The sequence below is a fragment of the Aquarana catesbeiana genome, linkage group LG05 (genome assembly GCF_042186555.1).
Source record: "Aquarana catesbeiana isolate 2022-GZ linkage group LG05, ASM4218655v1, whole genome shotgun sequence".
In the NCBI taxonomy this organism is placed as follows: Eukaryota; Metazoa; Chordata; class Amphibia; order Anura; family Ranidae; genus Aquarana; species Aquarana catesbeiana.
The window spans coordinates 510,471,547-511,456,546 of NC_133328.1; the positions used below are offsets into that span (position 1 = coordinate 510,471,547).

Below are 985,000 nucleotides of genomic sequence, written 5' to 3' on the forward strand. Positions count from 1 at the left end.
ATAGATACTATAGTAAGTAAAGGCAGATAGATCCACAATAAATTGTTTGGGGTCTCTGGAGATATTTATAACGAGATATTTTATTTGATTCGCCATTTGTATCTGTGCAGCCTCTTGAGGTAAGGAGCTTTCTAGGGGGTCAATTGGCAGAAGGGTAGATTTCTCCCAATTTATCATAAGTCCGCAAAGTCAGCCAAAGTTTCAGATTTTTCCCATAGTTTCTTTTAATGAGTTCTGCGTATCGTCAAGTAATAAAAGGAGATCATCCTCGTATAATAATACTTTTTCTTCCACCCCACCCCCCTCTTTTATACCCTTTTATCCCTGGGGAGGACCTAAGGGATATAGCCAAGGGTTCGATCAGATAGGCAGATAGATAGATAAATAATAGAAAAATATAGATAGATGGATATAGATGATACCGATAAAGGATAAATCGATCGATTTACCCAAGTTACGAATGTGACTTCATAATGGGGGTCCCTGGCTTGTCCCACTATCAGGGTCCCTCAATCACTGTCCCTGTCTGGGTGCTGGTTGCTCTCTGCAGTGCCAGATTAAACTTTGAGGCCCCTATGTAATTGAAACCCTGGCCTCCTCGCAGGTTTCTGGAGGTTTCTCTTGCATGCACTCTAGTGGGATAACATTGAAATAAAGTAGTGTGCACATTAGCCCCAAGTTGTTATGGGGTATATTACATTAATACATTTTTTTCTCTATAGAGTCTTAAGGTAAAGTTTTTGATTCTTTGAAATGATTTATTTTTTTCTATGTAAACAATTTAAGAAAGCTTCATTGTAATTTTCTTTCAGATCAACTCAATATTATTTTGATCCATTGTTGAGTGGCCCTTAAACAGTGTGGGGCCCGTAGGCCAGTGCCTACTCTATCTAATTTTTTAATCCGGCATTTCCTCTCTGTACCATTTGTGTCTGACCTGATAACATTAGATGGGGCTGTATTTGCACTCAGGACTTCTAGAAATCTGTTTAGTAAAGGAATGGTCATCGTCAGCCTAGTATTGTAGAGGCTGGTTAAAGGCCATAATCAGCTCTGAACTGTTCAGTAGAGAGGCAGAATACAAAGATACAACTGAAGAATACATGTGTAGTATATGAACAGAGTGACATTGATTTAATAAAGGAGTACAAATTGAACACTCTGCAAAATTAGTGTTAGTAAATATGGTGAATCTGAGCTCATTAACAATTAAAAAAAAAGCTGGATTTATACTAGCAGATGATTGGTTGACTGAAGTGAACACAGCTTCATCTTATTTAGTAAAGTTGGTTATGAACATTCACCTTGCAATCTGCGTTTTACAAAGTAAACAGTCATAATACCTTAAACCAGCTATACATGGATCAAAATTCATTGCTGAACTGTCCGAATTTTGATTCATGTATGGGCACCCTGGTTGCAGTTGATCTATCTATTGACTTCTGTGCAACCAACCTATCAGGTTTTTCCCAATCGTTCAGTGTCCTCAGCTATAGCCAGTGTATTCCAGCAGCAAGTAGGTCTCCCTGTTATCAGAACACAATATCACAGCAGGAGAATTCCCCTGTCTACATCGAATGTGTGAATGGGAGAATTGGATTTTTTTTTTTCGTTCAAACCACTGGTTGAAAAAAAAAAATGTTGAATATTACAGACTGCCTTAAAAAGGAACTTTACTCTACCTGACATAAAAAACAAAAATCACTAACACTTGTCCCATCCCAGAATAAAAAAGAAAGTACAGTAAAACCTTGGATTGCGAGCATAATTCGTTCCAGAAACATGCTTGTAATCCAAAGCACTTGTATATCAAAGCAAATTTCCCCATAAGAAATAATGGAAACTCAAATGAGTCGTTCCACAACTATTTATTCATAGGTCCTTCAGTTTATAGTCAATATTAAAAGATTATAGCAATGTGACCAGGTTGCGTAACCATAAAATGTCAATCCACAAATGGAAGCCTACACAAGGGGACTAGAAGCAAAATCCAGCAGGAGCCACAGAGTATAAAAGAGAAGAGAGGCGCCTCTAGTGTAGCAATATATTGCCAAATGTTGGGCCTTCATTAAATGTAACCATATTGCTACACTTAGAGGCGCCTCTCTTCTCTATTATACTCAGTTGTGACATGACGCTACTTATATATCAAGACCAGGGCTGCCAACCTCCCTCAGCATTTTTTACTGACAAAACATGAAAAATTTACTGGCGGTGCACATTTTTTACTGGCAACCAAGAAATTACAGAACTCCTATTGAAAACTAAAACAGTGAATATTTCAACTGTATAAACATGATATGGAAACAGTGACAATATCTATAACAAAGAAATTTGCTTGATTTACACACAAAAAGTCAACACAGAATGAAATTATCAGCCCCTGATATTTACTGGCAGTTTAAAAAAAAAATCACTGATTTTTAAAAACTGTCAGTTTATTGGCAGTTGGCAACCCTGATCAAGACATCGCTTGTATATCAAGTGAAAATGTATTAAAAAATGTTGCTTGTCTTGCAAAACACTCCCAAAACCAAGTTACTCTTAAACCAAGGTTTTACTGTACTTAAAGTGGAATTCCAGCTTACACCTAACTAGTCCTCAAACTGTCCCCTCCCCCTATCTAACACCTATGCTAACTAGCCTGTGTAAAAAAAAAAAATATGTCTACTTATTTTCAGGCAGCTCCAGTTATGTGATCTCCCATGTGTCTGCTAGTGCTGGCTACTGGGGAGAGGAGAGTGCGCTTTGAGGATGGCTATTAAAGCTTACAATGGTGACGTCTCCCATAGGCTTCAATGGCCCACCTGTTGTCAGCGCTTCCTCCTTTCCCCTGCAGCTGTGCTGGCTGACTCGGGGGAGTTTGATTATTTGACCAGACTGGAGCAACCTGAAAATAGGTAAGTATATACATCTTCCTTATACAGGTTATTTAGCATAGGTGTTAGAAGGGGGGAGGGGACAGTTTTAAGGCTAGTTGATGTAAGCTGGAATTCCAATTCAATACACCATGGAGTTCAGTGTTGTCTTGCTTGAAGCAGAAGTTCTCCCTTAACCACACTTCTCCAGTGCTGCCATCTTTATGGAGAGCTGGTACATGGGCAGACACTCTGTTAGACCTGGCAGAGCATGCGCGAGATGTACCAAATTGCATGCTGGGTTGCAGTGGTGGCTGGTACTCAGGGAGGGGGGGGGGGGGCAAACAACTATCAGATGGAACCGCATATAGTCATAGAGAGAAAATGTCACCAGCACACCAGGATCTCCAAAACTGAGTCTAAAATTTGAATCAACGATCACATAGTTACAAAGAAGGCGACGTTTCGGAGCCACGCAGGACCCCTTCATCAGGCATGTGAGCCTCCATATGGAGCGACCACCACTGCTGGAATGTCTACATCACATATCCCAGGAGTCAGATCTCACACATGCCCAGCCACACCATGGAGGGTGTTCTGCCATACTGGCAGAGGTTGCTGAGCTTGTGTGCGCATGTGCAGGAACCTGCAATGCCATCCTCTCCTTGGTGAAAGTTTAGCAAGTAGAAAGAAAAAATTAAAACGTTTTTACCATTTATAAAATGTGTTGGGGGACCTTTCTAGAATGGGTGAAAGTCCAACTTTAAGTATCCAATTATACTTACTGATCTATTCAAGGTGACTGCTCACTCAGTAAGGAGAATGTTCACTTTGTAAAGAAAATATTTGTACTTATTTTCTTTTATTTACTTTAAACTAAGGTGAAACTACATCCACATGTATTATCCAATTACTGTGCAAAGAAACTAAACATAGGGGGAGATTTACTAAAACTGGAGAACTCAGAGTTGGGGGGAAGCTGTGCATGGTAGCCAATCAGCTTCTAACGTCAGCTTGTTCCGTTAAGCTTTGACAATAAAACAGCTGATTGGTTTCTATGCAGCCCTGCACCAGGTTTTGCACTCTCCAGTTTTAGTATTGTAAATCAACCCCAGTGTGTTTCTGCAGGTCAGGTTGGTTGATATTCACTAAGCTGTTAGCAGTCACTTATCCTTCTGTAAACATCCCCCAGTGTATATTCATATGTGTGTGTGTTAAGTAGAAATAAATACATATAGAAATATCTGTTAGTGGATTCCAGCACACTACAAGTCTCCCCAGGTCTGAGATTGCTGCATTGTATGTAAATCGGGCCCTTTCAAGCAGAGAAGTCAGTCTGCTGGGTGTACTTTGGGTCTGTCACCCATTGTCCTGTATATCTCTAGACAGACAATAAGAACAGAAGACTGTCTGGTGTTCTGTGTATTACCTGGTCCTGGGAAGGTCCGACATCTAGTAAGAAACTAATAATAAAATAAAACTCATAATCACTTTTCTAAAAGTGGCAGCAGGTGGATGGATCCTGCAGGATGACTCTGTCATAATTTCACATGACATGTGCAGAGGAGACACAAGAAATCAATGAAAAACATGCAATGCCATCAGAGATACATGCAATACTCAAACCAATGTAATGAAACATACAATAATAAACATGGGTACATGTCACGATGAATATAGAATATGCCATGATGAATATAGAACATACAATGACATCGGAGATACATGTAATATTATCTCAGACCCATGTAATAGGTACATGCCATGATTAATATATAGAACATACAATGACATCGGAGATACATGTAATATTATCTCAGACCCATGTAATAGGTACATGCCATGATTAATATATAGAACATACAATGACATCGGAGATACATGTAATATTATCTCAGATCTTTGTAATGGAACATACAATGATGAATATGGTACATGCCATAATGAATATTGAATATGCTATGATGAATATAGAACATGTAATGTCATCAGAGATACATGTAATATTATCTCAGGCACATATAATGAAACATACAACAAATGATATACATGCCATGATGAATATAGAATATTCCATGATGAATATATGAGATATACAATGTCACCGGAGGTATATAATATTATCTCAGACCCATGTAATAAAACATACAATGATATGGTACATAATAAATATGAAATGATGCATATGGAACATACTATGTCACTGGAGATATATAATATTATCTCAGACCCATGTAATGAAACATACAATGATAAATATGGTAATAATGAATATGCCATGATGAATATAGAACATACAATACATGTAACATTCTCAGACCCATGTAATGGAACATGCAATGATGAATATGGAACTTGCCATAATGTATACATAATAAGATACAATGATAAATATGGTACATACACTGATGGATCATGAACACGCAATTATATCCATGAGACACTTTGAATAGGGAACATAAAATGATGTATGTTCATATTCCTCATGATGATGCATGATCAGAGATACATGTAATATTATCTCAGACCCATGTAATGGGAGATACAATGATAAATAGGATACATGCCATGATATAGAACATATGATAAATATGGCACATGTAAAGATGAATCATGAACATATATTGATAGCTGAGACACATGCAATGATGAATGTGGAACAAACAATGATGTATATGAAGCATGCAATAATATCTGAGATCCATGTATTGATGAACATGAACATGCAATGATGAATATGAGACATACAATAATGAAAGAGCAACATAATACCTGAGACACATTTAATAATGAATATGGAGCATGCAGTGATGAATCTGGTACATAATACATGAGACCCATGCAATGATAAATATATTTAGAACAGACAATGATCTCTGAGACACACATTCATATGTGAGATCCATGAAATGATCCATCAGAAACAAGCATTATATCTGAGCATCATACAATGATAAATCAGTGATATCTGCGATACTCGCAATAATTTTTGTGTCCCAGAAAAAGTATGCAATAATTTATCAAGACCACGCAATGATACCCTAGACACATGCAATCATATCTGTGTGAGCCATGCTATGATATCTGCAGTGACCAAGGATCAGGACATGTAATAATACCAGAGACCTTCCAGTGATATGTCATAGTCACACACGTATGATCTGTGATCTCCATGCAATGATCAGAACATGTAATATCTTAGATCCATCCAGGGATCTCTGGGCACATATACGGATGGCAATCGGTGGGACGTAATTCCGATTATTATCTCACTTATCCATAGAGATCAGGATTGTTCCTGATCACATGGCTTCTTCTTTGATCTGTTATCATTAATCTCCAATAACTAGTCATAGATCTGTGTAGAATTTGAATTCTTCGTTTAATTCTAGAGTTGGATCTTTCTATTGTTTACATTAAAAACTGGATGTGATTGTGAGAAATAAACGACAGAGTAATGCAAGGTACACCTACTTGTAGCATAATAATAATAATAATAATAATAATAATAATAATAATAATAATGATGATGATGATGATGATGTTACATTTAGTACATATAATCGCTGTCACCTACAACTGAATACAAGGACATATTTCAGAACCTCTTGCCATGTAAAGATCCGTTGAGTTTTATGTCCTGTGTATTTGTGTGTAGCCGGTGACTGTATATACATGATGACTATCCTGGATGGGGGTATTAGGAATAAAGAGGGTTATTATTAGCACCGATTAATAGAATGAAAACAATCTGATCTGAGCTTATTTTTGCTTTAACAAAGGTGACAAAGGTGACGACAAGATGAATAAAGTGTGATGGGAGTCGGAGGAAAGATTTCAGGGCAATAAAAGGAATATTCCACACCGCGCGGCGCTCATCAGTGCAGGTGTCACTTTTAGGGGGCGGGGCTACATCCACACGGCGCCAGAAACACAAGCGCAGACAGCACACCCACCCTTCACACCTTTGCCGGGCAGCCCCGCCCCCGCGCGCTGATTGGCCGGCAGCGCGGTTATAGACGGCAGGGGGTGTCCTCGGAGTAGACAGGAGTCCCAGCAGAGCGAGCCTCACACAGCCATCCTTCTCTCCAGACATGAGCAGCCCTGACTGTGGCTACGCCAGTGACGAGCAGATCCAGGGGAAGAGCTCCGTGCTGCCAATGATGATGCCCGGCCTGGGCCAGTGCCAGTGGACTGAAACCATGGAAGCCAAAATTAAGTGTGAGCCGGGGACTGCCAGCAGCGGCAGCAGCAGCAGGGGCAAAGCCGAGGCTCGGATCCGCCGTCCGATGAATGCCTTCATGGTGTGGGCAAAAGATGAGCGAAAGAGACTGGCCCAACAGAACCCGGACCTACACAATGCCGAACTCAGCAAAATGCTAGGTAAGTCATCTCCTATCTACACTTCATTCTCACATCTACACAAAGCTGGGTTTTTTATTACAGCTTATCATAAATGAACTCATTATTAATGCTGATCAGAAAATAAATTATTATCAGTGCTCATCATACATGTAAATCTAATGGTCATACATGTAAATCTAATGATCATACATGTAAATCTGATGATCATACATGTAAATCTAATGGTCATACATGTAAATCTAATGATCATACATGTAAATCTGATGATCATACATGTAAATATATCCTTGGTATACCTTGTTCTTATAATTCTTCACCTTTACATTCTAATCCCTACACTTCTCTAGTTTTAGGTTTATTCCTATATAACGCTTCGATTTCTTTTTAGTTACAATGTATTGTTGCGGTGTAGTTACCATTAGAGCCCCTACTTGGATTTTTTACATTTGGATACAATTTGATCATTTTGTTCTCATTCTTAAATCTATTGCCAGTTATTATTATTTGTAGTCTGGTTGTGACATAAGACAATCGCCCCGCATGATGGCTTTTAACAGTTCTAAACAATTGGACAATTTTATTAATGAATGATTAGCATTAATAATTAATTGGAAATTTGCTATAATTCTTAAACATATACTTTATTGTAAATGACTATAATTAATCGTTTGGCTGGGAGATGTAAATATGGTATTACATTCTATATTGTGAATCCCCTACATTAGACATAGAGCTGTTTGTATGAAAAAACAACAATAAAAAATGAAGACATAGAGCTGATCATACTATGCAGTTATAACAATAAGTTATAATATTGCAGGTATAATATTAAGAACATCACTTATACATGATCATTATTAGGCACTTATAAACGTCTTTATATCAATAGGATTGCACAAATTATTATATTGCAAGGATATTTAAAAAAAAAAAAAACTTTGGAAGTATTTTCTTTATTCTCTATTGCAGTTGTCCGCTATGTATTGAGCTGAACATACTATGCAGCTGTAATTATTATTATTATACAGGATTTATATAACGCCAACAGTGTGTGCGGGATTTTACAACATGAGGGCAGACAGTACAGTTATGATACAAATCAATATAGGAGGAATCAGATATTACCAAGATAACTACATATATATATTTTATATAGGCAGTATAAGGCTGGTATAGAGTCATTACATCACAAAGATTGTAATTGATCTTTTAAAACAAAAAAAACATACATTTGTAGCATATAAATATATTTGTTGATAAGGGAATCATTTATGTTACCTCTATGCTCCAGGCAGACTGGGTTTAAAAAAAACGTCTTTTCTCTCGGGAGTAAAAAACGCACATATAGAGCATTTTTTGCACAACATTTGCACGAGTTTAGGAGAGTTTTAATTTTTTTTTGCCTCCAAGCTCCAATCAGAAACGCAAACCAGAAAGTTTTTTTTTTCTGACTTTAAATACTCAAAATATGCCTCTTAACGTCCTAATGTACATGGACACATAGGATAACACTAAGCTGCTTCTACAGGCAGAACACAAACCTCCTGTAGAAGCAAAGTGTTTTAAGCCACTGTGCATAGAGTCACTTACTAATAATTATACTATCTATGTAGTGAATACTGATTACATTGTACAGGATATCTTAAATAAAACCTTTGCAGCACATTATTGGGATCACGTTTTCTAATCAGTATTAATTTATAATTAATCTATAGTTTATATTTAATTGATTTATTAATTATTAATGCTCTAATCCAGTGATCTGCTGTGTATTGAAATAGAATGAGAATTGGTATGAATGAATGTATATGTACTGGTTTGTTCTGATTTAAATTAAATACTACTACATTTTTGTTGAAAAATATTCTATATTTATATACAAGATATAAAACAAAACAGACTTGAATAATACACACATATATATATGTATATATATATATACAGGCATACCCCACTTTTAAGTACACAATTAAGTTTATTTACTAAAGCTGGAATGTGCAAAATCAGGCTCACTTCTGCATAGAAACCAATGAGCTTCTAACCTCAGCTTGTTCAATTAAGCTTTGGTAATAAAACCTGGAAGCTCATTGATTTCTATGCAGAAGTGAGCCTGATTTTGCACTTTCCAGCTTTAGTAAATAAACCCCATTGTGTACTTAAAAGTGGGGTATGCCTGTATTTATAAATAATTATTATTACTACATCGCATCTCATCATCTCTTAATCATTTCTGCTTAAACAAATATATACTGTGTGTATATATATATATATATATATATATATATATATATATATACATCTATATATATATAGATATATATATATAATTACTTTCTGTTTTAAAAAATGCTTTATTTATATATAAGATACAGAAAAGACCAAAAATGAATATTATTAAATTGTACTACTATTACACTGAATTTGCTGTTGGTCATAAAGGTATAGTCCACATTATGTGTTGTTATGTGCTGTTCATCATGCTGATTGTCTGGTTTCTCTTGATTTGCAGGGAAGGCCTGGAAGTCTCTGACCCTGGCAGAGAAGCGTCCATTTGTGGAAGAAGCAGAGAGACTGAGGGTGCAGCACATGCAGGACCACCCCAATTACAAGTACAGACCAAGGAGGAGGAAGCAGGTGAAGAGGATGAAGAGGGCAGACAATGGATTCATGCATATGTCAGAGCAGGTGGACCCAGTAGTCATGAGTACTGATGGGAGGATGTGTGTGGACAGCTTTAATCTGGGCTACCCTGAGCCACCCTACCACCACCATCACCACACTCAAAATCCTCAGAGCAGCCACTACAGGGAGTCTCAGGTAATGGGTGCCCATTATGAGAACTACAACTTACCCACCCCTGAGACTTCTCCCCTGGACATGGCAGAAAATGACTCTGTGTTCTTTACTTCTTCAGTCCAGGAAGAATGCCAGGTAATGCCATACAGCTACAGTGCTGCATACGCTTCCCACCAGCAAAGTTCTGCCAACAGCATGCTTGCCAGGCAAATGGCACAGACTGAGCAAATGGGGCAAGGCAGCCCTGTGCATAGCATGATGGGATGTCAGAGCCCACCACAAATGTATTACAGCCAAATGTACATTCCCAGTACTGGAAGACATCATGCTGTGGCACAAAGTGGGCAGCCATCTCCTCCACCAGAATCCCAGCAGACCAGAGTAGAGCAGGTGCAACAGCCTGAACTGATGGCGGAGGTGGACAGGACTGAGTTTGAGCAGTATCTGAGTTATGTGCCAAAGTCAGACCTAGGAGTGCATTACCATGGACAGGAGCAGCCTGGGATCAATTCAGAGAATGGCCTGATATCCTCTGTACTGTCTGATGCCAGCACTGCTGTCTACTACTGCAATTATTCCAATGTATGAGATACCTTCCACATTCATCTGCTGCAATGGTGTTATCACAATGATTTCCAGCTGAGGAATCACATGCCCTTTAAGTCGTTTCAGACTTTGGACTGTATAGGAAAAAAATATAAAAATGCTATGTAGCAATTAATTTATGTAAATTATTACATATGAACTGCTATGTCTTTACCAGTAGAATTCATTGAGATCAAATTACATTTGATCTTCAGTCTTCATTGAATGCAATGCAACCTAAGTTCATTATTGTGTACATGTACACGAACCCTTTGTATAAAACAATGATTTGTTTTTTTATATATGACAGATTTTTTTTTTTTTTTATGATTTTATTTCGCACTTTTACAAATAAAAGATTTAATATGACCAGTCTTGTCATGCTTTGCCTTTCTCCTAAAATGACTAAGATTACATGTTTAGTGATAGAAAAACAGGTTATTATTATTATTATTATTATACAGAATTTATATATCACCTATAGTTTGCACACTGCAATAAAGAATAAAAAGAGACAGTACTGTTACAATACAATTCAAGAGCTTACAATCTAAAAGGAAATGGTTTTCCAGTTATATATACAATATAAAACAATTCTATTTTAATCCACATTTTTATAGAAAAGAACCGAGCTACTAATTGTGGCAATGTCTTAAAAATGTTCTAAATAGTTCTTGCTGGTATTTTGTTCACATTTCTTGCTTTAACATTCAAAAATAATGGGGTACATTGTCTTTATTGTAACCATATCATTTACTGTATACAAGTCTTTCATTTTTCAGGGATCTAAAAGGTGCAATCTGATTGGTCACTCAAGGTCATTATAGTCCTCAAAGCATAATTGCTCTCCACACTTTATTTTTAATTTGTAAGTACTTGGACGCTGGCTAGGGGGTATTTAAGTCTACATTTATTTACCCTATGTGTGTTTATGTTTACAGATTTTAAGATTTCCTTTTCTGATATCTAGTATATCCTTAAAATGTCAGCTATTTGTTAAAAAAAATGTTTATTGCACTATACAGCTTAAATGTTTTCATATATGTACTGTAAGTTGATACAATGTATTTCTTCATCATCTTCCAAACATTGCTACAGATGTCCTGAATTCCATATAAAACACTGATTTCATAGGTACTGATGGACCAGTAATTGGTAAACTATTTTTCAATGATGATCTCTTATAGGGAATAGCTGTTTGTTCCCGTTATTATTTTCTGAAGATGTTAACATTGCAAGGACAGCAATGCCCACATAAATCCTTTATATATGCTACATGTGTTCTTGATACATATCATTCAGCAGATGATGAGACTAATATAGTATTGCGCTGTGTCCCCATATAGTGTTAGCAGAGGCAAGTCATTGAATCTACTGCTGTTTAAGAATTACAAGTTATAGCATGCCCAGCAACTGGATTCCAGGGATGTCATTAAGAAGCTTGATAACGTGCAAAATTAAATACACTTCCAAAAAGCTAGGACACTTTCTGAAGAGATGGGTGAAATGTATTTCCCATAGAAACCATGAAAATATTATTACTGAGAAATAGGAAATGACAACTGGAATCTGATTGGCCAGCACCTTTCCTTTTTTGTCCTTTAAGGTTTATAAAATAAAGTTTTTGTTCTCTGAAATGCAACTTTTTAGGGATGATAAAAGAGGCATAGGGGTTTATTTACTAAAGGAAAGTAAACTGTGCAAAGTGCAATTGCACTCTGCAAGAGCAGTTGCTCCGGAGCTTAGTAAATGAGCAGAAGCCCTGCTGACTTCCATCACAAAGTGCACAGCCTATCTGCCTTTAGTAAATCAATTCCATTGTCTTGCAGTGGCGGCTGGTGTTTTTTTGTTTGGGGGGGGGCGGCAAACATCCATCGGCACTTACCCCATCTATGCGACGGGCACATTGGGCAGCGCTGGGGATTGGGCATCGGAGGGGATCGGGCATCGGCGGGCACATTGGGCAGCGGTGGGGATCGGGGCATCGGCGGACATCAGGCTGCAGTGGGCATCGGGAGGCAGCAATTGTACTTTCTCCTCTTCGCTTCCATCGTGCGTCTCCTCCCCTCCTCCTAGGTGTCCAAAAGGATTGCCTGTCCTTTCAGTTAATAGGGTGACGCGTATCAGACCTGCTTTCTGATTGGTCGGAAGGAGGATCAGTGTTGCAACAGCGAATATTCATGCGCTGTTGTAACACCTGTGTGGGCTCATGGTGCAATGCTCTGTGCCACAAGCCCACCCTATTTTGAACCCTTTTAGAGGCTCTAGCTCCAATCAGGTGCTTCAAAAAAACACCCCCGACTCTGTAATTCATGCATCGGGCATCCCGAAAGGGGCCGGATGCATGAATAGGGGGTAGCGGCCGTGGATCAGAAAACATCAAAAAGGATGTGGCGGCTGTGGATAAAGGGGGTGGTACCCGAGCGCCCCTAATGGATGGGCCGCCACTTTATTGTAGCAAATTAGCATTAAAAAATTTTTTTATATATAGAGAGAGAGAGAGAATGAGAGAGAGATAATTTTATATTATTATAGAGATTTGTTTATCATGAGAGGTTCATAAAAGGTCTCTGAAGGCTTAAGGCATGGGTGCTCAACCTGTGGCCCTCCAGCTATTGCGGAGCTACAAGTCCCCTCATGCCTCAGCTTTTGGGAGTCATGCTTGTCAGCCTTGCAGTGCCTCATGGGATTTGTAGTTCTGTGACAGCTGGAGGGTTACAGGTTAAGCACCCATGGAGTATGTCCAGCAAAACTTTTTTTTCCTAGTTTTGGATAGAGTAGGGAAGGATTGGAGGCCCGTCAGGTTCTACTGCTATCCAGGGCTCTACTAGAGAGATTTACCTTTAACTAATATCGTGGTGAAAAGAGTTTCTCCAGGCTGGAAGCAAGGGAAAATCTTCAACACAGACAGAATTATAAAAGGCCTCTTCTTTTTTTTTTTTTTTTCAAGAAGTAGGCTAGAGCTCTCTGCTTGATTTATTGCTGTCTACAGATCCCTTTCACACCGAGGGCGTTTTGCAGGCGCTATAGCGTTAAAAATAGCGCCTGCAATCCGCCCTCAAAGAGCTGCAGCATTGTCTCCAGTGTGAAAGCCCGAGGGCTTTCACACCGGAGTGCTGCGCTGGCAGGATGTCAGGAAAAGTCCTGCCAGCAGCTTCCTTGGAGCGGTGAAGGAGCGGTGTGTTTACCGCTCCTCCACCGCTGCTCCCCATTGAAATCAATGGGGCAGCGCTGGGATACCGCCGGCAAAACGCCGTTATTGCGGCAGTTTTAACCCTTTCTCGGCTGCTAGCGGGGTAAAAGCGCCCTGCTAGCAGCCGAAATGCGCTGCTAATCCGACGGTAAAACGCCACTAAAAATAGCGGCATTTTACCGCCGACGCTATGGGCGGCCCGGTGAGAAAGGGCTCTTATAACTAGGGATCAACCGATATCATTTTTTCGATGCCAATACGATACTGATATTTCGGCCACCTCTCGGGCCAATAGCCAATATTGTCTGCTGATATTCTGTACATTCAAAAAAAAATATTTTTTTTATCACTGTTATTGTAATCATCCCTTGTGACAGTAATAGGCAGTGACAGGTACTCTTTATGTAGAGATCAGGGGTCTATAAGACCCCAAACCCCTCCTCTGCACTTGAAAGTTTTCAAAATGTCAAGATCAGCGTTTTTTAATACTTTATATATTTTAAAACTGGCACCTTTAAGATGCCAGTAATCCAGGAAGTGATGTCATGACATTGCTTCCAGGTTACTAGATCCGAGCCCCGAATAAGGCATCGGCTTTGTTTGGGTCTTCTGCCAGCCGGTGGACGTGCCATTGGTTGCTCGGGCCTCCCGATGGGATGGGAGAGCCCGGGCGAGCGACGGAAGGTGGTGGTGGTGGTGGGGGGTGTCCCTTCCCGCTGCTTGTAATAACAGCCAAGCAGCTGCTGAGCTGCATCAGTTGTCATTACAATAAAGCCGACCGTCTGCTCTAAAGAACGTTACCGGGGTAATGCATGCAGCTGCATGCATCACACCTGTAAAATCCCTTGAAGCAATATCGGTAATATTTGTGCCCGATACTTAAAAAAAGTGAATATCGGCCACCGATAATCGGTCGATCCCTAGTTATAACCCTCCCTTACTCTATCTGGAATTAAAGTACACTATTTCCTTTCCTTTAGTTCCACTTTAACCCTTAACTTAAAGGATCACTAAAGATCATTTTTTTTTTTTTAAATAACAAACATGTTATACTTACCTCCACTGTGCAGCTCGTTTTGCACAGAGTGGCCCCGAACCTGCTCTTCTGGGGTCCCTCAGTGGCTGTCTCGGCTCCCCCCCCGCAAGGACTCAACATCTTCATGTGAGCTCCCTCACATGGTGTTGAGAGCTTGCGGGCGCGCTCCCGTAATACAGCCGGCGGCCATATCAGCACACTCTGTCGCTCGGCCCCGCCCACCCGGCGCGCCGCGTCATTGGATGTGATTGAAGCCAATCCATCCACTGTGACCAATCAACGGCCAGGCTGAGCGGCGAAGAGGATGTTGGGGGCGAGCGCAGGACTTTCGAGGGGTCAGGTAAGTAAAATGGGGGGGGCGGTATTGTTGGATGTTTTTTCACCTTAATGCATAGAATGTATTAAGGTGAAAAAACTTTTACCTTTACAACCCCTTTAAAGTGGAAGTACAGACTAATAGAAGAAAATAAATGCCTAAAAACATGTCCCCCCCTCCTCCTCTTACCTATGCTGTATGCTTTTTTAAATCTGCTCCGGTGTAGTCACGTGATCCAGAAGCTGCGGCTCCCCTGTGTCCGGGAACACCCAAAGATGGGGCTGAATTAACCGAGCCGTAATTTCACTCACCAGCTTCCATTACCCCTTTAGTGTCAGCTCTTCCTCCCCTCCCCCGCAGCAGTCACTCACTGGCACAGGGAAGCCGGAGCTTCTCAGTCATGTGACTGCACCTAAGCAGATCAATAAAGAAGGTATTTCTCTTTTATAAACAGTATACAGCATATGTAGGAGGAGATGGGAGACAATGTTTTTAAGCAACCTTAACTTTCTCTTTAAAGTATAACTGAAGTCAAAGCTTTATTTTTATTATACATATAGAATGAAGAAGGATTAAAACACTTCTAACTGTCTGTGTCCTCATTAGGATGATTCACCCCCTCTATTTGTTCTGGTAAAATTATCACCGAAAGTGAAAGTGAAAGAAAATCCTACATTTGTGTGGTCACCAGAACAGGAATAAAGAGGAAACCTTCCAACGAGGACACTAGATGACCCTGATGACTGTGATTTCCCTCACTTTGGAGGGATTTCCTCTTCCTGTTGTGACTATGACAGGGATTGTGACTCTTCCTTACACTATCCATAATGAAAAAAAAATTGCCTTCAGTTCAACTTTACTAAAAAAAAAAAAAAAAAAAAAAATACTCCCCGACTCTTAACACTAAATAATAAACCCATGGCCTTGCCATCATCAGAAAGTGTAGATCCTCCCTAACCTCCCAGTTGTTTTTCCCTAAGAGCCAGTGGCCCCATAGGCAAAATGTTTGTTTGTTGGCCAAATAGTGCATGAGTAGACAGACAATGTCTAATGTTTGTGGGCCCTCAAACTTCCTTGAAGTGTAACCTGTATATGGGGTAGCACATTAGCTTACTGGTTGGCACTGCTGCCTTGCAACACTCGGATCCTCAATTCGAATCCTGGTCAGGACGCTATCTGGATGGAGTTTGCATGATTTTTCAGTGCTTGCCTGGGTTGTTTTCTGAGTACTGTGGGTTCCTCACACACTCCAAAGACATATTGGGAGATTAACTGACTCCTGTGTAAATTGGCCTGAGTATGTGTGTGCATGTGAGATAGGGACCTTAGATTGTAAGCTCTTTGAAGACAGGGACTGATGTAAATGCACTGTATAAATTGTTGGCACCAATTTTTTTTTTTGGGGGGGGGAGTGCAAACAAACTGAAAAATTCACAAAAATACTGAAAAAAACATCAATTGCAGCCTCACTGTGCCCATCAAATGCAGTCACTGTGCCATCAATTGGAGCCACTGTGCCATATTAAAATGCAGCCATTGTGCCATCAATAGCAGCCACTGTGCCCATCAAATGCAGCCACTGTGCCATCAATTACAGAAACTGTGCCCATCAAATGCAGCCACTGTGCCATCAATTGCAGCCACTGTGCCCATTATATGCAGCCACTGTGCCTATCAATTGCAGCCACTGTGCCATCAATTACAGAAACTGTGCCCATCAAATGCAGTCACAGTGCTACCAATTGCAGCCACTGTGCCCATCAGATGCAGCCACTGTGCTCATCAAATGCAGCCACTGTCCCCATTAAATGTTGCCACTGTGCCATCAAATACTGCCACTGTGCCATCAAATGCTGCCACTGTGCCCATCAAATGCTGCCACTGTGCCATCAAATGCCACCACTGTGCCCATCAATTGCAGCCACTGTGGCCCATCAAATGCTGCCACTGTGCCCATCAAATGCTGCCATTGTGTCCCATGAAATGCTGCCACTAAGTAAGTGCCGCTCGCCGTCTGACCAACACTTACCCTATCTCGGTGGCGGGTCAGGCAGCGGGTGATGGCAGCGAGCTGTGGGACCTTGCAGCGGGTCAGACAGCGACGAGCTGTATCCTCAATGCGTCTCCTCCCTTCCTCCTAATAGGCGTCCAATAGCAACACCTGTCCTTTCAGCCAATCGGGTGATGGGTAACAGACCCACACTTCATGATTGTCAGAGAGGCGGTTCAGTGTTAGAAAAGCCATTGTTTACTGCAATCGGAGGCGCCGTTGAGGAGGCTCCTTCACTTCCTGTCTGGTAAAAATGTCCCCAGGACAAGAAGTGCAGAGAAATCTCTCTTGCAGAAACACAGATACAAGTGAAAATGCTTTATATAAGGTTAAGTAGGTGAAACATACGTTGTCAACTTTTTATTGTTGTTTGTTTCAGTTTTCAGTGTTTTCCTTACAGTGGTTGTAAAGCCTTAAGGTTTTTCACCTTAATGCATCCAATGTATTAAGGTGAAAAACCTTCTGTGCTGCAGCTCCCCCCAGACCACCCCTTTTCTTACCTGAGTCTGATCCGATTCAGCGATGTCACTCTCCCCATTGGACAGATTGATAGCAGCTCTTGCTGCTGTCAATCAAAAGCTGTGACATGGGAGTGGGGGGCAGGGCCGAGTCCTGCTGTCTGTGTCAATGGACGCAGCAGCAAGACTCGAGAATAAGCCAGCAAGGGTGCCCCCATGGAAAGTGGTTTTCCGTGGGGTCACTGGGTAAAGAGCAGGGGCCTGGAGGGTTGGCAGGGGACCCCAGAAGAGGAGGATCGGTTCTGCTCTGTGCAAAACCATTGCACAGAGCAGGTAAATATAGGCATGTTTGTTTTTTTTTTAATCAAATGTTTAGAACCACTTTAACTTACTGTCTGGGTAAACGCTGTCCCCAAAACAGAAAGTGATAAAAATCTGTTAAGCAGAAATAAAGAAAAACCTGATAGGGGTTCCAGTTTTTCCCCATTCTATTTAAAACAAACAAAAAAAAGTTTTTGGTCCAGATACAGTACACTTTAATTAAAATCAGGCTACTTTCCTGTGTGGAAAATGTTCACTGAGTCTGGTAACAATATACAAAAACTCTTCAGGGTACAGAATTTACCACCCATAGGACAAACAGCACACCACATTGAATCAGCTCTTCCTTTTCTTGGACTGATCTACGGCTCCAAGCTTTCATGTGGGGGCCTTATGCAGTATGGTTTGCTCCTCTCTAGTTAGGTCAGTTGGGAAGGTATGAAGTCTCCATGGAGGAAGGATATTCTGCTACACACAGCCCACAGCTAGTGCACCTGTTGCTGATAGAGTGGGGGAACCAGCAGGCCCTGTCCTTGATGTATGATAAGATGATCCACATTGCCTAGTTACAAGAAAAAAGTATGCTGGCTTCCATGGTAGTAAATGTTACACACAAGCATCCTTTTCTGACCTGTCAGACAGGTTCCTGCTAGAACTGAACTCAACTGTACATCATGTGCAACTGTTTACTTGTAACCAACCTAGCTGTCACCTCTTGCCCTCTATCACAATATCATAAGTAGTGGTATGTATACTTATATGAACCATGTCACACCACATATCAAGAGGAATGAATGTTCTTGCTGGTTTAGAAAACCATTTTTGACTTCAAACACACCATCAAGTATAGGAATTTAAAAAAAATGGATTAAGAAACTCATCTGAATGAAGAAATCGCCCACTAAATGTCTACCTAACTGCAGGACAATCTGAACCTGACTGTAGCAGCACTCACCAGCGCCTGGCTGACCCCAGCCACGTTGCACCACAACTAGTATGAAGCTGAGGATAGAGAATGATAACTTTCATTGAAAGTTCAAACACACATGCGTGTATATATATATATGTAGCACCCTCTAGTGCAAGAAGTGTAGATAGTTTCTTTTTGTGTAAGTGTAGGTACATTTTTTGCAGGATTGGCTGGCAGCCAAGCCTGTCTGTGTTTTGTCCTGGGTTGGGCAGAAATCCAGGGTTAGCTGGATGACTCACAGGCAGTATCATTGAGACTTCCCCCCTACTTCTTGAAGGTTCTGGAGCCTTCTAGAAGAATGGAGAAGGTAAGGTTGAGCTGCCTGGAGTATTCTGAGGGCCCTGACCAATCCCCAGCTTGGATTGGCAGGGGCAGGCCTCCTCAACTATTCAGGGTCAGCCCAGCTGGGGAAGAGAGTTAGGGTGGAAGCTGGAGATGGAGTTTTAGGCTGCCGTGGCCTTTGAGGGAGCTTCCCAGTCTGAGCGAGGGGGGTTGGGCTGGGGGGTGACCTTGGACCTGGACTCGGGTGCGGACAGGACCTACCCAAAACCACGGAAGTGTCCTGGCCAGGAAGGCACTGGAAGCACGGAGGACAGCGGGAGAACACTGCCGTCAAGTCTCTAGGAGCAACAGGAACAGCCAGGAGGGCTGTTGAGTAACACGCAGTCTGAAGGACTGATAAACACGCCTGAGAGGACTGGGATAGAGCAGTCTGGGATGGGTGCAGTGCCAGTCAGGAGGACTGTGGTGGCACGGGTAGTGGAAAGGGGCAGCTGCAGACAGGAGGGCTGGCAGTGCCTGAAGAGGTGGTTCTGGGAGCAGAAGCCAGAGTCAGTGTCAAGTCCCCACATCAGTGCTAGCTGGTCCTGGAAGTGATAGTTGGCAAGCAAGTGTATGTACTGGAGGTGAAAAATAAGAGGTTGTATATACCGTAGTGTATATAATTTAGTCCCTATGTATATTTCTTCAATCAAGTGGGCATCCCATACTGTATGTACCCCATTCCCATCCAAGTTTTATTCCCCTAATAAAAACAAAGTGCAAGGACTTCTTCTTGACTCAATGTGTTAGGAAATTTGTGTGATTGGCTGTGCAGGGTAGGAGACGAACCACATTCACCAGCGGCTCCAACAGGGTAGCGCTACATATACACACATACAGACACACATGTTCCTATAAATAAATGTAAACAAACATTTTAAAATGTATTAAAACATGGACAATGTCAGTATAGCAGTGGATGGTGTCAGCAGAGCAATGGATGCGTCAGTAGGAAAGAGGTTGTCAGTAAGTGGATGGTGTCAGTCAGTATAGCAGTAGACGAGTCAGTAGGGCAGAGGCTGATGTTAGTATGGCAGTGGATGTTGTCAATCCATAGAGCAGTAGACACAGTCAGTAGGGCAGTGGACTTTGTCAGTAGAGCAGTGGACGGTGTCAGTGGGGCAGAGATTGGTATCAGCAGGGCAGTGGAAGCTGTCAGTAGTATTTTTATTTTATTTATTTATTTATTTTTACAATTTTTTTATTTTTAATTCTTTTTATTCATTTTTTTAGAAGCCCTGTTGGGGGGATTTGGTGAAATATCAGGGTCTAAACAGACCTCGGATGTCTCAATTTTGAGACAGAGATACCTCAGTCCCATTATTATTGTCCCTATTATTATCTGCACTTGACAGTGAATGACTGAGAAATGCTCTGTGCTGAGCGGCTTCCCGTTCATTCAAAAACTGAAGCATAGTAAACAGAGCTTGTCACAAATTTTTGTAAATTCTTTTTATTGTTTTTTTCAAAGGTAAAGATTAATTCTCAAAACAATACCCTGGCTCAAAAAATAACACTAACATACTGTAGACCAACTAGTGACACAGATCAGAAACACAGTAAACAAAGATTTTAAAACTTTACACTGCTCGTATCCACCAGATAAGTAGGATAAGTAATACAGCAAATCAAATTCAACAAACACCATTCTTAGGACTGTAAGGCTGGGTTCACACTTGTGCGATGTTAGACATCGCATGTGATTTGCACCGCACTGCTGTGCAGATCACATGCGATGTCTGTGCGATGCAAATTCAGCCATACAGATTGTATGGCTGAATTTGCATCGCATTTGAACCAAAATAGTGCAGGACCCTTTTTTTGGTCCGCATTGGAATCAGTGTGTATGGGTGTTCACACATCTGGGGGTGTCATTAACTTTGCATTGGCACCCATAGCGGTTCTCAGATGTCAGTGAGAACCGCCGGCAGGTGACATGCGATGAGGGAACCTGAACTGGAATTGCGCTGGTTCCTGCATTCCATATATGTAAACCAGTACTAAATGGAAGAATTTACATGCAAATATTTGTTAGTCCATAACCAATATGCAGATCGGGAGCTCTAAATTCACTGGTTACATGCTGGTTCCCAATTAAATCCCAATTACTACTTTTAGTGAAGCCAGGGACCAGCCAAGTGGCATTTTTCAAAGTGGGCCAGCAATGGCAGGCATCAAATTTTTCAAAATACAAATAAATGTAGCAATTGACTCAAAAGTGGCATTGTTGGAAAATGTATATAATGTAGATAAGGTATTTTGGACAATAAAGTACAAGCGTTGACATACCTTATGTTGCATGGTAATGTGCACTACATTGAGGCAGCCAATTCATTTTGAATGAATGCCAATACATTAGATTAGACAGAAAAAAAGTGCCTGCACTGTATATTTCCCATAAAGCACACCACTTTGCACAAAAGTGCATTACCATGTGTTACGTTGTACTGCAACACAGATGAGTTGTGGAGGTGTTTTGATGTGACATTCAAAATGCTCATCAATGTACGTAAGGTGCACTACCATGCATTATGGGTTTGCGCGTGGTGCTGCAACTCATAGGTGTGAAGCCAGCCCACTTGACGCCAAATCATGCAGCTGTATGCCATAATCCCGGAATTTTTTTTCAGCGGGTGATACTTTTTCATCTAGAAGCAATACTAGTGGCTGATTAGCAGTCTCTATAGTCTAGGAAAGTGGTCTCCAAACTGCTCGGGGGCCAAATGGGGCCCTTTGCTTGCCTGCCTCTTACTGACACCAACAAAGGAGGGATATTTCTTGCCACTGACACCAACAATGGGGCACTATTCCTCCCACTGTTACCAATGATGGGCACCCTTCCACCCACTGGCACCAACGATGGGGCACTATTTCTCCTACTAACACCAATGGTGTGGCACTATTCTTCCCACTGACACCAATAATGGGGCACTATTCCCCTCCATGGAAACCAACGATGGGGCACTATTCCTCACAATAAAGCCACCAATAGAGGCACTATTCCTCCCACTGACACCAACAATGGGGCGCTATTCCTCCCACTGACACCAACAATGGGGCATTATTCTTCCCACTGATACCAATGATTGGGCACTATTCTTCCCACTGATACCAATGATGGGGCACTATTCCTTCCACTGGCACCAACGATGGGGCACTATTCCTCCTACTAACACCAGTGATGGGGCACTATTCTTCCCACTGACACCAATGATGGGGCACTATTCCCCCCACTGACACCAACGATGGGGCACTATTCCTCCCACTAAAGCCACCAATAGAGGCACTATTCCTCCCACTGACACCAACGATGGGGCGCTATTCCTCCCACTGACACCAATGATGGGTCTCTATTACTTCCACTGACACCAATGATGGGGCACTATCCCTTCCACTGACGCCAGTGATGGGGCTTTATTCCTCCCACTGAAGATGTGGAATTGTTTACTCCCACTAATAATGTCTGAAGGACAGTAAACTTTAGAAAGTTTGTAGACCCCTTGTCTATGAGATTGGAAGTGAAGGCATCACTGGCTAGGGCAAACGTAAACACTTCTTTTTTTTTTGTAAAGCATGAGAGCAATGTTTAATTTTTCTTTATCTCATGTTACAGGATAGAGGAAAGATCTGGGTTCTTATAGACCCCAGATGTCTCCATAAAGAGGACCTGTCATGCCGTATTTCTATCACAAGGTCACAAGGAATGTTTACATTTCTTGTTATAGGAATAAAAATTATATATGTATATATGTGTGTGTATATATATATATTAAAGGTATAGGGTAAAAATAAAAAAACATTTTTTATAAAAATAATAATATTTTTTTTTTAAAGTGCCCCCGTCCATATGTAGGTCAGGCATGCATATGTAAACGGTGTTCGCACCACACATGTGAGGTATTACCACAAATGTTATAGTGAGAGCAATAATTCTAGCACCTCTAGACTTCCTCTATAATTCTAAACTGGTAACCTGTAAAATAAATGTTGCCTATGGAGATTTTGAAATATCTTAGTTTGTTGCCATTTCACGAGTGCACGTAATGTTAAAGCATGACATGTTGAGTATCAATTTACTCTGCGTAACATCGTATTTTTACCTTAACAATTGGGTTGTATACTGTGTTTTTTTTCGCATTAAAATTCATTAAAGTGTATATTTTCCCCAAAAAATTGCTTCAGAGCTTAGAAAATGAGGTAAGACTTCACATTGCGGAGAAAATCCAATCACGTGCAAGGAAAATGATAAAAACTGCATTTTTGCTTGCACATGATTGGATGATGGTAGTCAGTAGAACTGCTGATTTACTAATCTCTGAAACAACTGCACTTGCAGAGTACAACTGCATTTTGCAAAGTGCACAGTCTATTTACCAACTAGTTAATCAACCCCAAAGTGTCACAATAGGCCTTGGTCTTCAAGTGGTTAACCTATCCAAAAGTATTAAATGGTGGTTAAAGAATGTAATTGCCAAGTTATCTTTTTTAACCACAGCGCAGGCTTAAAATGACTCCTGTTCTTGTGCTGCCTGCACGTCCAGAGGCGCATGGGCAGCACGCTCTGTGATCACCGAGTCCTTAGGAATGTCAGCATGAAGAAAAGAAGAAAGCTGTTAATCTGCTTCTGTTAGAGGGACATTGGTCCCCTTAGTGCCCACCAGTGCTACTAATCAGTGCCCATTAGTGCCTCATCATCAGTGTAACTTATCAGTGCTACCCATCAGTACAGCCTCATCAGGGCCTCCTGATCAGTGCCCCCAAGCGCCGCCTCATCAGTGCACATCAGTGCCACCTATCAGTGCCCATTAGGGATGAGCTCAATGCTTGAGTCGAACATAAGTTCAACTCGAGCATTGGGTGTTCCCCCGTTCCCTGAATTTAGAACAGTATGGGGCTTTCAGAGCAAATTTGAGCACCACAGAATGCCCCATAATGCACTTCGAGATCACAGTGCATTGGCATCTTATGATTGGCCAAAGCATGCACCTTACCTGCATGCTTTGGCCAATCACAGCGCGCTCTGCTGAGAGAGCCATAATTGGCCAAAGGCAGGGTGCTAAGTCCATGCCCCACACTATATAAGGCTGCTGCTTGCACGGCGTATATAGTGTAATGAATGAAGAGAGATTAGGCAGCTTAGTGGCGTGCAGGCAGTGTTTTTGATATACAGTTGTGCTCATAAGTTTACATACCCTGGCGGAATGTATGATTTCTTGGCCATTTTTCAGACTATGAATGATAAGACAAAAACATTTCTTTCACTCACGGTTGGTGTTTGGCTGCAGCCATTTATTATCAATTAACCTTGATCACTCTTTTTAAATCATAATGGCAACAGAAACTACTCAAATGACCCTGATCAAAAATGTACATACCCTGGTGATTTTGGCCTGATAACATGCACACAAGTTGACACAAAGGGGTTTGAATGGCTATTAAAGGTAACCATCCTCACCTGTGATTTGTTTGTTTGTAATTAGTGTGTGTGTGTATAAAAGTTCAATGAGTTTCCGGACTCATGACAGACCCTTGCATCTTTCATCCAGTGCTGCACTGACGTTTCTGGATTCTGAGTCATGGGGAAAGCAAAATAATTCTCAAAGAATCTGCGGGAAAAGGTAGTTGAACTGTATAAAACAGGAAAGGGATATAAAGAACTAAGCATATGTAGCGGGCACCTACTTTTAAGTAGGTGACCTTTCTTGTTAGCTTTCTGTTACAGGTAAATTTAGACAGGCTGATGCTATTTGCAGCAGGCCTGTTTTGTTTGATTTCCATATTTGAGGGACAGGTGGTTTATGTGTTGGTCTCAGCCAATCATTAATTTGCTTGGTAATCCCGGGAGTCTCATAAAAAAAGGGGGTCACATGGTGCCCGGGAGAGTCCGGAGTCGGAGTTCGAGTCCAGTCCTGCTCTGAGGAGCGAGAGAGCCAGCCTGGTTGCCGGAGGGGAAGTTGGAGGTTTTCCCCTCCGGGGAGCCAATGGAGCTTCACTTTAGCGAGAAGGATGGAAATCCGGTCCTCATGGAGGAACAGTAGACATCTTGAAGCGTCGGCCTACGACATCGTGGATGTCGTAGGCCGCCCCTGCAGGGAGGGGAACGGGCCACAAAGAGATAGAGAAAACTGAGGATCATTGCGGATGAAGTAGCAACAAAGCGGAAGGAAACTGGGCGATCGATCGTTTATGAGTGGCACATGGACTACTGATCACGTGAGTGAAAGCCCAAGGGAAAAGTACTGCCAGAGACTGAGGGTTGTTGGTGCACAAGTCAGTGAGATGGACAGTAATGGCCTATGACTTTGAGTTCAGCATTGCCCCGGGATTCCAATCAGTCAAGCGGGAGGAGTTATTCAGATTGGCTCTCCTTTAGCTTAATTTGGAAGAACCATGTCGGTGGGAAGTAGTGGTATAGAGGTAGTGGTGAAGCTGCAAGCTAGTTATTCAGAGTGACTCTTTAGCAAATCATTCTCTATCAAATCTACTTCCATCGACCCTGATTGAAGAGATCATTGAAAAATGATTTCTTGACTGTCCGCAATTGTACTCAGATTTTCCTGCATTAATCATTGTAAGATGACAATGTAAGCCACTCCTTCAGGGGTAAGTGCTACAAGTGGGGGCTTGTCCGGGATATCTGTTACACGTTTGCCGCTAACCATCTCCCATACCAACGAAAACCTGCATTTCAGTGATTGTTGCCAAGATAGCCTGCAGTATAACAGTACCTGCCACCAGGGGTCGCTGGGGAGGACTTTGAAAATATGCAGCTACAGTTCCTCGTGCGCTGAACCAACAAGTGGGGGGTGATGCCATGCCCCAGAGGAAAAAGTTTCAGTGTTCAGCGTGCCACGCGCCAGAGCAAGATGGCGGAAGGTGTCGAGGACACATTTGCTATGCAGCTGCTATCTGATGTGCAGGATCAGGTTCTGGTTGACACCGGTGTTGGAGCTAACCGGAGGACTGGCGTTGGGAGTAATTCACGGAGTAGAGAAACCCTGTATGCTATGTCCTGGATGCTGGAGGCCTACAGTTGGAGTTATCGCCTGGGCTCAGTGCGGACATTGTGGTATCCAGTTAACAAGATTGGGACCCATCCAACAGGAGGTCAAGTATTATTTTGTTAAAGAAAAACGGGGGACTTTGTCTGCCGCGGGAATGGGTGATTCGGAAGGCCGGAGAGGGTCGTGTGTCACCTGCAGCAGCAGTAGAGGAGCTCCCGTCTGATTCAGCTGAATCAGGGCCATCAGGAGATCAGGTAGGAGCTACTGAGAAAGCCTGTGACTTGGCTGGGGATCCGGGGACTGTTGAAGTTGTTGCCCAGTCTTTGGAGGGAATCCCTGAGAAACCAGTTAGCAGTGAGCCCTTTGATTTGCCTGTCCGGAAGGAGCCTAAACCACAGGAGGGGGATCCCTCGGGTGAGCCGGACAGGGTAAGCGAAGATCGGGTTGTAGCTTGGGGATCACCACAGATCTTGCAGAAATACGGATCAATGAGCGATCTATTTGAATGGTCATCCCCTGAAGAATTTGATTCAAGTGAGGAGGAATGTTTTATTGAGAGTTCAACTACAGTGGAGGCTTCCACAGGAGTGTCCGGTTCAGTTAAAGTTTCAGCACCTCCATTTAATGTGACAAATACCATTGTTCCTAGCAGGCCAGCTACATTTCAGAAATGGGTCAGTAGAGCTACTGACCCATGTGTCTTGCCTGGCCGAGGAAAGGCTAAAGACTTACCTAGACTCTCTAGATTTCAGAGAGAGGTCCAGCGAAAGGTGGCTCATGAATGGGGTTTTAATTATTCATATGTCCCGGAACAAGTTATGGACATTGTGGAAAGTTCCCGGGAATCATGGGAGGATGAACTTGTGTGGGACTACCTTCATGTTCCCAAGCCAAAAAGGACACCTGACAGTGAGGTTTGTGTTCGGTTCATAGACATTCATCGAGAGTGGAAGCTTGGAAGAGCGATCCACAAGGACAGAGTATTGGTGGTAAAAGCTGGACAAAATACCCGCAGTTACTCTATCTCGGGGAGAGGACCGGGAGATAGTCGCAAGAGGTTGCCTGACCCGAGATATTATTTGTGAGAAGGATTGTATTCACAAGTGTATGTCTTTTACCCAGATTGACTGCAGGATGGCAGATGGGTTATGGTGGGTTTTCCCCAATTAAACTGTTAAGCTGGAGACTCACATTCATGGTGCCTAACAAGGACAAAGTTAAGTACACTAGGGTGTGCTGTCTCTGCTTGAATCCCTTTGTAGCACAAGTACTTCTTCAAGGACTCTTAATTAAGAGCCATACAGAAAGTTTATTTTGCCAACGGGCAAACGGATTTATTTGCGAGCATGTCTATTGGGATGCGCTTTGCAGGAGTACTGTTGGACTCCTTTTGAGGGAGCGATTATCTCAATGGGAACATACATGCCATAAAGAAATGTATATTTGTTCAAATTACCTGGTAGAGGATTATAACCCCCTCTGTGTGGTAATGTTTGTGTAGTAGTTAGAAATGATTGTGTGTTTTCCTTTAGGTATATTGGAGATGTGACGGCTGTCCATACCACAGACGAAGGCCTGTGGTAATCAGAGTATTCCTCCCACGGGACCAGTGCTTTGGTTCCACTTGTATTGAGTGTTAAATGTAGGGATCTACAGTCAGGCCATGGAAATACTTTCTTTTGAATGTTAATATTGTATACTGTGACAGGTGATGTTAACCCTGTTTAATGTTTATTCCCTTTTTCCCCGTTCCCATTGATGTAATGAGATGCTCTTTTTTCCTTGAAATTTTAAGGAGTCACTTTGAAATTTATTCCCCACAACTGGGGACAGTTGTGATTCAAGTGGGGGGTGTATGTAGCGGGCACCTACTTTTAAGTAGGTGACCTTTCTTGTTAGCTTTCTGTTACAGTTAAATTTAGACAGGCTGATACTATTTACAGCAGGCCTGTTTTGTTTGATTTCCATATTTGAGTGACAGGTGGTTTATGTGTTGGTCTCAGCCAATCATTAATTTGCTTGGTAATCCCGGAACTCTCATATAAAAAGGGGGTCACATGGTGCCCGGGAGTGCGGAGTCGGAGTTGGAGTCCAGTCCTGCTCTGAGGAGCGAGAGAGCCAGCCTGGTTCCCGGAGGGGAAGTTGGAGGTTTTCCCCTCCGGGGAGCCAACGGAGCTTCACCTTAGCGAGAAGGGTGGAGATCCGGTCCTCATGGAGGAAAAGACGACATCTTGCCGCATGTAGTCGTGGATGTCGTAGGCCGCCCCTACAGGGAGGGGAACGGGCCACAAAGAGATAGAGAAAACTGAGGATCATTGCAGATGAAGTAGCAACAAAGCGGCAGAAAACTGGGCGATCGATCATTTATGAGTGGCACATGGACTATTGATCACGTGAGTGAAAGCCCAAGGGAAAGGTACTGCCAGAGACTGAGGGTTGTTGGTGCACAAGTCAGTGAGATGGGCAGTAATGGCCTATGACTTTGAGTTCAGCATTGCCCCGGGATTCCAATCAGTCAAGCGGGAGGAGTTATTCAGATTGGCTCTCCTTTAGCTTAATCTGGAAGTACCATGTCAGTGGGAAGTAGTGGTAAAGAGGTAGCAGTGAAGCTGCAAGCACACATGTAGAGATATGGATCGTTCTTTTAAAGTTATCCAGATGAAGAAGTTATTCAGAGTGACTCTTTAGCAAATCATTCTCTATCAAATCTACTTCCATCGTCCCTGATTGAAGAGATCATTGAAAAATGATTTCTTGACTGTCCGCAATTGTACTCCGATTTTCCTGTATGATTCATTGAAAGATGACAATGTAACAGAAGAGCATCTCAAAGGAAGTCCTTCTCCCATCCCAGTTTATGTTGATGAATAAAGCATTAAGAAAAAGCATTAAGGACTGTGACTTTTAAATCTATGGGCTGCGAGGGTTGAGTAGTAAACGTGAATTACAGATATAGCGAATATTAAGCCGCTCCTTCGGGGGTAAGTGCTACACATAAGTGAAAGAAAAGTTTTTGTGTTATTATACATATTCTCTGAAAAATGGCCAAGAAATCATAAATTCTGCCAGGATATGTAAACTTATGAGCACAACTGTATATATACAGCCTAATATATATATATATATATATATATATATATATATATATATATATACTCTGCATTTAGCGTAGATTAGATATTCAGTGTAGAATCTATATTCATGCAGTGTAGTATATATAATATAGTGTATTGAAGTGGTTAAGGGGAACCCTGTGCCAATTTTTTTTTTTAAATGGCGAGGAGGTCCCCCCGCAAAATCCATACCAGACCCTTATCTGAGCATGCATCCTGGCAGGCCACAGGGAAAGGGGGGGGACGATAGAGCCCCCCCCCCCCCTCCTGAACTGTACCAGGCCACATGCCCTCAACACCTTGTCCCCATGTTGATGGGGACAAGGGCCTCATCTCCACAACTCTTGCCCAGTGGTTGTGGGGGTCTGCGGGCGGGGGGCTTATCAGAATCTGGAAGCCCCCTTCATTTTTAAGGTAAGGGGTTATGTTAGTCGATATTTATTTTCCATGTGATATATTTTTTAGATGTGAATTTGCTTGTGACTGTAGTACTGCTGCTGCTAAATAATTGCACTGTCCACCTTCCAGCACCTATTGCCAGCTTTAAGATGAAGGTATCTAGGAGCTATATGCTGTGCATTGTGGCACGCTGGTTCAGCTTGTTCAAATGATGCATCTACAGCTCCAGGGCCAGAATGAGTGATAGGCAAGGTGGCCACCCTGAGGCACTGCAACAAGAAGAGGGGTGTTTCGTCAGATATGGCGACCCATCACATTTGGCTACCCGCCGGAGTACGCATGCGCGATGCCGCCATATGCGTTCCAACACTGTTGTAAGACACCACTTTGCCACAGGGCCCCTCCCCACGCTTCGGGCATGGCCTCGCTTCGCTCGGCATAATTATAATCTAACTCTATGTCTACTTGGATGGTGGGGCTTGAACCTGGACTCAGGGGTGTGGCTACAAAATTCTGCGCAAGCACAGATCGCTACAGTGTTGGAACGCATATGGTGGCGGCGTGCATGTGCAGTCCAGCGGGTAGCCAAATGTGATGGGTCGCCATATGTGACGAAACAGGGGCACAAATAGGACAGGACCTGCAACTTCTGCTGCTGAACTGCTTCACAGCTCTGGGGGCATGCTTTGGCCTTTTAAACGTTTGTGCTAAAGGACCATGTCCTGGCATTAAGCAGTCTTTTCCAAATGAATGGTCTGCCTTAACACAATGCATTTTAACTAACCCGTGTTAACATGTAATGGGCTCCTAAAGGGCCCTAGGGGAGTGAAAAAGGACTGCACTATCACAATGCATGTTACTTTTATAAATAACGTATGTTAACATGCAACATGCTCCTTAGGACCCTAAATGAGTGAAATTAATTTGTAGAGCCTAATAAAATGAATGTTCATTAGGCTTTGTGAATTAAGTGAAGTTTTACCCACTTTGAATACCCTATCCCCTGCAGGAAAATGAAAAATAAAATTAGATTTTTTTACTTGCTGATTGGATGATAGAAGTGAACACAGCTTCACAGCTTCACCTTATTCACTAAGGCCTCATTCAGATGTGTGGCAGTTCTTTCCGCCTTTTTGAAATATGATCAGAGGGTGGTTGAGAGACAGCTGGGATGTGTCACCTATTCACCAACTTGTTGCAATACATGCAGTTGCAGGGCAGTTGTGGTGTGGCCCCCATTTACTTCAAAGGCAGCAAGACTGAGGCAAAACATGATAAGGGTTTAATTTTTTTTCTGTGGCATGTGTACAGTCCTGAATGGCTGCGTATCTTTCTTTAGGTCCAACTGCCTGCTTTCTCACCCCTGGCTGCCCGAGTGAACCATCCCTAAGGCTGGCCATACATTATACATTCATTTTCTTGTACAATTTTCCTTTTGATTTACCAAAGCAATATAATATGAGGTCAAATCTAAGTACTTTCAATTTGTATGCCATCAGGCAGGCCCTTTATTCGCCCCCGGCTGCCCGAGGTCACTCAGCTGTGTTAGAAATGCGAATGACTATTCGCTTTCCTAACACTAAACTGCCTCTCCGCCAATCAGGTGCTTGGATCTGTTACCTGTCACCTGATTGGCTGAAACGTCAGGTGCCGCTATTGGACGCCTATCAGGAGGAGAGGACAGGAGATGAGGACGGCAGGAGACACATGGAGGACCCCGCTTGTCGCCGTCACCCGCTGCCCCACCAAGACAGGGTAAGTGCAGGGCAGACGGCAAGCAGGTGGGGGTCACACTGGGGGCAATCAAGGGCACACTGGCAGCATATAATGGGCACACTGGCAGCATTTGGTGGGCACACTGGCAGCATATGATGGGCACACTGGCATCATTTGATTGGCACCCTGGCAGCATATGATGGGCACACTTGCAGCGTCTCATGGGCACACTGGCAGCGTTTGATGGGCACAGTGGCAGCGTTTATGGCACAGTGGCAGTGTTTGAGGTCACAGTGACAGCGTTTCATGGCACAGTGGCAGCGTTTGATGGGCACAGTGGCAGCATTTGGCACGGTGGCTGCATTTGATGGGCACAGTGGCAGCATTTGATGTCACAGTGGCAGCATTTGATAGGCACAGTGGCAGCTTTTGGCACAGTGGCTGCGTTTGATTGGCGCAGTGGCAGCATTTGATGGCACAGTGGCAGTGTTTGAGGGCACAGTGGCAGTGTTTGAGGGCACAGTGACAGCGTTTGATGGCAAAGTGGCAGCGTTCAATGGGCACAGTGGCAGCATTTGATGGCACAGTGGCAGCATTTGATGGGACAGTGGCAGTGTTTGAGGGCACAGTGACAGCATTTGAGGGCACAGTGGCAGCGTTTGATGGGACAGTGGCAGTGTTTGAGGGCACAGCGGCAGCGTTTGATGGGACAGTGGCAGCGTTTGATAGCACAGTGGCTGCAATTGATGATTTTCTTTCAAAATTTTTTTTTGCGCCCCGCAAAAATTTTGAGCACCAGCCACCACTGAACCGCGCAATAGTCATTATAAGGGGGCCTGGCCAGGAAGGGGGGGGGGGAGTGCCCAGTAAGCAAGTGGTTAAGAATTGTCATGGCACAAACATGCTTTTTGTATTAGCCAGGCATGCATGTTCATGTATTGTACAGAGTCCCCCTAGAACTGGCCTGATTACAGAGAAACAATAGTGACATGCCAGGCAAATACAAACTAAACAATTAAATACATATTTCATTTTTAAGGTAAGGGGTTATGTTAGTCGATATTTATTTTCCATGTGATATATTTTTTAGATGTGAATTTGCTTGTGACTGTAGTACTGCTGCTGCTAAATAATTGCACTGTCCACCTTCCAGCACCTATTGCCAGCTTTAAGATGAAGGTATCTGTGAGCTATATGCTGTGCATTGTGGCACGCTGGTTCAGCTTGTTCAGATAATGCATCTACAGCTCCAGGGCCAGAATGAGTGATAGGCAAGGTGGCCACCCTGAGGCACTGTGTCAGGAGCCAGGGAGCGTCTCCGCTCGCCGGGCTCCGGTGCGCATGCGCACGGGACGAGCGCTTCGCCGCACACCCGTCCGCGGCCTGATGGTGCGGCGCGCGCGGGTGCACGGCGGTCCCCGTGTGCGCGCCGTAGCCCGTGCGGGTGCCCGGTAGCGCGTCACGCTGACGCGCTCGCCGGGCACGGGGGCTATATCTGACGGCTCCAGCACCCTGTCGGGTTGCTGGTTTGTCGTCAGCTCTCCCCTGCTTCCTTGTGCCTGTGTTCCCTAAGCCTTATAGTCTGATCTGTGTACCGAACCTCTGCCTGATTAACCACTACTCTCCTGGATTGTCCCTAGTGCTTGCCTGCTCTGTGTACCGAACCTCTGCCTGATTAACCACTACTCTCCTGGATTGTCCCTAGTGCTTGCCTGCTCTGTGTACCGAACCTCTGCCTGATTAACCACTACTCTCCTGGATTGTCCCTAGTGCTTGCCTGCTCTGTGTACCGAACCTCTGCCTGATTAACCACTACTCTCCTGGATTGTCCCTAAGCACTCTGCCTGACCTGTGTACCGAACCCCTGGCCTGTTTAACCACCTCTCTGCTGGACTACCCTGATCATACCTGCCTGTTCCCTAACCTCTGCTTGTGTTTGCAGCCTTGCTCCCCCCTGGATCTCGGGGCACCCGCTTCCAGCCTCTGAACCTGCTATTCACCCGGAAGCCCGTGCCTCCGCGTGCCCCCAGCCTCCTGTACCCATTTCGGGGGTCTGGGTGCGCGTGGTCGTAAGGGCGAGCCGCTCTCGGCATCTCGGCCTCGGTAAGTACGTGTTTGTGACAGTACAAACCAGCCAGATGTCTGAGGCCGACAGAGCGCGCTCTCCTTTGGAGATCTTATGTCAGCAAGTATCTACCCTGGCGGACTCCGTACAAAAGCTGCAAGAAGGCTACACACAAGTTGATAACCGCCTGCAGCAGATCTCCGGGTTACTACCCTCCGCAGCCGCAGCTCCTGCACCCAGCAGTGGGGGTCCGCTTCCTCAAGCTCCGGCCAACCCCACTGTGGTTATGGCCCTTCCTGAGCCCAGGGTCCCTACACCTGAACGGTTCTCGGGAGATCGCAAGAAGTTTAGGGCTTTCAAAAACGCATGTTCCCTATACTTCGCTCTACAGCCAAGAACCTTCTCTTCAGAGATCGTCAAGGTGGGGTTTGCCATTTCCCTGCTGTCCGAGGAACCCCAGGCTTGGGCCCACAGCCTGATGGAACAGCGCAGCCCTGCCCTGAACACTATCGAAGCGTTCTTTGAGAGCATGACCCAGCTCTACGATGATCCGCAACGTATGGCCACCGCCGAAGCTATCTTGCACCATTTGTCCCAAGGAAGAAGACCTATTGAGGACTATACAGTAGAATTCCGTAAGTGGGCGGCCGACACCAACTGGAATGAGCCGGCCTTACGTTACCAGTACCGCCAAGGCCTATCTGAATTACTCAAAGACGAGTTAGCCAGGATGGAGACCCCTGCTTCCTTAGAGGAACTTATTCAAGCAGCTACAAAACTTGATCGGCGCCTTAGGGAGCGGCGCTCAGAACGGTTTCAGCAGCCTCGCCCTGCCTGGGCATCACCGCGACCTCACTCCACAGTATCCCAAACTTCACCTTCAGTTACTACCGCATCGGTCCCTGAGGTCGAACCAATGCAGCTCGGTTTGGTCCGAGGTCCCTTGACCTCCGAGGAGAAACAGCGCAGACGGCAGTCTAACCTTTGCCTCTACTGCGGAGGAACCGGGCACTTCCTGCGCAGCTGTCCGATCAGGCCCAGTAAGTTCCCTCAGTCAAACATATTGAACTTTCCTAACCATAACATCCCCAAGGCTTATGTGATGTTGTTTGTTTCTCTGCAGCTTCCGGAAAAGGAGACTCGCCTGCAGGCCATCGTTGATTCCGGGGCCTGCAGCTGTTTTATAGATTCCGCCTTGGCACACAGATTGAAGATCCCTCTACAGACCAAAGAGCAGGATCTACAAATACACCTGGCCGACGGATCCCTTCCTTGCTCAGGCCCCATCACCCAGGAGACCCAACCTATTTCAGTCGTCACGGACTCCGGCCACCGGGAGTTCTTACGGCTTGACCTAATTCGCTCACCAATCTTCCCCATCATACTCGGCCTACCATGGTTGCAAGCCCACGATCCGCTAATCAAATGGAGCACCAAGTCAGTATCATTCCCTTCTCAGTATTGCTCCCAACACTGCCTGCTTCCGGATTCCAAAGTTTGTGCCACAATGGCGGTACCGCCAAACAACCTCCAACACGTCCCCTCTGAATATCTCGAGTTTCAGGAGGTCTTCAGTAAACAAATGGCTGACCGCCTACCACCTCACAGGGCCTACGACTGTCCAATTGATCTTCTTCCTGGCTCTGAGATTCCATTTGGCCGGATATTCCCCCTTTCTGAAACCGAGCTGGAGGCTCTAAAACAGTACATAGATGAAAATCTTGAGAAAGGTTTCATCCGCCCTTCATCTTCACCCGCTGGAGCAGGTATCTTTTTCGTGGGAAAAAAAGACGGTACTCTTAGACCCTGCGTAGACTATCGACAACTCAACAACATCACAATCAAGAATCGGTACCCGCTGCCACTCATTCCTGAGCTATTCCAAAGGTTTCGATCGGCCAAGGTGTTCTCCAAACTTGACCTCCGGGGGGCCTACAACCTCGTCAGGATCAGGGCTGGAGACGAATGGAAAACGGCCTTTAGATCCAGATTCGGCCACTTTGAATATTTGGTGATGCCATTCGGCCTCTGCAATGCTCCAGCCACCTTCCAACATCTAGTGAATGACATCTTCCGACAATATCTAGATGACTTCCTGGTGGTGTATCTGGACGACATCCTCATCTTCTCCCCTACGCTAGAGATGCACAGGAGACACGTTAAAACAGTTCTCGCTATTCTCTTGCAACACAAGCTATACCTAAAAGCCGAAAAGTGTGAGTTTGAGAGATCAACCATACAATTCTTGGGATTCATACTCTCCACCAATGGGGTTGCAATGGACCCTCAGAAGATTCAGGCAATTCAGGAGTGGCCAGCTCCATCAAATAAGAAAGCAGTACAGAGGTTTATCGGATTTGCTAATTTCTATCGGAAATTCATCGTGGGATTCTCTGCCATTGTGGCACCTATTACTCAACTAACTCGGCAGCATCATTCATTCCAGTGGTCCGCAGCCGCTCAAGAGGCTTTTCTTAAGTTAAAAGAACTATTCAGTTCTGCTCCAATCCTTTGCCATCCTGACCCGACTCAACCCTTCGTATTGGAGGTCGATGCATCAGAAATCGCAACCGGAGCAATCCTTTCCCAGAGACAGGGACCAAAGGCCATCCTGCATCCAGTAGCTTTCGCCTCCCGGAAACTCAGTCCACCGGAACTTAATTACGACGTGGGTGACAGAGAGCTGCTGGCTATAAAGTTTGCTTTGGAGGAATGGAGGTATCTGCTGGAGGGGGCAGTCCATCCGGTGATGATCTTTACGGATCACAAAAACCTTGAGTACCTCAGAACAGCAAGACGATTAAAACCCCGCCAAGCCCGATGGGCCCTGTTCTTCTCTCGTTTTAATTTCCACATTGCATACAGACCTGGGGCAAAGAACGGGAAGGCTGATGCCCTTTCAAGAATGTTTTCCGCAGACTCCCAAATACCAACACCATGCACGATCCTCTCTCCTCAAAATTTTCTTGGATTAACCCAAGCAGACTTAATATCCTCCATCAAATCTTCATCAGACACATGTACGGAACCAGCTGTGCATTCCCTGAAAAAATATGAAGACCTTTTCTGGATCAAAGGAAAAATATTTGTACCACAGGTGACTCGGCCCCTAGCCCTTCAAATGTGTCATGATCACAAGATGGCAGGACACTTCGGGAACAAGAAGACGGCTGAGCTCCTTTCTCGTTCCTTTTGGTGGCCAGGATGGAAAAGGGACTGTAGGGAATATGTGGCGTCCTGTCTCCTATGCCAGAGAAGCAAGGGCCAGAACATCAAACCCTGGGGTTTGCTCAGACCCTTGCCCATTCCGGAACGACCTTGGGCTGACGTCTCCATGGACTTCATCGTTGACCTACCCAGCTCAGAGAATTTCTCCACCATCCTAGTTGTGGTCGACCGCCTTTCCAAAATGGCCCACTTTCTGCCCATGAGGGGTACTCCCTCTGCCGTGGAGACGGCCAACATTTTTCTAAAGGAGATCGTTAGGCTCCATGGGATACCAAGGAGTATCGTGTCAGACAGAGGCGTTCAGTTCACGTCCAAATTCTGGAGAGAACTGTGCAAGGCTTTGGGGATCAACATTTGCCTTTCTTCAGCTTATCACCCTCAGAGCAATGGTCAGACAGAGAGGACCAACCAGACGCTGGAGCAGTACCTCCGATGCTTTTGTTCGGGTTCTCAGGATGATTGGGCGAGCCTTCTCTCTTACGCGGAATTTGCGTACAATAATTCTATCCATGCCTCCACCAACCAGACTCCTTTCTGGACCAATTGTGGGTTCCATCCCACATCCTTTGCTAACAACATTCCAGAAACGGCAGTTCCTGCAGTCCAGGATAGGATAATCTCACTACAGTCCAATTTTCAAAGGATTCAAGATACATTACACAAGACCCAGGGGGACTATAAGAAACAGTACGACCGGGGCAGAAAGGCAAGTCCAAAATTTGACGTAGGAGACGAGGTCTGGCTGTCCACCATCAATCTGAAATTACCTCTGCCTTCTCGAAAGCTCGGGCCTAAGTTCATTGGGCCTTTTCAAATCAAGAGGATTATCAACCCTGTGGCGGTGGAATTGACACTTCCCAAAACATACCGGATTCACCCCGTTTTTCATGTGTCACTATTGAAGCCTGTGGTGCCCAGCCCTTTTCCAGGAAGAAAAGAACCTCCTCCTCCGCCAGTCAGAATTGATGGCGAGAATGAATTTGAAGTGGAATCCATTCTTGGTTGCAGGAAGAGGGGCAGGCAGTTACAGTACCTGATTCAATGGAAGGGGTACCCTCCCGAAGATAATTCTTGGGAACCCGCCAGGAACCTACACGCTCCACAGTTAATTCGAGCATTCCATCAAGATCATCCAGAACTAATGGCCAGCCTTGGCGTCCAGTGTCCGCCCTTAGGAGGGGGGCACTGTCAGGAGCCAGGGAGCGTCTCCGCTCGCCGGGCTCCGGTGCGCATGCGCACGGGACGAGCGCTTCGCCGCACACCCGTCCGCGGCCTGATGGTGCGGCGCGCGCGGGTGCACGGCGGTCCCCGTGTGCGCGCCGTAGCCCGTGCGGGTGCCCGGTAGCGCGTCACGCTGACGCGCTCGCCGGGCACGGGGGCTATATCTGACGGCTCCAGCACCCTGTCGGGTTGCTGGTTTGTCGTCAGCTCTCCCCTGCTTCCTTGTGCCTGTGTTCCCTAAGCCTTATAGTCTGATCTGTGTACCGAACCTCTGCCTGATTAACCACTACTCTCCTGGATTGTCCCTAGTGCTTGCCTGCTCTGTGTACCGAACCTCTGCCTGATTAACCACTACTCTCCTGGATTGTCCCTAGTGCTTGCCTGCTCTGTGTACCGAACCTCTGCCTGATTAACCACTACTCTCCTGGATTGTCCCTAGTGCTTGCCTGCTCTGTGTACCGAACCTCTGCCTGATTAACCACTACTCTCCTGGATTGTCCCTAAGCACTCTGCCTGACCTGTGTACCGAACCCCTGGCCTGTTTAACCACCTCTCTGCTGGACTACCCTGATCATACCTGCCTGTTCCCTAACCTCTGCTTGTGTTTGCAGCCTTGCTCCCCCCTGGATCTCGGGGCACCCGCTTCCAGCCTCTGAACCTGCTATTCACCCGGAAGCCCGTGCCTCCGCGTGCCCCCAGCCTCCTGTACCCATTTCGGGGGTCTGGGTGCGCGTGGTCGTAAGGGCGAGCCGCTCTCGGCATCTCGGCCTCGGTAAGTACGTGTTTGTGACACACTGCAACAAGAGGAGGGGCACAAATAGGACAGGACCTGCAACTTCTGCTGCTGAACTGCTTCACAGCTCTGGGGGCATGCTTTGGCCTGCTTTGGCCTTTTAAACTTTTGTGCTAAAGGACCATGTCCTGGTATTATCTTTCATTCACTTTTATAAACTGGCAGTTCGTGACAAAACGGTCCGGTACTGTGATGAGAAGCGGAGAACATGTTCTCTGCTCCTTATCTCAGCTCTATAAACCGGTACACCCCAGAGATAACCAGAGATCTCTGTTTTATAAACGGACACCTAAGGCCTCATTCAGATGTGTGGCAGTTCTTTCCGCCCTTTTGAAATATGATCCAGGGTGGATCGCTTTTCAGAGGGTGGTTGAGAGACAGCTAGGATGTGTCACCTGTTTTAACCCTGAAAAAGTAAACCAACTTGTTGCAATACATGCAGTTGCAGGGTAGTTATGGCGTGGCCCCATTCACTTCAAAGGCAGCAAGACTGCCTGCAAAACGTGATAAGGGTTTAATTTTTTCTGCGGCATGTGTACAGTCCTGAATGGCTGCGTATCTTTCCTTAGATCCAGCTGACTGCTTTCTCACCCCTGGCTGCCCGAGTGAACCAGCCCTAAGGCTGGCCATACATTATACAATAATCAATTTTCCTTTTGATTTACCAAAGCAATATAATATGAGGTCAAATCTAAGTACTTTCAATTTGTATGCCATCAGGCAGGCCTTTTATTCGCCCCTGGCTGTCTAAGTGAACCACCCCTAAGGCTGGCCATACATTATACAATTTTCTTATACAGTTTACCTTTAGATTTACCAAACCCATATAATATGAGGTCAAACCCAAGTACTTTCAGTTAGTATGCAATCAGGCAGCCCTTGCACTACATAGTTGTAGGTGGGGGGGCGGTCTGACCCTGTGCCCTTTTCTATAAAGAAAGGAAGACTAGAAGTTGGTTGCTCAAACATACCCAATCAAAACTGGAATTCAATGTTTAGCAGTGCATGTTAACTCTTTATTGTAGAACATCTACACAATCAAATATTTACCACCTATCTATGACACCTGTACAAGTATAACATCTGAGAAAGTATATGCAACAGTTATAATTTAAACAAACGAATGGCTAGCAAATGACTAGGGGTTGCATATTTGAAAGTTTGTGATTGGTTTTGTTTATGCTTCTTGTAGAGGGAATACGGTAGTGTGGGGAGTGCGCTGTGAGCGGTGAATACGGTGCTGCAGCAGGTATAGAAGGCAGGGGGGCGCCTTCTCGTTCCGCAGCTCAGGCAGTAATTGGTCAATTAGCGCTCCTCATTAAGAACAATTTACATTAACCAGATTTGGGAGACACTCAGACAAGGGATTACAGCGTTTATCTACAGCTTTAATTGACTTATCATATTCATTGGGGACACAAGACTGCAGTACAATATTTCCAAGTCATCAGAATTCCAATAATAATTTATAAAGAGGAACAACCTCCCTATTGAGACCCTCAATGTACTGAAGAGCAACCGGGGAACAAACCTGACAACTGCTGTACAACTGCCACTCATCCTTCATCCCCCAGTAATAGGGATCAATCAGTGCAAATTCTATGGACAAAAAAAATCTACTCTTCTCTAATGTCCCTTTGATCCATCTTTCAAGAAATCATACTTTGGTGCAAAAAATGATTAAATAAACCAAAGTGTTATCCGTCACATGTTAACAGCTGTACATATATATATACAATAGTTGTAGAATGAATATACACTGACCCTAACTGTTCCTTTCTCATGTATGATTCAAAGATAAACTTAGTAAAAAAATAAAATTCAGGAAAAGCAATAACATAATTGGATGAACAGATGGGTTGAAAAAAAAAACGATCTTATTATAGATCATATTATGAAAGCAATATCCACCTTGAGTTTTCATTTAAAAAGATAAAATCTGGTTGGCTGGTATGGGCAACTATTACTTTTATTATTATTAATATAATTATATAGCACTTTGTGCAGCACTTTACAGAATTAAGGGAGACAGGACAGTTCAAATATAGTTCAAGGCAAGCCTTGCTCGAGAGAGTTTACACTAGGACTAAACATAATTATGAAACACTATAGATAGATAGATAGATAGATAGATAGATAGATAGATAGATAGATAGATAGATAGATAGATAGATAGATAGAGGTATATAGATATATATCTATATCTATCTATCTATCTATCTATCTAGCTATCTATCTATCTATCTATCTATCTATATATATATATTTTTTTTTTCCCCCTAAGAAGGGAGGAAAGGAAGATAGGCATGTTCAGTAGGTATGTTCTTACATTAACATTTTATTCTTGGCACTCCAAAACCTGGGACCAAAGGGCGTGTTATATATTATATATATATTATTGCTTTATTTTTATTTTATTTTTTGTTTTTTGTGTCTAGTATTTAATATAATATAATCACGGTAATAGAGTTTACCCCAGCCATAGACAGACACTTTCACTGGCTTGCTGCGGCTCCTTTGGGTGAGTTGTCACTTGAAGTCTATAATAGACATATCAGATTTGACGCTGATTTAATCCTCTTATCATTGTCAGCAGTCAGGACTGGGATCAAATCGAATCCCATAGAGATGTCTGGCTAATAATCTACTTTTCCTTCTCTGATGGACAAGATATTGCTTGCCTCAAACTATTACCAGGTATCCACCTTTGTGCACAATGCCTGATAGTCATGTTGTGCTCATTGATGATGATAAACTGTATCCACGTTGAACCGCCGTGTTTTTACATTCTACCATCTGATCAGAAGGGATGAACAAAGTTATATGAATTTAGGGGCAAAATTGCGGTTTCCGCTAATAATGATTACTATACCCCTCCTTACCATCACAATACTTGGACTTGTAGCGACAGAAGGAAATGTGAAAGTAATATCCCCACTGCATGGTGCATAAAATGTACATATTTTTATCAGTCACTATATATTGTTTTTGTAAAAAGCTGTGGATACAAGTATTTGCCGCAAACATATCACAAGGTCACGAACCTTTGATGTAGCTGTTTTATTTTATATTGGATTATAGCAAACTCTATAAATAAAAAGAGAGAGGGGGGAGGAAGGAAACGATGGGGGAAGGAAGAAAGGAAAGAAAGAAAGAAAGAAAGAAAGAAAGAAAGAAAGAAAGAAAGAAAGAAAGAAAGAAAGAAAGAAAGAAAGAAAGAAAGAAAGAAAGAAAGAAAGAAAGAAAGAAAGAAAGAAAGAAAGAAAGAAAGAAAGAAAGAAAGAAAAAGAAAGAAAGAAAGAAAGATGAGGAATAAGTAAAGGAAAGAAATAGATAGATAGATAGATAGATAGATAGATAGATAGATAGATAGATAGATAGATAGATAGATAGATAGATATTGATAATACATGTAAGTGTATACACAGAAGTGAAAGCATAGCGGCAAGTGGCCATTATACAGGGAATGCAGGGCCGGTATACATTCCTAGGTAATATAAATAAAGGATACACACCAAGTGCAATGACTAAACACCAGGGACTAGGGCTATACGTTCAGACTACAGGACAGGACATTATACATTGTAGAATTTGCTTTTCATTGCATGCATTTCATTACTGCATTGATATACAGCAGGGACCGCTTATTGCATATGCCAGATATATAGTGTTCATGTATATGGTATTAGTAATTATCCAGCCATGGGAATAAAGGGATGTGTATGTGAAGGTCTTATGTGAGGGTATCTCCCCTACTTCCACTAAATGATCATAGTAGGTCTCTCCAGGATTCAGCAGTCTTCTTTCTGTCCTCTGCACATCACGTTGCAGTTTCGGTTGACACCTGGCTGCCATTGTTCCTCCATGTTTTTGTGGATTGTAGGTCGGCTCACTCCCAGCTTCTGCTAGGATAAGGCTCAGAGATTTCACTTTGTGGAATAATAAAAGGCATTAAGTGACTTTGGAGTAGCTCTTAATAATTATGCTAATAGAGGTGCAGGACCAGAAACACCCTTCTTTTCATACTTGGCCCATTTTCACACCTCTGATCTTGGCTGTAGAGAAAAAGTCTATAGTCCTGACCTTTGGAAGTGTCAAGCCTCCATAGACCTCCATACACAAAGGTGATTGGGCTGGTTTCGGGGTAGCCGAGAGCAGACAGGGCCAAGTTTCGGTAGTCAGGACACATCAACAATGTTCAACATCAACATTAGTGTAATATGAAATGTATATGGAGCTCACGTCTGGTCTAATGAAATCTCTGTATGCCTGTCTGCAGACACAATCAGCACAGCTTGTCCTGCTCTGAGGGGTGTACCGATAAGAGCCATTCATGTAGATCTCATATATCTACCACACATTGTATTATAATACCACCTAAGCAAACATTGATTATCTTCATCCACTTTCACCTTTGCTTTGATGATGCGCTGACTTTGTTCATGTAAGAGGCAGAAATAACTCAATAAATCCACAGCAAGCAGAGGGAACATCACGTCACCATCCCTACTTTAACACTACTCTGCTAATACAACTACCTTTGCTGGTGGGAGTAGTAGGGAGAGTTATTATCGTTATTATTATCAATTATTATACCATTATTGCCCCCATTATTTTAAATATGCAATCACTACACCATCACTTGTCTGAATGTCTGCAAGTTATATTACTCTACAAATGTATTGTACTAAGTAACAATATACTACTAATAATACTTTTTCTAATAATAACCATATGTATTTGCGGTAATATTTTATAACTACCTCTACTATCAGTTAATATTACCACAGCAATTATTATTATACGTAGCTGTTGTAGTAATAGTAGTGTATTTCTATATTTAGATTGTGTATACATTTAATATATGCATTTCTACTAGTCTTACCAATGAACAGTTACTATTCCAACTGCTACTAATAGCATTACCATCATAATTATTGTTATTATTGATCAGTAGTAATAGAAGTAGTAGCACTTGTAATAGTAGCATATTCTATTATATTGATTCATTGCTTCTGTTATACTCCTATAGATTTACCTCCACACTTCCTATACTAAGACTATTAGGATTTCTACGAGTAATCTGTAATATCCGTCTATCTATCTATCTATCTATCTATCTATCTATCTATCTATCTATCTATCTATCTATCTATCTATCTATCTAGCTATCTATCTATCTGTCTATTTCTTTCCTTTACTTATTCCTCATCTTTCTTTTCCTTCCTTCCTTCCTTCCTTCCTTCCTTCCTTCCTTCCTTCCTTCCTTCCTTCCTTCCTTCCCTCTATTCAATATATATATATATATATATATATATATATATATATATATATATATATATATATATATATATATATATATATATATATATATCGATATATATACTTTTAACTATTGTTGTTGATACTAATTAGTCCATCCATCTATCTACCTATCTTTCTATCTATCCGTATATAACTACTTTTAACTAATTTTTGGAGATTAGTACTAGTAGTTGTTGTAATAGTAGAGTATTTGTAAATATATATATATATATATATATATATATATATATATATATATATATATATATATTGCTACTTTTAACTATTGTTGTTAATACTAATCTATCTATCTATCTATCTATCTATCTATCTATCTATCTATCTATCTATCTATCTATCTATCTATCTATCTATCTATTATATATACTATATAACTACTTTTAATTTGAGTACAACAACTGTTTATGTCGATATTGTTATTATCTTATTATTCACTTAGGAGAAGTCTGTGGGGATAAAACAATTGTTATGAACTGAACGCTATTTAATACAGAAAACCATCTTCATATATGTCCTATATGAACATAAAAAAAATATGGATAAAGAAATGTTAATGAAAATTGTTTTTCTTTTTATAGAATAAATTTAATTAACAACTTTAATAGGATACACTTGGAGAGCACAGACCTAAACATCATAGTCCCATTCAGTTATATTACATATATATTATTATTATAAAACACAAATATGACATTCCTACTATAAGTTTGCTGAAAGCTAATGATAAGGTCAATAACATCAATGCTGGACACATGTCAAACACATAATTTTCAAAAATATATGCAATGTGCAAGCCAGTATTTCCCAAAAACAAGGCGCAGTCCATTAAAGGCAATGAAAACTGTCATGATTTTTTTTTGCTGAACTTTTCCAGGACAGATTATGTCTCAGTCTATGGACTTTGCAGCCAATGTACTGCCAATCAGATGAACAGGACAGATAAATGACATTTCTAGTAATAAACATGGTTCCAATCTTCCATCAATTACCTGTACTGTAAGTAGTTTAGTGATAGAAGACTGTACAGTTTAGAGTCTGAATGATAGATATGAATGCAAATAATAACCTTGTATGTAGAATTCTCCAAATTGCTATTTACAAACAGAAAACCAGAATCTGCTAAGGAGCTAAGAAATAAATACAATGAAGCAGACAGTGACATGACAAGGCTGCCAGTGTAATGTATTAGTTTGTGTTTGAACAATGAGAAATATATATATTTTTTTTAGTTTAAGGTCATAAAATGAAATGAGGGAAGGAGGGGGGGGGTGCCTTTGCCCTGTACTGTCATTTACATGAATACATTAATCCCAGAGGTGGGCTACCTGGCCAAGTGTCCCCTAAGCACGCCCTTCACACCTTTCCCAGGCAGCCCCGCCCCCCCCCGCGCGCTGATTGGCCGGCAGCGCGATTATAGACAGTAGGGGGTGTCCTCGGAGTAGACAGGAGTCCCAGCAGAGCGAGCCTCACACAGCCATCCTTCTCTCCAGACATGAGCAGCCCTGACTTTGGCTACTCCAGTGACGAGCAGATCCAGGGGAAGAGCTCCGTGCTGCCAATGATGATGCCCGGCCTGGGCCAGTGCCAGTGGACTGAAACCATGGAAGCCAAAGTCAGGGGTCAGCCGGGGACTGCCAGCAGCAGCAGGGGCAAAGCCGAGGCTCGGATCCGCCGTCCGATGAATGCCTTCATGGTGTGGGCAAAAGATGAGCGAAAGAGACTGGCCCAACAGAACCCGGACCTACACAATGCCGAACTCAGCAAAATGCTAGGTAAGTCATCTCCTATCTACACTTAATTCTCACATCTACACAAAGCTGGGTTTTTTATTATAGCTTATCATAAATGAATCAATCTTTACTGCTAATCATAAATTAACTATTGCTTATCATAAATGGATCAATTATTATTGCTAATCATACACGAATTATTATTGCTAATCATAAATGAAAGAGCTGGTGAAGGGTACACTGCTGTGATTTGCGACGCCATTTACTTTATATAATTAATTCTGATATAATGATTTATTTAGGAATTGCTTTAGTACTATCGTATATATTATATGATTTGGTAGATATCATAAATATAGCATTAGATAATATTCCATAAAAGTCTATTTGGAATCATTAGATATTTTAGGATGCAACATATGTCTCAGATATAGCATCAAATATAACATTCCATAAATATCTATTAGGATTTGGTAGGTATGATCAATGTTGTAGATATAACATCAACTTATAATACTCTATAATATCTATTGGGATTTGATAGGTATTATAGGATCTGATAGATTTTTATAGATATAGCTTCAAATTATAATACTCCACCACCATGGGAACTCTTGTCAATTACTGAGTAGATGGTTTCTGTCTATGGGACATACTTTACAAAGCTTTAGCACACGATCTTTTTATTTAAATCTTTATTTTTAGCCACATGACTGTCATTTTCAAATTGGATCCTTGTGGGATTCAACTAAAGATACCCATCAGTCCTTTGAAAATGAGAAACTGTATAATATCTTATGAAGGAACTTAAGAAGTTCCAGAAGCTTGCATCTTTAATAATTTAAATTTTCCAAGAGTATTGTATAAATGGGAACACTCTAAATCCAAACTTCTGTTTAAGTTAGCCAATAAAGAGTGTCCATTCAAAAAATTGTGTGTCAGGGAATAGCTAACACAATCATGGGAATCCTGGTGGGTTAGCCCCTTATATTGAGCCTGTGGGCTTGATACTCATCCTTGAGCAGGTGTATGTGTTATTGCTGTTGTTTTATTGTGTTGCTAATGTTTTCCTTTTTCTGTTGTGTAGGGAAATCCTGGAAGTCTCTACCTCTGGCTGAGAAGCGTCCATTTGTGGAACAAGCAGAGAGACTGAGGGTACAGCACATGCAGGACCACCCGGAATACAAGTACAGACCAAAGAGGAAGAAGCAGATGAAGAAGATGAAGATGGTTGATGAGAACCTTTATCCAATTACAGAGCTTGAGCACTCTTCAGGACTCAACAATCATGGAATGATGGGAATGGACAATTTTTCTGGAGGCTATGCTGATCATCAACACCCCCAGGCCTCTGAGAACAACCACTATACAGGACAACTCTCCATGACACACTATTACAAAGGATACAATTACCCATCATCCCAGATGCCACAGGCTGCACCTTTGCAATATTCTTCATCACCCACCCAAGTGAAAGATGATATGGTGCCCTACTCTTACAATGGCTCATACTCCTTCTACCAGCAAAAACCCACCAACTCCTACTGTAAACAGATGCCTCATGTGGGGCAAATGCCACAGAATATTCCAGAGCAGACCTCCCCAGACATGTATTATGGTCAATCCTACATGCCCTCCTCCAGCAGTCATCATCAAGTGGCACCCCCAGAGCACATCTCCCCTTCACCGCAGCAGCTGACCAGAGCAGATGACATCAGTCCCAGCCAAATTGTAAATGATCTAGATAAGAATGAGTTTGATCAATACTTCACGTTTGATTACAGGAATGACACAGAAGACTACACTGGACTTGATAACATTAACACATTGCCATCTTTAACTAAAGAAGCAGATAACAGCTGGTACTACAATTATTGTGGAGTATGAAGCACTTACAATTTCTGGACTTTACTTTAAAAGACTAACCGACTGGACATTAATGCAATTAAGTTTCTAGTGCAATATAACTTTGGATACCCCCAAACAGTAGGACAGGTTTAATTATTTTAATTATAGCATGACATTTTGTACTTATTTTGTAAATCTACACATTTTTTTACTGGAATAAATTTACTATTTTTTTTGTAGAATGTTGTGTTGGTGTTTTATTCTTCTTGTACAGAGGGTAAATTGTCTTAACTTAACGGTCTCCAAACTGCAGCCCTGGGGCCATTTGCTGCCCTTTGCTTGCCTTTATCTGACCTTTGGCAATATACCTGCCACTGGCATTAACAATGGGGCATAATTCCTTCCACTGACACCAAAAATGGGGCACTATTCTTTTCACTGACACCAATAATGGGGCATAATTCTTTCCACTGACAACTAATATGGGGCACTATTCCTCCAACTGACACCAACTATTTCTCCCCTAATACCAAAGATTGGGCACTGTTTACTCCCACTGGACACAGCCCCCCCCAAAGTCTGAAGGACAGCAAACTGGCCCCTTCTTTAGAAGGCTTGGAGACCTCTGGTAACTGATATTCAGTAAACAAGGTTTTAGCTTCGTTGTTGATGGAATTATGATAAAAGTGACACTAAATGATACCTTTATTCCCTAAAAATAATCCATGCACATCCACAACTTAATGGCCCTATAATCAATTGTTATTAAACTGTTTCTTACGGTGTTTTTTTTTCTGCCTCATTGTAATGTCCTCCATGAGCTCTCAGACGTCTCCTTATCGCACTCACGTACATTTGTTTGGAACAAACAGTACATGTTAAAGGGGTTGTAAAGGCAGAAGGTTTTTTTATCTTAATGCATTCAATGCATTAAGATAAAAAACCTTCCGTGTGCAGCAACCCCAGCCCTCCTAATACTAACCTAACCCCCATCTCTGTCCAGCAATGTCTACGAGTCCCTCGGCCATCCGGGACTCTCCTTCCTGATTGGCAGAGACACAGCAATGGCACCACTGGCTCCCACTGTTGTCATTCAAACTCAGTTAGCCAATCAGGAGAGAGAGGGGGCAGGGCCACAGCTCCGTGCCTGAATAGATACACGGAGCTGCAGCTTGGCTCAGTTCCCCCCATAGCAAACTGCTTGCTGCGGGGGCACTCAACAGGAGGCAGGGGTCAGGAGCTCCAGCCACAGCCCCAATAACAGGAGGATCTGGGCTGCTCTGTGCAAAACCAACTGCACAGAGTAGGTAAGTATAACATGTTTGTTATGTTAATAGAAAAAAAAACGAGACTTTACAATCTCTTTGAAGTATTTCTAAAGGCAAACTTTTTTCCAGTTTTGGATAGAGTTAAGAGGGATTAGAACACTTGTCTTTTTTCAATATTATCTGTGCCCCCAATTAACCGCTTGCCGCCCGCCCACTGTCAAATGATGGAGGGGCGGTGCAGCTCTTGTTCTGGGTGGACTTCATATGACATCATCACCTCACACTGACAGAGTGTGTGGCGAGGAGAGCCAATTACAGCATCACCTCACAGGGGACACCGAGACATGTAATCAGGGAAGTGATCATCTGTGCCCTGATTACAATAAAGCGCCACCAGTGCCAGCAATCAGTGTCCACCGGTGCCAGCAATCAGTGCCCACAAGTGCCACCAATCAGTGCCCATTAGTGATGCCAGTCAGTGCTGGCTATCAGTGCCACCTATCAGTGCTGCCCATCATTGCTGTCCATCAATGCCCTTCATTGCTGCCCATCAGTGCCACCCATCAATGCCCATCAGTGCTGCCCATTAGTGCTGCCTATCCATGCTGCCTATCAGTGCCCACCAGTGCCGCCTATCAGTACCCCCCAGTGCCACCTATCAGTGCCCACCAGAGCCACCTATCAGTGCCCACCAGTGCCACCCATCAGTGCCACCTATCAGTGCCCATAAGTGCGGCATATTAGTGCCTCCTCATCAGTGCTGCCTCATCAGTGCCCATAAGTGCCATCTCATCAGTGCCGATCAGTGCAGCCTCATCAGTGCCCATAAGTGCCATCGCATCAGTGCCCATCGGTGCCCCCTCATCAGCGCACATTAGTAAAGGAGAAAAATTACTTAGTTACAACATTTACTTACAGAAACTAAGAAAAACGTTCTCAAAATATTCAGTCTTTTTAAAAAAAATTTTAGTAAAAAATAAAAAACCCAGCAGTGATTAAATACCATCGAAAGCTCTCTTTGTGTGAAGAAAATTATAAAAATTTCACATGGTTAATGTGTAGCATGACCGCACAATTGTCATTCAAAGTGTGAGAGCGCTGAATGCTGAAAATTGCCCTGGGCAGGAAGGGGGCGAAAGTGCCCTGTAGGCAAGTGGTCAAGGAGATTCACCCTCTCTATTTGTCCTGATTACCATTATCATTGAAAGTGATAATTCCCTTAATTTGCAGGTATTTCTTCTTACTTCCTGTTTGGCTATGGGACAGGAAGTGAAGGTAAATCTCCCCACACACTGGAACACAGATGAGGGGAAAAAAATCTGACAAAAGTTTTGCCTATAGTTCTACTTTAATTGTTTTTTAGTTGTTATCTTTTATTTTAGTTGTTTCAGTTTTCCTTTCATGTTGTTAGTTCCTCTCTATGCACATTACAGATCCTATGATGCATAGTCCCTAGTTCATCTTGGTAATAGCAAGAGAGGATGGAGGGTCCTACATACAGTGGAACCTTGGAGAACAAATGTAGTCACTCTTCACCAGGAAGTCAGATCACTCCAGAAAAAAAGAGATTTGGAAGAGGCTGAGAGCAACAGAAAGTACTTTTTGAGTTAGGAATATATACTTAAAATCCCCTTTTTCTTTAAAGTGGAAGCTCCGCTTATCTGCCTCCTCCCCCCCTCCAGTGCCACATTTGTCACCATTCTGGGGGGGTACCTGTTTTTGACAGGTACCCGTCCCCACTTCCGAGAGCTCTTCCCGAAGCGAGACATGCAAGCGTCCTAATATTAAAAGTTAGCACCTACAGTATGTGTACAGTATGTGTAGCTGCTGACTTTTATATTTTAACTGGGGGGGGGGGGGGGGGGGGTGTTGTTCCTTTATCAAAACATAATCCTAACTGGGCTATATTGTTTTGACTGTATTGGAGAAAAGTAAATGGCCAGGACAAGGCTGTACTGTTTGGGAGTAGTGCCTACACTACATAACAGACTGAACAGAATTACACATTTTCTTGCAGGTAAGATAGTTCACACATCTGCTCTTTAACCTCCCTGGCGGTAATCCCGAGTGTGGCTCGGGGTGGATTTTCAGTACCAAAAGTGGTAACCCTGAGGCACACTCGGGATCACATTGCAAGATCCAGGCAAAGTTACTTACCTTGTCCCAAGGATCCTGTGATGTCTCCCTGCTGTGTGTGCGAGCTGTGTCCTCCGCCTGATCTATCACAGTGCCGAGCTCCGTTCCCTACAAGTGTTGCAACGCATGGGGATGGTGAACGGCGCCAAATTCAAAAAGTAAAAAACACAATACACATACAGTACACTGTAATCTTACAGATTACATTACTGTCCACTAGGAACATTACTTTTGTCCCTAGTGGTTTGTCCAGTGCCCTGAATGCAGTTTTATATTATATATTATACTGCTTTCTGCCTGGAAACTGGAGATTGTCCATAGCAACCAGAAAGTGTCCCTTTACTTTAAAAGCAGTTTTAGACCAGCTAGAAAACAGCGATAGTAAATTAGAATCACTTGCAGAATTGAGCGATAGTGATTTGTGGGGAAATTCGTCACCAAACACTGAAAGTAATGACAGCAACAAGTCTGTAACTGAGCAAATTTCAGTGTTTTTGATTTGATTACATTATTGAATCATTTTTATTATTATTATATTATTATTTGTTATAATTATTTATAGTTATTTATTATATTATAATTTATGATTTTGTGTTTCAAACTTTATCATACCTGGGATGTCTACTAGACTCTTGTTTGGACAGATTTAAGTGTGTTATTCCTAAGAATTACAGGCCTACAATATAAAACGCCAAATTTCCATGCAAAACATTGTACTGCTTTGAGCATCAAAAATCTAAAATAATCATACCGCCAGGGAGGTTAAAGTAGTAAAGGCTAAAGCTGGCAATAATAGAATTAAAACTTGGCAGTGCTTTGTATATTATAAAGTGCAGTACAAGTGTTCTAATCCAAAAATTAATAAATAAAAAATATAGACATACTGCATGAAAATTAATAAATAAAGTGCAAAGTGTGAACCAATGACTTCAATTAAGCTTTGACAATAAAACCTGGAAGCTGATTTGTTTCTATGCAGAGCTGCTCTATATTTTGCACTCTCCAGTTTCAGTAAATCAACCTCAAATAGTGCAACACAGTCAATAAAGTGCTATAAGGTTAGTGAACTATATATCCCAAAAGAATTCCTCTAATTTCAAAATAAATTCTCTTGCATCCACTCCAGTGTTCTCAACCATTTAAAGTGCTCCAACAGAAGTGAATCCTCGAAGGAAAAAACACATCCAGTGCTCACACCCCCGCTGTTTTGAAATGACTCACCAAAAATGAAGGACCTTCCATACAAAGAAAGGTCTTAGAGCACTTTAAATGCACAGTGTACTGCCAGTACCCAGTAATCTTCCTTCACCCCACACCACCAGCAAGATTAAGCATGTATTTGATTAAACAGCAGAAGAGGGTTCATCACATAAAACCATTTAAATTTTAACAAAACAAATTTAAAAACATTTAAAACAGATTATGCACTTACATATTAAAGTGCCACATAATTTTCGGAACAATCAAAGCTAGCTCCTCTAAGGGGAGTGCTGACACTTCTTTCTGATCTCTTTGGAGCCAGCGTGCATTTCACTGTAGCTGGAAACCGGAAGTTTGGCACCAAATGTGACCTCAGCTGGGCATGGTTTGCCATAGGTGATGTCACATCTGGGATCAAACCTCCTGTTTCACGTGATTCAGAAGCTTCGGCTCCTCTATATAAGGGAGCTCTCAACCCATAGGCTCCTATGGTCTCTCCATTGTCAACGCTCTCTACTTTCCCCTGCAGTTGCTACTCTCTGACACAGGTGAGCTGGAGCTGCTGGATCATGTGACCGATTTAAAAAAGGTAAGAACACTGATCTTTTTTATATAGGGTATGCACATTAGGTAAGAGGAGTGGGGAGGGAACATTTTTAAGTTTGATATTTTTATTAAGTACAAGGAAAAATATACATAAACTTAGAACAGGGATTACATCAGTATCTCACGAGAAGAATCAACATAAATAATGTACAGGGAGGGAACATTCTTTTAGGAATAGTTAGAGTTAGCCTTATCTTCCACTAGAAGTGTGTATTTACCTGTTTGCCTATACTTAAAGTGTTACTAAACCCACAACAGTAAAATCAGTCTGTATATGGAGTAAAGGATGCTTGTTATACTCACTGTACTCCTCTGCATTGTGTAAAAAGGCTGTTTGATCCTATCTTCTCTGATCCTCCCACATTTTCACTGTCTTCTAACCATCTCCTGATAAGTCAGAGCCTTTGGAGTCACTATGGACATGCTCAGTTTGGTGTGTATTGCTGTCCCTTCTGAAATGGCGGGAAAAGGTCCCTGCTCTAATTTCTGAGTTACAATCTGCACAGGAACTGCAAGTGCATCGCGGTTCCCGGTTCCTGGAGAACACCAAGCATGGACTATTACCTTGTGTAGGTATGCTTAAGCCACTGAATAGAGATAGTTAGGAACCTGTAATGTTCATGTTGAACTGTATCACTCACCAAGATGTTTAGGTAAATGTTGCATCAACTGTTCTAAGCCTGGTCTGCACTAAGCCCAGTCCTAAAGGGGTACATGATGGTTCCTGATATGTGAAAAAACTAGGGTGAGTAAAGCACATATGGGGTAAGAAGCAAAGCCACTACTACAAGGTAAACTCAGCAGGAAAAGTTGCAGGACTTGTCTCACACACTCCCATATCCCACCCTGTGCCAAGATTTTCCTGCTTGCGGGACAACAATCTAAACACCAGGAGATTGAGGGTGGTTGTCACTGGAGCAAGTTTGCGGACCAGTAAACCCTTTATACATGCATATGCACGCACACACACACGTTGCCACCACGTGTTTTACTTTAAAATTGTATGCTGTTACAATTCTGACCTTTTATTTGCAATCATTTTATATTAGGTTTTTAACTTTTTTTTTTTAGAAGAATGAATTACATCCCAAATACATAGGAACATACTGTAGCTTTCACAGAGCTTCCAAAATGGCATATCATAATCCAAATACAAACAACATAATGTGCATAGTAGGTTTGTTGTGTTTTATTACACTACAAGTGACATTTTGTGTCGTAGTAATTTCTGTCTCCAGGACTCCCACCCAAGACAGTCTATATGCAAGTTTGCTGGGAGCTTTTGTGAACAGTTTGTATAGCGACAATATGCCACCCCCTGCAGACATTTGTTTTCAAAATCTGTACCATAATATCAACTGTACGCCTTTGCAAATTAGTAAGAAAATGAGTAATTTGACACCAAGGACTAAAGATTTTGACTGTAGCTTTTGCAATGTTTGGGGGAATTAAAAGGTCTTTTTCAATCAAGAAAGTGCCCACATATATAGCCACCACTAAAATTGAAGAGGTTGTGGTCCAGGGGTAACTCAAAATTATTATAAAGTAGGGTCACTGGCATGTGAAGGGAGCAGAGTGGATTTAAGGCAAATGACCATAAGCGTAGCGCGTGCAAAAGGAAGGGGCACAAGATTGTCCTATGGCTCTTGGAGGGTATCCATATCAAGAGATCTGTGGAAAGAGCTCCAAACACTTGTGCTTCTAATCTGATCCAGTCTGGTTTATAGGAGCTAGACTATAATAGGTATAACTGGATCAGTTGAGCTGCCCTATAATATTTGCAAAATCTGGGACTTCTAAACCCCTTTGGTGTATAAAGCATACAACAAGCAAATCTATACCCTTTGGGTCCCCAATCAAATTTTAATACCCACGGTTGAAATATTTTAAGTTCCACTATGGGAATCTGGACAGATAATTCACAAAAGCAAAAAGCAAGCTTTGGCAGAACTACTGTTTTTACTGCCACAATTCTGCCTAACCAGAAAAGGGACTTCAATGACCACATCTCTACTTCCTCTAAAAGCTTGGCTAACAATAGGGGATAATTTACACTATACAAATGTGGTGACCTGGCAGGTTAATTTGCTTCCTAAGTATGGTATTGAGCATGGTTGTCCAACCTGCGACCCAAGACACCTATGAATGTGGCCCAACAGAAAATCATAAACTTACTTAAAAATGATAATTTTATTTGGATTTTTTTGTAAAAAAAATGTGTTTACACTTAACGAACACATGCGGCCGAAGAAAAATTTGACAGTGTCTCTGAACTTTCATAAGGTTTTATCTTTCCAAAGAAAAATATCTCACTCTTCACAATCACGCCTTATTCAGGTCATCAGTTTTCAGCAGCACCTATATTTGTGAGCAACTATTTTTAACCAAAATATCTGATGAGCACCTTGAGAAATGCTACTACATTCATCGAACTAGATTTTCGATGAATGGGATTGCAATATTTTTTGGGCAGGGGTTCAGTTTTCGGGACAAGAGAGTGCCAGGTCGGTCTGTTTGCAAGTAAAATTTAGCTTGAGTCCAACAGAGATATTTCTCAGCTTTAGTCATGAGACATACATTTAATTCCAACCTGGCATCCTCTATTTAGTTCCTTAGATCCCGTTTTTTTTTTTTTTTTTGTGCTGTGTAAATAGATTTGTTAATCTAATTTCCTTTTGGTAGATAATAGCCTCTGCATGTTTTTTTTTCTTTATACCTGTTTGCTTTCTGAATAAGTATACCTCTGACAGTAGCATTATGTGCCGCTAACTGAAAGAGAGGAGCTAGAGTTTAGTCATCACGTACCTGCAACAAAGGAGTTTTTAACCACTTTCTGACCACCCTATAGCACTTTTACTATATAGTTTACAACAAAAGAGCATTAAGAGGTAAAGAACCTTCTAAAAAGGAAGTTATAAACGGACCATGCAGCTTAAGCATGGGATTTTACTACACATAAAAAATGAATTACAAAAAACTGGGTAAATCCACCACTAACACCTAGGCTTGGTTAAAAAGACAAAGTTGTCTAAAACTGTTGCAGCTGCATGACGCATCACATCATGCGATCCTTGAAAAAGCTCATGTGATTGGGCGAAACATGTGGGTCACGACACCACGGCAGTGACGCATTGACCTTGTGGATGACGCCCCTCAACGCATTTGCACATACTCAGTGTACTCCACGAGGACAACAGGATCCATTTTGGTGAGTGTACGCTGAGGCGGCTTGATAGCGAAAGGGACCACACGAGCCCCACACTCTAGCATTCCTGAAGTGAAGGCGGCCGACCAGGCTTGGCCCCTGTGAGCTGCATACCAGACAGTGGGCTCCAACTGGGACACTAGGGATCCTACCTGTGATGGGATTTCCTTGCCATATGGCCAGGTGAGCTGACCGATCGGTCCTTGACTGTTTTACCAGCCCACTTATGTGCACTTTTCTTCACCTAAGAGACCTAACACTAGGGGGTTGATTTACTAAAAACAAATGCACTGTGCACTTTGCAAAGTGCAGTTGCACTCTGCAAGAGCAGTAGCTCCAGAGCTTAGTAAATGAGCAAAAGCTCTGCTGATTTTCATCATCCAATCATGTGCAAGCAAAAATGCAGCTTTTTTATTTTCCTTGCACATGACTGGGTACTTTTTGCAAAGTGAAGCTTTACCTCATTTACTAAGATCTGGAGCAACTGCACTTGCAGCATGCAACTGCACTTTGCAAAGTGCACAGTCTATTTGCCTTTAGTAAATCAACCCCTATGTGACTAAACCTGTTTGTCTTGACACATCTAAGTACATCCTTGGCCAATCAGTCAGTCTTGAGCATAGCTCTGAGGAACTGACAACGTCTAGGTACATCTAGCAATCATACAACTTTGAGATTGTTTATGAGAAGCCTGCATCTCACCATGAATAATTCGTTTGCTCCTAATGCTTCCTGGGAAAAGCTATTTAATGGTGTCAAGGTCCTCTTAAGAGTATTATCCATGCCGGATGGGAATTCCTGTTGGCTACTAGGTAGTGAGAACTGTTTGCATATCTTGACGATACGTGTCACTATTTATGATGTGCTAATTACATTATTTCTACAACCTGCTCCACACCACGGGAATGAGGATATTAGTAGAGTATAGGATGTGTGGATGATGTGATACGTGATGTAGCTGCAACAATTTTAGACAACGTTGTCTTTTTAACCAAGCCTAGGTGTTGGTGGTGGTTTTACCCAGTGTTTTGTAGTTCATTTTTTATGTGTAATAAAATCCCTTGCTTAAGCTGCATGGTCTGTTTCTACCTTCATTTTTATGGGGTTCTTTACCTCTTAATGCTCTTTTGTTGTATGCTTTTTTGAGTTATGCAGACTGCACCAATATTGGTGAGTCAGCAAATTAAAGGGACACTGCACCTGCTCATACACTGAGCGAAACAGCGTATATACTCTAGTGAGTATATTCATTTTTTTACTATATAGTTTAACCTGGCTTGTAGTGTCCGCTCTAATTCATCTCAAAGGTGTTCTATCAGGTTGAGGTCAGGACTCTGTGCAGGCCAGTCAAGTTCCTCCACCCCAAACTTGCTCATCCAGGTCTTTATGGACCTTGCTTTGTGCACTGGTGTGCAGTCATGTTGGAACAGGAAGGGGCCATCCCCAAACTGTTCCCACAAAGTTAAAGCGGTTGTATACCCTCAGAAAAAAAAACCCTGTAAGGCAGAGGCATAATGAGCTAGTATGCACCGCATACTAGCTCATTATGAAATACTTGCCTTCAGGGGCGGACTGATAACTCATGGGGCCCCCGGGCAATAGGAGATTATGGGGCCCCCAGGCAATCAGAGATTATGGGGCCACATAGTATACACACACACACAGTATACAATCACACAGTATACACATAATTGTACACACAGTATACACAGACAGATGTAAAAAAACACAGATTTATACATACTGTCCCTGGTTTTACTGAGGCTGGCAACCCTGATGGGGCCCCCTAGTGGCCCAGGGCCCTCGGGCAGTGCCCGAGTTGCTCAATGGTCAGTCCGCCCCTGCTTGCCTTAGAACAAGGTCCCCGTATCGCAGGCTGGTCCATGCCGAGGGAGCAGGCATTTTGGCATGATGACGTCACTCCCGCTCATGCACGCGGGAGTATTCTTCCCGGCAAGGTCCGCCAGCTTCTGCCGGACCTTCAGCCGGACATTCACAGCGCACGTGCCGCTGATGTCAGCGGCTGCATGCAAAGTGAATATCTCCTAAACCGCATATGTTTAGGGGATATTCATTTCACCTACAGGTAAGCCTTATTATAGGTAAAAATATAAAAATGGGTATACATCTACTTTAAGAGCATGAAATTGTTCAAAATATCTTGGTATGCTGAAGTCTTAAGAGTTCCCTTCACTGGAACTAAGGGGCCAAGCCCAACCCCTAAAAAACAACCCCACACCATAATACCCCCTCCACCAAATGATTTGGACCAGTGCACAAAGCAAGGTCCATAAAGACATAGATGAGCAAGGTTGGGGTGGAGGAACTTGACTGGCCTGGTCCTCAACCCAATAGAACACCTTTGGGATGAATTAGAGTGGAGACTGCGAGTCAGGCCTTCTACATCAGTGCCTGACCTCTCAAATGCCCTTCTGGAAGATTGGTCAAACATTCCCATAAACACACTCCTAAACCTTGTGGACAACCTTCCCAGAAGAGTTGAAGCTGTTATATCTGCAAAGGGTGGGCAAACTCAATATTGAACCCTATAGACTAAGACTAGGGTGCCATTAAAGTTCATGTGCGTGTAAAGGCAGAAGTCGCAATACTTCTTGTGACAATATAGTGTATATTCCATAGTTTGTAGATGCTATAACGTTTGCGTAAACCAATCAATATCTGCTTATTGGGATTTTTTTTTTACCAAAAATGTGTAGCAGAATACATATTGGCTTACATTTATGAAGAAATTATATTTTTTACATTTTTTTATTGGATAGGTTTTAAAGCAGAAAGTCAAAATATATTTATTTTTCTCAAAATTGTCGGTCTTTTTTTGTTTATAGCGCAAAAAATATAAAAACGCAGAGGTGATCAAATACAATCAAAAGAAAGCTCTATTTGTGGGAAAAAAGAACATAATTTTTTTTTTTGGTTACAGCATTGCATGGCGCATAATTTTCCATTAAAGTAACGCAGTGCCTTATCGCAAAAAGTGGCCTGATCGTGAAGGGGGGGGGGGGGGTAAATCTTCTGGAGGTCAAGTGGCTAAAATATTATATTTACACTGAGCTATTTTACAAACAGCATACAGAATGTTTTGGGAGGGGTTTGTGGGTAGCTTTTGAACCTGGGTTATGTTAGCCTGCACTTTAACTCTGGGTAGTTCATCTGTATGTCAGTATAAGTCACTACTCCTAGCCTGACAGGCCTGTGCTCCTCAAATGTAAAGTTTCACACCAGGCTACTTACGTTTAGGCCCATTGAGGCTCCATTCACACTTGTGCGACTTGCCAAGTGACTTTGGACACATAAAGGCACATAACAAGTCACAGCCCATGTATTTTAAAGGAAGCTGCTCAAATCTATGCAACTTAAAGTCCCAGCGTTTCAAAAAGGTCCCTGCACTACTTTGATGCAACTTTCATGTGACTTGAGTGCCATTGACTGCAATGTAAACTCTCACAAGTCAACAGCCGAAGTTGCATCCAAGTTGCACCTATCCAAAGTTGCATAAAAGTGGCAATGGAAATTGCACGACTTGGGTGTTGCACAAGTGTGGCTGGAGCCTAAGAATCTTCTAAGGACTCTTCTAATGGAGGCTCGTGACTCTGCTTCTTTCCTTTGTAGCTGATCTGCTTTGTTTCAATTGCAGTGGCGGCCCATCCATAGGGGGTGCATGGGCGCTGCCCCCCCTATGCATGCATCTGGCCCCCTAATCTACATGCGGGGTGCGGACGCATGGATTGCAATATTTTTTTAAGCACATGATTAGAGCCCGAGGCTCTAATTGGCTTAAAAAAAGGGTGGGCTTGGGGCGCAGAGCACTGTGCCCCGAGCCTACCCACTTGTGTGACAATAGCGAATTAATATTCACTATTGTCTTCCTGATTCTCATCCCAGCCAATCAGGAAGCAGTTCCTGAGACACGATTGGCCAGGGAGTCATCCATGCCATATCTGTGATCATCCATGCCACATCAGTGCCACATCGATGCCACATCAGTACTCATCCGTGCTACATCCATGTCACATCAGTGCTCATCCATGCCACATCAGTGATCATCCGTTCCACATCAGTACCCATCCGTGCCACATCCATGCCACATCAGTACTCATCAGTGCCACTACAGTGCCTCACAATAGTGTAATAGGTAGTCAAATTAGATTTGAAATGTATGTCCCTAGAACACCTGATGGTACTCCCTGCATATTGGGCCTCTCTATGTGGCCAGGCTGTGTAAAAGTCTCACACATGTGGTATTGCTATACTCCGGAGGAGTAGCAGAATATATTTTGGGGTGTAATTTTTGCTATGTGTTAGAAATATCTTATGAATGGACAACTTTGTGCAAAAAAAAAAAAAAAAAGCGTTTTCATTTTCTTTCCAGATGGACCCTAACAAACTAAATGTAAGGACTGTAACGGTACCCCATTTTTATAAAAAGTATCAAAAAATATTTATTATATGATAAAAATTGCACATGTATACATATCAAAAAACATACAAAACACGCAAAAACTGCATATAACACATAACCAAAACCATCTAGTACTCCTTGAATAAGGGTTCTTGGCGGTTCCCCTATGGTGGAGCACAGTGAGTTGCTGTAATTTTGACGCAGTTTCCGTTTCGCAGAACCCGCTTCTTCAGGAAAAGTTTCAGCAAGAACACTCATGGTTAATAGTCAACAACATCAAAATAGAAACACATTGAATGGTCCTCCTACAAATGGTCATTGTCACCCAAATAATGCCACAGGGCGGTCCGTCTTGTTTTCCAAGATAGTCATTAGTTCTTATGTAATTGGAACTAGGTATCAATAGTCAAATTGTATAGTATGCACCTAGTGGTATACAAGGTATTATATTAGGTAGGTAAAGAAGTTTCCATCATGTCATTCCTCAGATCAGCGTGGAGTGAGATAGAATTTAGAAACTATATGTGTAATTTATGTCCATAGAATGTCTTATGGTGCTCCCTGCATGTTGGGCCTCTGTATGTAGCCAGGCTGTGTAAAAGTCTCACACATATGGTATCGCCATACTCAGGACGAGTAACAGAATGTATTTTGCAAGTATGCATATGCTGTGTGTGAGAAATAACTTGTTATGATGACAATTGTGTAAAAAAAAAAAAAAATCTTTATTTTGCAAAGAATTGTGGGAAAAAATTACAACTTCAAAAACCTCATCATGCCTCTTACCAAATACCTTGGAATGTCTACTTTCCAAAAAGGGGTCATGTGGGGGGTATTTTTACTTTCCTGGCTTGTTAGTGTCTCAAGAGAAAGGCTGTCAGTATATCAGGTGTGATCAATTTTCAGTGATTGGCACTCTAGAGTGTAACTATCACAAAGACCAAATAATATGAACTTATGTGGGTTATTTTTACCAAAGATATATAGCAGCAGGGCTTTTTTTCTCAGAGAATAGGTGCAGGAACTCCCCCCGTCTGAGTCACCCCTTGTCTCTGCCCCCTACCCACCTCAGATCACCGTCCCTTGATTCCACCCCCTACTCGGCGCTGCCTTCTGCGACGGGGCTTGCAGGTGTCAAATCTCGCAAATAATCTCGGCGAGATTGACATAATATCACGGTCACCTACTGTACCCATCTACCAGTACTGCCCCTTTTTGAGAATACAGAACCAAGACCAACCAAGTATCATTTTGTGGTGCTAAATCATTTGTATGGAACATGCAGCCAGCAACAATAGAATCCCAGCAATAGATCCCCACACAACAGACTCCCCCAGCAGCAATAGATTCCCTGCAGCAACAGTGAACCACCCACGACAAAATATCACATTCAGTGACAAAATATCCACCCAAGCAACATTAGACCCCCCCAGCAGCAACAACAGATCTCCCAGCAGCCAGCATCAATAGATCCTCCAGCAGCCAGTAAAAACAGACCTCTCCCTCAATAGAAGATCCCTTCCAGCAACATAAGACCCCCCCCCAGCAACAATAGATTCCCCATCAGCAACAAAAGACCCTCACACAAAATCAGATCTCCACCAGTGACAATAGATCCCCCAGCAGCCAACATCAACAGACCCTCCAGCACACCCCGCACCCCATGCTATTACATACATTCAGTGCTGGAGGTGCCGGAACTGTGTCCTCCCGCGTGAAAAAAAGCCCTGTATAGCAGTATAAATTTTGGCCAAAATTTATGACAAAAACGAAAAAAAAGTTCATTTTGTTTCCTTTTTTCTTTTACAAAATTTTTGGTCTTTTTTTCATTTATTGCACAAAAACTAAAAAAAACTCAGTGGTGATTAAATACAACCAAAAAGAGCTCTATATGTGTGGAGAAAAAAAGGACACAAATTTTGTATGGGTACAGTGTTTACATGACTGAGTAATTGTCATTCACAATGTGAGAGCACTGAAAGTTGAAAATTGGTCTGGTTAGGAAGGGGGTTTAGGTGCTCAGTGGGCAAGTGGTTAATCAACCTAAATAAGTTAGCAAACTCATTAAAAATAACCTGCTTCCTAGGTTGAAAATATCTTATCTCAGCATTTGTTAAGAAGAAGCTTATTAATTACACTGAGACACTAAGAGCTCCCTCTATTGGTAAATCTACAAGTATTTAAAATCAGTACAGTGATTATCATGGGACTGAGTGATTATCAGCCCCATGATTATCAGTGCTTAACAGTGCAGCTTATCAGTGCTCATCAGTGCAGCTTACAGTATCAGTCCCTATCAGTGATGCTTATCGGTGCAACCCCATCAGTGCAGCCTCCTGAGTGCCCATCACTGCACATCAGTGCCGATCAGTGCAGCCTCATTAGTGCACATCAGTGAAAAAGAAAAATTATTTATTTGCTACATTTTCAGGCTTTTTAAGCTTGTTTAGCAAAATAAAAACCTCAGTGGTGATTAATTACCACCAAAAGAAGGCTCTAGCTGTCTAAAAAAATGATAAAAATGTCATATGGGTTCAGTGCTACATGACCACACAATTGTCATTCAAAGTGTGACAGTGCTGAAATCTGAAAATTGACCTGGGCAGGAAGGGGGTGAAAGTGCCCAGTATTAAAGTGGTTAGATTCCATGGAACTCTTCACACCAGTGCGCTGCGGGTGTGGTGCGTTTTTAAAAGCCCTGCATACTGCATCTTTGGTGTGCTTTTCAAACGCATCTTCCATTAATTTCTAGAGAAAACACACCAAAAATGCAGTCTAGAAAAAGTGGCAAAAATGCATCAAAACATATGCATATGCATTTTTATTGGAATGCACTAATGTACTTTATGTAACACGCTTTAATGTGTGATTTGTCAATGCAGAGTTAACACATAGATAACTGCAACACACTGCATCACAAAAAATGTGATTCAGCTCTAAAGCAACTCTTGCTTAGAGTTGGCCAGACCATCCATTTCAACAAAAATCTTCCTATGAGATTATATGTGCTTTAAACAGATTTTATACATGTTATTTACCTAGTCTCCCTTGTGTGTACATCTGAAATCCTTGGAACTGTTGCTGGATGATGTCATCTTAGATGTAATGTCAGCAAGTAACGTTGTAGTATTTCCCTTCACTCCTCCCCGTCAGCTACATGAAAAGTTATGTAGGATGGTGAAGAGATGGACTAAGGAGATTAAATATATCTATGGTCAAAATACAAAATCATATTGTAGCGCTACCCCCTAATGAGCCGCTGGATTTTGGGTTCCCCTATTCATGCACAGCCAGGCAAAACACATTGTCCAACTGTCATTCGAAGACAGAAATCAGTCCATGGGCTTCTTTTTGTTGTTTTATTGGGGGGGGGGGGGGGGGCAACTTGGATAGGGAAGAAGGATTATGGGATGTCCAACTTAACTTGAAAGAACAATTTTAGGACAACGTCCTTCTCTCTGTACACTGAAAAATGGCAAATCCTGGACTGTATTCTGGAACAATATCAATCTCTCTGGAAATGGTAGTAAGAATACCAGTCCACCTGGCTGCCTTGTAAAGTGTCCCAGGACAGGGGATTGGGTTTAGCTGTGACACTGTCCCTTAAAGTGGTTACATAGTTACATAGTAGGTGAGGTTGAAAAAAGACATAGTCCAACCTATGTGTGTGATTATGTGTCAGTATTACATTATATATCCCTGTATGTTGCGGTCATTCAGGTGATTATCTAATAGTTTCTTGAAGCTATCAATGCTCCCCGCTGAGACCACCGCCTGTTGAAGGGAATTCCACATCCTTGCCGCTCTTACAGTAAAGAACCCTCTACGTAGTTTAAGGTTAAACCTCTTTTCCTCTAATTGTAATGAGTGGCCACGGGACTTATTAAACTCTCTTCTGCGAAAAAGTTTTATCCCTATTGTGGGGTCACCAGTACAGTATTTGTAAATTGAAATCATATCCCCTCTCAAGTGTCTCTTCTCCAGAGAGAATAAGTTCAGTGCTCGCAACCTTTCCTCATAACTAAGATCCTCCAGACCCTTTATTAGCTTTGTTGCCCTTCTTTGTACTCGCTCCATTTCCAGTACATCCTTCCTGAGGACTGGTGCCCAGAACTGGACAGCATACTCCAGGGGCGGCCGGACCAGAGTCTTGTAGAGTGGGAGAATTATCGTTTTATCTCTTGCGTTGATCCCCCTTTTAATTCATGCCAATATTCTGTTTGCTTTGTTAGCAGCAGCTTGGCATTGCATGCCATTGCTGAGCCTAACATCTACTAGGACCCCCAGGTCCTTTTCGATTCTAGATTCCCCCAGAGGTTACCCCCCAGTGTATAGATTGCATTCATATTTTTGCCACCCAAATGCATTATTTTACATTTTTCTACATTGAACCTCATTTGCCATGTAGTCGCCCACCCCATTAATTTGTTCAGGTCTTTTTGCAAGGTTTCCACATCCTGCAGAGAAGTTATTGCCCTGCTTAGCTTAGTATTGTCTGCAAAGACAGAGATTGAGCTGTTTATCCCATCCTACAGGTCCTTTATGAACAAATTAAATAGGATTGGTCCCAGCACAGAACCCTGGGGAACCCCACTACCCACCCCTGACCATTCTGAGTACTCCCCATTTATCACCACCCTCTGAACTCGCCCTTGTAGCCAGTTTTCAATCCATGTACTCACCCTATGGTCCATGCCAACGGACCTTATTTTGTACAGTAAACGTTTATGGGGAACTGTGTCAAATGCTTTTGCAAAATCCAGATACACCACGTCTACGGGCCTTCCTTTATCTAGATGGCAACTCACCTCCTCATAGAAGGTTAATAGATTGGTTTGGCAAGAATGATTCTTCATGAATCCATGCTGATTACTGCTAATGATACCGTTCTTATTACTAAAATCTTGTATATAGTCCCTTATCATCCCCTCCAAGAGTTTACATACAATTGATGTTAGGCTAACTGGTCTGTAATTCCCAGGGATGTATTTTGGGCCCTTTTTAAATATTGATGCTACATTGGCTTTTCTCCAATCAGCTGGTACCATTCCAGTCAGTAGACTTTCTGTAAAAATTAGGAACAACGGTCTGGCAATCACTTGACTGAGTTCCCTAAGTACCCTCGGATGCAAGCCATCTGGTCCCAGTGATTTATTAATGTTAAGTTTATGTTAAGTGGTTGCAAGTGGTTGAGTGGTTGTATACCCTAAAAAAAAAAAAACCCAAAAAAACACCTGCAAGACAAAGGCATAATGAGCTAGTATGTATAGTGAGTAAGCACTTAGTTTAAGTGTGAAACGCGTCAGATGTTACTCTGTACCACCTTGTCATGGTGCCCTGTGTACTTAATGTGCGGCTGACCAGACTTTTTCGTTCACTTCTACCTATACAAGCATTAGCCAGCACCTGGGGCTCTCCTCTTCCTGGAGGTTTAGGACACATGCATTTTGGCTTGGATTTACCTGAGCGGTGGAGTTCGTATTGCTTAGTATGTATAGCATACGAGCTCATTATGAATTACTTACCTGAGATCGAAGCCCCCACAGCGGTTCTCGTTCACCGCTCCGGCGGCCACTTTACTTCCGGGTATCGTGGGCTCTGGCGCTGTGACTGGCTGGAGCCTCGATGACGTCACTCATGTGTGTGGGAGCCACCGGTAATGGCACGTACGTGCCATTGCTTCAGTTTGCTTCAGTGTGCATATGCCGATGACGTTGGCACATGCAAATACCTGAGGCCTGACCTACAGTAACCCCAACCAGTTCCCATACTCACACAGCTACTCTGAGTCAGAAAAATATTTCATCACATTAGACTGTTCACTGGAGGGTGCTACAATATATTTATTTTCACATTGTATTTCAGTTATTTCTAGCCTTCTCCTATTAATCTGAATGATCTTGAAGTTTGTAAACTTGCCTTGTGAAGATCCCCAAACATTTACCTCTTTGATTTCTGTGACATATATTCACTATGCCGTGTGAGTAGGCACTGCTGTGACACACATATCACAGAGCCTGCCTTCTGAACTACAGAGGTTATGAGAGGAGGAGCTTTGGGAGGAGGAGTCAGTACAGGAGTCTGGCAGGCAGCAAGGTATCATGGGATATGTAGTCCTGAGAATCAGAAAGTAAACAGCAGAGAGAAAGCTGCAAGAAAGAGGAACTATGCAGGGAATTCAGGAAGTTGTGGAAAGAAATGACCAGCAGACAAGCAGCATTTACAACATTAAAGGATATTTTACAGGTAAGCTTATATTGGATTGTCAAATATAACTATTGTTTGTATTGTTATTACAATGCTGATGTTATAAAATCATAGTGTTTGCTTGAGACTATAGAACTCCTTTAAACCAACACAGATAGTAATTAACCACTCCCAAGAGATGAGAGGGCTATGAGGTGGGAGGGGGCGGTGCTAGGAAATTGACTAGTCGATTTTACTAGCAAGTTCAAAGGCACATTGCTAGTGAATGAAAAATACTTTTTAGAAAACCAAAAGACTGAAATACTTGATCTTTATGGCCTCTTACGTTTTTTTGTTAATTGGTGACAAGGTCCCTTAACGCAACCTGCCAAAAAGCAAAGGAATACGTGTCTTTCCTGCTGCTCTTCCTGACAAACAATGGTTTGATGTATAGTTAAGCAGGCCATAGACAAATCAAAATTAGAATTTTGATCCATGTATGGGCAGGCTGGCTCTTCTAAAGTTGATCACTGTTGTGATCAAGCAGTGATCATTGTATTCAGATGGCTGGAAACCTGCTGTCAGAATACAATACCTCAGTGGGAGAGACTCAGTGTTGATGGGGGAATTGAGCCTATCTTAGTCTGGACATACTGTACATGGTGCAGTTTTCTTTGCTCAGCCAGCAGGATGAGTGAAAAAAACTGAACTGATTCCCCCATCCACACAATTAAGTAGATTGGGGAATTCTATCCACAGGGGGTTATTTACTAAAACTTGAGAGGGCAAAATCTGGCACAGCTGTGCATGGTATCCAATCAGCTTCTACGTTCAGGTTGTTCAATTAAAGTGGAAGTAAAGTCTCTTTTACAATATAAAATAACGTGCCCCCCTGCAGGTTTAAACCATAATGTACTAGTATGCATTAGTTACTAGTATGACAGACTTACCTACAAATGGAGCCCTCTAGTGATGCTCTGTCAGGCCTCTCCCCGGCCCCTGGCGCTTCCATCTTCACCCGGTCTTCGTTATGGCTTTTGCATCTCCAGCCACAGATTGCATGCGCATGCGCATTGAAGTCACATCGCTGCGACTCGCAGAGCGGGCCATAAATGTGGTCTGAGCTGCGCATGTGCGGCTCAGATCACATTACCCGCTGTCAGGCATGGGGGACATGTATGACAGAACAGACCTCTAGGGTCTCTTCTGTTATCAAAAGCCTGCCTGTCAGCGGATTTAAACAATTGACTTGACTGACTTTACTACCACTTTAAGCTTTGACAAAAAAAACCTGGAAGCTGATTGGTTTCTATGCAGAGCTTCACCAGATTTTGCACTCAAGTTTTAGTAAATATCCCCCACTATGTCATTGTATTCTGACAGCGGAGGAGTCAGGTGGACTCCTCTGCTGTCAGAAGACACTGATCAGGCACTGATCAGCCTATTGACTGCAGTGCTGATTGCACTAAAGTTTTCCAGCAAGCCCCATCTACTGATCGACTATTCTTGAACAGGACCGGCCATACATGGATCAATATGTTTCCGGTCCTTGCTGAACCGGCTGAATTTCAATCCACCTATGGCCAGCTTTATCCTCAGTTGGAGTTTCTTCTGAAACTGACAGTGCCGGAAATGTTGACCATCTGTGTCTCCCACAGTGATCAGTGGTTCCTCCTGCTGACTGAGGTGAGCAGCAAGAAAGGTAAGTGCTTTAAGGTAGAGATACTTTAAGGTAAATGCTGCAATAGCAACTCAACATATGAGCTGTATCTGTTCTTTTCCTTTAATGTCTGTCTATCACAGGAGGAAGATGATGGTAATTTACAGCAAACAGAGACACTACAAATTTCCTTCATTACAATTTACATTGCACTTTAGTATATCAGTCTCCTTGTTCTTTGTTGAGGCTATTCAATGGGGGAGATTTACTAAAACTGTCACACACAGTACAAAGTGACTAGCGTAGCCCAGAAGAACCCACCCTGGGGTAGGCCTCTCATGTGACCCTTGCTTTGCACCCAGTGAGGAGAGAAACATGAAGGACGTGCTGACCACCCTGTCGCACGAACTGCCACATACCCACTGCACCAGCCTGCCTATACGCGAATGCAGGGAAAAATCTGCATTTACAAGAATAGGACTGCATACAGCCATTTACATGTATGGCAGGCTGTAAGCAGCACCTGCGACTCCCTGGGTTCGGGAAAACACACAAGGGGGTGGGGGGGGATGGTTGCAAAAGCTGGTGCCTATAGAATCTGGTGCAGTTGCACATAATAACCAACCAGATCCTAACTTCAGCGTGTTCAGTTAAAATTTGACAATAAAACCTAGAAGCTTATTGGTTACTATGCACAGCTGCTCCAGATTCCGTGGGCACCATTTTAGTAAATCTCCCCCTATGTGTAGGTAAAGGCAACCATTTACATTTAAAAGAGACAAACAACATTCATCAAGGTAGAGCTAAAATAAAGGCAATTAAAAATCACATCAAAATATTACCAAATGTGCTATCGTGCAAGTGCATATAAATTTTAAAGTCCAAAAATACTATTAATAATAATAATAATAATAACGATTGTTGAAGCAGTGTGATTGCTTCAAATTAAGGTTTTAGGAGAGTTTGACAGCGATAGAGTGCTTGATTAAGTCTTGAATAAAACCTTTTCACCATTACCTCCACCCGTGTAAAGTTGGGGGGTAAAAAATCCCCCTATGAATCAGACTCTTACCGGATTATTTTAGGCAAAAGACACAACAAACCAAACTCTTATGTTCAATCCTCTCTCTGAATAGTAGATCACAAAATTAGCTGCAGCTGGGGGGACTGGTCATCCACTAATAAACTCATTCACACATGTAAAGAGAGAACTTCATAGCGTGAACCTGTTTCAAGATAATTTATTTAGATATAAATTCCCCCCTTGTAGGACATACACTTACAAGATAACAAGATCAAATAGACATAAGAACAAAGTGGTAACATCAAATGGGAGCGTGGCGGTTTCTCCTACCGACAAAAGCACAGCTTTCCAAAGTTGCTGATATCCCTGAGTAACGTATCCACGTCAATGTTGGTCGTCGTATAGCCCACCCTGATGCATTTCGTCATCTGTGACATCATCTGAAGATGTGGCTACACGACACAACATTCTGTTATATAGGCACATCGCTCTTCAATCTGTTAACACCTTCAATAAATCATCTCTATATTTAGGCTTATACGACATCTATTACTTAGTATCAACATGTAACAGATAAGAGGCAAGCAAGCTATATATTACCCGCATGCATGGCGGGCAAATAACGCTCAACTACATAGACACTCCAATGCACGTTGATCGGCCATCGGCTTAAATGTAAAAAGTGATCAATTAACTGAACACTAAAAAAATATATAAAATTTTGCCTAATGAGATCCAGATTACAAAAGGTAATTGTAAGAACAACATAATATAAAACAAACATGGTGTGGCTTGACTACACAATCCTCCACTACTTAAAATCTTATCAAAAAAATGATAAAAAAAATTGTGATACTAATAATCAATATGCGGAGAAAAATAAATGCTATAAATGGACACGTAGAAAATGAATCTATATGTAACAACAACCTCATCACACATTAACTCTTTATACATTCAACAATAGAAATTTGGCCGATAAATCACACTTTTACGCTCAAATAACTAATTATATTAGACTACATGGCTTCAATCGGTTTGTAATGTATCCTTTATAACTACTAAATACTCCATATATGTAGAAAAAATATTTAAATATGCAATACCTATCATAAAAAATTCATATCATAAAAAACTTGTAAAAAATGTTTTAAATTGATAATATACTTTTTAAAATGGGAATAAGATTGCGTACTTCAATAATCACTTCTGAAACAGTTGACATCGAGTTCTATGTTCATGCCACTTGGCATCAACGTAATTATAAGAAAAATCCACTTAGTTTCACATTTAGATATTTCACGAACCATATTGGACCCCCTCCAATTGGGATGAGCTCTATCTATACCCCAAAATTTAAGACCGGACGGGTCCTGATTATGGTGATTTTTAAAGTGCAAAGACACACCATTATATTTAAAACCAATCTCTATATTATAAATGTGTTCGGAAATACGTTTTTTAAGTCCTTTTGGTGTGCCCCATGTACATTAAGTTGCAACCTCTTTATCTTTTAAGCAGATTTCACGTGGGATTTCTGCTACTTCATGTATAATTTTATCTAATTGATGTTCTTTATATCCCTTTAAAACAAATCTATCTTTAATTATATTAGATTGTGCTAAAAAAATCTGTGTCTAAGGTGCAATTCCTTCTCACCCTCATTATCTGTCCCTTTGGGATATTCTTTAACCAGTGAGGGTGATGCCCGCTGCTAATGGGTAGGTAACTGTTCCTGTCTGTAGGTTTAAAATGGACCGTAGTAGACAGAGAATCACCCATTCTCAACATATTCACATCAAGGTAATGAATCTGTTCTCTGTAATATTCATAGTCCAATTTTATATTATTAGTATTATTGGAATTTAGTTAAGATAAAAAATTTATGTAGGGAACACTCGTTTGCCTCCCAGATGAAGAACAGGTCATCAATATATACCTTTTATAAAAGAGTAGGCGTTCTCTTTTTTTTTGAAAAAACAAACTTATCTTCCCACTCCCCCATAAAAAGGTTTTGCTAGGCTAGGGGCAAACTTAGCCCCCGTTGTAACACCTTTCCTTTGTGAATAAAACTGCTGGTTATACCAAAAGTAGTTATGGGACAGGCAAATGTCAAACACCTGTCTCAAAATACCTTCTGTTCAAACGGTATGTCCTCTCTACTACTCAAGGCCCAGTTTAAGGCAAACAGGGCATCATCATGCTGGTTAATGATGTATAAAGAGGACATGTCTGCTGTTACCAGGTACATGTCTGATTTGCCACATAAATTAATTCCACTGTTTAGTTGCAAAAAATTCTTTGTATCTTTTAAATAGGCACGTGTCTTCAAGACACTGGTTTGCAAAAAATTGTTGAGATACTGTCCCACTCTTGCTGTGACTGATCCTATACTGTTCACGATGGGACTTGCTGGAGGATTAATAGGGTCTTTGTGCACCTTAGGTAATGTATAATGTGGGAATTCCACAAAATTGGCACTAGATATGTATTTTCTTTCTTGTTCAATACCTTTTTATCATGGCCTAAAGTTACCAATTGTTGAAGATCCCTCTGGTAAGATAAAGTGAGATCTGAACTTAATTTTACATATGTATTTCCATCGGATAACATATTAACAAGTTGAGTATCATAAAAACATTTGTCCAATATAACCCCCCCCCCCACCCCCCCTTTATCAGCGGGGCAGATTATGATATCTTTCCTATCTTCCAACTATTCAATCTCTTCCTGAATAAATCTCGGATTTATATTCCTTTTGGGTATTATTTGTTTAAGATCCTTCACAACCAAGTTTTTATATTTCAATAGATTTTTATTAGATTTTTCAAAAGGAAGAAATACAGACAAGTAGGAAAACAATTTCAATTCCTGTTATACACTAGACCATATAACAAAGAATTAGTGAGTGATGCACATTGAAACGACAAAAATCACGCTTAAACTTAAACAGTAAGTATAGTGTTAGCATTGAATGATCGGTTGGGGCATTGCCCCCGCACCCAGACACCCCATCTGGGAGCAAACTGTGTCCTAAGGTGGGAGGCAACACTGCCAACCCTAACTTTTTTGCTTCCAAAACAGTGAACTAGCTCTATGTTCAGAGGTAGTGGAATACATACAACAAGTTAAGACAAAGGTAATACATAGTTGAGTGTATTGTAGACTTCGAAATTTTATAACCATCCAAGAAGCTATTAGATAACTCTACCACTCTTGTATACTTGTAATTTATATCTGTGTTAACCAACATAAGGGATAGGAAATTTTAGGGCACAACCAAGTTTTTAAAAACATCAACATGTTGAATGGCAGTATTAGCTGGATTAAATAATGATCTATTTTTTAACCCGCTATCAACTCCTATTATATTCTTATTTGTCATATTATTGTTCAGAGGTCCATTACTCAAAAAATATTTCTTTATATTAATCTTTCTTATGTAATTGTGTATGTCCATATATACACATCAAATTTATTTAATACTTTTTTTGGGGCACATTTAAGTTCTGAATTTAAAATATTCATCTCTTTATATGTGAGTTCCACTTTACTGAGGTTATAAATCCCCTCTATTCCACCTCCCTCCTTTTTTTGTTTAAACTGGATCCTCCTGACTGCTCTACACCTTCTTCTTTCCCTCTTACAGGGTCCGGTGGATATTGGTGGGTTCTCTCATGTTGAGATTTCTACCACCCTTGCTGATAAGTGGGAGGGGGTGGGGGGCCCTGCAGTCATCCCCTGAAGGGCCGGATTCCCTGGTATCCCCAAAAACCCCTCCTCCCTCGTCCTAAAAAAGGATGAGGTGATCCAATGTTCCCCCATTCGTCATGTTGGACGAGAGGCTCAAATCTATTCTGTGTGGGTACAGGATAATGATGATCATTATATATTTGAGGTGCCCCATGTTGCAGTCCTCCTCTCAACCCATTCCCTCCCTGGGTCGCCCTTCCCCTTCCTCCCTTACCTCTGGTGTTATGATGGTAAGGGGTTCTATAATGCGGAGAGTTATTCGGAGTGGAATGGGCCTCTGGGTTTAGATCCCTAGATCTCATTCTGACATGAGGGGTCTCAGGCGGATCTACATACAGTCAGGTCCATAAATATTGGGACATTGACACAATTCAAAACTTTTTTGGCTCTATACACCACCACAAAAGATTTGAAATGAAACAAACAAGATGTGCTTTAACTGCAGACTTTCAGCTTTAATTTGAGGGTATTTACATCCAAATCAGGTGAACGGTGTAGGATCTACAACAGTTTGTATATGTGCCTCACACTTTTTAAGGGACCAAAAGTAATGGGACAGATTAACAATCATCCATCAAACTTCCACTTTTTAATACTTGGTTGCAAATCCTTTGTGAAATGCATGCTCAATCAGATTCAGGTCAGGTGATTGACTTGGCCATTGCATAACATTCCACTTCTTTCCCTTAAAAAACTCTTTGGTTGCTTTCGCAGTATGCTTCGGGTCATTGTCCATCTGCACTGTGAAGCGCCGTCCAATGAGTTAATCTTGGTCTCATCTGTCCATAGGATGTTGTTCCAGAACTGTGAAGGCTTTTTCAGATGTTGTTTGGCAAGCTCTAATCTGGCCTTCCTGTTTTTGAGGCTCACCAATGGTTTACATCTTGTGGTGAACCCTCTGTATTCACTCTGGTGAAGTCTTCTCTTGATTGTTGACTTTGACACACATACTCCTACCTCCTGGAGACTGTTCTTGATCTGGCCAACTGTTGTGAAGGGTATTTTCTTCACCAGGGAAAGAATTCTTTGGTCATCCACCACAGTTGTTTTCCGTGGTCTTCCGGGTCTTTTGGTGTTGCTGAGCTCACCGGTGCGTTCTTTCTTTTTAAGGATGTTCCAAACAGTTGATTTGGCCACACCTAATGTTTTTGCTATCTCACTGATGGGTTTGTTTTGTTTTTTCAGCCTAATGATGGCTTGCTTCACTGATAGTGACAGCTCTTTGGATCTCATATTGAGAGTTGACAGCAACAGATTCCAAATGCAAATAGCACACTTGAAATGAACTCTGGACCTTTTATCTGCTCCTTGTAAATGGGATAATGAGGGAAAAACAAACACACACCTGGCCATGGAACAGCTGAGCAGCCAATTGTCCCGTTACTTTTGGTCCCTTAAAAATTGGGAGGTACATATACAAACTGTTGTAATTCCTACACCGTTCACCTGATTTGGATGTAAATACCCTCAAATTAAAGCTGAAAGTCTGCAGTTAAAGCACATCTTATTAATTTCATTTCAAATCCATTGTGGTGGTGTATAGAGCCAAAAAGATTAGAATTGTGTCTATGTCCCAATATTTATGGACCTGACTGTATAGCTGTGAATGCTAGTGTAGCACCCTCTAGTGTGCTTCTAGTGGTAGTGTATGAGAATTTATGTTGAGTCATGCTTACCCTGTGAGTCTTAGGTAAACCAGATAATTCTGCGCTGCTCACATGATTAGCAGCTAACACACCACATTGAAAAAATGGTATACAAAAACAAATATAACAAAGTGAAGCGCTACGCTAAAAGATGATGTGCCCAGTGCAATCCATACAATCATCAAAATGACACTGGAATAACAACATAAATGTACTAAATAAAATGATATGCACAATCGATACTCTTTAAAATAAAGTCCATAAGTAATAGTAGATGTGAATCTATTCCTAGTCTGAGTGAGAGGAAATCTTGCAAACAGTGAATGTATACGCTTGTAAAGAAAACCACCACCAAGTATAGGGGAGGCTTACCAGATCGTTTGAACACATCAGAGCATACGCTCTGCGTGTCAAACAGGCTTGAGTATAATTGGATGGACCCTGGATCAATGGTGTCAGGCAGGTGTGTGCAGATGGCAGCCAGATGGAATCACGGGAGATGTAGTACCACAGGCAGACTGAAGCTCAAAAATCCATAGGCATATAGAGAGTATCAAAGAGGAAAACGAAAAAGGACCATAGCGTAATTCCGTAAAACAAGAATAAATTTAATAAAATGAAAACTCACATGAATGTGCGTAAAAACAGCGCTGTTATAAAATCAATTAGGCAGCAGTGGGGACCGTCGCTGTGAGTCTTAATTGGGTCATGGGTTTACCTTAGGTCAGGGCTGGGTGACTCATACAGGCAAGTCTCTGGTGCCTCTCCTGGGTCTGGAAGTTTGGAGAGACTTCTGGAGGTTAGTGGGCGATAGCTTCGAGGATTGATCTGCATGCTTGGGGGAGTTTTGGGAATCTCCAGGCAGTGGACCTGGCATGGGGCTAAGCCAACCCTTAAGTATGGATGAGTCATGCTGGCAAGGGGAGCCAGGTGGAAGATGGAGATGGAGTGCTGAGGGGACTGTCTGTGGCCCTTGAGGCAAACCTCCTAGTCTGGGAGGAGGGGGGTGCTCTGCCTTGGGCTGAGGCTCTGCTGCTGGACTGGGAGGATCCTGACAACAGAAACTGTTTGGAGGGAGCCGTCCCTGAGGGGCAGCGGGAGCAAGGACGACAGTGTGAGTACTGCAGCACGGTCAGGGACTTACAAGGGGAGAGACTGCCAAGTGTAGCAGGTCTCACTAGAAGATAACAGTGTGCTTTAGTCTTCCCTAACCTTGCCCTGGGAGATCTCTGGAGCAGTCGAGTAGACTGGTGAAGAGTCAGTTGGGTAGACTGGTGAAGAAGCAGCCAGGTGGGCTGGTATTTCCTGCAGTGGATAGAGCTGGGATAGGTGTCTACAATGGAGTTGGAGGTACTCCAGGATGCAGCTTACAACACTTTGTACTACTTTCTAGAGAGTTCCAATCCTTAAGGGGCTTTTGCATCTTATCAATTAGAGACTGTCAGTGTCTGGAAGTGAAGAAACAAATCAGAGTTGTGCAGAGAGAAGGAGAGGACTCAATCAGAGCTAACATAGGGAGGACGTTGTCCCTGGTTTTGTTGCTATCAAGTTGGGCATTCCATAATTCATATTCCCCATCCAAGTTATTATCCCTAATAAACATAAAAAAACCAAGCTCAAAGACTGTTCATTGTCTCTGGATGAAATTTGGAAAATGCTATGTGCCTGGCTGTGTAGGAGTGGGCAACCCAGTCATCTGCAACCCCTACGGGGGTAGTGCTACACTATTATTTTATGTAATGTGTAGGTTGTAAATCTCCAGTCTTTTAATAGAACATCTTCTGTCTATACAAAATACAATCCCACAAATAACATTATTTTAAAATTTAACTAAAGGCATTTTTTTTTTTCGTCGTTTTGGATAGAGTGGTAGAAGGATTAGAACACCTCCCTTTCTATTTGTCCGAGTGACCATTTTCACCAAGAGTGAAAGTAAAAGAAAATCACAAATTTTGGGTTCTCACCAGAACAGGAATAGAGTGGAAATCTTCCAATGTAGACACTAGTTCTGATGACCCTGGTGACAACCAGGGATTCCCTCGCTTCCCTTTTTGGCTATGGGACAGAAAGTAATGGAAAATCTCTGCAACTGGACACAGATGGCAAAAAACAATGACAGGGGTTTTAACCCTTCTTTACTCTATCCAAAACTAAAAAAGTTTTACTTTAAAGTCAAAGTAAATCAATAACTTTGTAAGTCTGCATAAATAAATGTGAAAATATCCAGCAACAGTTAAAAAAAAAGGCACCTTTTGTTATAAAAAAGCAGTTTAACTTCAGGATTGTGCTCAGTAACAGTTTATCTGTGTCTTCACAAGAGAAATCTGGGAAAATGGTGTCATCAGTTTGCTGCAGGCAAAGGAAAGCATTTCCGCAGTTTCCCCTCTCATAGTGATTACTTTGACTGTACATTGTAAATCTGTGGCAGCTTGAAAGATGAAAAGCAGCAGCAGCTCTGATCTGTGTGAAACAACATGTGTGCACACAGTCAAAAACAAAAAGTACAATATTCATGCATATTAAATTATATAACAGTATTATCTATGAGCCAACACCTTAGTGCAGGAAAGAGAAACATAGAAACAGAAAAGTGATGGCAGAAAAAGACTGAATAGTTAATTGAGTGTGCCCGTTTTTGTTTTGTTCGTTTTTTGTTTTGTTTTTTGTTAACTTTTTGTCTAGATGGTGGCTCTGAATGATGTTGAATCAAAGGATGTGTAGACCTGGCTTATGGCCCCTTTAAGGTGCTCAGCTGAACATCACAGCTACGTGCAGCTCATTTTCTCTACCTGCATGTGATTGACAGAGTTAATGAAGAGGGGAGGAAAAGGAGGACACGGACTGGTGGCTGGAACTAAAACCCACCCCTGACAATAGGGGGGAAGAAGAACTAGTTTCGCTAGTGGGAGTTTGGTCCCATTCACTGGACACAGGGAGCAACAGAGAGCCTTGGGGAGGACAAGGGAGACTGCTGGGGGCATAGAGCCATGAGGGCTGCTGTGTGTGTACTGGATAGAGTGAAGATCCTGGACGAGGAAGAGCAGCAGTGTAAGAGGACAGAGTTTTTTTCTGGCAGGATCCATGGGAAGGTATTCAGCCAGAGCCTGCAGGGGAGCAGGTCAGCAGAGCACAGGACCACATGGACCACCAGAACAGCGAGAGAAGGGATGAGGTACAGGGTTGAGAGGGGAGGCCTATGGCATTGTGGACGGCCTTTTGATCACCCTTTAGAGACATGCTAGCAGTGCGCAGGTGACCAGGCAGAGTGTGGCCTACTCCACATCATCCTCCATCACCATTTCAGGGGCAGAGTAGCCCACTTCTATCTGCCTCTATCCAGCCAACAGACATGTTCATAATTGGACACACTATCCATAGAAGGACATCAATACTACTTCAGTATAGTGATAGACCTATTGACCATTTTTTGTGTTTAAATGGTCTGCTGTCACTGAAGCTTTGCTGCCGTCAGCTTCTGACTGTGGGTAGGTACAGCGTAGGGTGGCAGGCATTAAGTGCAAAAACAGGAATGTATTGTAACGGAAGTTCAGCAATACACAATAGACCCGGCGGGAAGGCAACCCGACTGGGAACACTCACAAGGTGTGACAGCAGTGAGACAGGAGATGGTAGTCACAGGAAAACCAACAGTATCTGTCCCAAGGAATGCGGCCTGGCCGGTCTGTACCCAAATGAGGAGTATCCATAAAGCATGGCACGTCCCTGCACTTTCCCTACTCCTCTGGATCCTTTCCCTAATGCTCAGCACTGTCCCTGTCAGACAGGTGACCTGTCCCTACTCTAGCCACTCACAAAATGCACGCCACATCCGGGAGCCAGGGTCTTAAATGGACTCTGCCTAACCCAAGATGACTGCTAAAGACACATGAGGCGCCATCATCCAATGTGATACTGCCTCTCTGTGACCGAGGAAACCATAGAGGAACTAGGGTCCTCTTGACTTCCTCCTCCACCTGCATTGCCACTACAGATGAGCGCCATCTCCTGTGGAGAAAATAGACTGCACCTGCCTACACTCCTAAAGGGTTCTGCTTCTCTAAGGCCCCTTTCACACTGGGGCGGTTTTCAGGTGTTATTGCGCTAAAAATACCGCCTGCAAACCGCCCCAAAACAGCCTCCGCTGTTTGTTCAGTGTGAAAGCCCGAGGGCTTTCACACTGAAGCGGTGCGCTGGCAGGAGAAGAAAAAATCTCCTGTTAGCCGCATCTTTGGAGCGGTGAAGGAGCGGTGTATTCACCGCTCCTAAACCGCTCCTGCCCATTGAAATCAATGGGACAGCGCGGCTTTACCGCGGCAATACCGTGGCTATAGCTGCGCTATATGAGTGGTTTTAACCCTTTTTCGGCCACCAGCGGGGGGTTAAAACCGCACCGCTAGCGGCCGAATACCGCGGTAAAACAGCGCTAAAAATAGCGCTGTTTTACTGCCGACGCCCCCTACCGCCCCAGTGTGAAAGGGGCCTAATACTTTACTTTTGGAGTACAAATACTCTCACTTAGAGAGCAAGTGCTCCAACGTAAAGTTTAAGAGCACCAAATTCAGGTGTGTTTATTTCACTGGCCATTAGTTAGACAAGGCTGTAATGCTGTAGTCAGGCTGTGCTGTTCACTGCACTGTCACTTGTGTTCCTTACAGTAGGAGGGTATTTATAACTGTCCCAATGGTTGCCGATGTTTTAATGTCTTTTCCCTTATGTTCGGCTAGTGCCTTCTGGCTGTGCCATGTCACAGGCAGCTAGAGGGAAGGAATGGCATTTACTTAGCTGTGTGTATAACTGTTTCAGTATTTAATCCTTGGTTAATTCTGTCATTGTTGAGTCTGTTCAACCGACTCCCTTGCAGGAGGGTTGTTCTGGCCGAAATAGATACATTTTCATTATTATTGGTGTGTCTATGAATTTGAATTTAGTTAGGGTGGGTCGTCACTGGGAGTGGCACTAAGACCCATCTATCCAGGCACTAAGACCCATCTATCCAGCGGCTAGTGGATAGTTGTGGATAATTATATTCAGCTTGATTTGTTCTGTAATTTTAAGGACAAATTGCAGCTTATCCAAGCTGCTTTTTCATTCTGGGGTATGTTCATGGAAATCATTAGAACTGTAAGTACTTCTAAAGGCTTAAGGCTTTTTTTACCCTAATGCTTTCTCTGAATTAAGGTAGAAAACCTTCTGTGCTGCAGGATTCCCCCCTGCACCCCCTTATACTTACCAATCTCAAGACAATGATGTGCCCTAGAGCAGTGGCTCTCTTGACTCTCTCCCTTTTCACAGGGCAGATTGATAGCAGCGGGAGCCATTGGCTCCCGCTGCTGTCAATTAAATCCTGTGGCTAGTGGGTGGGAGGCGGGGCTGAGTTGCACTGTTTGTGAAGAAGCAGGCAGTGCGGCTCGGGATCAAGCCTGCACAAATTCCCCCATAGGAAGCGGCATCCTATAGGGCTATAGGGGCACTCGCAGAAGAGGTGAAGCCATGACGAGGCTGGAGACTCTTGAAGAGGAGGATTGGAGCTGCTCCTTGCAAAACCATTGCACAGAGCAGGCAAGTATGACATGTTTATTATTTGAAAAAAAAAGGTTTACAAACACTTGAAGAAGTGGCTTGGATAAGATGCAAACCATCTTCAATGTTACAGAACAAGTCCAATAAAATGTGACTAACTACAAATAGATTTACCTTGACCTGAGTAAATGAGAACCTTCACTAGCAAAGGAGGCAACAGAGAGTTGAAGAATTTTTACTCATACTTCTATGGGTTATTGATAGATTTTTCACACACACTAGCTTGAATTGGTCAGTTGTACATCAATAAGAAAGCCAAACCAATAATTACTTTCAGGGCCAGAAGACCTATGTCTTCATACTGTAGCTGGCTAAGAGTCCTTTCACTCCCTCCTGGTGTCGCTTAGCCAACCAAACCTGCAAGGTGTGTTTTTGTTTGCTGATGCTCCCTCACTGACAATCAAGATTGTGCAGCGTTTTGTCCAGCCTGGGAGCAACCTACATTGGGTAGAGCGGCAGAGATATTATCCAGAGCAAAATCACTAGAGTGACATCATTAGAGTAATAGTATGTGTATTAAGCCTGGTACACACTATAGTTTTTTCCGTTCAACCCAGCGGGCTGAAAAACGAAAGGAAAAAAAAAAAACCAAGGAGCTCAGGAGGAGTCACTGTACTAACTATTCGATGTTAGTACAGCGATTTCCCCAGCTGAGCTATATTGTTCTGACAGGGGGACAGCCCTTCGCCAGAACACACTGGTCAACGCTCTCAGCCAGCGTGCTGATCGGCAGACCTTTTTGGTCATGCCCTTTCAACAGAAGCCGGCTTCTGTCGGACCATACAAGCGGGCCAAATGTCAGCCGGTTTCTATTAAACTGGCCAATGCCACCTGATATTCGGCCCGCGTGTACGGCCCTTAAGAAGGCACTTTCATGCTCTCAAATTTGTTGTGTTGTGTGATACATTTGTGAATACAGTAGGAGTTGAAAACAATAATAAAGCTATGATTTTATTAATATATAATTTTAATAATAATAATTAACAATGTTTTGAGGGACAAGTTATATTAGGGTTCAGCAAGTTTATATACAGTAGATCATTTATAGAATACATACCGTACATTTATACATCATCAGATGTGAAGGGAACAGTGCCACCTAGAGGATTCATAAGGGGATGCAAACTGACTTGCCCCAAAGTGCTCAGACTGGAATTTGAACATATTGCCAACATATTGCCAAAATAGACGATCAGCTGTGTGGGTCTCTATAGTTTACATGCAGAATACACTTTACCTTAAACTTTATTCAGTGGAGGCATTCTCTGGGACCCTGCAGAGGATTCTGTAGTAATATTGACCATTCCATACCTAAATGTAGATTCTAATTCGATTTTTGCTATGTAAGATTCTGCTACCTTGCGTCTTCTGTGTCTGATGTCTTTTGTCTCACCAGTGCTTGGCCCTGCACAGCCCAAGCCAGGGAACTGAGAGTAAAGTGTTATTTCAGCTGCTGTGGCCTGATAGTAAAGTGAGTACAGAAAATGTGAACATGTACCAGGGTGCACTTTGCAGTGACAGATTTGGCCTGATAACATGGGCTTCTTGCTCAGGAAGTTCAAAAGGCCTCCTTCTTTCAGATTGCTGACCTTGAGCTTAAACAGTGAAAAAATCCTGTTATTTCAAGAGTCAAGAAGGAAGTATGTGGTAACTATGATTTCAGTCCTTTTCATGTGGGATGTATTTGGGTTTTTTTTTTCCTTAAAATGTTCTGACAAAATGTTCACAATTATGAACTGCGTACAGCTAATGCTGAACAACATGTAGAAAGTAATCTGCGGATACACATTATATAATAGTATGGGAAGCTCCAGGTTTTAGATCATATTATGACATACCTAAGAGCAGTTCTTTCTTTTTTGCTTATTGTATGATTCTCTGCATTACAAAAAAAAAAGACAGCCCAAAGGTGAAATTTCACTTATTGGTGGAGTTTGATAGGCCGACTTACCCCCTGGTTTAGAAAAGGAATTACCGGTATGATAGGGTGTAAGACATCCCAGTTGTGTTTCCTGGCTTTGTTCCAGCCACTGTGGAGTCCTGTTCCTCCTGTTATAACAAGAGTCTTCCCACTTTTCCTGTTGTATCCTACATAATATAAAAGTAAATCATCCAAAAGAGAAATAGAGTGAACCTTTCTCATAAGCGACATAGCAAGTGTGCAGACCTGGGGAGTAAAGTGCATTGCAAATGACAGTTTGGGAGTAGGCAGTTACATGAAAAAAAAAAACAATGTAAAATTGACAAGGGACACCAACATAGTTGTATCTTTGATCTTAAAAACTACGGGATAATGGTTTTGTGGTAACTTGCACCAAAAAAAAAAAAAAAATAACAAGCATAATAATATTATTCTTGATATCACTAGAAAAAAAAAGCCTTTGAAAATTTGTTTGCAATAACTCCATCAGTATCACCAGCAAAGCAGCTTCATTATTATCCCATTAAAGAAGAAGAGAATGTGCGCTGCATTTCAAGATTTCATAATTTGCCACGTCATGAATGTTAATTAACGCTAATTTACAAGACCGACTGCTTCCGGCTCGTCCTTGCTTCCGAGCATGCGTGTTTGTACTTTGGACTTTTGTCCGATGGACTTGTGTACACACGCTCGGAAAATCCGACAACAGACATTTGTCTGCGGAAAATTTTAAAGCCTGCTATCCAACATTTGTCTGCTGAAAATCCGACAACAATTGTCCGATGGATCATACTAACGGTCGGATTTCCTGCCAACAGCCTGTCATCACACAATTGCCACCGGAAAATCCGATCGTGTGTATGAGGCTTAAGTGGGGATAGAGGGCATACCAAGCAGGTGTTTTTAAATATTATTTTTTTTTTGCTTTGCTAAGTTATGCTATGTGAATGGGAACATGTAACAGCTATAAGGTAGACATTTTTTTGTCTGCAAAGGTGGAAATACAATTAAGACTCGGTTCACATATATATGGTGCGGGAAACACAGCGAATCCTGTGTGTTTCCCGCATCACATTGAAATCGCACGGCATTCATGCAAATAGGAATGCAGTGGAGGTAAGGAAAGTTAAAGCTGAACTTCACCTGTTTAAAAAAACATTGCTGGCAGATAGGCATTTATTGAAGAGACTTGGTGTGTCTGCAATAAAAGCTCCTCTTTTGCAAGCCAGCAATATTTCTTCTGAATACATGCAGCTCAGACTACATTATTAGCATGCCTTGGTATTGGGATGAAATAACTAACATTCACATGCACAGGAGTTATGTCATCCCAGGCCAACCAATTGAGATGGGTGAAGATGCTGAATCTGGAAGAAGCCTGAGTGAAGATGTTAGAAATGGTATTAGACCTGCAATTGAGAACGTGACTCCTTATTTGCTGGAGGGGACACTTTAGTAACATAAATCTGCCATAAAGTGCATACTTACACATTATGGCCAAATCCCTGGAGACCCTTGGTGGACTTTAGTTCTGCTTTAAGGATTACTTTAAATGGGGCTGAGTTAGGACCCTTTCACACTGGGGAGGTGGGGGCGTCGGCGGTAAAACAGTGCTTTTTTTAGCGATGTTTTACCGCCGTTTTTGCGGCTGTATTCGGCCGCTAGCGGTGCGGTTTTAACCCCCGCTGGCGGCCGAAAAAGGGTTAAAACCGCTTGTACAGCACGGCTATAGCCGCAGTATTGCCGCGGTATAGCCGCGCTGTCCCATTGATTTCAATGGGCAGGAGCGGTTTAGGAGCGGTGAACACACCGCTCCTTGACCGCTCCAAAGATGCGGCTCGCAGGTCTTTTTTTACCGTCCTGGCAGTGCACCGCTTCAGTGTGAAAGCCCTTGGGCTTTCACACTGAACAAACAGCGGAGGCTGTTTAGGGGCGGTTTGCAGGCGGTATTTTTAGCGCAATAACGCCTGCAAACCGCCCCAGTGTGGAAGGGGCCTTACTAAAACTGGAGAGTGCAAAATCTGGTGCAGCTGTGCATAGAAACCAATCAGCTTCCAGGTTTTTTTTGTCAAAGCTCAATTGAACAAGCTGAAGTTAGAAGTTGATTGGCTAACATGCACAGCTGCGTTAGATTTTGCACTCTGCAGCTTTAGTAAATCATCCCTATTATGTCATCATGAGGTAATACTAGAGGAGTGTGGCCTCAAGTTACAACTGAATTCTCAAGTACCCTCTACAAAACGTTTATCAAAAACAGGGATACCTGGTTCCCACATAGTTCATTTTATCTTCAAATTGGTCAACTTTATGAAAGTGATTATAGCATTTTGCTGGTAGAGTTAGAGAATAACTAGATAGGGATCACTTTGACAATGACTCTGAATTGGTAAGGGAAAGGGAAGTTTGGACTGGCACACAGGAAGATTTGTATACCGCTTATGGTGAATGGCTCACCACATACCCTACTGTAAAATTCTTGAGTGCCTATTTAGCTCATTGCACTTGGAAAAAACTACCTGTCTAAGACCAGCTTTACAAACAAACCCACTTTATAAAAACACTTGTACCTATATACCGTGAGCAGGGCAGCCATCAGAAATTCTGGGGCCCCTTACACAGCTTTGGGCCTGGGCCCCCCGGGGCCTGACCACCACCATTCCCCAGGGCCTGCCCACTGGCTGTCCCACCAAATCCGCCCACTGGCTATGCCACTGAGTCCTTTGGTGCACCCACTCTTACAACTTAATGTATGCCCATCCACACCCAGCATCATCCATTCCTCTCCACAATGTATGCCCATCCACGCCCAACATTATCCATTCCTCTCCACAATGTATGCCCATCCACGCCCAGCATCGTCAATCCCTTTCCATATTGTATCCCCATCCATGCCCAGCATCATCCATCTCTCTAGTATGCCCATCCACGCCCAGCAGCATCCATCCCTCTCCATAATGTATCCCCGCTCATGCCCAGCATCATCCATCCCTCTCCAGGATTCTGAGCGTGGATGGGCATACATTGTGGAGAGAGATGGATGATGCTGGGCGTGGATGGGCATACTAGAGGGATGGATGATGCTGGGCGTGGATGGGCATACTAGAGGGATGGATGATACTGGGCGTGGATGGGCATACTAGAGGGATGGATGATGCTGGGTGGGGATGGGCATACTAGAGGGATGGATGATGCTGGGTGGGGATGGGCATACTAGAGGGATGGATGATGCTGGGAGGGGATGGGCATACTAGAGGGATGGATGATGCTGGGCGGAGATGGGCATACTAGAGGGATGGATGATGCTGGGCGGAGATGGGCATACTAGAGGGATGGATGATGCTGGGCGGGGATGGGCATACTAGAGGGATGGATGATGCTGGGGGGGGATGGGCATACTAGAGGGATGGACGAGGCTGGGCGGGGATGGGCATACTAGAGGGATGGACGATGCTGGGAGGATGGGCATACTAGAGGGATGGATGATGCTGGGCGGGGATGGGCATACTAGAGGGATGGATGATGCTGGGCGGGGATGGGCATACTAGAGGGTTGGATGATGATGGGTGGGGATGGGCATACTAGAGGGATGGATGATGCTGGGAGGGGATGGGCATACTAGAGGGATGGATGATTCTGGCTGCGAAAGGGGCACACTAGAGGGATGGGTGATGCTGGGCGGGGATGGGCATACTAGAGGGATGGATGATGCTCGGCAGGGATGGGCATACTAGAGGGATGGACGAGGCTGGGCGGGGATGGGCATACTAGAGAGATGGACGAGGCTGAGCGGGGATGGGCATACTAGAGGGATAGATGATGCTGGGCGGGGATGGGCATACTAGAGGGATGGATGATGCTAGGCGGGGATGGGCATACTAGAGGGATGGACAAGGCTGGGCGGGGATGGGCATACTAGAGGGATGGACGATGCTGGGGGGATGGGCATACTAGAGGGATGGATGATGCTGGGGGGATGGGCATACTAGAGGGATGGATGATGCTGGGGGGGGATGGGCATACTAGAGGGATGGATGATGCTGGGAGGGGATGGGCATACTAGAGGGATGGATGATTCTGGCTGGGAAAGGGGCATACTAGAGGGATGGATGATGCTGGGCGGGGATGGGCATACTAGAGGGATGGATGATGCTGGGCGGGGATGGGCATACTAGAGGAATGGACGAGGCTGGGCGGGGATGGGCATACTAGAGGGATGGACGATGCTGGGGGGATGGGCATACTAGAGGGATGGATGATGCTGGGCTGGGATGGGCATACTAGAGGAAAGGATGATGCTGGGCGGGGATGGGCATACTAGAGGGATGGACGATGCTGGGGGGATGGGCATACTAGAGGGATGGATGATGCTGGGCGGGGATGGGCATACCAGAGGGATGGATGATGCTGGGCGGGGATGGGCATACTAGAGGGATGGATGGATAAATGATGCTGGGTGGGGATGGGCATATTAGAGGGATGTATGGATAAATTATGCTGGGTGGGGATGGGCATACTAGAGGGATGGATGATTCCGGGCGGGGATGGGCATGCTAGAGGGATGGATGATGCTGGGCGGGGATGGGCATACTAGAGGGATGGATGATGCTGGGCGGGGATGGGCATACTAGAGGGATGGATGATGCTGAGCGGGAATAGGCATATTGGAGGGATGGATGGATGATGCTGGGTGGGGATGGGCATACTAGAGGGGTGGATGATGCTGAGTGGGGATGAGGATGATGGAGTTGCATTGTAAAAATGGGTGAGGATGATGATTTCACAATGCAACTCCATCCTCATCCATGCAACTCCATCCTCATCCATGCAACTCCATCATGCCAGCTTGTCAGCCTCAGGTGACCGTGTCCCACCCAAGGAATAAGTGAGTGAGTCCAAATCTACAGCATGGGGGGCACAGGCAGCAGCACACACTAACTCTGTGACTTACCCTCCACACTGCTCTCTTGTATCTGCATGCACCTGAAATGGCTGGGTCCACTTTCACTACTGACGAACTGACCACACCCCTGCCCGAGTTTTAGCCAATTAGATTGCACACTAACCTAGCACCAGCCAGCATGCTCCGCCTCAGCAGGGAAGGAAGCAGAGTGAGTGCTGGTCTCGATCACCTGCAGGGGTGCTAGTGAAAGACGGCGGCGGCTCATGGTTATATGCTTCTTTTTGATTCTCAATTGTGTGGGTCAGCGGCTGCCTGCAGATGAAAGTTTAATTTCGTGTGCTGCTGGGGGGAGGCGGGGAGTGGGCCTGGCCAGCCGGGCCCCTTGGGACGCTCGGGCCCCTTACAACAGTATTGCCTGTACCCCCCTGATGGCGGCACTGCCCGTGAGTTACCTACATAAAGTGATCTTACTTTTATGCCTTAAAAAGTGTGATAAAAGGTCATAACATGGAATTTTTTTACAGTGTATATCACATATAGCTTTCTAGATCAAAATGTATTCTTTAAAAACGTACAAGCATTGTTAGCACTACGAAACCTGCAACAATATCTAATCTTTGACACAGTTGGCCTCCTTTAAACTTATAAAGGAAATGGAAGCCTGAACTGGCTTTCTCAGCCTACGTCTCTACATAATACACTAGTATGAATCAAATACAGTATATGAGCACCATAGATAGCAAATACAGAGGTACTGGCTGCCTTTTTTTCAGGATTTAGTTAACAGGAATAGGTAAGGGATTCTCTGGAAGTGATTCTAAAGGTAACCTTATTGAAGAGATATTGTAATTGGAAGATTGTGGATTAAAACTTATGTTTGGTGGGTGGTGGCGCCGAATGAGGTCAGTGTGCAGCAGGATGTAGAGGAGGTGTTAAACCCAAAATATATAAAAAAAAAAAAAAATTATATATATATATATATATATATATATATATATATATATATATATATATATATATATATATAATATTTATATATAGTAAAGAGTGTACAGCTTGCATAACAGTGTAAATTTGCTGTCCCCTCAAAATAACTCAACACACAGCCATTAATGTCTAAACCGCTGGCAAAAAAAGTGAGTACACCTCTAAGTGAAAATGTCCAACCTGGGCCCAAAGTGTCAATGATTTGTGTGGCCACCATTATTTTCCAGTACTGCCTTAACCTTCTTGGGCATGGAGTTCACCAGAGCTTCACAGGTTCCAGTCCTCTTCTACTCCTCCATGATGACATCACAGAGCTGGTGGATATTAGAGACGTTGCGCTCCTCCATCTTCCGTTTGAGGATGCCCCACAGATGCTCAATGGGGTTTAGGTCTGGAGACATGCTTGGCCATTCCATCACCTTTATCATCAGCTTCTTTAGCAAGGCAGCGGTCGTCTTGGAGGTGTGTTTGGGGTTGCTATCATGTTGGAATACTGCCCTGCTGCCCAGTCTCCGAAGAGGGAGGATCATGCTCTGCTTCAGTATGTTACAGTACATGTTGGCCTTCATGGTTCCCTCAATGAACTGTAGCTCCCCAGCACCGGCAGCACTCATGTAGCCCCAGACCATGACACTCCCACCACCATGCTTGACTGTAGTCAAGACACACTTGTCTTTGTACTCCTCACCTGGTTGCCGCCACACATGCTTGACACCATCCGAACCAAATAAGTTTATCTTGTTCTCATCAGACCACAGGATGTGGTTCCAGTAATCCATGTCCTTAGTCTGCTTGTCTTCAGCAAACTGTTTGCGGGCTTTCTTGTGCATCATCTTTAGAAGAGGCTTCCTTCTGGGACCACAGCCATGCAGACCGATTTAATGTAGTGTGCGGTGTATGGTCTGAACACTGACAGGCTGACCCCCCACCACTTCAACCTCTGCAGCATTGCTGGCAGCACTCATATGTCTATTTCCCAAAGACAACCTCTGGATATGACGCTGAGCACGTGCACTCAACTTCTTTGATCGACCATGGTGAGGCCTGTTCTAAATGGAACCTGTCCTGTTAAACCGCTTTATGGTCTTGGCCACCGTGCTGCAGCTCAGTTTCAGGGTCTTGGCAAGAGAGAGTGATAACACCAAATTTAACACACCTGCTCTCCATTCACACCTGAGACCTTGTAACACTAACAAATCACATGACACTGGGGAGGGAAAATGGCTAACTGGGCCCAATGTGGACATTTTTACGTAGGGGTGTACTTACTTTTGTTTCCAGCGGTTTAGACATTAATGGCTGTGTGTTGAGTTATTTTGAGGGGACAGTAAATTTACACTGTTATACAAGCTGTACACTCACTACTTTACATTGCAGCAAAGTGTAATTTCTTCAGTGTTGTCACGTGAAAAGATATAATAAAATATTTACATAAATGTGAGGGGTGTACTCACTTATGTGAGATACTGTATATATATATATATATATATATATATATATATATATATATATAATTATAAATATACAGTACACTATATTGTTATAAGTATTGGGGTGCCTGCCATTACACACACATGAACTTTAATGGCATTCCAGTCTTAGTCTGTAAGGTTCAATATTGAGTTGGCCCTCCCTTTGCAGCTATAACTTTTCTGGGAAGGTTGTCCACAAGGTTTAGGAGTGTGTCTATGGGAATGTTTGACCATTCTTCCAGAAGCGCATTTGTGAGGTCCGGCACTGATGTTGACAAGAAGGCCTGGCTCACAGTCTCTGCTCTAGTTCATCCCAAAGGTGTTCTATCAGTTTGAGGTCAGGACTCTGTGCACACTGGTCCAAATCATTTGTTGGAAGGGGGATTATGGCGTGGGGTTGCTTTTCAGGGGTTGGGCTTGGCCTCTTAGTTCCAGTGAAGGGAACTCTAGGCATCAGCATACCAAGACATTTTGGACAATTTTATGCTCCCAACTTTGTGGGAACAGTTTGGGGATGGCCCTTCCTGTTCCAACATGACTGCACACCAGTGCACAAAGCAAGCTTCATAAAGACATGGAAGAGCAAGTTTGGGGTGGAGCAACTTGACTGGTCTGAACAGAGTCCTGATCTCAACCTGATAGAACACCTTTAGGATGAATTAGAGAGGAGACTGTGAGCCAGGCCTTCTACATCAGTGCCTGACCTCACAAATGCGCTTCTGGAAGAATGGTGAAACATTCCCATAGACACACTCCTAAACCTTGTGGACAGCTTTCCCAGAAGAGCTGAAGCTGGCATAGCTGCAAAAGGTCAGGCCAACTCAATATTGAACCCTACAGACTAAGATTGGGATGCCATTAAAGTTCATATGTGGGTAAAGGCAAGCGTCACAATACTTTTGAATATAGTGTTTATATATATATATATATATATATATATATATATATATATATATATATATATATATATATATATATATATATATTCCAGTTTACCAATCCTTAGATGTGGTGGGCTGCTTTAGTTTTTTCCCTTATGACCTAGTGAACTAGCCAGTGAGACTGTTCATTTTCAACTTAGTTTAACAGACCAAGCTGTCCAGCAGAAGTGTCAGAGGGTTAAGACAAACCATCTAGCACTTGCAGGGGGGGGGGTTTACAATGGTCAGCTTTTGTCCATTTATAATATGTAAGATCTTTATCCCAAAAGGAAAAATTGTTGCTGTACCTGCTTAAAAAGCGTTATCTGGAATTCAGCTTTACTTTATTAGTGAATTCCATCTAAATCTGCTTGTGCATCTAACACCGCCCTCTCCCCAAATTGACAATGCTGCTATGAAAATTAGTTAATAAAAAACAAAAAAAAAAAGGAAAAACGAATGCAACCACCATATTTATTGATTGGTAAGCTGCAATATATAAAATGTTTGGTTTTGGGCTTAATATCAGTTTAAGGGCTGCCTTTTGGGGTTAAAGTGATTGTAAAGGAAGCAAAATGATATAAAAAAACTAATAACAAACCTGGTATACTTACTACAGAGCAGCCCCAATCCTCCTCTTCCCGGGTCCCCCATTGGCGCTCTGGGCCCCTCTCCCTTGCCGAGTGCCCCCAAAGTAAGCCGCTTGCTGTGGGGGCACTCGTGCATGCTCGCTCCTGAGCCTGCCCTCTGCATCCATAAAACATGCTCCATTCACTAAAGCAGATTGAATGCAGTATTTAGGTGTCTGGACACACTATCCCTAAATATCGCATGCGATCGTAAAACAGTCAGTATGCCCTTTTGCGGTATTTACCACAAGACACTGAAAACGCTCTGTAAAATCCACATGCAAAGGCATTACAGGAGTTGTAAAGGCAGAAGGTTTTTTTTTATCTTAATGCATTCTCTGCATTAAGATAAAAAAATCTTCTGTGTGTAGCAGCCTCCCCAGCACCCTGTAATTACTTACCTGAGCCTCATCTCTGTCCAGCGATGTCCACGAGTGTATTAGCTGTCCCAGACACTCCTTCTGATTGGCTGAGATGCAGCAGCGGCGCTATTGGCTCCTGCAGCTGTCAAACAAAGTCAGTCAGCCAATCAGGGAAGAGAGGGGGTGGGGCCAGGTCGGAGCTTCGTGTCTGAATGGATACACGGAGCTCTGACTCGGCTCGGGTGCCCCCTGTAGCAAGCTGCTGGTTGAGGGGGCACTCGATAGGAGGAGGGGCTAGGAGCAGCAAAGAGGGACCTGAGAAGAGGAGGATCTGGGCTGCTCTGTGCAAAACCAACTGCACAGAGGAGGTAAGTATAACATGTTTGTTATTTAAAAAACAAAAAACGAGCCTTTACAATCACTTTAGCTCAATTCACAGAAGGTAATAAAAAAAATAAATGCATGTGGTAATTAACCTCTTAAGGTGTCTGGTTCATGCGAATAACTGCCATTGTACGTCGGCTCGTACACAGCGATTTGTGGGCGCGTGCACTACCATTGGCCAGCGGGGGAGCCATTCACCTGTGTAAACAAGGCAAATCTCCATTCTGACAGGGGAGATGACACAGATCCTGTCTTTCTGCTATGCAGGAAATTGGATCTGTGTATTTCCCCAGTCACACAGTTCCCCATACAGTTAGTAAACACACTGAGAGAACACATTTAACCCCTTGATTGCCCCTAGTGTTAACCCCTTCCCTGCCAGTATCATTAGTACAATAACAATGCATACTTTTAGCACTGATTACTGTAACAATGTCACTGGTTCCCAAAAAAGTGTCAAAAATGTCAGTTAGGTGTCCAATCTGTCCACCGGAATGTCGCAGTCCCGCTAAAAATCACTGATCGCCGCCATTACTAATTAAAAAAATAAAATACTAAAAATATCATTAACCTATCCTCTATTTTATAGACACTATAACTTTTGCGCAAACCAATCAATATACGCTTATTGCAATTTTTTTTTATCAAAAATATGTAGAAGAATACATATTGGCCTAAACTAATGAAGAAATTTGGGTTTTTTTTACATTTTTTTGGGGATATTTATTATAAGAAAAAGTAAAAGATATTGTTTTTTCTTCAAAATTGTCGCTCCTTTTTTGTTTATAGCGCAAAATATAAAAACCGCAGAGGTGATCAAATACCACCAAAAGAAAGCTCTATTTGTGGGGAAAAAAAGCACATAAATCTTGTTTGAGTACATCGTTGCACAACCGCGCAATTGTTAGTTAAAGCGACGCAGTGCCGTATGGCAAAAAATGGCCCGGTCATTAAGGGGAAAAATCTTCCCGTCCTTTATTTGGTAAGTAGTGGTCCAGGCATGCAGTATTTAACCGCTTAAGCCCCGGACCATTTGGCTGGCCAAAGACCAGAGCACTTTTTGCGATTCGGCACTGCATCGCTTTAACTGACAATTGCGCGGTCGTGCGACGTGGCTCCCAAATGAAATCGATGTCCTTTTTTCCCCACAAATAGAGCTTTCTTTTGGTGGTATTTGATCACCTCTGCGTTTTTTATTTTTTGCGCTATAAACAAAAAAAGAGCGACAATTTTGAAAAAAAGGCATTATTTTTTACTTTTTGCTATAATAAATATCCCCAAAAAATATATAAAAAAACATTTTTTTTCCTCAGTTTAGGCTGATACGTATTCTTATACACATTTTTGGTAAAAAAATTGCAATAAGCGTATATTGATTGGTTTGCGCAAAAGTTATAGCGTCTACAAAATAGGGGATAGTTTTATGGCATTTTTATTAATAATTTTTTTTTTACTAGTAATGGCGGCGATCAGCGATTTTTATCGTGACTGCGACATTATGGCGGACACATCGGACAATTTTGACACATTTTTGGGACCACTGGCATTAATACAGCGATCAGTGCGTTTAAAAATGCATTGATTACTGTAAAAATGTCACTGGCAGGGAAGGGGTTAACACTAGGGGGCAGTGAAGGGGTTAATGTGTGTCCTAGTTTGTGTTCTAACTGAAGGGTGGTGGGGACTGTGCAGGGAAGATAGCAGATCGCCTGTTTATACTCTGTATGAACAGACGATCTGTCACTTCTCCCCTCAGAGAGCCGGAAACTGTGTGTTTACACACACAGTTCCGGGTTCACCGTGTGCCCTGAGCGATCGCGGGAGCCCGGCAGTGATCGAGACCGCCGGGCACTCGCATCGGCTCGGGGGACACAGGTGCGCGCGACCCCTAGTGGCCACAGGGCGAAGCGACATTAGATAACGTTGTTTTGCCCAGCCGTGCCATTCTGCCGCAGTACAACTGCGGCGGCTGGTCGGCATGTGGTTAAGGAATGTAAAAATATAATAGCCAATTTTGAACATTCTTTGCCTTTGATCAGTTTTCTCAACAGTAATGTATAGAAGCCTAAATATGGAAATATGGAAATCATTGGGGTTGATTTACTTAAAGTATAGCTAAAGGAAAAACTTTTTTTTAGTTTTGCATAGAGTGGAGGTGGATTGAAACCCCTTCCAGGTTTTTATTGGTGTCTGTGCCCCTGTTAAGCAGATTCTTCCTCTCTATATGTCCTGTTTACCTTTATCATTGAAAGTGAAAGTAAAAGAAAATCCCACATTTTGGGTTATCCCCAGAAAAGTAATAGAGGGGACATCTTTCAATGAGAACACAGATGGCAAAAAAATGTAAAAATAAACTAAAAGGGGTTATAACTCTCCCTTACTCTATCCAAAATGAAAAAAAAAAAATGCTGCCTATACTTCTACTTTAAAGCAAATAGACTGAAATTTGCAAGTTGCTCCAGAGCTTAGTACATGAGGTAAAGCTTCACTTTACAAAGCATACTCAATCACATGCAAGGGAAAAAAAAACAGTATTTTTGCTTGCACGTGATTGGATGACGGAAGTCTCCCTCATTTACCAAACTGTGGAGCAGCTTCACGTGCAAAGTGCTCAGTCTATGTGCCTTTACTAAATCCACCCCATTACATTTAGTAAATCCACACTATTAGATGTAGTAAAATATACTTATTTTCTTTGATCATTTTTTAAAAACTTTTTTTTTTTGTGAATATACAACATATACATCATTTTCTTCAAAAAAACTCCCAATCACCCTAAACATAATACAATGTCCATGCATAGCACAATGGTCTAATCCCTTGTCAGAACAGCAGTAGTAATAGCAGGGAAAATACAACCATAACAACTAATCATGGGGTAAGTGAGTGGGCAATTCAAATTCAAAAACAAAACCAGGAGAAACAAAGGAGGAAAACATTATGCACTCATACAAAAATAAGAGGAGTATACACAAATGCTAGGAGTCTAGTTAACAAACTAGTGGATCTGGAGCTGCTATTACACGAGGAAGATTTAGACTTTTGTGGGAATAACTGAAACTTGGTTTGACAGCTCACACGATTGGCTGGCCAACCGACAGGGGTGTTCCTTGCATCGAAAGGATAGGGAAGTTAGAAAGGGGGGGGTCTGTGTGTCCTTATGTCAAAAGTGATGTAAGGGTGGTAGAGAGGAGCGACATTCTGCAAGGGACTAGGGGGGAGGTGGAATCATTATGGGTAGAACTTCAAAGAGAGGAGGTGAGTGGGAAATTAATAGTGGGGGTATGCTATAGGCCACCCAACATGAAGGAGGAGGGGGTGCTGGAATTACTATCTCAGTTAGAAATGGCAGGGAAACAGGGTAATGTAATCATAATGAGGGACTTCAATTATCCCGATATCGACTGGGCAGAGAGAACAGCTCACTCACTAAAGGCCCATCACTTCATGAATTTTTTACAAACGAACGATCCAAGTCTGATCTTAGATGTGGAGATACGCGATAACTTGGTATCTAGCGATCATAGGATGATCGCGTTTACCATAAATCACAGGAAAAAGAGGCATATGGGTAGTACAAAAACAATTTCAAACGAGCCAATTTTCATGAGCTACGGTCATTGCTACATGACATTAATTGGGACCAAATTCTGGAATCATTGAACCCAGAAGAGAAATGGGAATGGTTTAGGGACATAATAAACATGTCTCCATGTCCCTTGGGGTCCCCCAGGTCACCAGAACTAGTATCCCCATTGGAAGATCTCCCCTCTATTACTTTTCTGGGGACAACCCCATTTTTTTTTTTTCATTTTATTTTCAATCATAATGGTAAACAGTATAAATAGAGAAGGTCATCTCCTTAATGAAGGCACAGACAGCAGGAAAAACCTAATAGGTTTTCTAATACCTCTCCATCCTATCCAAAACCCCCAAAAATATTTTTTTTTCCTTTAGTTATGCTTTAAGTAAAAACAAAATACTGAAAGAAAACAGTATCAAAAATCACACATGTATATAAACACTCTTTTTCCATCGATGAAAAAGATAACTTTTTCCTTTTTATTGGTGGAAGAAGGGTATTTATATAGGTGTGTGACAATATGCATAGAAGAAGGAAACATGGACTTTGTAGGCACCACTGATAAAAAAAACTAATTTTATTTGTAACAATTTACATAAAGATTATAAAAAATCATTTAAAAACATCAATGTAGCAGCCTACAGTTACACACTTGATATCTCCAATAGCAGCCACTTGAGGACCATGATAACACTCAACACGGCTGAAGATATTTAAATAATAATATAGCAAAATGCTCCACATGTTTCACAGGAATCTCTTCTTCAGGATCTTATAAATATTTTTCTAGGTAAAGAGCCACCAAGTAAGTATATAATATCTATTAAATTTGGTACATCAACAATGTATTGCGAACAAAGAAACAAGACTGTGTCTGAAATACTGCAACCCCAAGAGAAATTGCATGCATAAGTGAGCTCTGAGCACATGTGGGGACATACCACATAACAAGAAATATAAAAGAAACAGTAGAATAAACACAATAAATGTGTTAATTCAACATATATATGCAGAGAAAAAAAGAGGGAAGTCACACCACCACTATATCTGCTTCTGATATATGTATGATAGAAACTAGATGTAAATAGTGGCAACAGCACAAGCACTCAGTGGTTACAAAAAATACCCACCTCTAGTAAATACAGTGATGTAGTATAAAATAACAGTCTAGTAGCCTGGATGCTATTAGAAGGGGAAGAAGGCCTGTATGTGGACAGTCATTGGGACCATAAGTATAGCTGAGCATCTATAAATAGTATAGACAACAAGTAATAAATATATTTGAAAAAAAATCAGAATTCAAAATACAAGATCCACATACATGGAAACTAATGTGTTGTGGGTGGAGGAAGGGGAAAAAACTAGGGCAAAATAGTCTAGTCAGTTCTCACCTGAAAATAGTAGAGTTATAAAGTGCTATAGCCTTTAATCAAATGGATAGATGATCAATAAGAAACCCATTATCAGAAAAGCACTCTTCACCAATACTATATATAATAATGGTTTGTCCCAGAAAGATACTACACACTGATAACAATAGTTACATAGTAGGTGAGGTTGAAAAAAAGACACAAGTCCATCAAGTCCAACCTATGTGTGTGATTATACGTCAGTATAAAGCCCCATACACGCGATAGGACTTTGTACAATCGTTCCTGTGGATTTTTGTATAAAGGGTGTTGGCCATAAGTTTGTATTGCATACAGACAGCAGGACTTTTCCAGCCAACTTTCACCAAATCACGTGGTTTTTCAGCTCTTTACCACCACCCTTTGGTCAACTTCTGTATTGTTGTCTGATATCGTGTCAATCTTGCCGCTTTTATCGGCGAGATTGACACCTTGTGAGCCGGGTTCACACTGGTGCGGGGATCCGACTTGGATCCCCACCAATGCCAGGCAGTGATTGGTATGAATCTTGAGGGGGAACTCCACTCCAAATTTTAAATAAAAAAACGGCATGGGTTCCCCTCCAAGGGCATACCAGGCCCTTAGGTCTGGTATGGATTTTAAGGGGAACCCCTACGCAGAAAAAACGGCATGGGGGTCCCCCCAAATCCACACCAGACCCTTATCCGAGCACGCAGCCCGGCCGGTCAGGAAAGGGGGTGGGGACGAGCGAGCGCCCCCCCTCCTCAGCCGTACCAGGCCGCATGCCCTCAACATGCGTGGTGGGTGCTTTGGGTGAGGGGGCGCCCTGCGGCCCCCCACCCCAAAGCACCTTGTCCTCATGTTGATGAGGACAAGGGCCTCTTCCCGACAACCAACGGCCAGGGTCTGCGGGCGGGGGGCTTATCAGAATCCGGGACCCCCCTTTAATAAGGGAGCCCCCAGATCCCGGCCCCCCACCCTATATGAATGAGTATGGGGTACATCGTACCCCTACCCATTCACCTAGGGGAAAAAGTGTCAATAAAAAAACACACTACACAGGTTTTTAAAGTAATTTATTGGGCAGCTCCAGGGGTCTTCTTCTGACTTTGGGGGTCTCTCCGGCCTCTTCTCCCGATGTATGGTTCTTCTTCTGCTGTTCGGCCTCTTCTCCCGCTCTCCGGTTCTTCTGCCAGGCGCCTCCGCTATCTTCTGCTTTTTTGCCGCTCTTTTGCTAGCGGTGGCCCGGACTTCTGCGTCGTCTTCTCCCCTATTCTCTTCTTCCGATATTGACGCGACGCTCTCTCCGGCTGTAATGCTGTCTTGGCACTCCGCTATGACTTATATAGGCGGTGACCCCGCCCCCTATGACATCACTGTTCCGGGGCATGCTGGGACTGTGAGGTCATAAGGGGGGCGTGGTCATGTCATCCCCCTCCCCCAAAGCACCCACCCCCCATGTTGAGGGCATGCGGCTTGGTACGGCTCAGGGGGGGCGTTCGCTCGTCCCCACCCCCTTTCCTTACCGGCCAGGCTGCGTGCTCGGATAAGGGTCTGGTATGGCAGTTATAGTGGTGGTGTGACTCCCCTCTTTTTTTCTCTGCATTATATGTTGAATTAACATATTTATTATGTTTCTTTTAAATTTCTTGTTATCTGTTGATGTACCAAATTTAATAGATATTATATACTTACTTGGTGTCTCTTTTTCTACCTAGAAAAATGTTTATAAGCTCCTGAAGAAGCAATACCCGCAAAGCATGTTTTTTGCAATATTACTATTTAAATCTCTTCAGCCGTTGAGTGTTATCATGGTCCTCTGGCCCTGCACTTTCAACTCAAGCAGCTGCTATTGGAGATATCAAGTGCATAACTGTAGGCTGCTACATGATTTTTATATGCTTTTTATAATCTTTATGTGAATTGTTACAAATAAAATTTGTTTTTTTTATCAGTGGTGCCTACAAAGTCCATGTTTCCTTATTCTATACATATTGTTCCATTATTAGGATGTGGCATCCTGTGTTGGTGTACTTACTTCCTTATATACAGTGGGGCAAAAATGTATTTAGTCAGCCACCAATTGTGCAAGTTCTCCCACTTAAAAAAGGTGAGAGAGGCCTGTAATTGTCATCATAGGTATACCTCACCTATAAGAGACAAAATGCGGAAACAAAACATTCACATTGTCTGATTTTTGAAAGAATTTATTTGCAACTTATGGTGGAAAATAAGTATTTGGTTAATATTAAAAGTTCATCTCAATACTTTGTTATATATCCTTTGTTGGCAATGACAGAGGTCAAACATTTTCTGTAAGTCTTCACATGGTTGTCACACACTGTTGCTGGTATGTTGGCCCATTCCTCCATGCAGATCTCTTCTAGAGCAGTGATGTTTTGGGGCTGTCGATGGGCAACACGGACTTTCAACTCCCTCCGAAGGTTTTCTATGGGGTTGAGATCTGGAGACTGGCTAGGCCACTCCAGGACCTTGAAATGCTTCTTACGAAGCCACTCCTTCGTTGCCCGGGCAGTGTGTTTGGGATCATTGTCATGCTGAAAGACCGAGCCACATTTCATCTTCAATGCCCTTGCTGATGGGAGGAGATTTGCACTCAAAATCTCACGATACATGGCCCCATTAATTCTTTCATGTACATGGATCAGTTGTCCTGTTCCCTTTGCAGAGAAACAGCCCCAAAGCATGATGTTGCTACCCCCATGCTTCACAGTAGGTATGGTGTTCTTTGGTTGCAACTCAGCATTCTCTCTCCTCCAAACGATGAGTTGTGTTTCTGCAAAACAGGTCTACTTTGGTTTCATCTGACAATATGACATTCTCCCAATCCTCTTCTGGATCATCCAAATGCTCTCTAGCAAACCTCAGACGGGCCCAGGCATGTACTGGCTTAAGCAGGGGACACATCTGGCACTGCAGGATCTGGGTCCCTGGCGGCGTAGTGTGTTACTGATGATAGCCTTTGTTACGTTGGTCCCAGCTCATTCACTAGGTCCCCCGTGTGGTTCTGGGATCTTTGCTCACCGTTCTTGTGATCATTTTGACCCCATGGGGTGAGATCTTGCGTGGAGCCCCAGATCGAGGGAGATTATCAATGGTCTTGTATGTCTTCCATTTTCTAATTATTGCTCCTGCAGTTGATTTCTTCACACCAAGCTGCTTGCCTATTGCAGAGTCAGTCTTCCCAGCCTGGTGCAGGTCTACAATTTTGTTTCTGGTGTCCTTTGACAGCTCTTTGGTCTTCACCATAGTGGAGTTTGGAGTGTGACTGCTTGAGGTTGTGCACAGGTGTCTTTTATACTCGTAATAAGTTCAAACAGGTGTCATTAATACAGGTAATGAGTGGAGGACAGAGCAGCCTCTTAAAAAAGAAGATACAGGTCTGTGAGAGCCAGAAATCTTGCTTGTTTGTAGGTGACCAAATACTTATTTTCCACCATAATTTGCAAATAAATTCTTTCAAAAATCAGACAATGTGATTGTCTGGATTTGTTTCCACATTTTGTCTCTCATAGTTGAGGTATACCTATGATGACAATTACAGGCCTCTCTCATCTTTTTAAGTGGGAGAACTTGCACAATTGGTGGCTGACTAAATACTTTTTTGCCCCACTGTAGGTGTGTGATTTTTGATACTATTTTCATCCAATATTTGACATTCATAAAGATATTTTGTATTTATTTAATTTAACTTGTTTAGTTGTTTTTGATACGTCCTTTGTGTCCTTTGAAAGCAGCTTCCCTTTGACTGGTATTGTAGTTACTTTTTTTCTTTTGTATTACCCACGTTACCTCTGGAAGATTTATCCCACCCCCCCCACCCCCCTCCGTCATGACCAGACCATTTTTTTGTGATACGGCACTGCATTCGTTTAACTGACAATTGCGTGGTCATGAAGCGATGTACCCAAATAAAATTTATGTTCTATTTTTTTCCCCACAAACAGAGCTTTCTTTTTGGTGGTATTTGATCACCTGCATTTTTTGATGTTTGTGCTATAAACAAAAAAAGACTGACAATTAAAAAAAAAAAACAATATTTTTTGCTTTTTGCTATTAAACATATCCAATAAAAAAATGTAAAGTATCAAATTTCTTCATAATTTTAGGCCAATATGTATTGTTCTACAAATTTTTGGTAAAAAAAAACAATAAGCGTATATTGTATGGTTTGAGCAAAAGTTATAGCGTGTACAAACTATGGAATAATTTTATTTATTTATTTTTCTCTTTTTACTGGTAATGGGGGCGATCAGTGGACCTGAACTGGTTAATACAAATGCTGTAGGAACTGCACTGACTTAGTGAGTTTACATATTTCCAGGATTTAAACTATTTAACCTCTTTATTAGCAATAAAAACTGACAGGAGTTCTAATTCTTCCCCACTTTATCCATTCCACTGGATATTGCACATGATAAAATACTGCATAGTTTCATCAAGTAAATACCGCAAATTTCGGAAAAATGCTGCATGCGGTATTTTAGAAGTGTTTTTTAGTGAATGCCCAAAAAAAAGTTGAAAAAAACTATGCGGTATTTTACCACATTTCTTAAAGCGGAAGATACCGCTTTGTGCGTGGAGCTCACTGTGCCATTTGTAAGCATATTGTTTATTGCAAATGCAATACCTGTAGGCCCTTTCTGAGCCTTTTTGGAGGTCAACTTTTTGGAGGACAACTAAAGTAATAATCACTTTAGTTATCCACAAAGAAGGAAGCTTGGTGACCATTTTGTTGTAACCCAGAATATGGAGATTGAAGGGGCTTACAGCAGTGTGAGAATACAAATGGGCATGTGTGACCGGAGGGTCTTTGCTGTGATTGGAGAGAGCACAGTGCGCATGAGCAGCTTTATAATCGGGAAGCTTGTTCACTCCTGTTATGCTGGGGGCAAATGCCCAAAAACTGCTGTACCCTGGCAATAAGCCAGGACATAGGAATATAAACATTGGGAATATTTCAGACTGGCTTCATGAATGACAGAAAAGGCCTACAGGTATGGCATTTGAATTAAAAAATATTTTTTTACAAACAGCACAGTGTATTTCAAACCACTGAAGCCCCTTGTCTGCATGGGCCACTTTATCTAAAAGATCAACTTGATTGAATATGGTGTTATGTGTACAGATTAGGGGTTAGGGAGGGTTAAAGTGGTAAGACTTAAGTTTTAGAATATATGCAGCATCAATAACAAATGATAATAGACCTTCCACAATCTTTAATAAAGTCATATATATGAAATCACTAATTATACAGTGCCTTGCAAAAGTATTCACCCCCTTTGTTACATTGTAGCCTTTAGTTCAATGTTTTTTTTTAATTTGAATTATATGTGATGGATCAGAACACAATAGTCTAAGTTGGTGAAGTAAAATTAGAAAAATATATACCGGTACATAAAACAATTTTTCAGAAATAAAAAACTGATAATTGGCATGTGTGTATGTATTCACCCCCTTTGTTATGAAGCCCATAAAATGCTCTGGTGCAACCAATTACCTTCAGAAGTCACAAAATTAGTGAAATGATGTCAACTTGTGTGCAATCTAAGTGTCACATGATTTGTCAATACATATACACACCTTTTTGAAAGGCCCGAGAGGCTGCAACACCTAAGCCAGAGGCACCACTAACCAAACACTGCCATGAAGACCAAGGAACTCTCCAAACAAGTAAGGGACAATGTTGTTGAGAAGTACAAGTCAGGGTTAGGTTATAAAAAAATATCCAAATCTTTGATGATCCCTAGGAGCACCATCAAAACTCATGGACCGGGCAAGGAGGGCATTAATCAGAGAGGCAGCACAGAGACCTAAGGTAACCCTGGAGGAGCTACAGAGTTCCACAGCAGAGACTGGAGTATCTGTACATAGGACGACAATAAGCCGTAAGCTCCATAGAGTTGGGCTTTATGGCAGAGTGGCCAGAAGAAAGCCATTACTTTCAGCAAAAAACAAAATGGCACGTTTTGAGTTTGCAAAAAGGCATGTGGGAGACTCCCAAAATGTATGGAGGAAGGTGCTCTGGTCTGATGAGACTAAAACTGAACTTTTTGGCCATCAAAGAAAACTCTATATCTGGCTCAAACCCAACACATTACATCACCCAAAGAACACCATCCCCACAGTGAAACATGGTGGTGGCATCATCATGCTGTGGGGATGTTTTTCAGCAGTCGGGACTGAGAAACTGGTCAGGGTTGAGGGAAAGACGGATGGTGCTAAATACAGGGATATTCTTGAGCAAGACCTGTACCACTCTGTGTGTGATTTGAAGCTAGGATAGAGGTTCACCTTCCAGCAGGACAATGACCCCAAACACACTGCTAAAGCAACACTTGAGTGGTTTACGGGGAAACATGTAAATGTGTTGGAATGGCCTAGTCAAAGCCCAAACTTCAATCGAATAGAAAATCTGTGGTCAGACTTAAAGATTGCTGTTCACAAGCGCAAACCATCCAACTTGAAGGAGCTGGAGCAGTTTTGCAAGGAGGAATGGACAAAAATCCCAGTGGTAAGATGTGGCAAGCTCATAGAGACTTATCCAAAGCGACTTGGAGCTGTGATAGCCGCAAAAGATGACTCTACAAAGTATTGACTTTAGGGGGTGAATAGTTATGCACATTGACTTTTTCTGTTATTTTGTTCTATTTGTTGTTTGCTTCACAATAAAAAAAAAACATCTTCAAAGTTTGCGGGTATGTTCTTTAAATTAAATGATGCAAATCCTCAAACAATCCATGGTTATTCCAGGTTGTGAGGCAACAAAACATGAAAAATGCCAAGGGGATGAATACTTTTGCAAGGCAATGTACATCACAAGGACATTATATGAATATTTACATGCACAAAATCCAGTAAAAGCACCAAACAAAGGTCTGAGAGTCCAAACACTTTTAATAACAATATTTGCGCTCAAGGAGACAACGCAGAACAGCTGACGTGTTTCAGGGGCTCAAAGATCTCCCCCTTCTTCAGGGCTTCAGGAGAGATTGGAGGACTCTAAGCCTCGGTTCACACTGGGACGACTTGTCAGGCGACCTAGGTCGCCTGACAAGTAGCGTCCCGTTCAGTACAATGGAACCGTTCTAATCGGAGCGACGCAAGTCGCTCCGACTTAGAAAAAGGTTCCTGTACGACTTTGGGGGCGACTTGGGGCGACTTGCATAGACTTTTATACAGAAGTCGTTTTGCAAGTCGCCCTGGCAGTCGTGTGCAGGTCGCCTCGGTGAGGCGACCTGCAAGTCGTGCCGCCTCTGGTGTGAACCGAGGCTTAGGTGGCACAATCATTGGGGTTTAATTGTTTGCTTCATTAAAAATCAGATGTGACAAAGATTAAATGATCAACATAGATATGAACGCATTCTGTCAGAACTGCAATATAGTGACATACACTGCTTGTAGTAACAAAAGGAAGGGGACAAACACTACTATGATTATAAAAGAAAAACAAATTAATTTTGTTTAGTATTTATCATACCTGAAATCTCTTCACATGGTGCTGATTCTACACTGTATTAGTGGGAAGAATGACCCCCTTACAGTCGTGGTCAGAATTTCACCCTTGCAGTCATGCCGCATGACATTGGACCTGGAACTGTTCAGACAATATTAGATGGGTGGCGAGCTAGCCACAGCTCAAGGAACTCCTAGCCACCTCTGAGGGAGAATGGCTGACCTTGAGGGTCATCAGATATGCAGGCATGATCCAATTTCACTTAGGAACTCAAGTCTCCTAGAAGGGTCCTGGACATCAACATTAAGGTGATACTAAACACACACTGTTTAATTTACATGGTCTTTTCTATTTCTGTTTGTAGATAATGGCACTGTAATTATTTGAATTAAAGAAAGTTCTAAGTACCTTTTTCCTAATCAATGTACAGCTGTCACCTGACCCAGATCGTTCCCAGCCTGTCTGGAGGAAAACAGAAGCAGGAGGAGCTTCTAGTTTGGAATAAAGTGTAAAAATAAATAATTAATATCAATAAACTGTTTTAAATTGTTAAACAAATATATGAGGGGTGTTCAAGTCAAACCAGGACTTTTAATTTTCTAGGTATAAAAAGAGATGCTAGCATGCCAGTACTACATGCAGTAGTAAGTGGCACGTGTGTCCTATTACTGATAGGTGGTGCACATGTCACAGGCCAGTCCAGAGACTGTTAATCAAGATGGCAGACAACAGTGTTGCGTGCATGGAACACCATGTGGTGATGACGTTTCTTGTGAACGAAGGCGTAAATCCTGTGGATATCTACAGAAGACTTCACGCACAGTACAATGATGAGATGCTCAGCAGCAGTAAGACATATGAATGGTGTAAACTTTTCAAAGATGGCCGTATGTCCATCAGTGATGACCCTGGCCGTGCTGGTTCCCAGCCCATAGCAGTCATTCCTGTGAACATTCAGCGTGTGGAACACCTGATCCTGCATAATCAACACATAATCTGTCGTGAAATTGCACAAGAGACAAATCTTTCTGTGGGAACGGTGAACACAAGTGAAGCAGGCTCGCCTAGGATGGTCCAGGCATACTGACAAATCTTTCTATGCCGAAGCTTTCCAGATATTGGTTAAACGTTGGGATAATTGTATGAATGTAGCAGTGACATATGTCAAAAAATAAATCCAGTTTCCACTATTTGAAATGTGTTCTTTTAATATATATACTTAAAAGTCCTGGTTTGACTTGAACACCCCTATTTGAAATGAAATCTTTATTATTTTTGGCAATAACTTACTGTGGGCAGATTTATGCCAGTCACAGGCTGTGTCATGCCCCTCCAGCCTGTGTCCTGAGCCTCAATCAATCTATAAGTAATATCCCATACCCATTGTGTTTAGCTGGTTAGTGGGCATGGAGGAGGAGGTTAGGTGTGGGCTGTCATTTACCACTGTGTATACGCCCACATGTGTGACTCTGGTCACATGGGCTGCTCAGATGTTAGAGCGAAGAAATGCTCAGCATAGAAAATCATTGAAAACTGAGCATGTGCAGAGTTGCCTGCACAGCTGCGAAATCCCTAGTGGAATTAGGGACATGGACAGAAGGTGGAGATAGAGAACAGCAGGATCAGCTTTTTTTTTTGTTTTTTCAGAATACAGAAAACGAATCTCATAGTGACTGAATGAGTATGAACAACATGTAATAGACCATTATTTTGGTAGTTTTTAATGATGTGGGTTTAGTGACACTTTAATGTGTAAAATACATATAGGACTACTGGAGCCATTTCAAAACCTCTAGCCTCTGCCTGTTGGGAGAAAAACAACAGTGATTGGATGAGATTTTCTAACTTGTCTGGTTGCTAAATCTGAGAAGTCTCAGCTAGAGGTAGTTGTAGGTGCTTTACTGGCAAGAGAAAGTTGCCTGATCCAGATAAACACAGTAAAATCTGTCAACTTCGGTCCGTGGACATCTTAACACTGCAGTTCCTTATGGTTTCCCGTTTTAAATCAATCCCTGTCTGTTTATTTGAGATTAACATGAAAAGCATGACCTTAGACCTGAGTAAACACACTCATCTTCCATCCCTAGAAAAATCCCCTTGTAACAATATCGCAATCACTCAGAGAATCCCTTATATTCTAAAACTGTGTAGAAAAATAAGGATAAGTGTTAAATATAAATGCTGGAGATGTTTGTCACTTCCTTTCAGGAACAAGAAGCTGTGCGGCATTTTTAGGCTCAACCAGGATATGTTCAGACAGTAAAAAGTGACCCCTGTGCCATAGACTAAACAAAGTCACCAAGTTTTTATGTCGCTTTGTTTAGTCTAGTTTGGAGGTAATGTGGTGCAGTAAACTCTTCCTGGTGAAGGGAGAGAGCTTTTCGAAATATACATTTATTTTACAGATTGCTTCAATATACAGTACAACAAAATATACAATAACAACATATAATAATAATAATACGTTCATAACATTGGTACTATGAATGGAAAATCGGGGTGTAAATATTCATTGCAGTAGTAATATTTGTAATATCATGGCTGAAAAAAAAAGTAAGCAGTCTCTGAACGCCATGTGAAAATGCAGCTTAGGCCTCATTCACATGGGTGTACTTAAGTATACACCTAAGTGAGGGTTGTGTTTTGCCTGCACAGGATGCACAGGTTTTCTATGCATCTGCAGACAGTCCCATTCATATCAGCTGGAATGCAGTCAGTTAGGTGTGGGTGTGTGTCCCCAAACCCACACAGTGTGCATTCGGGGACCTGCACCACACACACATGGATGTCAAATTGGGAGCACTGGCTGTGTCTGCAGCCGCTGCATCCCAGTTGACATGTATGGGACTGCTTACACGCGAATGCATGGAACACCTGTGTATCCCGTACATCCCTCACACGTGTGTACGCTTAAGTAGGCCCCTGTGTACAAGGCCTTATTTTGACTTTACACCTTTAGAATTTTAGTTTGAGTACCAAGTCAATGTCTCAATCTCCATCAAAATAATTTAATGTGTGCAGAAGTGATGTAATGGTGCATGTGCATAAAACTAGTTACGATTTTTCTCTGCTGAGAGAAAATTCAACAATTAGAAATTTGTTCATTCCCATTAAATTCAATAAAAATCTTTCATCCTTGTCCTTCATTTTTCACTAGATATGGTTGGAAACAAATTGTCAAATCGTTCCCTTTAACTCTTAGATAATCAAACAAATGTTCTGAAAACAACAATTTCCAACTAAATTCTACAGATGTAAGGCCAGCCAAACATGTACCTCTCATCTAAAAAATAGTAAATAGTAGTATTGAATTATTCAACTACCTAAGTCATGCTATGTTATAAAGCCTTTACTGAGAGATATACAGTATATAGGCAGCCCCTTTCTAAAAATTCTAGCTGCCTGGTTGTCCAGGGCTTCCATACTTTTTAAGTCATAGATCCAGAAGAAACACACTGTAAATTTGTTCAGAGCAAAGTCACAATGCCTAAGCTGGATAAATCCTTTGGATCAGTGACTCAGAAGGAAGAAAACCCAACTCTAGGCTCAGTGCTCCCCCTTCCAAGCCCCCCTCCTCCATTATGCCCCCAACAGTATGTTATAGTTATATGACTCAGTGGGTTCCCTTTGGTCTTCCCCTGGTGGTGTGTGGTCCTGCATGACATTTGCATTAATACTAATAATAAACCAAACTGGTGCTTCAATAAACCCTAACATCAAATTTAAACACCCTATGAATATAAAAAAAAGCATATAAATTCTGCAAGCAACAAAACATTTGTATTGTGCAAGGCAAAGTCCAAATTGTGAACAAATGGCGCAGTCTTCACAGTATGTTACAGTTATATGTCTCAGTGGGTTCCCTTTGGTCTTCACCTGGTGGTGTGTGGTCCTACATGACATCTGCATTAATACTAATGATAAACCAAACCGGCACTTCAGTAAACCCTAACATCAAGTTTAAACACCCTATGAATATATAAAATTGTATATAAATTGTGCAAGCAACAAAACATTTATATTGTGCAAGGCAAAGTCCAAATTGTGAACAAATGGCGCAGTTTTCACAGTATTGAAAAGTGTCCATTGCAAAGTGAAACTTCACTCGTCCCGCCCGTCTTCACCTCTGTACATAAATATAATTATAATTGGACTCTCACTAGTGGATATTGGCCCACTGATGGCAGTCCATTTATAATTGTGTTTGTGCACAAAGGAGGTATGTGAAGAGTAAAGTTTCTCTTTGCTGTAGACAGTTTCTGACACTGAGAAAATTGCACCATTTGTTCACAATTTTGACTTTTTGGAATTTCACAATATACAGTATATGTTTTGTTGTTTGCACAATGTATATACAATTTTATTTCTATAGATGGAGCATCCTCTTGTGTACATAGCTGTATAGTGTCGATAGAGGCTAGTTGGAAGCCTGGGTGTGAGTCAGAGGGTTTACTTTAGGTCAGGCTAGTGAGCTCTACAGGTCTGGCCTCTGGTACCTTCTCCTGGGTTCTAGAAGCTTAGAGCAGTTTCTAGAAGCTAGTGGGAGGGGGTCAGAAGCTGCTGTACTGAATATTTATGGGGATATCGCTGATCCCCAGGCAGGAGGCCTGGCAGGGTGGCTGAACCAGCCCATAAATATTGTGGAGTCTGGCCAGTAGGGGAGTTGGGTTTATATTGGAGTGCTGAAGTGCTGAGAAGGGGGGTCTGCCTCCAGGCTGGAGGCTGGAGGTTGAAAGAAGGTTGGAAGAAGGAAGCTAAAAGAGGGATCTCCACTGCCCTGCATTCCACTGGGAAAGGACAGCCTGCATAGCCAGGAAAAAACTAGCCCAGGCCCAGCCTACAGCTGCAGGACAAGGACAGTGTAAGTACCTCTACGCCCCCCCTACAAGGGAAAGGGCTGCTAGGTGCCATACCCAACCAGTTCTCCCCAGGACAGTGCTAAATCACAAGTCTGTTCTGGAATCCCTTGCTCTGGGATACCCTTTGAGACAGCCAGGTGGATGGGCAGTTTCAAGCTGGGGTCCGAAGAGGTTAGTTTAAAGGGGACCAAGTGCTTCTTACAGAGACTGTGTTACTGATCTGTTAGGCGTTAACAGTCAAAACTAATGTAGCATGTAATAGTTTTTGGTTTTGTGTTTAATGACAACACAAAGTAACACCGCTCTGAACTACGATATCCGGATAGCAGATAATTGGTAACTTCGGCACACCCAAAATCCAGGTGCTCTGAGGCTCAGGATGTCCTTCTTACATCCAAACAGATAAACTTGAAGATAACTGAGGAAAAGCCAGCACTCTGGATATATCATCTGTGGTCTTTATTATATCATGACAAGTATAAAAAGGACTAGCAAATGTTTGTATTGTATAGATATAATTACTTAAAGTGGTTGTAAACCCTTTTTTTTCAACTTTATGCTAAAGGTAAGCCTATATTAAGGCTTACCTGTAGCTACCCAGATATCTCCTAAACCTGCACGGTTTAGGAGATATGCCCTGTCCTGAGATCGGCACATGCGCACTGGGGCAAACTGAAGCAACGGCACCTATGTGCCGTTGCTTCAGTCTGCGTGCCGTTACCGGCGGCTCCCACGCGCATGTGCGGGAGTGTTGTCATCACGGCTCCGGCGCTGTGATTGGCTGGAGCCGCGATGACGTCATTCCCGTGGAAGTACCCGGAAGTAAATCCAGGACGTCATGTCGGCGGCCGGAGGGGGAGATGTGCACCCCTGCGGGGGCTTCGATCTGAGGTAAGTAATACATAATGAGCTAGTATGCATAGCATACTAGCTCATTATGCCTTTGTCTTGCAGGGTTTTTTTTTTGTTTTTTTTACGAGGGTTTACTTCCTCTTTAAGGAAAAGGTCTACATCATATCTCAGGTTCATGCCATGGGTTATCCTTGTATTTAAATAAAAAATCCACCAAACGTCTCATTCTAGGAGTCTGCGATGCAGATCTACTCCCCGAGGCAGATTCCTAATTTTCTCCAAACCATAAAAAGTAAAACCTGACATAACACCTGAGTCCAAACGCTGACTTGGCACAGACGTCAGAGGTCATCAGATTTGAAGATAATATTCCAATAGATTAAAAGCTCGGTGTTCTTTTGCTCTGCTAGACGGAAGTTGTCTGAGGTTCCCAGGCTCTTGGATTCAAGATCTGTTGTGCCAGCCCAGTCCGGTGTATCCATTAAGTCATTTGACTTACAAGCCTATATGACTTGGGGGACGTAAGCCTCTCCAGGTCATCGACATCTGGTAAGCCTCCTTTTGTTTACTGGTGGTGGTTCATTTGAGATTACAGTCCTTTGGAATAACTACGCCGTGTGAACATACGCTTAACACTTTTGGACTTATTAACCTATTCATTTAATTTCAATATATGTGCCAATATTTACTGTGGTATGATTATGTTTTGGGCACTTGTTTACATTCACTGAATCAATCATTTTTTCACTTTTTTATCTTTGCACATATTAAGTTGTTTATGTAGCTAGGTTTATCTTGGTATAAGTTAATATTTTCACTAAAGTAAACCTGTATGCACTTTTTCATGTACCCACCTCTATATAGTGGGGTATCCTTTTATTAGTCATATTCTTTTTTGTATATCAGCGCTACACTTTTTTACACCCACATGTTTTGCATGTTTTGATCCCGTGGTACTCAACAAAGTCCTTCTACTGCCTCCTGACTGAAACATGCTTGGGGATAAAATATCTCCCAGAGTGCTGGCTTGTCTGTTAGAAAATCTGCACCCAGCTTGGATAACAGCTGCTAAATCATGATCTGTTGATAGAATTGGAAGATGTTTATTTATGATACTTTTGACAGAATTTAATTCTCGTGAGTAATTCGTTACAAATGTAACAGTCTTCTATTTAGCTCTTTTCTTGCTGTTCTTATGTGTATATTTCAAAAGAGAAGCTCTGTCTTTGCCCCCAGCCATGCTGATAGCTCTATCTATGGTCTCAGATTTATAGTTACGCGCTTGTAACCAGTGGTGTATTTTAGTTTTGTGCTGCCCTAGGTAAGACTACAATCGGGAGCCCCCATCTGAATTTGCCACACCCCTTCCTGTTTAAGAGCCACCCCTTCATCTGTAAACTCCACCCCTTCCCCTTTAGGCCCCATCTCTATCCTATTAGAGCTCTACCTCAAGAGTTGGTCAGAGACTGCAGACACGATACAGGAGATGGTTAGAGACTGTAGACATGATCAGAAACTGTGGGCATGGTCAGATACCGCAGGTGTGGTCAGAGGCTGCAGGCATGGTCAGAGACTGTGGGAATGGTCAGAGGCTGCGGACATGGTCAGAAACTGCGGGCATGGTCAGAGGCTGCGGACATGGTCAGATGCTGCTGGCATGGACAGAGGCTACGGGCATGGTCAGAGGCTGCGGGCATGGTCAGATACTGCGGGTATGGTCAGAGGCTGCGAGCATGGTCAGATACTGCGGGCATGGTCAGAGGCTGCAGGCATGGTCAGAGACTGTGAGCATTGTCAGAGGCTGCGGGCATGGTCAGAGGCTGCGGGCATGGTCAGAGACTGCGGGCATGGTCGGAGGCTACGGGCATGGTCAGAGGCTGCGGGCATGGTCAGATACTGCGGGTATGGTCAGAGGCTGCGAGCATGGTCAGATACTGCGGGCATGGTCAGAGGCTGCAGGCATGGTCAGAGACTGTGAGCATTGTCAGAGGCTGCGGGCATGGTCAGAGGCTGCGGGCATGGTCAGAGACTGCGGGCATGGTCGGAGGCTACGGGCATGGTCAGAGACTGCAGCCATGGTCAGAGGCTGCGGGCATGGTCAGAGACTGCGGGCATGGTCAGAAACTGCAGGCATAGTCAGAGACTGCGGGCATGGTCAGAGACTGCGGGCATGGTCAGAGGCTTTCTTCTAATACATTTGAAGGTTATTACATCACTGTGAGCATCCCCTCAGCCCGAGCCCAGCCAAGCTGAGGTGAGTCAAGACTGCCCACTCCCCCCGCCTGAGCACAGCAGAGCCCAGCCGAGTTGAGCTGAGGACCGCCCCGTCCGAGCACAGCTGAAGTGAGCTGAGAACCGTCCCCGCCCGAGCACAGCCGAGGTGAGCTGAGGACCGCCCTGCCAGTCACTTCATGCCGCTTTATTCGGAGACTGTATTTGTGCGACCGTCGGGATTCAGGAGGACGTGGGGGGCTTATTTTCATGCGGGGGGGGCGGCTTTTTTGCCCCGCCCCCCCGCAAACTGCCCTAGGCCTGGGCCTTGTCGGCCTAGGCCAAGACACAGATCCCCTAGAGGGATCCCCCTTATCGTTTGTGCCAGATGACAGCTTGTAGCCAATAGCAACGAGGTACCAGCACAAGCTTTATGATAGGTATGTGTATATTCCCTGTGGAGATACATCCCTCCAATGTAATATCTAGGAAATTACAAAAGGCATAATATTGTCTGGAGAACCTTCCCATATAAGCAGCCAATTGTCTGTGTAGCGACCATACCTCCTAATGCTATCCATGAAGGGATTATGGGGGGGGAAATAGAAATTTCTCCTCACACCAACCCATATAGAGATTCGCTAGAGAAGGAGAAAACTTGGCTCCCATGGAAGCTCCCCTGATCTGTAAATTAAAAGCCTTATCAAAAGTAAAAAAGTTATGTTTGAGCAGAAATTCAACTGTAATAAACTCCTTTAGTTATGCACAATAAGAACTATAATGATGTAAATGAAATATAAGCACTTCCAATGCTAGTTCATGGGGAATACTGGAGTACAGGGATTTAACATCCATGGTGATCCAGTTAGAGGATCTGAACCTACTTATGACGTTCTATATTGGCCAATACAGCTCTGATGTCTTTTATGTAGCCTGGTAGCTTAAAGCGATTGTATACGTGCAGAAACCCCCCCCCCAAAAAACTGTAATACTTACCTTAGAACGAGGCGTCGGTATCTAATCCTGGTCCATGCCGAGGGAGCTGACATTTTGCCCTCTGCGTGTCTTCCAGGTTCGCGGCTCCTGTGAGTGGCCGGAGCCGCTATGATGTCACTCTCACGCACGCCGGCAAATTCCGACTGCATCTGCTGGACTTTCAGCCGGGTATTCACATCGCATGCACCGCTGACGTCAGCGGCTACATGCAAAGTGAATATCTCCTAAACCATACAGGTTTAGAAGATATTAATTTTACCTATAGGTAAGCCTTATTAGAGGCTTACCTGTAGGTAAAAATTTAAAAAATGGGTATACAACCGCCTTAAGGACAAGAGGTTTGTGTTTAACACCGCTTAAAGTCACAAACTAGGGTTGCACCAATACCGATACCGGTATCAGTGCAGATACTAAGCATTTGCACTAGTATCGATACTCGTGCAAATGCTCCCATACCTGAAAACAATACTTTAGGCTCGGATCTTTCAGATATCAGCGGGATTCCCCCACTGACAGCTAAATAGGAAAATTAAAAAAGCCAACAATTACCAGTTGTTAAAGCGGTAGTAAACTGCTGTGTGTGTTTTTTTTTCTGGAACCTGCAAGGTAAAACCATAATGTGCTAGTATGCATCGCATACTAGCACATTATGTGAAACTTACCTTAGAACGAAGCCCTTCCAGGGGCGAGTTGTCACTGCTGACAGGGCTTCCATCTTCACCCATCTTCTTTCCGGGTTCACGGACTCCAGCTGTGTGAGTGGCCAGAGCCGCGATGACCGCGCACTCACATGCACGTAGCAGCTGCCGTTTACGGCACAGGGCTATGAAAGAGCGGCCTGGGAGACTGTTCCTTCAGAGCGCATGTGCTGGTGACATAACTGGCAGCATGTACAGCAAATATCTCCTAAACTGTCTATGTTTAGGAGATATTTACAGTACCTATAGGTAAGCCTTATTATAGGCTTAACTATAAGTACAATATATGCATGGGAGCTTACTTCCACTTTAAGGAGTGGGGCTGACGCGTCCATAAAGTAATTGTAAAGTCTTGTTTTTTTTTGTTTTTGTTTATAAAAATTACAAACATGTCATACTTACCTGCTTTGTGCAGTGGTTTTGCACAGAGCAGCCTGGATCTTCCTCTTCTTGGGTGCCTCTTTTGTGCTCCTGGCCCCTCCCTCCTGTTGAGTGCCCCCACAGCAAGCAGCTTGCTATGGGGGCACCCGAGCCGAGCTGCAGCTCCGTGTGTCCATCCTGACATGGAGCTGCGGTTCGGCCCAACCCACTCTCTCTCCCGATTGGCTAACTGACTTGCCCGGCGGGGCAAGGACGCTGGCGTCAACACGCTATCCAGGATCGTACTCGCGGCCCAGGTTTGAACATAGCGGCGGTAGATGATTTGGAATACACAGACGCAGTCAATACCTAGTGTCGGGTCTGACACTTACAATATGAAATGAGAGTGAATTTTTTAATTGCTCTTTTAATAAATCCTTTTAAAAAAAAGTTATACACTATTGGAGCCTCCTTCTTCCATTTTATACAGATGTGGGTCGTGGCACGAGATCTGGAGAGGACAGCTTGCAGTTTAAACAGCTTTTTGAATTAAAGCATTTATTGCTTAAAGGCGCAGCTGCTAGTTTATAATCTCACCAGCCATTTTATCTGGTGAGTTTGTTTGGTACAATTGGTGGAGGATCACGTTGGGTGTCATATTCACAAAATTGATTGACATACAAGATATCACTGACTGTCACCATTTTTCTGCATTGATGAACTTTCTGATTATCACCTACAATATACAGTATATATTTTTTCATATTTTTTCATATTTTCATAATGTATACACCATGGAATTTACTGTATATGTTATAGATGGGTATCTATTGTGAGCACTGTTTGTGCTTTATTTTTGCACTGTATAGTATTGCATTATTTAGGATTACTGTATTTAGGATTCTTTTTAGGTCTCATTTATGGTTATCTTCTTCACTATAGGGATAGACACTTATTTAGAGGGGTGACTTATAGGTTTTTTGGATCAGTGTTGCTTTCCTTTTCCTTTTGCAAGTATTAGGGGTTGCTGGGGGGGCTGCTGCGCATAGAAGGCTTTTTATCTTAATGCATAGAATGCATTAAGATAAAACAAACCTACTGACAACTGCAACCTACAACCTACAACCTACAACCCCTTTAACATCTGATGACTCATTCAGCTGTCAGTAGTGTTCCTTTTGACAGCTAAAGTGTAAAAGTATAAACGCCTGACAATGTTTATCAACAACATTGCTTAGCCGCTAATACAGAAAGATAAAAAGAAACATTGTTTCATTTTGTATCTTTCTGTTTATTCATCTACAGATCAAAGGGATGAACTTGATCTGCAGATTAAGTCAGTTTAAAGCAACCTGTAAAGTTTTTTATTTATTTTTTATTAATTAAATGTTCCTCTGTTTAACCCCTTAACCACTTGCTGCCAAATCACGTACCTGTACATCATTTGGCTTCAAGTGGTTGTACCGGGGTGATGTCTGCAGCTGCAGGCATCACCCCAGTACCGTTTTTTAGAGCCGACAGTCAGCTTTCTTGTAATAACAACCAACGGCTAAGCAGCCACTCGGCTGTTTTTACAAGCAGCAGGAGGGGATGTCCTCTCTCCCACCGGGAGACCCGAGCGACTGCCAGCTGGCCGGAGACCCCAATAAAGCCGGAATCGGCTTTGATTGGGTCTCCGCTATAGTACCTCGGAAGCAATGTCATGACATCACTTCCTGATAAGTGGAGTCTTAAAGGTGTCAGATTTAAAAAAATGACAGTATTCAAAACTGCCGATCTTGGTATTTTGAATGCTTTTAAATGCAAAGGAGGGATTTGAAAAATCTCTGCGCAAATACCGTGTAACATAAACAATTGCAAAACCCACCAATTTATTCTCTATGGCCTATGCATTAAAAAAATATATACAGTATCTCACAAAAGTGAGTACACTCCTCACATTTTAGTAAATATTTTATTATATCTTTTCATGAGACAACACTGAAGAAATGACACTTTGCTACAATATAAAGTAGTGAGTATACAGCTTGTTTAACAATCTAAATTTGCTGTCTCCTCAAAATAACTGAACACACAGCCATTAATGTCTAAACCGCTGGCAACAAAAGTGAGTACACCCCTAAGTGATAATGTCCGAATTGAGCCCAATTAGCCATTTTCCCTCCCCGGTGTCATGTGACTCGTTAGTGTTACAAGGTCTCAGGTGTGAATGGGGAGCAGGTGTGTTACATTTGGTGTTGTCACCCTCATTCTCTCATACTGGTAACTGGAAGTTCAACATGGCACCTCATGGTAAAGAACTCTCTGAGGATCTGAAAAAAAGAATTGTTGCTCTACATAAAGATGGCCTGGACAATAAGAAGATTGCCAAGACCCTAAAACAGAGCTACAGCACGGTGGCCAAGACCATACAGCGGTTTAACAGGACAGGTTCCACTCAGAACAGGCCTCGCCATGATCGACCAAAGAAGTTGAGTGCACATGCTCAGCGTCATATCCAGAGATTATCTTTGGCAAATAGACGTATGAGTGCTGCCAGCATTGCTGCAGAGGTTGAAGTGGTGGGGGGGGGTCAGCCTGTCAGTGCTCAGACCATACGCTGCACACTGAATCAAATTGGTCTGCATGGCTGTTGTCCCAGAAGGAAGCCTCTTCTAAAGACGATGCACAAGAAAGCCTGCAAACAGTTTGCTAAACACAAGCAGACTAAGGACATGGAGTACTGAAGCCAGGTCCTGTGGTCTGATGAGACCAAGATAAACTTATTTGTATTTTGATGTCGTCAAGCATGTGTGGCACAGTGTTGCCAACCGTCCGTGTTTTTATGGGCAGCCCGTAAAAATGGGGCTATTTTTTCATGTCGGTGAAAATCAGTGAAAAAAAAAATCTTGCCAGTAAAAATATGACGGTCCCGGCTCGGAACTGCGCATGTGCAGTTCCGAAGCATGCCGAGAGTCTACGATCATTCCTGATGATCTTTCTGACACTGCTCAATGCTGCACCTGCTTACTTGTGTGTCTTGTACCCTCCCCCTTCCTTCCACAGCGCGCCTTATTCAATTTCTGCACAGGAGATGCTGGGAGGAGTGGAGTCAGCCTGCAGTGGAGCAGGACGGACTGTAGTGTTTTCAGCTTAGTAGAGGAGGGTAAGCTAGTGATTAGCTAAATGTCTCTCATTGCCTTGTGGTCGTAGTGGGCAGGAGGAAGGGGGACGTAGAATAGGCTGTGTAGCAGGCTTGTTGTGTACAGGAGATCATTTTTTTATGTCAGATCTGCTTTGTTTCTAAACTGACTAGGGAGGATGTTTTCTGAGATCTCCCCCAATCTCTAACTATTACCTGCAGTGCTCACCAGTCCAGCCCAGGCACAGCCTCCTCAGTCCTCTCCAGAGTTACCACCTCGTGTCTGGGGCACTACAAATCCAAGCATGCCAGGAGGGGCAGCAGCAATATGATTTAGCTGATTTTCTGATGAAAAGTTCTGCTGTATATTGTGTCTGTATAGTGTGTGTGTACTGTTTGTTCATAATATAATTGATTATGTATTGTGCTTGATGGTCTTGAGGTGTTTATTCATATATTTTTATCTGAATAAGTAGTAGCGAGCACATTTGGTCTCCTGTAATATATCCGCAGTCTCTGACCATCTCCTGTAGTATATCTGCAGTCTCTGACCATCTCCTGTATCTCGTCTGCAGCCTCTGACCTTCTCCTATAGTATATCTGCAGTCTCTGACCATCTCCTGTATCTCGTCTGCAGCCTCTGACCTTCTCCTGTAGTATATCTGCAGTCTCTGACTGTCTCCTGTATCTCGTCTGCAGCCTCTGATCTTCTCCTGTAGTATATCCGCAGTCTCTGACCATCTCCTGCATCTCGTCTGCAGCCTCTGACCTTCTCCTGTAGTATATCCGCAGTCTCTGACTGTCTCCTGTAGTATATCCACAGTCTATCACCGTCTCCTGTAGTATATCCACATGCTCTGACCGTCTCCTGTAGTATATCCGCAGTCTCTGACCGTCTCCTGTAGTATATCCGCAGTCTCTGATCGTCTCCTGTAGTATATCCACAGTCTCTGACCGTCTCCTGTATCCTGTCTGCAGCCTCTGACCGTCTCCTGTAGTATATCCGCAGTCTCTGACCGTCTTCTGTAGTATATCTGCAGTCTCTGACCATCTCCTGTATCCTGTCTGCAGCCTCTGACCATCTCCTGCAGTATATCCGCAGTCTCTGACCATCTCCTGTATTCTGTCTGCAGCCTCTGAACGTCTCCTGTAGTATATCCGCAGTCTCTGACCGTCTCCTGTAGTATATCCGCAGTCTCTGACCATCTCCTGTATCCTGTCTGCAGCCTCTGATCATCTCCTGTAGTATATCCGCAGTCTCTGACCATCTCCTGTAGTATATCCACAGTCTCTGACCGTCTCCTGCAGTATATCCGCAGTCTCTGACCGTCTCCTGTAGCATATCTGCAGTCTCTGACCGTCTCCTGTAGTATATCCGCAGTCTCTGACCATCTCCTGTAGTATATCCGCAGTCTCTGACACTCTCCAGTAGTATATCTTCAGCCTCTCACAGTCTCCAGTAGTATATCCGCAGCCTCTGACCGTCTCCTGTAGTATATCCGCAGTCTCTGACCGTCTCCTGTAGTATATCCGCAGTCTCTGACCGTCTCCTGTAGTATATCCGCAGTCTCTGACCGTCTCCTGCAGTATATCCGCAGTCTCTGACCGTCTCCTGTAGCATATCTGCAGTCTCTGACCGTCTCCTGTAGTATATCCGCAGTCTCTGACCATCTCCTGTAGTATATCCGCAGTCTCTGACAGTCTCCAGTAGTATATCTGCAGCCTCTCACAGTCTCCAGTAGTATATCCGCAGCCTCTGACCGTCTCCTGTAGTATATCCGCAGTCTCTGACCGTCTCCTGTAGTATATCCGCAGTCTCTGACCGTCTCCTGTAGTATATCCGCAGTCTCTGACCGTCTCCTGCAGTATATCCACAGTCTCTGACCGTCTCCTGTAGTATATCTGCAGTCTCTGACCGTCTCCTGTAGTATATCCGCAGTCTCTGACCGTCTCCTGCAGTATATCCGCAGTCTCTGACCGTCTCCTGTAGTATATCCTCAGTCTCTGACAGTCTCCTGTAGTATATCCGCAGTCTCTGACCGTCTCCTGTAGTATATCCGCAGTCTCTGACCGTCTCCTGTAGTATATCCGCAGTCTCTGACCGTCTCCTGTAGTATATCCGCAGTCTCTGACAGTCTCCAGTAGTATATCTGCAGCCTCTCACAGTCTCCAGTAGTATATCTGCAGCCTCTGACCGTCTCCTGTAGTATATCCGCAGTCTCTGACCGTCTCCAGTAGTATATCCGCAGTCTCTGACCGTCTCCTGTAGTATATCCGCAGTCTCTGACCATCTCCTGTAGTATATCCGCAGTCTCTGACCGTCTCCTGCAGTATATCCGCAGTCTCTGACCGTCTCCTGTAGCATATCTGCAGTCTCTGACCGTCTCCTGTAGTATATCCGCAGTCTCTGACCATCTCCTGTAGTATATCCGCAGTCTCTGACAGTCTCCAGTAGTATATCTGCAGCCTCTCACAGTCTCCAGTAGTATATGAGCAGCCTCTGACCGTCTCCTGTAGTATATCCGCAGTCTCTGACCATCTCCTGTAATATATCCGCAGCCTCTGACCGTCTCCTGTAGTATATCCGCAGTCTCTGACCGTCTCCTGTAGTATATCCGCAGTCTCTGACCGTCTCCTGCAGTATATCCGCAGTCTCTGACCGTCTCCTGTAGTATATCCGCAGTCTCTGACCGTCTCCTGTAGTATATCCACAGTCTCTGACCGTCTCCTGCAGTATATCCGCAGTCTCTGACTGTCTCCTGTAGTATATCCTCAGTCTCTGACAGTCTCCTGTAGTATATCCGCAGTCTCTGACCGTCTCCTGTAGTATATCCGCAGTCTCTGACCGTCTCCTGTAGTATATCCGCAGTCTCTGACCGTCTCCTGTAGTATATCCGCAGTCTCTGACAGTCTCCAGTAGTATATCTGCAGCCTCTCACAGTCTTTAGTAGTATATCCGCAGCCTCTGACCTTCTCCTGTAGTATATCCGCAGTCTCTGACCGTCTCCTGTAGTATATCCGCAGTCTCTGACCGTCTCCTGTAGTATATCCTCAGTCTCTGACCGTCTCCTGTAGTATATCCGCAGTCTCTGACTGTCTCCTGTAGTATATCCGCAGTCTCAGACCGTCTCCTGTAGTATATCCGCAATCTCTGACAGTCTCCTGTAGTATATCCGCAGCCTCTGACAGTCTCCTGTAGTATATCTGCAATCTCTGACAGTCTCCTTTAGTATATTCGCAGCCTCTGACAGTCTCCTGTAGTATATCCGCAGTCTCTGACCATCTCCTGTATCCCCTCTGCAGCCTCTGACCGTCTCCTGTAGCATATCCACAGTCTCTGACCGTCTCCTGTAGTATATCCAAAGTCTCTGACCATCTCCTGTAGCATATCCGCAGTCTCTGACCGTCTCCTGTAGTATAGCTGCAGTCTCTGACCGTCTCCTGTAGTATATCCGCAGTCTCTGACCATCTCCTGTATCCTGTCTGCAGCTTCTGACCGTCTCCTGTAGGATAAAACCCAGAACCACCAAGCTGGAGCCTTTTGACTGAGCCCTGTATGGTGCAACTGAGAGGAGGTCAGTGACAGCTCCGCCAGGCCAGTCTGAGGGGGGGGGTCACTGATGTAAGGGGGGAGTGAATACAATACTGTAAGGGGGCACTGATATAAAGGTTTCCCCCTATATTAGTAACTCCCCTTACTTTAGTGTATTCACGCTACGGAAGGTGGTCTCTGGTCACCAGAGTGCCCCCACATCAGAGTTCCTGGCATTCCCCTTTACATCAGAGTCTGCAGGATTCCCCCTTACAGTGCAAGGGGGAACTCAATCTGCGGACCCGGATGTAATTGGGAACTCTGATGTAAAGGGAACACAGTGGACTCTGATATAAGGTGGTCTCTGGTCACCAGAGCCCCCCCTCTACATCAGAGTTCCACCTTAGATCATGATTTGCAGCATTCCCCTTTACATAAGAGAGTTTTGTTTCACTGTAAGGGGGAATCCTGCACACTCTGATGTAAGGGGGAGCTCTGTGCTGACTGGGTTATAGTAACCTGACCTTCATGTCAATGCAGAAATATTTACTTAATATTTACTTAAACACATTGTTAATAGCACTAGATATATGTTTATAGTTTAAATATTGATATTTGCACTGTTTAGCACTGAAAACTGCAATTTTAGGTACTTTTTTGCAGTTCTAGTAAAAAAAAAAAATGTGGCTGCCAGTAAATTGCATGATTGTTTGCCAGTAAAAAATTGCTGCTGTTTGTAAAGTCTGGTGTCCTGCCAGTAAATTTTGCTTCGGAGGGTTGGCAACTCTGGTGTGGCAGCAAACAGGTGAGGAGTACAAAGACAAGTGTGTCTTGTCTACAGTCAAGCATGGTGGTGGCAGTGTCATGGTCTGGGGCTGCATGAGTGCTGCCGGCACTGGCGAGCTACAGTTCATTGAGGGAACCATGAATGCCAACATGTACTGTGACATACTGAAGCAGAGCATGATCCCCTCCCTTCAGAGACTGGGCTGCCTGGCAGTATTCCAACAGGATAACAACCCCAAACACACCTCCAAGATGACCACTGCCTTGCTAAAGAAGCTGAGGGTAAAGGTGATGGACTGGCCAAGCATGTCTCCAGACCTAAACCCTATTGAGCATCTGTGGGGCATCCTCAAAGGGAAGGTGGAGGAGCGCAGGGTCCCTAACATCCACCAGCTCTGTGATGTCGTCATGGAGGAGTGGAAGAGGACTCCAGTGGTAATCTATGAAGCTCTGGAGAGCTCCATGCCCAAGAGGGTTAAGGCAGTGCTGGACAATAATGGTGGCCACACAAAATATTGACACTTTGGGCCCAATTTGGACATTTTCACTTGGTATGTACTCACTTTTGTTGCCAGTGGTTTAGACATCTTTTTATTGTCCAGGCCATCTTTATGTAGAGCAACAATTCTTTTTTTCAGATCCTCAGAGAGTTCTTTGCCATGAGGTGCCATGTTGAACTTCTAGTGACCAGTATGAGAGAGTGAGAGTGACAACACCAAATTTAACACGCCTGCTCCCCATTCACATCTGTGACCTTGTAACACTAACGAGTCACATGACACTGGGGAGGGAAAATGGCTAATTGGGCCCGATTTGGACATTGTCACTTAGGGGTGTACTCACTTTTGTTGCCAGCGGTTTAGACATTAATGGCTGTGTGTTGAGTTATTTTGAGAGGACAGTAAATTTACACTGTTATACAAGCTGTACACTCACTACTTTATATTGTACAGTGTCATTTCTTCAGTATTGTTACAGGAAAAGATATAATAAAATATTTACAAAAATGTGAGGGGTGTACTCACTTTTGTGAGATACTGTAATGTTTGGGGGATTCTAACTAATTTTCCAGCAAAAAAAAAAACAATTTTCACATGTAAACAAAAAGTGGCAGAAAATACCTGGTCTTCAAGTAGTTAATTTACTCTAATCAGCCATAATTAAAGCCTTATTCTTCTCATTTATATTATTAATATTTCCCTGATGATTTTTTTAATTCACTTTTTTTTCATAAACTAAACTATTAATAATTAAAACTATTTTTTTTGTTTTGCTTGCTTTGTTTGTTAATATTTTTACACCTTTAGCATATATTTACATATTTCACTCTGAAAAAAGCGCAAAATTTAAAAAAAATGAATGTATTTAATTTGTAAATAACTTTTCAATGCTTTGTACCATTGCTGGCAGCTGAAGTGTAAACAAAACAGTTTCCGGCAGGTATCGGTAATTGGTATCGGCAAGTACTAAAAAAAATATTGGTACTTGTACTTGCTATAAAAAAATGGTATTGGTGCATCCCTACCACAAACCCATGAAATCAATAAAAGAAATAAAAACTGACATAGGCACTCCATAGGTAATTCATTCAATATAGATAAATAGATAGGACACCAGCATCTAGGAGGTGTCTATCTGTGTCACTTGATGTACTATTTACACCTTAGACACATACACTCCATACAACCCAAGTCACTGGCATGCCTTGAAATAACAAACTGCAGGAAAAGTTGACTCAGCGACACTTCTTCCTGCAATTAGTGAATTTAGTACCCAGAAAGCTGACAAATAGAGTGGGGTGGTGAAGAACATTTCCTCTTCATCTTATGTCTCTGCATAACTCTGTAATGCCGAAACTGTGACTACTTAAATGAACATACTGTATGTGATTAATCATCCTACAATTTTTATCAGCTATTAATAAACATAAGGTTTTCATGCACATTTGATTTAACCAGATATTCGCTATTTGGTTAAACTGAACCCAAGGCAAATATGTAAGATCACCATTTAAACCGGTGAAGTATTAAATAAAAAACATAAAGGAAATTTATACTGCAAGAAATATTAAAGATGTCATTGCTGATCTCCTTCAGAAAAAACAAACTGCCTGGCTACTTTTGGGTTGAATACTTCCTGCGTTGCCAACGCAGAACAAACATGCAGTCAGAACTTCTAGGTCAGAGACTTATGCCCCTTACACACGGTCGGATTTTCCGATGGAAAATGTCCGATCGGAGCGTGTTGTCGGAAATTCCGACCGTGTGTGGGCTCCATCGGACATTTTCCATCGGATTTTCCGACACACAAAGTTGGAGAGCAGGAGATAAAATTTTCCGACAACAAAATCCGTTGTCGGAAATTCCGATCGTGTGTACACAAATCCGACGGACAAAGTGCCACGCATGCTCAGAATAAATAAAGAGATGAAAGCTATTGGCCACTGCCCTGTTTATAGTCCCGACGTACGTGTTTTACGTCACCGCGTTCAGAACGATCGGATTTTCCAACAACTTTGTGTGACCGTGTGTATGCAAGACAAGTTTGAGCCAACATCTGTCGGAAAAAATCCATGGATTTTGTTGTCGGAATGTCCGAACAAAATCCGACCGTGTGTACGCCCTAATAAAGTACTGAAACCATTAGATTAGCATTACAGTATAGCGAGGCAACTAGCGTGTTCAGAAGGAAAGATGAGCAGTGGCAGCCCTTGTATTTGTTTAGTATGTTCATTTATGGTGTCATTAAACCTAACCCTTACAAAAGTAAGCTTGAGCATGATGAAAAAAAAATCTTTGAGTAAGATGAAGTAGAGTGGATTCATTTAAATTGTAGTCAGTTTAATAGAAGGATGACCAAAAGTCCATCTGTGGGAAAATCAAAGTCAGGAGAGATGGAGTATTGTGATACCCCCTAAAATGTAACAACTTTGTGTCTTCCAAAATAACATAACATTTTCAGAACCACAATTGACTCTGAGGAGCCTTTTATTAGATTCTGGTTTTCACCCACCTCTGAGTCATGCTTAACCTAAATCAGTTTTTAACCATTATAAAACCATTATAATAATGAAAACTGTGATACCATACCAAGGTTATAAATAAAAATCTCAGCATTGGAACGTAATGTACCAAAATTCTCAGTGCTTAAAATTCTATACTTTTTTGAGTATAGGAATAGGTAATTGCAGCAATCTGTTTTTATAGTATTTTTCTGCAATCTTCCAAACAGCAAGAGTAGAGAAAGAGGCAGAACTATCGTCCAGCCATACTCAATGGTATTGCAAACTGTTGGTAAACTAACACTTGCTTAGAGAAGGAGAGAGCAGCATAAGCAGAGTATTGACCTTATCAAATCATAGAAGGCCAATCAGGCACTTGGTTATCTCTCCATCTGATCATGGTCTCCTGGATAAACATATGTGCCATCTTAAAGATCTGCTTCTGGATAAGATTATGGTCAGCTTAACCAATCCTTGGGTACTAAACAGCAACCTGTTTCACTGGCAAACTTGATTAGCTTGGCAAACTGATACACGAGTCCAAAAAAACAATTACCAGTTCACTTTTGGTCCACCAAACAGGGAGCTTAAGCTCCCCACCTCCTGAGTGACAATTGGTTTTCTCTGACATCTGGTAGGATCCAGTGAGCAACCTATTTTTAACACCACCTGGGGTTCATATCCTTGTCCCCTGTAATATAAGCCACCTAACAAGAAAATAATATAATTAGTTATAATATACTATCATAATAAAGAAAAATAGTACTTCCTTATTAAGGCTGAGACTTCACAGGGGCCTGCTATTTTTTGTTGTGTTCTCGTACATAAGGTGATGTACCAACATCCCTAATATGTGAATACACATAAAACCAATTTGTAGTGTGATTTTGGCGCAATTTGTGCTGTGCAGTTCAGTACTATGGTTTGGGCTGCCCAATTTGGGATGAACTGATTGGTAGTGGTCCCATGACATTGGGGAAACTAGGACCACAGATAAGAGAGCCATGGGGGGGTGTGGTCTCTTATCACCTGGGACATACACTTATGACATTTGACTTTGTGGATTGCCTAAACTAGGCATTTTGTTGGTATAGCTTTTTTATCTATGGAATATAATGTCTTGAATTTGATTATCAACCTGTTTACCTGCAAGTATAGTGGTTGGACTATTTATGTATATCTACATGCACTTCATTATGTATCTCTCTGGAATCTCCTATGAATTATACTCATAACCTATCATTCTATGAGTAACATCCATAATCTGCCAACCACTAGGCCCTTGTGCATTTTCTTGTACTCTTGGTATGTATATTTATAAATTAAGGTATTTTATTCGCCCCTACAGTTTTATTCCTCGGGCCATATTAGTTTCTTCAGAATCTTTTAGGTCCAATCATCACATACAGATCTTCTGTTTTTTTCCTGTGGTACTTTGCCATCCTGTTGTTGCTTTTCCTATTGTCTCTCTGCTTTTGGGGTCCAAAACCCCCCATGGCTTCTTGATGTTGTTCCTCCTGGAGATTTTCATTTTTAATTTGGGCTGATTTGTAAGTGATATTGTATCTGTCCTATATATTGACAGATTCTGGTCTGGATAGTCAAAATGTCATATATTATTGTTATCATACTGTATGATTAAAACATATATTTGTATTTTGTAGATACCTTGTCAATAGCATCTTTCCCTGATGAAGTGAATTAAAATTCATGAAACACGATGAGAAATGTGAAGTGTTCCTCCACCTAATGGAACTTTGTGAGAACATCTCTCTGGAAATAATACTTGATTTGAATAGATTATTTTTAAATGTATAATTTGTAAATGTGAAACATTGTGATTGTACTTAATCAGCCATATGTTTTAATATTGTTTTGGACAAAAAATGTGACCAGCTTTTTATACCAATATAATGCAAAACTACTTTTAATCAAATGAGGTTATTGTATGAGTGTGATGTACCAGGGACCTGTTCTTGGAGACCAGGATTTATGCTGGGGGGGGGGGGGGGACGGGACCTGATGCCATTCTCCTAAGAAAATATTGAACAGGTAAGCAGTAATTTGGACCAATTTTTGCCAGATCATAAATTATGCCTGTTGAATTGAATTTTTACCTGACAATAGAAATAATGGTGTCCATTTTACCAGATCATAACTTTTGGGTTTTTTCTTTTTGATTTCCTGTATTTTTTTTCTAAACTTTTTTTTTAAATTAAATTGGAAAAGATTATTTCTCACACAAAAATATCTGCGTGACACATCAGGTGATGTAATTGCTGGAGAACCATGACTGCGTGGGTCCCAAACCATGTTGATACAAGTTTACATGCAATTACAGCTTAATGGAGGGGACTCTAAAAATTGGAGCTCTACTCTTGAAGAAATCAACCTGGTGCTAACAATTTACACACTACCAATGCCCCACAAATTAGGGAATGGAGTTATCAGAAAATTATCTGCCCCCTTTAAGATAGATAATTTGCCTGTTAGATTAAACATTATTTACTATCAAACCCTCCCCCTCCATTCACTAATTTGTTAAAAAGTTAGAAAAAAATGATCCATGGGACTTCAGTTTGCATCTATCTAGCACTAAGCCTTTTCATTCAAAAAACATATCTGCTTAGATGTGGTGTACAATGCTTAAATCATTCCATATGCCTTTCAGAAAAGTGGGTACATGCTATCAAATGTAACCCCAGTGGTTAAATCAGAGGAGCAATTAGCAAACAAACACAATCACATATTTTTTTTCTTATTTGCACTTCTCTAATAATAATAATAATTTATTATTATTATGTAATGTTATAATTATTATTGTCATGAAAATGGGCATTTGCAACCAACTGTATTATGCTTCATATAATTAAGGCTTTAAATATACATATATATTGCACAAAATACAGGAACACAGCTACAAATTATTATCCAAATGGTGCTTACACCCCACCAGACTATACTTACTACATGTTACACAAACTCATGTTGGCACTGCCAAAAATCAGAGTATTCTAACATACAAATTTTGTAGGAATGCACATGATGTGATGTTCAAAATTTACAGTACATTTCTTAAAAGCCTTTACAGCACATCTAATACCACCATTTTATCCATTAAATCTGACATATTTCTTCTAAAAAAATCTATTGTGAGATGTTTTCTTTTAGATCACAATGAGCTAAATAATTCCAAGACATTAGAAGTGTCCCTATTCGAATAGGTAGAGTAATTCAGTGATATTATGAGAATGAAAAGCCGTATAGTTAATGACAAAGATACCACAGACACATTTCTCAGTACGTGGCCTGGCTGGATGATATATAGGGGCTATCAGGTTTCTAAAAGTACTGTATTGTCTTTCAGACTCTTCATAAAGAGAATCCTAACCAAACTTTGGAATGAAAATTTCCACACAAACCCAACATTCAAAGGTATAATATATAGATTGATTGGGACCAAATATAAAACTTGATGTTAATCCAACCAGCTAGTGATTTAATTTCTCTAAAACCTTTAATTACATCACATATGCTGGAATGATTTGCTAGGCCATGCCCCGCTTTCTAGGGGCTCCTATTTGCTACTGAAACTTCAGTGTGTCTCTGCATGTTTGAGGCGACTTGGGTCATTTCTCCATCTGGATATATCATCATATAAATAAGATCCTGGTTATATTTGTGTGAGTACTCGGCTATCGTGTTTATACTATATGGACTTTTTGTGTATATTTTGAAAACCATTGCAATTTATTCCCTAACACAATAGGATATCCTGAGGAAGCCAGTAAACGGTGAAATGCATAGAGACTGGCACCTATTATTCTTCTGCAGTTTAGCCTAATACATCTGTTGCATACTGAAAATTACTCTATTTATATGTATTAATATTCATAAGTTATGGCCTAGCAAAATGGGTGCTATCTTAAGGAGCTTCTTATATGCAATTTGACACTGTATCAAATGTTTTTTATGGATAAAAATTTGCTAAGAAATCATGCTGTGGATAAAAACAATTTTTTTGTTTAAAAATAACAAATGTCATACTTACCTGCTCTGAGCAGCAGCCCTGATCCTCCTCTTCTCGGGTCCCCCGCTGGAGCTCCTGTCCCCTCCCTCCTGCTGAGTACCGCTGCTATGTATGTCCATTCAGCCCCACCCCCTTTCTCTCCTCATTGGCTCACTGACTTTGATTGACAGCAGGGGGAGCCAATGGTGCCTGCTGGTGTCTCAGCCAATGAGGAGGGAGAGTCCCGGAGAGTTGAGGCTCTCGTGCAACATTGTTGGATCGAGATGGGGCTACAGTAAGTATTAGGGGGGCTGAGAGGGGCTGCTGCACACAGAAGTTTTTTTTATATTAATGTATAGACTGCATTAAAGCAGATTTCCACCCAAAAGTAGAACCTCTGCTTATCTGCTTCCTCCCCCCTCCGGTGCCACATTTGGAACCTTTCAGGAGGGAGGGGGAAAGGGCCAAACTTCCGAAGGACAACACCGCGGTGCAGTCTCCCAGAAGTTTGGCCCTCCCCCTCCTTCCTCCGCCACCGGGTCAGTTAGAAAGCGCAGCATGCTTCGCGCATGCGCAATAGGTAACTGGCTGTGAAGCCGAAAGGCTGCACTGCCAGTCTCCCTTACCACAAATGGCAGCAGCAGCACCTGAGAACCGATCCAAAAATCGGCTGGGGTGCCGACATCGCGCGAACCCTGGACAGGTAAGTGTCCTAATATTAAAAGTCAGCAGCTACAGTATTTGTGGCTGCTGACTTTTAATTTTTTAGTTTTCCTCTTTAAGATAAAAACCTTCTGCCTTTAGAACCACTTTAAAGTCCCTCTTTGCCTTTAATTTTTGTTCTTTAAGTATATTGGAATGTGGTTAATGTTTTTAGCCATTTTAGGAGTTTCCCCAATCTTTTTTTAAAAAGCCTGTATTTCCTTATAACATTTTGCAACTAAATAGTCCAAAGGCTAAACCTTATTACATTTTGAAAGTAAAAATATTACACTATTACAATATATTTAGGACTTGTTTTATTTTATTTTTTTAAATATAATTTATAATTGGTATGTTAATCCCCAGAATGTTCTGGCTGTTTTTTAGATAAGTGTAGCCCTCAGTCAAAAAAATTGTATTTAGTATAGTAGTCTGAGTCTTGTGAGCTCAACATGCCTGATTATCTCAATTTGCAGGTAATTAACACAAACACATCTTTAAAATGAAGGTGCTAATGTGGTGTTTAAAAGACAGTGATAAGAACGTGATCACATTTTATTATCATATAGAACAATTAACATTCATTTTATATCCAATTTTTATTGACTTGAATACCTAATTGATGTACACATATTTAACTTGATGAGTTTAAGCAAGCGAATAATATATTAGGCTTAGTACGGAATCAGAAGTATGTGGAGTGGGCCCTCTTGAATACACAGAAGGTAGGAACATTACTAATTCCAAAATCACACCATTATCTGATAAAGCTCCTTCACCCTAGGCTAGAAGAAGCACTCTTAGATAATTGGCATGACCTAACCTAACCTTGTCATTTTGTTTTGACAACTAATAGCTTTATTTTTTTGTTGATTTCACCTCATCTTTTGGTAAATCCGTATTTTGGTTTGTTATCCTTTGTCCCATGTACTCTTTAGTGATTGAGCAGTACATAGGTGGGCTGATGTAAGGAGAAGTCATTACAAAATGGGCTCTTTTCATATTGTTACAATTTTAAGTCCTCGTGCACATGGACGTTTTAAAAAACGAGCTGTAAAGCAAGTTTAGACGCCTGGAAAAAGCGGCGTTAAAAACGCGATTTTTACCGCATTTTGCATTAGCGTTTTTGCGCGTTTTTTAGCGTTAGCGCTAAGTAGCGTTTTTTAATGAAAAACACATCTCTCAGCTATATACACTCCCAAATTTCCCACAATGCCACAGAAACCAAAGAAAATATATTAATGAGCATGTGTCGGTGCCATTTTGGTAGGAGAGAGAGAGAGGAGAGAGTGTTTCAGAGTCTGTTTGAGTTTTGTGTATTTTTCTGAGAAATATGGATCCTGTCATGCAGAAGATCGATGAGGCAATCCTTCTGATTGTTTTGCAGAGGCTGCGGAGAAGGAGACAGGAGGAGGAGAGAAGCAGCAGACGTCAATATTGGGTGCATACAATGGTATCCAATCGGTTTTCTAAGGGGTACTTTGGCAATATTTATTCCCAACTGTGCTCATATCCGACAAAATTCTTTAACTTTACAAGGATGTCAGTGCCGCTCTTTGATGACCTGTTGGAGAGGCTCAGGCCAAGGCTCACAAGGATGGACACTGTGATGCGTAGCTCTGTGTCACCGGAGGAACGGATGCTAGTGACACTCAGGTAAGTGAATACACATATGGGTTATGGTTAGTGAATAGGGTCAGGGTTAGGGTTAGGAGATAGGGTTAGGAGATAGGGTTAGGAGATAGGGTTAGGGTTAAGAGATAGGGTTAAGGTTAGGAGATAGGGTTAGGGTTAGGAGATGGGGTTAGGGTTAGGAGATAGGGTTTGGGTTAGGAGATAGGGTTAGGGTTAGGAGATAGGGTTAGGAGATAGGGTTAGGGTTAGGAGATAGGGTTAGGAGATAGGGTTAAGGTTAGGAGATAGGGTTAGGGTTAGGAGATAGGGTTAGGGTTAGGAGATAGGGTTAGGGTTAGGAGATAGGGTTAGGAGATAGGGTTAGGGTTAGGAGATAGGGTTAGGAGATAGGGTTAAGGTTAGGAGATAGGGTTAGGGTTAGGAGATAGGGTTAGGTTTAAGGGTAGGGTTAGGACTTATGTGTATGCTTTTCTCTTTCAATAACTACATTTATTATGTTATCTTAGGTTCCTTGCCACAGGACAAAGTTATGCTTCCTTGCATCATTACTTCCTCCTTGGCCTCTCAACGGTGTCAAAAATAATAAAGGAAACATGTGTGGCAATATGGGAGGAATTGCATAACATTGTAATGCCAGAGCCAACAGAAGACATCTGGGAATCAGTTGTGGACACTTTTTGGGAAAAAACTCAGTTCCCAAATTGTATAGGAGCCCTTGATGGGAAACACATCAGGGTCAAGAAGTCTCCCCACTCTGGATCGTCATATTTTAATTATAAAAAATATTTTTCGGTGGTCCTCCTGGCATTGTCCGATGCACACCTTAAATTTCTTTTTGTTGATGTGGGAGCATATGAAAGCCAAGGTGACGCCCGCATATTCCGCGAGTTGGCCTTCGGACGTCGTCTACATGAGGGACGACTCAATATTCCTGAAAGCAGGCCTCTACCCTGCACTGAAGAACCCAGCTTGCCATTAGTCATGGTGGCAGATGAGGCCTTTGGACTGGCTGAAAATCTTATGAGGCCATACAGTGGCAATGGTCTCAGCCGACGACAAAAAATCTACAATTATCGGCTCAGCCGTGCACGCCGTGTTGTTGAATGTGCATTCGGGGTGTGCACGGCCAAATGGCGAGTTTTGCTGACAAGTATGCAATTACATCTTGACAACGCCATTAAAGTCATCCTGGCATGCTGCGTTCTGCACAATTTTCTGTGGGACAGTGACAGAAATAATGTTGAACAGGAGCCCATTAACCAACTTCAGAGGGTTCAATTTATGGACTTGCGTTCAACTGCACGTGTCATGAGCATTCGAAACCAATTTGCAGAATTTTTTTAATCCCCTGATGGAGAGGTATCATGGCAGAATGATTATGTCTAAAAAATATTTGGAATACATCTACCTTTGCTTTCTTGTGTTTTTTGAAATAAAGCATTTCAAAATTGAAGTTTGTTATTTTTATGTCCATTTATCAACGATTGTTCAACAAGTCAATTTGACTCTGCCTTCGGGGTAAGCCTAGGCTAAGCCCAAAAAAGAGCTAGCTTACGCTTGTCCGAAGACAGAGTACGATAGAGTCCTTTGCACTCTGCCTTCAGGGCAACCAGAGTGCAAAGGAGTGCTGTTGTGCATCATATAAAAAAAAATTGAACACATTTAATTTTCAAGCAAAAAACATATTTATTAAAGGATTGGGATCACAACTGGTATTTCAAGCAAAAAACATATTTATTTTGGGATCACAACTGGTGATAGGTGGTGGATGCTTGATCGCTTTGGGGATGTAGGGATTGGGGACGGGGTAATGGTTGGGCCTGGCGATCACTCCCAAAATCCTGCTGGTAGCGGGGTACAGGGTATGAGGGCTGAAAATGGGAGGTGGAAGGTGGAAATTCAGCATAGGAGTGCGGGGTATAGAATGAGGTCTGGGACGGGATAGGTGGTGGTTGGCGTTGAGGAGGGGGCTGATAGTGAGAGGGGGTGCTAGCACTGCTGAGGTCCCAGGGGCCATTGGGGGATCATGAGAAACATTATATGGATCGCATGGAGGTGGCCCGCCACTTAATTTTGTATGTCGGTATTGCATTGCAATAGTGTACATGCGATCCATAAAAAGCTTCTCTTGGTCTCCCCCAATGTCCTCCAGGATGTGGTAAAGGCTGTGGCAGAAGCAGGCACGTGGGTTGTTGGTGTCTAAAAAGGCATCCATACTGCGCCTTTCCTGCCGCACTTCCTGCAGCAGTGCTAGCACTCTGTCATCAGCCTCCGGATTGAACCCGCCCCTCGTCTGACGTCCACGCCCACGGCCACAAACACCGCCACGACCGCGCTGCTCTCCACCTTGCTGACTGGCAGGAGACGCTGATTCCAAAGCCCTCGATTCCTGCAAAAGAACAAAAATGTTTACATTGACATGTACATGGACAGACAGACAATAAGATAGACAGGCAGACCTAAGCAGTTACCTCATCTGTGCACTCAACACCTCCCTCGCTTATTGGACGTGGAGATCCAGTGCTCGTCATGGGACTGCTTGGTCTCTGAACCTCTGCCTCTTCTGCATCCACCTCTCTCTGTCTAATGTTAGAAGTTGTCCTGCAGACAATACAAAATGTATAAACGTAACTAATTCAGCCCGGACCATTTAGCTGGCCAAAGACCCAAGCACTTTTTGCAATTTGTCACAGCGTCGCTTTAACAATGGTGGTCGTGCAACGTGGCTCCCCAAAAAATTTACGTCCTTTTTTCCCCTCAAACAGACCTTTTTTTAGGTGGTATTTGATCACCTCTGGGTTTTTTTTTTTTTTTTTTTCCGGAGCTATAAAAAAGAGTGTAAATTTTTTTTAAAAATTTGGAATTTAAATTTTTTTAAGTAATAAATATCCCCCAAAAAATAAATAAATCTAAAAATTTTTTTTGGTTTAGGCCAATATGTATTCTTCTACAGATTTCAGTTAATAAAGTTTTTTTTGGCAAAAGTTATAGCGTCTATGAAATAGGGGAGAGTTTTATGGCATTTTTCCTACTAATTTTTATGTTATTAGTAATGGGGGCGATCAGCGATTTTTAGCCTGACTGCGACAATATGGTGGACACATTGGACAATTTTGACACATTTTTGGGAAAATTGTCATTTTTACAGCGATCAGTGCGATTAAAATAGCAATGATTACTGTAAAAATTACACTGGCATTGAATGGGTTAACCTCTTCCTCTCCCTGAGACGATCACCGGTGTGCCTGCGGACATTGAGTCCGCAGGACCCGCGGTCGGACTCATGGACCACGCAATGGGAAAGCGCGCCGCCAAGGCGGCAACTTAAAAGGGACGTACAGGTACGCCCATTTGTGCAGCCGTGCCATTCTGCCGACGTATATATACATGTGGCGTTCGGAAAGTGGTTACAATAGCCATGGAACATACTGCCTGAAAAGCAATGTACATAGGCAAATATATGAAAAAAAACAAAAACTTACGGTCTGGTATGGCTCAGCATATTTTGCCGTAAGAAGAGAAGATTGGTGTGGTAGACGTGTGGTCTCTTAGCTGGCGCTGGTGCTCCACTACGTGCCGTCTTGTCCTCGTCCGTGAGGTCCCTCCTGACATGGTCACGTAGGGACTTCCAGCGGCGCTGTATAATTTTGCCTAAAATAACATGGAAAACAAAGGGTTAAATATGCAATCTTCATTTACATTACACACAAACAGATCATGCATTCAAGGAAAATAGACTTATTTCCTTTCTTTCTGCATTTCGCAATTCTTCCCAGCCAGGGGTAATGGCAGCACTGATATCCTCCCAGGCTTTTACTTTGCGGATGTGGTCTCCATGAAGTGGATGTGCCACATCCCACAGTTCAGGATGGGCCTGTACAGCGCTTATCAGCTCCACTTGTGACACAGAACTTGCCATCTTGAACTCACTAAGCACAGTCACACGGCTGTGCAAAGGACTCTTGGGTGATATAATGTCCAGACAGGAATTTCCTGTTTTTACAGAGATTACAGTGTCCAATCATCTTTTTTGAGCAAAAAGACACGAAAAAACGCAGCGGTCGCGTTTTTGCGTGTTTTTCCGCATTTCACGTTTTTACAGCTCTAGCGCCGCGCCTCGGAACGCACTGGTCCTGGTTTTTTTTTACAGCTTAAAAACGCCTAGGCCATTTGCAGCTCAAAAACGTCTAGGTGGGCATGAATCCATAGACTAACATAGACAGGCGTTTTTAAGCTGTAAAAAACGCTCAAAAACGCGGCTGTAAAAACGTCCGTGTGCATGAGGACTAAAAGTGTTGGCAGTAAAGCACAAGATATTGGAGTTGATTTACTAACGTCTGGTACACACTGTGAGGTTTTTTTTGTTCAACCCAGCAGGCTGAATGAAAAAAAAGAAAAAGAGGAGCTCTAGAGGAGCTTGCTGTACTAACTGTGCATAGTTAGTACAGTGTTCTGCCCACTGAGCTATTGTGTTCTGACAGGGGGACTTGTCCTTCGAGCCAGAACACACCGGTTCAGTGTCAGCGATTGCAGTCATTGTACAGCAAAAATAGTCAGCGCTAAACACCTATCCTACAGCTTCTAGCAATAAGGTTATATACAGTATCTCACAAAAGTGAGTACACCCTCACATTTTTGTAAATATTTTATTCTATCTTTTCATGTGACAACACTGAAGAAATGACACTTTGCTACAATGTAAAGTAGTGAGTGTACAGCTTGTATAACAGTGTAAATTTGCTGTCCCCTCAAAATAACTCAACACACAGCCATTAATGTCTAAACCGCTGGCAACAAAAGTGAGTACACCCCTAAGTGAAAATGTCCAAATTGGGCCCAATTAGCCATTTTCCCTCCTTGGTGTCATGTGACTCGTTAGTGTTACAAGGTCACAGGTGTGAATGGGGAGCAGGTGTGTTAAATGTGGTGTTATCGCTCTCACTCTCTCATACTGGTCGCTGGAAGTTCAACATGGCACCTCATGGCACACAACTTTCTGAGGATCTGAAAAAAAGAATTGTTGCTCTACATAAAGATAGCCAAGGCTATAAGAAGATTGCCAAGACCCTGAAACTGAGCTGCAGCACGGTGGCCAGGACCATACAGTGGTTTAACAGAACATGTTCCACTCAGAACAGGCCTTGCCATGGTCGACCAAAGAAGTTGAGTGCACATGCTCAGCATCATATCCAGAGGTTTTTGGGAAATAGACGTATGAGTGCTGCCAGCATTGCTGCAGAGGTTGAAGGGGTGGGGGGGTCAGCCTGTCAGTGCTCAGACCATATGCCGCACGCTGCATCAAATTGGTCTGCATAGCTTTCGTCCCAGAAGGAAGCCTCTTCTAAAGATGATGCACAGGAAAGCCTGCAGACAGTCTGCTGAAGACAGGCAGACTAAGGAAATGGATTACTGGAACCATGTCCTGTGGTCTGATGAGACCAAGATAAACTTATTTGGTTCAGATGGTGTCAAGCGGGTGTGGCGGCAACCAGGTGAGGAGTACAAAGACAAGTGTGTCTTGCCTACTTCATGAGTGCCTGAATGCCTGGGCTTCATGAGTGCTGCCGACACTGGGGAGCTACAGTTCATTGAGGGAACCATGAATGCCAACATGTACTGTGACATACTGAAGCAGAACATGATCCCCTCCCTTCAAAGACTAGGCGGCAGGGCTGTATCCCAACATGATAACAACCCCAAACACACCCCCAGAACGACTACTGCCTTGCTAAAGAAGCTGAGGGTAAAGGTGGTGGACTGGCCAAGCATGTCTCCAGACCTAAACCCTATTTAGCATCTGTGGGGCATCTTCAAACGAAAGGTGGAGGAATCACAAAGTTTCTAGCATCCACCAGCTCCGTGATGTCGTCATGGAGGAGTGGAAGAGGACTCCAGTGGCAACCTGTGAAGCTCCGGTGAACTTCATGCCCAAGAGGGTTAAGGCAGTGCTGGAAAATAATGGTGGCCACACAAAATATTGACACTTTGGGCCCAATTTGGACATTTTCACTTAGGGGTGTACTTACTTTTGTTGCCAGCGGTTTAGGCATTAATGGTTGTGTGTTGAGTTATTTTGAGGGGACAGAAAATTTACACTGTTATACAAGCTGTACACTCATTACTTTACATTGTAGCAAAGTGTCATTTCTTCAGTGTTGTCACATGAAAAGATATAATAAAATATTTACAAAAATGTGAGGGGTGTACTCACTTTTGTGAGATACTGTATATAACCTTTGTGAAATGAATGTGTATAAACTTGCAGCGCTAAAAAAATTCAATAAAAAGTTCAAAAAGTTAATAAACTGTGATTCTTAAAGTGCAAACGGTTTTCAAATCCTCCCAAAATAGCCGAATGCCTCACTCACCAGAAATCCTGGCTGCTCACTTACAGTGGGGACAGAAAGTATTCAGACCCCCTTAAATTTTTCACTCTTTGTTATATTGCAGCCATTTGCTAAAATCATTAAGTTAATTTTTTTCCTCATTAATGTACACACAGCACCCCATATTGGCAGAAAAACACAGAATTGTTGACATGTTTGCAGATTTATTAAAAAAGAAAAACTGAAATATCACATGGTCCTAAGTATTCAGACCCTTTGCTGCGACACTCATGTATTTAACTCAGGTGCTGTCCATTTCTTCTGATCATCCTTGAGATGGTTCTACACCTTCATTTGAGTACAGCTGTGTTTGATTATACTGATTGGACTTGAGAATCATGAGGTCAAAGGAACTGCCTGAAGAGCTCAGAGACAGAATTGTGGCAAGGCACAAATTTGGCCAAGGTTACAAAAAAGTTTCTGCTGCACTTAAGGTTCCTAAGAGCACAGTGGCCTCCATAATCCTTAAATGGAAGACGTTTGGGACGACCAGAACCCTTCCTAGAGCTGGCCGTCCGGCCAAACTGAGCTATTGGGGGGAGAAGAGCCTTGGTGAGAGAGGTAAAGAAGAACCCAAAGATCACTGTGGCTGAGCTCCAGAGATGCAGTTGGGAGATGGGAGAAAGTTGTAGAAAGTCAACCATCACTGTAGCCCTCCACCAGTCGGGGCTTTATGGCAGAGTGGCCCGACGGAAGCCTCTCCTCAGTGCAAGACACATGAAAGCCTGTAGGGAGTTTGCTAAAAAACACCTGAAGGACTCCAAGATGGTGAGAAATAAGATTCTATGGTCTGATGGGACCAAGATAGAACTTTTGGCTATTATTCTAAGCGGTATGTGTGGAGAAAACCAGGCACTGCTCATCACCTGTCCAATACAGTCCCAACAGTGAAGCATGGTGGTGGCAGCATCATGCTGTGGGGGTGTTTTTCAGCTGCAGGGGCAGGACAACTGGTTGAAATTGAGGGAAAGATGAATGTGGCCAAGTACAGGGATATCCTGGAAGAAAACCTTCTCTAGAGTGCTCAGGACCTCAGACTGGGCCGAAAGTTTACCTTCCAACAAGACAATGACCATAAGCACACAGCTAAAATAACAAAGGAGTGGCTTCACAACAACACCGTGACTGTTACTTATAGTCATGACTTAATGGCCCAGCCATAGCCCTGACTTAAACCCAATTGAGCATCTCTGGAGAGACCTAAAAATGGCTGTCCACCAACGTTTACCATCCAACCTGACAGAACTGGAGAGGATCTGCAAGGAGGAATGGCAGAGGATCCCCAAATCCAGGTGTGAAAAACTTGTTGCATCTTTCCCAAAAAGACTCATGGCTGTATTAGATCAAAAGGGTGCTTCTACTAAATACTGAGCAAAGGGTCTGAATACTTAGGACCATGTGATATTTCAGTTTTTCTTTTTTAATAAATCTGCAAAAATGTCAACAATTCTGTGTTTTTCTGTCAATATGGGTTGCTGTGTGTACATTAATGAGGAAAAAAAATGAACTTAAATGATTTTAGCAAATGGCTGCAATATAAAAAAGAGTGAAAAATTTAAGGGGGTCTGAATACTTTCTGTCCCCACTGTAAGTGCAGCAATAACGCATGTATCAATAACCTCCAGGATAACTGGAACCTCTTTATGGTCTTTTAGGACTCCGAATATGGCATAGGAAGAAAGACTATATAGTGTAATACTGTATGAAATTACCATATGTACCACAACCATGCATGCAGTGTCACTCACAAAACAGATTGAGACACGTGAAAGCCAGTAAAAGCCATCACCACACATGTAGTCCGCACTCACCTTCACACATGCTGCCCAAACGTTAAGCAGCGATAAGGCTACTGTGAATTAACCATACAGGCATCACTGAGATCTTCTAAACACAATACGGGTGTCACAGAGATCCTTCCAACAGCAATGCAGGTCATGGTAGTATCCTTCCAATATTCACCAGGGAGCACAGCACAGAGGCTCTCATCCATCACATGTCATGAATCATAGACAAAAGATGCCATATAGTGTAGTATTTATTAAAAACTGACAAGGTCCAATGCAGTAAGAGCCTCACAAAAACATAACCAAAGTTTACATAAAAGTAAATAAAAACATATGCCACAAAACGCTAGCATTCACATATATCGCCACCACGAAGACATCCAGCGTGGCGGCACAGCGTGTCATACGTGTCTAGCTGCTCATTGCTATTGACTGCCAGCACTGATCAAATGCTGATCAGCAGGGCAGCCATCAGAAATTGTGGGGCCCCTTATACAGCTTTAGGCCTGGCCCCCCCCGAGTCTGACCACCAACATTCCCCAGGGTCCCGCCCACTGGCCGTCCCACCAAATCTGCTCACTAGCCATCCCACCAAGTCCTTCAGTGCCTCAGGCACCCTCGCACCTGTATGCTCTCAGCCCCCTCACACCTGTACGCTCTCAGCCCCCTCACACCTGTACGCTCTCAGCCCCCTCACACCTGTACGCTCTCAGCCCCCTCACACCTGTACGCTCTCAGCCCCCTCACACCTGTACGCTCTCAGCCCCCTCACACCTGTACGCTCTCAGCCCCCTCACACCTGTACGCTCTCAGCCCCCTCACACCTGTACGCTCTCAGCCCCCTCACACCTGTACACTCTCAGCCCCCTCACACCTGTACACTCTCAGCTCCCTCACACCTGTACACTCTCAGTTCCTTAACACACGTACACTCTCAGCCCCCTCACACCTGTACACTCTCAGCTCCCTCACACCTGTACACTCTCAGTTCCTTAACACACGTACGCTCTCAGCCCCCTCACACCTGTACACTCTCAGCCCCCTCACACCTGTACACTCTCAGCCCCCTCACACCTGTACACTCTCAGCTCCCTCACACCTGTACGCTCTCAGCTCCTTAACACACGTACGCTCTCAGCCCCCTCACACCTGTACACTCTCAGCTCCCTCACACCTGTACACTCTCAGCTCCCTCACACCTGTACACTCTCAGCTCCTTAACACACGTACGCTCTCAGCCCCCTCACACCTGTACGCTCTCAGCCCCCTCACACCTGTACGCTCTCAGCCCCCTCACACCTGTACGCTCTCAGCCCCCTCACACCTGTACGCTCTCAGCCCCCACACACCTGTACGCTCTCAGCCCCCTCACACCTGTACGCTCTCAGCCCCCTCACACCTGTACGCTCTCAGCCCCCCTCACACCTGTACACTCTCAGCCCCCACACACCTGTACGCTCTCAGCCCCTTCACACCTGTATGCTCTCAGCCCCCTCACACCTGTACACTCTCAGCCCCCACACACCTGTACGCTCTCAGCCCCTTCACACCTGTATGCTCTGAGCCCCCCTCACACCTGTACGCTCTCAGTACCCTCAAACCTGTACGCTCTCAGCCCCCTCACACCTGTACACTCTCAGCCCCCTCACACCTGTACACTCTCAGCTCCTTAACACACGTACGCTCTCAGCCCCCTCACACCTGTACGCTCTCAGCCCCCTCACACCTGTACGCTCTCAGCCCTCCTCACACCTGGACGCTCTCAGCCCCCTCACACCTGTACGCTCTCAGCCCTCATCACACCTGTACGCTCTCAGCCCCCTCACACCTGTACGCTCTCAGCCCCCTCACACCTGTACGCTCTCAGCTCCCTCACACCTGTACGCTCTCAGCTCCCTCACACCTGTATACTCTCAGTACCCTTACACCTGTACGCTCTCAGCTTTCTCACACCTGTACGCTCTCAGCTTTCTCACACCTGTACGCTCTCAGCCCCCTCACACCTGTACGCTCTCAGCCCCCCTCACACCTGTACGCTCTCAGCCCCCTCACACCTGTACGTTCTCAGCCCCCTCACACCTGTACGCTCTCAGCCCCCTCACACCTGTACACTCTCAGCTCCTTAACACATGTACGCTCTCAGCCCCCTCACACCTGTACGCTCTCAGCCCCCCTCACACCTGTACGCTCTCAGCCCCCTCACACCTGTACACTCTCAGCTTCTTAACACACGTACGCTCTCAGCCCCCTCACACCTGTACGCTCTCAGCCCCCCTCACACCTGTACGCTCTCAGCTCCTTAACACACGTACGCTCTCAGCCCCCTCACACCTGTACGCTCTCAGCCCCCCTCACACCTGTACGCTCTCAGCCCCCCTCACACCTGTACGCTCTCAGCCCCCCTCACACCTGTATGCTCTCAGTACCCTCAAACCTGTACGCTCTCAGCCCCCTCACACCTGTACGCTCTCAGCCCCCTCACACCTGTACGCTCTCAGCCCCCTCACACCTGTACGCTCTCAGCCCCCTCACACCTGTACGCTCTCAGCCCCCTCACACCTGTACGCTCTCAGCCCCTTCACACCTGTACGCTCTCAGCCCCCTCACACCTGTACGCTTTCAGCTCCCTCACTTCTGTATGCTCTCAGCTCCCTTACACCTGTATACTCTCAGTACCCTCACACCTGTACGCTCTCAGCTTTCTCACACCTCTACGCTCTCAGCTTTCTCACACCTGTATGCTCTCAGCCCCCTCACAACTGTACGCTCTCAGCCCCCCTCACACCTGTACGCTCTCAGCCCCCTCACACCTGTACACTCTCAGCCCCCTCACACCTGTACACTCTCAGCCCCCTCACACCTGTACGCTCTCAGCTCCCTCACACCTGTACGCTCTCAGCCCCCCTCACACCTGTACGCTCTCAGCCCCCTCACACCTGTACGCTCTCAGCCCCCTCACACCTGTACGCTCTCAGCCCCCTCACACCTGTACACTCTCAGCTCCTTAACACACGTACGCTCTCAGTCCCCTCACACCTGTATGCTCTCAGTCCCCTCACACCTGTACGCTCTCAGCCCCCCTCACACCTGTACACTCTCAGCCCCCCTCACACCTGTACACTCTCAGACCCTCCCCCACACCTGTACACTCTCAGCCCCCTCACACCTGTACACTCCCAGCACCACTCACATGTGCATATATGACATGTACGTACACACACACAGGCATGTATACACACACAAGACATGTACACATACAGAGACATGTACATACATAAGCATGTACACAAACAGGCATATATACACACAGGCATGTATTCACACAGAGACATGTATACACACAGGCATGTACACACACAAGACATGTACACACTCACAGGCATGTACACACAGAGAGACATGTACACACAGAGATGCATGTACACACACAGAAAGACATGTACACACAGAGACATGTACACACAGAGAGAGACATGTACACACAGAGAGAGACATGTACACACACAGAGACATGTACACACAGAGAGACATGTACACACAGAGACATGTACACACAGAGATACATGTACACACACAGAGACATGTACACACACACACAGACATGTAGACACAGAGATACATGTACACACAGAGAGACGTACACACACACAGACATGTACACACAGAGAGACATGTACACACACAGAGAGATGTACACACAAAGAGACATGTACACACACACACAGACATGTACACACACACACAGACATGTACACACACAGAGACGTACACACAGAAAGATGTACACACGCAGAGACATGTACACACACAGAGACATGTACACACAGAGAGACGTACACACATAGAGACATGTACACACAGAGAGAGACGTACACACAGAGAGACATGTACACACACAGAGACATGCACACACAGAGACATGCACACACAGAGACATGCACACACAGAGACATGCACACACAGAGAGACATGCACACACAGAGAGACATGTGCACACACAGAGACTTGTACACACAGAGATACATGTACACACAGAAAGACATGTACACACAGAAAGACATGTACACACACAGAGACATGTACACACAGAGAGACGTACACACATAGAGACATGTACACACAGAGAGACGTACACACAGAGACATGTACACACACAGAGACATGTACACAAACAGAGACATGTACACACACACAGACATGTACACACACAGAGACATGTACACACAGAGAGACGTACACACATAGACATGTACACACAGAGAGACGTACACACAGAGACATGTACACACACAGAGACATGTACACACACAGAGACATGTACACACACACACAGACATGTAGACACAGAGAGACATGTACACACAGAGATACATGTACACACAGAGAGACGTACACACACAGAGAGATGTACACACAGAGAGACATGTACACACACATACATGTACACACACAGAGACGTACACACAGAAAGATGTACACACACAGAGACATGTACACACAGAGAGACATGTACACACACAGAGACATTTACACGCAGAGAGACATGTACACACAGAGAGAGACGTACACACAGAGACATGTACACACAGAGAGACATGTACACACACAGAGACATGCACACACACAGAGACATGCGCACACAGAGAGACATGTGCACACAGAGAGACATGTACACACAGAGATACATGTACACACAGAAAGACATGTACACACACAGAGACATGTACACACAGAGAGACGTACACACATAGAGACATGTACACACAGAGAGACGTACACACAGAGACATGTACACACAGAGACATGTACACACTGAGAGACATGTACACACACACAGACATGTACACACACAGAGACATGTACACACAGAGAGACGTACACACATAGACATGTACACACAGAGAGACGTACACACAGAGACATGTACACACTGAGAGACAGGTACACACACAGAGACATGTACACACACAGAGACATGTACACACATAGATACATGTACACACAGAAAGACATGTACACACACAGAGAAATGTACACACAGAGAAATGTACACACACAGGCATGTACACAGTCACACACACACACACACACACACACACACACCCTGCACAACAGCCCTTACTTGTAAGGTGGTCCTAGTCCCATCTCTTGTTTCCACATGCAGAGGGGTGCACATGCAGGAAATAGCCAGAGGTGGCAGCAAAGAGCCTGATGTCAGCTCATGACAGAGAAGCAGCCCATACAGGAGCATCCACGAAGCTCCTCTGCTCCCGCCCCTGCCTTCTCACATCCCTGCCAGTTGGCCGAGCCCGTCAAGAAGCTGGGGCCCCTTACAAGTGTATGGGCTGTACCCCCCTGATAGCGGCCCTGCCGATCAAATGCTGGTTTTCCAAATGGCTGGCTTCTGTCAGACAGGCTGATGTACACATCGGCCAAATGTCGACCGGTTTCTGTTGAACTAGCTGATACCAGCTGATATTCAGTCTGTGTGTGTGCAGTATGTAAAGTGAATGGGCAGCACAGTGGTGTAGTGGGTAGCACTCTCACCTAGCTGTAAGAAGGGTTGCTGGTTCAAATCCCAACCACGACACTACCTGCCTGGAGTTTGCATGTTCTCCCTGTGCCTGCGTGGGTTTCCTCCCGGTACTCCGGTTTCCTCCCACACTCCAAAGACATGCTGGTAGGTTAATTGGATCCTGTCTAAATTGTTCCTAGTATGTATGAATGTGAGTTAGGGACCTTAGATTGTAAGCTCATTGGGGGTAGGGACTGATGTGAATGTACAATGTATATGTAAAGCGCTGTGTAAATTGATGGCGCTATATAAGTACCTGAAATAAATAAATAAATAAATAAATAAATAAATGAATGTTAGCAAATATTGAGAACCTGTGGTCAATTTAAATACTCAGTCGTGTTCAGGGAAATAAAAAAACGGATCTTTGCTAGCACATTTGGCTGATAGAAGTGAACATTTGCTTTCTTAGTGATCAGTTACAGTGCCTTGAAAAAGTATTCAAACCCCTTGAAATTTTCCAAATGTTGTCAAGTTACAACTAAAAGTGTAATTGTATTTTATTGGGATTTTATGTAATAGACCAACACAAAGTGGCACATAATTGTGAAGTGGAAGGAAAATGATAAATGGTTTTCATTTTTTTTTACAAATAAAGATCTGAAAAGTGTGGCATGCATTAGTATTCAGCCCCCTTTACTCTGAAACCCCTAACTAAAATCTAGTGGAACCAATTGCCTTCAGAAGTCGTCTAATTAGTAAATAGAGTCCACCTGTGAGGAATTTAAACTCAGTATAAATACAGCTGTTCTGTGAAGCCCTCAGAGGTTTGTTAAAGAGCCTTACTGAACAAACAGCAACACGAAGGCCAAGGAACACACCAGACAGGTCAGAAATAAAGTTGTGGAGAAATTTAAAGCAGTGTTAGGTTATACAAAAATATCCCAAGCTTTGAACATCTCACGGAGCACTGTTCAATCCATCACCTGAAAATGGAAAGAGTATGACACAACTGCAAACCTACCAATACATGGCCGTCCACCTAAACTGACAGGCTGGGCAAGGAGAGCATTAATCAGAGAAGCAGCCAAGAGGCCCATGGTAACTCTGGGGGAGCTGCAGAGATCCACAGCTCAGGTGGCAGAATCTGTCCACAGGACAACTATTAGTTGTGCACTCCATAAATCTGGCCTTTATGGAAGAGTGGCAAGAAGAAAGCCATTGTTGAAAGAAAGCAATAAGAGGTCCAGTTTGCAGTTCGTGAGAAGTCATGTGGGGGACACAGCAAACATGTGGAAGAAGGTGCTCTGGTCAGATGAGACCAAACTTTTTGGCCTAAAAGCAAAACGCTATGTGTGGCAGAAAACTAACACTGCACATCACCCTGAACACATCATCCCCACCGTAAAACATGGTGGTGGCTGCTTTTCTTCAGCAGGGACAGAGAAGCTGGTCACACTTGATGGGAAGATGGATGGAGCCAAATACAGGGAAATCTTAGAAGAAAACCTGTTATAATATGCAAAAGACTTGAGACTGGGGCGGAAGTTCAACAGGAGAACAACCATAAGACCCTTTGCACACTGGCACTGCTCTGCGTTAGCAGTAAAGCCTGCTAGTTTTAGCGGTGCCTTACTGTCGTCTTAGCATTGCTTTTCGGTCGTTGGCGGGTGCGTTTAACCTCCCCTAGCGGCCGAAGAAAGGGTTAAATGCGCCCGAAAAGCTCCTCTGCCGAAGCGCTTTGCAGACGCTTTGGCAGCGGTGCCCATTCATTTCAATACACAGCTCCTAAACTGTGCCACAGATGCTGCTTGCAGGACTTTTTCTAACGTCCTGCAAACGCACCCGCTCCAGTGTGAAAGTGCTCGTGCTTTCACACTGAGGCTGCAGGGGAGGCTTTTTCAGGCACTTTACAGGTGTTATTTTACGCCCTTTAGCACTTGAAAAATGCCCCAGTGTGAAAGGGGGCTAAACATACTGCCAGAGCTACAATGGAATGGTTTAGATAAAAGCATATTCATGTGTTAGAATGGCCCAGTCAAAGTCCAGAGCTAAATCCAATTGAGAATCTGTGGCAAAACTTGAAAATTGCTGTTCACAGACGCTCTCCATCCAATCTGACAGAGCTTGAGCTATTTTGCAAAGAAGAATGGGCAAAAATGTCACTCTCTAGATGTGCAAAGCATATAGAGGCATCCCCAAAAAAACTTGCAGCTGTAATTTCAGTGAAAGGTAGTTCCACAAAGTATTGACGCAGGGGGGCTGAATACAAATGCACGCCACACTTTTCAGACATTTAGTCCTGGTTCACACTTCACATATATGCGATAAGAGGCACCGCATGTGATTTGCACCGCATTGCTGCGCAAATCACATGCAATGTGTGTGCAATGCAAATTTCAGCCATACAAACTGTATGGCTGAAATCGCATTGCATCCACACCAAAATGGTGCAGGACCTTTATTTTGGTCCGTGCTGGAATCGGATCGCATGGGTGTTGACACCTATGCAATTCGATTTTTCATTATTTAACAGTTCGCACTGCGATATGTGAACTGATCTTGTTGAAGTAATTGCTTGTGGAGTGGAATAATCACACCATCTTTCCTGCATGATTGGAATATAGCTATTTGCAGTTATAATATATGTGGGACTTTTGCACTGACTTTTTATTGAACTTCAACACTTAATGCTTTGAATTACTAGCATTGTTCTAGCACCTTCTGGAATCTATTAACATTGATTTGATTTAATGGTATATTTATATATAAATATATATGTAAAATATCAATATTTATTTATTCATTTAATATAGTTATGGAAAATGTATATTTTTTTTTATCCTTTTAAATCAGTAGATGGGGGTATAGTACCAATTTCATACATTCAATAATATATTCTGGTCATCTTTGCTGAAAGAGCTGAAAGAAGCTAATTATTTGCAGAGCTCAATAGCTCATACTAAAACATATGCATACAAGTGTATGGGTCATGGAGTGACTCATCCGTTTAATAGGTAGCCAAGTTCAACATTTTAATCAAAGAAAAGAAACCCCAAAACATGGAATGCCTACTGTGTTTATTCTTTAGCTACCCATAATGCCCTTCAGAACCCTTGTCACATATTAAATGTAAAATTAAAAAATGGATCTGTATACCTAAAAAAGTGATATACAGTACATGACATTTTAAAGCTCCCTCTATATATATATATCTATATATATAGATCTATATATACAGTGGGGATGGAAAGTATTCAGACCCCCTTAAATTTTTCACTCTTTGTTATATTGCAGCCATTTGCTAAAATCATTTAAGTTCATTTTTTTCCTCATAATGTACACACAGCACCCCATATTGACAGAAAAACACAGAATCGTTGACATTTTTGCAGACTTATTAAGAAAGAAAAACTGAAATGTCACATGGTCCTAAGTATTCAGACCCTTTGCTTAGTATTTAGTAGAGCAGTCATCCTGTCCCTGCAGCTGAAAAACACCCCCCACAGCATGATGCTGCCACCACCATGCTTCACTGTTGGGACTGTATTGGACAGGTGATGTGCAGTGCCTGGTTTCTCCACACATACCGCTTAGAAATAAGGCCAAAAAGTTCTATCTTGGTCTCTTCAGACCAAAGAATCTTATTTCTCACCATCTTGGAGTCCTTCAGGTGTTTTTTAGCAAACTCCATGCAGGCTTTCATGTGTCTTGCACTGAGGAGAGGCTTCCGTCGGGCCACTCTGCCATAAAGCCCCGACTGGTGGAGGGCTGCAGTGATGGTTGACTTTCCACAACTTTCTCTCATCTCCCGACTGCATCTCTGGAGCTCAGCCACAGTGATCTTTGGGTTCTTCTTTACCTCTCTCACCAAGGCTCTTCTCCCCGGATAGCTCAGTTTGGCCAGACAGCCAGTTTTAGGAAGGGTTCTGGTCATCCCAAATGTCTTCCATTTAAGGATTATGGAGGGCACTGTGCTCTTAGGAACCTTAAGTGCAGCAGAAATTTTTTTGTAACCTTGGCCAAATCTGTGCCTTGCCAAAATTCTGTCTCTGAGCTCTTCAGGCAGTTCCTTTGACCTCATGATTCTCATTTGCTCTGACATGCACTGTGAGCTATTAGGTCTTATATAGACAGGTGTGTGGCTTTCCTAATCAAGTCCAATCAGTATAATCAAACACAGCTGGACTCAGATGAAGGTGTAGAACCACAGAACCATCTCAAGGATGATCAGAAGAAATGGACAGCACCTGAGTTAAATATATGAGTGTCACAGCAAAGGGTCTGAATACTTTTTTAATAAATCTGCAAAAATGTCAACAATTCTGTGTTTTTCTGTCAATATGGGGTGCTGTGTGTACATTAATGAGGAAAAAAAATGAACTTAAATGATTTTAGCAAATGGCTGCAATATAACAAAGAGTGAAAAATTTAAGGGGGTCTGAATACTTTCTGTCCCCACTGTATACCTTCCTTCTTAGATTGTAAGCTCTAAGGAACAGGGCCCTTTGATTCCTATTGTATTAAAGTGTATTGTATTTGTACTGTCTACCCTCAAGTTGTAAAGCGCCGTGTAAACTGTTGGCGCTATATAAATCATGTATAATAATAATAATAAAAACATATATATGTTTTGTTTAATCACTTGAGTCCTGGGTTTTAAAATGGCCCAGGGACATCGGGTGTTTGTCCCATTGCCGTTTTAAAATGGTACCCAGACACAGTGGCTCCTGCAGGCTCTGTCAGTACCTGAATTGGAACTGCAGGTTGTCAGTGACAGTCAGAGTCCAATGCAAAGCCAAGTAGCAGAAAAGATGCCACAGCATGGAAGGCAGGGCTTCTACAGCTCTGTCAAGCCTCTTGGCTTGCCAAATACCGTGTGACATAAAAAATTGCAACACCCACCATTTTATTCTCTATGGCCTCTGCTGTAAAAAATATATAATGTTTGGGGGTTCAAAGTAGGGTTGTTCCGATACCATCATTTTTAAGACCAAGTACAAGTACCAATACTTTTTTCAAGTACTCACCAATACCGATTACTGATACTTTTTTTAATGTCATGTGACAGTGGCACTAATATGTCAGTAGCACAGTCAGTAGCTTTTTTTTTTTTTTTACAATTTTATTTTTTAAAATTTATGATTTTTTACAATTTCAGTTCTCCGCCTAACAGGGTGCGCCAGCGTGGGAACTCATCTGCCCTGCATCTCTTGCAGGGTGCCCGGTGTCCCACACGTCACGATCGCCCCCCCTCTCTGTGGCAGCTGGCACGTCTCCCCCACCGACTTCCTGCACACCTCACAAACCTCACTGAAGTGGGCCCCTCCTCCTTGGCTCCGATGTTCTCCTGTACACAGACAGGAGGAGCCAGGGAGGAGGAGTATAGAACTGAAACCGGCACGCTGCTGAGGTCTGTGTGGTTTTCTGTTTTTAGAGGAAGGGGACAATAGTAAGACCCCTTTCACACTGGAGCACTTTTCAGGCGCTTTAGCGCTAAAAATAGTGCCTGAAAAGCACCTCTCATGCCTCCCCAGTGTGAAAGCCCGAGTGCTTTCACACTGGGGCGTGCGCTTGCAGGACAGGAAAAAAAATCCTGCAAGCAGCATCTTTGGGGCGGTGCGGGAGAGCTGTATACACCGCTTCCAATACTCCCTGCCCATAGAAATGAATAGGCAGCGCTTGTCAAAGCGCCTGCAAAGGCTTCGGCAGTGCCGCAACACAGGCGCTTTTAACCCTTTCCTCGGCCGCTAGCAGGGGTTAAAAGCGCACCCCTAGCGCCCAAAAAGCACCGCTAAAACTAGCAGCGCTTTACCGCTAACACACAGGCACTTTCCGTGTGAAAGTGACCTAACTGGGAAAGGGGAAGGGGGGAGGAAATAGCAAAATATACCTGGAGTAGTGATAAGTGGGTGGTAAGAGGACATATGCTGGGGGTGCAGCCACACGGATTTGACACTACACCTTGTAAGTCCTGTCCCCTCCCAAAGCGCCCCCCAGCACAAATGCTCTTACCCCTCCAAATAAAGAGATGCCGTCTGCCTCAGAGGGGGCAATTGCAGCGTCTGGACCCCTGGCTCCCTGTAAGAGATGGGGGGAAAGTGCCCTGGGTGCCCATTTTGAAACATGGGAGGGAAGAGGGATTTGTGCTGGAGGGGTGTTGCTCTAGGAGGTGGATTGGGGGGGGGGGGTTAATTTGTGCTGCAGAGGATTAGGAGAGTGGAAAGGATTTGTTCCAGGATGGAAAGGACAGGGGTGTACGTACAGGGGTAACAATAGCAGCGTATAGAGGAGGGGCAGTAGGGGTGGCATATAAAGCAACCAATCCCCTCCATTTTCAAAATTTAGGTGATCAGTTCCTCTATATGCCATCCCACTGCCTCTTCTATCTACCTCCTGCTGCCTCCAGGCCCCTGTGTACTCCCTTGCTCCCTCATCCCCTGCAGTGCTGCCGGCTTACCCTCCCGTCTCCTGCCAACTAGACATGTGCAGTTCGTTTGGTTCTGAATTAATATTCATTCCGAATTTTTCGTTATTCTGAGATCCGGATATTTTCGAATACCCGAATTAAAATACAGGCATACACCACTTTTAAGTACACAATGGGGTTTATTTACTAAAGGTGGAAAGTGCAAAATCAGGCTCACTTCTGCATAGAAACCAATGAGATTCTACCCCAGGTTGTTCAATTAAGCTTTGGTAATAAAACCTGGAAGCTCATTGGTTTCTATGAGCCTGATTTTGCACTTTCCAGCTTTAGTAAATAAACCCCATTGCGTACTTAAAAGTAGGGTATGCCTGTATATACCAATTTTACCAAATGCTCGGAATAACAGAAATTCGGACTGAAATTCAAATCAAATTTTAAATTGAACTCCAGTCCAATTTCTTACTACACATATTACTGAAATCAAAGACTGTGTGTGTTATTAGAGTACCATTTCAAAATAATGCTGTTTTTGTTAAGCCAAAGGTGATTTAAAGAGTCATTGGGGTTGATTTACTAAAGCCGTGCGCCATCAGTAGAGGCGCATGGGAGGCGCAATGCACATTTCCATATTTATGACATGGTGCGCCAGTACCAGAGCTCGAATCCCCATTTACTATAGTGATCTTGGTGCACGGGAGAATGCATTCTGTGCGCCACTATGGACATGGCGCATGGCATCTTCAATTCAATATTAACAGAAGGTGGAGGTGCCAATATTATGGGGTTATGTGAGGAAGTTTAGAAACAACTGCCCAAGTTACAAATATGCCCAAAATAGAATGAGAAAGTAAATTTTTCAGAGAAAGCCTGCTGTGCCTGCAAGTACATTTAGAACTGCGTGAGATCAATGTAAGCACTGCGCATGCGCAAGCAGCTCTTGAGCTCGTTCACATGAGTTTTTTAATTGCATGGCCAAAATCTTAGTAAATGTTAAGCAACATACATGCAATTGCATGGGTTGTATGGGTGCACCTCTAAACTTGACAAACTTTTTTCAAGCTGGTTCACCTTTATGTTTTTTTTTTTTATGAGATTTGCACACAGGCCATATGAGCATGTTACGTTGCCAACATGTGACAGGTATCTTGTTAAAATTATGTAAAAAGACTCTCGCTCCTCTAGCTCCTTTTTTAAAGCCTAAAAGGGCATTTAATCTACCCCCTCTAATGTATATGATTTCCATGGGCTAACTTTTGCTTTTAAAGGGGAACTCCACACTCCATTCTACAATGTTCTTGTCTCCCCCGTCTAACCCCTTGAATTTCCTTGGGCTAACGTTTGCTCTCAAAGGGGAACGCCACACTCCACTCCATTCTCAAAAGGCTGAGAGCTGCCTTCACCAATCCAAACCACATCCTTTTTCAGAGCATACAACAGGGCCAGCTAGGAAAGGGGCGAGAAGAGCCATCGCCCAACCCCCTCCTGTACCATACAAGGCCACATGCACTCAACATAGCTTGTCCCCCCCCCCCCCCCCCAAGTTACTAGCTTTTAAGCAATTTTGCATTTTTAACTGCACTTCTCCTTGTTTAGTTTTTAGGGTTGTTTAAATTGGTGACATTGTTGATATATGTCCCTCAGGGAGAGACCTGGGGGGTGTGTCTGTGTGTGTCTGTGTGTGTATATGTGAGTGTGTGTGTTTTGTTTGTATTCATTTTTTTGGGGGGGGATAATTTTCCAGGAAATATGTTTTGATGGTGTTAATGTGTGTTGTTTGTAGATTGTTACTTTCACTTTTATTTCCTTGTCTGTGCTGCATTTTGCACAATCTTCCTCAAGATGTTGTGAATAATGTTTAAATCCTTTTTAAACTTTTGTTATGCTTCAAATGAACAGGAAGCCTCTATACAGAGTTATATCTGTCCGTTTATTCTGTGCAGCTGAGACTGCAGAGATGGAGATTGAGGGTTGTGTCCTCAGTCTCCTTTCTCTGTCTTAAAGGTGAAACATCAGAGGTCTGTTTAGACCCCTAATATCTCACTAAAGCCCTCCAACAGGGTTCGTACAAAATTGTAAAAAATAATAAAAAATAAAATTGTAAAAATAAATAAAATAACCAGTGGTGAAAACTACCAGGGTCACAAAGGTCGCGATCAGGCCTTGGTGTTTAGTAATGGTGGGGGGGGGCCCCAGCCGGGGGTCAGGGGATGCACCGGGGCCTTGAAGGTTCTAATTACGCCTCTGATATATATCTATATATAGATCTATCTATCTATCTATCTATCTATCTATCTATCTATCTATCTATCTATCTATCTATCTATCTATCTATCTATCTACAGTATCTCACAAAATTGAGTACACCCCTCACATTTTGTAAATATTTTATTATATCTTTACATGTGACAACACTGAGGAAATAACACTTTGCTACAATGTAAAGTAGTGAGTGTACAGCTTGTATAACAGTGTAAATTTACTGTCCCCTCAAAATAACTCAACGCACAGCCATTAATGTCTAAACCGCTGGCAACAAAAGTGAGTACACCCCTAAGTGAAAAATTCAAAATTCAAAGTCCAAATTGGGCCCAATTAGCCATTTTCCCTCCCTGGTGTCATGTGACTCGTTAGTGTTACAAGGTCTCAGGTGTGAATGGGGAGCAGGTGTGTTAAATTTGGTGTTATCGCTCTCACTCTCTCATACTGGTCACTGGAAGTTCAACATGGCACCTCATGGAACTCTCTTAAGATCTGAAAAAAGAATTGTTGTTCTACATAAAGATGGCCAAGAAGATTGCCAAGACCCTGAAACTGAGCTGCAGCACGGTGGCAAAGACCATACAACGGTTTAACAGGACAGGTTCCACTCAAAACAGGCCTCACCATGGTCGACCAAAGAAGCTGAGTGCACATGCTCTCATATCCAGAAGTTGTCTTTGGGAAATAGACATATGAGTGCTGCCAGCATTGCTGCAGAGGTTAAAGTGGTGGGGGGTCAGCCTGTCAGTGCTCAGACCATATGATGCACACTGCATCAAATTGGTCTGCATGGCTGTTGTCCCAGAAGGAAGCCTCTTCTAAAGATAATGCTCAAGAAAGCCCGCAAACTGTTTGATGAAAACAAGCAGACTAAGAACATGGATTACTGCAACCATGTCCTGTGGTCTGATGATACCAAGATAAACTCATTTGGTTCAGATGGTGTCAAACGTGTGTGGTAGCAACCAGGTGAGGAGTACAAAGACAAGTGTGTCTTGCCTACATTCAAGCATGGTGGTGGGAGTATCATGGTCTGGGGCTGCATGAGTGCTGCTGGCACTGGGGAGCTACAGCTCATTGAGGGAACCATGAATGGCAACATGTACTGTGACATACTGAAGCAAAGTATGATCCCCTCCTTTCGGAGACTGGACCGCATGGCAGTATTCCAACATGATAACGACCCCAAACACACCTCCAAGATGACCACTGCCTTGCTAAAGTAGGGTAGCAGCCTCTGTAAAGGGTAAAGGTGATGGAATGGCCAAGCATGTGTTCAAACCTAAACACTATTGAGCATCTGTGGGGCATCCTCAAATGGAAGGTGGAGGAGCGCAAGGTCTCTAACATCCCCCAGCTCTGTGATGTTGTCATGGAAGAGTGGAAGAGGACTCCAGTGGCAACCTGTGAAGCTCTGGTGAACTCCAAGCCCAAGAGGGTTAAGGCAGTGCTGGAAAATAATGGTGGCCATACAAAATATTAACATTTTCACTTAGGGGTGTACTCACTTTTGTTGCCAGCCGTTTAGTCCTTAATGGCTGTGTGTTGAATTATTTTGAGAGGACAGCAAATGTACACTGTTATACAAGCTGTACACTCACTACTTTACATTGTAGCAAAGTGTCATTTCTGCAGTGTTGTCACATGAAAAGATATAATAAAATATTTACAAAAATGTGAGGGGTGTACTCACTTTTGTGAGATGCTGTATATCTAGATATTTATAGATATAGTCCATGTTTGCTCTAAGATGGTGGGAGTTTTAACTGTTGCTTGTTTTGTCGGGAATACTAACACTTTTCTTAATTAACCCCTTCTGGACCTCCCCACGCAGATATACTGTGGCAGGGCAGCCCTCCTGCGCAAAATCATGTACCTGTATGGGACTTTGTGCTACTGGGTCTGGCACTGCTGGTGACCCACTCCGGCATGTGATTGGACACAGCGGGAGCCAATCAGTGGGTCCGGCGGACCCGATGATCGCCGGCACCTCGCGATCATTTTCAGGTGAGGCAGACCGCTGTTCTGTGAAAAGGGACATTGAGATCTTGTGTTTCTGCTAAACAGGAACACTGATCTCTGTCTTCCCCCAGTCAAAGCATCCCCCATACAGTTAAAGAGCACTCCCTAGGAGCACATTTAATCCTTTGATCGCCCCTGATGTTAACCACTTTTTTTAGCACTGATCACTGTATTGGTGTCACTGGTCTCCAAAAAGTGTCACTTAGTGTCAGATTTGTTCACCGCAATGTTGCAGTCCTGCTAAAAATTGCTGATCTCTGCCATTAATAGTAAAAATAATAAAAAAAAATAAAAATTCCATAAATATATCCCGTAGTTTGTAGACGCTATAACTTTTGCCAAACCAATCAACATATACTTATTGTTTTTTTTTTTACTAAAAACATGTAGCAAAATATATATTGGCCTAAATTGATGAATACATTGATTTTTTAAATTTTTTATTGGGTATGTTTTAAAGCATAAAGTAAAAAATATTGTTTTTTTTTTTCAAGATTGTTGGTCTTTTTTTGTTTATCGTGCAAAAAATAAAAACCGCAGAGGGGATCAAATACCAAGCTCTATTTGTGGGTAAAAAAGAACATCAATTTTATTTGGGTACAATGTCGCACGACTGCACAATTGTCAGTTAAAGTAACGCAGTGCCGTATTGCAAAAAATGGCCTGGTCTTGAAGGTGGGTAAACCTTCCGGGCATAAAAAGGTTAATAGTTATCAAGAAAATAGAGAAACTACACAGGACATGCTACATGTTGTTGTAAAAAGCAGTGAAGAACTTTCCTTAAGAAAAAGAGAAGATGTTTTCCCATGTGACATTATTGTTATTGGTAGATGGCAGAAACTGCGCAAACTGCAGAAACTGTGATTCTGGTTCATTAGTTGCTAATTAGTGAGGTGACCTGTCTGTAATCAGAACAATTTTTTACCTGAGCCCTTGAGCTATCATCACCGTCTTCGGTTAGCAGTTCCTCAGTTTACACCTGCTGGGAAAGGATCAGATGCTTTTCATGCTTAGTTAAATAAGGAATTGTGTTAGGATTAGGGCACTAAATGTACCTGTAAATAAGGTGCAAGTAGTAGGATAAATACGCACTGCGGGTGGCCCTGTAAGTAGCAGAAAGCAGTTAGCTAATGACATTGATTACACGCTGTGAGTGGACTCAAACTGAATTACAGTATTTATGTTTTGTTTTATTTAACATTATTTTATGCAGAGGCTACATGTAGCAAAATGATCGTGACATAGACCCTTTAAAGGAATTTACAGTTCAACCCATGCAGGATAAAACTCAAACAGCACACATCACCCACAGCTAGGATTTGTATTAGAGTCTTAAAAACACAGGGTGAAACATTTTGTTAGTGTAAGGGTAACCTGCTCAACTTATAGGCCAGGTGCAACCTGGCCTCCATCCAGTAGGTGGCACAGTACAACAGATAGAGCAGAGTCTTAAGAGGAAATCTGTTCATTTGCAGACTCCGTAGTTGTCACAGGAATTGCAGCTGCAACTTCTGATGACCTCTGGCAGCCACCTTGTTGTGGAACTTTATAAATTAGGGTATGCACACCATTCAGGCATGCCTGGAGCGAGTGGATATGTGAGGGATAGAGACCCTGTTTTGTCAGGGAAAGTTATAAGTGCAGGGAGAGGTTCCTAAGTGGGTAGGGTCAGGGCAGCAACACCTCTTCTTCACATTCATTCTGGTACCTGTGCGAGCCATTGGGTAATCTTTTCAGTCGGCTTTGAGTGCTGCTATCTTGTATTACAGCAATCCACCTCTCCAGCAGAAGCCTTCTGGTAAAATAGGCTAAGCCTGGAATACTGCCAGTTATATACTTTGGCGCTGAGGACTGAAAAATTGTTTAAAGGCATCGGTCAGCCGGCCACCTTCTCCACCACTCTTCCTCTGACCGAATGAAGCCTCAGGAACACGTTGTCCTGCACCAGGTAAAGGTAACCTCCCAGGGTCTGGAAATGCGTTACACACACTTTTCTTCAAGGCCTCCTGAAGATGTTTCATCCTCTGCTCCCTCTGCAAAGGCAGGATGAGTTCTGCAACCTTACCCTTGTAGCGTGGATCAATAAGGGTTGCTAGCAAGTAACGAGCCATCTCCTTAATACCGTGAATCCTAGGGTCCTTTTGCAGGCTTTGCAGGGTCACTAAGGGTTACATTATCCTTAACTACCCTCTCTCAGCTACGTACAACTCCTTGGGTTTCTGGGGACTGAAAACCATCCCTTGAAGACTGCTGCATGTTATCCTCGACATCCATGTTGACACAATCCTCTTCCTTCTCCTCTTCTTGCTGTGTGTTTGGCGGACCCACAGGAATGCTATCTGGATAAAGGGGGTCTTGAGAGGAAAGGATGTCCTCCTCTTCCTCCCACTGTTCTGCCTCAAGTGCCCTGTCCATGATTCCACAAAACGTGTGCTTCAGCAGGAAGACTAGAAGGACAGTGTCACTGGTGCATGCATTGTCACTGCTCACCATCCTTGTGGCTTCCTCAAATGGTGACAGGACAGTGCATGCATCCTTGATCGGGAGCCACTGGCGAGGCGAAAAGAAGCCACTGTCCTGTGCCATACTCGCACAGGTACTCATTGATGGCCCTCTGCTGTGTGTGCAGCCACTGCAGCATTGCCAACGTTGAGTTCCACCTGGTGGGCATGTCACAAATGAGATGATTGATGGGCAGTTTGCATTCCCTTTGAATGTCAGCTAGCTGAGCACTGGCATTGTATGACTGGCGGAAATGGCCTGCCTCAGGGGATCTTGTAAGCCTGTGTACCTGGTCAAGAAATGCTGCACCACCAAATTTAGGATGTGTGCCAAACATGGAACATGGGTCAAGTGTCTGTTGGATGGCAGAGAGAAGGTTGGTGCCATTGTTGCATACAACCATTCCTGGCTGAAGCTGGCGTGGCGCCAACCTGAGCCTGCCCCTGCAGAGCTGACAGAATCTCTGCCCCAGTGTGGCTCCTGTCCCCTAGGCAGATCAACTCAAGCACTGCATGATATCTTTTTGCCTGACTGCTTGTGTAGCCCCTTGAGCGTTTAGGGAGCACTGCTGGTTCAGAGGACAATTCTGCAGATGACGCCATAAAGGAAGAAGAAGAGATGGGAGGGGAGCATACAGATGTTGTGGCAGAATCACCACTAGCTTTTTGGAGGCGTGGTGGCGGAACAAGCTCCAACAATGAACCCTGTCCTCTATCCTTCCCAGCTGCCAGCAGAATTACCCAGTGCACCGTGAAGGAAAGGAAACATTCCTGCCCATGCCTGCTGGACCATGAGTCAGCGGTAATATGAACCTTACTGCTGACCGCCCTATCCAACGAGGCTAAAACATTGCCTATCACATGGCAGTAGAGACCTGGAATGGCCTTACCTGAAAAGAAATGGTGTTTTGGAACCTGCCACTGTGGTACAGCACGTTCCACAAATTCATGAAAGGGGGCTGAGTCTACCAACTGAAAAGGCAGCAGTTGCAGTGCTAGCAATTTGGCCAAGCTAGCATTTAGACGCTGAGCATGTGGATGGCTGGGACCAAATTTCTTTTTATGGTTCAGAATCTGGGGTAGGGAAATTTGCCTGCTGAAATCAACTGGTGGTGTACTGCTAGCAGATTGGCTGCAAGTACTTGTGACACCTATTGCTATACCTTCATTCCTCTCAGTGCAGGTTTTTGAGAGGACTGGAGTTATAGTAGGATTTGACATCCCAGATGCAAGGAAAAGTCTGCCTTTTTCTATGATGTGGGTCTATCAGGTGCTGCTGCCAACAGACTGCATGGCAGGTCGTCATATGTCTGGTCAAGCATGTGGTCGAATAATTCTGGGGACTCCTCCGTGCATGATGGTGGGGCTACGGAAGGAGTAACTCTGGACAAGGAGCCGGTGGAATAGGCTGCTTTGGCAGCTGTGTTGGAAGGCAAACTACTATGTGCCTGGGGGACAGATGATGAGGAGGATGAGGATGGCTTCGTTATCCACTCCACCAACTCTTCTGCATGTCGTGTCTCATAACACGGCCAGCAGCAGAAAAAAAGGACAAGCGTGCCTCACGGCCACCTGCAGAGGATGCACCATGTCCATGGCCACCACTGTTGACTGTAGACACAGAGGCTGCTTGCCCTCTTTTAGTGGCCTGTGAGCGTCTGCCTCTCCTTGGTGGCCTTCCAGACATGATGTGTACACCGCCTGCACTGTATTAGAAACGGTACACCGGCTGCACTGTATTATATACTGTGTACACCGCCTGAAGTGTATTATAGACTGTACACCACTGAATGCACTGTATATATAGGCTACACTGAATGCAGAGTGTATGTATATATACAGTGGGGACAGAAAGTATTCAGACCCCCTTACATTTTTCACTCTTTTTGTTATATTGCAGCCATTTGCTAAAATCATTTAAGTTCATTTTTTTTCCTCATTAATGTACACACAGCACCCCATATTGACAGAAAAACACAGAATTGTTGACATTTTTGCAGATTTATTAAAAAAGAAAAACTGAAATATCACATGGTCCTAAGTATTCAGACCCTTTGCTCAGCATTTAGTAGAAGCACCATTTTGATCTAATACAGCCATGAGTCTTTTTGGGAAAGATGCAACAAGTTTTTCACACCTGGATTTGGGGATCCGATTCCATTCCTCCTTGCAGATCCTCTCCAGTTCTGTCAGGTTGGATGGTAAACATTGGTGGACAGCCATTTTTAGGTCTCTCCAGAGATGCTCAATTGGGTTTAAGTCAGGGCTCTGGCTGGGCCATTCAAGAACAGACACGGAGTTGTTGTGAAGCCACTCCTTCGTTATTTTAGCTGTGTGCTTAGGGTCATTGTCTTGTTGGAAGGTAAACCTTCGGCCGAGTCGGTCCTGAGCACTCTGGAGAAGGTTTTCATCCAGGATATCCCTGGACTTGGCCACATTCATCTTTCCCTCGATTGCAATCAGTCGTCCTGTCCCTGCAGCTGAAAAAAAAAAAACACAGCATAATGCTGCCACCACCATGCTTCACTGTTGGGACTGTATTGGACAGGTGATGAGCAGTGCCTGGTTTTCTCCACACATACCGCTTAGAATTAAGGCCAAAAAGTTATATCTTGGTCTCATCAGACCAAAGAATCTTATTTCTCACCATCTTGGAGTCCTTCAGGTGTTTTTTAGCAAACTCCATGCAGGCTTTCATGTGTCTTGCACTGAGGAGAGGCTCCTGTCGGGCCACTCTGCCATAAAGCCCTGACTGGTGGAGGGCTGCAGTGATGGTTGACTTTCTACAACTTGCTCCCATCTCCCGACTGTATCTCTGGAGCTCAGGCACAGTGATCTTTGGGTTCTTCTTTACCTCTCTCACCAAGGCTCTTCTCCCACGATAGCTCAGTTTAGCCGGACAGCCAGCTCTAAGAAACGTCTTCCATTTAAGGATTATGGAGGCCACTGTGCTCTTAGGAACCTTAAGTGCAGCAGAAATTTTTTTGTAACCTTGGCCAGATCTGCGCCTTGCCACAATTCTGTCTCTGAGCTCTTCAGGCAGTTCCTTTGACCTCGTCATTCTCATTTGCTCTGACATGCACTGTGAGCTGTAAGGTTACATAGACAGGTGTGTGGCTTTTCTAATCAAGTCCAATCAGTATAATCAAATACAGCTGGACTCAAATGAAGGTGTAGAACCACCTCAAGGATGATCAGAAGAAATGGACAGCACCTGAGTTAAATATATGAGTGTCACAGCAAAGGGTCTGAATACTTAGGACCATGTGATACTTCAGTTTTTCTTTTTTAATAAATCTGCAAAAATGTCAACAATTCTGTGTTTTTCTGTCAATATGGGGTGCTGTGTGTACATTAATGAGGAAAACAAAATGAACTTTCCGTCTATATATATATATATATACACACACACTAGACTATATATATATATATATATAGATATATATAGATATATATATAAATATATATATCTATATATATATATAAATACACCGCCTGAAGTGTATTATATAATGTACCCCACCGAATGAACTGTATATACAGTTGTGTGAAAAAGTATTTGCCCCTTCCTGATTTTTTTTTTGCATATTTCTCTCACATAAATGATTCAGATCATCAAACAAATTTTAATATTACACAAAGACAACCCATTATTATTTCATTTATTAGGGGAAAAGAGCTGTTCAAACCTCGCTGGCTCTATGTGAAAAAGTAATTGCCCCCTCCCATGCTGAATCATGAATAAACCACATGTTTTTGGAAAGCTGAGTTAAATTTCACTTGCCACGCCCTGGCCTGATTACTACCAGACTGGATGAATTAAGAAAGCACATAAATAGAAGCTGTCTGACAAAGTGACGCACGCTAACAGATCACAAAAAGCCACACATCATGCCACAATCTAAAAAAATTCAAGAATAGATTAGAAACAAAGTAATGTACATGTATCGGTCTAGGAAAGGTTTCAAAGCCATGTCTAAGGCTTTGGAACTCCAGTGAACCACAGGGAGAGCCATTATCTACAAATGGAAATAACTTGGAACAGTGGTGAACCTTCCCAGGAGTGGGCGGCCCACAAAAATTACTCCAAGAGCATGACGACGACCCATCCAGGAGGTCACAAAAAAACCCAGAACAACATCTAAAGAACTGCAGGCCTCACTTGCCTCAGGTAAGATCAGTATTCATGATTCAGCAATAAGAGACTGGGCAAAAACGCCATTCATGGGAGAGTTCCAAGGCCAAAGCCACTTCTGATCAAAAAGAACACAAAAGCTCATCTCACATTTACCAAAAAACATCTTGATTATCCCCAAGACTTTTAGGCAAATATTCTGTGGACTGATGAGACAAAAATTTAACTTTTTGGAAGGTGTGCGTCCTGTTACATTTGGCATAAAACAGCATTTCATAACAAGAACATCATACCAACAGTCAGACATGGTGGTGGTAGCGTGATGGTCTGGGGCTGCTTTGCAGCTTGAGGACCTGGACAACTTACCGTAATTGATGGAACCATGAATTCTAACTCTACCAAAAAATCCTAAAGGAGAATGTCTGGCCATCAGTTCGTAACCTCAAGCTCAGGTGCACTTGGGTTATGCAGCAGGACAATAATCCTAAAATACAACAGCAAGTCCACCTCCAAATGGTTCAAACAAAGCAAAATGTAGGTTTTGGAGTGGCCTAGTCAAAGCCCAGATTAAATCCAATTGAGATGCTGTATCATGACCTTACACAGGCAGTTCATGCTGGAAAACCCTCCAATGTGGCTGAATTAGAACAATTCTGCAAAGAGGAGTGGGCCAAATTTGCTCCACTGCAATGTGAAAGACTCATTGCCAGTTATCGCAAATGCTTGTTTGCAGTTGTTGCCACCAAGGGTGGCACAACCAGTTCGTAGGTTTAAGGGGCAATTACTTTTTCACATAAAGCCACATAAACCCAAGCAGGTTTAGATATTTTTTAGCTTTTTTGCTATAATAAATAAAACCATCATTTAAAAACTGCATTTTGTATTTACTCGGGTTATCTTTGTGTAATAATAAAATTTGTTTGATGATCTGAGTTATTTAAGTGTGACAAATATGCAAAAACAAAAAAAATCAGAAAGGGGCAAATACTTTTTCACACAACTGTATATACGCTACACTGAATGCAGAATATATATATATATATATATACTAGACTGTATATATATATATATATATATATATATATATATATATATATATATACACATCAAATTGTCAGAAACCATGAATCAGAGGGTATTTAAGCTGACCACTTCCCCTTCCTCTTTGTCAGTTCCAGTGCACGATACTACACGTCACTGGGCTGACTCTTCCCAGCTCACCTCGTGTTCATGAGTCTGTCCGTCCGTCCGTCCACATGTCTTGCAGCTTCTCCGTGCGTGGTGTTTGTCTGCGGTTCTCATTTGCTGTTGCAGGTAGGGTTCGAACTTTTTCGTTCATACGCAATGTTGCGATTTATGTTTCCTATCCTGCATCTCTTTCGCTCTTAGCTGCCTCTGAGTTGTTGTCGGTCATGTACTGTCATCATTTGGCACAGGTGTAGTAGATTCACATGTTCCCTCGGCCTTGCTTGTCATCCCACCCACAAACATACGTTTTCATTTGTAGATCCAAACCTCCGAGCCACTGTTAGTCATTGTCTGATTTCACTCGTTACAGGCTTCGTTGCTCATAGGATTCACAGTCTATGGGGTTGCCATCTCATCCATTTGGAGATGAGCATGTATTGTTTGCACAGGTTCTGTGGCTGATTGAGGTAGTAATTAGACCCACCTGGTGGCTTCTCTGCACTTGATTAGCATGGGGGGCTGGGTGGTTGGTATGGGTTTGGTTTTAGAGTAAGGAGTGGCATACACTCTCCAACCGATTCATAGTGGATTCACTTCATACTTTTCAACCAATTTCTTTTACCCTACTACCGATTCATATCAGATATGTTGCATTACCTACCACAGTCTGATTCATACCTAGTCGTGTCAGCGGCACAATGGTCGCATCAGATACATCCTGCACCGATTCATATCACTCACTCTCGTACCCTATAAACGATTCATTGTTATGTCATGCTACTCACTGATTCATATCACTTTCATGCCATACGCATCAGAGTAGTCGCCTCGGCTGCACAACGGTTCGCGTCAGTCGTGTCCCAAACATTGATTTGTAGCTGTTCTTACCATACCCTACAATTCGTTATTCATATTATTTCTTCTGACCGATTCGGGTCGCAGCTACATGCATCACAGTCCATTCCAAACCTAGTCGCTCCGGTGGCACAACGGTTCACATCACGGGTATCCCGCACACCAATTCATAGCGGTTCCTATATAAACCTATGATTCATTACTTATGTCATTTCTACTAACCGATTCGTGTCACATTTACATTTGTACACATCACAATCCGATTCAAACCTAGTCGCATCGGTGGCACAATGGTTCGCATCATCAGTATCCCACACACCAATTCGTAACAGTCCCTATCACAAATCTACGATTCGTTACGTATGCTACTTCGCAGTTCATTCCTACATATACAATTCTACTATCCTTTTTCTTTTTCGCCTATCAGTAGGTGACCTTTTCTTGCAATCGCTGCAAGATACGCATCTCATCATAACTCCTTGCAATCGCTGCAAGACACGCATCTCATCACTCCTTGCAATCACTGCAAGATACACATCTCATCATAACTCCTTGCAATTGCTGCAAGACACGCATCTCATCATAACTCCTTGCAATCGCTGCAAGACACGCATCTCATCATAACTCCTTGCAATCGCTGCAAGACACGCATCTCATCATAACTCCTTGCAATCGCTGCAAGACACGCATCTCATCATAACTCCTTGCAATCGCTGCAAGACACGCATCTCATCACTCCTTGCAATCACTGCAAGATACACATCTCATCATAACTCCTTGCAATCGCTGCAAGACACGCATCTCATCATATCTCCTTGCAATCGCTGCAAGACACGCATCTCATCATAACTCCTTGCAATCGCTGCAAGACACGCATCTCATCACTCCTTGCAATCACTGCAAGATACACATCTCATCATAACTCCTTGCAATCGCTGCAAGACACGCATCTCATCATATCTCCTTGCAATTGCTGCAAGACACGCATCTCATCATAACTCCTTGCGCATCTCAGCATATACCCATTTTGCAATCTCTGTAAAATATGCATCTCAGTACAAACTCCTTGCAATTGCTACAAATACACGCATCTTACCATTTACCCGTTTGCAATCACTGCAAAACATGCATCTCAGTATAAACTCCTTGCAAGTGCTGCAAATATACGCATCTTAGTGTTTACCCACTTGCAATCGCTGCAAAACACGCATCTCAGCATATACACATTTTGGCAATTGCTGCAAAACACGCATCTCAGTATAAACTCCTTGCAATCCCTGCAAAACACGCATCTCAGCATTTACCCATTTTTGCAATCACTTCAAAACACGCATCTCAGTATATACTCCTTGCAATCGCTGCAAAAACACGCATCTCAGCATATACCCATTTGCAATCGCTGCAAACATGCATCTCAACATATACTCCTTGCAATTGCTGCAAGCACACTCAGTGGTGCTCATATAGCCCACTTCATTTTTTTTAGTGGCACTTAATCGGTCACTCGTCTCCAGTGGCATTCATACGAGCCACTCATCGTTTTCGTCTGTCTTTTCTCCATTAGGTCAGTCGAGTTCAGGTTCCATCCTGTAACCAGGTTGGACATTATTTCCCAGGTAAAAAAAAAAAAACGCTATGTTTGCATCTTCACCAGGGCCAGTCGCATACAAGGGGGACACATAAAAAAGAAAAAAAAAAAAAAGTTAAATCTTGTTGCACTCATGTCACCCCTACTGCAGGTGTTCCCGCTCGACCGAGTTTCGATCATAACCAGGACCTCGCTACTGAGCGTCAGTCAGGGCCTAGTTCATGGGCTTTTCTATCACATCATTCTGCAGCACCCTTTCACTATACCGTTACTTCACATACATCATTGGACGAGATCTCCAGGCGTTAGTTCTGTCACATATGTCTATACATGACACTCTGTTTTCGAAGGGCGACCCTTCACCTCGCAGACAAGGTCGCTTAACAGTAGACTTGCTGGCAGTGCAAGTGTTAGCACGTCACCCCCTACAGACCGCAACATTCCTACGTAGGCCGTACCAGACTTCTACTTCTCACCCCAGTACGCCCTGGGGTTCTGGTCTTCAGGTTTGTGCTTGCCACAGACAGGCACCCAAGCTATCGGTTATCTGGCCAGTCACCTCCTGGCCCACCTCGGTCGCCACGCACTCTTCTGAGTTTTCTAAATTTCCACTCTACATAAGTTCTGCACAACAGAACTCTGTCAGCTCCTGTCTATGCCTATCATTCCTTTTTCTGTACTTTTTCCTTTTTCCTCTCAGCTGCACTCTTTGGTCTCCCCCTTAGCCGCAACAGTTCGGACGTCCAGACCAGAGTCACACCTTTGAAAGTTCACCCACCCATGGCCCTCCCTGACCTGGTCATGGTCCCGATGACAGCTTCTCCTTCTGCAGGTACACCAGGCTCTGCACCCATCATCCTCCCCGTTCATCTTGTCCTGACCAGCATCGGGGAGGATATATTGGAGGGCAAAGATGTCAATTGGCATCCCTGCTCATCTCAGTCCATGACTTAGCTGACAAAAAATCATACGCCTGGGGGGGATGTCTCAGTGGTTGTCAAGTCGAGAGACCCCAGCCTCAGTTGTAAGCTGTCAGCCACTGAGTTTGCCCTGGCTTTCGGGATGTTCAGAGATGTACTTTGTTCAGCCACCCCCAGCAGGAGGGAGGAGCTGAACTTATACCTTCATGCAGTGACAAATCTTGCTTACAAATATATGGAGATTTTGCCTTCTACGACCATCGGTCGTTTTCAGCCAAAGCAGCAGCGAGACTTGCCCAGTTCCAGATAAGCTCTGACTGGAGCCTCACAGACACGGAACTCTTTTGTCGCCACTTCGCCCACAAAGCTGACGTTTTCGCCCAATCCCTCACTTGAACCTGTCACACCAGGCCCAGTGTCACAGGGTTATCCATTATCCGGACATTTTTCTGCTCGTTGAACACTTAGACATACCCCCCCAGTAGATCTAGACAAGCTAAGAGAGGTCTACAACAATCTCAATGAACACATAGTGGAAGGCCCAACACATTTCATAAGTTTTACAGGCATCGTCCTGGATACACACGCCATGCAGCCTAGCCTGCCTTCTGACAAATTAGCTCATGTTAGGTTGGTCATTCAGGAGTTTACTCGGTCACAGGAATGTACTAAAAGACAGCTGCAGTCCTTGATAGGGATGCTCAATTTCGCTATGAGAACAATTCCTCAGGGGCGGTCGTTCATCTTAAGGCTCTTAGTGTTTCTCGCCCGAGTGCAGGACCCGACCAAGTCCTCAGACTAGACCCAGCAGCAATAGCAGACTTGGCTATGTGGTAAGAGTTCCTCTTCAACTGGAACGACATATCAATGTTTTTCCCTCAGTATCAGCTCAGTCGCCTCAGGTAGTCACAGATGCTGCAGCCTCCACCGGCTTTGCTGCAATTTTTGGCCATCACTGGTTCGCCAGACCTTGGCCCCCGGAAATCTGCCTGATTCCTGGTTTCCCTCGATCTTCGTCATTGTTCGAGCTGTACCCCATCGTGGCAGCAGCCCAAGTCTGGGGCCACACGTGGACAGATCAGACAGAGCTCTTCACCACAGACAACCAGGCTACAGCCAACATCTTTAATAAGGGTAGATCCAAGTCGCTCCCCGTAATGTCCTTCCTGCGCAGTCTACTGCAATTGTCACTACATCACCAAATTTAACAGTTACTGTGAGCATATCCCTGGCAAGTGCAATACCGCAGCCGATGCACTGTCCCGCTCCAATTTTGTCTTATTCTTTCAGCAGGAACCCAGAGCCGACCCATCATCCACTCCTATCCCACCTTGGTCTCAACTAACAATGGGTTGAAGCCACACCTTGCCAATGCAACCCGGCTCATCAACCACTCACTGTCTAGCAAAACACTAAAGGCTTATTGCACGGCCTGGAACACCTTGCCACTTGTCCCAGAACCACAGTAGATGACATCACTCATGTCCTAGCCTTTATATCTTATTGCCACACCCAGCTGGCTCTCCCTCATACCCCTATCAGGCTGTACCTGGCCGATATCCATGCCACTATGTCCTTTATCTTACTGTCTCCAAAATGCAACAAACCGGACCCGGAGTGGATCTAAACTTCTTTCGAACCAGCAACGCCTGGTGCCCAGCAACGATCTTTTGACCGTCTGCTCTTTCACCTACCCAGCCAGCCAGTCTCCAGCCCGTTACTGCCTTTTCCGGTCAACCCCCTGAGTGGCAGTCAGTTTATTAACCATGTTAGGGTCCTACTTGTCAACTTAGGTCTAGACCCCGGGTGGTATTCTGGACATTGCTTTGGATTGGCGCAGCCTCAGCCACATCTCAGCACGGAGTACCAGACCATGTGACCAAGAAGCTAGTCAGGTGAAAGTCTGCCTGCTTCACCAGATATATATTCCAAACCCTCAAGATGGCCCTTTCTCCAAGCTCACTAAATGAGGTTAGAGGCAATAAAGATACTTCCCTACCTGGTTATTTTTGGCCCCTTTTCTTGCCATACCTACCAGACGACCAAAAGCCACACCTCAGGTCTATTTATGTTGTAAGTCTTGTTGCGTGTTTATGTGATCCACATTCACCTCGGTCTTAGGGCCACGACTATATATATATATATATATATATATATATATATATATATATATATATATATACTAGACTGACTGTATATTTATCAAATACACTGCAACTAACTAACCTGCCTGCCTAATCTAGCTCAATCTATCTCCGTCCACAGTCACACACTATACACGGCCACTATGTAAGCAGCCTTATATAGTGTGAGGAATGGACTTAGTCCCCCTGAGCCATGATTGGACAAAGGCACCCAACCTTTGGCCAATTATGGCTCTCTCTGCAGAGCGTGCAGTGATTGGCCAAAGCATGCAGGTCTGGTGCATGCTTTGGTCAATCATCAGACACTAATGCACTGCGATCTCGAAGTGCATTATGGAGCATTCTGCGGCGCTCAAATTTCGCGCGAATGCCCCATATTGTTTGATGTTCATCGAACGGGCGAACACTCGATGTTCGAGTAGAACTTACTCTCCCTCTGCTCAGAACTGTGGGAAGAGGCACATTTTGCCAACATACAGTGGATGCATGATAGTCCATCAACATTCTTTTGCTTGGTTCCTAGCCTGTGTTCTAGATAAAATGTAAAGTCTTGCAGAGTCATAAACAAATTTGCGATCCTTGTTTCCCTTTGTTCTTAGCCATGCACTGAGTGGATAATGGCTTGCAATCAGTCTGAACTGTCTGCCCAAAAGGTAATACCGCAATGAAGTAAAATAAAGCCAACTTTATTTTCAGATCCTCTTTTTTTCTGCCAAAGCCACTAGTGAAGAATACATACTTGAAAAGAAATATTTTTTTTTTAACCAGAGTTTAGTGTTACTTTACAATTATTCCCTTACACAATACTGTCTTCAGCTCTTAAAACGCTATCCCTGCAACCTCAGAAAAATTACGCATAAACCTCTGATAGTATCTTACAAAACCTAGAAAGGCTCCAACCTGTTTTTTGACACTGGCTGGGGCCAATTTTAATTGCTTCAGCCTTATCCATTAGAGGTTTTATGACCCCCACCCAATGCTGTAGCCCAGATACCAGGACTTTTTACGGGCATATTGCAGATTTTTTGGCTTGACCTTTTGGAGATGGGAATCCCAGACAAGACTAAACATGATACCACCATCCAGATATGCTGAAGCATATGCTTTGTGGGGCTTAAAAATGCAGTCCATCATTTGTTGAAATGAGGACAGGGCCCCATGTCAGCTAAAAGATGGAACCACGTAGTGGAACATCCTATTTGGTATCACAAAATCTGTCTTTTCTTTTGCTCTGGCTGTTAGGTGAACCTGTCAATACCCTAATAAGAGTAAAGGTGGTAATGTACCTGGTAGGTACCCCAATTTACCCAACCTTTTTATCTCATCCACCCAGGGCATGGCATAAGCATTAAATTTGAATATTTAATTTATTTTCCTAAAGTCATTACAAAACTTCAGGCTGTTAACAGGCTCAGGGGTGAGTACTATGGGACTTAACTATTCACTGTCAGAATCCTGTATGAACCCAAGGGCTAATATTTTTATTACCTCTTCTGAAATTACTTTTCTTTAAGTTTCGGGTGTTCAATAAGGCTTTAACTTTACTTTGACAAGAGGCTCAAGCAAACCTTCATGGTAAATTATGTTAGTTTTAGTTCAGCCAGCAAATTCTGAAAACATCACTGGATTTTTCTGACAAGATCTCTATTACCTCCTGAATCTGAGATGCAGACAGAGTCTCTGACATCCCAACCTCTGGTATATCTCTCACTGGTGGTACTTTAGAGTCACTTTCTGCTGAAAGAGCCTCATGATTCTTCCAGGCTTATATTAAGTTAACATGGTAAATTTGGAGGGGCTTTCTCTTTTCAGACTGGTATACCTGGTAGTTGACATCTCTGATTTACTCTCAGACCTTATATGGGCCCTGCCACTTTGACAAAAAAGTTACTCTCTAAGCAGGCACCAGGCACCCAGGTTAGGGGTTTTGCTTTTAGCATCCCCAGTTCTGATTTTAGCATCACCTGGCCTATGCCTTTTTCGACTTCCTGCATATGTACCTGAATTATGGGCCTATTCTGCATCTGAGTAATCAGTTCAACTACACTTTTGTAAGCTGTGGTCTCTTGTGCCCATGTTTTCTGAGGTATATCCAAGAGTTCTGGGGATGTCTACTGTTTAAACAGGGAAAACCATGTGAATGATTTTGGCATTTTTCTTTTTGAAGGCATTACATCCAAACTTACCGCACTCCAGAGTTTGCCTGTGGATTCTAGGCAAGGGTAATATCACCATGCTTCCAGTGAGATCCCAGGAATTTTTGGGTAGCTCAAATCTTGCATTGTGCTGGAATGCCATCTTACAAGATTGGGTCTACTCAGGGATGTCACGTCCTGCAGTAGAAAATCAGGGGATGGGTATTTATATGAACTATATCCTGTCCCTCTGCACCCTATCCCCCAAAGTTTTTTTTTAGCATTATTTTAGCAAGGGGAATTACAGACACTGCTTGTAGTTCATGATCCTCTATAAAGTGATATTGAAAGGTATTGTCAATATTTTAAAATCTGCAGCTTTTATTAAAATGAATCCTTCCATGAAAAACCTTATTCAGGGACTTTTGGTTCCCTTGAAAAAAACACAGTCATCAAGTGTGTGTGTGTTCAATGTATTATTTGAACACAATAGAAACCGTGTTCATTAAAAAAAAACCTAATCATGTTCAAGGGAAATGATAATAGTAAAAAAATAAGGATTTTTGCTTATATGATTGGATGAAGCGCACACAGCTTAAAAGGCTAAGTTCACCTTTTTTCTTCTTCTGAAGGCTGAGGGCAGGTGCAGGATGTGTTACTTCTGGTGTCTTACTGGTTTTTATCTACATAAGGCCTGATGTAAGGCCTTGTCCTAAAAAACATAGAAAGCTTTATATTTTCAGTGACAGAAGTACATTAATGGTAAATTGGAAGATAGGGGAGCTGAAAATTAGAAAAAAAGGTGAACTGAGCCTTTAAGTTTTTTACATTAAAGCTGACCTTCACCCTAAACTAACCCACCCTGCCTCCTCCTTCGTCCCTCTGTCACAATTCAATATACTTTATTTTTTTTTTATTAAAATATTTTTTGTGCTGCCAAGGGTGAGCAAAACCCTTTGACACATCAGCACATGCGCCACTGGATGGGTGTGGTAGAGCCACACAAAATGGAACTGAAGTTCCTCTTTGACATTCTCTTTGCTAGGTCTGCAGTTTCTGCTCCTTTAGTAAATTTAATACCCTTTGTAGGTTTCTACAATAATTGGTAGAGAAGCATTAATAAATATTTAAAAATGATTAAATCGCAAGAATTGCTCAAAACAAATAACCAGATTAAATTTTTTTGTTGTAGACTGAAATTATCATGTACGTATACACTAACTGCATCCTAGCACTTGAAAAAAACACATGAGCTCTCCCTATAAATATAGAAAAATGTAACTAGAATTAAAATGGAACTAACACTTCTTGACAGTTCGAAAGCCATAACACGATGACATAATCATTTGGTTGGGAAACATTCCTTGATTCCCAGATGCTAAATTTCAGGAACCCTTCAGTTCTTCCTTAGTGGTAATATGTTTTTATGAAATACACTCTTTCCTTCCTCAGACTAAGGAAGGAACTTCAATGGACTATAACCGTAACATCTAAAAGCATTCTTTAACCATATAAAGTTGTCTTGCTTTTAACAATCATCTTGTTTTTCTCCCTATGACTTGGCAAATGATGACTAGGGAGGAAGTTCAGGTTCGTTGCTAACATGAGTTTGAGGCGAATCTTGCAGGTTCGAGATTCACAGTCCTGGTGATTCACCCAGGAGAATATGTTTAAACCATACTGCACTGCATAGCCTTTGAATTATGTAACTGTTGGTTAAACCAGTCCCCTTACTATATAACAAAGGGGGAAGGGGTGGAGCATAGGGAAAACGTCCCCCCTTTTTTGTTCTTATTATTGGTCTTTTGTCATAAATATCACATTTTGTCAGAAAATATCATATGAAAACATAAAAGGGGGTCAGCGCTAAAGAAAATAAATAGACAGCTTGCAACAGTAAATATACAGTACCCAAACAAACTAACAAAGAAAACAATGCAGCGCCTCCAAATATAGAATATTACAAACTTAAAGCATGTGCTACGCATGTGCAAAAAGCATTCACATTATTCAAAAATGATAATAAAAATAAACCAGTGTGAATAAAAGTTCAATTCAAAGGAGTCCAAAATACGTGATAAATATCACCGCAAAGAAAAAGTCTTCCACTAGCTAATGAAAATCCTCTCCACCATGCGTGAGCAACAGAACTAAAATGCACTCACCGACATTAAAGCTGCCAGAGGAAAGCAGCAGCATGCGTGTTTGTGTCAACGGGATCCTTCACTCGTGGTCAGCCAGCTCCATTCTCACAATGGGGATACCCTGCAGTACCGCTCCTCACCACTGAGAACAGTTAGAAGGTTTGATTGATACTGTCGGTCAGGGCCCCTGGGGCAGGAGCCATACGCTGACATCTCGCCGCCAATTCCATGCTTGGAACTGGCGGCTCTCTTTGTAAGCGCACTGTTTTATTTATCATGACAATTCTTTTATTGGCATTTGGATGAAGCCTTTTACTTTTTTATGCGGAATCTATCATTTTTATTAAACATACTACACTATATGTGGTCCCCCGCTTGTGGCTCCATGTAGTGGAGACAGTATCAAGCAAACCTGTGACTGGGTTGATAGCACATGCTTTAAGTTTGTAATGTTCTATATTTGGAGGAAACTATTTTGAGGGTCTCCCACCTCAACCCCGGGTGAGACCACTTACACCATGCCACCGTCAAATCCCATATCTGAAGCTAGCCATAGCATGTGGGCTACTCTGTAAGTAGTGTAGAAATTGTTCGCTCTTGTGTTTTATTTTCTATAGAGAACAGTGTATTTCTATAGATAGCTTATTCATTTATCGATTTAATTTTTCAGCTCAATTCATGCATCCTACTCCTGATGATTGGCAACAGGCCATGAAACGCGTTGAGTATCCATCCAAGGGTGTCAAGTATGGATTGCCCAAATAACCGTATTAAATTACAATATTCATCGTCTGTATATATCATGTAAATCATGTATCCATTATTTGTATGTATTTGAATATATTTACTATCTATATTGTTTGTCACAAATCATGTCCATTAATTAATTATATGTCATTAATTATATTATTATTATTATATTTATTATGTTGATTTTTTATGATTATATTTTGTATCATAATTGTTTTACCTTTATCAGTTTATCATGCTTATCATTATTATGAACTACCCGTGACATCCAATTCATTTATAATTATTTCATATATTATTATATACATCAACATGCCTAATGTAAAGTCCCAATCCTATTCCTTACTCTTTCCATTCTATATTTGGAGGGCTGCATTTTTTTTTGTTAGAAAATATCATATGACTAAATACTTTTGGTAGTTGGAGGGTATGATTACTCTTTTTTTCCATTATCCACAAGAATTCTAACCTAGCGTTAAACTAACATTGATGTACAGTATAGGTCCGCTTCAAATTAATTCCTAATCTGCAACCAAAGAAGACTTTAGCAATTAATAACCCTTAACATTTTCTACTTTTAAAGGTTTGGTGTATGGAAGGTTTTAAGCAGTCTTTAGATTAAAAGTGATTGACAACCACAACATTAGGTGAATATTCTGTATGTGACGCCCAGATGAAGTGGTTGTAAGGACATTTTTTTTTTTTTTTAATAACAAACATGTCTGTACTTACTTGCTCTGTGCAATAGAATTGCACAGAGCAGTCCTGATCCTCCTCTTCTTGGGTCCCCGCGGGCGCTCCTGGCTCCTCCTCTCTTGCTGTTTCCCCCAATAGGAAGCCAATTCCCATTGAGACCCTTGTGTGGGCATCCATTGACACAGACAGCAAGACTTGGCCCCCCGCTCCCTCGTTCCTGGAGTTAAATGACGGGAGGATCTGCCCAGGGAGGAGGGACAAAGCCAGCCCTGGATTGCGATGGGGTTCAGGTAAGTATAAGGGGGGTGAGGGGGCGAGTTTGTAACACAAAAGTTTATTTACCTTAATGCATAGAATGTATTAAGGTAAAAAACCTTAACAGTTTAAAGTGATTGTAAACCCCTAATGTTTTTCTTCTTCTTTTTTTAAATAACAAACATCATACTTACCTGCTCTCTGCAATGGTTTTGCATCCTTATAGTCTCAGGTTCCTGCCGACACTCCTGACTCCTCCCCCTACCAAGTGCCCACCATAGCATGCAAGCATAGCAGGAGGTGAAGAGAGCGCCAGAGAGCCGGGGTCTTGGGAGTAGTGGAGTGGATGATTTGGATGATTTTGCCAGATATCCTGTGAGTTGATAACTTCAAGTACTTTGTGCCTGTGGACAAGAAGAGGATATAAGGATAGGAGAGGTCTGCGTTCTTTGTAATGCATCAGAAGTGAAGTAGTCAGGGCTGATACCACATACTTCGGACATACACTTTAAAGTTTCTCCTACTGAAAGCCCCTGTAGGTTGCCAAAGGAATATCTTGTAACCTCAGTGTGCAAAATCCCCTGTTAATTAAAGAAGTTCAGCCACTGCCGCACCCTCATTCTAATACAGAGTTACATTACATTTATACACTATGTAGCTGCTGATACTAAGTGGGTTGGCCTGTTTACTGTTTTGCCTGCCAAAGGATTTGTAATTCTATGCAACCAACTTTTTGATTTAAAAATATTGTACACGCTGTAAAGCCAGACAGGTGACTCATTGAAGTAAGAAAGCTTCCTATGTCACCTCTCTGCCTTCATCTTCCTCATTGGACGAGCATCATCATATCTATCCAGTAAGCAGAAAGCTGACGCAAAAAGCAGAGATGCTAAACCAAGAAATAGCAGAATGGTGCTATTGTCCAGCAAAGGTCTCTGTATCATAAGAACAAATGAATTAACAACTTGTAGACCTCATTGCTTCACCCACTTCCAGTCCAGGTCATTTTTTCAGTTTTCAGCTCTGTCTTACTTTGAATGACAATTACCCAGTCCTGCAACATTGTACCTAAATTACCTAAATTAATTGTATATATACTAGAGCTTTCTTTTGGTGATATTTAATCTCCACTGGGTTTTTTTTACTTTTTATTATAAAAAAGGAAAAAAGAACATTTTTGAAAAAAATAAAAAAAGTTTTTCTTAATTTCTGTTATACAGCTTTACAAATAAATAATCTTTCTTTTTCTCATAAATGTATTATTTAATTATTATTCTGCTACATTTATTTATTTATGTGTTTATTTATTTATTTATTTATTTATGTATTTATTTATTTATTTAGCTACATTTTATTTATATGTATTATTTAATTATTATTCTGCTACATTTATTTGGTCAAAAAAATAAATAAATCAGTGTATAATATTTAACCTGTGTGAAAGTTAAGAGTCTACAGATTAAGGTATACAGTATATTTGAAAATTGATCAGTCCTGATGTACCGACTGCCCTGAGGCTCTAAAATGCCAGGGCAGTACAACTACCCATTATTGCTAATTGCTTCTCGGCCTTTTGGCGAAGATCAAGTGTAGTATCTATTCTTATCAGTTTCCAGGAGGTGGCGCTTGCTTCCGTCCCTGATCTATGGCGAAATAGAGATGGGATTGCGGTTGCTATGCAAAACCTGCTGGAGTGAAGGTGACCTGGAGCGGTTTGTAGCCGAAAGGGAAGCCTTCTGATGGGGATGGAGAACCACGGGGTCTGAACCAGAGGTTCGGGACCCTGGCCTTCTGGCCTGGATTGGGGCGGATCTAGCTCCAGACAGTTATTTGGGAGAGAACGCTTACTCCTGCCTTGCAAGGGGGGGAGGGAGTGGCAAGTACTTCCCGAATGTAATTAGGAGGAGTGATGGGAGCGACGGCAGAGCCTGATGGTAAAGGGCTCTTTCCAGCTTCCTGATCTCCATATCCTTCCTGTCTGTGGTGGGGTCTGCTGTGGTCTGGGCTGGGGGGTCAGGGCTTTTTCGAAAAGCCAGTGGTGAATGTGCCCCTGAAGTGGCAGTTCAGGGGTGCCGTATAGTCACGGTGTGAAAGCACTTGATTTTATGGCACCATGGTCACTTCACCACAACACACGTTTTTCGCACCTGCCTCTTGGGCCGGGCCTTTTGGCCAGGACCAGGGGAAATTTTTATGCCTGGCCGGAGGGCCGGCCATTGTATAGCACAATGGCCACTTTCACTCTCCCATCTCACTATCTTCCCCACTCTTTCTTTTACCCCTGTTTGTCACCTTTTTGTCTTTTTTTGGTTGTCTTTGTATACACGTTTTGTCACTGTGTGGCGAGTAGGGTGTGGGTCCTCGGGCCTACTCTGAAAGTCTTAGGAGGGGGTGGACATAGGCCTTTTGGCTTGGTTCGCCCTCTCCTTTGTGGGGTCTCTCTTTGGGAGAGCCCCACTGTACTTGGGTTGGTCTGCTTCGGCAGTCCTTCCAGTTGTGGGGGTCCGCCTGGTTTCGGCCGGATGGACCCTTTGTCTGAGTACCTCAGTCCCTGTCTGGAGCCTAACGCCCCGGGGGATCAGGGTAAGGTCCTTCCCTAGTGGAGGACTCTGTACACCCATTGCACGTTTTTGTGTTTCACTCTCTATGTGTGGGCACTTTTTTTGCCACCGGGTGGAAGTTTTTGAGGTGTGTTTTGCACGCCACTGGCTTTTCGATAGAAAAAAGATTTTTTAATAAAAAAAAAAAAAAAGTGGGTGGGTACACAGGGGGCCCCATGATCTTCTATTGACTGGGAGCCCCATGAGTTGTCAGTCCACCCCTGATATATATATATATATATATATATATATATATATATATATATATATATATATAATTTATATACAGGATTGATATAGCACCAACCGTTTACGCAGTGCTTTACAACATGGGGACAGACAGTACAGTTACAATACAATTCAATACAGGAGGAATCAGAGGGCCCTGCTTGTTAGAGCTTAGTAACAATATATTACATTTTTGGTTTTGGGTTTAATGCCACTTTAACCACTTCAGCCCCGGAAGGATTTGCCCCCTTAATGACCAGGCATTTTTTTGCGATACGGCACTACATCGCTTTAACTGACAAGTGCATGGTAATGCAACATTGTACCCAAACAAGATTGATGTCCTTTTTTTCCCACAAATAGAGCTTTCTTTTGGTGGTATTTAATCACCTCTGCAGCTTTTATTTTTTGCGCTATAAACAAGAAAAAATCGACAATTTTGAAAAAAAAGCAAAATTTCTTACTTTTTGCTATAATATGTATCTCCAAAAAAAATATGTAAAAAAGCTAATTTATTCATCAGCTTAGGCCAATTCTGTATTCTGCTACATATTTTTGGTAAAAAAAATCCCAATAGGCGTATATTGATTGGTTTGCGCAAAAGTTATTGCGTCTACAAAATAGGGGATCCATTTTAGGACATTTAATTCTTTTTTATTGTTTTTACTAGTAATTGTGGCAATCTGCGATTTTTAGTGGTACTGCGACATTGCGGCGGACAAATCTGACCCTAAGTGACACTTTTTGCTGACCAGTGACACAATTACAGCAATCAGTGCTATAGAAATGCACTGATCACTGTATAAATACACTGGCAGGGTAGGGGTTAACACTAGGGGGTGGTCAAGGGGTTAAATGTTCCCTAGGGAGGTGCTTTCTTACTGTGGGGGGAGTGGACTAAAACCTTGTACACACGATCAGACTTTCCGACAGGAAATGTTCGATGACAGGCTGTAGGCGGAAAATCCGACCGTTTGTACGCTCCATCGGACAATTGTCGGATTTTCCGCGGACAAATGTTGGCTAGCAGGTTTTAAAATTTTCCGCTGACAAATGTCTGTTGTCGGATTTTCCGAGCGTGTGTACACAAGTCCGTCGGACAAAAGTCCAAAGTACAAACACACATGCTCGGAAGCAAGGATGAGCCAGAAGCGGTCGGTCTTGTAAACTAGCGTTCGTAATGGAGAATTAACATTCATGGCGTGGCAAATTATGAAATCTTGAAATGCAGCGCACAATTCTCTTCTTCTTTAATGGGATAATAATGAAGCTGCTTTGCTGGTGATACTGATGGAGTTATTGCAAACAAATTTTCAAAGGCTTTTTTTTCTAGTGATATCAAGAATAATATTATTATGCTTTTTTTTTTTTATTCGGGCAAGTTACCACAACACCATTATCCCGTAGTTTTTAAGATCAAAGATACAACTATGTTGGTGTCCCTTGTTAATTTTACATTGTATTTTTTTAAATGTAACTGCCTACTCCCAAACTGTCATCTGAAGTAAAACACATAGCAAAGTATTATTCTCCACAATTTTTTTTATTGTGCATTAAAAAAAGGAAAAAAAGAAAATTAGACAAGCTATCTGCCAATAGAACTTAACCAAAAAGTGTATTCTATGCATCCAAAAATATAGAAAATATACCAAATCAAATCATTATTCAACCAAAAAAAATAATGTCAAAGCAATAACTCCAAGGCCAATAATAAATAACATGTTATCTCCACCGATTCCGCAACATGTCTGGTTGACAAATGGCCGTTCAGAAACAAACTGAAAAGCGTGAACTGAAAAGCGCGAACTGAAAAGTGCAAACCGAAAAGTGCGAACCGAAAAGTGCCAAATGAAAAGTGCCAAATGAAAAGTGCAAATCAACACTCACCAAATATCTACTAACACAAAATTAGCAAAAGGAGCCCAAAGGGTGGCGCTAAAGAGCTGAAAAACAACATAGTACGTAACTACGTTCATATTTGTTGGCCAACAATTGTGTGGCCGTGTGTATGCAGGACAAGTTTGGGCCAACGCCCTTCGGACAAAAGTCCATAGTTTTGTTGGCCAACAATCCGATCGTGTGTACAAGGCTTAACAGGGAGTAGAGAAAGATTGCTGTTCAGGATCACTTGGAGCAGCAGATCTCTCCCTCCTCAGTCAGAACGGGGATTTGCCTTGTTTACATTGGCAGATCCCCGTTCTGCCTCTGTGCGTGCAGCGGTCACACGAGCACACGCACGGACCAACTTATAGGTATGTCGATTTGAGCAGCCAAGCCGTCTTGCCACAGTATATCGTCAAATAGTTAAGTGTTGCAGCTCCATTAGTTTTCTTTTTTTTAGGCTTGTTTTCTTTTATTTTATATGGAAATCTGGCCAGTAACACACTTCCTGTCTTAGAGTATCTTCACTCTGGATGGAAGAGAAACAGAGACACCTTTGGACAGCAGAATTGCCAAGCTTTTAAAAGGGAAGCATAATGCTGCGTACACATGAGCGGACTTTGCGGCAGACTTTGCCCGGCGGACGGGATTTTGTCGGACAATTCGATCGTGTGTGGGCTCCAGCGGACTTTGTTTTCTCAAAAGTTGGATGGACTTAGATTTGAAACATGTTTCAAATCTATCTGACGGACTCGAGTCCGGTCGAAAAGTCCGCTCGTCTGTATGCTAGTCCGACGGACAAAAAGCCACGCTAGGGCAGCTATTGGCTACTGACTATGAACTTCCTTATTTTAGTCCGGTCATACGTCATCACGTACGAATTTGACGGACTTTGGTTGATTGTGTGTAGGCAAGTCCGTTCATTCAGAAAGTCCGTCGTAAAGTCCGTCGAAAAGTCCGCCGGGCAAAGTCTGCCGTAAAGTCCGCTCGTGTGTACGCAGCATAAGATACACTAGCAGATTTAGATGAACTTAACAAACAAACAATTTTTTTCCTTTTAGAATATAGGTTTTACATAAAATGTAAAAAAAAAACTGACCCTTATAAGCACCCCTGTCAGCATTAAATGTTCTGTCTCAATCCTCTAAATGCCACTTTTGCTGGACACTTCAGTCTGTTAAAGGTAGTTGAAAATTCCTGTCTGGATCAACAATATATACCAAAATAAAGGGAAAAAAAGTTTAATGCCGCGCACACACGAGTGGATTTTCCGTCGGAAAAAACTTGGATGATTTTTCCGACGGAGTTCAGCTCAAGCTTGCCTTGCATACATACGGTCACACAAAAGTTCTCTGAACTTTCAACCGTCAAGAACGCAAGGAAGTACAACACTACGGCGAGCCGAGAAAATGAAGTTCGGTGCTTCTGAGCATGCGTCGAATTGTTTCCGAGCATGCGTAGGAATTTTGTGTGTCGGAATTTGTACAGATGATCGCATTTTCGGATAGGAACTTTTTCCGACCGAAAAATTAAGAACCTGCTCTCAATCTTTTGCTGGCGGAAATTCCGCCAGCAAAAGTCCAATGGAGCATACACACGGTCGCATTTTCCAACCAAAAGCTCTCATTGGTCTTTTGCTGGCCGAATTTCCGATTGTGTGTACGCGGCATAAAAAAAAAACCTAATGCATCTAAAAACTGATAAGATTTTATATAATGAATTTTGTTTTTTGGGTTTAATACCACTTTAGGGCCTTTATTTTTTAAATTCTGTTTTCCTTATTTTTGCAGACCTGTTGTAAATAAAGTGAACACACTGACTTTAGCACTTCCTTCTCAAATTCATTAAAAAATATTTTAAGAAGTACTTCCCTAACTTCAAGAACTGCTCTAAGGGGCACAGTGGAATCCTATATATAGTAATAAACATGATTTATTATGACATTTACAAAAACAGACATATCTTCTAGCTTTGAAAGTGCTTGTGAGGACCACCTGCATGGCTTCCTTGTCTTCTGTCCTCGGCCTGCCCTGGAGTTGACAGATAAGACATGAACATCCTTTATAATAGGAAACACTGATCTATGTCATTTCAATCAGGGTTTTTAGTCTAGCATTACATCCAGGACATCCTAAAATAAAAATTGTTCAAAAATAGCCCTTTAAGCGGAAGACAACACTGTACGATGTAAACAATCCACTTGTCAATGAATTTTGTGATACAGCATCCCAGCACAGGTGCAGTGCAGTCCATCAGAAGACATAGATGTGGAGACCATGTGGGACTTCTCAGTTATATTCTAGAGCAAAACAGGAAGACAGTTTTTACTGATTTTTTTTTTTTTTTTTTTGTAACCATGAGATCCCATATATTGCCATGATAACAATTACATTACACTCTTCCTTTGTGTAAACATATTTGTCACGTTTTCCTCGATACCCTATTATTCCTATTGTCACTTGTGACTTTTAACCTTGTATAATTAGGTCAGTGCAGGACACCTTCCACTTTATTTCCTCCTAACTACTGTTGCTTGGGAAGTGGGCCAAATATGGAATAACGGTATTAAAGGAAAGGAACAGGTGGGGCTCTTTCAGATCATGTAGGTTTGTATTTTTTTTTATAAATTAATATTTTTTTTGGCAAGGCTTTGCTTTATTTTTAAGACAAAATACCTTGGCAAATCCAAAAGGATATTATACATCCTGCAGCATATAGATTTCCCACATATGATGTGCATAGATACAATGTAATAAACACAGGCTAAGACGCCTTGCGTGCAATGATAGAGCAATTAATATTGCCAGGTGCATGTTTTATGTGATTCTTTACAGCTCAGTGTCATTCTACACGTAATTTAAAGGTTTCTAGGCACAAGTTGAGAGGCTTCCTGATCTAGCCCTAATATTAATACCAGTGCTAAAAATATGCTGTTGAAGGTGAGCCTGGATATTCAAATGTAACACTCCCTGTAAAGCTAAGAGAAATCTGGAATGAGCTGACTATGGGTGTCCGCAGAACTTTTTTCAGGGGGGGGGGGGGGGGCATTTTTTTTAAGGTCACCCATGCTCCGCCCCTTTTTGATAATGTCATTATCACGGTCAGAGACTGCAGACATAGTACACATACACCCAGATACATTACACGCCCATACACACAGATACAGTACACTATACCCCCATACACACAGAAACATTACACCCCCATACACCCAGATACATTACACCCCCATACACACAGAAACATTACACCCCCATACACCCAGATACATTATACCCCCATACACATAGATACAGTACACTCCCATAAACACAGATACGTTACACCCCCCACACACCCAGATACATTACACCCCCACACACCCAGATACATTACACCCACACACACACAGATACATTACACCCCCATACACACAGATACATTACACCCCCACACACACAGATACATTACACCCCCATACACACAGATACATTACACCCCCATACACACAGATACATTACACCCCCATACACACAGATACATTACACCCCCACACACCCAGATACATTACACCTCCATACACACAGATACATTACACCCCCACACACCCAGATACATTACACCCCCATACACACAGACATTACACCCCCATACACACAGATACATTACACCGCCACACACCCAGATACATTAAACCCCCATACCAACAGACACATTACACCCCCATACACACAGATACATTACACCCCCACACACCCAGATACATTAAACCACCATACCAACAGACACATTACCCCCCCACACACCCAGATACATTACACCCCCATACCAACAGACACATTACACCCCCATACACACAGATACATTACACCCAGATACATTACACCCCCATACACACAGATACATTACACCCAGATACATTTGCAATATAACACATTGCAAGCTTCAGGAGACATTACAGAGAATTAAATGGATTACTAACCCCAGAAAAGGCAGATAGAAGGCTCCAACAACAGCTGCACGTGCCAAGCAGTTCAGATGAGGCTGGGTCCCCATGCGGTGGGTGTTCTCGGGACCTCTATCAGGGAGTGCTGGGCCTTTCATACATGTCTAGGCAAAGCACACACAGCCGGCAGTCCGAGCCGAGGAGGAGGAGGAGAGGAGGGGAGATAAATCATCAGTGATCTGCATGGGCTGAGCATTAGCAGACACTGTCCACTCCAGGCCGCAGGTGAAAGGTAACAGGCAAGCTGCGGGACAGCTTTGTATTTCCTGCTTCTGGTTGTGCTGCCTCCCCTGAGCTCAGGTGCCGCAAACACCATCACTCCCTGACACTCCATATTGTATTTGACTCCCGGCCCTGGGACATGCAGCGTGGTGCCCCCGATTCATATGTGCACTTGTCTATAGGTAGTGCCGGCCCTGCCGGGGGGGGGGCACTTGACCCCTCTTGCCTCTACCTGCGGATGCCCATGGAGCTGACCTATCATAGACATATTTCTAGTGCTTTTCCAGGAGACATGAACACCAAAAAAAAATCCTATAGATCTATGACACCCACAAGTTATGATTTTTCTCAAATATCAACTGTCTCAGGTCCACAGGTCGGTGAAAATAAGAGCAGCGGTTAGGTGGCTGCTTCAGCAAGGATTTAAAGCCCTTATATTTAATTCATCAGCCAGGTCTTGCTGCTGGTAGAAGTCACAGAGAACGTGTAAACCACATGATCTCAGATTATATAAGGGCCAGGGGCAGATGTGAACACACTTAAAAACTACAACCAACAGGACTGTTGAGTTTCCAGATTGGATCGCAGGTTGCAGCTTGCCTAGAATTCAAATGAGCTGCTGGTTGCCCTATGGCCGTCTCCTTTCAGAAAGAGCATTTAACACAAAGCGCAGATTTGTGATAGAAAAAAGGATTCTCCTGTCCCCGACACAGCTAGCTAGCTCACCTTTACTGAAGTGAACCAGTCCAGACCCCTGCAAATGATGCTAATGAATACATTACAATATTATCATCACCTGCCATGGCTGCTTCCCTTCCACCATTACCATCTATTTCTACCGTTACCAGACCCTGTCATTGCTGCTGGCCTGCCACTAATACCGGATCCTGAACACTATTACCGGATTCTTCTGCTGCTGTTGGCCTGAACCATTAAGCAAAAAAAATATAAAATTCCTGCCACCACTTTGGCCTGCCAGCATTAGCATCTTGTACTGCCTTTACTGTCCGATTTTGATGCTCTGGCTCTGTCAAAGTGTTACACATATTGGGGAATTCATAAAGACAGGTACGTGAATTTGGGGCAAGTACCAACATTTGTAGTGTGGAGGTGCACTAAGGCTGGAGATCCTATACAAATACTCCATCCTCAGTGTAGTTAAGCTCCTTCTCCGTCACTGCACCTGTCACACATACGAGGCGGGGAGCGAGGATTTATGTTGCTGGGTAGGCAGATCCAGATTGGGATTCAGAAATACTTATATTTTTCCATCAGGTCCTCTCCCCTTGTTATTGACAGAACAGGGCTTTTTTAATGGGAACATGGGGAAACGCAGTTCCGGCACCTCCTGCACTGAATTTATGTAATTGCAAGGGGTGCTGGAGGGGATATAGTTGCTGGGGAGGTCTATTGTTGCTGGTGGGAGAGCTATTGTTGCTGAGGGGTCAGTTGTTGCTGGGAAGGATCTTTTGTTGCTGGCTACTGGAGAGTCTATTATTGCTGGCTGCTGGGAGATCTATTGTTGTTGGTGGGGGATTTGTTGTTGCTGAGGCGTAATTCGTTGCTGGGAGGGATCTACTGTTGAGGAAGGAGTCAATAGTTGCTAGCTACTGGAGAGTCTCTTGACACTGGCTGCTGAGAGATCTGTTGTTGCTGGTGGGGTCTATTGTTGCTGGGACTGATCTATTGCTGCTAAGAAGGTATTTTGTTTTAGGGGGTCTATTGTTGCTAATAATAGTAATTAGCGCAGCGCCAAATAAAAGCTGGATATAAAGTTCATGAAAAATGGTTCCCAATAGAGTGTCCACTCGTGATTCATATATTCATACAGGTGACACCGTGCAGAGCCTCCACCACTGGTATCACTAACAGCTCACCTCACAATGTGGACCCCTGACTTAACAGGTAGGTCAAATGCGCTTTCCCATAACGGGTCAAAAAGCAGGAAATCCACATCAATAAATATAAAAACCACCAACGGCTGGAGTGGACATGCATCAATTAATCTCCTTGGTACAATATACTGGAACTCGGAATGAGCAAGGTACATGTAATGAAAGGAGATATATACTGCTCTCTGTATAAAACACTGTTTATTAAAAAAAGTAAGATAAAATTTACAAACATGGCGCTATCACCCAGTGCCTGGTGTATGAGCGTTCTAATGATAAACACAATGATGGTCGCGGGTGACATCACGTGATTCCTTCTGTTCCGTACGTGTTACGTCCTTTGGGCAGGACTTTTATTCATGAACTTTATATCCAGTTTTTATTTAGCGCTGCACTAATTACTATTATTACCATCTTACTGAGATTTGGTTTATTGACCCTGAGTGTACAGCAGCTTATTTATTTTATTTTTATTTTTATGGTATATTTTGCGCTGATTGATTTTCTTTATAGGGTCTATTGTTGCTGCCTGAAAAGGATCTATTTTACTTACTAAACTTTACTAAATTACTTGGCACTTAGTTTACTTGGTTCTGTATTCCTTAAAAAGGGAAGCACTGGAAGGTGGGTAGGAGGAACCAAAGGACGGTGCTCAGAGGTGAGTAGTAGCAGACACAAGAGGTGACTTGGAAGGGGGAGTACTTGCACCTATTATCTTAGAAAAAAAGCCCTGGACAGAAGGCAAAGGGTGGATTTCATAGCCAGTTGGCAACCTGCTGACCTATTACCGGGTGTTGCAGCAAAAAGTTTTACAAGTAATGCAATAGATTGGGGTGCTGATGTTATATGTAAGCCAAATAGTAATGTAGAAGTTGAAAAAAAAAAAAACACATTACACATGCATATGTGATGTTAGAATATGGTGTCGCTGATACAGTCAATGAGACTCATACTTTTCTGTTACAGTGCATCTCCTAAGCATGAATTTTTAGAGTTGGGGTTTTTGACATGTCGCCCTTGAAATCACATAAAACAGAAGTCACTCTCCCCACCAAATAATATTATTTAAAATTTGTTTACATTAATACATGTCTCTTGTGTTAGTGCTCAGCTCCCCATATCCTTGTTTACTCTATCAGATCCACGCTATACCTGAATGACGGCTACAACGCGGATCTACTTTCCCGGGAGTACGTCAATAGAGGTCCTCCCCTTTGCATGCTCCCTGAGCAACCCCTACAGAACGCGCACGGCGCGCGCTGTGCTCACTGATTCAATGAGACTCAGGTGATCACAGATCAGAGTAAGGGGCCGATCCCAGCCCCTTACCAAGTGATCAGCTGTCAGCCAATGACAGCTAATCATGTGATGTAAACGGAAGATCGGTAATTGTTTTTTTTCTCCTCACGCTGACAGCGTGAGGAGAAAAAAAAGCCGATCACCGGCTTCAGTGCAAGGGACATCGGTCCCAAAGAGGAAGAGGCGAAGCCGCCTCATCTGTGCCCACCAATACCGCCTTCCAGTGCCACCTGCCAGTGCCCACAGTGCCACCTGCCAGTGGACACACAGTGCATAAGTACCAGCAATGAGTGCCACCTATCAATGCCCACGAGTGCCACCTATCAATGCCCACCAGTGGTGCCAATTAGTGCCTCATCAGTGCCACCTAGCAGTGCTTCTTATCAGTGTCACCTACCAGTGCCGATCAGTGCCCATCACTGCCACCCATCAGTGCCCATCACTGCCACCCAGCAGTGCCAATCACTGCCAGCTATCAGTGCCACCTATCAGTGCCCTTCAGTGTCGCCCATCAGTGCCACCCATCAGCGCCCACCAATGCCACCTATTAGTGCCCGCCAGTGCCACCTCATCAGTGCCCCACCAGTGCCGCCTCATCAGTGCCCATCAGTGCCGCCTATTAGTGCCCATCAGTGCCGCCTTATCAGTACCCATCAATGCAGCCTATCGGTGCCCATCAGTGCAGCCTCATCAGCATACATCAATGAAGGAGAAAAATTACCTGTTTGCAAAATTTATTAACAAAATATAAAACGATTTTGTATTTTTTTGAAAAAATTTTGGTCTTTTTTAATTTTTTTAACAAAAAATAAAAAACCCAGAGGTGATCAAATACCACCAAAAGAAAGCTCTATTTGTGGGAAAAAAATGTCATTTGGATACAGTGTTGTATGATCGTGCAATGGTCGTTCAAAGAGTGACAGCGCTAAAAGCTGAAAATTGGCCTGGGCAGGAGGGGGGTTTAGGTGCCCAGTAAGCAAGTGGTTAACAAACCCACGCATATTAGCCTTGAAAATGGGCAGAATTAATTTCCAAGATTTGGACCCCCCTCTCACCCACATTGACTTAAATGAGGTGCGTATTAATTTTGCAGTTCCAGAGTTCATGTTGAGTTTGATGAATGATCTGCAAATCAAAGCACATTTATTCATCACAATTCTTGATCAGCTGATTTTGTTAAAAAAATCACTCACCTCTACCTATAGGTAGATCTTCCTCAGTCCTGCTTTCAGGAAATTCACCCATAAAGTGAAGTGAAGAGGCTTTGAGGTCAAGTCAGGTTTATACTTAGGGATACAGGAAAAGTCAGTCCAGACAGATCAGCTTGTTAATTGAGGTCATGGGGAAAATGCTGACCCACCCAGAAAAGCCCCTGGACAGTCATTGTATAGAATAACGGAGCCATTAATTTACACTTCCTGATGGTGAAAAAGGAAACCTCTATTACTGGTTTATTTTTAGAAATCGGGAATCATTCAACGTGTATAATATACACAATATGACATTGCAAGAATGAAGAATATACAATTGATTTAATTACAACTGCAACAAAAAGCAACAATGCTATATTTATTAAAAGCAAGACCTGTATAAAATCAGACATTGGGGGCTATTTACTAAAGGCAAATCCACTTTGCACTACAAGTGCAAACTTCAAGTGCAAAGTGCATTTTTAAATTGCACTGAAAGTGCACTTGGAAGTGCAGTCACTGTAGATCCGAGGGGGACATGCAGGGAAAATAAAAAACAGCATTTTCTGTTATCCTTATTTTTATTATTCTTCAAATATCAAAAGTAAAACATACAGCATCATAAAATATCATATAACATTTTATAGTACAAAAAACAAGATTATTATTACTTTATCATCCCTCTCCCTCCCTTTCAAACTACTCCCACCCTCCCACCCTCACACCACCCAATGATTAGTTGTGCATGTACTTCTGATAGTTATATGGCCAGTGGAGAAGGTGGAAACCTTCTCCCTAGTCTGGAGAAATGTAAAAGAGAAAAGCATCCAGGGCCTCGTAAAGGGGAAAAACAAAAACAAGGGGATGGCAAGGAACTAGAGAGAATCTCTCGCCATCCCCTTATAGGGGGCACCCTATCTCGACCAGCCAAGGACTCCACATTCTTACAAACTTACTGTGATTACCCTGCCTAATACATGTCGCCCTCTCACTCCAAACCATTGAATTAATGGTCTCAACCCAGTTCTCCACTGTCGGGGGAGACTATGCTTGCCATTTCTGTGCTATTAATTTTCTCGCCTGAACCAGGCATCTCAACACTACTTCGATGGCACCGGACGGAACTCTACCTTCCTCTAAGCTTCCTAATAGGCAAGTCTTGACCTCCAGTTCTAGTGTGATCCCAAAAGTTTTATTTATCCTAGCTACTATCTCTGCCCAGTATCTAAATAGCTTAGGACACTTCCACACCATATGGATCAGGTCTGCTGACGCCATACATCTAGGGCACTCATCATTTTGTCTCCTTCCAAATCTAAACATTTTTTTGAGGGTATAGTAGACTCTATGGATTAGGAACAAATGGGATACTTTCTGCGAGGGAGAGATCAAGACCAAGTCTCCTTGTTCTAAGATCCTAACCCATTGTTCTGTAGTCATTGCCCCCACGTCTCTCTCCCACCCCGCTCTACTCCTGGAAGGTCCTACTCCACTTATTATTCAAGCCCCCAATCTAGCATATAACTCAGAAATTAGTCCTTTAGTTGCAGCTGGTTTAATTATTTTTAAAAGTATGGGGATCTGAGTCCATTCAATAGTTTGTTACCTAAACTGTGCTTGAATGGCATGCCTGATCTGCAAATATTTGTAAAATGCCTTGTTTGATATATTAAATTCCCGTCTTAAGTCCACAAATGTCTTCATGAGATTGCCCTCATATAGTTGAGCCAATCTGTTAATATCCTGCCTCTCCCATTTCCTGGGCCTCTCTATACCCCTTACTTCTGCCAAATTTTTGTTGTTCCTTAACCACTTGAGCCCCGGACCATTATGCTGCCTAAGGACCAGAGGTCTTTTTCCAATTTGGCACTGCGTCGCTTTAACTGCTAATTGCGTGGTCATGCAATGCTGTACCCAAACGAAATTTGCGTCCTTTTCTTCCCACAAATAGAGCTTTCTTTTGATGGTATTTGATCACCTCTGCAGTTTTTATTTTTTGCGCTATAAACGGAAAAAGACCGAAAATTTTGAAAAAAAATGATATTTTCTACTTTTTGTTATAAAAAAAATCCAATAAACTAAATTTTAGTCATACATTTAGGCCAAAATGTATTCGGCCACATGTCTTTGGTAAAAAAAATGTCAATAAGCGTATATTTATTGGTTTGCGCAAAAGTTATAGCATCTACAAACTAGGGTACATTTTCTGTAATTTACACAGCTTTTAGTTTATGACTGCCTATGTCATTTCTTGAGGTGCTAAAATGGCAGGGCAGTACAAAACCCCCCCAAATGACCCCATTTTGGAAAGTAGACACCCCAAGGAAATTGCTGAGAGGCATGTTGAACCCATTGAATATTTATTTTTTTTGTCCCAAGTGATTGAATAATGACAAAAAAAAAAAAATATTTACAAAAAGTTGTCACTAAATGATATATTGCTCACACAGGCCATGGGCCTATGTGGAATTGCACCCCAAAATACATTCAGCTGCTTCTCCTGAGTATGGGGATACCACATGTGTGGGACTTTTTGGGAGCTTAGCCGCGTACGGGGCCCCGAAAACCAAGCACCGCCTTCAGGATTTCTAAGGGTGTAAATTTTTGATTTCACTCTTCACTGCCTATCACAGTTTCGGAGGCCATGGAATGCCCAGGTGGCACAAAATGACCCCATTTTGGAAAGTAGTTTCATTTTTTTTTTTTCACACAGTATTTGCGCAGCGATTTTTCAAACGCATTTTTTGGGGAAAAAACACACTTTTTTAAATTTTAATGCACTAAAACACACTATATTGCCCAAATGTTTGATGAAATAAAAAAGATGATCTTAGGCCGAGTACATGGATACCAAACATGACATGCTTTAAAATTGTGCAATGCCCTATGATAGCAATAGGTAGTGACAGGTACTCTTTTTTGAAAAAATTGGGGTCTATTAGACCCTAGATCTCTCCTCTGCCCTCAAAGCATCTGACGACACCAAGATCGGTGTGATAAAATGCTTCCCCAATTTCCCAATGGCGCTATTTACATCCGGCGAAATCTAAGTCATAAAATGCTCGTAGCTTCCGGTTTCTTAGGCCATAGAGATGTTTGGAGCCACTCTGGTCTCTGATCAGCTCTATGGTCAGCTGGCTGAATCACCGTCTGCATTCTCAGGTTCCCTGTCGAGACAGGAGAGCCAGAGAAAAACACGGAAGACGGTGGGGGGGGTCATTCCCTCCCACGGCTTGTAAAAGCAGTCTAGAGGCTAATTAGCCGCTAGGATTGCTTTTACATGAAAGCCGACTGCTGGCTAAAAAGAATGATACCAAGATGATACCTAAACCTGCAGGCATCATTCTGGTATAACCATTCAAAGTCGTGAATGGCGTACCTGAAGACAAAAAAATGGTTAACAATAAAGCACAGTAAACGGTAAAGTATAAAAAATTGCATACCTGAAAAGCAAACATGATAAAACATAATAACAATAAAACATTGCAGAATAGAATACAGTAAAAAAGAGCAGAACAATAGAGAGAGAGAATAGAGAGAGAGAGAACAATGAAACGACAACTATTTTTTTTTATTTTATATATTTTTTTTTTTTTTTACACTTTTTTTGTAACTAACTTTTATAACGGTAACCGGTTCCAGGTTCGGGTCTCTCAAAATGCGATGGCATCTTGGGAGACCCTGTGAAAGTGTGCCTAGTCTGTGCAATGCTGTACCCTACGCTAATACTCAACTAATGAATGGTAGCGTTCAAAACATTCACCAATGCAAAGACCAGGATTGTCAGGACAGGAGGGACAATAATAGAGGGTGTCACGCCTATATCCGCGCTTGCTGCAGACACAACATCTTTTTTGGGGGTTCGTTGGGTAGGGGTACTCGGGAGGACATAAAGAAAATGCCTCTCATGCAGCCGACTGCATTTGGTTGGGGATGTGAATGGGGGAAGTACGGGCGCTGCAGAAGTGGTGGGTTCCCAATTAGGATTGGCGAATGCAGCAGGAAGGGCACTATGGGCACGACGGGCCTGTGTTTGTCTTCTTGGTGGCAGCGGGACACTACTTGTGCTTGCCACCTCACCAGCTTGAACTGCACTTATGGGACTCGCCACGTCACCAAGTGTTACTGCAGTGCTGGTTTGACTACGACCGGGGTGTACTAGGCCGCTGGCGCTTGCCAGTTCAATAAAAAGCTACCAAAAAACCTGTTAGCGATCGCAGGGATCAGGCCTGACTCTGAGAACGCTGCAGTTATGCGTTAAGTGTTTTGTAAGTGACAGTGATCGATCGATACTGCACTTGGGTGGGCTGGGCCGGGCGGAGGGGCAAAATGTAGGTGCTAGCAGGTATCTGGGCTGATCCCACTAACACTGCGTTTTTGGGAACCCTAAACTGCTGGGGACGCCAGTATAGATCTGATCGGATCAGATATTGATCCGTTCAGATACTATACCACTAAGGGAGGCGTATGCTGCGTGCGTGGGTGTTAGCGGTACTGGCGCTAATCTGACGCTGCTTGGGGCTGGTGCTTGCCAGTTCACCAAAATACTACCAAAAAAACTGTTAGCGATCGCAGGGATCAGGCTTGACTCTGCGAACGCTGCAGTTATGCATTTAGTGTTTTGTAAGTGTCAGTGATCGATCGATACTGCACTTGGGTGGGCTGGGCTGGGCCGGGCGGAGGGGCAAAACGCAGGTGCTAGCAGGTATCTGGGCTGATCCCACTAACACTGCGTTTTTGGGAACCCTAAACTGCTGGGGACGCTAGTATAGATCTGATCGGACCAGATATTGATCCGTTCAGATACTATACCACTAAGGGAGCTGTACGGTGCGTGCGTGGGTGTTAGCGGTACTGGCGCTAACCTGACACTGCCTGGGGCTGGTGCTTGCCAGTTCACCAAAATGCTACCAAAAAAACTGTTAGCGATCGCAGGGATCAGGCCTGACTCTGCGAACGCTGCAGTTATGCGTTTAGTGCCTTGTAAGTGACAGTGATCGATCGATACTGCACTTGGGTGGGCTGGGCGGAGGGGCAAAACACAGGTGCTAGCAGGTATCTGGGCTGATCCCACTAACACTGCGTTTTTGGGAACCCTAAACTGCTGGGGACGCTAGTATAGATCTGATCGGATCAGATATTGATCCGATCAGATACTATACCACTAAGGGAGGCGTATGCTGCGTGCGTGGGTGTTAGCGCTGTACTGTACTGGCGCTAATCTGACGCTGCCTGGGGCGACGCATATCACCGCCGGGCGATCAGGGGGCTAAACCTTTATTCGGTAATAAACGGCGGGTGCTCTGACAGTATAAAAAATAAACAAACTAACCAGCGTCACCCGTAACAGTTATACGGTGATCAGTGGTGAAAGGGTTAACTAGGGGGCCATCAAGGGGTTAAAACATTTATTAGGTAGTATATGGGGGTCCCTGTCGCTATAAAACGCTGACGGCGAACCTAAATATTTACGTCCCTAACTAGCGTCACCAGCGACACTAATACAGCGATCAGAAAAATGATCGCTTAGCGACACTGGTGACAGGGGGTGATCAAGGGGTTAAAACTTTATTAGGGGGGGTTAGGGGGGTATCCTAGACCTACAGGGGGCTAATACTAACTGTCCCAACACTGTAACTGTCACAAACTGACACCAATGCAGTAATCAGAAAAAAAAAAAAAAAAAAAACTGCTGGTGTCAGTTTGTGACGGGGGGGGGGGGGGGTGATTGGGGGGGGATCGGGGGGGCGATCGGGGGGGGGGATCGGGGTGTTTTGTGTGCCTGGCATGTTCTACTGTGTGTGTGTAGTGTTGTGCACTCACATGCCTGTCTTCTCTCCTCGGGCCGGAACGGAAATTACCGAGCTGAGGAGAGATGACATCATTTCCTTTGCTGCTGTTTAGCATACAGCAGCAAAGGAATGATTCGACTGGCCGGCGGCGATCACGAGGGGGGAGCCACGAACGGATGGCCTCCCCCTCACCTCCGATCGCCGTGGGACAAAAGACGACCGCCTCGGGCACCGGGAGGGGGTATATGTACGTGATTTTGCCTGTCCGTGCCACCTTGCCGACGTACATCGGCGTGAGGCGGTCGTCAAGTGGTTAAGGGGGTGTATTCTGTTACCCCATTATATCCCATTAAGGCCTTCGCTACCTGCCATATTTTACTGACTAATTTTATCGTTGGGCATCTATGAATAAATGAGTCCGCCTCTAGCACCTCCACTAGTATACTGTGTGGGGCCCCCATTATCATCATTCTGTTGCAAGGGTTCCCCCCTCCCAGGTCTCCACAACACGTTAAATGTTGTAACTGGGATACCAGGGAGTATGAACTCGGATGCGGAACCGCCATACCCCCTTCTTTAGTCGGTAATTGCATGGTTTGAAAACTAATCCTAGATTGGCGCTTCCTCCAAATTAATTCCCTGAAAAGGGATTCTATTCTCTTGAACCACTTCTGACCTATACAAATGGGGGAATTATGGAGCAAATATAGAATCAGCGGTAGCCATATCATCTTTATTAAATTACAACGCCCTGCTACAGATAGGGGGAGTTCACTCCAAATGTCTCCCTTGCTTTAGTTTAAGTAACAATGGGACTAAGTTATCACTAATATACTGATTTATGTCATTCATGATCCAGACACCAAAATATTTCAGTTTGGCAACGATCTTCAAGTGGGGAGCTCCGGGGGGTATCTGGTTACCAAGTAGGTCAACCGGTAACAAAGCCGATTTCTCCCAGTTGATAACCAGACCGGAAAATCGCCCAAATTCACCAACCATTTGTATCACTGTATTTAGCAAGGTTTCAACATCTCCTCCATTTGCCGCTGGAACCCATGTATATCTAGCCATGATGTAGTCATAATTGCTGGTGGTTCCATTGCAAGAGCGAACAATAGAGGGGACAAGGGACAGCCCTGTCTTGTCCCTCTCTCCAGCTGGAATAATTCTGAGTATTCATTGTTAATTTTTATTTTAGCTCTTGGTACGTTATAAAGTATTTTCATCCACCTGATAAAGGAGGGGCCAAACCCAAATCTCTCTAACACTCTCCATAGACAGTTCCATTCTAGGCTATCAAAGGCCTTGGCAGCGTCCAAGGACAGTATGGCCCTAAAACCTTCACTGTCAGTTTGAATCTGCATGTTTAAAAAGACTCTTCTGATGTTAGTACTGGTTGATCTGTTGGGAATAAAACCTGACTGGTCAGGGTGTATCAACTTTTGAATACCTCCATTTAGATGGGTTGCTAGCACTTTGGCCAAAATTTTTACATCAGTGCATAGCAGTGAGTTTGGGCGATAAGAGGAGACATCCAATTGGTCTTTCCCCTCCTTATGTATTACAATGATGGCACCTTCCGACATTGAGATGGGGAGTCTCCCATTGGAGATAAATTCGTTCAATCTAAGCACCACATCTCGGGGATTACCTATCAATTCCAGCCAGCAGGGGCTAATTCTCCATTCTCTAAAATGGGCTTTGCCCCCTGTATTTATTGTCAGCACCAGCGGGGAGTGGTCCGAGACTCCTCTTGGACCATGCTCTATACTACTTACCGATGGCAATACCTCCCAATTACCCAAAGCCATGTCTATTCTAGAGAGAGTAAGATGGGAGCTTGAAAAACATGAGTATTGTCTTTCTTGTGGGTGGCGCATATGCCATATGTCACTCAGCCCCAACTCCCCTAAGAATCGAGATAGCCCACCCTCTCCCACTGTACTGGGCCTATTTCCTGGTGGGAATCTGTCTAGGCTCTTGTCTAAAACTGCATTGAAATCTCCCACCGCTATTACTGGGGTTCCCATTTTATCCAACACAAACTGTTTATGTAGAATCTCAAGCTTAAATGGGGGGGGGATGTATATATTTGCCAGCACATATGGTTTATTCTCAATCAGACAAAACAAAAAAATGCCCTGTTCATCAATACAGCTCTCTCTGCAGGAGAACGCCACTCCTCTCCCAACCATTATGCTCACCCCTCTTGAATAGGAGGAATGGACCGAATGGTATTGGGATTGGAACTTCCGATTGCGGAGTTGTACCACCGTGTCATCAGTCAAATGCTTCTCCTGCAGGCAGAGGAATCCAGGCCCACTCCCCTCCAATGTCGACAAGACCATGGCTCTCTTAATTGGGTCCCCTAAACCTCGAACATTCCAAGAGGTTATACTAAACGTCCTACCTTGCATGGAAAAATATTAAAAAAAAAAATAGAAAAAGGAACAAAAGAAAAAAAAGAAACGCACAAAAAAAAAAAAAAAAAAAAAAGGTAAAAAAAATAATCGGTCTGAGAATGTCACACTCTCCCCTCCACCTCGAATTCTTCTCCAATCTTTGCATTCCTCCCTCTCTCCGTATCTCACCCTTCTCACTGTTTGTGCCTTCTGTCGTGTTAATGTTAAAATTTGTGGTGTGTGTTTCTTACCCCCCACCCTACCCCCATCCCACAGGGTTTGGGTGGGGTGGGAAAAATAAAAAAAAGGGTAGGGGGGGGGTGGGGTGGAAAAAAAACATAAAAAACAGCATTTTAGCTTGCACAAGATTGGATATTAAAATCAGCAGAGCTTTCCCTCATTTCAGATCTACCCCTCAGATTTACAGCAACTGCACTTCCAAGTGCACTTTACACTTGTAGTTTGCACTTGTAGTGCAAAGTGGATTTGCCTTTCGTAAATAACCCACAATGTTTCAGCTGCAGCTACACTATCTGTAAGGAATTAATTTTGGTCTTTGTTTAATGAATGCATTTCCGTTTGGTCTGTGATAACACACACTAACAAGAATGTATAGGAGATCTGACAATACATAGAATACTGTTGTGCTGTTTCTCAGATCAACAAGATTCCAGCAATTTACTGTGGTTAGAAAAATGGAAGTGGTTATCCCACTGTTTGCTAGTGCTACAGGTATTAGAACACTACTGATTTTTCCAGGATGATGAAAAACAAGGTATTGGTATTCTGAAACAGGTTCACCATGTAATACCAGATTTAGCATGCATTGATCTAGTTCAGCCAGCAGATGGTGCACTTTGACAATCTAATCAAACGTGAAGCTGCTGAGCATAGGAACTGTTCAAAAGGCAGGGATTGCTGACCTCACATTCTATATTAATTCATAGTCTGACATGCTGATCCTCTGGGCTCAGTATTTCCTGAGTCTCAAACCTTTCAACATGCAGGCAGATCATAAGCTTTGACTTACATGGTATGCATACTTGTTCCAGGTTTAAAAGAAAATAGTAACACTAGAGTTAGCTAGGCAAAAGAAATTCTCTTATATTGCTTTCATTACATTTTTCTTGTTTTATTTTAATTTTTTTTAAATCATGTACCTGTATGTCTGAGATGAAGTGTAAAACTGGCTATATACTATGCACTCTGATTGTACAATCTCATTTAGATTTATAAAAACTATTTGTACATGTATATATACAGTATATTTATATATATAAAATGCAATATGCGGTCAAACCCAAACAATCCATTCAATTAGTATTGTATAATGTTGTATAGTGCATGGTGACCTTTAAAAATAATAAAGCAAGAGCAATAAAAAACATTGCTGTGCCTAAATTGAAACTAGGCTTATAAAAAAATTCCCCCCAAATCTGCTACATACAAGGCAAACTTTTAGGCAGGGATGAGATTCGAGTTCAGGTCGAGCATTGGTTCCAGACAGCATACCTCCCAACTATTTGAGATGGGAATGAGGGACACCTATCAGCGAAAGTATGTAGGCATAGAAAACACCCATTGCCACGCCCCCTTAAAGGAGAATTGTACCAAAAAAATTGTTAAACTCACAAGTGCTTTTTTACCACTACTATTCCTTTATATTGGCTTTTGGAATTTACAAATGCAGCAATTTAGAAATCAGATGAAAGGTTTAGTGCTGGAAAACACTTTTTGATAGATAAAAAGTGAATTTTATATACATCTATATAGATTAGACCAAAATGAGGGACAAATGAGGAGGAATGAGGGACAGAGGGACATTGTTCCAAATCAGGGACAGTCCCTCAAAATCAGGGACAGTTGGTAGCTATGAGACAGTCCCAGCGTGGTTGCAGGTCATGGACCTGGCGAACTAATGAGCACTATCAACTACCAATTTTGCACTTTCTGGCCTCTGAACTTTGGTCAGATGGTTTAGAAGGGCCAATTAGAAGGGTGTTTGGATAACCCAGTGCCTCACTATAAAAGGCTAGGTTCCCAGCAGCCATATTAACTACTTGCCCTCCGGAAGGTTTTACTCCCTTCATGACCAGGGCATTTTTTGGTATTCAGCACTGCGCTATTTTAACTAGTAATTGCGTGGTCATGCAACACTGTACTCAAGTGAAATTTATATAATTTTTTTCACAGGGGTTGATTCTGCTAACACTGTGTTTTTGGGGACACTAGTATAGTTCTGTTCATCATTAATATACTGATCTGTACAGACACTATACTAGTAACGCCGGTGATCAGTAACTTTGTGCATCTTTCATGTGCATAAAAAGGAAAGAGAGTCCAACCACAATTCACACAGTTTAACTAAAAATATGTTACATCCACTTTCTCCTTTAACCAGTTGCCGACCGCCGCACGACGATGTACGTCGACAGAGCGGCACGGGCAGGCAAAAGGGCTTACAGGTACGTCCTTGCCTGCCCGCGGGTGGGGGGTCCGATCGGACCCCCCCGGTGCCAGCGGCGGTCGGATTCAGGTCAGGGTCGATCAAAGGTGAGGGGGAGGCCACTCATTCGTGGCTCCCCCCTCGCGATCGCTCCTGGCCAATGGCAGGCTTCCTCAGCTTCTGTGAATGTAAACAGAAGCGGAGGAAGTGATGTCATCTCTCCTCGAGCCGGTCTTTTCGTCCCGGCGCCGAGGAGAGAAGACATCCAAGTAAGTGCACCAACACTACACTAACAGTAGAACACGCAGGCACACTTGTCACCCCCTTGTCACCCCCCAGTCACCCCCTGATCACCCCCCTGTACCCCCTGTCACTCTGACACCAATAGCAGATTTTTTTTTTTCTGATTATTGCATTGGTGTCAGTTTGTGTCAGTTACAAGTGTTAGGGCAGTTAGGTTAGCCCCCTTTAGGTCTAGGGTACCCCCCTTTAGGTCCAGGGTACCCCCCTAACCCCCCTAATAAAGATTAACCCCGTGATCACCCCCCGTCGCCAGTGTCACTAAGCGATCGTTTTTCTGATCGCTGTATTAGTGACACAGGTGACGCTAGTTAGGGAGGTAAGTATATAGGTTTGCTGTCAGTGTTTTATAGCGACAGGGACCCCCATATACTACCTACTAAAGGTTTTAACCCCTTGATTGCCCCCTAGTTAACCCTTTCACCAGTAATCACCATATAATTGTTACGGGTGACGCTGGTTAGTTGGTTTGTTTTTTGTAGTTTATTACAGTTTTAGGGCACCCGCCGTTTATTACCTTATAAAGGTTTAACCCCCTAATTGCCCGGCGGTGATAGAAGTTAAGTTTTTAGGGTCAGATAAGGTCTGCGTCGCCCCAGGCAGCGTCAGGTTAGCGCCAGTACCGCTAACACCCACGCACGCAGCATACACCTCCCTTAGTGGTATAGTATCTGATCGGATCAATATCTGATCCAATCAGATCTATACTCCCCAGCAGTTTAGGGTCCCCCAAAAAAACGCAGTGTTAGCGGGATCAGCCCAGATACCTGCTAGCACCTGCGGTTTGCCCCTCGGCCCAGCCCAGCCCAGCCCACCCAAGTGCAGTATCGATCGATAATTGTCACAAAACACTAAGCACACATAACTGCAGCGTTTGCAGAGTCAGGCCTGATCCCTGCGATCGCTAACAGTTTTTTGGTAGCGCTTTGAATCAGTCACTGACAGTCAGGAGCTTTTTTGCCTGTGAGTCTCACTAGTGTACCCCTAAATTTAGAGCCCAAAATGGCAAATCGAAGGTACACTAGTGAAGAGGCCTACACGTTTCTGAGCATGACAGATAGTGAAGAGGAAGTCACTCATCTGTCAAGTTCAGGCTCAGAATACGATCCTGTAGAGGACAGCGGCTCCATGACAGATAGCTCTGACGACGGAGTTGTGGTCCCTGCTAGGGTCAGGCATACCAGACCCCGAACTTCTTCTTCTGTCCTTGAAGTGCAAGAACCGCAGGTCCCTCGTATGGAGCAGAGAAGTACTAGCGCCTCTATTCCTTCTGGTGAACTGGCAAGCACCAGCGGCCTAGTACACCCTGGTCGTACATCCAGCACTGCAGTATCACGTGGTGACGTGGCGAGTCCCAAAAGTGCAGTTCAAGCTGGTGAGGTGGCAAGCACTAGTAGTGTCCCGCTGCCACCAAGAAGACGAACACAGGCCCGTCGTGCCCATAGTGCCCTTCCTGCTGCATTCGCCAATCCGAATTGGGTACCCACCACTTCTGCAGCACCCGTACTTCACCCTTTCACTGGCCAACCCGGAATTCAGGTGGAAACAATTGACTTTATGCCACTGGATTTTTATTCACTGTTTTTCACCGAAGATCTCTATAGATCTATTGTGGACCAAAGCAATTTATACGCTGGTCAACACATCGCCGCTAATCCCCAGTCCTCCCTTGCCAGAGATTGGAGACCAATTACGGTCTCAGAATTTAAGATCTTTCTGGGCCTTTCCCTCAACATGGGCATAACCAAAAAGAGTGAGTTGCGGTCATATTGGTCCACTGACCCAATTCACCATATGCCCGTGTTCTCTGCTTCAATGGCCAGGGCACGATACGAGCAGATTTTGCGGTTCATGCACTTCAACGACAATGAACTCTGTCGTCCTCGTGGAGACCCTGCATACGATCGGCTCTACAAAATTCGGCCCCTCGTAAACCACTTCAACCAACGTTTTGCAGACTTGTTTACTCCCCATCAAGTTGTCTGCGTTGATGAGTCCCTGATTAAGTTTTCTGGCCACTTGTCCTTCAAACAGTACCTTCCCAGCAAGCGTGCCAGATACGGGGTCAAGATGTATAAGCTCTGTGACAGGGCCACAGGCTATACATGTAGTTTTATGGTTTACGAGGGCAAAGATAGTCACGTAGAGCCGACAAACTGCCCTGACTACATAGGAAGCGCTGGCAAGATAGTGTGGGACTTGGTGTCACCCTTATTCGGAAAGGGGTACCACTTGTACGTGGACAATTATTATACGAGCGTGCCACTTTTTAGTCACCTTTTTGATCATCAAATTGGAGCATGTGGGACCGTGCGACCTAATCGCCGGGGCTTTCCTCAGCGGGTTGTAGAGTCCCGTCTTAGGCTGGGGGAGAGAGCCTGCTTGAAATATAATAATTTGCTCGCTATGAAGTGGAGGGATAAGAAGAATGTTTTCGTTCTCACCTCCCTTCATGCAGACACGACGACCCAAATTACTACGGCGACTGGTGTTGTGGAAAAACCCCTCTGTGTCCACGAATATAACCTTAATATGGGGGGGTGGACCTCAACGACCAGTTGTTGGCGCCGTACCTAATTGCCCGTAAGGCCAGACGCTGGTACAAAAAAGTGTCTGTTTATTTATTTCAATTGGCTTTGCTGAACGCTCATGTGCTATACAGAGCTTCAGGATGGACTGGATCCTTTCTTAAATTCCAGGAAGAGATTGTCAGAGCCCTTCTGTTTCCAGACGGTGCTCCACCTCACCTTCCCAATCCAAATGCAGTAGGCCGGCTGCATTAGAGGCATTTTCCTTATGTCCTCCAGAGTACCCCTACCCAACAAGCCCCCCAAAGAAAATGTCGTGTCTGCAGAAAGCGCGGATTTAGGCGTGACACCCGGTATTATTGTCCCTCCTGTCCTGGCAATCCTGGTCTTTGCATTGGTGAATGTTTTGAACGCTACCATACACTAGTTGAGTTTTAGCGTAGGGTACAGCACTGCACAGACTAGGACACACTTTCACAGGGTCTCCCAAGATGCCATCGCATTTTGAGAGACCCAAACCTGGAACCGTTACAGTTTTAAAAGTTACAGTTATAAAAAAAAATGTAAAAAAAAAATAAAAAGTAAAAAAAAAAAAAAAAAAATACACAAAAAAAATATAAAATAAAAAAAAACAAAAATAGTTGTCGTTTTATTGTTCTCTCTCTCTCTATTTTCTCTCTATTGTTCTGCTCTTTTTTACTGTATTCTATTCTGCAATGTTTTATTGTTATGTTTTATCATGTTTGCTTTTCAGGTATGTAATTTTTTTATAGTTTACTGTGTTTTAAACATTTTTTTGTTTTCAGGTACGCCATTCAGCTGCAGCGTGGATTTATTTATCTTGACAGCAACAGCGTTTGCTCCCACGATACATAAAGCCGTGACTCCAGCGCTGTCGGAGATGATTTCACCACCACAGTTACATACTTCAGCATATATGCCGAAGCGTGGGGGCAGAAGTGGGTGGAGGAGCGATTTGCTCCTGCCTTTTGCGGGAGGATGCCCCCATGCTTCGGCATATATATATTTTAGGTAGGCACAGGTTGCGTTAAATGTTTTATTTTTTACTATGTTTTTTTTTTTGTATTTGCTTTGCAGGTATGGTAAGTATTACTGTTATACTGTAATGTTACTTTGTTTTTTGTTAACCATCATTTGCTTAGCAGGTACGCCATTCAGTTGCAGCGCGGATTTATTTATCTTGACAGCAACAGCGTTTGCTCCCACGATACATAAAGCCGTGACTCCAGCGCTGTCGGAGGTGATTTCACCACCACAGTTACATACTTCAGCGTATATGCTGAAGCGTGGGGGCAGAAGTGGGTGGAGGAGCGATTTGCTCCTGCCTTTTGCGGGAGGATGCCCCCATGCTTCGGCATATATATATTTTAGGTAGGCACAGGTTGCGTTAAATGTTTTATTTTTTACTATGTTTTTTTTGTATTTGCTTTGCAGGTATGGTAAGTATTACTGTTATACTGTAATGTTACTTTGTTTTTTGTTAACCATCATTTGCTTAGCAGGTACGCCATTCAGTTGCAGCGCGGATTTATTTATCTTGACAGCAACAGCGTTTGCTCCCACGATACATAAAGCCGTGACTCCAGCGCTGTCGGAGGTGATTTCACCACCACAGTTACATACTTCAGCATATATGCCGAAGCGTGGGGGCAGCAGTGGGTGGAGGAGCAATTAGCTCCTGCCTTTTGCGGGAGGATGCCCCCATGCTTCGGCATATATAAATGGTGCATGTATGCCCATCATTAGAAGTGGGTGGATGAAGGGAGGTATTCTAATGGTGGGCATACCCACCGATCAATATCTTTTTTCCGTTCAGCCCACAGGCTGCATGAAAAAAAAGTTTACAATATATGCCCAACAAGGACCAGCAACGTACTGGTATGTTGCTGGACTTTGAGTGGTTATACCAGAATGATGCCTGCAGGTTTAGGTATCATCTTGGTATCATTCTTTTCAGCCAGCGGTCGGCTTTCATGTAAAAGCAATCCTAGCGGCTAATTAGCCTCTAGACTGCTTTTACAAGCAGTGGGAGGGAATGCCCCCCCCCCCACCGTCTTCCATGTTTTTCTCTGGCTCTCCTGTCCCAACAGGGAACCTGAGAATGCAGCCGGTGATTTGGCCAGCTGACCATAGAGCTGATCAGAGACCAGAATGGCTCCAAACATCTCTATGGCCTAAGAAACCGGAAGCTACGAACATTTCATGACTTAGATTTCGCCGGATGTAAACAGCGCCATTGGGAAATTGGGAAAGCATTTTATCACACCGATCTTGGTGTGGTCAGATGCTTTGAGGGCAGAGGAGAGATCTAGGGTCTAATAGACCCCAAATTTTTCAAAAAAGAGTACCTGTCACTACCTATTGCTATCATAGGGGATATTTACATTCCCTGAGATAACAATAAAAATGATTAAAAAAAAATAAAAATGAAAGGAACAGTTTAAAAATAAGATAAAAAATCAAAAAATTAATAAAAAAAAAAAAAAAAAAAAAGCACCCCTGTCCCCCCCTGCTCTCGCGCAAAGGCGAACGCAAGCGTCGGTCTGGCGTCAAATGTAAACAGCAATTGCACCATGCATGTGAGGTATCACCACAAAGGTCAGATCGAGGGCAGTAATTTTAGCAGTAGACCTCCTCTGTAAATCTAAAGTGGTAACCTGTAAAGGCTTTTAAAGGCTTTTAAAAATGTATTTAGTTTGTCGCCACTGCACATTTGTGCGCAATTTTAAAGCATGTCATGTTTGGTATCCATGTACTCGGCCTAAGATCATCTTTTTTATATCATCAAACATTTGGGCAATATAGTGTGTTTTAGTGCATTGAAATTTTAAAAAGTGTGTTTTTTCCCAAAAAAATGCGTTTGAAAAATCGCTGCGCAAATACTGTGTGAAAAAAAAAAAAATGAAACACCCACCATTTTAATCTGTAGGGCATTTGCTTTAAAAAAATATATAATGTTTGGGGGTTCAAAGTAATTTTCTTGCAAAAAAAAATAATTTTTTCATGTAAACAAAAAGTGTCAGAAAGGGCTTTGTCATCAAGTGGTTAGAAGAGTGGGTGATGTGTGACATAAGCTTCTAAATGTTGTGCATAAAATGCCAGGACAGTTCAAAACCCCCCCAAATGACCCCATTTTGGAAAGTAGACACCCCAAGCTATTTGCTGAGAGGCATGTCGAGTCCATGGAATATTTTATATTGTGACACAAGTTGCGGGAAAAAGACAAATTTTTTTTTTTTTTTTTGCACAAAGTTGTCACTAAATGATATATTGCTCAAACATGCCATGGGAATATGTGACATTACACCCCAAAATAAATTCTGTTGCTTCTCCTGAGTACGGGGATACCACATGTGTGAGACTTTTTGGGAGCCTAGCCGCGTCCGGGCCCCCGAAAACCAAGCACCGCCTTCAGGCTTTCTAAGGGCGTAAATTTTTTATTTCACTCTTCACTGCCTATCACAGTTTCGGAGGCCATGGAATGCCCAGATGGCACAAACCCCCCCCAAATGACCCCATTTTGGAAAATAGAAACCCAAAGCTATTTGCTGAGAGGTATAGTGAGTATTTTGCAGATCTCACTTTTTGTCACAAACTTTTGAAAATTGAAAAAAGAAAAAAAAAAAACGTTTTTCTTGTCTTTCTTCATTTTCAAAAACAAATGAGATCTGCAAAATACTCACCATGCCTCTCAGCAAATTGCTTGGGGTGTCTACTTTCCAAAATGGGGTCATTTTGGGGCGGTTTTGTGCTATCTTGGCATTTTATGGCCTTCAAAACTGTGATGGGTAGTGAGGAGTGAAATCAAAAATTAACGCTCTTAGAAATCCTGAAGGCGGTGATTGGATTTCGGGGCCCCGTATGAAGCTAGGCTCCCAAAAACTGCCACTCATGTGGTATCCCCGTACTCAGGAGAAGCAGCAGAATGTATTTTGGGGTGTAATTCCACATATGCCCATGGCATGTTTGAGCAATATATCATTTAGTGACAACTTTTTGCAAAAAAAAAAAATTGTCACTTTCCCGCAACTTGTGTCAAAATATAAAATATTCCATGGACTCATCATGCCTCTCAGCAAATAGCTTGGGGTGTCTTCTTTCCAAAATGGGGTCATTTGGGGGGGTTTTGTGCCATCTGGGCATTTTATGGCCTTCAAAAATGTGATAGGTAGTGAGGAGTGAAATCACAACTTTACGCCCTTAGAAATCCAGAAGGCGGTGCTGGGTTTTCGGGGCCCCGTATACGGCTAGGCTCCCAAAAAGTCCCACACATGTGGTATCCCCGTACTCAGGAGAATCAGCAGAATGTATTTTGGGGTGCAATTCCACATATGCCCATGGCCTGTGTGAGCAATATATCATTTAGTGACAACTTTGTGCAAAAAAAAAAAAAATTGTCACATTCCCGCAACTTGTGTCAAAAAATAAAAAATTCCATGGACTCAACATGCCTCTCAGCAAATAGCTTGGGGTATCTACTTTCCAAAATGGGGTCATTTGGGGGGGGGGGGGGGGTTTGTGCCATCTTGGCATTTATGGCCTTCAAAACTGTGATAGGTAGTGAGGAGTGAAATCAAAAATTTATGCCCTTAGAAATCCTGAAGGCAGTGCTTGGTTTTCGGGGCCCCGTACGTGGCTAGGCTCCCAAAAAGTCCCACACATGTGGTATCCCCGTACTCAGGAGAAGCAGCAGAATGTATTTTGGGGTGTAATTCCACATATGCCCATGGCATGTTTGAGCAATATATCATTTAGTGACAACTTTGTGCAAAAAAAAAAAAAAATTGTCACTTTCCCGCAACTTGTGTCCAAATATAAAATATTCCATGGACTCAACATGCCTCTCAGCAAATAGCTTGGGGTGTCTACTTTCCAAAATGGGGTCATTTGGGGAGGTTTTGTGCCATCTGGGCATTTTATGGCCTTCAAAACTGTGATAGGTAGTGAGGAGTGAAATCAAAAATTTATGCCCTTAGAAATCCTGAAGGCGGTGTTTGGTTTTCGGGGCCCCGTACGCGGCTAGGCTCCCAAAAAGTCCCACACATGTGGTATCCCATACTCAGGAGAAGCAGCTAAATGTATTTTGGGGTGCAATTCCACATATGCCCATGGCCTGTGTGAGCAATATATCATTTAGTGACAACTTTTTGTAATTTTTTTTTTTTTTTTTTGTCATTATTCAATCACTTGGGACAAAAAAATAAATATTCAATGGGCTCAACATGCCTCTCAGCAATTTCCTTGGGGTGTCTACTTTCCAAAATGGGGTCATTTGGGGGGGGTTTGTACTGCCCTGCCATTTTAGCACCTCATGAAATGACATAGGCAGTCATAAACTAAAAGCTGTGTAAATTCCAGAAAATGTACCCTAGTTTGTAGGCGCTATAACTTTTGCGCAAACCAATAAATATACGCTTATTGACTTTTTTTTTACCAAAGACATGTGGCCGAATACATTTTGGCCTAAATGTATGACTAAAATTGAGTTTATTGGATTTTTTTTATAACAAAAAGTAGAAAATATCATTTTTTTTCAAAATTTTCGGTCTTTTTCCGTTTATAGCGCAAAAAATAAAAGCGGCAGAGGTGATCAAATACCATCAAAATAAAGCTCTATTTGTGGGAAGAAAAGGACACAAATTTCGTTTGGGTACAGCATTGCATGACCGCGCAATTAGCAGTTAAAGCGACGCAGTGCCAAATTGTAAAAAGTGCTCTGGTCAGGAAGGGGGTAAATCCTTCCGGGGCTGAAGTGGTTAAGGGGTTCACTCCTAGGGCACCTCTGTTCTTCACTCCTGGGATCCTCCTCTCTGACTCCTGGATATATCCCTCCAATGTCAAACAACCTCCACTGGTACCTTAAAAAAGACAGGCTGACATAGTGTAGTACCGTAAAAACCACATATGCCTGTATTAAAATCAGTAAAAAAGATCATGCTCACAAGTAAAGTACGCTTTCTAAAGCAGTGCACCACCTTAAAAGCTCATTTGTATATTCAGGTACAGTGTCCTCTTAAAGCTCAGACTTCCACATCAGCTAATCTAGCTTTAGGCCTCATTCACACTTGATGTTATAAAAATGCCATTAGCATTAACTGTAGAAAGCTGTTGCTCTAGAATGCATTTTGAAAAATAAGGGTATGTCATAATACGGTGGATTTGTTGCATTTTTTCATGTTTTTAGCGCTGCATACCCTTATTTTGATAATATATTGTTACCAACTATTTATGCTAGCCGCTTTTCAATCGTAATAGCGCAGTGATGAATTGTTATTCATAGAATGAGTTTTGCAGCGTTTTTGCAGTAGCGTTTTTCAGCGTTTTTCAGTTTAAGAGTTAGTGTGTTTTTACATATGAAAAACTCCTCTTTAAACCCACTAGCTCTGGGTTTTTTTCCCAGCCAGAAAATGCCCCTGCCAAAAAAAACTGATAACAGCCTACAGTGCCTTAAAAAAGTATTCACACCCCTTGAAATTTTTCACATTTTTTCATGTTACAACCACAAACATAAATGTATTTTATTGGGATTTTATGTGATAGACCAACACAAAGTGACACATAATTGTGAAGTTTAAGGAAAATTATAAATGGTTTTCCAAATTTTTTACAAGTAAATATCTGAAAAGTATAGCGCACATTTGTATTCAGATCCCTTTACTCTGATACCCCTAATTAAAATCTAGTGGAACCAAATGCCTTCAGAAGTTACTTAATTAGTAAATAGAGTCCACCTGTGGGTAATTTAATCTCAGTATAAATACAGCTGTGCTGTGAAGCCCTCAGAGGTTTGTTAGAATACCTTAGTGTAAAAACAGCATCATGAAGGCCAAGGAACACACCAGACAGGTCAGGGATAAAGTTGTGGAGAAGTTTAAAGCAGGGTTAGGTTATCAAAAAATATCCCAAGCTTTGAACATCTCACGGAGAACTGTTCAATCCATCATCCGAAAATTAGTATGGCACAACTGCAAACTTACCAAGACATGGCCGTCCACCTAAACTGACAGGGAGAGCATTAATCAGAGAAGCAGCCAAGAGGCCCATGTTAACTCTGGAGGAGCGGCAAAGATCCACAGCTCAGGTGGGAGAATCTGTCCACAGGAAAACTATTAGTCGTACACTCCACAAATTTGGCCTTATGGAAAAGTGGCAAGAAGAAAGCCATTGTTAAAAGAAAGCCAAAAGAGGTCCAGATTGCAGTTTGTGAGAAGCCATGTGAGGGACACAGCAACCATTTGGAAGAAGGTGCTCTGGTCAGCTGAGACCAAACTTGAACTTTTTGGCCTGAAAGCAAAACACTATGTGTGGCAAAAAACAAACACTGCACATCACCCTGAGCACATAATCCCCACCGTGAAACATGGTGGTGGCAGCACCATGTTGTGGGGATGCTTTTCTTTAGTAGGGACAGGGAAGCTGGTCAGAGTTTATGGGAAGATGGGAAGATGGATGGAGTCAAATACAGGGCAATCAAAAAGACTTGAGACTGGGGCGGAGGCGTGTGTGTGTGACTGTGATAGTGTGGCAGGCAATCTGGCACTTACTAACACTGACTGGGAGGGACACTAACTGACTAACTGACACTGATGTTGCTAGTAACACTAATACAGTAATCAGTGATAATACTGTACACTGAGCCTGTGTTTACTAACACCCAGATCAATGCTGTGGTTTGCCACAGCCAATCAGCAGATATACAGTCAAAATGATTGACTGTAACCTGCTGACAAACTCGTGCTGTATCCAATCATGACACAGGTCAGCAGGAGGCACGCGCATGTGCATCTCTAAAACAGGAAGTACACTGTGACGTACGGGTATGTCACAGTGCCTGGCTGTGCTGTGCTGCCCGCAAGCAGTAAATTAAATAGTCCAAATCCAATATGTGTCTTGAAGGAAACACCACTGATATTGTGCAGAGGTCGTGATGTTCCATTAATGTAACAGAAGAAATATTACAGCGCACACATGCAAAAAAGACATCTATTAATGTAGTCACCACGTGAGCCATCACCATTGTAAGAAATGCACTTTTACCAGACTGAAATTACCCCACTACAGAGTCTGATTCGCCTGTTATAAACACTTCCACCGGGAGCATTCAGTTCACACCCATTGGTTTCCAATAAGTCAGGCTGGCCTTCTCTCTAAGATTAGTAATGTTGACCATATGTATAATCAATGTCCAAATGGAATCAAATCAGTTAAAGCCATATAGTGTAAATTGGCTAAAAACTTTAACGTAAACACATGATACACATTCTACTCACATGATAAAAAAACAGGGAAGGGCATAAAACCCCACAATTTCTAACTCTACAGCAGAGGTTCCAACTCCAAAGAAGCGCAAGAGTGTCGTGTGCGTAGGCTCGGCCCTATAACACTCACATTCACCCCACCTATTCACTTAGGTTAAAACTATTCTGCTGCTGGCCACTTTTACACTGATGCATCCTCTGGAGTATCTTAATTTTTGTAATAAAGCCTCAGCCTGTGCTCTTCGTCTTTAGTAAATTGGGTCTAGCTTTGCTATTTAAATTTGTCCTGCTGCTGGCCAATTGTAGTAAAGCACCTCTTTGGGATTGATTTAATAGGCAAATGGGCTGTTCAATTTGAAAGGGAACTTTTCCTTTGTTTAGTGAGGTAGGTGAAGCTCCACTGACTCCCATCATCCAATCCTGCACAAGCAAAATACTGTTTGTTTTTTTTTTGTTTTCCTTGCATGTGATTGGGTATTGACGTGAATTTATGCCACATTCACTAAGCTAAGAGAAAATTCCTTTGCAAAGTCAAAAGTGTGTTTGCCTTTAATAAATCAACCCCATTGTCTTTGATACCTTTTGGACAATTCTCCTCGATATACACTATAATGCCATTGGACAATGATACACTGCTCCATCCTTTTCATTCCTGTAGTAGAACGCCAGCTTTCACTTTTTGCCTCTAGTAAATTTGGGCCTAAAATTTGTATTCAAAACTGTGCTGCTGATCAATTTTACTCTGCTATGTCATCTGTGATCTCTTAATTCTTGTAGTAAAACAACGGACCGTATGCATTGCCTCTAGAACATGAGTGCTCAACCTGTGGACCTCCAGCTGTTGCGGAACTACAAGTCCAGGCATGTACTGGCCATCGGGACTACGGGGAGATTCCCGGTGGGCCGATGGCTCAGTAGGCCAGTCAGGTGCGGTCCTGGAGCCGCTCCTCTCTGACAGTGAGTGATCGCAATTTCACTCCTGTCAGGAGGAGCAGCTTCCGTCATATGCTGGAGAGAGCATTAGGCGCTTTGTTCCCTCCAGCCTGCAGGGGGAGATAGACCAACGGCAGACTTTCCTTCCTCCTTCCCCTATCACTTGTTATCACATGACTGGAGAGAGGAACGAGAAGCTGCCTTCAAAATGGTACATGTGGGAGTACATGTGGGAGGGGGAGGAGAGGGAGGACACTGATGTGAAAGGGGCTGCTGATGGGAGCTCTCTGATGGGGACCGTGATGTGAAGTGGGCTGCTGGTGGGGACTGTGATGTGAAGTGGGCTGCTGGTGGGGACTGTGATGTGAAGTGGGGTGCTGGTGGGGACTGCGATGTGAAGTGGGCTGCTGGGGGGGGACTCTGATGTGAAGGGAGCTGCTGATTGGGACACTCTGATGTAAGGGGGACGCTGTTGGGGACACTCTGATGTAAGGGGGATGCTGTTGGGGACACTCTGATGTAAGGGGGACGCTGTTGAGGACACTCTGATGTAAGGGGGAAGCTGTTGGGCACACTCTGATGTAAGGGGGACACTGTTGGGGGCACTGATGTAAGGGGGACGCTGTTGGGGACACTCTGATGTAAGGGGGATGCTGTTGGGGACACTCTGATGTAAGGGGGGCACTGTTGGGAACACTCTGATGTAAGGGGGGCGATGTTGGGGACACTCTGATGTAAGGGGGGCACTGTTGGGGACAATCTGATGTAAGGGGGACGCTGTTGGGGGCACTCTGATGTAAGGGGTACGCTGTTGGAGACACTCTGATGTAAGGGGGACGCTGTTGGGGGCACTCTGATGTAAGGGGTACGCTGTTGGAGACACTCTGATGTAAGGGCGACGCTGTTTTGGACACTCTGATGTAAGAGGGACGCTGTTGGGGACACTCTGATGTAAGGGGGGCGCTGTTGGGGACACTCTGATGTAAGGGGGACGCTGTTGAGGACACTCTGATGTAAGAGGGACGCTGTTGGGGTCACTCTGATGTAAGGGGGGCGCTGTTGGGGACACTGATGTAAGCGGGACGCTGTTGAGGACACTCTGATGTAAGAGGGACACTGTTGGGGACACTCTGATGTAAGAGGGACGCTGTTGGGGACACTCTGATGTAAGGGGGGCGCTGTTGGGGACACTGATGTAAGGGGGACGCTGTTGGGGACACTCTGATGTAAGGGGGACGCTGTTGAGGACACTCTGATGTAAGAGGGACGCTGTTGGGGACACTCTGATGTAAGAGGGACGCTGTTGGGGACACTCTGATGTAAGGGGTACGCTGTTGAGGACACTCTGATGTAAGAGGGACGCTGTTGGGGACACTCTGATGTAAGAGGGACGCTGTTGGGGACACTCTGATGTAAGGGGGATGCTGTTGGGGACACTCTGATGTAAGGGGGCGCTGTTGGGGACACTCTGATGTAAGGGGGGCGCTGTTAGGGACACTCTGATGTAAGGGGGGTGCTGTTGGGGACACTCAAAATTAAAGTGGGCCAGTCATGAGGAAGTCCAGGGCCAAATTTTTGTCCCAGTCCAGCCCTGTACAAGTCCCATCATGCCTTTGCCTTTGGGAGTCATGCTTGTAAATTTCAGCCTTGCAAAGCCTCATGGGACTTGTAGTTTTGCAACAGCTGGAGGTCCACAGGTTGAGCACCCATACTCTAATACATTTCTGCAAATCTCTCTGATTAAAAATGTCCTGCTGTAGGCCAAGTTTACACATCTGTTTCTTCTGCGGTATCTTTACTCTTGTAGTAAAGCCCCAGCCTGTGCTTTTTTGTCTCTAGTAAATTGAGCCAAGCCTTGATATTTAAAATTGTCCTGCTGCGTGTCAATTTTACACTGTTGTGTCATCTGTAATCTCTTAATTTTTGTAGTAAAATACCTGCCTTTACTCTTTGCCTCAAGTACTTTTACACTGCTATATCCAATGCAGAATCTTAATTCTTGTAGTAAAACAAGAATTTGTCTTGTAGTAGGACCAATGTTGCATGGTATAGTAGGATGACAGTCGTTCCAGTGTGAACCTGGCTTAAAACCCGAAAATTGACTGGTTTCTATGCACAGCTGCACCAGATTCTGAGTATTAGACATGTGCATTCGTTTTCGTCCGAATGCATTTTCGTCCAAATTTCAGGTATTTTCGTTATCGTTTTAACAAACGATAACGAAAGTGCAGAATCCGAAAAACGAAAGATCCGACATAAACATATGCTTTATTTTCGTTTTCGTTGCTACAACAGTTCGATATAGATAGGAGATTCAACATGAGGATGACAATAACAATCTGTGTCCATCAAACCTGTGGTCGAATGTGCCTAACCTTAACTCTATTAGTCCAAGATTATTCTACATAGAGAGAAAAGATTCGACGTAGGGGAGAAAAGATTCGACATAGGGGAGAAAAGATTCGACGTAGGGGAGAAAAGATAAATAAAAATAATGATGATGATGAATGTTATTGGCTGATTGTAACCAAAGAGGAGGAGCAGTAAAATAGCTAGAACTAAGTAACACACGTACTTTGGCTTATGGTGTCTGTTGAAAGTTCTAAGAAGATTCGAAGGAGCAGGTAAACTATACGGTGTCGTACAGTTTAGCTGCTCCGTCGAATCTTCTTTGAACATTCGACAGACACTATAAGCCTTCAATGACAGATTCAACCCTAATTTGGATTTTCAGACGAATGCAATTTTTAACGAAAAACGAAATAAATAAAAACGAATTTCGGGAGTAACTAAATAAATTTATTTTTTGGACGAAAACGAAATTCCGAAACGAAATATTTCAGTGTGCACATGTCTACTGAGTATTCCAGTTTCAATACATCTCTCCCTTTGTCTCCCTAGTACATTTGGGTAATTGTTTCTGATGAAAATTTTCCTGCTGTTGCCCAATTTTACACAACTGTATCCCACTGCGGTATGGTGATTCTTGCAGTTAAGCTTCAGCCTGTGCTCCTTGTCTCTAGTAAATGGATTGCCTAGCTAGAAGAAAAAAGAAAAAAAAAAAAATATATATATATATATGTATATATATATATATATGTGTGGCACAGTGGTGTAGTGGGTAGCACTTTCACCTAGCAGTAAGAAGGGTCACTGGTTCGAATCCCAACCACGGCACTACCTGCCTGGAGTTTGCATGTTCTCCCTGTGCCTGCGTGGGTTTCCTCCGGGTACTCCGGTTTCCTCCCACACTCTAAAGACATGCTGGTAGGTTAATTGGATCCTGTCTAAATTGTCCCTAGTATGTATGAATGTGAGTTAGGGACCTTAGATTGTAAGCTACTTGAGGGTAGGGACTGATGTGAATGTACAATGTATATGTAAAGCGCTGCGTAAATTGATGGCGCTATATAAGTACCTGAAATAAATAAATAAAATTATATATATATATATATATATATATATATATATATATATATATATATGTAAATGTTAAAAAATTGTGGTGGTGTGGGTAGGAAAATTGCTGGGACTGGACCAGCATTTGGCACTCACTACTATCAAATGTTATGCTGTTACCCTTTGTATCTTGTTTCAGAGACTGCTGGCCTCTCATTTCTTGTTTAAGAACTAATCAGATTTCTCTGCACTTCAGAAACAGCCTTTTCCACCCATTAGAGACATTCCTCTCTCTACCTTCACCTACAAAGTGTTATTCCGTGTAGCCATCACCATTGCAAGGTGAGTGTTCTTTTTTACTGCAAGGCTTCTCTTAAGAAAATAGCTTTTGTTTCAGGAGATGGTATTTAGGGCCCTTTCACACTGGTGAAGTTCGCCAGCGGATCCGCCTGCTCAGAGGAGGATCTGTCCGCTGATCCCCGTTGAGCAGATGGTTGACAGGTCCAGCACAGCAGACACGGACACAGCCTGCTGTCCTCTATGGACTGTCTGAGGGAAACGGACCACCTGTCCATTTCCAACCTACTGTCATCTGATCAGATCCGCCAGGCGGATCGGGATCCAATCCCCATCCGTCTGTTTTTAGTAGACAGGATCGGATTGGATGTTGGCAGGTTTCAACGGACACCGTTGACATCCACCACTTCATAGAGTGCAATGGATGGTCCGAACAGCTCTACCTGAAAAACTGACAGGTGGACCTGGTTTTATTTATTTCATGGTATATTTTTTTCCAAATAAACTGCTTTTGTTTTATTTGTTTCAAAGGTGGTATTTTGGGGGTTTCTTTTATTTATTTTAATTTTTTTTAGATATTATTTTTTGCTGATTGGGCCCTTTTTTAATTCTGGGGAGCTCAAAGCGCAGTATACACTTGTTACTAACAATCTGTTCTTGGAGCTGCTTTTTGTTCTCGGCAAATGTCGTCTGTAACTAGCTGTCAGTCTTTTTGCTTATTGCTTTAGGATTTTTCTCCCACTCTTATTTGCAGGAAAATTTAGTTAAATATTTGTAGGTTATTATGTAAGTGTAATAATTTCATTTTAACAAATAGTAATTTTCCTTAAATACTGCAATATTATATAGTGTTTGGGCTCCTTTCACACAGATGCCATCAGTCTCTACCATGTAGGTAGAACAGCTGCTTCCAGGTGTTCAGGAGATGGTCTTGCCACCACCCGAATGCATGTTTTATTTAGCTTACTGTGAACAAGCATTTGAGTCACTGTTGTGGTGCAGTTCCATTAACCTTAATTGGCAAGTTTGACAAATGGTGCCGCCTGTCAAACTCAGCATGCCAAGTTAAGTTTGCTGTGACCACAAAGAAAAGCATCTCAGCCACAGCATGTGTACCACTGCCATGGAAGTCTTTAGGTGGATGGTCTGGGGTGGTGAAAATGTGGATCAATCATTAGTGTTGACTGACCATTTTCCATCCGTGTGAAGAAGGCCTTAGTGTTTCACCCCAACCCTCTTCCTCTTACCACTAGTACCCCAACACTCCTCACCTCCAGTACCTCAATCCTCACCTCCAACATTCCTCCTCACCTCCAGCACCCCAATTCTCCTCTTCACCTCCATCACCCCGATTCTCCTCTTCGCCGCCAGCACCCCACCTTATATTCCTTCTCGGCCTCCTGGAATTCCGCATGGTGATGGAGGGCAGGGATGGCCTTTTGAGCCAATAATGATGGCTGGCATGTCCTTCTGGGATAGAAATGGTGGCCGAGGACAAAGGTGTGCACAGCCTATTGTATTAGAGTGTACACCAGTGTTAATTTCATGTACAAAAATTATTTTGCCATAGTTTTTGTCAACTTCATGTTTTCAGTGACGAAAACTAAATGAAAATAAAATTCAGTTTCAATTCAGATGACTAAAATATGACTTTTTGGTTTGGTTTGCTTTTTGGTTTGTTCTTGCAGTGATTCTTGAGCATATATTTGGTCAAGAGTGGGGACTTTTAAACACTAGTATCGAGCAAGTAAAAAAATATAAGGAGATGCCAGCACGCTCATGGTAGGATAATTTCGTCTTATCAGGTATATTTTTATTTAATGATAGTAATACAAATAACAAACATCCCACATAATATAATATATCATACACAGATATTACCCTAGCTAGTTTACGTTTTCAATACTTGCAGCTGCCATCTATTTACCCTCTACAAGGGATCCTCTCTATGTAGCAGGTTAGTGCCCCTTGGTGGCCTATTAGTTATACAGTGAGGGAGAATATGTGTGCATGCTCTTCTCGCTACCTCTTCTTTCTTCTTTCCAGGGTTAGTGGGTGATCCTGTATTCTGTATATTATGGTGTGATTCCGCCGATGTCGGACATCCCTGGATTGGACTAGTGGTCAGTATACCGCTGCTATTGTACAAAAAAGAATGTTATGCTGTATTGTTTAATTTTAGATACTATTATGGTTGTACATTGATCTTTTCAGATTCACTAAATTGCTGCCTCATTGACTCCCATCTCCCGAAGAAGCGGAATAAGCTGCAAAATTCATTGAGAAATGGGAGTCCTCTCCCCTTGGACAATTTACCATATATAGAATTATGGCATGTAATCTGTGTATTATAAAATAATTGGAAACATTTTCCATGGGACTTTAAATGAGGTACAACATTTGCATAAAAAGATTTATTAAGCGATAGATGAAAATCTTTTACATGAATAAAGACAGCAAGCTGATTTGTAAACACTACCGTGCATTGGCATACATTCAACATATTATTCATATAATGACACATATACAAATTCCAAATTTTTTACAAAACAATGGTGGGTACATCCTTTATCGCAACACGTTTTGTTACAATAATCTCACTTCTTCAGGATAAAATGCCCATTGTAAAATCTGCTAATCAAAAACAACTTGATAGAGTATATTGAAAAGTTTCCACAAAACAGGGGAAGCATGGGGATGATGTGATATTTATACATATAGATGTCCATTACACAGTTGCTAGCCACCCACCATACATTTACTGCTACAGGGCGGCCACTTCAGATCACGTCAGTGATCTGACACTTCTGGGTCTGGGGCCCGGGTGAACTGCTCCAGCTGTCACACACAGCTTGAGCACAGCAGCAAGTACTGGGGACTCTATGTCCGCTGGCTCCCGCTGATTACACAGGACACATGCATAACGACAGTCTGCCTATGTAAATAAGGCAGATTGTCGTTCTATCAGAAGGGAAGGCATTGATCCTGTGTTTCTGCTAAGCAGGAACCCGGATCTTTGCCTTCCCCTAGTCAAAGTGAGTAAGCACAACCTGGGCACACATTTAACACTTTGATTGCCCCTGAAGTTAACCCCTTCCCAGCCACTATCATTAGTACAGTAGAAAACAAACTTTCTTGTGCACAAGTATGTTGATCAGGTGATCTACAGTTCAAATTGGATAATGTCTCAGGCCTTGCTGCCCTCCAGGATGGGGGTATCCTAGCAATCAAAAGGGAAATAGAAAAAAGAGGACGCACCAGCATTGTGCATTATCCTTAGATGAGTTTTTTACAATAAAGATATAAAAACTACTCACAAACATGTGAAAGAAACTGGAGTGTCAGAAGCCTTTAAGTGATGGCCATCGGTCTGATGGCCACAGTCTCTAAATGATGAAAGAGAGGACACAAAGACCACCGTTAGCTGACACGTTTCAAAGGATAACCTTCTTCCTCAGAGCCTAGCAGTGCTACCTCCTTCAGCTTCTTATATACATGTGTGCATTTATAGGGCACATCCCAGAGAGGCCCAGGGACCCCACCCACTAATGTGGGTGGTCCACTGGAGTGGCAGGATCAGGGTGACAACCAAAACATAGCATCAAAGTCCCACCATATAGTACAAGTTATAGCCCACCATCAAGAAAGTCCCCATATCATATGCAAAACTCAGCAGGTTGAAATATGTGGTATAAAACATAAATGAGCCCAGATCTCGTCTATATATAGAGACCACAATGTAGCCCAATATGATATATATATATATATATATATATATATTACCTACAGGGGTCCATATCCCACCGCACCAAAGCGCCAGTTCCTATCAGGATCCACTGCCGCTGTGTATATATAATATAATATAGTACTGACAACCTTGTGGTGTCACTCGTATCATTCCCACGGCCAGACTAACTTCTGGAATGCATACTGCACTATTTGCACTCCAGAGGGGAACCGGAAGTGCGGTCCAGGTGTCACTTCCTGCCGTCACACGAGGCTGACATCGGCCACTATTGTTTACGTCCGCCATTTTAGTGTAGACATCCCATAGCGGACAAGGCAGACACATCTACCTTAGTCTGTATATAATGATGGGGATAAAGAGAGGGGGTGCTAAGCAAGTACAGTGACTTTGCATATTTTTTAGCACTGATCACTGTATTAGTGTCACTGGTCCCCAAAACGCGTCAAAAGTGTCAGTTAGGTGTCCGATTTGTCTGCTGCAATATCGCAGTCCCGCTACAAGTCGCTGATCGCTTCCATTATTACTAGTAAAATAATAAAATAAATACAAATATCCCATAGTTTGTAGACGCTATAACTTTTGTGCAAACCAATCAATATACGCTTATTGGGATTTTTTTACCGAAAATATGTAGCAGAACACATATTGGCCTAAATTGATGAAGAAATTTGATTTTTTAAATGTTTTTATTGGATATGTTTTATAGCAGAAAGTAAAAATATTGTTTTTTTTCTAAATTGTCAGTCTTTTTTTGTTTATAGCGCAAAAGATGAAAACTGCAGAGGTGATCAAATACAACAAAAGAAAGCTCTATTTGTGGGGAAAAAAAGGCCAACAATGTTACTTGTGTACAGCATTGCATGACCACGTAAACCTTCCAGGGCAGAAGTGGTAAATAGATTAATACTTACAAATCAGCTTATATAACAATCTAAGATAACACCTCCAAATGGAAACCCTGCCAGGTGTCTGGTTCGGGAGTTGTGGGAGGAAGACATGGCACCCCAATGGTAAAACCAAAGAGCAGTGCCTAAAATTAAATGCATGGGATAAGAAAGCCTGTTACCCTTTAGGAACACACCTTATAGCAACTCAACTTATAGTTAAATAAAGAACTTTGAAGCAAAATAAGGGTCAGTGCCCATCAATGCAGCATCAAGAGTGCTCATCAATGCAACCCTACCATTGCCCATCAATGCAACATCACCAGTGCCCATCAATACAGCCTCACCAGTGCCCATCAACGCAGCCTCACCAGTGCTCATCAATGCAGCCTAACCAGTACCCATCAATGCAGTCTCACCAGTGCCCATCAATGCAGCCTCACCAGTGCCCATCAATGCAGCTTCACCATTGCCCATCAATGCAGCCTGATCAGTGCCCATCTGCAGCCTCACTATTGCCCATCAACGCAGCCTTACCAGTGCATGGAGATTAGAGCCGCTGGATTACACAGAGCGGAGATCTCCCATTTACTCGGCTAGCGCTGTTATACAAAGTCCCACCTCCTGGATCGGCTCCTATGATTGACAGCACATGTCCCGGCATTAGACCAGTGTGCTGTCTATCATAAAGTGAAAACAGTGCAGTGCTAAGAATCATATATTGAGTATTGACATATCAACATACTGTGATATACAAAATAAATTGTAATTAACATATACAATGCTAATCAGTTGAAGGAGCTAAGAGTTCTCGGCAACACAGCAGCCCAAAACCTTTCCATCGTGCTGGGATCATTTTGGATGTCTTATGACGAAATCAAGAACATCATTTTAGAAGTAGATGAAGAACAATTGTCAAAGTCGCTAATCTAGGAGGTTTTTTACCAATCACATGCCTGATTGATGCTACCTTCTGGTAAGAGTATTTAATCTTCTCCCCTGGGTGGTGGAAGCACACACGGTGGTGACTCCTTTAGTCCAACACTCCTGAATTCCTTCCCATCAATATATACTAATGGATTAATGTTTTATTCATCAATGGGACTATACTACCAATGTTGATTTACAATTTGCACAGTACACTTTGAGACACTATCAATCAGATGATGGTGTTAGAGTTTTGTGTATATGCTAATCACAATTTTTTTTGTATATCACAGTATGTTGATATGTCAATGCTCAACATTTGATTCTTAGCGCTGCACTGTTTTCACTTTATTCAGTCACACAATTTTTGTTAAGATTGTAGTGCTGGCTGCTATTGTTTATTTATGTGTATAGTGCAGTATTTTTATATTAATTCCCTGCTGTCTATCATTAGAGCCGGTCCAGAAGGCTGGACTTCCTATAACAGCGGCCGCGAGTAAGCGGGAGATCCCCGCTCTGTGTAATCCGGCAGCTCTCCCCCCGCCCTTCCCCTCCGAGGCAGCTCAATGGAAAATATTGGCGTATAACACGCACACATTATTTGCACTCTGTTTTCAGGGAGAAAAAATGTGTGTTATGCGCTGATAAATACAGTAATTAGTTGCACATATCTTAGGAACATTTGGGTTTTGTGTGTTTTATTATTGTTCCATTAGAAGCCGGTGAGTGCAGATGCTTTGCCTTCTACTGTAAGCCCTGGTTCACACCAGTGTGACTTTGGCATGGCTTCAAAGTCGACTATGAGTGCGATTTCATGTACTGCTTGCTGACATCTGTGCGACTTCATTGAACAGATGCCAATGCAAGTCACACTGAAATCGCACAGAAGTAGTACAGGAACTTTTTTTAAAGTCGCTGTGACTTGAGTTGCAGCTGTTTAAACGGTTCCATTGCCGCAAATGGGGTGTGACTTGCCATGTGACTTTGAACTGGTGGTGTGAACCAGGGCTAATAGTGCACTAGTGTGTCAAAATGAATGGTAAGACTCTGAGGTTTGTGCCCTAATTTAGATTTTACATCGCATTACCGTAATGCATAAACAACTCTCAGTAATGCTGATCTCCTGCAACCCCTTTGCAGCCAGTTCCTGTCAGGACCGCACTGCATTTTTTAGGGCAGGTGTCCTGATGATGACAACACCGGACCATGCCCATGAAATGTGTGTTGAAACAGTCACTTGTAGTCTCCATTGGCAGTCTATATGACAGGGTGACAACCCAGGAGTACAATTTGGAGACAGGGGTAAAGTGTTGTCACCCAATAACAAGAAGAACCTGAACAGAAATCTTTATGGCGGGATCACAAGGGATTGTTTTAATAAAAGTAAGTTTAAATTACATTAACATCTTAAAGCCTATATGAGAATTTAGTGTTTGGACCCATTTGTTGAGTTTTAACGCACGCATTGCAACAAGCTAAACTGTATGCGTCATGGTTCACCATCATAAAAAAAAAACGTCTGTTCCCATTTCAGCCCTGCAAGCAATGGGGGGAAAAGCGAACTTAGGACTTTAATTGGGACGCAAGGGAAAGTTTGCGCCCCCATCCTTAATATCATGAAAAAGAGGGGGGGGGGAGGTTGGGACTTTAAATCACCCTCACAGAGGTGCAAACATATGTATGTTTATTAAGGACCAATGATCAACATGGCATAAAAATGCATTGCAAACATTAGACATAAAATAATCGCATATAAACAATAAATCTATGTATATACAACCATGGGACATGGGTAGGTACAATTATGCATCTTAATCCCCCAAGCAAGATAAAAGTCATGTGAAGTAAAAAACATCTGAAAATGGGTCAATGTGTGTTTGATGCATCAAAGGTAGGCCCGACGCTGCGTTTCATGGACTTCAATCCACTCTTCAGGAGCCGGATGCATCTGAATTCTATAAAAAAATGTATGAAAAGCAATATAGTTTCATGGGTCTAACAAAATCGGCAGAAAAGGGGGAAATTGGGCATAATGGGCCATGCCAAAAAGGTTACTCACATGATAGCCAAAACTGGGACCGTGCGACAAAACAGTGCAGGCCAATTTAAAAAAACACAACACTTTTTCACTTTGTCATTGACCTGTCTACAAATCATGTCTGACCAGCCTTCTTTTCAGTCTACTACTGTGTGTATTTTAAAGTTTACTCTGGAGAGCATTGTTGATATTGATACAAAGGTGCCTGTGTCTCTATGTAGCTCTAACACTGAGCACCACCAAGATAAACCCTGGGCTTTATTGGTAAAGATTACCAAGGTGTGGCATTCCTTTATTTATGGTTGCTACAGGACAGCTCATTAGAGAGCAAACAGTGACTTTTTCCATCAAATATGTTTTCATTATTCAGCTGAATAAGGCAGAGCTAAGTTGTACATGAGTACATGAATGAGGCAGAGCAAAGCAGAGCAGAGCAGGGCACACACTTCTGCTGAAACCACAACGCTCCTTCCTTCGAGTGAATGAGGTTTCATAATCCACCCAAGTCAAGAGCAGGTACTGTATTCCATACTATCATTCTGGTATATATATATATGTATATATATATATATATATATATATATATATATATATTTGTATATTTGTAGATAGATAGATCTATATATATATATGTCGGCATTTATATTGAAAATATGACTGATCATGCCAAAAAACTGTCTTTGATTTAAGGATAGTGATCACATGAAGCCATTTAAAATCACATAGTTTTTCAGATCCTTTTTAAATCATAATGATAACAGAAATCACCCAAATGGCCCTGATAAAAAGTTTACATACCCTGGAATGTTTGGTCTTTTTTACGGACACAGAAGGTGGCACACACAGGTTAAAATGGCAATTAAAGGTTAATTTCTCACATTTGTGGCTTTTGAAATCACAGTTAGTGTCTGTGTATAAATAGTCAATGCATTTGTTAGCTCTCACATGGCTGCCCTAAGCAGGCTAGACACTGAGCCATGAGTAGGTAGAAAGGAACAGTCAAAAGACCTGCGTAACAAGGTAATGAAACTTTATAAAGATGGAAAAGGATATACAGTAAAACCTTGGTTTTAGAGTAACTTGGTTAGAGAGCGTTTTGCAAGACAAGCAAAATTTTTATATAAATTTTGACTTGATGAACGAGCGATTTCTTGATATACAAGTAGCGTCATATCACAACTGAGTATAAAACAGAACAGAGGCGCCTCTAGGTGTAGCAATATGGTTACATTTAATGAAGATACAACGTTTAGCAAGTCACATGGTTGATGATTAAAACAGGCACATGCAAGTTTGCAGGCATTCGGGGTAAAGCTGTTCACATAGGCCATCCTCCACACCATCATCAACATCATCCCTTCCACGCTGAGCTCCATGAGCACTTCAAGCCTCGCATTGAAATCATTCTTCTGCAGGGTAGTCTTCCTGGTCACGATTGCAGACTGACAGCAGTGAGTGCCGGTGGTGCGGAGGATGGTCTATGTGGACAGCTTTACCACGGATGCCTGCATACTTAGATGTACCTCTTTTAATCATCAACCATGTGAGTTGCTAAATGTTGTAACTTCATTAAAAGTAACCATATTTCTACACTTAGAGGCGCCTCTCTTCTCTTTTATACACTGTAGCTCCTGCTGGATTTTGCTTCTAATCATCTTCTGGAGGCTGCCATTTGTGGATGGACATTTTATGGTTACACAACCTATCACATTGCTATAATCTATTTATATGGACTATAAACTGAAGGACTTATGAATAAATGGTTGTGGAACGAATCATCTGAGTTTCCATTATTTCTTATGAGGAAATTTGCTTTGATATAAAAGTGCTTTGGATTACAAGCATGTTTCTGGAACTAATTATGCTCGCAATCCAAGGTTTTACTGTAAAAAGATACCCAAAGCCTAGAATATGCAAGTCAGTACTGTTTAATCCTTTATTAAGAAGTTGAAAATTTGGGGTTCTTTTGATAATAAGCCATGGTCAGATAGACCAAGAAAGATAGCAGCCACAACTGGCAGAAGAATTGCCCAGGATACAAAGAAAAACTCACAGGTAACCTCAGGAGAAATACAGGCTGCTCTCCAAAAAGCCGGTGTGGTTGTTTTTAAGGAGCACAATTCAACGATACTTGAACAAAAAAGAGCTGCATGGTTGAGCTGCCAGATGGAAGCCTTTACTGTGCCACAAAAAAATCCCAATGATACATGTCAAGGTGTTGTTGGGCATATTGTAACCAGGCTTTTTTGTGGAATTTGTTCAGTAAAGGCTTCTTTCTGGCAACTTGACCATGCAGCTCTTTTTTGTTCAAGTATCAGCGTATTGTGCTCCTTAAAAACAACCACATCATCTTTTTCCAGAGCAGCCTGTATTTTTCCTGAGGATACCAGTGGGTTTTTCTTTGTATCCCAAACAATTCCTTTGGCAGTTGTGGCTGAAATCTTTCTTGATCTACCTGACCTTGGCTTGGTATCAAGAGATCCCCAAATTTTCCACTTCTTATTAAATGATTGAACAGTACTGACTGGCATATTCAAGGCTTTGGATATCTTTTTATATCCATTTCCATCTTTGTAAAGTTTCATTACCTTGTTACGCAAGTCTTTTGACTGTTCTTTTCTGCTCCCCATGGCTTAGTATGTAGCCTGCTTAGCGCATCCATGTGAGAGCTAACAAACTCAGACACTAATTGCGAAATGTGGGGAATTAACCTTTAATAGCCATTCTAACCTGTGTGTGCCACCTTCTGTGTCTGTACCAAGGCCAAACATTCCAGGGTATGTAAACTTTTGACCAGGGCCATATGGGTGATTTCTGTTATCATTAAAAGGAGCCAAAAAACTATGTGATAATAAATGGCTTCATGTGATCACTGTCCTTGAATAAAGGATTAGTCATATTTTCAATATAAATGCCAACATTTTACAATTTCTGCCAGGGTATGCAAACTTTTGTGCACAACTGTATATACACACACACACACACACACATATATATATATATATATATATATATATATATATATATACAGTATTTCACAAAAGTGAGTACACCCCTCACATTTTTGTAAATATTTTATGTCTTTTCATGTGACAGCACTGAAGAAATTACACTTTGCTACAATGTAAAGGAATGAGTGTACAGCTTGAATAACAGTGTAAATTTGTTGTCCCCTCAAAATAACTCTAAACACAGCCATTAATGTCTAAACCGCTGGCAACAAAAGTGAGTACACCCCTAAGTGAAAATGTCCAAATTGGGCCAAAGTGTCAATATTTTGTGTGGCCACCATTATTTTGCAGCACTGCCTTTACCCTCTTGGGCATGGAGTTCATCAGAGCTTCACAAGTTGCCACTGGAGTCCTCTTCCACTCCTCCATGACAACATCACAGAGCACGTGGGTGTTAGAGACCTTGCACTCCTCCACCTTCCATTTGAGGATGCCCCAAATGGAAGGTGGAGGAGCGCAAGGTCTGGAGACATGCTTGGCCAGTTCATCACCTTTACCCTCAGTTTCTTTAGCAAGGCAGTGGTCTTGGAGGTGTGTTTGATGGTCGTTATCATGTTGGAATACTACCCTGCGGTCCAGTCTCTGAAGGGAGGGGATCATGCTCTGCTTCAGTATGTCACAGTACATGTTGGCATTCATGGTTCCCTTTGTACTCCTCATCTGGTTGCTGCCAAACACGCTTGACACCATCTGAACCAAATAAGTTTATCTTGGTCTCATCAGACCACAGGACATGGTTGCAGTACTCCATGTCCTTAGTCTGCTTGTCTTCAGCAAACTGTTTGCAGGCTTTCTTGTGCATCATCTTTAGAACAGCCATGCAGACCAATTTGATGCAGTGTGTGGTGTATGGTCTGAGCACTGACAGGCTGACCCCCCACCCCTTCAACCTCTGCAGCAATGCTAGCAGCACTCATACGTCTATTACCAAAGACAACCTCCGGGTATGACGCTGAGCATGTGCACTCAACTTCTTTGGTCGACCATGGCGAGGCCTCTTATGAGTGGAACCTGTCCTGTTAAACCACTGTATGGTCTTAGCCACCGTGCTGCACCTCAGTTTCTGGGTCTTGGCAATCTTCTTATAGTCTAGGCCGTCTTTATGTAGAGCAACAATTCTTTTTTTCAGATCCTAAGAGAGTTCCATGAGGTGCCATGTTGAACTTCCAGTGACCAGTATGAGAGAGTGAGAGCTATAATACCAAATTTAACACACCTCCCCCTCATTCACACCTGAGACCTTGTAACACTAATGAGTCACATGACACCAGGGAGGGAAAATGGCTGATTTGGCCCAATTTGGACATTTTCACTTAGGGGTGTACTGACATTTGTTGCCAGTGGTTTAGACATTAATGGCAGTTTGTTGAGTTATTTTGAGAGAACAGCAAATTTACACTGTTATACAAGCTGTACACTCACTACTTTACATTGTAGCAAAGTGTCATTTCTTCAGTGACACATGAAAAGATATAATAAAATATTTATAAAAATGTGAGGGGTGTACTCACTTTTGTGAGATACTGTGTATATATATATATATATATATATATATATATATATATATATATATATATTGTGTATGTATAGTAATATATAGTGTATAGCAGTGATTAATATATAAACAGGCAAAGACCAATGTGTAAAGTACAGGAACTCATAGTAAACGATCCAGATTTGTCTAAAATATCTTGCTATGACTTGCTTAGGGATGAATAGAAAGATTTTGGGTGTAATTGATTTCACTGCAAAATTACTGGTTTTGTCATTGGCCTAACTCTGAAGTGAAAGTGCTAACTCTCAGTTTTTATCATTAAGCTGTTTATATACAATATACTTGAAAAAATATATACTTCTCTCTTTATTTATTTACCGTTTTTGGGTTTGTGGGATGTATTTGGAACAGTTTTGTTTATTTTATCTAGCGTTCTTTGTGCTTTTCTTTTTTTTTTTTTTTTTTAATTGATTTTTTGTGCACTGTTGCTTTAATGTTTTTCACTGTTTTTTCCTTCACTGCCTGACTTTTCTTTCAGTTAAAAAACAAAACAAAAAACAAGCCCATGCAAGTTCTGTTATTAGCATTTTATTTATTAAAATAACTTTTTCTTTTCCACTGACCTCAATGCATTTCATGAAAATGGTGTAATTTTTCTGCAACTTAAAATCAGGGGTCCTTTATGTAACAAGGACATGTTCAGGATAGCTGAAATGAGCTTCTGTATTCTTCCCAAGCCATTCAAAGTGGTAGTAAAATGCCCCAAAAAAGTAAAAGGAAAAAAAAAGGGCTCCTGCAGGATAATGTCATAATGTGCTAGCATGCACCATTCACTAGCATACTATGACAGGCTCCCCTTAAAATGAAGCCCTTCAGTGGCAGGATGTCACCGCTGCCGGGGCTTCCATCTTTACTTGTTTTTCTGGGTTCACAAGCTTTAGTCATTTGAGTGGCCGAGCCATGATTATGTGACTCCACGCACGGCAGTTATGGCCATGGCACATAGCTCTGAATGGACGGCAGTGTCCATTCATAGAACAGTGCACATGTGTCGGCCTGCCGGTGACATCCCCGGCTGCTGCAAAAGTAAATATCTCCTAAACAGCGCACGTTTAGGAGATTTTTATTGTACTTACAGGTAAGCCTTATATAGGCTTACCTGTAGGTATAAATCAAAAAATGGACTTTACTACCTCTTTAAGGCCCAATTTACTCTTAGCAAATGCAAAAAACCTCCTTAAAGTGATATTACATCTTTTTTTTTCATAAATGAAATACTATTAACAGAACTTATATGCACTTGCTCTTTTTATCTCCTCTTAACTTCCTTCTCAAACTCTCCCCCGGGGTTGCACAGCCAGCTTGGGAGCTGCTGTCAATCACCTCTGTGGCTTTGGCTCTTGCATTGCCTGTGTGGGCAGTACTGTAAATGGTTGAACATAACGTACTTCCAAACTGGAGACTCCTGGGGGACACCATAGGTCCCAGCCCACATAGAGGGCACCAACGTAACAGAAGTATGATATCGCAGTTGGGGGAGAGTTTGAAAAGAAAGCTCAGAGGTGAAATAAATTAAAAAAAAAACAATTCTGTTATTAGCATCTCATTTATCAAAACAACATTTTCTTTCCCATTGACCTCAATGCAATTTACCAAAATGGTGCAATTTTAACACTATCTCACTGTACTTTATAAATCATTATTTAGTAGCACTTTCTTGGAAAATGACTAAATTAGAAATCATGTCAGCATAGAACCATTTCATTTCTTTCATTCTTTTTATACACCCAAGATAAGCGACTTTTAATTGCTTACTATTTATTATTTTTATCTTATCAGCTATCTATGCAATATCTTGGGTATAAAAAAAAAAAATCCTTAGGTCTGAATGTAATTAAGTGGTCCTACACTGACATCTCTAATACAGTAATATTCAGCTTCAGCTTAGGGTGAAGTTTGTCCTCATCAGCTACTCAATACAATTAGATATGTAATATGTAAACTTTAGGGTTACAGAGGACAGGTTTTAAGGAGAGATATATATATATATATATATATATAGTAAGATTGGGGTGATTAAGCCTTAGGTCTGCTCCTTAGGCCAAAAGAGTTCCTAGAGTCAAGCTCTCTGATAGCTTACTCACAAAATAGTGACAAAATCTGCTTCCTGCAGACATGCGCGCTCTGGCTGCCCCCATGCTGCCTCGCTAACTCCTGGAGAGTTTGGGAGTCCACCTGACTCCCATGCACAGACCTCCTGTCTGTTGGGTGGAGCCCTGAGCCATAGCCAGGTGACAATTAATAGCCCAGCATGCCTGCCTGTCCAAAAATCTGACATAAACCAGCAATCTTCTGAGTAGCACGGGGTCCCACTGCTACAGTATATATAGCGTCTGTTTTTTGTTTTTTTACAGAGAGATTTATTGTGTATACAGTCATAATCACAGTGGTGTAGTGGATAGCACTTTTGCCTAGCAGTAAGAAGGGTCGCTGGTTCAAATCCCAACCACGACACTACCTGCCTGGAGTTTGCATGTTCTCCCTGTGCCTGCGTGGGTTTCCTCCGGGTACTCCGGTTTCCTCCCACACTCCAAGGACATGCTGGTAGGTTGATTGGATCCTGTCTAAATTGTCCCTAGTATGTATGAATGTGAGTTAGGGACCTTAGATTGTAAGCTCCTTGAGGGTAGGGACTGATGTGAATGTAGAATGTATATGTAAAGCGCTGCGTAAATTGACGGCGCTATATAAGTAACATAAATTAAAAAAAATAAATAAAATAATGACAACATTGTTAACTGCAGTAGAACAATTAAAGTAGGCAAAACCAATAATAGTTGTTATACAGTCATGACATATGCCGTAACAGTACAAACAACAACAAAGTAAAGGGATACAATGGTACAAAATCTTCACTGAAAACTAGGGATGGGCCAAACGGACCCCTGTTCAGCTCGCACCAGAACTTTCGAACACCGCAAAAGTTCGGACCCAAATAAGAAACCCCATTAAAGTCAATGGGACCCAAACGTCAAAAATCAAAAGTGCCCATTTTGAAGGCTTATACGCAAGTAAATGGGCATACAATGGTTACAGGGGTCCGGGTCCTGCCCTGGGGGATATGTATCAATAAAAAAAAAAATTGTGAAAAACGTCATTTTTAAATGAGCAGTGTTTTTTTTATTTTTAAAGTGAAAGGCTAAAAATGAAAAATTCCTTCCAATATAGTGCCTGGAGGGTCCCCTTAGTCTACCTGTAAAGTGGCAGATCTCTACCATGTCTAGAATCTGCTGCAGCAAAAATTGCATTTATAAAGCCAAAAAAATGACATTTTCCCAGCAAGCTGCCTTTTTTTTGCTCAGCAACAGCTGGGGAGCCAGTGTGTATGATGAGGCCACATTGTAGTGCACTGGGAACAAGAGTAGAGATTTTTTGGATACATTAAGGTGTCACTTTGACTTTGTATAGAAGTAACGGGTGCGTAAAAATTGGTCTTTGGGTGTCGGTGGTGCCCTCCCACCATAACCCTATAGAGGTACTCTTGATGAAAGCAAGAATTGCCCTTGCTGTAAAGAAATTGCAATGATATGCACCTGTCAAACAGGTGCAGAAAAATTACTCTTTGGGTGTCAGGGACGCCTTCCTACCGTAACCCTATAGAGGTGCTCTTGATGAAGGCAAAAAAATTGCAATGATATGCATATGGTTGGTGTTTTTGCCACGTTTGAGACACAGTTTGCAGAGAGCAAAAGTGCGATCTGCTGCAGATGTGCTGAAAAAGGCCCAGACAGCTGAGCTTTGGGGAGTGGGCTGGGAAATAACAGCTGCAGAATGTGATGGAATAGGGTGGCTGCTCTCCACTCTTTCTTGATGTCGGCCTCCTTGGGGTTGTGCCGCCTCACCTTCAGTTTCCTCCTCTGCTCTATCTGGCACCCAAGTCGCATAAGTGACCTCATCATCATCATCTCCATGTCCTCTATCTTCATCATTACCACTGGAGACAACTTGGCAATACGCTGCGGAACATGAATGCCAATTTCTCTACCAGTGTTCCTCCCTCTCTCTAGGCTCATGTTCCTGTCATCCTCAACCTCAGAACCAACATCTGAATCCAGTAATGGCTGGGCATCATCAAGGAGCAAGTGGATGACGCTGTGGTCAAATAACTCAGCTGACTCCTCAATGGCTCATGTCGGGGCTATGGCAGGAATAGATGTGGACAAGGAGGCAGGTTTATCCACTCTGGCAACTGCAAGGGACTGTACACTTGTCTCTGCTTGTGTGACAGAGGATGAGGAGGATGAGGAAGGTTTAGTAAGCCAGTCCACCACCTCCTCTGCATGCTGTGGCTGGATAGTATGGGCAAACTCACTAAATAGAGGAAATGATGCCCTGCCTGAGGACTGATCACCACATCCACCTTTGCCTGTGGACGCATTTGTTGCTGGCCCCCTTACAGTGCCAAGGGAATGTCTGCCTCTCCTTGTTGTCCTCCCAGACATTATTAGAAGGGAGGGGGCGGTGCTTATAAGCAAATGTAAAGAAGAAGTTGAAATCTGTGTGTAGATGCACTTTGATCAATGTAAAGAGGTGTTTGGTGCACTTTAATTTGAGTACTCACACTACACAGACACACTCCACGGATACACTATAATATACTGCAATATAATGCGCCAAACGTACAGTGACGCACACAGAACTATATGGCATTAAACTGGCAGTAACGCGCACAAAATGATATGGTGTTAAACTGGCAGTAATGCACACAGTATTATATGGCGTTAAACTGGCAGTAACGCACGCAAAACTATATGGCGTTAAACTAGCAGTAACGCACACAGAACTATATGGCGTTAAACTGGCAGTAACGCACGTAAAACTATATGGTGTTAAACTGGCAGTAATGCACACAAAACGATATGACGTTAAACTGGCAGTAATGCAGACAGAAGTAAATGGCGTTAAACTGGCAGTAATGCACACAGACCTATATGGCATTAAACTGGCAGTAACGCACACAGAACTATATGGAGTTAAACTGGCAGTAATGCATGCAAAACGAAATGGTGTTAAACTGGCAGTAACGCACACAAAACGATATGGCGTTAAACTGGCAGTAACTCACACAGAAGTAAATGGCGTTAAACTGGCAGTAAGGCACACAGAACTATATGGTGTTAAACTGGCAGTAACGCACGCAAAACAAAATGGCGTTAAACTGGCAGTAACACACACAGAAGTAAATGGCGTTAAACTGGCAGTAACGCACACAGGACTATATGGTGTTAAACTGGCAGTAACACACGCAAAACTATATGGCTTTAAGCTTGCAGTGACGCACGCAAAACTATATGGCGTTAAACTGGCAGTAACACACACAGAAGTAAATGGCGTTAAACTGTCAGTAACGCAATCAGATAGACTGTGTTCAACCATCACTACACTGACACTATCTGAACTGTCCCTACTCTAGCTATACACTAATGTAACGATTACTGACACGGTCTCACTACACTACACTGAAACTATCTGAGTTGTCCCTACTCTACACTAATGTATGTATGAATGGCACGGTCTCACTACACAACAGTGAAACTATCTGAACTGTCCCTACTCTAGCTGGTCACTATGCAAAGCTGAATTATGGTCCTCCTCACTACACTCACACTATGCCCTAGACTGACACTAAACTAATATTCTACACTGACAAATGAAGCAAAATAGCACAGTATAGCACACTAACTAACTGATAGCACTGAACAGAGACCTGTTCTATCTCTCTCCACGCCAAAATCACACTGAAAATGGCTGCCATTGAAAGAATACTTTTATACTGTGGGGCGGTAATGAGCCATGATTGGATAAAGTCATGAATGGGAGCTGGAGATCGCCAACAAACAGCTGTTAGACTCTGCTCAGCAGCAGGGTGGGGCTCCCTTTGCCTGGGACTATCAGGAAATACCAGTTGACAACTCTGAAATCCTGGCTGAAGAGTTGACAATGTGGCAGAGTAACAGTGTGCTTTGCCAACTTGCCCCCACAGCTATGGAGGCGGAGGTCTTATGGCGGATGCAGCAAGTGCTAACTGACCTTGATGAACCTGTTTCTGCATTGGATGATCTTGGATGGAGGAATGTGCCTGTCCATCAGAATGCCAGAGAATCAGCAGTGGAAAATCTGAAGATTGCCGTCCCCAAACCTGAAGTGCTGACAACAGGGCAGAGCTCTGCTAACCTCTGCCCAGCACTGATGGCATCTTCTGGGTTCCACGGAGAGGAGATGGTGAACCTTTATCCCCAGACACCAATTGCAGAGACAGGGGATTTGATAGACTTTTCTGCTGAGGAAGAACAACCTGGTGAGCCTCCAGCAGAAGAAGAGCTGTTATTAGGGCCAAACTTTACTGTGCTCTGCCCAGCACTGATAGCATCTTCTGGGTTCCACGGAGAGGAGATTGTGAACCTTTATCCCCAGACACCAGTTGCAGAGACAGGGGATTTGATAGACTTTTCTGCTGAGGAAGAACAACCTGGTGAGCCTCCAGCAGAAGAGAAGCTGTTATTAGGGCCAAACTTCACTGTGCTCTGCCCAGCACCAACAGAAGTATCTGTGAAGTTGCAAGGAACTTCCCCAGCTGAAGCGCTGGCAACCGGACAGAGGGTCCAAATCTCTACCCTACACCTGCGGCGGTTCCGGAGGCTCAGGGTGAGAAGGAGGTGGTCACTTCCCAGCAGCAGATCAGGATACAGGGGGAGAAGGGAGAGGAGGTGTTCGTCGTCCCTCCCCAACAGTTAGCCGGGGCAGATGGTGTGGGGTTTCCAGCAGAAGGGCTGGCAAAAGAGCCGAGTACTGCTGGACTCTGCCCTCAACTAACAGAGGATGGATTTGCTGTGAAGGTGGATGGGACTTCAGTCTCCACCTGTATACCCCAGGGATGCTGGGCAGTTGGCCCAGATCCCCAACAGCATGACGGAGTGAGCCCAGACACCCTGTCTTCTCTCCAGCGGGAGAAGGGCCAGTCCAGGCCCCTCCCCAGCGGCAGATATGTTCTCTAAGAGAGGCAGAGGTTGGCTGGGTGAGTAATGCTTTGTTTGGAACAATTTGTTTGGGGTACTGTGTGGGTACAGGCATTAGAGGACTGGAACTACTGACTAACTTCGGAGTCAACCCGTCTGGGGTCTCCTCCTGTGTTAGTCTCCTGCCGAAAGGGGAGAAATGTGACAGACCTAGCCGGGAGAGAGACTTTTGGAAGGGACTGAATGCTAGCCTCTTGCCGATCGATCGTGGGCCCTGGCATTTGGGGGAACAGTGCTCTTTGTGAGCTGTATGCCTGGGGACCCTTGAGGTGGTATTACTGTGGATTCGGGTCCTGGTCCCCCAGGACACACAGACTCTGGGGACCCTGTATTTGCCATATTGGAATAGTGACTGATTCATACCATTGGGACTCCTACTGTTAAATGCTAATGTCATCAATTCCAGCCACCTGTCTGTCTGTTGCCTACTAGAATGTGTATTGTAAATAAGTCTCTAGTATGGGATCTAAGAGTCATTAGATCCCCATTGTTGTTTGTGTTAATTAACTCTGCTATTGTGATAATGTTGATTGGGGGTTCTAAGTTACAAGACGGCCAGTCAGGCCTAAAGGTCATGTCTGAGTCATCTAGGCTGTCTAAAGGGATTAGTTAATTAGCCCATGTTAATTAGGTTAATTAGGTTACAGGTTTATTGTTAGAGTAATATGAGCCGGAGGTATGCACCTCCACTGTTAGTGTATAAAAGAGCCTGTATTTTTGAATAAAAGAGAGTCCTGGTTGAACTTACATACAGCCTGCCTGGTGTTTGTTCTGAGCTATCACAACTGGGTTAGAACGGCACATAGCTGTAGTTCTAATCCCGGAGCATCGGATGACCGAACCATCAGATCTGCAATCTGATGCTATAGCTGCAGAGGAGTGTCGGGAGAGTGGAACCGAGCGAGCAAGGGGCTCGTTACATCAACTATTTATTATTCACAGAGCTCACTATATCACTATATACCGTTAAAATTGTATTCCTTGGGTAAAGCAACTACATCTAATTGCCCAAGATGTATAAACGGTACCGGTACACTATGTCGTGGCGTTGCCCCCAAATAAATTGTACCACTCCTGGGAGTATATATTTGACATTTTGAACTCCTTGTGTTCCACACAGGTACAGCCTGACCCAAAAGTAGCATTATTAGGGGTCATGCTGTTAGATATTCTCCCAGAATAGGTGCAAGAGATGTGGCTGAGAACTATGTACATAGCACGGAAACTCATATTGCAAAAATATATATCAAACTCTTCACTAAAGATAGAACAATGGATAAAAGCAATAACCTTAATTTAAGACAAGAGAAACTGACCTTCAAACATAGGAGATGTCCTAAGAAATTTGGAAAGATCTGGCATGGGTGGTTAGTATCTGATCTGGTTGAGAAATCTGATGAGCATATTAATATGGGACATTAGATAAGAAAGTTAACATTGGAGGGAAATGAATACATATATAACAGCTAAAAAAGGGACTGATGAGCGCAGATATAGAGGGGGAAAGAAAAGAAAGGAATTGAAAGAGAAAGGAGAACGTTTTGGATTTTTTATTCTTCCTCTTCTGTGTTTGTTTGGTAAGATTGTATAGTAAGAAGACAGTTTTTCATTAATAGTGTAATGGACCTGAGCACTGCTAGTAACAATCAAGCCATGTAAAGTCACAGGCATATATTTGCTCACCTAGATTTTCTCTTAAGCTAAAAATGTTGGCATCCAACACATTCTACCATAAGAAAGGAGCTAAATCCATTTACTGTATACCTGTTTACAAACATTTTGCTGCGCAAAGATACAGGATTGAAAGAGTACCTATCAAATAGTTTATAACTACTTCAAACTCATTAGTGACCATAGTGACTGTCAGTGATTCAATATCTATACGTAAGATGGGCACATCTTACATCTAAACTTGTAATATAATATGACCCAATGCCATTTAGGAAAAATTAAATAGATATGAATCCAATAATAACTCACAAACAGTAGCCAGAAGATGGGTCTTTTTTGAGTACTGACTTGGTTTAGAGAACGCACCTCCTGTGGGGATCATGTTCCCTGAATACTATCTAATGACTTAAAGCTAGGCTTCTTACAGATACCTAAATACACAGTTTAAATATCATGTCAACTGTCCTATCTGCCAGAGGATTTGTAATTCTGCCCAGCCACTTTTGTGATGCTTAGACCTCTACCAGACAGTACTTTGTTAGAGCACTAAAATAGCATTTTAAATCCAGGGGGTTCCCTGCAAAGAAGGTAGTAAATACTTGCATACCTCTGCTGCTGCCAACTGCAACAGGTTGGTATAAAATAAAAAATATCAGAAACACTGAGTATTACTGATCCCAGCACTCAAACGGATAAATAAAGTTGATGCACTATAGCAGCTATTATATATTATAATAGCTGCTATAGTGCATCAACTTTATTTATCCATTTGAGCGCTGGGATCAGTAATACACAGCGTTACTGATATTTTTTTTTCTTTTTTAACATAGGGTGTTACTGATATTTTTGATTGTTTATTTATATTTACCCATAGCGACCATGGATGCAATTCATTTTTTAAATGACCGCCAATTGAACCTTGATTCTCTGTTCTCCTTCGAGGGAGAGTTTGAAGAAGATGAAGATTTTAATGGCGTTCTTACTTCTCTGGGTAATGCTCTTGAGAAACAGGTGTGTACCTGGTGGGATATTTGCACCTTTGAGCATTACCTCAAAGAAAAGATTATCATGCGGAGTCTCAGATGGGAAGTGTGTCCCCAGGATGATCTGGACGACATAGATTCCATGTCTGAGTGGTTAAACTTCTTCAATGGAGTGGCTTTCAAATTGCAACCATATGTTTTAACACGCAAAAAGAAAAAATTACCCTGTTAGAAAAAAAGATCTCAGACCTACAGGACAAATTGGATCTCATTAAAGGGGTTGTAAAGGTATTTAAAAAAAAAAAAAATAACAAACGTTATACTTACCTCCACTGTGCAGCTCGTTTTGTACAGAGTGGCCCTGGTCTTCTGGGGTCCCTCGGCGGCTGTCTCAGCTCCTCCTCACAAGAACTAAACACCTTCATGCAAGCTCTCTCTCATGGTGTTTAGTTCTTGCGGGCGCGCTCCCGTGATACAGCCGGCGGCTATAGCCGTTGACTGTATCACTCGGGCCCGCCCCCCCGGCGAGCCAATGGCTGAGCTGCTTTCAATCCATCCACTCTAGCAAATAAACGGCCAGGCTGAGCGGCAAAGAGGAAATCGGGGGCGAGCGCAGCAGGTGAACGGGCTCAGGTAAGTAAAATGGGGGGCTGGGGGGGACGGTATTGTCAGATGTTTTTTCACCTTAATGCATCCGATGCATTAAGGTGAAAAAACATGAATTTTACAACCCCTTTAAGGAAAGACAACAATTAATTAATTTCAATAATGAAATTAAAAAAAGTTTGGAAAAAACTGATAGAGAAACCCAAAAGAAAAAACTTAAAACATTTCGGAGAGACTTTTTAAAAAAACTCTGTTTATCTTTGGCAAGATATGGATAAATCATCTGGGTCTGCTGTAGGGGGTGTTAGGGATAACCCAACGGTGAATGATCATTGAACTGATAATGGGATTAAACTTAACATAACAGTGCCACTGACAAAGGTTTGGACTAGAGAGCCCAGACCATAGCCCAGACCAATGCCATTACCCCAGGGGAATAGAGGAAGGGGTAAATATGTGGAAAATATGGGGAAAAACTATTATTCACAGTCTCCCCGCCCCTCCCTTTTTTTAGTGAGGGGCAAGAGAGGTCACCAGAGAGGGAGGGGTTGAGGGAATCGTCCATGGAGAGGGCAACCCTCACAACCCCACTATCCACAAAACACATAGGAATGGTGGAACCCTCCAGAGTGGGAGAAACCATACAGTCCGAACAGACCTCCAAGAATAATACATGAAGGGGGTGCAGAGCAGGACGTAGGGTCCAGCAAAAAAAGACGAAGGGAAATGGACTGAGTGGTATCTATAACTTAAGCCAAGTAGTGTTAACCCAGAAGGAGACTAATATTCTCAATGCGGGACTTAAATGCACATCTCAAAAGCCGATAAATTTAATGTATACATCGACATACACAAATATGTCAGGAAGTTAAATATGAAAAAATATTTTTTGACAAATAATTTTAACATAAGGAATAGGAAAGGAGCATATATGGTGGGTATTGAGAGTGGTCTAAAAAATAGATCCCTTTTCAATCCTCCACAACTGGCAAATCACCAGGTAGAGGTGTTCAAGCAATTGGTCTTGAATGATCTGAGTGGTTTATCTCTTAAAAAGAATGTTCATCCCAAATATAGCCAGGAAGGTATTAAGTCGATTGAAAAAAGAAAAAATGTTATCATTCGTCCTGCTGATGGGGGGGGTGGTGATTCTGGATAAAAGCTTTTACCACTCCCAGTTGGCAACTATGCTCTCAGACTAGCACACGTACTTACAGTTAGATGAGGAACCTACAAATTATAGGATGGACCTTTTCAACCTGGTGGATTACAGTTTTTATATGAGAGTTCTCACCAAAAAAGAAAAGCTATTTTTGACAGTGATATTCAATCATATTCCGACTATATATACCTTACCGAAAATCCACAAAGATCGGGTTGAGCCTCCAGCTAGACCGATTGTAAATGGGATCGATTCCGTTACATCGAGAATTGGACAATATCTTGATCATTTTTTTACAGATGAGCGTGATTCGCACGAAGGCCTATCTGAAGGATACTACCAATTTTTGCAGTTATTGAAAGGTGTCTTTTTTCCTGAGGATGCAGAGGTCTTTCTAGTAACAGCGGATGTATCGTCTTTGTATACAATAATCCAACACGACGATGCATTATTAGCCCTTAATTGGGCTTTTTGCCAAAGGGAAGATATTCCTTACATCCAGAAAATGTTTCTCAGGATGGTTTTAGAATTTTGTCTTACGCAAAATTATTTCTGGTATAATGGTACATTCTATAACCAAAGACATGGTGTAGCAATGGATGCAAAATTTGCACCTAGTCTCGCCATTTTATTCATGAGCGAGTGGGAGGATAGCTGGATTTATGGTGGTAAGAAGAAGGAGCCTATTTTTTACCAACGTTACATTGATGATTTGTTCTTTATCTGGCAGGGGTCTGAGGCCTCCTTGATAGGGTTTTCAGAGTGGCTGAACAACAACACTAATCTATTCATTATCTAGATGTGACTGTCACGAGGAGTCAAAATTCATTGCTTACTAAAGCATACTTCAGAATACTGACCGGAGCAGCTATATTCCAATCAACGGTGGGCACCATCCGCTTTGGTTGCGTAACATTCCCAAGGGTCAATTCATGCATATTCGCAGGAATTGTTCCCGTGATTGTGATTACGCTGTACAAGCACAGCAGATTAAGAGCAGATTTGTAGAGAAAGGGTACAGCTCCCAACGGCTGGATAAGGTGATTGATGAGGTTGGTGATGTCACTCAGGAGTCTTGCCTTGAAGCAAGGGTAAAAACTTAGAATACAAAGCATAAATCAAGCTTTATTAACACTTTTCATGAAGAATATAGGGATGTGGAATTGATTTTCAGAAAGCATTGGTGCATTCTGAAGATGGATAAAGTTTTAAATAAGGTTCTTCCAGATGCCCCTCCATTTATATATAAAAAGACATGTTCACTTGGTGACAAAGTAGTTAAAAAGGTTTTGGACCCACTTGCCAAACCTCAGATTATTTGGGGCCGTGCTAGTTTTTATGCCTGAAGAAAATGCAAAACATGTCAACAAGTGAACACTCACATCAGAGGATTAAGTAGGTTTAAGGTTTAGGTCCACAGCTAATGCTATAGAATTTGAGATTACGGAATTTATTTCCTGTCTCTCTACTCATGCTGTGTATGGGTTGGAGTGCCCTTGTGGCCTAATGTATTTTGGCAGGACCAAGCTGACATTCGCTAAGAAAGTTTGTGAGCATGTTTACAACATTTTGATTGGATACAAGGACCATAGTGTTTCTCTACACTTTAGACAGAAACACGGGAGAGATCCAGCAGGTTTGAAGTTCTGGGAAATTGACAAGGTACACCCAGCCTGGAGGGGTGGTAACATTGTTCGTGAATTGTCTAAATGCGAAACCCAATGGATCTTTTTGACCAATACGCTCAGCCCTAATGGAATGAATATCGATTTGGATTTAAATTGTTTCATTAGTGACTATTAGTTTTATACGTTATATTTTTATTTTTTCTTTTGGCCCATTGTAATCAGAGCATGGAGAAGTTTCTTCGGGTTAACCTCCCTGACCTGGATACATCTGGGCTCTGCCCTTGCCCTGTGTGTTCAGTAATACTTGTATTGCCCCCTATAGTGGGTTGCCTGAGTGGTATATACACTAACACTCTATTTTTGACTAGGGTTCATAGTAAGGCTTATCGTGTTTAACATACAATAGATGTTAGTATACGTTAGCCAGTCATATTATTCAGGAAATAAGATTCTATCTCTATATGATTTATTCTTTTTTCTTATTGTTCGCCCTTTTTTTAATGTATTTAATGTATTTGCTCCTTATGATTTGTTTGTAACTTATTTTCAATTTTAAACATTTATTTTAAGTTTTATATTTGTGGTGTTTGGCTTTTTGTGCTATTTATGATACTGGGTCATTTTTTGATGCATTTTTGCTGCAGTAAAAATTGGGATCGCAGCATTATCGCATTTTTATATATTTTTATATATTTTCATTTTTATGTGATGCAATTCTGCTGTAGTGCATGGGATGGTCGCAGCATGTTCGCATTTCCATACTAATATCATTTTGATTTTGGTTTTGAATGGCATTTTATTAATGTTATCCGATGTATGTTTTGGATTTAAATGTCATTCTATTATTTAATGCTCTCTGATGTAGGTTTTACTATGTATTCATTCATGTGTATGCATGTCCCTATCATCCACCTGTGTAGGCTTCTTGATAGCTCAGGTTGTTTGGTTGCGGGTACATGTATAGATGTGGTGGCGTCTGCTCCATGCATGTAAATGCGTGCGTGATCTTTTCGTCACCGGACAATCATTTTAAGTGGCCCATCATATATTTGTATTCAGGCCGGCATCGCTGAGCACACTGTGACTCTCTTTGTGCGGCTTTCGGCTGCACGGCGTCCATGTGAGTGTGGTTGTCTATGGGTGTGTTCCTGCAGCCTTTGTGATCTGTAAAGTCTGCAGGCTGACACTTATTTTAGCTGGTTGCAGTGACGCCCACGCTGGCGCTTAATGCTTTGGCAGATTAGGAGTTAATTCTTTGCTTGCCGTGTGTATTTAAGGGGTGAGCTGTGCCGTGTGGCCACGCCCTCTGAGGAAGACGTGATTACGAAATGCGTTAGGCCGTGGCCACACAGCTCCCCTGTCTGCCAGTCCAGTGCGTGTCATCCCGGGTCTCATCGCGCTCAGCAACACCAGGAAGCGGTGAGAATGACATATGCTGTGCAGTGCAGACTCAACATTGACATTGCTGTTTTTATCTGAAGTTCTTGTAAGCATAATTTTATTAGTTGTGGGTATGTTCCCAAATAAAAGAGTGTTACGCTATGTGAATTCCCTCTTTCTTTGCATGTAATATTTGGTGAGCAACCTTAAGAAATAACCGTGATATATACAAGAGCAGGATCCTATTCCACACCATAAGGATAGATCGGGTTTAACCTATATCATCATAAAAGGGCTTATGAAGGACCTGATCCCAAAATAGCATTTTACTCAGTAGTTCCGGGTGATAATAAGGCTGATTAATAACTCGTTTTTGGTAAGTGCATTACCAACGGGGACCACTTTGAGCACGAGGTTTCTTTCCGTCGATGGTATACAGGCTTTGCGGCTTCCCTTTGGTTTTGAGGGGTCACGGAGCACTACATCTACCCTATGGACTTTTGTTGGGACTCTGTCACATATGAAATATTGTTTGTGTGTGGTTTTCATTCAATTGCACCTAATACTCTTAGTTATTTTTTCTAGCGCTGTTAATGCTGGGATAATTTTTTCGTATTTTATCTTTGCATCTTTATCATCAGGTTGGTATAAAAACTGAGCCTTTTCTTAGTAAGATTCATAGTTTATTTTCTTTCATTTAAAAATGTTGCAAGATTGTACATTTTTCATCTGTTTCTGCTCCTGGTGGCCAGTTTGGAGAAGCCTGTGTCTGATTGGACACAAAGCTCTCCTGAGAATTGGTAGGCTATCTTGGACTCAGAAAGGCTACAGTGCCTTAAAAAAGTATTCATACCTGTAACGAGCCCCTTGCTCGCTCGGTTCCACTCTCCTGACACTCCTCTGCAGCTATAGAATCAGATTGCAACGTCTGATGGTTCGGTCATCCAAAGCCCCGGGATTAGAACTTCAGCTATGTGCCGTTCTAACCCAGTTGTGATAGCTCAGAACAAACACCAGGCAGGCTGTATGTAAGTTCAAATAGGAATCTCTCTTTATTGACAAAATACAGGCTTTTATACACTCAAGGTGGAGGTGCAGACCTCCTGCTCATATTACTCTAACAATACAGCTGTAACCTAATTAACCTAATTAACATGAGCTAATTAACTAATCCCTTTAGACAGCCTAGATGACTCAGACATGACCGTTAGGCCAGACTGGCCGTCTTGTAGTTAAGAAAATCCAATCAACATTATCACAATCAACATAGACTCTTCTTCACACAATAGCAGAGTTAATTAACACAAATAACAATGGGGATCTAATGACTCTTAGATCCCATAGTAGACTTATTTACAATACACATTTTAGCAGACAATAGACAGACAGGTGTTGGAATTTACATCAGCATTTCCTAACAGTATCTGTCCCAGTATTATGAATCAGCCACTATTCCAATATGGCAAATCCAGGGTCCCCAGACATACAGCTCACAAAGAACATCCTTCCCCCAAATGCAAGGGCCCACGATCGATCGGCAAGAGGCTAGCATACAGTTCCCTCCAAAAGTCTCTTTCCCGGCTAGGTCTGTCACATTTCTCCCCTTTCGGCAGGAGACTAACACAGGAGGAGACCCCAGACGGGTTGACTCCGAAGTTAGTCAGTAGTTCCAGTCCTCTAATGCCTGTACCCACACAGTACCCCAAACAAATTGTTCCAAACAAAGTATTACTCACCCAGCCAACCTCTGCCTCTCTCAGAGAACATAGCTGCCGCTGGGGAGAGGCCTGGACTGGCCCTTCTCCCTGGAGTCCGTTCTGCCGCTGGAGAGAAGACAGGGTGTCTGGGCTCACTCCGTCATGCTGTTGGGGATCTGGGCCGACTGCCCAGCATCCCTGGGGTATACAGGTGGAGACTGAAGTCCCATCCACCTTCACAGGACATCCATGCTCTGTTAGTTGAGGGCAAAGTCCAGCAGTACTCGGCCCTGTTGCCAGCCCTTCTGCTGGAAACCCCACACCATCTGCTCCGGCTAACTGTTGGGGAGGGACGACGAACACCTCCTCTCCCTTCTCCCCCTGTATCCTGAACTGCTGCTGGGAAGTGACCACCTCCTTCTCACCCTGAGCCTCCGGAACCGACGCAGGTGTAGGGCAGAGATCTTGGACCCTCTGTCCGGTTGCCAGTGCTTCAGCTGGGGAAGTTCCTTGTAACTTCACAGATACTTCTGTTGGTGCTGGGTAGAGCATAGTGAAGTTTGGCCCTAATAACAGCTCCTCTTCTGCTGGAGGCTCACCAGGTTGTTCTTCCTCAGCAGAAAAGTCTATCAAATCCCCTGTCTCTGCAACTGGTGTCTGGGGATAAAGGTTCACCATCTCCTCTCCGTGGAACCCAGAAGATGCTATCAGTGCTGGGCAGAGGTTAGCAGAGCTCTGTCCTGTGGTCAGCACTTCAGGTTTGGGGACGGCAATCTTCAGATTTTCCACTGCCGATTCTCTGGCATTCTGCTGAACAGGCACATTCCTCCATCCAAGATCATCCAATGCAGAAACAGGTTCATCAAGGTCAGTCAGAACTTGCTGCATCCGCATAAGACCTCCGCCTCCATAGCTGCGGGTGCAGGTTGGCAAAGCGCACCGTTACTCTGCCACATTGTCAACTCTTCAGCCAGGATTTCAGAGTTGTCAACAGGTATTTCCTGATAGTCCCAGGCAAAGGGAGCACCACCCTGCTGCTGAGCAGAGTCTAACAGCTGTTTGTAGGCGATCTCCAACTCCCATTCCTGAACGGCCAGAAACTCCAAATCTTCCAGTGCCCAGTGCACTTCTGAGACATTCAGTCTCCGCTCTCTGTGCTCCATTATTTCCTTCAAACGCCACTCCCGATCACTTCCAAAGTCAGGGTCCCTGGACAGCCTCCAGTATAACAATCCCAGGCCATCGTAGTCAAAGCCTTCCGTGGGGCTGTCATCCGCTGTCCATGGGCACACTTGGGCTACATACCACTGGAGGGCTCTGTAGCTCTCGTCCAACCGCATTTCTGCCCGGATCAGCCTGCTTAACTCGGCTGTCCACTCCTGGTTCGGCTGTTCCCCCAAAAACAGCATTCGCACTTCATACTGCGACCAGTACCTCACATGGACGGAGGGGAGAACTTTTCCCTGGTGTCGCTGCTCACGGGCTAGCGCTTCCTTCCAGAGTTCACAACGGATAGAATCAAACCATCCTAGCAGGACCTGCTCTGATACTGGTCCTCTGTGCTGTATCTCCTCTCGCAACCTCCTTCTGAATTCCTCATCCATGGTGGCTGGTATTTCTCCTCTCCTGCTATCCTGCTACCTTGGATCCAGGTGATGGTTTGGATGTGTTCACGGCAAGGAAGCATGATCCCACCATTCCCTCCACGGCTCTCAAGTAAGTCTTTCAGCGTGGCTCTCCTGCAGGCTGGTTTGGAGTGTCCCAGTAACTGGAGAGCAAATCCCACTGCTGCCACCAATGTAACGAGCCCCTTGCTCGCTCGGTTCCACTCTCCCGACACTCCTCTGCAGCTATAGAATCAGATTGCAACGTCTGATGGTTCGGTCATCCAAAGCCCCGGGATTAGAACTTCAGCTATGTGCCGTTCTAACCCAGTTGTGATAGCTCAGAACAAACACCAGGCAGGCTGTATGTAAGTTCAAACAGGAATCTCTCTTTATTGACAAAATACAGGCTTTTATACACTCAAGGTGGAGGTGCAGACCTCCTGCTCATATTACTCTAACAATACAGCTGTAACCTAATTAACCTAATTAACATGAGCTAATTAACTAATCCCTTTAGACAGCCTAGATGACTCAGACATGACCGTTAGGCCAGCCTGGCCGTCTTGTAGTTCAGAAAATCCAATCAACATTATCACAATCAACATAGACTCTTCTTCACACAATAGCAGAGTTAATTAACACAAATAACAATGGGGATCTAATGACTCTTAGATCCCATAGTAGACTTATTTACAATACAAATTTTGCAGACAATAGACAGACAGGTGTTGGAATTTACATCAGCATTTCCTAACAGTATCTGTCCCAGCATTATGAATCAGCCACTATTCCAGTATGGCAAATCCAGGGTCCCCAGACATACAGCTCACAAAGAACACCGTTCCCCCAAATGCAAGGGCCCACGATCGATCGGCAAGAGGCTAGCATACAGTTCCCTCCAAAAGTCTCTTTCCCGGCTAGGTCTGTCACAATACCCTTTGAGATTTTCCACATTTTGTCATGTTACAACCAAAAACGTAAATGTATTTTATTGGGATTTTATGTCATAGACCAATACAAAGTGGAACATAATTATGAAGTGGAAGGAAAATGATAAATGGTTTTCAATTTTTTTTTTACAAATAAATATGTAAAAAGTGTGGTGTGCATTTGTACTACAATATTTTGTAGAACCACCTTTCGCTGCAATTACAGCTGCAAGTCTTTTTTGGGTATGTCTCTACCAGCTTTGCTCATCTAGAGAGTGACATTTTTGCCTATTCTTCCTTGCAAAATAGCTCAAGCTCTGTCAGACTGGATGGAGAGCGTCTGTGAATAGCAATTTTCAAGTCTTGCCACAGATTCTCAGTTGAATTTAGGTCTGAACTTTGACTGGGCCATTCTAACACATGGATATACTTTGATCTAAACCATTCAATTGTAGCTCTGGCTGTATGTTTAGGGCCATTGTCCTGCTAGAAGGTAAACCTCCATCCAAGTCTCAAGTCTTTTGCAGACAAAATAGGTTTTCTTCTAAGATTGCCCTGTATTTGGCTCTATCCATCTTCCCATTAACTCTGACCAGCTTCCCTGTCCCTGCTGAAGAAAAGCATTCACACAACATGATGCTGCCACCACCATGTTTCATGGTGGGGATGGTGTGTTCAGGGTGATAAGCAGTGTTAGTTTTCCGCCACACATAGCATTTTGCTTTTGGGCCAAAAAGTTCAATTATGGTTTCATCTGACCAGAGCACCTTCTTCCACATGTTTGCTGTGTTTCCCACATGACCTCTCGCAAACTGCAAACTGGACTTCTTATGGCTTTCTTTCAACAATGGCTTTCTTCTTGCCACTCTGTGCTGAGACCAATCCTATTTAATTTGTTCATAAATGACCTGGAGGATGGGGTAAACAGTTCAATCTCTGTATTTGCGGACAATACTAAGCTAAGCAGGGCAATAACTTCTCTGCAGGATCTGGAAACCTTGCAAAAAGATCTTAACAAATTAATAGGGTGGGCAACTGCATGGCAAATGAGGTTCAATTTAGAAAAATGTAAAATAATGCATTTGGGTGGCAAAAATATGAATGCAATCTATACACTGGGGGGAGAACCTCTGGGGGAATCTAGGATGGAAAAGGACCTGGGGGTCCTAGTAGATGTTAGGCTCAGCAATGGCATGCAATGCCAAGCTGCTGCTCACAAAGCAAACAGAATATTGGTATGCATTAAAAAGGGGATCAACTCCAGAGATAAAACGATAATTCTCCCGCTCTACAAGACTCTGGTCTGGCCGCACCTAGAGTATGCTGTCCAGTTCTGGGCACCGGTCCTCAGGAAGGATGTACTGGAAATGGAGCGAGTACAAAGAAGGGTAACAAAGCTAATAAAGTGTCTGGAGAATATTAGTTATGAGGAAAGGTTGCGAGCACTGAACTTATTCTCTCTGGAGAAGAGACGCTTGAGAGGGGATATGATTTCAATATGCAAATACCATACTGGTGACCCCACAATAGGAATAAAACTTTTTCGCAGAAGGGAGTTTAACAAGACTCATGGCCACTCATTAAAATTAGAAGAAAAGAGGTTTAACCTTAAACTACGTAGAGGGTTCTTTACTGTAAGAGTGGCAAGGATGTGGAATTCCCTTCCACAGGCAGTGGTCTCAGCGGGGAGCATCGATAGTTTCAAGAAACTATTAGATAAGCACCTGAACGACCGCAACATACAGGGATATACAATGTAATACTGACATATAATCACACACATGGTTTGGACTTGATGGACTTGTGTCTTTTTTCAACCTCACCTACTATGTAACTATGTAACTATGTGGAGTGCACTAATTGTTGTCCTGTGGACAGATTCTGCTGCTTGAGCTGTGGATCTCTGCAGCTCCTCCAGAGTTACCATGGCCCTCTTGACTGCTTCTCTGATTAATGCTCTCCTTGCCTGACCTGTAAGTTGAGGTGGACGGCCATGTCTTAGTACAGTGATGGCAAACTTTTTTGAGCCCGAGTGCACAAACTGCAACACAAAACCAACTAATTATTTCTAAAGTTCCAACACAGCAATTAGTGACAGCCACAGATAATGGCCGCAAGGGCCTCTCACCAATCCCAGTGACACAGCAACACCGCTTCCTCTGAAACAGATGTCCTCTCACACTCGGTTGCCCATGGCAACACCCACAACTGGCACTGCAGTAGCGTTATCCTCACAGCCGCTCTGTCCCCTGGTTGACAGCATGCTGCTCCAGTCTCTCTTCCTGGCAGCAATGACTCCTCTCTCTCATGTATCATGTTGCACTTGTCCTGGCTCCTGATTGGTCCCTGGCTGCAGGCAATTGGGGGGCAGGAGGAATCAGAGCGGGCAGCGATCTCTGCAAGCTCCACTCTGTCCCTGTCTAGCGCTGCTTGACAGAAAAAGGGGGTGAGTGGGGGGAAATACACTGACAGCCCGCACCCGCTTCTCCCCTTGTCACAGCGCCACTGCACTTCTCACTCCCGCAGCTTCACAAGGCGGAGGAGGGAGAATTAGAGATCGTAGGCAGTGGCGGTGGCTTCCCAGTATAGCTGATGTGCCCACAGAGAAGGCACTGCGCCCTGATCCCACCCAGTTGTTTGATAATAGCGAATAAATATTTGCTTTTATCACACTGATTCTCCTCCCAGCCAAACAGGAATCGGGTCATGAGACCCGTTTCCCGATTGGACGAAGGGAGAAGCCATCCTATTGGCCTATGAGGAGGAAGGAGGAGGAGACGTACGGCTGAGGAGATGCATGTGAAGCCTGGGACACAGAGGGGTCTGAGGGGGGAAGCCACCGCTGTCTCCATGGGAAGCCTGAGGGACCCAAAAGTCTGAGGGGGAAGCCGCCGCCGTGGGTCCATGGTCAGGTCCATCCGCCGCCCCCCAACACATGGGGCACCAGCTTCCACTGTTGCACAACCTTGTCACAGAATTGTAAAAGTGCCTTAAGCAAGGTACACACTACCGATGGGTTGCACAAAAAAAAAATGCCAGCTCCAGTTGGAGCTGCTGTACTAACCATGCAAGGTTAGTCCAGCGATCTCCCCTGCTGAGCTGTTGCATTCTGACAGGGGGACGGCCCCCCTGCCAGGACACTATGATCAGCGCTCTCTGCCATTGGCTGAGAACGCCGATCGGGAGTCAGTTGGCTGCTGGTTTTCCAGCATGCACGTCCGTCAGAAGCCGGCCAAACCTGCTAGCTTCTGTCAGACAGACTGACATACACACGGGCAGAATGTCGTCCGTTTTTTTTTTGAACTGGCAAATGTCTCCCGACATTCTACTTGTGTGTAAGGGGCTTTAGTGTCCAAATTCCTACTGTGGAATAACAACTGCATTGTTGTACTATTCATTATGTAAACCAGTAAATTACTAAAGACGTTGACTTGCCGAGTCACTTTAAATCACCACCACAAAGTTGCTCAACCAAAACTGTCTAAAAAGATGGCAAAGGGTTCCCTGGTTTATGCCCAATACATTTCCCAATTGGAGGAAAGTTATGTGGTGGAGTAGCCCTCATGTTCCCTAGGCCCTGCAACATTTAATACTGCCTACTAATGTCTCTAATTCCAGGAGATACATCACAGTCCAAAGTATACCAATTGAAAAGTAGTTAAAAAGTAATCATGGCTATATATTATCCTCTTTATTACGTTTCTATTAAATTCATCTGCAAGGAATTAAAATGTGATATCGGAAAGAATTATAAGACTTATTACACAAAAACTAAGTACTTAATGCAAGGGCACGAAGCAGACAGTCATCAGACTGGTATGATAAAACAGTCACGTTCCTTCCTTTGTTTAACATTTCTTGCAAGAGCATTATGGGTGAACAAGGAATGCAACCCTTACCAACCCAACATTTATTTTCATGTCACAGGGAGTAGCTGGTTGTTTATGTGTTTGCTACAATGCTCAAAACACTTTTTTTTCTTAAACGTTTGGCAGTATCCAGTACATATCAGAAGCAGGGCCTTATTATGTGGGATGTAACTTCATAACAAAAGTATTAAGGGGCCCTCTTGCTTCTCTTCTCAATATTTCCAGGGTAACATACTTAAATAAATAAAAACTGTACTTAGAGCTCCAATAATTGATTCTTACAGCTGCACTCAAAAATACCAAATACAAAAGTGTAAATAAACTTAAATAACCAAATATTGCTGTGCTGTGCCTTTAAATCTTAAAGAAACAAATATACGCAACACATGCACCATGCAGTGCTTATGAGTTTCAAACACAATTATACATGATGAGTGTGCCAGCACATCTGCCATCCCTTTGAGAACGTCATTTTGGAGGAGACAAGTTGGGGCAGAGCCTATGCTGATGTCATCACATCCGCCCAGTCGGCGGCGGTTTCTGAAACCTTTTTTATGCCTCATGTTTGTGAGTAAATGTACACTTGTTTTACATCATTAAAAGTATACAGTTTTACACTATAAGTGTGACACACCTGGTTGGAGGTGCTGAGAGGGAATACATATATATGTTTGTTTAAGATTTAAAGGCACAGCAATATTTGGTTATTTAATCTTACAGAGTTGCCTAAACAGTACACAGCATTATTATTTCAGGTACTTATATAGTGCTGTCAATTTACGCAGCATTACATATACATTTTACATTCACATCAGTCCCTACCCTGAAGGAGCTTACAACCTAAGGTCCCTAACACACATATACTAGGGCCAATTTTTAGACAGGATCTGATTAACCTACCAGCATGTCTTTAGAGTGAGGGAGGAAACCGAAGTACCCAGAGGAAACCCACGCAGGCACAGGGAGAACATGCAAACTCCAGGCAGATGGTGTAGTGGTTGGGATTTGAACCAGTGACCTTTTGCTGCTAGGTGAAAGTGCTAACCACTACACCACTGTGCTGCCCATCATACTTTCATTGTATATAAATGTATTTGCCAAATGTTAATGCTATCTGTATTCATTATATATATAGCCAAATATGGCCTATAGCTTTATAGTATAGCCAGATATAGCCTATAGCTTTGGCATGGTTACTTTTCATCCATTTACACCTGTTTAATGCTCCTCTGGATGAGGGCCACAGTCACATACACAGTGAATGTAAAGTCTAAGCAGACAGTATATTGGGGTTATTACAGTATATATTCTGCTTAATTTGATGCAAGGCTATTAACAGAGTTCAAGAACCTTTTTAAAAAACTGGTATAGATAGACACCTGCTGTGACTGTCAAATACAATTCGGTAAAGTTGGGTATACACAGAGAGATTTTTTATAGCTAATCACAAGGCACCAGCATAGAAGACGTCATATAATCAGTGACGAAACACATAGGGGTGGGGCTTATCGGATGACTCTGGAGTTACATACTGAGGCGAGTGATTGATCTCTGTAAATACCAGACTGTGAGAACTTTTAAAATGGCGTTTTTTGTATTGGAAGGAAGGCATTGCTTTTGTTGTAAGTTTTTATTTGGCATTTGTGAAATAAATATAATAAATAAAATAAAATAAGGGATAAAGCACTATTGTTCTCTTTTTTACCCTTTTGCATGTGGCTGAGTGGGGGACAGAACTGGAAAGTACCCAAAGGAATGAATACAGCTGTATGGTAATAAAAAGGTTTGCGATACACAGTGCCCAGGAGAGGGTACACCCGATGGAGGGGTAAAGAGTGTAAACTATGATCCTTTAATACATGATACTAAACACATGTGGGGTATATTACTTGAGTAGGAGTCTGTAGTATTATATGAAGTAATTGTGTTTAAGGATAAGACACTTTGGGTTGATTTACTAAAGGCAAATCCACTTTGCACTACAAGTGCACTGCAAGTGTTCTTGGAAGTGCACTTTGAAGTGCAGTCACTGTAGATCTGAGATCTGAAATAAGGGGAAGCTCTGCTGATTTTATCATCCAATCATGTACAAGCAAAAATGCTGTTTTTCATTTTCCTTGCATGTCCCCCTCAGATCTACAGCGACTGCACTTCCAAATGCACTTGTATGCAAAGATAACGGAGCTGGCAGATGGCAGAAGCCTTCTGCGTGCGCGGCCCTTTCTTTTGTTTTGTTTTTTTGGGCTGGTGGCAGCGGCGGGCGGTGTGATTGATGCTGGATCTACACCGGGGACATTTAATTTTTAGTTTTTGAATAAAAGACTTTTCAAAAATTGTCTAATGTCTTTTTTACACCTTACATTTCTTTTGGTGAATTAGTCCTACGCATTCACATGGGGGGGGGCAGGGTCTTTCGATAAGAACCCTGCCCACATGTATGGATTTTGGGGGGACCCCACAGCATTTTAAATTCTTTGGTGTAGGAGTTTCCTTCAAAATCCATTCCAGACCCGAAGGATTTGGGGGGGACCCCGTGCTGTTTTCTAATTGCTGGCAATTGTTTTTTTTCTTTCAGCTGTCAGCGGGGAACCCTGCTGACAGCTGATGACTCATCGGCTGTTAAGGAGGCAGCAGCCAGTTCCTTAAATATCGCGTGCTGGGGCCACTACTGTTTTACCTCATGCAATTTTTTTTTTTTTTTTTTTTGTGAATTGACTTTCACTACTGTTTTATGTGTTTGCTTTATGTGGTAAATACCCCATAAAGCAGTAGTAAATTGACATTTTCGGGATTGCATGTGGTATTTGGGAAAACACCTAAATATTGCATGCGATCTGGTTCTGTGAATGGAGCCCATTTTGTTTTTTATTTTTGCATGCTCTCTGAGTGGACAAAGAATCCTCTAAAGTGTTTGAAATTCACATAACATTTCAATGATAGAAAAGGAGGATAAGCAGGAGTGATTGACCAAAAAGCGCTAATTGACCATACATGATTGTAGGGTCAATCATTTAAGGTGAGAGCACATCTTGACTTTTAAATGAGCCAGACAGAAGGAATTCACACAAATACACAGAGATTGGAATAGACATTTATTATTGAAGCACAAGGAAACAAAGTACTTTTTGCATACATTGATTTATAATATTGAGATCAGCGCTGCACCATAGTTTTGATTATAGTAGTTCCATGCTCACCTCATCCTTGAAGTGCCAGGTCTCCTGAACAGAGACTCACAGAAGCGAGGAAAGGTGAGTGCATGATGTTGTGTGGGGTGTGCCAAGTGACCTTTATCCTTTGCTCTGCATGGGAAAAGGTATAGTCTCCTTAAGAATATCTGATTTAAAGCAGATAGTGTACAGTAAAAGTCAATTTTCTAGATTTTTTTTTCTTTTATTATTATTGTTCCCATTTTGTGCAGAAAAAAAGTAATATAGTGAATGGTCAGCCAGAAATAAATTAAAAGGCCTGGATAAAAAAGAGCAGTAATGTTAATAAACTACAAAGTGCTGGGATTTTGTATTTGTTGGAATTTGTACAGTAAGAACGCCTGGTCACAGTGCTGACAGGTCTATGGAACAAGCACTCCGTCACTGAACAGCACTCGCCTACTGAATTACATAAATGTAAACAAAGCTAATGAAGTTTGTCGACAGGGTTTAAGCAACAAGCCGTACAAGCCTTTGTATGAATTATTTATTGTTAGTACCATGGTGATCCACATTACCTCTATTTGTATTTGCTCTACTCTCACCGATTAAATAAAACAATTCACTGCTACTAGAAATGCTTCCATAGAAACTGATCCTAGCAAACTTCCTACACAAAGTGACAAGACGCTGAGCATTGGGTGCAGTGTTGCCAAGCTTCATCTACTTGCACTCCAATCCCCACCCTGTTCTGAGCCACTTCATCTCTCACCTATAGGAGCCACTAAACAGGTTTCACTGCCTTCAGTTTGCAGTTGTGGGGGTGTACAAAGGGGATCTACAATCCACACCTAAAACCATAAATTATTGTTACAGTCTAAAAAATAAATATGACATCTTTAGTTTCCTATTTGCATAAATCAGTACTTCCTTCTGTTGAACCATGAAAATGCTATAACTTTTAAAAAAGGCAACACTATGTGTAAGCCCAATCACTAAAACCTCAGATGGTTTAACATCATTAGGCAACTTTCACACTGCAGAGCACCTGTTTTCACAATGCAGCGTCTGTAAAACGGACTATGTTTTTTTAAAAAACAAATGGCGCGTTTTAAATGCATTTGCCTTACAGCACAGAGGTGGGAGTCTCGGTTGTTAAAGACGTCATCGGGTGGTGGCTCCTTAATAACTGGATATTCATTGGTTGTTAAGAATGCTGGTTGGTGGTTGTTAAGGAGCCAGAACCCGCCTGTGTCCCTAACAACCAGTTATAATGCCCCCCCCCCCCCCCAGTGCTTCAGTTCCTCTTGTGCAGGAGCGATGCTACCACCAGAGGGCAGAGGCGGCTCTAGGCTTTGTGAGGCCTTAGGCAAAACTTACACATGAGGCCCCACGGACTGGGACGCTCCGTGATGAGGCCGCTATTCCTCAGGCTGTGGGCAGTATCTGATTTGTCTGTCAGCTCCTAAGCCACAGAGTCCCAGTGGGGGTAGGCGGAGCCGCCAGCGTCAACTTCAGTGATTGAGAACAGGCAAATTAGGAGGCCGCGAGGCCCCTGTGAGTGCGAGGCCTTAGGCGACCGCCTAATTTGCCTAATTAGAGAGCCGCCTCTGCCAGAGGGGGAGGAAGTGGAAAGACAGTGGGCAGGACAGCAGGGAGCATCGGCTCCTAGAATCTGAGGGCAGGAAGATGGACCGATACCTACACAGGATGGAAGCCTGTGTTCTGTTAAAATAGCCAATTCGTCAAAATCTCCAATCAAGTCACATCCGGTTACTCTGAAGCATCAGTAATTGGAGATTTCGATGAGTTGGTGTTTTGACAATAACACCGCCAAGCGTATACACTCCGGTACACAAAGAGTTTGCTGTTTTGACATAACAGCGGCTGAGGAGGAAAAAGTTGTCGCAGCTATTACCTTTTGTACCACCTCCCTTTAGAATGTAAGCTCCATGAGTAGGGCCTTCCTGTCCCTTCTGTATTGAACTGTATTGTAATTGTGCTTTCCCCCCTCTACATTGTAAAGCGCTGCGCAAACTGTTAATAATAACCGGAAGTGACGTGATTGGAGTTTTCAACAAATTGGCTATTTTGACAGAACTTCTGCACTCCCGCCCTCCTGGTAACCACTGGAAAGGGGAGGGGGGATAAGTAGGGAGGCATTGTGCCAGGTACTTAGCAATCAGCTATTCACTGGTTGTTAAATTGATTTTAAAGGAAAAAATAAACATGTTATATTTACCTGCTCTGTGTAATGGTTTTGCACAGAGCAGCCCTGATCCTCTTCTTCTTTTTGGGTTTCCCCACTGGCAGTCTTGGCTCCTCCCACCTGCTGAGTGCCCCCAATAGCAAGCCTCTTGCCTCATGCCTCTGCCTTTGGGAGTCATGCTTATAACTGTAAGCCTTGAAATGCCTCATGGGACTTGTAGTTCTGCAACAGCTGGAGGGCCACAGGTTGAGCACCTATCTGTTTTCCAGCTGTACCCTTGTGCTGTCATGATATTACATGGACTTCCAACCAGGGCCGGACTGGGAATAAAAACCAGCCGTGGAAATAATTTCATACCAGCCCTATAGCATTATTATACCAGGCCAACACCATAACGTCATTATTTTCTTGTTCATAAAAGGGAAAGCCATGCATTTTAAAGAGCATTTGAAGACTGTATTATATATATAGATAAGACAGATATGAAAACACATAGGGCTTTATATACAGTATCTCACAAAAGTGAATACACACCTCACATTTTTGTAAATATTTTAATATATCTTTTCATGTGACAACACTGAAGAAATGACACTTTGCTACAATATAAAGTGGTTAGTGTACAGCTTGTATAACAGTGTAAATTTGCTGTCCCCTCAAAATAACTCAACACACAGCCATTAATGCCTAAACCCTTGGCAACAAAAGTGAGTACCCCCTAAGTGGAAATATCCAAATTGGGCCCAATTAGCCATTTTCCCTCCCCGGTGTCATGTGACTCATTAGTGTTACAAGGTCTCAGGTGTGAATGGGGAGCAGGTGTGTTAAATTTGGTGTTATTGCTCTCACTCTCTCATACTGGTCACTGGAAGTTCAACATGGCACCTCATGGCAAAGAACTCTCTGAGGATCTGACAAAAAGAATTGTTGCTCTACATAAAGATGGCCTAGGCTATAAGAAGATTATCAAGACCCTGAAACTGAGCTACAGCACAGTGGCCAAGGCCATACAGCAGTTTAACAGGTCAGGTTCCACTCAGAACAGGCCTTTGGTCAAGCAAAGAAGATGGTTGCACGCGCTCAGCGTCATATCAAGAGGTTGTCTTTTGGAAATACATGCATGAGTGCTGCCAGCATTGCTGCAGAGGTTGAAGGGGTGGGGGGTCAGCCTGCCAGTGCTCAGACCATATGCTGCACACTGCATCAAATTGGTCTGCATGGCTGTCGTCCCAGAAGGAAGTCTTTTCTAAAGACAATGCACAAGAATGTCTGCAAACAGTTTGCTAAAGACAAGCAAACTAAGGACATAGATTACTGGAACCATGTCCTGTGGTCTGATGAGACCAAGATAAACTAATTTGGTTCAGATGGTGTCAAGCGTGTGTGGTGGCAACCAGGTGAGGAGTACAAAGACAAGTGTGTCTTGTCTACAGTCAAGCATGGTGGAGCTGCATGAGTGCTGTCGGCACTGGGGAGCTACAGTTCATTGAGGGAACCATGAATGCCAACATGTACTGTGACATACTGAAGCAGAGCATGATCCCCCTTCTTCGGAGACTGGGCTGCAGGGCAATATTCCAACATGATAATGACCCCAAACACAACCTCCAAGATGACCACTGCCTTGCTAAAGAAGCTGAGGGTAAAGGTGATGGACTGGCCAAGCATGTCTCCAGACCTAAACCCTATTGAGCATCTGTGGGGCATCCTCAAATGGAAGGTGGAGGAGTGCAAGGTCTCTAACATCCACCAGCTCCGTGATGTCATCATGGAGGAGTGGAAGAGGACTCCAGTGGCAACCTGTGAAGCTCTGGTGAACTCCATGCTCAAGAGGGTTAAGGCAGTGCTGGAAAATAATGGTGGCCACACAAAATATTGACACTTTGGGCCCAATTTGGACATTTTCACTTGAGTTATTGTTGTGTTGAGTTATTTTGAAGGGACAGCACATTTACACAAGCTGTACACTCACTACTTTACATTGTAGCAAAGTGTCATTTCTTCAGTGTTGTCACATGAAAAGATATAATAAAATATTTACAAAAATGTGAGGGGTGTATTTCACTTTTGTGAGATACTGTATATATAAGAGAAAATTCCAGTTAAGTATGGTAAAAGTACAGACATGGTACAGGAGGTGGTCATAGGCTGTGCGGACATGGTACAGGAAAACATGTCAAAGGAAGGTAGAGAAGGACATGTCGGAGGCTGCTGACATGGTACAGGAGGACATGTCAGAGGCTGCGGACATGGTACAGGAGTACATGTCATAGGCTTCGGGGGTACTGAAGTTACACTCTGCAGAGCTCAGTGAGGAGAGGTCTGAGAGCTGATTGGAGGGAACCCCCCTTCACACAGCACACAGGAATGGAGCTGAGGCTATCAATCTGCAGGAGGTCCCTCCCTTGTCACCTTTTTTCTCTTGGTGTCAGGAAAAAAATTGTCAGAAGTAATTCATGCTGACAGCAGAAGGACAAAGTAGCAGACACAAATGACACTTAGTGCTTTTAATTGAGACAAGTACACACTATAGAGGGGTATGCTTTGTTCATATTTCATGTCTGAAGTTTACAACCACTTTAAGACACATGAGTGCCCAGTTACATGTTAGGAAGTGCACTGCTATTTTCAGGTGAGACTCATAGCAGAAGTTCGATTTTTAAGGGCAATGCTTAGTCAAAGTGATATTTTCCAAATATTCCTTATAAGACAGCAAAACTTCACTTTTCGAGTATAGATTCACTTTGAATATCAAGCACAGATAGCTGTCTTTTTTTTTTCTCTCGAAAGCAGACCACAATTTCAAAGTAATTCATAGCTGGGTGTAATTTTCCTTTTCATGTGCTGAGACTTATACTGGTAGCTTTAACTCCCCGAGCAAATCAAGAATGCAGCCTCCACATCCTGCTATTTTATGGAGGCAACCAGCTTAAATGTACGTGTACAGAGATTTGCCATTTCTGTTGCTGTTTCAAGTGATTTATTTGAAGTCCCAAGAATGTCTTATCTGCTGAGATTGAGAGGTGCACACATAATACCTCCCAGTTTCCTATGAGCAGAGGCTCTATTGTCCTGTCATACTCTGCTTGAATGATTATTCTAGGGTTGACCTTGACTGGTAAATGCATTTTTGACAAATCCTACAAAGTTTATTGTTGTTTCTGTTCACAGCACGCAGTAAAGAGCAGGTTCTATTTTCTAGGTCCTATTTATCTGTATATTTCATTACAATAGTACAGTATTGTTATACGTAGTTACTGTGGCTCGGCTGTCTATTGAGCAATCATTCAAATTGAAAAAAATATAAGCTATTAAATATGTATTGAGCTGTAATTTCAGCAGGCTCTACTGAAGTCTACAAAAAAGATGGATTGGAGCACATTGAAAGTAGGTCCAGTCCATGTTTCTCGAAGTTGCTACAATATGGCGACAGTATGGCAGAATCAGATTAAGGTCATTGCTGGTGAATAAATAAATTCTAATTGACGGTAATAATTATAAGAAAGACCTTATACATATGTAATACAATGTATTATACTGTTTGGGAATGATTTACTTAATGTGGAATTCCAAGGTATTCATAACTAGGCTAAACCTGCTTCCACCCCCTTCTAAATTATATTCTAATTACCCTGTGAAAGGAAGATGCTTTTACTTACCTATTCTTGGACCATTCTGGTCCTGTTACATGATTGGCCCCCAGTAGTGGCTTCAGAGGAGAGGAGGGACAGCCGACAATGGATGCCCCATAATAAGCCTATGGGTGACATCACTGTCCAGGCATTCCATCCGTTATTGGCACTCACCTCTCTCTTCTGAAGCCGGACGCTGGGGAGACCACGTGACCGGACTGGAGCACCTTGAGCAAATGCGTAAGTAGAAACTTCAGGGCCCCAGTGCAAGAAATCACGATGGGCCCCCCTGACCTCTGGTCCCAGGCACTTCTCATTGATCCCAGGGTCCTTTTCTCCCCATTGCGAGTAAGGTTGCCACCTTTTCTTCAAGCCAAACCTGAAGACTTTAGCGGCTTTTTTTTTGTAATATACACTATACATATACAGTTCCTTAAAAAAGTATTCATACCCCTTGAAATCTTCCACATTTTGTCATCTTACAGCCAGAAACGTGAATGTATTTTATTGGGATTTTATGTGATAGACCAACACAAAGTTGGACATAATTGGAGTGGAATAAGTGGAAGGAAAATGATAAATGATTTTCAACATTTTTACAAATAAATATCTAAAAAGTGTGGCGTGAATTTGTATTCAGCCGCCTTTACTCTGATACCCCTAACTAAAATCTAGTGGAACCAATTGCCTTTAGAAGTCACCTAATGAGTAAATAGAGTCCACCTGTGTGTAATTTATTCTCAGTATCAATTCAGTTGTTTTGTGAAGCCCTCAGGAGTGAACCTTAGTGACCAAATAGCATCATGAAGGCCAAAGAACACACCAGACAGGTCGAGGATAAAGTTCTGGAGAAGTTTGAAGCAGGATTAGGTTATAAAAAATATATGAAGCTTTAAACATCTCACGGAGCACTGTTTAATCCATCATCCAAAATGAAAAGAGTGCGGCACATCTGCAAACCTACCAAGATATGGGCGTACACCTAAACAGTGACGGCCCCTGCACTGTGGGCGCACAGGCGCCACCCCCCCATCCATGCGCCCGGCCCCTTTCAGGACGCCGGACACATGGATTCCTATGGTGGAGGTGGGAGGGGGTGGTACTTTTTGAAACACCTGATTAGAGCCAGAGGCTCTAATAGGCTTCAAAATAGGGTGGGCTCAGGGCGCAGAGAGTGCGGGGTGCAGGGTGCTGCCAGAGCTGCAAACCCCGCAAGTGGGGGGGTTGGTGGGCACTGTGGCTGCACTTGATGGGCTCAGTGGCTGCATATACTGGGCACAAGTGGCTGCATTTGATGGGCAAGTGGCTGCATATGAAGGGCACAGTGACTGCATATACTGGGCACAAGTGGCTGCATTTGATGGGCACAAGTGGCTGCATATGATGGGTACAAGTGGCTGCATATGATGGGCACAAGTGGCTACATATACTGTGCACAAGTGGCTGAATTTGATGGGCAAGTGGCTGCATATGATGGTCACAGGTGGCTGCATATGATGGGCACAGTGGCTGCATATACTGGGCACAAGTGGCTGAATTTGATGGGCACAAGTGGCTGCATATGATGGGCACAAGTGGCTGCATATGAAGGGCACAAGTGGTTGCATATGATGGGCACATGTGGCTGCATATGATGGGCACACGTGGCTGCATATGATGGGCACAAGTGGCTGCATATGATGGGCACAATGGCTGTATATGATGGGCACAAGTGGCTGCATATGATGGGCACACGTGGCTGTATATGATGGGCACAGTGGCTGCATTTGATGGGCAAAAGTGGCTGCGTTTGATGGGCACAGTGGTTTCGTTTGATGGGCACAATGGCTGCATATGATGGGCACACTTGGCTGCATTTGATGGGCACAAGTGGCTGCGTTTGATGGGCACAAGTGGCTGCATTTGATGGAAACAGTGGCTGCATTTAATGGGCACAATGGCTGCATTTGATGGGCACAGTGAGGCTGCAATTGATTGGGGGGGGTTTCAATATTTTTCAGTTTGTTTGCGCCCCCCCCCCCCAAAAATGTTGAGCACCAGCCACTACTGCACCTAAACTGACAGGCCGGGCAAGGAGAGCATTAATCAGAGAAGCAGCTAAGATACCCATGGTAACTCCGGAGGAGCTGCAGAGATCCACAGCTCAGGTGGAAGAATCTGTCCACAGGACAACTATTAGTCGTGCACTCCACAAATCTGGCCTTTATGGAAGAGTGGCAAGAAGAAAGCCATTGTTGAAAGAAACCCATAAGAAGTCCCTCTTGCATGAGGCCATGTGGGGGGCACAGAAAACATGTGGAAGAAGGTGCTCTGGTCCGATGAGACCAAAATGTAACTTTTTGGTCTAAAAGCAATATGCTATGTGTGGCGGAAAACTAAAACTGCACATCACCCTGAACACACCATCCCCACCGTGAAACATGATGGTGGCAGCATCATGTTGTGGGGATGCTTTTCTTCAGCAGGGACAGGCTAGCTGGTCAGAGTTGATGGGAAGATGGATGGAGCCAAATACAGTGCAATCTTAGAAGAAAACCTGTTAGAGTCTGTAAAAGACTTGAGATTGCAGCAGGGGTTCACCTTCCAGCAGGACAACGACCTTAAACATACAACCAGAGCTACAATGGAATGGCTTAGATCATAGCATATTCATGTGTTAGAATGGCCCAGTCAAAGTCCAGACCTAAATTTAATTGAGAATTGTGGCAAGACTTGAAAAAAGTGCTGTTCACAGACACTCTCCATCCAATCTGACAGCGCTTTATATATATATATATATATATATATATATATATATATTTACTTTTATTTATTATTTATTTATTTCAGGTACTTATATAGCGCCATCAATTTACGCAGCACTTTACATATACATTGTACATTCACATCAGTCCCTACCCTCAAGGAGCTTACAATCTAAGGTCCCTAACTCACATTCATACATACTAGGGACAATTTAGACAGGATCCAATTAACCTACCAGCATGTCTTTGGAGTGTGGGAGGAAACCGGAGTACCCGGAGGAAACCCACGCAGGCACAGGGAGAACATGCAAACTCCAAGCAGGTAGTGTCGTGGTTGGGATTCAAACCAGTGACCCTTCTTACTGCTAGGTGAGAGTGCTACCACTACACCACTGTGCCGCCCACTTTTCAATATTTTTTTCTTTTATTGAAGTAACAATTACCCATCAATGCAGCTTGATCAATGCCCATCTGCAGCCTCACAATTGCCCATCAATGCAGCTTGATCAATGCCCATATGCAGCCTGATCAATGCCCATATGCAGCCTCACTATTGCCATGAATGCAGCCTGATCAATGCCCATCTGCAGCCTCACCTCAGATTACTGCTACCTCGGAGGGGACAGGGAGGGGGGCGGGACAAGCGCCATCAGATTACATACAGCGAGAATCTCCTGTTTACTCTGCGGCCCCTTTAATACAAAGTCCTACCTCCTGGACCGGCTTCTGTGATAGACAGAACACTGGTCCAATGCCGGCCCAGGAGACGGGACTTCCTATTAAAGAGGCCGCTGAGTACACTGGAGATTCTCGCTGTATGTAATCTGACGGCGCTCGTCCCGCCCCCCTTCCCGTTCCCTCCTAGGCAGCTCAAATTGCAGTATCAACGTATAACACGCACACACTATTTGCACCCGATTTTCAGGGTGAAAAGGTGTGTGTTATATACCAATTTATACAGTAATTCGTTTTGTCGATTTTTTGGGGACTAAAATGCATTCAGAAGTAGTTGTCTATCTTTCTTCACTGGTGATGGAGGATAATAATTATTGCCGTCAGATATTGAAGGAGTGGGCCAGGGATTAACTATTAGAGTGTATATTACAGCCTGCCTTAACACCAGCTAATCTGCCCCAGCCTGCCTTCACACCAGCTGATCTGCCCCAGCCTGCCTTCACACCAGCTGATCTGCTCCAGCCTGCCTCTATGCCAGCCGATCTGCTCCAGTCTGCCTCCATGCCAACCAATCTGCTCCAGTCTGCCTCCACGTCAGCAGATCCACTCTAACCTGCCTCCATGATTGCCAATGGGGTCAGGCTAGCCTCTGATGTTCCTGAACCAGATGACCCACCTAACCCTGCCAAACTTCTACCTGCTGTCCGGCCTGATGCTCCAGTTTTTGCTCTTCAGTCTGATGTTCCACTGCCCATGGTCCAGCCTGATCTTCCGTTGCCTATGGTCCAGCCTGAAGTTCTGATGCCCACGGTCCAGCCTGGAGTTCTGTTGCCCAAGGTCCAGCCTGGAGTTCTGTTGCCCACGGTGTAGCCTGGAGTTCCAGTGCCCACGGTCCAGCCTGGAGTTCCGGTGCCCATGGTCCAGCCTGGAGTTCCGGTGCCCACGGCCCAGCCTGGAGTTCCAGTGCCCACGGTCCAGCCTGATGTGCCGGTGCCCATTTTTCAGCCTGATATGCCGGTGCCTGTCTCCCAGCCTGATGTGCCGGTGCCCATCACCCAGCCTGCTGGGCCGGTAACCGTCACCCATCCTGCTGGGCCAGTGCCCGTCACCCAGCCTGCTGGGCTGGTGCCAGTCATCCGGCCTGTGGAGTTGGTGCCCGTCGCCCAGCCTGTTGAGCCAGTGCCTGTTACCCAGCCTGTTGAGCCAATGCCCGTTACTCAGCCTGCAGAGCCGGTGCCCGTTACCCAGCCTGCTGAGCCAGTGCTTGATGAATCGGTTCCTGACACCCAGCTCGCTGCTGCCACTGCCCAGCCTTTTGTTCCAGTGCCTGCTGTTTATCCAGTCGCTTCAGTGCCCACTGCCCGGCCTGATGTTCCAGTGTCTGCTGTCCAGGCTGATGACCCGATGCCTGATGCCCAGCTCGATGATCCAGTGCCGCTGCTCGGCCTGATGTTCCAGTGCCTGCTCTCCAGTCTGATGATCCGATGCTTGATGATCCAGTTCCTGATGCCCGGCCCGATGTTCCAGTGCCCGCTGCCCGGTATGCTGTTCCAGTGCCTACTGGCCAGTCTGATGATCTGATGCCTGATGTCTGGCTTGAATATCCAGTTCCTGATGCCCGGCCTGAGGTTCCAGTGTCCGCTGTCCGGCCTGATGTTCCAGTGCCCGCTGCCCAGTCTGATGTTCCAATGCCTGCTGTCCAGTCTGATGATCCGATGCCTGATGATCCAGTTCCTGACGCCTGGCCTGATGTTCCTGAGCCTGATGTTCCAGCGCCTGCTCTCCAGTCAGATGATCTGATGCCCGATGTCCAGCTTGATGTGCCTCTGCCCGTTGCCCAGCTTGACGCGCCTCTACCCGCTGCCCAGCCTGATGTGCCTTTGCCCGCTGCCCAGCTTGATGTGCCTTTGCCCGCTGCCCAGCTTGATGTGCCACTACCTGCTGCCCAACTTGACGTGCCTCTGCCTGCTGCCCAGCTTGATGTGCCTCTGCCCGCTGCCCAGCTTGATGTGCCTCTGCCCGCTGCCCAGCTTGATGTGCCTCTGCCCGCTGCCCAGCTTGATGTGCCGCTGCCCGCTGCCCAGCTTGATGTGCCTCTGCCCGCTGCTCAGCTGTTTTCTTTCTTTGCTTTGTTCATTGATATATTTACATCTTTAACATATATTTACACATTTCACATTGAATAAAGTACAAATTAAAAAAAAAATGTATTTACTTTGTAAATAATTTTTCAATGCTTTGTACCATTAATGACAACTGAAGTGTAAACAAAACAGTTGGAGTAGGTAACTGTAATTGGTATCGGCTAGTATTAAAAAAAGTATCAGTATTAAAAAATGGTATCAGTGCATCCCTAGTTGTGGTACATTTTTAGCAATTCACATGCATTTATTGCAAAGAGCTCTTCATTCCCATGTAAGATGCACTTACTGGTACCACACAAAATGCTGCAACCATAAAAAAGCTATGTTTTGAACTGTGCCAGGCCACTGATATGTATGAAAATGATAATAAACCACTGGCATTTTGTATTAAGATTTTTCCTGAAAACTTAAGTGGAATAATGACAAATCCTAACTACTGAAGACCTCTGAGATACATAGACAAGTAGTTGATTACGCCACAGTGCAATGAAATCTTGTCTAATCTGGATTAAGTAAAGAGGCCACAAATCTTATTATAGGCCTGGCAACAATAAAGGGCAACCATATGTGGATGTCTCAGTGTACAGATTAAGCTGCACGAACAGCATCTGACAAAAGATATGCCTAACCAGACATGTCAGAAGATTCCTTGTAGTATTCACATTGTTTTTAGCAGTATAACAGCAATGCTTTATTCATCACCTGGGTTTCAGTGTAATTATATATGTACATGGGAGGCAGCTGCCTGTGTTTATTATATGTTCAGACTCTGCTTCCTGCATTGAAAACAGTTCTCTCCTTAAGTGGTTGACCTCTTATCTTAAAGCCCAACTCTGGGCAGAAAATACCCCCCCTCCTTCTCCCCCTACTACCCATTAGCTAAATGCGGAATACAAGAAAAGAAACCTTTTTCCATTCTCTTTATACATACGCAAACCCAAGGACACGAGCTATCCAGGTCCTGATACTTCACTCCTCTTCTGTTTTCTTTTTCTGGGAGAGTCCTTCTTCAGAAGTCCACATCATTGGGGCTCCTGAAGAAGGACTGAACATCATGGGGCAGTAGAGGGATCCTGATCACCTGGAGAAGGAAATGGCGGCATAAAGGGATCCTTATGGCAGGCTTAGATGAGTATACAATATCTTGCTTCAGCAGGTAAACTAAAAAAATCCCTTACATGATGGGTTAGAGGTGGGTAGGAAAAATGCTTTAGCCTGGAATGGGGCTTTAAGAGTTGGCATGTTTTCGTTTACTGAAGTAACCTATACAAAACAATCACTTTCAACTCTCCTTTTCTCAGAGCTATAGACCAGTGAAAGATTATTGCTGATTGACTATTTTGTGTTTCTGATTTACCCCATTTACATGCTGTCCTTTTAAGCCAATTTAAAAAAACAAAAACAGAACTTGCATTTGCGCTTTTTTAAAACCGGTGGTAAAAATGCTTATTTTAGTTTAAAAAAAAACGCAACAAAGAAACCATGTGCGTGCTCATTAGAGATCTTTTCAGTAGAGAGATGTCTTGTATACAGGCTAATGTATGAATGGTGACGGTAAGCCTGGTTTGCCTAATTTGACTTCAGCGATTAGTCCTGAAACCGTATTAGGCAAATTGGCTGTGATGTCCTGAGTAGCAGGTCTGCTCATAGGCTTTGTGTGCTGGAGCTGTTTACACTGGGTTAAACGTCTAGGGATTTTACATCATTATTTGTAATATTCCCCTATTTCCACCAATATAAATGGCAGGTAAGTGATGGCACATTTTCCTGGATGAAACATGTAATCTAATTGTGTTTTCAGCTCATTTGTTAATACCAAAGATTTTATCCAAACGTCTTAATGCATGTAGGTTTAATATTAAGAAAGGGATGCAAATGTATTTAATATATTCTTCTATAAGATAATGTTTTTTTCAGATAAAGAGAGCAGAGGTGTGAATATGTGACTTAAAACTGTTTCAAATGTAATAGTGTTTATTTATGATAGGGGTAGATGCTGTACACAAAGAAAAGTGAATGTTCACTTTGGAAACTGTATAATAACATTGCAAAGCAAATGATAGTGAATAAGGTGAAGCTTTTTTACTTTAAATACCCAATAATGTACAAGGGAAATTGGGTATTCAAGGTGAACACAGCTAGACCTTATTCACTAACATTCACTTTGCTGGGTGAATTCACGCTGCCTTTATTCCTTTAGTAAATTAAGCCTATTGCCTCTAATGCTTTTAATTTACACATTCATAGATTTACTCAATAAGTTTATTTAATATCATAGCAATGCAAAGGCAATATTAGCTACCGTACAAGATCATTTAGCACACAGAGGAAGATTATTCACTAAAGAAGTATAATTACAGATCTACTCATGTAAATGACGAGCAATTTTACTCCCTACATTTTCATTTTTACTAGCTCTATGGGATGACCTCAGTAAAGGGTTTCATTTGAAAAATGACCATGCATCCCAATCCCAACTGTTTAATAACCTAATCTTTCCACCAGGCTCTGATCCAATCTTTGGTGGACCAAGAAAGGACCAGCTTGTTTAATAAAGTGGTTGTTAAGCCAATTCTATAAAATGTTCTTATCCCCTCTGTATTATAACATGAAGTTCCCCTGTGTCTGTGTTATATCATAACATGCACTGCAGCTGACGTCAACCGTGGAGGAGAGACAGAGCTGAGGAGTCACATGATCGCGGGAAGATGCTGTGTTATCAGTACAGGTAAGCATGTTTATGATATAACACAGACACAGGGGAACTTCTTGTTCTAATACAGAGGGGAAAGGGGCTTTTATTGTCAACTTTGAGAGCAGCAGGAGCGGAGGGGGGGAGGGGGCTCTGACTCAAGCAGACACTCAGAGAGGGGATGGGGGAGAGGAGGGGGGAGAGGACACAGGAGACAGATAGCAGGGCTGCGTATGACGGAGGCACGTACTGACTCCAGTGTCAAGGCTTGGCAGTCCTGATATATCGGAGTCAGCATACAGGGGAGGGTAGAAGCTGGCAGGATCAGACAGGTATTACAGGTGACACAGGGGGGCAAATGACACAGCAAACGCGCGGTGCTGTATAACATGCTTTAAGGATAATTTTTTTGGGGGGTTAACAAACACTTTAAGCTTTGGCAAAAGAAAATTGGAAGCTGATTGTTTTCTATGCAGAGCTGCACCAGATTTTGCACTCTCCAGTTTTAGTAAGTCAACTCCATAGTTACCTAGTTGTTAAAGTGATACTAAAGTTTCATTTTTTTTTCATGAAAAATAACAAACATGTTATACTTACCTGCTCTGTGCAGTGGTTTTGCACAGAACAGCCCCAAACCTCCCCTTCTTGGGTCCCTCACCGGCGCTCCTGGCCCCTCCCTCCAGTCTATTGCCCCCACAGCAAGCAGCTTGCTATGGGGACATCTGAGCCGAGCTATTGCTCCGTGTGTCCATCCTCCTCATTGGCTAACTGACTTTGATTGACTGCTGTGTCCAGCCCATTGGGAGGAAGAGTCCAGGACAGCAGAGTCACATTGTACATTGCTGGATTGAGATGGGGCTCAGGTAAGTATTAGGGGGGCTGAGGGGGGTTGCTGCACACAGAAGGTTTTTTATCTGAATGCATAGAATGCATTCAGATAAAAAACATTCTGCCTTTACAACCACTTTGGTGTTGAATAAAGACTTTGTATTTATATCTCTACTATTTGCCATATCCTTGTATATATTGTTCGCTAAGATGCCTATCCAAACATTTTTTAAATTGTTGGAACTCCCAACTTACACCTCCGATTGTGGAAGGGAATTTCATATCCTTACTGCTCTAATAGTATAGAACCCTTTATGCAGTTTAAGGTTAAACCACTTCTCGTCCAACTTCATTGAGTGTCCACGTGTCTTCTAAGGGGTCTGAGACTGACTCATATGCTAGAATCGCCATTTAGATATTTGTATATTGTGATCATAGCACCTCCTAAGTGTCTCTTCTCCAGGAGGAATAAGGTTTTTGTTTGTAGTCGTTCCTTGTAACTGAGGTCCTCCAATCCCATTATTAGCTTTGTTGCCTACTCTGGACTCTCTCCAATTCTAGCACATCCTGAGAATCGGTGACCAGAACTGGACAGCATACTTAAGATGTGGACAAACCAGACTTTTGAATAGTGGTAGTGTGTAGTTTTATCTTGTGAGTAGATATCTTTTTTAATGTATGCTAATAGTCTGCTAGCCTTGCTTGCTGCAGCTTGGCACTGCATTCTATTGCTGAGCCTGTGATCTACTAGGACCCCCAGATTATTTTACATCCTTGATTCCCCCCCCCCCCCGGGGTTCTTCCACTATGTAACTTGCATTCATATTTTTAGCCCCCAATTGCATTACCTTACATTTATCCATAGTAAACCTCATTTGCCATGTAGATGCGCATCCCTCTATTTTTATCGAGGTCTTCCTGTAAACTTGCTATATCCTGTTGTGAGGTCATTATCCTGCATAGCTTTGTATTATCAACAAACACTGAGATTGAACTATTGATGATTTTGTCCTTCTAACCCTTCTTATGGAAGGACTCTGTTAGTATTCTGAGATGTTTGTTTCTGTCCTCTGGGTCTGAGCATATTCGGTGGTATCTAATGGCTTGGGTGTGTATGATTGCCCGTGTGGGGTGTTGGGTATGGATGTAGAATCTCTGTATAGTAATACCCTCACAAGGATGGTGTTTCTGCATGTCACAGATTCTTATTATACATTCCTCACCAAACCACAAATACAGTGCTAATTATTGAATTAATTCTTACACACAACTTCTTCCCTTTCAATAATGACATCTATTTTCCGTGTATGGGTACTGCTATGAGAAGTAAATTGGCACCCCATAATGCAAACGTATTAATGGCTGACCTGGTGGACAAATTCCTAAACAGCATAGAACAAACGTCTTCTAAATATTATCGCTATATTGATGATATTTTCATCATATGGCTAGAAGGTAAAGGAAATCTAAAACAAATTTACTCGCAGGTCAACATAATGCACCCATCTATCAAACTAAAAATGGACTATTCAAACACACATGTCAGTGTCCTAAACAAGACAGAATACACTAGGGAGGACAAGCTGCACATCTCAACATACAGGAAACCCACTGACAGATGTAATCATCTCCATGGTTCCAGCTCCCATTCCAACACACAAAACAGGCCATCATACACAGCCAGGTCATCAGATACAACATAATATGTTCAGACCCAGACAACAGAAATAAACATCTCATATACTAGCAGATTCCTTCCATAACAAGGGTTACATGGAAAAAATCATCAATGCAAGCATAAACACGGCTCTGAAAACTGGAAGAGAAAATCTTCTCCAATACAAAGAGAAAATACAAATAACCGTGTATCTCTAGTAACCACATATAAACCACCGCTAGAAGGTATAAGAAAGATAATCAAAGATTTACAACAGATCATACAAGAGGATGAGATACTGAAAGAAACATTCCAACAACCCCCAATACTGTCTTTTTGGTAACCACCCAACATCAGACATAAATAAATCAGCAGGAAACATAATTCTGATTATGAAGTCACAAATAAAGGAACCAAAAACCACTGCATAGAAAGAAATATATAAGAAAGGGACCTTCAATATCACAGGATCATCCAGCTGTACCTCTAGTAATGTTGTGAACCTCATCCAATGCAACAGAATGCAGCAAAGAATCTTACGTTGGCAAAACAGGTGCAAAATTTCAAGCTAGGATGAATCTTCACAGACACACCATGAAGGAACATAAGGGAGTTTCTGCACACCTGTGGTACATCATTTCTCACAACCAGACCACATTATGGAAGACCTGAATTTTTTTAGTTCTTAACCACTTGCCGACCGCCGCACGACTATATACGTCGACAGAGCGGCACGGGCAGGCAAAAGGACGTATATGTACGTCCTTGCCTGCCCGCGGGTGGGGGGTCCCATCGGACCCCCCCCCGGTGCCTGCGGCGGTCGGCAAATCTCCCCCGGCGATCGGAGGTGAGGGGGAGGCCATCCATTCGTGGCCCCCCCCTCGCGATCGCTCTCAGCCAATGGGATCATTTCCCCGCCTCTGTATTGTACACAGAGGCAGAGGAAATGATGTCATCTCTCCTCGGCTCGGTATTTTCCGTTCCGGGCCGAGGAGAGAAGACTGCAATGTAAGTGCACCAACACACTACACACAGTAGAACATGCCAGGCACACTAAACACCCCGATCCCCCCCCCGATCGCCCCCCGATCCCCCCCCAATCACCCCCCCCCCCTGTCACAAACTGACACCAGCAGTTTTTTTTTTTTTTTTTTTTTTTTTTTTCTGATTACTGTATTGGTGTCAGTTTGTGACAGTTACAGTGTCAGGGCAGTGAGTGTTAGGCCCCCTGTAGGTCTAGGGTACCCCCCTAACCCCCCCTAATAAAGTTTTAACCCCTTGATCACCCCCTGTCACCAGTGTCGCTAAGCGATCATTTTTCTGATCGCTGTATTAGTGTCGCTGGTGACGCTAGTTAGGAACGTAAATATTTAGGTTCGCTGTCAGCGTTTTATAGCGACAGGGACCCCCATATACTACCTAATAAATGTTTTAACCCCTTGATTGCCCCCTAGTTAACCCTTTCACCACTGATCACCGTATAACCGTTACGGGTGACGCTGGTTAGTTTGTTTATTTTTTATAGTGTCAGGGAACCCGCCGTTTATTACCGAATAAAGATTTAGCCCCCTGATCGTCCGGCGGTGATATGCGTCGCCCCAGGCAGCGTCAGATTAGCGTCAGTACCGCTAACACCCACGCACGCAGCATACGCCTCCCTTAGTGGTATAGTATCTGATCGCATCAATATCTGATCCGATCAGATCTATACTAGCGTCCCCAGCAGTTTAGGGTTCCCAAAAACACAGTGTTAGCGGGATCAGCCCAGATACCCGCTAGCACCTGCGTTTTGTGCCTCCGCCCAGCTCGGCCCAGCCCACCCAAGTGCAGTATCGATCGATCACTGTCACTTACAAAACACTAAACGCATAACTGCAGCGTTCGCAGAGTCAGGCCTGATCCCTGCGATCGCTAACAGTTTTTTTGGTAGCATTTTGGTGAAATGGCAAGCACCAGCCCCAGGCAGCGTCAGGTTAGTGCCAGTACCGCTAACACCCACGCACCGTACACCTCCCTTAGTGGTATAGTATCTGAACGCATCAATATCTGATCCGATCAGATCTATACTAGCGTCCCCAGCAGTTTAGGGTTCCCAAAAACGCAGTGTTAGCGGGATCAACCCAGATACCTGCTAGCACCTGCGTTTTACCCCTCCGCCCGGCCCAGCCCAGCCCACCCAAGTGCAGTATCGATCGATCACTGTCACTTACAAAACACTAAACGCATAACTGCAGCGTTCGCAGAGTCAGGCCTGATCCCTGCGATCGCTAACAGTTTTTTTTGTAGCGTTTTGGTGAACTGGCAAGCACCAGCCCCAGGCAGCGTCAGGTTAGTGCCAGTAGCGCTAACACCCACGCACGCACTGTACACCTCCCTTAGTGGTATAGTATCTGAACTGATCAATATCTGATCCGATCAGATCTATACTGGCGTCCCCAGCAGTTTAGGGTTCCCAAAAACGCAGTGTTAGCGGGATCAGCCCAGATACCTGCTAGCACCTGCGTTTTACCCCTCCGCCCGGCCCAGCCCAGCCCACCCAAGTGCAGTATCGATCGATCACTGTCACTTACAAAACACTAAATGCATAACTGCAGCGTTCGCAGAGTCAGGCCTGATCCCTGCGATCGTTAACAGTTTTTTTGGTAGCGTTTTGGTGAACTGGCAAGCGCCAGCGGCCTAGTACACCCCGGTCGTAGTCAAACCAGCACTGCAGTAACACTTGGTGACGTGGCGAGTCCCATAAGTGCAGTTCAAGCTGGTGAGGTGGCAAGCACAAGTAGTGTCCCGCTGCCACCAAGAAGACAAACACAGGCCCGTCATGCCCATAGTGCCCTTCCTGCTGCATTCGCCAATCCTAATTGGGAACCCACCACTTCTGCAGCGCCCGTACTTCCCCCATTCACATCCCCAACCAAATGCAGTCGGCTGCATGAGAGGCATTTTTATGTCCTCCCGAGTACCCCTACCCGACGAACCCCCCCAAAAAAGATGTTGTGTCTGCAGCAAGCGCGGATGTAGGCGTGACACCCGCTATTATTGTCCCTCCTGTCCTGACAATCCTGGTCTTTGCATTGGTGAATGTTTTGAACGCTACCATTCACTAGTTGAGTATTAGCGTAGGGTACAGCATTGCACAGACTAGGACACACTTTCACAGGGTCTCCCAAGATGCCATCGCATTTTGAGAGACCCGAACCTGGAACCGGTTACAGTTATAAAAGTTACAGTTACAAAAAAAAGTGTAAAAAAAAAAAAAAAAAAACAAACAAAAATATAAAATAAAAAATAATAGTTGTCGTTTTATTGTTCTCTCTCTATTCTCTCTCTCTCTATTCTCTCTATTGTTCTGCTCTTTTTTACTGTATTCTATTCTGCAATGTTTTATTGTTATTATGTTTTATCATGTTTGCTTTTCAGATATGCAATTTTTTATACTTTACCGTTTACTGTGCTTTATTGTTAACCATATTTTTGTCTTCAGGTACAGCATTCACGACTTTGAGTGGTTATACCAGAATGATGCTTGCAGGTTTAGGTATCATCTTGGTATCATTCTTTTCAGCCAGCAGTCGGCTTTCATGTAGAAGCAATCCTAGCGGCTAATTAGCCTCTAGACTGCTTTTACAAGCAGTGGGAGAGAATGCCCCCCCCCCCCCCCACCGTCTTCCGTGTTTTTCTCTGGCTCTCCTGTCTCAACAGGGAACCTGAGAATGCAGCCGGTGATTCAGCCAGCTGACCATAGACCTGATCAGAGACCAGAGTGGCTCCAAACATCTCTATGGCCTAAGAAACTGGAAGCTACGAGCATTTTATGACTTAGATTTCGCCGGATGTAAATAGCGCCATTGGGAAATTGGGGAAGCATTTTATCACACCGATCTTGGTGTGGTCAGATGCTTTGAGGGCAGAGGAGAAATCTAGGGTCTAATAGACCCCAATTTTTTCAAAAAAGAGTACCTGTCACTACCTATTGCTATCATAGGGGATATTTACATTCCCTGAGATAACAATAAAAATGATTAAAAAAAAAAAAAAAATGAAAGGAACAGTTTTAAAATAAGATAAAAAAGCAAAAAAATAATAAAGAAAAAAAAAAAAAAAAAAAAAAGCACCCCTGTCCCCCCTGCTCTCGCGCTAAGGCGAACGCAAGCGTCGGTCTGGCGTCAAATGTAAACAGCAATTGCACCATGCATGTGAGGTATCACCGCGACGGTCAGATCGAGGGCAGTAATTTTAGCAGTAGACCTCCTCTGTAAATCTAAAGTGGTAACCTGTAAAGGCTTTTAAAGGCTTTTAAAAATGTATTTATTTTGTTGTCACTGCACGTTTGTGCGCAATTGTAAAGCATGTCATGTTTGGTATCCATGTACTCGGCCTAAGATCATCTTTTTTATTTCATCAAACATTTGGGCAATATAGTGTGTTTTAGTGCATTAAAATGTAAAAAAGTGTGTTTTTTCCCCAAAAAATGCGTTTGAAAAATCGCTGCGCAAATACTGTGTGAAAAAAAAAAATTAAACACCCACCATTTTAATCTGTAGGGCATTTGCTTTAAAAAAATATATAATGTGTGGGGGTTCAAAGTAATTTTCTTGCAAAAAAAAATAATTTTTTCATGTAATCAAAAAGTGTCAGAAAGGGCTTTGTCTTCAAGTGGTTAGAAGAGTGGGTGATGTGTGACATAAGCTTCTAAATGTTGTGCATAAAATGCCAGGACAGTTCAAACCCCCCCAAATGACCCCATTTTGGAAAGTAGACACCCCAAGCTATTTGCTGAGAGGCATGTCGAGTCCATGGAATATTTTATATTGTGACACAAGTTGCGGGAAAGAGACAAATTATTATTATTTTTTTTTTTTTTTTGCACAAAGTTGTCACTAAATGATATATTGCTCAAACATGCCATGGGAATATGTGAAATTACACCCCAAAATACATTCTTTTGCTTCTCCTGAGTACGGGGATACCACATGTGTGAGACTTTTTGGGAGCCTAGCCACGTATGGGACCCCGAAAACCAAGCACCGCCTTCAGGCTTTCTAAGGGCGTAAATTTTTGATTTCACTCTTCACTGCCTATCACAGTCTCGGAGGCCATGGAATGCCCAGGTGGCACAAACCCCCCCCAAATGACCCCATTTTGGAAAGTAGACACCCCAAGCTATTTGCTGAGAGGTATAGTGAGTATTTTGCAGACCTCACTTTTTGTCACAAAGTTTTGAAAATTAAAAAAAGAAAAAAAAAATTTTTTTTTTTGTCTTTCTTCATTTTCAAAAACAAATGAGAGCTGCAAAATACTCACCATGCCTCTCAGCAAATAGCTTGGGGTGTCTACTTTCCAAAATGGGGTCATTTGGGGGGGTTTTGTGCCACCTGGGCATTCCATGGCCTCCGAAACTGTGATAGGCAGTGAAGAGTGAAATCAAAAATGTACACCCTTAGAAATCCTGAAGGCGGTGATTGGTTTTCGGGGTCCCGTACGCGGCTAGGCTCCTAAAAAGTCCCACACATGTGGTATCCCCGTACTCAAGAGAAGCAGCAGAATGTATTTTGGGGTGCAATTCCACATATGCCCATGACCTGTGTGAGCAATATATCATTTAGTGACAACTTTGTGCAAAAAAAAAAAAATAAATAAATAAATTGTCACTTTCCCGCAACTTGTGTCAAAATATAAAATATTCCATGGACTCAACATGCCTCTCAGCAAATAGCTTGGGGTGTCTACTTTCCAAAATGGGGTCATTTGGGGGGGGTTTGTGCCATCTGGGCATTTTATGGCCTTCAAAACTGTGATAGGTAGTGAGGAGTAAAATCAAAAATGTACGCCCTTAGAAATCCTGAAGGCAGTGATTGGTTTTCGGGGCCCCGTATGCGGCTAGGCTCCCAAAAAGTCCCACACATGTGGTATCCCCATACTCAGGAGAAGCAGCTAAATGTATTTTGGGGTGCAATTCCACATAGGCCCATGGCCTGTGTGAGCAATATATCATTTAGTGACAACTTTTTGTAATTTTTTTTTTTTTTTTTTTTTTTTTCATTATTTAATCACTTGGGACAAAAAAAATGAATATTCAATGGGCTCAACATGCCTCTCAGCAATTTCCTTGGGGTGTCTACTTTCCAAAATGGGGTCATTTGTGGGGGTTTTGTACTGCCCTGTCATTTTAGCACCTCAAGAAATGACATAGGCAGTCATAAATTAAAGACTGTGTAAATTCCAGAAAATGTACCCTAGTTTGTAGGCGCTATAACTTTTACGCAAACCAATAAATATACACTTATTGACATTTTTTTTACCAAAGACATGTGGCCAAATACATTTTGGCCTAAATGTATGACTAAAATTGAGTTTATTGGATTTTTTTTTAGAACAAAAAGTAGAAAATATCATTTTTTTTCAAAATTTTCGGTCTTTTTCCGTGTATAGCGCAAAAAATAAAAACGGCAGAGGTGATCAAATACCATCAAAAGAAAGCTCTATTTGTGGGAAGAAAAGGACGCAAATTTCGTTTGGTTACAGCATTGCATGACCGCGCAATTAGCAGTTAAAGCGACGCAGTGCCAAATTGTAAAAAGTGCTCTGGTCAGGAAGGGGGTAAATCCTTCCGGGGCTGAAGTGGTTAAAGGGAACTTCAAAACTACTCAGGAAAGGAAAACTTTTGAACTAAAAATAAAAATCCTATTTGACACAAAAGATAATGGACTAAATGTGGACCTTAGTTTTCTAAATTGTTATCCAAAAATATTACGACCTCCCCCACCTTTGTGACTGTTACTCACCCTCTCTCTACTTTATCTTACTAACTATCCAAGTTTAATTACCATTGCTGTGTACCTTTGTTTGTGTTTTATTTTTTCCCTTTTGTTTTTTTTCCTACTTAACATTCTTCCTTTTTGTCCTTACTTAACATTCTGCTAAAACTTTGTGTATTAGTACTGCTTGGAACTTGAAGAAGGGGGAACACCCACAAAAGCTTGGCCTAAAAAATTTGTATGTTAATCCAAATAAAAAAGTATCACAAACTGTACTCAATTGTTCGAATTCTATTTACAAACGTCTTGGACTTAAATATAAATATGGACCCACATGTGGCCCTTCTTATTAAACCTATACCCATTTCCCCTAAAGACTCACAGATCATGGTGTTCTTTATAATGCTGGCTGCTAAAATATCAGTAGCACAATCATGGAAGACATTAACGATTTCCATAGCTACAACCAAGTTAAAAATGTAATGGATTATAGCTCATAAAAAAATGTAACAAGCATTGTAAATGATAAACAAGAAAAGTCTGACAAAATCTGGAACCTCTCCGCTGATCCCTGCTTAGCAGGCAGATGTGGACAAAGACACAGCCCGCTGTCCTCTATGGGACAATTGGATGGAAACGGACCACCTGTCTGTTTCCATCCGGTGGCATCTGATCTGCCAGATGGATGAGGAAGCTGACATCTGCTGTTCCATAGAAGAGAATGTGTCCAATCAGATCGGCCTGAAAAACTGACAGGCCGATCTGATCGGATTGCCCGTGTGAAAGGGGCCAAAAATAAATGTCACACTGAAGCCAAATTAACTAACAATCTACCTATGTACACTACATACAAATGGAGGAGAGCTGACACGAACAAGGCATAAGCAGAACTGGGACTGGAAACAAGGGGGAGTGGGGTCAGAGATGGAGGTAACAGGATACAGGGTACTAGATACAAGGTACAGGAGATCAGTAAGCAGGAATATGGCTAGCAGACAAAACACGGAAAAACAGATAACAACTAAGGGAGGGATTATATACCTTCCCAGCAGCCAGTATCAAGAGGAGCCTAAATACTGACTGCTGGGAAACACTCACTGGTGGCCATCAGAATTGCACCCTTTGGGTCTGGGAGCTACAGTGCCAACCAGCAGATGATCCAAGTTTTGACATGAGTCCTGACATCCTTCTGGTAACAGTAGGCTAGACCTGAACCAGATTTCATTATTCATGGTGATTTTCAAACCTAACACATATGGGAAACTTGGGCAGACTTCAGCCACCCGTATTATGTGGGTGACAACAGAAATAGTTATATATAGTGGCTGAAAGAGATTGGCCTAGAAGCAAAAATATAGCCTGTTAACATACTGTACATCTACAGCTGGCAGGCAACATTGTCCTTCAATATCTGATCTTCTGGACCTGGAACGGCAGCAGTTTCTATAGGCAGAGAAGATCTACATGGGTAGTATAACTCTGAAATAACATAGGAAAGCATTGTGATACAACGTCCCTGGTTTTATTTGAAATATTATTTAATATATGATGAGAGTCCTTCTATGGACACTGGATATCTTGTAGATTAACTCCTTGTCATTTGTCTTTTCTTGTTGTTGAGTTCCTCTATTTAATATTGACCTATTCCTGGTAAAGGAGGCATTTCATAATATTGCCTGTGAGCTGTAAACAATGTAGAACTGTCTAATCTGCTACATGCTGTGAATCTGCCAACGTATAGGGATTTCAGTAGTTAGCAGAAAATTGATCAATTAGCTGTTATATAGATGACTAGCCAAGAAACTTAACAGTGCATTCAAATCTTGCTTGTCAGTGTGGCTTATAGACAGGATTTAAACAATTCTGTTTTACACTCACTGGTCGTGATATAAAACAATGTGTGTTTGTCATGGTGCCTGAGCTTTAGACTAGGATATTATTGACAGGGAGAAGAACACCACGAAATACTGCAGAGTGAATGGAGTCTGTGTCCTGAATGTATATTTACATTGGCCGACACACTGGCATGGAGATTTAACTCATATCATCCCAGAAAGATTGTACTTTCATCTTAGAGGTCATACTGTTCCAACTATATATGTTTGCACTTGTGTTACAAATCAACCATATCAACCATCAACCAGGACTATTAATCACATGTATTTATTTCAGTTAAGTACACCTCTAATACATAAGGCTAAAAATACAAAGAAATTTGTTATTCAACAAGCAAAAAATAAATACCGTAAATAAAATAGCGCATCTGATTTATGAACAGCAGCACGTGTTTCATGATCGATGGCACAGTGTTTATTTCCAATGGCTATGGCAAACTTGTATGAGCATTCTTGTTTGTGTTTAATACTTTACATGAAAGGCAAGCATCTGTTGGTCATGAGGGTATTTTGAAACACCAAATGGCATGCCCAATGTTTTATTTAGGAGAATCTGTCAATCTGTTCATACTTGCAGGCCAGTCAAGGTGACTTGTCAGTGTCACTATGAATTATGTCAATGAACTTGAATAAGCAGCCTGGGAAGTTTGAACTTCCAAATGACATGCTTTTTCTGAGCCACTGACTTCACTTGAAGCTGAAGGAACACATTGAAAGCCCTGAAACTTGTATTCTTCAGCCTCATTGGTTAGAAAAAGTGACAATTTATACAATACCATAATCCAGTTAATAACATGTTAGAAAATACATTCTGTGTTTTTTACCATATTGTCCCTAGTTACAAGGAACTAGAAGAACCTACGTCAGAAAATACTTGGACTAATGAAAGGAAAGAAAGATATAGATATAGTCCATTGTAGCTAAACAGACCCCAGCTGCCATTTTTTAGCTGCAGGTTATTAAAGTGGAACTTCAGTAAATTTTTCATCTTTCCATCTATTAAATCTTCTGTCCTTGTTGTTTTACCTTTGGATAGTAAAACATTTTTTTCTGCCAGTAAATACCTTATACGGCCCACTTCATGTTTCTTGTCATGAGAGTTTTGCCAGGAAGGGAAGGGGGATGAGTCATAAGAGGGCCAATGAGAGTTGCAGAGCTAGAGGTGTGCCTCTGTGTGTCTGTGTAAATATAGGAAGTGAACAGGTGGCAGCTTCATCTGCCCATAGTTAAAATGATTGTAGCCAGACTCAGTGGGGGGAGATTTATGCAGCATATTTGGCATATTTTTTTATGTTTAATTTCTGTATATAAATAATAGTAAAAAATATCCTCTTATAGTGTACAATGTGATTTTTCTTTAGGTTACTGTCAAGAATGAGTGAATCTACATCCACCAACATCTCTGTGGCTCAAACACACTCCACAGAAAGCATACATGCTTCGTCTACACAACATTCACGTATGGCAGATCCTGGATCCACCAAAAGGATACAATTCTACAAAAGTGGGGACCCACGGTTTAACGGAATAAAGATGGTTGTCTCCAACCGATCCTTCAAGACATTTGATGCCTTGCTAGACAATTTATCCAAAAAAGTACCTTTGCCTTTCGGAGTTAGAAATATTACTACACCACGTGGAATGCACCACATAACTTCTCTAGAGGAACTTGAAGATGGCAAATCCTACATTTGTTCCCATCAAAGAAAGATAAAGCCAATAAATCTTGAAAGAGCTAGAAAGAAACCATTACTATGGCAGAGTAGCAGACCAATCAGTGCACGCAGAAGAGCAGTGCAGCTGGCTCACCAAAATGAAGTTGCACCTTTTAAGAGGGAAAACACTATTGTGATTGGAAGCTCAAAGAACTTTGTTATATTTAAAAATGGAGATAAAGATTCTAATTATACCTTGGTGCTAAATAGGAAGCCTAAACAAAGTTTTGATACATTTCTTGATCAAGTCTCAGAGACTTTGCAGTTCCCGGTTTTCAAGCTATACAGTACAGATGGAAGGCGGGTAAGTTATTGTATACATTATATGAGCAGAATTCATGGTTACTGATGAAATAACATAGACAATGCCCAATAAATATGCGGTTTGAGTTTTCCTGGGTTAAAAGGTGGATCTCCAAGTCTGCAACTTTGCGCCAGAAATAAAGAACAACCCATAATGCAGTACTTAGGCTTTGCTTCTTGCATCTGAGTCACAAGAGCAAATAATCGGAAAAAAATGGATAACCTAGCCTCCTTATTATAAAAGGGTGGGCTCACAGCAGCTACAGTATATTGTCAGTGTTATGTTATGGAAAGCTCCCAGTTTTGTGTAAGAATGAAGTACTTTGCTATAACGGGCCATACTTTGGGTTGCAGTGGTGGGCTAAATATCCTTTGCCACCCTTTTCCATAACACAACATACAACTTTAAAGGTAGCCCCAAGCCTGTAATTTAAAGGAGTTGCCTATTTTCAAAGATGTCCATGAAGCTGCATGAAAAGGTTTCTTTGTCACTGTGTAGTTTTTAGTAGTGCCTAGCTTCCCATGTCTTTTGTTTCATTGTAGCTTTCTACGTAACCTCTACAAATGGCCCAAATTGAATAACAAGATTCCCCCATGAGAATGGGGTTCACAACTAAATTTTGAGTACAGTTCATGAAACAGCTTAGGAATGGAACCCAGACCTGTTCGATCACAACTAATGTCCATGTATTTTGAATCTAAAGGGATTTATCACTTTTATCAATAAAAGTGAAATATTTGTACTTTGATGGTTTTGCTGAGTGATGTTCCCTTAAAGTGGTTCTAAAGCCTGAAGTTTTTTTTGCCTTAATCCCTAATGCATTCTCCGCATTAAGGTAAAAAGCTTTCAGTATTCAGCTTCCCCCCATACCTCTTATACTGACCTGTGCCCAATCTCAATCCAGTGATGTGCACGAGAGCAGAGGCTCTTTCCCTCCTCATTGGCTCCCGCTGCTGTCAATCACAACCAGTGAGGAGGGAGCAGAGGTAGGGCCAAGCCACGCTCTGTGTGTCTTATGGACACAAAGAGCAGGGCTCGGGAGTGAGCACACATGCACAAGTGCCCCCATAGCAAGAGGCTTGCTATGAGGACACTTGGTGGGGAGGAGGAGCAAGGAGAACAGATGTGGGATTCGACAAGAGGAGGATCAGGGCTGCTCTATGGAAAACCATTGCACAGAGCAGGTAAATATAACATGTTTGTTATTCAAAAAAAAAAACAATGTTTACAATCACTCAGGCAAAAACTTTTTTGTTAGTTTTGGATAAAGTAGGGAAGAGTTACCCTCTTTCATGTTTATATTTCTGTACTTCCATGGGGAAGACTTACCTCTGCATTTGTACTGGGGACCACTGTCACTAATAAAGCAAATGAGGGCAAATTGAAAATTTTTGAGTTGCGTCCAGAACAAAGGTGAGGGTAAATCTTTGAAAAGGAACACCTGTTGTGGGGTCAACTGCCTCAAAGAGGAATTTTTCTCCCTTTAGGAGACTTCCTATCATTTCTGGTTGCGTCTTTGGGACAAAACGTAAAGGAAAATGTCCCCAATAGTACACAGACAGCAGGAACCTGGATAACCTGGCAGGAATTTTAACCCTTTCCTACGCTATTAAAAAATGGCTACAATGTACATACACTTTAAACTGGCAGCAATCAGTTATCGCAGGACAGTGTATAATCAAATGTTTTAAGCCTGATTGAAGCCTTTTTTCAACTACTAAGAATCATATTTAAATGGGCTTCTAAGGCTATTAGCTAAAATCTTTTACATTACAGCACCTTATCTTTTCACACAGCTTCTATAAAAAAGGTAAACAAAAGGTGTGTATCGTAATATGATCAAATTAATAAAGGAAGCCCTGAGATGCATACAGATTGCAAAGTCTTCATGTTAAGTATTATAGTATTAGAGTATTATCCATGCATTGCTATAATGACCCTAATAATCTTTTGTCTGGTAATCTTAGAACCTCTACTTGTGTTCCAGTAGAGCTGAGGGTAATATGTGATACAGACAGCAGAGAGAAAAGAATTTATACAGTGCAGGTGCTTTTGAGATTAAACAGCTGTAACATTACAGAATACAGTAAGTACAATTATAGCTGCGCACATGCACTTGGGGCATACTCAAGGCCTAGGAAGATTTTAAATGTGCAGTGTTGGACAAGCTAAACAGGGAAGATCCCCCCAGAGTTGCAGTTTAAGTAAGTATGACTTTTTAGAAAACCTGTGTGTGTGTTTGTGTGTGTGTGTGTGTGTGGGGCTGAATAGTATAGGTGTTGTACTAGCATATCGATTGTTTTTACTTGTGGCTTGCAAACCCATTTTACATTCACAAAGAAATTGATGATGTTGAATAAGATATTGCATGCTTTGCAGTATGCATTTTAGCTACAATCATTCTAGTCCCATGTCAGTTCACTTTAAATGTCCTGGTATTGTAATTTTGCTGCAATCTTCTTCTTGTGTTTTTTTCTTCAGATTCTTAGTATGCATGCCCTCCTGCTAAGCTCTGGAACAATAGTGGCAGCTGGGCGAGAACCCTTTAAACCTGGAAATTACAACTCTGAGAGGGAATATCTACCGCCTAAATTACCTGGCATCTCCCAGCGAGTGTTTCCCAAGGCCAGATCAAAACCAGACTTGAAAAGCCGTGAGTAGAATACATGTCACTCTTCTGTAAATAACTTTTATAGTTAAAGTTAAAAACTCTAACTGTAACCATAAAAAGATCCTAGGATATATTTATAAACCACTGGATGTGACATTTGCCAAACACTCATTGCAGATGTGTCTTCCTGGTGCACCTGTTATAAATTACAGTAAATGATTAATCTGTAGTGAATGTCTGTTGAATGTCACATACACTGCTTTATAAATATGCCCCTTAATATATGAGATGAGAAAATCTGTATACTATAGATGCAACCTTAATACAAAACTGTGCTTTGCCAATGCAGGGCACAGCAGCAATCTTGTTTTAATGCCCCCACCCAGCAACACATACTCACCTCTCCTTTACACCCTTTTGCTGTGGGAGTAAAGAAAGGAATCCTTGGGTAAGTTCAGGATCATTCTAGTCTTAGTTTACCCAAGGCTCAGGACTCTCTACACACCCCTATGAACAGCATAGGTATATTGTTGGCAGCAATCAGGCTAAAAGGAAAAATGTATATACACTGCTAGAGAGGGTGGCATTAATGCATGAGCTTTAAATAATATCCTTGGATAGCCTGACTTGAACAATACTAAAAAAAAATGGCATTCAATATATGACTAAGCAATTTTTTTGACTCCTATGTTTAGTATTCATTTTCTAATCCTCACTCGCAGCCAATGAAACATACAGTACCCTTGTAGGTCTCATGTCATTAAATTTGAAAAAGATCATGCACTGAGATCAGGTTTTATACAGAGCTTCATGCAGGTGAAAGCTGGATATGCAGTCAACTGGCCTTGTTTAAAAATGGTGTGTGATAGAGATACTCTTTGCTGCTAAATATTTAACCTATATGGTTCCCATTTGAGTTTGAACAATATAATTTATTTGAGGGTCAAATCCATATTTATAAAAGATTCTAGCAATTAATATTAGTGATGAAGCTGACGTCCACCAATCTCAAAAATGAACAAAGTGGCTGCCTTTACCGGGTGTAATAAGTATTAAAAAAATGCAGAAACTGCAGAATACAAATAGAAAGCTTTGGATAGCCATATAAAAAATTCTGGAAAAAAGTACAGAATGCTATATTTGAGGAGAGATGTACAGTTATCACTGTATTGAGGAAGTACTGCAAGCTTTAATGACATGTTAGCTGTAGTACTAAGGATCCACATCTGTTTTTAGGTTCAGGTGTTCCATATTTTCCTCTCAGAAATGGAAACCAATTAAATGTCAGTAATATTAAACAATTATTATTAATTTATTAAACTCCTGCATATAAACACGGGTTTAACATGCACTGTTAACATTTCTTTCTACATTTCTTATTTCACCTTTATATTTTTTGATAAATTATAATAGACTTTTTAACCCTATTTACTAACATTTTCTCTTATCTTTTCCTTTCCCTTCTTTGCTTGCCTTTGTGAGCTGTTGTCTCACTTGGATAACTCACACTCTTAAATTACCTTTTACTTCTCATTAATGGTTGTCACTTTGAATCACTCTTGAACATCAGGACGGAAAGCTAATGAGACTGTTTTCACAAGTCCCAGTGGTCAGGAATACTCCCAGTCATCAGCAAATGTATCAAATAAAGATGATAACCTTGTGGAATACTCTCACTTACCAGACAATGAAATGTGTTTAACAGAACGCTGGCCCCATTCTGGAGAGGAAATACCAATCATTTCTCCAGGAGACAATATTGAAAAGACGGTCCATTTAAATTCTGATGGCACAATGACTGTAGAAATGAAAGTTTGCTTTAAGATAAGACAAGAAGAAACAATCAATTGGTCGACCACAGTTAGTCGTGCTGATATATCATACTACAAGAAGAGACTTTTCCGTTCTTCTGTAAATCCAGAAAATGAAGCTGTAAGTATTAGGGACTCGCCAACGAGAAGTCCTTTTCTGGATGACAAAATCCATGATGAATGTAAAGACTCAATGGAATTTCGATATGAATCTCACGTAGAAGAACAAATAGACAATGATGTTAACACTAATGAAGGCAAAACATTATCATCAAGAAAAGAGAAATCTAATTTCTACAGACCTCCAACACCGGGGATTAGAAAAAACCAAGAAAGGAGGGCATCAATGAGGAGAACATCAGAAGGGAACCTGCAAGAACACATGAAACAGATGTTCACTTACCAGGAAATAGAGCATGAAACTGCTCAGTCTGTTTATGGTATAAAGAATGACTGTAATACACAGATGTTAACTGCAGACAATGTTGACTCCAGTGGAGCTGATCTAAGTCAGAATTCAATTGATCACAATAATGCAAAACACTTATCCAAATTAAGAGAGGGCAGTTTTGAGATGCTGGAGAGCACTGTTATGGAATTGTCACAAAGAGATACTGTGTATGAGAAAGATGTTAGAAAATCTTTAAGAAGTGATTACATGTGCATCTCTGGATCTTCTAAACAAGAAAGACCAAGCTCAGCAGGTAAGCACATATACCAGCAGGAGCAATTTAGATTTAAAGAAATAAAGAGATCGATGAGCACTTCTGTTACATGCGCTGAGCCCTCAACATTGAATGGAAACACAAAATACATGAATAAAGATTTTGGAGACACTAATAAAGAGTGTTTAGATAAAGGAGGTGCAGAACATTCTGCAATGCTAATGGAGAACGTTCCAGCTAATAAGGATTTAACTGCAACTCATAACTCATTGTGTCAACCACCATCTACTTTAGGGGACAAAACAGACAGAGGGTCAGAAAATGAAACCTGTGCTAGCAATGACAGTTATTGTGCACCTTCACTAAAACAAAAGAAAAAGAAAAAAAAGAAGATCGCAGTTGATCAGGAAAATATTCCAAAAAGTAATTCAATGGCTTTGGATTCTCAAAATATCAGAACTCAGCATCTGATGGATGAAGGATCATACCGAGAAGTTAATCCTGAAGCAAAAAATATTATGTTTGAGGACATATTTCCTCCTTCTGTGCCATCAAATCAACCTGAACTGAGGAAATTAAAGGGTGATAAGAAAATGGCAAAAGTAAAACCGAGCTCTGTTAAGACACACAATGAATTACTTAGTACCCCAACTGAAAACTGTAAGGAAATAAAACAAGAGAATACACAAGCAGAAATAGACCTTTGTGCAGACTGTGGGGGAATCAATGTGTCAAATTGTTCTGTGCTTTACATTCAAGATCAATTACAGTGTTCCCCCACACAAGATAGCTTCGTTCCAGAGGTACAGTTGCCTAAAATGAATTCAAAAACCTCTAAAAGATCCCAGAAAACAACAAAGAAACAAAAGAATCCTAAAAAGAAAACAAAAAACAACAAAACAGTAAATGGTAAAATGGCGAGCGACTCAAACAGTTTAGAGTCAGAAAATGTAGATTCCGCAATACTCCCTGCTGTGCTTGAAAGTTATGTGCAAAACTGGCTGAAGAACATTTTCCCAAATGCAGCCTTTCCTTTACTTCAGATGATCTCCTCTACAAAATTAGACAATAACACTGTATGTGTCAACACTGGCACATGTACTCAGACCCATGTAAATAGTGGAGATGCAGGCAGCAATGCAAACAGTAGTGAGACCCACAATGATGATGGAAAATCTGTTATAGACAGAAGTCGGAAAGATCCAGATCACAAAGGAATTCACGAGGTGAAAGAATCTTTGGTTGAACATCCAGAATCCTTTGAAGATAATGTTTCTGTTTTTATGGAAAAGAGTAAAGATATAGCAGAATTAGTTGCACAGAGCTTTGATGAATTTCAGCATAACAACAGTTATAACAACTGTACATTTGAGGAGTTATTCAAGCAGTTGGCAAGTCACCAGATCATGAGCTTAGAACAAAAGAAAACAAGCTCAGATGTTGCTATACAGGTTGAAAATGACACAATTAAAAAAGTATCAACAAATTGTACTAATGGTGATTACAAGGAAGATGTATTGAAAGAACAGTTCAATTTGTGTCCTCAGAACATTAACAGATCTAAAAAAAGACACATTGAAAAGTCAGCGAGTCTTCCAAATACGCCACTTAAAGCTTCTCCTTCTTCATCTCCCCAACGTTTGCTTGCCTGGCTGATAGTTTTACATCTAAAACAAGGTATGTATCATATGGTGGAAGACTTATCACAGAGCACAAACAATTTCTCTGCAATATTTACATTGCTTCAGTCCCTGAAAAAAATTGCTATTACAGAAAATGCTGATGACTTAAAGGCTGCTATTCTACATCTCCAAGAGTCAGCAGTAAGGTTTGATACAGCAATGAAAACTCTCCCAGATGATTTTATTCCTACACAAGAATATCCTAAAGACTCAGAAGAGAGTGTCCAGGTCAATTATACGGATGCTGACAATACAACTAGTACACAATTAATAATAACTGAATCTTGTGAAAAGCCAGATCTTTTAAGAAATGATGGAGACTGCTGTGTTTTAACTGATGACATGGATGACTTCAGATTCTTTTCAACTATTCCTTACAGAGAGCTTTCTGGGGAATTCTGTAGAAATGAAGTTAATGACAACCCAGAAGATTGCAGTTTGCTAGGAATGCACAATAATCTCAATAATAAATCAGCTAGTTCATTAGACAATGTTGACCAGGCCTTAGTAACTGATAGACAGAATTCTGAAGAACATCCTGTTGATTTGTCAGAGAAGCCTTCACTTAAATCAGATGTTGTAAATGGAAATGTCAACATGGAAAGAAGTTCAGCTTCTCCAAAAATGGTGTCCAAAGTTAAAATGATGGTACAAGAAATGGAACAAAAGAAATACTCTTTCTGTGGTTCTGAGTATCCAAAGTCTTTACAAAGCCCTATGTCTTCTGATTGGTCAGATTACAGACAAGATAGTGAGGAAAGTGATACCCTGAGGGCATCTAGTGAAATTATGACAGAGAGCGGAGAGGAGCTAATACATGAGAAGCCCTTTAAGACAGGATTTGTTAAACGAACCATTGAAAGACTTTATGGTAAGACAGAAACTAAGATCATACTACCTAAGACTTATGTATCACCAAGTGCTGCAGTCCATATACAGTCTAAACAACTTGCAAGCAATGACAACGCTGAATACATAAGTTCCAGCCAAAAGCACCAGTGCCTATCAAAAGAAAGCATGTCACGGTCCTTATCAAGTCCTACCAAAAAAATAGAAGATGGGTCAAACAGTTTGAAAAGTTTATCAGTGCCACTACTGGAGGATAATAATAATCATGATTGTTTGATTTCTCAGAAGCCTAATAAAGGAGAGGTTCTCATAGAGAAAGGTCGATGGTTGCTGAAGGAGAATCATTTAGTAAGGAGGTCACCACCTGAAGCAAGTGGAATGTATGGAAATCTAGATACAACTTCTGCAGACACACTTCTTGACAATACAAGTGATGATGTTCCATACCTACATCCTGCTTGCAAAGTGAGTCAGCCATTAGCTGAGGTTTCCTCTTCTGAGTTAGAAGATATGGCGAAACCTCAGACATACACATGCCATTACTTTAGCATGCCCCATGGAAGTGACTCAGAACCCTTTAATGATACTCACAGTTCCAAGTCCAAAGTCAGACCTAAATCATCTGGTGGGTTTGTTAAAAGCAAAACAAACTACTCATTAGAGTCTGTAGAGAAGTGTGGTGCAATAAGAGGTAGTCTACCATCATTTAACACTGTTGACTTCAACTTTTCAGATAACAGAGTACATCCATTGCCACAATCAGATCTTGAAAAGGCAGATAATGCTCAAAAACCCAATTCTTCCTGTGAAAGTCGAAGGCAAATACAGGAACAAGATTCACTGGACAAGCTCCAGCTTGTTTGTGGTCAACACTGTCCTATCTTAACTGCGTTAATTAATCATGTCAATGAGAAAGACAGAGGATTTGTTTATTGCAGTCCTTATGACATAGAAAATCAAATGCTGCAATCTTTGTTGACAGATACCACACATAGTAATTTGTTAAAAAATTACGCATACACAGATGAAAATAACAACATACACAAAATGAACTTCATAAAACCTATGAAAAGCCACAATGACAGTTATACTAATATATTCTTCATTTTTGATATCAACAATTTTGCAGGTATAAATCTACTGAGAAATGGAAGTAAAGACAGGCAATGTTTATTAAATCTCTATCCAGTTTCCTGGTCTGCAGGACTTGATTCTAATGAAAATGATGAAAATAACAATAATCTTTATTGCAGTACATAAACCAAAAATATTTTTTGTTCCTATAAATAACATACATGTCACTGTTCTCATGCCAGACCCATCCATTATTATTTACCTTTGAGATAAATTAATTGGTTTGCCTAATCCAAGTTTGGATGTATAGACATTGTATATCTGAAATTATTTTTAGTTAGAATTTTTAAATTAGGAAAAAGATTTTAAACCTACCCTGAAGACTACCATCCCAGCACACCAGAAACATGACTGGTATCCTACAACTGAAGAAATTTAAGCATGCAGGTTCTTCATATTAATGGTAGCAACCTGTATACTCTTTGGGATAAGGGGAGGCTTTAAGAGAGGTCCACAGTAGTGGTTAACATTGCATAAAAACAAAAGAGACTAAAAATACTTTTACCAATACAAAGAGCAGGAATCAGGTAGGAAAGTTGCAAACAAATCATCTACAAATCTGTAACCTCCTCCTGGGCTCCAAAGAACTCTTTCAACTCGGAAGGGTATATGGACTGATATCGGCATGGCAGAAGGCCGCATACCAATCACCCTCCAATCATACATTCTTTATGCGCCAGTCTGGTTTAGGGTGGACTATGTAATCATGTGAAGCTTTAAAAAAGAGCACTAAAAAGTTGAAATGAATAAGAATATCAAACCTTTTGGATTAGTCCGTTCCAGGATGACATTTTGAGAATGTACAAAAGTGGATCACAGGGGTGTATCTCGGGAACTGCAAAACAGATCACCTTCATGCATGAACAGAAACTGCTTTGTTCACTGTTTCATTCTTTAGTTTTTTTCATTTCTACCTTTTCTTCAAACCTAACTTGAGCTTGCTCATTACTATTTTCTTCTAATTCTTATTCATCTGTACCTGCGATGCCCATAGTTATGATCCTTGTATAGACATATGTTAACGTTCTCATGGAGTGTGTACAGTATCTATGTATGCAGAAATGGTGCCACCACACAAGTCCATAAAAATGGCGGACAACATTCTTCTGTGAACTTAAAAGTGCCTCTAAGACTTACATGAGGGCTGCATTCCACATATCACCTCCATAAAGAAGTCAGAGAAATAGCTTTTCAGTTTTGAAACATTGACATCTGTGCATATGAGTGGACAAGCTGTTTGAAAGATATAACTATATTAACTATAATCTAATTACCCATTAACCTGATTGATATATTTGTACCTCCTTAGTTGGAGGGGATTTGATTGTACTTTGTTTGCAAAAGTGAGTAAAGTTCTCCCAAATGCTCTCTTGTTCCACCATCCCATTAGAAGATACACTTCTTAGGCTTCAAATAGTAGCATCTTAGATGGGTTTGACTTTTTAACTCAAAGAACATGGAAAAGTCAGTTGTTTTCTTTGGTGCTGCATTTACTGCTTTCGATTATACACTTAAAAAGGTTGGACTTGATGGACTTGTGTCTTTTTTCAACCTCACCTACTATGTAACTATGTAATATGTAACTATGTAATTACAGCCAACATTTTTTTTTTTAGTTTTGGAAAGAGGTGTCAATGGTTAAAAATCTAATGTTTTTCTTTTTTTCTGGGTCCCAGTTGGGGGAGGGGGTTGTCCCATAACTTCCTCTCCACTGTTCACTGTGGGGAATTTTCAAACTGCAATACATAGAGAAATATAAACCCAACTGAAGTTTTAATCTATCCTAATTCTGCTTTAAAAAAATAGTTTTAACTTATAGCCTGTGTTCTTGTTGTAGAGTTTCAGTTTACTTCTTAATTCTTTGACCACATCCCTGGGGATAGAACATCAGGGGAATCCACCACAGCAGGGAGAAATACATTAATTTAATCCTTTATTTTAAATAAATGCCGACAGTACAAAAATGCTAATGTAAATGTAAATATGAACAGAAAACATATTTGTGTTTACTAACTTATAAAACACCATCCAAAGATGATCTTCTATGATCATCTAAATAACCACTTTTGGTTTTACTGACTTTTGCCCACTTTAAACACAAAATTGTGCCCAGTGTTCCTTCATTGTATGGTATACTTTTAAGAGTTATGATTTTGGCAGGATTGTCATATAAGTCCCATCGTAGAAATAGTTCCAATTAAAACTGTGTATGGTTGGGTGAATCGCAAAGGGTTTAGGCACAAAGGATGGCAATTAAAGTTTTACTGATTGTAAATGTAAAGTGCTTTCTTCTCTCATTGGTGCTATTTATAGATACATTTGATATTTTGATAGAGCTATGGTGAATAGAATTTTATGTGTTTTTAAATACAATGCCCTTTTCATATACATACCCTAGGGGGCATCACTGTGTAAAACGCACATATATTCAGATTAAAGATACATCACTAGCCCTGTACTTTATTATTTAGTGGAGTTTCTAGAACTGCCAAAGAATACTACATATCATACATCTACCTGGACCATCTAAACAAAATAATTAGTGCACCTAAATTGTATGTCTAGTCAAAAAACAAAAAAAACACAAAACGCATATTTAGTACACCTCTTCTGTACTACAGAACACTTTCTTCATTGAAGACACAGAGAAAGAGGGCGTTCTGTAGTCCACTAGGAGAGAAAGGGGGGTGCAGGCTAAATCTCGCTGTTGTTTAATGTCACAGAGCCACTCCATGCTCTAGAAGGATTCTGACAATAATGCCAGGATCAACCCAGATGCCCGATCAGCAGCTGGCTTAGCCTCCTCTCAGCATGCTGCTCCCTAGCCCATTCCCCAGGCAAGTTCTCTAATGAGCGCTGGAGGGGTACAGCAAAGAGCAGTGACTGACTCTCTGCTCAGAGTGGACCAAGAACTGAGCGACTAGCAGTCATGTGATTGCTCAGTTCTCGGGCGTAGAGCTGGTGGAGGACAGCTGCAGCTGTTTGTCCATTGAAACTGCATGTAAATTCCTTGTGTGCAAATCAAGCAAAATCAGTTGTTCTCTGAAATATGAATGTATGAATGCGGACGATACCACATTATGGCCAATAGATGGCGATGGGGAGCATACTTTTTTCCAGTGATAGTCAGTGCTATCTAGTGGCCATAATGCGGTGTTTTCTGCATTTACACATTTGAAGTGCAGAGAATTTAACAATTTTTCCCCATTTGCATAAAAATAATTTACATCCAGTTTGGATGGTTGAACAGTTATCTTTTAGACCCCTTTCACAGTAAAGGTGCTTTCCAGGCGTTTTAGAACTAAAAATAGCGCCTGTAAAGTGCCTGAAAAGCGCGTCTCAAGCCTCCCCAGTGTGAAAGCCTGAGTGCTTTCACACTGGGGTGGTGCGCTTGCAGGACCAAAAAAAGAATACTGCATGCAGCATCTGTGGGGCGGTGCGAGAGCAGTGTGTACACCGCTCCTAAACCGCCCCTGCCATTGAAATCGATGGGCAGTGCTGCCGAAGCGCCTGCAATGTGCTTTGGCAGCGGCGCTTTTAACCCCTTGTTAAACCCTTCTTTGGGGTTAAATGCGCCCCTGCTCCCACCCGCACAGTGCTAAGGTGGCCCGTGCCCCAGTGTGAAAGGGCTTTTATAGATATACATCTACATTTATACCGTGATTTGTCAAGATCATCTCTCAGGCTTGAAAATAAACAATATGCAAAATGTTGTAACCTAAACCAACTAATCAAAATGAATCTAATATTGATTTGATTGAAACAATTTGAAATAGGATTGGTTCCTAAACATTACTACTCTTTACACATTACTACTCTTTAAACCCCATGCTCTTTGCATTGCTTTATAAAATAAGGCCCATCAAGATTTATTAATCCTGTTGATTCTAATGAACTAAATTCAGTAACTCACCTGCTATAATTAAATATGTTGTTAGGAATATATTTAATGAGCAGCTGTCAATAAAGTTTTAAGTCATGCATTACTATTAAATGCTTTATGATAATTGTGTCTGTAGCGCCAAACAAATGCTCTTTATTTGTAATTACCAAAAAAAAATGTAGGATTCTTGCAGATTTCTTTATGTTTTACATACAGCGGGGAAATAATTATTTGATCCCCTGCAGATTTTGTAAGTTTGTCCACTTACAAAGAAATGAAGGGTCTATAATTTTTATCATAGGTGTATTTTAAATGATAGAGACAGAATATCAACCAAAAATCCTGAAAAAACACATAATACAAATGTTATAAATTGAGTTGCAGTTCAGTGAGTAAAACAAGTATTTGTTCCTCAAGCAAAATATGACTTAGTCCTTGGTGGAGAAACCCTTGTTGGCAATCACAGAGGTAAGACGTTTCTTTAGTTAGTGACCAAGTTTGCACACATCTCAGGGGGGATTTTGGTCCACTCTTCTTTACAGATCTTCTCTAAATCCTTAAGGTTTCTTGGCTGTTGCTTGGCAACTTGAAGTTTCAGCACCTTCCATAAATGTTCTATAGGATGAAGGCCTGGAGACTGGCTAGGCTACTCCATGACCCTAATGTACTTCTTCTTGAGCCACTCCTGTGTTGCCTTGGCAGTGTGTTTTATGTCATGCTGAAAGACCCATCCATGACCCATCTTCAGTGTTCTGGCTGAGGGAAGAAGGCTCTCATCCAAGATTTTACAATACATGGCCCCATGGATTTACCATGAAAGTTCCACTTTAAGTACTGGTGACCCCCTGACATGCCACATTTGGCATGTCATTTTTTTGGGGGGGGGGAGCGGGAACCCAGTTTTGACAGGCACCCAGCTCCCACTTCCTCCCCTGGCGGAGGAAGTTCACTATCCCCCCTCCCTCTTCTGGGACATGTCACAGGTCCCAGAAAATTGCCTGGTCATTAACAATGCGCAGCACGGCTCACCACAGCCGGGCATCCACAGTTACAATGCCGGCGCCGCGGAGAGGAGGGGGAGTGGAGCGAGGCATCGTGTACCCACATCGCTGGACCGTGGGACAGGTGAGTGGCTGTTTATTAAAAATCAGCAGCTACACTTTTTGTAGCTGCTGACTTTCAAATGAGTGGAACTCCCCTTTAAGGATTTAGAGAAGATCTGTAAAGAAGAGTGGAGATGTGTGCAAACTTGGTCACCAACTACAAGAAACGTCTTACCTTTGTGCTTGCCAACAAGGGTTTCTCCACCAAGTACTAAGTCATGTTTTGCTTGGGGATCAAATACTTATTTTACTCACTGAACTGTAACTGAACTGCAATGTTTTTTTTTTCTGGATTTTTTGTTGATATTCTGTCTCTATCATTAAAAATACACCTATGATAAAAATTATAGACCCTTCATTTCTTTGTAAATGGGCAAACTTACAAATTCTGCAGGGGACCAAATAATTCTTTCCCCCACTGTATCTAAAGTATACCTGTTTTGTTTGTATGTATGTAATTAATACTAACATATTTATTGTACAGGATGCAAAGATGGTAAAAAAAAAAGTTCTAGGTTAGATTCCAGGAAAAATGGTGTAATTCCTTTTAGGTGGAGCTAAACAGCCAGTTAGTTTTAGGACGTTTGGAATGCTGGCAGGTATTTAAACTACATGCATTTAGAGTTAGTAGAGGATATGTTTTATCACTGATTGCTGTTTCATACATAGTTAATAAAATACACCCCTTTAGCTAGATTAGTGTCCTACTGCAAACTTGTCTTGAGATAAACACACAAGCTGTCTTTGCTGACACCCTTCTGAAAATACTAGTTGTCTGGCTATTTTGTTGACCTACTAGTTGCATTACTTTCTTACATACTGACATGAGAACATCTGCAGATTAGGAAAGCCAGACAAAAGTTATGATCAGCATTCTGGTTCCAGTTCAGTGATTCAAAATATTGAAGCAAGAGAATTAGCATGATAGTCAAGGAACACGCTTTTTAAGAGGTCAGTGATGACAGGTAATTTGTTTATCTCAAGACAAGTTGCCTTCATAGATTTCCTTGAATTAGGTTTGGTGGGTTATTATGTCCTCATTTTCACATTTTCTTCCTGAATATGCGTGTGGCCAATCTTCTACAACGAACAGCTTCATTTATCCTATTTGACTGAATTAGTGGATTCCATGACTTTCTATAAATTTGGCAGTTTCTATGCACACTATTCTATACACTAACAGCTGATTCAGCCTCTGGTAAGTGATGTGAATGCAGTGGTGCTGATGAGCTGTAAACAGCGCTTTGCACTGTAACCTTATTTCAGTCTGTTCTATTGGCTACAGAGCAGTGTGATGTGATGGAGTGCAAAAAACAACAAAAAACAATATTCCTTACAGTACTAATCTCCACCAACAGCCCCAATGCCACCAATACAGATCTCCCCCAAAGTCCCATGGGCCTTGATGAATGATCAAAGAGATTATGGTTTCATGTTAATATTAAATAATTAATCAGCTTGGACTGCACAGTCATTGTTGTGGCACTCTTATTGTTTAATATCACAGAGATCCAGCACCTTATACTCAGTCAAATCAGGATGGGGAAGCCGGCACCACAGTTCGCACCTTCAAAAACACAATGGCAATGGCTTTTTAACTCCAGCTGAAACATTTTCTTTGATTGTAGAGAGTGGAGTCAGGCTTGTATTGCTGTCTGCATCCCTACTATGTTAATTCCACCTGTTTCTGAGACAGCAAATGAACATCAGTAAAAATGTACCCGAGGTTCTAATGCTTTACTACTCCGATAAAATAAATAAATAAATAAAATACATTTTTGTCTTTAATTCCTCTCTGCATCTAACATTTCTCTACTCTATTTAAACAACTAAAAACATGCTTGCCTGGAGCTCCACTATTGTCAAAACTGTTTGTGTTGCCAGACAGCTACCAATCATATTCAGATTTCATTCCAGCTTTTTTTTTAGTCCAGATTTAAATCCAATTGCTTCATATATGAAAAAAAAAACAAAAACAGGCACTTCCTAATTACATGACCACTTATAAATAGGGCTCATCGCCTTTTGTAACCAACAGCAATTTTGTCCTAATGCCATAACATTGTGTTGTGACATCATTCTCCATATACAGTTTAGAGCTTATGGGGTTACATTTCTAAAGGAAAATAGGCTGTTCACTGCAAGGTAGTTTTCCCTTAACGTAGTGAATGTAGGGGGAAAATATCACTTGCAAAGAATACCCAGTCATGTGCAAAGAAAATAAAAAATATATATTTTTACTTGCACATGATTGGATGTCACTGAGAACCCGAATAAAAAAGGATTAGAATAGGATTTAAAAGGTACCATGCCATTATATATGTTAAAAATATATCATTTTATTGAACAATTCCATAAAAATAGTAATTAAAATGCCCAAGAAGAATGAGGAAAATTTTATACTAACCTAACGGTAATTTTCCTTTCCTGATGCAAGCATGACAGCATATACGTGTGGGTAGGCTCCGTCCCCTGCCCTATCACAGGACCGGTTATTCCTTTCATGACTAAGCCTATTTTTGAAATGTGGTGTTTACAAGTTAAAATCCGTATTTTTTGCTAGAAAATTACTTAGAGTTCCCAAACTTTATATATATTTTTTTTAGCAGAGAATCTAGAGAATAAAATGGAGATTGTTGCAATATTTTATAACACACGGTATTTGTGTAGCGGTGTTTTAAACGCAAATTTTTGGAAAAGGGACACTTTCATTAATTTTTAAAAATCCAAACAGTAAAGTTACCCCAATTTTTTTGTATAATGTGAAAGATGATGTTACGCCGAGTAAATAGATACCAAACATGTCACCCTTTATAATTGCACTCACTCGTGGAATGGCGACAAACTACGGTACCTATGAATTTCCATAGGCGACGCTTTAAATTTTTTTTACGGTTACCAGGTGTGAGTTACAGAGGAGGTCTAGGGCTAGAATTATTGATCTCGCTCTGACGATCGCGGCGATATCTCACATGTGTGATTTGAACACCGTTTACATACGCGGGCGCGACTTCCGTATGCGTTTTCTTCGCTGCGCGAGCTCGCGGGGACGGGGGTACTTTAAAACATTTTTTTTTTTTTATTTTTTTTTTTTTTTTTTATACTTGTAAATTGCGTTTAAAAAAAAAAACATTTTTTTTTTTAATTTTATTGCTGTCACAAGGAATGTAAACATCCCAGTAATGACAGTAATAGGTGGTGACAGGTACTCTTTATGGAGGGATCGGGGGTCTAAAAGACCCCCGATCCCTCCTTTGCACTTCACAGTATTCAGATCGATGAAAATGGCGATTCTGAATACTGTGTATTTTTTAAAATTCTGCGTCATTGGCAGCCGAGTAAACGGGAAGTGACGTCATGACGTTGCTTCCGCGTTTACATTCAGAAGGCTGGAACGAAGCCGCCCACAGCTTCGTTCCAGCCCGCCTCCAGCCGCCGAAGGCGGCCGATTGGACACCAGGCTTTCCGATCGCACGGGAGGCCCGGTAAGAGCGGCGGGAGGCGGCGGGAGGGGGGTGTCCCCTCCCGCTCCTCCAGTATAACAGCCGAGCGGCTTTTAGCCGCATCGGTTGTTATACTCAGATAGTTCCGCTCATGGATGCGCAATCAGTTTGGAAGAGCGGCCTCTGCCCTTTATGTGATAGATTTGTCCTAGCCATCTAAGCCCTTTGACTGACTTGATCTGCACTCCTGCGATTGTCTTCATTGGACAGTGCTTATCTTCTGACGTCGTTAGGCCTGACGAGCCTATCGTTTTGCTTCTTGAAGAAGGGCCAATTCTATGTCTATCATCTTCAACCTTGAATCTATTTTCAATGTTTGTGGTACTTCAAACACTTTAGTTTGGATATGCCAGAAGGATGATTTTCTAACCCAGGTTGCAAAGACACTAACCTTTGCATAGTGTTGGAAGAGACTAGAGCCATTTTGCCTAATAATTTCAGCAACAAGGTGGTTTACGGCTTGACACTTGGATGTCTGAGATCCTTCTAGACCTATTTGCCATACAGAATACTTATTCTGGCCATGTTGGGGGATGTTTTATCCTTCTGGATGGAGAGTGAGATGATGTGTCTCACACTATTTGGAAGACCCCATGGGGGAAAGAATAATCTGCCCAGTTCTTTCGGCATTGGTTGCCAAGATATGCAACCGTTACTGGATCCCATAAAGTGAGGATACGACTGAGTTTCATGTATCCTTTAATGCCGTCTCTAGGCTTACTTGTACAATTCAATCCTTACAGCAAGAAACAGAATTCCATCCTTTAAATTCTGTAGGTTTTTTATCTAATATCTAATGTACTTGAAGTCTGGAGTAGGCATTCTGACCTCCATAGGATTTCAAACACTAAAGGTGAGACCTCCACTTCTTGGTCTCCAGCATGTAGATATAACTTGTATGGATTTGGAAGATACCGTTGGCCACGCTGTATGAGGTGTTGAACCTCTGGAAGGAGAATAGAATGATATTGTACCCGCGTATATCATGGCCTGCAAGCCACAGGGCCATTGTTATCACCCCTGCTGCGAATCCGGATAAGGATCTTGGAGACTGTTAGGTTTGTTAAATATACATATTGGCCAGTCTGCATGCCCAGCTGGCTGATTAGTTTCTCTGCTTCCACCTCTGGGAAGCCACCCAGGTTATTGTCAGACCAATATCTTGATAGCCTTTACTTGTTGCCGATCCCTTGATTGGCTTGTTGGTTTGGAGACTATCCATTTGTCATCCAATGGCCTTTGTACCTTACGCCGTCTGGCAGTAAGTTCTAGAAACCCTACCTAAGGGGCTGGTGGACCTGACTGGGAGATACCTCTGACAGAAATTGACTAGTTCTGCATTTATTCTTGACAGCGAAGATAGGCCTTCCCCATTTTGCTGAGTCTTTGCAGCATAGCTGATGCTCTTTTTGTTGCGTTTCGGAAAGACTTTAGTCTGCGACCACTGCAACTCTGCCTTTTGGACACCTTGTCCTTCATCGGCATGAACACCCGACGAGTAACAACTTGTGATGATCGATATGCGTAATAGCTGATACGCTGAAAGATTAGTTAGCTTAGCTACCTCCTCAAAAGGAGACTTGTTTCCTCTGTGGATTCACTGTTCCTGGTGCAGGAAGTAATTCTTTCCTTACTACGAAAAACCAGTTAATACAGTTGTCAACCTTGCCTTGGGCCCTTTGGACCACCTGGGTTACTACAGGTTACTTTATCCCTCTTGCGACCGTGGGATGCAACCAATGGAAAAGAGCTATTTGTTCAAGTGAGATACTTCTACTGTTGCTCTCTCTGAGGGTAACTTTATTGTATTTTTTCAGAGATTCAGAACTGCTTCCTGATAGGTCATTGTTGTAATGAGACTAGTTGGTCTCTAGATGAGGACTCCTCCTGACTCGATCAGAGTCTGTACTAGGACTCTTTTCCCAGAACCTGGAAGTCTTTGTGCCAGTCTGTTGCTCAAACAAGGCTCACCAGAAGTCCTTGCTCCTGCAAGTTGGCTCCCTCTGGACCCAATATCCCGGGAAATGCCCGGCATTTGTGAAAAGGTCACAGTCTGCCCGATGAACTCGTAGTGAACTCTAACGGCCAGGCGAAGGTACTTGCCGAAACATGGGCATCTCGAAGTGTGTATACAGTCTACACACATACACTCAAACACACATTTGTGAACGACCACAACATACAGGATATACAAGGTAATACCGACATATAATCACACACATAGGTTGGACTTGATCGACTTGTGTCTATCCTCACCTCACCCACTTTGCAACCATGTGATTATGCAACTTGCTAAGTCCAAAAAGACCATCTACAGTCTTAGCCTAGGTTTCCACTATTACGACCTAAAAATTGTGCGATTTTACTACGATTTCTATGTGACTTGAATCAATGCCTGTGTATTCTTGATGTCCATGGTCCCAAGTACATTATAGTGGGATCAAAAGTAGTGTAGGGACTACTTTGAAGTCGCTGCGACTTGGAGTTGCACTGCTGTAAACGATACATCTTGAAAATCATGGGGTATGATTTGTGGAGGCCAAGCCTTACTGACGGCTGGAGAGATTAATTGCAATAATGACTTATGCAATTTTGGATCCTCATCCTTCTGCTTGTTTTTCAAGTCTTACTTTTGACTAACGACCATGTAGTCATAACCCTTGTGCTTCTAATGCGTCATGGAGGGGATGCAATGAATTGGCAGAGAGGAATGAAAATTCCATTGGTTTCCTTAAGGGTTCACTGACCACAATGATTACTGGAGAAACAGCATACAGACTTGTATCCGCAGTGGCTGAACTGCATCATTGGCTACTCTATTTTCAATCTAGGATCCGCCATGGTAGAGAGTTTATCACTGACCAAAGCTCTGCTTTTCATCCTGTCTGAGGCCCTGACACTCTAGCTACCGAAGTGAGCTCAGACGCAGGTCACAAAACACTACTTAACAGTAGTATGAACCTTCTTCATCTCTGACTCTATTTTCTGTCCCAGGGTCTCTGCAAAGGATATTATTTCTTCTGTTGGAAGAATTGCACCTTTGGTTAATCTGATGAAGCCTGTTTGGCCGGCTGCTTTTAAAGCAGAGGTACCTTTTTAGATGACTGTTTGAATAGCTTAGTACCTGAGCTCCACACAGTCAGTTTGGATGGGGTTAAAGTATCCACCTTTGCTTCTGATATGCCAACTTGCCATAGCAATTTCCCAGAAGCAAGCTAAGGCTGACCCCTCTGGCCAGTCTGATAAAGACTCCCTGGTGAAGTGCCTCTGAGGTAGAGGTTGCCTTTAAATAAACACAGCTGTTTGATTAGGCTTGGTATGGAACCATTAGTGACTGTAGGCTTTCTCAGTCTCTGCCCATTTGTCACTGCTTCTGGCCTTTGTTTTGCATTTTGGCCAACACACCATTTACCACCAGACCACTATGATTACTGTGGAGATTTCTTGATCTGCCTCTTCTGGCAGTTAAATACATAGTGGTTCCTTCAGGGTTGCAAAGGGCCTGTCCCTTGTGGCAGAAGCAGGTTGACTGGTGTTGGTGTTGAGGGCTGGAGAGATTACACTCATTATGCCCATAATGTGCACTCTTTTAAGATATAGCATATACCTACCTGCCCTCACCTTTTAGTTAAAGTTGCTGGTCTCTAGGAAGGCTGATTGCTACTGGTTTACAGATGAGCTGAAAGCCTGGAGTCATTAGTTGGAGTATTTGCCATAAGTAGTAACCACAACAAACCACATGTGGGGTACCCCAAATAACACAAGCAATTACACATTGCTAACAGGTAAGTACTAAGGAATGTGACTAAACAGATCCTGACTTCTATTTTAGCACCAAGGACAGCATGTTAATGCATAGAAATAAACACATAACAGTCATTGATACTGTAGAGTTAATGTAATCACAGGTAAGCAGCGCAAGTTAATAGTCATCTGATAATTAGCACTAGTAGGTAAACCTACCTTAGACACATGTACCGCCAAGGATCATACCACAACCAAGCATCAATACACAGGGAGTCCAGTCTGCAGGGCCAGGCCCTGCGTTAATAGAAAAGGGCTCAGCATCACCTGTTATCAGTCCAAGCATTAGCAATAATGTAGACACAGACTTCAACCAGTGAAACTTTAGTAAACAGAGTGGCCCTATAGACAGCCAGTAAGATTCGCATGTGTGATATATGCTTTTCAGAAATGCAAACTAGCAGCATACCTGCAGACAATAAGTCAAGCCTGTAGGACCAGGCTTTGCACCGTTTAATAGGAAGGTTTCAGCACAGCACAGCACACTTGCTATCAGCATAGCAGTATTGCAGACACAAACCACAACCTTTCAAAGATGAAAGCTTAACAACATACTTGCAGCAGAAACTGAATATTATTGATTTGTGCACCAGTTGGTGCCTTACCACCTGCATGCTTCAAGTCCAAAGTCCAATGAATGTCCATCCATGGCGTCATCATAAAGGAGTAATCCCTAGAGACCAGATACCTGCACCCCTCTCCAGGATCCTTGTGGGGTGAGGTCTCCCCCATATAGGCGTTCATGTCAGCCTTTACAGCGAGGAGCTTGGTCACAGGAGAGGCTCGAACCTGTGCAGCTTGGTCAGAAGTGTCTGACAGGTGAGGAAAAAATTAAAAATCCTGCTCTTTCAGGAGCAGCATAACCGGCTGTTAGCAGTGAGGAAAAAAAAAGAGAATGAGGCAGGTAGGGAGGAGACCTAACGTTATAGTATAACTGGTCCTGTGATAGGGCAGGGGGCGGAGCCTACCCACACGTATATAATGTCATGCTGTGTCAGGAATGAGAAATTATTATACAGGATTTACAGGATTTATATAGCGTCAAAAATCTAAGGGAAGTTGGCATGATACAACTTGCACATGATCATAATACCACATTTTGCAGAATATATTTCAATTGGTATTGCCCCAATATGACATTTTCATTGGGACTCCATAAAATTGAACATTTCTATGTGTTTCGCAGCTGCAATGGACCACAGTGGAATTTCTTGTTATGCTGCTCACATCTCTTGGGACTAGGAAGACAACACATTGGACCATTTTTTGACTCTGGCACATTCCTTCCCCTTATTTGTGATTATCAGTCTTCACAGAAATTGACTTTTACATTTAGTGTTCTTCATTGTCATCAGATAGGTGATGAGTGGCATCTGCTCAAGCAATTTGTGTTTTAGTACTTTTTTTTTTTTATTATATCTTCATTAATTTCCATAATATCAAATACAAACATTAAAATACACAATAGCAGACTCTTACTGAAGAAGCGGGCGTTGTCCTGCAAAACGTGTAAAAGACTTCCATTTGATGGAGTCCCCATGAATATGTCATATTGGGGAAATACAAATTAAAATATGTTCTGCTAAATGTGGTATTATGATCATGTGCACATTGTAGCATGAAAATGCAACAGATTGCCCCTTTTTCTTGGGTTTTTTAATTACTGTTTTTATGGAATTGTTAATAAAGTTATATATTTTTAACGTATATAATGGTGTGATACCTTTAAAATCCTATGTTAGTTCTTTTGTATTGGGCATGGGTAGGCAACCTCGGCACTCCAGCTGTTTTGAAACTACAAATCCCATCATCCCCCTGCCTCTAGGCCTCTGTGATTGTCAGGGTCTTGCAATGTCTCCTGGGACTTGTAGTTTCACCACAGCTGGAGGGCCGAGGTTGCCTACCCCTGGTATGGGGCTTCTCTGTGATGTGCAATATTGCAAAGGATGTGGTACCAGTTAATCCAGCAAACGGTAGAGGTAAATATTTTCTTTTGCTACCTCTCTTCCAATTTTCCTTTCTTTGCACATGATTGGATAATGGTCAACAGTCAAGTCAACAGAGCTGTGCTTCATTCACTAAACTAAGGGGAAATTATTTTGAAAATGAACAGATTATTTGCCTTTAGTAAACCCACTCCTATGTTTCCATCAGGTGTGAACTCTTTTTTGTTCCCTTTTAATTTGTCAAACATACCATTAAATTTGTCTTGTATCAGTTTGATAAGTAATACTGAATAAAAATAATAAAATACTTCTTGGTTATGCCAGAAATCTTGTAAGTTAATAATTTCCTATGCTTTCTGCCTGTGCTTCAGCGTTATCAGTTGCGTTGTTTCTATCTATTTCTATAGATTTGTCTATAAAATATCCCATCCCTTTGTTATATGGACAAAAAATGTAAACCCCCAAACATGAAATAGGACTTTAAAGACAACTTTAAAACCAGCTAATATGTGCATAAAAGCATGAAGTTTATTACATCTATTTAAAATATATAGCAGCAGTACAAGCATAAAAATTGTAATGAAAGATGTAACGACTGAATCCTTGGATATATACAATAATTGACAGCATCTCCTCTTAGTCCCAACGCATTTCAGGAAGAGTTCAATCCTTTCATCAGGGGTATTATAGAAGAGAGATGTCAAAATTGTTTCCATTACATTCATTAGAATTAGCCACACCATTATGGCCCTAATTCTGCTACTGAATATCACAGCAATTGCATACCATTCGCAATGAGCAAAATTTGATACAACTGTATATAGTATAAAAGCAGGATTCACTTCTGCCGGAAGATTGAGATGTGCCCCAGAAGTGTTATAGAGAAGAGGAGAGAGGTAAGAGATTTGTAGTCCTTTCCTAGTGACTCCACCATAGATACAGTACAGTAAGTTGCCTTGTCACCCAAGAGTAGGAAGTGTGTTACTGGGAAGATCACAAGTGAAAATCACAAGTAAAGTCGCAGGCAGGATCGCAAGTAAAAAAAACCAAAACACTATGGCCCCTTTCACACTGGGGCAGCATCGGCGGTAAAGCGCCGCTATTGTTAGCGGTGCTTTACCGGCGGTATTCGGACGCTAGTGGGGTGGTTTTACCCCCCGCTAGCGGCTGAGAAAGGGTTAAAAACCATCGCAAAGCGCCTCTGCAGAGGCGCTTTGCTGGCGGTATAGCCGTGCTGTCCCATTGATTTCAATGGGCAGGAGCGGTGAAGGAGCGGTGTATACACCGCTCCTTCACCGCTCCGAAGATGCTGCTAGCAGGACTTTTTTTCCCGTCCTGCTAGCGCACCGCTCCAGTGTGAAAGCCCTCAGGGCTTTCACACTGGAGAGACAGCAGCGGCTGTTTGGGGTCAGTTTGCAGGTGCTATTATTAGCGCAATAGCGCCTGCAAACCACCCCAGTGTGAAAGGGCCCTTATGCAGTCACCATAGCTAAGAACTGGTAGTCTGTAATATATGAACATATTCTTCTAGGTTTTAGATACATTTTAAAGTTCCTCATCCTACATTGGAGAAATTACAGTTAAAAGCTGGTTGGTTAATACAGAAAACACCTAGTTTCAGCCTTATAACCCCATTTGTCTCTCAACACACCAATACATTCAGTGCTTTACCATACAAACCAGTAATAAAGTTTGCTTTTATTGCATAGTTATAAAATTATACTTGCCCTGTTACACTGCATCCTAAAACTGTTCCCAACATACTTTTCCAAAGATTATGGGAAACACTTTCCTTTTAAATTGGGGCTTGTAATGATATTTGTACGGACTGTTTAATTTTACACATGTATTATGAGATGTCTTTATGCGCGCAAATAAATGTTTTGTGTGCACTCATCAACACAAGTAATTGTCACACGTATAGTTTCTTGTAAATTGAATTTTTTTTTTTATAATAACATAGTTTAAAGCAATTCCTAACTTTACTAGCATAGGGGAGCAGTGAATGAGAATAAGCCATCATAAAGCATGATAATATTAACCGCTGCTAGTAAAATGGTGCAGATTAATATTCATGTTACATTTCCCTATAATAAAAGCTCAAGGAAAAAGGCAGTGCGGTAGAAAGATCACTGGTGTGTAAACTTTTGCCCTCCAGGAAGGTACGTATAAACCTATTTATTGCTAACCACTTGAGTACCATTTATTCCATGGTCAATTGGATTTTAAATGTCTAAATATCTGTATGGAGAAAATAATAAGATGCATGTTTATTAGAGAGTTGTACTGTAAAGCTTTTATGTGCAAATATGTCTTTGCAAACTCTAAAGCTGGCTTTAGACTTTTGATGGTGTGTGAAAGTAGAAGCACATTCTGAACACTGATTCCAAGGACTTTTGAAGGGTTTACTAAGCAGGTAAAGATTGTTCATCTAGCAAAATTAATGTTCACTGCACTTAAAGTGGTTCTAAAGGCAGAAAATGTTTATCTTAATGCATTCTATGTATGCATTAAGATGAAAAAAAAACTTCGGTGTGCAGCAGCTCCCCTCAGCCCCCCTAATACTTACCTGAGCCCATCTCAATCTAGCGATGTTGCACAAGAGCCTCAGCTGTCCGTGACTCTACCTCCTGATTGGCTGAGACACAGCCAGTGCCTACCACTGCTGTCAATCAAAGTCAGTAAGCCAATGAGGAGAGAGGGGTGGGGCTGTGTCTGAATGGACACACAGAGCAGCGGCTCGGCTCAGGTGACCCCATAGCAAGCTACATAGCAAGCCAAGGAGTGCCGGCAAGGGACCCGAGAAGAGGAGGATCGGGGCTTCTCTATGCAAAACCACTGCACAGTGTTTGTTATTTTTAAACAAAAAAAACACAAGACTTTAATATCACTTTAAGGTAGATATCCAGCTTTGCTTTCACTTTAAAGAGTTTGTTTGAGCCAAGCTGGTCCAAACCAACTATTTCCAGTACATAAAGATACCTCAGCCTGTGTGTGCTGAAACATACTGTTGTAGCATTATATACATACAGCAAGGGGCCCTGTATTCAGGCAGCAGTGCAAGAGACTTCCTGGCCGCTGCTGAATGGCTCCTCGGCCATTCAGGAGAAGCCTTGTATTTTTATCAATGAAAGCAAGGTTTCCTATGATTGGCCAAGGTGGAAATTGTGATGCCATCTGCCCATCTCTCCATTTGGCCAATCAGAGTAAGCCTTGTTTTTATTGATACAAATACAAGGCTTTTCCTAAATGGCTGAGGAGCACTCAGTCTGACTCTTTTTAATTCCGGCAGCAGATGGGAAGTTGCCGAACTGCTGACAGCACATAGCGCTAATGCTACAAAAGTAGGTTACAGTGCCACAGTGGGCACATGATTATTTTTTAGAAATAGTTGGTTTGGACCAGCTTGGTCCAAAAGAACTATTTAAAGTTATAAGAAAGTTGAAATTCTCCTTTAAAGCATACTGTATGTAAACCCTTACAATGAGTGCATGTGAACCCTGCAATTCTCTTATTTGCTTTAATTTTGGTCTGTCAAATTTACCATTGAAAGTGTTTTGTTATATCTGTCCGATCAGTGCAAAAAAATAATACCTATTGAGCTTGGCAGATATCTATTGAGCTTCCAATTTTCTGTGGACTGGGCCCATACTGCACTCAAACAATATTATCCACCCTGCCCTTTTGTCTCTGAGAACTACAGAACACCTTCCCCTATGTTATAGAAATGAGGAGAAGGGAGGCTGTTCTGTAGACCTATCACACTTACTGTCCTAGGCGACAACCCTGCTCCTCCACAGATAAAGTTACGAAAAGCGGAAGAAAAACAATTCTCTCACACACGATTGGGTATTTTAACCTCTTGATGCTGGCCGCACGCATTGATGCGGCCACTCTGTGGACCCTAACACCCTTTTAAAACAACTTACTGTGCTGAGAGCATGCTCCCTGCACACTCCCAGCATGTTATCCGGTGGGGATCAGTAAGCTCCTGATGCATACTTGCCATTGAAAGCTTTCCAATCATGTGACCGCTGTGATAGCCAATCACAGCAGTCACATGACCCAAATGCCCACCTCCACCTCCAAGCTTTTAGAACTCTTAAAGGGCCAGAAAGGCAGTCAGTGAGAAGTGTTAAGTGAACACAGTTTTAAACTGATAACGTTCACTTGAAAAAATGAACATTTGCAATGTGGTGCATTGTGGTGTACTGTATTACAAAAGAAAGGTACCCCCAAAAAATGGTGCATGTCCATTCCTTGACATTTTGATGTGTGTTACCAGCCTATTCATTTGAATAGGCTGGCTTAATGTGACACATATTAACATGAAAAAATCACATACTTGGTACATCAACCTCCATGTCCCAATTCCAGATAACCGCTTAGTTCCAGAATATGTCCTGTACACACGGTCGGATTTTCCGACAGAGAAAGTGTGATCGGATTGTGTTGTCGGACATTCCAATCATGTGTGGGCTCCATCTGACTTTTTCCATCTGAATTTCCGACACGCAAAGTTTAAGAGCAGGCTATAAAATTTTCCGACAACAAAATCCGATCCTTTAAATTCCGATCGTATGTAGACAAATCCGACGCACAAAGTGCCATGCTCAGAATAAATTAAGAGATGAAAGCTATTGGCTATTGCCCCGTTTATAGACTCGACGTATGTGTTTTACGTCACCGCGTTCAGAACCATCGGATTTTCCGACAACTTTGTGCGACCGTGTGTATGCAAGACAAGTTTGAGCCAACATTTGTCGGAAAAAATCCAATGGATTTTGTTGTCGGAATGTCCGTTCAATGTCCAATCGTGTGTACAGGGCATTAGACTTTAAAAACTCAGTCCAGTTTGATTGCTAGTATCCCAGGCGATTGTTAGCCTGGAATGGCTGCAACTACCTACCAACTTTAGGATCATTGCTAACCATCATGACATTACCAATGCTTTGGGTGCCTGAAGGCCAAGCTCAAATAAATGAATAGAGTTTACCCACTTGCCGACCGCAATACGTATATATACGTTGTGGTTTGCAAGTGGTTTACAGGGATAATGGCTGAAGATAGCAGTCATGACCACAGTATCCTTTATTCAGCAGATGGCCAGCTTTCTCATGAAACCAATCCGAGCGGTCCATCAGCCGCTAGGCTGGTTTCTGAAGTGGCGAGAGGGGATATCACCCCTCCTGCCGCTCAACGGTGCTTCTTGGGCTTACCGTTACCGGCAGTTTGCCCGTGAAACATTCCAATGGTGCGGCCGTCTGCTCCCATAGGCAATCAAAGAATTACCACTCTTTGATCGACATTATGGCCTTGTAGGCCCGGAGCAACGTCATGACTTCACTTCTGGTTCAGGCTGGAAGGAAAAAAAATAAAGTGAAAGATCAAAAATCTTTTTTATTGATCTTTTGATTTTAAAGGTAAAGAAAAGATTTGGGGTCTTTTTGACCCCAGATTTCTTAATACAGAGGACCTGTTATCCTAATTTCTATTACAATGGCTGTCTACATTCCTTGTAATAGGAATAAAAGTGATAAAAAAAAGAAAATAAATGGACAGTGTAAAAATAAAAATGAAATTAATAATAATAATAAAAAAAAGTAAAGCACCTCCATCCCTCCATGCTCGCCCGCAGAATCGAATGCATACGTAAGTAGCACATGCATATGTAAACAGTATTCGAACCACACATGTGAGGTATCCTCGCAAACGATAGAGCAAGAGCAATAATTCTAATGCTAGACCTCCTTTGTAACTCTAAACAGGTAACCTGTAAAGGTGCCGTAGTTTGTCGCCATTCCACAAGTGTGCGCATTTTTAAAGGATGACATGTTAGGTATCTATTTAACATCATCTTTCACATTATACAAAAAATGGAGTAACTATTGTGTTTTTAATTCATTAAGGTGTATTTTTTCCCCAAAAATTACGTTTGCAAAACCGCTGTGCAAATACTATGTGGCATACAAAATTGCAATGATCGCAATTTTATTCCTTAGGTTCTCTGCTAAAAAAATGCATAATGTTTGGGGGTTATATGTCATTTTCTATCAAAAAATACTCATTTAAACTCGTAAACAAAAAGTGCCAGAAAAACATCAGTCGGCAAGTGGTTACCTTGCTTGTAGTTTTAAAACAAAAAAGCATTATAACTGCAAATATATTACAATTCCACATTACATTTCAATTGTGTTTTATGATGTACTATAATGTTTGCATTTTTCATCATATTTATCTCACTTTATAATGCATTCCCAGGGTCCTTCATAGGATTAGAGTAATTTTAATTAAAAAGTAAAAATCACAAATGTGTTTAAAACAATCACAGGCATTGCTCTTTCACTGATCTCTTCCCTTCTATTCTGTATATAGTGCTATATCAGTTGAATGAAACACTTTTTAAAACTGGGAAGAACAAAATCATTGAAACACAACTCAAAACAATTTTTGGCGCTTGCCCCTTTGCTCCAAAAGAGACAAACGCATTAAATTAAGTAACCTAATGTTGCTCCATATAGTTATATATGTTAAGTACATATAGAAAATATCAGTGGTGGAACTAGTGGTGGAATTCCCAGTTACATTATGTTTTTTACAATCAGCACCATGATATTAAAACGGATATGAATTGTAAGTGCAATCACATTACTGCAACAGCAAGAAAGAGTAAAACATGTAGTAATTAGAGGACAAACAACAAAAATGTATAAAATTTGTCATAGCTTTTATGACAAAATTTCTTACGATAAAAAAAACAAAGTTGGACTGCAGGTCATTAGACCCTATACATAAGCTCCTAATTGAGTAAAACTCATTAGAGGGTCCGTTCATCGGATGAAGTAGTCCATTTGTTGGATGACTCAATAAATGATTCCGAGGCTTTTAACATGGTGAGTGTTTCACCCCTTCCTTTCTATTTGTGGAGTCTTTGTAGAGACGATAGTAGTAGTGGCCGATAGGAACCAGCTCCTGTCATCGGTGGGGGGAATTCAGTGCCTGCAGCAGAATATTTCCTGTTTATCAAAAGCCATTAGTAGTTGTACAGAAATTACATATAAGTATTTCAGATTGTCTCAATATTGTTCCAAAATTGATACTTTCTAAATATAAAATAAAAGATGAACATTTCTCTAAAAATCTGAGAAAGGTCAAGCAGCTTTTAGTAAAGGTAAACAAAGACCTTCCTTATCTGTTAAGAAAAATGGAATATGAAGTTTTAAAAAAGCGAGGTTTTCATGTAGTTTTATATACTCTTCAATCAGGTAGTGTTTTTTTAACAATGCTTGAACTTTCTTTTGGTCTTCATTCTATTTTACTTGCTAAACATTTTTTTTACTGGGTACTGCACAAAGCAGATTGAGAAAGTCTAAATCAGAGGGAAAATGTGCTTCCAAAATGCACAGAATTTCCCTGATTTGTTTTTTAATTGTATCTATATACAGTGTAGTGTGTTGTCAGTCAGCAGGTGCCTTGCATAGGGCATAGATATCACATTTTTAGTGTGTCAGATACTTAACTGTATACTTTTCCAGTGCAAGAAATCTTGGAATTTGTGATGACTGGTTGCACTGATCACTTTAACTCAATAGCTTCTTAGAGGGAAATAATAATGGTTTGGGGTCAGGTTTTTAAAATGGTGTTTTATAGAGGGTACCCTGATGAAAGGTTTTACAGAGCAGTATGAGTTTTTTTAACCACTTGACCTCAGGAAGATTTACCCCCCTTCATGACCAGGCTGTTTTTTAAAATATGCGCGATGCTGTACCCAAATAAAATTTGTCTTTTCCCCCCATAAATAGAGCTTTCTTTTGGTGGTATTTGATCACCTGCTTTTCTTCAGCAAGGACAGGGAAGCTGGTCAGAATTTATGGGAAGATGGATGGAACCAAATACATGGGCAATCTTAGAAGAAAACCTGTTAGAGTCTGCAAAAGACTTGAGACTGTCTGGGGCGGAGGTTCACCTTCCAGCAGGACAATGACCCTAAACATACAGCCAGAGCTATAATTGAATGGTTTAGATCAAAGCATATTCATGTGTTAGAATGGCCCAGTCAAAGTCCAGACCTAAATCCAATTGAGAATCTGTGGCAAGACTTGAAAATTGCTGTTCACAAACGCTCTCCATCCAGTCTGACAGAGCGTGAGCTATTTTGCAAAGAAGAATGGGCAAAAATGTCACTCTCTAGATGTGCAAAGCTGGTAGAGACATCCCCAAAAGACTTGCAGCTGTAATTGCAGCAAAAGGTGGTTCTACAGAGTACAAATGCACACCACGCCTTTCTGATATTTGTAAAAAAAAAAAAAACTGAAAACCATTTATCATTTCCTTCCACTTCACAATTATGTGCCACTTTGTGTTGGTCTATCACATAAAATCCCAATAAAATACATTTACATTTTTGGTTGTAACATGACAAAATGTGAAAAATTTCAAGGGGTGTGAATACTTTTTCAAGGCACCGTGGCTAAAGTTTACCATACAAGCCACCATCCTATCTCTGCTGTATTAGAAGAGAAGGATTTCAAGTTAACAGGCCAGACAGATTATTCCAAAAATATTATATTACATTGCACACAAAGGATGAATGGAATTGTTTCCATTCCATAAACAACTAGAATATCACAAAGCTGCAGAGAAATTACTCTTTTTCTCATTTGTGTTACATGGCATCAATTTGCTTAGAGCTTTACAAAGTAACAGATTCACCTTTTACTATCTGACAGCCCTTGGAGTCTTACCTCTGATGGTATTTTAGATGGGACTTAAGCTCTTGGGTTTGAAATATAAAAGTCAATACAACATACACAATATTAGCCCATCCACCCCAGAGGGAAAATGAGAGAGAGAGAAAAAAGAAATATAAATGCCCTGAATATCAAAATGCCAAAATGATGGGGCTCATTTATGTGTATTCATAATTATAAATGAATGGAGCATATCTCCTAAGGAGCTCTGATTCCATCAGACATGAGAAACAGGGGAATGTATGCGACCCGGTGCAAATAAAAGGTGATATTTTTGGGTACTGAACTCTTCTCCAGATCTCTTTCTGGATTCATAAGTGTTGGACGCAAGAATCACTGGGGACATATGATTAGAGTATGTAAGTTGGCCTCTTAGAGCTCCTAATTATAGTTCCTAGTAAAGCCAATTGAACTGTTGGCCCTTTCAAATTCCTCATAAATGTCCTTGAGCTTATACTATGTAAAGATGAACCGGTCCACTGATCATTGTTTGGATAAATTATATTAAAAGCAGATTTTTTTTCTTTGCTAAATAATTACACTTTTTTTTACAATGGGGACACCATTGTAACCTACTACACACGTCTATGTAATATAATATTTAGCAATGGCTAAGGCTGGCAATCACATAGGTTACAGTCTTTGCAATTTGAAAAATAAACATTACATTAGCGAGAACATGCATGCAGAAATAATTTGGTAAAAGTAAAGTGCAGAAGTAAATTGGTATTAAATGAGGCAAACTGCAATTAGTTTTTTTTCTATATGCTGAATATGTATGTATATTTATCCTATTTGCAGAGAGAAAGACCTTATAATAAATAATGATTGCCTGGATTCATGAACTGCATGATTCTCTGTAGTTCAGATAGATCTTTATGTAAATGTTTAAATCATTTTTTATTGCCAATTAACCTGGTCACCATTGACAGGGAGTTTCATGATATTTCAGTTCCTTTCAATACAGCTTCGCTATTGCACTCAGATTGGATACTATACCATAGCTCTAGTAACACCAAGAGACACTTACCTGGCATAACTCACCTGGCATAACCAAAAGAAAATCTACTACGTTCTCTCAGCTAAGATTACTACTCATTGAAAGATTATCATATAGTTATTTTTTCTTCCCATGGTTTTCTGGATTGACAGGCAGATTACTTCATTCCCTGATGAAGAACAGATTTCATCAACCATTACTTAGAATTTTTCAAAGAAAAATTAGTACAAGAATACAAGCCTCATTTTATAAACACGTATAGACAAAATTAAAAGGTTCCAGCTATTTTCTTCCTTTAGTGTTTTTGTTTTTGTTTGGTACTTACAGGAGAGCGGTACTTACCTAAGCTTTCCAGTGACATGTGCCACCAGTTTTACAGTCTCATCAAAGACCAGCAGTATAAGAACGCAGCAAAAGGGAATACCTACAGCACTGGTTTATACAACAAGGCTACTCTATATTTATGGCCTAGACTACATAAAAGTGATGTCACTTTATATTTCACCAATTTGTTATTCTATATATTACTTTTATTTTTCAGCAGGAAAATGGAAAGTTTCTATCTTCACTAGCGACAGTCCATCCTCCGGGACAACATCTCAAGTATACATCATGTTTTATGGACATCTCAGAGCATCAGCACCTGTTTTTCTGTACAGTAGCCAAGATGATGCATTCCAGAGAGGTCACGAGGATACTTTTGATGTATGTATCATATAAGTAACCTACATGTCTTCAGTCAATGGCAGGGGTAGTTACAAGTCATGCATTCCTACAATACTTCCTGGATTTACAGCATTACAGCAGCACTTCTAAAAATAATAACTATAGTAAATACTGTATTGCTTGTGGGCTATTCAAAACACTGACGGAAATCACCTACTGTCATAATGGCTGTGTCAACTGCCAAAGTGAGTCCATATATTTCTATGGAGAATGCAGTAGAAGGGACAAGAAATGGTGGACCATGAATCTTTTTTTGTATTCCATCTTCCTAGAATATATGCAGAACCCTGCACAGTAGTGTGAATGTTCTATAAGGGTGGCAGAGATCTCCTACACTGGGGTTCTGATAACAGTTAAGGCATGGGAGAGGGCTTGATTTATTAAAGTTTTTAATCCAAAATCTTTTTGGTTATAGTAGGAAATGATTAAAACCCCAGTTAGTGTGCAATCTTTTTGGGGTTTTTTCTGGGCACAGGAATTTAGAGAAAATTTGCTTCACCACTTTCTGTTCTGATGACAATTGTGATCAGGACAAATAAAGAGGGTAGATTTCTCCAGCAGGGGTTTAATCTAGTCAAAGCTAAAAGAAAGCAACATTTTTGGCTAAAGATATTCTTTAAGGAAAGTATTTTAATTGCTTTTGTTATTCTTGGTATAGCTATTGCCTTTATATATTACTGTGGTTCATCGGCTGACTGAATCAGAAGATTTTTGGTTTATACCCAAAGAGAAAATGCTATTTCTATATTTCAGGTTAACATTGGAGATGTTGGGGAGGTTTATAAGATACGCATTGGACACACCAATTCTGGGGCATCCCCTGGCTGGCACTGTGAAGAGGTAACTTCTCTGTACTCATTACAGCTTAAAAAACTTGATAGTTTACTACATAGAATTTTTTTTCTACATGTGTTTTTCACATAATGTATCACTATAGTTAAATCTAAAGTTTATGCAAGACTCTTATTTATTACCTAAACATATTTAATTTTGTTATTGTCATCAAGTCTCCCTATGAGACATAGGCCAGGTCTTGTAAAATCACTGCAGTTTGGGATCAGTTAAACCAGAGCACCCTCCTAGCTACACTATTTGCATTAAAATACATTTAACATAATAAACATGTTTAAACAATACATGCACTAATAATAATAGTCTCATAATTGGATTTTTTAATTGTCTTTTTTGTTTTGCAATGCAATTTTAATGACTTTTTTATGATGTGGTTGTCTTTATTTGCATTTAGCGCTTTCTGGGAAAATTAAGGGTACTGGTGGTACCCTGTACTTTTTCCTCCCTTTATGATGGACTGTTGAAAGGCATGAGGCTTGGTATGGTATAGGAAGGGGAGGCACAATCTCACTGCCCTACTTTTCCTGACCACCCAGGTTGCATGCCTGGATAGGAGTCCAATTAGAACAATAATGTAAACCCCATGCTATTTTTTTTTAAAGTACTGTATTGTAATGTTTGTTAATACCACGTGCAACTTTAAGGCACCCCCAAGCAAGTTACTTAATGGATTTGTGTATTTTTAATGTTGCCCTTTAAACCACATCTAAAAACCCTCTCCCTGCTAAATGATATAATTTTTTGCACTGATATATATATATATATATATATAAAATAGTTAACCTATTAGCCTTAAAAAGACCAGAAAAAAATAGCTAGTTTCACCTTCCATAGACTTCACTGGGGTTCGGTGCTAAGTTTGGGAGCTTCCCACTCGGTACATGAAACGAGTCTCAAACTGAACCCAGGCAGAATATGGTAGCATATGTCACTGTATCTCTTAATTATAAGTTAGCTGACAATGATACATTTTGGGATTAATTGCAGTATTGGGCATACAGTATAGGAAACGGTACACTGTGGAATGCATATATCAACATTTTTATATTAAAATGATTTAACATTACATTTAAAAATGTATGTATGGAAATGTATCAATCTATTACAAGCACTAGTGTATAAAATCTCATACGCTGGCTAGAGTTTAAAATCTTGTGCATGCGCATAAAGATGTGCGTACAAGACCCCTCTGTATAAAGATTATTTGTACAAATTAGATTTTCTCCTTTATAATAGAAGTTCATACTTCATGCAGTTTTATGCTTGCACATTCAACAACAGCAGGTAGACCCACAGACATTAGTGGAAATTTTAGCCAATAGTTTAGGAATCACAATATTAACACATGAAATCGAATCCACTAATCTTGTTGTTGGTTTCTGCAGGTTCAGCTGTTGAACGTTTTCTCCAATGAACAATTCTGTATTAAAGTAAAACGCTGGCTTTCTCAAGATGAGGATGATGGGGAGATCTGCAGAGAGCTTCCGGTACTGAGACATGGCCAGGCCAAACTGCCAGGTAATAATGTCATTTCATTGTCATCTCTGTTAAGCTTAAACTGTCTGATTCTATGAAATCTTTGTTCCTGAAAGAAAATATTTTAGGACATTTTGCACTTCTACTTGCTGAGGGGGTGCAGTCTACTTGTACACTCTTCAAATTTTTAAATTTTCATTATGTGCAGTTGTCTCCCTGCTTCTTGAATCCCTGTGGCTGCCAATCTTTTATATTTGGATTGGTAGGGGTACTGGGCCTAACCTGGTTTTCTGCACCAATACCTCTCAGAGAAAGAGGATGGCACAGAATCATGTTCTCTAAACATTCCCTCACTGCAAGACCTCCCAGGTTCTTCTCAGTCCTGTGGCAAGGTTGGGTGCAAAAGCCCCGGAGCCCGCTCCAGCTCCATGCCACATGCAAATTCAAAGAAAGATGGGCCTCACACTGATGGCGTCCTCAAGCTCCAGTTCGTTTTAATTAAACTTGTAGAAACAGCATACAGCACACACCGCAGACCTCCCACCCGAGGCCACACCACTAATGTGTTTCACCCATAACAGTGTAAGGACATCATGAGTGTGCAGCTCATTTTTGAATATGCATGTGGCACAGGATCATGTTAGAATGTTTCTGCAAACCTCCACAGGGGCAGTGTGAAAATCTGCTGACTGAGGCAATCATGTAAAGCTCAGCTTGATCTGACTTTTTTATAATTACAGTAGTTCTTGGATAGCTTTTTTAACCACTTGACGACCGCCTCACGCCGATTTACGTCGGCAAGGTGGCACGGACAGGCAAAATCACGTACATATACGTGATTTGCCTTCCGCGGGTGGGGGGTCCGATCGGACCCCCCCCCGGTGCCCGAGGCGGTCGTCTTTTCTCCCACGGCGATTGGAGATGAGGGGGAGGCCATCCGTTCGTGGCCCCCCCCTCGCGATCGCCGCCGGCCAATGAGAACATTCCTTTGCTGCTGTATGCTAAACAGCAGCAAAGGAAATGATGTAATCTCTCCTCGGCTCGGTAATTTCCGTTCCGGCCCGAGGAGAGAAGACAGGTATGTGAGTGCACAACACTACACACAGTAGAACATGCCAGGCACACAAAACACCCCGATCCCCCCCCGATCCCCCCCCAATCACAAACTGACACCAGCAGTTTTTTTTTTTTTTTTTTTTCTCTGATTACTGCATTGGTGTCAGTTTGTGACAGGTACAGTGTTGGGACAGTTAGTATTACCCCCCTGTAGGTCTAGGATACCCCCCTAATAAAGTTTTAACCCCTTGATCACCCCCTGTCACCAGTGTCACTAAGCGATCATTTTTCTGATCGCTGTATTAGTGTCGCTGGTGACGCTAGTTAGTGAGGTAAATATTTAGGTTCGTCGTCAGCGTTTTATAGCGACAGGGACCCCCATATACTATCTAATAAATGTTTTAACCCCTTGATTGCCCCCTAGTTAACCCTTTCACCACTGATCACCGTATAAGTGTTACGGGTGATGCTGGTTAGTTTGTTTATTTTTTATAGTGTCAGGGCACCCGCCGTTTATTACCGAATAAAGGTTTAGCCCCCTGATCGCCCGGCGGTGATATGCGTCGCCCCAGGCAGCGTCAGATTAGCGCCAGTACCGCTAACACCCACGCACGCAGCATACGCCTCCCTTAGTGGTATAGTATCTGTACGGATCAATATCTGATCCGATCAGATCTATACTAGCGTCCCCAGCAGTTTAGGGTTCCCAAAAACACAGTGTTAGCGGGATCAGCCCAGATACCTGCTAGCACCTGCGTTTTGCCCCTCCGCCCGGCCCAGCCCAAGTGCAGTATCGATCGATCACTGTCACTTACAAAACACTAAACGCATAACTGCAGCGTTCGCAGAGTCAGGCCTGATCCCTGCGATCGCTAACAGTTTTTTTGGTAGCATTTTGGTGAACTGGCAAGCACCAGCCCCAGGCAGCGTCAGGTTAGCGCCAGTAGCGCTAACACCCACGCACGCACCGTACAGCTCCCTTAGTGGTATAGTATCTGATCGGATCAATATCTGATCCGATCAGATCTATACTAGCGTCCCCAGCAGTTTAGGGTTCCCAAAAACGCAGTGTTAGCGGGATCAGCCCAGATACCTGCTAGCACCTGCGTTTTGCCCCTCCGCCTGGCCCAGCCCAGCCCACCCAAGTGCAGTATCGATCGATCACTGACACTTACAAAACACTAAACGCATAACTGCAGCGCTCGCAGAGTCAGGCCTGATCCCTGCGATCGCTAACAGTTTTTTTGGTAGTATTTTGGTGAACTGGCAAGCACCAGCCCCAAGCAGCGTCAGATTAGCGCCAGTACCGCTAACACCCACGCACGCACCGTACACCTCCCTTAGTGGTATAGTATCTGAACGGATCAATATCTGATCAGATCTATATTAGCGTCCCCAGCAGTTTAGGGTTCCCAAAAACGCAGTGTTAGCGGGATCAGCCCAGATACCTGCTAGCACCTGCATTTTGCCCCTCCGCCCAGCCCAGCCCACCCAAGTGCAGTATCGATCGATCACTGTCACTTACAAAACACTTAACGCATAACTGCAGCGTTCGCATAGTCAGGCCTGATCCCTGCGATTGCTAACAGTTTTTTTGGTAGCTTTTTATTGAACTGGCAAGCGCCAGCGGCCTAGTACACCCCGGTCGTAGTCAAACCAGCACTGCAGTAACACTTGGTGACGTGGCGAGTCCCATAAGTGCAGTTCAAGCTGGTGAGGTGGCAAGCACAAGTAGTGTCCCGCTGCCACCAAGAAGACAAACACAGGCCCGTCGTGCCCATAGTGCCCTTCCTGCTGCATTCGCCAATCCTAATTGGGAACCCACCGCTTCTGCAGCGCTTGTACTTCCCCCATTCACATCCCCAACCAAATGCAGTCGGCTGCATGAGAGGCATTTTCTTTATGTCCTCCCGAGTACCCCTACCCAACGAACCCCCAAAAAAGATGTTGTGTCTGCAGCAAGCGCGGATATAGGCGTGACACCCGCTATTATTGTCCCTCCTGTCCTGACAATCCTGGTCTTTGCATTGGTGAATGTTTTGAACGCTACCATACACTAGTTGAGTATTAGCGTAGGGTACAGCATTGCACAGACTAGGCACACTTTCACAGGGTCTCCCAAGATGCCATCGCATTTTGAGAGACCCGAACCTGGAACCGCTTACCGTTATAAAAGTTACAGTTACAAAAAAAGTGTAAAAAAAAAAATATATATAAAATTTAAAAAAAATAGTTGTCGTTTTATTGTTCTCTCTCTCTCTATTCTCTCTCTCTTGTTCTGCTCTTTTTTACTGTATTCTATTCTGCAATGTTTTATTGTTATTATGTTTTATCATGTTTGCTTTTCAGGTATGCAATTTTTTATACTTTACCGTTTACTGTGCTTTATTGTTAACCATTTTTTTGTCTTCAGGTACACCATTCACGACTTTGAATGGTTATACCAGAATGATGCCTGCAGGTTTAGGTATCATCTTGGTATCATTCTTTTCAGCCAGTGGTCGGCTTTCATGTAAAAGCAATCCTAGTGGCTAATTAGCCTCTAGACTGCTTTTACAAGCCGTGGGAGGGAATGCCCCCCCCCCCACCGTCTTCCGTGTTTTTTCTCTGGCTCTCCTGTCTCAACAGGGAACCTGAGAATGCAGCCGGTGATTCAGCCAGCTGACCATAGAGCTGATCAGAGACCAGAGTGGCTCCAAACATCTCTATGGCCTAAGAAACCGGAAGCTACGATCATTTTATGACTTAGATTTCGCCGGATGTAAATAGCGCCATTGGGAAATTGGGGAAGCATTTTATCACACCGATCTTGGTGTCATCAGATGCTTTGAGGGCAGAGGAGAGATCTAGGGTCTAATAGACCCCAATTTTTTAAAAAAAAGAGTACCTGTCACTACCTATTGCTATCATAGGGGATATTTGCATTCCCCGAGATAAAAGCACCCCTGTCGCCCCCTGCTCTCGCGCTAAGGCGAACGCAAGCGGCGGTCTGTCGTCAAACGTAAACAGCAATTGCACCATGCATGTGAGGTATCGCCGCGAAGGTCAGATCGAGGGCAGTAATTTTTGCAGTAGACCTCCTCTGTAAATCTAAAGTGGTAACCTGTAAAGGCTTTTAAAGGCTTTTAAAAATGCATTTTTTTTGTTGCCACTGCACGTTTGTGCGCAATTTTAAAGCATGTCATGTTTGGTATCCATGTACTCGGCCTAAGATCATCTTTTTTATTTAATCAAACATTTGGGCAATATAGTGTGTTTTAGTGCATTAAAATTTAAAAAAGTGTGTTTTTTCCCCAAAAAATGCGTTTGAAAAATCACTGCGCAAATACTGTGTGAAAAAAAAAAATGAAACACCCACCATTTTAATCTGTAGGGCATTTGCTTTAAAAAAATATATAATGTTTGGGGGTTCAAAGTAATTTTTTTGCAAAAAAAAAAAACTTTTTCATGTAAACAATGAGTGTCAGAAAGGGCTTTGTCTTCAAGTGGTTAGAAGAGTTGGTGATGTGTGACATAAGCTTCTAAATGTTGTGCATAAAATGCCAGGACAGTTCAAAACCCCCCCAAATGACCCCATTTTGGAAAGTAGACACCCCAAGCTATTTGCTGAGAGGCATGTCGAGTCCATGGAATATTTTATATTGCGACACAAGTTGCGGGAAAGAGACAAATTTTTTTTTTTTTTTTTCTTTGCACAAAGTTGTCACTAAATGATATATTGCTCAAACATACCATGGGAATATGTGAAATTACACCCCAAAATACATTCTGCTGCTTCTCCTGAGTACGGGGATACCACATGTGTGAGACTTTTTGGGAGCCTAGCCGCGTACGGGACCCCGAAAACCAAGCACCGCCTTCAGGCTTTCTAAGGGCGTGAATTTTTGATTTTACTCTTCACTGCCTATCACAGTTTCGGAGGCCATGGAAAGCCCAGGTGGCACAAAACCCCCCCCAAATGACCCCATTTTGGAAAATAGACACCCAAAGCTATTTGCTGAGAGGTATAGTGAGTATTTTGCAGACCTCACTTTTTGTCACAAAGTTTTGAAAATTGAAAAAAGAAAAAAAAAAAAGTTTTTTCTTGTCTTTCTTCATTTTCAAAAACAAATGAGAGCTGCAAAATACTCACCATGCCTCTCAGCAAATAGCTTGGGGTATCTACTTTCCAAAATGGGGTCATTTGGGGGGGGGGGGTTTGTGCCACCTGGTTATTCCATGACCTCCGAAACTGTGATAGGCAGTGAAGAGTGAAATCAAAAATTTTCACCCTTGGAAATCCTGAAGGCGGTGCTTGGTTTTCGGGGCCCCGTACGCGGCTAGGCTCCCAAAAAGTCCCACACATGTGGTATCCCCATACTCAGGAGAAGCAGCTAAATGTATTTTGGGGTGCAATTCCACATATGCCCATGCCCTGTGTGAGCAATATATCATTTAGTGACAACTTTGTGCAAAAAAAAAAAAAGTGTCACTTTCCCGCAACTTGTGTCAAAATATAAAATATTCCATGGACTCAATATGCCTCTCAGCAAATAGCTTGGGGTGTCTACTTTCCAAAATGGGGTCATTTGGGGGGGTTTTGTGCCACCTGGGCATTCCATGGCCTCTGAAACTGTGATAGGCAGTGAAGAGTGAAATCAAAAATTTACACCCTTAGAAATCCTGAAGGCGGTGCTTGGTTTTCGGGGCCCCGTACGCGGCTAAGCTCCCAAAAAGTCCCACACATGTGGTATCCCCATACTCAGGAGAAGCAGCTGAATGTATTTTGGGGTGCAATTCCACATAGGCCCATGGCCTGTGTGAGCAATATATCATTTAGTGACAACTTTTTGTAAATATTTTTTTTTTTTTTTTGTCATTATTCAATCACTTGGGACAAAAAAAATAAATATTCAATGGGTTCAACATGCCTCTCAGCAAATTCCTTGGGGTGTCTACTTTCCAAAATGGGGTCATTTGGGGGGGGTTTGTACTGCCCTGCCATTTTAGCACCTCAAGAAATGACATAGGCAGTCATAAACTAAAAGCTGTGTAAATTACAGAAAATGTACCCTAGTTTGTAGACGCTATAACTTTTGCGCAAACCAATAAATATATGCTTATTGACATTTTTTTTACCAAAGACATGTGGCTACTTACCTAAACTAACCTTCTCTTACTCCTGCGCTGCTTCCTGAGATTTTTTTTTTTACTGTGGGCAGAAATCCTATTTTCTATAGCCCTGAAAGTATGTGTATGTGTGTTGCATGTACATTCACATCACAAAGATTTTTAAGTATTTGCTGGGATTAGTGATCCTTTGAAGGATTTTTTTAGCTTTAGTAAATGTTCTTCCAGAATTCCATTGTAGATTTGTTTTTTTAAGGTGGCCAGTTTAGTAGCAAAGAATGCTAGCATTTTTTTTTAACTCCAGAAAACCAGAAAAGCAAAAACATGGTTATTTTTACATGTGACCTGTGCACTAAAACGGGCTTCCCTGGAAAATGTTTTTTAAAATGAGTCTCTATTGATTTGTATGCCTTACCATTAATCGGAATTTCGTTCACTGCACACTTGTATTAGAAGAAGTATTTGCTTTCAAGCTGGCTATACAGGAGAGCAGGCTCTGCGAAAAATTTAGGTGGTTCAGCTATTCTATATATACTTTTCTATTTTTGATGACGCCGGCTATTTAAAATGCACTCTAAAATGTTTTACTATTAAACTGTTATACAATTCTCACAGGCTTTTTGACCACCCTCTATATTAAACTATGTTAAACTACATTGAAAATTAACTCTAGTTAAAGCAACAATAGCAGAAACATCATACAGGCATACCCCACTTTAAAGTCCACAATGGGGTTTATTTACTAAAGCTGGAAAGTGCAAAATCAGTAACTATATATATATAACTATGTATTTTGTAAAATTGGAGTAATCAGACTTAAGCGGTATATGCGTTTTTTTAATGAGTTCGCTAGTCCAAAACTGTATTTTTAAGGGCATGGTAGACCACTTTTATTTAAAAGAATAGAGAAGTTCACAAAAGACATCAGTAGCCCATGCAGGGGGTTCCACCATTACCGTATCTTGCCAAATCAGAACACTTCAGCCTCCTAGCTTACTCTCTTGCCACACAACTGCTTCAGGCCTCCAGCTTAGGCCATAGGTCTGCTCCTCAGACCAAAAGAGTTCCTTGGAGTCAAGCTCTCTTATAGTTTACTCACGATCAGCTCCTTGCTGCTCTGTCACAGACTACATCAGCCTCCTGCAGACATGTACGCTCTGGCTGCCCCATGCAGCCTCTGACTCCTGCAGAGAAATGGGAGTCCACCTGACTTCAATGAACAGACCTCCTGTCTGTTGAGTGGGGCTGCCACAACTAAATAGCCCAGCACACAGCTGTTCAATCAGCGTGCCTGTCTCTTCAAAACCATCAATCTTCCAGGTAGCACAGGGTCCCACTGCCACCATACATATATATATATATATATATATATATATATATATATATATCTTTACACAGTATCTCACAAAAGTGAGTACACCCCTCACATTTTTGTAAAAATTTTATTTACATTTTTTCATGTGACAACACTGAAGAAATGACACTTTGCTGCAATGTAAAGCAGTGAGTGTACAGCTTGTATAACGGTGTAAATTTGCTGTCCCTGTACAAATTATTAGTAAGACATCATCTGGAATATGTAGTTCAGTTTTGGGCACCAGTTTACAAAAAGGATATCGGGGAACTTAAGAAAGCGCAGAGAAGGGCAACTAAATGAATAAGAGGGATGGAGGAGCTCAGCAATAAAGAAAGATTAGAGGAACTGAATCTATTCCTTCTTGAGAAGAGGAGATTAAAGGGGAGATATGATCACCATGTACAAATACATAAGTGGTTCATATAGTGAACTTGGTGTTGAGTTATTCACTTTAAGGTCATCACAGAGGACAAGGGGGCACTCTTTACGTCTAGAGGAAAAAATATTCAACCACTTCAATACTGGGCACTTATACACCTTCCTGCCCAGACCAATGTTCAGCTTTCAGCGCTGTCGCAGTTTGAATGACAATTGCGCGGTCATGCTACACTGTACCCAAACTAAATTTTTATAATTTTGTTCCCACAAATAAAGCTTTCTTTTGGTGATATTTGATCACCTCTGCGGTTTTTATTTTTTGCTAAACAAATAAAAAAATAAAAGTTTTGCTTTTGTTTCTGTTAAAAATTTTTGTAAATAAGTAAGTTTTCTCTTTCACTGATGGGCACTGATAAGGCAGCACTGACAGGCACTGATAAGGGGGCACCGATGAGGTGTCACCAATGAGCGGCACTGACTATGGGCACTGATATGCGGCACTGATGGGCACTGGTAGGTGGCACTGATGGGTGACACTGATATGCAGCACTGATGGGCATTGATAGGCGGCACTGATGGGCACTCATGGGTGGCACTGGGTGGCACTGATGGGCACTGATAGGCGACACTGATGGGCACTGAAAGCCTGCAAAGATGGGTTCTTATCGGTGGCACTGATAGGCGGCACTGCTGGGCACTGATGGGCACTGATAGGTGGCAATGATGGGCACTGATACGTGGCACTGCTGGGCACTGATTGACACTGATACGCGGCACTGATATGAGGCACTGATAGGCATCCCTGGTGGTACTGGCAGTGGTAGGCATTGTGAGTGGGCATTGATTGGCAGCTACCTGGGCAGAGATTAGTATTTCTCTGGGGGTCTAGGGGGCATACCAGGTGGTCCAGTGTGGATGGCCATCCTGGTGGCCCCGAGGCGGCTTCCCTGGTGGTCCTGGGTGGGATCCGAGGGGGGCTGTGCTGATAAAGAATCAGCACAGACCCCCCTGTCAGGAGAGCAGCCGATCGGTTCTCCTCTACTCGCGTCTGTCAAACCCAATCACCGGCTCTTCCTATTTACATTGTGATCAGCTGTGATTGGACACGGCTGATCACGTGGTAAAGAGTCTCCGTCAGAGACTCTTTACCTAGATTGGAGTTGCGGTGTGTCAGACTGACACACCGCAACAACGATCGCCGCGATGCAGCGGCTTAATATCCTGATCACGTCATATGACATCCGTTCAGGATATTGAAACCACTTTGCCGCCGTCATTTTGCTATATGGTGGGCGGCAAGTGGTCTCCAAATACGGAAAGGTTTCTTCACAGTAAGAGCTGTGAAAATGTGGAATAGACTCCCTCCAGAGGTGGTTCTGGCCAGCTCAGTAGATTTCTTTAAAAAAGGCCTGGCTTCTTTCCTAAATGTACATAATATAACTGGGTACTAACCTTTATAGGTAAAGTTGATCTAGGGAAAATCTGATTGCCTCTCGGGGGATCAGGAAGGAATTTTTTCCTCTTCTGTAGCAAATTGGAGCATGCTTTGCTGGGGTTTTTTGCCTTCCTCTGGATCAATTATGAATTGAGAATAGGTGCAGAAACTCCCCCCTTATGAGTCACCATTCGTCTCTGCCCCCGTACCCACCTCCGAGCACTGTCTCTTGGCTCCACCCCCTACCCACCTCCCAATACGGCTCCTTTTAGAGAGTACAGAACCAAGTATCATTTTGTGCTACTAAATTGTATGGAATTGGATAGACCCCACCCAAGCAGCAACAGACCCTACCACAGCAACAATAGATCCCCCCCACACACAACGACAGACTTCCCCCCAGCAACAATGGACCCCCGCAACGAAATACCACCCCAGCAACAATAGACCCCCACCAAAAAAATAGATCCCCAGTGACAATAGATCCCCCAGCAGTCAGCATCAATTGACCCTCCAGCACACCTTGCTATGAAATACATTCAGTGCTGGAGGTGCCTGAAACTGCATTCCCCCCGCGTCCCCGCTGAAAAAAAGCCCTGACTATGGGTGAAGGATTGTGTATATGGGATTGTGTTTTTTTTTTTTTTTGGTTGAACTAGATGGACTTGTGTCTTTTTTCAGCCCGACTAACTATGTAAATGTAGCGCACTACCCCCGAAGGAGCTGCAGTTTGTGTGTTCTATCCGTAAATCACATTTACCACCTAGCCCATCGCAGCCCATAGAAATAGAAACAGTCCATATTGTGCTTTTCTCTTGCTTTTATTGGTATAAATGAACTGGGATAGGAAAAGGGTTTTCTGAGATGCTCTTTTGTTGCTTCATAATCTCTCCTTTGCCTCTCATGCAAAGACTTAGAACATTGCGAATAACGAAAAGTCACTCTGAAATAACTTCTCATTGGGAAGATGGGAGTAGTCTGGTCCTTGAGAAAAATGAAAATGAACAGTAAAGAGCCGCTCTGAATAACTCCTTGCATATAGACTTTGGTAGATTTACTAGAGGATACATAGGCTTTTGTTAGTAAAGAGTTACTCTGAATAACCTCTTCACCTTTTTAGAACAATCTGTATCTCTGTCTGTGCTCGGAGCTCTACCCCCACCTTTTGACCATTACTTCCTGTCTGTACAGTACTTCCAAGTTGAGCTAAGAAAGAGATTACTCTGAATAATTCCTCCCGCCTGACTGATTGGAATCCCGGGGCATTTGTTGAACCCTAAGTCACAGGCTTACACCACCTGTCTCACTGACTTGCGTACCAACATCCCTCAGCCTCTGGTAGTATCGTTCCCCTGGGCTTTCACTCACTTGATCAACCGTCCATGTGCCACTCACAAACAATCGACTGCCCAGTTGTCTTCCGCTTAGTTGCTACTTCTTCTGAAATGGTTTCTCCATCCCTTCTCTCCAGTCTGGCACGCTCCCTTCCCCGCAGGGGTGTCCAGCGACACCAGCGACTACATGATGTGTGGTGTCACTAACTCCTCACCTCCGTATGGCCTGGTCCCCTCCTCCTTCCCCGTCGGGGGGGGGGCTCCGCTTGGCTCCCTGCAGGGGGGCCTTTCTCTCCGGAGTTTCCCTTTCTAGAACTCTCCCGCAGCAGGTGACCCCAGGTTATATGGGAGTCCCGCCTCCTGCCAAACAAATTAATGATTGGCCAGAACTCACATATGAGCTGCCTGTCACTAAGATCCCAAGACCAACCTCTCTTCCAGAACCATTTCCACTGAAAGTAAGAGGGGGCATCTCTGGGTCCCAGCACAGGTGGCCACACCCTGCACTACACTGACACTCCCAGTTCTAAAAGTAAACAACCAGGCCTGGAATCATAATGCAAGCCTGCCCAAATATACCTGAAACCATACTTTGTCATTTAAACACAAAAAGCTCACCTGCTTGAAAGTAGGTGCCCGCTACATAAATATGTAACTATGTATGAGAGAGTGAGAGCGATAACACCAAATTTAACACACCTGCTCCCCATTCACACCTGAGACCTTGTAACACCAACGATTCACATGACATCGGGGAGGGAAAATGGCTAATTGGGCCCAATTTGGACATTTTCACTTAGGGGTGTACTCACTTTTGTTGCCAGCGGTTTAGACATTAATGGCTATGTGCTGAGTTATTTTGGGGGGACAGCAAATTTACACTGTCATACAAGCTGTACACTCGCTACTTTACATTGTAGCAAAGTGTAATTTCTTCAGGGTTGTCACATCAAAAAATATAATAAAATATTTACAAAAATGTGAGGGGTGTACTCACTTTTGTGAAATACTGTGTATATATATATATATATAATTTTTTATAATCATATGGTAGATTTATTACACCAATGTTTCACCAAGTCACGAGGTTCAATTTACCGAAGCGTTGGTATAATAAACCTACTATCTAATTAGTCCTGTTCTCCCTTGGAAGTCCTAAAAGTGCCCACTATGTCCATTGCCATATCTCTGTGGAGTTATGGGGCAGTATTTTGGATTGAGTGCTGGTACTGCTATCTTGTGTGTGTATATATATATATATATATATATATATATATATATATATAGTGTTATAGACTCAGACATTTGAAATAAAAGCCTTACCTTCAGTCTTGCACTAGGCATTAGGACAGTCTGCATGCAAACAGAGCCTTCTTAAGAATGCCTATATCTCCAGACTGACATCCACCCATAAGGGCATCTTGATATTTGCATAACTCCTAAAGGGCTCTTGAGATGAGTGTTGAAACAAGGTCATTTAATGCATAGTACCCTGCCCACCTGCAATTATCTACCTGCATTGCATAGAGAAGCACAGATACCCAAACTTGACATTATTGGGTCTAAAATAGGTATGAATAAAAAACAGAAAGGTTCTGTTTAAAAATGTAATTATTATTTTGATGATGGAAAAAAGAATAATAATAGGGAAGACAAAATATGAGCATATTATATTTTAGCCAATTAATTTCTGTGATCCAGAAAGCATACTCATTGCTTGGACCTTGTGGGCAGGGCTAAGCATTTTGGTACCCAAAAAAGAGGGAGCACTCACAAAGAGACCAAATAGTGGTGTAAGTAGGAGGTGGTGGATAGGGATGAGCTTCGTGTTCGAGTCAAACCCATGTTCGAGTCGAACATCGTGTGTTCGGTTGTTCGCCGAATTACGAACGATATCGTCTGTTCGCGCTAAATTCGAGTGGCGCGTCAGCACCCATAATTCACTGCATCGCAGTGCATTGCTGGCTGATGATTGGCCAAGCATGCACTATGACCCGCATGCTTGGCCAATCACTTCTGAACCTATTAGTCCTATTAGCTACAGTATTTACAGTTAGTGTAGTGCGTCCTCTGCACAGTGTGCACCTAAAGCTACCTGAAGAAAATTAGTGGCGTTCTTCTGATCCTATTAGTACAGTACCGGAGGCAGCTGCAGTATTTACAAGTTAGTGTAGTGCGTCCTCTGCTCAGTGTGCACCTAAAGCTACCTGAAGAAAATTAGTGGTATTCTTCTGATCTTATTAATACAGTACCGCAGGCAGCTGCAGTATTTACAAGTTAGCGTAGTGGTCCTCTGCACACTGTGCACCTAAAGCTACCTGAAGAAAATTAGTGGTGTTCTTCTGATCCTATAAGTACAGTACCGCAGGCAGCTGCGGTATTTACAAGTTAGTGTAGTGCGTTCTCTGCATAGTGTGCACCTAAAGCTACCTGAAGAAAATTAGTGGTGTTCTTCTGATCATATTAGTACAGTACCACAAGCAGCTGCAGTATTTACAAGTTAGTGTAGTGCGTCCTCTGCACAGTGTGCACCTAAAGCTACCTGAAGAAAATTGGTGGTGTTCTTCTGATCCTATTAGTACAGTACCGCAGGCAGCTGCAGTATTTACAAGTTAGTGTAGTGTGTCCTCTGCACAGTGTGCACCTAAAGCTACCTGAAGAAAATTGGTGGTGTTCTTCTGATCCTATTAGTATCACAGGCAGCTGCAGTATTTACAAGTTAGTGTAGTGCGTCCTCTGCACAGTGTGCACCTAAAGCTACCTGAAGAAAATTGGTGGTGTTCTTCTGATCCTATTAGTACAGTACCGCTGGCAGCTGCAGTATTTACAAATTAGTGTAGTGTGTCCTCTGCACAGTGTGCACCTGCATTAATACCACAGGCAGGCAGCTACAGTATTTACAGTTAGTGTACTGTGTCCTCTGCACAGTGTGCACCTAAAGCTACCTGAATTAAATTGGTGGTGTTCTTCTGATCCTATATTAATACCACAGGCAGGCAGCTACAGTATTTACAGTTAGTGTACTGTGTCCTCTGCACAGTGTGCACCTAAAGCTACCTGAATAAAATTAGTGGTGTTCTTCTGATCCTATATTAATACCAAAGGCAGGCAGCTACAGTATTTACAGTTAGTGTACTGCGTCCTCTGCACAGTGTGCACCTAAAGCTACCTGAAGACAATTGCTGGTGTTCTCATACTAATAATACTACAGGCAGGCAGTTGATTCTGCTAGCTGCAGTATCAGTATAGATATATTCATCCCAGCTTTGTGCAGCTACATCTCACTGTAGGCCATTAGTATGTCTGGAATGCCAACAAGGAGAGGCAGACAGTCACAAGCCAATAAAAGAGGGCAAGCAGGCTCTGTGTCTAGAGGCAACAGTGCTGGTCGTGAAGACGGTGCATCCTCATCAGCACGTGGCCGTGGGACACGCTTGTCCTTTTTTTCGGCAGCTGGCCGCGTTGAGCCGCAACATGCGGAAGACTTGGTAGAGTGGATGACCAAGCCGTCCTCATCATCCTCATCCACTCTCACCCAGGCTCAGGGTACTTTGTCTGGCAAAGCAGCTACCAATGCTGCCTCTGTCCTCCTGAGGAGTCCCTCGAACTGTTTGACCACAGTGTTGGGTACATGCTCCAGGAGGATGCCCAACGTTTTGAAGGCTCCGATGATGGTACCCAGCTAGAGGAAGGCAGTAACGTGAGCCCAGAGAGAGGGGGTGCCCAAGAAGGACAGCAATGTGGCAGTCATGTTCCCCCAGCTACAGCATGCTGCCAGCTTTGCTCCAGTGATGAGGAGGGAGGGGATGATGAGGTTACTGACTCCACATGGGTGCCTGATAGGAGAGAGGAGGAGGAGAAGGAGGCACATCACCAACGAGGCAGGATGCCCTCCAGGAGCCAGCTTAAGGGCAGCACACCGACTGCATCACACCGCAGAGCTCTGCATGTGCAGGGCGCTGCTGCCTCTGCGCGTTATTTAAAAAGTTCTTTGGTGTGGGCCTTTTTTGAGATGAGTGCATCAGATCCCACCACTGCTATTTGCAACATATGTCTCAAGTGTATCTCGCGTGGCCAAAACATGTGGGCACCACATGCTTGACCAGACATATGTTGACCTGCCATGCAGTTCATTGGCAAGCGTACCTAAAAGACCCACACCAAAGAACAAAGAGGACCTCTCCTTGTTCCTCATCAGCTGGGATCTCCCACCCCACTATACCTTCAGTCCTCTCTGAGACCTGCACTGAGAGGAATGAAGGTGTAGAATTAGGTGTATCACAGCCAAGTACTTGGGGGCAATCTGCTATCGGTACACCGACGTCAGATTGTACCAGGCAAATTTCCCTGCCCCAGCTGCTGCACCGCCGAATGAAGTTCGCTCCCAGCCATCCACATGCCCAGCGGTTGAATGCTAGCTTGGCTAAATTGCTAGCACTTCAACTGCTGACTTTTCAGTTGGTAGACTCTGCCCCCTTCCGTGAGTTTGTGGAATGTGCGGTTCCTCAGTGGCAGGTTCCCAAACGCCACTTTTTCTCATGGAAGGCGATTCCGGCTCTCTACCGGCATATGGAAGGCAATGTCTTGGTCTCGCTGGACAGGGAGGTCAGCGGTAAGGTGCATATTACCGCTGACTCATGGTCCAGCAGACATGGACAGGGACGTTACCTATCTTTCACCGCACACTGGGTGACTCTTCTGGCAGCTGGGAAGGATGCAGGACAGGGTGCAGTAGTGTTGGAGGTTGTTCCGCCACAACGCATCCATAATACTACTAGTGGTGATTCTGCCACACCTCTCTCCTCCACCCCCTCCTCTTCTTCTTCCTCCATGGCCTCTTCCTGTGCTGATTTGTCTTCGGAACCAGCGGTGCTCCGTAGGCGTTCAAGGGGCTACGCAAGCACACAGGCCAAAAGATGCCATGTGGTGTTTGAGCTGGTGTGCTTGGGGGACAGGAGCCACACTGGGGCAGAGATTCTGTCAGCGCTGCAGGGGCAGGTTCAGAGGTGGTTGATGCCACGCCAGCTTAAGGCAGGTATGGTGGTTTGCGACAATGGCACCAACCTCCTCTCCGCCCTCCGACAGGGACAACTGATTCATGTGCCCTGTTTGGCTCACGTCCTTAACTTGGTGGTGCAGTGGTTCTTGGGCAGGTACCCAGGCTTACAGGATGTCCTGAGGCAGGCCAGGAAAGTCTGTGCGCATTTCCGCAGGTCATATAATGCCAGTGCTCGGCTGGCTGACCTCCAAAAGGAATTTAACCTGCCCAAGAACCGCCTAATCTGTGACATGCCCACCAGGTGGAACTCAACGTTGGTCATGCTGCAGCGGCTGCACACGCAGCAGAGGGCCATCAATGAGTACCTGTGTGACTATGGCACCAGGACAGGGTCAGAGGAGCTTGTTTTTTTTTTCCCCACGCCAGTGGGCCATGATCAGGGATGCATGCACTGTCCTGTCACCAGTTGAGGAGGCCACGAGGATGGTGAGCAGTGACAATGCATGCATCAGTGACACTGTCCCCCTTGTCCACCCGTTGGAGCACACGCTGCATGGAATAATAGACAGGGCACTTGAGGCAGAACAGAGAGAGGAAGAGAAGGACTTCCTTAGCTCTCAAGGCCACCTTTATCCAGACAGTGTTCCTGCGTGCCCGCTGATCACACAGGAGGGGACGAGGAGGAGGAGGAGGAAGATGAGGATTGTGTCAGCATGGAGGTGGAGCCTGGCACTCAGCATCAGCAGCAGTCTTTAAGGGATTATTTACAGTCCCAAGAAACCCATGGACTTGCACGTGGCTGGGAGGAGGTGGCTGCCGATCATGTCATCCTTAGTGACCCAGAGGACTCTGGACCGAATGCCTCAGCAAACCTATGCTGCATGGCCTCCCTGATCCTGCAAAGCTTGCGAAAGGATCCTCGTATTCGTGGTATCAAGGAGAGGGAGCAGAGGATGGAGAGGATGAAACATCTTCGGGAGGCCTTGCAGAAAGGTCTGTGCAACACGTTCCCAGAGACTGGGAGGTTACAAACTCCTGTTCCTGGACAACGTGTTGCTGAGGCTTCGGTCAGTCAAAGAAGGGACGGTGGAGAAGGTGGCCGTCTGACCGATGCATTGAGACAATTTTTTAGTCCGCAGCCCCAAGGTATGATCGGTTCCAGCAACCATCGCCAGCATCTGTTTTACATGGTGCAGGAATACCTAGGGGCAAGATCTGACTTGGACACCTTTCTTACCGAAAATTCTCTGGGTTACTGGGTCTTGAGGATGGATCACTGGCCAGAGCTTGCACAGTATGCAATTGAGCTACTGGCCTGTCTTGCATCCAGCATTCTTTCGGAATGCACATGCAGTGCTGCTGGAGGTTTTGTAACCGATCACAGGGTGCGCCTGTCCACCGACTCGGTCGATCGACTGATCTTCATAAAAATGAATCAGTCTTGGATCACCACCAGCTACCAAGCACCTGATGCTGATGTAACCGAATATTTTTTTTTGAAATGTCAGATCCCTTCAAGACTGCCTATGTTGATGCTGAGTGACTATCCTGTTATGCTGAGTGACTATCCTCTTCCTCCTCAATGATCATGCTGATAGCTTGTAAGAAAATTTTTGGTTCTGGGCGCCGCCACCAGTGGCTAAGGCCCAATTTTTCAGCCCCTGTTTAATTACTTTTTTTGATGCAATATTTTGCAGGAGGGCTCATTTCTCTGCTCCAACTAGAGTATCTGTGAGGAGTTGCAGTGTTGTGGCACCAGTGCCTAAGGCCCAATTTTTCTGCCCCTGTTTAGACAGGGACGTGTAATTACAATTTTTGATGCAATATTTTGCAAGGAGGGTTCGTTGTTGCACTCAACTAGAGTATTTGTGAGGGGTTGCAGTGTTGTGGCACCAACATCAGTGCCTAAGTCCCAATTTTTCAACCCCTGTTTAACAGGGGCGTGTAATTACAATTTTTGATGCAATACTTTGCAGCAGGACTTGTTCCTGCGCTCCAACCTGAGTTTCTGTGAGGGGTTACAGTGTTGTGGCACCAGCACCAGTGCCTAAGGCCCAATTTTTCAGCCCCTGTTTACCAGGGGCGTGTAATTACAATTTTTGATGCAATACTTTGCAGCAGGGCTCGTTCCTGTGCTCCAACTAGAGTATCTGTGAGGGGTTGCAGTGTTGTGGCACCAGCACCAGTGCCTAAGGCCCAATTTTTCAGCCCCTGTTTAACAGGGGCATGTAATTACAATTTTTGATGCAGTACTTTGCAGCAGGGCTCATTCCTGCGCTCTAACTAGAGTATCTGTGAGGGGTTGCAGTGTTGTGGCACCAGCACCAGTGCCTAAGGCCCAATTTTTCAGCCCCTGTTTCACAGGGGCGTGTAATTACAATTTTTGATGCAGTATTTTGCAGGAGGGCTCATTCCTGTGCTCCAACTAGAGTATCTGTGAGGGGTTGCAGTGTTGTGGCACCAGTGCCTAAGGCCCAATTTTTTTGCCCCTGTTCAACAGGGACATATAATTACAATTCTAATATTTCACAGCAGGGCCCATTTCTGTGCCCACCGAGAGTATCTGTGAGGACTTACAGTGTTGTGGCACCAGCACCACCACCACCAAAGGCCCAATTTTTCTGCCCCTGTTCAACAGGTGCATGTAATTAAAATTATTGATCTAATATTTCACAGCAGGGCCGGTTTCTGCGCCCACCAAGAGTAACTGCGAGGACTTACAGTGTTGTGGCACCAGCACCACCACCACCAAAGGCCCAATTTTTCTGACCCTGTTCAACAGGGGCATGTAATTACAATTTTTGATCTAACATTTCACAGCAGGGCCCGTTTCTGCGCCCACCAAGAGTAATTGTGAGGACTTACAGTGTTGTGGCACCAGCACCACCACCACAACCACCAAAGGCCCAATTTTTCTGACCCTGTTCAACAGGGGCATGTAATTACAATTCTTGATCTAATATTTCACAGCAGAGTCCATTCCTGCGCCCACCAAGAGTAACTGTGAGGGCTTACAGTGTTGTGGCAACACCAACACCTAAGGCCGCAATTTCTGCATAGCATATAGGGCAGGCCCCTACTTTTAAACATCCAACTTACAAACGACTCCTACTTGCAAACGAAAAGAGACCACAGGAAGTGAGATGAAATCTACTCCTAGGAAGGGAAATTCTCTCCTGTAAGAGTTAATATGGGAAAAACGTGTCTCCTCTCCACTGATGCTTTATCACCAATCCTTGTTTCACTAAAACCCCCAAATTTTCAAAAAACATTTGTCATTGGGACAGAAAGTGAGGTGAAATCTTCTGAAGAGGTACACAAACAGCAAAACAAATGTTACAGGAGTGATAACCCTTCCCTATGTTTTCCAAAAAGCTTAAAAATAGATTTTTTGGCTGGAGCTACACTTTAAAAATCTACCAGTTCAAAATTACAAACAGATTCTACTTAACAACAAACCTACAGTCCCTGTCTTGTTTGCACCGCCTGTATACTGCTGTTCAGAATATATAGGGCCTGGGGGCCCCACGCCTTTCCTTTTTTCAATTTTGGTGCGGGGTTCCCCTTAACATCCATACAAGACCCAAAGGGCCTGGTAATGGACTGGGGGGGGGGGGGGGGTACCCTACCCATGCCATTTGTCTCACTGATTTTCATCCATATTGCCGGGACCCGACATTACATTAAAGCCGCAGTTTTAAATGACTTTTATTCCTTTAAAAATGTCATTTTGTGCAGGGACTGTTCTAAGCACGGGAAACATGCGCCACTTTACAGGCATACTATAGACACCCCCAGGTACACTTTTTGAAGGAATATTTCACTTTTTTTTCACTTTAAGCATCATTAAAATCACTGCTCCCGAAAAAACGTCTGTTTTTAGAACTTTTTTTTGCATTGATACATGTCCCCTGGGGCAGGACCCAGGTCCCCAAACCATTTTTAGGAGAATATCATGCAAATTTGCCTGTAAATGTATCACTTTTGATTTTGAATGTTCGAGTCCCGTAGGCTTTAATGGGGTTCTAAGGTTTGTGCAAAGTTTCGGTCCATTCGCAGGTTCTGGTGCGAACCGAACCGGGGGGGGTGTTCGGCTCATCCCTAGTGGTGGAGTAAGGTATTTTACTAAGTAGTGAGCAAGGTGAATTACAGTAAAACTTACAGTAGTACTTGTGGTAACACTTGTAGCAACACTGGTAGTCAATAGTCCTCTATTCTTACACAGTATATATTCAGGTAGTGGAAATGTCCAGTCATTAATGGCACAGATTGCAGCATAAGGCATACAGTGAGGCATTGATTTGTAACTGCAGACCATTCAGCAAAGACATGGTAATGCAGTGGTATTGCTCTCAGAGTCAGCAGTAAGGCACTATTCCAGGCAAAGCCTACTTTACCAAGAATGGTGTCTGCTGGAGGGGTGGCTGACCGGTGACACACTAATGGCTCTTTTAGGCTGGATATAGGTCTGCAGCAGTGGCTCCCTTGACCGGACAGAAGAGGAGTGTCAGCGGTCTCCCTAGTCTGTCCCTCCTTGAACAGGAATCTTTCCCTATGCTCAGTCTCACCCAAACAAGCAGGAATCCTGTTCTTAATCTATCCACTCGCAAAAGCATGCCAAACCCAGGAGGGCACTAAGATGGCCGTCAAAGGTCACCAGGAGTTGCAGCATCCAGACAGATAAGCTGCTTCTCCCGAGACACCTACAAAGTTTGTAGAGGAACAAAGTTTCTTGACGCCTCAGCTCCATCTGTACAGTGGCACAGCACCGCCTACTGAGTGGAGAACAAACTGCAGCTGCCTACAACCTTCATTACATTTAAGTAGTACAGCGTGGACAAGGACATAACTCCATATGAGCACCGTTTAGTCTTGGAGTACTGTTAGCCCAGCCTGCCTGATGTACCCACTCCCTCCAGATGATTCTTTTTCCTCTGACTTAGAGGCTAGACTCAGAGGAAATGGGCAGAATGACCCAAGGAGGAGAAGCAGCAATGCTGTACTCAGAAGGAAGCCAGGGACAGCACTGAAGTGAGAAGAGGGTAAGTAGAACATGGCTATATTGCATTAATTAAAGTGGAATTCTCCTTTAATATTTGCCTTGAAGTCATTTTTAATTATTTCCATATACATCCAACCCTATTCTTCTCCTACTGTATTCCATTTTTTACAGCAGAGTCAGTTATTTTAAGTAACAGCAATACACTGCAAACAAGTCTTGCTATAAAAACTAGACTACTAAGCTAAATAAACTGCATCTGGGCTTATTTATTAACATATGGAAAAGAACAGCAATTATGTGCAAAGTGTTATAACTAACAGAAACCAAATGTTAATTTTGACGTGTCTAAAACAATTGGAACAATCAAAAAAGATTGTTGACAGGTTGCTATGTTCACTTTGGAAAATAAATGTTCACTTAGCTTATTAAAAAAAAGTGAAACTTTGTTTCAATCATTCAATTGTGTACAAGCAAAAACTGATTTTTTAAAATATTTCTCTTACACATGATTGGGTATCAAAAGTGAACACAACTTTGACTGTGACCTTATAAAGAAGGCACCGCTCCAAGGCTCTGCGCACAGACTACCTGATGACTCCAAAACTATAAGCATGGTGCTACTGCTCCAAGCTGAGCCCACCAAGCTCAATATTATAAAAATACTACAAGATAGAATAGAGCTGCACTCATGTCAGCCTAGCAATGCTAAATGTAGAAGTTTGGCTACATCTAGTCTCTTCCCATAAGCCATGCCCCCTTGACACATTTTACCCTTCAACAGACTTAAAGTGGTCGTAAAAAAAGAACAAAAAACCCTGCAAGGCAATGAAATAGTGTGCTAGTAGGCATTGCCTACTAGCACATTATAAATTACTTAACTTAAAACGAAGCCCTCCAGCGGTGCGCTGTTACCACTGACAGGGCTTCGCCCGATTTTCCTTCTGGGTTCGCGAGCCTGCGATGACGTCACTCCTGTGCAGGTGCATGGGAGTCCTCAGCTCTGGCGTTGAGCTCTGAAAGTCCAGCATGGTATGCCGTTTCTTCAGAGTTGTAACGAGCCCCTTGCTCGCTCGGTTCCACTCTCCCGACACTCCTCTGCTGCTATAGAATCAGATTTCAGATCGCACCATCTGATTGCTCGGTCATCCAATGCTCCGGGATTAGAACTACAGCTCTGTGCCGTTCTAACCCAGTTGTGATAGCTCAGAACAAACACCAAAATACAGGCTTTTATACACTAAAAGTGGAAGTGCAGACCTCCTGCTCATATTACTCTAACAAAACAGCTGTAACCTAATTAACCTAATTAACATGAGCTAATTAACGAATCCCTTTAGACAGCCTAGATGACTCAGACATGACCGTTAGGCCAGACTGGCCGTCTTGTAGTTCAGAAAATCCAATCAACATTATCACAATCAACATAGACTCTTCTTCACACAATAGCAGAGTTAATTAACACAAATAACAATGGGGATCTAATGACTCTTAGATCCCATAGTAGACTTATTTACAATACACATTTTAGCAGACAATAGACAGACAGGTGTTGGAATTTACATCAGCATCCCAGAACAGTATCTGTGCCAGCATTATGAATCAGTCACTATTCCAATATTCATGACAATACTCCCCCCCTGGAAACAGTCCAACAGCCACAGTGGAACCCCGAACGGGTCAACTCGAGGATGTTGGAAAAGTAGTCTTAAGGTTCCAGGTCCATCTGCCGGGATAACCCATCCGCATTCCCATTTTGAGGCCCTGGACGATATTGTATGGTGAAATTGTACGGTTGCAAAGCCAGGCTCCACCTTAGTAATCGGCCGTTCTCTCCCGCCACCCGGTTAAGCCATATCAAAGGATTGTGGTCCGTCATGACGGTAAAAGAGCGTCCATACACATAGGGCTGCAGTTTCTTTAAAGCCCAGACTAAGGCCAAACACTCTTTTTCCACGGCAGCATATCCAACCTCACGGGGTAAAAACTTGCGGCTGAGATACGCCACCGGGTGCTCTTTCCCGTCATCGCCAACTTGACTTAGTACAGCTCCCAGTCCGAACATGGAGGCATCTGTATGAATGACAAAGCGTTTGTTAGGATCGGGTGCCGCCAGTATGGGAGCTTGCATTAGGGCGTTTTTTAACTGATGTAACGCTGTCTCGCACTCCGGGGACCACAGGACCTGTCTAGGGAGAGTCTTTTTGGTCAGGTCCATCAGGGGTTTGGCTATGTCACTATAGTGGGGTATAAACTTCCTGTAGTACCCTGCTGTCCCTAAAAATGCAAGTACCTGGGTCTTGGTTCTGGGAAATGGTCAGTTTAGGAAGGCCTCGATTTTTGCAGGTTCTGGCCTCTGCTTCTCACACCCCACTCTATGTCCCAGATATTGCACCTCAGACATCCCGATATTACATTTGTCTGGCTTCAGGGTCAGGTTAGCGGCTCGGATCCTATCTAGCACTATTCCCAGGTGTCTAAGATGTTCCTCCCATGTCTGGCTATAGATTGCGATGTCATCAAGATATGCGCATGCAAAATCTTGCAGACCATCGAGGAGTTCATCTATCATCCACTGGAAGGTAGCCGGAGCATTCTTCATCCTGAATGGCATTACCCAAAACTGGTAAAGGCCGAACGGGGTGATGAAGGCTGACTTTGGAATTGCTTCCGCTTCCAAGGGAATCTGCCAGTAGCCCTTACATAAGTCAATAGTCGTCAGATAATGTCCCTGAGCTATTTTGTCCAGCAATTCGTCCACTCGGGGCATAGGGTAGGCATCTGTCACAGTACAGTCATTCAGTCGCCTATAGTCCACACAAAATCGGGTCGTGCCATCCCGTTTTGGGACTAATACTACAGGGGAAGCCCAGGGGCTTGCCAATGGTTCGATCACCCCTAACTCGAGCATCTCCCTAATCTCTGCTCTCATCCCTTCTTGCACTGCTCCGGGAATCCTATAGGCTGGTTGCCTCAGGGGCTTCTGCCCGGGGGTCTCTACCTTGTGCACAGCTATGTGAGTGTACCCAGGGAGTGTCGAGAACATCTCCTGCCGGTCCTGGAGTAATTCTCTGGCCTGTTCTCATTCTTGGGATCCTAATCTATCTCCTAGCCGTATATCCTCCACACCCCTGGAACAGTTACTGATTTCGGGAAGCTCCAGCATCGGTAGATATTCAGAGTCCCCGGTGGCAGGAGTGCATATGGCAGCTACGGCCTCAGTCCTCTCATGATAGGCCTTCATCATATTAATGTGGAACGTCCTCTTAATGTTTGTGTCTGCACAGCTGGCAACCACGTAGGTGGTATCGCACAGCTGTTTTACCACCTGATAGGGGCCCTGCCAGGAGGCCTGTAATTTATTTTGTTTCAGGGGTTTTAGTACCAGGACTTTCTGCCCGATATAAAAGGTGCGATTCCGCGCAGACCGATCATACCAAACCTTCTGCTGACTCTGGGCCGATTGCATATTCTCATGGACTAGATTGGTAAGTTCCTGCAGGCGCTCCCTGAGTTCCAAGACATAACTAAGGATGGGGAGGCCTTATGGATCCTTTACCCCCTCCCACTGGGCCCTCACTAAGTCTAAGGGCCCGCTAACCCTTCGCCCATACAAAAGCTCAAATGGGGAAAACCCTGTGGACTCTTGGGGTACCTGTTTATAGGCGAACAGTAGATGGGGAAGATATTTCTCCCAATCCTTCCTACTCTCCACGAAGGCCCGAAGCAGCTGCTTCAGGGTCCCGTTAAATCTCTCACACAGCCTGTTAGTCTGAGGGTGGTAGGGGGCGCTCTGGAGGGGTTTAATCCCACAGAGACGCCAGAGCTGCTGCGTCAGCTCGGCTGTGAACTGGGTACCCTGATCGGACAATATCTCCTGGGGAAACCCTACCCTAGTGAATACCCGCAGTAAGGCATCTGCTACTGTATCAGCCTTGATATTGGATAAGGGAATGGCCTCCGGGTACCGGGTGGCATAATCCACCACCGTAAGAATATACTTCTTCCCAGTGGCACTGGGGCGGGCCAGTGGGCCTATAATATCAACCACAATGCGGCTAAAGGGTTCTCTAATGATCGGCAGGGGTTGCAGCGAGGCTTTTGGGTGATCCCCTGTCTTCCCTACTTTCTGACAAGTCTCACAGGTCCGGCAGTATTCTCGCACCTCAGCATGTAACCTGGGCCAGAAGAACGCATGAGACAACCGACTCCGGGTCTTAGCTATCCCTAAATGTCCGGCCAAGGGGATGTCGTGAGCCAGCCGCAATAGCTCCCGTCTGTATTTCTGGGGTACAACTAGCTGTTTGTGGGGACCCTGTCGCTTACCGGTACCCATTCCCTCGGTGTAACGATATAGAAACCCCCCTCCCACTCTATTCGGTCTTCCCCCAACCCCCCTGGATCCTTGCCCGCCCTGTCCCGATAACCAGCTAATGTTGGGTCATTCTGAGTCTTTTGCCTAATGTCGGAGGGAGAATCCCAGGACACAGGGTTGTCAAGTCGGGGTAATGTAGGAGAATTTGATCTTACCTGCGTCCCCATAGGAGTGAAGTTGCCTTGAAGTTGGCTCTGACGTCGGGTGGTCACGGCCATGGCGGCCTCTGGGGCATATGAGGAAGTCAAATGCCCCAAATCGTTCCCCAAAAGTACTTCCGCAGGTAACTCACGTAGTAATCCCACCCGCACTTGTCGCTCCCCTGAGCCCCTATCCAAGAGGACTTGGGCGGTGGATAAACGTAGCACCTTGCCCCCTGCTACCCTGACTGCAACAGTCTGGCTGGTCCGGGCCGACTGGGGAATCATGTGAGGCTGGATGAGGGTAATCGTAGCCCCGGAATCGCAGAGTCCCTGGGCCGGCTGCCCATTAACCCATACTGCCTGACGATGGTGCTGCCGATTATCTCCGGCAGCAGCTTGGACGGGATCAGCCTCAAAAAGTTCGCCAAACTCTTCCTGAACATCTCGATGGTTGGGCTCGTTCTGGAAGCAATGAGCCACTGGTCTGGATGGATGAGCAGTCTCTTGGTACCTCGTGTATCGGGTAGGACAATATCGCTGCAGATGACCGGTTTGGTTACAGGTATAGCACTTAGGTCTGTTAGGAGGGTTGGGTCGGGTTGGGGGTCTAGAGGCAGACCACTGCGGTACTGAAATTGGGTTAGAGGCTGGTAAACTGGGCCAAGATAGTGGATAGCGCTCGCTTTTGCCTGACCTTCGAGAGTCCAGATATTCATCAGCCAAAGTAGCCGCTTGCTGTACAGTCTGTGGTCGCTTATCTCGCACCCAATCCCGTACTACCGGAGGGGTGTGGTTAAAGAACTGTTCTAAGAGTACTAGCTGGGTGATGTCCTCTATGGTATGAGCGTGGCTTCCCTGGAACCAGCCCTTAAGGTTCCGCTGCAGACGATGTGCCCACTCCACGTATGTTATGTGGGCTTGTTTCCGTGATTCTCTAAACTTACTCCGACTGGCTTCGGGTGTAATGGCAAATCGGGCTAGCAGAGCTTCTTTTACCCGGTCATAATCTTTAGTGTCCTCGTCCTCTAGGGCCCGATACGCATCGGCTGCTCTGCCAGTCAAATTACTCGCCAGTAAAGCAACCCAATCTTGGGACAGTACGATATGTATCTGGCATAGTCTCTCAAAGTCCCGCAGGAACGCTTCAATTTCCTCCTCTCCTTCCTTAAATAGTTTGAACGCCCAAAAGGATAACTTACGGAAAGGCGCTGTATCTTTAGGTGTTGTCTTCGATTGCTGTATTTCCGCCATACTCCGCTCATGTTGCCGCTCTAGTTCTCTCTCTTGTCGCTCATCATGCAGCTGGATGTCTCTAATGGCATTCTGTATGGCGGTCTCTGATGGGTTAGCACCATATAATGCCAACCGCTCTCGAACTCGTTGCTGAAACAAGTCTTCAACTGACCGGGGTCCCGCATCACCATCCCTCTGATCCATCTTGGCTAGCTCACTGATCAGGGTGGCCTTGTTCTTTGTCCCACCGGTCCCTCAATGGCTCTCAAGTAAGTCTTTCAGTGTGACTCTCCTGCAGGCTGCATAGCTGGCCATTCACTGTGGTGGTTTGGAGTGTCCCAGTAACTGGAGAGCAAATCCCACGGCTGCCAACCAATGTAACGAGCCCCTTGCTCGCTCAGTTCCACTCTCCCGACACTCCTCTGCTGCTATAGAATCAGATTGCAGATCACACCATCTGATTGCTTGGTCATCCAATGCTCCGGGATTAGAACTACAGCTTTGTGCCATTCTAACCCAGTTGTGATAGCTCAGAACAAACACCAGGCAGGCTGTATGTAAGTTCAACCAGGAATATTCTTTATTGCAAAATACAGGCTTTTATACACTAAAAGTGGAGGTGCAGACCTCCTGCTCATATTACTCTAACAATACAACTGTAACCTAATTAACCTAATTAACATGAGCTAATTAACTAATCCCTTTAGACAGCCTAGATGACTCAGACATGACCGTTAAGCCAGACTGGCCGTCTTGTAGTTCAGAAAATCCAATCAACATTATCACAATCAACATAGACTCTTCTTCACACAATAGCAGAGTTAATTAACACAAATAACAATGGGGATCTAATGACTCTTAGATCCCATAGTAGACTTATTTACAATACACATTTTAGCAGACAATAGACAGACAGGTGTTGGAATTTACATCAGCATCTCCTAACAGTATCTATCCCAGCATTATGAATCAGTCACTATTCCAATATTCATGACAAGAGTGCATAAGTTAGTCTTATACCTGTAGGTACAAGTTCAAAAAATGAGTTTACTACTACTTAAATTTACGAATGTGAAATGTGCCAGGGGGGTGTGGCGAAACTTCTACATTTAGCATCACTAGACTGATATGTGCACAGCTTTGACTTATTAAACTGGTTGTAAACCCTCATGTTTTTTCATCTTAATGCATCCTATGCATTGGGGTGAAAAAACTTCTGTAGTGCAGCATCCCCCCAGCCCCCCCTGTTTTACTCACCTGAGCCTGTTCGTTCCCTCGGCAGAGACGCGCTCTACCTCTCTGCCCTCGGCTCTTAATTGGATAGATTGATAGCAGCGCAGTCATTGGCTCCCGCTGCTGTCAATCAAATCCAATGACGTGGGTGCCGGGGGGCGGGGCCGAGTCCTGCATTCCGTGTGAATGTACACAGATGCAGGACTCGGGAGCATGCCCGCACCTTAGTAGAGCCTTCTCCAACGTGGGCACTTGATGCGGGGAAGAGCTACCAGGGGACCCCAGGTGTCGAGGATCGGCACATATATGTGGCCTCTCGGCAGGTGGGCTTTAGCGCAGAGAGGCCGCATATATGCAGCCATATGTAAACACTTGTCTGTGCTGAGAGTGCGCACCCTGTGCTTTCCTAGCACAGTTACCGGCGGGGACCTAAAAGCTCCCAATGCATACTTGCAATCGGGAGCTTTCTGATAATGTGACTTCTGTGATGGTCAATCACAGCGGTCATATGACCCAAATGCCTACCTCCACCTCCAAGCATTTTGAAGCTCTTAAAGGGCCGGCAGGGGTGACAGGAAGGGGTTAAGGTAACATTCACCATAAAAAATTTGCATAGACTTTCCAAAATGAGAAGTATGACACTTACTGTATTTCCTTAATTGAGGCAAGTACACACTATAGAGCCATATGCTTTATTCATATTTCATATCTGGGATTTACAACCACTTTACAGTATCTCACAAAAGTGAGTACACCCCTCACATTTTTGTAAATATTTTACTCACTTTTGTAGTCAGCGGTTTAGACATTAATGGCTGTGTGTTGAGTTATTTGAGGGGACAGCAAATTTACACTGTTATACAAGCTGTACACTCACTAATTTACATTGTACCAGAAATGACCAAGTGTCATTTCTTCAGTGTTGTCACATGAAAAGATATAATAAAATATTTACAAAAATGTGAGGGGTGTACTCACTTTTTTGAGATACTATATGTATTATAATTAAATGATTGATTACACATTTGATTAAATCTATTTGCTACTGTAAACTTTAAGCACATGATGAGAGTTATCCCATTACTAACACATCGATTTTGATGTGCTGCAAAAAAAGGTGATGGTCAATAGATATTTAAAGGGTAACCCTGCCTTGGGAAAAAACTCTGTTTCATGCTAAGGAGAAGCCATCTACTGTTCAGAGGCATAATACATGGTCCCTCCATCACAATAAAAGAACATGTTATAGGCATGGGCAGAAAAGGCTCTGCATCCCCAGGAAGCTTTGCAGCAATGGCTGTATAACTCCCAGTGGACCTCACAACGAAAATCTGGCAAGAGCAAGCACAGGTGAATATAACTTCTGTTGGGTGCCACAGCCAATTAACTCACCAAAGTGCTCCTACCCTGGCATCTACATTAAAGGTTATGAAGGGAGGTGAAAGGCATAGTAGCTGGACAAGCCAAGACAGCAGTTAGAAACTCCTAGAAAGGAAAAATGTAATCAAACCTCTACCCAGGAAGCTCCATCAGATCTACATCTCAACATAGTTGAATATTCTTGATCTGACCTCATCCTCAGCACAACCCAAAGTCTTGACATTCCGACAACAAAACCGTGGATTTTTTTTCCGACGGATGTTGGCTCAAACTTGTCTTACATACACATGGTCACACAAATGTTGTCAGAAATTCCGAACGTCAAGAAGGCGGTGACGTACAAGACGTACGACGAGCCGAGAAAAATGAAGTTCAATAGCCAGTGTGGCTCTTCTGCTTGATTCTGAGCATGTGTGGAATTTTGTGCACACGATCGGAATTTCCGAAACAAGTTTTGTTGTCTGAAAATTTGAGAACCAGCTCTCAAACATTTGTTGTCGGAAATTCCGACAGCAAATGTCCGATGGAGCCTACACACGGTCGGAATTTCCAACAACAAGCTCACATCGAACATTTGTTGTCGGAAATTCAGACCGTGTGTACGCGGTATAAGGCTTCGTTCACATATATGCGAATTGGATGCGTTTTTATCCGCATCTGATTCTCATGATATGTGGACCAAACCGGCTTTTTATGGAGCCGGTTCACATATCTGCGGTCAGTGCGATTTCAGTGGGAATTCGTAAAGAGCACTGCGTTTTCTGAGCACTGCGATACGATTCGGATGCAAATTCCAGGCTCATTGCCTTCTATAGGAACGCATTTGAATCGCCCATGTCCTCAGTTTTGAACACAAATTGATTAAAAAAACAGCGTGGGGGTCTCCCCCAATCCATACTAGGCCCTGCCAGGCTGCATGCTCGGATAGGGGTCTGGCATGGATTGGGGGGGACCCCACGCTGTTTTTTTTTTATTTGTCATTACTGGCAATTTTTTGGTTTACATACAGCTGTCAGCGGGGAAGTCGGTCAGCGAGTCATTGGTTGTTAAGGACGTGACGGCCAGCTGGTGCCACGTCAGATGCCACGTCAGATGCTGGTGGCCGCCGACTCTGAAAATTTGCATCTGAACCATATCTGTTAATCACAGCTGAACAGCTGCTTTGGAAATTTGTAGTGAAAACGGATGGGAAATTCGCACCGGACATGTGTGAACTAGATTTAGGCTGAACACCCCCTGGTTTGGTTCGCGCCAGAACTCTTGAACATTGCAAAAGTTCGGACCCGAACTCTGAACCCCATTGAAGTCTATGAGACCCGAACTTGAAAAATCAAAAGTGCCTATTTTGATGGCTTATATGAAAGTTATTGGCCATAAAAAGGATATGGGGGCCTGGGTACTGCCCTTGAGGACATGTATCAATGCAAATTTTTTATTTAAAGAGACAATTTTTAAAGGAGCAGTGATTTTAATGATGTTTAAAGTGAAACAATAACAATGAAAAACTCCTTTAAATATAGTGCCGGGGGGGGGGGTCCCCTTAGTCTGCCTGTAAAGTGGCGCATCTGTACTGTGTATAGCAGTGTTTCTCAACCTTTTATGGTGAAGTACCCGTGCAGGTCTAAAAAAAATTCCTAAGTACCCCTGTCTCGAGAAAGTAATTTCTGTTGCCTGGGTGTCATTGTTTCTGTGTGTGTGTGTAATTTCAGTATGTACTTGTGATGATTTCTGTGTGTGTTTGGGATGGTTTTTGTTTGTGTGCAATAGCATTGTATGTGTGCATGCTGCATGACAGATACATTATATTAAATTAACAGACTGGCAGACACACATTGCCAAATTAACACACTTGCAGACACATGCACATAATCCAAACCAGTGCAGTGCCCCCCAAATGCAGCCTCGTCTGTGCCGTGCCCACCAAATTCATGCTTATCAGTGCCTGCCAAATGAAGCCTTATCAGTGCCCAGCAAATGCAGTCTACCAGTGCCCATCAAATGCAGCCTACCAGTGCCCCCCCAAATGCAGCCTACCATTGCAGCGCCCACCAAATGCAGCATACTAGTGCAATGCCCAACAAATGCAGATTATCAGTGCCCACCAAATGCAACTTACCAGTGCCCATCAAATGTAGCCTCATCAGTGCCCACCAAATGCAGCCTCATCAGTGCCCCACCAAATGCAGCCTTTTCAGTGTCCACCAAATACATCTTACCAGTGCCCACCTAATGCAGTTTATCAGTACCCACCAAATGCAGCTTACCAGTGCCCACCAAATGCAGCTTACCAGTGCCCACCAAGCTTACCAGTTCCCACCAAATGCAGCTTACCAGTGCCCACTGAATGTAGCTTACCAGTGCCCATCAAGCTTATCAGTGCCCACTGAATGCAGCTTACAAATGCCCACTGAATGCAGCTTTCCAGTGCCCACCGAGCTTACCAGTGCCTACCTAATGCAGCTACCAGTGCCCACTGAATGCAGCTTGTCAGTGCCCACTGAGCTTACCTGTGCCCACCAAATGCAGCTTACCAGTGCCCACTGAATGCAGCTTGTCAGTGCCTGGATCATGATCTCCTGCTGTGTCACAGAGCTTGGTTTTGAATTGCCCGTTGTAACAAAGTCCTGCCTCCTATGATACACGTCACACTGATTCAATTGTATCAGAGGAACATCTATCACAGGAACACCTATCTAGGAGGTGTGACTTTAGGACCAGAGCTCTGTGACACAGCAGAGCTGGAGGAGGGAGGGGAGGAGTGCACATGAGCGTCGGCTCCCAGGCGCGGTTCACCCGCCCAGGTTCGGATCCAGAAATGGCGTTCCTGCAGAACCCGAGCCCTGCTAATGGTGGCGCCGGCTCTGGGCGGTAAATGTTTACTGTACAAAGTAAGGTCCATTGGCATGGACCATAAGGTGAGTACATGGATTGAAAACTGGCTACAAGGGTGAAATCAGAGGGTGGTGATAAATGGGGAGTACTCGGAATGGTCAGGGGTGGAAAGTGGGGTCCCCCGGGGTTCTGTGCTGGGACCAATCCTATTTAATTTATTGATAAACATTTTGCTTTTGGGCCAAAAAGTTCAATTATGGTTTCATCTGACCAGAGCACCTTCTTCCACATGTTTGCTGTGTCTCCCACATGGCTTCTCGCAAACTGCAAACTGGACTTCTTATGGCTTTCTTTCAACAATGGCTTTCTTCTTGCCACTCTGTGCTGAGACCAATCATATTTAATTTGTTCATAAACGACCTGGAGGATGGGGTAAACAGTTCAATCTCTGTATTTGTGGACGATACTAACCTAAGCAGGGCAATAAATTCTCCGCAGGATAGAGTAAGAATATCTGAACAAATTATTGGGGTGGGCAACTACATACAAAATAAGGTTTAATGTGGAAAAATGTAAAATAATGCATTTGGGTTGCAAAAATATGAATGCAATCTACTCAATGGGGGGAGAACCTCTGGGGGAAGCAAGGGTATGCAAAGGATATGGGGGTCCTAGTAGATGATAGGCTCAGCAATAGAATATTGGCATGCATTAAAAAGGGGACTCAACTCAACTCAAGAGATAAAGCGATAATTCTCCCACTCTACAAGACTCTGGTCCGGCTGCACCTAGGGTATGCTGTCCAGTTCTGGGCACCAGTCCTCAGGAAGGATGTACTGGAAATGGAGAGAGTACAAAGAAGGGCAACAAAGCTAATGAAGGGACTGGAGGATATTAGTTATGAAGAAAGCTTACGAGCACTGAACTTATTCTCTCTGGAGAAGAGACGCTTGAGAGGGGATATGATTTCAATTTGCAAATACCATACTGGTGACCCCACAATAGGGATAAAACATTTCCCCAGAAGGGAGTTTAATAAGACACGTGGCCACTCTTTAATAATAAAAGAAAAGAGGTTTACCCTTAAACTACGTAGAGGGTTCTTTACTGTAAGAGTGGCAAGGATGTGGAATTCCCTTCCACAGGCGGTGGTCAACGGGGAGCATCGATAGTTTCAAAAAACTATTAGATAAGCACCTGAACGTCCACAACATAAGGGGATATACAATGTAATACTGACATATAATCACACACATAGGTAGGGCTTGATGGATTTGTGTCTTTTTTCAACCTCACCTACTATGTAACTATGTAAATAACACTACACTAACACTCAACACTCAGAGTTACACACTAACTCGCTAGTAGCAAACTGAGCCCTGCTCTATCTACCTGTACTCCAACAATACTGCCGAAGATTCCTATGGGAAGGAACCTTTTTATAGTCTGGGTGGGACTATGAGCACTGAGTGGTAATTGGACAAAGTCATCATCACTTTGTCCAATCAGGGCTCTGACAAAGCCCTAGAACGCACTGTGTAGCGGTTGTTCACCGAACGGCTGAACAGGCATTGTTCGGCCTGAACTTTTTCTCAGCCCTGGCCTGTGAACCTGGCCTTGTGGCTTTTTGAATTATGTACACAAGAGAGACATTTTTCAGGTAAATAACCTGACTAAAATACATTGAATGCATACATGTTTTATACTGTGGAAAGACTTTTGTTGAATTGAACGTTCTGGTGACATAGCCTCTTTAAGCAATGCAGGTTTCGGTCGTGTGGATCATGTGACCTCAAGATTGTGGGTGGGATGTAGAGCGGGGGATGATGTGAATTATGGGATCAGTATTCATGAACAGAGGGAACTGTTGTGGGACCAGGTTGTAATAATAAAAAAATCAAAGTGATGTAAGCCGGACGGCAGGGTATGCGGGTATAAAATTAAGGGTTTTCTGTATCACTGTGAAGTATTTAAATGATTAGGTTTGCTGAACTGAATATCATGCTTTCTTTTTAGTGACAAAATACAAAATCCAGGTTATAACAGGAGACCTGTGGAATGCAGGAACAGAAGCCAATGTCTACATGTCTCTCAATGGACAATATGGTGACACAGGATCAAGGCACTTGATAAGATCAAATAAGCCAATCCCATTCCTTAAAGGACAAGTAAGTAACTCAGACTCCTCAACTCAGCAAAACAAGATATTTTGCAACCCAAAGCAAGGGAGATTATTCTCACCCCTATATAGTCTTATATACATTAAGCACAGTGTTCTTTTCTCCACAGTGAGAATGTCAAAGTAGCTGTAATGCACTAATAAAGTGTGACTAAAGCCAAAACTTTTTTCATTTTGGAGTCAGGGAGGGTTATGTCGCATAGCCAAAACAGGAAGAGAGCAGAAATTGTTCCAAAATGAGGGAATCCCTTGGTATCACCAGGGTCACCAGATCTAATGTCCTCACTGGAAGATTTCCCCCTATTACTTTTTTCATGTCACCCCAAAATTTGGGCATTTCTTTTATTTCGATGATAATAATAAACAGGGCAAATAGAGATGGCGAATCTCCCTAATGAATGCACAGACAGCAGAATAAAAAAGTTGTTCTAATCCATTTTTACTCTATTCAAAACGAAAAAAAAAGTTTTGCCATTAGTTACACTTTAAGCGCATGTCGGGTATTTCATACAATGATAACTCTCTTTTTAGCTATTTACAACATCCTCATTTCAGAATTTGAAGCCTTCAGGCACTAGAGTGCCATCACTACATGGCATGGATTAGCTGTGATGAGTCCTAAATCAGTGTAACCCCTGAAATGAAAGCTAAAGATAACAATATACAATGTATCTTACTTTAGCACCCCTGCTTTATGTTTGCCTCTCCTTCCCCTCAAAAAAAAGTATCTTGTTTTTTAATACTCAAAGTATTGCTTAGGAATTGGTGGAGAAGGGAAGTATTGTGACCCTAGTGGTTCAGGGAAGACATGGGTTTTAGGGTACACATAACAATTAAATTTTAGTGTTAAATAGTATTTAAAGCACAGGTTAGAATTTTGGTATACCTTGTAAACTTGCAGACTGTATTCTGACCAGGACTAGATTAATACTTTCTGCTCCCTACGCTGGCTATCTTGTGCTGCCCCAACCTACTTTAGTTAAAGTGGTTGTTAAGTCAGTGTTCTCAATTACTGGAAGCCCCTCTGTTATAACAAGTTATACAACTCAGTGCATGTGTTTTTTTTTTTTCATTCTAATCCTAAATACCTTAATCCACATTGCTGATGTGCGGTCACGTGACCACCCTCCACTCTCCTTCCCCTGACCTAAGGACTACAGTTGGAGGGGCTAAGATTTCCCTCTGATGTCAGCTGGGCGGTCACGTGTCCACACATTGGCAATGTGGTATTTAGGATTAGAATTTAAAAAAGAAAACACATACAGTACACTGAGTTGTGTATCTTGTTATAACAGTGGGTCTGCCAGTAATTGAGAGCACTAATTTTACTGCCACACAGAATAGCGGCAGGAGGGGAGGGGTGGCTCACACACAGGAGCTGACAAGCAGGGAGGAAGAGGGGGAGACGGCGTGATGGCGGAGGCACATAAACTAACCACGTTATCATAGCTCAGCGCACATTATTACCATGGTCATCACATACAGGGGGATACAGGAACAGGCAGGATCAACCAAGTTTTATACAGCATACAAAGGGAAAAATGACACCGCACAAACACTATGCGGTTTAACATATTTTAAAGAAACAGGATCTTCTTTTTTTTTTTCAGGATTACAACCTCTTTAACTCTGCCGAGGACGGCCCCAAGTTGCTTGCACCAGCACCGCAGACCCAGGTTGCTGGTTAGGAGCAGGCTACTGGCCAAAGAATATAATTTATGACACCAAAACCGTTAAAGTCTTAGTTGACATGTTAGCTATAGGTTTTGTGTCAATGGGCAAATGCAGCATTTGAGATGCTTCTGACACAGTTTACAGGTGAATTTGAGCTGCAGTCGACCTTTGTTTAAGCTGCGTCAACTTGCTTCAAACTGCTTCAGCATACCCATAGACTTGTATAGGGTGAACTTTTGGTGTCACATCCAGGCCATTCCATCACACCAACAAGCTACACAAGGCACCAGGGGGGTGGACAGGCTGAAAGAGGAGGGTTGCCCATTCTGAATCAGTACAAATAGAATGAATGTCTAAAGAGGGAGCAAACTATTGACCTACTCTGCTAGCAGTTCCAGTCTAGGTGTACAGCAGAAGAGTAAGTGAACTGTAAATAAACAGTACATTATCCTACCACCAAATTGCTAAACTGTGACAGCAATAATAACAACCTAGCTGGATTGGCAGTCATTCTTCATTTTATATACAGAAATGTGTTACTGACAGACAACAATGCAAAGTGTGAGCAGATAGCTGTGTGCGGTATGCTATCTATGCAGAACTCTGTACCTGACCAATCCATTTCACACATACTACCCTTATCGTATTATGTATAATTTGTATGCATGCAAGTATCTAGAAACATTTTTAATTACTTACAGACTATTGTTTAGACAAATGCAGCAGTAAGTCCTCTATTAAACTTTTGAGTACAGTCATTTGAATTTGGTTCCCCTGGCTTCCAGGATTAAGATTAAGATCCTATTGACAAAATTGTGCTGCTGTTGAAATGATGAAGTCTGGCAATTATGTGACTTCATTATAAATAATTGATTACAGTAGTATAACTAAATTGCTTTTATTGTAATTAAATTAAAAAGTCATTCCTATAATCCAAGTGAATGTCAAAACATTTACAGTATATTTTAAAACAATATCACCAGTTATACAAACTATATTAAGCTTTTACTTGATAAAACTTACTTCTTAATTGCTTTTGTTTAGACTGATACTTTCTTTATGGAAGCTGTTCACCTTGGTGAGTTACACACTGTCATCATAGGACATGATGGACTTGAACCAGGTAAGGATCGGTTCAGTGATAAATTCTATAGTGTCAGTTTTGTACAGCATAGTTGGAGTATAGTAGTAGGATCTTTGAGTACATTTGTAATAAAGAACTTGATTGTGCCTCAAGACACCAGTGGCAGTTTGCTATGTGATGTGTAGCTAGGTGCTGGGTTACAGCAATATGGAGTAGGAAATATTGTTCTTTATTCTTCTCTCCCTTTACTGAGATACTGATGTTATGCTGCACCATCCTTCTCTGGCCATCAGGAGGAGAGCTAAAGCAAAACAAGCTAATGGACTACTATGCAGAGCGCTGAGAATTCTGGAAGTTCTAGTTTGAGACGGCAACCATATACAGTGGAACCTCGGTTTGCGAGTAACGCAGTTAACGAGCGTTTCGCAAAACGAGCACTGTATTTCTAAAAATCCTAACTCGGTTTGCGAGTGTTGTCTCGCAAAACGAGCAGGATTCAGGCCAAAGCAGTGTGCAGTACTACTTTTGGCCTGAGGTGGGGGGCGCCGGAGCCGAACAACGCTGATCGTCGGCCTTTGGAAATGCACGGAAAGGCCCGAGGACAGTTCAGCTGACCTCGGCAAACCTCGGAAAGGCTCATGAATGGAGTCTGGTTTGCCGAGGTCAGCCAAAGTGTGCTCGGGCCTTTTCGGGCGTTTCCTGAGGCTCTCCAGCGCCCTCTGCCTCTGGCCACGGTATTGCATCCCATTGAAGTCAATGATGAACAAATTATTTTTGTTTCCATTGACTTCAATAAGAAAACTCGCTTTGATATGCGAGTACTTTGGATTACGAGCATACTCCTGGAACGGATTATGCTCGTAATCCGAGGTTCCACTGTAATGGCTACACTATAATGGTTACACTACAGTTCCCAATAGGCTCTGTGCAGTAGAAGAAGTGGAGATAGAATTTTTATTATACTCTCTAGGAAAGTTCTTCCTCTTTGCACTGAGGGAATTAGAGAGAGAGCACCTCTGTCTGAATATTCGCCTGTCAGCTGGAAACCATACCAGCAGAGATCTGAGCCTGGGACTGAGTGAGGACACCCAAAGGCAACGCAGCAGTGCCCACATCACAGCACCTACAGCACTGCTGCAGGGAGACTGGTGTGTCCTCTCACTGAGTGGGCCCCTTCTACAGCGAGAGGTCAGCACAGGCATCCGAGGAATGGCTAGAGGGCTATTAGCCCATTCCTGATACTGCTAGCAGTGACTGAGCCTCTCTGAGCAGGACAAGTGTACCCAATCCATACTGCACTCTATACTCTTTACTGGTGTGTCCACTCACTGAGTGGGCCCCTTCTACAGCGAGAGGTCAGCACAGGCATCCAGGGAATGGCTAGAGGGCTATTAGCCCATTGCTGATACTGCTAGCAGTGACTGAGCCTCTCTGAGCAGGACAAGTGTACCCAATCCATACTGCACTCTATACTCTTTACTGCACGCTGAAGGTGTGTACAGTAAGGTATGGTTTATGAAGAGTTACAAGCACAGAGCAAGGATTTCCCAGCATAAAGTTCTACCTAGAATGCAAAATAGGATTAAAACTGTTTTTCCTGAAGGCAGACTAAGATCAAAACAGCAAAAATGTAATTATATGAGCAATGCCTGATCTTTGCTTGCAAATGCTAGTATTCAGTATTCAGTAAATGCTAGCATCAGTTTCAGTAACAATTTACAAAGAATTTATTAAGCTTATAGAGAAATTTGGCATTCCAAAAAAAAAGCCATGTAAATTGTTTCCACCTTCTGGTTGTATTGATTTAGGACTTCTCAGCTACCTCATGGCATTTTGTGGTGAGGCTATGTGCCCTAAGCACTATACAACAAAACTTCCTAAAGAAGGCCAATGCTACCACTTTAAAGCTTCCAACCCACAGTATGCTTGTTTCACTGTGCAGTGCCTTTGTTCAGGAAATAAAACAAGGAGAGGAGACTCCTTCTGGCATACTGTCCAGGTAGACTGTGAAATAAGAATATTATTTTTGTGCTTTTGACAAATTCTTGACCTACAACAAAAAGTCTATAGCTATCAACCACAGTAAACAGTCTCAAATATAAGATCTAAACTAGAGACACTGCCCTATTTTATTTAAACTTTACATTTATTACCAATGATACTCTTCAGATAACACAGCAAACTGAAACAAAGAACGTTTTAGCAAAATATATAACCTGTAGTTGCAGGACCCATGGTCATAGGGTCAAGGCTATTGACTGTATTTACCACCATAAATTCAATGTTTGCCAGGGATCATCTTGCCATTAGTTCAGTTTCCATTGAACCCTAACGTGCAATCATTTAGTTTCTTAATAGTTTTATGACTCTAACTGTTTGATTTGCTGGCAGAAGAAATCTGAACAAGCTGTAAGAGATGATAATAAGAACAATTCAGGGCAGTCAATAAATATCTTTTCATATACTGCACAGGTGGGATAAAAATAAATACATGTTAATTTAGATTTTTTTATTATATAACTATATTATACATATAATTAGCACCTCTGGATATGGGCATTTATGGCATCCTTTGCCCTTTTATACAATCCAAAAGATCAACTTGCACACTAAGGATCTTGATTTCACAGATTTGGCTATTCACCTGTGTATAGAAGGGCTGGAGGATCTGTCATTCTTTACCCACAAAGTTGGGAAAAGCTGAGACCTACTCCTTAATATGGGCAATTAATGTATATTATGTAGTGCACTAGCTGTAACAAGTTCATCCCTTTTCTCCCATGTAAAACTTTACATAACAGATTTATGCAGCAATTTCCCAATGTACAGAAAAATCCGTGCTCTTATAGCCTAACTCCATTTTTCACTTTAGATAGTTCTTTTAGGCTAAGCTGGTCCAAACAAATGATTTCCTTTACTAATTCATGCACTCACTGATAGCATTGTATAAACTGTATGTAGCATCAGCCTACATACAGTATGCAGTGCTGTGTTCTGGCAGCAGTACAGGACTTCCTGTCTACTGCTGAAACAAGCTCAAGTCAAACTGAGGACTTCTACAAGGGCTTCCTCTGGTTGGCTGAAGTGGAAAGGCAGATGAATAATGTCACAATCTCCAGCTCAGCAGAGAAAGCCTTGTAATCATCGATAAAAAGCAAGGCTTCCTGTGAATGATTAAGCAGCACTTAGCCTGACTCGAGTTTATTCTGACAGCCATCAGAAAGTCCTTGTACCACTGCTGGAACACAGCAGTCTATACTGTATGCAGCTGATGTTACATACAGTTTATACAGTGCTGACAGTGGCTGCATATATTAGTAAAGGAAACAATTTTGTTTGCACCAGCTTGTCCCTAACAAACTATTTAAAAAAAAGCAGTAAACATGGAGTTTAGTTTTAAGGCCCTCAAAAAAAGCAGCTCAAAGTCAATTACTAGCTGTCCCTTCACAGCCTGAGTTTTGCAAGTGCCTATCAAATTTTTCACAATGTTCCTTTTTGTATGACTATGTATGATAGCCACACTCACTGACCTCCTGATCCATCCAGCGACGGCTCCAAAACAATCTCCCACAGCCCCCCGGGACAAGGAACCCCCTGTTGCTCGGCCGCTGGTGCCAGCTCTCGGAACCTGTTCCACTGAAACCGAGACAATGAGTCAGCTAGAGTATTGTCTAACCCAGGGAGGTGAACAGCATACAGGAAAATGTTCAATTGTAGGCAGCGAAGCACCATGTGGCACAACAGCTCCTATGTTGTCGCAATTCAACCAAATTTTCAAGTTTCGGAACGAGATTTCCATGGCCAGCACTACCAGAAAAAGCTCCAGGAGCACCATGTTACCAAGGAAAATCCGCATCTAACCAGGAACACGGCCAAGGTGCCACACTCCAATGACCCTGTTAGAAGGCCCCATAACCTGATGACCCTGCAGCATCCTTAAAAAGTTCCAAGTCGAAGTTGCTCACCGGCCCCTACATCCAAACCGATCTCCCACTATACTCTTCCAAAAACGTGTGCCAAACCCTCAAGTCCCCCCAAAGTTTCCGATTAAGACGGATAAAGTGTGTAGGGGACTTAACCCCTGCGGTAGCAGTCGATAGTCGTCTACAAAAAACCCTGCCCATGGGGATAATGCGGCATGCGGAATTAAACTTACCCAACAGGGATTGTAGCTTCCTAAGCTGGATCTTGCGCAGTCCCAATGTCCCACGGATCTCCACCTTGAGGGCCAACAATTTATCTTCTGGCAGCCGACACTCCATAGTGTCTGAATCGATCACTATGCCTAAGCATGCTGGTTGGGCCCTCTGTCTTATCCTTCGCCAAGGGAATACCGAATCTGCCCGCAATGTGCTGTAATGTAGACAAAAGTATCCCACACACCTTAGCAGAAGGAGGCCCCACGCAAAGGAAATCATCCAAGTAATGGATGACAGAATTCATCCCTCATACATCACGGTCCACCCATTCAACAAAGGAACTGAACATCTCGAATAAAGCACAGGAAACTGAGCAGCACATGGGCAAGCAGCGATATACATAAAATTCATCCTGCCAACAGCACCCCAGTAGACGGAAACTGTCCATATGGGCAGGGAGCAAACGAAAAGCGGATTCAGTGTCCGCTTTCGCCATCAGAGCCCCTTTGCTGTATCGGCGAACCCAGCCAACCGCGCGTCAAAAGAAGTGTACGAAACTGTACACACCTCTGGATCAATGGCGTCAATGACTGAACCTCCTTTTGGGAGGGATAAGTGATGGATGAGGCGAAACTTGTTTGTCTCCTTCTTAGGCACCACCCCTAGAGGCAAAATCACTAAATATGGCAAAGGCTTCACCGCGAAAGGCCCGCCCATGCGACCCAGTGCTACTTCCTTACCCAGTTTTTCAGAGACCACCACAGGATGTTGTAAAGCAGAATGCAAATTCCGCATCATAGGCAGAACCATACTCAAGGAACAAGAAATCCTAAAACCCTCCAAGAACCCCTCCCACAGCACCCGCGTAGCCAGTCTGGATACGTATTTAGGAAAGGTTGCATCCTTTCCCCCCTCACCGGTGTCTTCCCTCTTGTTTGCAGACTCACCAGCAAGTACCCTGCCTTTTTTAATACATCGAGACCTGGGATGAGAACCTCCACACCCAGAGCACTCGTGTTTATAACGACAGGAGCTTGCAAGCTTGCAAGAGCCCCCCTTGTACTGCCAACAGAAACCCCACTTCTTAGTGGCTGATTGTCCAGGGGAAGCTGCACCACCGGCCCCTCCTGGAAAAAACTGAGCCCGCGCTGAGGACATGAGCCGCATTCAGAGGCTGATGTCCTTGTGGTCCCACCGAAGGGAAGGACGGACGGCGCTCCGCTGACGGAACTTTTCATCGCACCGCAGCCAAGAAGATCCCCCGTATACTCTATGGGCCTCCCCAACAGCATCCATGTAACAAAAGAGCAATGAACAGTGCTCTGGGTGTTTCTCCCCTATGACACTCGCCATAATGGCAAAAGCCTGTAGCCAATTGGTGAAAGTCCTCGGTATCAGTCTGTACCACCGCCTTTCCTCATCCTCCTTCTTCGAGTCATCGATCTTAACCCTATCCAGGTTAAACTTCTAAAGAGGTAACAGGGAAAAAATCTCCAAGTACTCAACCTTGCAAATCTTATCCTGGGCATCCTGCTTTAAGCGTGCCCCCAACGACCCTTCAAAGCACACATAAACATTGCACTTAGCTGCGTCGGCAATCCGCACAGCGTCCACCTTTCCCAGGACCTCCTGCAACATTCCTGCCTTCTCCCCCGACGCTGCAACAGCAGCCACCGGATCTGGGGGAGATACTATGAGCCCCGTGGTAGTGAGGTCTACCGCCGTAACCAGGGGAAAGGGAGGGGGTACCACACTGGGTCCCATCCCTATCCCGCCCACGACTACTCTGCCTGGCTGAACCAATGGCGCCACCTGCGGGGAATTTCCGCAACTGTGCGTCCGTCCTGGACGTGCAGCACTTGCCACCTGTGGGCCAGACCCCACCCGTGGTGTGGCACCATAAGGGGCTACCATGCTCCCATCAGCTACCCCAACAAGCTACCTAATACATTGTCAACAGAGCTGTTAATTAAATTAGTCGACTTACCAGGCTGACCAGGGGAACCCCCAACAGCCGCCGCTCCAGAATCCCCCAATGCCCGATGTCCCTGCGGTTCGTCTTCTTCAGAGCAGGACAGTTCACCCTCTGACCGTACTTCTGGGATTCCTCACCTTGAGGCATTCCAGGCAAGGAAGGCCCGGATGCCGTGGATCCGTGTCGTACCTGGCTCCGCCTGCCCGCATCAGATCCACCCATCGATATGCTGTGCAGACCTCCAGCACGTACAGTACCCAGACCGCTTCTCCGCCTTTTCCTTGCCTTTTGCACCCCTCTCTCTCCTGGCAGGGGTCGCCGCCGACACATTAGACCTGCCGGCTGTGGCTGGTAAAGGCCCAGCTGCCGTGACATTGCTCCTCCCATGCTGAGACTCCCTCCTTTCCCCAGCATCAGAGGGGGAGCAGTCCCCTAGCTCTGGACAGTGATTTTGGGTGGGCGGAGGAGGCGTGTGCAAGCTTCCTGACGCCCATCCACAGAGGATTCCAGCCAGGCCAACCACCCATGGAAGCTGGTGATCGCTTCACTGGTGGTCCTGACGGGTCCCAGGCGGGGCTCCTACACTGGCGGAAAGCTCGTGGGGAGGATCCAGGGGAAAAGCGCTACAGCAGCCGAGACCGCAAGGCGCGTAGGATATCCTGCCCCCCGGCGCTTGGTCCTCTAGCAGGGTAGATACCTGGCTCTGAAGCCACTCTGGCCCCTTTGGAAGCTGCCGCAGCCCACAGCCGTTCCGGAATCCTGTCCACCTCGGCCATGCTCCGATATTTCGTAACAAGCAGCAGCGTGGAATAAACTGCCTGCTTGTCCCTCCTCAGCTGCCCAGGAGACCCTACCTATCCCTTAAATGAACTACAACAAACCCCTCCTCATCCTGTTGCTTTAACCAATCCTACCTCTCCCCTATTCTCCACCTACAATCCTTAACCCCATAGTTGCTTCCCCTTCTCACCCTGTCATGCTGGCCCTGCACTATCTTTCATTTTATTTCTCTCACTCCAGGCTTTACTCAGCGGGTTATTTACTGAATCTGGAGAGTGCAAAATCTGGTGCATGTGTGCATGGTAGCCAATCAGCTTCTAGCTTCAGCTTGTTCAATTAAGCTTTGACAATAAAACCTGGAAACTGACTAGTTTCTATACAGAGCTGCACCTGAGTTTGTACCCCACAGGGTCCATTTCAAAGATGCAAAGAGCAGGACTGTCATGATGTCCATGACATCCTGTACTCACAGCATATCTTCAGTCTAAAAAGCTTAATAATGCTAGACATCCTACAATCTGGGAGACTGATAACTTCCAGGGTGGAGAAAGCTATTACCATGGGGGCCAGCAGAGGAGAGGAGATGAGTACTGCAGGCAGAGCTGCTATTTTAATTTTACACCTCCAGACAGAGCTTAAAAAATTAGCCCAGATATGGGAACTAATGCCGCATACACACAACCAGACTTTCCGGCAGAAAAGGTCAGACGGAATCATTCCGTCTGACATTCCGATCGTGTGTGGGCTTCATCGAACTTTTTCTTTTTAAAATTCTGACGGACCTAGAAATAGAACATGTTTCATATCTTTCCGACGGAATCAGTTCCTATCGGGAAAACCGCTCATCTGTATGCTATTTTGACGGACCAAAAATGACACAAGGGCAGCTATTGGCTACTGGCTATTGAACTTCCTTTTTCTAGTCCTGTCGTACGTCATCGCGTTCTAAACGATCGGACTTTGGTGTGATCGTGTGTAGGCAAGTCCGTTGGAACTCCGTCAGAAAGACCGTCGGAGTCTATTCTGACAGAAAGTCCGGTCGTGTGTATGCGGCATAAGAGTTAATTACAGCTGATCTAGAAAGTTTGCTCTCAGGGAAGTTTAGGTATCATTTGACCAGCCATATTATGCATACAGCTATGTGAATGTCATTTTGATGCAGATTATTTAGATTCAAAATTGTTCAGTTCCTAATTTATTCAAGATGACTAAATCAGTTCTGCAGATGTTGTTTTAGAACAAATGAACTGATATTGCAATTGCAAGTGGCTTTTTGTGCCAAGAGTACTACTCCCTATAAAAGGTTTTAAAAGGCTTTTCATAACACCTGCACACATTCAGAGAAATCGAGTTTGATTATTAATGGGCTTATCATGGTCTGTACACATTATAATTATCCTTATTTTATTATTGCTAGGCAATGGTTTGTACCTGGAAAAAGTCTACGTTTACGATGAACTCAAGGACAAAGAATACTCCTTTTTATGCTACAGGTGTGAAAAGAAAACACTAAGTTTATCTTTTGTTTCATCTTTATTCTGTTGCTGATTTTCCACAGTTTGTATCAAATTATGATAAAAGAAGGTAAACCGACTTTAGAGTCTCCACTCCGGCATCTATGCCCCCCATTCGGTGTATTCCACTGAGGGTGCAGGTCAGGCTAGGAGTCCACCCTGACTCCATGTAATCCGCAGAATAAGGAGATAAAAATTCCAGCCACCGCATACCATACAATTGCAGAGTGTAATAGGTGATAAAAGCTTATGTGGGGCTTGACCTGGATGGAGTTAGGCTGAGGCTGTTATTACCTATTACATGCTGGGCTTGTATGTTGTGTGGTGGCTGAGATTTTTCCCTCTTTGTTGATGATTTGATGATAACAGAAGGGAAGTACTTTGCCACAGGATCTACTTAAAATGACTCTATCATTAGAAAAGTTATAGGGCTGCTGTTGCTGAGATTCTTGTGAAAATGCTAGTTGCCTGGATATTTCTGGCTTTAATACTGTTCGGTCAAAATGAGTGTCTAAAAGCTGTTATGCCGCGTACACACGGTCGGATTTTCTGACAGGAAATGTTCGATGTGAGCTTGTTGTCGGAAAATCCGACCGTGTGTATGCTCCATCGAACATTTGCTGTCGGAATTTCCGCCAACAAATGTTTGATAGTAGGTTCTCAAATTTTCCGCCAACAAAACTTGTCGGAAAGTCCTCTCGTGTGTACACAAGTCTGTCGCACAAAAGTTCACGCATGTTCTGAATCAAGCAGAAGGAGCCTCACTGGCTATTGAACTTCCTTTTTCTCGGCTTGTCGTACATGTTGTACGCCACCGCGTTCTCACGTTTGGAATTTTTGGCCAACATTTGTGTGACCGTGTCTATGCAGGACAAGTTTGAGCCAACATCCTTTGAACAAAAATCCACGGTTTTGTTGTCGGAAAATACGATCGTGTGTATGCAGCATTAGAGTTCTTATCTCTATAGTTGGTCCAGGTCAGAAATTCAGAAAGTATTGAAGCCAAAGCATCAGCATGACAGCCAGGGAACTAACATTCTCAAAGTACAGGTCAGCAATATCAACCCACCTACCTTACTCATGAAGAGGTCCAATGTTTTCAAAAGGTATCTATTACTTATCTCAAAACCTCACTGTAAACTGTGTGAAACACATTTAAAGCACGCCTCGAGGATATTAGAATCAACGCCCCCTCCCCCCATCAACCCCACAATTGATTAACCCCACAATTGATCAACCCCACAACTATTTCCACAACATAGTCTTTCTTAACTTTATGAGATGCAATACTTCAGGTGTGCTATGTGCACATGTGCATGCATGGATGCTAAGGGTCCTATTTATACCCAGCTACCTACTGGGAAAACTGGGCTGCTTGTGAGGTTCAGTGTGGTATGCTTTTCTGTAGGTAGGCTGATATTGCTGACCTGTACTTTGAGGATGTTAGTTCCCTGGCTGTCATGCTGATGCTTTGGCTTCAATGCGTTCTGAATCTCTGACCTGGACAAGCTACAGAGATACGAAACTCTAACAAGCATTATGGGAAACAGGTCTGAATTGACTCTCATAGATTTTGCTGGTTAAAACAGACATTTAGGGCCTGTTTACACTGTCCCTCACTACATTCTAATGGCACTGCCCTTGCAATCTGCAACAAGTGTCAATACAAAGTTAACAACACCCCAAATGCAGTGCATTTGCCTACACCGGATTGCACAGTACAAAAGTACCATGCAATCCAGTTGCAGTGCGTTTCAAAAAGTAGTGCATGCACTACTTTTGGTGCATTGCGATTTCAGCCTATTCAAAATGAATGGGATGAAATCGTACTGCACAGAACCGCATGTGAAACACACAGCGTTCCTGTGCGATTCACAAGCAGTTCCTAATGTGAATGGGCCCTTAAGAGAAAGGAGCTTGGCTTACACAGATATGTTGTTTTATGTAAAAAGTTACTTTATTCAGGAAGGACAAACTTAAGACAATACATATGGGCATTATTTTTATAACATTTTTGATTTTTAGAAAAGCTTACAAATGATTACAAGAGTGCCAGCATTATATCAAATCAAAGCAAATGCCTGCTACATCTTTTTGGGGCTCTTGGGTGTGATGGTGCGGACAATGCGTGCCAATGAGAAAGCTGGATAGATGGTTTAGCGTTATCTGTGATATTCAAAGCCATTTCTTTGCTTGCCCAGACTTGGAACAAAAAACGCTTGTAAAATCTGGTCCCTAAGAATGTTATCAATGTAGTTTTATCAAGAAAGACATTTGTTGAGGTCCAAGGATAATAGGAAGCTTATACATTAGAGGGAACAAAATGAGTACACTGACACTTGGGCCCAAACATAATAAAATATTAGTACCCTGAGACCTAGAAGACCAATCAGACAGCACTTATGTCAGTGTACAGAAACTGCCCCATGTTTTGGAAGCCCATACTTTCTTACTTAAATGTCTGTTGTCAGCCATAGTTTTCAATATTCAATGCATACAAGCCCTAAATCTGTAAAACATTAGCCCATTCCATGTACAGTATTATGTTTTTTTAAGATATTTATAGTTTTTAATGGGAGCAACACTGAACATGCGCTATTTTTGTGATGGTAATACATCGAGAAATAAGTATGAAAGATTAAACAGCAAAAACTAATTTTTTTCAACATTTTCACGACAAAAGTCAGAGAGCAACTATGGTGAATTTACAATTAGTTCATATTTTGAGCTGAATTATTGTTAATTTACGTCATTTTATCCAGAACTCATTGATATGTAATTTTTCTAATTTTCGTTTTGCGTTTTTTGGTCCATATTATGTATCTAAAACAAATAAATAATGTCTGGAATTGGTACATGCGTTCACAGCCCATACCAAAAAAAGAAATTAAAAGAAGTATTACATTTATTTTAAGATATCTAGTATCAAAAGGGTTAGTTATCATTATTGTTATATTCCTAGCATAGCACTGTATTTAAATATGGCCATGACAAAATACAACAATTAAAAGTAACACATTATTTCAAAAATATTTATAGGTGTACACTGAGATTTTTTTTTTTTTACGTATAATACAATGGCTGTAGAAAATAAGATTTCCGCGCTCACAGACCAAAGGCTTGCAGCCTCCCCTTATTCACCCCCCACAGGGATGAGATAAGCAAGAAAAATGATATGTGAATAGGGGCAGATGGCGCTACCTGAATTGGATAGGTAAAAATGTATGTTAGCTAAAAAGCTATATATCCTGTGTACTCTCCTCAAAGTGGGCTAAACAGTGCATTTGTTCAAAAAATTATATAATAAAAATAAAAATATATTGGAAGTATATTTAAAAAATGTGTGTATATGTGCCCAATGGGATTACTATCCCATACCTATAAGTGCAGACAAATATAAACAACCGTGCAGAAAGAATATATATATATATATATATATATATATATATATAAAGCAAGTATGCAAACAATTCATCAGGTGGTGACACCAAATTATAAATACTAAGTGTGACAATAACACAGCCCCCCTAGTGGTGTATAAGGGGTTAACATAGACCAAATCCTCCTTCCAACTGTTACTAGCTGGAAATGACTATATAATCAGTCCACCGCCTAAAAGACTTCTGTTCCGGATGTGGGTGTCCTTCACGATTATACTTTTTCCTCATACAAAAGAAAACAGGGCTCCCATAGTGTGATACCGTATGAATTTTATTAAAAAATATACTAGGTACAATGACCAAAATAGATTAAAAATGAAATAAAAATTAAAATTAAAACCAGTTAACCACTCCAAAAGCGGAGCAGAAGTCTTTTAGGAACAACTCCACTGGATTTCAAGACAACACCGGTGGTACTACATGCCTATTACCCCTGCGGGGGTGCGGGGAGCTGGTGAGTGGGGACCCTTGAGGGGGAGCACCTAAGTCACTGGAGAATTATCGTTGCCATCACTAAAGTCACTCTACGCAGGAACTCCTGAATGAACTGATTGTTGATTAGGATTTTCACAACACTGACTTTTTTTATTATTTCACCAATCATTTTGCATTTTTTAATTTGAATTTTTGGCACGTTTGATATATTTTTGGCATATTCTGGTTTTTATATGCTGTCACAACTTACAATTGTCTGTTCTCATGGTAAAGAAGAGGGCTGGGTTTGCCTCACCAGCTTTATATATTGTGCACAGCGGAGATATAGTGTGAATATTCAATCAATATACGGCACTGGCGGTGGACTGATTATATAGTCATTTCCAGCTAGTAACAGTTGGAAGGAGGATTTGGTCTACGTTAACCCCTTATACACCACTAGGGGGGCTGTGTTATTGTCACACTTAGTATTTATAATTTGGTGTCACCACCTGATGAATTGTTTGCATACTTGCTTTATATATATATATATATATATATTCTTTCTGCATGGTTGTTTATATTTGTCTGCACTTATAGGTATGGGATATTAATCCCATTGGGCACATATACATACATTTTTTAAATATACTTCCAATATATTTTTATTTTTATTGTATAATTTTTTGAACAAATGCACTGTTTAGCCCACTTTGAGGAGAGTACACAGGATATATAGCTTTTTAGCTAACATACATTTTTACCTATCCAATTCAGGTAGCGCCATCTGCCCCTATTCACATATCATTTTTCTTACAATGGCTGTACAATCACATAGATGCTTCTTATACAATGCAAAAACTGTCATTTTGCTTGGTAAACCCATTTAGCGACTGCCAGACACTTTTTATATCAGTAAGACATTCCTCTTTTACAATTTGCTGGAAGTAGTATATGTGTACTGTATATTGTATACCTCTTTTTTGAGCTGTCACTAAAAAGAACTTGAAGAGTTCTTGTTGGCTTCTTTCCTGATATCAGGATATCAGACAATGATGAACATCACAAAGGCATTGTGCTTGTAAACTTTTCATTAAAGGAACATTTGAAATGCAAATATCTTTCATATTCTGGCACGACTGAGAGAGCAGCTAATGAAATCTCGCTTAGGATTGTTGTTCCATAGTTTAATACTATGATATTATCTGAAAATCAGCACGGCATTATATTTTGTCATGCAACATAATTTGTTCAAATTGGTGACAAGAAAAAATAGTGTAATCATTTTTATGTCCATCCAATTTCCTTCTTTTTTCTTTTAAAATTGTTCTAAATTGTGAAGAATGTTGTTGGAAAACTATTTGAAATAGAGCATTGCCCTTTTTCTAGCATTTACACCCTTCCTTACAATTGTAGTTGAATCAGGCTACACCATATAGGAATCAATTTAGTGAGTGTTTAAGTTCTCAATTTGTGAAAAGTGTATAGGTACAAAATTGTTTTTTCTTTGCATGGAATGGACATTTAACTTTAATTTCTCAACAATATTGACTTAGTTTATCTCAAAATTTGGTATCTTATCACCACCTTCAATGGCTCAGTTTCCTGCCCTTCACAGTAGACACCACATAGTATGAAATAGTTGACAGCATCCAGAAGGTTGCAGCATTTTAAAACCCATGAGATAATTTTTGTGAATTGACACACAGTATATTGCAATTCATTTTTTTTTGTGAAATTTAAGATTTTTTGAACTGGAAAAACTTTTGAATGGTAAAATTAGTACACACCTAATGCGAATGCAGAGGTAGAAAGCCTTTGGCACTCCAGCTGTTGTGAAACGACAAGTCCCATGAAGCATTGTAAGACTTTTACAGCCACTGGCAAAACTTCCAGAGACAGGAGTATGATAGGATTTGTAGTTTCACAACACTAGGCGTGCTGACTTTGCCCACCCCTGGATTAATGTGTTATACATGTGTTATTTGTTTCTAAATTGAATAAATAACATTAAACTGATTACATTGAAGGAGGTTTTAAAAGAGAACTCAATCAATTAATTTTGGATGGAGAGTAAGTTGGACAATTGATTGTCAAAACTAGGTTTTGGATATGCAGTTCAAATAAAAAAGTTCACTTTAGAGTAACTCTGTCACTAGAATGAAAACTTGAAGATAAGAACCACCTGTAAGGAAAATACTTATCCTGTCACCTGCACTGCCTTTGTTCCTTCTCTTGAGGAGTTAAAGCTAAAGTTTAGTTATAACAGTTTTTACATAGTTACATTGGTCCAGCTTAGACAAAAGTAAGTATGTATAGGCCATACTTGGAAGATTCTACTGAAAGCTGGAAATTTCTGTAATAGGCACTGCTAGTACAGTGATGGCCGCTACCTTCTGCGCCCCATGTGAGCAGCTGCCCTGCTGCTTACTGAACAGAGAGATAATGTGCTAAGCACAGGCATCATTCAGAGGAACATTGCATCTTCTCAAAGAATGCAAAGAAATCTTAAATTGGACAAGGTTGAGACCATGACATCACTGTCCCACCTATCCACCTTATCTAATCAGAGAACACTTTACAGAAAATGCAGTGTTCCCATTGCCATCTCAGCAATGGACTCTGAAGCTAGTGGAGATCATTGTAGTAGCAATGCCTACTACAAATCATTTCCTACTTCCACAGGTATCCCACAGGTATGGCACACACATACTCACATGGTCCAAGATGTAAAAATGGCCATATCTCAACATTAGCTTTAAGCCCGCTGAGGAATCTTTAGCACTGACACACATCTGGGAGTGTTGGATGCCTGGTCCCCTTCTGTGCCCTGTAGTTTGATCTGCTGGCCTCTGCTTCACTACAGGACCCAGTAAAGGCCTGTGGATGGAACCACAGCACTTGGCAAGAGAGCAGACATCCATCACACTCAGAAGTGTGTCAGATGCTGGAGATTCCTTAGCCACTGTAGCTCTTCAAGAAAACGAGAATTGGTGGCACAGGTGGAAGGACAGGTAAGCATTAATTCTATCATTTTACATGTTGCAAATGTTGTTGTACACAGCATTGTGGGAAGAAGGCATCCTTTTGTTTTCTATGTGCCCTTGCAGTAACATTTATCCAGTGTAAAAAACACAGGTGTGAACATGGTGTGAACAAGCCCTTAAGTTTCCATTCTAGTAACATAGTTGTTACTAGAATGGAGGGATGGAAGGAAATATGAGTGAGAATGTACAGATCGACAGAGGGGAATTAAAACAAACTTGTTACTTTCTAAAATTCCACTAAAATTCAGGGAAATAATAACCCTAAAAGTACACGTATACTTTAAATGTATTGTTACATATGTATTATATTGTTAAATGTATGTACCCAATCAAAATTTATGTACCAACAAAAATTTATGTACCAACCAAAGCATAACACATGCTTTGACAAGTGGCAATATAATGTTTCTGCAGTAAAACAAAAAAGAGAAAAAACACAGTGTAGAAAAAAATGCAGATGCAAACTCAAAAAACAAACTTTTATCAGAGCCCACATGTCCAGACTACATGACAATAGCAGAACGGTGCAAGTAGTGGCTAACACAAAAGTATTTGTAACAATGTATTTGGGTCTTGTGTATAAAAATGATGCTCACAGGGACCTGTGATTGGAGGAGAAGCCAGTTACATGAGGTTTACATATCATATGACTGGGCTCTCCTACTCTGTGTTTTTTTTTCTGTTTGTTTTAATTGACATTCAAAATGGTACCCTTATTGAAGAGATTAAGAATGCTACGAAGCAACAGAGCAACCTTGTCAACCAGGGTTCCTCCAAAGGTTACAAGGGGAATTTTTAGCAGGGGTTTTAAATAGAAATAGTGCCTAAATTTATAATCAATATAACATTAGAGGGCCTCATCATCCAATCATTGTATAACAAAACCAAAAAGAAAAATAGGACAGAAAAACTCCAAAAGTGGACTTTTTCTGTATCTGAAGGACGCAGGATCCACACATACAGAATATTTAAAAACTCAATTTTATATTATTACAATGTTATTTTAAAAACACATAAATAAAATCACCACTGTAGCATTAACAAAAAAGCTCCTATTTAGCCACACTGATTTCCCAAATGATGTTATAGAGCAGGGGTAGGCAACCTCAGCCCTCCTGCTGTGGTTAAACTACAAGTTCCAGGAGACATTGCAAGACCCCAATAATCACAGGCATGACTCTTAGAGGCATGATGGGATTTGTAGTTTCACCACAGCTGGAGGGCCGAGGTTGCCTACCCCTGTTATATAGCATCCAACACCAAAATAGAGCATCCAAGTAGAAGTAATAGAAGTAACAAATCTATAACAAGATACAAATGAATATTAATTATAGAAACACATCACAAGATACAGTGCCTTAAAAAAAGTATTCACACCCCTTGACATTTTCCATATTTTGTCATGTTACAACCAGAAATGTAAAAGTATTTTATTGGGATTTTATGTCATAAACCAACACAAAGTGGCACATAGTTGTGAAGTGGAAGGAAAATGATAAATGTTTTTCAAAATTTTTTACAAATAAATATCTGAAAAGTGTGGCGTGCATTTGTATTCAGCCCCCTTTACTCTGATACGCCTAACTAAAATCTAGTGGAACCAATTGCATTTGGAAGTCACCTAATTAGTAAATAGAGTCCACCTTTGTACAATTTAATCTCAGTATAAATACAGCTGTTCTGTGAAGCCCTCAGAGGTTTGTTATAGGACCTTAGTGAACAAACAGCATCATGAAGGCCAAGAAACACACCGGACAGGTCAGGGATAAAGTTGTGGAGAAGTTTAAAGCAGGGTTAGGCTATTAAAAAATATCCTAAGCTTTGAACATCTCAAGGAGCACTGTTCAATCCATCATCCGAAATTGGAAAGAGTATGGCACAACTGCAAACCTACCAACACATGGCCGTCCACCTAAACTGACAGGCCGGGCAAGGAGAGCATTAATCAGAGAAGCAGCCAAGAGGCCCATGGTAACTCTGGAGGAGCTGCATAGATTCACAGTTCAGGTGGGAGAATCTGTCCACAGGACAACTATTAGTCGTGCACTCCACAAATCTGGCCTTTATGGAAGAGTGGCAAGAAGAAGCCATTGTTGAAAGAGCCATGAGAAGTCCTGTTTGCAGTTTGCGAGAAGCCATGTGGGGGACACAGCAAACATGTGGAAGAAAGTGCTCTGGTCAGACGAGACGAAAATTGAACTTTTTGGCCTAAAAGCAATATGCTATCTGTGGCAATAAACTAACACTGCACATCACCCTGAACACACCATATCCACTGTGAAACATGGTGGTGGCAGCATCATGTTATGGGGATGGTTTTCTTCAGGAGGGACAGGGAAGCTGGGCAGAGTTGATGGGAAGATGGATGGAGCCAAATACAGGGCAATCTTAGAAGAAAACCGGTTAGAGTCTGCAAAAAACTTGAGACTGGGATGGAAGTTCACCTGCCAGCAGGACAACAACCCTAAACATACAGCCAGAGCTACAATGGAATGATTTAGAACAAAGCATATTCATGTGTTAGAATGGGCCAGTCAAAGTCCAGACCTAAATCCATTTGAGAATCCGTGGCAAGACTTGAAAATTGCTGTTCACAGATCTGACATCCAATCTGAGTTTGAGCTATTTTTCAAAGAAGAATCGGCAAAAATGTCACTCTCTGGATGTGCAAAGCTGGTAGAGACATACCCAAAAATACTTGCAGCTGTAATTGCAGCGAAAAGGGGGTTCTACAAAGTATTGACTCAGGAGGGCTGAATACAAACGCACACCATACTTTTCAGATATTTATTTGTAAAAAATTCTGAAAACCATTTATCATTTTCCTTCCACTCCACAATTATGTACCACTTTGTGTTGGTCTATCACATAAAATCCAAATAAAATACATTTATGTTTTTAGTTGTAACATGGCAAAATGTGGAAAATTTCAAGGGGTGTGAATACTTTTTCAAGGCACTGTATATCGGCCAGTCAAAATAATATATCGCAGGAAAGCCTCCGTAGTGGATGGCGCCAACGTACTCAAACTGTACGAGTCCAGATGGGAACCCAATAAATAGAGCACCGGGAAATATCAACCGAAACAGACAGAGACATAAGTGGAGCACAATTCCCCCAATGAGCTGATTTATTCATCACCAGGGGGTAAGCTCCCCAATGTTTAGTGGTAGAAGTGTCTCCACATATCTACCAACATATAGATAGAGTACCAACCCTAATAGCTAAAAATGTAGGTAGATATAGGCCAGAGGGGAGAGATGGAAAAGCACGAAATAGTCCAAGAGGATCTCATTCACTAGGATGTTTTTTCAAGGGTTCCTCCATAATAAAGAGGTTAAGAAAGTAGAGGGTCTAACTACTGCTTCTACAGTTACATAAACCTACAGAAAGGTATTGCTGACTGGCCACTAAATGGAGTGCATGCAAAGAATTATATGCACAAGAGAAAAAACAAATAACATGAATTTGGAGGCTTGGTAGGCCACAATGAACTATCCGTTTACATCTGAATCATTCAGCCCCTCTTGGTCACAGGTCATGGTCTTTGAATTTAAATAAAAAACATAATGTCAGTAACTCAACTCTGTATTCTTCCTAGATGGCTGGATGAAGGAGAGGATGATGGGAAAATTGTCAGGCGTTTGTCTGTCTCAAATGAAGCTGACCTTCCGGCCAGTAAGCAACTAAATAAAAGCTGCTTGTTTATGTAATGTAAATGGGTAATTCTGATCTATTATACAATTGTTCTTCAATCCACAGGACAAGAATTTGAACTAAAGAAAAAGGAAATGGTATGGAACTGTGTTAATCATTAATGCCATGCTAATTTATTTAATAATGTTTTATATTCATTTTAAAGCACTCTAAAAACATCATATATTTTTATTCTGAACTTCTAATATAGTGGAATGCAGAGAAATGGAAATATCAGCATGAAAACAGTTTGCAGTTTTACTCCAAATCAACAAAGAAATTTATTCGCATCACTCCAGATGGCAGGGTGGATGCACTCGGAGACAAAAAAGATAAATATGGTAAATATTCCCTTAATATCAAACACTATGTTTTTTTTCGATGATAGTGGCACAAAGAATACATATACTACACAGCACACAAGAGCTAATCACTTTAAATTATTATTAATTTTTTTTATTATTAATATACAGGATTTATACAGTCCATATACAGTCCATATACAGTCTATATACAGTTCATATAAAGTCCATATACAGTCTATATACAGTCCATATACAATCCATATACAGTCCATATACAGTCTACATACAGTCCATATACAGTCTACATACAGTCCATATACAATCCATATACAGTCCATATACAGTCCATATGCAGTCTATATGCAGTCCATATGCAGTCCATATACAGTCTATATGCAGTCCATATACAGTCTATATACAGTCTATATGCAGTCTATATACAGTCTATATACAGTCCATAACAATTCTAACAACTACGGACAAAGCCATCTACAATTTTCCCACCAGCTACATCACTTGCTTAGTCTCTAAATACCAACCTACTCGCTCTCTTCGTTCCTCTCAAGACCTCCTGCTCTCTAGCTCCCTTGTCACCTCCTCCCATGCTCGCCTCCAGGCCTTTTCCAAAGCCTCTCCAATCCTATGGAACTCCTTACCCCAATCTGTCCGCTTATCTCCTACTTTATTAGCTTTCAGACGATCCCTGAAAACCCTTCTCTTCAGAGAAGCGTATCCTACCCACACCTAACAAATGTACTTTTTTTTTTTCCCATCAGCTCATCCCCCACAGTTATTACCTTTTGTCTCCACTTGACCCTCCCTTCTAGATTGTAAGCTCTAACGAGCAGGGCCCTCTGATCCCTCCTGTATTGATTTGTATTGTAAGTGTACTGTCTGCCCCATGTTGTAAAGCGCTGCGTAAACTGTTGGCGCTATATAAATCCTGTATAATAATAATAATAATAATGTAGCACCAACACTTTGCACAGCATTGTACAAAAAAAAAGAGAAGCAATACAGTTACAATAAAATTCAATACAACAGGATTCAGAGGACCTTACTTGTGAGTAGGGATGGGTGAACTTTGGTTGTTCGGACGTTCGGCTAACAATGAACATTATGCGGTGTTCGCGGCAAATTCCAAAGCCACGGAACCCCATTAAAGTCTATTGGACACTAACATAAACAAACAAAAGTGTTCATTTTAAAGGCTTATATGCAAGTTATTGTCATAAAATGTGTTTAGGGACCAGAGTCCTGCCCCAGGGGACATGTTACAATGCAAAAAAAAGTTTTAAAAACAGCTGTTTTTTTGGGAGCAGTGATTTTAATAATGCTTAAAGTGAAACAATAAAAATGAAAAATTCCTTTAAATATCGTTCCTGGGGGGTGTCTATAGTTTGCCTGTAAAGTGGCACAGTTTTCCCATGTTTAGAACAGTACAACAGCAAAATGACATTTCTAAAGGAAAAAAGTCATTTAAAACTGATTGTGACTGTAATGAATTGTCGGGTCTCGGCAATATAGCTAAAACTCATTGAAAAAAACGGCATGGGTTCCCCCTCTAGTCCATTACCAGGCCCTTTGGGGGAACCCCGAATATTAAGGGGAACCCCGAACCAAAATTTAAAAAAAAAATTGTGTGGAGGTCCCCCCAAAATCCATATCAGGCCCTTCAGTATGGGTATTAAGGGGAACATTGCACCAAATTTAAAAAAAAATGGCATAGGGGTCCCCCACAAAATCCATACCAGACCCTTCAGGTCTGGTATGGATTTTAAAGGGAACCCTGCGCCACAATTTTTAAAAAATGGTGTACGGGTCCCCCCCAAAATCCATACCAGACCCTTATCTGAGCACGCAACCTGGCAGGCCACAGGAAAAGAGGGGGGCAAGAGAGCGCCCTCCCTCCTGAACTGCACCAGGCCACATGCCCTCAACATGGGGAGGATGCTTTGGGGTCCCCCCCAAAACATCTTATCCCCATGTTGATGGGGACAAGGGCCTCATCCCCACAACCCTTGCCCGGTGGTTGTGGGGGTCTGCGGGTGCGGGGCTTTTTAGAATCTGGAAGTCCCTTTAACAATGGAACACCCAGATCCTGGCCTCCCCCCCTATGTGGATTGGTAACGGGCACATTGTACCCCTACCATTTCACAAAAAAAGTGACAAAAGTAGTAAAAAAGACAGGAGACACTTTGGGACAAGTTGTGGGGATGAGGCCCTTGTCCCCATCAACATGGGGACAAGATGTTTTGGGGGAACCCCAATGCATCCTCCCCATGTTAAGGGCATGTGACCTGGTACGGTTCAGAAGGGGGGGGGGGGGGCGCTTTCTCGACCCCTGAAGGGTCTGGTATGGATTTTGGGGAGACTCCTATGACATTTTTTTTTTTTAATTGGCGCAGGGTTCCCCATAATATTCGTACTAGACCTGAAGGGCCTGGTACTGATTTTGGGGGGGACCCCTACAACATTTTTTTTTTAATTTGGCACAGGGTTCCCCTTAATATTCATACCAGACCCAAAGAGTCTGGTAATAAACTGGGGGGGGGCATGCTGTTTTTATTAATGAGTTTTATCTATATTACCGAGACCCGACAATTCATTACAGCCGCGATCAGTTTTAAATAACTTTTTTTCCTTTAGAAATGTCATTTTGCTGTGGTACTGTTGTAAACACGGGAAAACTGTGCTGCTTTACAGGCATACTATAGACACCCTACAGGCATGATATTTAAAGGAATATTTCATTTTTATTGTTTCACTTTAAGCATTACTAAAATCACTGCTCCCAAAAAAACTGCAGTTTTTAAAACTTTTTTTTGCATTGATACATGTCCCCTGGGTCAGGACCCGGGGCCCCAAACACTTTTTATGACAATAACTTGCATATATTGTAAGCCTTTAAAATTAGCACTTTTGATTTTTCATGTTCGTGTTCCATAGTTTTTAATGGTGTGCGTGTGTTCGTCCAAATTTTTTGCTTGTTTGCAAATTCTGGTGCAAACCAAACCGGGGGGTGTTCGGCTTATCCTTACTTGTGAGAGCTTGCCATCTAAAAGGGAGGGTTAAGTGATCCAAAGGGTAATAAATGTGAGAGATGAGCTGATATTATTATTAGTTTATTAGGTGTAGGTGGAATAGGCCTTCCTATGATGAGATTAGATTTCTGGGATCTCCTACTAGTGGACAGAGTTGGAGATAGCAGCCAGACAGATCAGTGGGGAGTTCCAGAGGATGGGATCTGGAGAAGTCCTGGATGTCAGCATGGGAGGAGGAGACAAGGGAGCTAGAGAGTAGGATGTCCTGGGAGGAGCAAAGAGGGTGGCTTAGGTGATATTTTTAAAAAAGTGATGGTATTCTGAGACACCATTTTAGGTAAAGTTGAAAATGAACATATACAAATCCTTACATTTTACAAAATAATGTGACTTTTGAAGGAAATTAGCACATTTGAGAAAGACATTTTTCTGATCTCTCATTGAAGAACAGCATAGAGCAGGAATCTTCAAACTAGTGCCTTCCAGCTGTTGCAGAACTACACATTCCATGAGGCATTGTGAAACTCTGACATTCACAGACATGACTAGGCATGATGGGAATTGTAGTTCCTGAACAACTGGAGGGCCATAGTTTGAAGACCCCTGACGTACAGGGTCAAAAATGGCAAATTGCAGTCCTGGTGTAATTACCAGCACATCACATTGCTCAGAAAGAGTACATTTAATTATTACATTAGACAAAGCAACATTTCAAAGCCTCGCAGGGCTTGTTTATCAGGCAAAGGTAACAGTCATCACTGTTGCCTGATGGAGGAGGCCTGTGAGGATCCAAAACATCACTTTGTTCTATGTGATAATTAAACAGGGTCTTTTTGGGCTTGCTGGTAATTATACGATAACAGCTATTTGCACAGCAGTACCATTCACAGTTTTTCTTACCTATTTATGGTCTGGAAACCATTTGAAATGCACCTGCATTTGCATTCTCTATAAATGGGAAATATGCACAAAACTTTAAAGCAAAAATTTGATTTATTTAACTCCTTCTGACTTGAAATCTGTAAAGTTAACATTCCCAAGCTCAATGTCCAGCAATTTTAACAAATGTTCTCCCTTTGAGAGCTGCCAGACTACACCTCGTGTTACTGGTGGCTAACAATTTCCAACTGTCACCAACAGTTACAGTACTCACTGATGGTTGGGATTTAGATCAGAGTGGTCCCAGATCATAGGATCATTGCATAAGCTATGACAAATGCTGGTTTGAGGATATCCTGACATTGACATGCACTTATATGACAAAATAAGCCTTCAGTCTTCAGACTGCACTGCAGATGCCACTGCAGCCTTGTGGCAGCACTTATCTGCTTGGTACTATAATTGTCAGATACAATTAGAGCAGTTAAAAATTATATATATAAAAAAAAAAAAAAACATTTGTGTGCATTTATCTCTTGTAATATAAACAACCAAATGTAGCGCACTCCCTAAGGAGCCGCAGATGAACTGGATCCCCCACTCCTGCACAACCAGGCACACCGCATTTTAACAGGCACTCCAGAGTCAGAGAATTGACTGTGAATTTCTTTGTTATTTATTGAGGGTTAACATCTTGGATAAGGATGGGAGGTTATGGGATGCCCACTTGGCTTCATCAACAAACTTTGGCAACAACTTCAGGAACATCGTCCTATGTACAGTCTATATACAGTCTCCAAAGGAGCTGTCAGGATGAGTCAATCAGCCCTGACTCACTGAACCCTGACCCAGATTCAACAGCTTACTAGATGGCGCTACACAAAAATTAGTTATAAAACAAAAGCTGTGTACCATAACAAAAATAAAATGCCTGATATGTCCTTAAAAATTATAGAAACAAAATAGGTATGCCAATTAGAAATAGAATTATAGTCAAGTTGCTGATGTATATTTGGACTAGGCATTTATGCATTAATAAACTACAGTAATCAAAGCATTAATAACACATTACTACAATTTTTGTAAAAAGCCCAAACAGTAACATTTTCTATTTGAAGAGACAGAAGAGTTATGTACAGAAGTCTAACTCCATGTTTTATGACCAAGCTGGTCCAAGCAAACAATGTCCTTCACTACCAGATGTAGTGGCTGTCAGCCCTTAGCTACATACAGAATATAGCTCTTTGTTCCAGCAGCATGACGAAGACTTCCCATCCTGTTCCCGGAAAATTAAATTGAGTCAGGTTGAGCGCAGCTCAGCCATTCACAGGAAGTTTTGTATTTTCGAAATGAATAAAAAGCTTTCCCTGATTTGTTTAGGTGGAGATTGTGATGTCATCCGCCTCCTCTCTACCTTAGCCAATCAGCGGAAGCTTTGTATTCATCCAGAAAATACAAAGCTTCCTATGAATTGCCAAGCAGTCCATTGGCTGTCATCAGGAGAAAGATGGCATATGAGCTGGTAAAAAACTATTTACAGTTATGATTAACTCACACAGATTACACACACAGATTTTCCTTTTATTACTGTTGATAGTATAATTATATGAGTAGGAAGAAGTAAATATGTTAACATCATGAGTTTTGGGATCACAAGAAACAGAAATGAGAAAATATAATCTTTTTTCCCAAGTTTTTGTTTTTTTAATTTATATAATAAAAAATAAAAAAAAACTTAGTAGTGATCAAATACCACCAAAAGAAATCTTTATTTGTGTAAAAAAAAATGTAATTTTTTTCCTTCATGTTATATATAACAGAAAGTAGAAAATATTGTTTTTTTTATTTTCAAAATGTTCATTTGTTTTGGTTTATATCGCAAAAAATAAAACAGTGGTGGTCAAATACCAGCAAAAGAAACCTCTAATTGTTTGAAAAAATTATAGAAACTTCATTTGTGTACAGTCTTGCTTGACCGAGCAATTGCGAGTTAAAGTAGCAAACTGCTGAATAGCAAAAAATGCCCTGGTCATGAAGAGAGTAAAACCTTCCACAGGCCAAGTGTGGAAGGTTTCCACACTGGGGATGCCCATATGTTAGCGGTATAGTGCCGCTCGTTTTAGCAGCGATTTACCGCTGTTTAAGCGGCGCTTTTCACCCGCTACCGGGGCGCTTTTAACCCCCACTAGTGGCCAAAGAAGGGGTTAAAAATGCCCGTGTAGCGGCGCTTGGGCCTGCAATGGGCAGGGGCTGTATAAAGCACTCCCAAACCGCCCTAAAGATGCTGCTTACAGCACTTTTTCTAACGTCCTGCAAGCGCACCGATCCAGTGTGAAAGCACTCGGGCTTTCACATTTGGGACGCATGGGAGGCAGCTTTCAGGCACTTTATAGGCGCTATTTCTAATGCTAGGAAGCGAGAAAAGGGGTCTTAAACTCTCCCCTTCCCCCACCCCACCTGTAGTGCTGTAGTGCTCTTCAAAGAACACCTGAACACTTGTTCTGGGGGTCATGCACGAGTCCCACATCGTCATTTTGGTCCTCTTTAGCTGGCTACCACTTCCAGGTGTAGGCAGCCAGTTCTAGTGATGCCCTAGACCCACCCCCAGCCCGCCCTCCAAACCATCTTCTGGATGTGCCAATCCTGCAGTCACCTGGGAGATGTATTCAATGGCGGTGTGTCCATTAAGGGCGCATGGGCGCTGCCCCCTCTCTCCAGCCACCCCCTCTATGTAAAATGGATAGATTTATGCATTGCATGAATCTATCCATGGCCGCTGTATCCACCCCCTATTCAGACGCCCCTTTTCGGACGCGGGCGCCTGAATTCCAGCGGCAGGGGTATATTTTCGAAGCACCTTATTAGAGCCATAGGCTCTAATAGCCTTCAAAAAAGTTGGTCTGCGAGCACAGAGCATTGCGCTCGCAGTCCACCCAGATGTGTTAGAAAAGCAAATTAATATTTGCTTTTCTAACACTGAACTGCCTCTCCGCCAATCAGGAGGCGCGGTTCTAATACCAGTCACCTGATTGGCTGAAGGCAGAGGCGATCCCATTGGCTGCCTAGCAGAACAGGAAGAAGAGATGCAGGGAGGACACAGAAGCCATCGCCTGACCCACGCTACCCACAGCAGAACTTGCTTCCTTTTGGGAGTTTAGTTTAAGCATTTATACCCCACAGATCCAACTTTTGTCAGGAAATGACATATTTAATAAATAAAGTAATTTGAATCCTTGCTAGAATTAAAGTGGTTCTAAACCTAAAGGTTTTTCACCTTAATGCATTCTATGCATTAAGGCAAAAAACCTTCTGTGCTGCAGCTCCCCCCAGACCCCCCTTTTTCTTACCTGAGCCCGATCCGATCCAGCGATGTGCACGACAGCAGTGGCTCCTGCCGCTGTCTCCCTCCTCATTGGGCAGCTTGATAGCTACCAATTACCATTACATGATTGTGGAAGAAAAAGATCCAAATGCTAAACATTTTCTGTCATGAGACAAATATATAGGCTGTTATTGCTGATATGTCCTTCTGAAAACGCTGTTTGACTTGCTGTCATGATGATGCAATGATTTGGGACTCAGAATGTATTGTGATACGGAGTTCTGACTTTTTTCTTGGCTTTAATTTTTACTCTGGCTTGTTCTAATTCTGTGATAAATAGAAGCCAGACACAGTAAGGCAACTAATATTTTTAGAGGGAGTCCCCATTTTCCATCATGACAGGTGTACTTGAACGATTATTATCAAATATGTATTTACACGCATACAGTATATATATATATATATATATAAATATATATATATATATATATATATATATATATATATATATATATATATAGATATATAGATATATATAGAGATATATCTATATCTATAGATATAGATATAGATATAGATATAGATATAGATATATATCTATATCTATATCTATATATATATATATATATATATATAGATATATATCTCTATATATATCTATATATCTATATATATATATACAGTGGATATAAAATGTCTACACACCCCTGATAAAATGTCAGGTTTCTGTGATGTAAAAAAATTAGACAAAGATAAATAATTTCAGAACTTTTTCCACCTTTAATGTGACCTATAAACTGTACAACAAACTGAAATTGTTTAGGTGGAGGGAAGTAAAAATAAAAAAAATTAAATAATGTGGTTGCATAGGTGTGCACACCCTCTTATAACTGGGGATGTAGCTGTGTTCAGAATTAAGCAATCACATTAAAACTTGTGTTAAATAAGAGTCAGTACACACCTGCCATCATTTAAAGTGCCTCTGATTAACCCCAAATAAAGTTCAGCTGTTCTAGTAGGTCTTTCCTGACATTTTCTTAGTCGCATCCTACAGCAAAAGCCATGGTCCGCAGAGAGCTTCCAAAGCATCAGAGGGATCTCATTGTTAAAAGGTATTAGTCAGGAGAAGGGTACAAAAGAATTTCCAAGGCATTAGATATACCATGGAACACAGTGAAGACAGTCATTATCAAGTGGAGAAAATATAGTACAACAGTGACATTACCAAGAACTGAATGCCCCTCCAAAATGTATGAAAAGACGAGAAGAAAACTGGTCAGGGAGGCTGCCAAGAGGCATACAGCAAAATTAAAGGAGCTGCAGGAATATCTGGCAAGTACTGGCTGTGTGGTACATGTGACAACAATCTCCCATATTCTTCATATGTCTGGGCTGTGGGGTAGAGTGGCAAGACGGAAGACTTTTCTTACGAAGAAAAACATCCAAGCCTGGCTAAATTTTGCAAAAACACATCTGAAGTCTCCCAAAAGCATGTGGAAAAATGTGTTATGGTCTGATGAAAACAAGGTTGAACTTTTTTGCCATAATTCCAAAAGATATGTTTGACACAAAAAGCAACACTGCACATTACCAAAAGAACACCATACCTACAGTGAAGCATGGTGGTGGCAGCATCATGCTTTGGGGCTGTTTTTCTTCAGCTGGAACAGAGGCCTTAGTCAAGGTAGAGGGAATTATGAACAGATGTAAATACCAGTCAATATTGGCACAAAACCTTCAGGCTTCTGCTAGAAAGCTTAACATGAAGAGGAACTTCATTTTTCAGCATGACAATGACCCAAAGCATACATCCAAATCACCAAAGGAATGGCTTTACCAGAAGAAGATTAAAGTTTTGGAATGGCCCAGCCAGAGCCCAGACCTGAATCCGATTGAAAATCTGTGGGGTGATCTGAAGAGGGCTGTGCACGGGAGATGCCCTCACAATCTGACAGATTTGGAGTGTTTTTGCAAAGATGATTGAGCAAATATTGCCAAGTCAAGACGTGCCATGCTGATAGACTCATACCCAAAAAGACTGAGTGCTGTTATGAAAATCAAAAGGTGCTTTAACAAAGTATTCATTTAAGGGTGTGCACACTTATGCAACCACATTATTTTAGTTTTTTAGTTTTACTTCCCTCCACCTAAAAGATTTCAGCTTGTTTTTTAATTGAGTTTTACAGTTTATAGATCACATTAAAGGTGGAAAAAGTTCTGAAATGATTTTTCTTTGTCTATTTTTTTTACCTCACAGAAACCTGACATTTTAACAGGGGTGTGTAGACTTTTTATATCCACTGTATATACTCACCGATTTATTAGGTACACCTTGCTAATCCTGGGTTGGACCCCCTTTTTCCTTCAGAACTGCCTTATTTTTTCATGGCATAGATTCAACAAGGTGTTGGAAACATTCTTCTGACTCCGCCATCTGAATTTCACAGCTGAAATTGAGACTCTAAAAGAAAACAAGGACAGAGGGTGCACCAGCCTTGCGCATTACCTTTACAACACAGAGATTTATTACAAATAAAATATTGTACTTAAAAAAAGAGGGATAAAATCAAGCAATGCTGCAAAGTCCATCATTGGCCTCATCCAGCAGGATCTGCTGGCCAGTAGACTTGAGTGGAATGAAAACACTCCAAAATACTGATGCGTTTCGAGAGTGACCCCACTTCCTCAGAGCTAGATTTGAACTGTGGGTAGATTGTTTTTAAATTGGCTGTGGTCAGGCGGATTAGTTCATGTGATCCAAGCCCCTCCCTCAAATGAGAGGGCCAATGATTAATATCAAAGGACAGACAAATACATAAATAAATTAATAATTAATTCCCCATTAGGGATATCAGCCACCACACATCATCTGTATACATTTCCAATCTATCATCATATATGCACATGTATACAGTATCCCACAAAAGTGAGTACACCCCTCACATTTTTGTAAATATTTTATTTATCTTTTCAACACTGAACGAATGACACTTTGCTACAATGTAAAGTAATGAGTGTACAGCTTGTATAACAGTGTAAATTTGCTGTCCTCTCAAAATAACTCAACACACAGCCACTAATGTCTAAACCACTGGCAACAAAATTGAGTACACCCCTAAGTGAAAAAGTTCAAATTGGGCCCAATTAGCCATTGGGCCTGAATGCAGAGTCAGCACCCTTTATCTCTTGTGCAAGGATGGTGTAATCACAGTCTTACCACCTGGAGTGGTTATAAATTTATTTTCCCTGTGGTTATTTGTATTAATGTTGCCTTTCTATCATCTCAAACTAGTCTGCCCATTCTCCTCTGACCTCTGACATCAACAAAGCATTTTCCACCACACAGCTGCCACCCACTGTATATTTTCTCTTTTTTGGATCATTCTCTGTAAACCCTAGAGATTGTTGTGCGTGAAAATCCCAGTTTTTGAAATACTTAGACCAGCCATCTGGCACCAAAAACTATGCCATGTTCAAAGTCACTTAAATCCACTTTCTTCCCCATTCTGATGCTCGGTTTGAACTTCAGCATGTCGCCTTCACCACGTCTAAATGCCTAAATGCATTGAGTTGAGTGATTGGCTGATTAGCAATTTGTGTTACCGAGCAATTGAACAGGTATACTTAATGAAGTGGCCTGTGAGTGTATATATGCACAGTGCCTTAAAAAAGTATTCATACCCCTTGAAATTTTCCACATTTTGTCATGTTACAACCAAAAACGTAAAAGTGGAAGGAAAATGATAAATGGTTTTCAAAATGAAGGCCAAGGAACACACCAGACGGGTCAGGGATTGTTCAATCCATCATCCGAAAATGGAATGAGTATGGCACAACTGAAAACCTACCAAGACATGGCCATCCACCTAAACTGACAGGCCGGGCAAGGAGAGCATTAATCAGAGAAGCATTGGTCGTGCACTCCACAAATCTGGCCTTTATGGAAGAGTAGCAAGAAGAAAACTATTGTTGAAAGAAAGCCATAAGTCCCGTTTGCAGTTTGTGAGAAGCCATGTGGAGGACACAGCAAACATGTGGAAGAAGTTGCGCTAGTCAGATGAGACCAAAATTGAACTTTTTGGCCTAGGTAAAAGCAAAACACTAACCAGCAGCTTCCCCCGTCCCGATCATGGCGCACCACGACTCGGCTCACCCTCCCCCGCAGGTCAAGCTATATTCGCTGAACATACACAGACTAAATACTCCAGAAAAAAAATCCCAACTACTTCTGACCATGCAAAAGACTAAAGCAGACATAGTTTTTCTTCAAGAGACCCACTTTCAGTCTGATAACGTTCCTAAACTCTACAGCAACTTCTATCCTGTAGCCTAGCATCCCTCCAATGAGGACTCTAAATCCAAGGGCGTATTCATTTTAATCTCCAAACATTGTCCCATCCAGGTGTCATCTTCAGCGCGATAACAAGGGCAGATACATATTTCTCAAAGGCAGTGGTGGCTGGCGAAGTTTTAGGATGGGGGCGCCAGACCCCGCCCTTCCTTTTTGACCCCTCCCACTTGGTGAAAATGGGCATGGTTTCAGCGAAATAGTGGGTGTGGCTCTAAGGTGGTGTGGTTAGCGTCTGAGATGAACGAGGGATGGAGGGAGAGGGAGAGAGGGATGGAGGGACAGCAGGCCCAGATCCTACACAACAATAGAAATATGTGTATTCTAGAAAGTTTAACAATCAGCAGATAAAGATACTCCAAACACCTGGTGTTAGCACTTCAATCATCCCAGCACCATGGTTGTTATGGGGTCAGGATGATTGAAGTGCATTATTTATATTATTACATTACGTACGTCATCAGGAGGTAACTCATTTCCATTGCCGCTAAAAGAAATAAAGCCAGAAAAGCTCGAATTGAAGAGTTGTCAATGCGCATCCGCTCTCTCAAAAAAATCCACAAACGCTAGCCACCAAATCACTAAACGATTTACTGAAGGCCTGAGAAGATCTCCTAGAAGAGTTATGGCGCGTATGCACGGTCGGACTTTTCAGCTACAAAAGTCCGACAGCACGTCCAACAGACTTTCAACAGACTTTCGACGGACTTTTGGTGGACTTTCAACAGACTTTCTAATGAGCGGACTTGCCTACACACGATCACACCAAAGTCCGACGGATTCGTACGTGATGACGTACACCGGACTAAAATAAGGAAGTTGATAGCCAGTAGCCAATAGCTGCCCTAGCGTCGGATTTTGTCTGTCGGACTAGCATACAGATGAGCGGATTTCTGGGTCCGGCGAAGTTACGACGTAAAGATTTGAAGCATGTTCCAAATCTAAAGTCTGTCAGATTTGCGACTGGAAAAGTCCGCTGAAGGTCCGGTGAAGCCCACACACGATCGGATTGTCCGCCGGATTTGGTCCGTCGGCATTCATCGGACAAGTCTGGTCGAAAAGTCCGACCGTGTGTACACGGCATTAGGGAAAACATTAAAGTGCAAATATGCACTAATGCGGAGGCTATTCTATGAATTCGGGAACAAATCAGGGAAAATTACTTAAAAAGGCGGAACCATTCACGCCATCAAAGACCCCTCGGGTAACACAATCGCCACATTGGAAGGTATAGCCGACCAATTTGTACAATATTACACTAAACTATATCATTTAAACACCCCGAATGCGACCGGGAAGGACACCGAACGAAAAGAGACAATTGACAATTTTCTAAATCAATATGGCCCCAAACCTATTACCGCATCTGAAGCTGCTGCATTGGAAAGCCCCATCTCCCTGGAAGAAACCATTGAAGCCTTAAAACAACTAAAGATGGGCAAAAGCCCTGGTCCTGATGGCTTAACTGTTAGCTATTATAAATCCATTGCAGATGTTCTACTCCCCCACTTTTTGAAAACATTTAATTCACTACTCGTCTCAACAAAGACATCCTAGAAGCCCACATAACGCTGATACTGAAACCAGGCAAAGACACCACTATGGTATCAAACTACCGGCCTATCTCACTCCTAAACGTAGATGTGAAGCTTTATGAGAAAGTACTCGCAAATTGACTACTTCCTCTACTCTCCAAACTGGTCTCATTGGACCAGGTTGGATTCATCCCCCCGGATGAGAGGCCAGAGACAACACCCTGAAAGCTATCGACATTCATCACTGGCTGCCCTCATCCTCCAAACCAGGCTTTCTACTATTTCTCGATGCGGAGAAGGCGTTCGACAGAGTGGCATGGGACTACATGACGGAAGCTTTAAAGGTGATGAGTTTTCAAGCTCTCATGCTTCAATTAATCCTCGCTCTCTACTTAATGCCAACCGCAAGAATTTGAGTCAACGTTCGCCTGTTGGATGCCTTCTGTATATCGAATGGCACACGTCAAGACTGCCCCTTATCCCCCCTCATAATCATGCTTACCCTGGAACCTCTCCTTCACAGAATTAGAGCCAACCCCAACATTAAAGGAGTCAACATTAAAAACAGACAGTACAAATTAGTGGCATACGCAGACGACATTCTGCTATTCCTCATAAACCCCATTACCACCATACCTAACCTATTAAAAGGCTTCTCTCTCTTCAAATCGCTCTCCAACCTCCAAATCAACTTTGTAAAATCTAGGGCACTGAACATTTCCCTTCCCACAGCCATTCTGACACAATGCCAAACCAATTTTCCCTTTGATTAGGATCCCCACGCTATCACCTACCTAGGTATCCAGCTACCCACAAAATTACCTGATCTATACTCCAGAAACTTCCTCCCTATTCTTAAAGTTATCCAACAAGACCTCCAAAAATGGAACACGGGCCCCTTCTCTTGGTTTGGAAGAGCAGAAATTATAAAAATGAATATCCTTCCCAGACTCCTTTACCTTTTACAGACCTTACCGATCAACATTCCCTTAACATTCTTTACAACATACAAACAGATTTGCAGAAATTTCATCTGGTCCTCCAAAACCCCTCGATTGGGCTGGGACAGATTGGTTCTCCCTACATTGAAAGGAGGAATTGGACTTCCAGATGTTTACAAATACCACTGGTCATGCCACCTGACTAGAATAATCGACTGGCACGTCCACACAAATACTAAAGACAGGATTAAAATAGAGGAATAATTTGCCCATGTACCACCTACCGTGGATCAAATAGAACAGGATCCTTAAAGAGAGCGCCACTCACCCACTAATAGGTTTGACCCTACAGAGCTTCAGGGTTGCATGCAAGAAACTAAATCTAGCCTCCTCACCCTTTAACCCATATCGATCGGAACCCAGATTTCCCTCCTGGACTCTCAGAGCTTAACCCAAATAACCCACACCATGAGCCATCACTTAGAGCAGAACACTATTTTGATAAAGGCAAGCTTCTACCATATCCAGCCCTCTCCTCTCGATACCCTGACCAAACCATTCCTTTCTTCAAATACCTGCAAATTAGACACTTCCTCAATAGCTCTAAGTCACTCTCCAATTGGCACAGGGATCACACTCCCTTTGAAACGATCTGCACCAGATCAGAACCCCAAAGACACCTGATTTTGCATATATACTCTCTCATGTTCACAGGCTGTGATCCCAAGGCAAACACAACTAGCCAACAATGGGAAAGAGAACTCGCATTAGATCTGTCTTAGGAAGAATGGGAATGAATCTATACCCACATTCACAAAGGGTCCACTAACATATCAGCACAAGAAAATGGATTCAGAGTCTACTCTAGGTGCTACAGGACCCCAGATAAGATCCACAAATACCATCCCAGTGTCTCCCCGCTCTGCTGGAGATGCAACGTAGCCCAGGGCTCCATGCTTCACATTTGGTGGAATTGCCCATTAATACAGCCATTCTGGAAAGAAATACATTGCCTTACTGCTCAAACAACAACTTACACTCCATACTTCACCCCGGCACAATACCTGCTTCACCACACATCCATACCCCAATTGGCCTACAAAAAATCTCTCGCCCTCCACCTCAACGCTGCCAAACAATGCATACCCATACATTGGAGAAATAACACCCCCCTAATATTTCTGAGTGGCTCCAACGCATAAGGAGAATAGCCGAAATTACCCATTTTCACCAATCAAGGGAGTCCCAAAATTCCAAAAAACCTGGGCCTGCTGGCTATACTTTAGGGAATCGGCAGATTTCCACAACCTTTTAAACATTTCATAATAGCTTGACCTGGGGATACCCATGAGACATTGTATGCCATCACATAGCATACAGGTGCGAACTGTCACCCCACCCCTCTGCACCCCACCCGCCCTTTTCCCTACCCTCCGCTGAACAGTGACTAAAGCTTCCCAGTAGGGCCTAGAGTCATACAGGACAATTTACATCAGGTGTCTTCAAACTTTGTAGATATATAAAAAATACTGCGCTATAAGTACAAAACATAAAAAAGCTGTGACTAAAAGTGTTATACTACACCAAACCTATGGATAAATAAAATGAAAAGTCGCGCCAAGCAATGAAATTTGCAAAAATTAAGACCAAACAAATGTTGCGTGAATAACAAAACAATAATTACTGATACATATTGATATCTACAAATTACAATAGGTGTATCTGATAACCCATAACGTGATTATATACCAAGTGTGAAAGTGAATATTTTGAAATGATACAAAATCAATCCGTAAAAGAACAGTCTGTATAAGTGAACATCACATATTCCAATAGATTCCAATGGAGGGCGAATCCACAGTGATGGGTGGTGAAAGTTCAAACCGAAGTGGCTAGTGAAATGTGAAAGTCTCCTCCACCATTGAAAAAATGCTGCCTCTTACCAGAACGTGTTGGTCCCTTATTACAGGGGACCACACAAAACGAATGGCTGCAACCCCAGCCCGGGATCCCTCTGGTAAGCCCTAGTCTCCAAAGTGTTAGCAAAGGTGGTCAGCAGACAGGATCGGCAGGACCAGTATTATGCCAGAAAAACAAAAAAACTCCACATAGTGTAAACCTGTTACATTTATTATAGTATAAAAACAGGTGGCAACTTACATCAAAAGGAGAGTTAAAACGCATGTAAAAGATTAGCCAGCCGGTTTGTACAAAGCCCGTATACTTCCAGGACTCAGCAGTGACGTCAGGGCGTAGCTCCTCCTCCCTACATCGTTTCGTCTCAAGTGGACGTGGTCACGGGATACGAGCGGCGTCCTGATACACCGCTTAAATAACAATCTATCAACTATGAACAACTAGCAGCCTAGCAACCCCGCCCTGCTCTGAGTCACAAGATCTGAATCACAGGGCGCCACCCTACTCAAGGGAAAAGCTATGGGCAAACCCAACAATATAGCTGAGGCTGTAAGCAATAAATCTCCCATGGGGATGAATATACATAATGTCTGGGAAAAACACCAGGAATTATGATAAACATCAAAAAATATGGAAAACTAGATACTTCTAACATATAAAACAATATATAGTTTTCAAACTATGGCCCTCCAGTTGTTCAGGAACTACAATTCCCATGCCTAGTCATGTCTATGAATGTCAGAGTTTTACCATGCCTAATGGGATGTGTAGTTCCGCAACAGCTGGAGGGCCGTAGTTTGAAGATCCCTGATCTACATGCTGCTGCTGTTCGACAAGTGTTTGGGAAATATCACTGGAAGTTCATCCCCAATGAGGAATTCAATATAAATAGAACACCAGAGGAGTAGAGTGACTCAGTTAAACCTCTCAGTAAACTGGTAAGAGGAAAAGACAATTGCCAGCTATCAGAGCCCCCACCCACTCACAGTTAGTTCCCAATTGGGGTGTTTGGGTGCCATGGTGGCATGCCTGGTTTACCTGTAATTATAGAGTCCCTCAAATGTACCACCCCAATCCTTTCTTTGTTGGACCCTTATGAAGCTGCAAATATACACTTTGTGAAATTCAGTTTACTATGACTTCCATTATCAATATCTTATTGGCACTCATGTTTTGTCATTTCTATTGCTTGTAACCGCTTCACAGTTTTTTCCTGTGAATTTGAAAAACATAACAAAAATAAAATCATTGAGACAAAAAAAAGCAAAACACTATGTGTTGCAGAAAACGAATGCCCCGTACACACGGTTGGATTTTCCGATGGAAAATGTCCGATCGGAGCGTGTTGTCGGAAATTCCGACCGTGTGTGGGCTCCATCGGACATTTTCCATCAGATTTTCTGACACACAAAGTTGGAGAGCAGGAGATAAAATTTTCCGACAACAAAATCCGTTGTCGGAAATTCCGATCGTGTGTACACAAATCCGAAGGACAAAGTGCCACGCATGCTCAGAATAAATAAAGAGATGAAAGCTATTGGCCACTGCCCCGTTTATAGTCCCGACGTATGTGTTTTACGTCACCACGTTTAGAACGATCGGATTTTCCGACAACTTTGTGTGACCGTGTGTATGCAAGACAAGTTTGAGCCAACATCCGTCGGAAAAAATCCTAGGATTTTGTTGTCGGAATGTCCGAACAAAGTCCGACCGTGTGTACGGGGCATAACACTGCACATCACCCTGAACACAACATCCCCATCGTGAAACATGGTGGTGGCAGCATCATGTTGTGGGGATGCCTTTCTTCAGCAGGGACAGGGAAGCTGGTCAGAGTTAATGGGAAGATGGATGGAGCCAAATACAGTGCAATCTTAGAAGAAAACTTGTTAGAATCTGCAAAAGACTTGAGACTGAGGCGGAGGTTCACCTTGAAGCAGGACAACGACCCTAAAAATACAGCCAGAGTTAGAATGGAATGGTTTAGATCAAAGCATATTTATGTGTCAGAATGGCCCAGTCAAAGTTCAGACCTATATCCAATTGAGAATCTGTGGCAAGACTTGAAAATTGCTGTTCACAGACGCAGAAGAATGAGAAAAACAAGACCTAAGGCCTGAATGGGACTTTAAATGAGGCAATACTAACATTTACCTCCATCCCCAATATGTTTGAGCAAAAAAAAAATAAGGAAAAATAATTGGTGGGACTTTACATGAAGCACATAACTAAGTCAGACGAGCCAATCCATGTAAAACATAATAATTTATTACAAAGGGTATACATACACATATAGGATAATAAAAGTAATACAATCATATAATATAATATTGAATCTCATTGGATAAATAGCATTCCTAGATAGTTCATGATAAAACAAATGTCTCAACATAATGTGCATGGTAATATGGTATTAGGTCTCAGTATAAAAACCTGAACAATACATAATATAAAGCACTTGTCTCGACATCTTGATACATGATAGTAGACTTATGGTATGTAAACTACAATTGTAATGATAGCATGTAAGTATAGTAACAATGAAGAATTGGTTCGTTCTTATAGACTTCAATATGGTAAAAATTTTTGGCCTAGAAACTGTGACGTAGCATCGTAAAAAAGCTCTACGCGTTTCGTGGCTACATTACCACTCGTCAGGAGCAGATGCATGATTTTAGAGGTATCTAGAATAAAAAATGCCAAAGGAAAAATATAAGAGATAATAATAAAAAATAGGGCAAAAAAAGAAAGAAAGAGGGGGAACATAAATGTCCCAAACACTCTCACCTATCTATAACATATGGGTACGACTGGTGATGCTATTAATGGTAGAAGGCACTGCAGGAAACGCTGTCCCCGGGAGCTGAGACGGTACCACTGGAAGCACAGCTTTGAAACTAACCACCAAGATAGAAAAGGTACCAGATTCCAACTGGGGTATAGATGATTGATAGTGTGACCGGTTCACAATATGAGTGCTTACCAGAGCTTATCTGTAAAAAATTATTAAAGTAAGGTGAACTGAGACCACAGCTAATGTATTAGATAGGATGCAACCTAGTGTGTGTATGTAGGGGAAATGTCCATGGGTGTGAGAAAGAGAAAGAATAAATGAAAAAGAAAAAAATAGTTTAAAATGACCAAAAGTATGACGTGAGGATGAGGTTGTGTATAAAATAGAGTAGGTAGTGAAAAAGAGAATACCTATTTACCTTTGAGAATTTGTAATAAATTATTATGTTTTACATGGATTGGCTCGTCTGACTTAGTTATGTGCTTCATGTAAAGTCCCACCAATTATTTTTCCTTTTTTTTTTTTTTTTTTGACGCAGAAGAATGGACAAAAATGTCACTCTCTAGATGTGCAAAGCTGGTAGAGACATCCCCAAAAAGTCTAGCAGTAATTGCAGAAAAAGATGGTTCTACAAAATGTTGACTCAGAGTGGGCTGAATACAAATGCACGCCAAACTTTTCAGATATGTATTTGTAAAAAATGTTGAAAACCATTTATCATTTTCCTTCCACTTCACAATTATGTTCCACTTTGTGTTGGTCTATCACATAAAATCCCACAAAAATACATTTACATTTTTGGTTGTAATAACACGACAAAATGTGGAAAATTTCAAGGGGTATGAATACTTTTTCAAGGCACTGTATACATTTTCTTTTAATACCTTGTAAATACTTTTTTTTATATTGTAGTATATGTAACATTTCATACTTTCATACTTTCATACTTTCAATAACAAAAAGTTTCCTTAAACCCTGCAGGTTTTTTTGACGTATTGGTAAAAAGAGGAAATGTTCGTGTTTTCAGAAGTCATCACATCAGAAATCTCACTTTGGCAATTGACAAGGGAATAGCCAGTGCACTGGTATGAAGAATATGTTTTCTTTTTAAGGCGGTATAAAAGTGTTGTGATTGCAGTCTGCTCTGAAACGTATGTGTTATAAATATTCTGTACAGTCTATAGGATTCGTTTTTTTTCCTTTGGCAGAATGTTGTTCATTACAATTCCATATAACCTGACAGCAGATCATGTCATCTATGTATGATGAACCATTTCATGTAAACTTGTGCTGCAGGGATGACTTGTTACTGCTATATTAATTGGTTATGACTCCTATAGAACAATGCATAAAAATACATTCTGTTTGTACTGATTATGTTTTTGTCATATATAATGTTGCCAAACGCATTTTTCAAGGAGTCTGCACAGCTAAATAATGAACAAGTTGCTTAATAAAAAAAACATAAAAAAATAGTAGGAAGGGTTAAAACACCTGTCAGATTTTTGTTGCTATCTGTGACTGTGTTAGGACTCAGTTACAATATTCCTTGCTGCCTCTCTGAAAGTAATCCACAATTGATTGCTCGTGGTATGATTTTTTATAGCAGGTGATTAGCTTTCTTGTAAAAGTGATCTGAGAGAATATACAGCCACCTGGTCACTTTTATAAGTGGTGAAAGGGAGTCCTATCACTGCCTGCTGCCTTTATCAGGTTCACCTGTCCCACCAGGGAGCCTGGTCGCATCAGATGCACTAGGAAGAGTGGGAGGAACTTCTGTTGTTCCTCCCTCTCTGTTACGTCAGAAAGTGGAAGTGACAAGGATTTTGTTTCTTCCCGTTATGTTTGCTTACAAGCCGTTACTGGTTATTAAAGCGTTTGATCAAATTGATCTCGCTTTGATCAGATGCTTTGGAGGGCAGAGGAGAGATATGGTATTAATGAACCCCAGATCTCTCTATAAAGAGGACTTGTCATTGCCCATGTTGTTCATCCCTTGTGATAGCAATAAAGTTCAATAAAAAAAAAATACATAAAGATACAGTGTAAATAAATAAATAAATAAATAAATAATAATAAAAAATAAAAATTGCAACAACCACCATTTTATTCTCCAGGGCCTCTGCTCATTTTTTTTATAATGTTTAGGGTTCTAAGTCATTTTCTAGATTTGTACATGTATGAGAGAAAAGTCAGAATAAGCCCAGACTAGACTTTGGGTAAATAAAAAAACAGGCTTTTAACCATGATTGGACACCACAAGTAGAGAGGAGAGGTGAGAGAGTAAGTTTAGTAAGCCAAAAACTCCCAATAACCTACTAATCCCTCTATTTACTATATAATACTAAATAAAATACTATATAGAATATAGTATATGTAGTGTATAGTACAGGATAGTATAGTGTATATATAATATAGTATAACAAAACATGGGAGAGCAAGCTTATAGAATTGCCAGGCTACTTGATCATGGATGTTTACAAGCATTAACGTGGAACTTCACTCTCCCAATCTACATTGATTTTTGTTTTATTTTTTTTTAAAGAAGATTTATTTGTTTTTCATTAAACAAAACCAGCAGACAAATCAACGTATGAATGAATAGTACATTTTTGTAAATGGAAAGGTGATAAACAAAATGAAGACGTCTGGGGGGGGGGGGGGGGGGAGTGGGTAGAGGAGGAAGGGTAGGTATAGGGGGGCAGTAAAGCCAAACTGGTTTTACATAACTTGAGCTATCAATGAGCTTGCACATATCTATTAAAGAGGCATAAACACAACCAGTGTCCTGAAAAAGACAATTACTCCTGTACTGATGTAGCTAAGAAGTAAAGAGCAGTGGGTGACAGCTTCATAGCCTCCGTGGTAGCGGTTCCCTTGTGAGGGTTGCAAAGGTTTGGGCTTTGAGAAGTCAGAGATGGGTCCGTGGTGTCCAACCTAGGGGGATGTGATGGTAAACTTGAAAACCTCCTTGGTGTTTGGGAGATCGCTTAAAATTAGGAGACTCAGCAAGTCAGCATTTAAATCTTAGGAGGGAAGGAAGATGTACACTGCTTGAGAATTGCTCTCCTAGCAGCTATGTAGCATGTGGAGAGCCATGCCTTGTTGTGTTTATTTTGATTTGTGATCTCAGTAGGTCCTGGCAGGAGGCTTCTAGGGATCCAAAAAGTAGGGGGTAGATGTCCTTGTGAGGGTGTAGCCCGGTGTTTGTCGCCACAAAAAACTCTACTTGGTCCCAAAATGAGAGGCAAGACCAGAGCCTGTGGAGTAGGGATGGCTTGTGGTCATTGCATAAAGGGCAATTATGACGATCTGGGAGATCTTTGGATGTCAGGTGAGGGATGTATGCCCGGTGCAGGATTTTAGTTGATGTTCCTGTCAGAACACATTCGTGATAAATGCACACGTAGTGTTTTAGCCAGCCAGGATGTAGTCTAGTGTCTTCACGGATTGCAAGTCCTTGTTCCAAAAATGGAGGTGCTGGAATGGACCGGTTTTATGAAAAGGGAGTTCAAGAGTTTGTAAAGGTCAGCGACTTTGTGTCAGTGCCGATCCAAGAAGATATCCAAGAGGGAAATTTAAAGCGCAAGTCTCAAGCGCGATATATAATCACCACAAAGTGGGTAGCTTAAACAGTTGCATAATTTGAGGAGAGGGGAGGGGTTTGATTAAGGAAACATCAAATAGTTGTGCAAACTTGACCAAACAATTTGAGGCCCATTTGGAGAATGCTGCATGTTGCCACGCCTGTGGAAATAGAGGGTGGCCAAGAATAGGAAGGTGTCGGGAAAGAAGGGGAAACAGTCCCAGTTTCTTCCCAATCTCTTGAATGAGAAGGTTATGTTTCAGACCACACGGGACTGCCATCTGGGATTCCAGCTCGAAATGAGAGTATCTGGAAGCCTGTATTGTCCAGTCTAACCCCACTCTCAAAAGACAGGATGTTGCGTAAATTGATACCTCCTTCATGTTTGGGAAGGTAGAGTTTTTGGATAGATATTCTAGGTTTGTGACCCCTCCATAGGAAGGTGAATAAGGCTTTCTGTAGTCTCTGAAGATCTTTATGTTTTAATAGTACGGGATTGTCTGTAGAGGGTAGAGGAGTTTTGGGAAACAGACCAAGTATGTGATGTGATTTTCGTCGATTGGAAAGATCGAGTAAGCCACCCATTGGGGGAGGGGGGGGGCACTTGGAAAAGGGGTAATACTTTGCTTTTAGAGAAATTGATACTCAAACCTGAGCAGGCCCAGAAAAGAGTAAAGAGTAAGGGTTTGATGTAAAGATAAAGATGTTGTCCCCAAACAGGGTAGTACGTAGTTCCTGAGGGCCTACCTTAACCCCATCTAGTTTGGAGTGGAAGAGTAGATAACGGGAGAGGGGTTCGAGTTCCAGATTGAACAGCAGGGGCGAGAGGGGACACCCTCGTCGAGTACCTTTGTGGAGACATATATATTGTTGGAAATGAGACCCGCTGCAATTACATTAGTGGATGGGGCAGAATACATGGCGTGAATGAGATGCAGGAATGGGCCTATGAAACCAAATCTCGACAGAACCAAGCCTAACCAATGAATGCTGACATTGTCAAATGCCTTTTCGGCTTTGAGTGTGATTATGGTGGTCTCGCTGGAGGGGTTGGCCCTAGTCATTTCCAAAACTGTAAGGACTTTCCTAATATTCGACATGGCAGACCTCCCCTGGGTTAAACCCGCCTGTGATGGATGAATGAGGGAAGGCATGATGGGTGCTAATCTGTCTTTAACAGTTTTCCAGGTCGTCCAATTTGTCTAGAATGAACTGCTGTGCTTGTTTTGACTGTTTTTCAGATGTAAATCAGTTTTGCACTTCATCCTCCAAGTCTGATACCCTGTGCTCCAATTCAGAAAGCCTTTTTGGCGTGGTCTCCTAGCTCTTTTCTGAGCTGTCTGATTCCTGCAGCCATTATGGTGGGGGATAGGAGGGCTGCTACTGCTTGTGCCAGCCCTGCATACTGCTACTCTGGGGGGAGAGGCACTGTGGTTATGGGGTGTACTGTGTCCGTTGTGAGAGGAAGCACTACAGTGTCTGCCATATTGGATGAGTGTGCGTGCCTGCCAGGGAGAGCTCCGGACAGGTGGCTGTGGTTGCAATGGTTGCAACAAATCTGTCCATCCCTGCTATTCCCGGAGAAGATGTGAGGGTGACAGAGGGTCATTTACCATCCGCGGGCTGTGTAAAGCTGGATTTTTATGCTGCTGGGCCCGGAGCTGCTGTTCCTAACTCCATCATATGTAGCGCCGGAAACCGGAAGTGCTAACATTAATTATTTTTAATCCTTATAATGCCAGCATTAATAAATAGATAGGAAAGTATATCATATTTATTTGTTTGAAACTTTTTTTTTTTTACATTTTTTATATTTTTTACATTTCTTCACTTACTTCCTGGTTTCTTACCTTGGCAAATGATGGTATATATCCCAGGAGTCTTCAGGAGGGGAGGAGAGGAAGAGGGATTTTCTTTGCTAAGAAAACTCTCCTGCATGAATGCTTGAGATAAGGGAAGATGGATTCCAGGAAGTAAATGCTACATTAATCATTTGCCCTTAATCAAGATGGCCATGGCCATAAATGCCTGGGGTTGTTTTGTAAAATAATTTTTCAACAAAATAATGTTTAGAGACATGGATTGATATGCGTAGTTTGCTTAGAATATTAAAAATGAATTATATAGTGCGGTTTGTGGTGCTCAGATGCAGTAAAGATCCACTTTAAATATGCCTAGCGTAAAAATCACCGTGTTTTCCTGCTCCCAGGGAGCAGTAGGTAGGACATACAGCTGACCACAGAAGTGAATGACTATACTCTCCTGTACTTGTGTAAATGCTGTGCATGTGCATACAATGAGGTTGCTTTACTAAAACTGGAGAGTGCAAAATATGGTGTAGCTGTGCATGGTAGCCAATCAGCTTCAACTTCAGCTTGTTCAATTAAACTTTGACAAAAAAACCTGGAAGCTGATTGGTTTCTATGCAGAGCTGCACCAAATTTTGCACTCTTCAGTTTTAGTAAATCAACCCCAATGTTTGTTACATTTCTGAACGAAAGAGCATGTAGCTATTCACTTCTATGGCTGGCTATATTCCCCACAAACAGGTTCCCTGGAGTTTTTTACACTAGGCATATTTTATACTTGCAAATATCTATGTGCCTGTGGACTCAAAGATATTCAAAATACTTTCCGATAAATACTTTAATAATATCTTAAAATATGCATGCACTGAAAAAATGCTTTGTACATTACCTAAATTGGAGCGTTAACATTGTCTTATGCTGTGTTTTTATACAGGAAAACAACGGTGTTCTATGTGAGCTGCTGGTTCATATTCAGTTAAACAGATGTGTAACTTTGGAATCTACTAGAATGCCAGGAATGACCATTTCCTTTAACAGTGATGGTGAACCTGCAGATGACAACACTACAGGCTATGCTGACATTTGCAAAGAATTTGCGGTGCACGTCAAGGTGAAAATTGTTTGTATAACTTGGATGTTCGTTTCTTTTTTTAGAATACCTTGCACTTAGTTCACATATCTCATACCTCATTAAACTTAATTCCTCACTTAAAAAATAGTTTTTGGGCAGAACAACAATAGATGCAATTACTAAATAATGATAATGATTTATCTACATATGTTGGTTTATTGCTAAAAAAAAATACATATACATTTAATTTACTGCAGAGGAACCTTTGGAAATGTGTACTTAAAGTGGATGTAAATCCTCTCCTATACCCATTGAAGTGAACAGCCTCAGATGATACACAGAGATTAAACAAATCTCCCTACATAAGTTTTACATGTATATCTGCTGTCTTCAGCTTGCTATGTTCTTTAGAATTCTAACATCGTGTTAGAATTTTTACTTCCTCATTCAGCAGTAGGAGTGGATTCTTGGCATACACTGTGTGACAGCTGATTGGAGGAAAGGGCACACCCCCCCACTCCACATAGGCAGAGGAAGGAAGGAATGTGCAGAGCTGTACTGTGAATAGACCATCTGTCTGCTAATCTATTTATAGCACCTACCCCGACACTAGAAGATACTATGCTCCTTGCTAGAAGATACTAAATGGGATAATAGATAAAGAAGCCTTCGCGCTACTATAAATAATGTGTTCAAAAATGTTAATATATATACATATATACTCTTCACGAGTATAAGGTGGAGAAATAATGTGCAGTAAAGGTGCAGTGAAAGTGCAATAAACTCTACCTGCAGCAAAATTTAATAGTGTTCACATCACACACAATAGATTTACTAAATGGGATAAAATCAATTTAACCGGAAACTGCGTAAAGGGTTCTTTACTTTAAGAGCGGTAAGAATGTGGAATTCTCTTCCACAAGCAATGGTTTCAGCAGGAAGCATAGATAATTTCAAAAAAACTTAGCACCTAAACGACTAAAACATACAGGGATATACAATGTAATATTGACATAAATGCGCACACACACAGGTTGGTGTAACTATATGAAACTATGACACAAATTTCAGGCTGGTTTTATCTCAAGTGTCAGAAGAACTTGTCAGGAGTTATCATGCTGATAACAGAGGAACAAAACAGCAGAAAGACACAGGACTTAGTGCTTTGGAGAGAGATAAGTAAACACTACAGATATATGTGCCTAGGTCAAATTTCATGAATCGGGTTTACATTCACTTTAACCACTTGCCGACCGCCGCACGACTATATACGTCGACAGAGCGGCACGGGCAGGCAAAAGGACGTATATGTACGTCCTTGCCTGCCCGCGGGTGGGGGGTCCGATCGGACCCCCCCCCGGTGCCTGCGGCGGTCGGCAAATCTCCCCCGGCGATCGGAGGTGAGGGGGAGGCCATCCATTCGTGGCCCCCCCCTCGCGATCGCTCTCAGCCAATGGGATCATTTCCCTGCCTCTGTATTGTACACAGAGGCAGAGGAAATGATGTCATCTCTCCTCGGCTCGGTATTTTCCGTTCCGGGCCGAGGAGAGAAGACTGCAATGTAAGTGCACCAACACTACACACACAGTAGAACATGCCAGGCACACTAAACACCCCGATCCCCCCCCCGATCGCCCCCCGATCCCCCCCCAATCACCCCCCCCCCCCCTGTCACAAACTGACACCAGCAGTTTTTTTTTTTTTTTTTTTTTTTCTGATTACTGTATTGGTGTCAGTTTGTGACAGTTACAGTGTCAGGGCAGTGAGTGTTAGGCCCCCTGTAGGTCTAGGGTACCCCCCTAACCCCCCCTAATAAAGTTTTAACCCCTTGATCACCCCCTGTCACCAGTGTCGCTAAGCGATCATTTTTCTGATCGCTGTATTAGTGTCGCTGGTGATGCTACTTAGGGACGTAAATATTTAGGTTCGCCGTCAGAGTTTTATAGCGACAGGGACCCCCATATACTATCTAATAAATGTTTTAACCCCTTGATTGCCCCCTAGTTAACCCTTTCACCACTGATCACTGTATAACCGTTACGGGTGACGCTGGTTAGTTTGTTTATTTTTTATAGTGTCAGGGAACCCGCCGTTTATTACCGAATAAAGATTTAGCCCCCTGATCGCCCGGCGGTGATATGCGTCGCCCCAGGCAGGGTCAGATTAGCGCCAGTACCGCTAACACCCACGCACGCAGCATACGCCTCCCTTAGTGGTATAGTATCTGATCGCATCAATATCTGATCTGATCAGATCTATACTGGCGTCCCCAGCAGTTTAGGGTTCCCAAAAACACAGTGTTAGCGGGATCAGCCCAGATACCTGCTAGCACCTGCGTTTTGCCCCTCCGCCCAGCTCGGCCCAGCCCACCCAAGTGCAGTATCGATCGATCACTGTCACTTACAAAACACTAAACGCATAACTGCAGCGTTCGCTGAGTCAGGCCTGATCCCTGCGATCGCTAACAGTTTTTTTGGTAGCATTTTGGTGAAATGGCAAGCACCAGCCCCAGGCAGCGTCAGGTTAGTGCCAGTACCGCTAACACCCACGCACCGTACACCTCCCTTAGTGGTATAGTATCTGAACGCATCAATATCTGATCCGATCAGATCTATACTAGCGTCCCCAGCAGTTTAGGGTTCCCACAAACGCAGTGTTAGCGGGATCAGCCCAGATACCTGCTAGCAACTGCGTTTTACCCCTCCGCCCGGCCCAGCCCAGCCCACCCAAGTGCAGTATCGATCGATCACTGTCACTTACAAAACACTAAACGCATAACTGCAGCGTTCGCAGAGTCAGGCCTGATCCCTGCGATCGCTAACAGTTTTTTTTGTAGCGTTTTGGTGAACTGGCAAGCACCAGCCCCAGGCAGCGTCAGGTTAGTGCCAGTAGCGCTAACACCCACGCACGCACTGTACACCTCCCTTAGTGGTATAGTATCTGAACTGATCAATATCTGATCCGATCAGATCTATACTAGCGTCCCCAGCAGTTTAGGGTTCCCAAAAACGCAGTGTTAGCGGGATCAGCCCAGATACCTGCTAGCACCTGCGTTTTGCCCCTCCGCCCGGCCCAGCCCAGCCCACCCAAGTGCAGTATCGATCGATCACTGTCACTTACAAAACACTAAATGCATAACTGCAGCGTTCGCAGAGTCAGGCCTGATCCCTGCGATCGTTAACAGTTTTTTTGGTAGCGTTTTGGTGAACTGGCAAGCGCCAGCGGCCTAGTACACCCCGGTCATAGTCAAACCAGCACTGCAGTAACACTTGGTGACGTGGCGAGTCCCATAAGTGCAGTTCAAGCTGGTGAGGTGGCAAGCACAAGTAGTGTCCGGCTGCCACCAAAAAGACAAACACAGGCCCGTCGTGCCCATAATGCCCTTCCTGCTGCATTCGCCAATCCTAATTGGGAACCTACCGCTTCTGCAGCGCCCGTACTTCCCCCATTCACATCCCCAACCAAATGCAGTCGGCTGCATGAGAGGCATTTTTATGTCCTCCCGAGTACCCCTACCCAGCGAACCCCCCCAAAAAAGATGTTGTGTCTGCAGCAAGCGCGGATATAGACGTGACACCCGCTATTATTGTCCCTCCTGTCCTGACAATCCTGGTCTTTGCATTGGTGAATGTTTTGAACGCTACCATTCACTAGCTGAGTATTAGCGTAGGGTACAGCATTGCACAGACTAGGACACACTTTCACAGGGTCTCCCAAGATGCCATCGCATTTTGAGAGACCCGAACCTGGAACCGGTTACAGTTATAAAAGTTACAGTTACAAAAAAAGTGAAAAAAAAAAAAAAAAAACACAAACAAAAATATAAAATAAAAAATAATAGTTGTCGTTTTATTGTTCTCTCTCTATTCTCTCTCTCTCTATTCTCTCTATTGTTCTGCTCTTTTTTACTGTATTCTATTCTGCAATGTTTTATTGTTATTATGTTTTATCATGTTTGCTTTTCAGGTCTGCAATTTTTTATACTTTACCGTTTACTGTGCTTTATTGTTAACCATATTTTTGTCTGAGTACAGCATTCACGACTTTGAGTGGTTATACCAGAATGATGCTTGCAGGTTTAGGTATCATCTTGGTATCATTCTTTTCAGCCAGCGGTCGGCTTTCATGTAGAAGCAATCCTAGCGGCTAATTAGCCTCTAGACTGCTTTTACAAGCAGTGGGAGAGAATGCCCCCCCCCCCCCCACCGTCTTCCGTGTTTTTCTCTGGCTCTCCTGTCTCAACAGGGAACCTGAGAATGCAGCCGGTGATTCAGCCAGCTGACCATAGACCTGATCAGAGACCAGAGTGGCTCCAAACATCTCTATGGCCTAAGAAACCGGAAGCTACGAGCATTTTATGACTTAGATTTCGCCGGATGTAAATAGCGCCATTGGGAAATTGGGGAAGCATTTTATCACACCGATCTTGGTGTGGTCAGATGCTTTGAGGGCAGAGGAGAAATCTAGGGTCTAATAGACCCCAATTTTTTCAAAAAAGAGTACCTGTCACTACCTATTGCTATCATAGGGGATATTTACATTCCCTGAGATAACAATAAAAATGATTAAAAAAAAAAAAAAATGAAAGGAACAGTTTTAAAATAAGATAAAAAAGCAAAAAAATAATAAAGAAAAAAAAAAAAAAAAAAAAAAAGCACCCCTGTCCCCCCTGCTCTCGCGCTAAGGCGAACGCAAGCGTCGGTCTGGCGTCAAATGTAAACAGCAATTGCACCATGCATGTGAGGTATCACCGCGACGGTCAGATCGAGGGCAGTAATTTTAGCAGTAGACCTCCTCTGTAAATCTAAAGTGGTAACCTGTAAAGGCTTTTAAAGGCTTTTAAAAATGTATTTATTTTGTTGTCACTGCACGTTTGTGCACAGTTGTAAAGCATGTCATGTTTGGTATCCATGTACTCGGCCTAAGATCATCTTTTTTATTTCATCAAACATTTGGGCAATATAGTGTGTTTTAGTGCATTAAAATGTAAAAAAGTGTGTTTTTTCCCCAAAAAATGCGTTTGAAAAATCGCTGCGCAAATACTGTGTGAAAAAAAAAAATTAAACACCCACCATTTTAATCTGTAGGGCATTTGCTTTAAAAAAATATATAATGTGTGGGGGTTCAAAGTAATTTTCTTGCAAAAAAAAATAATTTTTTCATGTAATCAAAAAGTGTCAGAAAGGGCTTTGTCTTCAAGTGGTTAGAAGAGTGGGTGATGTGTGACATAAGCTTCTAAATGTTGTGCATAAAATGCCAGGACAGTTCAAACCCCCCCAAATGACCCCATTTTGGAAAGTAGACACCCCAAGCTATTTGCTGAGAGGCATGTCGAGTCCATGGAATATTTTATATTGTGACACAAGTTGCGGGAAAGAGACAAATTATTATTATTTTTTTTTTTTTTTGCACAAAGTTGTCACTAAATGATATATTGCTCAAACATGCCATGGGAATATGTGAAATTACACCCCAAAATACATTCTGTTGCTTCTCCTGAGTACGGGGATACCACATGTGTGAGACTTTTTGGGAGCCTAGCCACGTATGGGACCCCGAAAACCAAGCACCGCCTTCAGGCTTTCTAAGGGCGTAAATTTTTGATTTCACTCTTCACTGCCTATCACAGTCTCGGAGGCCATGGAATGCCCAGGTGGCACAAACCCCCCCCCAAATGACCCCATTTTGGAAAGTAGACACCCCAAGCTATTTGCTGAGAGGTATAGTGAGTATTTTGCAGACCTCACTTTTTGTCACAAAGTTTTGAAAATTAAAAAAAGAAAAAAAAAATTTTTTTTTTTGTCTTTCTTCATTTTCAAAAACAAATGAGAGCTGCAAAATACTCACCATGCCTCTCAGCAAATAGCTTGGGGTGTCTACTTTCCAAAATGGGGTCATTTGGGGGGGTTTTGTGCCACCTGGGCATTCCATGGCCTCCGAAACTGTGATAGGCAGTGAAGAGTGAAATCAAAAATGTACACCCTTAGAAATCCTGAAGGCGGTGATTGGTTTTCGGGGTCCCGTACGCGGCTAGGCTCCCAAAAAGTCCCACACATGTGGTATCCCCATACTCAGGAGAAGCAGCTAAATGTATTTTGGGGTCCAATTCCACATATGCCCATGACCTGTGTGAGCAATATATCATTTAGTGACAACTTTGTGCAAAAAAAAAAAAAAAAATAAAATAAATTGTCACTTTCCCGCAACTTGTGTCAAAATATAAAATATTCCATGGACTCAACATGCCTCTCAGCAAATAGCTTGGGGTGTCTACTTTCCAAAATGGGGTCATTTGGGGGGGGTTTGTGCCATCTGGGCATTTTATGGCCTTCAAAACTGTGATAGGTAGTGAGGAGTAAAATCAAAAATGTACGCCCTTAGAAATCCTGAAGGCAGTGATTGGTTTTCGGGGCCCCGTATGCGGCTAGGCTCCCAAAAAGTCCCACACATGTGGTATCCCCATACTCAGGAGAAGCAGCTAAATGTATTTTGGGGTGCAATTCCACATAGGCCCATGGCCTGTGTGAGCAATATATCATTTAGTGACAACTTTTTGTAATTTTGTTTTTTTTTTTTTTTTTTTTTCATTATTCAATCACTTGGGACAAAAAAAATGAATATTCAATGGGCTCAACATGCCTCTCAGCAATTTCCTTGGGGTGTCTACTTTCCAAAATGGGGTCATTTGTGGGGGTTTTGTACTGCCCTGTCATTTTAGCACCTCAAGAAATGACATAGGCAGTCATAAATTAAAGACTGTGTAAATTCCAGAAAATGTACCCTAGTTTGTAGGCGCTATAACTTTTGCGCAAACCAATAAATATACACTTATTGACATTTTTTTTACCAAAGACATGTGGCCAAATACATTTTGGCCTAAATGTATGACTAAAATTGAGTTTATTGGATTTTTTTTAGAACAAAAAGTAGAAAATATCATTTTTTTTCAAAATTTTCGGTCTTTTTCCGTGTATAGCGCAAAAAATAAAAACGGCAGAGGTGATCAAATACCATCAAAAGAAAGCTCTATTTGTGGGAAGAAAAGGACGCAAATTTCGTTTGGTTACAGCATTGCATGACCGCGCAATTAGCAGTTAAAGCGACGCAGTGCCAAATTGTAAAAAGTGCTCTGGTCAGGAAGGGGGTAAATCCTTCCGGGGCTGAAGTGGTTAATTATGTACGCTTTCTCATTGAGTAAAACCCTCAACAGATCTCTCAGTATCCTTTAGCCAATGTTTTGCGTAATAGCGGTATTATTGAGTATAATGTTCTTTAAAGTTCTGTCATTCTTAATTTTAGGCATTAATGCTGATACTGAGTAGGACTTTAAAAGATAGTACTTTGGAATTAATATACAAAAAAGTCCAAACATACAAAAATATTTAATTTATTGATACAAAAGATATATCACATATAATATATAATAAAACAATTACTTAAAGTGATATTAAAGGTTGTTGTTTTTTGTTTTTTAAATAACAAACGTGTCATACTTACCTGCTCTGTGCAATGGTTTGACACAGAGCATCCCGATCCTCGTCTTCTCGGGTCCCCCACCGATCCTCCCCCTTGACCAGTGCCCCCAATAGCAAGCCGCTTGCTATGGGGGCACTGGTGCATGTTCGCTCACGGGCCCAGCTCTATCTGTCCATAAGACAGATAGAGCTGTGGCTTGGCCCCAACCCCTGCTCTCTCCTCATTGGCTCTCTGGTTGTGATTGACAGCAGTGGGAGCCAATGGCTCCACTGCTGTGTCTCAGACAATGAAGTCTGGGACAGCCGAGGCTCCCATGCACATTGGATTGAGAGGGGGGTCAGGTAAGTATTGGGGGGGCTGTGGGGGGAGCAGCACACAGAAGGTTTTTTACCTTCATGCATAGAATTCATGAAGGTATTACCATTTAGCCTTTAGAACCACTTTAATACATATAGTTAGATGCTAGTTAGATGGATGTCACAGCTCATCCATTTATTACCACCAATACCCTATATTATAAGTACAATATAAGTAATTATAGCACTATTTTCCCACTGTAAATTTGTTAATACATTTTGCATGTTCTTCAGGATCAGGTTAAAATAGTCAGTATGTGTTATTATCTTTCATCCTGAGTGTGGTAGTAACCTATTAACCACTTCAGCTTCGTTAGGTTTGCCCCCCTTCCTGACCAGACCATTTTTTACAGTATGGTACTATGTCGCTTTAACTGACAATTGCGCGGTCACGCAACACTGTACCCAAATATAATGTATGTCTTTTTTTCTCCATAAATGGAGCTTTCTTTTGGTGGTATTTGATCACCTCTGCGTGTTTTATTTTTTGCGCTAGAAAGAACGACCGATAATTTTGAAAAAAAACCCAATATTTTTTACTTTCTGCTCTAAAACATATCCAATAAAAAATGTAAAAAATCTAATTTCTTCATAAATTTAGGAATCAATAAACCAATCAATAATTGCGCTATTCCAGGGATGTGCAAGTGATAGCTGCCAGCATGTAACAATGTGGTAAGCAGTGTACAAATGAATATAAATGGGACACATGCAGCGCTGAAATGTGCAATAACGTTTTCAACATGTGACTGTGAAAAAGTGCTAGAAACATAACCTATATCTATTGGGTTATGTATATCAATGGTGAACCTCTAACATATAGGTGAATAAAAAAGTCCATAAATGAATTGAATAGTGTATCAGTTCGTAAATGCAAGGGGGTTCATAGATAAAAGTGGTGTCAAAGCTCCACATAGGGTGAAGGTTGGAACCAATTCTGTATAAGGAGACACTTTGCGTGTAGATCTTCTAGGTTTCAAATGGAGACAGCAAGCGGTAGCAATGAATATCCTTACCGGAAAAGATGGACACAGTCACCGTACGGTGGAGTGTCTTACAGGCTTGAGGGATCCAAAATAAAATAAATATATGTGCATGCGCTAAAGGCTATAAATACGTGAACAAAGAATATAATAAATCTATACAATATTGAAAATTACAAACAGTGTCAAACGCCTGTGAAGAAAGTGACTAAAATCCACAATTGAATATATGAATAAATGGTAACAAGCAACATGCAAAAAAAAAAAAAAAAGTGAGAAAGAAAAGAAAAAAATCCTTTAAATAATTAACAAAAATATATAAGTGCTACTTGATAAATAAAGTGTCCGAAACCAATTCATACAAATGAATATATCTCAGTCCAAACCATTCACAAGAGTATATAAATCAAAGTGCACAATAGTGTCCAAACAAATAGCAGGCATTCCTCATGCTTGTATTTATGAAAAAGTGCTAAATATTCCTCATGCTCTTCTTAAGAGATGTGCACGTTATGGCAAGCTGCAGTGCTCTCCAGTGACCCCCAATGGATAATGCGCTCACCTTAGAGCGTGTGACACAGTGGCTAAACAGTGTCAAAACACGCATTAGAGCCACTCCAGGGCTCATACAGGGTCTGCTGGTGATGATCTGTACCACGCTCAAATGGTGACATATATAAAAGAAAGGAGACTCATAGCATAATACCACCAGGAATTTATTTGAAAAGCCATAAAAACAATCCCTCCAGGAGGGTACTCACAATGCTTGGGTGCGTCAGTGCACCATCCTATCCAAAGTATGCAATACAGATGAATCCTGTGGTGTGCGGTGCGGTGTACAATCCTCTGCCTGTCTGTGTGTAGAAAGCTCCATCCTGCCCCTCCCCTACGCGTCTTCGGCACAGGGTATACGTGCCTTCATCTGGGGGATCTAATAGGACGGGCGCTCCATGTGTAATTTATACTGTCACAGCGGCCATTTTGCCTGGGACCGCTGACATCCTAGTGTTCGGCTCCAACAGCGGCCATTTTGCCTGGGATCGCTGACATCCTAGTGTTAGGCTCCAGCTATGTAAAAACAACAGCAAATGACGCTGTATGCCGGCCTTGATATTTAGGAAAAAGCAGGAAATGAAAAGCTATAGTAAGCGGTGTTAACCCTATCTACATAAGAATAATCCTAATCCAGGACAGAGCCACACATCAGAGTAGACACCACATCGCACACCACAAATAATGGTAATTGCACTAGCGATTAATATATGGAACATCAAAAACTACAAATGTACTAATCTAATGGCATAATATATAACAATAAAAAATATATATAAAAAATTTTGTTTAAAATCGTACTGAGAATTAAGTATGTTTCTCGCATCAGTAATACAGCACAATCATCATTGTGGGATCCTATAAAACCCTTAAAGGGACCTGTAACCTTTATTGCTCTGTAATAGGAAACTCACAGATATGTGTTTAAATAAAAATATTAAAATAAATTTAAATAAAAATATTAAAATAAATATATAAAAAAAAAAATATTTAAAATAAATATAGAAAAATTGATACAAAAAAAAAAAAAAATGTTTATATATAAAAATTCAATAATACTATAACCTAAAAAATACACATCTGGAATACAGTAGATACGATAAAATTACAAATATAAATATAAACGAAAGTATTCCTGAAAATGCGTATTGATCTTGGAATATCACAAATGAATATAAATGGGACACATGCAGCGCTGAAATGTGCAATAACGTTTTCAACATGTGACTGTGAAAAAGTGCTAGAAACATAACCTATATCTATTGGGTTATGTATATCAATGGTGAACCTCTAACATATAGGTGAATAAAAAAGTCCATAAATGAATTGAATAGTGTATCAGTTCGTAAATGCAAGGGGGTTCATAGATAAAAGTGGTGTCAAAGCTCCACATAGGGTGAAGGTTGGAACCAATTCTGTATAAGGAGACACTTTGCGTGTAGATCTTCTAGGTTTCAAATGGAGACAGCAAGCGGTAGCAATGAATATCCTTACCGGAAAAGATGGACACAGTCACCGTACGGTGGAGTGTCTTACAGGCTTGAGGGATCCAACCATCCCAAGGATATCTGGCTTAAGAGATCCCGATGTGGAGTCACATCCAAGACGACCATCACCGTTCGGTAATATAGGGGTTCCCAATCAATCCGGACGTCTTACTCAGATGGAAGGTGTAAGCCAAGAGAACTGGTTAAAGCTCAACAAAGTCCCATTCATGAAAGGAGACAAGAATAAAAAATTCTCCACATAGGGCATGAATCCTTTAGGAAAAGCTTTTATTAGAAAGCTAAAAAAGTGCTGGGCAATGCACTATAATATATAAAACGTGATCATAAAAAAATCCAACAAAATAGAATAAAATCGCGTGATAGCAGGGCATCTGTAGGCATTAGCAAACCGACATGTTTCGGACCATTGTCCTTCTACTGGGGCATGAATTTAGGCCAGCATGTCTTCTGCTGCATGTTTTGATAAAAAAAATCCCAATAAGTGTATATTGATTGCTTTGCGCAAAAGTTATGGTGTCTACAAACTATGGGATTTTTTTCTTGTTTACTAGTAATGGCGGCAATCAGCGACTTATAGCGGGATTGCAATATTGCTGCGGACAAATCAGACACCTAACTGACACTATTTTGGGGACCAGTGACACTACTACAGGGATCAGTGCTAAAATCATACAAAAATATGTGGGGGAGGTGCTTTTACTACTAGAAGATATAGACCGGTGTTCCTGCTTCACAGAAACACAGGATCTATGTCTTCTGTGCTCACAGAATGACAGTCGGCCTTGTTTACATAGACAGACCGTCATTCTGTCAGGGTAACGAACGATTGGCATGTCCCGGCAGAAATTGGGTCAGCGGGACCTGATAATCAGCTCCCGCTGTGTAAAATCACAGCGGGAGCGAGCCAATGGGAGGCACGCGCGTGCACCCAAACCCGGAAGTGCAGAATCACGTATATGCCGGCAGCAATAAATCTGCTATGGGGTGTTTGTGAACTGGTTAATGTATTCTAAAATAATAATAATGAGCATAATCAGAAATGACGTATTACTTCTTACATAGAAAAAAAAAGAAAAAAAAGTGCACAGAACTGAACAAGAGAATGAACTATTAAGTCAAAAAGAAAATATGCATTTACAGTCAATATGTTCTAAAAATAAAACTACCTATATGTATAGCTTATCGATAGCCCAAGACCACTATATATTTTCCCCATACAGTGCATCTATAGGTATTATATACTTACAAGAAAACACCTTACTTATACCGACTCTACAAAGTTTTCCCATTGGAATAAAAACACTTTTTGGCTCACATTTCAAACTTTGCCTTATAAGAAGGAAAAAGACTGTGTGAGAACTTCCTATAGAAAAGAACAAATGGCCAGCATCAAAATGGAGGATATGTCGAAACCTCCACCCAATGGACCCCACAGAAAAGCTCCAACCAAACACAGCTACAAGCACTACTTACCAGAGCCTGGGGAGTTCTGGCATAAGATGTTAAATGGAGATTATCAGTCAGTGTCATCGTCAGTAGTGTCTCAGGAGCACGAGACGTCACATGCCTGACACTGAGAATTGAAACCCCCCAAAACAAAAGTCCTCCTAGCTGGTACAATAGATAAAGCCCCAGAATTGTAAAAATGTCCAGAAACAGTATGCATGCTTGAAAACTGATGATGTACGGGATATCATGGTACACATGTAGTCTCAGAAATCAGCCTTTCTATCCAGCCCAAAGTCATACATGTAATGTTATCCCTTTCAAGGTCAGAACAGATTACATTTAGACAGTTACCATAAATGGAAACTATTTTTGCCGAACCCACATGGAAGCCATTCACATACACCTGCCAAACCTTATACCTTTCACAACCTCACTAGCAGAGGCAAGGTCTTTTGGTGCCCTCTGGTGGTTTACTATACATATGGTTTCTTTCCAGGTCCCTTTATCTCTCCTATGGTCACCTTCTTACCACTCTTATGATGTCTCTGCTGGCAGGCATTAATACCCCAATTTAGGAGTAAAGGGTTCCCCTTCCCTGAATGAGATTATTCTGTTTTAGTGATTAGTTCTTCACACTACAAAAACTCCAGAAGAAGCCGTGTATCTGGCAAAACACGTGAGTGCTAACATCATTGTAGCATGGCAAATGTTATTCCAATCATGCCACTGACGAATGAGACCATGGTTATTGGTTTTCTTATGAATATTATTGCAGTTGCAATAAATTAATTGATGGTTTTAATGAACATTTGTTCATATTATTGTTATTTAAGCGCATCAAAAGTCCCCTACTACTTGTATCTTTTTTTGCATAAATGGAAACTAGGCGCTGACAGTCTCATGTGCCCATCATCTATAGCCTGACTGTAATGGATCCCAACCACAGAGAAACTTTGTTTTTTGCTCTTCACCAGTCCTTAAGTAATCCAAAGTGCCGGTTCTGTGTCTTCTCTGTGTTTCTTCAGTCCTTAGACTTTGTGCAAGCGGGGGGCAGCTGGATAAAGCTAGAACAGACATGCCAGGGACAGGTAACATTCAACCTATCATTGGAACATTCGACAGTAACAGGCAAGTAGCAAGACTGCCAACTCCTCACACCCAAGAGGTTCCCCTGGACATTTTAGTCCAATAGTTCAAACTTCCCAGATAAATCAGAAAAATGGAATTCAAGCAGAAGGGACAAGATAGTTTTCTTAAAAAATGAGGTTCATGTCACTGAAAAATAATTTAGATCAGTACACTTAAGAATGGTTTTCTTTGTGAAAGAGAAATGAGAATGACATAATTTACACTTAGAATCAGTAGATATGTTTATGTTTGCGTTTCAGGGAATTTTCCACAGCGGTGCTATCATACTCCTCACCACAAACTGGAGCCAGGCATTGTGTCTGAGACGTGATGGGTCCTGCAGTGGAACTGGAAAACAGAACGTGGAATCATATTGGAGAGTCCACAAAATTGGTTCTGCAGTGTGTATGTTTGAAAGTGTAACATGGCCCAGAATGTACCTACAAATAAAGAATGGCAAATGTGATGGAGAGGTAAGCATTTTTGTCTATGCTTCAGTTTGAAGATCCTTTAATTAATTAATATTAATATTAAGATTAATAAACATATTACTTAATTTATTGTTACAGTGTGTTAAATTATATAAAAAGCTGTTTTTTTAAATTTTGGATAGAGTAGTAAGTGAGTGAAGAATTTTGATTTCTATGTAAGTCATTTCTATGCATCAGTTTGAAGATCCTGAACTTTTGTAGATAAGGATTTTAGTTTTAAGACGAAAGTCTTGACTTACAAAATTTTATAAACTCTGTTGGATTAATAAATATATGATTTCATTTTTTAATGTTACAGTGTGTTAAATTATATCAAAAGCTGCTTTTTACATTTTGGATAGAGTAGCAACGGGGAAAACCTCTGTCAGATTTTCTTTAGCCATCTATCGCATTTCAGTTTCAATTTCAAGAAATTTCCCTTCACTTTCTATACTGAAGACAGAACAGAATGTGTATGTAATGCCACGTACACACGAGCGGACTCTCCGGCATACTTGGTCCGGCGGACCAGAGTCCGCCGGACAATCCGACCGTGTGTATGCCCCGGCGGACTTTTCCGGCTGACTTTTTCCCAAAAGTCCGCCAGACCTAGATTTGAAACATGTTTTAAATCTTTCCGTCGGACTCAGTTTCTGACAGAAAGTCCGCTCGTCTGTGTGCTGTCCGACGGAAAGCCCGCTAGTCTGTATGCTGGTCCAACGGACCAGATACGACGCAAGGGTAGGGTATTGCATTTCGTGCTCGCTGCAATAGGAAAAACAAATTTTCCTATTGTGGTGAGTGCAGGGCATACCAGGCCCTTAGGTCTGGCATGGATTTTAAAGGGAACCCCCTACGCCAGAAAAACGGCGTGGGGTCCCCCCTTAAATCCATACCAGACCCCGATCCGAGCATGCAACCCGGCCGGTCAGGAAGGGGGGTGGGGACGAGCGAGCTGCCCCCCCCCCTCCTGAACCGTACCAGGCCGCATGCCCTCAACATGGGGGTGGGTGCTTTGGGGGAGGGGGTGCCCTGCGGGCCCTCCCACCCCAGAGCACCTTGTCCCCATGTTGATGAGGACAAGGGCCTCTTCCCCACAACCCTAGCCGTTGGTTGTCGGGGTCTCCGGGCGGGGGGCTTATCGGAATCCGGGAGCCCCCTATAATAGGAGGGCCACCAGATCCCGGCCCCCCACCCTATGTACCCCTACCCATGCACCTAGGGAAAAAGTGTCAATAATAAAACACACTACACAGGTTTTTAAAATAATTTATTAAATAGCTCCGGGGGGTCTTCCTCTGGCTTCGGGGGTCTTCCTCCGGCTTCGGGGGTCTTCTTCCAGCTTCGGGGGTCTTCTTCCAGCTTCGGGGGTCCCTCTGGTTCCTCTTCTCTCAGCGTCCGGTTGGTTCTTCTCCGCTCTCTCTGGCCTCTTCTCCCGGTGTTCCAGTTCTTCTGCCGGCTCCTCCGCTGTCTCCATGCTGCTCTTTTGCCAGCGGAGGTCCGGACTTCTGGGCTTCTTGTCTTCTTCCCTCTTCTCTTCTGCAGTTGTTGACACGACGCTCTCTCCGGCTGGACTGCTCTCTGAGCGCTCTGCTGTGACTTATATAGGCGGAGACCCCGCCCCCTTATGATGTCACAGTCCCTGGGGATGCTGGGACTGCGACGTTTTCGGGGGCGTGGTCACCGGGTGATGTTGACCACGCCCCCTAAAATGTAAATAAATAAGTAATTTTAAAAACCTGTGTAGTGTGTTTTATTATTGACAATTTTTCCCTAGGTGAATGGGTAGGGGTACCATGTACCCCATACTCATTCACATAGGGTGGGGGGCCGGGATCTGGGGACCCTCTTATTATAGGGGGCTCCAGGATTCCGATAAGCCCCCCGCCCCCAGACCCCGACAACCAACGGCCAGGGTTGTCGGGAAGAGGCCCTTGTCCTCATCAACATGGGGACAAGGTGCTCTGGGGTGGGGGGGCCCCGCAGGGCGCCCCATCCCCCAAAGCACCCACCCCCCATGTTGAGGGCATGCGGCCTGGTACGGTTCAGGAGGGGGGGGCTCGCTCGTCACCACCCCCTTTCCTGACCGGCCGGGCTGCGTGCTCGGATCAGGGTCTGGTATGGATTTTAGGGGGGACCCCACGCCGTAGGGGGTTCCCTTTAAAATCCATACCAGACCTAAGGGCCTGGCATGACCCGCGACGGGGCTCGCAAGGTGTCAATCGTGCCGATAAAAGCGGCAAGATTGACTTCCTTTTCTAGTCCCGTCGTACCTGAGTCACGTTCAAAATGAACGGACTTGTCCGTGTGTGGGCAAGTCCGTTCATTCTGAAAGTCCGCCGTAACTCTGGCGAAAGTCCGCAAGGTGTCAATCTCACCGATAAAAGCAGCAAGATTGACTTCCTTTTCTAGTCCCGTCGTACCTGAGTCACGTTCAAAATGTACGGACTTGTCCGTGTGTGGGCAAGTCCGTTCATTCTGAAAGTTCGCCGTAACTCTGTCGAAAGTCCGTTGGAAAGACGGGCGGAACTAGCCCGCCGGAAAGTCCGGTCGTGTGTGGGCAAGTCCGTCCGTTTTTAAGTCCGGCGCACCTGGTGGACAAAGTCCGTCGAAAAGTCTGCCGGACCAAGTATGCCAGAAAGTCCGATCGTGTGTACGCGGCATAAGATGTGTGTGTAAGATCTCAGAACTTTAGATTTTCCTTCTATTTCAGTCCCAGTGACAATGGTCAACAAGATCAATAGAGAGAGTAAATCTCCCTAGCAGGGACAACAATAAAAACTTGCCAAGGGTTCTAACCCCTCATCATTCTATAAATAATAAAACAAAACTTTTGGCTTTTGATACACTTTAAAATGTATGTTCAGTCAAAATCTATCTAAGGCTAAGCCTATTCCCACCCCCATTCTAAGACTATTCTATCTACCGTGTATAGGAAGATGTACTTACCTATAGGAAGATACTTACCTATTCTAAAGCTGCTCCAGTCCACTTACATGAACGGCTCCAGTGTAGAGGAAGGGCAGCCGACAATGGATGCCCCATAGTAATTCTATGGGTGATGTCACTGCATAGGCATTGCAGGTATTGTCAGCAAACTCTCCTCTTCACTGAAGCCGCTGCTGAAGAGATCATGTAGTGACTCATGGAGCGGCTTCATAATAGGTAAGCATAAGCATCTTTTCTTTCACAGGGTAGATAGAATAGACGGTTCGATCAGCAGGAAGCGGCCAAGATTTTAACCATTAGTGGGCAGGCTGAATGTACCAAGTTGATCGATCATCAACTCTGTGTTGATGGGGGAATTGAGCAAATTTCTCTCCTGCAACCCATGGCTGCAGGAAAGAAATTCACTCCGTGTATGGCCTGCCTTAGATAGATTTTGACTGAACTTCTATTTTAATGATAGGTACCATTGTCAAAATCTGTATTTCCTTCTTTTCTATTAAGGTACTCGCCATAATACTTTTATTTGCACTTAGACCCCTTCCACACTGGAGGCGTTTTTCAGGCGCTTTACTGATAAAAATGGCACCTGTAAAGTGCCTGAAAATGCCTCATCTGCAGTCCCAGTGTGAAAGTCCGAGTGCTTTCACACTGGTGCGCTGTGCTGGTCCTGCAAGTCCTGCAAGCAGCATCTTTGGGGCGCTTTAGGAGCGGTGTATACACCGCTCCTAAAGAGCCCCTGCACTTTGAAATCAATGGGCAGCACCGCCGTAGTGCCTGCAAAGCACCTCAACAGCAGCACTTTGCGAGCGCTTTTAACCCTTTATTCAGCCGCTAGCAGGGGTTAAAAGTGCCCTGCTAGCAGCCAAAAAGCGCCTCTAAAGCGGTGGTAAAACGCTGCTAAAACTAGCGGCGCTTTACCGCTAACGTGGCCACGCTGTCAGTGTGAAAGGGCTCTAACAGTTCAATATTCAGAACAAGCTTTCGGGGGGGTTTGGACTGAGAAGAAGGAAAAGCCCCAAAAGCTTGTCCTGAATGTTACTGCAAGTGAGAAAAGTATCACATACAGTATTCATTTGTTTTTGTTGCAAATGCACTAATATGGCTACAGTCACCTCTAGATCCTTTCCTATTAAAAATGTAAATCACAGCCTACTGTTAAAATATTTGCCTTGGGTCTGCCAGTGCTTTAAAGCAACCCTGCTTATTGTTGCAAGTGTCTAACCAGCAGTTTTATTACAGGGCACAGGGGATGAATACTGCCATTTCAAAGTTGCAAAAAACTATGAACATGGGTCAGTGACTCTGGAATCTGTAAGAAATAAAGGAATATACTTTGGACTGATGCCCAATGGACTTGTAAAACCAGTGATTCATACAGGAGAGAAGAATATTTTATTGTACCCCAAGGTCATCAAATGTATGTATTGCATCAAATAAATGGCTGAGCAATATAGATGTGTTATTAATTATAATGAAGATCCTGTGTATGGTAAATGTTCATTGCACAGATGATGATATAATTTAAGTTTGTTTTAGGTTTGTTTTTACACACTCAGATGTGTGAGCAAATCTAAGCTTAAGCTGTTGAGCTCTGTAAATAGCAGGCTTTTTAAAGCTGAAGTTTAGGTATAGCAATTTCTACATAGTTAAATTGATAGAGCTTGGACCAATGTAAGTATGTATGTGCTATTCCTGTGGGATCCCCGTGGAAGCTGGAAATCACTGCAGGCACCTGCTTGGAGATCCCATGGCAAACATCTGCCCTGCTGCGGTTGCTTGCTCAGCAAAGGCCCCATTCAGAAAACACTTTGCATTGTCTCACTGAATGCACAGCGTTCAATGATGTGTTGATAGACCAATGTGTCATAAATATCAATATCAAAGTGCTAAGTGTGAGTGAAAACAAGAGTCATTAAACGCACAATGACAAAAAAAGTCCACCATAAATGTAGTATCTAGTGAAGAAATGTGCGAAAAAAAGACCCCCATCGTGATTCTCCTTTGAGAACACTCTCAGCTTCTAGATAGGACCCCCACTACAAAGGTTATTACCTTGCTGAACTGCACATAGGAGTCTCTTTCTCCTCCATAAAACCTCCACTTATTGAATCAAACACTCTTCAATGGTTCAGGTGATATGGGGTTGAACATTCACCCAAGAGAAACAAAACTGGCATAGTGCTCACTGTAAAAAATTTTTATTGAAGACAGCAAAAATAGCACTTATGTAAAGAATGAAAGGAAATGCATATCTCTTTAAAATATAGCTGTGCTGCTGCTTACACATGACTCTCTCCAGAATCGCCTTGAATTATGCCCAAAGCCATGTGTGGTTCACAGCGATCCTGGATAGAGAGTGATATGCAGGCCAGCAGTGAGCACTATGCCAGTTTTGTTTTTTTGGACCCCATAACACCTGAGTGTTTGAATCAAAAAGTGGAGGTTTTGTGGAAGAGAGAGAGAGACTCCTATGAGGTTCAACAATGCAATAGAAGCCTGAATGTTTTCACCAGATGATAATATGACCTTTGTAGTGGGGGTCATATCTAGAAGGTGAGAGTGTGCCCAAAGGAGAATCATGGTGGAAGTCTTCTTGTCACACATTTCTTCACTGGATACAGCGTCTATTGGGGATCTTTTTATCATGAAATTGCACTTTGACATTGTGCATTTAATGACTTTTGTTTGCACTTGCACTTGGCACTTAGATATTGATATCACTGACACATTGGTTTCTTAATACATGTATGTATATTTATTTGATCAATCGGTATTTATTGGAGATTATTATTTATTTATTTATAGACATTTAATATTACCAGAGAGCATTGCAGCAAAAGAATAATAATTTATGGTTCCTGCCACTGAAAACATTCAGAGTCCATCTTTTGCTGCTCTTACATCTGTTATGCCCCGTACACACGGTCGGATTTTCTGATGGACATTGTCCGATCGGAGCGTGTTGTCGGAAATTCCGACCGTGTGTGGGCTCCATCGGACATTTTCCATCGGATTTTCCGACATACAAAGTTGGACAGCAGGAGATAAAATTTTCCGACAACAAAATCCGATCGCGTCAATTCCGACCGTGTGTGGCCTGTTCCGACGCACAAAGTGCCACGCATGCTCAGAAGAAATTCCGACACGGGACAGCTCGTTCTGGTAAACTTAGCGTTCGCAATGGATACAGCACTTTCGTCACGCTGCAATGTTCAAAATGGTTTAATACAGCGCACTCTCTTCTTCTTTATAATGTGACAAGAATTAAGTAGTTTTGCTGCTCATATTCACACACACTTCTCACAAACTTCTTTCGTTACTATTTATCGGGATTCCCTCAATATATTTTGATTTCTCACATCTGACAACATATTTTTTTTATTTTTTTGACTTTAATGTAGAATCTTTTTTTGTGTTTCTCTTTTTTAATTTTTTTTTTTTGGTGATTTTGATTTGTACTCCCGAAAATGTTTGTGTGTTTTTTGTGACAAGTTCCCACAACACCATTGATATGTTGTTCTATTTAATCTGTAGGAGATTGTTTGTTGTTGTTGTCTCTTGTTAATTTCACATTTTATGTTAGAAATGTACCTGAATCGTCACCAACAAACTGTCCTTTTTGGATGAAAACACACACAGGAGAGTAGAATTTACCTAAAAATATTTTATTAAGGGGTCACAACTATAAACAAAGAGGGAGGCAACGCTGGAGAAACTGCAGAAGTGGGCAAAGCCTTGGACCCCCAGGGCAGACAGCAATTATTTAAAAGCAAAATTGGTGGCCTGAGGAGTCCTTATCTAAGGGAGGGCAGTCTGGTCCAGAAGTCCCAGAGATCCGGAAAGCAGCAGATGACATCTGTGTCCCCAGGCTGTGGTCATACGAGAGACTGCAGCTTTTGTCAGACCAGACTGAACCCAGGGCAATCACTCTTTGGTCTTCCTTCCACGCTTCCTTCCAGCCTTTGGCTGTGGTGGTGGAGTTGTGGCAGCAGGAGGAGGAGGAGGAGGAGCATCGTCGATCTCAATGACATCCGTCTTGTGTGTCAGTTCCCCACTCTCCCTCTTACGTAGGACTTTATAAATCAGGTCCTCAGAGATCTTGCGTTGGCCCTCCTGCATGCCCTGCAATTTGGTGGCAGCCATGCAGGCAAAGGCCTCTTCAGGACTGGGGAAGGCTCTGAGGGACGCAGAAGCCTCCTGGATCAGCCTGTATGCTGAATCCTGCACAGGACTGGGAGTGGCCTTCCTGGCCCTTTTGTATGGCAGGTGGAGGGGAGGAACCTGAGACTCAGTCAGGCTGCGACTTGTCCCAGGCTTCTCTTGGCTGACACTTAGCCCCGCCTCCTCCTGGCTGCCACTAATCCCCGCCTCCTCCTGGCTGACACTAATCCCCGCCTCCTCCTGACTGCCACATTCCACAGCCTCCTCCTGGCTGAGGTCTTCCTGGGTATGAAAAAGGGACATAGTTTTAGTTTTTTTTACATCAATCACACACAATTTTCACCTCCTGACTGCTTCAAATTGAATGTTAACAAATATAACAGACTATCCTTCTGAGCCCAGCATTTTTCATTCTTGTCCCAATTTTGGGTGCCCACTACTGTCTATTGATATGTAAAACACTTTTTTTAATCAGCAATTAATGATCAATAATAACATCTATAGTAAACATCATTTCTTTATTGCCCAGAAATCTGTAGAAGAATGCTATACCTGACTCCAGCTGGGCTCCTCCACTTCTTCCTGGCTGGAAGGCCCAGGTTGGACATCAGAAGCCTCAGCTGGGATGGAAGGAAGAGTGGAAGGAAGAGTAGAGAGGGATTCCCTGACTTCAGTGTGGTCTGACAGAAATCGCAGTCTCTCGTAGTACCACAGCCTGGGGGACATAAACATCATCTGCTGCAGCTCCGGATCTCTGGGAATCTGTGACCTTCTTGCGCTCCCTAAGATACGTGCTCCTCAGGCCACCAATTTTAGCTTTTAAATAAGGGATGGTTGCTGTGGGGACCACCGGCTTCACCAACTCCAGCAGTTTCTCCAGCGCTGCCTGCCTCTTCTGTTTGTGGTTATAATGGGGGTGTCTCACCTGCCACAGACAGGGCAGCTCCCTGTACTTGTCTATGAACAAGGGCAGGAAATTGTGGTCGTTGAACCCATCCATTTTCTCTGCAAGACACAACACAAGACAAACCCTAATGTCAGGCCAAACTCCCCTAATCTTGTTACAATATAGGCTTCAATTTCGAAGCAGTATAGGCCCAAGTTTGGATCCTACCTTCGTTAGCACGATCGGCGTCTCCGATGCTCCTTCCTCCGCTCACAGATCGTACGTAAGACGCGCGCGTTACGATTTATACACACTGCGCATGCGTATAACTCCGCCCGCCCCTGACGTTCTTTCTATTCTATTCCCCACCCCTTTTCGTTCGGCGCAGTGGAGGAAGAGCACATGGCGGATAGACAGCAGGATCGTGCTAAGTACAGCAACGAGGAGGAGGAGGATGAAAGGCCGGAGCCTGAAACGTCCCAATCCAGAAGGAGATTAAAGGACTCAAATATGTCCTTTGGGGAGATGTTGGAGATGGTGGACATCCTGAAGAAGGCCGACTATGATGGAAAGTATGGGCCTTACCCCAACCCCAATGTCCGAAAGGCCAAGATCATGGCGAAAGTGGTCAGGAGTCTGCACCGGAAATTCAGGGTACGACGATCGAAAGATCAGCTCAGGAAGCGGTGGTCGGACCTGAAATGACGAGAACATGAGCAGTACAGAAAGATCCGGAGAGTGCTGCAAAAAAGTAAGTAGTTGTGCTGTGTTCCTATTGTTCTTGTGTTTATTACGTTCGTGCTGCTCCATGTGCTTTTAGGAACTGTTGTACAGTTTAAAATGGCAACTTTCATGTTCATGGGCACATTATTCGTTCGGATCACACATTTTTATTTCGGACTATAAAATACCATTGTTTAGGCCATATGCATTTGGCCACCATTTTGAGGCCCTATACTTGTCTTCAAAGAATTGGGTTGTGTAGATGGCTTTGTTACTAGAATGAAATGCAAACTAGATTCTGTGTAAGGAGAGGACACTCAGCAGCTGTTTTCACATCTGGACACTGGAGCACTAGTGTGGGACCCCAGAACACCATTTTTATTAGGGGGGCCACACAGGTGCTCCAGTGTATACTATAGGGGGGGGCTACATCTGTGAAGCTTGTACCAAACAGGTAAAGTATCGCAGATTGACAAAGGACACTAAAAATGCTACATCTTGGAACTCTGCTAAAATAGATCATTGTACCCCACTTCCAAGCAATGTTTAATCTTTATAGTTCTGCCATCAAATATCTGTGTGCTAAGTATACCATTTTTGTTTTACATAGGGGAGAAAAGACTCGGAGGACACCCCTCATCCGAGGAGACCAGAGCCCCCCCCCCTCTGGAAGAAGGGGAAATCCACCCAACACAAGATGAGCAGGAGGAAGAAGACGTGGTGGAACTAGTCACCACAACAGGTGAGTGTCTGCGACCACAGGCTCCGATAAGAGATGGATGGCGGCATATTTTTTAGACCTAATTTATTTTGGGTTCCTCTCATTTTAGGTGATCGTGAGGTTGTGGATGAAGATCCTTTCACATCAGAAAGTGCCCAGATCGTGATCGGGGAGATCATGGGGTGTAATTTACAATTGGAAATCATCAAGCAAAACATCAATGATGTTATTCCAAAATATAAAAACATCATTGATGTTTTGGGGCGAGTTTAAAACCCCTCCAAATCACTTTCTTCTTTTGTCTGCTACAATGTGCGAAATGTTTTTGTAATTTTTCCCAAAGCCAAATTTGGAGGATGCACACAGTGTGTCAACATGTGCTATCTGCCATCACGGGAGATCAATGGACGCGTTTTGGGGGTGCAACCCCTTCCTCAATAATAAAGTAGCGGTGAGGAAGGGCTTTCTCCCCCAAAACACGTCCCTTGATCCCCCGTGATGGCAGCTAGCACATGTTGACATTGTGAAATTTGTGTGCATCTTCCAAATTTGGCTTTTCCAGGGGTGATTTCCCCCCATCTGAACGCAATATCAAACACCGTTCCTAAATACTCATGTCTGATATTGCCTTCAAGTTCTACCAAATGTGAACTTTGTAAGATCAAGATTTGTGTCTTTCTTGTGGGTTTTACACAGGCCTGTTTTCTATAAAATGCACATTTTGATTTTGGATAATGCCACCACAAAAATTGTTATACAACAAACATGTTGGTTTGTCAGAAAAACCTTTGGTAAATGCACATGTGATTGTGCAGGTATTAAAAAGATTGCTCATCAAGAATGCATGGATTATTGTCTCAACGCTACAACACTTTTGGGGTGATGTAATTGTTGTTTTCTGAGAAAATGGGGGTAATTTCCTAAGGGCAAATCCTCTTTGCACTACAAGTGCAGTTTCAGTGCAGTTGCAAGTGCACTTGTAGTGAAAAGTGTCTTTGCATTTAGTAAATAACAGCCAACAGTGCTTTGTATAAGGTTACACAATCACGACATTTTCTGGACTACACACATTTCTGTCAGGGTCAGCTCAAACAAACACAAGCAGTAAATGTCCACAAAGAAGAGCCTGGGGGGAGATGCCTGTCGAGAACTTGAGGTCCTGCAGGCTTCTCTCTGTGGCCAAATACCACAGGGTAGCGACCAACCTCTGCTCCGGAGTGATGTCTTGCCTCATGCAGGTATCCTGCCTGCTAATATAAGGGGTCAGCGAAGCCAACAAACGGTGAAACACGGGGTCCGTCATCCTGAGAAAGTTCCTGAAATCATCAGGATTATTCTCACGGATCTCACGGAGCAAAGGCATATGACAGAACTGGTCACGCTGAAGCAACCAATTCTTGGTCCATGAACTCCTCCCCACCCTGTGTGTCAAGGTCAGGACCCCAACACCAAGCCCCCGCACAGCACGAACTCCTACGAGGAGTACGCATACGAAACATGGCTAGAAAACGGTCGGCTGCTCAGAACGAAGTAACAGAACGCACTGAAGAACAGCAAGGCCTGTGAAGAGCGACCTGAAAAACATCAACGAGCAGGCAAGATCACACAGAAAACTCTGATACGAACTGACTGCATGCACTGAAGAGCAGATACAAACCCACAAGCACAAACTGAACGGCAGAAAACGATCTGAAAGCCACGAGTCTGAAAAAGCGCAAATCGTCTCTCACCAAACTTTTACTAACACGAGATTAGCAAAAGGAGCCCAAAGGGTGCCGCGCTTGGTTCTGAACCGGCCTTTTCTAGTCTCGTCGTACGTGGTGTACGTCACTGCGTTGTTGGCGATCGGAAATTCCGACAACTTTGTGCGACCATGTGTAGGCAAAACAAGTTTGAGCCAACATCCGTCAGAAAAAAACCTAGGATTTTGTTGTCGGAATGTCCGAACAAAGTCCGACCGTGTGTACGGGGCATTACTCTTTCAGGAAGGCTTTCCACTAAAGCCTGGCACACACTACCGGTCAGCTCTGGTCGGAGCTGCTGTACTAACTATGCAAAGTTTGTATAGCAATCTTCCTTGCTGAGCTGTTGTGTTCTGACAGCCCCCCATAGCACACTCCGATCAGTACTCTCTACCATTGGCTGACAGCGCTGATCGGGAGTCGGTCGGTTGCTGGTTTTCCAGCATGCTCGTCCGACAGAAGCTGGCTGAGCGGCTGGCTTCTGTCGGACAGATCGACATACACACGGGGCAAATGTCGGACATTTTTTTTTAACCTGCTGTTGTCTCCTGACAATCAGCCCATGTGTACCAGGCTTTAGTAATGTTGTTGGCGGGATTTGTTTTCATTTAGACAGTTGGTGAAAAGGCCAGGCTTGCAATTGCTTTAAGGTGAATTTAGTAATACTACAGTACTGTGCAAACATTTTAGACACGTGTGAAGAAATGCTGTAAAGTAAGAATGCTTTCAAAATATATATTTTTATTGTTTATTTTTATCAATTTACAAAATGCAAAGTGAGCGAAGAGAAGAAAAATCTTAATCAAATCAATATTTGATGTCACTACCCTTTGGCTTAAAACCAGAATCAATTCTTATGGGGTGTACACACGGTCGGACCTTTCGACCGGACTGGTCTGACAGACGCTGACGGACCAAATCCGACGAACAATCCGATCATGTGTGGGCTTCACCGGACCTACAGCGGACTTTTCCAGTCGCAAATCTGACGGACTTTAGATTTGGAACATGCTTCAAATCTTTACGTCGTAACTCCGCCGGACCCAAAAATCCGCTCGTCTGTATGCTAGTCCGACAGACAAAAACCGACGTTAGGGCAGCTATTGGCTACTGGCTATCAACTTCTTTATTTTAGTCTGGTGTACGTCATAACATACGAATCCGTCGGACTTTGGTGTGATCATGTGTAGGCAAGTCCGGTCGTTAGAAAGTCCGTTGAAAGCCCGCCAAAAGTCTGTCCAAAGTCTGTCCAAAGTCTGTCGGACAGGCTGTCGGACTTTTGTAGCTGAAAAGTCCGACCGTGTGTACACGGCATTAGACTTGCACACTTTGTACACTTGCACAAAGTCAGGGATAATGTATGATTAGAGTCAGGTGTATAATTAACCAATTATACCAAGCAGGTGCTAATTATCATCAATTTCATATGTAGGTTTAAACAGTCATTAACTGAAACAGAAACAGCTGTGTAGGAGGCTTAAAATTGAGTGAGAAACAGTCAAACTCTGCCCCTAAAGTAAATTGTGGAATCGGTTTCGTGTCACAGGTCATACACCATGGCAAGACCGAGCACACAAGTTAGTTATACTGCATCAGCAAGGTCAGGCAAAGATCTCAGAGCAGACTGGGCTTTCAAGATGGGCTGTTCAAGCTCTTTTAAAGAAACGGGCAACTTTAAGTAACGTAGACACACTGGTCGGCCAAGGAAACTTAAAGTGGATGTAAATCCTCACATATACCCAGTGAAGTGAACAGTCTCAGATGATGCACAGAGATGAAACAAATCTCCCTAAATAAGTTTTACATGTATATCCCGTGTCTTCAGCTTTCTACATTCTTCCTGTTTTTTCTTCCTGTTCAGCGCTGGGTGTGGATTCTTGGCATACACTGTGTGACAATTGATTGGAGGAAAGGCACACACCCCCCCTCCACATAGGCAAAGGAAGGATTGTGCAGAGCTGTGCTGTGAATAGACCAGCTCTCTGCTAATCTATTTATAGCAACCTCCCCGACACAAATTTCAGGCTGGTTTTATCTCGGTTGTCGGAGAACTTGTCAGAAGTTATCATGCTGATAAGAGAAGAACAGAGCAGCAGAAAGACGCCGGACCTAGTGCTTTGTAGAAAGATAAGAAAACACTACAGATATATGTGCTTAGGTCTAATTTCATGAATCAGGTTTACATCCACTTCAATGCAGCAGATGAAACACATATCATGCGTATTTCCCTTCAACATCAGAGAATGTCTAGCAGCGCAATCAGCATAGAACTGGTGGAAACCAGTGGAACCCAGGTACACCCATCTACTGTCCAGAGAAGTCTGTCCAGAAGTGGATTTCACTGAAAAATTGCAGCCAAATTACCATACCTCCAACGTGGAAAAAAGGGTAAGCGACTCAAATATTTACGAAAACACAGGAAGTGGGGTGCAGAAAAATGGCAGCAGGTGCTCTGAACTGATGAGTCAAAATTTGAAATATTTGATTGTAGCAGGAGGCAGTTTATTTTTGAAGGGCTGGAGGATGGTACAATAATAATTGTATGCAGGCAAAAGTGATGCACGGTGGAGCCTCCTTGCAAGTCTGCGGCTATATTTCTGCAGATAGAATGGGAGATTTGGTCAGGATCCATTTTTTTCTGAAGTTTCTAGTTCTGAAAGCATTCTTAAAGTGGTTGTAAAGCCACTGTATCATAAACATACAATCCCCTCTGTTAGCTAACATTATGTCTCCCAGTGTCTGTGCTTTATAAAAAAAATGCAAATTTCTACCTTATTTCAGAGTGCCTCCTGGCGCTCACATGACTGCTCGGCTCTCTGCTCTCCTGGGCTGACAACTATAGCGGGGGGGGCCAAGAACTCCCGCTGACGTCTGCCGGGAGGAGAGAGGCAGGTGGTCACGTAAGCACCAAGAGGTACTCTGAAATAAGATAGAAATTGGCATGTTTGGTTTTAATAAAGCACAGACACTGGGACATGTAATGTTATCTAACAGAGGAGATTGTATGTTTATGATACATATATTATAGCAGCAGGAAGGGAAGGGGCAGGGAGCAGAGTGACACAGACTAGCTGACAGGCAGGGAAGGGGGGTAGAGAAAAGGGCAGAGGAAAGCTGCAGATGACAGAGGCACGTAAACTGAGCATGGTGTCAGGGCTCAGCAACCATGATAAACTGTGGTCAGTTTAGAGGGGGGAGGGCAGAACCAGGCAGGATCAGCCAGGTTTTTTATATGATACAAGGCGCCAAATTATACAGCACAAGTATTATGCTGTTATGGATGCTTTTTTTGGAGGGGGGTTACAAACACTTTAATTTACAGCATTTTTTCATACCTGCCTAAAACTTTTTCACAGTAATGTACATATTTTATCACTCAATACCAAAGCCAGATTAAGTTCAAACAGGGTTCTAGGCAGGGTGGTTGTTCTGTGCCCCCCTGCTTCCATATCCGTCTGTAGTGTTTGAAAAATTGGTGAGAAAGAGGAAGACTTTGCCGGACAACATCACACATCTGTGAATTAATCAATTAGTGTTCCTAAACACATTTTTTTTTCAATTTGTATCTATGATGGTCTAATACAGAAAGAAGACCGTGCTGGACACCGTGGCATTATAATGAGACATGCATGAATCTTTTTATAGCTACAAGTTGCATCTAGTATATTGCTATAACAGTAATAAAAGATGTCAAAATGTTAATACCTAGATTGATAATTTCTGTACTTTGCATGTCTACTATAGTTAATAAATATCGGGAATAACTACATTTCTGCTAGGAACAACTTAACATGACTGTTTCACTAAGGCTAAGTTCACACTGGCAATAAAAGCAGGCGTTTGAGAGGCATTAAAAACACCCCTCAAACGCCTATGCATGAGATACAATAGACAGCAAACAGTCAACAGCAAACACTATCAAAACATGAAGCGTTAGCGTCGCATCGCTTCAATATTGAAGCCATGTTGAGCCAGGAAGTCTATGGTAACGTTTTGCAAACGCTCTGGCAGGCAGTTGTGTGGTTGCGGGGCATTAAGATTAGTTAATTTACTGTAATGGAATAGGCATTTGTGGAGTGGTTTTAACGCACCTTAATGCTCATCAAAGACTTCAAAACTGCCCATAGGGCATTTAGGGAACATTTTTAAGGCTTGTAAAATGCCAGCCTAAAGCCCGTACTAAAGCTCATTAACTTGAGTCTAACGCCCATACTAATGCTATAGGAGCATTTGTTAAGTATTAGAAATTTATTCAAGTGTGAACAAGCCCTAACTCCATTAAGAAGATGAAGACACACCATTCTGGTGAGTAGAATTTTTACTGTCTTGAAGAGTTTTTGGCATCACTCCTATCTAACACTTCTGTGTCCTGTGTTGCCTGCTGGACGCTGTGAAGGGACCTGGTATCTGACACACCCAGAATTGTCAGATAGCAGCAGTGCCAAAAACTCTTCAAGACAGGCGTGAATCTGCTCACTAGAATGGTGATCATTCATCTTTTTTTGCAGGATGCTGTCAGTATTTTACTGTATCCTTGATTTAGAAACAGGGTTGCCTTAAACGTATTGCTTAGTAAAGCTTCCGCCACTTTCTAAGGCCAAGGTGCAATTCATAAAGAAGTCTGTGACTGCTCTGTGAATACTTGTGCTCATGAACCAGGTTCTTCTGACAATGGATTGTGAGTTGTGAATAAGGGTGGCCATAAGAAATCTCTCATAAAATGGTGAGCGAAGAGATCTCGGCCTATTCTCACATGACTCAAAGGAAATGTTGAAATTCTTACCTGATGTTTACTGTGACATGCATGTGGCACAGATGCTTCACCCTTCTGGTAAAAAACTAAAGGATCAGGACCTAACTTAAAGGTAGCCATACATGTAGTCATTTGTGAGCGATTGTGATCATCATCAATTAAAATATTGATCTATACATAAAACATTTGCATATGACTGAAACTACTGATTAATAAATTAACCAATTAGTCCTATTGCACATTCTTGCACTAAAGAATAATTTAATTAGTTAACTCCACATCTACAATACATATCAGGATATATAATTCCTGAACACAAGTTCAGTAATATATTGACAATGGCCAAGTATGTCCTGCAAACCACAAACCCCCAGAGTGCCAGAAGCTAACCACCAGTTGCAGAAGATGGAGGGAAGTCATCTCTCTCCCACATACAGGTCAGAGGAAGCAAGGAGAGGAGCAAGGCGTGAGGCAGCTTGGGTGTCAGCAAACATGGATAGAAACACAGCCGTGCAATGCACTACTAATGTTTTCTATAGTGCATGGAGTAAACTGTGGAGTAGGTCAGCAGATGAGCAATTGCAGAGCCGCATAAGAGAGACAGCTGTTGCCCCCCTCCCCTTCTGTGTACTAGGGCAAGTCAACTCTGCTCACAACCAGGGCCAGGCCCAGGGGTGGGCAGAAGAGGTGGACATCTTGAACACTTCAGCAGGAGAAGGGTGCAAAAGGACCTTCTCCTGGCACTGCTTACAACACATGGCCGGCTATGCAAATTCTGTATTGTTGTTTGTCCTGGTGTCCTGGAAAATGTATGGGCTTATACATCTTTCCTTATTATATATACAGCTATTTTCATTGATCATACAAGAAACATGGACAGTGATTCGTTGTAAATTCATTGTTTTTCAGCTGACAATACAGAGGGTCACAGACAGGACTCTGCCAGAAGCTCTGTCATTGTCTATAATGAGTTATGTTGTATAGTAGAGTATGTTCATTGATTTATGGAAGCCAGCTTGCATATTTACTGTGGAATAATAGCAGACATTTTTTGTTTTGTTAAAAAAAAAAAAAACACAGTGAACAGGTATGTGGATGTAACTTGTTAGGTAAGAGCATAATGCTTCCTTCTTGGAGTGAGGAAACACGTAAAATTAAAGAATACATTTAGAATAAAGCTTTACTTTGTTGAGGAAAAAATATCCTCCAGCTAAAAATTATATACATTGAAGGGTTTTAGCAAACGTTACAGTAGATTTCTATCTTTGTAACTTTTCTTAAATGATCTTTAGTAAATAAACATCTTCAAAACTCAACTTTTAATAAATGAGTAGGGACTGTTCACTTAGCAAAGTAAATGTACATTTTTGAAAGTGTCCACTGAGCGGATCGGTTCGGGTCGGTACAGTTTGGAAGGCCTAGAATGGTCCGGCCTATTCAGGTGATCGTTTTCACTGCAAGTCGGACCACCAGGGGCCATACGTGGGTTTAGAAAAAATGCCTAGCATGGGGTCACATGTCCGCCAATCAATGGAATGTATCATAGCTCCGCCCTAACCGAACCGTACCATTTTCTATGGCCCAACAACTGAAGCAGGACCCAGAATGGTGCGGTTCGGTTCAGTTGTATGGGCTGCTTTCATAATGGAAACACTCAAAATAGCGTACCGTACCGAACCAAACCGATCCGCTCAGTGGAAACAAGGAGCTTACTAAATAAGGTGAATCTGCATTCATAGACATGCCCAAACATGGATACTTTTCTTGCACATGGTTTGACAAATGAAGTAAACACAGCTTTACATTATTTACTAGGCTTAATGAATGTTCGCTTTTTTAAGTAACTCCCTACCAGAAGCCATAAATTGTGATTATGCTGCAATGCACTCATGTAATCAGTGGAGATCACAAAGCACAGCAAGCAGGTAGCCAAACATGAGTTATGTCTATCTTCCTATTACACATGATTCCAGCAACCAATTATGGAAAATAGAATGCACATCTACTGTAGAGGTATACTTTGTTTATTTTCTGTTTTGGTCTAGAGCAGCCTTTGTCAACCAGGGTTCTGTAGAATCATAGAGTACCTCCGGAGGTTGCTAGGAGCTGTATAGTTGCATAGCAGGTAGGGTTGGAAAAATACACAGGTTCATCCAGTCTAAAAACCATTGTGTGTGTGAATGTGTGTCAGTTCAAGTTTTCAGTTTTAACCACTTAAGGACTAGCCTCGTTTTGGATTTTAGGTGTTTACATGTTTAAAACAGGTTTTTCTGCTAGAAAATTACTTAGAACCCCCAAACATTATATATGGTTTTTCTTCTAACACCCTAGAGAATACAATGGCGGTCATTGCAATACTTTTTTTTGCACCGTATTTGCGCAGCGGTCTTATAAGCGCACTTTTTTTGGAAAAAATTCACTTTTTTGAATAAAAAAATAAAACAACAGTAAAGTTATCCCAATTTTTTTTTTATATTGTGAAATATAATGTTACGCCAAGTAAATTGATACCCAACATGTCATGCTTGAAAATTGCGCCCGCTCGTGGAATGGCGTCAAACTTTTACCCTCAAAAATCTCCATAGGCGACGTTTAAAAAATTCTACATGTTGCATATTTTGCGCTACAGAGGAGGTCTAGGACTAGAATTATTGCTCTCGCTCTACCGGTCGCTGTGATACCTCACATGTGTGGTTTGACCACCGTTTTCATATGCGGGCGCCAGTGGCGTTGCAAGGTGGGGGCGGGGGGTGCGGACCGCACCGGGTGACACCCGCCAGAGGGGTGACACCCATGTATAGCAGAACCGCAGCCGCTGACACCGCCCCCTGCCCTGTGCCTCTCGTCTCGCTCTGTGTCCCCCGTGGAGCGGACTGAAGCTGCCTCCTCCTCTGTTTACATCCAGTGAGGAGGAGGAGCTCCGAGTGACACACACCCCTGTGTGTTTTTTCTTCCGCGGCCACGCTGTACTGAGGTACTGTACTGACAACTCTAAGTAGATTAGTAGATAGACATGTGCAGGGAGGGGCGCTATGGGAGGGGAGAGGGGTGCTTATACTGATGGGGACTCTGCACTAGGGGGATTCTATACTGATGGGGACTCTGCACTAGGGGGATTCTATACTGATGGGGACTCTGCACTAGGGGGATTCTATACTGATGGGGACTCTGCACTAGGGGGATTCTATACTGATGGGCTCTGCACTAGGGGGGATTCTATACTGATGGGGACTCTGCACTAGGGGGGATTCTATACTGATGGGGACTCTGCACTAGGGGGATTCTATACTGATGGACTCTGCACTAGGGGGGATTCTATACTGATGGGGACTCTGCACTAGGGGGGATTCTATACTGATGGACTCTGCACTAGGGGGGATTCTATACTGATGGGGACTCTGCACTAGGGGGATTCTATACTGATGGACTCTGCACTAGGGGGGATTCTATACTGATGGGGACTCTGCACTAGGGGGATTCTATACTGATGGGGACTCTGCACTAGGGGGATTCTATACTGATGGGCTCTGCACTAGGGGGGATTCTATACTGATGGGGACTCTGCACTAGGGGGATTCTATACTGATGGGGGGTCTGCACTAAAGGGGGGGTGTCTAAACTGTGTGGGTCTGCACTAAGGGGGGATTCTATACTGATGGGGGTCTGCACTGAGTTTGGAGGTCTATACTGATGGGGGGGGGTCTGTACTGATGGGGGGGGGTCTGTACTGATGGGGGGGGTCTGCACTGAGGGTGAAGGTCTGTTGTTAGTGAGGGTGATCTATACTGAGGGAGGGGGATCTATGCTGCAGAATCTGTACTTAGCGGAGAGGGGTCTGTACTGAGGGGGGACTATATTTGGTGGAGGGCGGGGGGGAGGGGGGTGACACCAATTTTTTCAGCACCGGGTGACACCAACCCTAGTGACGCCACTGGCGGGCGCTACTCGCGTATGCGTTCGCTTCTGCGCGCGAGCTCGTCGGGACAGGGGGGTTTTAAAAATTTTGTTTTTTTATTTTTATTATTTATATTAATATTTTATTTATTTTTACACTGTTTAAAAAAAAAATTGTGTCACTTTTATTCCTATTACAAGGGATGTAAACATCCCTTGTAATAGAAAAAAGCATGGCAGGACCTCTTAAATATGAGATCTGGGGTCAAAAAGACCTCAGATCTCATATTTACACTAAAATGCAATAAAAAAAAAATAAAAATAAAAAGTCATTTAGAAAAATGACATTTGAAAAAATATGCCTTTAAGAGGCGTGGACGGAAGTGACGTTTTGACGTCGCTTCCGCCCAGCAGTGTCATGGAGACGAGTGAGCGCCATCTTGGCCTCACTCGTCTCCAGACACACCACGCAGAAGGACGCGATCGCCTCCGCCGCTACCGACGGCTCCGGTAAGCGGCGGAGGGCACCGGATCGCGGCGGGAGGGGGGGGCCCTCTCCCGCCACCGATAAAAGTGATCTCGCGGCGAATCCGCCGCAGGGACCACTTTTATCTGAAAGCCGGCCGCCGCACGAAAACGGGGATACCAGGGTTATGGCAGCTAGCTGCTGCCATAACAACGATATCCCCGTTCAATCTTAGGACGTATATAGTCATGCGGCGGTCGGGAAGTGGTTAAGGCCACTTTTATACTAATGTAGCACCCTCTAGTTAGGCAGGTGCTAGAGGGATTTTTTCTCATAGAGTAGGAAAATTTAGGCAGGCCTAGCTGGTGGCTAGGCCTGTTTGTTTTTATTCTGGGCTGTGAGTGGCTCAGGGCAGGGCTGGGTGACTCACAGATAGCATTACTGTCACCTCTCTCTTCTTTCTAAAAGATGCTAAAAAGAGAGGAGGAGAGGAGAGGTGGCGCTGTCTGGGGTATTTTGAGGAGCCTTGACCAATCCCCAACTTGTATTGGCAGGGGGCAGGCCTCCTTGAAATACCCAGGGTCAACCCAGCTGGGGAGGAGTTGTCGGGTGGAAAAGCTGGAGTGAGACAGTGTGGAGGCTGTCTGGGCCCACAGGGAGCTTCCCAGTCTGGGGGGAGGGGGAGTGACCCTGGGCCGAGCTCAGGTGCATCCAGGAGGAGAGAATAGATCCTGGAGGAGAGGCATATGAGAGAGCAAGGAGAAGACAGTGGGAGAGAACACTTCTAAGAGACTCCAGGGAGGACAACCGGTCGCAGCCAGGAGGGCTGGTGAGTGGAGCACAGTTGGGAGGACTGGGGAGGCACTCATGAGAGAACTGGGAGATTGCAGTTTGAGATGGGTGCAGAACCAGAAGAGAGAACTGTGGGAAGGACAGTGGAGAGAGGTCAGTGCAGCCCAGCTGGCTGGCAGGGCCTAAAGAGAGCTATCTGGGATTGGTAGCTAAGCAGAGGACAATTAGTACCTGAACTATTTCTACACCACAGGGTCCCTGGTCGCAAAAGGCAGTTCACTGAGGCCTGGCAAATTTAGTATCAGGCCTACCATATGGTGCATACACACGGTCACACAAAAGTTCTCTGAACGTTCGACCGTCAAGAACGTGGTGACGTACAAAACTATGAAGAGCTGAGAAAATGAAGTTCAATGCTTCCGAGCATGTGTTGAATTGTTTCCGAGCATGCGTAGGAATTTTGCGCGTCGGAATTTGTACAAACGATTGGAATTTCCGATCGGAACTTTTTCTGACTGAAAAATAGAGAACCTGCTCTCAATCTTTTGCTGGCGGGAATTCTGCCAGCAAAAGTCCGATGGAGCATACACATGGTCGGAATTTCCGACCAAAAGCTCACATCGGACTTTTGCTGGGGGAATTTCCCTTCGTGTGTATGGGGCATAACTGTTACACAACAGTGATCTTTTAAGCTGTCTGTAAGGGGGTAGGAGAAATCCTCTAAATGACCACAAATATAAGGAGCATTCTTTCTTCTGACCATCGCACTAATGTACCATGAGCTATAGAAATTATTAGCAGGGGTTCCCTGAGACTGGAAAGTTGTTTCAAGAGTTCCTCTGTGTTCATTTTTTTTTAAAAAGGCTGCTGTAGAGACATGGGTTGTATACATGCAGGAGTTGCCTTCTTCTGTCAGTTTGTGATGTTCAAGTAGTTTTTGCTAACGTGAGTAATTGCACAAAATTATATATCTGATGTGTATATTGCATTGTTTTGCAGTCCTCTGTTTTTTATTAGCTGCTATTTTAGGCCAAAGTTGGAAATTAAAGCATATCCAAACCCAGAAATAAAATGTAATTTATTGTGTAAACTACTGGTGTTACAAATCCACTGGGGTTGATTTACGAAAACTGGAGAGTGCCTTCCAGTTTTAGTAAATCAACCCCACTGTGTTTTGTTGATAAACAAAGGTAGACATGTTTGAAGTCCAATCCGTGTGACAAACATGTCTCCCTTCATAGATACAATATGGGGGAAAAAAAACTTTACACATGAAGAAAGTTTGTTATTTGCAAGGGGGAAAGAAAAAAAAAAAAACAGAAAAATGAAAACTCATGCAGCCAAAGCGCATTGGTGCCGCCACCCTCTTTCCATGCTTCCAGCCCCTAATCTAAATGCAGGGTGCTAGACGCATGGATTTCAATGGGGGGTGTTCTTTTTAGAAGCATGTGATTAGAGCCAGAGGCTCTAATAGGCTTCAAAAAAGGTTGGGCTCGGGGCGCAGAGGACTGCTCTCTGAGCCCACCCAGTTGAATATTGTGAGTATGGTGCGTGGGCTGGAGTTACAGGGGGGGGGGGTCCATGGTCAGGTCCATCTGCCACCCCCCCCAACCGATGGAGCACCAGCTGCCACTGCTACTATATAGTGCATTTGTTATGGTTTCAGATATAATTTAATTTAATTACACTAAATCTTTACTTTATACGTCTTTTTAGATGTGTGCAAGTAACAAGATTATAATGTGTTCAGGTACCTTCAGAAAGTTCATAACACGTCAGCTAAACTAGGTTTCTCCAGTCGCATCAATGGATCATTCCTGGTGGGCACTGGTCAATAATTGTATTGCGCAGGAAAGTATATAATTGTTGCATAACGTATGTTATATGGATGTATTAAGAAAACAGATCATTACCATATACAGTATGTTAGAACTACATTCAATTGACAATATCAGTGTTATTCTATTATACTGTATTTGACAGAATATAAATAAACTGCCGCAATTTTCTTTTCCCTTTAAGTTGGTAGAGAAAAGCCTACAGGAACATCTGCAACTCTCAGCAAGAGCAGGGAAGAGATTTTCACACAGGATGAAACCATTATTGATTCTCATGACTCAGTGGATTGGAGTCCACCAGTATCTACACTCCCAAGCAAAAGTGAGTAGTTAAATTAGAGCAACCCCATTTAATATAAGCCCACAGCACACATATTCTGACCATGCTTCTAGGAGGAAAGCTACCATTTAATTTAGTGGGATCTGACATCACAGAGGGCCAGGAATCTGCAGATTGCTGTTGTCTTGTCTTGTGCTAAATGTAATATGGTCAAGATATGTCTGTATGATAACACAGTGTTAATAGCATCCAGCTCCTAAATACTTATTTCCTAAAACACCTGTCACCTGTTTGCACCTGTCAAAATATGATCCATGCAGAAGCACAAAGGACTGTCACTAAGACCTTGGGTTTTATTTATTCATAAAAAAGTCTCTAAAAATAGTCAAAAATAAATATGTGTGAAACTTTTTTTTTCAAATAGCAATTTTACTTAATTTTCTCATAAACTGTTATTTTATTAACTCTCTAAACTACTAAGCTGACAAAAATAATTATATGGCTGAAATGGATGAGCATTAAGGCAAATAACACACGCGTTAGGGCTTAGCAAATTGAGCCTAACACATTATTTTACAATCGCTTCAAAAGGTTCCTCCTTTCATCGACTGGCTTCAAACTTACAACTATCCTGGGGTTAGCCATATAATAGGGAGTGATAACCTGAACAATATTCTTTATAGATTGACTTTTGCAGTCAAAGTTCTTTAAACATTGATTATGAAAATGTGCGTACAGTAAATTGATCTGATCTGTGTAGTAAGGCATTTTGAGAATTGAAAATGTACATTTTTGACTGTAAAGAGAAAAATTGTATTTCAGTGATAAAACCACATGAGTTGTGGTTTTAGGAATGCTAAAGGATGTTCATTGTTAGTTTGTCCCTAGACGATGCACTGTAAATCATTTTTTTCTACACGGCATTTAACCTTATATTTAAAACAGAATTCGTCAAATTAAATGGGGGCCTCAACTGACATCAACTGACGTTACTAAGTGGCCACATATAATGTTCAGTATGTGAGATGCTACAGTGGACTGTCATAGACAGCAGACATCTATATGAAAATAAAAGGGAGAGACTGTGTAGATGCTTCATGTGTGACTGACATGCTGCAAAACATGGTCAGAGACAGGGGAAATGTTACATAAAGCTAATAGGGCTTACTGCTATAACCCATTTACAATTTTAGCCTTCGTTTGGAGGAGGGTTATAACAAATGGCCCTCCCCCAACTGGGTATTACACTTAAACTGCAGGTAAATAAAAGAACCAGAACCTTTGCTAAGTGGAAGAGTGGGTTTCATACTAAAGTTGGCAGTGCCTCCACCAAGGACAGGGTGAACGGAGGGAATTCCCTTCCTAATAAATTAAGCAATAATCTAATTAAAGCGACTGGGAGCAGAGAAACTACTGCAACTAGCACATAACATTAACCAAAAGTATATAGATGCACACCAAATGGAAATAATATAAGCTTTATATAAGGAAACATTAATACATCCAATGTACAAACAGGTATTATGCGCAATGGGCCCAACAAGAATCCTGATGGGATTGTGCACAGTTTACAGTGTACAGTACACTGTATACAGTAGTTATTACTAAAGATACAGATGAATGTTGCAGCAAAGTTCAATTACAGGGGTCCCTGAGGGTGATCACAATGCAGCGCCCATCTTTGTGTCAGAGACCTGAAGCCTAGATCAACAGTGATGGGGAGATCCTCCAACCACTGTTCAACCTGCCTGGAATGCAGCTTCTCACCAGCAGAAACTGTGGTGTGGCGCTGGAACTCAGAGTTACCTATCTACTCTGCCTCTTAGTCCCTAGTAGTTTCTAATCTGTCATGCAACTGGACCTCTAACTACTTGAAGTGGTCGTTGGATGCCTAACCTGGCTCCAGCCTATACTGCTTATTGAGTCTTAAGCTAAAACTAGTTATAGAATCCCAGACAAAAAAGGACAGGGTTAACTAAAATAATGAGAGCTGTATATAAATTCTATTGCAGTAAGCAGGATCACCTACTAATATACTGGAATGTGACCACCACATACAGTACATACAATAGCATAGACCCCACTATTTGTCATAGTACATGTGAGATAACAACAATAAGACAGAGATGCTTCTGTCACCAGTCTTTAGATATATATAGTATGTACACATATACAAACACCCAGAAGTTAAGAACAGCAATAGTAAACTATTAAACATAGGATCACTTGCCTAGTAATTCCTACATTCTGGTCTGGGTTAAGCAACAACTCTCTAATGGACAGGACATGTGTGACTTTCTCTCTCTCTACCACTTCCTCCTTCTGGGGTTTTCAATCCAACAACCCAAAAATAGGATGTGATATGCATTACTAACTCTGTAAACATTAAGCAGAACAGCCACTTACAGACCGTAGAGGGCAGAAGAACCCTACACAATACAATATGCTGGATTCGGAAGAGCATACAAGTACAAAAGGGCCACTTCTGGGCCTTTGCATGCATGTTGAGCTCCAGAAATTAAATTATTATTGAGTGCCTTAGTTACCCAGTTTTTTCATTTACATTATATAGCATGGTTAATGTAACTGGGTGGAGACTAGAGGCTATGGTAGGTATTTGCGTATAGACCACGATAAGAAATAACAATTGTATAAAATGTCATAGCACCTCCCCTTTAAATTCAATGGCAAAGCATTGTGTTCTACTGTGCTGCTACAGCATGATCTGAATCAGCTAAAATAACCCACTATGCAGTGGGAACGTTCCTAATTTTGAAATTAAATGACTTGTTTTATAAAGCAGTTCCTTATTGTTTTCCACTTGTTTTTATAAAAAAAACTTTCAATTATTTACTTTCTTCTGTATGTGGGCAGTGGACTTGGCTTGTATTTAGTAATCAAACAATGTTTCTCACAAATTGGCAATAAATCAGTGCTGATAGTGTCAGTGACTTTTTTGACATTTGAAGGAGTCAAAAGGGACTGATTTGGATGTGACACATATCCACTTAAAACCACACTGCATTTTAGATGATTTCCCCTTACAAGCGAGGTACTAGTTTGGTGTATTTGTCAATTTTATCACTGTGTTATCCTTTCACAACACAATTGTATGGAGATCTTGTGTTTCTTATTTATGATAGATGGCAAAAAACTGAACAGCTCTGGAAATATGGTTCATTCCTCAAATGATTGGAAAGTTTCAGTCTTGACTGGAAATGCAGGAACCTCAGCTGGTGTCTCCCTGTGGGTGTACGGAAGTAAAGGCTCCACTGGCCCAATAATACTGGGAACTGGGAAGAAGGGTCAGCTATTTAAGGCAAGGCAAGAAGACGAATTCATGGTAATTACATTAAGCATAACAAATAAAATGTGAATTCAACATTCTTAAATCATTATCTCCAGAATTACCCATTTCATTTGTGATAATCTGAAAAAAATTACATAATCTCATGCTACCTAATTAATTAATTACTTTTTTTTTTTGTTGACAATACGTTTATTTGCAATACATGTGGATAAATTTGCTGCTAGTGAGGTGATTGCCATCAAATGAAAAGTTCAGTCAGTAACATGAGATTAAAATTGCTCTCTGTTTACAGCAGGTTTTGGCACGTTAAAGAGAAAATCCTAACAAAATCACTGTACATTTTCTTTATAGCTACTGAATTACCAAAGCAGCAAGTGAACCAAATTTTTCAGAAGGTGTCAACCCCATATTTTTTTTTAAAAACAGGTCTACTTTAACCTTTCATGGTCAGAGTTAAGAAAGACAAATATGCATACATACTATACATTTTCCCAAATATGTCACAGCATTTATTCCGTTCTTTGTTTAATTTTAAACACTGAGCACGAATCTCCCTGCGCACACGGTATAACATTTACTATTTACAATGATTATAAAAATAATGTAAAATTAATTCGCATTTGGCATCTTGAGAGAGGTAAATTATGTGATGCAGTGCAGAAGGCAGCAGAAGTACAATAGCTGGAATAAATAAAAAGGTTATTTAGGAATCAGTGTAAGCACTTATGTGTTTTCAAAGCTGCAATTTCTCCTAAAAAACAGCTATCCATGGAGCAAGCTATAGATGGCAACTATTCATTGGAAGGAAATCTATTACTCCAACTTCCTTTCATTAATAATTAGCAGAAATGTAACTGATAGATGAACAATGTTCTCTTCCCATGTTTTACTGATCATGTAAACATATTAGGTGATGGACATTTTTATAACTGCCCTTTAAACTATGCTCAACTAAGCTCTTAAAACTGTTTAAGCCATGAGACCAAAAGCATTATAGGCTGTTTTTAAAGTACACTTGTCATGCAATGAAAAGTATAAAAAAAAAGACAAATAAACATAAAATCAGTGACAGTCATAATGTATACATAATGTCCAACACTGTGCACACCTCAGTGCAATCACATGCACTGGCCAATAGGTGCTAAGTCTGCAATAAGTGTCATTATACAAATCTTTGTAATTATGTCTTCAGTAGCAACCACATATATTGAAGTGCTCCAAAACAGTCTTAAGCCGCGTACACACGATCGGATTTTCCGACGGGAAATGTTCGATGACAGGCTGTTGGCGGTAAATCCGACCGTGTGTATGCTCCATCGGACAATTGTTGTTGGACTTTCCGCAGACAAATGTTGGCTAGCAGGTTTTAAAATGTGTGTTGTCGGATTTTCCGAGCGTGTGTACACAAGTCCGTCGGACAAATGTCCAAAGATGAAGCGAAGACGAGCCAGAAGCGGTCGGTCTTGTAAACTAGCGTTCGTAATGGAGAATTAACATTCATGATGTGGCAAATTATGAAAATTTCCAAATGCAGCGCACAATTCTCTTCTTCTTTAATGGGATAATAACGAAGCTGCTTTGCTGGTGATACTGATGGAGTTATTGCAAACAAATTTTCAAAGGCTTTTTTTTAATTATGCTTTTTCTTTTTTTTATTTGGCCAAGTTACCACAACACCATTATCTCCTAGTTTTTAAGATCAAAGATACAACTATGTTGATGTTCCTTGTCAATTTTACATTGTATTTTTTCAAATGTAACTGCCTACTCCCAAACTGTCATTTGAAGTAAAACACATAGCCAAGTATTATTCTCAACATTTTTTTTATTGTGCATTAAAAAAAAACAAATAAAATTAGACATGCTATCTGCCAATAGAACTTAACCAAAAAGTGCATTCTATGCATCCAGAAATATAGAAAATATACCAAATTAAATCATCATTATTCAACCAAAAAAATTATGTCAACAATAATTCCAAGGCCAATAATAAATAACACATTATCTCCTCTGATTCCGCAACATGTCTGGTTGATGAAAGGCTGTTCAGAAACGAACTAAAAAGCACGAAATGAAAAGCGAGAACTGAAAAGCGCTAAATGAAAAACGCGAAAAAAAAAGCACGAATCAACGCTCACCAAACTTCTACTAACACAAAATTAGCAGAAGGAGCCCAAAGGGTGGCGCTAAAGAGCTGAAAAACCACGTAGTAGTTCTAGTAGGTCACTATGTTCGTAATTGTTGGCCAACAATTGTGTGGCCGTGTGTAAGCAAGACAAGTTTGGGCCAACGTCCTTCGGACAAAATTCCATGGTTTTGTTGGCCAACAATGCGATCCTGTGTACGAGGCTTTAGGGTTCTATTTATAAAGCAGAGAATGTGATTTTTCCTGGTGGAAAGCCATCCAGGCCCATGTGTTTTAAATGGCAGTGATTGATTCTCCACCAGTGCATGTTTGTGAAAGTTACATTCTCTGCCTTATGAACAAAACCCTTTGTGTCCGATTACATCTTTCTTGGATTAGAATTCACCCTCCAAGGTGGACCTTATACTGAAGATGCCATTGATGATGTTTTGAGATGTAAAAAATAGGGTGGAGTAGTTACAAGTGACATAAGAACATTGAAAGAAGCTGCTGGGTGCTGCTGTAAGAGACTGAAGGATGGGAATAAGTAGCATCCTTTACATTACCCTTTAGGCTTTTGATTTTAGTGCATGGATCTAATACACCATGTATGCGAGTGTTGTTTATTTACTGGTTAAAAAAACCTTATCTTTCTGGAGGCATCATGATTTGTCTTATGTTCTACCTTTTTGGAGGAGATGTACTAGGAGGAAAGCATTTGAACTGGGACCTCTGGTGTTGTGATTGCCAACCATGGGTAGCAAAAAAGCTGTTTGACCTTTTATTTAAAGTCCACTATAGAGTGTGAGTTCCAGTCCAACAAGGGTGTGATCAGGCACTTTTTTGGAGCACTTCAACATATGTCGTTACTACTAGAAAAACTTTGCATGAAGACACTTAAGTATCTACGTATTCTACTATAAAAATAGTGAACTACAATCAGCGCAATCACCAACTAAATAATGTGTTCTATATCTCTTAACAAATAAAATTGAGTGTGCCTAACAACCAAGGCCAAATTGCCGTCAACACTCAACGGGTGATTCCACTTACCCACCAGTGCAATTGAATTATCTAATACACTCATTCAACGGTGAAAATAATTATAATTATTTTATAGTAATACAAAATTATGTATTGTATGTATTAATGTTTTCATACAATTTTGTCCAATTGAATCCAACCACAAAAATGGGGGAAAACTGTCAGAATCTTGTGTGAAAAGCTTTTTAAATTAGAACCTGTATTGAGGACTTATTGGATAGTGCATGGGATTGCACTGGTTTGAGCACAGTGTTGGAAATTGTAAATACTGTATATACAGTACATTATCACTGTTACTGATTTGTTTTTTATATTTGTCTTTTTGTATGTTTTTCATTGTAATTATTATATATTATTATATAGATTGTTGTACACTCGGACTGGGTATATATAAGGAGAAGTGCTGCACTTTTTATGTATGCATTTTTTTAACTCCTACTGGCCACAAACACCGGGACATTTTTTCCACCTACAACTCCATCCCAAATTGCCATGTGCACCTACATGTGAACTTTTCCTAATCTTAATGCACTTTGGATAGTATTACATATGATTTTGTATTTATATATGGTGATATCATAGTTATATGATTTACTGGAGTGGTACAAGGGTATTTTCTGTTTTGCTTTACTTCAATATCTACTAATATATATTGGGGTTGATTTACTAAAACTGGAGAGCGCAAAATCTGGTGCAGCTGTGCATGGTAGCCAAACAGTTTCTAACTACAGTTTGTTCAATTAAGTTTTGACAAAAAAAAACAAAAAACTGGAAGCTGATTGGTTTCTATGCATATCATTGCCAGATTTGGCACTCTCCAGTTTTAGCAAATCTACCGCAATGTTTTCTTTATTTATTATGTTTTTAATTGCATTTATGGGGCTGCAGCTCAAAACTAATCCCCATGATTTTACCCTAATAGGTAGAAATTGAGAACATTGGAAAACTATACAAGATTAGGCTCGAACATGATGGAACTGGTGATTATCCTGAATGGAATCTTGAAAGGGTAAGATTTAACAGATATATATTGTTATTCCAGACAGCACAATCATTCTTTTTTTTTTTTTTTTTATAACTGCGTTCTACACATATTCCATCTGCTTATAAATAGAATTGTATCATGAGTCTAGTCTGACAATGATAATGTAGGAAAAAGGCCATAATTCTCACTGGAGGTTTAATCTCTGAGAATATGTAATATTTTGTCTGTGCCGCCCCCTGACAAATACTTTGGGTCCTGAAAGTCTGCACGAACCTTTTTTTATTGCTTATGAAAGCTGTGTCGTCTGGCAGCCTGGATTACAGAACAATAGCAGCCTTATTGCCATGAAGGATTGGGGAGCTAGCACAGGGATAATAACATTGCACAGTCGTGCTTTATATTCTCCCCTCCGCATTGACTGCCTAAGCAGGTTAAGGTCTTTCTGTACCGAAGAATGGAGGGAAATTCAGCTTTGTGCTGTATTCCTGAAGGGGTATTCGGTCCTTACATTTCTGCAATTTCCATCCTGATCACATTCCTTTACATCACCAAATGTGTTATTCAAGATGACAGGGTATATTCTTCAACCTCCTGCTGCAGTTTCAGTACTGAGCAAGTGATATGCTATATAACAAAGGTACCTGTAAATTACGATGCAAGGAGATAATGGCAAAAGTATTTTATAGGTATGAGGCCATAATGTTGTCTGGAAAACAGTGTCTAATATTGTGCATTACCAATGCCTATATGCTATATGTCTTTTTTTATTTTTTTTTTGCTTGGTGATGATGACCTAACCTATTTCTCTGAGTAATAGAGAGTGATTTTGCTGTATTGACTTTCTTAGGACTTGTTCATACTGTAGTACCCTACATTTCTCTGCACTGGATCACCACAGGTCACCACTAGTCACTAGGGCACATAGAAAACAGTTGTTTTCCACATGCATTGTTCATATCACAAAGTTGATGTGCTTTGCGGAACAATGCAGACATGTCTGCATTTTTCTGCCGCACACTACATGCCGCTGCAGGGCACTGTGTTGCTGTTCAGATACCTGAACGGAGTTGCTACTTTGTACACTTTTAATAAAGTTAAAAATAAAAAAAATTTAAAAAGGTAAACCGTGAGAAAGACAAGAATAAAAACAATAAAAAAGCGTATAACTAATATCCACTTTATCCAAAACAAAAATTTAAAAAAATGTGGGTTTTAAAGTGCATCTGTCTTAAAGAGGAACTGCAGTCTGCTCACCTAATTTGTAATAAAAGCATCTTTGCCATTCTGAAGCTTCCCTCCAACCACTTTGCATATTATTTTATATATACTGTGATTCTTTACTTGCTAAATATGCTGCAGAAATCTCCTTCCACTAAGTCTGGCTGCATCCATTTTAATTGTGGGCAGCTGAAGCTGCTGCCTGTTCACTTCCTGGATTTACAAAGAGGTACACCTCCATCTCTGCAGCCCTGAAGCTCTCATTGGCCCTTTTATGACTCATTCCCCCTTCCTTCCTGGCAAACTCTCACAAGAGTGAGAGAGAGAGCTGTGCATGATGTCATAAACCAGACAAGAAACAGGAAGTAGGCTGTATAAGGTTTTTTAATGGCAGAAAAAAAATGTTTTACTATCCAAAGTTAAAACAAGGCAGAAGATTTAATAGATGGAAAGATGAAAAAATTACTGAAGGTCCGCTTTAACTAGAGATGTGCACAACGGAAACATTTGTTTCATTTCAGATTCATTCTTTAAGGTAATAATTTTGTTTTGTCATATTTGTTATGTTAGAGCAGCCTTTCTCAACCTTTTTGACACAGAAGAACCCTTGAAATAACTTTCCCGTCTCACAGAACTCCTGCTAAAAATTACTATATCTATAACTCGGGATATATTAGTGTGATGGTCAGTGGGAAGAATGCTCCTTACACTTGTGCTCATTGGAAAGAATTACCCCATTACGGACAGCTAAAAAGATCAATGTTGTCAGTGAACCTATCTTTCTATCTGAGGCAGAAATTGCTAATTGCTCAAGGAACCCCTAGTAACCTCTGGAGGAACCCTAGGGTTCTATGAAACCCTGGTTAAAAAACCCTGGGAATTATTTACTAAAGCTGGAGAGTGCAAAATCTGGTGCACTTCTGCATAGAAACCAATCAGCTTCCAGGTTTTTTTGCCAAAGCTTAATTGAATATGCTGAAGTTAGAAGCTGGACAAACGTTTTGGGAGCAAGGACCCCAACTCCAAGCTCTCCAAGATAAGGTGCAAGCGGACTATCACGGTACAGATACAAAGGGATAGACAGCAAAAATACAAAACATGTATATAAAACCAAAATGTATTTATACAAAAATGAAAAACATATAAAAATACAAACTATGTAAAGATGTGCACAGATAACATAGAGTATCGACGAGTTTCGCGGAGAACCCGCTTCATCTGGAAATGTATCTGTGAATAAAATACAATACAATCAAGTATATGTATAAATATACATATACTTGATTGTATTGTATTTTATTCACAGTCATTGTTGGGGGGGCCAAAGCAGCTGCCCCTTTAATCCTGCGGTTCCCGCCAGGGTTTTATTTCAGCCAGAGTTCATCCACCTCCGGCGCTGCTCAGTTCTGTCACTTGTAAATACAAGAAATGCTACCTCTGTATTTACAAGTAACAGCACTCTTCTCCCCGCGGCTGCTCAAACCCCTCCCTCTTCTATACATGGATCTCTATGAGAGAGCAGAGGAGGAAGGCGTGGAGAAACTGCACGAGCGCCGAACATTATAGGAGAGCAGAGGCGTGAGGGGCAGGGAATCTACCCAGAGAGAAGCTCCTCCTGACTGGCAGCCTGCACGGACACACTGTGAGTACTCTGCAGCTCCACTCTCTGAAATTTTCTAGGTGGTGGGAGAGGAACTGGGGGGGGCTCTGAACTAGGGAAGAGAGGTTTGTGCTGTGGGGGGAGATGTACACAGCGCACCCCATACATGCGCACCCCTCAGCCCTGCACTCCGCGCACCCCTCAGCCCTGCACTTCGTGCACCCCTCAGCCCTGCACACCGCGCACAGCGCACCCCTCAGCCCTGCACTCCGCGCACAGCACACCCCTCAGCCCTGCACTCCACGCGCAGTGCACTCCTCAGCCCTGCACTCTGCACACAGCGAGCCCCTCAACCCTACACTACACGCACAGCGCACCACTCAACCCTGCACTCCACGCATAGCACACCCCTCAACTGTGCACTCCACACACAGCACACCCCTCAACCCTGCACTCCACCCACAGCGCACCATTCAACTCTGCACTCCGTGCACAGCGCACCCCTCAACCCTGCACTCCGTACATAGCGCACCCCTCATCACTGCACTTTGATGATGTGCTGTAACCTCTAACAACCAACCAGTGAGCTGTAATGATGTGTTGTAACCTCTAGCACCAGTGAGTGGTAATGATGTGCAGTAACCTTCAGCAACAAATCAGTGAACAGTAACAATCTCCTGTAATTTCTAGCAACCAAGTAGTGAGCAACAATAATGATGTGCAGTAACCTCTAGCAACCAATTGGTGAGCGGTAATGATGTGCAGTAACCTCTAGCAACCAATCGGTGAGCAGTAATAATGTGCAGTAACCTCTAACAACCAATCAGCAAGCAGAAATTATGTGCTGTAAGCTCTAGCAACTAATTACTGAGCATGTAATGTGTAATGTGTAATGTGTAACGTAATGTGCGCTGTAACCTCTGGCATCCAATCGCTGCCTGATCTGCTGCAGTAACCTGATTTTGAGCCTAGCTTCTATTTATTGTATGTCTCCGAGTGGGGGCTTTGGGGGGGGCAAAAAAATGTTTGTCCAGGGTCCAATCGATATTAAAGACGGCCCTGCAGTTGATTACTATGCAGTCAGCGTACCCTACCAAACTATACATGCTCATCTATCCACCATTCTCCTTGCTATTCAAATCACAAAGCTGAACAGCCTCAGGACCATGCCTGTTACAGCTTAAGACAAAAGACAAGCACTCTTAGTAGCAACAGATTACAAGCTTTTCATTAAAAGTGATTTCCCAGGTTTACCTATCTTTGTCTTCCTTACTGAAAAATCTTGTTACTTACAGAGCTCAGTAGCCCAAGCCAAAATTCTTCCCTGTGCAGTACTGTGTGTCTACAAAAAGTTCAGTTAGAGGGAGAGATAGTCTACTGTGTTTTTTCCTTAGAAAAGTGTGCCCGTTCAAACATTTCTCCTCTGTCCATGTTCTGGTAAAATCTCAAACTGGATTTCACAACAGTTAGATGAGTGTCTCATGTTTCACTTTTGCCAAGATCCATGCAGATTTCCTCTGCTGTGGGTACACCAGGTGGCAGTTACTGGAGCCCATTTCAGAGCACAAAATTAGGAACACAGTTTACTACATTTGGTACCACATCCTGATTCAAAGTATGAAACCAAAAACAGAAAAAAAAATTCAAAAATGCAAATGTAAAAACACAAGATTTTTATTTCACATCATAGTCAATATAAGGTTATGTAAAAACAAGAGAAAAAAAAATACAAGTACAGAGAGCTATATTCCTGCTAAGCCCAATATACTATATATATGAAAGAACTATTAGAAGCATCACAAAGTGACAAAACAGGGCCAAAAATGCAGGAAAAACTTCAACAGTCTCAACGCATTTCACAACTTGATTGCTTCATCAGGAGACCATATAGACCGCGGGTCCCACAGATTCGATGTCCGCGGGGATACCTGTGATCCTCTCATGGAGAGGAAGAATGGGGAAATGCTGATGTAAACAACCGTTCCTTGTAATCCGGAGCGGTGATCAGTGTCGAGTCACACATAGCCCATCACCCCACAGTTAGAACACATCCCTAGGATACACTTAACCCCTGCAGTGCCCCCTCCTGGTTAACCCCTTCACTGCCAGTCACATTTACACAGTAATCAGTGCATTTTTAATCACACTGATCACTGTATAAATGTGAATGGTCCCAAAATAGCGCCAAAAATGTCCGATGTGTCCGCCATAATGTCTCAGTCATGATAAAAATCGCTGATCGCCGCCGTTACTAGTAAAAAAAAAAAATTATTAATAAAAATGCATAAAACTATCCCCTATTTTGTAGACGCTATAACTTTTGCGCAAACCAATCAATAAATACTTATTGCGATTTTTTTTACCAAAAATAATGTAGAAGAATATGTATCGGCCTAAACTGAGGGAAGAAATGTTTTTTTTTAATATATTTTTTGGGGATGTTTATTATAGCAAAAAGTAAAAAATATTGCTTTTTTTTCAAAATTGTCGCTCTTTTTTTGTTTATAGCGCAAAAAATAAAAACCGCAGAGGTGATCAAATACCACCAAAAGAAAGCTCTATTTGTGGGTAAAAGGGCTTCAATTTTGTTTGGGAGCCACGTCGCACGACTGCGCAATTGTCAGTTAAAGTGACGCAGTGCTGAATCGCAAAAAGTGATCTGGTCTTTGGCCAGCCAAATGGTCCAGGGCTGAAGTGGTTAATGGCACCCCCGTTTTAATCCATAGGGTTCAATATTGATTTGGCCCACCCTTTGCAGCTATAACAGCTTCAACTATTCTGGGAAGGCTGTCCACAAGGTTTATCCACTTGCTCATCCATTTCTTTATGGGCCTTTTTTGTGCACTGGTGTGCAGTCATGTTGGAACATGAATGGGCCATCCCTAAACTGTTCCCACAAAGTTGGGAGCATAAATTTGTCCAAAATGTCTTGGTATGCTGACGTCTTAAGAGTTTGCTTCACTGGAACTAAGGGGCCAAGCCAAACCCCACACCACAATCCCCCCTCCACCAAATGATTTGGAACGGTGCACAAAATAAGGTCCATATAGACATGGATGTGCGAGTTTGGGGTGGATGAACTTGACTGGCCTGCACAGAGTCCTGACCTCAACCCGATAGAACACCTTTGGGATGAATTAGAGCAGAGACTGCGAGCCAGGCCTACACATCCACATCAGTGCCTTACCTCTCAAATGCACTTCTGAAAGAAAGGTTAAACTTTCCCATAGACACTCCTAAACCTTGTGGACAGCCTTCCCAGACGAGTTGAAGCTGTTATAGCTGCAAAGGGTCAGCCAACTCAATATTGAATCCTACCGACTAAGACCGGGATGCCATTAAATTTCATGTGTGTATAAAGCCAGGTATCCCAATACATTTGGTAATATAGTGTATGGCGCTGCATCCAATGGGGGAATACCCAGAACAATCCAGGTAAAGCTGGTAGGGTGCAAATACATTTGTGTTGGCATGATGGAAGCTTCTTGACAGGCAGCCTTAATTATTAACTGAATCCAAGGTATAGAGGTAAAAATCCCAAGCCCAAGGGCAGCCCCCCTCCTAGATAAACACACCAGGATGACACTCTAGACTGAGAATGTAGCCAGAGAGGTGAGAAAATGCCAGCCCATGTGCCAAAATGCACTCCCGACAACAGCCAGGGCAGCTACCGGGGCAGTTACTGGAGCCTGTTTCCATTCCATCGAATGTCATATGCAAATAAAGTGTCACACTCTGGTATTGTCACTTCCTTTCACATACTTTATTAGACAAAGCATTACATCTTTCACTCTGTCAGGCTTAATTATACAAGGTAAGTAAAACACATTAGAGGTGATATACCTCAATACTCTATCTAAAACTAAAATAAAAAATGTTAACTCTAATTTTTTTATTGTATTTAATGTTTTTAACAACTTTCCATTTTAAAACCAAACCCTGTCCTTCCTTTTTGTTTCAATAGTTTTTTATTGTTTTTTTAAAAAACAAGATAAAAAAAGGGAGATCTTATAATGGAGCAGCGAACAATCCTTGTCTGCTCCAAGCATGTAACGGGGAAACATACAAATACAAGGCTAGGTAGAAACTGATGAGGACCACAGCACCTTGATAATTATTGTTGTGGGGACCTCTAATAGAAGTAAACTGGAGTTTATAGAAAACATCAACTTATAACCTAATACTACTAGAGCGTTTTAGCAATATAAATGCAAGAGGCTCACCGTTCGGTTAACCCCTTGATGAGGCAGATGAGTTTATGAAAGACCATGGACTTGGGAGCCTAGCATTGTTATTACTTAATCCTGATGGCATAGTATTGGTGGCAATAATGCTTCTTACTCAAATTGTGCGATAATAAAGGCACTTGTAACTATCACCATTATAACTATGCCGTATGAGGGATCAAATTCCCCAAAGCGTGCCCAGAATAGGTTGGGTTACGAAAAAAGGGGCTACACACCTGCAAGGCCAAGTTTGGCTAAGAATAGTAAAAGGAAAAGAAAAGAAGGAAACGGGGTAGAAAGAAGGAAAGAGGAAAAGAGGAAAATTCAACCGGGAGCCTCCCGCCAGTTGATTTAAGAAATATCCCTATGCATTAGGGACCTGCAAATAGGCAAGCCAAGGGGACCATGTTTTATCGAATAGGGATTGTTTGTCACGTAGAACACTCACTATTTTTTCGTTCAACATGATCCATGTAAGCTTGCGTTTCATTATTGCCATGTCTATAACAGGACTTTTCCATGCTGTGGCAATGGCAATTTTTGCGGTAAGGAACATAAAATGAATCAGTGTCTGGGTATGTCGGGGTACATTATCTACTGGTTTATTCAATAGCGCAACCCTGGCATCTTTAGTGATGTTAACCATTCTGACCGAAAATATAAATGAATGAACCCTCATCCAGAAGCGGCGAATCTTGTGGCATGTCCACCATATGTGTAATATTGTGCCCGTCTGGCCACAACCCTTGAAGGAGGGTGAAGCTCCAGGATACATTTTAGAAAGACGCTCTGGCACTAGGTACCATCTAGCGTGTACTTTGTATCCTGCCTCAATCAGGACAACATTGAGGATACCTTTATAGATTCTTTAACTCCATTTGCCCCAGTGCTCCGCCTTGGGGGCTATGTCCAGGTCCCTCTCCCATGCCACCTGGTAGGACAATTTAGCCAATTTAGCTAAATTGACCTACCATGTGTCCCCCCCCCAGAGAGCCCTGTCCTTCCTTTTTAAAGCAGAAAAACCCCATCAGCCTTGATTGTCACAAACTTTATTTACCCATTTAAATAAGACATCAGTTTTGGGTGGATTTACCCTTGTGCTTTTAGAGAGGGTTTCCTTTTATTAATTTTTATATTATTGTATTGCTTTTTTGTTTAAGATTGCTTATGTCTGGGTAATCGCCAAATATTTATCTCCACTTGTTTACTTTCTGACTGGAGCAACACAACTGCAGCTTGATAGCAAGAAGCGCTTTGCATAACAAATTATACCATCTGGCTGCTTTAAATCTGTGTACTTTAGGAATATCAAAATGGAATAGAACTTAAGTCATTTTAATTATGCCCACATGATTTTTTGCGCCATATGTTCTATTGTATTTTCTACAGTCCATTTGATTACCACATGCCATAAATCTCATATGATAATTTGAAGGGTGTCAATGAATTCCCTTCGCTGGAGAAAGCAATTAGGAATAGGAGAAAAAAAAAAGCTCTTTTCCCTGGCAGTTTTTTTTTTCTGTTTCAATATATTTATTGAGATTTTCAGTTCAGATATAAAAGTAACAATACAGATAATGCGCCCTCCTACAGGCCAACATAGCCTGACGAGAGTGTCAAACATGTAATGCCGCGTACACGCTGTCAGAATTTCCGTCAACAAATGTTCGATGTGAGCTTGTTGTCGGAAATTCCGACCGTGTGTACACAATTCCGACGCACAAAATTCCATGCATGCTCGGAATCAAGCAGAAGAGCCGCACTGGCTATTTAACTTCATTTTTCTCGGCTCGTCCTACGTGTTGTACGTCACCGCGTTCTTGACGTTTGAAATTTCCAACAACATTTGTGTGACCCTGTTTATGCAAGACAAGTTTGAGCCAACATCCGTCGGAAATAAGTCCACGGTTTTGTTGTCGGAATGTCCGATCGTATGTATGTGGCATTGGGGTCAAATATCTAACATTTAATGCTTGGCATATAGCTGTGTGTACATCCCTATGCGTAACTCAGTAATCGTATATGTGCTATCAGTATAATGTTTTGTGTTATCATCTCAGTTTCAATATTTTCTATTGGAAACAGCAATTGCATGTTGTCATAAAACGTGGAGGTCCCATGGGGGGCCAGAAGCTCCTATAAACATTTGGCACTTAACATGTATTTTGTGTAGGTAGTATATTTGACTCACCTGTCCCCAGGACTGTCAATTATCTAAGTATAATGTGTTTATCTAGACCCTTCATAACCACTGTGTACTTAAGTGAGCTGGTTGATCAGATCCACTGTGGAGAGTGGTCTCCACAATTTAATCTATACACTGGGGGGAGAACCTCTGGGGGAATCTAGGATGGAAAAGGACTTGGGGGTCCTAGTGGATGATAGGCTCAGCAATGGCATGCAATGCCAAGCTGCTGCTAATAAAGCAAACAGAATATCGGCATGCATTAAAAGGGGGATCAACTGCAGAGATAAAACGATAATTCTCCCGCTCTACAAGACTCTGGTCCGCCCGCACCTGGAGTATGCTGTCCAGTTCTGGGCACCAGTCCTCAGGAGGGACGTACTGGAAATGGAGCGAGTACAAAGAAGGGCAACAAAGCTAATAAAGGGTCTGGAGGATCTTAGTTATGAGGAAAGGTTGCGAGCACTGAACTTATTCTCTCTGGAGAAGAGACGCTTGAGAGGGGATATGATTTCAATTTACAAATACTGTACTGGTGACCCCACAATAGGGATAAAACTTTTTCGCAGAAGAGAGTTTAATAAGACTCGTGGCCACTCATTACAATTAGAAGAAAAGAGGTTTAATCTTAAACTACGTAGAGGGTTCTTTACTGTAAGAGCGGCAAGGATGTGGAATTCCCTTCCACAGGCGGTGGTCTCAGCGGGGAGCATTGATAGCTTCAAGAAACTATTAGATAATCACCTGAATGACCGCAATATACAGGGATATGTAATGTAATACTGACACATAATCACACACATAGGTTGGACTTGATGGACTTGTGTCTTTTTTCAACCTCACCTACTATGTAACTATGTAACTATGTATCAGAATTGGTTAGGGCCACATTGTGTCAGGGCCTCCAGGATAATCACTCCACCCCTATGGGTTCACACTGTGGAGTAACAGAGCCCATGGTCCCAGCCCGATGACGAGCCCCGTCCGATACCTCACTCCCCTCCCAGGGGATGTCTGCCCCGGCAGTCTCCCGGGTCAGAACAGTCCCCAGAATAGGGAGGGGGGGGTTGTTCACTTAGGGTCAGGTCAATCTCAATCAAAAGAGTAGCTATCTATCCTCTGCTCGTTAAACAATCCAGTTTGAGTGGCAAATTGCCTTGTGAAGAGCTAAGTGTTAAGCTTTCAATATGCCGATAACAAGTCTGGTGATATGTACTATGAGAAGGAGTTAAGAGACAAAGTGGGGGGAGATTAGGAGGAAAGCACATGAAGAAGATAAGTTGTTGTTTGCACTTAGGGGTGTGGTGCACCCTGCGGTTCAAGAGAATGTATGTGGGTTCCTGAGGAACTTGGGTCTCTGTTACCCTTCGTGGAGGAATTTATTCTAGTAGCTTCTTATACGGGGGCAAGTCCACCATATATGGAGCATCGTGCCTACATGCCCGCATCCTCTAAGGCAGAGAGGGGAGGGGTCTGGATTTATCTTGGATAGCCTAGTGGGAACATAGTACCATCTCATGAACACTTTAATGTTAGCTTCTATCAGTGAGTTGTTTAAGATACCTTTAGACAATCTGTGGAAGGCTTGAAACCACTTGTCAGGGTCCAACTGGATGTCCAGATCTGCTTCCCAGGATTGAGCATATGCCCGGGAGTCCGCCTTATCTGCCAGGGAAGCGTATATAATGGAGATGCTGCCCTTTTGAGATCCTATGCTGGAACACCATTGTTTGTACAAATTTGCTTTGAGAGGGCCCAGCGTGTCATTCCAAAGTGTGTGGAGGAAGTGCCTGATCTGGGAAAGTCTGAACTTTTCGGAAACTGGCATGTCCAGTTTGCTCAGGCAGTGCCCTAATGATGAAGGGCCATTTGATGTAAAGAAGTGTCCTATCCTGAAATGCCCCTTGTTCAGCCACCAGCGAAATGCGTATATATTCATCCCTGCGGGAAAATCAGGGTTGTGAAATAGAAGTGAGAGGGGTCTCAGGGAAGATATCAGTTGTGTGTGTTTATGTATTGTATCACATAGTGCTAGGGAGTGGGATAGTGTGGGAGCTAGGATAGCCGGTCTGTGTTTTGCTGGTCTCCAGAGTAGAAAGTGGGGGATTACGTGCCTTTCTGGGGAGACCCAGTCGGGTTTGTGGGCCTTGGAATATATGATGGAAAATTGGGCCAGTTGGGCTGCTTGATAGTAAAGCCATAGGTTTGGGAGTCCCAGTCCGCCTTTGGTCTTAAGTCAGAGTAGGATCTCTTTCGCAAATCGGTGACCCCTGTCTCCCCAGACAAAGCTGACGATCTTGGATTGAAGCTTAGTCAAAGTGGATTTTTTAATAGGGATGGGGAGGGAACTAAAGAGGTATAGTAGATGATGTAGTAATGTCATCTTTACGGCATTCAACCTGCCCGGCCAGGATAGGCCACCCTTCGACCACATTTTCAGCTCTGCTTCAAAAGAGCGGAACATGTGTGGATAGTTGGCTGCGTATAGCATACTAACACTTTTGGTCAGTTTGATTTCACGATAGGGGATTGCTTCCTCTGCCCAGGAAAAGGTAAAGTGTTGTTTGAGTTGGTCTATTAGTTTCGGTTGGATGGATATGTTTAGGGCTATTGATTTGGTTACGTTTACTTGATGACCGAAAATATTCCAAAATTTCTCAAGTAGCTGGAAAACATTGGGGGTAGAGATTAGCGGTGACGTTAGGAATAATAGCATGTCGTCTGCGAAGAGGGCACACTTATGTTCTTCTTGGCCGCATTTAACTCCTTTGATATCAGAATTTGTCCTGATGGCTATGGCCAGTGATTCAATTGCTATCGTGAAGATCAAGGGTGATAGAGGGCATCCCTGCCTCGTTCCTCTGTTGATATCAAAGGACTTGGAGTAATGCCCCATTAAACGTACTTGGGCATTCAGGTTAGCGTAAAGGGTGTGAATAAGTTTAAGGAATTTGACCCCCAGTCCCATTGGGATTGTAGGGGGGAGATCAGGTCAACTGCCATACGGATTTGGTCCGGTCCCTGGCAGTATTCTGGTTCATTCTCAGGGCTGCATGGTAGAGCTGCACAATTAATCGTTAAAAAATTGTGATCTCGATTCACCTCCCCTGAGGATCTCTCCTGCAGAGGTTGCCGATTCTTTCATATAAACAAGTGGAGAGACTACTATCTGCTCGCTCAGCTGTTAAAAGAAAGCATCCGGGCATTCTGCCAAGTCTTTAACTTGAAACATTGTAACTAAGCTTCCTTCTTAGATCAAAGGGATAGAACTTCTGTGTAAATAAATAATTTGGGCAGTCTGCCAAGTTTTCAACACCGCAGGAAGTTTAACCACTTAAAGTCTAAATCTTTTTCTGACACTTCTTTCTTAAGTTTAAATCAATATTTTTTGCTAGAAAATTACTTGGAACCCCCAAACATTATATATATTTTAGCAGAGACCCTAGGGAATAAAATGGCAATTGCTGCAATTTTTATTTCACACTGTATTTGCCCAGCGGTCTTTCAAATGCAATTTTTTGGGAAAAAATACACTTCATCAATGGAGTCTTCAGCACTGAATGTGCCTCGTGAGGATGCGGCTGCTATTTTGGAGTGGCCAGGCCGCGCCGCTTCTCATTCCAATTCCTATAAGTTATTCCTATAAGGATAAGTTCTTCCGGGCAGTGCCTGCGGACATCAGGCGGTAGCTGGGGGTGTCCCCGGTCGGCTGGTGGTATCACCAGAATGAGGGCTCAGACAGCAGTGGTGTGCACTACTTTTGCCGAATTTAGGTGCGACTTCAATAGACGTCTGTGTATGAAGCCACACAGATGTCTATTAAGTATCACCTGAAATCGCACTGACCTTGCTACTTTGAAATTGCGTTACTTCAAGTGAAGTAGCACGATTTCAAAGTAGCATCAATGTGAACCAGGACTAAAGGGAGATCCTCTAGGAAATAACAGTAATGAATTTGAAATTTGATGGCAGTTCTATCAATTCTGCCATTCACACTGACAATATTTCCTATTTGCATATTATTGATTACTTTAAAAAGGAACCCTAGGCAAACAGCTAAATAGTCAACTAAAGTAAATATGTATTCTGTATCACCTGCCATAAGATTTTTAGTTCTGTTCAGCCAGGTTCTCAGCTTCTAGTATCACTTCTTCACCTCCAACCTGACCACTGAACAATGAATCAGCAGCATGATCACCTTTGTCTAATAAGTAGAACAACGATTCACAAAGCTGTAAAGTTGAACCAGGGATTAGTAGGATCTTCTGCTAGGCTATGTAGCAAGGCAAAGGTGGCTTAACAGAATTGCAAGTACGGAAAACACTTACGAAATATTACTTTGTCTGTATATTTAGTTATTTGCCTGGAGTGCTATTTGAAATTGAAGTTCCTGCATTAATTAAAATAAACTTTGTATGAAGTTTAACACGTGGTAGTTGTTATAGGTACTCATATTTTTCCTGGACTAGTTCCTCCAGCACTGTGTCACTTCAGAGCTGTGGTAAAACAATTACAATTTACTCACTTTTAGATTAGAGCGGTGGTTCCCAACCCCAGTCCTTAAAGTGGAGCTCCAGGCTCCTTCACAAAAAAATAAAAGTCAGCAGCTAAAATACTGTTAATATTAGGACACTTACCTGTCACACGAATCCAGCAGTGTCCTCACCCAAGCCGATTTTTCAATTGTCTCTTGGGTGCTGTCGCCGCCATCTCGGCATCTTGCCTTGCGGCTTCACAGCCGTTTCCTTAGTGCGCATGTGCATTGTGAATGGCCCGGGGGAAGGAGGAGGGGGGGCCAAGCTTCCGGCTGAGTTTGCCACGGTGCTTTGAAACAATATCAATGGCTTAGAATTTAGGACAGCTATTTTATCTGAGAGAAATTCCCAAAACATAACCTGTAGCAAAGGATAACAAAAAGAAGCTTTGTAACAAGGCAAAATGAATGTCTAATCACCAAGATTCCTCAAGAAGTTCTCCCATTTTACCCATCTCCTGAAGGATATATGGACAGGAAGCCCAGTCCACTCAGTGCACCCATTCATCATTAGACCTTCATGTGTGCAAACGAGTGCAGTCCCATAGAGTACAGTGTAAATTCTGATAACAAACAGAGATGCAGAAAAAGACATTTTTGTTGTGCAGGAATTGGTAGTGACAGGGAAGGACAGGAATTTTTGGCCTGAAGGGCAGACACAGCCAATTGTTTTTTTCATGGCAGGAACAGTTTCCTTTGGGTTAAAGAAAGTGATTGTGGCCATAGTAAAAGATTTAGGTTTACCCACCTTTACACACCTTTTCACACACATATTTGTACTGGATTGGGAAGCAAATGCCCCCCTGACCCCCCCCCCCCCCCCAGTACAGTCTTCCCCTGGGTAGAGAGCTAGAAGTTATGGAAATTCTCACAGGAAGTACAACAAACTTGGGAAAAAAAACATATAAATGTATAAATGTTCATTTATTTTATTAAAAATTTGCATAACCGAAAAAATAATATAACAGGGTCTCTTTAAAGAGAAAGAATTGTGGTTTTGTCCTTCCTTCTTTTTTTTCTTGCAGTCTTCCTTTCTTTCTTCCTTGCATCTTTCCATAGTTTCTTTATGTCTTCCTTCCTGGGACAAAATATGCATTTTAAATATATATTTTCTTTCTTAGTTAAATATTGAATGTTGTATATTAGTATCATGTAAACTTCTATCCAGCCAGCTGATGAAGCTCAAGTTTTCTTTACACGTAATTAGCATAATTCATTTTTCACCTGTGCTTAAAATAGCCCCATCATTTATTATTTTAGTAGGGGAGTGGTGGCCGTTCACTTTGGAAAGTGAATGGTTATGTTGTAGTATGTATATTAATAAATAGGGTGAAGCTATGTTCACTTTGAGTACCTAATCCTGTTTTTGAATACCTCTCAAACAAGATTGGATACTTAAAGTGAACACAGCTTAACATTGTGAACACACCCTTCACTTTTTTAGGTGAAAAGCCTTTACTTCTTTATTAAATCAACCTATCACATACATTCATAGGAGCCTGAGATGACAAAGATGAAATCTCTTGCTTCTCAAGTCCAAGTATCAATGGGAAGTGGGACAGAGAGTGTAGGAGTGAAGGAGTGGATGATAATGCCACTCACACTGGAGCTAATGAATGTTGTAGTTCCAGTTAAGTTGGCTCAACTTAAGCAACAGTCAGGTGAAATGGCACCAATACAATGGGCAGAGACTAATGCAGAGATGGGCTGGGTCAGCAATTTGTGGGCAGCGAGGTACCAGGGTAGCAGGCAGAAGGCATAATCAGCCCAAGCCAGAGTCATCACAGGAGTGGCACAGCATACTGGGAAGAGCCTCAGAAGGGTCAGAGAACAAGTCAGGTTAATAATGGAGGATCAGGATCAGATGCAGACTTGTAGGTCATAGACTGTAGATCAGGGGTCACTAAGCTTTCTAAACAAAGGGCTGGTCTATTGTCCTTCAGGCTTTAGGGGGCGCGGAATGTGGCCAGCATGAGTGAAAATTTTCCTGGCATAAGCAGGAGTAAACATCACCACATTTGGTATTAATGGGAGGAATAGTGCCCCATGGTTAGTGTCATTGGGAGGAATAGTGCCCCATCATTGTTGTCATTGGGGGGAATAGTGCCCCATCATTGGTATCATTGGGAGGAATAGTGCCCCATGGTTGGTATCATTGGGAGGAATAGTGCCCCATTGTTGGTATCATTGGGAGGAATAGTGCCCATTGTTGGTGCCATTGGGAGGAAAAGTTGCCCATTGTTGGTGGCTTTAGGAGGAATAGTGCTCCATTGTTGGTGCCATTGGGAGAGATAGTGCCCCATTGTTGGTAACATTGGAAGGAATAGTGCCCCATTGTTGGTGTCATTGGGAGAAATAGTGCCCCATTGGTGATGTCATTGGGAGGAATAGTGCCCCATTGTTGATGTCATTGGGAGGAATAGTGCACCATTGTTGATGTCTTTGGGAGGAATAGTGGCCATTATTGGTGTCACTGGGAGGAATATTACCCCATTGTTGGTGTCAGTGGGAGAAATGGTGCACCATTGCTGATATCAGTTGGTAGAATAGTGTCTCATATCAGTGAGAGGAACAGTGCCCCAAGGGCCAGATAAAGGCAATCCAAGGGCCACATCTGGCCCCCGGCCACAGTTTGGAGACCACTGCTATAGATCAAGATCACTCAGCACTGAAGTCCTGCAAATCTCTGCCTGAAACAGCCCACTTGATACTATGATTTGCAATAAGCAGGCAAGCATGCCAATGAACGCAGCACAAAACAGGCACATTGATTTGCCTGCGCTCGGTTGTGCACATTTCTGTTAGCAGAACTATGCACACGTGTGACATGTCCCCTATATGTCTTCAGAGAAGAGTTTCATCCCTTATCAGATGCCTGAGTCTTGGGTTTTCAATCGGACAAAAAGAGCTGCTGCTTTGCTGCATTTTTGCTAACCTTTAGAACTTTGGCAACCCTTTGTCATATATTAAACATTTATTTCTAAAACAAACATTGTTTATAGATTGTGCAAACATAAAAAAAAAACAGTTTGAAATTATATAAGCCTAAAAAAGCAACCAAAAAGAATTTGATCAAAAGCCATTCTAATTTGACTGTGAGCCAGATTCAGAACTGTACTTCCTCTAATGCAATGAGAAATACAATATTTGTTCATTCTGTAAGCAGATGCCTGCAGAAGGTAATGTAGCTGTAGTGACACAGTTTTTATTCTACCAATTTAAATGATTTTGTCATCAAATCTCTTTTTGAGCAGTCAAATTTGAGATCTTAACTTCACTTTTCCTGCCAGCTTCCTCTGCAATTGAAGAATAATAAGCAATCTTTTCTCCAAAATACAAGTGCTTGGAAATTTTGTTGGGTGCCAGATAAACACACTCCTCGTTATTTACCTGGCTAGTTTATATATTGTGTGATGTCTTAGTAGATAATAGTGTGTTTGTCTTATTATCTGTAGCCTTATTGTTGAACATCTGTGCATTAGGAATGTGGATAACAGTGACTTTTCATATTTTCGTTTACTCATGCATTGAGTTGAAATATTCAGACACATTAGAGCAGCCCTGAATCAAGGGAAATGGATGCACTGGCATAATTATACCTCCTTCTAAAAATGCTACCGGTTCCAATATTCTCTGTCAATGACCCAAAACAAGTATTATTATTATACAGGATTTATATAGTGCCAACAGTTTGCGCAGCGCTTTACAACATGAGGGCAGACAGTATAGTTACAATACAATTCAATACAGGAGGAATCAAAGAGCCCTGCTCATTAGAGCTTACAATCTAGGAGGGAGGATCAAGTGATACAAAAGGTAATAGCTGTGGGGGATGATCTGATGAAGAATGTAAATGTACAGTTGTTAGGTGGGGGCCAGATAGGCCTCTCTGAAGAGAAGTGTTTTCAGGAATCGTCTTAAAGCGAGCAGAGTAGGAGATAGTCGGACAGATTGTGGTAGGGAGTTCCATAGGATAGGAGAGGCTCGGGAAAAGTCCTGGAGGCGAGCATGGGAGGAGGTGACAAGGGAACTAGAGAGCAGGAGATCTTGGGTGAAACAAAGGGGACAAGTAGGTTGGTATTTTGAGACTAGGTTAGTGATGTAACTGGGGGCCAAGTTGTGGAAGGCTTTGTAAGTTGTTAGAATTTTGAATTTAATTTGTTGGGTGAGTGGAAGCCAGTGGAGGGATTGACAGAGATGTATAGCAGACACTGAGTGGTTGGTAAGGTGGATGAGCCTGGCAGCAGCATTCATGATGGACTGAAGGAGGATAGCCTATGTAAAGATAATCCCATGAGGAGGGAGTGTATATATTGAATGCAGATCAGAAGCTATAATTTTACTTGTTCCAGGTCTGTGAAGCAGAAGATTTTATCCTGGTTGTGCCCGGATCATTCGAGAGTCCATTCCTGCCCAACCTATTCCTGTGTGTAGTTTTTGGGACCTGCTGTTAGTTTGACAGCTGATGTCCTGGCCTGTGTATTAGAGCTGCTATTAGCAGCTATTTCAGCACCGATTAGCAGAAACAGCTAATGATGGAAACAAACATTGATACATTGTAGCTTTCTAAGCTATAACTAAGGCCCCTTTCACAATGGAATCCACTTGCTCAGCGGGGATCGCTCCACTTATCCCTGCTGTGCAGAGCGGATGCAGACACAGTCCCGCTCAACTCTATGAGGAAATTAGATGGAAACGAACCGCCTGTCCTTTACCAATGTCATCCAATCAGATCTGCCGGATGGATGGAAAATAGGACCACCATCCGTCTGTTTTTGGATCGGACATGTGTCCGCTGACATCTGCTGCTCCATAGAGGAGATTGGAGGGTCTGATCGGGTCCACCTGAAAAACTGACAGGACAGCCCGTGTGAAAGGACCCTTACAAATTACATTTTAGCTGCTAATTACAATTTCTTTTCTTTAGTTTCTCAACCTTTTTTTTTTTTAGTCAAGGCACCCTTTAAAATTCCACACAATCTCAAGGCATCCCATTCCTAAATGAAAACTAAACTAATAGTTTTACATTTCACAGCAGCATCCACAAATGCGGGACAGGACACCCAGAACACATAACCAGTACACTGGTGCTGACTGGTATTTCAGAGCTTCTTGTTTCTCTCCCTCAATCATTTAACATGACCCCAGTGATGACGAAGAGGGGCAGGGGAGAAGCAAACAAGGAAGTCCTAGGGTTCTCCTTATCAACTTTTGACATCATCAGTTGTTAGGACGCCAGCGGCAGGTCCGCACGCTGCCCAAGGTTATAATGCTGCACAATAAAAACGTGTATCTTTGTGTAACAAAAAAGGTAGGCTTGATCAACCCACCAGCTTATTGACAATTTTTGGGCAATATAGGGAAATTTTTAGGCATTTTGCCAAGGTACCCCTAAAGAACCCAGAAGACACAGCACCCTGGTTAAAAATGCTGAGATAGGGAAAGGCTAGGACCTCTTTCAGATTTGTATTTCTTTCCATGTCCCAGTTGCATATTTTCCCTCACTCCTCCCTGGTGAAACCCCTGTTCACAAGACAGGAACTGAAGGTAAATCTAAAAGAGCCTCTGATAGCAGTAAAAACTTGACAGGAGTTTTAATCGTGCTACACTCTATACAAAACTAGAAACGTGTTTGCCTTGACATACACTTTTATACCTTCCTCTTCCTGTTCTCAATAGCTTTTTTGCCAAATGTTTAAAGTAGAACTATGAGCAAAACTTTTTTTTTCATTTTGGATAGCGCAAGGGAGGGTTATAACCCCTGTCAATTTTTTTTTCCACAAAAAGTTTTATTGAAAATATTGAAGTTATTTTTACAATACAATCAACATATCAATTAAAATGGTATCCATTACATATTTGTGTAATGAAATTATATAGGTTGTTAGTGAATCATGAGTCATGGCATGGAGAACTGAGAAATACTATTCAAAGTTATAGTTAGTAAGAGATCTTAAACATTGCATGAACAGTCAACATAATGAAACATTTGGACAAAAGAATCGTTTTTGAGTCAAACAACTATAATAATGGTAGTAGTACCATTGAGACCAGTATCACCAGGTCTAGCAATGGTAGTAATGGTGTTAGTAATCTCGACCCGTATTTGCGTAAAAGAGTTACTAATTAATTGTGGTGGGATGCAAAAATTGTTCGGAAATGTAGATAGGGAAAGGAAAAGAGAAGAAGAAAAAAAGTGTGGGGGAGGGGGCAAGAGAATATAGAATAGGGGAAGGAAAGGGAAGGGGTGGGGGTAGGGATCGTCCTCCTATTCCAGTGCCCCCATCTGAGATAAATGGACAGAGTCTTCTGTCAGGTAGTATGGGTAGTTGTGTCAGGTAAAGGAAAGTAGGAGCTATAGCTCTCAATAGTCTTGAAATGAGTCCAACAAGCCCAGATGTTTGTACATTTTTGTATACGTTCTTGGAAGGTATGGATCAATTCCTCCATCTCCTCTATCTTAGAGATACTGATCAGCCATTCCTTGATTGATAGTATATCCATGGATTGCCAGTGAACAGGAATACAGAGTCTAGCCGCATTGACAATGTGCAAAGCAAGTGATTTGTGATAGTCCTTCTTAGGTAGAGTCGTGTGGTGTAAAAGATATTGTGCAGGGTTGTAGTCCAAAGTGTACGTGGTGACTCATGCCGTTAGGGCGTGCACTTCTCTCCAGAATGGTTAGAGTAGAGTACACTCCCACCAGATGTGGAGCATGGAACCTTCTGCTTTCTTTCACCTCCAGCAAACATTTGGAATTGTAGGGGAGAATTTGTGAAGTCGGGTTCTATACCATTTAGTTGCAATTTTGTAGCAGTTTTCTCAAATCGCTACATTCAGTGAACCCTTGTGTGCATATTTGTAGATGGCGTTCCTTTTTTTCATGTGTGAGTCAGTTGTAGGTCCCTTTCCAAGGATATACGTGAGGCATCCTTTTTGGGGTGGTCTTCCTGGAGTAAGGTGTAGATATAGGATATTAGATGTATTTGTGGAGATTTACGTGAGCACAGGGATTGGAATGATGTGAGTTGCTTATTCCATGTGGTAGATGGGTCCTGTGATGTAAGAAAGTGCCTCAGTTGTTTGTATGTCCAAAAGGGGAATGAGTTGGTACATGACGAAGACACTTAGTGGTTGATTTACTAAAGGCAAATCCACTTTGCACTACAAGTGCACTTGGAAGTGCAGTCACTGTAGATCTAAGAAAATAAAAAAACAGCATTTTTGCTTGTACATGATTGGATGATGAAATAAGCAGAGCTTCCCCTCATTTCAGATCTTCCCCTCAGATCTACAGCAACTACACTTCCAAGTGCACTGCAAGTGCACTTGTAGTGCAAAGTGTATTTGCCTTTAGTAAATCAACCCCTAAGTCTTCGTATGAACGTATGTGTCCTTCATGGAAAAATTGGTGTGCGAGTAAGGGACCATTCCTGTTGCAGGAATGTGTTTGATTCCCCAGGGGGGAAATCAGGATTTCCCCTCAGAGAAGTCAACGGACCTGGGTGTGAGGAAAGTTTGAAAGAGCACATTGTCTTTTTAAAAGCTACTAATGAGGGATAAATGAGGGGGGGTGTCCTTAGGATCTGAAGCCAGAGGGAGAGTGTCAGCCAGGGGAATATGTGTGTTGAAGCGCATGTTCTAAGGTGACCCAAGCTTTCCCAAGCTTGTGGACTTTCCAGTCCACGATCCTAGTCAGACGGCAGGCTAGATAATATTTGTAGATGTCTGATAGTCCGATCCCACCTTTAGTTTTTGTACGTGTGAGGCGTGTGTATTTGATGCGTGGGGCGGTGTTCTTCCATATGAAAGCCATGCATGCTTTCTTGTATAGTGCAAAAAAAGAAGGGGGAAGGTAAAGTAGGCGGGGAAGAATAATCATTTTTATTAGGGCTGAGCATCCAAACTAGGATACGTTGTGGTTGGCCCAATCCTTCAGATCCAGTTGGATCTTGGAAAGTGCTGATAGGAAATTATGGTTGTAAAGGTCAGATATTTTCCTGGTGATTTGTATGTCAAGGTAGGTAATGGCATCCTTCTTCCATAAAAATGGGAAGGATTCCTGACAATGAATTACTTCTTGTAGGGGGAGTGAGACGTTCAGGGCATGTGATTTGGAGTAGTTGATTTTGAGATTTGACAGATCTCTGAAATGTTTTATGTCTTTCAATAAGTTGGGTAAGGATAATCGAGGTGATTGCAAACAGAGGAGAATATCATCAGTGAAAGCTGCGACTTTGAAGTCTCTGTTCACTATGGTGGTTCCCTAAATGTCTGAGTTGGCTCTCAGTCTTTTTAAGAGGGGTTCTGCCATTTGTGTTCCATTGCAGTGATTTCCCTTAATTCTCTGTCCCATAGCCAAACAGGAAGTGAGAGGAAATCCCTGCAAATTCAGGAATTTCTCCCCCCCCCCCCCCCCCCCCCGGCCACCAGAATTAGTGTCCCCATTGGAAGGTTTCCCCACTATTACTTTTCTGGGGACAACACAAAATGTGGGATTTCCTTTTACTTTTACTTTGAATGATAATGGTAAACGGGACAAATAGAGAGGATGAAACAGAGGCACAGGCAGCAAAAAAATCTGACAAGCTTTCTAATCCCTCTCCACGCAATCCTAAACTAAAAGAAAAGTTTTGCCTTTAACATTTTTTTATACAGCTTATATGATATTTCTTTCACTTTATTTCCCTGTTTTCTTTCACTTTGTTAGCTGTTTGTAGCATACATGTAAAAAATAACACACATACAGAATTTTAAAAAGTTATTTTTTATTTTTTTTAAATAAAAGTATTTCTTTTTTAACCCTATATTAACCCCATTTTTTTCTTACAGCAGTATTAACCCCAAAAGCAAACATTTATTATTATAAGTTCTCTTCCAGATTTACAGAGATGGGACTAGACTAACCCTTCAACTCTGGCAGGGATGGTTAAAATGGACCTTCCACTTTAAATCTTTGTCACACTGGCAGAAAATATTTTTTTATCAGATAGGGGAGTACTTGGAACTGGATGGTAAATAATTGATTCAGGAAAGGGAACTTTTGAATTTAGTGTTCTAGTTCACCTTTCTACTATTCAAGAATAACACATCTTTAACATATGTTTCATTTTTAGTAATATCTATCTTTTACAAATTTTCTTTAGTTGTGTCCTTGTCAGTGACCAGTGTTTTGTTTTGTTTTTTTTTTTTTTTTTGCTGATTCTGTGAGTGATAAATACAAAAAAAGACACTAAAATCGCAAGTGCCAAAAATGCATAGTGTAGCATTGTACAGCTCACATCAACCTAAGTAGAAAACCGGTTCTTTATTTAGGGCTACCAACTGGATATATACACCAGAGTTATCTGAAAGTACCTAACTACATAAGTAATTTTAAAATATTGGAAGACACCATGTAAGAATGAAATGAAGTCTAGAAGCACATTTTTCATTAAAGAATAAGTTCACCTTTGTTCACTTTTTTTTTCTTCTAAATTCCAGCTCCCTTATGTACCTATATAGCATTAATGTACTTATTTTTCAAAAATATCAAAGCTTTTCGATAAATCTACAGACACTTACTTCACTTCATTCATCCATGTTTCCAAAGGTATCCATTTGTAATGCCTTTCTTCAGTGGCGGCTGGTGAAGTTGTAGGATGGGGGGCGCCAGACCCGCCCCTCCTTTTTGACCCCTCCCACTTTTAAGCCCCACCCCTTATAGCATCCACCCACTCCGTCCCCTGTATTCCACTTGTTTCCACCCATAGGATCAGGAGTATACAGCTCAGCATTACAGGATAGATTATACAGCCCCAGAATCACAGGACAGAGTGTGCAGCCCAGACTCACAGCAGAGTATACAGAACCAGAATAACAGCAGAGTATACAGTCCAGAATCACAGCAGAGTATACAGTCCAGAATCACAGCAGAGTATGCAGTCCAGAATCACAGCAGAGTATACAGCCCAGAATCACAGCAGAGTATACAGCCCAGGCTCACAGCAGAGTATACAGCCCAGAATCACAGCAAGAGTATACAGCCCAGAATCACAGCAGAGTATACAGTCCAGAATCACAGCAGAGTATACAGTTCAGAATCACGGCAGATTATAAAGTCCAGAATCACAGCAGAGTTCACAGCCCAGAATTAAAGCAGAGTATACAGTCCAGAATCACAGCATAGTATACAGCCTAGAATGAAAGCAGAGTATACAGTCCAGAATCACAGCATAGTATACAGCCTAGAATTAAAGCAGAGTATACAGTCCAGAATCACAGCAGAGTATACAGTCCAGAATCACAGCAGAGTATACAGCCCAGAATCACAGCAGAGTATACAGCCCAGAATCACAGCATACTGATCATCACTGTTCAAATCATTGATTATCATCACATTGCATCACTGATCATCATCCCATTACTGATCACCAATGATCACATCATCAATGAACATCACATTGCTGGAACACAGTGTGCCCTTGTATACCTTGTGCCCCCTAGAGTTCATGAGGTTATATCTATACTGTACTCACCACTCGCACTGTCTGCCCGGACACCTCTTGATCAGAGGACTTGTCTGCTGTTGCTGGGCTGAGGAGTCAGTTGCTGGGACAAGGACTTGGGGGGAGTCCTGAGTCTGGACTGTCCAGCACCCTGTTCCCCTTCTTCTTCATGTCCAGCAGCTCAGGGACATCCTGCAAGGCTAGCCTGCCAACCATAGCTGCCCATGCCCCAGGCTGGTATGGAAGTGTCAGTGTATTGAGGAGGGAGGGCTGTGAATAAAAAGCTCTGCTCGTGCCGTGCGTTCCACCGAGCTGCTGACATCACTTCCAGTTTATCACTGGCCCAGGGAAACCCGAAGTGACGTCGTAACTTGGAGGGAAAGCACTGCACATGTCCTAGGGTGGTGCCAAAGCATCCATAGTTATACTATGGGTGGAAGTATTCCAGCGCAATGGATTGTGCCACAAGGCAGGTCAAAACCCTGTAAATGAAGCGTCTCGTCTACAATCTCATGATTCATAGACGTCGCGCTTCCCATAGTGCACTGTGTCCGGCGCCCAAACACAGTGCACTTAAAGGACATTTTTTTCTATTTTTTTTTTAAAGGGCCTTTTTTATTTTCATTTTTTTTGTGACTGCATGGGGGGGCTGGGTGGCGCCCGTGCGCCCCCTATGAACAGGCCGCCATTGCCTTTCTTCCTGGTCAGACTAGGATAATGACACAGGAAGGAGTTAATCAGCTGACCTCATTAGCACACACCCTGCATCATCCACCCTCCTACCTACCCACCCACCTCCAGGTGCACATTTTTTTAAATGAATTGCAATCAGTGATCACCCTTCTCCCTAAATACACAATAAACAATCAGATTGCATAGGGCAATAGGTGTCTATAGGTGTCTGAATGGGCTGCCCTACAAAAGAAGCTTCAGAACTTTTTTTAGAGAGGAGCCTGGTGCGTTTTTTACTGTGATTTTTGGTGCAGCGCATTTCTGAAATCCAAGGAAACGCACAGATGTGAATGGAGCTTCATTGTTCTTGTGTTATCGCACCAATTTCACTTTAGTGCTCCATTCACATCTAGCGTAGTGGGAGCGCACATTTTGTGGCTCGTTTTTTCTATGACATGAACAAGGCAGCCCATTGATTTCAATTGGCTGCACTATATGTGGCTCATGGGACATTTTGGTATTTTGTGGGTTACAATCTCCTTTAGATCTACCATCAACTATGTAGTGCAAGGGCCTGCCTGATTGGATACAGAGTGATTGGCTAGATAGGTGTATGCTCCTATGATAGAAATTTGGCAAATCTAAAGGAGATTGTAAAATCAGATTGTATAGTATATGGCCACCTTTATACACCTCAAATTACTAGTTGCGCTTTCAGTACCATTAATTGTTGATGGCACACCAAACACAGAAGCAAACACACATTTTTCAATGTGAAAAAACGAGTGGCAAATGCTACAAAACGCACAGTAAAAAACATGCAACCCACAAAATTCCATGTCCCATGAGCAACATGTAGTGCATCCTATTGAAATCAACAGGCTGCCCTATGCGCGTCACAGAAAAAACGAGCCACAAAATGTGCGCTCCCACTATGCGAGATGTAAATGGGGCCTGAAAGTGAAATTGGTGCGATAACACAAGAACAATCAGGCTCCATTCACATCTGTGCGTTTCCTTGCATTTTAGAAATACACTGCACCAAAAACTGCAGTAAAAATCGCACCAAGCTCAGCTCTAAAAAAAGTTCTGAAGCTTCTTAGGGGCGATTGCTGCGTGCATGTGTGATGAGTGAAAATGCTCCGAAACGCCCCCCCAAAAAAAGAAAAACTCATGTGCACAGATGTGAATGGGGCTTGAATATTTCTGTCCACTCCCCCTATATACTTGTATAAAGATAGCCATACACTATGCAATCTGATTGTAGGTTGTGTATTTAAGGAGAAGGTCACTGATCACTGATTGATTGCTTTTCTTTTAAAAAATGTGCAGCTGGGAATAGATGGGTAGGTAGGACGGTAGATGATGCAGGATGTGTGCTAATGAGATCAGCTGGTCAACTCCTTCCTGTGTCATGACCCATAGTCTGACCAGGAGGTAAGGCATTACAAATGGATACGTTTGGAAACATGGATGAGGACAGTGAAGTAAGTGTCTGTATATTTATTGGAAAGCTTTGATATTTAAAAAAAAAAAGTACATTAATGATATATAGGTACATAGCGGGGCTGGAATTTAGAAAAAAAAAAGGTGAACAAAGGTGAACTTATCCTTTAAGGTGAACTTACGTATTAAAGCAAATCTATCACAAATGAAGCAAAAATCATAGTGTATTACTGGCTGTGACATTATAGACATATAGGGGCTGGTTTACTAAAACTGGAGAGTGCAAAATCAGCTTCTAACAAAGAGCCCTTTCACACTGGGGCGGGGGGCGGCGTCGGCGGTAAAACGCCGCTGTTATTAGCGGCGTTTTTACCGTCGGTATGCGGCTGCTAGCGGGGCGGTTTTACTCCTCGCTAGCGGCCGAGAAAGGCTTAAATACCACCGCAAAGTGCCTCTGCAGAGGCGCTTTGCCGGCGGTATAGCCGCGCCGTCCCATTGATTTCAATGGGCAGGAGCGGTAAAGGAGCGGTATACACACCGCTCCTTCACCGCTCCGAAGATGCTGCTGGCAGGACTTTTTTTACCGTCCTGCCAGCGCATCGCTCCAGTGTGAAAGCCTTCGGGGCTTTCACACTGAAATGCAAGCAGTGGCACTTTCGGGTCGGTTTGCAGGCGCTATTATTAGAGCAATAGCGCCTGCAAACCGCCCCAGTGTGAAAGGGCTCTTAGGCTTGTTAAATTAACCACTTCAGCCCTGGAAGAATTTACCCCTTCCTGACTGGGCCATTTTTTGTGATATGGCACTGCGTCGTTTTAACTGACAATTGCGCGGTCATGCGACGTTGTATCCAAATAAAATTGACGTCCTTTTTTCCCCACAAATAGAGTTTCTTTTGGTGGTATTTGATCTACTCTGCGGTTTTTATTTTTTGCGCTATACACAAAAAAAGATTGATCGTTTTGAAAAAAAAAAAACAATATATTTCACTTTTTGCTATAATAAATATCCCCAAATGTTTTTTTAAAACAAATTTCTTCATTAGTTTAGGCCGATATGTATTCTTCTACAATACTCATATATTGATTGGTTTGCGCAAAAATTATAGTGTCTACAAAATAGGGAATAGATTTATGACATTTTTATGGCATTTTTATTATTTATTAATTTTTTTACTAGTAATGTTTGGCGATCAGCGATTTTTATTGGGACTGCGACATTATGGCAGACAGATTGGACACTTTTAAAACTTTTTTGGGACCATTGACATGTATACAGCGATCAGTGCTATAAAAATGCCCTGATTACTGTGTAAATAAGTTAAGTGATGCGCTAATATTAACCAATTAATTGATTGCAGCTATATTATTTGGGTATCTTTTAATATATTCTCACATATTTTTCCACTTCAGGGCTGTAGTTACATTATCACTAATTACTGTGTAAATGTCACTGGCAGGGAAGGGGTTAACACTAGGGGGCAATCAAGGGGTTAAATGTTCCCTGGCAGTGTTTCTAACTGTGGGGGATGGGACTGACTGGAGGAGGAGCCAGACCGTTGTGCCTACTTAGTGGGAACAGACGATCTGTCTCTCCTCCCCTGTCAGAACAGGGATTTGTGTGTTTACACACACAAATCCTTGTTCTGGCTCTCGTGCCCACGATCACGGATGACCGCGGCAATTGCGCCCGCCGGCCACGCGCATCTGGTCCCCCCCGCTGTGTAGCGCACACGCGCCTGTTACGGCTCTTAGGCGAGTCGCCGTAGCGGTACCATTCTGCTTACGTCTATTGGCGTGAGCCGGTCGGCAAGTGGTTAAGCTTTGAGAAAAAAAAAAAAACCTGGAAGCGGATTGGTTTCTATGCACAGCAGCATCAGATTTTGCACTCTCCAGTTTTAGCAAATCAATCCCATACTGTGTTTTACTTTCTAAATTTATATTGCTGATGCTGAACAATCAACAGTGTCAATCAACTATTTGGCTCCTTTTATTTTTAATATTTCTAGTAGTGTGCATTGAACTCTATAGCTCAGTAAGCACAAGAATCTAACTGCATATCTGCCGGTACATTGCCTGCAACATCTAGGCTGTCAATGGTGCAGCAGACTATGTACATTAACACTGCTCACAGCATTATATTGTTATCCGGCACTTGGCTGCACGCCACACTGCATCCTACAACGTTGTGGGCCATCACTTAGACTCTGACACTCTGGAAAGATGGGCAGAAGCTGTGTGGAGTTGTGGATACTGAGGATAATTGTTATTATATTCAGACAAAATTTTGTATTACAGTCTCATATGAATCTCTGACACACTGAAGGGAAATTAGTGTCATTTCTGGATTATTTCATATTCAAGTTGTATTTTTTAGGTGACAGGCTCCCTTTATTAGAGGCTCCCTTTATACGTGCACACATACCTACATTGCAGTTGGCTAGTCAGCTCTTCTATTAGAACAGATCAGCAACAGCATCAATTATTCCTGCCAGCTGTATAAAAATGATTTAAGCTTTTCTCTTCCTGCCCTACAAATCTGCATGAAATATTTCAGCCTCATATAATACCTACTCCATGCATGGGGATTTAGTTTGGTTGGCTGATATTACACAAGTGACCACAAGATGTCTCTGATGTTAATCAGTTTGAATGATTCTGTGTACAAATGAGCACATAGCCTGATCCTCTGCTCAGGGTGCATGGACAGTAATGACCCGCAGAGCATTAGAAAATTAACAAAGCGTAACAATTCAAAAGTCTTCTGCTATGGAAAGAAAATCTACATCCTGCATAGAAAAGTTTTTATTTTATTTTCTCCCAAAGTATAAAAACTGTGCATTTCTGACACTCTCCTCTAATTACATAGTTACATAGTTAGCCAGGTTGAAAAAATCTAGTTCAACCAAAAAGAAAAAAAAATACAATCCCATATACACAATCCTTCACCCACAGTTGATCCAGAGGAAGGCAAAAAACCCCAGCAAAGCATGATCCAATTTGCTACAGCAGGGGAAAGAATTGCTCCCTGATCCCCCAAAAGGCAATCAGATTTTCCCTGGATCAACTTTACCTATAAATGTTAGTGCCCAGTTATAATATGTACATTTACATGTAAATATTATACATTTATGCACATTTATGTACAAGAATCCAGGCCTTTTTTAAAGCAATCTACTGAGCTGGCCAGAACCACCTCTGGAGGGAGTCTATTCCACATTTTCACAGCTCTTACTCTGAAGAAACCTTTCCGTATTTGGAGATTAAATCTTTTTTCCTCTAGACGTAAAGAGTGCCCCTTTGTCCTCTGTGATGACCTTAAAGTGAATAACTCAACACCAAGTTCACTATATGCACCACTTATGTATTTGTACATGTTGCTAATATCCCCCCCCCCCCCCAATCTCTTCTTCTCAAGAGAGAATAAATTCAGTTCCTCTAATCTTTCCTCATAGGTGAGTTCCTCCATGCCTCTTATCAGTTTGGTTGCCATTCTCTGCACTTTCTCCAGTTCTGCGATATCTTTTTTGAGAACTAATAGATAAAACAACAAAAAAATCCCTCTAAATGGGACTTTTAAGGGGCAGTGAACAACCATGAGGTCACGAGGAGGTACAAAAATATATGAATTTTAATTGATCAAGGTTAAAATAGGTAATGTGCAATACATAAAATATATATGCTGGATGCAGGTACAAAATATGCAATTTAGTAACAACAGTTGAACCACCATTGATCTGTTGAAAATTTGATGAAAACAACAGAGATACCCAACGCGTTTCAAGTCTACGGTATTGGTTCTCTTCTTCAGGGAAGGAGGTTACAACAGGACATGAATACGTCTATAATTAGTAAGGTGTAGAGTGTAAGGATATACAGTGGAGACGGAAAGTATTCAGACCCCCTTAAATTTTTCACTCTTTGTTATAGCCATTTGCTAAAAACATTTTAGTTCATTTTTTTCCTCATTAATGTACACACAGCACCCCATATTAACAGAAAAACACAGAATTGTTGACATTTTTGCAGATTTATTAAAAAAGAAAAATGGAAATATCACATGGTCCTAAGTATTCAGACCCTTTGCTCAGTATTTAGTAGAAGCACCCTTTTGATTTAATACAGCCATGAGTCTTTTTGGGAAAGATGCAACAAGTTTTTTACACTTGGATTTGGGGATCCTCTGCCATTGCTCCTTGCAGATCCTGTCCAGTTCTGTCAGGTTGGATATTAAACGTTGGTGTACAGCCATTTTTAGGTCTCTTCTGAGATGCTCAATTGGGTTTAAGTCAGGGCTCTGGCTGTGCCATTCAAGAACAGTCACTGAGTTGTTGTAAGCCACTCCTTCGTTATTTTAGCTGTGTGCTTAGGGTCATTGTTTTGTTGGAAGGTAAACCTTCGGCCCAGTCTGAGGTCCTGAGCACTCTGGAGAAGGTTTTCATCCAGAATCAACAGATCAATGGTGGTTCAACTGTTGTTACTAAATTGCATATTTTGTACCTGCATCCAGCATATACATTTTATGTATTGCACATTATCTATTTTAACCTTGATCAATTAAAATTCATATATTTTTGTACTTCCTTGTGACCTCATGGTTGTTCACTGCCCCTTAAAAGTCCCATTTAGAGGAATTTTTTTTTGTTTTATCTAGTTACACTTAGGGATGTGGGTCAGTGCAGCCTTTGTTTTGTGATCATTCAGCACAATATAAAGAATTATTTTTGGGAACTAATGCCCAAAACTGAACTGCATATTCCAGATGAGGTCTTACTAATGATTTGTACAGGGGCAAAATTATATCTCTCTCTGTGGAGTCCATACCTCTCTTAATACAAGAAAGGACTTTGCTCGCTTTGGAAACCGCAGCTTGGCATTGCATGCTACATTGAACTTATGATCTACCAAAACACCCAGATCCTTCTCCACCATTGATTCCCCCAGTTGTACTCCCCCTAGTATGTATGGTGCATGCATATTCTTAGCCCCCAAGTGCATAACTTTACATTTATCAACATTAAACCTCATTTGCCACAGTTGCATAATTAGACATTAATAGATGAATAAACTGGGGCTGATTTTGACATTAAACTACAGTCCAATGTTTCTAAATGTAAAATAATGCACCTAAGGAAAACAAATCCCTTGAGGGAGTACAACATTGGGGGTACAGTGTTGGCCAGCACTACAGAAGAAAAAGAGTTGGGGGTACTTATTTCAGATGATTGCAAAATGAGCAAACAGTGTGACCAGGTAGTGGGAAAAGCGAATAGAATTCTAGGAGGCATTGCTAGAGTGATCACCAGCAGTAGGAAGGAGTCGCTGATTCCCCTATATACTGTAGATGTTTAGTGAGACCTCATTTAGAATGCTTCCAGTTCTGGAGAAACTTACAAAAAGATATTGATAAAATAGAGCGAGTCCAGAAACATAACAATAATGGTGAAAGGTGTGGGGGATAAAACATATCGAAAGTGACTTTAGGAAATTCTGTACAGTGGAGGAAAGAAGGGAAAGGGGAGACATGATTGAAACCTTTAGATACATCAAGGGGATGAATAAGGTTCAGGCGGGCAGTTTCTTCAAAATGAAACCAAATTCAAGAACACAGGGAGATGACCTCAAAATAACTGGAAGAAAGTTCAAAACTAGAAAATATTATTTTACTGAAAGGGTAGTTGATGCTTGGAAAAAAATTCCAGCAGAGGTAGTAAGACTGTCAACAGTAACTGGCTTCAAACATGCTTGGGACAAACATAGATCTATACAAAAAAGTTAACAAAAAAAAGGACAAAACAAAAAAAAAAAGAAAAAAGAAAAAAAAAAGACTCAATGGATTACTCAGTTTTTTTTTCCTGCAGTCACTTTTCTATGTCTCTATGATTTAGAATGGAGGCTGTTCACTTTTTATTTTCATGGAAATAGCAGCCTTTGTAATGGCTAGCATATTATCTAGATTAATGTACAGTGGGTGATTGCGTCAGACAAAGGCTATATTGCTTGCTAAAGGCCCCCGAATAATGGAATGGAATATCCCACTCTAAGGTTATCTTACCTGAAAGATGTAGGCCATCATGTCTTTCTGATCTAATGGTCTGATTATTTTTTCATTACTGACCTGGATCAAGAAAGCAGATCAGAAGTTCTATCTTCACATGGTGTGTAACTGTTCCTTGTCCGTGGAGCAGAAAATACAGAAACCTAAGACAGACAGCTACATAGCATTTTTAGAAGGAAGTCAGCAATGGCAGCCACCATAACGTCACAGGTTTCATAAAAGAGGCTCCAAGTGTGCAATTCTCTGTAATCAGAATAAATTGCAGGCTGTTTATCCAAGAGCTGAGCTTTGTGAACATGACTTATTGAACAGAAGCATATTTGAGACTATCCCTGCATAATCATAAGCAGCTTTAAAAAGTTGCATTGCAACTTTTCTTGCATATTTGGTCCCAAGTACAATTCTATGCTGTTTTAAGGGTTGAATGTGACACAGGTTTGCATATACATTTATTCAATTACAATTGCAAAAAATACAAAGCACATAAATAACACTGTCACCTGTGCTATAACATTGTTGGGAAACCTTGTCTAAAACATGCTAGTGACATCCAGCCCAACACTAAACTTACTAGAAATATAAGCAGCTTATACAGTAAAGTGTTCCTTACAAAGCAATTATTACGTGAAGCAGTTGAATACATGAAGATCTGATTATGCTTGTTTGTCTAACCTTTTGCCTTTGCCTGTGTCTAATATTAACTATTGATAATGTGCCAGGCTCTGGTTCTATGCACAGGTGTCTGAGGACCCCAACCTGGTACAGTAAAGTCCATCAGTCCTTTTAGGATGCTCTTCTGGGAACCTGGTGTGTGTGCTGCTAACACTCCTCTTTCTATTCCTCCTTGGTCTCCAGTATCATGATATTTCAAATGCTGGTGGAGGGCAAGGATGGCCTTTTGTGCAAAATAATGGTGCTGGCGTTCAGTCTTGTAGTTGAAATAATATGTTGTGAGTGTGGTATGGAATCTTAATAATACATATGGGGAATTTGAATTATTAAGATCTTAGTGCTTTGCTCAGTGCCTCCAACCTTATGGTAAAAATGTGAACTTTGTTCAGACAATCAGTAATGTTAATCTATGGAGAATTCTTACCAATGTATAACTATCTCCCAATAAAATGAATAAGTAAATAATTTTTATTTATTTACAAGTATAATTATACAATTTCATACAGAACAGGGATTTCTGGTGCATCTAGCTGCAGCCATAACCCCAGTATTAAACGTCAAAGTAATGACGTATTTTCCCATTTAGGCGGTCGGCAGGTGGATATATAAATTTTATGGTAACTATGGCAGTAGTGGGAATAAATATGTGGTACTTTGATGCCCACAAGTATGCATCGACATGCTGCAAATAAATGACAACTTTGTCTGTATCAGTAACAAGTGTACACTACCCAAGCTGAGAGAAAAAAATGAAAGGCCCTAATAAAATAAAATATGCTTCCACAAAAAGAATCCCTGATTTAGAGAGGGTTGGGCAGTCTATGGCCGTAGAATTCTATACTTCATTTTTGTTGTTCACTGTTCTTCCCCTTGACTGCAGAATTTTCCATCTCTGTTTGCTGCTGCCTGTCCTTTCTTCTGGGTTGTGGAAGGGCAAACAGCCTACAGCCACAGGTTTCCCCTCTGTAGCTATGCCTCCATTGCAGTAGATCTTTGCACTATTAAGGAATATGGAAAAGGGGTTGTTGCAGATTACATCCTCAAAGTAGGGTATTTTGGGCTTCTTTTTTGGATGATGGAAGTGGATCCCTCATGTTTTTTCACCCGCAAGCACCCCACCAATTTCCTCACCCCCTTACCACAAACCTCCTCCTCCTTATCCCAACACACCTCCTCCTAACTTACTGTCAGTATTACAGTCCTTCTTCTTACCACAAGCACAGGAGCAGCACTAGAAAGACAAGTGGCTGTTCTGCACTCTTAAAGTAAGAGGAGGAATAAGAAGCACGAGCAGCACTGCAAAAATGTGATTGTGTTGAAACTCCTCCTTCTTAGGACAAAAGATGGCCTCTACATCTCCATGAGCTTGTAAATCTTTAAGTCCCTTATGATGGGATATGGGCAAACACCTCCAAAACGTGAGGACAAGAAACTACCAAATAGACTGGCCTCTCACCTTAAAATGTAGACTTCTAATTATATAAGTCACAAATCACATGTTCCCTTTTAATAAGCTGGGATCAACTTTCTGAAGCGATCAATCAATGCGGATATCTCACCCTTCTCCTGGTTGGATACATGCAACTCAAAAATACAAAAGGGACCCAATAGTACCCTCCATTTAAAAATTTTAGGATGATTGTCCATATCGAATCATAAGGGACTTTAACAAGTTTACAAGTTCATGGTGGACTTTTGTTGGACATTTGTTGGAGTATTTAACTTAAAGAATACAACGAGAGATTTATTTGGGGCTTTAATATATTTATTTCATATTTTAGTATTATCTTTTATTATTGTGTTTGGTTTAATAGGGTGATACACATTTTGCACTAATTATTGTCACATGTGATCCATTTTATATATTTTAGAAACATTTTTTCACTACTTATGTGAAGCACAAGTGGTAATCTTATAAAAAAAATAAAACGTACTAGCTTTGAGAAAAACCTGCCCAAGTCACAGAAAATCTTTCAGCCCCCAGCTAGCATAACATGTCTAAATGCCTGCCTTAACCATGAGTAAGACCACGTATCCAACTACCCTCACATAGGGCATAATCAGAAATCATTTGAACACTGGCAAGTTATACCCTGCCAGTAAATCTGTAACAATAATTAGACAGTAGATAGGAAAGGCAGGAACTTACTTGGTGACTGAAAAAACCTCAGGTCAGTCAGTGTGATCACCCCATTAGGCCCCTTTACACCGAAAGGATTTAGTGCAGGGGGGCGTGGCTTGATGGTGGAGCGAGCGGCCGCACAGTTACACTGCTCCGGCTCTTAACTAGCATCCTGTAGGCATCCTGCGTCCTATTTCCTCACCGAAGGGCTCCATTTGTTCCCCACGGCGGTGGGCACATGGCAGGCTGGCTGTCATGGTGAAATACGGGCCAGCTTGGGCCCCATCCACGTCGGACCGGCTGGCGGGATTCCAGAGGAAAGATGGCGCCGGGACACAGGCCTCTCAGGCAGCCACACTGCAGGCATCTATATCTGACGACCGGAGCTCTGCTACACTGACTACCAGCCATCACAAGACTCCCCAGCAGTACAGGACCCCCAGCAATCTGTTGACAATGACGAGCTGAATTCCCCTGCTGAACCTACCCTAGCCACCATTATGCTGGCTATACAGGATTGTAAGGCCTCACTCACTACTCAAATAGCCTCTATACGGATGGACTTCTCACTCCTGAAACAGGACGTCCAGAACCTCCGTGACAGGGCTGGGGATATGGAGGAATGTATCAGTTCTGTAGAGGACACTGTGCATCCCCTATCTGTTAAAGTGAGGGACAATACCAGGGAACTAGCAGCCCTTCGCGCCAAAATCGACGATTTGGAGAATCGTTCAAGAAGGAATAACTTACGTTTTGTGGGGTTCCCTGAATGCGCAGAAGGCTCACACCCTGAAAAATTTTTATACTCCTGGCTGAGGGACATTTTCAGTACAGATGCACCCTCGTTCTCCTATGTGATTGAAAGGGCACACCGTACACCTCCACGCCCTCCCCCGGAGGGGGCACCTCCACGTTCGATCATAGCTCGCATCCTCAACTTCCAGGACAAGGTGGCAATCTTACGAATAGCAAGAGAGAAAGGTCCGCTCAAGTATAACGGCAACAACATATCTATCTATCCTGACTTCTCCGCTGAAGTGCAGCGCCAGCGCATCTCATTCTCAGCAGTGAAGAATCGACTGCGTGAAGAGGGACTGAAATACGCCATGCTCTTTCCTGCCAAGCTTTGCATCATATTCGACGGTAAAGCTCACTTCTACACCAGCCCTAAAGCAGCCATGGCGTGGCTGAATGACCGTTATGGGCCTGCAGGCAGACGCAGAGGTAACTGACATCTACACCTGTAAAATCTTACAATCCTGCAATAACTTTCAACGTCCCTAGTGAGCTCCTGGCCTGCCGTTTCTTTTCTTCGCCATCAAAAAAAAAAATAGGACTGATCTTATTTCTGTCTTCACACGAATGTGCAGAATCAGCATCCTGGATCAGGACATAACTTTATTTTTCTATTGTCAGTTGAAAGCCATGCCAGACTCCACATTACCTCCCCACCGGTTAGTGTTGTGACCACGGAACATTTGGACCCTCAATAACATTCCCCTCTTTTTTACGGGGTAGAAAGGGTCTATTTGGGTTTAGGGATCCAAGGCTCGCTAAGTTGGGGATGGCCGAGCGGGGTGGGGGTTAAGGGTTTTTCAAACACAGTTCATTTTTTGCTCTTTTTTTTTCTTTTTTTCCTTTTAACAATTTTTATAGCAGTTGCTTGGAGCAGTTTATTGGTCTACTCTGATTTGTCTATTAACAGCACAGATTTGAATAGGCATAGATATCTGAAATGTGGTATAGATGTAGTTGACTGCATGTTGACTGCATGTGGCCTGGCGCGGCCTGTGAGGTACCGGATATGTCTGCATTTACATGTCTTTGTGACATGAAATACTGTCTGTCTTCCAATGACAAGGTCTTTAAATGTTGTGTCATGGAACACTAGAGGTTTGAATGCCCCTCAAATAGGTCCCTGGTTTTCTCAGTCCTAAAGAAATGCCGTCCTCATATTATATGCCTCCAAGAGACCCACCTAACTGATACCAGGGTGAGAGCTCTTAAGCATCCATGGCTGGCTCAGGGTTATCACGCTACACATACAAATTACTCCCAGGGGGGTTTCTATTTTATTAGCTAAATCGCTTCCTGCTGAAACTATGCAGGTCAAGACGGATCCAAATGGGAGATTTGTCATAATTACTCTGCAAATTTCATTAGTAACGCTTACTCTTGTAAACATTTATTCCCCCCCCCCCCCTTTTTCGGTGGAGGTGTTATCGAAATTGTCACTTTGCTTGTTGAATAGACCCCCCGGACCTTTACTTTACATTGGCGATTTTAATGCTATATTAGATCCAGCCATGGACCGCTTGGGGGTGGGGGCAGATCCTTTCCCTCCCTTCTGAGCTGGATGCAGGTTTATGACCTTACTGAATTATGGCGCTGGAAACACCCAGATGACAGCCAGTACTCTTGCCATTCAGACTCCTTCCACACTATGTCCAGGATTGATATGGCCTTTGCCCCAGCAGACACCCTTGTCTCTACAGTTTCTTACCTGCCTAGAGGTGTTTCAGACCATGCTCCTCTTTCTGTGGACCTCACCATTTTCCCAGGGACAGGCCCTTCTATTTGGAGGTTAAATTCCTATTGGTTGGAGGATGAGGTGGTACAGGGAACATGCAGGAGGGGTATTAGGGAGTATTGGAGAGACAATGTGGGGACAGTGGACCCTTCTATAGAGTGGGAGGCCTGTAAGACCACATTGAGGGGCACCTTTATGTCTGTCACTGGGGCCTTGAGGAAAAACAACCAGCAGCACACTGTGGAACTAGAGGGCGCCATGGTGCAGGCCGAGTCTGTATATACCTCTGACCCGACCTCTGACACGAGAGAAGCATGGCTACAGAAGCGTAGGGAGTATGAAATACATTTGTTAGACCTTATCTGGAAGGTCCACCAGAATGAATATCCGCAGATTATTCCACAACCTGCAATATCCCCATGAGTGCTCTCATACACGTGCTGTTGTGTCCCTGGACACATGTAAAGCATTCGATAGCGTGGAATGGCCGTATCTCTTTTGGGTGTTGCAGCTGTATGGTTTCGGTCCTCGCATGGTGGCATGGATTAGACTTCTTTGTACATCCCCCCAAGCCTGTGTCAATTCCTCGGTCACTGAGTCATTCAGAATTACAAGGGGCACGAGGCAGGGATGCCCACTATCCCCGCTTCTATTTGCCTTGGCTATGGAACCGTTAGCGGCAGGAATTTGTTCCTCCCCTTCCATTAAAGGCCTGCCTATTGCTACCATTGAGGAGCGTATTTTGCTCTATGCAGACGACACCTTGGTGTATCTGGCAGATACTAATACATCACTCCAATCACTGTTGGCTGAGATCAATCAGTTTGGAGACTTCTCCGGATTCCGGGTGAACTGGGACAAATCTAGTCTGTTCCCTCTGGATTCCGCAGCAGTCTCCCAGATTCACCCAGACTCCAAACTGCAGGTGGTGTCCTCCTTTCGGTATCTTGGGATCTTGGTACAGTTGCCTCTACCCACCTACATTAATAACAACTTAGATCCTATACTGAGTCGCCTACAGGAGCAAACTAGGCAGTGGATGGACCTGCCTCTGGATCTTATGGGAAGGGCAAGTTTACTTAAGATGATTTACCTACCAAAACTGCTATATGTGTTGGCTAACGCCCCTTGTAAAATTCCCAAATCTATTTTTAAGCAAATAGATATGATTTGCACAATGTTTCTGTGGAGTGGGGGAACCCCCAGGGTAGCACTTGAGACGCTAAGGTTGCCATCACACATGGCGGGCTTGGCGTTTCCGAATTTTTTTCTTTATTACTTAGCATCACAGCTAGTGCATGTGCATGACTGGCTAAGCCCGGTCTCGGCAAATGCATGTACCACTACTGAAGGAGCCATTGCGACTTCTATGGAAACCTTACATAATATTGTCTATAGAGGCAGAGTCCCAAATCGACCAGGTCTGGAAGCTGACCACTTCCCTTTTATTATTTCGATATATCGTTACAAAAATCTCTAGACACTCCTGGTCAACATCCCCAAATAACCCCCTGTGGTTTAACCCCACTCTGCAGGAACTATACTCCTTGCCCCACACTAAGCGTTGGTACTCCAAGGGAGTAAAATATCTATGTCATCTATACAATGCCCAAGGTTTTAAAACTTTTCACCAACTGAGACTTGACTTTAACCTACCACGTAGGTTCCACTATCATCAACTTAGACATGCTATACGGGCTCAATTTGGTTCCTTAAAGAATCCCACTTACTTGCCCCCGCTAGAGAGACTGCAGAGTCAACCAGACCCTAATAAGCTTGTTTCCATCTACTACGCTGCCCTAACAACAGACTTTAACCCTAGATTCAATAAAGCGCAGGAAAAGTGGGCATCCATGGACATTTCACTCACTGAGGAGGACTGGACTGAATTCTGTGACACATATAAAGCCACGGTCATCTCATCCAGGGATCAAGTTATACAGGTTAAACTTTTCCATCAATCCCATCTTACACCGGCCAGGCTATACAAAATGGGGCTCAAACCCTCCGCTGAGTGTTTCCGGGGTTGCAGAAGAAGTGCTGATTTCATGCACTGCTTCTGGACCTGTCCACTAGTTCAGGACTTCTGGGTGGAAGTGGGTCCTTTCATTTCCTCTGCTCTAGGCCTTCCTAATATCATACACCCAAAAAACGGTCTATTGGGGGTCTTTGGAGACTTACAGATATCATCACAGGCAAAAAGATTACTACGTATCCTTTACTTTTATGTCAGAAAAACCATACTGTTTTCATGGGAAGGTATACAGACGCCCTTGAAATCTCTATGGCTAAAATTAATCAATGACGTTATACCACTGTACAGACTAACCTTTGAACTCAGGAAACGGACAAAAACATTTCATAAAATCTGGGGTAGGTGGCTTGTAGTGTATGGGGTCTCTTTGTAGTGTATGAATGGTAGGGGGCACTTGCAGGTCGCGCCAGGTTAGCCCTAGCCTATAATTTATGCAGATAACAAATATTATTATACACGGACGAATTGCTTGTATATGTAGTCTTGAGGAAGATATCGGCTGATGTACCACTTTCTGTCCTTTGTTTATATATGAGCTAAGTACTTGACACTGTTTACCAATGATTAACCGAGCGTAATTAAGTGGTTGTTGGTTGTGCTTGTTTTGTACAAAATCAATAAAAAATATCTTTAAAAAAAAAAGGATTTAGTGCATTGCATTAACACGTCATGTAGCACATAAATGTTGCGTTAAAGTAGCCCTTTAGTTTGAATACAAGAACGGATAAAACATAAAAAATATCTATTGTACTGTACATTGCCTTATGCCCTGTACACACGATCGGAATTTCCGTCAGAAAAAACTTGGATGGTTTTTCCAACGGAATTCCGCTCAAGCTTGCCTTGCATACACACGGTCACACAAAAGTTCTCTGAACTTTCAACCATCAAGAACGTGGTGATGTGCAACACAATGACGAGCCGAGAAAATTAAGTTCAGTGCTTCCGAGCATGCGTCGAATTGAGCATGCATCTTTTTTTGCGCGTCGAAATTGCATACAGACATATGGAATTTCCAATAGGAACTTTTTACGACGGGAAAATAGAAAACCTGCCTCAATCTTTTGCTGGCTGGAATTCCGCCAGCAAAAGTACGATGGATCATACACACAGTTGGAATTTCTGACCAAAAGCTCACATCCAACTTTTGCTGGCAGAATTTCTGATCATGTGTACGGGGCATTAGTGTGTTGAGATGTCATCGAAAATGAATGGAACTGCAAGGCACTGTGCATTATGATAACGTGTTTTAATGCAACGCCAATAGTTTATTACTATTGTCATTTTTATTATTTAGATACCGTATTTATCGGCGTATAACACGCACTTTTTTCCCCTTAAAATCAGGGGAAAGTCGCAGGTGCGTGTTATACGCCGATACCCTGCGATCCCGAGCTGTCAAAATGTCAAAATCGCCGGCCGCGATTTGAAAATAGTGCCGCCGGCGCCGAAATACACAGAGCCGGTCCTCGGCTCTTTCCGGCGGCTCTCGTTTACTTTCGGCTCCACTCGTAGTCCCGAGCGGAGCTATCCGAACATACTCGGATAGCTCCGCTCTGGCTAAGGGGGAGCCGAAAGTGAACGAGAGCCGCCGGAAAGAGCCGAGGACCGGCTCTGTGTATTTCGGCGCCGGCGGCGCCATTTTCAAATCGCGGTCGGCGATTTTGAAGCCCGGGAAGCAGGGACAGGGGATCGAAGGCTGCACTGGGGCAAGGCTGCACTGGGGCAAGGCTGCACTGGGGAAGGCTGCACTGACATGGCTGCACTGACAAGGCTGCACTGACAAGGCTGCACTGACATGGTTGCACTGACAAGGCTGCACTGACATGGCTGCACTGGGGAAGGCTGCACTGACAAGGCTGCACTGACATGGCTGCACTAGCAAGGCTGCACTGGGGCAAGGCTGCACTGAGAAGGCTGCAATGATGGGCATTTAAATGTAAGTTTTTTTCCCTTCAACTTCCCTCCTTAAAGTTTTTTTTCCCTTAAAATTCCCTCGGCGTGTTATACGCCGGTGCGTGTTATACGCCGATAAATACGGTATGTTATATGAGGCTGCAATGACTGCTTCTGTTTCAGATCAAGGCCATGTAAAGCTCATCACTGCACAAATAAATGGCTTGTGATATTCGTGTGATGTTCAGGAACTATGTATTATTGGAGTCCATAGCACTGATGCAGCTTGCGGAATTCTATATGTGCTGCACATACAGCATGAGCAGTGTGTAAAATAACTATATGCACAGTTGTTTGATCATCGGTGCTTGTGATCTTTATATGCATAATTGCATATCTTGTTGGTTTTACACTTTGTATGCACTTTTTCAGCAGGTGAAAGATTTACTGGTATGTTTTATAATTTTTTATAAATATATATAATATAGTCAAATAAACAAACATTTCATTCAATATAAAGTCCATGCATTTTGATCCAGAATTTTTGTTTATGTACAAACATACCTTTTGCCTCCCTTGGTAAGCATATCTTTGTAATTAGAGTATGTTGCAGTGGCGGCTGGTGGTCATTTTTTTTTTTTTTTTTTGGGGGGGGGGGTGGCAAACACACCTGGTCCCCTTACTCGCACTGCCAACACCTCCCCCCGCTAGATCTGTGGCCTTAACTTATACTGCGGTGCAGGGAGGAGGATAAGGTGGTGGTGCACTGCTGAATCCGGGCTCCAGGAAAAGGCTGTTGTTGCCGGGGCCGTTGCTTCTCCTCCTGGCCGAACAGGAGGCGGGTCCATTGAATTTTAATTCACTAATGTCACAGAAGTGGGTGGGCTAGGGGCGCAGTGCTCTGTGCCCCGAGCCCACCCTTTTTGAAGCCAATTAGAGCCTCCGGCTCTAATCACGTGCTTAAAAAAAAAAAAACAACCCATTGAGATCCATGCGTCTGGTGCCCCTGCTCCCCTAATGGATAGGCCACCAGTGGTATGTTGTGCTAAGCAACAGTTTTTTTTTTTTTTTGGTTGAAGCATTGATAGAAATTACAGTGGTCTAACTATTTTCCTGAGACCAAATTCTTTTTTTTATCTGTGACCTCCATTGCACATCTTGGGGATGGGGGGGGGCTATGGATCTCAATCTCATCAGACAGAAATAAGTCTCAAAGACAGAAAGAACTATATGCCATTAGGAATGGATAAAATGCATTATGTATTTTGGTGCCAAGGTTTAAATTGAAAAAAAAAAATCTATTAGGTTTATTTTTTGCCATATGAGGGGAAGGGAAATAATAGAAGCACCCAACAAAAAGAATTTTAACCTTAAAGTAACTTAAACACAATAAAAAGCACGGCTGAAAGTGAATATTATTGGGCTGGTTGACACTTAGCACTGCAGGCTAAAGAGATCTTTGATTTGTGAGGTTTTAAAGTAACATGAATCATCTAAAGCAGGCCGTATATTATGCAATTTTCTTTCCTTCAACTATGTGTGGAAGAAAAAATTGCTTGATTCCCCTCTCAACACAGTCAGTGTTGAGGGTGGGAATCCCTCGCGCAGCGCTATTATGTTCAGCCAGTGGGAAGTGCATAGGGCTTTCCCTGCTGGCAGAACACAATGATTAGTGTTGCCGGATACAGACAGCACTAATCGTACTAGAAAAAAACGGATGTACACGAGTCAATCGATTCATCGACTTGTGTACAACCCGGGTGCCCATACAGTATTTGAAATTTGTCCGGTCTCTGCTGAACTAGCTGATTTCTGATCCATCTATGGCCAGCTTAACAGATCCAATGCAGACAGTAGGATTGAAGGTGCATTAGTTGTTAACCACTTGCTTACTGGGCACTTAAACCCCCCTCCTATCCAGACCAATTTTCAGCTTTCAGCGCTGACGCATTTTGAATGACAATTGCACGGTCATACAACACTGTACCCAAATGAAATTTTTATCATTTTTTCACCACAAATAGAGCTTTCTTTTGGTGGTATTTGATCACCTCTGCAGTTTTTACTTTTTGTTAAAAAAATGTAAAAATCTGAATTTAAAAAAAAAAATATATATTTTTTTATATTTTGTTATAAAAAATTTAAAACAGGTAATTTTTCTCCTTTATTGATGTACGCTGATGAGGCAGCAGTGATGGGCACTGATAGGCGGCAGTGATGGGCACTGATGGGTGGCAGTGATGGGCACTGATCAGTTACACTGATACGCAGCACTGCTAAGTGGCACTGATTGGCACTACTGGTGGGCATTGATAGCTGGCACTTGTGGGCATTGATAGGTGGCACTTGTGAGCATTGATAGCTGGCACTTGTGGGCATTGATAGGTGGCACTTGTGGGCATTGATAGGTGGCACTGTGGGCACTGTTAGGTGGCACTGATGAGGCAGATGTGCCTCTTCCTCTTCAGGACCAATGTCCCTCACATCTGAGCCGGTGATTGGCTTTTTTTCTACTCACGCTGTCAGCGTGAGTAGAAAAAAAAAAACGATTACCGATCTTTTGTTTACATCATGTGATCAGCTGTCATTGGCTGACAGCTGATCACATGGTGAGGGGCCGGGACCAGCCCCTTACTTGGATCGGTGATCACCCGAGTCTCAGTGACTCACTGATCACAGCACGCTCGGCGCGTGCACAGGGTAGGACGTCAGATGACGGTCCACGCTGTGGCCGTCATTCAGCCATAGCGCGGATGTCAAGTGGTTAACATTAGTGTTAAATAAGAACTTATTGAAAAAAAAAGTTTTTTTTTTAACTTGTCAGGTTTCTTTAACCTCTTAAGGACCGCTCCACGTACATACACTGCAGCAGGGTGGCCCTTAGGCGCAAAATCACGTACCTGTACGTGATTTTTTCCTTCAGGTCTAGAGAATGTGTGCGCGCCGCTGGCAACGCGCCACCAGCAACCCGCTCCGGCGATCATTCATAAAGAGCTAAGCAGGAACACGGATCTCTGTCTTCCTACAGTTAAATCACCCCCCCCCCACACACACACACACACACACACACAGTTAGCAAGCACTCCCAGGGAATACATTTAACTCTTTGTTCATCCCTGATGTTAACTCTTTCCCTGCCAGTGCCATTAGTACAGTGAAAATGCATATTTTTTTTACCACGGATCACTGTATTGGTGTCACTGGTCACCAAAAAGTGTCACTTAGTGTCAGATTTGTCCGCTGCAATTTCGCAGTTCCGCTAAAAATCCCTGATCGCCGCCATTACTAGTAAAAAAAAAACAAAAAACAAAAAAAAAAAAAATCCCATAAATATATCCCATAGTTTGTAGACACTATAACTTTTGAGCAACCAATCACTATATGCTTATTGGGATTTTTTTACCAAAAACACATAGCAGAATACATATTGGCCTAAATTGATGAAGAAATGTTTTACATTTTTTTATTGGATATGTATTATAGCAGAAAGTAAAAAATATAGTTTTTATTTCCAAAATTGACAGTCTTTTTTTATTTATAGCGCAAAAAATAAGAAAACGCAGATGGGAACAAATACCACCAAAAAAAGTACTATTTTGGGGAAAAAAAGGAAAGTGTCGCACGACCACGCAATTGTCAGTTAAAGCAAAACAGTGCCATACCGCAAAAAATGGCCTGGTCAGGAAGGGGGGTAAACCTTGCAGGTATAAGCTCACCCCTTCAATGAAGCTGAATAAGGCTGGCCATACACAGAGCAAATTTATTTCGCTCGATTACATTACAGGCATCCCTCCTTTCAGGCAATTGTCTTCTAATGGCGGGGGGGGGGGAGCCGTCCCCGCTGGGAGAAGACAGTGATTTTTGCAGCGGCTGACTGTGTGCAGTATGGCCAGTGTCCACAATTGGTTAATTAATTATGAGGTACATGGTTTGTTTTGTCCATTCCTACATATTGTAATTTACTGATTTACTGTATATTTTTGTTCTTGACAGCATTTGTCATTGAAATTAAGAACAGAGAACAGACTCATTTTGTTTTAACAGGTAACTCTCCAGAAAATGAAAAATAGAAAAACATATCAATTTGAAGCGTATAGCTGGCTATCGAGAAACCATGGAAACTCTGAACTTGTCTGTGAGCTTCCTGTTGTGGAAGATGGTGAACCTGTTTTCCCAAGTAAGTTACTGTCTAAAAGGTTTTTGGTGTCCTATTTTTGCTGTAGAGTTTTAAAGTGTCCCCATACGTAGTTGTAATACTACCAGTTCCATCGTACTTTCGTTTTCTCACTAGCCTTCCTTCTTTTCTGTGAGGAGCATGGAAAATACTCTGTAAATGATAATAGGCCCCGCACCCTCACAGTTTCCCTTTATTTTGCTTTTATAGACAACATAGAAACAGTGCAGAAATACAGATTTTACCCCTAAAGTGGTGCTTCCTAAAGTAAACCTGTCCATTTTTGGAACCACCCTCCATCATAGTTGAAGCACTCTGAGTAATTACCTTCAGGTGCATTTCTGAAATCTTCACTGAGTGGCCCGCTGCCCTACACAGTGCCACACTGCCTTTTTCTAAAAACAGTTCTGGCCTGAGCTTGCACTGGAGTCCCTATTGATTCCTCCAGAGGGCTTTGGACTCCATTTTTAGTCCACACTACTAAAAAATAATAGTAACTTATTAACCTTTAACCTGACCCCAACCCCTACACCTAACACTTAACATCAACCTAATGCGGAGGTCAGCAACCTATAGATTGTGATCTACCAGTAGATTGTGGACAGGTGACTGGTAGATCGTGGTCGGTGCTTACTGACCTGCCATTCCAGTGCATCAAACAGAGTGCCATGCAGAGGGACTAGTTGTAAAGTTGGAGCTGTAGTAAAGAGCAAGAGCCACATAAGCCGAAGCCTCCTCCGTATTGCTGGCTTCTGTCCCATGCGGAGTGATACCAACTGCACGCCACCTCTTATCCCAGATAGCGGTATCCAGAGAGGTGCCAGCAGCTGTAAAGAAGAGATCTCCAGGTCAGTGTGAAGCAATACACACTGGGCATAATAGTATAAGGCTGCTCATTTTCGGGTTTGCTGCTCTTAGCCATAGTCTTCTATTATATCCTGTGGGTTTGGTGCACTTTCTGAATGCAAAAGTTTGGGGGCGCTTTCAGAAATTACACCACGCCTGCAAGATATAACAGAAGTCTATGGCAAAGCACAGCTAACGTAGGAAAGTTGCAGATGCCCTGCACTGCACCCGTGGTGTGGGTAAACCGCAGCACATCATTGTGAAAACAATCTTATAGGGGGCTCATAACAGTAAGGGTTCATTTACATTTGCAGTTTGGGGGTGGTAAAACCCCATAGTTAAGACATTTATTTATCACCCCTGCCCCAATTGCACCCCCTTTAGTTGCAGTGGCCAGGGGTGTACACATGTCGCAGCAGAAGTTATATGCCCTGTTAGGGTCGGTGGGTGTAGCATCTGCCAAGCATCACCCATTTATGTGAATGAGGCCGCTCTGCAAGTGTCCTGCAACCTTGTACAGCACAGCAAACAAGGGGTTAAAGCAGGCAGCATTGTGTTGCTTTCTCACCACCTGCTTTAACCTCTTGGATCCTGCAGAAGCATGCAGTTATGGGGCACTTGCAGAGTGGTCCCATTTATTTGAATGGGTTGCGATTGGCAGGAGGTAGCACCCACCAAAAGCAACAGGAGGCTTAATTCCTGCTGCGGAATATGTACACCTTTGACTGCTTGGGGTAGGGATTGAGGGCAGTAAAACCTGCTCCTCTGAATAGTGATCTGAGTGTGTTTGACAGGTGGTGAGGAGGTGATATGTTGCCTCCTCACCACCTGATGTAAACCATGATTGTCATGCAATGCACATGATTGCAACACGGTAGTATGGCAAAAAGAGGTTTAAATCAGGTGTGAGGAGGTGACACTGTGCCCGGTGATCTTTGACTTCTCTCATGTTGTTCAGGTAGATCTCCACCTCTTTAAGGTTGCCTCCCCTTGCCCTAATGTATAAATCTAACCCTAACCTGAGGTTAACCCCTAAACCTTAACCCCTAATCTAAACCCAGCCCTCAATCCAAACTCTTCTTTAAGTTATAAATCTAACCTTCAACCTAAAACAACCCCGTTCATACGTATTTATTTTAAACCCATGAGTTTTGACTTCCTCCCAAACAATACAAATCTGGGATGGCTAGATTTAGCAGTAACCATGAATATACATATGATTCATTTAAATACTCAGCGTGTTATCTTTCATCTTATGTTGTGCAGAGAACCATAAGAAAACCATTACCATAAACATTGTGTTTGAGCTTTATTTTCAGTTTTCTTATTAAATACTGATTGCATGTTTATGAGACTTATAAATGTCTCAGCTCTTCTATTTTTAATCTTTGGTTAATGAGAAACATTTAACCGCTCACAGTCTTTACATTGCCAGCATTGTAATTTTTTATGTCCTTCCATTAAACAAAACCTGTCAAAACAGTTTGCGTTCTTTTACTCTTATTGTATATTTATATGCTGGCTAAGGCCCAGTTTACAGGGACATAACGATAATCTGAAGAGCATCATCTATAGCAAGTGCTTTCAAAATATTTAAACATTTGACCAGTTTGTTAAAAGAAAACAGAAAATCTTCTCTTCTCTCTCATCTGGGAGTGCTGAAAACAGAATTTTCTATGAGTACTGGCTGTATGTTTAAAGTGGAACTTCACTCTCCTGACATGGAATTTTATAGATAGGCAACTCATATCCTCATATTGATTAGTGGTTCCAAATGAATAATAACTACTGCAGTAGGGAACAAACACCAAAGATACACTCCGCATCTTTCCAAATAACTGTTCTGCTTTATTATGACGCAATTGAAGGTTTTTATACACATGATTACATAAGTATCACATTAATATTACAATTGTACGTTTATGGTAACAAGGGGCGTAACATAGGCAGACTAATTCTAATCAGGATTCGAAAGAATGCAAACATGTAATGAAAACATTATTAGTGCAGTGAGCACAGTGGAGGGCAGTGTGCAATACATACAAAATAGAATACAATTATATACAGAACTTACAAATTTCCTTTACACTCCCAACCAAAATTGGTTATTTTTAATCCTCAGCAAAGATAGGAAAGTATATCATATTTACTTTTTTTATACATTTCTTCAGCTACTTCCTGGTTTCTTGCCTAGGCAAATGATGTCATAATTCCCAGGAGGGGAGGAGAGGAGGAGGGATTTTCTAAGCTAGGAACACTCACCTACATGCATGCTTGGAATAAGGGTAGATGGATTCCAGGAAGTAAATGCTACATGAATCATTTGCCCTTACTCAAGATGGCCACAGCCAGAAATGCTTGGGGGTTGTTTTTTAAAGTGATTTCTCAACAAAATAAAAGAAGTGGATGGGCTAGTTTTGCTTTGAATATTAAAAATAATTAAATAGTGCTTATGACTTGTGATGCTCAGATGCAGTGAAGATCTGCTTTAAAGTGGGAGTCTCCTATCTCTGACTTGTACCTATAAGTAAGCCTATAATAAGGGCTTGGCTTTAAGGTAAGTTTAGCATAATGTGCTAGTATGCAATGCACACTAGCACATTATGACATTACCTTGCAGGGTACAAAAAACAAAAAGTACAGTAAAACCTTGGATTGAGAGTAACTAGAGTAACTTGGTCTGAGAGTGTCTTGCAAGACAAGCATTTTTTTTTATAAATTTTGATTGATAAACGAGCGATGTCTTGATATATACGAGTAGTGTCATGTCTCAACTGAGTATAAAAGAGAAGAGAGGCGTCTCTAAGTAAAGCAATATGGTTACATTTAATGAAGGTACAACATTTAGCAACTCTCATGGTTGATGATTAAAACAGGCACATCTAGGTATGCAGGCATCCAGGGTAAAGCTGTTCACATAGACCGTCCTCCGCACCGCCATCAACGTAATCCCTTCCAAGCTGCGCTCCACAAGCGTTTTAGGCCTCGCTTTAATATCGTTCTACTGCAGGGTAGTCATCCCGATCACAATTGCAGACTAACAGCAGTGAGAGCCTGTGGTGCGGAGGACGGTCTATGTAGACAGCTTTACGCCGGATACCTGCATACTTAGATGTGCCTCTTTTAATCATCAACCATGTGAATTGCTAAATGTACCTTCATGAAATGTAACCAAATTACTACACTTAGAGGTGCCTCTCTTCTCTTTTTTACTCCTGTAGCTCCTGCTGGATTTTGCTTCTAATCCTTTTGTGGCGGCTGCCATTTGTGGATGGACATTTTTTATGGCTATCACATTGCTATAATCTTTTTATATGAACTATAAACTAAAAGACTTATGAATAAATGGTTATGGAAGGAATCATCTGAGTTTACATTATTTCTTATGGGGAAATTTGCTTTGATATACAAGTGCTTTGGATTACAAGCATGTTTCCGGGACGAATTATGCTCACAATCCAAGGTTTAACTGTACAGTGGTTTACTACTGCTTTAAACAAGCATGAAAAATACACTTACTGGCCACTTTATTAGGTACACCTGTTCAATTGTTTGGTAACACAAATTGCTAATCAGCCAATCACATAACAGCAACTCAATGCATTTAGGCATCTAGGCGTGGTGAAGATGACTTGCTGAAGTTCAAACTGAGCATCAAAATGGGGAAGAAAGTGGATTTAAGTGAAGCTGAACGTGGCATGATTGTTGGTACCAGATGGGCTGGTCTGAGTATTTCAAAAACTGCTGATCTACTGGGATTTTCATGCACAACCATCTCTAGAGTTTACAGAGAATAGTCCAAAAAGAGAAAATATCCAGTGAGTGGCAGTTGTGTGGAGGAAAATGCCTTGTTGATGTCAGAGGTCATAGGAGAATGGGCAGACTGGTTCCAGATGATAGAAAGGCAACAGTACCCAAAAACCACTCATTACAACCAAGGTATGCAGAATACCATCTGAATGAACACCATAATAGACATGTGCACACTAAAATATTTCATTTCGGAATTTCATTTTCGTCCGAAAAATAAATTTATTTAGTTACTCCCGAAATTCGTTTTTATTTATTTCGTTTTTCATTAAAAATTGCATTCATCCAAAAATCCAAATTAAGATCGAATCTCTCATTGAAGGCTTATGGTGTCTGTCGAATGTTCAAAGAAGATTCGACGGAGCAGCTCAACTGTACGATGCCATATAGTTTTCCTGCTTCGTCGAATCTTTTCTCCCTTACGTCGAATCTTTTCTCTCTATGTAGAATAATCTTGGACTAATAGAGTTAAGCTTAGGCACATTCGACCACAGGTTTGATGGACACAGATTGTTATTGTCATCATCATGTCGAATCTCCTATCTATATCGAACTGTTGTAGCAACGAAAATGAAAATAAAGCATTTGTTTATTTCGGATCTTTCGTTTTTCGGATTCTGCACTTTCCTTATCGTTTGTTAAAACGATAACGAAAATACCTTAAATTCAGATGAAAATGCATTCGGACGAAAACGAATGCACATGTCTACACAATGAACCTTGAAGAAGATGGGCTACTGCAGTGGAAGACCATACCGGGTGCCACTCCTTTCAGTTAAGAATAGGAAACTGAGGCTACAATTCGCACAGGCTCACCAAAATCGGACAACAGAAGATTGGAAAAATGTTGCCTGGTCTGATGAGTCTCAATTCCAGCTGTGACATTCAGATGGTAGGGTCAGAATTTGGCATAAACAAAGTGATAGCTTTATCCATCCCGCCTTGTATCAATGGTTCAGGCTGGTGGTGGTGGCGTAATGGTGTGCGGGATATTTTCTTGGCACACTTTGGGCTCCTTGGTACCAATTGAGCATCGTTTAAAAGGCCACGGCCTACCTGAATATTGTTGCTGACCATGTCCATCCCTTTATGACTACAGAGTACCTATCTACTGATGGCTACTTTCAGCAGGTTAATGCACCATGTCTCAAATCATCTCAAACTGGTTTCTTGAACATGACAATGAATTCACTGTACTCCAATGGCCTCCACAGTCAGTCACCAAATCTCAATTCAATAGAGCGCCAGCTACTGTGTGATGCTATCATGTCAATTAGGAACAGAAATGTTTCCAACACCTTGTTGAATCTATTCCATGAAGAATTAAGGGCAGTTCATAGTGCAAAAGTGGGTCCAACCCGGTACCAAGGTAGCAAGGTGCACCTAATAAAGTGGCCAGTGAGTGTGTAGATAGATAGATAGATAGATAGATAGATAGATAGATAGATAGATAGATAGATAGATAGATATGTATACAGGCAGTCCCTGAGTTACAAACAGGTTAGGGACTGTCTGTTTGTTTTTAAGTCGGATTTGTTCGTAAGTCGGAAGAACGGCAGAGACGTCGTTCTTCGATGTTTTCCAATGTCGTTTTCCGATGTTTTCCAGCATCGTTTTCTGATGTTTTCCGATGTTTTCCGTTGTTTTCTGATGTTTTCCGACGTCGTTTTCCGCTGTTTTCCGATGTTTTCCGACATCATTTTCCGATGTTTTCCGCTGTTTTCCGACGTCGTTTTCCGATGTTTTCCGTTGTATTCCGATGTTTTCCAATGTGCCCACCGACGCTGCCGACGATTCCTCCCGTTTGTAAGTAGGAGTCGTTCGCAAGTCTGAGCTTCGTAACTTGGGGACCTCCTGTATATATTTTAAATATATAAATAAAACAAGTTAACGTGATGTGAATAATTTTAGCAATAAGCGTTAATGTTTATAAGACTTGCTTCTATGTAAGATTTCTAATCATATATGCACACGGGGGGCAGACATTTTTGGATATTAGATATGCAGGTTCTCCTTCTGGTTTGCAGTTTTTTACAATGGCTGTGCTCCTTCTCACAAATCAAATCTAGTAGCTGACTGGCTCATTAAAAAATAGTGCACTTTTTAGGATGCTGATGCCTTGGGGTAAATTCACTAAAGGCAAATAGAGTGCTTGCTTTGCAAGGAAAGTTTTACTTTGCAAGGAAATTTTCCCCAAGGGTTAGCGGATGAGGTGAAGCTCTGCTGATTTCAATTCGTGTGCAAGAAAAAAATCCGTTTTTTATTTTCCTTGCACTTGATTGAGTATTCTTTAGAAAGTGAAACTTCCGCTCTGGGGCAGATTCCCTTGCAAAATGCAACTTCCCTTGCAAAGTGAACAGCCTATAGAAAATCAACATCAACCCCCTTTTCTCAAAAGCTATCAAGCAGGTAGCAGATCTATAGTACTGAACCATTGAGAGCTGCCTCCCATGGCTAATCTAAAAATCTATGTATTTTGAACAAGAGTAAAATATGAAATAGAACATTGAATTAAAATTCATATATAGGCTTATTGAAAATACTCTGTGCTTTCTATTGAAGGCTGCATTGACCAAGAGTCTGTGCTTATTTCAAACATCCATTTTCTGCAGCTGAAGTTTCTTTTGCTCAGCAAGTTATAGGATATTTAAGATGAACACAAGTTCAATGGACCATTGGGATCCTTTAGTAAATCACCCCTACTAGTATATGTTCTATGTACTCATATTTGCTTCTTCTTGTTTTATGCTTTCAAAAATATGGAAAGGTCAGAATCCAATGGTAATCGTAAAATAGAGGACCATATCAAAATGGGTTCTAGGTACATAGAATTCTTTAATTGACCTCCACTATTACTTTGTTTACTAAATGCAAAATAAAGTATGTGTATACAAGAAATATGCCAATTAATGCTGTCACTATTTTATCATTTATCATTTTTTTCCACACATTTAGTTTAGTTTAAGTGTTGTTCATTGGTCCTAACACACTTTAGTGAGAAACACAGCAATTTAATTCTGGATTTAAAAAAAAAAGTGTGATTAGTTGTTTTTACGTGACCACATTTTTTCTAAAAGACCTATGGGTGCTCAGTACAGTAATCAATGTATGTGTTTGGTTAACAGTTGTGACATATGAGGTGATTGTCTTCACTGGACACTTAGATCAAGCAGGAACAGATGCTGCCGTATACATCTGCGTCCATGGTACAAGAGGTGACTCCGGAAAAAGACGGTTGGTCAAATCAGACCTGTTGCTTCCATTCCAGCAGGGAGAGGTAACACACGTTTCAGATATTCTGAAATATTGCTAATCTCTACTAATCATTGCCTATCCTAGCCCATGCTTACTTGTATAGCAGAGATCTAGGGACTAAATTATGACTAATGTAGAAAAAGTCATTTTGACTGATGTTTTCTTTTCCATAGCAACCAATCAGACTTTAGCTGCTGCCATTGTATTTCACGTTAGAATACAAAAACTGATAGTATGGTTAATGAGCAATATCAGAACGTTGCAGTAGGTTTCATAAATATACTGCTATGTGTACTGCTAAAACAATAAATATGAAGTATGACGTGCAATGATATGTAATGGGGTTTATTTACTAAAGGCAAGTACATTTTGCACTACAAGTACACTTGGAAGTGCAGTTGCTGTAGATCCGAGGGGAACCTGCAAGGAAAATAAAAAACAGCATTTTTGCTTGTACATGATTGGATGATAAAATTAGCAGAGCTTCCCCTCATATCAGATCTTCCCCTCAGATCTATAGTGACTGCACTTCCAAGTGCACTTCCAAGTACACTTGCAGCACCCTTGTAGTCCAGAGTGGATTTGCCTTTAATAAATAAACCCCAATGTGCAAAAATAAAAATCTAAAAATATCACTGCTTAAACCATACACAGTGCAATCTACAATAACTGCAGAATAAAGAAAGGACCGGAACACAGCATGTAATGCATAGGTGGAGGGAGTACATGACTGTGGCAGCAGTGGAGTTAACACAGAGGGGGAGTGTATATTAGTTAACCGAGGGGGAGGCACTAGGAGGGTCTTTATAAGTTCATCCCGCCCTGGGGGGAGTAACAGTTTTCCTGAAGAAAGTTCCCTGAAGAGCAGCATGGCTGACCTGGAGCGCCTGATGGAGCAGATGAGAGTAGAAGCAATGGTGAGAGGGGCAGCCTGGCTCCAGGACACCTTAGAGGAAGCAGTGAGGGGAACAGAGCCTGCATCTAGCAGGGGGGTAACGAGCGAAACTAGGACTCGGCGGTCGCGGCCCCCAGAGAGGTTTTCCCCTGTACAGCGGCAGCCTGGGACTCACTCCGGTCCCTCAGCGGGCCCGCCGCCAAAGAGAGTGGCAAGCGAACGGGAGGGACGGGGGAGAACCGTAGGTGGACCGAATGGCGGTCAGCGGGATGCAGCGGGAGCGGCGCAGCGGCCTAGCACAGCCAGAGTGGAGAGAAGCGTTAGCCCCGCCCCCAGAGTGAGGGAGTCGGATGTGCGCAGCGGTGCACGAGGAGAGATCCCTGGGCCTTCTGGTTCCACGGCAGGGGGTCGCAGTAGAAGCGAGAGAGGACGGCCGGGTAGAGCAGCGATAGTACCTGACGGCAGGACTGTGGTTCCCAACACCGGTCCGGGCAAGGTACAGCAAAAAACGACAGGCAGATGGGATACGTGGAGGCGGGGGTGTATGGCCGCGGTTTCCACGGCAACCTTGGTGTCCAGGCCGGGTGGGCATTCATCGGCTGAGGAGGAAGAAGGAGAGTGCATTGGGGAGGATGAGCGGTCCGGGTCAGAGGAAGAGGTGCCCCCCCCCCCCCTCCAGGAGGACAACAGCGGTGGAGAACAGAAGTCCGGCTGATGAGGCTACGCCTGTGCAGCCTGGTGAGTCTAATGTCATGATTTCTGTTGCAGGTCTGCCGAGTAGTGGGGGGCTGGGGGTTGCAGGTGTGAGTGAAGCTGGCAGAGTGAATGACACAAACGGGGGGCCTCTGGCTTAGGGGGTTTTCTTGGCAGGCATAAAAGAGCTCTTACAGCGTTTTGAAGCGGCAAAAAAGGGTCGCACGGGCCCGGCGGCGGCATGGGTTCCGCCGGGGGTTGCAGGTGGAGCAGAAAAAAGTGGAGGGCCGGTGGTGCAGGCCGCAGTCGCATTGCCCAGCCCAGCGGTGACAGGGAGTGGGGCCGCGGAAGGGACGGAAAAATCAGCGGAGGCAGCTGGCAGGCAGGACATAACAAGGTTGGCTGACGCGGCGAAAGGCGAGGTCTATGTTTGCTATGAGGGACCGTTAGGGTCGCACTTAAAACAAGTAGTGCGTGAAAAACTGTGAAAAGGTGAGTATGGGGAAATTTTTTCACTGCCACCATTGGAAAAATTTAATCTTGATAGAGTTAAGCCGCATGGCTCTAAGAAGGAGGATGAGGAGAAGAGGAGATATCGTTTGATCCCTAGAACGTTTGCTAACTGGTTGCAAGCCTTTGCGATTATGGCAAGTGTGATAGGGGAAAAACAACCCGAGCATTGTTCGGCACTGTTTTGTTATCAAGATGCTATTTGGTGAGGCGTACAGAGTTTATGGGGGAACAGCATGGTTGAGGTATGACGAACAATTCCGACAACGGAGGGTGGTCAAGCCGGCTCTGCGTTGGGATCACAAGGACATCAGCCTCTGGATGAAATTGATGACGACGGTGAGGGCCCCCAATCAGTTTTTTCAGGGGGGGGGGGCGGTGGACCTTCGTCCCAGGGACATTCGGTCGGAAATAGAAAAGGGGTTTGTTGGCAATACAACACCGGGACATGCAGGTTGGAGTCGCATGTAAGGATAAACACGAGTGTTCAGGGCGGGGGGATCTCACCCCGGGTCCAGAGGTTCCAAGCAGGGAAAAGCACGTACAGGAGAGACTGCAAACAAAAGGGAGGACCCCAGTGAAGGTGGAAAGGATGCGACCGTTTCTAGGTAGGTATCCGGACAGGGCAGCAGCTCAATTGTTGGAGGTAGGTTTTTTCGGTTGGCTTTAAGATCCCATGCGAGTTGACGGTAATTCCACCGGTTCCACGCAATTTGCGGTCAGCAATGCAACATCCGGATGTGTTTTGGAGAAGCTAAGGAAGGAAGTTGCATTGGGGCGGATGAGTGGCCCATTTCCAGCGGCGCCGTTTGACGATCTGGTGGTCTCGCCGCTGGGGGTGGTACCAAAAAAAAAAAAAAAAAAAAAAAAAAAAAAAAAAAAAAAAGGAACCAGGTAAATTCAGGTAAATTTAGGCTAATTCATCACCTATCTTTCCCAAAAGGGGGGTCAGTGAACGATGCTATAGATCAGGGGGCGTGCTCCGTGACCTATACTTCATTCGACGCGGCAGTGGGATGGGTCCGTCGTTACGGTTAGGGGGCCCTGATGGCGAAAGCGGATGTGGAATCTGCTTTCAGAATACTGCCGGTGCACCAGGATAGTTTTAGGCTACTAGGTTGTCATTGGAACAATGAATTCTACGTGGACAATTGCTTACCCATGGGCTGCTCAATATCGTGCGCAATATTTGAACACTTTAGCTCCTTCGTGGAATGGGTTGTGCGGGATGTGTCGGGGGTGAATTCTGTTATTCAACACCCAGACGATTTTTCTTTGTATAGGTCCGGCGGCCTCCAGGATTTGTGTGGTGCTGTTAGCCACGCTGGAGCACATCGCAGATAGATTTGGCATTCCATTGGCTGCTGATAAGACGGAGGGACCGTGAACGGTCATCCAGTTTTTTGGGCATTGTCATAGATTCGGACGCAATGGAATGCAGGCTGCCGGACGATAAGCGGGAAGATCTGAAGAGAGAAATTGCAGGGCTTTTGGGTTTAAAGAAAGTGCAGTTAAGGACACTACAGTCAGTATTGGGCAAGCTGAATTTTGCACGCCGCATATTACCGATGGGGAGGGTGTTTAGTCGCAGGCTTGCGTCTAGCACGAGTGGAATAGAATCACCGTGACATTTCGTGCGATTAAGAGAAACGCACAGGGCAGATTTGAGAGTGTGGTATATGTTTTTGGAAGCTTTTAACGGTAGGGCACTGTGGATGTCTGGTCCAGTCAGCAACTTTGACCTGGAACTATTCACGGATGCCGCAGGTTCCACAGGTTTTGGGGCATTTTTTCAGGGACAATGGAGTGCAGGACCATGGCCCCAAGCATGGGTGGAGGCAGGATTCACGAAGAATCTGGTGCTGCTGGAGTTGTTTCCGGTAGTGCTGGCAGTGGAGCTGTGAGGAACATCATTCAGGGATCTGAAGGTGCGTTTCCATGGGGACAATTTGGGGGTGGTGCAAGTTATCAACGGGATTACGGCATCATCCACGCCAGTGATCAGGTTATTGCAACACTTAGTATTGCGCTGTCTGCAGTTGAATGTTTTCATTCATGCGGTACACTTACCAGGGGTGGAAAATGTGATAGCTGATGCGTTGTATCACTTTCAGTGGGACAGGTTTCGGGAGTTGGCGCCGGAGGCGGAGCAGCAAGGAGTACCTTGTCCCGAAGGGCTGTGGGGGATAGCATTGGCCTCATCGCGGGATGGATAAGGAAGTCGGTGAGTGGGTCTACATGGGCAGCGTACTCTAAAGACTGGTGCAAGTTTACCCAGTGAAGGGATCACAATTATGCCCGGTAGAAGCAGTTCGGGAATTTTTTTTTTTTTTTTAAAAGTTCGTTCAGAACGACCGGGCCCCCTTTTTTGGTACATTTAAGTGGTGAATTTTTATCTAGATTTCAATTTGCGGCAGTCTTTACAAAATGCATACGGGGTTTGGGCCTGGATGAGAATGATTTCTCGTCCTATTCGTTTAGGATAGGAGCAGCTACGGAAGCAGTCAGAAACGGTATGCAGGCACCGTTATGGGATCTCTGTTATGGGATCACTGTTATGGTATCTCTGTTATGGTATCTCTGTTATGGGATCACTGTTCTGGGATCTCTGTTATGGGATCACTGTTTTGGGATCTCTGTTATGGGATCACTGTTATGGGATCTCTGTTATGGGATCTATGTTATGGGATCTCTGTTATGGGATCTCTGTTATGGGATCACTGTTATGGGGATGTGGTAAAGAAGGTGGAATATAGGAGTTTTTTATTGTTCGGTTGTTTTTCTTTTCTTCTGTTTCAGATTCGTTGCTGAGGATGGTCTGGATCATGGGCCATTCTTACGTGTCCTGGGGGGCACGGAGAGGTGATGCACGTTTTTGAGGGTAGGCAATTGGGTTTCAGCAAACGGGAGGCATGTATCAAGTGGTTGGGGTTACCCGGCATGTTGTGGGGAAGGTTGGTTGCTGAGGTTCATCGGTATGCACAACGAGATAGGCCGCCGGACGTATTAGTTATTCATTTAGGCGGCAATGACTTGTGCATTAGGGCCATGGTAGACATTAAACGGGACATAAAGTAGGACGTTTGGCAGTTGAAGGAAGCTTTTCCTAAGATGGTGATTGTCTGGTCCGACATGGTGGCGCAGACATCATGGAGGATGGCTAGGTCGGTAGAAGGTGTGAACAGGGCACGGAGAAAAATAAACAGAGAAGTGAGCAAGTTTGTGATTAATAGTGGTGGTTTAACGGTGAGACACCTTGAACTTGAGTTTGAAACCTGGAGGTATTTAAGGTCTGATGGGGTTCACTTGAACGAAGTGGGTATAGACTTGTGGGCCTTAGGTTTACAAGATGGCATACAGCGAGCACTTCGGGTGTGGAGGGGCACACAAGAATAAGGTTTTATTCTCGTGTGCTGTGGCGGGCGTTGGTCTGGGCAAGAGAAAAAAGATGGCAAAAAGTAAGAGTTTTTTTGGGAGCCAGCGTTGATATGGCTCATGATGGTGGTTCCCGGTTAATGGAGGTTAACCGGGAAGTGATAATGGGGCTCTGCGGTCATTGGTAGTCTCTGAGCCAGCTTGTCGGCTTGAGGCCTATGTGACAAATTTGATGGGACCGCAGGGTAAGTTTTTGTTATTGGACACTGATGATTATGAAGATATTGCTCAGACCAACGCTTGAGAAATTAGACAGGTTGTTTAACAGATGTTGTTGTTTTGCTGTTTTATGTTGGATATGTTTTATATCCATAGTGTTGATATTCTAAGGTATATTTGTTTAAATAAAATAGGCTGCTACGGCCTTTTATACTCCAATACCGGTGTGGTCTGAATTATTGGGGTAAGGGTTTTTAGTGGTGGCAGAAGGGCATGTTAATTACATCTGTTATCCTACAGTCAAGAAAGGACCGGAACACAGCATGTAATGCATAGGTGGAGGGAGTACATGACTGTGGCAGCAGTGGAGTTAACACAGAGGGGGAGTGTATATTAGTTAACCGAGGGGGAGGCACTAGGAGGGTCTTTATAAGTTCATCCCGCCCTGGGGGGAGTAACAGTTTTCCTGAAGAAAGTTCCCGCCCACCCTCCCTTATATTGGTAAAGTATTGTTAGGATGTAGGGTATTGTATTGTTTCTTCTACAGGTGATGGTCGCAGATACGTCGTGGCAGGGGCGGGCGTTGGTCTGGGCAAGAGAAAAAAGATGGCAAAAAGTAAGAGTTTTTTTGGGAGCCAGCGTTGATATGGCTCATGATGGTGGTTCCCGGTTAATGGAGGTTAACCGGGAAGTGATAATGGGGCTCTGCGGTCATTGGTAGTCTCTGAGCCAGCTTGTCGGCTTGAGGCCTATGTGACAAATTTGATGGGACCGCAGGGTAAGTTTTTGTTATTGGACACTGATGATTATGAAGATATTGCTCAGACCAACGCTTGAGAAATTAGACAGGTTGTTTAACAGATGTTGTTGTTTTGCTGTTTTATGTTGGATATGTTTTATATCCATAGTGTTGATATTCTAAGGTATATTTGTTTAAATAAAATAGGCTGCTACGGCCTTTTATACTCCAATACCGGTGTGGTCTGAATTATTGGGGTAAGGGTTTTTAGTGGTGGCAGAAGGGCATGTTAATTACATCTGTTATCCTACAGTCAAGTGCCCATCAACAAATTTCAGTCTTTGAAAAAAGTTCTTCCAATCCCGTGGTGCTAGTGACCTTCCTTGCCAATGAGTGACTCGCTCCACTGTAGCTGATAGTGATCATATAACAGCTCATGCTCCCTCCAGTCTCCCAGAACTCACACCACACATGAAATAAAGGCATATATCAATCCAATCCTCCAGGTATATAACTCCCAGTCTCTGGGGCACTTTTACCTTCGTCCACAAGAGACCCCCTTAATGGAGTATCTCCACGGATATTACGATGCAGTTTCTTTAAATATTCATGTGGCCTTACTGCATAGTTCTCAGTAAAGCAGATACAGAGAAAAAACTCCCATAGTGTAGTATGATGAATAATATAATCAATTGATTCTGTCGAAGGGGCATGACAGAAAAAGGTCTACCGATCGGCTCCCGATCAGTGCTCTCAGGCGATGGGCGTTGACCGGAGTGTTCTGGTGGGGGGGGGGCTTCCTCCTTTCAGAACACAATTGAACCGTAGGGGGAGATCACTGTACTAATGTTGGATAGTTAATACAGCGGCTCCTCCTGAGCTGTCAACTTTTTTTTCTTTCAGCCCTGCTGGATCGAACGCAAAAAAAAACTACTAGTGTGCACTCCTGAATGCAGGGGCAGAGAGGGATCTGTGGGAGCTGCCAGAAGAGCTGTGCTATCACTTTTAACAAAGAAGCCAGGCTTCTGTATTTACATGTGACAGTAAATAGGGCCACTGATTGAGGTCTTTTCTCCCACATTCTGACTGAAAAAAAGCCCTATGTGTCCTAAACATTTGTTCCTGGGGGAAATTATTATATTGTATGGACAGGATACAAGCATAGTTTGGGTATGTTTAGTGGCTGTCTGCCTACAGTGGTTGCTTAACAGTCCTTAAATGGCCTCAGACTTCTGAGATTCTAAAGAGTATTTAGTGAGTAGCCACAGAATAAGCTTTATACACTATATTGAAAAAAGTATTGAGAAGCCTGCCTTTACACGTACATGAACTTTAATGGCATCCCATTCTTATGCCCCGTACACACGGTCGGACTTTGTTCGGACATTCCGACAACAAAATCCATGGATTTTTTCCAACGGATGTTGGCTCAAACTTGTCTTGCATACACGCGGTCACACAAAGTTGCCGGAAAATCTGATCGTTCTAAACGCGGTGACGTAAAACAAGTACGTCGGGACTATAAACGGGGCAGTGGCCAATAGCTTTCATCTCTTTATTTATTCTGAGCATGCGTGGCACTTTGTCCGTTGGATTTGTGTACACACGATCGGAATTTCCGACAACGGATTTTGTTGTCGGAAAATTTTATTTCCTGCTCTCAAACTTTGTGTGTCGGAAAATCCGATGGAAAATGTGTGATGGAGCCTACACACGTTCGGAATTTCCGACAACAAGGTCCTATCACATATTTTCCGTCGGAAAATCCGACCGTGTGTGCTGGGCATATGTCCGAAGGGTTCAATATTGAGTTAGCCCACCCTTTGCAGGCATAACAGTTCAACTCTTCTGGGAAGGCTGTCCACAAGGTTTAGGAGTGTGTCTATGGGAATGTTTGACCATTCTTCCAGAAGCGCATTTGTGAGGTCAGGCATTGATATTGGATGAGAAAGCCTGGCTCGCAGTGTCAGAAAGATGACTCTATCAGGTTAAGGTCAGGTCCTTGCTTTGTGCACTGGTGCGCAGTCATGTTAGAACAGTAAGAGGCCACCTAAAACTGTTCCCACATAGTTGGGAGCATGAAATTGTCCAAAATGTCTTGGTATGATGACGCCTTAAGAGTTCCCTTCACTGGAATTAAGAGACCAAGCTAAACCCCTGAAAAACAACCCCACACCATAATACCCCCTCCACCAAATGATTGGCCTTCTTGTCCAACATCAGTGCCTGACCTCACAAATACGCTTCTGGAAGAATGGTCAAGCATCACCATAGACACACTCCTAAACCTTGTGGACAGCCTTCCCAGAAGAGCTGAACCTGTTATAGCTGCAAAGGGTGGGCCAACGCAATATTTCACCCTACGGACTTATAGGGCGTACACACGGTCGGACTTTGTTCGGACATTCTGACAACAAAATCCTAGGATTTTTTCCGACGGATGTTGGCTCAATATTGTCTTGCATACACACGGTCACACAAAGTTGTCGGAAAATCCGATCGTTCTGAACGCGGTGACGTAAAACACGTACGTCGGGACTATAAACGGGGCAGTGGCCAATAGCTTTCATCTCTTTATTTATTCTGAGCATGCGTGGCACGTTGTCTGTCGGATTTGTGTACACACGATCGGAATTTCCGACAACGGATTTTGTTGTCGGAAAATTTTATCTCCTGCTCTCCAACTTTGTGTGTCGGAAAATCCGATGGAAAATGTCTGATGGAGCCCACACACGGTCGGAATTTCCAATAACACGCTCCGATCGGACATTTTCCATTGGAAAATCCGACCATGTGTACGGGGCATAAGACTAGACGTTGGGCCTAAAAGGTAGGTGTCCCAATACTTTTGACAATATAGTGTATCAATGGAGCCTGTGAGTATGTAACCTTTGATACTCAGAATGTATTTGTTTTTATTGTTTTACTGGCCCTAACCTGGCTTAGTATAAGGCAACAGTGTGTAAATAAGATTTTAAGTTTACTGATGATGGGGAAATGTATGTGACTCATCTCTATACAGGAAAAAGCTGCATATTTCACCTTTGCCTATAGACACATATGTACTGCGCCTAAGGCCTCATGTACACTGCTGCTGGTAAACGGACATTTAAGAGCAGTTGGGTATTTTTTTCAACTGCTCCTGAACTCTCCTCTGTGTTATCTTATCAGTACATGTACACAGGGTAATTTACAGTCGTTTGTAGGCAGTTGAGTTCAGAGGCTTTTTTTGGAACGCAAAAAAATGGGTTCAGAAGCTTAGAGGCATTTCATTGAAAAAAAAAAAAAAAAAATATATATATATATATATATATATATATATATATATATATATATATCGGTCATTCAAGTTAAATCGTTCAGGAGAGGTTGTAAAAACATCCCGTGTACATGAAGCCTTACAAGGCTCTGGGGTATTTTGTGTGAAAGTTTTAATATATATACAGTATCTCTCAAAAGTGAGTACACCCCTCACATTTTTGTAAATATTTTATTATATCTCTTCATGTGACAACACTGAAGAAATGACTTTGCTACAATGTAAAGTAATGAGTGTGGGGCTTGTCTAACAGTGTAAATTTGCTGTCCCCTCAAAATAACTCAACACACAGCCATTAATGTCTAAACCGCTGGCAACAAAAGTGAGTACACCACTAAGTGAAAATGTCCAAATTGGGCCCAATTAGCCATTTTCCCTCCCCGGTGTCATGTGACATGTTAGTGTTACAAGGTCTCAGGTGTGAATGGGGAGCAGGTCTGTTAAATTTGGTGTCATTGCTCTCACTCTCTCATACTGGTCACTGGAAGTTCAACATGGCACCTCATGGCAAAGAACTCTCTGAGGATCTGAAAAAAAGAATTGTTGCTCTACATGAAGACCCTGAAACTGAGCTGCAGTGGCCAAGACTTTACAGCAGTTTAACCACTTCAGCCCCGGACCATTTGGCTGCCCAAAGACCAGATCGTTTTTTGCTATTCGGCACTGCATTGCTTTAACTGACAATTGCGCGGTCGTGCGATGTGGCTCCCAAACAAAATTGACTTCCTTTTTTCCCCACAAATAGAGCTTTCTTTTGGTGGTATTTGATCACCTCTGCGGTTTTTATTTTTTGCGCTATAAACAAAAAAAGACGACAATTTTTAAAAAAAACGCAATATTTTTTACATTTTGCTATAATAAATATCCCCAAAAAATATATAAAAAACATTTTTTTTCTTCAGTTTAGTCCGATACGTATTCTTCTACATATTTTTGGTACAAAAATCACAATAAGTGTTTATTGATTGGTTTGCGCAAAAGTTATAGCGTCTACAAAATAGGGGATGGCATTTTTATTAATATTTTTTTTTTTTATTAGTAATGGCGGCGATCTGCGATTTTTATCATGACTGCGACATTATGGCGGACAGATCGGACACTTTTGGCGCTATTTTGGGACCATTCACATTTATACAGCAATCAGTGCGATTAAAAAATGCACTGATTACTCTGTAAATGTGACTGGCAGTGAAGGGGTTAACCACTAGGGGACGCTGTAGGGGTTAAGTGTGTCCTAGGGAGTGATTCTAACTGTGGGGGGGCTGGGCTACGTGTGACACGACACTGATCACCGCTCCCGATCACAGGGAACGGTGATCTGTGTCCTGTCACTAGGAGAAATGGGGAAATGCTTGTTTACATCAGCATTTCCCCATTCTTCCTATCCGTGAAATGATCACGGGTATCCCCGCGGACATCGAGTCCGCGGGACCCGTGATCACACTCACGGAGCTCGCGGTGGGCGCGCACCCACAATGCCGCGAGCTCCGTGAGTGTGATCGCAGAACTCGCGGCGGGCGTGCACCCACAATGCCGCGTCTTAAAGGGCAAAGTACAGGTACCTTCTGCCGACGTATATTGGGGTGAGCTGGTCGGCAAGGGGTTACCAGGACAGGTTCCACTCAAAACAGGCCTCACCATGGTCAACCAAAGAAGTTGAGTGAACGTGCTCAACGTCATATCCAGAAGTTGTCTTTGAGAAATGGACATATGAGTGCTGCCAGCATTGCTGCAGAGGTTGAAGGGGTGGGGGTCAGCCTGTCAGTGCTCAAACCATACGCTGCGCACTGCATCACATTGGTCTGAATGGCTGTTGTCCGAGAAGGAGGCCTCTTATAAAGATGTTGCACAAGAAAGCCTGCAAACAGTTTGCTGAAGACAAGTAGACTAAGGACATGGATTACTGGAACCATGTCCTAAGGTCTGATGAGACCAATATAAATTTATTTGGTTCAGATGGTGTCAAGCGTGTGTGGCGGCAACCAGGTGAGGAATACAAAGACAAGTGTGTCTTGTCTACAGTCAACCATGGTGGTGGGAATGTCATGGTCTGGGGCTGCATGAGTGCTGCCAGCACTAGGTAGCTACAGTTCATTGAGGGAACCATGAATGCCAACATGTACTGTGACATACTGAAGCCGAGCATGATCTCCTCCCTTCGGAGACTGGGTGGCAGAGCAGTATTCCAACATAACAACCCCAAACACACCTCCAAGACGACCACTGCCTTGCTAAAGAAGCTGAGGGTAAAGGTGATGGACTGGCCAAGCATGTCTCCAGACCTAAACCCTATTAAGCATCTGTGGGGCATCCTCAAATGGAAGGTGGAGGAGTGCAAGGTCTCTAACATCCTCCAGCTCCATGAGGAGTGGAAGAGGACTCCAATGGCAACCTGTGAAGCTCTGATGAACTCCATGCCCAAGAGGGTTAAGGCAGTGCTGGAAAATAATGGTGGCCACACAAAATATTGACACTTTGGGCCCAATTTGGACATTTTCACTTAGGGGTGTACTCTCTTTTGTTGCCAGCGGTTTAGACATTAATGGCTGTGTGTTGAGTTATTTTGCGGGGACAGCAAATTTACACTGTTATACAAGCTGTACACTCACTGCTTTACATTGTAACAAAGTGTCATTTCTTCAGCGTTGTCACAAGAAAAGAGAGAATAAAATATCTACAAAAATGTGAAGGGTGTACTTACTTTTGTGAGATACTATCTATCTATCTATCTATCTATCTATCTATCTATCTATCTATCTATCTATCTATCTATCTATCTATGTATATATATATATATATATATATATATATACAAAGATGCATCTCAAAAAATTAGAATATCATCAAAAAGTTAATTTATTTCAGTCATTCAATTCAAAAGCTGCTGGCTGGAGCTCTACTTTAAGGCCTCATACACACGGACGTTTTAACAGTGGCTTTGTTATTTACGTTTTAACACTCCATGTTATTCAATGGGCTCATACACACCATAGTGTTTTTGAGCTGTAACAGGCATAGTCATTTTTAAGCTCCAAATAAAACCAAGGATCAGAGCATTCTGAGGCTCCAGCGCTAAAGCTGTTTTGACACCGACGCCGAAAAAAGCTCAAAAATGCGCATTAGTGATATACCGACTGTTTTTAGCGTCAGCATTTTTAAGCTGTAAAAATGTTTATGTGGGTAATTTGGGAGTGGAAAATAGCAGAGGGATGTTTACTAGCTTTGCAGCCCGTTTTTTAAAATGTCCGTTTGTATGAGTTTAGTCAAGATAAAAAAAAAAAATAGCACAAGGGACATTACTTACTAATAATCCAATATGTCCATCGCAGCGCTGGCTCCTGCATTCATTGAAATCTTCCTCCTTCGAGGTGTAACGTGTTATGAAACTTATTCTTATAGTAAATGCAGCTGTGTGTAGCCATGTAAGGCACATTACCGTGCATCCCCATACAACAATTGTCAGGCACATATTTCAGGCTATCTTCCTCTATCAATATTTTGCAAGAAAGGAGATCTTTGAAGATTTGATTATGAGTGTCATTGTTGAGTAAATATAAACAAAATACTCTCCTAATAAGGCAGGGAGCCTGTTTCTAATGTGTAATAAGGCAGGGAGCCTGTTTCTAATGTGTAATAAGGCAGGGAGCCTGTTTCTGATGTGTAATAAGGCAGAGAGCCTGTTTCTAATGTGTAATAAGGCAGAGAGCCTGTTTCTGATGTGTAATAAGGCAGAGAGCCTGTTTTTAATGTGTAATAAGGCAGAGAGCCTGTTTCTAATGTGTAATAAGGCAGAGAGCCTGTTTCTGATGTGTAATAAGGCAGAGGGACTGTCTACAGTTGCAAAATTCTTCAAATCCAATGTAGTATATGTCTGGAGAGCATTCAATAAAGCTACAGTTTAAAAGAGAAGATGTGACTCTTGATGTTTCCTTTCTCCTGAGCACACATAGGAAAATCAATTTTCTCATACTGTAGAAAGACATAGAAGTATAATGCAGACAGGAAGAGCTGGCACAGGTAAATGAGCAATAGATGTATTATGATTCCTCACATTTGACTCTGCTCTCATCCCTTAGGTTGATGTGTTTGAAATTAAAGCTGTGTCACTTGGGAAACTACAGAGAGTGAGCCTAGGCTGTGAGGCCAGTCGCAAGTCACAGTACTGGTATTGTGAGAAAGTAATCATCAGGGAACAGGGCAATGTCTCAGAATATATCTTCAATTGTGAAAGGTAACATTATTCATGCCATCACAATTCTTCTCCACGCAATTTTAAAAGCTGTATATCTGTATTTCCTCGATGATACTTATATGTTTGATGTCAGTTTTATGGAATCTAAGCCCACTACTAATTCACAACCTGTGTGTCACACTGAGGTTTCTGGGTAATATCTGTACTTTCTTTTCCTACGATTTTACCGCCTGTCACATGGGCATTCATCCTTTCAGTGCATTTATTTCTAAAGTTCAGAGTTAAACTAAAAATTTAAATTTCAATTCCAACTGAGAATCACAGTGTCATACCTAATACTGAGTAAGGCTATGGATGCAAATCAGCAATGATGTATCTGTACATAATGTATAAAGAATGTAATAGTCATTTCCTTTTTTATTAAATAAGTAGTTATTAAATAGGTTAGTTTGTCGTGTACTGAGGAAGCTTTAAAAATTACATATTGAATAGTTTTCATTTATCTTATATTTAAATATTTAATTAACTTACAAAGTACATAAACACAAAAAATAAAAAATAAAATCAATACTTGGCGTTTCTATGTTTTATCCAATAGGCACAGCATCTATTCCCTAGCTACACTAGTAAACAATTTTTTAAGGAACTCAGCAGATAGGTTGCCCAAACCATCTAGAAGAAGTAACTGCAGTTACTCTGTGGATTTAGGATCTCTTAGTTGCTTCTGTCTCATTATGTGATACCAGGCAGACTCAGGGGGGTTGATTTACTAAAGGCAAATAGACTGTGCACTTTGCAAAGTGCAGTTGTGCTCTGCATAAGCAGTTGCTCCAGAGCTTAGTAAATGAGCAGAAGCTCTGATGACTTCCCTTATCCAATAACGTGCAAGCAAAAATGCATTTTTTTTTAATTTTCTTTGCACATGATTGGGTACTCTTTGCAAAGTGAAGCGTTACCTCATTTACCAAGCTCTGGAGCAGCTGCACTTGCAGAGTGCACAGTCTTTTTGCCTTTAGTAAATCAATCCAATGATGTTGAGTAAAGCATAAGAACACAAAAGGTATGGTGAATGGTGAAGCAGTCCAAAAGGCTTTTGAGGACCAACACACTTTCCCTTCATTAGGTCTACAGTATAAATATAAAAAAAGATGCATATACATGAACATAAGACCAATTGTAATAAATAAACTTAGAAAACTCAGTGCTAGAAATGTGTTTTTTAAACTTCTCTTTATTGAAGTATAAAGATAATTAGATAACAAAACAGGGCATATTGGGCATTCCCAGGCCTAAGAAATACAATAGGCAATAGTAATAAAGAAAAATACTGTAGATACAATAAACAATTACCAGTGCTATAATAAGTAGCAGAAAAACTTCTCACTCATAGGGGTTCATAACAAAGGAGAAGTGGGCTAGGGGAATATTACAATCTTACAGATGTCCCTTCAAGACATAAGAGAACCAGGAGGGACATGTGGCTCATCAAGATCGAAATCCAGAGGCAGACATGCCAGAACCCAAGTAAGGATGAGCAGGGCAGCAGAGTGTCACTCACTAAAAGCAGCAAACAAAATACATTTATGTCCCAGGAAAAGAGTCTGTAGTGTCAACAGAGTTAACCCAGAGGTCCCACACAAGAAAGATACGTTGCTTTCTATAGGGGGGGGGGTCACCGAATTGACCAAAGGTTAACTAAAGTCTATAGATGGTGCCACAATTTCATGGTGATTTCCAGTTCAAAATTATAGCCTTTCTTGCATAGAAAAAAAAAAAGACCCAGTGGGGTTCTGGTTGCTCTCGTGTAGGTCAGAGAATCCACAAAGCCCAATAGGCACACTTTAGGCTGTAAACGAACAGTGCTAGAAATGTTTAAATGCAAAAAACATAATTCATAAAAACGTAAAAAGTTTTTTCAACTAGTACAAATAATCATATACATAAAATAATAGACATAAGCCCAATAAAATAACCAATGGTGTCCATATGCAATGTCAGTTCCACTCATTTCCTTCAAGTCCAGTCTGGGGTAGTGCCAAGTCACTCCCATCCCCTACCCCCAAAAAATACATAACCTCACACTCTTTAAAATATCAAATTAGCCCAATACTTTTGGGTTTATTTATTAAAGGCAAATAGACTGTGCACTGCTGTCTTATATCATCTACTCATGTGCAAACAAAAAAAATGTTTCCCTTGCATGTGATTGGGTATTCTTTGTAAAGTGAAGCTTTACCTTATTTACTAAACTCTGGAGCAACTGCACTTGCAGGGTGCAAATTAACTTGCAAAATGTACAGTCTATTTGCCTTTAGTAAATCAACCCCTATGTCAGCCATCTACCTAATTTAACAAGGTTTATTGCAATACGAACTTTTGAGAAAAAATATCGGGGGTTGATTTACTAAAAGCAAATTGTATATTTAATTTGCAAGGGAAGTTGCACTTTGTAAGGGAATCTTCCCCAGAGCTTAGTCAATGTGGCACAATTTCACTTTGCAAATAATTCCCATTCAAGGAAAATAAAAAACAGCATTTTTGCTTGGATATGATTGGATGATGGAAGTCAGCAGAGCTTCATCTCATTCACAAAGTTTTGGAGTAAAATTCTATGCAATATGCAACGTCTTTTTTCAAAATAAACATTTTATCTTCCTTAGTAAATCAACCCCAATATTTTCTATTAAAATATGTATAGCTCCCTTTCCTATTTAAAACCCTATATAGGTTTTATCCCTATCCCACCTATCTAAGTTTCACCTTTTCCATTCATCTGTTTAGAACCTGTAGCCACACCTGCACACTGCAGCACAGGTTCCCAGTGGAAAAATTAATGTATACTCTGCAAGGCATGGTGGAGGGTTTGTTGGCAGGGGGCAGGTTCATGCTGCATGTAAGTAAGGTCTGTGTGGAGGTATTCTTCAATAGAAGGGGGGGGGGGATAAGCATGTGGGGCTTTTAATATAAAAGTGAATGTGTACTTTAAGAGTCACAGCATTGTGAAGGTCATAAGTCAACATTCTCAATCTGAGTCATTTTAATTTATCACTATTTTGTGCCTGATAGGTGGCTTCCATTTATGTCCCAGGGCATTCTGCATTCGGATATTGAGCTTATGGTGCAAGGTAATCTAATAATATCCATACATGAAAGAAAGATCTGCTTACTGTACTCCAATTAAAATTGTGCTGTAGTAGACAAATTATGAATACAGCAAATGTAGTTTATTTGTAATGTAACAGAAAGTATTGTAAAAAAAACAGACAAAAAACAAAGAACCTCTTTGTGCTCCAAAAAAATACAATGAAAAATGGTAATAGGTCCAAAATGTAAATCTTGCAGCCAAAACTTCCACTGCCTGAGGAAAATCTGCAGTAAATATAAAATTCGGAAGATAAAACAGAAGAATTATAGACACAAAAAGAAAATACGGTCTAATAAAGACAATCTTTCATTCGCCAATACAAAACATTTTTTAATCCATTTGGCTAGGAGCAGTGCTTTTTTAAATACTTAAAGTGGAACATTAAAAAGTCCAAATCCTTTAAAGTGGGAGTAAATGCCCATCTCTGACTTTTACCTATAGGTAAGCCTATAATAAACATTGGCCTAGATGTTCATAATACAGCTCCTCCTCCTGTCATTAGATTGTGAAGAGCATAGGCAAAAAGGCACAGACTCGATTGGAGCAGCTCTGTGCCTTGTGATTGCAGTGTGGCCAATCACAGCAATCAAAAAAGTAAACAGAGGTACTGTTTACATTGGAAAACCCACCCTCATCTCCCAATGGAAGAAGGGGAAGGAGAAGGCTTTAATGAATTAAAAGGGGAAAGGGTTTTAAAGGACCACTGACCACAAACATTGTGGGATTGTTTTGAATGGAGGGGTTAAAGTGGCAATGGCCACCAATAATGGGGAGGCATGGTGGGTGGTTTAAAATGCCACTGAACACCAATATTTTTGGGGGTTTATCTTGCCACTGACCTCCAATGATGGGGGATGGGGGTTTTAAAATGCCACTGAACACCAATGATTGTTTTGGGGGTGGCAGTGAATGTTATTCTTATTCTCCAAAAATATTTCTTACACGTCCACTACTCAATGGCCCTGTAATCTATTTTTCATGAAAAATATCATGTTAACATAATTTGTGAGCTCCTGAACTTCTACTTTCCCCCCCTTACTTCGGTTTGTTTGGAACATTAGTTGTGTTCATGAGTGATGCTACACACTATAAATCCCATAGTCCATAGTTCATAGTCCCTAGTCCATCTCAGGAACAAGTAAGAGAGGTTGACTACATTCCTACATATGGTGGGACCATGAAGAGTGTATGTGGCCACCCTCTAACAGGAAGTCAGATCACAGCCGCAAAAAAAGGAATTAAAAAATTCGTAAGAGGGTGAAAGTAATAGAAGGTACTTTTTTGAATTAAGAATACATACTTGAATAAAATAACTTTTTTTAAACAGTTTAGTGTCACATTAAGTATTTTGGGTTTTTCCATGGCACCTAAATACCAGCATACAGTATTTCATGATTTGCAAAAAATTATGACAAAAAATAAGATCACCTTGGGGGTGTTCACTTTCCAAAAAGGGATAATTTTATGCCCTGACATTTTTATTTGATATGTTTTCTAACAGACAGAGCAAGGGAAACACGTTTCTTACTTTATATAGTAAAAAATAAAACAAAAAAATGTGGTTGTTAAATACCACCAAAAGAAAGCTCTCTCATCTCAAAAAATGTTAAAAAAGATCATTTGGGCTCAGTGTTGCATGACGGAGTAGCTGTCAGCCAAACTATCACACCACTGAAAACTGAACAATGGCCTGTACAGGAATGGGGTGTAACATCTTGGTATTGGGGTGGTTAAGGACAAAAATTCAGGCACAAAAAAAAAACAACATTACATTTGCTCTCTCTGAAGTGAGATAAGTTAAATTTTCCCAGAGTTTAAAAAGTGGTAACTGACCATATATCACCATCTAAGCTGTACAATCTAACATATTCTTGAAATTATTATTAATTATTAGTTGGATATTTATTTTATAAGATGCAGTGTAATATTGTTACAAGTTGTCACCTAGGTTGGACCACATAGTTATGCCAATTAGACAAACTGTCTTTTAGAAAGATTGGTTCCATATTCAGCTGGTTAGGTGAAATTGATCCAATCATATACATAAACATATATACATACCCCAGTTAGAGATAATACATTCAAGCAGTTTAACCACTTGCTTGCTACCCAGGCCAATTCTGACACTTCGCTCCTACGTGTAAACATCATCTTTTTTTGCTAGAAAATAACTCATAACCCCCAAACATTATATAAGTTTTTTTTAGCAGAGAGCATAGGGAATAAAACAGTGGTCATTTTTATCTCGCACAGTATTTGCGCAGTAATTTCTCAAATGTGTTTTTTAAAAAAAAAAAAAACGAAAGTTTCATGCATTAAAAAAAAAAAAAACAGTAAAGTTAGCCCAATTTTTTGCATAATGTGAAAGATGATGTTGCACCGAGTAAATAGATACCTAACATGTCACGCCTTGAAATTGCGCACACTCGTGTAATGGCGCCAAACTTTGGTACTTAAAAAAACCCATAGGGGACACTTTAAAAATGTACATTTTTTTATGGGTTACCTGTTTAGAGTTACAGACTGGGTCTAGTGCTAGAATTATTGCTCTCGCTCTAACGTTCGCGGCGATACCTCACATGTGTGGTTTGAACATCATTTACATATGTGGGCGTGACTTACATATGCATTCACTTCTGTGCGCGAGCACGCAGGGATGGGGCGCTTTACATTTATTGATTTTGTTATTGTTTATTTTACTTTTATTTTTCTATTTTGACACTTTTTTTTTACTTTTTTTTTTGATCACTTTAATTCCTATTACAAGGAATGTAAACATCCCTTGTAATAGGAATAGTGCGTGACAGGTCCTCTTTACAGCGAGATCTGGGGTCAATAAGTCCCCAGATCTCGCCTCTAGGCTGGGAAGCCTGAAAAAAAAAAACGATCCTGGCTTCCCAGCCGAGGCGGCGGCATTTTTTCAAATGCAGAGGCCGGGCTTGACGTCATAACATTGCGACCGGCCTCCGAACAATCATAGAGATGTCGGAGGGCCATCTGGCCCGCTGGATTCTCTAAGGCAGTGGTCCCCAACCTTTTTGGCACCGGGGGGGTCACGATTTTTCGCTCGCAATGGCTGGCGTTAGCGCTTCAATCATCCTGGCACCATGCTTGATATGGTGTCAGGGTGATTGAAGCGCATTATTTCTATTATTAAATTGTAGTAATAAATGAAATAGTTCAACTCACCATAATGTAGAATCAGTGGGAGCCCTGAGTGCGTCTCCTGCCAGTGTCGCCTGCTACCAGAAGTGGATAGTCATTTGCCACGCTGCCTGCCACCAGATGCGGAATGTTACATGCCACATCACCTGCCACGCTTACTGCCACAAGATGTGGATTGTCACTTGCCATGTTGCCTGTCAGCAGATGTGGAGTGAGTGGAGCACCCCTTATGGTCTGTCAGGCAAACAGCTGAGGGAGTGAACTACAAGTCCCAGCACACCCCACCTGTACTCCCACACACAGCTCACCTGTCACTGATGAAGTCATATCTCTGTGGGATCGCCCCTCTGGATGTCTCCCTCCTCATGCTGCAGCCAATCTCACCTGGCAGAGGGAGGCTGTCACTCTCTGGCTCCACCCTCCTGCCTTTCCTGGTTAGCTGTCCGGGGGAGCAGGCAATCTGCACCGCTGAACAGAATCTGATTTCACACAGCGAGCGAGGAGCAGCATGAAAGCCGTGATATGGGGCGGCAGTATGAGATGATGTCATCTCTCTGCTCCCGCCACACCTCCGACAGTGACACAGAGCACTGGCTTTGAGGGCGGAAGGGCGGTGATGCGGGGGGCGGAGAGAGATATTATCTCTGCTTTTCCGCCCACTCGCTTCTTCCATCCACCCAGCGCTCTTAAGCTGGCAGCCCAGCATGTCTCTTACTGGCGGCCCGCACTCGCGGCCCGGCTGCAGAAGTGACACGGGGGCCAGGGGTTGACGACCCCTGCTCTAAGGTGAACTTCCGGCATGGATTCCTTCTCCAGCTCGTCGATCGCACGGGCCAGCCGGGAGCAGTACTGGAGGGTGGCGGGAGTTGTGAATGTCCCCTCCCGCTGTCTGTAAGAACGATCAAGGGGCTGAATAGCGTTTATGATTGTTCTTACAGTGCAGGGAATCGCCGGCTCTAAAAGAAAATATCTGAATGATACATGAAGCTGCAGGCATCATTAAGATATCCCCACTCAAAGTCGACGATGTCATATGACGTAGTTGGGCGGGAAGTGGTTAAATACATTTTTAATGGTTTGAAAAGAAAAAAAATTCATATTTCATGTTGTTTATTTTTTTTAGAAATGGAAATGCTCTCCAAGGTAAAGCCACCTACAGAAAATGATGGTAAGGTTGTTTATTTACTAACTGATCAGGTGCACCTTTTGTTGTAATTTTGAAGTAGTCTGTAATGTGTAGCATCCTATCAACTGCATGTATCTTTTTTCAGAATTTTTTTTTTCTGTATTAAAAAGTGTTTTACACCAGTACATCATTTAATGTTTTACATTATTATTATTATTATTATTATACAGGATTTATATAGTGCCAACAGTTTGCGCAGCACTTTACAACATCGGGGAAGACAGTACAAATACAATACAATACAGGAGGGATCAGAGGGCCCTGCTTGTTAGAGCTTATAATCTAGAAGGGAGGGTAAAGTGGAACAAAGGGTAGTAGCTGTGGGGGATGATCAGATGGACAAAATGAAAATACATTTGTTAGGTGTGGGTAGGATAGGCTTCTCTGAGGAGGAGGATTTTTAAAGGCCCTGACGAAGCGGGCTTTCCCGCGAAATGCGTAGGCCATATCCTTGACATCTTACACCAGGACCTGCACATCCTGAATCAAAGAAACTGTACTTTTTCTCAGACTGTAATATGTTTTAAAGTCCCCATCCACGGATGGCAAATAAAGCTTTTCTATATTCTTTTAAAATTGTGTTATAAATATTATTTACACTCCACTGAGGCACATTCAAAGTCCCACTTCACTCTTCTTCGAATTTGAATTTTGTATTTTTTTAGGGTCGGTGCCCCCGTGGAGTTACAATTGTTCCACTTCTATTCCCACCCTTACATAACACTTTGTATATTATTTTATATACAGTGGGGCAAAAAAAGTATTTAGTCAGCCACCAATTGTGCAAGTTCTCCCACTTAAAAAGATGAGAGAGGTCTGTAATTGTCATCATAGGTATACCTCAATTATGAGAGACAAAATGTGGAAACAAATCCAGACAATCACATTGTTTGATTTTTGAAAGAATTTATTTGGAAATTATGGTGGAAAATAAGTATTTGGTCACCTACAAACAAGCAAGATTTCTGGCTCTCACAGACCTGTATCTTCTTATTTAAGAGGCTTCTTTGTCCTCCACTCATTACCTGTATTAATGGCACCTGTTTGAACTTGTTATCAGTATAAAAGACACTGTCCACAACCTCAAACAGTCACACTCCAAACTCCACTATGGTGAAGACCAAAGAGCTGTCGAAGGACACCAGAAACAAAATTGTAGACCTGCACCAGGCTGGGAAGACTGAATCTGCAATAGGGAAGCAACTTGGTGTGAAGAAATCAACTGTGGGAGCAATAATTAGAAAATGGAAGACATACCAGACTACTGATAATCTCCCTCGATCTGGGGCTCCACGCAAGATCTCACCCCGTTGGGTCAAAATTATCAGAACAACGGTGAGCAAAAATCCCAGAACCACACGGGGAGACCTAGTGAATGACCTGCAGAGAGCTGGGACCAACGTAACAAAGGCTACCATCAGTAACACACTACGCCGCCAGGGACTCAGATCCTGCAGTGCCAGACATGTCCCCCTGCTTAAGCCAGTACATGTCTGGGCCCGTCTGAGGTTTGCTAGAGAGCATTTGAATCATCCAGAAGAGGATTGGGAGAATGTCATATGGTCAGATGAGACCAAAGTAGAACTGTTTGGTAGAAAAACAACTTGTCGTGTTTGTAGGAGAGAGAATGCTGAGTTGCAACCAAAGAACACCATTCCTACTATGAAGCATGGGGGTGGCAACATCATGCTTAGAGGCTGTTTCTCTGCAAAGGGAACAGGACGACTGATCCGTGTACATGAAAGAATGAATGGGGCCATGTATTGTGAGATTTTGAGTGCAAACCTCCACCCATCAGCAAGGGCATTGAAGATGAAATGTGGCTGGGTCTTTCAGCATGACAATGATCCCAAACACACCACCCAGGCAATGAAGGAGTGGCTTCGTAAGAAGCATTTCAAGGTCCTGGAGTGGCCTAGCCAGTCTCCAGATCTCAACCCCATAGAAAACCTTTAACCGCTTCCCTACCCGGCCATAGACAAATGACGTCCACAGATGGGATCTCCCATCCTGGGTGGACGTCATATGACAGCCTCAGGTTCCCGGCCAGCTAGGGGGCGCGCGCCTAGGGGGCGCGCGCCGCGTTGCTTGGGACCCGGTGCGTGTGCACGGCGGCCGCGATGTCCGCCGGGCACCCACGATTGCCCGTTAACCTAGCCAGACCGTGGATCTCTGTGTGTAAACACAGAGATCCACGTCCTGTCAGCTCAGAGGAGAGCGATCTGTGTTCCCAGAACGGAGGAACACTGATCGGTCTCCTCCCCTTGTGCCTCCCCTCCCCCTATAGTTAGAAGCATTCCCTAGGAAACACATTTAACCCCTCCCCGCCCCCTAGTGGTTAACCCCTTCACTGCCTGTCACATTTACACAGTAATCAATGCAATTTTATAGCATTGATCGCTGTATAAATGTGAATGGTCCCAAAAATGTGTCAAAGTGTCCGATGTGTCGCAGTCACGAAAAAAATTGCGATCACCGCTATTACTAGTAAAAAAAAAAAAAAAATTTTTTTTAAAAATGCCATAAATCTATCCTGTATTTTATAGACGCTATAACTTTTGCGCAAACCAATCAATATACGCTTATTGCAATTTTTTTTACCAAAAATATGTAGAAGAATACGTATCGGCCGAAACTGAGGAAAAAATATTGTGTTTTTTTCAAAATTGTCGCTCTTCTTTTGTTTATAGCGCAAAAAATAAAAACTGCAGAGGTGATCAAATAGCACCAAAAGAAAGCTCTATTTGTGGGGGAAAAAAGGTCGTCAATTTTGTTTAGGTACAACGTCGCACGACCGCGCAATTGTCGTTTAAAGTGCGACAGCGCTGAAAACTAAAAATTGGTCTGGGAAGGAAGGGGGTGAAAATGCCCAATATTGAACCGGTTAAAGGGAGTTGAAAGTCCGTGTTGCCCAGCGCCAGCCCCAAAACATCACTGCTCTAGAGGAGATCTGCATGGAGGAATGGGCCAACATACCAGCAACAGTGTGTGACAACCTTGTGAAGACTTACAGAAAACGTCTGACCTCTGTCATTGCCAACAAAGGATATATAACAAAGTATTGAGATGAACTTTTGATATTAACCAAATACTTATTTTCCACCATAATTTGCAAATAAATTCTTACAAAAATCAGACAATGTAATTGTCTGTATTTGTTTCCACATTTTGTCTCTCATAGTTGAGGTATACCTATGATAACAATTACAGGCCTCTCTCATCTTTTTAAGTGGGAAAACTTGCACAATTGGTGGCTGACTAAATACTTTTTTGCCCCACTGTATACTTTGATTCTGTACTTGCCAAATATGCTGCAGAAATCTCCCTCCATTGAGTCTGATCCTCTGCAGCTCTCATTGGCCCTCTTATGACTCATCCCCCTCCCTTCCTGGCAAACTCTCACGAGAGAGAGAGAGAGAGAGAGCTGTGCATGATGTCATAAGCCTAGGCTTTTTATCAGGCAAGAAACAGGAACTGGGCTGTATAAGGTATTTACTGGCAGAAAAAAAAAGTTTTACTACCAAAAGTTAAAACAACAAGGGCAGAAGATTTAATATATGGAAAGATGAAAAAATGACTGAAGTTCCGCTTTAACAACCATCAAGATGGGACTGAGTTGTTTTTAATGAGAAAGGCCAACCATACTCTCCCATTTTTTAAACACTATTATTATTATACAGGATTGATATTGTGCCAACCGTTTGCACTATACAATATAAAGGGAAACAATACAGCAACAATACAATTCAATACAAGAGGGTTAAAAGGGCCCTGCTCCTGGAAGCTTACAATCTAAATGACTATAGCCTATAATTATAGTGAAATGAATAATGAAATATATAGTGGGGACGGAAAGTATTCAGACCCCCTTAAATTTTTCACTCTTTGTTATATTGCAGCCATTTGCTAAAATCATTTAAGTTCATTTTTTCCTCATTAATGTACACACAGCACCCCATATTGCAGAAAAACACAGAATTTTTGACATTTTTATTAAAAAAGAAAAACTGAAATATCACATGGTCCTAAGTATTCAGACCCTTTGCTCAGTATTTAGTAGAAGCACCCTTTTGATCTAATACAGCCATGAATCTTTTTGGGAAAGATGCAACAAGTTTTTCACACCTGGATTTGGGGATCCTCTGCCATTCCTCCTTGCAGATCTTCTCCAGTTCTGTCAGGTTGGATGGTAAACGTTGGTGGACAGCCATTTTTAGGTCTCTCCAGAGATGCTCAATTTGGTTTAAGTCAGGGTTCTGGCTGGGCCATCCAAGAACAGTCACAGAGTTGTTGTGAAGCCATTCCTTTGTTATTTTAGCTGTGTGCTTAGGGTCATTGTCTTGTTGGAAGGTAAACCTTCGGCCCAGTCTGAGGTCCTGAGCACTCTGGAGAAGGTTTTCATCCAGGATATCCCTGTACTTGGCTGCATTCATCTTTCCCTCGATTGCAACCAGTCATCCTGTCCCTGCAGCTGAAAAACACCCCCACAGCATGATGCTGCAACCACCATGCTTCACTGTTGGGACTGTATTGGACAGGTGATGAGCAGTGCCTGGTTTTCTCCACACATACCGCTTAGAATTAAGGCCAAAAAGTTCTATCTTGGTCTCTTCAGACCAGAGAATCTTATTTCTCACCATCTTGGAGTCCTTCAGGTGTTTTTTAGCAAACTCCATGTGGGCTTTCATGTGTCTTGCACTGAGGAGAGGCTTCCGTCGGGCCACTCTGCCATAAAGCCCCGACTGGTGGAGGGCTCCAGTGATGGTTGACTTTCTACAACTTTCTCCCGTCTCCCGACTGCATCTCTGGAGCTCAGCCACAGTGATCTTTGGGTTCTTCTTTACTGCTCTCACCAAGGCTCTTCTCCCCCGATAGCTCAGTATGGCCGGACGGCCAGCTCTAGGAAGGGTTCTGGTCGTCCCAAACGTCTTCCATTTAAGGATTATGGAGGCCACTGTGCTCTTAGGAACCTTAAGTGCAGCAGAAATTTTTTTGTAACCTTGGCCAGATCTGTGCCTTGCCACAATTCTGTCTCTGAGCTCTTCAGGCAGTTCCTTTGACCTCATGATTCTCATTTGCTCTGACATGCACTGTGTGCTGTAAGGACTTATATAGACAGGTGTGTGGCTTTCCTAATCAAGTCCAATCAGTATAATCAAACACAGCTGGACTCAAATAAAGGTGTAGAACCATCTCAAAGATGATCAGAAGAAATGGACAGCACCTGAGTTAAATATATGAGTGTCACAGCAAAGGGTCTGAATACTTAGGACCATGTGATATTTCAGTTTTTCTTTTTTAATAAATCTGCAAAAATGTCAACAATTCTTTGTTTTTCTGTCAATATGGGGTACATTAATGAGGAAAAAAAATGAACTTAAATGATTTTAGCAAATGGCTGCAATATAACAAAGAGTGAAAAATGTAAGTGGGTCTGAATACTTTCCGTCCCCACTGTATATGTATGACTGCTGTGGGCGTAGAAAACTGTACACATGGTTGTTGTTGGAGAGAATATTGTAAATGTATTGGGAGAGGACTGTATACAGTACATGGTTTCTATGGAGGGAGATAACTGAATATACATATACAGTACATGTGTGTATACAGTATAAATACATTTTATTTATTACAGGTACTTTTATAGCTACATACCGTATATATTTTACATTCCCTGACCTCAAGCAGCTTACAATCTATGGTCCCTAACGCACATTAATTCACAAAGATAAAAGGGCCCATTTAGGCAGGAACCAATTAACCTCACAGCATGTCTTTGGAGTATGGTAGGAAATCAGGGAGAACATGCAAACTCTGTGTAGGTAGTGCCGTGATTGGGATTCAAACCAACGACCCCTGTGCTGCTAGGTAGAAGTGCTAATGCGTTAGCCACTGTGCTGCCTGTATAAGGTATATTTTGTTGGGGAAGGGGTCTGTATATATAGTGGAGCAAGGATATGTGTGTAAGGCTGACAGAGGGACATGAAAATGTGCTGCAGGACCAATATGTTCCCATAAAGGTCAATAGACACTTTTTCTCTTGGGAACAACAAGCTGTGCATATAGCTTCTAAAGAATTAATGGCCTATTGCTATGTTACCATGTTTTTGACCACATTCCTAAGTAAATAGAGTGACCTCAAAAGTTTCATTATAAATTCATCAAAAGGCATGTGAGCTTTAGGTTCTACATATCTGGAGGGATGCAGGTCTTTGTTTTTTTACTTTGAATGCTTGGGTGGTTAAAGGCTATTTAGCAATCTTACATGAAGGGTAATTCAATATCATGTCATGTTATCCAAAGAACAGAACCAGGTAGGTATCTGCAATAATGTTTGCTAAAATTCTTGCAGTGTGTATAATGTGACGGTTATTTTCTCAGCAAAAAAAAAAAAAAAAAAAGAGTATGGCCAGAATACCTGCCTGAAGTGTAGTTTTATATTATAATGGCACAGTCTTCTGTACAGCAACAGACATGCTAAAGCTGGCTATTCACAGTCCAGTTCTGTTTTAAACAAACACCTTTGTAATGTAGGGGCTTATCCAACTTCCATTTGAAATACGCCAAATGAATCAGAACCTCAAAAGCTGATGGTAAACTTTGTTGCTCGTACAGATGAAATGGACAGTTGTGCACTGAGAGCCAAGAAAGGCTTTATTTCAATGCAGAGTGCTGTGCCTTTTTAGTAACTGAGAGATTTAGGGATCCAAGCTTCAAGCATATTTCAAGGCTAAATGAAAAAACACATTTAGTACATTTCTGGAATCCATGCACATTTCTTCATGTTTATCCCTTTAAGCACAATACAAGAACAGAAAAATAACTGTTGATGTGCCAGAAATATAGTGTGCTCATAACTCTTCGACATTAGAACACATCTGCAAATTCCTCAGCATGTGGTGTCAGCCCTGCCTACTTCATTTTTGATGGATTACAAAAAAGACAGACCTCTCTTCATCTTCCCCTACTCATCGCTATAACCCCAGGTGGAGAGCACAGGAAATTAACCATCTCACAAGATTTCTGGCAAATTCAGCAGGTATTTTTGCACTTCTTGAACAGATATAACAAAACACTTTCAACTGTATATTTAGCTGACCTCAAGAGAGCAAAAATAAAACATTCATAGAGTTTACTTACACTTTAAAGCAAACCACCATTTAAAAAGAAAAACTGCACATTCCCACCCTCACACCCCAAATGTTTGTAAATTTCCTTTCATACATATCTTTTTTCTGGGGTCTCCTGGCTGGTCACCTGACATCCTTGGGTCTTTTTCCTGTTCTCCATGTGGCGGAGATGGGTGGTCTTCCTTAGTGCAGAAAACATCACTGGTGTTATGACATCAGTTTCTGCAGTATTGTACTGTGAACCGTTGTAAGCTTTAGCACAGAGGAAGTGGGTTGAACAGTTCTCCCCATCATTCTTTTTTTTATAAGTTGACTGGTGGTGGGATTTCTGCAGGGAACAATGCTGTAGACAAGGTGACTTTTGATACAAGAGCTGTTTTTTTCAGTTTTATTATACTGGTGAAATTTTTTTAAATGTAGCACCCTCTAGTGCAGTGTTTCTCAAACTTTTTTGTCTTGCGGCTCACCAAAAAGATCAAAAAAATTTTACAGCACACCTGAAAAGATTTAACAATTTTTGTGGTGAAGAACTTATTTATTTTTACATATATATTTAAATTTAAATTTAATGCGAAGGATGTTCCCGCTTTCGAGAGCAAATCAGATTGAAGTCGACAAACGGTACAAACAAATGAAACGGTCTCTATTATAATATAATTAGAGCGATCGAGTTCTCCCGAGATCTCACACAAGTCTCACGTTACAAAAGGAACCAATGAATGACAGAATGACAGAGATTGCGTTTTTCTATATGTTACTTTTTAATTTTTGCTATATTGATTTGCCATTTAATATTTCAATATGTTCAAGGTTTCAAAACGCTAGCAATTTAAAATATTTTTCAAAACCCCACGACACCTATTTGAGAATCAATGCTCTATTGTGTCTATTTGTTAGTGGAGGTCTGTTAGTGTAGGTGAATTAATTTAGCTCAACTTAGCTTTAGCTAAGCCTAAACTGTGAATCTGGGTCAGGGTTCAGTGAGTCAGGGTTGGATGACTCATCCTGACAGCTCTTCTGGTGCCTCTCCCTGGTCTAGAAGGTTGTAGAAACTTCTAGAGCTAGTGGGTGGAAGTTAGGAGGAGCTGTTTGGAATATATATGAGGGCCTCAGCCAATCCTCAGGAAAAGGGCTGGCAGGGGGCAGGCTCAACTCATAAATAGGAATGATCCATGGCAGCAAGGGGCAGTCAGTGGAAGATGGATATTTAGTACTGTGGAGACTGTCGTTGGCCCTCTGAGGGGGCTGACCTTGGGGTGGGGCTCGGGTGCTGGAAGGATCCTTCTACAACACATGGGTGGAAGCCCTTTCTGGAGGCACGGGAGTAAGTGGAGGACAGTGTGAGTAGAGCAGCACTACTGGGGACTCACAAGAGGGGGACTGCCATACATAGCTAGTTCTCCCTGAAGACCGTGTGCCAAGTCTTCATCCCTTCCTTGGAAGATCTCCTGCAGAGTCAGCCGGGTGGGCTGGTGAGAGAGGCAGTCTGGAGGACTGTGGAGAAAAGTTAGCCTGGAGGGCTAGTGAAAGGGGCAGCTGGAGCCAGGTGGGTTAACAGTGCCTGTAGCTGGAATCAGTAGCCACAGGAGGAAAAGTGCAAGCTGTTTCACTATATTATTGCTACGCTACAAGGAGCCTGGGGTTCCTGCCTGTAATGGGTCATCGCACAAACATCTGAGATTTTGTCAGATATCCAAAGCAAACAGTGATTCAGCTGGGGTCTACCCAGACCAATTTTCAGCTTTCAGCGCTGTCACACTTTGAATAACAATTGCGCGGTCATACAACACTGTGGCCAAATAATTTTTTTCATTTTTTTCCCCACAAATAGAGCTTTCTTTTGGTGGTATTTAATCATTAATCAAAAATAACAAAACAGTTTTCTATTTTGTTATAAAATTTTGCAAACAGGTAATTTTTCTCCTTCATTGATGTACGCTGATGAGGCTGCACTAATGGGCACTGATAGGCTGCACTGATGGGCACTGATATGCTTCATTGATGGGTACTGATAAGGCGGCACTGGTGGACATTGATGAGGTGACACTGGTGGACATTCATGAGATGGCACTGGTGGGCACTGATAGGTGGCACTGGTGTGCACTGAGAGATGACACTGATGGGTGGCACTGATGGGCAGCACTGAAGGGCATTGATAGGTGGCACTGATAGGTGGCAATGATGGGTGGCAGCGATGGGCAGTGATGAGTACTGATGGGCACTGATAGGTGACACTGATAGGCAGCACTGCTAGGTGGCACTGATGATGAGGCACTGGTGGGCACTGATTGGCACCACTGGTGGGCATTGATAGGTGGCATGGTGGGCATTGATAGTTGGCACTGTTTGGTGGCATTGATATGCACTGGTGGGCACTGATTGATGGCACTGATATGCACTGGTGGGCACAGATGATGTGGCTGTGCCTCTTCCTCTTCAGAACCGATGTCTCTTTCACAGAAGAAAAAGATTACCGATCACATCACATGATTGGCTGACAGCTGATCACGTGGTAAGGGGCCAGTGATCACAGAGCGCACCGCATGTGACCCGCAGGAGTCGCACGGGGAGCATGCAAAGGGGAGGACGTCATATGACGGCCTCCCGGCAAAGTAGGTCCGTGCTGTAGCCATCATGCGGCTATAGCGTGGATGCGAAGGAGTTAAGCACTGATTTAACTTTTGGGAATTCATTCTCACGTCCCTTGCTGAATCTTTTGTGCCACTCAAACACACACACACGAGACAGGCCGTCATTCCCATAAGCTGTAGTAAGCATTTGAAAACATTATGTTGGTGTTTTATGCAATTTTACTAAAAACTTCAAATTGACATGTTGTTCAACTTTTAAACTTAGCATTTTTTCGGCATACTAGAGAAAACACAACCAAACTAAATGGCGACTCACAATCAACTGAACGTCATAGAGTGTTGCTGCTTGTCATGCAGGTTCAAACATGTTCAAGGTCACCACGCATGCAGTTATAACCGTTTCCGACTGCTGTGTTTACTAGGTGGGATCACAGTCTCTTTATTTAATAGACACACCTCATATATAGGAAAAATTTCCCTGAGTTTTTGCTGCAGTTTTGCCAAATTCAATTGAGCATCCCATAACCTCCCATCCCCATCCAAGTTATTAACCCTCAATAAATGACAAAAACAAAGTCACGGACTGTTCTCTGTCTCTGAAGTGCCTGTGAAAATTCAGTGTGTCTGGCACACTGGGGGTGTGCTATATTAATATACCGTATATAAACGTGAATATGTGCTTTAATCAACTTACATAACTGAAAGGGACTCAGCAGTGTAACTATGACCTTTTATAGTCAATAAGCAGAATGACACAGGAATCTGCAAAATTTAACTGGGAAGTAAAAGTGTCGGTGTGGGAGGTGTGTGGAAATCTCAACAGTAGCTCAATAGAATTACAACTAGCTTGGGAAAAATCATGCACGTGTCCTTTTTCCAACCCATTTGGTTGTTTCTCCATTTTAAGCACTTAGTAACCAAAATGACCACCAGGGAACACTGCGCTTGAAATGATCATATCAACCGCAAAAAATTATTGGCGATTCTAATATTGATAGTATATAGTGACCATGAATACAGTGTGCATCATAGGCCCACTGATGCCAAGGACAGAGTTAGACTCATAGCAGAGTTTTAATAGTGTGCATATGGGTACTGTTTACAGAACTGCATAATGTGTGAACAATTAGGTGAGGCCTCTTATTTTAATTCATTATTATATAATACTTATATTTTCTGCTAATAATTCTATCTCTGCTCTTATTCTCATTGCAGATGGAGATTGGAAAATCACTGTTGTGACTGGTAATCTCCCCAACGCAGGAACTGATGCCACAGTGTCCCTTTATGTCTATGGTGAAGGGTCCAATTCTGGTCCCATTGTGCTGGGATCAGGGAGTCATCAGCTGTTCAATGTGAATAGCGCAGATACATTCCAGGTATGCAGCTAGCATAGTGTTCTTTTACAATACTGTAATTGCTACATTAACATAAACAGATGGCTATCAGTCTGGATAAAAATTAGGCAATAATTATTTCTCATCATTTTAAAACAGTGTTTAAAGTTGTACAGACATTTTTTTTTCCTGCATCTGAGCTTATAAAGTTTATAAGAAAAGTATATTAAAGTATATAACCTTACAGTTCATCACCACATATAGTGCATGTGGTGTGTACCTATCGTATTTCTGTGCCCTTTTTACAGAGATCTCTAAATAATAAACCTTATTTGTTCCCAGGTATTATCATGCTACAGCTACCTTGCCTGGATGTTAGTGGTTTTATGTAGATATATATAATATTTTTTGTGCAAAAAAATAAGCTGCTGTGTGATGGAACCTACAAATTGGCTAAGAATTGATACAACAAGAAAATTAAAAAGATTTAATGAATTTTCTCATAAGACATTTCTGATATGGTCTCATTACTAAGATGGTTGGGGATCTTCAGTGTTTGAAGACAAGGAAAAGTGAAAAAGACTTAAAAAAATTAAAAGTTACCAAGTGGATCTATGTTTTCCCAATGTTACTATAATGTAAACGTCCTACACTCGGCTTGAGTGTTTTCGTCATATACCACTTCCTTCCAGTCTGAATATAGATATCAGGTCTTCCAACCGCTTGCAACCACAAACTGGGCAGTACTCGTTTTAGCTACTGAACATGAACTGAACTCTTTATTGAAAAAGAAGTACACAGAGGTAACACTCAGGACAATCCCCCCCCCCCACACCTTTGCATTCAGGGCGGGGTAAACTTTACCTCCTCCAGTAGCATGACACACTGGTATTCAACTATCCAATAGTGGACTGTCTTTAGGAGGGGCTGCTGGAGGAAATCTCCCCTCCCCAATCACAGCTGATTCACATACACAAACAATAGAACAATGGAATACAGCCACACCCCAAACGACCCAGCAGAGAGCATACCATAGTATGAGAAAATATAATATATATATATATATATATATATATATATATATATATATATATATATATATATATATATACAACATTCCAGTGTGGTTCACCCTGTGCCCCTAATAGACACGAGTAACCTAGACATAGGAGGTGCACAGGAGCTGAAACAAGGGTTTCCCAACCTCTCCAAGGGATTCTGGGTTCCACAGGCCTCCCCACACAAAGTGACTTCCGTCACAGTTACCTACCCACCTGAAATGTTTACTGCAAAATCCACTGCTCTGAGATCCTACAGGCATTCAAGTGATCAGCTACCAAAGAATCCCAAAGCTTTAGGGGGGCAGGGAAGCAATGATGACAGGTCAACTTCAGTAAGATCATTTATAGTTTATAAACTGCAGTACAACTTTGTAAGCAGTCAGATCTTAACATTTATCAATTTAGAGTAGCAAGGAAAATAATCAAAATTACCTGTTATGGGCTACTGTATGATAGATATTGCCAATTGCTTTAAAAATTCATTTTACTGTTATAGAAAGTCACATCAAATCAAAAATTATCTAAAGTAAGTGAATGCTTCTCTGAAATCACACTCCTAGAATAACTAAGCTCACAATATTAAAAATGTAAAAACATGTACAATGTATTAACTTTTGGGTTTCCTATGGCTCTCTCTTGTTCACATTCATTTAGTAGAGTAAGTTGTTACCATAAGGATGTCTATATGTCTTTCATTTTCCATCCCTAGAAACCCTTTACATTGTTTTATCCATGCATCCGTTTTCACCTTAGGCCACAGAATAATATCACGACAGATAACGTATTTGAATTTAACCAGCTTCTGTTAAAACTGAGATCAGTTTTTACACATTGCCTAGAATAAAATCTTTCAGGAAAGTAATTGGAAAGGCTGATTTAATTTACTGTATGGTGTTATGTTTTATGTGTGGCTTCAGTTTTGGCTGCCAGTACCGTCACCCACGATGTGATCCCCGCAGGAGATTTTCTCTTTGTATTTTCATTGCTGTCTCCATCATTCTTCATCACATTTGATGCATCAGTAAGTGCTTATATTAAGGACTAGTGACATGTCCAAATTATAGATCAAAGAATGAAAGCTGTAAATTGCAAAGCAGCACCTGAATATTTATATATATTATTATAATTCAGTGGATTTTAGCTTGTATTTTAACTTAAAAAAAAGGAAAGGCTCTGTATTTAGTAAGCTTTAAGTGTTGTCTTCCCTCTGCATTTACTAATGCTGCTAATCATTTCCAATAATAAGCAGTGTAAATACCTCCACATGACCACACAGCGGCATGTCCTGGATGGCAACAGTGAGCAGTGACCTTACCCCACCAATGCCAATTCTGTGCGCATTGTCCAGGTCTCCTCCCACCAGCCACAGCAACTGCCCAGAACATAGAACTGTGTGGACAGGTGACCACCAAGAAACAGATTAAAAAAGATATCCATACTGCTTGCTTTTACAAACAGTGTGGAGCATTAATAAAGGCAGAGGGAGGGCAACATGTGAAGCTTACTTAGTAGAGAGCCTTTCCTTCTTCTTTACAGTAAACCTTTCCTTCCTAAGAGGAACAAAGAGGCTTTCATTGTTGACCTCCTGTAAAAATGCTAGGTGCTTTTAAATGCTGAACCTTAAAGTGGTAATAACTCCTTGGCGGTGGCCGCATATTTGCGTGCATTAGTGCAAACAGCGCTGTGCCGAGAGCTAAACTCACAATGGCTGCTTGCAGTCGGGAGCTTTGTGATCATGTGACATGCCGAGAGGTGGGGCTTAAGGTCATGCGACCACCATGATTGGTGGTTACGGCGGTCACATGACATTAAGCCACTGGCTCCAACGGGTTAAACCCTATACCAAAAATGTATTATATTTCAGCTTACCAATCATTGGTATGTGGCATCAGTTTTCTTTTCGCAGTTTTTTTCACTCTGTTTACACCTAGTGATCTGGCCAGTAACACACCTCCTGTATTAGTGAGACACAACTCTGGAGGAATAAGAAATGGAGGCACAGCAGACAGCAACATTGTCAGTCTGGGGGAAGGGTTGTGTTAAATGTATTAGCAGATTTAGAATCACTAACAAATTGAAGCCAAACTCCAGCTCACATTTTATAATCAGTTACAGCCAGGGCTTTATTTCTCAGAGAATAGATGCAAGAACTCCCCCCAGCTGAGTCTCTCCTTGAGTACCTATGAATACCGTCCCTTGGTTCCACCCCCTACCCACCTCCCAGTACCAGCCCTTTTAGAGAGTACAGAACCAAGTATCAGTTTTTGGTGCTAAATAATTTGTATGGGATTTGTTAATGATAACAAGAAAAGCAGAAAAATAGATCCTCTGCAGCCAGCAACAATAGACCCCACCCCAGTAACAATAGATCCCCCCAGCAGTAATAGATACCCCCAGCAACACTAGACCCACCCCAGCAACAATAGATCCCCTACACCAGGGATCCTCAAACTACGGCCCTCCAGCTGTTATAGAACTACACATCCCATGAGGCATTGTAAAACTCTGACATTCACAGACATGGCTAGGCATGATGGGAATTGTAGTTTTTGAACAACTGAAGGGCCATAGTTTGAAGACCCTTGCCCTACACGTTATACCCCCCCCCCCCCCCCCCCGCCCCAGCAATAATGAACCACCCTTTACAAAATACCATTCCAACAACAATAGATTCATCCCTGCAACAATAGACACCCAGCAACATCAACAGATTTCTCAGCAGCCAGCAACAATAGACCTCTCCCACTACAATTGACCCCGCCCCCAGCAACAATAGACATCTTCAGCAACAATAACCCCTACACAAAAAAAGATTCCTGCCAGCATCAATAGACCCTCCAGCATACCCCAGTACCCCTTGCCATTACATAAATGCAGTGTTGAAAGTTCCAGAACTGCATTCCCCCACATTCCCGCTGAAAAAAGCCCTGGTTACAGCAAACTTTTTTCCTTTTGGGATAAAGGTCTTCTATGAATAAATAAAAGCTGATTATTTTAATCACCCCTTCCAGTGTCAAATGGCTTGTCTCATCCATGTAAACTGATACATTCTGCTGTTTGTGCTGCGAAAAACAACAGACTTGCTACCTGGATTACCTGATGACAATAGAAGAAAGAAACCCAAAAAGGGAACTAATACAGTCATTACATTTAAGAATTGGTAAGCTGCGATATAATAAATTAATATTATTATTATTATAGGCGATTTATATAGCGCCAACAGTTTACGGAGCGCTTTACAATATAAAAGGGAGACAATACAGTTATAATACAATAAAATACTAGAGGATTAAGAGGGCCCTGCTCAGAAGAGCTTACAATCTAATAGGGTGGGGCAGGTGGTACAAAAGGTTGTAACTGTGGGGAATGAGCTGATGGAAGTGGTAAAAGATTAGTTGGAGATGCGATAGGCTTTCCTGAAGAGATGAGTTTTTAGGGATCGCCTGAAGGTAGCAAGAGTAGGGGATAGCCGGATAGATGGAGGTAGAGAGTTCCAGAGGATGGGCGAGGCTCTGGAGAAATCCTGGAGACGAGCATGGGAGGAGGAGACGAGAGAGCTTGAGAGTAGGAGGTCTTGAGAAGAGCGGAGAGGACGATTTGGGTGATATTTGGAGACAAGATTGGTGATGTAGCTCGGGGCAGAGTTGTGAATGGCTTTGTATGTTGTGGTTAGTATTTTGGATTTAATTTGCTGGGTGATTGGAAGCCAGTGTAGGGATTGGAGTAGAGGGTTGGCAGACACTGGGCGGTTGGAAAGGTGGATAAGTCTGGCAGCAGCATTCATGATAGACTGAAGAGGGGATAGCCTATGGAGAGGCAGGCCAGTGAGAAGGGAGTTGCAATAGTCAAGGCGAGAGATAATGAGGGAGTGAATGAGGAGCTTGGTGGTTTCATTTGTTAAAATTTTAGAGATGTTACGAAGGTGAATTCTACAAACTTTTGACAATGATTGGATTTGAGGCTGAAATGACAAGTCAGAGTCTAGGATCACGCCTAGTACCCTTGCTTTTGGGTTTATTAATGCTTTAATACTGTATGAATCACTGATCTGTAACAATTATATAAATAGAGCAGTGTCACGGTTTAAACCCAGTTCTGAATTCTGGGCTCCCCTTGCAAAATGCCCCTCCTCCACCCTTTATGCTTTTATGATTTTGATACCTTTTTCACAGTCTTTCGGTTGGTGATGTGATTGCATCAGTAGCTCTCTGTGCCAATATACTGTTAATGAATAGTGCAGTGGGGAGGCCCCCTCTAGAGGAACAGGGTGATGACATTCTAAACTCACAGTATGTGCTCAATCTTCCGTGTTACGTGGCACCCGAGGATATCTGATGATAAAGAAGAAGTACTGAATGGGACATCTCTGGATTGAAGACAGGTGTTGCAGTTTTAGTTTCTTTTTTTACACAGGTTGATAGACTTTTTGAGCAATAATAATGTAGCCTGAAGTTTAGGTCAGAACTCCTTTTCTGTATACTTGTTCTAGGTCATCGATTCAAAGTATTAAAGCATTTACAGAATGAGCAGTAATCAGTGGAAGCCTAATGTTTCTTTAAGGAAATGTTTCAGTGTGGGATGGGTGTAGGAATCTCAACAGTGGCTCAATAGAATTACAAAGTGAAACGCGCAGGCTTTAATACTTTTCAAATCACTAACCTAGGGCAAGCATGTACACCAGAAAAGGCTCCAATGGCAGCCTCAATATATATTTCAAGAATGATTTGCATTGGCAAAATCTGCAAACTGATAAAAACTAAGCAGTAATAAGATACTGTATATACACATAGAGATATATAAGAAAAGTGTAAGAACAGAGGGTGTATCCTTTAAGATTGCTTGCTCAAAGAAACAGACTAGTATATAGTCCCACAGCAGACATCTCTCACTTCTAAGCCTCAATGAAGATTATATATACAATCCCGTAAGTAATATTAAATCCTCAATAAAGTGAACAAGAGTGAGACGTGTAATGAGAAGTACCTCAAAAGACTACAATAAATCTCGGAATATGATATGTATTTCAAAATGTATATTTTTTTCTGTAGTACAGTTATGTCAAGATTTGTCGATTGCATTGTATTTTCTTTCAACAGGACTTAATTATGAAAAGTAAGCAAAGTTGGACCTGTTTCCCATAACAACAAAAGGGAAAAGGCTCCACTTCTGCTTTCATTTTCATAAAGTGCCATATGCCTTCTGAAGATATTACTTATAACACAGATCCTGATGACAAAGGTTTTTTCACATTTTAGCATAGGGGTAGAACCAAGCAAATAATTAGTGATGACATGCATATGGTTTATGTGTTAAGAAGGGACACAGTGGTTTGGAGTTACATAGTTGGTAAGGTTCAAAAAAGACACAAGCCCATCAAGCCCAACCTGTGTGTGTACGCTTTTATGTCAGTATTGCATTGTATATCCCTGTATGTTGTGGATGTTTAAGTGCCTATCTAATCATTTTTTTAAATTATCAATGCTCCCTGCTGAAACCACTGCTTGTGGAAGAGAATTCCACATCCTTAATGCTCTTACAGTAAAGAACTCTCTACACAGTTTAAGGTTACATTTTCTTCTAATTTTAGTGAATGGCCGAGAGTCTTTTTAAATGCCCTATCGCGGAAAAGTTTTAGGAAAAGTGCTTTTGCAAAAGACTTGTAGGCAGGTGCTGTCTGCTGTCTCCACTGCAGGTGGCACTCAACCGCAACGGCAATACAAAGGGAGAGGAAGTCATGAGGAACATGGTTCCTCTATGGTTTCCTGAGTCACTGGGGCAGTGATCTGATTGGATGCTTTTTAAGACTCTGGCCCCTTGGTTTGTGGGTAGTGTAGGGACAGGTTACCCATTTGTCAGGGACAGTATTAGTGGTAAGGAAAGGTTCCAGACAAGAAGGGAAAGCTTAAGACTCGCAATCTCCTTGGACATCCTCCCGTTTGGGCACGAGACAGCGAGAGCGCATTCTGCCCCTCCAGACATACACACTGTTGGCATTCATGAGTGTTCCTGGTTAGGCCTTCTCCCAGTGGGTTTGTTGTGAACGGTTTTGCCTTTACTACAATACAAGTTCTACTAATTGCACATGGACTGTGTGTGTTACTGCAGCCGCACCATGCTGCACCCGTCCACAGATTTTTGTTCCTTTTAACTTGTAAACAAGTTTAAATACAGTAAATACACAGACTGTTTTTTTTAAGCATTAAAGGATAATTTAGATTTTAGTGAAGTTGTCCTTTATATGTTCCCACCAATACCCTCAATTGAGGCCACTCACCTTCCAAGATCTTGCAGTCCTGCCTAGTACCACAAAGCCTTTGCAGAAAAAAAGTACAGTTTGTGTCCAGCTACTGCTGCATCTGTGCACCTCACACTCAAATTATTCCAATATTTGTTCTGTATTCATTGAGGCTCTTAGCCTCAATGAAGAGGAGGAGGAAAAGGGTGCAGGTGTGGAGGAAGAAGAGGCAGCAAATGCGGAGGAGGAAGAGGGTGCAGGTGCGGAAGAAGAAGAGGGTGCAGGGGTGGAGTAAAAAGATGGTGCAGATGAGGTAGAGGGTGCAGGTGCAGAGGAGGAATAGGATGCAGATGCGGAGGAGAAAGAGGGTGCAGGTGCAAAGGAGGAATAAATTTCAGTCTGGTACAGGCCTGGTGTATTAAACAGACACTTGCTGTATATCTTTAAAGGGTGGGCATCCCTCCTACAGAACATATAATAGGAAATTGACAATTGCCACCTCTTGACACTGGCTCTGAAGATAAATACGTATTTTTATCTTTAAAGGGGAGTGGATATATAAAAGTTACAAAAATGTTTCAAAAAGTAAACCTACATGCTAAACAATGTGGAGGAGGAAGAAGTTAAAGGAGGGTACATGTGCAGAGGAGAAAGGTGTGTGCCTTACTTGTCGGGCCCCCTCACTGAACTCCTTGATGCTGAAACCTTGATCTAGATAGATCCAGATGTTCGCAGCCTGATGCTAAACTCCCATCTGACTTATAGTTGATCTGCTGGTCAAAGAAGGAGTGGAAGTCACACACATTAGCATGATTCGCCTGACCACTGGAGCACTGCCCTTCATAACCTGTGCACCACACCGTCTAATCTGTCCCCGGGGTACACTCTTCAGGATTCTGAGATACAACTTGTTATTCCTTACTAGTGGTGAGTTACAGTGTGGCTGTGAAAAGGAAGTGCAGTCTCTTCCAGAAGGTAACTCTTGCAGAGGCAGGGTGCTGGGTACTGATTAGGGAACTGCCTGTAATTGGGCTGCGAACTCCAGGTGCTGAAAACTGAGAGACAAAGCTCGAATCTGCAGGATGCCAGGATTTGGTTAAAATCTCGGGACAGTCCCACAGATTCTGAGACTGTTGGAAGGTAATGTAAAAAGGAAGGCCACCAATGTGTGTTGACTATGGTATTCTTTCATATTTGGGAATGCTTTTCCTTTAGTTGCCGTAGGGTGATTCAGTGATTTTATGGGTGTTTTTAATCTCTTGCTATTTGGAGATTTAACCATTAATTACTATGTTCTGAAAATGAGGTGCCTGCCAATGTTATTTTGTTCAAATCTTCTTGAGAGCTCGATCCTGTATCTTTCATACTCTGCCAGTTGTCAACCTAGTATATTTCCTACTTTCTTTTACATTCCTTTCAGGGGTCTCACTCCTCCATAGTACTTTTGCATGGAACACTAAACAATTCATGTTTAATTTCATCCTCAGTGTAGCTTTCAGTCTAATCAGTCTACTACAGTCATACAATTAAAGAAAGTGTACAGTATGTAGATGTCAGGATCACTTTTGTGCTCCTGCTCCTCCTTCCAGCATCCGGGTGTTGCCTGTTGCATTCTCCCTGTCTGTGTTCACCTGCAAGGTGATTGATATTGTTAGTCACCTGTTATAGGCAAACCGAACACTCTATCCCTTGCTTGTGATAGAGACAGTATACCTGCATTGTTCCTGTTCAAGCCTCCTGTTTGTCTGCCCTGCTTTGCTAGTCTGGATTTCCCTGTGTATGACCTGGATCGGATATTGGACTATTCCCTGAACTCTGCCTGCCTTTTACCTGGACTGTTATTGGATCGGATATTGGACTATTCACTGAAATCAGGCTGCCATTTACTTGAACTGTCATAGAACCACGTTATCTGCTAACTGCAAGTAGTCTGCTTGTTTGCTGTGTTCGCATCAGCCTTGGCATGGGGGCCAGGCACTATAGCATTGTGTATAAGTCCTGGGGGCAACCAAGTACCGTTAGGCCTGCTTGCCTTAAGGGAAAGGGGACTGCTATAGGTGATGCACACAGTAGGTACCTATAGTGTCTGACCACCTGCGTTGGGGTAGACATGACATTCACGACAGTAGAAGCCAATACAGCTACCATTATTCTTTGAGGTTTTTGAAGAGTCTATTATGCTTTGCATTGGTTAGTTGGTGGACTTTATGGTTCCGTTAAGCCCACCACACCATAACTAGTTTGGTTAAAATGTATTGTTGCTCCCCCATACTTCATAGATGCCATTGTTTCAATGCACTGTATGATGATGGCCAACAGGCCTAGGCCCCTATTGCAGTGTGAGAAAAGTGCTAAGCACTTGATGACCATGATGCTATTTTTAGGATTTTTTTTTTACAAATATTTAACATTCAATTAGCAAATGTAGGCCAGTCCAGTCTCACAAATGTTTTTGCCTTTCACATTTGGTATGCATGTGTGTGCATGTATAATGTGTGTGTATATATATATATATATATATATATATATATATATATATATATATATATATATATATATATATATATATATATACAGTGGGGACAGAAAGTATTCAGACCCCCTTACATATTTCACTCTTTGCTATATTGCAGCCATTTGCTAAAATCATTTAAGTTCTTTTCTTTCCTCATTAATGTATATACAGCACCCCATATTGACAGAAAAAACACAGAATTGTTGACATTTTTGTAGATTTATTAAAAAAGAAAAACTGAAATATCACATGGTCCTAAGTATTCAGACCCTTTGCTGTGACACTCATATATTTAACTCTGGTGCTGTCCATTTCTTCTGATCATCCTCGAGATTGTTCTACACCTTCATTTGAGTCTAGCTGTGTTTGATTATACTGATTGGACTTGATTAGGAAAGCCACACACCTGTCTATATAAGACCTTACAGCTCACAGTGCATGTCAGAGCAAATGAGAATCATGAGGTCAAAGGAACTGCCTGAAGAGCTCAGAGACATAATTGTGGCAAGGCACAGATCTGGCGAAGGTTACAAAAAAAAGTTCTGCTGCACTTAAGATTCCTAAGAGCACAGTGGCCTCCATAATCCTTAAATGGAAGACGTTTGGGACGACCAGAACCCTTTCTAGAGCTGGCCGTCCAGCCAAACTGAGCTATCGGGGGAGAAGAGCCTTGGTAAGAGAGGTAAAGAAGAACCCAAAGATCACTGTGGCTGAGCTCCAGAGATGCAGTCGGGAGATGGAAGAAAGTTGTAGAAAGTCAACCATCACTGCAGCCCTCCACCAGTCGGGGCTTTATGGCAGTGTGGCCTAACGGAAGCCTCTCCTCAGTGCAAGACACATGAAAGCCCACATAGAGTTTGCTAAAAAACACCTGAAGGACTCCAAGATGGTGAGAAATAAGATTCTTTGGTCTAATGAGACCAAGAAAGAACCTTTTGGCCTTAATTCTAAGCAGTAAATGTGGAGAAAACCAGGCACTACTCATCACCTGTCCAATACAGTCCCAACAATGAAGCATGGTGGTGGCAGCATCATGCTGTGGAGGTGTTTTTCAGCTGCAGGGACGGGACAACTGGTTGCAATCGAGGGAAAGATGAATGCGGCCAAGTACAGGGATATCCTGGATGAAAACCTTCTCCAGAGTGCTCAGGACCTCAGACTGGGACAAAGGTTTACCTTCCAACAAGACAATGACCCTAAGCACACAGCTAAAATAACGAAGGAGTGGCTTCACAACAACTCCGTGACTGTTCTTGAATGGCCCAGTCAGAGCCCTGACTTAAACCTAATTGAGCATCTCTGGAGAGACCTAAAAATGGCTGTCCACCAACCTTTACCATCCAACCTGACAGAACTGGAGAGGATCTGCAAGAAGGAATGGCAGAGGATCCCCAAATCCAGGTGTGAAAAACTTGTTACATCTTTCCCAAAAAGACTCATGGCTGTATTAGATCAAAAGGGTGCTTCTACTAAATACTGAGCAAAGGGTCTGAATACTTAGGACCATGTGATATTTCAGTTTTTCTTTTTTAATAAAAATGTCAACAATTCTGTGTTTTTCGGTCAATATGGGGTGCTGTGTGTACATTAATGAGGAAAATGGCTGCAATATAACAAAGAGTGAAAAATGTAAGGGGGTCTAAATACTTTCCGTCCCCACTGTATATATATATATATATATATATATATATATATATATATATATATATATATACATATCTATATATATAAAAAAAAAATATATATATATATATATATATATATATATATATATATATACAGTATCTCACAAAAGTGAGTAAACCCCTCACATTTTTGTAAATATGTTATCATATGTTTTTATGTGACAACATTGAAGAAATGACACTTTGTTACAATGTAAAGTAGTGAGTGTACAGCTTGTATAACCGTGTAAATTTGCTGTCCCCTCAAAAAATTACTCAACACACAGCCATTAATGTCTAAACCACTGGCAACAAAAGTACACCCCTAAGTGAAAATGTCCACATTGGGCCCAATTAGCCATTTTCCCTCCCCAATGTCATGTGACTCGTTAGTGTTACAAGGTCTCAGGTGTGAATGGGGAGCAGGTGTGTTAAATTTGGTCTTATCGATCTTACTCTCTCATACTGGTCACTGGAAGTTCAACATGGCACCTCATAGCAAAGAACTCTCTGAGGATCTGACAAAAAGAATTGATGCTCTTCATAAAGATGGCCTAGGCTATAAGAGGATTGCCAAGACCCTGAAACTGAGTTGCAGCACAGTGGCCAAGACCATATTGTTGACCAAAGAAGTTGAGTGCACGTGCTCAGCGTCATATCCAGAGGTTATCTTTGAGAAATAGACGTATCAGTGCTGCCAGCATTACTGCAAATGTTGAAGGGGTGGGGGTCAGCCTGTCAGTGCTCAGACCATACGCTGCAAACTGCATCAAATTGGTCTGCATGGCTGTCATCCCAGAAGGAAGCCTCTTCTAAAGATGATGCACAAGAAAGCCTGCAAACAGTTTGCTGAAGACAAGCAGACTAAAGACATGGATTACTGTCCTGTGGTCTGATGTGACCAAGTTAAACTTATTTGGTTTAGATGGCGTCAAGCATGTGCGGCAGCAACCAGGTGAGGAGTACAAAGACAAGTGTGTCTTGCCTACAATCAAGCATGGTAGTGGGAGTGTCATGGTCTGGGGCTGCATGAGTGTCGCCGGCACTGGGGAGCTACAGTTCATTGAGGGAACGGTGAATGCAAACATGTACTGTGACATACCGAAGCAGAGCATGATCTCCTCCCTTCGGAGACTGGGCCGCACAGCAGTATTCCTACATGATAATGACCGCATACACACCTCCAAGAATACCACTGCCTTGCTAAAGAAGTTGAGGGTAAAGGTGATGGACTGGCCAAGCATGTCTCCAGACCTAAACCATATTGAGCATCTGTGGGGCATCCTCAAACGGAAGGTGGAGGAGCGCAAGGTCTCTAACATCCACCATGGAGGAGTGGAAGAGGACTCCAGTGGCAACCTGTGAAGCTCTGGTGAACTCCATGCCCAAGAGGGTTAAGGCAGTGCTGGAAAATAAAGGTGGCTACACAATATATTGACACTTTGGGCCCAATTTTGACATTTTCACTTAGGGGTATACTTAATTTGTTGCCAGACATTAATGGCTGTGTGTTCAGTTATTTTGAGGGGACAGCAAATTTACACTATTATACAAGCTGTACACTCACTACTTTACATTGTAGCAAAGTGTCATTTCTTGTGTTGTCACATGAAAAGATATAATTAAATATTTACAAAAATGCCATTTTTCAGAGAACATTAATGATAACACAAAAACATTTCTTTCACTCATGGTTAGCGTTTGGCTGAAGCCATTTATTACCAATCAACGGTGTTTACTCTTTTTAAATCATAATGGCAACAGAAATACCCAAATGACCCTGATTAAAAGTTTACGTACCCTGGTGATTTTGGCCTGATAACATGCACACAAGTTGACACAAAGTGGTTTGAATGGCTATTAAAGGTAACCATCCTGTGATCTGTTTGCTTGTAATTAGCGTGTGTGTATAAAAGAGTCAAGGGTTTCTGGACTCCTGACAGACCCTTGCATTTTTCACCCAGTGCTGCACTAACGTTTGTGGATTCTGAGTCATGGGGAAAGCGAAAGAATTGTCAAAGGATCTGCGGGAAAAGGTAGTTGAACTGCAGAAAACAGGAAAGGGATATAAAAAGATATCCAAGGAATTGAGAATGCCAATCAGCAGTGTTCAAACTCTAACCAAGAAGTGGAAAATAAGTGGAACTGGAAATTTGGTCAAAATTGTTGGCAAGATGAATGCAGTATGTTATCAAAAAATACTGGAGGAACATTTGCATTTATCAGCCAGGATGCTGCGCATGGGACGTACTTGGGCATTCCAACATGACAATGATCCAAAACACAAGGTCAAGTCGAACTGTCATTGACTACAGCAGAATAAAGTGAAGGTTCTGGAGTGGCCATCTCAGTCAATATCATTGAGCCACTCTGGGGAGATCTCAAACATGCAGTTCTTGCAAGACAGCCCAAGAATTTACAGGAACTGGAGGCTTTTTTCAAAGAGGAATGGGCAGCTTAACATCTGAGAAGATAAAAAACCTTATCCACAAATACCACAAAAGACTTCTAGCTGTCTTTGATGTTAAAGGGGGCAATACACGGTAATAAGAACTGGGGTATGTAAACATTTGATAAGGGTCATTTGGGTAGTTTCTGTTGCCATGATTTAAAAAGCGCAAACACAGTTGATTGATAATAAATGGCTTCAGACAAACACTAACCACAAGTGAAAGAAAAGTTCTTGTGTTATCATTCATATTCTCTAAAAAATGGCCAAGAAATCATAAATCTCAAGCAGTAGGTGTGTTTACAGTGAGTTGCGCCAGTCCAAAACTGTATATTAGGGCATGACAGCCCACTTTTATTATTTTTTTTACATTTTTATTATTATTATTTTTTTAATAAACAGAAAGTTCACATGCACATTAGTTGCCCACGCAACTTTCAACCAATGAAAATGCAGAGCCACCTGGCTTGCTTGTTGGCAGCACAGCTGCTCTTCTTACCAGTCCCTCTGACCACGTTATCCAGATCTCCTGGATCTCTTTGGCTCTCTTAGTCTTTGGCCGCAGTGCTCTGCTGCACTGGCCACTTCTGGCCTATGGATTGGGGTTCTCCTGACACCTTTATAGGAGCCAACCTGACTTCTGGAATGAGACCTCCAGTCTCCTGGCTGCTAGCTGGGACATGTCTGACCCCACGGTGTGACCCTCTGTCTCTTGGCTTTTGGCTGGGGCTCCTCTGACCCCTTGGTTAGACCCTCCATCTCTTTGCACACACTCAGTCATGTTGGAACAGGAAAGGGCCATCCCCAAACTGTTCCCACAAAGTTGGGAGCATGAAATTGTCCAAAATGTTTTGGTATGCTGATGCCTTAAGAGTTCCCCTCACTGGAACTAAGGGGCTAAGCCCAACCCTTGGAAAAACAACCCCAGACCATAATCCCCCCCCCCAGCAAATGATTTGGACCAGTGCACAAAACAAGGTCCATAAAGACATGGTTGAGCGAGTTTGGGGTAGAGGAACTTGACTGGCCTGCACAGAGTCTTGCCCTTAATCAGATAGAACACCTTTGGGATGAACAAAAGCACAGACTGCAAGCCAGGCCTTCTCATCCAACATCAGTGCCTGACCTCACAGATGCGCTTCTGGACGAATGGTGAAACAGTCCCATAGACACACTCCTAAACCTTGTGGATAGCCTTTCCAGAATAGTTGAAGCTGTTATAGCTGCAAAGGGTGGGCCAACTCAATATTGAACCATACGGACTAAGACTGGGATGCCATTAAAGTTCACGTGCGTGTAAAGGCAGGCATCCCAATACTTTTGACAAAATAGCGTGTGTGTGTACATAATGTACTTCTGCATGTTTTTATGTCCAAAATGCTGATTTCTTACAGTGAGTTTGATCCTTTTTCAGGTAAATTTAAAATACTTGTTAAAGCCATTTAAAATCCGAGTTGGGCATGACAATTCAGGAGAGAGTCCAGAATGGTATCTTGAGGAGATAAGACTGCAGAACCTTTCCTCAGATCTGGAACTTCACCTACCTGTAAATCGATGGCTTGGAGAGAAAAAAGATGATGGAGATACATGGAGGGAACTGTTCCTGCCAATAGATGGAACTGATCCATTACCATGTAAGTATTCCCAAAGATGCAGTATTATTTTTTTATGTGTTTATATACAAACATTTTATTATTATTTTTTATGTTTACATAATAAAATATAATGGAAACTATCAAATAATGTTGGCATGTTTGATATCATAGACATTGGTAGATTAGTAGGAATTCCCAAAGCAGCACAAAATTGGGGGAAGTGAAAACTGACTTGCAAGTGCCCTTGCCCATCGTGGATGAGGTCCTAGAACTTTAACCATTTGTTACTGTGCTTATAGAGATGTATAGCTGGGGTCACTAGAAGCCTTCCCACAGAAACAAAAGATCTAGGTACATGCATGCAAATATCATGGAATTCTGTGTGGTGCAATAATGTAATTATGGAGATCATGCTTTTAACCTTGATAATGATAATATTATGCCAATCTTAATCCCTTAATGCCAGCTGAATGCATATACAGTATGTGACAGCATAAGGTGGTCCTTATGCTGAGCTGCCACATATGTGCAAATCTGGTTTTGTGAAGGGAGTGTGCCTTTTCTCAAAGTCAAACCCTACCTGAGCTGTCACTGACAGCTAGCTTCTGTGCATACAGTGATAATCAGGAGCTGGTAGGATGAGTCCCCAATCTGCTATAACTGTGACATGATTATGTGATTAACTAAAGGCAAAAATGTACACTATGGTTTCTGTGCCCTACTACATCCCCATGTACATCAGAGGTATTTTATTTTTATCCATTATTTATATTTGTCATAAGACAAACAAGGTATAATTCACCCGAATATATTAAGTAATTGCAAAGATATGTACAGTTTTACTAAGACATGCCAAGGTTGCAAAGCTGGATTCAGGTATTAAGGTTTGTTTTGCCATCATCATCATCAAACCTCCCATTTTCAATGATAGGCAACATGTAATTGTCTTGATTCAAGTTAAAATAAAAATCAACGCTTGCTATGTAGTTTAAAAGAGAAAAACTGGTATGGGTGGGAATTTCCTGACTTAGCATCTAGTCCACATTGGTGATCCAAGCTTTGTTATTTTGAAGTAGGCTTCCTGCTCCTTTAAATGATAAAGCATGGGCTGAATAAATGGATTCAACCACAAGCTTTGGGTGCTATTTTTGTTTAAACTTGTGCATTAGGAATGATGTATGAAAAACCGTAGACCTGTCTTTTTTTACCTCATCACAAACCTGCCCACCAGGCTTCACCCACAACCCTAACCATCAAACAAGAGTGCTTGACATCATTCACTAAGCTAAGGAAATATTCCTTAGCTTAGCTTGCTTGCAACGTGAAACTTCCCTTGCAAAATGAACAGCCCATTTGCCTTTAGTAACTCAACCCCACACTCTGTACCAATATCAGTCTTCCGCAAATATAACTGTAAATCAGATGCCCTTAGAACACCGAAGAAAGACATCTACCATAATAATGACTGATCATTTTCCACCTACTAGTGAAAGGAACACCATATTTAAAAGTTAACCTCTCAATATTAAATGTACAGGACTTGATTTCAAAATGTGTTTTTTATTGAGATCTTAAATCTTAAATCTTATGTAGAAGTTTGTAGAAGTATCTGCAGTACTTGTGACATTGTGCTATTGTAAGAGCTTAATCCTCAGCAGAATGAGGAAGAGTGGATATGTTATTGCCTTTCACATCTTATAAAGCCAGTCTGAAGCAAATCGTCTACAGTGAGACTTATGTGCAAGTCTTTCTGTCATGTGCATTGCTTATGAAGTATTGAGTTGATCTGTTTCATGTGTAAAATATATTTTGAAGAGTAATTACTGTTTGCTGTGTATTACAGATTGTGTTTCTTATCCCTGGCAAGTCTGTCCTCTGACATGTTCCTCTCAGTATATATTAGCAGTAGCTTTAATGTTGAAACCATTTCTTCTTTTAGAGCCATTTAAAATGTCAGTCCATTTTCTGTTGGAATGTTTTGCTAGAATTTAAAAAATTAAATCGTTTTCTGTATATTTATTTTAGCTGGTTCATAGAGACAGAACGATAGACAGGCATATGATATATGAGTGCTATAGATCACTAGTTAAAATAAAAAGGATAGACATATTGATAGAGATAGATACGTAGATAGATAGATAGATAGATAGATAGATAGATAGATAGATAGATAGATAGATAGATAGATAGATAGATAGATAGATAGATAGATAGATAGATAGATAGATAGATAGATAGATAGATAGATAGATAGATCATTTTAGATAAACATAGTGTCTGTCTTTTGATGTTTCTGATGTGGCTTAAGCACAGTGAAAATACCAATTCCTTTTTAAAGAAAGAATTGAATGATCAATGAATGATTACAGAGTTTTTTTGTTTTTCTTTTGTACAAAACTCTTTGTGAGATAATGAGCACATTCTAGGGTTACAAATGGTCATTATCACTCCGGAGCTCACCCCTACCCAGCACATTTGCTGCAATCAGTGCTCATAATGGCTACAGTACTTGCAAACCTCAGTCTGGGTCTGGCAAGCCAAGGATAAAATAAGTGATGATGCTGATAGTTAAAGTGCATGTAAACCATAACATATACCTAGTGAAGTGAACAGCCTCAGATGATACACAGGGATAAAACAAATCTCCATACGTAAGTTTTACATGTGCAAAAGGGGTGGATTGAGTGACCCAAAAATCCAGCACCTCATCCCTTTACAATAGTAAAAAATGGTAGCAAAGGGGTTAATGGGATTATGTCGGGGCCAAGAAAAACAGTATAGGAAGCTAATAAAAATAACAATATTTTATTACATAGAAAAGATACATATACAATTTATAAAAAAAGCAGAGTAATTGTATAGAATAATTATACTGGCCAAGGTATCTGTATACCCAGAATTGCTACTGATGAGTATCACATTCCTACATGTTTCGCCATCAATGGCTTCCTCAGGGGATATACAAATCACCAGTGTTCAAGGCAGCTCTGATAATAATAGATACATAGAAAAGTTATTAATTATCAAAAAGGAAACAATCATTAGCTAGCTCAGTATTGCGGTGGAGGAGGCTCTGTCTGACCACAGAGGGCATACAGGGACCAGGCTACAAAAAAATACATAAAAAAGGACAGAATCGTAAATATTGTATACCTGGACTTAAATTTTGTCCAGTACATGGGCTAGCATAGCCTCTAGTATACTTACATAGACTCTGCTATAATAAGGTGTGGGTACAGGGGCGCCAGATAGTAGGACCAAGTGACAAAAAAAATGGAAAAGTGACGCCGTCACATGTAAACCACTGTAAGGGAAAAGAACATATGTGAGGTGTAATTGGGAAAAAGGAATGATGATGGTACTAGAATCATAACACAATGAATGGGTTTGAATGCAGTCAATTATATATATATATATAATTATAAAACCCTTCAAAAATCAAACTAAAATTTATCCTATAGTTGGCACTCCACAGATATCAGTCTGTGGTGGCTGGATAATCCATGCACATTTCCTCTCAGCTCCAATTCCAATATGCCAGGGAGAAAAAGAAACCCCAATATCACAGGAATGAAATAGATTAGACCATCAGTCAATTGATAGCGCAATTCTAAGTTCAAAAATACATGTCTACAACACAATCAAAGTTGTGGCTGAGCAAAATGTAGCAATAAAGATTACCTTATTGTTCAAATGGTCTGTAGTAATGTTCGCCCCTGTTGTCCAGTTGATGTGCTGCACAGGCCGGCCCTATATACCCCTCACTCGGTCGGCGTCTGACACCACCAACCGCGTGACAGGGCAACTGCGCATGTGCCGGGGAGGCCATCTGTTTGCCTACAGAGATCCCAGAGATCCGTGCGGCAGGAAAAGGCAGTCATGTGATGTGGCTGCATCAGGTGACACAGAAGGACCAATCCATTCCAAGGAAACAGATAGGACCTATTCTTCCATGTATAACGCAGCCAGGAATGCTGGAGTGGGCAGGGCGGAATCAGGGAGGATACCCTGAGGCCTAGGGCAAGCCACCCTATGCATAACATGGCCAGCCAAAGCGTGACCACGTCCGATTGGACAGGGGCCCTGGGCGTCCGTGTGGTCACACACACTACCTACCATCCATCGCAAAGAACAGTCCGGGCATCCCAAGAGGTCAAAGTGGCAAAAGAAGGAGAGAATACAATGAGATGAAAAGGGAATAAAGATGACATAGAGGGGCAGCCCAAAAGTAACCCAACCAAAGGGTGCCTGTCATCGACATGAGCCATGATACACGACACAAACATGACGCCGGATAGATAGACACTTGTAGCATTATCCCAAAATTGTAATTTAATGAACAATAGAAGCATAATGTTGCATGGCTTAAAACTCAAGACAGATATAAAAAAGAAAAATGAATGCAGCTCTGTAATCAAGATAACATTACATTAATTGTTTTAAATAAATAGTGTAAGTACCTGAATTTGACCTGGCATTAGCCTCTTGCAGTCTCTGCACAGCACAATATAAGTGTGAGAATAAGAAGCAGTACGAGGAGCACATCAGCTAACAAGAAGGATGCTGATAGGAAGATAAAACAGACTGAAAGAGAGATGAACTTATCACTGTACTGCTTCTTCTTTCACCATCCAATCATAGACTGGGTTGAATGATGCTGGTCATAAAACTGAGATCTAGTGCCAGAAAAAAGTACTGTGGGGAAATCTCTGCATTGAAGGTGAAAATTGTGTCAAAAGCTGGTTTTGTAGTTTTATCTTTCAATGGACTGTTCACTTTTATCTTATTATCTTTTAAGAGAATTCTGCTTTAAAGTGGTTATATATTTATTTTCCAGTGCTGGACTATGAGATTCACATTCATACAGGAGAGGTTTCTGATGCTGAAATAGACGCTAATGTTTACATGAACCTCTTTGGAACCAATGGAGACTCTGGCAAACGGAAGCTACATAAAAGCAAGTTTGAAAGTGCCAAATTTCAGAGAGGAAATGTAAGATATTTGACTCACGTTTTCAGGCTGATTTAAAGTGGGGCTTTGCTTTGTTTAGGACAAAGTAAGAAAAGGTTGGATCTTCTGTCAGGGGACATTTCTCCAATGAGGGCACAGTAGAAAACCTGACAAAAGGTCTAAACCTTCCCAATCTATCTAAAAAGAAAAAAAAAACTGCACATGAATGTCTTAAACCGGCCATAGACTGTTCAAATCTTGGGTGGTTCAGCAGGGACTGGCCGATATTTGAACATCTATGGGCAGGCTAAATGTACCCAAGTCAATCCATTGATCGACTTTGGAACAATCAGCCTGTTGGATTTTTAGGATATGATTATTGCTAGTGGCTATAGCTGCTAACAATACCCACTGTGTTCTCCCGGCAGGGGCGGCTCCCCACGCCCCTCCCCTTCCTTGGGAGAACACAATAACTCCACGGGAGGCATCCCCCCATCAACACAGTTAGGAAAGAAAATCATATCATCTATGGCCGGCTTTTGTTTCTTAAGAGACACATTGACAAGCATAAACATAATACATTGTTCATTACCAAAAAAAAACGAACATTAAATCAATAACATTAAGACAGGTTATTTACTTTGTTAAATCTTTCCATATATGTAGGCTGCCATTGCTCATTCTCATTCTTCTAATGCTAGTTGCCTGGCTGTCATGCTGACCCTCGGTCTTTAAGACTTTAAGTCAATGAGCAATATGTATATCAAGAAAATTAGGGCAAATTTCTAGTTTGATACTTGCTACAGGTCACTGACTCAAAGCCTTTAAAGCAGAAGGTCAGCATACATTTGCATTTATTTCTTAAAGTACACCTGTCACAAACGTGGGCAGCTAAAGCTGAGCATTTAACGAGGAATCACAAAAGCAGAGAATACCTTCAGTGAACTCCAAATGCAAAACAATAATATCTGGAGATAAATTTGCAGCTAAAGTTATATGCAAACCTTGATTTTTGTTGTAAGTTCACATTGGCCTAACCCTTTCTGCTTCCCCAGTCTCTCTATTGATTACCCTAATATAGAAAGTCTCTCTGACCAAAAGGGAGAAGAAAGGGGTGGGCTTTGGTCAATTAGTACCGGAGGCACATATAGAACCTTGGATAGGTATAGTTCTGCATCTACTGATCATTTTGGCATTTGGGTCTATCTTAACTACTTGACTACTAGCCTATAATACCATAGTTACATAGTAGGCGAGGTTGAAAAAAGACGCAAGTCCATCAAGTCCAACCTATGTGTGTAATTATGTGTCAGTATTACATTATATATCCCTGTATGTTGCGGTCATTCAGGTGCTTATCTAATAGTTTCTTGAAGCTATCGATGCTCCCCGCTAAGACCACCGCCTGTGGAAGGGAATTCCACATCCTTGCCGCTCTTACAGTAAAGAACCCTCTACGTAGTTTAAGGTTAAACCTCTTTTCTTCTAATTTTAATGAGTGGCCGCGAGTCTTGTTAAACTCTCTTCTGCGAAAAAGTTTTATTTCTAATGTAGGGTCACCAGTACGTTATTTGTATATCAAAATCATGTCCCCTCTCAAGCGTCTCTTCTCCAGAGAGAATAAGTTCAGTGCTCGCAACCTTTCCTCATAACTAAGATCCTCCAGACCCTTTATTAGCTTTGTTGCCCTTCTTTGTACTCGCTCCATTTCCAGTACATCCTTCCTGAGGACTGGTGCCCAGAACTGGACAGCATACTCCAGGTTCTGCTGGACCAGAGTCTTGTAGAGTGGGAGAATTATCGTTTTATCTCTGGAGTTGATCCCCTTTTTATTGCATGCCAATATTCTGTTTGCTTTGTTAGCAGCAGCTTGGCATTGCATGCCATTGCTGAGCCTATCATCTACTAGGACCCCCAGGTCCTTTTCCATCCTAGATTCCCCCAGAGGTTCTCCCCCCAGTGTATAGATTGCATTCATATTTTTGCCACCCAAATGCATTATTTTACATTTTTCTACATTGAACCTCATTTGCCATGTAGTTGCCCACCCCATTAATTTGTTCAGATCTTTTTGCAAGGTTTCCATATCCTGCGGAGAAGTTATTGCCCTGCTTAGCTTAGTATCGTCTGCAAATACAGAGATTGAACTGTTTATCCCATCCTCCAGGTCGTTTATGAACAAAATTAAATAGGATTGGTCCCAGCACAGAACCCTGGGGGACCCCACTACCCACCCCTGACCATTCCGAGTATTCCCCATTTATCACCACCCTCTGAACTCGCCCTTGTAGCCAGTTTTCAATCCATGTACTCACTCTATGGTCCATGCCAACGGACCCTATTTTGTACAGTAAACGTTTATGGGGAACTGTGTCAAATGCTTTTGCAAAATCCAGATACACCACGTCTACGGGCCTTCCTTTATCTAGATGGCAACTCACCTCCTCATAGAAGGTTAGTAGATTGGTTTGGCAAGAACGATTCTTCATGAATCCATGCTGATTACTGCTAATGATACCGTTCCTATTACTAAAATCTTGTATATAGTCCCTTATCATCCCTTCCAAGAGTTTACACTTCATTACCAGGCCATTTTTTTGTTATCACGCTGTGATAGTTTGACTAACAATTGAATAACAATCCCCCAACAACCCTTTTCTTGGAAAGTAGACATCCCAAGGTGATCTAATTTTTACCACAAATGTTTGGAAATGAAGGCCCATGCTGGTATTGGGACGGTTAAATCATGGAGCTTGGTGATGGTACAGTACACTTAATACAGTGCATCATTAATTGTTCAGGTCACAGGGAGAAAAAGTTAAAAGGGTTAATGTACAGGTCGCATACAGTAGGAGGATGGAGATGAGGGGGTTGATATGTAGTTGTGCAGGATAAGGGAGGCAAAGAAGTTAATATATGATCACTGTACAGACAAGATGGAGATGAGATATACAGGACAGGAGAGTAGTGAAAGCATTAAAAATTATCCCACACTCATATGAATACCTTGAAAATCTAATATCTCCTGCTGCTAATCCTCTACTAATAATCTAATGATTACTTCATTCATTCGTTCCTCCTTCCTTTCTTTCCTCCATCGACAAAGGGGAGGACTCTCCAATGTAAACATTAGTATATTGGTCATTACAGCTATCACAGGGTACAGAGCCGCTCAGATAGGCACGGGGTTATTTTCTTCCCTGCCATTTATAAATACCAGTTCACAAATAAATGTCCGCCATTTCAATGTTTATAAACATATGGCAGCAGTAAAGCAGTTATGCCGTGTACACATGACCGGATTTTTCGACAGCAAAGGTCCGACGAAACGAATCCGCCGGACACTTCGATCGTGTGGGCTTCATCGGACCTTTGCTGTCCAAAAATCAGATGGGCTTTAGAAATAGAACATGTTTCAAATCTTTCCGACAGACTCGAGTCCGGTCGAAAAATCAGTTCATCTGTGTGCTAGTCCGATGGACGAACAAAGACGCAAGGGCAGCTATTGGCTACTGGCTATGAACTTCCTTATTCTAGTCCGGTCATACGTCATCACGTTTGAATCAGTCGGACTTTGGTGTGATCGTGTGTAGGCAAGTCCATTGCGTCGGAACTCCGTTGAAAGTCCGTCAAAAAGTCCTTCGGAGTTCAGTCCGCCGAAAGTCCGCTCGTGTGTACACGGCATTAGGGTTAATTCTGCTTATACTTTTTTTTAATACTCAGTCTAAATTGGTAAGGTTTGGTTTTTATAGGTTTACCAAAATGTTTTACAAAAAAAGGTCACTGCCCCCACCTATAACTGGTCTTCACAGCAAGGGGCACTGGAAGGGCAAACACATGTAAAATAAAACCAAAGAATTTCCAAGCTCAACTTACCAACCAGCCTGCGACCAACCGAATGAACCTGCCTAACAGTATGCGTTAAAAACAGGGGTTTAGTTGCACGCATTTGCAAATACATGCATAAGCTGCAGGCCACAGCAAGGCACCCTGTATCCTGCAGACCCTAACTCTAACTTTGAAGAGTCTCCACAGTGGGAGCACATGTATTCTAATGGATAGATGAAGGGCAGATGACTGGAGGGAGCCCAACCCTCCTTAAAGGTGCAGGAGCACACTGAACACCCAGCACATTGCGCAATGGCAGCAAAGGCGTCAGTGCGTTGCCTAAACCAATATGTCAACAATACAAAAAAAAGGTCACTGCCCCCACCTATAACTGGTCTTCACAGCAAGGAGCACTGGAAGGGCTTTATTTTGGTTTTCATAAAGCTGGGAAGGGTTAGAGACAATTTCAGGTTTCCACTGATGTTTGTGGCCCTGCTGGGGATATTTCCCTCAATTCTGTTCAGGACAAGAAATGGTGGGGAATTATAGAGAAAGACAAAAAAATGTTTTTTAAGTACAGTGGGGGGGAATATGTTTCTATTTCTGGCTGTGCCTTCATGTCTCAATGATGTCTGTACCTCTCATTTCTTGTATGTAAAGCCGCAGGCAGAAATATAACTCAATAGATATTTTTACTCTTCTCTACTCTACTCAAGACTAAAAAATACATTTTGACTGAAGCTGGACTTTAAAAATGCTCTGAAACAGTCTGCTACATTCCTGCACACTGTGCGTAGTTACTCAAAATGGCCACCCTTAAGTTGGTACTTCAATTGTGGTATTAATTCAGATACTGAGGATGAATTTATTTTAGCTCAGTTCAATCAAAGTTAAATGAAGCAATAGGCAGAATTGAGTAGAACAAATCTGCATTAGATCTGCAGGGGACTACACCTATGGCTCCACAATACATTACAGCACTTTCTAGTTAAGATAACAATTACTGCATTTTATATAACCACAAATTTAAGTGCAAACTCTTCAACAGCCAAGGGCTGCATTTATTAGGAATTCTTAAAGCAGTCATAAAAAAGGTGAGATGGTCACACTTAGCCCACATAACTCTACTCTGTGTGGTGATTTAGTAAAGGAGTAAAGCATGATCACTTTGCAAGAGAATTTTCACTTAGCTTATGAATAAGGGCATACTGTTTAAAGTAAAAAGCCTACTTTTTAAAAATTTCCCCACACTCAACAAGGCAAAAATAAAATAACTTTACAAAGTGAAAATACACATTGCAAAGTGAACATGCTCGATTAGTAAATAGTAAATTAGTAAATCGGCCACTGTTTAAATAGCTGCTTTAGCTAATCAGTCAACTGCGGTATGTTAAAGAACTCTTTCCTAAGGCCAGGTTGTCTTGAGGCTAAATGGTTGTATGAAATGAACATGTTTGCTGAGCCTGTGTAAAAAGAACATTTCTTTAGCACGCGTGTAATACTTCTAGATGACTATTTTTCAAAGCCTTTAATTGCTTTTATGGTTACTTATCTTTATGAATTTTGTTGTAGGTTGATGTGTTTTGCATCCAAGCAGTATCATTGGGAGAACTCCAGAAAATCCAAATTACCCAGGATGGAATTAAAGAGGGTATTGTATGAGCTAAAAAAACAAACTATGATTTGCCAGGCTTTACTGAAGAGCGAGTACTAATGATGCTGAACACTGTTAGTTCACTAATGTTAGAAAGGTGTTTGTTATCAGAATCCTCTGTTTTCTGTTTTAGGATTATTCTACTGGGCTCAGTAATGCCTGGTACACGCAATGAGATTTTCTTTCATTTGATCAAAGTTACGAAAATTTTCGTACGACAGGAAAAAAAATTGGAAGTGATGTAATGTGTTGTAGTGTATTTGTTTTGTATTTTCGAATGACAACTGTATTGATTAGATAAAAATCGCACCATCTGGTATCGTATGAGAAAAATTTTCACGCTTGTCCCATCGGATAGGTTTGCATGAAATGTTGTGATCGGGTCTCGAAAGCTGTGTACTAACCATCAAATTATCGTACTATTGCTTAAAAAGCAGTATTGTTCGTATCATTTTCTGATGGTGTGTACGAGCCATTAGGGTAAAGGAGTATATTTAGCATTTTAAGCACTAATTATATTTAAAATAATGGAAGGAAACACATTTTAACATCAACAAATACAAAAATAATGTTAACAAAAGTACCACTGCCCCTTTTTAATACAGTGGCAAGTTATTATTGTACAACTCTAAATTTTGTCTAAATTATGAAAAGTTCTCAACACAGCTTTTAACACATATTACTTTTCAATCTAGGCAAAGGCTGGTTCTTGGATAAAGTATTTGTGCGATATACTGTAGATGGAGATGATCATCAGGTTTTGTTTCCATGCAGTAGGTAGGTACTGTATGCCAATGTTTTCTAAAGCATGTAGGACTTGTACTACCGGTGGAATGTGACCTGGGATGTTTCACTTTCTGATTTGGGCGGTTTTAGGTAATATTAGTTCAATTTAATTAAAGGAGAAATAGATTCAAAGCGCTTTTGAGCCATATTTTATAAAAATAACATTTTTAATTTTAGAGAATACGTAAGAAGTCCAAAAAACTTTTCCAACTTTAGCAAGCTGTGGTTTAACAGCTTACTATCAGGATGAGGCAAAGGGGACCTTGTTCTTAAACAGTATTTTATAAAGAAAGAATACAAACATTTTCAATGTGATATGGTGGATATCCACATTGGCTGGAGTGTAAATGACTGTTTCATAGTTTGTACGTGTTTCCTGGAAAAATCCAGCTCTTCAAGATAAACCATCACCATTTTATTTCATAGAGAAATGCTACATAATAGACATTAATATGTATAATCTCCTCACTTCTTGGCACCCAACAAGCTCACTGATCCCAACACAGTGGAGCCTTATGTATATCTACCATATCACATTAAAAAAGCATGTATTCTTCATACAAATATGTACCTTGTATACATAGTGATGTAGTAAGGACCCATTCAGACCTTGGTGTCCTGGTGTGTTGTGTTATTGCATGTACATTAACATGCATTTTTTTCACATGTGCGTTCAGTGGCGATAGGTGTTTTTTTTTATTGGGGGGGTCAAACAACCACCTCTCCGGTTGGTCGGCTGCACCACTCCCCTACCCCAGCACTTACCCCATCGGTTGCAGGCGGGCGGGCTCCTATGGGCTTTGGGCAGCGGCCAGGTTACAGGCTCCTATGTGCGGGTTGCAGGCTCCTACAGGCGGCGGGTTGTGGGCTTCTATGGGCAGCGTGCAGCAGCTCCTGTGTCCTCTCTGCATAATGGTGGCTCCTCCCTCCTCCTCCTAGGCGTCCAATAGGATTCCTGTCCTTTCAGCCAATCGGGTGACTGGTGTCAAAACCAGCTTCCTGATTGGCCGGGGGGAGTGTTACAACAGCGGAAATTGATTCGCTGTTGTAACACACCTGGGTGGGCTCGGAGCGCACTCTCTGCGACCCAAGCCCCCCCTATATTTAGCCTCTGGCTCTAACTGGTGCTTCAAAAAAACAGCCCCTCCACATTGGAATCCATGCGCCGATGTCCTGAAAGGGGCCGGATGCATGGATAGTGGAGGCAGCGATGGACAGGGGGGCAGCGCCTGTGAGCCTTTAATGGACGGGCCGCCCCTGTGTGCGTTGTGTTGGACCACACTATTTAATTAAATGAGCTGGCAATGCAGCAAAATGTCCACAAAACAGACTTGCATTAATTTTAGCAATGTAGCGTACTAAAACAGGACAACAACCCAACATGAATAGGTTACTGCAGCGTACTGCATTTGAAATGTGTGTTTCAGTCATAAGCAAATTCCAATATAGTAGCTGCAACAATATGGAAAACTTGAATTACATGACAGACTGCCAATCAACTGCTAACTTCAGCTTAATCAAATAAGCTTTGACAAAGAAAAACCTGGAAGCTGATTGATTTATATGCAGAGCTGCACCGGATTTTGCACTCTTCAGTTTTAGTAAACCAACCCATATGTATTATGATTTTTTTTTAATGCAACCAGTGTCAGTACCTGAATTTGACTTTATGTCAGCCTCTTACAATCTCTTATACAGCAGCACTCAGACTGAGAGAGGGAAGGACAGGATTGGGAGCCAATCAGGGATTGGAAACATTTGACAAGAAACTGGTAGAAAAAAGAGTTTTTTTTTTTTTTTTTTTTAATAAAGGAATTGTCCAAAACTGTCTCCTGTCTTTTTTACTTTTTTGACACTTTTTTTGATGAATGAGTAGGGGTACAATGTACCCCATACCCATTCACATAGAGGGGGGTGGGATTCGGGGGCCCCCTTGTTAATGGGGGCTTCCAGATTCCGATAAGCCCCCCGCCCACAAACCCCCACAACCACCGGGCAAGGGTTGTGGGGATGAGGCCCTTGTGCCCATCAACATGGCAACAAGGTGTTTTGCGGAGGGACCCCAAAGCACCATCCCCATGTTGAGGGCATGTGGCCTGGTATAGTTCAGGAGGGAGGGGGCGTGCTCTCGTCCCCCCCTTTTCCTGAGGCCTGCCAGGTTGCGTGCTCTGATAAGGGTCTGGTATGGATTTTGAGGGGACCCCCACGCAATTTTTTAAATTTCATTTGTTACACTATGTACAGCCGCTATTTAAGCAGCCTTACATAGTGTGGGGCGTGGACTTAGCCCCCTGAGCCACCCTGTCTTTGGACAATCATGGCTCTCACAGCAGAGCGTGCTGTGATTGGTCAAAGCATGCAGGTCAGGTGCATGCTTTAGCCAATGAGCAGCCGTCAATGCACTGCGAACGCCCCATAATGTTCGGAATTCGGCGAACGGGCGAACACCCGATGTTCGAGTCGAACGTACGTTCGACTCGAACCGTGGGCTCATCCATATTAGGCAGCACTTCTACTGGTAGCACCAAGATTGTCAGTTTAATTCCCAACCACGGCACTACCTGCCTGGAGTTTCAATGTTCTCCTTATGCTTCTGTGGGTTTCCTCCGTGTACTCCGATTTCCTCCCACCCTCCAAAGACATGGCATGCTGGGTAGACATGTGCATGATGAAAAAATGTGTTTAGTTTCATTAATCTAGTTATTTTGTTTAGCTCAATTCGGTTGATTTGTTCAATTTGTATTCTGAATTCCTATTCGGAATTTTCAAATTTTCTTCGAATTTACAGATTTTTTTCGATTTGAAAATTTTGAATAGATGTTCGAATCGGTCAAAACAAAAATGTTATATTGTTTTCAATTTGAATGCAGCAAAGTGAACAAACAAAAGAAAAATCATCATCAAATGATTACAATGACTCTTTAACCTGTTGCCACCAGTCCACCTTCATATGACGGAGGGGTGGTGCAGCTCTCGTTCTGGGCCGACGTCATATGATGGCGGCCCATTCAAACAGGTCATGCGTGCGATCGCGGGGGCGCAGCTCTGTACTGTCGGTGGCGGCATGTCCCTGAGACACAGCGTGTCACCGACAGGCATGCGCGCGATCAGGAGCGCGCAGCACTGTAATGCCGGTGGCGGCATATTCCCAGGAACACTGCTTGTCATTAACAATGGTAAACAGCCAATTGCTGGCGGCTGTTTACCATGTGATCGGCTGTGATCTATTCACAGCCGATCACTAAATGTAAACACAGAGCGATTACTACCTGTTACTGACTCTTTTCTCCTCACACACCGTTTTCAGTGTGAGGAGAGAAGAGCCAGGTGCAGCAAGTTACCGATCTGTGTAGTGTCATTGTCTGCACCAACACCACACAGTAAAGAGAACCTGTCACATCGCCCTCCCCTCCATTGCAGCTGTCACCCAACAGTCACCACATAAGTGCCCATCAGTGCTTATAAAAGTGCACTGTCACCCATCAGTGCCCATAAAGTGCACCTGTCACCCATCAGTGCCCATAAAGTGCACCTGTCATCATCAGAGACTGCCATCAGCGGTGCACCTGTCACCCATCAGTGACCATAGCTAGTGACCGTCATCAGTGACCGTCAACAGTGACCCATCCGTGACCCTCATTTGTCACCTATCAGTCCCATAAAGTGCACGGTCACCATCAGAGACTGCCATCAGTGACCGTCACCCGTCACCTGTCACCCATCAGTGACGTCACCCCTCACCTGTCATCCATCAGTGACCGTCACCCATCACCTGTTGCCCATCAGTGACCGTCACCTGTCACCCATCACCTGTCACCTGTCAACTATCAGTGAACGTCACCTGCCTCCCATCTGTCACCCATCACACAGCCCATCAGTGACCGTTACCTGCCACCCGTCGCACAGCCCATCAGATAAATGTCCAAAAGAGTATATATAAGTGAGGAGGCGTTCCAGATCCTCTCCATGACTGATGAGAGCAGCGGGGAGTTCTCATCAGATTCAAATGCTAATTCCGATCTGAATCAAACTCAACATTTGACCCAATCGATAGTAGTGAATCGGCAAATGAATCAGAGGAAGAATGGATCCCTCCTAGCAGCCGCCAGCAATATACCCCAAGATCAAATTCCCAGGCCCAGTACCAGCACTGCCAAATTTTACAGAAATCGATTGTTTTTATTTCTTTTTGCCTGACACTTTGCTGCAATTTATCGTGGACCAGACCAATTTATATGCCCAGCAGCATATTGCCAACAACCCCCAATCATCATATGCCCATCCATTTGAGTGGAAGGATTTGACCCTGGAGGAGATCAAAGTGTGTATTGGCCTCACCATAAACATGGGGCTTACAAAAAAAAATGAAGGACATGTCTATTGGTCCACCAACCCCATCCACCACATGCCTATTTATTCTGTCATAATGTTCAGGTCCCGATATGAGATGATTATGCGCTTCCTTCATTTCAGCGACAACACCCAATGCCCTCCCAGCAATCATCCGAATTACAATAAGTTATATAAAATTCGCCCACTCATAAATTTCTTTTCCCAACGATTTGCAAAACTCTATGTCCCCAACCAGCATATATGTGTAGATGAGTCCCTGGTACCCTTTTCAGGCCGGCTAGGAATAAAGCAATACATTCCTAGCAAAAGGGCCAAATACGGAGTGAAATTTTATAAGCTTTGCAAGAGAGTCACAGGATATCTGTATGCATTCCGCATATATGAAGGAAGATATTTCCAGCTCCAGCCCCCTGATTGCCTGGACTACATGGGCACAACTGGTAAAATTGTATGGGACCTGGCACCCACTGCTGAAGAAAGGTTACGACATATATCTGGATAACTTCTACACTAGCCTGCCCGTTTTCAAACACCTATACTTTGCAGAAACCCTGGCCTGTGGAACCTCCAGAAAGAATAGGAAGGGCTTCCCACAAGCCATAGTGAATAAAAAACTGTGAAGGGGAGAAAGAGAAACTGTGAGATACAACGAAGTGCTGGCCTTGAGGTGGAAAGATACCATGATGACACTACAATTGAAGTTCAGAAAAGACGAGGTCCCATTGAAAAGCCAACATGTGTAAAGATTACAATCTCTACATGGGGGGGTGGATTTCAATGACCAAATGCTTCAGCCATAAGGAGGTCCCGTTTCTGGTACAAGAAAGTAGCAATCTATTTAATTCATTTGGCCATTTAGAATACCTATATAATTCACACCAAATCCACGGAAAGCCCTGCCCACTTCCTAAAATTCATCGAACCTTCGCTCTGATGCTGGCCGAAGATGCCAAAAAAGATGTTGAATATGCAGCAAAAGAGGATTTCGAAGAGATACCAGCTACCATTGTCCCCAGTGTCCCTCTGAACCCGGCCTTTGCATTGGTGAATGCTTCCGACTGTATCACACATCCCTAAAATTTTAGCCCATATTCTTAATCACTTCCCCATTTTCATCATCTGTGCTGACCATTTCCCATGCTTCCTCAAATAACTATGCCACTGCCTTCCATGTGAACTGACCCTGGCCTGTTTTTTGACCATGCCTCTGCCTACCGTTTGGACTGCTTCCACGTGAACTGACCCTGGCCTGTTTTATCAACTACGCTTCTGCCTACTGCTTGGACTGCTTGCATGTGAACTGACCGTGGCCTGCTTTATCAACTACGCTTCTGCCTACCGCTTGGACTGCTTGCACGTGAACTCACCCTGCCCTGTTTTATGGACTATGCTTTTGCCTACCACTTGGACTGATCTGTTGCCCTGCTACTGTAGTACACAGGGGTCTCACATGTGAGGGGCTCCAGAAATGTTTTTCTGGATGTTGTTGTCTCCAGGTTTCGTAATTTCTGGATTAGGATCTGGAGGCTTCATAGAGATTTGGGTGGGTGAAGCCTCTACCCCTGTGCCCCTGTGCACAGGTCTTACCTGATTGCGGCCCTCAGCCTGCTGCTGACTTACTGCCATCATGCCTCTGGACTATGGAAATAATTAGCTGTAGCAAGAGGCAGTATGTTTATGATGGGCTGGAGAGCAGTACAATAATGAGTGCAGGCAGGTAACGGTGTACCAGGACCAATATTATGGCTGTGCTGGCTGTCTCTGCCTGGACAATTTTTATGGACAAATGCTTTGGCTGTGCTGACGATATCCTTGTGCTGACTATAGACAATATTCCTGACAAAATTCCTTCCTTACTATTGTTGTCGCTAAGCACATCCTTGCCTGCTGCCTGGAACAATTCTTTCCTCTATGGACACTACTAAAACCACAGGTAATACTTTTTTTTTACCCTTTCCTCAATAGAATTTATTTTGGAGTGTAATTTTTGGTATGTAATGCTATGTGTTAGAAATATGAAGGGCCTTCAAAAATGATAGGTTGTCAGGAAATTAGATGAATTCATTAATTTATGCTTGTAGAACGCCTGAAGGTGCTACTTCAATGGTGGGCCTCTGTATGTGGCCAGGTTGTGTAAAAGTCTCACACATGTGGTATCGCCATACTCAGGAGGAGTAGCAGAATATATTTTTGCTATATACATGCTATGTGTTGAAATATCTTAAAAATTGACAACTTTATGCAAAAAAAATGCGTTTTAATTTTTTTTCCACATTTTCCAAAAACTTCTGGAAAAAAATGAACCGTTCAAAAGACTCATTATGCCTCATAGATTATAGCTTGGGGTGTTTGCTTTCCAAAATGGGGTAATTTTGTGGGTGTTTCCATTGTCCTGGTGCTCCAGGGCCTTCAAAAGTGTAATAGGTGGTTGAGAAATGGGATGTGTAATTTATGCTTGTAGAACGCCTGAAGGTGCTACTTCAATTGTGGGGCTCTGTATGTGGCCAGGCTGTGTAAAAGTTTCACACATGTGGTATCGCCATACTCAGGAGGAGTAGCAGAATGTGTTTTGGTGTGTAGTTGCAAGCATGCATATGCCGTGTGAGAGAAATAACCTGTTAATATGACAATTTTGTAAAAGAAAAAAAAAAAAAAAACACAAATCTTCTGTTTACAAAGAATTGTAAGAAAAAAATCACAACTTCAAAAAACTCATCATGAGACTTACTAAATACCTTGGGATGTCTACTTTCCAAAAAGGGGTCATTTGGGGGGTATTTGTATTTTCCTGGCTTGTTAGTGTCTCAAGAAATAAGATAGGCCTTCAGTAGATCAGGTGTGATCAATTTTCAATGATTGGCACCATAGCTTGTAGACTCTATAACTTTCATAAAGACCTGTAGCCGTATAAATTTTGGCCAAAATTTATGAAGAAAAATTACTAATTTGCAAAATTGTATGACAGAAACCAAGAACAGGGCATTTTTTCACCAAATTTTCAGTCCTTTTTTATTTATAGCACAAAAAATAAAAACCCACTAGTGATTAATTACCACCAAAAGAAAACTCTATTTGTGTGAAAAAAAGGACGCAAATTTCATTTGGGTACAGTGTTGCATGACTAAGTAATTGTCATTCAAAGTGTGAGAGTGCTGAAAGCTGAAAATTGGTCTGGGTAGGAAGGGGGTGAAAGTGCCCTGTAGGCAAGTGGTTAAATCACCTTGGGCTTAACAAAAACAGCATTATTTCAAAATGGTACTCTAAAAACACACACAGTTTTTGATATTAGCATTATGTGTAGTTAGAATTTGACTGGAGTTCAATGTAAAATTCGATACGAATTTCAGTCCAAATTTCCGAAATTCGGACGAATTTCGTTACATTATTCAGAGCATTCTGTAAAATTTGTTTATATTGTAATTCGGGTATTCGGAGATATTCATATCTCTGAATAAAGAAAAATTAGTCCGAATATTAATTTGGGACGAAACTAACCGCACATGTCTAATGTTGGTAAGTTAGCCTCCCTGGCGGTTTTCCCGAGTGTGGCTCGGGGTTACATTTCAGCACCATTAGCGGTAACCCCCGAGCCACACTCGGGATTGCATTGCAGGATCCTGGTGCGGTATACTTACCTTGTCCCCAGGATCCTGCGATCTCCCCCCGCTGTGTCCGAGGGCTCCTCTGTCCTCCGCCCAAAGCTTCTGTGTGCCGGGCTTCGTTCCCTGCGAGCATCGCAACACACGGGGGTGGAGCTCGGCGGCAAATTCAAAAATGTAAAAATCATAACACATACAGTACACTGTAATCTTACAGATTACATTACTATATGAAATTATTTCACATCCCTTTTGTCCCTAGTGGTTTGTCCAGTGTCCTGCATGCAGTTTTATATTATATATACTGTTCTTTCTGCCTGGAAACTGGAGAATGTCCATAGCAACCAAAAAGTGTCCCTTTACGCCAAAAGTGGTTTTAGACCAGCTAGAAAGCAGCGATAGTAAATAAGAACACTTGCAGAATTGAGCGATAGTGAATCGCGGGGAAATTAATTTTATTATTATTATATTATTATTTTTTATAATTATTTATATTTATTTATTATATTATAATTTATAATTTTGTGTTTCAAACTTTATCCTACCCGGGATATCTACTAGACTCTTGTTTGGACAGATTTAAGTGCCTTATTGCTAAGAATTACAGGCATACAATATAAAACGCCAAATTTCTATGCAAAATAATTGTACCGCTTTGAGACACAAAAAATCTGACATAATCATAGCGCCAGGGAGGCTACCTGGCTGCTGTCTAAATTGTCACTGGTATGTGTATGTATTAATGTGAGTTAAGGACATTAGATTGTAGGTTCTTTGGGGACAGAGATGTGAATGTACAATATATATGTAAAGAGCAACATAAATTATCGGCACTATATAGATTAAATACCTGTAGTAAATAAAAATAGTTATTTTTCTTTCTCTGTCTTGCTATTAAAATAATAATTTACGTATTTTTTTCAGTACGTAAAGTTGCCCAAGTTTACAGTGTGCCTGATAGCACCAGGTTAACATAGCTGCTTGGGGAAATGATCCAAATATTTAGTGTCAGTTTGAGGAGATATGTGACTTGGCTTGTCAGTTTAGTATCAGCGTTGTTTTACTGCGTGGGGCAGAGAAATAACACAGCAAATCTAATTATACTGACATTTGTACAATTTTTCTACAAGATTGTCATATGACAAAATGAATTTTAATTTTACTGTTATGGCTGCAGTGTAGTGAACTACTGCATGTCTTGTTGTTTTAGATTAATACTTTCATTACTGTATGCAAAAAATCATAATAATAATTGATAGCACCAGCTACACATTCGCCTTGCTGAGTCCCCTGCATGTGAAAAAGGACTTGAAGTCAGTGGGTTATATTTAGATGTTAAATGGTCAATTGAAGGCGTTTCTTATCTGCTGTCAGGGTTTGTGAGACGCATCACGAGAGATGTAAACCTAATGAAGTCAATGTAAAACTTCTTGTCAGAAGGAATTTATTCAGCACTAAGCTGATGACTTTAATTCCAGGACAGAAAAATTGCATCATATTTTCTTGCCCACGGCAACTGAGGGACAGTGATTGATAGTAGAGGAAAACACAAAATTACATTGCAGAACATGCAGATTTGCACTTCTAGGAAAGGGGAACTGATCAACTGTCACTATTTCAAATCACTTTTGCCCAGAGTACAGGGAATACAATGAGAGGAAGTAACTTGATTATGGTAATGTAGACTTCAAAAGATTCTTTACATTATAAACACAATGTTGATCATTTATAAACTAGAAATATGGATCGGCAGGTCTCCTAGTGCTGTGCCTCCATATTTGGAGTGGTTATATCATGGTGGCCGTATAAACACAGATTTTTTAATGTGATCAGTAATTGCATATTGAAGATTGTTTTTCGAAACAACACTAGTGCTAAATTTGTCTGTATCATTCTGGTTGCTTTTAATAACTGAAAGTGATCACAAACTGTTGACTCTCTTTAAAAATAACATTTTGTACTTTGACGAAAACTAACAGATATCTACAAATTTGTGTTAAAGCTAATGGCATTGATGCTGGAACAAATAATCCCCTAAATGATTGATGAAACAAATTTAATTTTTTACCCCCTCCATTCATATTCATCTTTAACTTTTTTTAACATATAAAGCACTATCCGCTTTCCTTCCACAAGCATTGTTTCCATTTTGCATTTATTTCAAATGCAGGAGCAAAATATAAGCTTCAAAACTTAGCGGTCTTTAACCACTTGCTTACAGGGCACTTAAACCCCCCTCCTATCCAGACCAATTTTCAGCTTTCAGCGCTGACGCACTTTGAATGACAATTACTCAGTCATGCAACGCTGTACTCAAATGATTTTTTTGTCCTTTTTTTCATACAAATAGAGCTTTATTTTGGTGGTATTTGATCACCTCTGGGTTTTTTATTTTTTGCGCTATAAATGAAAAAAGACCGAAAATTTTGAAAAAAAAATAATTTTTCTTAATTTCTGTGATAAAATTTTGCAAATTAGTAATTTTTCTTCATAAATTTTGGCCACAATTTATACTGCTACATATCTTTGGTAAATATAACCACAAATTAGTGGAAATTATTTGGTCTGTGTGAAAGTTTTAGAGTCTAAAAGCTGTGGTGGAAATCATAAAAAAATGATCACATCTGATGTACTGGTGGCCTATCTCATTTCTTGAGACCCTAACAAGCCAGGAAAGTACAAATGCCCCCCAAATAACCCCTTTTTGGAAAGTAGACATTTCAATATATTTAGTTAGAGGTGAGTTATTTGAAGTTGTATTTTTTTCTCACAATTCTTTGCAAAATTGAGATTTTTTTTCTCCCCACAAAATTGTCATTGTAATAGCTTATTTCTCTCACATGGCATGTGTATACCATAAATGACACCCCAAAATACATTCTGCTACTCCTCCTGAGTATTACGATACCACATGTGTGTGACTTTTTCACTGCCTGGCCACATACAGAGGCCCAACATGCATGGAGCACCATCGGGTGTTCTAGGAGCATAAATTACACATCACATTTCTCAACCACCTATTGCACTTTTGAAGGCCCTGGAGCACCGGAACAATGGAAACACCCACAAAATGACCCCATTTTGGAAAGCTTACACCCCAACGTATAATCTATGAGGCATAATTAGTCTTTTGAATGTTTTTTTTTTTCCAGAAGTTTTTGGAAAATGTGGAAAAAAATGAAAACGCATTTTTTTTTTACACAAAGTTGTCCGTTTATAAGATATTTCCAACACATAGCATTTAGATAGCAAAAATGACACCCCAAAATACATTCTGCTACTCCTCCTGAGTATTACGATACCACATGTGTGGGACTTTTTCACTGCCTGGCCACATACAGAGGCCCAACATGCATGGAGCACCATCAGGTGTTCTAGGAGCATAAATTACACATCACATTTCTCATTCACCTATTACACTTTTGAAGCCCCTGGAGAACCAGGACAATGGAAACACCCACAAAATGACCACATTTTGGAAAGCTAACACCCCAACGTATAATCTATGAGGCATAATGAGTCTTTTGAATGGTATATTTTTTTCCAGAAGTTTTTGAAAAATGTGGAAAAAAATGAAAACACATTTTTTTTTACACAAAGTTGTCCGTTTATAAGATATTTCCAACACATAGCATTTAGATAGCAAAAATGACACCCCAAAATACATTCTGCTACTCCTCCTGAGTATTATGATACCACATGTGTGAGACTTTTTCACTACAGAGGCCCAACATGCATGGAGCACCATCAAGTGTTCTAGGAGCATAAATTACACATCACATTTCTCAACCACCTATTACACTTTTGAAGGCCCTGGAGCACCAGGACAATGGAAACACCCACAAAATGACCCCATTTTGGAAAGCTAAAACCCCAACGTATAATTTACATAATGAGTCTTTTTATTGGTTCATTTTTTTCCAGAAGTTTTCGCAAAATGTGGGAAAAAAATGAAAACGAATTTTTTTTTACACAAAGTTGTCCATTTATAAGATATTTCCAACACATAGCATTTGGATAGCAAAAATGACAACCCAAAATACATTCAGCTACTCCTCCTGAGTATGGCGATACCACATGTTTGAGACTTCTACACAGCCTGGCCACATACAGAGATCCAACATGCAAGGAACACCGTCAGGTGTTCCAGGGACACAGCATGCACATACCAAGAATTACACCCCAAAATACATTATGCTGAGCAAAGCGTAAACAAAAGATTACCTGTGGTTGTAGTAGCGCAGTTGTACACAGGAGGATAGCACTGGTCCAGGCAGCAGGCAGGGACTTGGTCAGCAGCGGCAAACACAATTGTCCAGGCAGCAGGCAGGGTTACTGTCCATATAAAGTCCAGGGTCAGTGCAGGAAGAGATATTGTCCGCAGTGCCAAAAATATTGGTCCTGGTAGTAGGCAGGTCCATGTGGTGTGGTCAGTGCGACAGGCAGAGGCATGACGGCAGTAAGTCCTACAGGCAGAAGTAGGGCCTCGTTCAGGACAGAATGGGGACAGGGGTAGAGGCTTCTCCCACCCAAATCTCTTTGAAGCCTCCGAGTCTCCAGACCCTAATCTAGGATTGAGAAAACAAAAAAATTGTTTTCTTCATCCAGAAAAACAATTCTGGAGCCCCTCACAAATGTGAGACCCCTGTGTTGAATCCCACTAGTCCAGTATCAGGGTACAAGATCAGTCCAAGAGGCAGGCAAATATCATGGTCAAACAGTCCAAGGTCAGTTCCAGATCAGGCAGATGTATGTACAGAATCGTTAGGCAGAAGCATGGTCGAATAACAGTCCAGGGTCAGTTCCAGATCAGGCAGAGGTATGTACAGAATCGTTAGGCAGAAGCATGGTCGAATAACAGTCCAGGGTCAGTTCCAGATCAGGCAGAGGTATGTGCAGAATCGTTAGGCAGAAGCATGGTCGAATAACAGTCCAGGGTCAGTTCCAGATCAGGCAGAGGTATGTACAGAATCTTTAGGCAGAAGTGTGGTCAAATAACAAGCCAGGGTCAGTTACAGAGGAGGCAGTGGCATAAGGGGTGTGAGGGTAAATTGCAGGAACGGAGGCTTACGTTTACCATACTTCACTAATAATTTAGTGAAGTATGGTAACGGCGAAAGCATTCACCTACGCAGAGGCCTGGTTCAGAAGGACATTGTGCACAATAAAAAGATGTGTCTCTTCTGAATCCTCCTCTGGTACACACCTTACATTTTTTGTGCCGTCGTTGGCCTGTTGGTTTGGGAGGGATTTTATCGGGAAAGTGGCGTTCGGAGAGTCGACTTAGAACATCTGATCGGATATTTTCTGGTGGGCTGTTCGGGAATATAAGGGCGGTGAAAACTTCCTCCTGGTAGCCAAGGAAGCGTTTGGGTTTTGGGTGGAGTTACGATAAATTACATATGTATTGTAGATGGCCAAACGAAAAAAATAAATTGCGACTTTCTTATACCAATGGTATGTCCGTCTTGTGGCAAGGTACGGTTCCAGCATCTGGTCATTCAAGTCGACCACCCCATAAACAAATTATAATCATAGATGCATTTAGGTTTCTGTATGGAGCCATTTTTTCTGGGGATTTCCATGAAGGTATCATCATGGATTGAAGACAACATGTACACATCTCTTTTGTCTCTCCACTTCACTGCCAAAATCTCGTTGTTTCGTAGAGTTGCCTTTTCTCCTTTTCTCAATTTCTTATTGACCAGACTTTGAGGAAAGCCCTTCCGGTTCTTTTTTACGGTACCACATGCAGGCGTCTTCTTCCAATGAAGGTTGTGGAACAGGGGCAGAGATGTGTAGAAGTTGTCTACATACAGGTGGTAGCCTTTCTCCAGTAGGGGGTATGTGAGGTCCCAAAAAATTTTCCCACTTGATCCCAAGTAGTCTGGGCAATTAGGGGGTTGCAGCTGGGTGTCCTTCCCTTCGTACACTTTGAAGGCATACATGTAACCTGTGACTCGGTCACATCATTTGTATACCTTCACCCCATAGCGGGCCCTTTTACTGGGAATATATTGTTTTATTTTAAGCCTGCCACTAAACTTAACAAGGGACTCATCCACACATATGTTTTGATCCGGGGTAAACAGCAGGGGGAATAGTGCAGAAAAATCATTTAAAAGTGGCCGAATTTTGAAAAGTCTGTTATAGTTTGGGTCTTTTCGGGGAGGGCACTGGGTATTGTCATTGAAATGAAGAAACCTCAATATCATGAGGTATCTGTTTCTGGGCATTACCTTGGAGAATACTGGCATGTGGTGGATGGGGTGGGTTGACCAATAGGACATCAAAGTGTTTTATTTTGTGAGTCCCATATTAAATGTGAGCCCTAAAAAAACCTTCAACTCCTCCACTGTTAGGTCTCTCCACTCATAGGGACGGGCATAGTAGGACGTTGGATTATTCAAAATAAATTGCTGTGCATAAAGTTTGCACTGGGCCACAATATTTGACAGCATGTCCTCGGTAAAAATTAAATTAAAAACATTTATTGGGGAAAAATTCTCCGTGTCCACCTGTACTCCTGGCTGGGCAGTGAAAGGGGGAATGTTGGCTTCTCCTGAATTAGGAGGAAGCCACAAGGGGTTCTGCAGGGCATAGGGAAGGCTGGCATGGGTCCTTGGTTTTTCTTGCCAAGGCACTGCGGTGCTGGTGGATGGCACTGCGGTGCTGGTGGATGGGACTGCCGTGCTGGTGGATGGCACTGCGGTGCTGGTAGATGCCACTGCCTCGCCACCAGAACGCCTTCGTTTGGCGGGCCAAATATCTTCCTCCTCTGAGTCACTCAGTGTTCCACTACTGAGGACTGGCTCATAATTTATGTCCGTCTCAGAATCGGAGTCGGAAAGGGAATCTGAAAAAGAGAGCTCCCCGTTGCTCTCGTCGGCCTGGGACAGTATTTGGTATGCCTCCTCGGCGGAAAAGCTTCTTTTGGACATGGTTGCTAAGCCTGCACTGATGGGCACTGATGAGGCCGCACTGATGAGCACAGATGGGCACTGAGGTGGCACAGAGGGGCATTGATGAGGTAGAACAGATGTGCACTGATGAGGTGGAACAGATGTGCACTGATGAGGTGGAACAGATGTGCAGATGTGCACTGATGAGGTGGCACTGGTGGGCACTGATGAGGCGGCACAGGTGGGCACTGATGAGGTGGCACAGGTGGGCACTGATGAGGTGGCACAGGTGGGCACTGATGAGGTGGAACAGATGTGCACTGAGATGGCACAGATGTGCACTGATGAGATAGCACAGATGTGCACTGATGAGGTGGCACAGCTGGGCAATGATGGGACGGCACAGATGGAGTGGCACAGATGTGGCGGCACAGATGGGGCGACACAGATGGGCACTGATGAGGTAGCACAGATGGGCACTGATGAGGCGGCACAGATGTGCACTGATTGCACAGATGTGCACTGAGGCAGCACAGATGGGCACTGATGAGGTGGCACAGGTGGGCACTGATGAGGTGGCACAGGTGGGCACTGATTGTGCAGATGTGCAGATGGACACTGATCACCGCTGGGCAGACAGGTGGGCACCAATTGGCACAGGTGGGCACCGATTGGCACAGGTGGGCACTGTACTGATGGGGCACTGTACTGATGTGGCACTGTACTGATGGGCACTGTACTGATGGGCACTGTGGGCACTGTAGGCACTGTATAAACGTTATTGAAAACTCACAGATGGATGACAGTTTCTCTCTCTCCTCACACGCTGTCTCTGTGTGAGGAGAGAGAGCCGGCAATGAGAGATGATCTCAAATGTTTACATTTGAGATCATCGCTCATTGGCCATGGCGATCGCGCTGTAAATGGCCGCTGTGATTGGCCATTTACAGCGATCTGTGATAGGCTGTGTCCAAGGGACACGGCCAACACAGAATTTCCCCAATGCGCGCTCGTGAGCACGCACGGGGAGCGAGGAAAGGGGAGGCCGTCATATGACGGCCTCCCGGGAATTGACATCCGCGCTGTAGCCGTCATTCGGCTATGGCCGGATGTCAGGTGGTTAAAAAAAAGAAGACTCTAATGCCCCGTACACACGATCTGAAAATCGTACAAAAAATGTCTCATTCCCAAATTGATCGTATGATAATCGGATCGTTAGTATAGAGCTTTCGAGAGCCGATCAGGATGGTTCATCCGATATTATTCTATCGGACATGCACAGAAATTTTTTTTGTACGATGCCAGATCGTACGATTTTCGTTTAATCGGTACTGCTATCGTTCGATAATGCAATACAAATGCATTACAACACATGACATCACTTCCGAATTTTTATTCTGTCGTACGGGAATTTTCGGGACTTTAGTAAACTCATCAGATTCGACGTGAGATTAGCATGCAAAAAAAACGAACGATCATTCGTCCGATAATCGGATCGTGTGTAGGGGGCTTTGGGAGTCGATTTACTAAAACCGAAGAGTGCAAAATCTGGTGCAGCTGTGCATGGTAGTCAATCAACTTCTAACTTCAGCTTGTTCAATTAAAAGAGAAGTTTGGGATTTAAAAAAAAAACAAAAACATTTATACTCACCTAGGCGCCCGCTGGCTCTGCAGTGAGAACTGAGTGATCAAACACTGCTGATCGCTCAGTTCTCCCCCTCCTCTCTGAGCAGAGAGCCTTGATTGTCAATCTCTGGCTCTCTGCTTCCCCTTCCAGCACTCACTGGAGCTCTTTGCTGTGGAGGGGGTGGGAGGGGCGGATCACTGAGAAGCTGAGTCAGGTGCTGGTCCAAGCATCTGGGTGGATCCCAACCATATAGTTGTGATCTTTCCACAGCCTGGACTGGCTTAGTGACGTCAGCCGAAAGTGCTGCACTCTCGCCTGGCATTGCCTATAAGAAGCTGTGTGTGATTCAGCCAGTTAGCATGTACCTTATGCTTACATTTTGGCTGGACGTATGCTTTGAATTAATGTCAGTTCTGTAATCATATCTATAATAAAGTAGCTATATGTTTTTTCAGGTGTGTGAACTCTTTCAGTGTAGTTTATGAATACGGTTGATGTATGCAAACTGAGATGTTTTTTTCAGGCTTTTGTTGTGTTGCCAGCTCTCAGAAAATACTTTTGATTTTCTCTTGATCAAATGTTGAAACCCATTGTTTTGCAGAGAGATGCATTGCTGTATGCTGTCTTTTCATATTTTAATCTGTTAAATCTGTAGTGCTTGGATTATTTATTTCTATGTTTTCTTACTTAGATGGTTTGATGTGAACCGAGAAGATGGGAAAACTGAAAGAACTCTGATCTCCAATGGTAAGTAACTTTATCATTACACACACAAAATAAAAGAATTCTCATGGTTTCATGTACTGCAGAGGTTTCTAACATGCAACAACTCTGTAATACTTTTATGCTCTGATCAACTAATTAATAGGAGAATTCTGATACCTATGATGTGCCTTCAGAATCCAAATTGTGTAAAATAATACTAGAAGATAAAATGAAAAGGCTTGGTTCAAATGGAAAACATGGATACTTTTTGTTTACCACATTTGTTAAACAACAAGGCTTACATAGGCTTTTTTTTATAAGTGATTAGGGATGATTGCATCTATGGGGGGCAGTGAGGGGTGCAGAACTGAATTCAAAACAGATTTACTTTTTATATATTTTTTTATTATGTTTTTTCTTATTTAAAGCAGGTTTTGCCCAAGTTAAGGAAACATGGATGGCAGTGCAAACTGGGCAAAAAATATTTGGTGAGAGGCTCATCTCAAACTCTTTCTGTCCTCTTTAGCCTTTTACTGTAAGTCTTAGGGTAGGCAGCAGAGGAAAATGAAGCATAAAGTCCTAAAGCCGTTAGCTGTCCACCCTTCCTCATAGTTAAGCCCTAAATCCCAAAGCAGCACTTGCCAACACCCACACCACCATCTCCAGTAGCAACCATCTAATGCCAGGTTTCTTTCCTCCATTTGCTGGAGAGGAAGAAACAAGCATCCCAAAACCACCCTTGTGTCCAGCAAGCTGCTTGGCACTTCAACTGTTAACAGCAAGTTTAAAAATGGAAAAAAAAAATGGACTATTGGGTTTTGGGAATATATCACTGCCTGAAGGTGGCCCACTATGTATTTGAGACAGTGGCCTGTCCTGCTGCAAGCATCATGTGAGAAAGGGCCTTTAGTGCAGTGGGAGAATTTATGACCAAGAAGCCAAATTTATTAAAAGGAATTGGGTCTGGGTTACAGAGGACTGCCAAACACCCACTGTAGATGTTAATGACAAAATTACTTTACTTCAAACTTCACTGCAGAACAGCTTCAGGCATATTTTCTTAAAATATATACAGAATGTGATTGTGAACCGTCCCAGCACCCAGCTTTGGTGCTTCCATCAGTATACTGCTTCCTCCAGTCTGGACATAGATACCAGATATTATAGCTGACCATAGCTTGTATGAGATCTGGAACTTTTTGAACAAATTTACACAGGATATATTCCCCACAGGAGTACATCCCCCTCCTGATCACATTACCCTAACAATACAAACTGCACACAGGAATATAATTACCATAGCTAAACAACAATCAACATATACTAGAAACATTAGGTTGAGTAAACGACTATCCTCCCAGGCAATGTTGTTATTATTCAGATACCCCACTCCAAGTCAGACTTTCCGGCCCCAAAGTCACCACAATAGTTTGCTAGCAGACATACAGAACAATAGGTGAGTTAATTAGCACAATAAACACATAACAGTGATCTCACCCTGCCTCAGACTAGTAGACAACAGACTATAGCAGGAGACCCCTGTAGCAGACTGTCCTGCTCCTACCTACAATAGTCTATGAGGCAAAGCTCATACAATGTCCTATCATCCTGATGCAGTGGAATTCATTTATCATAGAGGGATATTGTTGATAAATATTATTGTCCCATTTTAAGTAATCCAAACCACATTCTCAGCGTCCATTAGGTAGTTGTCCATCATTTTCTCGGTCATCCTGTGCCTCTAATAGACACAGGTTAACTTACACATAAGAGGGGCCTGGGGAGCTGAGACAGGGGTTTCCCAACCTCTCTAAGGTATGCTGGGTTTCACAGGCCCCCCACCCAAAGTGACTCTTGTCACACAGACACCTCATGTCCACTGAGGGAGCACAAAATCTCTGACCTGTATTCTTATAACTTTGCCTTAACACAACAGAAACCCTTATATAGGACAGCTAGTCCTGCTTGAAAAAAAATATGAAAAAGGTATCCAATAGACAATATAAAAGAAAGCACGGTACTTCTAAGAGTAACCAAAACAAACAGCATGCCTTTGGCCTTGTCAGTAGCTGGTTTGGCAGCCAAACTAGCTGCTGACAAGGCCTGTGCTTGCAATCAAACTGAAAAAAAATAACATTAAAGGTCCAGTTCACTTTAAATCTACTTAGTGTTGTCAGTCAAGCTGCTCTTGAACCCCTTAAATGTGTTGGCTACTTTTTGAACTGTCCCCCTTGACTTTTATTGGTATAAAGTTGTGTCTGGACCTCTTAGCAGTTGTGTAGTGCTTCAATTTCCAGTTCACATTTTTGTTACATAATTAGTCAATGACAACTCAAGTAGCTGTTTTTCTGTGGGGAGTAGCATGGAAATTGGCTGCTTGCACCATGTGGGCAACGGACATTGGGTCCCCCCTAGTAAAGTATCCTTCCCCATCTTGACGGTGACTTGACGGGACTTCCCTGTGGCATTCCCTGTGATGCCCGTCAAGTCACCGTGCCTCAGAGGGGGGCGTGGTCACTGGGTGGCCCCGCCCCCGTTATTTAAGAACCGTCAGAAGAGGAGAACCATCACACAGCAGGAGCCTCCCTCCATGCCACCATGGATGCGGAGCGGCCCGAAAAGAAGATGAAGAAGAGAAGAAGATGAAGAGAAGAGCGGGAGCCTCTCTCCATGCCATCATGGATGCGGAGCGGCCTGAGGAGAAGAAGGGAAGAAGACGCCGATGCAGCAGGGGAGATGCTGGACGAGAACACCGGAGGAAGAACCAGAAGAGCCAGAAGAACCAGAAGAAGAAGAAGATGGAGGAAGAAACCGAAGGAAGATAGAAGAAAGAAGAAGCATTTAAATAAAGGAATTGTCAAAAACTGTCTCTTGTCATTTTTAACATTTTTGACAGTTATTTAGTGAAATGGTAGGGGTACTTTTGTACCCCCTTACCATTTCACACAGGGGGGAGGGCCGGGATCTGGGGGTCCCTTTGTTAAAGGGGGCTTCCAGATTCCGATAAGCCCCGCACCCGCAGACCCCCACAACCACCGGCTAGGGTTGTGGGGATGAGGCCCTTGTCCTCATTAACATGGGGACAAGGTGTTTTGGGGGGCTACCCCAAAGCACCCTCCCAATGTTGAGGGCATGTGGCCTGGTATGGTTCAGGAGGGGGGCACTCTCTCATCCCCCCCTCTTTTCCTGCGGCCTTCCAGGTTGCGTGCTCAGATAAGGGTCTGGTATGGATTTTTGGGGGGACCCCACGCCGTTTTTTTTTTATTTTGGCGCGGGGTTCCCCTTAAAATCCATACCAGACCTGAAGGGTCTGGTATAGATTTTGAGGGGGACCCCACGCCATTTTTTAAAAAATTTTGGCCGGGGTTCCCCCTAATATCCATACCAGACCTGAAGGGCCTGGTATGGAATTTAGGGGGACCCCCCGCGTCATTTTTTTTTTTAAATTTTGGTTCGGGGTTCCCCTGTGGGGAATTCCCATGCCATTTTTATCAATGAACTTCTATGTGTATTGTCGAACCGGCAATGCATTAATAGCCGCGAGTAGTTTTAAATGACTTTTTTTCCTTTGAAATGTAATTTTGCTTTCAGACTGTTCTAAACACGGGAAACATGCGCCCCTTTACAGGCATACTATAGACTTCCCCCGGGTACAAAATTTAAAGGAATATTACACTTTTATTGTTTCACTTTAAGCATTATTAAAATCACTGCTCCTGAAAAAACATCAGTTTTTAAAACTTTTGTTTGCATTGATCCATGTCCCCTGGGGCAGGACCCAGGTCCCCAAACACTTTTTATGACAATAACTTGCATATAAGCCTTTAAAATTAGCACTTTTGATTATTCATGTTCGTGTCCCATAGACTTTAACGGTGTTCCTGTGTTCAAACTAATTTTTTGCCTGTTCGCATGTTCTGGTGCGAACCAAACAGGGGGGTGTTCGGCTCATCCCTACTGGTGGCTAATCAAAACAAACTGATCTATGTATTTCTAGCATTAGGCCTTACACAATCAGTGGAATAAATTTTTTTAACACAACAAAAAAGATGATTCTGCCAAGAGCATTATAAGTACAGTCAACTTGTGCAATCACATCAATTTCTTCATCTTTCTCAGGCAATGAGAAAATGGCAAACTAACAGCATTTAAAAGGAAAGTAGTTGTTATGCACCCTTGAGGAGGAGGAGTGAATGCCTTTTGCTAGACTAGTCTCTTTGAGGTAATGCTCCTACTGAGTTATGTGGTGCACAGTAGTTTTTCCTCATGCAGGCAGAGAGTACAGGCAATAAGAGTACTGTCAGCAGCAGGTAAATTAAAAAAAGGACCACACTACAGAGCTCTTTCTATTTTTTACCTATTGAAGTGCTTGCATACTCTCCTGACACTGTCCAATTGTCTGCCAAACACATACCTGAAGTCTATATTTTGAAATATTTTGCAAAAAAATAGGTATATGGGGGATGAGAGGTGGTTCAGGGAATGTGGGGTTGTGGATTTGGAAGTGTTTTGCTCTACTCTGTTTTTACATTTTCCAATGCAGCAAGGTGCTGTGGGGGAAAAAAGCTAACAAATTACAATATTAAACTGTTATGTCATTGACCAATTTTGTCCAAAGTTGAGGGCTTTAGGTTTACTTCTTTTAAGAGTACACTTCCCTATACCTTTTAGATCTGTTGTGGCTCCTACTTCCATCATTCAATTAAGGACTATTACAGCTGGGGGTAAAAAAATCAAGTGTCACAGCCAAAACTATCTAAAAAGCAAATGGCATGTAATAAAAATAGAGACGTCAGTTGCAAATATTTGCAAAGCTACGTGGAAGCCACACTGCCTTGTTAAGGCTCCTCTGTATAGTGTGTTTCTTAGCTCTAATCTAGGAGAGCACTTATCCTGGGACAAAGATGCAGAGGCACTCCAGAAGCCCAGCACAACACAAAGGCAGCTGGAGACCTTAAGTGTGCCCTGGCACTTAGTAACCAGATTTTTAAAGGAAAGTGCACTTTTCCAGCATACTTAGTATTTTATTTACTTATTTATTATTGGTATTTATATAGTGTTGGCAATTTATTTAACGTTTTACTAAATATATTGTGCATTCAGCTCAGTCCCTGCTCTCAAGAAGCTTAAAGTCTAAGGTCCCTAACTCATATTCATATATATGTACATACAGTACAAGGGCCAGTTTAGACAGGAGCCAATTACCCTCCCTGGATTTCTTTGGAGTGCGGGAGGAAACCAGAGTACCCAGAGGAAAAGCATGCAAGCACAAAAGAAACATGCAAACTCCGGGCAGAGTTTAGATCAGTTCTAGCTAGACCCTCCCCGTTTCTTCCATGTCCCCTCAGTCAATGTTAGTTCTTCACAGAGATGGGGGTTAGGAAAGTCATTGTCTGTTTACATTTCAAAAGACTGGAGGAACATCCTCTGTGCAGCAATTATCTGAAGTACACTTGTGTTGGATTTAACTTCTTTCTTAAAATAGAGTTAAGTTGCCTGTGGATGGTATCAAGTGCAGATGACCAATGACCATACTGTGTTCATAGACTGGGAGATATACATTATCAATGCATGAAGTGGCATTTGAAACAGAACACTTCCCATTTGGTAACTAAAACACCTCTGTTTTTTAATACACAGGTGTCTGTTTATGAAGCAGTGAAATCTATTCACTGCTTCGTTCTCCAGCATTCACAGTGAAGATCTTTCTCCTCTGTGTGCCAGTTTATGAAGCTTTGTAGATCGCTTCACCTTTGGAGGAGTGAAGAGATCTACAAATGCTTCAAACAGTGGAGAACGGCCCCTGATACTGGAATCTCGTGAGACTTTACGAGATTACAGCACCAGAAATACAGAGATGTCAGTTTATTAAGCAGTGATAAATTATCACCGCTCAATACACGGACGATTAATGTTAATAAAATAATGAGTCCCCCTACATTATATACATATGTATACACACACACACACACATTATATATACATGTATATACACACACATTATATATATATATACATATACACATTATATGTATATATGTATATATATGTATACACATAAATATGACAGGGGGACATGCTTACAGTGTTGGGGGGTCTGAACGAGGCATAAGGAAGTTAAAAATCTTCCTCCTTCCCCTCAGATCCCCCCAGATTTCCTCTTCACTCCCCGATTCACCACCTCTGAGCTGGTGAACCTGGGAGTGTGAATTCTGACTCCGATCGCCAGTGAAGCGGTGAGATCACTGCTTCATAAACTGGCCGTTACTGTCATTCAATGAGGATTCTCCGCGTGTAGAGATAATCGGTGGGAGAACAAGTTCAAACATGTTCTCTCCCGATTATCACTGTTTCATAAACTGTTTATGGACTGTGATCAGCGGTGATCCTCGGGATCACCGCTGATCACTGCTTCATAAACGGACACCACAGAGTTTAAAGAGGTTGTAAACCTCCCTGTAACATTTGTACCTATAGGTAACCCTAGAATAAAGCTAGCTATAGGTTCTGTAAATATCTCCTAAATGTGCACCGTTTAGGAAATATTTACTGTATACTGTGCCAATTATGTCATCGGCACATGCGCTCCGAAGAAATGGCAACCTGTGCCGTTTCTTCAGGAGTGAGTGCCGGAACCGGCGGCTCCCACGCACATGACGTCACGCGGCTCTGGCCAGTCACACAGTCCGTGTATGCACCCCCGGAAGGAAGATGGGCAAAGATGGATGCGGCCTGCAGTGGGGACAGCGTGGGCTTCATTTGCAGGTAAGTGTCAGCATGCTTTGCATACTAGCACATTATGCCTTTACTTTGCAGAGAAGAAGAAAGGAAGAAAAACCCATCAGGGTTCACTTCCTCTTTAACCCCCCTGGCGGTATTCCCGAGTCTGGCTCGGGGTGGATTTTACATACCAAAAGGGGTATCCCCGAGCCAGACTCGGGCTTGCATCGCAGGATCCAGGAAGAGCTTACTTACCTTGTCCCCTGGATCCTGCAATGTCTCCCCGCTGTGATCGGCGAGCCGCTGTGTCTCGCTCGATTCACAGTGCCGAGCTCTGTTCCCTGCGAGCGTTGCGACGCACGGGGATGGAGTTCGGCGGTAAATTCAAAAGTGAAACACACAGTATAGATACAGCATACTGTAATCTTACAGATTACAGTACTGTATCAAATAACTACACATCCCCTTTGTCCCTAGTGGTCTGCCCAGTGTCCTGCATGCAGTTTTATATATATAAAACTGTTCTTTCTGCCAGGAAACTGGAGATTGTCCATAGCAACCAAAACTGTCTCTTTACATCAAAAGTGGTTTTAGACCAGCTAGAAAAAAGCGATAATAAATTATAATCACTTGCAGAATTGAGCGATAGTGATTTGTGAGGAGATCCGTCATCAAACACTAAAAGTAATAAAAGCTAAAATTCTGCAACTGAGCAAATTTCAGTGTTTTTGATTTGATTACATTATTATATAATTTTTATTATTATTATATTATTATGTGTTTTAATTATTTATAGTTATTTATTATATTATAATTTTTTATTTAGTTTTTCAAACTTTATCATACCCGGGATGTCTACTAGACTCTTGTTTGGACAGATTTAAGTGAACTATTCCTAAGAATTACAGGCCTACAATATAAAACGCCAAATTTCTGTGCAAAATAATTGTACCGCTTTCAGCACCTAAAATCTGAAATAATCATACCGCCAGGGAGGTTAAGGATTAAAGGCAATTTCAGGTTTTTATTGCTGTCTGTGTCCTAATTACCAATGGTACTGGGAATAAACGTAGGGGTAAATCCAACATTTTGGATTTTTCAGAAACGATATACTTGAAAGTGTAGTTCTACTTGTACAGTCATATTTGAGAAAACCCCATATTTCTACAGTATGTGTTCCCATTCACACAGCATTCCAAGAAAATACAAAATAAAACTGATATTGAAAATCTGCTAGCAAAGTACAAACAGAGTTTTTTAAACACAGTTCCCCAGCCCCCTCGTAAACACAGAGAACTAGTAGGAATTTTCAGTGCTAGATTTACCAGAATGAAGCATCTAAAAAAAAGTAAGCTGCAATTTTCAAATATATTTTTAAGTTATGCTATGTAAATGGGGACATGTAGCAAATATATAGTAGGTGTTATCCCAGTTTGGAAGAAAAAGTAGAACTGCCCTTTGAAGGCATCTACCAAGCATGTACAGTAATTCAAGGGATTGGTGTCTTCCCATGTCATCCCATAAATCATATTTAAATTAAAAGGTGGACCCTCTCCTTGCTTTCTGTATTTGTCAAGTTTTGTCTTTCTGGTTTTTTTTTTTTGGATTAGTACATATGGGAATTCCCAGCTCTCTTTGCCTCCTTTTTAGACAATCCCCTGCATATTATCTATGAAAATGTCCACAATTTTCAAAATTCACCCCGTCCCCATATACTCTATTGGGTTTCCGAAATATATTTATAATTTTCAGACTCCATACCCTATGAATTGAACACAGACACATAGATCATCCTTAGGCCATTATAACCAGTTTTCCAGTTTTCCCGTTTACTTTTTTCCATATTAAATTATATATTGAATTTGATATTTGACATGATTATTAAGTGAAACTAGGAGCATTCCTGATAGGCATTTATGTGTGTATTTATAGAAGTGAACAGTTGATCAGTGAACTCCAAGTGAAAAAAAAAAGAAAATAAAGAGAATACAAATACACTGATTAGTGTTTCCTAGTCATTGCTCCACTACAAGGGGACAAATTGGTGTTTCATAGAAAACTGAGAAGAGAGAATGGCTTGATGATTCAGCTCTTTAATGATAATGTAAAGTGTTGTGAATTCTCAGCTCATTACCATCTTCTTATTCATTTGGAGAACTGACTGATGATTAATTTCATCCTTTTCATTTGCAGAAATGGAAAATCCGGAAGAGGACACTGAAGGTAAGAAACACAGCCCAGAGGAGATAATCAAACATTATGAATCAGCATATGGAAAATCATTTTGAAGTGAACAATAAAACACACACATCGAAGGAAAGCACAGAGCTAACATGTGTACATTAATGAAATCCTCTAATATGATGGAAATGTCTAACTACAGGCCTGAAAATATTTGAAAATATTCTACTCAAATTTTGAATCTTATTCCCCAGGTGGCTCCTTCAAGGAGAATTTTAAGACTTTTAGAGGGAGATTTACTAAAACCGGTGCACTCAGAATTTGGTGCTAAATAAACGATCAAGGGGTTAATATGGCTCACAATGGAGTTAGCCGAGTACATATAACTAAAAATGGTGGGGGGAAGGGGGTGGGTTGGGGGTTCCTGAGAGGGGGAACTTGGTGGTGGTAGTTAATGTTTCACAACAAGTTCAGGTATTAGTCCATGTAAGGATAAAATGATGCTGATTAAATGGAAGGCAGACAGTCTATAAAAGCTAGAAGAAGCTCTGGAACAATAAAAAAGAAAGAAGGACGGCACCCTCTAAGTGCAGCATGTATGTTAAAAATATTTACTACAATAGATAAAAACATTCACATTTGTGTTGCTAAAAACCAGCATGTAAAGTAGTTTCATCCGCCTGCTCTCGGGGGATGTGGGTGTCACGGGCCAGTGGGGGGGGGGGTTCCTGGGATGTGAGTCCTGTGACCTGGGTCCTGGTAGCTGTTCCGGTGGTGCCGAGGGTCCTCAGAGCCTCCGGGCGGCCAGGATGTCGGTCATGGATCCTCCGTGGAGCGCCGTGCTGACCTGCGTCTTCACTTTCGGGAGCGGGGTGAGACGGGCGGTGCTTCGCGTTCGGAGCATGCGTGCTCCTTCATCAGGCTAAGCTGGTGGCCATATTCAGTGTGGGAATTTATACCATAGGCACCGGGAGGGGTGGAGAGGTAATTGAGAGGAGGGCGGGACTATGTATAATGATTGGGCGCGTAGGTAACCATGGAGATGGGGTGTACCCCCCCACTGGCCCGTGACACCCACATCCCCCGAGAGCATGCGGATGAAACTACTTTACATGCTGGTTTTTAGCAACTCAAATGTGAGTGTTTTTATCTATTGTAATAAATATTTTTAACATACATGCTGCACTTAGAGGGCGCCGTCCTCAGAATTTGGTGCACCTGTGCTTGGTAGCCAATCAGCTTCTAATGCCAGCTTGTAAATTAAGCTTTGACAATAAAACCTGGAAGGCGATTGGTTTCTATGCAGAGCTGTACCAGATTTTTGCATGCTTCAATTTTGGTAAATTGTTGCTGTTAATAAGATGATTCCGCTGTAACATGCCTAATTTATAATGTTTCTGAGGAGCACAAAAACACAAGGTATAATGAGACTATGCATTTTGGTGCACAGTTTTGTAAATGCATTAGCAAGGTGCATTGGGGTGCACTACTGCGTGCCTGCAAAGGGTATACACATGTTTTCTGTGTTTCACAAATGTGCACAATTTTGTGTGTTTTCCCACAATGCACAATTGTTAACCTAGCCTTATTATGGAACAGATTATTATATTATTATTATTACTATGATTATTATCATTATTATTACTGCGCCCTGCAATAGAACAAACCAAGTGGCTTACCATTATGCATTAAAAGAATAATGTGAATAAAGCACTATAGAGTATAATTAGGGGAATTTACCTTAATCTTTGTAAGCCAATATTTTAATTTCTTAGACCTTTAGTGACTGGCATAGTATCAGTTATTGCATTATTACCCATATATGAAAAGGATCATGGTCTTACCTTAACAATAGACTTGTTCAATTTCTGCTGTGGGAAAGATATATACCACATATATGAGGGACCACGGGTAAGAAAAAAAAACAATATTCAAAATAGAATTATAAAAAACAAACATTAAATGCACTTCCCTTTTATCAGAGGGTAAGTTGGAACCTCGACAGAGAGATGGCTGTGAAAGAAATATATTTAGTCCTTATAGACATATACTGTATAAGTTATGGGCTAGTGGTATGGAAAATGGGCTTAAAAACAGCATGTAAAAAGTCGTGAATGATCACTTATACTCAGAATGATCAAATATTATAAACTGTATACTCAAAGGTTCCTGGCCAATCCCTGTGGAAGTATAGAATCATTGTAGAGGTGTATACTACTACAATGATCCTCGATGTCTTCTGGGTCCCATGCTGAGCAGCTGCCTCGCTGCATAGTAACCACAGGGCGTCATTGAGAAAAATGCAAGGCGATCTCTGAATGGTGCCTGTGCTGATCAGGTGACTAGCTGGGGTTATTATGCAGCAGGGCAGCAAGGCATGCACGACATGGACCAGAAAGACTGTGGCAGCTACTACAGTGATTCTCCACCTCCACAAGTATCAGCCAGGTATCGAAAATGCATACTTACGCTGGTCCACGCTAAAATTAAGATAACCATTAAAAAAAAAAGATAAGATCTGCTGCAACGTGTATTGCCAATCTGCAACATCTAAAGCTTGTGATGTATTTCCTTTATATCAAAAGCCATTGGTGGGTGAAAGTGTAAAATGCCTGTCAGCTTTTTTAATACTGCTTTTGTCCCAGTTGGAAGATTAAGTCTTTTATTTGCCTTGTGGAACATTGTCACTGGAACTAAAAATGATAAGGAAATTCAAATCCAAACAGGAAGTGAGGGCCACAATGGATTAAGTAAATGAGGCCTAGGCAAGAAAGCTGCTTTGGCCCTCCTCCCCAATCCCTTTAAGTGACATTGGTAAGGATAGTATTAGAACCAGAAAAGCAACCCCATTTGCAGTATTTGTACAGGCATGGACCCAGTCAGACACCAACTGACTACAAGCACTGTCAATTGACAGACTGGTTAAGAGCGTTTACCAACTGCACTAGCTCCCTAGTTTACTGCAGGAGCATGAAAGTTGTAGCTGTTCCCTTGGATATCCACCAGACCCTAAGCTCCTAACTGGTTTGTTTTGTGGATAATCCTGCTTTGGTGTGAGGGAATATTTCAGTTGGGAGACCTGTTGTGGTGAAAACTGTTTAAGAGGTTTTTCTTATGCTTTGGAGCAAAGGCTACTAACCTCTTATTGCAAATTGGAAATGTCCACAACAATACACAGACACAAAACAAATAGGCAAGGGTGTTTAACTGGTCCATATTTTATCCAATTCTAAGGGGAAAATGTGTTGGCTTTAGATACATTTAAGTTAATGTGGGACGGAACTCAAGACATCGGTTTATCCAGGACTCATGAGATCATTTTTACTATAATCATCATTAGTATTTATTATTCATTTATTACCATTATTATTGGCATTATGTTTTTTATTAAAGCAAACTTTTCTTCATTTCTCTGCCTGTGTCATAGACAAAATGTGGACAATGCGCATTAAAACAGCAACCGATTCCTCATGGAATAATGCTTTGAAAGTAACTGTTATCATTTATGGGTCTGAAGAAAAAACTAGAGAAATTCAACTTGTGCAACCAGATCTAGAAAGGGAGTGTTTCCTTCCTGGCTTCGAGGATGGATTCTTTGTAAGTAAACCCAATGTGTCAAAAACAAATAAAGCATTAAAATACTCATCACTAGTTTTCACTAGTTATATACATCATAAAAGTTGTGATTCTATATGAAATTCTTTTAAGTGTTATCTGGTTGTCTGTGTTGGACTATTGTGTTTTTTTTTTTTTTTTTATGGTACAGGCCAGTAAATTAAAGAATAGGCCTTATTAGTTCATGGTATCTGCATAAACAATTATGATTTAAGGTACTTTGATAAGTTAGGTCCATTGTTTGAGATCACATGATAGGATGTTTTGCTAGTTTTTTAGTAGTTATTTTATTATTTTAGTAATATTTCTGCAGTTTCCTGGGCACTGTGCTTCTAGCAGTAGCTTAGTAACAATCTACCTGTATGAGCGGAACAGTATCCTTCTTCATCATGTACCCGACACAACCTTGTCCTGTGTTCAGTGCAGGTTCATTGTGCATCCAGTGCCTCTTTGCCTCTTCATTAGGTTTCAAATCTCATCACTTGCCTCATTAAGTTGCATCCATTATCTGGCAATCTTCATCCTTTTTTTTATAATTGTTCATCCGAAAACCTTATCCTTAACCACTTTAAGACCGGGCCTATTTTTCAAACTTGTTGTTTACAAGTTAAAATCATATTTTTTTTTTTTGCTAGAAACCTACTTAGAACCCCAAACAATATATATATATATTTTTCTAACACCCTAGGAAATAAAATGGTCATTGCAATACTTTCTGTCACACCATATTTGCGCAGCGGTCTTACAACCACACTTGGGAAAAAATACACTTTTTTGAATCAAAAAATAAGACAACAGTAAAGTTAGCCCAATTTTTTTTATATTGTGAAAGATGATGTTACGCTGAGTAAATTTATACCCAACATGTTACGTTTCAAAATTGCGCCCACTTGTGGAATGCTGACAAACTTTGTTCCTTACAAATCTCCATATGCGACGTTTAAAAAATTCTACAGGTTGCTGGTTTTGAGTTACAGAGGAGGTCTAAGGCTAGAATGAATGTTCCCGCTCTAACAATCGCGGTGATACCTCACATGTGTGGTTTGAACACCGTTTTCATATGCGGGCGCTTCTCACGTATGCGTTTGCTTCTGCACGTGAGCTTGGTGGGATGGGGTGTGTTAAAAAAAAAATGTATTTTTTTTCTTATTTATTTCACTCTTTATTTTTATTTTTTTTTTTTACACTGTTCTTTTAAAAAAAATTTGTTTCACTTTTATTCCTATTACAAGGAATGTAATATATGAGATATGGGGTCAAAAAGACCTCAGATCTCATATTTACACTAAAATGCAATAAAAAAATAAATAGAAAAAAAATGTTGTTTGAAAAATGTTATTAAAAAAAATGTCCCTTTAAGAGCTATGGGCGGAAGTGATGTTTTGACGTTGCTTCCATCCTGCAATGGTATGGAGCCGGGTAGGGGCCATCTTCCCCTCACTCAGCTCCATACCACAGGGGGGACAGGATTTGATCGCCTCCGCCGCTGCCAGTGGCTCCAGTAAGCAGCGAGGGCACCAGGCCCTCCCGCCACCGATAAAAGTGATCTTGTGGCGAATCCGTCACTCAGACCACTTTTATCTGAAAGCGGACCACCCGCTGAAGAAGTGGATGCCAGTTTATATTTTGGCAGCTGCTAGCTGCCATAACAACGATATTCCACTTCAAAGTGCTGCCGTATAATGGCGGCGAGCCGTTCATCAGTGGTTAACCTGATAAAATATAAACTCTAAACCCACAACAGTAAAATCATTATGTATATGCAGTAAAACATGCTCGTTATACTCACTGTGAAACTCAAGGAGTTAATCCTCTGCAATATGTAAAAAGGATGGTTGATCCTGTTTTCTCTAATCCTCCCCTTCTTTTACTTTCCCCAATCCATCTGCTGATAGAACAGAGCCCTAGGAAGCACTCTGCACATGCTCAGTTTGATGTGTATTGCTAGAGAGTTGTTTTTTGGAGGGTGCATGTGATCAGCACAGGGCCAATCAGCACTGTTCACACAGAAAGTCAGGGGTCATGCAGCCTCATAGGACAGTCAGAAGAGAATGAAAACTCCTCCTACAATCTTTAACCAGTGCTCGGCCGGACACTGATAGAAGTCAAAAGACTGCTATACACTGGTGATTAGAGATGAGCCAAACACCCCCCAGAACCTGCGAACGGACCGAAAATTTGCGCGAACGTTAGAACCCCATTGAAGTCTATGGGACTCAAACGTTGAAACTCAAAAGTGCTAATTTTAAAGGCTAATTTGCATGGTATTGTCCTAAAAAGGATTTGGGGACCCGGTCCTGCCCCAGGGGACATGTATCAATGCAAAAAAAAGTTTCAAAAATGGCAGTTTTTTCGGGAGCAGTGATTTTAATGATGCTTAAAGTGAAAAAAAAAAGTAAAATATCGTACCTGGGGGGTGTCTATGGTATGCCTGTAAAGTGGCGCGTGTTTCCCGTGCTTAGAACAGTCCCTGCACAAAATTACATTTTTAAAGGAGTAAAAGTAATTTAAAACTGCTTGCGGCTTTAATGTAATGTCAGGTCCCGGCAATATGGATGAAAATCAGTGAGACAAACGACATGGGTACCCCCCCCCAGTCCATTACCAGGCCCTTTGGGTCTTGTATGGATATTAAGGGGAACCCCGCTCCCAAATTAAAAAAGGAAAGGCGTGGGGCCCCCTGGCCCTATATACTCTGAACAGCAGTATACAGGAGGTGCAAACAAGAGAGGGACTGTAGGTTTGTTGTTAAGTAGAATCTGTTTGTAATTTTGAACTGGTACATTTTTAAAGTGTAGCTCCAGCCAAAAAATCTATTTTAAGCTTTTTGGAAAACATAGGGAAGGGTTATCCCCCCTGTGACATTTGTTTTGCTGTGTGTGCACCTCTTCAGAAGATTTCACTTCACTTTCTGTCCCAATGACAAATGTTTTTTTGACAATTTGGGTTTTTTAGTGAAACAAGGATTGTTAATAAAGCATCAGTGGAGAGGAGACACGTTTTTCCCATATAAACTCTTACAGGAAAGAATTTCCCTTCCTAGGGGTAGATTTCATCTCACTTCCTGTTGTCTCCTTCCGTTTGCAAGTAGGAGTTGTTTGTAAGTTGGATGTTTGAAAGTAGGGACCTGCCCTATATACTCTGCAGAAATTGGGGTCTTAGGTGTTGGTATTGCAACCCCTCAGAGATACTCTAGTTGGAGCCCAGGAATGAGCCCCCCTGCAAAATATTGCATCAAAAATTGTAATTACACGCCCCTGTTAAACAGGGGCTCAAAAATTGGGCCTTAGGCACTGGTGCCACAATACTGCAACCCCTCACAGATACTCTAGTTGGAGTGCAGGAATGAGCCTTCCTGCAAAATATTGCATCAAAAATTGTAATTACATGCCCCTGTTAAACAGGGGCTGAAAAATTGGGCCTTAGACACTGGTGCCACAACACTACAACCCCTCACAGATACTCTAGTTGGAGCGCAGGAACGAGCCCTGCTGCAAATTATTGCATCAAAAATTGTAATTATACGCCCCTGTTAAACAGGGGCTGAAAAATTGGGCCTTAGGCACTGGTGCTGGTGCCACAACACTGCAACCCCTCACAAATACTTTAGTTGAGCACAGCAACGAACCCTCCTTGCAAAATATTGCATCAAAAATTGTAATTACACGCCCCTGTTAAACAGGGGCTGAAAAATTGGGCCTTAACCACTGGTGGCGGTGCCCAAAACCAAAAATATTCTTACAAGCTATCAGCATGATTATTGAGGAGGAAGAGGATAGTCACTCAGCATAACAGGATAGTCACTCAGCATCAGCATAGGCAGTCTTGAAGGGATATGACATTTCAAAAAAAATTATTCGGTTACATCAGCATCAGGTGCTTGGTAGCTGGTGGTGATCCAAGACTGATTCATTTTTATGAAGGTCACTCGATCGACCGAGTCGGTGGACAGGTGCACCCTGTGATCGGTTACAAAGCCTCCAGCAGCACTGAATATGAATTCTGAAAGAACGCTGGATGCAGGACAGGCCAGTAGCTCAATTGCATACTGTGCAAGCTCTGGCCAGTGATCCATCCTCAAGACCCAGTAACCCAGAGGATTTATAGTGGGAAAGGTGTCCAAGTCAGATCTTGCCCCTAGGTATTCCTGCACCATGTAAAACAGACGCTGGTGATGGTTGCTGGAACAGATCATACCTTGGGGCTGCGGACTAAAAAATTGTCTGAATGCATCGGTCAGACGGCCACCTTCTCCACCGCTCCTTCTTTGACTGACCGAAGCCTCAGCAACACGTTATCCAGAACAGGAGTTTGTAACCTCCCAGTCTCTGGGAACGCGTTGCACAGACCTTTCTGCAAGGCCTCCCAAAGATGTTTCATCCTCTGCTCCCTCTGCAATGGCAAGATAAGGTCCGCAACCTTACCCTTGTAACATGGATCAAGGAGGGTTGCCAGGCAGTATTGATCCCTCTCCTTGATACCACGAATACGAGGATCCTTCTGCAGGGTTTGCAGAATCAGGGAGGCCATGCAGCGTAGGTTTGCTGAGGCATTTGGTCCGGAGTCTTCTGGGTCACTAAGGACGACATGATCTGCAGCCAACTCCTCCCAGCCACGTACAAGTCCATGGGTTTCTTGGGACTGTAAATGATCCCTTAAAGACTGTTGCTGATGCTGAGTGCCAGGCACCACCTCCATGCTGACACAATCCTCCTCCTTCTCCTCCTCCTCGTCCTCTTCCTGTGTGATTGGCAGGCACACAAGAACACTGTCTGGATAAAGAGGGCCTTGAGAGCTAAGGAAGTCCTCCTCTTCCTGCCTCTGTTCTGCCTCAAGTGCCCTGTCCATTATTCCACGCAGCGTGTGCTCCAACAGGTGGACAAGGGGGACAGTGTTACTGATGCATGCACTGTCACTGCTCACCATCCTCGTGGCCTCCTCAAATGGTGACAGGACAGTGCATGCATCCCTGATCATGGCCCACTGGCGTGGGGAAAAAAAACAAGCTCCCCTGACCCTGTCCTGGTGCCATAGTCGCACAGGTACTCATTGATGGCCCTGTGCTGCGTGTGCAGCTGCTGCAGCATGGCCAACATTGAGTTCCACCTGGTGGGCATGTCACAGATTAGACGGTTCTTGGGCAGATTAAATTCCTTTTGGAGGTCAGCGAGCCAAGCACTGGCATTATATGACCAGCGGAAATGCACACAGACTTTCCTGGCCTGCCTCAGGGCATCCTGTAAGCCCGGGAACCTGCCCAAGAACCGCTGCACCACCAAGTTAAGGACGTGAGCCAAACAGGGCACATGGGTCAGTTGTCCCTGTTGGAGGGCGGAGAGGAGGTTGGTGCCATTGTCGCAAACCACCATTCCTGCCTTAAGCTGGCGTGGCGTCAACCACCTCTGAGCCTGCCCCTGCAGAGCTGACAGAATCTCTGCCCCAGTGTGGTTCCTATCCCCCAAGCACACCAGCTCAAGCAAAGCATGGCATCTTTTGGCCTGCGTACTTGCGTAGCCCCTTGAACGCCTACGGAGCACCGCTGGTTCCAAGGACAAAGCACAGGAAGAGGCCATGGAGGAAGAAGAGGAGGGGGTGGAGGAGAGAGGTGTGTCAGAATCACCAGTAGTAGCTTTTGGAGGCTTGGTGGCGGAACAACCTCCAACACTACTGCACCTTGTCCTGTATCCTTCCCAGCTGCCAGCAGAGTCACCCAATGCGCCGTGAAAGATAGGTAACGTCCCTGTCCATGCCCGCTGGACCATGAGTCAGTGGTAATATGCACCTTATCGCTGATCGCCCTGTCCAGCGAGGCCAAGACATTTCCTTCTACATGCCGGTAGAGAGCCAGAATCGCCTTCTGTGAGAAAAAGTGGCATTTGGGAACCTGCCACTGAGGAACCGCACATTCCACAAACTCATGGAAGGGGGCAGAGTATACTAACTGAAAAGGCAGCAGTTGAAGTGCTAGCAATTTATCCAAGTTAGCATTCAACTGCTGGGCATGTGGATGGCTGGGAGCGAACTTCTTTCGGCGGTGCAGCAGCTGGGGCAGGGAAATTTGCCTGGTACAATCTGACGTCGGTGTACTGATAGTACTTGGCTGTGACACACCTAATTCTACACCTTCATTCCTCTCAGTGCAGGTCTCAGAGAGGACTGAAGGTATAGTGGGGTTGGAGATCCCAACTGATGAGGTGCAAGGAGAGGTCCTCTTTGTTCTTTGGTGTGGGTCTTTTAGGTACGCTTGCCAACGAACTGCATGGCAGGTCAACATATGTCTGGTCAAGCATGTGGTGCCCAAGCAGGTGATGTTTTGGCCACGTGAGCAGCCGCGAGATACGCTTGAGACATATGTTACAAATAGCAGCACCCTGCACATGCGGAGCTCTGCGGTGTGATGCAGTCGGTGTGCTGCCCCTAAGCTGGCCCCTGGAGGGCATCCTGCCTCATTGGTGATGTGCCTCCTCCTCCTCCTCTCTCCTATCAGGCACCCATGTGGAGTCAGTGACCTCATCATCCCCTCCCTCCACATCACTGGAGCAAACCTGGCAGTATGCTGCAGCTGGGGGAACATGACTGCCAGATTGCTGTCCTTCTTGAGCACCCCCTCTGTCAAGGCTCACGTTACTGCCTTCCTCTAGCTGAGTACCATCATCGGAGCCTTCAAAAAGCTGGGCATCCACCTGGAGCATGTACCCAACACTGTGGTCAAACAGTTCGGCTAGGGAAGGAGTGACTGATGCCATTGAGCCGAGGTAAGAGGCCGCATTGGCAGCTGCTTTGCCAGACAAAGTACCCTGAGCCTGGGTGAGAGAGGATGAGGAGGATGAGGACGGTTTGGTCATCCACTCTACCAAGTCTTCCGCATGTTGTGGCTCAACGCGGCCAGCTGCCGAAAAAAAGGACAAGCGTGTCCCACGGACACGTGCTGATGGGGATGCACCGTATCATGACCAGCACTGTTGCCTCTAGACACAGAGCCAGCTTGCCCTCTTTTATTGGCTTGTGACTGTCTGCATCTCCTTATTGGCCCTCCAGACATACTAATGGCCTGCAGTGAGAAGTAACTGGGATGTATATATAGACTGATTATACTGCAGCTAGCAGAATGCCTGCCTGTGGTATTAATAGGGTCAGAAGAAGCACACCAGCACTTGTCTTCAGGTAGCTATAGGTGCAAGTGTGCAGGGTACACAGTACACTAACTGTAAACACTTCAAGCTGTCTGCCTGTGGTATTAATAGGATCAGAAGAAGAACACCAGCACTTGTCTTCAGGTAGCTATAGGTGCAACTGTGCAGGGTACACAGTACACTAACTGTAAATACTTCAAGCTGCCTGCCTGTGGTATTAATAGGATCAGAAGAAGAACAACAGCACTTGTCTTCAGGTAGCTATAGGTGCAACTGTGCAGGGTACACAGTACACTAACTGTAAATACTGTAAAAACACCTGCCTGCCTGTCAGTGTATTAGAAAGAGAATAACAGGAACGGATCTAGCTAAATTGAATACAGTGTGTATATATATATATATATATATATATATATATATATATATATATATATATATATATATACACAACACCTGGGATGCATATATATACAATACACTGTAAGTGCAGCAAACTGACTCGCATGCCTACTCTATCTAATTTAAATCAAATGATACTGTCTCTTTCTCTGTCTAATTCTCTCCGCCGCCGCAACACACTACACAAGGCCGCCACGCAGGCGGCCTTATATAGTGTGAGGCATGTACTAAACCCCCTGAGCCATAATTGGCCAAAGCCACCCTGGCTTTGGTCAATTATGGCTCTCTGTGCAGACGACGCTGTGATTGGCCAAGCATGCGGGTCATAGTGCATGCTTGGCCAATCATCAGCCAGCAATGCACTGCGATGCCGCAGTGAATTATGGGCCGTGATGCGCCACTCGAATTTGGCACGAACGGCCCATATCGTTCGCAATTCGATGAACAGTCGAACATGCGATGTTCGAGTCGAACATGGGTTCGGCTCGACCTCGAAGCTCATCCCTACTGGTGATGAGAAAAGGTATTTACCAGTTTAATTTACAGGTTCTGTGTACTGTGGGAGACCAGATATACTGAATGCAGGGTCCTGGGTTTAGTAACACCTTAATGAAAAATCATGTGATCAGTTTTCATACCAAAACTTCACTATCCATCTGACTTTAATTCTTTATCTGATCAATAATTCTCAATTTTTTTTAATCTTATCTCATGCTTTATTTGATAAATTCTCTTTCTACATCTGACATTATATTGCTAATTATCTACTAGGTGGTACCTAAACAACAATTATGCTGAATCTGCATGCTTTGTGCACTCACATCATCCTACATTGCTCCTCATTCATTGTTCATTGATACAATGACTTTATTAGGTTTATTTTCAAGAATGAGTTGGTCCATAATACTAACTCTTAATGCACTACTATTGATGGTTTCATAGGGAAATATTATTTCAAAACAGGAAAAATGCTCTATTAATAACTCTTCTCTAGTCCTAAAGATACAAGCATTAAACTGTGAATACTTTTTTTCTTAGCTTCGTATAGAGTCTCAAGGCTGTTCCTCAGAATTTAGTGTTACAATAATAGTGTATCAGCCACTTCATTATTGTGTTTAAAAGAAATAATTTGATGTAAAGGATAAGGAGGATACCTTGCCTCAGCACTCAAGCAGCTGTCTCACTTCTCTAGCTGAACTTACTTGTTCACTCTCTACACAGCAGTGACAACTCATAACTCTTCAAGTAGTACAATTTGTTAATGACTCAAAGAAGTATTATCCTGTATCAGTCTCTGAAATACATCAACAGTGGATGGTTAAAGCAATTCATATTTAATGCTTAGAGAAACTTCCAGAAGTCTATGTTACCCTAGTTAACTCATAGAAAATGTCCCTGTAGTGAATATAATGAGGGTGATTTACTAAAGTTGAGCTAAATTGAGCATGTTTACTTTGTAAAGGGAATGTTCAATTTGCAAGAGAACATTCACTTAGCTTAGTGAATACAGTGAAAATATACAGTGCCCTGCAAAAGTATTCACCCCCTTGGCTTTTTACCTATTTTGTTACATTACAGCCTTTAGTTCAATGTTTTTTTTAATCTGAATTATATGTGATGGATCAGAACACAATAGTCTAAGTCAGTGGAGTAAAATTAGAAAAATATATACATAAAACAATTTTTCAGAATTTAAAAACTGATAATTGGCATGTTAATATGTATTCATCCCCTTTGTTATGAAGCCCATAAAAAGCTCTGCTGCAACCAATTACCTTCAGAAGTCACACAATTAGTGAAAGGCCCCAGAGGCTGCAACACCTAAGCAAGAGGCATCATTAACCAAATACTGCCATGAAGACCAAGAAACTCTCCAAACAAGTAAGGGACAATGTTGTTGAGAAGTACAAGTCAGGGTTAGGTTATAAAAAAAATCCAAATCTTTGATGATCCCTAGGAGCACCATCAAATCTATCATAACCAAATGGAAAGAACATGGCACAACAGCAAACCTGCCAAGAGATGGCCACGCACCAAAACTCACAGACCGGACAAGGAGAGCATTAAAGCATTAATCAGAGAGGCAGCAAAGAGACCTAAGGTAACCCTGGAGGAGCTGCAGAGTTCCACAGCAAAGACTGGAGTACCTGTACATAGGACAACAATAAGCCGTACGCACCATAGAGTTGGGCTTTATGCAGAGTGGCTAGAAGAAAGCCAATACTTTCAGCAAAAAACAAAATGGCACGTTTTGAGTTTGCGAAAAGGCATGTGGGAGACTCCCAAAATGTGTGGAGGAAGGTGCTCTGGTCTGATGAGACTAAAATTGAGCTTTTTGACCATTAAAGAAAACGCTTTGTCTGGCGCAAGCCCAACACATCACATCACCCAAAGAACACCATCCCCACAGTGAAACATGGTGGTGGCAGCATCATGCTGTGGGGATGTTTTTCAGCAGTCGGGACTGGGAAACTGGTCAGAGCTGAGGGAAAGATGGATGGTAATAAATACAGGGATATTCTTGAGCAAAACCTGTACCACTCTGTGTGTGATTTGAGGCTAAGACGGAGGTTCACTTTCCAGCAGGACAATGACCCCAAACACACTGCTAAAGCAACACTTGATTGGTTTAAGGGGAAGCATGTAAATGTGTTGGAATAGCCTAGTCAAAGCCCAGACCTCAAACCAATAGAAAATTTGTGGTCAGACTTAAAGATTACTGTTCACAAGCGCAAACCGTCCAACTTGAAGGAGCTGGAGCAGTTTTGCAAGGAGGAATGGTCAAAAATCTCAGTGGTAAAATGTGGCAAACTCATAGAGACTTATCCAAAGTAACTTGGAGCTGTGATAGCTGCAAAAGGTGGCTCTACAAAGTATTAACTTTAGGGGGGTGAATAGTTATGCACATTGACTTTTTCTGTTATTTTGTCCTATTTGTTGTTTGCTTCACAATAAAAAAAAAATCTTCAAAGTTGTGGGCATGTTCTGTAAATTAAATGATGCAAATCCTCAAACAATCCGTGTTAATTCCAGGATGTGAGGCAACAAAACACGAAAAATGAAAAGGGGGGTGAATACTTTTGCAAGGCACTGTACTCTGCAAAGAATATCCAATCATGTTAAAGGGAAATTACAAAAAAAAACTGGGTTTTTGCTATCATATAATTTGACGATTGATTGATTGTTACTAAGTTAAAAGAAAAGAAAATATATTTTCTAAGTGAACAGCCTATACTGCTTTAGTAAATCAATCCCAATACCTCTGGTGGACAATACACATAAAAACATTGTAACAGGCCATAAGGGAGAAACAATATAGGCGCATCACCTTGAGTGATTTTATTTAAGGTTAAAACAATGAAATAAAGCATCTTTAAATAAGAAGGATTTGTCTATTTTTTTCCTGTATGATGCAGTGCCATCCTCCCAGATTGGAGTAGCACCCTCAGTTTTCTAGTGTACCATACTTGCTTTCCACTATACATAAGGACTTATGTGGGTCATCAATCACACCTTCAGCATGTGAGCAGCCTCTCTCTGTTGATGCGTGATGGTTTTTGGTATGCAAAATGTATCAGATGTAGCATTAAAAATGTTGTCATACAATAAATGCAAATTTACAGAAAAAGTAAAGTGTTGTCAGATGGTGGTTAATATTTAGTCATATGCTTGATGAAGTTTCATCAGACACACAATGAGATTTTTATCAGAAACACAATGAGACTCTATCAGATGCATAATGAGGTTACGCAGAGCACAGAATGAGTTTATCTTGCATGTATGATGAGATTGTGTTGGATGAAGCATATGATTATATTATATAGGCACAGAAAAATAATTGATGTCCTAAAATGAACACTATATTGTAGTTGTACCACATTATGGATTTGGCAGGCACTGAGCCTTTAATTTATGTTACAAGGTCTCTATACACAGAGATCATTTTCATTGTTTTCCAGATTGTCAGTGATTTATAGAGAAAGGCCTTTATTTTAAAGGAGGTGTATGGGGTGAATAAAAAACCAAACATACATATTCACCTTCGGCCTAATGCTGCCGTTGTCCCACTGCTCTAAGCCTGAGAACTGATAAATAAAATGACGGTTAATTGCTCAGTCTTGGTCTTTTTAAAACAGAGAGCAGTGACTGTTAGCCGCCGCTCTCCGCTCTGTTCCTCCAGCGCTGACTGGACCACCTGGCTGGAGAGGGGGTGGGCGCAGCTGGCTTCGGCTCTCAGCCATGCGCTGAAAGTCAGAGCCAGCTGTCAATCAGACAGTGGATCACATCAATATGGTCAGGATCCTGAAGCGGCTCTGTAAGCCTGACAGCTGATTCTGGGTCACATTAGAGCAAAATAGCATTGGCCATACTTCTCTTTTAATGAGGTATAAAACAATGTGCAAAGTGTATTAACTCTCATTTATTATTCTAACTAATGAAATCTGGCATCTGACTGGTTGATGTGGGCTACTCTATATACACAATTACCATGTAATAATGGGTTGCAGCATCAGAGCCCTGTGTCCAGTTTCTACAAGCATTCTGTCTTCCTGATGTTTGAATTTTCTTCCCTTGCATTGTGGTTTCCTCCAGTGGAAGGGTTTCCTTCAGCAATCCAAAAACATACTAGTACGGTAACCTGCTTCTGCCCAAACTGTCTCCAGAATGTATTAGACTCATCTGTACACTAATAGGAGTTCTGTATAAAAAGGGGACACTGTGGGATCGATTTACTAAAGCTGGAAAGACCAAAATTTGTTGCAGCTTTGCATGGTACAATCAGCTTCTAACTTTAGCTTGTTCAAATAAAGTATAACTAAAGACAAAACTTTTTTTTTAGTTTTGCATAGAGTGTAGAGGTATTACAACCCCTGTCAGTTTTTATTGCTCTCTGTGCGAGGAGATTTGCCTTCTTTATTTGTTCTGTTTACCATTATCATTGAAAGTGAATGTAAAAAAAAGTCACTTATTTTAGGTTGTCCTCAGAAAAGTAATAGCGGTGAAATCTTTCAATAGGAACACTAGTTCTGGTGACCTGGGGGTCCCTAAGAAACTCCTTTAATTTCCTCTCACTTCCTGTTTGGCTATGGGACAGGAAGTGAAGGGTAATCTCTGCAATGGGAAATAGATGGCACAAAATATCTCACAGGGGTTATAACCCTCCCTTACTCTATCCAAAATTTTAAAAAAAAGTTTTGCCTATAGTTCTATTTTAAGCTTTGAAAAAAAGCCTGAAATCTGATTGGTTTCTCTGCAGGGGCTGCACCAGATTTTGCACTTTCCAGTTTTATTAAATCAACCCCTATACATGTCTATTAACCACTTCAGCTCCAGAAGGTTTACCCCCTTCATGACCAGGCTATGTTTTACGAAATGGCACTGCGACCGTGCGACGCTGTACCCAAATAAAATTTATGACCTTTTTTCCCCACAAATATAGATTTCTTTTAGTGGTATTTGATCACCTCTGCGGTTTTTATTTTTTGCACTATAAACAAAAAAGGGTGACAATTTTGAAAAAAAACAACAATAATTTTTACTTTCTGCTACTAAACTCATCGAATAAGATGAAAAAAAAAATCTTATTTGTATAAAATTTAGACCAATATGTATCCTGCTACATATTTTTGGTAAAAAATCAAAATATTGATTGTTTTTTGCCTAAGTTATAGTGTCTACAAGCTATGGAATATATTTATGGAGTCTTTATTTTTTTTTTTTATACTAGTAATGGTGGCTATCAGCGACTTATAGCGGGACAGCGACTATGGTATTGCGATGGACAAATCAGACACTAAGCGACACTTTTGACACTTTTTTGGGAACCAGTGACACCAATAGAATGATCAGTGCTAAAAATATGCACTGTCACTATACTAAGGCTGGGAAGGGGTTAACAACATGGACAATCAAAGAGTTAAATTTGTGCCTAAAATGTGCTTGGTTACTGTGTGGGAGGTGCTTGTACTATGAGAAGGCAGAGATCTGTGTTCCTGCTTTGCAGAAACACAGGATCGCTACCTTCCCTACTGACAGAACGGCAGTGTGCCTTGTTTACATGTTCTGCTTCTGTCCTGAATGATCGGCGGGTCCTGGCAGACATCCAATCACAGCTGGAGCGGGTCGCCCGCAGTGCTCATGCACTGTCGGAGACCAGGAAGGGCAGTATCATGTACCAGTATTTGATCCTGCGCAGGAGAGCCACCTTGCCGCCATATATGTACAGTATACAGTTGACAAGAGGTTACAAAACTAAAGTATATGCCATATCAAGCCTCACTGTCAACTCCCAGAAATCTGCAGCTTTGAATGTATCATTATCTGAGCTGGGAAACAGCCCAAGATGCATTAACCTTCACATGGGCATCGCACCGCCTTCTCTATTTAGACATCCAACTCACTGCTAATGAGGAACCTATTGACACAGTGATCCCTACCTCTTTTGTGGCTTGGTAAAATCAATGGTTTAAAAATGGCTATACTGCCCAAGTTCTTATATTTATTCAGAGTTTTACCATTCCCAGTCCTGGCATACTATCTGCAGATCATACAGAGAAAGACAGCGGCTTAAGACAATATACGGCTTACAATCTACACATAATACTCTCCTTTCGTTCCTTGAGAACCCAGTCTTTTATTCGGCCTGGGACTCTCCTAAAGTGTTTCAGGCTTGGACCGCAGCAGGTCTAATCCGACTACACAAATTGTTCACAACAAGAACATTCCTACCCTTTCTGGCTCTATGTAAGACCTTCGAACTTCCCCAATCCAAAATGTTTCGATACCTACAAATCAAAAATTTTTACACATCGTTTCTAACCACAGGCACTTTGCTGAATCAATATTCATGATTCAAACACATTTGCAAATGAGACCCACACATCAGAGAGCTAATTTCCACTCTCTACTAGTCAAACCAACTCTCTACTAGTCAAACCAAATGAGGGCTGAACCTCGTATACTGGTAAATAAGAAAAGGACCTAGACTGCACTTTTGAAACAGCGGAATGGTCGCAGATATGGGCAGCTACTAAGGCATTCTCACCAAACATACCGTATTTATCGGCGTATAACACGCACTTTTTTCCCCTTAAAATCAGGGGAAAATCGCGGGTGCGTGTTATACGCCGATCCCCTGCGATCCTGACCTGTCAGAATTTAAAAATCGCTGACCGCGATTTGAAAATGGCGCCGCCGGCGCCGAAATACACAGTGCCGGTCCTCGGCTCTTCTCGGCGGCTTTCGGTTTCACTCGAGCGCCGCCCGAACCTAGCCGAGTATACTCGGCTAGTTTCGGATAGCTCCGCTCACCGTCCGAGTGGAACCGAAAGTAAACGAGAGCCGCCGAGAAGAGCCGAGGACCGGCTCTGTGTATTTCGGCGCCGGCGGCGCCATTTTCAAATCGCGGTCGGCGATTTTGAAGCTCACAGGCTTCAGCAAGGCTGGACTGGGGCAAGGCTGAACTGGGGCAAGGCTGGACTGGACACTGGGGAAGGCTGCACTGACATGGCTGCACTGACATGGCTGCACTGACATGGCTGCACTAGCAAGGCTGCACTGACATGGCTACACTGACATGGCTGCACTAGCAAGGCTGCACTGACATGGCTGCACTGACATGGCTGCACTAGCAAGGCTGCACTGACATGGCTGCACTGACATGGCTGCACTAGCAAGGCTGCACTGACATGGCTGCACTGGCAAGGCTGCACTGGCAAGGCTGCACTGACATGGCTGCACTGGCAAGGCTGCACTGACATGGCTGCACTGACAAGGCTGCACTGACAAGGCTGCACTGGGCAAGGCTGGACTGGGGCAAGGCTGCACTGAGAAGGCTGCAATGATGGGCATTTAAATGTAAGTTTTTTTCCCTTCAACTTCCCTCCTAAAAGTTTTTTTTCCTTAAAATTCCCTCCTAAATTGAGGTGCGTGTTATACGCCAGTGCGTGTTATACGCCGATAAATACGGTAATTATATTCCAGACTAGAATAGCCACATTTGCTCCCAGCCACTCAGCTCTTTGCTTTCACGGTTGTTCGGAACCTGGCACACATATGCACATATGGTGGAACTGCCCGGTGGTCCATGTCTTCTGGAAAGCAATTTTCACACTATCCTCCAGCTCCTGACAGCAAAGCAAACAATAGCTAAAGCATGGAAATCCCTCTTCTTTTTTTGTGGCTGAGACCAAACATAGAATGAACCACACCCTGATCCATGCGAAGATGGAAGCCTTTATAAAAGATCAGATGTCCAAGTTTTTGACTCACCTGATGTTTCTCCTTGTCTGCGTCACCCTTGGGCAATCTCTCCTCTCTTATTTTTCCTCTTTTCTTTTTCCTTTCTATTATCTTCTATGCCCTTCTCTCCTCCTCAGCACTGGCCTCACTGTTCCATGTTTTTATTAATCGTTTTATGCACAAGCAGGTAGCCCAGCGCCAGGCTTACACTCTCCAGTTATTTACTTTACTTTATTTAAGTCACCCTTTTTCTTACAGTAGGCCCCCCCATGTTCTGTTCTAGTGGTTTATAATAATATTTACGCGATTAATGCAGTCTTTAATGTATGATCATAATAAGTTTACGGTCTAAGCCAACAAGTCCTTGCTGACACTTCAACAATGTACTTGACTACATCATAGACGTTTGTTTTGCATTATTGCTTTTCTATATACAGTTGTGTAAAAAAGTATTTTGCATATTTAAATGACTCAAACAAATTTTATTATTACACAAAGATAACCTGAGTAAATACATAATGCAGTTTCTAAATGATGGTTTTATTTATTAAGGCAAAAAAGCTGTCCAAACCTGCCTGGCTTTATGTGAAAAAGTAAATGCCCCTAAACCTAATAACTGGTTGTGCCATCTTTGGTGGCAATAACTGCAACCAAACGTTTGCAATAACTGGCACATTACTGTGGAGCAATTTTGGCCCACTCTTCTTTGCAGAATTTCTTTAATTCAGCCACATTGGAGGGTTTTCCAGCATGAACGGCCTGTGTAAGGTCATGATACAGCATCTCAATTGGATTTAAGTACTGGCTTTGACTAAGCAACTCCAAAACCTACATTTTTCTTTGTTTGAACTATTTGGAGGTGGACTTGCTGTTGTGTTTCGGATCATTGTGCTGCTGCATAACCCTAGTGCACTTGAGCTTGAGGTCACAAACTGATGGCCGGACATTCCCCTTTAGGATTTTCTGGTAGAGCTCAGAATTCATGGTTCCATCAATTATGGTAAGTCGTCCAGGTCCTGAAGCTGCAAAGCAGCCCCAGACCATCACGCTACCCTCACCATGTCTGACTGTTGGCATGATATTCTTGTTATGAAATGCTGTATTAGTTTTATACCAGATGTAACAGGACGCACACCTTCCAAAAAGTTACATTTTTGTCTCATCAGTCCACACAATATTTGCCTAAAAGGCTTGGGGATAATCAAGATGTTTTTTGGTAAATGTGAGATGAGCCTTTGTGTTCTTTTTGGTCAGCAGTGGCTTTGGCCTTGGAACTCTCCCATGGATTCCATAGTGATTTTTTGATTCAACAGGTCTGGCAGTAAACAGGCCTGGGTATGGCAGGTGAAATTTAACTCAGCTTTCCAAAAAATTGTGGTTAATCACGGTTCATTCATGATTCAGCATAGGAGGGGGCAATTACTTTTTCACATAGGGCCAGGCAGGTTTGAACAGTTTTTTTTTCCTTAATAAATGAAATAACCATTTAAAAACTGCATCTTGGATTTACTCTGGTTATTTTGGTGTAATATTAAAATTTGTTTGATGATCTGAATAATTTAAGTGTGAGAAATATGCAAAAAAAAAAAAAATCAGAAAGGGGCAATTACTTTTTCACAGCACTGTATGTCATCTATCAGGTTGCACTGAGTCCATGTCTCTTATTGTAACTGATGCATGCTAACTCTTGTACAAAGTGCTATCTTACTGCTACTGTCAATGTACAACCTATTTTTTTAACTCAATACATTCTTGAACAAGAAAAACCTAAAATATATGAATGAAATCACTAGTCTATTGCTTTTATTCAAAACAGTCTCCTGACCTCAAATAAATGTTCAATTAATAGTTTTTCCAGAGCACCATACATTCACCTAACATGTTATTGGCCTTTTCATAGCATTATGGTGTCTATTGATTGTACACACATTGATCCGCTGTAGTGTAAGTTACTGCAGATTGCGTGTGTTCAGCCTCCATATGTTCTCAAATGATATCATTCTGTAAACTTAACACCAATATGTTTCATACAGAAGACTGTTCTAGCTGACATAATACCCTGCAAGAAGGATATTTCCTGAATGTGACAAGGCTTTTACTATTCAGGAGGCTGATTTTTTTTAAGATTAATTTAAACTCTTGACAGTTTCTTTAAAAAGGAAACATGATCCTTAACAAAAAAAAAAAACAAACCAATCAGATGCCAGTTATATGCAGTCAACTTAAGTCTCCCAGTAAAGCCAGATATTCCTGCATGCAAGTTTAGACCACCCATAGGGCAAGATGTCTGCAGAGTATGCCCTAAACTTCTAAGATCAGCAGTTAGTGAATGGATTTCATTGGCCAGGTGGAAGGGTTTGTTTCCATCCTTAAATATAATATTGTCAAACGATTCTGTTGAAATGTCCCGACAAGGGATGGGCTGAACGGACCCCTGTTCGGTTCACACCAGAACTTTTGAACACCGCAAAAGTTCGGACCCGAATAACAAACCCCATTTTGAAGGCTTATATGCAAGTAGTTGGGCATACAATGGTTATAGGGGTCCGGGTCCTGCCCTGGGGGGGCATGTATCAATAAAAAAAAGTTTGTGAAAAGCGTAATTTTTAAATAAGCAGTGATTTTTTGAATTTTAAAGTGAAAGCATAAAAATCAAAAATTCCTTCCAATATAGTGCCTGGGCATCCCCTTAGTCTACCTGTAAAGTGGAAGATCTGTACCATGTCTAGAATCTGCTGCAGCAATAATTACATTTATAAAGCCAAAAAAAATAACATTTTCCCTGCAAGCTGCCTTTATTTTGCTCAGCAACAGCTGGGGAGCCAGTGTGTATGATGAGGCCACAATGAGGCCACTGGGAACAAGATTCAAAATTTTTTTGGATACATTCTGGTGTCACTTTGACTTTGTATAGAAGTAATGCGTGTGTAAAAATTGGTCTTTGGGTGTCGATGAGAGCAAGAATTGGCCTTGCTGTAAAAAATTTCAATGATATGCACCTGTCAAACAGGTGCAAAAAAATTGGTCTTTGGGTGTTGGTGGCGCCTTCCCACCATAATCCTATAGAGGTATTCTTCATGAAAGCAAGTATTGGCCTTGCTGTAAAAAATTGCAATAATATGCACCTGTCAAACAGGTGCAGAAAAATTGGTCTTTGGGTGTCGGTGGCACCTTCCCACCGTAACTCTATAGAGGTACTCTTGATAAAGGCAAGAATTTGCCTTGCTGTAAAAAATTGCAATGATTAGCACCTGTCGAACAGGTGCAGAAAAATTCCTCTTTGGGTGTCACGGGCGCCTTCCCACTGTAATCCTATAGAGGTACTCTTGATGGAGGCAAAAAAAATTGCAATGATATGCACCTGTCAAACAGGTGCTTTAAAAATTGGTCTTTTTGTGTTAATTGTGCCCATGAAACCTATACTAAAAACATTCTTCCAGATGAAATGATTGAACACCCTGAAAGCTGGGCAGCCTTGAAGTCCTGCAGAAATTCCACATCCCAAAAAGACTTAATCAGTGACATCGGCATCAGGGGCTATATAGCTGGTAATCCAGGACAGATTAATTTTTTTTTAAAAAGTCGAACAGTCCACGGAGTCTGTGGACAGACGCGTTCTATGATCACTATCATAGGATGCAGGGCAGCCCAACAACTTAGTAGCCTACTGGGCAAGATCTGGTCAGTCGTCTATTCTTATGACCCAGTAAGTCAGTGGATCATCAGCTGGAAAGCTCTCCATCTCTGTTTTGGCCCCTAGGTAATCGTCCACCATGTGATGCAGACGCTGCCGATGGGATGTGGAAGCTGACAGCCCTGTGTGGCGAGGACTAAAAAAATTCCAAAATGCTTCACTTAGGCAGACTCCTTCTCCAACGCTCCTCTCTTGACCAACAGAAGACTCAAAACTACGTTTATTGACCAGGACACTGTAACCTACTGGAGTCAGGAAAAAACTTTCAATAAAATCCTCTTTAACGTGTCCTCAAGAGATTTTATCTTCTGCACTCTCTGTGGGGATGGGACGAGTTCTGAGACCTTCCCCATATAATGTTGGTCAAGGATGGTTGCCAACCAGTAATCATCCATCTCCTTTATGTCACGTATTCTTGGGTCATTTCGCAGGCTTTGAAGCATGAGGTTGCCCATGCGCCTCAAATTTGCCGAGGCTTGAGAAGCAGACTCCACGGGATCACTCAGGATGACAGCATCTGGAACTTCCTCCTCCAAGCCAAGTACTACTCCCAAGGGTCCTGGGGTTGGAAAGCCATCGCTTACAGATTAACGCATGTATTCCTCTTCTTCAAAGCCTATGAAAGTGCCAGAATGCTCCTCTTCATCCTCCTCCCCTTTCTCCTCCTGTGTGTTCTGTGACATAGGAATGATGGTGTCTGGATAAAGTGGGCCTTGAGAGGAAAGGAAGTCCTCCTCTTCCTCCTGCTTCTCTGCCTTCAGTGCCCTGTTCATAATGCCACGCAGAGTCTGCTCCAGCAGGAACACAACAGGGATTGTGTCACTGATGCACGCATGGCTCACCATCCTTGTGGCCTCCTCAAATGGGGACAATACAGTGCATGCATCCTTAATGATCAGCCATTGACGTGGGGAAAAAAAGCTGAGGTGGCCGGAGTCTGTCGTCATGCCGTATTCGCACAAGTACTCATTGATGGCCCTCTGCTGCATGTATAGCTGCTGCAGCATTGACAAAGTCGAGTTCCACCTGGTGGGCATGTCACAAAGCAGGCAGTTTATGGGCAGGTGAATTTCCCACTGAATTTCATCCAACGGAGCACTGGCTGTGCATGACCGCCTGAAATGGCTACAGACTCTTCTGGCCAGCTTTAGCACATCTTGCAACCCTGGGTACGTATTTAGGAAATGTTGCACCACCAAGGCATGGCACGTGTGTCAACTTTCCCTGTCTAAGGATGGACAGGAGGTTTGAGCCATTATCGCACACCACCATTCCTGGCTCCAGCTGGCGTGGTGTGAACCACCTCTGGGCCTGTCCCTGCAGAGCTGCAAGAATATCTCTGCTCCAGTGTGGTTCCTGTCCCCTAAACACGCCAGCTGAAGCACTGCCTTGGCACCTTTTAGCCTGACTCTGGGAATAGCCCTTCGAATGCTTAGGTACCTGATGTTCATAGGACAATTCTGCAGAGGAAGGCATGGAGGTGGCAGAGGAGGAGGAGGGATTAGAGCTCATAGGTCTGGAATCATCACCACCAGCTGTATGGAGACGTGGGGGCACAACAAGCTGCAGCACCGAGCCCTGTCCTGCATCCTTTTGCATCGGAATCAGCATTACCCAGTGTGCTGTGAACAAAATATATTGTCCCTGCCCATGCTTGCTGGACCACGTGTCAGCAGTTAGGTGGATTTTACGGCTGACTGCCTTGTCCAACGATGCCAGAACATTTCCTTCAATGTGATGGTAGAGAGATGGAGCAACATTACGTGAAAAATAGTAGCAACTGGGAACCTGCCATTGTGGTACAGCACATTGTGCGAATTCACGGAAGGGGCAGAATCCACCAGGCTGAAAGGCAAAAGTTGGACAGCCAACAGCTTTGATAAGCTTGCATTTAGACGCTGGGCATGTGGGTGCCAGGGACTGTATTTTTTTTCCGCTGCAGCAGATGGGGCGGAGAAATTTGACGCCTACAGTCTACAGCTGGTGATGTGCTGCTGGCAGATGTGCTGCTAAGACCTGGGACACCCTGTGCTATACCATCATCCCTGTCAGTGGAGGCTGCTGAGAGGTAATGACTCGGTATAGCAGGGGCAGACGGAAGTGGCTAAGGAGGAGGATGGACAGATTTGTGCCCCTTTTGTGTGTCTTTTAGGTGCTCTTGCCAACGGTTTGAGTGGTTGGATGTTAAATGCCTTGTTAAGCATGTGGTACTCAAATGGCTGGTGTTTTTGCCACGTTTGATGTGCCTGAGACACAGTTTGCAGATAGTAACAGTCAGATCTGCTGCAGATGTGCTGAAAAAAAGGCCCAGACAGCTGAGCTTTGGGGAGTGGGCTGGGACATAACAGCTGCAGAATGTGATGAAATAGGGTGGCTGCTCTCTACTCTTTCTTGATGTCGGCCTCCTTGGGGTTGTGACCCCTCACCTTCAGTTTCCTCCTCTGCTCAATCTGGCACCCAAGTCGCATCAGTGACCTCATCATCATCATCATCATCATCATCTCCATCTGGAGGCAACTTGCCAATACGCTGCGGCTGGGGGAACATGAATGCCAATTTGTCTACCAATGTTCTCCCCACTCTAGGCTCATGTTCCTGTCATCCTCAACCTCAGAACCAACATCTGAATCCGGTAATGGCTGGGCATCATCAAGGACCAAGTGACTGTCGCTGTGGTCAAATAACTCAGCTGACACCTCAGTGGCTGATGTTGGGGCTATAACAGGAATAGATGTGGACAAGGAGGCAGGTTTATCCACTCTGGCAACTGCAGGGGACTACACACTTGTCTCTGCTTGTGTGACAGAGGATGAGGAGGATGAGGAAGGTTTAGTAAGCCAGTCCACCACCTCCTCTGCATGATGTGGCTGGATAGCATGGGAAAACTCACTAAACAGAGGAAATGTTGCCCTGCCTGAGGACTGACCACCACATCCACCTTTGCCTGTGGACACATTTGTTGCTGGCCCCCTTACAGTGCCAAGGGAACATCTGCCTCTCCTTGTTGTTGTCCCAGACATTATTGGAGGGAGAGGACGGTGCTTATAATCAAATGTAAAGAAGAAGTGGAAATCTTTACGTAGATGCACTTTAATCAATGTAAAGTGGTGTTTAGTGCACTTTAATTTGAGTACTCACACTACACAGACACACTCCATGGATACACTATAATATACTGCAATATAATTTGCCAAACGTACAGTGACGCACAGAGCAATATGGCATTAAACTTGCAGTAACGCACAGAAGTAAATGATGTAAAACTTGCAGTAATGCACACAGAAGTAAATGGCGTTAAACTTGCAGTAACACACACAGAAGTAAATGGCATGAAACTTGCAGTAACGCACACAGAAGTAAATGGCGTTAAACTTGCAGTAATGCAAAAAACGATGTGGCGTTAAACTGGCAGTAACGCACAAAAAACTATATAGCATTAAACTGGCAGTAACGCACACAAAACTATATGGCGGTAAACTGGCATTAACGCACACAGAACTATATGACGTTAAACTGGCAGTAACGCACACAGAACTATATAGCATTAAACTGGCAGCAACGCACACAAAACTATATGGCGTTAAACTGGCAGTAACGCACACAAAACTATATGGCGTTAAACCGGCAGTAACGCACACAGAAGTAAATGGAGTTAAACTGACAGAAACGCATTTAAATAGACAGTGTTCAACCGTCACTACACTGACGCTATCTGAACTGTCCCTACTCTAGCTATACACTAATGTCAAGATTACTGACACGGTCTCACTACACTACACTGAAACTATCTGAGCTGTCCCTTCTCTACACTAATGTATGTATGAATGACATGGTCTCACTACACTACATGAAACTATCTGAGCTGTCCCTACTCTAGCTGCACACTATGCAAAGCTGAATGATGGTCCTCCTCACTACACTCACACTGTCCCTAGACTGACACTAAACTAATATTCTACACTGACAAATGAAGCAAAATAGCACAGTATAGCACACTAACTAATAGCAATGAACAGAGCCCTGTTCTATCTCTCTCCACACCGAAATCACACTGAAAATGGCTGCCATTGAAAGAAACTGTGGGGCGGGAATGAGCCACTGGGCCAGTAGGCCATAATGCTTCACTATCGGGTTCCCTTACTGGCAATGGCAGCGACAGCACCCGACAGCTGATGGAAACATTAGCTGCAGTGCCAACATCGCAGGACACCAGGACAGGTAAGTGTTCTTTTATTAAAAGTCAGCAGCTGCAGTATGTGTAGCTGCTGGCTTTACATTTTTGCAGGGGTGGGCGGACCTCCCCTTTAAGTGATATATGTGCAGAGATTGATAGCCATGGGTTTTTCACTTTGTATATAAACCTTAGTGTAGGTAAAAACCTTAGCATACGGTTTATCATATAAACCTTCTTAGTTTAAATTTACGGAGTTGAAAGTACTTAAGCAGGAATAAATGACAAAGAGATGTTGTGCTTCCTCTTTAACTATTAAAATTCAGTATAAAATACACAGTAGGCAGATTTTTAGTAAACATGTCGCATTTAGGTGAAATATCTCATCTCTTTCCCCTTATCATTCTTTCCTCATCTTCATTGCTTTATAATTGCTGCCTCTCTGCCCTGAAAGCAGCAGTAAAATAGCAATCTCCGTCAAACCTTCCTCCTCCATCGTTGGTGCAGTCGCCTGCATAGAAACTAATCAGCTTCCAGATTTTTTTGTCAAAGCTTAATTGAACAAGCTGAAGTTAGAAGCTGATTGGCTACCATACACAGCTGCCCCAGATTTTGCACTCTCCAGGTTTAATAAATCAACCCCATAGTGAGGAATAAGATAGCTGTTCCATCTAGAACCTGCTACTTCTCTTCATGTCCTCAGAGTTAGACTCTACAATTGACATTGAACCACTCCGTCACCGGGTGCTCAAAGGTTCACAAACCAAGGAACAAAGGAACATCATGAGAGTACAGAAAGTACTGTCATATAAAGATTAAAATGTATCTCCAGGCACCAGATTTTAGGCAATTGCTATTTACACCCAAGAAAGCATTGTATTTATACTACTAGGCTGGAATATTTATAATTCCATGCATTCAAATTTTTTAGACTTCTAACAGACCTCTTGGGTATGACTACAGCCACTTACCATGTGATTCTGTTGAGTTTACTTCACTATGTGTAGATCAAGGCTTCAGCTGGTTCATAGCGAAGGTGGCTATTAAACCAGTGAATATCCCGATATGCATTTTGTCACACTGAGATTTAGTACAATAAGAAAATGTAGATACCGGCAACTATAATCTGGTCAGTCAAATACAATGCAGGACTATTGTGCTGGCTCCTAGACAGTACTATGATTTCAAGTATTCAGATTGGATGACCAGTTCACGTTAAAGAAATCTGGAGGATTTGTATGAGATACCTAAATTTATATTTTCCATAGTTTTGAAGTGTGTTGGGAAAACTCACTTTGCATTTCATAGTTTTAGATTGAATACAGCAAATACAATATTTGTGACTTGCAATAGACTGAGTTTAAGCGTTAAGCAAAGAATAAGGATCTTTATTTTTGCCTTGTGACTCATTTTCATATCTTATTAGATTGGTTTAACTGTTACTTTTTTGAAAACCAAGTATTCTTATCTTAGTGTGAGCTGCGTGATTTAAGTCTTATTTAGGATGCAATAGGCTCAAATTGCAAAGCTTTAAGTATCTTTATTTTCAGCCATATGATTGTACTTTTCAAACTTAATTGGACTTAGCCAAAAATAACAGTGGGGTTGATTTACTAAAACTGGAGAGTGCAAATCCTAGTGCAGTTGTGCATGGTAGCCAATTAGCTTTTAACTTCAGCTTGTTCAGTTAAGCTTTGACAAAAAAAACTGGAAGCTGATAGGTTTCTATGCAGAGCTGCAACAGATTTTGCACTATCCAGTTTTAGTAAATCAACCCGTTTGTTATGAAAATAAGTACTGGTCCTAGCTTTGTGAATGGAGCCTAATGCAGATTTACTAGGTTTTATTTACCATGTTAGGATGATGATATACTCCATTTTTTTTTAACACAGGTGAAGTTTAAGGATGTTGGGGATATTTATAAGATGCGCATTACCTGTGAACATTTGCCCGAAACTCCAGGATGGCATCTGGAAAGCATTCAAATGTCGAAGGAACAATCTAGGCAAGAGATACAGTTTGACTGTAACTGTTGGCTCTCTGTGGACACTGAAGAGGAAGAATCTATAAAAGAGTTCCGAGTTGTGAACAATCAGCAAGAACTTTTGGCAGGTAACCTCAGTTCATCCAAACCCAAAAGCCAAAATGTAATATATTGAAACTTACCAGTCTTAACATGTGGCGTCCACATTTATAGACTTTATTTCCCTTTATTTTCCCTTGGTAATATTACAAATAACACACTTCCTGCCCTGCTACACTCACTCCTCCATTGTATCTATGGATGGTACCCATCCAAACTGAATTCATCTCCATTACATGTTAAGGTAATGAAATTAAATATTTACACAAGAAATAAGAAATTGATTTTACTTCAAGTTCAGCTTACAGGAAGTGCCAAGAACACTGTGTTTCTGGCAAGACCAACAAGTATTTCCTGTTCTTTCCTGTTTAAAAATGTTCTTAGCCTGACAATTGAAAACAAATGCAGCCACTACATCTAAGCACTGTTAAGCTTCAATATGTTACATATTTGTTCTTGTGTTTAGTTATGCTTTTAGAACACACCTCAATTCACAATGCTATAACACCAGAAAAAGACCTTTTAAAAAACTAAACCCGACAGTTATTTTAGCTGAATCCAGTCTGATCTGAAAAATGTTAATAGGCAAAATGTTTCAGAGACCTGGGCTTCCCAAGGAAGAGAAAATGATCAACAATATTCATTTCTTAGTAATCTGTAGTCAGAAGGCCCACATATCCCATCCCTGAAACTCTGTTCACATCTGTGTGCCAGGGAAACAAGCACATTTGTGCAGTGCACAAGAACGCATATCCTCATTGTAGTTGTGCTGCGGTGCCATTCATTCTTAATGTAACTTCAATGTACCTTGCTAATATATATGTTTTTAGCACACCAAATGACATGGTAAAAAAGTACAATGCATTCTTGTGCAGTGCATTTTAAAAAAAAGGTGCAAGCACGTCTTGGTGCAATTAATGCATTAGGCAACCCATTCAAATAATAGGCTTCACTAATGCAGCATACGTAAAACACATTAACATGTGTGCACTGTTGCACCTGTATAGGTGTGAACGGAGCCTAACTAAGACTGACTTAAAGTGGGGTTCCCATTTAAAAAAAATAAATAAATAAAAGTCAGCAGCTACAAATACTGCAGCTGCTGACTTTCAATCGGACACTTACCTGTCCCAGGGTCCAGCGATGCGGGGGATCGAAGCCTTGCTCGTCCCCCCTCCGCTCAGCGGCGCCGGCATTTTAACTGTGAGCGCTCGGCTGTGGCTTCACAGCCGGGCACCCACTGCGCATGCGCAAGCTGGCCGCGCGCCGTCACTGGCCCCGTAATCATCTGGGACCGGTCACATGTCCCAGATGATTGACAAGAGGGAGGGGGGAGAGGCGATCTCCCTTCCTGCGCTGAGGGAAGTGATGTTACCAGCCAAGGCACCGAAGGAGGCCGACTACGAGGGAACCCCCTAGCAACAGCCATTTAGCGGTGACTAAAAAAAAAAAATTCTCCAAATGTTTTTTTTTTATTTTCTTTAAGCACATTACTCATTTTTTTTTTGGGGGGGGGGGGTGGAACTCCACTTTAATGATGCAATGTGTTTGGAGAATTCAGGATCACCTGTCAGTTATTTTAAACTTTAAACTTTAAAATTCAAAGTTCAATGTTTTATGGGCAGAGCTTAGACTATTACAAACCCCAAATGGATTACCCAGTATGTCCCCATACCTCTTTTGCAAGACTCTAAAAATCCTCACCATCACCAGTCCTAGGTGCCTGTATGGCTACAAAATATGGCATATGGCAGTATCTTGGTTTTACTTTAAATATAGATAATTAAGAAACAGAAAGAAAAGCTGAACGCAAAATCATAAGGATTTTATGATATTTACCTATATCAAAACAGCAAATTATAAATATTCAGACTAGCTGCAAATGGTGATTTTTTTGATGTTTTGGTGCCATGAAAGCATAAAGTCACGGTATAGTTACAGACAATGGGGTTGATTGACTAAAGTCAAATAGACTGTGCACTTTGCAAGTACAGTTGCACTCTGCAAGGGAATGTGCTTCAGAGCTTAGTAAAAGAGGTGGAGCTCTGCTGACTTCCATCATCCAATCATGTCAGTTCAACCCCAATGTTACTCACTTGTCATCAGGTTGATTTGTCCACTTTGATGTTAGGTTCAGTAAACTTCTGCAGGTAAAAAGTTCAGCTACCTAGAGGTGCATTCATCCATTTCTGGGGCTTTTTAAGGCTGCAGTAGGTATCTACAGACTTATCTAGGTGCTTAAAAGATATACCTGTGGGAGCGCATGCGCCGTGCAAAGCTGAACAGACATAGATTTCTCTCTACACACACCCGCACCCCTGGGGGAACACCCGGTGCATGCCGACATCCAGATCCCACCACCAGAAGACAGCTTAGAGATCCCTTACGACCTATCTCTTTTGGGTCCGGGAACAGGGCATGATGTCTCAAGATGGCACCCAGCTGTTGCGTGCATAGGCTTCTGCACAGAGTCCGGCGGCTTCTGCACAGAGTCCGGCGGCTTCTCCTGCTCATTCCAAGGGAGACAGTGAGTACACGGTCAGTGAAACTTGATGAAAGCCTGTCAGCCATATATACGTGAAAAAACTTGTGGAGAGATTTCAGACTGAACTGCACAAGTCCATAAACACCCTGACTCAGGAGTTGGCGACCCTGGGAGGCAGAACTGACCTCCTGGAGACCAAACATGACGAGTTACATTTGGCCTACACAGACCTCCGCAAAAATCATGAAACCCTTCATGACACGGCGACCCAGCTCCTCTAAGTGCAGTATGCAAAATTTAATAAAGTGCACAAAGGGTTAAAAGCACTTACAAGATTGTTGAGTGTTAAAAGACATATGTGACCTCCGCCCCCTCTGACGTCATGGAGGAAAGCCACAGGGAAGTCCCCGTAAAGTCCCCGTGCATCAGAGGGGGACTTTTTTAACGCCCTCCATTATTTAAGAAGCGTCAGAAAACGAGAAGCATCACACAGCGGGAGCCTCCCATCATGGATGCAGAGCAGCCTGAGAACGAAGAAGGGAAGAAGACGCCACGGAGGAAGATGCCGGACGAGAACACCGGAGCAAGAAGCAGAGGATCGGAGGTAGAACCAGAGGAAGAAGAAGATGGAGGAAGAAACCGAAGGAAGATAGAAGAAAGAAGATAGAAGAAAGAAGATGGAAAGAAGACTTTAAATAAAGGAATTGTCAAAAACTGTCTCTTGTCATTTTTAACATTTTTGACACTTTTTTTGTGAAATTTTGTACCCCCTTACCATTTCACACAGGGGGGCCGGGATCTGGGGGTCCCCTTGTTAAAGGGGGCTTCCAGATTCCTATAAGCCCCCCCACCCGCAGACCCCCACAACCACCGGGCAAGGGTTGTGGGGATGAGGCCCTTGTCCCCATCAACATGGGGACAAGGTGCTTTGGGGTGACCCCAAAACACCCTCCCACTATTGAGGGCATGTGGCCTGGTACGGTTCAGGAGGGGGGGCGCTCTCTCATCCCCCCATCTTTTTCTGCAGCCTGCCAGGTTGCGTGCTCAGATAAGGGTCTGGTATGGATTTTTGGGGGGACCCCACGCCATTTTTTTTTTATTTTGGCACGGGGTTCCCCTTAAAATCCATACCAGACCTGAAGGGTCTGGTATGGATTTTGAGGGGGACCCCCACGCAATTGAAAAAAAATAATTTTGGCGTGGGGTTCCCCTTAATATCCATACCAGACTTGAAGGGCCTGGTATGGAATTTAGGGGGACCCCCACGCCATTTTCTTTTTAATTTTGGTTCGGGGTTCCCCTGTGGGGAAATCCCATACGTTCTAATCAATGAACTTTTATGTGTAATGTCGGACCGACAATTCATATAGCCGCGAGTACTTTTAAATGACTTTTTTTCCTTTGAAATGTCGTTTTGCTGTCAGACTGTTGTAAACATGGGAAACATGCGCCCCTTTACAGGCATACTATAGACACCCCCCAGGTATGAAATTTAAAGGAATATTACACTTTTATTGTTTCACTTTAAGCATTATTAAAATCTCTGCTCCCGAAAAAACGGACGTTTTTAAAACTTTTTTTTGCAGTGATCCATGTCCCCTGGGGCAGGTCCCAGGTCCCCATATACTTTTTATGACAATACCATGCATATAAGCCTTTAAAATTAGCACTTTTGATTTCTCCCATAGACTTTTAAAGGGTGTTCCGCGGCTTTCGAATTTGCCGCGAACACCCCAAATTGGCAAACAGCCAATGTTCGAGTCGACATGAGTTCGACTTGAACTCGAGGCTCATCCCTACTGCAGGTCAGGCATTTTTTCTTTTCCCACTTCTCAATGGGGGGCGACGAATACGAGCTCTACTTTTGAGAGCATGTGTGCGTCTTCCTCCAGGGACAAAAGACACAATATCAGTGATCTATAAATATCTTAATGAACGGGATCTTCCTGCTAAATCCTCGGCTATGCTCGGCTGGGCCAGGAGGTATCACCGGAGGACTGGTGGGACATGATTAACAACATGCATAAATGTGAAAAATCTATGTCAATTAAAGAAACGGTTGTAAAGCTTCATACTGGGTGGTATTTCGCACCGTCTAAACTGGGGTATGCTCCTACATACCTTCTGGAGCTGTGGGGTGCTCAAGTCGATATGGCAGAGAGTGTCTTCAAAGTGGCTCTAATAATAGGGGAACAAGTGACATTAACCTATCAGACATGCTTGTTATTTGTGGACTTGCCAGGGGTCTCCCCTCCAAACCAGAAGTTAGCTCACACTTTATTTAGCGCAGTCCTCTGGGCAATTCTGTTACATTGGCGCAATCCTAAAGTTCCATGGGACCAGGTTTTGAGATGCATGGATGCTATCCAACTTATGGAAAGGGTACACCATTCTTTTATGGACACCATGCAAGTCTTCCACAAGAAATGGGAGCCTTGGAATGCTAGTATTGCATTTACGTATGGTTTTGAGACTACAATACAATATCTACACTAATATTTCAAATAGTTGTTTAGATTGATGTAGTTCTCTTGGACTTTATAAAGAAAATATATATTTTCTATGTATAATAAGCATTTTTTACGAAAGAGTATTTCATTACATATGTATTATCTCTCTTTGTTTTAATTTCTTGTTCTGCAATTCTCTTAATAAAAAAACATTGGTAAACATAAAAAAGATATACCTGCATAAGTTTAACTGTCTTTGTTTTAGAGACTGGGTCTCTTTAGCTTTAAAGTCATGGAAGTCAAGGACTTAGAACCAAAGTAAAAGCATGTAAAGTGGGGCAAAACAGAAAGGTGTTCTGGCGAAAGTAAAGCTTAGTGGGACTTGCACTTTAGACATTTTTGTTGATCAACGATGTTTATTAAAATGTATAAGATAAGAAAGAAATACAATTAAAATTGCATGGTAGCGACATAGAGAGTCTATGCCACTGATACTCTCCCACACAAAATACATTAACAATATAACCAAATAGTTAAATAGTTAACAAGAGGTTACTACTGACATATTATTGCAATAAAATGGAACCGGGAGATAAGGTAACTTTCAAATTGCAAGTTTTAGGAGTAATGCAATACAATTCTAACCGTTATCCCATTTAGCAATCAATTTAGACATTTTTAAAGATGAAAATGACTATAAGGCTTGCATTTTATATTGGGTTTAAAAACTAAAACAAAGCAGAGGTAATATGGCCTATGACATACCATGAGAAAAAGTTAGTGTGAATTTGCAAATACTCAATACACTTTCTGAAATGAACATTTATGCTAAATAGGGTTAAAAGTGAAGCTTTGTGCATTCATACCAGGTTTCATAATTCAAATGGGACATTCAATGGTTCTTTACACTCTTTCTTTGTTAAATTTAGCTTGGATAATGTATTCACCAAAGCATCTGTTGTTGTGGAAATGTATAATTTCAATCCAATATCACATAAAGCATTTTAGTCTTGTGAGCCTCATACAGTATGTTGTTTATGTCTTTGATTAATTATTTTTGTATGATCTTTTCAGTTAACCAGTACATAGTGGCTGTGCATACTGGTGATCACTGGGGAGCAGAAACCTTGGCTAATGTCTACTTAACTCTCTATGGCGAAAGAGGCGATTCAGGGGCTAGAAAACTACACAAATCTCTGATCCCTGGGGACAAATTTACAAGAAACAAGGTACTCTTTTATTTAACTTTTTGGGAAAGAGTAAACTACTAAAAGGCAGTGATAATGGTAGAACATAGAAAGTACAACTATACTAACAAATTAAAATGTAGTAGTCAAAAAATGATGTTAAATTAAACATAAGTCCATATCTAACTTAACGCCTGCATTTTCTTCTAACTAATGATTGGTGGTCCTCTCAGTCAAAGGTCCTCCTTTTTATAGCGTGACAATGCTAAATGTCCTGCAGTGAATTCATCACAGCGTTGTCACCCCTTACAGCTGCATCCTTATGCATGCTGAAGAGGAGGGTTATCAGCGTTTTTTTTACCCTGTACCTTACAATGCTGAGGAGGGTTATCAGTATTGTCACCCTGCACCTAGCTAATCAGCTAATTTGTGGGATATACATGAGCCTTGCACCTGGAGGAAGTGAGACAGGGCACCTTCTTGAATTTGCCTTCTTCCTCCAGGCACAGAAGTTATTAGCTACCTCTGTGATAAAGTCAAAAGGAAAAGAAATTAGCCAGAGAAGAAGACTTCTGAATAAGGAATACGTATGAAGCAATGAAGGATTGTTTTAATAAAAGCATCCCATAAAGTAAAGCTATCATGGAAAAAATATGGGATCTGCTATTGATGACTTCCTTTTATAAAAGCTAGCTGTGTGACTCACCCCCTGTTTTCAATACATTTTGGAGGAGATTTACTAACACTAGTGCACACAGAATCTGGTGCAGCTGTGCATAGTAACCAATCAGCTTCTAACTCCAGCCTGTTCAATTAAGCTTTGACAATAAGCCCTGGTTCACATTGGAGCGATTTGGCATGCGATTTGAAATGTCAAATCGCATGCCATATCATTGTCAATTGCCGGCAATGGCACCGTCTGAATCGCATTTGTGGCACCGCACCGATTCCCAAAAGTAGTTTCTGTACTACTTTTGCCGACTTGGGGGTGTGATTTCCATTGACATCTGTGAAGCAACCCGCACAGATGTCTCTGAAATTGCCCCGAAGTTGGCACTGGCATGTGAAAATGAAATTGTGTGAGTTTAGCTGAACTTGCACGATTTCATTCCCGCTGTCAGTGTGAACCAGGCCTAAAACCTAGAAGCTAATTGATTACCATTCTCAGTTGCATCAGTTTCTGTGTGCATCAGTTTTAGTAAATTTCCCTCTTTGAGTTACTGACCAATAACAAATGTGCAAATCAGGAAAGTCAGTATGCTGTATCTATGTATAAAAATATATAATCTTTGCTCATCTGAGAAATTCCAGCATGTAGCAAAGCAGCCTATAATATATCCTGATACAAGATATACAAATAATAAAATGCAGATAGTGGCGCTATAAAATAAATGTGCCACAATCCATATAGGTGCAACTAAAAGTACACACTTAGTGCAAAGTAAAGATATAAAGATAATTTGGTATGTGCCAAGCATATATACAGTGATATTATACAACTTTTAGAGTTTTCAATTAAACATAACTACTTCTCTTTTGGGGAAAAGCTTCTACTTGCAGAATAATGCAGTGGCCCGTATGCCCAACTTATTCATGGCCAAGTGGAAGGAGGTTATAGTGTTGACAAATAGGAGACCAGAATTGTGGCTGTGGAAGACATACATAGACAATATTATCCTCATCTGGAACTTACTGTAAGTTCATTGGAATCATATATGGATGCCCTCAATGATAACCATCAAGGCATCAATCTTAGCCAAATGGCAAGTGATAAAGAAATCAATTTTCTGTATTTGAAGATGTCAATTGTAAATGGGTCCATTAGAACAACCACCTTTTACATGGACATAAACATGCTTATAAAATATTGGTTTGTGCTAAGAAATGATGAAGACTTGGCCCAACACTACTTGAAAACCCTTCATTAATTTTAGGGGGTTGCCATATTTGAGAAATAAAATTGCCCCAAACATTTATGATCCACCTGTCAAACCTGTGTTCTTTCAAAAATATGGAGGGTTTCCATTTATGCAGGGAATATAGTGTATGCCAGGTTAATACAGTCTTAATTTGCTTCAAATTGTATTCCTTATTCATAAGTCTTCTTCTATGGCTATTCCTCTTTTCACCTTCCTTTTTTTATGGATTATTGCACATTTGTTTTATAGCATCACATTCTGTATTTTATAAGTATGCAGTATCTGCATATGTGTTCTAGATCTCTATTCATTCCTACGGGTAAGCTGTATTATAGCCCTTCTGCAGAATACAACTCACGCATAGAAATGAATGAAGCCACAGCACATGTGTGCACTAAGAAGAGGCGCTTACGGGGACATTTTCAACAGGCATGCTGTGCAGCATCGGGTGGGGACGCACAGTGAGGACAACAGGGAGGAAGGTAAGTATATAACATACTCAGGAAATGTGGGAGTATTTAATAAAGGACAAGTTCACTATAAGAAAACTTGTCCAATAAGAACTATGTATACAGAGGGGCATGTTGGCAAATGTACTGAAAAATAGACTTTGGGTTAAAATACATTTTAATAGCTAAAAACCGCCAGGATGATGATACCAACAAAAATTGGAATCAAAAATCCTTCTCTCTGGTGTTACTTTTTAATTGATAATAGCCATGCATTCTAACATCATATGATGGACCTCTTTTATGACATAATTCACATTTGTATTGCAAGGAATCCTACTACATAGCAAAGACTTGGTAGTCTAAAACAGTCAATGCTCACACACATCAATAGCGGATTTAGCTCAAGAGAATGGTGGAAACTGTAATTCTGGAGCACCTGTAAAATTGAAACACAAAATTTTAGCAACAGACCTGGCATGACAGGAGAACAACATTAGCAGAGATGCTAACTACTTCAGCTCCTGTGACTTTATATCCCGTATGTACTGCAGCAATTTTTATATTTCAGTTATGGGCTTGTTTATTTGGTGACACCCTAAAAGAACAAATAAATACATATATGTTAATTGGATCCATAGATAAAAAAAATGTAACAAAATGAAAAAAAACTGAGTTGTTTCAATTTCAGTGTTAGTTATTTAAAAAGTAGTTTTACTGGAAAAAAATATACATTTAATTTTACCCATATAAAATAACTCTAAAATGATGTCTCTGGTAGAAAGTGCGGCAAAGTTGTTTTCTAATGAATAAAAGACACATTGATTTTTCAGTTTTGCGCATAACAAACAACGGGGGGGGGGGATTAAAATGGTAAAACAAGAATTAAATAAAAATAATTAAATAGCTAATGGGGGGGGGGGGGGGATTTATTAGAGCTGATAAGGTTACCTATATTACCTATAGGTTACCAAGAGACTGTAATGGAAATTTGTAAGTTCTGTATATAATTGTATTGTATTTTGTATGTATTGCACACTGCCCTCACTGTGCAACAGCACTAATAATGTTTTCAGTAAATGTTTACATTCTTTCGAGTCCTGATTAGAATAAGCCTGCCTATGTAACGCCCCTTGTTATGATAAACCTACAATTGTAATATTAATGTGATACCTACGTAATCATGTGCATAAAAACCTTCAATTGCGTCATAATAAAGCAGAACAGTAATTTGGAAAGATGCTGAGCGTATCTTTTGTGTCTGTTCCCTACTGCAGTAGTTATTATTAATTTGGAACCACTAATCAATATGAGGATAGGAGTTGCCTATCATCAATTCAACCGAGTCAGCATGGCGAGCTTTGCCTTAGGAGGGGATTCCAGGTGACCCTGAGTATCCGAAACGAGGAGCTTGAGACGATCCGGGAATTTCTGATAATCAGCCGGCTGAGGTAAGCCTTTTGCTTACATTTGAGTTATCAGACTTCCTTGATCGGTAAGGCATTTTCGGGACAAAGGGTACCTATTTTACTCCCCTTAATCGAACTGTATTGATTGGTGGTTATATGTTATGTTGTCCCTGTCTATTGTCCATCGGAGTGTTATAAATAAGAAAGGGAAGAATAGTGCTGTTCACAGGTATATGTAGTACATCTGCTAGATAAAGTAGTTTAGAGGCAAGAGGGTATAGGCACAAGTAGAGAAGAGAGAAGACTGGCCAGTCATTATGGGCATTGAATTAAGTAAGGGAATGAAGGGTAAGAGACCCTCAAAAATGCCCAGCGCAAGAGGAGCGCTACATATGAACCAAAGGTGCGGTTCCGCCTATACTGAGCCCCTAGATTAATGGTTAGAGTGGACAGGGATCCACAATGGGTAACTGAGTTACCAAAGGCCATAGGGACTAAGAATCATGCAGAGTATACAGCTAGAGAAACAGCTATCAATGTGAGCAGGATGGATCAAGGGTGACATTAGAACTAGACAGAAAGGGACATTTTCATGCTAAGTTGTGGGATGAATTTGGGATCAGGCACTACAACTAGTAAAAGTCAGAAACAGAGAAATGAGAGGTAAAACAGAATACTTTATATGTTGTCAGAGAGGGAAGATGGGATGAGCACTGTGGCTCCCCATCTGATCATAGAATCATAGAAGCTAGATATGAAAGTTAAAAGAAAGTGAGAGAATGATATGCATGTGTTGTGTACAAATGGGAAAATGTAAGCGATTTTAGAGAGATATTGGTGTATGTGTGTGCGAATGCTGGGACCTTTAGTTCTATCCCTTGTGTGTGTCATGTACGCAGATGTGACCCCCTCCTTTGTGCTCTCATGAAAGAAATGTGGCTGGGATGAGAGGTCAGTGATAAGCTGGAAGGACATCACGCCAATTCCAGTTTTTTTTAGACAAAACATTTATAACAAAATGTGCCGGGTTAACGAATCTAATGGTAAACAATGTGATCACAATTATTTTGAATCTGTTTTCCAAACATGGTAAAATGAAGGTTACATTTAACCATGTATTACACAAATTGAATATCCTTTGATAGTGGAAACAGTGCATTTAAAAAAGGGAAATTAAGTAAAATTAAGTAGTAATGAGTATTCATTTCTAATATGAGTTTAACAATTTTAACAATAATATAGATATATTGAAACTGGTTTAGACAACCTTTGGTTGGAAATGAAGTCCAGGTTAATGGGGAAATTTGTAATGAATGAGATTAGTTTAGATTAAGATAACAATTTTGTAATTTTACATTTATACAATAAGCCCTTATTGAGAGAAAAAAAAGATTAAGATGAGGTTGTTATTTTGAATAAAGCTGCCATAATATTTAACAAAGCCAAGATGGATGGAATACATAAGAAGTTCTTCTATAAAAATGAAATTTTAAGGTTTTTGATAATAACTTGATGTGCGGTCCATGATGTGAGAGTAATAATAAATAAAATTTAAATATAACAGACCCATCACATCAAGTCCACACACCCTGTTAGGATAGATGCCGCCTGCAGCCAGTTGTTTTATAGTTTTTGATGCTTTCTGGTCCATCATACAGATTCTTGGTCCTTTTGTTTTTATTTATTTTTATTTTTGAAATCCAAAGCAGAATGTGTGGATTGTGAAATGATGTGCCCCTTTTTCTTGTAAAGTACAGTGGTATAAGCAGAAGAATAGTTTTGGATTTATGGGCATCTCTCCATGACCGCAGGGTATTGTTATCATTTATTATAATATTGCCAGGAAGAAGTTGTCTTTTGAAACATGAAACTGGAGTTCTTACACAAACAGTGTGATAGAAAACAAGACATTGTAATATATTTATGCAAGCTGGACCCAGTAATGAAGGGTTCACCCCGATATATCAGAGCTGTAGCTTTTATGCAAAGGTGCTATTAGACAAAGTTAGATATTGTTTTGGTCAATGGTCCGACATTCTGTGCAGCAAATTTACAGCTAACTAAATGTTTGTCTAATGAAAGGTTTAAAATATGAGTTTGTTTATGTACAAATCTAACAATGAAAAATGCGTACATTTATTCAAAAGAAAGGAAAAGACGCATGTGTTAAATTGATGACATAGGAATCAGCTGCTGTGAGTCCAGTGCAGGACACACTCCCTGAAGACCCAGATATTTAATTTTTTTGTAGATTTGAGTATGCAGTTTATCACCCAGAAGGATACTCTGTATTCAAAGTCATTGGATCCTTTTTGCCCAGCTCAAGAAGCAGAGCTCCATGTTTTAGCAAAGCCTGTGAGCTATAAAAAGAGTGTATATTTATATAGATAGTCGAGATATAGAGTGCTTTTGGTTCCATTTAAAGGGCCAGAAGTTTGTTTTTACTTCGGCAGGTAAACCAACCAAGCATGCCAAGTTAATTTGATCGGCTGTTTTCAGCCTTCCAGCTTCTTGCTGAGGTAGCCATATTAACTTTCACACATGGAAGCAGACCAGGTGACTCTAAGGATGCTGCATTTACAGCCCCGGACACTTGATGGGTCTGTGCAACTCACAGATTCCACCCTAGTTCTGGCCCAGTATAGCTGGGATTAATAATTCAACTTTAAGGACCCCAGAACGAGAAGAACAAGTGGTCCACAGGGGGCAACTTCTTATGAAACAGGACTTTGGAAAAGGTGATCATTTATGTCTGCCAGCCACTCTTTTCCCTTCAGCTTGACACATGGACCGTGTCATCAGTCACAAGAAGTTATGGCTGCCTTAGTAAATGAGCGTGGGATAGAGCCAGGGTTCACCACAGTTGTTTTTATAACACACCACTTCTTGTTTTACCTGTTACCAAAGGTGTTACCAAAAGCTGAACATCCCTCCCAGAGATTACATAAAAGATATATCCAGATGCCCAAGTCAGGATCTTACGAGTATGCATTTTGTCTGTATGGACATGTTTTTTGGATGTCCAGTGGCAAATGCTACTGCAAAGGCCACAGTAAAAAGTGTTATCAGAAGTAGTTTGTAAGTACATAGTGCAGAAAGTACAGAGAGTAACAGAGGAAATAATTTTTATAGGAGAGTCCTTACTAGAAGTTTTGAGGTTTTATTTTTACACCCCCTACTGTCTACAATATAGCGGACAAAGTAAAGTAAGAAACTAGAAAACTTTTGCCTGAATGTTTTCTTAAATTTTATCAAGCCCCTAAGGGGATGTTGGACTCTCTCCCTATGGGATTTTGTTTGGGAGTGTGTTACTCACTTGCTTATATTTTGTCTCAGCAGCTGAAGTCCTCCATTCGGATCTCACGGAGAATGCTGATCTTTTAAGGTTTTTTACAAACTCATTTATGTGTTTTCTCCCTAATTCCAGATCCTAAAAGTTTGGAAGGATCTAAAACTAAAGCCAGGTGACTTTTGGATTGTTAAGAGACATTTATATATAAGGAAATGTTTGGAGACTCAATACAGCATCTATTTCATGTACAGTTTTTGCAAAACTTGAAGGAAAAGTCACCTGGATCCACACCAGACACTGCAAAAATGACTTAATTAAAGAAATCTCTGTGTTTGATTTGTTTCCCTCTTGTGATCACAGTCTAGGGTACTTTTTGATTCAGTTACTTTAATTGTAAGGGATATATATATTTGAAAAATAGTTTAGCCATGTTGAAGTCATATTTGTCTTTTGTACGTCTTCCATTTTATGTAGAATTGTCTGTGTTTACATATGCTGATAAGTCAGCATGCCAACAATTAAGCTAGAAGGCCATTCTGGCCACAGGAGTGTACAGCCAGTACTCTGTAAATATGTCTTATCAATCATTTGTTTTTCACAATGAAACGTCATTTGGTAATGAAAAAGTTGCTCAGCTATTATCTTCTCCACAATGGAGTTTTTTGCCTCTTTGGCCAGGACTACCTCCACCTAAGCATGTGGAGGTTCCAGGTTAAAGGTGATAGCAGGTATGGTTAGTGATCAAAATATTGATCAAAAGAGGGGAGACTGTAATGGAAATTTGTAAGTTCTGTATATAATTGTATTGTATTTTGTATGTATTGCACACTGCCCTCACTGTGCAACAGCACTAATAATGTTTTCAGTAAATGTTTACATTCTTTCGAGTCCTGATTAGAATAAGCCTGCCTATGTAACGCCCCTTGTTATGATAAACCTACAATTGTAATATTAATGTGATACCTACGTAATCATGTGCATAAAAACCTTCAATTGCGTCATAATAAAGCAGAACAGTAATTTGGAAAGATGCTGAGCGTATCTTTTGTGTCTGTTCCCTACTGCAGTAGTTATTATTAATTTGGAACCACTAATCAATATGAGGATAGGAGTTGCCTATCATCAATTCAACCGAGTCAAGGTTAAATATGAATACCTTTTTTTAACTGATGTCATATGCAGCTCAGTAGTCACCTCTTTGATCCACATACGAATAGTATTTTCGATGTAGTAATACAGTACTGTGTTATTCAATGACATTCTGCATTTCTCAGCAAGTGTCATTTTGTAAAGTAGTAGGTAGGAGATATACTTTATTGTCATTGTATACATACAACAACATTTTTCCGGGTACTCTTTACAGCAGCAATAAAACACTTCTCAACAAAACCACACATACATACATCCAAGCACATGTCCACATATCTATTTAAATATATCAAAATATAAAATGTTATTTAAAAAATAAATAAAAGAATATTAGAATTCCACATAAGATTCCTAAAACACTGTACCTGATGGGATTATGGATAAAATGACCCTAGGGAAAAAACTATGCTTTAAGCGATTAGTGTGCGTTTTAAGTGTTCTATATCTTTTCCCTGATGGCAATGGGACAAACGCACTGTAACCTGGGTAGGTTGGATCAATACTAATAACTTTTGCCCGCTTTTTTAATCGTCTGGCATATGCTGTGTCCAAATTCGGTAGCTCTGTTCCTATGATCCGCTGTGCTGTTTTCACCACACGAAACAGGCACTTCTTATCCTCTGCCCTGCAGCTGGCATAACACACTACAGCGCAGTGGAGAAGAATACTCTCAATGGTACAATGATAGAAATTGACCAGAAGCCTTAAGGGCAATCCAGCCTGCTTCAGTCTCCGAAGGAAAAACAGTCTCTGCTGCGCTTTTTTCATAAAAAAAAAAGTATTTTGAGACCATGACAACTCCCTTGTAATATACACTCCCAAAAATGTAATAGTGTCCACCCTTTCCACCTCCTCACCACATACATAAACCAGGCAATGATTGATCTTTCTTGATCTCCTATAATCCACTATTATTTCTTTAGTTTTTGCCATATTGAGTATTAAATCATTTTCTCTACACCACTCAACCAAATGTTGAATTTCCTGTCTATAAGCTGTCTCATCATTATCTTGTATGAGTCCCACTAATGTGGTGTCATCAGCAAACTTCACTATAGTGTTAGACGCATGTATCGGAGTACAATCGTGCGTAAACAAGGTACACAGGGCCGGACTTAACACACATCTCTGTGGTACCCCTGTATTCAAAATAATAGTGTTAGACACCTGATCTCCTATTCTCACCATTTGTGGCCTGTTCGTTAGAAAATCCATAATCCATGAGCGCAGCGATGGACATAGGCCCAAAGCTTTTAACTTTTTCACTAATTTGTCTGGGACTACAGTGTTAAATGCAGAGCTAAAATCAATGAATAACATCCTAACATTTGAGTGCTCAAGATGTGTCAAGGCAGCATGCAATGCAATAGCAATTGCATCATCTGTGCATCTATTGGCACGATAGGCAAACTGATACTTATCCAGATCAACAGGAATGCTTGTCCAAAAATGTGATACTACGAGCCTCTCAAAACATTTTATGATGATAGGAGTTAGGGCAACTGGGCAATAATCATTTAAGCATGCTACCGCTGATTTTTTAGGTGTTGGGACAATAGTAGTAGATTTAAAACAAGAAGGTACTACAGCCTGCTTCAATGACAAATTAAAAATATCAGCAAAAACACCTGCTAACTGGTCTGCACATTCCCTCAGTATACTGACTGACCCCCCGTCTGGTCCTGCTGCCTTTCTGATGTCAATCTTCCTCAAATTTGACCTGACCTCATGTATTTTTAATACCAATAAATGATCATCCTCCACTAGTTCTTTACTATTGGTTTCACATCTCATATTTTGACCCTCAAAGCGAGCAAAAAGTTGGTGTCAGGGAGCACTTTACAAACCTGTGTATTCCTAGATTTAAAATCTACCATTGTTTTAATCCCCTTCCACATGCTACAAGAATTTTGATTTTCAAAAGATTCAATGCGCTGTTTGTATCCATGCTTAGCTTCCTTAATGCCTTTCTTTACTTCATTCCGAGCTTTCCTATAGGCCATAGGGTCGCTCGGTTTAAAGGCCACATCCCTTGCTCTAAGCTGAGACCCTTACTTTACCATCCAACCAAGGCTTTTGGTTTAGCAATACCTTAATTAGGAACATCTCCATACAAAAGCGAATATAAGCTAGAACAGATGAAGCATATTCCTCTAAATCTGCATCCTGTGCAAATACATTCCAATCAGTTGATTCAAAGCACTCTTGCAGGAGTGAATTTGACTCCATGCTCCAAACCTGTATAGTTTTAACCACTTCAGCCCCGGAAGGATTTAACCCCTTCCTGACCAGAGCACTTTTTACAATTTGGCACTGCGTCGCTTTAACTGCTAATTGCACAATCATGCAATTCTGTACCCAAACGAAATTTGCATCCTTTTCTTCCCACAAATAGAGCTTGTAGATGGTATTTGATCACCTCTGCGGTTTTATTTTTTGCACTATAAATGGAAAAGTCCGAAAGTTTGGGAAAAAAAATTATATTTTCTAATTTTGTTAGAAAAAAAATCCAATAAACTCAATTTTAGTCATACATTTAGGCCAAAATGTATTCGGCCACATGTCTGTGGTAAAAAAAAATGTCAATAAGCGTATATTTATTGGTTTGCGCAAAAGTTATAGTGTCTACAAACTAGGGTACATTTTCTGGAATTTACACAGCTTTTAGTTTATGACTGCCTATGTCATTTCATGAGGTGCTAAAATGGCAGGGCAGTACAACCCCCCCCCCCCAAATGACCCCATTTTGGAAAGTAGACACCCCAAGGAAATTGCTGAGAGGCATGTTGAGCCCATATATTAATTTTTTTTGTCCCAAGTGATTGAATAATGACAAAAAAAAAGAAAAATTTACAAAAAGTTGTTACTAAATGATATATTGCTCACACAGGCCATGGGCATATGTGGAATTGCACCCCAAAATACATTTAGCTGCTTCTCCTGAGTATGGGGATACCACATGTGTGGGACTTTTTGGGAGCCTAGCCGCGTGCGGGGCCCTGAAAACCAAGCACCGCCTTCAGGATTTCTAACGGCGTAACTTTTTGATTTCACTCCTCACTACCTATCACAGTTTTGAAGGCCATAAAATGCTAAGATGGCACAACCCCCCCCCCCAAATGACCCCATTTTGGAAAGTAGACAGCCCAAACTATTTGCTGAGAGGCATGTTGAGTCCATGGAATATTTTATATTTTGCCACAAGTTGCAGGAAAATGACAAACTTTTTTTTTTTGCACAAAGTTGTCACTAAATGATATATTGCTCACACAGGCCATGGGCATATGTGGAATTGCACCCCAAAATACATTCTGCTGATTCTCCTGAGTACGGGGATACCACATGTGTGGGTATTTTTGGGAGCCTAGCCGCGTACGGGGCCCCAAAAACCAAGCACCGCCTTCAGGATTTCTAAGGGCGTAAATTTTTGATTTCACTCCTCACTACCTATCACAGTTTTGAAGGCCATAAAATGTCCAGATGGCACAACCCACCCCCCAAATGACCCCATTTTGGAAAGTAGACACCCCAAGCTATTTGCTGAGAGGCATGTTGAGTCCATGGAATATTTTATATTTTGACACAAGTTGCGGCTAGGCTCCCAAAAAGTCTCACACATGTGGTATCCCCGTACTCAGGAGAAGCAACAGAATGTATTTTGGGGTGTAATTTCACATATTCCCATGGCATGTTTGAGCAATATATCATTTAGTGACAACTTTGTTAAAAAAAAAAATGTGTCTTTTTCCCGCAACTTGTGTCACAATATAAATTATTCCATGGACTCGACATGCCTCTCAGCAAATAGCTTGGGGTGTCTACTTTCCAAAATGGGGTCATTGGGGGGGGGGGGTTTGAACTGTCCTGGCATTTTATGCACAACATTTAGAAGCTTATGTCACAGATCACCCACTTTTCTAACCACTGGGTGTTTCTTTTTTTTTTTTCACACAGTATTTGCACAGCGATTTTTCAAACGCATTTTTTGGGGGAAAAAACACACTTTTTTAAATTTTAATGCACTAAAACACACTATATTACCCAAATGTTTGATGAAATAAAAAAGATGATTTCAGGCCGAGTACATGGATACCAAATATGATATGCTTTAAAATTGCGCACAAACGTGCAGTGGCGACAAACTAAATACATTTTTAAGAGCCTTTACAGGTTACCACTTTAGATTTACAGAGGAGGTCTACTGCTAAAATTACTGCCCTCGATCTCACCTTCGCGGTGATACCTCACATGCATGGTGCAACTGCTGTTTACATTTGACGCCAGACCGATGCTTGAGTTCGCCTTTGCGCGAGAGCAGGGGGGGACAGGGGTGTTTTTTTTTCTTTATTTTTTTTTGCTTTTTTATCTTATTTTTAAACTGTTCCTTTCATTTTTTTTTTTAAATCATTTTTATTGTTATCTCAGGGAATGTAAATATCCCCTATGATAGCAATAAGTAGTGACAGGTACTCTTTTTTGAAAAACTGGGGTCTATTAGACCCTAGATCTCTCCTCTGCCCTCAAAGCATCTGACCACACCAAGATCGGTGTGATAAAATGCTTTCCCAATGGTGCTGTTTACATCTAGCGAAATCTAAGTCATGAAATGCTTGTAGCTTCCGGTTTCTTAGGCCATAGAGATGTTTGGAGCCACTCTGGTCTCTGATCAGCTCTATGGTCAGCTGGCTGAATCACCGGCTGCATTCTCGGGTTCCCTGTTGGGACAGGAGAGCCAGAGAAAAACATGGAAGACGGTGGGGGGGGCATCCCCTCCCACTGCTTGTAAAAGCAGTCTAGAGGCTAATTAGCCGCTAGGATTGCTTTTACATGAAAGCCGACCACTGGCTGAAAAGAATGATACCTAAACCTGCAGGCATCATTCTGGTATAACCACTCAAAGTCCAGCAACATACCAGTACGCTGCTGGTCCTTGTTGGGCATATATTGTAAACTTTTTTTTCATGCAGCCTGTGGGCTGAAAGAAAAAAAGAGATTGATCAGTGGGTATGCCCACCATTAGAATACCTCCCTTCATCCACCCACTTCTAATGATGGGCATACATGCACCGTATATATATGCCGAAGCATGGGGGCATCCTCCCACAAAAGTTAGGAGCAAATCGCTCCTCCGCCCTCTGCTGCCCCCACGCTTTGGCATATGTGCTGAAGTATGTAACTGTGGTGGTGAAATCACCTCTGACAGCGCTGGAGTCACGGCTTTATGTATCGTGGGAGCAAACGCTGTTGCTGTCAAGATAAATAAATCCGCGCTGCAACTGAATGGCGTATCTGCTAAGCAAATGATGGTTAACAATAAAACAAAGTAACATTACAGTATAACAGTAAGACTTACCATACCTGCAAAGACAATACAAAAAAAACATAGTAAAAAATAAAACATTTAACGCAACCTGTGCCTAAAATATATCTATGCCGAAGCATGGGGGCATCCTCCCTCAAAAGGTAGAAGCAAATCGCTCCTCCACCCACTGCTGCCCCCACGCTTCGGCATATATGCTGAAGTATGTAACTGTGGTGGTGAAATCACCTCCGACAGCGCTGGAGTCACGGCTTTATGTATCGTGGGAGCAAACGCTGTTGCTATCAAGATAAATAAATCCGCTCTGCAGCTGAATGGCGTACCTGAAAACAAAAAAATGGTTACCAATAAAACACAGTAAACAGTAAAGTATAAAAAAATTGCATATCTGAAAAGCAAACATGGTAAAACTTAATAACAATAAAACATTGCAGAATAGAATACAGTAAAAAAGAGCAGAACAATAGAGAGAGAATAGAGAGAGAGAGAGAGAACAATAAAACAACAACTATTTTTGTTTTTTTTATTTTATATTTTTTTGTGTTTTTATTTTTTTTACTTTTTTTTTTTTTTACACTTTTTTTTGCAACTATAACTTTTGTAACTGGTACCAGGTTTGGGTCTCCCAAAATGCGATGGCATCTTGAGAGACCCTGTGTTAGTGTGCCTAGTCTGTGCACTGCTGTACCCTACGCTAATACTCAACTAGTGAATGGTAGCGTTCAAAACATTCACCAATGCATAGATCAGGATTGTCAGGACAGGAGGGACAATAATACCGGGTGTCACGCCTATATCCGCGCTTGCTGCAGACACAACATCTTCTTTGGGGGGCTCGTGCAGCCGGCTTACTGCATTTGGTTGGGGAAGGTGAGGTGGAGCACCGTCTGGATACAGAAGGGCTCTGACGATCTCTTCCTGGAATTTAAGGAAGGATCCAGTCCATCCTGGATCTCTGTATAGCACATGAGCGTTCAGCAAAGCCAATTGAAATAAATAAACAGACACTTTCTTGTACCAGTGTCTGGCCTTACGGGCAACTAGGTACGGCGCCAACAACTGGTCGTTGAGGTCCACCCCTCCCATATTTTGGTTATATTCGTGGACACAGAGGGGTTTCTCCACAACACCAGTCGCCATAGTAATTTGGACCATCGTGTCTGCATGAAGGGAGGTAAGAACGAAAACATTCTTATTATCCCTCCACTTCATAGCGAGCAAATTATTACACTGCAAGCAGGCTCTCTCCCCCAGCATAAGACGGGAATCTACAAGCCGCTGGGGAAAGCCCCAGCGATTAGGTCGCACGGTGACACATGCTCCAATCTGTTGATCAAAAAGGTGACTAAAAAGTGGCACGCTCGTGTAATAATTGTCCACGTACAAGTGGTACCCCTTTCCGAATAAGTGTGACACCAAGTCCCACACAATCTTGCCAGCGCTTCCTATTTAGTCAGGGCAGTTTGTCGGCTCTACGTGACTATCTTTGTCCTTTGTGTCTGGCACGTTTGCTGGGAGGGTACTGTTTGAATGACAAGCGGCCAGAAAACTTAATCAGGGACTCATCAACGCAGACAACTTGATGGGGAGTAAACAAGTCTGCAAAACGTTGGTTTACGAGGGGCTGAATTTTGTAGAGCTGATCGTATTCAGGGTCTCCACGAGGACGACAGAGTTCATTGTTGCTGAAGTGCATGAACCGCAAAATCTGCTCGTATCGTGCCCTGGTCATGGAGGCAGAGAACAAGGGCATATGGTAAATTGGGTCAGTGGACCAATATGACTGCAACTCACTCTTTTTAGTTATGCCCATGTTGAGGGAAAGACCCAGAAAGATCTTAAATTCGAGACCGTAATTGGTCTCCAATCTCTGGCAAGGGAGGACTGGGGAATAGTGGCGATGTGATGACCAGCGTATAAATTGCTTTGGTCCACAATAGATCTATAGAGATCTTTGGTGAAAAACAACGAATAAAAATTCAGTGGCGTAAAATCAACTGTTTCCACATGAATGCCGGGTTGGCCAGTGAATGGGGGAAGTACGGGTGCTGCAGAAGTGGTGGGTTCCCAATTCAGATTGGCGAATGCAGCAGGAAGGGCACTATGGGCACGACGGGCCTGTGTTCGTCTTCTTGGTGGCAGCGGGACACTACTTGTGCTTGCCACCTCGCCAGCTTGAACTGCACTTATGGGACTCGCCACGTCACCAAGTGTTACTGCAGTGCTGGATATACGACCAGGGTGTACTAGGCCACTGGTGCTTGCCAGTTCACCAGAAGGAATAGCGGCGCTAGTACTGCTCTCCTCCATATGAGGGACCTGCGGTTCTTACACATCAAGGACAGAAGAAGAAGATTGGGGTCTGGTACGCCTGACCTTGGCAGGGACCACAATTCCGTCGTCAGATCTATCTGTCATGGAGCCGCTGTCCTCTACAGGATCGTATTCTGAGCCTGAATCTGACAGATGAGTGACTTCCTCTTCACTATCTGTCATGCTCAGAAACGTGTAGGCCTCTTCACTAGTGTACCTTCGATTTGCCATTTTGGGCTCTAAATTTAGTGGTACACTAGTGAGACTCACAGGCAAAAAAGCTCCTGACTGTTAGCGACTGTATCAAAACGCTACCAACAAAAACTGTTAGCGATCGCAGGGATCAGGCCTGACTCTGCGAATGCTGCAGTTATGTGTGTTTAGTGTTTTTTAAGTGACAGCGATCGATACTGGACTTGGGTGGGCTGGGCAGGGCTGGGCCGAGGGGCAAAACGCAGGTGCTAGCAGGTATCTGGGCTGATCCCGCTAACACTGTGTTTATGGGAACCCTAAACTGCTGGGAATGCTAGTATAGATCTGATCGGATCAGATATTGATCCATTCAGATACTATAGCACTAAGGGAGGTGTATGCTGCCTGCGTGGGTGTTAGCGGTACTGGCGCTAACCTGACGCTGCCTGGGGCGACGCAGACCTTATCTGACCCTAAAACTTAACTTATATCACCGCCGGGCGATTAGGGGGTTAAAACCCGTAACAGTTATATGGTGATCACTGGTGAAAGGGTTAACTAGGGGGCAATCAGGGGGTTAAAACCTTTATTAGGTAGTATATGGGGGTCCCTGTCGCTATAAAACACTGACGGCGAACCTATATACTTACCTCCCTAACTAGCGTCACCTGTGTCACTAATACAGCGATCAGAAAAACGATCGCTTAGTGACACTGGTGACTGGGGGTGATCAAGGGGTTAACCTTTATTAGGGGGGGTTAGGGGGGTATCCTAGACCTAAAAGGGGCTAATACTAACTGCCCTACCACTTATAACTGTCACAAACTGACACCAATGCAAAAAAAAAAAAACTGCTATTGGTGTCACTGTGACAGGGGGTACAGGGGGGTGATCGGGGGGTGAAAAGTGTGCTTAGTGTGTTCTACTGTAAGTGTAGTGTTTGGTGCACTTACTTGATGACTTCTCTCCTCGGCGCCAGAACGAAAAGACCGACTCGAGGAGAGATGACATCACTAAATGCAAAGGCTAAATGCAGATTTGAACAAAATGGATTCGTAATCAGAAAAACAATTCGATTCAGTAGCTAAACACAGACAGCCCAAAAGAGCAGAAGTAATAGGCAGTCTACGATCGGGCACAAAATTACATTTTCGATAACCTTTTAACGCTTGTTGAACCGAAAAAAAAAACTCTGACAAGAAGGAAAAAGCCTTAATTTCAGAAAAAAATGAAACACCACATAATGTTTTACGAATATGAGAACAAGAGGAATTTCGAGACAATACGAACAGTTGAACTTATGAACCCTAGATCAAGTTCCATAAGAAATCATGGGGCACCATCCATGTCTGCTTTCGGCACCAGGGCATGAAACCGATCCAACTGTAAACGTGATAAAGCATCAGCCACAGTGTTGAAATTACTTAGCTTTCAACCATACATTCAGCGTTAAACATTGAAAAACTAAGTGACGTAACAAAGCAATCACAGGTAAAGACTTTGAAGACAAACAATTAATAGCGTGCACAACGCCTTTATTGTCCGAATGAAGCAAAATGCGACGATTCCGAAAAGCCTTAAATAAAACTACTATCTTCGTAAAACCTTTAACATGCCAAACCTCCAGCCAAGTATCTGCAGACCAACGTCCCTGCCAGTATGCACCATAACCTATCGCACTCAAAGCATCAGTAAATAAATTTAAAGCATCAACCAAACAAAAGGAGGCCTGCCACACAGAACGACCATTAAACAAAGCTAAAAAAACGCTTCCAAATAAACAAATCTTCTTTAATAGACACCGTGGAGCGAACAAAATGCCACGGAGAATGAATTCCAGCAATAGCCCGATACATAGTTACATAGTTAGTCAGGTTGAAAAAAGACACAAGTCCATCCAGTTCAACCTTAAACAAATCTTTTAGATAATCTTTTAGAAAAAACTCTACCCATGGGAATAACCCAAGACGTAAAAGCCAAAAGGCCCAATAAAGATTGTATCGTTTTCAAACGAACTTTAGTCCTGGAGAGAACAAAATCTAATAAAAAAACAAATTTTCTTCACTTTTGCCATAGGGAGACAAAATTCCATTCATATAGTGTCTATAGTGACACCCAAAAATTCTAAACAATGCGTAGATGGCACCAATTTTTCAGGAACCAACAGAACACCAAACCGTTCGCAAATGATTTTGAACTCAGTAAATAAATATAAACATTCCATCGAGTCATCCTTACCAACAAACAAAAAATCATCCAAATAATGAAGCATATTAACTGAACCAGACTGCGAACTGACCACCCACTCCAAAAAGGTTGAAAACATTTCAAAATATCTGCAGGACAATGAACAGTCCATTGGTAGGCACTTTTCAAAATAATATTTCCCCTGAAAATAAATACCCAATGAATTAAAGGCCGATGGATGAATCGGCAATAATCGAAAGGCTGATTTCACATCAGCTTTAGCCAAAAGAGGAGAACCGCCCACTCTCCTAATAATTTCCAATGCATCATCAAATGAAGAATATGACACCGAACAAAATTCAGGATCTATTTCATCATTCAAAGAAATACCATCTGGGTATGATAAATTGTGAATCAGTCGAAAAGAATTTACTTCCCTCTTAAGAACAATTCCCAAGGGCGAAATACGAAAATTAACAAATGGTGGCTCCAAAAAAGGGCCCACCATACGTCCTGCTGAAATTTCTTTACAGAGTTTATCAGAAACCACATCTTCGTAAATATCAACAGAAGATAAATTATCATAAACTGAGCAACCAAAACCAGAAAACGAAGGCAATGGAAAACCTTCCAAAAAACCCTCAATTAGAAATGCTGCTGACACTTGATTTGGGTAACGAATAAGCCACGGCAGCATGTTTTCTAAGATCACGGGAGTCATTGCTTTTAGGAAAGGACTCCTTCGAAGGAGTATTATCACCAATAGCTAATTTTTAAAAACATCTAGCTGCTGAATGTGCACCCGAACAATACCCACGTTCATGCTTGTATTTACAAGTGGCTGGCCACTTACACTGACCATCATTAAAATTAAAACATAAACCTTTACGAAATCCAACAGGGTTTGCAACAACTGGCTTAGAAAACTGATTTTTTTGCGGCAATATTAGGTTTAACCAAAGACCCACATCTTTCATTCCCCATTTAAGAGAATGATGTACTGCCAATTTCTGTTCTGAAAATTTTTATATGCCTCCAAAATAATCTCGACATGTCGGAAAAGCCCACTACAACGATCAGGTTATTTTTCACCCAGAACACTAGCAAAAATACAAAAAGATTGCAACCAATTATTAAACGATCTGGGAACTGAGGTATTTCTTTCAACATCAAATTTGTCATCTCTTTTATGATAACGATGTTCCATGGACAAAGGAAGCAAAGAAAAAATATCGATATATTCACCTCTCCAGATTTTTTCTTTACAAGCAGAACTAAGATGAAAACCCAAAGGTGAAATCTCGCATGACAATGCAAACAACCTTCAGGAACTTGTGCAGAAGGAACATTTACAGACGACACAGACACAGAAGGAACAACACAATTAGAAGTAAGATTATTAGAATCTGTAGACCGAGTCAGCATGGAATTAGCAGACTCAACTCTCCACGCGGACGCAACATTAATAACATCAATAATAGGCGAATTTCAATTTTTCAACAATCGTAGCAAATTGTTTTGCTAAGTCACACAATATAGCAATGTCAGCAGACTCACCCGATGCAGCTGTACTAGTTGAAGGGACCGCCTGCATCGAATGGTCAGTTAAAGCCACTGCACGAATAGGCAGAGCTTGTATTTCCATGGTAACATCATCAACATCAGTAACAACAGTTACAGTCTCTTTAATCAAATGTTCAGATAATACAGGAGGCTCCACAGGTGTAATAATAACTTCCCCCTTGGAGCAACGCTCACTGCAGAATCAGGTTTTTTATCTTTTAAATTATGTCTCATAGGAGCAGATCTCCTAGGAATCCTCACCTGCTCAGTCATCTTCTTTAAAACTCTAGGCGGTGACCGGGATTCGAACCTGCAAGGCCGTTTAGTAGAACGCCTAAGGTCAGACCGCACTACTGTGCATGTGCCCGAATTCAGCCTCGGCGATAGTTTCCAACTGCGTCTCAAAGCCTCTTGATTGACAGGCAGAGGAGGCGGGTGCATAACCCGATCAGTCACGGAAGCTTGACCCGAAGGAGGAAGCAGTCCAGGGGGGCAAAACAAAGCTTCAGGCCGAACATCCTCCATCACAGGAACAGCTGTAAAACCATCAGTTTCAGGGACAGAAGCCTGAGAACCCACAGGCAATGATAAACACCGACGCATATATTCTTCTCCGCCTTCCGAACCGGCCCGTTCCATCAGTTGTCGCAGCATAGATTTCATCTTGTCCAGAAACTAACAGACTTCAATCCACATCAAACGATCTTCTTCTGTTTCTCCACGTCGTCTGACAGTTTGTGATGCAATCAACATACTTATATACCCTCCAGCACGAGCTGAGTACCGTTTATATTTAAATAAATACTTTAAAATAGACCAATCAAAAATCTTTTATATTAACCTATAAAATTCATTCTTTTATGCCTGACACGTTCCCATAGGTGGTTGTTGGGAACAGTTTTGCCCCACTTCCCACTTGTCAAGGTGAACAGTATGTCCCGACAATATTGATAGTTGTACTCCATTTATTGTTAACATATACACACAGACCACCTCCTTTAGTCTTTCTAGAGTCCGCAGTCCTATCCGCTCGATAGACAGAGCAGCCTGCCAGCTCAATGGCCTCATCAGGTATAGAACCATCCAGCCAGGTCTCTGTGAGGACAGTCATACAGCTATTTAATTTGTGTGTAATAAACTGCAACCTGAGTTCATCTATCTTGTTTAAAAGAGATCGACAATTATTAAGAAAAAGACTTGGCAACAAAGGTCTATATGGGCGAGCTTCCGGTCTTAATCTTATACCTGCTCTCTTACCCCGTTTCTGTTTCCTATACTTCCGTTTCTTACGGTGTCTCTGAAGAAAAACATCAGCACCTCCAACAGTTCCTTTGGTTGCTTTAGTGACAGCCTCAGTACACTCAGCTAAACATATGCACCTCCACTGCTTAGCTTGTTCCTCTGCCAAAACTTCAGTTGCTCCCACAGCCGCCCCAGTTGAAACAGCCCCAGCATGGTCACAGGGAGATTTTTGCTTGCTTTTCCTCCAGTGCTTTTCTTGTTTTCCTGTCAGCACTGCTGCAGCTGCCATGGCATCGATTGCAGTCTCAGCACACTTCCCAAAGTGCTGAATCTCTGGCAACGCTCCTAGCAGGGCACACAGTGGGGCAGTCAGTCTCAAGGCAGGTGGCAGAACAAGACAGGAAACCAAAGGCATTAAAGCGTAGTCCTGGCCTCCCGTAATATACACAGCATTCTCCTGCCTACAGCAAATAGTCAGCAGCTCCTCTCGCTCATAGCAAACAGTCCTCCTCTCACACTGCTGTAAAGAGCAGGTAGCTTCTGCATGTTACAGTTGCTCCTGATTAGGGATGAGCCGAACACCCCCCTATTTGGTTCACACCAGAACATGCAAACATGCACAAAATTTGTTCGAACACGCGAACACCGTTAAAGTCTATGGGACACGAACATGAATAATCAAAAGTGCAAATTTTAAAGGCTTATATGCAAGTTATTGTCATAAAAAGTGTTTAGGGACCTGGGTCCTGCCCCAGGGGACATGGATCAATGCAAAAAAAAGTTTTAAAAATGGCCGTTTTTTCGGGAGCAGTGATTTTAATAATGCTTAAAGTGAAACAATAAAAGTGTAATATCCCTTTAAACTTCATACCTGGGGGGTGTCTATAGTATGCCTGTAAAGTTTCCCGTGTTTAGAACAGTCTGAGAGCAAAATGACATTTCAGAGGAAAAAAACTGCTCGTGGCTATTAATGAATTGCCGGTCCGACAATACACATAAAAGTTCATTGATAAAAACGGCATGGGAATTCACCACAGGGGAACCCCGAACCAAAATTTAAAAAAAAAAAATGACGTGGGGGGTCCCCCTAAATTCCATACCAGGCCCTTCAGGTCTGGTATGGATATTAAGGGGAACCCCGGCCAAAATTTTTTTTTAAAAATTGCGTGGGGTACCCCTCAAAATCTATACCAGACCCTGCGCCAAAATTAAAAAAAAAAAAACGGCGTGGGGTCCCCCTAAAAATCCATACCAGATCCTTATCCGAGCCCGCAACCCGGCAGGCCGCAGGAAAAGAGGCGAGAGACAAGAGAGCGCCCCCCCTCCTGAACCGTACCCCCTCCTGAACCATACCAGACCTGAAGGGTCTGGTATAGATTTTGAGGGGGACCCCATGCCATTTTTTTTTTTTATTTTGGCCGGGGTTCCCCTTAATATCCATACCAGACCTGAAGGGCCTGGTATGGAATTTAGGGGGACCCCCCAACATCATTTTTTTTTTTAAATTTTGGTTCAGGGTTCCCCTGTGGGGAATTCCCATGCCGTTTTTATCAATGAACTTTTATGTGTATTGTCGGACCGGCAATTCATTAATAGCCACGAGTAGTTTAAATGACTTTTTTTCCTCTGAAATGTAATTTTGCTGTCAGACTGTTCTAAACACGGGAAACGTGCGCCCCTTTACAGGCATACTATAGACACCCCCCAGTTACGAAATTTAAAGGGATATTACACTTTTATTGTTTCACTTTAAGCATTATTAAAATCACTGCTCCCGAAAAAACGGACGTTTTTAAAACTTTTTTTTGCATTGATCCATGTCCCCTGGGGCAGGACCCAGGTCCCCAAACACTTTTTATGACAATACAATGAATATAAGCCTTTAAAATTAGCACTTTTGATTTCTCCCATAGACTTTAGATATTTGGTTCAGATGGTGTCAAATGTGTGTGGCGGTAACCAGGTGAGGAGTACAAAGACAAGTGTGTCTTGCCTACAGTCAAGCATGGTGGTGGGAGTGTCATGGTCTGGGGCTGCATGAGTGCTTCCGGCACTGGGGAACTACAGTTCATTGAGGGAACCATGAATGCCAACATGTACTGTGACATACTGAAGCCGAGCATGATCCCCTCCCTTCGGAGACTGGGCTTCAGGGCAGTATTCCAACATGATAACGACCCCAAACACACCTCCAAGATGACCACTGCCTTGCTAAAGAAGCTGATGGTAAAGGTGAAAGACTGGCCAAGCATGTCTCCAGACTTAAACCCTATTGAGCATCTGTGGGGCATCCTCAAATGGAAGATGGAGGAGCGCAAGGTCTCTAACATCCACCAGCTCCATGATGTCATCATGGAGGAGTGGAAGAGGACTCCAGTGTCAACCTGTGAAGCTCTGGTGAACTCCATGCCCAAGAGAGTTAAGGCAGTGCTGGAAAATAATGGTGGCCACAATAATTGACACTTTGGGCCCAATTTGGACATTTTCACTTAGGGGTGTACTCACTTTTTTTGCCAGCGGTTTAGACATTAATGGCTGGTGTGTTGAGTTATTTTTAAGGGAAAGCAAATTTACACTGTTATATAAGCTGTATACACTACTTTACATGGTAGCAAAGTGTAATGTCTTCAGTGTTGTCACATGAAAAGATATAATAAAATATTTCCAAAAATATGAGGGGTATACTCACTTTTGTGAGATACTGTATATATATATATATATATATATATATATATATATATATATATATATATATATATATATGGTAAATAAGGTAAAAAAATGGCAAAATAATAAAAAAAAATTCGCATTTCTGCAATTTTCCTTCACTTTTACCTTCACTTCAAAATAAAACTGACAGAGCCTTCTCACTAATATGATAGTACATAATTGCAATTCTTATGTAATATATCAGAATTGGAAAGCTCAAAGCGAAAGTTATTGTTTTCATTTTGAAAGACTTTTTCCTGTTGAGGCTACATTGCGATGCGCACATGAAAACACCGTTTATTTGTGTAGATTGTTAGTGTAACATTAAGAAAAGTTTAAAGGGGTTGTAAACTTTCGTGCTTTTTCACTTTAATGCATTCTATGCATTAAAGTGTATTGCTAGAGAGTGTTTTTTTGGGGGAGAGTGCATGTAATCAGCACAGGGCCAATCAGCACTGTCCAGAGGGTCAGGGGTCCTGCAGCCTTACAGGACAGCCAGAGTAGAATGAAAACTCCTCCTACAAGCTTCAAACAGACACTAGCCACAAGGTTGCTATATACTGGTGATGAGAAAAGGTATTTAGTAGTTTATATTTACTAAAAACGATTGCATTTCCATGTTCTGTGTACTGTGGGAGCACAGATATAGTGAATGCAGGGTCCTGGGTTTAGTAACACCTTAAAATTCTGAATGACATTGCTCTCAATTTTGAGAGTGTTTGATGCTCATGTAGTAAACGAAAATGCCATCCAGGGCACCTGATATACTGTAGAGGAGGGATTTTGTAAATTGATTTATTTATGAGTTTAAATGATGGGGGCTAATGCAGACCCTCCCCCATACACCTCTACAAGAAAACTTCACTTGTAATATTGATTTATTGCTTGCTGTTATCGGCAATCTTTTTCACTATTGCAATAATCTGCAGAAAATAAAAGGAAAACTAGCCTCTTACCATAGAAGCAAATGTTAGGTATATTGAAAAGGTTGATGCACAGACCAAGTCCCCCTGGCACAACCTACTCTAACACGTTTTTTGTCCTACAGATGTAGGAGTGAAATGTGTCACAGCTGGTTGTGCCAAGAGGACTAGTCTGTGCATCAGTTCTTTCAATAAACCTAACATTGGCTTTTATGGTGGGCAGCTGTTTTTCCCCTTTTTTTTGAGGACTGATATTGTGAATGTGGAGCAGTTCATGACCATGGGGAGTCTGCTCCTGACTCTGCAGGAATAGAAAGAAGGATTGTACCTGTAACAGAACACCATTTTTCTAGTATTTTATGGTAATTCGCTATTTCAAGGGGATCCATCTGTACCATGTCTAAAGATGAATGCAGAAGTCACAGAAGTGCTATCATGACACTTCCCTTTTAGGCTCGGTTCACACTGCAGTGATGCAGGAACCCTGCAAATCCATTGGCCTAAGCGAACTGCTGGGAGTGTCAATTGAAAGTTAATGACACCCCCAAATCAGTTTGTGTTTAATTGTGCTGCTATAGTGAACTCTTATGTAACATAAACCTAGGAGCAGATCAGCTTAGCTCCTTGATTTAGTATTGGGCCACGGCTATAACCAGCAGCAAGGGTGTGAATGCCAAACTGCGACTCTCTCCCCCCCCATGATGTGTGAACATCATGTATCAGTAAAAATCACCTTACTCCACCCCACCCCCAAAAATAAAGCAATTGAGCACTAATCTGCACACTCATCCTCCCTAAGCACAATGCCTCCTCAAGCAAAAATTCCCCTTCTTCTCAGTACAAATCCCCCCTCACTGAAATGCCCCCTCCCAGAACCCCCTCCTAGCACAACTCCCCCCCCCAAAAAAAATCCCCTTCCTAGCACTGATCCACCTCTCCCTCCCTCTCATAGCACTCATTGTGCAATTCCCCTGTTCCTCATCCCCCCTCCACTAATCCCCTCTTATATCACAAATCCTTCTCCCTCAAACACACAAACCTCAAATAGGTATATCCTTCTTCCTATGCACTTTTTAACACTTTTGGCAGGCAGCCAGCAGAGAGCGAGAGTCGCCGGGTGCTGCTGCAGTGAGGGATCGCTACATCAAGCACACCGCTGGCTGTCAGATCAGGACTTTGTAGCGTCCGCCCTCTACTTACATTCTTTGCAGACAGGATAGGGGCAGTCTAGGGAGGAGTAAGGGGGTGGGTAAGCAAATTCTGCACAGTCCTGATCTGACAGTTCCGATCCTGGTGTACAGCAGTTGCAAGAGGAAGGAGCTGGAGAGGGAGAGCACAGCCCGCACCTCCTTTCATCTTTCTTCCCATTTTCAGATTTTGCTTGTCACTTCCTGGCTTGGCTTGTCACTTTCTGCAATAGGGTGACAGGAGTAGTGATGTTGCTGTCACTACCCCCCTTCCCTTCACTACTCTCCATCATGATTTCGCCGTGATGGGGGCAGCCGCCCCCCCCCCCCTTCCCTCCTTGTCCCAACCCTGGCTGTTACTGACAGTTACTGATAGCTCTATTGACAGTAAGCGGGCCTTTGCACAAGATGGGACAGGGCTTAATCTTGACTTGGGAAGAAGTCAAGACCCCCTATACTGGGTCTAAAATTCAAGGACATGCAGGCACTACAAGGTAGCTCTGTTAGCATCTTACATAAAATTAAGGCTAAGTAAAGTCAAATCTACTCTTAGCAAACATTTTATCTTAGTTTTGTGGTGAATAAAATCACTGTCATCTTATAATTTTTTTACAGATGCTCAAGTACCCATTTGTCTATTTTTCTCTTTTTTTCAAATTCTCTATGAGAAAATAAATGTCTTCCTAGTAACAGTTGTACACACTGAACCCTGGACATTGGACACAGGAAAACTCCGACAAAGGTGGTGACAGTGACAGGTGCTTTGAAGCATTCTTCAGTACCGCTAGTTTGATAATGTGCCATATGGGGCAATGTTCCATTAGAAAGTATTAATGGGATATTATACTTTATGGCAATCATTTCAGCAGCCTCCATTATCTTTTTGCTTAATATATACAGATATGCATAGTAAAGTTCTCCTTATTGCACAATACTGTATATGTATCCTTGTCGCCAAGCATTATAAAAAGTGAAAATAAATCGTATTTTAAATAGATTACATTTCCCATTTTAAATTAATATATCCATCCCAGGATTTCATTTAATGTATTATTCACAGCTACTGCTGAGAGTTTATTCCATGCAGCAATTTATCACTTTTGCTATTAAGCAGTAATTGCAGATTTAGAAGAAAACGTAAGAGTTCATCCGTCCAATAAATAGTTTCAGTTAATGATTCAGCACAATTCATATGATTAAAATAGGCACAATATCACACTATTGTCTGCTATAGGTGGGTATATATGTAGCGGTGCCCCCGTCGCTGCATGTTTCAGCTCCACACATCACCCTGCTTGGTCAGACATCCATTTTAGGCACACTTTCTCCAGTCAATGAACAGTCTCTTGCTTGTTTTTGTTGTTTTTGTTAGGGGATTAAACTTGGATGGGGAAAAGGGACATGGGATGCCCAAATGATTAATCTTTCTTAGTGGAAATAAAGGTACTTGAATCTAAATTGACAGTCTCTGCTACTTCACATCTCCTCCAGCACACCACTTGAGATCACTGCTTTCCTCTTACTGTCCAATTCTAGATTCCTGTCACTGTTAGCACATGGCTAGGCCTCACTCTGAATAAGTCTTAACATTTTTCTAGTAGCCAATTGCAGGCGGAAGTCTGCAGTCCCCTCTGTGGTAGCAACCATTTTAGAACAAAAAGATAGTTGTGCTAACTAATACTTGGTGGAGTACTGCTCCCAGCACGTCCGATGCAAATCCTGCCAACTCTCCTGGCTGCAGCCAACCCCCCAGAAAGAGGGTCCCTCAAGGGCCACCACAGCCTAATACGCCATCATTCAGTTCTTCCTTCCGACAACTCCTCCCCCAGCAGGCTTACCATGGATATATATAGGAGGCCTGCCCCCTGCCAATCCTAGTTGGGGATTGGCCAGGGCTCCCAAATACACCCCATGTCACTCCAACCCTCTGCCCTGCCTCTTTTCCAGAACCTTCTTACTGGAAACAAAGGAGGCGCCACAGAGCTGAAGCACATGTCAGTCACCTGCTGCTACACAAAACCACTCCCCTGCCCCCAGATCGAAAACAAACAGGCCTAGCTCACAGCTAGGCCTGCCTAAATTTACCTGCACTTACAGTACACACAAAAACACTACTCTAGCACCTACCTACCTAAGGTAGAGGGTGCTACATATAGAAATCACATGAGTCATAGGTACTACTCCAGCCTTATGTGGCTACACACGTTTAAAGTATTACTAAAGGCAAAACTTTTTTTTAGGTTTGGACAAAGTAGAGAGAGATTAGAACACCTATAAGGATTTTATTGCTGTCTGTTCCTCTGTTAGATAGGTTCACGCTCTCTATTTCTACTCTTTATCATTAAAAGTGAAAGTAAAAGAAAATCCCACATTTTGTCCCCAGAAAAGTAATAGAGGGGGGATCTTCCAATGGGAACACTTGTAATGGTGACCTGGGGGGGGGGGGGGGGGGGGGAGGTATTCCCTTCATTTGCAGGGATTTCCTCTCACTTGTTATTTTGACTAAATGAAAAGGCGTGAAGGTAAATCTCCCCAATGGGACACAGATGCCAAAAAAACCTCCCTTACTCTTTCCGAAACATTTTGCCTATAGTTCTACTTTAATACCAGCAGCAAAACCATATGTAATTCAATGCACACATACACTTCTAAATTTACATGAAAAGGGAATGATTTCTACCTTAGCCATTTCGTACATAGTAAATTAAGTAATGAAGATGAAGCCACCACACCAAGTAAACCTGGCATTACCATAGTGGAAGCTCAGTGCCACACAGGACTCCTTAATCAAGAAAACAGGGGTCCTGTGTGTTCCCGAAACACCATTGGTGTAATGCTATTGGCTTTGGGGTTCCGGTACATAATAAAAGGGGACACTCTTCTCTATGCTCACACTCCAAGCTACCTCTGGCATCTATATCTCAAAAGCAAACACAGTCACCAGAAATCGATTAAGGTTCAGTACTCACTAGTCCCCAAGGCATCTGTACACCTTCCAGCTTCCTCCGGACTTGGTCCAGTGAGGGAGACAATCTTTTTCCACACCCAATCCTTATGAAAGTCCCATAGCAAGCTCCGCAAAATGATCACTTTAGGCTCTCAGCTCTGTCACAGCTGAGACCTCAAAGAACAGCTTCATAGTCCAAAAGCTACCTCAGAGGGACAGCCCCCCTCAAGCCTTGGAACCCTCCTGGGGAGAGGGAACAATCTCTCCAGGACCATTTATCAGCCTCCCTAGCCACCTTCATGGACACTCCTCTCCAGGGTTTGACCAGGCCCTGTAAAATATTTAGGCTAGTCATTTGAATCTCCCTCCATATGATCTGGAAATGTCTTCCAGAGGCAGGGGGAAGGCAGGGGCAAGTAATCAAACTCCCAACCTGTGAAACCCTGAACAGACAAGAACAAACAATCACTACCCCTTTGACTACAGAAGGAGCCAAATTCTAAACTTGCCATAGATAGATAGATAGATAGATAGATAGATAGATAGATAGATAGATAGATAGATAGATAGATAGATAGATAGATAGATAGATAGATGTTTACCTTCAGGCTTCTGTAAACAACTAAGGCATGGGTGGGTAAAAAGAGAAAAGTGTTTAAAAGGGAATTGTCATTGTGCTTATAGTAGCACGAGCTACAAAAACCACTTTAAATCTGCAAAAATGTCAACAATTCTGGGTTTTTCTGTCAATATGGGGTGCTGTGTGTACATTAATGAGGAAAAAAATTAACTTAAATTATTTTAGCAAATGGCTGCAATATAACAAAGAGTGAAAAATTTAAGGGGTCTGAATACTTTCCGTCCCCACTGTGTATATATATATATATATATATATATATATATATATATATATATATATATATAGTATATGTGTGGCTCCACCCAAGCGTTCAAAGAAAGAAGTAGGAGGGGTCAGTACTCACTGCAGCTCATTGTTCAATAAGCTTTTTTGGGTTAATGCATGCTTCAGCAGGACTTAGATGCACGCAAAACAGTTGTTGGGGACCTGGCTTTCTTACAGTGAATGTCATTTCTTTCTAAACCCTCCTTTTTTTTGCCTGATCAAAAAAACAAAAAAACAAACAAACAGGTATCCAAATCTGCTACTAAATTAAAGCCTTATCTGTCCTAATAAATCTAATAATACATCCTAATAAATAATAATATTTGACTACCACTACTCTAGTTTCTGTGGCCAGCTTTACACGGGTTGGTGAAAGATCTGAAGACACGCAGAATGGATAGGCGTCAATTTGTGTATACTTGCCTCAATTCTTAGGCTGCATTTACACTTTAGCATTTCATGGGCGTGTGTAAAATTGTTGAAATCAATGTGTGACCATATGCATATGGCGCAAAAACGTGCTTAAACATGCAAAAAGGCACCTTAATTTTGCTTGCATGTACAAAATGCAAAATGGGAATCCAGCCTCAGACTCCATTCACATCACATGTTTGGATGCCATTCATTTTCAATGGCACCTAAACATGGTGTGGTTGTACTGTGATAAATCACGTGGCAGTTGCAGCAAACTGCCAAGCATGAAGCTTGTCACCTAAAAGAAGCTCCTGCTGCTGTTTGGGCGACAAGCTTCACATGCTGCAGTTTCCTGCGACGGCTGTGCAGTTTATCATGAACATTCACGGCAAAACTGCACAGCATTTAGGTGCCATTGAAAATGACACCCGAACACACGTGGTGCATGCAATTTGGGATCTTGGGCAGAATCGCATCGATTCTGCCTGAGATCACAAAAGGCCAGATGTGAACAGGGCCTCACTCATTTAGATGTATCTAGTCCCAACAACAAAAATGTAGAATATTGCAGCTTAAATGTTGTGGCTGCATTCATTTTATTTTTTTGTGGCAGAAACATTTGCAGCAAGTACAGAAAAAAAACCTCTTGACCTTCAGTGTAACTTCTGGTGAGATAAAAAAGCAAATGCAAAAACAGTGTTATCTTTCTTTGCAAATGAATAATCTTATCAACTCATATACTGAAGAGAGGAAGAAATGTTTGAAGTCAGGCCTGTGTGACAACCATGGTTCCCTCTATAGATATAGTAGGGCAGGGACAGGAAATGTGTTTTTTTCCAGGATTACCAGGAGAAAATAAAGGGAAAAAATGAAATGCAGCCTCTACATCTAAGGGCTGGTAAATTAAAGCATATTACATTTTTGTTTGTGAAATGAGATACACTTTGAGTTTCAAAATGGCACCCTATGTATGAAGCAACAAGCATTTTGTTGTAATATGATAAAGAAAGTGTCTGTTGTTTTTTCTTGGTTTTGCTAGAGGATACGCTTGTTTCTTTTCTCCTTAGACTGACTGTTTTATATTGGAAGCTGTGTCTCTGGGGCAGCTGCGGAAGGTGGTAATTGGACATGACAGGGAAGGTTATGGAGCAGGAATATATCTGAAGATGGTCACAGTCAAAGAATCTCAAGATTCTCCTACCGAGTGGGTTTTCCCATTATGGAACTGGTTAGACAGTCACCTGGGACTGTGTGAGACCGTCTGCAAGCTGCACGCAATAGGTATGTCTTACGTGTGAATCATAATGCAGTTTGAGTCTTGGAATATATTTCAATTCCGTTTGCCCTTACCAACAATAGAAAAAAAAAAAAATGTTGGAAGATGGTAAAATAGGCGCATTAATAGCTCTTACCCAGCCAAAGAAAAAAAAATTGATTTGCTCAAGACAGTGTTACAAATCTGTTGCCATAGTTACCTATTAGTGCAAGACGCTTTAACCTGTGATATGTCAAATAAATAATCTATGGTTTTCTTACTCGCCTTCAGTTCTTTTCTTCTTTTTTTTTTTTTATTCCCCTGTAAAAGGCAAAAGACTAGCAGCGAGACCCAAACCTGTTGCAGACTCCGGAGGTTTGTGGGTAATTGATATTGCTGGCTCTGGATTCCAGAGTTCAGAGAATTTGAATCGCTTTTCTCTTTGGTTTTATGACAATGAAAAGAAAGAGCTAGTGGAAATAACAGTTTCTGAAAACTCACTGCAGATCGAGGTAACCACATAATAATACTGTTTCATTCTCGTGTATAAAATGAAAAGTATCCTAACCCTAAATATGTTTCTTGCCTAACTGTCAGCTGCCCAGGGAGAAACTCACACACCACATAAATATTAATATTACCAATTTATTCAGCTTATGTACAAACAGAGATCTTTTCTGCTTTACCCTCTTACCCTATCATTCACATTGGTATATTGATAGGCTCCTAGCTGTTAAAGCAACTCTGTCACTTACTCAAAGTTTACTTAAAAGTGCCATACCTGCAATGAGGTATGCATAGGAATATTTACTTTTCCTGCTGTCTTCTTCACTTCTAAACACCACCCCACCACAGAGTAAACCCTGGCTGAAGGCTTTTTTGAAACCAAAGACACAGTAGTGACATGGAGGTTGATGGAAGGAACCATTCGGTGCTTGAGGGGGAGACAGAAGAGTGACACACTCAGAACTGTCGAAATTGAAAGAGACTTCACCTAGTAATTACTCTGTAGGAGAGGAACTGTTATGCCGCGTACACACAATCGGATTTTCCGACGGGAAATGTGAGCTTGTTGGATGAAAGTCCAACCGTGTGTATGCTCCATCGAACATTTGTTGTCGGACTTTCTGTCAACAAATGTTGACTAGCAGGTTCTCAAATTTTCCGCCAACAAAACTTTGTTGTCGGACTTTCCGATCATGTGTACACAAGTCCGTCGCACAAAAGTTCACGCATGCTCGGAATCAAGTACGAGCCAGAAGCGCTCGGTCTTGTAAAACTAGCGTTCGTAATGGAGATATCACATGACTATTGAACTTTCCTTTTATCGGCTCGTTGTACATCTTGTACGTCACCACATTCCCATGTTCGTAGTTGTTGGCCAATATTTGTGTGATAATATATGTGCAAGACAAGTTGGAGCCAACAACCGTCGGAAAGTCCGATCGTGTGTACGGGGCATAAGTGCTGAAAAATTTTGATTTTTTTCAATTTCTTTTTCGGTGAAATAGACTGAACCATTGGTGTGCACAGCCTATTGCATTAGGGTGTGCACCCCAAAGCACAAACACAAATGTATGTATATCAGAAGAGCAGTGGATGGTGTCAGTAGAGCATGGATTGTTGTCAGTAGTGCAGTGGATTGTGTCAGTAGTTTTTTTTATTTTTATTATTTTTTATTATTTTTTTACAATTTTATTTTTTAAATTATTTTTTAAAATATTATTTTTCATAACTTTTTTTTACAATTTTTTTTAGGAGCCCTGTTGGGGGGGCTTTAGTGAAATAGCTAGGGTCTAAACAGAGGGAAAGGGACTGAGGATGGAACTTCCCCAGTCCCTTTCTCTGCAGCCTCAGCTGCACTGGATAGTGAATAAATGGGAAGTGTTCTTTGTTGAATGGCTTCCTGTTCAATCACAAACTGAAGAATAATAAATATAGTTTACTATGCTTCAGTTAAGAATGAACACAGGAATGATTGGTACAGATCACTCACTGTGTTCTTTCATTCATCCATCCTGAAAGATCCCCAGCAGCAGCCGGCTGGAGACAAGAGGTGGGAAGCTGTCAGCACTGCAGGGTGGAGGGGGGGTAGAGAAGGCACCAGGTAGCAAGGAGAAGTAGCACCACACAGGGTGATTAGGGTGTGCCTGGGCGCCCCTGGCACACCCTGTGCACACGCTTATGGACTGAATATTTTTAGAACATCAATAAGAACCAGACAGAGTTTTTAAAAAAATGTTCTTCTTCATCCAAAACTAAAACAAACCATTTGGTTTTATATACAGTATAAAGCTGTGTCTTTGTAAAACAGTTGTGTAGTCAGTTTTACAAAAATATGACGCAGTATTTAGATAATTGCCTAATAATTGCCTAATTAAACATACTTACTTTGTTTCATAGGAAGAACTACAACAAATAAAAGACATCAGTAAGGTACATGTTTCCTGGTCTCATCCACAAGTGTCCACACCATGGTATTTATCCTCCATACATATGAAGCACACAGTGACTCATCAGGAGATGTGGCTCCATTTTGATTGCTGGATGCGGCCTAATGAAGATAAGTGCGTGGAGCTTCCAGCCCTGTTTCCTGACAAGGATCCTCTCCCTGGTAAACTCTAAGTTCTCTCTGTTGATCTGTCATTTATTAATAGTAGAACAGCAGTCATTACACATGAGCATTTCATTTATTTTCCAGTGGTGGAGTATACAGTTAATGTACACACCGGAGATGCAATAGATGGAGGAAGTACTGGCGTAATTTACATTAGCATGGAAGGAGAGCTTGGTGACTCTGGAAAGCAATTCTTAAATGAGTCTGGCACAGAAATGCTTTCTTTTTCTGCGAGACAGGTAAGTAAACAGCATCATGCATTTACTTTATGAAACATAATATCTACTTTAGACAGCTTATAAGTCCAGAATGTTAGATTACCCCTAAAAACATATTGCCATAGCTACAGAATGACTAGAAAGTGAGAGGAGACTGTTCTGAAAACCTCCAAGCAATTCTAATGCCGCGTACACACGAGCGGACTTTCCGGCAGACTTGTTCCGGCGGACCGGACTCCTTCGGACAATTCGATCGCATGTGGGCTCCAGCGGCCTTTTTTTTCCGAAAAGTCCTTTTTTTGACCCGACTCGTGTCCGGTCAAAAAATCCGCTCATCTGTATGCTAGTCTGACGGACAAAAACCGACGCTAGGGCAGCTATTGGCTACTGGCTATCAACTTCCTTATTTTAGTCTGGTCGTACGTCATCACGTACCTGATTAGAGCCATAGGCTCTAATAGGCTTCAAATTAGGGTGGACTCGTGGCGCAGAGCATTGCGCTCGGAGCACACCCAGGTGTGCTAGAAAAGCAAATGAATATTCGCTTCTATAACAATGAATCGTCTCTCCGCCAATCAGGAAGCGTGGGTCTGATAATCATCACCTGATTGGCTGAAAGGACAGGCGATCCTATTGCACGTGGAAAAGAGAAACTGCACTGTTTAAGGTTCAATCCAAACAATAGCTTGTAGGTGTCAGGATATTAAATTAGTGATAGCTCAAATTCAGATCCAAACAAACACCCAAGTGAGCCTGATCAACGAATAAGTGCCACACCTTATAAAAACTTGCTTACGAGATGGCAAGCAAAACCAAGCAGATGGCTATAGCCCAGCCAAGGCCTTTTCTTGTGCGGGAAGATGGTCTGGACATGTGTGGGTTAAATTGATTGCCTACATTCTCCAAGCACCCTGGCGCCGTGGGACTCCGGTGGAACTCAGCATCTCAGCGGGGCATAGGAGAGAAGACCACCCATAGCATAATATTGCTTCAACAGGTTTATTAAAAAACACAGTATTGCACTTACATTTAAAACGTATAAAATTCGCACATTTTCAACAGAGCCAGCTGGCTGCAAAACAAATCCCGTCCTCCTAGTGAGACAGCGTGGTGACGTCAGCACGTATCCTCCTCCAGACACGTTTCGTCATAGAATGACATTGTCAATGGGGATCCTATTAGACGCCTAGCAGGAGGAAAGAAGAGACGCACGGCGGAAGCATGGAGGACACAGGAGCCACTGGCTGACATATAAAAAGTCCTGTGCACAGCTGAGACTAATTAATCAGGTCTGCCTACCAGTTAAGATGTGAACCTTGAAATGGAGGCATATTTCCACTCAAAACTCTACAAAGCATATATGAGAGTATATGCTATTGAATTGAGCCCTGTGCTTTCCTAAAGTATTTTTATAAAAATAACAAACATGTTATACTTACTTGATCTGTTTTGAAGGGTTTTGCACAGAGCGGCCCCAATCCTCCGCTTCTGGGGTGCCCCGCTGGCGCTTTAATGGGGGCACCCATGTGGGCTCGCTGCCGAGTCCCATTGCTGCATCCATTGACACAGACAGCAGGACTCTGCCCCCACTCCCGTGTCACAGGATTTGATTGACAGCAGCGGGAGCCAATGGCTCCTTCTGCTATTAATCTGTCCAATGAGTATAGAGACAGCGGCTGGAGCCGCTGGGCTTGTGCACATCGCTGGATCAGATTGTGGGGTCTGGGGGGGCAGCTTCAGCACAGAAGGTTTTTCACCTTAATGCATAGAGTTCTGTATTTACAGTATAGAACTCTATAACACAGTAACACAGCTAATGGGTTTTCTGCTTTCCCGAAAAAGTATAAAATGCAAATCTATGTTTACAGAAAATAGATGTTCTGTAAGTTAGATGCATATTGATGAGACAAATAAAGCAACTGATATTTTTTTAAGTGTAATTGCTGAAGTCTTAAGAATAGGTAAACTTCTGCCACATAGGTTAACTTGGCCTGCTACTATACTCATACATATGGCATGCCATAGTGAATCAAGCTTAAAACCTCAATTATAAGCACTCAGAGACATGAGGTCATTGTCCCTGTCATATTCTATGTACATTTCATTTAGTACAAATAAAATATGGAAAAACAACATAATAAATACTTAGGAATACAGCTTTACCCCTCAGCATGATTACATTTTATGTGTCCTTCTGCTGAAAGCATTTCTAAGACAAGTGTTATTATAGGTCTATTTATAAGCTGTGTTCTCACACTTCAAAGGTTACTTTGCAATATGCACACGTTTAGCTAAATACCGCTTTAAATTGCCTATATACAGTAACTTTATATACATCAAAACATCTTTGCACCTATAAGGTGGACAATGACAGACAATCCATGGAGTAGATCAGCATGGTAAAAACAGAAGGCAAGAAAGCAGCTATTTCTGGGATTATGCATCCTTAGCATGGCCATATTATGTACCATAAGGTAATTATTCTCGCTGAGTTTCTAGAGCAGAAAGATCAGCACCAAACCACAAAATGTAAATGGTCTATGGTTTTCTTGCTTTAAAGATTAGCTGGATACTGTATGACTATCCATTTGTGTGTAAATTCGTCAGCAGAAGTGAAGTGAGGGTTCGTCAAAAGAAATCTCTTTGTAATATAGACTAATTCCCTTTTGCTCTGCAAAAATCATGTTTGATAGGCTGTTTTTTTTCAATAGGAGCTGTGCATGTATAGCATATGGCATGCTGTTATTAAAAAAAAAAAAAAAAAAGAAGACTGTTTTTATACAATATAAATTCCAAATTAATTCAACCTTCTCAATGGTCCAGAGTCCCTGGTACAAGTAATAAATATGCACCAAAGCAAGGAACCTGATTAACCGCTTCAGCCCCGGAAGATTTTACCCCCTTCCTGACCAGAGCAGTTTTTGCGATTCAGCACTGCGTAGCTTTAACTGACAATTGTGCGGTCGTGCAACGTGGCTCCCAAACAGAATTGACGTCCTTTTTTTCCCACAAATAGAGCTTTCTTTTGGTGGTATTTGATCACCTTTGCGATTTTTATTTTTTGCACTATAAACAAAATAAGAGCGACAATTTTGAAAAAAACGCATTATTTTTTACATTTTGCTATAATAAATATTGCCAAATAATATATAAAAAAACATTTTTTTTTCCTCAGTTTAGGCCGATACGTATTCTTCTATATATTTTTGGTTAAAAAATCGCAATAAGCGTTTATTGATTGGTTTGCACAAAAGTTATAGCGTTTACAAAATAGGGGATAGTTTTATGGCATTTTTATTAATAATTTTTTTTTACTAGTAATGGCGGACACATCGGACATTTTTGACACATTTTTGGGACCATTGTCATTTATACAGCAATCAGTTCTATAAAAATGCACTGATTCCTGTGTAAATGACACTGGCAGTGAAGGGGTTAACCACTAGGGGGCGGGGAGGGGTTAAGTCAGTACTGGGGAGTGATTCTAACTGTAGGGGGGATGGGCTAGATGTGACACGTCACTGATCTCTGCTCCCGATGACAGGGAGCAGAGATCAGTGACACGGTCACTAGGCAGAACGGGGAGATGCTGTTTACATCAGCATCTCCCCATTCGTCCTCTCCGTGAGGCAATCGCGGGTATCCCCGCGGCGATCGAGTCCGCAAGACCCGCGACCCGACTCACGATGCTCCTGGCCGGCTTGCGCGCACGTGATGGCACGGCGGCATATTCAAAGGGATGTACCTGTATGCCCATTTGCCCAGCCGCGCCATTCTGCCGACGTACATCGGCGTGTGCCGGTCGGGAAGTGGTTAATGGACTACCAGGGCCCAATCATCAGAAATGCTCTAATACAGATATTTTGAAAAAATCTAGCACAGATGTCCATACCTCCCAACTTTTTGAGATGGGAATGAGGAACACCTATCAGCAAAAGTATGCAGGCATAGGACACACCCCTTGCCACGCCCCCTTAAAGGAGAATTGTACAAAAAAAACAAGATTGGTAAACCCACAAGTGCTTTTTTACCACTACTATTCCTTTATATTGGCTTTTGGAATTTACAAATGCAGCAATTTAGAAATCAGGTCAAAGGTTTAGCGCTGGGAAACACTTTTTGAAAGATAAAAAGTGCATTTTATATACATCTATATAGAGCAGACCAAAATGAGGGACAAATGAGGAGGAATGAGGGACAGAGGGACATTGCTCCAAATCAGGGACAGTGCCTCCAAATCAGGGACAGTTGGGAGCTATGGATGTGTCCTTACAACGAGTTAACACATGATGATTTATTTAAAAAGCATCTGATCGCTAAATGCCTGGAGATTTTTACTAACATTATAAGACAGTACATAACATTATAGAGGCTGTAGAGAAGCTCCTCCTAAATATCCAGAATATGTATAACCCTGGTTGTTCACTAGAACTATAATAGTAGTCATAATCAAAGTGTGTTCCAGAGAAAACAACATGGATGATAGTTACCACATTATACTCGCAGGTGAGTTGTCATATTTGTATAATTTGAAGAAAGCATATATTCTTGTTTTTCTCTAAATTAAATTCACAGAGTATATATACAATATATACACTCACTGGCTACTTTATTAGGTAGACCTGTTCAATTGCTTGGTAACACAAATTGCTAATCAGCCAATCACATAGCAGAAACTCAATGTATTTAAGCATCTAGACGTGGTGAAGACAACTTGCTGAAGTTCAAACCGAGCATCAGAATGGGGAAGAAAGGGGATTTAAGTGACTTTGAACGTGGTGTGGCTGGTGGCGCCAGACTGGCTGGTCTGAGTATTTCAAAAACTGCTGATCTACTGGGATTTTCATGCACAACCATCTCTAGAGTTTACAGAGAATAGTCCAAAAAAGAGTAAATATCCAGTGAGCGGCAGTTATGTGGATGAAAATGCCTTGTTGATGTCAGAGGGCAGAGGAGAATGGGCAGACTGGTTTGAGACGATAAAGCGGCAACAGTAACTCAAATAACCAATAGTTACAACCAAGGTATACAGAATACTATTTCGGAACACACAACACATTAAACCTGGAAGCATGAGGGGGTACAGCAGCAGAAGATCACACCGAGTGCCACTCCTGTCAGCTAAGAACAGGAAACTGAGGTTACAATTCACACAGGGAAAGTTGGTGGTGTTTCGTGAAAATGGTTAGTTGTGTACTTTTGTGTGAGATGCTGCCTCCACTAAGACAACTTCCTTGGTAGGGTCTAGATGAATAAATAAAAGGTAGTGGGTATTGCGCTGCTCTTCTAAAATATGTAATGGATGTGTGTTTCCCTTTAAATCAAAGTAAGCTAATTGTAAATAGTGCTTAGTGCTCTGTGCTTCTCCATACAACAACACATTAAATTAGGTAAAAATAGATAAACATGCAATCAATAAGTTGATAATGTGACAGGTATTCTATTAAACCAAAAGTAAACATTAAGCTCTGTGTTATAACCTTTCATTATATATGCAAAAAAAAATCCATGATTAAAATTCAGTTAATACATCTATAAAGTGACAGGTGCTTCTATGGACCAAAAAAATAGTAAATATTAAACTCTATGGTAGTTAGTTTAAATGACCAATCTATGAGCAATAAAGTCCTGGTGTAAATAATCAGCCCATATATGTTGGAAAAAAGGATTTAAAAATAAAGTGACAGATGCTTTTTATCCGTGCTTGTAACAGATATATGCTAGTGCAGGTGTTCCATTCTGTGCTCCCCGTATGCTACTGCTATTGGAAGAGCAACAGCATGTAATGTAAAGTTGTTAATAAACAGACAAAATACTGTATGCATTATACCTATCTATGCAGCAGGTGGCACTTTGTAATTATAGTGTACAGTTTTTATATTCTATGATATAACAGAATGTATTGTCTACCTATGCTCAATGCACTCGTTTGTGTTTTCTTTCTGTTCCATGATGATAAAGACATGTTATGATATTTCTCCATGACAGTAAAGTATTCTCTGTATCCAAGAAGCTTCCAGCGCTTAATTGCAATACTCTGCACAATAACTGCACCCACCGGAGGGCTATCCCCTCAAGGGGTTATCTCGCATTCACAGCTATACTGCTGCATGACAGGACACACTGTCTGGGCTGTCTCTGCTCCACAAGGCTGGCTACTGCAGAGCTGCTGATCAAATGTAACCCTCTCAAAACGTAACCACTCATCAAGAAATACAGCAATTGTAGCAAGATGGCGCAACTCCTGATGACGTTGTGCACATGAAACGCGTAGGGAAGAGATTCCAGCCTCATTGCGTCACTTCCTGATCCTCATGCTTACTGAATACTGATAAAGTGTAAGTGCATTTCTGATCGTTTGAATGGAATGAAAAGTCAAAACGATATTGTGCTATGGGATGTCATCTCTCTTCACATTCGACTGAGACGAATGGGCTAACTGTTAAAAGGAGAAAGGAGAGGAATAGATACATACAAACGTGGATCTGTGTCCTTTCATACAGCAGTATAGCCCTCCGGTGAGTGCAGTAGCATAAGAGGAACACAAAATGGAACACCTGCACTAGCATATATCTGTTACAAGCACGGATAAAGAGCACCTGACGCTTTATTTTTGAATTCTTTTTAATTTCTTTTTTCCCAACATATATGGACTGATTATTTACAATGGGACTTGATTGCTCATAGATTGGTTATTTATACTAACTACTATAGTGTTTAATGTTTACTATTTTTTGATCCATAGAAGCACCTGTCATTTTATAAATTTATTAACTGAACTTTAATCATGGAATTTTTTTTTTTGCATATATCATGAAGTGGTTATAACACAGAGATTAATGTTTACTTTTGGTTTAATAGAACACCTGTCACCTTATCAACTTATTGATTGCATTTTTATCTATTTTTACCTAATTTAATGTGTTGTATGGAGAAGCACAGAGCACTAAGCACTTTTTACAATTAGCTTACTTTGATTTAATATTGCCTGGTCTCAATTTCAGCTGTGACATTCAGATGGTAGGGTCAGAATTTGAACAACATGGAAGCATGGATCCATCCTGCCTTGTATCAATGGTTCAGGCTGGTGGTGGTGCTGGAATGGTGTGGGGGATATTTTCTTGGCACACTTTGGGCCCCTTAGTACCAACTGAGCATTGTTTAAACATCACGGCCTACCTGAGTATTGCTGCTGACCATGTCCATCCCCTTATGACTATAGCGTACCCATCTTCTGAAGACTACTTCCAGCAGGATAATGCGCCAAATAAAATCTATTTGGTGCCGCACTCCACAATATTCTATATAATCAACAGTGTACTACTGTGATGTTTAAACTGCCATATTAACAAATAAAGAAATATATAACTAAAAACTATATATTGAACGCATATAAACACCAATAGTGACTCTCAGTGCCAATGTGAACAAACAAGTGGAATAATGTACTTATTGTCACTATCAGTATTGACACTATATGTACAGTTCACTCTGATAATATGTGAACATCTTGTTACACTCCATTACTCAGTGTCAAACTTGCTTCATGCTGTGTTCAACCCCTTCACCGGGTGTGCCCTCACCTGGGATAATGGACCACATACAATGATATGGCCTAATTGCACTTTTGTCCCTCCCTCCAGAAGGGACTTAGAGTAATCCTTTCGAATATCAATAGCATAGATGCTTCTTCCTCCTTCTAATCATTACTTTACTCAGCCATATAAATATAAATGTAAAAAACACTGATAGTGCTTTATCCTTAAAACCACAACTGTTTATTACAAAAAACAACTTCAGGTAACAAACTCCCATCCTCCCATCCACTAAACTGTAAGCACATATGATCGCTAGTAATACTGCTACTCAGGGGCGTACCTAGAGTATTTGGCACCTGGGGCAGATCCTATATCTGGAACCCCCCCCCCCGGCCTGGAACCCGGAAGAATCCTCCTCCCTCTACTGCCCTGGGTGGCCAGGCCCCCCTTCCTCCTCTGCAAAAATGGCGCTTAACAACCTGAGGATTGTCATCAGGAGGCCGGCACCAGACAGAAATACATGTAACTGGCAGTGGCACACTTACTATGTGCTACTGCCAGTGGTGTCACTAGGGTTGGTGTCACCTGGTGCAGTAAACCATGGTGTCACCCCCCAAAAAAATGATTTTCCTCTTTTTGAAAGCGTGCCAAAGATGCAGCATGCGGGACTTTTGGTGCGCTTTCAGAAAATGCAGAACAAAACGTGTAACCTAATATAAATCTATAGAACTACAGCTTTAATTGTGGGGTAAAATGCAGGAAGATCCCCTTTACATTACACAGCCCCCATACCTCTGCACCTCTTCCAATTACACAGGCCCCATACCTCTGGACCCCTTTACATTACACAGCCCCCACACATCTGGACCCCTTTACAGTACACAGCCCCCGCACCTCTGGACCCATTTACATTACATAGCTCCGCACCTCTGGACCCCTTTACATTACACAGCCCCCCCACACCTCTGAACCCCTTTACATTTTACAGCCCCCACACCTCTGGATCCCTTTACATTACACAGCTCCCCACACCTCTGGACCACTTTACATTACACAGCCCTCCCCCACACCTCTGGACTTCTTTGCATTACACAGCCCCCCCTGCAGGCCTGCCCCTCCATACCTTATTTGAGCATGCAGAGCAGGACACACAGGAGAGTGGAGAAGGGAGCAAGAGGCAGAACCGGAGAGAGAAGCAGCAGCCAGCCCTGGGTGTAACTCCTCTGGCAGATGTTACTCTAGTGCGGCCCGAACCCCCATAGCAATGCCACTGTTGTAACCCCCCTCCCAGTGTGTGGCACCCAAGCCGGACCGCACCCCCCCCTGTTGGTACGCCACTGCTGTTACTGTATTCACCAGTACTCTTCTCTAGGGTATAAGTTACAGCGAATCCTCAGCGTTCAGTGTTCGAGCATTGTGTCACTGGATCACTGGATAAGACCTGTTTGGCACAGGAAGTGAAGGGAAAGCTCTGCAATGGGACACAGTTGGCAAAAAAAAGTCTGACTGGTCATAACCTTCCCTTAACCCCCCCTCTCTTATAACCCTATCCAAAATGAAAAAAATATTTTTACCTGTAGTTCTACTTTAATCTGTACTATGCTAAATGCAGTACAGTTTCTGAAATCAATTCAGGATCAGGGCAAGTAATACATTTTATACAAAACCTAGTCCAGTAGGTATGTGTAAAAACATAGCATCAAAGAAATATATATACAAAAAATGGGTTTCTGTTACTGTTAGTATAGTTAAAGACTTTCAGGGAAATGTATGCTGTTTTAAAATGGTGTCATCTTTTATTAAAATTGAGAAATGCTGCTCTACAGTAGGGTTGCCACCTGTCCGGGATTCACCCAGACAGTCTGGTTTTTACATCCTCTACCCGGGTTTCTCACTGCCTGACACCCGGACACCAGGGTACCCCCAAAAACTCTTCCAACACCCCCATAGCAACCCCATAAAAGCTTAATCAGAATCTTGCTTCCATAACATGTATCAGATGTTCAGCTATCTTAACATATTTGTAATTGTCTGTATGGAAACAGCCCTAGTTACAAGGGACTTGTTTTTCTGTGGAGGGATACAGAACCTGCTGGTCGCATTTTCCGATGCTTTGCTTCTAGTTCTGACTACTGGAGCCCTGTCAGGACTGCTCACTCTGGCAGACCGATCTAGTGGAGAGGAGCTGTGAGTGTGTGTGTGGGCAGGCAGAGGAAGGAGCTGCACGGACTGTGAGTGAGAAAACAGGGGGACAGAGAGGGGAGGAGTGAAGCTGGCTGACCATTACCGGGCTACATATGTATGTATTCACCTCATATGTTGTGGTTGTGTCTAGTGTATGTATTTATGCATGTTTGTGTGTATATGAGTGCATCTATATATCTCAGTGTGCAAATATGTTTGTGTGAGTGTGTGTATGCATGTATCTGAGTGTGTATATATCTCAGTGTGTATATACAGTATGAGTATATATATATATATATATATATATATATATATATATATATATAGCTGAGTGTATACATCTGAGTGTGTATACTGTATATGTGTTTATGTATCTGAGTGTATATATGTGTGTATGCATCTAGCTGATTGTATATATCTGAGTGTGTGTGTATATATATAAAAGAACAATATTTCATAAGTGTACAATAAATTAATTTATGTAAACGCCAACTGTGCAATAACTTAAGTCCATTCATGTGAAAAAATCTTAAAATTGATAAACTCTTTATCTATGCCTCACAGCTGAAGACAGCAGCTCCCCCATAATTTTGACCCCCTAAATCAGAAGGTAAAACAACGCTTCAGCATCTATCCATGCGCCAACTGCTCCATTCTAAGGATCACAGACAGTGCAAGCAGATCTCACAGATCGAAATCCATATAAGCACATTAAGGAGAAACAGAACTCACAATAGTGAAATACCATCAAGAATTTTTATTAAAAAAAAAAACAACGTTTTTACAATCCTATTGTCAATAGTGTTTACTAAAAAAAATGTGTGCCAGTAAAGTGTTCGGATTTGGCTTGAAGAAAAGATGGCAACCCTACTCTACAGTAGGGTTGCCACCTCATCCCTTTAAAACCGAACACATATTAATTACACAGGTTCTCTGGCTGATTAAGGTGGTAATTAAACTCACTTGGTGCCTTATCAGCATTAAATTAGCCTCAGAACCTGTGTAATTACTGTGTTCGGGTTTAAAGGGATGAGGTGGCAACTCTACTCTACAGGTTAATAAAAAATCCTGACTGGTTCCGTTTTAACAACATCAAGCAGTTGACATTACTAACAGTTAATGTTTGCCTTCCAAATGTGCAATAAAAAATGTTCCTCTTTACACATTTTAAGAGCTACAAATATTACAGCAAATTAATTTCTGTAAAGCCTGCAGGATCTGCTTTCTGTAAACAGGGCTAATTTGACAGCATTCACAAAACACAGGCTCTTATGAAAAAGTAAAACCAGTCTGCTCTCATGAGGATAGTTATCCCTCTGTCTGAAAAAGATCTGTTAATTAGAAAGGAATAACCACTGCAGACCATAAAACATAAAGTACTGTTATAGGACTTTATCAGTAATTTGCAAATGCATGAGTGGCTCACGGTATAAAAGTCTTAAAGAACTATGTATGTTTTTTTATGATTTCTATGCTTAAATCATATGCAAAACAAAGAAGCAATATTCAATGCTTAGTTGGACACTAACAGGTTTATTTACTAAAACTTGAGAGTGCAAAATCTGGTGCAGCTCTGCAGAGAAACCCATCAGCTTCCAGTTTTTTTTTTTTTTTTAATCAAAACTTAATAGAACAAGCTGAAGTTAGAAGCTGATTGGCTATCACACAAAGCTGCACCAAATTTTGCACTCTCCAATTTTTACTCTCCGGAAAATAACCCCTAAGGCCCCTTTTACTCAGGCACCTCCGCTTAGCGGAATCCACTCGCTCAACAAAAGATCTCTTCGCTGATCCCCGCTGAGCAGGCGGATGACAGGTCCGTGTCCGCTTCGCTATGCAGAGCGGCCATGGACACCGTCCCACTCTCATCTATAGGGCAATCGGATAGAAGTAGACTGCTTATCCATTTCCATCTAAAGCCATCTGATCCGCCAGATGGATGGGGAATAAGACCACCCATCTGTCTGTTTTTGGCGGACAGGATCATATTGGATTGCGGCAGGGGTCAGCGGACATGTGTCTGCTGACATCCGCCGCTCCATAGAAGAGACTGGAGGGTTCAATCAGGTCCGCCTGAAAAACTGACAGGCGGACCTGATCTGACAGCCTGTGTGAAAGAGGCCTTCATTTTTAACACACATATTATTATTATTATAATACAGGATTTATATAGCGCCAACAGTTTACGCATCTCTTTACAACTTGAGGGTAGACAGTACAAATACAATACACTTTAATACAGTAGGAATCAGAGGACCCTGCTCCTTAGAGCTTACAATCTAAGAGGGAAGGTCAAGAGATACAAGAGGTAATAACTGTAGGGGATGTGCTGATGGAGAAAATAAATGTACAGTTGTTAGGTGGGGGCCAGATAGCCTTCTCTGAAGAGATGAGTTTTCGGGGATCGTCAGAAAGGGGACAAAGTAGGAGAAAGTCGGACAGATTTGGGTAGAGTATTCCAGAGGATGGGAGAGGCTCTGGAGAAGTCCTGAAGGCGAGCATCGGAGGAGGTGACAAGGGAGTTAGAGAGCAAGAGGTCTGGGAGGAGCTTTGTGGATGTCTTTGTAAGTTATTGTTAGTACCTTGCATTTAATTTGTTGGTTGAGTGGCAGCTAATGGAGGGATTGGCAGAGGGGTATAGCAGACACTGAGCAGTTTGTAAGGTTGATGAACCTGGCAGTAGCATTCATGATGGACTGAAGTGGGGATAGCCTATTTAGAGGTAAGCCAATGAGAAGGGAGTTGCAGTAGTCGAGGCGAGAGATGACCAGGGAGTGGAGCTTTGTGGTGTCAATGGTTAGGAAGGACGTATCTTGGAGATGTGGTGGGGGTTGAGGCCGCAAATTTTGGATAGTGATAGGATGTGAGTCCGAAAGGTTAGCTTGGAGTCCAGGATTACACCTAGGACCTTGGCGTGGGAGGACATTATAACCAAATTTGTTTGTAAGCTAAACCATATACAGTATCTCACAAAAGTGAGTACACCCTCACATTTTTGTAAATATTTTATTCTATCTTTCATGTGACAACACTGAAGAAAGACACTTTGCTACAATGTAAAGTAGTGAGTGTATAGCTTGTAAACCAGTGTAAATTTTCTGTCCCCTCAAAAAAATCTCAACACACAGCCATTAATGTCTAAACCGCTGGCAACAAAAGTGAGTACACCCCTAAGTAAAAATGTCCAAATTGGGCCCAAAGTGTCAATATTTTGTGTGGCCAGTGCTATTTTCCATCACTGCCTTAACCCTCTTGGGCATGGAGTTCACCAGAGCTCCACAGGTTGCCACTGGAGTCCTCTTCCACTCCTCCATGACGACATCACAGAGCTGGTGGATGTTAGAAACTTTGCACTCCTCCACCTTCCATTTGAGGATGTTTAGGAACTCTGTGGGATCCTGAACTGTCCAATAACGTTGTCTTCATTCATGTATAAATGATAAGGTCTAGATAGTGCTTTACCGTTTTTTAAAACATATTCATTTAAAATATGTGTCGACACACGTTGCGGAGGGAACAGGACCGTGTAGGAGGCAGCTGGTTGTTTCACTGCAGAGGGACATACAATCTCATTGGATTTTTTTCTGTTTGTCATAGAGTGGTGCGCTGAAGCACCTGTATCATGTGAGTACCCTGGAGTTTTTTTTTTAAATAAATATGTTTTAAAAACGGTAAAACACTATCTAGACCTTATCTTTTATACATGTACGGAGACAACGTTACTGGACAGTTGTGTAATGTGTGATGAGCTTAAAAGTCATTGCTCCTTTATTTGCCTGGACATTAGTACCTGGCAGTTCAGAGGCTGCATGGCTGTTTTTTATGGTCGCCATACATATTTTAATTTTTTTAATCCAAGTGGTCTGCAATTTGATCAAAATGATTGAATCTGCAAAAAATCAAATAGCCATAACTTCTCTTCTGATCAATTTAGACTCAATTTTGATCAGATTAATTTAAATTGAGTCAGGGCAGAAAATGATTGATCATTTTCATTAATAGTCAGCATTGAGATATTTTGTTCATGAATATGATCATATTTCAATCAATCAGATTATGAGAGGAACATGGTGGAAATAGAGATGCGATTGATGACTTATGATTGTGAGTTATGATTGCATCTTACTTATCAATAATCAAAATCTACTTCCCCATGTGTGACATATCCGTCAAATGGGTTGTTGAGTATAGATTGATTATTCCAATCATGAAATAAATAAATTAGTTATCGAATCGTGTGTGACCACCATCAGCCAATAAATATACTTGTTTTCTATGAATGGTAACCAGGCACACGTGAGTGAAGGCCACTTGGCAGCTCAAGTGCATCACATCTAAAAGAAACAGACTTTGTGCTTGCATGTATCCCTTACCTGAAAAACAGTACAGTATACCAAAGCAAAGAAGTAATTAGTGCAGTCACTCCATGAATTAGAACTAGTGACATCTCTGTAAAAGTATATTATTACATCTGTCTACCCTAATACTATCTAGATAAGCTATGGACATTGTTTAAGTCAAGTTACACAAGATGCAAGTATACAGGATGTCATGGTGGTGCATGTCTGCATTGAATGCACTTTATTTTCAGATACTGAAATGTTTGTAGTAGTTACCCAGTATTTTTAATGTATTGCTTTTATTTTCGTCTTAGGTGGATAACTTTAAAATCAAAGCTGTGTATCTTGGAAAACTTCAGAGGATTGTTCTTGGTTTCAGAAATACAAAAAGAGGTATATATAGATCTGCCACTAATAAACAGACCCAGCCTTTCCGAGGCTAATGTTACTTTTTAGCCATAGCCATGATTCTTCAACGATATTGGCCACCCATGGTGATGGCAACCTTACAAGAGGTGCAAAAATGTACTAATGCAGTTGTTGAAAGATCACACCTTCTATTCCAGTAGTTTTATATCCTACAGCTATTTCTATAAACTGAGTTTTCTTTGCAGATTAGCTGCCTGTGTATAAAGACAACCATAAGAATATCAAAGTGCTGCACCTTTTACTTGGATATAAGGCATGGAAAAAGTTGCCTTGGCCCTCAAGTGCCATTGCTTGCTCTTCTGCCAATGGTATTTGTTTGTGTCTAGTCTAAAGATTTTCCATAAAAGCTTCTCTCTTCGTAAAAAGCGTTTTTAACTCTTCTACAAATCACAAGCTACATGACAGCTAGATGGAACCATAGAAAATTCAGATTACCTTGAAATTATTTTTTCCATTTTATTTTTTACTTTTAACTTTGAATTACATTTCAGCCTAGGATAATTTGCTGTATATATTTCATATAACATGACCAACTATATTCGCTAAGCATTTATTTTATTTGGATTTGAAAAGCACAAATAACTGTTAATATTAGTGGACTGGAGGGACAATCTAATGGTATTTTTGTTTCTACAGAATCATGGTTCCTGGAAAAAATTGTGGTTAAAGGGGACTTTACTGCTTCAAAATACATATTTTATCACAATGACTGGATAACTTCTCCTTCTCTGGAAGAATTTACAGAAACTGAAATTTTACTAAAAGGTGATAACATAAACACGAAAGATACTCAGATTTAACCGATGTTTACAACATATTTAAGTCTGTCTTCCTTACAAAACTAAGAAACCATACTTGTAATAGGCACAGCCTTGATTGTGTCTTCTTTTCCCAGCAGTGAAGAAGGTGGCCCAGCCCCACAACCGGTAGCTTTCAGGTCATCCATCTACCAAATTACATCACTTAATTACAGCATTAAAGTGAGACTAATATTCAAATTCTGCCATTTTTTTAATTGCAGAAGGCAGTGAAAGAGAATTAATGTTGATGTTCAGATTAGAATTGTCAGTCTAGTCTTACAATCTCTATGCTGTGTGAAAGGCAACAGTGAGGTCCCCAATGAATACCAAATCTATGGGGACAGACTGGAGCAGAGTGCACAATTAGTTCTGTTATATATATATATATACATATATATATATATATATATATATATATATATATATATATATATATATATATATTGTAAGGCGTTAGCTCTGTAACGGAGTGTGCAGGACCCCCTGGATGGGACCTGGCTCCGTTCTAATTCATCCCAAAGGTGTTCTATCTGGTTGAGGTCAGGACTCTGTGCAGGCCAATCAAGTTCATCCACCCCAAACTTGCTTATCCATGTCTTTATGGACCTTGCTTTGTGCACTGGTGTGCAGTCATGTTGGAACAGGAAGGGGCCATCCCCAAACTGTTCCCACAAATTTGGGAGTATGAAATTGTCCAAAATGTCTTTGTAGAGTTTCAACCACTAGAACTAAGGGGCCAAGCCCAACCCCTGAAAAACAACACTAGACCATAAACCCCCGCCCACTAAATGATATGGAGGGGTGGCCCAATACTTTTGGAATAATAGTGTGAAAGAGCGAGTTTGTGGTGGAGGAACATGATTGGCCTGCATCCTGTCCTGATCTCAACCCAAAGAAAAACCTTTGGGATCAATTACAGTGGAGACCGCGATTGGAGACTGGAAGAATGGTCAAACATTCCCATAGACACACTCCTAAACCTTGTGGACAGCCTTCCCAGAAGAGTTGAAGCTGCTATAGCTGCAAAGAGCGGGCCAACTCAATATTGAACCCTACAGGCTAAGACTCTGATGACATTAAAGTTCATGTGCGTGTAAAGGCAGACGTCCCAATACTTTTGGCAATATAGTGTACATACATATGCACAGAGCTTTTTTTCCCCAGAGAATAGGTGCAGGAACTCCTCCTTCTGGGTCACCCCTTGTCTCTGCCCCCACTTGTCTCTGCCCCACCTACCTCCAAGCACCACCCCTTAGTTCCACCCCCTAACCATCTCCCAGTACCGCCCCTTTTAGAGCATGCAGATCCAAGTATCATTTTGTGGTGCTAAGTAATTTCTATGGACATTATTAATGATGTTGAGGAAAGCACTAAAATAGATCCCCTGCAGCCAGTAACAATAGATTCACCAGCAACAATAACCCCCCAAGCAACAAGGGCCCCCTGCAACAAAATATTACCCCAACAACAAAACACCACAATACGCACACACGCAGACCACACAAACAGTATATATTAAAAGGTTCTGTATAAATAATATATCATTAATGAAATAAGTAGACAGTTTATAACCCTGGTACCTGCATTACCAAATATTGTGGACCAACTTGGTGGTTTGCTTCAGTCACCTGTCTTAGAGGGACAAACCTTAACATCAAGACATGGAAGTATGAGACAGGAAAACTTACGCCACCCTTTTTAAGTACATTAGTGGGTCACATTTTAGTTAATTTTACTTTAACCTTTCTAATTATTGTATACATTACTACTCTAGCTCAGTTCTTTACAATCCTAATGCTTTCCACATGATTATTGCTGTTGGCAAAAAAGCCATAAACATCTATATGCAAGGTGGAGAAAATTACTCTTTAACCACTTCAGCCCCAGAAGGATTTACCCCCTTCCTGACCAAGCCCTTTTTTGCGATACGGCACTGCGTCGCTTTAACTGACAATTGCACGGTCGTGCGACGTTGTACCCAAACAAATTTGACGCCCTTTTTTTCCCACAAATAGAGATTTCTTGATCACCTTTGCGGTTTTTATTTTTTGCTCTATAAACAAAAAAGGAGCAACAATTTTGAAAAAAAAGCAGTATTTTTAACTTTTTGCTATAATAAATATCCCCCCAAAAAATATAAAAAAACGAATTTCTTCCATAGTTTAGGCCAATATGTATTCTTCTACATATTGTTGATTAAAAAAATCTCAATAAGCGTATATTGATTGGTTAGATTTATGGCATTTTTATTAGTAATGACGGCGATCTGCGATTTTTATCATGACTGCGACATTGCGGCGGACAGATTGGACACTTTTGACACTATTTTGGGACTATTGGCATTTATACAGCGATCAGTGCTATAAAAATGCACTGATTACTGTGTAAATGTCACTGGCAGGGAAGGGGTTAAACACTAGGCGGCGATCAAGGAGTAAACTGTGTTCCCTCAGCATGTTCTAACTGTAGGGGGGATGGGCTCACTAGAACATGACAGAGATCACTGGGAGCATAGTCATCTGCTAGCCGCGGATAACGCAGCGACGTATGGGTACGTTGTTTTGCGCACACGTGCCACTTTGCCGACAACTATTGGCGTGAGCCGGTTCGGCAAGTGGTTAAGTTTAGGCTGTTTCGAGATATGACAGAGCATTCCTAAATGTGCACTCAGCCATTGGGGGATAAAGAAATAATTTGTATGCCTCCTCCTACTGCCATTGGTTAAATTAAGTTGTTGGTTTTTGAATTTGTGACAGAAGTAAAGACTTTTAAATACCTCCTGGATATTGCTGTAATCAGTACCTAAAGGAAATCATACACTATTTGGTATATTGAAATTTTAATGATTTTTAGAAACATTTCATTTTCAAATTCATCTCTGCTTTAAATTAATCATCAACATTGAGTTATCTGGGTGAGCAGTTAATGAGAATCTTCTTCATCCTTGGAAACTAATTCTATCTTAATGACCTATTTTCTGAAATGGCCATTTTTTTACTGTGCGCGGTAATAATCTTCTGATATCAGATTGGATGGTTAGAAAAGGCTATTATTTTTGCATAGTTGTTACAGTTCAGATAAAGTATTTCTATACTCTGAGGTATCTTCTCAACACACAGAACCCACAGGTTGGGAAAGACATAAACTTAAACTTGCAATGTAGCAGGCAAATTTTAGGCCTGTTTTTTAGGATTGGCTCCAGTTTTATAATAATTAATACACTATATGGCAAAAAATGTGAGGGCACTCCTTCAAGTTAGTGAGTTTAAGCGTTTCTACAGCATACAAAGACATTTTAGACAATTGTGTGCTTCCATCCCTGAAGCAGCAGTTTGGGGAAGGCCTTTTCTGTTCCCCAATGACTGTGCCCCTGTGCGTAAAGCCAAGTCCATAATGACATTGTTTGATGAGTTTGCTATGGAGGAACCAGGTGGCCTGCACAAAGCCCTGACTTCGACCTTACTGAACACTTTTGGTGTGAATTGAAATGCCGATCGTGAGCCAGGTCCTCTCATCCAACATCAATAGCTGACCTCACAAATGCTCTTTTAGCTGAATGGGCACACATTCACACAAGCACAATCCAAAATTTTGTGGAATGTCTTCCCAGAAGAGTGAAGGCTGATATAGCAAAAAATAAGGGGTCGTATTATTGCCTAGACATGTGCACACTGAAATATTTCATTTCGGAATTTCTTTTTCTTCCAAAAAATACATTTATTTAGTTACTCCCAAAATTCATTTTTATTAATTTTGTTTCTTTAAAAAATGCATTCGTACGAAAATCCAAAATAATTGAGGTCGAATCTGTCATTGAAGGCTTATGGTGTCTGTCGAATGTTCTAAGAAGATTCGACGGAGCAGCTAAACTGTACGACTCCGCAATCGTACATTTCCGGTCCAATGTTCCATCTACAAGCTATAGTAGAATTCTAATGTTGTATGACATTAATAATAATTATATTTATTAATTATTATTACTAGTCAACCAACATTAGATTTCTTCTATAGCCTATGGGTGGAGCATTTGACCATAAATGTCTGCTCGCGGCGACTGCTTCGTCGAATCTTCATGTTGAATCTTTTCTCTCTATGTTGAATAATCTTGGACTAATATGCCCCGTACACACGGTCAGATTTTCCAATGGAAAATGTCAGATCGGAGCGTGTTGTCGGAAATTCCGACTGTGTGTGGGCTCCATCAGACATTTTCCATCGGATTTTCCGACACACAAAGTTTGAGAGCAGGCTATAAAATTTTCTGACAACAAAATCCGTTGTCGGAAATTCCGATCGTGTGTACACAAATCCGACGGACAAAGTGCCACGCATGCTCAGAATAAATAAAGAGATGAAAGCTATTGGCCACTGCCCCGTTTATAGTCCCGACGTACGTGTTTTACGTCACCGCGTTTAGAACGATCTGATTTTCCGACAACTTTGTGTGACCGTGTGTATGCAAGACAAGTTTGAGCCAACATCCGTCGGAAAAAATCCTAGGATTTTGTTGTCGGAATGTCCGAACAAAGTCCGACCGTGTGTACGGGGCAATAGAGTTAGCTTAGGCACATTCAACCTTTTTTGCTATTGTCTCTATAATGTCGAATCTTTTCTCTCTATGTCGAATCTTTTCTCTCTATGTAGAATAATCTTGGACTAATAGAGCTAAGGTTAGGCACATTCAACCACAGGTTTGATGGACACAGATCACTATTGTCAGCGTCATATCAAATCTCCTATCTATATCGAACTGTTGTCGCAACGAAAATAAAGCATTTGTTTATGTAGGATCTTTCGGTTTTTGGATTCTGCACATTTGTTATCGTTTGTTAAAACAATAACGAAAATACCTGAAATTCGGACGAAAATGCATTCGGACAAAAACAAATGCACATGTCTATTATTGCCCATAATTTTGTAATGAGATGTCCAACAGGCTCAAAGTGGGATGATGGTTAGGTGTCCACAGACCTTTGGTCATAAAGTGTATCTTGGTCCATATGAAAATCATTACATGATTGCCTTACAATCCACCATCATCTTTGGACTCAAGCATCTCCCCTGAATTCCCACTACCACCACCACCCACTACCCAAATGAATTGCAGTGAATCTGTCAAATTCTAGCCATGACATTTTTATGCAACAAGTGATCTGCACTTGCCACTAGTCCTCTTCACAACAGCTTAAATTAACTATCTCTGTCTCCATCACATTTTTAATGACTGTTTAGCCCATGAAAAATCCAGAACCTGCAACACAATAAAGCTTATTTATCGTAACTTAATCTCACTGCATTGTAAGACATTGTCAAGGACCCCCATTGCCAGCTGTGACAATATTTTTCTAGAACAAGTGAATCAACGTAACTCAACCTTACAAATGTGATACCATTAAAATGTAATTAAATTATGATCATGAGATGATTGAGTGAAGTTTGATCATCAAAATCCCTATATAAAGTTAACTTTCTATGTGTGGATCAAGATGCCAGAGGCATAGGCTGGTTATAAACAGACCAGTCTGGCCCTGATGATGGAGTCATTTTAAGGTATTCCTAAAAGGAGATAACATGTGCTTTTTAGGAAACACTCGGTATAGCACACAGAGATTTTACAGTTTATTGATTACTGATTCATCCCTTTTCTTTAAAAAAAGAAGCAAGAGAAGGTGTTAACCACAAATGTGCTACTTTATTTTCATGGGTCAGTAATACGTTTGCAGCATATTTTGGTCAGTAATGGTGACCAGGCCCTCTCACTGGCCACCCATATCAATTAAGTTCTTTTAAAGTGACATTTCCATACTAGCTATTTAAAGTCTGAAAATACATTTCACTCTATACTCTGGGGAAGAACAAACACAATAGATTATCAACAGAGAAGATCTAAAACAAGCTTTCATTGCAGATAGTCTACAAGTTAAGTTAATGATACCTTAACTTTTTTTTTTTTTACTAACATTACATAGTAAGGGCAAAATGTTCTCCAATAAAGCAAGCTGGCAAGCAGACTATGTAAGATACGTTTTTTTCAAAAGGTTCAAAAGGTTGAACTAATTTGATATACACTTTTTTAAAATGTAACTATGTAACTAGTTCTGTTGGGCTAAGTTTACACTGGCCTTAAAAACAGGCGTTTGAGAGGCATTTAAAAACGCCTATGCCAATGATACCATGGACAGCACACTGCTGTTCACGCTATCAAAACATAAAGCGTTAGCATCATCTCGCTTCAAAATTGAAGCCTCATGTCAAGTCAGGAGGCATTTGAAGCCGTTCAACGCCTCCCATTCAAGTCTATGGTAACGCTTCGCAAACGCTCTGGCAAGCAGTTGGGATGCGGTTGCACATGCGCACTGAAGCAGTGGCGTGTATGTGCCATTGTTTCAGTTAGTGTGCCATTACTGGCGGCTCCCGCGCATATGCGCAGGAGTGATGTCATCGCAGCTCCGGCCAATCACAGCGCCAGAGCCCGCGATACCCGGAAGTAACTCCGGGAACGATGACGCCGGCTGGAGTGGGGTACGAGGACCGATGCGGGGGTTTTGATCTAAGGTAAATAATTCATAATGAGCTAGTCTGCTATGTATACTAGCTCATTTTGCCTTTGTTTTTTAATTGTTTTTTTTGTGAGTTTACAACCACTTTAACGCTCATTAAACGTTTGGAGAGCATTTTTAACTCATCATTAACGCTTGTAAAACGCCAGTCTAACACCCATACTAAAGCTCATTAACGCGAGTCTAATGCCCATACTAATGCTATAGGAGCGTTTGGTAAGCCTTAGAAATTTAGTCAAGTGTGAACAAGCCCTAACTATAAATCCCATCAGTCATAATCAAGTCCTCTTCCCTAGCTACATCCTGTTTAACTTTTATTTTAGCCCTACATCCTTCTCTCCTATTTTCACTGCTCTCCTATTTAGTTCATTCTTTTTTGTAACCTACACAGAATCAGTAGCGGAACTGAATGAGATAAAATCTTTTAGCACTCTAACCCAAGGAAGGTGGCAGCTACAAGTGTTTGGCACACCAGCGGAAGAAGATTCAGATCTGTCTGTTGTTGTGTATGGTAAAGCTGGGAAATCTCAATTGCACAAGGTGATGAATCTGCACTATCATCCTTTTCTGGTAAGTGCTAACTCAGTAGATGACCAGTACATCATATAACTGATAACCTACTTCTGCAATAATCTACACATGTCAAACAACAAACTTGTCCCCACAAAAAATAGTGTCCTATAGAAGAATTACCTGTGTTGGCCAAAATAATCTGTTAGGTTCCATTCACACAAGTCGCAGCACATTGATTTCAATGGCACCCATTCCAATCTATGTGACTTATATTCTCAGCGACTTCGAAAAGGTTCCAGCACCACTTTGATGCAACTTTCTTGCGACTTGAGTGCCAGAGAGTGTAAAGTCGCATGAAAGTCATATCAAAGTTGCCCTCAAAATCATACGGCTTTGGAGTTGCACTAGTATGAACGAAATCTTATGCCCCGTACACACAGTCGGATTTTCCGATGGAAAATGTGTGATAGGACCTTGTTGTCGGAAATTCTGACCGTGTGTAGGCTCCATCACACATTTTCCATCGGATTTTCCGACACACAAAGTTTGAGAGCAGGATATAAAATTTTCCGACAACAAAATCCGTTGTCGGAAATTTCGATCGTGTGTACACAAATCCGATGGCCAAAGTGCCACGCATGCTCAGAATAAATAAAGAGATGAAAGCTATTGGCCACTGCCCCGTTTATAGTCCCGACGTACGTGTTTTACGTCACCGCGTTTAGAACGATCGGATTTTCCGACAACTTTGTGTGACCGTGTGTATGCAAGACAAGTTTGAGCCAATATCCGTCGGAAAAAATCCTAGGATTTTGTTGTCGGAATGTCCGAACAAAGTCCGACCGTGTGTACGGGGCATTAGTGGTTTAATTGAACAAGCTGAAGTTAGAAGCTTATTGGCTACCATACACACTGCCCCAGATTGTGAGTGCACAAGTTTTAGTAAACCTTCCCCGTAGGCTATTCACTTTGTAAGGGAAGTTACTATTTACAATTTTGACTGGAGCTTAGTGAATGATGTGAAGCTATGCTGACATCCATCATCCAATCATGTGCAGAAAAAAATAAGCATTTTTTTAAAAAACTTTACTTGTACAATATTGGTTATTTTTTTGCTAGGTGAGATTTCCTACCCTTGCAAAATGCAACTTCCTTAGCAAATTGAACAGCCTATTTGTCTTTAGTAAATCAACATCATTGCATTGAAGGCTACAACCTAGAATTTAGTTTATTGCCTCAACCCTGCTTCATGCTATCACATATATCAGCATCACCACAAAGACTGGTAAACCTTCAAAGCCCTTTTAACTAGAAGAGGAAAGAATCTGTGGTTTCTTTTCAAACCTGTTCCCTATCTACAAAGGCCAGCATCCTGAATCTAAAGGTTCTAAATGCCTCCTTCAGGTGCAAAAGCTTCTCATGAAATCTGCAAGGTCAGTTATTGCTTCCCTCCATCCAGGGGATTGTTAAAACACCATATGGTGACATCAAAAATGTTGAAATTTTCTGCAGCAGCCACATTTTACCAGTACTGGGAAACATATTTATATTTCATCTTGCAAAGTCTGATATTGTGGCATGACAATTTGAAAAAGATGGTGCTCTATATTATTTCAAATAGCTGGTCATCATCTTTGCTTATAATATTCAGTATACAGTACATTGTTACTAAACACTTGAGGATTTTTGAATGCTGACGCTATCTGTTATCATTTATTTTTGCTATGTACATAAATACACTGATCTAGAAATAATTTTACATGTAACGACTTTTGATAGCTGTATGTTGGAGACATCGGAGATGTGATAAAAGCTTCTTTCCTGTCCACGGCTCTGAGCTCTGAGAGCAGACTTCAGCTGCACAAGGTATATGTCATGCTAATTGATTGTGATTACACCATAGACATTCTGCACTGGCTTTCAATCAGTAATTTTCTAAAGAACCATGCGTTAAAGTTGCATGCATTGCACTGAACAAATGCCCTCTGAATCATCTTCTGACTAATACATAACAAATGAGCTCTAACTATGCACAAGATGTTTTTAATGTCTTTCTATCATGTACTATTCATACCAAATAACAAAGTGCCAAGACGCTAACCTTTTAATGGGCTGAACACTCTGTAACAATTACCAATAACTACTGTATTTGCGTCACAATGTCATTGCACCATAGCTTTATGAAAATGTTAAGGGGACATTTGCTGGTTAGAGAATTATATGGCTGCCTCATATTGCATAGATTTGATTGGCCAGGCATACTAACACCTCCCATTGTGTCACCTGGAAACATTTCAAAACTTATTCTGTGAAATATTGTTTTATACCATATTATCTCAATTTTCTCCCTTGGTACTGTACAAAGTGTTACAAACATATGGTAAGTAGTTTTAAAAAAGCACGTGCAGTCCACCAAAATGTTTAGTAGATCATGGAGCATTAAATCACTTGATGTTTCTCAGTAATTTGGTCAGTGATAGTTTTGCTCCTACATTCTCAGGCCTGATCTCTAGCCACTGCAATTACACAGAGGTCCCACTTTTTGGAATTTTTCATTTATTTTATATTGTAGAGAATTGGTTTGAAGAATAAGGATTTCTCCTTTGTTGGAAAGAGGAGTGAAAGTCTAAAGTGGGCAGGGGCAGAGTGAGGACCAAGGGAGGGCTATAACCACTGTCAGATTTTTTTTTTGCCATTTGTGTCCCATTGCGGAGATTTACCTTCACTTTCTGTTCCATAGTCAAACGGGAAGTGAGAGGAAATCTCCTCAAATTAAGAGGATTCCTTGGGGCCCCCCAGGTCACCAGAAACCAGTGTCCCCATTAGAAGATTTCCCCACTATAACTTTTCTGGGCACAATCCAAAATTTGGGATTTTCTTTTACTTTCACTTTCAATGATAATGAAAAGCAGGACTAATAAAGAGGCTGAACTCCTTAACGGGGCACAGACAGCAATAAAAACTGACAGGTGTTCTAATCCCTCTCCTCTCTATCCAAAACTTAAAAAAATGTTTTGCCTTTAGGTAAATTTTATTAATAATAGCCTTTGAAAGTTTGTTGTGTGGAGCTTTTAGTTATGTGGTGAATATGGGGAAACCCTGATATGTGCACTCCCAAACAAGAATGAATTTACACATGTCCGTTGGTGTGGAGGTAGTGCTCTGGCTCTGTGTTTGGTTGACACATGTGCAGTATGGACTGCTAGCTCTGTAGTGCTGTTTGTCCAAAGCATGTGCAGTCAGCTGCCAGTGCTGTGCCCGTACTAGCGGTCTACAGTACTACACATTTGTTAGCTGAACACAAAACTGGAGAACTAGAGGCCTTTACTGTGAATGTATAAGGCCGCTGGAGAAGTTTTTTGTAACTCCACAGATGCTGATGGCATGAAATTCCATGTCCTGTGGTGTGGAAGAAAGGCCGGCTGCCTCTTCTCTCAGGAAGGCTGAAGCTGCTGTTGGTGCTGGGCGGAGCTCAGTGATGTTCTGCCTTAATGACAGCTGTTCTGCTGGAGGCTCACTAGGTGTTCCTCCTTTGCAGAAAGGTCTATTAAAGCTGCAGACTCTGGAGCTGGTGGCTGGGGATAAAGGTTCGCTCTCTCCTCTCCCTGGAGCTCAGTAAACGCTGCCTCGCAGGTCACTGTGGCATGCTTTTGAGCAGTGTCAAACCATCCTTTGTACGCCTGTTTCAGCTCCCACTCTTATGCCCCGTACACACGGTCGGACTTTGTTCGGACATTCCGACAACAAAATCCTAGGATTTTTTCCGACGGATGTTGGCTCAAACTTGTCTTGCATACACACGGTCACACAAAGTTGTCGGAAAATCCGATCGTTTTAAACGCGGTGACGTAAAACATGTACGTCGGGACTATAAACGGGGCAGTGGCCAATAGCTTTCATCTCTTTATTTATTCTGAGCATGCGTGGCACTTTGTCCGTCGGATTTGTGTACACACGATCGGAATTTCCGACAACGGATTTTGTTGTCGGAAAATTTTATCTCCTGCTCTCCAACTTTGTGTGTCGGAAAATCCGATGGAAAATGTCCGATGGAGCCCACACACGGTCGGAATTTCCGACAACACGCTCCGATCGGACATTTTCCATCGGAAAATCCGACAGTGTGTACGGGGCATTACAGTATTAAAGAAATCAAAATCTTCTTGCAATCCGAGATGGTTGGGAATATCCATTTCCCTTAAATCCTGGATATCATATCTCCGCCACTTGGATGTATTTCTGAATGTGAAGTCCAGATCTTCCTGGATTCTCTCAAATAATAGTTCTGGACCATAAAAATCATAGCCCTCCATGGGAGTATCATCCTTAAGCCACGGACAAACTTGGTTAGCATACCATTGCAGCGCCCGTTATCCATCGTCCAGCATCAGTTCCATCTGGACCAGCCTATCCAGCTCTATCAGCCATTCTTTCTGAGGATGCTCTTCTAGGAACAGTATATGCAAGTCCAGCTTCAGCCAGTACCAATCCATGGCCATAGGGAGGACAATCCATGGCCTCCAGAGCTCCTGGAGGATCGCATCTCTTAATTCCAGCACGTCCCGGGCAGAACCAGGCTCTGCGTAATGGGTGAACGTCTCTTGCACCATATTTCCTCTGACCATTAACCTGTACAAAATTAATATTACACCTTGCCATCCAGAAGGGAAGCTTTATTGTCTTTATTCAGAGAATTAGTCCAAGCCTTGCTCTCAGTGTTCATCACATTGTTGTCCATCATTAGGGAATGATCTGCCCTCTCCATGGGTTCAGAGGCTGAACTGAGCTCTTTTCCATGCTCTGACTGGGACAAGCAAGCAAAATTCCTAGTCTTCTCCATGAGCCATAATCAGTGGGTAGAAGACTAGCCCCTAGTCCCCTCCAAAAGCCACAGGCACAGTGGTTACCGTGACAGCTTCTGTATGATTGGCTGATTTTTTCGTGTGTTTTTTTATTCAGTACTTCTACTGAATCAGATGTGGCTGACTAATACAATGGAACAGCAGCCATGTATGATACATGTGTGTTTTTAACATCTGTTTAGTAGATTTCTTTGAAAAATATTTTTTTACATTTATTAAAAAAATTCCAAAAATATGCACAAAAACAAGATTAGTCAAAGCATCTCACCTTACTTTCATTTTGTGATCTCAGTTTGATGATATCTAGGAGAAAATGTAATATACAATTACATTTGTTGAATACATGCCTTTCAAATTCCCAAAGAAAAGTTAGGAAAAGTTTCCTAATGGGAATTCTGCTTACTTCTTCCACTGGTGACAGGGGGGTCATCAAGACAGGGTCAGCATTGAAAACATGGGTGAAATTTTAACCCTCCCTCCCTCTATCTAAAAACCTTTGGCATTGGATATTCTTAAAGACAGACAGATGTATTTACTTCATATCTGGTTTAAAGTGGACCTATAAAGGTTCTCTAAAGGTCCACTCAAATTGTGCAGGCACCCTCTCCCTTTACAAACCACCTATTATTAGCAGGTGTAAAATGTGCCTGTGAAAAAAATAAAAAAAATAGGTTAAATGTATACTTACCCTCATATTTATGTCACTGAGCGAGACATCAGTGTCCTTTCTGGGCAAGATTCCTGGGGAATAAAGAGCAGGTGAAATCCTGGGAGAAGACATTCCAGTCCATTGCAAGAGCATCTTCTCCTGTAATGTTTACTGCTCTGTATTCCCAAGGATCTTGCCAGAAGGGGTCCATCCTATCCTTGCCTAGGCCCCGCAGGCAGGGTAAGGTAAGTAGAACTTTTTTCTTACAGGTACATTTTACATCTACTAATAGTAAGTGGTTTGTGAAGTAGGAGGGGCCCTGGGTAGTGTATGCAGTTATACAATAAATGGAGAATAGCTTATTAAATTCTTTCAGCACTTAGTATTGAAAATAAAGAGCTTGGCCTTATGATAATTCAACAAGATTTGCTTATGTTGTTCAGAATCCCTACACTGTATGAAAACCATCTAACAGCAGTTGATATAATAATAAAAACATTTAGCAGCTATATCTAGAGCTGTATAAATTGATCTAATGCCTAAAATATTATTGGCTTCCTGAGTAATTGACTTCCTGCACACCATTCCCACTTGTCAACTTGTTTCATTATTAAAGAAGATTCTTCTCCAAGATTTTCTGTGGCCTCTTTTTAAGTGTGAAATTAAATTGCTCCTGTTTTTGTTTACAAAGCAAGATGCATTTTTATCTTGTTGGCAAAAAATAAAAAACTATTTTCAGGACTTACTTAAAGTGGTTCTAAAGGCAGAAGGTTTTTTACCCTAATGCATCGTATGAATTTAAGTAAAAAATCTTCTGTATGCAGCTCCCCCTCCCCCAGCCCCCATTATACTTACCTGAGGCCGATGTCGATCCAGCACTTTTGCACGAGTGTAGCATCATTGCTCTCTGTCTCGCTCCTGACTGACTCAGACACAGCTGCGGGAGCCATTGGCTCCTGTTGCTGTTAATCACAACCTATGAGGATTGAACATGGGGCGGGGCCAAACCACATTGTGTGTGTCATTGGACACACACACACGGCGTGGCTCAGGAGGGAGCCTGAATGAGTGCCCCCATAGCAAACAGCTTGCTATGGGGGCACTCAGCAGGGGCTGGAGCCAGGGGTGCCAGCGGGGGAGCCAAAAAGAGGAGGATTGTGGATGCTTTGAGCATTCTTTTCTTTTTGAATTTCAGAAAATGGTTATATTCCTTCTATGTTATTCTATTCTTTATTATTCTATTCTGTTATATTTATTTCTATTCTATTCAATTCTGTTCTTTTATTTTCTATTCTATTTTGTTCTGTTTTACTCTATTATATTCTAGTCTTTTATATTCTGTTATATGACTTTCTATTCTATTATAATTTGTTCTATTCTATTTAATTCTCTTTGGAAATTGTAAAACTATTTGAATTCGCAAACTATGCTAATTCGAATTTGAAAACGTTTCGAATTCGAAAACTATTTGTAATTGATTCGAAAACTATTCAAATAGATTCAAATTCGGATTTCGAAAATTCAAATCAATGTGAATAAACAAAAAGAATTCCTAAACTAAATAAACGGAATAAACAAATGTAACTAAACAAATTTATGTAAAGCAAAACAAATTTTTTTGTTCTGCACATGTCTAGTTTTTTAATGCTTTTTTAGTTTTTAATTTTTTAATAGTTATATCTATTTAATTGGGTACATTGTGTAATGGGTAGATAACTATTGTATATACAGTACATATACTATAAATAAAACTTTTGTAGCCCAGTCTGCAGCTCTGGCAGGAAAAAAACCTTTTGTGTCTGTGCTGCAGTAGAGACTTTTGGTTTGTAGCAAGACATATACAAATAAACCGCCCCTGAGTCTCTCTTACTCCACTGCGCCAAAGAAAAGTGCAAAGCTATATAAAAGATGTGTAAATGAACACAAAATGTGTGTACATACACAGTGTACAGTGAAAAAAGCTGGCACTTAAATAAATACGTAAACTGATCAGAATCCCAAAACTATACCTCTCAAACGTGTACAGATAGAGATAGCATGAATCCCGTTTGAAGAAGTCTTTTCGACGAAACATGTCTTGGGCATGGTTACACGGCATTCCATTGCACTGACATTAGATGCCGCTGTCTGAGGAGGACTACACCAATCGGATGGCTGGGCCTTAGAAGGTTGGGTGAGAGATACACCAGTTTACACTTCAGGTCCGCTGTAACCGCGGTGCACTGTTGGATCACTGATCCTGTTGCTTGCTGTGCTTGGATTTTTTTTTTAAAGGCTTTTATGTTTCAGTTTAAAAGTGAGTGTAACCATTGAAGTGTGTTTGAAGTGATTTTGATAAATCTGTCAAAATGGTATCACGCTATGTGGAGCACTTTATTCATTTTTTCACATATGGAGCTGGCTTGATTGGATTCACGGTTCATCACATGCAACCCAGGTGTGGTTCAATTGCTGTTTTGCGGAACACGAGAGTGGGAGGCTATACAATCTGGTGAGTGCGCTCTTCAGAGGGAGTGGTGTCACTATCACGGTGGTGTGGTGGAAGAGTAGAAGATTTTTCACACAAGAAGATTGAAAAACAACTGTTGAACTTATTCATTCATTTCTTGTAATTTATTATTTATAGTGACACTTTTCACTGGGTTTTAAAGAAATTTCTTTTCATGATAAAAATAATATTTTTCATGACACTATTATTATTTTTATGTATAAGTAGAGGGTCATAGGCATTATGCTGCTCTGACCCATTATTTTACACAATTTATATTAGCACCGCTATCTCTATCTGTACACGTGTGAGAGGTATAGTTTTGGGATTCTGATCAGTAGAGACTTTTACACAGGCACAGTTTAGTGAAAATATTATTGTTATTGTGTAACTGTGCAGTCAGCGTCGAGCCTGTGCTCTACTGAATAATTCTGTACACAGGATGTGAACTACAAGGACAGTGGGAGTTGTAGTCCATATAGACTAAGCTGCTTTATGGACTGAGCGAAAGGAGCTACAAATCCCAGTGCTTTTAGAGTTCCAAGCAAAGAAGAAGAGGAGTGTTGCCTTTCCCAGGCTGAGGAGATGTATGAAGACCATTTGGAAGGCCACAGTTGGCTGCCAGCAGACTGCTCATTACTGCAACTGCAAAGAGGCATGGCGACAGACAGCTTGGGACATAAGAGAGATTCACAAATGTTGATGCAATCTGCTGCCTGACCAAAGGGAAACAATGCTGGGGACATTGACCGGCTGTGTTTCACACAGCGAACGGGGGGGGAGGGGGGGCATATCTGCTGACACAGGAGTTGGTAAGAGGTTGCTGGCAAGAAATCACATAAAACTTTGACCATAGAGGGCCAGAGTTATCTGCAAGTAACACAGGTTCAGTGCCTGTATCAGTTCTTACAAGGACACTAATCTTAGTACTCCAGCATTAAACTTTGAGCCCCAACGATCTGGCCATGAGAAGAAAGAGGGGTACTATTGTATAGACTGCTAGACTGTCCTGGTGGTGTAGTTAGAATTGCCCCAATAAAGGGTTTAGAAGGAGTTGCTCTTTACACATTCTGATTGTATACAGTGTTTCTTTTTACTGTTCATCTATTTGCAATACATTCTTTGCTATATTTTAACTATTTGCCATATTATTGCTGCTGTCACATATTTATTTTGCCATTGGGTACTGCATATACATCTGCAATAAAAATCCCCAATTCATACAGGTGTGTCAGAGTGCATGGTGCTGTGTGCAGAGTTGTGGGCACAGGAGCAGGGGACCTGAGAATCAGCGGCTCCTTCAGCGGTATTGCCTGGTTCACACCTATGCATTTTGTAGTGCGTTTTCAGTTTTGCAGAAACACACTACAGTCCATTTAACATGGTTTCCTATGGATGTAGTTCACATTTGTGCATTTCATGGAAAGGGCCAGGGACTTTTTTCTACTCTTTGGTTCCAAAGACTACAATGGATCAGAAATGTGTATTGCAAAATGCACCTGGAATATGCAAACTAGAACCTGCATTAGGGTTGCCACCTGTACGGGATTCACCCGTACAGTCCGGGATTTGAATCATGTGCCCGGTTTTGAGCCCCCCTGAAAACCAGACACATTATTCAGAATCATGGCTCATAGCTGGAGAGAGGATTAGGTGTTCTCTTCCCACCAGCCTGCAGGTGGCAATAGAGAGCAGCACTGACTGAAAAGTCTCAGCAGCACTGTCGAGGAACGAACACAGAGTGTGTGGACCCTGGAAAGAGAAATGAGGGACTTCTTTGCAGTCAGTGATCACTCTGGTGTCACATCTGATGTAAGGGGAGGCTCTGGTGTCACATCTGATGTAAGGGGGGCTCTGGTGTAATATCCTATGTAAGGGGGGCTCTGGTGTCACATCTGATGTAAGGGGGGCTTTGGTGTCACATCTGATGTAAGGGGGGCTCTGGTGTAATATCCTATGTAAGGGGGGCTCTGGTGTCACATCTGATGTAAGGGGGGCTTTGGTGTCACATCTGATGTAAGGGGGGCTCTGGTGTAATATCCTATGTAAGGGGGGCTCTGGTGTCATATCTGATGTAAGGGTGGCTCTGGTGTCATATCTGATGTAAGGGGGGGCTCTGGTGTCATATTTGATGTAAGGGGGCTCTGATGTCATATCTGATGTAAGGGGGGGCTCTGGTTTCATATCTGATGTAAGGGGGGCTTTGGTTTCATATCTGATGTAAGGGGGGCTCTGGTGTCATATCTGATGTAAGGGGGAGTGCTCTGGTGTCATATCTGATGTAAGGGGGCTCTGGTGTCATATCTGATGTAAGGGGGGCTCTGGTGTCATATCTTATGTAAGGGGGGCTCTGGTGTCATATCTGATGTAAGGGTGGCTCTGGTGTCATATCTGATGTAAGGGGGAGGGCTCTGGTGTCATATCTGATGTAAGGGGGGGCTCTGGTGTCATATCTGATGTAAGGGGGGGCTCTGGTTTCATATCTGATGTAAGGGGGGCTTTGGTTTCATATCTGATGTTAGGGGGGCTCTGGTGTCATATCTGATGTAAGGGGGAGGGCTCTGGTGTCATATCTGATGTAAGGGGGCTCTGGTGTCATATCTGATGTAAGGGGGCTCTGGTGTCATATCTTATGTAAGGGGGGCTCTGGTGTCATATCTTATGTAAGGGGGGCTCTGGTGTCATAGCTGATGTAAGGGTGGCTCTGGTGTCATATCTGATGTAAGGGGGAGGGCTCTGGTGTCATATCTGATGTAAGGGTGGCTCTGGTGTCATATCTGATGTAAGGGGGCTCTGGTGTCATATCTGATGTAAGGGGGCTCTGGTGTCATATCTGATGTAAGGGGGGCTCTGGTGTCATGTCTTATGTAAGGGGGGCTCTGGTGTCATATCTGATGTAAGGGGGAGGGCTCTGGTGTCATATCTGATGTAAGGGTGGCTCTGGTGTCATATCTTATGTAAGGGGGGCTCTGGTGTCATATCTGATGTAAGGGGGAGGGCTCTGGTGTCATATCCGATGTAAGGGGGCTCTGGTGTCATATCTGATGTAAGGGGGCTCTGGTGTCATATCTGATGTAAGGGGGCTGTGGTGCTTTTGTTTATAGCGCACAAAATGAAAACCGCAGAGGTGATCATATACCCCCAAAAGAAAGCTCTATTTGTGGGAAAAAAAGGACATCAATTTTGTTTGGGTACAACATCGCATGACTGCGCAATTGTCAGTTAAAGCGACGCAGTGCCGTATCTCAAAAAATGGCCTGGTCAGGAAGGGGGTAAATTCTTCCGGGGCTGAAGTGGTTAAAGTGTACGGGTTTGACTTGATGAAAAGGTGGCAACCCTAAGCTGCATAGATGTGAACCAGGCTGAAACTCTACACTCTGAATGCACCATTAGCAATAGAATACTACAATATGCAACAGGTAATGAGTGATATTTTTGCAACTGATTAAAAGAACATAAGCAGAATAGAAGAACTAGTGACTGCACAGCCAACCCATAGAGATTACTTGGTATGCATCTTGGCAATGACTTAGTTTGTATCTGAAATGCTGAAAAGGTTAAGTGAAGCATTTTCCTTCCTTAGATGATGTGTTTTCAATATAAAAGGATAAACATTTGGGGCCCTGTGCAGTAATTTGGTTTGATGTAAATGTCAGTGATTTTCTGAGCCCTAGAAATCATTGACATAGATATTATTTCTGTCTGTGTCAAGGTTCGTATGAAGGATGTAGACACAAAACAAGAAATAAGCTTTTATCCAAACAATGCATCTTTTCTTGAACAAAATGGGTCAAAGGACGTGGCAGAAGTGGCTGCAGTGCTCCCCAATAAACCACCACTTACTGGTAAATGTATAAACAATATAACAATGTATACTGTACTAAATAATCAATTTGTTTCTAGAATTGCTTCTAGGTCTAAGAAAGACATCAGTAGGCTTATTGTCTTAGCTCAGTAATGTAAACTATTGCTCCTTCGGGGCATATTTAGAATCTCGCGATTGTGACATTCACCAAACATTTACTGCCAGTGAATCAATCTGTTTGATTTACAACACCTGCACTAGGAAAAGTACACACACCTAAATCAATGACTGGTAAATATCACATTTGCTGCTTTATAAATATACCCCATAGATATCTTCCTTTAGGCTGCATTCACACCTGAGCGTTTCAAAGTCGTTTCTACCGCAATTTTGTCGCAATTTTGTTTTGGTCACCAATGTAAAAGACAGAAAAACGCCTGTAATCTGCCCCAAAGAAGCTCATGTTCGTTTTTGAGCTTAGGGCGTTCTTCAGGCGTTTTGCTTCAGGTGACAAAACGCTCAGATGTGAACAGGTGCCATTGAAATGAATGGGATTTTGCTTGTTGGGCATTTTTCCCAGGCGTTTTTTCGAGTGTTTTACAAGCGTTTTATGAGCTGAAAACGCTCAGGTGTGAACGTAGCCTTAATCCCTTTTATGCCGCGTACACACAATCGGAAATGCCACCACCAAAACTCCAATGAGAGCTTTTTGTCAGAAAATGCGACCGTGTGTATGCTCCATCGGACTTTTGCTGGCAGAATTCCAGCCAGCAAAAGATTGCAAGCAGGTTCTCTATTTTTCGGTCAGAAAAAGTTCCTATCCGAAAATGCGTTCATCTGTATGCAATTTGGACATGCAAAAAATCACGCATGCTCGGAAACAATTCGACGCATGCTCGGAAGCATTGAACTTCATTTTCTCCAAGTTTTTTCGGACGGAAATTCCGATCATGTGTACGCGGCATAAGGCTGCATTCACACCTGAGCGTTTCAAAGTCACTCATTTTTACCGCATTTTTTTTCCGCGATTTTGCCGCGTTTTGCCGCAATTTTGTTCAGGTCACCAATGTAAAAGGCAGAAAAACGCCTGTAATCTGCCCCAAAGAAGCTCATGTTCTTTTTTGAGCTTAAGGTGTTTTTTCAGGCGTTTTGCTTCAGGTGACAAAATGCTCAGATGTTAACAGGTGCCATTGAAATGAATGGGATTTTGCTTTGAATTGGGCAATTTCCAGGCGTTTTTCGGGCATTTTATGAGCATTTTATGAGCTGAAAATGCTCAGGTGTGAATGCAGCCTCACTCTTTATCAAAGAACTGTTACATATAGGTACCTGGAGAAATAAAATGATCACCAACCCATCCAGTGAAGTCATACCACGGAGTTGGGTTATAACTATGTACGATGGGGCCTCCTAGCAAAACCATTATTAGCCACACCCTTCCTTGTTTTTCAAATTTCTCTATATTCAAGGCAATTCCTTTGCACATATGCATTTTGTTGCATTTGTATAGCGCAGTGGTTCTCAACCCCTCTAGTGCCGTGACCCCTTGATAACATTTCCCATGTTGTGGGGACCCCTAACAGTAAAATTATTTTTGTTGCTCCTTCATTGCTGTAATTTTTCTACAGTTATGAATCAAAATATAAATATCTGATATGCAGGATGTATTCTCATTCTTACAAATTTAACATACTTATAGTGTAGTGATTAATCTGACCAAGGATAATGGTTATGCAGTGCATTATGGATTCAGGTGCAAATTTATGGCCACAAATTCTGAGTTTTGCCAAATCTTGAGATCCAGCTCAAATCCAAGGTGGCTCTGACCAAACTCGATCCCTACTTACTGTTCATTCCAGTATCAAGCACATGTAATGTAGTAATCTTAACACTTAAGACTCCCCCATCCCAAGATCTCACCCATGTCTCTTGCCTTACACATTTACAGACAGGATTACATAGGTTAAATTCCCTCTCAAATAATTATGTGCTCAGCCACGGTAAATAAATTTACATCAAAGCCGTCCACACCAAGTTCCCAGACAGAGTGAGCCTGATCAACAAGCTGTTTATATGCAAATCAAAAAAACTTACTCACCTTACTAGTTACTCCGGTGCGGTCTCTCCTCTCCCAGAAGTGATGTCTCGCCGGGCGATGATGTCCCTTCCGGGAGTTGGGTCTGCATTTGGACGGATCAGGATTTAGCAACCCCTGGCAAATCAACATTCAACCCCCGTCGGGGGGGCGCGACCTACAGGTTGAGAACCGCTGGTATAGAGGTTTCTACATTGCATGTTCATTCATTTTATCCAAATGCTGTTGATACTTATACAAATTAAGATGGAGTTAGATAGCTCTGGGCCCCATAGCAGTCAAATGGTCTCCTATAGCTATAGTTATGCCTTTGATACAGAGCATAGACATGCATACTTGTCTAGTGTTATCATAGATGTATACTGTATTTAAGTCACAATCAATCTGCAGAACAGATTTGAAGCAGTCAAATATAAAATACAGCACAATTCGTTCCAGAAACATGCTTGTGATCCAAAGCACTTGTATATCAAAGCGAATTTCCCCATAAGAAATAATGGAAACTCAAAAGATTCATTCCACAACCATTTATTCATAGGTCCTTCAGTTTATAGTCTATATAAAAAGATTATAGCAATGTGACCAGGTTGTGTAACCATGAAATGTCCATCCACAAATGGAAGCCTCCACAGGGGGATTAGAAGCAAAATCCAGCAGGAGCTCCAGAGTATAAAAGAGAAGAGAGGAGCCTCTAAGTGTAGCAATATGTTGCTAAATGTTGGACCTTCAATAAATGTAACCATATTTCTATACTTAGAGTTGCCTCTCTTCTCTGCTATACTCAATTGTGATGTGACACTACTTGTATATCAAGACATCACTTGTATATCAAGTCAAAATGTATTTAAAAAGTTTGCTTGTCTTGCAAAACGCTCTCAAACCAAGTTACTCTCAAACCAAGGTTTAACTGTACACAAATAAATGCAGCTCTGTATTCAATAATACATCCCTAAGTGCATTCATATTTAAAATCAAACAGTGCAGGTACCCAAATTGTTTTGGTATTAGCATCTTACAGTCTATGTACTGTACATAGGAGCTCAGACTGAATGATGGAGTAGCAGCATGAAAAGCCAACAGTACAACAGCCAACAGTTGTGCTGCAGTTGAAGAAGCATGCTGATAGGAGGAGAGAGCAGAGTCACTGAGCTATAAACTTGTCAGTCTGCTGCCTCACTTTTCACTCTCCAGTCACAGAATGTGGAAGGAGAGGGGTCTTATAAGTGTTACTAAGCTGTTTCAGCAATCAAATCCCCCCTCCAGGCAGGGTTGCCCTGTGTGACTTTGCAGTATAAATATATGCACTTGTATCCTGATCCTCTCCTGGGGAAAATAAATAATTGTTGTACAATGTGTGTCATAAAAGGAATGCTTTTTTTTTCTTTTTCCTTCAATTGCAGAAGTGACATATTCAATTTATGTCAAAACTGGGCATTTCCCGGCCTCTGGCACAGACGCAGATGTATTTATTACAATATTTGGTGAAAATGGAGATTCCTGCAGAAGACATCTGAGACACTCATCGCTTCCTAAAATATTTGTCAAGGGGAAGGTCTGTATGGTTGCTGTAGTTAGATAACATTTTTAGAGGGTTTTATATAAAAAATGAGACATCTAGAGTGGCTCAACTATCGTCTAGCCAGACATGTGCCCAGTACTAACATGACCATTTTTTCCAGCCACGGTTTAGCTCCATGTGTATTTATTGGAAAGATACATCTACCAATCCAACATATTTTCCTGAATTAGTCACAATGGGGGTTTTATTTACGAAAGGCAAATCCACTTTGCACTACAAGTGCAAACTACAAGTGCAAACTACAAGTGCAAAGTGCACTTGGAAGTGCAGTCGCTGTAAATCTGAGGGGTAGATCTGAAATGAGGGGAAGCTCTGCTGATTTTATCATCCAATCATGTGCAAGCTAAAATACTGTTTTTTATTTTCCTTGCATGTCCCCCTCGGATCTACAGCGACTGCACTTCCAAGTGTACTTTGCACTTGTAGTTTGCACTTGTAGTGCAAAGTGAATTTGCCTTTCGTAAATAACCCCCATTGCCCTTTATTCAAGTGTCCAATGACCTCTAAATAGCTGCTGGGGTTTACAGAGTCTCCTTTTACCTATCCTACACTTGTTTTAGTGCCAAAAAACAGTCCCTCATTAGTTTACTTTGTGTCACACAATGAAAAAACAGACAGTGCAAAAAAAAGGAAAACAAAATAAAGTGACAGCATATGAATGACAAACAAATGCACAAAACAAAAGGGAAAAAAGAACATGCAGTATACTACCATCAGTCAGCATGTCTCAATATTTTATTCCGTATAGTACTTACACTTTCTAAGTACCAAAGCAATCTAAATAACATTTCAGTCACATGTGCTTCTTAAAGGGTATGAAAAGCCAATTTTGGATAGACTGCAGAACTGTTAAAGTGGTTCTAAAGTTTTCATTAAAAAAATTTAAAAAGCAACAAACAGGATTATGTTTACCTGCTCTGTGCAATGGAATTGCACAGAGCAGCCCCAAACCCCCTCTCCTCGGATCCCCGCCGGCATTCCTGGCTCCTCCGCTCCAGTGAGTGCCCACACAGAAAGCCGCTTTCTACGGGGGCACTCATGCAAGCTCACTTCCGAGCTTTACTGTCTGCATCTATAGACACAGACAGTCAGACTCAGACCTGCCCCCAGCTCCCTCGTCACTGACATTGATTGACAGCAGCATGAGCCAATAGCTCCCGCTGCCTCAGAGAGTGAGGAGAGAGAGGAGCTGCAGACGGACACAGCAATAGACCCAATGAAGGCTCAGGTAAGTCAAAGGGGTGGTGAGGGGGGAAACTGATGCCTAAACATCTTTTACCTTAATACAAGGAATGCATAATGCCGCATACACACGAGCTGACTTTACGGCAGACTTGGCCTGGCGGACTTTTCGACAGACTTTATGACGGACTTTCGAACAAATGGACTTGCCTACACACGATCAACCAAAGTCCGACGGATTCGTATGTGATGACGTACGACCGGACTAAAACAAGGAAGTTGATAGCCAGTAGCCAATAGCTGCCCTAGTGTCGGTTTTTGTCCTTCGGACTAGCATACAGACGAGCGGACTTTTCGACCGGACTCGAGTCCGTCGGAAAGATTTGAAATATGTTTCATTTCTGGGTCCATCGAACTTTTGGGGAAAAAAAAGTCCGCTGGAGCCCACACACGATCGAATTGTCCGACGGACTCCGGTCCGCTGGACCAAGTCTGCCGCAAAGTCCGCGCGTGTGTACGCGGCATTAGGCTACATTCACACTAGAGAGTCGCGTTTTCAGGCATTTTTGAGCTTTTTTTTAGCAGAATTGCAAATATGTCAGGTGTTTGTTTTTTTCCAAGCATTTTTTGGTTAGGTGTTTTCTTTTACCCAATGTAAATCACTAACGGGAGGAGATCAGCTAAAAAAAAAAAATGCAAGCTGAAAAAACACCTTTAAAAATGCCTGAAAAACACCAGAAAAAAGTGTTTTCAGCCATTCCTATTGAAGTCTATGAGGATAAAAACGCTCAGATCTGCCTGAGAAGTAGCTCATGTAATTTTTGAGTGACAGGCCTTTTGCTACAAGCAACAGATCACTCAGATGGGAACAGGGGCCATTGAAATGAATGGGATTTTGCTTGTTGAGCTTTTTTGAGCTTCAAACTACAAGCTACAAAATGCTCAAGTGTGAACGGGGGCCTTAAGGTAAAAATATTTAGATTTTAGAACCACTTTAAAACTCCGGGTCAGGTATAACTGCTGTTTCTTCATTCTCTGTTTGCCCTTGAGACCATTATTTCCAGTACAAAAACTGATGATAGGAAATCCAAAAGTTTAGCGATGCCACAGGAACAGGAAGTGAAGACCTGTTCTGGTGTTCTTGGCGTGGATTTCCACTTGCTTTGAGAGAGCCTTATACTCCTTTTGTGTCTGTGGAATAGGAAGTAAAGAGAAATCTCCCAAACAGGGCATTAAAAAAACCTAAGAGGAGTCTTAGGGGTTGATTTACTAAAGGAAAATCCACTTTGCACTGCAAGTGCATTTGGAAGTAAAGTCGCTGTAGATCCGAGAGGGACATGCAAGGAAAATAAAAAACAGCATTTTAGCTTGCACATGATTGGATGATAAAATCAGCAGAGCTTCCCCTCATTTCAGATCTACCCCCTAGATTCAGAGCGACTGCACTTCCAAGTGCACTTGCAATGCAAAGTGGATTTGCCTTTCCTAAACAACCCCCTTAATCTTTCCATACTTTATCCAATACCAATAAAGAAAGGTGTTGGCTTTACATACACTTTAAATAACAAATAACATTTATAAACACCAATAGCTCATAATTAATATTCATGATTATAATAAATCATAAATATGCCTTAATGCGATTACAGCATTTACTCCAAAGCTTGAACTGTTCTTGTGTCAAATGCAAATTATTCTTATACTAATCACATATTTCATAATCCTTCATAAACCAAACAGCCTCTAAGTCTATCCACATGTACATGAAGAGTGTAGGACCAGCAGGTGAAAAATGCAGCTTTACAAGACCAGAAAAAAATAAATAAATGAGCAAATGGTAATGATAAATTGTACTGCCGATCAACGTGGAAAGCAATGGGGACATAAGAAGGCTTTATAAATATATAACATACACATTGTGCAATGTCATAAAAATATTGCTCTTTATCAAAATTATACATTTAAATGTATTTTCAAGGGTGGTGGAGTGGTATACAGTGCCTTGAAAAAATATTCATACCCCTTAAATTTTCCACATTTTGTCTTGTTACAACCAAAAACCTAAATGTATTTTATTGTATTTAATGTGATAAACCAACACAAAGGGGGTTATTTACGAAAGGCAATCCACTTTGCACTACAAGTGCAAAGTGCACTTGGAAGTGCAGTCGCTGTAAATCTGAGGGGTAGATCTGAAATTAGGGGAAGCTCTGCTGATTTTATCATCCAATCATGTGCAAGCTAAAATGCTGTTTTATATTTTCCTTGCATCTCCCTCTCCGATCTACAATGACTGCACTTTGCACTTGTAGTTTACACTTGTAGTGCAAAGTGGATTTGCTTTTCGTAAATAACCCCCATAGTGGCACATAATTGTGAAGAAGAAGGAAAATGATAAATGGTTTTGCAAATTTTTTACAAATAAATATGTGAAAAGTGTGGCGTGTATTTGTATTCAGTCCCCCTGAGTCAATACTTTGTAGAACCACCTTTCATTGCAATTACAGCTGCAAGTCTTTTTGGGGATGTCTCTACCAGCTTTACACATCTAGAGAGTGATATTTTTGCCCATTCTTCTTTGCAAAAAAGCTCAAGCTCTGTCAGATTGGATGAAGAACGTCTGTGAACAGCAATTTTCAAGTCTTGTCACAGATTCTCAATTAGATTTAGGTTTCACGGTGGGGATGATGTGTTCAGGGTGATGTGCAGGGTAGTTTTCTGCCACACATAGCATTTTGCTTTTAGGCCAAAAAGTAAAATTTTGATCTCATCTGACCAGAGCACTTTCTTCCACATGTTTGCTGTGTCCCCAACATGGCTTCTCGCAAACTGAAACAGGACTTCTTATGGCTTTCTTTCAACAATGGCTTTCTTCTTGCCACTCATCCATAAAGGCCAGATTTGTGGAGTGCATGACTAATGCCGCATACACACAACCGGTTTTGCCGTCGGAATAAACTCTGAAGGTTTCTCCGACGGAACTCCGACGGAATTCCGCTCAAGCGGTCTTGCATACACACGGTCACACCAAAGTCCGACCAAACTCCGACCATCCAGAACGAGGTGATGTACAACACGTACGACGGGACTAGAAAAAGGAAGTTCAATAGCCAGTAGCCAATAGCTTCTGTCTCGTACTTGCTTCAGAGCATGCGTCGTTTTTGGTCCGTCGGAACAGCATACAGACAAGCAGTTTTCCCGATAGGAATTGGTTCCGTCGGAAATATTTAGAACATGTTCTATTTCTAGGTCCGTCAGAATTTTCGAAAAAAATTATGAGGCATACACACGATCGGAATAGACGATGAAAAGCTTCCGTCTGACTTTTTCTGTCGGATATTCCGCTCATGTGTACGCGGCTTTATAGTTTCTCCCACCTGAGCTGTGGCTCTCTGCAGCTCCTCCAGAGTTACCATGGGCCTCTTAGCTGCTTCTCTGATTAATGCTCTCCTTGCCCGGCCTGTCAGTTTAGGTGGACAGCCATGTCTTGGTAGGTTTGCATTGATAACCATTTATCATTTTCCTTCCACTTCACAATTATGTACCACTTTGTGTTGGTCTATCACATAAAATCCCAATAAAATACATTTACGTTTTTGGTTGTAACATGACAAAATGTGGAAAATTTCAAGGGGAATGAATACTTTTTCAAGGCACTGTATGGCCCTGGTTCCACATGTACAGTTTGTGGTCTTTCCTCCATAGCTTGAGTATTCTTATGACACCTAAAGAATAGACTGACCACAAAACCTATAAGCCTCCTTTAACAATAAAGACCCCCTCAAATACCTCCCCTTATTCATTCACATACAAAAGTAAACAGTAAAAAGACACACTTCAACTTTTCCGCAAGTCCTTTAAGACAAAGTCCCACAATGTAAACCCATTGTCAATCTTACTGTCCAGGGATGCAGAACCACATCACTCATGATGAATGATTCCCGGTGAAAGAAATAATTCCTGCTGACACAATCCAGTTGTGAGTAACGTGGATCTGCATCACGTGGACAATGTAATTGACAAAGGACATGAGACTTTTTTGAGGTTTTCTTTCATTAATCACATAACCATAACACAGTAACACATATACACGATATTACCAAAAGTATTAGGACGCCTGCTTTTACACGCACATGAACTTTAATGCCATCCCAGTCTGTAGGGTTCAATATTCAGTTGGTCCACCCTTTGCAGCTATAACAGCTTCAACTCTTCTGGGAAGGCTGTCCACAAGGTTTAGAAGTGCGTCTATGGGAATGTTTGACCATTCTTTCAGAAGCGCATTTGTGAGGTCAGGTACTGATGTTGGACGAGGAGGCCTGGCTCGCAGTCTGCGCACTAATTCACCCCAAAGTTGTTCTATCATGTTTAGGTCAGGACTTTGTGCAGGCCAGTCAAGTTCCTCCACTCCAAACTTGCTCATCCAGGTATTTATGGACTTTGCTTTGTGCACTGGTCCAAATAATTGGATGGAGGGGGGATTATGGTGTGGGGTTGTTTTTCAGGGGTTAGGCTTGGCCCCTTAGTTCCAGTGAAGGAAACTCTTAAGGCATCAGCATACTAACACATTTTGGACAATTTCATGCTCTCAACTTTGTGGAAACAGTTTGGGGATAACCCTTCCTGTTCCAACATGACTGCGCACCAATGCACAAAGCAAGGTCCATAAAGACATGGATAAGCGATATAAACAGGCAATATAGGGTGCATCAATAGTGCAATGTATTAAATGTAAACCTGTTAATTTTAGCATATATTAAAGTGCTCCAGTGCATAAGCAATATATATCCTGTGTTAATAAAGTGAATATAGTGCAACAAATCAAATGTCCTCAAATGATTATGAAAAAACACACAAAAATCTTCTTAGTAGATCCAGTCACCACATAATAAAGTGCACATGCTTTCTTATTTGTGCTTCAGGAAAATCAATTTTCCTGAAGACGCGCGCACAGCGTGAAATATATTGAAAGGGAGGCTCCATACACACTCACGAGTCCTCCATTCCTGGACCAGCTGGAACGCATGCCGAGACACTATTCAAGTACACACAGAATACAAGGTACCGCTCGGTCTCTGCTTCTCCTCCTCAGCTGTAGCCCAGTCTGGTTTTCACCCGGTACCTGCACATTTGTTTGGAGGCTTAGTTTTATTTGAATTAAAAATTCTTTTACACTATCCAAGTTTTATGGCTTTCATGGGGATAATATTTTTTTGGTGCCGTGCCCATTAAATATTCATGGATAAGCAAGTTTGGGGTGGAGGAACTTGACTGGCATGCGCAGCTCAGGTTACAGTGCCAGGCCAGTCTCCGACCGCCAGGATGATGGCCTCCTACGTATACGCAGGAGTGACATCATCCCCCACTGACCAATGAAGAGGTCCGAAGGCCGGCACTCAAAAAAAAAAAAGCCGACACTGGTGCTGGATCATTGGACAGGTAAGTATGGATACTTTAATCCTGATTTAATAAGTAACATTTAAAAGTTGCCAGTTTTTCTATATTTAAGGCTGTATCTATCCAGTATGCTGCTGTGAACGTCTAAATTATGTCACCCTTTTGCAAAAGCTCAAACCCTTGTACCATGCGAATATTCTACTAAAAACGAAGGCCCCTTACACACGGGATGGGCTCTGTTGGAATCCGCCTGCTCAGTGAGGAATCTGACCGTTCTGTTTTTAGCAGACAGGATCGGGTGTCAGCGGGTGTCAATGGACACATGTTCATTGACTCCCTCCACTCCATAGAGGAGACTGGAGGGTCTGATCGGGTCTGCCTAAAAAACTGACAGGCAGACCTGTTTGGTCCAGCCGTGTGAAAGGGCCCTAACTAACCATGTGCTACTGGAGGAAGCATATTTTCTCATTTACATTCACAGCTACTTTTAATTGATTAAACCAACAAACTGCATTGGGAGATCGTGAACTGTAGTGAGTCTTCTGACTTTTCTCAACATGCTTTGCACATGGGTTTAGAGACCAGAAGAGGAAACAAAATAAAAAATCATCACTATTTATATATTCAAATCTCAGTGCTGCCTAGGAATATGGTAATGGTGATACTGTAAACTCAGAACATAGAGCGCATATGGTAACAGAAAAAAGAATAATCATAATCACAAAAAAATGGACTAACTAGTATGAAATGTAGTATATGGATCTATAATTCATGTATTCCATTGGGCAGTGCCAGGAACATGAAGATAAGCAAAGCAGCCCACATGTACCTATTTCTGGGTTCATGGTCAGAAGGAATAATCTTTCTATCATTTTCTGGGTCTAGCCTCCTTGTTTAGTGTGACTACTGCAGCATCAATGGAAGCCTCACCCTTAATGGCCTACATATAGGAGGCAGTAATGTAAATTATTATACTAATTTATATAATACAACAGGTCTTTTATAGATAAATGGTTGCTTTACATATTCAATACAAACAGCAAACATCAGAGTTGTGATTGCAGTGTACACTATACATAATTAACACATCCTAACTTGATGTAATGTATACATTTTTTTTTTAACACCGTTTTTGTGTTTAGCAAATTAGATTTTTTTATAGACTATATATTTTTGGAGAGAACATTAAGCTGAACGCATAATTTTTGCTGTCATTGCAGGTAAACTTCTTTAAAATAAAGGCCTTGGACCTTGGCATGTTGAGTGGAGTACATGTTGAACACAACGCTGTTGGTTATGGAGCTGGATGGTATCTAGATCAAATCACCATACAAGCGTCAGATAAGGCGGATATTAAATACTTGTTTCCATGCCAACGCTGGTTAGACACTGCAATAAATGACAAACAAACTGACTGCAAGTTGAAGCTTCTTGGAAAATTCAACAAGACGAATCAAAAGCTACTTGCATTCACTGAAGGTACATTGTAACCTTTTCATTAACCCAGTTGGCTCCCTTTCATAATCCATATTGTATACTATTTCCCAAATTTACATTTGTCACTATACAGAATTAAAATGTGCTGTCCTCTGTACAGCTTATAGAAAAGACATTCCAAAACCCATACATAAAGAACAGTTTATTTTCAAGATTAGCTGCTGTACAGATTTTTGCAAAAATAATAGTTGTGTACTTTGAAATTCTACCTTTCAGAACATAAGTGGTGTAATCTGAGGTCAGAGAAACATTTTTGGCTTAAATTGTCCATGTACATTTTTTTTTTTTTTTCTGACTTATGCATACACACCGACTTGTGCGTGTTTATGTTTACTGAAGAGGGAGAGCAGTCAGATGCCCCGGTTTTGTTTTAGCTAGATTGAGGAAATGTTAAAATGCTTGTCAGGTTTCATTGCTGCCTAGGTCGCAACTCTATGTCCATCTTGGTGACCTGTATGCAGGGCTGCTATTAGAAATCCCATACAGCCCCCTCCCCCCAAAAAATATAAAAACTATATTCTTACTAAAACCACACTAAAATCATTATTAGCAGACACAAACACAACATACCTTACACAAGTCCTGCTAAATCTAAAAGATAAAACTGTATTGCGTTAATAAATAGAGCTCTATGTGTGAATAAGGTCTTGGGGCTCATTCTCATGGGCACTGTGGCCTGTACAGGGCGAATCAATGTATTTTTTATTTATTTTTTATGGGTCTGGAGCTGTGTGTAGGCAAGCTATGTTATGCTATGGGGATGCAGCAGCTGTGTGAACACAGCTGCAAGTCCTTATTTGACAGGCGTGTGGATACAGGTGTATGTGCCCCACTAGCGGCCAAAAAGCTCCTGCTAAAGCAACGGCAAAGTGACGGCAAAGCGCCACTAAAAATAGCAGCGCTTTGCCGCCGACCCCCAGGTGCTGTGAGTGTGAAAGTACCCTAATACACCTGCCTGTACTCTTTATCCTTGGTATATTTTGGCCATTTTTCTGTCATTACAAATGTACTGCTGCTGATCAATTTTACATTTCTGTATAATCTGTGGCCAGTTATTTCTTAAACCTGAAGTTTAGATATGGCAATTTTACAGAGTTACATTGGTCCAGCTTGTAAGTAGATGTAGGTATGAATGTGCCATACTTGTGGGGTCCCTGTGGAAGCTGAAAATTACATTGGTAGGCACTGTTTCTACAGTAATTACTGATAGCTTCTGGGTCATGTGCCAATCGGCTGTCCTGCTGCTTAATAAAAACTGGAGGTCGCTTGCTTCACATGGTTGCCATTCTAAGGGCAGATATGCCTGGAGGTAGTGTAGGGACATACCAGGTTTTTAGGTTTTTAAATTAATATTCACACTGAAGGGTTTTGCACAGAAAAAACACATTATACAGATTTCCCAGTGCACATACCAGCTAGCCAGTAAGAAAAAAAAGAATTACTATACCACACTTTGTCTCATACAAAAATTATATTCCAGTGCTACTATACCCTCTATCCCCTATATCAGGGATATGCAATTAGCAGACCTCCAGCTGCTGCATAACTATAATGCAGCGTACACACGGTGGGACTTTTCGACTGGACTGGTCCGACGGATGCTGGCGGACCAAATCCAGCGGACAATCCAATCGTGTGTGGGCTTCACCGCACCTTCAGCGGACTTTTCCAGTCGCAAATCTGATGGACTTTAGATTTGAAACATGCTTCAAATCTTTACGTCGTAACTCCACCGGACCCAGAAATCCGCTCGTCTGTATGCTAGTCCGATGGACAAAAACCCACGCTAGGGCAGCTATTGGCTACTGGCTATCAACTTCCTCATTTTAGTCCGGTCGTACGTCATCATGAACGAATCCGTCGGACTTTTATGTGATCGTATGTAGTTAGGTCTGTTCGTTAGAAAGTCTGCAACAAGTCCGCCAAAAGTCCGTCGAAAGTCTGTCGGACGGGCTGTCGGACTTTTGTAGCCGAAAAGTCCGACCGTGTGTACGCGGCATAAGTCCAATCATGCATCTGCCTCTGGGTGTCATGTTTGTGGCTGTCAGAGTCTTGCTATGCATCATGGGACTGGAAGTTCTGCAACAGCTGGAGGTCCACTAATTGCATATCCCTGCCCTATATGAAAGACTTGTGTGCAAATAATACAGAATAAATAAATACAATATTGCAACCAATTATACAATGAATGTGAACAAGAATGAATAAGTGAAGGCTATTCAGAGCTTAAAAATAAGTCAACTCAAATGTGTCAACTCCAATCACCACAATATTCCTCCTCAGACTTCTGTAAACAATTAATAGATGGAAGCTCACCAAAAAAAATCGACAACTTACAAAAGTAAGTCAAACACACATTCCCAAACTGGGTATCATAAAGCAGCCAGGGAAATCACATTTAGTTCTTTATCAGAAGGGTCCACTCCAGTGGTATACCTACGGGGGGCGGTCTGCCCTGGGTGCCACACATTATACACATTATGTTGTATTAGTTTTGGTTCAGTGAACAAATTAAAGACAAGCAAGGGAACAAAATTTGTGACATAAATATTTTACAATTAGAGTATTTAGTGACTTGTGACTGCACCCTGTGGATACATGCCAAAATGAAATATATAAACTGTTTGCAATAATGCTCCATAAAACACATTGGTGAATGCTTCAGAAAGTGCAGACTTTTTGCTGTATCACAATGTGCCAGTCAACAGCTAGAAGTTGATTACCGGAGGAGTGAGCAGAGTGATAACCTCCTAGGTGTGTTATTCCTTCATCAGTGTCTGTTTACAGTCAGGGATCATTTCTTAAAATGCATCTATGGTCAAAATGTAAGATCAAATATTCATTTCCACATTAGAAATTCAGTCATTTCTAGCCTATTTCTATTAACCTATACAGTCAGGAAATTTGTAAACTTGCTTTGTGACAATCTCCACACGTTTGTTTCCTTGAATCACAGAATTCAAACGCATGTTGGCTATGCCCTGTAAGTAGGCACTGCTGTGTCACAAAATTCACAGAGACTGTCTTCTAAACTACACAGGTGCGAAGAGGAGGAGTTTCTGGAGGTGGTGTCAGTACAGGAATCACTGCCTTCAGGTAGCATGGCATCATGGGATATGTAGTCCTTAGAAACTGAATCACAGAGGAGAAGCTGCAAAGCACGCAGGCAGGGAATCTAGGAAGTGGTAGAAAGAGATAACCAGCACTCACAATGTGGAAGGAGATTTTACATTGAATTGTCAAAATGGCTACTGTTTGTATTGCTTTTACAATGCTAATGTTTAAAATGAAAGTGCATGCTATGACCATAGATTTCCTTTAGGGCGGTAGTAAACCACCAAAAAATTGCCTCTTGCAGGATAATGTCATAATGTGCTAGTATGTGGTCCTGCACATGCGCACGGAGTCATAGCCCACAGCACAGAGCTCTGAATGGATATCACTATCTATTTAGAGCTCAGTGGGCATGCGTTGGTGATGGCACTGGCTGAAACTAATGTAAGCATCCCCTAAACGATGCACATTTAGGAGATATTTACTGTACCTACTAGTAAGCCTTATTGTAGGCTTACCTGTGGGTAAAAATCACTGAAGTGGATTTACCACTGCTTTAGGTGCAGTAGAAAAAAGTGAGGAGTTCCTGGACTATATGGTTGACTGCATAATATTGAAAATCATTTGTCAGAAAAAAAACAATCCATCTTATATTTTATTTTAATCCAGTCTCTGGGTTGCTTAGTAAATTGTTCCTGCCTCTCATACTGCTTGCCACATGTTATAGGCAATGGTAGGTGGAGAAAAGGCTCTTGATGGAGTCTGCTCATCTAAGGACCTGCTCATAGGGCAGCTTGTGAAAGTGTTGGGATGTTTGCTCACCTTCAGGGAGTGAATTTGGTATACTCCCTAATGGGGAGGGGAGGAAAGGTGAACTGTATCCCCTTAGTTGGTAAAAGTATATGAAAGGAAACCAGAGAAACTTTGTGGACATGTGTCTCTCTATTAAAGTTGAGTTTTTTTGGAATCATACAAAGTTTGTGGCTGCAGAGGTAACTGAGATGTATCTTTTGGAAAATACATTGCAGAAGGTGTACGAGTAAAGCATTTATTTTGTTAAACAGGCAATCTGGGCCTGGACAGTGGTTATACTTTCCAGGGGAGAGCTCTTTTAATCACGTCTATGAGATGAATATCGGAGAAGTGTGGGCTTGATACATGTGTTGTAATCTTGTTAGGCCAAGCTGGGTCTTGCCTAGAGTTCTCAAAAGGGTGATGCTCTCTCACTTGTTCCACCCTGAGAAAAGCATGGACTCTGGGGAGCCACAGCAAATTAATACAGTGACCCCACAATGATGTCCTGAAGGGAGATCCTGGTACTCAGGTGGCAAATTTATAACAGCCCTGAAATTAATATATACAGTGGGGATGGAAAGTATTCAGACCCCCCTAAATTTTTCACTCTTTGTTATATTGCAGCCATTTGCTAAAATCATCCAAGTTCATTTTTTTTTCCTCATTAATGTACACACAGCACCCCATATTGACAGCAAAAAAACACAGAATTGTTGACATTTTTGCAGATTTATTTATATTTATTAAAAAAAGAAAAACTGAAATATCACATGGTCCTAAGTATTCAGACCCTTTGCTCAGTATTTAGTAGAAGCACCCTTTTGATCTAATACAGCCATGAGTCTTTTTGGGAAAGATGCAACAAGTTTTTCACACCTGGATTTGGGGATCCTCTGCCATTCCTCCATGCAGATCCTCTCCAATTCTGTCTGGTTGGATGGTAAACGTTGGTGGACAGCCATTTTTAGGTCTCCCCAGAGAGCCGTTCAAGAACAGTCACGGAGTTGTTGTGAAGCCATTCCTTCATTATTTTAGCTGTGTGCTTAGGGTCATTGTCTTGTTGGAAGGTAAACCTTCGGCCCAGTCTGAGGTCCTGAGCACTCTGGAGAAGGTTTTCGTCCAGGATATCTCTGTACTTGGCCGCATTCATCTTTCCCTCGATTGCAACTAGTCGTCCTGTCCCTGCAGCTGAAAAACACCCCCACAGCATGATGCTGCCACCACCATGCTTCACTGTTGGGACTGTATTGGACAGGTGATGAGCAGTGACTGGTTTTCTCCATACATACTGCTAAGAATTAAGGCCAAAAAGTTCTATCTTGGTGTCATCAGACCAGAGAATCTTATTTCTCACCATCTTGGAGTCCTTCAGGTGATTTTTAGCAAACTCCATGCGGGCTTTCATGTGTCTTGCACTGAGGAGAGGCTTCCGTCAGGCCACTCTGCCATAAAGCCCCGACTGGTGGAGGGCTGCAGTGATGGTTGACTTTCTACAACTTTCTCCCATCTCCCGACTGCATCTCTGGAGCTCAGCCACAGTGATCTATGGTTTCTTCTTTACCTCTCTCACCAAGGCTCTTCTCCCCTGATAGCTCAGTTTGGCCGGACGGCCAGCTCTAGGAAGGGTTCTGGTCATCCCAAACCTCTTCCATTTAAGGATTATGGAGGCCACTGTGCTCTTAGGAACCTTAAGTGCAGCAGAAATGTTTTTGTAACATTGGCCAGATCTGTGCCTTGCCACAATTCTGTCTCTGAGCTCTTCAGGCAGTTCCTTTGACCTCATGATTCTCATTTGCTCTGACATGCACTGTGAGCTGTAAGGTCTTATATAGACAGGTGTGTGGCTTTCCAAATCAAGTCCAATCAGTATAATCAAACACAGCTGGACTCAAATGAAGGTGTAGAACCATCTCAAGGATGATCAGAAAAAATGGACAGCACCTGAGTTAAATATATGAGTGTCACAGCAAAGGGTCTGAATACTTAGGACCATGTGATATTTCAGTTTTTCTTTTTTAATACATCTGCAAAAATGTCAACAATTCTGTGTTTTTCTGTCAATATGGGGTGCTGTGTGTACATTAATGAGGAAAAAAATGAACTCAAATGATTTTAGCAAATGGCTGCAATATAACAAAGAGTGAAAAATTTAAGGGTGTCTGAATACTTTCCGTCCCCACTGTATATAATATATGCTGTGCCAAGAGGTTAGAGGTTAGTTGCGCTATGAGGTTCCCTCCTTCCTTTCCCACTACATTTCAGCAATTTGGAGGTCAGTTCTAAAGGTTCAGTTTACTTGAACACATGACTTCTTATACATATGTCTTGGGCACTCCTACAGTAAGATCTCCTGCCAGTTCCTAACTCCTGTTGCTGTCAGACAGAATCTTTCATGTTCCCACCCACTTGTGTGTTCCAGCATCTCCTGTTTTATTCAGCATTTTATAGAATACATTAAAAAAAATCCAGCAGGGAGAGTAGAAACCCATCATAATGGCCTCAGCAGTGTGAAGATACAGGAACAGTGTCTGAAAGATATAAGAACCTGTCATGTAAAGTTAACTCTCTTGCATCTACTAGAGTTAACTCTCTTGCATCTACCAAACATTGAATATCAGTTTTTGATGGACTGGATCTTAAAGATACAACAGCTTATTTGCTGTATCACTAAATGTGGTCTAACTACATCAAAAGTAAAAAAAACACTTGTATATGTTATCAGATTAATTTATTCATGACAGCACATTTTAGTTGTTGGTAGACTGGAGTATTCCTGATTCATTTGCATTGTTTTGTGTCCAAAAGACAGACATTGTTAGGAATGCTTTCTGAGAAGTTCCAGCCTAGCATGACTTTATATTTGAAATATGTTACATGTTTATCTCATACATTCAGGGACACTCGTTGTTTCCATTGAGACTGATGATATTGCACAGCCTGGAACCAATTCCACAGTTTCTCTGACAATATGCTGTGAAAAAGGAAATTATGAACCATTAGTATTTGCAAAGGGCACATTGACAGGAAGCAGCACATTTCACAAAATGGTGGATCTTAGCAGCAATCTTGGACCCATCAGCAAAATCAGACTGCAAATGGAGGATGATGACAAAGACAGCAGCTGGTTTTGCAGAATGGTAAGAATGATACAGATTGAAAATTGGGCTGATATAATACCAGTTTGATTCTTTTTGTTGCAGGTTTCTATAATGACTGGAATTTTCTGGAAACTCAGTTGCTGGAGTAGTTTTACATCTATTTTTCCATATTTTACTATTTATTGTGTTTCTGCAGTCAAGTATAATAAAATGCCCTAGGGATAGCAGTGCCCATATGTAGCCCCAATTATCTTCCGAAGCCACTAAACCTGAGGCACTTTCGTATTCATATGTAAATATCAACTAGGTAGTAGGTGCTTGGTTCTGCCCTCTCTTGTAACCCACCTATGGTCACTGAGGTTGCCTTTCAAATTCATGGCCAATAAAGGGGCAAAGAAGACAGTAGGGGTTAGGTCAAGCACTGATTTCTTGCTTATAATTTACATTTTCATTTTAGTGGGCCCTAGAAGACAACTGAGTCTATGTGGAGGCACCTGGATATCCCAGTTTTACCATTTCAGTGGAAGTTTACAATGCTTGTACTTATTACAGGTTTGCTTTACAGATGTTATTCTCAAACAGATAATTAAGAAAGAGCCAATAATAATATAGCCCAAATCTGGCCATAGGCATCTAGCCAGGCACCAGTCAATCTCCAAAAGATTTTTTTTCATAAATCTGAATAAACAAATAACATGAGCATGCATGTATACCAGGGATATGCAATTAGCGGACCTCCAGCTGTTGCAAAACTACAAGTCCCATCATGCCTCTGCCTCTGGGTGTCATGCTTGTGGCTGGCAGAGTCTTGCTATGCCTCATGGGACTTGTAGTTGTGCAACAGCTGGAGGTCCGCTAATTGCATATCCCTGATGTATACCGTATGTCAGTCTAAAGAATTAATGGCCTGAATACTGAGTTAGACAGTAACATTGGTGCAAAAGCTGTCCATGAATGTCAAGTCTCCTTCAGAATATTGAGAATCACAGAGTGACATTTAGCAAGGGAAAACACAAATATTTTGGAGGCAAGGATTGTTAAAAAAATAATAAATAAATGTATTTTAAAAATAAAATGAGTTGTATATTTATAGCATTTTTACATGCCACTATATTTCTGAAGCTGTAAGAAGCCAATGTAGGTAGAATTTCCTTATATCTAATCTGTAACATCATAAAAATTACAAACTATGTAGATTGAGTTTTTAGACTGAGTATACATTGCATGGATTGTTTAGGTTGGAAATGTTGCAGATCTAACACATCTAAGCAAAATCTGGTGTGTGGCCAGTGTAGTGCTATTCATGCAGGCGCCGCCTGGTGGATTGGGTTCTTTGTTCTTCTGACTCAACTCTGAAAACAACCTCAGCCCCATTGACACACCACATTAAGCCAATTGATACTGCACTGCTACTGGGAGCACAAATATAGATACACTGTACACCACTAATGTACATTATCAAAAAGCCACCGGTTAGTGGTAAATTAACCAAATATATTGTCACAGTTTGCAGTAAATAGCAGTATGAACATAAATGAGTAATTAAAGGATTAGGTCAATCACAGCTCACTAACCAATATGTTAACTAGGCTATAGCAACATACAATTGAGTTATATGCAGCTAAATTAGAGCAAACCTGGTAATCCACAAAATCGGCACTAGGTAACGGCTTTAGAGAACAGTAACAACAATAATAATCAATACTGCAAAAACTCTGTGAACAGTAGGCTATAGCCAATTTAGAGGGCACTCTATATGAATGGCAGCAATGAAATTTGAACACTCCCTAAAGAGGTACCTCTTACTATGGACAATAAACAAAGTTCTTGTGAAGCAGCTATTTGAGGGAGCAGTGTTTATCCCTAGTTCTTCAGCTGGCTATCCTTGGGGCCCAGTCCTTATGGTGGTGCACATGAGTGCAGTCCTAGTAAAGTCTTTTATGCAGTGAATAGTGCTGCTTGTTAGATGGCCAGTCCCTATGTGCTAAGTCTCTGCTAGCAGCAACAGGTCAATGGCAGCAGTGTCCTCTTACAAGTCCCAGGGATACAGCAACAGGGGTCTCACTGTTTACATGTCAGCTCACTTTTGGTTCTGCCTAGAGTGAGCAGACCTCAGCACATGGCCACAGGCTTGTAGCAGGTTGTTGTGCACACAGGAGCAGCAATGTGCATACACCTCAGTCTCCTCGCAGCAATAAGAAAATTCTTCAGTATTCAGCCTGAGAAAATACAACTTTCTCTCCCCTTATACCTGGCTCACATTGGGAATTGTAGTCCAATGGTCCATAGACCGTCATAGTAAAATTTCTTTCCTGAACCTCATCTCCAATGCTTTAATGCTGCCAACCATCAAGTCTCTTGAACTCCTTCTCCTTGTCAGATCCCCCTGATAGATGGAAGCGAGGTAGTGTTAAGTCCATTGTAGCACGGTGTCCTAAATAGCTCTCTGCTTCTAGCCAAGCACCTGGCTACACCAGCCTTGCTCAAGGTTGTGCATCATAGTGGACAGATTAATATAGAATCTAAAATATAATATTTCCTTAAACCAAAAGTGGGAAAGTGGGCAGCTGAAAGCTTTTAGCGATTATATAGTAAATGTCCCTTAGCTGTCATCCAGTTAAAAGCCATTATATTGTGCTTTGTTCAATGTATCTTACCTCAGCCTGTATGAACATTCTTAGATAATCACAAATAATATAGCATCATTCCACCTTTACCACATTAGAATAATTTTTTTACAAACACAATTTTCTTTACAAACCTCCAGGGTATACGTAAAACAAAAACACTCAGAAGGTATAACAGTTTTTTCTAGACAGTGCTGCTTACATTACCCAGTTTATCACTGTGGGGAAGGTACTTTTCCAGCAGAGATCACATACAATAATGGGCAAACTGTTAGTAATGAACTGAAATTGAAAGAAATAACAGTGGAATTGATAGTGTTTATACTGCCATACCTGACATGTTCTATTTGTGATGTTAGATATAATGAGTACAAGGGCAGTTGCTAAGAAATCGGTAATATTTATGTTTCTTTAAATAAAATAATTCCTCTCTTTCTCTGGAATACATGCAGGAAGTTGGAGTGAACAGCGGTGTTCTTGTAAAGCAGTAAAAAGGCTGTTAATTTTCTCTAATGATTTTATTTGAAAATAACTAAAAACAATAATTGGTCCTATGTGATCTGGTATGAAGTGGATGTCATAACACTGTTCAAAAATGTTCTTTGTACCATATTTTATAGCTTGTAAAATTAAAGGGGTGTCCTACCTACATCAAAAAGGGGACTTGCTCTATGTAGTAACACCTACAAGCTTTTTCAGCGAAAAAATTAAAAATCATAATGCACATAGTGCACTAAATGCATAGCAAGCAATAACATTTCAGTTAACTGTGTAACCAGAACACTGTTTTCTCATTGGTTGTAATGGGTTATGGTCAATTAGGGTTAGAACTCTTGTCAAGTTTTTATACCTGATGTATAGAGAACAGTAAGGGTGCCACCATAGCCGTGCGCATGGGGTGTGCCGGGTGTGCCAGGGCATACCCTAATTACCCCGAGCTGTCTCCAGAGATTTGCCCCAAAACGCTGCATCCAAGAGAGTGTGTGGCTCGCGCTGCCTGTGAAACAGTTTCACAGGTAGCATATCATGAGAATTGCCAGAGCTGTTCAGTGTATGAAACTGTCAGATAATGACACTGCATGCAGGGAGAGACACTAGCTGTCAAAAGTCAGTGGTGATGTTGGGGGTGGGCGGGACCGAATGGCCATCAAACACCAGACAATGGGATGGGGTCTGGGCGGGCCACTACATTTGTGTGGCCCCGCCCCCTCTCTGAGGCAGCTCAAACATTGGCTGATGTTTAAAGCGCTTGGTCCTGCCCACCCCGACATTGCGGCTGAGCTGTAAGTCATCACAACTCAGCCGGGGGTGGGCAAGACCAAGTGCCAACACCAGCCAATGATTGGGCTGCTTCAGAGAGAGGGCAGAGCCAGAGAAATGTAGCGGTCTGCCCAGACCCATCCTATTGGCTGGTGTTTGGTAACTGTTCAGTCCCGCCCACCGACATCACCGCTGACTTTTAACAGCTGGTCTTTCTCCCTGCATGCAGTGTCATTATCTGACAGTTTAATACACTGAACAGCTCTAGCAATTCTCAAGATCTCCTGAATGTGAAACTCCCCCTCTCCTCATCTGTGCCACCCAATGCTGCCTATCAGTGCCAACCAATGCTGCCAATCAGTGCCAACCAGTACTGCCTATCCATGCCAGTACTGCTTATTAGTGCCAACCAATTCTGCCTATCAGTGCCAACCAGTGCCAAGCAGTGCTACCTATCAGTGCAAACAAGTGCTGCCTATCAGTGCCAACCAATGCTGCCTATCAGTGCCAGTGCTGCTTATCAGTGCCAACCAATGCTGCCTATCTGTGCCAGTGCTGCTTATCAGTGCCAACCAATGCTGCCTATCAGTGCCAACCAGTGCCAGTCAGTGCTGCCTATCAGTGCCAATCAATGCTGTAAATCAGTGCCAACCAATGCCGTCAATCAGTGCCAACAAATGCTGCCTATCAGTGCTGCATATCAGTGCCCTTCAGTGCTGCCTAACAGTGCCAATCAGTGCCCATAAGTGCTGCCCATCAGTGCTGCCAATCAGTGCCCATCAGTGCTGCATATCAGTGCCCATCAGTGATGCATATCAATGCCCATCAGTGCTGCCTATCAGTGCCAATCAGTGCTGACAATTAGTGCCCATCAGTGCTGCCTATCAGTGCCACCTATCAGTGCCAATCAGTGCTACCAGTCAGTGCCCATCAGTGCTGCCTATCAGTGCCCATCAGTGCTTCCAATCAGTGCTGCCAATGAGTGCTGCGAATCAGAGCCTATCAGTGACCATAAGTGCTACCAATCAGAGCACATCAGTGATGCATATCTTTGCCCATCAGTGCCGCCTATCAGTGAAAATCAGTGCTGACAATCAGTGCCCAAAAGTGCCACCCATCAGTGCCACCTATCAGTGCACATCAGTGCTACCAATTGGTGCCCATCAACGCTGCCAATCAGTGCTGCCAATCAGTGCAGTCTATTAGTGCCCATCAGTGCTGCCTATCAGTGCCCATCAGTGCTGCCTTAGAAGGGATGGTGGAAACCCCTCTACAAATAATTGCAAAACAAATTACCTTCAAGTGCAACAACTTTTTAGTTGAGAGGTTCACACCATTATAGCACTTGAATGGATATCACTATCTATTTAGAGCTCAGTGGGCATGCGTTGGTGATGTCACTGACTGAAACGAATGTAAGTATCTCCTAAACAGTGCACATTACCTTATTATAGGCTTACCTGTAGGTAAAAATCACTGAGGTGGATTTACCACCGCTTTAAGTGCAGTAGAAAAAAGTGAGGAGTTCCTGGACTATATGGCTGACTGTATAATATTGAAAATCATTTGTCAGAAAAAAACAATCCATCTTATATTTTATTTTAATACAGCCTCTGGGTTGCTTAGTAACTTCTTCCTGCCTCTCATACTGCTTGCCACATGTTATAGGCAATGGTAGGTGGAAAAGGTGGGCCAACTCAATATTGAACCCTATGGACTAAGACTGAGATGGCATTAAAGTTCATGTGCGTGTAAAAGCAGGTGTCCCAATACTTTTGAATATATATATATATATATATATATATATATATATATATATATATACATACATACATACATACATACATACATATACACACATATGTGTGCTTGAGCTTTCGGGTGCACACCCTAATGCAATAGGCTGCGCACGCCTATGGGCGCCACACCAATATCGACTGAGTCTAGAGTGATCTTTTATTGGGTACTCAATAGAATAAAAGAGCCAACATGTTTGGGGGGAGTTCACAGACTTCTTCTTCACCAGGGCTTAATTACTCTATAGCTTCAACATTGCCTAGACTCAAAGAGATTTGGAGGTGTATACTGTATAGATCTCCCATCAACTATTACCATAGGTGGGTAGTGCATCATAAGCTAGATTATTTAGTACAGTAATTGCTAACATTTCTAAATGGTTTATTAATGTTTGGATTGTGTTTCTTTTTTTAGGTGAGACTAGAACACCAACAGAGTGGCAAGATTTTGGAATTTCCATTTCTTCAAATGTTCAGCAGCAAATTAAACAAATTAGTTGCGGAACTTCCAGTTTTGAATTCATCTGGTCCTCTGTTAACAAGTATGTTATTTATTTATTTACATTATAGAATGTCCAAATATCATGCAGACCAGGTCCCAAGGATTTCCCTTTTCTAGGTTGTAGGTGGTCTGATCTGGAACACATATAGTCATCCACACTGAGGTGGTTCATGACTATTAGGAACAATCTTTAGCAGCTTATTGCATGCTTCAAAATGGTCTTAATTAATTTTCAGCTCACATGTTTTGTTATTTAGACAACTATCAAACTGGAAAGTTAGAGGAGAATGCAGTATGTACAGAACTTTGTTATATCAAAAGATTTAACCGCTTCAGCCCCGGAAGATTTTACCCCCTTCCTGACTAGAGCACTTTTTTGTGATTCAGCACTGCGTCACTTTAACTGACAATTGCGCGGTCGTGCGACGTTGCACCCAAACAAAATTGACATCTTTTTTTCCCCACAAATAGAGCTTTCTTTTGGTGGTATTTGGTCACCTCTGCGGTTTTTATTTTTTGCGCTATAAACAAAAAAATATCGACAACTTTGAAAAAAAACGCATTATTTTTACTTTTTGCTATAAGAAATATCCCCCAAAAATATATAAAAAAAAACTATTTTTTACCTTAGTTTAGGCTGATATGTATTCTTCTACATGTTTTTAGTAAAAAAAAAAAAAAAATCGCAATAAGCATATATTGATTGGTTTGCGCAAAATAGTGTCTACAAAATAGGGGATTGTTTTATGGCATTTTTATTATAAATTTTTTTTTTTACTAGTAATGGCAGCGATCTGCGATTTTTATCAGGACTGCAACATTATGGCGGACACGTCGGACAATTTTGACACATTTTTGGGACCATTGGCATTTTTACAGCGATCAGTGCTATAAAAATGTATTGACTACTGTAAAAAGGTCTCTGGCAGGGAAGGAGTTAACACTAGGGGGCAATCAAGGGGTTAATTGTGTTCCCTAGTGTGTGTTCTAACTGAAGGGGGGAGGAGACTGTGTAGGGGAAGAGATAGATCGCTTTTTATTCTCTGTATGAACAGATGATCTGTCACTTCTCCCCTCAGAGAACCGGAAACTGTGTGTTTACACTCACAGATCCTGGTTCTCCGTGTGCCCCGAGCGATCGCGGGAGCCTGGCGGGCACTTGCGTCGGCTCCGTGGGCGAGCAGGGGGCGCGCGCGCCCCTAGTGGCCACAGGGCGAAGCGACTTTACATAACATTGTTTCGTCCAGCCGTGCCATTATGCCGCAGTTAAAGCAAGCCTTCTCTGTAAACAGTTTTCATGCATCTGGGGAGTTTAAGGAAAAAAGGTAAGAAAGTGCAAATGATCTTCCAGGCTTGGACTGTACTAACACACCCTGTTCTTCATAGCTTATCTAAACTCAACATCCTTCACTAGAGCATAGGCCAGTATTCCTGTCACTGCTTTGAAAAGAAGTGTTAAGAGAACTACACAAACATTTAAAGTGTCTGTTACGCTAACATTTCATATTCCTAATATGTGCCTGCTGTACCATGTACTTGTATGACAAAGTATCCTGTTCTCTTTAAATTGCTTCCTTTGTGTGAAATTCCTGGTGATCCTGCCAGTCCCTCTGCTTTCCTATTAGAAACTGACCACACTAAGCAGGAGAGCACAGCATGATTAGTTTCCTAGCTATGTTGGGAACTCAACTTGCTTTCCTCCAATGACTTTCCATGACAAGCCCCCCCCCAGCCATTCACTGGAAAGTTCAGTGTACTGCTGCATCTCCTCCCCCAGCTCTTAGGCAGCTGAGAACAAAGGCAACAGAGATCGCTTATAAAATAGGATAAAAAGGGTATTTATCTTTTTGTTTTATATTCATACACAAATGTTTTGCCTTTCATTTCAGTTTTAATCTGAATAGGTTGTTTTACAAGGTGATCGTTTACAATCACTTTAAGATTAAAGCATAAAAGTTTTTTTTACTATTGCAAGTACAGGTAATATAAACGATAAAAAATGTGACAGTTTTTTTTTTTTTTCGCCATCATTATATTCCTCCTATTTATTTCCCATATAAGTACCTATGACATCAGCATCAGTGCTTCAAAATTATTTTAAAAAGTGCATACACATTTTATATAATTTTGTATAAAGTAAAATTTGAAATATGAAAAATGTTTAAACTAATAAATATAATTTAAATATTTTCAGAATATGCAGCATTTTAAAACACAATGCTGATCACCTGTTCGTTCTTACTTGCAGTGAAGTCTTATGGCCTCTATATTAGTTTTACTCAAATACCAAAGCCAGTTACAGATACGGTACTGTTCATAACACTGGGTGGAACGTTGGGCAGCACTGGGAAAAGAAAGCTCATTTGTAAAAAGAAAGATTTGTCTTCCAAAGAAAAGGTAGGATTTATATGTTTTTTAAGCTTTTATGTCAAGTGTTTGTAAGTGCTAGTTTTATTTTATGACATGAATGCTGTTGCATACCTATTTGTACTCTTACATTAGTAGCACCATTGCACAAAGTATTGGACAATAATATTACCTGTTGGTCTATATTACTTCTGTTGATCTGTTGATGAAGGCTTAAAGTGAACTTTCCATGTACGGCAAAGCGACCAGTTTACTTTAAAGCTGACCACCACATCATCCTTTGAATCAGTTTCAACTGCTATTTTATTAGCTAGAGAAATTCAGTAGTAGCACAAACTATGCCATCAGCTTCTTATTCCATTAGCTCATCTCTTGGTGAGCTTCCACTCCCAAACATGTTGCCCAACTTCTGTATCTGCTTAAAAAATTATTTTTTGCTGAACTGACCATTATAAGTGGAAAAACGGTGAAAAATAAGACTATTTTTTGCAGTATGGTGAGTTGCCCAGTTCTGCATGTCTACCAAACTGGGAATTTTTACAAGGTATCAGTTCATTTACATATACTTTTCTGTAAGGGCTAGTTTATTGCATTTTGTTATTATATGCACATTTAGCATGTGGTATTGTACAGTAAAGGTGCATTGCTTTAACCACTTCAACCCCGGAAGGTTTTACCCCCTTAATGACCAGAGCATTTTTTGCGATACGGCACTGCATCGTTTTAACTGACAATTGCGCAGTCGTGCGACGCTGTACCCAAACAAAATTGACATATTTTTTCCCACAAATAGAGCTTTCTTTTGGTGGTATTTGATCACCTCTGCGGTTTTTATTTTTAGCGCTATAAACAAAAAAAGAGTGACAAATTTGAAAAAAGTTTTTTACTTTCTGCTATAATACATATCCAAAAAAAAAATATATATATATATATATATAAAAAAAACAAACTCATCAGTTTAGGCCGATATATATTCTTCTACATATTTTTGATACAAAAAAATTGCAATAGGCATATATTGATTGGTTTGCGCAAAGGTTTACAAACTACGGGATCGATTTAGGGACTTTTATTTTTCTTTATTGTTTTTACTGGGATTTTTAGCGGGACTGCCACATTGCGGCCGACAAATCTGACCCCAAATGACTTTTTGGGGACCAGTGACATTATTACATTTATCAGTGCTATAAAAATGCACTGATCAATGTAAAAATTACACTGGCAGGGAAGGAGTTAACACTAGGGGGTGATCCCTACTGTTCCAACTGTAGGGGAGATGGGCTTACTGAAACATGACAGAGATCACTGCTCCCGGTCACTGGCAGTTCCCCGTTCTGCCTCTCCTCGCCGCGATTGTGGGCTGGGGGCGGACATCTAGTCTGCGGGACTCGCGGCGGGCAGGCATGTGCCCGCTATCCTGCTTTTATGGACTGACGTACAGGTACATCAGTTTGCACAGGAGAGCCATTCTGCCGACGTATATCGGCATGAGCCAGTCGGCAAGTGGTTAAGCAGGAAAAGAGATAGGTGGCAAGCGCTAATAGTGAACAATTAAACTAAAAAATATGTTGGGTTAGAGAAAATTGAAAAAAATATACACACCAGCCTACCTAGTTTAGTTAAGCAGCTTATTTATTTTGAATGCATTGACGAAGCTCCACAACATTCCACAGATCGTTAACATCTGTGCATGTGGTGCATTACAATGCAAGTGGAGTTTACAGTGAATGGCACCTTAACATATTTCACCGCACCTCATGCAACGCATGGTAACACATGTTTTACAACAGGTTACTGCAATCTGATGGTGTGCACAAGTCCTTAGACCCTATCATGAAGCAGACTGATAACATCATTCCCCCAAGATGCTCCTGCATTCTTATCATAAATGGTACTGTTAATTTAATGTTGCTTTATGTTATGACACATCTAGAATTTATGCATGCAGACAAAAGTCACATAGTTAGTCTGGTTGAAAAAAGATCTAGTTCAACCAATTTAAAGGGGAAAACAAACAAATACAAAAAAAAAAATGTTTGCAATCCAATGTATACACAATCTCATACCCACAGTTGATCCAGAGGAAGGCACAAAACCCCAGCAAAGCATGATTCAATTTGTTCCAGTAGGGGAAAAAAATTCTTCCTAAACCCCCAAGAGGCAATCAGATGTTCCCTGGATCAATGTTACCTACAAATGTTAGTATCCATGTTACAGTATCTCACAAAAGTGAGTACACCCCTCACATTTTTGTAAATATTTTATTCTATCTTTTCATGTGACAGCACTGAAGAAATTACACTTTGCTACAGTGTAAAGTAGTGAGTGTACAGCTTGTAAAACAGTGTAAATTTGCTGTCCCCTCAAAATAACTCAACACACAGCCATTAATGTCTAAACCGCTGGCAACAAAAGTGAGTACACCCCTAAGTGAAAATGTCCTAATTGGACCCAAAGTGTCAATATTTTGTGTGGCCACCATTATTTTCCAGCACTGCCTTAACTCTCTCGGGAATGGAGTTCAAGAGAGCTTATCAGGTTGCCACTGGAGTCCTCTTCCACTCCTCCATGACGACATCACGGAGCAGGTGGATGTTAGAGACCTTGCGCTCCTCCACCTTCTGTTTGAGGATGTCCCACAGGTGCTCAATAGGGTTTAGGTCTAGAGACATGTTTGGCCAGTCCATAACCTTTACCCTCAGCTTCTTTAACAAGGCATTGGTCATCTTGGAGGTGTGTTTGGGGTCATTATGTTGGAATGCTGTCCTGTGGCCCAGTCTCCGAAGGGGGGGTCATGCTCTGCTTCAGTATGTCACAGTACATGTTGGCATGCATGGTTCCCTCAATGAACTGTAGCTCCCTAGTGGTGAAAGCACCCATGCAGCCCCAGACCATGGTACTCCCACCACCATGCTTGACTGTAGGCAAGATACACTTGTCTTTGTACTCCTCACCTGGTTGCCACTACACACGCTGGACACCATCTGAACCAAATAAGTTTATCTTGGTTTTATCAGACCACAGGATATGGTTCCAGTAATCCACGTCCTTAGTCTGCTTGTCTTCAAACTGTTTGCAGGCTTTCTTGTGCATCATCTTTAGAAGAGGCTTCCTTCTGGGACGACAGCCATTTGATGCAGTGTGCGGCGTATGGTCTGAGCACTGACAGGCTGACTCCCCACCTCTTCAACCTCTGCAGCAATGATAGAATACAATATTTACAAAAATGTGAGGGGTGTACTCACTTTTGTGAGTTACTGTATATTATGTACATTTAGGAAAAAATACAGATCTTTTTTAAAGCAATCTACTGAGCTGGACAGAACCAGCTCTTGAGGGAGTCTACTGTATTCCACATTTTCACAGCTCTTACTGTGAAGAAGCCTTTCCGTATTTGGAGATTAAATTTCCTTTCCTCCATACGTAAAGAGTGCCCCCTTGTGCTCTGTGGTGACCTTAAAGTGAATGTATTTATACATAATAACTTAACACCAAATTCACTATATGGACCACTTATGTATTTGTACATGGTGATCATATCCCCCTTAATCTCCTCTTCTCAAGAGAGAATAACTTAAGTTCCTTTAATCTATCCTCATAGCTGAGCTCCTCCATGCCTCTTATCAGTTTGGTTGCCCTTCTCTGCGCTCTCCAGGTCCCCAATATCCTTTTTGTGAACACTAGCCCAAAACTGAACTGAATATTCCAGATGAGGTCTTACTAATGATTTGTACAGGGGCAAAATTAAATCTCTCTCTCTCTGCTGTCCATACCTCTCTTAATACAAGAGAGGATTTTGCTCGCTTTGGAAACCGCATTGCATGCTATTATTGAGCTTGTGATCTACCAAAACCCCCAGATCCTTCTCCACCATTGATTTCCCCCAGTTGTACTCCACCTAGTATGTATCATGCATGCATATTCTTAGCCCTCAAGTGCATAACTTTACATTTATCAACATTGAACCTCATTTGCCAAATAGTTGCCCAATTGCATTGAGGTCAGCTTGTATGTTGGAGACATCCTGTAAGGATGTGTTTCCACTGCATAGCTTGGTGTCATCTGCAAAGACTGAAATAGTACTTTTAATCCCAGATCCTGTATCCTTTATAAATATATTAAAAACTAAGGGTCCCAACACTGAACCTGTGGGTACACCACTGATATCCTTAGACCATTCAGAGTAAGAATCATTAACCACTACTCTATGAATTCAGTCTTTTAGCCAGTTTTCTATCCATTTATAAACTGATTTTCCAGGCATGTAGACTTTACCTTACATATTAGCCGTGTGTGGGGAACTGTGTCAAACGCTTTTGCAAAATCCAAGTATACCACGTCCACAGACACCCCTCTGTCCAAGGTTTTACTTACCTCCTTATAAAAAGAAATCAGATTTGTCTGACAACTTCTGTCTTTCACAAATCTATGCTGTATGTTGCTTAAAATATATTTTTCCAGCAAGAAAGTTACTGCAATTACTTATCATGATTAAAAAGAAGATTAATGTTTTTCAGTTTCAGAGAATTATTCAGATTCTAACATTTATTCTAACATTTATTTTATCAAATGTTATCATTATGTTGGCAACATGCAAAATTAGACACAAACAGCTGCAACATCCTAAGTCATGGGTTCCAGGAATATAGAATACTCATGTCTTTTAATCAGCCGAGATAGAGAATTTGAGATGATGGTAATTGCATTCTACAGTAAATAATTTGGGCCTAATTCCCATCATAATACTTAATTTGCCTGGAGTTTGCCAAGATGGCCAATTTGTCTCACTTGAAATATAAGCCAGCCTGTTGTGTATCATCTCCTGCTTTTTAATCATATTAGCAGTGTATAAAATTGTGCCTTACCACATTGTTAATATGCATATTATAAACTTAGGTGCATAAAACCATTACTATAACCCTGAGCTGCCAAACACATATGTATGTCAAGTCTTCTACCTGGAACAAAGAACGTAATCTATTAGGATAGAAGATGAAGATGGTCTCATACCAAAGGATCTTCTGAATCTAATAAGAGTTTATTATTGTAAAATATTATACAGCAGTCATCTCAGAAGCACCTTGATGTGTCACACTAAAGTGCTTACTTATGAGTAAGTATATTAGTGCGAAACGCATCAAGGTGCTTCTGAGAAGACTGCTGTATAATCGGGGCTTTTTTTTAGCTGGAACATGGCAGAACAGAGTTTTACCACCTCTGGCCCTGGCCCTGTGCTTGCTGCTCACTATTGTCACTTGTAGACACAGAAGCATGACTTGCTGAAATACATAGTGACTGTGTATGCCTGGATGCTGTTCCAAATGCTACTCGCGTTTAGGAAAAAACACATGCATATGTTCTGAACGCACACAGCCATTATTGCGATAACTTGAAGATGGGCCCCGAAACGCACTGTCAGCCACCACCTCTGCCGCCTCTCCTTTGGCATGCACTTCATCTACACTCCCGTGCACCAAGCCTAGTTTTGGATCTGTGTTACCCCAAGCGAATGATGTCACACTCGGGCGCTTCCACCTGCTGGTCCACGTAGCAGTGCACACAGCTGCCGGTCAGCTCTTCTCCCCCAAGGGGCTGTCCTGCTGCCTACCACCTATGCTCATAGCCCGACGGTCTGCTCCATCCACCCAGCTCTGTACTCATCTTCTCCCCTTTCACGATGGAGTTTTCTCTGTACATGAGGAGCCCAGTTGACCACCGCAGCACTGCTCTATACAGCTTGTTTATATCCCATCGCTTGCCAAGGTACTGTTACAGTGTCATCCATGCTGGTTAGCATTCCATCTGTGTGGGGAGAGCTTTGCTTGTTGGTTCTTATCCTATGAGGCTCACAGCCAAAGTTAAAATGGCTATAAATAATCCAAAAAAAAGAGCTTTTAAAAAAATATAAAAATGAAGGAATTATATCATCGTTTAAATGTTACAAAGAATATAACAGAATATGTAAGAAGGAAATCAAGGACGCAAAAATTCAAAATAAATGACAGATTGCAAAGGATAGTAACACAAACCCCCAAAAATTCTTCGAATATATTACTAGTAAAAAGGTCAGGTCTGAGCATGTAGGCCCTTTACAAAATAATCTAGAGTAAGTGACTGGGGACAAAGAGAAGGCAAATTTATTAAATACTTTCTTCAGTTCTGTGTATACAAAGGAGCATGGGGAGCTAAAGTCCATAATAGTGACACAGCCCCAAATGATCCACAATGGCTCAAAAGTGATGTGGGCCAAAATTATTTAGACAGAAGAAAGGTGGATAAAGCACCTGGACGAGATGGCATCGACCCACAAATCCTAAAAGAATTGAGGTCTGTCATTTCAAGGCCATTGTTTCTAATATTTAGGGACTCGTTAATGACTGGAATGGTACCACTGGATTGGCGCAGGGCCAATGTGGTGCCCATATTTAAAAAGGGATCAAAGTCTTTACTAAGTAACTATAGACCTGTTAGTTTAACTTCTATAGTCAGGAAGTTACTGGAGAGTTTAATAAAAGACCACAGAGACGAGTTCTTTCTGGAAAAAAATATTTTAAGCAACAGACAGCATGGATTCATGAAAGACAGTAGTTGTCAAACAAACCTGATTTCTTTTTATGAGGAGGTAAGTGAAACCTTGGACAGAGGGGTGTCTGTGGACATGGTATACCTGGATTTTGCAAAAGCGTTTGACACAGTTCCCCACACACGTCTCATGTGTAAGGTAAAGTCTACAGGCTTGGAAATATCAATTTGTAAATGGATAGAAAACTGGCTAAAAGACAGGATTCAGAGAGTAGTGGTCAATAGGGATGAGTCGAACATCCTCCGGTTCAGTTCACTACAGAACTTGCAAACAGACAAAAAATTTGTGCGAACATGCGAACAATGTTAAAGTCTATGGGACACAAAGTGCTCATTTTAAAGGCTTATATGCAAGTTATTGCCATAAAAAGTGTTTGGGGACCCGGTTCCTGCCCCAGGGGACACGTGCCAATGCAAAATGCCTGTTTTTTCAGGAGCAGTGAGTTTAAGAATGCTTAAAGTGAAACAATAAAAATGAAATATTCCTTTATATATCGTGCCTGGGGGACCCCTTAGTCTTCCTGTAAAGTAGCACATTTTTTCCCATGTTTATAACAGCCCTCCAGTAAAATGACATTTCTAAAAGAAAATTTTTTAATAAAAATTGCTTGCGGCTGTAATGTATTGCCAGATCGGCAATATACACAATAAATCATTGAAAAAAACAGCGTTTCCCCCCCCCCCAGTCCATACCAGGCGCTTCGGGTCTGGTATGGATATTAAGGGGAACTCCACGCTTATTTTTTTTTTCAAATGGTGTGAGGGTCCCCCGCCAAAATCCATACCAGACCTAAAGGGCCTGGTATGGACGGGGGGAAACCATGCCATTTTTTTCTTAATTCTGTCATAGGGCTCCCCTTAACCACTTCAATACACTATATTATATATTGTACAATGCACTATATACCCTGCACTGTATTATTTATACTACACTGACTGCACTATATACTCTGAACTGCAGTATATACACTATACGGACTACACTATATACTCTGCTGAAAAATTGGGCCTTAGGTGTTGGTGGTGGCAGAACATGGTAACCCCGCACAGTTACTCTTGTTGGCTGCAGGAACTAGCCCTGCTGTTAAATATTTTTTCAAAATTTGTAATTACATGCCCGTTAAACAGGGGCAGAAAAATTGGGCCTTAGGTGTTGGTGGTGCCATAACACAATAACCCCTCACAGTTACTCTTGTTGGGTGCAGGAACGGTCCCTGCTGTTAAATATTATTCACAAATAACAGGACACTTTTTTTTTATTTTTTAATAAAGGACTTGTCAAAAACTGTGTATTGTGGTTTTTACTTTTTCACACTTTTTTTGGTGAATGGGTAGGGGTACTCTTGTTGGGCGCAGGAACAGGTCCTGATGTTAAATATTATTTAAAAAATTGTAATTACATGCCCCTGTTAAACAGGGGCAGAAAAGTTGGGCATTGGGTGGTGGTGGTGCCCTAAACCAAAAAAATAGTTGAAAGCTAGAATCATCATGATTGAGGAGGAATAGGATAGGCAGTATAGGCAGACTTCAAGGGATCTCAGATCCATAGAAAATTCAATCAGTAACATCAGCATCAGGTGCTTGATAGCTGCTGATCCAGGACTGATTCATTTTTATAAATGTGAGCCTATCAATGGAGTCTGTGGACAAGCACACACTTTGATCCGTTACAAACCCTCCAGCAGCACTGAATGTGCGTTCAGAAAGCACGCTGGATGGAAGACAGGTCAGTAGCTCAATTGCATATTGAGCAAGTTCTGGCCAGTGGTCCATCTTCAAGACCCAGTAACTCAGTGGATGCTCTGTTGGAAAGGTCTCCAAGTCTGCTCTTGCCCCTAGATATTCCTGCAGCATAGGCATCGGTCAGCTGGCCACCTTCTCCACCGCTCTACCTCTGACCAAACAAAGCCTCAGAAACACGTTATACAGCACCAAGAAATGGTAACCTCCCAGGGTCTGGAAATGCGTTGCACACACTTTTCTTCAAGGTCTCCTGAAGATGTTTCATCCTCTGCTCCCTCTGCAAAGGCAGAATGAGTTCTGCAACCCTACCCTTGTAACGTGAATGAAGAAGGGTTGTCAGCCAGTAATGATCCCTCTCCTTAATACCACAAATCCTAGTGTCCTTTCACAGGCTTTGCAGAATCAGGGAGGCCATGCAGCGTAAGTTTGTAGAAGCGTTCGATTCTGAGTCTTCTGGGTCACTAAGGATCACATTATCCGTAACTACCTCCTCTCAGCCACGTACAACTCCTTGGGTTTCTGGAGACTAAAAACCATCCCTTGAAGACTGCTGTGTGTTATCCTTGACATCCATGCTGACACAATCCTCCTCCTCCAACTCCTCTTCTCCTTCCTATGTGTTTGGCGGACCCGCAGGAGTGCCATCTGGATAAAGGGGCCTTGAGAGGAAAGAAAGTCCTCCTCCCGCTCTTCTGCCTCAAGTGCCCTGTCCATGATTGCACAAAGCGTGTGCTCCAGCAGGAAGGCTAGAGGGACAGTGTCACTGATGCATGTATTCACCTGCTCACCATCCTTGTGGCCTCCTCAAATGGTGACAAATGGTGACAGGACAGTGCTTGTATCCTTAATAAGATAGTATAGTGCAGCGCTATTGCAATGAAAAAAACAGTGAAGTTATCCCAATGGTGAAATTGGGGTGTATATATAAGTGCAAATACAGTAAAATTATTAAACTACAATATTGTTGAAGTGTAGATCAACAGTTATAGTGTATATAAAGTGCATATAGTCCATGTTTGACATCAAAATGGTGACTATAAATGAGTGCTTGTATCCTTGATCAGTAGCCACTGGCATGGCAAAAAGAAGCCAAGCTCCATTGACCCTGTCCTGGTGCCATACTCGCACAGGTACTCATTGATTGCCCTCTGCTGTGTTTGCAGCCACTGCAGCATTGCTAACATTGAGTTCCACCTGGTGGGCATGTCACAAATGAGGCGGTTGATGGGCAGGTTGCATACCCTTTGAATGTCAGCCAGCCAAGTAGTGGCATTGTATGACCGTCAGAAATTACCACAGACTTTCCCGCGAACACCCAATATTGTTCTCTGTGCGGCGAACGGGCGAATACCCAATGTTCAAGTCAAACTTACGTTCGATTCGAACATCAAGCTCATCCCTAGTGGTTAATGACTCTTACTCTGAATGGTCTAAGGTTATCAGTGGTGTATTTCAAGGTTCAGTGCTGGGTCCCTTACTTTTTAATATCTTTATAAATGATATAGGGTCTGGGATTAAAAGTAACATTTCTGTCTTTGCAGATGACACTAAGCTATGCAGTGGAATAACGTCCTTACAGGGCGTCTCCAATTTACAAGCTGACCTCAATGCACTGTCTAATTGGGCAACTAAGTGGCAAATGAGGTTTTAACGTTGATAAATGTAAAGTTATACAAAAAATATGAATGCATCATACATACTAGGAAGAGAACAACTGGGGGAATCAATGGTGGAAAAGGATCTGGGTGTTCTGGTAGATCATAAGCTCAATAATAGTATGCAATGCCAAGTTGCCGTTTTCCAAAGCGAGCAAAATCCTTTCTTGTATTAAGAGAGGTATGGACTCCAGAGAGAGATATATCATTTTGCATCACAAAATCGAAAAAATAAAAAAGATGTACACACCCAAGGGTTATCTCTTCATAACAATTTATTGAAAATGATAAAACAGCATCACAGAAATCTCTCTATATGTGTTCTAACCTCCCCTACAAAACCCCAACACCCTCTAGAAAATACACACCCCTCCCTCCTAGATAACAGGGACCCGCTATCACAAGCCCAGCCCCCACCTCCCCCTAAACTAAATGGGACCACTTCCCCCCCTTCAGAGCTGGAACCAAGAACAGTATGCACCCCCCCTAAAATGTAGGATGGTAACCCAAAACACCTGTATGCGAATGCCCAGAGATATTGTGAAACCAGGCAGCTCCCAGCACACTGGATAGGGGACTCTGCACCTTAAAACCACTATGGGCAAATTCAGTAGCCTGACCTAAACAGGGAAAGCTGGAAGTATCTAGCTGCTGGGTGAACACCTGAAAGAGTCCACCTAAAATAAATGTGACAGTGCCCAGTCCCGTAGGAACTAGTATTAGGGGCAAGAATCCTGTCAGGATGACAGCAGTAAGGGGTGATAATAGAGCTGATAATAGAGGGATGAAGGAAGTCTCTCTATGACAGGGATATGGAATTAGCGTACCTCCAGCTGCTGCAAAACTATAAGTCCCATCATCCCTCTGCCTCTGGGTGTCATGCTTGTGGATTGCAGAGTCTTGCTATGCCTCATGGGACTTGTAGTTCTGCAACAGCTGGAGATCCGCTAATTGCATATCCCTGCCCTATGACATAGGAATGCACTGTTGATTATCCCGTGCAATACCACCCAGAGTGGGGGGACATAAAACAATCCCTGCAGAGGGAGTGCAGACAGTCAAAGTCACATAAGAAATTTAAATGTTACATCCGATCCGGCCAGTACATAAAGGGATCCCAGTGCTCTGGGTATCCCGTGTGAACTGCCGATATGATTGGTCATGTAATGCGGTATGTACTCACTATCCTGCTTCCTCAGATGATGCTTTACCGTTGGTAGGTAGTCACAGTCCTCCAGTGCTCCAAGTCAGTCCAGCTGGAAAGGTAGATTTGAGTTGGCTGCGCTGTGGGTCATGCAAGTAGTTCAGCATATGATATGCTCCTCAATGAACCCCACTAGCATTTCACTCGTAGTTAGACTCCACAGACATGTAAAAAGCCGATCCCGGTGCATGCTGCATAACAGCTGATATTCATCTAACCCTCCGGCCGGACAGCAGTGATACCATTAGTCATAGCTCATCCAATATCAGCTAGTCCCATGCTGGTTGCTTCCTTTGGTTCCTCTCAAGTAATTAAGCATACGGTGCATTGGGGGATACAAGGGGGTGTTTTTCCCCTGTGTCTACATATGTTTATTTCCTCCCAAAACTTCTTCAGGACATGGGGGCTCCTTCCCTATTGCTGAATTTAAATGCGTTTAGACTCCGCCTACCAGGTGTCACAATAAAAAAGCAATCATTGCTAAATAGAAACCCCATAGCAAATTGTGCATTCACCATCAAGTGTAGGTAAACGCCCGCACACATGTATACCTATACTCATGAATTTGCCAGATCAACTCTGCCCACAATCCAGTATGAAGGATATGTCTATATCCTTCAAAGGAATGAGAGCGGGAGATATAATTTTTTCCCCTGTACAAATCATTAGTAAGACCTCATCTGGAATATGCAGTTCAGTTTTGGGCACCAGTTCTCAAAAAGGATATCGGGGAACTGGAGAAAGTGCAGAGAAGGGCAACCAAACTGATAAGAGGCATGGAGGAGCTCAGCTATGAGGAAAGATTAAAGGAACTGCATCTATTCCCTCTTGAGCAGAGGAGATTAAGGGGAGATATGATCACCATGTACAAATACATAAGTGGTCCATATAGTGAATTTGGTGTTAAAGTTATTCACTTTAAGGTCATCACAGAGGACAAGGGGCACTCTTTACGTCTAGAAGAAAAAAGATTTCATCTTCAAATACAGAAAGGTTTCTTCACAGTAAGAGCGGTGAAAATGTGGAAGACTACCTCCAGAGGTGGTTCTGGCCAGCTCAGTAGATTTCTTAAAAAAAAGGCCTGGATTCTTTCCTTAATGTACATAATATAACTGGGTACTAACATTTATAGGTAAAGTTGATCCAGGAAAAATCAGATTGCCTCTTGGGGATTCTTTCCCATGCTGTAGCAAATTGGAGCATGCTTTGCTGGGGTTTTCTGTCTTTCTCTGGATCAACCGTGGGTGAAGGATTGTGTATATGGGATTGTATTTTTTTTTTTAACTAGATGGACTTGTGTCTTTTTTTCAACCTGACTAACTATGTAACTATGTTATTAATCCACATCATTGTTTTAATAAACTTGCTTGTGATTTCAACCACATCGGTACTACCAGAGATTGTTTCCAGTGACTTAGCGACTAATTTCTTCCCTTCAATAGGAGTTTCCATTCAGCGCTTCTGGCTGTGGCTGTTTTTTCTGAGTGTGGGAATTTACCCAATGGGGAAAAAGATGGCACTGAAAGCTTGACATAATTTCTGATCCTTCCTCACTCTGACCGAAACAACATAAGATGTTTCGGCTGCAGTTCAGCCATGTATTTTTTACTATATGGTTTTACATTTTTACAAAATTAGGTAAAAAAAAAAAAAGTGTTTTACTAGGCAAGGCAATGTGGGGTGCTACATATAGCAACTAATGATATTTTATGAAGCTTTTGTCGTTTTTGTTTTTTTTCTATTTATAAAAGTATGAAAGTGTTATTTGTCAATAGACAGCATTCAGTCTTAATATGTAGCTGTGAGCACTAAGCAACTGTCATTTTTTTATTGTTAGATCATTGTATAGATCAATAGCCTTATTTAATGGGACAGTTCTAAGAGCAATCATTTTCAATAACCTTTAATCTACAATTTTCATTGATTAGAACAGTAAAAATATTGCTATTGCAGGTTAGTTCAGTTTGCTTCTTAAACATTGCCGTTCCTAATAAGCTTTAGCGTGTATTTTTAGCTCCCTTGTATAGTGGACCATAGTTGTAATTTAAGATTAAGGGACTGTCCCAAGGCTAAAAATGTGGTTGTATTTTATAGAGTATTGTATATTTCTTTCACACATATTGGGGTTTATTTACTAAAGGCAAATCCACTTTGCACTACAAGTGCACTGCAAGTGCACTTGGAAGTGCACTTGGAAGTGCAGTCGCTGTAAATCTAAGGGGAACATGCAAGGAAAATAAAAAACACCATTTTTGCTTGTATATGATTGCATGATAAAAATCAGCAGAGCTTCCCCTCATTTCAGATCTTCCCCTCAGATCTAAAGCGACTGCACTTCCAAGTGCACTTCCAAGTGCACTTGCAGTGCACTTGTAGTGCAAAGTGGATTTGCCTTTCATAAATCAACCCCATTGTGTTGTGCCTTAGCACACAATGGGGTTTATTTACGAAAGGCAAATCCATTTTGCACTACAAGTGCAAACTACAATTGCAAAGTGCACTTGAAATTGCACTGAAAGTGCACTTGGAAGTGCAGTCGCTGTAAATCTGAGGGGTAGATCTGAAATGAGGGGAAGCTCTGCTGATTTTATCATCCAATCATGTGCAAGCTAAAATGCTGTTTTTTATATCCCTTGCATGTCTCCCTCGGATCTACAGCGACTGCACTTCCAAGTGCACTTTCAAAGCAATTTCAAGTGCACTTTACACTTGTAGTTTGCGCTTGTGGTGCAAAGTGGATTTTCCTTTTGTAAATAACCCCCTCTGTGTTAAGGCAGCTCATTCATTATAAATTGTCTTCCAACACACCACAAAGGTTTAACAAATGCACATGACCCTTTTACCATGGTCATTGTACAATATGTGTGTTGTTTGCTGCAGTATGTTGTAAGTTGCCCTCTGCTGTGCAGTGTATTGGTGGGCCATTCAAAATGAATGGCATCCCACCATACTGTACATGGAGCATATGTGTTGCTGTGAGTTGTGGATATGAACACATTACTGCAATGCACAGCTACAAGCCAGTTCATTGGTTGTGCACAGGGCTTTTTTTCTCAGAGAATAGGTGCAGGTACTCCAACATTCACAGCCACCCCTTGTCTCTGCCCCCTACCCACCTTCAAGCACTGTCCCTTGGCTCAACCCCTACCCACCTCCCAGTACCACCCCTTTTAGAGAATACAGTACCAAGTATCATTTTGTGGTGCTAAGTAATTTGTATGGAATGTGTTAATGATAGCAAGAAAAGCAGTAAAAGAAATCCCCTGCAGCCAGCAACAGTAGACCCCCCCTAGAAACAATAGATCCAATCAAGCAATATTACACCGCCTGCAACAATATATCCCACCAGCAACAATGGATCTCCCAGAAGCCAGCATCAATAGAACCTCCAGAAGCTAGCAACAGTAGACACCTCCTTCAATAGAAGATCTCTCTCAGCAACCATTGACCACCCAGCAACAATAGATCCTACACCAGCAACAATAGATACCCTACAACAATAGATCCATCTAGTAACAGTAGATCCCTCAACAGCCAGGATCAATAGACACTCCAGCATGCCCCAGCACCCCTTGCCATTACATACATTCAGTGCTGGAGGTGCCAGAACTGCGTTCCTCCCTATTCCCACAGAAAAAAAGACCTGGTTGTGCAACATCATCACTTCTGCCCAATAAACATGGTGCTGACCTAGAAAGCCATAAAGGTAATCCATCAAGCATCAGAGTTATCTTACTGACTAACAGAGACATGCGTATCAAAAGAACGACTGGTCTCCATTCCAATTTTTTTTTTGTCAGGTGGAACAATGAAATGTTTTCTTTGAGTTCCACTTTAACTTTTGTCTGATAAAGCTTATATGATAGAGTGGTAACGCTCAGTAGATTTGTTATTACATGGTGCATTGCTGAGCATTCTACTATAGTATGCAATCCATGAAAACAATTTTCCTCTGCTTTTATCTATCAGACTGTTGGGTTTGAATTGGAAGCTGTTGACATTGGTGTAATACAGGAGCTGCTCATAGAGAAAGAAAAGCAAACTAATTTACAGCTGGAGAAAGCCGTGGTTGAGGAAGGATCATTCATCAAGAACAAATACATCTTTATAGCCCAGTCATGGAAAAAAGAGAAAACTAAAATGATGTCTATGACTCTACCAGTGACAGGTCAGTGTAGCTTGAAAAATATATAGTAAAAAGCAAGGTTTTCTAAGGACATTTCATAAATCTCTGTGTTTCATTTTTTTTCCTGTGTACATTAGGGCATAGTACAGAGGATTCTATGGAACTCACTCTGACACTCTCATTTTAATTGTATTCTGTGCAATGTTCTGCCTCCAGTCACTAAGTTCATGGTATTGATCAGTTCATATGTGTGCGTTGCGGTCACAAAGTTCACCTTGAAAGAAACATTTTTCTAGTAACAATACAAATACTTTAAATCTAATGACAGCATTAATTCTGAGAGGCTATTATCAAGTTGTCAGTAATCTAAATGAGAAAACACAGACAAAAGAAGGGGGGGGAGGTCATCTAGGCATTCTGTAATAAAATACATGGTACTTATGCATTCATTTGCATTGAAGGGAAAATTGCAGAGACAAAATGTTTAGGTTGCCAGTGCTAAACTCACCCTTTGAAAATACTAGTTGTTTGGCTGTCATGTGGATCTATTGATTTTCTGAACCACTAATCAGAAACAAGTTTGCAGATATGAAGTTTTTACTTCAGTGTCTTCCTATCTGCTCTCTGTCTGTGATTCAAAAAAGTGTCATAGAACTAGCTTTAGAGTCAGGCAACTGGCTTCTTAAAATAGACGCTCAGCAGTAGCAGTCCCAGTATTTATTTCAGTAATTTTCCCTTTAAAAGTAGCTTTGATGCTAAAATAAAAATGCACAAAATGATCTCCTCGCAGTGAAGACACTTAAAACGTACTTATCTTGCACCATGTGCTGCTATGCCAGTTTCTGCTTTTCTAAAGAACTGATGCCTGATGAAAGATCTTCAGAATCTGACACTTCCAGAAGTGTCAGATTCCTGGTCTTCCTGCTGGTCTCTGTGCTGTAGTTCCTCCAACCAGCCCCTGCATCTCAAATCTGTGCTAATAAAATAAAACCTGGAACCAAAAAATCTGAAGAAAATTAGAACAGTTGCCTTTACAAATTATATATACAATCAAATTATGTATTCTATTTTTCCAAGAACTGAAAGATGAATGGATTGGGAGAAAAAAAGGGAGCAATTTACATATACAAGCCTTAGTAAAGAGACTCTATGGTGGTCTGTTGCCAAATGGGCGCAGGCTTTCTGGTGACCTGCTGTCTATGTTATACACATACCATTCAATGGGAAGAAAGGAAGCTGCTCTCCATTTTTAAAAGCCATAGTAAAGTTTTTTTAATTAATGTATTCGTGCACTGCCACTAACGCATTTCACTCATTAAAGAGCTTAATTACAGACTAAGATTAAGGTCTATTTTGGGTGAAAGACCTTAGTGGTTGAAGATGCAGGTGAATATGTCAGTGCACCGAATGGATTAATAAAAACTTTTCTATGGCTTTGAAAAATGGAGAGTGGCTCCTTTGTTCCCCTCATAACATAACAGACAGTAGACCACCACGGAGTCTGCACCCATTTGTTGGAAGTGCTGTGACATGGTAATTACTGCAGGGCATGCAACTTGTTTTTTTTTGTATGCCAGTTATTTTATCAGCCATAAAGTCATTTGAAATAAGTTTGAAAATGTTTTAACAGGTATCAAAGAGTTTATCAGCTATAAACAGTATAATAGCTTGTGTATACGGGCATTCTTTAAAACGCTTGTCAAAAACAGGTCATCAGATTCCCATTTATCCTAATAGTACAGTGTAGATGACAGTTCTAAGGCAGCATTTAACTCTCATTGTGATTCCCTGGAAGCAGCATGCCCTAATTGAGATGCCTTTGGAGTGCAGAGAAGGAAGGTCAGCAGCCTTTCGTGCTTGAATGCATGCTTTTGAAAGGCACTCTATTTGAATGCAAAAGCCAGTATTTGACAGTACGGCCTGTATATACATAACATAAATATGATATGACTATTTTTGTACAGTTATCGCTGAACTCAAGGATAATCAAATATTGTCTACGTGCAACAGTCATGTGTACTCTTACTTGAATCTTGATGTGCGTTGTGTATTTCTTTCAGATCTGTGAATTAATGCAGCATGAAGCTTTGCCTCTGTGCAGGAGCTTCCTGTAATAAAAAACAGAAATGCTGCTCCTTCTTCCTGTGCAAGGTGACTGGTCTTGTATCTGTCCCCTACTCTAGTTTTCTGTAGTGGATGGGGCTAGCTGGGTTCCTTTAATAACTCTGCCCTCTGCACAGGCTTGGTTAGGTTGCAAACAGCCAAGTATGGTGGTAAACACAACCTTCAGAGTAGGCATTTAGAGAATATTCCTATCTTCATGCAGAAAATGGTTGCTCCTCATGCTTCAGGCAACCAAGTCCTAGGGCATTCCCCATAGAGGGCAACAGAGTTGGTATTTTCTGAAGTATAACAAACAAAAACCTATCAAGAGATTTGGGCATTTTAAATAAACGTGCTTGTTCACCTAAACCAGTGGTCTCCAAACTGCGTCCCAAGGGCCAGATGCGGCCCTTTGTTTGCCTTTATCCAGCCCTTGGGGCACTATCTCTCCCTCTGATACGAGACACTAGTCTGCCATGTGATATCGACAATAGAGCACCATTTCTCCCACTGACACCACAAATGGGGCACTATTCCTCCCTATGATACCAACAATGGGGTACTATTCCTCCCCCTAATACCAGATGTTTACTCCGACTGATACCATAAAAGTTTCCACACCCGCTGGCCAAAGTCTGGCCCTCCTAGAGTCTGAAGGACAATAAATCGGCCCTTTGTTTAGAATGTTTGGAGACCCCTGACCTAAACCATGACAACTCCAACCCCCTTCAGTAATATCATATCGAAAGCACCTCTGCTGCACGTGTTGGTGGGTTTTTGTTCGTTATACGTCTGATATGTGCATGAAAGTTTTCATACTTAGAGTTCAGCTTTAAGACGAAATGGCAAATGACAAAAAGCAGGGTAAAAACTGTGTTGTCTGTATTTTATAATGGTTAATAAATGTCCTTTGTTTTTTATTTCTATTTTAATGGAATCATTCACTTTAATTTAAATCTGCTTACCCATTTTAGAAGCCCTTGCTTCAGCTGAGTGCTTTTCCAGTATAGCAGGCATATGCCCACTAAAACCAGTAAAATCTGGCTGCACTAAACAGGTTTATTGATATAAATGTCTATAAATGAATACCTTTGTATGCAAAATGTTTTTGACAGATGTAGCAAGTGCAGTTATCAGTAGCAGGATACTATTGATTTCCTCTAAATGCGTGCTGGCACAGCCTTCATTTGCAGCCACTGTATTTATTAAATAGGACACTTTAACACAATATATTCAGTGTTTATACAGCAACTTTGTCAATGTTTTATAAATTTATGGCAAAGATATATGAGGGTGACCAAAATACTAGATTTACCATTAGACACACTTACCATGGCCTATAGATCGCAGAGGCAATAAAGACAGCTTTTCCCATATATTTACCAGTCACACATTTTTATCCATCATCAGAAGAAACACAATTACAAATATAAGCTTATTTACACATTGTCACATTATTCTAAATCAGGTTAAGACCACTAAAATAAATATTCGGTGAGGTGAAACTAGCAGTTAGTTTTGCCTTGGCCACCAGAGGCCATGTGCCTATCTATATAGCTTCCAGTAATGAAATTCTGGCCCTGAAGTTACCATTTCTTGTAGAAAATGCTAGGGACCTAGTATCACATGGGACTATAGGGGTTATTTACTAAAGGCAAATCCACTTTGTACTACAAGTGCACTTTCAAGTAAAGTCGCTGTAGATCCGAGGGGGACATGCAAGGGAGATAAAAAACAGCATTTTAGCTTGCACATGATTGGATGATAAAATCAGCAGAGCTTCACCTCATTTCATAGCTTCCCCTCAGATCTACAGCGATCTACAGCAACTGCACTTACAAGTACATTTCCAAGTGCACTTTCAATGCACTTGTAGTGCAAAGTAGATTTGCCTTTATTAAATCAACCCCTATGCCTTTACAATACTGCATAGGTGGAACTTTGGCCCTCAATTCCTGTCTTTTCTATAGGCGCTTTATAGCAACCCCTCAGCCTGAATACGCCTACAAGGTTACCTCTCTGATTCAATCCCTATCCAGTCAGGCACTAGGCAGGGATGTCCTCTCTCTCTTATTCTTTTTGTAATTGCCATCGAGACCCTGGCTGTGGCAATCCGTGCCTATCCAGACATATTAGGTATTAATAGTGGAGGTAGACAACAAAAATGTGCACTGTTTGCAGGTGATCTGCTCCTCTTTCTGTCCTCCCCACATACTTCCTTGCCAGCAGTACTGGATCTCCTCCAGCACTTTGGAAACATTTCCGGCCTAACCATCAATTGGGAGAAATCTGAAGCCTTGAATGTGAACCTGGATCAGAATGTCTTACAGAGTCTCCAGGGGCATTATAGTTTCGCATGGCAATCAAATTCTATTCCTTACCTTGGCATTAAACCGACCCCTTCTTTGACAACACTTTATCGATCCAATTATTCACAACTTTTTGTTGCAGGAGTTGGAACAATGGTCTGTGAGTGGTCTCTCCTGGATGGGTAGAGTTGCCTCGATCAAAATAATGATACTCCTTTACTATTTTCACGTTCTAACTATAGCAGTCTCATCCCAGGAGTTACAGAAATTCCGAGCCCAGTTACTGAGGTTTATTTGGGGCCCTAGGGGGCATAGATTGGCCTGACCAATGCTGTATACTTTGTGTGTGCTTGGGAGGCTAGGGGTTCTGGACCTTAAACAATACTATAGAGTGGTGCATGTCAGTTGGTTTAGCTATATTCCTCCCTGTGCATACCAGAGTGGGTGGCCCTGGAGGAGCAGGCTTGCCTCTTCTCACTTCTGATGATATTTCGGCAGCGTCTGTCGATCCTGTGCCCTTCTCTCTCATTCTTTGCATGCTTGGGATTCGTACTGTAGGGCTGTGCTTCTTCGGTCCCCACACACTCCGATGGCCCCTCTGTTCCACAATCCGGTATTTCTTCCTGGTCTATGTCGACAGGATTTCCAGTGGTGGATTGATAAGGGCCTGTATAGAATATGTAATTTCCCAACCATAAAGGAATTTGCCCTGTCTCCTACTTTGTGCAGCAGTTAAAAGTGCCTCCATCTGAGCATTTCTGTCTGCAACAGATCCTGCACTTTGCACTCGTTGCAGAGATCTACAGCTGATATTACTATACGCACTGCTTTTAAATCCAGAAGTTTCCGGGGGGGAGGCCCAGAGGGAGAGTATCTTGATGCTGTACAAATTGTTTGTTTATCCATCTGCGAAATTGCCTTATGTGCTGGCATGGGAGCGAGACTTAGGGGAGGAGATTGATTTGAGTGACTGGTGGAAGTGGTCTCCTCATACATATAAGGGTATTATGAATACAGTCCTGGTGGAGGGAGGATATAAGGTGCTGTCTAGATGATACCTGGTGCTGGACCGCCTTTCGAAAATGTACCAGGGTGCTTCCTCTCTGTGTTTTCAGGGATGTGGTCAACCTAGTACGATGTTTCACATATGGTGGACCTGTACCAAGGTTCAGCGGCTTTGGATTAGCGTTCACTCCCTGATCCATTCTGTGACAATGGTGAATATAGTTAAAAACCCTAAGGTGGCTCTTCTTAATGAGCCTGTCGTCAATGCTCCCAAGCATGTTTAGACTTTAATCCACTTTATGCTTCTTGTGGCAAAAATCGCTATAGCGACCGCTTGGAAGAAACCATTGGTAGATCTGGCTATTATGAAAAATACACTGACATGGATCATGCTCAACGAAAAGCTGGTCAGTATCTTGCAGGATTAGTCTGCTAAGTTTGACTGTGTTTGGGATACTTGAATTAAGTATCTCCAACTTCCAGCTGACTGAGGAGTGTGGGCAGTGAAGGCTGGCGTTCGGAGAGTTCTTCTTTCTCCTTTTGCATTGTTTCTGCTTTTTCCTCTCCTTCTTTTTTTTTTGTTCCTTTTCTTTTCTCTGTCTTTTGTTCCTTTTAATTCTCCCTCCCCCCCACCTTTTCTTTCTTGAATTTGCACTCCCTTTTTCATTTAGTGTTTGCTTGTTGTTGAGCATTATGCATACTCACGGCCCATGCCAGTGGGTGGTGGCGAAATATGGGTTCTAATATTTCCCCTAGTGGGAGTTTTCTGAGTGGGATTGCTGTTTGCTTTATAAGAACCTTTTTTCTTTATGTTGAATTTCTACTTTATATGGCAACCCTTTATGTCGGTAATAACTGGTGATATAATATTTGATTCCCTTTTATACCTGTTCTTAAGGTTTGGATAAGTTCCACCTGTGTTGTTGACCTTATTATTTAAAACTTTCAATACAAATATTGAAATAGAAAATGCTAGGGACCTGATTGTCTTTCAGTTAAATTCTTTGAGCCACTGACCCAGAACAGGCAAACAGATCAGAAAGCTAAACTATTAGTCTACATACTTGTTCTGGGCCAGTTACTCAAAGTATGGAAGCCATAGGGTAAGCATAATAACCAGAATAACCAGGTAAGTAGCAACCATGGCAGCAGCTTCTCTCATTACAAGATTCCTCTAAAGCCCAACTGGACTTTCCGTTGAAATCAGTTAAATACAGTCCAGGTTTATCAAAATACAACAAAAGGTGTGTAAGGTCCAAGATGCCCCCTGCTGAGCCATACCCAGAGCTCTGCAATCAGCAAAGCTCATGCTCCAGGCTTTTTGGAAATCTTTGACTCATAGATGGTGTGTCAGACCTCTATAGAGAGTATTCACTGCTTCCACACTGAGAGCTAGGGTCTTCCTCCGCATCTAGCTATCAAGAGACAGGCTCTCCTAACCAGGTTGTAGCAGCTTTCTAAAGAAAATGAACTGTAATAAAGATACTGCATATTGTGTATGCTGAGGTGGCAGGATTTCACTACAGTCTGGTAATTATGTGTGCAATTATGTGGAAATTGAATATTTATTCAGAGCTAAACATGGCATCTTTACCCACTACAGAGAAGAAGGAAGGTCACAGCTCCAGCATTCTTCTGAATGAAAATGTGCCCATGACAACAGGTGAGAGATTCACAAAAACAAGTACTGTGTTCTGTTCCCTTTGGAGCACTTTGATGTACCTCTGTTTACAGCACATGGTGTGGCCTATTCAGCAAATCAAATTGCAGCCCTGGACATTACAGACACAGAACATTTAGCTCACTAAGCATCATTGCAGTTATAGGTTGTTCTAAAATCAGAATGTCCCTTTAGTTCACCTGGGATCCTAACAGGGGCGGACTGACCATTCGGCCACTCGGGCACTGCCCGAGGGCACCCGGGCCACTAGGGGGCCCCATCAGGGTTGTCAGCCTCAGTAAAACCAGGGACAGTATGTAAAAACCTGTGGTTTTTTTTTACATCTGTCTCTAAAATGTCCCTTACCGACATTGTTTTGGTCTAAAAATCCCGAGATTATAGCTGCCCCACCTCTACAGTACCTTCTCAGCCAATAGAAACATGTCTGTGTATACTGTGTGTACATGTATGTGTATACTGTGTGATTGTATACTGTGTGTGTGTGTGTGTATACTGTGTGGCCCCATAATCTCTTATTGCCTGGGGGCCTCATAATCTCCTATTGCCCGGGGCCCCATGAGTTGTCAGTCCACCCCTGGGTCCTAAATATACTTTTAACTGACATTTACTTTAAAGAACCGGCCTGCACATCTCCTGTGACCTGAAGGATAGAAACAGTGAGCAATCTTTGAAGTTTGCTGGCCTCACCCCTCTAATCTCTTCTGCTTTACTATTGGTTTACTACTCTGCGAGATTACCTTGTTAACCAATGGCAGAACACAAGAGGTGGTAGGAGCAGACCTGAAGCAGTGACCATGCAAGAGTGTCACAGTTTTAGTAAAATAGTGACCTAAGCTTCTGGGATGTCCAGGCAATCTGCATGTGATGCAAAAAGTGTAGTCAAGGACTCGCCTTCTATGTAAAAGAAGTTTCCCTTTGTAATGTGTGTTAGGCCCACAGGTTTGTATTGAGGACAATTGAATTACTTTTTTTCTGAATTTAGCAAAGCTAGAGTGTTTACTAGATAACTTTTTCTCATTACTGGACTGGTTGCATTTTTGTCTGGGATTGCATTTTAACGAGCTAATAACTTATCTGTATTACTGGTCAATACATCTCTGATTGTACCTCAAATAGTATTAAACGTTCAATATGTTTTATTTAATTATTTGTACATGATATTCCAACGCAGATGGTGAATGGAAAATTTACTTGTCTGCACCCCATAAAGACAGCCAAACAGAAACCCTGGACTATAATTTACAGCTGGCTATCTTGTTTTATGGTGACAAAGGCCGGTCTAATCCAATCATTCTTCAAAGAGAAGAGTCACTTGAAAATAAGGACACACTAACTTATAAGGTATAACTGAATAGCATTTATCATTTATATTTTCAAACTATAGTGCATTTTCAATAATTATTTCTTTTGAGCAGTGCTTCAATATTTTTACATCATTGTAAATGTCATGATATTTGAAATACAGATTTGTAATTACTATAGGGTACACAAATGTACATGGCAAATAGTAGGCACATTAGGCAGCCTAGATTTTTAGTAATGTCTTTGTGTCTTGTTATTTTATGTCTTTGGGGGTTATTTACTAAAAGCAAATCCACTTTGCAATACAAATGCAAACTACAAGTGCAAAGTGGGGACATGCAAGGAAAATAAAAAACAGCATTGTAGCTTGCACATGATTGGATAATAAAATCAGCAGAGCTTCCTCTCATTTCAGATCTACCCCTCAGATTTACAGCGACTGCACTTCCAAGTGCACTTTCAGTGCAATTTCAAGTGCACTTTGCACTTGTAGTTTGCACTTGTAGTGCAAAGTGGATTTGCCTTTCGAAAATAACCCCCATTGTGTCTTGTTCTGTTCATTGTTGTAATCTTGCTTTGTGTTTGTTGAGTGTGGCATGTGTTGCAATAATTTCCCTTTGGGATCAATGAAGTATTCTGAATCTGAATCTGCAGTCAGACTGCCTGTCACGTTTGCTGTTTCCAAAACAAACCAGTTTCAATGACCACAACTGTCTGCAGGATCAGTCTGCTGTTTTGCACCTGGGTCCAATGCCTGTTTCCTATTCATCTGTGAAATCTCTTCACAAATTCCCAGATTTGTGCCCTTGGTCTTTTAGGGGTTGATTTACTAAAACTGGAGAGTGCAAAATCTGGTGCAGCTGTGCATGGTGGCCAATCAGCTTCTAACTTCAGTTAGTTCAATGAAGCTTTGAGAAAAAAAAAACTGGAAGCTGATTGGTTTCTATGCAGAGCTGCACCAGATTATGCACTGTCCAGTTTTAGTAAATCAACCCATTAGTGTCCACATTTTTAGATGCTCTTGCACTTTCCCTGGTGGTTCTTAGGGCCCTTTATCTTGCGGGTGTTCTTTGCTTTACAAGAGCCTGTTCCTTAGACTCTGCACCACAGCCCTTTTGGTTTACATTCACCTGGTAACACAGAGAGTCCACTACCTTTGTGACATTCACCTATGATTCAGATCTAGTACCCCTCTGACCTCCACATTCGGGAAACCAGAGACAGGACAGATTAACAATTCATCCTTGGCAGTAGTGGAGTGATATGTATAGATGAGCGCCAGCTACTTTTTAAAGCAAACATTGAGTTTCTTAGCACTATTCCAAACTCCGTGAAGAGTAGATTAGAGCACAGAATACTCATGGACATGGCAGACGCCAGAAGAGGGACAAAATGTTTTTCTGTATTTTACAAAAAGATAATGTTGAGGTCAACCCAGCATCTTGTAAATATAGTTCCTGGCTGCAAAGTAATGGGTGGTCCAGCTACCGACCCTTTGGGAAGAGGGCACCAAGCTTCTACCCAGCTTCTCTAGTACCCCACTTTGTCTGAAGTTCCGCTATGGTGTTTTGATCCCCTTTCTCAGCATTCTAAACTTTAATCCCAGGTAATTTTCCAGATACAAGATCATCCACTCTTGGCAGCAGGCACAGAAGGATTAGATATACAACTGTGTCCCTCCCTCAGGAAGGAGACTTGGGGGAAGATTGGCTTCCTAAGGTCACTCCCAAATATGTATACCCTCTCCCAGCCTGCCCCATTGGCATTAAACCTCCTAGTAATTGACAAAAAAGATGTAAATATTCATAAATCAGGTATTTATAGTTCCCCACCCTATTGTCAAGGACCCTCTCCAAAGCAGGCAAAAGCAAACAACAACCAGAGCTCAGGAAGACCCACAGTAAGCTAAAAATATCATTATATTCTAATTATAATATTATAATATTAGGCTGACTACAATTAAGAATACCTACATTTAATAAGTCACTTTTGCTAAGGCTGGGTAAAAGGCAGTTTCTTTATGTGGAGCAATATGCTGAGTTAAATATTTTAAGTGAACCCCCAGGATTTTCTATCTGTTTTAAATGCTCTTACATCTCTAACAATAAAAAGCAGCTTTTACCACAGTTGTCACCTTCGGCCTTGAGCTGTCCCCCACTGTATTTTTTGTCTGCAAGATGTCACCAGCATCATCCAACCCACTTCCTGTGAGCCCAGACTGTCACAAACCTACCCTGTTGGAGGCACATCATCACACAGCTCATACGGCCTGGGCTCACAGCACTCCTTTACTAAGCAGAGGTTAAAAGGTGGTAATCAAAGTGTTTCATTGGAATTTTTTTTTTTTTTTTTTGGGTCTTTAGACTTTTTATTGGCTGTCATTGTTTATATGATGTAAAAGACAGGTGCTTCAAAGTAGACAATTCATTTTTACTATAATAAAGCACAACACTTACTTGAGAAGACATTCAGGTTGGGATGTATTGTAGTCCATGTCCCTGGTGAGATTTGTCCTTACTTACAATCCGAGATATGCAACAAGACATGAGACTAAATCTCCTCTGTCCTGTTTACATTAATCACCAGGCCAGAGAGTGAGAACATTCTCTTCATTAGAGGTGGCCATACACTGGCCTATTACTCTGAATAGACTGACATTTCCACAATGGTTGGCCCTGCTGGCTCAATAATAACTGGGCCAGAGATTGATGGTCGAACAGTGCCTGCAGCCAATCAGCTGCAGGCACTGCTCATGTATTCTGAAAACCAGTGCTAGCGGCTATCAGAATACAATAGCCTGCAGGGGAGATTTATCCATCCACACTGTTCTTGTGGATGGAGGAATCTGCTAGATTTCTTTTGTTCAGCCTGCAGGCTATTATTATATCTAATTTTTAGGGACTCATTAATGACTGGAATATTACCACTTGATTGGCATAGGGCCAATGTGGTGCCTATATTTAAAAAGGGAACAGTCTTTACCAAGTAACAATAGACATGTTAGTTTAACTTCTATAGTTGGGAAGATACTGGAGAGTTTAATAAAAGACCACATAGATGAGTTCTTGCTGGAAAAAAATATTTTAAGCAACAGACAGCATGGGTTCATAAAAGATAGAAGTTGTCAAACAAATCTTATTTCTTTTTATGAAGAGATAAGTAAAACCTTGGACAGAGGGGTGCATGTGGATGCGGTATACTTGGATTTTGCAAAAGCGTTCGATACAGTTTCCCACACACGGATAATGTGTAAGGTAAAGTCTACAGGCTTGAAATATCAGTTTGTAAATGGATAGAAAACTGGCTAAAAGACAGAGTAATGGTTAATGATTAATACTCTGAATGGTCTAAGGTTATCAGTAGTGCACCCCAAGGTTCAGTGTTGGAACCCTTACTTTTTAATATATTTATAAATGATATAGGGTACCATTTCGGTCTTTGCAGATGACACCAAGCTATGTAGTGGAACAACATCCTTACAGGATGTCTCCAACTTACAAGCCAACTTCCATACACTGTTTAATCGGGCGACAATGTGGCAGATGAGGTCCAATGTAGATAAATGGAAAGTTATGCACTTGGGGGCTAAGAATATGCATGCATCATACATACTTGGGGGAGTACAACTGGGGGGATCTGTAGTGGAGAAGGATCTGGGGGTTTTGGTAGATTATAAGCGCAATAATAGCATGCAATGCCAAGCTGCGGTTTCCAAAGCGGGCAAAATCCTTTCTTGTATTAAGAGAGGTATGGACTCCAGAGAGAGAGATATCATTTTGCCCCTGTACAAAGTATTAGTAAGACCTCATCTGGAATATGCAGTTCAGTTTTGGGCACCAGTTCTCAAAAAGAATATCAGAACTAGAGAAAGTGCAGAGAAGGGCAACCAAATTGATAAGAGGCATGGAGGAACTCATCAATGAGGATAGATTAGCGGAACTGAATTTATTCTCTCTTGAGAAGAGGAGATTAAGGGGGCATATGATCAACATGTACAAATATATAAGGGGTCCATATAGTGAACTTGGTGTTGAGTTATTCATTTTACGGTCAACACAGAGGACAAGGGGGCACTCTTTACGCCTAGAGGAAAAGAGAATTAATCTCCAAATATGGAAAGGTTTCTGCATGGTAAGATCTGTGAAAATGTGGAATGGACTCCCTTCAGAGGTGTTTCTGGCCAGCTCAGTAGATTGCTTTAAGAAAGGCCTGGATTCTTTCCTAAATGTACATAATATTATTGATTACTGACATTTATAGGTAAAGTTGATCCAGGAAAATTCGATTGCCTCTCGTGGATCGGGAAGGAATTTTTTTCCCTGCTGTAGCAAACTGAATCATGCTTTGCTGGGGTTTTTCACCTTTCTCAACTGTGGGTATAGGATTGTGTATATGGGATTGTATGATATTATTTTTTATTTATTTATTTATTTTTATGGTTGAAGTAGATGTGTCTTTTTTCAACCTGACAAAATGCAATAAACTAATTAACAATGTGCAAAAATTACAAAAAAGTGTCCAAGGTGCACAAATAACTGAAAATATTGAAATAAATGTGCAAAATAGCTAAAGTGTCGAAATAGTTCCTCCAATAACGTGAAATAATAATACGTCATACATCCACAAATCACAAAAATGTGGATAAATCCCCCCAAAAAATAAATTATATATATATATATATATATATATATATATATATATATATATATATGAATGATGATGATAAATAATGCTACATAGTGCTCTGAGTGAGTGAATGAAAAAATAGCTTATGCCGTCTTCACAGCCTCCAGGTTTCAATAAGCGTGTTAAAAAGGAAAAGTGTCTATGCGTGTTTCTGGATGTTTCATGAATGACTTCTTTATGTTAAAGTCTCCCAGAACTTTCACCTTAATGATGGAAATAAATAGCATTCAAATAGGATCAGAGATCTCCACTATCCTCCATAGGTAGGCGGATCCTCTGGCATTTCTCCAATGGGTAAAGTAATCTGTTCGATTATCCCAGTGTATTCAAAGGTAATGCCTCAGTGAGATATGGGGGACAAAACAAAGAAGCCTGCTCAGTAATTAGATTTTTCATCCAAGCATAGCTGTAGTACTCCAGTCTATTGCACTCCCTTATCAGTAATTTTGTGATCCTGGAACACACCTGTTTAAGATGCTGGAACATATACTTCAGGCTCCCTGCTGCTGCTCACTTAAAGAAAGCCTCCGTAGCTATAACCTGTGTGAGGAAATTCAATGACAAAATTCAGAATAGATGTACTAAATTGTTGTAACCTGCCAACCCTCTAATGTAAACACACAGCTGAGCTTTTCTACCTATTTGTTAAAAAGTCTGTATATAGCACTACAAAACATACAGTGCACAGTCCACATATCTTGGTCAGGATCCGCCTACCTATGGAGGATAGTGGAGATCTCTGATCCTATTTGAATGCTATTTATTTCCATCATTAAGGTGAGAGTTCTGGGAGACTTTAACATAAAGAAGCCATTCATGAAACATCCAGAAACACGCATAGACACTTTTCCTTTTTAACACGCTTATTGAAACCTGGAGGCTGTGAAGACGGCATAAGCTATTTTTTCATTCACTCACTCAGAGCACTATGTAGCATTATTTATCATCATCATTCATATATATATATATATATATATATATATATATATATATATATATATTTTTTTTTTTTTTTTTTTTTTTTTTTTTGGGGGGGGGGGGGGGGGCGTTTATACACATTTTTGTGATTTGTGGATGTATGACGTATTATTATTTCACGTTATTGGAGTAACTTTTTTGACACTTTAGCTATTTTGCACATTTATTTCAATATTTTCAGTTATTTGTGCATCTTGGACACTTTTTTGTAATTTTTGCACATTGTCACTTTATTGCATTTTGCACATTGACCTCTTTTTGCTGTTTGTTCACTCATTTTCTCCTTTAGGAGACACTTTTTCTTCTTTTTTTAGTGTATACATCCCATTGCAGTGTTTTAAGTGATATTATTATTGTTTTAGTGATATTATTGTATGTGCGAGATCACTTTATTTAACTTTATCAGTTATAGTGTTTGTGATACACTTTTAGATTTTGCTGCATTTGATTTACTATTTATCACTTCTATTCTGCCACTAGTCACATTTTAATTACTCTCAGTAGCGCGAGAGACACATTCACATTTTTATATGTAACTATGCAATTGTGCAACTGGGCCAAAAATTGTTGGTCGAACAGTGCCTGCAGCCAATCAACTGTTCATGTATTCTGAAAACCAGTGCTAGTGGCTGTCAGAATAAAATAATCTGCAGGGGAGATCTGTCCATCCACACTGTTCTTGTGGATGGAGGAATCTACTAGATTAACACAAGAAATCTATTGATGTATGGCCAGCTTTATTTACAAATGACAATAAATCTCTAACATAGAATCTAAAACTTTCTGATACTAGCCAAAATGAAAAAAATTAATTCGGTTGCAGTTCCATCGTAATGAGTTCATAACATATACTGTATGTCCTTAGAGAATTTACCAGCCTTTGCTGGCTACTTGAAAGATACCTTTATTTACTGGCTACTCTAATTTTGAAAATGCATTGGAAATTGTATTGACTTCACATGTTATCTATTATTATACCTGATAAAATTCCCTTCTCTTGATTATTTTCCTCACTGAAACAATTTGTTTGTGAGCAAGTTGTAGACAATATCAATCCAATGTTGTCCTTGGAGCAATACTATATCATATGCTACATGTACATCTTTTCCTAGGTAAACCTCACATATGATTTAGGAGAATTGTTTAAAGTGAGACTGGGCCTTGAGAACTGGCAAGAAGACCTGGGGCGGTTATCCCTGTACCACTTAAAAATGCAGAATACAAGAACCTTGGATACGTTTAACCAGTCAATAAATAAAACACTTCCTCTTTCATTAAGCGGAGACAGATGGATTGAAGTCCCAGTAGAATGGCCTCTAAAAGCCTCCCTTTCTGGTATGTTTTTAGAATAAGCTAATATCTATTTAATTCTAGACTTGGTCTAAAATGCAGAGCTACAAATAACGATGGGGGGGAGATAGAGTTCCTGTAAGATGTGCTTTACGAGTCTGGAGTAACAATTGCAAATGAAGATGTTCCGGAAGTAAAGCTCATGATACATTTAGTTCAACTTTAATACTATATGTGTCTGCCTAGATATCTGTTTAGCTATCTGGTTACTAATGATGGTCGAACACTAAAGACATCAATGGATGGTGGAATATATGCAAGTGATTAACAAATTACAGCCTATTGCACTAACTTTGCTATTTAATGGTGTCAGAAACATTCAGCATTGTTTGAGGATATTTTTCTACATGTAGAAAAAAATATATCTGTTGAAAAGTCCTTCCAGGGTGATGGCAGGGTGAGCAGGGAGTGTGTTTTAGAACCAAGGGTTGGGGTATAGGAAAGGAGAGAGCAAGTGTTGGAAGTGAGAAGGCAAAGGAGGGAGTGCATTAAAACTAAGCATCAGAAGGGAAGGTTGGAAAAAAAAGGACCTGTTTTTTTTTTTTTTTAAAGATCTTGAAAGAAAAGTGGATTTGTCATGGGTGGGAGGCCCAAGGAAGGCAGAGAGCATTATGTACAGATTTGAGCAGATGTGTCTATACTTGTGTTAACCTACACAGTGGAGTTACGAGGGAATTTTCCCAGAGCTTAGTGAATTAGATGAAGCTCCACTGACTTCCATCATCCAATTATCTGCAAGCAAAAATGTGTGCGTTTATTTTTATTTATTTTTTTTGCACATGATTGGGTATTCTTTGCAAAGTGAATTTTCACTACTGGAGAAAATACCTTTGCAAAGTGTAACATCCCTTGCAAAGTGAGCGACTATTTGCCTTTAGTAAACAAACCTTTGTGTCTGAAAGACAGATCCACTCATTATTAGAGATAAAGGAGCCTGTCATTTGTATGCAAACGTTAACCTAGCTAATGAGGATAGTCACTTTAGTGTCTAGCTCATAGGCGTGCGCACAGGGTGTGCCAGGTGTGCCCAGGCACACCCTAATCACAATGTGCAGCACAGATCCCCCTACTGCCCTGGCTCCCCCCTCCTTCCTCTCGCAGTGCTGCCAGCTTCCCAACTCTCCTCTCCCTCCGGCTGTTGCTGTGGGGATGTTTTAGGATGAGTAGGGGAAGGGCTCTGTAAATATGTAACTTACCAGCCCCTTCCCTTTCATCGTGAGTGATCGGTAGTATGTGTTTGAGCTTTGGGGTGCACACCCTAATGCAATAGGCTGCGCACACCTATGGTCTAGCTGCTGAAGTCACTCAGAAAAGTGAGCTGCATATGCAAGTACAGCTCAGTGAATATCTAAAAGGCAAAAAACACTTGGCACTATCTTAATATTATCCCTTTTCCCTTATACCTTTGCTTTTGGATGACTCCTCCAGCTGTCTGGTTCACTGCTTCTTTTCTCGTAAAGGGAAACAATAAGCCAGATTGGCATGGCTATCTTTAAAGTTAAACTCCAGGGGTCAGATGACTCTCCGAAATTATACTATTCATGCCATAAGGTTGATGTCTTTATTATATTTAATTCTCTGCTTGGAACACTGTTGGTCACCTTGATAGATATTTTTGGAACCTGTATTATGATTTTGATGTACTACTTTACTCAATTTTTGGATGTTTCATCCTATCATGTTTTGTCATTGTATATGTTTTTCTTGTCTCTGTCCTTTTTCTAAAAAAAAAAAAAAAAAATGGAACTAAACTCAAAAAGTAAATATTTGCAAAATTATAGGGAACATCCAGAAATGCTAATTGTGCCTAAGCTGTACCCTTGAAAAATGTACCTCTTGTCTGGAATTCCCTCTGCAAAATAACAGGGAACTTCTGGGGTAGGGATGAGCTCCAGGTTCGGTCCACCCACAAGTTCAGACCAAACTTTGGCCGTTTGGGCAGCCATCCAAACTGCTGACTTTTTGCTCCTTCTGGGGAAAGTATGCACCCAATCAATGCCTATACACATGCACCCAGCCCTTAACACCAAATGAGCACTGATTACATATTTTTGTACTAATGGGCCGGTATTTCTTATATGGCTCCACTGCTTTATGGTTACTGATAGAGAAACCACAATAGATAGATGCTGCTGAGATCTACTAATCTGTGGCCACTATCAGCAACCCACTTGTGCTGTGTAATGAAATACCTCAAACAAATAGTGATATTGAGCACAATGACTCAAAGAAAAGTGTAGTCCTGGTCAAAAGTAGCTTTCTAATCGATGACAGCTGCCTTACTAAATAATTTTACCATTGTAATATTTAAATTGTTTATCCTCTCAAATCTGACATTTATAGTTTCTTTTATGGACGCCATTTGAATCACCCACCGGCATATCGCTTGTCTCTGAACTCCAGCTTTATGGTCTCTCAGTTGGTATTCTTAGTTCTGCCATCTCCTGCTATGAAGTTTCACCCCTCCTGTTGTGGCAAGCTGAAAGTCACTTGTTCTCTCCAATTCTCTGTAACGTAAAATAAATGGAAAAATCACCCAAGAGAGACAGGTATACCCGGAACAGATTAGTAGGACCAACCCGTTGTTTACATTTTTGCTTTTCATTAGTAAAATGCGCACAACAAAAGTTTCAGTGTTTGATAAGAGAAAGTGAAGAGAAAAGCAAATTGATTAATAAAGGACATCTATTAGAAGATCTCTTGACTTGCGTCTGAGAGGATATTACATCAAAACGATAAGCAAAGAAAAGCTAGGCACATGATACAAATCAATGTGTGCGGTAGAAACTTTTAATGGAAAACTGTCACTGCTCAGCCTATGAAAGTTTCATAAACCAGGAGATCAACTCTTTCCATTGAGTGGCAGCTGTGAGCTTTGATGAACACTATTGATTTGATATCCATGAAAGTCAAAGCCTCAAGAGTGTTTGTCTTAGGAAGATACACTCACACCTGTCAGTGAGCTTCTCCATACATCACTAATATACAAGCACTGGCTGAACAATGCCAATGCCTTCGGAGTACAACATGTAGCTGACAATCATTCCTTAGTTCCAGTTTATGAGTAAGAATGTTCTTATTTTTTCCTAAAGATCAACTGCACACTGATACATCTCTGATCAGGGATCAGGGACTTAGCCACGAAATTCCCCTGGCCCAATGTAAGATTTTAATGTGTTGTTATTAAATTATTACTGCTGCCAGAAACACCGTATATAATGTGTGAGTGTGAACAGCATAGGGTTTAAGGATTTAAACCTTGTCCCGGCCGGCCCTGCCACCAGCTGTTACTCTGTGTTACCAAACCTACCCTGCACTTCCCTGTGAGGGATGCTGTCTATGAGGAAAAAGCCCAAGTACAGTGCCTTGAAAAAGTATTCATACCCCTTGAAATTTTACACATTTTGTCATGTTACAACCAAAAACATAAATGTATTTTATTGGGATTTTATGTGATAGACCAACACAAAGCGTAACATAATAGTCAAGTGGAAGGAAAATGATAAATGTTTTTCAAAATTTGTTACAAATAAATATGTGAAAAGTGTGGCGTGCATTTGTATTCAGCCCCTTTAGCCTGATACCCCTAACTAAAGTCTAGTGGAACCAATTGCCTTCAGTAGTCACCTAATTAGTAAATAGAGTCCATCTGTGTATGATTTGATCTCAGTATAAATACAGCTGTTCTGTGAAGCCCTCAGAGGTTTGATAGACAACCTTAGTGAACAAACAGCATCATGAAGGCCAGGGAACACACCAAACAGGTCAGGGATAAGGTTGTAGAGAAGTTTAAAGCAGGGTTAGGTTAAAAGAAAATATCCCAAGCTTTGAACATTTCACAGAGCACTGTTCAATCCAACATTCGAAAATGGAAAGAGTATGGCACAACTAAAAACCTACTAAGATATGGCCGTCCACCTAAACTGACAGGCTGGCCAAGGAGAGCAATAATCAGAGAAGCAGCCAAGAGGCCCATGGTAACTCTGGGGGAGCTGCAGATATCCACACCTCAGGTGGGAGAATCTGTCCACAGGACAACTATTAGTCGTACACTCCACAAATCTGGCCTTTATGGAAAAGTGGCAAGAAAAAAGCCATTGTTGAAAGAAAGTGAAAATTTAACTTTTTGGCCTAAAAGCAAAATGCTATGTGCGGCAGAAAACTAACACCGCACATCACCCTAAACACACCATCCCCACTGTGAAACATGGTGTTGTAGGGATGCTGTAGGGATGCTTTTCATAAGCAGGGACAGGGAAGCTGGTCAGAGTTGATGGAAAGATGGACAACCCAAACATACAGCCAGAGTTACAATGGAATGGTTTGATCAAAGCATATCCATGTGTTACAATGGCCCAGTCAAAGTTCAGACCCAAATCCAATTGAGAATCTGTAGCAAGACTTGAAAATTACTGTTCACAGACGCTCTCCATCCAATCTGGCAGAGCTTGAGCAATTTTGCAAAGAAAAATGGGCAGAAATGTCACTCTAGATGTGCAAAGCTGGTAGAGACATCCCCAAAAAAAAATGCAGCTGTAATTGCAATGAAAGGTGGCTCTACAAAGTATTGACTCAGGGGGGCTGAATACAAATGCACGACATACTTTGCAGATATTTATTTGTAAAAAATTTTGAAAACCATTTATCATTTTCCTTCCACTTCACAATTATGTGCAACTTTGTATTGGTCTATAACATAAAATCCCAATAAAATACATTTACGTTTTTGGTTGTAACTTTGCAAAATGTGGAAAATTTCAAGGGGTATTAATACTTTTTCAAGGCACAATAGCTGTTTGTGTAATGTACTGTTTACTGGATTGTTAATTTCTTCTATTCTCTGCTACAATAGAACAGTGGACTACAAACTGCAGTCAGGGGGCAGGATTCAGCCATTGCTTGCCTTTTTCTGGCCCTGATAGCAATGAGGGGACACTATTCCTTCCATTAATACCAATGATGGGCACTATTCCTCCCACTGAAGCTAATGATGGAGCACTATTCCTCCCACTGACTACCATGATGGGGCACTATTCCTCATACTTACTCCAATGATGGGGCACTGTTCCTCCCACTGATGCTAATGATGGGGCACTATTCTTTCCACTGACGATAATAAGGGGACACTATTCCTTCCACTGATGCCAATGATAGAAAACTATTCCTCCCACTGATGCCAATGATGGGGCACTATTCTTTCCACTGACGATAATAAGGGGACACTATTCCTTCCACTGATGCCAATGATAGAAAACTATTCCTCCCACTGATGCCAATGATGGGGCACTATTCTTTCCACTGACGATGATAAGGGGACACTATTCCTTCCACTGATGCCAATGATAGAAAACTATTCCTCCCACTGATGCCAATGACGGGGCCCTATTCCTCCCACTGACACCAGTAATACGGCACTATTACTTCCATCGTCACCAGTGATGGGGTACTATTCTTTCCACTGACATGAATGATGTGGCACTATTCCTCCCTCTCATGCCAATGATGGGGCACTATTCCTCCAACTGATGCCAACAATAGGGCACTATTCTTTACACTATTACACTATTCGCTATTCTTTACACTGACAGCAATGTTGATGATCTATTCCTCCCAAATACGCCAATGATGGGGCTCTATTCCTCACACTGATGAGACAGGATTGGACATTGTTACAAATGCCAGGACATTTTCTACTTCCACTGGCCCTCTAAAGTCTGAAGGATAGTAAACCGGCCCTTTGTTTAGAAAGTTTGGAGACTCCTGCTGTAGAGCCTTAGAGAGATTGCGCGTGTGCTGCCACCTAGTAAACAGCTCAGTATACAATCAAAATATGATTGAGAACAGGCAGGTACATTTATTTTATTGCAAAAGAGACAATGCATGTTTCTTCTGCAATAAAGAGCCCACCTGCTCACAGTGGTTTTTGTTTGACCACTAGATCTGCTTTAACTCCTAAACTAACCCATGATATTGACCCTTACCATTTAACCTACCCACCAACACTTAAGGGTCTATTTATTTATGTTTTTACACAAGATTCATACATTAATTGAATCCAGTTAGCAAAATGTGTGTAAATCTTGGGTGAAAGTTGGGTGAATTTTGTGTGAAAACCTTTATAAACCGACCCCTTAAATGTAACTTTTTCTTAATCCTAAAGGTTAACATTTGACCTTTTAAAGGTTATCTACTAACATCCAATATAACTAAAACAATAACCCTTCATACCTAACCTATTTCTAACTATTATTTTTACTAAACTTAAAGTGGTTGTAAATTCTGAAGGTTTTTTACCTTCATGCATTCTGTGCATGAAGGTGAAAAACCTTCAGTGTGCAGCTCCTCCCTCAGCTCCACCTAAGAGCCCATTCACAAGGGGCAACACGACTTCCAGCGCAACTTTGGGAGGCAACTTGGACACGACTTGAGTATGAATCACAGCACGACTTGGGGCAACCTACAACACAACTTGAAGTCACCTCCAGGACAGGGAACTTTACAAGTGGCCAATCAGAGCTTATTAGCTGTGTGTGAGAAGGAGGGGGCTGGCTGTTTAGTGGAGTAAATTACTTTCTGCTTCTTGTAAAGTTGCCTCAGTATGAACAGTGGTCAGACTTGGAGGCAACTTCCATTGAAATCAATGGGTACAAGTCACTTTCTAGTCGGATTGAAGTAGTACAGGAACCTTTTCTGAAGTCGGAGCGACTGCAGTAGTGTGCATTAAGATGCATCTATTCATTTACATTGATTTTTTCATGTAGTGCGACTTGAGGAGACTAGGGGCGACTTAAAGTCTGATTCAAAGTTGCCCCTGTGTGAATGGGCTCTAATAGTTACCTAAGCCCCATCTCCATCCAGGGATGTGCACAAAAGCTGAGGCTCTCCCATGTCTCTAGCTACTCATTGGCTGAGATGCAGCAACTGGAGCCATTGGCTCCTGCTGCTGTCATACAAAGTCAGTGAGCCAATGAGGAAAGAGAGGGGTGGGGCCAAGCCATGCTCTGTGTCTGAATGGACACACAGAGCAGCACTCAGCTCGGGTGCCCCCATAACAAGCTGCTTGCTGTGGGTTCACTCGGCAGGAGGGAGGGGCCAGGAGAACGCCGGGGAGGGACCCAAGAAGACAAGGATCTTGGCGGCTCTGTGCAAAACCACCGCACAGAGCAGGTAAGTATAACATGCTTGTTATTTTTAAACAAAAAAAAAACTACTTTGATATCACTTTAACAATTAACTTAACTGTACAATGAACTCTCTAGTCCTAAGATTAACCACAACATAAACCTTAACCTACTCCCTAATTCTTACTAAAGGTTCTTACTAACCTTTCTGGTGTGGACTCTGAGACAGTACCATACAGAAATTTGCTAGAATATAAAAGTAAAGAACTGCTGGCTGTTGATTGACTAAAAACAATTAATAAACTAACATCGAAAAATATAATAAAGCACTACAGGTTCCCTTTAATATTATAGGACAATGAACAGTTATATTCAGTAACCATAGTAATGCAGTTTGGCTTTTGCAAGGGTCATCATCACACGTGAAGCTAGCAGTGTTAAAAAAGGTCCCAAGGAAAAATGAGATTTCACTAGAATTCAAGAAATAAAAAGATTAAAAATAATGTAATGAAATCAATTGCCTTCCTGTAATATTATTATGCTGGCTCATGAGACTTGCTGCTGGATCGCGACAAGCATTTTATGAGAATTACAACTACAATTTATGTGATTCACATACACAATCATCACAAACCCCGGATACATTATCTTGGGCTGGTTGAAAAGCATTTTACTCACACATTGGCTCTGTTAGATTATTTCAGTTCCAGTGAAAGTATATGCAACCCCTTTATGATTTTTGTTAAGCACCAATATGCCCAAAAGTATATTTTATCTATACTGTAGGTGGAGGCTGGGTGGCTAAGATATCCCCAGGCCTCCTAAATGGCTTAGATGATCCTAAAACAAGATACAGTATATTGTCAGGTCGGGACTCTGTGCAGGCCAGCCAAGCTCCTCCACCCCAAACTCGCTCATCCATATCTTTATAGACCTTGCTTTGTGCACTGGTCCAAATCATTTAGTGGAGGCAGGATTATGGTGTGGGGTTGTTTTTCAGGGGTTGGGCTTGGCCCCTTAGTTTCAGTGAAGGGAACTCTTAAGGCGTCAGCATACCAAGACATTTTGGACAATTTCTTGCTCCCAACTTTGTGGGAACAGTTTGGGGGTGGCCCCTTCCTGTTCCAACATGACTGTGCACCAGTGCACGAAGCTAGATCCATAAAGACATAGATGAGTGAGTTTGGAGTGAAGGAACTTGACTGGCCTGAACAGAGTCCTGACTTCAACCCAATAGAACACATTTGGGATGAATTAGAGCGGAGACAGTGAGCCAGGCCTTCTCATCCAACATCAGTGCCTGACCTCATAAATGCGCTTCTGGTAGAATGGTCAAACATTCCCATAAACTCACTCCTAAACCTTGTGGACAGCCTTCCCAGAAGAGTTGAAGCTGTTATAGCTGCAAAGGGTGGGCCAACTCAATATTGAACCGTATGGACTAAAACTGGGATGCCAATAAAGTTGATGTGCGTGTAAAGGCAGGCGTCCCAATACTTTTGACAACGATGTATCTGTCCCATAATCCCTGACTTCCACCTGGCAGTTTTCAGTGTTCCTGCACACCTTTGCATGTTCCACCCCCTTTCTGTGAACTCTCAATAAAAGAGTAAATCCGTGGCTTGATTCTCTCTCCATTAGACTGGTATTAACCCTTTCTCTGCCAACCAAGTCTTTCATTTTTCACTTCAGGTGGCTGAGCCTTTGCTATTTTTTACTTTTTTTGCTATTTTTCACTTACAGCTTTAAATTTAGTAAACCATCCCTCCTCCCAGCCCATATATTTTCTGAAAACACAATACCTGTAGAATTAAACGATGGTCCTACAGATTTTTTATGCCCCATGACAGCTATGCAAATGTTTATTAAATCTACATTTTCAATAAAAATACACTAAAACCATTGTTAGCATACACAAATGCAACATTACATTCATTTATTTTTTTAATCTTAAAGTGAAAGGGATTTTTTTAAACTAACAAACATGTTATACTTACATGCTTATTACAATGGTTTTGCACAGAAGCCCTGAACATCCTCTTCTGGGGTCCCCAGGCAGCACTCCTGGCCCTCCTTCCTTCTGAGTGCCCTCATGCAGCCTAAATCCTGAGTGAGACTGTGTGCATCTATTGACATATACAGTGCAGCTTGACCTTGCCACCCCCCATAGGATTTGATTGACAGCAGCAGTAGCCTCCTTGTTTAGTGAGGAGAGAGAGAGAGAGAGAGAGAGAGAGAGAGAGAGAGAGAGAGAGAGAGAGAGCGCAGCACTGTTGCTCTCGGACACAGCACTGGATCAAGATCAGGCTCAGGCAGGGCCGGACTGGGAATAAAAACCAGCCCTGGAAAAAATGTCATACCAGCCCCATAGCATTATTATACCAGCCCAAAATCATAACGTCATTATTTTCTTGCTCATGAAAGGGAAAACCATGCATTTTAAAGCACATTTGAAGAGCGTATTATATATAAATAGACGGATATGAAAGCACATAGGGCTAGGGATATATATATATATATATATATATATATATATATATATATATATATATCATCAAATTCCACTTAAAAGTGATAAAAGTGGAGCAATCATCAAGAGGGACACCTGGGATTCTGGGAATGTGGGGGGACTCTGATGACCAGAGACGACCTTCTGCAGAACGAATACGCTAAGGTAAGGGAGAGTGTCGTACTGATATAAGGGGGAAACCTTTATATCAGTGCCCCCTTACATTATTGTATTCACTCCCCCCTTAAATCAGTGACCCCCCCCCCCAGATTGGCCTGGCGGCACTGTCACTGACCTCCTCTCAGGTGCACCTTGCAGGGATCAGTCAGTTGGCTCCAGCTTGGTGGCTCTGGTTTTCCTATAGTCTCCTCTTCACAGTCCACACAAGTCTGACTTCTCCCATGACCCCCACCTCGGCGGTGCTCCCATTTTTTACCCCTCTCCAGACTCCCTCAGAGACTGCAGACATGATATAAGGACAAGAGATGGTCAGAGTTTGCGGACATGATATAAGAGATGGTTAAAGGCTGCAGGCATAGTACAGGAGATGGTCAGAGGTTGCATACATGATACAGGAGATGTCAGAGGCTGCGGGCATGGTACAGGAGATGTCTGAGGCTGTGAGCATGGTACAGGAGATGTCAAGATGTCAGAGGCTGCGGGCATGGTACAGGAGATGTCAGAGGCTATGGGCATGGTACAGAAGATGTCAAGATGTCAGAGGCTGTGGGCATGGTACAGGAGATGTCAGAGGCTGCCGGCATGGTACAGGAGATGTCAGAGGCTGTGGGCATGGTACAGAAGATGTCAAGATGTCAAAGACTGCGGGCATGGTACAGGAGATGTCAGAGGCTATGGGCATAGTACAGGAGATGTCAAGATGGCAGAGGCTGCAGGCATGGTACAGGAGATGTCAGAGGCTGTGGGCACGGTACAGAAGATGTCAAGATGTCAGAGGCTGCGGGCATGGTACAGGAGATGTCAGAGGCTATGGGCATGGTACAGGAGATGTCAAGATGGCAGAGGCTGCAGGCATGGTACAGGAGATGTCAGAGGCTGTGGGCATGGTACAGATGATGTCAAGATGTCAGAGGCTGCGAGTATGGTACAGGAAATGTCAGAGACTGCAGACATGGTACAAGAGATCAATGCAGCATCACCAGTGCCCATCAAATGCAGCCTCACTGTGTCTGTCAATGCAGCCTCGCTGTGTCCGTCAATGCAGCCTCGCTGTGTCCGTCAATGCAGCCTCGCTGTGCCCATCAATGCAGCCTCACTGTACCCATCATTGCAGCCTCACTGTACCCATCATTGCAGCCTCACTGTACCCATCAATACAGCCTCACTGTACCCATCAATGCAGCCTCACGGTGTCCATCATGGCAGCCTCACTGTGCCCATCAATGCAGCCTCACTGTGCCTACCATTGCAGCCTTACTGTGCCCATCATTGCAGCCTCACTGTACCCATCAATGCAGCCTCACAGTGCCCATCATTGCAGCCTTACCGTGCCCATCATTGCAGCCTTACTGTGCCCATCATTTCAGCCTCACCGTGCCCATCATTGCAGCCTTACCGTGCCCATCATTGCAGCCTTACTGTGTCCATCATTGCAGCCTCACCGTGCCCATAATTGCAGCCTTACTGTGCCCATAATTGCAGCCTCACTGTGCCCATAATCAGAGCCTCACCATGTCCATAATTGCAGCCTTACCATGCCCATAATTGCAGCAATACCGTGCCCATAATCCCAGCCTAACCGTGCCCATAATCGCAGCCTTTCAGTGCCCATAATTGCAGCCTTACAGTGCTCATAATTGCAGCCTCACCATGCCTAAAATTGCAGCCTCACTGTGTCAATAATTGCAGCATTACTGTGCCCATAATTGCAGCCTTACCATGGCCATAATCACAGCCTTACAGTGCCCATAATCACAGCCTTACAGTGCCAATAATCGCAGCCTCACCGTGCCCCTAATCACAGCCTTATTGTGCCCATAATTGCAGTCTTACCATGCCCATAATTGCAGCCTCACCGTGCCCATAATTGCAGCCTCACCGTGCCCATAATTGTAGCCTCACCGTGCCCATAATTGTAGCCTCACTACGGTCAGTGCCTGGATTACACACAGCAGGCATCCCCCGCTGTGTCTCGGAATTCAGTGTGAAAAGTTTGGCTATGCTGTGCTAAAAGTCCCGCCCTCCTCCTAGACCAGCTCGTGTGATAGACAGAGTGTTCTGTCTATCGCACGAGCTGAGGGCGGGACTTTTATCACAGCGCAGCCAAACTTTTCACACTCTGCTCTGACTGCTGTGTGTGACATGTAGTGGAGGAGGAAGGGGAGGAGGGAGGGGAATGCTGCAGGCAGCCAAAGCTTCGCCCAAAGCGGCCCCAGGGCAGGCAGCCTACCGGGAAATGTCACAGTATACCGGTAGTCCGGTATACCCAGTCTGGCCCTGGGCTCAGGTAAGTATTTAGTGGGGACTGGGGTGAGAGAGCTGATAACAGAAGGGGTTTTTTTCCCCTTAAAAATGCATTAAAGCGAAGTTCCGGCGAAAAAAAAAATTTTTTTAATTGATCCTAGCATTATTACTAATTTAATAAAAAAAAGTAGTATGATTGATTTCAGTAAAATATAAATTTCTTACTGCAATAGTCTCTCCCTCCATTTGTGGCCGTTGCCATCATGATTGTGGGCATGTGAAGCCCAATCCAGATCGCTTCCTGGATTAGATTTGGAGAGGTGCATGCTGGGCACCGGCGGCTGTAGTGATTTTTTATCACAGTACTGCCCACAGACTCCTGGGAAATGATGGAAAATGATGTGAGGGAGGAAGTCACGAAGAGCTCCGCGGACCTGGAAGTGGCAGATTACGAAGACTTCATAGCAACAGGGCGTTTAGGGTAAGTATACAAAACAAAATTCCTCCAAATGTTAGTTTATAGGTTAAAAGGAGTCTTAATGCAAAAAAAATGTTTAGGTTGGAACTCCGCTTTAAGGTAAAGAACCTTCTGCCTTTACAAAAACTTTAAAAATGAAACTGTATTAGACTCCAGCACATGGGGTGTATGATTTTACGCAGGAGTGTATTGGTTGCAAGGATGCAGGTGTCTCCTGCCAATGTGACAGCTGCTAGCTGTCAAAGAGAAGATGTTTACAAATGTATCCTCAGCACAAGGCATCTTGCTGCTGATGTTTATATACAGAGTGGGGGTGGGAAGGGGTTAAAGTATATGTAAACACAATCACAAATATTTCTTTTTTATATATATATATATATATATATATATATATAAATCTTTATTTTGTTTCATGCCAGTGGGTATAATCACCTAACAGAAGAAGCTGTTAGGTAATTATACCCACTGCCATGAGCCAAGAAATGTGGTTTAAAGAAGGTTGGAAGTTATCCTAAGACAAAACATCATGGAGGAGGTGTATCATATTTACAACCGATGTACTCTTTATTTTCCTCACTAGCACTCCAGAAAAGTGTTACAATTTTAAAGATATATTAAGCAATGTTTGAAAAAAAAAATGACTGTTACTTGTATTTGTAGCGGCTACATATCACATCACTTTATATTCCACTGGCCTGCTGGAGCAAAAAGACCAACTAAATATTGGTATTTGTGTGCATGGAAAACATGGAGACACAGGACACAGATACCTAAAATGGCAAAGTACGCTAGATGAAAATGGAGATGAGGTAAGCCAGATTACACATGATTTGATGATATTGTAGATATGAGTGTATTCTGTAGTAAACAGAATGTAATAATGTTTATGAGAGACCAATAGTATTACTGATATACCATTCTCTCTGGTTTATGAAAGCAAGTACATCTATTTTAAAAGAGAACAAACATATAGCAACTTAAAGCCATGCTATGCAAATTTGTAACCACAACTAAAAAGTAATCCAAACCTTCTGTATTTCATCTGCTTAACATTAAATTAAAGCGGAACTTCAGTCATTTTTTCAACTTTCCATCTATTAAATCTTCTGCCCTCGTTGTTTTAACTTTGGATAGTAAAACTTTTTTTTCTGCCAGTAAATACCTTATACAGCCCACTTGTCTGTTTCTTGTCTGGTAAAAGCCTAGGCTTATGACATTATGCACAGCTCTCTCACTCTCGTGAGAGTTTGCCAGGAAGGGAGGGGGGATGAGTCATAGAAGGGCCAATCAGAGCTGCAGAGCTGGAGGTGTGCCTTTGTGTGTCTGTGTAAATCAAGGAAGTGAACAGGTAGCATTTTCACCTGCCCACAGTTAAAATGGTTGCAGCCAGATTCAGTGGAGGGAGATTTCTGCAGCATATTTGGCAAGTACAGGATCACAGTATGTATAAAATAATATGCAAAGTGCTTGGAGGGAAGCATCAGAATGGCAAAGATGTTTTTTTATTACAAATTATGTGAGCAGCCTGCAGTTCCACTTTAATGTTCTTCCTTAATTTATTCTACATCTTTATCATATACAAAGATGTTGGATAGCACAGCTAATGCTGTTCTTCAAGCCTACCCTGGATTTGAGAGCTGTGGGTGTCATAGTTGCAAACGCTAGTTGTCAGCTATCCTCTCCACTTGGTCATTCACAGAAGTCTGTGTATTCTGTGAACCTACATGATGTCTCTTAGATCCTTGTCATGTTTTGTGGAAATAGACCGCTTCTTCAAGAACCATGCAAAATGAAAAAAACAGCATAAAAAATGTACAGATGTAGCCAAGTCCCAAGCCTTTCCAGGCCTAATGATGACCTCCAGAGTTAGGGACAGCTGTCATCCTTCTGTGTAGAGGGGGTTACGAGGCATGGAGGGTGCAATGCAAGGTAGATTAATGGGCGCCAGACACTTCTTGAATGCAAAGAGATTTATTTTCTCTTAAACACAACTGTGGAAGAGGGGGTTAGGGCCAGGACACCCTTTTGTAGTTGCAATGTTAATTAGCAGACTCAGAGACTTCTATAGGTAGACAGCCATGCAGGCAGAAGCACCCAGCTGGATGCCACATCTGCATGTGTAGACACGCTGTCTCCTATGGCAACAAATCTTGAACAGTTTCTAACAAAGGTTGTAATAAACTTTTTCACACCCTTCACAATCTCCTTTTTAGACCTTTAGTCAACTGAGCTCCCAGTCTATCACTTAGACCCGCTGATCCACTGCCACTGGATCTCCTGAGCTCTTCCGATCTTCACATTGAGTATCCTCCTAGCTTGGCACTCACAGATACTCCTCAAGTGTCACTACACTGGCCTGCTAAGTCCCTGGCTTGGCACACAAGACTTCTCTGCAAGCATCACTTCCGCTGGCTGACTCCCTGGCTTGATACCTGCTGAACTTTCCCAATTCTTCACCGTCCCCGGTTGGTGAGAATACTGCTCTGGTACTTGCTTCAGCTACTCACAGTGGTCCCTGGTAACAAGGTGGATGGTCCATTAGTGGTGACAGCTTCCCCTCTACCTCTGACCACGACAGGTTTTCCGGTCGGCAGAACTGTCACTTCCGTTTGGACTGCAAGTCGCAGTCCCAACCCTGTGCTGCTCTCTTGCTTCTGGATAGGCTCTCAGACAGCCTAGCAGCCAGATGTCCCCGGGAAATGCCTCAGGTTCTGGCCTAGCAGCCCGGGACAATACAACACACCTCCACCCAGACAGCCATCCAGGTGGCACAGAAACCCAATCACCTGACCTCACCCAAATAAATAGGCTCTCCCAGCAGGCCAAGGGACCCAAGAAAATCCCTGCCCATTGGCTGAGACACCCCATCTGTTCCTAATCTGTCCTTGCAATGCCCTTGTCTTATCTAATGCCACCAGATACCCGGCCATCTAGTGACAAAAGAGAGAAGTGCAGCAATTCCAGAATTAGGGTGGTATCAATGGATCGCCTATCAATTGACCAAGGCAACTATACCTGACAGGTAAATTTACTAGCAACCCTGCCTAAACATCAGGGTGCTACACAGATATCTGACCCCATAACCCTAAAATATGTATATATTGGTACAAACATGGTTAACAGATTCTTGCTGTAGGGATCAACTTACAAAAACAGGAAACAGGTAATAACAAGTCCCAGAAATGTCCCCTGAGGTGAGCATGGGAGCATATATTCACCAAGGAGAACTTAAACCCTCAATCAAAAATCTACCTTGTAGCTAAAAAAAAAATAGAAAAAATAATAGGACAAAAAAGTACTACAAATAAGACCACTCCTAATAGGGCCAGCTTGAATAGTACAGTGTCACCAAGCAGGGATGAGCTTCGAGTTCAAGTCGAGCTCATATTCGACTCGAACATCGGCTGTTCGCCAGTTCGCCGAACAGCGAACAATTTGGGGTGTTCGCAGGAAATTCGAAAGCCGCAGAACACCCTTTAAAAGTCTATGGGAGAAATCAAAAGGCTTATATGCATGGTATTGTCATAAAAAGTGTTTGGGGACATGGGTCCTGCCCCAGGGGACATGTATCAATGCAAAAAGAAGTTTTAAAAATGGCCGTTTTTTCAGGAGCAGTGATTTTAATAATGCTTAAAGTGAAACAATAAATGTGTAATGTTCCTTTAAATTTCATACATGGGGGGTGTCTATAGTATGCCTGTAAAGGGTCGCATGTTTCCCGTGTTTAGAACAGTCTGACAGCAAAATGAAATTTCAAAGGAAAAAAAGTCATTTAAAACTACTCGCGGCTATTAATGAATTGTCGGTCCTACAATACACATAAAAGTTCATTGATAAAAACGGCATGGGATTTCCCCACAGGGGAACCCTGAACCCAAATTTTTTTTTTAAATGGCGTGGGGGTCCCCCTAAATTCCATACTAGGCCCTTCAGGTCTGGAATGGATATTAAGGGGAACCCCGCACCAAAATTAAAAAAAAAAAATGGCATGGGGGTCCCCCTCAAAATTCATACCAGTCCCTTCAGGTCTGGTATGGATTTTAAGGGGAACCCCGTGCCAAAATTTAAAAAAATGGCATGGGGTCCCCCCAAAAATCCATACCAGACCCTTATCCGAGAACGCAACCTGGCAGGCCGCAGGAAAAGAGGGGGGGACGAGAGAGCGCCCCCCTCCTGAACCGTACCAGGCCACATGCCCTCAACATTGGGAGGGTGCTTTGAGGTAGCCCCCCAAAGCACCTTGTCCCCATGTTGATGAGGACAAGGGCCTCATCCCCACAACCCTTGGCCAGTGGTTTTGGGGGTCTGCGGGTGGGGAGCTTATCGGAATCTGGAAGCCCCCTTTAACAAGGGGACCCCCAGATCCCGCCTCCCCCCTGTGTGAAATGGTAATGGGGTCCTTCGGTTTCTTCCTCCATCTTCTTCTTCCTCTGGTTCTTCCTCCGATCCTCTGCTTCTTGCTCTGGTGTTCTCGTCCGGCATCATCCTCCACAGCATCTTCTTCCCCACTTCGTTCCTGGGCCGCTCCGCATCCATGGGAGGCTCCTGCTGTGTGATGCTTCTCTTCTTCTAACACTTCTTATATATCGGAGGGCGGGGCCACCTGGTGACCCTGCCCCCCTCTGACGCACGGGTACTTGACGGGGACTTCCCTATGGTTTTCCCCGTGATGTCAGAGGTGGTTACGTAACGGGTGACCCCGCCCGCCTTTAAAAGTCTATGGGAGAAATCAAAAGTGGGGGGGTGCTCTCTCGTCCCCCCCTCTTTTCATGCAGCCTGCCAGGTTGCATGCTCGGATAAGGGTCTGGTATGGATTTTTGGGGGGACCCCATGCCATTTTTTAAAAAATTTTGGCGCGGGGTTCTCCTTAAAATCCATACCAGACCTGAAGGGTCTGGTATGGATTTTGAGGGGGACCCCCAGGCCATTTTTTTTTTAATTTTGGCGTGGGCTTCCCCTTAATATCCATACCAGACCTGAAGGGCCTGTTATGGAATTTAGGGGGACCCCCATGCCATTTTTAAAAAAATTTTGGTTACAGAGTACAGAACAATAATACCCAAATTATGTAGAACTTTATAATAAAAAAAAACAGGGTAGCAACTTCACAATTTACCATTTACATTGCTGTTTTCCCAAAGCAAGCAGGGTCCTTTTTTTTTTTGCACACAAGAAGGGACAAAAATCAATGTGCCTGGAGTTCTGCCTTATCTGAGCTGAAGTGCTGGAGGTGACGGAATTCACTTTTTATTTAGCATCACTGACATTATAGGGCTAAAGTAACAATGAGTGACGCAGCAGGCATCAAGAGTGTGGAAGTGATGGGACTACTGGTGCCAATCAGTGTGTCACTGATTGGCACCGATAGGCGGTACTGATAGGCGGCACTGATTTGACAGAGGAGGGGGAGTTTATGTGCAGCAGTAAGAGCCGTTCAGTGTATGTGAAACTGTCAGGTAATATAACTGCTTGAAGTGACAAGATCAGCTGTCAAAACGAAGCGGTCATGTCGAGGGGTGGGCGGGAGCCGAGCAGCTATCAAACATCAGCCAATGACTGGGCTGCTTATGAAAGGGGGTGGTGCTACAGAAATGTAGAGGCCCGCCCAGTCATCATCCCATTGACAGGTGTTTGATAGGAGCCCCAAACAACACCGCTTCGTTTTGACAGCCAATCTTCTCACTGCATGTAATTACCTGACAGTTTCACATACACTGAGCACTCTTACAAGCCTTGCTATCTGCTGCATGTGAAACTGTTTTACATGCAGCAGGTTAGAAACAGAGGCAGCCTTTCTGAGCAGCCAGTGAGCCGGGGGATGTGTGGGGGCCGGTGTCTTGCCGAGAAAGTTCCCTCGGCGGATAAGTTCCCCCCCTGTACTGCGCAGGCGCAGCGCCTGCGCAATACGAACTACTATCAGCCGCCGGAGATAGCCGAAGCACAAAATCTACAATCAGCTGTACACGGCGCCTGCACCCTGGGTCCAGGTTCCTTCCCCACCATCCAAGTGGACCTAGAGGGGGAATAAAAAAGAGTCAAGCGAGGCCGTGCCCAAAGCGTGGCGAGCGAAGCGAGCCCACGAGGGGCCCTCTTACAGGCGCCGTGTACAGCTGATTTTCCCCTATTCATCTTCGGCTATTTCCGCCGGATCCTACTGCGCAGGCGCAGCACCTGCGCAGTAGAGGGGGGTCCTTATCCGCCGAGCGGAACTTTCTCGGCAGAACACCGTCATTACTAGGACAAGATCTGTACCACCTCCATGGGCGGTACAGACCGGGATCTCGGAGTCCCCTCCCCCCACTACAGCGAGCAGAGACAGAAATACATCCCTGCTCCCTGTAGATAGGGCTACAACTGGACATGCCAAGACCGGTGGCTGAAGGAATTGGAGGAATAGCAGCCACTGGTCTAACAAACAGGAAATCTCTGCCAAGTAACGGTTTTATTTGAAAGTTGACTGGCTACTGTGAGGAAACTACTGAGCTAAGAAGAAAATGAATGGCATATTCAGTGAAGGTAGGAAATTGTCAAAAAAAAAAAAATGTATAAAAGTTTTTGCCCGGAGTTCTGCTTTTAAGATAAGATAAAAGAACACAGGGAGGAGCTCTTTACTATCCAATCAAAGGCTAAGGCAGGTCCTTGACCAAGTTGTGTTGCTTTACCTGCAGTGCAGAAAAGTGCAGTCAGATAGCTGACTATGCTGTCTCACAGAATAAGTGAAGCTGAAGTCTGGCTGAACAGAATTACAAATCAATTGTGTAGCACCCTCCCAGATAGGCTTCTAGGTTTTGTTAGGCAAATTTATCTCTGTGGTTCCCCTGTAATCAGCAGAGCAGCATGTGATTGCTTTAGGCTGCTCTGGACTCTGTAGGCTGTGCGTTTGATTGTTTCCCTCTGTCTTCTGGAGGCTTCCAGAATGGAGTGGGTGTCAAATGAGCAGCTTGAATGGGGAGTGTCCCAGATAGTGTCTGGGGAAGTACATAAATAGTTCTGAGCCTCAGGGAGCAGGGTTCTTCCCCAGGAGGAGAAGTTCCAGGCCAGAAGGACTGTTGCCCTTCCAGATAGTTCTGCTGAAGATTCTGTTTGTCTCAGCGAGGGGTATCACTGGAGATCCATTCTGGAAAATTCAACGAGGAGACTGTCTGCTTGAGTCTGGAAAGAGGCATCTACTGTAGGTCCCAGGGACACAGTCAGTACAGACCTGATAATAGGGTCCTAGTGACTGGTGATGCTGTTGCCACTGGTGCACTAACATTAAGGCTTGCCTGGCCTGAAACATTGCTGATGGTGCCCCAGTATTGTCCACTTTATGTCCTACTGCTGAAGGGACTGTTCTGAGACGTAGCTGCAGCGGCAAGAGTGTCCTTTCAATGTTGTTCAGTGTTCTGGAGTATCCCACAGCTTCCCTAAGCTCTGTCCAAGTCAATCTGTAATTAACCTTAAAAGGCAACCCTAGACTGTTTTCTGATCTAGAGGAGTGAATGTTGTTATTTGCCTGGTTGCGGCAACACTAGTGGGAAGAGAACCCAGGACATGAATCAGCGGTGGTTCTGGGAGTTAGGGCTATGATTGTTAGATATAGAATTCCTCCCACATGTATTTTAATGTGTATCTAGTTGTTTGTAGATAGTTCTGCTTTAAAATACATCTATTTCCACTTAGCTTCTGGTAGGTTGAAATTAGAATAGTTTCCAAGAAGCTACTCTTTCAATCATACAACAGCTACAAATCCTATTTTAATGACAAAATTATGCACTGACTCATTACCTTGACTATGAAATCTGGCTGGCCAACATGGATAGATTGGATGGCAGGGACATCGCACACTGGTCCCAAAAGTACAAGAGTTCAGATACATGTAGGATTTTAATACTCTTTGGTGCTTATGTGTACTTACAACAACATCTGTTGTTTCCCATAACTAGTCTGTTTTCAACACATAGTTTTGCAGTGCAGAAACATGCCCTCTGATTGGTATTATCAATAAGACTTGAACTGAAATGATTTAAAATTGAATTGAAAGCCTTATTATAAAATTGTCCTGTGCTGCTAATAGAGTGATAAACTACTATCGAAGTATGCCAGCACTCCTCTTTGATTCACACGCTACATAAACAAATATAATGGCCAAATGAATGCAGCGCTACCAGATCCTACCTAATTAAAAAACAAAATTACCAACATATGGTGTAATTCCTAACAACAGTGCATAATTATAAAGTGTTCTAGTGCTTTGGTGTAACAAACATTTCAAGAAACATTTTATGAAGCTGAGGCTACATACAGTTCATAGAGTGCTTACAACAGCTGCATGTGTTAGTGAAGGTAAAAGCTAGTTTGGATCAGCTTGGTCCAAACAAACTATTTAAGGCTTACCAAATCATGGAGTTAGGCTTTAACTTTCTGAAGAACCTTTTTCTCCTCTGCCAAACAACCAGCGTACTGCTTTGGCACACCATGTCAGACATATTAGCATATTTTACATGCATAAACACCTAAATAGCATGTCATTAAACTCTTTCAAACATCTGCTTAATTTTTACGCATTACAAGTGTTGTGTTTCAGATTAAGACATTTACAAAAAGAGGCTAGTCTCATACGCCAAACAAATTTTAAAAATGTAGCACATTTAGCCAAGGCCTAATTTTGCACACTAGGTTATCAAACCTCTCTCCATTCTGGATAAGATAATTTGTTAATTCGTTATCACGACTTCCCACTGAGAAATATATTTAATATTGATTGTATTGAGGTATTTGTTTGCTGCATCTCTTGTTTGAGCCTGTGATTGTATTCTTTCCTCATTAAATAAGATTATAAATGCTCAGAGATCCCCTGCATGGGCAAGAAGCAACTTGCTGTGTATGGCATTGTGAGAGGCAATGTGTGGCAAATGCATTACATTCAATTACTTGTATCTAAAGGTGGGCTTAATTAAAATGTTGTGATGTGAGCCAGACATGCACATGTTCCTCTTGGTATTTAGACTTCACAATCAACATGCTGCTGTTTCTTCACAGTCATTTACAGCTGTATTAGACGCGGTAGAGCTCGGAGAAGTACATCAGACTGACATTTCTATGAGCGGCAGAGATGGTGCGTTTCATTTCCCTTTTATTTTACATAGAAAATAAATTGTGATTATTTACTCGTACTTTAGCAAATAGAATATGTAAATGTAATACCTGTGTAAATACTCTTTAGACTGCAAGCTGCACATCAAAAGGATTCACGTAAAGGAATCTTTGAGGCATGAAGTCTACGTATTTGATGTAAATGAGTAAGTTAAATCTTTTGAACTTCCCTTTATTTTAATAGCTACAGCTTCTAACCAGGCTAGGAGTATTTTAGGGGGAGACTACAGTTTTCCAAGATTTCTTTTATGTGTGATGGTACAAGATATGCATTTTATTATAACACCTAAAGAAAAAGCATCAGTAGGCAGTCCTTAGTTCTCGAGCACCAACAACCAAGTCAAAGGTGCTTTTTGATATTTTTTCATTTTTAATATCCTGAAGAACTTGAAGCCAAGTTATGGGTCTATTAGTAACTGACAAAAATGGCTTCTGGCTTACATTGACTGTATGAAAATATTGATGGGTTTTTATTCACATTATATTAGGAATTTTTCAGTACATTACCCAAGATGTTTCATAGTCATATCAAATGGACTAGGGGACCTATATCAGCCAATGCCTTGTACGCTTTAAATAGCCAAAATGTAAAGAGACTAGACCAGATTCTTAGATTTAGCTGCAATTTAAGTAAGTGGCTGGTTCTTAAGCCTAGTACATACCACTAGCTGGGTTGAACGAAAAAAAACCTGGCGGCCCTCCCACTAGAACACCTAGGTCAGCGCTGTCAGCCATTGGCTAACAGCACTGATCGGGAGCCAGTCGTCAGACCTTTTTCGGTCATGAACCTTCGATATAAGCCGACCGAACAGCCAGCTTTTGTCGTACCGGCTGCCATACAATGCTGGCCAACATTCGGACCATGTGTACTAGGCTTTAGTATAGCTTTAACTGTAATCAAATCTGAGGCACATGCAATTGTATATTTGTTTTAAACATCCAGTTGCTTTAGGCTAGGTTCACATTACTGCAATGTGATCTGTATATTCTATGGGGCCAAATTGCACTGTAAATTGCACCAGAAGAGTACAGAAACCTTTTCCAAAATCTCACCACACGGAGTCACATTGGTTTGGACAGGCACCATGGAAAACAATGAGATTTTCCTTGCCATGCGATTCTATGCAACTGAAATTGCATCTGAAATCACACTAGCATGAACCATGCCTCGGGGTTATTTTTAAAGGAAATAGAAATATCCCTTTCTATGGATCACGAAAACAATATAAAAAGTGACCAAATGTATCTGAGCTTTCACTGCAACAGAAGTAGCACTAGTACTGCTGGACCAAAAGCCTTTGGTAACTTAACATTGCAAAATACCTAATTGTTTTTTGTGCTTATATAATGTTGTCATATAATGCAAGACATAATTAACAGAGAGCCCTTTCTATAGGACCCTCCTGCAGAGGATTAGGTAAGCCTCCCTACAAGCCTTCTAGGGAAGCCTTTCTATAAGGAGGTACCATCTGGGTTCATCAGGAATGCTTGCCCCCCCCCCCGCCCCTCCTTTTCTGGTCAGCCAAGCTGCATGCTCCATTAAGGATCGGGTGTGTATTTTTAAGGGTGAGCCTATGCTTTTTTATTGTTGATTTTTGCACAGGGTCTGCCGGTCGGTACAGCACTTACCCCATCTAGGTGGCGGGTGGCGGCCAGCTGGCATCGGGCAGCTGGCAGCGGCTCCTGCATCCTCTTCTCCGTCATGGCGACTTCTGCCGTGCATCTCCTCCCCTCCTCCTAGACATTCAATAGGATCGCCTGTCCTTTTAGCCAATCGGGTGATGGGTCTCAAGACCCACTTCCTGATTGGCCGGGAGGAGATTCAGTGTTACTAATAGCGAATATTAATTTGCTATTGTAACACATCTGGGTGGGCTCGGTTTGCATTCTCTGTGCTCTGAGCCCACCCTATTTTGAAGCCTATTAGAGTCTCTGGCTCTAATTAGGTGCTTATAAAAACACACCCCATTGGAATTCATGCATCCGATGTCCTGCATAGGGGCCGGACACATAGATAGGTGGGCGGCGCCGTGCGCCCTTAATGGACAGGCCGCTCCTGCTTAAATCCATACCAAGAGAAACATCAATATTGTTGTAGTAGGTTGTATACATCACACAGATGCACCATTTCAGAGCCAGGGCCAGGGCATTCAGAGGCAGATTAATTAACCACAAGCTGCTCAAGCCAATTTTGAAATTTCTCGCATACATGTAAACATCTGCGCTTTTTTCACTAAATAATTACTTAGAATCCCCAAACATGATACCTTTTCTGAAAGCAAGGGCCCAGGAGAAAAAAATTATCATGGTTGCAGTTTTTTTAGTCACATGATATTTGCTCAAATTTGAATTTTAAAGAAACAAAAATACAGTGTAATACCCAATTGTTTGTTAAAATTTAAAATATGATGTTATGCGGAATAAATAGATATCAAGCACGTCACATTTTAAAATTATGTACACCAGTGCAATGGCAACAAGCCACAATACTTAAAAATCTCCAAAGGCTCTCTTTAAAAGCCTTTACAGATTAGCAGTTTAGAGTTACACAAGGGGTCTGGTGCTAGAATATTTGCTCTCGCTATGACGTTCGCGGTGATAACTTACATGTGTAGTGCAAGATCTAAAGATCCCAGATCTAAACTCTACCCTCAAAAGCATCTGATCAAACTAAGATTGATTTGATCAGATGCTGTACAAGCTGACAATGACTTGGAAACAATAAACCGAAACCAGAAGTGACAAAATCTGCTGCATTTCTAGTTTAATAGACCATAGAGACAATTGGGGTACATAAGATCCTCCCTCATCTCTATGGCCAGCCATCATGACAACCAGTTTCAGTCCCAGGATCCATGGTGGAACAGGAGAGCCTGGGAAGGGGGCAGAATGTGGTGGGAGGGGGGACCAGCTTTAAGACAAACAAACATATACCACTCCAGGTGCTTGTCCTTTTCCAATATCATCCACTGCTATTCAGGAACTTACCTGGCTGTACCCCAGAGGAAGGATGCAGGAGAAATACCAATGTTTATGTGCTAGAGGAGGGATATAAGGAAAGAGTGGGATCTCACTAGGAAAAGTCCTCAAAGGGACTAAATTGCACAGTGGCAATAATAAAAATACACTTTTGCACTCACTTGGAAACAGAAGACAAACATGCAACAATAAACCATGGAGACCTGCTTGGTCTGGGCACATGAACTACGCTGAGGCTATACCAGTGCAGCACACCATGAGTGGTATAGCTGCAGCAGAGTTAGTGTGGCCAGTAACCGGGTAGGTCTCTATGGTTTATTGTAGCACGTTTGTCATCTGTTTCTAAATGAGCGCAATGTATATTTTTACTTTTTTAATACATTTCTACAGTGAGCACTATGATTGCCATTTCTTTTTGAGCTGAATGGCTTAAAGCGGAGTTTGTGCTGGCTGGATTCTTTTACCCCTGTTGGTGATCTGGATACAGTGAAATCCATTAACCTATGTGAGCATACAACTGTGATCGTCCATCCACCTGGCCTGTTTTCAACATGCTAGTTTGACCTTTGTAGCAAGGGTCAAACAGAAAGGTGAGACTATACCTAATGGGAATTTTTGGAGATTTTACACCATTTTGAAGTAGTTCCAGAATTGTATCATCACTATTTACTCAGACTTTTCTTCATGTGTTTGTCATGTTTGCACATATGATTCTGTCACTAATATTCTGTGTGGTTTTGTTCACATTTTTGTTTTTTTAAGGATATTACTTAGTAGAGTGCAGCACATTCACATATTTTAGGACACGTTATAGTTGTTTTTGTCCCCACTGGGGAGATTTCCCTTTCATTTCCTGTCTATTTGCAGAAATCTCCTTTGCCAGGAACACAGACAGCAAGGTTGGGCAAGAACCTATATTTGGGTTTTATAGCTTTTCGGGTCACTTTTGGGGAGATTTCCTCTCACTAGAGCCACACACGGTAGTACATGTCTGCAGGAAGTTCTTTGTCAAAACAAAATAAAAAGGTTGAAGTTAAGCTTTAAGCTTCTTTAAACTAGTGTACAGCTACAATGTCTTGCTTTGTGTTCATCTCAGTAACTGTCTTTTGTTATACTCCTAAATAACAGTTTATGTAATAATTTATTTGCTTAGGTATTTTTCAATTGATGCAAGCAACCCAGAGACAAGAAAAGAGCTTTTCATTTCTCAAGTTCTCCATGATGAAAATGGTGAAACTAGACATGGCACATCATTTGCCTTCGATGGAATGGAAAATATTGAAGGAAAACTAGTGGAACATGAGATTAAAGTGTATACGGGTGACATGAGAGGAGCAGACACGGATGCCAACGTTTATTTCATATTATTCAGTGAGAATGGAAACTCATTTGGACCTGTCCAGTTGGTTGATCCGCTACAGGATAAAAATCCTTTTGAAAGAGGAAAGGTAAGAGAAATGAAAAAAATAACTAATTCTAATTATTCTATTTTAAAATTGTTTTCTGCTGAAGGTGTAATTATCATCAGAGAGGTAATATTCTCATATTAAAAAATTCACATCTTTATTTAAAAAAGCAACAAACAAAATGCAGTAACTAGAATCCAACCTATAAACCTAAAATATCTGATTAATTGCCATGTGTTAGTGCACATTTTTTAAAGTATGTCTAAAAGCAAAACTGTATTAATATAGAGTGCAAAATGGATAAAACCCTTTTCAGTTTTTTGGGGTTTTTTTCATCTATTTTTTGCTGCTGTTGAAATTTTCCTTAAATTCCGGTCCCAGAGACACAAAACAAAGCTAAAGGAAATCTTTCCTAAAATGAGGAAAAAATTGACACAGATATCACATGCACAGGTGTCCCCATTGAGGGTTTTTCCCTTACTAGTTGTTCTGGCAACATTTTCGATTCCTCATTTGTTTTTTAGTCTTAGTGACAATGGTCACTAAGAGAAATAGAGAGGAAACTAAACACACATCTAAAACACAAGATACACCTAAAACCTTACAGAGGTTCTAACCCTTCTCTACTCTTCCCTAAGCCAAAATATGGCTTTACATGCACTGCTGATGCTTTCATGAAGGCATTTGTTTCCTTGCTTCTCTACATAATGAATCAAGGATCTGAAGCAAACTCTTCATGTCAGATGTTGATTACACCTTCAAAAGCAAGTCATCAATAATGTTGGGTGAATGGTTCAGCTGAGCATGAGTTTGGGCCGAACATTGGCTGTTCGCCCCGTTTGTCCAACAGCCAAACTTGCAGGGTGTTTGGCGGGTGTTCACCCTGCTGAACGCCCTGCAATGCTCTGTGCGCTGCACAGTGCATTTTGCGCCCTGATTGGGCAAAGCTTTTCTCAATCATTGTGCAGTATAAGCTGGTTGTGGTGTTCTTAACAACCAATGAGTCATCAGCTGTCAATGTGTTTCCCCGCTGAAAGCTGAATAAAAAAAAACTTGCCAGTTAAAAAAAAAAAAGAAAGCAATGGCATGCCCCCCCCCCCCCCACCCAGTCTATAATAGACCCTTCAGGTCTGGTATGGATTTTAAGGGGAACCCCACGCCAATGTTTAAAAAAAAAAAATCATGTAGGGTCCCCCCCAAAATCCATACCAGACACTTATCTGGGCATGCAGCCTGGCAGATCAGGAAAGGGGGGACAAGCAAGTGCCCCCCCTCCTGAACCATACCAGGCCACAGGCCCTCAACATGGGGGGGTGCTTTGGAACATTCACTCATTCACCAACAAAGTTAATAAAGACAGTAGACAAGTTTTTGAGAAATCCTTTTTTATCTAAAAATAAACAATGTCCCCCGATGTAGATCCATTGTCAATGGAGGCTCATCGCAGCGCTGTACCCAAAAACAGAAAAAAAAAAAAAAAAAGGTCCACTTGCAACGAATGCTCCCGCGGTCTGGCTGGCCCACCGTTTGACATTTTTTAAAGAGCTATGGGGCGGGGCCACCTGGCAATGTCACCTGGTGGCACTGCCCCCCTGGAACGTCAGCAGCCCAGCAAGCACCAGTCTGTGACATCACAAGGGGGTGGTGCCAGGTGGCCCCGTCCTTACCTATGTAAGAACTGTGCAATAGCGGAGGAGGCATTCGACGGTCAGCCATCCATAAAGGTGGACCTTTTTTTTGTTCTTTTTTGGGTGCGGCGGGCAGCGTGATTGATTTATGGGTTTATGTTGGGGGATGCTGTTTTTTAAATTTTTTTAATAAAGGAATTGTCAAAAACTGTCTCTGTGCTTTTATTACTTTTTGACACTTTTTTGGTGAATGGGTAGGGGTACATAGTACCCCAAACTTATTCACATGGGGGTGGGATCCTGGGGCCCCCCGCCCGCAGACCCATACAACCACAGCCAGGGTTGTGGGCTAGAGACCCTTGTCCCCATCAACATGGGGACAAGGTGATTTGGGGCGGGGTGACAGAGCCCCCCTTCCCCAAAGCAACCCCCATGTGGAGGACATGTGGCCTGGTATGGTTCAGGATCACTCGTCCCCCACTTTCCTGACCTGCCATTCTGCTTGTTCAGATAAGGGTCTGGTATGGGTTTTGGGGAGGCACCACGCCATTTTTTTAAAATTTTGATTTTCACTGCATCATATTCTATACATGTGTATATGTTACAGATGCACCACTTTACAGGCAGACTAAGGGGACCCCCAGGCACAATATTTAAAGGAATTTTTATTGTTGCACTTTAAGCATCATTAAAATTACTGCTCCTGAAAAAACGTTAGTTTGAAAAAAAAAAAACCATTAGCTTTGATACATGTCCCCCAGGGCAGTACCTGGACCCCCATTTTACCCCTTTTATGGCCAATTACTTGCATATAAGCCTTCAAAATGGGCACTTTTAATTTTTCCAGTTTGACTCCCGTACACTTAAATGGGGTTTGCCTTTCGAGTTAGAACTAGAGATGGGCCGAACACCCTACTGTTCAGTTTGCAGCAGAACTCTCGAACAGGTGGATGTTCGGACCCATCTCTATTCATCAATGACAGTTCCCAGATTCCTATCCTAACAGGTTACTGTGCTTACAAATGATCTAGCAATGTATCTGATTCTACCCACAAAGTCTGTTGTCTATGCGTCTTGTGTCTGCTGGCTTCATTTGACACATGGCTGTATTCTAGACAGCAGAGCAAATCTTACCCCAGACGTCTGACCATAGCACTGTGTGACACCATCTTTAAATGATTGCTGCAGTGATATTATTTAGCACTTTTATTCTGATAAAGTGTGATCTGGGCCACCTATTGGCAAGACACCAGCCGATTTGAAAGATCCGTATCAGTTCTTAAAGCGGAGTTCCACCCAAAAATGGAACTTCCACTCGTTTTACTCCTTCCTCCCTCAGGTGCCTTTTTTTTGGGGGGGGGGCAGGATACCTGTCTTTCACAGGAATCCTGTTCCCACTTCTGGGAGCCTCAGCCGCAGGTATTGACATCCCCGCCCGGGCTCCCTCCTCCTCCTTTCACGGCTGCCGGGCCAGTAGGAGAAGGAGCGGAGCATCGTGCATGCACAGTAGGGTTCCTGGCAGTGAAGCCGTAAGGCTTCACTGCCGGGTTCCCTTACTCGCAATGGCGGCGGCATGCACCTGACAGCTGATGGAAACATCAGCTGTGGTGCAGACATCGCTGGACTCAAGGACAGGTAAGTGTCCGATTATTAAAAGTAAGCAGCTGCAGTATGTGCAGCTGCTGGCTTTTAATTTTTTCAGCGGTGGGTGGACCTCCGCTTTAATGTTAGCTTAGACTCTTATAAAATGAATCATACAGCAGCTTCCTGTTAGCCCTGCTTCCAAGAAACATAAAAATAACAAGTAGATAATTTAATCAAGTGATTGGACAAACATGCTTTGCTTGTGACGAAAACAAAAGAGATAGCAGCTGGGGTTGAAGGCCAGTAATTAAGAAAAGGCTAGAGGCCCTGTCAGATGTTTATTTCTGTTTGTGTCCCTATTGCACCTATTGCAGATTTTCCCTCCCTTCCTCTGTAGTGAAATTCTGAGCAGGACAGGAAGTGAGAATAAATAATCTCAATAATAAAGCTGCTGGTTTTCCCTACTTAATCCAAAACCCAAAAAAAGTTTTTAGCTTGCTAAATTGGAAGATCTGGGCAGAAATATAGTTGTTTGTATCTGGGATTGCTATTTTTACATTAGTGTCTGCTTCTGTGGTTTAAAAAGGTATAAGACTGTTAGCTTCTAAAAGGACTATGAAAGAACCGTATTGTATTTATTTGCCTATTAACCACTTCAAAACTGGGCACTTTCACCCCTTCCTGCCTAGGCCAATTTTCAGCTTTCAGCGCTGTCACACTTTTGAATGACAATTGCGCGGTCATGCAACTCTGTACCCATATGAAATTTGTATCATTTTGTTCACACAAATAGAGCTTTCTTTTGGTGGTATTTAATCATTTTTTGCTAAATAAAGGAAAAAAGACCATCTGGGGAGGAGGTCATATGATCGGTTAAAAATAAAAATACTTAAAACCACTCTACACCTGTTCCTGCTAGTACAGATAGATAGATAACATTTGATGATGATGATGACGATTAGGGATGAGCCGAACACCCTCCCAGTTCGGTTCGCACCAGAACATGTGTACAGATAAACAATTTGTGCGAACATGCGAACACCGTTAAAGTCTTTGGGACACAAATGGGAGAAATCAAAAGTGCTAATTTTAAAGGCTTATATGCAAGTTATTGCAATGAAAAGTGTTTTGGGACCCGAATACTGACCCAGGGGACATGTAACAATGCAAGAAAAGTTTTTAAAAGGGCCGTTTTTTCAGGAGCAGTGATTTTAATAATTCTTAAAGTGAAACAATAAAAATTAAGTATTGCTTTAAATATCGTGCATGGGGGTCCCCTTAGTCTGCATGCAAAGTAGCGCATCTTTCCCATGTTTATAACAGTACCAAATAAAAATGACATTTCTAAAGGAAAAAATGTCATTTAAAATTGCTCGCGGCTGTAATGTATTGTTGGATCATGGCAAAAAAAATAATTGAAGAAACCAGCGTGGGTTTCCCCCCCAGTCCATACCAGGCCCTTCGGGTCTGATATGGATATTAAGGAGAGCTCCATTTTTTTAAAAATGGCATGGGGCCCCCCAAAATCCGTACCAGACCCTTATCTGAGCATGCAACCAGGCAGGCTGCAGGAAACTGACTGACCTGGTCCTGAACTGTACCAGGCCACATGCCCTCAACATGGTGAGGGTGCTTTGGGTTCCCCCCCAAAGCACCTTGTCCCCATGTTGATGGGGACAAGGGCCTCATCCCCACAACCCTTGCCCGGTGGTTGTGGGGGTCTGTGGGTGGGGGGGCTTATCGGAATCTGAAAGCCCCCTCTAACAAGGGGGACCTCAGATCCTGCCCCCCCCCCTATGGGAATGGGTATCAGGTACATTGTAACCATACCCATTCACCATTATACTTACCCATTATTATTGAAACCTAGCATCATCAAGATTCAGGAGGAATAGGATAGGCAGCATAGACAGTCTTCAAGGGATCCCAGATTCATAGCAAACTCAATCAGTTACATCAGCATCAGGTGCTTGATAGCTGCTGATCCAGGACTGATTCATTTTTATAAATGTGAGCCTATCAACGGAGTCTGTGGACACACTCTTTGATCTGTTACAAACCCTCCAGCAGCAATGACTGTGCGGTTAAGGCACGCTGGATGCAGGACAGGCCAGTAGCTCGATTGCAAATTGAGCAAGTTCTGGCCAATAGTCCATCCTCAAGACCCAGTAACCCAGTGGATGACCTGTTGGAAAGGTATCCAAGTCTGCTCTTGGCCCTAGATATTCTTGCACCATATAATGCAATGCTGGTGATGGTTGCTTGAACCTATCAGACCTTGGCGCTGAGGACTTAAAAATTGTTCAAAGGCATCGGTCAGCCGGCCACCTTTTCCACCCCTCTTCCTCTGACTGAACAAAGACTCAGAAACACATTGTCCAGCACCATGAAATGGTAACCTCCAAGGGTCTGGAAATGCATTACACAAGCTTTTCTTCAAGGCCTCCTGAAGATGTTTCATCTTCTGCTCCAAAGGCAGGATGAGTTCTGCAATTTTACCCTTGTAACGTGGATCAAGAAGAGTTGCCAGCCAGTAATGATCCCTCTCCTTGATACCACAAATCCTTGGGTCCTTTCGCAGGCTTTACAAAATCAAGGAGGCCATGCAGCATAAGTTTGCAGAGGCATTCGATTCTGAGTCCTCTGGGTCACTAATGATGACATTTTCCGTAACTACCTCCTCCCAGCCTCCTTGGGTTTCTGGGGACTGATAAACTACCCCTTGAAGACTTCTGCATGTTTTCCTCTACATCCATGCTGACACAATCTTCCTCCTCCTCTTCTTCCTGTTTGTTTGGCAGCCATGCAGGAATGTTATCTGGATAAAGGGGGCCTTGAGAGGAAAGGAAGTCCTCTTCTTCATCCCGCTGTTCTGCCTCAAGTGGCCTGTCCATGTTTCCACAAAGCGTGTGCTCCAGCAGGAAGACTAGAGGGACAGTGTCACTGATGCATGCATTGTGGCTGCTCACCATTCTTGTGGCCTCCTAAAATGGTGACAGAAAAGTGCATGCATCCTTGATCAGTAGCCACTGGCGTGGCGAAAAGAAGCCAAGATCCCCTGACCCTGTCCTGGTGCCATACTCACACAGGTACTCATTGATGGCCCTCTGCTGTGTGTGCAGCCACTGCAGCATTGCCAATGTTAAGTTCCATCTGGTGGGCATGTCACAAATGAGGCGGTTAGTGGGCAGGTTGCATTCCCTTTTGAATGTCAGCCAGCCGAGCACTGGAATTGTATGACAGGCGGAAATTATCACAGACTTTCCTGGCCGACTCAGGGGATCTTGTAAGCCTGGGTACCTGGTCAAGAAATGCTGCACCGCCAAATTCAGGATGTGTGCCAAACATGGAACATGGGTCAAGTGTCCCCGTCGGAGGGCAGAGAGAAGATTGGTGCCATTGTCGCATACAACCATTCCTGGCTGAAGCTGGCAGGGTGTCAACCACCTCTGAGCCTGCCCCTGCAGAGCTGACAGAACCTCTGCCCCAGTGTGGCTCCTGTCCCCTAGGCAGACCAACTCAAGCAACACATGGCATCTTTTAGCCTGACTGCTTGCGTAGCCCCTTGAACACTTACGGAGCACTGCTGGTTCAGAGGACAATTCTGCAGAAGAGGCCATAGAGGAAGAAGAAGAGGAGGGGGTGGAGTAGAGAGCTGTAGCAGAATCACCACTAGCTTTTTGGAGGCATGGTGGTGGAACAAGCTCCAACAACACTGAACCCTGTCCTGCATCCTTCCCAGCTGCCAGCAGAGTTACCCAGTGCGTCGTGAAGGAAAGGTAACATCCTTGCCCATGCCTGCTGGACCATGAGTCAGCAGTTATATGAACCTTACTGCTGACTGCCCTGTCCAACGAGGCCAAAACATTGCCTTCCACATGATGGTAGAGAGCCAGAATTGCCTTACGTGAAAAGAAATGCCGTTTTGGAACCTGCCACTGTGGTACAGCACATTCCATAAATTCACAAAAGGGGGCAGAGTCTACCAGCTGAAAAGGCAGCAGTTGCAGTGCTAGCAATTTGGCCAAGCTAACATTTCATGTTCATGTAATATTTCAGATTTTTCTTTTTTAATAAATCCGCAAAAATGTCAACAATTCTGTGTTTTTCTGTCAATATGGGGTGCTATGTGTACATTAATGAGGAAAAAATTAACTTAAATGATTTTAGCAAATGGCTGCAATATAACAAAGAGTGAAAAAGTTAAGGGGGTCTGAGTACTTTTCGTCCCCACTGTGTATATATATATATATATATATATATATATATATATATATAAAACTAACTAACTAACTAAAGCTCTCTCTTTACGTCCACACCAACAACACCACACGCGGCCGCTATGTAAGCAGCCTTATATAGTGTGGGGCGTGGACTTAGTCCCCCTGAGCCATGTTTAGCCAAAGGCACCTTGCCTTTGGCCAATCATGTCTCTCACAGCAGCTGTGATTAGCCAAAGCATGCAGGTCAGGTGTATGCTTTGGCCAATCATCATATAGCAATGCACTGCGATCTCGCAGTGCATTATGGGGCGTTCCGCGGGGTTCGAATTTGCCACGAACGCCCCATAATGTTCGATGTTTGGCGAACGGTCGAACATTGAGCTCATCCCTAATGACGATTATTATTATTATCATCATCATTGGACATTGTCAAAAAAATGTAAAGGCCTTTAATTACAAAAAAAGTTTTACACCTCATTTGCCAATAACTGCCCCATCATGTATGAATAACCATGAAAACAGCTGGCTTTTCTATCAAAGCATCAATATACATACACAGATATGGCCAGATATGAACTATATATGTTTTGTTACCAGAACCAAACTTTAACATTGTACAATAGAGTAAAATTAGCTATATACTGATCACATTCAATGACAGATGCAGCTATCAAAATAATTAAATCCCCATCCTGGCAAATTGAGTGGTTGGCTGTTTGGAAACTGTATATGGGGTAATAATAAGCAGGATAAGCATAGTCTTCTAAAAATTACCTTATGTAGAACAGCATTTAGCAAAAAGTGAGAAACCAATGGGTTTGAGGAATAATCACTACTGGTTAAAGTGAAAACCAGACTCAGCAAAATATTATAAAGGTTTTAAACAGACGGATAGTTTGAATTAAAGTGATTGTAGGTCACATCTATTATATTCTTTTATCCTCTCTGTTTTAGGAACATATTAAATACAGTGTGTGTATTATTTTTAAATTATAAAGCTAAATACCTTCTTTGCCCAGCTCTGTTGTGTGGTCACGTGTCCTCTCTCTGCTCTCCTTCTCGTCCTAAGGAGTACTGTGGGAGAGGTTGAGATTTTCCTCTGGCAAATGCAAGCTAGCAGAGGGAGCACATGTGGCGACACAGCAGAGATGGGCAAAGAAGGTATTTAGCTTTATAATTTTAAAAAAATACACACACTGTACGTAATATGTTCCTGAAACAGAGGGGATAAAAGTATATAATAGATGTTACTTTACGACCACTTTACCAAAGGGGAGGAGCAGCAGCAGCAGCAGCAGAATATTCAATCAAGGCAGGAGGAGAGGGGAGGGGCGGGGAGAAGTTTGACATCACAGTTCACACACAGACTACACATATAGACTTCAGAATACACAGCAGGGTGACAGAGGCGCATATTCTGACCACGCTATCTGGGATCCGCAGCCATGATAAGTGTGGTCAGTACACACAGGGGAATCCAGGAACAGGCAGGATCAACCAGGTATTGTACAACATTGAAAGGGACAATTAACATGGCAAAAGCACGGTGCCTATATCTCGTGTCTTAAAGGGACAGAAGTATATTTTTTTCTAGGGCTACAACCACTTTAAAGTGGTTCTAAAGCCTTAAAGTGATTGTAAAGTCTTGCTTTTTTCCTATAAGAATAATAAACATGTTATACTTACCTGCTCTGTTGCAGTGGATTTGCCTGGATCCTCCTCTGCTTGGGTCCCTCTTCAGTGTTCCTGGCCCCTCGCTTCTGTTCAGTGCCCTCACAGCAAGCAGCTTGTTATGGTGGCACCCGAGCTGAGTCACAGCTCCCTGTGTCCATTCAGACATGGAGCCCCAAACCGGCCCCGCCCCCTCTCTCCCCTTATTGGCTAGCTGACTTTGAATGACAGCAGGTGGCAAAGGTGGCAAAGTTTAGCATCTAAAGTAGGACTAAAGAGAGTCCAGAGAAGAGGGCACTTGTGTCCATAGCTTAGATTTAAAACATCTCTAGTGACAGCTACTAGGTATTGGAGCAAAAACATCAATTGAAACAAATATCCAGGATGTGTCCTTCTACTGTATATGGGCTTTGGATGTTGAAAATTTTGGAGGGCAGGTAGGTACTAACAAATATGGGGATCCACACCAGGGACCAGGGAGTAGAGACTGTGCAGATATTTATGTGACAGAACAAAAAGATATGTTTCAAAGATTTGTCAAAGCTTAGGAAAGCGGTTTCAACAACTTGCAAACATCATGTTCTAAATTCTAAATGGCATTATTAGAAAACAAATTGAGACATGGCAGGGCCATAATGGTGATACCCTACCAACTAACATTTCAAAAATAATCCTATGACATCCATTCAATCAGCTCGTAGTACTTTTCTATTGCTTCTAGCATCCTATACAAGCATCCCATGAACTATGGTACAGATGTTGGTACATAGTCAGTAAGAATACCTACTGTATAATGAGAGGATTTGGGCTGTCACAATGTCAGACACTAACATATAGCAAAGAAGCTGCATGTGACTTTCACTGTGTGTGCTTCAATGTGACATTGCCATGTCAGTCCTATAATGGAGAAAGGAAACAGATGCAGAAATGTACCCCAGGATCCAATAAATATTCACAAAGTGTTAATGTGGTTTTAAGTGTCTTAAAATGCTTCCCTGTCATTTCCATCTATTGTAATTATTAAATATTGCCATGAATTAAAAAAAAAAAAAACTGCCAATGGTTTAGCATTTCACTAATGTCTATGTTTGTGTATAGTCCAGCTCACATTTGGTATATTCACTCAGCCTCACAGTGAGCATTACAATTATCAGTAATTATTCCATTGACAATTATAGATTGTTAGTAAAAAGTTCATCTAAACAGAACATTATAGCTAAGAAAAGCATCATTTTATCAAATTCCTGTTTACTCTATTTCTTCATTGTATTTATTTTTTCCAGGTTGACACATTCAGAATCAGCGCAAAAGATATAGGAAAAATTTCTCATATTGAAATAGGGCATGATGGAAAAGGATTGGGTGAGTTTTTATATTAAGGAAATGATCCATGAATTGGTAAAACACTTTTTCATGCACCTCAACCATCATTCATACCTCACCTGTTATCCAACTCTAATGGTATGTAAAAAGACAATTGTTTGGCACTCCAACAGATACTGAAATTATACTTTAATACAGCAAAGCACAGCACTAAGTGTTTTTGACAGACTCTGTCCTTTCTCAAACAAGTCTGTCCAAAACAGGCAGCAGCTTTCTATGATTTTAAAGTATCTGCTGGGATGCAGAATAACTGTGTTCCTGCATATCACAAGTGGAGAATCACAATTTGTTCACCTGATGTGTGGCTTGTAGTTCTAGCTTAGTGGCTGAGCCATTCTGGACAATTTACAGCCTATGGGAGTTGCATTTAATCCAATATTTTGAGGTAGCAATATGCAGGAAACAGTAATATAATTAGTAATTTTTTAATACATTTTCCCCTACCTGCTGTGCAGCTTTCTGCCCTTATTTAACATTTATCTAAGGTTTGAAACCGTAAAGTTATATGAAAACATTGATCAAATGAACTTCTATGCCTCTTTTCCACCTTGAACTTCCAGAAGTCAGTGCAGGAACTGACCCTTCACTTGGAGTATCTAGGTCTACTTCTAGGTCCTCCTTATCTGGGTTTTATTTTTTGCAGTAAGATAAACTCCTGATCGTCCGCTCCCATGTTTGGACTTTACAGTCCAGGAACTATCAAACTCTTGACTTTTTGTATGATGGTTCTGGGCTAGGGATGAGCCGAACACCCCCCGGTTCGGTTCGCACCAGAACCTGCGAACGGACCGAAAGTTCGCACGAACGTTAGAACCCCATTGACGTCTATGGGACTCGAACGTTCGAAATCAAAAGTGCTCATTTTAAAAACTAATTTGCATGGTATTGTCCTAAAAAGGGTTTGGGGACCCGGTTCCTACCCCAGGGGACATGTATCAATGCAAAAAAAACTTTTAAAAACTGACGTTTTTTCAGGAGCAGTGATTTTAATGATGCTTAAAGTAAAAAAAAAAAAAGTGAAATATTCCTTTAAATATCGTACCTGAGGGGTGTCTATAGTATGCCTGTAAAGTGACGCGTGTTTCCCGTGTTTAGAACAGTCCCTGCACCAAATGTCATTTTTAAAGGAAAAAATTTCATTTAAAACTGCTTGCGGGTTTAATGTAATGTCGGGTCCTGGCAATATGGATGAAAATCAGCGAGACAAACGGCATGGGTACCCCCCAGTCCATTACCAGGCCCTTTGGGTCTTGTATGGATATTAAGGGGAACCCCACACCCAAATTAAAATAAGGAAAGGTGTGGGGCCACCAGGCCCTATATACTCTGAACAGCAGTATACAGGCGGTGCAAACAAGACAGGGACTGTAGGTTTGTTGTTAAGTAGAATCTCTTTGTAATTTTGAACGGGTACATTTTTAACGTGTTTAGCTCCAGCCAAAAAATCTTTTTTAAGCTTTTTGGAAAACATAGGGAAGGGTTATCACCCTGTGACATTTGTTTTGCTGTCTTTCCTCCTCTTCAGAAGATTTCACCTCACTTTTTGTCCCAATGGATTGGAAAGCATCAGTGGAAAGGAGAAATGTTTTTCCCATATTAACTCTTACAGGAGAGAATTTCCCTTCCTAGGGGTAGATTTCATCTCACTTCCTGTTGTCTCCTTCCGTTTGCAAGTAGGAGTCGTTTGTAAGTTAGTTGTTTGAAAGTAGGGTCCTGCCCTATATACTCAGCAGAAATTTGGGCCTTAGGTGTTGCTGTGGCCACAACACTGTAAGCCCTCACAGGGCCCTGCTGTGAAATATTAGATCAAGAATTGTAATTACATGCCCCTGTTGAACAGGAGCTGAAAAATTAGGCCTTAGGCACTGGTGCTGGTGCCACAACACTGCAACCCCTCACAGACACTCTAGTTGGAACGCAGGAACGAGCCCTGCTGCCAAGTATTGCATCAAAAATTGTAATTACACGCCCCTGTTAAACAAGGGCTGAAAAATTGGGCCTTAGGCACTGGTGCTGGTGCCACAACACTGCAACCCCTCACAGACACTCTAGTTGGAACGCAGGAACGAGCCCTGCTGCAAAGTATTGCATCAAAAATTGTAATTACACGCCCCTGTTAAACAGGGGCAGAAAAAATGGGCCTTAGGCACTGGTGCTGGTGCCACAACACTGCAACCCTTCACAGACACTTTAGTTGGAACGCAGGAACGAGCCCTGCTGCAAAGTATTACATCAAAAATTGTAATTACACGCCCCTGTTAAACAGGGGCAGAAAAAATGGGCCTTAGGCACTGGTGCTGGTGCCACAACACTGCAACCCCTCACAGACACTCTAGTTGGAACGCAGGAACGAGCCCTGCTGCAAAGTATTGCATCAAAAATTGTAATTACACGCCCCTGTTAAACAGGGGCAGAAAAAATGGGCCTTAGGCACTGGTGCTGGTGCCACAACACTGTAAGCCCTCACAGGGCCCTGCTGTGAAATATTAGATCAAGAATTGTAATTACATGCCCCTGTTGAACAGGAGCTGAAAAATTAGGCCTTAGGCACTGGTGCTGGTGCCACAACACTGCAACCCCTCACAGACACTCTAGTTGGAATGCAGGAACGAGCCCTGCTGCCAAGTATTGCATCAAAAATTGTAATTACACGCCCCTGTTAAACAAGGGCTGAAAAATTGGGCCTTAGGCACTGGTGCTGGTGCCACAACACTGCAACCCCTCACAGACACTCTAGTTGGAACGCAGGAACGAGCCCTGCTGCAAAGTATTGCATCAAAAATTGTAATTACACGCCCCTGTTAAACAGGGGCAGAAAAAATGGGCCTTAGGCACTGGTGCTGGTGCCACAACACTGCAACCCTTCACAGACACTCTAGTTGGAATGCAGGAACGAGCCCTGCTGCAAAGTATTGCATCAAAAATTGTAATTACACGCCCCTGTTAAACAGGGGCAGAAAAAATGGGCCTTAGGCACTGGTGCTGGTGCCACAACACTGCAACCCCTCACAGACACTCTAGTTGGAATGCAGGAACGAGCCCTGCTGCAAAGTATTACATCAAAAATTGTAATTACACGCCCCTGTTAAACAGGGGCTGAAAAATTGTGCCTTAGGCACTGGTGGTGGCGCCCAGAACCAAAAATGTTCTTACAAGCTATCAGCGTGATGAGGAGGAGGAAGAGGATAATTACTCAGGGATAGTCACTCAGCATCAGCATAGGCAGTCTTTGAAGGGATCTGAGATTTCAAAAAAAATTATTCGGTTACATCAGCATCAGGTGCTTGGTTGCTGGTGGTGATCCAAGACTGATTCATTTTTATGAAGGTCAGTCGATCGACCGAGTCAGTGGACAGACGCACCCTGTGATCGGTTACCACGCCTCCAGCAGCACTGAATGTGCGTTCCGAAAGAACGCTGGATGCAGGACAGGCCAGTAGCTCAATTGCATACTGTGCAAGCTCTGGCCAGTGATCCATCCTCAAGACCCAGTAACCCAGAGGATTTTCGGTGGGAAAGGTGTCCAAGTCTGATCTTGCCCCTAGGTATTCCTGCACCATGTAAAACAGACGCTGGCGATGGTTGCTGGAACCGATCATACCTTGGGGCTGCGGACCAAAAAATTGTCTGAATGCATCGGTCAGACGGCCACCTTCTCCACCGCTCCTTCTTTGACTGACCGAAGCCTCAGCAACACGTTGTCCAGAAACAGGAGTTTGTAACCTCCCAGTCTCTGGTAACGCGTTGCACAGACCTTTCTGCAAGGCGTCCCGAAGATGTTTCATCCTCTGCTCCCTCTGCGATGGCAAGATAAGGTCCGCAACCTTACCCTTGTAACGTGGATCAAGGAGGGTTGCCAGCCAGTATTGGTCCTTCTCCTTGATACCACGAATACGAGGATCCTTACGCAGGCTTTGCAGGATCAGGGAGGCCATGCAGCGTAGGTTTGCTGAGGCATTCGGTCCGGAGTCCTCTGGGTCACTAAGGACGACATGGTCCGCAGCCACCTCCTCCCAGCCACGTACAAGTCCATGTGTTTTTTTGGGACTGATCCCTTAAAAACTGCTGCTGATGCTGAGTGCCAGGCTCCACCTCCATACTGACACAATCTTCCTCCTCCTCCTCCTCCTCCTCGTCCTCTTCTTGTGTGATCGGCGGGCACGCAGGAACACTGTCTGGATAAAGGGGGCCTTGAGAGCTAAGGAAGTCCTCCTCTTCCTGCCTCTGTTCTGCCTCAAGTGCCCTGTCCATTATTCCACGCAGCGTGTGCTCCAACAGGTGGACAAGGGGGACAGTGTCACTGATGCATGCACTGTCACTGCTCACCATCCTCGTGGCCTCCTCAAATGGTGACAGGACAGTGCATGCATCCCTGATCATGGCCCACTGGCGTGGGGAAAAAAAACCAAGCTCCCCTGACCCTGTCCTGGTGCCATAGTCGCACAGGTACTCATTGATGGCCTTCTGCTGCGTGTGCAGCCGCTGCAGCATGGCCAACGTTGAGTTCCACCTGGTGGGCATGTCACAGATTAGGCGGTTCTTGGGCAGGTTAAACTCCTTTTGGAGGTCCGTCAGCCGAGCACTGGCATTATATGACCGGCGGAAATGCACACAGACTTTCCTGGCCTGCCTCAGGACATCCTGTAAGCCCGGGTACCTGCCCAAGAACCGCTGCACCACCAAGTTAAGGACGTGAGCCAAACAGGGCACATGGGTCATTTGTCCCTGTCGGAGGGCAGAGAGGAGGTTGGTGCCATTGTCGCAAACCACCATTCCTGCCTTAAGTTGGCGTGGCGTCAACCACCTCTGAACCTGCCCCTGCAGAGCTGACAGAACCTCTGCCCCAGTGTGGCTCCTGTCCCCCAAGCACACCAGCTCAAGCACCGCATGGCATCTTTTGGCCTGCGTACTTGCGTAGCCCCTTGAACGACTACGGAGCACCGCTGGTTCCGAGGAAGAGGCCATGGAGGAAGAAGAAGAGGAGGGGGTGGAGGAGAGAGGTGTGTCACAATCATTAGCATTTTGGAGGCGTGGTGGCGGAACAACCTCCAACACTACTGCACCTTGTCCTGCATCCTTCCCAGCTGCCAGCAGAGTCACCCAATGCGCCGTGAAACTTAGGTAACGTCCCTGTCCATGCCTGCTGGACCATGAGTCAGCGGTAATATGCACCTTACCGCTGACCGCCCTGTCCAGCGAGGCATGGACATTGCCTTCCACATGCTGGTAGAGAGCCGGAATCGCCTTCCGTGAGAAAAAGTGGCGTTTGGGTAACTGCCACTGAGGAACCGCACATTCCACAAACTCACGGAAGGGGGCAGAGTCTACCAACTGAAAAGGCAGCAGTTGAAGTGCTAGCAATTTTGCCAAGCTAGCATTCAACCGCTGGGCATGTGGATGGCTGGGAGCAAACTTCTTTCGGCGGTGCAGCAGCTGGGGCAGGGAAATTTGCCTGGTACAATCTGACGTCGGTGTACCAAAATCAGATTGCCCACAAGTACTTGGCTGTGACACACCTAATTCTACACCTTCATTCCTCTCAGTGCAGGTCTCAGAGAGGACTGAAGGTCTAGTGGGGTTGGAAATCTCAGCTGATGAGGAGCAAGGAGAGGTCCTCTTTGTTCTTTGGTGTGGGTCTTTTAGATACGCTTGCCAACGAACTGCATGGCAGGTCAACATATGTCTGGTCAAGCATGTGGTACCCAAGCGGGAGATGTTTTGGCCACGCGAGATACGCTTGAGACATATGTTGCAAATAGCAGCGGTGCGATCTGATGCACTCGTCTCAAAAAAGGCCCACACCAAAGAACTTTTTGAATAACGCGCAGAGACTGCAGCGCCCTGCACATGTGGAGCTTTGGGGTGTGATGCAGTCAATGTGCTGCCCTTAGGCTGGCCCCTGGAGGGCATCCTGCCTCGTTGGTGATGTGCCGCCTCCTCCTCCTCCTCCTCCTCTCTCCTATCAGGCACCCACGTTGAGTCAGTGACCTCATCATCCCCTTCCTCCTCATCACTGGAGCAAACCTGGCAGTATGCTGCAGCAGGGGGAGCATGACTGCCAGATTGCTGTCCTTCTTGGGCACCCCCTCTGTCCGTGCTCATGTTACTGCCTTCATCGAGCTCAGTATCATCATCAGAGCCTTCCAAACGCTGGGCATCCTCCTGGAGCATGTACCCAACACTGTGGTCAAACAGTTCGAGGGACTCCTCAGGAGGACATGGTGGGGCTAGGGAAGGAGTCACTGATGACATTGAGCCGAGGGAAGAGGCCGCTGCTTTGCCAGACAAAGTACCCTGGGCATGGGTGAGAGAGGATGAGGAGGATGAGGACAGCTTGGTCATCCACTCGACCAAGTCTTCCGCATGTTGCGGCTCAACATGGCCAGCTGCCGAAAAAAAGGCCAAGCGTGTCCCATGGCCACGTGCTGATGAGGATGCACCGTCTCCACGACCAGCACTAGACACAAAGCCTGCTTGCCCTCTCTTATTGGCTTGTGACTGTCTGCCTCTCCTTCTTGGCCTTCCAGACATACTAATGGCCTGTAGCTGCACTAAGCTGGGATATATATATATATATATATATATATATATATATATATATATATATATATATGCACTGATACTGCAGCTAGCAAAATCAACTACCTGCCTGTAGTATGAGAACACCACCAACCTTCTACAGGTAGCTTTAGCTGAACACTGTGAGGTGGACGCACCCCACTAACTTGTAGGTTTAGCTGAACACTGTGAGCAGGACGCACTGCACTAACTGTAAATAGTCTAGCTGCCTGACTGTGGTACTAATAGGATCAAAAGAACACCAGCAATTTTCTTCAGGTAGCTGTATTTACTGTAACAAGACAAGCCTGCCTGTCAGTAAGAAGATAACAGAAACGGATCTAGCTGAACACTGTGAGCAGGACGCACCCCACTAGCTTGTAGGTTTAGCTGAACACTGTGAGGTGGACGCACCCCACTAACTTGTAGGTTTAGCTGAACACTGTGAGCAGGACGCACCCCACTAACTTGTAGGTTTAGCAGAACACTGCGAGCAGGACGCACTGCACTAACTGTAAATAGTCTAGCTGCCTGACTGTGGTACTAATAGGATCAAAAGAACACCAGCAATTTTCTTCAGGTAGCTGTATTTACTGTAACAAGACAAGCCTGCCTGTCAGTAAGAAGATAACAGAAACGGATCTAGCTGAACACTGTGAGCAGGACGCACCCCACTAGCTTGTAGGTTTAGCTGAACACTGTGAGGTGGACGCACCCCACTAACTTGTAGGTTTAGCTGAACACTGTGAGCAGGACGCACCCCACTAACTTGTAGGTTTAACAGAACACTGCGAGCAGGACGCACTGCACTAACTGTAAATAGTCTAGCTGCCTGACTGTGGTACTAATAGGATCAAAAGAACACCAGCAATTTTCTTCAGGTAGCTGTATTTACTGTAACAAGACAAGCCTGCCTGTCAGTAAGAAGATAACAGAAACGGATCTAGCTGAACACTGTGAGCAGGACGCACCCCACTAGCTTGTAGGTTTAGCTGAACACTGTGAGGTGGACGCACCCCACTAACTTGTAGGTTTAGCTGAACACTGTGAGCAGGACGCACCCCACTAACTTGTAGGTTTAGCAGAACACTGTGAGCAGGACGCACTGCACTAACTGTAAATAGTCTAGCTGCCTGACTGTGGTACTAATAGGATCAAAAGAACACCAGCAATTTTCTTCAGGTAGCTGTATTTACTGTAACAAGACAAGCCTGCCTGTCAGTAAGAAGATAACAGAAACGGATCTAGCTGAACACTGTGAGCAGGACGCACCCCACTAGCTTGTAGGTTTAGCTGAACACTGTGAGGTGGACACACCCCACTAACTTGTAGGTTTAGCTGAACACTGTGAGCAGGACGCACCCCACTAACTTGTAGGTTTAGCAGAACACTGTGAGCAGGACGCACTGCACTAACTGTAAATAGTCTAGCTGCCTGACTGTGGTACTAATAGGATCAAAAGAACACCAGCAATTTTCTTCAGGTAGCTGTATTTACTGTAACAAGACAAGCCTGCCTGTCAGTAAGAAGATAACAGAAACGGATCTAGCTGAACACTGTGAGCAGGACGCACTGCACTAAATGTAAATAGTCTAGCTGCCTGATTGTGGTACTAATAGGATCAAAAGAACACCAGTAATTTTCTTCAAAATACTGTAACAAGACAAGCCTGCCTGTCAGTAAGAAGATAACAGGAACGGATCTAGCTGAACACTGTGAGCAGGACGCACTGCACTAAATGTAAATATAGACAATACACTTTAAGTGCAGCTAACTGACTGACTGTCCTGCCTAATCTAGCTAACTCAAATGAAATGACACTGTCTCTCTCTCTCTCTATTTCTCAGCACACCGGAACACACTGCTCAGGGCCGCCGTGCAGGCGGCCTTATATAGTGTGGGGCGTGTACTAAATCCCCTGAGCCATAATTGGCCAAAGCCTCATTGGCTTTGGCCAATTACGGCTCTCTGTTAAGGCGGCGCTGTGATTGGCCAAGCATGCGGGTCATAGTGCATGCTTGGCCAATCATCAGCAAGCAATGCACTGCGATGCCGCAGTGAATTATGGGCCGTGACGCGCCACACGAATTTGGCGCGAACGGCCCATATCGTTCGCAATTCGACGAACGATCGAACAGCCGATGTTCGAGTCGAACATGGGTTCGACTCGAACACGAAGCTCATCCCTATTCTGGGCTTAATGGTAGCCTCCTTCAAGACAGATCTGTATGACAAATTACACTCCAGCTGTTGAAATTCAATGTTCTAGATGTGTACAACAGATGCAAACTTACAGTCTGGAGAGGAGCCTTGAACACCTTTTTGGTGCAGGGAACTTGGTAACCAGAAGTAGCTTGTCTCCTGCTGAGCACCCAGGATTTGCAGACAATTGAGTTAGCGACACTTGACCTTTTAACTGCAAGTTGATCCAACCCAGATTAAGTCAGATGAATCCACTGCTGTGACATTCATAAATCTTAAGGGAGAAAGCAGAAGTCTTGCAGCTCAAGATAAAGACAACTAGATTGCGGCTTGGATGGAACTTTGCGTTCCAGGACTTTTCGCTTTGCACCATCCAGGCATGAAATATTGTCAGACAGACTTTCTCAGTCAACAGTGTCTGAACTGAAGACCTTTGTTAGAGGTGCGGAACACTGAATACAGCCCCTGGCTTCTGGATTCAACAATAAACTGAGCAAGTTTGTCTCCAGGTCAAGGGATCCTCTATCCATAGCAATGGATGCCCTGGTGGCTCCATGGGATCACTTCATCCAGATCTATGCTTTTCTTTGCCTGAAACCCCTTTCTCATCTTCCCATGATCAAGATGGAGGATTCTGGTGATACTCATCACACAGAACTGTCCCCAGGCGTATGATACTAGGACTTTATCTGATCCCTGGCAGAAACTTTGTGGGCTCTTCTAGATCATCCAGGTCTTTTGTCCCAATGAACTTTTTATCTGCATCAGGGTCACTGGCTTTAATGGCATGGCTGTTGAAGCCCATGGCCTAAGAGATAGGGACCTATCGGATTCCATTATTCCTACACTCCTAAGGGCAAGGAAATTTACCTCTCACAAGGTGTACGATCACACTTGGAAACGATCACACTTGGAAAGCATGCAAAATATGGTGTGAGGCAAGGATCTCAGTCTGGTTCTGTCAGCTCTTCAAACGTTACCTTTTGAACCTGTCAGAGATATTCCTCTGTCAACTCTTATCCACACGGTTGTCTTCCTTAATGTCATTACCTTTGCAAGGTGGGTTCTGGGTTGGTGGCTATCTTTTTCTACCCTTTCTTGTTATACACAGAATTTTGTAGTGTAGTGCTGTAGGTAGCAGTATGCTCCATATCTCTCAGAATTCCTTTGGTACTGTGTCCCTTAATGTACTTTAAGGTAAGTCAAAAATGCAGTTTTTCTGTACCCACTAAAAATGTTCTTAGCATGAAAACTAATGCAACCACTACATCTAAGGACTGGTAGATTGTAGTGTATTATTTTCTATTCTTGGTGTAGGTATCCTTATGCAGTAAGATGGGATTTGCCTATACCTGCATATGGAGCCAGCTTAGTTTGGCTACATAACAACAATAAAAAATACAGTGGACAGTGCTATGGGGCAAGGGGCAGTTTTGGGGGGTTTCATTTTAGTAAAGGTGGGCTTTAGGTTTACATTCCCCCATGATAGGGCTCTTTAACTTCCATGGCAGGGCTCTTTGACATTTGAACTTTTTTTTTTAATCAGTCTTGGTGAGACAGACTGATTGTTAGTGGATGTCTTTCAATATAAACACACACATTTGAAGCAGCACCTTACTGAAGAAATATTCTCACTACTACTGGCTATGTGAGGAAGTGGAAGGAGTATCTCTTTATATTCTTTAATTACAACTCCAACATGACTGCTGCATAATGTCGTTTCCCAGACCAAGCCCTGGGGACCCCTGGAAGGTTGTGTTTTCAAAACCTCTGAACAGAATTACAAGTGAAATCATTAAGTTGTGACTAATTAACACAGCTGTGCAAGTGTTGAACATATGACTTTCCGGAGGTCCAGAGCTGGGATACATTGTCAAGATGAAGTCACATATACTCTATGGAGACACGGAACACTAAAAAACGAATGGAGCCAAGCTTTTGGACATAATCATTGCACAGATCTATAACACACTCATTGTAGAAAACATTATATCATACAAAACTTGACTTGACCATTGCACATAATGTAGTTGTATTACATTTTATTATACCTAGGATTAGGAATGAGCAAACTGTGCAAATGTTGGCTCTCAGGAGGTTCAGCGAACCCAGAAGGACATCAGTGAACCCTGAACATACTGCCAAACCCTATTGAAGTGTATGGGAGTAAATCTTTTGCCATTTTATTTCTAGCTTTTTAAAGGCTAGTTTGCAAGCTATTGTTAAAAAAGTGCATGGGTAGCTGGGTACTATCACGCTCCACAATGTTAAATGTTACTAGGTCTTCTACAGACCTATTACACTATACCTTTAGCATGACTTCGCTAGCACATGGTGATAAAACAGTTGTAAGATTGAATGCCATGAAATGTTACAAATATTAACAAAACTTGATTACAGCCCTATAAAGCAATCCATTAGCATGCATCTGTGTGCCCAACATGAAAAACTTGAAAGACAGTTTCTCATTGGCAGTGCAATTGTCAACATGTGTGCGGTCTCCTGCCTGGCAAAACATTCCACAGGACAGGGAGGGACAATGGGGGGGGGGACTTTAGACACAGTGGGGAACTTTCTTGCAGACAGAGGGACACTTGCTATCTATGCTCTATACACAAAAATTATACATACAGTCAGTTCCATAAATATTGGGACATTGGCACAATTCAAATCTTTTTGGCTCTATACACCACCACAATGGATTTGAAATGAAACAAACAAGATGTACTTTAACTGCAGACTTTCAGCTTTAATTTGAGGGTATTTACATCCAAATCAGGTGAACAGTGTAGGAATTACAACAGTTTGTATATGTGCCTCCCACTTTTTAAGGGACCAAAAGTAATAAGACAGATTAACAATCATCTATGAAACTTTCACTTTTTAATACCTGGTTGCAAATCGTTGGCAGTCAATTACAGCCTGAAGTCTGGAATGCATAGACATCACCAGACACTGGGTTTCATCCCTGGTGATGCTCTGCCAGGCCTCTACTGCAACTGTCTTCCATTCCTGCTTGTTCTTGGAGCATTTTCCCTTCAGTTTTGTCTTCAGCAAGTGAAATGCATGCTCAGACGGATTCAGGTCAGGTGATTGACTTGGCCATTGCATAACATTCCACTTCTTTCCCTTAAAAAACTCTTTGGTTGCGTTCGTAGTATGCTTTGGATCATTGTCCATCTGCACTGTGAAGCGCCGTCCAATGAGTTCTGAAGCATTTTGCTGAATATGAGCAGATAATATTGCCCAAAACACTTCAGAATTCATCCTGCTGCTTTTGTCAGCAGTCACATCATCAATAAATACAAGAGAACCAGTTCCATTGGCAGCCATACATGCCCACGCCATGACACTACCACCACCATGCTTCACTGATGAGGTGGTATGCTTTGGATCATGAGCAGTTCCTTTCCTTCTCCATACTCTTCTCTTCCCATCACTCTGGTACAAGTTGATCTTGGTCTCATCTATCCATAGGATGTTGTTCCAGAACTGTTAAGGCTTTTTTAGATGTTGTTTGGCAAACTCTAATCTGGCCTTTCTGTTTTTGACGTTCACCAATGGTTTACATCTTGTGGTGGACCCTCTGTATTCACTCTCGTGAAGTCTTCTCTTGAATGTTGACTTTGACACACATACACCTGCCTCCTGGAGAGTGTTCCCGATCTGGCCAACTGTTGTGAAGGGTGTTTTCTTCACCAGGGAAAGAATTCTTTGGTCATCCACCACCGTTGTTTTCCATGGTCTTCCGGGTCTTTTGGTGTTGGTGAGCTCACCGGTGCATTCTTTCTTTTTAAAGCGGGGTTCCACCCAAATTTTGAACAATATCTGTATGTATTCTCTTCCTTGCCTAGATGCTGACATGCCGTTTAAAAAAATTTAAATCGCCGTAATTACCTTTTATTTTTCTATTCTTCTTTGCACTTCCTGGTTCTCCTCCTGTGGGAGTAGGCATGTTTCTAGCCTCTCCCAGACTCCTGGGAGCTAGTCTCAGGCTTCCCAGGATGCCACTGAGCATGTGCGGGAACGAGCGGTGAATGCTGGGAGCACAGCATTCACCACATCCAGGAAATAAATGCTTGTGGGCTTCAAATGCCCACAATGAAGATGGAAACCGCCTGCAGTGAATAATATAAGTTATTCTTTCCGACGAAATCTGACACAGGCGGACATATTACACACAATATGTGAGTATGTAATGCTGAGAAGAAAAGTTTGTGAATGAACTCAAAAAAAAAAAAAACGATAGATAGGTGGACCCCCGCTTTAAGGATGTTCCAAACTGTTGATTTGGCCACACCTAATGTTTTTGCTATCTCTCTGATGGGTTTGTTTTGTTTTTTCAGCCTAATGATGGCTTGCTTCACTGATAGTGACAGCTGTTTGGATCTCATATTGAGAGTTGACAGCAACAGATTCCAAATGCAAATAGCACACTGGACCTTCTATCTGCTCCTTGTAAATGGGATAATGAGGGAATAACACACAACTGGCCATGGAACAGCTGAGCAGCCAATTGTCCCATTACTTTTGGTCCCTTAAAAAGTGGACGGCACATATACAAAGTGTTGTAATTCCTACACCGTTCACCTGATTTGGATGTAAATACCCTCAAATTAAAGCTGAAAGTCTGCAGTTAAAGGACATCTTGTTCATTTAATTTCAAATCCACTGTGGTGGTGTATAGAGCCAAAAAGATTAGAATTGTGTCGATGTCCCAATATTTATGGACCTGACTGTACACAATCACACTTGTCAAATTAATTTCATTATTACAAATTATCATAACACAATTATTTTATATTGCATACAGTCAAGGAACACGGCCTGACCACTAGACATGTCATATAAATGCCTAACTAAAGTTCATAACTTGATTTGAAGAAACGGAAAAAAAAAATATTCAAATGAAATGTATCTGCTATCATAAACAATTTTCAAATGTATTTTTTTGTCTTATGCTCGATATGTATGCGCAGTCAGCAAATTTGTAGACGGTACAAATGATAGAAGCTGATTTATAACTCCCTTTTATCATCACTAAATGCCTGAATAAATGCATTCTAAGTATGTTTTTAATGTATGTTTTTTTCATTTTTACTTTTTGCTTAGTTACGCATTAAAGAGAAGATTTAGAACAGTTTAGAACAATGTAAATGAGCAGACAACAGATTTGTATTATTGTAGTAGTTAAAATGCAGAGCCAAGAATTAAAACAAAAGTATTACCTAAGGTGAACTCATGCACAGCAGGGAGAGAACATCATTCTTTGTAATGTTTTACATTATTTATGCACGGTCACTAAAGGTGAAATTCACACAAACACAGACTTTACTGTCCCCCGAACAAATGGACAAGCAAAGAAGGGAAATCATTTTTCCTAATAAGCTTATAGGTAGAGATCCCTCAGGCTCAGCAAGTTAAGGGCAGCCAGACAAACAATGCTATTTACTGGAACAGAAAATTAACTGAAATCAAACAAAGCACTGCATGAAATAATTGAGTACCTGTTAAATCCGCGACTAACAATGCAAAATGGATTTCATGTATTGCACAACATATCCACAGTGTAAAACAGAATGTCTAGCTGATGACTTTGGAAGACTAATTGTACATAATAAAAATGAGCCACAAATGGGAGACCACTGAGTCAAAATATGAAACATGCACTTCCAGACCTAGCACAGTCTGCCTTATGTCTCTAAATGGGAACAGGACCTGCAACAACCCCTAGATCAAGCACAATGGGATCAAATCTGGGCCACCACAAAATCATGCTCTAGAAATGCAGCAGCGGTGGAGGTCAGCTATAAATTATTGCTCAGATTGCTCAGATTGTACATAGTCCCCACTAGACTAGCACATGCCTCCTCCGATTCTTCTACCCACTATTTTCGTGGTTGCTCAGAACATAGAACCTTTTTACACACTCAATGGTCATGCCCAGTTGCCCAATGATTTTGACAGCAAGTACACCTCCTCCTCGGTGCTCTTTTTCATCCAACCCCAGTCTTGGATCCACCTGAAGATCTACTGAAACGCAGACCATAGGGTCTTTCTAAATCCCAGTCTCTTCTTATGACTCACATTCTAACTGCTGCCAAGCAAGTCCTAGCCAAAACCTGCCAATCACCAAGTATCGTGATAAAGAGATAGCACTGGACCTCGATAAACAAAAAAATGACATCCTTCCTGTAGAATCCCATGGCCAGGTTTGGAAGAGTCTGAGAACCTTGGTTCACAATTTTACACCTGAACAACTTTCATTGAAGACTGCTGGATTTGTGATACCCAATCTGAGTTACAATATCATCAATTACCAGGATGCCCCCCCCCACTTCTCCCTCATTTCATGATCCTTGTCGTGTAATGGATTGCTTCTCCCCTCTTCCTCCTCTTTTCCTGTTCTACTTTATTTTTGGTTCTTTCCTTTCTTTTCCTATCCTCTTTATGGCAATACAACTTTCTAACATAAGTTGAAAGTGCACAATATTTTATGCTGCCATCCTGTATAGTTGGCTTGTGTAACTACTCCTGATGACTTAACTCCCACTTTTACTGTTTGAGTACCCTGTATATACAGGCAGTCCCCAGGTTACAAACAGAATTACTGTAGGTTTGTTGTTAAGTTTACTTTGTATGTAAGTTGGAACAGGTACATTTTTTAAGTGTAACTCCAGCCAAAAAAAGAAAGTTTAAGTTTTTTGGATAGCACAGGGAAGGGTTAGCACCCCTGCAGCATCTATTTTGCTGTCTGTACCCCTGTTCAGAAGATTTCACCTCATGTTCTATCCATGTGACAATTGGATTTTAAAAATGTTGGGTTGTCGTGGAATCAAGGATTGGTGTTAAAGCTTCAGGGGAGACACCTTTTTCCCACGATTACTCTTACAGGAGTGAATTTCTCTTCCTAGGGGTAGACTTAGTATCACCTCCTGTTTGGTTCCCTACGTTTTTACGTATGAGTCGTATGTAAGTTGGATGTATGTGACTTGGGGACTTCCTGTATATTGTATATGTAGTGTTATACCTAATATTTCTGATATGGCAATGGCACACCCCTGTATCTCTGTTGATGCTATGTTGTATACCACAACCAATAAAACTTTAAAAAAAATTGAACAAGCAATATACAGATTTTAGGTCACCTCCTCTGTGCACATGTCTCTCCTGCAAAAAAAACAAAAAAACATGCTTGCTTTGTTTTATGGATAAAGTTCCACTTTAGTGTATTTCCACTTTTGCAGTGAAATTGAGATAACACCTATCTTATATGTGTTACATGTCCCCATTCACATAACATAACCTAAAAATATTTAAACATTGCAGCTTACCTTTTTAGATGCTCTATTCTAGACCCTCCAGCAAGGAAAATCCTATGTAGTTCTTTTTGTTTATGAAGGGGCTGGACAGCTGTTTTACCATAATTAACCTTGTCTGTACTGTGCAGGCAGACCTTCATTATAAATCTTGTTCTCCTTCACTTTCCTATCCATTATTGTATTACTTTCTTATTGTTCTAGTTGTTCACTCTTTGGATTTCCGAGAAGCCGTTGTAGGTTCTACTATCCAGCTTGCCCAAACTCTCTCATATTTTTCTTCACATCCTCTATTACAATATGTTTCTCTATACGGCGGCAAGTTGTTGTTTACTAAATATTTCCAAAAGGCTAATGAGGGAGTTTCTGTTTTTTTTCCAATTCAGTACTATTGCCTTTCTTGCATAGAAAAGCAGCAGACTTACTCGTGTTCTCTTTGCCCTAGTGGGGATATTATTTCTTACCAGACCCAGAAGACAAATCTCTGCATCCTGTTCTGTAGCAACTTATGTGACTTTAGTGATTACACTTATAACCTTTCTCCAGAACACCGCTATAGTGGGGCAAGACCAGAATATATGGATAAAATCTCCTGGAGTATACTTACATCTCCAACAATTCTGAGGGTTCAATGGGCTCATTCTATATAATCTATAAGGTGTATAGTATATTCTATGTATTATCTTAAATTGTATGAGCTTGTCTCGAATGGGGGACTAATATCTGGAAAGGGAATCCCCATATCTCCTCCCAATTCTCCTCCTCTAATTCTCCTCATCTCTAATCCAACATACACATAACTTACCTATATCTAATAATGCAGTTTTCACTAAATTAGTATATAAGGTTGATATTGGTTCCTTTTCTAGTCTCCTTCTAGTTATTTGTTCTAATCCTGATTCTGTCAATTGAGGAAAACCTTGAGGAAATTGGGCAGAAAGAGCATGGGCAAACTGCATATATCTAAATACATAGCTTCCTGGAATATTCCATAGCTCTATTATTCCTGCAAAGGATAACATCGAAACAGCAATGCCTGAAGTGCTTCAGTAGAATGTACCACTGCAGCCTCTAACATTGTCGTAGGGTAATATTTATCTGGGTTTAACAATTCACTTGCTCCTACCAACTGTGCTGCTAAATAGTATTTATTAAAGTCTGGGAAGGCCAATCCCCCCTGTGCCAAAGGACGCATAAGTGTAGTGTAATTTAATTCTGGGTAGTTTATTTCTCCATAAAAATGAGGAAAAGATACTGTGTAATTGTATAAAAAACAATTTTGGTAACCATTGTGGTGCATTTCTAAACAAATATAAAAATTTAGGAAGAATCTTTATTTTTATTAAATTTATGCGTCCTAGCAGTGAAAGGGGCAAGGTCTCCCACACCTTCAGTTTTCTCTTAAATTCCTGTACTGCTGGATTTAGATTTAACATAAAGTCCTCGGCCTGTCGTGAAATTATTATACCAAGATATTTAAATTCTGTGACCCATTGTAATGGCAAATCTAAAAAAGATGCCCCTTGATCAATTGCAAAAAATAGGGATTTACCTTAAGCCCTGTAAATTGTGAATATATATTTAGCAAGTCTAAAGCTCCTTGTAACGATGGACCCGCGTCACCAAGGAATAGCAGCATATCGTCTGCATATAGAGCTACCCTCTCCTCCAGCCCCCCAATTTGTAATCCCCAGATATCAGGGGAAGTCCGAAGAGCCTCTGCCACCAGCTCTATTACTATAGCAAAGAGGACCGGAGAGAGAGGGCAGCCCTGCCTTGTTCCTCTATATAACTGATTATCTGATTCATTGATTCATTATCAATCTTAATTAAACAAAGGGTTAAAGATGTGGATCCTGGGCTCCCTGCATTGTATGGTAACGAAGACAACTTTGAACATGCTCAATCTAACATTGATCAAAAACCTTGCAGTCAGCCATGGCACGTGATAGGGCCCCCTTCGACCCCATCTTTGACCCCACCCTTGACACCACCCCTGGCCCCGCTCCTGACCCAGTCCCGCCAAATACCACTGTTTTCTTGGGAGCAAAAGCTGTTTTTGGCAGTTCAGTCTTTGTGCTGGGAGCACACAGGGGGGTGCGCTCCCAGCACATAAACACTGCCTGCCAAGCGTTGCATATGTGTGTTAAGCCTGGGTTCACACTGATGCGAATTTACAGTGGGTTTGATGTGTTTAGGAACACACAGATTCGCAGGTCATGTAAAAAGCATAGTATTCCATGGCTTTGGTTCACATCTATGCGTTTTGAATTTGGTGCAAGAGAAAAAAAGGTTCTGTGCGTGTTGACTGCGGGTCTGATGCGAATTCCTATGGTGCAGTGTGAATTTTATCGTCATAGGCTTTAATTGAACTTAGCAGTAAGCTCGCAGCACACAGTTCACATCTTTGCGAATTGTTCACTGTCTGCCTCCTGGAATTCGCTGTAAATTCCCCGTAAATTTGTAGTAAATACGCTGTAAAATCGCGGTAAATTCGCACCTGTCTACCTCAAAATGCAAGGCAAATTCGCACCTCATACAGGACAAAAAAACAGATCAAATTCACAGTACACTGCATCGCAGTAGTGTGAACCTAGGCTTAAGCCCAACTTTTTGTTACTGCACAAATGGATTACTGAGGTGTAAAGGGGTTAAAGGGAAGTGGTTGGGGCAGTAAAAAAGCAGCTCAGTTGTGTGTTTTTCTCACTATGCTTGTCATCAACATTCTGGTAACCACACAACACAACTGGTGCTGTATGGCTCTGTTACAGTATCCATGGTAGTTTGATGCTGACTTTGTTATGGCTATAGTGTTTTACAGTCTGTAACACACAGTGAAGCTATAAGCTATCAAAACCAGAACCCAGCAGCCATGTGACATTGTGACAGAGCCATAATATCATATAATAAGCACAATGAGGATTCTGGGGACTCTATGGGGATATTAGTGTAACTTATGCCCCGTACACACGGTCGGACTTTGTTCGGACATTCCGACAACAAAATCTTAGGATTTTTTCCGACGGATGTTGGCTCAAACTTGTCTTGCATACACACGGTCACACAAAGTTGTTGGTAAATCCGATCGTTCTAAACGCGGTGACGTAAAACACGTACGTCGGGACTATAAACGGGGCAGTGGCCAATAGCTTTCATCTCTTTATTTATTCTGAGCATGCGTGGCACTTTGTCCGTCAGATTTGTGTACACACGATCGGAATTTCTGACAATAGATTTTGTTGTCGGAAAATTTTATATCCTGCTCTCAAACTTTGTGTGTCGGAAAATCCGATGGAAAATGTGTGATTGAGCCTACACACGGTCGGAATTTCCGACAACAAGGTCCTATCACACATTTTCCGTCGGAAAATCCGACCGTGTGTACGGGGCATTACAGTGCAGCCACACCACCCACCGCCACTGCCAACATTAGACTTGCTGCTCCCTGCTGTCAGCCACTTCTCCTGAGTGAGTGGAGCAGACCATGTACATAAGATCACTTCGCCAGGGAAGGCAGTGGGTAGCTGGCTGGAACTACAACATGCGGCACAGAATTGTGTTTCTGCTTGCCCAAAGTTAAAGAAAAAGTCCCTCCTCTGCTCTCTCTGTAATTATACACTCCCCTAAGAAATTGGGAAGGGGGGTGTAGCTTTAAGGGAGAAATAACTATAAAGCTGCCCAAGCCCCCCTGATGAGCTGATGGGGCCCAGGCACAGTACAACAGGACCTGCCTTATCAGTAGCCCTGACACCTCCCCCTGAGAAATACCTTAAAGTAAAGAAATATTTTTCAAAAATGTAGACATGCTGTGTGGAAAGGAATATATAACAAATATATAGTGGGGTTTTCTAAAATGTAACTGCAAAAGTAGAAATATGCTTTGAGGAGTAAGGCCTGGTTCACACTGATGCGAGTTCATGACGAATTCAATGCGTCAAAAACACTTTAAATTCGCATGTCATCCCTAAAGTCATTGTTTTCAATGACGGTCATTCACATACATGCGTTGCGATTCCTCTACGAATGCAATGCGATTAAAAAAGAGTCTTGTGCGAGTTTACTGCATTGCATTGCGAATTTAGTCTCCATAGACATCAATGTAAATCGTTCTTGAATCGCATTGATGGTTCACATATGTGCGAATTCCACCAAACTACTCTCCACAAAAACCAGGAAGTACACAGGAAGTTTACACCTTTTTTTTTTTTTTTACATTATGATTCCATTGGCTAGAATATCAATCGCAGCTATGTCCAACTCCTGAAATTCATGGTAAATTCGCGGTAAAATCGCGGTAAATTTGCACCTCACAAAAGGACAAAAACGGAACAAAATCACAGCGCATCAGTGTGAACCGGGCCTAAGTCTACTTTGTTGAGAAAAAAACAATCCCCTCAGGGTGATCTATGTACCTTGCAAGATTTTAACAAACTTTGTAGTCCTACCTGTTTCTGTTCTTAAAAAAAAAGCTATATGTTCTAATATGTCCTTGGAAGACTGTTTCCAAAATGGGAGTGTATTTGTTCAATCTAATCAGCTGATGCACTTGCATTGTTCTAATGAGGAAAGTTACAGTCTGCATCCTTTTAGAAGTCATTAAGCCTAATGCCACGTACACACGGTCGGACATTGATCGGACATCCCGACAACAAAATCCATGGATTTTTTCCGACAGATATTGGCTCAAACTTGTCTTGCATACACACGGTCACACAAAGTTGTCAGAAGATCCTATCATTCTGAACGCGGTGACGTAAAACACGTACGTCGGGACTATGAACGGGGCAGTAGACAATAGCTTTCATCTCTTTATTTATTCTGAGCATGCGTGGCACTTTGTGCGTCGGATTTGTGTACACACGATCTGAAATTCCGACAACGGATTTTGTTATCGGAAAATTTTATTTATAGCCTGCTCTCAAACTTTGTGTGTCGGAAAATCTGATGGAAAATGTGTGATGGAGCCCACACACGGTCGGAATTTCCGACAACAAGGTCCTATCACACATTTTCCGTCGGAAAATCCGACCGTGTGTACGGGGCATTAGGGATTATCTCACCAAAAATATTTTTTGGTGGAAATTCCTACTGCAGTGGATGCCTAAAATTTTATTTGCATTTTAGTGCAGACTTCTGGGAAAATCAGGAAGAAAATGGCATTTCTGGGGAAGCTCTGTACACCAACTGTGTACAGAAGGCCTTCAGGTTGTCATATCTCTCTAAATTTTACAGAAAATTACAATGCTGCAGATTGAAAAGGAAAGGTACTTTTTAATAACATTAAATTATAATGTTACTCATGTAGCAATTGTTAAATTGCTGTATTTTTTTATTGGCTGTATTTTTTCATGGAAGTGTTATGCTTCAAAGCAAACCTGTCAGTGATTTTAAATATTTAAACTTGAAAATCCAATATCAGTGAAGGTAAGAAAAGACTGCAGTTCCTTTTATTAGCAAGAAAATCTTGCTTCATGTTCCTTTTTTGATGCTGGCTTCTTATATAAGGTCTCAGTGTTACCAATTTGGGGCTCATGCCCCTAAACTCCTAAGCCCCATCTATTTAATAAAAGTGTCTCAATGGCCAAAATAGGGTTCCTCAAAAAGTTGTTGTGTGAGCCTCAATAATGGGATAATCAAGGCCATGTTAACAAACTTAGATGAGATACAGAGGCCCACTGAAAGGCTTTATTCTCTGGTAAAGGTAACAGCTGGTGTCTACTTCCATACAGGACTTGTAGTTTTAATTTATTAAAATAGCTGACAACTTCACAGCAAGGAAATCAGGATTCACCCTAGAGTTCAGAGACTTGTAAATATTTTCAACTTTTTGCCTTGAACAGTTTTATATGTTCACTGATACCATTCATTGTTCACATATTACATAGGCAACTCACATTAGCTGATAGTGGGTTTAAACTTTCTATAGCACTAATTTTATTAAGTATTCAGTACCTTGAATGCCAATTGACTGTTAAGTTGATAACCTAACAGAAAGTCAGATGTACAGTGAACATGTCTCTGTCAGTGTATGGAATACTGTATGTAGTCCTTTCTAACGTCTTTGAAATCACAGTGCATTTATTCAATGTAGTAATCGCTGTCTATGTTATTCGGGTCATCAGGCAATGGCTGGTTCCTGGACAAGATTGAGATCTTTACATTATCTACAAATGAAACAAGATTGTTCACCTGCAACAGGTAAGCTGATTTAGAAAGTATATTAATGTATGTATGTATGAGAGGGGCTTGACTTATTTTTTTTTTTTATTTCTACCACCTCTACTTCCCATTACAAATATTTTTGATAGAATTTAAAATATGATACAAGTGATAAGTGAGTGGTTTTATGTCACAAAGAAAAAGAGCAGTTACCACTTTTTCGCATGTTCATTTGCCTTCAATATATAATTCTGCTGGTGCCCCTGAAAGGCTAGAATGTGGGGCTGTTTAAATTGCAGCCCCTTCCCATGAACTTTTTAAAAAATTCTTAAAGCAATTTGCTAAGAGGCAAAATGTAAGTAGTAAAAACACATATTCTCATATTCTTGGTCTTTACCGCAAAAGAGTTATCATTTATAAGAAGAAAGCTTCCGCATCTCTATAATTTGCTGATCCTTTGAATCTGTGACTGTGGATTTTCCCCAGAGCTAAGTGAATATGGTGAAGTTATACTTTGCAAAGAATACCCATCGCAGCTTCTGCATATTATAGGAATGTGGATGTAGAGAAGCATATGTCCATTTTAATTTGAATTGGTGGTAGACCTGTGGAAGTGTCTAAAATTTGGAACCTGTAACCTTTAGGTTTTAAAAGCACATATTATTCTATTTACAGTTAAAATATGTTATGGATGTTTGCTTGCCTCTAATTTATCAAATCTCTTCTTAAGGTGGCTGGCAGAAGATGAAGATGATGGGCAAACAGTTATTCAGCTTTATTCATAATTAACATCATCTATCATAGTCAGCCTACAAACAAAGGACCAACTTACTACTTACAGAAGTCTTGGTTACTATCTATGTTCCTGGGATGCATCCATTCATATTTCTTCCACCGTTGACTCATTCTAATGCCCTGTACACACGGTCGGACATTGATCGGACATTCCGACAACAAAATCCATGGATTTTTTTCTGACGGATGTTGGCTCAAACTTGTCTTGCATACACACGGTCACACAAAGTTGTTGGAAAATCTGATCGTTTTGAACGCAGTGACGTAAAACACGTACGTCGGGACTATAAATGGGGCAGTAGCCAATAGCTTTCATCTCTTAATTTATTCTGAGCATGCGTGGCACTTTGTGATTTGGATTTGTGTACACACGATCGGAATTTCCGACAACGGATTTTGTTGTCAGAAAAATTTTATAGCATGCTCTCAAACTTTGTGTGTCGGAAATTCCTATGGAAAATGTGTGATGGAGCCTACACATGGTCAGAATTTCCGACAACAAGGTATTATCACACATTTTCCATCGGAAAATCCTATCGTGTGTACAGGGCATTAGGTATTTTGTACATGCTACAGGTCCAGAATTTTCTGTATATTTTATTATATGACACTTTTATTTTATTTTTATTTTGCTGACTGACAAAGCAGATTTTTATTTTGTTCTTGTTGAACATTATAAACATTGTTTCTTTCCTTAGTAAAGTAAATTTCAATATCTTTTTAGGTATGAAATGCCATTTTGCTTAAGTGTCAACAAAATAAATATTAATCAATGAAATTAAACAATTTTTACTCATTAATAGACTTTTATTATCTGAAAGATTCCAACTGTACATATGGGGATTACGGTATGACTATTTCAGTTTGGCCAAAATGCTAATCAAATGCTACAAATCAAATACATGGATGGATGCATTTTATTTCAATTGGTGAGAGGTTTCACATTTTCCTGGACTGGTTGGCAGTCAATGAGAGATTAGATGATTTATTGTGTGAAAATCAGTAAGAAATTGAATGAGCTATTTCAGGTTTAATGAGAAATCACATGGTCTATTGCATGGCAGTGGATGAGAGATTACACTAGCCACTACAAATATGACAACAGATCACCTGATTCATTCATCAACAGTTGATGAAATGTCACATGGACCATTACACAATTTATAAGAGATTACATTAAGTTTAAGTTTACCTTCAGCAAGATTTTCCCAAATGCCCCCTATGCAATTCCAAATCCTATGAATAGTACATACCAGCGCTCTTCCTGTTTTAAACAGTGCACATCCTCCCTTTACATATGCAACTTTTGGGGACCTCTCCACAAAAAGCACTGGCCCCTCAATCCCCCTCCATCCTGCTATTTGCAGGTCAGGTTTGAAATTTGAATTTTGTGCCCGCATCAGGTCATTTAAACTGCCCGCAAGAGCAGTGCCCCCTTCTCCAGTTGAGCTCAGTAGCGGCCATTCCATGCTGTTCAAACTGCTCACGTGTGCAATGTGCTCTCTCCTTCTCTAGTTGAGCTCAGCTACAGAAGTAGAGAGTGCACTATGCATGTGCACAGTTTGAACTGCCCAGAGCGGCCATTTGAGGATACACAGTTCAAATGTTCAGCCTGCCCTGCAAACGGCAGGATGGAAGGCAATGGAAGAGCAAGTGGTTTTGGGTTTTTTGAGTGGCCCCCGACAGCTGCATATGTAATGGAAGGATGTGCACCATTTAAAACAGGAGGACCACTGGTATGCACTATTCACTAGATATGGAATTGCATAGGGGGATTTTAGAAAAATTTGGCAGAAGGTTAACGTACGCTTTAAACTCATGTCACAGAGCTATAAAAATAGCCCAAATAGTTCTAAGTTCAGCCATAGGACTGATTTTCAGATTTTATTGGCTGAAAATATAGGTCAGGGATATGCAATTAGCGGACCTCCAGCTGTTGCAGAACTACAACTCCCCTGAGGCCTAGCAAGATTCTGACAGCCACAAGCATGACACCCAGAGGCAGAGGCATGATGGGACTTCAAGTTTTGCAACAGCTGGAGGTCCGCTAATTGCATATCCCTGATATAGGTTATATTTTTTCAAAACGAGGATGCTTATTCTTGTGTAAAGCTTTGTGAATTTAGCTTATTGTCTGTTGGCGATTGAAGAGCAATCGTGCAACTAATTTTCACACTGAAAAAAACCTAGAGTGAAAATCTCAGTTGTTCACAGTTTCCAGTTTTGATCCCATTCGTTTTTTAATACAATTAGATATGGTTTTCTGAGTAACAATTCCGCCATTATTCAGTTTTTCTAATTCAGATTTTTTACATGCCTTTTTCCTTGTTTCTCTACAGTCTCCAGATGACACAGATTGGCCAAATATTGGCAGTTTTATTGCTTTCAGAGACCTCAGTGGGAAATACAGGCATGGCAGTAGTTGGCTGAGATTTTCAGTTGATCTAACATTGTCATCCTTCATATATCATATACAGTGCCTTGAAAAAGTATTCATACCCCTTGACATTTTCCACATTTTGTCACATTACAACCAAAAACATAAATGTATTTTATTGGGATTTTAGGTGATATACCAATTTTTTTTACAAATAAATATGTGAAAAGTTGGCATGCTTTTGTATTCAGCCCCCCTGAGTCAATAATTTGTATAACCACCTTTTGCTGCAAATACAGCTGCAAGTCTTTTTGGGTATGTCTCTACCAGCTTTGCAATCTAGAGAGTGACTTTTTTTTTTAATATATAATCATAATATTATAATATAATCTTTATTTTATAATTTTTTCATTTTAGACAAGATATATATATATATATATATATATATATATATATATATATATATATATATATATATATATATATATATATTTTTTTTTATTTATTTCTGTTACTTATATAGCGCAGTCAATTTACGCAGCGCTTTACATATACATTGTACATTCACATCAGTCCCTACCCTAAAGGAGCTTACAATCTAAAGTCCCTAACTCACATTCATACATACTAGGGACAATTTAGACAGGATCCAATTAACCTACCAGCATGTCTTTGGAGTGTGGGAGGAAACTGGAGTACCCGGAGGAAACCCACGCAGGCACAGGGAGAACATGCAAACTCCAGGCAGGTAGTGTCGTGCTTTTCTTAATTGAAAAAAAAAAAAAAAGTTCTCTTTGGCACTCTCAATAGTGTGTGCAAATAATGTCCAGCAGTGATAATAAAACAATGTGTGCAGGTGGTGTTCAGCTGTGACAACAATCCAACATCATGCCGAAGATCTCCTGAGTGCTGCAAAACATGCTCCTGTGCTCCTTCGTGACCCCCTTAAGCTAATGTGCTCACCTCAGAGCGTGTGACTCAGCTTCTACCCTGAGTCCAAAATTGCTTTGGAGCCACCCCTGGGCTCAGTCTCAGTGTCTGCTCCACTCCCCCAGCTGGAAACAATGTGGCTCCATACATAGAATGAAAAGGAAACTATATAGTGTAATATAGTCAAAATACTTTTATTAAAAGAAAACGCTCCCCAAACCGGGGTACTCACATGGCACTGGTGCGTCAGTGCACCATACTATAACGGCTTTCTATGCAAAATCAGTGGAAGTTTGGTGCGGTATGCTGTGCTGGGACAGCGCTGGTGTAAAGTCTGTGTCAGTCTCTCCGTCCTGGCCAGGATAGCATAGAAAGCCGTTATAGTATGGTGCACTGACGCACCAGTGCCATGTGAGTACCCCGGTGTGGGGAGCGTTTTCTTTTAATAAAAGTATTTTGACTATATTTGACTATATAGTTTCCTTTTCATTCTATGTATGGAGCCACATTGTTTCCAGCTGGAGGAGTGGAGCAGACACTGAGACTGAGCCCAGGGGTGGCTCCAAAGCAATTTTGGACTCAGGGTAGAAGCTGAGTCACATGCTCTGAGGTGAGCACATTAGCTTAAGGGGGTCACGAAGGAGCACCGGAGCATGTTTTGCAGCACTCAGGATATCTTCGGCATGATGTTGGATTGTTGTCACAGCTGAACACCACCTGCACGCATTGTTTTATTATCACTGCTGGACATTATTTGCACACACTATTGAAAGTGCCAAAGAGAACTTTTTTTTTTTTTTTTTTTTTTCATTTAAGAAAAGCAGGTTACTGTGTATTGAGCACTAAGCACACTTTTTATGTTGATTAAGACTCTATGTATGGTGTAAAGAGCACAAATAAGCACTAATTTATGGTGTAACAAGCACTTGTTTTTTCACACCTCGTTTATTTATTCAACATTCATATTATTTGTATTTAATATTATCGCATTAGTAAGCACAGAGTTGGTTACTATTAATTTTGTTTTTGGGGTCACCCAAGCGCAGTGCATAACTTGTAAATTTATCCTATGCACGTTATACGAAGCGTGATTAGCGCATGCAGCTGGAGATAGCACAAGCAAGGCATAAGATCATTGTGGCTCACAGAATTTTTCCAATTAGGTAGTGTCGTGGTTGGGATTTGAACCAGCAAGTATAATTTCTATATCCTTAAACTTCTATTTCTCTTCTATCAAAACTAGAATTTCTCTATCACATTATAAATCTATGCATGTATTATTTTCACCAAAACTCACACAAAACAAACAAACTAAACCCACATAAACCATACCAACTCTCAAAAAAAAAAAAAGGGGGGGAGGGGGGGCATGTAAAGTTGTTCTATATATATTTGGATAATGTTGCAGAGGTTCTGAACTCCTCCCATTGTTGCCATATCCTTAAAGTTTGTTCTCTTAGACCTGCTTTTGTCTTTATTGTCAGCTCCAGGGACTGCATCTCGTTCATCTAACACACCCATTCCCCTATTGAGGGATCTACCGCTTTCCGCCAATTTCGGGCTATAATTTTATGTGCTGCTGTTAGCATATGTTGTAGAATATCTTTTTTATAAATTGTATTGAGCCAGGGATAATTAAGAACACAGACACTAACACATCTGGTTGTGCAGTTAATCCTGATATATATTATAAATCTTTGACCAAAATAACAAAACCTTCAGACAGTAGTACCATATGTGTGACATTGTACCTCTTGCATTAAGACATCGCCAACATGTCTCTTGGTTTTCCAGATAAATTTTGTGCATATCTACTAGGCATCTATACCATCTTGCTAGGATTTTATCATTTCTTTCTTGGTGTCTAGTTGATAAAGATAATTTGTGTGTTAACAGAAACAATCTTTCCCAGTCTGATCTAGGAATGGTCGTCTCCAATTCTTCCTCCCACTTAGATAAATATGTTAGCTCTTCCACTTTATTTTTTGGAAGCAAATATTTATAAATTGTAGATAAAGCATGAACTGTTTTTTGCTCTTATAGTAATAGTTGTTCAAATTCTGTTAATGGTCTATCTATTAGAGTGTTTTGTGTCAGGGGTTGAATATATGTTTGGAGTTATTGGTATTGCATCCATTTGGTCCTAAATTCTAGGCCCAAAGAATTCAATGGAGGAAGTCTGTTCTCTACCAAGGTCTGGACAATTCTCACATCTTCATGTCTACACCATTTTAAGAAGACTGGAACTTCCATTGTTGGTGGAAATTCAGGATTGCAGAATAAAGGTGTCATTGGCCCGATCTGAGTAGACCAAGTCTTTTTCTTTAATAGTATATCTCACACTTTCAATGTTGAAGAAACCAAAAATTACATTTCCCTCCTCAGAGGTCGGGAGCCCCTGGCAACCCATCGTAGTGATTTCAGTTTCATGGCAGTGACATCTTTTTCCAATTTCACCATTTGTTTGCACTTTGCATTATGAAACTAGTCCACTACCCTGGTCATAAATGCAGAACAAAGATATATTGAAAAATATGGAAGAGCCAGGCCTCCATTTATCTTTGCCCTAATTAGTATGTCTCTAATTCGGGTTGATTTATGTGCCCATATAAATCTCCCTACAGCTCTACATAATTGACCCAGTAGATTTGTTGGAAAAAATATTGGAATTGTCTGAAATATATATAATAGTTTTGTTAATATATCCATTTTTACAATATTAATCGTTCCCATCCAGGAAAATACTGTTCTATCATATTTTTGGAGTAGTTTTATTATATTTTGAATTATCGGAAGATAATTCAATTCTTGAAGTTTAGTTAGGTCTCTAGGGATGTGTGTTCCTAAGTATTTAATGGCTACTTTTTGCCACTTAAAAGAAAAATTTCTTTGAAGAAGATCTAGAATTTTTTTGATAATGTAATATTTAGAGCTTCTGATTTTTCAAAATTAACTTTAAAGTTGTTCAGTTAAATTCCTGCATTAGATTTGGTATAGTCACTACGTTATTAGTAATATATAACAATAAATGGTCAGCATATTCTGACTTTATAATATTCTGTTTCCTTAATCTTAATCCCTTGAATATATGGATTATTACGAATAGCTGTAGTTAAATGTTTCATTACCAGTACGTATAACAGAGGGGATAAAGGACATCCCTGTCGGGTTCCGTTCAATATTGTCATCGGATCTGAGAGAGCTCAATTTATCTGTATTCTAGCTCTTGGGTTATGATAAAGGGCCATAATTTTCTCCAAAAGTTGAGGGCCTATTCTCCATTGTTTTAGGGTCTCCTCAATGAAACACCATCCCACCCTGTCAAATGCCTTTTCAGCATCTATAGCCAGAAGACAGGATGGGATGGACCACCTCCGAACAAATTCCATTAATGTAAGAGTCTTCAATGTATTGTCTCTTGCCTCTCAACCCTTCGTAAATCCCACCTGATCCATATTGATGTTTTTTGGTAAAATTGGTGTAAGTCTATTTGCAATAATCTTAGAATAAAGTCGAAGATCTTTATTTGTTAGAGAGATCAGATGATAATTTCCACCTAATGTATGGTCCTTCTCTGGCTTCGGAATGACGGAGATATATGCTTCCATCCCTTGTGGGGCAAAGGGTCGAGAGGCAGAGACTGAATTAAAGGTCCCACTCATAATAGGGATCAAAAGTTCTTTAAGTGCCCTATAAAAACTCTGGGTAAAACCATCTGGGCCTGGGCTTTTGCCCTGTACCAGTGAGTCTATTGCATTTTGTAATTCTATTACTGAAAACTCTTCTTCTAACTCTTCTACCTCTACATCAGACAAAGTTGGTATTGCTGTTTCTCATATATATTGACATACTTTTTGCCAGAATATTTCAGAATCCATTCCCGTTCATTAGTTTGGTACGTTATACAATCTATAATAAAAGGAATGAAATGTTTTTAAAATTCCTTTAGGGTCGTGTGTCATTTCTGTTAATACTATAACATTTTCTGAAGTTCAGTTTTGTTTATGCACTTTTTCTAATTCTGAAATTTCTTTTAAAAGAGAAAATATTTGTTAGGTACCTGGGAGGAGAGCCTGACTGTAGGAGAAGACCTCTCATACAACGCTGGTTCAGGAGCCACTGGAGTGGGGACAGTGGTCTCCTGAGCGCAGTGGGGTAGGAGTGCCTGTTGGAGTATAGGCTCTGATGAAGAGGCAGAGATCCCTCCTGGGATGGCAGGACTGCAGGTGAGTGGAGACTGGAACAGCAGCAGACTTGACACACTGGAGGTGAGGGATCACAGGAGCTGAAGCTGAAGGTGCAACAGCAAGTAGAGCGGCAGGCACAAGCAGAGTCAGACAGTCTGGTTCGGCAGGTAACTGGCACAGGTAATCACAGCAGGCAAAGGCAGAGTCGGTGAGCAGGCAGAGGTCGGCAACGGTAGCAGATACAGACAGCAGGATGGTCAGGCAAGCCGGGTCGGGATTGGAGCAGGTCGGATGGTCAAACAAGCCGGGTCAAATCAGGTAGCAGACAATCAGATACAGGTTCAAGCAGAATCACAGAGCTGAGACAAAGCAGCGATGTTCCCATGGAACAGGAGAACTTTTAAGTGCTAAATGGCGCCAAACCGGCGCTAACGCGAACGCGCGCACGTACCCGCACCGCGCACCCGCGCACGCCCGAGCGCCGCGCTGATGCACAGCAACAGCAGCAGCTTGCTGCTGTGTCTGAACAGGGGCGCGCCGGCGCATAGGCGCATGCAAGCGCCCCGGTCTGGTGCTGGTAGATCCCTGACAATATTCTACCGGCTCTTTCTTTCTTTAATCTGCAGTATATGCAGCAACTTGTGGCCATCATATTCAGCCACTGTGCCCACCTACCCCCCCCCACTCGCGGGGCTCGCGGCTCTGGCAGCACCCCCAACCCCGCCCGCAGCTCAGAGGGGACTTACCACAGCAGCTCCTCTCCAATGCACCAGATTGGCAGCGACCTCCACTCCAGCGTGTCTCCTCCACTCCTCTTCCTAAGCGGCAGGCATCCAATAGGGTGGCCTGGTGCTTTAGCCAATCAGGAAACAGGTCTGACGCCCTGCCTCCTGATTGACGGGGAGGAAGGTGTGAAAATAACAAAAATGAATTCGCTATCGTCACACAATTGAGCCCACCCTATTTTGAAGCCTATTAGAGCCTCTGGCTCTAATCAGGTGCTTCAAAAAGTACCTCCCCCTCCCACCCCTGCCATAGGAATCCATGCATCCAGGGGCCTGAAAGGGTCCGGGCGCATGGACGGCCCACAGTGCGCCCACAGTGCACGGGCCGCCACTGGTCTATTGGGTGAAGAACCCTCCATATATTAATTAATTGATATCTATCCAAGGTAGCTTTAAATGTATTAATTTGATTAATGGCTTGAAATAGACGAGATGCAGTAGTGTCCAGATCCTGGTCGAGGACAAAATTAAAATCGGAGATGCATAAACAATGCATATTTTTTTCCATAAATGGACAGCTTTAAGAGCATCTTCCTTCTCCACTCCTCCATCTGTCCAGGACATGGTGAAGTAGAGATTTGTGGATTACTATAGAGACTCCCCTAGATTTAGAATAGGAGAAAGAGTCATGGTACCATGTTGGATAATTTTTATTCTGTATATTGGGTCTGTGATTTGAGCGGAAATGCATCTCTTGGAAGAGGACTACACTAACCTTTTGTTTATGAAGAGAGTACAAAATGTGTGATCTCTTTGATGGGAAGTTCAGTCCTCTAGCATTGAAAGAACAATTTTTAACAGAGCCCATAACCTTAAACCGGGAAAGGGAGGGAAAAAAAACAAAAAACAACACACTACAAAAAACACCCTCTAAATGACTCCTTTGAGTCTAAACTTACTATAGTAAGTTTCCTACGTTAGAGGTAAAGAGAGACCTCTGTTAGATAGGCTGCGCATTACCAGGGTTTATATACATTGAAATATCTTTCATTTCCTGACTTTCGTCCTATTTATATAATCCTATAAGGAAAACCTAAAACGAAAATGATAAAGAGAGGAGGAAAAAAAAAGAGAAGGAAAAAAAAAAAAGGAGAAGAAAGAAGAAGAGGGACCCACAGAGGAAAGGGAAAGGATAGCGGAGCGAGATGAGGGGCAGTGAAGAAGAGCAGTGCAGAGAGGTATTGTACCCTTTGAACTACCCCATTCTATATCTAAGTATTCTGAGTGAATATTAATAGTGCATGCTTATATTTTATATGTGAGCGTATAATATGTGTTTGATTCATTCTCTATCCCCTGAGGATAGATCCTGTTTCCCCCATAGGTGGGAGGAAACTCCCCAAGGCAAGGGAAGGAAGAAAAATTCTTAAATTACTATATTCACCCTGGGCACCCCGGGTGTGTTCAATAACATCCACAAAGTGAACCTTTTCCAAGTGCACAAATGATTACTTACCCTAGTATTTACATTCTGTACAACTTTATCCCCATAATCCTTGCGTGGTATTTTAAATTGGATGCAAACATTTGTTGTGTTCCACAAAGAAAAATTTCCCTCTCACCCCTCACCCCCCCCATCCCCCCTCTCCCCGGATGAACATCGTCCATCCCCCCCCCCCCCCAGACCCCAACCCACAAAAAAAAGGGTCCTTATTTATCTTCTTCTAAGGGGTCTCTTTGAAAGATTCTGGTAAGTTTGAGGCCATTGAGGCAGATCAATTTTAGGCAGCTGGAGACAATTCAGGAAATCAGGAAGGTCCCCAATGTCCCAAAATATAGCTCTTTGTCCCTTATAATGCACTAGAATCTGAAAAGGAAATCCCCATGTGTACAAAATATCTCTTTCTCTAAGGGCATCCAAAAGAGGTTTTGCTGCTTTCCTTAAAGCCAGAGTATATCTGGATAAATCTTGTAGCAAAAATATCTGTTCTCCATCAAAATCTATAGTCCTTTGCAGACGTGCCACCGCCATGATCTTTTTCTTTAGTGTGAAAATAGTGTACGCTACAAATTACATCCCTTGCTTTCATAGGGTCAGAATTTTTGGGGTCTAGTGATCTATGTGCATGGTCTAACATAAGTTCAGCTGTTACGGGGCACTTTAACAGGGTATTAAATATACCCTCTAATGTCTGTATCAATTCCTCTGGACCCATTGCCTCTGGTAGACCTCCCTCCCTAATATTGTTTCATCTGTTTCTATTTTCCAAATCATCAATGGTAACGATAGCATGCTTTAAACATTGATCCTGTTCCTGTGTTTTCTTTTCAGATTGCATACATTTTTGTTCAATAACTGATAATCTGGATTCCACAGTATCCATCCTACTTTAAGTATTTGCCAAAGATGTTTTCATTAATTGCAGCTCTGATTTATACAAAGTTTCCAGTCTATATACATATCTATCCATGTCATCTCTCGTCGGTAAAGATTGTATATATGCCTGTATATCCCAGGGCTCTCTTTCCACTCTCCTGGATCTAGTTATGTCTTGTTGCAAAGTTAAAAGGGGCTACTGCTGGATCCATGATTGAAAGAGATGTAATAAAATCTGCTGTATTGGAGACTTCTGACTGACATTGTAACTGTAGATGTTGAAAAAATACCTTGATGTCCGATTTTTGCGCAGATTGAACTTTTGGGATGCTTTTAGCTGTATCCCCTGTAGACCCCCTCTTTGCTTTCCGTGATTGGGACCCTTTAGGTGGCATATTGCAATCCGTGTTATTTATACAGATATTATGTAAACTGAAAGGTAACCAGGAGAGTCCGCCCAAACCTGCACTACCACCTCTGCGTTGGATATAATTAAAAACACAAATAAAGCTGCCACTTAAATATCAAATCATATAAAAACTGAATCCACCCTCCAATGGTGTAGATGGATAGCGGCGCTGCCTTTAAAAATGGTAAAAATACAAGTTATAACCCCACCGTTCTTATTACCATGGAGTAATTGGGAGGTGTGTTGTATCTCAAAAGTGATAAATGATAAATTAGCAATCACTCAAATTCATGAAATATACACACACTCCAGTGTGTACACAAGAATATATAATGATAATGTATATCCCCCTGCACTTTTGTTTCTTGGAGTGGTGCAATTTTGTCACACATCATCATCACTGTTTTTGTGGACTACTTTTATTTTTATATTCATTTTTTAATCTAATCTAAGACATCTTTTTGGACTTTATTTTTATTTATTTATTTTTTCGTGTACACTATTTTAGTTATCACATATGTTTCAATGATCACATGTTGTAGATATTATTTTCAATATAGTCACGTGGTGTATGGTTATATATACTCATTATAGTTGAAATATTGGGAGATATACATTATCATTATATATTCTTGTGTACACACTGGAGTGTGTGCAGATTTCATGAATTGAGTGATTGCTAATTTATCACTTTTGAGATACAACACACCTCCCAATTACTCCATGGTAATAAGAACGGTGGGGTTATAACTTGTGTTTTCACCATTTTTAAAGGCAGCGCCGCTATCCATCTACACCATTGGAGGGTGGATTCAGTTTTTATATACATATAATATAGCTATATTTTTAGATCTCACCTTGATCTTCTCTGTCTCTCTGGCTTTATTATATGTCAAACTGCTGAAATGATTCTCCAGACAAACCTTTTCGTGTCTCTCGGCAGCCTGCTCTGCCTGTGTCCTCCTTTCCAGGCTGTTTGCAGCAGGTCGGGTCTCTCCGGCCGATCACACCTCTGCCCAGACCCGGTGTCCACCAGCCAGCATCTGTGTCTGAACACGGGGAGCGCTGTGTGCTGCCACTCCACGCGCCGCCTCAAGGGGTCTCATTTCTGGCTCCGAGCTCCATCCGCATCCTCGTGATGCGGGAGCAGCATATCCAGACTATAGGCCTCAGCAGACCTGGGGACCCATAAAGAGAGGTCCGCCTCACGCTCCTCCACCAAGCAAACTAGCGGGTTAGGTGGCGTCCTCCTCATGCTGCTTGCTCCTTCCATGTGGAGGCTGGTAGCGAGTCCCTTCCACTGGTTTTCCCTCCATCACTGCTGAATCTGCCACTGGCCGAGATCACGGTCTTCTCCCTCCACTTGCCAAAGCCCCCTCACAGATGAAGTCAGGTAGGAAGTCAATTAAGCTGTATACCCGGGTTTAGAGGAGCTACCTCACTGCATGGGCATCTTGGTTGGTCTCTCCGCCCCTCACGAGTGACATTTTTGCCCATTCTTCTTTGCAAAATAGCTCAAGCTCTGTCAGATTGGATGGAGAGCGTCTGTGAACAGCAATTTTCAAGTCTTGCCACCAGTTCTCAATTGGATTTATATCTGGCCTTTGACAGGGTCATTCATAAGGGTGCATGGGCACCACCCCCTCTCTCCAGCCATCCCCTCTATGACCAATGGATAGATTCATGCATTGCATGAATCTATCCATGGCCGCCGCTGCCACCCCCTATTCAGGCACCTGAATTATAGCGGCGGGGGGTGTTTTTGAAGCACCTGATTCGAGCCATAGGCTTTAATAGGTGTCAAAAAAAGTGATCTGCGAGTGCCATGCTTTGTGCTCGCAGTTCACCCAGGTGTGTTAGAAAAGTGAATGAATATTCCCTTTCCTAACACTGAACCGCCTCTCCGCCAATCAGGTGCTCGGGTCTGTTACCTGTCACCTGATTGGCTGAAATGACAGGCGTCAAATCACTTATAGGAGAGGACGTGAGGAGAGGACGGGAGAAAACAGAGGAGCATGGAGGAGCATATCCATGGAGGACACCACTCGCTGCCGTCATCCGTTGCCCCACCGAGACAGGGTAAGTGCCGGGCAGATGGCGAGTGGGGGGGTCAGAGTGGCAGAATTCGATGGGCACAGTGGCAGCATTCGATGGGCACAGTGGGAGCATTTGATGGGCATAGTGGGAGCATTTGATTGGCACAGTGGCAGCATTTGATGGGCACTGTGGCAGCATTTGATGGCACAGATGCAGCATTTGATGGGCACAGTGGCTGCAATTGATGACACAGTGGCTGCGTTTGATAGGCACAGTGAGGCTGTAATTGATGGGGTTTTTTTCTGAATTTTTTAGTTTGTTTGCGCCCCCTTAAAACAATTTTGAGCACCAGCCACCACTGCACATGAATATGCTTTGATCTAAACTATTCCATTGTAGCTCTGGCTGTATGTTTAGGGTAGTTGTCCCACTGGAAGGTGAACCTCTGCCCCAGTCTCCAGTCTTTTGCAGACTCTTAACAGGTTTTCTTCTAAGATTGCCTTGTATTTGGCTCCATCCATCTTCCATCAACTCTGACCAGTTTCCCTTTCCCTGCTAAAAAAAAAGCATTCCTACAACATGATGCTGCCACCACCATGTTTCATGGTGGGGATGGTGTGTTCAGGGTGATGTGCAGTGTTAGTTTTCCACCACACATAGCATTTTGCTTTTAGGCCAAAAAGTTCAATTTTGGTCTCATCTGACCAGAGCACCTTCTTCCACATGTTTGCTGTGTCCCCCACATGCATTTTGACAAACTGCAAACGGGACTTCTTATGGCTTTCTTTTGGCAATGGCTTTCTTTTTGCCACTCTTTCATAAAGGCCAGATTTGTAGAGTGCACGACTAATAGTTGTCTTGTGGACAGATTCTAACACTTGAGCAGTGGATCTCTGCAGCTCTTCCAAAGTTACCATGGCTGCTTCTCTTATTCATGCGCTCTTTGTCCGGCCTGTCAGTTTAGGTGGACGGCCATGTCTTGGTAGGTTTGCAGTTGTGCCATACTCTTTACATTTTCGTATGATGGATTGAACAGTGCTCTGTGAGATGTTCAAAGCTTGGGCTATTTTTTTTATAACCTAACCCTGCTTAAACCTTCTCCACGACTTTATCCCTGACCTGTCTGGTGTGTTACTTGGCCTTCACGATGCTGTTTGTTCAATAAAGTTCTCTAACAAACCTCTGAGGGCTTCACAGAACAGCTGTATTTATACTGAGATTAAATTACAGACGGGTGGACTCTATTTACTAATTAGGTGACTTCTGATGGCAATTAGTTCCATTAGATTTTAGTTAGGGGTATCAGAGTAAAGGGGGCTGAATACAAATGCATGGCATACTTTTCAGATATTTATTTGTAAAAAAAATGTTAAACTATTTATCATTTTTCTTTCACTTCACAATTATGTGCCACATTGTGTTGGTCTATCACACAAAATCTCAATAAAATACATTTACGTTTTTGGTTGTAACATGACAAAATGTGAAAAATTTCAAAGAGTATGAATATTTTTACAAGGCACTGTATATTCTATAAAGATGTCACTAAAGAAATGTTTCCAAAACTATGGTTGGTGACCCACATGGGGTCATGCATGAACATTTTTGTGATATGCCACAGACAGCATTTTTTTTAATAGAAAAAAAAACATAATAAATATTCCCACCTACAATACCATTATAAGAACAGTCAGATTTGGCAACGGTCATCTCATGTATATGAGGAGCTAAAAGGTTCATATATGCTAAGACAGACTTATTTGGTCATTCTACAAAGTGCATTACTTTTTTATACCAGCAGCCCAGTGCTGTAAATATGGTACTATTCGGTAAAAGTTCCCATGATTCCCAACTGTCACCTATCACTAAAATACAATGGGCTCAATTCACAAAAAAAAAACATACTTGGATAAGAATACTTATTTTCAAAAAGTGACCAGTATTTTCAATTGAATCCAATATTCTTTGAAAATGATAGTCATATTGGAATAATATTAATATACTTCAACTTCCCCTTAATTTTGCTTTTAACCCCGTCTTAACCTGTCTGCTGCATTGAGTTCAAATAGTATACACAATCACCCAGCTAATCCAGCGCTATCCTGCAGTGATCTGTTGATCCTCCACTGTGCACCAGGTCCCGCACTGCCATCTTCCTCTCTGATTGTATTCAGAGCCTGTTGCTTTTGAGTTTTTACAGCAAAGCCCTGATGAGGCTCCACCCAGTCCACCCTTCTCCAGCCCCTGTGTAAATGCTGATGCCTCCTGGAATATCTGACATAGATATTCCATGAGACTCCTGCAGCTGGGTATATGTCATTGGTGCCAAGGTGAGAAAAGAAATAAGGGAGGACCTAAAAATAATAGGAAAAAAAGGTTAAAAAAAAAGGCTTTCATGGTTGCAAAAGGGGGGAGTAGTTAAGATAATGCAAAGTGCTTTAGGAGTTAAGGCCTGCTTTCACCTTGTGTTAAAGTTTTGTGAATTGAGCCTATTGTCAGTCTCACATTTTTCCATATCACTGTCTAATCCTAACCTCAAACCTGCTCTCTAAAAGTACCATTCAACCAATAGTTTGAACACTAGGAGGTATTTTTATATAAATTAAATTATGCTAAGTCATTCTGAGGTTCCTTGTGACAGCACAGTCTATATTTGGGATTAGTGCAAATATGGGCATTTTATTGCTCACATTGACCTATTATCAAATATAGGCTGTCATGTAACCTGGCATTCATTGATTCAACATGTCAACCCTGACTAATTGTATTGTTAAATGTGTTCAGTGACTGTACAGGGAAGGTAAAATTCTCCCTTGTAAAATTAGGATGAATGTTACAAAAAGGACTTTTTCCCAGACAACAACTGATATTGCCAAATGTCAGTGGACATATCTTTCACCAGGAACATGTTAGGCAAATGTACATGAAACTGTGCTTTATAACTAGGGTGAATGTTGCCCCATGCATATTTTATGGTCTTCAGGTGAAGTGTCAGGCTCCTTCAAAGTAAGTAAAGCTAAGGTTGCCCAAACATGATTCAATCTTTTTCATTCAGCCAGCCAAATGAATGAAAAAAAAAAAAAAAATGAACCGATTCCTCCATCCACACATTCATTGTGGATGTGGGAATCCTCCCCACTGCATCATTGTATTCTGACATCAGGAAGACTCCCCTGCCTCCACACCATCAGAATACACAATACCAAATGGCTGCAGAGCTGATCAAACTGAAGTTTTCCAGCAGTGCCCTTTAATCAACTTCTCATGAATGGGAAGGGCCATACAGGAAGTCCCCGAGTTACGAACACGTTAAGGACTGTAGGTTTGTTCATAAGTGAAATTTGTTCATAAGTTGGAAGACCGCTTGTAAGTGTAACTTCCGCCTGTGCAGGGATGTGGGATGTTCCGGCGTCTGCCTGTGGAGGGATGTTCCAGGTACTTCTGGGGCTCTTCTGGGCATGCAGTACAAGAAGTACTGCAGTATGGAATGTGGCAAGATAGCTGCTCGGAGGTATCCAGGAACAGCGTGGAGCACAAGCAGCCGGCAGGCCGTTCGTAAGTAGGAGTAGTTCGTAAGTCGGGCGTTCGTAAGTCGGGGACTGCCTGTACATGGGTCAAAATTCAAATGGTTCCTGCTGAACTGACCAAATTTCGATCCATGTAGAGCCAGCTTAAAGTGTAAGTTCAACTTTACAGAAAATCTGTAAGATGAACTTACACTGGACCCCCTCCCCTTCCCCCCCGGTCCCGCTATACCAGAGTCCTGTGATCCCCCACTGTGAGACACCTTAGACGTTGCTTTAACAGTCTGGCAATTTTAAATCCTCCTGGCTTTCTCTCCTCTTCTCCAGCGCTAACAGGACGTGCTAGGCAGGTTCTGATTGGTCAGTGCCGTCCATGTGACGGTGCCGACCAATTAGAATGCCTCCTATTCGTACACGCTGAGAGGTACGGATAGGTGATTAAGCCGCAGGGATTTCAAATCCCCGGACCGGTGAAGCGGCGATGTGATGTCTCACAGAGGGGGATTGCAGGACTCTGGTATAGCGAGACTATGGGGATAGGGAGGGGGTCCAGTGTAAGTTCACCTACAGATTTTCTGTAAAGGTGAACTTACTCTTTAATTAAGAGGGAAATCTTAAGTAAACATGTACAATAATAATAGTGAATCGTCCTCATTAACCCTACACAGCAAGTTTTCTTTAAACTTATTTCTTTCAACATTGATACTAGTCTTACGTACAAGTTAACCCTTAAAGTGTATGTAAAGCCAAACAAACTGAGTTTTTCATTTCAGATAAGGTAGTAAAGGGTTAAACCTCTTTTAGGTTTCTTTTTGCTGCTTGAGTCACACTGGGAAGATTAAGCTTCACATCCTGTCCTTGAGATGCAGCAGGAAGTCAAAGGAAATCTCTCCAAACTAAACAGAATTCTCATCTTATAGAGTTGTTGCAGGAACAGGTATCCTCCTTTCTGTCTTGGTGGTCACCAGGACATATAGAGGTGTGGATCTCTCATGGATTGCATTAAAAACTTAACAAAGGGTCTGAACCCATGCCAATGTATTTAAAAAATAAATGCTTTTACATACATTGGCCCTCATTCCTTACATACAACTATTAACACCCATTCCTAACAGCTCCAAGAAATGCCAAACCAAAATAATGGTGCTGAAAGTCTTACTTTGCTTTTATTTATTACCTTTATTATCCCTATATTATCTGTAAGTCATATTTATACCATAAGTCAAGAACTCATATATAAGGAAAACAGAAAGGTTCTATTTGAACAAGTTGCTTTGCAATTTCTCTTCAGTTCCCTTCATCAAATTCAATTACTCCTGATTTCTACACATTATGTAAGATCTTGGAATAAGGATTATGTAACCCAAAGCCTGCATGTCTCCAATGCGTGCCTGCTTAAAACCCTGTCTCATTCTGTTTAGAGCACTTCATTAGTACTGAGCATTTTCAATTAATGTAATTGGCATATTTTATTTTATTCTATTGCAGATAATTAATCAGTTTCCATTGACTACTCAATGCTACAATACTGCTGGATTACAACATAATAAATGTGTTAATATGAAAACTCATTTTTGTCCATGTAGGGTGGCTATTCAGGTTTTCCAAGAAAAATAAACTTTTCAAGTCTTTTAACAAAATGCAATTATGTTTAAATATAAATATTTAAATACAAGTACTTTTATGTTTTACGTTACTTAGATGATCCCTTTTAGATTGTAAACTCTAACAAGCCAAGCCAAGCCCAAGCCCAAGCTTGATTTGTTGTAAACTAAGCCTAATACCTAAGCTACAGCTCACCTACTGTGCTTAAGGAGAATGCCCTCATGTGCAAAGCAACCAATATATTTTTATGACAGAGTGTGGATTTATTTGCGGGTGGCCCTTAGTACTAAACTTGGAAAAGAAAAAAATTAGAGGGTTTGATAGAGTCATAATTAAGGTAATCTCAGGTACTTTGTGGTTCACAATAATAATAATTAATAATTAGGTAGGTGGGTCTCCTTGAAATTAGGCTTGTAGTAGGTGAAGGGTATGAAGGGATGGGCTTAAAGTACTGTGGGAATATAGAGTGATCAATAATAAGTAGTCCAAAAAGAAGGTACTGGCATAAAAAAGGCAAAGAGTGCTGCAACCCTCTTTGTGCTATGTAGCTATTCAGCCCAGTAGAGGAGTGAGAATCACAAGATTATGGGTATTACTTGTAAAGAAGCATCTGTATATAGTTAATCTGAATTCAGTAGTTTCGCTGGAAATTTCCTTAACATTTTCTATTTTACAAAAAGCTGACAAGAAGTTCCTCGGCCCACAAATATGGTAGCAAACATTTTGGGTGTAAATTTCCTTACTGTGACCTCACTGGTTCTAAATGATTTTGTTACTTATATTTTATGTAAACCCTTACAATGAAAGGCTCCTACTTGCTCCCTTTTAATCTGTTAAATATACCACTGAAAGCATTTTTGCAAAAAAAAAAAAAACTGTTGATCATGTCCGAAATTTAGACCTGTTCTGTGTTTTCTGCATACTTTCTGCATTATGTTAAAGAAAGTAATTAACCTTTCTAGTTCTTATCTTGGACTACAGGATGATTAGGGTCTATGTTGTGGAGATGGCATAGGGGTGAGTTTGAGTAGTTTAACAAAAGAAAACTGCATTTCTGGCTAAAGCATCCACAAAAAGCTGTATATTGTCAGCCCACATCAGGGTTTAGGAGTTAAGTGCTTTTCTGGCAGATCATCAGCTATATTTTTGTACTTCCAGGGTCATTAAAGGAATACGAAAATGGGTAATTGTGCATTTATTGCAGTGATTGTACTGAGTAAAGTTTTTGTTCCCTGGCATACACTTTAAAAAACGTCAGTAACTGTTCTTGGTCAGTTAGCAGTTTGAATTCCAATAAATATGTTATTAAATTTGAGATATGATCTGATATGATATGATCTGATATATCAGCATCATTAGGTATGCAATAGTTCTCTGACTTAATGGTACTAGCAGACAGCATCAGACTTGATCCATTTGTTTTTGGAGTGGAATGCTTGTGTTGCGTTTTCCACCTGATAGCTAATTATTTCCCTTGGGCTAATTATTTTCCTGTTATTAAGGTTGTCTGCACTCCCCACCTGATATTTAGCTTGTTCAAAACTTGATGGTTGAGTGTCCATTCGCTGTTGGAGATAAAGGATTGACCCAGTGTATCTGACACCTGGTGTAGACCATCACGAGTCAGTTAATAATGCTCTGGATCACTGGATTAGTGGGGCACAGACTAGAAGTGTTTTGCACCAGGCTCTTCCCTTCAAAGACCCAACAACCTTGTGCTGCAAAGTCTTGAAAATGAGCTCCCTATTCTTCTTGACTGGCGTTGGACGTAAGTGTGTTCCAGGTGGACATTGTAATAGGCGAGTAGTTTGACATATGATGTATCCACTACTAAAGAGATTCCTTCATATGTGCTGAGATATGAATCTGCTGTGAAAGAGTCTCCCTATACTACTAGCTCAGAAATGAGTTCTGAATATGACATGTATGCCAATGGGCCCATATCACCATTGGGATAGCTGCTGACATTGTTCCTAGTATGTTCAAATACTGGATTGCTGGAAGGTGATCTACTGCTAAAAAGTAGCTTCATTTCAGAACATCATGGAATGTAACTGCGTCCTCCATTGGAAGCATGGCATGTCTTGCATGCCTCATAAGAGAGGGATCGATGAGAGGGGCCAAAATAATATAAACAAGGAAATGCGTTTTAGACTTTTTTGAGGAGAGGGTTGTGTAGTCTATTATTATTACTGTTCGACTTCTTTTCAGACTCAGAATTATTATGAGTTATTTCAGACGCTGAATTATTACTCAGTTCCTCCTGCTGTTTAAAGAGTATGTGTTGCTGTCCTGCCATACGTAGACCTGACACAGAGCGTATTTCCGTAGATATTTCCTGGATCAATTGCCTCATGAATTGCTTTACTGGCATTGTAGCCTCTCTTGAGTTAGCTCTATTATCTCTTGTTTCCTCTGTCTAACTGGACTGGTACTCCAGGTTTACTAGAAGTACTTGTTCTGTACAGACCCAGCATCAATCCTTAAGTGGTTGCCTATAGTGTCTTGATGAGGAGGAATAATGACGCCTTTCAATGACCTTGAACATCTTTTGTGGGAGGGATAAAGGCAAGTGAAGATCCACGGAGATCTGGGGAGTGTTCTACCCCTCTGGTTTCTAGAATGTTTGGTGAGATGAAGGAAGCTGGTCATCACAATTCATCTCTTGCAGGGCTGTGAACATACAGAGATGCAACATCAGCATTCTCTTTTTTCTACACTACTTACCTAACCCTTACCTAATAGCAACTTGTAGGGCTGTTTTGACAGCTTCAACCATGGCCAGGAATGACAGGAATGTAGAACAGGAGACGCAGGACTTAAAAAAATAAATACCCCAATAAACATGCACAGATAAAGAAAACCTATTGTGACAGCACTAAAAAATGATGTAACTAACCCCTAAGTGAACAGATATAGAGACCACAGCAGAGCAGAAGGCAGGCTGGAAAGCAAGATGGAGGAGAGAAGAGCAGACTGATGAACAGGAATGCCAAACATTCCTGCCACAGCTGTGGTGTTTCCTGTCTGATAACATTATTCAGAGTTGCACCACTCACTAATGTGCAAAATCAACCCAGAAGAGCTCCTACCATCTTGGATTAAAGAAAAAATCAAGAGATAGGAGATGAAGATGCTTACAGAGGCAGGAACCAGCAAAGAGAAGGAGAAAGGAGAACCAGAAAGTAGCAGAAAGCCCATAGTATGCATGGCATGCTTTCCAGCAGCCAGAGATGGCCATAGAGTACTGCTGCTATTAAGAACGTTAGTTTAAAGCCTAGGACAATTCATGCCCCACAGCCCAACAGAATGGGGCTCTTCCCATATAGCTTTTTAGAGGCTTTACATTAGAGAAATTCATCCACAAGAAGCTGAACCTGGCTGGGACAAGTGATAGGAAGGGTTTTGAATGCCAATCCAATGGTGAGGACAGAAAAGAGAATGATGTGTGTTGACCATCTCAGATTTATAGCTAGCTAGTCCTATGGGGTTGACGGGGCAGAGATACAACCAATAGTATATTGCCATGATACACCAGGGAAAATCATTGCGTAGCAGTAATTCCACTTAAAGTAATTGTTCTAAAAATGTGCATGCTTAGATCACTCAAGTATGCATGTCTATGTTTATGGAAGTGGTAGGGGAGAGACCAAAAATGTTTATGGCCAATTAATAGGAATATCTATAAAGTAACTTAGTCAAGACAGACCATAGTTCAAGTTACAGTGGAACCTCGGATTACGAGCATAATCCATTCCTAGGAGAATGCTCGTAATCCAAAGTACTCGCATATCAAAGCGAGTTTCCCCATTGAAGTCAATGGAAATGAAAATAATTTGTTCCGCATTGACTTCAATGGCATGCAATACCGCATGCGGCCAGAGGCGGGGGGCACTGGAGAGCCTCAGAAACAGCTGGGAAAGCCAGAGGACAGCTCTGCTGACCTCGGCAAACCTCAGAAAGGCTCAGGAATGTAGTATTTCCGAGTCTTTTCAAGCATTTCCGAACAGCTACGATCGGCGCAGTTCGGCTCCGGCGCCCCCCACTTCAGGCCAAACGCTGTACTGCACACCGCTTTGGCTTGAATCCTGCTCATTTTGGGAGACAACACTCGCAAACTGAGTTAGGAGTTTTCAAAATACAGGACTCGTATTGCGAAACGCTCGTTAACCGCGTTACTCGCAATCCGAGGTTCCACTGTATATTTTTTCATGCTGTATGTATGCAGACTAGGTAATTCATTCAAATAATACTTAGATTAGAGTAGATATTTATAAACTCTCAAAAGTATCACAGTACTCTTTCCTGACAATGCCTTTATTGTCCATTGTCCCCAGAACTCCGGCACCATCTTTGCTCTGGCATATTCCTTGGTCTGCATCTACTTTATTGACTAAAATCCTTAAGCCATGATAAAATCATGTAAATCCTGGTTCCTGTACTTTATGTTCTAGACTATGATGCCTCACAAAGATCAGCTCCCTCATTCTACTTCTCAGCTTGTGGGGTACCAACAAGCTCCATTGTACAGACTGAGTGATTGTTGTGGGAGGAAAGACTGCAGAAGTGCTTTCTACAGCAGACTGTTTACATCATTCTCCCAGACTGCACCCCTCAATTGAGGCACAGTCACTTGCCTGGAATTCAAGGACTGCTTGAATGTGTAGTTGCTGTAAATTGTGACAGATCAGAATTTATTACTGCAGACTTGTAAAGATACAACCCCTGGTAAAACAATGTACACAAGTTTGCTGATTCTCTAGGAATAGGTTATGACCAAGTTAATTTGACCGGGCCCTAGACCACGTTGCTATGGGTTATAGTAGCCATTTTGAAGAGGGTTAAAGCAGCCATTTTGTAGCATCATTGATTCACATTCCGTGTTGCTTTTCTGTATTGTTTTATTGCACAGCAGGTCTAGTTTCTTAGCTATGTTAATAACAAAAGAGCTTATTATCTCCATTTCATTCATTTAGTGCCTGCTGTTTAATGCATTTCAGTAATAGTAACCCTACTCATTGAAATATTTGTATATGTCAATAATACCATATAATTATTGACATGAATGAACTGCTTCAATGTGCTAAAATATCAGTCAATACATTACACAAAAGTAAATGGTTTCAACAGAGTATAAAGCAATTGGATTTCTGTTGTGTTCTTGGTAATATAGTATATATTAGTTATCAAGAATAATGGTTGTAGGACTCAGGAGTTAGAGCTTAAAAAAACATGTTAATTGCAGATTTCATAAAGCTACAGCTGCTAAGATAAAGTTATTTATAAAATTGTAATACCTGCAATGGTTTTGGTTACACAAGTAACATTGTTAACAGAAAACTACAGTCTTTTATTGTTTTTTTTTCATATATAAATGTGTAAAGTGAACAGCTTTATGTAAATAACCTTATCACCATGTGGTCTTGTTTTAAATACTTGGGTTTTCATTATCATTTGTAATTGTATGTACATGGCTCAGCCTTTTTTGCTCCCTAAAAATGCAGGCTCTGCTTTCTGGTTTACAATGGTTGCGCTTCAATGCAAGTCTACCAGATAGGTCTGTCTTATTTCAAATAATGTACTTTCAGCCTGGTTGTTATTGCAGAAGTTGCCTGAATCATTGCAGTGAAATATGGATCTCCCTCTAGTGGCTAATAAGATATGGAGCATTTGGGAATCATCATGCAGCGCTTTGCACAAGCTCTTTCCTACACAGTCCTGACATAATATACATCTCAGCACACCTTACTCCCCTGCACCGCTCTTATCACCCAATACACACCAGCCATCACATATTAGACTTTCCTGCAAAACTCTGCAATCATAATCTTTCTCCTCTAGCCTGATCAGGATCTTGCACTGGCAGTCTCTGTAACGTGGGTAGTCTAACACCAGAAGTCTCTGTACTGAAGGAGGTCTATAACATAGGCTGCTTGTCGGACTTACCAACTTCAACAGTCTAATGTGAGATGGCACTCTAACAAGGACAGTCTCTGTAGTGTGATCAATCTAATGTGAGTTAATGATTTAACACGAGAAGTCTTTGGTGTTTATTCTAAAGTGGCTGGACTCTAAAATGTTGGCAGTATCCATAATGGATGTAGTGTATTGTAGTATTTTATTGAGAACAATGTTTCTAATGTTGGCAGTGTGTCTAACATGGGCAGTCTCTGGCATTTATTGTAATGTGGCAGGTCTTTAGAATGTTGGCAGCATGTCTGAAGTGTGATCACTTTTTATGAATATAACTCAATCATAGTAAAAATTATGGAATATGAATAGACTTGAGGGTTAAGCTGTATGAAAGCTCAATCGTGGGTCAAATAAAGCTAGACTTACAGGTCTGTATTGCTTCTAAATGGTTTTATGACTATTTGACAACTATTAGAAGTCTCTGGCCTAAAGAAGGTTTACGATATCCTGCTAATAGGATTTAACGTACTTACTGATTTTAATTTACACTGCTGTATACCTCTTAGCAGGCCCCAAAGGTGCTTTAACTGGAATGTTTTAATAGGGATTCTGATGGCTTTGCTTTGTGTTGAGCAAACTGTGTCATTTTCTTCAAGGGTGTTTCATTCTGGTCTGGGGCCTTTTAGAGTTGTCACCTTCTCCAACACAGGCATAAGATATGAATCTGACTGTTTTCATCGCTGACTTAAAGCGGGAGTCCGGCGAACAATCTTTTTTTTTTTTTTTTTTAGGTCATTGAGATACTTTGTTAATCCCAAAATAATACTCACAGTTTGGGTGTAATATTTCCGTCCCTGTACTGAAAAAGAATTTAAAAAATGTGATGCTGGCTGTTTCCTTCTTGCTTGTGGGCATGTGAAGCCCACAAGCATTGATTTCCTGGATGCGGTGAATGCTGTTTCCGCACTGAATCTTGGGAAGCCTGACACTAAGCTCCCAGGAGACAGTGCGGCGCCAGGGAAAGGCAATAAACACGCCTACTCCCATGGGAGGAGAAACAGGAAGTGCCACAATAAAGTACAATTTAAAGGTAATTACAGCGATAAAAAAATTTTTTGTGTGGCATTTGAACATCTATGCAATTAACTGAAAGGGGTAAGATTAAGTTAAAAATTTGAGTGGAACCCCGCTTTAACAGTGTTCAGCAAGACTTCCCCATTCTCCTTACTCACAAACTCAATTATCATTTCACTGGTGACTAGTCCTTTGCCCTATGCCTGCCTTTTTTCATCACAGCTTTCAGAGTTCAGTTCCTCTTTAAGTGGGGCAGGCTCCGGTAGTTATTTATTATGATCAGTCTTTCTAATGTTGGCAGTGTCTCTAACATTGGCTGTCTTTGGCATTTTTTAAGTGGCCTTTCTCTATTGCAGTATCCTGAAAGTGGACAGTCTATGGCAGACTTTGAATGTGATCAGTTTTTCCAAAATTGGTAGTGTCTCTAATATGCAAATCTATTGGCAGTGGCCGTTAGGTGGTAAATATCTGCTATGACAAGCTGAAAGTCTAGGGCAGTGTAGTGTGGATAGTCTTTGGCAGTATTCTAATGTAAACAGTCTCCAGCAGTCATTCTACTAAGGGCATTCTCTATCCTTCTATAGAATGTATTTTTAACGAAGTGCTGCTAGTGTTTATTCAATTTTTTTTACCACCATACCTAAATGTAATGTTGTACTATGTTGTATCATTATGTCAGAAACTATAAAAAGCTGACAAATGTTTATATAGTCAAAAAATTCTGTATGTCAAAATGTTCTTTTTTAATAGTAGATCATTTTTTTAATGAATTATACAATGTCACATGGCTGAAATATGCTTGATGTTTCAAGAATATATATGTAGTACTCTCCTAGTTAGGCTGCTAGGTAAATTTAGTTTTTTTCGGCTCCTTCTGTATTCAAGGGAGCAGAGATTGGTTGGTTTGGTCTGTTCAGGGTTTCACAGGCTGGGACTTTGATTGCTTCCCCCTGCCTTTAGAACAGGGGCGTTGCTAGGTCTACAAAAGATCTGGGGCTAGAGCCCATAGCAGCGAGGTAAAGAAAAAGAAAGTCATACGCTTGGGTGGGCATACACATGTATATAATATACATGTGTGTTTGTATATTTGTATATATATATATATATATAGTGAAACCTTGGTTTACGAGCATAATCCGTTCCAGGAGAATGCTTGTAATCCAAAGCACTCGCATATCAAAGCGAGTTTCCCCATAGAGGTCAATGGAAACAAAGATAATTCATTCCATATTGACTTCTATTGCATGCAATACTGCATGTGGCCAGAGGTGGGAGGGCGCCGGAGAGACTTGGAAATACTCGAAGACCGCTTGGATGCACTCGGGAACCCTTGGAAAGGCTCAGAAACACTCAGGAACAAAGTATTTACAAGAGTTTCCGAGTATTTCCGAACGGCTCTGAGTGTCACCGGCGCCCCCGCACCTCTGAATCCTGCTCGTTTTGGGAGACAACACTCGCAAACCGAGTCAAGATTTTAAAAAAATAATCGCTCGTATTGCGAAACGCATGTTAACCTCATTACTCGCAATCCGAGGTTCCACTATATATCTATATATATATATAGATATATATAAAATATTGTTACATATCTGAGTGCAGATCCCCCCTTACATCAGGGTCCCCAAAGAGCCCCCCCACCTACATCAGGGTCTTCAGAGCCCCCCTCATTACATCAGGGTCCCCAGAGAGCCCCAGGGCTCAGGATTGTGCTACATAAAGAATGCAGGGCTCAGCTGTATCCATCTATGCAGCCTCACCAGTGCCCAGCAATACAGCCTCACCAGTGCCCAGCAATGCAGCCTCACCAGTGCCCAGCAATGCAGCCTCACCTGTGCCCACATCTCAGCAACACCTGTGCCCAGGAATGCAGCCTCACCAGTGCCCAGGAATGCAGCCTCACCAGTGCCCAGAAATGCAGCCTCACCTGTGCCTAGCAATGCAGCCTCACCTGTGCCCACATCTCAGCCTCACCTGTTATCTGAAACCTCCAAACCGTAGTCAGATCAATTCTCTAAATCAAAGAACTAAAATACTATACTTAGCAATTATAATTGTGGTAACATTAGTTGTAACAAAATCATACAGTTTTGTTTTGTTTTTTGTTTTCAGTATCAGACACTTTAATATGACCCCCTATATAAGGGCTCTTTCAGATGAGTGTTTCATCTATCTGTTTTGTTTTTTGTTTTTTTTTATATGAATTTAGACAGAATGCACTGGGGTTGATTTACTAAAACTTGAGAGTGCAAAATCTGGTGCAATGGTCATTGGTTGCCAATCAGCTTCTGACTTTAGTTTGTTCAATTAAGCTTTGACAAAAGCGTGACGCCCTCTGTCGAAGTCAGGATATGACGAAACGCGTCAGTGCGTGGCTCACACGACGCTGGAAGTGACGTTTGCGTTCCACCGAGAACCAGGAAGTGGATTGCGGCTCCTGGACAGCGGAGCCGGTATCTACAGCGGTGAAGTAAACGCCATCGATATGCTTAGTTGACTGCTTTGTTAATGTACGAACCTATATTGAAGGGGTTTTTTTATGTGTGATGTGACAGGGTCGATTTTTAATAAACAGGCTTACGCTATGTACCCCTTTCTTTTGTTGTTTATTCAATTTCGGTCCCTGATCATCTGAGAATTCTCCGAAGTGGTGGTTGCAGCAGTGCATGGCTTGGTTGTTTTGTCCTTGAAGGCTTTAATATTACCCAGTTCTGGTGAGTTTAACCCCCTAAGGGGAGTGTATCATCACATGGTGGGATCTGATTGACTGGTGGAAGGTGCACACTGAAAATCAGCGTTACAAACACCTGGTGGACACTGTCTGAATTACACTCTGAATCTATCACCGCTTTTTACAAAAAAGGACTTTTTGTTCATGTGTTGTTGGCCGCATGCATATGTATCTCTGTTCAAAATTAGCGCTGTTTAGTGGTATATTATAGTCTGTATATACGATTATGCTATGCCGCGATGATTATGTTTATGGGGAACTGTATCAAATGCCTTTGCAAAATCCAGATAAACCATGTTTACGGGCCTTCTTTTATCTAGTTGGCAGCTCATCTCCTCATAGAAGGTTAGTAGATAAGTCTGGCAAGAAGGATTCCTCATGAATCCATACCGATTACTCCTAATGATACCATTTTCATTACTAAAATCTTGTATATAGTCCCTTATTATACCCTCTAAGAGCTTGCATACTATTGATGTTAGGCTAACTGGTCTGCAATTCCCAGGGATGTATCTTGGCCCTTTTTTAAATATTGGAGCTACATTGGCTTTTCTCCAATCTGCTGGTACCATTCCAGTCAGTAGACTTTTCGTAAAAATTAGGAACAATGGTCTGGCAATTACTTGACTGAGTTCCTTAAGGAACCTTGGGTGCAAGCCATCTGGTCCCGGTGACTTATTAATGTTAAGTTTATCAAGTCTATTTCTAATTCTATCCTCTGTTAGCCATGAGGGTGCTTCCTGTGACATGTCATGAGGATAAATATTGCAGTTTTGATTACTGGAGCCCCCTGTTTCTCTTGTGAAGACTGAGGAGAAGAATAAATTCAATACCTTCACCATCTCTCCAGCCTTAGTAACCAGATTCCCTTCATTATTCTTTATGGGACCAATATGATCCGACCAACCTCCCTTTCTATTTATATACTTAAAGAATTTCTTGGGATTTTTTTTACTCTCCTCTGCTATATGCTTTTCGTGTTCTATCTTAGCCGCTGTAATGGCTTACCTTGGTTGGAGTCCATAGTGCAGAGATGTATGCTCACCCTTGCAAATTCACACAGCCCACGGTAACTGGGTAAAAGTCTACCTGGGCTGTGAATCTGTGCAAGAGGGGTTGACAGGGAAATTACCAAAGGATTGTCAAGGTGAAACTGTAGTCAGGGATTCCAGAAGTCAGAGATAACGATGAACAGAGCCAGGATCAGAAGCCGGGGTCAGTCTTGGAACACTAAAACTTAAAAATAAGAACACAGGAAAACAGGAACCTTTGTCAATACAAGAGACAATGAACTGACACAGCCCTCAGGGTGAGGCAATTTTTTATACCCAGCTGATTTGATAAACTGCCTCAGCTGAACCAGGAGTGACAGGTGCTAATTGCAAAGCAAGATCCGGAGTATAGCCCTCAGTGCTGCATGCAGGACAAGGCACAGCTGGAAACCAGCTGAATAATGAGCTGAGGTGTGGCTCAGAGGCAATACAGCAGGAGCAATACACAGAAAGTCATGGGTTCAATACCTCCTTGAGCCACTTGGAGTGTGACCATGCCTGGCCGTTTGCATGGCATGGTAGGAACCATGACAGTCCCCCTGCTTAGGAACGCCCTCTGGGTGAGAACAGGTAGTTCGTCATAGGCATCCATGCCATATGTACAGTCTTCATCTAGTTCACGAGGAAACAATGCACCAACAGTAGCGTTAGAAGACATTTCCTTTGGGCGTTGTTGCTTTCTAAGTTCTTGCAAGGGAGACATTCGTCTCTTGCAAAGCTTTTTCAAACATCTCCAGTTCCTGCTTACCGACTATGGTGCCATTCGAGGAATACATGCAGTCAGGTGGTAAAACTTCCTTGGCAGGACAGGATGATGTTACTGCACTTACCACTATGGAGCTTGGGATAACTACAGGAACTGGTTTGTTGTCAAAGGTTGCATAGTTGCCTCTGGGCCACATGATAAGAGCTTCTCAGGGGTATTGGTTATGGGTTCTTGAGGGACATCAGTATCATTAACCACCATAGTCAGGGTACCCACTTGTGTCATTGAACATGGACAGGTCTTACAGCAACCTTGGCAGTTTACAGGCTGATAAGCAGGGATAGCAGGATGGATCCTAATAGTACCCACTTGAAGAACCTTTTGGCCGAGGTGGGTGAGTTGGGCAGAGAGAGATAAAGTGCCCTCTTTCTCCACAATAGAAACAAAGACCACAGCCTCTCCTCCACTCTCTTTCACCTTTAGACAGCTTGGTCTGGAGGACCCCGATCTCCATGGGTTCCTCATCTTCCAGGGTAGGTGTGTATATATCCTCAGGAGTGTCTAGGCTTTGTGGCTTTAGAGCTTCATAGCTTGGCACGTACTGGAATGGCTTGAAGTCGTATCAGTACAGGGTATTCCTGTCCCTGGGTCCCCGTAGGCCACGTGAACTAGGAGCAGACTTGGGAACCCTGGTTTTCTTTGAAACTGTAATGTGAGAGTCCAGGGCAAACATGAATACTTCCCAGCTGTCCAAAACTGGACTCCTTTCCTGTAGTAACTGATGAGCCCATGTTTTGATTTGCCCAGTGAGCAGGTTGATGGTAGCGTGAACCTTTAAATAATCAGTGGCATATGACCAAGGCTTAAGAGCAAACAACAGCTTGCAATCGATCCTAAAACACAAGAAGGATGCATGACTACTGTCAAACCTCTCTAGCATCACAACAAACGGTTCAGGACATGCTGGTTCCGGGGCTGGGCATACTGTAGTTTTAAACAACAGGACTTCTTGCTGCAGCTCCGAAACGGTCTGGCCCAGGCTGGAGACTTGCTGAGCAAGGGAAGTGAGCATCTTGAACATCTCTGCGGACTCCATGAGGGTCAGTTCATTATGTAAGGGCTTACCTTGGTTGGAGTCCATAGTGCAGAGATGTATGCTCACCCTTGCAAATACACACACCCCACGGTAACTAGGTAAAAGGCTACTTGGGCTGTGAATCTGAGCATGAGGGCTTGACAGGGAATGTACCAAAGGATTGTCGAGGTGAAGCCGTAGTCAGGGATTCCAGAAGTCAGAGTTAATGATGAACAGAGCCAGAGTCAAAAGCCGGGGTCAGTCTTGGAACACTGAAACTTGAAAATAAGAACACAGGAAAACAAGAACCTTTGGCAATACAAGAGACAATGAATTGACACAGCCCTCAGGGTGAGGCAGTGTTTTATACCCAGCTGATTTGATAAACTGCCTCAGCTGAACCAGAAGTGACAGGTGCTAATTGCAAAGCAAGATCCAGAGTATGGCCCTCAGTGCTGCATGCAGGACAAGGCATAGCTGGAAACCAGGCTGAATAATGAGCTGAGGTGTGGCTTAGAGGCAATATAGCAGAAGCAGTACACAGAAAGTCATGGGTTCAATACCTCCTTGAGCCACTTGGGGCGTGACCACGCCTGGCTGTTTACATGGCACGGTAGGAATCGTGACAGCCGCCCTTATTACACCCTTACATTTCTTGTTGCATTCTTAGTAAAGTTGTAATGCTGGTGATGATTCCTCAGCCTTGTATTTTTTGAAGGCCTTCTCGTTTGCTTTTATATGCATTTTTACGTTGAGGTCAACGCAAGTGCATAGAGCCCTAAAGGCTACGTTTACCTTTCAATAAATGCATATCTTTTGCAGCTAAAAAATGTGTAAGGGCTCATTTACACTTGCTTCGGCTTCAACACACATTAACGGCTAGTTTACACTTGCTTCAAAACAAGGCTTCGAACAGGCTTTGTTAAAGCTCTCTGAACGCTAGTCAAAGCTCCTGACTCTAAATAAAATGGTTAGGTTACATTCCTTTTTACATCTTGCTTTTGCTTTGCTTTTCTTTGCTTCGGCTTCGCTTTCAATGTCTCCATAGAAGTCTATGGCAAAGCTCGTTTAAAGCCCCACTGAAGCCCCACCGAAGCCTCATCGAAGCCCCACCAAAGGCTCATCGAAACCTCATCGAAGCATAAAGCAAAAGCAAGTTTTAAACAGGACTGTAAGCTAACCATTTTATTTAGTGACAGGAGCTTTGACTGGCATTCAGAGAGCTTTAACAAAGCGTGTCTGAAGCCATGTTTTGAAGCAAGTGTAAAACTAGCCCTAATGTTTTTTGTTTTTTTTTACACAGGAGCCTGCAAAGTATTGCACCTGTAATCAGTGGATCAAGGGTACAAAGTTAGGCTCCTGCAGACACTTTAAACGAGCTTTGCCATAGACTTCTATGGAGGCATTGAAAGCGAAGACACTTTCAACAGCTCTCTGCCCATACCTCTCTACGGCATTCAATTACTGAGCTGCAAGAAGTGTCAGCGCACTCATAGTCCATTGAGAGCTACAAGTCTGTACTCTGCTGTGGCAGATGGGACTTGTAGTTTATTCATTCAGAAATCTTTGTGAATGAATCATGTTAGAGGCATAACTAGAACCTTCAGAGCCCCGATGCAAGAAACCATGAAGGGCCCCCCTGACCCCCCTGCTCCATCTGAGCTACGGGCTTCTAGTTCGGGCAGGGCATCCATGGACATCCTACCAGAACCCTGAATCCCGAATGCCCCCTGGGGAGCAAATGTAAACTGACTTGCCAGTTATCAGCAGTCCTTTCCTCCCATTCTTTGTGAGGAAAGAAGAGGCGTTAACCGGCAAGACTGTCAGTACATTGTTTACACTGATAATCAGGGCACTGATCATATCTATCTATCAGTGCTCATCAATGCTGCTTATCAGTGCCACCTATCAGTGCTCATCAATAGTGCCTATCAGTGCTGCCCATTAGTACTAATCAATGCCACTTATCAGTGCCCATCAGTGCCACCTATTAGTGCCGCCCATCAGTGCTGCCTATCAGCGCCGCCTATTAGCGCCTCCTCAGCATGGATGGGAGAGGAGACTCCCTCACACAGATGGGAGAGGAGAAGTGGACCTGCTCCCTCTCCTCCCGCCTCTTTTCCTCCCGCCCCTCTCCTCCTGTGTGTGCAGCCCGGGAAGTGATCAAATTCAGCTGCTTAGCTTAATACCTCCCGCAGTGCGCACAGGAGGAGTGGGAAGAGAAGGAGCAGGTGGGCTCTTTTCTCTCCCATCCATGTGAGGGAAGAGAGAGGGGAACTGTCAGTGCAGGCTTTGGGCTGTACGAGAGAAACTCTCTCAGCTCAGAGCCCTTTGGACAACAACCCTGCTGGGGCAGCAGCTGTGGGGGAGAGAAACCACTGCCTGCTGTTAAAGGGCGGGGGGCTCAGGGGGTTAGGTTTGGGGTACTTAGCATTGGCGGACGGTGCACTGGCGCCGGGCCACACACGGGCGCCACCCCCCCCATTCATGCGCTCGGCCCCTTTCGGGGGGCGGGAGGGGGTGTATTTTTTTTAAGCACCTGATTAAAGCCAGAGGTTCTAATAGGCTTCAAAAAAGGGTGGGCTAGGGGTACAGAGAGCACGCCCTGATCCCACCCAATTGTGCGACCATAGCAAATTAATATTTGCCATTTTCACACTGCATTGGCTCCCCACCAATCAGGATGCAGGTCAGTGAGACCTGTTTCCTGATTGGCCAAAGCGCCAGGTGTCCCTATTGTATGCTCAGTGCTTTGGCGGAAGTGGGACAGAGGAAGCTAGAGGAGAGGAGACACCGGAGAAGAGGACAAGGTAAGCGCCGATCCATCTGAGGGGGGGGTTGTGTCAGTGTTGTGTCCCGCAATCTGGGGGGTGTCAATGTTGTGTCCCGCGATACACTCGGGGGGCGGGGGTGTCAGCGGTGTGTCCCGGGAGGGACACTGGCAGCATTTGATGGACACACTGAGAGCATATGATGGGCACACTGGCAACATATGATGGGCACACTGGCAGCGTTTGATGGGCACACTGGCAGCATTTGATGGACACACTGAGAGCATATGATGGGCACACTGGCAACATATGATGGGCACACTGGCAGCGTTTTATGGGCACACTGGCAGCGTTTGATGGGCACACTGGCAGCATTTGATGGGCACACTGGCAGCATTTGATGGGCACAGTGGCTGTAATTGATGGCACAGTGACAGCGTTTGATGGGCACAGTGGCAGCGTTTGATGATTTTTTTTCAAAGTTTATTTGCGCCCCCCCCAAATTTTGAGCACTGGCCGCCACTTGTACTTGTGGTAACACATTACATGTTGTATGCTAAATGCGAGTGTAACATATAACATGTTGGTTGCTAAAGATGGAAATAGCCTTTAAATATCAGGCAGGTGTAATCTGAAAGCTAGAGAGATGAGCAGAAGTAGAGTGTTGTGGCTACTGGAATGGTCCATGTTTTAGGGTCTACGATATTGATTTTGCCATTACCTCATATATTGTCCTAAAGTGAACCTGTGCTTTGCAATCAGGCAAAATTAACAGGTTCCCTTAAATGCTCTCCCCCCCTGCTAATTACATTCACCTTTCCTTCCTTCCCTTTCTGCTCCATTCACCTGTGGGAGTGAGGGGAAGAAGACTAGCTTTTGGCCAATCAGTCATCCAATGCTGCATTGAGGAAAGATGTTTTGGGTATTCCTACTGAATCCTGTAGTCAAAAACAGTGGCTATGCAGCAAAGATGATAGGTTATTAATAACATGTATTATTAGCCCTCATGCACACAGGCTGTTAAAAAAACGTTATGAAAACGCCAGTATCTTTGCAGTGATTTTTTTAAACTTTTTTCAGCGTTTTTCAGCGTTTTTGCAATAGCGTTTTTTAGCGTTTTTGCGCATTTTTGAGCGTTTTTCCGCGTTAGCGTTTTTGAGCGTTTTTTTTTTTTTCAAATTTTTTTTTTTTTTTTTTTTTTGGATCAAATGGATCAAAAACGCTAAAAAACGTTGGTGAATGACGTTTTTGAGCGTTTTTGGGCGTTTTTGAGCGTTTTTCAGCGTTATAGCGTTTTTACAGCTGAAAAACGTCTCTCAGAACCCACTGGTCCTGGGTTTTTTTTACAGCTTAAAAACGCCTATGCCACTTGCAGCTCAAAAACGCCTAGGTGGGCATGAAGCCATAGACTAACATAGACAGGCCTTTTTAAGCTGCAAAAAAAGCTCAAAAAAGCAGCTGTAAAAACGTCCGTGCGCATGAGGACTTATTATTATACAAGATTTATATAGCTCCAATAGGTTGCACAAAGCTTTACAAAATAAAGGAGGACAGTACAGTTAGAATACAATTTAAGACAAGAGGGTTAGGAGAGCCCTACTTGAGAGACCTTACAATCTAAAGAATTTTTATGTGAATCTAATGTTTTCTTCATTAATACAGCCACAATTTAACCTCTCCTACAATGAAAAACATATTGCTAAACCCATAGTGCTGTGCACTCCATTCAAAGCGTGCTTCTACAGCATCCTCACAATTTAGGGAACTGTAATTGTAGCAAACTCAGAGCACTTCAGCTTCTCATAGAACACAACATGCTCTGCCTCTCCTGAGTCATTTTGCCAAGAACAAAAGGACTGCTCAGTTTGTGACTGGATAGCTTCCATTCATTTATTTTCTCTGCAATATGTATGGCACAAGGCTAGTGTTCCTGAACGGGGACTGATTATGAATGGAGTATACACAGGCTTGAAGGAGATTACACAAACAAATAGTGTGAAAGAAGCAAAGCTTTCTAGGAAGGAGAGAGATCTGACCATGAAGCAATGATTCTTAGGAAACACATAAAAACGGAAGTGCAGCATATAAAATCTTGTGTGCTCTGTCTCCACACAAGGCCGAAACTGTTCATCATGATACAAACAACTAAGAACTGAGCCGTTTATGCACATGTGCGGGAAGTAAGCAATGTCGGATTTATGTGACCCATGAAAATGTACTCATAGCCATGCCTAATGTTACCCATCGACCACGCTGTCTAACAAATCCAATATTTTCAAGTTATTTATACAGCTTGTGTTTGTCACTAACACTCAGGTGAAATGCTAAAATGGAGAGACTATATCATATTTATTTGGAACGAGGCAATTTACTTATGTGAGCTGAATATAAACTCAAGCTGGCTTTATTAAATGTGCATACTTGCCAAAGAAACTCTTCACTACAATAGACGCTAATCTGATTTATTTTATGGAATACTGAATGATGACTAAAGGGCTGTACACAATGGCTGAATATCGGACCGCATTGGCCGGTTCAATAGAAACCAGCCGACATTTGGCCCGTGTGTACGGCCAGCCAGTCCAACAGAAGCCAGCCGCCATGACCGAAAAAAGGTCTGCTGATCGGCATCCCTGTCAGAACACAATAGCTCAGCAGGGCAGATCACTGTACTAACATTGGCTAGTTAGTACAGGGGCTCCTCCCGAGCTCTTTAGTTTTTTTTTTCCGTTCAGCCCGCTGGGTTGAACAAAAAAAAACTGTTAGTGAGTATTAGGCTCTATTGTCACATTTCCACACAGGTGCACATAGACATTAGAGAGGAAGTAAACCCTGATGGGTTTTACTTCTTCTTTTGTTCCCTGCAAAGTAAAAGCATAATGGGCTAGTATGCATCACATACTAGCCCATTATGTGCCACTTACCTGCAAACAAAGCCTGCAATGTCCCCGCTGGTGGCCACGTCCATTTTCACCCCTCTTCCTTCCGGGGGGCCATGGACTCCGGCTCTGTGACCGGCTGGAGTCAGGTGACATTACTCCCGCACCTGCGCGCGGGAGCAAACGGTCACGGCACGGGCCCTTTAGAAATGGCATGACTGTACCCTTTCTTTAGTGTGCATGAGCCGATGACATTGGCGCAAGCGTATATGGTAAAAATCTCCTAAATCGTGCAGGTTTAGGAGATATTTCCAGTACCTACAGGTAAGCCTTATTATAGGCTTACCTGTAGGGAAAAGTGGTGTGTAAGGGTTTACAACCACTTTAAAGGAATATAATAAAGCGGATCCCTACATGTGGGCTTCATCTGGTGATATATGGACTGTTACGGGCACCTTCAGATCAGCCCCATCTAATAGATCTTTGGTGTAGAGGTGGCGGCCATTGTCAGTTAATCTGATAGATGATTGCTTCCGGAAATAAAGCTGTTGGTGCATAATTCTACTTTCTATGTAGATATACTGTAAATGTAGATAGTTGTGCAGTACCAGCATGCCTGTTTAGGTATAGATCATGCAATAAAAGGTTGTTAGGTAATCATTTTCTTTGTGAACATCAGACAGCTGGTATATTTAAGTATATTAAAGCCTTGTTTGGTTCTTTTTTTGCAATAAAGTAGGGAAGATGTTGTTCTTGGTGGCAATTATCACTGGTTCAAACAGTGATGGAAAATCCAAAATGTTTTACAGTTGTTCCCATAATGTGTTGTGCTGTTATATTTCTAAAAAACATGCAAAACCACAATTATATAAAAAGTATAAACAGTCCTCATAAAAGTCCAATAGTGGAATTTATAAATGTATCCAGCATGTGGGTGGGTGCAGCGTGGTTCGGCGGTGTAACACATATTCAGTCCAGTTATAATTAAAAGAACGTATATTGAAGTAAAGGTAAAACAGTTCACAACAAGCCCGGCGGAAGAAAGCCAATCCGGGAACACTCATGGATGACAGCAGCAGGTAGAGAAGTAGGTCTCAGCTGAGCTGACAATGTCTGTCTTGAGGGACAGAATGTGGCTGAAACCTTTCTCTACCACTAATACTGTCCCTACACTATCCACATGCGTGATAATGTTACCGCTGGGTGGGACGGAATGCGACTTGGCTGGTCTGAGCCAAGTGGAGAGGTATCCGAAAACAGTGGTGGACCCCTAGGGGTAATATTGTCCCTGACAGACCTGTCCCTACGCTATACACATGCGTGATAATGGCAACGCTAGGCCAGGCCTGATGCGTTTTGTTCCACAGAATGTCCCCAGAGGGTTGCTGGAGTAACTCACCTTCATGCTGGCTAAAACCTCAAGCCATTAAACCTGAAGATTAAATTGCAAGCGTTGTCAGACCTCTTTAATGCAGGATCTTGGGTTCAGTAAGCAAGCTGTAATGGTGGTGGTATCACAGTGGTTGGTAAAGGAGACTCCCTAATGCTTACACACAGGTGCATTCTATTTTCGCTAATGCTGGATTTCATAAGTGGATACATTTATAAATTTCACTGTTGGGCTTTTTTGAGGACTGTTTATACTTTTTATATAATTGTGGTTTTGCATGTTTTATATGAATATAACAACGTAGCACATTATGGGTACATATTGATATCAGAGTACTGGGATATCTAAGTATGGCTGTTTTTATTATTTCACTGATCTGCACACTTTTATTTCATATACATCTTTCATCACTCAGTCTAGGTTCGCACCTATGCGGCTGCGTTTGATGTGTTTTTAGGCACCTGACCATGTTTTATGTGTTTTTGCATGCAGTTGTCATGCATTTTGCATTTACGTTTTTTTTTTCTCTTTAAATGCACTGTAAAACACACTGTATAAAGCTGGTTGCTAAGGAGGGGGCAAGGAAACCGTCTGCCGCATCCCTAACAACTGATGAATCATCAGCTGTCAGCGGGGTTCCCCACTGAAAGCTGAATGTAAAGAAAAACAACTTGCCAGCAAAAAAATTCGCAAAAAAAAAAACGGCGTGAGGTTCCTCCCAGGTCCATACCGGCCCCCCCGGGTCTAGTATGGATTTGGGGGGGACCCAATGCCAAAATAAAAAAAAAAACAGCATGGGGTCCCCCCAAAATCCAGACCCTTATCTGAGCATGCTGCCCGGTAGGCCAGGAAAGGGACGGGATGAGCGCCCCCCTGCCCGCAGACCCCGACAACCACTGGATAGGGTTGTCGGGAAGAGGCCCTTGTCCTCATCAACATGGGGCAATGTGCTTTGGGGTGGGGGCGCAGAGCCCCCCTGCACCAAAGCACCCATCCTCCCCATGTTGAGGGCGAATGGTCTGGTATGGTTAGGAAGGGGAGCTCGCTCATCCCCTCCCTTTCCTCACCCGCCGGGCGGCATGCTCGGACAAGGGTCTGGTATGGATTTTGGGGGGGACCCCATGCCATTTTTTGTTTTTAATTTAGGCATCTGGGCCCCCTCTGATCCGATACTAGACCCGAGGGGCCTGGTATGGACCTGAGGGGGAACCCCACGCCATTTTTTTTTTCGTAATTTTTTTTGCCGGCAATTTTTTTTTTTTTTTGCTACAAACTTAGTCTTTATTTGACAATAGACATAAAAGCTTGGATGGTTTTCCTCCCAAACTCTACTGTAGTAAGAGCTGCTGGATCCACCCTGTAGTGTTTTAAGAACGTATGATGTGATGATCAGCTAGCCTCTTTGCAGACTGTCTCCAGAGACAATCCTGCCCATGCCGCCCAAGAAGAAGACATCGCCCTGGTTGAGTGAGCTCTAACCACCTCTGGAGGATCCTTCCCGGCCGCTCTATATGCCCGGTGAATAGTTTTTGCTATCCAGGCCAAGATGGTTCTGGCCGAGGCCTCTTTCCCTTTAAATTTTCATGATGATGAAAAAGTCTGTCAGAACGTCTGAATAGGGATGAGCCCGATGTTCGAGTCGAACGTAAGCGAACATTATGCAGTGTTCACGGCAAATTCGAAAGCTGCGGAACACCATTAAAGTCTATGGGACATTAACCTGAAAAACCAAAAGTGCTCATTCTAAAGGCTTATTTGCAATTTATTGCCATAAAAGGTGTTTGGGGACCCAGGTCCTGCCCCAGGGGACATGTATCAATACAAAAAAAAGTTTTAAAAACCGGCTGTTTTTTCAGGAGCAGTGATTTTAATAATGCTTAAAGTGAAACAATAAAAATGAAATATTCCTTTAAATATCGTGCCTGGGGGGTGTCTATAGTTTGCCTGTAAAGTGGCCCAGTTTTACCGTGTTTAGAATAGTACCATAGCAATGACATTGCTATGGAATTCTAAAGGAAAAAAAGTCATTTAAAACTACTCGCGGCTGTAATGAATTGTCAGGTCTCGGCAATATATATAAAACTCATTGAAAAAAAACGGCATGGGTTTCCCCCCCAGTCCATTACTAGACCCTTCGAACCAAAAATGTAAAAAAAATTGCGTGGGAGTCCCCCCCTAGATCCATACCAGGCCCTTCAGGTCTGGTATGGATTTTAAGGGGAACCCAGCGCCAAAATGTAAAAAAAAAATGGAGTAGGGGTCCCCCCCAAAACCCATACCAGACCCTTATCTGAGCACGCAACCTGGCAAGCAGCAGGAAAAGAGGGGGGATGAGAGAGCGCCCCCCCTCCTGAACCGTACCAGGCCACATGCCCTCAACATGGGGAGGGTGCTTTGGAGTAGCCCCCCAAAGCACCTTGTCCCCATGTTGTAAAAAGTAATTTAAAATTTTTATTAAAATGGCAGGGGGGCTCTCTCGTCCCCCCTCTTTTCCTGCGGCCTGCCAGGATGCGTGCTCAGATAAGGGTCTGGTATGGATTTTGGGGCAGACCCCTACGCCAAGTTTTTTTCAATTTGGCGCAGGGTTCCCCTAATTTCCATACCAGACCTGAAGGACAATTTTTTCTTACATTTTTGGTTCGGGGTTCCCCTTAATATTAATACCAGAAGCAAAGAGCCTGGTAATGGACTGGGGGGGAACCCATGCCATTTTTTTCAATGAGTTTTATCTATATTGTCGAGACCTGACAATTCATTACAGCCGTGATTAGTTTTAAATGTCATTTTTCTGTGGTACTGTTCCAAACACGGGAAAACTGCGCCACTTTACAGGCATACTATAGATACCCTCCAGGCACAATATTTAAAGGAATATTTCATTTTTATAGTTTCACTTTAAGCATTATTAAACTCACTGCTCCCAAAAAAATGGCAGTTTTTAAAACTTTTTTGCATTGATACATGACCCCTGGTGCAGGACCCAGGTCCCCAAACACTTTTTATAACAATAACTTGCATATAAGCCTTTAAAATTAGCACTTTTGATTTTTCATGTTCGTGTCCCATAGACTTTATTGGTGTTTGCGTGTTCGTCCAAATTTTTTGCCTGTTCCCATGTTCTAGTGCGAACCGAACCAGGGGGGGGGGGGTGTTCGACTCATCCTTACATCTGAATGTAGAAGTAGCCTGGATATTGGCCTTGAGGAATTTTGGAATGTCCAACACGTGCAGATCAGCATCTGATTCCGCTGGGAAGGCTGGAAGCACCCATTCATTGGAGAGATGAAATATCGATGCCACTTTTGGGACAAAATGATCCCATGATCTCAGCACAACCCTGTCTGGGAAGAACATGGAATAAGGTTCTGCTGATCCCAATTCTTGGAGTTCCGACACCCTTCCCCCTGAAGTTATGGTTAATAGGAAAGCCGTTTTTAAGGTGATATCCCATAATGAACAGTCTTCTGTCAGAGAATGGGGGATGTAGCTCTCAGTCAGATTTTTATAGAGTTAAACAGGTCCTGTGGGTGGATATAGGGGCGAAGCTATATCATATGCATGCTGCCATGTTGGCGTCAGGAAAGGGTGTTATCCGTCACTTTGTAAAATTTTCCTTGCACTTCCTCTGGCTTTCTGTGAGAGGAAGTGATCTGCATTTTCTCCAACAGAAAAAAACTAATGGTGGTTTACCCTTCCTACGCCATCCAAAACTATAAAATGTTTTAGCAATGTACATATATTGCAGAGATATACTGTATATGTTTTTTTTTATTTTATTTTACCTCTAAGTAGACTGGGGCTGGAGCATTCGGAACCTAGTGCAGCTGTGCATGGTAGCCAATCAGGTTCTAACTTCAGCTTGTTCAATTAAGCTTTGACAATAACACCTGGAAGCTTATTGGTTTCTATGCAGAGCTGCACCAGATTTTGCACCCTCCAGTTTTAGTAAATCTCGCCCTGTAATCCAAGATGTATCAATGAACAGCCCCCCACTATGTGTGCTCTTACTTCTAGCATTGAGCCCCACTCCACATTTCCGCTTTTTGCATATTAATTAGAACTAGGTTGGAAATATACCTGTGCCCCCAAGAATGACAAGCAGGGAAAGATCTGCCTATTAGCAAACAATGTGGTCGGTCTTCGTACCTATTCTGTGAAGCTCCCAACAGGAGCAGAAGATGCACACATTAAGGTTACTAAAGGGTTTACTAAAGGCAAATCAACTGTTCACTTTGCAAGGGAAGTTGCACTTTGCAGGGAAATTTTCTCCAGAACTTATTGAATGGAACAAATCTCTGCTGATTTCCATCATCTGATCATGTCCAAGCAATTAAAAAAAGCTGTTTTTTTTTCATTTCCCTTGCATGTGATTAGGTAATCTTTGCAAAGTATAACTTCACCACATTCACTAAGTAAATCACCTCATTGTCTGCCACTTCATCCCTCTTTCCCATTGAGGAGAAGAAATTATCTACACCATCATCCAACAATTACCCAACATGGCCCAGTCCTTGCTTGAATGGGCTGCTGGGGAAAGAACTTGTCTTTTTGGCTACCCTAAGAAAAGAATACGGAGATTCTATATCATATTCTGTATATATTGTGCTGTTTTCTTGCCCGTCTTATGATTGAAACAACTCTGCATAGAGAGACCAAGGTACTGCTTACAGTCATGTACACAATCTGTACTTTAAGGAAACTAGCATGCAAAAAAACCTAAAACATGAGGACAGCCACAATAATTCATATAGTGCCAGGGCTGAGAAAAAGAGTGGGCAGGAGGGGTGGCAGCCCTGGGCGCAAAGGTGTACTGTAGGTATGAGGGCACCTTCCTTCTGTTACACGGCTGACAGGAGTAGTGACAGCAGCATCACTACTCCTGTCAGCCGAGCACTGGGATCCCTAAGCTTGAACATGATGGAGGGGGGCGCAGTTTGTCATCTTTGCCTTGGGCACTGGATGACCTTGTCCCAGCACTGTACAGTGCTTATTTAAATGTATATGATAAACATACTGGAATCAGAGCAGACTGTCTCTGGCTGTGTTTCACAAGTAAGTATATATACATAGAGCCCTATGTTATAGGTTGACTATCATCATATGGGTTTGTTTTTATTGAAAATGAAAAAAAATCTGATTTAGTGTAGCTGTTTCCTTGTAAAGCTGATTTACTTGCGGATATTGAAGGTCCTTCTGCCTGCTGTTCTAGGTGTAATTAGCTGGGGACTTTATATTAAAATCCTTGCATCACATATGAAATTTTAGACTAGGCACACAGTGGGACTGTGTAACCGAGATTAGTGGCCAAGGTTTCACAATGTCAAGGATATGTGCATGCAGAGCAATGTTCATTTTATTTGTATTTATACAAGGAATGGCTTTTAGCAATCTCCCTGAGAAGCAAATACAGATAATGCAAGTACAGCAGTCCTTTAAGGAAAGTGCACAGTTTAGTATAACATCAGTCCAAAATTGGGTGTAATAAATCACTTAACACTTTTAAAGCTGAACTGCAGTCAGCAGTAAAATATTAGTAATATGCACACCCCTTAGGGGAGGTTTAAAGTAGAGGAATACTCACCGTATTCCTCACTTCTACAGTTTTCCTCCCCACTTTTCAACTGGTCACATAAACTGCTCATTTTCACCGGTCAAGCAGGACCTAACGTTCAAAATGGTTCTAGAGTCAAAAGAATTTTTACCTTAATGCATTCTATGCATTGAGGTAAAGAAAAATGCAGTTGGTGTTTCTCCCCCCCCCCCTTCCCTAAATACTTACCTGCATCGATCCAGTGTTGTGCCCTTCTGCAGGTCTTCTGTCCTCCCTCTCTGCTCTCACGCCATTGGCTCCTGCCGCTGTCAGTCACATCCAGTAAGGAGGGAGCTGGGGGAAGGGCTGAGCTGTCTATGGACACACACGGCCCAGCTGAGGGTCATGCCTGCATGTGTGCCCCCATAGGAAGCGGCTTCCTATGGTGCCACATGGAGAAGTGGTGGAGTGGAGATTGGAGAGGAAGTTCAGGACTGCTCTATGCAACACCTTTGCACAGAGCAGGTAAGTACAGTATAACATCTTTTTTATTTTAGTTTTTAAAAAAATGTACTTCTTTAAATGATCACTACCTTTTAAATGGTAAAACCCCTAGTAATAACAATATAACAACTAAGATAGTTGCAGAGTTCAATAGCAGCAACAACCATTGCAGGGAGATGGTGTATGTGCCTATATACTGTCTATATATATATATATATATATATATATATATATATATATATATATATATATATATACATACATATACATATATATATATATATATATATATATATATATATATATATATATATATGTGTGTGTGTATACATACTCCTTTTAGTCAGTTTTCGCATTTTTATGAATAAGCTCTCTACCTCCACATTCTCTGTGCAAGTAGCTTTCAATAGCTGCACATTTACCATCTAGCGTTGGATAGAAAAGATCCTATTTTGTCCACTTTTGGGATCAGCTGGATTTGCAGAATTTGACATAGTCTATTATACAGGACAACTGACGAATGTCCATGGATGTAAATACATTTCATTGGGCGCAGGTTTCAGCTAAATGATGGGACTAATTCCTTCAGTCAGTCTTCACCTGGCTGGTGATTTTTTTTGCTCAGATGTGTAATTATGTAGCTTGGAGTGTGCAGTTCATAAATCAGGGTTTTAAATAGCTTTAGACGCCACCGTTCCTGCCCAGGACTGAAATCAATGCAGTCTTTACATAAGCCTCTTTTTTCATCATTTAATACACTATTGTATTTACAGGCAAAAGTTTGATATTCTGAATTTAAACAGACCTTGCGTTAAATTTGTCTTATCATTGTGCACCTATCCTGATTAAAAAAAGACAATTTTATAGTGTATGTAAACACAAAATCTATGCTTAGGTATGTTTTTATATCTCACTGTATACAGTTTTTTAAAGGAGTGCTATGGTTACTGCACGCACTTTCATTTCATTAGTAGCGTAATAGCAGTACAAACAATAGCTTTTTGACAATCCTAAAAAAGCCCTCTTGAAAAATTGTCTTCATGTTGTAATTTAGCCTATCTGCTGGTCATCTCTTTCCACAACTTCCTGGATTCCCTGCATGCATTGTTGCTTCTTCTCTATTGTTTACTTTTATTTCTAAGGACTACATATCCCATGGTACCTTGCTGCCTGCAGTATATGTGTGGGGATCTTCGCAGAGTAAGTTTATAGACTTCTAGATTGTTCAAATTAATCGTAGTTGGCTCGAAATAATTGAAATACAATGTAGAAATTAATACATTATTTTAAATTTTCACCACAGATATGCTTTAGTAAAATATTTTTTTCCTTTAAAAACTTTTTATTGTTATAGGAAATAATCTTGTGTATTAAATCACCCGCACCAAGGAACCAATCTCAATGTGTAATTAAATATATATAAAGGGCAGCTGCTGTTCAGATCAGTGAATAAAAACGTGCACCCAACCTAATGTGCAAAACAGCACTTGCCGTGCTAGCAATAATTGGTGAAAATGAAAAGTGAACAAATATGCATATGAATAAATGACCAATGTTATCCGTGTATAGTGAAAATAAATTGTGGTTGTAAATGTGTTAAATTAAATTTAGGATGAATTGAACTGATATATACTCACTAACGTGATTAGTAGATGTATCTAATAATAGGATGTAAAAACAAGTAAATATGGCACAGGATATTGTGTTTTGGACTTTCGTGATTTGTGTTTTTTTAGGACATCCTACGTACCTACCATTATTGTTATTCATTTATGATATATTTCCTTGTTTTTACATCCTATTATTAGTTACATCTAGTGATTACGTAGTGAGTATAAATTAGTTCAATTCATCTTAAATTTAATTTAGCACATTTACAAACATGATTTATTTTTACTATACACTAATAACATTGGTCATTTATTTATTCACATGCATATTTGTTCACTTTTCGTTTTTACCAATTATTGCTAGCACGGCAAGCGCTGTTTTGCACATTAGGTTGTGTGCACGTTTTTATAGGAAATAATGCAGGTCATATTCCAATATAAAAGGGAACATACTGTAGTGTATACCTACAATTGCAGAGCTCCAAAATATGTAAGTTCAGAGATAGATATGCAGCCTGTATAAGGAAGAAGGGGGCACAAGGCCTTCAAAACATATAAAGTCAAACAACAGTAGGACCAACATTGGAACACTGACTGAAATATCCAACACTGGTGGACAAGAGGTATGCAAAAAAAAACTCAAAAAATCACATTCCAGTGGTTAAGATAATAGGATGTAAAGGAAAGTCGAAAAGAAAGAGAGAAAGGAAAGTAGTCTATAAGGAGAAAATAGAGGGGAGGTCGACTGCTCCAGGTCTCAAACCATAGTAGTCAGAGGAGATAGGAAAATAATTTTTTTATTTGTTGCAAAATTTTGCCTAGAGATTCTGCCAGTAGCACCACTTTCTATTACAGTCTGACAACAATGAGTCACCACTTTGCAATTAGCAGCAATGTTGTCAGCCTGCTGTGCATGCTCCTACAGTTGACTGTTCATCTGCCTATGTAATAGACCTTATATAGCCAGTCCAGCTCAGCTTCTGAATATACAGTGGGTATAGAAAAGAATCACACCCTTTAAAATAATCACATTTTGTTGCTTTTCACCCTGAAATGAAGACAGACACAGTTTTTGTTTTATCCAGCTGTATTTACTCAGTGCCACTTATAACATCCAAGTGAAAGATATCATACTAACATGTAAGATCAAAATACAAAAAAAAATTCAAAAACAGAATCACTAAGTTGGAAAAAGGATCAGCCCCCCCCCCCTCCCCCCATGTCAGTATTTTGTGGAAACACCTTTTTGCTTTAATTACAGCCTTTAGTCTATTGGGATATGTCTCTACTAACTTTGCACATCTAGACTTTGCAATATTTGCCCACCCTTCTTTGCAGGGCTGCTCATGTTCTGTTCAATTTGACGGTGACCATTTGTAGACTGCAGTCTTCAAGTCATTCCACAGGTTTTCAATGGGGTTTAAGTCTTGGCTCTGACTAGGCCATGAAAGGACATTCACCTTTTTCTCCTTCAACCACTGTGTGGTCAATTAATAACTGTTTACCCTTACATTGATAAGCTTTACTCAATGAACATAGAACCATTTTTGCTTTGATTATGTATCATATTATATCCCATTGTCTCTGATTTGTAATTGTACTGGCCTTAATGCACAAGTGTACAATTTCTCCCTGGTTAATTTGTTTAAGTTAACCATTTCTTTGTTGTTAATGACATTGTCTCTGCATTAACACTTAAAAAAATCTTTATAAAAGAAAAAATTGATTTTGAAATTACAAATTAAGCTAAATATATTAGACTTTAAAGTTAAAAACTCATAAATGATTGGAAGAAAAAAGTATAAAAAAAAACCTCATAAGCTTTTATAGGGGCTTGAGACATCATTGTGCCTATGCACTTCTCCTGGGAAAGCTGAGTGCTCCAAATTCCATGAGGATGCACTCCTGAACATACTCCAATTGGGACTCATTAGATCACTATTAGTGTGACTTCTCCCTAGCCATTTGCGGAAAAAAGATAAAGACCAGCTTTAAAACATTGCCACAAATAGGCTGTGAGGTTGCTGGCAGTTACTTCAAACCTGTGTAGAGAATCGTATAGGAGTGACAAACAGTGGCAGCTGGTTGTAATTTTTTTGAGGGGGAAAATGCACCCACAGCCACCCCCCCTCCAATCGGTCGGGTCACCAACATCATCCCCCCCGGTTGGTAGGTCACCAGCCCCGCACTTACCCCATCTAGATAATGGGCAGCGCTTCCTCTGGGCAACGGCCAGTGTCTTCCCCTGCGTCTCCTCCTCGGCATCATGGCGGCTTCTGCCATGCATCTCCTCCCTCCTCCTCAATCCTCGTTCTAGGTGAGCATTTAGGATCGCTTCTCCTCTCTGCCAATCGAGTGATGGGTCTCAGGACCCGCTTCCTAAATGGCTGGGAGGAGAATCAGGGAGACAATAGCGAATATTCATTCGCTATTGTCACACAACTGGGTGGGCTTGGGGCACAGTGCTCTGTGCCCCGAGTCCACCCTTTTCTGAAGCCTATTAGAGCCTCAGGCTCTAATCACATGTTTAAAAAAAAATAAACCCCATTAGAATCCATGCGTCCGGTGCCCCGCATGTAGATTAGGGGGCCAAACATTTACGGGCCGCCACTGGTGACAAATGTGCTGAAAGTTTGGTGAGATTTAAAGTGGAATGAAACCCTTCTATCCTTGTCAGCCAAGGAAGCTGCCATCTTAGATTTTATTTGATATGCAAGTGCCATGATGCTGCACATGTGATCAGTTATAACACCAGCCATTTGATGGTTTGGCAGTTTGGTTGAGAGCACAAGCAAATATGACAGCATTCCTGGTATGCCTGTAATGTAACAGTTTTTTTAAACCATTAAATTGATAGGTTTAGTTCAGCTTTAAGTTTATTTAGGAGACCTACACGCATTTAGGCCAATGTTTTGTAGGTTACACTCAGGCTCATTTAATAAAGTAGCACAAATGTCTATTAAAAAATATGTCTGGATTAAAAATCAAAACATTAACATTGTTGTGAATATCTATAAACATTCAATGATATAATATTACATATATTGCAGTTTTTTAAAACATTCCCATGCTTAACAAAACCAGTATATAGCATAGGTTACAGCACAAACACCATTATCAACCAATGTGCTGAATATCAACATAAGAGGTAATGTCCATTCGCACCCTTATTAACTGAAAAACAATAAAAAGTGAAGTCCGTGCAATAAAAATCGGATGTTTGTACAGTGCTTCCAATCCAATCAGCTCTTATGTGATGAATATACAGCCTCTACACCGTCACCGATGCACCACACGAGCACCCCTTTGTTAATCTACTCACCAAAGGTAAGTATATGTAAAGCCTGTAAAATCCTCTTAAACTCAAAGCGAATGGCTCCCTTCTGGATATACAGCGATCCTTATCCAGAACGGCTCAGTGTGGAAGCTTGGACATGCAAACATACAAGGGGATGCTTTCCATAGTGTAAAACTGTTTTTTGAAAATGCTAAACCCCCCGCATACAAGAAATGCTTAAAAGATAGTTGTTTTTAAAACAGCATGTCTCACACAGCTCTGCATCAATCTCACCTATGCCTGTAGTTCAAAAGAACCGCCTGCTACGATGAGCACAAATGTCCATTGCTACTGCTCACACTTCCTATACTTCCTATATGTATTTTCACCTTTGCAACCAAATTTGAAAACCCCCCATTATATGCATTATTTTATCTAGCTTACAACTGATAATGAAGATCCATCAGTGCAGTACTAACAAGGTTAATTATGGTAATATAGAATTTGTATTTACTACGCAATCGCTGTTGTAATTCATTGTTAATAAAAATTACCTCTCCTTTTCAATCTGCAGTAGCTGCAATTTTCTGCAAAATTCAATGCAATACGACAACCTGGAGGCATTCTGTGCACAGATGTTGTACAGAACACCTTCGAAATTGTCATTTCCTGCTTGAGTGATTGGTTTACTGATTTTCCCAGAAATCAACATTAACAACTTGCCGACCGCAATACATATATATACAGTACATTGTAGTCTGCAAGTGGTTTACCAGGATTATGGCTGAAGATATCAGCCATAACCCTGGTATAGTTTTTTTCGACTGGCTTTCTTATGAAACCGTTCCGAGCGGCTCATGAGCCGTTCGAACGCTTTCCGAACCGTTTTCCGGTGTTTCTGGGGCTTACCGTTTCCGACAGTTAGGCCAGTGCAGCTGACTGCTCCCATAGGCGATCAAAGAGTAGATTCTCTTTGATCGCCTCCATGGCCTTGGAGGATTGGAGTGATGTCATGACATCACTTCCGGCCCAGGCTGGAAATAAATCTTGTTTTTGTTTTTTTAAAGCAAACGATTAAAAAAAATATATATGTTTTTTGATTTTTTGCTTTTAAAGGTAAAGAAGAGATTTGGGGTCTTTTTGACCTCAGATCTCTCCATAAAGAGGACCTGTCATCCTTATTTCTATTACAAGGGATGTTTATATTCCTTGTAATTGGAATAAAAGTGTTAACAAAAAAAATAAAATTAAAGGGACAGTGTAAAACAAAGTAGAATAAATAAGAAAAGAAAATGTGAAGTGTCCTCATCCCTCCATACTCACACACAGAAGCAAACGCATACATAAGTTGTGTACGCATATGTAAACGTTATTCACACCACACATGTGAAGTATCGCCAATAACGTTAAAGTGAGAGCAATAAGTCTAGTGCTAGACCTCCCCTGTAACTCTAAACAAGTAACCTGTAAAGGCGTTTAAAGAATCATCTATGGAGATTTTTAAGTACCGTAGCTTGTCACCATTCCACAAGCGTGCGCAATTTTAAAGCGTGACATCTTAAGTATCTGATTACTCAGCCTAACATCAACTTTCATATTATACAAAAATTGGGGATAATAGTGTTTTCTGTTATTTTTTTATTCATTAGAGTGTATTTTTCCCCAAAAAAATTGCATTTGCAAAACCGCCGCACAAATACTGTGTGACATAAAAAATTGCAACAATTGCCATTTTATTCCCTAGGGTCTCTGCTAAAAAAATGTATAATATACAAGTCAGATTTTACGTATCCCTTGCAATAGAAATGTAAGCTTTGGTGGGACTTCTTAAGGGATGCAGACATTGTTGATTCCTTATTAAAACACAGAAAGTGTAATTATTGAATCAGACTTATTCAGAATGAGCATGCAAACAGTCTGTTGAAACAAAAGTAGAGCTACTCTTTAACTTTAGCATATAGCTGCAGTATTCAGACTTGACTAGGTGCTGTACCCATTTTAGCATACTAAGCATGAGTTTAATTACATTATCTGTACTCTTTAACATTACATAGAAGGGGAAAGCTATGCAGTTTTTTTTCAGTTTTGGATTTTCTCCAGAAGAGAGCAAGTAAAACGGTAAGCAGCATTTTTTTTTTCTTGTGTTATCCCAATTTAGCTACAAAGGTGAAAATATATTTTAATTCTTAGATTTACAATAGGCTTCCTTTTTTAAAGATCTTTCAGACCTGACACAGAAGTTGAATCATCTTAAGGTATCTATTCAAAATGGCCAGTCTATAAGACAACACCATTGAAACCCTACCATCTCCAATGGGAGGCTGAGTTCGGGAAACAATTAGACCCAGAGGACTGGCATAGTATGACTACTGCGCTATCTAAATGCTCCAAGAATGTTCTCTTTTTAGAGAACGCGTATAAAGTCTTCTATAGATGGTATTATACTCCAGCTAGATTAGCAAGTTTCATCTCATCTTACTCCCCCCTCTGTTTTCGCGGGTGCTCACAGGAGGGCACGATGGCACATATTTAGTGGACCTGTCCCGGGATCTGCAGATTATTACGCAATCTTTTTAATACTAACATAAAGCGGGATCCTTTTGAGGCCCTTTTATGGAAACCAATTGCAGAACTTCTTCGTCCTGAACGTCAGTTAGCAGCACAGATTTTCACTGCAACTAAACTCACCATAGCAAGAGCCTGGAAAACCCAAACCTTAGTTTTGAAGCAGTTAAAAATTCCGTAAATGATATCATGGTAAATGAGAAACTTACGGCCATATTGCTGGACACTCACGATAAGTTCCTCAGGATATGGCAACCCTGGGTGACTTACAATCGCCCATCAAGATTTGATCTAACGCTCCTTTCCTTATAATAAGCCTCCGTTCCCCCCACTCCAGGGTCCTTCCCTCCTTTCTCTTCTTTCTACCCCCCTCCTTTCCCACTTTCAATTTCTCTCTCCTTCTCCTTATTCAGGCCCTCGGGCTTAATTCTACAATGATCGGAAATGTAATATAACACACAAACTATTACATTCAAAGGTATTATATCCTCTCTGAGGTCATTCAATTTAATCTGAATTTAATACTGGTTCTTTATGTTTCTCTTTATTTTATATTTTTATTCTACTTTTTTTTTTTCTTTTATTTCTTAATGTAACGTTATGTATTGCAACAACATTTCGCATTGTATTTTTTAGTTATTCATGTATGTTTGCAATCATATTAATATGTACTGATATCCTACCGCTACGCCAGAATACGCGGGATGAGGATATACCTTGGTATGTCGCCTGGCCTTGGCATTGAACCGCCTGAGTCCAGGCTTAAATCTTTGAACAATAGCTCCACCCGCCGGATATCGGCAGCCTTATACCAGTTAATTCATGATGTATCCATCACTGTTTTGCACTTTTCTGTTGATATATATTTTCAATAAAACCTTTTGTACAAAAAAAAATGGCCAGTCTAATCTCCTTGTTTTGTACTTCCTAACTCTTTGTATGATTTCAGCACAAGAGGACTTTTGAAGAAAAGATTACAAAAGTAAAAGAAACAAGGGATTTCAATGAGTCACATTTCACTATGTTAGCACATATTTGGTCATATTTGTTTAGGGATGTTAGCATGCCTGTAATACAGTAAATACACACTAGTTTAGTCAAACAGCAGCACCCACAGTACATCATAAGTGGCATCAAAGAGATTGTGATTGATATCTGAACCCCACGTTGACATTGGCCATATTAAAAAAGAGTACTACAAATATCTCTGCAGTTCAATGTGCTTTTTTTGTAGGGCCACCACTAAACATTAGTCTATGCCAGCATGGCTGATTTCAGAGTGGGGTTCAAACTTCACACAGTCCTAGGCTCTCCCATGGAAGTTCATGAGACTAGAGCATGGCACTGAGGGCTGCAAATCACTTGGAATACAGTGCCTTGAAAATGTATTCATAACTCTTGAAATTTACCACATTTTGTCATGTTACAACCAAAAATGTAAATGTATTTTATTGGGATTAAATGTGATAGACCAACACCGAGTGGCACATAATTGTGAAGTTGAAAGGAAAATGAAAAATGGTTTTCCAAATTTTTTTACAAATAAATATGTGAAAAGTGTGGCTTGCATTTGTATTCAGGCCCCTGAGTCAATACTTTGTAGAACCACCTTTCGCTGCAATTACAGCTGCAAGTCTTTTTGGGGATGTCTCTACCTGCTTTGCACATCTAGAAGGTGAAATTTTTTCCCTTTCTTCTTTGCAAAATAGCTCAAGCTCCTTTAGATTGGATGGAGAGCGTCTGTGAACAGCAATTTTCAAGTCTTGCCACACATTCTCAATTGGATTTAAGTGTGGACTTTGGGCCATTCTAACACGTGAATATACTTTGATCTAAATCATTCCATTGTAGCTCTGGCTGTATGTTTAGGGTTGTTGTCTTGAAGGAAGTGATCCTCTGCCCCAGTTTCAAGTATTTTGCAGGTTTTCTTCTATGATTGCCCTTTATTTGGCTCCATCCATCTTCCCATCAACTCTGACCAGCTTCCCTGTCCCTGAAGAAAAGCATCTACTCAACATGATGCTGTCACCACCAGGTTTCACGGTGGGGATGGTGTGTTCAGCGTGATGTGCAGTGTTAGTTTTCCACCACACATAGCGTTTTGTTTTTAGGCCAAAAAGTTAAATTTTGGTCTCATCTGACCAGAGCACCTTCTTCCACATGTTTGCTGTGTCCCCACATGGCTTCTCGCAAACTGCAAATGGGACATCTTATGGGCTTCTTTCAACAATGGCTTTCTTCTTGCCACTCTTCCATAAAGGCCAGATTTGTAGAATGCACGACTAATAGTTGTCCTGTGTACAGATTCTCCCACCTGAGCTGTGGATCTCTGCAGCTCCTCCAGAGTTACCATGGGCCTCTTGGCTGCTTCTCTGATTAATACTCTCCTTGCCCAGACTGTCAGTTTAGATGGACGGCCATTTCTTGGTAGGTTTGCAGTTGTGCCATACTTATTCCATTTTCAGATGATGGATTGAACAGTGCTCTGTGAAATGTTCAAAACTTGGGATATTTTTTTATAACCTAATCCTGCTTTAAACTTCTCCACAACTTTATCCCTGACCTCTCTGACCTGTCTGGTGTGTTTCTTTGCCTTTGTGATGATGTTTGTTCACTGAGGTTCTTTAGCAAACTTGAGGGCTTCACAGAACGGCTGTATTTATACTGACATTAAATTACACACAGGTGGACTCTATTTACTAATTAGGTGACTTCTGAAGGCAATTTGTTCCACTAGATTTTAGTAAGGGATATCAGAGTAAAGGGGGCTGAATACAAATGAACTCACACTTTTCATATATTTGTAAAAAAAATGAAAACCATTTATCATTTTCCTTCCACTTCACAATTATGTGCCACTTTGTGTTGGTCTATTATATAAAATCCTAATAAAATACATTTACATTTTTTGGTTGTAACATGACTAAATGTGGAAAGTTTCAAGGGGTATGAAAACTTTTTCAAGGCACAGTATAAGGACAGCAGCTCCTCTCACAAATTGCATTTCAGCCTCCAATCAGGTATGTGACAACTGTGCATGAGAACAGTGGCTCTTTTCTCTCTCTCTCTTTCTCTCTCTCGGTTAGCAATCACTTTAAAGAGAGTCTGGGGCGTGACTTTTGCCATCACGGCCAGAGTGATTAGCGAGAGCTGCGAGATCAGCCTGAGTCTCCGACATCATCCAGTGTGGTATCTGCTACTGAGACCCATAACCCGGAGATTAATAGACCCCAACGGCGAGTTGAGCAGCAAACAGTCAGCGGCAGATCGCCTCAGAGAGTTTGCGCGGACTGACAAACAGGAAGGTGGGCACACTTCCCGACAGACGCGGAGTGGCGGACTGCCAGCTTTGGAAACCCAGAAGCACGCCACAACCTGAAAAGCAGGAGAAGCAGCAGCTGACGCCGGAACAAGTAATGGCAGCCATTCACTCAAGTAATGCAGCCCTGACAGGTAAAATGGAGCAGATTAAAATGGATATAGGACTGATCAGGCAGGACATGCAAAGCATTAGAGACAGAATGGCAGAAGCTGAAAATAGGATATCTTTATTGGAGGACACAGTGGGGGTCATTTACTATAACGCCAGGAAGTACTGGGCACTATGGCAAATAATAGCGCCCAATTTAGCCAAATGGAAACAAAACCGGCGAATTTGCGCATGAAGATTTGCGATAGAAGCAGGGAACAACCGTTTGTAAATTCTAAATTGCCGCTAATTAGCGCTTCCGCATATATACAAATGCCAATTCTTATCAAGTTGCACTGTACTGTAGCCATGATCCATGTATGTGAAAGAAACATTTTTATCAGAGATGTGCTCTAGTTCCCGTGCATCTATTGATTTATATTGCAATTAGTATTCCTAGTTTTTTTTCCTTTTTTTGCTAAGAAATGCAGTTCTGAATGATTATTACATAGTAATGTCTGCTATTCTGTAAAGTTATTATTATATTAATATTATACAAGATTTATATAGCGCCGACAGTTTACGCAGCGCTTTACAACATTAGGGCAGACAGTACAAGTACAATACAATTCAATACAGGAGGAATCAGAGGGCCCTGCTCATTAGAGCTTACAATCTAGGAGGGAGGGTCAAGTTATACAAAAGGATAATAGCTGTGGGGGATGAGCTAATGGAGAAAAAAGTGCAGTTGTTAGATGGAGGCAGGATAGGCTTCTCTGAAGAGGAAAGTTTTCAGGGATCGCCTAAAAGTGGATAAATTTGGAGACAGTCTGACAGATTGGGGTAGGGAATTCCAGAGGATGGGCGAGGCTCGGGAGAAGTCCTGGAGGCGGATATGGGAGGAGGTGATGAGGGAGCTAGAGGGCAGGAGATCTTGGGAGGAACGGAGATGGCGTTTAGGTTGGTATTTTGAGACTAGGTTAGTGATGTAGCTGGGGGCAGAGTTGTGGATGGCTTTGTAACTTATTGTTAGTATTTTGAATTTAATTCATTGGGCGAGTGGTAGCCAATGGAGGGATTGGCAGAGAGGGGTAGCAGACACTGAGCGGTTTGTAAGGTGGATGAGTCTGGCAGCCGCATTCATGATGGACTGAAGGGGGGATAGTCTATTTAAAGGTAAGCCAATGAGGAGTGAGTTGCAGTAGTCAAGGCGAGAGATAACCAGGGAGTGAATTAGGAGCTTTGTGGTTTCACTGGTTAGAAAGGGACGTAGTTTAGAGATGTTGCGGAGGTTGAGGCGGAAAGTGATTGGATGTGGGGCTGAAAGGAGAGTTCAGAATCTAGGATAACACCTAGCACCCTGACATGTGGGGACGGGTGGATGGTTTTGCCATTGCTCTTCACAGAGAAGTCAGGGGAAGAGGCACGTGGGGGAGGAAATATTATAAGCTCGGTTTTGGACAAGTTGAGTTTGAGGAAGTGGTGTGACATCCATACAGATATGTCGGTTAGTAAGTTAGTGATGCGTGAGGAGACTGATGGAGTGAGTTGAGGGGTGGAGAGATAGATTTGTGTGTCATCAGCATAGAAATGATATTGAAAGCCGTGAGAGGCTATCAGCTGACCCAGGGAAGAGGTGTAGATTGAAAATAAAAGAGGTCCAAGAACAGAACCTTGGGGACCCCGACAGAGAAGGGAAGAGGAGTGGAGGAAGTAGAATTGTAAGTGACACTGAAGGTGCATTGGGATAGGTAGGATGAGAGCCACTGAAGAGCACAGTCACAGAAACCGAGGGAGTAAAGTTTTTCGAGGAGGAGGGGGTGGTCAACCGTGTCAAAGGCAGCTGAAAGATCCAGAAGTAGGAGTACAGAATAGTGTCCGTTGGTTTTTGCAGTTAGTAGGTCATTTGTGAGTTTTAAAAGAGCAGTTTCTGTGGAGTGTTGAGGGCGAAATCCAGATTGAAGGGGATCAAGAAGGTTGTTTTTAATGAGGTGGTCACTCAGTTGGTTGTAAACCAGGCGTTCAAGGAGTTTAGAGGAAAAGGGGAGCAAGGAGATAGGGCGTAGGTTGTTAAGATTGGTAGGGTCCAAGGACAGCTTTTTGAGTATGGGAGTGACCAGTGCATGTTTTAGAGCATCGGGGAAGATGCCAGAGGTGAGGGAGAGATTGAAGATGTGGGTTAGAGAGTGTAGGATGGGGTCAGAGGGTGACTGTAGCATTTGAGAGGGAATAGGGTCCAGGGGACAGGTGGTTAGGTGGGCGATAGAAAGGAGTTTAGCAACTTCGTCTGGAGTAGCAGATTTGAATAGGGGGAGTTTCAGTTGTATCTGTTGACATGGGGTCTTAGCTGGGGGAGATACCTGTAGAGTGGAGATTTCATCACGGATTGTATCAATCTTGTTTTTGAAGTGATTAGCGATTTCCTGGGCAGTGAGTAAGTCAGTGGGGGGAGGCGGTGGAGGACAAAGTAGAGAGTTGAAGGTAGAGAAGAGTTTACGGGGATTGGATGAGAAGGTGTTAATAAGAGTTGTAAAATAGGTTTGCTTGGCAGTGTGGAGGAAAGAATAGTATTTTTGGAGGGCAGATTTGTATTGGTTGATGTCTTTGAGAGACTTAGTCTTGTGCCACAGACGCTCAAGAGCGCGACTACGTTTTTTGAGAATTTTAGTGTCATCTGTTTGCCAGGGTTGTAGGTATCAAGGCCAGATTCTGCGTGTAGTGAGGGGAGCGAGCTTGTCCAGGGTGGAGGACAGAGATTTATTGTAGATGGATATGGCTTGGTTGGGGCAGGACAGGGGAGAGATTTTGTCATAGAGGTGGTCGGTAGCAGGAGAGAGGAGAATAGAGGAGAGAGGAGTTGAAGTTGCGAAAGTTTCTACGGGTGATGGTTAGGCGATTGGAGGGAAAGGTGGTGGAAGACAGGGGGAGAGAGAAACTAATAAGGTGGTGGTCGGAGAGAGGAAAAGGATTGTTTGAGAAGTTGCATGGAGTGCATAGGTAAGAGAATACAAGGTCAAGGGTGTTGCCATCAGAGTGAATAGAAGCCTGTACCCATTGCTTCAGGTCAAATGAAGAGGTTAGACTAAGAAGTTTAGAAGTAGCAGGAGTGTTTGTATTAGCAAGGATGTTGAAATCACCGAGAAGGATTGTGGGAATATCCGAAGAGAGAAAGTAGGGTAGATGTATTAATCATTTAGGTTACCTATTTGTTGTATGTTGTTTTTTTCATGTTTTTGATTTATTATTTATTAATTTAGTTGACTATAAAGCAGTAACTATTTATGTTCATTCTTTAATAATACTACACTATTATGCAGGTCTTGTACTTAGTACAATGGCTTAGTGGTCTGCTTGGATATCTCCACACCACTCATGGTATGAGTTCAAACAACAGCCAACCTACCATCCACCAGCTGTGTTTATTTTTTCAGTGCACAAGTGAATTAAAATAAACAAACAAAGAAATGTAAACTGCCCTTTAGCTAGTGTGTGGTGTTTGGAATGTCACATCATAATATAATTGAATACTTACATACCATTGCATGCATTTAAAGAGTTAATACAATAAAATCATTCACATTAAAGTGCATTGGCTATTTGGCAATCACCTATTTTCAGTATATATATATATATTTGTGTTGCTTTGGCTAACTTGCATTCTCCTTTTCCCACCAATGCAATCTTTTAGGATTTTTCTGTGGGATTTGAACCCATGAGTCTTTCAATACCTGAATGTTTGAAGGTAGAGGTGCTAACTGCTAGCCTATTGGGCTGAACACAATTATACATACAAAATACTTTTACTAGTGTTTGATGTGTTATATACTATACAATAAAGTTTATCAAATGTAAACTGCTTGTTAGCTAGTGTGTGGTGTTTGGAGATTCACACCATAATATTAGTGAATACTTACATACCATTGCAAGCATTTGAAGAGTTAATACAATAAAATCAACCACATTAAAGTGTATTGGCTACTTGGCATTCACTGTATGCTGCTTTGGCTAATTGGCTAACAGTAATTCTCCTTTTCTCCACCAATAGTAATCTTTTAGGATTCGAACCCATGAGTCTTTCAATAACTGAAGTTTTGAAGGTAGAGGTGCTAACTGCTAGCCTATTGGGCTTAGCACAATTATATATACAAAATACTTTTACTAGTGTTTGATGGTTTATATACCATACAATAAAGTTTATCAAATTTAAACTGCTTGTTAGCTAGTGTATGGTGTTTTGGAGATTCACACCATAATATTAGTGAAGACTTATTTATTTTTATTTAAGGTACTTCTATAGTGCCGTCAATTTACGCAGTGCTTTACATATACATTATACACTCACATGGGCCCCTACCCTCAAGGAGCTTACAATCTAAAGTCCCTAACTCACATTCATATACTAGGGCCAATTTAGACAGAAGCCAATTAACCTACCAGCATGTCTTTGGAGTGTGGGAGGAAACTGGAGTAAACCCACGCAGGCACAGGGAGAACATGCAAACTCCAGGCAGTAGTGTTGTGGTGTGGTTGGTAGAGATAGAGATGAGCCAAACACCCCCCTGTTCAGTTCGCACCAGAACATGTGAACAGGAAAAAAGTTCGTTCGAGCACGCGAACACCGTTAAAGTCTATGGGGGTCATTTACTATAGCGCCAGGAAGTACTGGGCACTATGGCAAATAATAGCTCCCATTGTAGCCAAATAAAATTTCAACAGGCAAATGTGTGAATGAAAAATTAGCGCTATTAGTGAGAAACACATGTTGGTAAATTCTAAGCCGGCACTAATTAGCGTTTCCGCGTATATGCAAATGCCAATTCCTACCAAGTTGTTATATAGTACTGCACTGTAACCATGATCCATGTATGTGAAAGAAACATCTTTATGTGAGATGTGCTGTACCTCGTGTGCATCTATTGATGTTTATTGCAATTAGTATTCCTAGTTTTTTCCTTCTTTTGCTAACTAATGCAGTTATGAATGATTATTACATAGTAATGTCTGCTATTCTGTAAAGTTACATGTATTAAACATTTAGGTTACCTATTTGTTGTATGTTGTTTTTTATTTTTTAATTTAGGTGACTATAAAGCGGTAATTATTTATATTCATTCTTTAATCATACTACACTATTATGCAGGTCTTGTACATAGCACAATGGCTTAGTAGTCTGCTCAGATGTCTCCACAGCACTCATGGTACAAGTTCAAATACCAGCCAACCTACCATCCCCAGCTGTGTTTATTTTTTCAGTGCACAAGCGAATTAAAATAAACAAACAGAAAAATGTAATCTGCCCATTAGTTAGTGTGTGGTGTTTGGAATTTCACACCATAATAGTATTGAATACTTACATATCATTGCATGCATTTGAAGAGTTAATATAATAGAATCAGCCAAATTTAAAGTGCATTGGCTAATTGGCATTCACCTATTTTCCACATATGCTGCTTTGGCTAATTGGCTAATAGTCATTTGCCTTTTTTTCACCAATTCAATCTTTTAGTATTTCTCTGTGGGATTTGAACCCATGATTTCTTCAAGGTAGAAGTGCTGACCGCTAGCTTATTGGGTGTAGCACAGTCATGCATAGAAAATACATTCACTAGTGTTTGATGTTTCTTCTCCCCGAGCTGTCTCTCCTGCTGCCACCATCTTCTCCCGCTGATGTGTTCTTCAGCGCAGCCGGTTACCCACTAATAAAAAAAGCCGCTCTTCTTGTGGCGGTCTTCTGTGGCCATCCGATAATGTCACCCAGAGAGTCTGCTCCATGGCTATGTAAGAGACGCCACACAGCGGGTGACAACACAGCAGAGGAAGACCGCCACTGAAGAAGAGCAGCTTTTTTTTTTTATAAGCGGGTAACCAGGGGTGCGGAAGAATACAGCAGATGGAGAAGATGGCGGTGGCAGGAGAGACGGCTCTGGGGGAATACAGCTCGGGGAGAAGATGGAGGAGGGAGAGACAGCGTCTGGAGAAGATGGCTCAGGAGCTATTTTACAATAAAGGACTTGTCAAAAACCGGCTATTGATTTTTTACATTTCACTGCTTTTTTTGGTGAATGGGTAGGGGGCAGGATCTGGGAGCCCCCTTGTTAAAGGGGACTTCCAGATTCTGATAAACCCCCTGCTTGCAGACCGACAACCACCGACCAGGGTTGTCGGGAAGAGGCCCTTGTCCCCATCAACATAAGGAAAAGGTGCTTTGGGGCATATGGCTTGGTAAGGTTCAGAAGGGGAGGGTGCTCACTCGTCCCCCCCCTATCCTGACCTCCAGGCTGCATGCTCGGATAAGGGTCTGGTATGGATTTTGGGGGGCCCCACATCAAATTTATTTTAAATTTTGGTGTGGGGTTCCCCTTAAAGTCCATACCGAAGGGCCTGGTATGTACTGGGGGGACCCTACGACATTTTTTTCCTTGAATTTTGGAATTCCATACCATAATATTATTGAATAAGTACTTACCATTGCATGCATTTGAAGAGTTAAAATATGGAATAAAGCAAGCTGATGTGCTTTATCTAATTATGCTTCTGAGTACAATGCACACTTCCAGGAGGTGATGCTGTCAGTGGGATTTGAATTCATGGCTTGAACTTTTGGGGGCAGCAGGGTATACCGCTATGCTACATAACTGAGCAAACACCTACAGAGAAAATACATTTACTAATGTTTGATTCTATACAATAATGTTTTGCATTTCAGGCATTAATATTATAGTAACAACCATGCTCATATTGATGTGGCATTGGCTAATAGGCATTCGCCTCTTTTCAGCATATGCTGCTGAGTCTAATGCAAGCTTTCAGTAGGTGATACCATCTGTGTGATTTTCAGCCATTTGAGCACAATTATATTGAGAACATACGTTTACTAGTGTTTGATGGTGGGACTACTTTATATTCTAGGTATAAAATAGTACTCAGCACAGTGACGTAGGCACCTTTCACACATGTGCGACCTGAAAGTTGCGAGATTTTAATGCGACTTTAAGCAATGCCTGTGTAATCTTGAGGTCTATGGACGCAGGAGTCGCAGGGAAAGGCACGCAACTTTCCCACGATTTTGCATCAGCAATTTTGCAGCAATTCCAGGGAATGCCTGTGTAAACTTTAGGTCTATGGACCTTAACTCGCATCAAAGTCAGACCAAAGTAGTACAGGGACTACGTTGAAGTCAGTGTTACTTGAAGTCGCACAGATATGAATGGTACACATTGAAAATCATGGGTTATGACTTGTCATGCGATGCTGATGTCCAAAGTTGCACAAGTGTGCCCGACTTTGTCAGCGATTTCAGAGACATCAGTGCACTTTCCTGCACAGATGTCTAGTGAAATCACATAGGTCCCAACTGTTCTCCTTTAAGAAGGTGTCCTATGCCTACCTACTTTTGCTAATAGGTGTCCCTTATACCCATCTCAAAAAGTTGGGAGGTAAGAAATCGCCCCCTGAAGTCGCCCAAAGTAGTGCAGGAACTACTTTTGGGAATCGTTGTGGCGTCACACCAATTTGGACAGTTCCATTGCCATCAATAGGCGCCGATTTGGCCTACAATTTGACATGTCAATTCAGACCTATGTGAACATGGGTGAAGTTGCATAGATATTAGAGCTGCACGGTTCTGGCCAAAATGAGAATCACAATTTTTTTGCTTAGAATAAAAAGATCACGATTCTCGCGACCTAAAATCTTTCACATTATCCCACAAAAAATTGGGCTAACTTTCCTTTTTTTTTTCTTTAATTCATTAAAGTAATTTTTTCCAAAAAAAAATTGCATTTGAAAGGCGCAAATACAGTGTGACATAAAATATTGTAACAACCACCGTTTTATTCTCTAGGGTCTCTACTAAAAAAATATATATAATGTTGGGGGGTTTTAAGTAATTTTCTAGCAAAAAAAAAAAAAAAAAAAAAAAAAAATGATTTTAACCTGAAACCAACAAATGTCAGAAAAAGGTTTAGTGTTTAAACTTTCCTCACTTACACAGAAGTCTATTTAATTGACAAATTGTTACAATGTTTCTAGTTAAGTTCACTGATAAAGAATGTTCTAATTCTTGGCAGACTTCCCCGTTTTTCTATTTCTTTCTTTTGACAGCTGTGGCTTCAGAAGAGCAGAGAGAGTTCTTTGCATAGCAAGAATCGTGAAACACTTTTTTCAAGATCGCAAAGGGTAAAAAATCACGATGACGATTAATCGTGCAGCTCTAATAAATATGCATGGAAATCAAGGGGGAAAACTTTTCATGTGACTCTGAGGTCCAAAGCTGCATGAAAAGTCACCCAAGTATGAAAGTAACCTAATGCGATTAATTGATAACACCTTTGAATAAGGACCCATTTGCACTTGTGCGACCTTAAAATTGCACAGCTTTGTCATGACTTGAAGCAATGTCTGTGTAATCTTGTGGTGTATGAACCTCAAATTGCATCAAAGTCAAACCAAGGTAGTGCAGGGAAGCATTTGCTACACTTTCAGGATGCACAAGTGACAATAGGGACAAATTCAAAGGTGTTATCCTTGAATCTCATTCACACTGCTGCGACCTGAAAGTCATACTATTTTGCTGCCACTTTGCCACTGCAACTTGGCCCCAACTTCTGGGAATGCCGGTGTAATATTGTACCCAATATACCTCAAGTCACACCAAAGTAGTACAGGGACTACTTTGAAGTTGGTGCGACTTAAAGTAGCACAGATATGAATGGTTATCATTGAGAATCATGGGGTACAACTTGTCCTGCAACACAGAGGTCAAAATTTGCTGGAAAATTCTCCCAGCTGTGAAACAAGTCATATATATTTTAATAAAAGGAGCTCTCATTTATACTTGCATAGTCCTTACTGATTTACATTAGCAGAACAAATGCAGGAAGTGATTTGTGCACATGGGATGGAAGCAAATGTGTGGTGATGCCAAACAAATCAATGAACCCCACCCGCACCAAATCTAAGCACGACATCCACCCCCGCATTGATTAAGTACAAGTACATATCCTACACTTACCCGGCCAATGAGCAGCACCTCGTCTTTGCTAAAGAGACCTCGCCATGTCCACCTAGATGGAGATCCTGACCAGCACAGGAACTTCTGGGTGCATACAATGACTAATTTCCAGGTTAGAAGGTGAAACCACGCTTTTGATTGCAGCTGCGAATATTTGATCTCAACCATGATTAGTATTTTTTATTTTCAGATATGCAAATCTGTATTTCTACATATATTTGAAGGTAAACTTAAGGGAGTTTGATAAGAAATGGTGTCCCTGGGTTAGCAGCAGGTGAATTACAAAGGCAAAAGGCCCAGTTTGAGCCCTGCTTCACACTGATAGTCCCGACTGTGGGGGCAACATCAGAGACATCGGTGCAGGTTTCTGCACCAATATCAATACAAATTGCACCAATTAGAACAGTGCAATTGCCACAGATTTGACATGTCAAATCACACCAATGTGAACCAGAGCTGACACATTCAAACACTGCCTATCCACCAGCTGAATTCATTACCTGCAATTTTCCACAGCTGTGTGTGTATATATATATATATATATATATATATATATATATATAAAGATTCCACCTTTATCATTAACTTGCAGTTGTGCAGAAGCCTAGGTTTACATTGGAGCGATTGGTCATGCAATTTGAGAGATCAAATTGCATGACTATTGGCAATGGCACTGTTCCAATCGATGCAACATTTTTTTTGTGGCGCCGCACCAATTTGCTAAAGTAGTTCCTGCACTACTTTTGATGATTTCATGTGCGACTTCAATAGACATTTGTGTATGAAGCCACCTGAAATCACGCTGACCTTGCTACTTTGAAATCGTGCTACTTCAAGTGAAGTAGTGCAATTTCAATGTAGCATCAATGTAAACCAGGGCAAAGATTAGTTTTTTGGTGCACAAATACATATTGAAATATAATATAAGAGATATTGCACTTTCCCAAAACCACCACCCACAAAAACTAAAGAGAAAGAAAAGTAGAAGAAAAAAAAAAAAAAAAAAAACACACACACACACACACACACACACACACACACACACACACACACACACCTCAATAATGTACTTTTACTTTACCAGCAGAAAAAAATAAATTTACATTAATTTACTAGCTTCAAAAAAATTTGGACAGGATATATGGTGCTACATTTAGCAATGGAATTTTAAGGGCCCTGCTCATAGGAGCTTACAATCTAAAATTAGACAAAACCTTAGAGTGGACACAGCTTTAATTTCAGTGTATAGCGGGCAACACATCACATAATTATCTGCAAGATTATAGAAACATACTTAACAGTCATTCTTACAAAGCATTCCCACATAATATTACAAAAGACTTATTCAAAACACCCACCACTAGCCCACAATCCACACATACATACATTGGTGACCATGTTCTGCTGGAAGCTGCATTTCGGTGTACACGATTAAACAAGGAGATCAAAAAGAGTAGGTCAGCAGATGCTTCCAAATGATGTTTGCATGAACAGACAGGAACAATACACGCACAACATTGACAGCATGGCCACATAAACCCACTTTTGATTGAAAAAATGCACAAGAATTTCATCAAATCTCCCAATTTCATTCCTTTTCCCACCACAAATCACAGCAAAAAACCTGACCTTCTCAGGCCAAACGATCCCCCTACTGCAAGCCTTTATATAAGAGAGGTTGTATTGTTAGCACACTGACACACCTAATAGAAGTACACGCCCACCAGTATCTTTTAATCTATCTCTTCATGTATGTCTAAAGTGATTGCACCTGATGAGCAGGAACACATAATACTATTTGCAACTGTGTTAGCCCTTGGCTATGTGCATCAAATCTCCAACTACAGGCCAAAGATCAAAGTCCATTTGCATCCACATAAACAAAGCAACAGTTTTCTAAGCATATGTACCTGTGCAGTGTAAACCCTAAAATTTGAAATGTCCAAGTTCCTGGGCATGATTAGTGCTAATAAACATTAACATCAGTCCCTGGCTGCAATCAGCTTCCAATCTTAAGTCCAAAATTAACTTTCTTACATTAGAACCTATTTTGACAGGAGACAAATAATATGCCAGCATGTCTTTGGATTGTGGTGAGAAACCCACACAGGGAGAACATAGAAACTTCAGCACAAGGATTAGCATGTTGGGGAATTGAACCAACATCCCAGGTGCTGCTAGACAGAACTGCTACCCACCTAGCCACCAGGCAGCCCCACACATGTTTTCTGCATCTCTGTGGTGTGAACCAGTCCTAAGGCCATAGCCATGCTCAGTGTCACAAGCAATATACAATATATTGGCCTAAGTATTGGGATGCCTGCCTTTAAATGCACATGAACTGTAATGGCATCCCAGTATTAGTATTGGGTTCAAAACTCATTTGGCCCACCCTTTGCAGCTATAACAGCTTCAACTCTTCTTGTCCACAAGGTTTAGGAGTGTGTCTATGGGAATGTTTGACCATTCTTCCAAGTGCATTTGTGAGGTCAGGCACTGATGTTGGACAAGAAGGCCTGACCTACAGTCTCCTCTCTAATTCATCCCCAAGGTGTTCTGTTGTGTTGAGGTCAGGACTCTGTGCAGGCCAGTCAAGTTCCTCCACCCCAAAATCACTCATCCATGTCTTTATGGACCTTGCTTTGTACACTGGTCCAAATGATTTGGTGGAGGGGGATTATGGTGCAGGGTTGTTTTTCAGGGGTTGGGCTTGGTCTCTTAGTTCCAGTTAAGGGAACTCTTAGGACATCAGCATACCAAGACATTTTGGACAATTTCATGCTCCCAACTTTGTGGGAACAGTTTGGGGAAAGCCCCTTCCTGTTCCAACATGACTGCACACCAGTACACAAAGCAAGGTCCATAAAGACATGGATGAGCAAGTTTGGGGTGGAGAAACTTGACTGGCTTGCACAGAGTCCTGGCCTCAACCCGATAGAACACCCTTTGGCTGAATTAGAGTAGAGACTGCGAGCCAGGCCTTCTCATCCAACATCAGTGCCTGGCCTCACAAATGCACTTCTGGAAGAATGATCAAACATTCCCATAGACACACTAAACCTTGTGGACAGCCTTCCCAGAAGCTGTTCTAGCTGCAAAGGGTGGGACAAATCAAATTTTAACCCTATGGACTAAGACTGGGCTGCCATTAAAGTTCATGTGTGTGTTAAAGCAGGCTACCCAATACTTTTGGCTAAATAGTGTATCTGGAAAAGACTTACAATGGTGGTGGAACCCTCCTACACATAACTACTACATTTAGACATATTTATAGGACCTGGGAGATGAGACAACTTCTCTACATGAAGTAACATGGTTGGGATTTGAACCCAGACCCTCAGAGATACTAAGCAGAAGCTCTAACCTCTAAGCCACAGAGCTGTCATGTGTGAGACACTCCTACACATAACTACACATAAATACTGCATTTCTTTGGACATACAGGTGATGGAATTACGTTACTCAAGAGTTATTCTTCTTGATTTATTCTGTGATATTTGGTGTTTTTTTTGTGGGTGAGAGTAGACTATTACCCTCAAATTTTTGGGAATTACATTTTGATTTCTGACATTGATACACATATCACATTTTTTGGGCTCAAATTATGAATATTTGGAAATAATAAAAAGCACAAAAAATTGTGATTCATCTTAAATTTGCATCAGCAATGGTATTGTTTGTGGATTATAAAGACTCCTGTGTGAGTTTGGGGTAAAGATTGTTGTGAGATGGAGAGTAAAAAGTGAAAGTGACAGAGAAAAATATATTTTACCAAAACATCAAAACATTCCACATTCTAGTATTCTTAAAATCAAAATATTTTAAGTAGAAGCAACAATGTTGCAAAGGAAAATTTATTTCACAGAAAGATACATTTCATCTCAACATTAAAAGGTTTTTTGTGAAAGTTAGAATTGTTCCATTAGAATCAATGACTGAAACTTCATTTGGACTAAAATAGAGCAGATTTTAACTTCCAAAAAATCTAATTAGCTCTCATTTTGGTATTTACTATAGCTCCGGGTAAAAAAGACACTTGAGTTAAAATGAGAGTTATTTTCAGGTCTGAGCATGCTTAGTTGTGCTGGCACCTAGTTGTCCAAAACGGGGAATTTTTCACTTTTCAGACTTTTAAAGGTATTTCAGTGTAGAAATCACTTTTTCACACAGTTTAAAAGCAGATTATCTTTAAATAATATACCGCATATTTCAGTACCATTTAGCCAATTATATCATGCTCTAAACATTATTTCCATGTGCAATTCTCTATGTTTTAGCAGAGTAAGGGTTTGGGCGCTATTTAGTTTCAGGGAGCTATAGTAAATTCGATTTTGGGAGAATTCTCTCACCAGCGCCATAGTGAATACCGTTTTAGCGCGAATTAGTGCTATTAGCGGCAATTTGCACGAATTAGTGCCGTGGCGCTATAGTAAATTACCCCAAGTATCTCCTATGCCTAAGAAGGTGTCAATAGTAGAAAAACAGATTGCTACATGGCAGCAGAAAACAGATGATTTGGAAAATCGTATGCACCGCAATAATTTAAGGATAGTGGGATTGCCGGAGAAAGTGGAGGGGCACAACTCAGGGGATTTTGTTGAGAAATGGCTGAAAAGCATATTTTCAGGTATGGAGCTGTCAACAGCATTTGCAGTGGAAAGAGCACACAGGGTGCCTGCAGCACCACCAAAACCAGGTGCACCTCCTAGGCCACTGTTGGCGTGACTTCTGAAGTGTAGGGATAGAGACTTGATTCTGCAGAAAGCAAGACAAAAGGGGGAGATACACTATGAAAACAGCAAAGTGTCAATATTTCCGCATTTCTCCCTAGAGCTACAAAAGCAACGGGCAACTTTTTATAAGAAAAATAGGAAACTGAGAGAGGTAGGAATAAAATACTCTATGGCTTATCTAACCCAGTTAAGAGTTTTAAGATGGAGGAGAGATTATGTACTTTAGTACACCAAAGCAAGCCCAAGAATGGATTTGGGCATTTAAACCTACACCTAAATAATAGGTAGAGAGGAACTGAGAGATAACTTCTGATAAGGTCGCCGTTGGGAGGATTTATTGGGAACATACTGGGAGGGAATTTTTTTTTTTTTTTGGATATTATGATTAAATGAGTGAAGTAAAAAGGGGTTTCCCATTTTTTGGGGGGGTTGTTTTTTGGGGGGGTTTTTTTTGTTTTGACTAACTTAAGTAATTTTGAAGATAATAGGGGCGGAATGAGGTGAAGGGAAATTAATATACGTAAGAAAGAACTATATTGTTGACCTACTCTTCCCCCCTCCCTGTATATACTCTTCTCCCTTTTTTTTTTTTCCTTTCCAAGTTTGGGAAGAGCACAGTGATAGTGAATGGAGAAGAGTTAGAATTAAGCACGGAGAAGGAATGTTGATGTTGGAATATAGACACATGGAATTTTACACAATATTAAGGATAAATGTTATTGATAAAGGAGGAATGAAAATATTATATACAAAAGGGGGAGGGAAAGGGGAAGAAAGGGGAAATGGGGAGAAAGGAAGAGACACTATAGACAGGGAGGCACTGTGATAGTAAGTTTTGGTTTAACACAAAAGGTGGCATCACTAAATTGACACACAGTAAAATGACACACAGTATAAGCACACAAAAAAAGAAAGGGGGGAGAAAGGAAAGGGGAAAGGAAAAGGTAAATGGGGAGAAAGGAGGGAGGAAAGAAAAAAATGAAAAAAGAACATAAATACACCAATAAAAAGGGAAGAAGAGGGGAGAAGGAGAGGGGAGGAAAGAGGAGGAAGGAGGAGGAGGAAAGAAAGGGGGGGGGAGAAGGCAAAGGAAGGGGTAAGAATACATTTTTTTTTCCTCCCAGAGTGATACGATAGGAGGGTTGAGGTGCAGTAAGGCTGAAATCTATACGAACTAACCACATAGGAGCAGATGCAATATGTTGGTAATGCCCTAATTTTTTTGCTATGGATGTGAGATGAACGGATGAGTGGGGAGAAGATGAGAGTAGAAGGGAAAAGTAAGCAGGTGGAAGGGTGGTCACTATTAAGAGGAAGCGTTTTAGCTTTTTTTGTGGAAAGATGGTAGATATGACTGATCAGTGCACTTTTCTGTCATGATATGTGAGAGGCATGAGTACGGCATTGAAGCGTACACAGGTCTTCACAAAGATTTTTAAAGCACAGGCAAAAATAATATGTATTCAAGAAACACACATGGTTAAAGATAGACTTGATTATCTTAAGAAATTGTGGATTCAGTGGTCCTGCCACTCTTGCCATACAACTTATTCCAAGGGGGTTTCCCTGATGGTACATAAGACAGTGACATGGGAATGTATTAGGGTAAAGAGGGATCCTGAAGGGAGATATGTTTTTGTCTATGCCACAATATATTCATTAACATTTGTCATTATAGGGATATATAACCCCCCTCCAGCTACACTAGGAGTATTAAAGGAAGCAATGTTATTTATGACAGAGTACCCAGAGGCACACATTATCTGTATTTTAATATGTGGCTGAACCCAAAGATGGATAGATACAGAAAAAAACTCCAGAAAGGAATGGTGGGGTCTTATATTCTAGAGAAGTTTATAAAAGAGGCAGGATGGACTGACTGGAGAATTAGAAACCCAAATACTAGATCCTATTCATAGTATGCACCAGGAAGATGATGTATGTCTCGAATAGATCTGGTCCTGGGGAATGAGAAGATACTTGCACTGGTGCATTCATTGACATATATCCCCAGGGGGGTGTCTGACTTTGACTTTTAATGTAATAATATGTCCTAGAGGAAGTCGCTTGGGTTGCAGGATTCAGCCTTATTGATTAAAGTGGTTGTAAACCCTCCAATTCAACTTAATCTCTCTGTAATCTAGAAAGCACAGGCAGCTGATCGCTGCCTGTGAAAGTGATTGCGCACTAGGTGTTTTCATTAACGGCACACTATGTGTGTCGTTTCTATCTCCCCTGCATGCGGGGACATTAGTATTGACGAGCTTCCTCTCTGACCGGCACAGAGGGAAGTCTCGCAATGCTGCTGTGATCATCTCCTGCTTCTCCCCCTTGTGACGGCGCTATGGCACATGCGCGAGATTTCCAAAGGGTAAGGGCAGAAGTGACGTCCAGAACAGATTCACTAAACAGTACAAGTAATTGCGTGGCTGATACCCGGAAGTGGAGATATAATAAAGACGATAAATAAGGTATTTCCCAATCTCGTTTTATGCCGATTTAAATGTATTAACCTTTGTAATTAACTATAATATTTATATGTTGAAAAAATAAGAAAAATCGCACGGGGTTTACTTCCTCTTTAAGTCAGATTGGATCAAATGATCGAATGGATGGAAATATTTTTGGAAGCCCATGGGGATAGGAAAATGGATGGTATATTCTGGAACACCTTTAAGGCATATTTGAGAGGGGCATTAAAATCAACAATATCATATATAAAATGTACTAACAGACAGGAGGAAGAGGAATTAGTAGAACTATGTGTGCAGGCAGAAGCAGATTTTATAAAAGATCCTCAAATAATAAAGAAATAAGATGGGAAGGACTAATGCGTCAATATAAGAATCAATCAAAAGCTAATGCTAAGCGTAAGAGGTTTTATTTAAAACAAAAACATTTTGAGCAAGGACATCAGGCTAATAAGATGTTGAATTTTTTGATAAAACAACAATCATCATCATTAGTGATATCAAAGGTGAGAAATGAGAAAGGAGACGTTTGTTACTGCAGCAGACTATATACTTATGAGCTTTCATAGATATTATGTTAATATGTATACATCAACGCTGACATGTATAACGGAAGAGATAGAGAAATACCTGGAGGATCTAGAATTTCTTAAACTAATAAAGGAACAAAAGGAGAAGATGGAGAAGGAGATAGAGGAGGATGAAGTATGAAAGGCCATCCTTTCTTTAGAAAAGGGCAAGTCCCCAGGACCAGACAATATACATTGGAGGTGTATCAGCAATATGTGGAGATTATAGCACCAGTCTTGACTAGGATGTTTAGGGAGATTTTTTTTGCAGGGAGAGATGCCCCCCTCTATGTATGAGGCAACAGTGGTATTAATACCAAAGCCAGATAAAGACAAAAGTGACTGTGTGTCGTATAGACCAATTTCACTATTCAATATAGATTATAAAGTGTCGGCAAAAAAACTGGCTAGGAGGCTTAATGGGGTCATTTTATCTATTGTAAGTGACGATCAAACAGGATTTATGCCAGGGACAGTTCTATAAGTTGCAGCTTTGACATGTACTACAGGCACAATTTGGAAAGGAGGAACTTAAAATATCTAAAAATAACCTTATTGGGTTCCTGAAATCACAGGGACCAAAGGGGTTAACATATAAAACTGTATTTACACCTATTACAGAGTAAAATATGCGGTGAGCCTGTGAGGACAAGGGATAAATGGCAGGTAGCTATTCCAGATATGACTGATCAGGAGTGGGATGAAATCTGCTCCTCTCATTTGAAAGTATCTCCAGCAATGAATAATAGGATAATACAGTTAAATATAGTACACCAGACTTACCTTAGTCCAAATGGGTTGTATAAAATGAGGAGAATGGCTGCACCAAATTGTACAAGATGTGGACAAGAGGCTGCAGATTTTCTCCACTTAATGTGGTATTGTGGTAGCATAAGGGGATATTGGCAACAAGTTGTCAGTAAATTGGAAAAAGTTATAAATAGACCTATTACAGACACAATCGAAGTATGTCTACTGGGATTGTTAGAAGATAAGAGATGGTCCAGATACACTAAGATATTTCTGCAAGAAGAGTTATTTTTGGCACGAAAACAAATAGTGGAAAAATGGATCCATTTAACGCCACCGACACTTAGCTAATGGGTGAGAGCAGTAAACCAGGTCCTACCATATGAGAGAATAATGTACGAACAAAGGGGAAATGTGCAAAAATATGAAAATATAGTATATGGGCGAAGTGGAGTAAATCTTGTTTAACTACTGACACAATACTATATGAAAGTACTGTATAGAGTGAATAATAGGTGGATGAAAATGGTGACTACAGTATGGATGTGAGGGAATGGAATGAATGTTAAGAATAGGCGAAGATGAAATAAGGAAGTATATGTAAATTTTAAGATATTGGAAAAAAAAGAAAAGTGATGTAAATTAACATGTAAGGAAAATTTGTAATAAAGAGTATTGAAAAAAACAAAACAAAAAACAATCACTCTAAATATATACTGTGTTTCCCCAAAAATAAGACCTACCCTGATAATAAGACCTACCTAGATTTTCGGGAAGCGCTGCAATATAAGCCCTACCCCAAAAATAAGCCCTAGTTGAAAGTGGTTGAGAAAAGGTAGAATCCACTGTCCTGTAGTAGTACAAAATTCAAAAGGTGTGTGCCTCTGCAATACAATTGTATCAAATACCCTCGGTACAGCGGTGCTCAACTCTGCTGCTCTCCTCGTCTCTCGGGCGTCAGTGAGGGATCTCGGCCCCCCTTCCTCTGCAGGAACTCAGCTCTGCTGCTCTCTTCGTCTCCTGGGTGTCAGTGAGGGATCTCGGCCCCCCTCCCTCTGCAGTGCTCGGAGTTGTGGAAGACAGCTCAGGCGGGCCATGGAAGCACCAAGCGGCGCTATAAGAAGGTACTTGCACAATTTTATTACAGAAACACACACCCTCCACATTACACAATCCTGTAATAGAGAGGATTCCAGCATTTTACAGGCACTTTTACTCTGTTCACACTGGGGATTTCTTGCATGCAGGGAGGGAGAGTGGGAGAGAAGATAGCACATTGTATGGCAAGCCCTACCCAGAAAATAAGCCCTACTGTGTTTTTGGTTGCAAAAATTAATATAAGGCTTATTTTCGGGGGAAACACGGTATATCTGTCAGCAAGAGTAAGTAAATATAAATTCATGGAGAACAGATGAGGGACCTGTTCAAAACTGTGTCCTAGGCACAAGCAGAGAGTCGCTGATCAGCCAGCCGCTGATGGAGGTCTTTGGCTCTGTGGATACCAAGTGCATTACACAGTCTCCACCTGCTTGTATTACTAGTTTACATGCCTATGTCCTGCTGATTCTTCATGAGAATATTTTTATGTATTTAATAAAGACACTTTTATTTACGGTATCACACTATTTGAAGCCCCCTTTTTCCTGCATAATACTGTCATCCATCCTGGGGTTTGGAGTTAAAGCAGTGGAGAATTACTCCCCTGTGGGCAGGGTCTACTCACCCTGTATGCAGGGATAACTTTCATGATGAGCACGTTTATCAACGTCCGGGGCCAGGTGGAGACTGCGGTCATGTGAAAAGTCTAACATTAAGGCAGTTCCCTGACTTAGAGATGAGCCTTTACAGTGTGCAGTAAAAGTGCAGGATTCATCTGACAAAGTTCTGTCCCATATCGCTACACACTATGACTTGTATGTTGCATAAGGAGGGATGTGCAGAGCCTGCACACACTCCACTAGTCCAGTGTACCTCTGTTACCTCACTCCCAGTAACAGAAGGGGGCTCCGCGGTTACAGAAAGTTTTCAGAAATTTCAGAAATTCTCAGATCTCTTTATCAGGTCCTCACCTCCAGTTCTGTCTTAATACATAATGCATTGTCTTTAACGTGGAACTAAAGTCGACCTATACTCACCTCCCCTGTAGTGATGTAATGTCCACAAGCTCCTTCGCCGACAGTGACAACCTCACCCCATCTTCTAACAGATTTGGCACCTGCAGCTATATCAATTGTCCGGCTGCAGATGACAAATGAAAATGTACACTAACTTGCACGTGTACTTAATGTAAGTGTATATTCCACAAAGTTTTTGAGCAGGCAGGTAATAAGTTCTTATTGCAGATGATACATAGTAATTTTTAATCTAAATAGCAGCCTATCAGCAAACCTTCTACAACTTCATGTCCCTGAAGATGTCTTTTGCTCCTGTTTGTGTTCAACATACAATACCATGCAAACGTTTTAGGCAGTTGAAAAAAAAAATTGTAAATTGAGAATGCTTGACGAAATAGAAGTGTTAATAGTTTTTTTTTAACAAAATGGAAAGTAATAAAAAGAAATCAAATCAATATTTGGTGCGAACACCCTTTGCCTTTAAAACAGAATCAATTCTTCTAGGTACATTTGCAGTTTTTTAAGGAACTAAGTAGGTTGTTCCAAACATCTTGAAGAACTAACCACAGATGTTCTGTGGATGTTGGCTGCCTCAATTCTGTCTCTTCATGTAATCCCAGACAGAATCTATTATGTTTAGATCAGGGCTCTGAGAGGGCCAAACCATCACATCCAGGACTCCTCATCCCTTTTGATGCTGAAGAAAGTTCCTAATGACATTGGCTTTGTGTTTGGGGTCATTGTCCTGTTGCAGGATAAATTTGGGGCCAGTCATATGCCTCCCTGATGGTATGGCATGATGGATAAATATATGCCTGTATTTCTTAGCAATGAGGACACCACCATTCATCCTGACCATATCTCCAACTTCATTTGCAGAAAGGCAGGCCCAAAGTTGCAAGGAACCTCCACCATGCTTCAATGTTGCCTGTAGACACTCATTATTGTACCGTTCTCCAGCCCTTTGGCAAACAAACTGCCTTCTGCTACAGCCAAATATTACAAATTTTAACTCATCAGTCCAGAACTCCTGCTTCCATTTTTCTCAGTCTTGTTTTCACATCAGAGGTGTGGTATCTTGGCTGCAATTCTTCACTTCTGACCAGACTTCTCCAAACAGTAGATGGGTGTACCTGGGTCCCACTGGTTTCTGCCAGTTCTGTGCTGATGGCACTGCTGGACATCTTCCGATGTCGAAGGGAAGTAAGCATGATGTGTCTTTCATCTGCTGCATTAGGTTTCCTTGGCCAAGCAGTGTGTCTACGGTCCTTAACTGTGTCCGTTTCTTTGTGCATCTTCAAAAGAGCTTGAACATCACATTTTGAAACCTCAGTCTGCTTTGAATTCTTTGTAAAGCTGTAAAGCAGCACTGTGACTTTAGATGATGATATTTTTGATTAATAAACTATTTTGTATATTTGACCATAGCAGTCCGTACTCTAAGACCCCATACACAATATTAGATTTTCTGCAGATTTTTGTCTTCAGATTTACCAAAACCATGTAGTGCAAGGGCCTGCCTGATTGCATATAAAGTGAAACTCTTAAGGTTTGACCTCATATTATATGGTTTTGGTAAATCTGAAGACAAAAATCTACAGAAAATCTAATAGTATGTATGGAGCCTTAGTCATTTTGCAGTCTTCTTTTTCTTCCCCCCAATGAGGAAGAAATACTTTTTCTATGTATGCCTGAGGCTAGATGACAGACCTATACTGGTATGAGTAGACTGGACACAACGCTTTGATGCATGGCTTGTTTGTTTTTGCTTTTTGTTACTTTGAATTCTTTGCCTGGGAGAGACCTTGTTGATGCAGTTTAACTACCTTGTAACTCGTTGCTGTTCTCAGTCTTGCCACAGTGTATGACCTGTGACATGAAACTGTCTTCCACAACCTCACCTTAGTAGCAGAGTTTGGCTGTTCCTCACCCCGTTTTAATGCCTCCTACACAGCTGTTTCAGTTAATGAAATATGAAATTGATGACCATTAGCACCTGCTTGGTATAATTGGTTAATCATACACCTGACTGAAAAATCCCTGACTTTGTGCAAGTGTACAAAGTGTGCAAGTGTAAGAATTGATGCTGGTTTGAAGTCAAAGGGTAGTCACACCAAATATTTATTTGATTTAGATTTTTCTTCTGTTTGCTCACTTTGCATTTTGTAAATGGATAAAAACAAAAAATTAACTACTTTCCGCCCATGCTATAGCCATAAGACAGCTACAGCCCTCTGCGGGGTGTGCGCTCTGTAATCACCGAGTCAATGAGACTCGGGTGATCACAGATCAGAGTAAGGGGCCGAGCCAATGACAGCTGATCATGTGATCTAAACAGAAGATCGGTAATCGGCTTTTTTTCAACTCACGCTGATGGTGTGGGGAGAAAAAAAAAGCCAATCACCGGCATCTGTCAAAGGGACATCGGTCCCGAACAGGGAGAGCCACCGCCGTCTCATCTGTGCCCACCAGTAACGCCTGCCAGTGCCCACCAGTGCCACCTGTCAGTGCATATCAGTGCTGCCAATCAGTGGCCAGCAGTGTCACCTACCAGTGCCCACCAGTGCCACTTATCAATGCCTATCAGTGCTGCCAATCAGTGCCTCATCAGTGCCACCTATCAGTGCTGCTTATCAGTGTCATCTACCAGTGCCCATCAGTGCCACCTATCAATGCCCTTCAGTGATGCCCATCAGTGCCACTCATCAGTGCCACCTCTCAGTGCCCACCAGTGCCACCTATCAGTGCCCACCAGTGCTGCCTCATCAGTGCCCACCAGTGCTGCCTCATCAGTGCCCACCAGTGCTGCCTCATCAGTGCCCACCAGTGTCACCTATCAGTGTCCATCAGTGCCGCTTTATCAGTGCCCATTAGTGCAGCCTATCAGTACCCATCAGTGCAGCTGCATCAGCGCACATCAATTGCAGGAGAAAAATTACCTGTTTGCAAAATTTTTAAGCAAAAAATAAAAAACCCAGCAGTGATTAAATACCACCAAAAGAAAGCTCTATTTGTGGGAAAAAATGATAAAAATCTTATTTGGGTAGAGTGTTGCATGACCACGCAATTGTCATTCAAAGAGTAAGCGCTGAAAGCTGAAAAATTAGTCTGGCAGGAAGGGGGTTCAAGTGCCCAGTAAGCAAGTGGTTAAAATATATATTTTTAAAAGCATTCTTGCATTACAGCATTTCTTCAGACCTTCCTAAAACTTTTGCACAGTACTGTAGAAATTATCATCAAGGAAAGCAGAAATTTGGTTGGTCTGCTAACCTACTTGACAAGCTCTGCACTGAGGCTGGGTTCACACTATTGTGAATTAGATGCAGGTTTCCCCTCATACAATTCGCATGTCAGGAGATTGTGACCGCCTTTCTATGGAGCCAGGCTACATATCGCCGGAGCGCCTCCGGAGCGAATTGCACATGAGTCCTGTATATCTTCTGGTCCATTTCAGGCCTGAATTCAGCCAAAAATTCAGACCGAAATAGGACCTGAAACGGTGAACAGGGATGCACTAGACCCCTGCTGTGAGCCGATCCGTGCTGCGTTGTGAACCCAGCCTTAAACTTCAGAGTTCTCATCTCTCTGCAGCAAGAGATAAGACCAGGAGAAGGCTGTCTGGATTTATTTTCATGTACTGTATACTACAGTATACTGGATGCATTTTTAGGATGAATAGCCTAATAACCAGCTAGCTTTTTTCTTCTTTTTTTTTTTAATCCCACATTAAACACATCTCTGAGAGATGAGTGTATTGATGAGATGGGACAACATGTTTTCTGAGTTTGCAAACATGTTTACCACAATAGGGACCAGATACCTTCACATATGGGTCTCTTTTAGGTGTACCAATGCAAACTGACCCTTTCAGTCTCACCATCCCTATCATGTCTTGTACAGCTATCTCTGATCTTGTTAGTATATTACAAAGCCATTTTGCCATGTTATGGTAGGACACGATGGCACAAGACAGTTGGCCTAGGAGGACCCAAAATTTTAAATTCAGTCCCATATGAAAGTCAGCTCCTGCATCAACACTGAGGGACCAAATTCTAATAAATGTATTTTTTGGTTTCATATTTATCACTACCTAAATCCTGCTTGATGAATCTAACTACCATAGTTGTCTGCAATGCAAACCGTGATTTATGGCATTATCCTTTAAAACAGAACTGCAGCCAGAAGGTTATGTTTAATTTTGTCTGCAAATGCTTTTAAAAGATTTTCACTGCTTTAGGGACATGGACAGTAATACAAACCTGGCAAAAAAAAAGATGTGGTTGGGGTTCTATTTTGAAGTGGGCATGGTTACTCATTTACCTAATTTTCAGATGAAAAACTACACTGGCTAATATAGAGGTTAAGAGAGTAAAATGTAAATATGCTCTGATATTTCTGGTTTTTACCATAAAGGTCATACTTCATAAATTGATATATACTGAACCTTCATTTTTAAAGTGCACTGTTATGATGACAAAGCATAAAAGCCCCAACTTCTGACCTCATTACCTTGGTCCCCTCCACAAGATCCCTTATCTTCAGTGGCAGCACAGGGCAGAAGATGGTACCTGCCACAGAGCATAAAAACAGTGCCCATCAAATACAATTTGGCACGTGCACAGGAGTTTACTCACCCCATGTGTCAGGCTCTTTGTTCATGATTTCACATAACTGATGTTTGCTGATGATAAGGTAGGGATTTCTAAGGATGATGTAGGGGAGTAGGGGACAATTGGGCTTCATCATTGTAAAAGTGAAGTTACATTTTAAGGGCTCATTTACACAAGGATTGCTCTGTGAAGAGTGATTTGCAGTAAATAGATTTTCAGAGGGCGTTTGATAGACGGTGAGGAGGTTACATATTGCCTCAATGCCTGTTTAAACCTCTAAAGGTCTGCAACACTCATTACTTGATATGACGGTACTGCCTGCTGAACGTGGCATCTGTATATCCCCATAAGGCTGCCTTTGCCACTTGGGAGGGATGTTTGGGAAGGAGACAAAAACTGGTAAATAAACTGGATTGAACAGTAACTTTACTAGTGAGAGAAAGAAAACTCATTTTTTTTAAGTACAGGACAGCATTAATAATATACTAAAGGCACTTACAAAGCTGTACAAAGCGAATTAGCTGTTTAAATCAAGGAGCTGGCATCAAATTCCAGTGATAAATAGCCAGCGATCCTCCTATAGTGTGGAAATGCTGTCAATAAGATGATCTCACAGAAATCTTTTTACATTCCTAAACAGAAACCTTCTCTGTCTCACAGAGCGAATGGAAAAAAAATTATATATATATATATATATATATATATATATATATATATATATATATATATATATATATATATATATACAGTGTATATTGTAATCTGGGGGACAGGTAGCAGGTACAAAAGCTTCCTGGGATAAGCAGGTTTTCAGGCACAAGTACCAGAACAAGTGAAGTAGTAACAAACAGTGAAGTGTTTAATGGTGATATTTGCAAGTCTATAGAGGTGCTGTACAGTGTTCAGAAAAAAACAAACAGAACATAATAGCCAAACCAAACCCTAGCTGTGTCTTGGCGCTGACTATACACTATGCAGGCCCTAACTACCAGGCTGAGCAAGCCTACCGCTTGCGGGTTTCCACATAAACTGCTTAACAGCTTTTTACCAACCTTTTTGCTCTGACAGATCAGCGTTGTCTGTGTTTCCCAGGCAGAGAGCAAAGGCTGTCTGCTCAGGTGAGCTTAAATTAGCCTGGGGAAGAGGACCAAGACCTGATCTGGATCATGGATCAGAAATTCCTGGATGTGTACGAGAGGAGCCTGGGAGATGTATAAACCCCCAACAGGACTTTTCCTGGCTCTCTCTGGGACGCTCTGCTACATTTCCTCCCCCCCTTGTTTCAACCCCAGGGTTGGAACACCTGTAGCCCAACAGGAGTGAACACGGGACAGGGCATCTACATTCCCCATCTCAACACCTGACCTGTGTTTTACAGTGAAGGAGTAATCCTGTAGAGCCAAAAACCATCGGTTCTATTAGTCTCCTTCTTTTGGGCCGTCCATTTTAGGGGAGCATGGTCAGTTATTAACTCAAACTGGCGCCCTAACAAATACTACCTGAGCGCATCCACGGCCCACTTTATGGCTAAACATTCCTTTTCAATGACTGCATACTTTTTCTTATGGTCATTGAGCTTTCTGCTTAGGTACACCACAGGGTGTTCTTCTCCATTGTGTACCTGTGATAGTACTGCCCCGATACCAACATCAGACGCATCCGTCGGAACCAAAAACATTTTTGGAGAAATCGGGGGAGTACAGTACTGGCTGTGCACAAAGAGCCTTCTTCAGGACTTGGAAAGATTCCTCTGCTACTGAGGACCATTTCACCATTACAGAGTCTTTCCCTTTAGTAAGGTCTGTCAGTGGGGCAGCTATAGTTGCAAAATTTGGGATAAATCTTCTATAATAAAGGTGAAAGGTGGGGCAGAATGTGCCCATCCCAACACCTATGGGATCATGACAGACAAACAAAATTTAAGTTTAATTAAAGTTAATTAAAAAAAAAAAAAATATATATATATATATATATATATATATATATATATATATATATATATAAATACTTACCTGATTGGCAGTTGATTTTGTTAACCAATTAAATGCTGTTTGACACGAGCAAGTATCCTTATAAAAAGAAAAGAGATGAGTCACTAACAGGCAGAAGAGAGAAGACTGAAGTATAACTTGCCTTACCTGCTGTTATGGAGTCCTTATTGCGTTTGATGATGGATCGCGCCACCGCTGAGGATGGGGATGCCTGGATGCGCAGGCATCCCCATCGATGCCCATGTCGGCTCCATTGCCTGGTGCCCAAAATGATTTTGCCCGTGCTGCTGTGGAAGATTTCGGTGACTGCGGGGATGGTATTGTTATTTGTGAACCCGGGTTTCCTTCCTCTTATCTGCCCACCCCTACTGCTTCTGATTCCGGGTCGATATCACAGGTGTGTTTATCTTCCACAGGTCTGCCTTCAACCATCGTCACTTCAGGCCGGTCTGCTGACTGCGTCATAGCCCCGCCCGTTGAGCGGCTTGATAAACAGGGCGATGACGCAGATAGGCCTGGAAGAAGATCAGTCTATCAATTAAGGGGTGTGGTTAATTGCTCACAGGTGCCTATTTAACTTGTTGTAGGACTCAGTCTGAGCGTGCTCAGTTTGAAGCTGTGGAGCTTGGTGTAAGTGGAGCTGGATTAAGTGGGAGTTAAAAACAAGTGTTAGAGTATACAAGTCTTGCTGTCTGTTGGTGTTTGCTGTCTGTTGGTGTGTGTTTGCTGTCTGTTGGTGTGTGTTTGCTGTCTGTTGGTGTTTGCTGGGTTGCATTTTGGGGACTTTTCCTTTTAGTTTTTAATTTGCCTTTTGCTGTCACTTTTTAAATAGCTTTTTTTTTTTTTTTTTTTTTTTTTTTTCTTGTTTCATCAGTCTATCAATTAAGGGGTGTGGTTAATTGCTCACAGGTGCCTATTTAACTTGTTGTAGGACTCAGTCTGAGCGTGCTCAGTTTGAAGCTGTGGAGCTTGGTGTAAGTGGAGCTGGATTAAGTGGGAGTTAAAAACAAGTGTTAGAGTATACAAGTCTTGCTGTCTGTTGGTGTTTGCTGTCTGTTGGTGTGTGTTTGCTGTCTGTTGGTGTGTGTTTGCTGTCTGTTGGTGTGTGTTTGCTGTCTGTTGGTGTTTGCTGGGTTGCATTTTGGGGACTTTTCCTTTTAGTTTTTAATTTGCCTTTTGCTGTCACTTTTTAAATAGCTTTTTTTTTTTTTTTTTTTCTTGTTTCATCAGTCTATCAATTAAGGGGTGTGGTTAATTGCTCACAGGTGCCTATTTAACTTGTTGTAGGACTCAGTCTGAGCGTGCTCAGTTTGAAGCTGTGGAGCTTGGTGTAAGTGGAGCTGGATTAAGTGGGAGTTAAAAACAAGAGTTTAAAACAGGAGGTTATAACAGGGGTCATAGTACCTGTGTAGTGTGAGTATCTGAGTGTTGTCTGAGTAGTGTGTGTGGATCGTTAGTACTTGTGTATTGTGTACCTGTGTATTGTCTTGTCGTGTACCTGTGTATTGTCTTGAGTATTAGTGCCAGGAAGCTAGTTGTTAGGTAATTTGGACAGGGTAAAATCCCCAAATCCTCACTAAATTTAATAGGTACGATGCCCGGCGGGTGTGGAGAGGCGACTCTTTGTACATCTTGCCGCATGTATGCGTTCCTTGATCATCCGATCGAGGGCGAATACTGCTGTGCAAAATGTAAGCACATTGTTTCCCTGGAAGCCCAGGTTCTGAATCTGGGGAAGCAACTGTCAGCACTGAGAAGTCCCTCCATACTAAAGGTGAGCCAGGAACGTACACGGCAGGTGCCGGCAGGGGCCAGCACAGAGGCGGGTGGAGACAAAGAGGTGCAGGCACTAGCAAAGAGTAGATGGGTGACAGTCAGGAGGGGTAGAGGGGGAAGTGCCAGGGAGGCCAATCCAGGACTGGAGCATCCCAATAAGTACGCTCCATTGAGTGACATAGGTGTAACCAGTCAGGGACCAGCACTGCTGGAGATGAGGGACTCTCCTAGCTGCCAGGGGAAGAACTCCTCCAGTGAGAGTGGGGGGGCAGCAAAGGGAAAGGAAAGACAGATTCTGGTGGTAGGGGACTCAATTCTTAGAAGGACAGAGAGGGCAATCTGTAACCAAGACCTGAAGCGCCGAACAGTATGTTGTCTACCGGGCGCTCGGGTTCGGCACATCACGGATCTTGTGGACAGATTACTGGGAGGGGCTGGGGAAGACCCGGCTGTCATGGTGCACGTTGGCACCAATGACAAAGTCAGAGGCAGATGGAGTGTCCTAAAGAACGATTTTAGGGACTTAGGAGCTAAATTGAGGAAAAGGACCTCCAAGGTAGTGTTCTCAGGAATACTACCGGTACATCGAGCCACACCAGAGAGGCAGAGGGAGATTAGGGAAGTAAACAAGTGGCTGAAGAGCTGGTGTAGTAAGGAGGGGTTTGGGTTCCTGGAGGACTGGGCCGACTTCTCAGTCGGTAACCGGTACTATAGAAGGGACGGACTGCACCTAAATGAGGAGGGTGCAGATCTGCTGGGAATGAAGATGGCCAAAAAGTTAGAGGGGTTTTTAAACTAGGCGATGGGGGGGAGGGTCCAGAGACAGTGATAGCCAGCGCGGAAGATATTCCAGAGGGTAGTATTGGGGGCATTAGTGGTAGGTTAACCAAAGCACAAAAACATAAGGTGAGTATAGTAGCAAGTCCAAGTTGCAATCTTGAAACACCCAATACGAGGACAATATGCGACCGGTCTAAACTATGTGGCATGTTCACCAATGCCAGGAGCCTGGCAGACAAGATGGGTGAACTAGAGATACTGTTGTACAAGGAGGATTTGGATTTTGTGGGAATTTCAGAGACCTGGTTCAACAGCTCTCATGATTGGCTGGCAAATATTCAAGGGTATACCCTATACCGCAAGGATAGAGAGGGTAAAAAAGGGGGAGGGGTATGCCTATATATCAAGAATAATGTACAAGTGAATGTGAGAGATGACATCACTGAGGGGGCTAGGGAGGAGGTGGAATCTTTATGGGTAGAGCTCCAAAGGGATGAAGCTAAGGGGAAAATAATACTGGGAGTATGCTATAGGCCCCCTAACCTGAGGGAGGAAGTGGAGACGGATCTCCTATCACAAATTGGATTAGCAGCAAGGATGGGAAGTGTTATCATAATGGGGGATTTTAATTATCCAGACATAGACTGGGCGGAGGGAACCGCGCATTCATTTAAGGCTCGCCAGTTCCTTAGTGTCTTGCAGGACAATTTTATGGGTCAGATGGTAGACGCACCAACTAGAAATAAAACATTACTAGATCTACTGATTACCAACAATACAGACCTGATAACAGATGTGGAAATACGGGGCAATTTAGGTAACAGCGATCACAGGTCAATTAGTTTCAGTATAAATCACACAAATAGGAGACATGAAGGGAACACAAAGACACTGAATTTCAAAAGAGCCAACTTCCCTAAACTACAAACCTTGCTAAAAGGCATAAATTGGGATAAAATATTAGGAACAAAGAATACGGAGGAGAGATGGGTTTGCTTTAAGAGCATATTAAATAAGGGCATTAGCCAATGTATTCCATTGGGTAATAAATTTAAAAGAGCGAACAAACATCCTGGATGGCTTAACTCCAATGTAAAAATGCATATAAAAGCAAAGGAGAAGGCCTTCAAAAAATACAAGGTTGAGGGATCATCCACAGCATTCAGAATTTATAAAGAATGCAATAAGAAATGTAAGGGTGCAATTAGGATGGCTAAGATAGAACATGAAAGACACATAGCGGAGGAGAGCAAAAAAAATCCCAAGAAATTCTTTAAGTATGTAAACAGTAAAAAAGGGAGGACAGACCATATTGTCCCCATAAAGAATGAGGAAGGACATCTGGTTACAAAGGATGGGGAGATGGCAAAGGTATTGAATTTATTCTTCTCCTCAGTCTTCACGAGTGAATCGGGGGGCTTCAGTAACCAAAACTGCAGTGTTTATTCTCATGACACAACACAGGAAGCACCTACATGGTTAACAGAGGACGGAATTAAAATTAGACTTGAGAAACTTAACATTAATAAATCACCGGGACCAGATGGCTTGCATCCGAGGGTACTTAGGGAACTCAGTCAGGTGATTGCCAGACCGTTGTTCCTAATTTTTACAGACAGTCTATTGACTGGAATGGTACCAGCTGATTGGAGAAAAGCCAATGTAGCACCAATATTTAAAAAGGGCCCAAAAAACATCCCTGGGAATTACAGACCAGTTAGCCTAACATCAATAGTATGTAAACTCTTGGAGGGGATGATAAGGGACTATATACAAGATTTTAGTAATAAGAATGATATCATTAGCAGTAATCAGCATGGATTCATGAAGAATCGTTCTTGCCAAACCAATCTATTAACCTTCTATGAGGAGGTGAGTTGCCATCTAGATAAAGGAAGGCCCGTAGACGTGGTGTATCTGGATTTTGCAAAAGCATTTGACACAGTTCCCCATAAACGTTTACTGTACAAAATAAGGTGCGTTGGCATGGACCATAGGGTGAGTACATGGATTGAAAACTGGCTACAAGGGCGTGTTCAGAGGGTGGTGATAAATGGGGAGTACTCAGAATGGTCAGGGGTGGGTAGTGGGGTTCCCCAGGGTTCTGTGCTGGGACCAATCCTATTTAATTTGTTCATAAACGACCTGGAGGATGGGATAAACAGTTCAATCTCTGTATTTGCAGACGATACTAAGCTAAGCAGGGCAATAACTTCTCCGCAGGATGTGGAAATCTTGCAAAAAGACCTGAACAAATTAATGGGGTGGGCGACTACATGGCAAATGAGGTTCAATGTAGAAAAATGTAAAATAATGCATTTGGGTGGCAAAAATATGAATGCAATCTATACACTGGGGGGAGAACCTCTGGGGGAATCTAGGATGGAAAAGGACCTTGGGGTCCTAGTAGATGATAGGCTCAGCAATGGCATGCAATGCCAAGCTGCTGCTAATAAAGCAAACAGAATATTGGCATGCATTAAAAGGGGGATCAACTGCAGGGATAAAACGATAATTCTCCCGCTCTACAAGACTCTGGTCCGCCCGCACCTGGAGTATGCTGTCCAGTTCTGGGCACCAGTCCTCAGGAGGGACGTACTGGAAATGGAGCGAGTACAAAGAAGGGCAACAAAGCTAATAAAGGGTCTGGAGGATCTTAGTTATGAGGAAAGGTTGCGAGCACTGAACTTATTCTCTCTGGAGAAGAGACGCTTGAGAGGGGATATGATTTCAATTTACAAATACTGTACTGGTGACCCCACAATAGGGATAAAACTTTTTCGCAGAAGAGAGTTTAATAAGACTCGTGGCCACTCATTACAATTAGAAGAAAAGAGGTTTAACCTTAAACTACGTAGAGGGTTCTTTACTGTAAGAGCGGCAAGGATGTGGAATTCCCTTCCACAGGCGGTGGTCTCAGCGGGGAGCATTGATAGCTTCAAGAAACTATTAGATAATCACCTGAATGACCGCAATATACAGGGATATGTAATGTAATACTGACACATAATCACACACATAGGTTGGACTTGATGGACTTGTGTCTTTTTTCAACCTCACCTACTATGTAACTATATGTAACTATGTAAGATTACAAAGGACTTTGAAGAGACCTCGTCGGTTCGAATCCCCTGTAGGTCGTGTACCTTGGGATAAAGGAAAAAAGAAAAAAGGTACTGACAGTATTAGAAAAGATTCCCAAAATAATTCTTATGGTAAAAAGATTTGTGCAAATAGGAATATTCATTCTTATTCTAGTTTAAAGCCTGTTAAGGATGTTGCTTTTCTTCATTCTGATTGTACTCATTTTTCAGACATGGGAAGAATTACTGGAGATTCAGATATAATGGCATTGCGCCCTGCGTTGCCTGAAGCTCATAATGCATCCATCCCAGTGGTGAGTCTGAAAATATGTCTTAATTAAAGGCTATTTTTTTCTTTGTTTCAAGATTTGATTGATAAATTTACTGCAAAACAAAATACACATAACACGAATGACAATTTAAACTCGGGAGATGCTCAGGTATGGCTTGCTCCTTCTGAGGGTGATTTGGTGGTGCCCTCGGTGACTGCAGCGAATGTTTGTGTGGAGCCTCCTATAGCTTCCAGTTCTTCTGTTATTCCTGATACTTGCTTACGTGAGGTTATTACCTGCAAATTGTCGCCTTTAGGGTTCCATTGAATAGTACAGTAAAAGAAAAAATATGGAGAGGTGATTATGTCATTTTAAATCTGCTCCCTTTGAATAAAGAATTTAGGCCAGATAGGAAAGATGGTGATAAATTTGATGAAGATAAACGTAAATGTCCCCCTCGATCGTTTAACAATTGGCTGCAAGCATTTTGCATTTATTCAAGTGTACTTGGAGAAAAACTCCCTGACTTGTGCTGCGGTTTGTTTCAGCATGTTGAGATAATACTTAAGGAAGGCTTATAAGAATTTTCCAGGCCTCTCTTGGTTTGCATATGAAGAATCGTTTCGCCAAAAGTGGTCTGTGCATAGATCGATGATATGGGCCGTTAAAGACGTGGGTCTATGGCTGAATCACCTCAGTTATCTACTACACATAATTATCGACGTGGAGTTTGTTTCCACTTTAATGATGGGCAATGAAAATGACCCAACTCGTGTAAGTATAAACACGAATTTAATTTTCATGCAGGTTCTCATCCTGCATCACGTTGCTTTAAAAAATCTTCTGCTAATGTCTCAGTATTGACTAAAGAGCCATTTCTCAAAAGTAACCTCTCCGGTGAAGCTCCCAAATATGTTGCCATGGCTACATCGATACCCAGAACGTCAGAAAGCTAAAATCTTACATGATGGTTTTTTGTTTGGTTTTGTACTGCCTATGTTTCAGGGCTCTGGTTGTGTGATTTTTGAGAATCTAAAGTCCATTGATTTGCATTCGGATATTGTACGTGCAAAACTGCTGAAAGAGATCGGTGATGGCAGAATTGCTGGCCCTTTTCAGGATCCTCCTTTTCAAAATTTTCAGGTATCTTCTTTGGGAATTATTCCTAAGAAGGAACCAAATACTTATAGACTGATACACCACTTGTCATATCCTTATGGACTTTCATTGAATGATGACATTGATCCAAGTTTTTGCTCAGTTCATTATGCCTCGTTTGATGATGCATTGCGTATCATTAGAGGAGTTGGTGGTTCTGCATTACTTGCAAAAGCTGATGTCATATCAGCATTTCGTCTACTTCCCATACACCCTTCGGCGTTTAATTCCCTAGGTTTTAGATTTGAAAATGAGTTTTATTTTGATCGCTGTCTTATTATGGGGTGTTCTCTATCCTGCCAATATTTTGAATTATTCTCTTCCTTTCTTGATTGGGTAGTTCACCATAAGACTGGTTTGGACTCAGTTTTACATTATCTTGATGATTTCTTGTTTGTCGGTAAAGCTGATTCTAATGATTGTTTGTTTCTTTTCACTGAGTTTCGTATTGTGTGCAAAGAATATGGTGTTCCTTTATTCCAACTCTTGTCTGGAATTTCTAGGCATTCAAATTGATACGGTTGCCATGGAATTTAGATTGCCCATTGAAAAAGTTTTGCGCATACAAAAATGATTGGTTTTTGTCATGTCTAAGTCGAAGGTGCGTTTGAAGATCTTACAATCATTATTGGGTTTACTGGCATTTGCATCCAGAATTATGCCCATGGGTAGGGTTTTCTCTAAGCGTCTTTATTGGGCGATTTCGGGCTTTTCTTCTCCATCACATTTTGTGCGTGTTACGTCGGACATCATAGCGGATTTAATAGTTTGGCTTGAGTTATTACATACGTACAATGGTTGTTCAGTTTGGCAATTTCCTTTTTGTTCAGCGTCAGCTTTAAATTTACCTACTGATGCTGCTGGATCGTGTGGTTACGGAGCATTTTGGAATGGCCATTGGTAAGCTGTTGTTTGGCCTGATACATGGATATCTAGAGGTTTGATGTGTAATATTGTGTTATTGGAATTATTTCCAGTTTTGGTGGCTCTTGAACTTTGGGGTTCTCAATTGGTTAATAGGCGAATATTGATTCATTCGAATAATAAAGGGTTTGTTTTTGTGATCAATTATTTATCGTCTAAATCTTTGCCTGTTATTTCTATACTATGTCAGATTATATTTAGATGTTTGAATTTTAATATTTGGTTAAAAGCTAAATATATTCCTGGTGTTGAGAATTTTATAGCGGATTCTTTGTCCCGTATACAGATTCAAGAATTTCGGAAATTGGTACCGGATACGGATCAAGTGGGTCTGGATTGTCCTCTACAGTTGTGGTCGGTGGTATGACCCCAGTCATTTTAGCGATTGAGAATTCCATTGTGCCTTCTACATGGTCATCTTACTGTTCAGCGTTGCATTTATGGCATTTCTTTCTAGCTTCATCTAATTTCGCTCGTGATTCTTTTTCTGAGAATGTGGTGTTGTCATTTTTGGATTTTTTTTATGTCAGCCTCTTACTCTTACTCATACATAGTAAAGACATTGGCTGGGATATCCTTTTTTAGGAGTTTGAAAGGTGCAGCCTCCTGCATGCCATTTTTTGCAGTCAAATGTGCTTTAAAAGGATATCGTAAGAACCGTACGGTTGCTGATTCCAGATTATCGATATCAACTGATTTACTGTTTAGGCTTGGTGATTCTATCAGCAATGTCTGTTTCTCTCCATTTAAGGCTTTGTTATTTAAGTTGGCCTTTTATTTATGTTTTTTCCAGGCTTTTCGGATTTCTGAGATGTTACCTATGAAAATTGGAGATGGCTATGGAATTTTATTTTAGGATGTTTAGGATCTAATTCTCTATCTATATTATTGAGAAAGAGCAAAACTGATTCAGTCGGGAAAGGGCGTTGGATCAAATTACAGAAAAATGTAGGATATACGGTTTGTGGTTTGGATTTGGTTCGTAAATATTTAAAGTTACGTCCACCTGTTTCTTATTCCTTGCTCATCCATGAGAATGGGAAACCTTTGACTGTATATCAATTTAAGGTCATCTGCATATCACTTTTCACGCATAGGAGCAGCCACAGAAGCAGCTAAGCTTGTTTTAAATGATGATTTAAACATATTGGTAGATGGAATGATTAAACATATGGGTGATGATTAGGATGATTAAACATATTGGTAGATGGAAATCTAACTGCTTTCGTTCTTATGTTAGACCTAATACTTCTTTTTAATTTCAGGTCACATTATTAATATCTGGATAATCGGCCATTCTTTTGTATTTTGGGCCAAGCATAGAGCTGACCGTAGGAACTATGGTTCTAATCTAAGTATGGCATTTGACGCTTTTAAAGTTCATTGGTTTGGAAGTAAAGGCATGCAATGGAAAATGCTTCACAACTCCTTATTTCGCTTGCATGAGAAGTGGCCAATGCCTAATGTTATTATTTTACATTTGTCAGGAAATGATGTAGGTAAATGTAATACGTTAGAGTTGATCGCTAAGATGAAATTAGATTTGCAATGTCTACATGCAGTATTGCCTAACACGACTTTGTTTTTTTCTGAAATAATACCTCGTTTGGCTTGGCTTATTTCTGAAATAATTATTTATAGTAAAAAATGGTAATATTATTTAATTATATTATACCTATAATAAAGGGCCATGGCCTATTAAACCACAGGTGCTTCAGTAGTGTGTTTTTTATTAATATTAATGTTCTGTCTATGATCCCATAAAGGTGAAAGGTGGGGCAGAATCATGACAGACATACAAAATTTAAGTTTAATTAAAGTTAATTAAAAAAAAAAAAAAAATATATATATATATATATATATATATTTACTCACCTGATTGGCAGTTGATTTTGTTAACCAATTAAATGCTGTCTGGCACGAGCAAGTATCCTTATAAAAAGAAAAGACATGCGTCACTAGTAGGCAGAAGAGAGATGAAGACTGAAGTATAACTTGCCTCGCCCTATCCCCCCCCCCCCCCCTTTGTTGTGGTCCTATTATGAGGTTTAGTCCCTTTCTTTGAAAGGGGATGTTTTGTTTATTGTTGCTGATTGTATGTTATGGGATGTTGTTTTATTAAGTTATGTAATAGCTCAAGCTTATATATAGCTGAGCAATATGTATTATTACATATATGATACATGTTAGAAGTTGTACTTAATACATTTAAGTGAAGTAATTATTTATAGTAAAAAATGGTAATATTATTTAATTATATTATACCTATAATAAAGGGCCATGGCCTATTAAACCACAGGTGCTGCAGTAGTGTGTTTTTTATTAGTATTAATGTTCTGTCTATGATCCCATACCCTGCAATGCCAAGAAAGGCCCTGACCCCCTTCTCGTTTGCAGGACGTGGCCACTCCTGGATGGCTTCTATTTTACTCACACCACGGCCAATAGTGTAGCCCATATATTTGGCTTCCTCTAGACCAATGGCACATTTTTTTGATTTGCCGTAAAACTTTCTTTGAAGAAGGAATCAAGGACAGCCTGGACATGGGGAAAGTGAGACTCCCAGTCAGTGCTATGTACCACTATGTCCTCTAGATAGGCTGCTGCATAACGTCGGTGGGGTCTTAGGGTCCTGTTCATGGCCCCCTGAAATGTCGCGGGGGCATTTTGCCTTCCCAAAAGGCTTTCTTTATATTGAAAGGAACCCTCCAGGGTCACAAATGCAGTTTTCTCTCTGGCGCTACCAGTCAGGGCTATTTGCCAATAACCTTTTGTCAAGTCCAAAGTGGTCAGCAGGGATGGGCTTTATGTTCGACATGAGTTCGACTCGAGCATTGGCTGTTCGCCCGTTCACTGAACAGCGAACAATTTGGGGTGTTTGTGGCAAATTCGAAAGCCACGGAACACCCTTTAAAAGTCTATGGGAGAAATCAAAAGTGCTAATTTTAAAGGCTTATATGCATGGTATTGTCATAAAAAGTGTTTGGGGACCAGGGTCCTGCCCCTGGGGACATGGATCAATGCAAAAATTTTTTTTAAAAACGGCCGTTTTTTCGGGAGCAGTGATTTTACTAATGCTTAAAGTGAAACAATAAAAGTGTAATATTCCTTTAAATTTCGTACCTGGGGGGTGTCTATAGTATGCCTGTAAAGGGGCACATGTTTCCCGTGTTTACAACAGTCTGACAGCAAAATGACATTTCTAAAGGAAAAAAGTAATGTAAAACTTCTATCGCTAGCGCCGGCTATAATGAATTGTTGGTCCGGCAATACACATAAAAGTTCATTGATAAAAACGGCATGGAATTTCCCCACAGGGGAACCCGAACCATAATTTAAAAAAAAATGCGTGGGGGTCCCCCTAAATTCCATCTCAGGCCCTTCAGGTCTGGTATGGATTTTAAGGGGAATCCCTCGCCAAAATGTTTTAAAAAAAGGGGTGGGGCCCCCCCAAAAATCCATACCAGATCCGAGCATGCAACCTGGTAGGCTGCAGGAAAAGAGGGGGGGACGAGAGAGCACCCCTCCTGAACCGTACCAGGCCACATGCCCTCAACATTGGGAGGGTGCTTTAGGGTAGCCCCCCAAAGCACCTTGTCCCCATGTTGATAGAGAGAAGGGCCTCATCCCCACAACCCTTGCCAGGTGGTTGTGGCGGTCTGCGGGTGGGGGGCTTATCAGGATCTGGAAGCCCCCTTTAACAAGGGGACCCCCAGATCCCGGCCCCCCCTGTGTGAATTGGTAATGGGAGGTAATGGGTGGTGAATTGGTAACGGAGGGCTTGTGTCAGAGGAGGGCGGGGTCACCGGTTGGCCCCGCCCTCCATTATATAAGAAGTGTCAGAAGAACCGAAGCGTCACACAGCGGAAGACTCTCACTGAGGTGGATCGTGCAGATGGAAGCCGGAGGAAGATGCGGGATGAGAAGAGCGGAGGAAGAAGAAGATGAAGAAGATGGAGAAAAAGAAGATGGAGGAAGAAGAAGAACACCGAAGGAAGACCAGAAGAAAGAAGATGGAAGACGAAGAAATTAATAAAGGGCTTGTCAAAAACCGTCTCTTGTGTTTTTTAACCTTTTTGGCACTTTTTTGTGAAATGGTCGGGGTACATTTGTACCCCATTACCAATTCACAGAGGGGGGGCCGGGATCTGAGGGACTCCTTGTTAAAGGGAGCTTCCATATTTCGATAAGCCCCCCTGCCCGCAGACCCCCACAACCACCAGGCAAGGGTTGTGGGGATGAGGACCTTCTGGACAAGGTGCTTTGGGGGGCTACCCCAAAGCACCCTCCCAATGTTGAGGGCATGTGGCCTAGTACAGTTCAGGAGGGGGGGCGCTCTCTCGTCCCCCCTCTTTTCCTATGGCCTGCCAGGTTGCATGCTCGGATAAGGGTCTGGTATGGATTTTTGGGGGGAACCCCATGCCATTTTTTTTTTAATTTTGGCGCGGGGTTCCCCTTAAAATCCATACCTTCAGGTCTGGTATGGATTTTGAGGGGGACCCTCACGCCATTTTTTTTTTAAATTTTGGCACGGGGTTCCCCTTAATATCCATACCAGACCTGAAGGGCCTGGTATGGAATTTAGGGGGACCCCCATGCATTTTTTTTTTTAATTTTGGTTCAGGGTTCCCCTGTGGGGAAATTCCATGCCGTTTTTATCAATGAACTTTTATGTGTATTGCCGGACCAACAATTCATTATAACCGGCGCTAGCGATAGTAGTTTTACATGACTTTTTTCCTTTAGAAATGTAATTTTGCTGTCAGACTGTTCTAAAGACAGGAAACATGCAACCCTTTACAGGCATACTATAGACACCCCCCAGGTATGAAATTTAAAGGAATATTACACTTTTATTGTTTCACTTTAAGCATTATTAAAATCACTGCTCCCGAAAAAACGTCTGTTTTTAAAACTTCTTTTTGCATTGATACATGTCCCCTGGGGCAGGACCCAGGTCCCTAAACAGTTTTTATGACAATAACTTGCATATAAGCCTTTAAAATGAGCACTTTTGATTATTCATGTTCATGTCCCATAGACTTTAACGGTGTTCGCATGTTCTGGATGCGAACCGAACCGGGTGGTGTTCGGCTCATCCCTAGTGGTCAAGTAGCGAGCTTTGCCAAGTTGGTCTATAAGTTCGTCTACTCTAGGCATTGGGTACATGTCAAACTTTGTCACTGCATTAAGCTTCCTGAAGTCGTTACAGAACCTCCAAGTGCCATCCGGTTTTGGGACTAACACGATGGGGCTAGACCAGTCACTATTGGATTCCTTAATGACATCTAGCTCCAACATTCTTTTAACTTCATCGCTGATGTCCTTTCTCCTCGCTTCAGGAATTCGGTACGGTTTGAGCTTGACACGGACCCCAGGTTCAGTAACAATATCATGCTGAAGTCGTGCCAGGTAACTCTGAAAATTTCTCTCTATTCCTTATCAGGAACTCTCTTGCTTCCTGTTTCTGGGAATATGATAGGGTGTCTGGAATCGTGACCTCAGGGATCAGAGGGTACTCAGTACCCTTAGGCATTACCGGGAGGGACCTCGCAGTTAACGCCAGTCTATTCTTCCAGGGCTTTAACAGGTTTATGTGGTAAATCTGTTCGGGCTTCCTTTTTTCTGGTTGATATACCTTGTAATTGACCTCCCCAACTCTTTCAATTACTTCAAAGGGACCCTGCCACTTAGCCAGGAACTTGCTCTCAACAGTGGGAACTAACACCAGGGTCCTGTCACTAGGTGAGAAAACACGGAGTTGGGCCCCCCTGTTGTATATCCTCTGTTGGGCTGCTTGGGCCTGCATTAAGTGTTCTTTTACCATCGGCATGATTGCTGTAATCCTCTCTTGCATTTGAGCGATATGCTCAATGACACTTCTATGGTGTGTCTGCTCCCCCTCCTAAGTTTCTTTGGCTATGTCTAAGAGTCCCCGAGGGTAAAACAACTCAAATGGAGAGTACCCCTTACAGGACTGGGGAACCTCCCTGATGGCAAACATCAAGTATGGTATCAGGAAGTCCCAGTTTTTCCCATCCTTGTCAACACCCTTTTTTAACATGCTCTTTAATGTCTTATTGAAGCGTTCCACCAAGCCATCCGTTTGAGGATGGTACACCGAGGTTCACAACTGCGTCACCTTAAATAACTTGTACAGCTCCCTAGTTATTTGTGACATAAATGGGGTGTCCTGGTCTGTAAGGACTTCTTTAGGGATGTCAACACGACTGAACACCATACACAGCTCTTTGGCAATGCTTTTAGCAGATGCGGTGTGTAAGGGAACTGCTTCGGGGTAACGGGTAGCATAATCCATGATTACAAGGATATGCTGATGACCCCGGGCAGACTTTGGGAGTGGACCCACAAGGTCCATGGCAATCCTCCCAAAGGGCACTTCAATAATGGGCAAGGGCACTAAAGGTCTTCGTGGGGTAATGGGGCTGACATCTGACACACAGGACTGGATAGGCAATAATTCTCAATATCTTTCTGTATCCCGGGCCAGTAAAACCTGCGCAACACCTTTTCAGTAGTTTTCTCAACACCTAAATGGCGTCCTAGCAAGTGCCCATGAGCAAATTCCAACACCACCCGTCTGTATGGCTTAGGGACCACCAACTGTTCAACCACTTCATCATTCTTTTTACATACACGATACAGTAAATCCTCATTGCTGCTGAAATAAGGAAAACAGGGCCTGTCCCCTGGTTCGACAGGTACATCATTAATCACTATTACATTTTCCCAGGCCCTGGCAAGGGTAGGGTGTTTTCTCTGCTCGGTACCAAAATTTTCCTTGTGCACATTAGGGTCAGCAAACTCCAACGTAGGCTCAGATTCAGCAGACGTCTGTCCAGCTGTACTGGTTGTGGGGATTTCCTCAGGCTCCGTCAGCTCTCCTGCCATAACTGAGAAAGGAACACCCGGGGAGCCCTGAGAGGAGTCCCCTGAACCCACATTGTCAGTAGTGGGCAGAAGTTCTGGCTCTGCCACTAAGTCAGCTACTGATAATAAATGAATAGGAAGTTGGGACTTTAAAATGAAGCAATTTGGTAGTGGAGGTAAAGTAGACCATATATAAATTGCATGATGAAATATTTATTGATTGTAAAACATATAACACATAGTAAAGGAGTATTGATTTCATATACAATAAAATAATTCATACATATAAATAGAAATAATGTACACATAATATAGGCATAGTAAAAAATATACATAAATAGCAGCACGAGATTGAATGTTACTAAGAGAGGTAGGAAGACATGATGTTGCTAGCAGCAACATGCCTGATCACGATACATGCACCCACATTGTAAATGTGCATTAAATACGTAGAAAAATGGTTGATGTATTCAAAGGAGACCAACTAGTATACATGACTATGGTTCCATGTAGAATGTAGTTTAGGACATCAAATGGCAAGGCTCGACGCGTTTCGTGGGTCTATACCCACTCATCAGGAGCTGATGTAAATACATTTTCCTGTAGAATATATATAAGATATAATGAACCATATTGTCCATGTAAAAAAGTAAAAGATATAAAAATGAACATTCAATCTATAGAGCAGGTGGTATTGGACGCACTCACCAACTTAGGCAGCAGGTGCAGTGCGTGGTAGTGGGAGCAAGGTGGGCCAGGGACAATAGCCTCTCCACGGGAGCCGAGGCGGCGTAGATGTAGGTGCGACATTGGGCAAGCGGAAAAAAAAAAACAAAAGATAGGGGCAAAGTATATCTACTAGGCAGGAATGTATGTCGTGGAAACAACCAGATCTAAAAATAGAAAAATATTCCATTAAGTGTGTATATAGTAAGTAATGGTGTTTTATTAGTAGTAGTAGTAGTGATAATGGAATAATAGCTCGTGAACCCAGTAAGTTCCAAAAAGAATAATGAATAGAGATACAGTAGAACAAATGTGTATGTGAGAATCTGTAATAAAAAAGTGGATGATGAAGGAAAAGATGTGAAAGTAGCCAAAGTGAAATGGGTGTTGAATAGTAACTAATGTGTGAGAAGTAGCAGAAGAAAAGTGACAACAGACTAGAGAAATGAGGAAGGCAGACTCACCAAGGAAGTAGGCACTTAAACCCAAAAGAAACCAGAATCAAGTGAGGGGAGAAAGAGGAAAAAGGAGACATGAGATAATGACCTACCCAATTGTAGCATCTAAAGGCACCACCAGCCGAACGAGAGCTGCAAGGCTGGTGTGCAGAAACCCCAGAGAGAGACTGGCCGTGGGAACCGCCAGCTCCAAATGGGGAGTGTAAGTACGCCGCCAACGCCACGTGGGTGGCACGGAGGAGGAGCCGCCACACCTGAGCCGAGTAAACTCAGCTTGTGGCACGAAGGGGCTTCTCCATGGAGACACCGAGGAGGAATCACTAGAGGTCCGGGCCGTGACACCAAGGAATGACGTCACAGGCCCGACGTAAGGTACGTGGCGCCGATGCGCAGAGTGGTGACCGCCCAATCCCCCAATCCCGAAGGATGGGGAGGAGAAAGGGAGGACCCACTGGCGCATCGCGGCTCCCGCAGAGAGGAGAGCCCGGCGTCACCCAACCACCCAGATACCACACTAAAGGCACAAGTGCTGGCCAGGTGGAGAGTGTTCTATGGAGCATCCATAGAAAAACCTAATGGGGTATGAAATCAGTGATCAGGATGCTGCTAGTAAAATATGACAATTAAACTGATGGGTACATGTATTGGGCAATAAATCCACAACCAAAGAGTAAACATATCTATGTACATGTAAAAAACAGTTTCCTATATACCCTATGAAAAAAAGGGGAGGGCATACCTCACACAGAGAGGGTAGGGGAACACTACCCATCCCATTTAACCAAGAGCTTCCATCCCGATAATCTATGGAGTTAAATGAGGGGGTTTTGGGACTTTAAATGAGGAACAATAGTGTTCCTCCATCCCGGTTTTCGATAATAAATGAATAGGAAGTTGGGACTTTAAAATGAAGCAATTGGGTAGTGGAGGTAAAGTAGACCATATATAAATTGCATGATGAAATATTTATTGATTGTAAAACATATAACACATAGTAAAGGAGTATTGATTTCATATACAATAAAACAGGGGCGTTGCTAGGTCTGAAAAAGATCTGGGGCTAGAGCCCATAGCAGCGGGGGTGGGGGGGTGCACGCCGGTGGTAAGCAATTTTTTGCGGGCAAAAGAAGGCTGGTGTTGGCGTTTCAATCATCATGGCACCATGGTTGATATGGTGTCAGGGTGATCAAAGCGCATTGTTTCTATTGTTATATTGTAATATATAATGAAGTGGTTCAACTCACCATAATGCAGAATCAGTGGGAGCCCTGGGCGTGTCACTTGCCACATCACCTGCCACCATTTGCAGATTGTCACTTGCCACCATTTGCAGATTGTCACTTGCCACCATTTGCAGATTGTCACTTGCCATGTCACCTGCCACCATTAGCAGATTGTCACTTGCCACCATTAGCAGATGTCACTTGCTACCATTTGCAGATTGTCACTTGCTATGCCAGCCAGTGCCACCAAATGTGCATTCTCGCTGCATTGGTGGCAGGCTGGCAGCACTGGCCCATTTAGTGAGGGCAGGAGAGCGGAGATGCAGGGCGGGCAGTGAGAGATGATTTATTCTCTCTGCTCCCCACCACACCTCCGACATTGAAGAGGCCAATTTAGTGAGGGCAGAAGAGCGCTGATGTGTGGCAGGCAGTGAGAGATGACATCATCTCTCTGCTCCCTGCCGCACATCGCTCCCACATTGAAGTCCCAGCTGTGAAAGCTGAAGAGTGGTGACGGGCGGGCGGAAAGAGATGATATCATCTCTGCTTGTCCGCCTGCTCGTCTCCAGGGCTGGACTGAGACAAAAATTTGGCCCTGGACTTCATCCAGACCGGCCAACTTTGACAGGTCTCACCCATGCCAGATCTTCTGGTCCCCCTTGCTCCTGTGGTCCCCCTTGCTCCTGTGGTCCCCCTGTGCTTCTCTGGTCCCCCGCGTGCTGCGCTGGTCCCCCTGTGCTCCTCTGGTCCCCCGCGTGCTACGCTGGTCCCTCTCTGCTCCTCTGGTCCCCCACGTTCTGCGCTGGTCCGCCTGTGCTTCTCTGGTCAGCCTGTGCTCCTCTGGTCCCCCGCATGCTCCTCTGGTCCCCCGCGTGCTCCTCTGGTCCCCCGCGTGCTCCTCTGGTCCCCCGCGTGCTCCTCTAGTCCGCCTGTGCTCCTCTGGTCCGCCTGTGCTCCTCTGGTCCCCCGCGTGCTCCTCTGGTCCGCCTGTGCTCCTCTGGTCCCCCGCGTGCTCCTCTGGTCCGCCTGTGCATCTCTGGTCCGCCTGTGCTCCTCTGGTCCCCCGCGTGCTCCTCTGGTCCCCCGCGTGCTCCTCTGGTCCCCCGCATGCTCCTCTGATCCGCCTGTGCTCCTCTGGTCCCCCGCTTGCTCCTCTGGTCCCCCGCGTGCTCCTCTGGTCCGCCTGTGCTCCTCTGGTCCCCCGCGTGCTCTTCTGGTCCGCCTGTGCATCTCTGGTCCCCCGCGTGCTCCTCTGGTCCCCCGCGTGCTCCTCTAGTCCCCCGCGTGCTCCTCTGGTCCCCCGCGTGCTCCTCTGGTCCGCGCGTGCTCCTCTGGTCTCCCGCGTGCTCCTCTGGTCCCCCGCGTGCTCCTCTGGTCCCCCGCGTGCTCCTCTGGTCCGCCTGTGCTCCTCTGGTCCCCCGCGTGCTCCTCTGGTCCGCCTGTGCTCCTCTGGTCCCCCGCGTGCTCCTCTGGTCCCCCGCGTGCTCCTCTGGTCCCCCGCTTGCTCCTCTGGTCCCCCGCGTGCTCCTCTGGTCCCCTGCGTGCTCCTCTGGTCCACCTGTGCATCTCTGGTCTGCGCGTGCTCCTCTGGTCCCCCGCGTGCTCCTCTGGTCCCCCGCTTGCTCCTCTGGTCCCCCGCGTGCTCCTCTGGTCCCCCGCGTGCTCCTCTGGTCCGCGCGTGCTCCTCTGGTCCCCCGCGTGCTCCTCTGGTCCCCCGCTTGCTCCTCTGGTCCCCCTGTGCTCCTCTGGTCCCCCTGTGCTCCTCTGGTCCCCCTGTGCTCCTCTGGTCCCCCGCGTGCTGTGCTGCGCTGGTTCCCTGCATGCTCCGCTGATCCCCTGAATGCTGTTTTGGTCCCACATGTGCTCTGCTGGTCCCCCCCCGCTCTGGTCCCCGTGCTCCTCTATGCCCCCCCCATGCTGCTCTATCCCCCCTCCCAGCGCTCACCTCCTCTCCCTGCTTAGATAGGCATACAGACATGATCCTAGGAGTGGACACTGATAAGCTTATCATACGATCCAGAAGTCATGCAGCCGCACACAGCTGTGACATGAACTTCCTCGGCACTCATTCTCTTGTTCTTTCCTTCCCCCGCTCTCATCTAGATTCTCCGCGGCAGCAGACAGGATGAAGAGCGGGGGAAGGAAAGAACAAGAGAACGAGTGCCGAGGAAGTTCATGTCACAGCTGTGTGCGGCTGCATGCATGACTTCTGGATCGTACGTGTCCACTCCTAGGATCATGTCTATATGCAGCCGCGCTGCATAACTAAGCAGGGAGACGATGTGAACGGTGGAGGGGTGGGGGGAGGTGGCGGTCCGATGGCTCAGTGCCTGTACATGCCTGATCGTCCCTCCTCCACCTCCAATGCCGTCCGCCGCAGCCGCGACCCGCCGGCTCTTCTCTCCTCCACACCCGCTGAGACTCGGGGCTATGGGCTCCACATTCGGGGCTCCAGCCTCGATAGCCCCCCCTGGTGACGCCTATGCAATAAAATAATTCATACATATATATAGAAATAATGTACACATAATATAGGCATAGTAAAAAATATACATAAATAGCAGCACGAGATTGAATGTTACTAAGAGAGGTAGGAAGACATGATGTTGCTAGCAGCAACATGCCTGATCACAATACATGCACCCACATTGTAAATGTGCATTAAATACGTAGAAAAATGGTTGATGTATTCAAAGGAGACCAACTAGTATACATGACTATGGTTCCATATAGAATGTAGTTTAGGACATCAAATGGCAAGGCTCGACGCGTTTCGTGGGTCTATACCCACTCATCAGGAGCTGATGTAAATAAATTTTCCTGTAGAATATATATAAGATATAATGAACCATATTGTCCATGTAAAAAAGTAAAAGATATAAAAATGAACATTCAATCTATAGAGCAGGTGGTATTGGACGCACTCACCAACTTAGGCAGCAGGTGCAGTGCGTGGTAGTGGGAGCAAGGTGGGCCAGGGACAATAGCCTCTCCACGGGAGCCGAGGCGGCGTAGATGTAGGTGCGACATTGGGCAAGCGGAAAAAAAAAAAACAAAAGATAGGGGCAAAGTATATCTACTAGGCAGGAATGTATGTCGTGGAAACAACCAGATCTAAAAATAGAAAAATATTCCATTAAGTGTGTATATAGTAAGTAATGGTGTTTTATTAGTAGTAGTAGTGATAATGGAATAATAGATCGTGAACCCAGTAAGTTCCAAAAAGAATAATGAATAGAGATACAGTAGAACAAATGTGTATGTTAGAATCTGTAAAAAAAGTGGATGATGAAGGAAAAGATGTGAAAGTAGCCAAAGTGAAATGGGTGTTGAATAGTAACTAATGTGTGAGAAGTAGCAGAAGAAAAGTGACAACAGACTAGAGAAATGAGGAAGGCAGACTCACCAAGGAAGTAGGCACTTAAACCCAAAAGAAACCAGAATCAAGTGAGGGGAGAAAGAGGAAAAAGGAGACATGAGATAATGACCTACCCAATTATAGCATCTAAAGGCACCACCAGCCGAACGAGAGCTGCAAGGCTGGTGTGCAGAAACCCCAGAGAGAGACCGGCCGTGGGAACCGCCAGCTCCAAATGGGGAGTGTAAATACGCCGCCAACGCCACGTGGGTGGCACGGAGGAGGAGCCGCCGCACCTGAGCTGAGTAAACTCAGCTTGTGGCGCGAAGGGGCTTCTCCATGGAGACACCGAGGAGGAATCACTAGACGTCCGGGCCGTGACACCAAGGAATGACGTCACAGGCCCGACGTAAGGTACGTGGCGCCGATGCGCAGAGTGGTGACCGCCCAATCCCCCAATCCCGAAGGATGGGGAGGAGAAAGGGAGGACCCACTGGCGCATCGCGGCTCCCGCAGAGAGGAGAGCCCGGCGTCACCCAACCACCCAGATACCACACTAAAGGCACAAGTGCTGGCCAGGTGGAGAGTGTTCTATGGAGCATCCATAGAAAAACCTAATGGGGTATGAAATCAGTGATCAGGATGCTGCTAGTAAAATATGACAATTAAACTGATGGGTACATGTATTGGGCAATAAATCCACAACTAAAGAGTAAACATATCTATGTACATGTAAAAAACAGTTTCCTATATACCCTATGAAAAAAAGGGGAGGGCATACCTCACACAGAGAGGGTAGGGGAACACTACCCATCCCATTTAACCAAGAGCTTCCATCCCGATAATCTATGGAGTTAAATGAGGGGGTTTTGGGACTTTAAATGAGGAACAATAGTGTTCCTCCATCCCGGTTTTCGATAAAAAATGAATAGGAAGTTGGGACTTTAAAATGAAGCAATTGGGTAGTGGAGGTAAAGTAGACCATATATAAATTGCATGATGAAATATTTATTGATTGTAAAACATATAACACATAGTAAAGGAGTATTGATTTCATATACAATAAAATAATTCATACATATATATAGAAATAATGTACACATAATATAGGCATAGTAAAAAATATACATAAATAGCAGCACGAGATTGAATGTTACTAAGAGAGGTAGGAAGACATGATGTTGCTAGCAGCAACATGCCTGATCACGATACATGCACCCACATTGTAAATGTGCATTAAATACGTAGAAAAATGGTTGATGTATTCAAAGGAGACCAACTAGTATACATGACTATGGTTCCATGTAGAATGTAGTTTAGGACATCAAATGGCAAGGATCGACGCGTTTCGTGGGTCTATACCCACTCATCAGGAGCTGATGTAAATACATTTTCCTGTAGAATATATATAAGATATAATGAACCATATTGTCCATGTAAAAAAGTAAAAGATATAAAAATGAACATTCAATCTATAGAGCAGGTGGTATTGGACGCACTCACCAACTTAGGCAGCAGGTGCAGTGCGTGGTAGTGGGAGCAAGGTGGGCCAGGGACAATAGCCTCTCCATGGGAGCCGAGGCGGCGTAGATGTAGGTGCGACATTGGGCAAGCGGAAAAAAAAAAACAAAAGATAGGGGCAAAGTATATCTACTAGGCAGGAATGTATGTCGTGGAAACAACCAGATCTAAAAATAGAAAAATATTCCATTAAGTGTGTATATAGTAAGTAATGGTGTTTTATTAGTAGTAGTAGTGATAATGGAATAATAGATCGTGAACCCAGTAAGTTCCAAAAAGAATAATGAATAGAGATACAGTAGAACAAATGTGTATGTGAGAATCTGTAAAAAAAGTGGATGATGAAGGAAAAGATGTGAAAGTAGCCAAAGTGAAATGGGTGTTGAATAGTAACTAATGTGTGAGAAGTAGCAGAAGAAAAGTGACAACAGACTAGAGAAATGAGGAAGGCAGACTCACCAAGGAAGTAGGCACTTAAACCCAAAAGAAACCAGAATCAAGTGAGGGGAGAAAGAGGAAAAAGGAGACATGAGATAATGACCTAGCCAATTGTAGCATCTAAAGGCACCACCAGCCGAACGAGAGCTGCAAGGCTAGTGTGCAGAAACCCCAGAGATAGACCGGCCGTGGGAACCACCAGCTCCAAATGGGGAGTGTAAATACACCGCCAACGCCACGTGGGTGGCACGGAGGAGGAGCCGCCGCACCTGAGCCGAGTAAACTCAGCTTGTGGCGCGAAGGGGCTTCTCCATGGAGACACCGAGGAGGAATCACTAGACGTCCGGGCCGTGACACCAAGGAATGACGTCACAGGCCCGATGTAAGGTACGTGGCGCCGATGCGCAGAGTGGTGACCGCCCAATCCCCCAATCCCGAAGGATGGGGAGGAGAAAGGGAGGACCCACTGGCGCATCGCGGCTCCCGCAGAGAGGAGAGCCCGGCGTCACACAACCACCCAGATACCACACTAAAGGCACAAGCGCTGGCCAGGTGGAGAGTGTTCTATGGAGCATCCATAGAAAAACCTAATGGGGTATGAAATCAGTGATCAGGATGCTGCTAGTAAAATATGACAATTAAACTGATGGGTACATGTATTGGGCAATAAATCCACAACTAAAGAGTAAACATATCTATGTACATGTAAAAAACAGTTTCCTATATACCCTATGAAAAAAAGGGGAGGGCATACCTCACACAGAGAGGGTAGCCCATCCCATTTAACCAAGAGCTTCCATCCCGATAATCTATGGAGTTAAATGAGGGGGATTTGGGACTTTAAATGAGGAACAATAGTGTTCCTCCATCCCGGTTTTCGATAATAAATGAATAGGAAGTTGGGACTTTAAAATTAAGCAATTGGGTAGTGGAGGTAAAGTAGACCATATATAAATTGCATGATGAAATATTTATTGATTGTAAAACATATAACACATAGTAAAGGAGTATTGATTTCATATACAATAAAATAATTCATACATATATATAGAAATAATGTACACATAATATAGGCATAGTAAAAAATATACATAAATAGCAGCACGAGATTGAATGTTACTAAGAGAGGTAGGAAGACATGATGTTGCTAGCAGCAACATGCCTGATCACGATACATGCACCCACATTGTAAATGTGCATTAAATACGTAGAAAAATGGTTGATGTATTCAAAGGAGACCAACTAGTATACATGACTATGGTTCCATGTAGAATGTAGTTTAGGACATCAAATGGCAAGGCTCGACGCGTTTCGTGGGTCTATACCCACTCATCAGGAGCTGATGTAAATAAATTTTCCTGTAGAATATATATAAGATATAATGAACCATATTGTCCATGTAAAAAAGTAAAAGATATAAAAATGAACATTCAATCTATAGAGCAGGTGGTATTGGACGCACTCACCAACTTAGGCAGCAGGTGCAGTGCGTGGTAGTGGGAGCAAGGTGGGCCAGGGACAATAGCCTCTCCACGGGAGCCGAGGCGGCGTAGATGTAGGTGCGACATTGGTCAAGCGGAAAAAGAAAAACAAAAGATAGGGGCAAAGTATATCTACTAGGCAGGAATGTATGTCGTGGAAACAACCAGATCTAAAAATAGAAAAATATTCCATTAAGTGTGTATATAGTAAGTAATGGTGTTTTATTAGTAGTAGTAGTGATAATGGAATAATAGATTGTGAACCCAGTAAGTTCCAAAAAGAATAATGAATAGAGATACAGTAGAACAAATGTGTATGTTAGAATCTGTAAAAAAAGTGGATGATGAAGGAAAAGATGTGAAAGTAGCCAAAGTGAAATGGGTGTTGAATAGTAACTAATGTGTGAGAAGTAGCAGAAGAAAAGTGACAACAGACTAGAGAAATGAGGAAGGCAGACTCACCAAGGAAGTAGGCACTTAAACCCAAAAGAAACCAGAATCAAGTGAGGGGAGAAAGAGGAAAAAGGAGACATGAGATAATGACCTACCCAATTGTAGCATCTAAAGGCACCACCAGCCGAACGAGAGCTGCAAGGCTGGTGTGCAGAAACCCCAGAGAGAGACTGGCCGTGGGAACCGCCAGCTCCACGGCCGGTCTCTCTCTGGGGTTTCTGCACACCAGCCTTGCAGCTCTCGTTCGGCTGGTGGTGCCTTTAGATGCTACAATTGGGTAGGTCATTATCTCATGTCTCCTTTTTCCTCTTTCTCCCCTCACTTGATTCTGGTTTCTTTTGGGTTTAAGTGCCTACTTCCTTGGTGAGTCTGCCTTCCTCATTTCTCTAGTCTGTTGTCACTTTTCTTCTGCTACTTCTCACACATTAGTTACTATTCAACACCCATTTCACTTTGGCTACTTTCACATCTTTTCCTTCATCATCCACTTTTTTTACAGATTCTAACATACACATTTGTTCTACTGTATCTCTATTCATTATTCTTTTTGGAACTTACTGGGTTCACGATCTATTATTCCATTATCACTACTACTACTAATAAAACACCATTACTTACTATATACACACTTAATGGAATATTTTTCTATTTTTAGATCTGGTTGTTTCCACGACATACATTCCTGCCTAGTAGATATACTTTGCCCCTATCTTTTGTTTTTTTTTTTGCGCTTGACCAATGTTGCACCTACATCTACGCCGCCTCGGCTCCCGTGGAGAGGCTATTGTCCCTGGCCCACCTTGTTCCCACTACCACGCACTGCACCTGCTGCCTAAGTTGGTGAGTGCGTCCAAAACCACCTACTCTATAGATTGAATGTTCATTTTTATATCTTTTACTTTTTTACATGGACAATATGGTTCATTATATCTTATATATATTCTACAGGAAAATTTATTTACATCAGCTCCTGATGAGTGGGTATAGACCCACGAAACGCGTTGAGCCTTGCCATTTGATGTCCTAAACTACATTCTACATGGAACCATAGTCATGTATACTAGTTGGTCTCCTTTGAATACATCAACCATTTTTCTACGTATTTAATGCACATTTACAATGTGGGTGCATGTATCGTGATCAGGCATGTTGCTGCTAGCAACATCATGTCTTCCTACCTCTCTTAGTAACATTCAATCTCGTGCTGCTATTTATGTATATTTTTTACTATGCCTATATTATGTGTACATTATTTCTATATATATGTATGAATTATTTTATTATATATGAAATCAATACTCCTTTACTATGTGTTATATGTTTTACAATCAATAAATATTTCATCATGCAATTTATATATGGTCTACTTTACCTCCACTACCCAATTGCTTCATTTTAAAGTCCCAACTTCCTATTCATTTATTATCGAAAACCGGGATGGAGGAACACTATTGTTCCTCATTTAAAGTCCCAAAACCCCCTCATTTAACTCCTAAGTCAGCTACTGCGACCGGGTCAGGACGATCCCACAGTTCCCAAAATCTAGGGAAGTCCCTACCAACGATGGCCTCGTGCACCAAGTGGGTCACAAGTCGGACCGGATGGGTCACCGTACCTAAGCCAGTTTTAAAGTGAACATTGGCTATAGGATACTCCTGGGTATCCCCATGTACACAAATCACAGCAACTTTTTTAGCATGAAAATTCACAGTTTCAACCATCTCAGCTGTAACTGAAGTCACTAGACTTCCAGAGTCCAGCAAGGCCATAATAGGCTTATTATTAACAGTCATTTGACACATGTATTTTCCCATATTTGGCGCTGCAATGCATGAAACAGCAGCAAACATAGACTGCCTTCTAATAGATAGATCACATTGCATTGGTTCATCTGTCAATGAACAGTTTGCTGCAACATGTCTTAGCTCTTGGCAACGAAAACACCTGATGTTTCCCCAGTTTGGTTTGCTGACAGGCAGTGGCTTCCCTTGTTTGGGACGCCAAACTTCAGTCCTGGCACCAAAAATCCTCCCCTATTTCCTTGCCATGCTTACCACCCACTTCCCCTGGAACAGTCTTACCGGTGGAAAGTCTGTGCGGCTGTAGGGGTGGTGACCAGGCTCTCTGCAGCAAAGTACCTTTCAATAAGTTCCACCACATTGTCCGCCGAGTTGGGGTCTCCTTGACTCACCCATTTCTGCAGGGGAATTGGTAGTGACTGCAGGAACCGGTCCATGACCACACGCTCCACTATTTGTGGCCCAGACAGGGACTCCGGCTGTAGCCATTTCCTCACCAGGTGAATTAGGTTGAACATCTGCGATCTTGGGGGCCTCTCGTCTTGGAAGAACCAACTGTGGACCCGCTGTGCTTGAACTGCCAAGGTGACACCAAGTTCCGCCAGGATTTCCAGCTTGACCTCTTCATAGTCTCCTGCTTCTGCTGACTCCAAATCATAGTAGGCCTTCTGCGATTCTCCAGAAAGCAAGGGGGCAACCAGTCCTGCCCACTGGGATTTAGGCCAACCTTTCCTCTCAGCGGTCCGTTCAAACGTTAGCAGAAAGGCCTCTGGATCATAATCTGCAGTCATCTTAGAAGGAAAGCGACCCACATGGATGGCTGAGGGCTTGTCTCCAACATCATCAACTATAGCAGGTGACCACTGTGCTAGCGTCTCCACAACCTCAGTCAAGGTTTTCCTATCTGCTTTTGCATCAGTGGCTAGCTGTTCAAACAGCCTCTGTGATTGCTCCTGTACAGCACCAATCTGTTGGCACAGTGTCTTGGTTTGCTCCTGTGTGATAGCATTGGCTTGCTGTAGTGCAGCATTTGCTTGCTGCTGTGCAGCGTTGGATAACACCAATTGTTTTAGGATTTCTTCAATGTTTAGTCACTCTAGGTACTGGCCTTTTAAGTAGTAACTTACTACAGCTGGTCGCAGTATCCACCATATGTAGCCCTGGGGACAGGTAGCAGGTACAAAAGCTTCCTGGGATAAGCAGGTTTTCAGGCACAAGTACCAGAACAAGTGAAGTAGTGACAAACAGTGAAGTGTTTAATGGTGATATTTACAAGTTTATAGAGGTGCTGTACAGTGTTCAGAAAAAAACAAACAGATCAAAATAGCCAAACAAAACCCTAGCCATGTCTCGGCTCTAACTATAAACTATGCAGGCCCTAACTACCAGGCTGAGCAAGCCTACCGCTTGTCAGTTTTCACATAAACTGCTTAACAGCTTTTTACCAACATTTTTGCTCTCACAGATCAGCGTTGTCTGTGTTTCCCAGGCAGAGAGCAAAGGCCGTCTGCACAGGTGAGCTTAAATTAGCCTGGGGAAGAGGACCAAGACCCAAACTGGATCATGGATCAGAGATTCTTGAATGTGTACGAGAGGAGCCTTGGAGACGTATAAACCCCAAACAGGACTTTTCCTGGCTCTGGGATGCTCTGCTACAATATATATATATATATATATATATATATATATATATATATATATATATATATCAACAGTATCTCACAAAAGTGAGTACACCCCTCACATTTTTGTAAATATTTTATTCTATCTTTTCATGTGACAACATTGAAGAAATGACACTTTGCTACAATGTAAAGTAGTAAGTGTACAGCTTGTATAACAGTGTAAATTTGCTGTCCCCTCAAAATAACTCAACACACAGCTATTAATGTCTAAACCGCTGGCAACAAAAGTGAAAATGTTCAAATTGGGCCCAATTAGCCATTTTTCCTCCCCAATGTCATATGACTCATTAGTGTTACAAGGTCTCAGGTGTGAATGGGGAACAGGTGTGTTAAATTTGGTGTTATCGCTCTTACTCTCTCATACTGATCACTGGAAGTTCAACATGGCACCTCATGGCAAAGAACTCTCTGAGGATCTGAAAAAAAGAATTGTTGCTCTACATAAAGATGGCCTAGGCTATAAGAAGATTGCCAAGACCCTGAAACTGAGACGATACAGCGTGTTAACAGGACAGGTTCCACTCAGAACAGGCCTCGCCATGGTCGACCAAAGAAGTGCACGTGCTCAGCGTCATATCCAGAGGTTGTCTTTGGGAAATAGACGTACGGGTGCTTCCAGCATTGATGCAGAGGTTGAAGGGGTGGCGGGTCAGCCTGTCAGTGCTCAGACCATAAGCCGCACACTGCATCAAAATTGTCTGCATGGCAGCCCGCAAACAGTTTGCTGAAGACAAGCAGACTAAGGACATGGATTACTGGAACCATGTCCTGTGGTCTGATGAGACTAAGATAAACTTATTTGGTTCAGATGGTGTCAAGTTTGTGGGGCGGCAACAAGGTGAGGACTACAAAGACAAGTGTGTCTTGCCTACAGTCAAGCATGGTGGTGGGAGTGTCATGGTCTGGGGCTGCATGAGTGCTGCCGGCACTGGGGAGCTACAGTTCATTGAGGGAACCATGAATGCCAGCATGTACTGTGACATACTGAACCCAAGCATGATCCCCTCCCTTCAGAGACTGGGCTGCAGGGCAGTATTCCAACATAATAATGACCCCAAACACACCTCCAAGATGACCCCTGCCTTGATAAAGAAGCTGAGGGTAAAGGTGATAGACTGGCCAAGCATGTCTTCAGACCTAAACCCTATTAATCTGTGGGGCATCCTCAAATGGAAGGTGGAGGAGCACAAGGTCTCTAACATCCACCAGCTTTGTGATGTCGTCATGGAGGAGTGGAAGAGGACTCCAGTGGCAACCTGTGAAGCACTGGTGAACTCCTTGCCCAAGAGGGTTAAGGCAGGGCTGGAAAATAATAGTGGCCACACAAAATATTGAAACTTTGGGCCCGATTTGGACATTTTCACTTAGGAGTATACTCACTTTTGTTGCCAGCGGTTTAGACATTAATGGCTGTGTGTTGAGTTATTTTGAGGAAACAGCAAATTTACACTGTTATACAAGCTGTACACGTACTACTTTACATTGTAGCAAAGTGTCATTTCTTCACTGTTGTCACATGAAAAGATATAATAAAATATTTACAAATATGTGAGGGGTGTACTTACTTTTGTGAGATACTGTATATATACAGTGGGGACGGAAAGTATTCAGACCCCCTTACATTTTTCACTTTTTGCTATATTGCAGCCATTTGCTAAAATCATTTAAGTTCATTTTTTTTTCCTCAATAATGTACACACAGCACCCCATATTGACAGAAAAACACAGAATTGTTGACATTTTTGCAGATTTATTAAAAAAAGAAAAACTGAAATATCACCTGGTCCTAAGTATTCAGACCCTTTGCTGTGACACTCATATATTTAACTCAGGTGCTGTCCATTTCTTCTGATCATCCTTGAGATGGCTCTACACCTTCATTTGAGTCCAGCTGTGTTTGATTATACTGATTGGACTTGATTAGGAAAGCCACACACCTGTCTATATAAGACCTTACAACTCACAGTGCATGTCAGAGCAAATGAGAATCATGAGGTTAAAGGAACTGCCTGGCAAGGCACAGATCCGGCCAAGGTTACAAAAAAATGTCTGCTGCACTTAAGGTTCCTAAGAGCACAGTGGCCTCCATAATCCTTAAATGGAAGACGTTTGGGATGACCAGAACCCTTCCTAGAGCTGTCCGTCCGGCCAAACTGAGCTATCGGGGGAGAAGAGCCTTGGTGTGAGAGGTAAAGAAGAACCCAAAGATCACTGTGGCTGAGCTCCAGAGAGGCAGTTGGGAGATAGGAGAAAGTTGTAGAAAGTCAACCATCACCTCCACCAGTTGGGGCTTTATGGCAGAGTGGCCCGACGGAAGCCTCTACTCAGTGAACGACACATGAAAGCCCGCATGGAGTTTGCTAAAAAAGCACCTGAAGGACTCCAAGATGGTGAGAAATATTATTCTCTGGTCTCATGAGACCAAGATAGAACTTTTTGGCCTTAATGTGTGGAGAAAACCAGGCACTGCTCATCACCTGTCCAATACAGTCCCAACAGTGAAGCACGGTGGTGGCAGCAGCATGCTGTGGGGGTGTTTTTCAGCTGCAGGGACAGGACAACTGGTTGCAATCGAGGGAAAGATGAATGCGGCCAACTATAGGGATATCCTGGACGAAAACCTTCTCCAGAGTGCTCAGGACCTCAGACTTTCCTGAAGGTTGACCTTCCAACAAGACAATGACCCTAAGCACACAGCTAAAATAACGAAGGAGTAGCTTCACAACAACTCCGCGACTGTTCTTGAATGGCCCAGCCAGAGCCCTGACTTAAACCCAATTGAGCATCTCTGGAGAGACCTAAAAATGCCTGTCCACCAACTTTTACCATCCAACCTGACAGAACTGGAGAGGATCTGCAAGGAGGAATGGCAGAGGATCCCTAAATCCAGGTGTGAAAAACTTGTTGCATCTTTCCCAAAAAGAATCATGGCTGTATTAGATCAAAAAGGTGCTTCTACTCATAGGCATGCGCACAGGGTGTGCCGGATGTGCCCAGGCACACCCTAATCCCCCCATGCGCATTAGTGTTATCGTTCTGTGTAGCAACAGGAACATGGGAAAGATCTCCCTCTTACTGGTGTCTTGCCAAGAAAGTTCCCTTGGCGGATAAGGACCCCCCTCTACTGCGCAGGGTCAGCTGTACATGGCGCCTGCGCACTACATTCTACCCTATGTCCACGTTAAAGCCCCACCATCCAAGTGGACATAGAGTTAGAATAATAATATGCCGAGCGTAGTGAGGCCGTGCCCAAAGCATGGCGAGCGTAGCGAGCCCGCGAGGGGCCTGTTACAAACTCTTTCTTATTAAAATAGTCTTCGCACACAGGTGCCGTGTACAGCTGACTCAGATGTTTAGCTTCGGCTCTTTTCGGCAGCTCCCTTGTTGTTCCTACTGCGCAAGCGCTGCACCTGCGCAGTAGAGGGGGGGTCCTTATCCGCTGGGGGAGCTTTCTCGGCAAGACACCGGTAAGAGGGAGATCTTTCCCATGTTCCTGTTGCTACACAGAACGATAACACTAATGCGCATGGGGGGATTAGGGTGTGCCTGGGCACACCCGGCACACCCTGTGCGCACGCCTATGAGTAGAAGCACCTTTTTGATCTAATACAGCCAGTAGAGGGGGGTCCTTATCCGCCGAGGGGAACTTTCTCGGCAGAACACCGGCTCTGCCATAAGAGAAGTGTTTATCCTTTTGCTCTTTCACTGTGCCAGCAGGGAGATCAACGTGCCGGGGTCATATATATATGTAGATACATACAAATGCATGTATGTTTGAGCCTAAGGGTGCACACCCTAATGCATTAGGCTGCGCACACCTATGCTTCTACTAAATACTGAGCAAAGGGTTAGAATACTTAGGACCATGTGATATTTAAGTTTTTCTTTTTTAATAAATCTGTAAAAATGTCAACAATCCTGTGTTTATCTGTCAATATGGGGTGCTGTGTGTACATTAATGAGGAAAAAAATAAACTTAAATGATTTTAGCAAATGGCTGCAATATAACAAAGAGTAAAAAAAATTTAAGGGGGTCTGAATACTTTCCGTTCCCACTATATATAGTACAAAAACAAAGTGCAGTGCATAAAAATTTAAAACTCTAAGAGATTCTAAGGAGTCCAATAATAATCCAGCAAGAAAAGAGGGAGGACTACAGGTCCCAGCAAGCACCAAGAAGATTCCACGTGACAGAATACAAATCAGGATGCAATGGTGATAGACCCTCCACCTCCAGAGCACTTGCTTCGCTCACCTCAAAATGTAGGCCACTGAAATAACAGATGGTCATATGCACATGTCCCATAAGGGTAAATCATCCAGGCAGAACCAGTTATTCCAGTCGATTAACCCAAGGGTATATATGGTGAGACAAAACAAATCTAAGTGCTTACTGTTGACCAGTTGAAAACTAAAATTAAAATGACTGCTCACAAGGATCTTAAATGAAAGCGCATATCCAGAGCAGGTTATGGCGGTGTATGAGACGCAGGTCGGCAGCGGGTGGCGTCAGAGCATGGCTCATCCCCCGTACACGTTACGTTCAAAGAATTTCGTCGGTGGGGTGGAGCCTATGTGCATCACCCGTCCTCTTATAAGCATGTCGATCGAAATAGAAACCATGACACGCTTGGATACCGCGGCTAAAACCACTCCCATGACATAGAAAATAGACTCTGTCAAGCAGCACACCTGCAAACAGACATAGCAATCTTTCATTGCTTAAAACGTCCTGGTACAAAATGTAAACAATAGGTCAGAAGACTGACCCCTATTGCCGAATATAAAAATACTCACTGAGCCTAAATAAAAATTAAGTGAATATTAAAATACTGAACACCTGCTGTCTTCTTGAATCCCCACACATCAATTACAGTAAACAATTCAGAAATACATAAAACACAAAAACAGTACAAAATGAGAAATAGATTTACAAAAAATTGACCAAAAATTACATATTGGAAATAAAGCAATTTAAATCAAAATCTATGTTTAACCCTTCAGGAGATAAAACCTTAGCCTCAAAAATCCAGAAAGATTCTCTCTAGCTGAGGCGACGGATATAATTACCCCCCCCGCCAATATCTGTCAACCTTCTCAATGCCCCAAAACTTAAGGTCCCTAGGATCCCTATCGTGACATACTCTAAAATGTTTAGAAACACTATGGGATATAAGCCCCTTTTTGATGTTATTCACGTTATTCTTAGTGTGCCCCAATGCGCACACTAAGCGACCTAGAGGTCCTGCCAATATACTGGAGTCCATATTTGCACTCCAGCCTATAAACCACCCCTTGTGTGCTGCATGTTACCACATTTTTTATCTGATACCTCCAACTGGTAGAGGTAGAGACAAATTCTTTACGTTTTTTGATGTTACATTTACATTGTTTGCATGCTGGGCACCTACCACAGGCATAGAAACCCGACAAAAATGAAAAAATCCTATTTTCCCTAATGATAAGAGGATCAATCACTCCAGGTGCAATGGCATCTCCCCCCCCCCCCCCCCCACGAGACCCTGCAACCAATATTTGTCTATCAAGATTCCCTATCTTATCCTGATCCAAAATTACTTGCTCCTTTTGATAAGCCTTTTGGAAAAACCTATTTGCCAGGACTTGTGATTGAGCTTGATAATCAGAGTCCAAGGCTCAATTGCGCCTTACGCGAATAAGTTGACCCCTAGGGATGTTGCACAGCCAGGTTCTGTGATGACAACTGTCTAAAGGGATATACCCATTCCTATCGGTTGGCTTAAAATTGCGTGTTATAAAATGATCTCCCTCCTTCAAGATTTCTAGGTCCAAGAACAGAACACCAAATGTTCAGTATCAATACTCCCAGAGAGAGAGAGAATGTTAGTGTTGTTATTCAGCCTAAGCAGAAATGCTTCAAGGCTGTGCAAATCCCCTTCTCAGACCATGATCAAATCATCAATATATTGTTTATAGCAAACTAGTTGCCCAGGATGATCATGGAAAATAGACTCCTCCTCCCACAGTGCCATGAATAAGTTTGCCACACTAGGGCAAACTTAGCCCCCATGGCTACGTCCATGATTTGGAGGAAAAACTGCCTATCATACCAGAAGTAGTTCTAGTAGTAGGGCAGAATTCCAGGCACGGTAGCAGAAACTTTTTATGTGAGCCATTAAGATTGGAATTGCTTAGGGCCCATCTAACAAAAGCTATAGCCTCCTGATGGCTGATAATAGTATATAAGGAGCTAACATCAGCCGTAACTAATATACTACTACTGGTACAGGGGGGGGGGGTTTCCATAAACTGTATGATATGCTTGGTGTCTCTGAGAAAAGCTGGGGTATCGCATACTAAGGGTTTCAAAAAGTAGTCAATATATTATCCAAGGCGGGAGAACAACGATTAGATGCCATTCACAATGGGTCTCCCAGGGGGAGACTGGGCATCCTTGTGAATTTTAGGTAAGCAATAAATAATCAGCGTCCTACACACATCTGGATCCAAAAAATTGGCCTCCTTGTTAATAAGAAGCTTAGGTTTCAAACCCTTGTGAACCAATAAGGATAACTCCTTTTTAAACTGGGAAAAAGATTGAGAGAGTTGGACAACTCAATCAAAAAACAACAGATTTTATGGGCACAACGTGAGACTGTGTTGTTAAAAACTATATAAATCTTTATTACAAAATATGCTAGTTAAAAAACATAAAACAGACATAAACGCCTAACTGACTGGCAGGCTCAACAAGTAACCATTAACCAAGGCATGGGAATTTAAATATAGTAGAATCCCATGTGGACATATATACCGTACAAATATTTCAATAAGTAAATTTCATATATTTCCATGCACTCTTGTTGATACGTTTCACAAACTGCTTCTTCAGGAAATTATTGGGTAGGTGCTACTACAAAATTAAAAACAATAAAAAGAAATAAACATAAGTATACTTACTATCATAGGTGTATAATATATATTAAACAATGTATAGTAATTTTGGATGACTCCAAAAAACACAAACTAACATCTACACGTATGACCATTGCACATGTACTTGCCTGATGAGCCAATAAGGCAGATTTAGGGGGACACCACACGGAAAAAGATTGAAGACCAGATGGATTCCTATCCAGGTATTTCCAAGTAATGGCAGATTGCTCAAAAGTCCTGGCACTCTTATTTTGGGGAGTAGGGAACCCACTTAATTCAATTGGGCTTGACGATAATACTGAAAAGTTATAAACACATATATGAGCTACTTCAGGTAGGTAAATGCCTCCCCCTCAAGTACAGTTTATATTACACATCATTTAAAGGCATAAAGCACATCATGCTTATACCTTCAATCAAACGATAAATATTTCTTGCACCTACAGGTAAGCCTTAATCTAGGCTTACTTGTAGGTAAAAGTGGTCTGTAAGGGTTTACAACCACTTTAACTTAGGCTCAGTGGGTATTTTTATATTTGGCCACTAGGGGTCAGTCTTCTGACCTATTGTTTACATTTTGTACAAGGACGATATGATTATGGGTGAGCCTCCGTTTATTTGAGCAACTTTTGCTTTTAATCTTAGATCTGTGTTTTATCTATATGTGCCAAAAGAAGGTTTTGTGGACTACCTATGTAACAATAGGGTCAATGGCCTTGTGATAGCATTGAACTATATATTACCTTGTGAGCAGGTGTCCTCCATAACTTTTGTTTTCTGGAGGAGACTTTCATTAAAGTGCCTGTGTTTCTTAGAGGTGTATGGTAACAGAAGCCAAAATTCCATTGAGACAGGCGCATCATAAGAGGGTAATATTGTTAATTGACTTCATAATGAAAGTGGCCAAGTCCCCGTGTTCCATGAGGAAGAAACATATTCACATGTAAACATTGTGTGTGTGTGTGTGTGTGTGTGTGTGTGTGTGTGTGTGTGTGTGTGTGTGTGTGTGTGTGTGTGTGTGTGTGTAGGAGTGAAACTTATAGTCCCTAGTTGAGGCATGGTGGATCCCCCACAATTCATATAGTTGATGCAAGTGGAGAAGACATTTTAGCTTGTGTAATGTTGAGTGGGAAGAAGATCATATGAACTGTCAAACAATGGTTCAGGGGAGACATTTAATTTCCCTCTCCTTCAGCCATTTTACTTCATAACAAAGTGGAAGATATTCCCATTTGTAGGTGGCTTTGGCTGATCACATGTGATCAAGCACATGTATTAGAATTCTGCTTTTCTGTAAGGTGTAGTGGGAGAGGTCTGGCAAGACCTGGATCATGGCCTCATCAAAGTCAAATTGCCATTTGTGCTACAGTGATTTCCCTTATGCACAGGTTGTTATGGTGACTTTTGTTTTCTCCATCTTTAATACAGAGATGAAGAGTTTGTAGGTATTGGTTCTGGATTTCATGGGCATTCTCCACTGGGAAAATGTGCTGTTTCAAGTTTAAGGCAGTTGTTCCAGTATGGAAACTGTTGTATCCATACATTAGTCATCCTGCCTGACCTTTTTAACCTTCTTTTTAAGTGCCTCTTCAATTCTGAAGGCTAATGTCTTCAGTCCAGCTTTAGAGGGTAGGGTCTGTGAAAGTGCCCTAATGTCTGTGTCATCCTTTGCATATGGCTGTAAACTGGGTGAGCAAGATGACTTTCTTGTGTGTTTGTGTTTCGCAGTGGTATCATGGTCAGCAAGTGCGGCTTGCCCAGGTCTCAATTTCATACTTACTGTGGCAACCTTCTGGACTTAGTCAGATCTATCACACAGATGTTTACAGACTATCATGTTTTCAATGACCCAGCCTTCTTCCTTCCCCATCACAATACACTCCTGAGGAAGACTTAGAAGAAAGCCTTGATTATCCATCTAATCAATGTTGCCCAGGCAGACATACCCACTCTCTGGTGCCGACTGGAGCCCTTGACCATGGCACAATGGCTTGCCAGGATAAAAGACACCAAACTCATGGAAGACTTTAGATCATGCACAGTGGTAACCTTTCCGAGAGGTGGTTTTACTGGTATGGATTTACATTCAAAGTGGAATTATCTTTTATCATGCAGTGTCCCTGGACTAGGCCACACCTTAATGCTCCATGTACATTGGGCTTAAAAAAAATGCCAGTTCCCTTTGCAAAAAAAAATGCTTATGTAGAACGTTTTTTGTGTGCAAAGTTTAGACGAGTTTAGGAGAGTTTTGTGTTTTTTCTGCCAGAAAGCTCCAATCAGAAACGCAAACCAGAAGGTTTTTTTTTTCATGCCTCTAAATGTTGAGCTCAAAAAATGCCTGTGTTCGTCCCAATGTGCATGTACACATAGGATAACATTGAGCTGCTTCTACAGGCAAAACACAAAACTCCTGTAGAAACAGCAATTTTTAAGCCAGTGTACATGGAGCCTTACTAACAGGATGGGCTTTCCTTACATTGTAAGGCTTTAGATCCACTAGTCCTGACCCCCTCTCACTCTCTTTACCTTTCCCTATCTTCCCTGTTTGTTGAGGAACGTTTGAGAATGATTTGAGAATGTTTAACTTTACATTATTGTACGTGACTATTGTCATTGCAGAGATTGTGCTGTATCTGTAAGGACCCATTCACATTGCCCCAACAGCTGCCACACAATAAACCGCAGCAGTTTAGTGTGCGTTAGCTGTCCATTCCAGCTACAATGTGTGGGCAGTAGGGCGGCAGCAGTGTAATGTGCATTTCACAAGGTTCCCTTTCCATTTTTTTTTTTTTTTAATTCAATTTCATTTGAGTGTACAAAGTGACACTTTATTCATGTCACTGTACAGCAGAGTGGTGTGCTGCTGTACAATGAGATGCAATCCCGTCCTGTACTCTATGATAAAAGAGGAAACACTTCCTGTTCAGGTATGAATGGGATAAAAGTACATGGGCTAAATATGCAGCGGAAGCACATGGCACCCCAATGTTACACAACAGTGCTACTTTAATGCCGTGTACACATGAGCGGAATGTCCGACAGAAAAAGACAGATGGGAGCTTTTCATCGTATATTCCGATCTATATTCCGATATGCCCCATCGGACTTTTTTCATTGAAAACCTAGAAAGAAAACATGTTCTAAATTTTTCCGACAGAACCAATTGCTATCGGGAAAACCGATCATCTGTATGCTGTTCCGACGTACCAAAAATGACGCATGCTCTGAAGCAAGTATTTGCTAACTTCTGTTTTCTAGCCCCGTCGTACATGTTGTACATAGCCGCGTTCTGGACGGTCGGAATTTGGTGTGACCGTGTGTATGCAAGACAGCTTGAGCGGAATTCCGTCGGAACTACGTTGGAAAAACCTTCAGAGTTTATTCCGACGGGAAAACCGTTCGTGTGTACAGGGCATAACAGTCTTTTTTAAATTAAGGGAGGATCATCATATATAAAGTACTGTATATAGCAGGATGAGGCTGTAAAATTGACAGTCAGCCCTGCTGCAAGTGTGGCATCTCAGCAGCTGCAGCATGCAGCAGTACAAGCTGTCAGAGTGAGCGCTGAGAAGGAAACCGGAAAAAAACAGGAGACACTATTGCCCCGTACACACGGTCGGACTTTGTTCGGACATTCCGACAACAAAATCCTAGGATTTTTTCCGACGGATGTTGGCTCAAACTTGTCTTGCATACACACGGTCACACAAAGTTGTCGGAAAATCCGATCGTTTTAAACATGGTGACGTAAAACATGTACGTCGGGACTATAAACGGGGCAGTGGCCAATAGCTTTCATCTCTTTATTTATTCTGAGCATGCGTGGCACTTTGTCCGTCGGATTTGTGTACACACGATCGGAATTTCCGACAACGGATTTTGTTGGAAAATTTTATCTCCTGCTCTCAAACTTTGTGTGTCAGAAAATCTGATGGAAAATGTCCGATGGAGCCCACACACGGTCGGAATTTCCGACAACACGCTCCGATCGGACATTTTCCATCGGAAAATCCGACCGTGTGTACGGGGCATATGTGTGTGCCTGAGTTTACAGTATATAACTAAAACACAATCACAGTTTGTTATCTGTTAGAATTAAAGTGGTTCTAAAGGTCCAATTTCATGCATTAACCACTTACAGACCGGAAGATTTTCCCCCTTATTGACCAGGCCATTTTTTGCGATACGGCACTGCGTCGCTTTAACTGCAAATTGCGTGTTCGTGTGACGCTGTACCCAAACAAAAACGTCCTTTTGTTCCCACAAATAGAGCTAGACCTCTGCAGTTTTTATTTTTTGTGCTATATACAAAAAAAAAGAGCGCAAATTTTGAAAAAAATACAATATTTTTTATTTTTGCCATAATAAATATCCCCCAAAAAATGTAAAAAAACAAATTTCTTCATCAGTTTAGTCCAATATGTATTCTCCTACATTTTTTTGGTATAAAAAATTGCAATAAGCGTATATTGATTCATTTGCGCAAAAGTTATAGCTTCTACAAAATGGGGAATAGATTTCTGGCATTTGTATTATTTATTTATTTTTTACAAGTAATGGCGGCAATCTGTGAGATTTTTAGCGGGACTGCGACATTGCGGTGGACAGAGTGGACACTTTTGACACTTTTTTGGGACCAGTGACATTTTTTACAGCGATTAGTGCTATAAAAAGGCACTGATTACTGTGTAAATGTCACTGTCAGGGAAAGGTTTAACACTAGGGGGCGATCAAGGTGTTAAATGTGTTCCCTGGGAGGTGTTTCTAACTGTGGGGGGATGGGACTGACTGGAGGAGGAGACAGATCGCTCTTCCTAATCACTAGGAACAGCAGAGGGACAGAGGGATTTAGTTCCAGAAGAACTTACCTAAGAACTTACCTATATATATAACGTTACCTATAGGCAAGGTAAGCGCCGGCCTGGAGCGCACATCAGTGGCATAGTATGGGGAGGCAGGTGGGTTGCAGGAGTTCCGGGAATCCAGGTTCGGAGGCAGCAGCAAACAGCGGCATCCTTGGAGTGCAGGTGGCCTGGCATCCATCTCCATATGGCATGTGTTTACCTAGGGGCAGAGGGCAGATAGGCCTGAGAGCCTGGGACTCGAGAGAAGAGCTATACTGCCTTTCCCTTGACCTTGCCCCCCTAACCCAACCCCAGAAAAGGTGAGAAGCAGCAGGCGCAGCATACCCCGTGCTTCCAGAGCATGGACTCCTCCAACTTCCTTTCTAACGTGGGGCCCAGAAGACAGGCTGACTGGAGGATGGGTGGGAGGGGGAGGCTGTGTCAGAAACCATGAATCAGACCGAGACAGAACTACAGTTGAATCACACTTGTTTAATAATAAAAGTAAATAGAACAAAGGTAGTCAAAACATAGCCAAAGTTCAGTAACCGTAACGGATAGTCAGACAAACCAGAAAGTCGGGGAGCCAGGGATCAGCGTAGTGGAACAGCAAGCAGGATCTGGAGCCAGAAGGAAAGTCAGCCAAGCAAGTCTTTAACAGGAATGCAGGCGGTCTCTGTGATGTTGACCAAGGCGAAGGCAGAGATCATCTGGGCTGGACAACTTAAGTAGGCAGGATATCATCAACAGGTGAGTCACTGTGGAGAGATAGGAGCTGGCAATTAGCCGACAGCCGAGCGGCCAGCTTAGAGAAGGAAGGGCTGAGCCCAGCCCTGACAGTACCCCCTCCTCAATGACCCCTCCCCCTCGGAGGACCACCAGGCTTGGGGGGAAAAACATCTATGGAAATCACGGAGGAGGACAGAGGCATGTACGCCTGAGGATGAGACTGAAGAACGTTCCTCTGGACCGTACCCTTTCCAATGCACCAGGTACTGTATACGCCCCCGGAACCTATGGGAGTCAACAATAGACTGTAGTTCATACTCCTCATGGTTCTCAACCTGTACAGGGTGAGGACGTGGCACCAAGGTGGTAAAGCGGTTGGAGACCAAAGGTTTTAGGAGACATGAAATACATTTGAGATACACATATTAGAAGGAAGCTCTAATGCGTAAGCCACTGGTTTGATCCTGCGAAGAATACGGAAAGGCCCAATAAACCCAGGTGCAAACTTCAGAGACGGAACACAAAGTCAGAGGTTGCGAGATGACAGCCAGACCCTGTCCCTATCCTGGTAGGAAGGCGCTGGCAGTTGTCTGCGGTCAGCATGGAGCCTGTACCTATCATTAGCATGTTTCAAAGCCTCCTGGACTTGTACCCAAGTGGAACGAAGACCACAGAGATGCTCCCCTAACGCAGGAATACTCTGCTGAACAAAAGAGTCAGGCAACATGGAAGGTTGGAAACCATAGTTCGCCATAAACGGGGACAATCGGGAAGCAGAATTCAAGGCACTATTGTGAGCAAACTCTGCCCACAGTAAGAGGTCTGACCAGTTGTTATGATGGTCAGAAATATAGCAACATAAGAATTGCTCCAAGGACTGGTTGGCTCGTACTGCGCTCCATTTAGACTGCGGGAAATATGCAGAGGAGAAAGCAAGCTGAATTCCCAACTGTGCACAAAAGCCTTGCCAGAACCGGGACACAAACTGACTACCCCTGTCAGAGACAATCACCTTGGGTAGCCCATGTAAGTGTAAGATCTCCCAAGCAAAAATGGAAGCCAGTTCCTTAGTAGTGGGCAACTTCTTAAGTGGAATACAATGAGGCATTTTCAAAAACCGGTTAACCACAATAAGGATAACTGTGTTGCCCTGGGAGTTGGGTAACTCCACAATGAAATCCATAGACGGGTGGGTCCAGGGCCTCTCTCCTTTGGGTATGGGTTGTAGGAGGCCCACTGGAAGGTGTTGTGGAGTCTTACTCTGAGCACACACGGAACAGACAGCTATGAAGGCGGTTATATCAGCACCTATACTAGGCCACCAGAATTGTTGGGAAATGGCCCAAAAGAGTTGATTCCTCCCAGGGTGGCCAGCATCCTTGGGAAAATGGTAAGTCTGGAGCACGGCAGTACAGAGACTCTCTGGGACAAAGCAGCGGTCACAAGGTTTCTCAGGAGGAGCATGGACCTGAGCAGCAAGAATTTTGTCACCCAAAGGAGAAGTGAGACTGGTGCGAACCATAGCCAGAATGCGATCAGCAGGAATCACAGGAACCGGAACTGACGCCATCTTGGAAGTGGAGGAAAATTGTTGTGACAAAGCGTCAGCACTTACATTCTTAGTAACGGGTAAGAATGACACAATGTAATTGAAACTTGACAAGAAAAGAGCCCATCGCGCCCTTCTGGGAGAGACATGTTTAGCCTCAGACAAGAATGTGAGATTCTTATGGTCAGTAAGAATGAGAACCGGCACAGTGGTACCTTCAAGGCAATGTCTACGTTCTTTCAGGGGTAAAATGATCGCTAACAGCTCTCTGTCACCAATCTCATAAATTGCGCTATGCAGGTGAATATTACTTGGAAAAGTAGCCACAAAGATGCATAGCGATCTCAGAGGTAGGACGTTGAGACAGACGGGTGCCAACTCCAGTCTCAGAAGCATCAACCTCAAGGATAAAAGGTAACGTAGGATCAGGATGTGCCAACACAGGAGCAGAAACAAAGGCAGCCTTGGGACTCTCAAAGGCCTTAATAGACTCCGGAGACCAACTCTGTGGGTTACCATCCTTTCTGGTCATATCAGTCAAGGGCTTGACCAGAGACGAGAATTTACGAATAAACTTCCAATAATAGTTGGCAAAGCCAAGAAAACTCTACAGAGGAAGTAAGCCCATGGGTCAAGGGCCACTGTAGAACTGCTGAAAGTTTCTCTGGGTCCATCGAAAAACCAACAGTGGAAATTACATAACCCAGGAATTTAATCTGTTCACGATGGAATTCGCACTTCTCCAATTTACAATAGAGATTGTTCTCTCTTAGTTTCTGAAGCACACGACAGACATCTGTGTGGTGGCTCTCCAAGGACTTGGAAAATACAGGGATATCATCGAGATAAACCACCACACATAACTGCAACAAATCATAGAGGACAGCGTTAATAAATTCCTGGAAAACTGCCGGGGCGTGACAAAGGCCAAAAGGCATTACGAGGTACTCATAATGGCCTGTTCTGGTATTAAATGCAGTTTTCCACTTGTCGCCCTCCTTAATCCTCACAAGATTGTATGCCCCTCTCAAATCAAGCTTCTTTGAAAACCGTTGCTCCCTTGAGGCGGTCAATTAACTTCGTAATCAACAGAATCGGATGGGCATTCTTAATCGTGAAACAAGGTCTCAGTACAAGGTCTCAGTTCACCACTCTTCTTCTTCACAAAGAAGAAACCAGCACCAACAGGAGACGAGGATTTCCGGATGAAACCTCGAGAAAGTGTGTCTACAACATACTCCTCCATGGCCTTATCCAAGACTGACAAAGGGTAAACCCAGGCACGAGGGGGTATGGCACCAGGTTGAAGGTCAATTGCGCAATTATACGACCGGTGTGGAGTCAAACTACCGGCTTGACCTTTGTCAAAGACATCGCTAAAATCGCGGTTCTCCTCCGGCAGGGAGGAGAGTGAAGAGGTGCACAGGACACTGGCTACCTTCTGAAAGCATGTCCTACTGCATTGTGGCGACCAGGTGAGAACCTCAGCATGGAGCCAATCAAAAGAGGGGCTGTGCCTCTGTAATCAAGGACAACCAATAACCAGCAGAAACTTAGGTGAGGAAATAACTTGGAATTGGATTATCTCATGGTGAAGAGCCCCTACGGCCATGGATAATGGAACAGTCTCATGAGTCACATGGGTAGACTGTAGAGGTCTCCCGTCAAGTGGAGTGTCACACAGCTGCAGCTGAATAGAGTGCTTCGATAGAAAGGTAGCATCAATGAACAGGCCTGCAGCCCCAGAGTCGATTAGAGCCTGTATCTCGACGGACGACTCAGCCCAATAAAGGGTAACCAAAACCAGGGGCTTATCCTTCCGGATAACTGGGGATGAAACAACGCCGCCTAAGGTCTGTCCGTGACAGAACCTTAAGGTTCGGGAGTTCCCTGGACGAGTAGGATAAGACTTCCAAAAGTGATTTGCCTGGCCACAATAAAGGCACAATCTCTCCCTCCTCCTAAGGGTTCTCTCATCTGCAGAGAGATGCGTGAAGCCCAAGTGCATGGGTTCACCTTCACTAACCGACTCAGTACCAGGAAGCATGGGAGGTGAGGGAGGCAAGGGCGGGACTGCAAAGCTCGGAGACAAATGTACAGGAGGCTTCCGCAAGCGCTCTTTAAAAGAGAGTCCTTCTCTGAGTCTGGAGTCAATGAGGATGGCAAACGTGATCAACTTCTCCAGCTCAGTGGGTATATCTCGGGCTGCTATCTCATCCTTGATGGTATCCGAGAGACCATGAGAAAAAGCAGCCACTAGGGCCTCATTGTTCCAAGCAACCTTTGCTGCCAGAGTACGGAATTCAATTGCATAATCGTCAAAAGTTCTCGTACTCTGTTTGATGGACATGAGGCACTTGGCAGCGGAAGCAGGGCATGCTGGAACGTCAAATACCCTTTTAAAAGAAGCCATATACTCAGGGTAACTCAAGACAACAGGTTTTTGTGTCTCCCATAGAGGGTTTGCCCAGGCCATGGCTCTCTCAGAAAGCAAAGATATCACGAAACCTAATTTGCTTCTGTCCGTGGGAAACGCCTGGGGCAGCAGCTCAACCTGTTGAGAAAAATTCTGCATTGGACTGGATCACCCCCAAATCGCTGGGAAAGCTGAGTGGAACCAGACATACCTCTTATAGAAGTATTACTCGAGGGGGGCGCCTGCACAGAGACTGGGGCAGCAGCAGGGATAGCCTGCAACACAGGTTGTACCAGAGCAGCCACAGTGGAAGATTCCAGGTGAGCCGTGTGACTCAGGAGCGTTTGTAACGCCATGGCAAACTGATCCATACGGTGATCCTGCTCATCCAATCTGGAAAAAATATTACCAACAAGTGGACTGACTGCATCTTCTGAATTCATGGCCTTTGCCTACTGTCAGAAACCATGAATCAGACCGAGACAGAAGTACAGGTAAATCACACTTGTTTTTTTTTTTTTCCAATAAAGTTTTTATTGTATGTTTTAAACAGCAGACATAGTAATGGTGCACAAACAAAGTGCAAGAACATCATTCAATAGTACACATAACATGTGGTTGAACAGTTAAATACAAATGTACCATCTGCTGAGAAGAATAGATCATGTAGAATAAAGGACCTACGAAAGTAAACATACTCAGCGATATATATGGGACAGGTCGCTTCCTCTGAGATAGCTTGAGTGGATACTTCGGCTTGGGAATGAGACTGATTCTATTCTCCATTATGATAAAGTGTTTATTTGGAGGTCTAATGAGACTAACGAATATACTTGATAATGATATCTAATCTAGGTATAGGCGTTTCGTGAGTCCCAGCGACTTCAACTATCAGTGTTAGCGGTTCCGTTCCTCTTTCAAATCACACTTGTTTAATAATAAAAGTAAATAGAACAAACAAAAGCCAAAGTTCAGTAACCGGAACGAATAGTCAGAAAGTCGGGGAGCCAGGGATCAGCATAGTGGTACAGCAAGCAGGATCTGGAGCCAGAATGAATGTCAGCCAAGCAAGACTTTAACAGGAACGCAGGAGATAGTCTCTGTGATGTTGACCAAGGCGAAGGCAGAGATCATCTGGGCTGGAAGGCTTAAGTAGGCAGGACTGACGAGCAGGATATCATCAACAGGTGAGTCACTGTGGAGAGAGATAGAAGCTGGCAATTAGCCGACAGCTGAGTGGCCAGCTCAGAGAAGGAAGGGCTGAGCCCAACCCTGACAGGCTGCAAGGGAGCCACTGGAAGGATCAAAGCACCCCCGGATCAAGAAGACAGACTGGCATGGAAGGTACACCGGTCATCATACAGAGACCTAAATGCAGACATAGACTAGGACAATGGGACAGAGGAAGCATACTATCCTAGCATGTCTATGTACTACCCTAGCCTGTCCATATACTACCCTAGGATGTCCATATACTATGTGTAGAAAAAAGTGCAGCGCTAAAATATATGAATAAAGTTGTTGGGCACAACTTACAAAAAAGTGCAAATTAGTGACCATATAATGTGAACAGTGTTACCATAAAACACATATAAAACAAGAAAATGCTAAATGCTGCATAAAACTGCGTAAATCACATATAAAATCTCATATAAACCAAAAAATTGCTAAATACTGCAAATAAATAAAACTTGCATAGATCAGGCAAAACTGAGGAATATACAAGACCAAAAGATCATATATTTATATGGTACAATAAAAGTTCAAAAATTATGATGATAAATATATAGTTAATATCTAAAGGAAGTCCATAAAATGGACTGAAAAATCTGCATATGAATATGTGACTTGATGTGATTGCTTGACTTTGTGATACCTGTCACTTCTAGTAAAGGCTTACCGGACCGCCAGCGACCCCCTTACCCTTACTTGACCCCTCCTTGATCTCCCGGGCATCTCTTGTCAATAACCTCTGTGTCCCGGACGGTCTCTCAATAGCGGTAAGTATCCCAAGTGTTCAAAAGATTGTGCTCATCTTGCAAAAAAGATATGGTACTCCAAATAGTGTGATATTGTCTCATCAAAAAGATTTATTGGAGTAAATGATACAATGCTGTTTGGGAGCTTGAGCTTCCACAAGTCTCCAATTAGAATAAAGACAGGTTTAAAACAAAGAGTTGCTAGCAAGTAAAAAGTCCTATATACAGACGTTTAAAAAACGATCGCTCATGCACAGAGCGTGTGGGCGTGACTACCCGACGATCGTTTTGTCAACGTCATGGTGTTTATACACCACAAGTCTTGGTGACTCATTGAGCATATGCCTTACTGAGTCCATAGGTTCCGGTAAGCCTTCTCAAAGTTGGTGGTGGCTGTCTTCTATATTCACGTGATATATTCACGTGATTCCTAGTATTTACTGATGCCATAAGGACTAAACCTCCTTGTCTGGATCAACTTCAACACTTATTTTTTAATTCTGTGGACTGTTTATTAGTTACTACTAATCATCATCATTTTTATATGGACACATTCACTTTTGTCACATTTTTTACATGGTTAATGTTCATTCATTATTATTGTGAAATGGTCATTCATGTCACCTTTTAGAAATAAGAGTCTTTTTGGTATATTGTTTTTATTGTCACTTACATTGTCCTGTAGCCATACAGAGACCTTTTTCACAGTGCTGCACATATTTTTATAATTACATATTTTTATTGGATATTTTATTAGATATGCTTTGTAGCAGAAAGTAAAAAATGTTTTTTTTTTTTTTTTTCAAAATTGTTGCTCTTTTTTTGTTTATAGAGCAAAAAATAAAAACCGCAGAGGTGTTTAAATACCACTAAAAGAAAGCTCTATTTTTGGGAAAGAAGGACATCAATCCTTCTGGGGCTGAAGTGGTTAAACCCAATAAAGGGACCACGGCCTAAACTTTTCCACAATCCTTGTTGTGTGTTTATTTTATTATTTAGATATGTTCTTAGGCTGCTTTCACACTTGAGGCGCTTTACAGGCGCTATAGTGCTAAAAATAGCATCTGTATAGTGCCTGTAAAGAGCCTCTCCTCTCACTCCAATGTGAAAGCCCGAGTGTTTTCACACTGGAGCGGTGCGCTTGCAGAACGGTAAAAAAAGTCCTGCAAGCAGCATCTTTACAGCGCTGTAGGAGCAGTGTACACACTGCTCCTAAAGCGCTCCTGCCCATTTAAATCAATGGGCAGCGCCGCTGAACCGCTGGCAAAGCGCCGCTGCAGCGGCGCTTTGAGGGCGATTTTAACCCTTTTTCGGCTGCTAACGGAGGTTAAAAGTGCCCTGCTAGTGGCTGAATAGCGCAGCTAAAACGACGGTAAATCGCCGCTAAAAATTGCACCATTTTACCGCCGACGAAAACCTGCCTCAGTGTGAAAGTAGCCTAATTGTATGATTGGTGTTAATGGGGTGTACAATCCTATACACACAAAAAAAAAAAACACCTACTCCTGAGAATCATTAGATGATGCACCTTCTCCCCAGGTGTCTTGATAATATGTAGAAAAAAAACCCAACTCTTTTACATTAGTGATCACCCATTCACCCCTCTACACACACAGCAACAATTTTAAAAGGTATAAAAACATTTATATATATGATTAGTCCACTAAGTCAGTGGCGGCTGGTGCTCAAAATTTTGGGGGGAGGTGCAAACAAACTGAAAAATACTGTAAAAAAAACATCAATTGCAGCCTTACTATGCCCATCAAATGCAGCCACTGTGCCATCAAACGCAGCCACTGTGCCACCAAACGAAGCCACTGTGCCATCCAACGCAGCCACTGTGCCATCAATTGCAGCCACTGTGCCATCAAACGCATCCACTGTGCCCATCAAATGCAGCTACTTTGCCCATCAAATTCAGCCACTGTGCCATCAATTGCAGACACTGCGACCCATCAAATGCTGCCACTAGGCCCATCAGATGCCACCACTGTGGCCAACAAATGCCGCCATTGTGCCCCATCAAATGCAGCCACTGTGACCCCCGCCCACCCGATGTCTGACCGGCACTTACCCCATCTTAGTGGCGGGTCAGGCAGCGGTGAGCTGTGTCCTCCGTGTGTCTCGTGTTCCTGCTTCCTGCTAGGCGTCCAATAGCAGTACCTGTCCTTTCAGCCAATCAGGTGAATATGGGTATAGGGTATCAGAGCCGCGCTACCTGATTGGCGGAGAGGCAGTTCAGTGTTAGAAAAGCTGGATGGGCTCCAAACGCAATGTTCTGCGGTCCGAGTCCACCATTTTTGAAGCCTATTAGAGCCTGTGGCTCTAATCAAGTGCTTCAAAAAAACACCCCTGCCGCTGTAATTCAGGCACCCGGCATCTTGAAAGGGTCCGGACGCCTGGATATGGGGTGGCGGCTGCGGCGGCCATGGATAGATTTGTGCAATGCATGAATCTATCCATTCTACATAGAGGGGTCGGCTGGAGAGAGGGGTGCGGCGCCCGTGCGCCCTTAATGGACAGGCCAACCCTGCAATAAGTTGAGCATAGGCTATATATTTTGACGTATTTCAGACATGGACTGTTTCCTTCTTCAGAAAACGTGGGTCTATGTCTCTTTTTTCACTTACAGACAGTGCACTTGTGACATGCAGGATTGATAACAGTATGCTACGGAAGTCATACACTGTATCATTTTGAGTGAAAAGATACAGAAGAGCCTGAGTTTTATGTGTGTAATCTAGTAATGCAAGAGAGTCTGTGTCAGCTGTTTCTAAGGAGATATTCACAGAATGTCTTATACTTTTTTAAGGGTTCTCTGATTGGGTGAGGTGGAGATTGTGACGTCACTGCCTATACTCTCCACTTAATACAATCAGAAAATACCCTGAATTTCTGGAAGACTGCGAGGTATTCAATAAATTGCTTTGGTGCTGACTGAGTGTGTGACCTCTGTGGTCAGCGTGCAGAGGGAAAGCCATGTGTACAAAACCCAAGCAGGACCCCAAAGCAGCTCTGACTACTACAGTGACTGCTAGCTTCCCCAGCAGCCCATCAGATATGAGATACACTGCATTACCAAAAGTATTGGGATGCCTGCCTTTACATGCACATGAACTTTAATGGCATCCCAGTCTTAGCCTGTAGGATTCAATCAAATCATTTTGTGGAGGGTGGATTATGGTGTGGGGTTGCTTTTCAGGGGTTAGCCCCTTGCTGTTCCAACATGACTGCGCACCAGTGCACAAAAGAAGGTCCATAAAGACCTTTTATATTTTTACATTGGATGAGCGAGTATGGGGTGGAGGAACTTGACTGGCCTGCACAGAGTCCTGACCTCAACCCGATAAAACACCTTTGGGATACATTAGAGTGGAGACTGCAAGCCAGATGTTCTCAACCACATCAGTGCCTGACCTCACAAATGCGCTTCTGGAACAATGGCCGAACATTCCCATATACACACTCTCTTGTGGACAGCCTTCCCAGAAGAGTTTCAGCTGTTATAGCTGCAAAGACTGGGATGCCATTAACCACTTATATAACCACTAATTCCTGTAGTTCAGCTTGATAACTCCACCTTTATGACCATGTTTCATGTTACACTCATATTTAAGGTGTATCATGGTCAGCATGCACAGAGTTCTTCTTCCTGATGGCTTCTGTGAAAACTGAACTTGTTATGGCTTTGTGTGGCTGTGCTAGCATTAACAGAGAAGATATTGTTCAGACAGAGTAATACCTGGGGGACACCGTAGGAACTTAAAGTGAAAGAAAAGCCTTACTATAACTATTCTTAAAAATGTCCCCTGCCCCTCCTCTTACCTATCCTGCCTAACCTACATAAAAAAGATCTGTGTACTACATTGATGTCAATGTATATATCTGTTTTCTATATTTGACCTCTGTACCTTGTTGGAACGTTATTGTATTTATGTTGTATGAGATGTTTCTTTCTTTTTCAATCGTATTGTTTATCGCTTGCATAATTGCACCTCCCTTCATTTTTAAAAAACAATTAAAAGAATGAAAAAGAAAAAAGACCTGCGTACTTACCTATTTTTAAACTGCTCTGGTCATGTGATCCGCAGCTCCGGCTCCCCTGTATCAGTGAGCGGCTGCTGCAGGGGAGAGGGAGGAGCATTGACAATGGCTAGTTCATTGGAGCCTATGGGTGGCATCACAGCCCCCCTCTTCTCTTAGGCAAGGCTCCCATCTCTGCAGCTGGGGAACGCACTTGAAATTGCACGTGTCCCTGACTTACAGAGGCACGCGCTTCACTTTAGCAGATACACAGGTGTGCCATTATAAAAAAAAAAGAGGAAGAGCAAGTGCCAGGTATATAATAGGGTTGAGCAGAGAGACAAAAGACCTCCCTTATGTGACAGTGCGCCCTCTCCCCTCTTCTACGGACATCTGATCAGCGCACAGTGGACGGGGCCGGAGGAGAGTGCTTCCTGTCTGCATGAGCCTGCCAAACTCACCCTGCAGCCACACTGCCTGGACCACAGCTCACTCCTCCACGGGCAGCGGAGGGGAATGATGAGGTCATCCCTCTCCTATCTTACCTCCCACACTCAAAAGACAGGGGAGGAGGGGCCCCAACACACACACAAAAGGGGAACTGAGGATAGGCAGAGGCAGCCACCTTACAGTGAGGGCTCACCCATATCGGGGGAGGAGGGGGCTCACTGCTCCTTCAGACAGAGGTGTGCTGTGTATGGAGGCCCATCATTTATAAAGACAGGTGTGCTGTGTATTAGGGACCATCATGTATATAGACAGAAGTGTGCTGTGTATGGAGGACCACCATGTATATAGAGGGAAGTATGCTGTGTATGGAGGACCATCCTGTATATAGGCAGAGGTATGTGGAGTATGGAGGACCATCATGTATATAGACAGAGGTGTGTGGTGTATGGAGGACCATAATGCATGTAGACAGAGGTGTGATGTGTATGAATGACCAATATGTATATAGACAGAGGTGTGATGTGTATGGAGGACCATCATGTATATAGACAGAGATATTATGTGTAAGGAGGACCATCATGTATATAGATGCGTATGGAGGTCCATGATGAGAAGATGTGAGCAGGCAGCAGACATTAGAGGTGATGTATGATAATGTGATATGTATGGAGGACCATCATGTATATAGATGGAGGTATGTGCTGTATGGAGGACCATGATGAGAAGATGTGAGCAGGCAGCAGACATTAGAGGTGATGTATGATTATGTGATGTGTATGGAGGACCATAATGAGAGGATGTGAACAGGCAGCAGACATTAGAGGTGAGGTAGAATGAGAGGATGTGTATAGAAGACCATGATGAGAGGATGTGAGCAGGCAGCAGACATTAGAGGTGGTGTATGATGATGTGATGTGTATGGAGGACCATCATGAGAGGATGCGAGCAGGCAGCAGACATTAGAGGTGATGTATAATGATGTGATGAATATGGAGGACCATCATGTATAATAGATGGAGGTATGTGGCTTATGGAGGACCATGATGAGAGGAGGTGAGCATAACAATGTGATCTGTATGGAGGATCATCATGTATAGAGATGGAGGTATGTGGTGTTTGGAGGGCCATGATGAGATGATGTGAGCAGGCAGCAGACATTAGAGGAGATGTATGATGAAGTGATGTGTATGGAGGACCATGATGAGTGGAGGTGAGCAGGCAGCAGACATTAGAGGTGATGTATGATGATGTGATGAATATGGAGGACCATGATCAGAGGAGGTGAGCATGCAGCAGACATTAGAGGTGATGTATGATGAAGTGATGAGTATAGAGGAGCATGATGAGAAGATGTGAGCAGGCAGCAGACATTATAGGTGATGTATGATGATGTGATGAGTATGGAGGACCATCATGTATCATAGATGGAGGTCTTGGGTGTATGGAGGACCATGATGAGAGGATGTGAACAGGCAGCAGACGTTACAGGTGATGTATAATGATGTGATGTGTATATAAGGTGATCATGTATATAGATGGAGGTATATGGTGAATGGAGGGCCATGATGAGAGGATGTGAGCAGGCAGCAGACATTAAAGGTAATGTATGATGATGTGATGAGTATGGAGGACCATGATGAGAGGATGTTAGCAGGCAGCAGACATTAGAGGTGATGTATGATGATGTGATGAGTATGCAGGACCATGATGAGAAGATGTGAGCAGGCAGCAGACATTAGGTGTGAGGTATGATGAGAGGATGTGTATGGAGGACCATGATGAAAGGATGTGAGCAGGCAGCAGACATTAGAGGTGATGTATGATGATGTGATGTGTATGAAGGACCATCATGTATATAGATGGAGGTATATGATGTATGGAGGACCATGATAAGAGGATGCGAGCAGGCAGCAGACATTAGAGGTGATGTATGATGATGTGATGTGTATGAAGGACCATCATGTATATAGATGGAGGTATATGATGTATGGAGGACCATAATGAGAGGATGCGAGCAGGCAGCAGACATTAGAGGTGATGTATGATGATGTGATGTGTATGAAGGACCATCATGTATATAGATGGAGGTATATGATGTATGGAGGACCATGATGAGAGGATGAGAGCAGGCAGCAGACATTAGAGGTGATGTATGATGATGTGATGTGTATGAAGGACCATCATGTATATAGATGGAGGTATATGATGTATGGAGGACCATGATGAGAGGATGCGAGCAGGCAGCAGACATTAGAGGTGATGTATAATGATGTGATGAGCAGGGGCATTGCTAGGTCTGCAAAAGATCTGGTGCTAGAGCCCATAACAGCGTAGTAAAGAAAAAGAAAGTAATACGCTTTGGTGAGCATACACATGTATATACAGTAATATACATGTGTGTGTGCATATATATCCCCAGAGAAGAGAGCCCCCCACTTACATCAGGGTTCCCAGAGAGCCCCCCCTTACACCAGGGTCCCCAGAGAGCCCCCCACTTACAACAGGGGTCCCAGAGAGCCCCCCTTACATTAGGGTCCCCAGAGAGCCTCCCCCTTAAATCAGGGTCCCCAGAGAGCCTCCCCCTTAAAATCAGGGTCCCCAGAGAGCCTCCCCATTGCATCTGTGTCTCCAGAGAGCCTCCCCTCTCCTTGGGGTCCCCTGCAGAGACTCGGGGCTACAGCCCCAAAAGCCACCCCCTAGCAACACCACTGGTGATGAGTATAGAGGACCATGATGAGAAGATGTAAGCAAGGCAGCAGACATTAGAGGTGATGTATGATGATGTGATGTGTATGGAGGACCATCATGTATATAGATGGAGGTATGTGGTGTATGGAGGATCATGATGAGAGGATGCGAGCAGGCAGCAGACATTAGAGGTGAGGTATGATGATGTGATGTGTATGGAGGACCATGATGAGAAGATGTGATCAGGCAGCAGACATTAGAGGTGAGGTATGATGATGTGATGAGTATGGAGGACCATGATGAGATGTGAGCAGGCAGCAGACATTAGAGGTGATGTATGATGATGTGATGAGTATGGAGGACCATCATGTATATAGATGGAGGTATGTGGTGTATGGAGGACCATGATGAGAGGATGCGAGCAGGCAACAGACATTAGAGGTGATGTATGATGATGTGATGAGTATGGAGGACCATCATGTATATAGATGGAGGTATGTGGTGTATGGAGGACCATGATGAGAAGATGCGAGCAGGCAACAAACATTAGAGACATTAGAGGTAATGTATGATGATGTGATGTGTATGTAGGACCATCATGTATATAGATGGAGGTATGTGGTGTATGGAGGACCATGATGAGAAGATGTGAGCAGGCAGCAGACATTAGAGGTGATGTATGATGATGTGATGTGTATGGAGGACCATCATGTATATAGATAGAGGTATGTGGTGTATGGAGGACCATGATGAGAAGATGTGAGCAGGCAGCAGACATTAGAGGTGATGTATGATGATGTGATGTGTATGGAGGACCATCATGTATATAGATGGAGGTATGTGGTGTATGGAGGACCATGATGAGAAGATGTGAGCAGGCAGCAGACATTAGAGGTGATGTATGATGATGTGATGTGTATGGAGGACCATCATGTATATAGATGGAGGTATGTGGTGTATGGAGGACCATGATGAGAAGATGTGAGCAGGCAGCAGACATTAGAGGTGATGTATGATGATGTGATGTATATGGAGGACCATCATGTATATAGATGGAGGTATGTGGTGTATGGAGGATCATGATGAGAGGATGCGAGCAGGCAGCAGACATTAGAGGTGAGGTATGATGATGTGATGTGTATGGAGGACCATGATGAGAAGATGTAATCAGGCAGCAGACATTAGAGGTGAGGTATGATGATGTGATGAGTATGGAGGACCATGATGAGATGTGAGCAGGCAGCAGACATTAGAGGTGATGTATGATGATGTGATGAGTATGGAGGACCATCATGTATATAGATGGTGGTATGTGGTGTATGGAGGACCATGATGAGAGGATGCGAGCAGGCAACAGACATTAGAGGTGATGTATGATGATGTGATGAGTATGGAGGACCATCATGTATATAGATGGAGGTATGTGGTGTATGGAGGACCATGATGAGAAGATGCGAGCAGGCAACAAACATTAGAGACATTAGAGGTAATGTATGATGATGTGATGTGTATGGAGGACCATCATGTATATAGATGGAGGTATGTGGTGTATGGAGGACCATGATGAGAAGATGTGAGCAGGCAGCAGACATTAGATGTGATGTATGATGATGTGATGTGTATGGAGGACCATCATGTATATAGATAGAGGTATGTGGTGTATGGAGGACCATGATGAGAAGATATGAGCAGGCAGCAGACATTAGAGGTGATGTATGATGATGTGATGTGTATGGAGTACCATCATGTATATAGATGGAGGTATGTGGTGTATGGAGGACCATGATGAGAAGATGTGAGCAGGCAACAGACATTAGAGGTGTTGTATGATGATGTGATGTGTATGGAGTACCATCATGTATATAGATGGAGGTATGTGGTGTATGGAGGACTATGATGAGAAGATGTGAGCAGGCAGCAGACATTAGAGGTGATGTATGATGATGTGATGGGTGGTGAAGGTCATGTGGAGATGCCATCCTCTGTCCGGATACTCCCCATGCAGATGAAGGCATACGATGTGTATGAATGAAGATGTCAGACACTCCGATGATCTGCATCCTGGTAGATATGAATCAATGAAGAAGTGAGCAGTGAGCCCCCTCCTCCTCCTCCCCGGATGTGGGTGATCCCTCATTGGAAGGTGGAAGGGCGGCCCTTGCTGATTGTGGCTCCCTGTGTCTATCCTCGGTTCACCTTATTTTTTGTATGTGTGTGCCGGGGCCCCTCCTCCTCCCTCTCCTGCACGGGAGAGATCTAGGAGAGGGATGACCTCATCGTTCCCCCTCCGCTGCCCGTGGAGGAGTGGGCTGTGGTCCAGGCAATGTGGCTGCAGGGTGAGGTTGGCAGGCTCACGCAGACAGGCGGCGCTCTCCTTTGGCTCCGCCCACCGTGCGCTGATCAGATGTGCGGAGCAGAGGAGAGGCGGAGCCGGGGGGGGGCGGAGCGGAGAGGGAGCACTGTGACATAAAGGAGGGCTTTTCTCTCTCCGTTCACCCCTATTATATATCCGGCGCTCGGTCTTCTTTTTTTTTTTCATTCTTTTTTTTTTTTTTTGGGGGGTTCATCCCTTTAAATCATCATGGCCGCCAAGTCGGACGGGATGCTGAAGATGAAGAAGAGCGACGTCGCCTTCACCCCTCTGCAGAACTCGGATCACTCGGGCTCCGTGCAGGGGTTGGCTTCGGGTTCCCAGCCGGGATCGGGCGCCGGGGACGGGGGTTGCTCGGACGGGGGTTCCCGGTGCTGCTGCAGCGGGAGAGCGGCTAGCGGTGTCGGTGGAGGATCTCCTTCGCTGTGTCTGCGCCTGGGCAGGGAGCAGCAGCGGTACACCGTCTGGGATGGTCTGTGGATCCTGGCCGCCGTCACCGTCTACTTGGCCGATGTGGGCAGTGACATCTGGCTGTCCGCCGATTACTATGTGCGGGGTCAGCGCTGGTGGTTCGGGCTGACCTTGTTCTTCGTGGTGCTCGGCTCCCTCTCAGTCCAGGTCTTCAGCTTCAGGTGGTTCGCTCATGATTTCAGCACCGAGAACAGCTCCCAGTGCACGCCGGTGGAGGGCAAGGCGGCCGGGGGAGCCGCTAATACCGGAACCGGAGGAGGAGGTGGGGAGCTGGACCGACCCGCCACCCCACAGAGACAACCTTCCACCGCCAGCAACAAGCCCAACACCCCGGCCAGCACCCCCCGGGCACCCGGACAGTCCGCCTCCTGCTCCTTCTGTATCTGGACCCTCCAATCACTCATCCATATCCTACAGCTGGGACAGCTCTGGAGGTAACTAGACACTGCTGCCTGAATGCTGCCTGAATGGATGAGCTCTGAGCCTCAGTGTGTGTGTGTGTGTGTGATTACCTGTATACACAGATATGTCCTCCTCCTTATAGGTGTTCCTTCATCTGGAAATGTAAAATCAATATTGCATCTTTAAATATCAATGTGCTAACTCATTTTCGTTCTATACATGTCAATCGGTGTAGACCAGCCTTTCATTAGAGGTCCCTTCCACAGTCAGAGATTTCTGCCTCTCCCAGAAGTTCCCACTGACAACTATCCTCTTTGTAGCCATTCCTAAGAGAGACATTCTTCCCAAGGATCACCAGTATAAGCAGAATTCTTCCTAATAATCCCAAATAGAAGCAGAATTCTTGATGACCCCCAAATATAAGCAGGATTCTTCCTAAAGACTCCAAATAGAAGCAGGGTTCCTCCTGATGAGCCCTAATAGAAGCAGAATTCTTCCTAATGACCCCTAATATAAGCAGAGTTCTTCCCCATGACCCCAAATTTAAGTAAAATTCCTCCCGATGACCCCCAAATATAAACAGAATTCTTCCTGATGACCCCAAATATAAGCTGAGTTTTTCCTAATGACACAAAATATAAGCAGGATTCTTCCTGATGACCCCTAATAGAAGCAGAATTTTTCCTAACGACCCCAAATAGAAGCAGAGTTCTTCCTAATGACCCCAAATTTAAATAGAATTCCTCCCGATGACCCCAAATATAAGTAGAATTATTTCTGATGACCCCAAATTTAAGCTGAGTTCTTCCTAATGACACCAAACATAAGCAGCATTCTTCCAGATGACCCCAAATATAAGTGGTCCCTTTCATAGTCAGAGATTTCTGCCTCTCCCAGAAGTTCCCCCCTGACAACTGTCATCTTTGTAGCCATTCGTAAGAGAGAGATCCTTCCCAAAGATCACCAGTATAAGCAGAATTATTCATAATGACCCCAAATAGAAGCAGAATTCTTCCTAATGATCCCAAATATAAGCAGGATTCTTCCTAAAGATCCCAAATAGAAGCAGGATTCTTCCTAATGACCCCAAATATAAGCAGAGTTCTTCCTAATGACCCCCAAATGTAAGCAGAATTCCTCCAGATGACCCTAAATATAAGCCAAATTCTTCCTAATGAAACCAAATATAAGCAGAATTCTTCCTAATGACCTCAAATATAAGCAGAATTCTCCCTAATGACTCCAAGTAGAGGGAGCATTTTTTTCAATGGCCACCAATGTAAAAGGAGCATTCTTCCCTTTGACCTTCAGTTAAAAGAGCACTCCTCCCAATGACGCAAAGAAAAAGCAGCATTCTTCCCAAAGACCACCAATGTAAGGAGAATTCCTCCCAGTGACCCCAAATTTAAGGAGCATTCTTCCCAATTAGCCCCAATATATGGAACATTCTTCCATATGAGTAGAAGTAGAGGGAGTGTTTTTCCAAAAAGACCACCAATGAAGGGGCATTCTTCCCTTTGAACATCCGTTAAAGGACAACTCCTCCTAATGACCCCAAGTATAAGAAGCAATCTTCCCAAAGACCACCAATGTAAGAATTCTTCCCAGTGACCCCCAATATATGGAGTATTCTTCCAAATTACCCCCAATGTATGGAAGCTTCTTCCATATGATTAGAAGTAGGAGGAGCATTTTCCCAATTACCACCAATGTAAGGAGCATTCTTCCCTCTGAACATCAATAAAGGAGCACTCCTCCCAATGACCCCAAGTATAAGGAGCATTCTTCACAATGACCTCAAATATAAGTAGTGTTCTTCCCAAAGGCCACCAGTATAAGGGAGGTTCTTCCCAATGACCCCAATTATGAAATTACTTCATCCCTCTCACCCCAAATAAAATGATAATTTTTTCCAATTATCCCCAATATAAGGAAAATTCTTCCCAATGACCCCAAGTTGAAGGAGCTTTTTTCCCGATGATCCCAAATATAAGGAGCATTTTTTTCCCAATGACCACCAGTGTAAAGAGAATTCTTCCCTCTAAGCATCAGTTGAAGGAGCACTCCTCCTTATGACCCAAAGTTTAAGGAGCATGCTTCCCAATGACCACCAATGTGAGGCAAATTCTTCTTAGCGAGCATTCTTCCCTTTGACCACAATGTAAGTATAATTCTTCCCTCTGACCATTAATTAAAGCTGCATTAATCCTTCTGACCCCAAATATGAGGAGCATTCTTCCATCTGACAACTATTATAAGGAGCCCTCATCCCACTGACCACCAATGGAAGAATCATTCTTTAATGATCCCAAATATACGGAACATTCCTCCCAATGACCCCAAATATAAGGAACATTCCTCCCAATGACCCCAAATATAAGGAACTTTTTTCCCCAATGACCTCCAATTCAGGGAACATTCTTCCCTCTGACCCCAAATATAATGAGTATTCTATCTGATTACCAGTGTAAGGAGCATTCTTCCCTCTGAGTTGTAGATAGAGTAATTATTAGAAGGGGTTCTATGAGACTGGAAAATTATTGCATGGGTTCCTTAGTGTAAAAAAGGCTGGTTTAGGCCAATGGTTTTTGTTTGCTTGCTGGAGAAAATGGATTATTGATATTGAGTCTCATTTACTTAAGTAATGGCATAGCTAGTAGTAGTAGTCATTTTGAACTGGGCTTGTTCTGTAATGGTGAAGAGAAGTCATAGCTCATCCAAGCTACTTCTTCACTTCTAATTAGTGTCCAGGAAGTGGCTTGCACAAGCTACAAAAGGTCTTCAAGGTAACAGAGAAAGTCCAGTTGAATGTAACTAACTACTAGAAGAGATTGTTCTTTTTGTCTGTGAGGGCTCTCCTTAATCCAGGTCATGGTATATCTAGTAGTAGTTAGTCACATTTAACAGGATTTGTTCTGTGATGTCGAAGACATCTTGTAGCTTGTCCAAGCCGCTTCTTCAGTTCTAATTAGTATTAAGGAAGTGGCTTGGACAAGCTCCAACACATTTCAGCTTTACAGAACAAGTCCAATTGAATGTGAAAAACTACTACTAGACAAGATTGATATTTCCTGTACAGGTTCTTGTTAGTTAAAGTGTTACTAAACCCAGTAATATGAAAATAGTTCATTTGCCCCCACCCCCACAGTTCCCACAGCTTATAAATTATTTTTACATTAAAATATTGCCACTATATACCTGGCAGATCTGTATACCACGGCCAGTGATAAACTGCACAGTCTCTCCAGTGCTGAGAGTTCAGATAGGAGATTTCCACTTCAGCCTGTATACACGTCCACATGTGTGATGCCAATATCATGTGGCTTGGCTAGCTCTGAGAACAAGTAAATGTTCTCTTCAGCATAAAAGCCACAACTGAGCATGTGCAGGTACCCTGCCTGTGTTAGCTGGCCTTCCCCAGATAGACAGTGCAAGAGGGGGAGGATCTGTGCATACTGGATAAAACAGCCTTTTTACACAATGCAGAGGACTAACCCTTTAAGTTCCACAGTGAGTATAACAAGCATGCTATGCTGCATATACAGACAGATTTTACTGTTGTGGGTTTAGTAACACTTTAAGGTCATGGTACAGCTAGTAGTAGTTAGTCCCATTCAACTGGACTTGTTCTGTAATTTTGTAGCTTGTCCAAACCACTTATTAGACACTAATTAGAACTGAAGAAAATCCTTGGACAAGCTATGAAACATTGTTCACATTACAGAACAAGTTCAGTTAAATGTGACTAAGACTAGGCATACCATGACTTGGATAAAGGAGAACCTTCAAAGAACGTATCTGTAATCTCTAGTAGAAGCCATTTCCATTCAACTGAACTTGTTCTTTAATGTTGGAGACGTTCCAAACCAATTCTCCAGTTCTTATTAATATCTAGGAAATGATTTGCACAAGCTATAAAATGTCTTCAACATTACAGAACAAGTACAGTTAAATGTGACTAATTGCTACTAGAGGTTATTGATATTGTTTTTGAGGGTTCTCTTTTGCCCAGGTCATGTTCTATCTAGAAGTTGTGAAGACATTTGTCCATGCTACTTCTTGAGTTCTATTTAGTGTCTCAGAAGTGGACAAGTTACCAAAAGTCTTCAACATGACAGAACGAATCCAGTGGAATGTGACTAACTAAAGGTTATTGTCATTTATGCCACGGGCCAAAAGTGGAGTAGAAGCTGTGGAGTATTGAGTTTGCGCAACTTTCCATGGTTGAAGTGAAGTGAAGGTCCACTTGATGGTACTTGATTGCTGTTGAAGGTGGTTTTGCTTTGTTGATGGTTACATGTGTAGCGTTTAAGTTCATTAAAAATTAACTATGAATGTCCAGTCAAAAACTGCAGGGATCAAATGCATGCATTCTGAATTATAACAAAAATGGTGTGTGCATTAGCTGAGAAAAAAGCAAGGCATGGCTGCAGTGGTAGAACCACAAGTGACATCATGATTTATGAGAGGCGTAAGAAACAGTTGCTTGCAGCAGACACGTGACAGCAATTTAAAACAATGGTGCTTCTCAAGAGCCTCTCATTACATGTGTGCGGAAATGGTCATATAATCTGTATAGAGCCTAATGGCAATGCTTATGAAGTGTAGATGTTATTTAAAAAGACTTCTTCAATGGCTTTGTTGATATCTATGCTGCTGCAATACCCTATAGGGACCTGAATACTGTCTATGCCTCCATAACCGATCTTGGATTTTGTAAAGCCATATATTGTCACATGAGATGTTATGCTGATGTTGTGTTTGTATTTTGGTCAGATTATTTTTTATTTTGCTTAAGATTCTTCACTATTTGTTTGTTTTTTAAAACTGTTGATTACTATCACATGTGTGCTTAAAGCCTATAGAAATCAGCTTGCCTGATTTTACTCTTTCTAAGGATGTAGCTTTCGAGGGCCACCAGGCTTCAGCTGGCATCAGCTTTAATATTGTAAAAAGAATAGAAGCCCTGCTGTGTCTGCTTAGCGTCAAATTATCTCTGAATACACTGAATGACTAAAGCCACCAGACTCACAGTTTAAAGTCTGCCATAAATGTGTCTGTGTTATGTAAAGCAAACGCAGAGGCGGCTTTTATTGTCCAGTGTTTTGCTTTTAAAGTATATAGTAGAGCTGTCAGGGAGTCTTTAGCTCAAACAGGTAATTCCTAGTGTACGTCACAAGGCAAAGCTCACTGGAAATATTGCTAGCCACATGCAAATGATACTTACTATCGTCTTGTATGTCTTTGTTAGTAAATATCAACTAAACGTGTATCATCGCATCTGAAACTTGGGATTGTATGTTGTCCTTCTATTACTAGTAAATATATTTAGTTAATCATGTATCTTTTCCAATGTATCCGGCCTAAAACAGAATCAGTTATTCAGAAAGCAATAACATTTATGAAGTTGTATTTTAATGCTGTGCATATTTTATTAATCAATTTCTCATATTAACCCCTTCACGCTTAGGGTAAAACCTAAGCACAATTTTGCAACTTTGACATATATATATATATATATATATATATATATATATATATATATATACACTTTGACCGTATATATTACAACTACTTTGTGCATTCATGTGGATTATACCTTGTTTTTTTCAGGACATATTGGGCTTTAATTTGGTGGTAAACAGTAATGGTTTTTGTTTATTATCAAAGCAAAACTGGCCTAAAATAGTAAAAAAAAATATTTTTTTTTAAAAAATGTAGCTGTGTATTTCTTGTTACTGTCATAAACTACCACCTAAGAACAACCCAAAGTAAATTCTCCTGCTCCTGAAATACACAACAATACCACATATGTGTATGTTAGTTTTTGTTTGTTCCTGTAGTACAGCCCAGAAACAATAGTACACATTTTGCTTTTTTTTTTGTCCAACGTAAAACACATCGACAGTGATACTAATTAAAAAAAAAAAAAAAAAATCCTGCCCAAAATATTTTGACCCTGACATTTGACCCTTGACCCTTACTTGACCCAAACACTAACCCTAGCACTGACCTAGTCAGATCAAACCTTGATCTAGGTCAGGGGTAGGCAACCTTTTGAGCACAGTGTGCCGAAAAATGTTTTCAAAGAAATTAAGCGTGCCGATTTTATAACAAAAAAATGTCAACTTCACACCCTCAATCACGAATATAATTTTTTATAAAGTAAATGCTGTAAACTACTTTAGTAGTGAGAAATTAACATCCTGCACTCTCACGCCTCAATTCCTTCAACTCCACACCTCAGATGAGCGCTAGTTCATGCACCTTTACACCTCAGATCATTATCCCCCCTGCAAATCTGTTTCACCACTGTACCCCCCCTGCTTATCTGCCCCACCACTGTACTACCCTGAACATCTGCCCCACCGCTGTACTACCGTGCACATCTGTCCCACCACTGTACTATTGTGCACATCTGCCCCACCACTGTACCCCCACTCATCTGCTCCACCACTGTACCCCCCCAGTTCATCTGCCCCACCACTGTACCCCCCACTCATCTGCCCCACCACTGTACCCCCTGCTCATCTGCCCCACCAATGTACCCACTTTCTCATCTGCCCCACCACTGTAACCCCCTGCACATCTGCCCCAGCTCTGTACCCCCCTGCTCATCTGTCCCACCACTGTAACCCCCTGTACATCTGCCCCACCAATGTTCCCCCTTTCTCATCTGCCTCACCACTGTACCTCCATGCACATCTGCTCCTCCACTGTACCATCTCCTCATCTGTCCTAACACTGAACTTATCTGCTCATCTGCCCTAACACTGAACTTATCTGCTCATCTGCCCCACCACTGTAACCATCTTTCTCATCTGCCCCACAACTGTACCTACTGCACATCTGGCCCACCTCTGTTCCCCCTGCTCTTCTGCCCCACCACGGCAACCCCCTGCTCATGTGTTCCACCGATGTACCTCCTTTCTCCTCTGCACATCTGCCCCACCTCTGTACCTTCTGCTCCTCTGCCCAAACGCTGTAACCCCCTGCTCATCTCTGTCCCATCAATGTACCTCTTTTCTCCTCTGCCGCAACACTGAACCCCCCTGCTCATCTTTCCCACCACTTTAACCCCCTTCTCATCTGGCCCAACACTGAACCTCCCCCTTGTTCATCTGTCCCACCACTGTAACCCTCTGCTCATCTGCCCCATCACTGTACCCCACTGCTTTTCTGCCCCACCGCTGAACCCCCTTCTCATCCCTCCCACTACTGTACCTCCTACACAGCTTCCCCACCACTGTACCCCCTTGCTCTTCTTTCCCACCACTGTAACCCCCCTGCTAATCTGCTCCACTGCCATATCCCCATGCTCTTCTGTCTCACTGCTAAATGACCTTCTCATCTGTTCTAACACTGAACCCATCTGCTAATCTGCCCCACCACTGTAATCCACTTTCTCATCTGCCCCACCAATGTACCTCCTGCACATCTGTCTCACCTCTGTACCCCCTGCTCTTTTGGCCCACCACTTTTCCCCTGCTCTCCTACCCCACCACTGTAACCCCCTGCTCATCTGCCCCACCAATACACATACTTTCACATCTGTCCCACTGCTCTACCCCCCTGCTTTTTTGCCCCAACACTGAACCCCCCTGCTCATCCGGCCCAACACTGAACCCCCTTCTCATCTCTTCCACCACTGTACCTCCCTGCACAACTGCCCCACCACTGTACCCACCCTCCTGCCCTTCTGTTCCACCTCTGAAACCCCTCCTGCTTATTTTCCCCACCGCTGTACCCTCCTGCTCATCTGCTCCACTGCTGTACTCTCTTCTCATCTATGATATGCATGATATGCTGAGTGGTGAAAGGAAGCAGAGATGAGACACATCTAACTGTCCGTGCACACTCATCACCGCTGATCCACCTCTTGCATTCAGCCGACGTGCTTGTATGCGATGTATGTGATGTCACATACAAGCATCTGGAATGGATGCGCAATGATGAGTTCAGGATCACAAGTTGGGCCCCTGCACCTGAGAAAGTTAGGTGTGAATTTCATTGCGCTGAATACTGGCTATGGCTTAAAGGGACACAGAGTGCTGGGGTTCAGTAGTAAGTGACGCAAAGGTTCAGGAATAATTTCAACAAAGTTCCCAGAAGCTCAACAGTAATTCCACAAACTGTCACCTGATTGTGGTTTTCTCAATCACAGTGAAATCCCTTCTTTCTGAGATTGGTTGTGGCAACCAAGCGAGTAATCTTCCTCCAGATGGTGGGCAGGGCTAGCAGGACTGTGATTGGCTTTAGCAGTAGCCAAGACAGTCCTCCTCCTCCTGGAAACAGGGACGCCCCCCCCCCCCCACCAGCACTGCACCCAATCTCTTCCCCATCACAAAAGCTGACGATTGCAGCTACAGAAAAGTTAGAGAACCATCTTTTACAATGTATGGGGGCACAGTGCCCCCCCCTCAGTGCAGGTGCGGTGTGGGGAATTCTGAAATTGGAATGCATTAATGTCTCACGTACACTTCTCAGCACTGCTCTGCTGATGGGGAGGGAGTCGAGTGCCGGAAAAAGATGCCTTGAGTGCCGCTTGCAGCACCAGTGCCGGGGGTTGCCTACCCCGATCTAGGTATTTTTTGTTTCTTTTTCTTTTCTTTTTTTAATTATTATTATTATTATTATTATTATTATTATTATGTATTTATAGTTTTTTTTTTATATACACACTACAATGTATCTTTCTCTTTCCATTCACAGAGAGAGAGAAACACAGGGGCGGGCTTCAAAGTGATCAGGTGACCTGGAATAGGGAGTTCTGGGTCCCAATCATTGGTACGGGACCCAGGGCTCTAGGTGAGACCCCAGTCTCTATGCTGGGAGTGCCCTGTGTGGCGCGTTCCCAGCACAAAGACAGATACGCATAAATGTGGCCCCACCACAAAAAAAAAAAAAAACAGTCCAGTGACCGCACATATGTGTTATATCAGCATAAAGAGGTTAAAATAGAAGTGAACATAACAAAACAGGTTCCACTGTTGCATTTTCACAAACAGGTTGTTCATGTGAGGTTGTAGGTTAAATAATTTTTCATGTCTAATGTTACATCACAAGGATGTGTTTATGATGATATACGATTTATTTTGATGCACTTAATATGCATACATATGGCACATATTGAATGAGTATAGTTTTTAAAGGAACAGCACAACACGTTTTAGAATTCCATTTTAGTTATTTAGTGCTGGCTGCAGCAGTTCTTTACGTATTTGTATTTCACATATTTTGTAGCGTATGAGTTTACTACTTTTATGTAATAAAACAGAACATCTCGTTAGCCCCCCGTTCACACTTGTGTTATTTGCCATGCTTCGGCCATTGCACAACAAGGTAGACTTGTTGGTAGGTTAATTTGTTCCTGTCCAAATTGGACCTACTATGTGTATGTATGAATGTGAGTTAGGGACATTAGATTGTAAGCTCCTTGAGGGCAGGGACTGATGTGAATGTACAATACAAATGTAAAGCACCGCATAAATTGACTGCGATATATAAGTTCCTATAATAAATAAAATTAATATAGTATATTTTTGTCTACATATACTTTAATAGTAGTCCATGCAAAATGCATAAAAAAAGGTACGAAAAACACACAAAAATGCAGACACACAAGTATAAACCTAGCCTTAAAGTGATATTAAAGGCAACTTTTTTTTCTTTAAAATAACAAACATTATATACTTACCTGCTCTGTGCACAGCAGCCCCAATCCTCCTCTTTTCGGGTCCCCCACCAGTGCACGTGGCCCCTTGCTCCTGCCAAGTGCCCCCAGAGCAAACAGCTCACTCCCGAGCTGTTGAACTTTGTGTTCATTCAGGCATAGAGCCGTGGCTCGCCCCCCCCCCCCCCTTCTCATTGGCTCACTGGCTGTGATTGACAGCAGCTTGAGCCATTGGAGAGGGCGAGTCCCCAGAGAGCCACTGCTCTTGTGCGCATCGTGTTGGGTCAAGATGGGACTAAAGTAAGTATTAGGGGGGACTGAGGGGGCTGCTGCACAGAGAAGGTTTTTATTTTACCTTTAGGCATAAAATGTAAAAAACCTTGAGCCTTTAGAACCACTTTAATAGTATGCCATGGAAAAGTTTGATTACATGTGTCTACCTTTAGTTTTAAGCTGGCCATGCATTGTATGAATTTTGGCCAGCTCCTTTTGAACCAAAATTTGCTTCATGAGTGGCCCTGTTGGCCCTCTCCCACCCTACACCTTTAGATTAAAATTCGAAGAAGCCAGGCCTAAAATTGTAAGTGGAACAGCATCTGAATTCAATCAGATACAGCCAATGATTGGGCATTCTGACAGCCATTGTCGCCAGCTGTCAGTATATAATAGCCCAGTGGGGGGATTCATCCTTCTGGACTGTATAGTGTGGTTTTAGATATCTTTTAGTATTTTTTTTTGTACAGCCCACAGACTGAACGAACAAAAAAATGATCAGTGTATGGCCAGACTTAGATGCACATGATAGTGGCAAAGCACTGTTTTCTTCTGCTTGTAACAATTTTCACACGGGGCAGATTCTGTTCCGATCAGAAGGGGATCAGCTCACAGATTGTCTGCTGATCAGAGTATTGGGGGCGGATGGCACATCTTTCAGTTTCTGCAGAGCAGACACGGACAGAGCCTGCTCTGTTGTATGTGTAGCCGGGAGTAAACGGACGCTGTTGAAGAAGACGGAGTCCCTGTGCATTTTTTAGCAGACTCAATCGGACCTGGAGGTAGTTGGGTGTAAACAGACTTAAGTCCATTTACTGCCTGTCCATAGGGATGAAAAGACCTTCCGATCAGATCCACCTGAAAAACTGACCGGTTGACTTAATAGGAACGCCCATGTGAAAGGGGCCTAAAAGCCTGTAATGGACAGCAGCTCTTCTATAGGCCTGAGTGAAAGGTAGATTTGACCCAGATCAAACTTGGGTTCTTCAACACCTCTAATGGATTCAGACTACAAATGCTCATATGGACTGAAATTGAGATAAAATTGATTAAACTGCAATCGTTTGTAAAAAAGCAAGTCTTCAAGTTTTGCCCTTCTCTAATCTCCCACCATAGGACCTGTGAGGACAACAAGAAGAATTTCATATTACTGAGATCAAAATGACTGAATATAGATAGGCTGATATGACATCAGTTTTCCGGTGAATTTGGCCCTGGCCGCAGTTCTCTTTAAACACTAACATGAACCTGTAAAATCATTCCATGGTGCTCGTTTCCCTGTTCTTGGAAACAAATGAATGGTAATTCTTCTGTAAGATTCCCCCTGCCATTAGGTGCTAATGCTCATTACCACCTCTCTTGGCTGAATGAATTGGAAATGCTATTTTTAGCTTCCATTCATGAATATTTCCATTTTATTTATAAAGAATCAGTGAAAGGAACCAGCGTGCAATTTGTCTCCAGGCCTCTTTTATTCAGGGTGTGTCGAGTACCAGTTAGTGATTGCCATTGTATGTGGCCAGTAATTTAACGCTCAGCAAGAATTTGTAAATAAGGATCTTAGGTTGTGGCTTCAAACACTGTGTGAAAATTCACATTAAATATTGATAACAGGCATATGACACTGCAGGTACATGATTACATTAATCAAAGAGAAATATTTATAGTGCTTGCTTAAGCTATGCCATAAAATGCACAATTTCCATTACAATTTAATGGTGTGACCTCATTAACATATTTCTGTCTATAATAACTGAAAATGTATGGTAGCACATATTCATTATAAGGGTGGCTTTTAGCTTATAATAAATACATTTTTTAATTATGGCAAAAAACTTTTTAACCAAAGATAAAAATGAGTTATAATAGCAGATAGTTTAAAGACATACATTTTGTAAGACCTTACATTCATATGTGAATACAGCAACTAAGCTAAAAGAAAATCACCAGATCCATATCACATAACTAGAAAAAATATAACCAATGTCAGGTCTGACAGTTGGCCATTCAGACATCCATCGTTATGTCATGAGAGGGAGTGTTGTGTTCACCCATACCTGGAACCTTTGGGATGTCACTACCTGTCAAATACTCTCTGAAGAGCGATCTGATCGCCGATTGCTTTTTAGAGAGCACCACTAGTGTAAACGAGGCCCTAGAACAAAGTTAGCAATATTTGAAATAATTCTGTGACCTGAACTATAGTAGTCATGCTTTCTAATCTCCTGTATAGTTTTCTTCCAGGCAGCTCCAGTGGACTTTTTGGCCTTGTCTGCCTCTATTTCTTGAGAACAAGGGCATAGACCATGAGCCTTTCTTCACCAAACACTTTTTTATGTCCCATTGTCTGTTGGCAGGATACTCAAAAGTGACTTTGCATGAACCTTAGAGACACTTGTTATAGGTATAATGTGTATTATCCACACGCATTGCCCTAACCAGCGGAATTGTTTGAATCAGGCCGTCTGCAGTCTCATAGTTCTGGTTGGGGACATGATAATCTGCTTGAGAACAACGTGCATAGAATGCCAAGCGAGGATCTAGTAAACTACATCATCATGTTATGTGTGTAAGGATGGTGAGGTAAAGGTATGCTATGATACAGTGCATGGTGCATATTGAAGAGCTTCATTTAGTGTGTGTTTTGTCCATCTATCCATACTGAATGCTAATCCGTTACCAAGCAACTTGCAGTCGCTCAGATCCTCAGGAACTGTGGAATATATGTTTGGCTTTTCTCAACACTTTTCCTCTTATGATATTTTATTCTAGATGGGACCTGATAAGATTACCTTTTCAAATACCATTAGATAAATCTGGGTATACTCATAACAATGAGGTCAATTCACTAAAGGTTACCAAATGCAGTATGAAGTTCAGGAGACTCATTTTTTGGAAATATTGCATGAGATAATTAAAGAGTTAACTCATCAAAGTAAAATATCGAATGTGAGGTAAATACCGCACATTTGTTAAAATAGTGAAGTAAATACCAAAAAAAAGAGAAAAAAAAAAAAGGAACATGAGATGAATCATTAAAGTCAATTCACTAAAAAACACACACATTCGTTATTTATCACCTGGTGTTTACTGGTGTTTCATCAGATTCGGCGACCTGTCGGATTTTGTAACTTAAGTGACGTTCCCTCGCTGCCAAACCCCCCCCCCCCCCCACTCGTCCACAGTAAGGATGCAGTAAGAAGGTGGAAAGCGGACGTCTTTTTACACCCACCGGAGTATAGGCATTTTACACTTATTTTAACCACTAAACGGAGCCTATATAGTGAAATTCAATGTTTTTAAAGCCGTCTGACTGTTTTCATGTTGAATTGTAAAAGCAGCAGCAAGCCTGCTGATCTCACAGGTTTGCTGATCTGACAGAACAATGCTGATTTTTCAGTTCAACATCAAAACAGTCACACAGATTTCCAAATACTGTATTGTACTGTATAAGCTCCGTTTAGTGGTAAAAATAAGTGTGAAATGCCAGACAAGTTGGTGTAACAAGATGTCCGCTTGCCACCTTCTCACTGTACTCACCTTATGCCGCGTACACACAATCGGACTTTTCGTCTACAAAAGTCCGACAGATGCCGACGGACCAAAGCTGGCTGAGAATCCGATCGTGTGTGGGCTTCCCCGGACTTTCAGCTGACTTTTGCAGTCGCAAATCTGACGAACTTTAGATTTGAAACATGCTTCAAATCTTTATGTCGTAACTACGCCGGACCCAGAAATCCGCTCGTCTGTATGCTAGTCCGACGGACAAAAACCCACGCTAGGGCAGCTATTGGCTACTGGCTATCAACTTCCTTATTTTAGTCCGGTGTACATCATCACGTACGAATCCGTCGGACTTTAGTGTGATCGTGTGTAGGCAAGTCCGTTCGTTAGAAAGTCTGCCGCAAGTCCGCCGCAAGTCCGCCAAAAGTCTGTCGAAAGTCTGTCGGGGTGTGGGGTGTGCAAGATGGTGGCGATGGAACGTCACTTCCGTTTCAAAATCTGACGGGACGCCTAATCTGATGAAACTCTGGCAGTATTTTAGAAAAGTACAAGATAACAATTAGAGGAACTCTGCAATGGCCAGGAAGTGAAAAGTATGCAATGTATCAGTGTGAAAATGTTCTCCTCTGAGTTTAGGAATAAAAATAAATTGTAACATTTCATCATTTCATCATTTTTGTGAATGAAAGCACCCTAGAATCTTTTCATAGTTTAACAATATTGCTGTGTGCCTTCTGGTGCAATGTTAGCCTGCAAAAAAAAAACAAAACGCCAAAAACAATGCAAAATTTAAGCGCTAAATAACGCAAAACATAAATATTTAACGCAGTCGTTAAATAATGCATGTTTTGTTTAGTGAATTGACTACTTTTGAGATAAATACCACATGAGTTATTTTAACTCAATAATTCATGTGGTATTTATCTCTAATGGGGCGTACACACGGTCGGACTTTTCAGCTACAAAAGTCCGACAGCCTGTCCGACAGACTTTCGACAGACTTTCGACGGACTTGCGGCGGACTTTCTAACGAACAGACTTGCCTACACACGATCACACAAAAGTCCGTCGAATTCTTACGTGATGACGTACACCGGACTAAAATAAGGAAGTTGATAGCCAGTAGCCAATAGCTGCCCTAGCGTGGGTTTTTGTCCGTCAGACTAGCATACAGACGAGCGGATTTTTCGACCGGACTCGAGTCCGTCGGAAAGATTTGAAGCATGTTTCAAATCTAAAGTCCGTCGGATTTGAGGCTGAAAAAGTCCGTTGAAAGTCCGGAGAAGCCCACACACGATCGGATTACCAGCCAGCTTTAGTCCGTCAGCGTCCGTTGGACTTTTGTAGACGAAAAGTCCGACCGTGTGTACGCGGCATTAGTGAATTGACCCCAATGTATTTTGTTCATATAAGCTTACAGTCCATGGTTAAGAAACCTGAACTACCTTTACCACCTCCTTCAAGTGTATCCAAACCCAAAACCAGAAATATCACATATTGCAGATTATTAGTCCTTGGTGTAGTGGCTGAATTCATTTTCAAGCTTCTTTTGCTTTGTTTTCACCTGGTAATCCTGCAAATGGCAGACGTCCTTTCCCTGGGTAGCTTTGTCACTCTTCCACAGTATCTATGGAGGAAGCCATGGCTGGCCCGACTTTTCTGACCTGGACTACAAGCATGTCCATATCTAATATAAATTTATTTCCATTGCCTGGGGTCAGGGCAATTAGTAGTTTACAGAAGATAGCTAGGAAGAAAGATATTCTTCGGTGCAGTTCACAGGAAGTGACAAGGAGGCTGCATTTCTGTCAGGATCAACCGTTTTTTTCTGTGTTTGCTAAAAATGTTCTTAGCTTATAAAAACAAGAAAATCAATGTGCCAACACATGTAAGATCTGCAAAATATTGCCTTTTTGTTCTTGGGTCTAGTTATCCCTTAAAGTGATTGTAAATGCTTTTTTTTTTAATAACAAACAGGCTTATGCTTACCTGGTCTGTGCAGAGCGGCCCCAAACCTCTTTTACTTGGGGTTCCCTGCTGGCACTTCTGGCTCCTCCTCTCTGGCGAGTGCCCCCATAAAAAGCTACTTATTTGTGTATTTCATTTTAATACAAATCATCGCCTAAACCAGAACTTCATGATGGCTGTGTCTTTCCAAACTTTGTTTGGGCCAGTTTGGTTGAAGTGAACGCTGACTAATACAGGAGGCTCTAATACAGTGCAGTAGCTTGTGCTGCTACATACAGTGGGCTGTGTTGTCTTTCTGGCCGAGTCTTACACACTTTTCTTCTGTGGCTGGAATGAAAAAGAGTCAGTCGTGTGATTTAACAACCATTTAGGAAGCTCCTCGGCGTTCCCTGAGTGGCCGAGGTAGAGGTTGCAGTGTCATCCACCTGCCTCTTTACTTCGGTCAATCAGAGAATGCCTTCTATTAATTGATAAAAAATACAAGCTGCACCCTGAATGGGTGATATACAACATGGTCAATTCTTTTCCTTTCGACCATAAAAAGAAAGTGTGTAGGACTCGGCCACGAAGATAGCACAGCTCAATGTATGCAACACAAGCTTCTGCAGTGTTTTACAGCCTCTACAGCGACTGGACTGTTCTGCATAGTAAGCATTCACTTCAACAAAGCAGGCCCACACCAAATTTCTAAACTCAAGGTAAATATAGAGTTCTGGTTTAGCAGTTCACACTGCTGTGATGCAAGAACCCGTGCGAATCTAGTACGGGTTCCTGCATCGCATGTCACCCGCTCAATAAAAAGTTAATGACACCCCCAGATCGGTTCTCATATTGGAGTGTGAACTGTCAATTCCTACAGGAATCGCATCGCATGGGTGTGATCCAATTCTAATTCTAGTGCAGACCAAAAAAGGGCCCTGCACGATTTTGTTCCGAATGCGATACAAATTCAACCATACAATCTGTATGGCTGAATTTGCATCGCACAGACATTGCGTTTGATTGGCACAGCAGTGAACCGGCCCTTAATATAGGATGCTACAGTGATAGGTAGAGCCAAATTTTATGACTTTTAAGAAAGCCCAGCACTAGCTTTGCACTTTCTGATGGAGGAGGGGGTTACTTCTCTGAGCCTTTAACGATGCGTGTAGGCACTCTGTAATCTCAGCACAGCAGTAAATCAGCAATCCGCAACTTCAAATAGCAGATTTACACTCAACACCTGCTGGCTAAAACATGAAACATTTTAAATAATGTCATTTTTTTTCCCTAAACACAGAAATCATAAATTAAAAAGAAATGTTAGGTGGTGTATTAAATAGTTACACAGTAGGTAAGGTTGAATAAAGACAATATTCCATCCAGTTCAACCTATGTATGTGTATGTGTGTCAGTGTCGATAATTATTTTTCATATCCCTGTTGAGTTCTGTATGTTGTGTTCTTTAGAGGTGTTAGATGCACCCCCTAATTACTTACCTGAGCCCCATCTCTCTCCAGCGATATCCATGAGTGTCTTAGCCATCCGGGACTCTCCTCCTGATTGGCTGAGACACAGCCGCGGCACCATTGGCTCCCGCAGCTGTCAGTCAAAGTCAGTTAGCCAATCAGGGGATAGAGGGTGCGGGGCTCCGTGTCTGAATGGATACACAGAGCTGTGACTCGGCTCGGGTGCCCCCATAGCAAGTTGCTGGCTGTGGGGGCATTCCATAGGAGGGAGGGGTCAGGAGCAGTGAAGAGGGACCAGAGAAGAGGAAGATTTGGACTGCTCTGTGCAAAACCAATTGCACAGAGGAAGTAGGTATGACATGTTTATTATTTTAAAAAAATAAAATACGAGACTTTACAATCACTTTAAGATGCACGTCCAAGAGTCTTTTAAAAATAGCAATACTCCCCAGAGACGCCAACAATTATGTAAGAGTTCCACATCCTTATCGCCCTGACAGTGAAAAAACTCCCTGCGCAGCTTAATGTTAAAGTGCTTTACCTCCAATCTCATTGTGTGTTACCGTGTCCTCTTAAACTCCTTGAGACTGATTTTTTTTTGCTACGCTGGGATCGCCATTGAAGTATTTGTAAACCGCTATCATGTTCCCTCTCAAGCGTCTCTTCTCCAGCGAGAATACATTTTGTGCTTGTAGTCGTTCCTCATAATTGAGGTCCTCCAATCCCCTTATTCATTTTGTTTCCCTTCTTTGGATTCTCTCCAGCTCCATTACATCCCTTCTGAGGACTGGTGACCAGAACTGGACGGAATACTCCAGATGTGACCTAACCAGAGTTTTTTAAAATGGCAGGATTATAGTTTTATCTCTGGAGTATATCCCCTTTTTTATGCATGCTATTGGTAGCTGCAGCTTGACATTGCATTCTATTGCTCAGTCTTCTACTAAGACCCACATATCTTCCTCCATCCTTGGTTCCCCCAGAGGTTCTTCTCCTAGTGAGTACAGGCGGTCCCCTACTTACAAACATCCAACTTACAAACAACTCCTACTTACAAATGGAGGGAGACAACAGGAAGTGAGAGGAAATCTACCCCTAGGAAGGGAAATTCTCCCCTGTAAGAATTAATATGGGAAAAATGTGTCTCCACTGATGCTTTATCACCAATCCTTGTTTCCCTAATAACCCAAAATTTTCAAAATCCAATTGTCATTGGGACAGAAAGTGAGGTGAAATCTTCTGAACAGGGGCACAGACAGCAAAAAAAATGTTACAGGGGTGATAACCCTTCCCTATGTTATCCAAAAAGCTTAAAAATAATTTTTTTGTCCGGAGCTACTCTTAAAAAATGTACCTGTTACAACTTACAAACAGATATGACTTAAGAACAAGCCTGCAGTCCTTATCTTGATTGTAACCCAGTTACCGCCTGTAGTTTACATTTATGTTTTTAGCCCCCAAGTGTATTACCTACATTTATCCACATTAAACCTCATTTGCCATGCAGTTGCCCACTCCATTATTTTGTTCAGGTCTTTCTATAAAACTTCTGTATCCTGATGTGAACTTATTGCCCTGCTTATTTTTGTGTCGTCCGCAAATACAGAGATTGAGCTATGTATCCCATCCTCTATATCATTTAGAAATAAATTAAACAGAATTAGTCCCAGGACAGAGCCTTGGGGTACCCCACTTATCACTCCAGACCATTTATTTATCAGCACCCTTTGGACACGCTACTGTAACCAGTTTTCTATCCAAGAACAAACCTTATGGTCCAAGCCTGGAGACCTCATCATGTAGATTAAGCATTCATGGGGAACTGTATCGAATGCTTTTGCAAAATCCAGATACACCACATCCACAGGCCTTTCCCTATCTAGATGTCCATGTATGAAATATTAATTTGATGAGTTTCTAAGTTAAACTAGAAATTCAACCAGTTACAGGCATGGCTGAAATATATGTTCTGTTTGTGAATATACATTCCGTATATTTGTGTGAAGACATTCTTGTGATTCACACACTGCTGCACCACTGCCTAGTACTATGTTGTTGAATTCATTGTTGCAGATATGAAGCTTACGGAGTCACCTAATCTCCTTCGACTTCACACTTCAACCGATTATGTCATTTTACCAACAATGGGATTCAGTGGTTTGTTCCAAGGTCAGTGGTAGAATGGGAAATCATGAAGTCATACCACAGCTAGCGATGGCTGCAGGAAGGTTCAGAGCCACAGGCATTTTTTAATAGATGTTTGCTGTTTAGTACAGATACTCATGTGTGATAGAGAATGAAATGTGAGTGATTGCTGTGATAAGGAGAGACTGCTTTGTAGCAGGCGGCCATTTTGATTGAGATTACACTATTAACAAGATACTTCTATGTAAAATAACGGCTTTGTAGGCAGAAACTTCCCGATAGACCTTTAACGTGCTATATTGTCCTCATAAGGGCTGCCCTGTTGGAGACTTCTCTTTAACAAGGCAGAGCCTGGCAGGAGGGCAGACTGCACTTTCAAATGAATCTACTTCTAGCTGTCTCTATATTTTTAAATCTCTCAGACTTCCAAAACTGAAAGATTCCCTTACTTAGTGAAGAGATAAAGAGAGGATTGGACCCAAACACTGTACACTAGGACAGCCCCGTTGTACAGATCACCAGTCTAGGACTTCTTGGGACATATGATGGCATTGCATTGCAATTAGATGATATCATATGATCCAATGGCATCTAGTGCCATTGTTGGAAGCAGTATACCTGCAGAAAGAGAACTTGGTTTATCTCTCAGTGCAGAGGGAAGAGATGGTGCTTGGCAAGTGGTTCATGACAGCCACAGGGACAGCGGGTTTGTTTGTTGTGTGATCTGGTGTCGCATTTGCAGTGTGCCTATAGCTGGCCATACATGTTCAAACCTCCTGTACAATTTTCCTTTAGATTTACCAAAAAACATATAATATGAAGTCAAAACGAAACAACTTTCAATTGTATCCAATTAGGTAGGTACTTGCACTACATAGTTTAATTTAAACCAAAAGGAAAATTGTAAAAGAGATTTGAACATGTATGGCCAGCCTAAGGGACACCCTTCAACCAAGTACCATATCCCTTGTCCTCTTAGAATCTACAGTGATAAGTTTCATTATCTTTGTTTATTTTTTTATTGAAGACCCCATTTTGGACCAGTTGTTAGCATTGCAAAGCATAAGAAGACTGGCACAAGCCAATAAGTTAGCAAAAGGAACAAAGCATAGATAACAGAAAAGAGTACCTGAGATCTTCAGGAGGATCTGCCATAAGGAGTGGCATGGCAGGAGAGAATTTGTGCAAGAATCTTGAGGCTGGAGGTGGTCAGAGCAGGCGGTGGACAGCTAGCATTATCCAGAGACTATGTGAGGTCAAAGCAGGCAGCAGGCACAGCGTAATCCAGAAACAGTCAAGGATCAAAAGGCAGGCATCAATCCAATTGAGTAGTTCATATTACAAGCAGGGGGTCGGTAACAGGAGAATCCAATAAACAGGCAAGTGGGCATTTGCAGTGGGCCTAAAGGACACCCTCCAACCAAGCACCAGATCCCCTGGCTGCTAAGAAACTACAGTGGTAATTTTCACTCTCTTCATTTAATTATTTATTTATATTTTTTTATGGGCGACCCCTGTCCTGGACTAGTTGCTAGCATTGCAAAGCATAAAAATTCTGGCACAAGCCAATTAGCTCACGCAAGGAATGAAGCATAGATAACAGAAAACATAACCTGAGATCTTCAGGAGGATCTGCGTGAGGAGTGGCATCGCAGGAGATAACCCATGTGCAATAGTCCTGAGGCTGGAGATGGTCAGAGCAGGTGTTGGACAGCTAGTGTAATCCCAAGACAATGTGAGGTCAAGGCAGACAGCAGCAGGCACAGCATAATCCAGAAAAAGGCAGGTAGCAATCTAATTGAGATGTTCACACTACAGGCAGGGGGTCAGTAACAGGAGAATCCAATGAACATGGCAGAAACAGCAAGGCAGAGGAGCGAACCAGGAAGCCAAACACTATCACAAGCCCTGGGACCTAGACTTATGATGTTTAAATAAGGAGCCACAAGACCATAGTCAATGAGGGGGAAAAGTCAAGAGACAGAAGGGTGTGTGCCTATAAGTAGACCATTAAGTGCACAGGACGCAGGGAGGTGTGTGGCTGCAAACCAGTTAAACCACAGGAGGCCAGGCAGATGGAGCTGACCCATGGACTAACAACGAGGACAACTACAGAGGGGCATGCCTCTGACTGCCAATGAGAGCAAAAGGGGCTTTGTGTTGGTTATAGGCAGGGCTGCAAGCAGCAGGGCAGCTGGATAAGAGTGTAAGCACATCTCACACTTCTAACTAAAGCTAATAACCAACCTTTCTTGTAGCTTACTGTTTCCTGATTCAACATTGTCAACTTGCATACCATTTTGGCGGGAGATTTTAAACCTTGACACACATGTCAGTTTCTTCCATTCATATAAACCACTATTAGCTTAATAAAACCTATACCTTTTAGACTAGGCCTTAAAATGAACCTGTGTTCACCATCCTTGGCTTTTACTCACTTTCCTATTCCCTGTCCACCACCACTATCCTCACTGTGGCTTCTGAAAAAATTCTATGCAAATACCAACCTTTCCCTATGGTCGATACTTGCACTCTGCTAGTCATGTCCCCAACTCCCACAATAAATGAATGACTGTGCAATTCAATATGAACTACCCAGTGAACACTTTGTTCACTTATAATTTACTGGAGTAAGAAGATATAAAAAAGGAATGTTATCCAGAGGTCAGTATCGCCTCATCATTAAGTAACCAAGAGAACAAATGCCATAAATGATATCTATTGATTGGTAGATAATGCACTATATGTCATATTAGCCTTCTTCTATACACTTTCAGAATTTTTTGTTCTAACTATTATTTCTTAGAGTTAAAAAATAACTTTTTATAGATGGTTTTTGCTACATTATTTGTAAAGCCCTTTCTGCTTTAAAGGGAGTGTAGTCTTTTTAGATTCATTTTCAGATATACTGTACATGTGAAACTTGATCATCTTAAAGTCAAAAATCTTAGGGCATTTCAATGGTGCTGTGCTTTTAATTATACTGGATCCTTTGCCAAGTGTCTGGCCTGCTGCATTGTGAAAACAAGAGGTCAGCCTTTGGACACAGACACCCTTAGAAGAATGCTTTGCATTTCTCAATAAATATAAAGCATTCTCTGATTGGAAGGCCGAGAGCATGATGTCACTGCCCTGCTTCTTCACCTCGCACAATCACAGAAGGCCTTTGCATTCATTGAGAAAATGCAAAGCGATCTCTGAATGGCATCAGTTCAGCATGGGGTTCAGGAGCTAGTGGAGGTCGCTGTAGTAGGGGTGCCTACTATAGTAATTTCCAGCTTCTGTAGGGATCCCACCGGTATAGTATATGCATAGTTACATTGGTCCAAGCTAGACAAATGTAGCTAATTATTTCAGATGTCTTCCTTTTATTTTTATAGTGGTAAAAACTTTAAATATCCAAAATTATTTTACATGTTCTGTAATTATAGGCTTGCGCTATGCACATTATTATGCTAGACTGTGATTATATAGGGTGTGAACAGGTTTATTTGCTACATTAATTGTTTACGATTTTTTAAGTTTGATGTTTGTATCAGTATATTAATAAAAAGCCAAAATATTAACAAGGAGGCATTCTCTCATGAATGGAATATATGCAACACCATTCTCTGTAGATAGCTATACTTCTTTGCCGATGTTTTTACATGTTTGCATTAAACTGGACTTACCATCTAGAAAGATTTGTATTCTGTGTTACATCCACCACTACCACTGCCCTACAGTCATAACACTTTCTGTTCTGGGCTCCATCTGGTGGCAGGTTGTGTGACCAGCACCTAGGCATTGGTCATGTGATGTAAGGAAGATAGGGGGCGCTAGATACCATATTAATCAAGTGCTCTAAATAAATAAATCTCCTGCATTACCAAAAAAATGGAAATGTAAGAAAGCTAGGGGGCGCTAGATACCATACTATTCAAGTGCTTTAAATAAATAAATATCCTGCATTACCAAAAAAATGAAAAACATAATAATGACAAATCATAATTAGATTACACATTGGAGTGCCCACAATAGTGAAAAAAATATATAGTGATTGATTGTCCACATAAAAAAGTGTTTTGAAGTGGTTGAAATGATATCTTTCAATAATATCCCAATCTTGTTGCTGTAAACGAAAGGTTTTCCATCACCAAAGGAAAATAAGAAAAAGGAAAACACCTCGAAGTAGTAGATATCTGCTTACCAGATACCAATGACTCCTTTAGTTAAAAAGAGAGTCACTAGCGCTTGTGCAGGGTTGTGCCTGCTCACATGGATGGCCGGACTGTGGTTGGTATTATAGGCATGGATCGTTCCCGTCAAGCTCATTCAAGATAGGATAAGGATACATAGGAAACAAAAACAGTCTCCATAGCGTAAAACCATTTATTAAAAAAGTAAACAAATTAAAAAGCCAAATGGCCGCTTACATTGGTGGGTGCCTACCCGGCACTGGGGCTGCTTGCATGTCAGGGTGACTTCACAGTCAGAAAAAGCCTTTCATGTCTCCTCCACGCTGGCGTGCGTTCCAGCTTACACAGGGGGGCAGCCAAAGGATCCGGATGTTGTTGGGTGATAGGACATGTGACCACGTACCGCTCCGACGTACGTTTCGTAGTGAACGTCTTCAGGGAAGCGTACGTTGGTCACTGGAATGGTGGTTTTTATTAGGAACAGGAAGGGGGCGGGTAATTGGCAAATGGGCCACAGGAACTGTGCTCATAGCAATAAAGTTGGAAAGTTCAACTATGGTCTGGAGCATTAGCTCCATCTTGTGGATATTTACTATATTGTTCAAAAAAATCCTTAATTGAAAACGAATGTGACTTTTTATTAGGAACAGGAAGTGGACGGGTATTTGGAAAAATAGACCACAGGAACTGTGCTCATGGCAATAAAGTTGGAAAGTTGGAAAGTTCAACTATGGTCCTTTTTTTGATTATCTATTTTTTTGATTATTCAAAAATTGGGGAGCAGCTTACACTGATTGTTTATATATTTCCACAAATTTTCTTTATTGTTGGGAATGTTTTCTTACTAGATGTATCACCAGTATATGTAATTCATATATATTATCTGCTATCGACACCACTGGCGCGAAGGTTTTTACTATTTTCTATTGGTCATGTGATCCCTGCCAGAGGATGTTGTTTAGGGACAGCAAACCAAGTACATGCTGTCATGTCACTGAACACGTTTTTCCTCTTAGAAGAGACCAGGGGATGATGTCTAGGCACTAAGTATGTTCAAACAACAGGTAATCTTTTTGAAATACAGTAGTGCTTTTGGTAGCTTGCTACATTTTGCTGGGTTGGTCTACTTTAGTCCCTAAAAAAAAACAAAAAAAAACCACAGCAAATACTAAAGGGTGTTTCTTTTTACCTTCAAAGGGCTGTCTAGGTAAACCAGGAGACTGATTAATGTTTATAATATGGCGACTGATGTGCGTTTCACTCATATGTAAGAGTTCCGTCTCTGTTTTCACACCTCTTTATACCGGTGAATCAATGGGTCTTGATTCTGATAGCCTTGCTTCTGGCAGTCCTGCAATATAACATAATTAGGGGTTAAAGAAGGGGAAGGCCACAAAAACACATTGCAATCTGTGAAGAAAAGTGAGCAGCAACAGTTACACTATGCCAGATTACCTGCAGCCTGTTTTTTCTGAGTTTATCTTTCAATACGCTTCAGAAGAGTGGAGCATAATGTTGTATAGTAACGGTCAATAAATCAGATTTTCAGGTGTCCTTTATACACCCTGCTTATCACTGTTTTTACAGGGTTTCAAAATCCCGCTCCACTCTATCCAAAACTAAAAAAAAATTGCCTTTAGTTATACTTAACCTGGAAATATGTTGTGTTATAAAACAAAGTTTTTGCGTTCATGCGGATTGCCCTTGGTGGTTCTGGCTCTGTTTCTGTAGTGTTTACTCTTTATGATGAACGTTATATGAACTGGGGAACTGAAGATTTGTAAGCACATGTTCCATGGTAAATACAGGGATGTATTGCTGACTGTATTGTACTATACACATTTTTTCTTGGAAACAATTTTACAGGACATGCTTTTATCTTTTTTATCTTAAGAAGTAAGGTCAAGCTGTACGAATGTCAAGTACAGAAGCTCAATGCGGGTTGTTTACACTTGATCTTGACTCATTCATGGACAAAAATCAGCATTCCACATTAAAATGGGTGACTGCACATCAAGCAAGTAATGATGCTTATCTACCAAGACTATTATAAGTAATAGCATTTTAGCAATCTATTTTAATTTAAAATAAATAAATAATTTACTTATAAAACTATTATAAGTAATAGCATTTTAGAAATCTATTTTAATTTAAAATAAATAAATAAAAACAGTTTTTTTCCACATCATCTTTGCATTATTCATTAACAAAAGACTAAGTAATAATATTATTAAAATTGTGTATTTTGTGTTTCCTGACTCAAGGACTGAAAGATTTAGGAGATACCTTTCAGGGGGAAATTCTATTTCTTTAAAGCAGAAATTCAGGTAGATGTACAGAGAACACAAAAACAATGCAAAACAAATATAGCAAGTGTAAGAATCTGGGTTTCATAGTATTGAAAAAGCACACCCACAAAATTAATAGTTCAAATAAAGTAGAGGAATATTGACAAAAATGTGCAGAAAAAAGTGGGGGTCCACGATCCAACATTTTGGAGAATCTTTTTCTCATATTTACCAGCCTGACTATAGCTGCTTTGCTGAAAAGTGCCTACTGTTTACAGAGTTCAGCAGCACAAGCCTATATTAACACTCACAACATAATGAGTCAGAGTAATGTCCTCTGCATCTGTGGGGATTCAATCAGAACCAGAAGGAGTCTGATGGCAAACAGTGTTTGCTGTGAGTATTCCTTAGTAAACTTATGATGTTCTGTGAATCAAGTGTCATGGATATATTTATGAAGGAAGATTGTAAGATGTATTAAGGCCCCTTGCACATGGGGCCGTCAAGCTTCAGTGTGTCCCTGGCGTTTTAGCGCTCCTAGGGGAAACAGGTGTGACCTCAAGCCCTGCTGCAGGGCCTGCCAAAGTCTATATATAGGGATGAACAACGTACTGAGCAGTACCAGCGTTTACTGCCCTGTGCCCTGTGAAGAAGGTCCAAAAGACCTCGTGCAAGGGGCCCAACAGTAAAAAAACCCCCAAAAAACAGGGTGTCCAACCTGTGGCCCAAAACGGCTATGAATGCGGCCCAACACAAAATCATAACCCTACCTAAAAATGTTTATTTCTTTTTTGGAATATTTTGTAAAAATGTGTTTACGCTTAGTGAACAAATGCGGTTGAAGAAAAATTTGACAGTGTCTCTTTACTGGACTTTTTTTTAAAGTTTTATCTACCCAAAGAAAAATATCCCACTCTTCACATTCACACCTTATTCATGCCATCAGTTTTTTGGCAGCACCTATATTTGTGAGCAACTATTTTTTCTAGGATGAAGCACACAAAGGGCAAAATTAGAACCAAAATATCTGATGAGCACCTTGAGAATTAATTGATAATTGCTACTCCATCCATCGAACCAGACATTGATGCATTAGTTTATAAAAAAAACTAAATATCGCACTCGTTTTTTGTTGCCCTCCTTCACTTTTATAACAAAAAATATTACCAAAAAAATTAAGTTTTCCTTACATTATTACCTACGTTGGTGACCGTTAACTTGTGATCTGCCTGACTTTTTCTGCTCATGTTAGTGTATCTTATGTGGGGCCAAAGACAATTCCTCTTCTTCAAATGTGGCCCAGGTCAAAAGGTTGGACACCCCTGCTCTAAAACACCACTGTTCACTACTTAATTAAACCGCGCTTCTGCATAGCAATTGTATGTAATTCAATCCGTATGCTGAATTTCATGTAAGATGTTAAAGCTACATAAAGGAGAAACTATAGAATGCTGCACATTCCCAATTTTTTTTTTGTATCAATTAGTGTACCCAAGATGTTTACAGTACAATAAAATACATTACAAAATAAAAAGGCAACAATGAACTGTCATAAGCAACGTGTGCAGATAAATGTAAGTTATGTAGGTTGTGTATGAAACTTAAATAGCACTGGAAGAATCTGGCCAGCCAACCACATCCCGATAATAGATGCATTTCCCTTGACACAGTATATATACTTGCCTGCACTCCAAAACTCATTAACATAGCTTCTGAAAAGATCTGTATACATAATAGCATCAAAAATCATCCTTAATTCGTTCATGCAAAATAAGGCTTGTGTTTTTCTTTTTCAACATTAGCAATTACTGCAGATAAGCGAAACAATTATAGGGAAACAAACATGGCCAGAAAGCTACCTGCTTTTGCAGAGGCACATTGCTTTAATTTACTGCTATAGTGTTAAAATATTCTGCTCTGATGACATTAAGATACTTGAAATAAATGATGATCATATTGTGCCGGTCAAGAACTGACAAAATATAGCTTCAAAGTGTAAATAGTTTTGCAGCTCCTAATGCCGCGTACACACGAGCGGACTTTACGGAAGACTTGGTCTGGCAGACCGGAGTCCGTCGGACAATTCGATCGTGTGTGGGCTCCAGCGGACTTTTTTTCCCAAAAGTTGGACGGACCTAGAAATGAAACATGTTTCAAATCTTTCTGACAGACTCGAGTCCGGTCGAAAAGTCCGCTCGTCTGTATGCTAGTCCAACGGACAAAAACCGACGCTAGGGCAGCTATTGGCTACTGGCTATGAACTTCCTTGTTTTTGTCCGGTCGTACGTCATCACGTACAACTCCGTCGGACTTTGGTTGATCATGTGTAGGCAAGTCCGTTCATTCGGAAAGTCCGTCGGAAAGTTCGTTGAAAGGTCCGCCGGACCAAGTCTGCCGTAAAGTCCGCTCGTGTGTACGCGGCATAAGTCTACCCTTTCAATTGGCCTAATTTAATGGACATACCCATGACTTATTGCTAGAAAAGGGATGAGCTGGTTATTGGCTCCACTGGAGTCTCTACAACAAAACACTGAAGGCCAGCCATGTAGTCCGTGGGGAGTAGAAGGTGCTACCTCAATTACTTACAATTTTTAATTGTCTAATACTAGCTATACATCAGTCAAAAAATAGTTTGAACGTGTTTTCGAAAAACGAACACCCAGAGGTGGGAGCAAATGATAGTTCCATCATGTAATGACCGCATTTTGAACGATACATCATTCAATGGACATAAATGAATCTGTTTCTCATTCGTTTTTGCCTCTGGGTCATATATGCACAAGTACCAATTTTTAACAGGCGAGAAACACATTAGCCTTTCAATTTATTGTCCGTTCGGCAGAAGTTTTCCAAACATTTCCTTCAATCTTTTGGCTCAAAAACGTTACAACCAATTTGTGCCCATTACCTGGACGAAAAACAAACATACTGTCCAAATGACATGGGCACCATAAGAGATTACTTAGTTTATACAGGTAGACCTATCCATAAATTAGGCTTGTTCTGACTCTATGCATGTCCCTTTCAGTAAGGAGGACTTTTTTAAATAAATGGGATAATAGTGCATTTGACCCAGGGCCTAAAATGTAATGGGACCCGGCCTGTAATGATATAAAACTTTTACATATACCCCCTTGTGCTGTAGAAAACTCGAAGAACCCTGCGTCCCCATCTGAGTGTCTCTATTAGAGTGCCTCCATCAGAGTGTCCCCATCAGAGTGCCCCTATTAGAGTGCCCCATCAGAGTGCCCCATCAGAGTGTCCCCATCAGAGTTTCCCCATCAGAATTCCCCCATCAGAGTGTCCCCATCAGAGTTCCCCCATCGGAGTGTCCCCATCAGAGTGTCCTCATCAGAGTGGCCCCACCAGAGTGACCCCACCAGAGTGGCCCCATCAGAGTGTCCCCATCAGATTGTCTCCATCAGAGTGTCTCTATCAGAGTTTCCCCACCAGAGTGCCCCCGTCAGAGTTCCCCTATCAGAGTGGCCCCATCAGAGTGTCCCCATCAGAGTGCCCCCAGCAGTGCCCCCATCAGAGTGTCCCCATCAGAGTGCCCCCAGCAGTGTCCCCATCAGAGTGTCCCCATCAGAGTTCCCCCATCAGAGTGCCCCCATCAGAGTGACCCCATCAGAGTGTCCCCATCAGAGTGGCCCCATCAGAGTGTCCCCATCAGATTATCTCCATCAGAGTGTCTCTATCAGAGTTTCCCCATCAGAGTGCCCCATCAGAGTGTCCCCATCAGAGTTTCCCCATCAGAGTTCCCCCATCAGAGTGTCCCCATCAGAGTGTCCCCATCAGAGTGTCCCCATCAGAGTGTCCCCATCAGAGTTCCCCCATCAGAGTGTCCCCATCAGAGTGTCCCCATTGGAGTTCCCCCATCGGAGTGTCCCCATCAGAGTGTCCCCATCAGAGTGGCCCCATCAGAGTGTCCCCATCAGAGTGGCCCCATCAGAGTGACCCCATCAGAGTGGCCCCATCAGAGTGGCCCCATCAGAGTGTCTCTATCAGAGTTTCCCCATCAGAGTGCCCCCGTCAGAGTTCCCCTATCAGAGTGGCCCTATCAGAGTGCCCCCAGCAGAGTTCCCCCATCAGAGTGTCCCCATCAGCATTCCCCCATCAGAGTGCCCCCATGCGTTCCTGCAGGACTCGAGCCCTGGAGCAAGCCCTCCAGAAGAACCGATTTCTTATATTTTCATCTGTCAAGTATTTAACAAGTAACTTTTTTTTTCATCTATTACTTTCCTGTCTCCAAACATAGTTAAAACTATTTCCTAGACCTTAAGCATTCATATTTGACCTTTACGATGTAGAAAGGCCGCATCACTTTACTCTCTCAAAATAGGTGAATTATTTTGTAGATAGAAGAGCAATTTTTCAGAAGTGGCATTTAAGCATTAGCCATCCATAATATAGGCAGCTTTATCTCAGTGCTTCAAGGACCCCAAAGTTCAGAGTATGAAACACATAGAGCCATTTGTTTATCTTAACAGATGAGCGCTTTGCTGTCACCGAGTTGTCAAACTGAGTAAAATACTTTTTGTATTGTTCAGTTAGGATTTATTTTTATTATTTTACCATGTCATAAATCCTAAAGCCGAGAGAAACGTGGACATCGCTGGACAGAGCTGGGGCTAAGGTAAGCATTAGGGGGGGCTGAGGGTGGTGCTACACACATGAGGCTTTTTATTTTAATGCGTAGAATGCATTACGATAAAAAAAAACTTCTGCCTTTACAACGCCTTTAAGTATGGAATTACAACTGAGCTGCCAAAAAAAGGAGCTTTCTGACTTTGTTACAGAAAAATTGTCATGGAAGTCGCATGGCAGTTTCAGTGTCAATGAGTGATACAAAGGAAAATACAGATTCACACTGTGGGTGAGATTTGGGTTCTGTGCGCCAGATGCCACGCCTTGTTTTCTTCTATGCCAGTTTTTTTGACTTAACAGTGCTCTGTATGAAAGTGTTACTAAACCCACAACAGTAAAATCAGTCTGTATATGCAGTAAAGCATTCTTGTTGTACTCACTGTGGAACCTAAGTGTTCAATCCTATGCACTGTGTAAAAAGACTGTTTGATTCTGCCTTTTCTGATCTTCCCCTTCTTTCACAGTCCCCAATCCATCTCCTGATGGAACAGAGCATTGGGGGCACTCTGCACATGCTCAGTTTGGTGTGTATTGCTAGAAAGTTTTTTTTTTTCTTGAGAGGGTGGATGTGATCAGCACAGGGCCAATCAGCACTGTCCAGACAAAGGGTCAGGGGTCCTGCAGCCTTAGAGGACAGTCAGAGCAGAGTGAAAACTCCTCCTACAGGCTTTAACCAGGCACTGATAGAAGTCACAAGACTGCTGTAATTGCTGATGGAAAAAGGTATTTAGCAGTTTATATTTACTAAAACTAGAGGTGCACGATTCTGTACAAAATAAGAATCACATTTTTTTTGCTTAGAAAAAGATCACAATTCTCTCACGATTTTTGGCATAACTTCATCTTTCACATTATACAAAAAATTGGGCTAATTTTACTGTTTTTTTTTTTTTTTAATTCATTGAAGTGTATTTTTTTCCCAACAAATTGTGTTTGAAAGACTGCTGCGAATATACAGTGTGACATAAAATATTGCAACAAATGCCATTTTATTCTCTGGGGTGTCTGCTAAAAAAACAATATATAATGTTTAGGTGTTCTAAGTATTTTCCTAGCAAAAATACAGATTTTAACTTGTAAGCAACAAGTGTCAAAAAAAGGCTTAGTTTTTAAGTGGTTAAACTGACCTCATTTGCAGACCGCAGTTCATTCCTTTGATCTAAGAACCAAATGATACAATGTTTCTTTTTATCTCTCAGTGACTTTGCTGGCTGCTTTTTTTTTTTTTTTTTTGACAGCTGTGAGCAGAGAACGGCTCTGCAGAGAGGAGGCGGTAGCTGTTCAGAGGGATGATAGTGATGAGGTGGCACTTCTGGCAGCACTTTGGTTAGAGGAGAAGCAACACTGAAGATATAAAAAAGGAAAAGAAAGGCGCCTCTAAGTGCAGTATGCAAAATTTAATAAAGTGCACAAAGGGTTAAAAGGAGTCCTCATCTGTGGCATGTATCCATCCTCAGCATGGTGGTAGAGAGCAGTGTAGAGTCGTCCAGCAGCTATAAAGCGTTCACATGCGTGTTGGAAAGAGGAGGCAGCATTGAAGCCTGTATTCACTGCAGGCTGATGGTGTCAGTGTAGAGAAGGGGGTAATAACGCGTTTCGGAGCATGTGCGGCTCCTTCGTCAGACCTACGCCCATACTCCTCAAGCTAGCTTATTAATGGTGAGGGGGAGGAGCAAGGGGAGGAGTCATTCCTAGCAAAAATACAGATTTTAACTTGTAAACAACAAGTGTCAGAAAAAGGCTTAGTTTTTAAGTGGTTAAACTGACCTCATTTGCAGACCGCAGTTCATTCCTTTGATCTAAGAACCGAATGATACAATGTTTCATTTTATCTCTCAGCGACTTTGCTGGCTGCTTTTTTTTTTGACAGCTGTGAGCAGAGAACGGCTCTGCAATTGTTACATGAATTGTGGAAATGCCGGATTAACATCGTGAGGGGGGTTGAATCGAGATCGCAATTTTCCAATGATTAACCGTGTAACTAAAACTATTGCATTTCCATTTTCTGTGTACCACATATAGTGAATGCAGGGTCCTGGGTTTAATAACACTTTAACCTTGAAAATATCCCCTTCTCCAGCTACTAATAATTAAACATAACTGATAATAAACTGTAATAATAAGACATATTTGGCATTTAGGCCTCATGCACACAGGTTTATTGTAAAACGGTGTTTCTCCTGACAGGAGAAAATCAGCATTAAAAACTTACCTAAGCTGCATTTTCTCAAACCAGTTTTGCCAAATTTAGCAGCGTTTAGTATGTGGGCGTTGATTTATTTATTTGGGTAGAATTTTAATTTATTCTGGCTATTAAAAAAAAAATTACGCTGAAGTGCTAAATGCACCTAGCATTTAGGCGCGTTTAGCAGCGTTTAGTAGCATCAGGTGTTTTTTCTGCCAAAACTCTACTGCTCCTGGACGCATTTGCGGTGTCTTTTTTTCCTGCCTCTGAATGCTCCTGCCACTAATTGCTACCTCAAAGCCTATGTGTACATGAATACATAGGATAACATGCAGGGAAGTTTAGAGGCAGGAAAAAAATGCCAGATGCCCCTAAAAGCAGCTGCAAAAACATCCAGTGTGCATGAGGCCTTAAACAAAAATGGTAAAATCCAGAGAGGCTCCGTATACCAGCCTTTTATAACCAGGGTGCCTTTAGATTTCTTGAGGGGTGCCTTGGAAAAATCCATAAATATTGCCCCATTGGTTGAAAAGGAGGACGTTGGGCGCCTGCACAGCATCCTTGTTTGGCCTCTCCATCAGAACTGGGGTCACATTAGCTGTGTGAGGGTGAGGAACTGAAGGAAAAGAGAAATATTGGAATACTAGTCAGTATCAGTGTGCAAATATGTAATTATTATTCAATAAATCATAATCCAATGCACGTTCATAAGAAGCACAAATGACAATAAATGCGTGTGTGTACATTTCATGCTGTAGTTAGGCCCAAAGTAACCTTAGTAAATAGATAAAAGATATTGATAAAAAAATTGCTGTAATGAATAATGATGGGTATAGGTAAGATCATATAAATCTTGATATTCCATGATTGAGGTGAAAAGGTAATAATTAAAGTCGCTACGCGTTTCATCAGGAGCATAAGTCATGGAATAATTCTAAAAAAATAAGAAAAAAATTGTGTATAATTAATCCATGGTTTATTGTGTAGAGGCCTGATGCCCAAAGCATTTTTAGAGGTTTTATGCCCAAAATGTTTTATAACTTACCATGAATTATACCAAATAAATGAACGTTAGTTTTTAGTCACTTGACTTACTCCTTTACTGCTATGTGCTTCATTTAAAGTCTCACTTCTCTCTTTCCTTCGTTTTAAACTCTTGATAGGGATGGAGGTGGGCATTCCTTTGGTGCTTGCCTCATTTAAAGTCCCAAAATGTACTTTTCCTATTTTTGAATGTAATTATTATTGTATGCAATAATATTTGCTTTGGAGTATAAATCACCTCTAACATTGGGTGTCCTAAGTGTGTAGATGTTGCTGCATTATGTAAGCTTTTATTTTTCGTTTTTTACATTTTAGAATGGGGTGCCTCAAGATTGTCCAAAGGTGCCTTGAGTGCAAAAAGGTTGAGAAACACTGCTCTATACATTGTATTAAATGAAGAACAGTTTATTTGGCAAGCTGTACAGTATTTTATTGTTTGCTTCACCCAAGGCAAAGATAAATGAAAGCTACTAAGCAATCTTAACTATAAGAAAGATCTCTGAATGCACTAAACTCCTGAAAGCTGAAGCTGAAAGTGATACTAAAGGAGTAGTATGGATTTTTTTTTTCCTGAATCATCGGTCTAATGCTGCATCTGTCCCCTGCCAGTTCTAACACTGAGAACTGAGTGATCAAACACCGCTGATCACTCGGTCCTCAGAGCTCCCTGATAAGTGAGAACTGGTGGCTGTTGTCAGTAAACCCTCTCTGCCCCCCCCCCCTCGCTCTCTGGTGCACTGTGCTGTGGAGGGGGTGGGAGCGGCCGGCTCACCCTCTCAGCGAGCCGGGTGACGGTTCAGGCACGTGGGCAGATCCCGACTTCATTATCTCGATCCTGCCTGCTTTGGCTGTACTTCTCCTTTAAAGCCACGTTTTTAATAACCATCATAGCAGCTGACCTTGGCGTTTTCCTGATCTGCTGCTTCTTTTTCTTTAAAAGTTCTTTTTGCTGGATTGTGCCAGTCTAAATATTACTCCCCCAGGTTTCCTATTTTGCGTGTCTCCATTGGTTTGCGGTGTCCCCCCCTGGAGCCACCCTTGTGCACGCTCTTATCAAACATAGGCAGCCAGAGCAGAGTGCACACCCAGGGTGGTGCTTGGCAAGGAATGCGTATAAGCTTTTAATTGTGTGGCCCCCCGACTGGAAGTTCAAGGAAGCAGTACAGAGCAACCCAGAGGCTGGTCTTGTAATCACAGCAAATTGTATGTGCTTCTGCACTTTTCTTCAGTTAAACAGTTACTGCCCATGATCCAACTGACATATAAAAATCACAATATGTGAAAACAAATTCAGGATTTAGTTTAGTTCAGGTTGTTAAAGGTAACTAGACATCATTGCTGTTTGCACATGTGTTAAACGGACCGTGAGTGGAGAGATACAGCATCTCACAAAAGTAAGTACACCCCTCACATTTATGTAAATATTTTATTTTACCTTTTCATGTGATAACACTGAAGAAATTACACTTTGCTACAATGTAAAGTAATGAGTGTACAAGTCTGATCATTAGAGGGGAGCAGGCTGAGTTCCCAGCACAGCTAGAGATCTGACCACAGTGTGTTCTGCGGCTTAGTGTATATATATATATATATATATATATATATATACATATATACACACACAAATGTTTTGCATTTAATTTATATTTTAAACTGAATGGATTGTTTTATAAGGTAAGGGCACCAACATTATTGGTACCATACTTTAAAGTGGTTGTAAACCCTTACAGACCACTTTAACCTACAGGTAAGCCTAGATTAAGGCTTACCTGTAGGTGTAAGAAATATCTCCTTAACTTACACGGTTAAGGAGATATTTTCCTAAAAACAGGCACCAATGTCTACAGTGCATGCGCGCCATAGACACCGGTGCAGGCGCACTGTAGACAATGGCGCAGGCGCACTGAGCGTGCCGTTAGTGGAGGTGATCATGCCATCATTGACGGCTCCCACACGCATGCACCGGAGTGATGTCATCGCTGCTCCGGCCAGTCACAGCGGCGGAGCAGCGATACCCGGGAGTCACTCCGGGTATCATGGCGGCGACCAAGGAGGTGAACGAGGGTCGCTTTGGGGCTTCGATCTCAGGTAAGTAATTCATAATGAGCTAGTATGCATAGCATGCTAGCTCATTATGCCTTTGTCCTGCAGGGTGTTGTTTTTTTTTTGTTTTTTTTTTTTAGAGAGGGTTTACTTCCTCTTTAATGCATGGATGCTCAACCTGTGGCCCTCCAGCTGTTGCGGAACTACAAGTCCCATCATGCCTCTGCCTTTGGGAGTCATGCTTGTAACTGTCAGCGGCTTGCGATTCCCTTATGGGATTTGTAGTTCCGCAATAGCTGGAGGGCCACAGGTTGAGCGCCCATGCTTTAACGGTACCGAAGCACACCTAGCCATGGCACATGTTTTGCATTGCACCATAACACATGGTAAACCATTACCATGCATCGTGGTGTGACACAATTTAAAAAAAGAATAAAAAGTGTCATGCATTTCTTTGGTGTGATTTAGATGCAGTAGGCAGTCTGCTGGCAATGCACCGCAATGTACATAAAATCGCACTGCAACGTACGCGTGCTGGAGCATTGCACTGATGTCAACCCAGCCTATTAGTTTAACTAACTCTTGTTTTATTTTCCATTATTTTCTTACTAATGCAGAACAATAAGAAGGTATTTTCATTTGAATCTTCTGCACACACTGGACTCATTGTGGCTCAGCGTAGTATTTTCTGTAAGGAGAGATGCCTTGTCTTACTCCCTGCCTACTGGAGCAGATACAACCCGTGGGGTTCATCCGAGCATAACGCCTGTCAGTAATCATCCTGAAACATACATATATTTTGACAGGTCTGCAGTAATGCTGCTTTGCCTTTTTAGCAAATCTAATTTATTTTTTTGTCACTGAGAAATAACGAAAAAATGTATGCAGGGCAGAATTGTCATAATGTTATTGTTGGGGAATCTCGATTCATTGCACCATATTGTTAGACACAGTTTTGCACAATGTAACATTAATCAGAATTCTCTGAGACATAATACTATTTTTGGTCTGTTCAGCCACTGCATGGCCCATGCATAGGGAGTTCATTGTAGTGTGGCACATTAAAACTGTAATTCGCACTGTTTATTTCATTTTGTTTAGGCATGCACATGGCTTTTTCCAGGATTAGCTGGCATCGCTATTTGGATTTTTAGCAAATGTTAAAGGCGAAGTAACGCCAAAGCTCTTTTGGCCATACTTTCCATGTGGGCCACAGAAGTGCACTTATTTCTGCACTCCTGTGACCCAGAGCTGACGTCACAGAGCCGGTCCAGGCTCTGCAGGGATCCCAACAATAATGTCAGGATCCAGCCTCCCAGCTCCCGCCCCCTCCCTAGCCCGTCACTCCAGTGAGCACTGGAGGGGCAGAGCACAGAGCAGTGACTGACAATTACCACTATGTGCTCAGAGCATATCCAAGAACTGAGCGATCAGCGGTCTTTGATTGCTCAGTTCTCGGTGTAGAGCTGGCGGAGGACAGTTGCAGGATCAAAATTGATGCTGCATCTACATGGGTACGTAGTAGGGTTGCATCGATACCTGAAACCGGTACTTTCAGGCTCGGTTCTTTGAGCTGTCAGTGGGGATGAACAAATGTTCCTCTGTTAAACCACTTGTTAACCCTTAATTTACACTAATCAGCCTTAATTAACTCCCTATTCTGCTCTATTTAATTATTATTTTCCTGCTTTTTTTTTTTGTTCACGTCTATTTTATAAACGATAAACAATTAAAACTTTTTTTTTGTTTGCTTTGTTAATATATATGTGTGAAAATATTCACTAACATATATTTACACATTTCACATTAAAAAAGCGCAAAATTAAAAAACAAAATCAATTTATTTCATTTGTAAATGACTTTTCAATGCTTTGTACCATTGCTGACAGCTGAAGTGTAAACAAAACAGTTGCGGTAGATATCAGTAATTGGTATCGGTGAGTACTAAAAAAAAGAATTGGTATTCATACTCGTTGTAAAAAAAATGGTATCGGTGCATCCCTAGTACGTATGAATGTTTATTTTTTTTAGAATCCCGCACTTCTCTTAACTTTTTTATTGCTGAAGCACAATATTGATATGTCAAATCTGTTTTTCCACCCAATATTCATGAAAGTGCACAAATCTAACACACCAGGATAAAGATACTTCATTTTAAGCACCTGACCTCCTGAAGATTTACCCCCTTCCTGACCAGGCCATTTTTTGCGATACGGCACTGCGTTATTTTAACTGACAATTGCAGTGTCATGCGACGCTGTACCCGAAAAATAAATAGAGCTTTCTTTTGGTAGTATTTGATCGCCACTGCGTTTTGTGTTTTTTTTGTGCTATAAAACAAAAAAGACCGGCAATTTAAAAAAAAAACAAAAAACAATATTTTTTACTTTCTGCTATAAAACATATCCAATAAAAAAATCTAATTTCTTCATCAATTTAGGCCAATATGTTCTAAACCATGTTTTTGGTAAAGAAATCCAAATAAGCTTATATTGATTGCTTTACAGGAACGTTACAGCATCTACAAACTATGGGATATATTTATTGAATTTTTATTTTTTTATACTAGTAATAGCAGCGATTAGCGAATTATAGCGGGACTGTGATTTTTCAGCTGACATTCTGACACTTTTGACACTTTGCTTGGAAGCAGTGACACTAACACTGTGATCAATGCTAAAAGTATGCATTGTCATTGTACTAATGACACTGACTGGGAAGGGGTTAACATCTAGGGCGATCAAAGGGTTAACTGTGTTCCTAGCCAGTGTTTTTGTGTACACTGTGTGCTGCTTTCACCAGATGAAGAGATCAATTCTAGTCTCTGCTTTGCAGAGATACGGGATTGGTCTCTTCCGCCCTGTCAGAACTGAGCTATGCCTTGTTTATATAGGCATATCTCAGTTCTCTGTGTTTTACTGACTAACAGCGGGTGCTGGTGGACATCAAGTGCCCGGCACCTGCAGATTGGCTTCTGTTGTGAATTATCACAGCAGAAGTGGCCCACTGGTGGCGCGCAAATGCCCTCTGTAGGTGGAAGTATAGAATCATGTATATACAGTGGGGACGGAAAGTATTCAGACCCCCTTAAATTTTTCACTCTTTTTTATATTGCAGCCATTTGCTAAAATCATTTAAGTTCATTTTTTTCTTCATTAATGTACACACAGCACCCCATATTGAAAGAAAAACACAGAATCGTTGAAATTTTTGCAGATTTATTAAAAAAGAAAAACTGAAATATCACATGGTCCTAAGTATTCAGACCCTTTGCTCAGTATTTAGTAGAAGCACCCTTTTGATCTAATACAGCCATAAGTCTTTTTGGGAAAGATGCAACAAGTTTTTTACACCTGGATTTGGGGATCCTCTGCCATTCCTCCTTGCAGGTCCTCTCCAGTTCTGTCAGGTTGGATGGTAAATGTTGGTGGACAGCCATTTTTAGGTCTCTCCAGAGATGCTCAATTGGGTTTAAGTCAGGGCTCTGACTGGGCCATTCAAGAACAGTCACGGAGTTGTTGTGAAGCCACTCCTTCATTATTTTAGCTGTGTGCTTAGGGTCATTGTCTTGTTGGAAGGTAAACCTTCGGCCCAGTCTGAGGTTCTGAGCACTCTGGAGAAGGTTTTCATCCAGGATATCCGTGTACTTGGCCGCATTCATCTTTCCCTCGATTGCAACCAGTCGTCCTGTCCCTGCAGCTGAAAAACACCCCCACAGCATGATGCTGCCACCACCATGCTTCACTGTTGGGACTGTATTGGACAGGTGATGAGCAGTGCCTGGTTTTCTCCACACATACCGCTTAGAATTAAGGCCAAAAAGTTCTATCTTGGTCTCATCAGACCAAAGAATCTTATTTCTCACCATCTTGGAATCCTTTAGGTGTTTTTTAGCAAACTTCATGTGGGCTTTCATGTGTCTTGCACTGAGGAGAGGCTTCCATCGGGCCACTCTGCCATAAAGCCCCGACTGGTGGAGGGCTGCAGTGATGGTTGACGTTCTACAACTTTCTCCCATCTCCCGACTGCATCTCTGGAGCTCAGCCTCAGTGATCTTTGGGTTCTTCTTTACCTCTCTCACCAAGGCTCTTCTCCCCCGATAGCTCAGTTTGGCTGGACGGTCAGCTCTAGGAAGGGTTCTGGTCATCCCAAACATCTTCCATTTAAGGATTATGGAGGCCACTGTGCTCTTAGGAACCTTAAGTGCAGCCAAAATTTTTTTGTAACCTTGGCCAAATCTTTGCCTTGCCACAATTCTGTCTCTGAGCTCTTCAGGCAATTCCTTTGACCTCATGATTCTCATTTGCTCTGACATGCACTGTGAGCTGTAAGGTCTTATTTAGGCAAGTGTGTGACTTTCCTAATCAAGTCCAATCAGTATAATCAAACACAGTTGGACTCAAATGAAGGTGTAGAACCATCTCAAGGATGATCAGAAGAAATGGACAGCACCTGAGGTAAATATATGAGTGTCACAGCAAAGGGTCTGAATACTTAGGACCATGTGATATTTCAGTTTTTCTTTTTTAATAAATCTTTAAAAATGTCAACAATTCTGTGTTTTTCTGTCAATATGGGGTGCTGAGTGTACATTAATGAGGAAAAAATGAACTTAGCAAAAATGATTTTAGCAAATGGCTTCAATGTAGCAAAGAGTGAAAAATGTAAGGGGGTCTGAATACTTTCCGTCCCCACTGTATATATATATATATATATATGTGTGTGACCCGGCACACAGCTGCCGCCCTGTAATGGTAAAACTGCTATAGGGCAGAGGGCAACTGATTAACAAAAGGACTGTACGCTGCCAGCACATAAATAGAGCTGTCAAACACAGCCCTCGGTCTGTAGCCGGCGTGACAACTCTCGATCATGTGACCACTGTAGTCAGCATTACAAGGTAGATCTTGAATAGGTGTCTATATGAAAAAGAGGAATTGCTGATGGTTGTGTTGATGAATGGTGCTTTTGGATAAGATGTATTTTCTGTGAAACTTGTGTTAAGGAAGTAGAAGAATAATATTAATGTTAGCATTATGCCCTAAAGCAAATTTGGAGTAAAACATCAATCTTGTTATGTAAATTGTTCTTATTTGCTTGCTTTTGCAAACTGCATATCTAATGCAAAATGACTGCTACTAGACCCATCTATATTACAATTAGTATATAGCAACCAGAGAGACAAATGTTTAAAGATTTTAGTAGCATTTAAAGAGAATACCAGGCTGGGGTACTGAGTGAAATCTTCTAACATGATTAAATATAACCTTCCATTATATCCACTGGTGATAATATTCAGTTGTCTAGTTTGCCTGTTCCTTTCTGGAACTTTGATTGACAGTAGGCTTTTGTTGAGATTTTGATCTGTAACTTGCAGGGAATCATGGGCGTCCGCAGGTAGGGGCAAGGGGGGGTCAAGTGCCCCCCCCCCCCCCCGGAATCAGGGATTGGGTCTTAAATTCAGCACAGTTGCGTCGCTATCGGGGTGCGGGCAGCCTGCAACCGGGTGCCACCCGCCAGTGGGGTAACACCATCAAGGTGCTGTCAAGCCCCCCCCATCAGTGTAGTGTGACTTTGGGCTCTTTTCCCTGCTCAGTCCAGCAGAGAACTCGGCAGTGCTGTGACAGGAGAAAGGCGAGCTGCGGGCTATCAGAGGTTTCCCCCCGCTGGCCTGCCCTTTCTCCTGTCAGGGAGAAGAGACGGCAGCTCTCACCAGGTTCCCCACCCAGCTTCCTGCCCACTCCGTTCCTTCCCTATTGGCCATAACTGAGGGCCAATCAAAGGAGACTAGGAGAGGAGAGCATCATGGGACATGTAGTCCCAAAGATTGGTGGCCCCATTTTCCACAGGGAGGAGACTACAGCTCGATCAAGGGAGAGATTGAGAGACTGCAGCCTGGAAAAAAGCTGAGGGAGAGAGCGCTACAGGACAAAGAATAAGGAGTGTGCTGGGCGGAAGCCAGAGAGAGAGCCACGCTGCCCAGCAACACCAGAGAGAGAAAGACTGAGCCACTACCAGGGTACAGACATGCTACACTACTGACCAGAGTCGCCAGCGGGGAACCCAGAGTGAGCGATAGTCCAGCCGGAGGTATCACTGCTGTAGTTTCGCTGGGTCTGGTAAGAGGGCCTGTTGGCCCTTATCCATTACTCATCCTAGGGACTGTACTACGTCTGTAGTCTCTGACCATGATAATGTGATAATGACATTGACGAAAAGGGGCAGTGCATGGGTGACCCTAAAATGATGCCCCCCCCCTGAAAAAAATCTGACGCCCGTGCAGGAAATATGCAATACATGAAAAGACAAGCAGCGTTTAGGGGTTAGATAGCATTATATAGTACAACTGGTGGCTGATGCTCTTCACAGTCAAGAGAAAAGTTAAGTTTTTTACGCTGGAAAAATATAAATTATCTCCATAATAAGATAAATGTACATCTTGTCATGGTGAGTAACAATGACATACAAGGACTCTGCTTTGTATTTTATATGGTATAAAGAGTGGTTGAGTGTCATTCCATTGAGTGAACTCAAGTACTTGGTTGATTCAGCAGAATGGCAGCCAAATTATTTTCTTTATTTTAAACAGAGCTGGGAAGAGTTATAACTTCTACCAGGGTTTTATTGTGATCTTTGTCCCCACCGGGGTTATTATTTATCAGTCCGTGCCCTGGGTACAACAAAGGAAGTAAAGAGAAATCTCCTCTGGGGAGACTTGATAAAAATACCTAATAAAAGATCTAACTTTTCCGAGAATTTGACTGATGTCCATTTTCACCATTGCTTTGTACGATTTTGTAAGCCTAAATTCACCTTACATAAAGACTTTTTATATGAAGTGAGGCCACCTAATAAGTCCAGAATCTAACAAACCATCTGTATCTGTTCCCACCTAATTTACAGGTTTGACCATATGAGAATACAATAAGAAATATTATAGTGACCCACGATAAATGCTTAGTGGCCCCGCTCAGGCTAACAAGCTCTGATTAATTAGATGCCGCTAACTAGTGAGGGTGCAGGATGGGGAAAGGTTCATCCAGACCCAAAGCACACTGTAGGAAGTAGGGAGAGATAGCCCGGCCACCGCACACCTCTCTTGGCCCGAGTGGCTAGCAGGTAGAAGCAGCCTCAGCTTAATTCATCCAAGCCATGCCCTCAACATGTTTTGCCCCACCCCCGGAGCTTAATCATAGAGGTCCTCCATGACTAGGCTTCGGGAGTGGGACGAAACATGTTGGGGGCGTGACTTGGATGACTCAAGCTGAGGCTGCTTTTACCTGCTAACCACTTGGGCAGATTGAGGTGTGTGGTGAACAAGCTATCTCTTCCAAGGAAAGAGAGCGCTGGTGTGAGATGGGTGGAGGTAGTGCTCAGTCCCCAATAGTATGCACACAACAAAAAACAAAATATCCCATGGGACTTTTAGAGAGTCACACCTCAGACATAAAAAGTAAAATTTATAAACAATTTATTAACAAACATTTAAAAACAACACATTATACAGAAATATAAGATGAACATCAATACATTGATACATTTACATTTGTATAGGAAACCTTTCCATGGGACCTAGATATACCATGAGGATAGTTGCCAATAGTCTAGGACAGCTGTGCTGTGGGTCTCGATGCGTTTTGCGAGAGAAATCTCACTTTTTTGGGAGAAGCACAGGAAAGTGTCTGGAGAGCAAAGGCATAAGTAAATGAATAAAATGAGCTATTTTGTTTTTTGTTGTGTGCAAGCTATCTCTTCCTACGTCTACAGCGTATAAATGTCATAGTGTACAACTTTTTCTCATTTGTAGAGACTTTCTTTTAGAACCCAGTAAATGCGCCATTATTCCTTTTCAGATGTTTCTTCTGTTTGCTCTGGTGTAGCAATCTGTATAAAACATTGTACTATTTAACTGCCAAAGTTCTTTATATTGTACTAAGCTTTACATCCATTTTTCAAATGCTAATACAAAGGAGAAGTAACAGTAAAAAAAGTGCTAGTGGCTTTAAAACCCAAAATCAATAATAAAATATATTGCATTTTACTAGTCCTTGGTGTGGTAGTTGCATTCATTTTCCTTTTTCAAGCTTCTTCTGTGTTATTTTCACCTGGCAATCCTGCAAATATCACACACTTCCTGTCCCTGGGTGGCTACTCAATCCTACACTGTATCTATGGAGGGAGCCATGGCTGGCACACTGGGCTGCTCTCCTGATATAGACTACAGATACATCTATATCTCTTCATTGCCATTACATGGGTATCATGGCCATTGGTAGTTTACAGAAGATAGCTAGGAAAGAAAGATGGTCTTCTGTTCAGCTGACAAGAAGTGACAAGAACACTATATTTCTAGCAATATCAATGGTTATTTTCTGTATTTTCTGAAAATATTCTTAGCTTGAGAAAAAAAAAGAAGAAAACTAAGACATCCACCACATCTAAGAACTGTAAGCTCCAGTATACTGCATTTTTGTTCTTGGGTTTAGTTATCCATAAAGCATGCATTCTTGTTCTTAATTTCACCATGGTCCTTGTAATCTGGAGGCATGGCAAGGGTGTGTCCATTGCCAAAATATTCTGTTCTTAAAGGTGTCCCTCTTTGCCATTTCAGAAGGTTGGGAGGTCAAGTCACATTCTTGAACTTTAATTCACCATGATCGACATGATCTGGAGTGTGAAAAGTTTGTGTCCGTTGACAAAATGTTCTGCTCTTAAAGCTGTTCCTCTTTAATTCACCGTGTTCCTCGGTATCTTGGGCGTGAAAAGGGCGTTTACTTTGCCGAAATGTTCTATTCTTAAAGACGTCCCTCTTTCCCATCTCAGGGAGTTGAAAGGTCAGTCAACATGTTTGAACTTTAATTCACCATGATCTACGTGATCTGGGGTGTTAAAAGAGCATGTACTTTGCCAAAATGTTCTGTTTTTAAAGGCGTACCTCTTTTCCATCTCAGAAGGTTGGAAGGTCAATCAACATGCTTGAACTTTAATTCACCATGATTGTGGCCTGGGGCGTGAGAACGGTATGTCTATTGCTGAAATGTTCTGTTCTTAAAGGTGTCCCGGTTTCTTATCTCAGAAGGTTGGAAGGTCAGTCAACAAGCTTGCACATTTATTTGCCATGATTCATGTGATCTGGTTGGGTGGAAATAATGTGTGCTTTGCTGAAATATTCTGTTCTTAAAGGTGTCCTTTCCAATCTCCAAAGTTTGGGAAATCAATCAGGTACATTTTTGTAAAGGTATAAGCAATATTTCCTTCACTTTGTATTAATAATGAAAGTATTTATACGAGAGGTCTAGTTTTCATGCTAAATTTAACCCTGACTCTGAAGGGTTAAAACTAGAAGCCCTTGAACATGGATGTAACATATTTTGTTACATATGCAATACAGTAAATGCATCGTTAGTTGCGTGCATGACAAGTTAATCTGTGTAAATCCAGGTTCATCGTTCTTGCTGCAAACATTGAATTATTTGACTTTGAAGGTAATACAATAATCTGAACATATAGGGGAATCCGTCACTTCCTATAGAACCTAAAGCATATAATCCTCTTACCAAGGATAACTATATTTTATTGAATAAAACCTTCAGATTACTATGCAGGCGTTTCTACAGAAGATAATGTGAAGGGACTATATTTTCATTAGAAGAGTTGGAGTCAGATGAATGTTTGGCTTTGTTTTTTTAATGACTAGCTTTGTTGTGATTAATAATAATAATGGGTGATGCATCTCAGAAAATGCCATTAATCACTTTGGATAGTTTTGTGATCAGTCTTTGTACAACGCATTTACTAGTCATGAATGATCACAATCTGAAGATCTCAGTGTTAAAACTGCATTTCGTAAAATGTAAATTTTAAACACCCTTCTGTCCTTCTTTTGGAAGAAAGTCCTTCTATCCTTTCCTCATCTATTGTTTTTAGACTGATTTGGTCTCTATAAAAAAAAAAAACACTATTGAATGACT

General features: G+C 42.2%; 5 protein-coding genes and 1 pseudogene across 8 annotated transcripts in view; all 6 read left to right on the top strand.

The window, feature by feature from the left end:
• The first annotated feature begins 6,901 nt into the window (after positions 1 to 6,901).
• On the top strand, positions 6,902 to 10,934 carry LOC141146011 (transcription factor Sox-17-alpha-like). Its single transcript, XM_073632787.1, has 2 exons — positions 6,902 to 7,241; positions 9,733 to 10,934. Exons 1-2 carry the CDS (start codon positions 6,953 to 6,955, stop codon positions 10,605 to 10,607), a joined length of 1,164 nt encoding a protein of 387 aa, XP_073488888.1. The 5' UTR covers positions 6,902 to 6,952; the 3' UTR covers positions 10,608 to 10,934.
• A 34,673-nt stretch (positions 10,935 to 45,607) lies between these two features.
• On the top strand, positions 45,608 to 47,877 carry LOC141146012 (transcription factor Sox-17-alpha-like). Its single transcript, XM_073632788.1, has 2 exons — positions 45,608 to 45,905; positions 46,951 to 47,877. Exons 1-2 carry the CDS (start codon positions 45,626 to 45,628, stop codon positions 47,748 to 47,750), a joined length of 1,080 nt encoding a protein of 359 aa, XP_073488889.1. The 5' UTR covers positions 45,608 to 45,625; the 3' UTR covers positions 47,751 to 47,877.
• Positions 47,878 to 176,429: 128,552 nt separating this feature from the next.
• On the top strand, positions 176,430 to 176,562 carry LOC141146461 (U2 spliceosomal RNA; annotated as a pseudogene).
• A 45,912-nt stretch (positions 176,563 to 222,474) lies between these two features.
• Positions 222,475 to 802,584, top strand: RP1 (RP1 axonemal microtubule associated). 4 transcript variants are annotated; one of them, XM_073631609.1, is made up of 60 exons: positions 222,475 to 222,661; positions 279,001 to 279,658; positions 282,140 to 282,311; positions 312,941 to 313,104; positions 313,879 to 313,965; positions 315,363 to 315,495; positions 349,333 to 349,484; positions 352,214 to 352,292; positions 360,565 to 360,640; positions 371,164 to 371,240; positions 371,325 to 371,356; positions 371,470 to 371,599; positions 391,325 to 391,428; positions 396,672 to 396,848; positions 410,522 to 410,734; positions 414,920 to 415,097; positions 433,841 to 433,978; positions 437,080 to 437,279; positions 441,338 to 441,424; positions 487,123 to 487,255; positions 495,034 to 495,185; positions 508,990 to 509,144; positions 512,172 to 512,230; positions 516,539 to 516,583; positions 527,538 to 527,701; positions 542,998 to 543,217; positions 548,016 to 548,170; positions 553,529 to 553,607; positions 554,306 to 554,387; positions 571,569 to 571,624; positions 572,011 to 572,070; positions 580,496 to 580,525; positions 583,911 to 584,080; positions 609,629 to 609,848; positions 615,829 to 615,983; positions 647,128 to 647,341; positions 647,646 to 647,827; positions 649,719 to 649,929; positions 650,017 to 650,171; positions 664,527 to 664,605; positions 665,278 to 665,406; positions 672,393 to 672,571; positions 674,294 to 674,380; positions 684,226 to 684,358; positions 687,814 to 687,965; positions 695,792 to 696,050; positions 702,813 to 703,054; positions 709,114 to 709,240; positions 711,449 to 711,597; positions 726,721 to 726,919; positions 733,898 to 733,957; positions 735,147 to 735,316; positions 742,054 to 742,276; positions 755,484 to 755,632; positions 763,845 to 763,920; positions 764,029 to 764,104; positions 768,091 to 768,385; positions 778,733 to 778,811; positions 801,034 to 801,109; positions 801,801 to 802,584. In XM_073631609.1, the coding sequence occupies exons 2-60, from the start codon at positions 279,014 to 279,016 to the stop codon at positions 801,853 to 801,855; spliced, it is 8,535 nt and encodes a 2,844-aa protein (XP_073487710.1). In that variant the 5' UTR covers positions 222,475 to 222,661; positions 279,001 to 279,013; the 3' UTR covers positions 801,856 to 802,584. The 4 variants fall into 4 exon arrangements, with proteins under 4 accessions (XP_073487710.1, XP_073487712.1, XP_073487711.1 ...); XM_073631611.1 differs by having other exon boundaries at positions 572,014 to 572,070; XM_073631610.1 differs by having other exon boundaries at positions 312,944 to 313,104.
• On the top strand, positions 283,707 to 291,696 carry LOC141145174 (oxygen-regulated protein 1-like). Its single transcript, XM_073631613.1, has one exon. The coding sequence runs from the start codon at positions 283,962 to 283,964 to the stop codon at positions 288,534 to 288,536; it is 4,575 nt and encodes a 1,524-aa protein (XP_073487714.1). The 5' UTR covers positions 283,707 to 283,961; the 3' UTR covers positions 288,537 to 291,696.
• Positions 802,585 to 938,544: 135,960 nt separating the features above from the next.
• Positions 938,545 to 985,000, top strand: part of XKR4 (XK related 4) — a 453,031-nt gene continuing 406,575 nt past the window's right edge. The window contains exon 1 of the mRNA XM_073631614.1: positions 938,545 to 939,665. Within this exon, the coding sequence (XP_073487715.1) occupies positions 938,971 to 939,665 (695 nt within the window). The 5' untranslated portion in view covers positions 938,545 to 938,970. The remainder of the gene's footprint in view (positions 939,666 to 985,000) is intronic.

What these genes read in the sequence shown, in the direction of transcription:
- LOC141146012 (XM_073632788.1), top strand. Translation starts at nt 45,626, where the DNA reads ATGAGCAGCCCTGACTTTGGCTACTCCAGTGACGAGCAGATCCAGGGG. An exon ending in CGAACTCAGCAAAATGCTAG is followed by an intron (nt 45,906 to 46,950) that starts GTAAGTCATCTC and finishes TCTGTTGTGTAG; the next exon opens with GGAAATCCTGGAAGTCTCTA.
- RP1 (XM_073631609.1), top strand. Translation starts at nt 279,014, where the DNA reads ATGAGTGAATCTACATCCACCAACATCTCTGTGGCTCAAACACACTCC. An exon ending in GCAGACTTCAGCTGCACAAG is followed by an intron (nt 674,381 to 684,225) that starts GTATATGTCATG and finishes GTCTGTGTCAAG; the next exon opens with GTTCGTATGAAGGATGTAGA. An exon ending in GCAGCTGGTTTTGCAGAATG is followed by an intron (nt 703,055 to 709,113) that starts GTAAGAATGATA and finishes TTCTTTTTTTAG; the next exon opens with GTGAGACTAGAACACCAACA.
- LOC141146011 (XM_073632787.1), top strand. Translation starts at nt 6,953, where the DNA reads ATGAGCAGCCCTGACTGTGGCTACGCCAGTGACGAGCAGATCCAGGGG. An exon ending in CGAACTCAGCAAAATGCTAG is followed by an intron (nt 7,242 to 9,732) that starts GTAAGTCATCTC and finishes CTTGATTTGCAG; the next exon opens with GGAAGGCCTGGAAGTCTCTG.
- LOC141145174 (XM_073631613.1), top strand. Translation starts at nt 283,962, where the DNA reads ATGTGTTTAACAGAACGCTGGCCCCATTCTGGAGAGGAAATACCAATC.